The sequence below is a fragment of the Anopheles funestus genome, chromosome 2RL, assembly GCF_943734845.2.
Source record: "Anopheles funestus chromosome 2RL, idAnoFuneDA-416_04, whole genome shotgun sequence".
Taxonomy (NCBI): domain Eukaryota; kingdom Metazoa; phylum Arthropoda; class Insecta; order Diptera; family Culicidae; genus Anopheles; species Anopheles funestus.
In genome coordinates this window covers 54,187,886-55,311,945 of record NC_064598.1, presented here as the reverse complement: position 1 = coordinate 55,311,945, position 1,124,060 = coordinate 54,187,886, and the positions used below count along the sequence as shown (strand labels likewise).

At 41.8% G+C, this 1,124,060-nt stretch overlaps 128 protein-coding genes, 3 long non-coding RNA genes and 3 other non-coding genes across 266 annotated transcripts in view; 63 read left to right on the top strand and 71 right to left on the bottom strand.

The window, feature by feature from the left end:
* The window catches only part of LOC125774904 (uncharacterized), an 11,257-nt gene extending 9,358 nt beyond the window's left edge, over positions 1-1,899 (top strand). The window contains exon 4 of the mRNA XM_049445272.1: positions 1-1,899. This exon is cut by the window's left edge and continues 415 nt beyond it. Within this exon, the coding sequence (XP_049301229.1) occupies positions 1-1,542 (1,542 nt within the window). The 3' untranslated portion in view covers positions 1,543-1,899.
* Positions 1,900-3,022: 1,123 nt separating this feature from the next.
* LOC125760684 (heat shock protein 70 A1-like) lies at positions 3,023-5,260 on the top strand. Its single transcript, XM_049421053.1, has one exon. It carries the CDS (start codon positions 3,061-3,063, stop codon positions 4,978-4,980), a length of 1,920 nt encoding a protein of 639 aa, XP_049277010.1. The 5' UTR covers positions 3,023-3,060; the 3' UTR covers positions 4,981-5,260.
* Positions 5,261-6,462: 1,202 nt separating this feature from the next.
* Positions 6,463-8,614, top strand: LOC125760683 (heat shock protein 70 A1). Its single transcript, XM_049421051.1, has one exon. The coding sequence runs from the start codon at positions 6,499-6,501 to the stop codon at positions 8,416-8,418; it is 1,920 nt and encodes a 639-aa protein (XP_049277008.1). The 5' UTR covers positions 6,463-6,498; the 3' UTR covers positions 8,419-8,614.
* A 1,158-nt stretch (positions 8,615-9,772) lies between these two features.
* Positions 9,773-11,984, top strand: LOC125760673 (heat shock protein 70 A1-like). Its single transcript, XM_049421039.1, has one exon. The coding sequence runs from the start codon at positions 9,975-9,977 to the stop codon at positions 11,892-11,894; it is 1,920 nt and encodes a 639-aa protein (XP_049276996.1). The 5' UTR covers positions 9,773-9,974; the 3' UTR covers positions 11,895-11,984.
* Positions 11,985-13,264: 1,280 nt separating this feature from the next.
* LOC125760677 (heat shock protein 70 A1-like) lies at positions 13,265-15,559 on the top strand. The gene has a single exon (XM_049421043.1). It carries the CDS (start codon positions 13,451-13,453, stop codon positions 15,368-15,370), a length of 1,920 nt encoding a protein of 639 aa, XP_049277000.1. The 5' UTR covers positions 13,265-13,450; the 3' UTR covers positions 15,371-15,559.
* A 2,603-nt stretch (positions 15,560-18,162) lies between these two features.
* Positions 18,163-20,490, top strand: LOC125760675 (heat shock protein 70 A1-like). Its single transcript, XM_049421041.1, has one exon. The coding sequence runs from the start codon at positions 18,373-18,375 to the stop codon at positions 20,290-20,292; it is 1,920 nt and encodes a 639-aa protein (XP_049276998.1). The 5' UTR covers positions 18,163-18,372; the 3' UTR covers positions 20,293-20,490.
* Positions 20,491-21,598: 1,108 nt separating this feature from the next.
* On the top strand, positions 21,599-23,925 carry LOC125760674 (heat shock protein 70 A1). The gene has a single exon (XM_049421040.1). It carries the CDS (start codon positions 21,811-21,813, stop codon positions 23,728-23,730), a length of 1,920 nt encoding a protein of 639 aa, XP_049276997.1. The 5' UTR covers positions 21,599-21,810; the 3' UTR covers positions 23,731-23,925.
* Positions 23,926-25,079: 1,154 nt separating this feature from the next.
* On the top strand, positions 25,080-27,400 carry LOC125760676 (heat shock protein 70 A1-like). The gene has a single exon (XM_049421042.1). It carries the CDS (start codon positions 25,283-25,285, stop codon positions 27,200-27,202), a length of 1,920 nt encoding a protein of 639 aa, XP_049276999.1. The 5' UTR covers positions 25,080-25,282; the 3' UTR covers positions 27,203-27,400.
* A 1,118-nt stretch (positions 27,401-28,518) lies between these two features.
* LOC125760672 (heat shock protein 70 A1-like) lies at positions 28,519-30,700 on the top strand. The gene has a single exon (XM_049421037.1). The coding sequence runs from the start codon at positions 28,721-28,723 to the stop codon at positions 30,641-30,643; it is 1,923 nt and encodes a 640-aa protein (XP_049276994.1). The 5' UTR covers positions 28,519-28,720; the 3' UTR covers positions 30,644-30,700.
* Positions 30,701-31,071: 371 nt separating this feature from the next.
* On the bottom strand, positions 31,072-33,948 carry LOC125760678 (myoneurin-like). The gene is made up of 3 exons (XM_049421044.1): positions 33,334-33,948; positions 31,958-33,249; positions 31,072-31,677 (listed from the first exon to the last, which is right to left on the bottom strand). The coding sequence occupies exons 1-3, from the start codon at positions 33,442-33,444 to the stop codon at positions 31,263-31,265; spliced, it is 1,818 nt and encodes a 605-aa protein (XP_049277001.1). The 5' UTR covers positions 33,445-33,948; the 3' UTR covers positions 31,072-31,262.
* Positions 33,949-34,434: 486 nt separating this feature from the next.
* Positions 34,435-36,228, top strand: LOC125760691 (cyclin-dependent kinase 2). 2 transcript variants are annotated; one of them, XM_049421065.1, is made up of 3 exons: positions 34,435-34,569; positions 34,636-34,800; positions 34,874-36,228. In XM_049421065.1, exons 2-3 carry the CDS (start codon positions 34,640-34,642, stop codon positions 35,640-35,642), a joined length of 930 nt encoding a protein of 309 aa, XP_049277022.1. In that variant the 5' UTR covers positions 34,435-34,569; positions 34,636-34,639; the 3' UTR covers positions 35,643-36,228. The 2 variants fall into 2 exon arrangements, with proteins under 2 accessions (XP_049277022.1, XP_049277021.1); XM_049421064.1 differs by having other exon boundaries at positions 34,435-34,800.
* A 1,527-nt stretch (positions 36,229-37,755) lies between these two features.
* On the top strand, positions 37,756-40,810 carry LOC125760696 (uncharacterized). Its single transcript, XR_007418033.1, has 3 exons — positions 37,756-38,847; positions 39,975-40,027; positions 40,109-40,810. It is a non-coding gene; the product is annotated as an uncharacterized LOC125760696 (long non-coding RNA).
* A 4,077-nt stretch (positions 40,811-44,887) lies between these two features.
* On the top strand, positions 44,888-156,659 carry LOC125760686 (uncharacterized). 5 transcript variants are annotated; one of them, XM_049421059.1, is made up of 9 exons: positions 44,888-47,966; positions 48,597-49,298; positions 54,272-54,349; positions 64,918-65,135; positions 78,672-78,807; positions 91,725-91,858; positions 137,270-137,344; positions 137,435-137,561; positions 156,123-156,659. In XM_049421059.1, exons 3-9 carry the CDS (start codon positions 54,283-54,285, stop codon positions 156,257-156,259), a joined length of 894 nt encoding a protein of 297 aa, XP_049277016.1. In that variant the 5' UTR covers positions 44,888-47,966; positions 48,597-49,298; positions 54,272-54,282; the 3' UTR covers positions 156,260-156,659. The 5 variants fall into 5 exon arrangements, with proteins under 5 accessions (XP_049277016.1, XP_049277015.1, XP_049277014.1 ...); XM_049421058.1 differs by having other exon boundaries at positions 44,888-48,444; XM_049421057.1 differs by having other exon boundaries at positions 44,888-49,298.
* LOC125760679 (alkaline phosphatase-like) lies at positions 69,500-78,663 on the bottom strand. Its single transcript, XM_049421046.1, has 3 exons — positions 77,441-78,663; positions 77,183-77,363; positions 69,500-75,828 (listed from the first exon to the last, which is right to left on the bottom strand). The coding sequence occupies exons 1-3, from the start codon at positions 78,317-78,319 to the stop codon at positions 75,203-75,205; spliced, it is 1,686 nt and encodes a 561-aa protein (XP_049277003.1). The 5' UTR covers positions 78,320-78,663; the 3' UTR covers positions 69,500-75,202.
* Positions 83,355-84,926, top strand: LOC125760689 (V-type proton ATPase subunit d-like). Its single transcript, XM_049421061.1, has one exon. The coding sequence runs from the start codon at positions 83,820-83,822 to the stop codon at positions 84,861-84,863; it is 1,044 nt and encodes a 347-aa protein (XP_049277018.1). The 5' UTR covers positions 83,355-83,819; the 3' UTR covers positions 84,864-84,926.
* On the bottom strand, positions 84,791-91,699 carry LOC125760671 (uncharacterized). The gene is made up of 7 exons (XM_049421036.1): positions 91,350-91,699; positions 91,098-91,255; positions 88,750-88,818; positions 88,376-88,474; positions 88,037-88,197; positions 87,782-87,896; positions 84,791-87,711 (listed from the first exon to the last, which is right to left on the bottom strand). The coding sequence occupies exons 1-7, from the start codon at positions 91,432-91,434 to the stop codon at positions 86,362-86,364; spliced, it is 2,037 nt and encodes a 678-aa protein (XP_049276993.1). The 5' UTR covers positions 91,435-91,699; the 3' UTR covers positions 84,791-86,361.
* Positions 93,997-104,097, bottom strand: LOC125760694 (uncharacterized). The gene is made up of 2 exons (XM_049421068.1): positions 103,070-104,097; positions 93,997-94,932 (listed from the first exon to the last, which is right to left on the bottom strand). Exons 1-2 carry the CDS (start codon positions 103,082-103,084, stop codon positions 94,342-94,344), a joined length of 606 nt encoding a protein of 201 aa, XP_049277025.1. The 5' UTR covers positions 103,085-104,097; the 3' UTR covers positions 93,997-94,341.
* Positions 156,660-165,321: 8,662 nt separating the features above from the next.
* LOC125760669 (uncharacterized) lies at positions 165,322-173,212 on the top strand. Of its 2 annotated transcripts, XM_049421032.1 has the most exons (9): positions 165,322-165,364; positions 167,161-167,440; positions 167,522-168,000; positions 168,063-168,216; positions 168,297-171,257; positions 171,345-171,521; positions 171,636-171,653; positions 171,893-171,926; positions 172,008-173,212. In XM_049421032.1, the coding sequence occupies exons 2-9, from the start codon at positions 167,328-167,330 to the stop codon at positions 172,014-172,016; spliced, it is 3,945 nt and encodes a 1,314-aa protein (XP_049276989.1). In that variant the 5' UTR covers positions 165,322-165,364; positions 167,161-167,327; the 3' UTR covers positions 172,017-173,212. The 2 variants fall into 2 exon arrangements, with proteins under 2 accessions (XP_049276989.1, XP_049276990.1); XM_049421033.1 differs by lacking the exons at positions 165,322-165,364; positions 171,636-171,653.
* A 1,384-nt stretch (positions 173,213-174,596) lies between these two features.
* Positions 174,597-176,625, bottom strand: LOC125760681 (zinc finger protein 62 homolog). Its single transcript, XM_049421049.1, has 2 exons — positions 176,232-176,625; positions 174,597-176,147 (listed from the first exon to the last, which is right to left on the bottom strand). Exons 1-2 carry the CDS (start codon positions 176,328-176,330, stop codon positions 174,705-174,707), a joined length of 1,542 nt encoding a protein of 513 aa, XP_049277006.1. The 5' UTR covers positions 176,331-176,625; the 3' UTR covers positions 174,597-174,704.
* Positions 176,626-188,472: 11,847 nt separating this feature from the next.
* Positions 188,473-201,287, top strand: LOC125760670 (E3 ubiquitin-protein ligase RNF19A-like). 2 transcript variants are annotated; one of them, XM_049421035.1, is made up of 8 exons: positions 188,473-188,793; positions 189,218-189,860; positions 190,090-190,371; positions 190,443-190,540; positions 198,622-198,787; positions 198,893-199,052; positions 199,129-199,399; positions 199,486-201,287. In XM_049421035.1, the coding sequence occupies exons 1-8, from the start codon at positions 188,572-188,574 to the stop codon at positions 200,389-200,391; spliced, it is 2,748 nt and encodes a 915-aa protein (XP_049276992.1). In that variant the 5' UTR covers positions 188,473-188,571; the 3' UTR covers positions 200,392-201,287. The 2 variants fall into 2 exon arrangements, with proteins under 2 accessions (XP_049276992.1, XP_049276991.1); XM_049421034.1 differs by having other exon boundaries at positions 189,218-189,887.
* LOC125760685 (uncharacterized) lies at positions 192,016-195,879 on the bottom strand. 2 transcript variants are annotated; one of them, XM_049421054.1, is made up of 4 exons: positions 195,234-195,879; positions 193,595-194,076; positions 193,196-193,516; positions 192,016-193,113 (listed from the first exon to the last, which is right to left on the bottom strand). In XM_049421054.1, the coding sequence occupies exons 2-4, from the start codon at positions 193,919-193,921 to the stop codon at positions 192,493-192,495; spliced, it is 1,269 nt and encodes a 422-aa protein (XP_049277011.1). In that variant the 5' UTR covers positions 193,922-194,076; positions 195,234-195,879; the 3' UTR covers positions 192,016-192,492. The 2 variants fall into 2 exon arrangements, with proteins under 2 accessions (XP_049277011.1, XP_049277012.1); XM_049421055.1 differs by having other exon boundaries at positions 195,551-195,879.
* Positions 201,288-201,938: 651 nt separating the features above from the next.
* LOC125760682 (uncharacterized) lies at positions 201,939-204,152 on the bottom strand. Its single transcript, XM_049421050.1, has one exon. It carries the CDS (start codon positions 203,826-203,828, stop codon positions 202,359-202,361), a length of 1,470 nt encoding a protein of 489 aa, XP_049277007.1. The 5' UTR covers positions 203,829-204,152; the 3' UTR covers positions 201,939-202,358.
* A 15,146-nt stretch (positions 204,153-219,298) lies between these two features.
* On the bottom strand, positions 219,299-230,942 carry LOC125760680 (acyl-CoA Delta-9 desaturase-like). Of its 2 annotated transcripts, XM_049421048.1 has the most exons (8): positions 230,480-230,942; positions 229,538-229,967; positions 227,425-227,849; positions 227,078-227,343; positions 226,921-226,991; positions 220,990-221,175; positions 220,727-220,922; positions 219,299-220,657 (listed from the first exon to the last, which is right to left on the bottom strand). In XM_049421048.1, exons 3-8 carry the CDS (start codon positions 227,840-227,842, stop codon positions 220,151-220,153), a joined length of 1,644 nt encoding a protein of 547 aa, XP_049277005.1. In that variant the 5' UTR covers positions 227,843-227,849; positions 229,538-229,967; positions 230,480-230,942; the 3' UTR covers positions 219,299-220,150. The 2 variants fall into 2 exon arrangements, with proteins under 2 accessions (XP_049277005.1, XP_049277004.1); XM_049421047.1 differs by having other exon boundaries at positions 229,538-230,942.
* Positions 230,943-246,799: 15,857 nt separating this feature from the next.
* Positions 246,800-253,945, bottom strand: LOC125765372 (venom protease-like). Its single transcript, XM_049430404.1, has 4 exons — positions 252,903-253,945; positions 249,804-249,966; positions 249,485-249,690; positions 246,800-249,198 (listed from the first exon to the last, which is right to left on the bottom strand). The coding sequence occupies exons 1-4, from the start codon at positions 253,168-253,170 to the stop codon at positions 248,810-248,812; spliced, it is 1,026 nt and encodes a 341-aa protein (XP_049286361.1). The 5' UTR covers positions 253,171-253,945; the 3' UTR covers positions 246,800-248,809.
* A 537-nt stretch (positions 253,946-254,482) lies between these two features.
* On the bottom strand, positions 254,483-269,710 carry LOC125774903 (transmembrane protease serine 9-like). Its single transcript, XM_049445271.1, has 12 exons — positions 268,895-269,710; positions 268,410-268,804; positions 267,985-268,330; positions 266,666-266,724; positions 264,188-264,341; positions 263,109-263,293; positions 262,855-263,032; positions 262,372-262,776; positions 257,716-257,979; positions 256,523-256,685; positions 256,083-256,452; positions 254,483-255,998 (listed from the first exon to the last, which is right to left on the bottom strand). The coding sequence occupies exons 1-12, from the start codon at positions 269,193-269,195 to the stop codon at positions 255,786-255,788; spliced, it is 3,033 nt and encodes a 1,010-aa protein (XP_049301228.1). The 5' UTR covers positions 269,196-269,710; the 3' UTR covers positions 254,483-255,785.
* Positions 269,711-270,009: 299 nt separating this feature from the next.
* Positions 270,010-274,228, bottom strand: LOC125765375 (trypsin-1-like). The gene is made up of 4 exons (XM_049430406.1): positions 272,014-274,228; positions 271,722-271,929; positions 271,093-271,649; positions 270,010-271,017 (listed from the first exon to the last, which is right to left on the bottom strand). The coding sequence occupies exons 1-4, from the start codon at positions 272,071-272,073 to the stop codon at positions 270,832-270,834; spliced, it is 1,011 nt and encodes a 336-aa protein (XP_049286363.1). The 5' UTR covers positions 272,074-274,228; the 3' UTR covers positions 270,010-270,831.
* A 36-nt stretch (positions 274,229-274,264) lies between these two features.
* Positions 274,265-276,769, top strand: LOC125765374 (trypsin-1-like). The gene is made up of 4 exons (XM_049430405.1): positions 274,265-274,779; positions 275,627-275,777; positions 275,843-276,237; positions 276,308-276,769. Exons 1-4 carry the CDS (start codon positions 274,681-274,683, stop codon positions 276,677-276,679), a joined length of 1,017 nt encoding a protein of 338 aa, XP_049286362.1. The 5' UTR covers positions 274,265-274,680; the 3' UTR covers positions 276,680-276,769.
* Positions 276,770-276,814: 45 nt separating this feature from the next.
* Positions 276,815-278,847, top strand: LOC125765371 (transmembrane protease serine 3-like). Of its 2 annotated transcripts, XM_049430403.1 has the most exons (4): positions 276,815-277,136; positions 277,242-277,791; positions 277,855-278,453; positions 278,530-278,847. In XM_049430403.1, exons 1-4 carry the CDS (start codon positions 277,077-277,079, stop codon positions 278,716-278,718), a joined length of 1,398 nt encoding a protein of 465 aa, XP_049286360.1. In that variant the 5' UTR covers positions 276,815-277,076; the 3' UTR covers positions 278,719-278,847. The 2 variants fall into 2 exon arrangements, with proteins under 2 accessions (XP_049286360.1, XP_049286359.1); XM_049430402.1 differs by having other exon boundaries at positions 276,815-277,791.
* Positions 278,848-278,979: 132 nt separating this feature from the next.
* On the top strand, positions 278,980-282,741 carry LOC125765369 (serine proteinase stubble-like). The gene is made up of 5 exons (XM_049430394.1): positions 278,980-279,288; positions 279,405-279,465; positions 279,547-280,665; positions 280,753-281,333; positions 281,402-282,741. The coding sequence occupies exons 1-5, from the start codon at positions 279,220-279,222 to the stop codon at positions 281,582-281,584; spliced, it is 2,013 nt and encodes a 670-aa protein (XP_049286351.1). The 5' UTR covers positions 278,980-279,219; the 3' UTR covers positions 281,585-282,741.
* Positions 282,742-283,104: 363 nt separating this feature from the next.
* LOC125765370 (soluble guanylate cyclase 89Db-like) lies at positions 283,105-293,130 on the bottom strand. 6 transcript variants are annotated; one of them, XM_049430399.1, is made up of 9 exons: positions 292,751-293,130; positions 287,958-288,032; positions 287,707-287,874; positions 285,565-285,642; positions 285,013-285,495; positions 284,685-284,942; positions 284,350-284,609; positions 283,499-284,270; positions 283,105-283,421 (listed from the first exon to the last, which is right to left on the bottom strand). In XM_049430399.1, exons 3-9 carry the CDS (start codon positions 287,746-287,748, stop codon positions 283,365-283,367), a joined length of 1,950 nt encoding a protein of 649 aa, XP_049286356.1. In that variant the 5' UTR covers positions 287,749-287,874; positions 287,958-288,032; positions 292,751-293,130; the 3' UTR covers positions 283,105-283,364. The 6 variants fall into 6 exon arrangements, with proteins under 6 accessions (XP_049286356.1, XP_049286353.1, XP_049286354.1 ...); XM_049430396.1 differs by having other exon boundaries at positions 287,958-293,130; XM_049430397.1 differs by lacking the exon at positions 287,958-288,032 and having other exon boundaries at positions 289,284-293,130.
* Positions 293,131-295,076: 1,946 nt separating this feature from the next.
* LOC125764117 (angiotensin-converting enzyme-like) lies at positions 295,077-300,943 on the bottom strand. Its single transcript, XM_049428002.1, has 4 exons — positions 300,143-300,943; positions 299,140-299,355; positions 297,146-299,062; positions 295,077-297,074 (listed from the first exon to the last, which is right to left on the bottom strand). The coding sequence occupies exons 1-4, from the start codon at positions 300,146-300,148 to the stop codon at positions 295,530-295,532; spliced, it is 3,684 nt and encodes a 1,227-aa protein (XP_049283959.1). The 5' UTR covers positions 300,149-300,943; the 3' UTR covers positions 295,077-295,529.
* Positions 300,944-301,066: 123 nt separating this feature from the next.
* Positions 301,067-306,868, bottom strand: LOC125764122 (solute carrier family 46 member 3). Its single transcript, XM_049428013.1, has 7 exons — positions 306,754-306,868; positions 303,717-304,015; positions 303,242-303,643; positions 302,898-303,166; positions 302,449-302,688; positions 301,482-301,722; positions 301,067-301,399 (listed from the first exon to the last, which is right to left on the bottom strand). Exons 2-7 carry the CDS (start codon positions 303,998-304,000, stop codon positions 301,144-301,146), a joined length of 1,692 nt encoding a protein of 563 aa, XP_049283970.1. The 5' UTR covers positions 304,001-304,015; positions 306,754-306,868; the 3' UTR covers positions 301,067-301,143.
* On the bottom strand, positions 305,371-305,441 carry Trnag-gcc (transfer RNA glycine (anticodon GCC)). Its single transcript has one exon. It is a non-coding gene; the product is annotated as a tRNA-Gly (tRNA).
* Positions 306,869-309,462: 2,594 nt separating the features above from the next.
* On the bottom strand, positions 309,463-314,868 carry LOC125764119 (double-strand-break repair protein rad21 homolog). 2 transcript variants are annotated; one of them, XM_049428004.1, is made up of 6 exons: positions 313,692-314,868; positions 313,334-313,621; positions 311,424-311,577; positions 309,926-311,349; positions 309,671-309,835; positions 309,463-309,596 (listed from the first exon to the last, which is right to left on the bottom strand). In XM_049428004.1, the coding sequence occupies exons 1-6, from the start codon at positions 313,947-313,949 to the stop codon at positions 309,471-309,473; spliced, it is 2,415 nt and encodes an 804-aa protein (XP_049283961.1). In that variant the 5' UTR covers positions 313,950-314,868; the 3' UTR covers positions 309,463-309,470. The 2 variants fall into 2 exon arrangements, with proteins under 2 accessions (XP_049283961.1, XP_049283962.1); XM_049428005.1 differs by lacking the exons at positions 313,334-313,621; positions 313,692-314,868 and adding an exon at positions 312,323-313,303.
* A 1,044-nt stretch (positions 314,869-315,912) lies between these two features.
* Positions 315,913-321,202, bottom strand: LOC125764125 (ras-related protein Rab-11A). 3 transcript variants are annotated; one of them, XM_049428016.1, is made up of 5 exons: positions 321,077-321,202; positions 319,532-319,698; positions 318,159-318,280; positions 317,743-318,091; positions 315,913-317,642 (listed from the first exon to the last, which is right to left on the bottom strand). In XM_049428016.1, the coding sequence occupies exons 2-5, from the start codon at positions 319,569-319,571 to the stop codon at positions 317,506-317,508; spliced, it is 648 nt and encodes a 215-aa protein (XP_049283973.1). In that variant the 5' UTR covers positions 319,572-319,698; positions 321,077-321,202; the 3' UTR covers positions 315,913-317,505. The 3 variants fall into 3 exon arrangements, with proteins under 3 accessions (XP_049283973.1, XP_049283974.1, XP_049283975.1); XM_049428017.1 differs by lacking the exon at positions 321,077-321,202 and adding an exon at positions 320,795-320,908; XM_049428018.1 differs by lacking the exon at positions 321,077-321,202 and adding an exon at positions 319,979-320,273.
* A 380-nt stretch (positions 321,203-321,582) lies between these two features.
* LOC125764121 (nucleoporin Ndc1) lies at positions 321,583-324,127 on the bottom strand. The gene is made up of 2 exons (XM_049428012.1): positions 323,880-324,127; positions 321,583-323,782 (listed from the first exon to the last, which is right to left on the bottom strand). Exons 1-2 carry the CDS (start codon positions 323,988-323,990, stop codon positions 322,037-322,039), a joined length of 1,857 nt encoding a protein of 618 aa, XP_049283969.1. The 5' UTR covers positions 323,991-324,127; the 3' UTR covers positions 321,583-322,036.
* Positions 324,128-324,255: 128 nt separating this feature from the next.
* Positions 324,256-327,281, top strand: LOC125764118 (WD repeat-containing protein 36). Its single transcript, XM_049428003.1, has 2 exons — positions 324,256-325,464; positions 325,547-327,281. The coding sequence occupies exons 1-2, from the start codon at positions 324,360-324,362 to the stop codon at positions 327,214-327,216; spliced, it is 2,775 nt and encodes a 924-aa protein (XP_049283960.1). The 5' UTR covers positions 324,256-324,359; the 3' UTR covers positions 327,217-327,281.
* LOC125764124 (protein Peter pan) lies at positions 327,238-328,923 on the bottom strand. Its single transcript, XM_049428015.1, has 2 exons — positions 328,130-328,923; positions 327,238-328,059 (listed from the first exon to the last, which is right to left on the bottom strand). Exons 1-2 carry the CDS (start codon positions 328,834-328,836, stop codon positions 327,279-327,281), a joined length of 1,488 nt encoding a protein of 495 aa, XP_049283972.1. The 5' UTR covers positions 328,837-328,923; the 3' UTR covers positions 327,238-327,278.
* Positions 328,924-329,027: 104 nt separating this feature from the next.
* On the bottom strand, positions 329,028-332,908 carry LOC125764123 (uncharacterized). The gene is made up of 6 exons (XM_049428014.1): positions 332,397-332,908; positions 331,648-331,783; positions 331,359-331,567; positions 331,222-331,245; positions 329,991-331,156; positions 329,028-329,930 (listed from the first exon to the last, which is right to left on the bottom strand). Exons 1-6 carry the CDS (start codon positions 332,549-332,551, stop codon positions 329,710-329,712), a joined length of 1,911 nt encoding a protein of 636 aa, XP_049283971.1. The 5' UTR covers positions 332,552-332,908; the 3' UTR covers positions 329,028-329,709.
* Positions 332,909-334,673: 1,765 nt separating this feature from the next.
* LOC125764120 (uncharacterized) lies at positions 334,674-343,834 on the bottom strand. 5 transcript variants are annotated; one of them, XM_049428008.1, is made up of 8 exons: positions 343,231-343,834; positions 337,556-338,573; positions 336,931-337,273; positions 336,705-336,831; positions 336,431-336,509; positions 335,615-335,754; positions 335,439-335,530; positions 334,674-335,342 (listed from the first exon to the last, which is right to left on the bottom strand). In XM_049428008.1, the coding sequence occupies exons 2-8, from the start codon at positions 338,563-338,565 to the stop codon at positions 335,223-335,225; spliced, it is 1,911 nt and encodes a 636-aa protein (XP_049283965.1). In that variant the 5' UTR covers positions 338,566-338,573; positions 343,231-343,834; the 3' UTR covers positions 334,674-335,222. The 5 variants fall into 5 exon arrangements, with proteins under 5 accessions (XP_049283965.1, XP_049283966.1, XP_049283963.1 ...); XM_049428009.1 differs by having other exon boundaries at positions 336,708-336,831; XM_049428006.1 differs by having other exon boundaries at positions 336,431-336,831.
* A 4,455-nt stretch (positions 343,835-348,289) lies between these two features.
* On the bottom strand, positions 348,290-354,200 carry LOC125775047 (neuropeptide CCHamide-1). 4 transcript variants are annotated; one of them, XM_049445483.1, is made up of 4 exons: positions 353,877-354,200; positions 350,987-351,080; positions 348,997-349,286; positions 348,290-348,902 (listed from the first exon to the last, which is right to left on the bottom strand). In XM_049445483.1, the coding sequence occupies exons 2-4, from the start codon at positions 351,057-351,059 to the stop codon at positions 348,786-348,788; spliced, it is 480 nt and encodes a 159-aa protein (XP_049301440.1). In that variant the 5' UTR covers positions 351,060-351,080; positions 353,877-354,200; the 3' UTR covers positions 348,290-348,785. The 4 variants fall into 4 exon arrangements, with proteins under 4 accessions (XP_049301440.1, XP_049301439.1, XP_049301442.1 ...); XM_049445482.1 differs by having other exon boundaries at positions 353,897-354,200; XM_049445485.1 differs by having other exon boundaries at positions 354,048-354,200.
* Positions 354,201-360,271: 6,071 nt separating this feature from the next.
* On the top strand, positions 360,272-363,641 carry LOC125764783 (trypsin-7). The gene is made up of 3 exons (XM_049429359.1): positions 360,272-362,533; positions 362,815-363,386; positions 363,462-363,641. Exons 1-3 carry the CDS (start codon positions 362,233-362,235, stop codon positions 363,639-363,641), a joined length of 1,053 nt encoding a protein of 350 aa, XP_049285316.1. The 5' UTR covers positions 360,272-362,232.
* LOC125764784 (GILT-like protein 1) lies at positions 363,635-367,315 on the bottom strand. The gene is made up of 4 exons (XM_049429360.1): positions 367,219-367,315; positions 366,923-367,000; positions 364,149-364,637; positions 363,635-364,057 (listed from the first exon to the last, which is right to left on the bottom strand). The coding sequence occupies exons 2-4, from the start codon at positions 366,983-366,985 to the stop codon at positions 363,884-363,886; spliced, it is 726 nt and encodes a 241-aa protein (XP_049285317.1). The 5' UTR covers positions 366,986-367,000; positions 367,219-367,315; the 3' UTR covers positions 363,635-363,883.
* Positions 367,316-368,732: 1,417 nt separating this feature from the next.
* On the bottom strand, positions 368,733-369,547 carry LOC125764785 (dolichol-phosphate mannosyltransferase subunit 3). 3 transcript variants are annotated; one of them, XM_049429364.1, is made up of 3 exons: positions 369,415-369,547; positions 369,052-369,262; positions 368,733-368,982 (listed from the first exon to the last, which is right to left on the bottom strand). In XM_049429364.1, the coding sequence occupies exons 2-3, from the start codon at positions 369,199-369,201 to the stop codon at positions 368,848-368,850; spliced, it is 285 nt and encodes a 94-aa protein (XP_049285321.1). In that variant the 5' UTR covers positions 369,202-369,262; positions 369,415-369,547; the 3' UTR covers positions 368,733-368,847. The 3 variants fall into 3 exon arrangements, with proteins under 3 accessions (XP_049285321.1, XP_049285318.1, XP_049285319.1); XM_049429361.1 differs by having other exon boundaries at positions 369,337-369,532; XM_049429362.1 differs by having other exon boundaries at positions 369,375-369,532.
* Positions 369,548-370,502: 955 nt separating this feature from the next.
* LOC125764782 (protein yellow-like) lies at positions 370,503-385,395 on the bottom strand. Of its 5 annotated transcripts, none has more exons than XM_049429355.1 (6): positions 385,280-385,395; positions 384,180-384,268; positions 371,900-372,128; positions 371,631-371,818; positions 371,392-371,559; positions 370,503-371,323 (listed from the first exon to the last, which is right to left on the bottom strand). In XM_049429355.1, exons 1-6 carry the CDS (start codon positions 385,299-385,301, stop codon positions 370,574-370,576), a joined length of 1,446 nt encoding a protein of 481 aa, XP_049285312.1. In that variant the 5' UTR covers positions 385,302-385,395; the 3' UTR covers positions 370,503-370,573. The 5 variants fall into 5 exon arrangements, with proteins under 5 accessions (XP_049285312.1, XP_049285314.1, XP_049285311.1 ...); XM_049429357.1 differs by lacking the exons at positions 384,180-384,268; positions 385,280-385,395 and adding exons at positions 373,846-373,929; positions 375,053-375,385; XM_049429354.1 differs by lacking the exons at positions 384,180-384,268; positions 385,280-385,395 and adding an exon at positions 376,752-376,902.
* On the top strand, positions 379,243-383,543 carry LOC125764781 (LIM domain-containing protein jub). The gene is made up of 6 exons (XM_049429352.1): positions 379,243-381,234; positions 381,311-381,824; positions 381,888-382,204; positions 382,282-382,344; positions 382,430-382,595; positions 382,659-383,543. Exons 1-6 carry the CDS (start codon positions 379,831-379,833, stop codon positions 382,901-382,903), a joined length of 2,709 nt encoding a protein of 902 aa, XP_049285309.1. The 5' UTR covers positions 379,243-379,830; the 3' UTR covers positions 382,904-383,543.
* LOC125764780 (RNA-binding protein 25) lies at positions 384,374-389,273 on the bottom strand. The gene is made up of 6 exons (XM_049429351.1): positions 388,557-389,273; positions 388,223-388,491; positions 387,155-388,129; positions 386,108-387,081; positions 385,667-386,040; positions 384,374-385,514 (listed from the first exon to the last, which is right to left on the bottom strand). The coding sequence occupies exons 1-6, from the start codon at positions 388,632-388,634 to the stop codon at positions 385,422-385,424; spliced, it is 2,763 nt and encodes a 920-aa protein (XP_049285308.1). The 5' UTR covers positions 388,635-389,273; the 3' UTR covers positions 384,374-385,421.
* Positions 389,274-390,111: 838 nt separating this feature from the next.
* Positions 390,112-423,755, top strand: LOC125763878 (putative thiamine transporter SLC35F3). Of its 15 annotated transcripts, XR_007418415.1 has the most exons (12): positions 393,381-394,194; positions 394,932-395,100; positions 410,415-410,574; positions 410,667-411,610; positions 411,685-412,003; positions 412,520-412,609; positions 412,739-412,868; positions 414,375-414,444; positions 416,845-416,874; positions 418,982-418,997; positions 420,280-420,540; positions 421,098-422,288. XR_007418415.1 is itself a non-coding variant. In XM_049427530.1 (11 exons), the coding sequence occupies exons 3-11, from the start codon at positions 410,487-410,489 to the stop codon at positions 420,411-420,413; spliced, it is 1,821 nt and encodes a 606-aa protein (XP_049283487.1). In that variant the 5' UTR covers positions 393,381-394,194; positions 394,932-395,100; positions 410,415-410,486; the 3' UTR covers positions 420,414-422,288. The 15 variants fall into 15 exon arrangements, 9 of the variants coding, with proteins under 9 accessions (XP_049283487.1, XP_049283484.1, XP_049283493.1 ...); XR_007418416.1 differs by lacking the exon at positions 421,098-422,288 and having other exon boundaries at positions 418,982-419,240; positions 420,280-420,379; XM_049427530.1 differs by having other exon boundaries at positions 420,280-422,288.
* Positions 399,113-407,401, bottom strand: LOC125763881 (mucin-5AC-like). Its single transcript, XM_049427538.1, has 3 exons — positions 406,574-407,401; positions 400,209-400,312; positions 399,113-400,099 (listed from the first exon to the last, which is right to left on the bottom strand). Exons 1-3 carry the CDS (start codon positions 406,628-406,630, stop codon positions 399,214-399,216), a joined length of 1,047 nt encoding a protein of 348 aa, XP_049283495.1. The 5' UTR covers positions 406,631-407,401; the 3' UTR covers positions 399,113-399,213.
* Positions 423,756-425,047: 1,292 nt separating the features above from the next.
* On the top strand, positions 425,048-426,518 carry LOC125763885 (uncharacterized). The gene is made up of 3 exons (XM_049427542.1): positions 425,048-425,459; positions 425,653-425,712; positions 425,777-426,518. The coding sequence occupies exons 1-3, from the start codon at positions 425,373-425,375 to the stop codon at positions 426,365-426,367; spliced, it is 738 nt and encodes a 245-aa protein (XP_049283499.1). The 5' UTR covers positions 425,048-425,372; the 3' UTR covers positions 426,368-426,518.
* Positions 426,519-426,609: 91 nt separating this feature from the next.
* Positions 426,610-436,638, top strand: LOC125763876 (uncharacterized). The gene is made up of 5 exons (XM_049427525.1): positions 426,610-427,626; positions 427,796-428,140; positions 428,951-429,073; positions 429,155-436,126; positions 436,216-436,638. The coding sequence occupies exons 1-4, from the start codon at positions 427,399-427,401 to the stop codon at positions 436,118-436,120; spliced, it is 7,662 nt and encodes a 2,553-aa protein (XP_049283482.1). The 5' UTR covers positions 426,610-427,398; the 3' UTR covers positions 436,121-436,126; positions 436,216-436,638.
* A 447-nt stretch (positions 436,639-437,085) lies between these two features.
* Positions 437,086-437,157, bottom strand: Trnag-ucc (transfer RNA glycine (anticodon UCC)). Its single transcript has one exon. It is a non-coding gene; the product is annotated as a tRNA-Gly (tRNA).
* Positions 437,158-437,271: 114 nt separating this feature from the next.
* Positions 437,272-438,970, top strand: LOC125763880 (UPF0415 protein C7orf25 homolog). Its single transcript, XM_049427537.1, has one exon. It carries the CDS (start codon positions 437,704-437,706, stop codon positions 438,883-438,885), a length of 1,182 nt encoding a protein of 393 aa, XP_049283494.1. The 5' UTR covers positions 437,272-437,703; the 3' UTR covers positions 438,886-438,970.
* Positions 438,971-439,230: 260 nt separating this feature from the next.
* On the bottom strand, positions 439,231-446,350 carry LOC125763877 (exportin-7). Its single transcript, XM_049427526.1, has 13 exons — positions 445,964-446,350; positions 445,159-445,247; positions 443,296-445,091; positions 443,066-443,210; positions 442,706-442,989; positions 442,449-442,639; positions 442,132-442,343; positions 441,905-442,043; positions 441,746-441,823; positions 440,915-441,119; positions 440,710-440,829; positions 440,555-440,642; positions 439,231-440,472 (listed from the first exon to the last, which is right to left on the bottom strand). The coding sequence occupies exons 2-13, from the start codon at positions 445,159-445,161 to the stop codon at positions 440,464-440,466; spliced, it is 3,270 nt and encodes a 1,089-aa protein (XP_049283483.1). The 5' UTR covers positions 445,162-445,247; positions 445,964-446,350; the 3' UTR covers positions 439,231-440,463.
* Trnaq-cug (transfer RNA glutamine (anticodon CUG)) lies at positions 441,333-441,404 on the top strand. Its single transcript has one exon. It is a non-coding gene; the product is annotated as a tRNA-Gln (tRNA).
* Positions 446,351-447,360: 1,010 nt separating the features above from the next.
* LOC125763883 (cathepsin B-like) lies at positions 447,361-448,560 on the top strand. Its single transcript, XM_049427540.1, has one exon. It carries the CDS (start codon positions 447,458-447,460, stop codon positions 448,460-448,462), a length of 1,005 nt encoding a protein of 334 aa, XP_049283497.1. The 5' UTR covers positions 447,361-447,457; the 3' UTR covers positions 448,463-448,560.
* A 16-nt stretch (positions 448,561-448,576) lies between these two features.
* Positions 448,577-450,625, bottom strand: LOC125763882 (cathepsin B). Its single transcript, XM_049427539.1, has 2 exons — positions 450,505-450,625; positions 448,577-449,782 (listed from the first exon to the last, which is right to left on the bottom strand). Exon 2 carries the CDS (start codon positions 449,777-449,779, stop codon positions 448,769-448,771), a length of 1,011 nt encoding a protein of 336 aa, XP_049283496.1. The 5' UTR covers positions 449,780-449,782; positions 450,505-450,625; the 3' UTR covers positions 448,577-448,768.
* Positions 450,626-451,030: 405 nt separating this feature from the next.
* LOC125763884 (very-long-chain 3-oxoacyl-CoA reductase) lies at positions 451,031-457,389 on the bottom strand. The gene is made up of 4 exons (XM_049427541.1): positions 456,440-457,389; positions 453,546-453,592; positions 452,295-452,370; positions 451,031-452,209 (listed from the first exon to the last, which is right to left on the bottom strand). Exons 1-4 carry the CDS (start codon positions 456,591-456,593, stop codon positions 451,497-451,499), a joined length of 990 nt encoding a protein of 329 aa, XP_049283498.1. The 5' UTR covers positions 456,594-457,389; the 3' UTR covers positions 451,031-451,496.
* Positions 457,390-458,830: 1,441 nt separating this feature from the next.
* On the top strand, positions 458,831-461,692 carry LOC125764396 (cathepsin B-like). Its single transcript, XM_049428585.1, has 2 exons — positions 458,831-459,208; positions 459,273-461,692. Exon 2 carries the CDS (start codon positions 460,401-460,403, stop codon positions 461,577-461,579), a length of 1,179 nt encoding a protein of 392 aa, XP_049284542.1. The 5' UTR covers positions 458,831-459,208; positions 459,273-460,400; the 3' UTR covers positions 461,580-461,692.
* A 1-nt stretch (position 461,693) lies between these two features.
* LOC125764395 (uncharacterized) lies at positions 461,694-495,983 on the bottom strand. 5 transcript variants are annotated; one of them, XM_049428582.1, is made up of 9 exons: positions 495,487-495,983; positions 489,369-489,468; positions 466,922-467,001; positions 464,534-465,209; positions 463,996-464,453; positions 463,757-463,913; positions 463,147-463,548; positions 462,978-463,070; positions 461,694-462,909 (listed from the first exon to the last, which is right to left on the bottom strand). In XM_049428582.1, the coding sequence occupies exons 2-9, from the start codon at positions 489,369-489,371 to the stop codon at positions 461,947-461,949; spliced, it is 2,832 nt and encodes a 943-aa protein (XP_049284539.1). In that variant the 5' UTR covers positions 489,372-489,468; positions 495,487-495,983; the 3' UTR covers positions 461,694-461,946. The 5 variants fall into 5 exon arrangements, with proteins under 5 accessions (XP_049284539.1, XP_049284538.1, XP_049284537.1 ...); XM_049428581.1 differs by lacking the exon at positions 495,487-495,983 and adding an exon at positions 492,649-493,711; XM_049428580.1 differs by lacking the exon at positions 495,487-495,983 and adding an exon at positions 492,661-493,711.
* LOC125764398 (uncharacterized) lies at positions 493,829-495,375 on the bottom strand. Its single transcript, XM_049428588.1, has 3 exons — positions 494,419-495,375; positions 494,067-494,344; positions 493,829-494,005 (listed from the first exon to the last, which is right to left on the bottom strand). Exons 1-3 carry the CDS (start codon positions 494,776-494,778, stop codon positions 493,915-493,917), a joined length of 729 nt encoding a protein of 242 aa, XP_049284545.1. The 5' UTR covers positions 494,779-495,375; the 3' UTR covers positions 493,829-493,914.
* A 141-nt stretch (positions 495,984-496,124) lies between the features above and the next one.
* On the top strand, positions 496,125-497,142 carry LOC125764399 (uncharacterized). The gene is made up of 3 exons (XM_049428589.1): positions 496,125-496,425; positions 496,501-496,661; positions 496,735-497,142. The coding sequence occupies exons 1-3, from the start codon at positions 496,239-496,241 to the stop codon at positions 497,101-497,103; spliced, it is 717 nt and encodes a 238-aa protein (XP_049284546.1). The 5' UTR covers positions 496,125-496,238; the 3' UTR covers positions 497,104-497,142.
* Positions 497,143-497,423: 281 nt separating this feature from the next.
* LOC125764397 (N-acylneuraminate cytidylyltransferase) lies at positions 497,424-498,427 on the bottom strand. Its single transcript, XM_049428587.1, has 2 exons — positions 498,315-498,427; positions 497,424-498,220 (listed from the first exon to the last, which is right to left on the bottom strand). The coding sequence occupies exons 1-2, from the start codon at positions 498,386-498,388 to the stop codon at positions 497,530-497,532; spliced, it is 765 nt and encodes a 254-aa protein (XP_049284544.1). The 5' UTR covers positions 498,389-498,427; the 3' UTR covers positions 497,424-497,529.
* Positions 498,428-499,118: 691 nt separating this feature from the next.
* On the bottom strand, positions 499,119-521,774 carry LOC125764394 (uncharacterized). 11 transcript variants are annotated; one of them, XM_049428577.1, is made up of 12 exons: positions 521,656-521,774; positions 519,920-520,055; positions 519,208-519,298; positions 506,528-507,018; positions 505,023-505,472; positions 504,242-504,612; positions 503,121-504,160; positions 502,731-503,026; positions 501,528-502,662; positions 501,259-501,382; positions 501,027-501,178; positions 499,119-500,924 (listed from the first exon to the last, which is right to left on the bottom strand). In XM_049428577.1, the coding sequence occupies exons 2-12, from the start codon at positions 519,937-519,939 to the stop codon at positions 500,700-500,702; spliced, it is 4,395 nt and encodes a 1,464-aa protein (XP_049284534.1). In that variant the 5' UTR covers positions 519,940-520,055; positions 521,656-521,774; the 3' UTR covers positions 499,119-500,699. The 11 variants fall into 11 exon arrangements, with proteins under 11 accessions (XP_049284534.1, XP_049284531.1, XP_049284525.1 ...); XM_049428574.1 differs by having other exon boundaries at positions 521,641-521,767; XM_049428568.1 differs by having other exon boundaries at positions 519,920-520,260; positions 521,558-521,749.
* Positions 521,775-522,025: 251 nt separating this feature from the next.
* Positions 522,026-526,008, top strand: LOC125764420 (uncharacterized). Its single transcript, XM_049428650.1, has 5 exons — positions 522,026-522,547; positions 522,639-524,089; positions 524,213-524,417; positions 524,502-524,674; positions 524,749-526,008. The coding sequence occupies exons 1-5, from the start codon at positions 522,325-522,327 to the stop codon at positions 525,925-525,927; spliced, it is 3,231 nt and encodes a 1,076-aa protein (XP_049284607.1). The 5' UTR covers positions 522,026-522,324; the 3' UTR covers positions 525,928-526,008.
* A 187-nt stretch (positions 526,009-526,195) lies between these two features.
* On the bottom strand, positions 526,196-529,540 carry LOC125764423 (TBC1 domain family member 22B). The gene is made up of 5 exons (XM_049428654.1): positions 528,278-529,540; positions 527,678-528,207; positions 527,418-527,600; positions 527,111-527,334; positions 526,196-527,037 (listed from the first exon to the last, which is right to left on the bottom strand). The coding sequence occupies exons 1-5, from the start codon at positions 528,859-528,861 to the stop codon at positions 526,903-526,905; spliced, it is 1,656 nt and encodes a 551-aa protein (XP_049284611.1). The 5' UTR covers positions 528,862-529,540; the 3' UTR covers positions 526,196-526,902.
* Positions 529,541-529,743: 203 nt separating this feature from the next.
* LOC125764422 (puff-specific protein Bx42) lies at positions 529,744-531,768 on the bottom strand. The gene is made up of 2 exons (XM_049428653.1): positions 531,367-531,768; positions 529,744-531,284 (listed from the first exon to the last, which is right to left on the bottom strand). The coding sequence occupies exons 1-2, from the start codon at positions 531,764-531,766 to the stop codon at positions 529,849-529,851; spliced, it is 1,836 nt and encodes a 611-aa protein (XP_049284610.1). The 5' UTR covers positions 531,767-531,768; the 3' UTR covers positions 529,744-529,848.
* Positions 531,769-531,776: 8 nt separating this feature from the next.
* Positions 531,777-534,944, top strand: LOC125764424 (ran-binding protein 3). Of its 3 annotated transcripts, none has more exons than XM_049428656.1 (5): positions 531,777-531,882; positions 532,194-532,319; positions 532,531-533,606; positions 533,838-533,933; positions 534,019-534,944. In XM_049428656.1, the coding sequence occupies exons 2-5, from the start codon at positions 532,304-532,306 to the stop codon at positions 534,289-534,291; spliced, it is 1,461 nt and encodes a 486-aa protein (XP_049284613.1). In that variant the 5' UTR covers positions 531,777-531,882; positions 532,194-532,303; the 3' UTR covers positions 534,292-534,944. The 3 variants fall into 3 exon arrangements, with proteins under 3 accessions (XP_049284613.1, XP_049284614.1, XP_049284612.1); XM_049428655.1 differs by lacking the exon at positions 531,777-531,882 and adding an exon at positions 531,968-532,090; XM_049428657.1 differs by lacking the exon at positions 532,194-532,319 and having other exon boundaries at positions 531,782-531,882.
* A 957-nt stretch (positions 534,945-535,901) lies between these two features.
* Positions 535,902-538,592, bottom strand: LOC125764426 (sideroflexin-1-3). Its single transcript, XM_049428658.1, has 5 exons — positions 537,778-538,592; positions 537,303-537,651; positions 537,091-537,176; positions 536,548-536,675; positions 535,902-536,457 (listed from the first exon to the last, which is right to left on the bottom strand). Exons 1-5 carry the CDS (start codon positions 537,936-537,938, stop codon positions 536,213-536,215), a joined length of 969 nt encoding a protein of 322 aa, XP_049284615.1. The 5' UTR covers positions 537,939-538,592; the 3' UTR covers positions 535,902-536,212.
* A 1,361-nt stretch (positions 538,593-539,953) lies between these two features.
* LOC125764421 (probable sodium/potassium/calcium exchanger CG1090) lies at positions 539,954-553,614 on the bottom strand. Of its 2 annotated transcripts, none has more exons than XM_049428652.1 (4): positions 553,196-553,614; positions 546,443-547,029; positions 544,869-546,317; positions 539,954-544,790 (listed from the first exon to the last, which is right to left on the bottom strand). In XM_049428652.1, exons 2-4 carry the CDS (start codon positions 546,939-546,941, stop codon positions 544,780-544,782), a joined length of 1,959 nt encoding a protein of 652 aa, XP_049284609.1. In that variant the 5' UTR covers positions 546,942-547,029; positions 553,196-553,614; the 3' UTR covers positions 539,954-544,779. The 2 variants fall into 2 exon arrangements, with proteins under 2 accessions (XP_049284609.1, XP_049284608.1); XM_049428651.1 differs by having other exon boundaries at positions 553,202-553,614.
* A 9,585-nt stretch (positions 553,615-563,199) lies between these two features.
* Positions 563,200-565,683, bottom strand: LOC125760492 (uncharacterized). Its single transcript, XM_049420655.1, has 2 exons — positions 564,984-565,683; positions 563,200-564,080 (listed from the first exon to the last, which is right to left on the bottom strand). The coding sequence occupies exons 1-2, from the start codon at positions 565,653-565,655 to the stop codon at positions 563,436-563,438; spliced, it is 1,317 nt and encodes a 438-aa protein (XP_049276612.1). The 5' UTR covers positions 565,656-565,683; the 3' UTR covers positions 563,200-563,435.
* Positions 565,684-569,055: 3,372 nt separating this feature from the next.
* On the top strand, positions 569,056-573,809 carry LOC125760493 (early growth response protein 1). Its single transcript, XM_049420656.1, has 2 exons — positions 569,056-573,048; positions 573,139-573,809. Exons 1-2 carry the CDS (start codon positions 572,448-572,450, stop codon positions 573,414-573,416), a joined length of 879 nt encoding a protein of 292 aa, XP_049276613.1. The 5' UTR covers positions 569,056-572,447; the 3' UTR covers positions 573,417-573,809.
* A 12,282-nt stretch (positions 573,810-586,091) lies between these two features.
* Positions 586,092-587,996, bottom strand: LOC125766669 (aprataxin and PNK-like factor). 2 transcript variants are annotated; one of them, XM_049432896.1, is made up of 3 exons: positions 587,761-587,996; positions 586,758-587,688; positions 586,092-586,397 (listed from the first exon to the last, which is right to left on the bottom strand). In XM_049432896.1, exons 1-3 carry the CDS (start codon positions 587,851-587,853, stop codon positions 586,189-586,191), a joined length of 1,233 nt encoding a protein of 410 aa, XP_049288853.1. In that variant the 5' UTR covers positions 587,854-587,996; the 3' UTR covers positions 586,092-586,188. The 2 variants fall into 2 exon arrangements, with proteins under 2 accessions (XP_049288853.1, XP_049288854.1); XM_049432897.1 differs by having other exon boundaries at positions 586,283-586,411; positions 587,761-587,992.
* A 313-nt stretch (positions 587,997-588,309) lies between these two features.
* LOC125761093 (uncharacterized) lies at positions 588,310-590,528 on the top strand. Its single transcript, XM_049421925.1, has 4 exons — positions 588,310-588,505; positions 588,580-589,796; positions 589,851-590,079; positions 590,189-590,528. The coding sequence occupies exons 1-4, from the start codon at positions 588,473-588,475 to the stop codon at positions 590,351-590,353; spliced, it is 1,644 nt and encodes a 547-aa protein (XP_049277882.1). The 5' UTR covers positions 588,310-588,472; the 3' UTR covers positions 590,354-590,528.
* LOC125761090 (guanine nucleotide-binding protein-like 3 homolog) lies at positions 590,473-592,617 on the bottom strand. The gene is made up of 2 exons (XM_049421911.1): positions 592,471-592,617; positions 590,473-592,401 (listed from the first exon to the last, which is right to left on the bottom strand). The coding sequence occupies exons 1-2, from the start codon at positions 592,490-592,492 to the stop codon at positions 590,636-590,638; spliced, it is 1,788 nt and encodes a 595-aa protein (XP_049277868.1). The 5' UTR covers positions 592,493-592,617; the 3' UTR covers positions 590,473-590,635.
* A 238-nt stretch (positions 592,618-592,855) lies between these two features.
* LOC125761097 (4-hydroxybenzoate polyprenyltransferase, mitochondrial) lies at positions 592,856-594,758 on the top strand. Of its 2 annotated transcripts, none has more exons than XM_049421930.1 (3): positions 592,856-592,975; positions 593,043-594,259; positions 594,340-594,758. In XM_049421930.1, exons 2-3 carry the CDS (start codon positions 593,174-593,176, stop codon positions 594,565-594,567), a joined length of 1,314 nt encoding a protein of 437 aa, XP_049277887.1. In that variant the 5' UTR covers positions 592,856-592,975; positions 593,043-593,173; the 3' UTR covers positions 594,568-594,758. The 2 variants fall into 2 exon arrangements, with proteins under 2 accessions (XP_049277887.1, XP_049277888.1); XM_049421931.1 differs by having other exon boundaries at positions 592,962-593,057; positions 593,148-594,259.
* Positions 594,759-595,326: 568 nt separating this feature from the next.
* LOC125761079 (dedicator of cytokinesis protein 3) lies at positions 595,327-644,900 on the top strand. Of its 15 annotated transcripts, none has more exons than XM_049421881.1 (12): positions 595,327-595,459; positions 597,047-597,251; positions 601,516-601,757; positions 601,872-602,020; positions 627,394-627,514; positions 627,583-630,396; positions 639,708-639,817; positions 640,117-640,134; positions 640,320-640,692; positions 640,765-640,986; positions 641,059-641,453; positions 641,536-644,900. In XM_049421881.1, exons 2-12 carry the CDS (start codon positions 597,215-597,217, stop codon positions 643,325-643,327), a joined length of 6,273 nt encoding a protein of 2,090 aa, XP_049277838.1. In that variant the 5' UTR covers positions 595,327-595,459; positions 597,047-597,214; the 3' UTR covers positions 643,328-644,900. The 15 variants fall into 15 exon arrangements, with proteins under 15 accessions (XP_049277838.1, XP_049277842.1, XP_049277836.1 ...); XM_049421885.1 differs by having other exon boundaries at positions 595,327-595,515; XM_049421879.1 differs by having other exon boundaries at positions 595,327-595,515; positions 597,027-597,251.
* On the bottom strand, positions 604,103-617,556 carry LOC125761098 (innexin inx3). Of its 3 annotated transcripts, none has more exons than XM_049421933.1 (6): positions 607,988-617,556; positions 607,091-607,745; positions 606,890-607,006; positions 606,697-606,821; positions 606,286-606,617; positions 604,103-605,782 (listed from the first exon to the last, which is right to left on the bottom strand). In XM_049421933.1, the coding sequence occupies exons 2-6, from the start codon at positions 607,676-607,678 to the stop codon at positions 605,742-605,744; spliced, it is 1,203 nt and encodes a 400-aa protein (XP_049277890.1). In that variant the 5' UTR covers positions 607,679-607,745; positions 607,988-617,556; the 3' UTR covers positions 604,103-605,741. The 3 variants fall into 3 exon arrangements, with proteins under 3 accessions (XP_049277890.1, XP_049277889.1, XP_049277891.1); XM_049421932.1 differs by having other exon boundaries at positions 614,040-617,555; XM_049421934.1 differs by having other exon boundaries at positions 604,103-606,617; positions 614,040-617,554.
* On the bottom strand, positions 630,649-632,903 carry LOC125761096 (pre-mRNA-splicing factor RBM22). The gene is made up of 3 exons (XM_049421929.1): positions 632,164-632,903; positions 632,036-632,089; positions 630,649-631,958 (listed from the first exon to the last, which is right to left on the bottom strand). Exons 1-3 carry the CDS (start codon positions 632,215-632,217, stop codon positions 630,738-630,740), a joined length of 1,329 nt encoding a protein of 442 aa, XP_049277886.1. The 5' UTR covers positions 632,218-632,903; the 3' UTR covers positions 630,649-630,737.
* LOC125761089 (transmembrane and coiled-coil domain protein 3) lies at positions 633,282-639,112 on the bottom strand. The gene has a single exon (XM_049421910.1). It carries the CDS (start codon positions 637,153-637,155, stop codon positions 635,224-635,226), a length of 1,932 nt encoding a protein of 643 aa, XP_049277867.1. The 5' UTR covers positions 637,156-639,112; the 3' UTR covers positions 633,282-635,223.
* Positions 644,901-650,786: 5,886 nt separating the features above from the next.
* Positions 650,787-651,628, top strand: LOC125761104 (partner of bursicon). 2 transcript variants are annotated; one of them, XM_049421942.1, is made up of 3 exons: positions 650,787-650,850; positions 650,920-651,106; positions 651,166-651,628. In XM_049421942.1, exons 1-3 carry the CDS (start codon positions 650,797-650,799, stop codon positions 651,459-651,461), a joined length of 537 nt encoding a protein of 178 aa, XP_049277899.1. In that variant the 5' UTR covers positions 650,787-650,796; the 3' UTR covers positions 651,462-651,628. The 2 variants fall into 2 exon arrangements, with proteins under 2 accessions (XP_049277899.1, XP_049277900.1); XM_049421943.1 differs by having other exon boundaries at positions 650,834-650,850; positions 650,923-651,106.
* Positions 651,629-651,668: 40 nt separating this feature from the next.
* Positions 651,669-658,997, bottom strand: LOC125761083 (uncharacterized). The gene is made up of 4 exons (XM_049421903.1): positions 658,275-658,997; positions 656,066-656,622; positions 655,176-655,994; positions 651,669-654,752 (listed from the first exon to the last, which is right to left on the bottom strand). Exons 1-4 carry the CDS (start codon positions 658,322-658,324, stop codon positions 651,892-651,894), a joined length of 4,287 nt encoding a protein of 1,428 aa, XP_049277860.1. The 5' UTR covers positions 658,325-658,997; the 3' UTR covers positions 651,669-651,891.
* Positions 658,998-659,310: 313 nt separating this feature from the next.
* LOC125761085 (TATA box-binding protein-associated factor RNA polymerase I subunit B) lies at positions 659,311-661,964 on the bottom strand. Its single transcript, XM_049421905.1, has 2 exons — positions 661,458-661,964; positions 659,311-661,391 (listed from the first exon to the last, which is right to left on the bottom strand). The coding sequence occupies exons 1-2, from the start codon at positions 661,826-661,828 to the stop codon at positions 659,360-659,362; spliced, it is 2,403 nt and encodes an 800-aa protein (XP_049277862.1). The 5' UTR covers positions 661,829-661,964; the 3' UTR covers positions 659,311-659,359.
* Positions 661,965-663,071: 1,107 nt separating this feature from the next.
* LOC125761091 (protein phosphatase PP2A 55 kDa regulatory subunit) lies at positions 663,072-690,458 on the top strand. 11 transcript variants are annotated; one of them, XM_049421915.1, is made up of 7 exons: positions 663,072-663,133; positions 672,546-673,134; positions 677,815-678,039; positions 678,629-678,934; positions 685,426-685,577; positions 686,102-686,911; positions 686,999-690,458. In XM_049421915.1, exons 3-7 carry the CDS (start codon positions 678,033-678,035, stop codon positions 687,365-687,367), a joined length of 1,644 nt encoding a protein of 547 aa, XP_049277872.1. In that variant the 5' UTR covers positions 663,072-663,133; positions 672,546-673,134; positions 677,815-678,032; the 3' UTR covers positions 687,368-690,458. The 11 variants fall into 11 exon arrangements, with proteins under 11 accessions (XP_049277872.1, XP_049277870.1, XP_049277871.1 ...); XM_049421913.1 differs by lacking the exon at positions 663,072-663,133 and adding an exon at positions 671,193-671,389; XM_049421914.1 differs by lacking the exon at positions 663,072-663,133 and adding an exon at positions 671,193-671,398.
* A 222-nt stretch (positions 690,459-690,680) lies between these two features.
* Positions 690,681-692,701, top strand: LOC125761099 (allantoicase-like). The gene is made up of 2 exons (XM_049421935.1): positions 690,681-691,270; positions 691,345-692,701. Exons 1-2 carry the CDS (start codon positions 691,184-691,186, stop codon positions 692,440-692,442), a joined length of 1,185 nt encoding a protein of 394 aa, XP_049277892.1. The 5' UTR covers positions 690,681-691,183; the 3' UTR covers positions 692,443-692,701.
* LOC125761086 (protein Skeletor, isoforms B/C) lies at positions 692,697-696,720 on the bottom strand. The gene is made up of 4 exons (XM_049421906.1): positions 695,759-696,720; positions 695,533-695,664; positions 694,574-694,793; positions 692,697-694,500 (listed from the first exon to the last, which is right to left on the bottom strand). The coding sequence occupies exons 2-4, from the start codon at positions 695,654-695,656 to the stop codon at positions 692,709-692,711; spliced, it is 2,136 nt and encodes a 711-aa protein (XP_049277863.1). The 5' UTR covers positions 695,657-695,664; positions 695,759-696,720; the 3' UTR covers positions 692,697-692,708.
* A 1,495-nt stretch (positions 696,721-698,215) lies between these two features.
* On the bottom strand, positions 698,216-709,852 carry LOC125761087 (protein fem-1 homolog C). 3 transcript variants are annotated; one of them, XM_049421909.1, is made up of 4 exons: positions 709,768-709,852; positions 700,211-700,734; positions 698,863-700,145; positions 698,216-698,792 (listed from the first exon to the last, which is right to left on the bottom strand). In XM_049421909.1, the coding sequence occupies exons 2-4, from the start codon at positions 700,713-700,715 to the stop codon at positions 698,565-698,567; spliced, it is 2,016 nt and encodes a 671-aa protein (XP_049277866.1). In that variant the 5' UTR covers positions 700,716-700,734; positions 709,768-709,852; the 3' UTR covers positions 698,216-698,564. The 3 variants fall into 3 exon arrangements, with proteins under 3 accessions (XP_049277866.1, XP_049277865.1, XP_049277864.1); XM_049421908.1 differs by lacking the exon at positions 709,768-709,852 and adding an exon at positions 700,902-702,272; XM_049421907.1 differs by lacking the exon at positions 709,768-709,852 and having other exon boundaries at positions 700,211-702,272.
* Positions 702,341-703,485, bottom strand: LOC125761101 (luciferin sulfotransferase). Its single transcript, XM_049421938.1, has 2 exons — positions 703,103-703,485; positions 702,341-703,021 (listed from the first exon to the last, which is right to left on the bottom strand). Exons 1-2 carry the CDS (start codon positions 703,444-703,446, stop codon positions 702,382-702,384), a joined length of 984 nt encoding a protein of 327 aa, XP_049277895.1. The 5' UTR covers positions 703,447-703,485; the 3' UTR covers positions 702,341-702,381.
* On the bottom strand, positions 703,639-710,839 carry LOC125761103 (ADP-ribosylation factor-like protein 3). Of its 2 annotated transcripts, none has more exons than XM_049421940.1 (3): positions 710,724-710,839; positions 709,768-710,265; positions 703,639-703,929 (listed from the first exon to the last, which is right to left on the bottom strand). In XM_049421940.1, exons 1-3 carry the CDS (start codon positions 710,724-710,726, stop codon positions 703,639-703,641), a joined length of 792 nt encoding a protein of 263 aa, XP_049277897.1. In that variant the 5' UTR covers positions 710,727-710,839. The 2 variants fall into 2 exon arrangements, with proteins under 2 accessions (XP_049277897.1, XP_049277898.1); XM_049421941.1 differs by lacking the exon at positions 703,639-703,929 and adding an exon at positions 709,511-709,631.
* Positions 706,236-709,212, top strand: LOC125761094 (uncharacterized). Its single transcript, XM_049421926.1, has 3 exons — positions 706,236-707,503; positions 707,679-707,961; positions 708,034-709,212. The coding sequence occupies exons 1-3, from the start codon at positions 706,512-706,514 to the stop codon at positions 708,355-708,357; spliced, it is 1,599 nt and encodes a 532-aa protein (XP_049277883.1). The 5' UTR covers positions 706,236-706,511; the 3' UTR covers positions 708,358-709,212.
* An 80-nt stretch (positions 710,840-710,919) lies between the features above and the next one.
* LOC125761100 (E3 ubiquitin-protein ligase HERC2) lies at positions 710,920-715,663 on the top strand. Its single transcript, XM_049421937.1, has 3 exons — positions 710,920-711,021; positions 711,091-711,592; positions 711,652-715,663. The coding sequence occupies exons 1-3, from the start codon at positions 710,955-710,957 to the stop codon at positions 712,151-712,153; spliced, it is 1,071 nt and encodes a 356-aa protein (XP_049277894.1). The 5' UTR covers positions 710,920-710,954; the 3' UTR covers positions 712,154-715,663.
* Positions 715,664-719,604: 3,941 nt separating this feature from the next.
* Positions 719,605-725,507, top strand: LOC125761084 (uncharacterized protein K02A2.6-like). The gene is made up of 3 exons (XM_049421904.1): positions 719,605-719,857; positions 721,205-722,083; positions 722,214-725,507. Exons 2-3 carry the CDS (start codon positions 721,205-721,207, stop codon positions 725,256-725,258), a joined length of 3,924 nt encoding a protein of 1,307 aa, XP_049277861.1. The 5' UTR covers positions 719,605-719,857; the 3' UTR covers positions 725,259-725,507.
* Positions 725,508-729,021: 3,514 nt separating this feature from the next.
* On the bottom strand, positions 729,022-861,927 carry LOC125761081 (mushroom body large-type Kenyon cell-specific protein 1). 11 transcript variants are annotated; one of them, XM_049421895.1, is made up of 10 exons: positions 861,728-861,927; positions 859,843-860,458; positions 827,322-827,398; positions 825,299-825,997; positions 771,450-771,839; positions 770,902-771,378; positions 770,395-770,780; positions 770,074-770,317; positions 769,754-769,988; positions 729,022-752,673 (listed from the first exon to the last, which is right to left on the bottom strand). In XM_049421895.1, the coding sequence occupies exons 4-10, from the start codon at positions 825,390-825,392 to the stop codon at positions 749,328-749,330; spliced, it is 5,172 nt and encodes a 1,723-aa protein (XP_049277852.1). In that variant the 5' UTR covers positions 825,393-825,997; positions 827,322-827,398; positions 859,843-860,458; positions 861,728-861,927; the 3' UTR covers positions 729,022-749,327. The 11 variants fall into 11 exon arrangements, with proteins under 11 accessions (XP_049277852.1, XP_049277850.1, XP_049277851.1 ...); XM_049421893.1 differs by having other exon boundaries at positions 861,734-861,927; XM_049421894.1 differs by having other exon boundaries at positions 861,742-861,927.
* On the top strand, positions 792,773-794,687 carry LOC125761095 (uncharacterized). The gene is made up of 2 exons (XM_049421928.1): positions 792,773-793,881; positions 793,951-794,687. Exons 1-2 carry the CDS (start codon positions 792,801-792,803, stop codon positions 794,223-794,225), a joined length of 1,356 nt encoding a protein of 451 aa, XP_049277885.1. The 5' UTR covers positions 792,773-792,800; the 3' UTR covers positions 794,226-794,687.
* Positions 861,928-942,503: 80,576 nt separating the features above from the next.
* LOC125761102 (uncharacterized) lies at positions 942,504-944,311 on the bottom strand. The gene is made up of 2 exons (XM_049421939.1): positions 943,304-944,311; positions 942,504-943,229 (listed from the first exon to the last, which is right to left on the bottom strand). Exons 1-2 carry the CDS (start codon positions 944,270-944,272, stop codon positions 943,224-943,226), a joined length of 975 nt encoding a protein of 324 aa, XP_049277896.1. The 5' UTR covers positions 944,273-944,311; the 3' UTR covers positions 942,504-943,223.
* Positions 944,312-947,834: 3,523 nt separating this feature from the next.
* LOC125763707 (uncharacterized) lies at positions 947,835-950,270 on the top strand. Its single transcript, XM_049427101.1, has 3 exons — positions 947,835-948,063; positions 948,131-948,208; positions 948,304-950,270. Exons 2-3 carry the CDS (start codon positions 948,163-948,165, stop codon positions 949,095-949,097), a joined length of 840 nt encoding a protein of 279 aa, XP_049283058.1. The 5' UTR covers positions 947,835-948,063; positions 948,131-948,162; the 3' UTR covers positions 949,098-950,270.
* Positions 950,271-950,576: 306 nt separating this feature from the next.
* LOC125763697 (exonuclease 1) lies at positions 950,577-953,502 on the bottom strand. Its single transcript, XM_049427084.1, has 2 exons — positions 950,705-953,502; positions 950,577-950,614 (listed from the first exon to the last, which is right to left on the bottom strand). Exons 1-2 carry the CDS (start codon positions 953,249-953,251, stop codon positions 950,594-950,596), a joined length of 2,568 nt encoding a protein of 855 aa, XP_049283041.1. The 5' UTR covers positions 953,252-953,502; the 3' UTR covers positions 950,577-950,593.
* Positions 953,503-954,053: 551 nt separating this feature from the next.
* Positions 954,054-956,021, bottom strand: LOC125763702 (G patch domain-containing protein 4). The gene is made up of 3 exons (XM_049427092.1): positions 955,859-956,021; positions 955,341-955,785; positions 954,054-955,275 (listed from the first exon to the last, which is right to left on the bottom strand). Exons 1-3 carry the CDS (start codon positions 955,902-955,904, stop codon positions 954,300-954,302), a joined length of 1,467 nt encoding a protein of 488 aa, XP_049283049.1. The 5' UTR covers positions 955,905-956,021; the 3' UTR covers positions 954,054-954,299.
* Positions 956,022-956,842: 821 nt separating this feature from the next.
* On the bottom strand, positions 956,843-961,210 carry LOC125763705 (acyl-CoA-binding domain-containing protein 5). The gene is made up of 4 exons (XM_049427098.1): positions 959,844-961,210; positions 958,548-958,659; positions 958,393-958,474; positions 956,843-958,307 (listed from the first exon to the last, which is right to left on the bottom strand). Exons 1-4 carry the CDS (start codon positions 959,902-959,904, stop codon positions 957,453-957,455), a joined length of 1,110 nt encoding a protein of 369 aa, XP_049283055.1. The 5' UTR covers positions 959,905-961,210; the 3' UTR covers positions 956,843-957,452.
* A 97-nt stretch (positions 961,211-961,307) lies between these two features.
* Positions 961,308-963,475, bottom strand: LOC125763698 (actin-related protein 5). The gene has a single exon (XM_049427085.1). The coding sequence runs from the start codon at positions 963,334-963,336 to the stop codon at positions 961,369-961,371; it is 1,968 nt and encodes a 655-aa protein (XP_049283042.1). The 5' UTR covers positions 963,337-963,475; the 3' UTR covers positions 961,308-961,368.
* Positions 963,476-963,636: 161 nt separating this feature from the next.
* Positions 963,637-967,219, top strand: LOC125763703 (sorting nexin-6). 2 transcript variants are annotated; one of them, XM_049427093.1, is made up of 7 exons: positions 963,637-964,107; positions 964,259-964,405; positions 964,499-965,236; positions 965,328-965,510; positions 965,715-965,732; positions 965,838-965,947; positions 966,023-967,219. In XM_049427093.1, exons 1-7 carry the CDS (start codon positions 964,102-964,104, stop codon positions 966,114-966,116), a joined length of 1,296 nt encoding a protein of 431 aa, XP_049283050.1. In that variant the 5' UTR covers positions 963,637-964,101; the 3' UTR covers positions 966,117-967,219. The 2 variants fall into 2 exon arrangements, with proteins under 2 accessions (XP_049283050.1, XP_049283051.1); XM_049427094.1 differs by lacking the exon at positions 965,715-965,732 and having other exon boundaries at positions 963,639-964,107.
* LOC125763704 (adiponectin receptor protein) lies at positions 966,964-973,296 on the bottom strand. Of its 3 annotated transcripts, XM_049427097.1 has the most exons (6): positions 973,060-973,296; positions 969,459-970,228; positions 969,189-969,376; positions 968,924-969,117; positions 968,691-968,844; positions 966,964-967,121 (listed from the first exon to the last, which is right to left on the bottom strand). In XM_049427097.1, the coding sequence occupies exons 2-5, from the start codon at positions 970,211-970,213 to the stop codon at positions 968,704-968,706; spliced, it is 1,278 nt and encodes a 425-aa protein (XP_049283054.1). In that variant the 5' UTR covers positions 970,214-970,228; positions 973,060-973,296; the 3' UTR covers positions 966,964-967,121; positions 968,691-968,703. The 3 variants fall into 3 exon arrangements, with proteins under 3 accessions (XP_049283054.1, XP_049283052.1, XP_049283053.1); XM_049427095.1 differs by lacking the exons at positions 966,964-967,121; positions 973,060-973,296 and adding an exon at positions 972,488-972,681 and having other exon boundaries at positions 967,330-968,844; XM_049427096.1 differs by lacking the exons at positions 966,964-967,121; positions 973,060-973,296 and adding an exon at positions 970,730-970,754 and having other exon boundaries at positions 967,330-968,844.
* A 589-nt stretch (positions 973,297-973,885) lies between these two features.
* On the top strand, positions 973,886-983,594 carry LOC125763701 (leucine-rich repeat protein soc-2 homolog). 5 transcript variants are annotated; one of them, XM_049427086.1, is made up of 3 exons: positions 973,886-974,223; positions 975,976-978,876; positions 981,243-983,594. In XM_049427086.1, the coding sequence occupies exon 2, from the start codon at positions 976,198-976,200 to the stop codon at positions 977,983-977,985; it is 1,788 nt and encodes a 595-aa protein (XP_049283043.1). In that variant the 5' UTR covers positions 973,886-974,223; positions 975,976-976,197; the 3' UTR covers positions 977,986-978,876; positions 981,243-983,594. The 5 variants fall into 5 exon arrangements, with proteins under 5 accessions (XP_049283043.1, XP_049283046.1, XP_049283044.1 ...); XM_049427089.1 differs by having other exon boundaries at positions 973,886-974,246; XM_049427087.1 differs by lacking the exon at positions 973,886-974,223 and adding an exon at positions 974,271-975,061.
* On the bottom strand, positions 979,007-980,883 carry LOC125763709 (CDGSH iron-sulfur domain-containing protein 2 homolog). Of its 2 annotated transcripts, none has more exons than XM_049427104.1 (4): positions 980,574-980,883; positions 980,344-980,452; positions 979,643-979,854; positions 979,007-979,540 (listed from the first exon to the last, which is right to left on the bottom strand). In XM_049427104.1, the coding sequence occupies exons 2-4, from the start codon at positions 980,438-980,440 to the stop codon at positions 979,451-979,453; spliced, it is 399 nt and encodes a 132-aa protein (XP_049283061.1). In that variant the 5' UTR covers positions 980,441-980,452; positions 980,574-980,883; the 3' UTR covers positions 979,007-979,450. The 2 variants fall into 2 exon arrangements, with proteins under 2 accessions (XP_049283061.1, XP_049283060.1); XM_049427103.1 differs by having other exon boundaries at positions 980,747-980,882.
* Positions 983,595-987,144: 3,550 nt separating the features above from the next.
* Positions 987,145-1,001,701, bottom strand: LOC125763696 (lethal(2) giant larvae protein). 5 transcript variants are annotated; one of them, XM_049427081.1, is made up of 9 exons: positions 1,001,555-1,001,701; positions 1,000,264-1,000,407; positions 996,624-997,271; positions 990,718-992,569; positions 990,154-990,641; positions 989,621-990,060; positions 989,037-989,536; positions 988,852-988,960; positions 987,145-988,703 (listed from the first exon to the last, which is right to left on the bottom strand). In XM_049427081.1, the coding sequence occupies exons 3-9, from the start codon at positions 996,705-996,707 to the stop codon at positions 988,472-988,474; spliced, it is 3,705 nt and encodes a 1,234-aa protein (XP_049283038.1). In that variant the 5' UTR covers positions 996,708-997,271; positions 1,000,264-1,000,407; positions 1,001,555-1,001,701; the 3' UTR covers positions 987,145-988,471. The 5 variants fall into 5 exon arrangements, with proteins under 5 accessions (XP_049283038.1, XP_049283039.1, XP_049283037.1 ...); XM_049427082.1 differs by having other exon boundaries at positions 1,000,264-1,000,388; XM_049427080.1 differs by having other exon boundaries at positions 1,001,477-1,001,618.
* A 759-nt stretch (positions 1,001,702-1,002,460) lies between these two features.
* On the top strand, positions 1,002,461-1,003,272 carry LOC125763708 (probable 28S ribosomal protein S26, mitochondrial). Its single transcript, XM_049427102.1, has one exon. The coding sequence runs from the start codon at positions 1,002,558-1,002,560 to the stop codon at positions 1,003,200-1,003,202; it is 645 nt and encodes a 214-aa protein (XP_049283059.1). The 5' UTR covers positions 1,002,461-1,002,557; the 3' UTR covers positions 1,003,203-1,003,272.
* Positions 1,003,199-1,004,645, bottom strand: LOC125763706 (DNA-directed RNA polymerase III subunit RPC4). The gene is made up of 4 exons (XM_049427100.1): positions 1,004,304-1,004,645; positions 1,004,059-1,004,219; positions 1,003,782-1,003,970; positions 1,003,199-1,003,710 (listed from the first exon to the last, which is right to left on the bottom strand). The coding sequence occupies exons 1-4, from the start codon at positions 1,004,531-1,004,533 to the stop codon at positions 1,003,226-1,003,228; spliced, it is 1,065 nt and encodes a 354-aa protein (XP_049283057.1). The 5' UTR covers positions 1,004,534-1,004,645; the 3' UTR covers positions 1,003,199-1,003,225.
* Positions 1,004,646-1,005,064: 419 nt separating this feature from the next.
* On the top strand, positions 1,005,065-1,009,523 carry LOC125763710 (KAT8 regulatory NSL complex subunit 3). The gene is made up of 4 exons (XM_049427105.1): positions 1,005,065-1,005,625; positions 1,005,689-1,006,513; positions 1,006,614-1,008,416; positions 1,008,894-1,009,523. Exons 1-4 carry the CDS (start codon positions 1,005,354-1,005,356, stop codon positions 1,009,486-1,009,488), a joined length of 3,495 nt encoding a protein of 1,164 aa, XP_049283062.1. The 5' UTR covers positions 1,005,065-1,005,353; the 3' UTR covers positions 1,009,489-1,009,523.
* A 1,667-nt stretch (positions 1,009,524-1,011,190) lies between these two features.
* Positions 1,011,191-1,014,137, top strand: LOC125763194 (polyphosphoinositide phosphatase). The gene is made up of 4 exons (XM_049426047.1): positions 1,011,191-1,011,350; positions 1,011,423-1,013,016; positions 1,013,098-1,013,692; positions 1,013,770-1,014,137. The coding sequence occupies exons 1-4, from the start codon at positions 1,011,279-1,011,281 to the stop codon at positions 1,014,074-1,014,076; spliced, it is 2,568 nt and encodes an 855-aa protein (XP_049282004.1). The 5' UTR covers positions 1,011,191-1,011,278; the 3' UTR covers positions 1,014,077-1,014,137.
* LOC125763197 (synaptic vesicular amine transporter) lies at positions 1,014,117-1,046,237 on the bottom strand. 5 transcript variants are annotated; one of them, XM_049426054.1, is made up of 10 exons: positions 1,046,001-1,046,233; positions 1,044,942-1,045,285; positions 1,036,046-1,036,282; positions 1,021,213-1,021,356; positions 1,020,963-1,021,101; positions 1,020,808-1,020,866; positions 1,020,110-1,020,705; positions 1,019,842-1,020,038; positions 1,019,584-1,019,704; positions 1,014,117-1,018,484 (listed from the first exon to the last, which is right to left on the bottom strand). In XM_049426054.1, exons 3-10 carry the CDS (start codon positions 1,036,257-1,036,259, stop codon positions 1,018,416-1,018,418), a joined length of 1,539 nt encoding a protein of 512 aa, XP_049282011.1. In that variant the 5' UTR covers positions 1,036,260-1,036,282; positions 1,044,942-1,045,285; positions 1,046,001-1,046,233; the 3' UTR covers positions 1,014,117-1,018,415. The 5 variants fall into 5 exon arrangements, with proteins under 5 accessions (XP_049282011.1, XP_049282007.1, XP_049282009.1 ...); XM_049426050.1 differs by lacking the exon at positions 1,014,117-1,018,484 and having other exon boundaries at positions 1,019,041-1,019,704; positions 1,046,001-1,046,237; XM_049426052.1 differs by lacking the exons at positions 1,014,117-1,018,484; positions 1,046,001-1,046,233 and adding an exon at positions 1,045,812-1,045,979 and having other exon boundaries at positions 1,019,041-1,019,704.
* On the bottom strand, positions 1,027,837-1,030,193 carry LOC125763221 (uncharacterized). Of its 4 annotated transcripts, XR_007418325.1 has the most exons (4): positions 1,029,317-1,030,193; positions 1,028,870-1,029,240; positions 1,028,731-1,028,792; positions 1,027,837-1,028,654 (listed from the first exon to the last, which is right to left on the bottom strand). It is a non-coding gene; the product is annotated as an uncharacterized LOC125763221 (long non-coding RNA). The 4 variants fall into 4 exon arrangements; XR_007418323.1 differs by having other exon boundaries at positions 1,027,837-1,028,792; XR_007418322.1 differs by having other exon boundaries at positions 1,027,837-1,029,049; positions 1,029,126-1,029,240.
* A 2,509-nt stretch (positions 1,046,238-1,048,746) lies between the features above and the next one.
* Positions 1,048,747-1,053,247, bottom strand: LOC125763203 (uncharacterized). Its single transcript, XM_049426062.1, has 2 exons — positions 1,050,846-1,053,247; positions 1,048,747-1,050,784 (listed from the first exon to the last, which is right to left on the bottom strand). Exons 1-2 carry the CDS (start codon positions 1,051,569-1,051,571, stop codon positions 1,050,173-1,050,175), a joined length of 1,338 nt encoding a protein of 445 aa, XP_049282019.1. The 5' UTR covers positions 1,051,572-1,053,247; the 3' UTR covers positions 1,048,747-1,050,172.
* Positions 1,053,248-1,055,666: 2,419 nt separating this feature from the next.
* Positions 1,055,667-1,058,831, top strand: LOC125763200 (uncharacterized). Its single transcript, XM_049426056.1, has 4 exons — positions 1,055,667-1,058,295; positions 1,058,383-1,058,474; positions 1,058,551-1,058,656; positions 1,058,720-1,058,831. Exons 1-4 carry the CDS (start codon positions 1,057,080-1,057,082, stop codon positions 1,058,812-1,058,814), a joined length of 1,509 nt encoding a protein of 502 aa, XP_049282013.1. The 5' UTR covers positions 1,055,667-1,057,079; the 3' UTR covers positions 1,058,815-1,058,831.
* Positions 1,058,831-1,059,925, top strand: LOC125763211 (dynein regulatory complex protein 9-like). The gene is made up of 2 exons (XM_049426075.1): positions 1,058,831-1,059,304; positions 1,059,365-1,059,925. Exons 1-2 carry the CDS (start codon positions 1,058,855-1,058,857, stop codon positions 1,059,902-1,059,904), a joined length of 990 nt encoding a protein of 329 aa, XP_049282032.1. The 5' UTR covers positions 1,058,831-1,058,854; the 3' UTR covers positions 1,059,905-1,059,925.
* A 36-nt stretch (positions 1,059,926-1,059,961) lies between these two features.
* On the bottom strand, positions 1,059,962-1,066,258 carry LOC125763192 (uncharacterized). Its single transcript, XM_049426044.1, has 8 exons — positions 1,065,743-1,066,258; positions 1,065,554-1,065,674; positions 1,064,807-1,065,467; positions 1,064,664-1,064,726; positions 1,063,471-1,064,590; positions 1,063,191-1,063,383; positions 1,062,980-1,063,120; positions 1,059,962-1,062,528 (listed from the first exon to the last, which is right to left on the bottom strand). The coding sequence occupies exons 1-8, from the start codon at positions 1,065,907-1,065,909 to the stop codon at positions 1,060,075-1,060,077; spliced, it is 4,920 nt and encodes a 1,639-aa protein (XP_049282001.1). The 5' UTR covers positions 1,065,910-1,066,258; the 3' UTR covers positions 1,059,962-1,060,074.
* Positions 1,066,259-1,066,388: 130 nt separating this feature from the next.
* LOC125763214 (protein C1orf43 homolog) lies at positions 1,066,389-1,068,000 on the top strand. Of its 2 annotated transcripts, none has more exons than XM_049426079.1 (5): positions 1,066,389-1,066,729; positions 1,066,795-1,067,099; positions 1,067,155-1,067,241; positions 1,067,319-1,067,599; positions 1,067,897-1,068,000. In XM_049426079.1, the coding sequence occupies exons 1-5, from the start codon at positions 1,066,574-1,066,576 to the stop codon at positions 1,067,920-1,067,922; spliced, it is 855 nt and encodes a 284-aa protein (XP_049282036.1). In that variant the 5' UTR covers positions 1,066,389-1,066,573; the 3' UTR covers positions 1,067,923-1,068,000. The 2 variants fall into 2 exon arrangements, with proteins under 2 accessions (XP_049282036.1, XP_049282035.1); XM_049426078.1 differs by having other exon boundaries at positions 1,067,878-1,068,000.
* A 52-nt stretch (positions 1,068,001-1,068,052) lies between these two features.
* Positions 1,068,053-1,070,121, bottom strand: LOC125763201 (CAAX prenyl protease 1 homolog). Of its 3 annotated transcripts, none has more exons than XM_049426057.1 (3): positions 1,069,844-1,070,121; positions 1,069,667-1,069,780; positions 1,068,053-1,069,603 (listed from the first exon to the last, which is right to left on the bottom strand). In XM_049426057.1, the coding sequence occupies exons 2-3, from the start codon at positions 1,069,754-1,069,756 to the stop codon at positions 1,068,320-1,068,322; spliced, it is 1,374 nt and encodes a 457-aa protein (XP_049282014.1). In that variant the 5' UTR covers positions 1,069,757-1,069,780; positions 1,069,844-1,070,121; the 3' UTR covers positions 1,068,053-1,068,319. The 3 variants fall into 3 exon arrangements, with proteins under 3 accessions (XP_049282014.1, XP_049282017.1, XP_049282018.1); XM_049426060.1 differs by having other exon boundaries at positions 1,069,873-1,070,121; XM_049426061.1 differs by having other exon boundaries at positions 1,069,886-1,070,121.
* A 129-nt stretch (positions 1,070,122-1,070,250) lies between these two features.
* Positions 1,070,251-1,072,091, top strand: LOC125763217 (cytoplasmic phosphatidylinositol transfer protein 1). Its single transcript, XM_049426081.1, has 7 exons — positions 1,070,251-1,070,485; positions 1,070,559-1,070,707; positions 1,070,770-1,070,858; positions 1,070,929-1,070,936; positions 1,071,003-1,071,074; positions 1,071,142-1,071,396; positions 1,071,461-1,072,091. Exons 1-7 carry the CDS (start codon positions 1,070,435-1,070,437, stop codon positions 1,071,641-1,071,643), a joined length of 807 nt encoding a protein of 268 aa, XP_049282038.1. The 5' UTR covers positions 1,070,251-1,070,434; the 3' UTR covers positions 1,071,644-1,072,091.
* On the bottom strand, positions 1,071,915-1,073,008 carry LOC125763220 (uncharacterized). 2 transcript variants are annotated; one of them, XR_007418321.1, is made up of 4 exons: positions 1,072,689-1,072,963; positions 1,072,468-1,072,575; positions 1,072,142-1,072,273; positions 1,071,915-1,072,048 (listed from the first exon to the last, which is right to left on the bottom strand). It is a non-coding gene; the product is annotated as an uncharacterized LOC125763220 (long non-coding RNA). The 2 variants fall into 2 exon arrangements; XR_007418320.1 differs by having other exon boundaries at positions 1,072,142-1,072,575; positions 1,072,689-1,073,008.
* A 95-nt stretch (positions 1,073,009-1,073,103) lies between these two features.
* LOC125763213 (phosducin-like protein) lies at positions 1,073,104-1,074,379 on the top strand. The gene is made up of 2 exons (XM_049426077.1): positions 1,073,104-1,073,321; positions 1,073,408-1,074,379. The coding sequence occupies exon 2, from the start codon at positions 1,073,459-1,073,461 to the stop codon at positions 1,074,338-1,074,340; it is 882 nt and encodes a 293-aa protein (XP_049282034.1). The 5' UTR covers positions 1,073,104-1,073,321; positions 1,073,408-1,073,458; the 3' UTR covers positions 1,074,341-1,074,379.
* A 148-nt stretch (positions 1,074,380-1,074,527) lies between these two features.
* Positions 1,074,528-1,076,820, bottom strand: LOC125763196 (centromere/kinetochore protein zw10). The gene is made up of 3 exons (XM_049426049.1): positions 1,075,152-1,076,820; positions 1,074,818-1,075,083; positions 1,074,528-1,074,749 (listed from the first exon to the last, which is right to left on the bottom strand). The coding sequence occupies exons 1-3, from the start codon at positions 1,076,728-1,076,730 to the stop codon at positions 1,074,534-1,074,536; spliced, it is 2,061 nt and encodes a 686-aa protein (XP_049282006.1). The 5' UTR covers positions 1,076,731-1,076,820; the 3' UTR covers positions 1,074,528-1,074,533.
* A 222-nt stretch (positions 1,076,821-1,077,042) lies between these two features.
* On the top strand, positions 1,077,043-1,080,629 carry LOC125763193 (uncharacterized). Its single transcript, XM_049426046.1, has 8 exons — positions 1,077,043-1,077,184; positions 1,077,263-1,077,395; positions 1,077,484-1,077,582; positions 1,077,646-1,077,882; positions 1,077,956-1,078,050; positions 1,078,138-1,079,794; positions 1,079,877-1,080,106; positions 1,080,189-1,080,629. Exons 1-8 carry the CDS (start codon positions 1,077,177-1,077,179, stop codon positions 1,080,355-1,080,357), a joined length of 2,628 nt encoding a protein of 875 aa, XP_049282003.1. The 5' UTR covers positions 1,077,043-1,077,176; the 3' UTR covers positions 1,080,358-1,080,629.
* A 168-nt stretch (positions 1,080,630-1,080,797) lies between these two features.
* On the top strand, positions 1,080,798-1,081,991 carry LOC125763212 (probable dimethyladenosine transferase). The gene is made up of 2 exons (XM_049426076.1): positions 1,080,798-1,080,990; positions 1,081,050-1,081,991. The coding sequence occupies exons 1-2, from the start codon at positions 1,080,933-1,080,935 to the stop codon at positions 1,081,910-1,081,912; spliced, it is 921 nt and encodes a 306-aa protein (XP_049282033.1). The 5' UTR covers positions 1,080,798-1,080,932; the 3' UTR covers positions 1,081,913-1,081,991.
* On the bottom strand, positions 1,081,940-1,084,503 carry LOC125763195 (protein FAM114A2). Its single transcript, XM_049426048.1, has 2 exons — positions 1,082,259-1,084,503; positions 1,081,940-1,082,171 (listed from the first exon to the last, which is right to left on the bottom strand). Exons 1-2 carry the CDS (start codon positions 1,084,392-1,084,394, stop codon positions 1,082,097-1,082,099), a joined length of 2,211 nt encoding a protein of 736 aa, XP_049282005.1. The 5' UTR covers positions 1,084,395-1,084,503; the 3' UTR covers positions 1,081,940-1,082,096.
* Positions 1,084,504-1,084,792: 289 nt separating this feature from the next.
* LOC125763216 (nucleolar protein 12) lies at positions 1,084,793-1,085,854 on the top strand. The gene is made up of 2 exons (XM_049426080.1): positions 1,084,793-1,084,965; positions 1,085,043-1,085,854. Exons 1-2 carry the CDS (start codon positions 1,084,883-1,084,885, stop codon positions 1,085,794-1,085,796), a joined length of 837 nt encoding a protein of 278 aa, XP_049282037.1. The 5' UTR covers positions 1,084,793-1,084,882; the 3' UTR covers positions 1,085,797-1,085,854.
* LOC125763219 (40S ribosomal protein S25) lies at positions 1,085,844-1,086,806 on the bottom strand. Its single transcript, XM_049426084.1, has 2 exons — positions 1,086,684-1,086,806; positions 1,085,844-1,086,366 (listed from the first exon to the last, which is right to left on the bottom strand). The coding sequence occupies exons 1-2, from the start codon at positions 1,086,684-1,086,686 to the stop codon at positions 1,086,010-1,086,012; spliced, it is 360 nt and encodes a 119-aa protein (XP_049282041.1). The 5' UTR covers positions 1,086,687-1,086,806; the 3' UTR covers positions 1,085,844-1,086,009.
* Positions 1,086,807-1,086,977: 171 nt separating this feature from the next.
* Positions 1,086,978-1,090,056, top strand: LOC125763206 (zinc transporter 7). The gene is made up of 3 exons (XM_049426065.1): positions 1,086,978-1,087,406; positions 1,087,869-1,088,235; positions 1,088,314-1,090,056. Exons 2-3 carry the CDS (start codon positions 1,088,055-1,088,057, stop codon positions 1,089,264-1,089,266), a joined length of 1,134 nt encoding a protein of 377 aa, XP_049282022.1. The 5' UTR covers positions 1,086,978-1,087,406; positions 1,087,869-1,088,054; the 3' UTR covers positions 1,089,267-1,090,056.
* Positions 1,090,057-1,091,121: 1,065 nt separating this feature from the next.
* LOC125763218 (dynein light chain Tctex-type protein 2B-like) lies at positions 1,091,122-1,092,180 on the top strand. The gene is made up of 2 exons (XM_049426082.1): positions 1,091,122-1,091,653; positions 1,091,720-1,092,180. The coding sequence occupies exons 1-2, from the start codon at positions 1,091,515-1,091,517 to the stop codon at positions 1,091,974-1,091,976; spliced, it is 396 nt and encodes a 131-aa protein (XP_049282039.1). The 5' UTR covers positions 1,091,122-1,091,514; the 3' UTR covers positions 1,091,977-1,092,180.
* An 8-nt stretch (positions 1,092,181-1,092,188) lies between these two features.
* LOC125763207 (sialic acid synthase) lies at positions 1,092,189-1,093,412 on the top strand. Its single transcript, XM_049426066.1, has 2 exons — positions 1,092,189-1,092,304; positions 1,092,388-1,093,412. The coding sequence occupies exons 1-2, from the start codon at positions 1,092,197-1,092,199 to the stop codon at positions 1,093,402-1,093,404; spliced, it is 1,125 nt and encodes a 374-aa protein (XP_049282023.1). The 5' UTR covers positions 1,092,189-1,092,196; the 3' UTR covers positions 1,093,405-1,093,412.
* Positions 1,093,413-1,093,434: 22 nt separating this feature from the next.
* On the bottom strand, positions 1,093,435-1,094,915 carry LOC125763210 (SUMO-activating enzyme subunit 1). The gene is made up of 2 exons (XM_049426074.1): positions 1,094,672-1,094,915; positions 1,093,435-1,094,593 (listed from the first exon to the last, which is right to left on the bottom strand). Exons 1-2 carry the CDS (start codon positions 1,094,761-1,094,763, stop codon positions 1,093,687-1,093,689), a joined length of 999 nt encoding a protein of 332 aa, XP_049282031.1. The 5' UTR covers positions 1,094,764-1,094,915; the 3' UTR covers positions 1,093,435-1,093,686.
* Positions 1,094,916-1,095,197: 282 nt separating this feature from the next.
* LOC125763209 (leucine-rich repeat-containing protein 58) lies at positions 1,095,198-1,102,022 on the top strand. Of its 6 annotated transcripts, none has more exons than XM_049426070.1 (6): positions 1,095,198-1,095,378; positions 1,098,598-1,099,292; positions 1,099,970-1,100,186; positions 1,101,037-1,101,226; positions 1,101,292-1,101,385; positions 1,101,472-1,102,022. In XM_049426070.1, exons 2-6 carry the CDS (start codon positions 1,098,802-1,098,804, stop codon positions 1,101,548-1,101,550), a joined length of 1,071 nt encoding a protein of 356 aa, XP_049282027.1. In that variant the 5' UTR covers positions 1,095,198-1,095,378; positions 1,098,598-1,098,801; the 3' UTR covers positions 1,101,551-1,102,022. The 6 variants fall into 6 exon arrangements, with proteins under 6 accessions (XP_049282027.1, XP_049282024.1, XP_049282030.1 ...); XM_049426067.1 differs by having other exon boundaries at positions 1,098,595-1,099,292; XM_049426073.1 differs by lacking the exon at positions 1,095,198-1,095,378 and adding an exon at positions 1,096,914-1,097,889.
* Positions 1,102,023-1,103,193: 1,171 nt separating this feature from the next.
* LOC125763199 (facilitated trehalose transporter Tret1-like) lies at positions 1,103,194-1,107,921 on the top strand. The gene is made up of 6 exons (XM_049426055.1): positions 1,103,194-1,103,582; positions 1,104,967-1,105,399; positions 1,105,462-1,105,903; positions 1,105,982-1,106,151; positions 1,106,208-1,106,771; positions 1,106,860-1,107,921. Exons 2-6 carry the CDS (start codon positions 1,105,187-1,105,189, stop codon positions 1,107,118-1,107,120), a joined length of 1,650 nt encoding a protein of 549 aa, XP_049282012.1. The 5' UTR covers positions 1,103,194-1,103,582; positions 1,104,967-1,105,186; the 3' UTR covers positions 1,107,121-1,107,921.
* Positions 1,107,922-1,109,615: 1,694 nt separating this feature from the next.
* Positions 1,109,616-1,111,274, top strand: LOC125763205 (beta-1,3-glucan-binding protein-like). The gene is made up of 4 exons (XM_049426064.1): positions 1,109,616-1,109,886; positions 1,109,953-1,110,047; positions 1,110,121-1,110,275; positions 1,110,340-1,111,274. The coding sequence occupies exons 1-4, from the start codon at positions 1,109,745-1,109,747 to the stop codon at positions 1,111,133-1,111,135; spliced, it is 1,188 nt and encodes a 395-aa protein (XP_049282021.1). The 5' UTR covers positions 1,109,616-1,109,744; the 3' UTR covers positions 1,111,136-1,111,274.
* A 1,942-nt stretch (positions 1,111,275-1,113,216) lies between these two features.
* Positions 1,113,217-1,114,935, top strand: LOC125763204 (beta-1,3-glucan-binding protein-like). The gene is made up of 3 exons (XM_049426063.1): positions 1,113,217-1,113,684; positions 1,113,759-1,113,913; positions 1,114,056-1,114,935. Exons 1-3 carry the CDS (start codon positions 1,113,415-1,113,417, stop codon positions 1,114,828-1,114,830), a joined length of 1,200 nt encoding a protein of 399 aa, XP_049282020.1. The 5' UTR covers positions 1,113,217-1,113,414; the 3' UTR covers positions 1,114,831-1,114,935.
* Positions 1,114,936-1,124,060: the final 9,125 nt, after the last annotated feature.

Here is a 1,124,060-nt window from a genome sequence, read left to right as displayed (position 1 = left end):
GAAACGGCTGAGGCATACCTGGGCCACCCGGTGAAGAACGCAGTCATTACAGTTCCAGCCTACTTTAACGACAGCCAGCGACAGGCTACGAAGGACGCCGGTGCCATCGCGGGTCTGAATGTGATGCGCATCATCAACGAACCGACAGCGGCCGCATTGGCTTACGGATTGGATAAGAATCTGAAAGGCGAACGCAACGTGTTGATATTCGATCTGGGCGGAGGAACGTTCGACGTGTCCATACTGACCATCGATGAAGGCTCGCTGTTTGAGGTACGAGCCACTGCCGGGGACACCCACTTGGGAGGCGAAGATTTCGACAACCGAATGGTGGCACACTTCGTAGAGGAATTCAAGCGCAAGTACAAAAAGGACCTATCGAAGAACGCCCGGGCACTGCGACGCCTGAGGACGGCTTGCGAGAGAGCGAAGCGAACGCTTTCCTCCAGCACAGAGGCAACGATCGAGATCGACGCCCTGATGGATGGAATCGACTACTACACGAAAATAAGCCGTGCACGCTTCGAAGAGCTTTGCTCGGATCTATTCCGCTCTACGCTGCATCCGGTGGAGAAAGCCCTCTCGGACGCAAAGATGGACAAGAGCTCTATTCACGACATCGTCCTAGTGGGTGGCTCTACCCGAATTCCGAAAGTACAATCGCTGTTGCAGAACTTCTTCTGCGGCAAATCGTTGAACCTGTCGATCAATCCCGACGAGGCGGTGGCCTACGGTGCGGCGGTCCAAGCGGCTATTCTGAGTGGTGATAAGGATGAAAAGATCCAGGACGTGCTGTTGGTCGATGTGGCTCCACTATCTCTGGGAATCGAAACCGCCGGAGGAGTGATGACGAAGCTGGTCGAGCGCAACTCGCGTATCCCGTGTAAACAGACGCAATCCTTCTCGACCTACGCGGACAACCAGCCGGGTGTATCGATCCAGGTGTTTGAGGGCGAGAGAGCGATGACGAAGGATAACAATCTGCTGGGCCAGTTCGATCTCTCGGGCATTCCGCCGGCACCGCGCGGTGTGCCAAAGATCGAGGTCACGTTCGATTTGGACGCGAACGGCATTCTGAACGTGTCGGCGAAGGAAATGAGCACTGGCAAGGAGAAAAACATTACGATCAAGAACGACAAGGGCCGCTTGTCGCAGGCTGACATCGATCGCATGCTGTCCGATGCGGAGAAATTCCGCGAGGAGGATGAAAAGCAACGGGAGCGTGTTGCCGCGCGCAATCAGCTCGAGGCGTACTGCTTCAGCCTGAAACAATCGCTAGAGTCAGCCGGTTCGAAGCTAAACGAAAGCGACCGCAAAACGGTAGCGGACCGGTGCAACGAGACCTTGCGCTGGATCGATGGGAACAGCATGGCAGAGAAGGAAGAGTACGATCACAAAATGCAAGAGCTTACGCAATCCTGCAGTCCGATCATGACGAAGCTGCATCAGCAATCAGGAGCCGGTCCATCGCCGACCAGTTGTGGACAGCAAGCTGGCGGGTTTGGTGGACGTTCAGGACCAACAGTAGAGGAAGTGGATTAAGAGAAGAAAAATGCGTCCAGTTTCAGCGATAATGCCGCCAAGGCGAACAAGAAGACTGTGTTAATAACTGTACACAAATATGAATAAGTATTTGAATAGGAAAATAATGTATTACTTATATTATTCAGTTATTTGCTGTATCGCAAGAAATGTTCCTCGTTGAATAAAGGATGATAATTGAAAGTAGAATATGAAAAATGTGTTGAACTTTAATCGTTCTGGGGGTTTACATTATGTTTCACCGTGTATTGGTTGAGAATGGGTTTGTTTTGAAGTAATTTTGAATGCCACGATACACTTTGTTCAATTTAATCATTCCTCCATATTTACAGTTCTTGTAAAGTAAAATAGAAACTAGTAATTGTGCAATGTAAATGTTTTGTGTATCGCTCATAATGTTCCTATCTTCTCCATGTCCATGGTTTTGAACAACTTGTTCAAGCATTTTCACTTTCTCGAAAATAATGGGAAATTACAGTAATGGTGCACTTCCGTCAGGATATTATCTGGTATTGTTTTTACACAAGTTGTGCCGTGTGAAACCGCGTGCCGTGTATTATGTGAAAATAGCACATTATTCGAAGCAGTATTATTACTACTGTTAGGCTTATTGTTAGCTCAAATTAATATAATAATTAATATTATTATTCAGGCAATGAAAGGGAAGAAGAGTCACGTAGACGGGAGCGGAACTAGGATGCAGGAGTACCGCATCTGAGAATCAAGCTATGGATGTTACCCCATGATAATGTAATACATAAGAAAAAAATGCTGATACGCCAGGAATCTATTTGCTTCTATAAACAGTCAATGGTTTAAGTACAGATAGAGCGAATAGACAGAGTGATTTTATGAATCGATGACCATATAATGTTGCCGGTTGGTGTGCATTTCATGCCACACTCTTCTAGTACTTTTCGATCCTTCGAATCTATATTTATCGGTGCATACGCGTTCGTCTAATCGTCTCACTGACAGTACACGAATAATGAGTAAATCTGTGAAGACTAAAAGTACTGTAGGATGAATAAACACTTTTCATAAAACGCTGTCCATTACAACGCACGTCATGGACCAAATGAGAAGAGTAGTGTAGGGGAACATGGCAAACACGCAGGTGGTGGATGGTCAACGCACGGTAGAACATAACTCACCATAACTCACCAAAGAATTAACTCACCATATCCAAGACACACGACTGGCATCGAGCACTGTCGCGTAGCTTCGAGCGGCTTTCGAGTTGCTTCTGGTGGGTTCGAGTAGCTCGGCGATAATTCTAGAAATTGAAAGGTTTCATATATATAAGCGCGCTTCGAGCAGCATGCGTCATTCAGAGAACAACAAACGGAGAGTGAAAAGCAAACGCGCGCCAACTACAGCGTGAGAATCAAGTGTGCAACAATTGAAATTGTGAATTATACGACCGAAATACATAAACTGGTGGGCTTAGACTGGTCAAGAGTGAATCGAAATTGAAGTGAGCTTGGAAATACATTCGTCACACATATTATTGTGAAAATGCCGTCTGCAATTGGAATCGATTTGGGCACGACGTACTCGTGCGTAGGAGTGTTTCAGCATGGAAAGGTGGAAATCATTGCCAACGACCAGGGCAACCGAACGACACCGAGCTATGTTGCCTTCTCGGACACGGAGCGGCTTATCGGCGACGCGGCCAAGAATCAGGTGGCCATGAACCCCACAAACACCGTGTTCGATGCGAAGCGATTGATCGGACGCCGGTATGACGACCCGAAGATTCAGGCCGATCTGAAACACTGGCCGTTCACGGTAGTGAACGACTGCGGCAAACCAAAGATTCAGGTGGAATTCAAAGGAGAACGCAAGACGTTTGCGCCAGAGGAGATCAGCTCGATGGTGCTGACAAAAATGAAGGAAACGGCCGAAGCATACCTGGGCCACTCGGTGAAGAACGCAGTCATTACAGTTCCAGCCTACTTTAACGACAGCCAGCGACAGGCTACGAAGGACGCCGGTGCCATCGCGGGTCTGAATGTGATGCGCATCATCAACGAACCGACAGCGGCCGCATTGGCTTACGGATTGGACAAGAATCTGAAAGGCGAACGCAACGTGTTGATATTCGATCTGGGCGGAGGAACGTTCGACGTGTCCATACTGACCATCGATGAGGGCTCGCTGTTTGAGGTACGAGCCACTGCCGGGGACACCCACTTGGGAGGCGAAGATTTCGACAACCGAATGGTGGCACACTTCGTAGAGGAATTCAAGCGCAAGTACAAAAAGGACCTATCGAAGAACGCCCGGGCACTGCGACGCCTGAGGACGGCTTGCGAGAGAGCGAAGCGAACGCTTTCCTCCAGCACAGAGGCAACGATCGAGATCGACGCCCTGATGGATGGAATCGACTACTACACGAAAATAAGCCGTGCACGCTTCGAAGAGCTTTGCTCGGATCTATTCCGCTCTACGCTGCATCCGGTGGAGAAAGCCCTCTCGGACGCAAAGATGGACAAGAGCTCTATTCACGACATCGTCCTAGTGGGTGGCTCTACCCGAATTCCGAAAGTACAATCGCTGTTGCAGAACTTCTTCTGCGGCAAATCGTTGAACCTGTCGATCAATCCCGACGAGGCGGTGGCCTACGGTGCGGCGGTCCAAGCGGCTATTCTGAGTGGTTATAAGGATGAAAAGATCCAGGACGTGCTGTTGGTCGATGTGGCTCCACTATCTCTGGGAATCGAAACCGCCGGAGGAGTGATGACGAAGCTGGTCGAGCGCAACTCGCGTATCCCGTGTAAACAGACGCAATCCTTCTCGACCTACGCGGACAACCAGCCGGGTGTATCGATCCAGGTGTTTGAGGGCGAGAGAGCGATGACGAAGGATAACAATCTGCTGGGCCAGTTCGATCTCTCGGGCATTCCGCCGGCACCGCGCGGTGTGCCAAAGATCGAGGTCACGTTCGATTTGGACGCGAACGGCATTCTGAACGTGTCGGCGAAGGAAATGAGCACTGGCAAGGAGAAAAACATTACGATCAAGAACGACAAGGGCCGCTTGTCGCAGGCTGACATCGATCGCATGCTGTCCGATGCGGAGAAATTCCGCGAGGAGGATGAAAAGCAACGGGAGCGTGTTGTCGCGCGCAATCAGCTCGAGGCGTACTGCTTCAGCCTGAAACAATCGCTAGAGTCAGCCGGTTCGAAGCTAAACGAAAGCGACCGCAAAACGGTAGCGGACCGGTGCAACGAGACCCTGCGCTGGATCGATGGGAACAGCATGGCAGAGAAGGAAGAGTACGATCACAAAATGCAAGAGCTTACGCAATCCTGCAGTCCGATCATGACGAAGCTGCATCAGCAATCAGGAGCCGGTCCATCGCCGACCAGTTGTGGACAGCAAGCTGGCGGGTTTGGTGGACGTTCAGGACCAACAGTAGAGGAAGTGGATTAAGAGAAGAAAAATGCGTCCAGTTTCAGCGATAATGCCGCCAAGGCGAACAAGAAGACTGTGTTAATAACTGTACACAAATATGAATAAGTATTTGAATAGGAAAATAATGTATTACTTATATTATTAAGTTATTTGCTGTATCGCAAGAAATGTTCCTCGTTGAATAAAGGATGATAATTGAAAGTAGAATATGAAAAATGTGTTGAACTTTAATCGTTCTGGGGGTTTACATTATGTTTCACCGTGTATTGGTTGAGAATGGGTTTGTTTTGAAGTAATTTTGAATGCCACGATACACTTTGTTCAATTTAATCATTCCTCCATATTTACAGTTCTTGTAAAGTAAAATAGAAACTAGTAATTGTGCAATGTAAATGTTTTGTGTATCGCTCATAATGTTCCTATCTTCTCCATGTCCATGGTTTTGAACAACTTGTTCAAGCATTTTCACTTTCTCGAAAATAATGGGAAATTACAGTAATGGTGCACTTCCGTCAGGATATTATCTGGTATTGTTTTTACACAAGTTGTGCCGTGTGAAACCGCGTGCCGTGTATTATGTGAAAATAGCACATTATTCGAAGCAGTATTATTACTACTGTTAGGCTTATTGTTAGCTCAAATTAATATAATAATTAATATTATTATTCAGGCAATGAAAGGGAAGAAGAGTCACGTAGACGGGAGCGGAACTAGGATGCAGGAGTACCGCATCTGAGAATCAAGCTATGGATGTTACCCCATGATAATGTAATACATAAGAAAAAAATGCTGATACGCCAGGAATCTATTTGCTTCTATAAACAGTCAATGGTTTAAGTACAGATAGAGCGAATAGACAGAGTGATTTTATGAATCGATGACCATATAATGTTGCCGGTTGGTGTGCATTTCATGCCACACTCTTCTAGTACTTTTCGATCCTTCGAATCTATATTTATCGGTGCATACGCGTTCGTCTAATCGTCTCACTGACAGTACACGAATAATGAGTAAATCTGTGAAGACTAAAAGTACTGTAGGATGAATAAACACTTTTCATAAAACGCTGTCCATTACAACGCACGTCATGGACCAAATGAGAAGAGTAGTGTAGGGGAACATGGCAAACACGCAGGTGGTGGATGGTCAACGCACGGTAGAACATAACTCACCATAACTCACCAAAGAATTAACTCACCATATCCAAGACACACGACTGGCATCGAGCACTGTCGCGTAGCTTCGAGCGGCTTTCGAGTTGCTTCTGGTGGGTTCGAGTAGCTCGGCGATAATTCTAGAAATTGAAAGGTTTCATATATATAAGCGCGCTTCGAGCAGCATGCGTCATTCAGAGAACAACAAACGGAGAGTGAAAAGCAAACGCGCGCCAACTACAGCGTGAGAATCAAGTGTGCAACAATTGAAATTGTGAATTATACGACCGAAATACATAAACTGGTGGGCTTAGACTGGTCAAGAGTGAATCGAAATTGAAGTGAGCTTGGAAATACATTCGTCACACATATTATTGTGAAAATGCCGTCTGCAATTGGAATCGATTTGGGCACGACGTACTCGTGCGTAGGAGTGTTTCAGCATGGAAAGGTGGAAATCATTGCCAACGACCAGGGCAACCGAACGACACCGAGCTATGTTGCCTTCTCGGACACGGAGCGGCTTATCGGCGACGCGGCCAAGAATCAGGTGGCCATGAACCCCACAAACACCGTGTTCGATGCCAAACGATTGATCGGACGCCGGTATGACGACCCGAAGATTCAGGCCGATCTGAAACATTGGCCGTTCACGGTAGTGAACGACTGCGGCAAACCAAAGATTCAGGTGGAATTCAAAGGAGAACGCAAGACGTTTGCGCCAGAGGAGATCAGCTCGATGGTGCTGACAAAAATGAAGGAAACGGCCGAAGCATACCTGGGCCACTCGGTGAAGAACGCAGTCATTACAGTTCCAGCCTACTTTAACGACAGCCAGCGACAGGCTACGAAGGACGCCGGTGCCATCGCGGGTCTGAATGTGATGCGCATCATCAACGAACCGACAGCGGCCGCATTGGCTTACGGATTGGATAAGAATCTGAAAGGCGAACGCAACGTGTTGATATTCGATCTGGGCGGAGGAACGTTCGACGTGTCCATACTGACCATCGATGAAGGCTCGCTGTTTGAGGTACGAGCCACTGCCGGGGACACCCACTTGGGAGGCGAAGATTTCGACAACCGAATGGTGGCACACTTCGTCGAGGAATTCAAGCGCAAGTACAAAAAGGACCTATCGAAGAACGCCCGGGCACTGCGACGCCTGAGGACGGCTTGCGAGAGAGCGAAGCGAACGCTTTCCTCCAGCACAGAGGCAACGATCGAGATCGACGCCCTGATGGATGGAATCGACTACTACACGAAAATAAGCCGTGCACGCTTCGAAGAGCTTTGCTCGGATCTATTCCGCTCTACGCTGCATCCGGTGGAGAAAGCCCTCTCGGACGCAAAGATGGACAAGAGCTCTATTCACGACATCGTCCTAGTGGGTGGCTCTACCCGGATTCCGAAAGTACAATCGCTGTTGCAGAACTTCTTCTGCGGCAAATCGTTGAACCTGTCGATCAATCCCGACGAGGCGGTGGCCTACGGTGCGGCGGTCCAAGCGGCTATTCTGAGTGGTGATAAGGATGAAAAGATCCAGGACGTGCTGTTGGTCGATGTGGCTCCGCTATCTCTGGGAATCGAAACCGCCGGAGGAGTGATGACGAAGCTGGTCGAGCGCAACTCGCGTATCCCGTGTAAACAGACGCAATCCTTCTCGACCTACGCGGACAACCAGCCGGGTGTATCGATCCAGGTGTTTGAGGGCGAGAGAGCGATGACGAAGGATAACAATCTGCTGGGCCAGTTCGACCTCTCGGGCATTCCTCCGGCACCGCGCGGTGTGCCAAAGATCGAGGTCACGTTCGATTTGGACGCGAACGGCATTCTGAACGTGTCGGCGAAGGAAATGAGCACTGGCAAGGAGAAAAACATCACGATCAAGAACGACAAGGGCCGCTTGTCGCAGGCTGACATCGATCGCATGCTGTCCGATGCGGAGAAATTCCGCGAGGAGGATGAAAAGCAACGGGAGCGTGTTGCCGCGCGCAATCAGCTCGAGGCGTACTGCTTCAGCCTGAAACAATCGCTAGAGTCAGCCGGTTCGAAGCTAAACGAAAGCGACCGCAAAACGGTAGCGGACCGGTGCAACGAGACCCTGCGCTGGATCGATGGGAACAGCATGGCAGAGAAGGAAGAGTACGATCACAAAATGCAAGAGCTTACGCAATCCTGCAGTCCGATCATGACGAAGCTGCATCAGCAATCAGGAGCCGGTCCATCGCCGACCAGTTGTGGACAGCAAGCTGGCGGGTTCGGTGGACGTTCAGGACCAACAGTAGAGGAAGTGGATTAAGAGAAGAAAAATGCGTCCAGTTTCAGCGATAATGCCGACAAGGCGAACAAGAAGACTGTGTTAATATCTGTATACAAATGTGAATAAGTATTTGAATAGGAAAATAATGCATTACTTATATTATTAAGTTATTTGCTGTATCGCAAGAAATGTTCCTCGTTGAATAAAGGATGATAATTGAAAGTAGAATATGAAAACTGTGTTGAATTTTAATCGTTCTGGGGGTTTCCATTATGTTTTACTATGTATTAGCTGAGAATGGGTTAGTTTTGAAGTTATTAACACTATAACAACCTACCACGTACAAGGTTGGAAGTTTCGAATTCCACGATACACTTTGTTCAATATATTCATTCCTCCATATTTAAAGTTCTTTTAAAGTAAAATAGAAACTAGTAATTGTGCAATGTAAATGTTTTGTGTACCGCTCATAATGTTCCTATCTTCTCCATGTCCATGGTTTTGAACAACTTGTTCAAGCATTTCCACTTTCTCGAAAATAATGGGAAATTACGGGATTGATGCACTTCCGTCAGGATATTATCTGGTATCGTTTTTACACAAGCTGTGCCGTGTGAAACCGCGTGCCGTGTATTATGTGAAAATAGCACATTATTCGAAGCAGTATTATTACTACTGTTAGGCTTATTGTTAGCTCAAATTAATATAATAATTAATATTATTATTCAGGCAATGAAAGGGAAGTCAAGTCACGAAGACGGGAGCGGAACTAGGATGCAGGAGTACCTCATCTGAGAATCAAGCTATGGATGTTATCCCATGATAATGTAATACATAAGAAAAAATTGGTGATATGCCAGGAATCTATTTGCTTCTATAAACAGTCAATGGTTTAAGTACAGATAGAGCGAATGGACAGAGTGGTTTTATGAATCGATGACCATATAATGTTGCCGGTTGGTGTGCATTTCATGCCACACTCTTCTAGTACTTTTCGATCCTTCGAATCTATATTTATCGATGCATACGCGTTCGTCTAATCGTCTCACTGACAGTACACGAATAATGAGTAAATCTGTGAAGACTAAAAGTACTGTAGGATGAAGAAACACTTTTCATAAAACGCTGTCCATTACAACGCACGTAATGGACCAAATGAGAAGAGTAGTGTAGGGGAACATGGCAAACACGCAGGTGGTGGATGGTCAACGCACGGTACAGCATTAACTCACCATAACTCACCAAAGAATTAACTCACCATATCCAAGACACACGACTGGCATCGAGCACTGTCGCGTAGCTTCGAGCGGCTTTCGAGTTGCTTCTGGTGGGTTCGAGTAGCTCGGCGATAATTCTAGAAATTGAAAGGTTTCATATATATAAGCGCGCTTCGAGCAGTACGCGTCATTCAGAGAACAACAAACGGAGAGTGAAAAGCAAACGCGCGCCAACTACAGCGTGAGAATCAAGTGTGCAACAATTGAAACTGTGAATTATACGACCGAAATACATAAACTGGTGGGCTTATTTGGCCAAGAGTGAATCGAAATTGAAGTGAGCTTGGAAATACATTCGTCACACATATTATTGTGAAAATGCCGTCTGCAATTGGAATCGATTTGGGCACGACGTACTCGTGCGTAGGAGTGTTTCAGCATGGAAAGGTGGAAATCATTGCCAACGACCAGGGCAACCGAACGACACCGAGCTATGTTGCCTTCTCGGACACGGAGCGGCTTATCGGCGACGCGGCCAAGAATCAGGTGGCCATGAACCCCACAAACACCGTGTTCGATGCGAAACGATTGATCGGACGCCGGTATGACGACCCGAAGATTCAGGCCGATCTGAAACACTGGCCGTTCACGGTAGTGAACGACTGCGGCAAACCAAAGATTCAGGTGGAATTCAAAGGAGAACGCAAGACGTTTGCGCCAGAGGAGATCAGCTCGATGGCGCTGACAAAAATGAAGGAAACGGCTGAGGCATACCTGGGCCACTCGGTGAAGAACGCAGTCATTACAGTTCCAGCCTACTTTAACGACAGCCAGCGACAGGCTACGAAGGACGCCGGTGCCATCGCGGGTCTGAATGTGATGCGCATCATCAACGAACCGACAGCGGCCGCATTGGCTTACGGATTGGATAAGAATCTGAAAGGCGAACGCAACGTGTTGATATTCGATCTGGGCGGAGGAACGTTCGACGTGTCCATACTGACCATCGATGAAGGCTCGCTGTTTGAGGTACGAGCCACTGCCGGGGACACCCACTTGGGAGGCGAAGATTTCGACAACCGAATGGTGGCACACTTCGTAGAGGAATTCAAGCGCAAGTACAAAAAGGACCTATCGAAGAACGCCCGGGCACTGCGACGCCTGAGGACGGCTTGCGAGAGAGCGAAGCGAACGCTTTCCTCCAGCACAGAGGCAACGATCGAGATCGACGCCCTGATGGATGGAATCGACTACTACACGAAAATAAGCCGTGCACGCTTCGAAGAGCTTTGCTCGGATCTATTCCGCTCTACGCTGCATCCGGTGGAGAAAGCCCTCTCGGACGCAAAGATGGACAAGAGCTCTATTCACGACATCGTCCTAGTGGGTGGCTCTACCCGCATTCCGAAAGTACAATCGCTGTTGCAGAACTTCTTCTGCGGCAAATCGTTGAACCTGTCGATCAATCCCGACGAGGCGGTGGCCTACGGTGCGGCGATCCAAGCGGCTATTCTGAGTGGTGATAAGGATGAAAAGATCCAGGACGTGCTGTTGGTCGATGTGGCTCCGCTATCTCTGGGAATCGAAACCGCCGGAGGAGTGATGACGAAGCTGGTCGAGCGCAACTCGCGTATCCCGTGTAAACAGACGCAATCCTTCTCGACCTACGCGGACAACCAGCCGGGTGTATCGATCCAGGTGTTTGAGGGCGAGAGAGCGATGACGAAGGATAACAATCTGCTGGGCCAGTTCGATCTCTCGGGCATTCCGCCGGCACCGCGCGGTGTGCCAAAGATCGAGGTCACGTTCGATTTGGACGCAAACGGCATTCTGAACGTGTCGGCGAAGGAAATGAGCACTGGCAAGGAGAAAAACATCACGATCAAGAACGACAAGGGCCGCTTGTCGCAGGCTGACATCGATCGCATGCTGTCCGATGCGGAGAAATTCCGCGAGGAGGATGAAAAGCAACGGGAGCGTGTTGCCGCGCGCAATCAGCTCGAGGCGTACTGCTTCAGCCTGAAACAATCGCTAGAGTCAGCCGGTTCGAAGCTAAACGAAAGCGACCGCAAAACGGTAGCGGACCGGTGCAACGAGACCCTGCGCTGGATCGATGGGAACAGCATGGCAGAGAAGGAAGAGTACGATCACAAAATGCAAGAGCTTACGCAATCCTGCAGTCCGATCATGACGAAGCTGCATCAGCAATCAGGAGCCGGTCCATCGCCGACCAGTTGTGGACAGCAGGCTGGCGGGTTCGGTGGACGTTCAGGACCAACAGTAGAGGAAGTGGATTAAGAGAAGAAAAATGCGTCCAGTTTCAGCGATAATGCCGACAAGGCGAACAAGAAGACTGTGTTAATATCTGTATACAAATGTGAATAAGTATTTGAATAGGAAAATAATGCATTACTTATATTATTAAGTTATTTGCTGTATCGCAAGAAATGTTCCTCGTTGAATAAAGGATGATAATTGAAAGTAGAATATGAAAACTGTGTTGAATTTTAATCGTTCTGGGGGTTTCCATTATGTTTTACTATGTATTAGCTGAGAATGGGTTAGTTTTGAAGTTATTAACACTATAACAACCTACCACGTACAAGGTTGGAAGTTTCGAATTCCACGATACACTTTGTTCAATATATTCATTCCTCCATATTTAAAGTTCTTGTAAAGTAAAATAGAAACTAGTAATTGTGCAATGTAAATGTTTTGTGTATCGCTCATAATGTTCCTATCTTCTCCATGTCCATGGTTTTGAACAACTTGTTCAAGCATTTTCACTTTCTCGAAAATAATGGGAAATTACAGTAATGGTGCACTTCCGTCAGGATATTATCTGGTATTGTTTTTACACAAGTTGTGCCGTGTGAAACCGCGTGCCGTGTATTCTGTGAAAATAGCACATTATTCGAAGCAGTATTATTACTACTGTTAGGCTTATTGTTAGCTCAAATTAATATAATAATTAATATTATTATTCAGGCAATGAAAGGGAAGAAGAGTCACGTAGACGGGAGCGGAACTAGGATGCAGGAGTACCGCATCTGAGAATCAAGCTATGGATGTTACCCCATGATAATGTAATACATAAGAAAAAAATGCTGATACGCCAGGAATCTATTTGCTTCTATAAACAGTCAATGGTTTAAGTACAGATAGAGCGAATAGACAGAGTGATTTTATGAATCGATGACCATATAATGTTGCCGGTTGGTGTGCATTTCATGCCACACTCTTCTAGTACTTTTCGATCCTTCGAATCTATATTTATCGGTGCATACGCGTTCGTCTAATCGTCTCACTGACAGTACACGCATAATGAGTAAATCTGTGAAGACTAAAAGTACTGTAGGATGAATAAACACTTTTCATAAAACGCTGTCCATTACAACGCACGTCATGGACCAAATGAGAAGAGTAGTGTAGGGGAACATGGCAAACACGCAGGTGGTGGATGGTCAACGCACGGTAGAACATAACTCACCATAACTCACCAAAGAATTAACTCACCATATCCAAGACACACGACTGGCATCGAGCACTGTCGCGTAGCTTCGAGCGGCTTTCGAGTTGCTTCTGGTGGGTTCGAGTAGCTCGGCGATAATTCTAGAAATTGAAAGGTTTCATATATATAAGCGCGCTTCGAGCAGCATGCGTCATTCAGAGAACAACAAACGGCGAGTGAAAAGCAAACGCGCGCCAACTACAGCGTGAGAATCAAGTGTGCAACAATTGAAATTGTGAATTATACGACCGAAATACATAAACTGGTGGGCTTAGACTGGTCAAGAGTGAATCGAAATTGAAGTGAGCTTGGAAATACATTCGTCACACATATTATTGTGAAAATGCCGTCTGCAATTGGAATCGATTTGGGCACGACGTACTCGTGCGTAGGAGTGTTTCAGCATGGAAAGGTGGAAATCATTGCCAACGACCAGGGCAACCGAACGACACCGAGCTATGTTGCCTTCTCGGACACGGAGCGGCTTATCGGCGACGCGGCCAAGAATCAGGTGGCCATGAACCCCACAAACACCGTGTTCGATGCCAAACGATTGATCGGACGCCGGTATGACGACCCGAAGATTCAGGCCGATCTGAAACATTGGCCGTTCACGGTAGTGAACGACTGCGGCAAACCAAAGATTCAGGTGGAATTCAAAGGAGAACGCAAGACGTTTGCGCCAGAGGAGATCAGCTCGATGGCGCTGACAAAAATGAAGGAAACGGCTGAGGCATACCTGGGTCACTCGGTGAAGAACGCAGTCATTACAGTTCCAGCCTACTTTAACGACAGCCAGCGACAGGCTACGAAGGACGCCGGTGCCATCGCGGGTCTGAATGTGATGCGCATCATCAACGAACCGACAGCGGCCGCATTGGCTTACGGATTGGATAAGAATCTGAAAGGCGAACGCAACGTGTTGATATTCGATCTGGGCGGAGGAACGTTCGACGTGTCCATACTGACCATCGATGAAGGCTCGCTGTTTGAGGTACGAGCCACTGCCGGGGACACCCACTTGGGAGGCGAAGATTTCGACAACCGAATGGTGGCACACTTCGTAGAGGAATTCAAGCGCAAGTACAAAAAGGACCTATCGAAGAACGCCCGGGCACTGCGACGCCTGAGGACGGCTTGCGAGAGAGCGAAGCGAACGCTTTCCTCCAGCACAGAGGCAACGATCGAGATCGACGCCCTGATGGATGGAATCGACTACTACACGAAAATAAGCCGTGCACGCTTCGAAGAGCTTTGCTCGGATCTATTCCGCTCTACGCTGCATCCGGTGGAGAAAGCCCTCTCGGACGCAAAGATGGACAAGAGCTCTATTCACGACATCGTCCTAGTGGGTGGCTCTACCCGAATTCCGAAAGTACAATCGCTGTTGCAGAACTTCTTCTGCGGCAAATCGTTGAACCTGTCGATCAATCCCGACGAGGCGGTGGCCTACGGTGCGGCGATCCAAGCGGCTATTCTGAGTGGTGATAAGGATGAAAAGATCCAGGACGTGCTGTTGGTTGATGTGGCTCCACTATCTCTGGGAATCGAAACCGCCGGAGGAGTGATGACGAAGCTGGTCGAGCGCAACTCGCGTATCCCGTGTAAACAGACGCAATCCTTCTCGACCTACGCGGACAACCAGCCGGGTGTATCGATCCAGGTGTTTGAGGGCGAGAGAGCGATGACGAAGGATAACAATCTGCTGGGCCAGTTCGATCTCTCGGGCATTCCGCCGGCACCGCGCGGTGTGCCAAAGATCGAGGTCACGTTCGATTTGGACGCGAACGGCATTCTGAACGTGTCGGCGAAGGAAATGAGCACTGGCAAGGAGAAAAACATTACGATCAAGAACGACAAGGGCCGCTTGTCGCAGGCTGACATCGATCGCATGCTGTCCGATGCGGAGAAATTCCGCGAGGAGGATGAAAAGCAACGGGAGCGTGTTGCCGCGCGCAATCAGCTCGAGGCGTACTGCTTCAGCCTGAAACAATCGCTAGAGTCAGCCGGTTCGAAGCTAAACGAAAGCGACCGCAAAACGGTAGCGGACCGGTGCAACGAGACCCTGCGCTGGATCGATGGGAACAGCATGGCAGAGAAGGAAGAGTACGATCACAAAATGCAAGAGCTTACGCAATCCTGCAGTCCGATCATGACGAAGCTGCATCAGCAATCAGGAGCCGGTCCATCGCCGACCAGTTGTGGACAGCAAGCTGGCGGGTTTGGTGGACGTTCAGGACCAACAGTAGAGGAAGTGGATTAAGAGAAGAAAAATGCGTCCAGTTTCAGCGATAATGCCGCCAAGGCGAACAAGAAGACTGTGTTAATAACTGTACACAAATATGAATAAGTATTTGAATAGGAAAATAATGTATTACTTATATTATTAAGTTATTTGCTGTATCGCAAGAAATGTTCCTCGTTGAATAAAGGATGATAATTGAAAGTAGAATATGAAAAATGTGTTGAACTTTAATCGTTCTGGGGGTTTACATTATGTTTCACCGTGTATTGGTTGAGAATGGGTTTGTTTTGAAGTAATTTTGAATGCCACGATACACTTTGTTCAATTTAATCATTCCTCCATATTTACAGTTCTTGTAAAGTAAAATAGAAACTAGTAATTGTGCAATGTAAATGTTTTGTGTATCGCTCATAATGTTCCTATCTTCTCCATGTCCATGGTTTTGAACAACTTGTTCAAGCATTTTCACTTTCTCGAAAATAATGGGAAATTACAGTAATGGTGCACTTCCGTCAGGATATTGACTGGTATCGCATAAGCAGTCGGTAAAGCTAAACCACTGGTTTGGTTTTAACGACCATTAAAATTATCTACTCGAAATGGTATCGCCAACGCTTTCCATCCACCAGTCGTTAAAATGTAAACGACCATTAAGATTACAGATCGAGTAGTTAAACCATCTGTCACATTTGTTGTGTAATCTCGGCGTTGTTTACTAATTGCAACAGCTGTTTGCAACTGCAAGTCGCCAAAATTTGTAGTTAACATGTTAAATTCCTTATTTTTCCTGGATGAAAGTGATGAAGCGAACACAAATCTAGCTGCACACCGTAGGCAATTGCGGAAATAGCTAGATCCGCTTAAATCCGTCCGGAAGACGGAGCGGGCTATGGCTTACAGCAGGGATGAGCAACCTTTTAGAGCTTCGGGCAGTGGATTACAGGGGCGAGCAACTTGTTAGAGCTTCGGACCACATTCAAAATCAAAACTGGTTGGCTGGCCAAATTGCATGATGCATTGATAAAGAAATGATTGTAGTAAAGCTCCTTTTATGCGGTCTGTTTCGAACTACACGCATTGCTGGATTGTTGAAAAGTGAATTAGCATTTGAAATCCTTTTTTTCTTATTTTTAATGTTGTTTTAATCGGTTATTTTTCATTTTTAATTCTTAATAACATTTCATAAAATGAAGCTATTTGCTTGCAACTAGATTCGTGGGCCGCATGCGTTTAGTGCTACGCTGCATCGATAAATTCCGGGGAAACACAAATTTAAAAATATATATATCGGTTTATGTGTGGTCCGAAAATCCGAAAGAACCTGTATCCAATGATTACATATACTGATTACATATTTTTGAGAGCATAAAACTTCTTATGGCGGCCTTTAATTAACCATCAATTAAATTATTTTCAATCGATTCAACAAAAAAAACCTTCAAAGCATTAGCGATCCTCAGCTACAATTGCAATTAAAAATTAAAATTAAAAATTTTACTTTTCAAATATGGTCTACCATTTGCCACACGGTTGTAATGATTTTTTTCCCCAAGGTCGACAGCAGCATAACAGCTGTGCCAAATGTCTGCCCCGGTGGTGAAATAAAAACCTAAAAACAAATATAAATATATTAATTATTTAATTATTTTGATTCAAAAATACCTTTGCAATTCTCTTTTTAAACATTACATTGCCCTTACAAGACACCAAGCTCTCTAATCTTCTCAAAAAGTGCACTCTGTACCGTTTACCTACTGGGTGGAGGCAGTAGATAAATTTATCGACGATTATGGTCCAGTGGTTTCGTTCGCGATGCAAATTAAAGACTTTTTTAACGACTGCTCGACTTTTTCCTCACGATTTGTCCGGTTACCATGACAATTGTTTACACCGTTTTACGGGTTGTCAATTTTTCTGCGTTGCGATTGCAATCCGCCATGACAGTCTTTTAATTCGTCGATAAATTTAAAGACTAGTGGTTAATGTGTTTGGCGATACCTGTCATTATCTGGTATTGTTTTTACACAAGTTGTGCCGTGTGAAACCGCGTGCCGTGTATTCTGTGAAAATAGCACATTATTCGAAGCAGTATTATTACTACTGTTAGGCTTATTGTTAGCTCAAATTAATATAATAATTAATATTATTATTCAAGCAATGAAAGGGAAGAAGAGTCACGTAGACGGGAGCGGAACTAGGATGCAGGAGTACCGCATCTGAGAATCAAGCTATGGATGTTACCCCATGATAATGTAATACATAAGAAAAAAATGCTGATACGCCAGGAATCTATTTGCTTCTATAAACAGTCAATGGTTTAAGTACAGATAGAGCGAATAGACAGAGTGATTTTATGAATCGATGACCATATAATGTTGCCGGTTGGTGTGCATTTCATGCCACACTCTTCTAGTACTTTTCGATCCTTCGAATCTATATTTATCGGTGCATACGCGTTCGTCTAATCGTCTCACTGACAGTACACGAATAATGAGTAAATCTGTGAAGACTAAAAGTACTGTAGGATGAATAAACACTTTTCATAAAACGCTGTCCATTACAACGCACGTCATGGACCAAATGAGAAGAGTAGTGTAGGGGAACATGGCAAACACGCAGGTGGTGGATGGTCAACGCACGGTAGAACATAACTCACCATAACTCACCAAAGAATTAACTCACCATATCCAAGACACACGACTGGCATCGAGCACTGTCGCGTAGCTTCGAGCGGCTTTCGAGTTGCTTCTGGTGGGTTCGAGTAGCTCGGCGATAATTCTAGAAATTGAAAGGTTTCATATATATAAGCGCGCTTCGAGCAGCATGCGTCATTCAGAGAACAACAAACGGAGAGTGAAAAGCAAACGCGCGCCAACTACAGCGTGAGAATCAAGTGTGCAACAATTGAAATTGTGAATTATACGACCGAAATACATAAACTGGTGGGCTTAGACTGGTCAAGAGTGAATCGAAATTGAAGTGAGCTTGGAAATACATTCGTCACACATATTATTGTGAAAATGCCGTCTGCAATTGGAATCGATTTGGGCACGACGTACTCGTGCGTAGGAGTGTTTCAGCATGGAAAGGTGGAAATCATTGCCAACGACCAGGGCAACCGAACGACACCGAGCTATGTTGCCATCTCGGACACGGAGCGGCTTATCGGCGACGCGGCCAAGAATCAGGTGGCCATGAACCCCACAAACACCGTGTTCGATGCCAAACGATTGATCGGACGCCGGTATGACGACCCGAAGATTCAGGCCGATCTGAAACATTGGCCGTTCACGGTAGTGAACGACTGCGGCAAACCAAAGATTCAGGTGGAATTCAAAGGAGAACGCAAGACGTTTGCGCCAGAGGAGATCAGCTCGATGGTGCTGACAAAAATGAAGGAAACGGCCGAAGCATACCTGGGCCACTCGGTGAAGAACGCAGTCATTACAGTTCCAGCCTACTTTAACGACAGCCAGCGACAGGCTACGAAGGACGCCGGTGCCATCGCGGGTCTGAATGTGATGCGCATCATCAACGAACCGACAGCGGCCGCATTGGCTTACGGATTGGATAAGAATCTGAAAGGCGAACGCAACGTGTTGATATTCGATCTGGGCGGAGGAACGTTCGACGTGTCCATACTGACCATCGATGAGGGCTCGCTGTTTGAGGTACGAGCCACTGCCGGGGACACCCACTTGGGAGGCGAAGATTTCGACAACCGAATGGTGGCACACTTCGTAGAGGAATTCAAGCGCAAGTACAAAAAGGACCTATCGAAGAACGCCCGGGCACTGCGACGCCTGAGGACGGCTTGCGAGAGAGCGAAGCGAACGCTTTCCTCCAGCACAGAGGCAACGATCGAGATCGACGCCCTGATGGATGGAATCGACTACTACACGAAAATAAGCCGTGCACGCTTCGAAGAGCTTTGCTCGGATCTATTCCGCTCTACGCTGCATCCGGTGGAGAAAGCCCTCTCGGACGCAAAGATGGACAAGAGCTCTATTCACGACATCGTCCTAGTGGGTGGCTCTACCCGAATTCCGAAAGTACAATCGCTGTTGCAGAACTTCTTCTGCGGCAAATCGTTGAACCTGTCGATCAATCCCGACGAGGCGGTGGCCTACGGTGCGGCGGTCCAAGCGGCTATTCTGAGTGGTGATAAGGATGAAAAGATCCAGGACGTGCTGTTGGTCGATGTGGCTCCACTATCTCTGGGAATCGAAACCGCCGGAGGAGTGATGACGAAGCTGGTCGAGCGCAACTCGCGTATCCCGTGTAAACAGACGCAATCCTTCTCGACCTACGCGGACAACCAGCCGGGTGTATCGATCCAGGTGTTTGAGGGCGAGAGAGCGATGACGAAGGATAACAATCTGCTGGGCCAGTTCGATCTCTCGGGCATTCCGCCGGCACCGCGCGGTGTGCCAAAGATCGAGGTCACGTTCGATTTGGACGCGAACGGCATTCTGAACGTGTCGGCGAAGGAAATGAGCACTGGCAAGGAGAAAAACATTACGATCAAGAACGACAAGGGCCGCTTGTCGCAGGCTGACATCGATCGCATGCTGTCCGATGCGGAGAAATTCCGCGAGGAGGATGAAAAGCAACGGGAGCGTGTTGTCGCGCGCAATCAGCTCGAGGCGTACTGCTTCAGCCTGAAACAATCGCTAGAGTCAGCCGGTTCGAAGCTAAACGAAAGCGACCGCAAAACGGTAGCGGACCGGTGCAACGAGACCCTGCGCTGGATCGATGGGAACAGCATGGCAGAGAAGGAAGAGTACGATCACAAAATGCAAGAGCTTACGCAATCCTGCAGTCCGATCATGACGAAGCTGCATCAGCAATCAGGAGCCGGTCCATCGCCGACCAGTTGTGGACAGCAAGCTGGCGGGTTCGGTGGACGTTCAGGACCAACAGTAGAGGAAGTGGATTAAGAGAAGAAAAATGCGTCCAGTTTCAACGATAATGCCGACAAGGCGAACAAGAAGACTGTGTTAATAACTGTACACAAATATGAATAAGTATTTGAATAGGAAAATAATGTATTACTTATATTATTAAGTTATTTGCTGTATCGCAAGAAATGTTCCTCGTTGAATAAAGGATGATAATTGAAAGTAGAATATGAAAAATGTGTTGAACTTTAATCGTTCTGGGGGTTTACATTATGTTTCACCGTGTATTGGTTGAGAATGGGTTTGTTTTGAAGTAATTTTGAATGCCACGATACACTTTGTTCAATTTAATCATTCCTCCATATTTACAGTTCTTGTAAAGTAAAATAGAAACTAGTAATTGTGCAATGTAAATGTTTTGTGTATCGCTCATAATGTTCCTATCTTCTCCATGTCCATGGTTTTGAACAACTTGTTCAAGCATTTTCACTTTCTCGAAAATAATGGGAAATTACAGTAATGGTGCACTTCCGTCAGGATATTATCTGGTATTGTTTTTACACAAGTTGTGCCGTGTGAAACCGCGTGCCGTGTATTCTGTGAAAATAGCACATTATTCGAAGCAGTATTATTACTACTGTTAGGCTTATTGTTAGCTCAAATTAATATAATAATTAATATTATTATTCAGGCAATGAAAGGGAAGAAGAGTCACGTAGACGGGAGCGGAACTAGGATGCAGGAGTACCGCATCTGAGAATCAAGCTATGGATGTTACCCCATGATAATGTAATACATAAGAAAAAAATGCTGATACGCCAGGAATCTATTTGCTTCTATAAACAGTCAATGGTTTAAGTACAGATAGAGCGAATAGACAGAGTGATTTTATGAATCGATGACCATATAATGTTGCCGGTTGGTGTGCATTTCATGCCACACTCTTCTAGTACTTTTCGATCCTTCGAATCTATATTTATCGGTGCATACGCGTTCGTCTAATCGTCTCACTGACAGTACACGAATAATGAGTAAATCTGTGAAGACTAAAAGTACTGTAGGATGAATAAACACTTTTCATAAAACGCTGTCCATTACAACGCACGTCATGGACCAAATGAGAAGAGTAGTGTAGGGGAACATGGCAAACACGCAGGTGGTGGATGGTCAACGCACGGTAGAACATAACTCACCATAACTCACCAAAGAATTAACTCACCATATCCAAGACACACGACTGGCATCGAGCACTGTCGCGTAGCTTCGAGCGGCTTTCGAGTTGCTTCTGGTGGGTTCGAGTAGCTCGGCGATAATTCTAGAAATTGAAAGGTTTCATATATATAAGCGCGCTTCGAGCAGCATGCGTCATTCAGAGAACAACAAACGGAGAGTGAAAAGCAAACGCGCGCCAACTACAGCGTGAGAATCAAGTGTGCAACAATTGAAATTGTGAATTATACGACCGAAATACATAAACTGGTGGGCTTAGACTGGTCAAGAGTGAATCGAAATTGAAGTGAGCTTGGAAATACATTCGTCACACATATTATTGTGAAAATGCCGTCTGCAATTGGAATCGATTTGGGCACGACGTACTCGTGCGTAGGAGTGTTTCAGCATGGAAAGGTGGAAATCATTGCCAACGACCAGGGCAACCGAACGACACCGAGCTATGTTGCCTTCTCGGACACGGAGCGGCTTATCGGCGACGCGGCCAAGAATCAGGTGGCCATGAACCCCACAAACACCGTGTTCGATGCCAAACGATTGATCGGACGCCGGTATGACGACCCGAAGATTCAGGCCGATCTGAAACATTGGCCGTTCACGGTAGTGAACGACTGCGGCAAACCAAAGATTCAGGTGGAATTCAAAGGAGAACGCAAGACGTTTGCGCCAGAGGAGATCAGCTCGATGGTGCTGACAAAAATGAAGGAAACGGCCGAAGCATACCTGGGTCACTCGGTGAAGAACGCAGTCATTACAGTTCCAGCCTACTTTAACGACAGCCAGCGACAGGCTACGAAGGACGCCGGTGCCATCGCGGGTCTGAATGTGATGCGCATCATCAACGAACCGACAGCGGCCGCATTGGCTTACGGATTGGATAAGAATCTGAAAGGCGAACGCAACGTGTTGATATTCGATCTGGGCGGAGGAACGTTCGACGTGTCCATACTGACCATCGATGAGGGCTCGCTGTTTGAGGTACGAGCCACTGCCGGGGACACCCACTTGGGAGGCGAAGATTTCGACAACCGAATGGTGGCACACTTCGTCGAGGAATTCAAGCGCAAGTACAAAAAGGACCTATCGAAGAACGCCCGGGCACTGCGACGCCTGAGGACGGCTTGCGAGAGAGCGAAGCGAACGCTTTCCTCCAGCACAGAGGCAACGATCGAGATCGACGCCCTGATGGATGGAATCGACTACTACACGAAAATAAGCCGTGCACGCTTCGAAGAGCTTTGCTCGGATCTATTCCGCTCTACGCTGCATCCGGTGGAGAAAGCCCTCTCGGACGCAAAGATGGACAAGAGCTCTATTCACGACATCGTCCTAGTGGGTGGCTCTACCCGGATTCCGAAAGTACAATCGCTGTTGCAGAACTTCTTCTGCGGCAAATCGTTGAACCTGTCGATCAATCCCGACGAGGCGGTGGCCTACGGTGCGGCGGTCCAAGCGGCTATTCTGAGTGGTGATAAGGATGAAAAGATCCAGGACGTGCTGTTGGTCGATGTGGCTCCGCTATCTCTGGGAATCGAAACCGCCGGAGGAGTGATGACGAAGCTGGTCGAGCGCAACTCGCGTATCCCGTGTAAACAGACGCAATCCTTCTCGACCTACGCGGACAACCAGCCGGGTGTATCGATCCAGGTGTTTGAGGGCGAGAGAGCGATGACGAAGGATAACAATCTGCTGGGCCAGTTCGACCTCTCGGGCATTCCTCCGGCACCGCGCGGTGTGCCAAAGATCGAGGTCACGTTCGATTTGGACGCGAACGGCATTCTGAACGTGTCGGCGAAGGAAATGAGCACTGGCAAGGAGAAAAACATCACGATCAAGAACGACAAGGGCCGCTTGTCGCAGGCTGACATCGATCGCATGCTGTCCGATGCGGAGAAATTCCGCGAGGAGGATGAAAAGCAACGGGAGCGTGTTGCCGCGCGCAATCAGCTCGAGGCGTACTGCTTCAGCCTGAAACAATCGCTAGAGTCAGCCGGTTCGAAGCTAAACGAAAGCGACCGCAAAACGGTAGCGGACCGGTGCAACGAGACCCTGCGCTGGATCGATGGGAACAGCATGGCAGAGAAGGAAGAGTACGATCACAAAATGCAAGAGCTTACGCAATCCTGCAGTCCGATCATGACGAAGCTGCATCAGCAATCAGGAGCCGGTCCATCGCCGACCAGTTGTGGACAGCAGGCTGGCGGGTTCGGTGGACGTTCAGGACCAACAGTAGAGGAAGTGGATTAAGAGAAGAAAAATGCGTCCAGTTTCAGCGATAATGCCGACAAGCCGTACAATAAGACTGTGTTAATAACTGTACATACATATGAATAAGTATTTGAATAGGAAAATAATGCATTACTTATATTAGTTAGTTATTTGCTGTATCGCAAGAAATGTTCTTCGTTGAATAAAGGATGATAATTGAAAGTAGAATATGAAAACTGTGTTGAATTTTAATCGTTCTGGGGGTTTCCATTATGTTTTACTATGTATTAGATGAGAATGGGTTAGTTTTGAAGTTATTAACACTATAACAACCTACCACGTACAAGGTTGGAAGTTTCGAATTCCACGATACACTTTGTTCAATATATTCCTCCATATTTACAGTTCTTGTAAAGTAAAATAGAAACTAGTACTTGTGCAATGTAAATGTTTTGTGTACCGCTCATAATGTTCCTATCTTCTCCATATCCATGGTTTTGAACAACTTGTTCAAGCATTTCCACTTTCTCGAAAATAATGGGAAATTACGGGATTGATGCACTTCCGTCAGGATATTATCTGGTATCGTTTTTACACAAGCTGTGCCGTGTGAAACCGCGTGCCGTGTATTATGTGAAAATAGCACATTATTCGAAGCAGTATTATTACTACTGTTAGGCTTATTGTTAGCTCAAATTAATATAATAATTAATATTATTATTCAGGCAATGAAAGGGAAGTCAAGTCACGAAGACGGGAGCGGAACTAGGATGCAGGAGTACCGCATCTGAGAATCAAGCTATGGATGTTATCCCATGATAATGTAATACATAAGAAAAAAATGCTGATACGCCAGGAATCTATTTGCTTCTATAAACAGTCAATGGTTTAAGTACAGATAGAGCGAATAGACAGAGTGATTTTATGAATCGATGACCATATAATGTTGCCGGTTGGTGTGCATTTCATGCCACAATCTTCTAGTACTTTTCGATCCTTCGAATCTATATTTATCGATGCATACGCGTTCGTCTAATCGTCTCACTGACAGTACACGAATAATGAGTAAATCTGTGAAGACTAAAAGTACTGTAGGATGAATAAACACTTTTCATAAAACGCTGTCCATTACAACGCACGTAATGGACCAAATGAGAAGAGTAGTGTAGGGGAACATGGCAAACACGCAGGTGGTGGATGGTCAACGCACGGTACAGCATTAACTCACCATAACTCACCAAAGAATTAACTCACCATATCCAAGACACACGACTGGCATCGAGCACTGTCGCGTAGCTTCGAGCGGCTTTCGAGTTGCTTCTGGTGGGTTCGAGTAGCTCGGCGATAATTCTAGAAATTGAAAGGTTTCATATATATAAGCGCGCTTCGAGCAGCATGCGTCATTCAGAGAACAACAAACGGAGAGTGAAAAGCAAACGCGCGCCAACTACAGCGTGAGAATCAAGTGTGCAACAATTGAAACTGTGAATTATACGACCGAAATACATAAACTGGTGGGCTTATTTGGCCAAGAGTGAATCGAAATTGAAGTGAGCTTGGAAATACATTCGTCACACATATTATTGTGAAAATGCCGTCTGCAATTGGAATCGATTTGGGCACGACGTACTCGTGCGTAGGAGTGTTTCAGCATGGAAAGGTGGAAATCATTGCCAACGACCAGGGCAACCGAACGACACCGAGCTATGTTGCCTTCTCGGACACGGAGCGGCTTATCGGCGACGCGGCCAAGAATCAGGTGGCCATGAACCCCACAAACACCGTGTTCGATGCGAAACGATTGATCGGACGCCGGTATGACGACCCGAAGATTCAGGCCGATCTGAAACACTGGCCGTTCACGGTAGTGAACGACTGCGGCAAACCAAAGATTCAGGTGGAATTCAAAGGAGAACGCAAGACGTTTGCGCCAGAGGAGATCAGCTCGATGGTGCTGACAAAAATGAAGGAAACGGCTGAGGCATACCTGGGTCACTCGGTGAAGAACGCAGTCATTACAGTTCCAGCCTACTTTAACGACAGCCAGCGACAGGCTACGAAGGACGCCGGTGCCATCGCGGGTCTGAATGTGATGCGCATCATCAACGAACCGACAGCGGCCGCATTGGCTTACGGATTGGATAAGAATCTGAAAGGCGAACGCAACGTGTTGATATTCGATCTGGGCGGAGGAACGTTCGACGTGTCCATACTGACCATCGATGAGGGCTCGCTGTTTGAGGTACGAGCCACTGCCGGGGACACCCACTTGGGAGGCGAAGATTTCGACAACCGAATGGTGGCACACTTCGTAGAGGAATTCAAGCGCAAGTACAAAAAGGACCTATCGAAGAACGCCCGGGCACTGCGACGCCTGAGAACGGCTTGCGAGAGAGCGAAGCGAACGCTTTCCTCCAGCACAGAGGCAACGATCGAGATCGACGCCCTGATGGATGGAATCGACTACTACACGAAAATAAGCCGTGCACGCTTCGAAGAGCTTTGCTCGGATCTATTCCGCTCTACGCTGCATCCGGTGGAGAAAGCCCTCTCGGACGCAAAGATGGACAAGAGCTCTATTCACGACATCGTCCTAGTGGGTGGCTCTACCCGCATTCCGAAAGTACAATCGCTGTTGCAGAACTTCTTCTGCGGCAAATCGTTGAACCTGTCGATCAATCCCGACGAGGCGGTGGCCTACGGTGCGGCGATCCAAGCGGCTATTCTGAGTGGTGATAAGGATGAAAAGATCCAGGACGTGCTGTTGGTCGATGTGGCTCCGCTATCTCTGGGAATCGAAACCGCCGGAGGAGTGATGACGAAGCTGGTCGAGCGCAACTCGCGTATCCCGTGTAAACAGACGCAATCCTTCTCGACCTACGCGGACAACCAGCCGGGTGTATCGATCCAGGTGTTTGAGGGCGAGAGAGCGATGACGAAGGATAACAATCTGCTGGGCCAGTTCGATCTCTCGGGCATTCCGCCGGCACCGCGCGGTGTGCCAAAGATCGAGGTCACGTTCGATTTGGACGCGAACGGCATTCTGAACGTGTCGGCGAAGGAAATGAGCACTGGCAAGGAGAAAAACATCACGATCAAGAACGACAAGGGCCGCTTGTCGCAGGCTGACATCGATCGCATGCTGTCCGATGCGGAGAAATTCCGCGAGGAGGATGAAAAGCAACGGGAGCGTGTTGCCGCGCGCAATCAGCTCGAGGCGTACTGCTTCAGCCTGAAACAATCGCTAGAGTCAGCCGGTTCGAAGCTAAACGAAAGCGACCGCAAAACGGTAGCGGACCGGTGCAACGAGACCCTGCGCTGGATCGATGGGAACAGCATGGCAGAGAAGGAAGAGTACGATCACAAAATGCAAGAGCTTACGCAATCCTGCAGTCCGATCATGACGAAGCTGCATCAGCAATCAGGAGCCGGTCCATCGCCGACCAGTTGTGGACAGCAAGCTGGCGGGTTCGGTGGACGTTCAGGACCAACAGTAGAGGAAGTGGATTAAGAGAAGAAAAATGCGTCCAGTTTCAGCGATAATGCCGCCAAGGCGAACAAGAAGACTGTGTTAATAACTGTACACAAATATGAATAAGTATTTGAATAGGAAAATAATGTATTACTTATATTATTAAGTTATTTGCTGTATCGCAAGAAATGTTCCTCGTTGAATAAAGGATGATAATTGAAAGTAGAATATGAAAAATGTGTTGAACTTTAATCGTTCTGGGGGTTTACATTATGTTTCACCGTGTATTGGTTGAGAATGGGTTTGTTTTGAAGTAATTTTGAATGCCACGATACACTTTGTTCAATTTAATCATTCCTCCATATTTACAGTTCTTGTAAAGTAAAATAGAAACTAGTAATTGTGCAATGTAAATGTTTTGTGTACCGCTCATAATGTTCCTATCTTCTCCATATCCATGGTTTTGAACAACTTGTTCAAGCATTTCCACTTTCTCGAAAATAATGGGAAATTACGGGATTGATGCACTTCCGTCAGGATATTATCTGGTATCGTTTTTACACAAGCTGTGCCGTGTGAAACCGCGTGCCGTGTATTATGTGAAAATAGCACATTATTCGAAGCAGTATTATTACTACTGTTAGGCTTATTGTTAGCTCAAATTAATATAATAATTAATATTATTATTCAGGCAATGAAAGGGAAGTCAAGTCACGAAGACGGGAGCGGAACTAGGATGCAGGAGTACCGCATCTGAGAATCAAGCTATGGATGTTATCCCATGATAATGTAATACATAAGAAAAAAATGCTGATACGCCAGGAATCTATTTGCTTCTATAAACAGTCAATGGTTTAAGTACAGATAGAGCGAATAGACAGAGTGATTTTATGAATCGATGACCATATAATGTTGCCGGTTGGTGTGCATTTCATGCCACACTCTTCTAGTACTTTTCGATCCTTCGAATCTATATTTATCGGTGCATACGCGTTCGTCTAATCGTCTCACTGACAGTACACGAATAATGAGTAAATCTGTGAAGACTAAAAGTACTGTAGGATGAATAAACACTTTTCATAAAACGCTGTCCATTACAACGCACGTAATGGACCAAATGAGAAGAGTAGTGTAGGGGAACATGGCAAACACGCAGGTGGTGGATGGTCAACGCACGGTACAGCATTAACTCACCATAACTCACCAAAGAATTAACTCACCATATCCAAGACACACGACTGGCATCGAGCACTGTCGCGTAGCTTCGAGCGGCTTTCGAGTTGCTTCTGGTGGGTTCGAGTAGCTCGGCGATAATTCTAGAAATTGAAAGGTTTCATATATATAAGCGCGCTTCGAGCAGGACGCGTCATTCAGAGAACAACAAACGGAGAGTGAAAAGCAAACGCGCGCCAACTACAGCGTGAGAATCAAGTGTGCAACAATTGAAACTGTGAATTATACGACCGAAATACATAAACTGGTGGGCTTATTTGGCCAAGAGTGAATCGAAATTGAAGTGAGCTTGGAAATACATTCGTCACACATATTATTGTGAAAATGCCGTCTGCAATTGGAATCGATTTGGGCACGACGTACTCGTGCGTAGGAGTGTTTCAGCATGGAAAGGTGGAAATCATTGCCAACGACCAGGGCAACCGAACGACACCGAGCTATGTTGCCTTCTCGGACACGGAGCGGCTTATCGGCGACGCGGCCAAGAATCAGGTGGCCATGAACCCCACAAACACCGTGTTCGATGCGAAACGATTGATCGGACGCCGGTATGACGACCCGAAGATTCAGGCCGATCTGAAACACTGGCCGTTCACGGTAGTGAACGACTGCGGCAAACCAAAGATTCAGGTGGAATTCAAAGGAGAACGCAAGACGTTTGCGCCAGAGGAGATCAGCTCGATGGTGCTGACAAAAATGAAGGAAACGGCTGAGGCATACCTGGGCCACTCGGTGAAGAACGCAGTCATTACAGTTCCAGCCTACTTTAACGACAGCCAGCGACAGGCTACGAAGGACGCCGGTGCCATCGCGGGTCTGAATGTGATGCGCATCATCAACGAACCGACAGCGGCCGCATTGGCTTACGGATTGGACAAGAATCTGAAAGGCGAACGCAACGTGTTGATATTCGATCTGGGCGGAGGAACGTTCGACGTGTCCATACTGACCATCGATGAAGGCTCGCTGTTTGAGGTACGAGCCACTGCCGGGGACACCCACTTGGGAGGCGAAGATTTCGACAACCGAATGGTGGCACACTTCGTAGAGGAATTCAAGCGCAAGTACAAAAAGGACCTATCGAAGAACGCCCGGGCACTGCGACGCCTGAGGACGGCTTGCGAGAGAGCGAAGCGAACGCTTTCCTCCAGCACAGAGGCAACGATCGAGATCGACGCCCTGATGGATGGAATCGACTACTACACGAAAATAAGCCGTGCACGCTTCGAAGAGCTTTGCTCGGATCTATTCCGCTCTACGCTGCATCCGGTGGAGAAAGTCCTCTCGGACGCAAAGATGGACAAGAGCTCTATTCACGACATCGTCCTAGTGGGTGGCTCTACCCGCATTCCGAAAGTACAATCGCTGTTGCAGAACTTCTTCTGCGGCAAATCGTTGAACCTGTCGATCAATCCCGACGAGGCGGTGGCCTACGGTGCGGCGATCCAAGCGGCTATTCTGAGTGGTGATAAGGATGAAAAGATCCAGGACGTGCTGTTGGTCGATGTGGCTCCGCTATCTCTGGGAATCGAAACCGCCGGAGGAGTGATGACGAAGCTGGTCGAGCGCAACTCGCGTATCCCGTGTAAACAGACGCAATCCTTCTCGACCTACGCGGACAACCAGCCGGGTGTATCGATCCAGGTGTTTGAGGGCGAGAGAGCGATGACGAAGGATAACAATCTGCTGGGCCAGTTCGATCTCTCGGGCATTCCGCCGGCACCGCGCGGTGTGCCAAAGATCGAGGTCACGTTCGATTTGGACGCGAACGGCATTCTGAACGTGTCGGCGAAGGAAATGAGCACTGGCAAGGAGAAAAACATCACGATCAAGAACGACAAGGGCCGCTTGTCGCAGGCTGACATCGATCGCATGCTGTCCGATGCGGAGAAATTCCGCGAGGAGGATGAAAAGCAACGGGAGCGTGTTGCCGCGCGCAATCAGCTCGAGGCGTACTGCTTCAGCCTGAAACAATCGCTAGAGTCAGCCGGTTCGAAGCTAAACGAAAGCGACCGCAAAACGGTAGCGGACCGGTGCAACGAGACCCTGCGCTGGATCGATGGGAACAGCATGATGGCAGAGAAGGAAGAGTACGATCACAAAATGCAAGAGCTTACGCAATCCTGCAGTCCGATCATGACGAAGCTGCATCAGCAATCAGGAGCCGGTCCATCGCCGACCAGTTGTGGACAGCAGGCTGGCGGGTTCGGTGGACGTTCAGGATCAACAGTAGAGGAAGTGGATTAAGAGAAGAAAAATGCGTCCAGTTTCAGTGATAATGCCGACAAGGCGAACAAGAAGACTGTGTTAATAACTGTACATAAATATGAACAGGTATTTGAATAGGAAAATAATGCATTACTAACATTAGTAGACGAATTAAACTATTAAGAATGTATCCTTACAATCTGCCAAGTCTTTAATGCTAATAAATTGTTAATACGTCAAATATTAAGTAATTACGGCTATGGATAATAAGAAAATTACTAATAAATGTGTCAAAACTGATCTCTGTTTCATACTAATCTACCGATAAAAAACGATAGGAAGGAAGGAACGATAAAATGTAAAGAATTCTAATCTAATTTACAGAATCAACTGTTTGAAGATGACACCAAAAAAGGGGAAAAATTTGATGTTAGAAATTATCGCCTATAAAACAAGCAAAAATAAAATCTGTTGGGAAATAATGAAAACTCTCATATATTTTATAGACTATTTGATTGTGATTGATGTTAGTGGCCTGGCCATTTTCTTACGATGTATTATTACAATAAAAATAAGTATGATTTAAAAAAAAAGATTTCCAACACTGTCGTTTGGTGGTTGCAAAGGGTGGATGGCGAGATTAAGCATTGTTGTGCTGTTATTCTACATCGATTAGCTCCTGGTGTTGTTCTGGTTGATCGATTTTCATATCTTCATTGCTTTCTCCAAATTCATCATCTTCGTCTGATTCCTCGAGACGCTGAATATTATAGCGCACGATGTTTTTCTCCGTGTTCACCACCTCCACTTCCTCCGGGTCCGGTTCCGGATACTGTATGACCCAATCCTTCTGCAACGTAGTATCGATACCATGGTCCTTCACGATATGCTCCTTTGCCATATGACGATACCGAAAACTCTTGTTGCAAACGGAACACACGTACGGGAAGGATTTCGTGTGCGTTCGCATGTGAACCTTCAGCTGGAAGTTGCTGAAAAAGCGCATTGCACACACATGGCAAGGAAAGTTTCGTTCCCCAGTATGATAGAACCGATGCTGCTTCAACCGGGACCTGTTGTTTAGAGAAGAGGTACAAACAACAGTGAGTTATTATTACAGTACGTTAATGTTACACGTACGAAACTAGCTGTATAGGCGGATTGTATACTTTAATCGACGGTTTGATAGATATTGTCAAAAAAATGTTGTAAGAAATCGACAAAACCAATATGACAAATAAGAAAAGAAAAGGGCCCTTTGTGCCTAATGCAACTCAAAAGTGTGTCTCGAATAGTATCGATAATTAATTTCCATCAATAGCTTATTAACAGCTTCGAGCGTTCTTTGCTTACCTTGTAGTAAACATTTTTCCGCAAATGTCACAACTAAATTTGGGCTCTACGTGAGTTTCTCTTATGTGTCCCAAAAGGTCACGACGCGCTTTATACTCTTTGCCACACGTTCCGCAAGCAAACGTTTCCGATCCATGACGACAGCGAACGTGCAAACGACATGCATGTTTGCAGTGGAAGCGCGAGGTGCACCCTTCAACCGGGCATCCGTATGGGCGACGTCCTGAATGTCGATTCATGTGTCCTTCTAATCGGTTGCGTTCGATCTTTTTGCCACAGACGTTACACTCGGTCAGAAGCGATTTGTAGAGTTCTCTGCCAGAGATTTTGGTTCGTCGTCTGCGTCGTGTTTCCTGAACCTGTCGTATCGGTTTTGGATCACCAGCATTGTTCGTGCCTTCCATGCTCTCAGCTGTCTCGAAGTCTTCCAAGGTATTCGTAGCATGTACCGGGTAATTAACATCCTTATCATCCGAACCTAGATCTTCTGGAACTTCAAAAGTGTTTTGATGCGTAGTGTCAGCGGCTATCAATTCGATGGTTTCCTTTGTAGCGACATTCTGTTCTTCTTGTAGATTTGTTAACTCTTCTAAACTTTCCGTTTCGCCTTGTGATTGTATGTCGGTTTCCAGTACTTCCAATTCAAGATTTTCTGAAGCGGCAGACGCAGGCCTGTTATCTTCCGACAACGACACTTGCGTTTGGTCGATCACTTCAATCTCTTCTCTTTCTGGAGGTTCATACGACTGGTCACTTTTAACGTCCAAAGACGTTGCGTTATGCCGAGTTGCAGCTACCGTAAGAGCAACTTCAGTAGACGGACGACGATCTGTTACGGGAGAAGGCGAAGTGGCGAGTTGACGCGGAACACTTGGTTCCACAGATGGTCGATCACAAGAAAGTGAACGAGGAGAATGCGTTACGTGCCGAGTGGTACCGATTTGGGGATCAGTTTGCTTAACTGTGGAGCAGGCACGCTTCAACGAAACAGACTCTTTGTGCGATCTGACGTTTCCACCATCGGAACTCGATGTATCAGTCTTGCTTCTAGCTCGTTTCTCATTTTCACGACGGGGTCGTTTTGTGGGATGAATATATCTTGGAGTTTCATGCTGCGATAAAATAACTTGCACCAACGGTTGCCTGTCTATGCGAAGAAAGTTGTTCGAACGCCTGATGAACAGCTTAGCTTGCACAGCTAGATAGAAATCACGATATTTCTGCACATTCTTCACTTTATTTGTACAGCGTCGGCATATGGCTCTGGGCAAGGTGCTATCGCTGAGATTGATCTGAAAGGAACACAAAAACATAATCGACCGGTCTTTGTTTGATGTATGTAGCAACAATCTAATTCTCGCATCCATTACGCTTACGTGTATCCCAAAACAGGCACCAATTTTGCGCACCATTTCTGCATTCAGAGGTTTAACACTTCTATAGCTCATGCACAGTCGGCATTCTCTCGTATGGGGTATTCCTTCCATAGTTGCAAACTAATTATTGATTTGATTATTTTTCACTTTTAAACCACAACTTTCCGAGCCGGACGTACGATTGTTTTCGTAACATGGAAAGGAACGAGCGAGGCAAATGACCAAATGTCTCGTAAAATTAAAAACAACAACAAGGAAAGGAACGCGATTTTAGTGGAATTTTGACGGGGCGGCTTTTTGCGTACGTCTGATGTGCTCGAGAAATCTTTCGAGCAGTTTATCTTGATTAATATTAAGCGGTGTTTACATGTGTCAGGAATCTGGTGAGAATTATTCGGGAATTAAAAAAAAATAGAATAGATAACGGTACCCCGTAACGTTATACAAATTTTATAGAAATTCCATTACTTAAATAACAAACAGCAATAAAATAGAGATATATTTTAAAACTATCAATTCTGGAAATGGCCTGATTGGTAATGTATGCAACGGAACGCCAAGCATCCGGTTCCTGTTAATTTGAATGTCGGATTATCCATGTAGCTAAAAAATGACAGTTTCAAGAGCGATTTGACATATTAATAGTAAAAATGATGACTGCATAAAACAAAGGCTTCAATAGTGAATAATACAATACGCACAAGTTTATATAAAGAACACATATTTCTTTTACAACAATAAATGTCCAAACTGTACTTAAAACCGAGCACTTGAGAAAAAACACAGCCATGCAAACATGATTGACAACAGAAAATACACCTATTATCCGTGTTATCGGCTTATCAGCTCTCAGCAATCAGCAATCTATTTTGGATTGCTCTCCGTTCGACTGGGATTTTTACACTATAGTGTATTGGCTCGAATAGCTACTTTTCGATAGTGTTTTCGTTCGTAGCAGCAACAAAAAAATAAGAATCCGTGTGCATTAAAGCATTAAAATTGTTATCTAATTCGTATCTGCTTCTTTGCTCGTTTGCAGCTGCTTTTACGTAAATCTGAACGCTCCTTCATCGGTGGCAGCTGCTCGAATCGTGTTAAAATTTACTGTCATCTATCTGTTGCTTATTTTGATGATGCTTTCCCTTTGTGCATCACTGTCAGTTTTGGCGCCCAAACAGGGTACAAAACAGAAGAAACGTTTAAAAATCAAAAGTTAAATTTTGTTTCCAAGTTCAAGTAATTTAATTTTTGATAAGCGTATTATTTCTGCACATTTGATAATATTAGTTATCTTTTCGCTAGTGTAATGCTACTTAAATACACACCGGTGGAAGCACAAAACATGCAAAGAGTGGGAGTGTACGATCGAGTGGACAAAATCGGTGAAGGTACATACGGTGTTGTATACAAAGCGAAAGATATTCGTAACCAAAAGAATGTCGCTTTGAAACGCATACGATTAGAAAGGTATGTTGGCAAATCAGTTTGTTTTGTTTAAAGCGCCGCGTTACTCCTATCAACGAATATTTTGTCATTGCAGCGAAACGGAAGGCATACCGTCAACGGCCATGCGCGAAATTTCACTGTTGCGCGATCTAAAGCATCATTCAATAGTGGAATTGTTTGATGTAATCATCTCCGAAAACAGCATTTATATGGTGTTTGAGTATCTGGACATGGATCTGAAGAAAATGCTTGATCGCCATAAAAGCAGTTTTACGGCGATGCTTGTAAAAAGCTATATGCATCAAATGCTGGATGCTATCGCGTACTGCCATTTGAATCGTATCCTTCACCGCGATCTTAAGCCGCAAAATTTACTCATCGATCGTGAAGGTCACATAAAGCTAGCAGATTTTGGGTTAGCACGAGCAGTCAACTTTCCTATAAGAATATATACGCACGAGGTGGTCACCTTGTGGTATAGGGCACCGGAGATATTGCTTGGGACTAAGTTTTATTGCGTTGGCGTTGACACCTGGAGTTTGGGATGCATTTTTGCTGAAATGATTCTGAAACGACCGCTCTTTCCTGGAGACAGTGAGATTGATCAACTGTTTAAGATATTTCGCCAAATGGGAACACCGGATGAATCGAGCTGGCCCGGCGTTTCACATCTACCGGATTACAAAGAATCATTTCCCTACTGGGAAGCGCAACCCCTACCGAATGAAATGCAGCATGACCTCGACGCACATAAGCTTTTTTGGGAATTGATGCACTACGATCCAACGAAACGGCTTGCTCCAAAAAGTGCAATGATGCACCCGTATTTTGATAACGTTTGCCTGGTACCGCCAGAACTTTAATGCTTTCGTATTGACTATTTTAACATTGCTCACAATGCTACTAGCTAACATGATCTCACAGTTTCGACCCTGAAATGCATGGTGTAGTGTGCCGTATATGGGTTTTAAAACTTTACTTTCTCAGCGACACTGATCACAAATTAATCTTGACTATTGATCGATACTGAACCAGGGAAACTGGACTATAAACATCATCAACAGTAATCAATGTCAATATTGTTTGAAAGTGCGCTCGGAACATAATCGTTGTTATCATTACGAAATATGTACGTTTTAGGTCTGTTAGGTCTACTTTAATGTATTAACAGTGTTAGAAAATATGTAAATGGATAATTTGGCTGAAACGAAACTATATTTCTTATGACATGTCTGTACTATGGTTCCCGACATTCTAATATCATATACCATAGAAGCGACTTAACCGTGCAAATAGACGTAGAGCGACATTTCTCACCGCGATGAGATTTAAAAGCGGTAAAGAATTCAAACCTGATGATGCATGTTGGTTCGTTCACACGAATTCCGTCATGGCGCCTTTTGATGAACAATAAATAATTAAGTTTACCGTCAACTTATACTTTTTTTTTATTTTTCTTATAATCGATACCTGTCGTGTAGGACGGGTGCAGCAGCAACAAAGATGGTGAAAGCGAGGACGCCTGAGTAGTCTGCTTGACTCTTAAGAAAATATGATGTGTTCAAGTAGTACAAGTATCATATTCATGAAATGTAACTAGACATGTAGTAGGCACGATTTCCCTAAACCATGCGGCTTCGGATTTCGCTGCTTATGTTCTTGTCCGAAGTTACGATCGTACCAAAGTAACAGAACTGTTCTATCACCTCGAGATCGTCAACGTCAACACCCTGCTTCCGAGTCGATTTCTATCGCGGTATTTTGTCTTCGTCGCATAAATCTTCATTTCAATCCTATCTTATTCAAACGGCCTCCCGTTTCAGTCGGGTGCCGGGTGAAATTGGAAGGAACGGTCGAAAATCGTACCCGTATGTCGAAGTCTGCCAGAGGGATGTTAAACAGCAAACCGAAGAGTCCGTCCCCTTGTCTGAGATCCCGTTGAAATTCGAACGATTCCGACATCATATTCGACAATCTCATCTTGCATTGCACTATGTCCACAGCGACCCTCAACTGCCGTACTATGTTCTACGAGGTTACGAGCTACGAAACTCCACACCGAAATAATGTTCGTATAAATTGTATATCTTTGGTTTGATCTCCTATTAAAATAAAGAAGTTATGAAAATGTACTGTGATAATTTATGCTTGTTCGCTGTAACTAGTATTTTCGTGATCCTTCCTGCGAACCTGCTTCTACTCCAAGCCGTATACCTAATGGTAAAACTCCATCACTGCTGATGATGGGCAGGCATATGAAAACTGTTGAGCCACGTCAACCGAAAAGGCCATGTATAAACCATGCACAAAAATATTCGAATTCCATGCACAATAGTTCGATCGAATGCATGGTACAGTGCATCGGAAATTGCAGACAGGAGTATACCCAAAGGTTTATCTTTCAAAAACAAAATGGCAATGGTCTCCAGGAAAGATCATCGAAGTCATTGGAAATGTTAATTTCAATGTTCTTTTCGGCAATTCACATGACTGAGCTAATCCGTTCGCACGTCGTGAAACAGTTGTAAAGACGGTTTCACCATTATTGATTTTCGTGGTTGAATTCGGTTAGCAAAAAGAAATGGAACGAGAGATTGATCAAGAGTTATTCGAAGATTCGTTATAAAACATACATGTTCCAGGATCAATTGCAGTCAGTTCAGTTAATCAGCAGATGTTAAGGCCAGATCCAACGAAACCCAAATCATTCCGCTGTACTTACTCCTAACACGTTGGAGGTGCAGTTGTGAGACGCGAGGAGCGTCTAAGAGGGCAATCAGCCAAACAAAAATTTGTTCGTTGTTAACAATACAGTTGCGTAGAATAGGTTAAAATGTAATGATTAGATACGTTTTTGAATATGAAAAAGGAATACATCGCAAGTTTTTTGAACATATAAAACAAGTGTTGGTATGGAGGAATTTTGAGAAAGGAAAAGGAATTTCACTTGAGATACGAGCAATAATACGGAACTCGTATCTCGAGGTACCACTGTAATTCCACGCATGCATACAATTCGCATGCATAATTCTTCTAAATTTATGGTCCGCAAAAGAGATTGTCATAAACCCGAAATGTATCATTGTTGTTTGTCGTAAAGTAAAGCTAAATTAGAAAAAAAACTTATGCTAAGATTAAAGATAATATTTGGTGTGATGATTGGTGTGAAAGAAAGGAATGTTTAAAATTAATGAAATTGTTAAAATTAGTCCGGAAGAATACCCGAGTAATGCCCGGCATGAGACAAAGTGCAAGTAGGAAATTCCTTGAAAAAATTGTACATACTTTAGCAGTTTGAGGCTGACAATACGACTAAAAGCCGTAATCATGATTTAAACATAACTAAAAATTGGTCAAGAAGAATACAGCAAACTAAGAACTGAAAAATGCATGTAAAATAATGTTCGGTAAATGATATGGCATATATGCGTACACAATATTGTAATAAACTAGAAGTCTAGATAGAATTTAGCGTAATGGAAACTATTCCTATTTCAGAAGTAACCAGCATAAAATGACTGAAAATATCGAGCAATATCCTGTTTCCAATCGGGGCGATTAAAGTTAAGCATTGCAATTAATTTGCTCGTTTAGCGATTGTTTAAAATTATGGTCGCGCCATTCCGTTTGTTGTTTAGGGAAGAGGCAATACAGCCCAAAAACATCCCACCTTACCTAAAAAAAACCACAGTACAAAGCAGTGACCGCAAAAATCCGCAACAAAAACCCTAATTAACAACATGTACGAACACAAACCACCTGGTCTTCCGTTTACCAACAAACACCTCCTTCACGCCATGGAATCCGTGTGTACTACATACTGGCGCGTCGGGACGGTTTCTCCCGATAATGTGGAACGAAAACCAGCTAACAAGCTGTGTATTCTGAAAGAGGGGAAATCAGAGTTTGTCAGACAACTGCTGGGAAACTAGTTTTTACTCATCCTGTCGCTCACAATTAACCTTTGAATGGATGTGGTACTGATCAGCGGCCTGGTGTTGGTGTAGGGAAGCGACAGAATGAGGCGACGTGTGCCATAACGTGACCGATAGTTCACCTCAGGATCAGGTAAGTTAATTAAATAAACATTATTTCTAGCAATTAGTTTCCCTACTTCCCCCAGAAAAAAAATGTGGAAGCTCACCAGGAAACCGTCTGTATGTTGGGTTATATTGAAGTTGTTATCTTTTTAACAGAATTTGTGTTTTTAAGAGCTTATCAATGCAATCAAGAGCAGTAACAACTCTTCGTAAGTTAGGTACGTACAATTGATCTTTTATAGTATTATATGTTATAAATAGATGTGAAACTAAACTAAAAGTATTTTTTACAGAAAAAAATATAGAACACTGAAAATGAAAATAAATTCAGTTTACGTAAGGTAATCATCAATCGTTCCATTGTGTCTCGTAGACCTTGTGCTTTGGCGTACAACCAGTTTAAGTTTCATTCGCACAAATTAGGGTATTCCTTTCTAAGGGGAAGGAAAGTTTGGCTTTCTATCGGTTCGTATACTATCGGAAGGCTTGATTTGTGCGATCATCACGTAGGAAAGGCAAATTGAAATGGTTTGTTCCAAGAACTGATAAGACCCCATGCTACCTTTTAGTCGCTTATGGGAGTTAGTGTTTTGGGGTGTAATTGACATTCTTGTTAGAATAGATATTGTGCTAGGGATTAGAATATGAATTTTCAGCCTAAAAAGGATCAAACTATCGGAATCGTAGATTGCTCCCATGCAAGTACTTTAGTAAATATAAAATTTTTGAATAGAATATGTACGTTTTTAATGAACATTGTAAATCAGTCAAAGCAATATTCGTCAAACGAACTCACTCAACTTAGTATAACCAGTCTAAAAATGCTTTTGTTTACTCTATTCAATGTAATCTATATCTAGTTCGGGTACATTTGCTGTTATGTGTTAGTGTTAATATTGAAGGCATTTAATTTTATTCTGCAAAGAGAAAAGCTTATCAACGAACGTTTAATAGATAATATTCAGCTACCTTTCAAATCGTTTCCCTAAAAAAAATAAATTTAGTTCCCGTTTTAGATCATCAAAATGCTCATCCAAATCGGACAGCTGTTCATTTGGTTGTTTGTTGAAATTTACGCACCGTTTTGTGAGGAAAATTCGGCTATGGTGGTAAGCAGTGGAACTAATTTACGAAACCTTTGCATCCAATTCACAGCATTTACGTTACGTTTTTAGATCCTCCGTAAAGTGCAGTAGGGGCAGGAGTTGGTACGTCCTTTTTTTTGCTAACAACCTTTTCGTTTTGTCTATGATGTTTGACGCATTTGGTACTATTTTTCTTCCATCTAGCCTATAAAAACAGAAAACCAGTGATGCAAGAGTGGTAATTGCGGTACAAGAGCCTTAACCGTTGGACTAGAATTGGATTGGAGAGTTTATGCAGGAACAACAAAAACCGACGGCCACTACAGAATTATCGTACCGAACCATTTACATCTAAAGAAGTAGCAGAAATAGCAGAAACTGTATAATGCGAATGTAGGAAAATATATGTATGTAAACTAGGTGTCAACAGGATATCCTATCTGTAGCTACAAGCTTATGCAGCTGACAGATCACGTTGCGTCTTCAGTGAGATGTAACGGGACAGCTTTTGTTTTGCAAGAGAGAAAAACCAACGCAGCAAAAACTAGCATTATCTTTTTGGCATTCGAAATGAGGTACGGTAGCAATAAGGACTAGTATGAGGCAATGGAAAAAAATAAATACGAGTACTACAGCTTGAAAATCAGTCCGTAAGCAAAGGTGGTCAGTGTAGCTGCAAAAGTAAGGTCGCGTGTTCCAAACACAGCACTACAACAACTGGACAATTGTGCCTGGTAGCTCATGCTCAATTATGCACCGGAGAAGAGTTTCGGTTTTTTTATTTCTATCGCTTGTCATTTGTTTATGAATCCCACCTTATGAAGCTTACAAAATAAATGTTGCAACCTTGCCAAAGCGGAGTTATACGAAAAGAGTTTTGAAAAAATATTACCTTAGGAAATTTACACCTAAACATTAGTTCTATTACTAAGAACTCTTAATACTATAAACTTTATCTTAAATATGGTGTTAAACTGATTTTTTTACACATTCTCTACTTAATTACATTGTAAATGTCCGTTATGAACAGTAGATTCAATGAAATAGAGTAGTAAAAATATATATAGAACTCAATTTTATTTATTTGTTTAGTTTACAGGCATCTGTCGTATTGTTAGCACATTCGACGAAGCCAGGTTGCCCTAATTTTTTGCACTTTTCTCAATTTTTTTTGTAGATCCAATAATAAAATCCAATATGCTTCAAATAGTCTATAAATGCATGGAGGCGCCCAGTACTTCAATGAAGTCAATATGCAACGGCTAATTGATAAAAATTCTTAACAAGTAAAAAAATCGATAACATAGTAATAACATGCATTTAATCAATTGATTTGTTTATTCTAAGGAGAATGAAAATTATGCTTTATGAATTTATGGGCGACATACTTAAACTGAAGGCTATATCCCGAAATATGGAACACTTCGTAGTTAATGAGGCTAATAAGCTGCAAACAAATTGTAATAAAGAAAGTAAAAAAAGTTTTTTCAAAAAAATTCAAAAAAAATCCAAAAGAATCCATCATTAACATTCTTATAAGACACTTATATACTGACACTTTTTGACAGCTCTTTATTTCTGTGATTTTTGCATTACATAATGGTTAGTTTTATTTTATTATTCAACATTAAGGCAACAGTTTACGGAAATTTAGATGCTACCTATGTAGAATGTAAAATACTATACAAAATAATGAAGAATTTGTAAGTTTGAGGGGTTTTTTTGTGATTTGTGCATACAATAGCAAATACTAACTGATATGTAAGTAAACGTGTGGAGAAATTATTAGGAACTAGCTTACCCGGCAAACCCAGCTTTGCCCTTAAACATGCCTTTTGTAATTAATGCAAACATTTTGAGTGTTCAATCTTGATTCGTGTGGTATTATTAGAGCGGCGATTAGAGAATATCGTTGATTGTTTGAAAATTCTTAAATAATTGCCATTCTTAATCCAATTCATATTCCCAATCAAAGCAATTTTTCTTCTTTTTTTGGGGCTTTTCTTCTTCTTTTATGCTACTTCAGAAGGCATTTCTGCCTTTCCTTGCGGATTGAGATTTAATACCAGGTGCTTCCGTCTAAGACGCCGATTCCACATGTACCACCGAGCGCAAATCCCTAAACAGCATTTTTTAATTATTCACACACTTGCTTTTTACTTATTTATCACTCACTTTACGCTTTAATGAATAAAATTGCACAAATAAATCGTCATGTGTACCTACTTTGATTGATTTATTCGTTAGACCTTTTTTGTTTCAGTAGTGTTCAACATTATTCGTGTTGGAAAAATGGCTATGCCTACTTGATAACTCCCGTAGGAAAAACAGAACTCATAATATTGGCCAGAGGCCACCTAGCGAAACGAAAAATAACGGTAAACCTATTCTCATACCTAACGAACGTTTAGCGAAAATTTCAAACAAATCGGTTCAGCCGTTTAAGAGGAGTTTGCACACTAACACCGCGACACGAGAATTTTATATATATAGATAAAACCGCACCCGTTTAGCCCCCGATCCTAGCAGTGATTGTTGGATTTGGCGCGTTATTTTAGTAATATGAAGTGATTTAAGTTGGATTACTATGACGTATTGGGTTTTATACGACTAGCTTGTATTTGTCCGTTCTACGAAACGTTTTTTTCTGCATTGGATGTTTTTACATATATATTTTTTGTAATTGGGTCATACGCTGTTTGAAATTGCGTAAATTCTCGGACTAGTAAGCTATTAAAACTTTGAAATGAACTTCTACCACAACCGAACAATCTATGTGATTGTGGTTTGGGGTGTTTTTTTTACACCGCTTTCAATGTTTCGTAGCTTCTCGATGAAGTAGTCTCATTTATCTCATGTTTTGTGTTGTTTTTTTTCTTCACTTTTTTTTACTATGAACTCATTAGAGTTCATCCGTATCGGAGTGGAAACATGAAATGAGTGAAAAATTGCGTAATTAGTTTTATTACATCGTAGGCAATGTATTTTTTTTTTGCTTTCTGTAAGAGTGTTATTTAGTCTCCAGGAATTTTATCACGCGAATGTCCGCCTTAGCGGCGGCATGGACGGCATAGTTGTAGCTGTAGGGTTTTAGAGTGTTTTTGCCTTAGCGTTGATTTCGCCGGAATGTGACTGATGATAGTTTCATTCAATTAGCAGGAGTTCTAGTCCGTGCTAGTGCTTTTAATTTGCGTGGTTACAGTTTCGTATAGCTTTTCAAGGTGTGTCGGTAATGGTGGAAGGCGTGCTGAAATGAGTTAGAAGGATCAAGTTTTGCAAAGTTTCAAAAGGTCGGTCAAAGTGGATGATTTTATGATGGGCAGAGCGTATCGTATGATTTAATTAATTAAACTGTAAAATACCACGAAGCGCACGGAAAGGATGTGCAATAACAAAAAAAAGAGAACATGTGATATATTATGAAAAAAATAATCACGAAATGATACAAATTACGCATATATTTCACTAATGTGTCGCGTTGTTTAGTCGATGTATTATGATGTCTATATTGATAGGTAAAATACATTCTAAAACGTCAAACTCTAATTCTCTAATCCTTCTTCTAATTCTTCTAATTCTAAAACGTAATTCAAAGAAAATACATTCTAAAACGTGAAATGTAAAAATTCTTCTCTCTAATAAACTTAAACGATTTCATACAAATTTGCTTTGTTCAGTCTTTAAGAACCGGTAAAGCTCAAGTATGCAGCATGAACAATAGCAATAAAACAATACGTACAGTAGAGCAAATGAATAGTGGTCAGAAGAGTTGTGTTTGAGTGCGAACAATATTCAAAGCGAGTGAAATACAAAAAAGGAAGTAACAAAAAAAAGAAGAAACCGATTGCAAAAGTAAAATGAATAATGAAGCCATGCGCTCTTGAAGGTGTAAGAACAAACAAAACAAAACACAAGTGTAAACGATGTAAGGAGTAAAATGACAACATAAAGTAAATGAGGGTTAGCAGAAGGGGCAGCTGTGTTATGATCACAGCCAGTACACGATGCATACAATATGACTGGATCGGTGAACGTTAGATGAAACCAGACCGAAGACAACACCATTGCGTTTCACCGTCGAGCCGTCACAGAAGGCAGGGTTTGCTTTTATCCTAATTACTAAATAAAATGCAAATTAACTATAAGGGTAATTCATGAGCCGTGGTGCTTTACTCGTTTCGTTCCCATTAGTCTCTTTGCGTTTCAGTGTTGCGTCCTGCCTGACGCCTTTTTCAGCCATGCGTTTAGGCCCTGTAGTTGCAGCGCTGACTCGTTGTGCAGAGGAGAGCCAGAAAATGGCGGGAATAGTGGTTGAGCTGTGTGTTGAGATCGGTGGCGGACCTTGAGGTCGCTTTCCGGCAGGCAGCGGCTAACGCTGACTGGAAGATCACTTTGACTGGTTCGCTCTAGATCCTGTTCCGGCTTGCACACACCGTGCGCTTCCGTCGCGTTGAAACGACCACGCCTGCCAGCGATGGGCACACACAGCGTGTGGATGTGGATTATGTTGTGGTGTTGTCGTGTCGCCTAGGGAAGTGTCACGAGTGGGTGGCTTTTGCTCGGTTTGTCATTTTGCCGTACACAAACATATACTAAGGTGGGGAGCATGTCCATAAATTCGCTCACATCGTCGGGCATCACGCCATGGGAGCGTACATTTTCGCGTGGTTGCTAGAATCTATACACGCTTTGTAGGACAGATGGTGGCAAAGGGATGATGGGCAGGATGCGATGGTGTGACAACCGGAGGAAGTGGGAAGGATTTTAGCACCCAACGTGTGATGGCTGTTGATGATGAGTAAAGTATGAATAATTAAATTAATTAAGTTTTATGCGTGCGGTGTTAGCATGGCAAGCGCCAGGGCCAGGGAATGGAGCATCGCGATACGGAAAGATGACGATAGTTAAAGTGGGAAGCGTATGGATTTGTGTATGATTTATCGTGGTCATGCAAAATGAATAGAAGGAGGCGCTTAAAAGCTACTCTCATTACGTTACCAGTGCTGTGGTTAATCGTTTCTTGGCAAAGTGTTTTTGGAAATGATTTCGCAGTTATGACGATGTGCTAGAAGGCAAATGGCTCATAGCATTGTATGCTGCCTATAGAGGTATGTTTTCTTTTCTTTTTAAATAAGCCGCACGATAATAGTAACGCAGTCATAAAGTCATCTTTCAATGAGTATTGCAAATGACTAGTTCAATATGAAATTGGAAAATGATTCGTTAGATGTATAAAAAATCAGTTTGTTTGTTTGTTGATATTTGTGAAAGTCTGTTGTAATTATTAACATAATATTGCATTTGAAAATTAAGCGACATTTGAAAACACGTTTGGATAGGACAGGAAACACACTAATTCTTGCACAAGCACCGGAGTGGTATTACTCTCTTTGAATGTCAAATGCTTTAAAATGTATTTTAAGGTATTTTGTTAGTTACTTTAGACATTGGTTAGCAAGAAAATAACTAAAGCAACTTAAGCTAAGAATATAAAAAAACATTGATGCAATATTTCAAATGCAAATGCAAAAACACCCAGAAATTGAACAATCGTTCATTTTGTTACGATTTTGGTTGTTGGGAACTTCCATTCTTCCATTAATAACTTTATAAAGCCTACACAAGTTTCGATTTCGTTTACAATGGAATGGAAAACTGATCCTAATTTTCGAATATAATAAAGGAGGGATCCATACTAGTACAATTTTCTGGACTATTGAAATCATTTCTGATTAGCGGAATAAACCCTCACAATTTGCCTTTTTAGGGACTTATCTACTTCTAGATATTCATCTAAATATCTTAGATATTTAGGGAAATATCTAGTTCTATATCAATGTAAAAAGAATCTGTCAACTGTTGAAAGAAATCATTAGGTATCATAAGATGTAGAATCCTGCATGGGGTTTGACTACAATCGTTTAAAATTAAATTGCGCTACAAGATAGTACAAAACACATCCTTGTTGAGAATATTTTCTCCTCATCCTGTATGCCCAGTTTGAATAAACCCGAAGCACACGGTTTATCGGTTATTGTAACACTAGTTACAATAGTTAAAGTATTAACATGTTTTTATTGCTACATTTATTCAACGACTTTGTACGAAAATGTGCACATGATACACATTGTTGAATGGATGTACAACACCAGAAAAAAACGCAGTCTGCAAGAATGTACAGGAAATATCCGGCACTCAATCCATCAGACAATAGCGTTTCGAATTCCAAGGCACAAACTAATCCTCTTGAAAAGCTCAAGCTTTTTTCCGCTTTTTTTTTTGGTTTTTTTGTTTTTACTCCCCAGTTTTGCTACACCAGGCCAAACGGAACCGTTCAGGTACGCCAACCTTACGGGTAATGCAATGGGTTTGGGTGCTGTAACTAAGTCCAGCCTGGTGTTGGTTGAAGTGGTACGCCTCGGCGGTACGATTGATGCTCACGTTTTGGCTCCACAGTGCCACAAAGCCCGTTCGGTCGGTCTTGCTGATTGTCCCGGTTCGTGCAGGTTGCCCATTAGAGGCCTGGTTAACGGGGATGGGCTTACGCATCCGTAAGGAAACAACTTTACTCTAATCCCGAACAATGGACGTTGTGTTTGCGCTTTGCCGATGGGATCCAGCTAGAGTCAGCATTGCTCTGATCTCAGCGATCAGTGTTGAACGTGTCCTTTCTTTCATACGAACGCCTGTCGACGCCAGTTTACACACACACACACATGCCCTGTTCTCCCGCATGGCTCCTGGTACAGATGGTTTGAATTAATAGAATGATGAGCGTACCATGGGAAAGTAACTTTTAGCGTTTTGAGATCTGTGCTCCCGGTACTCGCACCACGCTGTCAACAAGCAGTGCTACCTTAAGGTGCCGTAAGGTATTTTTGCCCCAAATGTCAATTCGGCCAGTATTCGTGTGCGAGCCATCGGACGTTCCGGCTGTGCGTCGCCGGATTGGAAAGTGGACAGCGGTGCAGGGACACATTTCCCCACGGATTAGATTATCGTCGTTATTCTATGTTACCCGAAATGTACTAAGTTCAAAGAAAGATGAGCTGTTTGATAAATTCATCGCTTCGAGATACGTTTCGCAAAAAGGATAAAAGAAGCATTATACATTCAACGTTATTCATTCGCCCAAAGGAAACCTGTGTTTATCTGATGTGTTTCATGCTGCTTGAAAATCACCTAGATTAGCTGTTCTGGAGAGGCTTTGCCGTGGATTAGTAGAGGAAAAAAAGAACAACAACATCGATTAACCAAGTGATGATAAATCTGTGCTTGCATGCTGATAAAATACATGCTGGTAATCGGTTCACAGTAATGCTCCGAAGAGATGCAACCTGTAAGCGAACGATCTCTATGCGTTCGCCTATTTTGCTTATTTCTCTATTAATCTCTTTGCCTCTCTCTGCTTCTCGATGCCTGTTACGTTATTCTAAACAACTCGGTGTACTAGACAAGTATGTTTATGAATGCAAATGCACGCAGCGACGGACAACACGGTTGTCTTTGCACACCTTTTTCTGATCCCATGCACACAGTTTGCATAAACTATGTACCGAAAGTACAGGCGAAATAAATATCACATAAATCACACCCTTTGCAACAAATATTTTCGTTTGTACTCGCCGATTTTCGAGTCAAAAAATGTCGAAAAAAAGAAATACGAAGCATGTTTATCAGTAGCAGAGCTAAAATCACAACAATTCACAGAAGGACAATAGATAGGATGGAATTCATCCCAACGGAGACAACAGTTATCCCGGCAGTCCGGTCACGAAACACACGCACGAAGCGTATGAGCGGATCGGTGCTTGCCATGCTCAGCGGTCTCTTTTTTCGGCAAAATTTCTCTCCAACCTCGACTCGGATACGGAGTGGCGAAAATGGAAATCTACATCGGATCGGACTCGGTCACTTCGTGCTCTACGGTGATGCTACGAGCATCGGTTTGCTTGCCGCAAAGGTTCATTCCGACGGTTAGTGTGCCTGCTTAGTGTGCGAATATTCATCGTGCCATCAGGACGTACGCTTTTTGGCGGAAGTTCCCACGGTTTTGTGGTTGGTATTTGCGAATTTTGTGTCCGCATTCCACTGGTTCTCGAAGTTCCACGAACCACATCTTGGCGATTGCGTAGCGATCTCGGCTGCCAGGTTTATGGGTGCCACATTCAGTCAGACACGTTTAGCGATGTCTGTCATTTAAGATGCTCGTGTGTTTGTTTAGCGTCGAGTGCCGGTGTTTGAGTTTGTCTGGTACTGTATGCAGGACCATGCATTCCGCAGTCGACAGCTAGGAGCCGGATGATTGACAGAAGGAAATAAAGTTGAGCAGCCACAGAATTGAGCGCAAGGGAATAGACGCCGGTTACGGATAACTGGAAAGGAAACCGAAATACGGCTTCATCTTCACATTTCCTTTTCCAGTACAGAGGAGAATCAACCGTAACATTCAATTCGTGCTTTAGAAGCTCTGTTTAAACTGTGCTTACAACGTGTGCCGATTAGTAGATTACGAATGTTTTTGTTTATATAATTGTTCGGTAAGATTAACTCTATGCGATATTGGATACATTTAGCACAGTATTGCAGTGTTGTGTTAGACATGCGTGTGCAATGTTTTGCATTTTTTTAGTAAAATAATATATGTGAAATTGTGTTCGTGAACGTTTTAATACAGTTTAATTTTTAACAGTGTTTTAAATAGCAGCTGTCAGATTCTAAGTACGCGTACTAATTCATCCTTGACACCTGTCAAGCGTGTCGATTGCGTCGATATAAGTGCTACGAAGTATCTTAAAGTTAAAGTTTCCACGTTCCAAGCCGTTGTAAGTGTTAACAAATAACAAAACAAAGTCTATAAGGTGGAAAAGAAATATTTAAAAATTGTTGCTACAAATTTAGTGATTATAAAGAGTCAAACATAAAATTATGCTGCAATAAAATGTGCATGGTAGTAGATGTGAGTGATTAAAATGTTGTTAAACCATACCAGTGCGTTGTGAGTTTGTTCTTACACTTGGATAAAAAAGTGAAATTCTGCATAAAGATATGCAACTCGAGTGAAGAATACAATTCGTTCTAATGAGAGTAACTGAGGCGTAAACTGATACGCTGAGATAAGATGCATGTGTGTTTAACAAGTGTATAATTAAGCAGAATTCATTCGCGTACAGATTCCGCGTTGCGTAGGATCTCAAAGATACCAAGATTCCCTGATTCTAAGCTTGGTGTTTAGTGCTTATCATACGCTGTGCCATAGTTTGTAGACTGAACAAAATTTTTAAACATACACACATTTCCGTATACCAATTAAATTACCATCAAGAACCATCCCTTATCCTGGAATCCTCCGTTTTTTTTGGCGAAGACGATTGAAACGGGACGTTCCGTAGAAGTGAGTAACCGATGCGTGTGTTGCATGAGACTGCCAGTGTATTTTTATTCGTTGGAATGCAATCTATAGTGTTTTTATTTGATTAATTCTTCTTAACTCGTGCTGTAGCCCAGATTTGTGCTTTATGATTGCATGTTGTGTTATGTTTTGTTTTACATGTTTTATTTTTATTTTTTTAAAATGTATTCTCTGTATGTATATGTGCTACTTATTCTCAACCTTTGTTTTCTTTTGCAATATTTAATTTGTTTCTCTAGGCACGCAAAACCACCAGAACTGCCCAAATCTGTCTTCCTTTAGAAGTTTTTTGTTTCATAAAGTTTCATAAAATACTAAATAGTTTGAGAAAATATGCAATTTTTCCTTGTAAGTTTTACAGTCAGTTTAGAGAAATGAAGGATTAAATAATGTTCTTTATATGTCTAGAAATTAAATGACCCGAAAGTAACCGAAAGTATTGAGTATTTTTACACTATTCCTTAATATATTTTTAAGTTTTTCATAAAACGTGATTTTAAATTATTTATCGATTGATTGAAATTTAAATAGTTTATATTGAATAATTTTAAATATTTTAGCAACCATAAACAATTTTAATTCACCGTACTGATAATGAAATGTCAAATTAACTTTAATCATTTTCTCAAAGCTAGTTCAACTTTATATTTATAATTTATAAATAAATAATAGAATAGATTTATAGCAATAAGTCAAATTTTCACAAAGGGTTCAAGAACACAAAGGGTAAAACCTTTCTGAGGCAAGGTGAAACAATTCAAACCTGACTCGGAATAACTTATGAAAGCGTCCGATTTTTAGACGCCATAATGCAAACTAATTTATTCGCGGAAAGAACTTTAAATGCTTGGAATTTGTTAGATAGGGTTCAGCAGAATTAGTATTTTTTAAAGGTCTATGAGATACGGTCGAATGTTAAGTTTGTATCTTACGAAACAGGACAAACCTTTACCCCTACGGCCGAGCACGTACGTGGGTCGTTGACCATATCCTTTTTCGAGTGGTTCAAGAGTTGCTGCATCATGGTACCCAATTTCGAAATGTCACTTATGGTCTGTTTGATCATTTATCCGATCACCTGCCCCAGTGGGAAGCATTCTATATCGGTTCATCATTTTGTGGCAGCTTGTGAACATACTTCATCTGGTTTGGTAGCTTGCTGTACCTCCAGGATGCAATCGGGTAGTTTAACACCTTATCGTCCTTGGATTTCTTACGAACAATCATGTAACGCTTGTGTAGAAACATGTTCCGGTCACAGCATAGTGGTGAGAAAGTTCAACATTATATATCTGTTAGTCTGTGGAATCCATGAGTGTCGAAGCACACCATTTGTGGCTGTATTTGTTGTCTTTTCTTCTTCTCTGTACTGAAGCAAACATTGTCATTAGTTACTGGAGCAGCTGGTGTACAAAAGGCGATGGTACTGCAAAGAATAGCCGTTAGCAAAGCCATAATAGACCATTGCAGGTTCGTGAAGGTATGTAAGCTGTTCGCTTAGAGTTACTTTATGCAGTGAAACGTTTGTAATTGTAAGCTTTTAAAGACGGAAAAATCCGATAAAACTTTGCACCGGATTGCATGTAGAAGATTTGATTGGGATTAATCTGGAAGAATTAATATAAAAGGAGGTGTTGTGAAAAAAATTTGTACATATATTTAAGTAGGAAAATGTCCGAATTTAAAATTTTTGTTTATCATCTCTTTAAACACATATAGCTCCACAACAGTGTGTATACATGTACTTGGTTGTAGTATAAATATCATAACGTGTGAAGTTACAAATCGAATATATTGTTGAACTTGTAAACAAAGTGTCATGTTTACCTCTTAACTTGTTATGTAGATTTTTAACTGCAGATTCATCGTTTGAATAACTTAGGCACAATTTCACAAGCTGTAAGAGTTTTTTCATATGAAGTTTGTCATTGAGCGTGTAATTAGCATGTCGACCCAAAAGAGACCATTAATGATTGACGTGCAATGAATTAGAAAACTCTGCAGCATACACAGTCAGCTGTGTGTTGTGTCGGAATATAGTGTGTATTGTTGTTCAGCATCATACTGTCCATATAGCTTACATGAACGGACATGAAGTTTATTGATGTGTTGCAGCTCACGTAACCATTTTTTTCCGAGATATTCGCGTCCTTCGATATTTTTCGTACAGTTCCCTGGGTCGTTTATACATGTTCGCATTTGTCGGGGGAAAAAATGAACATCGTTGTAGTTTTGTTGCGATGGGTGTTCCATCAAATTTCAACGCCACCTCGTTGCCATCCTTTTTCTAAATTGATTTTCACTTCAAACCGTTTGATTTATTTGACAGCTGTTTTTTTGTTGTTCCTGATGGCCGTGGGGCGTGTGGTCACTGTCGCTGTCCTCAAACACGCTACCGATATATGCTCTTTTGCTGTTATTTTATGCTTGGCCGTGCGCTTCACTGGTTCGTGTCGCTTCCGTGTCGAATGAGCCTTCAGGGTAATCAATCAACCATCCGTAGGTTCTATCGGTGGAAAAGTTTTTTATTTTTTGTTTGGGTCATTTTCTTCTCGTTTGCTATTGCAATGAAGGTGTCTAGGCGACAAATGGACAGGGAGTTATGCGTTTATTTGGGTTTCGGCTATTTTTTGACGAATGGAGTGGCTGCGGTTGTGTTATGCCTTTCCAATCGCTTTCGGACAGACACGCTAGGAAAAACACCGGCGTGACATCTCTGTAGTTTTTGCCCCACTTGCAAATATAGCTGTATGGGATGCAAAATAAAAAGCGAAAAAATGAGAAAATTTATTTGTTATGCAATCCAATACGTTGTACAGCATTGTAGATCATTGGACCAACACAACCAATCAGTTGAACAGGTGCTTTTGTCTTACGTATGGAATATTTTTTGATGGACGAACAGGGCATATCAGTTGAAAAACGTGACAAAAAACAGTTGTGTTGTGCTAAATGATCGGTCTAACAACAAATAACAGATCCTAGGGTTTGGTTTAACTTTTTTTTTTATTTGTGTTGTGTCTCAAATGTTGAAATAAGTTATTCTACTAGGTATTACAGGAATTTATAGATGATCGGGAAAGGAGTCGAAAGTTTGTGATATTATATTATTTGATGTCCAACACGCTTGATTTTCAGATTGTTCGAAGTATTGTACGTTACTTGGAAAAAGGATCAAGTAAAAAAATTCAAATTATTGTTATAAATTCAACTCAAACATTGTAATGCTTTTACAATACGTAAAATCAAGTAACAAAAAGGTCATAAACGTAAAAAATGTTGATTTTTATTTTAGTGGCGTCCGGAAATGAATGCTCATCATGACATTTGGTCTTTTTGGGCAATTTATCATATAAAAAAACACAAAAACAAAAACACAAGATCAGGAAAGGAAAAAGCACAAATTAGCCAGATAAATAATTAAGAATGTACACCGAAGAAAACCACGCATAAGTTTCACTACATGTTTTTTGGCCCTCAAAATACATGATAGGGAAATAGCAGCTTCACTACATGTTTTTTGGCCCTCAAAATACATGATAGGGCAATAGCAGCGGAAAACAAAAAACATAAAACAAAAAGAACACAAACAAACAAACATACAGAAAGAAAAACCAAAGACTAGCAGAATACCGGACAAAGAAAAGAAAAAAAACAACCAAAATTAAACAAAACAAACCAAAGTTTTTAAACACTGGAAAAAGAAAACCTAGAACACAAAGAAATAGACTGACAGGTCTACTCTACAGAGACAATCAAGAGCCTGATTATAAACCGACACCAGCTTGATGACATGACAGGAACGGGTATCAAATCCCATCCGGACCGTCCCCACGTAGTGAATCCTTACTATCCGGCTACGTGTTAAAAAAAGCTTAAAATGGCCGGAATGACCTTAGAGATCTTAGAGACCTTAGAGAGGAGATAGAGAGAGAGACTTAGAAAGTAGGGAAGAGTTTCCCAGATAAATTTGTGTATGGATAACCGCTTCCGGGAATTGATCGAAAGTATGTAAAATGTTTCGAAAATCAAGTGTCTAAAATTTAACGGAAGCTGTAGAATTAACATTCTATTGAAAGGGGTAGTGACAATGACATTTTGATATGCTCATATATAGCTATAGCTATAGCTTCTTCGAATAAAAAATGCACAAAATAAAGGTAGGATAACAGCAAAAGCTTGTAAACAAGATACTATTGCTTAAGCTTAACGTTGGTTAAAGTTAACCTTGAAGCGATGGTACGAGGACAGCATTAAACTAACATCGGTGGTAAAGGAAAATTCGGAAAAGCAACGAAAGCCGAGCCGAATCCCTCCCCGAATGTGAGATTTATGGCTTGTGATACTAAATTATGCATAATTTTTATGTTCTGCTCGTTGTTTACCATTTCTTCGTTTTGAAGCAGCCATTCCCACCCACCGGTACAGACTTGACCGGTTTGCGGGTACTGCGGGCTAGAGTTGGGCTAGTACGTTCGGAGGCTGCAGCCCTAGCTTTATCCCGGATGTCTTTTGCGGCCGGCTGAAGCTTTCGCTAGCTAGTGGCTGGCTGACTGGCTGTTTCTCATAAAATATTTATGCCTAATTGAGTGAACGTATGTGCTGTATGGATGTGTGTATGCGTGTCCGAAAGCTTACTGTGTGTGTTTGATATTTGAATGTTGAGCTTTGGTTGTTTAGCGCTTACCCGTCCTTGTTGTCGTCGGAAGCGACCACGGTATAAGAACCACGCCAGGAGAAAACTTTTCTTTATGAATGTTATTAAATAATGCTTTATGTTTTTTTTTCTTCGTCACATTTATCTACTCCATTTTATTCATCATACGCGTACCTAAAATTATGCATTATTTGTACCGCTGGCACAATTTACTGTTACGTCCCCTGTTTTTTGCATGAAGTTTTGTGTATGACATTACGTGTTTATAACTTTATCTCATTCTTCCCTTTCGTTGCAGCACGCACAGTGATGGCCGATAAAGAGAAATGTGTCTACGTAAATGCCATAATCGTTCTTCTTACTGCACAAATTTGTGGTAGGTATCGGATAAATGCTTTGATACACTAGAATGTACAGAGCATGCATGCATGGTGCTGTTCTGGTTGGTTCAATACGTATGTTAAGAAAAAACATAAATTTCAATGCTCTTTAAAATTCCACAACAACCCAATGCTGACAGTTAATTTGATTCCCATAATGTATGGTTGTGTGATGTAATAAAAAAAACATGGAGCAAAACACATTGTATTTATTGTGTTTTAAAAATCGGGCGATTTTATTTGAGTTTTATGTAAGTTTTTATATTTTTGAACATGTTTACGCCTTTACCATGCTTCGACCGTAATAACAACAGCTCTTGGCCGTGACGATTGCTGTGAGAGAGATATATATTTTTTTTTTATGAGACGATTGTTGATTGACCTATTTCTACTCGCATATGACACTGTGGTTAGCAGTGCGTTTGGTTGGTCGTTTTTTTTTCGTATTGCGTTTTCCAACACACCTCGATCGTTTTAGACAGAAAATATGGCGATGTTTTATTTTAAAGGATGGATATAACAATTTGACAGTTTTGCATGTAAACCATCGATCATGCAAGGGTACCATACAGCAGATGATTTTTGGTTCTGTAAGTAATGACATAAGGCATTCATTTTTATATCTGATATAAAATGAAAGAAACATGAAATGTAACTTTATAACCACGCATTGATTGAACGGTTGTACGGTTGTGAGCAACAGTTTCAAGAACTTTAGAGGGAACTGTTGAATGGATATATTGCGTTTATACAGATTTCTACAAGGCCACATGAACCTTGGTGGTTGGTGGTTCAATTTTTTGTTAGTTCAATGAACCATGATAAAAAAATGTTTTTTACATTAATTTAAGTTGTTTTAGAACTAACAACAAGATAGAGATAATTTTTCTGTGATGCTTTTCTTACCATATATTTTTGGAACAGTAAAAGCTTTCTCTTAAATATAAGCAAATTGTTACTAGTTCATATTACTCTCAAAAGCTTCTTGAATTCGACATATGATGTGGTTTGAAGTAGTAATGGGCGGTTTGACCCGAACCTACCGGGTCGGAGCCATCCATAAGCGACCCGAACTCGTTCCGGTCGACCCGTAGATACAAGTAGGTTCAGTAGGTGCAACGATTCCGCTAGGTGCAAGCTACCATAAGCGACTCCGACCCGTGGGTGCAGCAAGTTCGAGTCGGACTCGGGTCGAAGTAGGTTCAGTAGGTCCAATAGGTGCAACGATTCCGGTAGGTGCAAGCTATCATAAGCGACTCCGACCCGTTCGGGTCGGATCTACTGAACCTACCTATATTTACGGGTCGGCCCGAACCCGCTGCACCCACGGGTCGGACTCGATTTCGATTTTGCTGCACCCGACTCCGGGTCGAGCCATGAAATGAATCGTATGACCCATCACTAGTTTGAAGAACTTTTATTTTTAAAAAATATCTTGGATTTTTTTAAATTTTCACTTTCATACGTTTTTCTAGTTTAGATTCAAACTGTGAGTTGAAGTTTGGATCCATTTCTGAGTATTTCAATTTTCTCACAATCAGTTCTAGAAATCACACTTAAGTTTCAACTGAAAAATAAGAATTTCACTGCCTTTACTGTTGTTGTTTATAAATTCAACCAATTTTTAACTGCAAATGGCCATTATGATTGTAGACCATTACTTAAAATAATATTTTTATATATTTCTTGAAGATTTTCGCCACTTTTATCAAAATTCGACTTATATATATTGAATGGCTACTTACGATTTTGGTAATATTTTTCAAACAGTTATCGGAATAAATATTTCCGATTTATTTAAAGTAATTTGGTTAAGGATTTGGTTAAGGAAAGCTAGAAATGGTAGGCTTTCATTTGAAGTTGTGGACCCATAATAGAAAGTGAAACTGTAAAAAAGTACATTTATAATACAGTATTATTACACATTAAGGCTTTGTTTAGCGTTTTGAAAAAAGTATTGTTTTGTTTGATTAATTAAACATTAAATAGATGTATAGATTCTACTAAAGAATGATTCAAAGAAACAAAATAATAGGTATAAATTACACTAAAAAAAGCCCATGCGGATGGGGAAACTTTCGGCGAAGTATTGCTGTCGCACAGCTAAGAAACTGCCGTACACAGAATTGTGCTTTTTTCAGCCATTGCTGCAAACAACAAATTAATTCTTTATTTATTTTAGCATTCAACCTCGTACGGTCGGGTGCAGTAGCGTTCTCCAGCGCATTCAATGGTTTGGCGTTTTAATGCCGTTTGCTCCTTGCGACTGTAGTGCAGATGGTGGAACGAACGTGATAGGGCCATAGGAGAAGCGTATACAAGCTAAGGCTACGGTCCCATTTGCATGCAGTGTACGCCGCTTTCGGTCGTCACAGAGAGCATCGCGTCCCGTAAGAATCGACACGATTATCAACTCGGTAAAACTTTTCAGAAAACTTCCCCCCCAAAAAACATCCAACACTACTCTGGCGTTTGCCAGTGCGGGCAACGATTGTAGGAGAAGAAGTAAGCACGCCTGATGAGCATGGTAGGGAAAGCGAGCGAAATTTTGCGAGAACGATTTGTGGGAGATGTAGTGGTAAGGTCGCATACGAGTGCCAAACAAATGCAAATCCTGCTTAATACGCATCATTAAGTAAATCGAATAAACGGACTATTTCGGGGACTATTCCCGAGAACCCGAGATTGTGTTCGTTACGGTGGACTTGTATTTTCTGAGGCAGAGAAAGAGTGTTTTCCGTACAGAAAGGATCAGCGTTTAGCATAGTGGGCCACGTATCGCAGGTACCCACAGGTATCGTTTGCGACATGGAAAGTTTGTTTGAAAAGGGACGTAGCGTTCCAATTCCAAGCTCGGTTTCAGCAGCGCTCGTCGCACAAACCGGTTCGTCCGGTGACTGGTAGAGTTTTACCCCGCAACATCGTTATACCATGCTTGTTTTGGTCGTGCTCTTAAAACCCCTATTTCACGTTTTGCAGGTTCGAAGATTCAGAACCTTTCGCCGAACTCGGTTCGATTGGAAAGGTGATGATTGTACTCAGTCAATCCAGGAAAAACGGGTTCCCGTCCATTCTTGTACACGCGTGCGTGCGAATGGATTCTTGCATCTCGTTGAAAAGAATCGATACATCGGTCGAATCTCACGGTCCACCAATTCCAGCTGGCTTGATTGGACAATCTTAGGCGGAAGGGTTAGTTTGCGCAACTATCTGCCCCGATATGTGGCTGCCTCGTTTTGTGGTTAGCGTTAAACGGCGTCTGGGCTTCACGGCCAATCAATGGTGAAGATTGTAGTGATTGAAAGGGGCAGGCAAATTTGCATAGTTTTGCACTTCTGCTCGATCCGAACCGTATTGAAGGATGCTGATTTATGCATCAGCTTCGGTGAGCGATACGAAAGACTTTGAAGGTTAATTTGAGTCCCAGCGCGACGAGTTAATGATGCACCTTCAGCCGGTATGCATTTCTTAAGATGCTGACTGGCAATGCTCTAGGGATGTGTGAAAGTAACCAGAGAATCAATGGGAAGTTTTACCCTTTTTGTCGGTTAGGAGCAATGGCTCGAGGTTTTGCAACTTGCTTTAGGGCAGATATGCTGATATAGGATATCTACTATACCCATGGGGATGACGGAAGCTATCGCTATTACCAAATTTATCACTACTCCAAATGTGCACTTTGACTCCCTGAGGAATAGACGTTCCACGTTCCAAACGCCGATAGACGCAACAGTACAAAAGCATCCATAGACGAGACGACGACGACGACGCATGTTGGTGGTCTTTGTGCCTTTACCTTGGTACGAAGCGGGTTTCATCCTTAGGCACAAATGGATAAATGGCTATCCAAGTGTAACCAATTGCAATGCGATGGGCAGCAGACAGGCAGGTGGAATAAACGAGTCTATTAATCTTCCGCTTTAATTAGTTTCCCTCCAGGTAATGGTTCGGTTTTACCACCGTAGAAATGGCTTTCCTTGCAGAGTGTTCCATTTATTTATGTATTATTTTTTTGCACAACTTTTCCAAGATGCCCAATGAACGAGCAAACGAACAAGTACATAAAGTTCAAAGCTTAAATGCGCAGTGTGCGATTCGGCAAACAAAAAATGGTAACACTCTCGCTTGCGGAGAGGAAAAGGAACACGAACAGCAAAACGAGTGGAAACTTTGGGGAAAAAAATATTCAGCCATGAAATGCCAAGCAGAGAAAAGTCAAATCAACGATAATCAAAGTGTGGCTGTGAAATGCTCTTTGATTTCGTTTATTCAATACATTTGTGAGTGGCTCTTTGTTTCGAGTAAGCTTTCCTTTGTGCAGGCGCTGTGAAGCTTCACTGCCGTGTGTCTTGCGTGTGTAGTTTGCGTACAACCGAACAACGAACACACTTGTCTGGTTCTGCTCTATTCATTTCCGCGATTTGGAATGCTTCGGGTTCGTGTGACATTATCATAAATCGTAACATGTGCCGCATTGTCTTATGGATAGCAATTCCCAAATATGAACCTTTTCTATGGAAATATGTCTTCAACTAACCCAAACTGGTCGATATATTGTTGCGTATTTGCGTGAGTTTCGATCTAACCCTAATTTCACGACGGTACTGTTTTAGATTTATTTCACTGATTTGACTGAATCAAGTTGTATATCCACATTCTTAAAGTGATTATTATTACATTACATAAACAGGTATGATTTACCATACATTTTATTTTAACTAAACAAAAATAATTTAACAAAATTACAAATAAAATGATTATTTTTACCATGCATTGTTTTTAAATTCTAATCCGAATCACTGAATGAGTTTTTAAAGGAGTTTTAGTCTATTACTTTGTGAGTTCTATATGTTGAAGAGTTAAAATAATATCTTTAAATAATTCAATAAAATAAAGTTGTCGCTTTATTATAAAAACAAAGACATAAGAGGGTGTGCTGATGGTATTTAGATGTTAAACAAAGATTCCCATTTATACATGACGCATCGAAAGCAAGTAACAAAACACACAAAAATAAGCAAGTTTGGGAGTAAGGAAAGAAAAAAAACAAACTCCGAAGCACACACCAAACCACGTATATTTTACCGTATGTTACAATGAAGTGTAAGATGTGGACCCGTTTTCCGTGACGGCGACCGAGAGACAGCTTGAGAGAATCGTATATATCATTTGCTTGCGTTCTGTGGCCCATTTGTCGGGTTCTGATAGACTGTTATGTTCTATCCGCTGGCACTGACTACGTCTTAAGACAGAGAATAGACATACCAGAAACACACATAGACAGCGTCGGAAAAAAAAGAAGTGGAACTTACTTCGTGTGACAGGTTTTGGATACGCATGGGGATGTTGTTCTATGCGGCTTGAAAAAGCAAATCGATATGTGAGGGGGCATTTTTTCATCTGCGAACCAGCTTCCAAACAACCAGTGTGTCGGTTTAACTCTTGAATACCCGGGGACAGGGCACTTGAGAAACGCTTGATAAGTGTCGTTTGAGTTTAGGTTTTTTGATTCGCTTCCCGTCCGGAACCGTGCTGGCTCACACCGGTCTAATGTATTAACATTGTAATCTGGACCCATTTATCTTGACGTTTTAGATGGCTTCAGTGACGCCTACCGTTCCAGCATCGACGGGAAGTAGGAAAATAAAGGAAAAAGCTAACACATGTGGAGCAAGTAGATTTACAGAACCCACGTGTGGTTTAATGTGGCCGTGTGTATGTGTGGTTCAGCGTACATTGCATCAGGACAGAAGTGATAAAGTAATGACAAGTTTTTTGCTTCTAACCTTTGAAGCAACTTTCACTTCTTTTGCTCACCCTTGTAGTATGCTTTTCACTCACTTTCGGTCGTCCCATTACATTCTTATCCTTTCACCCGCAACGCCCGTTACCGATGGCCAAAAGTTTCAATAAATCATCTCCGTTGAGAATACTTGTTCGTCTTTTTTTTCTCCAGCTCTCCCCACCCCAAAAAAAAGGTGGAACGGTTCGTGGAGCGTAAAGGAAGTTTCCGCTTCGGTTAGGTTTGGTGTTTGGATGGCTAGAAGCTGAAATTAAGTGAAAAATATGATACATTTATCATTTTTACCCAACATGGGAACGCGCTTGGAACGTAACGTGTAACGTCGAATGTGTGGGACGATGGCAAATGAAAGTTCGATAAAAGTGTGGCAAAGGAATGTGTTTGTTGAGATTGCTGATGTGCTCTCCAGTTCATTGACTTGCTTATTGTTGATGTGTGTAAGAAACGATGTGTAGATATGATAAATCTACTGGACCGTGTTTTTATGTTAAGGAAAGTGTTTTGGTTCGATGGCGGCCGGGAACTGAAATGATGCAAAGGGTTCACAAGGCACGTTTGGGTTGCATTTTATCGTGTCCCTCTTACCCCGAAGGGAGTTATTTCAAGTATCGTGATGGGGCAGAAATAAATCTGCTAGAAAAACGATTGCTAACCAACCATACGGTAGATAAGATTAGGTTTGATAAAATGATTACACACATTTATTATCTATAAATTGGACGAAACTTATGCGAAGCGTTGGATATTGTGATATGCGACGAATCAAATGGACATTTGTTGCTTGGAGCTCAGCTGTGGTTCGCAAGGAAGCAGTTTCCAAATTACTTAACTTGTTCGTTTTTATGCTGCGAACAAATTAAGAAAGCAACACACCAAAAATCAATGGTCCGCAACATTGTGCCGGTAAGGTCTTAATTCTATTTCTGTGTGTTTTTTCCCCCCGCTTCACTGTAAACGTGGTAGAACAACAGACTTCTTCAAGCGAAGAACCAGAATCTACTCACGAAAGGTCGTTTTTCATCAACATGAAGCACCAGGCGTCTCCATTGTTAAACGTACTGGGCGCCTCCATTAGCTGACGCGTTCGGCATTCTATCGTGCGGGGGTATGTAAATCCGGACATCCAACGTGCCGTGTCACACTGAAACGCTAGAAGCAGGAGTCAGGAGAGTAAACAAAAATTAACTTTCGAAATTATAAAATCATTTCGGTGTATAAAGACATCGCCAATTAATCAGCGAAACATCGAGAGGTAGAAAGGCGAATGCCTTTTCACTTTGCTCTACTACAAGATCCATTGTTCCGTTCGTACTCACGGGATGGGGGCAAATATCGGTGGAAAGAAGAAAGGGAGGGAAGTAGGGGGAGGGGGCAAGCAAGATTAGAACATCTTACCATCCAGCGCCGTCCTTCCGCGAGCTGATCATGTTCGTGGAATATTTCATGGAATTTCGCCCCTTCCCACAAGACATTATTTTGTTTTTTTTTATTCTTAAACAGTCGCAAATCTCTCACGCCATGTTTCGCCATTGTAAGGAACAGCGCTAATAATGCACGAAAGCGGAGAGCAAACTTTTTTTTTTGAAAACTTGTAGACGCACGGATCGGCCAGATTCAATGATGGGCCAGTGATGGACACGTCACGGTGACTTTTGTCACCGCGTCTCGCGTTGACGTTTCGCGGGAACAGTGCCGAGATCGTCGCATCATCTCCGCCGGTGTATATTTATCTTTTCGATTTTAACTTTTGCTGCAAGCGCACGGTTACGCTGAACGGGCGGTACGGTCGGAGGCGCTGAGGTCAAACAATGACGAAGCAGTCAAACCGAAAAAGCTCGTTAGGGCTCGAGGCTCGTGTGCCACGGTTGAGCAGCTTCGATTCGCGGGGTGACGAATTTCGACATGACTTTTGAATAAACACCGCTTTCGGTGCGAAATAGCAATAGAAAAGTAATCAGTACGGCCCGTAAAATGGTGATTTTAATGATAAAGCGATGACTGCTCACGGGAATCGTCTGGTGGCTGGTGAAAGGTGAAAGGTACGCGGCACAACCAACGCATCGCACGGATCCGGAAACTGTGGCTAGGGAAAGCAACTGTACCCTGGTAGATTTTCGTCCCTGGGAAAGTTTGTCTAAATTTCGTTTCGTTTCCATTAGCACGGTCGGAGCGTGTTCGATTTGTGCTGTCGTCGATTCGTTAAGCTGAAGCCACCGTTTGATTTCGCATGGGCAATGGAATTTGCTATTGGGACAGCTTTATTACTTTCCGGCGTTCATTCGAGGTTTGCCAGCGTCGAATGGTACAGGGATGAAGAAGTTTGATGACTTGCGCCCATGAAGATATCGTTAAACAGAGAGCCGATGAAAAATCGAGATTAAGTCAACCGAGAACTAGCAACCGTACTGGCCTGTGTCAACACAATTACTTGATAATGATGGGAAAACTCATCAACCCACTTTGCTTGCACGGATCGCGGGAAACCCAAACCACCCGGTACGAAGGGTTTATCTACTCGGCCGTAAGATAATTTTTCCGAAAACTAACTTTGAAGTGAAACTGAAACGGTGAGTGAGGTTTTGATCGTGCAGCAAAATTAGCTTCCTACACCAAATCGCTTCAAATTCACCATTTACCCTCGTTCAACACCATCATATTTAAATGTTCGTCTGAGTTTTAAGCGTTTCATACGAATCGGAAGATTTGTGCTGGCATGTATATGAGGGTGTGGGCGCACTTTTTTCCTCCTTTGCTGGATAAATCAATTGTCAATTCCGGACCGTGTTTTGCTTCTGGGGGTTTTGTTTTATCCCAGCACAGTCTCCAATTGTCTTGTCTATTCGCCCTTCGAAACGTGTGCCAGATGGTGAAGAATGGAACACTCCGATGGAGTACGGTAGGAAACGAATGGGTCGAATTCGTAAGATCCTTCGAGCTAACGCGTTAAATTACAGAAGCATTTTGTCCCACCTTTACCCCCTCCACACCCTTTACTCCCTTGATTGCACCCTGCAAAGCGCACCCTTGCACATTTACCACCCGCTGAAGGACGTTTGGCTATTTTGTTTGCATAGGGCCATTGCGTTGGCGGCGTTCGGGCTGTATTTATGAAGGTACATCGTGTCCGGATGCGAATGGTAAGTGTGCTAGTGGGGTGGGACGCGTATTTGATTTCGGTTCGCGCCTGCCGAAAGCAATGTGAAGCGAGTAGCGGGATAAGGCAGATCGGCCAAATAAACGACCATCCGGCCCACCGGGAATATGATCAATATTTGATATTCAGAAGCCGTTTTCAAATGAATTAGGAGTGGCGTTAAGGATTTATTTATTGTGCGAACGGCTTCGCGTTCGTGTTCGGAATGGAATGAAACCGTTTCGATCAAGATCGAAAGATTCCGTCGCTTCTTGGGCGACACGGGTAATTGAAAAGCTATCGCAACGGTTGTCGATGTTTCGCTAATGTTGTGATAATTTGAAGATCCGTGATTTATGCTATCGCACGTCAGGTGGAAATTGTTTGAATCGAACCGTACCATTCCTGGAACGTGTAATGTGATGTTTTAAGTTTGGTGTCTGCTATCGGGTGGGAGTGCATAAAATGTTGTAATGCTTTGTCAAAAAAAAAGTAATTGTATTGTATGCGGCAAAACCAGCTTGAAATTAGGTTTTATCGTGAGGACACACACAAAAAAATGGCAATGCAATTTTGAAAATTGAAGATTCCATCATTCTCCGTTATGCATTGTCATCGAACAAACGAGATGGATAATAGGAATCGCTTCACAAAACCTCAAAAAATCTCATTCCATGAAATGGTTACTATCAGCCACGCGTAGATCGGAGCGTTTGTTAGCGCTAGAGAAAACCGAGAATCAATTCACCCACAGCTAAGAACGCTGAACCATCCTACCACCGGTGGCACAAAAGCCATCCGTGGCGGGTGTTGGTGTTGGGAAGTAAGTCGAAGGAATGAACTGAAAAGAAAGTAAAAATAGGGAAAGGAAAAGTAACGAACCCAGCAGTCGGCACGGAAAGGATTTTTTTGTGGTGCACGACGCACGCAACGCGCGATGGTGTGATGATCGGAACCAATCTCCTTCCCAGGGGTAAAGCGAGAAATCAAAGTGAACTTTTACTCCAAATAAAGAAATCAAATTTCATCGAAGAAAAATGCGCCCCAGCCGAAAATCCGTGGAATCCGATAAACTTCTTGTCAATAGGCTTTTCTTCCATTTTTCGGTCACCGATCCTTTCGCCACGGTTCCTTCTTTCCTTCTTTTGAAGCTGGGTAGCACACTGGCAGCAGCATTTTTCTTTTTCTGGTGGAGGGCGGTACGGCATGCTGGGATATTTATATCCCTGGAGAGTTTTCCTGGTTGCTTTGCTGAAGCTCCCGTCCATCCATACGGTCCATGTCGATTGGATCGAGCAACGCGGGTCGCGCATGCAACCCGGTAGCTGATTTTTTGTTTCTTTGTATGCGGTCTACATTCTTGATGGTGTAGAATGTGAGAAGAGATTTGGAAAAGATTGCAGCCGGTATTAACACACACACACACACACACACACAAAACGAGTGACGTCCGTGGGTCGGTCGGGTGGGGCATTCGGGAATATAAATTTCAATTCCATTGATCCGATGATTTCAGTTCGATTTTCACATCATTTAGTCGTTGGTTTCTCTCGCCGATAATGGAAAAGCATGTTGAGCGAATCTTCTTATTAATGTGAGTGGTTTGTTGTTGTTTCCTCTGTTTACAGCTTCGGTAACCGGCACGGGATTGAGGAATCTCTCACTGTCCATCAAACCACCGTGGGTGAGACGCGGCCAGGAGGCACAGCTGCACTGTCAGTATGAAATGGAAGGTGCACCACTCTACTCGGTCAAATGGTACCGGGGCACACTGGAGTTCTATCGGTATTCACCGTTTGAAAACCCACCAGCCAAGATTTTTCCATTCACCGGCATTAAAGTTGATGTGAGTATTACGGGTTGAGGGAGTTCATAAATGCATACATCTACTGTCTGATGGGCTAACGAAAATTTCATAACATTTAGCAAAGGTAATTATTCTTTCACTATCAGTTGAACGCCAAATCACAACCACCAATCATATGGTGAAACAATGTCACAATGTGGTTCATCATCGAAAGTCCCCTTCATCTAAAGACACTTGTGTTGTAAAGAGCATCGTATCATCATCATCGTTATCACGTTTGTCATCCGTCACACTATCTAACGGATTAGATTCGGCCGGCAAATGATTCATGCACTGGTAGTGACGCGAAGTCTTACACATTACCTCGGTACTGTTTAGTGATAGGAAAGAAAAAAAAAGCACACACAAACACACATATGATAAAGTAGGCAGCAGCGCGTTCCTGCTTCCGGGCTTTTCCGTTTACCACCACCTTTCGGGTTCGACTTTTACGAGGTCTCGTACCGAACAGCAATTAAATGCTGGAAATGAACGATAAAGCCCATAACCCAAAAGCCCTCGTATTCTTATGGCCTCTTTCAGCTGTAATTCCCGACAGCATGTCGACTTGGGGATGGGACTTGGCAGGGTGTGAAATGACGGGGCACGGATGTATTTGAGTTTGCTCTCACTTCATTTTGTGTATGTTGTGAATCCTTCTGCTACTTTACCCTTGGCACATACCACACACACACACACACAGCTCAATGCTGAGAGTCGCTTTGATGGTGCTTCCCGTCCCGTTGACTTGAACACCCGCCGGTAAACCGAACCACCCTTCCCCCTCGGTTTCTGTCGACCATTTGCGCAAAACGTAACACTGAGCAGCGAATCAACGCGTCCGGAAGTTTTTCTCGGTCGGTGGCAAGCGATGGGAGTGCTTAATAAAAGTGATTTTCTTTTCAACCGAGATAACATGAAACGAAACGTACGGCTTGCTTTCGCCACACGCATCGTAACGGGGCTTGGTGCTTGAAACTTGCATTCACTCATACGCCCTCGTGGATTTTGGTCTGTCCCAAAAAGAAAGAAAAAAAAGCGCACATAAAATTGCTCGTAAGCCGAATTCCCTGCTTGCTGAAGACGACGTCTTCCCTCCAACATCGGCTATGTCGCACACAGTGTGGATTTGATGACAATGTTGCTAAGAAAGCGGAGGCACAACGCAACCACGACTGGCATCTGCCGCTCGAGTTGGCATAGCGGCGAATCTGGGCCATTCCGCACCATTCCCTTTAGTAGGCAAGGGGTAAGGGGTGGAGGGGGGGCAGTTGCAGGGTAGTAGCTGAGTGGCAGGGAGCGGGTTGATGTGTGGATTTTATTTGTTTTGTTTTCTAAAAGCAGCACCAACTGAGAAGGCATTTATCTTCAACAATGGCGTTTATTGCGCTCGCAGAATCTAGCCCCTGGTAGAGTACTTCCCAGCTAACCTGTATTATCTCTTGTCCAACGTATATGCTGCGAACTGCTGTTTCCTGTGGCCAATTCGCAATGTTAACAGTTCGGTTAGTGTATTGTTCTAATTGAAGGAGAGAGGATCCGTTACCATACTTACCGCCATTGTTGTAAGCGAACTTCAAATGTTTTGTTCCGAATGTTATCATATGCTTTCGTTTTAACTCTAGTTCTTTGTAGTCTTTCCAGTAAATCGCCTTACATACAACTGCATACAAACGTGATTAAATAAGACGTTTATGTTGCTTTTCTGTGCAGATTGGAGAGTGATAAATTAAAATAGTTTGTAGAATAGAAGCTTTAGTTAATTCTACAACCAGCTAGCCAATTAGGTGTATAACACACAATTTATATCTTGTGTGCCTTTCAAGTGGCAAGGAATATTAATTAGCATAAGTTGTTTTTATATTTTCTTCACATGTTTGTGATGTAGATTATGCACCATGGAAAGGATTGCATCTCAAACAAAGACATGGTACCTTACAGCTATCGAGTGCTTTCATTTTTTCCATTTTTTGTTAATCAAACCATCCTTTACGGTGTAGATTTTTTATGAAAGACCTGTCTATACAAACCGGATATTGCTTGTCTTGTGATGTAGCATACTGTGTTTCTAGTGTGGATTTTTTTACATCTACACACAGAGAGAGAGAGAGAGAGAGAGAAAGAGAGACAGAGAGAGACAGAGAGAGAAAGAGAGAGAGAGCGAAGGAAACATGTGGGTGACATGAAGATAAAATGTCAACCCATGTGCATGACGTTAATTAGTTTACATTTCAGGACACCGATGTATGTATGGTTTCTACACCTAACGACATTAGACGTGGAGCAATATCGGTTTTTGTTGCTATGTCAACGCATATCTTTAGTATCTGTAACTCTTGCGTGTACCTACCATACGCGCTCACACTTTATCAAACTCGATCAACACTTAAGTGTGTACGAGAACGGTAAGCAACAGCATAAGAAAGGTGAATCAAATTTATGCCCCATTGATTGTCAAAAAGGTTAACTATACAGCGAGATGGCAAAACCCCTTTCTAGTACAAGGTATTTTGCTTTGTACGCTGGACAAAGAGCGCCTTCGATAGTAGATGGGATGGATTGTGCTGATAACACAAACGATTACAAGGAAAACTCCTTGAGACGTAATGGGCTATTGGAAGGTGAAAGGTTCGTCCAACAATAAAAGTAAGCATCCTTTTTTTGGGGCCGTTGTACGATAAAGATGGATTAGGGACAATCTTGATTATGACTATAGTTTGACTTATCTTCAACCATATACCTGGCTCATTGTTCATTCTGCAAGATTTACCACCAGTTTAATGTGTCCATTTGTCAACAAACCATTTAATGTAATATTTAAATTATGGCGTCCATAAATGATGAAATGGTTGAAAGATGTTGTGATACGGATGAATTGATTTGTTTGGGTATAAATGTAGGTTTTGATAAATTGTTCAAACTTCCTGGCCCCGAAGCCATAAGAAGACGATTCTAATTATTCAATTAGTGTAACGAGTCTAGACTCACCTTCGTTTTTTTTGTTTGTGTTTTATTTTTATTTTTTTTTGAGAATAAGACATACCAATCCTGCCACAGACACAAGACAATTTCGCTTGGAACAGTTTGCTCTCTTTTGTGTTACGATTCGCAATAGATTATGATCATTTAAAGTTTAATGGTCGGTTCCTGCTGTGTGTTTGTAATTGCAGCAGCTTTACTTTTCTCTTTTCGTACGATGTCTTTCACTATCTTGTATAGGGGGAAAAAGACCAAACTATTTGGTTTTCTTAGCCAGAAAGCTCATTTGCTCGCTTTTGTGACCGTAACTGGACCGACTGCTGTCGTAAAGAATTAACCATAACAATTACATTTAATATCTTCTCACCTACTGCACCCAATGCGACGCGGTACTGCATTACTAGCAGCTCAGACGAAGTCAGTTCAGCTGCGGATAAGCGCACAATGGTCACAGTAGCATACTTTTACCTCCGACCACAAAAAAGCTTAGGGCTTACCGATACACCATTGCACATGGTTGAGTTAGCAGTGATTGTCTTTCCTTCGGGGTGTGATACTTGTCCCAATCTTCCGACACTTCCTAATGGTGACGGTGCCACTGCAAATTGGTTGGCTGACGACAGTGGGTGGCAGTGTCGTAAAACCCGGGAAGATAATCACGTGACCATTAGCCCAATACGCTGCAAACACTTACCACGAGGCTTCCTAGAATGTCCTACCAGCAAGCAATCTGCAACTACACACACCCACACACACACACTGCCGAGAACATTTGATCCTTTTTCCTTGCAGCAGCAATCTTGAAATCTTCACCAGCTTCGGGAAAATCTTCACCTATCGTGGACGCTTTTAACTGTTATGGTTCCTTGTCTGTTCTGGTGGACGATTCGGTGAAGTGAACGGCACCTCCACGGTGGCAGTGACAGGTGACAGGAAGCACAGATTTCAAGCGTCAAGAAATAATGAGCCTCCGTTTCTCGGTCAGCTCCGACACTAGGTTCATCGATTCTGAGCGGTTTAATCTTCTCCCGGTCGGGGTTATAGTTTGTCGTTGCAGCTAGCGTACCAGAGCATACAACAGTGCCACCTAATGAGCGCCTAATTAATCAACCAAACTTGTCTCTCGCAAGCTGGCGAGATGGGAAGCATCTGTGTCAGGCGCTTGATGTTGATCGTACTACCGCAACGGAACGTCTTATCGTGATCAAGGTTCAAGGTTGGCTATCGAAGACTGTTGTATCGGTGCGGTTCAACAGCACTTCAACAAAACAATTAGTTCCACTTGGTCAGGCACATTACACGGTATGGTTATGCCGTGCACACGCACACCATCCCCATGTCATTGGCAGATTTTGCGACGATCATGTTCGACCGTTCGTATTGGCACGCCATTATTACCTGATGGTTCACACAGTACTGTACCGTGGGCTGGCAAACCGTGTACATGGTAACGAAAGGACACGCTAAAGCTGCTCTGACAGGGATCCGATTTACCAGACACCGGTGCAGTATTATAGCAGCGGTATGAATCAATTTGCATATCTAATCAAGAAATGAGCTTTACCGGACATTCGGACAGCACTGGATTATCTATCGGTTCACGGTTCAGTTGCGCTGGTGTGTCGACAGGAAAAGGTATGGCACTAGCACGTCCGGCACTGAGCATATGGTGTGCAAGGTGGTGGAGAAACCGTGGAGTACGATGATCCCCTTGGTCCTAGATCGCGCGGTTCCGTAACCGCCCGCCAAATAATGACCGTTTGTCTTTGTCTTCCCAGCCGGCCATACTGGTGGTTTAAATTAATCTGCGAGACGTCATACGACGATGCGCTCGGGACAGTATTCGACAAAGCTCATCCTTGATTACTGGTCACGGTTACTCGGTCCCGGTTGGACCATGCGAAGGGTAAACCAACGCAAAGTAAACAAAATCTCCTTCCATTGCCCAATGAACGGATCGCTTTCCAACGGCTGATGGCTGTGTGTACTCCAAGGTACGCTGAATTTCTCGTTCGTGCCTGAGTCTTGTGTAAATAATGTCAACTGATTGTGGTGTTACGAGTGGAGCACCTTTGCAAACGCAACATCGGTCGACGGCGGTAGTGCATTTTGCTAAAGATTTGAAGATTAAATTTCCCAGCATCACCAGCGAATCGAACAAAGCAATTCACACTGACCAAAGCTTTAACTAGCATGGATGCCTGCTTTTATGCGCGGTTATTTCATTACACATTTGATCAAAGGCTTTCAATTCCCTCTCCCCGCCTATTTGCATAATCGCTCGCTCATCGGGCAAAACGGAAGTGTTTGAGAAGTTGGCCCAAACCGCTGCTACTGCTCAACGATCCGCGCCTGTAATCTTGACGGAGGATTCTTCCACAATAAAGGTACTCTGGGGGCGGGAGGGTTTTTGGTGTATTCGCTTCCTGGTGTGATGCTGGAATGTGTGAATTTGACCGGATGAATGAAAGGACTGGCGAATGGTTTTGATTCTGTTCGATTACTCATCGTCGGGAATTAGAAATCGAAGGAATGGTATTCAGCCGAGAATTTAGTTCAATTAAATGGAAATTCTTATCGTCTTCGCTTGTTGGATTGCCTGGTCTCTTTTCGTATCTGTGCTGGCTATTTTTAGATTTGATGGGAAGGAACTCTGGATTTGGTTGTACTTTGTAGTTTAATTAATGATTTCAATGAACGCGGTGAAGCTACGAATAAACGTTGCAAAATGATGGAACTTTGTTTCATAAGCATACTGTATCCAAAACGGTGGAGGGATATGTATTTTTTTATTCGTAAAGTCAGAACAAGTCGTTTGTTGCCGGTCTGGATGAAAAAGGATGATTTTTAAAATTATATTTCTATATTTTTTATTCCAAAAAAGGACCAGGCCGTCTTGCTTATAGCAAATGATGATTTAAACTAGGATATAATTCTTTTTGGTTGGAAGACTTTTCCTTCTCCGAACCGTCAGAAAGCAGCTACATTATGCCTAAAAAATATTTAGCGATAAATGGAAATCCCGCCAATGTATTCTAAGCATGTTTGTATGTTGGTTATGCTTTTTGATGCTTTGCCTAATTAGATACGACACCCTCTTGTCGGTAAAATAATATTTATTTATTTAAATAAATTCGATAATTACGGCTTTTGCTAGCGATTAATTACGTTACTACTTAAACGTTCCCTGTCATATTCAATTACTGATCTAATATTTACAGTGCTTTTCTATGAACAAGTGACACATTCTACTATTTTACTTATACAATACTTTGAAATGCTTTAAAACAGTTTCATTCCTAACTATTTATAAAACCCGTTCTAAATACGATTGCGGGTTCTTAATGCAAAATATTATTCTTCTTCTTGGCTTTACGGACTTTCATAGGTCATGCCTGCCATTTCTGGTATACTAGACTTATTTGTACTACGTAGCTGGATAGTCAGTCCTTGCCAGGGGGTACGGTCTGGATGGTATACGAAATACGGTGACTAATTAGGGTTCTCATATTATATAAAATATATTCACTATAAACTCTTCTCTTATCGTAAGTAGATATAATTTCTCTAGGGTTTCAATTGCTTAATTGCTTATTCAATTGACTTAGTTCATTAGTTCATCGTAAAAAAATATCCTTAACTGGTGTAAATCATTACTAATTCCTAATGCGTATGTGCTTTTTTTCATGCCATTTGACGCAATTATAATTATTTTAACTCATTAAATGCAAAACCGATGATGGCAAATAATATGCAAAGGCCTTAATAGTGAGTTTTGCAAATTACTCAAGTTTGTCCTAGAATTAAACATTTCTCTTGAACGATAAACGGCTTAGAAAAATATTGTCGTGCACTAAAAAATCCACCCATCACATATTCTTCTTGGCTTAACGACCTTACAGGTCACGCCAGCCATTTCTGGCTTACTAGACTTATTTTACCACGTAGCCGGATAGTCAGTCCTTGCTACGGGGGAACGGTCCGGATGGGATTTGAACCCGGTCCGGCCGTGTGGACTGGCGCCGTTTATCACATGCACCACCGGACCGCCCTCATGCCTACCGGACCCATCACATATTATAGACTAATATTTATCAATTAAAAGACATATGTTTATTATCCGTGTTATTCACCCATCCGACAGCGACTTAATCCCAATAAGCACGAACAATCGACTTCCCACCATAATTGAACATAATTTTACTATTAAAAACTATTAAAGAAATAAAGACAATCATATTAGGTATAACAATTTTTTCACTCATTTTGAATTTTATGAAATTATTAAAATACTGCCAGCCTAAATTCTGGTTTGTTATTCTGTTGATAGGAGTTATTAAGAAGAATGCTTAACCGTTTCAAGTCGGTATCGTTTATCCCTTGGCAGTATAAGGATAGAAATTGTTCACGCCTTACAAAGAAGTTCCTGTTTTAGTAGTCGAAAAAAGGGTCGGAGAGCAAATCTTTTCAAATGACATGCTCAGGTATTATTATCCTTTATAGATAAAAAGCTCGGATAATGAGTATCATGGAAACCGAAAGTAAAGCTTGTTTGGGCATGGCAATGCACAATTCGTTTTGAGTTGCTACTTTTTGAAGTGCTTTTTATTTGTTGTCTGCCTTGTGAGCCTTTGCAATGATGAACGTCGGTGACCGATAAGTATGGGTGAAAAACCTTCATGACTCTCCACACATACAGCTGTGATGTTCCGTTAAGTTCGTATTGGTAAGGGACTGACCACGAAAACAAGTGAAAACGAAAGCACAATTTTAATTACATAAAAAGAAATCATCAACTACGATGGAGCGTTTGAATACGGTCAGGACAGAACCCTTCCCAACGGTCCCTATTTAGTAGGGTGATGTAAAGATGGATGGATTATCAAAGCCGAAGAGCTACGTGGAAGAAGAATAGGAGCGAAAAAAAAAATCTAAATCAAACCGGATCAACTCATACCCGGGTAGATTGTGCATCTGTAGATGGCTTTTTTATGCATGTTGTTTATCTGGACCTCCGAACCGAATAGAAGTTGGCTACGGGCAGAAGGCTGCCATCATCTTCGTTTTGTTCGTTGATGACTTTATTTTAATTAAGATCATTAATTATGATTTTTAATATCAAACTTGTGCCCAACCAAGCGCCGAACCGTGGATCCGGCCATGGCACGGTACCGACGGTATAAGAACTTCAAATCAAGCGCCTTGTTTGAACGCTACGGTCGTCGTCACCCTGCCCGTTGCGTTCCGTTAGCGAAAAGGATAAAAGAAAGTACGCCGAGGGTGTTGAGAACGAAACTCTCTCTTCACCGTGTATTCGATGGTTTGTCGAAAGTCTTACCAAATTGTTCGAGTGAAAGTAATTGATCTTATGTTGTTTCCCCTTTGCTGGGAACACTGAAGAGCGCTATTGGATGATGGAACCTTGATAAGACGGGCACAATTTTACGGCACTGATCGGATTGAATTACGGATAGAGATGTAGAGGTACTAATTTGTTTTGCATCCGTAACACGAGTGGTGTACATGTTAAAATTGTTATAAAAATTTCATAATAGTAGATTTTGTTACACATATCAAAATTCACAACAGTACATCACTATACTTTGGAGTGATAATTTGCTTTTTAAAAATAGTGTTATACTAAACGTGTTCGTACACACAAGAAAGATCAGCCAATTGACTGAATGCTATTATAGGAAAATCATTTTTCCCTTCTATCGTGGAAGTTCGTCACACAGCGCTGCTACTGTAACGGGCGGACAGAAATCAATTTCTTAAATCAACCACAAACACTAACCAGGGATCAAGGGAGGTGGCCTGTAAGAAGTCGTTTTTTTATGAAACCAATCATTTGCTTCACGCTGTGCCAAAAGTATCGGAACAAGCGTGAGCGAAAGCTTCACAAATGCCAAAGCAATCTGCACGTATCGGGTACGGATTTGAAACGGCGAACAGCAAAACTTCTGACACGCGCAGAATGATGGATAGTGACCAACGCACCTGCAGGTGGTGGTGCGGAATTTGAGTCGGATTAGCGGTCAGTTGTTAGACGGACACGTTCAACTAATGGAACCGTATCCACATTTTTCTCCCACCTACTGGCTTCACTGGAATCGAAGGGAAATGTCCATTTGTGTTAGTAAGTTCTAAGTTCCCGTTCGCTCGTTTTCTCTAGATGGCCCAGACGGTCAGCTACAAACGTTTTTTTTGCCCAGAAAGTGCACACAGTTTCACTGGAAAGCATTTAGCAATGGCGCGGTACGAATCGATTGATTGCACCAAGCGGAGGTACTTCATTAGGCGATCCTAATTTCACTCTGTGGCAAAGAATGTAGCCAGAGCGTGGCAAAGGCAGCCTTTTGCGTGGTGTCGTTTTGTTCTCGAATCCCTTGCGTCCGTAAGTTTCGGTGGGTTGGCCGTGGGAAAAACTTTTTGATTAATTACGGTTTCGCAAGGCCTACAGGTGCCCCGAACCAGATCAGGGAATCGATTACCGTCCGCGTTGTTGCATGAAAATAGCAAAATGGCGCACTGAAATAGAAAGTTTGCGCTTTTCTCTCCCGACGTGGATCGGAACGGAGGGGGGGGATGCTTTGTGTGTGTGTGTGTGTGTGTGTGTGTGTGTGTGTGTGTGTGTGTGTGTGTGTGTGTGTGTGTATAAAGAACGAAGAAGAAAATAAACACGAAAAAATGACTACGAGCTGAGAAAAGTGATAGGATAGAAGCAATCAAATATTTAAACAGTTCACATTGTTCTCCGCAAGCTTTTTGCTGTTTGGGCGTGGAGCCCACGCTTGGTCAAGGATCGGCGCGAAGTTTGCCAACCGTAAAGTAAAAACTGTCGTTTGTTATCGGAAAAGTTGTGTTTTTTGTTTATCGGTACGGTACATTCACCGGTTTCCCTTTTGCATAGACTGAAGCGTTTCTTTGCGAAGGGAAACTCATTGGTATTTTGGTTGTAAATAATTTCCGATCGCACGTTTCGCAAGCCGTTACAATAAATTTATTACCTTTTGTTTTGTTCGTTTCTTCCTCAATGTTTAGCATTTCTTATAAGCATTATCCCTGCGCGGTTGATACTACACTATCTAAAATGCATGTGTTCGTAGATATCCGAACAGGAGGAGCATCACCAGTAAATGTTTTACCGCGCGAAGCGGTTCCGCCGTTCCACCTCGTAAACGTTCCCGGCACGCATCCGATTGCTGGAACGTGTCCGGTCCAAGACAGGCGGCATACAGCAGTCCGTGTCCGATGACGTGCTGCTCGTAGAGACCGCTAAAAATATGTGCCCAAGGGCCTTGGGCAAACACGGCCACGTCATCCCCACCGTGCGTTTCGTCCTCGTAGGGTACGGCGGCCGGATACGTGAAGTCCGGATCGTGATATCGGTCCCGCATGTCGTCCGGATTCCTGCGGCCACCGGTTTCATAGAAGTGGTCCGAATAGCTAGGACCGTTCGCGTAGGTCAGCGTGAAGAACGGCATCCGGTCGAAGCGCGAAAAATCTCCGGTCGAGAGGATATCGTTACCTCGCACCGGATATCCTCCGATCGTGAACGTATGCGAATGGTCCGCCGTCACTAGCAGCAAAGTTTCCTGTACGTTGTCACCCAGATGCTGAACTGTACGCTCGACGGCTCGGTGTAGTTCCACTGTCTCATCTAACGCAAGCTTCGCCAAATTATCATGATGTGCGTGATCAATGCGTCCACCTATTCAATCGTATAGGACAAAAAAAACAAGGCTGAGTTTAACCCCATGCTAACCCTCTACCAATAGTGAAGCATGAAGGCGAAAGATTAGAAAACGTTGGCACTTTGACACGCATGACGTGGTATCATTGCTAAAACAATGCCACAAAGCTGACTTCCTGCAGCTCTTCAGTTGATGGTTGAGTCGTACATAAGGTTTGAAAAATTGAATCACTGCACCATTGTGAAACGCGTTTACTACAACAGCACAGCATGGTGTCTAAGGAATCCGGTTTGGGAGGGTTGGAAAAGGCCACCGGTGGGGAAGCACTGCATCAATCACGTCAACTTGTCATCACATTCGGCTCGTATGTTGCCAGAGCATTTGCGTACCCAACAAGCAACTCTATGCCCAAGAGCACGTAAACAGACGAGATGGAAATAAATCGGCCAAAGTGTTCGAGTAGACGAAAATCGGTGGGGAATGTTTAAATGGTTTAAAGGCTCTTTATCGGAAAAGCTCTGGCCATCAGGGAAATTGTACTGCTCTCCTGCTGCAAGATGTAATGTTCCGTACGAGCAGGAGATGAACACACATTTCTGTCTGCGTGATTGCTAGCGGAAAAAAAGGATCTTTTGACACAGAAATGGGTAATCGGCTTCAATTGAAACCATCCAATTCGTAGCTACATTCACTGTGCGTAGTGAATCAATATGACAAATAAGCAAGTAAGTATGGCTTTCGAATGAAAAGCTATGAAACAAGGCATTTACATCAACTACTGGATGATGTTACGATTTAACATCTATATTAAGTGGATCACTTAAGAAGTACTACGTGAAATTGAATTATGTTACTGTTCCTTTATCTAATGTGCAGCTGTTATAGCACTTACAATATATAAGTGCAAAATATAATTGAAAACTAATAACACTGCTAGCAATACGGCTAGGCCGTTCTACATGAATTAAAAGAAAAACTAATAAAACTGGAAAACAGATTCAAGTCACACAATAACATTCATTAACGATAGTATATAAGCACAGTATAAAGCTACAATTATACTATAGTTTACAATCACATAATATAAACAAACATCTGTTGCTCATCTCAAATAAGTTACACTCAAATACGTTTCTTTGCATGAAAAATAACCTCTTATGGTGCTTTAGTTGTTTGAATTGCAAAATTTAAATTAAATAAAAACGATTAATTGCCTTGATTAAAAAATACTCAAAATATACTACAGTCTTGATTTTGCAATATATTTTGCAGCTTACGAAATTACTAACAAAATAGACACACACACCGAAAACTACTTTGCATATGTTTTAGTAATTAATATTTAATGCAACTATATACTACAGCACTTACCTTCTACCAGTAACACAAATCCACGATCGTTGCGTTGAAGTATCTCCAATGCTTTCACCGTCATTTCTTCGAGCGATGGTTCACGTAGCTGATCGGCCAGCATTCTATAAGACATGTGATTTCCGTTGAATAATCCAAACAACCGATCCACCCGGTCGGGTTGGACGGCCAACAGTCCTGCCTGGGGAACAGATTTCGATAAGGCGTTCACATTTGGGGGGGCGATTCTATGGGGAGCTGTTGGCTCATGCTACATACCCGGTCATGTATGAATTGGGCCCGCTGTTCACGTGCTGCTGTTAGCTCGATCCACTCGGTCACGAGATTGCGACCATCCGTACGTCTTCCCGGTTCGCCATTACTATCGAACGTGCCAGTTGGATAGAAATGTCTTGATCCACCACCGAGTGCCACGGTAAGGTTTGTCCCGATATCGCCATGAACTAACTGCGCGGCAATGTCTACACAGCCCGCAGGCAATTCCGTATCATCTTCCCAGTAGCGTGCCCCGGAGACGGCGTACGCAACGGCCGGTGTTGCGTGGGTTATTCGTGTATTAGTGACGATGCCCGTCGAGCGACCATCCTCCTGGGCGTACTTCAGTATTGATGTCAAACGGTTCGACTCCTGCAAACTGAGTGGGCAGTTCTTTAGCGGCACATGACCACTGACCCCGATGGTGCCATAATTGTTCTTCACTCCCGTCAGGATGGCGGCAGCCGTACAGGATGAATCCGACACTTGATAGTTAATGCAGTAAGTCTTCGCGAGTCCCGTATGGGGGAACGTTTCGAAGGAAAGCTCCAACTCTTCGCCGCCCATGTACATTCGAGTGGCAGCGAGCGTCGGTATTGACAAGCCGTCTCCCAGGAAGATGATTACGTTTTTGGCCACGGCAAGGTTTTGCTTGCTATGCTCTAGTTGACGACGTAGTCGGGCTTGCCCACTAGCCTGCCAGTACTCACGATCCTTTTCTCTGGTAGGTCCCGTAGGGGGCACCCAGTCCGGGTTATCCATCGGATGGGTTGGTCCCAAATCTGCAACGGTGACAAAGGCCGACAATGGACTGCCGGTCACACCATGTACCGTGATATGTGCACAAAAGCAAGTAAGAAGCAGAACGCAAATTAGTACCATTATTGCGGAGACCGATGCGTGACTGACCACAAACACTTCGTTTCTGTGTGGTTTAAGGTGTTTACGCCAATTTCCGTCTAAACCGCACTAATTGTGTTTTATCCGGTCCGTGGAGAAGATAAGATCGAACACTTTTATCGACAAGATAGCTAACGATAGCTGTAATGTGATAATAATCCGTGAAGAATAATTGCATCTAGATATGAAAGCTGCACCGTAACTCAGTTTCTGATCAATCGATATCAGCTGGTTAATTTGTAAAAAACAGGATGAATGTTTCGTGCTCTTTTACTTCTCCATCCTAATCGATCGTATGTTTATTTTCTTTTTTTATTTCACTATCTTCTTACAGATGACTGTATCGAATGCAACGCACGTAACGTTACGAAACGTGGGTTTCAATTTATCTGGGAACTTTACATGCGAAGTAACGGCGGACGCACCTTCGTTTTACACGGGAGTTGCAACAAACGTATTAACGGTAGTCGGTAAGTAGCTTGTTTTTAATCATACTATCTCACGCGACACTTAGCGTCAGATAATAAAAACAAAATGTAATTTAGACCTGTGTATTCTTGTTTATCAAGTTGTTATCATTTATAGGTGACAAACTACTAACACAACACGTGTAAATTTTTGGTCCATACTAAGAGTGTTTGTGCTGTACATAGAGTGATGACACAACACAGTCCAGCAATACGTGTTGTTGAGTTGTTGAAGGTTATTGGAATGAACTATTTTATTTATTCTTGTTTGAATGCTAGTTTTTGCATAAAAGCATCGTATAAAACCAACGCACGTTGACTGCCAAGCGCTTTTCCGATTTTCCGACAGCGATTTTCCGTTAGGCTTTAAAAACAGGTTCGTTACAGCTTCTTTTACGTCGAGCGATATGATGTATTCTATTATATTGGCGATTGGATGTGTATTCTATAATATTTCTGCTGAACGATAATCTTTTTTTACTCGTTTTTGCTACAGACGCATCGCTATACAAATTCTACTCGTGCAGTAACGCAGCGTTACTGCAGTGTTGCTATAGTTGTTTTTCTAAGCCAGTGTTGTAAAACTTTAATTTGCCCAATATGAAAGCTCAATCAACAAACCCTGCATGTTCACTAGATCGGTATCGTTTTTTGGTTGTTGCACAGGTTCTAAGTCTACTTCAACTTATCAAAATGTGAATCGATACAGTCAAATGCTTAAAACGATGGTTGACGGTAGGACGATGCTAAATATTCCTTAGTAGGTTGGCTCAACAAATGGTACAAGTGGTGCGGTTTCCAGAGTGTGTTGGCCAAGTGAAAGTATTCTAGAACGCAAAATGAACCGCATTTTATCACCAGAATATTGAAGCAATATTGCACGAAGATTTGACTTTTTTGAATTGCTGAGCGGGAATTGCTGGATGGTAGTGGCACACGTATCTACACAACAGAACGGGTGAACAAATCCCATCCAGGCCAAACCCCTGTACGCAGGGTTGACTGTCTCGCTACGGCCAGTAACGACTGGCCAAGACTTCTTCAAGTTGTAATGAATTTAAAAAAAAGAGAGTGAACTCAATACCAGGTGAAGATGCCTGTTAAGGATAAAAGCAATAGCTGGTGAAGATGGTGATAATATTACCAGGACCGGGGAACCGGGCCACTGGTACGCAATTGAACATTGCCAATTTTGTAAAACAGTGAAAACATTCATAAATATACTGCGTTAAGCCGATCTCATTCGTTGTCGGTGAGGGGTAAGGAATTTTGGATTTTCTTAGACATTTTATTCAAGAAGTTACTATTTTTTAGGTTACAGGAAACGGAATACATGTCATGCGCTCCGAAAATATTCCTTTTCCGTGGTCGATCCTATAATGACACATTATGAAATCAGGATTGAAGAGACGCCCAGTCTATCTCAAATGTAGTTTTTTCTAGCTTCTATCAAAATCTTCCATACCTGAATTTTCCATATTTTGGCGATTGTAGTGGAATTATTGTGCGCAATTCCGACTGAGCCAAGTTCATTGCGCAATGGTAAATTAATAGAGATAGTAAATTGGAAACTTTAGATGGTTGAAAAGAAGCAATTCAAAACCACGATGGCCGGGCTAACATTAGCCTTGACCAACTTTGAAATCTGCAAAAAGAACGAATAATTCTTAAATCGGATATCAGTAGCTCGCGATGAAGGGTAAGGAACATTTCGATTTGATAAAAAATATTTTCACAGGTTATATTTTCCTTTGGTTTTTACACCTGATGTTCGAAGCAAATTGCCATATTCAGTCTGTAAGGCTGGATTTCACTGTAAGTACCGTAGTATCGCCAATGTAAGCCGTAACTACATCAGAAGATTTTCAGCTTGATAAAAAAAAACTTTTACTAGATGTGACGAAAACTCCATAGAACATACCTCGGCATTACGTAGATCTGTTGTGTAGCCCTGTAACCGGGCCTATTAACTAGTATATTAATATTTCATCGAACGTGCACGTTACCGCACGCTTATTCTAATCTAAAATATCGTATTGATAACTTGTTGTGCAAAGGGCTGCTCGGAGGTGTCTAGTGACTATCCGGCTACGACATAAGTAATCTCCTTAATAAACTAGGCAGTAAAAGTGTTAAATGTACTGTGAATATTCTGTCACAACATGTTGTGTTATAACAGTAATTTAAGAGAATTAAATTAATTTATTAAATAACGACTTTACGCAAAATCATTTGCCAAAAGGCATGTTCCGCTCGCTGTCGTTCTCAATCCACCGATGCCACTAACGATGGCATCGCGAACATCATGTTACGTAGCCCATTTTTATCTACAAGCGTAAATTTAGAAAAGCAAAAAAGCACAAGGAAATATAAAAATCATTGGATAACTTTTAATTGCATTCTTGGCTCATTTCATTTTACTCATTTGATCGTCCCACTTGTCCTTTGGGATGCACCAGGAACGGCCGAAGAAGTGTATAAAATAGATCACACAACAAAGTGTAGTTTAATTTCCTTAAAATCGATTTTTCGAAATATACCTTCGCTGGACATGGGTCACAGGTTCCTTCCCTTTGTACCTAGGAGTTGGGGTTTAACGGTTGAACGCACAAAAAAGCTGCAGATTTTCAGTGCTATCACGTCTTTGACGAATGGAGTATAAAGAAATTGGGTTCGGTATGTGCATTGGGAACCAGCAACAGCAGCATATTTACTTTACGACTTGAAATGTTCCATTAATTAATTTCTCCCGCGATACCTGCCACCATCGTGTACGATGTTGAGTTCCATCCTGCAAAGAGCGTACCAGCAGTACTTCATTTTAAATGACTTGCACCTGTACGGTGTTTGGTATTCGTTGATGTTAGTACGAGATGAAATGAATTTGTATTTTATATGGTTTAGCCGTTCGCTACGGGCACGCTACCGGTTTGTGGTGTTTCCTGTGACAAGGAGGTATGTATTAACTGATGTGAAGAATCGTAATGTATGACCAAAAAAAAAAAGAAAAGTATGCCAATGAGTCTCGCGGGCTGCGTCCAACGAGACGCTTGACGATGTCACACCACAATGGAATAAAACGTAGCGGAAAGATATTGGATCCATTTGTTGCCATCTTCCAATTGAGGAACATTTCATTTCATGCGTTCTTTAACTGACGCCTCTTGCGAGTGTATGCAGTGCAGTGCGGTGGAAGTCACCGGGAAGGGCTTTTCGATAGTGGCTCCGAGAAAATGGAGTGAAGTTTTCCTTACTTAATAAATTGCCTTCGTTTGGTACGGGATTCGTACTACGTACTGCTGGAGCCATTCGCTGCAGCCTGCAGTGCGAACGTTTCAGATCCGAGCGATCAATTCGTTGACGTCAAGAACTAAAGCCGGAACAGGAAGACACATCATTCATGAGATTCGTACTAAAGCGGCACGTACTGCTCGACTGCTCGACCAACTTTGCCGGTTGCCATCATATTTCATCGCTAGCTGGGATTTCATCAGGATCGGGTGATGCTTCCAATTTTCAGTGCTTCGGAGACATCCATCCAGCGCTGACCGACAAACCGCTTCATCGTAAAATGATTTGATACGTTGACAGCGTCGACGATTTGGACGGATTCGGTCTTTCATTTTCAATTCATAGCCCACCGTTCGGTCGACGACAGACTATATAGCTAGTTCTTGGGGTCTTGTCGTCTGTTCGTCGTTTAAACGTGCTGGAAACGAACGCGACACAAATGTATTTTAAATCGTGTTCGTTAATTTATCAACAGTAGCATAATTTATCATCCAGCGTTGTGCGGTTCCTTTCGCTACTATCATAATTAGTTCGCATTAGTGTATGTACAGCTATGTATATGTACATTTGATGTGGAAAAAGGGTTCACTTGTCTCAGCAAGATGATGTACATCATTTGTAAAGCAAAACTTTTGGAACATGGCTCCACGTTTTAGCGACCTAGCATAACATTAGCAAGTTTACATTTTTTTGTTTTGCTTCTTAAGAATGCCGTATCAAGGCCGTATCGTATTCTTGAATTGTAAATTTTGAAGTGTAATAGGATATTAATAGAGGTGGTTCGGTGGTCTATACGGTAACGGCACCGATCTTACACGGCAAGATGGGATTAACAAATCCCATCCGAACCGTAACCTGGTACCAAGGATTGAAAATCCTGCTATGGGTAAATAATGTGAAGGAAAGCCAGAAATGGCAGGCCGCCAGACCTCTTGAAGTTGTAGTGCCACAAAAGACGAAGAAACGTTATCATAACTATTTTAAATAAAACGAGGCGGGACAATTAAAGAGAATGTTAGAGGAAGCGAGTGTTATAATATCACAATCCCTAATATATTAGCAAAGCTTTAATTTAAAGATGTCTTGAGTAATTTCGTTTACTGTTGCAAAAACAATGTGACACTTAATTCGCGCCATTTTTTCAATTGTCATTTATATTCCGTCCGCAACCGTTTTTGAGCCATCCGGCCGCAGCCATAGTGCTCAAATTCTTGTTGTGAAAATATCTTTAGCGAGGTTTATAGAGGACTTCGCCCAATTGCTGCGTCCCGTCTGTCAATTGAAATTATCTGTTTACTTTTTGTTTTGTTCTGCATGTTTAGTTCAGATGTTAATGAAACGTAAAGTTTACTGTGAAAAGAGTTTTTTATACACATCAAACTTAAGTTTTTCGGTCGGCCGTTTCGTATTTCGTGGAGTTTAAACTGAAATGTGCAGTGTTTTTATGCGATTTCTGGAAATATTACTCAGTGGGGTTTGATCTGGGGCGTACGTAAATTTTTATATTCGTCAACCAAAGTATTGGCCCAAAACCGCGAAAACTAGGTATATCATTCGTGAATTGAATTAAGGATTGGAACCACAGAGCGGAATGTAAACAAAGCAGGTCTTGAATTACTGCAATACAACGCATATAATCCAAATCATGTAGTTTTGGATAGGTCCTTCGTTAAAACAGAACACTGTATAATCCGGCGCCCGTAAGAATACGCCACCAGCTTAATATGGCCGGATTTCTGTTCAACATCGACAGCGGATACTTGGAAGGTCTATGCCGTGGTTTCAAATCAAGCATCTTGAAGCAGTCTGATTATTTGAATTTAGTGCAGTGTGAAACACTCGATGATTTGAAACTGCAACTGCAAAGTACAGATTATGGTCCATTCCTTGCTAACGAAACTTCCCCACTTACCGTGTCAACAATAGATGAAAGACTGCGTGAAACACTTTTGATTGAATTCAGCCACCTACGCAACCAAGCCGTTCAGCCTTTGGCAGGATTCCTGGACTTTATCACGTACAGCTATATGATCGATAACACAGTCTTGCTCATTACGGGAACGTTGCATGAGCGTCCAGTTCCGGATCTGCTGGCAAAGTGTAATCCGCTTGGTCGGTTTGAACAGATGGAGGCCATCAACATGGCTTTGGCTCCAGCCGATCTGTATAATGCGATCCTGATCGATACTCCGCTAGCCCCGTTCTTCGAGAACTGCATGTCCGGCCAGGATATGGATGAATTAAATATTGAAATTATGCGCAACGCGCTCCACAAAGAATACCTAGAGGCATTCTACGATTTCTGCAAGCAGGTAGGCGGAACAACGGCCGATGTGATGTGTGAACTATTAGCGTTTGAGGCGGATCGTCGTGCGATCAACATAACGATCAATGCTCTCGGTACTTCCCTATCCAAGGAGGATTATGTTCGTCTATATCCAAGCTGCGGTCATTTGTTCCCGGACGGTTTGTTAGCGCTGGGACGTGCGTCTGACTACGAGCAAGTACGATCGGTTGCTTTGCGTTACCCGGAATATGGCGCTCTGTTCGAAGAGTCCAATCATCCGGATGGACGGTCGCTAGAGGAAAAGTTTTTCGTACATGAAGCCAAATTGCACGTGCGCAGTTTTATGCAGCAATTTCATTTCGGTGTGTTTTATTCGTACCTAAGGCTAAAAGAGCAAGAGTTCCGTAATATTGTTTGGATTGCTGAATGTATTGCACAAAACCAGCGCAGCCGGATCGAGAACTATATTTCTTTGTTTTGAACCATCAGTTTGATGTGCTTTACAGAAAGTATAGTGCAAATAAAACCTAACAGTGAGAACATACATGTAAGTTTTGTACCTATCAATTCATTTTTCCCTGTTTGAATATCCCTGTATTAGTGGTCACATAGACAATATGGTTTGGTGCATTCACATTGGAACATTTTTCGATTTCCTATTTCCTGCAAACTCCAAACGTTTCAGTCAGTGGTATTTCATTTGCACTTATTACGTTTTTTTCATAAGTTCATCTCCTTTATCTGCTTTTTGCTCATACGGCAAGACCGTGATAATAATTTGTTTTTCATTGTGTCTCGAAGCTATCATATCTCAAATGTGCTTTTGTGCGTTTCGTTGGTTGGTGCTAGCGTATTATGTTGAATGCTCACAAAAACTTTCATTCAATTACGTTGCATTTTGCACTGGAAATGTGGTACAGGAAAACACAAACAATTGACCCAAGCCAGTCCAAAACTATAGTACATGGCTGCCCCACTGGTGGTTACGGAAATGACAGCATTACAGCAGCTGACTTCCGTCCGGTGGTAGAGAATTTTAAATCATGCTATGCATTTCCCGACAACATCATTAAACTTTTTTCTCTATGTTTCCCTAGAGTTCATACAATGCAATTGCTCGGTAGCTGCTATCCGTTTTTAACTGTGGGATTTTTGTTTTAAACCATCGCTGCACAACCTGCATTGTATTTTCGTCCTTCCCGAGTGACCCGCATCAGTCTTGTGTTTTGTTTTTTTGGTTGGCGCAAAATTCGATGGGACACACATCAACATGCGTGTGTTATTTGTCGTCTTCGGTTTCGTTTGCTTGTTCATTCGCAAAATTGTGAAAGCTGGTACGATCGGCGGGGTGAAATGAACGCAAATGTTGTTTCGAGGAACAACTGGTTGCAGCTATAGCAATGCAAACAAACTGACAAACAATTTGGTAAGCTGGCAAACAAACAGAAACTCAATTCTACCGAACCCGCTGGCGAAATGTGTTCCTTGATAGAGCATTACGACTGAAGCCGCTCAAAATTTGGTAGCAAATGAAATGGCGTGGTTGATGATTTTGACTATGAGAGGAAACGTATGCGTAAAGTAATTCTCATTCCAAATTGATAAGTGAGTGGACCATCACGGAACGGCGAGTAGGATGTGAAATGGTAAATGTCATCTACACGTGAAAAATGATGTGATAAATGAGTTATGTATTGTGCTGCGTAAATGATTTGTTGATAAAGGCAAAAGACATTTTCAGTGGATTCTGTGATGATTTCGTATATGAGATTTGGAGCATGTGGCATGGAGGGCTGTGAACGTTTTAATGCAGAACAAAATCACATCAATCGCTGCTGGAACAACGGCATCTTATGATATACGGTCGTCGATTAATGGTTGTGGTGCCATGATGAATATTCCTCGCGGTAGCAATGTGGAGTAAAAAACATTATCATTTCCATTCATTTCAATTTGTCGCTTGATCTGATCGGTAAAAATTAATCAATTCGCGGACAACGAGCCTCACGGAAATTGCGTGGATAGATTAATCCTTGTTGTTCTACGGATCGTTGTGCAAGATATGCAAGAAATGCATCACGTACACTCTCACCCAACGGGCTGCCGATGCCTGGTATGGCAGATATTTTGCATTTGTACGAAATGCGTTGATCTTCAGTTGGGACAAGCGGTATTTTACGCTGCACACATGCTATTTCGATCGGATCAGTTTGCGTAGTGCCTTCGCAGGCAGTAGGACCGAGAGTATCCATTGAGGGCGTCAGTAATATTGCGCTAGGCTCCGCAGTCTCAGGTTGATCGTTTGCATCTTCTGAAGGCTCTTGGACTGGTGGTGGTGCTACCAAGCCCAGTATCATGTTGTCCGAAATTTTAGCCTCTAACAGATTCGCATCTACTTCGATACCACTTTCTCCGAAGATGCTGAATATCTCTTTCTGGTGCGGTTCATTCTCATTGCTCTGCAAGGCGTGCTTGAAGCTTTCGCTTACGAAAAAGTTGTACAGCTCATTAATATCTTTCACCTCCAGTTCACGGCTTTCCGCTTCCTTTAGGAACGATTGAAGTTTCTCGTGATCGGTGGGCGAAAGAAATTCTTCGCTGGAATTAGATTTTTGTTCAAGAAAATTTGCTATCGAGCCAACCGAAAGCTCACACTCGCCATCAAGGATGGCCTGGTCGATGGTGCAGACAACCTTCGAGAGGATTTCATTCGTAATGAAGGCAGCCGAATGAGAACTAACGCTCATCCTTGCCCGAAGTGTTACCGGCAGTGAGAAGCTAGATTTACGACGCTGCATGAAAGTGGCACTAGGATCTAATTCCAGTGTGTCCTCGTAAATGTTCTCCATTGAGTATGCCGATACGGAATCGTCAGAGATAGAGGTTGAGCTTTGTTCGACGTAATTGAACGATTTCGTGCGGGAGCAGTCTTGTGAAAACAGGTACAACAATAACCACGGTGGTCCCATTTCCTTTAGCAGCTCCTGGCGTTCCTGTTCCTTTAGCTTGGCGTACTCCTCTTCGCTGATGGTAACTTTCAGTTCCTCGATTTGTTTGGAACGTTCTTGCGTTCGTTCCAAAGCTGCCTTCGACAGATTGCTCTCGCTGACCATCGATGTGACCCCATCTCCACGAAGCCGTCTCAGCAAGACTATCACACTGTCAAAGTCCGGTGCCCGACGGAGAACCGCACGTGCATCGGTGTCGTCGCCGAAAAACTTAAAATCAGATTCAAGCCTCGAGGGTATGGCCGACGGTTCCGAAAGTTGATCGTTGTCGCCAATGTTGATGTTGTGCGAAAGCGCAGAATACTGCTGCTCGGGTTCATGCTGCAATCGAAAAGTTAAACCAATAACAAAAAAAACAAGAATAGGTCAGGAATGACTACGAACCACTCACCTCTAGCGTGGAACGGTACTTGTCAATAATGGCATTTTTAAATGAAATTGTTGACAAAACTTTCGGTAGGGTGGGCGGCATCTGTTCCTCCTCCAAAGCACCGGTATCCTCATCGCTTTGCGTGTAAACGTTCATACATAGGACGATGAGTGAATGGGATTTTTTGTTGTTATATCAGTTCCACTGGAGTCAACCAATGTTATAAGCGATCCAGCAAACTACTGCTCTTGTCACTGCAGTGGCAACATAACTTACAGAACTTTCCTGCCGTTCACAAACTTTTGAGCGGAGCCGCAATCCAAATCGGCCACAGCAAGAAAACACTCTCGGAACATCCAGTATGGTATCGACGCAGCGCCTCCCTCCGGGTCCTCGGTTAACATTTCACAGATCATTTCTGCGGTTCTCGCAAAGTCCTGGGGATTAGTGTGTGAGAAGGATGCGAATCTTTAGCACTACACACGAAGGGAACTATCCGTGTGAAATGGTAACACACTCGCCCATGGTTGAGCGTAGATAATTGAGTGTCTTCGGTACCATTAAGGGATCGTCATGGCCGTATCACCACCATCATTACCACCGACCGCTACTTACTTTACACAGTTGACCAATGAAAACGGCGACAGTCTTCAGCCAGTGTAACTGGGACCAGTTCAACATCCGAAGCAGTGACAAAACATTCAATAAGTCTTCCTTCCTCGATGTGTTTTTGGGTAAGGTCGAATGATACCCATGAGTGGGAGAGTTGAGACCCAGGGGAGATATACGAATAGATTGTGTTAGTTGCAAAAAGAACAGTTAGAGAAAATGCCATACAACACAACCACAGCCAAATGGGTGTTCTACATGCTAATATAAGAACCATGTTTATAAACAATGAATACACAGCGCACGTGTATTTGTGAATGTGTGTGATTCATTGTTGTTTCTGGAGCTTACAAAATGACCAATAAAACAACGTTTCTTACTTCCGGAAGACATAAACCTTCCCACTTCTCCAAAAGGATCCTCTTGTGCACGTAATAACCTTTACCAAGCTGCCAGAATTTCTCCATAAAGTGGGATCGGGGCGATGGGCAAACATTAGTCCACAGTATTTCAGAACGAACGAAAGGGAACCACAGCAAATAGAAGCAGAAATGTAGAGCATGGAAGGGAATGAGAAAAAAAGAGAGAATAATGTGAGAATCTAGTCTAAGATGATAGAAACTACAAATAGCCGAGTTGGGAATGGTTATGGTTTGCGAATGGAAGATAAGCGGTAGAAACAAGGAAAGGCGGTCCAGTTTTGCATTTTGTTTGCACAATACTCTACGTCCTTGAGCACAGGACCAAGTGTGCAATGTAAATCGTTGTAGCAGAAATGTAATGAATTTGTAGTAGTACCAGTTTTTGCGGTTTAAAAACACAAGTGCCACAAAAGTGCTGTCTCAAATGGTTGGACACATGCAGCTAGAGAGAATGAACGGAGTGTAAAAAACCTTCTTGAAGATATACTCAGGGTGAGTGCATAAAAAGTTAATCATGCATTTAATTTATAGCTTAGTATGACACTGTGTATACGACACTAACGTAGTGTGCATTACGTTGCTAAGGTAAAGTACATTGGGAAGACGATACATTAATCGCTATATAAATTCTACTCGTGCAGTAACGCAGCGTTACTGCAGTGTTGGCATAGCTGCTTTTCCAAGTCATTGTAGTAAAACTTTAATTTGCCCTATATGAAAGCTCAATCAACAAACCCTGTATGTTCACTAGATCGGTATCGTTTTTTGATTGTTGTTGTTCAACATATCGAAATTTAAATGTATTATACAAAAGGATATTTTACGGTAGGACGATGTTAAATATTTCATAGTAGGCTGGCTCAATAAATGGTACAAGTGGTACGATTTTCAGAGAGTGTTGGCCAAGTGAAAATAAGCAAAAATTCAAGAAAGCAAAATTAACTACATTTTAACAGCAGAATATTAGTTTAAAGCAATTCAACGAAGATTTGTCATTTTTAATTGCTGAGCGGGAATTGCTGAATGGTAGCGGCGCGGGTTTGTACACCACAAAACGGGCGATCAAATCCCTTCCGGGCTAAACTTACGTACGCAGGACAGACTGTCTCGCTACGGGTTAATAAAGCCAAGGAAAGTTAGCAATGACTGGCCAAGACCTCTTCAAGTTGTAGCAAATTCAAAAAAGAAGGAGAGTAAATGGTGATACCCATCCAGGAGAAAAGGAATAGCTGGTGAAGATGGTGATAATATTGCCCGGGCCACCGTACCGTATATTGACCACTGTAAATTTTGAAAAACAGTGAAAACATCCATTAATATACTGCGCTAAACTAATCTTATTTGCTGTCGGTAAGATTTTTCAATTTACTTAATATAAAAATATTTCTATTCGAAAATATTTCTTTTCCGTGGTCGATCTTACAATGGCACATCATGAAACCAAGACGAAAAAAACCCGAAGTGCGTCTTAAACGGAATTTTCTAAGCCCTCCATCAACATCTTCAATGTTTGGATTTTCCCTATTTTGGCGATTGTAACAGAACTATTGTAAAGAAATTCTGACGGAGTCAAGACAGTAAATTGGAAATTTTAGATGGTTGAAAAGAAGCAATTAAAAGCCACGATGGCCGGGCTGACATTGGCCTTGACCAACTTTGAAATCCTCAAAACGAACGAATTATTCTCATATCGGATATTAGGAGTTCGCGTGAAGGGTAACGAATCATTCGATTTGATGAAAAATTGTTTTACAGGATATTTTTCCTTTTGGTTGTAACAGATGAAATTCACCTGATGTTCGAAGCAAATTGGCATATTCAGTCTGTTAGGCTGGATTTCACTGTAAGTACCGTAGTATCGCCAACGTAAGCCGTAATTATATCAGAACATTTTCAGCATGATAAAAAAAACTTCTACTAGATATGACGAAAACTCCATAGAACATACCTCGGCATTACGTAGATCTGTTTTGTAGGCATGTAACCGGGCCTATTAACTAGTCAAGTATAAAACCAGAAGAGTGCACAGTAAAGGAAACAGATTAATTCGTTGATAGGACGACGTGTATCTTCGATTAGAAGCCAGTTTGCGACAAGTTGTTAAGATTGATAAAGATGGGACGAGTAATAAATTACTCGATGAAATGCAAACAACGTTAATCATATACAAAAACTCGGCAACTTGTTCTGAGACACTCTCTACGGAATTGTAACCAGAATATCCCATGGGCAATAGCGCATAATTTATGCTCAAACATTATTCTTCATTTTCAATTCAAGCTAGGTTGTTTAAAATCGATATTTACCTGATCAATTAGTACTCGAACAATTTCGCTGCTAAGCATACCCCGGCGTTCGGGTGGTTCGTAACGCGATTTTACCGGAGGCTGTACACTGAGTGCCAAACATCGGAAATATGCGGCGGACCATCGTAATAAATCAAATGGCTGCGTTCGAATGACCGCTAGAGGAACACAAAAAGACAAAAATATGTAACTGTACGTTCGTTCGTTTCTTCGTGTGTGTGTGCGCGATAAAATCAACACTAGCTAGCAAACCTTTGGCATATTGCTTGAGAGTAATATGGAAATTTTCTGGTATTACAATCTGTTCCGGGCAGTAGATTTCTTGAAGAAGCACCATTTTGGATGTACGATAGCAAACAGCACTGAATCACCAACAACCTCAACCACCGACTCACGACAAACGGTGTAAGCAAACAATTCTTTTGTATTTTCTTCCACGCACTTGCGCCATTGCCTACTACAAGCGGCCCAGCAGTTTGTTATGCACCGAAAATAAACTCCCGTTGCTACGGGTTACGGCGTTCATACATTACTATTCCATAGTACCATAGTAAAGTGTTCTTTGGCTAGGTTTTGACGTTCCCTTTTATTTTTTTTTGTTTGGCACCATGATGCTTCCCTTTTCAGAATTACCTCACTCACCACCAACGTTGTGGACGGAACACACCAAATACGACCCTGGTGATATATTACGAGCCAACTGTTCTACCCCACCATCGAAGCCCGGAGCCACGATAACGTTTTTACTGAACAGCATGACGGTAAGTACTGCAAGATTCAACCACATTTACGGGTATTTAGGATCCTTCCACTTGGGCGAACTCGGTTATTCATTTAGCGCCAAAGAAAGGCGCGCTAGGTTTATTTATGCAAGGTCTATTAATAACATAGCTTAATATCATTTTAGTTGATTGATTTTGGTTCATTTTAGAGACGATCTTGACGCGATTTCAACGCGAAACAAACCGTGAAAGTTTTACTTCGGTTGGAATCGAAATGGCAAAAAGCATTGTGCGATAACTTGCCAATCAATGCGCCGTAAATAACTTTACCGACGCCAAAGTATACAATTAACTTCATGTTCCTTCAAAAGAAATTAAAACAGGTTTATGGCACATTATTTACCATCTTTAAAAAATTGGCCTTTAGCAATGCGGACAGGTCGTTCCTTATAAAAAAGATTGCCCTTTAAAAGGTGGTGTATGTGATAAACGGCACCGTATCCCACGGCAGAACCGGGGATCAAATCCTATTTGGACCATCCCCCCCGAGCAAGGACTGACTATCCGGCTACGTGGTAAAAATAAGTCTAGTAAGCCAGAAATGGTCGGCGTGAGCTTAGAGGTCGTTAAAAGCCAACAAGAGAGAGAAAAGATTGGTCCGTGCCCCAAAAGCACGAACCCATAATGAATACAAAAGTATTTGTCTATCTGCATATTCTACACATAAACGACGAGAAACGTGTTACAAATTACATAGTTAAACTATACATTAGTATATTTAATTTACAATAACAACATTAACTAAAGGTGGTATTTTATTTTGAAATGAAATGCAATTAATAAAAGCAAACAGATAATTTCTGCTTGAGCTTGAAAACGGTATGTTAGACTTGCCTCATAACGCATTCGATTGATTTGCTCTAATCCAATTTCCTTATTTCATGGAATACAACTCTGTGTGTATTTATTTACTTCAGTGATCGCTAACAATATCCACAACACAAAGCATAATTATGGTCACCTAATAGCTATTTTTGGCATTACTATTTGGGCTGTTTTGGCAAAAGCTGCAGCTCACAGGAAAATTAAAATATAACAAAACGTTTATGTGTCCCTTTTTGGGTTTATTCGATGTAGCTTGTAATGTTTTTTTTGCCTAAGAATGATATTTGTACAAGACACGGACTCTTTAAAAAATCCCATAATCTACCGAGTTCCTCCGGAACACGTACCATAAAATGATTGCAAGGATCGAAGAGGCAAAAAGTAAACATAACCTTCTTTCGACAATTTACATTGCACACTTTCCATTACTATTCAGCACGCATGTGTAATCTTTTTACATACAGCGGTGTTTGTAATAGGTTAGATGGGATTGCCAGCAGCAGAAGGTGGCAAAGATGAACAGATCGTCCCAAAATCATTTACTATCCTACAGGTGGAATCAGCATAAGCGTAAAAGAAATTGAAGCAGAAAAATCCTATTAAGCTCTATTTGCACTCAACAAATCGTTCCTCGTAATTCTATTTCCTCCAATATACTGAAGGTCTAATGCTTGCTTATTTGTGTCCTTACACCAACAAAACTCCCGCTGTCGTGTGTGTTCTGTCCCACTCGCATTCTCGTCTTATCTATTGAATCTGTTTGTGTATCTACTTTGCCTCTCATGCCCGACTGTTCAGCTTCTATTGTACGATTCATACACAACATATACTTCTGTTTTACAAATGGACAAGCGGTGTGAATGGGTACATAGGTACCATTTATTCAGGTGTGTTGAAATTTTAACATATGACAAACCATCCCCGAACGAGATTTCAAATAGATAGAAGTTCAATATTTACATAGAAGCTCCTTTTCAGTTTCTCCATTATGCTGCTTGTTTTTCTATTAACAGCATAAATCTAGATCCTGATAGTGTTTAGTAGCGCTGTGGTGAGTACTAAGACCATCAGATAATAGCCTGGTTGATGCTGAAGGAGAAGTTTGAGTTTGTGTCGGAAAAGGAGACACATATGTTCGAGCCTTCATACGAATTGCCACTTTCGACACAAATGCATCACAACGCACCGTACCGGATGAAGTCTCGGATGAACAGAGATAGCAGAAGAGCAAATGATAAAAAGAACTGCATGTACGAGAAGATAGAGATAGATAGAGATAGAGAAGATGTGTACGTGTGATTGAAATAACATTTATTTAAGACGAGATTGGAATTTATTTCAATCGATGGAATCTCACATTCTCACTGTTGCTTTCTTGTGAGATTTCTAGTGAAAAATGAAGGCATTAATCTTTTCGCATTTGGATAGCTTTGAATAGGATGATGGATTTCCTTCGATTCCTAACGATGATGACATGAGAAGACCGGATAGTCTTTTCAATCGGATGAAACAACAACACCGTTTGCAAACATTTAAAAACTTAACACATAAATGCTATAACAACGATAACAACTTCCACTTCGCATTGCGAAATTCTGAGGCACTGTGGGAACGGTCTCTAGAACGGTGGTTGGGTCCTAGAACTGTTGATACCGCGCCGGACCGGACGGTGGACCATAGGCAGGAGCTGGTGGACCGTACTGTTTGTGGGGTTCTTTTTCGCCCTCCTTGTACTTGATGAAGTACACCTCGGGTTTGTTAGGCTCGGTCGTTTCTGGCACCGGTATTTCCACTGGCACTTGATCCTCCGGCTTCTTGACCAGCACGTAGACGAGGGTCTTATGTTCGTCCTGTGGTTGCGGTGGAATCACCTGCTTGATCGGTGCCGGTGGTGCTGGTGCCTTGATGAAGATGATTTTGTAATGTTTCTTGGCAATGGGTGCCTCTAGGACGGGACTTTTTATGATCTCGGTCGGTTCCTCGGGTGGTACATGTACGTAGACGTTCTTGGTGATCAGTTTGGGTGGTGGGCCATATTCGCGGGCCGGTGGACCATACACGGTAGGCGGTGGTGGACCGTACTCCTCCGCTGGTGGACCATATTCAGGTTTCGGAGCTCCATATTCATATTGGGGTAATTGCTGTTGTTTCGCCGGCACAACAATGCGTGCACGGGGTGGTTCTGGTTCGGGACGAGCCAACGTGCATACTATGCAGGCAAACAAAATCTGAAACAAAATATTAGAATAGAAAAGGTAGAATCAAAAAAAAACAATTTAATCAAAATAAATTTATCAGTTTTTAATACACCCGCTTTTGTTATCCGAAGTGGTGCAACATTTTATTTGCAAAATGATTTTAAAATGCAATTTTACTACAAATTTTGCGATTGTTTATGGGGTGCTTTGAAACGTGTTGATTATATTATAATTCAATCTATTGGAAGAATTGCATGTCCCTGGTTGTCACACACCAAGTGATAAAATAAACTAATATTTAAACGTACATGCGTCAAGGGAAGCTTTTATCGGGAACGAAATCGTATAGATCCGGCCTAAGGTAGATAAATGTGTGCATCAACCTAAATTGGAGTTTCTATCGCACCCTTACTAAACCAGCATCCTTCACGTAGCTTTCGTTTATCCAACAGCGTTTGACCAAGGATGCATGTGATGCCAATGAATTTTATACAGTTTCCCGTACATTAAAACACCTGTCAGGGTTGGTTTTTGGGTGGTGAGGAAACAGTACCAACCCATGGCTAGGAGGATGTTGTCGCGGAAGCCTCGTACCTTTCGTCCCAAAATCTGGTCGGAAAATGGTATTACGTGGAAGTCGAAAAATTTCGTTCGTGAATAATCTCATCGAAATTTTTGCTCTGTTGTTTGTTGTCAACTATGGGCGACTGGGTTTTGATTTTAGCGAATTGAACACGGTACCGTCGTCCGTGGTGCACAAAACCACAGGAAAGCTTCCGCGTCTACGACTATCAGCGCATCGTGTGACGGCTTATTGTCAGCCACGGCAACAATCGCATGGAACGCACCGTAGATGTTATGGCACGGTAAAGTCACTGTCCCTATCATCGGACACCATCGCTTCGCAGAGCCGACACTGTGTGGCATCGATAAGCGCACCCAATTAATGCACAGCGTCCACGGGCAAAGGCGTAACACGTTGCGTCAAATGCATTTCGCCAGCGGACCACCGGATGGAACCCTTGTTTGGTTTGTTTTCACTTCCCGCTCTCTTGGGTTTGACCGCAGGGTTTGGGATTTTCCGTATGACAAAAACGCATTGTAAAATCGTTTCGCATTATTGCAACTCTGTCCAACCACTGTTTGTGCCTGTTTTGAAATGCACGGTACACGGCACACGATACTTTTTTCTGTTTATTTCTGGACGACAAGGGTGGCATTGAGGTGTCCTAGATATTACGCTACCTTCGTTATGGTTCCGCCAACGTGTCGGATTAATTTATTCGTGCGGCGTTAATACGCGAAGAATATTGGTGTGGCGCGTTTCACATCCATGTTGGTGGATTTAAAATTGCATCCACATTAGCTAACTAACCGAAATATGAATAAGAAACAGCTTTTGATAACCCAAATTGGTGATACATATAATATTTTAGGCAGTAAACCATAATTATTATCGCTTTTATTATAATTGTTCTTTGTGTTTTGTTGTTTACACAAAAATCCTACTGAAGGAATAGCCCCTAATATATTCATTATACTATTACACAAGTAGACATTCAACAGGTGGTTTAGTATGTACTGATAAACTCAAAACTCTCAGTGTCAGTGGACAGTTGTGAAAAACTAACCACACAGAAATACATTCTTATCGTTAAATAATCGCTGCGATTGTGAATATAAAAATGTAATAACGAACATTTTAGCATAATTAAAATTGAAACATCAATGAGGGGTAAAAAAAATCATTATGTAGATAAAGGTGACGTAAATAATGCTTACCATCAATTCTTGGAAAACGAACTGAATGGATTGTGAACCTTGATGCGGTCGAATGGAAACGATCGAAACGAAACAGTGAGGCATCAACACACATTTATCGATCCAATGTTTCAGGTAGGGCTAGGTTTTTCTAATCCCTCCAGGCACCTTAACCGTGTTTTGGATTTGAATGTTCAATCCGGTTTTGTTTGCTAACATCCTTTCGTGCCTCGACTAATCAGGGAATGTAACAAAATTGTCACTTTCAATTCGAGTGACTTTTGGGGATAAGGAGCTAAAACGCTTGGCATGGATTGAGGAACAGTGGGAGAAGAAAATAAAATTCATGGAACAATCTTGCAGAACAGTTCGGAGAAGATCAATCCCTTCAATTGAAATGATGCGTCCCATGGGAGGGAGATGGTGTGGTCCACAGGAAATTTCGCTCCGGTGCTCAAAAAGCTTTCTGGAAAACCGGCCGCTCTTCGCTTTGGGTTTGTTTGAAATAGAAAGGAAAAAATAATATAAAAAAGAATAGAAAGCTAGATAATGCACAGTGTCCTGGGAACGAGAAGAAGAGGCAACGGTTTCCTTCACTTCAGGTGGTGGACGGGAATAAGAAAAATCACCGGAAGTTTGCATCCGCCCTCGGTGCAAATTTTTTCGTGATCGTTTTTCCAACCATTGCGTCTTCTACCGAGTCCTACCGGTAAATCGTTCGCCCTGTTGTATGTCGATATTTATTTAAATGTCGGTGGATAAGAAAAATGGGTTTCTTTCCGGCACGATTGATAGGAGCACAACCGGAGGGTGCTAGTAGTGTGTGCCGTGGGTTTTTGGTGGGCTTGCGTCTTCGGCGTTTCCGGAACGGGCGCGTTAATCCGCCAAACTCTCCGGCAGGTCCAATTGATTGGCTTGCCCACCACTACACACCCCCCAACGTGGTTTCCCCGTTTCGTGTGTCGCATCTTCCGTGACAAGAATCAGAAGGACGTTACAGTGAGCGTGAATACAGGGAAAGATTGTGTGAGTGCGAGGAGGTAAACTTGAATGGTTGGAAAAATGGTTTTCCAAAATGAAATTTATTACCCGTGCCATATCACCGCGAAATGGGTGTCTTTCATTGTCTGCTAGTTGGGGAGAAAGGAAGGAAATGGCAAAAGAAGGAGTGGCACGTGCACTGGCACTGAGACGGACAGGTTCGAGCGCCAGCACAAGCACGGCCCGGCTGGCAAGACAAATGGCAAGAGATGAAAATGAAGATGAGGGAGAAAATTCGTGGAAAAAACTTTTTCTACACCAGGTTGCCGGTGATCGGAGGCAAAAGTGTAATGCAAGGATCAAGATCTTGGCTACTAGCGGCGTGTAAACACAAGAAGAGCAAAGGGAGCAAAATTAATACCCCAAGACCAAGTCTCCGAGTGCTTGGCAAAAGGTTGTAAGAAAAACCTGAGAAGCCACCGGGCACACCGTCAACAATAAAAGTGTGGAGTACTTTTCTTGTGCAAAGTTTCCCAGCGCAATAAGCAGCAGTGTGGTCGAGGTGAAATAAATATGTAGTAAACAGTTCCAACACTTTCGAACACCGGCAGGTTTCAGTCAGTACATTGCAGGTTGGTTCGTTTCATCTTCGCTTGCCGATGATAGCGGTGGTTTGTTTCGAACTTTCCACCTTACGATGGTGCGAACAATCCTCACAAGCGTACGGCTTCACTGTCCCGATCTGGATTGGTGTGCGCTATAAGCTAGATCAACCGCTTGGTTTAATTTGTGCTATTGATTCTTCTTGATTCGTGTACATACACCCTCCGATACGGTGTACAAATTTCGGTGTACCGGCTCAGCACCAACACGCAAACAGCTAAATAATCGCCAAGCGCTCAACCGTTTTATTTATACAATCTTCTCCAGGGCTTCCCCCGGTGCTTTCAAGTGGTGTGGAACGAGCTGACCACAATCATGTCACTTTCGTCCGGTCTATTGCATCTGAGCTGAGCTGGAGCTTTTCTCTCTTTTTTTACACATTCCCATTTGTAGTTTTTTTTTGGTTTGCTGTCCTCCCAGTTTTTTGGTAGAAAAATGCTTCGCAGCAGGGATGTCCACTGGTGGTCAAAATGTGTGAAGGCGTGAAATTTTAATGACATCTCAGGCTCGACCAAACATCGCCCGTCGTTTGTGTCACGCTTGGTTGAATTGGTTACCGAGCCGTGTGCTTATAATTGTCCTTCCGCCACTGTCGGTGACAAACATTGGACATTTGTATCCTACCACGGGCGCTTACAATGCTGGCAGCGGCCCCACAATCCACTCTGCGCAATGCAGGGCTGACCGTGCCAAGGGCGGTATGTTACGCGAAACTCGTATGACACTGTAACGCTGAATGTGTCGTTTTGTTTCGTTTTGCTTTGGCAGATTTTTATGGTTCACCTTAGTGCTTTGGGTGGGTTAGTTCCTGTACCGGAAATATCGATATTACCGGCGCCCGAGATCTCGCGAACAGTGAGAACGTGTTGTTGACTTAGGATCTCTCACTCACTGCGCTACTTTCTCTGCAAAATTCCGTTCCGTCGATGGGATCGTTGAAATCGTTACAGTAAAACAAGATGACACGAGACGACCCTTCGTATCGGGTCGATCGTTTTAATCAAGTTTTGCTGAGCTACATTTAATGATGATTGAAAAAAGCGCTTCAAGTCTGTGAACCCTTACTGGTCGGGAACGCATCGATATCAAAATGTGCTTAGATGACCATTTTTTTTGTGTGTATGTGTTTTATACATATCGACTAAAAAAAAGAAATGCAAAATGTCACCAAAGTCAAATGATGATAGAGATTTTTTTGTGTGCTTGAGAAATACCTAAACCCAGCGCAAAGAAAAAAAAACGTACCCAACGAAAACAGTTGCGCTACAAGGGCAGGATTTCGCACAAGAAAGTGAACTTTTGCTTCAATAGCTTTTTTTCTTTGCATTTATGTTACACAATGTTAGTTCCATCGTTTGCTTCGCGTCCTGATTGCGGTTGCAATCAAAAGTTGATGAGTCAAACGGAAGCGCGCTCGGCGGTTGATAAGAATGGTTTCGATCGCTTCGAGTTTGGCCCGTCGGTGTCGGTGTGAAAGTGCTTCACTTTGCATTTACTAACGATGTAAATGTGCAGTCAATTGCAGCGTGTTTGTAATTGAGCCGACAGACGATTATCACTACCACAATCAAGAGCATCCACTAATGAGTGCGCAAACTATTAGTGCATTCGATTACCGAAAACACTTTTCTAACGTAATTAATAACATGCTTCCAAGGGGCGTTGAACGAATTTCGCTAATTATTTTGCTTATCATTTGAATTACTATAAGTTACCTTCTTGCGTTACCAAAGAACACACCGCTGCAAGTGGATCAAAGTTTTATGTCTCTCTGAACCGATCTTTTGTTCTGTGAGTAAGTAAGCTTGTAATATTATTTTAAAATAAGAAAAAGCTTCTTTATCTTTAACTGCAACTCTCTTTTATCAATAGTTTTTATCGCATCGTTTCAACGCTTTAAACCAGAGACCACCACCACGGGATGCGATACACACGAGGAACCGAAACACGTCGTGAAGATTCATATAAAACATATGGTTTGGCGGAACCACAAATGGATTTCCGATTGCATGATTTATTCATCTTGAAGCGCCTTACGACGGGCTATGGGTTTCCGGCGCTTCTTTTTTTGCCATCTCACAGCCATTTGTAAATGCCGCCCCACCGAATGTGGCTTGACAGTTGAAGAAACGCAGCTTTCGTTGGTGGCACCGAAATGTCTTTTGAATCGATAAGTAATGGACACAGTGAGACAAGAAACCGGAAAACTGTCTCTTCTCGGTGCAATGCTCTCTTATAATGGCCCGTTTGCATGCAGCCTGTAGTATGGTTTGCCAGCTTATGGAAAACAGTGCCAGTTCTGTACCAGTTTGCGGAAGGGGAGGCCCGGCCGGTGACTAAATTTGGTCGCCAAAAATATGCAGCCAAACAACTACCACCGAACTCTCGAGCTAGTGTTGTTCGTGCCGCCGGGTATGTGCATTTTATTCACACATCATGGCAATAATATTTACATACAAAAAGCATTGACTATAGCGGTTGAACGCTACCACACGGCGTACGTTGCGCTTGGTCGTGCGTTCGGAAAAGTGGCATGCTTTTGGGGGCGAGCGCATCGAACCAAAGATCGAACCGGAGATGGGTTAGTACATCAATCACCGTGTCTGCAGGCAGCTCCGTCGAACTCATCCTCCTTTCCCCGGGAGCATGATCCGCATGCAACCGCAAATGACGATGACGTCAGCGGCGACAGCCCGTTACTCATCTATATGAAAATGATCCGATTTAAAAGATTACCCAAACCCTCTGCCCGTACTGGCCCGGGTGTGCTTTTCCGAAGCGATTTCCATTTCGGTACGATTGGATCGCAGCGTGTCGTCCAGCGTCTGACAAATGCGCCCTTCTGCTGTATCTACTGTTCCCTGTAGCGGTGTGTATGTGGCCACTATTTTCGTTCTCCATCGACGGGCGGACGAGTTTTCTCATCAAAACGCATCATGCTGATATCCTTTTTATCCGCACATATTCACATATCTGAACTGCGGCTCGAAGTATCATGTTCCGCTGTGCTGATGTTTTTCGATAAACACGAGAGATTCCCAACCGTTGCGTGGTTTTGGCTGCTTTTGTGGAACAGAAAGAAGCAAGGGTGTTGAAAGAAAGGGGAACGAAAAGCCTCACTCTAAATGACCAAACACCGTGAACATTTGGCTGACGATTCGATCGATGTGTCATCGGAGGGGTTGCGAAACCGGTGCAAACAGAATTAGAAATTGATTCTGTGTGCTATCCGTTTGTTGATTGTTTTTCTAGCTTTGGTTTCGATTTTATTATTTCGTTTTCCGTTTGTTTGTTTGTTTGTTTACTCGTTTTTAGTGGGTTTCCCCTACGCATGCGATCGGAGCATCTACGGAGCTGTGTTATTTCTTCGCGGTACAGAAAAGTACATTAATTGCGGTACTTTTAATGTATATAATCACGATTCTCTTTTTGGACACAGAACAGATGAAATAAACGCCGGGTTTAAAATATTTATTCCCTTTCGTATGAAGTGCATATGTGTCACTTTTTTCCCTCAGACCAAGTTTCCATTTTTTTTGTGTGTGTTGGTAAAGTTGATTTTATCATCGTATCATCGCTTTTCAAGCGAGATGGCGCCTAAAAGTTGCAATACCGTAATGATGCTGGCAATACATGTTGCTGAGCAGTAAAAATAGCGATTCATTTTTTTCAAAAAATATGCTCGATTCGATCGGTTTCATGCTAGTTTTACAACCATTAATTTAATTGATATTACCGTCATCAAATACGTTTCTGCTTGATTGAGGGCAGTTTTTTTAGTATTTTTGCATCCAAGACTCGGAATGTTGCCGGGCACTCGATATCGTGCAATATAAAATCTCTATTAATTTTGTTTTGAGCAAAAAATAATCCTTTTAGGTCGTAAAATTTCATGGTCTGTAAAAAAAGACGGGGAATTTATGCTCCGGCAGTGAATATGATTAGTCGTTGTAGCGATTTTCAACGCGCATTTGCATTCATGATATGGAAGGATTTCTGCTTGCCAGAGTTTATCGTATCGTAGTAGAGTTAGTACTTCATTTTCGTTTCCAACCGACTATATTTTCTGTATGTATTGTAGTAAAAAAAAAGTTTGCTAACATTATTTAAAGCTTGCAATGGAAACATATATCAGAAAATAAGAACAGAAGTTAAATAAGTGTTAAAAAAGATTAAACCACCGCTGCAAAAACCCATTGAAAACACCACACACGCGAGTATGGTGGCCATAACTGCACAAAACAAAATAATAAAATGATCAATACAAACGCCACGGAACTGCACTGGCAAGCATTCCGCGGGTGTTCCGGAACTTGTTTCGTCAATATTTCACTGTTTTTGTGTTTCTTTTGCCGGTAAAGGAATATTGTTAAGCCTCGTACCGCTGTCAATTTTTCACTTTTGGTTACTCTAATTTATTAATGGCACGGTTTGGTTTCACGCTTGTTGTGTTTGTTAATGTTCTATTCTTTTATTTCTGAGTGCGTTCTTCGTGCCATTCGCAAGGGCAGTTCTATTGGTGTGCTGTGGAAACTTGATCCTACACATAACGAGTTGATGATGCTTCGAGAAAGCGGACGAAAATTAAGCCATGAAAGGAACGAAACTGGAGTTCTGTACGCATTCAGAGTACGGTAAACCGGTTGAGTATTATATGGCACACGGAAATCAAATCCCTTTCATATGACGACCAACGGCAACACACCGTAACGGGAAAGCAGGAATAACGGACGTGCCGGAAGCAAACATCAACAAAACTCACCAGGAAGGATTTCATCGTTTTACAAATTTGTCTTTTTTTGTTTTTCGTTCCACCCGCGGAGAGAAACTTTTAGCTGAATCGTCACAATGTTTCGAATATTTTCGCACTGACCCGGTCGGTTTTTTGGGGGCTCTTAATCGCACACGCACCAGTACGAACGCGCGAAACACGGTTGAGCTTTATCCGTCACTCGGTGCGAAAAAATCCTGCACTGACAATGACTGAAATTCGTTCGAAGCAATTTGCTTTTATATCGAAAATAAACGGCTGGTGCGATTTTTGTGCTTTGCATATGCGTGTACACCTTTACGTGCACAAGGGAGTTAAAAAGGGTGGACTATTGGTTGTGCATCGCAATAGGATGCTTGTGTTTAGTGACAGTGGGGGCATTTGGAGATCATCCGTCTCTTATCACCCCACCAAGCGTACCGAGCCAGGAGTGCAGGATTTAAATGAAGCCGCATGAAACAGTACGACCCCGCTTGGTGGTGGAGTGAAATTGAAATAAATTACTCACTTATTCGGTCAGGTTCGATTGCGTCGTGTGCGTGCGATGATTACCCTCCGTAGCCGAAAGCCCTGAAAGTGAGCGCGCTGATTGTGTTCAGTTTCGGTGCGACAAATTCGTTCGACGTGACACTCGCCCTGCACGGTTCGTTGGTACCCGGGCAATTTCGAATGTGATCGGGATGTTAAGTATTGGCATGGTGCGGGAGTTAATGGATGACGGGCAGCACTCGATACGATACGCGTGCCGAACCGATAAGACCGATCGTGGCAGCGAAAGTGTTCCTACTTTTCTAGTGCATTCTGCCACATACTGTTAAACGTATTAAAGAGCAACTGAACTTGACCTTTATTACCGTATTTTGATACATTGGTCGACGGTTTCATAATGTTACGGTTTATGATGCCGATTGGTTTAGTTATAAGATTGCATAATTATATTAATGGATATTCACTTTAAGTGAAAGGTTACGTTTTACTTAATATCATATGAAACATGCATGATTTAACTTAACCCCACACCAAAAGCTAGGAATAATAATAGCTAGGAGTGAAATTTTCAGTAAAACAAAGTACGAGAAGTTGGTTCAGATCAATTTGATTCATTTCCCGCTAATCTATTATTTTCTGATGCTTTTAGTTTTTTTTTTTAATTAAACAATTTGTTCCGAATTTGTGCTCCACACAAAAAAAAATCTATCCACATTGAGGTTTGCAGTTGAAAACACGAACACGGACGAAGGTAGAAAAAAAACCTCGAAAACCACAAAAAAAACTCATATGCGCATCACATTGTACATTTTCCCTCCGAGTGCAATGAAACGTTAAGGATTGCTGCGCAAAAGGAGAAAAAAAACAGTCCAAAATTTACTCAAACTACCAACCGATCATCGCGTTGTTGGAGTATTGGATCAGAGAGAAAGAAAAAAAAGCAAATTCGAAAAAAAATCTCCCCAAAACGGACTGGCTTTCCTGTACCGCCAGTCAGTGCCGGTGGCCAACGGGGAAAGGGAAAACAAATTGACGATCCAATCTCATCCCAACTCCTGGCATCGGGCTTGTTTTTCTCGAAACCGTTTTGCTCATTAAAAACCATATTCCAGCGGGACACGGTGGATCGCTGCATCGTTTCGCTGCGAATTGGGTCGTTTGGTGGGTGGGTGAGCATGAGCTCAAATAATGATAGCAAGTGCATAAGGAGCAACCATACCGGACCCCGTTTCCGATGCATTTACGATGGGATGGGGTGAAGAAAATCCGAACCCTGCCTCAACTGTGGAAGCCCACTCAATATCCAATAAACCATGGTGTTGGCAGGCTCCGAGCCATAGGAGGTCAACATAACAACAACCTTCCGCTGGTGCGGAACCGTTCCAACACCACCACCATGCTGCCTGGCTGTCTTTAAGCACCCGTGCAATGATAGTACTTTTCCGCCCGTACTTCCAGGCCGGGTCCCGGGTTTTGCTGACTTTGGTTTCGGTTGATTGCACAAGTACGTGAGTGCTGTTGTTTATGGGAAGTGGAAGTGCATAATATAATAATGAATATATGCGACAACATGGGAGTTCCGTTGGCTCTCGCTCCCGTTCTCAAGGTCTGTTTCGAGTGCAGACATTTCACTGTATGGGTAACGGCGAGGGTAACTGACAAGCTACTATAGTGCGCGTGCATGTGCATATCTGCTTTGGTGCTGGCAAATTGTAGGCAATCGTGCACTTCGGGAGGGCTGGCAAACGACAACTGCTTCCGCTGGCATTTTTGATGGCAAGTCGTCGAAAGGGGTTTTACGGAGCAAAATGCTAAAAGTTTCGTCTTTCTTGTCTTGGTGGCCAACCGGAGCAGTCAAATGTCGTCTTTTATCTTTTCCAATCTCTTTCCGCCATTCATTCGCTGCTCAACGTTGGCGGCGTTGGCGTTGGATGGTACTGGTCTCGCCAGGAAGGCATACCGGATGTTGTCTGTCTTGTACGGTACGTGTCACTTTAAGACTGGCCACCAACCTGCCACTGCTGCTGTGGCACGCTCATAAAGGGTCTCTTTTTCGCATTCGGTTTATCTGACGCACGGTCTTCCGGCTTGGATATCCCATGATGAACGTGCATGCTGTATGTACTGCAACACACTCCAGACAAACTTCGACGACTGCTAGTGCGACATTTACGATATGCGAATGTATTATCAAGCTCTTTCCTGTCCCGGGTCTCGCCTGATACTCGCTGTCCGTGTGCAATTGCCATGTCTCGTAACACAGAGATGGAAAGGGAAAGCCTAACAACGGCAGCAGCAGAAAAATGCATCTTGATCAGTACCATAAAATGGCCGCACCGACGGCAAACGAATGGTACATGGATAAATGCAGTAGCAAACGACCCAAAGAGACTCTTATTCTCCCATTCTACGGCATCATGCAAGCAGAAACATTACGCGAGGAAGCGTAAACATAGGTAAAATTGCCATTATTTCAACACGGAATAGTTGTCTGCCATCCCGCTACCCTCTGGTAGCTGCCACTCTTTGTGGTCCTTGCAAACTCGTAACTTTTCTCGCTGTGCACACGGCCGGTCGGTGTAGTGCAATTTTGCATTCGGCAAAAGTTTTCTCATACGCGGTCGACTTAGTGTATCACTTATTCGTGCGTTTTCGTTTCATGTATCTTAAAGAAGCGTCTGGCTATCGAGTGCAATCGATGCATTTGTATGTATTCCAAATATTGATCAAAACTCTACTCTGCTTTCGTACAGTTCAGTTGCATTCAGAAGAATACGATGCATTCGAATCGATACATTCGTGCACTTCGTTGAATGTTCCTGTTTTGGCAATGTTCCGATCTCGTTTTGCGCTCAAAAGGAAGAAATAAAACTTGAAACTAAAATATGGATTGCAGCTAAGAGTTAGCGACATAGTTCTTCGCCTTTCGCCCACGACTTCCGTTTGTTACGAGTAACTGGTGGAAACTACAGAAATAAATAAAACCGAACCAAAGTATTAAAATGCACCCGGTACATATTTATGTATGTAATTTCCCTCGCCTTCTTGCTATTTTTGTGACCTACTTACCTTATTTGGCGTCTAGTGCTCATTGTCCGAATGAGCCAATCGATTGCATATCGCACTCGAACCCAATTAAGGTCATATGAGTTTGTTGGCGCCAATATGTATATTTGTCAGTTGCATTCTTATTGATTTGATAAATATAAACTTAATAAATATAAATATTAACGTAATGAATACTTGTGCCAACTCATTTCCTGAAGCTTTTATGGCATTGTGGTTCGGTTTTCAGTGAAATATACTGTAAATGTTGATTGAATTTCATATCAATCTTAACAGGTCTACAGGTAAACCGTTAGGTCATTGACAAACAAAAGAAAGCTAATTATGTCTTTTCCTAACGTAATTTGTAAGCTCCACTATTGTTTCGATAGTGCCCCTGACAGCTCATCGTTCATATTGAGACTTTTGAAGCGTATCTTCTCTCATGAAATGCACGTTGGAAATGAAAATAGTATCCATTGTATCCGCAGACAAGCAGTTATGTCACATCCATTCGATTTATTTCATTGACCTTGATGCTACCGATGGTTTAAATTTTTTCTGTAAACATTTTTTTCTCACGACGAAATAAAACCATGATCGTTCTTCCAAAGTAAAAAAAAACGTGGAAGAAAAAAGGAAAGGGTTAACATCTAGCATTGGCAATAAATTGAGCTGAACAAAACATGACACTTAATACGCTGTAGATGGTAAGGACACGGTTGATAAAATTGGCGATGTCACGTTTGCTATTTTCCTTTGAAAGGTTCGAATGGAAAAGAAAACTAGCATGACGAGATTAGTGCGGAAATGATTGACCATGGTGTAAAATTGTTTTTTTATCGATTCTCCTTTCAGGTCGGGTAGACCGTGGATGTTTTTATGGTGGTTGTTTTTTTTTAATTTATACTATTATTTTTGTTTTGATTTACAAAGTACTAAACTTTCAAATAATTTAAGATTTTTATTTTAACTGAAACACTGGTTAAACATTATCTTATGAAAGCAATTTTTCAGTTTCAAACCAATTGCATACCCCGAATGAATGGAAACCAGATAGTACAAAAGATATTGAAAATTATTTGTTGTAAGTAGAGTTCAACTTTTGATTTAATGAAAATACTAATTTTATTTTTAAAAAATAGTAATTTAATAAAAATATTACTGGTAAGTGTAAAACTTTAACAATACGGGAAAAGCCGTAATCATGTAATAAAATAAGTGTAAAACTTGAATAAAAATACAAAATTTTTATTTTATATTAGAGTTTTGTATTGTTCTTCTTAATTAATCTTATGAAAATAGCCATTCGTCTTCATAATCTTCAGTGAAGAGTCATATGACCAAAAGATAGTGCGATGCGATAGCCCAAGTGGGCGACTCGTTGTCTAGATTATAGCGGGGGCAGACTTACGCGATTGGGTCAGTACAATGATGACTTTTGTGGGACTACAATCTCAAAAGGCCTTGGTCTACCATTGCTTGCCTTCTTTGACGAGTACTTTGTACTCGGATACGATCCGGATGGGATTTGATTCCTGTTCCTGTTATTTTAGACCGGCACCGCCACTACATACAACACGGGACTGCCCCAAAATTTATGAGGAATCATGATTCTTTGACGATTAAGGAAGATTCGAAGATTCGTGACTCTATTCGGATTCATAAATGTTTGAGGATTCATGATTCTATTAGGATTCATGAATCTTCATAATAGATATTCAGAATCGTTCATTCAATTCTAAGATTCATGAATCTTAATCACTTTGAACACTAACTATTTAGGTTGTGGACTCTGTTCAGAATACAATTAAATAATCACTCGCCAACCAATACATAATGTACAATCGCGTTTAACACTACTAAGTACTATACTAATTGAAGTTAAATAATTGAAGAACATTGCTATATTTGACCATTTATCAAACGGCTATTAAAGAGCGTCAGAATATTGTGCTTTAAGGTGTTCTTTTATTGAACAAAAAACAATCACGTTCCCGTTTGCATTCTCCCAACATTTGAATAATGACACATGATGTAATGCAAACATAAATTAGTCATAGTGTTTTGTTTGTCTGAAAAAGCATGGTTGGCTAATCTAGACAACAATAAAAAAAAGTCACATACCGATGCAGAAGCACAAAAGCATGCAAAAAAAACCGATACATTTGCTGGCAACAAATTTAATAATAGAAAAACATTACCTTTTTCATAAATTATGTATCATTTGCACAAACAAGCCTAACCCGAAGCGAAAGCATTTGCACGGTGCATACAAATAAGGTGGCATGCGCTTGGGTTGCTTGTAGTACCAGAGCTGGCGCTTAATTACGAAGCTATCACCCTGATGGCAATGCCAGTGTCTCGCACATGGAGAATGAAGAATATGCGGGGCGCGGATGAAGCGAAATGCATTCCTTGCGTTGAGTATGTTCGGATCGAAAGCAGACCGAAATGTGGGACAAGTGATGGAACGTGTCCAATGGCACGAAGACTGTGCGACTAATTCAATCGACAGACTTTTTTTTAGCTTTTTTTCGATTGTACATTGTATGTCCTTCCATTTCGTTAATGGGTTACCAACAAACGACGGAAGCATGACAAGCTGCACAAGACGACCCAGTATTCGAGAAATGAGAAAGATGCAACAAATTGGTCATAGCCTTTGAATCTGCCACCAGATAGATCAAGGTTATTGAAAACATTGATTTTTGTTATCTTGATTGGTTGCAAATATGTATTCGATCTGTGGTTATGTTACCTATTTCTAGTAGCTAAATGCACATAGTGTCAAATTGTACCATCCATACGTAGATGTTGTTTTTTTTTTGGTAAAAAAATATTTTAAGTATGAGTCCGAGGCTTTAAGTAATGGCAAAGTTGTGCGAACCCATTGACATGTTTTGTTAGTGACCGGTCGTTTTATGACATCGATTGTGTAAAACGAGCATCATAAATATTGCACACGCACGCGTGTCCTAATGGTGGTCGAAGGCGTCAACGCTAACCGTAAGGCCGAATGCAACGCAACCACCAACGACCGCATCGGCAAGCCGCAGGTGTGACATAAAAAATCCTAATCAGGAAAATGCCATAAATCAAAGCGCCTGACCGTCGACACACAGGCTGGCTTCGAAATGCGCCCATTTCGTGTGGGCCCGTTGTCGTCTTCGTCTACATTCCGTCGGCGACCATAGCTATTAAAGGAAGAAAGGGTTGTATACAGCTAGGTCACCCTACTTGCCAATGCAGTGAGCAATAAAAATTTGTTACCACACACGGCCAAACGGAACGCTACGATGTATCTGGTAGGCGTTACGGAAGGGATCGTACAAACCGGAAGCTTCCCTTTCTGTCTCTCTCTCTTTCTTTCTCTCCATCTGGAATCCAGTTGACAGCTGTTGTGTTGCTTGCTTGAGCACTACAAATTTTTATCCAATCGCCCAGTATACACACGGAATTGTATTCATCGGTATCTTGCGACCTGTTGAACTCAACCGGGTTGTGACCAAAATTGCAGAACAGCCAAACCAAAGCACAAGTTTCACGTAGATCCTTCGATCGATCATCAGTTCAGCTGCCCGTACGTACAGAGGAAGCAAAGTTGGATGGTGAAAAATTTAATTTTCCTTCCGTCCCTGCTGGATGCGCGTGGCTTCGTTGTTCGGGAGGTGGGAGAGACGATCACGCAAAAACTTTATCCGGAAGTAAAACGCAAAGACCACTGTTATGTGCACCATTGTCGGTTGCCTTCGTTCCGAAACACACTTCCCCAATGCCCGGTTTTATGGCAAAAACTTTCTCCGGTCAAAACGAAATGGTAAGTGCCGACAGATGAGTAACATAAAAATTAAACACGTGAATGAAGGGGGAAACAGCAGATGATTAACAAGGGTGTGGATAAAGTCAAATAAAACTTTGCAAACTTTGAACGCGATTGCAGTGAACCAGTTCATTGATAGCAGACGACGGCACTGCCCGCGTATCCACGTGGAATCGGGAACTGTTGGTGCGAGCTGTGCATACGACATACCGCACAGCCCGTGTGCCCCGGAGTAATGCACACGCGCCACTTGCATAGTAAATGAGCTTTTTGTATTTTTGGAGGCCTATCCACAGGCGATCGGTGGAGAATCGCAGACCCGTGGAAAACCCATCCGTCGAATGTGCACTCGTCGGTTTGTGGTTGGGGGCTGCGTTCGGGATACAATTATACAATCAACCGCGAATGACCGCGACCATACGAATGGTGCGTGTACCACGTCCGCAATGTAAAAGCGAAAGCCACAAACTCTGCGGTTGGGATATCGCTGGGATGGTGGTTGTAGGGTGTGAGGCCACGTAGGATGTTACCCAACGATACTTTTGTGGTAGCGATAACGAAAACGACAACTTTGCTCTGGCCTTTCCTACTGTACTGTACGTGCGGTGCAGTAATTTTATTGATGATTTGAATAGTTGTAGCTTTGTATCGGATTAGCTTTGTTTGTTGTTTGGGCATCTAATGCATGCTATTCGAATGATTTCTTTTTTAACAAGTCTAATTAAGATGGCAAATAAATCCTGCGAATGGAAAACATATTACAAGTGGGAGAACCATACAATGTTCCTAATTAGATAACAAATTGAATAAATGATAAGAGGTAGCCCGAGAGTGTAGTAGTGGTGTCTATAGTAGTGGTCAACAATAACGATACCAAATTCTATTCGTATTGGTACCCCATGCTATGGTCTCAGGAATCGTAAGAAAAAATATATTTAAAAAAATCTCAACCAAAAGTATTTGTTCTGGCGAATTCTAATTTGATTTCTATAGTTGAATAGTTTAGTTAATATAGTTAGACACACCATTGAAATTACAATATCTGTTGTTTTGATTTTTTTTTTTATTTTAATAAAATCGTCTTGTCCCATTCGTAGAAGAAATAGTATGTAAATATCAACGGGGATTCTGAAACGGAAAATTAACTACTAATCGGATCTTCGCCATCCGGCAGATCTTGGAGAAGATCACGGAATATGAGCTCCTCTCCTTCCATCTCTTCATAGATTTCTAGGCCGCATATGAGAGAATAACCAGGGGTGGATATGTAGTGATAGGGGTATCAAATCCCATACGCACCCTCGCCCAGTAGCTAGAACTGACTATTGGGCTACATGGTAAAAATAAGTCTAGTGAGCCAGAAATGACTGGCATAATCTTAGAGGTCGTTAAGCCAAAAAGAAGTACTGTTGTCTTGCACCATGTGTATGATGGGATAACAAACAGAACTAATTTCTGCAAATTTGTCCTTATATAAATTGGAACAAGCAATCGAATGAAATGAAAATTTACAGTAAAACTTAAATCAAATGCAAAGGGCAGAAGTCCTCAATTAGCAGGAGTCTCCATAAACCCCCGGAAGAAAATTGTCCCAGATTGAAATTGTATGATTAATTCGCTGTAAAAAATTTTTTAAGGGAGAAGGAATGTGTTTTCAATGTTGATCTATGTCCTTTTTGGAAAAGTTATCAGTTTTTATCTGTGAATATAAATATCTCTTCGCCCTTCGCAGATTATCTAACCGTAAGGTCGTCGTATACCGAAATAACAAACCACAACGTAGACGAAAGAAAATCTGTAAGAGGAAAAACAGAAATAGACCAACAACCAGATTTATTTTAGTTAGATATCCTTTGTGCCGTTTGTTTTTTAAACCTTTACTAACGTTGTTGACCTATAGTACACAAAGGAATTGCAATCGTTTTATCTTGTTTGGGACAAAATTACATGGTTTCTACGCGTTGTTGTCAAGGGATCTGATCAATGTTACAATTGTTGATCTCGTTTATCTGCATTACCTTGCGTTGCAGCGGTCTCCAATACTTTAGAAAAAACGTGTGACCAATGGATCATTAAAATTGTAAATGCAGAAAAATGTATGATGAAGAATACAATTTTGTAGTTATTTCAATTTTAGAAATGAATTACATCAATTACACAAAACTATATGTACACATAATCTTTGCTACAAAAGTATCACCAGAGCATGCAAAATAAAATGTAGTTTTACCTTCCTAAAAATGTACTTATTTTCGTTTAAATATTACTAAAAATACGACGAAACAAACAGTCAAAAACAAATAAATAAATTGATGTTTGATTTTAATTAATGCTTGTCTGCATGTTATAATTACTAATTGTACAAGTACTCTGCTGCTTGTAATCGCTTTGAAGGGAATGGAAACAAAGGGAATAATTTTATAAACATTGAAACATTTCTACGCATAAGTGTCATTCGGCGTGCTCAATTTAATTATGTTCTCTGTAGAGGCAATACTTTCAAGAATGCACGAAGTAGTTTCTCTCCACCCCCAGGGGCTGTTGAAGTTTGTCCTACCGCTTTAAACGTTCCAAACTTAAGCAGCAAAAATCACTAACTGTGTTTTTAGACGTCGGAGAAGGATGCAACTTTAACCACTGCCTTCGCCGTGCGGCGGGAAGGTGCGCTGAGGTTATGCTGCAAAGTATCTGTGAGTAGATAATATGTTCCCACATCGACAGTTTCCGTCGGTTTTGGTTGAGGGCGTTTAGTTGGTTGGTTTGTGTCGAAAAATCAATTTACCCCATTTTATGACACTCGAAAGTGTAACCATTTTTCCCCGAAGAACGTTCTGTTCTTTCCCAAGGCTTATGTGCAGGGCAGACGACTTTTACATAAGAAGAACCTGCACTCGGTGGTTGCAAAGTGGCACTGTTTTATGGAAGATTTTTCATTACACACATACTTCGTTATTTGAGCGTGTTCGGTCGTGATGCATCCTTCGGATGCTACTGATGTGCTCTTTTCCGGCGAGACTTTCACCCAAGAGACTACTTTTCATATGATAGTTTTCTTTCTGAACTGGCACGGTGTCTTAGTGTGGAGTCTGGTCCTGTGTGGTTGGTTTACGCTCTGATGTGGATTTCTGAAGCAGGCCAAACAATTTTCAAGCGATGCTCGCGTTTTCTGTTTCAAGTTGATAGTTTCTTCTTTCTACTATAATTTGACACGACGATGCTTGTCATGTGTTAGTCTTGCGCTGCTAACCTAGCTAAACATTTTGTTAGACGTACAGTTTGGCTTAGTGGCGAACACATAACAGAAGGAAAGCATGATAGTGCAGATATGTAATAGAAAATACTTCACAAACACTTTGAAAGGGAATTTATAACAGCATAACATAACCAAAAGTATTTCTTTAAGCTTTAATACAAGAATCTGTTGTTTGTTATGTATATTTTTAAAACTTTTAAATGGTGTATTCATTTTTACCTCATTCTTTGTCGCCATCACTTTCAGTTTCATAAATCAACTCTTTAATCCTAATATCTCTTGAGGTCTATTAAGAACCTTTTTTCGCTGTTGTGTATGCTGCAGGAGAAAAAAAGTATCATTGTGGCGAAAAAACAAAAGGTTGTAATAAACTGCAATATTCCCAGATGGAAAATTGCTCATAAATTTATGTTCAATGGTTACGTACCGAACAGGATTGGGTGTTCATTTCAATTACAATTATGATTTTTCACATAAATCAACTTTATTACTTTCTCCATCGATTTATTCAACCGTTTCATGACAGACTCGTGTGCGACTGCTTGTGTTTGTTTCGCGTTTAAATGATATCTGAAACGAATTTCCACCATTCTCGGTAGCGATCGTTATTATCATGGTTTTCACATACATAATCAAGGTGAACATGGGTTGGCGGTAGTATGGTTGACACAGGAAGCAAACGTAAAACGAATAACACGAAACAAATGGAAAACACAATCCTTACACCCTTACGATAAAGCCATCGAAAAACGTTCAATTGCGCCGTGACATGACGGTGGTGTACCTTTTTTCGCCAAATTGACGACGATTTCGAAGCGTTCAAATGGAACCGAATTGAAATTTTGATTAAAAATGAAAATGATGATTAATTAAACATGAAACCCACTTCATTACTGTGTTGCTTCTTTGATCGTCTCTTGTTTGTCTATCAGGTTTCGTGCTTCAAGCTTCCAGATCTGTTCGGAGTCGGGTTTTTTTCGGAATGTGGGAAGACACATACACATGTAACAAATTTGATTCTAGTATTCTAATTTACAATTAGTTGTGGTTTTAGCTCTACTTGCGTAATATATAAATTCGATTACCAGACAACCTCATTTTGCTTTAAATACCTTTGGATAACAATATGTGTTTGTCGTCAGCATGTGATGAAGAAGAAGATAAAAAACGTCACCATTCGCTTGTTATAAAGCCATAAACATATTTATAGAGGACGGATAATCGTAAAAGATTATATCAAATATTATTCGCATTTAGTGCAGCCATTATGACGTTCGACAAGCTGCTTGCTTCCAGTTATGTTGTCTAATTTTTTTTTCTTGTATCGTGTCGTGTTTCCTTCGAACCCTTACATCCTCACAGCGCGGCGAAGGGTTTTTGATCTGCAAAAAACGACCTCTTTCCGCCATCACTTAAGACATCCTCTTATAAAACCCTAAACGTTCAGCCTGCGAATGTTGCTAGTATCCAGAATCCTGGCACTGTCACCGTTGTCCCATTTCGGGCAAGAACGGATCTTGGAATGGTTTCTTTATTTAAATTTCGCTTATGAATAATATATGAAGTCAAGGGAGCAGCAATCCGAAACGCGATTTCGACTATCCTCTCGCCAAAGGTCCTTCGGCTTTCGTGTGCGGCTTAAATTGTCGCATGGTGATGCGAACCAGCAGCAGTACTATCATCAACAATAACGCAGACACAAAAACATGAGCACAGAGTTAGGGATACAGAGCGACAGAGTGAGAGTAGCAAAGAGAGATAAAGAGATAGAAAAAACAACTACCCAGTTGCGTGGCCCACCTTCGAGAAACGGTTACATGGTGCTGGAGGTGGTTGATTTTTTGTTGTCATAATCTTTCCTCGCAACAGAGGATTGGGTGGAAATTTATATGAAAATTCATAAACCACGGTCATTTCGCATTCGCTGGCTTGAGGTCGATAAGCTTACGAAGATATTTGTGATGTCGTCAATGAATTGACGGAATTTCTTCGATTTGCTCATTTTTTAAGCGCTTGATTGGTGTCTAGCTGTACCGATTGTTGCGTTATGGATTGAAAGATTATCTGGAAGAATATGTATACGAGCTGTGTCGCCTATATTGCTTCTGTTGAAAGCTACCAAGCAGTTCATTCGATATTACGCTTTACTTAACCTTAGACAATCGTTTAGTTGGATTTATGCTGGCAAAACCATTTCTTAAACGTAACTAATAAACTTCAGCCTCACAGAGACTTACAATGATTGTTTGATTCTACTGCATCATCTAACCAGAACTTACAGAGGTACATTAATACACTTAATCATGTGTAAAGCCATGATTGACCGGAATAATAAAATCACTTCTAAATTTGACATTTGAATTGTCAACGGAAGCGCCATCTGCTGGGAATTTAAACCTTACAATTAGTACATCAAGAATAATATAAAAACGAAAGGTACCGTTGTAACTCAGAATAGGTAATTTACTATCTAGATTGAGTACAGGGCTTTCTTTCGAAACAGTTGTACGTGATGGTTGGAAATTGTAAATTAACAACTTATAAATGTTTTTTTTTATCTCTGTAACGAACCTGAATGATAATGAAGCGATGTGGATGTGCTGTTTTACAAGTTTATCTTTTTCCCCCGGCGATTTAAGTTTACGGTGCACAAAAGCGTAAATAAAGCATCGGTATTCCTGGGAGAATTTCAATAAAAATGGCACTATATGAGGCGTGAAAACGCTCTCCCTTTGGGACAGTGCCATTACAGGGAAAGCGATTAAGCTGAACGGTGTAAAACAATAACGAAAACCAAACGTAAACAAAAGGTTCATAGAGTGTATGTCGTTGTAGGTCATTTGCATTACAATTGATGGTAATTGGGTGCTTTCTATGCTGTCCCTTTGACAACTCTTTGCTATTTTTGTTTGCTCATTTTAACGAAAAACAAAGGCTGCATAAACGAAACGAAGCGAAGGTTCACCATTTAATCGCTTCGTAACTATTTCCTTGTTCTTTTTCGGTATGGTAAATTAACATGCCTCACCGAGCACTATGAATATTGCTTTTGAAAAAATGTTCTCGTTTGAATACCATAGTACAGAATGGCTGATAATCATCTATTAACATGCTTTAAAACAAAGACGATGCTTTAAATGGAGTGTATAATACAATAAAAAAGATGATGATGTATGTTTCAATTACAATTTTAAGACATTTGACAGTTCCAGCTTGCTTCCTTTGAATACTTTGGATGCAGTGAAAATAGTCCACAAGTTGAAAAGCTTGTTTGACACAAAACTGCCCGTTATAGTACTGACTATACTGTACTATTTCAGTGAGTTTTTTTGTAAATTATATTTACAGTGCTTGGTATGTTATTCTACTATTTATTTATTCTACTCTTTGTCTAATATTGGACAGAAAAACAGAAATAAGAATTAAATTGGAGAATAAAAATAAGAATCGCGGAGAACAATAATTGACGATATTAAGTATATTTGATGTCTCTTAAGAATAATAATTGACGATATTAAGTACATTTGATGTCTCTTCTCTGTTCTACAAATCTAAGTCTTTCAAATAATATTTGTCGCATTAAAAATTTATCTTCAAAGATTTCCCAATACCCATCACATCGTAAGATATTTTTTTGCTGCTCAGAATGATTGTTTCCTCGGTCTTACTTCGTGCTGTAACTACAATCGGATGGAGAGCTTTTGTGTGAAAATTTCTAGTGATTTCAACTGTATACTAGTGGTACAATTGTATGAAAAGGTAGTGAATGGAACGATGCAACCGATAGAACGGATGTAGACGAGAACGATAAAATAGAGTGGTAAGATATTGAGAGGATCAAGCATTAGAATAGACCAAATCTCTCTACGGAGCACTCGAAGATAGCAAGATAAACGAAGCCTTACCACTACGGGATCGCTTGGTTCACTTGGTTCGGCTTCGGCACATTTTAACTAGAGCACCTTTCCTGTGGTCCGTTTCTCGGTGTGGAGCACATGTAAAGTGGGATCATCATGACTCTTCACCCCCGGAATCGGTATACAGGCTCGGGAATTGGGTGCTTTTCAGCTTTAGTCTCAATTTTCGTAGACCACTTCGAGACCGCAGCCCCAAAACTCAGGCTCGTGGCTCGTGGCTCGTGTAGAGAAACTCAACGCCACACTACTACCGTACGCTCGAAAATCCGCACCAATAATTCCGGTAAATAAACTTCATCGACGATGAATGATTTGAATAATCCTGCCCTGATCCGATCTCGCACCACAAGAAATGTGCCTTGAAAACGGTTCTCCATTTGGAATCGCTACCGACGACGGTCTAAGAGCAACCATCCCACAGCAACTGTACGAGACCATGGATTGTTTGGTTTAGGTGAAGGTGAAGAAATACATTTCATTTCCACTGGAAGACTAAATCGGCTCACTTTTCGTGCCTGGGAAATGGGGGAAAAACCAAAAATAAAACAATACCGCCGGCGGTTGGTTCAGTCGGCTGAAAGTCCTAACGAGAATGAAATGCGCCCTCTCACGCAAAAGAATTCCACTTTTAAAGGATCCTATCTTGGGGTGGGCATTGCTTGGGGTGGCCAAAATAAAAAAGGCACAGAAATGGGAGCAATACGTGCGTACATACAGCCAAAACACACATAGTTGGTGGTCGGAATCCTGTGCAGGAGATTGTGCAACAGACGCTTGCGAAAGCTAACCTAAACCGAGCCACAAACTCATCTTGCCGATGGGAGCACAAGGATACAGATGCTACCGCTTGGGAAGCACACCGGTTCGTTATCGCATCGGTTTCAGCTGGAAAACACGAAAATAAACTGATGCCGTCTCCAGGAGTGTAAACCTCCAACCAAGATGGTTCTGCCCATTCTCTTCTTTGGCGGCATGGTGTTAGAAATAGAAAATTACGTTTAAATTCGTAATCCAAAGATTTATGATTGCGATAAACGTAATTTTTAGTAATTCTCCATTCGGCACGGGCTCTTCTTCTTTTAGGGGTCCGAGCAACGGTGAAGCGTTCGCTGCGGTTCGGTCGTGTTAGCTAACGGTGGCCATCACACAAACGATCCCCTCCGGTAACCGGAGCCTAGGAAGCCGTTTTTGCGCTCTTCCGTGAATGAGAAATGGGTTACAATAAGCATTGCAAACACCACCACAGCTTCCATACGCTATTTCCGCATCCGGTCGCTGGCTGGTTTTGGTGGTGGAGCGGTCACGAGCCCTATTACCCATTCTCCGATGCAGTGATCCTTATGCGGGCCCAGGTGGGTATAAGTATGTGTGTGTGTGTGTATATATGGTTTGACATGTTTGTGTGGCTATGTGCACCCTTGAAGTTCGGGAACTCGGTGAAATCTTCGAGCTCGTTGAGTGAACCGAAAGCAAAGGGAATGTAATCAATGTTGACTTTATGTGTTTTGAATAACAAATACACTTTCTTGCGGTAGCGGCTGTGTACCGCAGTGTTCTTCTCTGTGGCTGTGATTCAAGTCCCGAGGAAGGCGTTCGTTCCCATTCCCTCACAGGACTTGCTAGAATAAATGACGCAGCAACCGTCTCATATCCAAACCACGTGCTTCGTGGCATACCTCACCGGATAAACCTCACCACGCTTCTCATTCCCTCGAGGATGGACCTTTAGCCTTTGGTTTGGGGGTTGATATCAGGAAGCAGGCAACCACTGTAGAACAATGTTCGGCTCCTTTTGGGTAGATACGACTAGTATGACAGCGGTCACAAACATACAACGACTAGCAGTTTAATTCAATTGTCATGCTCAAAATTGGCTGCTTTGTGCGAAGGTGAGCAGAGTGCAGTTCGGTTGGGAAGACTTCACAGCACAGAAGGTGAAGCAGTAACTTTCGCATTATATTGATGGTTTTTTTTAAAATTGTTTAAAGAAAACCAGTGGATGCCTTTCTGTCTTTTTGATTTGATGTTTCTCAGTCCGATGTATGTAGAATCCATCGACATTTGCATTAGGGAGATACTCGAACTCTCTTTACTTTTTTATACCATAAAAGGAATGCAAACATGTTTGCGTAAACAATAAAATTAAATAGAGTTTATATTAAGAATGAGCTTCATAAATGAACGCAATAATAACAACCTGAATCAATTAAATCATTTCGAGAAATAAAGGGAAATGTCTGTTCCAAATATGTTTCGCTTTTCAAGCATTTTTCATTAAAAGTAGAAAAAAGGGGAACTTTAAATATATCTAATGAAAGATTTAAAAAACGACTTATCTTTAAATTGGCTGTAGTTTGCTAGGATTGAGCAGCTTATTCATCTCGTAATTACAGTAAAGCAGTCTCGCACTAATTGGATTGCACTGGAAAACACGCACTCGGCGGTAATTTGTTCCATTTTTCATGCTATTATCAGTTACTAACTAGACAAACTTGCAAACTCGGTTTCTTTTCCACCTTGAGCGTATTATGCGGGCTTACGTGGAACTGTGGAACCGAAAAGCAGTTGTGCATGACGCACCACCAACTCACAGCAGTACAATCTACTGCCAACGCAACCATTTGACAGGAAAACTGCAATGTCGTTGCACAGCTCGAGATAGCATCTCTGACGGTAGAATCCCGGGACCCGTACCCTGGGTACGTTGGAAATTTCCGGTAAATCCGTTCGTAGAACACACTGAACTACACGTGTGTCGCTCGGATGGTGAACCGGCTCGAGAACAATTTGCGGATTGAAATGTCTTGTTGCATAATCATGGATCGTTGTCTTTTCCCGACAAACATGCCGACCAGTAAGACTAACCTGTGGCTGCCTGCATTGTGCTTCGTTGTATGGCTCTACAGCGTTTCTGTGTACCGGCATCGATTCCGTTAAAAGATGAGAAATGTCAAGAGCTTGTCTTGTTGTTTGCACTTTCTCAGTACCGCCCAGCTTTTGCCAGGGAACTACATCAAACCTGAGCTAGTACCGAACCTGTTTTCACCATCGAATGCCGTGCCCGTCATATACTCAGCCCCAGCTCCAGCAGTGTTCCCAGTCGCTTTCGGTGTTTCCGCTCACTTTTCCGTTTGGTCCTGCACACGACGCTCAATACGAAACAGCCCACATCCCAGCGGTACCTGTGTCGCCTGCAACGGTATAATTTTCAAATTATCACATTGTTTGCTGGTAAATATACTGTAATTAAACTGGGAAAATGGTTTTCCATTCATTTTAATATTGGCATGGACACTATCAACGGTGGCAATCGAGATTGGACCGGATCGAGGTGCTGCTGCACTTCGGACAACATCTATCCGTTGGAATTTCCCCTTAAGCTTCGCCAGGACGCACCAGTGCAGTGCAGGACATCCGCAGAAGAACGTTCGCTGTAATATCTCGCTCGGTCATCGATGTTCAATACGACATCGTAGCACTCTACCATCGTTCGATACCGTCGGAAGAGTCATGCACTCACCCGGTTGGCTTAATTTATTTCCATCTACATTCGGTGTCGTTCACTAAATACCGGAACGTAACTGAACTAGCCGAGGTGCATTATCGTACGATTCGCGGGTTATAAATCTAATTCTAATTTAGTTGTGATCTAAATTATAAACCCACACACCTGCTGAGCGATCACCAAAACCCATTACCATGCGATTCGGATCTTTTCCATTGATTGGTAGCATTTTTTTGATTCATCGGAATTGCTGTGTTCTTTTAATAGGTCCCGTTTCAAGAATATACTTGAAATTGTGATAAAAGAGCGACAGATTACGAAGATTCCTCATCAATTGGGAAATTTAAACCGGTCAGACCCACTGGATCAGTTTGGCCTGTACATCGCAGCCGTGGTCGCTGTGATTTGGAGTGAATGAAAAAACATGATTGTTAAAATAGATTTTAAGTACATCACGGCTAAACAAAGATTTAGAAAGACATACGAAATCATGCACAAATGTTTTGTACTATTTAGTTTTGTATTTGTTTTTTGTTGGAAGATTTTATTCATTATTCGTAAAGTTCTCGGTGCCGCGATGGGATGGAGCTGGGATTGTTAACATTAATCTTTTCGTCATTCATTAGAACCATTAGCTACTTACGACTTTCAGTCGTAAACTTCGCATCGAAAGCTTGTCGTTTGATGACGAACATTCTTCAAAACAAGATTTCATTTGGCCATTCGCTTAGAATGCTGCAACCCTTCAGGCGTATCTGGCGCCAGATAACTCAGCATTTCACCTCTTTCATACTCACCTCCCAAAAAAACCCTCGTAAAGTAAAGCTCTACGGGACCAGTAATAGTAGCAGGGGGGAAATTAAATTAATTTGCCCTCGTGCGCCTGTCCCGATATCCCGGAGGCTTGTATTACGCACTGACGCTATGACCGTTTGCCAATGCGAAAGTAGCGCCCTGGATGGAAACCGTTTAAGTTAATTACCCCCGTTTTCCCCCGTGCGCGATCCTTGCCGAAAGTCCCAGTTTGGCAGAAAAGTTGGCTCAAGAGCCATGACCCTTTTTACACATGTTACTCATCCCCATGCACAGGGAAAGACACAAGACATTGAGTGCTGAGTAGCTGAAAAGAGCAATGAACAAAAAAAGTACACAAACGGTGCACAAAATGGAAGCGAGTTAAGTGTCTTTCCGCGTGCAAAACCATCGTTTCGCACCCGTCACCCGGTCGGCAGGCGAGAAAAATTGGATTCGCGCCACAAAACTTTACATTCAATTTGTCCTAAAATCCGGCTACCGGTTGTGTGCAGTACACGGACGCTATGGGATGGATGGTAACGCACCACCCATAGCTCCACGGGGAACGTTGAATTGGGGTTGAAAGATATCTCTGCGTTGGTTCACTTTGCCAGTTTGTTGTCATTTTCAGCGCTGCCAAAGGGCACTTGTTGTCGGGGCAGCAGTCCAGGGTGGGGTGCGAAGAGATAATAGGGTCCGATAGGGTGGAGATGTGCGCCACCCGGGAAGAACCGTTTTTATTCTCTGCACCGAGGCTACTCGCCTAATGGATGCTAATTGCTGGTAATCGAGCACCCAAGTCGAACAAATATCTCATTCCTAAAAATAAACTTCCCTCTGCCCGGTATCCTGCATTAACCTCTCCCGGTTGTTGCAATGTGGGAGCCATTCGGTTGCCAAGGACTATCGGCAAAACGGAAACAAAATGGCGACCAATGCTTTGGTGGTGGGGATTGACGAGAGCAAAGGATTAAAGGTTGTTGTCCGTATCGTAAAAGCAATCCGGTCCTTCACATGGGAGGGCCCCCGAAGGTTAATTAGGGTACGGATGAGTGGATTTTATCGCTCTGTCTAGCTTTCGTGAGGAAGCCGTTTTTCAAAACAAACCCTTTCATACATTTTTGCACAAGCTGCGCTGTGCTTCCTTCTTCGGGAAGCTTTTCTTGCTCGTATCAGTCAGGTCGAGGAACAGTTCCTAGAAGAAGCGATACAACAACAAAAAAAATTGCACCCCAAAACGACAACCCGTGGCTACCGGATGAAGTGATCCAGCTTTATAAAAATTGTTTAAGAAAAATTCTAAAGCCCCTTTTTCGCAGAAAGAATGAATTTCCGCTGCAAAACACTAATTACTTCCCGTGTCTGTGTGCGGGTGTTTGGATCACATCAGCGACAATCGGCGGGCTTGTGCACCATCCTGAGGTAACCGACATACGCCACAATCGAATGCAGAGCCAAAGCTTGCTGGCCAAGCCTTGCTTACGGAAATTATTGTGCTACCATCGCCAGACAAGCATCTCCCGGGCGCCTGCAAACAGTCATGGCATTGCCCGTGCCAGCATCAATAAGCATAGAGAAGCACAGAAAGCACACCCGGAAGCTAAACTATTTCATGCCAAACCCTCTCGCTGGCCCATACACTCTATCAGCGGCAGCTTGAGAAATGAGAAAAGAGAACACCACGGGCAACCACGGACTGGAGACAGATTCCGGAAGTCGATTTCAAGCCGGATTTAACGAGAAAAATGAGAAATATGAAACCGGGCAAAACGTTCCACCGTGGCAAGAAAGAAAAGCGAGAAAAAAAAGTTTTTTTGGTGGAATGCCTACGCAGGCAGGGTAAAATAAAACAAAAAAAATATATATATATATATCAGCGCGTCACCGGTTCCGTTCCGGTGGCGGATGGTTTCTCAGACTATTCGAAGTTCCTTTTTTTTTGCTGTTTGATGCGTACCTCTCGCGTGTTCCCCGCGTCAAAAACTCTAACGACGAACGAGGCGGATGAAAAGAAATAATGAACTATTTTTCCCACTGACAGTTTTCTAGTTTTCATCACCATCGTCAACCTGCTGCTATTCAACGGATCGGTAGGGATTTAGTCTTTTTTTGTTTTTTTTTTTGTTAAAGCTTCCATGACGCTTTTCGAGTTAGTTTGAGAACGAATAAAAACTAGAACGGTTCGCTTGGCTCGTTTTCCCTCGCTCGCTCGCTCTCTCCCCTTCACCTTTTACCTTTTATAGCTTCCGGTAGGTATATATGTGGCAAGGTTAAGAGACTTGCAAAGCATAACCCGGGGCATAGTTGGGCGCCATTTTCGGGCGCCCTGATACCTTCGCCGAAGGTGTAAAGCGTTTGACTTGATCGTGGAAAAGCCAACCGAGCGGAGAATCACACTGAACGAAGATTTTGCTTTTTGAGACGAAGAATTCAAAGACACCGTTTGAATAAAAAAAATGAAGAAACTCACCGCCTGGTTGGTTCGGAGGGGCCAAAGTTAGAGTGCATTACGGGACACAGTTACGGATGCGAGTGGGGCCTACTTCCTTAGTCTGGTTTACCGACGGCAGAGCAGATGACGGGTTTTGGTTGGTTCAACTGGAAAATTGAGTTTTCAGTGCAGCCAACTTTCAGCATCATACACACACTGACAACAAACCGTCTGTCTTCGCTATTTCGAAGAGAAAGCATACCACCCGTCCCAAGAGGGTCACCAGCACAACACGGCAACACCCAACCAGGGAACGAAAACTCCCCAAAGGGTGTGCAAAAAGGCGCATGATGACGATCCGCTAGAGGCTTGCCGACAAACGGTTGCTCTGGGATCGTTGGACGAACCGGAAATGCCGCTATATGCGCTCCGTGTCGTACCAAAAAATTGTCGTTTTAAGCAGGGTAATAGCTTTCTTTCAATCGTGACTGGACCCAGCGTCCTTTGACAGCCTCTTTTGTTCTTTTTTAGCGTGGGACTGATCTGCGCTATCTGCGTACAGGTTGAGCGTTTTCTTGGGTCAACAGTTTGATCTCGAGCATATTTAGTGTCGTTTCTTCCAACAAAAGCACTTATCTTGAAAGCCGTAGAAGCGCCAATATAGTTATTGCGCGGTAGTGCACTGTAAGGGATGGGAAGAATCAGTCCGAACTGTATTTTTGCATTTTACGTTTTATCGGTAAACTGTGGCAGGGACAACCAAGTGTTTGTACCTAGCACCGAAAACCAGAAGTGAGATTTATATTTTTATTTTGCTTTATTTTCATTATTTGTGTATCTCCGGTAAAGTACAGTGTGGCGCGAGGGGTGTGTTTACCTCGCGAATTTCACTGAAAGAGAAATGGAGGGCCCGTGACAACTTAAAGCCATCCCAGAAGCATAGCAATTCATTCCAAATACAAGGTAAATTCGCTCTCTTCTCGAAATAATACGCCACAACGCTTATCCAACCCATGGGAAAACGACCACAATCGCTCCCGGTGGGAAAGAAAATCTTCATTAGAGAATGTTTTTTTTTTGTGTGTGTGTGTGTGTGTGTGTGTGTGTGTGTGTGTGTGTGTGGAAACATTTTCTTGGCTCACAAAGCTTGCGTTAGAGGAACAACATAAATAATGTATGCGTTCGAAAGCATACCAAGACATAAAAACTGAACAGCTTGTTTGCTACTTTTTGTACCAGTTTTGTACAACATAGCACAAAAACCGTTCGTACAAATCGTACAAAAGGTAAAAAAATCACATTTACTGATATTAGCTGGATTTTTTTTTACATATTTACTTAAAGGAAAGTAAATTGTGTTGTGAGAAAATGGGTTTTCATTGTCATAATTTAAATTAATTGAATATCCCAACGTAAATGTATTTGCTTCTTAGTTCTGCTTAACATGTACCGAAAAGACAGACAACCATACTCATCTGCGTTGTAATGACAGTAAATAGAAATATACCAAATAAGAAGTTATTTACGTTCATAAATCATTTTCAAAGATTTCCATTTTAGCATACAATTCGAAACTCATTCGTCAAGACAAGTTTCTTCAGTTGCGGCTTGGTAGAGTTTAACCCATGGGTTGGTAGTAGACAACGTCTGCTCCACACCCGCAGCTAAACAAAATCACTCACTGTGTACACTTAGTTCATCATTTTTGACAGGTACTGGAAGATAAGTCTATTCATGTTTCATTCACCAGTTTTTGCACCGGAACACGGAATAGAAGTGGCATAGCAGCACAACCGCACGGATCGGAATGAACGCAAACAGCCATAATTCATCCGGCTCGGCAGCACGCCTTTTACCGCATGTGTGTGCGTCTGCGTTTTTTTTTCTTCTTTCCATTGTAAATGAAATTTATTTCGCACCCATCAACCCGTCCTAATTCATATGGCGCCAAACAACCGACCACGGGGCGCACATTCTTTCCCCGATTAGCTCCACATCCTGTCTGGGTTGTAGCCTCTTCGCCCTTTAAGCGATTGGCTGCGGAAAGGCTTCCGGTGATGCGATACACAGAGGTGAATGATGTGTTTTGGTTTCGATGTTCCACTACATAGTGCTATCACGCTATTTCCATCTCGTAGACGAGAACCGCCATATGTTATGGATAAATAGAGCGAGAATGTGAAGGGCCCACTGTTGTTGTGTAGGTACGGAATAGACACCTATAAGGGTGGAAAGGATTAGCAATAAAGCAACATTCGGTGCTGAAGACATACAATGCGGAATTCATAAACAAATGTAGCAAGTTTTGTTGATAATACGTCGAAGGTCGAATCAGTTTAAATGTAGGCTTATGCAGACTATGACACGTTCGCTATGCGTACATTTGCATGTTTTAAATCACAAGCTCACTTTGTACATTCGTATCTATTTTTATGGATAGTTTAATATATAAATAAATAAAAAATTGTTGCTTATATTTGCTTAACGGCAGAAGTATTAATCTGGCGGACATGTGGTGGAGATGGTTTCAAATTCCATTCGGACGGTAAACAGGCCAAGACCTCTTTAGGTTTATAGTTCCACACAATGAAGGAAGCAAGGAGGAAGTATTAAAACATAGCAAACATAATCTTCTTCTTTTCTGGCCCGCTCATGGTCGAGCACGTCGCGTGGACATGGCCTGGTCGCCAATCCGTTTCCAGGAAATTCGGTCCAGTACTGCAGTCCTCCATCCACGGCTGCATCCGATCTCCGACAGGTTTGACTCCACCTGATCCAGCCAACGAGCTCGCTGTGCTCCTCGCCGCCTCGTGCCGAACGGATCGTTGACGAGCACCTTCCTGGTGGGGCATGAGTCCGGCATCCTCATCACGTGCCCCAGCCATCGTATCCTTCCGGCTTTGACCACCGTCAGGATATCTGCACCGCCAAACAGCTCAGCTAGCTCGTGGTTCATTCTCCTTCTCCACACACCCTGCTCGCACACACCGCCAAAGATAGTCCTTAGCACCCGCCGTTCGAAAATAGCGAGTGCATTGGCATCCTCCGTTAGCAGAGTCCAGGACTCGTACCCGTAGAGGACTACCGGACGTATCAGTGTGCGATATATCGTGCATTTCGTGTGTTGCTGGAGCCTTCTGGATCGCAGGAGTTTGTGGAGCCCGTAGTAGGCACGATTTCCCTGAACAATGCGCCTTCGGATTTCGCTGCTCATGTTGTTGTCCGAAGTTACGATCGTACCAAGGTAGCAGAACTCCTCTACCACCTCGAGATCGTCGCCGTCAACTGATACTCTGCTCCCGAGTCGGGCTCTATCACGGTCAGAGCCCCCGGCAAGCAGGTACTTTGTCTTCGTCGCATTGATCCTCAATCCAATTCTGTCGGCCTCGCGTTTCAGTCGGGTGTACGCGTCGCACACCGCCGCAGATGTCCGTCCGATGATGTCGATGTCATCCGCGAAGCCGAGAAATTGGAGAGAACGGGTGAAAATCGTACCCCGGATGTCGAAGCCCGCGCTTCGCATGACACGTTCCAGAGCGATGTTAAACAGCAAACAGGAGAGTCCGTCCCCTTGCCTCAGACCCCGGTGAGATTCGAACGATTCCGACAGCATGTTCGATACTCTCACCTTGCACTGCACCCCATCCATCGTGGCCTTCAACAGCCGTACCAGCTTCCCAGGGAATCCGTACTGCTGCATGGTGTTCCATAGTTCGGTCCGATCTATGGTATCGTAGGCCGCCTTAAAGTCAATGAACAGGTGGTGCGCGGGGATCTGATGCTCTCGGCACTTCTGGAGGATCTGCCGTAGAGTAAAGATTTGGTCGGTGGTCGATTTGCCTCCAACAAATCCAGCTTGGTAGCTTCCGACGAAATCTGTGGCAAGGGGCGCAAGTCTGCAGAAGAGTATTCGGGACAGGATCTTGTAGGCAGCATTCAGGACTGTGATGGCTCGGAAGTTAGCACAGTCCAGTCTGTCGCCCTTTTTGTACACTGGGTGTATGACACCCAGCTTCCACTCGTCCGGTAGTTCTTCCTGGTCCCAAATCCTTACGATCAGCCGATGCATAAGCGCGGCAAGCCTCTCCGGGCCCATCTTGAACAACTCTGCCACCAGCCCATCGCTGCCAGCTGACTTGTTACGTTTCAGCTGTTTGATGGCACTGATGACTTCGTCCAAGGATGGCGGGGGCACTTCGTCATCCTGCTGGCTGTCGCAATGCTGCTCTCCTCTGCTTCCTGCAGAGGTCTCCCCTGCATCTGCTCCGTTCAGGTGCCTGTCGAAGTAGCACTTCCACCTTTCGATCACCTCTCGCTCGTCCGACAGGATATCTCCCTCCTCGTTGCGGCACATAGCTGTTATGGGAGTAAAACCGCCTCGTGCCGCATTCAGCATCCTGTAGAACTTACGAGTTTCCCCCGACTGGGATAGCTGCTGCATCAGTTGCTCATCCGACTCTTCGAAGCTGCGCTTCTTGTCCTGGAAGAGTCGGGTCTGCTGCCTTCTCAGTCGTCTGTAGTCTTCCACGTTCTGCCTGGTCTCGCGCTGGAGCATGCGAGTACGCGCTGCGTTCTTCTCGGATAGTGCTCGCCTGCACTCATCATCAAACCATTCCTTCCTCCGGTTACGTGTTACGCGGCCAATAGTTCGATCGGCCGTGCTGCTGATGGCTTGTTCCATCGTACGCCAATGGTCATTGAGGGACATCGCCTCGAAGGTGGTGTCCTCCGGCAACGCTTCCCCTAGCGTGGTCGCGAAGTCCCTCGCTACATCAGCTTGCCGCAACCGATCTATGTCGAGCCTTGGGGTGGGCTGATAGCGCATCTTATTGGCTGCGCACAGTTTCTGGCGTAACTTAACCATAACCAGGAAATGGTCTGAGTCGACGTTTGCTCCCCTGTACGTACGTACGTCGATAATATCCGAGAAGTGCCTTCCATCGATGAGAACGTGGTCAATCTGGGAATATGTCTGCTGTGGTGATCTCCAGGTGTAGCTGAAGCGTGGTGCGTGCTGGAAGAAGGTGCTGCGAATGGTCATGTGCTTGGAGGAGGCGAAGTTTATTAGGCGGAGCCCATTGTCGTTTGTCAGCTGGTGGGCGCTGAAACTACCTATCATGGGTTTGTATGCCTCCTCCCGTCCGACCTGAGCGTTAAAGTCTCCGATGACGATCTTGACGTCGTGTTGTGGGCAGCGGTCGTACTCCCTCTCCAGCTGCGTATAAAATATCTCCTTATCGTCATCGGTGCTTCCAAGGTGCGGACTATGCACGTTAATAATGCTCAGGTTGAAGAACCTTCCACGAACCCTCAACCTGCACATCCGTTCGTTGATCGGCCACCAACCGATTATCCTCTTTCGCATCGCACCTATGACCAGGAACGCTGTACCGAGTTCATGCTTTTCACCACCGCTCTGGTAGATCATGCAATCACTGCGGTAGGGGCGCTCCATAATTCCTTTCCAGCGCACCTCCTGAAGTGCTACTATGCCGAAGCCGCGGGCCCTCACCTCGTCCGAAAGGATGCGGGTACTTCCGGGTGCTGTGAGGGATCTGCAGTTCCATGTCCCGAGTTTCCAATCGTTGTCCTTGTTTCGGTGCGTGGGTCTGTATCTGTTAGTCCGATTCGAAATTTCTTGGTTGTCTTTCGTTGCGTTGGTATTGGGGGTGGCTTGCAAGGCCTCTCCCCCAACCCCCTGTCTCGTCGGAGGGCCTACGCATCCTAGCTGTTTAAAGTCCCGTAGGGTGCCGGGACATAAGGGACATCCAGCCGCCCCTAACATGGAGAACAGACGCTGGCTGTCCCCCTCCGCTCAATTTAGCCATATACCCCATCTTCCCAAGGGGTTGGGTTTCCCCGTATACCCAAGCTCAGATATTTGGAGAGATATGTTACCATTCTGTACGACGAGGACGTATTGAGTCGGAGTAGGGTATGGAGTGCCTATATTATCCTTCGAGAGGCTTCGGATCCATACCCATATCAGTGCGGTATGGCTACATACACTGACAACAGAACATAATACTGCATGACAGCAAACATAATACATATAATTAAAAACTAAGTTCGTTCGAATCAGCATAACCCCCTGTTAATACGGGGTCGAAAGTTGTTGTGAATAAAAAAGGATAGGAAATGAATTTAACCATTTTTCGAACAATCAATTATGCCTGTCACAAGTCCCCAAGAGCGCAACTCGTTGTCACTGGTAATAATAACAAAGCAAACAATTAATTTTCCCCATTATGGAGATGCCTTTCAGTCGAACAGGGCGGCTATGAGCCGAGTGAACTGTTCAATTGATTTTATTTCATTTACCATCATTTCACCACCGTAAAATGACCTGCGTCCTCCGTAAGCCGTTCGGTTTGCCTCATGTCGTTAGCCCCTAGGTAGTTGGGGGAGAGCGAGGTTTATCTGAGCCTGTGCACAACGGATAACAAGCGGGTAATGGTGATGGTAGAAAATGGAGCAAAACGATGAAAGGTATGGTTTCTATGAAACACGACAATTTTGTTGCTCATCGTCCAGGTCATGGCAAGATGGGAAGGATTTTGCTACAAGCGTTACTTCGCTTCGATGGATACCATCGGCCCGTAGAGACACTGAGGCCAAACATCAAAGATTGAGCAGCGACAGCATGAGCAGCAGTCAATCTCCTGAGGATGAATGAGTTTTAATAGCAACAGTTTTTCTGCACACTAATTAATTGCCCAACGAGTGGAGAACCTTTACTCGTTTTACAGACTGCTGACTTCTGTTAAACATCCTAAACTGGTGACAATCTTTAATGTCTTTGCATAGGCCCCGTTTGATTAGCTTAAGGTTCGTATTAAAGCTGTTCGATGCTACTTCTGTTCGTCACTGTCATTGGCCTTACTGATGGATCATTGTGAAGAGAACTCGTGTGACAGAAAATTAAACAGAAGATTATAAATATGGATCTATTTAAAATCATGTTAACAATAGTACAACATTGCCGATATGTTGAAAAATTCAATTCCATTCAATAATGTATTTATTCCACACGGCAGGACCGGGTTCAAATCCCATCGGGACCGTCTCCCCGCAGCATGGACTGACTATCCTGCTACGTGGTATAATAAGTTTTGATACGGCCAGGCCGTTCTAACCGAGCAAAAAAAATAATGTATTTATTCTTTAGATTAACACATTGCTTTTACGTTGCACACATTGCATTTGATCGTTTTTCCTTCCCAGAAATGTGGGAAGATTCTTGCATTGCTCAATACTTTTTGCAAAATCAAACAAAAAGAACATTAAAACCGTTAGCATTCAATTTTGGCCTTAGGGCGTCGTCGTTTGCAGGTGAGCCGAATGTGAAAGTTTTGGAATAAAGCTCTCTAGCCGGCACACCACTCGACATTCACCCTAGCAGCCCTAGCCCCAGTGTCGGCAACGAACATTAGCATCAGTGTAAGCAAACCTCCAAAGGCGAACTAATAAAATAAATTATACGTAGTGGAATTGAAAAACTTTCCCCATATACCGACACACTGCACCCGCAAACATTCTTCACCTTTGTACAGTAACGTAAAATAACCGCTGCTTACTCGTACCTTATGTTAAGTGTTCTTTTCATTTTGATCCCTCGCTGTGGTCACATTCAGTGACGGACTGCAGCATGCACCGTACGAACTTCCCATTCACTGAATCTGTGACCGACTAGTCGAATGGAAGAGCTTTGCTAAAAATATATCTCAAAGCATTCGCACAATAAATCATGCCCGGGTAAAAGCTACCGAAATTGCGGCGCCAGGCTGGCAAGATTTCTGTAACCTGTCCTCAAGCTCCCCTGGCCCAGGACACTGTTTTTTATCGGATTCGTCAGCCTTGAGTGTTCTGGTGAAGATGGAGAAGAAAAAAAAACCAATCCTCAACCACATGCCTTCGTTCGCATAGGACGTACTAGGGGGGACACGGGCGTCAGTGTAGTGGAGGTACAAAACCACATCGGTTATGGTTGGTGGCATTATTCTTTTTCCTTTTTTTGAACATATTTGTAACTAGCTACGTAATACCAACACAGGCATGATACAGGAGTACAGCACCTTGCGAGCTGGTTGCCAATAATTTCAATACGCAAAATTCCACTCGGTCAAACCACTCACATACTCACACACGCTCCAGTATCGGGATGAGGTTTTTTTGTAGGCTGTAGCACAAAAAATGTGTTACTCTGCGGCTGCAAATCTACGTTGCGAACATATGCTACCACAACGAAAAGCTCTGACAACTTTCAGCAAAGAAGGTTCGGTCGTTTGGTAAGGTTAAGAAATGCAAAGAGTGATGGAATGACAAAAAATTCAATATCTGTACACATCGATAAATAGCTGGATGGGTGGGACAAAGTGAAAAATGTGTTACCAAATTCGGTAGCATTACTTCCCAAATCGATCTCCCCTTCGTTGCGTTTCCGAAGGAACGATGAGATGTTGAAGGTATGGATAATAAAGTTTAGCAGACCAAAAAAAACGAGATGTTCCTGAAGGTAGCACACCTGAATATGAACGGAAAAGTTCTATTCAAACAGTACCATGGCGATGGCATCTACTAAAGCAGCCTTCAGTCGCCAGCAAAAAAGGCTGCAGGATGCTGCTCGTAAAAGTAAACAAATTGTTGGCAACCGTAGATACCGTCACTTGAGGCATTCTTCCGCTTGCGAATATAATCCTTTTCCCAGGGCTTGATGTGTGAATGTGTCGTTTGAGCAACCAATAAACTGCTGTCAATAGGAACAATCTTTACAACCATCGCTCGATAACCAGCTGCCACCGGCAGCAGGGCACCGTTTGCACCCAGGATGCAATACAATTGCCACAAATTAACTGAGCGTGGCACTGCACCATTCGATTCATCCAAACCTTAAGGGAGATGAGTCTGCCGGAATAAAAGCAAATAGTTTCAAACATGCAAAACTACCCAATGCATCGGGATGCTGGCGCCTGGCGAGGTTTTCAAGCTGTTCGCCATTTTTAGCGAAACTCGAACCACTCACCTGCACTCGTGATCGTTTGTCCCGTGCCACTAACGTACACCGGTTGCATCGCTTGCACCACTGGCCTAGGGGTGAATTTTCCATCGAATGGAAAAAGTTTTAATTAACGTAGGGACGTCTCAGCGTTGCTGGTTGGTCGTTTATGGCTCTGTTGTCGAAAACTGTAATTCGGTCCGTTTCTGGACCGGCCATAAGCGATAGCATGATGAAAGAAAAACCCGATGTTCGGATGCAATCCAATCGCCATCTTGTGTGTATACACGATCGGGAAATTGTATTTTCGCGAATTTAATCCTGTGGGTTTTGAGAAGAAAAAACGGTAAATGCATCAAACGATACGTACTTCTGTTTCAAACTATGGATCATTCATAAACTATAAATACTGAATAACATTTTTTGATTACAAACATTCAGTAAAACATTGAATAACAGTTTATTGTTTTAGTAATACACCAAAACACAAATTAATTACGAATAAGTTTCCAGATAGTGGAAAAATATCGAATATTTTTATCATATTTTTACTATTTACAGTTGCATGTTTTATAATGAAGTTAATATTTTGGATTAACTGAATAGTTAGTTACTTCCAGGTTAGTAACTTTACTCATTACGCAGAAAATTGAATTAATTACTGAGTAATTAAATTATAAAGCAATCCATTGTTACTACTCTATTCTTTGATAAGTTGCCACATACAGTTACGTGAAACGCAAAGTAAACTAAACCATAAATGACCAGTCAGATGGCTCGCAAGCGAAATCAAATCAACTTTACGCTGACCCAGTACAAAACAAAATGCCTACGTTAGCAACAGGAAGTCACCAAAGGAAATTTGACTCGTTTTATTTTGCCCACCCTCAAACGCGATCACCCGTGCTTGGCGCGCTCGTTGTCCATGCTTCGGTTATGTATTTTTCCTTGCTGCACCGAAACCAACGGTGATGCCCTTGCAGTCGCGTGAGTAATCCCCTTAAGCACATTATACAATAAATTTAAATCTTTCACTCCAGCTGACAAACTGAGAAGACGTGCGATTTTATTTCCCGGCACTCAATGAAAGCTTCGCCGGCGTTTATTGTTGCTGTTGTATCGAGAACAACGCGACAGGAACTGTGCCCGTAACGGGCGGAAGGCATGAGAGTAAACCTTCCAATCTGGGTCCAACGGAACGAGACGTTTAAAATGTGATTATCGTCTTCATTTTATTTCCGTCACTCGTGTACGGTCGCTTGGCCAACGATGACACGATGGCAAACGAAATGATAGCACCAACAGGACACACGAAGCTCATCCTGTCAGGGCTGTTTTGGCGCGGTTGAATCACATTTCTCTGCCCGTTTTGAATCATGCTTCCTTGTTACCAACGTGTATTTGGCAGGCGGGCATCGAGTCGGCAATGATGGTCTGCAGCAACAGGAAGCGTGACCCGTTTTAACGTTCGTTGGTTCGAAATTGTGCCATAGAATGGTTTGATTGACCATAGAGAGGGCATGTCGACATTAATGATGTTTTTCCACTTCCGGTAACATTCAATCAGCGTGAAACTATGTGATGTTGAGCGAATATTTAGCTTCGTAGAAGCGCTAGCAAACCATTAGTTGGCCAGTTATAGTGTGTGTGCAAAAAAAAAATATTAACCAACGGTAAACCTTTAACAGTCAACAAGCAATTGTAATATGGGAAAGGGTAATAGGCTTAAATGTGGTATAGAAAACGCGACAATGCCATAGAGGATTTATTTTTCACGACTAAAATTTCACATTGAGTTTATTTACGTATGTTACACTATTTAGGTGACTAATAGAAATGAATGCACTCTCTCTTCTTGGCTTTTAAAGACCTTACAGGTCACGACGGCCATTTCTGGCTTACTAGACTTATTTTTACCACGTAGCCGGATAGTCAGTCCTTGCTACGGGGGGACGGTCCGGATGGGATTTGAACCCGGTCTGGCCGTGTGGACTCTCGCCGTTTATCACATGTACCATCGGGCCGCCCCTAAATTAATGCACCTAATGCCTGAAAAGCTTTTCAAATACACAAACTACAATATTTAATGGAGACGCATGGTGCTTTGTGTGAAATTTATTTTGGAAATGTGTAGCAAATCCAAACCCCACATTTATTAAAGAAGTATTGGTTACATGAACAGATTTAAGCACAGCAAGAAGATGGGATTAGTATTGAAGTTTACTAAACTTTTGAAAAAAAAAATTTCAAACACATATTCCGCTAATTCAACGCACCCTTCTCCATACGATTGCTCGCAGTGTTTGCATATAAATTGCATATAAATCAATGATACTGCTACTATAATGCCTTTTGATAACCAATGTAAGTAAATAATGAACAATTAAATACACATATTTAAAAGAAAGTTTTGTATGTATTACTTTATAAGTGACTAACCAATAAGAAAAAAATAAATAAAAAAAGACTGTTCACACAAGAATCACAATAGTGGTATAAACCGACAGTTTGCTGGTTGCGTCAAGTTTCAGCAACTGTCGTATTGTGAGTGCCGGTGGCACTCGGCGGGCACTCAGAGAAATGGTTATAAAAGGAAAAACAAAAAAAAATCTCTCTTCTTCGCCAAAAAATCGCGCCAATCGTACGGTAACTATTAGAAAGAAAAGTAAGTCCGCAAGTTTGTTCAAAGACTTAATACGCAAATGCCGTAAAAATAAAACAAATAAAAATAATTAAACTAGACAGTAAAACAAATACCTCAATGCAAAGCACAATAAATAAGAAATAAAAAATTTTATAAAATTAAAAAAGGGGTTTAGAACTTCATAATGAATAATAAACAGCTATCCTATCCTGTAATGATGAACTATAAATATCTTTAGACATGTATTGAATTAAGCAATGATATCACAGCACGTTACATTAGGTTTGAACGACATGCTAAAATAATTACTTATCGTCTGTTACATTCTCCACAGTCAGTGGGTAATAAATTGCTTGACAGAATCGTTATGGTACACCATAACTGTGTGATGATTTTATTACATTTGTTTTCTATTGTGTGGGCGTAATATAATGGGCCATTGTATTTCTCGTCAATATAACACATTAGGATGTTTAATCAATTTGCTCTACATCACGTGTATGTTGCAAACCATTCGATTGGTTTTGTTTATGCTGCTGTGCGGTGTCTTTATTTCTTTGCACTATCCTTAAAGTCATCAAACAGTATGACGAATTCCACGGTACTCCGTTTTGGTTCATTGGTATCCTTCGAGGGCTAAAGCTTGAAGTGATCATAAATATTTTATGCGACGGAAATAAATTTTACCTTCCATGGCATTTTTGCGGGAAGCGAATGAAAGCACAAAAAAAGCTTTTCGACAGAAGTTCTTGGTGCAAGTTATGCCACTCCGTAGCGGTAGCTAGGCAACCGGCAAAACACTAGCAGTAACACTTTCTTACTAACTGAGATCTCGATCACAGGGCACACGAAACAAGAACACATACCTAGTTAACTGCCCGAACCATCGATCATCAGGCGCCGTGCGGCACAAACACCGGTACTAGAGGGTACCGAAAGACAAAGCCAACATTGTAATACTGTCAATAGTAAAGTTGGTTTTATGAACAGATAAAATCACATCCCAAACATGACCGATTCATGGTACAGAATGTTACCGTACCTATGGTGTTTCACAGAACTCACCAGCCACATTGGGTAAATGAAACGAAAACGAATAAAGTGGTAACACATCAATAAAATTGCATTTCAAGTTTGTTGTGACAGTTGTTTTACTATCCACACACGACTTTTAGATCAAACAGTACCCTAATCTATAGGCCATCACTGTTGTTGTAGTGTTACGGAAAGTAAATTAATTAGATTGGTTGCTGTTAAGCACATTGATTTATATTACGATTCTATTTACTTTCAGGTTGGGACGGAATCTACCGTGCTACATCCAACGCATGACAATCTTCACTGGGCATCGCGTGATCTTATCATTCAGGTATGGTTGATTTCGGCGAGCAAAACTTTGGTGTAGATACATATTATCCTGTTCACTTACATTTCGCTTCACTATCTCGTCTACGGACAGCTTTTGCCCTCTCATTACTCCACTGGACAGCTAATATTACGATGCTTGGCTGAAGTGGGCACCATTTACTCGGAAGTATCCCAAGCACCTCTGGAATCTAGCCGCAAGGAACCAATTCCGGAACGAGGTATTTATGGCTAATTTTCTGCAAAACCACGCTTCCTATTGATTAGCTCTTGTGCTTCCACGCTTGTGCAATCATAAATATGGCAATCATCGGCTCACCATCTACAGTGGGCGATCGTTTCATGATGATAATGAAATTATCTGATTAATCATCATCAGTCCTATCAATACCAGGCCCACGTGATGAAGCACAGACCGTCGGCAGCAAACCATGCATGAATGATCCCATTTGTGAACATTAGCCTACACAAACACACCATTAGAGGCGGTGTCAAAATGTCAACAATTGAAATGATAATCAACTGTGTTATAAATTATGCACCGCATTAGTCTCCCCATTTCCGACCGGACTGTAGTTGTGTTTCCACGGTGCAGCATAATTATGCACCGTTTAGAATGCAAAAATTAAACCATAATGAAATCGTTGAATGCTGGTAACATTCCAGCTCGTTTATATGCCAGGAGCATTTCAATTAGACTGCCTATTTCAAAAGATTTTATTTCTCGTTTAATTTGACATGGTGATCCAATTTGACCGAAATTGAAGGCGACATCAACAACCAAAGGTTTTTAAACGACATTTTTATGATGCTCGTTTCATAGTGGCTTACTACAACTGGATCAACTCCGGTTCAGTCTAAATTTGAATTATCTTCTGGTTTTGATTTGAAGCAGTATGTATCAGAAGATTCTATACAGTATAATAGTAATGTGTTTTGTGTGCAACAACAACCATGTTGCAAATTGATTTCGATTGTAATGGAAATTGTGTCAGCTTAAGTAATCAATTCTATAATTTACTAAAATGGTATTACAAATGCAGAATATGCTTTCATTGCCATTTTACAATAAATTTTTCACTTACTAGTGAGTTTCAGAAAAAATAAATGCAAATATCTGTTTTTCAGGCTTTTTGAGAAAAAAATGGTTAAAAATAATGTGCTTTTTTATGCAATAGTGCAAGACTATCAACCTGGATAACATAAGTGAATTTCATGAAATACAGCGAAATATTACCATGTGTGGTGCTACTATATGTCAGAGGCATTAAAATAGAGCATTTCAAAATATTTTTCTCCTTCTTCTGTTGCGTCCAAATTTGTTCTAAGTTGCGATCCAAACTTAGCTAAAAACTATCGATGAGTGTTGGATAGTAAAGCTTCGGGTATTTGGTTAATGTTTTCCGGTGAACTTCGTATTCCTGTGCGGCATCACCTAAGTTCCCTTTTCGGTCATAGACCGCATTGTCGTCTCTATACAGGTCTCTATACATTTTCAGGACGAAATCCGCTTATAACTACGAATAATATGAACACCAATTTTTACGTTTTGACAGCTACACTCTCAAGAAACATGGAAACAAACTCTTACCTCAAACAGTGGTGGCTCTTTTGTACCAAAAGTAATATTTTTTTATACTGTTTTTTCCGTGATTTTTTTGCAGACACCACTATTCAGTTAATACTTAGTACGTTAGTAGTTTACATCAGCTTAACAAACTTATTTTTCGATTTTTTTATTTCAGTGTGTTTTAAAGCTTATTTGATTTGGTTCAAATATAAAAAGATTACACTCAATTTGGCTGATCCTCATAACACTGATCATAAGAATGGAAAAAATGAACTATTATAAGTACAATTCGGTACACTATGTCCTGCAGCAGGATCCTAGCAGCAGGAAGGTTCTAGACTTTCTAGATCTAGATCTAGAATTTGTTTTATTTTTTTCAATAACAATATAACTAATAACAATGTCTAATAACTAATCGTGTTTATAGAAATACCTTTCTTTATCTTTTTTAAAAGCTAAATACATCCAGCATCCAGGGGCGGCCCGGTGGTGTATGTGATAAACAGCACCGGTCCACATGGCAGGACTGGGGATCAAATCCCATCCGGACCGTCTCCCCGTAGCAAGGACTGACTATCCGGTAAAACAAATCTCGTAAGCCAGAAATGGCCGGCATGACTTCAGAGGTTGTTACGCCAAGAAGAAGAAGAAGAAGACATTCGAAAGGTTTCGCTTGAAGACTTGTTGTGTTTTAATAAAATATACGATGCCCATGAAGACGGCTTGTACCTGTCGTAAATGTCTATAAATCACAAGATTTTCAAAACACTTCAGTTATGAACGAGATGCGATCTTTTCACTTAACCTCAAAAGAATCTACAAAAGAAAGAAAGTTGAAAATCCGGGGGTTAGAACAACTTTCAATCAATTCCTGCTTTAAATAATCTCAAAACTAATGCATCAGATCGCTCGTGGGTAATTCAAATTTTATTTTATTATTTCATTTTTAAGGAACTAATTTTCACTTTTCTAAAAAATGTAAAATGTGCTACGTAGTTAATTAAAAATCGTCCTTTTGTCGGACTGATGATTGCTGTCACACATGCTGTCACACATTTTAAGAAAAACTTTCCCTTTTTTGGTAATCCTTTCCTAGGAAGAGTATATATAGTGTGTATAGTATATATAAGATTGTATATAGTGCCACTGGCTTCTGGTCGGTACCCACACAACATATCTAACCACAACGATTATGCTGTTCAAGCGACCTCCGCAGTGTACAAGACAGAGAAAAAGTTTATTTATTACGAAACTTCCGCTGGACAGTATCGTATGCTGAAAAATATGTTTAGTGTGTATTCTTTGGCAACGTTTCGGTCCTTGTTATAGTACTTTGGAACGACCACAGTTCCAGTGCTTGAACAATTTTCCAACACAACACTTCATTGGGGCTTTGCTACCGGGGAGGCATATTCGATGGTCATCATCAGGTTGTCAAAAAAGTGTCCCTTTTTGGGGTCATTTTATTCTTCTTTCCACTATCCCTCTCCTTATGGTCAAATTTTCTGAGGCTATAAAAACTCTCATGCTTGTTTACATTTTCCAACCATATTAAGCATACGTAGTTTACGGCTATTCTGTGCAGAAACACTACCGTTGAATGGGTATGGTACGGGTTCTTCTTCCCCTCTGACTGCTGCAACGGACAAAAAAATCCTTTATCTGGTCTTTTGCATCATTGCACTGTAGGCAGTACACTGTTCAATTTAGTTTCCATTTTTTTTGTTATCTTGTTTGCATGAAAGCATGAAAGTTCGTCAGTTTTCCAGCTTCGGCTTGTGTGCGAAACAAAGATGGGAGCAGAAAATAGATACGGTACACCGATCCATCTATGCATGAAGCTCGCTTTTTTTCCTTCAGTCTGTCAACACTTTTCCGCTATCACTCACTCAACAACCGAAAAAAGGTTGCCCTCTGGGCAATGACATGAAATTTCCATCACCACAGTGTCAAAAACCATCCCATCACCCTCGAATGACCATGTCGAATCGGTCATAAGGACACAGATGAGAAGACGAAAGGATATAATGATGACATTTAACCACATCCTTGTTTACCCTGTCCATTGAAGGGAGTAAAAATTCTACCACTCAGAATCGTTTTTTGTCTGTGTGTGTGTGGTAGATTTGGAAAGTTGTACTTTTGGGATAGACCATTTCAAGGCACAACTCCGACATTAGTTTATGCTGAAAGGAAATAAATCGCGTACCCAATGGTATGCATTTTGCTGTACAGTGTATAAAAAATATATACAGTAAATCCACTTTAAACGAGATCTTTTAGGCTACACTAAGTGGCAGCAATAAAAACACAACAAGTTTCTCCTGTACAACTTATTGCTTTGGGCGATTTTCTTCTAATTCGTCTTTTTCGCAAACCGAAACGAGGATTTGTTGCTGAAGCTGATCCTCTCATTTAAATGCCCCACAGAAAAGGGTCGCTTTCATTATTGCCATCCGGTCCGGCGCCAGTTCTTTCGCATCTCCACTAGATACACGAAACACTTGCTCCTTCCTTGGATACGTTTCATTTCGGGTAAAGGTGTAGTAAACCCTCCAGAGGCATACTGTCAGGAAAGCTTTTGACATCTCAATGCGAAAAGGTTTCCTTTTGGTTTAACCTACAAACGAAAGGGAGCAAACATGGACAGCACAGCGACAAACCAACGGTAACCAACAACAAAAATTGCAAGATATCCTGGAAATGGTATGAGTCGACCACCAGAACGCCTCGACACGATAAATAGCTGTCAAAAGTTGGCAAGATCTGAATTAAGAATGAAGATTAGATGCAAATAAATGGTTTAGAGTGGCGCATTATTACTGTACTCATAGCGATGAATAAAAGCTTGTTCGCTAGCGCGGAACGGACATCTTTAGGCGACCAGAACCGAGGATCTGCTCATGTTTGAGGAACCTGTCCTTACGCAGTTTTGGACCGTCACGAGTTGAGCTTCGTCACTTTCCCCTTGTCAACGGACAAGTGGTTAAAAGGGGTCAATTTTGTAGAGATGAGAAGGAATTGCTTTTTGCAGCACAACCGTTTGCCATGCGGTTCTTTCATCTTGTTGCGCCCTTGTTGTGCGCTTGTTCTGTTTATCAAGATGAGATTCTTTCGTGTCACATTATACGATTGAGCTGTCTTATCAAGGCAATACCTACCGTGTCGGGTTGGCATTTCGTCCGGATGTGTGCAATTGAACGATTAAAGCCACAATAATGTCACCAACTGAAATGTTTGTCCCGGGCTCGTAAAGCATCGCATTCCGAGCCGGATGCCTTTAATTAAAACCGGAAATGAAGCACAACAAGGGAACGGTTGAAACAAATTAAACTGATCGCTAGTCATCGCTAGGCAGCCGGCAAAGCGGCAGTTGACCGCAAGAGGCCATCAACACTTGACAGCTAATTTTTGTTTCCATGCCCCGGGTCTGAGGATGGGGGAGTATAGGACGTACGGTTGATTCATCTTGTAGAAAGCTTTCGTGGATAGGGAGAAACAAAACCGAACCCATAAAAATACATACAAACATCCGATTCCAACACTAAACGGAAGTTCCCTATCATAAGAGAAGAAAGCGTATATGGTTTTTTTTCTTTCCCTTTTATTTCGAATGATTTCCATCCTTGTCGGTGTGCATTGCCTTTCTGGCTGGACACCGTAATGGGCACGATGCAAAGGAATAGCCGAACAGTTGGCGAACAAATGTGAACGTATGACAACGATGTCGACAAACCAACGCTTACCGACATGAGTGGTATCGAACCGGAAACCTCCAGACGCCGGAAGCTTCGGGTAGTGAAAGCCATCAGTGTGGTAGTTTTTTTTTCGGAACATACTGTACGAACAAATCGAGCATGACGCCCGACGCTATCGAGCGAAATCCGACTGTTGTGCGAAAGAACGACGGTCGATTCAAGAGTGTTGATTTGTGGCTCCCCGGAGAGATACGAACAGCATTGAAGGTAGACAGACGAAAAGATGGGACGACTGGCCGACAGGCAAATCATCGATAGAAGGAGACGGTGCCAAGGTAGCAAAAAAAATCAAAAGAAGGTCAATCGGAAAGATGTCGCTGGCAATGATTTGATGCAGGGAAAAATTGATTGTGTCGTAAATGGAAAATTTATAAATTGTGTCACCGGAAGTGACCTTTCCAGGATGCAAACATTTAATAAGCCGCGCCATGAACAAACTCACAGCAAGCGGTGTGTGTCCTTTGAAGTGAAGTCATTTGCGAAAGCAACAAAACACAAGGTTAAATGTTTCAAAAATGCGTACAAACTTTATTTATGTAATGACCATAAGTTTGCTAAATATAAATACTGTAATAAAAAATCATCACATGATATTCACTAGGGAAAATATATTAGGACATTTTTTTAAAAAGTTCTTTTGCATATTTCAAATTGCCTGACTTGGGTCAAATAGTCATAGTTTATCATTATTTTTTAATTTGTTTTTTTTTTCATTCAAAAAGTAGTATCATAAAGTTCTTGATTGTTGTTGTCGTAAAACCAAAATTATCTTCATTCTTGTGACATTCAAGATATTTTGGGGAATATATTGAAGGAACTTAGAACCAGTTTCGACAGAGTCGTGTGCGTTGACGTTGTGCTGATGTAAATTTCCTTCTTTTGGTTTGGTTTTTAGTCCTGTTGGAAATTGTTGATAGTAAAAGTCCAAATTGAGTTATTTTTTGTAACACGTTTGTAACGTGTGATAAATTACTTCTTTGAGTTCTAATCACTACAAGAGAGAGACTTTTCTGATCACTAATCTTGGTTTTGCTTCTTAACCTGGTTTGTACACAGTCACCATCCGTTTATAAATTGAATCGATGTATAAATATCGTTAAAAAAAGCTTTGCAGATGGAAATTGAATCAATTAGGAACTTTGGTGTTGATTGGCATGGTATCTAACGTTCTTATGAATCCAACGATGTGCCACTGGTTTAAAACCTTTTCATGATCAATCTTCTCCTAGCCCACTCTACGACTTCCAATATACTAATCAACTTCTTGGCTCTTTAATTTCCTGGCCATTTTCAACGTTTGAGATGCATCTTTGAAAGTGATATCAATACTTGTTGATCCCGGGGCGACCGTGCATGTGAAAAACGGCGCCCGTCCACACGGCAGGACCGGGTTCAAATCCCATCCGGACCGTCCCCCCGTAGCAAGGACTGACTATCCTGCAACGTGGTAAAATAAGTCTTAATACGGCCAGGCCGTTCTCACCGAGCAAAATAAAAGCTTGTTGATCCGAATCGATAAAACCCGAATTGCAAGTAATTAGCTATTATAGTATCACGACCACAAACACCATCCATAATTTCTCTCGTCTGACATGCATTTCCGCCTTTAAACAAGTAATATTTAATAATGTTTCGTTTTTTAATTTTCTTTTTCTCTAACAATTAATAACTCGCAACTTCGATCCATTCGAAAATCCTATTACTTGAAGTAAACGAGTTATTTTTTTTTAACAAATTTTTGTATTTCCATTTTTCCATGTTTTTCATTAATTATTTTTTACTTCCTTTTCAAATGCTAATGTACAATACTTATAGCAGCACGATCTCTATTAAAGTGTTATTTCTTTAGAAATAATAAGCTGGGAATTGTTAATATTTGTTGTCAAACCATCGAACCATTGCTTTACGCATAAATCTGTACCGTATCATGTACCAAGCATGCGTCACATCTATGCGATTATGTACAAATTCCCACCGCAATTGAAACTTCTCCCATCAATGACCTGTTTGGACACCACAACTTTTCCTAGGATTTATTTCATGCTTCAACAGACAGCGAAACAACTGCAAAACTCTTCATTCAAATCAACTACAAGCCACTTTGGGACACCATCGCCATCCCAACCCCACAAAACCACTTCAAATCGTCAAACCAGCTGGACTCGCCGAATGGGAAGGTAGTTTCCCGTTCGGACGAGATGAAGCTACAGAAGAATGCGTCAAAACAAAGCAAAAAAAAAAAACAAAAACTTTCTCCAAATGACTCTGGCATGATACTTTCAATGGACCACTTTCTATATTTGTATTGCGTTTACGTTTCGCCATTTTTTTTCTTCTTTACTGTCTCTTTTTTTTGTTATACCATTTTTTTACATTACCGTTTTGGGAAAGCAAGCAAAAAGACCTGATAAAAGTCACAAAACGGCAGTTAAAAAAAGCAGACACCTTTTTCTGTTTTCCACCGAACCCACATTAACTTTTCCACTGAGCGTGTGTTTGCTCCCTTTTTGTGATCTGTTTTCTTGAATATCAGGATAACAAAAACAAACCGTACGACGAACGGTACGAAACACACGCGACAATGACTTGGTGGAAGCCTAAGAAGCAAAGTTCAGAAAATTAATTTAAAGTTCAAATAGCTTACGTGCTCAAAGTTTGGGAGCACGATATAAATTTGATTAGGTTCCATTTCCAGCCATCCTGTCCGCTAGATGGGTGCTGAGTAGCTCTCGTGGTATAGTATTAGGATGCGCTAGGAACTGGGTATGTGTTTGTTTTCTACTGTTTTGTTTAGATTAGGGTTTTTTTCGCTTCGTTTGGGTGTTATTTTGTCAAATCGAAATACATGTTGTTTGTTTTTGCTGGTACGTTGGTGTGATGTTACACCACAAACAACAAAAAAAAACGATGAAGTCGATTGATTGAACAAAAGGATCCTTAATATCCGTCCGGTGGTCACATGAACAAGCGCCGGAAACGACAAATAAAAACATCACAAATCAATGCATTTTTAGGTCCAACAAACAGTTTAATGTTATCCATACTATGTTACAGATCGAGTGATTTCATTAGGTGCCGGCGTTTGTTTTTCTGTATTTTGCTTTACCAATAAGCTAGACGGCATCGGGAAGTGTGTGAACTAATTTGGAAAAGTTTTCACAAAAGGGACATACCACATGACACGAAGTTTTTGGTTGTTGTTGTTTGCCCCAAACGAAATCATTTCTTGGGGAGGAAAAGTTTCCTGTCCCAACCACAAAAGACAAACGGTTTGTTGACTTTTAATGTTGCGAGAACATAACGGAAAATGGTAGCCGCCGCATCGTTCACACTTTAAATCGCTTAAAGAGCATGAAATTTCACTCGACCATGCTGTTAATAGGTGGTAGTCTTAATTGAAATTCGAAAATAATTAGCTATGGATAGGCAAGTTATCCGAGATTTTTCAGTAAGTTCGTAAGCGAAGTCACTATCTTTAGCTAACTCTCTACAAGATGGTTACATTTATTAGCAGCAAATTGAAGTTACCATGTTTGAACAAAGGTGTTACCACGTGTCGTAAATTAATGCATCTCCAATTATTCTCCGGATAGTGAAGCGAAACATACCACGAAATACCCACCACAACGGCACTAAACTTGAGGCACGGTTTTGTCCATGAAAAAGCATGTATTCTCTAGGTATCACTGCTAATCAACCCTCCCACAATAATTAGCGTGTTTAGGCAACCATTTCCAAGCTGAAACACTGTCCATTAACTCCTCCACACTAACCCAACTCGTTCTTTGATGGTCGGCACTGTCGCACGATCCTTTTGTGGGTTTTGCTTCCCCGTGTACTGAAAGTGCATTGCGACACACAATCAGGTACCTTCGGCTAAACGCAATCGGGTGGGAAAGTTGTTGTCATGTGCGCTACCATGTTTCTTTACTCGCCCCCAGTATCTACCGGTGGTTCATTTCCCATTTAATACTCGATCGACTAACGAACCATCGCATTGAATCCGCGTGTGTAGTAGGGTTTTCTCACGACGCCGGTAAGTCGCTAAAAATCACAAGAAAAGGCAAGCACAAGCGAGCTGCAGTAGAAGCAAAAACATGCAAACGACAAAACAAATGTTGCGCGGCAAAAAAGAAAAGAAATATACATAGATTTTATACCGAGAAGCAAAAACCGCGAATAAGCCAATAACGGCAGCAACACAACAGAATAGAACAAAAATACCATATACGACCGCGTACATACAACTCAGTGTACGTTGGAGCAACGAGAGCAGTCTCGATCGCTACACTGACCTGCATTTTGCTCAAACAATCTCAACAAACACACACACACACACAGGCACCGAGGGGATGCGTTCCTGAGCGTGCTGTGGAAGACACTGGAAAGCCAAAGCCGGTGCCAGTTTCTTTACTGCGGTTTTGCTACAAAAGTTTTCTTATGCTTCAGAGAAGCACGAAGTATACTAACCCACACCATGAACGCCATGTTACCCTAAAGGGTTTTCTACATCGCGTCTACTAACCCGTCTCCAGCTTTATTGGGGCGTTTTCTTCTTTTTTTTATCTTCCATTTGCTTGTGTTTCAGCACGTATGTGGAATGTTCGTTGGTAGCGAAAGAACTTAGATTGAACTCGATTGCATTCGCACACTTTGCCGCCCGGGGTTCTCCACCCGTCTGTGGACGTTGGCAACCTTGGGGTGAAACTCGGAACTACCGGGGTGTAAAACAATAGGGGAGGATCCATTTCGTTCTCGATTGTCGTGATCTGAATCACATACGACTTGCCAGAAGGAATTATGTGTACACATGAACGAAAACCAGGATAAGGGATCTTTTGCACGTTTTTGCTACACACGAACACATACGCCAGCGAACACCTAGAGCTAATGCCAAGGGACAATCGGTGTACGTATGCCAAAGTACTGCAAGGAGAGTGGCACTGGTACAAACAAGGGAAAAGATATTCCAATGTTTTCTTATTCATTTCAGTTCCAAGACTATCCAATGATCGACCACATTCCCTTCTAAACAACATCATCGTCATCGTCATCGTCAGTTCAGTCTGTACGATCTGTTTTCATTACACATTTTTTGACATTCATTTAAATTTTTTACATATTCACTTGCTGGACGTGACCTAGAAGGTTTTTACATTTTGCACTTCAAATGAAGAGCGTATTTTTGGTAGAATGTATCGATTGATGTAATTTTTCAGAATGTGTATAATCATGAATAATTCACTTTAATGATTTTTTACTTATTCTTTTTATATATCCCGAGTGTATTAAAATAAGCAGAAATTGAAACAGCAGACCTTTTTTGTTTTGTTTTATTTTCTACTTTTGAATATGTTTTTATTATTATTCTTTTACTTCTACGATTCTTCAACGATTCAAGTTTTTATACGATTCATCTTCAAATGGTTGTTAGCAGGTCTTGTACCTGTATTATTTACGCTTTCTGTTATTTTACATTGGACTTTTGTTGTAATCATAATCTTTTCTACTTACTCCCTTGTGTTGCCTCGTTGTACGGTTAACAACTTATGATTGGAATCGTTATGTTGATTGAAGATCGACTGTTATCTTATAAAACACTGCTGGTACACAGCAGTTACCCATTAAATGTTTGTTCCCATTTTTCCTTATGTGTTACATTTGCAAAGGAACTGATTCATAAAGATGTTAAAGAAAAAAGTGATTAAAAGAAGTAAAACGTTTCGCTAGTGAGCTAAAAGTTAGTTTTCAGAATTTATATGAATACTATTTATAAAAGTCACAAGGGATAAAATTTGTAATGCGTCAATTGGTTTTCTGTTCCAATATTAAATGTAGGTAGTATTTTGAATTCATTGGTTAACACGTAGTGTTGTCGTATAGTTTGCAATTAAAAGTGGGCTTGATGTTTATTTTATTATGATTTAACATTAATCAATTAAAGCTTTTTAATGGAACTGATTAAAAAATTGCTATATCATACACTGCGCAGCAACCAGTGTGAAAAGAAACGTTGAACTGAAAAGTTGTCCTAGTTTTAAAAATAGCTTATATTTGTACTATGCACTATATAGTTAAGTAAAAGAACAACAGCTTTTATTAAAAATCCTTGTTGGTCGTTCGAATGCTGATACCGATCTGATCCCTGCTCGATCCCGATCAGATAGGCGGGCCGTCACATCTAGCGCTATCACACGCACACCAGTACAGGATCGCACGCATGATTGTTCTGTGTAGCGACGGCTGGACGTAACTATATATTTTTATATAATAATAATAACAACAATAATAACAACAATGTAAAGCTGTGTTAAATGAACAATTTGATTTTTTTCCCTAGACACTTAGCCATAGACATTGCGAGTTTCGACGAATCCATTTAAATCATATAGAAAATCACGAAATAAATTAGCGAAGCAAAGTTGATCATTAGAAAGGTTAGATACTATTTACATAACTCAACCTACCACTGATCCACTTTAATTCGCTCGTTTGCATGACAGGTACAAAGAAAAAAAGAATGAAGCCAAAAACTTTGATTGTAATGCTCCTAATCAACACTTGAAGCGAATATTCAAACGCCGTCATCATCACCGTTAAACCATAATAGTTGCAATTTCGGCACATTTAATTAATGTGCGAATGGGTGCCGCGCTTCTATCGCTCCATTACCCTGACGGTTAAAGCCACTAACATGTTACGTGCATCTGCTGTTCGCTACATACACGTCCTGTTCATTTGCACCTACTAGCAGCAGTCGCAGGAAAGTCTTCCTGTACAGAGGACAAAGTCCAGTGCCACGCTTATGAAAACAAAGTGAACAAAGCTGTACCATGGGTATTATCCCTTGCATAAGAGGGAGAGAGGGATGTGAAGTGGAATGAAGCCAAAACCAGACCTTTGCTTCAGTCGGAAATTGCCAACGCCTCCAATAAATAACCTGCTTACATGCCCCACATGCCATTGCGGTGGAATTGCACTAGATTCTGCCGAGTACGGCATCGAACACCGTGCCTATAATCATGTACCTGTCTGTAGTTTGGAATGTCCTTCCGCTCCTTCCTTCAGCAACATCCACCGACACTCCACCAACTTTAAACTCCCAGCAGGGATGGCTGGCTGGCGGGCATCGAAGAGAGGGATAATTTCCATTCTAAATGGCCCCCAATGACCGACTGTGTGGCTCTCCTCAGCATAGTTTTCCTTCCAGTTCAGTAGCATTATGCGTCGTTGCAATCCCTGGTTGCCGCACACACTCGTACGCCTTGCTGCACCAATACCAGTTGGTGATGTAGCGACGTCCTATGTTACCCCAACAGCGTTTGCAATTTTCCTACCATCATCACCTTCCCTGTACTGCTCGGGACACGTCGACCACCGGTGCAAGTATGATGATCCTGGACCATACCGGCGGAAATCTTTCCCTCCTGTCCACTTGTCCACTACTTTCATATAAAGCCCATTTAAACATAATTAGAACTATTTCGATGATGAGCAATAAATTGTTCTTGTTAACTTTAATTAAATGAAGCTATTATCCTCCGTCCATGTGCCTTTTTGCCTACATACAAGACTGTTGAAAACCGGCCCGCACATGCCATCCGTGCACATGCGACCGTTGACATAATGTAAGCACATGTGTCGTCACCAAGTCACGTGCCACAGAAACAATGTCCAATGTCAGTCAAAAGTTTATTATTCGTCCTTGCCATGAGTGACCGCCTAAGTTATGGCGGTATCGGGACGCATTCCATAACAAATGCATGTTGCAATATGGACTAAGAAATTCTACAGTGCAGTCCATTCAACGGACAATTTAAAAAGTTTCTATTGTAAAAAGTTGTATTGTATTGATAATTCATAAAGATTTGTTTTGGTTACTAAACTTTCAAACACACACAGGTGACTGGCACACACACACACAGCAGTCCCAATAGGTACAACAACGACAGCTGGAGTGAGTAATAGATTTAATTATCGTTAACACTCCTTCGCGCTCAAGTTAGCTTCCCGTGCATTGCTGGTGGCCAACATAACCCTCCCGTGAGAAATTGTGTCGATCCACCGGGTAAGCGCCCCGTTTCGACGAGTTGCCTGTAGTTGTTGTTTCACCGTCCCTATTTCCCCGCACTGCGCATGTTTGCCGTTCCTGTACAGACACACGGGTTTCCTGCAGCGATCCTGGTACACCGGTATCTCTACGGAACCATCAAACAAGTGCACTTGTTGCTGCACTTCATTGTGCAGGATGTTTGTCTTCAGGTTTCATCCCACCGTCATCTCACGGACCCAACGGAGCCCTTACGACGTGCTCTTGGTCTGGTTGTTAGTTATTGAAAATGAATTGGATTAACGCTTGGCTGAGCAGGATTATAAATCACTTCCGGTTTGTTGAGCAGCGAAAAACACTGCATTTCACGCTCGAGACCTGGTGTCTTACGGGGTGGCACACACCCGGAAGAAGCAGGGTGTCCGGTGCTTTGCCACTTCATTCCGGCCGACCGAGCTCCACTTGCATCCGGATGAGTGCGGATGAATCAAGAAGCAAACCGTTTACATGTTTTGTTCTCCGTTGGATTAAGCCCTGGTAGCCCTGGTGTACGGGATGCCGGTTAGGATGCAGCCAGCACACACCCAGGCACCGGCTGCAAAAGTGTAGGCTACAATGCCGACAGTAGTAGTTTTAATTAAATTTTAGTAATCGTTCTGTGGCGCTGGATAAACCGGCATGATCTGTTTCTACAATTTTTTTTTTCGTCTCTCACTCTGTTCATCTTCTCTTCGCTCTTCGATGCTGTAAACATGTTCCGATTAGCTATCCGTCCTTTGGTTTTCTAATTTCGTTCGGAGAATAATTTCGAGAATCGAGAGCTACAAAAAGGTGCAATTCATCTTGAAAATAAAAAAAGGGCTTGGGGAACAAGAACATCAAAATCGAAATAGGAAAACAATGCATGTAATGCTTGTTTTCGCAAACTAAAAGCTTTTCGTCCACGAACGGTTAAACCAAAGTTTGTTTTAAGTTATTTACTGTTTCTGATGCTTATGTAAAGCATCGATAAACATTCCTAATGAACAAGTTTCAGCTCTTGCTCGTTGCTTTTTCAAGCGGATTGTTCTTGGATGTGGTTTATCTCATTCGTTCTGAACACCAATTGCATATAGAAATGTAATTAAACTAATTTCTTCTTCCACAATCGTGCAATTAGTGCAGCAATGTTTACAATAGTAAAAAATGTAGAAAAATATAGTTAAAACATCTTCCTTTCACCGTCTTATTTCAACGATCGATTCGATACACCAAAAGTCGTGGATCGATCCCCAAGTATGCCCAACTTTTGCAGTAAGAACTGTAAGAAATAAATTGCAAATTTGAACAAAATTTGTAAACAAAGTAATGAAGTTGAAATAGAGTTGCAGCTCTTTAAGAAGTACATAGAAAATTCTACTTAAATTTTGAGAAAATGTTAAAAAAATGTTTAATTTTCTATATTACTTGCAATATATAATTATTTATATATTTATATACTATATAAATATAATATTATATAATATATATATTTAGTTTAACTGGTACTTATATATGACTCAAAAATAGCCAACCAACATGTTGGAACATGATAGGAACATGTTTATGTTTTTTTTTCTATATTAAGGATGGAGATTTTTAGGATTAGATTGTTTAAAAAATCAAATCATCCATAAGCTAATGGCAACGTTGAATAGCAAGATCAATTTTGAAATTGATTTTTGGCTCTCGGTAAAGCAATAGATTTGCGATAATTTCTAGTATTCATTCATGGTAGTAGTAGTAGTGTGGGTTTTCTAAGGATTCCAACAAGTTTGACACTCAGTTTTATGGTAGACGGTATGGTTCCATACTTCAAATAAGAAGCATGTTTCCTGTTGCCTCAATGACAATTCCTCATTTTATCTTGATATCCGGTATCTCTAGCACACATTGTTCGTGTCGTTTCCGTTTCCTTCTGTTCAAAAACCGAAGAATAAATAATGATCGATCCAGCAGTGGGACAGATTGGTTATCGTGTCATACCAGCAGTGTGGTACGGAGACCTTGCTATTGGTACAAGGATTTGTTTCGCAATGTATCGAACTTCCGGGTGAATTGCCGCGGAACACCACTTCAACACACATCATATGAATGTGTTGCGTTCGTTCACGTAGGAATGGAGGCGCCTAGTTCGCAAGTCAATCGAGGCACCGATTCCGGGTACAAGTTCGTCATGCACAACCGAAAAATCCAAACGTGACACACCAAGATTCCACACTTTGTTTTATCCTTTCTTTTCTTGATGCGCTTTCGCTTCTATAGAAACGACGCAAAACGTACTTTTGCTTTTTACCACTTTTTACCACAGCAACTACAACAACTAATACACCGATGTCAACGGGTGTGGCCCTGTTGATTGATAGTGATCATTATGCTTTTTAATAGCAAATAGACGAAAGTTTCGCAACCCTACCTATTTGCTGTTATTTTCATTTTCCTTTCTTCGTTTCCGTGCTGGGACACACGTTCTCTTGTGCTTAGCGTTTTTTTTGTGTTTTGCCTTCCGGTGTGAAATTTCGCTTCGCGTCTTTATCTAACGCTTCTTCTTCGACCGAGCGGCCATCGCTGAACCAACGCACTAACTTTCACCCGTGAAGGAAACTTTTAGCCATTTTCAATCCTCTCTTCAGTGATGGTGATTGCACAGTGATGACGACAGCGCTCCTAACGGAGCTTGGTAAAGTGGCCATGGTTATGGTTACTTCACGCTACCGAAACTCTGCCTCACAAAAAAACCAAAATCTGTAGCACGGACATAAAAAATAACGGTCAATTAAATTTAATTAAAGATGCTTTTGCCCCGGAAGATTAACTTGATTTTATGGGTTTAATATTAACTTAGGACGATGAGGGTGATTTTTGGCCAGGATTCACTTCCCGGCCGGGGAAAACAAGGGTAAGGGAATTGGGTGGGCGAAGTGGATCCATTTGGCAACCGCTTAGTCGGTGTATTCACACTGCTCTAAACATTACTACTAACGTTTGACACAATCATGTTTTGTTGGCTTATTGGTTACGGTTACATCGTGAATGTATAAAACCGCGTGACATTACACATCATACTTGTTCTCTTTACTTTCAATGAGTACAGGTGATTGATCTATTGCAAATGTGTGCTTTGTGTTGTTTGTCATGCTTTGACACAATATTAATTACAAGATTCGTGTTAGGGTTTAGTTATGCTGGACAAATTTAGGATTTGATAGAATGTTGAAAAAAATTCAATGTCCAGTGATGTACCGCTTCGTGAATTCAGCTTTCATCGGTTTTGGTTACCGGTTTTTATCGGAATTTTGCTAGGTTCTACTATATTATATTCTTAGTTGGTTAGTTCAATTTATATTCCATCTTTACTATTTGATCATACATTCGCTCTTTTCTCATTCTTGGCTTCTTGGGTGAAGTAAGTTTAACGATGACGAAGCCTGGTTCAGATTCAATTTAATTTTCCAGTAATACGGGAAAAAATATTGGAATTCAAATGCCTTAAGCTACTATTATTAACCTTTGATGCTACCTGCATAGTAATAGAATAAACAATTGAACATTAGATTAATTCTTCAAAAAAACAAACAGGACCGTGTATAAAATCCCTTAATGATCGTACGTCCTTACACAGGACCGACTATCATGCTACGGGTGAATCAAATCAAGGAAAGCCAAAAATGGCAGACCAAAACCTCCCTTGAAGTTGTAGTGCCACATAAAAAGAACAACAAACAACTGTTCTAACTTAAGTTAAAAAATTATTTATTTAACCAGGTATTGCCAATGTACAAAATGAGTGTGTTTGTGAATATATTGTATTACAAATATAGTGTCTGTAACGTCTCATTCATCTCAAATTTCACCTTTTTTAATTAAAAATTTAAACCCACCTGAAGTATCAAATGATGTCCAAATAGTACTACTACTTTCACTCCAGACATAAACGCCATAAACGCGCTTTTATGTTGTTCGTTTTGCACGCTAGCAAGAAAAATGAACCAAAAATCTATTAGCCACCAACTTTTCCCATGAAGCAATAGAAATCAAAATAAAATCATTTCCAACTTTAGCATTGCGCACCATCGATAAATGCGGTGAAAGTGCGAAATAGGACCACATAAATGTCCACGCTGTCCGAAGAAAGAGAGCTCAAAAGTTGGAATGATAATTGTGTTGTAAAGTTTTTATACAACAAAAAATATTGGCTTTAGGTTAAGAAAAGCTATGGACAGCTCGCAAGGAAATTCTCTTGAACATATCAGAAACTCAAATGCTCCAGCTGTGTACGCCCCGTATGTGGGCGCGCCTTCCTACCTAAAGCTCGATCATTCGATGTGTGGGCCATCAAGAAGCATCAAGAAGACGGAAGTTAGCAAGACGCAGCATAGAAGATTCCGTCCGTCATCTTTTCAATACAACACACGTGAAGCACATTGTTGTGGCATGTATCAAAACGATTTCCCCCAACAAATTGGACGATGGTCTACGGGTGTATGACACAATACCCCTACATCATGAGATAGAAGCATGCAAGATGTATTTACTTTCCACTTTCGGAAAGCAGTAGTTGCCCCACAGTTGGAATAATCTCACAGTGGTTCAGCTGGGTAGCGTCGCTTCCTGCCTTCCTGGCAACGTCGCTCAAGAACAACCGGCGGCACAGGAATGTTTTGCTGTAAACGAGCACCGGCAAGCCGTACGCCAAAGTTACCATCATTTAACAAGATTCAGCAAGTTTAGCATAAAATTATTGTACTAATCTCCGGGGATTTATGGCGATTTGTTGAAATAGTATAGCCATTCCTTACAGTTGCCACAAATGGAAGGTTGTGCTACCGATTCCCTAAGGACGGGAGTCGTTGTGGTTCAGTGACTAAACCTCGAGAATGGGAGAAAAACATCTAGCGGAAAATTGCATCCATTTTCGCAAAGTATTTCCCCTTCGACTGGTTGAGTTGTGCCGCTCGGTTGGGATAGAAACACATAACTATTTGCAGGCGGGAACGAACGCTAAATTTATTACCAAAGGAATGTGGTAAATGTGGTCGAACGAGGTGGCGAGTAAAGATGCTGGAGAATTAGACAGTCGGAATGGGGGTAAATCCTTCATTCATTCACCCTAAACGAAACCTTGATGGAGAGGTAATAGCGACACCGATGTATTCTCTTTCAAAAAAATAAAGGGGAAAGCTACTAGTTTTTTTTCTTCTTTTAACAACAATAAGTAATAAGAAACAGCTTAGAACACAGCTTTAAAAAACAAACATTCGAACTTTAGATGTAAATCGTAAATAATAGCCTACAAATACATTCCGCTTTGGCAATGATGCTACTGATACGCACCGATTGTATGGAGATTAATATCATTTCATTCTACACTTTCACTCGTTCGCAGTAACATCCCCTAATGGTGCCGCAACTCTAACCGGAAGCATAGAAACTCGCCGGCAGCAGCTTTTCCTGATCATTATGGGAATCCTTGTGATACTGACCGTAATACACTCGTACCAACCGAACTCGCTGATCCGATAGCTTTCACCGCTTACCCCAGCGTAATTCCACAGCGAGAGGACTGCATCATGTGCGCGAATGTGTTGGTGTGAAGGCAAAATTTAGTACGACCGAGAGTCCGAGAGTGAATGCAAGTGAAAATGTCCACCGACGATGTGTAGCGTATATTGCATTTCCTGGTCAGATTGCTTCATACTCCTCAAACCATCTCCAACCCGATAAGCTTAGCGGATCGGCCGTACCCGTAAGTTGATCACAAACGGCAACGGAATTCTGTGTTTGGCGCTGGGAATAAGGAGGAGCGTATAGAATCCGTAACGAAGAATGAATAGAACGTGGAAGGGATTCTACATTCCGATAACAAGAGTAAGGGAAAACACACGTTTTACACAAAACGGTCTGAACAACAAATACTCGAATGCTGACAGTTTCCGAAACAGGTAAAACGCAATGTAGTAAAGCAAATAATCAAGAATAATGTGAGTATAGTAAGTGTGTTACGAACATAAGGAATAGGTTTAAGCTAATGGTAAAAAAACAAAACGAATCCTTAACAGCGCAGTGAATAGGGGTGAAAAATCAAACATTAACAGCTGACCGGGAGTGTAATTAAGTTGACTGAATGGAACGAATGAATGCATGTCTCGTTTGGTGAACGGTTGAGTGTAGGAAATCAATTAACAGCAGAATCTAGCTGAAAACTAGCACAAAAACAGACACAGGCAGCATCGTTGACAGGAAAGTAATTGGTAAAAAAAGAAACAAACCATTATGACAACCTTTCATACGCGATTTACAAAGCAGCAGCAGCAGCATGACCAGTGTGGAAGGACACAATTATGCATGCCCGGAGCAAGTTCGCCCCAAAAACCAACCATCAGGCTCACGAGCAGCTCGTACCGGGTAGTGAAGAACTTTTGTTTATTGTTAAAATTATTATTATGTTAAACACAGATGAGTTGTGAATTTTACACACTCAACCGTGGTAAGGGTGAAAAGGGTAGTAACCGGTAGTTGTGAATTATTTAGGCAAACGCTAGAGCCATTGTGAATCATTTAGCAAAAACTAAAGCAAAAAGAACCGCGTGTAGCGATGCAACCAATGCAAGGAGAGTGAGAAAATTGTAAAAAAAAACAAGAAACCTATATAAGCGTACTAGGAGAGTTCGGGTGGTGTGAAATCAGACAGGTACAGAAAAACAACAGCCAGGAACCAGTCGGTTCCTTTTCCCATCACCCCCTTACAACGTGAGACGATTCACTCGGAAAAAAGCTCCTTTTCCAGTTCGCATAGCAAAAACAAAAACTTATATAATTAGATTACGTACGTGTGCGCCATACATACGATGCAAAAAGGGTACACAAACACAAACAAAGCAAAACAAAACATTGATGTACAGGTAATGTTACCCAAAAAAGGTGAACCGAAGAACGTGCAGCTCCCTGGTGCGGGAATAAACAAACTTAAAAGTCTACAAAATTAGGTAAAAATTTAATAGCAGTTGCTGTTGTACCCAAGAACAATGCATGCAGCACGGTAAATGGGGTTTGTTGTAAGCAAAACCTGGTGGCCTGAGAAAAATTTATTTCGATCCTTCTAGGGTGTATACATACATAATGTTAAACACCCGTGTAAACATACACACACACAGACACTAAATACACCCACACATATATACTTATACCGCGCCATGAATGAGCACTTGTACACTGATAAGCCACCTTATCCTCAACACTTCAATACACACATGCAAGCGAACATTGTGCACTATTGCTCATGGGCTACACACCACAAAGCAAAGGCAAGGATAATAGTCACCTTCACAAAGGTAATTAAGCTGAAAAGAAGAAAGCCGACAGCCATGCGGATACGGATAGGAAACCATATTGCAATATCTACTGGTAAATGTCGGAAGCCGTTCATCGTGCGTCACTTAATTATCAACGCACGAGCGGTGCACGGTCAGGGAGAAAGAGAGAGTTCAGTCACCAGCTTCCAACCGAAGAAAATTACACAAAGAACACCTAGCCAATAATTGGCACAAGAAGACCCAGAGGGATAGGTGCAAAATTTCTACCACTTGTGCGAAGGTAAGACAATGGGCGCTAATACTGAAGAAATGATGCTGAAGAAAGGTAAAAGGATGTAATTGAATGGCAAGCTTGAAGCTTGCAACTAGCTTGATTGCAATATTCCGCATATTGGTTTATTGAACGTTCATGTACTCCACTCCAGCGATTTGTTAATCCTTGTTATGTAGAAAAATTATACGCTTCAAACTATCGTTGTATTACTATTGTACATAACTTAATACAATTTCATCGGTTTATATTTATCCTACAGTAAGTTGTCACACCTACTATAAGATGCATAATGTAGTCTAACTCCAGAAAAAAAACACTAAATTACATTCGCTTTGGAATTTATCTCAAATTTAAAATTTGTTTAAAAGCAGAGAGTCTTTTTAATATTTTTTTGCCATCTCGAATTGCATTTGTGGCATAACGATTTTTCCTTATTATATTTAAAATATGTAACTGTTTTCCTTACCTGTTTTACTGATTTGCTTAGAAGCTATAAAATTTATTATTCTAATATACAGTGAACAAAAAAGGAAACGATCTGAAATGATGTACAACGCTAAACCGATTCCAAAATTACCAAAAGAGGCTAGGAAAATAAAAAAAAACATGAGAACAGGAACATACAAGAAACCAGCGTAGAGAAACGAAAAGCGATAAAAAGAATCCAAAAGTTGATAACAAACAACCACTTGAACAAACATGTAAACAAAACAAGACATTAAAAAAAACTGTCATAACTCATTCATACAAAAATTGCAAGTCCTTTCTTGGCCAAAGCTCTCATGAAATGGAAGAAAAAAAGATATATATATACACACACCTACACAAAACAACAAACCCGACAAGGAAGCTGAACAAAGATGATGGCTGCAAAATAAAAGTGTTTATGATTTTGAATTGGAGTGATTTTTCCGATGAATGAAAGCATGCCGGAGCAGGGAATGTTTTGGGGTAAGCTGGAGTTTGCTCAGAAAAATGTATACATACATATATATAAAAAAGGGTCACACAAAGAAATCCGAAAGAAGAATAATGGCTCGCAGCTGAGTGGCGAAAAATAATGCCACAGTTTTGAAAATGGGCTACGGCTGGCGTGACAACGCGCGGCGCTGTTACGGGAAGTATTTTTCGTTTCTTGCTTATGCTTGTGTTCGAGAACGATCGGAAAGTGTAAAACTTTTTCCTTTCTTTCTAAACTCTCACTCCAGCCGTATCGCGATGGCCGGGGGTGTCACGATGGACATATTGCTGTAAATCATTCCTAAAAATACACGAGAACCCTTCGTTCCAAAGACGCGGCAGCCGCGTGGGGGTGAGAAAGAGGCAACGTGTGTACAGCCGTGCACAGCCAAAAGTGGGAGAAATATTTCTAAAAGTATCACGAAACACCACCACCCACCACCGACACACCACCACACCGGGTGTTCGTAGGGGCATAACCTTGCCAGAACTCCTGTTGACCGGCACTGAACCGCGGAAGAATTCCGTAACGCGGAAGAAACAGGCATGTATTGTGGTGTAGAATGGACCACCCCGTCCAAAACGGAAATCGGCTTGTGGAAACTTTTTCTCTCCATCCAGCGCTTTTCGCACGCACACGCATATGATGACAAACGGGTACGGCCAGGTTGACTTAGCGCTTGGGTTCGAGCTGGGTGGATGCAAGAGAAATTTTCTCGCGAACCCATTAAGCGCTCATCTTGATGGTGATGTTTCCCATCCTTTCATGTTTCTTTTGCATTTCGATGTGGATAAGAAGCTTACGGAAAAAGAACCAGAGGTACATTTATGAAAATATAAGTAGACCCAAGGTTATGCATCGCAGCGACTTACTTGCTTGTTATATGTTATATGTTCAATTACACTTGGGCGTTCCTTATTTCAAAAGTTGATGGCTTTACATACAGCTTAAAAAACGAGACGAAAAATCCTTTACACAGTCGTGACATCGCTATGACAAAGTTAGTTTTTGTTTACTGAAAATATATTTTTCACATTTCGTCTTCAAATCTTCCATCACGCAAGATCGCTAATGATCGCAGGATCATTCTGATCTGCACCATAGAAGAACCAACAATAAATTATAACTTCACTGTATTTCAGGATCTGAATCTTACTTAAATCAAATATTCCACAAAGATTACACTCCTAAAACTGGTTTGGTACTCTGTACTGCGGACTAGAAAAGGACTCAGGAGAACCCATCCCATGAAGAGCCTCGGGAGTTTTTCATACAGCATAGTCTGGCATGTAATGTGAACCTTGGTAATTCTAACATTTTTGTTGAGGCTTACTGGAATTCCGCAAAGCTCATTCCAAAGCTACTAACAGGACAAGTTGATCTTGAAGTGTTGAAGGGAGAACATCTTGTAGCCAGTTTTAAGCATTGGTGCAACCTAGACGATATCTACTTTCCTGTTTTTTTCTTGCCAATATTTAAATTATAAGGCAAAGATTTACTATACCATTGCTTGCGAAATTTGTGAAATCTAATTTAATTTGCTACATCAACAACGAAAAATGTGCGATACATACTTAACTCTCGGTTATATCTTATATCACTGAAGGTCTTAAGTGCAGCCTATCCGGTTCTGGAGCTACAGGTCCTTAAGTGAAGAGTTGTTCAGAACTGATGAATTTTTATACTACTTTTCAAAGGTCAATGGTTCTCTCTCTTTTCTTGGCTTTAACGACCTTACAGGTCAACGCCGGCCATTTCTAGCTTACTAGATTTATTTTTACCACGTGATAAACGGCGCCAATCTACGCGGCAGGACCGGGTTAAAATCTCATCCGGACCGCCCCTCGCAGCAAGGACTGACTATTCGGCTGCGCGGTAGAAATAAGTCTATTAAGCCAGAAATTAGCGGTGTGACCTTAGAGGTCGTTGAAGTCAATAAGAGAGAGAGAGAGAGAGAGAGAGAGAAAGAGAGAGAGTTAATTAAAACCGAATACCTGTTAGACAGCACTATCCTGCTTGTGGGCCGGGTTTTCTTGGTTCTCAATGCCAATACCAGGTTGAGCCAATTGTAAATATATCGAACCGGGGATATATCATCTCTTCGATACTGATCAATGGTACGGAAAAACGAATGGTTCGTGAAGAAACTGTCGTAGCTACTACTGCAACACCGGAGGCACAAGATTCGTAGCCTTACGTGTATAGCAATGGCGTACAATGTTAATCATCGAGATGGCGATTAAGCCGATCAAGATGGCGATCATGGCAGCTGTGCGATCATGAATGCATAGCAGTTGCTACCACGCTAATTGTGTACACAGATGCATACATGGCGCAAGCAGAATGCGTACGTTCCATGGCTCTAACGAAATTCCCCCTTTGCTCCGTTCAATTATCTTTTCGATTTCGATACAGATGATTAGTAAAAATCATATGCAACCTTTGAAAGGGAATTGCTTGAGGAACAAAATGCACGTCATCAAGAAGAAATAACGCTGAGAAATAGTATGGAAATTGTGTTTCATTTCTAAACTAATTCTCCAAACTTAATAATATGACATAATAAACTAAAATCCTTTTTGTATTGCATTAATCGTTACCACAGAGGACCGTTTTTGGCATTACAAAACCGCACAGGTATAGCACAAAATAAGCTCAGCGATTGTTTGTTAGCCCGAGCATATCAGCCAGCTATCGCCTCCTTACCACCTACGCCCATTTTGCGTAGCTTCATCCATCGCTGATGATCACTTAAGCAGAAGCATCTACCGTCGTTGAAACTTTTCCAAAGAATTGCTTCTGGGTCAAAAGTCGTTACGCTTAAGTTGGTGGATTTGTTTAGGATTTCCATTTGCCCAAAGCCTTCGGTGCCTTCGTTTGGCTCGACTTACCCTACTCCACTTCGTAGAGAAACGTGTGACTCTGTGTCAGTTAAAATTTACAAAGAAGCAATAAATTTACTTCCAGTGTCCAACGGCACGGGACGTGGATAGGAGGATTGTGTTTCGTCGTACCGTATTTGGGTCCTTTCTTAAGAAGAAGCAAAAAAGAAAACCCCCCAAAAAAGGCTTTTTTGTTAGTCGTCTGACAAATTCCCTTAAAAATCCCACGATTTCGCAACCCTTTCTAAAGTCACAGTCGTGTCGTGTAATCATCGAACGGCGCAACACGTTACGAGAGTGTTTCGGAATGGGATGGGAGAAATAATTTTGGGAATGGTAAACATCGGAATTTAATTGTAGTAACAATAGCTAATCGACTCGAGTGCCAGCCAGCCGTTGTCCTCTTTCATTGGGATCATGTCCCCGTAACGCGTGCCCATGCCAGAGTAGAGTACCTCCATCACACATTGTAGCAAGGCCAATCCGAAACAAGAATGTACCCGTAGTAGAGAGCATCACATACACCAAACGATTATAAATGTGCATAAGCCGCTTAACGCACTTAACGTGCTACCTGTAACGACGTGTACGTAAGTATTATTGGGGTGAGTATTTCTACGCCATATGGCGCATCTGAAACCAAATAATAAAACGCGTCTGGCAGCGGTTTGTCGAACGGATTTGTGCAGACGGAATTGCGAATGGCAAGCGAACAGGTATAGACATGACAATTCCTATTTGACCGTCGGAATTTTCCCATTCCAAAACAAACCCAACTCTAAACGATTTGCATTCCTCGTTAATATGAACGAAATAAATGACGACACGAGGGTGAAGTGTTTTACAACAGTTTCTTTCGAATCACGATCCGGAACAGGTCAAGAATCCACTTGAAGGATTCATGCTACTTTCAGCCCACAAACCTTCCATACGAGCCGAAAGTATGTCATCGTCGTTAAACATCTTCTAATAAGCATAAGGCAAAGCAGGATGATGACATGAAAATAATATCTTACTTTTTGTTATAGCACATGTAGTTAATTTAACCATGAGTTACGTTGTAACTAAAATGTAATTCCTAAAAATTTGATTCCATAAAGTTTTTAAATTTTTCGTATGCACTAGCAGTATACGAATTCGCTTTTGTGCTGGAATTGTCACTGTCGTTCTCCATTAAGTTTTTGAGTAATTTAAATTACAGATCAAAACTTTTTTAAGCGAGTTAAGAAATATTATTTCGAGTAGCAAATGAAGAGAAACAGTCAGTTGTGGTGTCAAGAATAGAGTATTTATTTAATTAAGGATTGGATCGTTTTGTGAATTGGCAAGATGGTAATTGGTTGGGAATTTGTCGGATTGGATTTTTTTAGTAGGTGGACGCGTTCTGCTGTTATGTCGCTAAGGCGGTCTGTTGCTATAGGTGCTGGTTACAGGTGCTGTAGAAACGGCCATCAACGAAAGGTGCATTGGGGGCATGTTTGGCTTGGATTTGTTAACTCGCGTTGGTTTAATCAGTGCGAAGATGAACAACCCACCAAAAACGGACGAATAAAAAGCAGACTGAGAAGTGAGAAGAGAAACATTTTATAATGTGTGGCGGTTCGAACGACGAATCGTTAAACTTTAGGACAACTGAAACTTTGAATGTTTCGTAAAGAAAACGTATTCGTAAAGAAAAAGTTATTTCTTATCATGAAAAACTAATTATACTATATTATAATAGATTATACTAGATTATACATTTACGCACATTGAAAAATAAAACAACACAAATTACATCAACCAACATCGCTCGCCAGAAAAGTCAACTGTCCATCTTCACCACAACAAGATTTCTTTTTCTCAACGGCGGACAAATATGATAGTACAAATATACAATTTTGACCTCTCTTCGTTACCGTCAATTTCCAATTTTGATAAAAAAAAAACCATCTCAAATTGTATTTTTACGAGCACACATTAACGCACTAAAAGTACTAACTTTCAAATGTTTTCAACAGTCAAAAGCATCATTTTTAGTACAAACGAGCCCCCAATAACATTTTAGCGGATTGTTGCTTGGGAATTGAAATGTTATCATGAGCTGTCAGTGGTCACGTCAGGCGCATATTGCTCGTGTAACCGCGGCCTAAGCGAAAATAAAAATAAAGAGAAAACAAATGGCAGATAAAGCTTGGCTACGTTTTGCTGACGGCGATAAGGAAAAATAAAACTGTGCAGCTCAGTTCGTTAGTTTGATGTGCTGCTACGCTTCCCTTTCCACTTCTGTTTTCCGCATAGCAGTGGAATAATAACGTTGCAAGCCACAGTTTGTGTCTGTCTCGCTGAATGAAGGTGTAGTGTGCGGATAAAGAGTTTATTCACATGCAACGCATTCCATGGTGGGCCAGTTGCATTTGCGTTACATAAGTATAGTGCGAGATGTGTATCAAGTGAAAAACACTCCTATATTTGGGTGGATGACCATAAAGTATGTTGAAAGCAACAGAAGCAGCAATGATAAAAAGGCGACTAGCAGTAACGGGATGAAGTGTTTCGATACTGTGCAAGAGTCGCCATATTGATTTCCGAGTTCGGAAATGTAATCCAAGAAGGATCATTGACGGAAGCATACAAATTTCCAAGCAGTGTTTTTATTGATGATAAAATAATAGCAGTGCAGAGCTATTTGTGGGAAATTGAAAGTGCACGTATGAAGATGATACGCTGGTTAATTAATATCCAAAAGATGTGAATATCGCCTTGTCGTACGGGCCATTATTATTTTAATTTCTGTAAACCAGTGCGACCGTGCGAAGAAAGCAAACAAGATTGGCACCGTGAAAGAGTGAAAAGAAAAGACAGTGTGAAAAAATTGCTACAGTCAATATCGCAATCGTAGTGTGAGCGCGCACGCACACGGCGCATAGTGTGCGTGTGTAGGAGTATTGTGTGTATGTCAAAATATAGTGAAAGAGTGGAGTGAGTTTTTTTTTGCTGCTGGTAACGGGAGTGGTGTATACGGCGAGTGTATAATAAACATCAGTGTACATTACTAAGACCGTCGTTTTTGTGGCGATCTAGTAGCTAGTTGTTATTCGAAGAGGTTCCCTGTGAAGCTTGCAATAGCGGCAGTAGACGGGGTAAACTGCTGCGGTGGAACAAAAATAGAGGAGCGATGGTCACAAGGAAACCAGCAAGAACTGTCCCTAATTACAGGTAACGTAATGAATATATTGTGCTATTGAATTATCAACCTCCAGTGGATGATTTGTTCTGGTTCTTTCAATGGAAAAAGTAGGTTTTTGGGTTCCAGGGCTAGAATGAGGTTCGAAACGTCAAATAACCATCGGTAAGGCGGCTGATGATCGAAACTAGTACTATACCACCTAGCAGGTCAATTTATGAAGTGTTCGGAAATAAAGTGGACCAAAAAAGGGGTTTTTTTAGAATCCTTCATTCTGAGTCATCTGCCAGCTGGTAGTAGTGTTAGTGAGTTTGCGAATGTTTCACATATCTTTCGTACGCACACTCACTCACACACACACACACACACACACTAATTCGCATACACCCTTTGCGTGTGTAAACGCAGTAGTGAAAATTCGACATGAAATTTGTAGCAGGATAATTCTAATGGGACAATCTTGAACACACTTTCGTTACATGGTTTTTGGATAGTTACGTGTTTTCTGTGTTGATGTCGCAAAAATAGTAGCTACGTGCAGTAAATATGAGTCGTAAACCATGTTCACATACTGACAAGATTATTTGTGTTTTCTTTACCATTTCCAAAAAGGAGATAAACAAGGAACCGAAAATATCCTTGAAGAAGCAAAAATCGGTGTTACAATGTTGTAATGAATGCAGTATTATGTTCCCATCCCACAAACAGCACCGCTGGTATGGATTGTGCTGAAGTAACGAACGGAACAGTGAAGCGATGGTATGATGAAAACTGCAGCGTCGTGTTCCCCATTATGGCAATCTTTGCGCTGCCTTTACCACTGCGATTGTGAACGGTGTGTGGTGAGGCCTTCATTTCCGTAGTTTTGCAAACTGTCGTATTCGTTCGTCATTCGGCGACTTAACTCGAAATGGCAAACACAAGTGGGAGTAGAGAAAGACACGTACACCCAGCTGCTAGCTGCTGCGATTGAAGACATTGAATGTATAATCAACCTTCCATTCGGGGATAGCCGCTGTCAATTTTTGCGTTATGCGTGGTCCGAAACGTACGTACGTTCTACTTGCCAGTCAATGCAAAAGCAGCGAAGCGAATATACTGTTATAAAACCAGTACTTTCGTTCTGTAGGTTTCTTAGCTTAATCTTAGTCCATAAATGTAGGTAATAGAAGCCCTTTTAAGCATGAGTACAACACACATCCGTTAGGTGGGCATTGTGTCTACTGTATCTACTTGTGCAATTGGCTAAGAACTAAAAAATGCAGAATTGCTTACGTTCACTTCTCTGGACGTTTGTGCAGCGAAATTCTGCAGACACATTGCAGAATGAACATTTAATAGTCTTAAAATTTAAGAAAAACAAATCTATCCTCAATTATTTACTGTCTCTGAATTGATTCCACACCGTACAGTCGGTAGCATACATACGTCTTGCTCTCAAATCGTACATAAATCAATATTCAGTAAGAGCATCCTTTGTGCGTTGAACAAACAATAGATACGAACGTATCGAATAACTTACAATGAGCCAAAAAGTTAGTCACGAAATGCCAAATAAAAGTCATAAAGAACCAATTTGAAATCTATCCTCTCATGGATAATATTTTATTACAGCTTTATATTGACAATCGTGATGCAAGAAGTGTCCGTTGTTATCATGCCATGATAAGGTGAATCTAATCTGCGTCGATCCCACCATTCCAAGAGGGTTGAATAAATACTGAATTATTCGTTTGTGTTTGCATAACTATCGTTATAAAGACAATTGTTTGAAATTTTTCAATTCTGTCCAAAAATAATACAATGATTGTTTTCTTTTCTACTACAGCCATTGCCGGATAAACGATCTGCTAATTTGGCAGCTCCTCTTCCTACATTCGACGGTGCCATATGGAAAATAAACATTCTTCCTAGTGTGAACGTGTCTATTGCATCGAAGTAATTGTGCAAAATAACGTATTGCCCCAAAAAAAAACGATAGAAAACACCGACACAATGGCTACGAGTCCCGGTTCAGATAACAATTGTAACATCTACATGCCACCGTTAGGATGTTCCGTGGCGTCCTCGCATGACTTCAGTGATTATCAATGGTTTACAGATTTTGGGTAGGTTGCATAGAAAGCGTTTAAAATAGTATGTTTATAATAATATGTTCGTCGTATTACATTTGCTGTTCATTTATGCAGAAGTTATCGCGATGGAGTGACCACGCACCAGAGCATCCTTTCGGCACTATCCGCGTCGTACAATGGAATTGGCGAGCTGTCGTACTACGAGAAGATGGCGAAGGATATTGATGCCAATCTGGCGGAGATCGATATGGAAAGCTTCCGCAAGGAGGATATCAATTCGCTGTTGACCGCCATCCCATCGCAGTTACGACTAGACGATGCTGAGCGCAAAGCGCGCAACAATAATCGCATTTTCTCGACGATAACTAGTTGTACGGCGGCTGGACTAATACCGGCCGATATGATGGACAATTCATTCTGCAAATCGGAGTTGCTGTTTTCACCGGTGAAAGAATCGCACATCAGCGTGGATTCGCTGGACATGGACGGATATCCGGACGAGGAGGACATCATTCTAACCTGCCAGGCGAATAAAGATAACTACACGATAGCATTTGAGCAAAGTATACTGTACTCGGAGGAAAGTTATTACGGTAAGCATTGGAGGCTGGAAAGAGGTTTTGCTGGTTTAATGTATAACTCTACCTTTTTTCAGACGGCCCAGAACACTATGGTAAATACAAACGTATGAACCTGCTGAATAATTTACAAAACCGTGCCCAATACATACGGCACAAAGATTCCATGTCCCGTTCGGAAGTAAACTACACAACTTGGAGCAATTTGAAGCGAACTGGAACATTGCAAAGGTATGTATGGTCACAGAGAAACAGCTGGAAGTTTTGTACCGACCCACAGCATTATACTATCATTTTCTTTTTGATTACAGGCCACCGATTGCAGTGAATCCGCTGATCACTCATATTTCGCGTCACAATCGGACATGTTTCGTACGGAAAAGTTTCAGCATGCCCAATTTGCAATCGGATCAACCATGCTCGTCACCAGCACATCTTCCTTCAAAGGATCAGCATCAACTGAACGTTTCTCAGGCCGGAAATGGTCACAATTCGGAAGAATCTTTTGAGAGACCGATGCGTACCTTGCTTCCAATGTACACCCTACCAACGGATTCAGAGAATGAAAGCAGCACCAATGGAAATGGAGTCGACGAAAACGATCAATGCGATGAGAACAACCATCTGCCGAATGAACATCGTGAGTCACGGCAACAGCAACCGGAAGACCAGCAGCATCCACAATTACAACACCAGGCGCAACAGCAAACTCTGCAACAGCCATCGTTTAATTTGGTGAAGCTTTTCATCAAGCAGAAAAGCAGCTCAACGGACACCTGCATGGATGTGTCATCCGGTTGCTGGCCAAGCGATAGTACCAACAGTGGCGGTTCGGGGGATCATCAGATGCATCATTTAGGTGCCGGAGCAACAATTCCAGCCATGCGGTGTCGCAAGAAAAGTATGCACGATTCGGGCAAATGTTCCACAACCGGCGGTGGCAGTGTCGGTGGAGGAAGGCATGGTGAAGAGGAAGAGTTTCAATTGGACAGCTTAGATGCACAAATTAACAACAGTCACGTGAACACTAACAACAACAACGGCAGTCACAGCGATGTCGATGAGGAAGGTCTGAATGGAGAAAGAGGAGGGCCTCCGTCGTCGCCGCAGCGAGCTCAAGGAACGAATGGGGCGCAGGGTGTTGGTAATATGAAGCTGAATGATTTTAATCGGCAAATGCACGGCTCTCCCCGTAGACAGTACAAGGGATTCAATATGAACATTGGCGGCGGGCGAAGATTGCTGCATGAGCTTTTGCAGCAACACAACGGTTGCAGCATTGGATCGGCCAGCGCGTTGAACAGCAGTAGCAGTATTAACAATAACAATAATCACAATCTAAACAACAACAATAGCTATAAAGACACCAACAGCGATACCAGCCGCACGTCGGAGAACTTAACGCAAATATTCAATCACAGTGGCAATAACAATACCACCCTCTCCTCGGGCTGTAAAACAAAGATTCCGATCGATATGATAACTAAATCGATGCAAACTTCCCTCATCGGTACACCGACCACTAATGGAGGCAATGTGGCAAGGGAGAAGGTGCGCGTAATACCACCCTCGTTTCTGGATCGCCTGAACGAACTTGGCGATAAGCAGAAAGCTCCAGTGTTTGTGGTGTATCCCAACTATGCACTTCCGGATTTGGGCTTCCTGAAGACACAGAACGAGGTCGTCATATCGCCGCTTACGTTTAAAGAAACGATGACGGGTGCGGGTCGTCCGCTGAAGAAACCGCGCCCAGTTTCAATGAACGACATCGAAAATATACGGCAGCGTGAGTATAAGCACGTGACTGACTGGAAGTCGCTCGTTTTTCTGCTTCCAACAGAGTACCGTAAGCTGCTGCGTCACATTCCGGAAGTGAGCGAACTGAGTCTGTCGACTGAGAAGCAACCGATGTTTTGCATGACTCCACCATTGCGACGCGGAGTCGCCCGGGGTGTGAGTTGTGATTGTACCAACTTATTAAATCAGAATACGCAAACATACAACAGTTCGAGCTCGGGTGGAAGTTCCAGCGCAGCACCAAGCTCCGGATATCGAGGATCATCAACGATGCTAACGACGGACTCAGAGATGGATGGTATCTTGGGACCGTCGAATAGCAGCAACATTTTCAACAATAATCTGTACGTTTACCAGTACGACAGTCCAGCGGAGGTTTTAGTACCCTGCGAGAGGCCCCCTTCTGGCCGTACGGTAGGTGGAACCCCAAAGAGCATCCTTCGGCGGCCGCAGGGAACGCCTAGAGGGGTTAGTAATCCAGCATCCAGTGCGGCTAACAATCACAGCAACATGAAAGCCAAGCGTAGCAGCATGTTCGAGGAACAGCAAATGCCGCATTATCCGCAAGCATCGCGGGAAAAGAGACGTTCGCTGCAAGAGCACCATTCGTACAACTTTTACGAAGATGCCGAAGAGGAGGAAGAACATTGTGCTGCTGAACCTAAGCTTCACAATTCACCCAACATGACGCCACATCCGCGGTTAGCCAATACACCAAAGTTACCGTCGGCCGACCATTACCATAAGCTGAACAAGCTGGTAGAGTTTGGCGATAACGATACTGCAACCGTTGGTGACGCTAACCATCAACAATGTATCGACGATGATCTGGATGCTCGTGCCCGGGCGGAGCAATTTTTGTCACACGTACCGAAATCGGAGCTCAAACACTATGCCGAAATTGCGCATATTCTGGAGTCGACCGAGATGATCGAATCTTCCGAGCCGGCATACGATCGTACCCGGCTCCGTAACGAGGTCAGTCGATTGCTGTCACAGAAGCGAAACGTTACCTTCACCAAGCAACAAACAGTCCCAAGCGTCTCGAACGCTAACAGTACTACACCGGTACGACAGCAACCATCCCCGGCAACGGTTTTGTTACGACCGACGGAAATAAAGTTTTCTACACCACCAAACTCTCCGAACATGTCTGTCACGGTGGCAAAGACGGGTCACCACCATAACGCGACGGGAATGGCGACAGAAAAGAAACCACCCGTTGCCCAGCGTACACCATCGTCATTGGCAGGTTCGCCTGCTTCCGGAACGGAGAAGGAAAAACAAGATAAAATACAGACCAATCGGTTCAAACGTTTGCAAATTCAATGGGAGCTGCTGAGCAAAGAAGCAAGCGTGAAGGCGTCTACCGATGGTCAGCGAAAAGAGATTCGCAGCGGTGGCAATACACCAACCGGTGGTAATAGTGGTTCCAAATCGCGGATTCCACGCCCTGTGAGCTATCCTACAACTAGGTCAGTATGCTGCAACGAGACATTCGTTGCATTTAAATATTGTTCTGCCTTATTTTATACATTGTTCTACACCCGACAATCTTACAGAACCAATTCTGATCCTGTGGTGAGCAAAACGTTAAAATCACCTAGCCGCATTGTGGCACCGAAGAAGTATGGTGCTATACAGTCTCCAGTCACAACACCTCCTACACCGGCTCCACGTACGCCGAGCAAAACGTTTAGCAACACCACCCCGAAGAAAGTGTCGTCTGCTCCCTCTCGGTACGTATTGCCTTTGCGTGGCGTTCGTTGATGCGGCAAACAAAAGCACAAAATCATTGGTAGTCGGTTGATACGGCATTTGTTGATAAAAATTGTTTCCATTTTAATCCTCAGCCCCGCGACACGCACACGGTGAAGAGAATACGATATGATTTATATATGTGTGATAAGTCCTTCACTAACTGTCTGTATGATTCTTTTTCCTCTTTTTCCTTCTTTTTCTTATGTTCATCACCTTTACTGCCAATTTGCATTATGATTATGATTTGAATTCCTCCTCTACTGAACCACTCCGACCTGTAAAACAATCATATCAACTTTATCTTTATTTGTTGAAACATTGCAATCAACATTGCATCGACAATGTGTAGCATCCCGCTCGGGAATCGCAGCAAAAAGTTTCCTGTAAGTATGCGTCACTGTGCTGTGAATCATCGCTTACTCGGAAGCTTTAGTAAAGCACATCCATATTAATATTTCTTACAGGCTAAGTAGCGAAACCACGCGACTACAGACGTAAGGATTGTTTCATGAGCGGGCAAGGTTCTGATGGAGCTAGAACGGAGCGGAACCCACGATGATCGTATGCTTTTAAACCAAAGGAAGTGTATAAATATTAACCCAACTACCTGTTTATCGGCAGAGGGCGATAGATATGCGCCACATCGTCTAGCAAAACGATGAGTAATGGAAGATGCTGTAAATTGTATTTTGCCGGTGTTAGGAATATTTGCTCCCAACATTCTCTCCATGTGTTAGATAAGAAGAAATGGTAATGATTTTGTAGGTCTGTCACGAGAAGGCTACGTAAATATTAGACTGCATTACACAGCACAGTTGCGTATCGAACTGCATCGAAATTTCCGCACAGGTCCTTCTACCGTTGGATGTAAGCCTTTATTTTTAGCCACATATATACACACATACAATCGTTTGTTTATTGTACTGTCGCTTGTTAGGAACGATCAATCCACTGACCGACGTGTCTCCGTAACGGGGCGAATATAATATATACAGTAAGAAAATGCGACTGAATTGCACAGAATTGTATGTAGATAATTGAACGATGGTGTTCTGTGTGGTGTGGTACAAAGCTTTGCTCTGTCGTCCCCGTTACGGTGACATGATTGTGTCCTGAACTGCAAACGCGCGCTGCTTTATTCAGAACAAGCATTTCCTGAAACATGCTCATACATCAAACGCTGTATATCGACTAGCGCTATTTTAATTTTAAAAGTACTAAACGTTCTGATAAACCCTTTTGTAGGCATATGTTAGAGGGATTAATGTCTTGTTTCGTTTGCAAAAAAAGGTGTATCGACAATATAAGTCGGTGAGAGGAGCGGGAAAATGAGACGGAATGTTCTATCAGCAGCAATAATTATTCAGCGCTTCTTAGTCAGCTTGCTTCATAATAGCTATACAATATGCATAGAACGATTATAATACTCATGCGCTCTGTAATCAATGCCGTAATATTCATATACATATATAATCAAGCGTCAACAGTGCAGAAGGTAGGATAGCTAGAGGAGAGTGTTATGGAGCGAGTGTTAAAGATGGATTAGAATCGTTTAGTATTAGTGTGTACAGGCATATTACATGTAGGAAAGATGCATATTTTTCGGTATTATTACTACTATTTTTTTCTTGGCTTTTAACGACCTTACACAGGTCACGCTGGCCATTTCTGGCTTACTAGACTTATTTTTCCCACGTAGCCGGATAGTCAGTCCTTGCTACGGGGTGACCGATCCGGATCACCACATCCGGATTATCACATGCACCACCGGGGCGACCCATTACTACTATTATTATTATTACCATTTGTTTGCTTAACGGCCAGAATCAGTTTGCCTAGTTTGAATCGTGTAGCTTCATTAAAGCAGACCAAAACACTAAGTCATTAGAGTAAAACTTCTGAAGAATTATATTTTACTCTACTCCTAGTCTTTTCTATTGATAAACATTAAAAATTTTATCTCTTGTTTCACTGTACTCTTGTAAGCACGCATATAAGCCAAACTGGAATGGAGAAGGAATATACATCCTTCAACGCTCTCGAATGCATTAGGGACGCGGACCATTGCATGCGTTTCGTATTAGTCTAAGTTTGTGACTAAGATACCGATCAATGTAAAGGCATTGCTTTCCGTGAAGCTACTTCTTTCTTCATTTACCTTTGCAGAGTATTGTTACCATGACCATGATTGTAAATCTAGGTATAGGATACAACCCAGGCTCTACTACTACTAATATACAAAGATACAAGCTAAAACCAAAACCATCTGCAACCATTGCTATCGCCATTGCTATCGCTTGCTGGATACATGTTTCTGGAGTGTAATGCAATGTTTGATGCTAGTCAATGCGATTGAATTTGTTTGACTAAGTATACACAATCGATACACGCATTAAAAAAGGACGCATTGTTAGGATGAGAAAAAAATAATAGCATTCACCCTCTCACTAAACTATACCTCCTTCAGTTAATAGATATATTGCCAAATGAGAATGAAATTGTTAACCTTTCAGTTTTATTACCGTTGTTCATCGCCTAGTGCTTTGGCTGCAGCTATGCAATGAACAGATCAATACAGCGTGCCATAACATTAACGAACGGTCAACACGATCGTGTTCAGTTATTTTGTTTTATCTTCTTATTACAGTCAATCACGTATGTTGTATTGGACATTGAAAGTTAATATATGACATGTATTGTTAATATAATATTGCATCCATGAGTGTGGATAAAATGCATTCGCTATAGCGCGCGCTATTGGCATCACCGCTTCGCTATCACTGTTGTTTGATGTGAGCAATCGTTTCGCTTTGGCTTATTTATTTTGTTTTCTAATCGCGGCAGTGTGCAAATCATTCAAACATAATCTATAGTCATAAATAACAGATATGAATATATTTGATGAAATGAAGTAAAAACGATTATACAAACTGCTGGAATGCTAATCTAATAAATAAAGCATTTAATCAAACAATATGAATGAGATAAATGTGTCAACTCTCCTCTTTGATCACTCCGCTAGAGAATTATAAAATATACACAAATACATAAAATTACGTTATATATTTCCATATAGTTATATATTTCTATATTAATACAATACACTCAAATAGGCGAAACCTTATTTACAAAATAACGGATTTCTACCATGACGGACGCAACTATGACAACGATTTCTCCGCCGATGCAGCTGCAGCCAATAATTTCTGCTTTTGCGCTTCTTGCCATTCGATCGGATGTTTGCGCTTAATATGCGCATACATATTTGCATTTGAATTTGTTTTGTGATCACACACGCTGCAGGAATATAGTGACTGCTCGGTGTGCAGTGCTCGATGTTCCTTCAAGTAAATCTTGCGCTTGAACCTTTTCCCACAAAATTCACACTCAAACTTGTCCTGCGCATGTACCCCTTTACGATGTTGGTACAAAGTGGTAGCATTTTTGCAACGCTGCTGGCAAATATCACACTCAAATACTTCATCCTTGCCCGGATGCACATTGCGTGTGTGATTTTTAAGACCTCGAGCCCCATTTACCCACACGCCACACTGAGGGCACTGCCGCTTCTCGTTCACCGTTTGCCCAAGATGGCCACGCACGTGCCGTTCAAGGGCGGCCTTGGTACGAAACTCTTTACCGCAGGTGTCGCAGATTTGCTTCTCGTCAGTACCGTGCATGTGATTAATATGGACTCGCAGGGCCTGCACACTCGAAAGCATCTTGCCGCAAAGGTGGCACGGAGCCTGCACGTGACGCAAGATGTGTGATTTGAGTTGATAACTTTTTTCATACGATTGGTGACATTGATCGCATTTAAACGGGTAGTCCTTTGGTTCGGCACAATGATGCCTTTTATTATGCTGTCGAAGCGTGTACCGGCTGCGATAGTTTTTCTGGCACATTTCGCACCGAAAGGAATCGGGTTTCACGTGAAACGCTATATGGTCCAGTACCCTAAACGTACGGAAAAACTTTTGATTACAACATGCAATGAATCCGCGAACGTTATGCGCCTTCCGACAGTGGATCTGTAGCCGTTGAAAGGTGGAAAACTCTTTGGAACATACGTCGCACACCATTGAGAAAAATTCTCTGATACGATTATTGTCTTCTATTCGCTTTCGCATTACAGAGTTTCTATCGTTTTTGTCAAAGTTTTCGATATGTTTGCTAATTGTCTCCGTTGGATCATCACCCTCATTATTATGCTCACCAGCGTCTTGGCCAGTATCGTCGGCACAACCGAAAACTGATGTTGCCTTTTCTCTGCGCGTCTGGGGATTTTCTTGATTTAAAGTTGTCATAGCGATCTGCTCCATGGAAGGCGGAATATCGTTTTTACTATCACTAGCACATTCCTCGTGCTGTGTCAGGTTAGCATTGTTATCATCCGTATGATTTTTCTTTTCTTCCTCCCTTAAATCACGCTCATGTAGATTGATTTCATTTTTCACGACCGTCTGATTAACGCCAGCATTATCGTGTTCGGCTTTCAATTGCTGTTGGGTTCGAAGAACTAGCTCCAAAAACGTGTAAAATTCTTGAACTTTTACTACGCAAATATCACACACTTTGGCGGGGAAGCTTTCATTTTCTGCAAACTGTAGAGGAACGCAAATTATTTACCATTTGTGAGGAATATTTTGTTGCGTTTGGTTTGTGTACGACTACCCACTATGACCTACCTGCATGTGAAAGAGCCTTTCCAAATTTCCACAAAATCTTTTGTCGTGCATTCGCACCGAACCTCCTGGACGATCCAGACAAAGTCGACAGCGATCCATGTTGAAATTTGTTATATTTTTACTCTTTTATTTTCCGTTCGTCCGTGCCATACGAGGGATGTGAAGAGAAATGTAAACAAACACTACCAGTGTTGCCAGCAGTTGTAAATGCATTCTTTCGTTATCGATGACCGGGTCGTACACGTGCGTAAAATTTAAATATTTAATATAACGATTCTATTACATTGCGCACACAGGAAAGAAGCTTGGCAAGTAGAGAGTAAAATCATTTTATAACGTTAATCACATTTTCAAGAGCTTGTGAACGATAAATTAGTCTCGTTGTTCAATTCCATCCTTCTTGCCATTCCGTCCAATTGTGGAGTAATACAGTGCATAATATAAACAAGCTGACAATCGAAGAAACGAACGCGAGGATATAGCTTTCTTCATTTCGAAAAAGAAGAATGCACAGTAGGAAAGAGAAGAAGGAGGACAGCGACTGTACGAAGAAGAAACAGTTGTGCGTTTTTCAATCAGTATCAGCATAAGTAGCAAACGTAGCAAACAAACAAATTTCCTCGCTGAGTGCAGTGCCTGGAGCGTATGAATGTGTGCGTGATGCAAAGTGTTGAATGTAGGCGTAGTGTATAATTTACCGTAATCCCCGAACAAGCTGCACTGCGAATTGAGCAGCGGCCATCCTCGAGCAACTCGTTTCACCGTGTATCGCGAGTGGAAAAAATATAAGTTTTTACAGTGCCCCTCAACTGCTGCAGCATGTACCAAGTGAAACGTTACGTTTTTTAAGTGAAAAAGCATCAAATTCATCGTGTGATCTGTGTTACGCTACCATAGCAACAGGCGAGAACGCAAGTCCCTGGTATTATTATTACCCAGCAAAAAGATGGTTGTGCAAGTCTTCATACTCCAAGATTTGTGAATCATCATCGAATAACGGAAGTTAAGCGCATCCAACATATTCCTGGCAGCAGCAAGCTTGGTAAGCAAAAGGTGGCCATACGCCATGGCGTAAGAAAATATGGCGATGTATTTTTACGCTCTGTGTAGGATCATCAATGCGATATATCGGACACGAAGGCCTCAGGCCGTGAGCGAAATAAGAAAAACCCTGGGTGACAGAACGAGACGCAGAGATCGCAAAGATAGCACAGGAGGTCTATTAATAGTGCAATTCATACTTTGTTAACCGGTAATCCGTGTTGAGCGAACATCTTTTGCGAATAGTTCTCCGAACATCGCAAATGGCATGATAAGCGCACAGTCGGTTAAACAGGTTCGCCTCGGAATACTTTCAATATTCCTTCCTGCCTGCCTCAGCATATACCCAGCGCACGGAATTGGGGCCGAAAAACTGAGTTGGCGTTGCTCCAGCTGTCATCAGTCTGACATTCGCTCGGTCGGCTGAGGTTGGCTCCGTTCGTCCGCGCGCAGTCTGTGTCAAGGCGAACGTAATTAAAACGGGGACATGCGGCGAAACCCCTCCAGCGGAGCCGTTCAAGACACGTCGACGATGTTGAAGAGTTCGGTGTGTTTTAAATCTCCCCTATGTCCATCTGCTGACACAGGCAATGGATTGTCTTCTGCTCGTAATCGATCGTCTTGTTGTGTCATATGTAACGGTAATTGTACAATTATTCTATGCCCCTGGGGTGGCGATCTTTAACGCGAAAGGTCGCCGCGCTGCGGCAGGTGATTCAAAATACACACACAAACCCCCTCCTCCCCACCCTACACACACAGCCACACTCACGCAATCACATTGGTCTCCAGGTGTTAGAGCCCATAGTGTCGAGGCCGTTCTTTGCTCCTGTTTCAACTGTTGCATTCAAAAGTAACTTGTGCCATTAGCACTAAATCTGCCAAACCCGCCACTAGATCCAAGGTCTGACCATACTTTTAAATCGAAAATTTGAATATTTCTATAGTATATAGTACATAACGTTGAAATATCTAAAGGAATTACCTGCGTTGCCGTCTTGCCAAAAAAAACTGCCGAATGTTTTGCAAGAGATACGAAGCATTTGGGTTTTTCAGAATCGACCATGTTAAATAATCGATTACGAACTAATTTATCATCATTTTATCTGGTAGTAAGACGTACAGTCATTTCCCAAGAAATTCGACTTACGCGTATTAATGCGTATTTGCACGTTACGAAGTGTATTTCAAGTCATTATTTACAAGTTCATTGGCCCAAAAGAAGAAGACTTTCGAGAAACTGAAAGTGATCTTCGTTTTAATAAAATATAAAATGTTGTTGGTATTATTTGAACATTCTTCATATTTGTCTATATGTGAGGTATTTCGGTGATACGGTATGAAAATCCAGGTTCTTGCCTGGATCATCCCTTATATGTAAATTCACTGCATTTCGCTCAAAGACCTCAACGCTTATGAGACCGGCAACTTAGGTAATAGGGTTAATTAAAATCCACATAAATACTATTTTATATTTTAAAATTCGCTTATCTCTAATACGCGTAACTCTGAGAACAAAACTGTTCAATGGATGAGCATTAATGTGAGTTGTAAATTGTTTTATAAAAAGAAAAAGCTATTTGAGATTTAGAAATGTAATGACAGATTTAGCAAATGATGAATTAAAAAGGATATTATTTTACGTTTTTTATTATGAAGCCACATTACACAAAGTTCGTAGAGCGAAAACATTGCGCTTATGATTTTACGGGACAAAGCACAATTGCGATCTATCTGACCCATATCATGGTGGTAGAGAGATTCCAGCCTGTACCGATCGTTGCTGGTAGCGTGTAACATCAACGTGTTGGTACATCAGCCGTAGAATCTCTACTATTTGCAAACGTGTCTCGCGGTGATGATAGGCCAATCATTTGACGCACTTGGAGAAATAACAGGTTGCTCACAGCTGTATTATTGTTTACTTCACTTAGCAGTTTCCGTCGCAAACACCAGACTAGAGATTTCAATGTTATGTGCCGTATTCTTCTCATTTGCTGATTGATTTAACGATGATTTTGCCAGGATATTTGCTAAACTTTATTGACATAAACTTTTTTTTCTTGAAAAGTCCTTGAAATTGTTTCAAGCCTCATCTGAACTCATCTAGGGAAAAGAAACAAAGATTCTTTCTTGATGTTATAACGTTTTTGCGTAAGTTCCTGTTTTAATGATGTATGAGCAATTGGCAATGGAAGCAAAAATGTTTACAATCAAACGTAATTGAAAACGTTTTGATTTATCTTTTTTGTGGTGCACTTCAGTGACAAAACTTTAATCATTTTCTAAAAAAAATACTTCAAGATTTGTTATACATCCTAGGCACCTTACGGCAATACAAATGGATTCAAAACCTTATCAACTAAATCAAAACAAAACTCTGAATGTTTGCTGGAATGCGCCTGTTATCAGTTGACACCCACATCGATTGCATTCGACACGAGCTGCACGTTAAACCAAAACATACTCCCCAACGGAACACAGTTTCATTTTCGAAACAATTCGTCATCCATCCACCGGGACACCGATGCTGTTCTATCTCCGCATTCTTTGGAGCTTCACCGGTGGGTTTTTTTTCTATCTTCGCTTGTGTCTTCCTTGCGGGTTGTCGTTTACACGTTCGACAGGTTCATTTCGTTTGTAATAATTAATTTATAGCACAATTCGCTCGGACATGACACTGGTGGTGCTATGCATTGCTCTTTTGCCATACAGGCGCGAGTAAGCTGGCCGTACTTAACTGTGCGTGATTGCATATTCATTGCTGTTTGTAGCCGCCGGCCACCGACGTCAAAGTCGCGCAAGGTTGAACCGTTCGATTCCATTCCCGGGGAATGGCAGTTTAACTCGTCTGGTTGAAACGGGCGAGGCAGCACCAACTAATTGCATGACACACTACTCCCTGTATGCTTGCTGCTACATTCACACTTGCATGCCGCCATTCGCTCTCATACACACGCGCGTCGTTGGCCGTGAAGAAAGCATCTTCGGTGGAGCAGCTCTTCGTTCATTTACTAGAGCATCTCGCAGCATGCATTACGACAGCAAAATGAGCGTGACCAGGAAGCTTAAATTGTTTTACTTGGCATAGATATTACCAATAAGGCAAATTGTGCTCTTTTATTTGTTTGTGCATTATTTGCTACCCATGTTCTTTTTCCTTCCCCTCACCCTTGTGGACAACGGCTCCTGTGTGCGCTATCCGTAGCTTTTGTCCGTTGCGACAAGTTGGCGACAAAAATTTACGCGCTTCCACGTGCTTCAAAACCGTATGACCTTCGGCGAGGATGCTGTGACAAAATATGGATTCCATATTGGAAAAACGGAACCGACTTTTGTTTGACGATCCGCTACACAGTTCACCGTTTTGGTGGATTATTCATTTTCGCTCGCACACGACTGGAATTGAATCATGCTTATGGTGCAGAACGATGAGATACCGTGTAGCTTGATATGGCTTGATTGACTCAAGTGTTTTGGTTTGGATTTGTTTATAATATAGTCGTGATAGTAGGGGTTTGCGTGCCGCTTTCGACCTTCTAGTAAATTTCAAAGTTTTATTTGATTGTGAACCCTCAGCACTGGTTCTGAGTTCCCGGTACTAGTGAAATGCTAAACGATACGGAATCGTTTCTTGAATTATTCGATGATGCAATCATTCAATCTCACCTTGCGATAACCTTTATTAGCAGCAAAACACATGGAATAGTGCGTTTTCCTGTAATTGTCGAAATCGACAATAGCTGATCGGAACAACTCTCTGTCTATCGAGCGCTTAGTCGAATGCAAAGAATTTAGCAATTTCCTGATTCGCAACTCGATTGTAACTTTTCCCGGATTGTAATCAAATTGGTAATGGTGATAAATGACACTCCAATTTATTTTGTATAGTAATACGTTAGCAGTTAAGCAACAACTGTATAATTGAAGTTGAAATAAAATGTATAGACCGAAATTAAACGGCACCAGTTCCACACGACAGGACGGGGTATCAAATCCCAGCCGGACTGTCCCTCCGTAGCAAGGGTTGACTATCCGGCTATGTGGTAAAACATGTTTAGAGGTGTGAACATGTTAACGACGTTAGAGGTCGTTAAGCCAACAACGAGGATATGTATGGAATAGTATGATTATAAGAATATCTGTCATTTAGGGTTTTTTCTACATAAAACAGTGGGTACGTGCCGTTATAATCATTTGTTTACGAAGTTGTGTTCTCAGTCGTGATTTATCACAGCTTAGTGTCGGTTATGAAATATCTTTGTGCCAGTATTCAATACGAAAGGATGGTAATATTAATAAATGCGCCGACGTTACAAAGTTAATGATTGTTATTGCACTTAAGGGTTGCTTTTTGAAGCTTTATTATTTAAAGATTAACGCAATTCGATATATTTTTAAAAATACATCGCCTACCACAAACAAATATATGGAATCCTATTGTTTGGCAATTTACATAAATTCCTGAAGAGATAGACAAAAATGATGTTTGCGTGTTTTGTGTGAAATGCAATTCCACGTCTTGACACATATTTTTGACAATAATTGGTTGAGTTATTACAACACAAAAAACGAATTCAAAAACGAAAAACGAACGACAAAGTGTTTTTTTTCACATTAAATAATGAAGTTAAAAATCCCCAAAAACAAGCCACTTATTTAAGTAGATTTTAGCTAAAATATATTTTTTGGTAATTTTGAAAAAGTTCAGATAGCCTTATTTTAAGGTTTTGTGTAATTTATTATAATATTTATCACATTTTGAGTTTTAACATTTTTGTTTTCGCGTTTAAAAATTATCATTTATTATTATTTTTGACCCTTCTGAACATACCAATCACCAATTATGTGTTTATGTTACTGGTAAATATATTTAAATGGATGTAGGAACATCAACAGCATGCGGAATTACTGTGAAAAAGTGGAGGTAGATATCAAAGTGCACAAAAAGGTCTCTAAGACGATTTTTAAAAGAACCAGCATGTTAAATATTATTTTACGCGTAGTAAAAGAATGTTATTACCACTTTCTGATTAATTCCCTACCATCACACACCTAAAAATCGCTATCCAAACATCGTTTTTGGCTATCTCTTCAGGACTTCAAGTAAATCGCCAAAAAATAATTGTCCGTATAGTTGTGGTACGCTCTATATGAAGTTATAAAAAGTGAAAGCATATAAAAATGTGTCAAAACAGCAAGGCTAATATATTCATTCGCGCTGCTGCAGTTGCCGGTACAGAGGCAGAACATCGTCGTCGCTTTCATTGAAGTGAGTCAAAGCCTTCCACATCGGTGTGCTTCGTTTTGATCGGCCTTCAACTATCCGGCCAGTCGCGAACGATCGTAAACAATAAACTGTACAACGCCTGCCCTCATCTGCTATGTGTACAATGCATGTTAGAGAATGAACTATGCCGGGCAGCATGAGGGCGTCCCGCGCGCCGATTATCATCTGAGCAGATTATTGAGGCAATCTTAGCAGGAAGAAACATGCAAGCAGGAAAAGAAGCCCCGGAACGCGCGGCGTATCGGTCAAGGACGCATGCCTTTGCTGAGCGATGCAAATCATCCGGACTGTGGCGCAAAAAGAATGCGAGAATCAATGTTTCGGTGTTGGTAGTAAAAGCTCAATCAATCACGTGCCGATTTGGTAACGTTTTTTGTTTTGGTTAGTTATAAAATGCACTTCATGAAATGTAATTTAACTATTGTTTTTGCTTCCTCAAATACCTGGCTTTAATGAGATGAAGCTGCATAAGTTTCAGCATTCCGAATGCAAATTGTGCAACTTAACGGGTTTTGTTGTAATTTCTCACATTTAATTTACCTTCCATGACAAATCCTAGCAGTGAAGCGACACAATTGCTACACCAGCTTACTTACCGCTCCGGGTCGCGTTGGCGTGTTGTCGTAACCGTAAATGTTATGCTGAGTTTTCCTTGCCTTTTAATGCTAAGCGAAGAAAAATGCTTACCCTATGTTTCTGGGCGACTAGCATAAGTCTTTTTGTTCATCATTCCTACGAACTAGTAGAGCATTCCATCTTTTGTTTTTTTTTGTTGCAGCATTGTTGTTGTTGTGTTTCATTGCAGCTTTGTGGAAGGTATGTTGATTTCATCTGTGCAAAAGTTTAACGCAAACCTGATACTTAGCCATCGTATCGACGTAATCAGTTTGCGTTGTTGCTGTTGTGGATTGATTTAGTGCCTGGTCGACTACATACCGGAGTGGGAATGACGTCAAAATGTGGCTCAGTGGGTTAAAACATGGCACAGGTAACCTGTTCCTCCCATATTATCAAATCAGGGTGGAGTGGTAGGAAACACACTAACCAGTGTTTTAAAAGCGTTAAAAGCTGTAATAATTTTTGTAAATCATTTTTTCGAAACCATTGCTAAGGAATATTGGACATTAAGAATTATAAAAAAAATCCACAGCCTGTTTAAAAAATATGTCCAAACTGCTGTCCTTCATTAAAAATCAATTTATCGACCAAACGATATGATGAACCATACCCATAACAAAAAAATATAATGGAAAGTTTACGTATTGATCAACCATATTCCTTTCGTTCGTGGTCAGCACAATTTAAGAGTGGCACAGTGTGTCTCAACGATTTCCAAGACATAACATTGAGCGACGAACTCGAACGAGTTGTTAAAAAGATAAACTGTGCTCCAGAGTCACCACCAGCCAGTCTAAGAGAGAGAGAGAGAGGGCGAAATAAAGAGCAAAAGAGAGAGAGAGAGAGAGAGAGAGTGGTGAGTCTGTGATGCAATCTGCTGTTGTTGGGGTCGCTCGTTTGAACCATTGTTCTTCGGTTCACGATGATGATGTTGTCAGTGGATGAGCTGGTTTTCATTACGTCCTTCTTTAGTACTACAATCCCTTCAGCAAAACGCAGAAAAGAAGATGAGACGAAGAATGGTGTTCGTCCACTATGCTACTTACCAACCAACTGATCAACAAGAGGTTGAGGAGAAAGGTTAGTGTTTTATGTACACGATCAACACAGATGTAACGGTGGATGTCAATGGACGACAAACTTAAGCAAACGTAAGAGGTGTCATATTTAAATTGTTTGAAAATTCCATCAGGATTTCGAGCTCATTTGTAGTGTGGTAACTCAGTTTCACTTGTAGCTTATCAACCATAACTCACTATCATACGATTGAACATTGCTTGTTGCAGGAGATTTTTGCTTTTCTAATTAATTATCTATTTTGCTTTCTTATTTGTAAGCCAACGAAACATTGGAGTTAAAATATGCTAATTGAAGGTCATTTACATACTTAGTGTTCTGCCTATGCGTCTATGCGACAAAACACATCACCAAGATCGTTTGCATTGAAGTCTATTACATCCCTTGATAGTAGTTGCTAAGTGCCGAAACTGTCGTTACTGCAATATTGCTGGTTGTTGCCATTCGTCCTGCTACGATGCTTCAGCGTTATATGACGCATATGATGATGATGATGCGCATTAATGCTCTGCGTGCTGCCACGCGTAACGTTGATTACGTCGCAAGGCACAAAGCGTATCATGGTCAGGGAACGAGTTCGAGCTAGCGTCGTCCAAGCCCAAGTTGGCCCAATTTCCTCAATTATCTGCAATCAATTTGCTTTGATTATAACAGCAATCACCCACGGCTGGATGGATGTACGACAGTCATTCGTTCCTGGGAGCATTTTTTTTTGTCTGGACGCGTCCGCAACGAAACTAACTGTCAACAGGACAACAGGGTCCAACTTAGTCGTGTGTTTGTGTGTGTTCTAAGCGATATAGTAAAATATTTGGGTAAAATCCTGATTATATTATATCTCGCAAGCATCCACCAGAAGCACAGCGGATTGTATTTGCTCGCAAACAAAAATATATGAAATAGTGTATAAAATAGAGTATATAAGACACGCCACATGTTGCTTTAAAAAAAAAAGGCAATTGAACAACAGCCATAGCAGATTCGATCACTTTCTCTCCTGTCAACACGTCCTCTTACTAGCTGCAACTAGCAAAAGCTTCCATTTTGCCCAAGACGGGAGTACCAGACTTTAGTGTGTAGCAGTCGCCTTGGTCAATGCTGCACTTGAGTGTCGTTACGATCGAACAGGCAAAATGGCGTGAGCTTCGAATGGGTTTCCTTTACTTTCGATTTCTTCGTTGTGGCGATTCGGCGTAAAAGCCATCCGTTGCCGTTGTGACGGGTGATGTTTTTAAATCAGTGTGCAAAAACCGGTTCTGCACCAGACTTGTTCAGTTACAGAAGAGAAAAAAAAAGATTGCTGGTGTTTTCATCTATCATCCAATGGTGGTAGTACGCTGACATTGTACTATGCAAACAGGGCCCGGAAGCGTAAGAATAGTTGTGAACGGTAACGATCATATTCAATTCAGCCACGGTTCATTAAAGTGCATTGAAATGCACTGCGTGGTGAAATTCAAAGTGGGACCGGAATCAGGTGGTTAATGTTTTTGTTTTATTTCGCCAAATTTTTGAACAATTAATTAAGTTTTTTTTTTATTCATAAAGAACGGCCTGGCCGTATTGCTACAATTAATTAAGTTGAATGAAGGGATAATTTTTTCCCCGATAAAAAGAGATGGTAACGGCACCGATTTCTACACGACAGGACTGGGAATTAAATCGCATCCGAGCCAAATTCTCGTACGCATGACTCTCTATCCTGCTACGGGTAAATAAAGTCATGGGAAGCTAGTAATGGCGTAGGCCAATAACTGTTTAAGTTAGATTGTATCGTCACAAAAGGAGAAGGCACATTTTAAAATCATCATCCATATTACTGATCTTAGTTAATGCTAAACAACAATAATAATCTTTACTTGATCGTGCATATTATAATATTTTCTATTTCGTCGTTATTGTTTATAATCTAAGCGTTTCAACATAATTTAACTTGTGATCAAATTTGTTATTCGAATCAATTATGTTTCAATATAGGTATTGTGATTCTGTGTGGCATTGCAGCTAATACGTACACGAAGCTATAGTTTTTATTTTTCAAAGTAAATGTTCTCGAACGTTATGCTGTCGTTTGATGGAGGGAAGACAAGTTTGCTTTACCAGTATGGTTATTTTCATACTCGCCAAACCGCGCACGCACATTCCCAGCTCAGCACTACGCCTAAAACTCTCACCCATGGATCGGAGGAGAAACCTCCCAAAGTAAAACACGATGGGAATGCACTGTGACTGCACCTTACCGACATATTCAAACGACGAGAATATGTCGGTGATGGTGTGACACGATCCATGGCCACGTGCATCGACATGGATGTCGGTTTACAGGGGATCCCCATGCTGTCGTTGCAACTCAATAGACGAAGCAAATCGACGATCAAGTATGTGTGATCACTTGCTTGTACCGCGTTGGTTGAGCTACGAAACTACAAAATAAATCGCGTCGCTTATCATTCACCCGTATGTCATGGAGCCATGGAGGGACCGTCAGGTAGAGTAGTTCGTTGTAGATGGTCGCAAAATTGTATACAAGGGGGTGGATCGTGTGATGAAAATTTTCTGACACCCACATTGTAGATTGTAGTCACTCCACCCGTTCGAAAACATATACAAAGACACACCTGCGTTCGCCACAGCATTGATTAACCTTCATCTGTTACGGCACGGTTGAATGGCAACGGACAATTTTCTGTGTGATAAAGTTTGGTCGCTGTGTGAAGGTGATCGTTGTGCGCAAATAAATTAAGCTTGAAGAAGTAACAAAGCATACGCAGGCATTCGAACGTTTAAGAATGCGTCGTCATGTCTGGTTCGGTCGTTACAGTCAAACGAACGATGAGTGAAAAACATTGCAAAAGAGAGGTTGAAATTGACCTGTAGCGGCAATTTGCTTTCGATTGGTTTGCACACCAAATTCTTTCAAATGAAAGCTCGATGGCAATGACATGCTCCCTTCTATGTGTTTGTGTGTCTTGGGCATGTGTACTTGGTCGTTTGTGACCTTAGTGACATTTCAAAACAAATGCAAGTTCAAGTGCTCTAACCCTCTAATTTTTTTCTTTTAGTACACCCATCCTCTATTACCGTGACTCGTCACCTACGGAGCCCAACAGTAGCAAAGGCAAACGATGCACGATCGCGATCTGTTCGAAACGCTGGCGAACGTTACTTGCTTGATTAGTGAATTCGATCGTTCATTTGTACGGTGGGGCACGAAGTAACTAGCGCCATTTTGGACAATGATCGTCGGTTCGACACATAGGATTGATTGATTGGCCCATTAATTAAAGCATGAGACTCATACAGCCTGATTTGGTTGCCTTTTCGTTTCTCAAAGTTTTTACATTGACTAGATTTGAGTACCGTTTTTAATTTTAAATTTTTGATCATAAAAATCTAGATCCCATTAATCGAACTTACAATTTTTGCACCATTATTGGTTGTTCGCTCGTTTCTTTGTCCCATTTCGTTATTGACGTCAGTTTCTGATGGAGCTTTTTTCATTCGACAGAAGCTTTAAAAAAATCATTTTAACATGAAAAAGATTTGAAATTAAGCAAAAAAATCATGTCACATTGTGTATTTAATGAAATGCAATTACATAAATTAAGCTTTAGGGGAAGGTATGTGTAAGATACGTTTTTTAACCGGTTTGTTTGATTGTTGGGCAAAATCGTTGTTATTTTAGGTTTATTTCTTCGAAACGCAAAGTTAAAAGAGCTGAAGCAATCATGATTAACAACTTCATAAATTATTATTTTTATAAGCAGTACTTCATAAATAATCAAAAACACGTACTAAGGTTTGCTATTATAATAATTACTATATTTTGTATCTTTCCAGATTTTCCACTGTCTGAATTGGCAGCTTCGTTTTTGCACTTGAATCACACGGAAGCGTTATCTTGAAATCTTTTCAAAAACTATAATACGCAGTGCAAATGAACATTCTTTTATTAATAGTGTAGTAGAAACCAATTGATTGGATCTAATAAGTGACGATAGCGCATTATGCGTTTATTAGCATTGTGGAGTAGTTCTATTATTGGATTGTTCTAATCTAAACTGAACTTCTTGTTGGTTACCTCATTGCATGCGTGAGTTTTGGAATAGCATACCGTATAGAGCAACAGTACATTATTCGACCACGAATATAGCGGCAAATGCACTGCAGCATCATCGTTATTGAGCTTGATGCATGAAAGGTGTACTGACTAATATTAGATAGAAACAATAGATCTTCCATCTGAATCGTGGATATGTGTGTTTGAGTGACATTTACTTCGCCAGTGCAGTGGGAGTGTTTAGATGCGACAAAATGCGCGGCACAAGTCGAAATACCTTCAACTTGAACTTCCCTCTGCGGCGATTATTGCTTCAAAGTGCAAGAGCGGCTCGAGGTAGCCCACCGCTCGGTCAGAGGCTGTGCGACGCAGAAAAAGGGGGCAGTAATAGTGGAGGAAATGGTGGACATGGGAGCGGTTCCAACGGGGGCGGAAAGCATGATAAGACTGGATCTTCAGGCCATAGCAGTAATAAGGTGAGCAGAATGGATTGTATTTGTTTTGGTAAACTGAAATTCTAATCATGTGGAAGATAGTCGCAACAGTTGATAAGATAGCACGGTCAGATGTATTGGTTAACTCTTTGATTCCTATATTAAATCGTTGTTGGATCCCGAGCATTGTTTGTATGTTTAATATGCACTGTTTTAAAATTGTTTGAAAAGTTAGTGTATTATTTTATATGTATTTGTTTTTAAACATCAAGCATAATAAGCAGAAATATTAAATTTAGAAACGCATTTGTTTCAGGCATGTCAATGCCGTCAAGTTATATTAGACCAATATCTATTAATATTCCAATCAAATGCTCAACTGCATCAAATATAAGATAATGCTACTGTTCTCCCTTTTTTCTATTAATATTGCCACATTCGTAATTAAACATATATTTTATTTCAGCACAATTCCGACGCATCTTCGCAACATTCAGCAAACTCGCCGGGTAATCTAGATCGTGGAACAGCGAACTCGAAACTCACTCCTAGCAGCCACAAATCTTCGCATAGTCTGCACAGCAAAGGCGGAAGCTCTAGTGCGGCCGGGGGTACCGGAACAAATGCATCGTCCACAGCCGGAAAAGTACCCGACGAGTGTCCGCTGTGCTATGACGTGTTACCCTCAAGCGACGAGTACTATCCGCTACTGAATTGCAAACACTATGCATGTCGAGCTTGCCTGGAAAATTATCTGATGATCCAGATCTCAGAATCGCGCACGGATATCAGCTGTCCACAATGTTCGGATTCGATGCACCCGACTGACATTCAAGCGCTTCTTAAGGCGTTCCCAACGGCCATCACAAAGTATGAGGATTTTATGGTTCGACGGGTATTATTGTCCGATCCAGATTCGCGTTGGTGTCCAGGACCTGATTGCACATATGCAGTCATCGCTACCGGATGTGCCTCCTGTCCAAGAATATGTTGTCAGCGGCCAGGATGTGACGTACAGTTTTGCTATCATTGCAAGGCGGAGTGGCATCCCGATCAAACCTGCGATGCGGCCCGTGCTTCCCGGCAAAGTCCAACGCGCGCCCTGTCCGGTAGTATTAGAAAAAATTCACAACATAGTAAGATTTCTCAACTTGGCTCCTCTTTTCTATTTTCCTTCCACTGTATTATTCCGATATCGAAATATGATTTGTAGCTTCCCCTTTTCTCTGTTGTACTCCTATCAATATTTCTTTGTTTCTCCACGAATGACGCCATTAGTTGAACTGCTCTTACATCGTGTTTGTTTTATATTTTTACGTTTTCCTTTCAAATTTGCAGAAGACGAAATTAAACCCTGTCCGCGTTGTCAGGTGCTTATAGTGAAGATGGATGATGGTTCATGCAATCACATGGTGTGCGCTATCTGTGGTTCAGAGTTTTGCTGGCTGTGCATGAAGGAAATCAGCGATCTTCACTATCTTAGCCCTTCAGGATGTACGTTCTGGGGGAAAAAACCATGGTCACGAAAAAAGAAATTACTTTGGCAGCTCGGAACTCTGGTGGGCGCTCCACTAGGAATTGCTCTAGTGGCAGGTATTGCCGTACCAGCGATGATTATTGGTAAGCAGATTGCTGATGGTCGAGCATTTTGGCGACCTTTTAGATTAATAAAAAATGTTCTATATTTGTAGGGATTCCTGTATGGGTTGGACGAAAGATACATACTCGCTACAAATCAGCTGGCAAGCACAAGCGCAATTTTGCCGTTCTGGGAGGAGTAACGGCATCGGTAAGTGTTCATTATATTCCGATAAATGTACCACATTATGATAGTATTACAAAAAGGATACATTATACATGGGGAGACGAGCTTGATGGTAAAATGGTTACTGAGCCGGTGTACTAACGGGTAGTGATGTGCTAAAAAACAATTAATAGAAAATATCTAACAACATATCTGTTGAAAACGGGGTTGTCAAAAGTAATTAAGATGTTTTTGTTGTAGATTACCGAGACAGGGGCAAAATAAGATAGATATTATGCAAAAAATACAGATGTAGATACATTATTTCTATACATGATTGAACCGAGGATTTTGACTTGAAATCAAATTCAAAACATTTTATACGCAAACACTTGACGAAAGACAATTTCATTTACATATACATATTCTGAGCCACGTATACCAATACGATTTTTCTTCGTGGGACAACCTAGGTCCTGGCCGATTATGTCTGAGCATCCTTTTACTTTGAAATTTTCGTTAACTGGATTGCAAGTTCTGAAAACAGAAGGCCGTCACAGCTAGGATTCAGTGCTGGTTCTGTTTTGTGAAAAAGTTGATACATTGCCACTAAAACGCAAAGCATAGAGCCATGGCCTTTGGCAGTCGGTCCTTGAACCTTTAGGGGTAGTGGATCCTAGCCACAACCTCGAAGTAAAACGGGAATACCATGAACGTTGTATTCCTGTGTCGTATCATGACATTACCTCGAGAAGAAGAACACTATAACACTTGAATATAAGCTTTCATAAAGTTGTTGAATACTTAACAAAAACAATGAGGGGAAAAATTGGATATGAAAACATATGAAAACAATTCAACAATTTAAAAAAATAATATAATATTATTTTGTTTCTATTTTCTTTTTTAAAATTATATTCAGAAATCTGTTTTATGTACAGAAAATTGCATTTTTTCACCTTTTCGATTATTTTTTTGTATAAGTATCTAGATATACAAACGTTTCCTTTCATTTAATTGAATTTTGATCTGTTTTTGCGTATAACATTCACCAAACTGTTTTATTTTAATGAATGAAAGTTTTAGAATTGCTACTAATTATCAATACTAAAATAGATTCATTTTCCCGTTCATATAGATTAAATATATGATAATAACATAAAGATTAAGTAGCAAATTACATATCAATGAATATGAACATTTCATTTACTCTTTTATTTTCGCTGTCCCTCTATACAAACTATAAATAAAATAATAATAATAACCGGGGCATGTAATAATAATAATAACCACAAGCATGTGATAAACGGCGCCCTTCCACACGGCAGGACCGGGTTCAAATCCCATCCGGACCGTCCCCTCGTAGCAAGGACTGACTATCCGGCTACGTGGTATAAAATAAGTCTAGTAAGCCACAAATGGCCGGCGTGACCTTGTAAGGTCGTTAAAGCCAAGAAGAGAGAGAAATAAAATAATGCCGATGTGATATTCACACATGATTTATGGCTCAACATGCAATATTCAGTATGATGGTTTTGTAATTAACACTTTATTTAAACATTTGAATTGCCTTATCGGATGTTCTTTATTAAAAGCATTTTCCGGTGTCTTGAATATGCGCTTAAGCATACCAATCCACCAACCCTGCAGTAAAATTGAAATAGCTGTACGCTTGTGTGCATTTGCAAGTTCTGTTTCCGATTTGTTTGGTTTTTTCTGTCATGTAACGCAGAAGCTTAATTAAAATTATAGAGACAGGCTGTAGAGGCAATAATTTTCAAATGAAAAGTTCGGTAGTAAAAGTTTTGCAACGAAATTTCTAGAATTAATATTTCATTCTTCAAGCGGCTGACATCGTGACCTCTGAATTAGTGTGTAGCAACGTGTCTGTCTTTTCAAGATGGTTGTGTGTGCGATTTGGTAGAACATGAACGCTTATGTTTTGTTCGTAAACTTTCTTTGAATGTTTGGAAAAACATGTAACGGGAAGTTCTGTTTTAAACATATCCCTCGAGACTCAGGATACCTTCCTCGTAAAAGTCCCGCAAAACATCTAGAAGCCGCTGCTCCGCAGTCGGATTACCAATAGCGATATCTACCGAACCGATGCATAATAGTAACGCAAGCAATAGCGACTGCCGATACTCGCATTCCATTTTGTTACGACTGTATCCGAGATCCGCCTCAATATCAACGTCCATCTTAAGGCAGTAGGATTTGAGAGCCCCATAGTAGAGGTCAAGCAGTCGGGACGTGTGCTGGCGTCGCGTGTTGGACGGAATGGACGATATCAGCAACAAGGCAAGATCATTCGTTGGACGGCTGTACGTTACCATTTGCCAGTCAAGTATGGTGCAACTGTCGGTGCGCTCATCGTCCGGTTCGCTGCGGAACAACAAATTATTGCACCAGAAATCCGTGTGTGTGATCAGCCCCATGGGTTCGATAGGTTGGAGCAATGTTTCTATAAGCAGCTTCGTTTTCGGACGAATCTTGCTGAGCGCTTTTAGTTCATTTTCAAACCCAGGTTTCTGTTCAAGGAATTTCGTTAGTTGAGGCATTCCTTGTTCCACTAACTGTTGATAGCTCTCGGTTGCTCGTGTCGTTTGGAAAAGAAACTGAAAACCACATGTAAAGCATCCAAAATTGAAATCTTAACAAACATGAAGGTTATGTCCAACATTGAAAAGTATTACTTACCGGATACTTTTCGTTAAGATCAACTTTCTTTTTTATCTTAAGTCCCAGGGACAGGGCGTGTACTGTTACGATGGCGCGAATGGCCGCTTCAGTTTGGCCGAGGGAAAGTCCCGTTGTAAAGTTAGCCCCTTTGTAACCAAGAGATCGCATGTCCTCGAGCACTAGTATGCTCTCTGTTGAATCGGGACTGCTAAGAGACGTGGTAGTATTGTTTCCGATGGGTGCATATTGCGTATAGAAACAGGTTGGCACTGATATCACCATGTTGCCGAGCTCTTTCGGGATGTACTGCTCTTGAAATGCCATTAGATCTGGAAGGATCTGTGTAAAATTATTGAAAAGAAACAATCATTTGATTAATTATTGTTTTCCATGAACGTGTCTGCAAGGAATACGTACACTTGTATAAAACTTGATTTCCCTAAGGTCAAACTGAGCCTCTGTTACAAAGTAACGGCTGAATGGATCCTGCGGAAGCAATTTTACGACTATATCCAAGGATTGTTCAACTCCATCACCGACATCTCTTTCAAATTCATACACCACGGATACGGATAGAATATCGCTTAGATTATTCACTCCATCCTGACAGCCCTGTTTCACTTTAAAGTCGGTAATTTTTATGCCGGAACGCACCTCATGATGTTTCTTAAGAACTTCCATCAACCAGTCCTCCGTGATGGGCCAGCTATCCGAACAGGTAGAATCTTCCTCTGTATCTGACATGATTATCGTTGAATCGTGTTCTGGTTTTTATTCTTCCTTCCGTGTCTTATCGACGATATTTTTGTGGTGTTAATTTGTTATCTAACCTTTTTTAAAGATTGTGAAGTATAGCAGTATATCCAGTCAACTGTTCGTAAAGGGTGGGTCACGATTGACTGCAAACATGATGAAAAGAAGAAACCCCTATTAATAAATATGGACGTACAGTTTTGCACAAGCACAACACGATGCTGTTGCACGACAAAGTCTGTCCCCTAGACGGGTAACGTATAAATAGATTCTAGCGGAAACCAGTTCATTTCTGGAAAATAATCCGCTTGGAATCATTGACCTTAGTAGATCCTTGAGCTTCTTTATTTCCCTAGCGATATTTAATTAAAATAGGGTGCCCGATTGGTGATATGCTATTTCTTATCTTTATTTTTGCGTACTTTCGATAGTAATTTTCCTACTGGTGTATTGAGCAGTGCTTTAGATATCCGACAATAAAATGCTTTTTTTATGTTTCGTGGTTTACAAACTCCAAATATGTTATTTTTGGCAAGATATTCTCTGGTTTATCGTTTGCACTGATAGTACGAGATGTTTACCGAAAATTTGAATATCCTGTCGGAGGATGTACTCTTCTGACTGCAGGACTCGATTGCCCAGGAATTTCTAGGTCAAGGACAAATAAATTGGAATAAAAATCAGAACGAGAGAAACTGAACTTATGTGGCAGGAAAACAACATTCGCTCTCACTTTGTACTCCCTCATACAATGCTATCCTGCTTTTGCTAGGGACAAATAATTAAGCAACCTGGAGTATGAGTGTCAAAATTGGTCAAAGCAAAAAGTAAGTTGATGTGATATGTTGTGCTTAAATAGACAGTAGAGTAGAGCCTCGCTGTTATTCATCAATATTTTATAAAATGTATCTACATTTCTACCTTAACTGATGAGAAATGACAATTAGGCTATTGATAATAAACTGAAACTGAACTGACATCAGTTAAATGTCGGTTTGGCGTAAAACTTTACAAAAATGATAATTGTTCGTATTGCCACTATTGCTCATTTGCACACAGATTTAAAAGAATTTTTATAGTTTTATAATTTAAGATAAAATACCAGTGCATTGTAATATTATTACACACAATGGATGGAGTGGAAAAACTTCTAAAATATTTAGTCAAGCTTGGCCGGTAATGGTTCTAACGTGACAATAGGAATGTGCTACACAAAACGTGTAATACTTTTCCGTTAACTGAAGAGAGGGAGCGACAGAGAGGAGATCTTTCATAGGCGGCACACCTTCCTTTGTTACTGTACCTCAACATAATATGTTTTGCTGGCTGTTGATCAGACGGAGAGAATGTACCAACACAGAACATAATTGCACGTTTGCTCCCAGTTCAGACCCCTTTACACTTCATATGTGTTACAGCGGAAGTTAGTATCTTTTCACCGAAAGTCCGTCTGTTTCTAAATCATGTTTTGTGTACGTGTGTATTACACTATTTTCATTTCATTGTCACACACTATTGTCATTCCGGACATTGGTATTGTTAATGGTTTTTTTTTTTAACAGAGCACTTTTATACTAAAAGCAACGAACAGATTCAATCATCCAAATGGAAACTTCTTACCACCAAGCAGCACCGTAACACAATCACTAAAGCGAATTATGTTTCTGTAACAAACTCAGAACAATATTATCGAATAAATTCCACGGTCCTTCCAGTTCTTCCAACAGCCACCAATTGGTTGTTACACCTTACTGGAATTTTTACTTCCGCCGACGAAAGTGTCGTTACAACTGATTCGCCATCGGTCGTCATTCAGACTTTAGAGTGGTGTTCGACACGTGGACAACGATAAACACATCCGAACGTGACGAATCTTTCATTCCAACTGGCCGTACGTCTACGATTTGGCCTGCAAAGCACTTAATACATTGTACCGAGGGCTCGGCACATTACTGGGTTATGCTCCTGCTGGTAAAATGTATGTTGGGAGCAACTGTGTGAATGAAAATGGGAGTAAACTCTCTTTTGCTTTAGTAATGCTAGATGGTTTAGCCCCTCATGCATTCTGCAAAGAGTTCTCTCTCTCTCTTAGCGATGTGCTATATGAAAGCTAGGAGTTTCTGTTTGTCGAACATTTCGTGTATATCCCACATGATGGGAGAGTTTTCCAGTGTATCAGTTTAGAAAATTTAGTAATAAGAGATGATTGTGGCTCTCTCGTTTTTCCTCTAGACAGTGCGCTCTTGCTTTTTGGAGAGATTCCAATTGTCGTCATCTGGTCGTATGTACGAGCATAGTACAACAACGGTAGCATACGAAGAACCCAAATGTGTACAACATTAAAAATAAGCATTGGATCCAAGACTGACAGACAGATGCAGCGTGATGTGGCTTGTGTGGAAGGGTCCTTGCGGCACCAAAATTGCCTACAACGACCGATTCGACTACAAGTGTTGCCATATTTTAGTGCAAAGACACACCTTCCGATAAAGAAGTAACGCCATTTCCGGTACGAGGTTTCGTTGACCCCGAATTTTTGTGTAAACGTATTAATGAATCATCGTTAGTACAGCACTCTTATGTTACACTTATTTTCAATTTAAGTTACAGCTTATTGTATAAAATATTGTCTGTTATTTTTGTCTACAGTATAACTCATATTCTAATATTCGTAGCCAACTACGAAGTTATTTATTTACGATTCCATTCCTTCGCTGTTACAATGTAAAAATAATATATTCAAAACGCCCAACGCTGTAGAGCGTATAGAATCAATCATACGTAATTGAAATCAAATTTTTCCAACCAATTTCATCCCCATTACGGTGTTTGCCTTCACCAGTAAGGTTGTTTTAGGGCGGAGAGATTGTAGTGAAATCGATCGGCGAATATCTAGGTTGGTCACAGAATGTTCCATATTGCCAGTTCTGTTCCTTTAATTTACGGACGGATTTGCTAACTGTCGCGTTAACCATCACATGTGCACCTTCAATATGTTTCTGTTCTGATAACCTTTTAATCCATCTGCTGTATGAACACTGCTTGAGTACTATCAGCATGTTAATACCAATTTGTTTGGCTGAAAAGTTCTATGTGCAATCACCTGCACATGTGATTTGGCAAGCAATTCGATTTGTTGGGGTTAATTTTTTAACTTAATTATTGCATGATTGATGTCTTCCGTGAAACGAAAATGTAAAAGGCGGTAGATATTACATTTGAAGAATATGTTAACGACAATGTTGTTCAACTCAATAACACCGATAAGTGTAGTTAAAAAGCTACATGGATGGAGTGTTGGCATCGATGATACTCGCTTAAGGCAGCACGGAATCCATTTCCTGTTCGGTCTGGTTGGTCTGTACCGCTGGTGATTCAAACTGCCATACTTTTCGTATCATTTGAAGCTGAAAAGAAACTCATTTACTCGACGATGAATATTGAATGAATCAACGCAATATACTGTGAATGATTTGTTTCATACCTATATTTTTTGCCAGATCTATTTCAATATTACAAAACTAGATCATTTAACTAATAATAGTTAAATAATGAAAGTGGAGTTAATTGCAAAATGTTCATAAAATAAATAAATGTTTAGTTATTGATCATCCTAATATTTCGAAATAGCAAATAAGAAGATGATCGAACTCATGCTAGGTTTCTGCTTAGAGTAAGTGGCTTTTTATCTAGGATGATATGTGTTTTCCATGGTCTATCGCGTAAGTCCTTTGCTTATCACTGATGTGTGTTCACTTTCTAACCCAGTAAACGATTTTCAAGCAGCATCTGTTGAATATTTTAGCGATTCGCTCCCTATGACATTTTGCTGCGTGAAAAGATAGTTTCCTTCTCTATCAAATAGCAGTTGGCTAAAGGCAATAAAAAAGGGGCCTATGATCGTCGATATGTAGTACGCTAGTAACGATTAGCTGGTCAACAAGAACATACCTAACCATTATAGCTTGTTAGCTATGTATCTTAGCCTGCGGCTATTTGTTGCGGTTAACTACCTTTTTCCTGTCAACTGCTTGCACCTTACTCTTTCCGGTTGCATTTGAAACGAAAAGCCTTTCACCTTTTAGCTGCACAAATATGCACAGAGATGGTAACCATAACCTTTCCTAGAAGCTTGCAATGTCCCAGACTAGACTTGCTGAACTGTTCCTTCCTAAATATAAACCGATCCCTTTCCCCTATGTGGTAGTTTCTTTGAAAAACATAATCCTCTCACATAAGCGTAGTGACGTCAGAAGCGAATCGAGTATGACCTACATTACGGAAAATGGAAAAGCTTACTGAAAACGGGTGCTTGCTTAAGCTGTTCCCACTTTCTTCTCTGGTACACATAATTTGTATCCCATATGTGGGTGTGATGTGGAAAATGTTAATACAGGTGCATTCATAGGGTTTAGAAATTATAATATTTACTTCCATTAAGAAATTCAATTCTATGTTTTGGAAAAAATCTGTCTGTTGTTACAGCACAGTTTAAATAGATGTAATATTGTTATAGCTTTTCTTCGTTTATATCAGTCTTTGTTTTTCAATATACAGAGGTTCTGTGAGCCTAGCTCAAGAACTAGGTGAAACTCGTTTTTCTGGAAATAATTGATTTTGTACTGCTATTCTTATCACATTTTCATTATAAGCTATACCGTAATATTAATATTATGTTTTTTTTCTTTTAGGTAATTGTTTCGCCTGTCCTTGCCGGATTAGCAGTTGCCATTGGTGTGCCAATATTGTTGTTTTATGTGTATGGCGTCGTACCTGTCTCACTTTGTCGGGCAGGGTGTGGCGAGGGAACAAAATTCGAATTTGATGAAGAAGAGGACAACGGTTCCCGAAACCATGGTAAGAATGGGATATAATTATACTTTAACGAAGTCTCATGTTTGTAATTGATTGATTATTATGTATATATATATATTTTTTTTTCTTTCGATGCTAATAAACAAGACGCTGCCAGTGTTGATGCTGTTTCACGCATCGGAGCCACTAGCATTGGAGAGGTTAGCCTAAGTGTGGCCAGCGGAAGCCATCTTGGCGTTTCAAGCCAACATTCGGCGTATGGTGCAACGAACCCGTCCACCACGGCTCTTGCCGGCAGCATTACAGGGTAAGAACAGTTCATCTAGAGAAAAAGAAAGTTAATATTTAATTTAACCCTTACTGTGTTTCGTATTCTTCATTAGACACCGGTTGGAAGTTCAGGCTGATGTAAGCACTTCGGAGACGGCCTCTGCGGTAACATGTGTTAGTGAAAAATCAGGTAACACGCTGAATGATACAGCCTCCACCAAGGCATTGGCCGGATCAATCCTGAGTTATAAACAGCAGGCAGAGTCCAGTGCGTTCAGCGAAGATGGCGCATCCGAAAGGGTACGCTTCGACAACACCGTGTCATTCGTTATTGACAGTAAGAAAGATTCCTGTGATTTCTTGTATAGTATCCCGCCGGATCAGGTAAATAAAGTGGATATATAAAACATAATGTACACTAACTATCGGTTAGCGAAATTTAATTACGAAACATTTGTGATATATTGCAGGACACAGCTGCTGATAAAGCAAGTTTGGGCAGCGGACGGTCCTTCCGCAGCTCTGAGCGGTCATTCCGGGATGACTTTGATTCTACCAGTGTGTCTTCAGCGCACAAGCGCATCAATTTCGGCAAGCTGATTCCCAAGCTCAGCTCCAGTCAGCATCGCAATCTATCGGTAGATAGTACAACCGGTTCGTACAACATCCCGGAGAATGTGAGCTTGGAGCAGGAACTGGAGCAAGAGGAGACACCAACGGGTCAGCATGTCGTCACGTCAAGCTCCTCGTCAGCTGGTGCAGGACCTTTGCGCAAAACAGCACAATCCCAGACAACACTTTTAACCGGAGCAACATCTTTTGTACAGCAGAAAGCACAGCCTTGTTCTCTGGATCCATCTCCCGAGTTTACGGTACGACATGCCAGCCTTGCAGCAAAATCTTCCGCAGTACCCATTGCGTCAAGCAGCAGCAGTTGTTCATCAAACGAGGCAATTAATAGGGCAATTTTGGTAGAAAAACCAACTCTTGCGACATTCAATGCAGGGGTCTGCGCTACCGGTTATACAGAGGCTGTCCAGAATCAAAGGAACGAATTGAAACCAATGCAATCGTTAGAATCGTCCCCACTATCCACAAGCTCTATAAGTGACCATTCTTCCCAGGAGCAACCACCAATTGGGCCTCCAAAATCGCGCACCCACATTCTGCGCAATTTGTTCTTCTCGCTTCCAAACACATCGGAATCGACAGCACCGACTGAGGCTACGGTTGAATGTGGGCATGTTGATAATACGGGTGCACGTACAAAGACAGCATCCGCCCCATTGACTTCTCCGCTGTCACCATCGTCCTCTTCCACTTCTTCCGCTTCCTCGACGACGCCCACAGGACCTTCCTCGAACACACTACCATGAACCGAGTATCATCCCGTACAAGATGGCACAATTTGAATGATTGTTGGAAAGACAATCGTATTGTTAGAGACGGCAAGCGACAGGAATGGGGAATTCATTTTGCATTTTAATTGCCAGGGGCCATTTTGTAGTATGCATTTTGGCTTTAAGGTTAGCCTTCGCTTCGTTTTCTTTAAACAAGTAGCGACTTTGTTAGAACCTTGTTCTTATTACTATTACCTACTACTGCCCCGTCGTGCGTAAAATGACAGTGAAAACGCATAAAAAAAGATAACAGAAGACTGCAAAATGCCAGGACTAATACACCACATTCGTTTGTTGTGTTTGTTTAACATGGCCAAAAAGGCTACACTTTCTTGACACGGATTCCTACGGGATGAGCCCACGACGATTAATCACGATCCTTGGACGAGGCTTCATTAGTAAAAATAATAAATGGAACATTAAATAAGCATCAGACAACGAGAGCGCGGTTCTATTATTATGCCAAATTCGGAAAGGCGCATTTTGTGTTTGTTTTTATTTTTTCTCTACTACAACAACAGAGGAGAGAGAATGAGAGACAATAGGAAAGCGATGGGGGATCCGGGAGATTGAAAGTTTTGTTAGGTAAGACACTGTTAGGTAGCAAGAAGGTAAGCAGAAAAAACTAGTGTCATGCGAAGATAGTAAATGAGGGATACGAAGTTAATGCTATTTAAGCTAGGAGTTGATTTAGGGATAGAGAAGCAACACAAATCCCTATTCTTTTTATCTAATGGGGTCAATAGTACTAATTTTCTATTTAAATCATGTTCGAAGTTCATGAGATAATTTGTTTGAAACGTCTTTATGGAGAAATACGAAACCGAAAGTATGCGCATACGCATAAAATATAGAATTAAATAATCCCATAATTACTGTTTTCGATTCGCATACAACGATGATTGAAAGAACATGCTTTGTCATTATTATTAATCGTGCCAATCTTCCTACTCCGGCGACAAATCTTTAACATGATTACTATCACAAATCTTTATCCCAACCGATAATGGTCCCATGGTGTCGTATCTTGTTGTAATATACCAAAAGCCGTCGATCACATCCTAGAGATTCATTATACCAAACAGAAAGTGACCAATAAACATTTAACAGAATTTTTTTTTTCTATAAGCCATAGGTTTCAAAAATTTTATATAAATATAAAATAGAAAACTATCTAGTATGGTTTAGCAAGGCACAATTTTTGTTTTAGTTAATTTAGTATATGGACGATAATCGGTTGAAAATAATCGATCGTCAGTTTGGAATAGCTTAACAAGTATGTGTCATTGTTTATTGAATCGACTATCACTTTAACTTACCAAGATGGCAGTCGAAGCAGATAAAAATGCTTTCCAGAGCGTACCCTACGACAGAATGGCACCTTATCAGGTGTGTATCTGAATGTGTCGGATTTAGTGGTGTAAAGCTTCACCACAAACGAGTGCAATTTAGCAACGTGTCTACAATGACGCATGTGATTGCTAATTCTTTCGGAATGAAAAAAAAAAACAATTTGGTTTAGATAAATTTTAAATTACTATGTTTTTTCGTTTTTTATTTCGGATTTTACAGTGTTTTCTTTTCTTTATTTCTATCGAAGTAAAAAATCGTACGTAATTTGCTTTCAGTTAATTCTACACTTGGTAGAATTATCTAACATAGAGAACTAATCGAAATCAACTGTGATGACGAAAGGCGAAAATACAAGGCGATTTTCATCAGTTGAAAATCGCCTACGCTACAGGCGTAGCCAACGTGCAGGCGGGCGAACTATTAAGGCGTCAGAAATAAGTCAGTGTGGCGTCTACTCAAAAGTAAGGAACGACGAATGGAAGGATATTTACAAATGCCCTCTTTCTCTCAGAAGGGGGAGAGTGTGTGGCTTGTCGAAACACAAACGTATGAAGCTAACGACGATACGCAACTCACACGGTGTATAATGCTCAGTAGATAATCTGTGATGAAGAATGTCCACCCGTACCGCTGCCCGATGTGATGGCTTCCTCCAGGTTTGAGTCCAGCTTCCGATAGGCAGCCGTATGCTTGCGGCCTTTACTGAACCCACCTCGTCCACTGCTCGTCCGGCGTCCCTCCACGACCAATGCCAGCAACTTCGATTTGTTATGATATGCAACGTACAGCATCGCGCAACTGAACATGGCGAACAGGAAGTAGGAGAAAAAGTTCGAATCCTTCTGATCGTAAAACGGATCGACCACAGACACGATGTCGCTTGCCTTGGAACTTTCCGAAAATTCGTCCTGTTTTACCTTTTCGGGTGCCACTGGCTGTTTTCCAACCGATTGAAAACCGTTCGACTCAAGGTCGTCTCCATTTTCGTTGATGTCCTCTGCCGAAGCAATGCCCTCGGATTCGTCCGAATTTTCATAACCCGGTTGGGTGGCACTTTTAGCATCCTTGTTACCCGTTTGCTTCGGTTCGTCTTCGAAGGGGGCTATGTCACCACCGGCATCATCTATTTCACCCTGCTGTAGGTCCAAACTACCCTCGTTCTTATCCGGCACAACTGCTTCCTGCGGTGGCTGATCCGGAATGGGCACCTGTTCTTTTGGTGCTGTTTCAGCTATTTTTGGACCCGCATCAGCTTCTACAGCAACTGCTTTTCCTTCTGCTTTCGGTTTGTTTGGCTGGTTGCTATCACTTAAAAGTGGTGTAAGTATGACCGCCGAATTGGAATTTTTATCTTTGTTGTCCTTTTTTATAAACTTTTCAGTGTCGTTGCCAATTGGTGCCAGAGGAATCCCATCTTTATTTGCCACTGTGGCTGGCTTCTTCTCTTCCGCCACTGCTGGAACTATCTTGGCAAAACCGGATTGATTTTTTATACTTTCCGGTTTATTCCCTGGAACAGGAACTGGAACTTCCATAGATTGATGTTTGATTTCTTCTTTGCTCAACGTTCGTATAATCAGTTTATATCCAACATTTAGTGCTCTGCACACATCCGTTAATCCACTCTCTTTCACATAGCACAACCCAACGCAGGTGGGAATCCTTTTGAATGGTTCCAATGTGTGTGAGTACAGATTGGGAGGCAATCGTTTCAGGGTGTTTGATAGATCCCCACAAAAATAATCATCTTCAATTTCGGACAAGGTGTGGGATAGCTCCTCGTTGATTACATGCTCAACTTCGGCTACCTTATTTTTCACCGCAACTTCGATCATTTCTTTGTACGCAAAGCAACCGGCGCCATTCGAAGATACGCTACAATAGTGTTGCAAACGCTGGATTCGCGATTCCTGCACCGTTTGATTCGTGTTCAATGGGCCACTTTCCGCAGCAACTGCCGAAGGTTGCAGCATGTTTGAAGAATGCTTTCCAACCACTGGAGATGTTACGACGACTGATATTAACCCAGTTAGGGCTAGTAGTATTGCTTCGGTTTGCATTTTGTAGGATTTACGCTCTAAAAGCGAAGATACTGTATTCTCTTCCTGAAGAGAACGTCACGACAACTAAACACAAATGGACGGAGCTCCCCAATCTTACACACTTGCTTTCTTCGACTGCTAGTGGTAGCTAGCACTTTGCAATACGATAAACACTCATCGGTGGCCGTGTATTAGTTCCTATTGCTTAGGCGAAGGGATAATAACAGCCACACAAACCGGAGTTTTTCAATGTTTTTCTTTACAACGAAAAAAACTGCACGGGTAGCTAAGAACGTTTTGACAAGCAGTGGGACAGTGTCAGTCGACGTTGTTGACAGCTGCGTGTGTATGTTTGTTTACGTAAATTAGCTCGTGGTTACACTAGTAAAATGCAGGGGTTTCATAGATATCGTAGAACAAAATCGCCTGGGGTATTAATTTTCTATTTTTACTTATCCATAACTATTGCTTTTGTTTAATATAGTAAAACCACTTTGTTTTGCTTCGGGGCTGAGAAACTTACGTGTCTAAATTTTGAATTTTGGAATAACTTTTACCCTGTATAACAATGCAGGAACAGCTTTCTTCAAGGGATCATCCATTTATCACGTAACGCAATTCTATCAAATGTTGAGCTTATAACTTTATCGAATGTATATGCACAAGAGCATAGAGGTGAATCCTTAAAACAAGATCTATTTTAATGAATATTTTATTTATTGCGTGTTACATAAAATTCAGTTCAAAAACATTTTAATGTTTGCTTCGTTTATCTCCATCCCGGCCGAGTGGAAACTGGGCGTCATACATCCAGTGCACAAAAAGGGCGACAGACTGGGTTGTGCTAACTTGCTAACTTCCAAACCATCAAAGTCCTGAATGCTGCCTACAAGATCCTGTCCCAAATACTCTTCTGCAAACTTGCGCCCCTTGCCCCAGATTTCGTCGGAAGCTACCAAGCTGGATTTGTTGGAGGCAAATCGACCACCGACCAAATCTTTACTCTACGGCAGATCTTCCAGAAGTGCCGAGAGCATCAGATCCCTACGCACCACCTGTTCATTGACTTTACGGCGGCCTACGATACCATAGATCGGTACGAACTGCTGAACACCATGCAACAGTGCGGATTCCCAGGAAAGCAGGTACGGATGTTCAAAGCCTCTATGGATTAGTGATGGGTTCTTGGAATCGCACCCACGGCTCCGAACCGCTTCCGTGCATAGCAACTCCGGCTCCGATTCCGGCTAGGTTAAAACCACGTTTCCGCTTGGAGCCGACCGGAGCCGCCTAGTCGGCAGCCGGAGCCGTCGGAACCGTCCGGAGCCGTCCGGAGCCGTCAGAGTCTTTATTTTTTTATTTTTACCAGATTATATAAACTTTGCTGATAGTGCAATAATCTAGGTTATATCATTGTCAACTAGCGGCTCCGACAGCTCCGGACGGTTCCGTACGGTTCCGAATTCGGAGTATTGCACCTACCTTCCGGAGCCGCTTCCAAAATTTATGGAGTCATTCGGAATCGATTCCGTTTTTTGTCGAATTTACCCATCACTACTATGGATGGGGTGCAGTGCAAGGTGTCATGTCATGCGATGCCCCGATAGACACCCGGGGCTATTTTCACCCGTTCTCTCCAATTTCTCGGCTTCGCGGAAGACATTGTCATCTGCGGCGGTGTTCGACGCGTACACCCGACTGAAACGCGAGGCCGATAGAATTGGATTGAAGATCAATGCGACGAAGACAAAATACCTGCTTGCCGGAGGCTCTGACCGTGATAGAGCCCGACTCAGAAGCACTGTATCAGTTGACGATCTCGAGGTGGTAGAGGAGTTCTGCTACCTTGGTACGATCGTAACTTCGGACAACAACATGAGCAGCGAAATCCGAAGGCGCATTGTTGAGGGAAATCGTGCCTACTACGGGCTCTACAAACTCCTGCGATTCAGAAGACTCCAGCAACACACGAAATGCACCATATATCGCACACTAATACTTCCTATAGTCCTCGACGGGTACGAGTCCTGGACTTTGCTAACGGAGGACGCCAATGCACTCGCTATTTTCGAACGGCGGGTGCTAAGGACTATCTTTGGCGGTGTGTGCGAGCAGGGCGTGTGGAGAAGGAGAATGAACCACGAGCTAACTGAGCTGTTTGATGGTGCAGATATCCTGACGGTGGTCAAAGCCGGAAGGATACGATGATGATGGGGCACGTGATGAGGATGCCGGACTCATGCCCCACCAGGAAGGTGCTCGTCAGCCATCCGTTCGGCACGAGGCGGAGAAGAGCACAGCGAGCTCGTTGGCTGGATCAGGTGGAGTCAAACCAGTTCGAGATCGGATGCAGCCGTGAATGGAGGACTGCAGCCCTGGACCGAGTTTCCTGGAAACGGATTGGCGACCAGGCCATGTCTACACGACGTGCTCGACCTTGAGCAGGCCAGAAAAGAAGAAGAAGATCTCCAAACCGAGGTTTATCGCTGCATGCTTGAATATCTGGTAAACATCTGCTGCGCAAAAGATCAGTACACTATTGATGTCTATATCATCAGAGCAGCCAGGGTCTGGATTAACTAACAGTCGTATGTCGTATACCGTAGCGACTGCTCACAAGTTTATTATATACAACATGCCCTAGTCACTGATAGTTATATCTTGTGGGGCTTAGAGGTCCATGCTGCGTCTGGCAATTGTTTGAAGCCCGTAAAAATCGTAGTCCGGGATCGGGAGTCATTTATCCGAATTTTCTCTACAGCAATATGTTTCGCATTGTTCTGTACTTTTCCGTTTGTTAGTTTAGTGCTCTGCACAGTTCCTGGATGACTGATCCTTTGCTGAAATTTTGGAGGATCTACATTTGATGGGGAAGTTCACAATTTGGATTAGCATCTGGTAGCGTGTTGGGCAGTCCTTCGACTCCCAATTCTTCGAGTTCATGCTGGCAACAACCTGCTACGCTAGTAAGGTCAACCGCGTCGAGAGTGTGGTCAGGTCGCTGTCTGACGCATGTGACGAAGTCATGTCACGTGCCTTACCGTCGCAAGACCGTACCGGTCGGCCGGCCTACTGGTGGACTCTATCGCTCGAGGAGCTCATCGGCAATCTTAATGCACTGGAGCAACGTCGGCAGGCGGACCCGCAGCTATTGCTGCTGTAACAGGACTGGTGCACGGCCAAACACCAGCCGAAGGCGTCCATACGTGCCAGTAATGACGCAGCCTTCGACAGCTTGTTGCAGAGTCTGCGGGAGGACGAGACCGAACAGTGGTTCCGGAAGGTGCTCCATCGTCTTCAGGAGGCCCCTACAGCACCAGAACGGGATCCTGCCATTTTGGAGCGAGTGGTGGTTGTGTTGTTTCCGGATCATCCACCGGTGGAGTGGCCGGACACTGGAGTTGGCAACCAGGTGCCGCTTCGGTAGGGTTCGACCAATGTGCTGCGGCAGATAGCGAGCGAAATGCACCCGAGGAAGGCACCGGGCCTGGACGGCATACCTAACGCCGCCCTCACGGTAGTCCTGAGGGAGCAACCAGAGTGCTTTCGTCGGGCGTATTAGGAGTGCCTGGACATGTCCTGCTTCTCATTGCTGTGGAAGAAGCAAAAGCCAGGCAAGCCGCCGGGAGAACCGGCATCCTTCCGGCCCATATGCTTGCTCGACAACACCGGCAAGGCTTTGGAAAGGCTGCTGCTTAATCGACTGAACGAGTACATCGATGATCCGGAACAACCGCGGCTTTCGGACAAGCAGTTTGGCCTTATGCGAGGGCGATCCACGCGGTTGGCTGTTCAGCGGGTCGTGAATGGGGAACGCAGGCCAATGTCCTTCGGTAGGACAAAAGGCCGTGATCGTCGTTGCCTCATGGTCGTAGCCCTTGACGTCCGCAGTGTATAGCTGAGGCACTGGAGGCGAAGGGAGTCCCGTCGCAGTTGCGTCGATTACTCCGAGACTACTTCACTGATAGGGAGCTGACCTACGACACGTCAAAAGGTCCGGTCACACGTCGAGTCTCGGCAGGTGTTCCGCAGGGGTCTGTCGAGCTCCCTGAGGGTGCCTCTATCGTTGGATTCGCCGATGATCTGGCGATACTGGATGCTGGGACGACACCGGAGCATGCTGCGGCTCTGGCAGAGGAGGCGTTTGCCTCGGTGAGCTCGTGGATAGTGCGCCATCGGTTCCAGAAAAGACGGAGATCGGGATGATCTCGAGTCTTCGTCGAGGGCACCCGGCCATACCAGTCAACATCTGCGGAGTGGAAGTGGGATCCAAGCAGCCCATCCTGGGGTCATGCTCCACGACCATCGGCTGTGGCGACCACAAGTCGAGATGGCGGTGGCCCAGGCCCTCCGGGTGGTCAAGGACGTCCGAGCCTTTATGTGCAACCACAGCGGCCCCCAGGAGAAGAAGAGGAAGCTGCTTGCCGGAGTTGGAACGTCAGTGATTCGCTACGGCGCACCCGTCTGGGCAGAAGCCACAGACCGCTACTGGTGCAGGTGAATGCTGGCAAGCGTACAACGGCCCCTTAGCGCAGGGCATCGTGAGCCTCTTCCGCTCCGTAAAGTTCTACGTGGCAGTGTTTCTGGCCGGAGAACTACCCCTACGCTACGTCGTGCGAGAGGACGCAAGGTGCCACAGTCGGCGGACGACCGACACAAGCACCAGCAGAGTGGCAATCCTGAAGAAGGAACGAATCGAGACGTTGTGGCAACGGCAGCGGGAATGGGACGTTGTCGCACGCGATTCATCTGCTAGCCGCTACGTGCGTTGGACCCAATTTTATTTTATTTTATTTTTTTTTTTGTTAACGGGGAGGGAACCTTCAAAAGGTACCCACCTCGAAGGGCGGCTTGCGGCTACAAACCAATCCCTCCGAGATGGGTTATGTGGGATTCATCGTGACCATATATCGCACACTAATACTTCCTATAGTCCTCGACGGGTACGAGTCCTGGACTTTGCTAACGGAGGACGCCAATGCACTCGCTATTTTCGAACGACGGGTGCTAAGGACTATCTTTGGCGGTGTGTGCGAGCAGGGCGTGTGGAGAAGGAGAATGAACCACGAGCTAACTGAGCTGTTTGATGGTGCAGATATCCTGACGGTGGTCAAAGCCGGAAGGATACGATGATGATGGGGCACGTGATGAGGATGCCGGACTCATGCCCCACCAGGAAGGTGCTCGTCAGCCATCCGTTCGGCACGAGGCGGAGAAGAGCACAGCGAGCTCGTTGGCTGGATCAGGTGGAGTCAAACCAGTTCGAGATCGGATGCAGCCGTGAATGGAGGACTGCAGCCCTGGACCGAGTTTCCTGGAAACGGATTGGCGACCAGGCCATGTCTACACGACGTGCTCGACCTTGAGCAGGCCAGAAAAGAAGAAGAAGATCTCCAAACCGAGATTTATCGCTGCATGCTTGAATATCTGGTAAACATCTGCTGCGCAAAAGATCAGTACACTATTGATGTCTATATCATCAGAGTAGCCAGGGTCTGGATTAACTAACAGTCGTATGTCGTATACCGTAGCGACTGCTCACAAGTTTATTATATACAACATGCCCTAGTCACTGATAGTTATATCTTGTGGGGCTTAGAGGTCCATGCTGCGTCTGGCAATTGTTTGAAGCCCGTAAAAATCGTAGTCCGGGATCGGGAGTCATTTATCCGAATTTTCTCTACAGCAATATGTTTCGCATTGTTCTGTACTTTTCCGTTTGTTAGTTTAGTGCTCTGCACAGTTCCTGGATGACTGATCCTTTGCTGAAATTTTGGAGGATCTACATTTGATGGGGAAGTTCACAATTTGGATTAGCATCTGGTAGCGTGTTGGGCAGTCCTTCGACTCCCAATTCTTCGAGTTCATGCTGGCAACAACCTGCTACGCTAGTAAGGTCAACCGCGTCGAGAGTGTGGTCAGGTCGCTGTCTGACGCATGTGACGAAGTCATGTCACGTGCCTTACCGTCGCAAGACCGTACCGGTCGGCCGGCCTACTGGTGGACTCTATCGCTCGAGGAGCTCATCGGCAATCTTAATGCACTGGAGCAACGTCGGCAGGCGGACCCGCAGCTATTGCTGCTGTAACAGGACTGGTGCACGGCCAAACACCAGCCGAAGGCGTCCATACGTGCCAGTAATGACGCAGCCTTCGACAGCTTGTTGCAGAGTCTGCGGGAGGACGAGACCGAACAGTGGTTCCGGAAGGTGCTCCATCGTCTTCAGGAGGCCCCTACAGCACCAGAACGGGATCCTGCCATTTTGGAGCGAGTGGTGGTTGTGTTGTTTCCGGATCATCCACCGGTGGAGTGGCCGGACACTGGAGTTGGCAACCAGGTGCCGCTTCGGTAGGGTTCGACCAATGTGCTGCGGCAGATAGCGAGCGAAATGCACCCGAGGAAGGCACCGGGCCTGGACGGCATACCTAACGCCGCCCTCACGGTAGTCCTGAGGGAGCAACCAGAGTGCTTTCGTCGGGCGTATTAGGAGTGCCTGGACATGTCCTGCTTCTCATTGCTGTGGAAGAAGCAAAAGCCAGGCAAGCCGCCGGGAGAACCGGCATCCTTCCGGCCCATATGCTTGCTCGACAACACCGGCAAGGCTTTGGAAAGGCTGCTGCTTAATCGACTGAACGAGTACATCGATGATCCGGAACAACCGCGGCTTTCGGACAAGCAGTTTGGCCTTATGCGAGGGCGATCCACGCGGTTGGCTGTTCAGCGGGTCGTGAATGGGGAACGCAGGCCAATGTCCTTCGGTAGGACAAAAGGCCGTGATCGTCGTTGCCTCATGGTCGTAGCCCTTGACGTCCGCAGTGTATAGCTGAGGCACTGGAGGCGAAGGGAGTCCCGTCGCAGTTGCGTCGATTACTCCGAGACTACTTCACTGATAGGGAGCTGACCTACGACACGTCAAAAGGTCCGGTCACACGTCGAGTCTCGGCAGGTGTTCCGCAGGGGTCTGTCGAGCTCCCTGAGGGTGCCTCTATCGTTGGATTCGCCGATGATCTGGCGATACTGGATGCTGGGACGACACCGGAGCATGCTGCGGCTCTGGCAGAGGAGGCGTTTGCCTCGGTGAGCTCGTGGATAGTGCGCCATCGGTTCCAGAAAAGACGGAGATCGGGATGATCTCGAGTCTTCGTCGAGGGCACCCGGCCATACCAGTCAACATCTGCGGAGTGGAAGTGGGATCCAAGCAGCCCATCCTGGGGTCATGCTCCACGACCATCGGCTGTGGCGACCACAAGTCGAGATGGCGGTGGCCCAGGCCCTCCGGGTGGTCAAGGACGTCCGAGCCTTTATGTGCAACCACAGCGGCCCCCAGGAGAAGAAGAGGAAGCTGCTTGCCGGAGTTGGAACGTCAGTGATTCGCTACGGCGCACCCGTCTGGGCAGAAGCCACAGACCGCTACTGGTGCAGGTGAATGCTGGCAAGCGTACAACGGCCCCTTAGCGCAGGGCATCGTGAGCCTCTTCCGCTCCGTAAAGTTCTACGTGGCAGTGTTTCTGGCCGGAGAACTACCCCTACGCTACGTCGTGCGAGAGGACGCAAGGTGCCACAGTCGGCGGACGACCGACACAAGCACCAGCAGAGTGGCAATCCTGAAGAAGGAACGAATCGAGACGTTGTGGCAACGGCAGCGGGAATGGGACGTTGTCGCACGCGATTCATCTGCTAGCCGCTACGTGCGTTGGACCCAATTTTATTTTATTTTATTTTTTTTTTTGTTAACGGGGAGGGAACCTTCAAAAGGTACCCACCTCGAAGGGCGGCTTGCGGCTACAAACCAATCCCTCCGAGATGGGTTATGTGGGATTCATCGTGACCATATATCGCACACTAATACTTCCTATAGTCCTCGACGGGTACGAGTCCTGGACTTTGCTAACGGAGGACGCCAATGCACTCGCTATTTTCGAACGACGGGTGCTAAGGACTATCTTTGGCGGTGTGTGCGAGCAGGGCGTGTGGAGAAGGAGAATGAACCACGAGCTAACTGAGCTGTTTGATGGTGCAGATATCCTGACGGTGGTCAAAGCCGGAAGGATACGATGATGATGGGGCACGTGATGAGGATGCCGGACTCATGCCCCACCAGGAAGGTGCTCGTCAGCCATCCGTTCGGCACGAGGCGGAGAAGAGCACAGCGAGCTCGTTGGCTGGATCAGGTGGAGTCAAACCAGTTCGAGATCGGATGCAGCCGTGAATGGAGGACTGCAGCCCTGGACCGAGTTTCCTGGAAACGGATTGGCGACCAGGCCATGTCTACACGACGTGCTCGACCTTGAGCAGGCCAGAAAAGAAGAAGAAGATCTCCAAACCGAGATTTATCGCTGCATGCTTGAATATCTGGTAAACATCTGCTGCGCAAAAGATCAGTACACTATTGATGTCTATATCATCAGAGTAGCCAGGGTCTGGATTAACTAACAGTCGTATGTCGTATACCGTAGCGACTGCTCACAAGTTTATTATATACAACATGCCCTAGTCACTGATAGTTATATCTTGTGGGGCTTAGAGGTCCATGCTGCGTCTGGCAATTGTTTGAAGCCCGTAAAAATCGTAGTCCGGGATCGGGAGTCATTTATCCGAATTTTCTCTACAGCAATATGTTTCGCATTGTTCTGTACTTTTCCGTTTGTTAGTTTAGTGCTCTGCACAGTTCCTGGATGACTGATCCTTTGCTGAAATTTTGGAGGATCTACATTTGATGGGGAAGTTCACAATTTGGATTAGCATCTGGTAGCGTGTTGGGCAGTCCTTCGACTCCCAATTCTTCGAGTTCATGCTGGCAACAACCTGCTACGCTAGTAAGGTCAACCGCGTCGAGAGTGTGGTCAGGTCGCTGTCTGACGCATGTGACGAAGTCATGTCACGTGCCTTACCGTCGCAAGACCGTACCGGTCGGCCGGCCTACTGGTGGACTCTATCGCTCGAGGAGCTCATCGGCAATCTTAATGCACTGGAGCAACGTCGGCAGGCGGACCCGCAGCTATTGCTGCTGTAACAGGACTGGTGCACGGCCAAACACCAGCCGAAGGCGTCCATACGTGCCAGTAATGACGCAGCCTTCGACAGCTTGTTGCAGAGTCTGCGGGAGGACGAGACCGAACAGTGGTTCCGGAAGGTGCTCCATCGTCTTCAGGAGGCCCCTACAGCACCAGAACGGGATCCTGCCATTTTGGAGCGAGTGGTGGTTGTGTTGTTTCCGGATCATCCACCGGTGGAGTGGCCGGACACTGGAGTTGGCAACCAGGTGCCGCTTCGGTAGGGTTCGACCAATGTGCTGCGGCAGATAGCGAGCGAAATGCACCCGAGGAAGGCACCGGGCCTGGACGGCATACCTAACGCCGCCCTCACGGTAGTCCTGAGGGAGCAACCAGAGTGCTTTCGTCGGGCGTATTAGGAGTGCCTGGACATGTCCTGCTTCTCATTGCTGTGGAAGAAGCAAAAGCCAGGCAAGCCGCCGGGAGAACCGGCATCCTTCCGGCCCATATGCTTGCTCGACAACACCGGCAAGGCTTTGGAAAGGCTGCTGCTTAATCGACTGAACGAGTACATCGATGATCCGGAACAACCGCGGCTTTCGGACAAGCAGTTTGGCCTTATGCGAGGGCGATCCACGCGGTTGGCTGTTCAGCGGGTCGTGAATGGGGAACGCAGGCCAATGTCCTTCGGTAGGACAAAAGGCCGTGATCGTCGTTGCCTCATGGTCGTAGCCCTTGACGTCCGCAGTGTATAGCTGAGGCACTGGAGGCGAAGGGAGTCCCGTCGCAGTTGCGTCGATTACTCCGAGACTACTTCACTGATAGGGAGCTGACCTACGACACGTCAAAAGGTCCGGTCACACGTCGAGTCTCGGCAGGTGTTCCGCAGGGGTCTGTCGAGCTCCCTGAGGGTGCCTCTATCGTTGGATTCGCCGATGATCTGGCGATACTGGATGCTGGGACGACACCGGAGCATGCTGCGGCTCTGGCAGAGGAGGCGTTTGCCTCGGTGAGCTCGTGGATAGTGCGCCATCGGTTCCAGAAAAGACGGAGATCGGGATGATCTCGAGTCTTCGTCGAGGGCACCCGGCCATACCAGTCAACATCTGCGGAGTGGAAGTGGGATCCAAGCAGCCCATCCTGGGGTCATGCTCCACGACCATCGGCTGTGGTATGGCGGTGGCGACCACAAGTCGAGATGGCGGTGGCCCAGGCCCTCCGGGTGGTCAAGGACGTCCGAGCCTTTATGTGCAACCACAGCGGCCCCCAGGAGAAGAAGAGGAAGCTGCTTGCCGGAGTTGGAACGTCAGTGATTCGCTACGGCGCACCCGTCTGGGCAGAAGCCACAGACCGCTACTGGTGCAGGTGAATGCTGGCAAGCGTACAACGGCCCCTTAGCGCAGGGCATCGTGAGCTCCTTCCGCTCCGTAAAGTTCTACGTGGCAGTGTATCTGGCCGGAGAACTACCCCTACGCTACGTCGTGCGAGAGGACGCAAGGTGCCACAGTCGGCGGACGACCGACACAAGCACCAGCAGAGTGGCAATCCTGAAGAAGGAACGAATCGAGACGTTGTGGCAACGGCAGCGGGAATGGGACGTTGTCGCACGCGATTCATCTGCTAGCCGCTACGTGCGTTGGACCCAATTTTATTTTATTTATTTTTTTTTTTGTTAACGGGGAGGGAACCTTCAAAAGGTACCCACCTCGAAGGGCGGCTTGCGGCTACAAACCAATCCCTCCGAGATGGGTTATGTGGGATTCATCGTGACGCTGAGCCCGTGAAGCGGACCCGGCAGCCGATGGGACCCTAACTAAACCACTCCTCGACCTGATCCGAACCCTGCCGATGCGCTTGATGTGCGTAGTACTCCATGCAGGAACGTTTGTGCGATGCACCCATCCTGTTGACGCGCTGCTGCTTTCCAATGCTGCTACTGCGTCATCCGTCCTAGTTGTCTCAGCTGCTGCTGCTGCTTCGTGCCTTCCTTCCGCTGCTGCTGCTTAATTCCGCCCGTCCGTAGCCGCTACTTCCGGTGGGGTCTAGCTCCTGCTGCTGCTCTGGTTACTCGTTGCTGCTGCTGCTGCTTCCGTTGTCGTCATCCTTTGGTGCGGTTACGGCGGTAGCTGTTGCTGTCCCGTTTGTTCCGTGTTCCGCCGGCGTTGTTGTCGTCTCCGTCTGGCCGTAGGTGGACTTTCCTCATTCCATCTCACTTGGAGGTTTCTGAAGATGGTCCTTGCGGCGGTCCGGACTGCTTCCCATGTGTTGCTGTTGACACACATTTCCGCTGCAAGATTTTCTATCGTCAAGCGGGTGTGGCTCTGCTGCTGCATCTCGTGTTGGGTTCGAGCAAACCGTGGACAGTGGAACATTACGTGGTCGACATCTTCCACTTGGTGTTCACACACCGGGCAGTTTGGCGAGCCGTCGAGGATGCCTTTTTCGACGAAGTAGCTTCGGAGAAACCCATGCCCTGTAAAGAGTTGAGAGAGATAAAAATCAATTTCTCCGTGCTTGCGATTTACCCAGGACATAATGTCCGGGATAATTCTCCTCGTCTTCATCCCCGGCGATCTCGGCTGCCCCGCTCCGGCTGTCCATTGTTGTTGCCAGCGTCCCATGGTCTCTTCCCTTTGCCGCTTTCGTATGTCTGGTCCTGGACTTCCCCTCGCTACCTTTTCGTCGTGGCAGCGGATGTCCTCCTCTAGGAGAAGGACTAACGGGATAGTGCTTGCCACCACGCAAGCGGCATCGTAGGAGACCGTTTGGAAGGCACTGGCCACTCCTGAGAACTCCTGTGCGGTGCGTCCTCTGAACCGTGGTCCGGTGAACGTCCTTCTGAAGAAGCGTCCGTCCCCACGATGGTGCCGCGTAACGGACAATGCTATTCCCAACGTTAACCAAGGGACTCCTTCTGGTGCTTTTTGGGCCACACTTATTCGGCATCAGAGCGGTCAAGACATTCGTGATATGTGATGCCTTGCTGCAAACCTTCTCCAAATGCCGACCGTGGTGCTGTTTGCGGCAGAGCTCGACCCCCAGGTACTTGAGCGATTCCGTGGATACGATCGTGTGTCCCCCCGCACGTAGTTGACCTACCTGCGGGTTGTGATGAGTGCAGAAGATCATGTAGCCGGTCTTTTGATGGGCCAGCTTCAATCCCACTCCATCCATCCAACGCTCGATCATCTCCAGATTCCTCGTAGCAAGGTTGCTGATTTCCTGCGGGTCCCTCCCTATAAGGGTGAACGCCACATCATCAGCAAACCCTATAATGTCCGCACGCTTTCCGAACAGCTCCAAACGAAGAAGGTCATCGTACATAACATTCCACAGTGTTGGCCCTAGAACCGAACCCTGCGGGACACCTGCCGATACTGGTAACGAGACCATTCCTTCATCCGTTTCGTAGTGGAGCGTGCGATTCGTGAAGTAGTTCCGCAGCAACGCCTGGAGGTACGGTGGCGTGTTCCTTCGCTGCAGAGCTGCTCCGATCGCTGTCCAGTTGGCCGTGTTGAAGGCGTTCTTCACGTCGATTGTCACCATCGCACACAGTCGATCGCCCCTGCGCTTCTTGTCGAGCGCAACCCTTCCGTTGGCAATCACCCTGTTGATGGCATCCATGGTTGAGCGTCCTTTCCTGAATCCGTATTGGGCATCAGCGAGACCGCCCGTTGCATCCAGATGCTCCGTAAGTCTGCGCTGTATGAGTCGCTCCAATACTTTTCCCAGAACACTCAGCAGGCAGATTGGCCGGTACGACGATGATTCTCCGGGTGGTTTCACGGCCTTCGAGAACAGCACTAGCCGTTGCCTCTTCCATTCGACGAGGAAGTGGCCGGAATCGATGTAATGCTGGAACGTTCTCATGAAGACGCGTGGAAACGCCGTCATCGCCGTAATCAAGGCCACGTTCGGAATGTTGTCGTCTCCTGGGGCACGCTGGGGATTGAGCGATTTTGCAATGCTCACCAGCTCACCCTCGGTAACGGCATCCCGTGCCGTGTCCTCGTCCGTCAATCCTGTTGCCGTGGGCCATTCCATGGGCGGTTGCACCGGAAAAAGTTCGCCGACGATGTGCTGCAGCTTGGCTGGATCCCGTTCCATCGGTACTCGGGCTCCTTGCCACATCTGCCTCCGGATTTTGTAGCCTGGCCCGAATCCGTGGGGCCCCAGCTGTTCCGGAAGTTGATCGCCCTGCTCCTTCTTGCTCCGCTTGACCGCTTGCTCCAGTGCTGCTCTCGCTGCTGTGTACGCCGGACGGCGATCCTGTCGCTGCTCTTCCGTTCGGGCTCGCCTGAGTCTTCTCCGCATCCCGATGTAAGTGCGACGTAACTGGGAAATCTCGTTATTCCACCAGTACACCGATCGTCGTCCTCCCCGTGCTGCTGACAATCTCGGCATCGTCGCGTCGCAGGCAGTTGACATTACCTGCGTCAACTCGTCCGCCAAGAGGGTGCGATTGTAGATGTCCAGTGACCCCAAAATTTCAACGAAAGTCCTTGTTGAAATACCGGGTTGCCCATCTGCTCTCCGAAGCCTGCTGTGCACTGTGTCCCAGGTTACGCTACGTCGTCGTCCTCCCGACCGCAAACTTGATGGTATTGTGGTCACTTGGATTTTCGTCGCAGACTCGCCAGTTATTTTCCCCCAGAAGAGACGAGCTGCAGAAGGAAACGTCGATAATGGAACTACGGCCACTGTTGTTGCTCCAGGTTGGCCGGTTGCCCCGGTTCAACAAGACCAGCTCAAGTGATGCCATAGCATCCATCACCACTGCTCCCCTATGAACTCGTTCTCCATCGTTGTGTCTGCGTTCCATCCCCCACGCTCTTGACCAGGCGTTGACGTCCCCGCCGATCACGGTGTCCCGATTCCGCGGAATCACCGACGCAATTTCGTGCGTTGCACCCACTTGACGATACCAAAAGTGCGCCATTGGACGGGACGGAGGCATGGAGAGGTGGACTTCCACCTCTCGCAGGTGCTCATGGATTCTTCCACGAGTAACTGCATGTCTGTGGGTTTGCTTCGTCCCCTGACTGTCCCAGGTGCACAGGTTCGGTGGAGTCGGTGGCCCACGTGATGATCGATTGCCCATTCTTCGAGGAGGTGCGGCTAGAACTGTTGTAGAGGAGCCCGGAGGACATTTTCGACTCGAGCCGAATACAGAAGGCGTCAAGACGTATCACATCTTCATTAGGCCGGTCCTGGCTTAAGGAATAGGCTGAAGCCGCGAGAACCGCTTCAGCTGACTTTTCGCCGTGCGAAGAGCCGGTGGAGCCGGAACGGACGCTTCAGCGGATACGCGCGATCCGCAACGCTAACGCGAGAAGGGCCCGGGTACGACCAGCTGCAGAGCGTCTTGGTGTCCACGAGCAGGAACTAGCACTGCAGGTGCGAGTAATGGCTGGAGGCACGCTATTGGAAGGGGATCCTGCACCATCGATGGCTCCCCCTCAGCGCCGGCGAGGCCAGCAGACTGACGAGAGGCGTTCGGTCTTAACGATTGATGAAGAGTCTGTAGTTACGAAAGCGACTACCTCGGGGCGCTAGACATGTTCACACATGACATGAAAACATGATCATTACGGCGAAAGTGAGAGGGAGTGAGTCTGGTGTATGACTAATAGGAAGGAACTCAAAATAAAACTACAAATAATTCCGGGGCGGAATTCCGGGAGGGAAAGTCCCTGATGGTATCCCCTTCCGGACGGAGCGGAGGTAGGTTTTGCGAATCTATGCCATCATTATGTAAATTATTGTATCAATGAACTCAGCAAAATATACTCCTCTCCGAGGTATTTAAAAAAACATGTGACAAAATACGAATTCTGTAGGAGAAGACAAGACCTGTACAACCTTCAATAATCTTCAATAGCCTGCGCGGTTTTGCTAATCTACTCCTTTAGCAGAACAATTGTAGGTGTAATTGTATTTTTACCGAAATATTTGCTAGATTTATGTTGATGGCGCTGCTAGATGAGATATGAATTGGGACATATGGCCTAAATTGTTGGTCTCGGAAAATCTTGAGCATTTGCAGCGCAAGACCAACACGGTGGAGTGATAAAGGAAGGTTCAGGAAGCCGGATTCTTCTATCATACCACCTATGTTAGAGAAGGACCAGCAGAGCGAAGAAGAAGAAAATATATTAATTACAAAATTATGTCTTGTATAGAGCCGACTCACACACTGTACTAACTGTAAGATCACACGATTCGGAGCAAAAAAAACGCAAGATTCAAAATTAAATGCCAATTATCAACGCGTTTGTATAGAAAGCAGATGATGATCCTTTTAGTTCCGAGATAAAACCATTACTTTTTCCATTGAAATCTTTCGCTAGAGGGTTGAAATATCAATCAGTTGATTGTTGAATGTGCTTGAATGCTAATCAAAATCGCCATGCACCATGGCCTTTAGCCTTAACATCATAGTAAAAAAACTACCTTTTATTTAATTCTAAAATATTTCGATTCAAAGTTTAGTGGTTTCAGTTGGTTTCAATATGTTTTTATTTGTTTTTTTTTTTAATTATTATTCTTGTTTCTTGTTTTGTGATCCCTACCCCAAAAAGAAAGAATAGAATCCCCACAAACATCCGTACACGAGACACATCTTCTCTGTACAGGTGAAGAACTTTACGGCTTAACATCCGGCCGTGTATCCGTTCTTCTTAGCTGGCTTACTTAGCTTACGGTAAAGGTAGGGTAAAAGCATTAATATAAAAAAGGTCATTAACGTAATAATCTTGGGAAAGGATGCACAGCGTCACCTATCTTGCTGTTAATATTCTTCCTGGGTACGAAGGTTCCAACAGACTCTAACAGACATCAAAACAGAACCCAAACCTACTTCTGTTTATTTTCCTGGGTAAAATATTGGACGAACGCATTCGATGGTAGACCTACGGTGAGCAAGTAAAAAACATCAAACCATTCCAACGTTCTTTATGTGTATAGCAGGATCGGAACTGGCTTCACTGTCTTCCAGGCCCTTTGTTTCGTTGTTGCCCATTTTGATCGTGAGCGCAAAATTAAGTAGCAAATTGATCGAAAGCATCCACTGTACATTTGGTATTTTCATTGAGCATATCTCAAAGACAGCTTAGCTTGGACAGCCAATCCCGCGAATGCGTTTGTTGTGTTTAAAAATAGTTGTGGGCCCAGCGAGCAGGATCGGTTCGTACCGGTAGAGTGATCCCAGACGTCACGCGTCAGGATCGTTGCTGGATGTAGCGAGTGCTGCATTGCGTGTAGAGATCGAACCGATGCATGCTCGTTTTCGGGCGACTAATGCGAACGAAATCATGACTAACGGTAGTAGCCACCCTGCCGTCTAATCTAATGGTGACTTGAGGCGGAGGATGATGCACCGCCGACGATTACTTTCCGCTTTACGAGCGCATTGTCGTTACAGTCGAGGACGTTCAGTGCCGCCTTCCCTTGTACCGTGGCAGTTTTATCGACATTATTGTTCGACTGCTGTAGTAACAGTTCGTCCACCGATTCCGGCACCGATTGCTGTTGTTCCTTGATGTATTTCGACAGCTTGTTGTAGATTTGGTTCGCTTCCGTCGTGCGGTTCTCTTCTTCCTGCTGGCGTCTCATCAGCTCTTCGTTTTCCTTCGACAGAATTTCCTCATCCCTTTCGGATTGCTTCAACTCGTCCGGAATGAGCGCGTAACCGTCGGATTGCAATATCTTCGGCTTCGGTGTGTGGATCGAGTTGTAGCTTGGGTTGGACGGATGCTTCCAGATGTTCCACAACGTGGTAAACGCACTGCGGCCCTCATCTGTACCGTAGGTATGATGCGATTTGTCACCGGTACGCATGACACGGTTTTTAACCTGATCGATCGATGAAAATCAATCGTTATTACAACATTCTGCTCTTTGTGCCATCTGCGTCTTACTCACCATGTTCGGGGTAGCCGTTTTGCGATCGTACACTGCACCAAACTTTGCCAAAAGATCGATTAGCGTGCCGGTTAAATTGAGCGGCGTACCGTACTCCGATGCTCGGTAATCCCACGGGAAGGCATGATGATAGTTGTGCCAACCTTCACCGACGGCCACGAACGACACAAACATGTTCTCCACTGGCCACATGGTTCTACACAGAATGAAAACAAACAACAAAATTAGCTGTGCTATCTACACATCCAACCATTTGTACTCACTTGTCGTAAGGACGCGTCCCAAACATATGTGCCGCACTGTTCACCGACCAGGTCCCGTTGAGGCTGAGTACCGTACGGAAGAAGAACGCTACGAACAGAGCGTACCAGGGGTTTTCTCCCCAGAAGTAGACCGGAATAGCCGTAGGACCAAACAGAGCAAAAATTGTGTAGAGGAGTTTATAATGACTGAAAGTAAAGTAAAAGAAGGAAGAAGTTAGATCATTTGTCATTTAATACATTGCAGCAAAACAACGAGTTTTACTCCTAATTTCCTAAAAAGTTTTAAAACATGTGCCCATGTTCATATTGCACAACAGTTTTGACTAATCGATTGTGGGGGGGGATTTTTATTGAGTAAATTACGAGAATACCTTATTTTGCCGCATTTATAATGTGCAGCTCATGTTGATGCTCGTCTCATATGGGAACGGGGATTAAGCTTTTTTTTACAGCTATACACAATGCTACTTATCAGCAAAGTACTGTACAGTATTTTTTTTTCGATGCCTAATCATGCGTGCTAATCTCACAGCAACAGTGCTCTGTGTGGCGTGGATGAGGAAAAAATCTAAAACCATATCATTACTACCACCGAGGGTAGCTTAAGCCCATTTCTTGTTAGTTCCCCACAGAGAACCTGCACGCAAACCAGTCCTGGTCACGTTTAATGCATGCCATGATTTCTTAGAACGATTGTTTTGCAGCCTTGATTCAATGACTTCCTCCTCCCTGTAAGCGTGGTTTACTGATAGATGTAATTATTGACCACGGACTAGTGGGTCGTTCGATTACAATAAGAAAGTTGCCACTGCAAACTGGCTGCCAGTGTGCTGTGGACGCTGACCGCTGTACTGTTTTGCCTGCCAGCTAATGACAATCTCGCGCGACTCATTTACTTCGGAGATACTTCGGAGTATTCATGAAGGGGTCAGTGTAACAGGATACGGGAACCAATAGTGAGCACGTTGCCGGTGGCGTGCTCTACACCGATATGCTACACTGCAGAGGTCCACAGTGATTCCACACGTGTTGTGCACGATGCCGTACTGATCACCTCGATATTGCGCAACCGATCCCATCTACTGCTGGGAGCATCACACTAGATGGATCTCTTTGTATCCCTGTCGACGAATCGACCAGTCAAGGATAACACTAAAGCACACGTTGAAAGAACGACCCACAAATGAAGTGGTTCGCTGGTATGCTCACCACCACTCACCACTCTCCCTCCTCCCCCTTGTTGTCTATGCTACTGGGCGAACCGGAGTATGTAAAGGCTGCCGATGATGAACCGGCCAACGAACATACGGTCCATAATGCCACAGCCTAGTGTTTTGTGTACGAACGCCAATGGTGACCATGAATTGAAGTTCAATTACGCGCTGGTCTGCCCCCGAGGGGTAGTACTCAATTGTTTGCGCACGTACTACGTACGGCAGTTCGTTTGTGCGCTGCAACGATCACTTCATCTGCACACGATCGAAAAGAGTTTATCCTAAGCACGAGTGATCTGACCTTCCTTCGGTGCTGGAGAGTTGGCAACCTTCAGCCATCATTAAGTATCGGATGCAAGTGCAGCTTTTCTTTACCATTCGTTTGTGCATTAGAAGAGAGCGCATAAAAATGCCGCTGGGTGCCTCACGGTTACCGGCTAATAATTGCCGCAGTCACCTTTTCGATGTTGGGGGTTTTAGTTTGCAAATGGCCGCAATCGATGTATTTTTGTACGCTTCAAGAGAACAACTATTGTTCGATCGTCTGTGTGTGTTTTTGTACCTATCGAAAAAAAAAATCAATCACCGTGCCGTTTAAACCTGATCTTTCAGACGATCAGTGATCCACACTCTTCAGTCTCGATTTGAAAGGCTTATAAATTACTATCCGTACATTCGATTGTGCACGTTTCCTTGGATAATTCAAACGGATAATTCCTTGGATAATTCCCTAGAATTCAAACGGACAGTGTTTTGGTGGTTTGGAGAGAGAAAAAAACACATTTCGGTGCATAACGTTGTTACCGGAAATGTCATTTGTACACAATCATTCGCTTCACAATGTTCCAACAATAGGGTGGGAAAGAAGGTTAATAATTTCTAAACTGCGTGAAACCTTCTGCATTCTGTTTTGGTAACGGACCAAGGACTTTGCACTATCCCGCCATCCGGTCTTAAATTTTCTGCACTACCGTCACCACACTGACATGCGATCGTATGAGGTGAATGTTTTTTTTTGTTTGTTTCTTGACAGCCTATTTTACCCCCGCTATCCTTGACCTACTTCCTAATGGTAATACTTCCCGCAATACCTTCTCATCTCCGTACTGATAACCAACCGATCAGGTTCAAAATTTCTAGAACCAAGCTAAGCAAAACAAACAACAAAAAAACAATAATTTTTGAATAAATTTAAACCTACCACTGGACATCCTCGGTTCTCCAGCGATCAGGTAACAGGTACATCTGTCTTCAAGCCAAAATAATTTATGCAAGACGAACAAAGAAGATCCCATTTGGTGGTTGGTGTTGCTTTGGGTCGCTTTTCGAAACATCAGCATACTGATTGCATAATGTGTCGTCTTTCCCTCTAGGCTATCTAAGTCATCTTATCCATTCATTGAACTCGTTCCAAAAACACACACACACAACTCGTGTTCCAATAAGGACTATGGGAGTCACCTTTGATAAGCGAACCGTTATCTTTGGACCAATTTTATTTAATTAACAACGGTATACATAATTTGATTTAAACTTTAAAGAAAACATAAATTCCAAAAAAAATAGTTTAAAAATCAATCCACAATCCGCATGCGTAACAATCTACGGGAGATGATTAACCTTACGTGATTGAATAAAAAAAATTAAATACTTTGCAAAATCTGTATTAAAGCACCATCAATCATGGTGTATGACCTCGTTTTGTTTGCTGGCCAGATTCGAACGGGAGTCAATCTCTGTGTGTTTCTATGAATGAAAGTCATCGAAGGCTGTTTGGACAAAAGTTTTCGATACTAAGAATGTACACATTTTTTGATTGATCATAGACTACCTAAGGTGGTGTTGCTAAGCTGCCATCCCAAGGATGATTAACCCAGGGACCCTTCTTGATGCGGCTGTCGGAAAAGCTCAATGCTACCAAAAAGCGCCAACCTACCAGCGGCTGGTTAGTGCCAATCACTAAACTGCGTGTAAGACGGCCCAGATCTGGCCTCGGGGACGTCTCTTATAAAAATGAATCACAATCAAATGTAAAGGTCGCCAACAACAATCGGGCGGTGTTTTAGGCGCTCGACACGAAAACTAGCTCAAACGGCTAGACCGGATCGAATAAATCGCTTTAATCACGCCTCTCGTACAGCGCGTGACTGTGCCTCATTTTATGTCGATTAGTGTGGATGGATGGAAATTGGGAAACTGTTGTGTCGATGAATTGTCTTCCGCGAACAGGTAGCTGAATGGGCAAACACGTATAAATTGTTTTATAAAGATGAAACCTGTCGTTTTAGTACATCGAACACAATCGTTAATTTATTAACATTTAACAGCGCTAAATTCGCTATCCAATCGATCATCAATCAAGATGGAATATTACTGTACAATATCATTAATACAAACCAGCTGTCAGATTCCAAGGCACACCGGTGCTGGTGCGCTTTTGGGACAGTAAAACCTTCTCGCTGCTTGCTGTGAGGCACGCACAGGTGGTTGACTTTCGGCGGTTTTGTTGATCGACTCATGTTCGCCGAAAAGAATCATCTTTCGCTACAGTACGTCAATTACGGTTTTCCCCCATATTTTTCTCAAGCTGTGGATGATGGTGTGTTCGCTGACTTTGTCGAAACTCATCCAACCGTTCGTCCGATCCGACGTCGGAAATGATCTCGTCGTACTTTTGCGCTTCATTAAGCAATTTTCTACACTACGCCTTTTGCATTCTGTATTGCCATAGCTCACCGGAATTAGAATGATTTCTACAAAACACAACTCACAGACGTCATGAGGAAATCAGACAAATTAATCTAACCATTTGCGCGTTGGATTGTGAACGAAAATGAAACAACAGCCGATCTTTCCTCTATAAATTAAACTAATGAAATCTGCTTCCTATACCCTCGCAAAGCCTTCGTCACAGATGGGCTTTTGAAAATGGTTTCAAATGTCTGCGCTCAAAAGTCTTTGCTACTTTGGGTAAAACAATGCATTTCGTAAGGATCCGCGTATCCGAAGCAAATGGCTGACAAGGATTGGCGTCACGAATGCTTGGTTTCGTAGACATGAGAGAGAGAAAAAAGAAACAATCCCGCGCACTGAAGTCGACCGTCAAAATTATTCTATTACTTAAATTCATATATTCATCTTGCTGGAGGCCGCAGCACGCCTCGCACCAAATGTGGCAAGGTCAACAGTTTTCTGGTCTGATCTTTCTCTCGTGACGCGGTTTGTGACGTGGCTCAAGCGAAATCAATTTATTACAGCATCTTTTCTGCCAGGTGGAAAATGTTAAATCGAAATCGGTAAAGAGCAAACCGATATTACTATGCGAAACGTAAAGTGTTGCGCAAGCGTCTTGTAGTAATTATACGACACGGATTTAATTAATTTAAAAATCCTGGATGAAACAGAAACTGATCGGCTTGAAACATTGGTAAGATTTAGCCATTGCACATTTGAATATTTGCCAAGACAAAAGCTGGTCTCTACTAAAGCACAATAAAGCGCAAACATCTTTTTGGTGTTAAATTTCGATTATTCCCATAAGTGCTTCTTGGTTTGGTTTCATAGTTTTGTTTCCTAAATGCGTAGGCAAGAAACCGGACAAAGAAAGCCTTGAGCGATAGCCAAAAATTGGTTGGCAAATTCAAAATCAGCTTCAGATTTTGAGCTGCATTACGGATCAAACTTTCCTATCGTCTCTCTTTCTCTCTCTCTTTCTGTTGTCTATTTCATCACTGATAGATGTTTTTTTTCGTATCCATAAACTTTTTGGTGAGTTTTATTGTATTTCTTTTCCAAACCCCACCAACAAAAGCTGCGTGTCGGTGGCAAGAGGATAGAGGTCGCTGCATAACTTTAGTAAGGGTCCGGCAAAGACCGACCAAAAAAAAAAGATTAGGCAATCCACAACCACGACAACAGCACGGAACAGCCGACGGGGTGCGTTCGTAACGGTCGGTTGTCTCGTAAGATTTGGGTCTCCGAAATCGTGAGGAAAAAAATTAAGCAAGCCTAGTGAGAGAAGAGAGAAAGCTTTGCAATAAATGTGGTGCAACATTCGGCTAGCCCACATACTGGACACTGTGCACGCCTATCGAGCGATCGTTCAATTTATCACACTTGGGACGCTGGGTTAAGTCGCTCGATGACGTCGGATCGTGGCGGAACGCATCTCCAGCATTAATGTTTAATGTTTCCATATGTACCAAGGCAGTGTACTTCAATGAACTGGAGTACAAATACGGTTCCAAGGTCGGCAGAATCCAACCAAGCGGGGTGTGGGTAAACACTCTCGTCCACCGAATGTCAACGATCTCTTCGTACACATGGACAAAACCGTTCCGAAAATGGTTGCGCTTGGACACGGTCATTAACAACGGCCGTCGAATAATGGAACAGCCAACCCAGGTCGGTAACTCAAGGCGGTACACGCACGGTGTTTCTGTGAGTGCCCGCACCAGAGGTCAGCTCTTTCACCACGATGCTGCTGACGGTGATCACTTTCGTTATGATGGCTTCAGCAATTGCGCACCGAGCTTTACCGATTCATTAGTGAGGCGGCAACACTCAGCCACACAGCCTCGCATACACTGTAATTGATCGATGGACACCTGTGTGAAGGTTAGGTCCATCTCATTATGAGCGAACGGATTGACCGTGAACGCCTCAAGTGCTCGAGAATACTGTGTACCAACGGATGGTAAATAAGATCGGTACTTACTCCTTTTGGAACATAATCAGCGGATCTGCCTCTAGATCGGACATGTCGATCTTCTTGCCGTATTCAATCACCTGTGGAAGAGAATAACCCAACGGATAAAGTATCGTTTCGGTTGTGCAACTTTGCGCTCAGCCAGCGCTCGTAACGCGTCACTTACCTTCGGGTGCTTTCGGGAGAGCAGCCATCCAATGTGCGAGAAAAAGAAACCACGATTAGCGTTGTGCGGGTCGGCGTCCGTGTCCGAGAACTTGTGGTGCTGTCGGTGGTCACGAACCCACACGTACAGGCAGTTCTGTCCGGCCAGCGTATGCATCCACAGCAGGATGATCCTCAGCCAGAGCTTCGCCTTGAACGCCCGGTGAGACCAGAGTCGATGGGCACCCATCGTTACACCCTGTCCAGAGGCGTACATGAGCCATAGCGCTAGATGGAGCAGAAGAGTAAGCAAACATCAGCATATCTCGTTTCGAAAGCAAACACGCGCCGAACGATCCAAATACGTACTGTAAAGCGTCGTACGATAGTCGCAGTATCGCCAGAATGCCAGATGTAGCCCCACCCAACCACAGATGTGTAGCAGCAGAAATCCTACCACATTTTTCCAGACGATTTCCCGCTTAAAGTTGAAATCCGTCCCAATCTCCGATGGCAGGATGGGTGTAGCGGAACCAATCTCCTTCAGCTTCCGGTCCACTTCTGCCTCGTGCACCACATTGCTGCAGGTTTGCAGAGCCTTCTCAAACTGTGCTCCGGAGAGTGTTGAGTCTGATTGGGACAGCTCCGCCACTAGGATGTCAGCCGTCGTTCCCCGGCTGTGTGGGTCAGTCTGTGATTGTTCTGGCTTACGGTCGGCAATTGCCGTCTCGATGAGTTCGGGCGTTTTGGCGCACAGGATCGTTTTCGTCTGCGAGTCGGCACCCATCGTTTGGCTAGAGTGGAGAAAAAGATGCATAAAAGAAATTCTTAATACCTTCTGTACGAGAAGTGTTTCGATTGGAAATCATTGTTTAAAACATTCTTGCCACATATGCCACATTCGCGAACATAATACAATTATCCAATCTGCATCTTCGTTTGCATCTGCTCGATAACGCTGCAACACGTTCTACGAAGCAAATGCAGAAGCACCGTGACATCATCGCATTGCATGTGCAACGAACCACATAGTCCCGATGTGTTCATAATGGAATAATGGCGCGTAAAAACTACCAACCCGAATGGCATTCGATGTACAAGGATTGCCCACCTACCGCCAGCCACCAAGTGTCAACGCCTGGCCCGGTGTCTAGCCCCAAGTCTTGCGCAATGGTACACTTGCGCTGTCTGCCTTACACTCGGACCATCTCACGGCCATCTTTCCTTGAGCTCCGATGCCCTAAAGCCCTTGACGTGGGGTGTGTAAGTGTGCGATTTGCTTGTGTGCCGTTTTGACGCCACCAGTTGATGGCAACTTTTATGATTCCCTCGTGCCACATTTCCCCATCGAACGATCGATGCAGATAGTAGTTCATCGGTTGAAAACCGCACAAGGCGGCGTCACAGTGCGATACCGGTTCGCACATTCTTTTGTGGTGGAAAAAGATGACGACTAATAATAGCTTCGCAAGTACGGGCGTCCACCAATATAAAAGGTAGGGAAAGGCAAATTTACCTCCCAACCGAAGATCCCAACGAGATGGATGATCAGTACGGGTCGGTTTTCATTGTGACCATTTGTGTGGCATTTGCGGTGGTTTCATGATTTATGTCCACTTGGACATCGTCAGGGCTAATGCTGGACACCGCGCAGATACGATCCACACAGCACACCTGGCCCTTGGGTTTGTGACCCTCAAATGGCTGATGAGTGATGGGAGGTAATTTTGTCACGGTTTAAGAGGGAAATCAATCAAAGGATCCACCCCAAATGATTTCCGCGTCACTGTCACGTGGTGCTAGACAATAGCTATCGTCAAGCAGGAACTAGGTACTACTGGGAGCTGGATAGACCACTCTCGCTCTAACAGTGGGCCATAACTCATGCTCGGGTGCGGGTGCTGCTACATTGGGAAAGCAAACTGGTTTGACATTTCACCTACCCAATCGTACATCCTGCTTCGATACCATCCGAAGCACCGAGGGTCTCAAAGTCAAACTGTGTATTGACCGAGGCATTGGCCCAGTATGGATTACACTGCGTCCCGAGAACTGACACACCGAGTTGGAGGGTTAAAAATGTGGATAAATTATAGACTACGGACTAGTGCGTGGAGCTTGAGCGGCTTGAGCGGCTTGAGCGGGTGTGCAAGCATTCTAGGCGCGGATAGCCCTCTCTGTGTAACATGTGCTCCCTTGTGCTTCAGGGCCAGCGGTGTGGCCGTCAGGTGAATACCGTAATTACGCGATTAGCAGCAGATATACATACTATTTACAGCACCCGCTTTTATGCACGGCAAAGGTGTAGAATAAATCACCTAGATCGGGGGATCATATCACCGTGCGGCTTCAAAGACACAAATAGGTACTGGGATTACCTCAAACACGCAAACAACTGCTTATTTTTTTAAAGCTATCCAAAACATCTTCAAACTAACCAATCTAAACAAAAGGCAGCAACACCGAACATTCTATAACTCACCTGTTAGTGAAGATAGAATATCAGTGCACCGGATAATGTTTCACTTTCGTTGAGCAGCAACTATTGGCTGCCTTCCTTTCGTTATCACTTCCACAGATCTAGTGTAAACCAATTTTCGTACTCTCGCTACACGCGCACATACACACTTTTGATTTCGTCAATCAACCTCGGTTGTAAATAAGTTGTATCACTTTCGTTCACTGTGAATCACGGGTGTGAAATGTTTTCATCTTTGTTTTTTCGCAAATTTTCACACACAACGCTTCTTACCACCAAAGGGGTAATACTTCGGCGGCAACGTGGAGTCGTTAGCTTTTCCTTTTTATCACCTTTTTTCCCCCCGTCAGGATGAGTACAACTGTATCACACTGTTCACCTGTCGCTGTTGGTACCCCAGATGGTTCCACACTCACTGGCTGCTAACGGACGTCTGCAAAGGATTGAAAATCAGTTTTGATTTGAATCCTCTCACTCTATGGCACGCTTGCGGGAGGCCACCAACTTCTAACACGCTTTGTCACACGAGACCGGTTGCGATCGTTAGTGATTGGTGAACGTTACGCAATTATGGATTTCGATTGCCGAAAACTAGCGACTCTCGGCCGATCGATCCTATATAGGCCATGGACTGCCGACCACTGCTGCCGATGAAATTGGATAGGACAGATAGAGTCGACTCGTACCAAACCAACACCCCAACTTTCGACTCGTTTCCGCTCCCAAAAAAAAAAACTGCACTGAAGGGGATGCTGATGTGAAGGGGTGCGTGCAGTCGTTACGAATAGTCGCTACTAAACTATTCAGGTCTCCGAAAATATTAATGTATAAGAAACACACACACACACACAAAGACACACGCAGAGCTTTGACTATGAAATCGGCTAGGTGATTAGCATGCAGTAAAAGCTTAAAATGTTGCTAAGAAAGAACAAAAGACACTACCATCCAAACGTTAGGAGAGGAAAAGCTAAGTTCAGCGAATGAACCCAACATCAGGGTTGACGAGTAGTTTATATACTCACTCCTACCCCTTCGAGCAGATCAACCCAGCCGGACGCAAGATGAGTGCGATCGCAACAGACCAAACGCCTCTCTTTGCCTTTTCTCTGTCTCCCTCATGTTCGTCACTGCACACTGCAAAAGGGGTGAGGGTTGAGACAGTACGATGAAGAGCAACCAGACTGCCAGCACGAGAGCCACAACAATGGTGAAAGAATGGTTTTAAAGCGTTCGAGCCACACCAACTCGACGAGGGTGGCTACCGATCATGTCACCGATCACGTCGTCGCTCGCGATAGTACAAGAGGAGGAGGGTGGGGGGAGGATGGAAACGAACTTAGTGACAAGTTTCAAGCGTTGCTCTGACGCGTATCACTTTTACCCACCGGAAGGAAGCTTAGGGCGGAAGGATAACTAGGTGAACCGGCCGATCGAATCGGCCAAGGATGCGACAAAAATTATAAGCGCTTGTTGGGGCAGACAGACGCATTGGACGCGTCGTGACGGCCTATATGTTACAGATGACTGGTGTACCTTGAGTTCAACATATATGCTCAAGGTTTACGGATCGGTGGTTAGGAGAGAATGGCAGGATATTGAAAGGATGGGGGGGACCAAAAACCCGAACGATTTCGTAGACAGATGCGGTCGGACATAGACGTAACGTAGCGAAATGAAGCTAACGGAGTTTTTCAGAGCGAGCCATTTATTCGAATGATGCTTTGAATGTAACATGCATGCTGTTGCACGAACTGATTAAGTTTTGTCTTCGGGTGGAAATATGATTTGCCACATCGGTTGGGTGGGGATGGAATTATGAAGTTTTTAAAAAAAAAAACAAAATACCCTTTTTTCTCATTTACAATATGCAACTTTAAGCGCCTTAGACGCTTCGATAAAGCAATCAAGAGACAGGGAGCACACCTTCTAATTATGTATCGAGTTTAGTTATCTGACAATATCATGCTGAAAGGGGGCTTTATTCGCCAATAATGGTTTTTTGTTTTCGCTAAGGTGCGGATTTTTTTAATCAAAAATCATACATGACTATCAAATGCATTGTTAATTTTGCAAATTTATGACGATTTTATATGGAAGTAAGAGCTTTCAACATTTCGTTTTTGGGTGACTAAGAGCATTATTTATTGCGTGTGTTAGGAAATGTAAATAATGTCACAAATTTGCAAACAATTTCCAACACACAAGCAGAATGGTGAAGAGTAATCTATCGGCTAGTGTTGTTAAGATTCTCTAAGAAATCCATATTTAATCCTCTCGCTCATTATCATTTGTTCGCATCTATTTGCAGAGTACGATTACAATTGTGTATGAAAAGATGAAAATCATCTTACAATCTTCTACTCATACATTCGCGCAAAAAAACAAAACCAAATCAGGAGAGCTGGGTGAGATATATGGAAATAATGGAGGCAATAACGAACGATACGTTCGTCTGAGCTCTATTAGCCGCTACTCGGTTCCGTCCTCTAATGGGAGTGGAAAAAACGACTTACAAGCAAAGATACGCTTTAATATTAAATAAGCAACAACAAAAAACCCAAATCAAAACACAAATCCAGGTGCAGGTGTAAGCATGATTGGAAATTACTTCTTCTTACCAAATTTGGTTCATCAAACACCCATTCTTACCTGCGAGGAGAACAACGTACAACCAAGCAGGGATCAGGAAACAGTTGAATCATTATTTTGTGTTGTGTTCTTGATGGCTTGTACCGCACAGGGCAGAGCTCAATTAAATTAATCGAATTTAATTATTGTATCATTGCCCAATCACTTGCAAAAAGTAATCTCGCGACTGGGGCGAACATTAATTCTCCGAAACCACGCATGATAGTTCACGCCGGTGGCTCACCCGTAACGCAATATTCAGACCTTTGGTGGCTTTTTTCGAGCAAATGACAATAAAAAAAAACTCAAAACAATACGCGACAGTACACGCATATGAATGGTAATGGTTCTGCAATAGACATTTCGAGTGCATGAATTCTACCGGCTTTACCGAAACAATGCAGTAACGATCGCGTAACACTACGCGATTTCAACGTCGCCTTAGCTCGTCATTAGCTTCCATCTGTCACATTAATAGCGCGCTCGTACGGGGAACGATACGGGACGATTGCGGAAGAAATAATTACTCACACTTGGTAAGGTGAATAAATTGGTGGTGCCACCCAACCCGGACCCGGAGACTGGGCGACACATTTCGCCCGAACGCATTCACGTGCGAATGAACAATGCGACCTCCGCACAGCAAAAGAAACCATTTCTCGTTTGCCTCATATGCTTCGTACCGGTATCGTACCGGGTATGGTTTTAGTGCTAATCTTCACCGCTTACCGCTTTTATCAATTGTTAGCTCATTACGAACGGAACGAAACATGATTTGGTTACGCTTTGATTAAATCGATCCTACCAGCTACACCAACGTCATTCCGACGGGATCGTCAGTCAACCGGTACTAATGAGATTTCATCGTACGCATCTCTGAACGCGTCACAGCGTCTCGGGAGACCAATGACACTCACCTCACACTAATGTGATCACATCCGCTCAATATTCACCCGGTGATAGAAACGTCACTGGTGGGTTAATATTGTGACCGTCAAAAGTGGTACGCTAGCTGCAACGCATCAATGCACTCACTGCGTGAAAACAAAATCGCCTCCTTCGATTCACTAGCAAACAGACAGACGAGCAGTTTCGTTCGGTAGAAAAAGCTTAAACCACAAATGCATACAGACACACACACACGTTTTCTGCACCACCTCAAACAGATCCATTGGCTTTGACACAGCGTAAAGGGTAAATAGATCACCTCAAACCACTTATTGGCACCCTTTAGCACTAAGTCTATCTTAAGCACTAACGTCCTCCGTACGCGTTGGATGTTCAACGTATGCCCTACGATCTTCCACCGTACACTGCACGAAAATACGGCCGGGAAAATATTTAGACAAATTTTGCACTGCTTCGCGTTTAACTGCGAACTAACGTGTAGGACGAGCATAATGCATTGTCCATCAAAAAAAAAAAAAACAATGCCCCATTACCCGTCCCCGTTATGGGTTTGCGGTGGAATCAAAACATCGCAAAGGCAAAATTAAACGTTATCCAGCATTGGCAAATGGCTCAGGTCAGTGCAGAACGTAAATCCACCTTGCGCGTCAATATTTAACTTATCCGTTAGCTTATAGCACGCCGTCATGTAACAGAAACATAAAATATGCAAACAGTGTCTTATAACAACACCGCCAAGTATGTGATTCCCAAGGATGAAAATAGATTCAGTATTAAATTCTATCTCCCTCAAACCATACGTTTCCTACGCCCAAATCGTTCTAGGTGTGGCAAAAAAAATCAATACTTTTCCATTACTCCTGCAAACACACATTTACCGATCAATACTGTACGGCAACAGACAAATAGGGGTTAGCTGTCAGCACTTTTCGACACATTGGCAGCGTAGGGAATCCAAGTGCAGAAGAACACAAACGGGCACAACGTTTTGCTGACGCGAACGTCCACTTACCTATGCGCACGGAACGTTGATCGATCGATTTGACACTCATATTCGATCGTACCACAGCACGCAGGACGCAAACGATTAGCCGGTTTCGATTTCGATCTATTTCCTGCACTCTGTTTAACATTGACAACAATCACCACGACAGTGACAGCCGCTTCCCGAGCGAAATGCTCGCACCAACAGCATTAGACAAAAGACTTGCTCGATAGCGCAGCAGACGAACGGTGCCATTATCACATGTGTCAAACAAAAATGCCTCTCGGTGTTATCTGCAATTAACACGCACCGATTGGGTGGATTTTTCGGTATGATTTTTATCGCTTGCACGCCAAACATTTCCGGGTAGCTCGGTTGGATTGGAATGGCATCAAATAGGGGTTTTTCGGTGTGAGGATTTCATCGCAGTGACCTACACTCAAAAATTCGAATGCGACCGCTACCGTGCCCATGAAAAGCGTAACCTTGCACTCAAACCAACGCATTCTACGTGGGTACGCTTAGGTCTAGCGTTATTTGTAACAGTTTCCGATGGTCTCATTTTAGCATATCCGGAATCTGGAGACAACAGGCACATTGGGGCTTATCAATCTTTCCACCCTGAAACACGTTCTCACGATCTCACAGCCCGTACCAAATGTGCGGTACGTTATCATGTCCCATTCATTACACTCAAGCCTCTGCCTCAAGAGCGCATATTAATTAGTGCATTATCATAGGGCTTCTCGGATCTTCTGCACCCTGTGGTACGGTGGATGCGCGATCGCGTCATCGCCTTACGCATCCTTGACACTCACCAACCAAGCCCCAACTACAGTTAATCAACATTTGACACCTTCCGTAACGGCGCTGGTGCGGTGCTGGGTTTGATTGTTTATCATTCCAAGCATTCAGCTGAACGATCCACTAATGGAACTTTAAAATACCTCTTTACCGTGCAAATAAAGCTGTCTAGGAGTAAATGTCGAAGTATCGGAAAATATCAATCGATCACCGAAAAAGGTATCTGCGCTATCCAACAAGCATTAGGGTGACCTTCAAAACCTTCAAGCCACGCGTTGGCCAAACGGCGCAACCGTGCCGTGAAACATTTCGCCCATTACTACGCACTGTAATACAAATGCCCGGCCATTTGTTTGCGTGATCGTGTTCAACACATCAAGTGAGGAAGCGTGGCAAGAAGGGGATAAAGGCAGCATCTGGCAGGCTCATTACCAGCACTTGCACTTGGTAATGAACAATTTCGCTGGCCTTCGAATCAACACTGCGCCGGGTAGCCAACGTACCGCCGCTGCTAGCAAGCCGGTAACGAACCGGTTTGTATGATTTGGTTTTTGTTTTTGCCACAGCTTATGCATCTGCTCGATGCTGCAATACCCCCCAACCTTAGGCTCCGTTATGTGAGCACACGGATGGCTTGGGTTCGGTTCGGGATGGTGCTTATGTACGGCCCAAAGTCCCGTGCCAACGTGCCCTAGTCCGAGGCAACAATGCAATACACCATGCGTCACTAGAAGCAGCCGAACGTTGTGATGTTAGAAAGCATTCGAAACAGGGTCAGGTGAATAAACGAAACGACAGCGAAAAGATTGATTGATGAATACGCATTTTTTTTCTTCAATTTAAAATCAAAGAAAAAGGTAGCATACTGCTCCGAATATGGCCACTTTTTGACGCCACCAACCAGTGGGTGTGGTGTAATATTACATAATGAGACCATTTCGAATAGGATGAGATAAATACATTTCACTCTCTGTCGAGCATGCGAAACCGGAGGACGTTGTGATATATTCTACAGAAAAAATTCATTTATAAGCCTTTAAGCATAGTTTTTAACAAAAAGTCATGTAAATAATAAGATACCATTACAACAAGCCCCGAAGGTGTGATTACGGCAGCTACTTTTTTATTGCATTCCAGACCATTTATTGGGTTTCATAAAGGCCAAATTGAGCGTCATTTTGTTTTAAATTGAAATTGAATTGTCGTTTCAATTGAACTTTATTGTGTACTGGCATCCATCGGCCCATATCGCACCTAATAAATGTTTATTGTTTTACAGCCATTTTCAAAACATTTGGTAAAACATCCAGTCAGAAGGACATCTGTAAACTTTCTTCTCGAAGCAATTGGTAAACCACGAGGTTATAGGAGTGTTTTTGTTTGCTCGTTGCTTCAAGAGAAAGAAGAGTTCCTCTCAGTCACTCAAGAAGTGCCATGGAAGAAAAGAATATCACTACAGCTAGTACCGTGACCTAAAAATTTTATTAACCTTCAATCATCTGAAGCAAGACGAGCTAGTCCATTGCAGGCATGTTACAGACCTTCCCTTTGACCCATATGGTGGCAAAACTTGATCGACAGCTTGCACCATGTTCCTCTGGGACTGATAAAGGTTTTGATTTGGTTGCAAGATTCGTCGATCTGTACAATGTAGAGTCAGTAAATTAAATTAAATTATAATGCAATTGCTCAGTTATTATGAACTTAAAACGATCCATGGCCTATACATTATTGAATCCCAAGCATTGATTTAAACTTCTCCCGATGAGGCATCTCCTGCAAGATGGCAAAAAATCCTAAAAATAACTCGTTGACTTTGACCTCTTAAAGGAGGCATCCTGCATGGGCCCGTGGTAACCTACTGCTGCGTATGCTATAATATTAAGCGCGATCGAAACTGCACTTGCACAGCTTGTAGGCGCGAACGGGTTTAAGCTGCATGGTAATTAGCCAACTGTGCACTTGGAAGCCCAGCTCAGCATCAGTGCCGAAGCACAGTAAGGGCAAGCACAGTACCGCCAAACGTCGAAGGTCATTGCAAGTACCGCCTCTGGCACAACTGTAGTTTTTTTCTTTCTTTCGTTGCTCCAAGCATCATCGAACCAATGTCAGCGACGATGGCGTCTACGCTGACCCTTGATGGGTGCGTGTAAAAGGGCATGTTAACAAAACGCAACTGGTAGCGATGGTTGATTCGATGCGATTGCGATGCGATTTTGTGTGTGTGTGAAACGGTGTTGTTATACGCAACATTGAACGTAGATGTGTGCTTGCATGATATAGTTATCTGAATTATGGAGTTCATAATTTCTTTATATAAACCTTTTTTTATTACTATAACAAATACATTTCAACGAAACCAAAAGTACGCAATATTCACTTTCAACAAAACGAAGAATGTTACGAATTTCTGAAACACTTTAACTACATTTTTGAGAAGCTTTGTGGTGTAAACTTTCATCATGAGTGCTTTTTTAATGTTTAAACCCTTGTCTGTGTGTTACGGATTTTCTTTATATTTCCGATCACTGATACATACATAATGATATTTGAATGAAGACTTAAAATATTACTGAAATGAATAAATTGGAACGAATAAATTAATCAAGGCAAACAAGACGATTTATCGGTGCTATTTAATTCAATAAAATCTAAAAAAGAGTGCTAATTAAAATCAAAATAAGTGAGTATATAATAAAAACTTTTTGTATTGTACAGGTCACATCCGGACCGTACCCCTATCCTGGCTGACTATCCAGCTACGTGTAAATAAAGTCAAGGAAAGCCAGAAGTTCCACCCTATTTGAAGCTTTAGAGCCACTTAAAGAGAAAAAGAAATGCAACCTTGCATCCTGCGACTGTGAGCAACAATGAACCAACAGTTCGTGACAATTGGAACGAAGTCAAGACTGCCGGGTCATAGTTTGGCACCACGGACCAACAACAAGCGTTAATTTACATCTGTTTCGTTTCTTCACCACGCTGTTAAGTATGAGTCAGATTTGATTGATTCCCCAACAAAATTATTATTCCAATAGCCAGATATGGAATTTTCGGCTCATCTGAAAATGTTCATCTGTGCAATGGACATCGAATGTCCACTTTGTCAAACGTCAACTTTAAACTTGAATCAGGTAAGATATGTTAAACATCACGAAAAGTGTGTCTACCGCTGTAGACTTTAAGCGAGGTTCATATCGACAAAGATAATGTTTCAAATGTTTTTCTATAATCTATCCAAAAGTTCATGAAATGCTTCCAAAGAAATTTTTTTACCAGAAAGGTCAAGAGTTGTTAAGGAAATATTGGGTATGTGAAGATTAAGCATTTAAAAAAATCCGCTGGAAAACTTTAATAATAAATTTTATTTTTAAAGATTGTAACTAGTTTTGCTGGGCTCTGTTAACAATATTATAATATTTAGAATAATGTATCGTTAGTAAAATTTATTTCTATTTGTTTTAATGCATTACTAAATCTAATCCATTTTCGCATTTTAAGCTATCCTTGCTTCCTACCTGAACACCTCTAGGAACTAGGATGTTGATTGCTACAATTTATCTGTATGCAATCTGTTAATACATGTTCCGTAACAGATGTACTTTGGTGCATTTCGTCTAAGGATTTAAAGACAAGCAAAAGCACAATTACAGTTCTTCATTTCGCGGCCTTGTGAATATCCGGAAGTATGTTAAACATCCTCTGTAAACTATTACTTAAGGAATACAATAAAATAGGGGTATTTATTCAGTATCTTCTAAACAAGTTTTCTTCTTTCCGCTTATGCACCAATTTTGTAGAATAATTTCATCACAAATGCAGCGTAATCTTGCTAGTAAATCTGTGTGAGCTCTTTGCGAGAATTCTCTTATCATCTTCTACCAAACACAAATTGATGGACAAACAGAAAAAAAAACAAATTAATATTAAACACAACAGATCGTGAAACATCTTCATAGATCTGAAAATAAAATTTAAAGTCCTGTTTGCTTTGGTAACAGGTAATATCAACAAGCTGATCCAAACTAATTGTTGAGTAAAGATGAATTCCCAAACTCAGCACTTCTTCAGAGGGATGAAGAGTAACGTTCGAAAGCGTATCTTTAAACTGTAAGTAATTTCTGCCCCGCGAAACAGAAATGATCATTCACATTAACACGGAACGATGGGCTTAAATCTGTAAACAATTCATCACAAACTGATAAGTACATTGTCCAATAGGACGTAAGGAAATAATTGTATGACGTATGTGTAAGACGAGACACAGCTAAATATTTATGGTGTGTCGGATGTAAACCAACAAACCGTACCAGTAAAATATGTTTTGGTAGCAAGATTAACAACAAACTCGGAAGTAAACATTTATAGAAAAAAGGCCAAAATATGTCACAAAAAATTAATCAATCTTCGTATTACACGGCACCATTTAAGAAGTGTCAAATGGTTGATAATGTCAAAAAATGTAAATGTTAAAATGAGAAAGTGAACCGTTCATCAACTGTCACAAAATAATTTTAGCAAAAAGTAGCTGTACTAGTAGTAGTAGTATCAGCTGATGCAATTTCGATCTTGAACGATCTTTCAGGATCTCTGAGCATCTCAAGGTCGATCGACGGTTTTGTTTATAAATCAGTCTGGCAGACGCATCAATTTCATAACTCCAAATTTTATTTGGAGATCCAAACCTGTCTATGTGGACAGCCTGAAAAGTTTATACGAGCTGGATCATTCTCTACTCTATTTAATAGTGAATTTATCGAACATTTTTACCTATAAATTCACACAATTGGAACGAAAACACAAAAAGTTGCTGATCTGATGCATGTGCTGCGCTGATTACATTTTCTTTAACAACGAAGCAACTTCCATTGTGTTAAATCGCACGCAGCAAACCAAAGTTTTTTTTAACGATTTTCCTTATAGCTATGTCTCGTGGTTGACGAACCTCAAAAAGAAAGTGATTTCCAAACCGCACACATACAAACACATTGTTGGCCAACAGACCAATCCTGATTATCGAATAGATTATACGACTTGTTGGATGCCGCTGTGGCTTGCAGCAGCGAACTGAAGGGTGGAAAGTATTGGTCTGTTGCCACACGATCCAGAGTCGCTCCAGCGGGATGATGTACCACCACCTTATCAGAGCAGGTCCATAACGACGACGGGTCTCTTCGCTTGCGGTGAAGCTGCTGCAGTCATTCATAGATTTTACGATGCAAATTTACGCTCAATGGCATGCTTTTCTTCTTGCGGTTACGTGTCCGTCCGCTCGTGTCGACGTCTTGATCTTCATCATACGATGCCACGAAAACCACTCGATGCGAGCTGCTCAGCTAACCTTCGCTTGTCGGACTCAAGATGGCGATGCTGCAATCGCTCGGCGAGGCCCGGTTAAACCGAAACGCGCATGTCGTCGACATGCGCCGCCGTTTTGTGGTCGGGAGCACTTTTACCAATAATAGAACGGTTCACTGCCTGTTTTGCAAATACAGCAACGGTACAGGTGTCGTCGATGAGGGAACCAACAATGCGTTCCTTCGTACGGAGGGGAAATGGGGATGTGGGCGAGATGCGCTGGTATGGCGCAGATCTACAAATCGACCTGATGGTAATCGTTTTGACATTGTACGTCAATGTTCCAGCAGTTGTGCTGCAATATCGAGTGTGAATTTGAATCGCGTTCTTCGGCCCAAACATATGGGCTAGGGAAAGGAATCTGTAGTTTGGAACCATCACTGAGAAGTGGCACAGACTCGATCGCTACTCATGTGTGCATTCTCTAAACAATCGAGTCACTTTTAATGGCGAAAGAAAGCGAGAAGCCAATCGCCAAAGCTTGGTGACGCATTCGCTAATTTGCATTTCGCGATCAAAACGTTTCGTCATCTGTTTTTTTTCTGCGAAACTTAGTCCAAGCTATTTTTTGGATGTTACACAAGTTTGCTGCTGTTTCGTATGCCTCTTCAACGCAAAATATATGTAAAATTTTCTCTCAGATAGAAAATTGTGCAAATGTCTTTTGTCATTTTTTGTTTCCCTCCATGCTGCCACGTTACAATGAAAGATTTCTCCTGTTGTGCATATCTGACCAAAAACCAATCATTATTGTTTTTGATATAATGTTAAAATAACACGAAATGTGTTATTTACCTCAAACTGTGATATGAAAAACGAATCTGCTAGAAATTTCTAAGGAATACTTAATAGTTTCTTGATACATCAGATATCCTTGGTCCAAACTTTATTTCTTCTCACGTTGGTTAATGATGTTAAATGTTAATATTAAACACCTTCTTCATATAGTTTCAAAGTTGGTGGCATATTTGTAGCCCATATTACTATTGATCAATTACTACACTACAGTTCCTTACTATGCGAACGAAATGAACAGGTTTTCTACCGATGTAGTTTAAACCATGCATATTCAATACTTCACGGAACACGTGTTGTACCTTTCAGCTTCATTGTGTTGGAAAAGCGAATACGGTATGGTTTCAAACACGAAATAGCTCTACTACTCATCGTTGAAACACTTCTTCGACTGTAGAAAAACGTTGATCATGAACTTCAACGTACCACCGCTAACTCAATCATAATTTCGGAGCAATTGTAAAATGAGCCTTTGCCATGCCACACCGTCCGTTTGCACTGCAGCACCATCGAACCATTCTCTCCTTCAATCGAAGCATCACCATGTGTAATAGTTGAAAAATTGGTAGTTTTTACCGCGCTGGAGGCCATCGTATGGTCTTGATCAATTATTACATTACGAGCTGTACACACTCTGGCGCAGATCGAGTATCATTACATCTTCATTGCGCATTTTCCATGCAAAAGATTGCCTTGTATTGAACTGTTCGCTGCCATGGTTTGGGCTCAACCATAAGAGCATAAGAGAGAATCTAATCTTCAATGTTTGGGGTGTCCTTCATGAACGTACATGAAAACCCTTCGTTTCGATGTTTGACCAAGCGTGAATGGAAGATGCGTATTTCGTAGTTTGTTTTTCTTTTATATTTTTTTACTTTTCCTAACCATCATTTACATAAGAGAATAACATTCGATCAAGGTCATCGTAGAAAGTCTGCACTATTTACTACCCGTAACTTAGCAGTAGTTACGGCGGCCCGGTGGTGCATGTGATAAACGGCGCCAGTCCACACGGCCGGACCGGCTTCAAATCCCATCCGGACCGTCCCCCCGTAGCATGGACTGACTATCCGGCTACGTGGTAAAAATAAGTCTAGTAAGCCAGAAATGGCCGGCGTGACCTATGTAAGGTCGTTAAAGCCAAGAAGAGAACTTAGCAGTAGTATTTCTTTATTAAGAAGCATTTAGATTTTAAAATGAGCAATTAATAAGAGTTCTTATAAAATTGCTAAATATTTTGTGTACGAAAACAAATCCACGGAAAACTAAAGATTTTTGTCCAAATACTTTCAACAATCGGAAGCAACTCAAAATTTGTTTTTCAAATTTTACTCTTCACGGAAGTTTGTGCTTTAATTGGTTTATTTTAAATGGCTATTCTAGTTGATCCTTGTAAACAATTAAATTAACACGCAACGCTTAACGTACTTTCAAAATTCAAAAAACGTGAACGTTATCGACTTACTGTACTCTGTGGACATACTCCACAACCAATTGTTTAGCAAATTGCATACCATCAGGGGCCTACACATTCAACTGACCGTTACACGTAGAGTAATGCTGCTGCAACATTCAATCAATAAACCATATTTACATGTTATCTTGCTATGCTAATTAAAAATAAATCTCCATAAATGCCAAACCCTTTTGCATATATTGCTATATACATACAGTTTTTTTCCATTTTTCCATTTCAGCTACAATATCAATAAAATCCCATTTTCGACTCAATATTTGTATGGTTTTTTTAAAGTAAAATTATTGTTTTTCGAAGAAATAATTTCCATGAAATAGTATCTGCATATTAAACTATTAATAAGAGAAAATATTAGAATCATCAAGTAAAGCGTTTATCGCATAGCGGATGTGACGAAAAAAGACTTTAAGTCCACTTTCGAGTTAAATTAGATTTGTACCAGCGACTTGTTGTCTAACGTTAGGCACACTAATATGAATAACCTTCAAAGCTTACAACTAAAGGAATACCTTTTAGTCAACGCTCAAGAGCACCGTAACGCTTGATAAATTATTCAAACGTTTTACAAAACAATCAGCTTTTCGCAGTTGTACCCGCTGTGTATAAGCGTGGGTAGATCAAAGGACACACCCAGGGCCAACTGGAAAGAACTGCGTTTTGTTTTCTTAGCATTATGTCTTCTTCTTGACATCCTCTGCCGGTTGATTACCGTTTCGAAAGTGACTAATTGGGTGCGTCTTAGTTTGTATAATAATTAACGCTTTCTTTCTCTCGCGCATAATGCCATCCATTGGTACAGCGTTCCGCACATATTTTGCAGCGAACTTAAACGCATTTACAACGATCTCAACCGAGCTTCCTTCGGTTTGGTTACCACATTTCGTAGCGGTTTAAAGATGCACCATTGTGCGCTGTACTGCCGGATGTATTCCGCTGGTACCGCTTCATCATTGCGTCAAAACGAAGACAAGTCGTAACACTACATTCCAGTGACATAAGAAATGTTGTTGATCCCTTTTTTACAGTGCCAACACTTGCGGCTATGTATTGACCGGAGTGAGACATGGTGGCCAAAGGACTTTAGATAACTGATGGGATGAATCGCGGCACGAGTACGGGCCAACGTTTGCCGCGACAGAGATATAAATCGGTATTTATGTAAATGGGTGTGCCACTTGGAACCATTTCTTCAAGTTCATTACCACTCACTGTCCACCCCAGCCGCAAATGATGCTGCAGCTCTAGTCATACCGGTTTGCTCTCGCTTCCTCTTGACGCTTGCTGATGCAATAGCGGCAATCGTGGAGCTGGTGATTGTGCGTTTAATGATGCACGTCGGCGGCAGTACTGGTGTCTTCTTCGCTAAGAAAATCTACGACGAAAGGGCCGGCTTAGAAAAACATTTCTAACCATCACAACAGCTCTTCGCTCGTCTAACGAAGGTAAGTAACGAACCCACTAGAAATTTCCTCGACTTCGGTCAGTCGTCGGGATGGTGATAGGTTTATATTCTTCTGATCGTAGACATGTGTTACGATTGCGTTTTATGCTGCAAATGCTTAACAGGCCGTTCCACACCATAGACAGTGTAGTATGTGATTGTCTTGTCACAGAATTGTAATTACCTCACGCTTATTGCTCTCATTAGATGTCGATTTCATTTGAAAAAACGAATTGACAGCCGTAAAGTTTGATCAAGCGAATGCTTGAAATTGTTGCTTTAACATTATTCTGGATTATAGTATACATAAAAACTATTTAATGTTATGCATCTTCCCATTTCTATAGTTAATGACCATTTCTGGCTAAGAAAAACCCTTATTTACCACACACCCGGATAGCAAGAATTGGTCCGGATGGGATTTGGTACCAGTCTCGACGAGTCCAACATTTGCTCCATTTTATATGAGGAATTGTTGATGTACACAGTTTTAATTGAAACAAATTAAAAATCGCTCGTTTTAAAAAAAGGGTTAATACTGGTACTGGCCTGCTGCTTCATATTTCTTGGCAATCGTTACAAAATTCTATTTTAGATAGAATGATTAAATTATTTTCAGAAATTTTAAACATTTTTACAATGTTACCAGTAAATTGCCATTCGTTTTTTATTCAGATTATTATCCGTGTTAAGTTAATTGAACATCTACATACTGGTCGACTCCGGCAGATAACGTCAACCGTAACGTTGTTTCTTTCTTGGAATCCAGGTTATTCCGGCCAAAAAATGACAGAATCTTTTTCTCGCACAGACATTCAAACTACGCTGAAATGGCTCCCTGGGTCACAAGGAACACAGAGCTAATACACAGATGCAAGTAAATAGGTTTGATTATTACTTTTCTCAAAGCCTCACTTTCCACTCAGGGCAATACTCTCCGTGTGGATGTAGTGGAACTCAAGGCAACTCATGTCGTTACTTCCTAATCGCTCCAAACAGTAGCTGTGATCAGTTCGTCACGCCGTATTTCTAAATAAATTGCAATCTCGTTTTCATAGAATGAACTAACTAGAGTTTCATGTTAAGAGCAATTTATTTGGAACTAATCGAAACAACCATTTTGCCCAAATACACAACATATTAAACAGCAATGAATGATAATTTATCAATGGAATCAATTACGAAGTACGTACAAGCTAGTAATGACTAATACGGTTATAAATCGTTTGGAAGTATTTAATATAATTACTAAATATAATCGAATTTTGTTTCTTTTCTCGTTACCAGCGTGTGTCATTAGTTTATAGCATTTTCAATTTTCTATTTCTACTTATTCCGGATTATCGTCATTTTAACGATATACACCTCTTCAATCCCTTTGTACATGTATAGTCCTACAAGTTTTACATTTTGATAGATTGAGACAAATTCAAGACAATAAATTCGCAATGCAAAACCATTCGGTATTCGGAAACCTTGATAAAATGGTCACAAAATAGAGTTTTTTTCGCATATTATAGATTTTGTTGTTGTTTTGACTAGTCTCATCAAATATTAATCTTACTCTTTAGTACCTTCAGGTCAACTGAACTGCTCACACTCTCTTCATTCCTTGTCGATACTTGAAATATTATCTCATCATCGTCTTCTTCAAAATGATCCTTCAAATTTAATACATCATGTTCTTTGTGAATTAGCGATCAAAATATGTAAAGATAATCCATTTATGCCTAAGATTTCGTTTATTTCTAAGTTTACAGTTATGTACCTAATTATTCTTCCTAAATTCGCAATGCAAAACAATTCGGTGTTCTGAAACCTCGATAAAATGGTCACAAAATTGAGTTTTTTTGTATATCATAGATTTTGTTGTTGTTTAGACTAGTCTGCCCTAAGTTAAGAATCACCTACATTTCCTGCAGCGTTACACCATTGCATCGGAGACTTTTTGAACATTCGCCTGTTTGGGAATACATGCGGATGAATTCAACCAACCCTTCCCTTGCTAACGGAAGATGTAAGATGAAAAAGATAAATGTATAGAACAAAGCAAAAGAGTAACTAAAAACGTGGTTTAACGTGGCGTCGACGGCCACTCACGCGCAAAACGCGCGTTGTTAGCCACAGTACCCTCTGAAGTGTGTCGATGGCGTTGACCCAGTTGCCAGTTTTGTCATCATGCTCCTCTGTACAGCGTGGGGGTATTAGATTCTTCTACCTCATTCATCGCCCCCGTTTGTGGGACTGCCGCTTGAAGCATGCTCTAATGTTCCATTCATCGGCAACCAGGAATGACCGGTCGTCATCCGTACTCAGAGCGTAACATTCTGTCCCGGTTCCCTGCACCCTTGGGTTAGTGTAACCGGATTGTTCTACTTGTGACGAACGTGTTTTACATGCTACAAAAAATAAGGCATACTGGAAAACTCTACAGATCAGGGGTTGACAAAGCCTGGCTAACGATTGAGAGCCCATCAAGCCCAAGAAAATTTTTAGAATGCTTTACTAATGATACAAGATATAGTGTGTAGCAATAGAAATGCTCTTCTTCTGGATCAACTTCGATAAAAAATCGATCGGTCTGAAAGCTTAGTATGATACCCGATAAGGATACCTGATCGAGTAGTGATCGAGTATGACAGAATTTGACAAAAAAGATTATAGAATCTTGACTAACATTTTCCCTGCATCCCTCAGGTTATCTAACGGTTTTAGACGAGATATTGTATTGACGACCCGGTGGTGCAAATACTAGCGAAACCAGTCTCTACAACCCCCATACAGAGAACTGACTATCCTGCTACGGCAAACTAAAACCTCCCTTGAGGTTGTACATCCAGAAAAGAAGAAGATTGTCGTAACGAGAAGCTAGTAAACAGGAAGTGTTGGAGGACAGATACCTTATATGTCTGGAAAAAGTTTGAAAAAGCACTGTCGAAGAAGTTGGCAGTCGCAATTATGGAAAGACACATTAGTACAGTTACCAAGAACTCTTACGGTTTATGATAGCACCTAATACATGTGTCTAAAAATTCATTTTGTACATCTGGTCTTCGGACTTTCTTTTTTCTGGCCCTCTTCCCGAACAATACATCTACTGACCGAGATGAAGAAGATTTCCAAACTATCGTCGGTTTAAAGTTCAAGCTGCAATTCGCCAAGCTCTATTCCGACTGCTATAAGTTTCATCTTCTAGCACACTAAATTAATGCACCCAAGGGGTCTTTACAGCACTAGGATGCAAAAACTGCTCTGCTCTAGTTAAAGCCGGTCTCTCCAGTTGAAGCTTGTTTTGAGAAAATTATTTTTTCTACTTCCCATCGATACCGGCAGGGCAAAGCATTCAACATCGTGCCCGGGGAGTGAGAAGACTCGCACCATTTTATTATGAACTGTTTATGTAGCTCACCACCGAAACAAATTGCATGGAGCTTTACGGACTATTCTCCTATGGTTTCATAATGCTAGCCTTGAGATGGATGTGTAAATGGTTGTGAAAGTTTGTGAAAGAAGTATAAACATTAAGATTTTATCTCCGATTGTACTGCATCGAGTTAACCATAATTGTTTAGCATTATATAGCACAAGTGGCGTTTGTAATTTATTGCTGAAAAAATATACAAATAAAAAATTCACCAATCATTCACCATATACACATTTTCGATTTGTTTGATAAAGTTAAAATGTTTTATTTTCTTTAATTATTTTGGTTTTCCGAGTGACACACCTTTACGGATAGTTGCACCTTGGTTAAACCTGGTTGATCGTTTTATTACTTTACATATGTCTCTATGGTTGGCATCCTGCTACCTAACATAATGTTCTACTATAATTATCTTATACGTGTAAAGTTAATGCGATATGCTGTGCCACCGAAAACGTAGCGCCACAATGTAATTAAAAACAGCTTTTACTGATGTACTTCGTTCCTTAGAAGCAAAACATCGATCGGTGAAACTGATGGTAAAGCGGTTAAGACTGGTTATAAGAAGAAAAAAAATAAAAAGTCACCGAAACTATAGAATCTCCACCAACATCATTCAACCAAGCGTATTCACCCAACACAAACTGTTACTGATTAGGTACTCACGAACGGAACCTCATTTTGAGCTTAATTTGTCACACATTAGAGACTGCATCAAGGCGCATTAAGTGCGGTGCCTCCACTAGCCCATTGATAAAATAAATTTGTCACCCAGTTTCAAATGATCCATCATGAGAAAAAAAGGTATATCTGCACGAACTTTTTTACAAGAATGCAGAAAAAAACGTTTCACACTGGCATCTTCCACGTGCGAAAGCACCGACACTCACGCAAAGGGAAAGGAGAACAAACGATTTTGCGTTGTGCGGAGGCCGTCGATCGGGCCTTTTTGTAACGTTTTCAAGTCATCTTTTTTCGCCGCTTATCTTCCCTTTTGTTTATTAATGTCTACCGTTTTAAAATTCCGGCCACGGTCAGTTTAACGGTATCGGCGGTGACGCAGTGACGGAGAAACTAAATCGGCCATCGCGGAAGCCATGGCGGTGCGAGTTACGTTACGGTTTCTCTAACGTACTGAACGTTCTACTGCCAAGCGTGTAGGTGACGTTTGTTTTTTTTGTAGTGCAGAAGCGAGAAAGAGAGAACCGTCGGAATGGCCGACTATTTGAATGGTCGATTGCAGAGTGCATTGTCCAGCGTTCCAGGTTGTGGTTCGGTTTGTCCTACATGCTATAGACACGGTTAATTATCGCGTTATAATTCCTTAGGGATTGTTGCTCTTATTTGCTACTGTTTTGCACACCAACTCGATTCCATCATCACATAAGTACGAATGAGCATTACGAACGCTAGTCACTGCTGCATCCTTTCAAGCCGGGGCGATGCCATGCTTACTCACTGCAGAAACAACCGTCCTTGGAGTTTTCGCGGATCCAATCGAGGTAGCGTGTTACCCGTGTGTAAACGCCGGGATAGTAGGGGCGGGCGCAACCGTTACCCCACGATACGACTCCGATCAGCTCGTAACGTTTGTCTTCCCGTTCGGCGATCAGCGGACCGCCGGAATCACCCTGACAAGAGTCTTTCTCGCCTACACCTAGATAACCGGCGCACATCATATTGTCCGTGATCATGGATGCCGTGTAGTTCGTTTGCGTACTGCAGACCTCGTTCGATAGGACCGGTACCTCTACCTCCTGCAGGATGCAAGACGGTTTACCGTCCTCCTTCAGTGTGCCCCAACCCGTGGCCGTTCCGTTGGTGCCGACATACGCATTACCTGTCGGTGAGATAGCAAATAGCGGGAGAAGAAAGGGGAAGAAGAAGAAAAAAAACACACAAACAGACACATGAGGAAGACTACGACACTCACAGCTGTGCAAAAGCAAAAAAAAAGAAAGAACAGGAAGGCCCATAAGGAGGTCACATTTGGGGCAGCAGCGTATTTGCGCTTCCCATTAGCCAGTTTGCTTGGCCAATGTTTCAAGATCAGCGCGTATAATGCGCGTATCTTCGTAGCAGCACGATGGCGTTGTGCCACATTTACCGGCTTGGTTCGCACTTACTTGGATCGGATGGCAGGCAGATCGGGCGAATGAAATCCGTTATGGGTACACGATCGTTCAGCCGCAGCAATGCGATGTCGTTGTCGAAGTTTAAGAAGCTAAACTTCTGTGCGATCGCTCGCAACACGAAGCGTGTTTCCGGTCGAACGGAGTCGTCGCACCGGTTATGCTCACCGAACGTCACCTTGATCATGAACCACATGAAGCTGCAACGATGAAAGCAACACAGTCACGTTTAGTCGTTTTTCCTTACCTCATCGAACGGTGTTGGCGTGGTGGACACGGCCACCAGCTACCATGGGGACAACTTCTCGCTTACCCTTTAACGCAGTGAGCAGCCGTTAGAACGTATCGGTCGTTGATGAGCATGCCACCGCAGTAGAACCGATTGAAGTAACTTAATCGCGCCATCCAGGGAAACTCGTTCACGCCCGTCGCCTGGCCGCCAACGATCCTCGAAGCGTCGTTCCGCTCGCCACATCCTGTGGAAGAAGAATGATACAGCGTAGAGTGCATCGGCCACAACGCACGCAAAATGCTTGCCGCGGTAATTGCAGTCACTAGTGGGCGTGCGTGTCACACGACCATTCGGCTATTGGCACGCCACTAGCAATATGTTTCTGCTCAAGAACGCTCTGCTTGCTCGCGCTTTGAACCGTTGGATGAAGAATTACCGTAACCGTTACCGTAAATGTGGAGAAACACGATTTTATCGACCAACCTTCACAACACTTGTCGATCGAGGCCGCGATAGGCGGCGGCAAAGCCGGTTTGATGCCTGACAGAGGATGGCTCACTTGATCATTCGTACACCCGTCGTTCGTCTGCTTGTTACAATTTTCCTGCAGATCGTATCAACACGTTTCGACCCATCGCCGCATCGGCCCTGTTTGAGAGTAAAATCTCTGCAGCAAAACAAAAAACCTCAACCTTCAAACCCATCATCCATCCCCATGATGGGCGAATACCATCATCACCACCACCAGAAACACCCTATCCGGAGGGTGTGTTGCTAGGTCATGTGTTGGATATACTTCCTTTTTTTTATTCTTCAAATCGTTTTCTATCCGTTACACTTACAAAGCCCGGAGGATGCTGCACGATGCTCTGCAATCAAACGATTGATCATCAAACAGCTTTCTATCGAAATTTCGGAACGTAATAGTAAGTGCAGCGCTGAGTTGTCGTATCATGGGTGGCCTAAGAAAAGCCCGAATTGGGCACACGCGCCCAGCCAAAGCTACGATGATGGGTGGTTTTTATTTTCCTTCCAGTAACCACTTACCATCGATGGTTCATAAATTCGATGGGTACGAATTAACCTTCGAGTCCGGAGGCAAGATGCTGGCCGATCAAAGTGCTCCTGATGGAGTTTTTTTTTCTAATTGTAACTAACACAAAAATTAAAATCTTAACAAACTTTTCGTACATTTATTTCTAAAAGTACTCCTTTATTGCATTGTTTAGCGTTAAAATTTCAATAAAAAAAACTATTGCGCGTTCATCAATATCAATCGAGAGACCCAACGAACTGTTGGAGACAGTTTCCGGATAGAACTGGTCAAGCACAGCAAACAGAAAAAAGCTTCGTTTTGGGTGGCGATACCGGATCGTAAATGAATTGCTAACGTTCATCGAACTCAAGGTAACGCCACTTTCAGACCAATCCGGTCGTAAAGCTAATCTACTTTGGATCGCCATATAGCATCAGGATGTTTCATATTAAACAAATGACGGTACTCCGTAACAGAGAGAAGGTGGTTTCTGGGGAAACACTTTCACCCTCACACCTTCTACTTCCTTTAACCAACACCGGAAATTTGAATCTTTTGCGTAGGAATAATGTTTCTTTTTTTTTGCTTTTTGGGTACGGTTAAAAGCTTTGTTTGCCTTTCATCGAGCAGCCCCGAAAATACGCCACAAAAAATAAGAAATGCAAATACCACTGGTCACACTTGTATTTTTGCAATGTTTTTGTTTTCATTTGTTAATGTATACAGTGTACAGGTGTGAGTGAGTGGATTCGTTTCTTATCCAACCCCGGTTCTTCCTGTAGGTCCTGTTCGGCGGAATCGAAATATTGAGATCATCGGAACGAAGGGGAAACTTCATCAGCGAATAAATTTATGCAGCCGCCGGGTAAGGTCCAGACATTGTATGCACATTTCGTTAGCGAGCGCGAATTGTAAAACTTTTGAGAGAATGTCAAAGGAACAATCGTGTGCCCTTTTGGGATAAGACAAATTGGTATTTGAAAACGCTGGACGATGATCGCACCAAAAGTTCAAATATATATGTAATTCGACCCAAGCTTGGTATAATTAGCTCTTAAACTTTTGAATAGTTCCTTAGTTACCATTTCGTTTATAATACAGGGTTTATCAGGTCAATGTGGCATCTGAAAGGCATAGTTCGCCGGCCAGAACATGTATTTCGTTTCCTGACAAGTATTTCATTTGCCTCAACATGAAAATCCTGTTGCCCAATATGATTTTAGAGATTATTGCTTTAGCTTTTTCACCGGGATTGTTGCCTGCTCCTGCTCGTTATTTGTACCATATTTTATAATTTATTTTTCATGCTTTTTTATAGTTTTTTTTTAATAAAATCATATCATTTAATAAAGGGTGAGGGCACAGCGTTACGCTGTTGTGCCATTTGGAGCAAATTTTGTTAGATTCATTAAATTATGAGGAGGTTTATCACGAACATGTCGAAAGCATATGAGTGCCAGGTTTAAAAATCCCGTAATAGCGTAGAATGCAATAAAACGGTTTGATATTGTGTACGGAGTGTAAAAGAACTAATAAACTATTTTTTGCAATGCAATTATATTTCCTCCGTTCATCTATTCGAAATATATAATTTCTGGAATAAAAAGTACCATGCTAAATTTTTTTTGTTTACTTTTTGCTCGGATTCGGTTTGACAGATGCTACACATACACATGCATGTTTTCGAAATGTTCGTGATAAAACTTCTCATAATTTAATGAATCTAACAAATTCTGCTTCAAATGGCACAACAGCGTAAAGCTGTGCCCTCCCCCTTTATTAAATGATATGATTTTATTTTAAAAAAACTATAAAAAAGCATAAAAAATAAATTATAAAATATGGTACAAATAACGAGCAGGAGCAGGCAACAATCCCGGTGAAAAAGCTAAAGCAATAATCTCTAAAATCATATTGGGCAACAGGATTTTCATGTTGAGGCAAATGAAATACTTGCCAGGAAACGAAATACATGTTCTGGCCGGCGAACTATGCCTTTCAGATGCCATATTGACCTGATAAACCCTGTAAGCCGATTTTCTGTTTCTATAAAATAGGAATATTACTTTAACCAACTCGATTTTTTCCTCGCTATTTATATTATTTAATGTACTGTGTTTTGTTAAAGAAAGCAAGCTACTTACGGCAGCTACAAGCACTGGCAGGCGTGTCATGAGCAGGGGCCCGATTACTGCCTCCTCCGAACAACATCTTCATGTTATCGACTATGCTGCGTTCGTCGGTGTTCTTGTTGGGTGTCGCTAGCATTTCGTATTTTCCTTGAGCCTGTAGCTTTCCCGAAGCTTCACCGGCCATCAGGCTCAGTACCACCACCAACATGAACAGCACCGTGCTCAGCATCATGTTGAAGCGCAAATTGATTATGTTCCGCGCTAAATTGCTTACTTCCATAATGTGTAAAGGTAGTTAGCTCTGTCTGCAACACACAGTTCGCAATTCGTTCTAATTTTAGGCAAATTCCTTTACACCTTTGTTCTCACGTCAATTCTTTACACTCCCGTCAGAGATTCACTTAAGTTTTGGGGCTTCTTTTCTTTTGTGTTTTGGATCTACATATGCTTCGCCCAACACGCATAGCACACCGCAAGCAGATTAGATCTGCAAACGAAACGAATTTACCACCGAAACGCTAAAGTTGCACATTTTCGCCCACACTAATGCATTCCCCTCACTGGTCCGTTAATTGTTTTCGGTGAGTATTTTTATAATTGGACGTTCGCACAACGTTGAATCTTTTGTTCCAAAAAATCGCCTCTATTTCGACCCAAATGTATGGCTCTGGTTGCAATTATTCAAGCACCAACTTCGTTTCGGCCATTTCTCTGGAGCATTCACTGACGTGTGACGATCACTTATGGAAACAGTTGCGGTAAGTGGCTGTACGGGTACGACTCACTCCTAGAGCGCCACAAGAACGGACGTACGACTGTTAATGGTTGCGATCTACTCGCAACAAACGTCTGCTTCGCTCACGGTCACTGACTGAAATGATCAGCGGTCGGGTTGTGCTTTCGGGATATGCTTCCACCACGCATTGGGCATTCGGCTTTCTCTGGCACTTGCTCGCTTCTTTTTACCTCCCGTCTTTCTCAGCCCTCAGCAAAAGCGGGCGGAAATCGCGAAAGGTGCGGTAATAGCGGTGGTTCGGGATGATCCCCCAACATTCATCGTCCCATTCGTCTTTGCTGTCGGTGGATGAACGATGCAAGAAGCGTGGAGAAGAACACCTTACGAAGCGTGGAAAGACACGAGCAACCTGATCTTGCCGTACTTCCTACACACCGTCCCTGTAAAAGGTAAACAAATGCGAAACACTTTTCTTCACTCCAGACGGATTTTCGTTCTGCTTGAGAACGATACCTAAAGATCTCGCAAAGACGATTCGATCTTTAACCGGGCGTCAACGGGTTGTTGAGATAATTATCCATTTTCGTGACAAACTTCGTCCATATACCGAGTGAAAGCTCATCGCTTTTTTATTGCCACATTGGTTCTTAACCCTTGCTATTGGAGATTCTGTTTGATCTTGAAAAAATTGACAAAATGTATTTGTCAGTGTAAGAAACAATATAATTTTTTAAATGCATAATTTGAACAAAAAAGTCTGTTTTTTGTCCTGAACTCAAGGAGCTTGAAATTAATGAAAATTAAATTAATTAAGCAAATATTAACAATGATGTTACAATATATATTCAAACTTTTTCTGCAGTTGTCAGTTGTTTTCCAGTTTCTTGAGCTCAGTGGCCATGTTGTACTAAAGTTGGTTGTACTAAAGAAATCCAATACAGGATAACACTATTTTTTTAATTAATCAGTGTTGTTGTTAATATTTTAATTTGTAAAGGCTTTATTAATTAAAATATTAGTAACATTATTAATAAATAATTAAAATATATTGTAAAACAGCTGTCCCGAAAAACATTAAAACGTTATTCTCATACAAATTAAACTAAATAAATTAAATGTATATTAATAAAAATTAACAATTATTAAGAAACTTCTAAGTCCGGTATCACCGTCATCAAAGTACCAGTTGGTGGAATTATATGGAAATTGTTCACTATGAGCTATTTGAAAAGATCAGATGATAAAAGCAAATCATTTACAAATACAAATGTATAATTTCCATCGTATCTACCCAATCAAAAGTTTTTAAATTACTATTTACATAGATTGAAAGCTGCTGGTGTTAAGACTGTTGATGACTGAAAAGATGTTAACGTGTTATAATTCTGTTGCATGATGATCGAAAAAAGGCACGAAAGCTTTATTTACTTGCGATCCACATTTCGGTGAACATTTACTAAAAAAAATGCTCCATAAACTGCTACAATGATTTCTAAACTTACCTTTGATGAAAGTTATTTGTCTTTTTGTTCTTAAAAAAAATTCGCACTAATAAATAGTAACTGTCGCTCATCCACCCTACGCGATGATGATTCAATTATGATAGTTTATGTGCGATAATGAGCTTTTTGCTAACGTTTCAGACTCTTCCTTCGGTCGTGTGTTAACCAAACATTCCTTACATGTTTCTGCGTGCGGTACGTGAGAAAATTTCTTTCATTCCACATCGACCATGGTTGGTTCCCAGTCGGCCCACACTATTTATGCTCTCATTTCTTTTAATCGTTGCTTTTGTTCTTCCGTCATCCGATATGCCGACATCAGTGTCATGTGCCTTTTCTTCTGTTGTTTGCTTTGCTTCGTTCCTCACAAAAACACTGAAACACAACACGCAGCAAAAGCAATGGCACCGTACATTTGCCCCAATTAGTGCAAACATTCTGTGTCGCTTGGTAAATCGATCAAATTATCACCCTCTGTATGCAATATGGTGAGAGAAAAATGGGAACAGCCCCAAACCTCCGGATCGCATCCCTCAGCTGAGAAGAGACGACCCCATTCCACACACTTGAATACAATGTTCAGTTATCCGGTGGTATTGTCAGTCGGCTAGTAGTATTCGCACTTTATTTACAGTCGTTTTCCTTTCTCTTCTAATATCACTTCGAGCAGAGGCAGCTGTCGTCCAGGTTAGCGCGCAGCCAGGGAAGATATCGCGCCACCCGCGTATACACACCAGGATAGCCCGCCCGGCCACATCCGACGCCCCACGATACGATCCCTACAATTTCGTGTTTGTCACCGTTTCGAACCAGCAGTGGTCCACCGGAGTCACCCTGACAAGAGTCCTGTTTTCCTTTACCAGCGCACAACTGTAAATAGACCCGTCCAAAAGGATGTTCGCTTAGTTTCAGTTAAGATGCATTGCGACGTGGCAGCCCTTTCATCCAACTTACCATGTTTGAAGTTATACGAGACGCACGATACTTCATACTGCGACACTGATCGAGCGTCAAAATAGGTACATCCACGTGCTGCACTAACGCTGGAAGTGTACCGCCTTCCGAGGTCCTTCCCCATCCGACAACCGTTCCCAGCTGGCCGGCCGGTTCACTGCGTTCCTTGGGCAAACACACTGGCCGTATAGTTTTGGTGAACTCGACTGGTTTACGCAACTTCAGCAAAGCTATATCGTGGTTGTACGAGTTTTGATCGAAACTACGATGACGTATGATGGCAGTAACCGCACGCATTATTGCCGGTGTTTCTGATGCTACAAACTGGTCATAATCCCCCAGAATTACACGAATCTTGTTGCGTTTTAGTCTGTAAAAAATACGAAACAGTTAGTGTCTCAATCTACAAATAAACAATTAAGCAACAAATGCCTATCTACCTTCGAACACAATGCGCCGCAGTCAACACGTAATCCTTCGTGAGAAGTGATGCACCGCAATGGAACTGACCATCGTAAACTAGGCGTGCCAGCCAAGGATATTGGTTTACTCCGGTCGGACGCCCTCCAACTATTCGTATTTCCTGGTTTGCTGCTCCACATTCTGAAAAAAGAAACAATATCTGCTTAGCAGGCGTAACACATCCAACGGCCGTAATGGCGGAAAATTTAGCACGTGTTTCAGTATATTCGTTTCAGCCCGATAGATATGCAATCCGCATTGCACGCGTGAAGCGAATGTTTTGTAAGGTAAGCTAATTCGTGCATTTAAGTTTCAACATGCATTATTCACGTAAATTAATGGTTGTAATCTATCTCTAGGTTAGAATTATCATTTAAAAATTTATGTAAAAACAAACCAAGGAAAGAATTGCAAGATTTATATTGGAGTTCCAAAGATTCACAAAGAAAGTTTACAAACAAATCAAATCTATCAGAGTGCGATTAAAAAAAAGTTAAATAAATAGATTTAGAAAGTAAATCTTTTTCCACATAAGCATACAACAAATACTTCATAGAAAATATAAATATTCTTTTGTTATATCAATTGTTTTATTTATAATAAAATGTTTAGAACTAATTGTAATAGGTTCTATAAGTTTATCTTAAAATGTAATTTTCATAAAAACAAATATTTATTCTACAACATTTTTTTGTATATTTTGAATGTCCCTTGTATGAAAAAAGTTTCTATTTAAATCAGTATGCAATAAACGATTGAATGTTTTGAGCATGTCATCAAGAAGAACTTGCAGCTTGTTTTAGAGTATCAATCATAAGATTAATAATTATTTACGCAATTTTAGAACAAAAAGGTGCTTCAATTTGGCAGTCCATCGATGCAATGCACTTTTCTTTATCATTGATTATTTCAAAATTATTTTTCTCATTGATTTGTTTTTGAGAAAGAATGAATTATTTAGTGTTCTGTTCTGAATCAATATGGCCATTAGTAGAGGAATAACATAATTAAATAATAGTAATGAGTAATGAATGTCAACAGTAATCGTTCACAATAGTATCAACTTTTAGATATTACTTTTTAAAGCAAAGTGATACGATCGGAAAGATCAAAGTAAAGAGAGAACAAACCAGCCAATATTCAACGATCTTTACCTTTTTCCAGTACTTACCACAGTCACAGCTTTTCACCTGATTGTTGGTCAGGTCGTCATCATCATCGAGCGAAAAGGCTGCCGTGTTCAGTCCAAACAAGGTATCGAACAGAAACCGTCCATTTCGACTGATCAGTTCCGTATCATTCCAAAGCGTGCCTCCTTCTACTTTGCCCACATTTCCAGCAAACACTAGCGTTGCTAATATCGTGCCAATGATCAATCTGCTGACCAAAGGAATATTCATTTCCGGATGCATTCTTCTGCGCATAAGATTATCTGATTAATTCTGCGTTCCACTTGAATCCTCGTATAGCTTTCTTCCCTCACCCTGTTTGCCTCCTTAAACTTTTATCCTCATGTACATGCGCGATTGTGTGTGTGTGTGTGTTTGTTTGTTTGTTTGGTATTTTCGTTCATGTGCCCACAACATCTGCGGTCAGTTCACTAGCCGTTAGCTGCGTCTTTGCAAACTGTTTTATTCACTATGCTTTACTATTTTATCTTTCACTCAACGTTTCACTTACACGTTGTTGCTCTGGTCCGTGTTTACACGATTCATAATCTCATTTCACTTTCTTCTGCTCTCGGCAAGGCACGGCGACGTCGGCATGGTGAACATTATTTAACATCAGTTTAGCCCGCATCCGCCTTCACCCCTCACTGCACCAAGTCAGATGAACTTGGGTACGACACACAGACCGGACCAGTCAGCGACACCAGCCAGCATGTAAGCTCCTAGCCTCAGACTACAGAGGATGGACGGATAATGGCTTCGTTTTCTTCTTTTTCACTTTCATTCGACCAATCACTGTTTTGCCTGGTCGTCTTCGCTATCTTCACATTCGCACTTCTCACGCACTATCGCTTGTTTTAATGTTTTCACCCCAAGCCGTATGAAGATATCTACAGTAGCAGTTCAGCACTATCTCTCGAAAAAAGAGCATGGAAAAACACCAGAAAACCTGGTAGCAAAGGGACCTCAAAGGGAAATTAATCTCTCGTGTGTGATATAATGAAAGGAATGTCGTAGTCGGTGCCATCCCCAAAAAGCATGCCTTAGCATCGAACAACGCGGGTCCCAAGAAAGCTCAACAGCTCGCACCGGAACTACACTAGCCAGCACAAATTAAAAGACACGATTTCTTGCATTTCGTGACTCTCGTTTTGATCAACTTCATTAGATACGTAGTGTCGATGCAGCTGCTCCATTCAATCTTAGCGTGTGCGGAGTAAAGGTGACCACTGCAGGATATGCAAGACGCTTCAGTCTTCGTGATTATACGGAAAAACGAAAAAACACCACGCTGCTTTGAACCTTCGTAAAACCTAGACGGTACGACATGCGTTGCCCTAGGTAACCCGAGTGTATTAATGAGAGTCTTCTCTCGTGGTAAATGGTCATATCCGCTTGAAAACTGCACTGCAGTGAAAGGCTTTCAAGCTTATCTGGTGTCAGCCGTGATTGTGGGCATGTGTAAATGTGTAGGAAAGTTCATCGCTCTCATTAAGGAGGTGAGCGTTACAGCTTATTTAAATATGTTAAATTAGCTTGTATAGCTTTAAAACAAAAATTTATCCCAGCTCATGTGCTACAGAGAAAAACTAATATTACAAAAAAGCTAATATTATCGTAACAAAAACTATAAAATAAATTCCAAAGCTACTATTTCTCAGTCCACAAACATTATAAGCTGAATGAAAAGCCTAATGTACCCTTGCGCTGTCATGTGAAAACTTTCTTGGTGATACTAACTTTACTTCAATTTTAAGTTTTTACTAACTTCACTATAGCGAGTAACTAATTATTTTATAATTTAAAAAATGTTGGAGAATATTTTTACCACATGACTTAACTATGCACTAATATGCAACGAAGGATTTATATTAATAAGTCTTACGCATAATTCTCGTACAGCGTAAACACGTATATGTCCAACGTTGTAAATGTTTCTATCGAAGGTCCAATAACAAACAAACAACATAAAAGTCCAAAAGCAATCATCACAGTCAACAAATCTTCCATAGCAAAAAAAAAAACAAACAACCATGGACGCATACGCACCATTTGCCAATTAAGATAATTTTCAATCGTGACACACTTTTGCGCTGACATATGTTTTGTATTCGAACAGAAAGAAAACCTACATTCACAACACCTTCTTTCTGTGGCCTCAAATCTCACCTCACCCACATTATCGGCCAATGTTTATGAAAATTATAAAGAAAGTTTATGCGACCGCTTTCGGATCGGAACACCTTTCGGATGCGATCAAAAACCTGTCCAAACCATGCCGAAACCTTGGGCACGGGTGTTCAAACGAAATCTATATCACTGCAATAGGATTGAATTCACCAGTTCATCCAAACATTTCGTGTATCTTTTAAGACTGCACAGGATAAAAGATTGTCAGGGTTATCAATATGATCACGCGTTACCTTCTGCAGTGAAGTCCTTCAAACACTACGATTTTAAACTACGCTACCACAACTTCTGTGGGAAATGCGCACTATCACTTGGATGGTTGAAAGTAAAATGACTCAAACCCGGACACGCACAACTCGGAAAAAATGTTACAAACTGTGGCCAACCTTCCACTAACACCGTGGGCGCCTGTCGGATTGGTTGCACCACCAAGAACTGGTAAAAGATTTGTTTTTTTTTTTCGTTACATTTCCTCTTAAGTGCCTGGACGCCCGCAACGAATGGCCCGAGTTAGTGATCGATGAAATAAAAAATTTCGCAAATGGTTGTGGAGGTACGAATAGCCATTGCGGAACATAAAACGCTACCGACTGAGCTGCGAAATTCGTCACCAACCGTTCATACTGGTCACTCGAAATGGTTATGTAAATGTTTCCGCACTGCAAGCTGATTGGCCACCCTGATACTATTGTACACAATTCACCACACTCACCGCATCGAGGTTTCACGGAACGTGACGAATGTTAAGCTTTAGCTGCACGCAGTCCATACTGAAGGCTGAGTTCGGTAACGGGTTCACTATAGCAATGCAACGCAGCTGCTGCAACTGACTCACGGTCTGATCGATCGATCGGATACCATGCCGAGTGATCGATTTTCTATCGTTATTCAACTAGTGTGATCATTTGTGATTAAATGCTTTTCTCACCCACTTCACAGCCAACGATTCCCACTGTACGAAATGCACTTGTGTAAGTTACTTATCGTTTTAGGCCTAGTGCAAGCTCCTTTAACGTACTTTAGAGCTAGTGCGATATGTGCTGCCCACTGCACCATGAATGGCCTTGACTGTAAGACTTCCTTCGCTACAATGGCAAAGGATCGAAGACCGAAGAAACTACTTTCATTTTTCACCATCATCAACCGGACAACGCGAGAGGGCACCCAGCTAGAAGACGTTTCGTGAGAGTAGCAAAGCATCGTACAGGGCTTCTTGGCTCTATTTGCTCTTTAAAACACGGAAACAAGATGCAGCACTATTTTTTTAGCTGGAGTATTTAATAAAACATCGACATTTTACGATATGCTGTTACGAGAAAATTATACTTGTTTGGTGTTTATCTTAACGCAATGTACTATGTAATGCAAACCAAACCATTCTATGTAAGCAAACCAAGCACTACAAAAAATAACCAGATAGCGGGCCTAATATATTAACGGCTGCAACAACTACTACAACAGGCCAATTTATTTATTTCAAAAAAATCTTTGTTATCTCGCTCCTCTATTCTACCCTAAAAAATTGATAATAATCAAAACAACGAAATGTACACTTATGGGATTTGTATACCAGGTTAGATCCTAAACAACTGGCAACTTATTTTTCTAAAGCTATCACTTTTATTAGAACAATAAACTAACAAGAAGTAAATAGCATTAAAATTGAACCTCATAAAACAATACTGTAATTATTAATACTTTATAATGGTGATTGGTGTATAAAATGTAATTTAAAACAATTGTAAATCAAAGCTATACAAGATACTACCTTCGTAACAGTTCAGAAGCTGGAATGTATATAAATTAGGTCCAACATGACATGCAACGAATTATTTCGCTTCACATGAGGAACCCTGTAAAATTTAAAAAAGTGGAGAAGCAACTCAACAAGAGACGGAACAGCATGTGTGCGATGGTCAACACGTGATAGGGTAAGATAGAGAAAGAGAGAGAGTGTTGAATCATGCCAGTCGAAGAGAACTGGTCCGGCTGAGGGCTCTGGTGTAGATTCACTTTCATTTTCTCTCCTAATCAATAGCATTTCGATGCGTTGCTAGTGGATGTTCCATCACATAGTCGCTTTCTACTTCAGTGCGCGTACATTATTTGACCACCGTCGATCGTATATGGCAAATGATCGATGACTGCTGTCTGTCTCACATCAGGAAGCAGTCAATTTTCTTGTCATCCTACAACTGGGGTCAAAATGGCAAATTGATTTTCTTTACCCGTCACTAGAAATCAACAAGTAATTGCTGCCAGCTTTGCTTCTTTATAATTGTTTATTTTTTACAACTTGATCAACTTTCATTACAACAACCCAATGTTTTTTTTTTATAACTTACATACTAATAGTGACAGCCGTTGTTACAGCTCTTACATACTATAGTTTCTTGTGACTAGAAAACGAATAAATTATCAACAGTAAACATCTGTTCCGCGAGGTGGCGTTTCGTGACAGTCCTCTTAAATTCTTCGGGCAATATCCTTTGGCGGGCAGATACATTCATTGGCAAGCTTTTCGTGAATCCACGGCAAGTAGTTGACGATGCGCGTATAGATACCGGGCAAATTCGGACGAGCGCATCCTCGTCCCCACGAAACCACACCAATCACTTCCATGCTGCCAAACAGACCCATCTTATGCATCGGACCACCGCTATCACCCTGGCAGGCATCCTTCTGGCCATCGTGGTACCCAGCACACATCATGTTGGCAGAGATCTTCTTGCTTCCGTAACCGGCGTCCAGACACTGCTCATGCGACCAGATTGGAACCTCAACCGCTCGTAACGTCTTGGAGGGAGCGCGCTTCTCTTCGATTCTTCCCCATCCGGCGACCACCCCGATCGATCCGGTGAAATCCATTATACCTGCGGAAAAGCAACAAACCAAATGACAATCGTTATTGATCAATTTGCCCTCACTAACAGCTTTAGCTGCACAATTACTTCCGTCCGGCAGACAAGCTGGCTGAATAGTGGGCCCATAGCGTAGTGGTTTATCGAGTTCCAGCAGCGCAATGTCGTTGTTGAACGTGAAGATATCAAAGCCCTCGTGGTCGATGATCCGCTTCACCCGACGTAGCTCGGTATAATCCTTAGCGATGTTGTGGCCACCCAGATAAACCTGTGTCAAGAAATTGAACCAAATGAACCAAACGAGTGAAAAATCCTTCCTATGTTCCGTGAACCAAAACACTAACCCTAATCTCGCTTGGTTCGAACGAATTCACACAGTGTGCGGCCGTGACTAGAAAATTGCGGGAAACAACAGACGCTCCGCAGTACAGCTTGCCTTGCCGGAAGAGGCCGGCCAACCATGGGAACTGATGTGCGAAGGTTTCAGTGCCTCCAACGATGCGATTAGTGCGTCCACCAACACCACAAACTGGAAGAAAAATATAAAAGAAACGTTAAGTTTGGTGGCTGTAAACTCGTTTGTACGCAAATTTTACTATGAACTACAATGCTGTCAACCAAACTGATGCTAAGAGTACAGCGTACTACAACTCATAAATATTACTTTTTCGGTTCTGCTCACATCCGCTCAGGAATCGCATTGCTATTACAGTTACGCATAGTGAAACTGAGATGCTCACAAATCCACTCGAACCTCTGTACATACACACATGCATCCAATCAGATATCATTGCATTCGTTATGCGTGATCGACAGGTCGCATATGTGTGCGCTTAACCTAAATTCGCTAGCCTTATTCGTCTCTCCGTCTTTCACAGCTACACCGTTCAAAACACGCGTCGCCGGGACCGGAAAAAAATGCCACCAAAACATAGACAACATTTTTAACACAACACCACCTAATGTGCCGATTGCAAACGATATAAATACCAGCAATGGTCGGTATGTAAAAGGGAACATCTTCCTGTTCATTTCATCAAAACGAAAGTGAAACCTGTGACCAGCTTTCTTTGCGGATTGTCACGTTATTACCGTTTTTATTCCGGGTCAACCATTCGCACAATCACAATCAGCATTTTCCATTCCAAAAGCGCACTCCACACCGATTGTAATGATTTGTTACGCAACATGTCTGTGGCGCATCGGTCGCCACCGAAAAATGATGCACTTTTGCACGGCGTCCTGCGAAATATGTTACGATACACTTTGCCACCCGGGGCAGATGCACACCGCCCAGCTTGTTGTTGTTTACAATTATCGAGTTAACCTTTCACTTTTATCCAGAGACAGTGTACGGTTGGGCTATGCACTTTTTGAGTAGATTGCCACTCCCTTGCACTCTTTCGTAGCTCTTTCAACTCACCACAATCACAGGAATCGCTGGAGTTGTTGACAGGAGCGGCCAATAATGGTGCAGCCAGCATTGTCAGCATCAGCACCCAAATTGCCATTAAGTGAACGGACGAGGATCGATTCATTATCATGATAAGCTTAAAAAACCACCAAACACACATACACTACACTCTGTACCAAACAGGACACCCGAGTTGGAACGAAAAGACTTGTACGACCGAACAGACGACGAAAGGATCGCGATGCTGAATGAAGCTGTGAATCCACACAGGAATTCACGATCTGTTCTGGTGTTGATAGAGGCTTCTTGGGATGAAGCTTCTTGTGGCTCTTTACGCAATGTTCTGTGACTGACAGCAGTAATCGGCGTGGCTTTTATATGCACAACTTTTCGAATCGGATTCAGAAGGTTCAAGAGACAATGACAACGCGCGCGGGACGTCGTCGACTACCTTGGCGCGCTCCGACTCGAGTGATCGAACTCGTGTCAATGTAGTGTGGGCCCTCTTTGTTTTGCAATGCAGTGCGTTCCTGCAGTTGTTGTTCCCTTCCGTACGGTGGGTCTGATCTCGACCCGTCGTGGTCGTCGTCGTCGTCGTCTTCTTCTGTAACGAGAGTAGTAGAGGTCGTATGCGATAAGGGTGCGGATGCGCCCGTGTTGCGGCTGCGGGTACCTGAACTATGCTTTGTCGGCGCGCATTGGGCCGCATGCTTACGAACACATCCACAGCCACCATTTTCGTCGGTGCACCTGTCTCTGTGTCAGCGTGTCGTGGCGCTCGCAACCTAACCACCACATCTCACCGAGACTGTCCCCCGGGATGATTACGGTGGACAATTACCTCATAGTGCGCACGGAAAGTGAGAGTGCGTGCCCTTGGTTCTACTAACACACATTGTGCCGATGGCTTCCTTACTCTTGTGGTGGTCGTGCTTGCATCGCTTACATCGTCGATAAGCGCAACGCATCATGCGCGCGTTCAAACCCACGTGCGAGGGAGAAGGCCAGTGTCAGAGATCGATTCAGGGAGGGGATGCACAGAAGGGAAGGGAGAACAGTGAGAGCCGTCGCGGTATTGGCCATCTTTCTCACTGGTGTGGTAGTAGTAATAACAAATTGTTCGACAATGTTCGACAATTTGACTGTAAACTTCCATCGTCACCGTGATGTTCATCAGCATTGGGATCGTTGTTTCGCCTGTTTGTTTATTTTCCGTCATATCTTCTTCCGCAGAAGGTACTCTCTAACATCGCCCTCTCTCTCTCTCTCTCTTTTCTCTCTCTCTTTCTCTCTCGCTCTCTTTCTCCCTCTATCTAAGGGTGTACCGAAATCATATGCCGTATCGCTGTTGATGTTTTTTTAAATGGAGAAGAAAAACAAAATAGAGAAGCAATAACCATACGCGCATGCAAATCACGTTGCACTTGTGCACCGTTGCATCGCTATTCTTTTTTGGAAGGCTCTTACTTTTTCTCGTTTTTTCTCACTATTTGCAAGCTACCGCCATGATCAATAAGTCGACTTATCATAACTGGTAATCACTGTTTACCGAGGGCGCTTACGATCCTTGAGAGCAACCTTCAAGAAATGTGCTTAATAGGCGTTTGACAATTACAAACCTTCACTTTATCACACTACAATGAATAAGAATTACTCTAACATTTGTAAAGATATTTCTTTACGCTGCTTGATAAAATTTTTGAAGATAGGATAAATAATTCAATGTTGAGTTAGAGGTACTAGAACACTCATCCTACTAACATTCGCTTATCTAATACACCTGAGTTTGCATTTCGTAATCGTGCTTTGGTACTGCTTGATTGCGCAATGCATCCAATGTTAAGCTGCATAGATACGATCCGAAACCTTGTCTACACATAACCCTGACCTATCTAGCATCTGGTGGAATTGTTTTCCTCGATCGATTCCCCGAAAACTTGACTTTGAGCAAACTCGATCAATCGCTCTCTTTAATAGCCTGAAATTCATAGCCCACCGAAACCAAACTTACACAAGTGTGGAGCAAGATCAATTGCTCGTACGTTACCTGCGCTATGGTACGTAACACATTACTACGTAATATTCACTTCGATGTCACAATGTGTAGCCGTAGACTTGAACCCAAAATATGGTATTAAAATTGCTTGTGAAATTCTCGCCTCTTGAAAGAAAATCTTTTGTATTATTGCCATTTTGTTTTCTTTTTACTTTCCGCTCGAAAGTTTACCTATATTCAAGCCATAACATTTCGTTTTAGTTAAAAAAAAAATGTAAGCAAATTATTTATGAGTACCATTTATTTTATATGAATAAAGTTATTTCCACCAATTACTTCATAAAGCTGTACCTTTGTGCAATGCAAAAATGCCATCAATACAAAACACCATCAACCCCCATGGAACAGCGTTCGTCGTGACTACCCCACCACACACCTGCGTGACATCTTTTCGAACTGAACTTGAACAACGGTCCTCATACGTTACTCACCTTTCCGGTGGATACGCGCAATTGGCGCATTAGGAAATGCAGATGATGCTGACATTCAGCTGGTTTTGGGGGGATGCAAACCTTGAAATCGCATTCATATCGCAGCCTTCCACCGCAAACCCCCAGCAGCTTGCCTGAGGACAAGTGATCGTGGGTGCGATCGCACGCGAAGTTCAAGGATGATACCACGGTACATCATTAAGCGTGAATGCTAATGGACGAGTGAGAGCTGATTCATTCCTTCCGTCAATCTCCCGACAAGACACAAGCGTGAAGCTGTGGGTGAATGGTCCTTGACAAAAATTGTAGAAAAGTGCAGTAGTGCGGTATGGGAGGGGCTCTGGCGTCGAATCTTCCGAACGCTAATGATGCAGCCCACAGATTCGTGCCCAATTGCTGTTCCTCACGCGACACGCTCATTCTCTGCTGGGCAGTAGGCCAATAGAACTAGATCAGTAGAGCATGATGATCTCACCGAGTAATTAGCATGATTTTGTAAGGTTTAAAATCAATATTATTACATCTAACCTCTATGAAGCACAGCAAATAGGACAAAAAGAAGGTGGCGAAAATATTATTTCATCACACAAATACATTGTGCGTTACACTTGTTATCGCGTAAAAATTTCTTGAAAGCCAATTTCTACCAAATATCGGTCATTGATTCTGGAACAATACCGGATGCAAGATAAACGACACAGCGTTGATGTACCACAAGTTCAAGACCGTTTGATCGTTGAACTCACGATACCTCATCCAAAGAAAACATTGTTAAACCTCAAACCATGACGCTGTGACATTGGCTTCACAAACTGACTCATACGAGCGAGCGTATTTCTTTCTCCGAAAAATAAGCTACAGATAAAATAAACGTCACACATCCGATCGTAACTCATTCCACCACGCTGTAGAATGCGGGTGCGCTGAACCTCGTTGAAATGACAATTTTTAACACCTTTTGCAATGCTCAATGTTTCCCTTGTAGGCAATGTACCGCGACAAATAGCCGTCCTACGAAGTTGACAAATAGTCCTCCATCAGGAGCTTTCACCTTTCCGCGAGGATAAATCATTGCTGCATTCGCGATCAAGTGCAAGCTAAAGCTTTATTCAATTAAGTTCATACACGGGACAAATGCCCGTCACGTGTACACAGCTAATGCATGAACTGTCCCACATCAATTAGCAGTAATTGCTTCCACAAACACTTTCTTTCTCGGCTCCATCCCGCAGGACATTGCTCCAGCGATTGTCGTTCCGTCTCAGGTACGTTGTTTATTGGGCATCCTCAAAACAACCCATTACTTCACTTGCACGTACACGCATCTCTTGTATTGAAATTAATCCAGGAAATGAATCGGTTTACTCGGGCATATATACCCGGAAATCGGGGCTGGGCACATCCGAAGCCCCATGATACGACACCCGCAATCACGAACCGGTTAGCTTCTGCATCGAACACATGCATCGGACCTCCACTATCGCCTTGGCATGAGTCCTTGCCGCCCTCGGGAATCCCAGCACACATCATGCGATCGTTGATCTGGAACCGGAAGTATTGCGTTTGATTGTGGCACTCTGCATTGGCCAGGATCGGGACGTGCACTTCCTGCAGGCGCACCGGGAACGTCCCATCACCTAGTTTACCCCAACCAGTCACGATACCCTGCAAGAAAAGGATAATAGCGCTAGCATCAGCACCAACAGCTCGGATCCGTTGGGAGAGAAAGTTTTTATGGTCTGACCTCCTGTCCTGCGTACGTATTGCCTTCCGGTGGCAAGCACACTGGTACTATCGTTTCGCCAAGTGGAACCGGTTCACTCAGCTTTAGCAGCGCAACGTCGTTGGTAATGAACACAAGTACGTTCAAGAACCAGTTAGTCATTATGTAGGACACTTTACGCTCGAATGAATCTTCCTTGGGTACGGTGCGATCATGCATCAACAGCTTCACTCGGAAAAGCGACCGATCGCTACCAAACACACAGTGTGCCGCCGTCAGGACGTACCGATCGTTGATCAGGGATCCGCCGCAAATGAACCGGTTGCTGTAATACAGTGCTGCCATCCATGGATAACGCCCGATTTCGGCTTCATGACCTCCGACAATCTTTGAGTTGTTTGTGCTCGTACCACAAGCTAAGGAAGACGAACGGAATATACACTCTAGTAAGCACGTTCAGCACTGTAACAATTCGTGCTAGGTACTCTCACCTATGTACTACTCACAGCATGGTGGACAGTTCCGAGGCGCTGCCCGATACGCAAATACACTAAAGATCGGCATACCGAAGACGGTCGTGATCCAACTCCACACACCACTGTTCAGCAAAGGTGCCTTACCGATGAATCCGTTCGGATCGATCATGAGACTATCGTTCCAAGCAAATCTCCCCGGTGCGGTAAGATTCTCGTTGGTAAAGTCTGGTATTTGGACTGTGCTGTTGGTTTCGCTGCCCATCACGAAAGGAAATACACTTTCCCACACCAAACACTGCACGATCAGGAACAGCACCGAACGGAACGCCATCTGCGCGACGAATTTGAACTTGAACTAAAAGTCCTCGCGTGTCCAAGTAGTCGCCAGTGCTGGCAAGTACCGTTGGCCAGTGTGGTATCGTCTTCAGCACTTTCTCTCCCATTTTTCAATAGCAGACTGTCGCCTGCCTTGTCGCACCGGTGTCGTAGCTTTCTTCTCGTGCTGACGTGAGTTGTGTACTGTTTACTTGCCTGTGGTGCATTTGTACGCCGCTAATCGAACACAAATACTTCAAAACCTATGGGATGACTTAGAAACGCTAGTGATTAGAAACAAGCCATTAAAACAGCAAAAGTTGTACCCCAAAATGACCTAAAAATATCCTTCATCTAATCCATGAACTCGTGCGCATGGAAATGAACGGATCGTTAATCAGATTGGAACAATCGGTCATATGGTCGCCTATCACGCTATGAAATATATGCAAAAGTATAAACCTACTCTGGAGTAGAGAGGAAGAAAGAAGCGCACATATCAAGTGGTTTTCACTTTCACAAGAAAACACTTAAGAAAGCAAGAACACGATTAAGTGAAAGTTTCTGTTTGAGTATGTGTGATGCACAACTCATCAATATTCCTATTTTTATTTTGAAATCCATGAAACTGCTTGAAAATCTGAATAATCTGTATTTAGTACAGCTCGCATAATTTAAACTACTTTTTTTATTTTAGTATTATGCAATGATGTGATTGGATATTTTTATTCTAAACATTTAATGTTAAGCTGAAAAATACAATTCAATGAAGTCCTTCAAGAGAGTATGTACGAAATAAGGTAAAATGCAAAGAGAAAATACTTTGTGAAGAATGTATTCACTTCTGTCCTAAGAGAGTGACAATCCGGCGAGAAGCCGTCATTCTTAAATAATAAAATATAAGATAAATGAAGATCTTTCATAACCATCATATGTTACCCAAAAGAACAATATTGACCCGAAACATTATCTATTTTGTCAATCTATTACTCGAAAAATATATAGAACAGCTCACTACACTTATGAACAGCTCCAAACACTTGGCGTATAAATGTATTAATACGCTTTTAACCGATTAACTCTGTTTATTTACAGGATGGTGTTTTTACACTCGTATATAAGAGATAATGGTTTTTTATTCTCGAATCACATGTATATATTAAAACATAAAGGAAATTTGGTGCTCCATCTAGTATGTTTGTTGGTGTACCAATAAGTTACAGAGCATCTGCCCAGTACACTCTAAATAATCCAGTTCCATGCTATTATTTTACCACAATGAACGTTTGTGTTCAAGTCAAAGCAGCGGACCTCCAGTGAGTACCTAACAACAACCGCATTGATCGTGATAATGTTAATGAAAATTACTCAAACCGTCATTACATTGTAAAACTGTGTCTCATTTTCCATTTTCCCTACATTCATTGTGCAAGGAATTTGCTATATCTACCCTACCCGGCTCACTCCAATGATTTACTGGACGTTTTAAATAGACATCATTTAAGTTCCTTTCAGACAACTTCATTTGTTCGCTCCATTCGGTCTCGTTCTATCCAATCAACACAAACATCCGTGGTGCAAAGCTGCTGACTTTAGCTGCGTTTAGTAATTACGGTTCATGACAATGGTCTTCCGAAGGCAGTAAACTAGAATCACGCTACGGAACGTTCGCAAGAGCACGCATCTCTAGTATTAGACCTAATCCAGTTCAAGTAACGAGTCACTCGCGTGTAGACCCCGGGATAGTTGGGACGGGCGCATCCCTCACCCCAAGACACTATGCCGACAAGCTCGCGGAAATTGCTGTCCCCAACATTTAACGGTCCTCCGCTGTCTCCCTGAAATGATTAAGAAAAAGTCCATATACTTTCACGTTATCACACTGAAATTCGCCTATATGTTAATTCTCGCACCTGACATGCGTCACGTCCACCTTCAGCGTATCCTGCACAGAGCATGTTGTCTGTAATACGCGAAGCACGATAGCTGGACTTTCGGCACTGCATGTTGGTAATGATGGGCACAACCGCCTTCTGCAAACCTTTCGATAAGTTACCGTTAGCGAGCTTTCCCCAACCAATCACAGTGCCGTTTTGGCCGGCAAAGGTTCTTCCAGACGCAGGAAGACAGACTGGTACGAAATTCTCACCAGCATTAACCGGTTGCTGCAGTTTAACCAACGCGATATCATTGTTAAACGTGTCCAGACTAAACCGTTCGTGGCCGTAAAGCTTGACGATGCTGCGAGTGATCATCTCGCCGTGCTCGACATCGTACAGCTTCGCCAGCAGCTGGTTGGGCGTGAAGCTAAGCACACAGTGTGCCGCTGTCACAATGTAGCGATCGTTGATCAAGGATCCTCCGCAGTAGAATGCACCCCGGTACAGGAGCATTACGATCCAGGGATATTCTTTAACATCGGCTGCATCTCCTCCCACGATCCTCGAGCTCGTCTTACCTCGACCGCATGCTGTAAAGCAGAGAAAGTTTTTCGGAACGAGATAACCGCATGACAACAGCGCTCAATCATTCGCATACGTACAGCACTCCGGACAGTCACGTGGTGGAGGCTTCAGTGTGGATGTGACCGGCATTTCCGCACCGAAGATCGGCGGTCGATAGTTAAGCATGGTGGATAGCCAAGCTAGCAGCGGGTTTTTTGCACGAAACCGGTTATCACTAATCGGGCTTATCATAATCGGCGTCACATAGATGTCATAATTGATCCGGTTGTGTTCCTCATCTTCCCGCTTGTTGGAGACATATGGTACAACAACCAAAAAAAGATCACGTCAGAACATTTACCAACACGCCAGGAGACAAACCATACTTACGCCAAACACCAAACACAGCACACACAACTCCATCCACAGCACAACCTTCAGCAACTTCATCTTCTCGTTCCGAATAGTATTCCACCAACAACAGTTTACCAAACAAAAATAGCCAAAACTATCCCGCTAACAAAACTGGTGATCGACCAAAAATGAGCTCACCAGCTGGACACTTCCGCATCCTCGCACAGCGCAACACTATCGCTCACTGGCTGCGTTTTTGACTGTGACCGTGCACGTACATCGCGTGGAATCGGTGTCTGATCTCCCGTCCCGTGTCTCACACAAACTATGCCGATGCTGCGGGGGAGGGAACGACAGACCGCAACGCTATTGTAAGATTATCATGCGACGTGTTTGGGCAGACGCGAAACGACGTCGTTTCAATAGCCCCAAAGTTCCCGGGGCGAGCGTTGATGAAGTGTAAAAATCACCTACAATAAATATACGGCAACATACGTGGTACAAACAAACAATAAAAAATAAAGCTGACAAAAATAATTAAAGAAAGCACTTCACCTATCCGCGGCGCTCCACTTGCTGCTTCCATCATGGCTCTTACATCGGTCACTTCTTGGCTGGATTCGTGCAGCGATCACACTCACGTCCTTCTGCTGTCAACTCACATAAGTTGCGGTGACGCGCCTGTACACAAAACACTGAACAATAGTATGGAGCAATGGTACCAGCAAGTGAAAGCGTATCAGAATTAAAGAAACTGACCCAGTCATACACTGAGCGAAAGAGGTTTATTTGTCACCCACTGATACTCATGCATGTATTTGTGATCGGATGTATGTGCGAAAGAAAATGGACTATTGAATGAAACATTTTATGCGATACGGTTCCTTTCCATTTTATTTGGTTTGAGTTACATCCAATAGCAGAAGGACGTGCCAAAGTACGTTCGTTTCTTTTTTATCAACGTCTGTTCAAGACAGCAAATATATATCCTCTATATTTGCTATTCTCATCAGCCAAAACACGATAATGAATTAATTTAGAACACTTCTTTGAGAACACGCATAGTTGAAATAATACTTAGTACTATAACTAGCGTTTCATCTATCTTATTAGTTACCGATCCTAATTATGTTTTAACATAACACATTAATAGTACTATATTTAAAAAAAACATTACTAAATTTTGAACGTAGGGGAAAAAATTTGGAACCATTTCTGAATTCCTTCCAGAGCGAAGTAAAATATAATCTTTAATACTTTCTCGAACCTTTATTACTGACCTGGGTAAGCGATCCTTTATTACTGACCTGGGGTTCTTTAAAAAAACTGAATTATAAAAATCACATATGTACTACAGAAACATAAGGAAGCAACTATATGTTGGAAAGAATGTTGGATAAAGCCATATAGGTTTAGTCCATTTCGGATATTACTAATGAGTACAATAAACGTTGGGACAACCGCTAAACTGTACAAATGCTAATAACTGTACTAGTTAATGTTGTTACATCTCGTTACTTCTCATTTGAGCTCATGTTGATTTTATGATTATTACTCTTCGTGGACAATCATTTGTAGGATGGTGACCATTCTGGTAGGCTCTCAAACCTTAATCCGCGAAATGTTATGGATGGAAAACGATAATTTATGCACAAACTAGCGGTACATTTCACCACCAGACAGAACCGGTCGAGTGACCCATCCATTCCAATCCACCCGTGCTCTGGACGAGAGACATTTCCAACCCTGACCGTGAAGTACGCTACTCTTCATTCACCCAGTGCGTACGATCGTGCTACTGAACATTATATTGCGCACAGGCACAGGAACAGTGACACTGGTCATGGAAAGTAAAGACCTGATAAACATACACAAAAGGGGACGCGACGAAAATAAACAACAAAAAATAACACTCTAGGAAGGAAAGACCAATAAACGCTACTGTGTATGTGACAAGTTCAAGACCACGACTTTAGCCGTTGGTCGATGGGCCTGCTTTGCCAAACATTGCACCTAGCCCCAACATAGTGCCTCGCTGGTAATCTGGACGAAACTGCGGTAGTCGACGATGCCTGCGTCTGCCTAGAAGGGTACTTTCCAAATAGCCCGCCAGCTTAAACCGCTAAACGACCTGGAAGTCCCACAAAGCAGCTACCAACTGGAGCAAGTGGTCTGCAAACCGAATCATCAGCTGTGTTCCAGAAGGGCTCTCCTATCTCACAGTCTCACACTGTGCTCGTGTCAACAGGCACCGAGATGTGGTCAGGTGTGGCGAGATTCACTCACCAACGTTTAGTTGTGTACGATCTTGCGTCGCGACTAGAGCGATCGCCACCGGTAGCCGGTTGAACAGTTCCGCTCGTATCGAAGCGCTACAACAAGACTACCAGTGTGAAGAAACCAGGACACTGCTGAACAGAAACTTCACGACAAGTTCAAACCGCTTGGAATAGCAAGTTTTACCACAATCGGACCAAAACGCCTGGCCAAATACTCGGCGACGCTCAATTTATATGCAAAGTACATTCCCTGACAGTGCTTTCCTCAATTCATTCCAGTGACAGTCATACCCGTGCTTAAACAAACAGTGGTCAGAGTAAAGTTTACTGCCAACCAGTCAGCAGGACAGTCGTAGGACAAGCGAAAAGAAAGTTAAAACAGTCTCTTCAAACGCGATCTGCGCAAAACCAGTGCACAGCCTTAATGCAGTGCTTTCATGCACTTCTTTGTAGTGTCATGCAACTGTCAATCCTGTTTATGGTCGGCCTGTTCTTTCTCAGTGGCCCCGCTGCCGGTAGACGTGTAAGTTTCCGTAGCTTCAAGAATCAGTTCACCCCTGCCTGACCCACACCGCCGCTCCGGATGAAAGCGAGTGATCTCCGTGGCTAACTCGTTTTCATCCCATCGTTGTTTTGCATCCATTTGGCAGATAAAGAATACATGGCTGGTTTTTTTGGGCCATTGTGAGTGTGTGAGAGGATGAGTGCTTCACCAAAAGAATGTATCACGAGTTCAACAAACTTTTAAGCTACGCAACGAAAAGCTTCGGCAAACCGGAAGAACGGGACCGAAATCAATAGAACTGTGAATTTTGTTCCCAAATTCAACAACTGGTTTTCGAAGCGAATTGAAAAAAAGCGTTAAAAAATCGGACGCCATGTTCAAATTATGCATGTTGCTTTTTCCTGTTCGTTATGTGGGATCCAAAGACAAAATCTTAAATAACATGTTTTTTGTTTACTCTTGGATTAAAAAATATATTTTTTGTCTGTTTTATAAGAATTTTTTTTCCAGTGTTGTATCAATTATAAAATACTATCATCAGTTTGCTTAATGTTTTAGATATCATTTATAACATTTTTATTCATTTAACATTTGCCAGAATTTGCCAGAGAAGAATTTTAATTTTAAAGTGGAAGTTATTGTTTGACATAATTTATAATGTACTTTCGAGGGTTGTGGAGTGAAAGTATGAGATAATTTTAAAACAACAAGAGTACTGCACACAGCTTTCATGTATTAATGAAAAATATTCAAGCTAACAAATTTTTGTTGTTAAATTACCTTCACATAATACAGCCAAACTTATATTTATATGAAATGATCATGAAATGGTCATCTCACATATTTTTCTAAATTTATTTTAAAGATTGCTGAAGAGAAACAAGCCATTGACTTTCCAGCTCAGGGACAGACGGAAAAAAATAATCCATTCATCGCATGGCTGGCAGGACTAATAGGTACTACTACCACACCGCCTCCGGAGAACCTCACACCACCGGAAAGCTGTCCGACATGTAGTAAGTTTCGATGCAACAAAATATTATAAAAGGATCATGCTCTCACAATTGATTTTATCTTACAGAATGCGGTAGAACTAATCGACTTACCCGTATCGTCGGTGGACAAGAAACGCAAGTTAACCAATACCCTTGGATGGCAATGTTGCAGTACTCGGGTACATTCTACTGCGGGGGTTCACTGATCAGTGATCGTCACGTTCTGACGGCGGCTCATTGCGTACATGGGTTCAACCGGAACAAGATCAGTGTTGTCCTGATGGAACATGATCGTGTCTCAACGTCTGAATCGATGACGATGGTGTCCAATGTATTGCGTGTGATAGAACACAATGGTTACAACTCAAACAATTACAACAGTGACATTGCGATCCTTCGGCTGACCACCACTATGAAGATTGACGAAAAACTTCGACCCGTTTGCTTACCAACGCCGAAGAAACCCTTCAGTGGATACGATGTATGTACGCCAACATTGAAAATGTGTTCCATGATTGACCTCAGCAATTGTTTCGTTTCTCACCTTGCAGGGCATCGTCACAGGATGGGGTGCAACATCGGAAAATGGAGCAATTTCCACAAACCTGCAAGAAGTCACGGTTCCGATCATGTCCAATGCGGATTGCCGGAAGACGGGTTACGGAGCCACACGCATTACCGACAATATGATGTGTGCTGGGTACAACGAAGGGAAGAAAGACTCCTGCCAAGGAGATAGCGGAGGTCCGTTGCACGTTATCGATCAAAACAGCACGGACAATGTGCACCAGATCGCGGGCATCGTGTCATGGGGTGAGGGTTGCGCCAAGCCCAACTACCCCGGTGTGTACACGAGAGTGAACCGGTTCGGGACGTGGATTCGTTCCAATACGGTAGATGGCTGTTACTGCAGTGAAGAGTAAAACACAGCAGCAACAAATGCGGACAATGCTGACTATTTGTCTAATTTAATCCTTGAAATCCTTGAAATAAATATAAGTAATGGAAACACATGCTTTATGAAGATTTTTTTCTTGTTAAATCAATGCTATTTCATTCGTGGTAAGACGTCCATTGATGAAAATAACCAGTTTGTTTTCTTCTTACACTTTTCGAAAACGAACAATCGTTCTTTCTACATATAAATGACAGAATGGTGCCATGCTTGTTGTGCTGTTCATCTTTTCAGGCACGAGTTTCTCTCCTGGATCGCCATTGAATGCTTTCAATGCAATTCGACATAAAAGCGCTCATAAAAGCCAACGGATCAACATTCTTGAGACGTATTTTGTGACATAAGGTTGAGATTGAGCGCTACTAATGGCGTACTTCAACGCTATCCTGCTTATCTGTTCTACGATTTACGTTCGCGGACAAAAGGTACCTTTCGTAATAGATTTTTTAAATAACAAATCAAAAGGTAGTAATAAACCAGTCTTTTTTCTGTGTCCTATATACTTACACCCATTATTCTACATGCGACAGATAGACGGCTCGAATCAATTCCCCGCAACGCCATTGAAAAGCCTACTGGACAATTACGTCTCTATTCAGCAGAGTCTCTACGCAAAACACATTCGTGCACATAATGTGACAAGCAGCAAGCCCACTTTATCCATATTCAACGATTTTGTACAACAGATACAGAATTCGAATCACACTTCTAATCTTTACAAACCTGTTGCATCTGAAAAACCTCTACAAGATGAGCAGCACTCGTCGGAACCCGGACCCGTCCAGCATGGACTCGGCAACTTTCTGCTGGTTCTATCCACGCTCTCCAACCGTCCACTCAGCGACCAATCGACTAATAGCAGCTCTGGTGGTATCGTTAGTGGTGGCATTGCTGCTGTGCAGGAGACTTTTTCGCATGTCGGAAGTTCTATCCAGAGTGGTATCAATTCCGTGTTCGGATCTAACCAAGCGAATGAGGCTTCGGTATCTACCGGTTGGAATCCTGTTCGTCCAATTTCAAGTGCTTTTGTGTCAACAGCATCATCACAACCGTCGTTCTGTCCAACAAACTGCACCATGGGTAAGACACACGTTATGGCTAAACTTGCTCGATAAATACCATTTTAATCATTTTACTACGCAGTTTGTGGTTTGCCACAGCAGACTACATCCCAGCGCATTGTTGGTGGGGTAGATGTTACACCGCGCAATAAGTACCCTTGGCTAGCTTTGCTGCAATACTACGGTGAAAACGTTGGAACTGGCACGCTGATCAATGATCGTGTCGTACTTACCTCGGGTACGATCGTATCGAATATGATTATATTCAAGCACATTAAAGTTCTGTTTGGAGTTTTTGATCCGAAAAACACCACCGAAAATCCATCTGTAAAAATATTCTACGTCACCAGAACTAAGCTACATCCACAGTACTCTGCCAGCAATCAGTTTAACTACAATATTGGACTGCTACAGTTGTCGACTCCTGTAACAATCACCGATAGCTTCATGCCCATCTGTTTACCCACCACAGTGGACACATTTTCGGATGCTGAAGCAATATTGGCTGGCTGGGGAGCCCGAGAACTTGGCGGCGAATCGTGGAAAAGCTTACGATCCGTAGTGATTCCTTTATACTCATTTGAAGAATGCAGCCTTGCTTATTCTAATTCGACAGAAAACAATATTTGTGGCGGTATATTTGGCCCCGCAGCGAAGGAACAACATAAAACTTCTTGTGATGTAAGTAAGCTGACACGCAAATGATCAAACAGGGCAAAGTAAATTTAATGAATTTTCGTTTATTTGTTCCACGTAGGGAGATGAAGGATCGGGTCTCATGTATCCCTGGAAAAATGATCCATCGCTCATAACGCTGATCGGTATAACACTTCAAATTCCGGGCGTTGGCTGTGGAAGAACGAATCAACCAGCAATTTTCACCAAGGTACAAGCATTTATTCCTTGGGTTCGCAGTCAATCGTCAGGATGTTACTGCAAATCTTAGGAGAAAACCACGTCGGAATAAACACATTTTAATGCTCCATCAACTTTAAACGATGCCTTGATTGTAATGTTTCCGCTTTTTTCATTGCATAAAGAAACTTGTTTTTATGTTTCGAGTTTTTTTAACTGACATAAGGGTATCCTCATTTCGAAAATGTGCACCAAAAGCCAATGACCTCACCAATGCACCGAAAACGTAAACCTGTTCTGCGAGAATTTTGAGCAAACCGTATAACTGTACCGGCCGCTTTTCCTGTGCATTTTGCCTATAACGATCTTTGCGCGATGTTCTTTACTTCTACTCTCGAAAATCAAAAGTAAGCGATAAAATAAAAAATGAGTGGTGCATACAACAGCATAACCCAAAAGCAAAAAAAAAACAAACTTTATTCATCCTCGGGTGCATCTGCGCGAGAACAAAACGTTTGATTTGGCCACAGTTCAGCTCAGTCCTTCGGTATCACTCGCACTGGACAGAAGTGGCAATTGTTTGGTAAAAACGATGCAAGTGTTTTCTGTGCAAATTTGGCTATTAAGTTGTTTGGTGTTATCTTACGCACATCCTGCAGAAGTAAGCTGTGAAGGAAATTCTAGACATTTCTACTAATCGCCTACCATTTGTCCTTCTGGTCGATATAGTACACATTAACGTTTTCGTGATTTTATGTGCTCTCTTCACAATTGCAGAACCATGGTGAAAAAGCAGCTGCGAGCAAAGGATCGGTGGATGGTTACGTGGCTTCTTTCGGTAGTTGAGACCGCACATTCCTAGCTAATTCTCCCCAATTTGCATGCAATAATTAAATCTCCCCCAAAATCCCAATTTCAGTCGCCACTAGTCTGCAGGATGAAAACGTGAATAATTTTCCACCCGATTCTAAATGGCCCGTTCCGCAGAGTGCCGTCGAGTTAGGTTCATTCCTTACCCAGACTGTTAACAACGATACTGTGCTTCCCGGTAGCGCTCAGCTTCCCCCTGCTAACGATCCACAAATTTCGCATGTTCCGTTTGCGTACAAACCTGAGCGCCCGAACGTAGTCCAAACGTTGCTGGGTAACGTGCAAGGAATTAACCAAAGCTCCCAAACATTCTTCAACATACCATCCAGTACTACTACCGAGGCCTCGACGCACACGAACAACACGGCCATGAGCGATTCTATCCCGAACCCAGTGCCAGGACTTATCACCGCTTCCCAGTCCACCGTGCACAACGCCACAAATGCAGTGCAGGGATTTAGCAATTTGTGGAGTGCGAATGTGCAGAATGGATTTTTCGGTTCAACAAATGCGCCAAGCAATAAGCCCATGAACGATCCGGCTGCATCAAACAGCTCGGGATCGTCCAATCCCCTTCAAGGCATCATCGATAGTTCCCAGGCATCGTGGAACAATGCTACCGGGGTCGCACAGAATCTGGCCGGCCAATTTGGTTCCAATGTTCAAAATGGACTGTCGAATGTTTTCGGTATCAATTTAAACCGTCCCAATAACGATGAACCAGTACGCCCCTTTCGTCCCATGATGAATGATGAAACAGCAACACAATCGACAGAAGCTAATTCCACAGCGGAGGCAACAACTGCAACAACCACATCCACAACGACTAAGGAACCAACTACTACCGTTGCTGTTTCTTCCACTGCATCGACTACTACTACTACCGAAAGTACCACAACTACAGTAAACTCTGGCACATTCTTACCACTGGTGTCTTTTGTGAACAATACGCAATCATTGGTCAATAGTTCCGTTTTGTTACAAAGTGTCACCGGCCAGCTGACCGGTAACTTGCAAAACGGACTTGGAAATTTCTTCTTTCCCAGGCCTAGCAAACCAACCAAAGCAAACGCACCGGATATTCTCGAACTGGATGATGATAAACGAGCAACCGGTACATTAAAAACGGTTCGTCCCCCAACGCCCCCAACCTGTCCAACGTGCACCAGTAAGTAGATAGGAGTAACACAACAATTTCTCTCAACAAAATGTACCTTTCCTTCGGCTGCATTATTAAGCGTTTGATGTTGCTTAGGCACATGTTTCTATAGACCATTTCAAAATCTACGAATCGTTGGTGGAAGCAACGTACAATCCGCTAGGAAATATCCATGGATCGCACTGATAACATACAATGGCATAGCAAAAGGTCAGGGAGCGCTGATCAATGATCGTGCAATTGTCACAACCGCTAGTGTTGTCGATAAAATGTCCAATATCATGAATATACGCGCATTGCTAGGATATTATAATCGAGCCGGTCCGAACACCACTGTAACGTCAAATCAAATAAAAACCACCTACAAGCATCCCGGCTTCAGCAACAGCAACAAATTCGTCAATAACATTGGCCTGCTTATACTGAAAACTGCTCTATCGAACTTCAACCCAATCTGCCTACCACCTGCAATAGCCGCCATTCCTCCCGTTGCAAAAGCTACCATCATTGGATGGGGTGCCACTTATGCCGGAGGACCATCAGCCAATATTTTGCAGCAAGCCGAGATACAATTGTATCCTCCCTTAATCTGCAGCATGGCCTCCTCCGAAACGACTTCGGAAAATCTCTGTGGAGGTACAACACAGTTTTTATCGACCGCTGGAGCTACATGTACGGTAAGTGAGACAGCTGTGCTCGATAACGGTGTCTACGGTGCTTCTGAATTTGTTTTTATCTTTTCCAGGGAGATGTCGGTGATCCTTTAGTAGCGAGGAATGGCTCGTCTTGGGAACTGATCGGTGTCGCTATTGATACTCCTGAATTTGAATGCGGCAAAAATCGTGCTCCAGCAATTTTCACTGCCATTATACCGCACTTGGAATGGATTACCGCCTATGGAGTGGGCTGTGAGTGTTATATGGGATAACTCTGTTGAGTGTATTTTAATCACGTCTACAAAGGGTTACTATAGAGCTACTGGGCATCTAGTGCTTAATATTACGCTTCTTCGGATATACTAATAAACTTTCTCTTGGTCAAAATTTACATTAAAACAACCATGCTTAATGCAAAATGAATGTAATGCAACCTTAATGCAACCATACTTAATCGCTGAACGTTCGTTAGGTATGAGAATAGGTTTACCGCTACATTTCGTTTCGTTAGGTGGCCTCTGGCCAATATTATGAGTTCTTTTCTGTTTTTCTTACGTTCACTTATGTTCACTACTGAAACAAAAAAGTTGTAACGAATAAATCAATCAAAGTAGGTACACATGACGATTTGTTTGTGTAATTTTATGTAATAAAACGTAAAATCAGTGATTATTAAGTAAAAAGCGAGATAAGTGTGTGAATAATATAAAAATGCTGTTTAGTGATTTTCGGCTCTGTGGTACATGTGGAATCGACGCCTTACACGGAAAGATCAGATATTAAGTCCCGATCGTTAGGGAGAGCCATAAATACCTCCTGAAGTAGCAGAAAAGAAAAAGAAGAGCCACAAGAAAAATTGCTTTGATTGGGAATATAATTTGGATTAATAATAGTTATAATTTAAGAATTTTCAATTGATCAACGATTTTCTCTAATCGCCACTTCAATAATACCACACGAATCAAGATTGAACTCTCAAAATGTTTGCTTTAATTACAAAACGCATGTTTAAGGGCAAAGCTAGGTTTGCCGGGTAAGATCACAGAAAATAAGTCTTGATACGGTCAGGCCGTTCTATCCGAGAAAAAAATGTTTTACTTTGTTAGACAGTAGGCTTTTACGTATTTTAATCGCATTCTGCCTGCAAGAAAGTAATGTTGTTATCAAACTGTTAAAGTTACAACGGTTATATATTATATTTCTTTTACAAGTGTAACAATGAGAAACACGTGTGTAGCGTTGTGTTTATCCAACACAAACGTATAAAGAATATTGATTTTCTTTCCAAATAATGAAAATATGCGGCAATTGATGCTTTTATTGCTTTGAAACAAAAGACGTTGACTAGTATCGTTTTATTGTGGACGTAAGATTTTCCGAAGCACAATTACCATTGAAGAAGATGAATTGCACTCGTGGTTACCAAATACGCCAAAAAAAATTGAATTAAATTGCAAAATGAGTGATGCACGAATGGAGCGAAAGGTAAAGCATCGCAATCCAATGTGAAATTAAAGCATCTAAAATTTACTAAAAATTGGTAGGAATTTGTAGAATCAAATGGACTCTATTTCTGAACACAATATTTGAAAGAAATCTCAAAACCTTATGTACTTTTATTATTGAAAAAATCGGAAATTCAAACAATGTAAAAGCTCCTACAAAGAACGCATGATAACGCACGTCAATATTTGGCTGCATGCGCAGGCTGCGTACACTGGCCGCGTACATTGGCTGCGTACATTGGCTACATACGTGTATCCAATAATCATGAGTTAGCTATAACCGAGAATCAATTTCAAATTTATTCATTTATTATTCCAGTACACATTGTTGACCATTCCATTGTTGTTGTTGACCATTCCATTTTAAATTTACTGTGACAACTATATATTGCCTAATAAATGACAATGTGTTAGTGTGCAGTTACATACATACAACAATAAAATAGACGCTTCGGTGTCCAGTACGAAACGATCTCGGTTGATTCAACGTTATCGCCATTCTCACAAATAAAAGGCACTATCCGGTCGATTGTTGGTGCCTCCATTCTTATTTCTTTTTCGGCGCAGGTCCCTGCAGCCAGAAGGTTTCCATGTCGCCTTTTCCCTGTGCAAAATAATTATCATTCATAGTCACATTATTTTGCTAGCGGTATAACATAATCATGATTGCGTTGCGCTTACCTTAACTGCCACCTTGCCACGGTACGCCAGTACATATCCTAGCTTTTTAAGCTTTTGAGCAGTGTATCCTGACACTTGGATACAATCCGTTTCCCCACTGCTCTCCATGCGTGAAGCAGTGTTTACTGTATCGCCGAACAGACAATATCTCGGAACCTTCAATCCCACGATGCCCGCTACTATCGGTCCGGAGTGGAACCCTATTTTGACCCCTACACCAGGTAAGTTTAGCTGTCGTATGCTTTGCAACATATCCAACGCCAGATCAGCCATGTGCTGCGCATGAAATGGGTTTATATCTGGGGCACCACTAACGGCCATGTACACCTTCCCAACCGTTTCCACCTTATAGGCCATCGGCGAATGGATTAGTTCATCGAACGCACTGAATGCGGCATTCAGTGTATTTACGGTGGTCATGGCGTACTTGATCGAGTCATCACCGGTGATCGTTTCCTGCACCTCGGCAAACAGTACCGTTACCTCTTCGAAGCTCTGGCACGTTTCGTGGGGATTCTGTCCTTCGCGCAGCCGCTCCGCTATTGAGCGAGGAATCATGGAGTACAGCAGCTCATCCCCCTGTCGTTTCCAAGAGTCGGCAAGGGCGAGCGATGTTTCTAGTTCCTCCGCTCGCTGCTCCTCACGTTCACACATCAGATCAAGTCGAGAATAATGAGAAAACCCTGAAAACACCATCTCGCGGCTAAGTCCATGGGGATTGAGATCATTTAGGTACAGTCCCATTTCACGCAGCTCCTCCAAGTTGTTTATTCTGCCAAGGGTAGTAAGAAAAAATGTTCAATAGAATGCTTCCAGAGCACTAGTGTCTCTCCATCACACCATCCACTTACAAAGGACTGCACAGAAACACGAGAGAGTTGATGTCTTTTATGTAGCGCATTTCACCCTTCAACAAAATACTTCGCAGTCCTTGAGATCCGCGTCGCGGAATGGAGGTCATAATTTTTGCCGCATCCTCAGTGGAGGAACTCGTGTCCACTTGAGACACTGTCGCATGTGTATCCGATTGCTTAGAAGCGTCCTTCGATCCTTTCGCTGAAGATCCCTTGAGCAGCTGTATCTCAAACAAAACCGTCTGCAGCCGTTTTATCTACAGAACCAGATACAAATAAGCGTTTTGGAAATTAAAAACTATTGCGTCTTTTGACGACGATGCCATGCATACATTTTCCCAGGTGAAAGTAATACCGCTCGGTCGGCGAAGCTTGAAGTGCTCTGTTACTTTCGCCCCAATCAATTCCTTGGGCGATCGATTACCATTGTTCAACATCCACGACTCAATCAGTTTCTCACCCACGGCAGTTATCTTCATTTCCTCGTTTAGTATCAAAGCAAAAGGGAAAAGATTAAGCAACAACTTACTGTGTACCGGTGTCAATTGCAGCTGTGATGGATGTGCTTTGATGTGGACACGGCGTTGCATCTGTAGCAATGGGAAAGGAAATGTTATATGTCACACGTTGTTTTGTTGCAAAACCTTCTCTAACACGTACATATTCACGATTATCAAAGTCCAAGCGGTACTTCACTATAACCGTCTTCAGACCACCTTGTATCGAAATTGGTCCTGATGTTCCACCAGGTGTATCATTCTGACTTTCCAACACCTTGATGCTTACATCCATTCCATACAGCTGCTTTGCAATCTCCAACAATTGCCCACGAAGGTACTTCGAGAATCCCGTTCGTGTGCTTCTGTAAACGAGCACGGCTCCATTTTCATCTACCTCGGTGAGCTGCATCGAAGGACTTTTCATCTTCCGATATGTGAAGCGCATCTGCAGATGAATGTTGTCTACCGAATGTAGAAAATCGCAGAAATATCGGCCTGTTGCCTTGATCAGCTCATCGTAGCCGAAATTACTGAAGAATCTGACAAAACAGCGTCCAAAAAATATCATAAACTCGTCGAACGGTTTCCCAGTAATGGCCGAGAGGGCTGCAGCAAGGTCCGGTATCAGGTTATCGGGGTAGAGCTGGGTAGCGTCGAGGGTGAAAATAGTATGTTTAATTTTTTTATTACACATATTGAAACGTTTCCATACCTGATGTGTGTTAAAGACGGTGTTTTTACATCCCGTAGTGAGCAATGCTTGACGCCAAACGAACTCTCCATATTCCAACTGTTATAAGATTGTTTTAATGCATACAATTTACTTCATTAAGAATACATTATAATGGATTTTAATGGCTATGCAACAGCACGGCACGGCGTTTAAAATATAAAAAGAAAAAACAGCCTTTTCAAAAACATCGAGATTTTAATCAGCGGCTCGTATTTTGATGAATTTATAGTTATAATAAAGTACCCTAAAATATTAGCTACTATCGTGTTCGTTTTGCGGTGAAATTTTTGGTAAATCTAAAAATTACAAAAGGCTAAATCAGTCAATCCTCTTCAAATGAGTTCTTCCGTTTCACTGCTTAATGCGTTATACAAAACACTGGTAATGCTTCTTTGGTACAAATTATTTTTCGTTCTTTTCTAAGCAAAAAAATAGATTTAAAAAATTTGAAGTTCATTCAATTTGTACATTACCTATGAAAGAGTTATGAAAATAGAAATTTTTGACCAAAAACAAAAGCTAATAAGCCAATAAACGTTTTATTCCTTTTTATTGAACAGTTTCTGTACATTCCATATAAGGTAAAAGCTACTTCAATTTTTCAACTTCAGCACCGAACAACAAAAACAATGGAATTTCACTATCCAAAATGCTTTAACCTCGATTTTGCTCGAGGTATCTTCTTGGTATTTAGATTAACTTTATAAAAGATACAGGGTTGACTGTATTCTTCCGTCTTTTATTTTCTACGTCCACCAAACGGCAAAACAAACTATTAATCGTTACGTCCACAATCGATTGTCTAAGTAAATAATATGTAATATTCGTGATAAGCTGCCACTTTGCCATTGATAAACAGTCGCGTCTCTTACAAAAATCGATAACATAAAATTTCATATACTTCAAGCGGAAGCTAACTGAGCAAAATTATCTACCTAACCAGAATAGATAAAACTGTAGCGATGGGTCTTCCGGATGTAATCAACTTCGCACCATTATAGAACGATAGTATCAATAAACAATCATCAACTCCCGCTTTTGTAACCTCACCTTTACCTCAATCAAGAATCACCATCCCTATTTCATTCTTATTCTGTCAATATTCTTTTGACATGGAAAAGAAACTAATGATCCCGGTGCGTTTCAGTACCAGCAAAATGATGATGATGAACGACATCGATGTAGCTGATTTTATAATAAAAGCATGATAACATCAAACCACTCGACCTTTGTGGCGATTCGTTCATATGACATTAACAAGAGGTCAACTTTTGTGTAGAATGTGTACACAAAAAAAATTGTTTGCTTTTTATAACATGAACAATGACATTGAATTCATAGTAATTTCGTTGAAGAATGATCTTTAATAAAAAGAAAAAGAAGTTAAATAAAATATTTATTTGAAGAAGTATTTGTACAATATATAGGATAAGATTATCAAAAAAGTTCCAGAAACTGAATCTAAAAAAACCTTGATAACTTTATTTTATTTCGCAATTTCAGATTAGCTTTAATTAGCTAAGAAAGCTATTAGCTAATGTGTGTAGACATTATATAGCTGAATTACCTCCCTAAAATAATCCCTAAATACAAATGAAACAAATCTTAAATCATTCAGCTTTTGACCAATGCTGATGTATCAGAGTAAGCATATTCCAGCTGGTAAAATTCAAAAAGAGGCTCTTAGGTAAAATTCAAAAAGAATAAAGAAGAAAATGAATAGATAAGAAAACATGAACTTGTAAGACTTGTAGAAGCGATATTAAACGTCAAGACGTGTTTGAAACGTCCCGAGAGATTTCCAAGAACAAAAAGTTCTTTACACTCGTTTGTACTCAATGAGGCGCAAACAAGAAACATAAAATTTGCATCAGATGACAGCGAAGGTTCTCCTAAGACAGTAAGTATAAAGCAAATTACCTACATTTTTTTACGATCCAACAACTCAAAAGGACTTTCTACGGTGTACGGTTTTCTTTTCAGTCCGTCACCTACGCACCGTTCCACCTTTAATGGATCATGCATTTTTGCTTCCAATATTAAGTAGGAAACATACCGAGTTTCAAAGGAGAATTGTTTTTTTTTATTCATAAGGAACGGCAGCAAAACTGTTTTACATACCTGTACAAAATGTTGTACGCTTTCCAGTAGCATTCCGTACATGGCTTCCTCCTTTTTTTGGTCTTTCGACGCACTTTCCGAGGCAAATCAGTATATATGTAAGTTGGTTTCCGTATCCTTCCTTTACGTGGAAAATTTTGCTAAAGACCGTTTCTAACTGCTGCTTAACTAGAGGTGACCGCGCGTATGTTGATTTAAGAGAAAGATAAACATTATTTTTCTGGCCGCAGCATAATTTGTGTAACCATTACATATGTGCCTTGATGTTCATATGGCTTCACTTGGAACTCAACCTTTTCACCATGGAATTAATATCATACAATATACTACGAAATAAGTAATTTATGGTAAAATATGAAACGAAAATTTAACACATTAACTCGTCGAATTCGCTTCTTAAATTCTCTCAAAACATTTTCACTCAAAACAGCATTGCTGCGGCTACATCGTCATGTTCTTGTAGGTCAATGTCACGTAGACAATATTTTCACAACCAGATCACACCACTTCAGACAGTTATTTTTATCTTTCTGTTTACTCCCTATCATTCGCGACCACGGACGAGGAAACCGCCGAACCGTTTTGCTTATGTTTGTATTTTGCCTCCACTGGCAGGACACATTCTTTAGGGGCTTTTTCTGTCGAACGTTCGGTTCTAAACATTGTCCAAATAACTAGGTGGCTCTCAAATTAGCATAAATTTTACCCACAAATGGAACACATCTTTAGACCCCGCTTTTCTTACATGCGTACCTCGTACTGGGGCTACGAGGATACACTGCTCAATGCATCAATGAACCGAAACGGTGCATAAAGATGATATCTGATAATGGAAATGTTTCCGCGTACGGTGTGAACTTTCAACATGCCTACTTTTAACAGAAATACGAAGAGGAAGCAAAAAAACATTTTACCTTCCTGATGATGCTAATACGTTTGCAAGCGATAAAATTCGTCTTGTCTGTTTGTGGTGGAATCGTTGGAATTTTCAATCTTTTCTAGAGTAAAATGCAGGAATTTAGATGTGTTGGTATAAAAATGTACAGACATTTTTCTTTTCTCCTTATAGCTCTACGTAATTGTCGATGTCTGGCTAGCGGCTACAGCTAAAGCATCACGTTCTCCTTCAGATTGTTTCCTATCTTACCAAGCTATTACAACAATAGCTGATTTGCAAAGTTATTTTTGTTCTCTGTAACTCTAGCCTTTTTACTTTTATTTTTACGCTTCCCCGATAATTTGCTTTATCTATTCTCGTTCTTTGCTCTCTAGTGATATGAGCAAATAATGAAACCCCTTCAAATGAATGATGATTTATTACATAGCGACAGCAGTTCCGTTTCTCTCAAGTATTACCACCAGATGGAGAAAAAAAAAACTCTTATCCACCCCGTCACATCTGAACCTTTACAGTCAACATGGTTCCCGTGCAGGGATCACTGGAGTTTGTAACAAATTGAATTTTTGCCTAACTCCCGGTTAGATGCTAGATAGGTGTCGAAGATGATTAATGGATATAGCTTCAATTAATTTCATCAAAAAGTCAGACCGTTCACACCGACGTGTGGTAACCTTACCGTTGGATGTTTTCCTACACGTGATGGAGCAGCCTGGTAGTTGATCATACTTTGTTTGCAGTGTTTCTTGAAGAGTGATACGAACAAAAAAAAGCATGATTTTATTTTTAAACCCACATTTTTCTAATAAATCCACTTCATTTATTATTTGTTGTCATTGGTGTGTTTATCTCTCCATAACCTACATACCATTTGGTACGTCTAATCATACTAAATTAAATTATTCGAGAATTCTATATTTTTCAATTGCTCTCGAAAAAGTATAGAATATGGTTTAAAATTAATCGGTAATTCGAAATTGCTTCAATACATATGCACCGGTATCATCTAATTATGCGAAACACAATTTCCTTGCTATCATCTTGAAACATTTCTGCCAAAAAGATAACATTATTAGAATAGTATCATTTATTTTTACTCAACATTCAACAAACGCATTCCCAAGGGTCCACAATTCGATATTCACATCGGTACCAACAGCATTTATTCGTGTGCGGTCGTACAATGTTTACACCCGGTACCATGCACACCACCATCATTACCGTAAGGGTAATGATAAAAGCACTCAGTACGTAAAACCTAATAAAACAATTGCCACCGGTTGCTTCTTCACAAGGAATTCAAGGGCGTATACGAATGTTCTCAACACTTCGTGTACCATTCGCAGTACAGCTGAGTGGCGTCTACAGTATCAACTCAGCTTAATGTCTCATGCAAATCGTCAACATATCCTCACCCTGATTTGGAGTTCGAATCTTCCTTTCCCGGTGCAATTGCCCTGTGCACTGGATAAGTCACTCGAAACAAATCGCTCGTACGTGACCTGGTTTTATAGTCCCTTCAATAAGCAGTTAGAGATGAAGGATACAAAATCAGTTATGTGGAAAATCGGGGGTACAAACTTCTTGCAACAAACATCATCTCATGTTCTTTGGAATTCTGGATGCCTGATTCTGATTCTCGTTCTTTATTGTAAGATGTCTTTATTTTCATGACAAGAAACTCGTTCCTAAATTGTTCAGATAGAGATGACAACTAAATTACAAATAATTCCAAACTATCATTAGCAAGTTTTAACAAAAAACGGACCAAACTTTACAAATTGACCTTTAAATTTTATCCTTACGCATTATGTTTTTCTTCTTTGTCAAGCTTTCAAATTCAAACTTTCTATAGCTAATATATCATAATTCTTATAACACTCCCTACCATCTATTGTACCACAAATCCTGTTTTTAACTTCTCTCTCCCTAGAGTAACATTACTTTTAATACGATTGTACACAAATGCCGGCGGCCGCAATGTAGTAACTGTATACAGAACACATTTGATTTTTCTCTGCTATTGCCTTTTATGTGGATCTTTTATGTGGATGTTAAGAACGGCTTGGTCGTATCTACTCTTATGTTTACTACGTAGCTGGATAGTCCGTAAAGGACCTAGGATCCCAAAAATATAATATTAAATTGAAAGCTGTACATGCCTTATTTCACCTACTTTCTCATATTGAAAATTCTGGAAAACATTTTTAAAATTTTCTTCACGTACCATAAATTTCATTCTGTTCAACATTCAAAATTTGTAATTGATACGAAAATAATACGAACCCACCAATAACAAAAATAAGGTTTCTTCCACATTTCAAAATATCGTAGCTAAGCGAAAGTTAATAAAATGCGCTATATAAATAATGACGCTCCCGAAGATGTACAAACCGTTCAAGGGGTAAAAAGGTGAAATTCCTATCGCAAGATATCTACGATTTTTTAAAAGTTCGTATGTCAATCTTAATTTAAATGTGCATAAATTAATTTAACGTAATCGAACCACTTTGTGTTGCTCTCCTGAGAATTTTTTTTCAAAAATATCTTTTAATTTCGTTCGAAATTACAAATACCTATTTGACAAATATTAACCCAGTCGTTTTAAATTACATTTTAAACCAATTCTTCTCAATAATTCATAACAACAAGTAAGAACGACATACTTGTCTGCTATCTGCCGCAATAAGTCTCTAGTATTAGTGTCTAGCATTTCATTATCTAGTATATTTAATTGAATTTCATACTGTTGTATACTTCTTTTGAGCCCTCTTTTAAGTTGTTAAAAATCCCAAGAGAATTAAGTTTGATTTGTTTCAATTACGTATTAGTTCCATTCCAATGCTTTTATTCCTTGTTTCCAGTAGCACAATGAAAGCAAATGGCAAACGCTCTAGCAAAGGAAGCGATACTGTTTTCAATTTTAACAGCGTGTGGTATTTAATTAGGATTCTGAAAGTAAACGTTAGTCAATTACGACCTTTATCTTCTTCAACCTGAAGCTTCTTCTTAGAGTATCGATTACCTTGACACGGAACACAGCAAATCCTTTCACGTGATCTTAACTCGTTAATGATTCATCCAAAGAGGGATTCGAAGGAACAATTTAATTTTGCCAAACACAAAGAAGGGAAGCGCACATAAACACACTTTGCTGTGAAATGCATGTTAAGCCTCACAAATACGATAACCAACAAAACTTCAACACGAAAAATCAACAACTTGTTCAACAGAAATAAAATTCGTTTCCTTGCATCGTGTCTGAACATGTTTCAAACAAAACACAACATGGGGACTGTAATATTTTTTACATTGTTTGTTTTTTTTATTTTTTGCTTTATTCATGAAACATTATGTTATTATGTTATTATACTTAATGTGTTGTAATGTTACAATTTCATTACAGCCTGTTATGGTCTTTAACTGTGAACATATTCAACAACTACTGTTACAAATCAATTGAAAGCAGTGTAGAACTGCATGAATAAACGGTCAAAAGATTCATTATATTACAACCAATATTTAACAGCACTTTTATCGTAAAGCCAAAGATATAAATGTAGAAAGCATAACGATGCAGAAAGTTATTCATCATTCATCGCCCGTCCATCGGAGCTAATCAACCGCACGAAAATGCGAATCACATTTTTCTGCACCAGTCGTAAAAGCAAATCGATTCATATTTTTATGTCCGTCCCACAACCCAGAGGTTGGCCAACATACGCTCCCGGCATGATTGTCAGCAAACAGCAAACTCTAGCGGCTTTAGCAAACAACAGTCACCAACAGAGAGGATTTTCACTGGCCGTTCCATTATCAGTGTCAATCATATTGCTTAACCGTTTCGTACCATCTGTGGCCAACTAAATTTCCATCATATCCCGGCACTGCTAAGTTTTCCCTAACTTTGAACTTCACGTCGCACATTATCGGACGATCAAAGCTGCACCGCACAGTTTGCCTGACGAAAATTAACATACTATCATCTGTTGGCGCCACCGGCACTCAATGTTACGCCGCATCGGTTGTCAAATTGTCTTCCATCACCATCACCTTCAAACATTCGTCTCCCTTTTATCATCTACCGTTCAATCACAATCGCTAACTGAGCTAACGAATGGCACAAAACAGACAAGATGCTAGTACGTTTTCGAAACACTGCAAGACGGCATTTTACACTGTCATGGTTTCGCTACCATTCTGGCCAATGTTGCTGCTGCGAATAAACCGACCGAATAAACTTCTTTACACGCACGATACGAACACGACTACCGGGCACAGGCATTGAGTGCTGCAGTTTTATAGGAACTTTTTCGTTCGGGAGATTCTTCGGCACAACTCATGAGCATGTCGTGCTAGAGATCGTAAGATATCGTTTCCTCTCCGTGAATTTCCCAGCAGGTTTTAGTAAGCGCACGAACTAGGGACATTTCGGGGTGCGTGCCACAAGAAAAATTCGTTAATTGAACAAACGAACAGTTTTTTTTACATCAGTAATTAGTGCTTTGGATTTGATGACGGACAAGGGGGTTATATCTAATCCGACATTAAACCAAACAGAATATTAAACCATAATTTTCCTTTATAGTTTTAAAAAAACTTTTTTTTAAGTTTAAAAATTAGATCTAAATCTAATTCTAGTCAAAATACAAAATAATAAATTTATGTTTTTTTCATTTACGTTTCAAGTATTGATACAAGTAATAGAAATATTACTAATAGTTATAAATGGCGTTTTAAAGCTTCTTAAGTATAAAACCCATACCCCACCGGAAGTAGCGGCTACGGACGGGCGGAATTAAGCAGCAGCAGCGGAAGGAAGGCACGAAGCAGCAGCAGCAGCTGAGACAACTAGGACGGATGACGCAGTAGCAGCATTGGAAAGCAGCAGCGCGTCAACAGGATGGGTGCATCGCACAAACGTTCCTGCATGGAGTACTACGCACATCAAGCGCATCGGCAGGGTTCGGATCAGGTCGAGGAGTGGTTTAGTTAGGGTCCCATCGGCTGCCGGGTCCGCTTCTCGGGCCCAGCGTCACGATGAATCCCACATAACCCATCTCGGAGGGATTGGTTTGTAGCCGCAAGCCGCCCTTCGAGGTGGGTACCTTTTGAAGGTTCCCTCCCCGTTAACAAAAAAAAAAAAAAAAAAAAAAAAAAAAAAAGTATAAAACCCAACACAGATTTTTTTTACTTTATGCATATTATTTTGACTAATTACTCGATCAACTAACGGATGTTATTCCTTCTTAAATTCCCACTATTTAAGACCCACTAAATAGACGCATTTAGAAAAAATGAACAGAAGTAACCAGACCGTTTTTCAAGAAATAAGAAAAATGTTGTAATTCATCAATATTTTGATTACTACTAGTAATACGTTACTATGAAAATATGTTTTTATTAGAACTAATTTAGCCTCTTACTATCTCCACCACAAATAGATGTGTCCCTTAAGATCAACAACGTTAATGAATTCAATTGATTCGCACTCCCCGCCTACAAAAACAACAAAACAAATGTGTCGAACTTAAGCTAGTGTCGAATTTAATTGTTCAATTGATCGGAAACGGACGTTATTTGACAAACTAACCACATCCATCAATCATGGAGATGATTACAGCTCTCGTCGAACTATCGCATTTCTTTCCTATGAACATACACCCTCGCAGGGAACTGCGCTCATACAATACCGTTCGATTTTCCACCACCTACTGAGAATCGTTCAATGTGAAATCCACGGTTCCCACTCATTTCTCTGTTCATGGTACTCTCTCCTTGCCGGGTTAAACAAAGAGAGAAAGAGAGAGAGAGCATAGAAAAGAGATCAACATTGAACATGTGCTAATGATATTTTCCCGCCATATTTCGTTGATATTGTTTTGCGAACATTTTGAATTCCGAACCAAATGAGAACATGTAGTACTTTTTTTTAAATCTAAAAACATTCAAATACGAATATAAAAATTCAAATTTATAAACCATCATATAGTGTTATAAATATGTAGTTCATGATGCAAAGATAATTAACACAGAAGATAATAGGATTAACGACACTACGGATGTATCATTCTAGTTTCGGATAAACAAATACTTTTTTTATGCGTACAACATTACTTTAACCGAGTATGCCCGGGATAAGGTAAAATACAAGGAGAAAATGCCTTGTGAAAAATGTACTTCTTCAGCTTCAGAGGCTGACAATACGGCCGAAGCCGTAATAATTAATTAAAAATAAATATATAAATAACATTACTATAGTACAGGGGCCTCCAAACTTTTTAGATGGCGGGCCGATTTGAGTGGAATAGTCACAGCTGAGAGCTAATTTCGGTATCTCTCGGGAGATACATGCGGCTCGCGGTCCGTAGTTTGGAGAGTTCTGTTTATTTTATCTCTTACTGCCACCCTTTGATCGATCAGTTCTGCTACCCTTTGATCGACATGTTTGAGTAACAAAGTTAAGCATTAATTTCCATTCTTTAGACACTTTCAGTTTTACACGTTTTATTCATTCATTCATATCAGTCCATTTAAGCGATATTCTTTCGTTGGTACAAATTTTTCACCGTGCGTCTCTTCCAACTTTCTGCAAGCGTAACAACAACAATGTTCCGCACGAGTGCAAATAAACTCCTCCCCACCATACTGTTTCCAGTAATTTAACATCGTTAACTATCAATTGGCGTTCACTGACCAGCACAATACACGATCACTTCAACGTATTTTTGCGTCGCGCCTTTCGCGGACGTTGGCACCGAGACTTATCGCACCCGCGATAAGAAAGTATATTTTACCGGTGAACTTCCCTTTCATAATTAGTAACTAGTAAGATGAAAAATTAAAAAAAAAACAACACTGCCACAATAAACTTCAGCAACGTGAGGAGCAACATATATCATGTTTTAACAAAAAATTAACCATGCTAATTCCATTTCACTAGAAACAGCACGCATGCCGCCAGGATGAGGTTGATCGATACAGATGCCAAACGTGCGCTTCCTGCTTTGGCATTTTCTTCCTTCAAAAACTCATACAATGGTTTGTAGTATTCAAGCAGCGCATCCGTCCGCAGTTCCGTTTCACCCGTCATGGCTTTTAATGCATCCGACCAATGCACCGATCGGCCAAGCGAAAGTCCCGCGCGGAGTAAATCACCAGCAGCACGTGATCCATCAATGTCACATTTATGCAATGGTTTGGATGGATCATTCGGGTCATACTGGTCCGCCGCCGTACAGAGCGCCTTATGTAGCTGTAGATCTAGGATGTGCGCTATGAAATACGACACGTACTGACTGTCGTAAGGAATGTGATACTTCGCGCCCGGATCGAAATCATCGCTGTCGCGCACGATTGGAGGTGAAATCTTCTGATACTCTTCCCGAAGCTCCCACCATCGTTCGTTCCACCGTGAGTACTCCAGATCGCCTGCGAAAATCTCCCAACGCCACATATCGATCAGCAGCCCAAACGGAAGGAATGCTACACGATCCAGCGCCTTTTGATAGAGTGCGTTAATGTTCTCCTCGTACGTATCTTTGTAACCCTGCAGCAAGCCGATCTTTTCAAAGTGCTTCGGTGTAGCCACGGATAGAGAGATCGTGTCTCCGACAGCCTCATGGAAGCCCGGATTGGCACCACTGCGCAACGTCACGGGTTGGTCCTTGTACAGAATGTAATAGTTAATGTGACCCATCTCATGGTGAATCGTCACAAAGTCTTCCATATTCATGCGCGTGCACATTTTGATACGGAAATCCTGCCGATCGCAAAAGTCCCACGCGGACGCATGGCACGTCACTACACGCCCATCCGTGGGCTTCTCTATCATTGCTCCGCGATCAGTGTCATAGCTCATGCTGTTATCGGGCAGACCGAGTCCCACATAAAACTCGTTCGCAATTTCAAACAACCGCCGAGTGGTGTAGTTCTTCGCTTTCAGCGCTTCTGTTATGTCCAAATCAATCGTATCGGCGAACGGTTTGGTGCGATCGTACAGGTTAACCCACGACTGACCCCACATGTTACCGAGTAGATGGGCCGGAATGTTGTCATTGTCATTTTTCATTCGGTCGCCGTAAATCGCTTTCAATTTACGGCGCACGTACTTATGTAGCTCGGAGTAAAATGGCTTCAGTTCATCCCAAAGCCGCTTCATGCCTTCGACAAAGTTTTCCTGCTCGAATGAGGATCTCCATAGTGCACCCATATCTTCATATCCTCCAAGGTGAGCAGCCCGATTCATTAGCTCCACATAATCCATATAGTCGCGCTTCATTTTGCGACCTGTACTGCTTCGCCATTCCCGCCACACATATTCCAACTCATCGTAGTTCTCAGACTTGGCCATTACTTCGTACAATTCGGGATCCAGCGATACTTTTCCATCGGTACACTGCTGATCACTGTACGGGCAGATCGTAGCACTACTGTAAGTGTTTTGCATTCTGCCCAGAGCATTTTGCAGCTGCGGAAGGAGAATTTGAATGAAGTTTCAGTTTCGTTTGTTCCCACATAAGGCACAAATTAATTACTCACCTTAGCAAGATCCTGCACGGGTAGTTTGTTGATTGATATTTGAGACAAAAATTGTACCTGTCGGCTAACCAAAGGGTCTGGAAACTCCTGCGGATTAACATCAGCAAAGTAGCGATTGTAGTTGTCTAGAACAAATTTCGTGTTTTCGGCCAAAACTTCCGTCAGATGCTGCTGAAGCTGTGGATTGCCTACGTCAACCTGTGTAGCAAACTGTGCCTTTACTTGCCTATTGCAAGCCAACGAGTATTGCTCACTGTATCGCTCAACAATGTCCTTCATTTCGGCCACCTTAAATTTGCGATTTTCCTCCTTGAGAAACTGATACAGAGGCTCGAAGTATTCTAACAACGCTTTGCCACTAATCTCTTGCTCTCCAGTAAGCTTCTCAAGCGCATCCTGCCAATCTTCACTATACCCAAGAGAAAGCCCTTCTCGCAGCTTATCGCCGGCCGCTTTGCTGTTGTAAAAATCACATTTATGAAGCGGTTGGCCGGATTTTTGCACGGGGTCATACTGGCCCGCTTCGATACACAGGGCTCGGTAGAACTGAAACTCTAGAATGTGCGCCAAAAAGTAGGCAATGTATTGTGAGCTGGCCGGAATGTGATACTTTGCGCCAGGGTCGAAATCTTCTTCGGACCGCATAACCGGTGCATACACCTTTTGGTACTTCTCGCGCAATTTCCACCAGTGTGCGTTCCATTCGGTCTCATTCACAGCACCGCTGAATACATCCCAGCGCCACATATCGATCAAAAATCCGAACGGCAGAAAAGCCACCCGCTCCAGCGCCATCTCGAACAGTGCATTTACGTTGTCCGCTTCACTATCTTCGTACTCATCCAGCAAGCCTACCTTGCGCAGGTGATTCGGTGTGGCCACGGACAGGGCAATGGTATCGCCCACTGCTTCGTGAAAGGCAGGCGTGGCACCAGTACGAAACAGATACGGTTGATCCTTGTACAGTATATAGTACATGATGTGTCCCATCTCGTGGTGAACGGTCACAAAGTCCTCCATATTGACGTTCGTGCACATTTTTATACGGAAATCTTCCCCGTCGCAAAAATCCCACGCCGATGCATGACAAACGATCTTCTGCGGTGGTTTTTCTATTACCGCCTTTGGTCCGTAGCTCATCGCGCTGCTAGGCAAACCGAGACTCTGATAAAATTCGTCCGACATCTCAAACATCTTGGTCGCATTGTAACTCAGTTCCTTCATTTTTGCCGTCACATCAACCAAACTTGCATTCGGAAACGGTTTTAACCGATCGTACATATTGGCCCACGATTGAGCCCACATGTTGCCCAGAAGATGGGCTGGGATCATCGGGTTTCCCTTATCCATTCGATCGCCATACAACCCCAACAGCCGGTACCGTACGTAGCTATGCAATTCATCATAAAGTGGCTCCACCTCGCTCCAGAGCCGTTCGAGTGTTTCACGAAGATTCGCGTCGTCGTATTTCGAACGCCACAAGTCACCGTAATCCTCGTATCCGTTCAGTCGGGCTGCTTCATTCACCAGTTGCACATAGTCCTTGTAATCGGAACGCATCTTTTTGCCAGACTCTTCGCGCCAACGGCGCCACACGTACTCCAGCTCATCGTAATCGCTTGACTCGGCCAAAACCTTCTCTAGCTCGGGGTCCAGTGTCCATTTCGGATCGGTGGGACCACATTGCTGGTTCGTGTACGGACACACCTCAGCAAGCTGATAGGCCGTATCCATTTTGCGCAGCACACCATTTAACGAGGCCAATTTTTCGGCCGGAAGAGCGGCTGTACCAAGGTCCTTCAACAGTCTCAACTGTTTCCGAATCTTTTCGTTCTGATAGTTCTCCACATTGGCATTTTTAAAATACTGCTCGTAGTATTCATTTCGAAACTTTGCATACGCCAGTGACACGTTATTCTGTGTTGGGAAAAGATACGTATAAAATGTTCTGTTTGGTAATTTTTTTCTCATTTTCCCTACCATTCCCTACCTACCTGTATTTCCTGATAGTACACATTTTCCGTATCGGTGGCCACATTCCAATTTGCTATAGCATTGCTATTGCAATGATATCGAACGTCCTGATCGTACTGCTCCAAGGTGGTTGCCATCTGCTCTTCGGTTAAGTCATCGCGCTTCACTACCGTTTGTGGTAGAGACAGGGATGTCCCCACAGACCAGCCGCACAGAAAAAGAAGGTAGGCAAATACCTAAAAATAAACATCAAAAAGTCATAGAGGTGGGGAATATTAAACAGCCCGTTCAATATCGTCATCCACTGATAAATATCTTTATTGCAGCAATTACACTAAAACCAGTGTTTACCAACTTTAAGCGCAAAACAAAAAGCTTTGCTAGAAAGTCACGTGGTAGCCGCGCACAAACATTGAGGTTACAATTTCGCTAGAATGTTAATCTGATCGTAATACAAAGCGGAAAAAAGTACACACACTATTATACTGTTGAATTTGGTGCAGACTACTAATTAAACGGTACCACTACAAGCTACCAAAATGGCCGATTAGATAATGGCTTAGCAATTTTGCAATGATGATAAATAAATATTTGACATGTCTTTTATAGCCATCACAGGTGTACCACATTTATCTGTTGCTGTATCAGATTATCATTATGAACCGTCTTGGTATTTTTCAACGTTGTAAATAACCTTCGTCTCTTTGGGGCCAAACTTTTAAACCGCTGTATATCATTTATGGGTGAGAATTCGAAAATCCCTGCAATAAATTTACGTCATTCGAGATGCTGCGAGCAGTGAAGGTCATGGAATAGAGCATCATACATCTTCTCCTTTTGCAACAAAGTACCTCCTCCCTCTTAATGTCAATGAATTCGCAGAAATCGATCAAGTGGATACGAACCATCACACGTTGGTACTATTGGGGAATGTAAAAGAGCTACCTTCCGACCGGATATTCCAGTCACGAAAACTTCATCGATCGGTACCCATTTCCCTTTCGTTTCACGCCATACACTTACCTTCATTTTCCGGTAAGGTGGTTGCCTACCCCTATACGGTACAATTGAACAATGGATCGCAATGCGCCCTGCGCTGCCTAACCACCGATCGTCGGAATGCGAATGTTTTCGACACACTGGCAACTTGCTATTGTGTAATGGTTACACCAATGGCGGCACAGTAACTATCACTATTCGGTATTAAAATCACATATTATTTCGCCGGTTGTGCCGCACTTCACCTCCATGCACCTGTAGCAAAAGGCAACGCCCGTAAGTGATAGTTATTTCGACCGCCAGGAACTGACCGCGGAATTTATTCGCACCTAAACTTATGGAGTCTCTTGGCTTTGCGCTCCTCTCGGCTCAACTTTGCTCGATCAACTGTCGGAGAACTTTCCATGCGTTGTACCTAATATGTTGTTGTTGCCCGTTCGTACGAACGCCGTTTGATCAGTTTGTGTGTGTTTTTTTTGCTTGCCACTCGGACGAGCGAATCCAAACGGCTAAGTTGGTACTTGAAACGATCGGCGAGGATTATTCGCTCCCGCTCAGTGCTGTTACACGCACACTCTCAAGTTGGTTCAGCACTACCGTATGCACACGCACGCCTTTTTACCGGGCTTATCACTCCTTCCCTTTTTTAGTAATACGCTTCACTTATCGAGATATGTTATCTTGACCGCGCTAATACCACTACTCGAACTAGGCCGGCCACTTGAAACGTACTCTACGAGGTACCGTCACTAATCGCATGGAAATCGGTTGCATGCATTGCATTGCCCATCGAAAGCTTCACCGTGCCCGGATTCCGATGGGCAATTAATTTAGAATTACTACTTGTTGTTAACGCCACGGGGGAAAATATGTTCTACCATCCCGTCCATGCAAATCGTCGTCAGCACCAAATCACCCAATAAATAAATTTCACATTACACTGCAGAATAGTACATTCATCTTTGATTGTATTTACACACATACTACATACATCTAAATCTGTTTCATATTTAATCCAGCGAATATCACAGTTTCGATTGGTTCACAGTTGTCAGAGTGTGTTTATCCTGCCTTCCTGCGACCACATTCTCGTCCTCAAAGGCAGCATTGGCGATTCCCGTCCCATAGTCGGGTATGGTTTGCTTGCGTTCCGTTCGTACTGCCACGATCGTACGGCATCCGTTGCTCTCGCCGCTATCGTCCAGTTGTCGATACTTATCTTCGGCACGCTTTTCTTCCGCAAGCTCACGAGCTTCGCGCCTATGCACGCGATACATCCATCTGTAAAAGAATACGCACAATTTACGTGAGCAGTCGTCACTTTCCTCGGCAGAACTATCGCTCCCGCGCGCGTTATACTCACAGAAAAATTACTACCGCCGGTGAGGTGAGAGCGCCACCTAGCAGGAAAAAAGCTCCCGGCAAAACATTTATAGACAGCGAGTAGACCGTTGTGTAGAGGGGCGCGTAAACCAGTGGCATCAAAGCTTCAGCGACACCGAACAACGAATTTACCTTGCCTAGTTCATCACTTGCGACGAGCTTCGAAGCGATCGAACGCATCGATATGAAGGAGGTTCCATTGAGCATTTCCACAATTGGACCTGCGCGATAAGGTTACGAAATGTTTGTTAATATCGTTTAACGACTAACCGAACTATTTGTACTGTATCGTTATCAATATTGAATCGATAACGTATCCTAGCAGATTATAGAAAGTATTTCAAAATTAGTGAAATTTTCGTATCAATGTCAGGGAGTAGCAGTACGGTATGGGAATACAGCTCCTGGGCCTTCCCTTCGTTTTTCTAATGGAGCTTACACTCCAAGAGCTCATAGTTTCCCATATTGGTAGTTCGCATGTTTCAAATTTTAATATTTAAATAATTTATTTATACGCAATCTTGAGTATGACCGGGATAAGCACTTTCAGGCTGACTATACGACTAAAGCCCTAATCATGAGATGTAAGTAAGTAAATAAATCACAATCTTCTACATAAGCTTTCTTGAAAATGGTTAATTTAATATTATGAGGAGAAGAAGTAGCACATTCTGTAAAAACAATAAAGGAAGCACATGTTTTATCGAATGGATTTCCACACATTTCAATATTGTTGTCTTTAGCGACTTCAACGCATGTACCTGCGTAGCACAGCTAAGTGATCTGTACAGTAGTGTAAGTAATTAGCATGGTAGAGGCCAACGTTATTAAGCAAATTATATTCCAATTATTTCTAAAACATTTGTACCTTTTCCACATAAGCAGATGCTATGAATAGTTTTACTAAACGTTTACTTACAACTGTTGTGGTTCCCGTTTTCACTTACCCAGATACAGCTGCCAGGTGGTGACCGCAAATGCATACACAAAGCTCGACAGTATCTTCGACATGCATGACATAACGCCAATCAATGCGTCGTCTATTTTGAGCAAATGTGAAAAAACACCAACGGAGAAGATCGTCCCAATCAACCCGGTCAGCATGCCGTACGTGGAGAAGAAACTAAACTCTACCTCACTCCAGTTAAACCGGTAGCGTGTGAATAGATAAATTACCGCCATCTCTCCTGCAAAAGCGAAGTGGCGTTAGTTGACAGTCTACCGTTTAGTATGCATAGACCACGGCAAAGCATTATCCACTCGTCAGACCTTGAACTCTCTCAAAGTTCCAGCTTAGGAGGCCCGGTTTATTCTCTCCAAGCTGCCTGTTGCCTAATCAAGGCTAATTTCTTGCTTCCGTGATCACGGCCAGTATGGAATTTCGTTCGGTACTTACCGTGCAGGGGACCAATCACGACCATCACCACTATCATCAGCATGATCACACGCAGACGACGCTGCCGTTCACCAATTTTAAACGCCACCCGGAACGTCTCCATCACGTGCTCGCGATCAAAGAAGTCGGCCAGCAGTCCCTTTTCCTTCGCACGGAGTCGTTGCTTTTCGTTGATTATGTCCACCTCCTTCACCACGAACGCACCATAAAAGAATGCTACCAGGTAGAGTGAGGCCGATATAGAAAACACTCCGTAGAATCCGATTTGTCTGTGAAGGAGAATTGTGAACAGGTGTCCAGAATGTCTTCGTGCTACCATAGTGTGGGCCTTGCCGTTAACTCACTTTAAAAGGATTCCACTGAAGGCCATTCCAATGGGGACGCCCAAGGAAAAACACAGGTTCACTATCCCGATGCGCAACGTTCGTTCCTCGGTCGTGGTCACGTCAGCAATGTAGCTGAAGACGCCCATGAACATCGTGAACCAACCTCCCGTTAGTGCAGGAAACAGAGCTTCCGTTATGCCGGCCACTTCCATCGGAACCGATTCGAAGTACGTGCACAGAATCAGCCCGATCGCGGTCATAAATTCGCCAATGATCGGTATCAACATGCAGGGCTTCCGCCGACCATGACGATCGCTCCATGAACCCCAAAACAGTATCAACAGGCATGGCAACGCACTCTGCAGTACCGTCTTCCAGCCAGCCATTCTTGCCACCAGGTGCTGAACCATCTCCTCCTCGCTGTGGTCGATAAATAACGCGTGGTTATGATCGCAGGAATGTTGGACTTATGATCCTAGTCTGCAGTACTTACTGCGTGTAATTTGCTGTATCGCGTCGAGTGAGGGCATCGCAGATCTCATCTCCGTAGGCTAAATTCACTCGACAAGCTTTTTCCAGGTTGAGATTCTGGGTGGCTAGTCCGGCCAACACGCTGGGCATTATGTAGCAAGCCAGCATCGGTTCGACGGTTATGTTGCGTTTGAAGTAAAGATACTTTTCCCGCAATGAGGATGGACTTTTCTTTTCTTTCGCTTTCAGCTCATCGTGTTTCTCCGCACCTTTCTCGATGCCATTCTGGGGCTGCAGGTCCCTCATTTTGTCTCGAAATCCCTGCAAATAAAAGTGTGCCTACATTAACATGCTTTCGATTTCCTCCGTAACAAAAAAAGCATCAGCCAAACCCGCAGGTAAATATGAAGGTTGACCCGATCAAGAATAGAAAATCTCACTTGACATTCAGCCGAGCAGAACTTGACACAGAAAATTCGTCGCGCTTCATCAGTGATCGCACAATGTTGTGCACAATTATTACACCTTCAGCCACCCTCCTCCGGTGGCTCGTTTATGTACATACAGCGATCATCTCCTTCCTGCATTGTCCTTCACTGTGAAACATTGCCCAGATATAGATCGAACCACACACAGAAGAATGCAATTTTAGTCACGTTTTCTACCGTGGCCGGGGCAAGCTTCTCGACTGATAAATCGCAATCATCACCTGCTACCAACTTAGCTTGCCACCCAACGGTGGCTACTATTAGTGTTAGATGTTTTTTTATCTGCTCAGTTGTACTTTAACCGGTGACATTTTAGTTTCCCACGACATGTTTTGTTCCATTATCAAAGCATATTTTTGCACAACGTGCAAAACAAAATTTACCTCTGTTTTGCTAGTAAATATGCACAAAAAAAGATGGAACAATTATATAGTATAGATAATAATTCTTCCTATTTTACTAACTAACAACAACTTCATTCATTAACTTCACTTAAACTAAAGGTGTCGTACATTAGTAAACATTAATTACTTCACTAAAGGTGTCGTTGCATGTGGTTTGTTTTGAAGGACGAAAGGATTTAGGTTGGTTTATAAGAATTTTTTTTTATATGGTACAGACTAAGCACAGTAAACAAAAAATTTTGAAAATGCAATACATTTGTAACATATGAACAAGGAAACAAATTCGTTGTCACAGTAATTTTATTAAGATTTGGCTACGATGAATTTAATATGCATCACTCGAAAGATTGTTTAATACTAATGCATAATAAGATTATTTAAATGCACATAAAACACTTTGGAATGGTTTTCGGAATGAACTGTTTCGATTTTTTCATGATATTATTTTCCTTTGTTTCATTTAAAGTAATAATCATTTTATTGTAGTGAAATTAGCCAAGCCAGTCAATCCTCGCAGAATATGTGATTATTTCAATCTTGGCAGCTCATAAATATTTCTCACAAAAACTACATAGGTTATGGAAAATTCATGTAAATAAAAACTTAAGAAAATCGTAGACTAGTAAATAAAGCTAAGAACTCAAAAATAATGTTGAAATCACTACGATAATAATAATTAAGATAAAGCATAATTTATACACAAACACCCACCCATTTTAAACTATTATTTATAACACAACACTGCAATATAAAAAAAGCAATTTAAAAAAAAACAATTTCTCTGTGCATCGGCCGGGAATCGAACCCGGGCCGCCCGCGTGGCAGGCGAGCATTCTACCACTGAACCACCGATGCTTCCTACGTTTCCGCCTGCTGATAACGAATGGATTGGATTGTCATTTAGTAAAAAAACACAATCACCCCATAAAATGCTTCGGCCCGTTCGGTAGAAGTGATCTTCGCCAAAAATGAGTTACATTCTAACTCATTACAGCTTTTACATCGTTAAATAAAACAAATATTTTGTTTACTGCTACATGCATAGGTAATATTTTTTAAATAGATAATTATTATTTATTGCTTAGTGACATGTGGAAAAGGCGCCATTTCGATCATAAAAGAGCTGTTATTTAGCAATAGACGTAATTGATGGTTGGATGCATATTAGCAAAGAGTAACATGTGTGTCAATAGTTAACGTCAACATTAAGCGCTACACATGTCGAGTTTTCCTCCATTTATCATACAATACGTGTGGAAATGAAAGACAAAGTTGTACAAAGTATGACACGTTGGCATTAAAATTGGTATCGTGCTGTAAATGTTATTAAATAAATAAACCAACATTTAAGAAAACAATGGCAAAACGGACACATTGTGTACATTGTGTAATACACATTTAATAGCAGCTTTGTACATTGTTGGTGATTTTGCAAAAAGGCAAAAAGTATGCAAAAACCACACGAATGAGTACCTTCACATATCACGAACCTGAAGCAAATCAGAGCACAATAGAACTTATTTCACGTATCCAAAAATATATCTCCAGCAAAAACTTGGTCATGGCATGACATAAATTCAATTGCACATTATTACCAAAACAAACGATTTGTAATCATCTCAATTTGTCGTCGTTTTTCTTGCACTTCACAACAAACCGCGCAACGCCTAGCGAAACAAGATTTGGAGGCGGTACAAGTGGTTTGGTTTCCTTTGGCAAGCCAATTGTCGAAATATTCAAATAGAGCTAATTTGGGATTGTCTTTTTTTCGCATTCATTTCCAAGCTATTATATCAATCAAAGCATCACGTGCCATAGCAGTTCTTCGTTTTGCTCTGTTTCCTGCCAGCCATGTCGTTCAGAAATGGATGGTCACTTCCGGTGGATGGACACGAACTGGATGAATGTGGCAATCGTCAGTCATTTATTCACATTTCACATCACGGAAGGGAGTGATGATCGATCATCGATAGATCGATCAGGCGATGGTGCTATATTTTGACTTCCTCTGTTATGCATATTACTTCGACCGATCTAATAAAGCTAACAACACAACGGATCACACATATTTCGCGACCACAAGCGAACTACCCCACTTTAGAGCAAAATTGAATTACCCTAATCGAGTAGACCGATGCAGCACGCCACCAATTGGCACTTTACTTACTACGCTTCACTGTTGCTTCTTAAGCTTCCTTCAGCAGCAACGCTAAGAAAGAATGGAACCAATAAGTCTGGAAAAGAAGCCAACGATTCCTCCTGTGTGGTATTGTACGATCACGACACTTTGTAGCCTTTAATACACGACAATAGTACGCCTTGCGGAACTACTATCGAAGTGCAACGAAGAATAACTTTTCACGATTTACAATCAGGGTCGATCATGCTCGTCCTTTTTAAACTTTCCCTTGTAGATGCTAGTACACCCGAACACCTTTTACTACGATCGTTTTGTGCCTGTTTGCATACGAGCTTAACGCGATCACTTATCACTACCGCACGAAGCCACTGTCATAATACGACTAAATTCATGCCTTCACCATCGAAGCAGATTGTCGCATTAGAGAATTTATCAATTGGAAAAACTGACCCGCTACGGTGTATGATAAAAAAAAACAACAATACTCGCACACTTCCGCACACCAGTAACGAATGCAGCACGGGAAGGTTTGAGTTGCGACCCGAGTATCATCACCGTTGTCGTGACCATTATTGTCATCGTACGTCACCAGAACACTACCCCCCGCTGGAGCATAAACACTAGCTAACCCCTTCCCAGGTCGACGATCACTAACATACGCGCTCGCTAAACCCCACCAGTCTGATACACAAACGGTAGCGCTTAGTAGACGCCTCTCTTCATACCCTAGAATTGTTTGCTGGCAACATGTGGCTTCACTGTTTCTGGCCTAACAGTATAGGCAAACGTGTATGCGTGCCGTTGTGTACGGAAACACACGAGGAGTTTGCGCCCATCGTTTGTTTTAGCTTGCTCCTATCCCAGCTGGTTTTGTTATCACATAATTTAAGCCTACTACCTAGACCTTGCCACCTATGCCGCCCGATCTCGTCACGATCATGTGCGCGCCCCAGCAAGCGACCGAACGTACGGCCAATGTGCAGCGATCAAGCGTAGACAATAGGTATTGCAGTTATTACATTATCGCGCTAAACCCGTTGAAACAGCCTAACTGCACCATCAAATCCCACGGGCCAGGTGTGTCAGGCGTCGAATCATTTGATGATGCTTCTCCCATCCAAAACTTCGCAACGAACGTGTTTGAAACTGTGCACAATCGTTACCATCAAATTTTCTCCCACACAATTGACACAGCCACGTGTGCTTGCGATCCGGCTAGTGACTAGTAGTAATGACGTGGTTAGTGTCCGAGCACGTAAAACTGTTCGCCATACTCTTACTAATATGTAAGTAATGTTGAATTTGATACGGTTTCTCTGTATCTCTCAAACCTGCACAACAAATGATAAATATAATAGTTCTTTAGTATTACCACAAAGTTTTACTTTTCTCTTGTCTTGCGAACAAATTCACACATTTATGTTTCATATCAGGTGTCCTTTATTTGTCATTTTTTTCTTATTTTCTTTTGTCCGACGAATCAGTTTGTTCTGTTTGTTGTGTAGCTTCTAGAATGTTACACCGCATTCTTAGCAATCTACCCGCGCCTTGTTCACGGTTCTAACGTTTGGTTTTATTTGTTTCACATGCTCCCTGCTCGCTACTTCAATTATACGTGGTACGTCATATACTGGGCATTTATACAATCTTTTCTAATTATTATTGATCAGCAGGTGTGTTCAGCATAGTTGATGAACCAATTTATCAAAACCTCTATACAATGTTTTACACAGTACATAAGCTGGAATAGTTCTGTTCCCGCTGAAGGCATCCCATTATTACGGTATAAGTAAAGGATGCGACCGGCACAAACCGAACTATACCCCCGAAATTTATATGCATAAAAACAGATTAGTTACACAAAAACAGAAATCAATCGTTACGTTTACATGTGTGTGTGTTTACAGACGAACATTACGAATCAATTAGTTGAATACCAACATTTTTGTAGGCAAATGAACAATGCGCTAGGATGAAATGTGTGTTGTATGATTTTACCAAATCGATAGTGAAATTCTCCAATTCACCATTTATAACCATGAGATCAGAATGATGAACAAGAACGGATACTATACAAAATGAATAAGAATTTTGTAGCTCTCCCTGCAATTAAATACATTCATCCTCGTTGTTCGTCTCCATCTGTCACAATTCATTACACACACAATTTGTTTCATTAAAAGTTACTATAAAATAAAATTTACTACGACAATTTTGCGACAATACAACAAAGGAATCCTGCAGAAACTCCTCCCGTTGTTCACAATCTCAACTCAGGTCACATTCCTTCCCTTCTTGACGCCTTTCAATACGGGGTTAAAACTGACAAAAAAAAACTTTGCACTTAACCTAGAGCGTACAATCTACGAAATAAAATAAATTCAACAATAGTATTCTACTTCTTAAAGGATAATGAATGTGTCCGCCAGCAGGGCTAAGGAAGCACAAGGTCCTAAGAAACTAACTAAACATCCTGGATTGAGATAGGATACATTTAACGATACAGCCACTTGCTGCTGATCTACACCTTTCCCATTATACACTATTACCTTCAATGCTATGTGCCAATTGCAGGTTGACTTTTATCAACAAGGATGTAAATGCGATCCTAGGTACACTGTACTTTGTTGCCCTGGCGTTGGACTCATTCGTCCCTATCATTTGCACACTACACTGTATAAAATTTGCTTTACAATTATGTCACTCCCGGAGCAACAAAGCCGAGATTCTGCAACCCTTACAGCTTACAGCTTCGGATTATCGAACATCGGGCCCCTCGTGACGATGATGTCGTCGTACGGCTGTTTCTGTGAGATTTCCAATGCCTTGAACTTTTTCAGCACCAGAAGTGAGTAGAACTTTTGAGCAGCCTGCAACAAACAATTCATCAGTAGTGATTAGCTATACTGGTCAGATAACTGGGTAAATCCTCTTTTCAACTTACCTGTTTTTTATTGTTTCGATGCGTCATTTCGGACAGCATCATTTGATCGGCTTTCAATAATCGAGACTTCACCGAGAGGAACATTTGTGCCGCTCGTTTGTTCAGTACACGCTCCTCAAACTGCTCGATCGTTTCGTCTACTTGCTGCTCCTCGTTAGGATGCGTCTAGCAGAAAAGAAAGGAGGAAAAAAATCAATTAGGTTAGAAGGTTCGTTGCACGAATGCTGTTCCACGTTCTAAAATATCTCTACTTACTGCACCGACGGAGGGTGGGAACTCATAGTCCCCATTCCAATCGTTCGCTATTTCTTCCGACGTGTTCCCATCGAATCCCATGTTGGAGAATCCTTCCATTCCCGGTTCATTGAGGATCGAGGAAACTTGGTCGGCGGGCAGGTTTGGAATTTGGTCAATGTTTTCCAGCGATGCATGGTGAGGTGTCATACCGCCGTGATCTAACCCGTGTGGAGTCATGCCACCGCCAAGATCACCATGGTGTAATCCGGCCGGTGTAAGACCACCGTGATGCAAATCGCTCGGCGTAAGTCCCCCGTGAGAAAGCCCCACCGGCGTCAGCTCCCCACCATGACCCAGACCTGCTGGTGTCAAACCACCGTGATCAAGCTGTCCCGGAGTCATCGGAATGGTTGGTAAACCGGGGGTAGGCGGCATTAGATGACTCTGATGGTTTGGACTGCCCAACTGACTCAGCCCCGGGGTCGCAGGTGGTGGCATGAACGAGGATGACTGTGTTGCATCCGCCGCCAATCCATCCTCACGCATTTCTATTGAAGCCGGAGTCGGAGGAGCCATCTCACCAGCAACATTTCGCATTTGATCACTCGCCGATTGTTCCAAATAGCTTTGCGTTGATGCCGCTTCTGGCTGTTGTTTCCGCTTTCGGCCGCGCTTTGATGGTACAACCGGGACTGGTGATTCTGCACGTTCCACCAGTAATTCTACCCCAAGAACGTCCAACGGAGCCAGTACTGCAAAGTCTTCAATACCAATCGATCGCGAAGTTAGGTGGCGCTGATAATTTTTAAATAGACATCGCGCAGGAATGTCACGCGAGGGAAGAGTAAAGAGCTTTTCGACACCACCGGTTTCTTTCCAATACATAAGTCGCTTCGTAGGCGGTGCCAAATCCAGTGTCGTTACAATGTCGGACGTGTTGGCGAGCTGGCTCTTCATCTCTTCTCCCGATATGTTCTTCACTTCATCGACAATCAACTTTCGTTTCCGCTTCGATTTTGTTGTTCCTTTCAGGGCGGTCGCATCGACTGGCGCTAGAGCAAAGCTTTCTTCCTCGTTATTTAGTAGCGTTGCTTGATCCGGATGCCCATCATTACAGTCATTACCTTCATCGCCATCTTCAGGATTATGGACAATAGGAAGGCCGGTTTCTGGATGCAATTGTGGACCCTGTGCACCACCCGTATCCTTACTCGTACCGGGCTGTGGTTCACCATCTAACAATGCGTTGTTCGTTATGGGTGAAGGAGGCCGAGAATTGTCTGAACTTGGTGCTGGGGACGGTGCACCGCCCATGTCGAAGTGATCGTCATCGTCATCATCCGAATCATCTCGACGCTGAGTAACGGCGGTAGGAAGTTCCGGTTCTGGGGCCAGCGGTGCATCTGCAAATATATCGCCTTCAAACAAACCTGCTGCGGGTTCTGCAAATAAATAAGAATATATATATTTAGTAACATATTTTCTAACCCAAAGCTAGCTATTTAGCTAAACGTACGGCCACCAAAATCCTCATCGCCAAAGTTGTCATCGTCTCCGTGCGGATGATGGGGATCGATGGAATCTAAGAGAGATCGAGATGTTCCAGGCAACGGTTCCTTGTCCTGTTCTAAATCTGGTGGGCGCGTTACGGTATCGGTGAACAGATCGTCCTAGAAAAATATAAGTATATCATTTTCATTAGTTTGTTTCGCATTTTTTTACGGATATATACATACTCCGCCCTTCATAAAAACAATGTTAAACATGGAAACATAGCAGTGCACCATACATCGTTTTAATAATAAATCTACATTGTAAGGCTTAGCAATAAATCTTAACTGGTATAAAAGATGACATAGGTTTTACCAAACAAAATCGTTCCCTAATTCATAGCATAATTATCAGGACATAGTTCTACTCATATCAAATAAGCGTTAGCAATATCCGACCTTTTTCAGGATAGTTCGTAACGTGCAAACAAACCATCAATAGATTCGAAAACGCGTCATGTCTTATAAGCAATTAAGAACGTATAATTTGAATCTAATTTAAAAAAACATCATAATTAGGAAAATTAAAACATAAAATCCAACCACCAATTCATAAATAAAAGTCCATTACCTTAAATTAAATCTCCAAATAAAATCATTAGCTAATCCAAAGTAGCAAAACTATTTATTCACTTAAACAAGAGATCTGACCCACGACCAAAGCTGTGCAAACACAAGTAAAACCATGATAGCGACTATTCCTTAAACTATAACTTTCAAACGAACAGTAATCTTGATAAATCGGTTTAATGGTGGCCAAATACATTTTGCGACGATTAATTAATTTATGAATCGCGTATCTTTGGATCATCTTTTAGGATAATTCAACGTTACATCAGCTTCGAACAAGTTACGATTTACTTACTAGATAATCGTTCCAGCGACCCTCGGTACCATTTTGGCAGGCAGTGGGAGAACCGCCACAACCACCAGCACCAATCTGAGAAGCATGCGAAGGAGACTCGGGCGGGCATGTATGCATTTCATGTTGCCCGGCATCGACCGTCTCGGTTGATTCCGGGCCAATGCACTGCCTGTGCCTTTGTCGATCTTGTTGCTCATCCTGGTGTGCACCGGTCGGTTCGGGCGTCTGGTAAGCATGCCACCGGAATAGCAAAGAAAACACGAAAAAATGCGTTTGTGTGGGTCGCATTGTGCTTGCACAAGCCGTAGAAGGTGATGATCAGATATTATAGTACCACACATTTGATCGATATGATCGATATTCATGGATCAAGTGATCATTCGTTGGGGTAGATGACCCAAAATTCAAGAAAAGGAAAATAATACTATAAGCCAAAATGCACCCGAGAAATTAAGATTCAACGCAGCAAATTAAAATAAATGTGTAGAAATATACTAGCTTAGCTCTTGTTTATGTTAACAGTTATCACGCCGTTCATCAACCCACGAACAATTTACAAACTTTGCAACCACCACAAGACACATTTAGCATATTTTCGTTCATTTCTTTAGCGTCTAAATATGAAGCCAAACCCTCGAGAAAAGCGAGGCTATTGTTAAATAAGCTTACTCTTCATCATCCTCCATCATCATCGGGAAAATTGAGAATGTATTAAAAAATGTTAACCATTCCGTATGGCGTTTGGGAACAAAATTGAATAATTTTGATGGCGAATATATCATTGCAATCGACATTACATACATACGTATATCCCTGGAACATTTTCAAAGAAAGAAGGCAATCTACAAGCTAGCAGCGATTGAAATACTATAATAAACGTCATAGATTTAGGGAACAAAACTGAATACACAAGACAAGTTAGAAAAGATAAGACTCGTATTTATGCCGTTTTATGCTTTGCTATGACCGTAAACTATATAACACGTTCAAGTTAAGTTGATGATGACTTACCTCTATCTGATCGTCCATACGATCACGAACCATGTCCGGTGTATCATCAAAGCCCATATCGCCAAAACCATCATCATGTAAGTTTAGAGGGAGTGTGCCATAATCCTCGCGCATCGTAATTTCATCTGCGCGGGATTGATTTATAGAAAAATGTGCTTCAATGTCGACGTCATTCAACTCCGGCAAAGGTGTGTCGAAATCATGAAACACTTCCGGCAGCGTGATTGCGTTCACTGCTGCTTCCCGATGCTCTTCCGGCAGATCCACCATTCCAGGACGGAAAGCCATCTAGAAGAAATGTGTATCGTTAGTATTGTGCAGCATGTTTTTCCGGCTTCCATGACCTTAGTTTACCAACCTTAATCTTAACGAACGCCTCATTACAATCGGCCAGCAGATATTTGGCTTTCCGGGCGTAGATGCGCACAACTCCCAGCAGCAAATGGCCGGAAGTACGCAGAGCCAACTTCACTTTCGGCTGCATGATGCCGTCCACGCTCTGCTCAATGTTGGTTTCGAATACGTGCGCCTTAGTGATCTTCTTGTCCCAATGCGCCGCCAACCAAATCCGGGCCAAAGGGCCCTTCTTGGCCAGCACGATGTGTGCGTAAAACATGATGCTGATTTGATGACCGCAGTACCGCCACTAACGATGTACCTTTAGGTTAAATAATGTGCGATCACCACCGTTCGAAATCGTCCACAGCTTAACAACGGATTATGTGAAATAAAATGAGTTTTCAAATACGCCGACCACATCAGTCCTTTCGGGCGGGAAACACCTTCAAGAAGGTAAGTAAACAAACTGCTACGCCAGCAACCAAACACACCACTATCCACTATCGACTGCAGGAGGTTGTTTTCGTTTTTCCTTCAACAATAAAATGACATTTAGCAATGTCGTGCGCATACACAACGGGACCTCTCCAGACGGGGATTTTTCTTCACGCACACCACTACCGCTTTCATAAACGACACGAAGCCGTTACACATCAAACACTACACGCACACTACTGTCTGTTGCTGTATCGCACAAAAAACCGCAGCTTTCAGAAGCATCCAGCAACTTTCTTTAGCGGCGATGACGCCTCCTATTAATTACTTCTTTTGCCACAATACCGTCGGCATTACACCACATTCCAAACGTATTTCACACACTTTTAAGTATTTCCGCCAAAAACTGAACACTTTTATAGATTGTGGAACACTTTCCTGCGGGTACACCTTAATTAGGCCAATTGGCGCCTCCGTGCAGTGTACCAGACAATGTACGTATTATTTTGAACCATACGCGATATTCTACTAACAAAAAACACACCCCAATTGCACTACGCCACTTATAGAACCGTTTTTACTTTAACTTTCGCGTTCTCTTTGAATATTACAAGACAATTTTTAGTTTTTCTTAAGCACACAACACCCACGGCAAACATTTCTTCGTCAGCAAGCCATCAACATTTTTCTCCCCTGCGATACTAGCGCCGCCGTGGAGAAAATCATTTTGTTGTCACGCACACAGCTTCGTCTCATAACGGGCGTTATGCTTTATCGTGTCAGATGGCAACACTGTGCGTACGGACAAAACGATGCGAAGCGAACACTGTGTGAGTTTGAAAACATAGTTTAATATTTATTTTTTTAGCCAACTTATTGATATTAGATTCTACGAATGCTGTTATTATTGCATGTTACATGAGGGCTTTACACAATCATATTTATTTAGAATGCGAAAATTATAACAAAAGCGACAAACCAACATCTGGTGACGAGTATAGGCATAGCTTATTTAATCATCATTTCAAACACAATTGGAATTAGACATAAGAAAAGTATATCATATTACTGTTCTTTGCGTACGATTATTTTATGCACTATTTCTACAACGATTCCCTCCTTCGCCTTATATAATTGATTTCTTTAGCATATCGATTGCTCAAATCCTAACAAAAAAAAATCACTTATCGGTGCAATCTCGGCTTGTCCTTTTTCTTCATTATTCAGACCAACCACTTGTTATATCTACTTATACCTTTTATTTCCTATCATCCATTGCCCCTGTGCAAAGATTGTGTTCGTTGCTAGTCGTATCATATTGATCTCCTTTCGTAGTGCATAACAATAATTCCGCTTATTCCATATTGTTCAAACTTGTCGGATTATAGATGCAATGTTATATTCCTTCCTATGCAGACATGTACAAAAAGGTGCGTTGAAGCTTCAAAATCACACGTGCTTATTACCCTTGCACTATCTCTGCAACCTATTTCATTTCTATTTCTTTTCATGGTTTCGCAACTTGGTATAGAGTGCACTCGCCGGAGCAACATACATTTACTTTAATTAGCTTGTGAAGTTTTGCTTTTGTCGTACGTATTTATGGAATATCAACATATAAAAAAATCTGCCAGTATAACAACGCTTTTTGACAATATTAGTTCTAATGTTTTTGCATTACTTACCAATAGGTACTCAACACGCGTTACAAATTCATCAAACGCGCTGGACACCAATCAGCAAAGGTACTGTAGAGCGGAATTGGAAAAAAATTGCACCATTAAACAATATCAACATGATCATGCTTTCTGCACTTTCATCCGTTATTCCATCCTCTTTATTTTGAACTTTGAATGAAAACAAAACATTATCTAGTGATATTTCCCTTACATTAAAACACATCTTTTACTTATTTGTTTTGATTTTTTAAGCCATCACACAACAAAGCTTCCTCATTTTGCCATCAACTATTTTCCGCACATTTTTACCGCCAAATTATTCTGGACTGAATTTTCAGTATCGATTTTTTGACCGTTGGTGCACATGAAAAGCGTAGAAATGTACGTTGTACGACGATAAACCGTTTACGAAGCTGCGAGTTGCGTCCGATGTTTATAACATCAGTAACAAACCACCTATCAGTAAGGTCGTTGAGAGACAAAAAAAAAACGATGCTTCGAAACAATACTCTGAAACGTCGTTCGCTATTGCTGAATAAAGTACTATTCCTACCTCTCCAATTTCGGAGTAGAAATTTGCCAGATTCGGCTGCTGAATGGGGGCAGCTGTGAAATGATATCCTTTTCAAACGGTTCCAACCACAGTTGAATCACCTCTCGGGCACGAAGGGACTGACACTCATCACTAGAGTTATTATATAATGTTATATATTTCCCGGTATTCTATTGAAACATGTATTTGATTCCCTTATACATGATATACATGATTTCATACAATTGATCAATATTTTAGGAAAACATTTCTCTATTGTTATTTGTTGTTCATTTCCATATTCCCTCTCTCCTTTGTTGTTGCAAAAGAGAGATATTAAAAATCATCACTAGCATATTCTCTTTTTGTTCTTATTACAACACCGCCCTAATGTACGCAAGTGGAGTTTGTCACCATTCATGCTATCTGAAATGTGTAAAACACCCTCGGAGTGTAACAGTAAATAAATTGTCCACCGTGTTTTGGCATAGCTCTACAATTCATATCGTCGCATCTATGGAATAAAAAGCACTAGAGGTTGTTTCCTTTAAAACAGAAACTCCCTGTTGAAGAAAGTTAAACGTAATGTTGTTTTTAAAGAAAAATAAACAAATAGAATAAGTAGAATAAAGCAAACGCACAAAAACCATATTCTGTTTTTCCTTATTGCTGCAAAATTTCATCTCTATAAAAATGCTCTATTGTGTAACACACTTTCATTTTGCACTGGTTGATATAGCCAAAAAGAAAGGGGAATGCTTCAGGAAACTTGCCATTTTGACTTCCAAACAAATGCTTCACATTAGTAGCATTCCACCAGCGTTATTGTTACCATCAACTATGGATGGCTCCTTTTCCCGACTGCTGGTAATGTCAATCATGAAGCGATCATCTTTCGAAATTGCGTCATTGCGAATGGTGCCGACCATTGTTGCCCTCGTTGTAGTGGCGGTGGTTGTGGTGGTGGTAATAGTAGTAGTAGTTGTGGTAGTAGTAATAGTTTCATTTGGAGCAATATTGTATTTAATTTTAGCTTTTTCTGTAATATTAGATGCAGTAACCGTGTTGGCGGTAGCAGTAGTAGTGCTTGCAGTACTATCTGTAGTTGTAGTATTAATAGTAGTGCTGGATGATGTTATTACTGAATACACAGCATCATGAACGGACGTCTCTTCTGCTTGCGGCGGTCACTGGCAGCATTGTTTTCGCACGGAATCAGTCGTCGGATTGGTCGGCTTCACGTCGATGTTCTCCAAGTTCGGTCTAATCACACTGCCTTCTGGCGGATCCCGAATTTGCTTTTGCGATACAATTCGGTAAATCTCTGTTTCGAATAAGTCGAACAATTACGAAAAAAATTATCAATTACCCTGTATCAGCGAAAGAAAAATGCTGCGCTTATCCGCAATGGACGGGTACTTTACCTGTGAGTATATTTTGGAATGCTGTTTCAACATTGGTCGAGTCCAATGCCGACGTTTCAATGAAGCTGAGTCCGTTGCGCTCTGCGAAGCCCTTCGCCTCATCCGTGGGTACGGCACGAAGATGCCGTAAATCACTCTTATTCCCGACGAGCATGATGACGATATTCTGGTCAGCATGATCGCGTAGCTCCCGCAGCCACCGTTCAACGTTCTCGTAGGTCAAATGCTTCGCAATGTCGTACACGAGCAAAGCACCTACTGCACCGCGATAGTACGCTGAAGTTATCGCACGATAGCGCTCCTGTCCAGCAGTATCCCATATCTGGGCCTTAATAGTTTTACCATCAACCTATGAAAATTATAGTAATGTATTGTACTAGCACTTCTTAAAAGAATTACGTCCATATCAACGTTACCTCTATACTTCTGGTAGCGAATTCCACACCTATGGTAGATTTAGATTCAAGATTAAACTCATTCCTAGTAAATCTCGATAACAGGTTACTTTTTCCGACACCCGAGTCTCCGATCAGCACAACTACGAAGAGAAAATAACATATTTACCATTAAGTATCAAATGAAGATTTAACAATTTCATGAACAAAATAAATATACCTATTACCCTAACTGCCGTAAGTAATTTTATTAAATCAATGTAGGTACTTATTTCATTTTTTTAAAAAGGCATATTTAAAAGAGCAATTTAAGCAAAAAAGGACTTCAGTACCTAACAAAGTTTAATGAGCAGCAACTTCTGATAACAAGGCTAATACTGATTCGAATTACATTAAAAGCACACTCAACCATCTATGTTCACACTAATTACAAGTAGGTAGGTATAAACAATAAAAAAAACTTTTCGCAAATAAACAGCTGATTCGTATTGTAATGAATAAAATACCCTCAACAAGATTAATTTTAAACCGGGAACCAGGATCTTTTATCGTAAAAGGCATTTTAGAGAATAAATGATATATCAAATTGCAATAAACATAACCCCAATGCATTGTAGAATAGTTTCCACAATTACGCTCATTTATTGCTTCATCACTGTCACATTTCGCCACAATTTCGGGCGTGTGAACTTTTTTTTTGTTTTACATTTTGCGTCATTCCACGTAGACGCCCCTTTACAATTCCTCTGGTTACACTTGCTGTTATTACTGATGGTATGGTCTGTTATCGAACCACACGGGCAGCAGGAGGGTGAATCATCATGATTCATCCACGTTTATGACTCGCAGCGACAGCGAAACAGAAACCGTCACAATACAATATAGAACCATCTAGCATTTGTGAGCTTTCATTCATTCCGTTTTCATTTCACCCGAATTAACCAAATTAAACAGGCCAGAGCCCCTATTGACCTTGATCAAATTAGTCCATTCCTCCTGGTCTAATGTCTATTTTACACGTTTTCCCATCAATAAGATCCGTTGATAAGGAGCGTAAATACGAAAACACATCGACACACATTGGCCTCGGAATTCGTTCTGGCGTTTTACTTTAGATTATCACTTTAAATCGATGCAAACAGTGTACGCCTTTGTCTTCAACATGAAGACCAAGATGCCAAAGGCGCGAAGTTTTATTGAACATTGGATGGAATGCGTGTACCAACGAAAAATAAGGTCACAGAGCGCATATAAAGGCGCGGAATTCTCGCTCTCATCGTTAGTATTTATTTTCTAGACTAACAAACCTCAGGCATAAGGTTTGATGCAATGATATGACTTAGAATCTATGCATACGAATGTAGAATGTGTTTTAGTAGTATGTATTATCTTACCTTTGAATAAATAATCATATTCATCATCACGATTGCCCATCCTGCTGGTGTGGTATAGACGGTCTTCACTGTGTTTGGATAATCTCTATTATAAGCACTGCTTTCTTACAGAGCTCTAGTATGCCGTGTTTATCGGCCTGCCTCGTTATTGCTTTAATTGCTTCTTCCTGTCAACGAGTAAGTTGATCAACATTAGAATAAAAATTGTAGATCCGTAGAATAAAGGTGTAGGTCTAACAGCGTGCGAAAGGTAACAACAAACTCCCAAATCAACGGGCCAACCATCCAACAAAAAGTTGACCTCGAAAGGAAGGAAGAACGGGAAGAAGAGACACGAACAAAAAGATTAATAACAAAGCCCTGCGGACACGATCGAATAGGAAGAGCTGCATCTCCTTGCACATGCACACCACTACACAGAAACTGATCGATTCCTGTGCTACACACCCACAAACAAACACTTCCTCCAGGAACTTTGTTTTTGTTCATCGGCGATTCCTCAAAAGTGCCCAGGAAGTTTGGATATTTCTCTCGCTTTTCAACACGGTCTGCATGTCACACGTAAGCGCACATCTACACTGTCACATTCAGATAATTGCACCGATACAATTTCATCTCATGCTCGTACGGCGTACACGAATCTTAATACCCAATTTGCATGGTGTATTAAAACTTTGTTTAAAAAGAGGCCTTTTCAATGCTACTGCACCCTACTACTACGCATAAATATTTCAGTAATAGTTAAAACAGAAAGCAGGTTACACATTTAAGCTTGCTTTAACGAGTCCAACATTTTTATCTTCTTTCACATGTATCTCGATTCGTCACTGGTTCCACGCAGACGAAATTTCTTCCGCTCCTTTTTGCTCCCATCTATTACTCCGCGGAGTAATGGTACAATTTTTTTTCTCGTGTCGCAAAAATCTACCGTGGCAACTGCACTAGTAGCGGACGTGGTAGCAGTTGTCTGCCCGGTAGCAGCAAACTTTCGCCCTCACTCTGTGCAGCTAATCAAAGTCTCCGAGGAGGAAATTCATTCGAACAGTTTTATCTTGCGACGCACACCCAAGGAACTTGACGTGGTCCGGCCATTGATAATAGGCTCATTTACTGCCCATTTGACGCCATGAATCTCCTCCAGCGGGGACAAAGATCGAATCAAACCTATGATAATGAACTATGACTACTCCCGTCGGTTGCTACGCTAAATGCCCCAGTATTCCTTCAAGCCTTGTTCAGATTTAATAATATCCAGCCTAGTACAATTTATGGTAACTCGCTTTTGTTGGGAGAAATTTTTACGAAATTGTTCGGGAACATCATCACAGCACTGACGGAAAGAATACGGTCATCAAAAAACAAAATGTCTGCCCCTTTAAGCAGAGGCCACCCAAGACAACGAAATGTGAAGAATTGCAGGCGATGCGATCCACCGATCGAATTTCTACACACGCAGCACAACTGTGCGTCGTTTTACTTGAACTTCGACACGTTCGCGATACAGTTCAACGGAATAATTTAACGTTAATTTGCTCTGAATATTACCGATTTTTGCGTACGACGTATCGTTTTCTCCTCCCGCAAAATTTTGTAGTGTTGGGCACTCTCGTTTCGATCTTTGTGTTTAGAAATGACCAGGTCACCCAATGCACGGCAAACACTGACATTTCTTCCTTGACGTATGCATTGTCATGCACTGTAACACTGTTATCAAACATTTATTGTATTTTTATTCATTGCAAATCATTTATTGCATCATTTTACATTTTATTGCAAATCCATTGTATTGGAATTATGTATTCTTAATCAATAATAATCAGGTCAGGACTGGAATGGAAATATCGAAGGCATGAACGATTCGATATTCTAAAGGAAGATACAATATACGATTGACACGCACTGTAAACTTAGCAGGGGTAGGATAGTAAAGTGTTTTCCTTCGGTGAAGGATGTCTGCAGCGAATCAAATTTAAATTTTTAGACGACCCAACGGATTCCAATCTCATTGAATACGTTTGCAATGTTTATGAATCACAAATACACCGTTGGGGTAATTTTAGAATTAAGAAAAATATTTATTTTCCCAATCGATTTCCTAAATTTCCAGCTCTTATCGAATTTGTAGCGATACTGATTTCCTGTCGCATATTTTCCTTTATCATAACTTATTCACTGTCGTATTATGTTTTTAACCGTTAACAGACATTCATGTATGAAATTCTAGTTGAAGTATAGTTGTTTGTTTACATTTTTCCAGAACTGGACTTCGATGTTATTTCATGATTATTCGAATCATTCAATATTTCGACGGTGAACTTAAAAGTGACCATTGATCTAACATTGCTATATACCTTATCTCGTCCTGAGGTCTACCTGTTCATAAAGATTTTTTTTCCAAAGTCTTCATAACTAGCTGTTAGAATTCAATTTAGTTTTCCTTACAAATGATTCATTTCATGATGTCGAATGTATTTGACAAAACTATAGTTCACTACCAGAACTCAGTTAAACTTCACGGAAGTTTACGAAAGCCTGTAGCGCCTTTATATCGTCTGGTTCGATTACAAGATGCTTAATGTATGGCCCGAAAGCTGTGGTAAATCTGTACAGACTTTTCTTTACGGCGCCTTTCAGAGCGATATAGTTACGATCGACTCTCTTTACGTCCAAATTGATGGAACCGATTTTATCGACTACTTTTTTCAGTTCCAGCAACGTATGGACGATGCATGGTAAATCGTTTTGCAAGACGCCGTAAGTGTCTTCGGCAAGAGAGCGACTGGCGATGGCTACCAAACTTTGCGTCACTTTTACTATCAATTGTGATTGAATCGACAGCAAATAATAGCTTTTCGACGATTTAGATTCAACGAACAGGAAATCGTAGCCAGGTACACGCTTCAACATCATGGCTAATGAGATGACATGTTCCACTGCCTTGCCGTGAAATTTTGCATGATGTTCGGAATTCCCGTTTGTGCCGGCCAACGTTGGCGTCGATAAGCTACGAATGCCGAAGTTTTGGTTATACTGCTTCTTCATAAAGCGTTCTTTGTCCATTGATGCCGTTGGTCGCAGAACTCCTCCCATTAAAACCATTGGTGGTGCGGGTTTCGGTTCGATCCCTTCAATCGAGAGATCCAGCTCCTGTGTAAAATCTCCTATCAGCTTCATGCATACTTCGTACACCTTTCGCCAATTGTTGGGATGTCCTCCGGGCACTGTTAATGCGAACAATTGTTTCCGTCTCAGGTTGTCCTGTGCTTCGGCTATAGCGCACAGATCCTCTGCTGCCAGTTGCTGCACAATTGGAATTTGCTTATAGGCCAATGCGTCCGCGAGCAGAGGTTCATCATTCGCTTGGAAAATGCTTGTCTCTAGGCTGAAGTGTTGGGGTTCGGTTAGAAAAATGCGGAACAACACGTGCATCAGATGTATGTTGCTTAAAATCAGGGCAGAAAACAGCCAGGTGTAGAGTAACAGGCGAATATCCATCACGACATTACAGAAACTGTACAGGGTAGAGTCACCCTGAAGTCTAACCCCTCCGAGAAGAGAAGCTAACTTTTGTCTAAATAGATACGAAAATGTGTAGTAGAAGCTCATGTAGATGAACATGCCTATAACTGATTTCTTCATCGATTTCGTAAACACACTGCTTAAATTGTTCCCATACTGAGCCACTTTCGGTAGAAGGATAATCGGAAAATCTGCTGCTCCCGGATTTGGATGCTCCTTAACGAAGTAATAACTTCCACCGAATACTCCACTCATTAGCAGATACACGAAACGGTCGTTGAGAACCACAGTTTCATCTTGCTCGCTGGTCAGGAACAGTAACCGATACTCGTCTCGTAGGAATCGTGTATACAACCAAGCGGTCAAGCAACCAATGGTACCATTTGTAAGTAAAAGTACCGACCGCTGTATGAAGTTACGGTACAATTTAAGAAAATATGTTGAATGGTACCGTGATTCTAACAGGCACGATTTCGCCAGCACTATCCCGTGCACCGTCACGGCGGCAGCCAACGGAACCGAAGCAATCCACGGATAGAAAGACACAAGCAGGCGCACTGTTCCGATGATCCAGCTTATCGGATGCAGAATGCTGAAGTTGATAAACAATAGAAAGATCGTCACCAGCAAATACTGTTGCAGCAGGCTGTAGCATATCGACAAGATGAAGCGCTCTGTGCAGATTTTACGAAATGCCAAATCTTTCGAACCGACCGGATCCATTGCCGGTATCTGTTACAACCAAGGAAGAAATGGAAAACAATATTAGTACAGGTTCAAATTACTCTCACGGTAAATCAATTGCTGTATGGCACTTGGTGCAATTTACCTGAAGTTCAGAATTATAGAATAAATGTGAAAAAATATCGTCTGCGAGATCTGCTTGTTTGATGCCGGGAAATAACAACAAAGGGCGCGCGGATTGTGAGTTTGCTTGCATCGAGTTCGACCTATAGGTCAAATGTGTGACATTAACAGGGAAATTTAGGTTTCCTAATTTTTATTCAGCTGAACTTCAAAATCAAGATGAGTTTATGAAGAGTTCTTAAATATTGTGAAATGAAATCGAACAAAACTTTTAAAAATAACTGTTTTACATCCTAAATTCAGCATTTATACGTAGTATGGATTTTTTTAAGATAATACCATTTGGACGAGCCAGCTGACCATTGTGACTTTGTACTTGTTTGGAGCAAATTAAACTGACAGCTGACAGTTGCGGTGTGTTGGTTTCTCGTGCACGTGCTGGCGTTCCGCGGCATGTGTATTTTGTGAATGCTGCATTTAAACAAATTTCTACACCACAAACATGAACAGCAGCCATCTATTTCAACCAAACCGAGCCCTTGGCTATGTGAGCAACCATATACCACCCAACGTGCGTTACATTGATAAGAGACGTGAGAATATCGTTATTACTTGCGTAGGCCGTTCGTTTCATGTATATGGAAGCAGTAGTTTCCGACTGATTCGAACAGGCCGAATCCATCCTGCCGACATCACCGCTATAGCAGCGGACGGGTTCATAACTTATGTTGCCGCCGGCAATCTGATCTATGGATGGCGATCGAGTGTGGAACTGCGGAAAGTATATCGTGGGCATGAGAAGCCTATACGCCTGCTGTTGCCCTTCGCCAAACATCTCATTTCTGTCGATGAGAGCAGCCTCCTGAAGATATGGATCGTGTCAACCCAAGAACTGTACCTCGAGATCCCGTTTGCTAATGACAAATTCGAAATATCAGCAATCGTACATCCAGCATCGTACAAGAATAAAATTCTGCTCGGTAGCACCCAGGGTGGATTACAGCTGTGGAACTTGAAATCCTGCAAATTAGTACACACGTTTGCAGGCTTCGACAGCAAAGTGTTGCAGTTGCAGCAAGCTCCCGCTATTGACGTTATCGCCGTTGGACTACACAATGGAAAAATCGTGTTGCTGAATATCCAGTACGAAGAGGTTGTAATCGAAGTGCACCAGGATTGGGGACCGGTGACTGCGATAAGCTTTCGGACGGATGGTACCTCCATTATGGCCACTGCCAGCTCGAACGGGCAGGTGGTGTTTTGGAACTTGGAAGAAAAGACAATCTTGTCCACACTGATGGCGCACGATGATTCCGTCACCGGTCTTCATTTTCTACCAAACGAACCGTTGTTAGTTACGAGTTCCCCGGACAATTCACTGAAAATGTGGATTTTTGATTTGTCTGATGGCGGGGCCCGTTTGTTGCGTTTTCGTGAGGGACATGCTGCACCTCCAACGTGCATCCGTTATCATGGTGCGTCTGGCAGAAATATAGTATCATCGGGTGAGGATTCTTCTATGAGGATTTTCAGTACCGTATCTGAGACATCTAACTGCAGCTTGGGAAAAGCCAGCTATAATCGGAAGGCTTCTAAAAAGCAAAAGAGTAAGTAAATACTCCTGTTGTCATAATAACGAATGTGGAACGCAGTATATGTATGTAACTCTAATGCATTATTTCGTTGCAGAAAAATCCCAAGACCCTTTTCGCATGCCACCGATTAGCCACTTCACGACGGAAACAACGCGTGATAAAGAGTGGGATAGCATAGCTGCGCTTCATCAGGGACTGGTTCAGGTGACCACATGGTCATACGACAAACGGCGCATGGGTGATCTTCATCTGGTTCCGGAAGCTTTTCAGAACAAACAGCTCAAAAAGGATTTCACGATAATTGCCACCTGTCTGTGCCTAAGTCACTGTGGAAATTTTGTCACTATCGGTTATTCGAGCGGACATGTGGAACGCTTCAACATTCAAAGTGGCATTCATCGTGCTAGCTATGGTTCGCCGAGCGCCCACCAGGACTACATCCGCGGCTTGTCGAGTGACAATTTGAATCAACTAATCGTATCCGGCGCAGCAGACGGTCTACTCAAGTTTTGGAACTTTAAACAACCAAACGGGACTGTTGTAACAACACCCATCGATACAATTGATTTAGCGGAACCGATAACGTTGATTCGTACGCATCGTGAAAGCGCCATCATTTGTGTCGCTCTGGATGATTTCACTGTAGTACTGGTAGATTTGGATACGCGCGTACTTGTGCGGCGCTTCGAAGGCCACCGGGGTACCGTAATAGACGCGTGTTTCTCACCCGACAGTCGGTGGCTAATTACGACAGCCCAGGATTGTGTCGTAAAGGTTTGGGATATACCCTCGTCCTATCTAATTGACCACTTCCGCGTATCGCACATGTGCACTTCGATCACGATGTCACCGATAGGCGACTTTCTTGCAACAGCTCACGTTGACTACCGTGGTATAAATCTGTGGGCTAACAAGAGCCTCTTCATGAACGTTACGCTGCGTGGCTTGAAGCCAGAATCCGAGGCTCCTTTACTGGATCTACCTACCGCGCTATGCGATGAGCCACAGGATGGTACAGGGCTGCCGCTCGTCAGCGAGAAGCAAATGGAAATTGACGAGCTGGAAGATGCTCTCGAAGAAATTAATCTCGAGTACAACTCACCACCCCAGCTATCAACTGAATTGATTACCATGTCCAAGGTGGCCATATCTCGGTGGCAAAATTTGTTGAATTTGGACATTATTAAAAAACGTAACCGACCCCGGCAAGCTCTAAAAAAGCCGAAATCTGCACCATTCTTCCTTCCGACTGTGGCCGGTCTTGATTTTGAATTCGATTTGCAAGCTGAGCTGGGTAGTAAATCGTCTACGGTGGGTGGTAAGGCTGGTGAAGGAGAATCACGCATTATCGACATCAAACAGGTAGATCACCTAACTCCCTTCGGAAAGCTGCTGAACGCAGCAGTCATAACGGAAGAGTACGATAAGGCGATCGACTATCTAATGAAGCTCGGTCCGTCGATGATTGACCATGAAATACGAAATTTAACTCCGTTCAATAGTGGCAGCGGAAGCCTCCCAGTGATGGGCGCTTTCCTGCGCATGGTTATCTACATGTTCGGACAGCGGAAGGAGTTCGAGCTGGCGCAAAGCTATCTGAGTCTATTCCTCAAACTTCATGGTCGAGTGGTGGTGGAGAACGAGCAGCTCAGCCAATTACTACCTGCGATCGAGGAAGCACAAAAATCGGGATGGTCAGTACTAGAAAATAAACTGCTCTATGGCTTAGGTGTGGTAAGTAACTTACGAAATTACAGCGGCTAGACTGTAATAAAAACAATGCACTTTACCTGAAGAGAACGCAGGTAATAAAGATTTATTGATAATTACTTTCGTTTGGACGATTTTTTACCACTGGCCTTTTTCGGTCCGCCTTTCGTTTTCTTAGATCCGTTGTTATACTTTGATTTCCCCTTAAAATCATCCTTCATGCCCTTTTTGCCGAATTTGCCCTTACCCTTCATCTCTTTCCCTTCGTTGTTTCTGCGTTTGTTATCCTGTCTTGCCATCCGATCATCTTCCTCGTATTGTTTTCGTTTATCCAGACGAGGCTTCTTCGGCTTAAGCGAATAGTTCGATCCCTTTGGAATGAAAGGTCGCTTACGATTGCCACTCCCGGCCGATTCGAACAGCTCTTCATCCGGATTGTCACCGATCTCCTTGCGATAGTATTCGCGATCGTCTTCATCCGATACATCGCCCACCGCTTCCTCTGCGTCCTTCAGTAACAGTTTGTCCTGCTCCGTAATTTCACCAGCCTTGGCCTGTTTCGACGTCTTGGCACGGTGTTGCTCCTTGTCTTTTTCCTTCTTTTTCAAATTTTCTTCCTGCTTACGTTTACGCTGTTCCTTTAGCCTACGCTGCTGAGCTCGCTTCTTTCGAATGGCTTCCACTTCGATAGGATCTTTTTCGATGTAGTCGTGGTAGAGCACCTCACCCGTCATAAGATCATCCTCTATCTTCATCAGCCGCATCGTGATGCGTGGACCAATCTCGTGAAGGCGTAATGATGATTGATTTTCGGCCAAATTTCCACACTTCAGGTTCTGTGCTAGAACTACGTGCGCCTCTTCATCGTCCACTTCCGACTCGGAAAGCAGATGCCCTCTGTAAAATGGAAGGTCGTGAACTCATTAATAATTTTACCCACGGGGAAAATGGTACAGGCGACATTTACTTCTCCACGAAATCAGCTATATCCTCGAATCGTCCCAGGTTGGGTATGTTGCGCGTAACAAGTTTCTTGACGCCTCGGTTCAAATTTACCGGCACCGCTGAGATTGAATAATGCCGTAGATCAATCAATTTGCTCACCGGATTATATGACAGCAACACGCAACGTTTCATCGTTGAAAGCTTTATCTGGGACAGATTAATTGGCGGAAACATGTTCTGAAACGTGCTCGCCATTAGCTTCATGTGTTTTCCTTCTCCGGCGAAGCTGTTTAAAATGACTAACGGTGGCGTTTGGAAGCATTCTTCGTCCACAAATTGCTTACGCGCGTTGCTAATAACATCCTTTGCCAGCGTGTACTGGTGCACCTTGAACGTGAGCGTTGGGCCCTTCGGCATACGCATAATTTTTAGCGACAGCGTTTGCGCTGACAACGATAACACGCACATGTGTGAAACGTGGAAAAATCCGGATAAATGCACAAAATCTTTCACCTTGTTAAAGCGTCGCTCACGTAGGTTCGACGCAGTGAAGGGTTCCATCATACGACGGAAATCGCGAGACAATCGTGCAACCGACGCGCATCGTTCTCCGCGTCGTATAACGAACGTGTGAGGAGCATTCTTAATCGCAGCTGGCTCATCTTCAACCGGTGCAACCACCTTTGCGCGATTTTGTTTATATTGAGGCTTTCGGCTTTTCTTTTTCATTTCACTGCTGTTAACAATTACCTTCTAGTCACAAAACTACACTCAGCAAAACACGTGCGAAATGTTTTGGAATAGCCGGTTTGACAAATGCACTATGGCGTCAATTCGGGCATGCGAAGTGACGTTTGGGTTTGTTTGGGCGTTTTTCATGTCATAAAAATAAATTGCTACAATACCAAAACATCGAGTCATCGATTTTTTTTTATTAATTGAAAATATTAAGGGCTTGCGTAGTACGTTCTTTCTTATTTTGTTAATAACAAAACCGTTGACAAAGAGTTTTAGAAACTAAAATTAAAAAGTATCTGCAGCAGCCAAAATTTGTTTCAATTGCCATTGGTTGTTGTCTTCACTAAACTGGCGGTAAAAACTATGCCAAATCCCAGTTAAAACGTGCATTTTTATTTCATTTGCATTGTCCTGTTGTTTTTACAATGCGTATTAGTTTTTGCATTTGAAATTATTGCATTTTATTTGAACATTTTAAATCAATATTGCTGATCAATATTCCAATTTTCAATCCTAACGCATGCTCGATTTCTACTGGACCGATGGTGGATAAAATATTTGAAAGTTTAAATATTTCCATCAGTCATTGCTACACGTTTTTACATATTTATTCTCATGTTGTCTACAATAGAAGCTTCTTTTAAAGTTAAACTATTTTTAATCCTAATCGAATGTAAACCATTTACTAAATGCTATTCTGAGAGATGTAGTCCCATTAGTTCCGATTCCTGCAAACAAAGCTAACATGTAACAAATCTTTGGATGACTAGCTCTACACCAACAAAACTATGTTTTCCATAAACTTTCATTATTTTTGCGTGATTCTAGATTGCTTTTTAGTGCTTCTCAATTTACCTCGAATGTTTAGATTATTTGAAGAAAATCAGGTTCAGTGACTACGTTTTGCTTATACATTGGTATAAGCATATCTGGCGTGAGATGCTCATACAGTGAGTGTCCCGTCAACCAGAATGTCTGCATTGTTCCTTTACCCTTAACGTCCACCGTTCCACGAAGTTTGATTTTGAATCCTCCTAGCTTGTCCAAGACTTCTTTTGTGCTTTCCGAGATATGAATTTTCATTGCTATGGGTTAAAAAACGGAGTCAGTGAGTTGTAAGGCTTACATGCAGTTATATTACTTACGCTCTCCAGTCGACTCCATGCGGGAAGCCGTATTTATAGTGTCTCCAAAAAGACAGTACCTTGGCATGGTGGTACCGACCACACCTGCCACACATGGTCCCGTGTTGATGCCAACGCGTATTTCTAGTGTCCTGTTCTTCATATGTGGGATGGTAAATCCTGAAATGCCACAAACCAAATCTAGCGACATCATACCTATTTCTCCAGCATGCCGATTCCCATTGCGCTGCGGCAACCCCGATACGACCATGTACGCGTCTCCTATCGTCTCCACCTTGTACACGTCGTACTTGAGAATGATCGAATCGAACAAGCGGTACAGTGTGTTTAACATGATGACCACTTCCATCGCGCTGCTACTGGCCGAGATGTCGGTGAAACCAACGATGTCGCTGAAAAATATCGTTACCGATTCGAACGTTTCTGCCGGCACTTGGCGCTGTTGCTTTAGCTGCTTCACTACGGCCGGTGGAAGCATCTGGTAGAGCAGCCGGTCAGACTTGCCCTTTTCCATACGCAGCTCCATCGTACGGGCCATCAGCTTTGTCGAATAGTTCTGTATCGTGCTGGTGGCAACACGTATCATCAGCACTAATATGGGACTAATGATGAATATCACCACGACCAGCCCTATCGAGATCGATTGGTGCTTTCTGGCGCTGTGAATTTCCTCCAGTATTGTTTCCTTCACATCGGCCTGTATCTGGTCCTGCACCATTTGTAAGTTGCTTAAGATGGTCGTTACTGACAGGTAGTATTCCATCAGCGCATCCTTACGATAGGCGGCAGACATGTTGATCAGCACCTGGTTGCGCCAATACTGCATGACCTTAAACTCTTCCCCGGAGATGATGTTAAGCGAGGTCATAAAATTTTGAGCCGATGCTATGTAATCCAGGGCGGCAGCATCTCGTCGAACAAATTGTGCATAATCGGACAGATCCAGGTAACCGTTGCGCATGAACTGCAGCACGAGGATCGCCGCAATGTTGATGCTTTCGATCGCCTCTATAAGGTTTTTGTACACCACGAACTGGCGCCAAACCGTTGAGCTGATCGACGTACCGGTGCTACGCACGATCTCATTGATGACGTACCGATTAAGTGCATTGTACGGTTCGAAATATTCCAACCCTGTAAATGTCTCATTTTCGGGAGTATTGACTCTAGAAAGACAAACATACAGACAGTAACATCGGTTCTGCCAACCAAAATTATGCCAAAAAATTACCCAAGCATAACATTCCTTGCTTTGCTTGAAAATTTTTCGAAACACAATTTTAGTAAACTATGCTTATAATCATATCTACACAGCACACAACACACTCTCCAAACATGGAATTATACTCATGCCGGGTGCATATTCACCTCATGTCAGCTATCAGCGTTTGATTCGCGGTGCCCGCTGGCAGTAGATAATTAAGATCCTCCCGAAGATGGCTGAGGGCATCGTTGGTGATTTCGATGGAGCGCTCCACCTGGGATCGATTTTTGCCCGTCAGCATATAAAACACGAGGCTCATGCGTTCGTGCTGGATAACGTTCAATAGGCGCGTTATGTTAATCGTTAGTCCCATCTGAAATTGTTACGAAACCAAAGTTTCGAGCACATTTAAGTGGCCAAATGCGTAACAATGTTTGCAGATTAATCACATACCTCCTCGTTGGCCAATACGGTTTCGCTGTAGGATTTCACGTGTTGCTGAAGCAGTATCATGTTTTGCATTACGACCGATGCTATCGGTATGAGTAGCACAATCAACATGTGTGTCATGAACAACTTTCGTGCATTCCTGTTCGTAGTAGCATATTAGATGAGATTAGTGATAAAAAATGGGTGTGTACATTTACATTAACAAAAAAAAATGCTTCATGAGCATCAAAATTTGATGTTATTAAAATTAAACATAATTCGTAGTTAATATAATTTAACATTGAACTATAAATACAATTTATAAATCAGTTTAATTGTGCTACAATTTAAATAAATATAACAACTACTCAAAGCCTTTTTAAAAATTTCTTTTAATTTAATTTTTAATTTTTAATAATTTAATAATTTTAATTTTTTGAAAAATTGTATTAACAAAATTAATTTGTTTCATACGTTATGGTAGCAAATATAATTTGCTTTTCCCCGTATTGTATGTTGTGCGAAATTGAGTTGGTCATAATTTTCCCATGCTGTACCGTTTGGCACAAATACCGATTCGAACACATAATTAGATATGCAATACGGAATCATACGTTAAATATGCAAACCGTTAGAGAGAGAGAAAAAAAAACCGCGGGAAAAATTGCATCCACCGCGGCGGCACACGCGTGCAGTGCAAATCATTCTGGGTCACGATTTTCGCGAATTTTACGCGTGGTGACACGTTTGAAAATTTTAATATTCCGCCTCACCTTGAACTGGGATTGAATTTGAAGCATCCGTACATCGTCACCTCCCGCTCGAGGGCCACATCCGAGCATGACGTCGACTGTCGCGAGGTGGACGTTGCGACGGAGGGCGAAGATTTTAAGGATAAGTCTCTCGCTCGGGACAACTCGCCGGGCATACCCCCGGTACCCGCCACAAGACGATCCAGCTCGAAGGGACATCGTGGACCTTTTGATCTCCGTCCTATACCGCCTCCGGTTGGGTACAGGCCAACAATTGTCGGCTTGTCGGTCAGGACGCACGGTTCGTCCGGTGGTGGATGTACGGTCACCTGTGTTCGCTCCAGCTTCGTACAGCGATTGTATGCGATTTGTATCGCTATATGATTGTAATGCTTCAATTGACGCTCGACAATGATTCTGGACCAATCGATTTTCACTCCAACAGCAGCAGCAGCACCGCACAGTGTGCATTCAAAATGTGCTAGCCTTAACGGCGACTGTTTCCGCCACTGGAAAATAGCAAAACCAACGCCAAAGTCTCTTTGGTGTGCACGTTTGCTTTACCTTCGCTAGAATAATATTAGGTTTCCCGTATTCTTTTTGTGTTTTGTGCTGCGAAACAATACACAAGAAGTGTTTGCTTTCTGTTTGATTGTTAGCATCGATAATTTATTGCGAACCGTGATGCATGCACGTGGGCAAACGAAATCCACACACCGGAACCGGAGAAGAATAATAGAGACAAATAGAGAGCCACTGCACGCTCAGGCACAAACACAGATACACGGCTGTATGAATGATCAGTCACAAACAAACTTCCTGCCAGCACTAGTGCCCATACCCACACACACTCACACACACACACACAAACGGACATAAAGTTGCTGCTCCACACTGTGAGATTAACCGGCGGAAAATAATCAATTCCGAGTGCCGGTCGGCACAAGGATGCTGCTAACCGAATCCGAAGCAGCCTGCACTATACGGCGTACGAATGGAAACTACATCACTGCAGCACACGATGTCGTACTTTTATACACATTCGTGCCATGAAGCTTTGCTCTCATCGTCATCGTCGCCGTCGTCGTCATCGTCGATGGAACCGATACAGCCCGAGAGCTGTACGGTTACAGTGTGCCGGCATGCCGCGGCTTGATACCCGATGTCACTAATTAGGCTGCCAAAAGCGGGAACCCGTAAGACACGACAGGATGCACTACCGATGCCGATCGCAGTCGGTAGCACAGAGTAGATAATGTTATCATTTGAGCTCGTGCAGAGCTTCCAACCATGCGGTCCCCCTTCGGCCGATGATGGTAACACCCAGGATAGGAAGGTGCCGAGAAAAATGGGGAGACAACAGAATAAAAAAAAAAAAACATTCAAACCATGACGATTTTTCCCGCCCTTGTGAGGTAGCATGAGGCGACCGAATATCGGATTACGGATGGCGCTGATGGGATGTGGCGGGTTGTGCACGTGCATTACCCCACTGTCACGGCTCGGGTTGTCGTTCTATTGTTTTCGAGGAAGTCATCTCGTACCCGAAGTAAGAAGAAATTGGCTAAATTAGCAAACACGTAACCGAATACAGTCGTATAATTGGTCCTTTACGCGCGCAATTAACGGTCAGTCAAAGTGCAAAAAGCGAGAAACGGCAGACGACGACGACGACGACGACGAGTAACCGCAGAACGCATCCACACCGTTCTGCTGCGCCAAGCACCCATGTTTAGCAGGTTTGTGTTTCATTATTGCTACCGGTGAAATCAATTCGGTCCGAAACAGGGACCGAAAATAAACCGGAAACCGTAAACCATAATATTGTCATTTGGTTAATGAAGTGTTTTGTTGTGAGAAGATAATAATATTAACATACGCATGTATGTACCTGTTACCGGTAGCGCGTACGCTTGCCCCGTTCACCAGATTCGATTCCAGAATATAATTGTACACTCATCACTACTGTCATCCGGGGGAATGAAACAAGTTATAAACACCTGCAACGACCGCTTCCCAGGACCGCTACACGATCGGCAGCACCCGGGCACCCCGGGGGTTTGGCATTAATGGGTCGATTAGTTGCGTCCCAGCAATGTTTATCAGATCGTCACATTGTTTTGATACGCCAAAGCGGTATGTAGTGTGCGTTGTTCCGAAAGGTCAGTGCCTTTTTGCAATCTAACACAATGCGAGCAGATGATGGTGGTTGAGCGTGAGGATTATATTTTGATGCAGCATGTAATTATGATTGGAATGATTTGGTGAATGAACGATACGGGTACGATACTTTTGTGTTAAATATATATTTTTTTCTGTTTCTCGCTATAGTATTGTGCGTTTCTTGGAAACCTTACATTGAACATCTGGTACAATTTGTGACGGATTGGAATCGATTGACGATTTCTTATGCTACTCCTTCACTAAACAGATACAGTGGATTAGCAGATACACATCTATGTATAGGAAGCATATTGACATGGTTATAACAGGCGACACAGCGAACGGAATATGTATTTTGATATTACATTTCTAGATTAGACTTGCTTTATGATGCCTAGACAGATGCAATTTTTGAAGCCAATTGTAAATTTTGTCATGCACAAAGTAACATTCGTTTTAAGCTTCTCACCATAATTTGCCTAGTATTTTAGCAAACTTATTAAACAGCTCAGAAAAGCACGAAAAAACATAGCCATGAAAAACACCCTTTCGGGGGAGAGTTAATGGTTTCCCTCGATGGATGCTGCTGCTGCTGCTGCTGCCGTTCCGAGCTCATCCCCAAACGTCGCCACGACGGACCTGTTCTCGTGCTCTCTTGCATGTGCAATCGATTGTGTTTCATCATTACACTATTTTTAAATACACCGGCTTCATATCGGCAAACCAAGCCACCTCGCCATGACTATTGTTCGGCGTTGCACCTTCCTTGCAAGTTAACCAGTACGTGTCCATCAACCCTTTACCCTGCGAAAACCGGACGAAGAGACAAACAGAAAATATAGATTACGATTTAACATTATCGTGGGTTTGCTTTAGCTTGAATAGTTGCCGCTAGCTCACTTTCACATCGATCAATCCACGGTGCTCCGTCTTGAATCCTCCCACCTTGACTAGGGCTTCGTTCATTTCGGCAGAAATGTGAATCTTTAAAGCTGCAAAATCGTACCGAAAAAAAGCATACCAGTGAATATAGAAAAGGTTGTGGGTTTCTTTTTTCCCAAATAGTTTTTTTTTACCTTCGCCGGTAGATTCCATGCGGGAGGCAGTATTAACCGTATCACCAAACAGACAGTATCTCGGCATTTTTGTGCCCACGATACCGGCTACTACCGGTCCTGTATGAATACCGCAACGTATTTGTACCGGTTCGTTGGCTCTGAAAAAAAATCGAAAGCAAAGGTGCAGAATTGTTCATCTGAGAGTGTTGACGGTTAACGTATCACGCCGAGTGCTTCGTGAAAGACTGGGCGCCTCCATTATTAAATCGTTTTGCTAATCGCTGACCGTTGAGTTTTTATATTTAACAATTTTTTTTTATTAGGCGTATAACCCTTTGAAAGTGTGTTGATACCTATTTAGATTTATTTTAATTTTTATGGATAATTATTTAATTTTTATCCTAACATGTTACACTAAAACCATTGAATGTGTCAGTGGTGAAGAACATGGTTTGCTTACATTGCAATTTATCAAAAAAGGTCAAAAGGCTTTCCACAGAAGTCTTTATTTAAAAAATAACAAAAATAACCAAATAACTTATGTGAACATAATATAAATTATAAAAAAGCAAAAGTATTTAAAAAAAACAATAAGCGGTTTCATTAAAAATAGAAAATTTGCTAAATTTGCATTAAAAAAAACAACCTAAATGACCAATGTTGTATGATAATAGACGCTCATTTCAAATATTGGACTCTTTACGAAATTTCGATAAGTTAATACAAACATCTCTCAACCTATATTCTTCTTAATGATTGTTTACCATTAGATGCGTCGTTAATGGAAAGCTATCTGCAATTCTAAATTGTGTTGCGTAACTTTGAGTTCCTTACTTATGTGGGATGCTAAAGTACCCGGAAGCATCCAATAGATCCAATGCCATTGTTGCTATTTCCGCTACATGTTTGTTGCCTGCCATTTTCCATCCACCGTTGCCCGGAAAAAGCGACCGGATATAAGGCAGTGATGAAGATAACGAACAAGCAAATAAGCAGAGAAGAGAAGGGGAAAAAACAAACACCACAAGAAAAAAGAAAACGTTTTCGTTAACGAATTGAGATTTGCCCGTTTTTTTGGGGTTGGAAGATATCATGAAATAGAAGCTACCACCGTTTTTCACCGGCAATCCGGAAGCCACCATGTACGAGTCGCCAATGGTTTCGATTTTGTACACATCGTAACACTCAATACGCTCGTCGAACATCCGGTAGATGGCATTCAGGAACGAGACCACCTGTCGAAGTTACCGGCAAAAGAGGAATGCACAGATAGCCAGCTGGATTAATATCATGCAACGCAATGGTTCGCACTAGAATGGGGCCAGTTGCCGTACCTCCAGCGGTGTACATTCTGCAGCAATTTCGGTAAAGCCAACGATATCGCTGAAAAATATCGTCACTGCCGAGTAGTATTCCGCCGGGACCGTTTGGGCTTGCTTGAGCTGAGTGGCCACCGTCGGGGGCAGCATCTGGAACAGCAGCGAGTCGGATTTGCGTTTCTCTCGTTTCAGCTCCTTTGCCTTGTGAGCCAGATTAATGGCGTAGAGCTGTATGGTGGCGGCCGCATTCCGTACCAGTATGATGATGATTGGGGACACAATAAGGACGACCACCAGGATGGCTATGCCGAATGTTTCCATATTGTCTGCCGACTGAAGCACCTTCTGGACCTCGTTGCTGTGTAGGCCGATGGGCCGAGGATGAGACAGAGCAAAGCAAAGCATGTTAGTGCTACCGAGGGAAATCACAGCCATGCATGCTTGCATGACCATGCCTGAATGTGGTACAGGACTTTAACACACACACACACAACACACATATACGAAAAAATCTTTCGAATGGATATGTTACGCATTGCATAAGTAAAAGGCCCCTGCCTGTGCTAAGCTTTGTTTTCTCTAAGTTTTCTAAGGACGCACACATACGCAGAAAGGTGAGTGAGATGAGATCCGTACGTACCGTATGATCGATCGCAATGCTCTCTGCAGCTTCCGCAGTTCATCGATGTAGTACGCCATAGACTCGTAGTAAGAGCGTGCGTCGGCCACATTTCCTTCGCGCCGCAAGTTCTTCTGGATGGTTTTGCTCCACTGGGTGATGTTGCCGTAGCTTCGCATCGTGAGAGTTATGTTCCGGTAAATTACTTTCAACGACGGTACAAAATGCAACGATCCGTTCAACAGATCCCTCCCGAGGATATCGTGCTGTACGTACTTGATGTACGAATCGGGCTTGAGATATCCACGACCGTAGTAATTTATACCGTACACCGACGAGATGTCCAGGCTTTCGATACTGCGGAGCAGGTTCTTAAAGCTGAGCAGAAATCGCCACACGCCGCTCTTATTGGCATCCTTTATCTGGTTGGTAAGATGCTCGAGCAGGGCAGCATTGGCCGTTGTGTACCAACGCAAAATCTGTGGCACCGTGCTGTCCTCTGTGCTGATGTTTGCTCGGAATTCCTGTAGGGTCTCGCGAAACTCGCTCATGTTTAGCCACGTTACCTCTCCATTGTTCGGTTGTACGGTACGTATCGAAATGTCTGGCCAGGACGACATATTGTCCAGCGCTAGATCCGTTTCAAAGAATGTGTCGTTCAGATTTCGGCGCAAGGTAATACCATTCGTGTAGATGTAGAATGCTACATCCGATCGTTCCTGCTGCAGCCGTGTCACTACCTTCCCCAGGTCCGTCGCCATGGTTACCTGATTTTCGATCTCCGTCACCTCCATCCGGTAGCTCACGATCTCGATCATCTCGTACGAAGTTTGCACAATCAGTGCGAGTATCGGTATGAACGGAAGAATGATCATCTGCATCTGTTGCAGCTGGCGGCCACGTTTGAAGGCGGGATTTTTTGCTTCGGCACTGCAGCACATATTGCCATGATAGTGCTGCTGGGTGCTGACATCTTCGGAGCTGATCGATTTGATCGAGGAGCTGTCGGTGTGATTGACGCGGGATTTCATTGTTTACACTGCAACAGAGATATAGTTAGCAGATAGATCAATTTGTTATAGAGTTTTTGATAAAGGATACAGTATGTTTAAAAAAACAAATGTTTAAAGACACTTATTTGTTGAGGTGGTAACATAAAATTTTGTTCTGTAAACTTTTTACCACATTTTACACAAATACTTTAACGTATTCATAGCAGTTTGTTGGATTGGGACTGTACTAATAGGTCCTATCGTTTCGTATTTTAATGTTTACAACCTGAGGCACAACACAGAGTATAATTATTGTGAAACCATTGAAAGAAGGGGAAATAATGGTCATAAAATGATTAACTACTGGCTGTCCACTTATATCCCATCGATTACGGGTGATATTGCATAGTAAACGTTCTTCTTTAAAGTTTATGAATATTTTTATTGCCTGTTTGGTTGTTTACGATCATGTTTTAGTTTTTTTTCAACTATTATAATAAACGTTTTTTATAGAGGTGGTATACACAATTTAATTTTAAAGTCTATATACACTTTTACTAGTAAAAAAAAAACCAGAAAAAAAATTTAAAAAAAATTCTCTTTTGAGGAATTTGGGTATCAAAGATATTTAGCACAGCCACATACACCGCTGAACAAACGCTTGAATCGCTGAGTACACGAAACAGGTTTAAGTGTAAATACAATAAATAAAAAAAACCTAGTTCAGATGCAATGCAAAATATGTGCATTTATTTACTATTTACTGAACTCGTCCAATCAAATAAGAAGAACGTAATTTCCTCTTATTTATGCTCTCTCCCTTTCGATCAACAAACACATCACGTCCCTCAAATAAGGAAAACATTCAATGTATGTGTCAGGAGGCAGGATTAAACTAAGTTTCACCATTGTCGAATACACATAATGGAACGCACTGTGTTAGTTTAGCTACAAACACACACACAACGACAGAGAGACAAAAAAGGAAACAAAAAACCCTACGCGAGGAGATAATGGAGCGTTATAGGATGAGCATAGGTTTGGAGGTCGAAGCTAAAAAAAAACCTCTGTTGCCGATGTGGAAATTTTATCGACTGCCATCTAGCCTAGTAAGATTTTTTTTCGGTGGGTTAATGAAGCGATTTGGTTTCAATTTTCTCGCGACACAGCAATATTCCAACTGGGATCCATAGGCCAAACTGAGACGTAACGCGTCAAGTGCGGGTTTTGGAAGGAATCTTGATCGCCCAAAACAGAAAGTATCAGTTTCGGGATTGTTTTTCATATAAACCATGGGGCGTTATTTGGTAGGAAATGTGGGCTAAAAATGTTAGAAGGAATTTAATTTGACAAAATTTCAATTTGATGTAAATAAATAAAAGTTTTAAATTGTTGAAAAATTAAACTAATCTTAAAGAGTAAACAGCTTAAGAGTTTTTATCATTAATCTGTATGTAATTTTTATGCTTGTTTTGTATCAAGTCACCCTACTGATCACTTTGTTTTAGTTTTTCTAAACTTTTCTTTTATTCTCAGGCGCGCCATCATGTCTAGTCACTCCCAATAAACAACACAGTTTGTAGGATAACGTTAATCTAGCGAGATTTAGCACCTTTTTGCAGTGATACAGGAATCCGCAAAAACATACTGTAACCATAGGCGCAGGAAAAACATTGTACCACAATCTTTCATCGTTGTTCCCGGTCGTCAGTTGATAACGGTATCAAAGGTCGCCTTGGAAAACCGATAGGTCAGCAATAGGTTTATGATGAATGTTTATCGTTCGTGTCGAACGATAGGAATGCGTGGTGGCCGTGTCCTGTAAAGGATTCGCTTCTTTGGCGGAAAATGTAAACAACATAAAGTGTTGTTTCAGTTTCTGAAGACATAAAACTGAAGCTATTTGTACAATGTCATGCCCGGTGATGACAAAGTGTAATTATAGCCGATGTCCACGAATGGTTGGCAAATCACGAACTTTCGCGTAGAAAAAATGCGTCAACCATCTGAGACATGTCGTTTAGATTTGTTTTGTTTTACATTTAAGTAGATTTTTTAGATGCACAATAATATAGCGCTTGGCAACAGATATGTTCCGCAGCGTTTCTCAAAGTTTATTCAAATCTTGAAACAAACCGAAAGGTTAAAGTTCCTTAGGAGGGAAAGAAAACGAAACGGAATTCAAGGCGCACGCAGTCCTATCTATAGTTATGTCCAAGACCTCCATCAATCTCACTTGAAAATCGTAATCCCTCGCATTGCTGAGAACGGACTACCAGAACAAAAAATAAACATTTGTTAGAATTAAGTTATCCGAAAGGCAGCATCTCGATAGAGAAAGCCGAAAGGTAAAGATCACTAAGGTTCGTAAAGCTAATCGCAAAGTGTCACCGTTAAGAAAGCAAGAGGAAGAGATAAATTTAATTAATTCGTTGTCTTGCTGACTTTTCTTTATCTCTGTTTGCCACTTTGCGGGATTCGCTTAACATTACGATTTCCTCACAGCCACAGGATCAGAGCCTTATCCCTCTATAAGCTAACACGCTTTCCAATCTAAGCCTTGTGGTCTGTTCGTCGATATTCCAATAGGACGGTGAACGATACCGAGCTGGGCCAGCATCAAATTTAATGCTCCACAGGTAATAAACATTGATGGACCGCGGCAAAGAAAAGTCTAGTACTATCTCGACGTTCGCTTCAGTTTCAACTGACAATGATGACGATGGCCGATAACATTCTCTGCTGCGAACAACATTACGCTACAAATGAAGTGTGTTGCGTTGGTCAAGACGTGCCTGTTGGTTAAATGCACATTTGCAACAGCAAATAGTGCGCAGCCGTGCGGAGGCAACGGTAGTGGAGTGCAATAGTTGAGACAGCGTAAATAATAATCATCGACAGTGGGTCGTGAAAGGACTCGATGGACGGGTTATCGGTGGATAGTGTGGAACAGGAGTGTAAAACATGGCAAACACATGATGAATTATCCTATCATATTATCGTATACGGTGGCCCATCAAACGGCAGACACTTGGACTTATTTTTACTTCACAAAGGAAGAAGGCCCGGTTCTATTATTCAGACATTGGATTATAAAATGGTCTTTGTGTTTATTGCCAAACAATTTAGCCAGAAGTAAAAATTTCCTTGTTTAAAAGCAGCAAATGACGTTCGTTCAATAAAATTTTCCATTACTCCACAGTCGCAACATCATCAAAATTGAAATTACTTTACAGCTTTTTGCTTCACACTTGTAACTTGCGAAATGTGATGATTGTAAAGCAACAAGTTTTATTCTGTGCTTGCGTATATGTGTTTGTGTATAGATTGTAATTTTGATTGTTTACACCAGGCAAAGCTATTCTGAATGTCGTATCCATTAGATTGGAGAATATTTTATGTATTCCATTTAACTTTTCACGTTTGATTGCGTACATTCCGCATTATACTTTACAGGAAAAATTGAACAGAACTTCAACTAGGTTTGTTTTTTCTTTAAGTTTAATTTAAATTTCGAACATCAAGAAACGCTTTACTTGAAAAGCCAATAGCAGCACTTTTTAACGCTCTGTGCTTCCGGAGTAGAAATGGTAGGCAAGACGAAAGACACAGTAAAGACGCCGAATTGAACAAAGATTTTTTTTATCTCTATTATAAGATGATGGCCACCTACGATCATGAAAGGAGAATAATACCAAACAATGGCTTTATGGAAAGACGTCGTCAAAGATCTTCACACAAAAAGGATTTACATTTGGTAGGAACGATGTACTGAACTAGAGTAACAAGGAATTGGACACAGCCAAGCCTCATTGGCACGACAACACTCATCTCTCACGGTCTCATGTGTCACAAGTCGTCAAATGATTATTCCTAATAAAAAAAATCTTTACTGTTTACTGCGCTCTATGAACCGTTCCGACTTTACCGCGCAATAAAATCATCAAAGATTTTTGTTGAAAAACGCGAGAAGAAAATAGCCCAAACGAACTTAGTCCCCTGCCTAACACAAAGAAGGAACACGTGCTCGTTTTTCTTCAAACCTCCTGACAAACTAGGACTTGCAGCACAATTGATTCTTGTCAATCGTTGGGCCAATATTGATATTGCATTCCACAAATATTCGTTCAATGAACAGGAGCAACATACCATTGCAATGCTACTAACAGAATAAAAGTGATGTATTGAAAAATACATAAGTTAAATCAACTAACCAGTTAAACCCTCAAAAGCTTAAATTCTTGCAGGCAACCATCATAAGTCACAGACAGTAATCACAATTTTTTTAGTAGATATTGTCGTGAACAATTTTGCCATAAAAGCATTCCAGGACAAATTAATCGTTCTGAAATATGCATATAATCACAAAATTTTTAGTAGATATTTTTATGAGCAATTTTTTCATAAAAGCATTCCAGGACAAATTAATCGATTTGAGATATGCATTCATAACAACTTGACTTTTTATTCCGTTAACGAGTGTGAAATATTTTGAGTTACTCAAATGTTGCTCTTGTTGTATTGAAGAATACATATCATATATGTTATGTAGTCCTTTTATTAATGTCATATAACAACTTGTAGAACATTACTATGGAGATTCTTTTTTTTCCTACAGAGACCACCCGATGTTTCTGGAGAACAGAACCATTATAAAAAAAACACTAGAAATGTACTCTGCTTCGGTGTGTAAAGTAGATTTACCACAGAATCACCGGATATGGTAGCGATATCGTTCAACTGATAAAGGTTCCCAGTTTTGTGACCGTGCCTTGCGTGCCCAATGTGGCTGCTACATACGGATGATACGCGGTAATCCTTCGTCTGCTTCAACACTGTGCTTCTGCCGAGGATAGTTTTGTCGAAACGTATTACATATTTCACGCCACGGAACAGCAAAATCGACAATCTGCACCACCACCACAGGCAGCCACTTTGAGTTTACCTTTGCCACCTTCACACTCACTGATCACCGTACCGTTCCCGTTACAGTTGCGCACAATTTCGTTGGGTGTAGAATTTGAATGAGTATGAAATTAGATTAGATGAAACGACACTGCCGTCGGTTGCCTTGAGAGATCGGATAGCGACTGATAGGGAACCGTCGTCGTGTACACCATGGCTGCTGGAAGCGACCGATCCGAACCCACTGGACGCGTACGGACGACTGACTGGTGCTAACGGACTCGTGGTGTATAGTAAAGACATCTTCATCTCAAACCGAGGTGACGAGGATAGTAAATACGGCACCGACACACTACACGAGCACGCCACCAGTTGATCAGTGTTACGCGCCAGCAAGGACCGCGGGCAGGCGGGTTCAGGACAACGCACACGCACACTTCGACACAAAATCGTCCGTTAGACCGTGTGACAGCGTGCGGCGCGCGCGGTACTCCCGACCTAGGACGATAGGATAACGAACACGACGACGACAACACCGCAGACACCGTTGTTCCGGATGGGACCATCGATGCGCCTCCATCCAACGGTGCAGCAATAGTTGATGAGAGAAGCCGCTTGTGCTGGCCCGACACACTACTCACACATACACACACACATACACGATGGAAAGACGATAACTGCCGGCAGGGATGTGGGTACGAATATGGGAAAACAAATTCATCAACCCGCCAAAGGACAACGACTGCATTCGGCAGTAGCGTGCGGTTGCTCTGGTGTGAAGCAGTGGTTTGGCATATTGGAACGTTATTTATTTTGTTGTTTTTTTTGTATTTTGTTTTGTACGATAGTTTGAGCAGTTCCCATTCTGTTAGGCTTTTCTTTTTTTTCCTCCCCGCCATGATGTGGACATTCCACATACGCGGCTCAGTGGGTTGAGAGCGGTGGTTTGCGGAAAACCGTAACCATTCAGCTATTCTCTATCACTCTGTGCAGCTATTTTTATCTTACTTACTGGAAAGCTTTTGAAAGCAACTTGGCTGTCTTGGTCTATTTGCACGAAACGCCACTACATTTATTCCTGGGACAATTTAATCTTTGTACTACTGGCGTGCGTACTTTAGTGGGAAAATGTGGAAACACCTTCGCAGCGAATGATCATTAGCATGCGTTACAATATTTATGAGCAATAAAAAAAGGAAAACTTATAAAAATTTGCAAATTAAAATTGGTCCTTAATTTTCTTTTATTAACCTGTTGGCAAACTTATATCATTAACCGTTTGTCGATCGGTTTATCGCACATGTTTACGGTTCGCTTGCCTTTCCAATGTGTAGCCATCGATGTTAATAAATTAAACTCATACATGTGTATGTATGTGTATGTTGCCGTTAAACCATACATCCATAATTGACAAACTGCTGATGTGTCTGGTAATATTGTTAGCTTTTTACAAACAGGACTGCAAGAAAGGAAATAATTGACCCACACCCGACAGCATACCGCTCCTCATCCGGCTACCTAGCCATTGGGTGATGTGTGTTTTGCGGTCCCTTGTACATATTACGTCACCTATTTTGGCGCCTGCGGTAAGAGCATAAACATAAAACGCAACAAAACACCGCAGGCATGATAAATAGAAGAGGAAAAAAAAAGAATCGCGGAAACAGATCACTACTCATATCATTCGAGAAGAAAACCATAAATCATCATACCACGTGTAGCAGCAGCAGCAGCAGCAGCAGCATTGGCCCCCGTTCGGTAATCCTTTTTGGCTTCGGGTGTGATGATTTATCGACCATCGCTCCCGTCTCTATTTCCACCGCTAGGGTGTGAGAGATTCCACCAAATCGGTTGCGTTATGGGTGAAACTCCTTCGAGAATCCTTGCGAATGCAAATCAGTATCAGTATGGGGTTTCTTTCAAATACCAATGCGTGCCGTTGGTTTTGTTGGTTATCTGCAATGGGACGAAGAAGGGTTTTGTTTGTACATTCCACTCATATTCCCACACCACGATCGGTCGCGACATGCCGGTCTTTTACATACGTCCATAAGTCTTTGCGCCGATCCGGTGGCGCCATTTTCCAATAGAGCAACGAGTCCTTATGTGACGTTTTGTGTGAAAAAGTTTCAGACGAAACGCTAACCCCGGACAATGCAACAGGTGAAGTAAGAGACAAACATGATGCTTTTTCCTGGTCAGCAGGAAAATGTGTATTTATCAAGCAACAATGACAGTTAAAAATGTTTAAATAATTAATGTAGGTGAAATAAAACTAATCATCTGAACGAAATGGACCGTGGTCAAAAATATGTTGCTGGCTAACCGAGTTATATTAAGCTCATTTATCTTGCTCGTCATCAAACCGATTGAAGGGAACATCCAATTGTCAGTGACGATAGGAGTGAACGAACGATTTCAGCGAACCGTCCGCCAAAGTCCACCATCAGGACGAATATTTCACAGTTCGGAAAACTTGTTATCTCAATCGCTGTGTCCCGGCACGCCTGAGTGTCATTCATTAACGGTGATCAGTGGGCAAGTGGATGAGAAATGCGAGGCAGCGACACGCATAAACAGTTTTGATTGATGACACTTTTCGTAAGCCCACGTGTTTCTCCCGCTAACGTTCAGTAGTGTGCGTGCGTGCGTACGTGGTACGATAAGGTACGGAAGGGCACCGGCCGCGGAAGCTTTTCGCGCGGGCATCATTTACGCGATCAACAAGTGGAAGCATCAGCAAACAAAAAAACCGACAACGAGCGTTAGTTTGTTTGAGAATCAAATGCAAATTGCGATGGGAAACACTGCTTACGTGGCTTGGTAAATCATGTTGCTTGCGGTTTATTTACCTATTTTATCTCTGCAAAAACCTTAGAGTAAATCTATTTTAGAGAAACTCTTGAATGGGGATTTTTGGTACAAGTATTTACATCGGTTGTACTAAATAATATTCATGGCAAAAAAAAACTGGAATGGAATCAAACCAACGTGCTTTCGCGTGGTGAGCTTTTATCTAAAGCTCTCACTCACGGTCGGCTCTCGAAGCGCCATCTGTAAAAAAAATCCTCAATCTGCATCTTAAAAGGACATTTTTAAATTCGTGCGTAAACTAGAAAACATTATTTTGGAAGGAAATTCGAAGAATGTTAAATGTTAATGTTTCGCTTGCGTTAACGATGGTGTTATTGTAGGTTTTGCGCCCAAAAAAGACCCAAAAATTAATTTTGAGTAATAGTTGCTGCTACTTTCTGCCTGAAGATGGCCATCGACCATGAGTATCCTAGTGAAGTCCTACAACAGATGTCATTGTAAGGCATTGGTGAAATTTAGTCAAGTGAAAATAAAATGTGTAATATCCTATGTTATTTTCATCAATTTCGTTCAATACATATTTTTTAGGTATTTTAAGTTAAATTTTAATTTGCAACGGATTTTCGGTATTTGTTGCTCTTAAGTTATTAACCGTTGAATTAGATAAGAAATATTAAATATAATGTAGCCTATCAATTGACAATATACGGGGAAAACCCAACGCCTTAGGAAGATGGGTTGTATGGCTAAATTGAGAGAAGAAGGATACCTAGCATATGTTCTCCATGTTAGCGGCGGCTGGATGTCCCTTCTCTCCTGGCATCCTACGGGACTTTAAACAACTAGGATAGGTAGGCAATCTGACGAGACAGGGGGTGAGGGGAGGTACCTAGCAAGTCACCCTCAATACACCCGCAACGGAAAATCCACATGAAATTTCAAATCGGCTCAACAGTTATCAAACCAAGCTACTGAACTGGAAATTCGGGACATGGAACTGCAGATCCCTCCAACACCAAGAAATATCCGCATTCTTTCGGACGAGGTGAGGGCTTGGTATAGTATCACTTCAGGAGGTGCGCTGGAAAGGAGTTATGGAGCGCCCCTACCGTAGTGATTGCATGATCTACCAGAGCGGTGATGAAAAGCATGAACTCGGTAGACCGTTCCTGGTCATAGGTGAGATGCGAAAGAGGGTAATCGGTTGGTGGCCGATCAACGAACGGATGTGCAGGTTGAGGGTTCGTGGAAGGTTCTTCAACCTGAGCATTATTAACGTGCGTAGTCCGCACCTTGCAAGCACCTATGACGAAAAGGAGATCTACTATACGCAGTAGGAGAGGGAGCATGACCGCTGCCTACAACAAGTCGAGATCGTCATTGGAGACTTTAACGCTCAAGTCGGACGAGAAGAGGCATTTAAACCCACGATATTAAGTTTCAGCGCCCACTAGCCGACGAACGACACTGGGTTTCGCCTAGTACACTTCGCCTCCTCCTAGCACATGACCATTTGCAGCACCTTCTTCCTGCACGCATTTCGCTTCTGCTACACCTGGAGATCACCACAGCAGACATATTCCCAGATTGACCACGTGCACATCGATGGAAGGCACTCCTCCAATATTATCGAAGCACGAAGCACCTAAAAGTCACCATTTCCTGGTTATCGTTAAGTTTCCGAACCATTTCCTGGTTATGGTTAAGTTACGCCAGAAACTGTGCGCAGCCAATTAGCTGCGCTATCAGCCCACCCCAAGGCTCAATATAGATCGTTTGAGCAGATTTTTGACCCGGTTATGACTTCCTGACGTGCTCAACCCGAGAAGAATAAGAAGAAAATAAAGTACAAAAACGCTTTTACGAGTAAGGGCTTTTTCTGTTACGCCAGTCATCGAGGAATTACTCCTTCAGTAAGAATTTTATTTAATTATTAGTTTTTTTACTATTGCCCTAAAATTACTCTTGGTTTATTTCTTTCTCAGGCTTAAACAATTATACATATCAATTTCAAATAATCTCGAACGAGGTAAAATCATTTTTTTTGGGGAATAATTAAACGAAACTGTCCCAGCCATGACGAGTTTCGTCTAACTATTTGTTTTTATTTGTTACTCATTTGCACTTTTGCAATCATTGCTTATTGAACTATTTAACACATTGTTTCATTGTAGCGTGTAATTATTATTTTCTGTTATATTACTCATTCAATGTGACTGCTTACGCACATTTTCTTTCTAGAATTTTATATTTACAGTTTTCATCGCTTATGGTTCATTGCTTCCAGCAGCTTATTATCCCTTATTCGCTTGTTCGGTGCGGGTGATGTTCTAGAATATGTTCGTGCGGTTTGTTTTGTTTTGTTCTTTGTTACTATACCCATTGAGACAGTTTAAGGTGATAAACAGGAACAACTTGCATTCAACCCACGGTTTCTATTTCTGGGATAAGTGTATCTCAAACTTATAGATGGGATGTGCAGCTACTCAAGTCCGTTACAAACGAAAACAGTTTAACACACTTTTGGGAACATACATATTTTACTTTCGTTCAATATCGCCAACATTCGCAGCATCGTGCGGGAATGGTTGATTCAGCGATTGTACCTGTTGTTGTTGGTGCGATTGCTCCTGTCGATTAACGGCCGATTCTTCCATCTGAGACAAATGATAAAGAAAAAAAAACACATTGTCACATATGCGAATGAAATACATGTTCTGCAATAAAATCTAGCATATTGGTCAAGCTTACCAATTGTCTTAGCATCGCGTAAATTGCATATTTAAGCTCTCCTGTCCGCGTATCTGTGCGATGGTTCGAAGCGGTTGCATCTATAGCGTATGGACTATTTGGACGCATCACTTCCGATGCTAAATCCAACGATCTTGATTTGTCCAAGGCCAGTTTAGAGTAAGGGATGGGAAGCACTTCTAACGCAACCATGGAGGGATCGAGACCTTCGGGATACAAAGAAGCGGCGGATGATCCTGATCTCTTACCATGCCCTCCATAACAAGCATGACCAAAAGCAGCACAGCCTCCTGTGAAGAGAAAATGAAAGAAAAAAAAAACATAGAGACGATGAAAGTTTTCAGTATGTTTGAATTAGTTTCAGTGTAATTACATCGTTACACAAAAAATAGCAAACAAGTATTTTAAGGCAATTTATCTATACCTATACTTATAAAGAAAAAATAAAAAATACAATTAGTTTTCATTGGTGAGAAAATCTTGTTGTCATAAGATAAAGGATAAAGAAATATCATTATTTTTTTTTTAAAATGGGTCGATGGAGACGCATGGTTGTTCACTAACGTTTTAATTCAATTTAAGTCCGGTAAATTAAGAATTAGTTTAATAAAAAAGTTATACTCATTTTCGTATTTTTACTGTTATGTTTTGTACTGTAACAAATTTTATTATCGAAATTTTAAACGAAAATGAATTAAGTGGTAAATCCAGAAATGAATCGAAATAAAGAAATTTTCAAAGGAATTCGTTCTAAATTAATTATAGCGAAAGGCGATAAAAATTATATGAAAAGATTTATAACGCAATATGAAAAGATATAGAAAAGGTTAGAAGTAAAAGAGGGAAATAATAATTCAAATTTCTTACAAAAACCCCTACATGATAACACTAATGTCATTAACTCCCAACTCGGCTCATTTCGTCGCAGAATCCGAAGTGGTACATTTTGATTGAATACCTTTTAGCCTCAACAGTTAGCTTACTATTTCACATTCTAGGTGAAATTAAAGAGTTAAAATATGTCAACTAATTTAGCTACCCACAAAACTACGTTTCAAAGAACTAGTCAAAGAAGGCAAAAGAAATATGTGTCGCAGTGTTTCCTTCACTGTACCATGGTACCGTTTCTACTAAATTATGAGCCCACTCCAGGTGCAGCCCGCACAAGACAAAGTGTGGCAGCGTTTTATTTATTGTTGGGTTACCAAACGAACGAGGTTGATAGCATTATTAAGTGGGAAATTGTGCGCGATTCCTGACCCTGGCTGGAATGAACGGAGCCGGTACATAAACTGATACTGACGTCTTCAAGATGGAAACAATGCATGTGATGGTGCACATTCGCCATTGCAATAGAATTTACCGTCCTGCATCAAACGCTTTCGCGATACAAAAACCCACATCCGAAGGAGCACAGGACGAAAGACGAATGTTGCATAATGTGGCATGAGCGAACAACAATGGCACATCCAGAAGAATATGATAATAATATTACAGCTAGTAATGAGAGCCAATGAGTGTTAGCAGTCATTCGTTTCCGCATGTTGACTTCCTTACTAGCAGGTGAGAGAGCTTTACAGTGTGATGTGAAAACGGATCCTTCATAGCACTGCACTGTTGACTGTAGTCAGTTTTTTTTAACGAAATTGAAGTCGTTTGGAGAAGATCGAAGGATTGACGGTTCTAAATATTGCTGGAGATACAATTTACTCAATACACAACTCATCCAATGTTGTGGTACGGTTTGTTTTGAGGCTGCTTCTTCTATGGTGTAGACAGTTTAATTTCCTTTCTGTTATCCGAGTGGTTGAGCTGATCCGAAGCCCAAAAATCGTTAAGTTCCTCTGTTTGGCCTGTGTGATTGTTTTGTGTTTTATGAAACCAATCATACCGGGTATTATTATAACTAAAGTTTTTATAGTTTGATCTCGATATAGTATAGGTTTGCTGCTTTAAAGGCTTAAATTAAGAGCTGAAAAATAACACTTACGTTTTCCATTTGTACTATGTATCAGTACAGAAACTATTACCAGGGTGAAACAAATGGTCGATAACTGATGCATCTTTGAGTGTCTATTTTAATTCTGGAACGAGAAATGACGATTGAATAAGCTTTTACCCTTTTTTTATTTGTTACTATTTACACTGCTCCAACCGCATGCAATTACACAGTGAACTAGAAAGTGTTAAAATATTGCCACTTGACATCGAGCATGGCTTATCGCAAGAATAATTAATATCAGCCCACAGGCAAATAAACAACACTCTAGCAGTGCAAACCGATTTCCTGCCATTGGGAATTGGCCCTTGCCATTATCGGAGCAGCGATGGGTTAATCTGTACCGTTTCTACCCATAGACGACACTGTCCATCTTTGTTAGATATTTAAATTAAATTCAGTGGTTGTAACGTTTAAAAAACGAAACTATTTCGCTTTGCTGATGAATTTTGCTTAGCAAAAACCATAAGTCAAACGATGGAAATTGTGTGCGTGTGTTCCAAGACCCATTGCTCCCGAGAGAAGCATTAAACGGATTCGAAAGAACCGGTTCAGGTACCAATGAAGAATTTTAAATAGGCACTTTTTATGAACGTTTATGCTGTCTGCAGTAGAATAGTAAAATAGTCTAAGTAGAATTTGTCTTATAACCAGCATATTGCTAAGCAAAAGTAGTTCGTTCAACTTCAATGTAAAAAATAGAAAAGTTTATTTTTTGTTTTGTAAGCTTGAATGTTGTTTTGCGGGTTTATCTCTTTGTCTTGTTATATTTCCATAAAGGACGTTTAATAATTTTATTTCCATAAAGGACCTTCGTGTAAAAGTTGTGTTATTTCATCATTTTCTTATTTGTCTTCTTTTAGAATTTAATAAATTATTTATTTATTTATTTATTACATTACATTACATTACACATTTATTCTTACCATTTAATTATTTTGGTTACAAATTTACGTATTTAGATCATATTAGATCAAATTTAGATCATATTTTTAGTTTTTGAAAATATTTTATAAATAGCAAATATAACTTATATGTTTATCTTCATATGGTGAAACTTTTTATTATCAAAATAATATAAAGTATAGTTTTAATCAAATAAAATATTTTCACAATTAGATGCTAACAATTAGTTGAGCTAATTTTTTTAAATGAAAAAAATCTATTGAAAATAAATATATTTGAACGAAATTTCAATAATATGTTGTGAATAGTTTCTTTACGAAACTAAACAAAACAAAATAGTTTGTATATGTTGAATATGCGAACTGCCCATAATAATAGTTCAGTATGATTGCTACTTTAAATTATTTTCTTCTAGAACCTTTTAGTGAAATTAAAAATGGAAATTAAAACATTGCCAAATGTGCTCATCGAGGAGAAGAACTTTTTTTATTATTTTATCGCAATTAGCAAGCTTTGCACCCATTCTAACAGTATACAAATAGAACATCTTTGGCCAATCGCCCACGATCGTAGCTTCTGCTTTTCCTCCTTCCTAACCTAAGTAGCAGATTGTACGAGTTTGCTAAAGTACTTAATTAACCGTATAGAAACTGGCACTCACGCACGCACGGTTGGTTAATATCTAATGTACACAACGCAAGCACAATAACACAAACAAACCAAAACCAAAGTCAAATCCTTAGGTCAGGATGTAGTAATACGGCGCTGCCTGTTGCTATCAACACACATCACCACGCACCTTAAGATGAATGTGCTAAAAGCCTGTTTAATTATTAACGGCAACATTATTTGATACACACTTTCCTGCTTGGTCCAGAGTTCCGGTTTCGTGAAAAAAATGTTACCGAACGCGTGCTACGTTCCTACGCAAAAGAAAGCGGGGAGACTGGGATGATCTTGTGTGTGAAAATGGCACCAGTTCTAATGACCCATTTGCATTTAAAATCTTAAAAGGTTTTGACCATGTTCCGAAGCACGATCTTCTTGAAGTTAAAACCACCCAAAAAGGTATCAAGCAAATAATCACAACCCCAACTCACTGATCCGACGGTACATCTGTGTTGATGAAAATCCAGTGAATGCAGTTGGGGCACATCTTTGATTCAAAGTGCAAAAACTAAAATAAAATTGCATCTTTCTGCTTGGAATGTTTTCCAAAGGTTTGACCACCGCACTTTCATGTACATATATGCAATGGCAAACTGGCAAGGTGTAAGTAAGCGTTAGCTAATCTATGCACCGTGACGCTTGCTGTACAAATATTTGACTTCAAGCTCAGGCAAAAATAACGCAACTATCAAATGTGTAAACTGGAAGCCAATTTTACGAAACAAGCAGCAAAACACTCCCAGCATACGTACATATGGATCATCACCACAGTCTCTTTGCAGCACCTTCACTTGATCGGACCTGACCTGGGTGGCAAATTGTATCCAGAAGCGTGCTATTCCAATTATGAGCATGAGATGAGGATGGTTAACTTAATTTTGTCCACCACAAACCCAACGGTGCACGTTGAACAGGAACAGGTTCTCCGTGCTGCCGTCAAGAAGCTGGTTGGTTGGGGTTTTTTTTTTGGCACATGAAAGTTTTACTCCCGCAATTTCTAGCTGGTGTCCACGGGCTGCACTATCCTAACCCACGTCCGCATCGCCACCAATGGGTTGCTCAGTGGGGAACCATTTTCGAGAGTCAATTTAAATATTTGACGAATCGGGCATAAAAGATGCAGCGCGTTCCCATCAAAGGACCTAAAGGTTCGGGTTTTGGATGTTACATCGTTAATGGCACTGCATCGTCGTAGAACCAATCGAACAGTGGCAACTCCAGCTTAACACATCCGAACGCTCATCATCATCGTATCATAATCGAACTTACATACATAATTTAATTTGTAGCATACGAATCTGCTCACCAGTATCGTACTTAACCCACCGAATGTCTTAACCCCCGTGTAGCCGTGTGTCCTGTGCAGCGGTTCCTTTAACAAAATCACCGAATTTCGATGGTCACTGCACGCCACTAGCACAACACAACACAACTAAACGAGTGACTTATTTTAGTACCACACTTGCCCTTTTCGCACCTTTTTGCCCTACAGCACTTTGCACACGAGCACACGAGAAAGATGACCGCAACGGTATACCGTCACAGGATCGTAGATCGGTTCTTCTTTGTACACCGCACGGGAACACGCTGGAGCAACAAATGGTTGATGCCGAAGACAACGGTTTACCTTTTATACAACCGAAAATACAACCGGCAATCCCTTTCTTTCCCTTTACGCCTGCCCGGAACCGTCCATCCCATTCCGGCGGTCTGCTGGTTTCACATCCTCGCTATCATCTTCGGCTGGCTGGCTGCCTGTGCTAGAACGAGACAACATCAGCCCGGTCGGGATCGACTGGTTTGGTGTGCCAGTGCGCTTGCTGGTTGCCTTATCAGTGCGGGCTGCAGAGCAATCCAAATGGGAACCAACCGTCGGATCGGTAGCAACAAACTGCGACACTTGCACTGTAGCTTCGTAGCGTCGTAATGAGTTGGTGTGGCTGTTTCCTGGTCCCAGTGAAGGTGAATCTTTGCCGGGAGCAACTGCACGCTTGGGAGGCTTTTGTTGCCTGCACCTTTGGGGAGTAAGGTTAAGGTAATACATTGGAGTGTGTAGCTAGTCTCTGAGTTGTAATAAATCGCTTATAATGTTTAAAAATATCATTTCTAAAATAAGCAGACGGACATAATCGTGATAAGTAAATTCCCCGATCATTGTGCTAGAGTCGTTTATTCAAATATAGTTTGAAGTTAAGCTAATATAACGAATCTATTTTTAGGAAAAGGAATCATACTAATTTTTGCTAGAAAATTGTGACTACGAAAGCCATATGAATTTAATTACTTTTTTAATAATTTTACTATTTTCACTGTTAGCTTAAAGTACTGCATCTGAACTTTTACAGATTTTTGATCTGTTGTTCTGTTTCATTGTTGTTATGTATTATGTTTTAAGCAATAATCATTCTATGTTTTCTCTAATTTAATGCTACTAATGGGATATTTTAAGTTTTATTATCTAAGCTATTTTTAAACTGTTCTTTTCATTAAGTTATTGTTTTGATATTTTACCGCCTTTTTTGGAGCTTAAGACGTATAAAGTGTCACCGCTACCACGTTGCAATTTTATTTTAATGTTATTTTGTTTAATTTGTGTAAACCAAGATTAATTTTGGTTAATATGTTTACTGAGCTTTTACTGCACTGTGCTTTTGTGTGTATAATACAACCCCAAATCTTCAAGCAGCAAAACACATTTTTTTATCTATTTTTTTTAATAAAGAAATCGTTTTCGTTTGGATAGTAAGTTCAATTTAGTTCTGTCTGTTAGTTCTGTAGTTTATCCAAAAATTTAGAAGTACATTACTTAAAAAAATATTAATTAATGTTTCGATAACATAATTATCGATTATCCACGATTCATTTAATTCTTAATTATGATTTGTATATGAAACATCCTTTCTCCTCATAACTTTTTTGCTACAGTAATATTTTATCTAATATTTCAAAATCAACGTCATGCAATTAATGTGTTAGTACAGTGTTTACCTTACCGATTCTATCCTCTAAAGCTGCCATTTACTATGTTGTATCATCGATGCACTTTTCCAACATTTGTACGAAGAAAACGCCATTTTTCCAATGACTCAGCTTCACTGATTCATATCTCTACCGCGAAGTGTAATGTTGCTCTGTGAGAATAAATCTGCCCCACATGCTTATGTTTATGGCTGTTCGCCAGTTTACTGCAATCTGCACCTTTGCTGCAGCTTGCCTTGAAACGGTTAAAATCGGAAAGTGCAAACAGATCATGAACCGATAAAGCATCCCATCGATAAAACGTTCGGAGGGCAATTATGATAAATTTATAACCATTTTTATCACCCATTCTTTGTATTGATTTCAACCGAGTTCTACCTCTTTAAGGTTGGCCGTGATTAGTTCCCACCGTTAGATTGTATGAAATAAACGTTTGTTTCATGATGCGATAACTCTGCGTCGCATAGACCATCGATGCAGTGGACGTAATAAAAACTAATCAATAAATAGTATCAAATGTGTAATACTAATAGATTTTTAAAGTGTACGTTACTTTTAAACAAAAATTATTGCAACTTTATCTTATATTAGATGCGTAACTAAGTCAACCAAATAGGCGAAAAGACAGTCACCAATATTTTGTTAATCAAAATTAGACATTTTGCATTTATTAAAGGTTTAAGTTTCAGTCACACACTTTATAAAAATAAGAAGTGATTTTCTACCATATTATATTTATTTCTTTCATTAAATCGAAAATATGACGATAGCTGCAACCTAACCAAAGATAAAAATTCATTACGCAGATATTGCACTGCATTTATGCGCACTTTACCAACAAGTAAGGTCTGGAATTTGCCTGAAATATTGCAAAACGTCGATAGTTGCTAACGATTAAATTATTTTCATCATTAGTTTCCTTCTCAAATAAAAAATAAATACATAAATAAATAAATAATAAATACTAATAAAAAATGATACATTGTGATTGTTAAGCATCATTCAAGATGTGTTGCTTATACATAGGATGTAAAATATTTTATTTGTATTTGTAGTTCAAAAATTTAATTTAAAATAAGTTGCATGTTGATGTGGGAAAAATACCAGCAGCTTCACGGACCTTAAATTAGCCTTTAGTACGGTAAACCGCACGTGCAACTAGGTTATGTGATAAACCTTTTATCGTACACTTTGCCAGCACTAGCAGCGTCATGAAGCTTTCTAACACGGTGTAGCATATAGGGAGCTATGCTAATAAAGAAGATAAACAATAAACTGCAAGCATACGTCATGTAATTTTGAAGTTTCTTTGCGTGCAAACACAGCAAAACAAGCGCCTTCTGCATGATAACGATTAAGACTGGAGATAAATTTTACCCAACCTTCGGGATGATCCCCCGATGAAAGGAAGTAAAATGCACGTGTAATAATGCATTCAGTAATGATAGATAACAATCATTATTAGGTAAAAAGTGAATGGAAAAATTCATAACAACAAAAATAAATAAATATGAAATTCTCAAACGCAAATAATGTATATCTAATACGTTATTAAGAGAATACGTGTTATCAGGAGCGAAGTGTGTATTGTCACGTTATCGCACAATCCTTTCAGCATTCAGCTGTTTCACTTCCGGAATAGAAAAGTCACATTCGCACTCCACGTTTTTTTCCACCCATCCACCCAAAAACAACAGGCCACTCGAAAAAATACCCTTACCCATTGTGGGTTTTGCTTCTATTCCTAGACGCCCTCGCTTTCCTTTTTCTGTCCTATGTTTTTACAAGCAAAAAACACCCTGTTGCCGAGCGATGGCTCGACTGTGAACGACATTTGTGCGCGCATAGAATCACTTAATTTGGAACCATCTCGGAAGGTGTCCGTAGATAGGTGCCATCACATAGTTCGTACCACGATGCGTACAGGGTTAGTGATATTTTGGGAAATATCAGTCAGCTTTTTGATTAACTTTTTCCCTACCTCTGCGGTTTGTGTAGCAGCTTTTTTTTGCCAATAGTAACCCAGTGCTGCCCAATGCCACGTGGTCAAGCATTATTAAACTCTGGGACGTGATGCGCTCGCTGTGTGCAGGAGTGTTACGACGATAGTTGTTGGGAAATATGCACTACAGATAACGTTGGCATTTGATCGATGGTTTCCGAACTGTTCGCTAAATTAACTTAAGCATCGTTCAACAATTCAATTCAATGCATAATATTTACCTATGCTGAAACATTGCCAACACATTGGCCACGGAACCACCAGGCAAATAGGGAATGGTGCTTTATCATTTGTAAATTGACAATATTGTATGATTTGCTATTTTCCTACAAAAATACATGGTAGAATAGTGTAGGCGCAATCGGTCTACTGTTGCTGATTGTGTGCAACGAAACGCATCGAGAAAAACGAATTGTTTGAGATTGGACGCGGTTCAAATTGTTGCGTTGTGCTGCGCGTACGGTATAAAGTATTATACTCGGAATTTCAAGACTTTCCCACTTGCCACCCTCACCTTATGGGATTGTCTGTTCCGCGGTTATGACTCTCAATGGTTTGCGTACGTTTAGCGAAAGGCGTACAACATCGGAAAGATGCGGTAGTATCCTTAGAAATCGGTACACAATGAAAGTTAAGCTCATTCATTACAAAACGCTTTATGCACACGCCAGTACGGGAAGCTTGAAATAAAACATTTGAAACAATCAAACGAAAAGCCTATTTCAAGGAAAAAAAGTGACATCGCAAGGACCGTGTGGGATTTATCATCAACACTGACTATGACGTAGTTCACTAAGTTGAAGATTAATTTCTTATATGATAATGAAAATTATTATAATACAAAGCGTTACATGTTTTCACGATTTTTAACACGAATTGCATTTGTTTAGCAAATCTTTAATTATTACTACACATTCCTAATAGATTTATTTTTGTTAAAAGGAAGGTGGCACATTTGTTTCATTTAATTAAAGTTTAATGAATTGTAAAGGTTTTTTTGGATTCGAAACCAATATTCATTGAGTGAAGTGGATGAGTTTCAATGGCTGAAGAATAAAAATTCAAGATTTTTTTATGGATACTTACATTACATTGTTTTTTTTGCTCGGTTAGAACGGCCTGGCCGTATCAAAACTTATTTTACCACGTAGCGGGATAGTCAGTCCATGCTACGGGGGGACGGTCCGGATGGTATTTGAACCCGATCCTGCCGTGTGGACGGGCGCCGTTTATCACATGCACATGCACATGCAAAACATGTTTTATTCATAACTATTGCACATTCTTGTGCATACTATTTCATACATACTATTTATACTAGCAGTTTTGTCTGCCATTTCCAAAATCAAACATTCTTTTTCTCCCGATGGAATTCCCTCGTCTTTGTTAATAAAATGTCCTTCCTGGTTTGCCCGTATATGTCGTCTTTTCAATCACTCTATTATTGATCTTTCCTTTGCTGCGTTGTGGAAAAATCCCCATTCACAAAAAGGCGATCGTTCTTTATGTGTCAACTATCGTTGTATATCTATACTCTGGTCCTCTTCTAAAGTTCTTGATTCCATCGTCCACTCATCTGTCTTACCTTTTACTGGTTATTTTATCTCTGATCAACAACGCAGTTTAATGCCCACACGACCTACATCGACAAATCTAATATGTTTTGTATCAGCTGTATTCAGCAATATGGAATCCGGACGACAGGGGGACACTATCTACACTGTCTTCAAGGCAGCCTTCGAATGTATATCAATTGAACTAGTTCTACAAAAACTCGACAAGCTTGGCTTTGGTGAACCATTTCTGTCCTGGGTCAGATCTTACCTTAACGGAAGATCCTGCAGAGTTTTCCTTAGAGTTGTCTGCTATATGATGACGATTTGAAAATCTTTACTCCCGTCTATACGTCCGGTGATTGCTTACACTTTTAAAATGTCCTAAATGATTTGTGTGTCTGTTGTCGTTGCAATGGCTTAACGTTATGTTTAGCTAAATGTCATGTTATAAATTTTGATCACTCTTCACAATCCTTTGGAATTACTCCTGTGGAATTATACTTTTTGCAACACTCTAATAAGTAGAGTAAGTTCCACCAAAAACCTTGGGTTCTGGCATAATGACACACTGACCTTTCATGTGCATGTGGGCAATAGAGATGTGCACACTGAGTAAGAGTGAGTGAGTGAGTTTAATCGTGCAAAGGAGTTTATGGTTTCCACTCAGCATAAGGAGTTTTTATGATTCTTTTACTTACTCCTTTATATTTTTATTCACTCACTCTCTTTGTCGACTAATGACTCACTCTTTTGCGTTTCAACTCGTGCAACAAGATTGAGTAAGTATAACCCAAAAATACATGATATGTCATAAATTATAATATACGTTTTGTTTAAATTAAATACGGTTTACGCTAAACAATTTACAGCCAGCTTTGAAATACAAAATTTCGAATAATTACATTCAAATTAATTGTATTTACTGCGAATTAAATAACTAATCACTGCAGTAGAGTGATTGAAAACCAAAAAGAGTACCAAAATACTTACTCACTCTTATTGCGTGAGTTGAAACGCAAAAGAGTGAGTCATTAGTCGACACAGAGAGTGAGTGAGTAAAAACTCGAAGGAGAGTAACTAAAGGATTAGTTTTGAGTTATATGACTCTCAAAAGAGTGAGTAAAAGTTACAAATCCTTATAACCGATCCTCATCCGATTGGCTGAAATCCGTGATCGCCTCTGCCTAAAAGCTCTGTACTGCTGCTGGGTTCGATCAGTGTTGGAATATGCTTCGGTAATTTCGGTAAACGCTGGTGCAACAATGATGGACAGGATGGAAAGGGGCCAACAAAAGTTTAGTCGCGTTGCTGTTCATCATTCACTTTCTGGGTATCCCAATACAGTTCTATCCTATCTGCATTGTTGCCGTCTGCTAGGCCTGGAGCCATTAAGTACGCGAATTTGTCACTTCCAATCCTATTTTATCACTTGTTTTCCCTCCTACCGACCCTTTTCTTTCAGCTTTTAGCGATTCATATCATCTATTTGACCAACGAGGCAAACAAATAAATCTAATAATGATAATTATAATGATGATAATAATTAGAATTATTATTATACAATTATTTCAAAATTCATTCAACATCATTATTAGTATGAAAACATCACAAATAGTATTAATATATGTACTTTTAACCACATTTTAAAAGAACTCGTGATTCCGACAAGTGGCATTCGATTGAGGAAATTTTGAGCATTTGTATTTTATCTGTTTTTTAAATAACACAAATCTGTTTCTAAATTTGCAAACAAACATAGATTCCAGGTAATAAACTTTGATAATTAAATTTTTTTATAAAATAACTTTTTAGTGCAATTCAACTAATTTGTTATTCGTTTGAGTTTTCGGTGGTATGTTTGCTATATTAATTATGAAGATAGCACGGGACAATATTCTCACGACATTATTTCTTCATTCATTCCTATTCGGACTCGTTCAATAACCCCGAGCGATTCTAAACTGGTTGTTTCGTTCGAAACAGCTGCGTTTAGTGTCGCTTAAGGCAATATAGAAAAAAATATTCTGTGATTTCCCTTTTCCACATTTATACGTTTTTATAGGCGTTCTGGGATCACAAAGCAGAAAAAGTCGTTTGCATGATCTGCTGATAAACAGGCTTTTTGAGAAGAATAACATTGGTAACATGGTAAAATGGTAACATTGAATACTATTTCTTTATACTTTTAATTTTAAACGTGGAACATGTAGAGATTGATATGGCATTCTTGCTTTTTAGAGCTTTTTCAAGGTTAAATTGCGATTTTGCAAAAAGCTTTCTCAACGCACACATTTGCAAAGCTTTCTAACAAGACGAATGCGACAGCTGAGGGAGCTTTGTATTTAATCAATTTTAATTTTGCACAGCATCCAGAAAGTAGAAAATAATTTTGTTTTTAACTTCAATTCCAGAATATTGTATACTGTAAATGAATAATTAATCTACAGTTAAACATTGAAGCTTAAATTAAACATACATATTTAGTGCAAACAAAAAGTCACATAATAGAATAATGGTATAAATTTCAAGAAACTGTACATTTATAGTTCTGTAGAGACGGAAACTGTAGATTATTTATGCGACTAAGGCTGCGTTTAATTTATCTATTTTTGCTCTCACCTCTGTCGTCATCGTTGTGCAAAACCTGTATGTTGCCCAAACATACACACAGACAAAGATGCGTGCTACACAAAATACACGCACGGCATATCCGCATGAACAGAGTCAGCGTCTTCCACCGGCAGTGAAAGTCCCAAGCAACCACAAACAAGGCACGCAACCGAAACGGGATGGAAAGAGATGCCGGCTGTACAATAGAATAACAACCTACCAAAAGAGTGTCTACCAAACTGATCGACGTCAGATTTTTGAATATATTCGCCCATTTCGATCCCGTTAGCCTACGATGGAAATACGCCGTGAATGAGCATTGGTATATGGTGTCGCGTTTTTAGTGAACGCTTGATGCCGAGATCCGAAACACGGTCTAGTTAGTGTCGGTATAATCGGTGCGCAAAAGAGTTTTGAGGTGGCAGAGTTTTTTTTTATTTGTTTTGGTTTCTAATTGATCGCATCCAATTGTTTAGTGCATTGCTATAGTAATATACTTCGGTGTAACTTTAAGCATGAACGAACATTTAGTGTACATAATCGTTAGTTTGCTTACCATCAATGTGACATGTGGCTTGAAACATCGGAATGCCCAACGATACGAAGTTAGAACACTTCCAACGGTACCGAACAATGATTATTTAACGGAAGAGTTCGAACCCGAAGAGGAACGGATCATCAACTTCGTTACGGTGCGTCCGGAATACTTCGAGATAAATCGTGCCCGACCAATTATCGACTGGATTACGGGCGTCATCGGTGCCCCAGTTTTTGCCAGTGATTCTTCGGTGCCATCACAAAATTGCACACCCTGCAGTAAGTTGGAGTGAATGTTATCTTTCCTTTTTTGTTACTCACCCAAACTCTAACGAAGGAATGGCGTATGACCCTCTACTAGCCATTCATGAATTTTGATAGGAAAAAATCAATTTTGAGGTAATAAGAAAAGAAGACTTTCAGCTTTCTGGCATTACTTCGGAGTACCCACTCGTAACAGTTTGAATACTTTCAAAAGTATAGAATAAATCATTTCAAATTATTCGTAAACTTAAAGAACCCATCCGTTAAACAATACGCAAATGCTTCTTTCACTACAGAATGTGGATTAGTTGAGCCGATAAACGAACGAATAGTAGGTGGCACTCCTGTGGACGAAAATAGCTTTTCCTGGATGGCCGCTCTCTACTACGACAATAAGTTCAGCTGCGGTGGTTCCCTGATTTCGGATCGATATGTCATCACTGCGGCCCACTGTACGACCAAACCCGACCGGGCATTGTTACGCGTACAGTTTGGCGTTAATGACCGCAGCAAACCGACTGGAACATCAATAGAGCGAAGCGTCAAACGTATTCTGACCAACTGGTACAATGCCTTCAATAACAACAACGATATTGCGCTGCTGGAGCTCACATACCCCGTGTCGATCAGCGATCGTGTGATGCCTATTTGTTTGCCACAGGCTACGGAAATGTACGAGGGCACCCGCGGTATAGTCACGGGCTGGGGAAGAACGAAAACGGGAGGAGGTCTTTCCGGTACGTTACAACAAACCGAAGTACCGATCCTGACGAACCGTGAGTGTCGGCGGGCTGGCTATTGGGCGTTTCAGATAACGAACAGGATGATCTGTGCCGGATATCTTGAGGGTGGTAAAGATTCCTGCCAGGTGAGATGATGTTTGTCGACAATGTTTGAACAATATTATAAGCAACCCTTTTCCTTTTGTTTCTTCCACACACAGGGTGATAGTGGGGGACCGCTGCAAGTGCTGAATAGTAAACTCAACCATTATGAACTAGTCGGGGTTGTTTCGTGGGGTCGTGCCTGTGCTCAGAAGAATTTCCCGGGCGTGTACACGCGTGTTAGCCAGTATCTGTATTGGATCAACCGGAACATTAAGGATTCCTGTCTATGTAGTTAAGGTTCACGATCGATATGATCCTGACAGACTTTAGAAGACTTTATTTTTTAAAAAAGCATCATACTCGAAGAATACATCTACAAAATACAACAGCTTGGACGGAATCGATAAACAGTCGAACGTTTGTTCTTAATGGACGGTTATCAATAAATCAGGACTGCTAAAGTTTCCTCGCTTGTGTCATCTAACAAGAGCCGTTGTTTTGAAGCTTAATTGTAACCGCGAACCGGACGGACCATTGCTTAAAACAGCCTGGCAATAAGGACGACAGCAACAGCGACAAGCATACCGAACGAGCTAATCACTGAAGCGGCTGATGGAAGATCGAGACATTCGACGGGCTTCGGGCTCAGGTTTTTGCACAATGCGTGACGGAAGCTGCTCACAGACAGTTTCTGCAGTTCGTCATCGTATGTCTGAAAAAAAAGGTTTACATTCCATTAGACCGGTTACTTACGACGCACATCCATGTAGAGTGTTTATAACAGCAAAAAAAAAGTTACATACCTGTTTAAAAGCAATGGTGGGGACACTCTTGAGTGGTGATTGCATTTTGTTGGTCATATCACCATGTTGCTTCAGCAGCTGGCTGCCTTCGGTACTGTTCGCACAATCCATGATAGCTTGCCACTGGTCAATCTTTACCTCATCGGCACAGCGTTTGGTTGGGAACGCACCATCCTTCAGCTGGGCCCGATGCATCAGACAGTTGACGTACTCGAGCGTAAGATCCTCCTTCGAAATGTTCGGCTGATACGAGTTACCCTGGATATGCTGGATAGCACAGGCGTGCACCTTGTTGCCGTAGCACTCATTTTCACCATGATGACACGTGAACATCACCTCCGAACCTTGCGTCGTGTAGGTGGACTTGCCGAACGGTACCAGATGTAGCTCTAGATTCTTCTTGAACGTCTTGGCTACCGGGTACAGCTGCTCGTTTACGAACCGTGCACTATCCGGGCAGAGCGATTCATAGTACACGTATACGGGCACCTGCAAGTTGTGCAAACGTTAGATTAGGCAAGTACACACATTAGCATGCGAACTGTTTTCCGATGCGACTATCAATTACGAAACTTTCAAACGAATGTTAAATAATAGGGTAGAGACGATACGAGGTACTTTGAGCCTCAGCGCCGCAATAGACGTGCGAGTCACGTTCTGTGTCAGAACGATAGACACTACTCGCTCATCACTCAGGTCCGTTTTGGAGCGAAAGAGGCCGGAGTGCCTCAAAATCGCTATAAACATGCAACAACTAGGTCCGGTTTGCGGTTTGAAATGATCGATGCGCTTCATAGTATTTTTTGTATAAAAATGTCTTTTTAAAGCCATTATCTTCTACTTTTCTTCATGACAATAAATGATTCAGCTTCATGGATATGTTACGCTTATAATGATGCCGATGACCTTCTCAAGACCTTTACTCAGTACCTGATAGCTGGTCTGATCGTGTGATGTCATTGCGGTGTTAAGTGTTAACTTCATCAAATACCGAACACACAGGTGCTATCTATCCTACAGCATTCTGTGTGGTTAAGTCATCGACGATTCAAAATACCATTCATGTCACATACCGAATGCAAATAAACTGCATTTCTGTAGTTATTTTCATCATAATGAAATGATCACCTCATACGGTCAAACACTTTGCACGGCAAAACAAATCATCATTCGTGTAGTGGTGAGAACAATTATTACCCAATGCTTATTCTCCTATAAGGACATAAGTACAATTTGAAGGACATGATTAGGAAGAAACAAAAATCGTTACAAAGTATACTTTCTGCGAAGAAAAAGTATCACGCTTTGTCAAACGTTCCATTTAGGTCACGCGAACAATCGATCGGTGTTTTGCTAGGACGAAGCTCAATTCCAGTGTTTTTTTTTCTTACCACATTTACATAATATCATTTTCATCATACATATAATTAACAAACAAAATACCCCTTCGTAATCACATGGTTTGTGACGCTAACTACAAAGCAATTATTATCGTCGACATAACAAAACAAACGATCAGAATGCTGATGATCGTTATTGTGTGAAAGTATGCGATTTTATTTTACGTTTTGCACTAAGCCAATCAATGCATTGTATAATTGTTGTATATTGTTGTGAGATAAAAATAAAAAATAAAACGACAAGCTAAGGTAGTATTATGCACGTAAATAAAATACCTCTTTACCTCTCGCCGTCTAACAGTAATTATGTATCGCTCATAAATCATGCTTACGTGCTTTTTCCCCATAATTCTTAGCTAGAACGCGATACTAGTGAAACATTCTTGACCTTGGCATACTAAACAACAAGTATTTTCCTCTACCCAAAATGGATTTATAACGTTCCTTCGCGCTCGTAAACCGGATGCTTTGTGTGGAAGCTTTTGCATGTTTTGCATACGATCAATACGGGCAAATGGAGCTTTAAAAATAGCATAACGCTTGGCTGTACAAATGAAGATGAATTAGCTGCAGTTCTTCCACGCCTTTGTTTTGCACACATTTTTGCTATTGATTTAGGCATGCCGTTGAAAATGTACCCACAGAAAAGGCACGGCGGAAGCGAGGGAAATGGTTCAACGCAGTTACGCCATGACACGAAATATAAAAGCTAGTACGTCAGCAACAATAACTACTGGCACCGTTCCATTGCACTCATTGCCGCGGTTTAGCGTACCGATATGCCCTACATTTTTGTTAGCATTTCAAGCTACCATCGTATTTTGTAAATTATTCACTACGCGGAACACACAAACGGTGGGATGTCTTCTCTGGTGCGTTCATGTAAAGAGCAAACCGTTCGTGTGGATAAAATTTGTCCAGACTGTTCCAAACGGTTCGCCATCTCTACGCTAATCAACAAATGGTTGCGGGTTTTTGCCTTTGCACTCGTCGTCAATTCGACGCTAGATGCCGGGTTATCCGGTCGAGCGGGACAGAGTCCATGTCCGTGCAAAAAAAAAAAACAATAAAATGCACATACCACACCACACAACCACAAAGATCGTGCCGTGAACCGTGGAAGAAAGGAAAAAAGAACGCATTTCCATGCCGAATTCGATGGCGCTGGCCACACCTTAAACGGAAGGTACACAGCTGCATTCATACACTTGTGTCGCGCGTCGCTGAACTCTCGTTCTCTCCCCTTGTTTTATTTGCCACACCACTACAGCAGCGGTTACCGAACAGGGCAAAGCAGGGCGCACCCTTCATCAATGCTGATCATCGCACGATCATGTGAAACGGCGACAAACCAACCGGCTAAACAGTACTTACTTTCGATTGTCCATAGCAGGCGACAGCAAAGACGCTCAGCAGAAGAAAGCTTTTGAACAGCATCGTTTGAAGAAGAAGCTACAACGGAAGCAACAGGTAAAATAAGGCCCAAACGCTAACACACACGCACCACAGCCACCGACAAACACGAGGCCCCGAAAACAGGTTACGACGATCAAATGGGCGCTTGCTTTTTAACGGTTCGCTTCAAACCGTTGGGACGCTCAAATCTTTCGAGCAACTTATGTGTGGTGTAAGGAATGTGTATATATGTTTCACACGCCGCGTCTGTTCACCTCGCGGAGATCGCGTATCTGGGGGCTGCGTGATGAGGAACCTTCTTTTCGCTGGAAACGTCGCACACCAACTGAACGCTGGCGTTGTTCGCTGCGGGTTGGGAACTCGTTTCAGCGCGTACAAAGCGAGCATCATCCATCGTGTGTCCAGCATGCCAACTCAATCGATCTGTGCGGAAGAGTGAGCCAGCATATGTGCTCCGCCGTTACGCTTTTTTTCTCGTTTTCGTACATTCTTCTCCAGCGGCAAACCCGCGGGCCGGCCGTGTTCAACATTCTAATGGCACAACATTCTGACTGTACGCCTGCAGGTTTTTTTGCTACCAATCTTTAGATTAAACTGTGTTCTGGGTATTATAAAAAAAATGAAAAACGTTTAAGAAATGCGTCTTACAAACAGTGGATTTGGAACTCATGTACCCAAACTTAAATACCATTTACACCTGCCCTCGTAGTAGTAACAATGGTATATTACTCATCATCTGTTTACTCATCTAATAATTCATTAGCCTGCAGGTGCCATTCGCCTTTTAAAGGCAAACATTCCCTACCTGTCCGATGGGGTGGAAAAAGCTCGTTCCACTGGTACGGTTGAAAGCAACGTATCACGTGTGTACTAAAGGTTGAATATTGCTTTCTTTTGTACAATACAATTTTGGTATCGATGCAGTAAAATGTTGAAAGACAATAACATTTTACAAATACTGAATGTGTTCTATGCAGCAGGGAAATAGCTCAATATGCCTTCACATGAATAGAACTCCTATTTGCATAATCGTGTACCTATGTGAAGCTTTCCGCCTGACAAAGCTTACAGGAATGTACAATCCAGAACGATCATGGTTTCTATTCTGGGACTTTTTATATCTGGACCCGAACATATTTTGGCATTCACACACAAATCAAAGCGAATGTATAAATAAGATGTACACGAATGAGTAAGAAAACATACGGACAAGAAGCGAATGAAATAAAATCCAAGTTTCGATGCTTTCGGAGTGGTAGAAAAGTTCTACAGTGATCGTGTGGACAGTTTTCTTGCCAGTGTGTAGTGATTTTTCTTGTTCTATTGAAGATGTTTGAAGATGATGAAGATTGAAACAGGTTTCGATCGCATTTAGCCCCAAAAGAATCCATGATTTTGTTTTACAAAGGGTTGAATAATAAAAAAATCACGTTGACCGATCGTAAGCCATATTGCCATTAGTCATGCATAGCTATTTTAACAAAAGTTCGGTACCGACAGCGTTCAAAGTGATACTACTTCAATTAGCAATTTAATGTTAATAGACGCATTTGGAAGGGGTTTCAGATAGTTGAAAAATGAGTTTGTAAAGAATCTTTTGTAAGAATCTACATGAAACGTTACATTTGAAGCGATCTTTGTGTTTGCAGTTCAAATTGAATTACCATTTGAGATTTGTTGTTGAAATGACGCATTGTGAGCAGTGAATTTTGAACGTTTTCTTTACATATTGCACACATATTGGGTTGTATAAAACAATATTAAAGCATTTGTTCACGGGTGCATGATTGCCCTTACGTAGCAATTCTTGTAACTTTCTTTAAAACTTTTATTTACAAAACAAACTCCATCTCCATCAAAACAAACTGCAGCATCATCAAGTGTTAATCACTCAACACTAAACCTTTACTTCTCAGATCAGCTTTAGCTTCTTTAATCTGTTCCATCAGCTCTTTGGCAGCTTCCTCGCAGTTGTTAAAGGTGAAAGTTCGATACAATACCACGGTGGCAGAGAAGACCTACAAATGTAAGAAAATGCCAAACTTGAACGGCTGGTGCGTTTTGAATGTTATTTACTTTCTACTTACACCGAAAATTAGCACCAGAAATATAGGCGAAAGCTGAATTTCTAGCATGTACTGATCCAACACTTCATGTTTTACTTGGCGAAGAACGATAGCAAAATACACACTGAAAAAACAGGCCGCAGCCATTAACCATTCGAACAGTTTCGTCATGATGTGCGTTGATTGCCGGTAGAATAACACTTTTATAGTTGCGTTCCGGTATATTAAAAGGCTAGAATTATGCAAAAACATCAACATTTTTAGATGTTGTGGTTGATCCTCAGCTCACAATCGGTAACCATTTACTTCGTGCTTGCTTTGAAGTAAGAGCGCTTTATTCTTACCCTCTTACCCACACAAATTTTAATCAACTTTACGCCTTACCTGAACACTGATCTTTGTTTAATTGCACTTCAAAAGAAGTTCTGTTTACAATTTGTTTAAAACCCAAACGAAATGCAAGCATCAAATACGAATACAGAAATGACGAGCAACCGTGCGAAAGAAATAGAACGAGCTGGTGTAATATGTTTGTCTCTTTCGAAGCCTGTCAAACAACATAAAAACGCCTATTGAGCTGGTATAATGTCCCAATGACTGTATACCAGTTCAAAACAGGAAAAGAAAGCTGTTATCTAAAATTTCAATATCGAATCACATAAAAAACGCATATTGTATCATGTAATCGTTTGTAATACAAACAAAATGTGAAGTGTGATAAATTTCATTGCATAAATTAAATCGCAAATTTGAAAATAACGCAATATAAACAGTGTCTTGAATAAATTTGATTGCTCTTTGTTCATTAAATAATTTTAAGATCATTTTGTTTTGCATGTAAAGTTCAAAATAATATTAATAATAATCCTAAAAAACATAAACTAAAGTATACTGAAGGATCCAGAATATTCAACGACCAGGAAAACCCGCCACAGAGAAGATAGCAATAAAGAAAAGGATAATATGGAAGATATAAAGAAAATAGAATTTAGTAGAGAGATATTGTTGAAGAACAGAGGATGGCAGACGAGAACGGAAGGCAGATAGAGAAATACTAAAGTCAAAATGATCACAAAAACATTGAATTGCCTGAAACAAGAGACCAGTCGTTAACTCGAAGAAGCAAATCACCGATAAGTGTATCTTGAGCTAATCGTCTAGATTCCAGTGAAGAAAGCTCCAAAATTTGGCGACCAGATAAGTAATGTCGGACAGACTAAACCACAATACAGTGTTCTAAAACCAAGAGGATCAGACAACTCCGTGGAAAAGAATTGTGAATAGCGAATTGAAAGATTTCGAAAATAAAACATAAACTGGGAACTTTGTCAATTTGTCAAAGTTCGTAATGAAAAGCGATAAAATTTAAAAGATTGTTGTTATTCATTTATTCATACTGCCTTGTGAACTAGGGCACCTTGTGAAGTGTTGGAAACAAAATATCCGGGAGTAAAACCCACCAACACGTAAAGTTTACTGTATCTTAATGGTAACGATTTATTTTCAAACTTTCTCTTCCATCTTGCTAACCCATTCCAAGATTTCACACTCTACATGAGCTTTTATATCCTAGCAATTCCGGAATCTGTATGGCTTGTATTCTGAAATTGGTCTCGTTGGTGTTCAAAGATCCCGTCATAACCTTCTGAAAACGGCAGGTTAACACCCAAAGCTCTTCGGCTCCTTTGCGGTTGCGGATGATCTTCACACCGCTGGGAAACTGCAACGTTTCACTGTTTTGTGAAATGATGCGCATGTTCGACGGGTTGTACGGTGTCGTCGAATCCCAGCACGCAATTGCATTTTGTCCAAGCAATCCAAAGAACAGATTCCCATTGCTGTCCATGGCCTCCGCTACTGCCTGCGATGGACGTACTCCGATTGGCCGGAAGGATCGTGGCAGTGCTTCAACGTCTTCCTCCCAGGCTGTGTCGTTATGCAACACAGAAGTTCGAACCGCATTCTCCGTCACTGATGCCAGTGCATGGAAATACATCAATCGATCGTTGGATGGGCGCCAGTTAGTACCGTAGTTTGACGAAAATACCACATTATCCGATGGTATACGCGGAGACAATGCCATTGCCACGATCCCGTCCATAAGATCGAAGCTCTCGTTAGAGATAGTGAAGGTACCATGGTCGGGATTGGGATGCATTTGTTTGTTCGTAATGCGCCACGATTTGCTTCTTGCCATATCGTACACGATCATCGCCGGTGCAGTGACATCCGCCATGTATACTTTTGTACTTTTGCACGATCCAAGCGGTGCCGGATCCTGGACATCTACGAGCTGTATATGAAATGAGGAAATTCAATATTATCTCATCATCCCATTGTGCTATATGCTGAGATACGTACCAAGTTTACCAACAGGGACAACTCACACACGAGCTGATCGGCGGGAATTTGATAGCGATGAATGATTTTGTCGGTTTTCATGTCAAACACCAGCAACTGTGGCAGACAGATGCGTTTTTCTCCGATCTTACCAGTATCGAGCACCCACATTCGATTACATTCATCAATCTGTTGGATGGGATGTAAGAAACAATTAGTACTGTACCTATTGCAGATTCTTTGTAACATTTTATACACACCTTGATGCGAAAAACGGACACAATTCCTTGACAATTGTTGTTCTCAGGTCTTGCCTGTATAGCTGCGTTCGGGTACGGTTCTATCAATGGGCCGGAAGGTCCCTGAGCACGACTAACACGACCTAGTGTGTATGGGATACCCTCAACAAACCTTGGAATGGTAACAAACAAACGAGACCGGGCTGGATCTAGATGTGGAGTGTTACAATAAGTTAAAAACGTTACCCTCACACGTGTCACTGCCCTTTTTGAGCAGAAGCTAAACTTACTGGAATAATCCACATCCATGTCGAGCGGTATACAATTTTCCGGAACATATCGTCCCGATGCCAGTGCCTCATCACGTTCTTGCGGTGTCGGGAATGCAAAATCTGCTGCCTTCCATTGTATTACGCCTTTAAGCTGTTGGCTGAAATATTGTGCCCCGGCAAGGTGAAGGGGCACGATCAGTAGCAACTGCAGTACCAATAGTGATCGGGATGCCATCTCAGGAGTGTGCTATGGACGAAAAAACACTGTTGTTACTAATCACTTGCTATACAATTCAATGTTTCTTTACGAATAGACAAGAACGCACTGAATACATTTCCTGCCCAATTCAATCTATATATATATACACGTTTCATACTGTTTAGGGTGTCGGTTTGATACGCACACATAATGAAGAATCATACGAACGATGGGAACGGGAAGCACAACACAACAACCGAAAACTATACAACCCCTAGTGACACGCACGCACAATCGGAAGAAACAGATTAACCTACATTACGCAATATCCTATCGCGAGGATCAACTGGTTGGTTGATTGTCCTTGTAAATGTTAGCGAAACAAGTTTGTCTAATCCATGGCACGCGCACACCGCTCAATCCAATCGATAGTTGCACCTGATGACCCTGAGCGTGAAAGATACCACCACTCGGCAGGAGGAGTTCGTCGTCTTGTCAATCAAACCGATCGTTCAGCAAGATCATTCAACCGTGAACTTCAAATTCCTCGTGTTATTATCAAAAAAACACACACACGTTGTGGTGGACGGTATGAAGATGTGTATTTGGCATAGAATCGGTTCGACTTATGAACTCATATTCACGGTCCACCAGCTACGCTGGCGTGCGTACATGGGTGCGTGCTCGTGCACGTCATTAGCGCCCTACGGTAGGTGCTAAAATCGTTCGCATTGCTGTGTAAAAGTGTCTTGTGAGTGCATACCCCGGAAACATGATAACACACCCCAAAACTGCACACCCAACTGGTTACGGTTCGATGCGTTGTGTGGATTAGAATACGCAGCGCACTGTTAATAAGCCCTGACTAAAGGAAATCATTAGGCCTAGTACGCTGCAAAACTTGTTATCACAGCACAGCCTTGTGTGCGCTGATTTTAGTTGTAGTTATAACACCTTCCAAGAATGTTCTACGGAGCGAAGTAGTGTTTTGTTTCAGCTAAAAGTATAACGAATTAAAGCCAAAGTCACAAAATATTAAATATTAGTTAATTACATGTGCTTAACACTGTGTAGAGTTTTAAACTGTTTAATTTACCGTTTAGTAAAATATAGTTTGAAACACGTGAAGCAAAGTGGTGTATATTTAATATTTTGTGATTCCGGTTTCCTTACTTCCGTAATATTTACAGTTCACCACAGTGTACCACGGAAGAGAATTGCGCTGTGAGGTAATAATAATAACTTATTCGTTAATAATCACACCTCCGGGACATAACTTTCACTTGTGCTATCACAGCATGTCAGTAGGAGTATAAAATCTCAGAAATTATTGTGGTAATAAACTGCATCAAGTATCTGTTACCTATTTAAAGGAGCTAAACACAATACTGTAGATAATTACTTGCGTGAATTAGGATCGAGAATTCAAAAACAAAATATTAATTTGCCTACTGTACGTTCCATAACATTACTTTCAACCTAATCCTTTTTTTATGTTCGTATGGCGTGGAATAAGTGATCCAAGAAATGATGAGCCAAGGCCCTTCGTCAGAGCTACGATTAAAAACCAATTTGAGCTGTGTTGATCAATAGTTTAATGAAGGAAAATAAACTATGTTTAAGGATATCAATTATTCTAACTCAAATTCAAAACCATACCGATACAATGTTGCACTTGTACTTGAATCAAATGGTCTTCACAATGCAATAATACACGATACGCCGATCGTACCGCCACAATAACCTACGTCAAACAAAATCTCACCCAAAACGATGAATCGAAACAAACAGCAACAGAGAACCATGTTTGGAGCGCGCTTTCTACCACCTAGCAGCTTAGGTACGAGTTCTGAAATGTAGCCAACGTAAGCAATGTAATAATGCATGTTTTGATTTTCATTCATGCAAACAATCGCTGCTATTTGTGCTTCCCACTACCCGCCCCTTCGTTCCACCGAAAAGCAAAACAAAATGCCGCACACAGATACAAGCACTTTGGCTGCTAATAATCGAACAACTTCAACGCATTCACATTGGCACCCGGTTCAAATATCCACACGCGTTTAATTGCAATTCCGTCTCTGGCCGCTGTTTGAAGCTTCCGAAATTACTGCACGGAATGTGATGCACCTTTGGTAACCTTGCAAATCGTGAACTTCATACTGTGCGTGTAACGATCCTTTCTATACGCGTGTCAATCGAGAAATTCCAGTAATCGAAAACCCTACATATTAAGTAAGCTGAGTAAATAAGTGTGTCATTAACTTTATTTTATCACTAGTACAAGCTGTTCTTACAATTCGCGCCTGTTTTACACCTGTGTCCAAACAAACAGTTCTTGGTACTAAATCCGATCAGCAGAACACAATTATCATCTCTAAGTAACACGCAACCACACACACAGCAAGATCGCACACCTCCGCTAAGATTGATCATGAGTCGTTCGCAACGCAAATTTACTGTTTACCACTGCACTTGACACGATCACGGTTTTGTTGCACGGCTAGTGGGATCGCGATCTCTCTTTTGCTTCTTTTCTTAGTGTTACCACTGCCCAACAATCGAACCAGTTTCCTTCTTGCCACTCATTCGTCGTCCGGGGCCCTTGCAAAGACAATCTTTGCTGTGCTGTACGCGTTGGACTTTGTAAAATGCACACGCACCGTACAATTCTTGCGGAAACCGGTGCGCTTGTGAGGCAATATCGAAAATGTGAAGCCACCTCTACTAACCACACCAAATGCCCGCGCACAATCAGTCACCGCTGCCGCCCAGTGAATGGTATCGCCTTTCGAGTGATGCTACTTGCACGGGTCTCCGTGCGACGGTTTGCTCAAGCGTGCGAAGTGTCCTTCCCAACACTTTCCCCCATTCGACTTTTGGCCATCAAAATTGACTGGCTCGAAGTTAGTCTTCGGTTTGTGAAACATAGCAAAAATAAATAAAATTATCTCCTTCTGTAAACCACTTACATTAACATTCACACAGAAACACGTGCCCGTTTGCGATTTGTTATTTGGCGTATGCGGTGTGGGCAGTTCGGATTAATATTTGTTTTTTTTTGTTATCTCTCGATATTGCAACACTATCTGGAAACACTCGATAACCTTTAACTAAATCTACCACAATACCGATCACCGATCGGTCAGCGATCAATCAAACGACCAAAAATTAGAGGACACACTTTCCAACGATCAACAGCACAAAAGGCTGCAAGCAATATCGCGCTTGTTCCGCTTGCGATTGAGCTGTTGTTCTCTGCGCGATCTGTTCGCCACTGCGACGAGGCCCGAACCGAACGTTGCCCATACGCCTCAGAGCGAAACCTCGCACAAACAGCGAACTTACGTGCACAACTACACGCAATGTGAGAGATCAAACAAGCAGCGTGGATTGTACGGTCAAAAATCAGAAACATGTTGTTCGGTATATTCTGTGCCGTTGTCATTAAAGCCGGTTCTACCATTGTCGCAAGGAAGCGCACGTAGCAGGATACGGAAAAAATAACAGTACAAATCCATTAGCATTCTCGTTTGCCAACGTTCTCGTTTTCAAAATTTTTCGAAAATATGCAAATTATTTTACGTACTGATCACACACACACACACACAACCAAGCACGTGGCTATACAGTTTAAGGCAGATTATGTTCTGCTTCGGTTATTCTGCTTCTCCGCCACTGAGGATGATTCGATGATCCGTTGCTCCATCATTGTTTCAATATGATGACGTCATTCTGATTAAACAATCTAGCGCGTCTTACAAGCCCAGATCACATTGGGGATTTTTCATACAGCGGAAAAAGCAGGTTTTTCAGCATCGGCAATAATGGCTAATTCAATGCCTGTGCACTTTGACTGCGGCTGTATCTAATATAATACACAATCATTTGGTTTTTTAAACCGAAAAAGTAAAAACTGACGCAAACCATTCGTCATTATTCATCAATATTTAAACCAGATTCAATTCATTTAAAAACATACAATATGGGTTATTGGATTATAAGGGCCTTGGAACGCTATAAGGCCGTTTAGTACGTTTGTCAATGTTTGAAACATTAATGCGTTGGAATTTTATTAGCCTTTTCACGTCATGGAAGTTCGTCACTTGCGTTCGATTTAATCGAAATCACACAATGTTGTACTGATCTTACTTTTTTGAAACGTGAAATACATTCCTTAACCTCTTTGTGATAAATTTCTTATCTTAAAGCAAACAAACTTGTGAACGGATCCCATTGAAAGGACAGAGGGTTCAGTTTTTGTTTCAACCAAAGCCCAAATCTTTGTGCTCGGTTCCATTCGTTAGCTTCATCCTTCATTTTCTACCTCACAAAAAAAACTCACTCGCGTCACGCTAAATTCCTTCCATTTATTAATCCCATATTTAAACAAAAAACTCACAAAACACATCCGTTTCATCTTGTTTTAACTGCTAGTAAGGACAAGGTGGCGCACACATATCACTTCAAAGAGGTAATGAAATATATCATTTGTAAAAAAATATTTCTTTTGCGAACAACAGGAAGTCTTCCAAGAACACAATTTTATCATGATACTTGATAACATAGATTTGTGGTCGGTAAGACAGATACTAATAACACAGAACTGTGACTGTTAAGTAAAAGGCAAACAGTAAAAAATGCTTAACAAAACCTAATAAACCATCGTACATTCTCTGCTCTGCCAGATATTGCAAAGTTCAAAAGGATTTCGAAACGATTAACCCGGTCGCTAAAAAGCACTGAAATGATAACCATGCTGGAGCCTTTTGAAAAATATCCCATATTGCAGTGTGAAGGTCTCCCGGGCAAATCAGCTTTCTTAGCAAACAACCATACGAGATGACGGCACACGATCGATGTTTTGACAAGTCATGATCGAATGTGATAAGTAGCGCTACCCTTCTTACTAAACTAGTGCACTTGCTAGCAATGAAGAGATATTTCTGTTCACATTTCTTCATACTCCTAGTTATTAGAAAATTAATAACCAATATAAAACTTAAATGATCTACAGCTTGTAACGAATTTGAACTACTTTCGACATAATGTTTCGGTCGATATAGTTATGATAGTATTGAAGCAGTACAAAGCGACACAAGTCTTTGAGAGAAGCAATTAATACCCTTGTTCACGTTTATAACAGGAGCTTAAAACGTGTGCAGTGAATTGTAGCGTAACAATGGTCGTCAAACATCCTTTCCAAATTTGAAGATTTTTGTTACGATGATTAATCAATTACTCGTGGGCCGGATACAAATGACCAGGCACATCATGAACAGTTGAAATACGTTTTTTTTAACTTCTTTGCTTACAGCAAAACATGTTAAGATAATAAAACCATCGCAGATCGATGAGTCACGATGCGTGTGCTATTTATACTGTTTGCCTTTGCTTTGGTTCTTCGAGTTCGGTTCTTAGGTTCGATGCTGAAGAAAAATGTCGATACGGACTAACAAGTTAGTTTACAAAACAAAAAAAAAGATTGAGGTACATTGTTTAATTTGACATACAAATTATGTTCATAATGCCTTACAGTCGATGTGCCACATTGCATTAGTATGCTAACAATCTTAACATGGCTGTCGAACATACTGTTTCGGACGAAACATTTAAAACACAGTTGTTCAAACACAAACCGAACAAGTGTCGGTAATATTTGATCAACAGTCCAACAATTGCAGAATATGTAATGACCAAATAATTGTACTTCTAATTGCAAAATCGTTTTTCTTCTCTTTGCGCAGAATAAGTGTAGCAAACACGGACTCCAGAGTATGGATATTTTTGCCTTGAGGAAAAAAAACTGACGGCTTAATATGGTTAGAATGGAAAAAGCCACCAGCAATCGCAATTGTAATAAGTGAACATAATAGACCATCGCAATCATAGTGCCGATTCAATGCGGAAGTCTTTATGTACGATTGGAACATTTTGAAGTAGCAGCAAAGCCCGATAAAAGAACTATACAAACATTAGTTCTAAAGCACGATAGTTCTTAATATCCTGCTAGTTTCATATCTTCATTAAAAATATTACAAATAGTAATTTTTGGTTTAAATTATATCGTTCTAATTCATGAACATACTTTTCAAATTCAACGCCAAATTTTAAAAATTACTTATTTGTAAGAATTATTTTATTGACTTCACAATCGCGTATAAATATATCTGTCTGGACCGTGGTAAAATCACATTCTATTTCACATTTATTTTTCCTCACACATCTTAGTTTCCCAATTAAAAGATTTTATATTTTTTTAGTTTTACTTTCCATAAGTTAGTCATTTCAGTTGGGGGGCGGTCCGGTAGTGCATGTGATAAACGGCGCCAGTCCACACGGCCGGACCTGGTTCAAATCCCATCCGGATCGTTCCCCCGTAGCAAGGACTGACTATTCGGCTACGTGGTAAAATAAGTCTAGTAAGCCAGAAATGGCCGGCGTGACCTGTAAGGTCGTTAAGCCAAGAAGAAGAAGTTAGTCATTTATCCGAAATTAACCATCCAGTCAACCTTCTTATCACAGCTACCTTCTTGAAGCCAGAGTTTCATTCGTAATACAATTAACTTATTATGTTGGAAGTTCTATTTTATTCAACTTCAATTAAAAGTGAAAATTTAAATGAACACACAAAAGAAAATGTTAATTTACAGGATGCTTATCTGTTTACAAACCTTTCGAAATAATTCGAAAAAACGAAATAAAACGAAAAAACGTTAATAAATGATTGATTCTTTATTGGCATTGACTTTAACAATTACTGAACATTCCATACCTGAAAGTTTCTTTAATGTTGCGACTTCGGCGCCGAACACCAAAAACATGATATTCCAGGTTCATTATACAAGGTTTAGCTCATTTAAGAGAGAATTTTCGTATCATTTAGATTGTCCCGTCATGCGAAAAACTAGTTAGAAGAGGTATTCGTTTGGAGGGAATTGAGCACACAATTAAAAAATACTGCCATTAAAAAAGACTTGCCCAAATATTAAACAAACCCAAAACTAAGAGTATTTTTCACACAGTTCAACATATCCACGTTCAAATGATCACGATATTCTTCAAAGGAGATACATAAAATGAATACCATTTCACTTAGCGGCGCCCTCTAGGGAGGAATAGCGTTCGTATGATTTGATCTTTATATTCGCATTGTTTATCTGCGGCACAATATTTATATTACCAAAGTAAATAGTGCAGAAATGCAAACATAATGAAATAACATAATCAAACTGCTTAATATAGCAAGAATTCAAATGTTATCTCTACTTTGCTTCTGGTTTGAATGGAAAAACATCAATTGAATATCTCACTATAGTGAGAAGGTCCGAAGCATTTGGCTGCATCTGTCGGTATGTTTAAGTTTGAAGTTTGTTTGATGTCTATTCGATATCTGTGATTTTGTTACTTGGATGACAGCATCATGTAGATCGGGAATGTGTGTGAAATTCTTGTAGTCAGAATAGAAAAAAAACAGTGCGAACTGTGCAAGTAGCTTTTATTGTAATGGAATTAATAATGGATTAGCGATGCTACTCAGGGAACAAGAAATAATGTGTAGCTATGTGGTAAAGTAAACACAAACTCTACAGTGAAGGAATCAGTATTATAACAAAGGCAAATACATTACGCACAATTTTTGAGGCTCGTGTTTAGAAAGCAACTTCTGATAAGTACGAAAGTTCGTACAATAACTCAGTGTCTAGCAGTCTTGGATATTGGTTATAAGCGAATCGTATCGGCCTGCATAATGTCGAACCAAATGCATACCCAGAATACAGACGCAGCGCTACTCGCTAGAATGCACCAGATGCGGTTGGATGGAGAGAGTGGTGGTGGTGGTAGTGGAAGCGGAGGAAAAATGATCGGTTCCCTACCTCGAACAAATCATCCCAGTGGGAGCGGTGGACAAGATCCAAATACAGACAACAATACTTACGGCACGGTGACTTCAACTGCATCGGCCGTCCATGGCATGGGAACGATTCCCGGGAGCAATGGTGCAACGGTGGCCGCTTCTATGGCTACGATGGTGAACATGAATGACTACCGAATGTACGATCGGTACCAGAATCAGATGCTCGCAGCGGCTGCAGCTGGGAGCAAGTTTCCCGTGCAGCAGAGTAACAGTGCGCATGCTACTGTCTCGGCAGCATCTGCTACGGCTGGAATGGTTGGTGGAGGAGGCAATAGTGTCAGTTCCAGTGGTGGCAGTTATCAGTACAGGGTCAACAACAGCCCCACCCATTCGATGAGTAACTCATCCCATCACTCTGCCAGCGGTAGTGGCGGTGGCGGAGGTACCATTCCCAGGACAAGCAATTCCTTGGCAGGATCGGTGCAACCGCAACATTATTACGATTCGCGTTATCAAACGGTATACGAGAACATTGACTGCTATCCTACAGCATCGCAACAACAACAACAGCAACAATCTATGGATGCACACTTGTACGACCATCGAAAGTTTGAATCGCACAACATTAAGGCACAACCTCAGGTTCCGGTTGGTTCTGCTGGCCAGTCTTATATTTTATCGAACGGTGTTGTTATGCCAGGACGTGAGCATCCAGGAATGATGAACGTCGCTGGCCGATACGCGCACACTCCGCAACCTCCAGAGTTGACGGTTGCAGAACAACCTCCGATTTACGAGAATCTACAGTCACCACCATCGGCGGGACAACAGGCACAACCGCAGGCAACCAAAGGATCCATGCAGGTTTATTATCATCAGCGTTCGGACGGCACAACTCCAAGCCCCAATGCGATGCCACACCAGCAGCAGCCTCAGCAACAGTATCATAACCCTGCGGACCACCAATCCCAGCCTATCTATGAAACAACGAACGTAAGTTCGCAAAGTTACAGAACAAGTGGCAACACAGCCACGGCTGCAGGACCTATGCACTCTACTGCACCTACAATGTATCACCATCATCATCAGCAACAGCAGCAGCAGCAGCAACAACAACAACAACAGTACCATCACTCGCCGACCAATAGCAGCATTTCGGTGAAAATTGCTCAACAACCACAACCGGTACAGCTACCGAATGTGAAATATCACGCGACTGGTGTACCTGCATCCGCTGCATTGCCCTACGACCACCAGAAATCGCCCAAACTTGGTTCTGCAAATGCACCATCACTGGTAAGATCTAATTCACTGATTCCCCAGGCCGTACACTCGTATACTAATACTCCTCTCGTGATCTTGTTATTTACAGCCACCCAAATCATCGGATGCGCTAAAAACTCAGCAAAAAAACAACAAGTCTCCCTCTCGCAGCAGCTCCATCTCTGGTTCGAGCTCACTAAACAAAAGTTTCGTCGAGGATATCAATGGATCGGATTATGTGTGTATGACAAGCGGAACCAAATACAATAACTCTGGCAACAACACTTTGCAGTCGATGAAGGCAAGCCCACTAACATCACCGCCTGGCACAACGACACAGATTGGTGGTTCCAGTGGTTCCACAACGGCAGCCATGCCCGTTCAGGTGGGCCAGGAACGCCAGTACGCAACGCTGCAGGAGATGGAAATAGCAAAGAATCAACTATCGAACAGTCAACCGAAAGGAGGTACAACACTCGCCCATAACAACACCCTTGGCAACAAATTGGCGACGAATGGCAGCTCTACGATTGCGAGTGGAAACGTTACAATGGGCATGGGCTTACGAGGCGCCGTTTCTCCGACACCATCGCAACTGAGTACGGGATCCGGGTCGGGAAAACGTAAGATTTGTATTTTCTGTCGTCCAAAATTGTAGTCATTGCAGTAAGTTTGGCTTATTTCAGCAAAGGGATTGACCAAAAATCTGCTCCCGTACAACGTCACTCCGCCTAGGCCGACAGGGCCGACCGAGGCTGAACGTAAGATTGAAGAACTGACACGCCAGCTAGAAGAGGAGATGGAGAAGAATGAGGAACAAGGAGAATATTTCGGCATTTGTCACACCTGCAAGGAAAAAGTAACCGGCGCCGGTGCAGCTTGCCAAGCAATGGGAAACCTTTACCATACTAATTGTTTTATCTGCTGCTCGTGCGGGCGTGCCCTCCGTGGAAAAGCATTCTACAATGTGCACGGGCGCGTGTACTGCGAGGAAGATTACATGGTACACAATCAATATATCGTGCACTGCATCTGTGAAAATACTTATTGCAAATCCGTATGCTTTAATTTTCATTGCAGTACTCTGGATTTCAGCAAACGGCTGAGAAATGTGCAATATGTGGACATTTGATCATGGAGATGGTAAGCATTGGCATAAACTACGGTGTTCTATTAGATACTCGTCAATAATACTAATGCGGTGGTTGTATCGCAACGTGTGTTACAGATCCTTCAAGCGATGGGCAAATCTTACCACCCGGGATGCTTCAGATGTTGCGTTTGTAACGAGTGTCTCGACGGTGTGCCCTTCACAGTAGACGTGGACAATAAGATTTATTGTGTGAACGATTATCATAGCATGTTTGCACCGAAATGTGCGAGCTGTGGCAAAGGTGATACAAGCAATTTGTCTGTTACTATCAACCCAGTTTGCATATTTTTGTTTACAATTCCAGGCATCACACCGATGGAGGGAACAGAGGACACTGTACGTGTTGTGGCGATGGATAAGGATTTCCACGTGGATTGCTATATTTGCGAGGAGTGCGGTATGCAATTGACCGATGAGTCCGATAAACGATGCTACCCTTACGAAGGTAGACTTATGTGTCGTTCTTGCCATATACAGAAGATATCGATACAAGATAGGCGCGGGCGCATTCTTGAGCCCGTATCTGCAACTTATCAATACATGGGTTAATGGTGAAGGGAGCCATCAATTGCAAAGCAAAGATAGTTTTTCAGATCAATAGATTATTGATTTCAGCAATCGATATTTACATGATTTTGCTGGTACAGGAAAATGCTGGTATATTCCTGGCACTATGCACTAACATTCTTAGCTCGGTTAGCTGATTGGCTATGCGCGTTGCATTCGATTGCAATCCATGCGCGAAAATGGTGTCAAACATTAATCGTTACTCATTGCTTTTTTAGTGTACACACAGACATTTGCTACTCGTTCGTGTTCAATAGTAGTACGTTCCGCAGTATAAACATATTGGCAGATCAGAGCCTGTAAAATGGTGAAATCCACCACGCATTCACAAACTCTCGTTTGTGAGGATATTATGAGATACACGCAGTTGTAACGATCGTGCATCGGAGCTAGTATAAAACAGTAACATTCCGTTTAATGTTTATGGGCGTATTTAAAGAATGGCATAAGAAAATAATGGAAACAGTGATCACACCGACGATGTAAATGCGTGAAGAACGAAGCGTATAGAATGGGAATTACTGCAATAGTTGCATGAATTGCATTTACTTTGGCCTCATCAAATTTGCCAACGCGCGATCTAGAATAATAAAGATAAAGCATATTTGCTATCTTCATAAAACCTGTGTTTTTATTTTAAAATGCAATTGTGCCGACAATGAAACAATTCATTTAAACAGAATTTTGTAATTTGTAATTTTGTCTGAAGCAGGAGTGTGGCAGAAAAAGTGAGCATATGACCAGAAAATAAATTGTCAAGTATGTGATTTATTTACTTTCATTTAATCCTGTATTCGTCGTTATCACCAAAAGTGGTTTCTTTCTGTCACACTAAAGAGGAATTTTACGGTGCTCAATAGAACAGCCGTAGAGAAAGGTAAAATATTTCAATTTTCGCAGTGTTTTACATTAAACCTTGCGTTAAGCATTTACAGAATATCAAGTTTAATTTAAAAAAAAAGTATATTCACAGCTTTCATACAATCCCAAGGAAATCAATTATTCTCAATGGATCTGCTGTGGTGATTACCAATATTGGAAATTTTTATTTACAAAGTAAGCAACTCTGTGTTAAGAGCAAGTTGCAGTATAAGTAACGAGTTACATGCACAACACATACCTGTGTTGGTGCTATTTGGCACCAAACGCATAACTAAGGAGAATTTAGTCTACTCTAAGTCGCTTTGAGCAACTTTACATGAAACTTATTTAGATTTTTTTCTCAAATAAATGATAAAAACAATGTCACTCTACTTACATGTAGCAGTTTCCCGCATGTCATCCGCCAAAAGAGCCCATAATATAACTCTTCATAGCGTTGTCCTCCACAAATAATACATTCATTCACTGAAAAAAAGGATTGGAATTAGCTCGCAAATCGACTGATACATCAGTAAGTTATTTGGGCATATATGCGTAAAATGCTACACGCAAAGGAATTGAAGGACCATGTTTTGCAGACATATCAATAGATGCCTTCGGCTGAGTGTGTATTTATATGGCTTTCTTGCACTATGTTTGGTAATTGTTGATTTTTCTTACACATTCGCTGTACGTATCATAGTGAACCCTATTGTTTTCGCATCTATGTTGTAGACAAGTCGTAAAAGGTAAATGATTTTATAATCTCGTTCTGAAGCTGCTTGCAGCTTTCCGTGCTGTTACTTTCTCATGAGTTTTTAGGTTTTTACATACACGCGTTTTCGGGAAAACGAAAATGATTATATCGATGAAGAGCTTTCTGATACATCTATTGCTATTCTTCCCACTTTTACTGAACCGATGCATTGGGTTCGTACTAAATTATGTATGCAGAACCAAACCAAAATTTATCCCTCGCTTTTTCGTCCTTTTAATAATCTTGTGCCACGTTCTCGTGTCGATAATACAGCTAACAAAGCAAATCATGAAAAATATAATATTAAACAAAAGCTAATGGCAATACAATCTCACTAACGGTTGTTCTGTCAAACAGTTCAATGAACGTAGAACACCTTACATAGGCAACAAATAGTAGTAGAGCGCCACCAACTTGTTACATCCTGGTTTTGTTTTGCTTACTTGGTTTTAAATCATTGAATAATGTCATTCTTAGCGGAAACACTAACCCGTCGTGTTTCTTTACGGGATGTACTTAAAAATTGTCAACAGATTCTTGGATTGTACATCATGTCGTTATACCACAAAATGGATGCAGTGGGAAATATCGGGAAAAAGGTTTATTACATGCGATCATTAGTTCGCACTCAAGACATTCCTTCTTCCATTGTTGAACAATTTCCTAGCGTTAACGGTTATAGCTTAATCAAGGTCACCAGCTACAGCATTCATTTCAAAGACCGCTGTCGACTGACTCACCGGTCTTAGGTAGGGAGCACATGTATGAACTCCTTTCGTACGGCCACGTAGTTTTGTATCCGTCCGTATCATTCCATGTTGTGAAATTCCTTTCTCAGTTTTGCTTCTTATCGTCATGGCTGACATCTGTGTTTGTTCGTACCTACTTTGCCAGACCAACTTTTTTTGCTTCCACTTCATAGATCAGTAGTCGCCACATTTTCACAACGAAAACCTCAGCTTCCTCGTCGAGAACCTGTAACGAAGGCAACATTAACAAACATTCATTAATAAAAAGATGGGCACAAAGAAAGCAACGTGAAGCAAAAAAAGCACTACGAAAAAAAAAGAATTCATAAATGGACTGGATTTTTGTTGTTGAAATTGTTGAAAATATGCGCCACTTACCATCTGCACATCGTCCAGAATGCCCTGGGGAGTGCTACCAGCAAGCACCTTTGAACAGATGAAATCCACCAGCGTTGGCTCCGGTTCCCCTATGTACTCAATGATCTTTTTGTTTATCCATGGTCGAATTTTCTTTTCGATCGTACTATCGATCTCGTTCCAGTCGAGCGGATAGTTAAAGAGCGAACTCTTCTCCGTCGGTATCTTGTCGATAATACTCTTAATATTTTTACGTTTCTCTTCCTGTGACTTTTGTGTTTCCCGGTTGGAAGCATCATCCTTTTTACCTTTCGATGATTTAGGAGCGGTCCCTGCAGGTGTGCTGTTTGCTGTTCCAATGGGTGTGTCCATCTGACCTCGACCATCTTCGTACTCTGCAAGAAATATTAAGAAAATATCATGAGCAAATTTAAGGATTCTGGTTTCTGGACACACTTTTACCTAATGGAACAAGCTTTCGTTTTTTAGGACCGTTTGATTCTTCCGTATCGTCATCAAGGCTGTTAAACACGTCCTTCATTTCAAGCTTTTTCTTTTTCGCGTTCACGTTCAAATTCAAACTAATGGTCGGGCCCACTGCTGACTGTTGGGGCGGTAGCTGTTGATGGTGATGATGTGACGATTTGTCCGATATCGAGTTCATCTCGCTGTTACTATTTGCCTCTGGACTCTCGGGGATTCCGTGTTGCGAGTTGGACCGTATCGAGTGCCGAGAGCTATCGTCATCAAGCATTCCTCCGATTCCACCAGATGTGTTCAATCCACCGCTACCATGTCCCATCAAGCCAAAGGAATCACGCGTTTCGGATCCAGCATGTGGTGGATGCTGTCCAGCAGAGGCTACACGCTGCTCCGCCGCATTGTGGTGCGTGTGGTGATGCTGATGATGGTGATGCGGATGATGGTGGTGATGATGGTGATGATTGCTATTGCCCATTCCATCCATTATGCTAGCAGATCCCGAACCTGGCCCATTAGACGCACTGCTGTTCGCTGCCTGCAGTGCACTTCCAGCTGGTGAATTAAAATTGTCCTGCCCGCTAGAGTCGGACTCGATTGGTTCCGCATCGACGGAAGCGAGTTCCCTAGAAGCTTGCGCTAGTACGTAACGTTCCTTATTCATGCGCTCCCGTTCCTTAGCGCGCTGACGTTCTATTTCCCGAACCCGTTCTCGCTCGAGCTCACGTTCTCGCTGTTGCGACTGTTCCAGATTCACGTCGATAAGTATTTTCGGTTTATACAGATCTTCGCGTTCTTTTTTGGCTTTCTCAAACTCGAGCGTAGGGTTATCGTATTCTCCGCTGAATATTTTGTTCTTCAATTCATCCAACTCTTCCTGCTCTTTGTTACGATCCTTAGAATCAGCGTCAGCCTCGCGAACTCTTTCAGCAAGTCTTCGTTGAAGTTCTCGGCCCCTAGATAAATATAAAAAAATGTATTGTTCAGACATTAGTTCTAATATTAGCTCATGCAGCATGTAATACTCACTTGTAATATTTTGGATCATCGCGATCGTCGTCGTAGTCCTCGAGAAACTCTTTCAGTCGTTTTGCTTCTTTCTCGCGTTCTTCCTCCTTGCATCGGTCCTTCTCCCGGTCTTTTTCGTAATCTTTTGCTTTTCTCCTTTCACGAGCTTCCCAGTTCCGCAACCGTTCCTGGTATGCTGCCTCCTTATCACGGGCTTTCTTCTCGGCTTTCTTGCGTTCTCGGGCTTCCTCCTCCATTTCCTTCTCCTTCTGGATATCACGCGGATTACGGTTCACCTTCATATCCTCCCGCTCGCGATCCCGTTCACGTTCTCTTTCCCGTTCCCGTTCACGTTCGCGTTCTCGTTCACGTTGTCGTTCCAAATCACGCTCACGTTCGCGCTCCCGTTCACGTTGCTCACGTTCGCGCTCTCGTTCCCGTTCCTTGTCCCGTTCGCGCTGCTCTCGTTCCCGTTCACGCTCACGATCCCGTTCACGATCACGCGATCGAGACCGACTGCGTCGTCTAGAGGAGGTTGAAGCTTTCTTATCCTTCCGGGGCGATACTGAACGACGCTGTTTCTCTTCTGCTCGCTTTTCTTCGCGCTTTTTGCGCTCCTTTTCCTTTTCCTTTTTCAGCTCTTCTTCCTCCGTGTATTTGCGGAATTTTCCAATTTCCTTGTTTATTATGTCCCGTTTGCCATCTTCAATGTCTACCGTTTGCAGCATTTTCTTCTGTTTCGCTTGTGTTTCTTCTTGTTGCTGCTCAGCCGCAGCCAGTTCCTCCTTGAAGTCTTCCAATATGCGACCTATAGCTTCCATTGCATCATCATCACCCCGCTTTTCCGATACTTCGTTCGTTGTTTCCGCATTATTTTCATCCTCGCGGAATGAATCGAGCAATGCTTTATTCTTGGCATCCACCTTAGCTACCAGCTTTTTACCACCCACCTCTAGGTCATGCACCAAGCGTACGGCTCTCGCACCTCCGGCAGGACTGTAAACAAAACAATCATCGTATGATCAACTCTGTATAACCCATTTGTACATGTTTTTTGCCATGTGTACATGTTACTCCAAACATACTTACTCATATTCGCAAAACCCAAACGTTGATACACGTTTCCAGTTCACCACTGTTCCGCAAGAAGCCAGAATCTGTTTTATCATTGGGTCCGGCACCTTTTCACTAATGTTACCCACAAACACAGTCACTATCGGACCATCGTACACAGGTTCTGGTTGGGGAGGTGGTTTGTTGTTGTACATCTGTGGACGGGAACCAATCGTTGCTCCGGAACGAAAGCTTCCGCCACGATTAGATGGAGGTGGCTGATTCATTGCTGGCATCATAGGTTGCTGTAACGGAGGAATATCATTACTTCACTAACAGGTTCAACACAGAATTTCTTGACATGTATTACCTGTACTATTGGTGGAGCAATATACGGGATACCCGCGGAAACAATCGTTGTTCCCGGAGGTCTGGGGTGAAAAGACATGATGCTGATATGCTGATTCCCTTTCTTATACGAAATCCAGTGTTAATTGTATCCTCTGAATACAGTAAGTGGATGAAACAACTTGAAACTTGGGTTGGACGCAGCTTGCCGTACCAATGTTTTTGCCGTGCAATCCTAGTCAAATGTTTCAGCCGATGTTTACGGATAAATTCAGAAAAATGTCTGAACAGTTATCGGGCGATCAGTTTGTCAACAATCGATTTATTATTATTTGGATTTACACCGACTAGCAGCCCTCCACAGTTGCTATGGTGGAACACAATATTGTTCCGCTTGCCAACCAACCTTCCCGGTATCTTTCACGGGATGCACACACTTAGCACACTGCTACACACACGTAACCCCAGCCCTGAGGATTGACGGAGGCGCGCTAAGATGGAAACGAAGAACTTTTCTCCTCCCTTCCGTGTACTGCTACACCAACAACCAATCCCGCATCTAACTGTAATGCTTAACGTAATAACCGCTAGTAGGATATGAACAATTTTCACTACACAAATTACACTAGCCGAGAGCCGGTTTTGAGGAATTTGTAGAACAATTTCTTAACAATTTGCTAGCCCATCCGTGCAAAAAAGATTGGACGACTTCGCGTTAGGGAAGGTAGACAAGGTTAGTCCCTTATATAGATTTTGACATTCTTCATCACAAATTTGACAGTCGGTGTACCAACCACTCCGTGTCCCAAAGAACAATTTGGAAGCCTTGATGAGTTTGGAGAATATCAAAATGTTGTTATTTTTTATGGAAATCATAACACAACCAACAACAGATATAACATTGAATATTGTTGTGATCGTTCTTTTTTTCCTTAATTTATTGTAAATCATCGTATTTAACGATGAATTTGAAAATTTTCCACAAATAACTCGAGCTATCGCATCCTCCATCGCGTCTCATATGTCAAAATAAACTATTCGGTCCGAACTGCGAGAATCACCCAATTTCCTGTCACGAGCTGCTCTCAAAAAATAATAAACAAATTTTGTACTGAAAGCAAAGTCTGTAGAGTAATGAGGTCGCGGATTAGGCTTTGTTGACATTGCCATCTTGGATTTTCATTTTGACAGTTAGACGTCCTTGGCTATGTATTGGTGAATTGTTTACTGAGCAAATTTCAGCGCTCGTAGTTTTGGCGACAGTCGTTGCAACGTTAAAATGTGGGGAATATATGCACTATTCCATAAATTTCCATTGCGCATTGTATTACACGATAATCACACTATTAAAAGATTTCGTTTTAAAATAAAATCTAAAACAATTAACCGTAGGATGTCTTGAAACAAAATCATGTTTACACGAGCAGCTGAAGCAGCCTCCAAAACAACCGTACACATACAATTACACAACATCGTGTAGGAGCTTCGGACACCTATCTGTCATTTTTATTTTTCATTGTTATTCCAAGAGCTGCCAAAACCCCTCTATTACGAGACCTCATTACTCTACAGACTTTGACTGAAAGAAAATACACCCGGCGTGAACCATGCGTGTTCTTACTGATGCAGTTTGCATTCGAGTGTTGTGTAGCGAAACATTGTTAATAGGTACTACTGAGTTAAATTAACTACTTATATAAATTTCAGGAGCAGAACTTTGATACTATACTACCGTTTCAATCGTTAACTTACAGCAATCGGAAACCAGTTGGCCCTCGTGTACCTCGCACCGAACGGTAGAACACATCGTACGTTTGCCCATTTGCCACGGCTGGTGGATAAAATTCATGGAATAGAAACATGCCTTATTGAGGCGGAAAAATATCTCGTAATTATTCACGCTGGTCGCGAAGCGTACTGCACCGTTGTAGATTGCCAAGCGCATACATTTTCTAGCAGTGTATTGGTCGTTATTCCCGAAGAACCGTGCAAACAACCTATACCTTACGTTCGACGGCGCTTACATGATTGGATCAGCAGCATTTCACTGCTTTCTCCTACACAACTGTGCATTGTAACATCCCACGGTGTCGCAGCATTATTAAAACGTGCTGACAATAGTCACTCTCTGCGTTGGGATTTGGTTGATAAAAGTCCCTGTGAAGATGGATCCACGCTCTATTGCTCCACTATTACTGGTAGGCAATGGGATAATGTAATCATCCTCTCCGGAACTGCTCTGGGTCTTTTACTAGTCTGGTCTGTAGCAGGCCCAGAAGATTGTCGTGGCAGGGTGCTAAAAAGTGTATCTGCCCATAATGGAGTCATTTTTTCGATTGCATGCGATTTTGCTTCCGGTTTGCTGACCACTACTTCTGATGATCGCTCGATAAAATTTTGGAATGTACAATTGTCGCTAAACAGGGAAGATTGTTCCAGATCGGTAGAACTACGGGAGGAACGATATTGTTTCGCTCACACTGCTCGGGTATTCCAGTGTCGTATTATAAATGAAGGTAAATAGCAAAACCATGGTCCGTTACGTGCCTTATAACTGATCCTCTGGTTCTTTCTAGCTCGCCGTTCATTAGTGGCATCGATCGGGGAAGATTCTCACCTCTGCCTGTGGACCATTGATGGAAATTTGGTGTTGAAAAAGCGTATAGACGAAGGACCAACACTATGGAACATGGACTACGATCCCCACACTGCTACAATTTTTATAACAGCAAGTAATGGAAACTTGCACAAGTACTGCATACGATACTTTATTGATGGTAACGATAATTTTAATAGCGATCTAAGTAATATGAGGGATATAAGTCCAGTACTGTCGGAAGGTGAACACTTAGCCAAAATTAAATTTTTAACCAACGGATTTATGGTAGCTGCTACGAACCACAATCAGGTAATGCTACTAGAGAACAGTGGCACAATAGTGCACAGCCTCGAAAAGCAAGACAACTTCAAATGTAGCCTTATAGAAGCTGGAGAAACAACCTTCTACCTAGCTGGTGGTTGTAGTATATTAGTTTACAATGTCACCGCAAAAAATTGCGCTAATCTCGCAAGGAGCAAAACTGTATCCTTTTTACAGAAACCTTTCACGTGTGCAAATGACAGTACAGATATAAAAGAGGGTACCATAAGGTCCTTGAACTTTTGTACACGATCAAAGAATGTTGCCATATGCGATGCTAGTGGACGTTGTATTATTCTAGATGAGCCGCTTGAAGTAATTGTATCGTGCCATAGGATACCTCACTCAACTGAACGATGGTTGACATCCTTTCTGATGCTCGATAAGGAGTTATTCCTAATGGCTGATCGATCAGGACATTTGTATCTCTTCGACAAATCTCTTACCGATCCCGTTTTCAAACTATCGAATGTACACGGAAAACTAGGCATCACCTCGATCACGGTGGACGAAAATCATACCCAACTATTGGGTGGATATAATTTTAGAACAACGGGCCACGATGGACGAATTTGTGAACTGTTTGTAAATATCATCTCAAAAACGTTGGAGTTACTCACTTTCACCAAATCAACCATTGGATGGATCGATCGTAAAATGGTTCGGGGCCCCCAAACCTTTTACCTGGGTTTCAATGATTCGCACTTTCTAATGGTTGATCATACGAATGAGATATATATTCAATGTGACTGTGGTGGAGGACATCGGTGTTGGGATTTTTATTACGACGAAAGCTCAGAAAGCTTTGCGTACATTTTCATCCAACACAAGCGATTGAAAAGGGTCCAGTTTACGTTACGGAACAATGTTGGTAGTGAACTAACGCTGCCACGTTTCAATTGGCACACTCGTGCTTGCAATATATTGCAGGTTGCACGACGAGGCGATTCGTATTTGCTGTTCTCGGGTGGCGAAGACAACATCCTACGGATAAACGTTTTGAACAAAGGCCAGATAGTGGAAGAGCCCCGGAAACATTTGTTTAATCACATCTCCAGCATAAAGACGATTGTAATTAAACAATGGAAAGGAAAGGATAGTCTGCTCGTAATTTCTGCCGGCGGAAGAGCACAGATATGCGTGACGAGTGTAGATTTAAAAAGCTTTCGCATAAAGCAAGAGTATGATTACATGCTGCTAGCCACAGATTCGGAGCGTACCCGATGGAAAACGAATCGCCAGTCTACGTTCGATCCGGAAACCAAATTTATGTGTGCAGCCTTTCTGTCGAACGATCGAATTGTATTCGGTTGTTCCGATGGATTTATAAGAATTTATCAGCTTTCCTTCCCTAACGAACAGGTGTCGTTATCGGTGCAAACTGAAATATTTTACGGACGATGCATTTTAAAGATGATTAACGTTGATGTGCATGGAAGGTCAATATTTGTTTCAATGGCCACTGATGGACTGTTGTGTTTCTGGGACACTTCGTGTGCTAATGAGCCATTCTATCGACACCGCCATCATAGCAGCGGAGTGAATGCAGCCGATGTAAAGCAGTTAGATATGGAAAAGTTTGTGTTTGCCACTGGAGGCGATGATCAATCGGTTACGGTATCGCTTTTAGAAATTACAAACCCGGAAGGAAAACCGCATGTTCGAGTGTTAGAACAATTATGTGAAAAGTATCTGCACACTGCACAAGTTACTGGGTTGAAGCTGCTAGACAATGAGAGAATGATCACTGTTGGTGTTGATCAACGCGTTTATGTAACGAAATATTCCAGCTACGATAAACTCGTCGTTGAACGCACTACTAATACATGCATTGCGGATTTGAAAGGTGTCGGATTCTTGCAAGACGACAAGGAATTGATCTTATATGGTTGTGGTATAGAAATAATGGAATTACAAAGCATATGATGTTATGCTTATTACAATTGCATAATACAAACTCTGATCGTACATTTAATTCCCTAGTCCTACAGAAACTTCACTTGTTATAGTAGAAAGCAACAAATCAAAGATAGTTGTATCTGGTCCCATTAAAGGCATCATAAAATTGCAAGTAGATTTAATAATATGTTTGAATAAAACTGTTTAAATGAATATGCATACCCATGTGAGCCATTCCTAGAAAGCGCTGGGTTCTCTTTTCTTTTTCTTTCTAGATTGAATCATGTTATTGTAGAATCTTTAGTTTTTATGAAATTAGTTAGTTATACTCATTACACCTATTACGATAGCATTAATAATTTTAATATAACAAAATTGAGAATTAAAATCAGAAGCATCTTTCCCACGACATAAAACAGCAAGGAAGCGTTACGATCGTATATCGTAACGCACCGTTATTTTTGCATACACTACCATGGAACTTGTACACTCCAAAAACGATGCGTGTGCGCTGTGAGTTCTAAGTGAGTGTTGGATCTTTTATTTCCATTGGTATGAAAAGTATAAACGTTTCCGAGGCACATGTTTTCTCTGTTTTACTCAATGGGTAAGATTGTAAGCTGGCTTCGGGTTTTCACGAATTCCAGAAATAGAGAACCACGGGAATGTACGCAGCCATTATGCATAGAGCAAGCATCCTGGCAGTGTCGCACGTTCATTGTTCCGCTACTGTTGCCCAAGTATTGCCCCTTGTTGGATGATAACTTGTGTTTCAAAGCGGGAGTAATTGTGCGTTTAATTCAGTGATAGTGATCAAAACCGTTATCTACGTTAATTAGATGTAGGTCTTTCTTTTTGGTGGAAGAAAATTTTCATTGTGCATAATAGTGCTTGTTGTCCCTCCATATGTCACTGCGTACACCGTAGGATGGATGTAATCGATATTGTGTGTTTGCCACAAGTTCATTATAGCTCAAAAAGGGCGTATTAGCTGTTGCTACATTGACCGTCAAATTTTTGGTGTAAAAAAAGGAGTATGTATCCCCCAATGCCCCGCCAGTGGAAATATTCTTCATGAGGAGGATGAAAGGGCAGATTGGTGTTCTGATTAGATGATGTTTTTTTTTTTTCGTTATTTTTGGATACCCATGACCGTGGTCATTTACTGCGCACGACGAAACCGACAGCTACTGCTGTTGCTTATAGTTCGAGTGTTTTGAACGTGTTCGGATTCGTATGGCTTCGTGTATTTGGTTACTGTGAGTTTTCATCCTTGCGAGAGCCTTGCGAAAGGTCGTGAATCTTCCCGCGTTCCAACCGTTCGTTATTCTCTCACCGTGAAGTAGTGCGATATGAATTCAGTGGCCATCGACAGAATAGAATCCGCATTTCAGGAAGGCAAAAATGTTTCTTATATCAACATTACTAACGTCATTAATGATACTCGTGGTTTCATAACTAGGATTAGCAATGGCATTAGTGCTCCAGGATGTGCCAGCGTTTAATACTGGCAAGGCCTATAGAACCATAGCGGCCTTGGCTGTTCAGCGTTTCAACTAAGTCATTAAATTTTTCCAGCTGTGTGTTGTGTTCTGAAGGTTGTGCCACATATAAAACAGTGTTTATAGTAATGAAAGAAAGATAAAGATGACTGTTTGAAGCTAAATGAACAAATGATTGCAGCATCGAAATTTAAGGCACCATATCAGCGTGAAAGTGAAATGGAGCACCAATGAAAGCAACTTATGTAAGTAATACTCTTTTTTTTCTTTCTTAACATAGTTCTCATAAAGTCGTTTTAAAGTAAATCTAAAAAATAGTTCTCTAGTTTTAACATCGTAATGATAATTAACTTTACACAAGATTTAATGCATGAGCTTAGCAAGAACAAACGAAAATACAAAACAGATAAAGCAAAGTTTAGCACCACAAAAATGATAATACATGGTGGTCTCCCGAAGGGCTGCTTTGGGATTACTAGTAATGATTTATATTGCAGAACCTATTTATTGCTGTTGGAGCATAGCACATAATCTCGAGCCGATATTAACATAAAAAATACAATCCTACAATGGAAAACGAGAAGAAGGTTCAATACCGGTCGTTATCGCTAATACAATACAATTCGACAAGAATTAAGTGCTTCTGTATTTATTTATTTTTATATTTAGTCCTACACAGGACTATTCAGGATTCACGGGATGTCCAAGAGGAAACTTTTTCATGTGTTTTTAATTTTATGTTTAAATGTCGCAAGAGATTTTTATTTTGGGCAAGACAAAAAAAATGTTGTTCGGTTTCTTATCTATTATCGGTTTTTCTTTCTACACTACCTAGTCCGTTGTAAATAAGTGGTGTGTGTGTTGTACAGCAACATTTTTTAAATTGTTTATTTAAGCGTTTCCCCTTATACTACTCCAATTTAGTCTAAATTTAGCAGCAAGCGTCCTCCCTACTATTACAACCCTCTTCTTAAGGGAGTTAAATTTTTAACTATAAAAATCAATAACATACCTTTTTGTTTCAATGCCTTCTATACCTGTATCCAATGTAAGACTATTATGGTTGGCCGAAAGCTATGCGATGCAAACGTGTCCATACTAAACGGGTCGTGGACATTTTCGCTAACGTACTCAGTATTTTCCTTCGGGCAAAATGGTTTACTAGAAGTGAAAATGTTAATGACGTCTTGAAAGGATGATAAGCAGAAGGATGAAAACAAACGTATGCTTTATTATTCAGAACCTTCCCTCCGAGGCGGTGTGTGAGTTCAACTCACCTAACTGGCAGGCAACTTCCGGGCCAATGTTTGACTTGATGTTTAGTTTACTTTTCTTAGTGTTAAGTTGTAAAGCATGGAACTTCTTGTTACGCATTCCGAGGCTTCCCGATGCAAAGTAAACAGACGAAACCCTGTCACAAAACATTTCGTTTTGGCGACGAGACAATCCGTTAGGATAAGAAGCCCTAAGTCGCACTAACGCGCGGTACGGCGTGTACGGCTGGTTGGTGATCAAAGTGATGTAGCATTATCGATTTTAAATAATCTTATTGAAAGAACCGACATCGTAACAGGTTTTAGTATCCATAACGAGATCGACCCCATCATTCCACTGCATTGTGTAGGGTATTGTCCACCACAAGGACACAAACATTGTGAAACGTACTGATAAATATTATTCGTCCGAGGACACAACCCAACAACTCCGGACCACTAACGGAATGACACGGGTGTGCGTGTGGTTTGGAGACTTCGTACTTCCGTTTTGTCGTGCTAAAATACCTAATTCCTGGCACGTACGTTGCGAACCTGGAAGCACGAACACAGTGGCAAAAGTTCTGCCAAACCTGTAACCATCGTCACTTTGGGTGCTGCCGGCCGTGTGTTGCGTGTGTCATTAACGTATTTGATTTTGTAATCCTGCTACCGTCGCTGGTACTTTCGTCACGATTTGCAGACATTATGCTGGACGGCTAAGTTTAGCAGCACGTTTTGTTTGTATTAACAGTGTAGGTATTTGGGGACAATGGTAGACACAGTGAAAATTTTACGTTATGATCGATATATTTTCCGTCCGGGCACGTGATGTCCTCCAGCAGTCATCACGATACCTAGCGAAACATTTTTCCACCGCTGGACATAGTTGTTGTGGTTCATAAAAACATGAATGGTTAAACGGTGTTTGGGGAGAGAATGAATGTTGTTAATTTAATTTCCCCTGGTGGGGAATAATACTGCTGCTTCTACTATTCTACTGAGCACCACACTAAAATAGTATTCAGGGAGGTTTTCCTGCCTTTTCCATTTCCTTCCTTATAGCATTGCTTCATTGTTAAAGCAATAAAATTCTTTTTTAAGAAACACAACAACATCTATTGATTTCGGAACGTCTGGTCCGCAGAACTGAATTGTTGGACGAACCTTGGCTCTCAGAATGGACCATATTGTGAGCTTAACGTTCAATCGTTAAAACTTTTCTATTGAAACTATAACGACGGTACTAGTTAACGATAAATTATTATAGACAAACATTATAACATACTTACTACTTATGAATAAGATACTATCTTCTTGCTAGACTTATATGTAGACTTCTTACTAGACTTATTTTGGACACATAGCAGAATAGTCAGTCCTTGTCGGGGACAGTCTGGATGGGATTTGATACCCGGTCCTATCGTGTGGAATCGGCGCCGTTTATCACATACACTACCAAGAAGATCCCCGTAGAATAACATACTGTTCTCAATATTTTAAGCATAAAGGTTAATTTCGATGCAAATATTTTTTTTCATTCATTTTCTTAAAGTATCTGCCTTTTCCTTTGCGCTTTTTTTTTGCGTGACTCTACATGCCGGAACTGTGTTTCAAATTGTTTGCGATAAAATTTCAAAGAATGTGCATCCCTTTTCGTTGTCCTACACCGGAATTCGGCACGAGAAAACCATCTACCTACTTACTGCTTTTAGGTTTTGTAGCAGAGTAGTCTTTTCCGTGGCAATGCAAATGAAATGGTTTAATTTGAATACGAAATTTAAATGAACCTAAGAAAAAATGCCTTTATTGTTAGCAACAACAACAAAAAACACCTCTACATCCTTCGTTCAGCATGATTTTGCAATGGGCTCAAAGGAAGGATGGATGCTTTTGCCAAACGCACGGAACCATAAACTCGTCGATGGTTATTATTTCTTTTTTCCTTCATTTAGCAAATGTGCGAAAGCAAAAAGAGGAAAAAAGAATTGTTTTGTATTATTTGCTGTTTCGAATTTCAACAAGGAATGTAAAATATTAATTTCGAATGACATTTACAATAGATGATCAAGATTAATGGTTCTGGTGCTAGTATTTTTCTGTATTATAATTTATCTTCTCATTGCGACTCCGCGCGTAAATAGCGTTTGACTGTTTATATACACATATATGGCTGAAAATCGATTGAAATTCATAGCTCATCAACATCTGGTCGATTCCCACATGATGTATCTCAGTTCCCTCAAGCCGGTTATAAAAACTACCTTCAATTGCGTAAGAATAACCAATGTTACATTTATTATTTTTCGCTTCGCTATAAACGGTACAGAAATGGATTAGGTTTAATGGTGTCTGCGGGATAAGATAGATAACCATTGTGTATTAGATTACATGCTCCTTCTGTTGCTCAAGCAAGTTGTGTTGGAGTTCATTTCAATTTGGTTTCTTTCGGTACATTTCCCTCGAGCGTGTAACTTTCGGACGGAGAGCAAAGATTCAACTTTTGGCTTATAAAAAAGCCACCGGCACAATACTACTTTTGGTAGAATTTTTACTCTTCAAGCTTTGCCCTGAGGACTGAATAACTAAGAATAATGATATCACGTTGATACTCTGACGCTTTGTTACAGGGTTTATGACGCTATGTTACAGGGTTAGTTCCTTTGTACGTTACAAAATACAATATGAGCATAAACTGAGTTACCGGATTGTTAATGTTTACTTTAAACAGTTGTAAAACACATGCTGTAAGAATGATTCTTCTTTCAAATTTTAATATTGTTAGTATACATTACAACGAGTATAAACATTATTATGTGCACACAACCCCTTACAAATCCCGCTATGTTAGTAACAGTCACCGAAGTCCTTGGAGTAATGCGACATAGAAAATAACGCACAGAATAACACTCAATACGATACATGGAGAAATCGGCTTTTCTGAACTAGGGAAAACTCCCGAATCATTGACCTAATTCTGTTCACTGCAAAGAAAGGGCGATAGTTCGATTTCGGCATTGAGCATTTTATTTGTCACGTTGGCATATGAAATAATGGTGTATGGAAGTAGGCAGCTTAAATTATGCTAGAATAGATTTATGAACACTACGCGGAATCATCGCGCAAATCGATTCGTATGTCTATGTCAAACTCGGGCTCGTATGGTTTCAACGGATTGCCACTGCCATTGCTACCCGCGGTCACCGGCCGATTAGCTGCCGCTTGCTGACTGACGCTGGTATACTTAAGCTGGTTGGCGAGGGACACTGAGTTCAGTAGCGGATCGTTCGTGACCCCCGGTGCTATGTACGGTCGCCTGGTCGGTGGAGCAGGCGTGGTCGTTGTAGTCGTGGTAGTTGTGGTGGATGTTCTTTGCAGAAATGGAGCTACATACGGTGCCCTGGTAGTGGTCAATGCCGGTGCAATGTAAGGCCTTGGTGGTGGAAAGTTACTTATGGGTCGTACCAGCTCGTACTCAGCTGGTGCTGGATGTGCATTGAAATACTGGTAACTTCCGGGATGTTGGTGGTACTGTACACTTGGAGCTTGGAAGTGTACTGTGCTGCTGCCTGTCCCACTTCCGCTACTACTACTACTGCTGCTGGTTGCACCAACGACACTGACATTCTTTGCACTTGGCGGATGATGCAATTGAATCATCTGGATGACCCGCTCCGCTAAACTGCCCGTATAAGAAACGGGGCCACCCGACTGCGTCAACGTGTATGGCTGCGATTCCCTTTGGCTGGCAGTTGATTTTGTGGTACCATAGTCCACCGGTACGTACTGAACCGTTTTCTCGTGCGACTCGTACACCGGCATCAGGCTTTCCTGCGAGATGTAGGTTTGCTGCGGATGCGTCTGAAATTCATTTGTGGCAATCTGCTCGACTGGCGATGGAAAGTTCTTCAGCGTGTATGGCTGCTTGAAAGCTTGCGGGCGTTTGTAAAATTTACGCTTGTCATACCCGGATGCTACACCATCATTGTAGCTGTGTGAAAGGTAGAATGAAAGCACAACATAAGTTGAACGGTCATATCATAATGCGAGGAGCTTTTATGAGGTCCCCCTTGCATAAGATATCGTTTTTGTGTACTTACTGATAGTTATACTCACGACCTTCACCCAACTTAATATAGTCCAGTCTATGCTCTGCTACATTGTATGATGCCACCAATGGTTGATACCAGTAAATAATTGCAACCTGCAAGAAATTTTGTTTTAAACATTAACGCTACTATTGCATTATAACCGTTATTATTAAAGTAACAAAATGCAAATTGGGGCGGCCCGGTGGTGCATGTGAAAAACGACGCCCGTCCATACGACAGATACCGGGTTCAAATCCCATCCGGACCGTCCCCCCGTAGCATGGACTGACTATCCTGCTACGTGGTAAAATAAGTCTTGATACGGTTAGCCCGTTCTAACCGAGCAAAAAAAAAACAAACAAATTTTAAATAAAACACGCCTAATTAAATTTCTTTCTTCTATTTCTTCCTGGCGGTAACTTATTGATTACTAATCAAAGCTGTCTTTAATAATTATAAATGGATAAATTCAAGAGATGATTTTTATTTGATAGAAATTTCTTAAATTGCTTTCCTTGCATGCGGTAGTTCCGTACCCGTATTAAACAAGCTACGATCGTTACGCAGTTTTGTCAGAGACCTCATAAAATAAATAAACGAACCATTCAACGTAGGTTGTTGGGGTCTTATAGTGGTCATGTCAAAAATAAAATAAACTTACACATTTAACAAGCTGAGCCAGTTAGATACCGACCTAGCGCAATACTGAATCGAGCTCCAGCATCAAGCTGAGCTTATTTCGTTAATTCACCAAAAAAAAAACAAATCTTTCAAGGCCATCGTCATTGGCTGGAACGCACACTTGGTGGGTTCAGTTTAAATTCATCAATAATGTAAAAATGCACGGTCTTAATCGCCCCTTAAACGCCCATGCAGCAGGTGTTGAAAGTAGCAAGTTGGCCACTAACGACAAAACAAACAGTGCGTGGCCAATAGGAGACACCGCGACGAGGAAGTTGGACTACCGTTGGACAGCGAACGCTTTGCAGACAATGGCGACAAACCACGCAACCACGTGCGTGCCGCGAGGACCGATCTGCCGGTAGCCATTGTTGTGGAAGCACGTGGTACCCATGGTGTCTGATCCCGAATCGAAGGCACCGTCGATCGGTATGCCGCACGAGCCGTTTCGAGATCACGTTGAGAAATCCATTGGCAATCTATACAGCTGAATCGGATAAACGTTCGATTAAATCCGCACCGAAACAAATGCATTAGCGCGTAACTCATTCTATTAGGTACGATCATTCAACCTGCACACAATCGGTTCGCCGAGACTGAGAAGTGGGGAAGGTGGAATTGAAACGCGTTATGCGTTACGTTTTCTTTCGGTCACAAATTAAATGGAAATTTTACCCTTCAATAGCCACGTGACGTTTTCATTTTTACCGCAGATGAAACCATGCCACTGTACGAGCAAGTGTACGGTACACCTTGCGGAGGAAGGTACCTTAAGAAGTATTCTTTACTTTGAAAATGAAAAACAAAACTCGACTAAGGTTCGGAAGAAATTATGCGCCTTGCATGGGTGTGCTTCGTATGAATGAAATGGCAAACATGTTTTGGTGTAGCGATGCGTTGAACATGGAACCAAATGTACTTAACCAGCAGTGGCGGGAAATTTGATTACGCCCGGCACACCATGTGTTATGAAGTGTTCGGGTTGTTTGTGCTTTTGCGCTTCGATTACGTACGCACGCTGTGCGCTATGGTGTACCGTTTTTTGGCCGGGAGGGAGTTATCCGTTTTTAGCAAACACGAAAGCTCTCGTTACTGCACTGAATCTATCACATTTGTCAGGCGTGCTTCAATCTTAATGTATTCTCAGCACACAACAAGCTGTGCTGAAGTTTGACATTGAAAAGTAAATGAAAAGACTTAGACTGCCTAAAGCTGTATCGGTCACAATTTAAAGTGGCAAACTTTCTAATTTCGTCACAGGTGAAGTACACATTAATGGTCCACGGACGTCATGGATTAACTAGACGCCACAGCCAATACGTTCACTGTTCAAACTTACATACCTACGCCGATTATCCGGAGCTGTCCGGTGGGTATGATTTTCTTATGGTTTTATCTAAATTTAATTATAACTGCGGACAGATTGGTCTACCGCTTCGGAATGTGTGAGAATGTTCAAAGGAAAAGTTCAACACAAAAGCTCCTAATGCGAAAGTGTACAGTACATCAATGTACGAAGAAAAGTTTTGCTGGAAACTTCTCATTCCGGTATGGTGGAAGGCATTAGTGGATTCAAGTTGTTTGTTGGATTGTTTCATCGGTTGCGTATAGAATAGATATTATTCTGCTACAAATCCAATTACGGTATCCCTCGGTAGTGCTATAAAATAGTAACACACGGGGTGTAACTAAAAGACATGTAAGCACGCTCGAACAAAAAAAAAAAAAACAAAAATAAAAACATGAAGCACCGCTCGTAAGCAATCCGTCCAGCAACGAAGACAATAACCATCGTTATTTCACTGCCGGATAGTTTCTTCGTACGTAAGCATAACGATCAATAGGTACGACACATGCGGTCATTACTGTAACTACCCTCCCAACCCAACCACCCATGCTATGCTTTTGGGAATCGGTAAAAAATTGAATTTGACATTGGTCTTGGGGTCATTATTCTTTACTCAGAGATTTGTTCATTTTGTGTGTGATTTTCTTATTTTATTGCGTTTTGAACAAAATGAGTGGGCAGCAGTGAGGATCATAAAACCGTCAATTTAGTATCAGTTGGTTCTGACAAGTGAGCAAAATTTACGACCCACTGTTATCGCTGTATCTTGATAAGATTTCTGAAATCAACACACCATCGGTGATCCATGAAAATCATTCCTATTCCCCATGGACAACTGTAGCTTGTTTAACTAATGCCTTCAATATCTCCTATTTGTAAGCCGGCAACAATTCGATTCTACTGAAGCATTAACTTTGTAGTTGTTGTTGTTGTTACGCTTAAAATAGCCTTACAGAAGCTCATGAATCCTAGAACGAGTGCAACAGAGCATGGTGGCCGGTATGCAAGGTCTTTGGAGCTTCTGTTTACTACCGGGTTTATTCCATTGTTTATTCGGCGAGTAACAGTGCCTTGTGATCCATCACCTTCATCACAAGGAAGATCGAATCCATAGTAAAAACGCTTATCGTCATTAACGAACCGAATGCTTACAAATGGTTCTAAATTGTTCACACACACACAAGTTCGTGTGGTTGAAAGTTGCAATTCCCTATGACTGGCTTATTAAATGAAAGTGATCCACCTTGAGGAAACGAAATTGCAAAAATGCGTCTTTCTCTTAACGATCACTTTTCGCCCGAACAAATGTAATTCTCCGTGACACGGTTTGCAAACAGTTCGAAAAGACTTTCACTTTTTGCGACACTTTAACAGACAGAGCAAGCTGGCAACAATACACGCTACTGTATCACGAAATATTATCGGTTGGCCGCTTCATCAGCAGACCAATCATCAGGAACAGTTTCACAGAAGGAGGCGCACATTTAAAGCCTTTCTTTATATCTTTCCGCTCAGCCTTCATGTCAAGGTGTCCTTGAGAGGCCTGATATGCAGTCACCTACAGTTAAAGATACACATATGTAATTCCTTCGGAGGAGATTTGAAAACAAAAAACAGGCTTGACTACATAGTTTTGCTAACCAAACCACCCGCCAAATGTAATGTGTAGCTGCACATTCTTTTGATGGCAAAAAGTGTACCATTGGCTCACAAGGGGTGCCCACTAATCCAATACATACTTCGTACTGGATCGCCATGAATTCAATTTAGACCACGCATTTGGATTAACTGTCCAATCAACTCTGACAGCTACACTGAGAGTGGCAACTGACTGGACGCTTATTTAGAGGCTGATCTCAAATTAGTAGACTAGCAAGTTTTAGCATGTTTAGATGAAGCGCATAAAAACATTTTATACGTTTGTTATTGACATGTAAGTGTGGTAAAACGGCAATCAAACAAACATATCATATAAGCTAGCGTTTCATTTCCAACGTTCCAACCAACTAATATGCCGTTTGATTTACCTTGACTAATAGTCTGTTAAATTTGTCATTGTCTAGCACTGTGGATCGCCGACTGATCTGTTGCTGATTGTTTCCTGCTTCATCTGCTGACAGGTTACATTAATTTAACGACGCCATGGGCTCAAACCCCGTCAGTACAAAGATATTAGCGTATAAATAAATGTATCAATTGGAAATTGGATCGTATTGTACAGTAGATCATGATTAAATTCTGTTTGTGTTGTATATTGATTCTTATGTAAGCTTGGGAGCGGATAAGGCGTTCGGCAATAAATACTATGAGGCGGAAATTTGACAATAGAATGTAACAGAATGATGTCAGCCAAACATCCGCGTTGTGTAGCCGAAAAATTCGTTTCCCTTCATTTTTTCTGATTTCCTAACGATAGCAACGCTGCATACATGTTATACGCCTTTAAAAGCATAGTAATATTAAAATAATTATGCGCTTAAAACGTGGGATAGCCCAAATTATCTACACCCAATGTGGAACAATTAGTTGATAGTTTGCATAAGCGTCACGAAACATTTGTGTAAGATCAATCATGCGAAACGATTGTGTAGCTAACTTTACCATATATTCACGCTCATTTCAACCTGTCGATGATGGAGTAACCGGTGGATTTGTTGCCCTTCCATGTAAACCCATGGCGTGTCAGAATTTCCCTACATGAGTTTTATGTGAAAATATTGTTGTGAATAAAGTTTGGTGTCAAAAAGGTTCTCTCTAGTTGATCGGTTTGTGCATCAACTGTGCGAAGAAGTTCAATGTTTTCTCCTAATTACTGAATGAATGAACTCTTTTCTTGAGATACTAGACATCTCGTAAGAGGCAAGAATCTTGTCCGCAAGTCATTACCTTCTTTATGGTATGTTAAGCTTCAATAGTGCAGTAAATTAAATGCAATGATTTTTAAACGATGTAATTTATCTCACTGAATGAATGGAGGACATTGAATTTTCTTCCGGTGGTTGAATAGCGGAATGAATAACTAACCAGAGCTTACAACACACACAACCAAAAAGTGTCCATTCTTTGCAAACATTCCCCAACAAGTTCGAATGTATTGCTGCTGGTCGACCTGTTGGAGTTTGCAGGCGCTTCTTCCTACCCTGAGCTGTCTGCTGTTGATCATAAATATTCATGAAAGCAGATCATGCAATGTGAGTGCGAGAGTCAAATGTGTAGCCTGCCGGTGGCGTTAGTGTATTGTCAAGCAGAAATGGGCGAAATGGACGAACCACTTTGCGTCTTTACATTGCACATGATGTGGTGATGTGTCCGAGTGTGTACGGAACTATTTCATCAGCTGACAGACGGCCACTCGGTTCACAGTTTAGGTGGATACCATCCTCCACCCCGGAAGGCCACTAATTGCCCTTCTCCAGCTCCGATAGCTTAACGCCGTTGAATGGTGGTGAAGCGCTAAGATATGGCGCCTGAACCGGCCTGCAAATCTGTTCCACTTGTTTCTACGACATTGGGCCTGGTAGTATATTTAGTTCGTCAATTAACTGCAGGAAACGGATTTGTAGGAGGTGCATGACGTGTAATAGTGTAAATATAGCTGCTTGTGACCTCCAGCAACACTAACGACCCAATGTATGCCGGTTTTTGGTTGCATACCTGTTGCACCTACGGTTGCAATCGGTTGCAGTTGGTCTCGGGTCGATCGGAACAAATCCGTTTGAAGTTTTTATCATACCACACTCTTTATGACAGAGTCTCTCTATGGCCTCTATGGCCCTATGACGGTTTTTTCACAGTATCACAACATTCATACCATTGAATGAAAAGCACTTTGACACAATTTTTCTTTGCTATTGTATGAATTGTTTCCACGTCCAATACATTTATGTTTTGCCAATATCCAAAACTTCCTCTTCATAAGCTAAGAGCCGTTTGCTGAGAAATTCCATATCACAAACGCTCACGAATCTGGGGCAAATTATGCTCGCACACGCACTGCTGCTGCAATTACACCAAATTACTTCTCATCGCCACACGTTCCCCACCTTGGCAGGAAATGGTCGAGAAATGGTAGCAAATATAAAAAAAAACAAACCAATAACCCGAAAAACTTATCGTGATTAATCATTCGTCCGACCAACGGCCACACGTTCGGTACGTTTTGTTACATCACAGCTTCATCTTACAATCGAACCACATTGCGGCACCCGTTGTCTGATCGATCGATCAGATCAGCAACAAAATCCATGAAGATGCTCTCTGGCTGGCTGCCTGTTGCGTGGATGCACTGCTGCCGTCTGGCCAGCACCCCTGCTGATGAATGAGCTGAGATCCGCACAATACTTACCACCACTAATAGCCATCCCGGGAAGGAGATATTCGTGGGTGTTCCGTTAGCCATCATGCCGTCGGGAAGATTGTTGGACACTGGAGTGATCTAGTGTAGTGTATGATGCATTCGGTTTCGTGTTCACACAACTTTGCGTTTGTAACCAGCGCGTTTAAGGATGATGGCGTAACAGAATGGTTGTGGTGCAGTTTGCTTTAGTCAATTGTTGTTGGGCACGAAACTAATTTTCACCACAAGTTAGGTTGCCGACGATTCGTTAGAATCGTTCATATCACCCATTCAAACATATGCATTCGCGACACGCACTAAACCCTTCCACTCATACACGTATTACAGAATATATGGAATAGTACACAAAGATCCACTTTGCAACACACGGATATGTTTGTTTCACTTAGTGGAATGCTTAGCGACATGCACCAAGTGCCGACCGATTCGTGCAGACGCCTTCTGTTGGCACCTGTGTTTGCGTGCGGCGTTCGTTCGTAACTGAGCTTCTCGCGATGGTGGATGCGCGCAACATGCTATCCAACATGCGCCCAGCTGCCCAACGCGCAACGTGGTGAAGCGATTTGAAACGATTGCGATTTTTCGGTTCATTTCTCTTACTCTTTCTCTCTCTCTCTGTCTCCCTCTATCCTTCTCTCATTCTGCATTAAGCACAACCCTTCCCTTTATTTTCCTCAAGCTAAAGTCTGCTATGATAGTATTAATTGTGTGTGGGCATTTTTGTTTTTGTTGATCGTGGTCAGGAGTTGAGATTTTGCTCGATTAAGTACCGGACAAAATGTGGATTCGTTGGCGTTCTCGATACTACCCCCCCCCCCCCCCCCACCAAGTACGAAATTATGTCACCTGTCTAGCCAAATTCAGGTCCACCTAGCGGTAGTCGAACTTTTCGAAAGGAAGTTTTGCACCACCTCACGTAACACTGTTATTAAATTGTTTTCGGCAAGTTTTGTTTTTAATTCTTTTTTTAAGATCTTTATCTGTTCAACTTTACGGCCAATAGCAACTCTATGCGTTCGTTCCAGCAAGCATCCCTTCACTTTTGCCAAAATATTCCCTATTCTGCTAGTTAACGAACTAGGCCGCGTTCTTGTACTTTGGAAGGGCGCGCACCATGTACCCCTCCCGTGTGGAACCAGTGGGGACTCATTGACCAAGTCATGATTTATGGCTCAACTCCAAGAACACAGCTCCAAAAGTGCGTTAGAAAAGAAACTAATCGCTACAGTCCAGTCCAGCCGCCTTGTTGTCATGCTACGTAGGGCTGAAACATTCAGCCGTGACTGATTAGACCATGGCGAACAGCAGACGCAGAGCAAACTGAGAAGGACACTCGAATTAATGGACCTCATAAAACACGAAATTTCATCTGAACAGTGTCCCCATTGCAATGGTGGCCGTGGCACACCCCGCGCATGAGCGCCGTTTTTCAGTTGAGTTTTTTTTTGTCCACAATTTCCAATTTTGGGGAAAGTATCGCGGCCGCTTTACAGGTGTTCCGAGACAGTTTCAAGTCGTTGTCGATGGATGCTCCAGTCCACACCCACAGTAAAGAATTTATGGATTTATGATTTTATCATATTGGTTTCATACGCGGCTCAGATGGCTTCTATTAGATGCAACACATAACATCTTCGACCAGGGAGGGGTACGCATGACTCCCCATTTGGTGCAATGTAACTTTAACACCAGTAGCTTTCATATCGGAATGGAAACTTCCTACCAGTGAATGTATTGGTCAGTTCTTCTTACAATCGGCCATATAACCGGTCAAAGTAATCAGATCACAGATCGGAAAATCAAAAGATTAGATGTGGATCTAAGCCGATCGGCCAAAGCGTGCTGCCGCGGCCATAAATCAGTGGTAATGTTTTTTTTATGAAAATCTCTTAGCAGTCCCGGAACTCCCAAGCCCAATCTGCGTACCTTATGGGTGACAAAGCTGTGTGAAATTTTATGCAATCGGGTTAAAGATTTTTTTCCCAACATCACTAGATCTTTGCATGGTAAGCGAATGGGAAAGTTTTGTAAACCTGAAAGACAATTAGGATGCAGTTGGGAATTTTAAATTATCTTTTTTTTCATGATTTCTTATCATAGCTTGTAGCCGCACTTAAATTTCAAAAGAGAATTGTGCGCTGCGCCTTCACAGGGATTTAGATGATAAATACTTGTTGTGTTGTGTTTTCGTTTATTTGCTTAATATTCTACCTCTTTTGAGGCTCCACAACTTCAAGAGATCTTGGCGTTCCATTTTTAAATTTCCTTAAACTTTTTTACCCAAGCTCGATAGTGAGTTTTACATACTGGGGCTGGGGTACGATTCGGAATGAATTTGAGACTGGCGCTAACCCGTTCAATTAACAGGCTGTGCAATGTTTTTTCTTCTTCATGGCTTAACGACCTATATAAGGTTACGCCTGCCATTTCTGGCTTATCAGACTTTTTTTTACCACGTAGCCGGATAGTTACTCCTTCCTACGGGGGACGGTCCAGATGGGATTTGATACCCGGTCCTGTCGTTTGGAAATGGCGCCATTTAACACATACACCAATGTGCGATCTTAATGTGTCAAATTTAAAATAAAACAGTGCTTGAAACTTTTTTTATAACTTTGAGCTACTCAAAGTTAATTTCAGTGTGTACAATACATTTGTGTATAATCTAGTGATGGGCACTCGGAATCGGAACTACCTGGTTCCGATTCCGTGTTTGGAATCGGTTCCGATTCCGATTCCGCTTCTGGAATCGATTCCGACTCCGGAATCGATTCCGGAATCGGTTCCGATTCCGGAGTCGCTTCCGATTCCGGAATCGATTCCGGAGTCGGTTCCGATTCCGGAGTCGCTTCCGATTCCGGAATCGATTCCGGAGTCGGTTCCGATTTCGGAGTCAGTACCGATTCCGGAGTCGGTTCCGATTTCGGAATCGATACCGGAGTCGATTCCGGAATCGGTTGCGGAATTTATTGTTTTTGTTTTCAGTATTATACATCATTCCATGCGCGCTTTAGTAATGTCGCTTCCAATGTTAATGTGTGTGAGCATCAAAATCAAATTGTTGACAAGCGTTGTGGTAGTAGTCTAGAAATAATCTGTAAATAATTTTAACTCAGATTTATAATGGTAAAAACTTTTATGATCTATTGTTGCTCACATACATAAACATTGGAAGCGACATTACTAAAGCACGCATGGAATGATGTACAATAATGAAAACAAAAATAATCAATTCCGAAGCCGATTCCGGAATCGGAACCGATTCCGATTCCGGAATCGACTCCGGAATCGATTCCGGAACCGATTCCGGAATCGACTCCGGAATTGGAACCGATTCCGGAATCGACTCCGGAATTGGAACCGATTCCGGAATCGATTCCGGAATCGACTCCGGAATCGATTCCGGAAAGTGATTCCGGACCTACTTCCCGGAATCGATTCCAAAAATTTTCGGAGCTAGCCGGAATCGATTCCGGCGAAAAATTCATTTTTCCCATCACTAGTATAATCCAAAGATGATACATGTTGAAAGAAAAAATGTTTGAATTTATTTACATTCTTCTGCACATTACTAAAGCATGGATTCAACAGCTGTGCTGGAATTACTTCTTGTTTTCCTGGCTTATCGACCTTCTAAATCATGGTTGCCCATATCTAGTTTTTTCTTGATTTATTATGACTACGTAGTCCTTACTACGGAAGAACGCTCTCATCGCAAAAAAACATATCGTAAAAAGATGTTTAAAAATCCAATAGTTAATGAAAACAACATTGTACGTGTATCTCGTTTGAGTGGTGTAATTAAAATATTTGTTAATATTCATTCTAGTGCGCCTAAAATGTTAAACAGAAGTATCGAGACGTCACGTAAGGTTAAGTCGAGCTACAAGGGACAGCGGACATGGTAGAGAACGCCATGACACGGGATAGCGAAATACCGGCCATTTTCAACCCGAAACGCGTTCGTGCTCCGTCTGTTGTGGTGACAGGTCGGTTTCTACTCATCCGCCATCCGTGTTTCGCAACATGTTTTACGAATTTAACCCTTACAATGTGTTTCTCGTCGCCATAATTCCCCTAGGAGACTCCCCAAATGGACCCTTTGGAGGTTTCACGAACAACGTGCCACAGATTACACATTCGGATTCGGTGACCTCGAGCCAGCACGATGGTCAGGACAGTCTGATCGGCATCACGGTGACCGGTGGAATGCACGGCGGTTGTGATACACCGACCTCACAGCCACATGCGCTCCTCGGTGGTGGGGGCGGTCTGGGAACGGGCATCGGTGGTGGCCCTGGCTCAGTGAACCCAGCACCGTCGAGTCCACCCTCCACCTCGCGCTTAAAGGCCTGTCGGGCTTCGTGCTGCTCGGAGTTGGCGCAGAAGATGTACTTCGGTGTGTGCGTTACAGTACTAGTGACGGCCTCGTGGGTTGGTGCAACTCACTGCATCAAGTTCCTGTACCTGCGCCGAAATACCTACGCTTCCACATTACCTCCACACCTGACCGCGTTCATCACCGACGGAACGACCGACACGGTATCGGGTGTTGCGGCACCAGACCAAAACTCCACCTCGGCCATGATAGTGCACGGGTTTGGACCAACCTCGTCGTTTCTGCCCTCAACGGCCAAACCGATTGTTACATCCGATCGTATCGCACCCCCGGTTACGACGCACGTCTTCAATGCGCCCTTCTTTGCCTCGTGGTTCTGTACCAACTTCGCAATACTCTTCTTCCCGATCTACATTCTGGGGCGAGTTGCGATCAAAAAGTGCGATGGAACCGGCGAAGTGTTGGGCGAAATACTGCGAGGCTTCCGTGACCGGGGCTTCACTATAGGGCGCTTCCTGAATCGTTGTCTCACGTTCTGCATCCTGTGGCTACTCACCACGTATCTGTACGCGCTCTCGCTCAAGGCCCTGCTGGCAACCGACGTGATGGCACTGTTCGCGACGAACGTCGCCTGCGTGTACTTGCTGGCCTGGGTAATACTGCAGGAACAGTTTGTCGGTGTGCGGGTAAGTGTGAAAACGCATGGTTTTATCATTGCTTTTGAATTGGAATTGATCACGATCCTGATCCTTTCACGCAGATTGTTGCTGTGATACTTTGTGATACGGGTATTGCGCTGCTAGCCTACATGGACGGAATTACGGGTAGCCCGACGTTGGGCGGAGTGGTTTTGGCGGCCCTGGCCGCTGCCGGATATGCCGTCTTCAAAGTAATGTTTCGCAAGGTGATGGGCGATCCGCCGGTCGGTCAGATTGCGTTCACGTTCTCGATTATCGGCTTTCTGAACGCGGCCATCCTGTGGCCAGTCTGCATAGCGCTCTACTTTACCGGTGCCGAAATTATGCCCTGGGAAACCCTTCCCTGGGTGGTTCTGTTGATGGCCAGTGTCTTACTGCTAGGTAAGAATAGTTTGATTTGCAAGTTTGTTATCAACGAATAGCAAAACGTTCCACGGTTTCACGACGGTTCAATGTACATTTACATGAACAGGGTGCTTCAGACAGGTTTTAATATTTTTTTCAGAAGTAAAAGTAGAATGGAGGTAGAGGTATGAAAGGTAGATAGGTATGTCTATCATACTTTCTGGATTCTGTGCAAATTAAAGCTGATTCCATAACATGCGTTCTCAAATAACACATGTCAGTCATGTCGAAATATAAATCTTGGCCACAGCGTTAGTCAAGAAAGCTTTGTTGGGAATCAAAAATGGTCGAGAAAGAAGGAAAGATTTCCCTTCTACCTTTCAATAATCCACTTCTACTTGTAGATAATCCACAAATGTTCCAGTTTGGTAACTGATCTCGAACACCCTGTTCGCCCAAAGATCCTCTAAACCAATTTACTTTTTTATGCAAAAAAAAACCAAAAGCATGAGCTGAAACGTTCTTTTCCTTCATTTTTTTTTACGATCCCAGTATTTCACATCCTTACACAGTTCAGCAGTGCCGTTACGTACAACATGTTCGTCACCCTGGGACTCATAACGGCTGTACCCGTGTCGGCTGGTAAGTAGTTGTATTGGATCCTACCGAACCACTTCCCACACCCAGCATGCCGTAAAAGGGGCACAACAGCACGACGGCGCATTTTGGAAGGTGTCGAGTACCTGATCTGTTTGTACGATTCTTTCACAGCACTCGACATTGTGCTGTACGGGGCTCACTTTGCCGGTATGAAGCTGGCCGGTATCATATTGATAGCAGTCGGTTTCTTTCTCGTAATGTTTCCGGACAATTGGCCCGATTACATCACCCGTTTGCTGCGGTAAGTCACCCTATTTCGCACAACCCGCTTCACTCGGACACTTCTTTTCTCTTCTTGTGTTGTTGTATTTCTTGTGTTTATTGTTGGTTTTGTTACTTGTCCACTATTTGTACTTCCCGCCCAATGTGCCGGATGTATTTAAGTCAATGTTCCCAGCTCGTCTCTTTCATTATTCCTAGTTATCTGTCATTTTCTACACTCTCTGCCACCGTACCTGTTTTTCCTTCCTTCTGGCTCTAATTATTACTCTTCCTCTGTCTCTTCATCCGTTTCATACACTAAACGGGACGAAGGTCCCTGTGTCTCCTCTATCTATGCTGCTCTGCTACTCCTCCATCCTTCTATTAAGTATATTCTCACTCGAAAAAAAACTACAAGTGGAGCATAAGCGCCATCAATTGAAAGAGGTTAATTTTGAATGAAAATAGCAAACAGTGGCCGCTCGTCGTACATCGATGACCCTCGAGCAATAGATTAGTATTTTTTTTTTTAAATAGAAGCTCAAACTCACGCTTCCAAGCTTTGCGATTGGTAATTGTCTTCTATCAGTACAACTGTGCTCTTATGGCAACTAGAGTCTTCCATCATGCCATCGCTACGAACCTGTTTTGAATCTATTTTCCTTTCTTCGTCCATCTCATCTTTTCTTCCTACTCCTTTCTTTTACCGTCTGTTGAGTGCACATCAGTTGGTAGTAACGTAATTGCAATCTCTTCTTCTCGGTTCGGTTTCTGCCTTCTCCTATGGAACCTCTAACAAGTCGTTTGATTTTGGTCCCCGTTTACCAGTTTCGCCTCATTCTCAGTCTTTTGTCCACTTTATCTCACACTATCGCTCTGTGCATCTCCTTTCTCTTATCGTTCTACAATATTCGCTCGGTGTTTTTATTTTTTTTTTTTATTTGCATCTATGGTAGTCCATGAACCCCGGATCATATTGATTATCTTCCCTTATCTTATCTCAATCGTTGGCTTGATTAAACGGGTCTCTTTTTACTGCATGTCACACAAATCGCAAGGATAACAGTTTAAACATCAATCTGCTCTGAAATTTTCATATTCTTGCCTTTTGTACGCTGGTCCCAGATAATAGAATTTCCATTTTCATGATTTTTGTAGTACGATTTTTGACCTTTGTATTGCGTGTTTGTCTTTTGAACGATGATCATTGTGCGTTTCTTTCGCGTGCATACAACAATACTTAATCTTTCATGTACGCTTTCTTTCGCTCCTTTAAATAAAATGTGTAGTGTCCTACCACCCATAGTCACCGGCCCATTTTCACCACACCCACCCCACCCCCCTGCCACCTGTCCTGTCGTTTGCGTGTTGTGTGTGCGTGTGTGTGTGCATCATTATACTCCTTTATGTAACATCTGCTAATGAAAGGAAGTGTATGAATGCGTGTGCGTACGTGTGGGTGCGTTCATATATGTGCGTGTATGTATGTATAAGCCATTCAGCAAACATGATTACAACTAAAATTGTTTGTATTCGAAAATTACAGAAAAACTGGTCGCGCATTACTAAGAAACCAATGTTGTTGTGATACTGCTGATAATGATTACGAAAATTCGGTAGGAAATCAATCAAATATCATAAATCTTTATCCGCCAATATTACACCACTACCAAAAATTTACAAACCAACAGTATAAATCCAATTCCGTTTTCTAACCGAATCGTTTCTGTTCTAGTTTCTTGAGTTTAAATTTTCGATTTCTAATCTAACCATATCCACCTGTGTTTGTACATTACAAGACGAACATTACCATGTATAGTTCACTGGCCTCCGTTGATCGTTACTCTCACCAGCTTTTAAGTAATGATCATTTTACACTGAGTAATGAGACATAACGGCAACGAAGTCTACAAAACCATTTTGAAAACAAAAAAAAACAGTACAAAGTCGTGCATTTGTGTTTATGTTTTCTACTCTATTTGTGTTGTTTAACATTCATCCAAACTAATGTAGTAGTCCATTCTGAATCATTATTCCTAAATCAACAAACAATGTGGCACTTCCTGTATTCTCTTAAGCTAATCTCTAGTGAGCTTCTTTGTGTATAATATTTCTTATTTTTTTCTGCTATACATATCTAACACTTTTTCTGAGTTTGGTCGAGGATGGTTTTCCTTTATGATTTCTGTATTAATTTTCTGCAAATAATATGATAACAATTTGAAATGAAAAAAAAATATTACATTTAATACTAAATATTTTTACATCTTCTGCTATAAAATTTAATTTTACCTTAAACAAAAGCCTTTACCAAAATATGTTAGTTACATTGAAAATAAATTAATCTAGAATTAGTTGTAGCTATACTATCAAATTTAATATTAAACAGGCTCAATCCTACTCACTCTGTACCTACTTTTTATGTAATTTGTAAAAGTAGGTTTGTCTGTTTTTTATCTCAATTAACTACTACTACTAATGCTACTACTACTACTAAGATTATTATTACTAGAGCTTTTCATTGCATCTTCATTTGTATTATTTTGTATACTGTGATTTACTATGCAGGCTGTCTTTTTCTATAAATGATTTCATATATATTAATTTCATTTACACTCCACTAATTATTACCTAAATTAATACTAATTTAAACATGCATTTAAACAAAAACCAGGGTAGCTAATTTAACAGTTTCATTCACAGTAGTTGTTGTAGAGTGAACATTGATTTTTTTACTTGTACTTGTATCCCATTAAATTGGCTTACCTTTAGTAAACGAGTTCGAAAGTTCTGTTTCTGTTGTATACACACCTTATCTGAACCTATCTTAAGCTGAACAATGCGCTTTATTCGGTGCATTGTAATACGAATTGGCCAAAAAACACGCACATTGTTTACCTTAATAGATAATAATCGCGATTTGTCTTCTGCTGTCGATCTTTATCTTTTACTTATTCTCGTTCTCACGCACACACACACACCTTCAATGTGTCTATTACTGTCTCTTTTTCTCTTCTCTTTCTCTTCTCTTGCTGTCTCTCTCTCTGGCTCAGCCTGTCTGACACACTTTCTATCTTTCCCTAATCATCGCAACACACTCCTCATCGTTATTAATTTAAAGATAGCATTCGGCTATCACTTACCATCGCACAATCTATTGCTCTGTCTTCAAACTTTTTCCGTACTACTGTTTATCTGTGTATGTCTGTCTTTAACTCCCTTATCTCTTTTCGTTGCTTCTTCTATTCCACGTCTATTCTATTCGCTGTCCACTATTAATTAAAGTATTGAATAGTTTACTGTCGTTAGGCAAATCATGATCGCTCCCTTAAACGTAATCCTTCTCCTGGCTCGTTCTCAAATTCCTGTACAACTACTAAGTACTACTCGGCGCGGTATTATATAAATAAGGTTTGGCAACATTATATGTAGTCGGCATTGATACATCTTTCCCATACTTTTTTTTGATACCGGTTAAGTCTAGTAGTATATAATTCTTAGCCGTCGATTAGTAGACGTGAAATGGGACTGCAAGGCTACTGCAACACTAGAGTTAGAAGTAGTAGATTTTAACTGTACAATTGGCTAACCGTGGAGCTGAACACACAAGAAGTACACTATATTTGAATAATGTTTCCAGTGCCTTAATGTCCAAACGTTTCGTATGATATGCCTACTGCTTGGCAGAACTATCGTTCTTTACACATCCCTCCGTACATTTCCCGAGTAGTCATCGTCTGTCGGACTCACGATCGTTTTTTCCCCCAGAATAAAAATTCAGTTACCCAACTCAAAATGCCACAAAGTCAGATAAAAAACAACAACATAGCACTTCCCTTATGTATACGTCTTCACCATATTGTCCACATATTCCTAGCTCCTTCCGTTGTCACACTCGTCACTTCTTTTTAATCCACCATACAACTGGTTTGATGTTCAGTTATGCCAATGGTTTTTAGTCGTTCTTAATTCGCAAATAAAAAAAACCGAACCCATATATTTCAATTGTTTTCCAGAAATATCATCTTGTTGGGTCACAACGCGAGGTGAGTGTCCGTGAACGTACTAAACGAATAAGATTTTCCGTTTTTTTCTGTTCTGAACTTTTATTGCATCGTTACGTTTTCGGTTCTATTTGTGTTCCGGCAGTATGGCAAACGTACCGAACTATTGTTTTGTTTTCACTTTTAACTATTCATATCAAGTTGGTGTTCTTTCATCATTATTTGTTTGTTTGTTTTATCTCTCTCTATATCTCTCTAGAGGACAGATTTCGTTGTACGTTTTGATTTCGCTATATCATATATATATACATTTTTTTTTCGTGCGCCCTTTTCGGTGTCTATCTCTGCCTGTGTTTTGTGTCCATGTGTCCGTTATAATTGTCACTCTTGAATGCTCGATTTCACTCTATATTGAATGTATTCGTATACATGTTGGTGCAGTAACTTCATTCGCAATTGTCCTTTTTTTACTATTATATCTTATTTTTTATTTGAAGAAAAACTCTTGTTCAGATTATTTTGTTACGTCTTACAGGATGCAAGATGGGTTATGTAAAGTTTTTTGGTGATCGAAAAGAAATGGAACGAAGTATAAGCGTAACATTTCGACACATTCACTTTAGCATGTTGATATCTGGCCATGCTCAATAGCTCCCTCAAACCAAATGGTGCAATGCAATGCCAAAAAAATGTAAACCAAATCCCATTTAAAATGAGCGAAATTGATTCGTTCAAGATTTCGCACAATGTACGCGTGTAACATGCACTTGCCAAACGGAAACTCATTTGCTCTTAACTTTTCTCGTATACTAATGGTTCACAACCATGACCCAACTGCTTCATGCACACCGTCTAATGAGCCATGTGTCAAGCGTTATACTACATACATATATTCTACGATGAACATTTTGTAGCTTATGAATTAATGCTAACTAATCATGATTGATGATGAAGAGAGTTTGTTCCATTAATGATCAATGTGTTTAATGGACCCAAGTAATCGATTGCTCTCATGCCCCGTCGGCGACTAACAGCACTTTTCGCACTTTTGCATGGCATTTTTGTGTTGATAACATTGCAATATGTTGAGGTAATATTACCAAGGATCTGGTAATCGATTTTTTAAGTGGGTATTCTAAAGAGCTTCGATATGAACCAATATTTCCAGTATTTCTAGATCGATACATATGGCAAAGATAGGTCCGTTAAAAACCTTACCATCCATACTTTTATTACACACGTACTGAAGAAGCTTGATACCATTTAACAACGCGGACACAAGGACGGTGGGCTGAATATAGCGCACGTTATATTGAACTTGGAAGCGTAATGCACTGGTAACCTTTAAAACTATACCATTCGGCAAGGGTATTCACTGCTCAAAAAAAGTTTAGTTCGAATCCCAGATTTCACTTCTTAAAGGATCCTTAAACATAAAACGGGTTTTGTGGAAAGCTCATCAACACAAATTGCATATCGAAATAAAAATAAAAACAGGGCAAATGTGAAGGTTTCAGAAAGAAAAAAAACGAATTCCTCCATCTTGGCGGCAAAGCACGTTTAGTGGAATAGCCCCATCCTTACCCAGTTACGTTTAGGCGTGATGATGAATTTAATTAAATTTCATAATTTATTTGGCTTGGTGGTTGGCGGTTCCGGCGTACTCAGCACACGTTCCGTTTACGTGACGGTGCGCACACGAACTCCCGGAAAGTGAGAGGAAGTACAGAAGAACCACGGAGCGATTTGCTCATTAAGGAACATGTTTGCCAAAAGCGTTGAGTAAGAATTCAACTACATTACTACGATTTGTATCCTAAAACTAAATTGGGAAATTTTTGTAATCTTTTCACACGACACGAAAACATCTCCACAAAAGGGATCGCCACATTTACACTCGGCTGTTGCACATTGAACGTTAGCATTGAATCTTGGTCAAAAGATTTAGACGCGGCCGAAATGATGTCGAAACTGTTCCTCTAGAATAATGATTGAATCAGATTAACCACAAACAATGTTTAAAAGTAAAATGATCTCATGCATCACATCACTCATCGCATCTACACCGTTTAGTCATCTGTTGTTTCTTTTGTTTTTTTTTCGTAGAGTCTCATAAGCAATGAACTAATTCCTCAACTACTCGTTCCAGATATACTACAAAAGAGGTAAACGTTTAACAGAGTCTCTCAATTGCTGATCCCAAACTGCTCAAGACACTGCTCAGTCTATGCTTAAAAAGCATATATGAATGAAAACGGTTCTTGCAAGCAAATTTTGCATCACACAAGAGCAAAGAAATTCCATTATTCAAGATCAAACCAAAAAACAATCACTCACATCTAAACCCAACCGTAACAAGACAGATAGTACAAGATTGTACTCTAAACTCAAACCAAGGCCAAGGCCAGGTGAGACTCCTGAGTAGGTGAGATTTGTTCTGCGTAGAATCAGTCTCGTAGTGTGCAACCGTTTGCTGAGTTCATTCTATATATGTGTGTGCTAAAAGTACTTCTAGGTCTTTAGGCGCTGTTCTTGCGATTTGCTGCTTCTGTACTACTACTTTCATACCTGAAAAATGCAAACTTTTCAAACCGTTCCTAACAAGCTCTTGATTTTCCTCCACAACCCCATTAGCTTCTATAATAACGATTGTACTAAATTAACAATTTTCCATTCATCTTCTAGTTTTGTAAAACCATCCTCTGTACAGTAATTATCCTGTATTGTAAATTCAACCGATTCATAAAAATATACTCACACTACCATCCATACACCCACACCCACAGTGCTAAAGCTAACTATTGTTAAGTTTGATGTAAAACATGAGCGACATTTAGGTACGTATGGAACGTTGCATACACCATGAGCGTACTAATCGTGTGTAAAAGCAAACATTTACGACATTTCACATATGTCCTGCTCCACTATCCCCACTGTAAGCTTTCGCTTGATGTAGGCAATCGCACTATCACGATTGCATTCAGAAAAAGAAAACAATACAGAAACTGAAATCATGCTTTCCGATAAGACCAAGAGACCGTGTCACAACTGTTTCTACGATCTATCCGCAACTGGGTACAAAGTAGGAGAAAGGTACTTTTCACCTTTTTGCGAACTGCTTTCATTGGAGATTATCTCAATGAAGTATAAGATTTGGCAAACATGTACTAATAATGATCAAGAATATAAACTTTCTACAATGTTCTTTCTATGCTTTTGAGTATTATTTTTTTCCAACCATACTGTACAATATTCTTGCTCATCTGTATCATCCATTTTTATTTTTGTTTAGTAAACGAGCCCTTTTTGGGGTATAGATCGATCGAGCATTAATTTCTAATTCTTCTCTAATCCGTATCTTCACTTTCACACTCTTACACACCAAAAAAAAAAATAACATACCCACCAAACACTCGTTTTGTTGCTAATTGTTACACACACGCACAGTCGGCCAGCCTTTTGTAGAAGGGATATTGTCGTTGCCTCACCCACCTCTACTGTCCGATAGAACGTACATCTGCACAACTCACCGTGTGTTTTGTGTGTATCGCGTTGCCGAATGTAGTTCTAGCTCTTCCTAAAGATACATTCGTTCGAAACAAAAACGAAACATACAAAAACATATTGCCAAATGAAACTAAAACTGCTAAAACGACTGCTAGAAGAAGCCCCAGTGCGAAGGAAGACGCTGTTTGAAGGCGATCAAAGGTAAGTTAGTATACTGCGCTGTACGATAGTGCTCGTAACTCAGTAGTTCAACAACATTAATTGATGAAAGCGGTTTTTCAGTAAACCAACACACGATCGATTGATACACACTTAGTAGCTAAATGAAAACCACTTCTTTTTCCTCTCAATGTATTTTCTCTCTTTCTTTCTCTTTCTCTCTCTCTTTCTCTCTCTCTCTCTTTCTCTCCTTCGCAAACTACTTATTCTATGATGAACTATGCCATTACACCTACACTACGAACTCTTCTGCTCCACAATCACCAAAATGTTCCTTTTTCACTTCCCGCTACTAATGTTTTGCATATTTATTTGTATTCACGATAATAATCCTTCCATCCTCCCATGTGGGATTTTTTGAGCTGACTGTTAATGATAATGATTAATATTACTTTTAACTGTCTGGGGCGTCCAATGAAACCAAATGCTGTAACATGTGGGAATACATCAACGTCATGATCAACTTTCTGTGATGTTCGTGGGACGTGGGATGGCTGGGGTGGTTCTTGGATGTGATTGTTGCAATTATGTATTCTCAGATTAATGCAGAAATGGGCAAGCAAAACGTTATGTTCCTCTTCAAACATTCATGCAATGATCCTCTCTTAACCGAACAAGTTATGTTAGAAGTTTGATGGTAATCACATTTTTCCCAACACGGATTCAACACCTAAAACATTTTCAAACTTAAACACTTATGCATATATTCACCTGGACTGTATTGTAACCTGACAACAACGAAAGGTAAAAGATTAACCTTCCCGCTATACTAATATATATACGTTGTGCTGCTTTGCTTTCACCATGTTTAAATATATCCCTCACCTGTAGCTTATTATGTGTATTTTTTAATTCTCTATAAACGAACAAACAGAAAATACCCGATCGATGCACATGATTATGTTTATCTCTATTGGCTTTGCCGCCTACATATGTCTCATAATATTAGCTTTTTCTGCCTTTCCATCACCTGTTTCATTATTTGCTTTGTCAATTTTTAGTATTAGAAACATAGATCTTCCCATCGCAGTTATATTACATGCGTATAATTTCCATGTTTAATTTTATTCTTTTTTATCCTAATGTTCGCCGTGCTGTTTGCTTCATTCATCTCTCTTTCTCTCTAGCATGTAAAAAACAACACATCTATGTTCATATGAGATAGTCATCCTGTTGATTAACTTCGAGGGCGTCATCAGCTAGTACTTCTATGTTACTAATCCCTCATTTTCTAATCTTCATCTTCATGGTTAATGTATTTTATCCTTTGTTATTTTTTTTCGTTCGACGTGAAAATTTAAACTGAGAGAAAGAGAGCGAAATGTAATTCATTGTTTAGAGAAGGATAATGTTCCATCACAAAACTGTTGTGTACGGCAGTGATGAATCCTACCTTTAATAGATTGCTTTGCTTTCCTAAACAGAAAAACAAGAAAACAAGCGATCGCTGCAGCAGCAGATCGAACGTCCAGTTATTCCAACATTGGCTTCTTTATGGCTGTACTATCAATTTTTGGTTCATCTGTTACCCGTTTCCTCTCACCTGTAACCTATACTTACAATGTTTTAGTTTTGCAGATCTTATTTATCATCACCGCTTCTCTACACCGGCTTTAATGTTGGTAAAAAAAACAGCTTGCCTGTTCCGTGCACTAATCCTGCGCTGTTTTTTTTTTATTTTTTCTGATTTCTTTTCCATCGCTACCCACCTATTCCGCCCTCCTTCCTGCTTTACAGATGGGGTCGTCATCCTCGAAGCGGAACTCCATCGCAGCATCGCGACGTCATCGACTATCGGACGGGCTACATTCGATCGCATCTTCGCTCTCCCTCTGGCCGGGTGAGATGACCGATCTGCAGCAGCAGCAACAACAGCAGCAATTGCACCATCAGCAGAGCCTGCAACATTTTCAGCACATTCTGCGTAACGACAGTAGCAGCGATTTCGTTGGTCTAAACCCGCACGCGAAATTGCGACACTATTCGCTGACGGAAATGACCACTAACTTCATCCGCAAGCCAGGATCGATCAGACTTAGCCCAGGGTTGGGTACAGGCAGTGGTCCCAATTCTCTCTCGGCCACATCCAGTCATCGCTATCCATCAATGAACGGACGAAGCAGCTCGTACGGCTCGTTGGAGTAACGAGTATTCTAATAATGCGCTACTTTAGCAACAGTTTAAGGACAATCTTCAAACAAGCTGCGATACACAATATTACTAAGTTTCGTGCACTTAGAAGTAGACAGTTTCGTTAAACATAGGACCAGGTGTTTTTGAATTATGCTTCAATTCTTTAACATTTGGGGTCATGCTTATGAATCGTTCTTCACTAGTTCTATGATTCATTACGGCTTCATTATAAAATGGATTACAATTTGAAGGAAAAAACAACATTACAATCACAATAAATTTAGAATGTGTTTCATTCAGCGCCATGCATGCAACGATCCCGGCACAGCTATTCACATCAGCATGTTGGTGATTTTAAAATGTCGAATAACAGCTGACCCTAGATCGCAGTGTAGCGCAATCCATTAAGTACTACACAACATTCACCATCAAAACGTATCGCAACGGTTTTTCGATGCAACAAGAACACATACACTCAAGTGTGCACATATTCGTTAAAATAATGTACAGAGCTCATTACTATTTCCAGCAGGACAGACAGCAAACACATGTGAAGCTGTAAGTAGGAGATGAGCTGAGCGTTACCCATTGGTATTAGTCTGCATATATTAATGATAGTTCTCCTCCTTCAGGAACATTAATTAATAGCCCCGAAAGCTAGGATAGTTGGTACCCGTTTTTACAGTATCTGTTTGTAGGTTAACCGTTTCTAAAACTACCCCTGATCGGAATTGACGTTCCCGGTGATAGAAAAAAAAGTTTGTTAATAGTTAATCACCTAGACAAAGCGTCTGCTGACTTTCGTTTCGGTAATAAGTCGTTTTTATCTCACGAAAGGTTAGAATGAATGTTAACAAACAACAAATGTTTTGTGCTAGCTACATATGTCTGGTTCTGGAAATCTTTGAGTGTTACACTCAATTTTGCAGCATACCAACTGACTTTAGGAAGGAGAAAGCATGGCAATCGAATAATAGGTTAAGATACAGTTGATTCCATCGAAATTATCACATTATTGATCATTCCAAACGTATTTACAAAATAAAACGAGCGTAAACAACGAATCCATTTCTGTAAAAAGCAGTTAAAATCGTGCACATTAATGCAATGATAAGACAGCTGGAAAAGTTTCGAAACCAAAATCAAATATCAGTAAAAAAAAGATTGCAATTCTTCCACAAAAAAGAAAAAGGTGTTTTGTTATTAAGTTTATAATTATGTTAATTATAATGTTTTGTTTTATTCTACTTGCTGTTGTCGTCGTTGTGGCAACGCATGATCAGGACACGAATCATTTCATACCAGATTGTTCGGGGCACGTCTTCAATAGTGAGGTCGGTATTTTAACACTAGAACTACCAAGCGTTTTAAGCGTTTTTCGTTTGTGGTTAATTTTTAAACAATTTCGAAGAGTTAGAGTATATTTTATTGTTTATTGCAGATCGTACTATAGAATATATATGTGAAACTCATGTTTGAACTACCTTAGAATTGTTTAACCCTAAAAAATTATGTGATGAAAATGAAGCGTTCCAGTCAAAATGACTGGTCCGGTAGTTCTAGTGTTAATCACGTGTTCCAGTTATCCATTCCTGGCTAATGATCTGATCGACACGATCTCTTTTTACCGAAGCTTATTGTTGATACCAGTGTCGGAAGAAGCTCCCTAAACGAAATTGTTAGGGTACCAAAATTAAAGACGAACGCACTATCGATCAACTCCACACTTCAACCGACCAGGATGGGATGCTTGATTTAGATAAACGGCGTATTCCTTAATGAATGATGAAGAAAAAATTCTAAAATGACTGACTGAAAAATAAACGCTTTTCAACGCTTCAAACCGGGGGTTATTTTCGGTGACCCTCAGTGACAATCTCTGGGGAGTCCAAAGTTGGAGAATACTCCAACTTTATCTCATACTCTGTTCTATACCCTGATGCAAACATTTTATACCCTTCACCTTCATCTCACTTTTCTAGGACCCCTGTAATGGGTGGGGCACTAGCCGACCGCCTATTCTGCCTCCGTTTGATCCCCCACTGGTTTCATATGTATCCAACATATGTATCTGGTTTCATTCAATCCCACTGGATTCATATGTAATATGAATATACAAATTCGTTAAATGATATAGGCATAGAAATACAAACTTTTCCTATGCGAACGAAGTGTTGATCGAATACCGCTTAAATCAAAGAAATGGTATTGTGTGAGGCTCTTGTTCTTGATGTTTCTAAAGGAGCAGGCACACAGTAAATCTATTGGTTTACCTTTTTCAACTTTTTTCATTTATGATCTGCATTATTCAATGCATTATATTTTCCCTTCCAGATATCTCGGGATTTTTTATCTCGGCTTCATTCATCTCTTCACAATGCATAACGCGAGTATGAGTGAATGTTAAGGGTTAATCGCTTTTCCCCGCCGTGCAGCAATACACAGTGACAGCCGTCATGTCAGCTGACGTCATTAGTTTGTTATGAAATTGTCAGCTGCTTCAGTTGTTATTCGGTGCAGCGAAATTTCTTCCACCGCAGATCCGAAAACTACCTTAACTTAACATAGCTTACAAACCAAACATTTTGGCCGTATCCATTTGCACGTCATATGTTTTCCAACTGACCTTCAACTTTGGACCGATCTGAGATCATCATTCTGAAACGAATATCGTGAATATTATGGCTACGGAACAAAAATTCGATACCGGGACAAGTTTGTGGGAGCAGTTTTCTAACTTTATGCGTAAAGATACAAAAGGAGTAGAGGTAAGTGCAAAGTTAATGGTGTGTCTCCAAAATATGATCAATTTTGAGTGTAGGCTTCTTGGAATTTGGATTAATTGTGTGATAGACTGTAAAGTACCGTTAGCTATGCAATACAATCCTACATTGGAATGAGCCGAAATCTCAAATCAATGGTTTAGCACATATTTTAAATTTATATTTATTTCTTCTACAGCTCGTAAGCTATTCAGTATCCGGAGTTTTGCTTATCATGGCCTACCGGAAAATACGACCCGTAAGTTGAAGCATTATGGGAAATATTGTTTACGAGATCTGACCCATTTACTTTAACATTACAGTTCACTATTTTCGGAAAATCATCCGATATACCACACCACTTCATCCGCGAACAAATAAAACAGTTCGGACGGGTGACCAAAATTGAACCATCACAAATGTATGGACCACTGCTTGTTGTGCAACACCATCCACCAGTGAAGGTATTTTTCTGGTCAAGCAAAACTATCCCGATCAAGATAGATGGTATCGATATCAACGCGAATGGATATTCCTGGCTACAGTCAGTTGTAGATGGCAAGGAAGTCAGTTTCATCCCAATGAAGCAATCTTCCAGCCAAGTACACGCCGAATGCCGTGTCTACCTCAAAGAATCAACTAAACACATCGACATTGGAGAAGCACTGCTAAGTTTGGGATTTGCCAAACTATCTGTTACTGTGCCAAAACCCACACGAAATCGAAAAGATGTGCATGCGGTTGCCCTGTACCAGTACTATCGCACACTGGACAAGGCAGAACGCTATGCTAAGGACCGTCGTAATGGACTGTGGCAACATTCTCTGCCACCTCGCTTGTGGCCCTTATCGTTATGGACTGTGTTGTGGGATCGTGCCGCTAATGCCAATCGGTTACCGGCGCTGGTTCGATAGTAGACTACTGCTCATTACTAGCGTATCAGTAACTGAAAGTTACAATGCTAACATGAAACCATAGCGTTAAAGAAGTGCTGCTTATTAAACACCTTCTGTGCGTGCCTTCAAAAACAAAATACAATAAATAAAAAATTACGACCTGTTTGAATCATAATGTACCAAAACCCAAACGAGTCCGAACGAACTAATCTTGCGGTGTTTACAATCCGTGTTCAAGTGTACAAACATGCGTCATAAACTACCCCATCGACCATTTGACGCACGTTTATTTGTGTGCGGCACAAAATCAAGAAGCACATTGAAACATTCAGGGACGTGTTTCACTACATCTAATCTCGTGAAAATCGTTGTTCCTGACCATCGCGATTGTATTTCGTGTTATTATTTATAATTGTTCAATAATGAATTGAATTTCCATCCGTTCACATCAGCCACAAGCTAAAATGGCTCTGAATTAGGTTTGACAACCGCAGGTCATCGAAACAAAAAATGTTTACCTTTTTTCTTCGTGGACGTCTTCCCAACAGTGCGAACGGCAGTATGGAGATGTTGTTTCGGTCGTGAAGGTGTTCTAGAATTGCACAGGATTAATCCAAGCCAGGAAGAACCTGCTCGCAAACGATTGACCTTAATTATGGTTTCACATTCTGGAATACGTCCAGTGCGAAGCTGTGCGTGTGTTTGTGCTTCTAGTTCCCGCGTAAATGAGTCGGTGACGCCAGGAACTTCTGATGTGCGAAACCTATCATTGCCGAAAGGAGGACTCGTTCAACCGACTGCTATGTTTCACACCGCACACTTGATTCGTCTGCGAGTGTAGTGGTGAACGTCGTCGTACATTTTGACATTGTGTGATGGGCCATTGAGTGAAAATTGGACGTCCAACTTTGGTGAAGAATAACTTCATGGTCTTCCGGCAGATAGCATTCGAGGATTTGTGGTGAAGTGTTGCTCAAGTAAATAGATATTGTAAAAGCAACTGTCCAAGGTGAAAGAGCGAAAATTAGTGGATCTTCCGAGTGGCTATCATGGAGAATATTGGGCAGAGCAACTTTTTGCCGGTAGATAGCATGGGCGAAAGTACCCACAAGTCATTGGACCAATCCTGCAAGAACTACACAATGCCACGGCTGAGCAATACCAATGGCTGCTGCCGATTGTGCTTCAAAGGCAATTGCCATCTACAAGAACTTTTTCCAGGCGGCTATACGGAGGAGTTGCTCATAAGCAAAATCTTCGAGTGTACCACTGTTGAGGTATGTACATCTTACAATTACACCAGATTCTGGATCGTGCAAGTCCGGCTTCATCCAGTTCGCTGTGCTTACCGTAAAGTTCTGAATGTTATTGTTGCGTATCTTGTCGTGCACGTAGAAAAGTGCCTTTTATGTATTATATTGTTTATTGCGGGTATTTTTGATATAGATCACATTTGCCAACGACCCGGATGCCCTGATATGTTACAGCTGTGTGGCAAAAATCGAAGAGTTCCATCGGTATAGAGAACAGTGCCGCAGCAATGATATACAACACAAGAATTCTAAACGGCTCTTGGGAGGAAAAAATCTCACAGATCCTCCATCGACATTGATTCCCGCTAAGTACGTGAAAAAAGAGATAGATTCGGAAGGGTTTGAAATAAGCGCTGCTGATTTCTTCCCGCCGGATACTGCTGAGCAATCGTATGGTGTGTTAGATTCCATCTTAGATGGACCAACCAGCCGCGTTGTTGACTCATCCGGTGCGATAGACTCAACTATTCCTAACGAGGTAAGTTCCGTTTTGATATTCCATTTATCGCTTTTGTTTCTGTAGTGCTCTATCTGGTGCTGAAATACGTGCGCATGTTCCAGCACTCGTCAGCATTCCTTGGTATTTTCGATAGTGGACGAGGCGTATATGATAATGACGTCGTCGTCGATTGTGTTGGAGTCATTTTAACAGTGACTTCATGCACAAAATTTCTTCGATTCCCAGCAGCAGATGTCTAGATGTTCATGTTTTTACATACAGCGAACACATTCTCTATAATTCAAGGGCAAGGTTCTTGTGGAAGAAATTATCAGATATTCGCTGCATATCTGAAAATTGAGGTTACGAAAGCAGATTCGTCCACGGCGATGTGTGCGTTTCATTTTGTCTCGTTCGCCATGAGTTAGTTTCATAATATTGCGCTCACGGACACATGTCAAATATACTGCAAGCGTTTGTTGGCAAAAAGGAGACGGAACGAGTGAGAAATATAGATCGCAAAGACTTTTTAACAAAGATCGTCGAAATCTAACGATGTATATTTTAGGCCTGACGATTCTAAGTTTTGGTGCAAACAAAATTAATATATATCTGAGATCTTGAAACACCGAGATTCGAAGTCCTATATCATTATCGATCCGTGGCCAGTGTATGGTTGCTGACTTTATATATACATATGTATATGATAGTTGAATATATTTAACGCTATACATAAAAGATCACTACATGTACTAATATAATATTGGTTAAAAATGATTAACCTAATCATAATTTAATTGTATGTTTGCAATGTAATTTTAAGCTTGATTCTCTAAATTATGTTTCCAGGACGGCGTAAGCAATTCTGACGAAGATGCAGTTGGTGACGAAAATTTGCTGGAGTTGATGCCCGAACGGACACACGATGAGTTCAGTGTATCGTACGCCGATATGAACGAAGAATACGAAAATGTAAGTTTTTCCGTATGCAATTGAACCTAAGAAAACACTCCCATATGTACTTGTATCACATGTTTCATTTATCTTAAACAGAATAATGAAGTTTTCTGCGAGATGCCGATCAAAGAGGAACCGCAAGACATTGATGATGGCCCGGATGAATGGAATGATTTTGGAATGGATGAAGATGATACCACCATGGACCACAACAGCACCAATCTGATACCATTGATAGAGAATTGCTCTTATTCGACGAATTCTGAAAACGATTTAGAAGAGCAGCGGCCATACCGCGAGGTGTACAACGGCAGTGATTTAATTTGTCTAATGCAAGATGGGTTTCTGTACTTGCAAGTGAACAAGATGGAATGGCGGTGTCGAATAAAAGACTGTGGAGCTGCTGTCTTTCTGTACGAATATAGCTCAGAGCTGGAGCCGAATGGCGTAAGCCATATGCATAACAGAGAAGTGGAAAACAGCACTACCGATATGGAGATTTTACGTCTATTGGAAAACACATCAACTCCACCAGCCGAGTCTGAAGATGAGTCGTTCCATTATGTAAAGAACATAAGGAAAGGTAGCTCAATCGTCTACAAAGGTTACAAATATAGTATGAAACATAGAAATGTAGATGGAACTACGTACTGGAAGTGTCGTTCTTCCAAAGGCAATTGTTCGGCAGCCCTATATCAAACTCCAAACAACAAATTCAAAACTGTTGGTGCTCATACACACTCGAAACAGGGTTTGACAAAAGCGGCACAGAAACCATACGTCTCAAGCGTTAGTACCGAATGTGATGACGAGCTTGGAGATAAATCGTCCCCTGGTAAAATTAAACTTCGAATTGCTCGGCAAACTGATGTCACTAACACGCCAACGCTGAAACACCCAATACGGAATGGGGATGAAAAGAAAAAAATACCTATAAACCAAAAAGACGCTCAAGGAGTCGTCCGAAGAAGTTATGATTACAAAATAGTAAATAACGTTAACGGTCGCATGCGGCTTCATTTCGATGGACATCTTTATGTGCGGGAATCTTCTAGGAAGGAAGATACGGGTACGGTGGTTGTATGGCGATGCAGGCGAAACTACGATATGTGTGGTGTTGCTGCTTTACAATACGAAGATGGGCTCGTTGAGGTAATCGGTGATCATGATCATTCTCCGATTAAAAAAACGATGAATATCCCCGACAATAGTGTGGGAACAACTGCGTACAAATTATTGCCCACGTGCAAAGGAGGCGAAGCGCTTATTCTTGATGGATATCGTTATGTGAAAGCCTACAACAAACCGAATGGAATGAGCTTGTGGCGTTGTACAGCATTGGCAGGTATCACCTGTCGAGTGAAGATCATCCTTGCAACAGACGGTGTGGCATATGTTATACGTAACGTAAAACATAACCATTCCAGACCGAAACACAAGAGAACAGTTCACCCAGATACGTTGAAAGTCTCCAGTTCTAGCAAACAGAAAGAATCAAATAGAGCTGCTGGTGTTGACAAAAAGACATTCCGTATAGGAACTGAATCCGCCACTAGTACACCATCAACGATGCGTAGTAAAATGAACAAAGCAATGCCTAAACCAGTTGCTAATAGTGAAACCGTCGCTACTTCTTCTGCTAGTGGTCAAACAGCGAAAGTATCATCTAAGTTGCAATCTATGCGTAATTTTCGTGTTATAAAAAACAAAAAAGGTAACAAGGCGCTGGTCCACGGAGGGTATCGATATTGCAAGGTTCGAACGCGCCAGGACGGAATCATCAGTTGGTTCTGCCGCATGAACAAAAAAACATGTCGCGTTGGGTTGTACCAATATCCCGATGGCAGGCTGGAATGGATAAACCAAAGTCGCCACAATCATAGTCCGACTGATCCAGCAGCACCTGAACAGCCCAAGAAAATTGTTACCCAACCAAAAAAAAGTACATACCATATGGATGACGAAACGTTTGTGAGCAACGAATGGTACTTTGTGCGCAACCGAAAAAATGGTATTACGCTCATACATGCTGGATATCGGTACCACAGAAAGGGAATTCGCATTGACAGCACCTCGATGTGGCGTTGTTCGCGTGCAAACCAAGGATGCCGTGCTGGGATTGTGATGCACTCCGACGAAACGATCGCAAAGTTCGACGATATTGATCACGATCATTCACCGCCTAGCGGGATCATGGAAGGAGAGACCATAATAAGTGGTGATCCAGATGAAAGTATAAAACAAGCATCACCAAACACAAGCATCGGTAATAACGGCAATGCTGCTGAGCTTAGTTTGGTTCACTTTAATGGTTGCATTGAAGAGCAGGATGATCCTGAAGCGAATATGCGCACGCTCCTGAGCACAATGTTGGACGTTTCTGACGAGCCGGCCAATAAATCTTCTAACAAGATAGTGCTTTCTCCGTCGAAAGCTAACTACAGATATATTAAAAACCGTCGGCTTACAAAGAGTTTGGTCTTCCGCGGGTATCGTTATTCTCGTTCTAGCATGCAGATTCGCGCAGACGGATCCATGAAGTGGATTTGCCAGATGAATAAAAAAACCTGCCGTGTTTCGGTAAAGGTATTGAAGGACGGAAGCTTAGAAATGGACGATCAGAAACACAACCACCCGCAGCTACCGGAAGATATGGATGAGAATGACGAAGACAACGATGACGACAATGACACAGTTGACTCTACACGCGACACAACATTGAATACCACTAACCAGGAAGATGGAATGGATAATGAAGATGCGCATGATTACTTTTTTGCTTTAAATCGGAGTAACGGCACAAGTTTGATCTTCCAGCGCAATCGCTTCAGCAAAGAGAGTACCCGCCCGGACGGATCGACAATATGGCGTTGCATGGTACGCACTGATTGTGTAGCGAAAGCCATCCTACATGCTGATGGTACTTGCAATGCTTTCCGTGATTCGAATCATCATCATCCACCATTAGACGAGCTACCAAAACCAATGAAGGTTCCAATTAAATTTTCATCGCTATCTGCACGGAAGCAACTGGTCGAAAAGCGGCCTGCTGCTAAACTTACCGTGAAAGGTGATATGCTAATCTACAAACAAAATCGGTTGAAAAAGGTTAAATCTTTCTCTGACGGTACAGCCGTGTTTAAGTGTGCAGAAGTGGACCGTTGTACTTCGGTTGTGAAAATTCAGTACGACGAAACAGATGATGGCGTATCCTCGCCATGGGTGATTTCCGAAACGGCTCATAATCATCCAAATTACCTCACGGATACAGCCACTACCGGCAGTAACAGCGGCAGCAGCAGCAGCATCATCACAAAAACCGAAGGAAAGAGTAAGCGGAAAAGCCCTATCAAAATGCAAAAATATTGTGCCAGTGACAGTGTGGAGCAGGGCAAAGAGTATCAGCTGTTTAAAAACGACCGGGGCCATGTCTCGCTAGTGTACAAAGGCTATCGGTTTTCGTTACGCAATCAAAACGTCAATGGCAACTCCAGCTGGAAATGTCGCGCTAATAAGACATGCAATGCGTACGTTACCTTCACGGAGGATGGTCACGTTGTGCGAGCTGAGAACGAAGTAGAAGTAATGCCACACAATCATGCCATTAACGGGGAATTTATTGAACGAGGTGTAGCGCTAGATATAGGTGAGCTGAGTCCGCCCGCCGAAAATTTGAGCCAGTTTGTGTCTAATTGGGTGAACGGGATGTATAAAAGCGAGCTTGGTGGAAAAATGAAAACCTCACTAAAGTCGTCCACAAGTCATAACGACGGGAAAAAAACAATCTGCCATAAAAACTATTCCTACAAGCTGCAAACTATCAAGAATGGGCGAGAGTTTTGGCGCTGCACCATGTTCAAAGCAAGGGCCTGTCGTGCGGCTCTGTTTTGTAGTAGCAACGGTACGATCATAGAATATGAAAATGGACGTCAGCATAATCATGAAGCTATCAAACCGTCGGCCACTGCAATGCAAAAAGCATCTTCCGGCTATAGAGGGAAGACTCACGACGAGAAAACGACTGGCGTGTTTTACGAAGCGAATGCAGCTTACGGTAAAATGAACGAAGTACAGAAAACGGTCAAACGAAGCCACAGTTCAATGCATTACGACGACCAGTCGATCGACGAAAGTTCAGCACCACCTGCGTACCAGATAATGAAAAAGGATGGCGTGGATACACTGCACTACGAAAGGCATCGATACGTTGTCATCGTTTGTAAGCGAGAAACGAAGACCGATGAACCGAAGCGTTGGCGCTGTTGCCTATGGAATAGCCGGCACCAATGTCCAGTGGAACTAACCATCCTGGCTACGGGCGAGATAAACTTTGAAACAGACCCAACCCACAACCATCGACCACCGCCACCAGAATCACAAGAAGTGGAAAGGGTTTCAGTGTTAAATACGAAGGGTACAAGAAAGTACGAAGTAGTAGGACGAAAAATGATTGTTTATAAAGGATACAAGTTCCAGTGGAAGGAAGTAAAGGATAGCTGGGCGTACTACAATTGTTTGTACTCCATTTCACATGGGTGCACCGTGACAGTGAAGGTAGATTCGCATGGAATGTTATTCGAATGCTCGAACGAATCGCACAACCATCGTTTGGCACTGCTCAATGATCAATCAGATGACTCTGCTGGTGTAGTAAATCGAGTAAAACCTATGTCCGAGCGGGCCATAGCATCGAGACAGGAGCGGCTTGCTAATTGCCCCAAAACGGGCTCTAATGATTATACATTCGTGCGATCCTGTTTGGGAAATTCCATGCTCTTCGAGGGCCACCGATACTGGTTGCATAGCAAGCTGTCGTGCGGATTGTTCGTGTATAGATGTCGTTACCAAAAAGCTAAAAGTTGCACCGGTGCCGTCTATATGGATATGGATACGCAGCTAATGTACCATCGTTATGATGCGGAGCATAACCATGAACCTATGCCAGAAGATGCTGTTGTAAATAGTGAAAAACCAGCTGGTAGAACCAGTACCTCTGATAACAGTGTCCTACCGATTTCGCAACAACTCAGCACTAGTACGCAGGACGACCAGACCGTTGACGATATCGACGAGCGTGATCTTGCAAGTGACATCGACAGTGGCGAGCTTCTTCAACCCGAAGTACTGAAGATCGAGGAAGAAAACGATAACGTGATCATAACGCCAAATTATACGTTTGTGAAAAATTATTTGAACAAGAATCAGCTCTTATACGAAGATTACGTGTATGAATTCGTCCCATTGTCTTATCGAGAGGATAGCGATAAGTTTTACAGTTGTTTATTTTCGGATTGTTCCGCTTCGGTCAAGCTGCTGCCATCCGGTAATTTGAAGGTACTAAGATCCAACCAACATGCCCATGAACGACCTGATCTTACTGATTGCCGTGATGTCGGTCGTGGATCGATAGACTTTAGTACGATATCACCCAGTGGTTCCAGCGCCGGTGGGAAAAGCAAGATACTGTTTGAAGGCTATTTATATTACACCAATGTCACACAAACATTCCAGGATGATACGAAGGTGTTCCACTGCCATAGTAACGTATTAACGAAGGAGAAGAGTAAATCCAACGCTCGTTGCTCAGCGTTGCTGGAATTGTTGCCCAATAACCGTGTTATTGTCACGGGTATCCATCACCATTCGACGCCTAAACTTTCCGACAGCGACACTAAAAAGACATCTCACACAAAAATTATGGTGTTGGATGGGCGATCCTACCGACACCATAACACGCATCCCGATGGAACAATAATCTGGCAGTGTGCAGACGATCCCAAATGTAAAGCTAAAGTATACGGCAAACCGAATGGGAAACTGGTTTACGGTACCGCAAAACATGTCCTTCGGCACATAATGCCAAAGTTGCCGAATCATTCAGCTAACGATTTAAAAATTTCGTTACCATTAACATCAACGTCAGTGAAGACTGCCGCCGTGCCTACGGCTGGTTCGTTGATACCGTCGGCATCAAATTGCATCGTTCCTACCGGCAGCTTGCGGACAAAATGGTACCAAGGCAATAGGTACAATTTTTATCTCACGCGTAGAGATGGTGTGCAGTGCTGGCGATGCTGTATGCGCATCGAAGAAAAGTGTGAAGCCGGCATTTTGTGCTACCCATCCGGGGCAATAATGTCGTACAACAGCTTGGAACATACGCATCCCGTGCTAAATCCTTCTTGGGAAGAGCATGAAGCTAAACCACTGTCGTCGTACAGTTTGCCGATAGTTAAAAAGGTGGAACCGAATGAAGAAGTAGCTCGAAATGTATGTAAATATCCGATACTCAACAAGAATGCAGCTAACGATTTGTACTTGACATACAAGGGTGTACAATACTCGTTACGAAAACGGACCTCGGACGGAATATGCATTTATCGATGCCGCAACAAACCTTGTACGCACACGCTAATTGTAACTAAACGTGGAAAAATCATTCCCAAAAGGGCAACTTGGCATAGCTGCGAAATACAGCCAGAATCGGATGCAGGAGAGATAGTATCAGTAGAATCAACAACAGCAAACGCATTTTTGATTGGTGCTAGTGGTTTGGGTTTTGATAAACCTGAAATTGAAGATCCAGACGATTTGGTAGATCAAAACGATAGCAACACGATGGAACCCATATTGAAACGCATCCGATTAGATAGCAATATTGAGATGGTTGAAGACCACCAACAAAGAACGATCGTACAGACAATGGACAGTTTCTCCTCCGTCCTCAATACTGAAACCGATGCAGAGGAGGAAGAGGTACCTCAGGAGGAAAACCACAGTGAAATGCAGGGCAGCCTCGAGACTGGAAATGTTGAGACAGATGAGTGGGACCATGAATATTTGGAGCAAGAGTTCGAAGGCACAGATGCGATCGAGACCGCCGATTGTGAGCCCGTAGATCGACGACCAATCGATGATGAGGATGATGATGATGACGACGATAATGATGATGTTGTTGTTGGTACGCATGATAACCAAACGATCGAAGAACTGGCTACATCGGAGCATTCTCGTGAAAGTTTTACGCTAAAACCATCATTTAACGATGCCAACAATGAGTGAAAACAGGTAAACGATTATCATCGCTGCAGTTTAGCCGCCGATGAGTATATAAATGCAAGACTAATTTTTGGTTGTTTTCCCTAATCCTATTTTAGAATGCCCACATTTCGAATCATCACACCTGGCGATTTTGTTGCTTAAATAATGTAATTACCTATTCAAAATGTGTTTCTCAAAAACCCAGTAAAGTTAAGCTAAATTCTATTAACCGAACGAAGCGTACTGAAGACACGAGACTCAATTGTACCATACGTAGAAATGTACACTACAGTTTACTTTCGGCAGACGGATTAGCATAGGGATTGACATTAGGAATGAAGAATGTTACGACAATTTTGAACTTAAGTTGGTAGAGAGAGAGAAAAACGTTTTTGTTATAGAGATGATGTTGAAGTTACTACTGATAACTTTGTTTTGTTTTTTTTTTATGATTTAAGTTTTCTTTTGAATTATTTGAGCTTCGAATAAAACTACAGAAAGTATATATGGACCATGTAAATAATATGAGATGAATAAAACTTTTTTTCCAGAATTTTTTAAATGAGAAAAAAGAATGACCCTAGTGCAGGGATGAGCAACCTTTTAGAGCTTCGGGCCACATTCAAAACCAAAAACTGGTTGGCGGGCCACATTGCAGGATGCATTGATATAATAATTAATGTAGTAAAGCTGCTTTTACCCAGACTTTTTCGGACTAGATGCATTGCTGTATTTTTGAAAAGTGAATTAGGATTAAAAATCTTTTTTTTAGTTTTGAGCGTTGTATTAAGCGGGTAATTTGCACTATTAATTCTTAATAACATTTAATATAAAATTTGATATTGGCTATTCGCGGGCCGCTTAAAACCACTTCGAGGGCCGCAGGTTGCTCATGCCTGCCCTAGTGTGTTACTCACGTGGAGGCGTGCGAAACAGCTGAAAACGAAAACCGTGCACGAAAAAAAGAAAAACAAAAAAACTGTCAGTGCGTCGGCCGGGAATCGAACCCGGATCAACTGCTTGGAAGGCAACTATGCTGACCATTACACCACCGACGCACGTCGTGAGAGGGTAGCTTATATGCATATTTCAAATTGAACTTGTTTTTTGTTCAATTCAATTTCTTCTTTCAAACACAAATCATTAAAAAAAACAAATAAACCGTTTCCAGTACCACCATTCATAATAGCTAATTTTGTGAGTTAAAGGAACGTCCAAACCTTATTGTGCTTAGAATCGTTTTAGATAAATAACTGTTTAGAAAATATTTCTAGTTCAAAAATGTAGATTAAATACACTGAAGAATGCATATGCAACATTCTTTTCAGATAGGTAGCATTCTTCTCTTTTACCCGATCATCTGTTAGCTCTTTAAACGCGATTGCACAAAACGTCAAATTGACAGTGGCACAACAACAAAGCGTACAGAAATCAAAACAAATTCTCCAATATCTGGCTGTTTGCCACACAGTATTTGCTCGTAACTCTTATGAACGAAATAGTAAAAGTATATTTATGATCTTATTCATAAGTAGTGCCAGTGCGTTAGTGCCGTTCGTTAATCGAGCCTCCTGTTCATCCATTCATTCGCTCGGACAGTAACGATGCAAAACTATGAACACACTATCGAGGAGTTGACGCAACTGGCCCAGGAAAAGATTGACCTCGGCGAAAAGCTGCTCAAGAGCCTTTCCCAGCTAAACACCATCGAGGGTGTGAAGAAAATTCAGAAGAAAATCAGTCAAGAGCTAAAGTTTCTTAACCGCGTGAAAGCGAATCGGACGGTTACCATCAATCACATACTTTGCAGCAATCTCACTCACTTCGGTTGTCTGGTGGACTGCCTGCTTGTAAGTGCCGACGTGAAACATGTTGACTATCCACTTCCGGTCGAGGATCGTGCCTGTCCGCTGCGTGTCGATATCGTTTGCGATGGTGGTGCTACCTGGATCAAGGTGATTGCCCGCAACCCCAAATCGCTCAGCGATGCTGTGTACGGACGAACGAGCTATGGCTCGAAATCGATACTAGAACAGGCGGAAGAGTACATTCAGGCTGCCTGCGACTTTCCCTACATGTTCCGACCGCCCACGGTAATATTTCGCTTTCTGAGCAAGCTAGACAGCGAACTGATCGAGGAACTGCAGCGGATCGGCGTCCGTGTGGTGATACTGACGGAAGATTTAGACGAACAAACACGTAACGATGAAACGGCGGCGAGTGGCTCCTCCGCGTCGCAGTCTCCAACCAATCCAAAGGACGAGATACGGTTGCTCAACGTGGACGTTACCACGCTCATAGCGTACTGCAGCGCGATGACTAACGGATCGGCTCGATGGGAATTTAAACAGCCACTGCTCTCCGAACAGGCCCGTTGGGAGCAGGATAAACCGGTAAAACCGGTGCTCGAGCGACTGTTTGAAGGCAAACGGTTGATCTGCTGCCAGACGGCGTACGATTCCTTCCACGAAATCCTATCGATACTGGGCGGTGAGCAGGAGAAGGCCCGCGCCAACGAACTGTTCAATCGCATTCATGTCCTGCCCGATGTGCCCCTCGAGCAAGCCCCGAAGGAGCTGCAGAACTTAAAACTGGGTGGTAAGATACGGCCACGAAGCTTACAAGTGTTTGCGTTTGGACTGTACCATCGGGCTGTAACGGTTACCTCTAACGAAGGATTTACGCGCGCCGCTAAAATGCAGGGACTCGAAGTGCCCGTCTTCCTGCACGATGCAAGGGCCCTGACGGAGGACAAGGAACGAACGGCTAAAGCACTGCCAGAGTGAACCCGTGCCAATTGGAACTGATCGATCAAAATATGGAGTGAACACGGGAATTCGCACACACACAACAGTCAGTCAATAAAAACAATGCTGGGCAAATTTACAATTTGGTTTTTAAAATGTTTTGTATACAAAATCCACGAGTGTACGATTCTTCCATTTCGCATACATTACGTTCATGTGTTGTGTTCGTGTATGGGGGTGTGTGTGTGCCTAATTGTCTTCTGTTGTTTTCTTCTCTGCAACTTAATTGCTACGTTACATTAAATTCTCATATTTCGTATTTATTCATTCTTCATCTCACGTTCTACCATCTGTTATTGGTTTGTGGTTGCTTTATACACATCACCTTCCAACTGGAATCCAATTCCAGATTATTCGATCGTTTGCGCTAGTGTTTATCTTCTTGTTTTTTTTTCTTCGTCCTGTTGTTATCCTTTGTTAATAGTGCCTCAGTCAATGTTTGCTGTGTACACTACTGACACTGTCGATTATTTCCATTGACCGTCCGTACCCCCACTATACATGCGCACGCTGTACGATTCACAGCATGGAACTTGGCTGTTCCGCAGATAGCTGACCGGAAATATTTCATTACTAAACCATAAACTGTTTCACTCTGGTAGAAGAAAAAGTGAGATGATCTTACGAAGTGATGATCATGATTGGAACCAAATGGTAATGGTTAAATAAGAACTGAAACGATCAAACACGATCAGTAGTTTACGGTTATACACGATACAAAAAAAGTACACACTAATGAAAGCGACTTATTAGCATGCGCTTACACGAGCTCCTTATTTCACGGCTCCGATCGATTTTCGATTTTTCGCGATATAAGGATAGTAATGCATTGCTCCTAAATTATGTATACTATAGAAGTGAAGAAAGAAAAAAAAACAGGAATGTGCAGCCATTCCAGTAGTATGCAAATAATTAAAAAATGGAATTTAAAAAATGTGAAACACGCAACCGTACTCACAGATCACACAAAACCAACTCGCGGTGATTGGCGCTTCGTAGCGGTGGTAGAAGAAGTAGCCAAGTACACCACCGATATTGGAACAACAACTTTACTCATATGGTTTCACAAGTTTCCTTTTTTCTACCGCATAAAGACGATAAAAACTTTAAAGGAAGTGCCAGGCCATGACACGAAACAGAACAATAATTTACTTCCACTTCGTGTTCGCTGCTCATCTTCTCTTTTACGCGGCTGTTAAACCGTTATTCTGTTAATAGTTACGCACTCTCTCCCTGTCTCTCTAGGTGCGTTGTATGCCGCACTCTTTATGATTTTGGTACCAAAAAGGTCAACATTTCCCTGCCGGTTGGCGACGACGATTTCATTTCAGTGCTGCGTGTGTTACGCTGAACCTTTTATGCGCCATATGTTAATCGTAATCATTTTCCTTGTGCTACGGTGCCCGTACGTGTGTGTAGCTTTCCTATTCATTTCTTGTACAGCAACTAAACATCAAACATGATAACATTGTTCCGTTCTTGTATCTCTTCTTGTGGCTCTGTCAATGCGATGTATAACTGTTCTGCAACACTGACCAAGTGCTGTTCCTCCTCGTTTTAATCGTCCTGGAAATTTAAGTGCAAAGGTACACCGTTTAAAGGCACGTAACAACTCAAGCTGTTCATCGTGTTGAGCACAATACATTACCATTTCGTTTGCCGTTGAGTTTGGCTGCGGAGAAATCTTAAGAGATGCATTAACGTCTCGGCGGAACTGCAATAGGTTTTGTGTGAATCTGTAAATATTGCACAAATTGGTTAGTGATCGTAGGTATGCGATTGTCGATTCAGGAGTTAACGCACTTATCCCGGTTTTGAATGAGCAGGTTTCGTTCGATACCATCCATCAGTAAATCGAAAAGTCGCGCTATGTTTTGCTGCTTTGCCACGGTTTGGGATTGGATGAATGTTTCGCGAATTCGACTGTAATACAAATAAAAACAACCACATATCCATAAGACCAGTAGCACTGGTAGTCGGTACGGTTTATGGCCGGAATCATTCTTACCGAAAGCAATCCTCGTACAACAGTATTAACACGAGCAACGGACGGGACATGGACCAGTGATGTTTACAGTCTTCGAACATAACTATGTTCATCATGGTCGATAGCAGGCCCTGCAGGATTTCGGGATGCAATTCCATCACCTTCAAAAACATGTTGTTTTCCGGCGGAACTGCCTGGCGATGTTTTTTGTTCGGAAATGTAGAAACTGGAATGTAGAAGTATCCATATAATAGTACATTTTTACGTAGTCTGTGGTTGAACTTGGAAGTTTTTTGCAATATGCCGAATTGTGTGATTAGGATTACACATGTTCTGTTCATGCATTGTAGTCAACCGTTTTCAAATCTGCCTATTCTAGAAAACTGCACAAGTATTGTGATAGATTTATGAACGAAAATAATTCGCCCTTCCCTGACGTGGTTCCATGGTGTAATGGTTAGCACTTTGGACTCTGAATCCAACGATCCGAGTTCAAATCTCGGTGGAACCTGCCAACGAAACTTTTTCCCCCCCCTATCCATCTTTTTCATTCGTTAATATTTTCATTAATTTTGTTGTTATGCCAACCCCCTACATGTATTCTACTAACTATAAAAAGCGGTTGTTTAATAAGAAGCTTATTGTTTCGAGATAAGATAATGTTGAGGTGTAATATTTTAAATGAATGTTTTTATGATTAAGTATTAGTTTACGTCGTATTTGTAAACTATGATTTGCCGCCTATTTTAATTGATCACATAAGACTAAGCTCATTTTTAATGGTAAAACAATTCGATTCCATTTTAAATACAAATCACAACAGGTATAGAAGCAAAGCAAAATCATACTCACCATTCAGTTGCAGCTGTTTGAAAATGTACGTCACAATGTGATCCAGCGTTTGGCAACAAGATGAACAAATTACGGTTTCTGTTAAGGAAACAAGGATAAATTAATCACACAGTCTAGTTGCACTTGCTCCCCCATCCCTATCACACACATGCAGCTTACCTAATGCATTCAATCCTTGGGATATACTTTCTAGAATGTACAAAAATAGCGGTGGTTCCAGTGTGGACAGGTATGAGATGTGATCCTGGGCTAAGCACTGTATAAGCGTGTAGTAAGATAGCGATAGTTTCGGGTAAACCTGTAACAAAACGACCACCACAACAATCCACCAACACCGGATTAATATTTCGCGATTAAAGTCTCGCCTACGAATAATCATTGCTTACTAGTATATCCTCGTGCGGGATGGTCAATATCAGCTTGGCGGTCATGTTAAGCACGTTATCCAGCGCGTTGTCTCCGTACAACTTGAAAACGCCAAAATTAACGTAATTTCCGCTGAGGATTTGTTTCAGCATTTGAAAGCACACCGAAATGCCTTTCAGCTTCATCGGGTACATCTGCTCGCTGGGCACATTTAGCGATAGCATACTTTCACCTGTGTTGAAAGAGAGAGCAGCAGAGAGAAGAACAAAGGCCATCATTACCATTAATCAAACGGATAAAATGCATACATCCACTCCCAAACGTATTCCGCGCTTACCGTAACAACAGATCAACTTGGACGTTTCTCTGAACAGCAGGATGCCGTTTGGACTAGACACATCAAACAGCAAACGCTGCGATCGGTTGTAGACTAGTTCGGTGAACAATTTCAGCACTGGTGTCGTAACTGTAGGATCGTGGGCCCACATTTGCACGGCACGAATTAAAATAGGCGAATAGTCCGGATAGCTAAAGTACGTACACCATTAATACTCTAGCAAAGTACAAACAAAATGTAGACAAGATAAAACTTACATCCAATCAAAAAGCATCATGTAGGGCATTTTAGCATTGAACGCTAATGCCAATCCTCGCAAATCACGCGACAATCCGATCAGCTCCTTCTTTGCCTCTTCACTGGGAAAGTTCATCATTATTATGTTCTCGATCGTTTTCGTTAGCGGCATCATGAATGTGTTGAACCGTTCGACATCTTCCCCGAGATCCATCATCAGCAAACGGCCTAGACAAGTGTAAAACATGCTGCGGCAGCGTGTAGCTGCTACCGTACCAGAACCTAGGAACGAAAAGTGTTCACGCTGCGCGCAAATATGTATTCGATTAATTTGCTGAACGGTTTTCGACAGATCGATTACCGATGGCCGCATCTCTTACCGTACGATTGTTCAGCATAAACTGGATCTCGTCTAGTTTTATGAGCTTTCGCACGGAAGAGCAGATTAAGGTAAGATCGTTTAGCAATGCAAGCGTCTTTCGTAGCACCGGTTCCGAGTTGCCTAAATATTTAAGATTTGTTATGCTGCAAAGGAAGGGAAGGGAAAATGAATAAAATAAAACGCATGAAATGCACCTTTTTGCAACACAGGTGCTTTGGTCATACTCACATCTTACGGCTTGTGACCGTTAGCATGGTCATATCATCGTCGCTTACACCCAATATCTCGGACAAGCGGGGAAACATTTTCAGCTTCTGCATGTGCTCCGTGATGTAGATCTTGCGTACATGTGCTAGAAAGTACATGAAGGCTAGTTCCAGCTTCTCACAGCCACACTGGGGCAGCCGCGAATCCGTTAGCGTCATCAGCTGCAACACTCGTATAATAATGTCACACTCCAGCACGTCATGATCGTCGAACGAAGGTGTTGCGATGCGGCCACCGATCGATGCACCAATGATGTACACTAACCACGTGAGCTGTCCTTCGCAAATTTGCAAATCGATATGATTTGCCGCGGATGGGCTGGACAGTATCTCTTGGTAGCGATTGGCCGTTTGGTCGAACAGCTGCACCAGCAGCGCACAGGTTTTATCGTATTCACAGCGACCAATGGTAGCAAATTGTTCCAGCTGTTGCTGCACCATATCCGTATCGTCTACCGGATCTTCGAGCCCTTCGCGAACAATCACAGGGACGGCGTCCAGTTTGGAGGTAATGAACGCTTTCGTCACTTCCGGTGTGTAAGTTTCTAGGTAATGCGGTTCCGGCGACTTCACGTACGGAAGGGACGCAATCAATCGTTGCCATAGCGACAGCAGATAATGAATGCTATTCGGTGCCGATTGCCACATCTGCAGGGATTGTACCGTAAACTTGGCTATCAGCTGAATTGCTTCCGGATAGTTTTCCACTATTACTAGCTCACTGAGCTGATAGTTGGATTTTAAGCGAGCCAACAGCCGGCAGAACTCGTGGTAGTTTTCGGGATCGCTTAATCCGTGCGATGTTTTGAGAATGTCGGTGGCTCCCTTCACCAGCTTGGTGAGAAACTTAATTCGCTCCGAGTTGCTAAAGATGGAACGCCGAATCGATGTAATCTGGGCCAGACAGGACAGTGCCAGGCTAGATAAATGCGTTGGCAGCATGTGGTACAGATCGAAGAACAGCTTCAGCGAATCGGATTCCGAATCCAAAAAAGCCGGCCGCCAATTGGTCGGAATCTGCACAGTAGCAATATCATCCGACGACTCATCGGCGGTGGCACCGACGAAATCGTAGCTCAAACAGTTCCGCGCTAGCTCGAGCAGATGGGTGAACAGTCCTTGTTGGGCTTCATCGAGACAGTTTTGGTTCTTGCAAACGCTATCCTTTGCCTGACTGAGCAGCGTACATGCCAGTATAAAGATGTCGTACAGCATTTTATCTCGGTACAGGCTCGTAATGCGAAGGTGCTTGGGAAAGGTGAGATTGCATGCCGCTTCCGATTGTTGGTTCATCTCCACTGTCAGTTGCGACAGAATTTGTACTCCTATTACGCAGTGTTCTACCGAACCACCCAAAAACTCTTTCACATCCTGCAGGATGTTTTGGAATACATATTCGTGCTCGTACATGTCGATCCAGCAGAGCTTCGTTATTTTGACCAGCAGCGATATTAAGGCTTGAATAACGAACGGCTGCAGATTCGGACGGGTAGCTAAATAATTAAGCACGTAATTCCGTATGTCAACTCGCTGCTGCATTCTCAGGACTTGTATGTTCTTCGTAACCAACTTGGTCAGGATGGTCGTGGCAAACAGCTGCGAGAAGCTCGAGTTCGCCCTGTCCAACAACGTTTGGCACTTCGAGAGTGCTTCAGGGTCATCCTGGAAGTGGTACAACACCTTTTCTGCCTCCACCCGTCGTTGGGCATCCCGGGATTCATAGAACTGCTTGCACAATATTTCAAGCAGCTCTGGTTCCTGCGGGAAGCGATCCAAGATGATGAACAATATCGGCTTCGGTGGTTTTCCGTTTCACATTTCTTACCATTGCTATCAAATTAAAGTTCTCCGGGTATGACAACAAAATATCAGTCACAAGGTTTTGATTGGTCTGTCAGAATGGTACCTCGGTTCCTGTTGAAAATAGAGCAAAATATCCACGTTAAGATTTGGCAAGTTTGTGCACAAATGAGATCACAGGGAGCAGCTAAACCATCTTGCAATGGATTTTATGTATGTATGTAAGCACGACAAATTCGACTGCCTCCGTTTTTCCTCCATCCGCAAGCCGCTACGGTTTGAAATTAAATGAAAACACACGTCTTCCAATTTTGGACTTCACAAGCAGAAATACGATGAAGTTTCCTAATTGTTATGTTGACAATTTGGCTTTATCCTGCCGCAGGATTTTGGAATATCCTTAAAGTAGGCACGGAAAACTAGAAACATCGTAGGTATTGAAAGAAAAAACAAATCACCATGCATATTTCTCATTCACCGGCATAAATAAACGAATATGCTGGGCCCCACAATCAACACCACACCACCATCGACAATGACAGAGGCCAGCAGTGTGTGATGACAATTCGTGTTACCGGCAGACAAATTGCTACTTCCAGCGAAAGATACGATACAAAAGCAGCAACAGTACCGGGGCTGATTGCCGAAACAACCATTTACGACATCAATGCAAAATTGCTTTTAGCGATGCATGGCTTCCAAAATTACAAGCGCGTAGTAGCGCTGCGATTTGGGATTGGCATCCCAGATAAGCAGCGCGCTGTTATGGGCTTTTGCAACCCTGTTTTTTCGTGGAAAAGGCGTAAAGAGATGTTTTCCATTTCACGTACACTTTGTGGCGTCACTCCATCGAATGAAATACGGCTCGATTCGAACCGGCTCAATGTGTGCTTGATCCGTCGTAGTATGATGCTATCAACTTTAACTTCAACAATTGCTTGTTTTTCCGCAGTGTGTGGTAAATATTTTACTCCTCCTATCGCCGCAATAGCTTCTGCATATAGGCAAACTTTTGGAGCGAACCGAGGTGCCTACAGATCGGTAGACAGTGAAATTGCGATTTTCGAGGCCGCCATGATGATCTCGACCGTACGTCACCGGGTCTTCGCTGAAGCAAAACTATGCTCTACAGACGATGTTATCCATCGTAGTGATAGTTTTTCGTGTTAAATATATGTTCGTAACATTTGGTTGATCGTTTTAAATAAAAGCAAGTTTAAATCGTCATATGGAAAATATTGGCGGCATCTTCAGAGGAACCTTTATGTCACAAATGTCAGTGTACCTTATCGCCTATAAACACCTTGATTGTGTTATACAAAACGTCAACCAGCATGGTCCCAAGGAATCCCTGCGTGTATCCCGGAATTCGTGGTACGGAACAGTGTGACCAGATTGTTTTCCTCGTTATCGGTAGGAAAGCCAAAAATTTATCGGTTGTTGTCGGTATGATCCTAATTCTGTTCAACTTTCTTCAGGTAATACGTGCGAGGGGGGGGGGGGGGGGTTGTTCGCATGGAAAATGGAAATGTTGAACTGTTGTGAATTTTGTCGTTTTCTGCGGCACATAAAGAGCCAAAACTCTGGAGAAAAAATCAGTCTTTGATTGTCTGTTGACAATTCATTCTTGACATTTATGACTTCTTCAGCAATATTAAGAAAAATCTGTGATTTCCGGTAGGACTCTTGAAAAATCGGTAGTTTCAGAGTGCTCGTCTGTGAGTCGGAAGGCTAATCAAAAATTCGTAGGAATCCAGATAAATCGATAGTTCTGGTCACACTGGTACGGAAACGATTGCACGATTTGACGTTTTATTTAAATTAAAAGATTTGAACGATTTGAAATTCTCGTTTAGCTGAATGCCGGGTTTTCATTGGTACAATATGAAGAATAGCGATGTTCATTGGACAACATTCTATTGCACTGTCGATAACATTTAAATCAGTTTCATGCCTTTATCAACAACTAGTTTAATTGTTGAACCGCAAATCTAATTAACAATCTTATTCAATTCTAAATTCCTTGCAAGATGGTTCAACCGAACAATAAAACAAACAAACGATGAAACGACTTGTTTAGTGCTGCTGCCGCCACCACTACTATAAACTCGAATGAAAATAGCTGAGCTAAACAATCTTTCTCTATATTATGTTGTTGTTTTCGAATTTAGCGAACATTGACCCTTTTTTTATTTGATTATCGACACTGATAATCATGAGCATGGGCATCGATGATCGCAAGTTCCTTTTTGCGGCTTTCAATCTTGTTCCTTCGCTTAAAGTAGTAACACTCATATGTAAAGTCGCAAACCTTCGCAAATAAAATGCAACTGCAGTTAGTTGCACCAGTAACGGTGCTTTTATCCTTTTGCCTTGTGTCGGGAACCGAACGGCATGGTCAAGATCCGTTCAACGATGAATTCTTGCGCAAAGTGCTTGCACGTGCACGCAGCTGGAAACCAGATACAAACTTCCAATCAAACGTCCATTTTCATACTTTCCGATCGCTGAAAGGCATCGGAGAAAGCAGAACCGGATTCAAGGTACCGATCAGACGGTACGAATATGTGTACGACATCGATATTCCCGAATCGTTCGATGCGCGAAACCAATGGCCGAACTGTGATTCGCTGCATGAAATCCGCAACCAAGGTACGTGCGGATCTTGTTGGGCCGTCGCTGCTGCCAGTGTTATGTCCGACCGTGTCTGCATCCATTCGAATGGAACCAATAACGTAGCGCTGGCCGCCGAAGATCTTATGGGTTGCTGTGCTGACTGTGGCAATGGGTGCAATGGCGGCTTCCTGGATGGAACCAGCTTTCAGTACTGGGTAGACGCAGGACTGGTGAGCGGTGGGGCGTACAATTCTACCGACGGCTGCAAACCCTATCCGTTCAAACCGTGCGAATATCCTTTCAATGAGTGCCACGTGGAAGTTTCACCCAAATGTACGCACCACTGTCGAGACGGAGCTGATCGGCACTATTCGAAGGATAAGCTTTTTGGCAAGGTTGCCTACAGTGTGCCACGCGACGAGCGTGCCATTCGGTACGAAATTATGACCAACGGACCAGTGGAGGCCGGCTTCGACGTGTACGAAGACGTGCTGCTGTACAAGTCCGGTGTCTACCGTCACGTGTACGGCGAGAAGATCGGCAAGCATGCGGTCCGGATCATTGGATGGGGCAGGGAGGGAGGACTTCCGTACTGGCTGATAGCGAACTCGTACGGCGAAGATTGGGGAGACCATGGATATTTCAAGTTCGTGCGAGGGTCCAATCACTTGGGCATCGAGTCGAAGGTCATAACTGGTTTGCCGCAGGTATGATAAAACACCAAACATGAAATATGTAACTGTAATCCCGTAAATACTTCGACCCAGACAGACACTTTCTGTGCATGTAATAAAATTTCTTTCACTGAGAACTACTCTATTGTTGGGTATTTTTTTAACCGAAAGCAGAACCGGCGCGCTTTATTTATTGTTCAAAAAGAAGAAACTCTTTGTTATTGGTAAATCAGCCTCTCGTGTTTGGATACCTTCTTGTTTCCCGTTCGCCTTTTCCCGGAATGTATGTAATTGCTAGAGCATGATATGGGTTGAGAGCAATCGACGGATATTGCAGTGCCGGCTTTACACCTTAGGCAAACCAGCCGAAATGGAGCTTTCAATGCCGAGATGATCTTCCCCACGAAGGATCTTGAAGAAACCATTATCGCCCCAGTCGCTGTTCCACGAGTTAGCAATCAGCCAGTACTTGGTACCATTTTCAACGCCCCATCCTAGAATACGAATGGCATGACCGCCGAGCATTTTACCGGTCACGTGCTGATAGACACCCTCTTTGTAGTGCAGCAAATCTTCGTAAACGGTGAACGCGCCTTCTACCGGTCCGTTGGTCATGATTTCCTTCTGGATCTGTGCTTCGTGGCGCGCGATCGAGTACGAGGTAGCTCCGAAGCGCTTATCCTTCTGGTAGGCTACGCTGTAGCTCTCCTGGCACTTCTTGACACACTTTGGCGTCTTTCCACCTTCGCCCTCGCAGGATGGTCGCGTTCCATTGACGTGATGTTCGCACGGAGCAATCGCGTAAGGCTGGCAGCCCATATTTGATCCGAAAGGTCCACCACTGACCAATCCCTTCCGCACCCAGTAGCTCCAGGCAGCGCCGGGGAATCCTCCGTTACAACCGAAGCCGCATGTGTGGCAGCACGAGACAAGGTCTTCGGCCGAAAAACGGAAATGAATCTTGCCTTGCGAAGCGATGCAAACACGATCCGACATAGCCTCGACCGCCCCGAATGCCCAGCAGGAGCCGCACGAGCCTTGATCGCGGATTTCGCGGATCGTCGGACAGTTGGGCCACTGTTCGCGGGAATCAAAGTTTTCCGGCAGGTCTTCCGCGTCGTCCAGCTCATGGACGAACTCTGGCTCACGGAATTTGTCCGCATCCGGGTGGACTCCCATTAGGCCACGGATGTACGAGAGGGAGGTATCCGGGTGGAAGTTCCGACCAGCTCGCCATGTAGAAGCCCTTGCGTTGATTTCTTCGATGAACTTGGAAGAAAGTGGATACTTCTTACCGATGCCGGCAGCACTCGTGCCGACAGCGACAATCGCTACGAGCACCAAATGAAACAACATTATCTACAAGAAAACACAGGAACGATTGTAATTATGTTGTTCTAGGATGAGAAGAAAGTTTAGCAATGGCGTCCAGGGTGAACGGAACTTAACAGGAAGATTAAAAATGGATCCACAACCAGTAAATCTGAGTGAAGTTAAGCAACTGCTTGTACACTGCATAAAGCTATGTTTGTATACGATGAATCAGCAAACATCAACAAAGCCTTCGAGAACGAAATTAACGACCGAAGCAGACACAGAAAAGCGATAAGAACGTAATTGTTGGAACTGGTTAGTATCATCATCCGATCGGAAAACAGCTTCGCACAGGCAAATGCTATCAGCTGTTGAAGAAAAACAATTGAGCTGACTTCCGAACGTTTCTACATTCCTTTGTGTGGCAGGCATAACCTACTTACTGTTGCTACGCAATTCGTTACGTTGTCTTTGTACATTGCCTGTACATTCAGAAGCGCCCAAAGCGAATCGAATTGGGGAACAATTACTTAAATGCAATCCAAACAGTGCTGAACTTGCGTTAGAATATGCAGAACTAATAATTAGCCCTTAGCAACTCAATTTAAACCCACATTTGGAACCAAAAGAAAATACGAAACCGTACATTTACTTTGCTTTGGGCTCTTTTCGTAGCATTAATATCGTTTAATACATCTTAATGCTAAAGTTAGGATTGTTCATGAAATTGTGCGTTGAATATGTAAATTGTTGATTTCAACACTTACCTATTGCGTTTTTGCGTACTTCGACTTTGTTATTAGATTAGCGCTGAACTATTGACTGGAATTGAATTGTTCGTTGTGAAACGTTTTGACAAATCAGCAGAACAAAATGACGTTTGGGATGAGCAAATAGACATACCCAATGACCAATCGAGCGTCTGCTCGTCGTTGCGTCCTAAAAGCCGCTTTTTAGAAAATGTTATACGACGATTTCGATTGTACAGTTGATCGGTACATGACCGAACAGTATACATAAACCAAATCTTGTTGTATTTTGCTATCTTTGTTCGCATTACAACGAACCGTTCATCTGGAATCTTCCCGTTCTGTTGCAAATAATGTGTTCCATTCTTTGTTCGGCATTCCGGGATTGAGGAATTGATTCGTGTGCTTCGTATTTTTATGAAATCGTGCATATATTACGTTACCACAAACTCGATAGATACTCATTATAGACGTCACAATCATTTCAAAAACTGTTATTGGAAATAAAGCGAATCGGAATTAAACCATTAAAGGTTACACCGCATTGGAATGGGACAAGATGGTGTTTATTTTTGGGTACAACGTATTATGTTGATTTTTTAACAATTGTACTTTGAATTATATAGCCTTCAGTCGTTAGAAGAAGTAGTTTCGGAAATAACGTTAAGCATTACACTAAATTTGCACCTTCCATTCCATGCAACCTACTTGCCTATACTGGACTAGGATGCTTAGCTTAGGATAAGTTTTGAATTCTCCCCTGTTTGTTTTCTGCTCTTGTCATCTTATTCTCATTGATCTTTACCCCCCATCCGCCTTATCGATAAATGCCCAGCCGGTTTGACTATTTCGTTAACACTACAACTAAACCTAGAAGCCGGTCAGTTGTTGGGCGTTGCTTAGGTGAACCCGAGATGCGTATCAGTTTACTATCAGTAGTATCGCAACGTGCAACAGGACCGGGTTTCTGTCTATTTTCACACACCATTCTTCTCTCACAATCTCAGTATTTACGACGACGAAGCGGTTAGTTCCGTTGCGTCACCTGGTGCAGATGATTTGGTTGTGGATTTTTTCAATGCTCTAGCCCGGATATTTTGCATAGTATTTATGGTAAGTTTTTCCATCAAGCGTGGCGAAACGAAACTTATCATGTTGATAGCTAGCTCTAGCAAAGCATGTGGAAAGTAGCCTGTAGTTTGACGCGTATGACCCAGCGTATTAATCGCGCTAGCTACGAACACTTTCGGCGAGCAGGCCATCCATGTGCTCTTCCGAATCTTCGACATGTTGGTAGCTACTGGACCCGGCAGAACAGATTGCACCACAATATTGTGTTTCGCATACTCTGAGGCGAGATCTTCGGAAAACTTATCCATGTACGCTTTCGAGGCAGAATATACGGTCAGCAATGGTGCCGGAATGACGGCAGAGAGCGATGAAATGTTAATCACAACACCAGCATGCCGTTTCACCATGCCGGGCATAACCAGCTGACACATGCGCGTCACTGAAAGAATGTTGCAGCTGAGAAGATTTTTAATGAGTTTTTCATTGTCCGGCAATTCCAACAGGTATTCCGGGTTCGCGTAACTCATGCCGACGTTATTCACCAGTACACCGATTTCCATATTCTCAATTTGTCGTTCGATTTGCGCGTACATTTCCGCCCCACTTGTGAAGTCTGCAGCAATAACCATCGTGCGTACCTTGAATTCCGTTTCTATGGAGAAAAGTAACACGGGAATTTCGTGGTATAATTGAGGAAATTGTACAGTGGTGTAAATTTTTGACGATAGTATATTTACCAATTTCTTTAGCGACATCCTGAAGCTTGGAAAGCGTTCGACTAACCAAAATGATGTTAAGACCCTTTCGTGCAAGCTGCAAAAGAGAAATATGAAATGTTGTTTGAATAACAAAATTAAAAGATTGCTACTAACTCCGCGGTTAAAACAGTTGAAAATTTGCGATCCTTCAATCGATCATGATCATTTTGAATGCTATCCCTACTTAAGAATAGCTTTCTCCATGAAGATCTCAACAATAAAACTAACAAAAGAAATGAACAAAGTTTTCGAAACGTGCGGTTGAAAGGTGCACGTACAGGTGCAGGTATAGTAACGATCGCGTAAAGTGAAACTGTTTGCTCTTCCCATACCCGTGCATTCGACTACGATGTCCCAAGGGCCTAAAGTTTTGCTTAGTATATGCATCACCTGGAGATTGAAAGCAAAACAACCCACTCTAGTGCTGGTACTCAATCGATTTAACAGTGCCTTTGAAATTGCTTCCGACTGACCCTTAATGCGATGGAAGCCACAAAAGAAATGAAACTCTACCAGCACAAGAAAACTCATTAATGCAACTCATTGTTGACCGGGCAAAGTTGTGAAGTAAAAAAGGTGAATTTCTCTCCACCATCAAACCGTATAGCTTGAGTTGCAAAAGAAACAGAGTGCGAGTAGAGTGTGTACACGCTGGCGGAACTAACGTTAGAAACCCTTACGCTCGATCCATCCTACGACTATCTAGGGTTTGACAACGTAATGTTAACTGCATGTTTTTTTGTTGGATATAAAACCAGGAAATTATTAACATATCCGCAACGCTCCAAGGCAAAGGATTACTTTTAAGTTATTTTTATATTTCTAGTCTTCTAAATGAAGTTCTATCGTTTATAGAAACTTTAATCATTAATTACAAAACACTGCATCTTCTCTCTATTCTTGGTCTAACGACCTATTGGGTCAAACGTGCCATAACTAGGCGAATAGTCATTTCTGTGAACAGACACCATATAAACCTCTTCAAAGCACGAAACGATCATCAGAAATCGACACTTTCCAGCGTTAGAGTCCCTATCATTGCAAAATCGTTCGATACTAACAGCTGTTGCGTGTAAATGATTGTATGATCAATCTTCGCCAGCGATCATGTTTGTGCGCACTTGACTTTTACTAGTCAACCTTCGTAGGTACAACTGCATTTCATTCCGCGTTCCTCATCTTGTACCGGGGCGGGAGGGTAAATGTAGTGTATTCTGTCACGCTACTTACCGCTTGAGCGTACGCCTTTCCTATACCATCGGTTGCACCGGTGATGACTGCAGAGAGGGAATGATAAAATATTATTAGTACTACATAAAGCAATAATATGTTGCAAGGTATTGCTTCTAATATATAACAATCATGTCTTCGTTGTTTTATTGTTTTAAGTGAAATGTTTTTGATGAAAAAAAAACGCAATGAAAGGAAAGAAATCTTTTTAAAGGAATATAAACAACAAAATAGGTAATATAACGCTCAATGAACATATTAACCTGTGCCTTTAAATACACTACAAAAAGCCCACCATGTTTTCTCCATACCCTTCGCTGGCAATTAATCAACGGACCGATCATGAGATCGTGTACACATGATCAGTTTCGTTTTGAAGGGTACAATTTCGCACCCACAATTTGAGGTCATCGAGCGTACTTGCACACACCTAATGATTATTGAAATACACCGATCATAAGATCACCGGCACTAGCAAGTACGGGAATAGCCAGGTCAGTTCTACCAGCAGAATAGATTAGCAGTGTTTGACCTTCTCGCAAAGCACCATTAGTGTGACCTGTTGTTTATTGTTTTTTCACCCACAAAGGCGAATGATCTTATGTGGATCATCGATTCATATAGATCCCAGAGCGGTAAGCTCCTGAAGGTGGTCCGTCGATTCAATGTCAACGAGTTCTGCCCAGCTGCCCAGGGTCAGCAGTATCTTTATGCAAGGGTGAGAGAGTGTTATCGATGCCTACAGTTGCAAAAGATTGACTGTCGATATGATGAACTAGGTAGTGTGCATGGCGATAGGCATTGATCTGCCAAGCGCCAGTTTAACTCTGATGGAAGACGAAACGATCACTTGCACACGTTACAAGTTTCACACAAAACTAGCGTTGTACAACCACTTTAACATATGTTTTTTTTAACTTCCACGTCCTGTTCTGTAATGTTTGAAGTAGTTTTTATGAGCTTGTTTCATTTCACGCTTTGGTGGACAAATATTCTAAAAAGAGCTTTTTTTACACGGCATGAACGTCAGAGATTTCGTTTATCACTCTCCGTTCCCTACTAAGAAGAACATCAACTTGAAGTGTGTGGTTTTGTTGATTTTTCAAATCATCAAACGAAGGTGCTGTTCTTCCCTGATGGCAAAGAGGATGATGATGGTGTTAGCAAGGCGATGGTAATGGGGAGAAAAATAATAATAAATTGACGCAATTACTAGTGTACCATTATTGTCAGGTTTTCTATGTTTTTTGCTTTTTGAAACACATTTGTTTCTGTGTCTTGTTTTGCTACTCTTCGAACTACGAACTAACTTCGGCTATACCGTAGTTGGGATGCAAATGACATAGTACGCCATGATTAGCACTTTTCGAAAGAAGGTGGTAATGATAGCAAACGTGAGCAGCATCAGTCAAATTTCGAAAAGTGGTTTTTTGTGGTAGTCCTACTACCTAAAAATAGAAGATTTTTTAGAAGATTATTAGGAAGAATATTCGCCAAGAACTTTGCGAACGATCGAAACTAATGAACAAAACACTCAGACGTTGTACAATGTCGGGAACGTCAAATGCCTGGCCAGTTTTCATGCCAGCAAAAGAAGAAAAAAAAAACGTCATCGCCAAGTCACTTCCAAATATTGAAGAAAACCGGTTTTGTTGGTGGGAATTTTCGGCTAAAAGGTAACTTTCTTTTTTCAAAAAAAAAAAAAAAACAACAACAAAAATCCACTCAGACCTCTCTCATTTTCAGACTCGTGGAAGTTGGATGGCCGAATACCAAAAGCAACAGATATCGATCAACATCAACAAAAAAACACTGCTCGTTGGTAGAAATAGTAGTGCAGTGGATGGAAGCATGATTTTTTTTTAATAACCGGTTGTTTATTTTATTTCGAATTTAATCAGTTTCGCTTTCCTGACTCGCAGCGGAATATGCACCGGAAACTTTAACGGAGAAAATACCCAAAAACCGTCGTATCCCTTGATGAGCTACAACGGTGTTACGTGATCTTTTCGGCACAACTCTCACAACCGAAACTCTATAAATTGTACGAACAAAAACCTTCATCTTTGTTCGCAGATGGTAACATAAAAAGCATTTCACTTTTTATAACAAGCAAAGCTCTTCTTATCTGCTGTTTCGGCCTATGCTATTTCAATATTTTCTGAACGTAGTAACCTTTTATCAGTCCTTGCGGTTTAAACCATGTTTAGTGCGAGTTTCAAACTGGTTATTGCATAAATTTAGCTTAATTACTCCATTGTACCACATTAAAAGAATCGGTGAAAAAAGGATAATCCTGCGCAGTGATGCTGTCACGCGAAACCCTAATCATACACAGGATGGTAATTATAACGTGGTTCAAAACTATCGTAACTGCTGTAAAATTTCGTTTGCGGATAAAAGACATGTTATTATTTCACGATTTGGCTTTGCAGTATTGTGACTACAAAGACAACCAAACTGAATAACTTCAAAGCCATTTAGAAATAGTTTCGCAACTGAACATCAACCGATCTTATTCGCTTCTTTGAAATGCTATGGATGAACGTCCTCGTTCAGACTGGTTTAGCTCCATCCGCAGTTCTGGTATCGATTTGCGAATATATTCCATTTTGCACTATAGCTACGTTGTCGAGGTCGGAAAGAACTGAAATATGCTATCACAAAATTATTCACGAAGCAGGCAGTTGGATTTTAGCATTGTGTCACATCCGATTATCTCGGGGTGCACGGATCAGGAAGCGAACACAGATTGGAGCGATAGGGACAAACCAGTTTCACCACTAATTCCTTCCAATTATCGGACTAGTTCTAAGGACATACAACGTCTCACAGCACAAAACGCACAACACAATCTACGGTAGAAGAAAGGCATAATGCATGGGAATACTCACGGGCCCATTCGCCGGTCTTTTTCAGGTTGATACGGCAGCCGAATACCTTTGGCCCGATAAGGTTTTGATAAATCCAGGGAAAAACCTTACGCAATATAAACAGCGACACCAGCACGGCACTGGTGCTGCCAAGAACACTCGAAGTGGTGACCATTTTCGGTGGCGGATGTACGCTCGTCCGAAATGGGACAGAGGGTTAAATTGTAAGTTCAGCAAATAAAGTAAACTTCTTTGCTGCACCAATGACACCGGATGTCAAATGAACTGTATAGCAACGTGCCCGGCTAAATCGCGCAAGCGGTACTGGGAAGCACGGGAATATTCCACGTTCCGTCGAGAACACAACACACACTAAAGCACGGTGCCGGACGCGCACAGGATCGACCCTATACGAAACACCGTCTATCGTGAGGTGCGAACGACGAATAATCTTTCCTGGTCGTAGTAGGCACTGGAATCGACGAGTTGCGTACGCGGAGACGTCTGGAGGCAGACTGGGCGGTTTGCGGCGTTGTTCGAATCACACCGCTTGCCTGTCGCTTTGGTAGGCGAGGTGTGCAAATAACGTTCGTATTTTATTGATAAGCGCCTCGTCAGCAACGAACTGTAGCGTTGGTGGGCAGCGATTAGCAGTTTTTGTTGCCAATTTTGACGGAAATATGCTTCCAAGAGGTACGGCGGGCCAATCGATCCAGTTTCCAGCGTTGGACTAAACTTTCTTTGGGTTTTGGGTGGCTGTGTCACCTCCGTTTTGTTTCGGTGCCTTTGTTTTCGTTCGCTTTCACCCGTTTTGCTCGTGTTCCGCTGTTCAAGCACAGCATAAAAACAAAAGCGAGAAAGGCAAAATATGATTAATGCTGGTGTTCGTTCGCTCGACGTAATAATTGTAATTTCACGGTAAAAGTTTACTCTCGCTGAACAAAACAAGAACGGAAGGAAAGTGAAAGCTGAAACCCAAGTAGCATAATGGAATCAGAACGATATGTGTGTAATCTGTCAAATGCCATTTTGCTATCATTCTGAACGGTAAACATCGGGCAAAATGCATTCGTTCGTTAACTATTTTTCAAATTAATTACTTCGTGTTATTTTTGTCATGCTCCCTAATGGTCTGACTAATTCATTAAAATTATAAACACATTGAAATGGAGGGCTTTTTGATAATAGTTCTTACTGAAAACTTGAGATGCAACCACTATTTCCATAATCAATTAATAAATTCTTAGCCATTGCCTAGAAAACTCTGATAGTGTGGAATATTCCACCGTCGCAATCACCTTTTGTGAATAAGTTACAAACGTGCGTGGTTGTAGATGTAGTTTTTTCTGTTTTACAATGAACTTGATCTACTGACCTTGAATGGATGAAGCGTTTCAAGCTCAATCCGTGCAATCCAGCTAGAGGGGGGAACGTGAATATGCAACGAAAGAGAACCGCGCAAAGTTGAATGATCTCAAAGAAGATTGCTTTCGCTTTCAATGTGCTTGAGTATAGCGAATATACAATTTGATCATATTTAAGTTTTTTGTTGTACCTACCTTCAATTTAATATTTGATGTGTAAAAAGTGTTTCCATTTTTCATCACAGTAACCCACAATCACCTTTCGCTCCACTTGATGATCAAAGACCGTTGGGATTAGCGCTCTTCACCATTTTCGAACATTCTCTCTCTTCTTGGCTCAACGACCTCTACAGTCACGCCGGCCATTTCTGGTTCACTAGACTTATTTTTACCACGGAACAGAATAGCCAGTCCTTGCTGCTATTTTTGCTAATGTCATTGATTAATTGATCAATGAAATAGATTCCTAGTGGTTATAGCATCACCCCAAATGGAACTTCATTAGAAATGTCAACAAATGAAGAATTTGGCTTTCAAACTTAGTGAATTTAGCACGTTTTTTAACGAAAATTTGAAATAAGCTATCCAACGATACCGAAGGAAGGATCGATGTTGTGCCAGATTTACAATTTTACCTGAGCGGTCGCGTGGGGCCCTAAGCGGAAAAGTAAACGGGATCTCTGTGAAATGCTTGGATTGATGAAATAATTCTGTCGCTTAGTCCGCTTACCGTTAAAAGTGTCACTGTCTATGCGACATGTGCCTGGTACAAGTAAGTGATTAATTTAAATTGTGTTGTTTGCTCTATCAAGAAAAATATATAAATTATAGTTTAGAACGAAGAGATATTTAAAGAAATCAATCGCATGGAAAGAAAAATGTCTGAATAGTACAAGAAATATGTATAGTTAGGGTTAGATAATACAGAAGCGAAAACTAGCTATTCATGGTAGGTATTGCACAAATCTCGATAATTTATTTATTAGATGTTTAAGAGACGATTTCAATCTAAATTGTACGTAGTCCTTTTCAAGGTAGTAACATGATACGTTCCAATTTTTCATATAGCAACAATTGCGGCCTGCAGCAATTACGCACGGTTTGGTTTAATTGGTGTTATACTGAACTAAAGTTATACTGTAACCGATCATTTGTATATTGTGCCGCCTGACAGTATGCAATTTGCACAACATCGACTGGAGCAATACGATAGCACGAAGCACGTTAGCAACACAGATAGTAGCAATTAAACGTATAACTGCTAAAATGTATTCGTCAAAGATCAAGTATCCTTTGATTTAGACTCCGACTAGGCTGCAAATTTATATCGTTTCATTCTATTTTGTACCTTTGTCTGTTCAAAATGGCTGCAAATGTGGGAGCCAAAATTTTTCGTGACTTTTTTCGGGACAGCCCCTGCCGAATGGTAAGTAATAGATTAAGAAATATTCCTATTGTTTACAAAATACCAGTTTGCGTGAAATTTGTAGGCATATCTTTTGAAACCCGGGGAATTGTCTGCACCGAGGCCATTGTCTTCCAAAATTGTTGTGCGGCCAAAAACTGCTCCAAATCTACTGTTAAGTGGTAGCCCAGCGTCCCCTGTACCGCAGGATTTGGTGCGTCCCGTTACACGGTTTGATCGGTTCGTAGAGCCGGTTGTGCCTAACACGGTTCCCTCTCTAGCGAAGCAGTCTCCATTGTCACAAGGTTCGAAAAGTAATAAAAAGAAATCTATTACGGATTCGAAGCCGGGTCGCAAGGATACTTCAAAGAAGCATCGCACTAACAGTTCCAGCGTTGGTGAAGCTAAAAAATTGAACACAGTTACGAAACGTGACCCAGCACCACGAAAACCGGGTTGCAAGGTGTGCCTTCCGAACGATCCCACCGGGTTTCTACTCAACGAAATTGATCACATTCGTGATCGCATACTGGATCGTCCGGACAGCATCAGTTGTCGCCAGGCGATCGCACTGGTTCAGGACATACGCAACAGGGTCGACGCTATTGTTCTGCCCGGGGGAAGCATTGGCGAACGCGAGCCACGCGTAAAGTTCATCGGTGGTCGTGTGGAGAGTTTCGCAAAGATACCAGACTTGAAGCGAAAATCAATGACAAACACAGTTGATAATAGCATTAATAGGGCGAAAAATGTGCTGAACAAAAAGGTCATATCATCACCATTGGGTGGTTGGATGAGACTTGAAGAGCAGCGAAAAGATTTCGAGAATCAACGATAAAAGTTAGTTACTTACCATGGTGCACTAACACCTAACTGTGATCACATGCCCTGATACTGTATAATCTCACTTACATGCCGTGACGCTGTATAATCTCTTAAGTTATTCGTTTATTAGCAAAAATATCGTACTCTGTAGCAGAAGCAAACATTAAAACAGGTATGATTTCAATCAATTGTGTGCCTAAGATTTGGTTTAGTATCTCGTGCAGTTAAATTTTTCATCATACTAGACATCAACAAAAATCATTCATAGATTACATGGGGGCAAGTTACAAACAAATCTATCTGCCGAACGTTCACCTCACAACTATTACGGTTGCATCACTGATAAGGATCTGGAGAGAGTATTTAAAGAGACTCCATCGGGTACAGAATGTTACAGTTCATCGTTACGGCTGGCGGTTTGCGCTATACGGCAATCAAAATGGCATTCGTCGGATCGTTTGTCATTATTGGCCTGTTTTGCCTGCAAGGTAGTCTAGCAGTAGGCAGTGCCGAAAACAATCTCGGGTTGAAATTGTTCGTGAAAACTGGTGTAGAAAATGCGCATCCTCAAAACTACTACCAGAATTATGCGCAATATCGTCCACATTTTGCCGACTTTAATACCGCTCCGGAATATTTCCGCACCGGATACGGCAATGTGGTTACGTCTCAGGCTACGTTTGTGGATGCAATCAACAACCGATCCACTACCTGGAAGGCGGGAGTCAACCCGAAACGTAACGACGAGTACCGTGCCGGAGTATTGTCTGAAGAGTCGATGAAATTCCAGCTACCTCAAGGTATCGTGCTGAAGATGGACGAACAACCGATGCCGACGTCTTTTGACGCCCGCCAGAAGTGGTCCTATTGCCCGAGCATGACCGTGGTACGCAATCAGGGATGCTGCGACTCGAGTTACGCCGTAGCTGCAGTTTCTACGATGACCGATCGTTGGTGCGTCCACTCCGAAGGAAAGGCTCAGTTCAACTTTGGAGCGTACGATGTCGTCTCCTGTTGCCATCGGTGTGGATTCGGTTGTGACGGAGGTGTACCAAATGCTGTGTGGCATTACTGGGTGGAAAATGGCATAACCAGTGGTGGAGCATTTGGATCCCACGACGGATGTCAATCATATCCATTCGATGTCTGTAAGAAGGCAGGAGATGCTAGCGATGCTCCTCGTTGTCTACGCGTTTGTCAGCCTGGATACAACGTTACCTATGGGGAAGATAAGCATTACGGACGCGTGGCTTACACTATTCCCAAGGACGAAGAACGTATCATGTACGAAGTGTTCAACTTTGGACCGGCTCAGGCCACTTTCACCCTGCACACGGACTTTGTGCAATACAAGAGTGGCGTCTATCGCCATGCGTTCGGCGTGCGCGTTGGAATGCATTCAGTAAAGGTGATGGGCTGGGGAGAAGAAAACAACGTAAAGTTCTGGCTGTGCGCTAACTCGTGGGGTGCTCAGTGGGGTGACGGTGGTTTCTTCAAAATAGTTCGAGGAGAAGACCATTTGGGCTTTGAATCGAATGTCGTCGCAGGATTACCTCTGTTCCGCTAGTGTGCTACAATGGTTATAACATGGAAGAGGAAATACATTCTTAGCAAATGAAATGAATAACTGTTTGTGAGATTGTTTACTACAACGACACAAGCTAATAGCAGAAATCGAAAATCACCTTTTTAAATATTATTATTTCAACTTTTCAAAAAAACGCTTTTCAATCACTTAATTAGCTAACTCTAATTCTACTCGGCAATTCTGATCGGTGTGCTGCACTAACACACAAAACGGAGAATAGGCAAGAATTCGGGCTAGTGTATGATGTATAATACAAACGCTATATAAGTTTACATCCGTTTAGAACCCTATGCTCTACAGCCGTGCTCGTTTCGCCGATGGCGTATTCCAATTTTCTATATGCGCTCTAGTTTCGGCCTGCTTCATGTGTTTGTTCTAGTTGTATAGTCTTCAGCTGCTCTTCGAGCTGCTGTGTGCGTTTGCACATTTCGACATAATTTTTCTGCAACTGACGCTGGTAGATGAGGACTTTTTCTTTTTCGTCGGCCCATTTCGCTTTCTCTTGTTCAAAGCATTCCCGGCAGGACTGTAGCTCGCGGTTGAGTCGTTCCAGCTCACCAGAGCTTTCTGGCTGGCGCGTCCCTGCTTTAGGAGCCGGCGTTTCAATAGGTTGTGCGGATATTTTCGATTCTTGCTCATCCTCTTGGTGATCGTGATCTTCCTGCGTCGGTGTCATAGATTTGTAATCATCGTCTGATGAGCTGTGTTGGTGATAGCTATCAGTAGCGGTGACCGTTATCTCCTCGACTGGCGTTTGTGCCATCGTTGTCAATGAGCGCGGCAGCAAACTGCTCAGATCGAGCGTGATATCAGTCATGCCGACCTGTTTGCCACTGCCATACGCGTCGATAATGTTTGACTTATCCTCGTCGGAGTAGTTACAGATCTGCGAACTGAGAAACAGCTTCTTGTTCATCTCGAGTTTGCTGTTGAAATAATTCCTTATGATGTCACTACTGGAGATCACCGCGGACGGGGAAACCGCTTTGCTGTCGTTTTTCTCCTCCACAGGAGAATCTGTTGGTTTATTACTGCTGCTATTGCTATTGGTGAGCTGATTATTGTTGTTGTTGCTATCGTTATGGCGATCGGATTCCTCGAATTTCTGCGCAACAAGCTCCAGCTTCTTTTTGTATCGGGTATACCGACCCGTCGGTGCACCTTCATAGCCTCGCAATATCGAAATATCAGACAGTTCCTTGCGTAACTTTTGTATTTCGTTGTTCATCAGCACGATGATCTGATCTTTGAAGATAACAATGCGATTCAGTTGTGAAATTTCCAGATCAAAATCTAGCTCCTTCTTTATCTGTAAGAGAAAGGTAATGATAGTGTGTGAGTAAATTGGCACAATTTTGATAAGGACGGTATCGGTACCTCCGACTTCTTTATGCTGATGTCGTCGAAATTTTGCAGCTTCATTTCCGCTTTAAACTGCACAATTTCCTGGTCTTTCGTAGATATTTCGGCCTGCAATACAATTAAACGAACATTAAAATATCTGCACTTAATACAAGTATTAATTATCAACGCCATATCAACTGACCTGTGCATCCTTGAGATGAGATTTCATCAGTGCCACTTCGCCATTTTTCTGGCACAGGTTCCATTCGCTCTCTTCCAGCCGTTCCTTCAGATCGCTTATTACTCTTCGCAGCATTTGAATTTCATCTAGCAAATCTCCGTTTTGGTCCTTCAGCTCCTTTGCGCTATGCTGCATTTGTTCCAGCTCTGATCGATGCTGTTCAGTTTGATCCTTCGCTTGGGCCATGCCTGTTTGCAGTCGAGCGTTATCCTCTTGCAGTCGTTTCTTGTCCTGTCGCAGTTGGAACGTCTGCATCATGAGCAACTGTTCGAGCTTGTGGACCTTTTGCGCGCCAGCTCGCAGGCGACTTTCGTGGATCGCTTTCAACCGATTCAATTCTTGCTCCCAGTGTTTTTCTTTGTCCTGAGAAGGAATAATAAAGCACAACATGCACATAAAGTTTAGTCATGCTTCAAATGAGTACTGTTTCTCTTGAATTAGAGGAAAAGCAAACTTTTTGTTTGTATATTTGTGTTAGCCCGATCCAAGAAGCACACCGGTTTAATTTTTCGCTATAAATCCTTCGATCCCTGTGAACCAAATGCATCCAGTAACACAGCACACTACCAACCTGATGAACTTTGAATATTACTTGTTCATTGTGCTCCATTGTTTGTCGAAGGTAGGCTAGCTCGGAGTCACGATCGCGCAATGCTGCTTCCAGCTCGGATATGCCGGAATCCGATGGTGATGGTGCCATATCGAGAACATCCTGTTGGTGGTACAGGCTGAAATGTAAGATTAGAATCATTAAGTAAAGCATATTAGATTACATTTCCGAACCCAACAAACGATCGAAGAGGAACGTACCCATGGCTGGGATTCGGATAGGACGCCATCATGCTATCCGGCAGCTTCAGAATAGACTCTAAACTATCGTACGTCTTGAAAGGTATAGTTGAGGATCCTTTACGCATTAAGGTACTGCTACATGGATGGTGGTAATGTTGGTGGTAACTGTTGCTCATCATACTGCCACCAATCGAGCCGAACGTCGATCCCATCGATCCGTTGCTAGAGCACGGTCCCACGGACGCGATCGGTGTTGCGCCATTACTTCCACTACTGCTGCCCTGCTGTTGCAGATGGTGCAGATCCGTGGTGCTTCCGAATTTGTACTGCAGGCTCATCGTAGGACCGAGCGACGGTGTTGAACCGTACCGATCGCTAAGCTCCGTCAGGCGACCACCGATTGGGGCACCATAATTTGGTGTATTACATTTGTAAGGAACTGGTTTGAAGGCAATCGGACGGATCACTTGTTTGCCCTGGAGAAATATCAGATAAAAGCGATCAAAAGAGATTCGTGACAAAAGGATAATAAAAAAGGGTATGATCTTTTTTTTACCTTTCCTAGAATACCACTGCAAGACTGTATTTTCGGAGGTTTGTCATCGATCGGTATTCCTAGCGTGGATGCACTACCACCGTGACTGACAAGTTCGCTAGCCGTTGCAACGTTGGCCGCCATCATTGCCGCTGCTGTGGTGTTGATCTGGTTGCCCGCCAGTTTCGCCGACTTCAAATTAAGTTGCTGCTGTTGTGCTGCTGCATTTTTGCTATTGTTTTTCTCGAATATCTCACGGATGTTCTCGAAGTGAGCCTTCCGCAGACTGCTTTCGGACTGTGGCTCACGCGTTGTGGAGATGAGCGTTAGCGAGCTGGCACCACTAGATCCAGGTCCAAAGCCCGACGATTGCTTATTGAGGAAGTCGGATATCCGCTTTTGTTCACGGCGAGATTTCAACGTACCCGTGAAGCTGGCCTGAGCAATGTTAAGCCCAACCATCGGCTTGCTGCCATGCGGATGGAACGGGTTGTTCTCGAGCGAAGACGATCGGTAGTGTCCTTTCGGCCGGAGCGATACCGACGTCCCGGAGGAGATGTGATTTTGTGAGTTCCCATGTGTATGGATGGGTTTCTTACCGGGGGAACTGTAAGACGCTAGTAGAGGTGAAGTGGGTGGCAATAGAAGTGATGAAGGTGCACTTGTTTCTTTGCCTTCCATTGCATCGATACTTCTCCTAGGGATATTGGAAAACAAATACAAATGTTGAAAACAAATTCAAAATTTAACAAATCGGAAAGAAATCGAAGTCATTTACTAGCAATTACTTGGTGGTTATTTAAACAATAGCCATAAATAGATAAGAAACTAACATTGAAGAACTTATTCAAATCAATACATTTAAATTGGACGTAATCCATCGTTTGTTGCTTCTATGTAACAAATCCGTCGTTCTCTCCAAGTTACATACAGACGAGACAAATGTGGTAGCGCGGAATGTGGCATAAGGATTGATGCAGGATCTACTTGTTGGTTGGGGGGAACAGGTTTTCTGCACCGTAATCCAGCAAACCCGAACATTTCTTGTACCTTTCCCTTAGCAATCGGTACACCAAAACAGCTGTTCGACCTCATTCGACGTGTGCAGCTGGCACGGCCAAACCCAAACCTGAACCGATAACGGTTACTTGTCGCAAGACTTTTTGTGGTGGTGGGAGGAACGACAATGCAGTGTCCGGTTAGGGTATTGGCAATGGTTCAAGGTTGAAGGTTCTTGGTTGTTTTTCCCCCTGTTCCCTGTTGATCGGAGCGATCTGATCGAAGCGATCACATTAGTCATCGTCGCCTGGCCAAAGGAGATGATTTAGTATACTTGCGTTAAGTGTAGTCTTGAATTGAAGTGACGAAAAAGTTAGATACACATTGTTGTTTGTATATGCGTAGAATTCGGCATGCCTTCAACAAAAAAAAACATACATCGCTTTGAAAACTGTTACATTTTACGAGCGCGGCAGAAGCCTCGTGTAAGCTTACAACGTGTCGACAATAAACCCAGCATGAAATCTTTCCATTCCATACAATAACAACAACCACTTCTCGTATTGCTGTTGTGCTGTGCGAGACACCACTCACGGAAAACTCATTGACCAATACGGCTATAGCGCAAGGAACTGGCTGGCAGTAATATTGCTGAATGAAAGCACCATCAGCGATGCGCAATCTCGAGAATACCGCGCCGTGCGATCGTGTCGGAACGTTGGGAATGAATATCAGTCACCGGTACAAGCGAGAAATGCCACGCAACACGGGAGGAAACATTGGAGGGACTTTGAGTAGCGTAAAATAACAAAATAGCTGCCAGCAATAAAATAAATTACAATTCGCCACCATCGGTCGCCTTTCGCTTGCCGTCCTGGTGGTGGTTCGTTTTCTAACGTTTTCCTTCTTATCCGAGCGTGAGAACTTTACCTCACCGGCACTGCGAATGTTGCAGCACGCAGGGCAGTAGTATGGTGAAGCGCCCGCTCATGGAACGATCGTGTCCAACTGACTTACAAAGCAGCATTCACGGCCTGTCCAACCGATCATTGCATCGGTGTAAAGCTCCACCATTCGCTCTTCCGTTTGCTTCCGTTGCAACGGAGAACAGCAATTGCGTTTAGACGCGTCGCATAGGACCAACTCGCTGCTGCACTCGTGGTGCTGTGAAATACTGTCGTGTTGCATAAGCAAAAGAAAAACGGGCACCACTAGACAAACTATCCACGTTCCCTAGCGCGCGCATTGGCGTTGGGTATGAGGGGACGGTGCGGAACACACTCCCAGTTTTTTTTTGTCACTCCGTAAAGCCTGTTCTAGTAGACAAGTTCTACTGTTGTGGGTCTTGCGAATCACGATTTGAATGGAAAATAGAAATGTATAATGCTTGCGCATCGCGCTGGTACTAACCTCAAGCCGAGATTGTACTCGTCTGCACTCGTCGTACCATTTGAAGTCCGTTGGCCATCGGTGTGCGCGGTACTAGAAACCTGTAGATGAAAAGCAAAATTGACGGCAAAATTACTGCTTGCTCTATTTAGGGTAGCGATGGAAACAGCGGTGATCTTTACAATATTCATCATTAATGACTAAAAAGAAGTTCAGTCCACCTTAGGACTTGCAATTGGTACGCAAAAAAAATATTAGAAAAACATGGATTTACAACATACAGAATTATATGTTTATATCTTATGTGAAATGTTTCCCAATTTTTAAAAAGTAATATAACTGTTTTTGCCATATTAAAAATCACATTCCTAAAGATTATTTAAACGTTCATAATGTTCGGGTCGCTAGCACCACTTGGACTAACACATAAAAAACATGCTTGAAGTTTGCTTTTCGACATCAACGCTTAAACTCAAACTGTCTGAACGTTTGTTGAAGGCGACAAAAAAAACATTTACTACAGCGAAGATAGCCCGCGGCGACCGTCGTTTGTGAATGGATGGCTTGTTCAAGCCACATCACTGCCTACAAAACAGAAACCCGTGAGACAAGTATCGATCGTACCAGACTATCGTCATTTATCCAACGTTAAGTCGATCAACATTAATTCCACGGATAACGGAATATTATGACGATCCATTATTCGGAGCGAAAGGTGAAAGAGGATCTAATGGTACAAAGCGCGCGTTAAGCTAACCATCATTTCTTCTGCCCGACTTGAAGCGTGTTTTGGAAGATTGTGTTTTGTGCGCTTGTTGCGTTCCTTCCCTGCTCTCTTAAACCTCTGCACCGAACCATCCCCGGCAATGATCATCACCAGCGTTCGACAGCTGTTGTGCTGAATCGAAGGCGTACAAATCTCTATTCACCCATATGGTTACGCTTGGAGAAAACACAAAGCAAGACAGAGAGGAAAAAAAACAACCCCAATCAATTCGATCTTGATGGTTTACTTCGGGTCAGCGTCATCGAAATTATGCGAGAGTATTTCTCATTTCGGACCAGTTCACACTTCCAGCTTTGGAGCTGTTGAAGATTTAACGCTTGGGTAAGTGAAATTCAGTCATCTATAATAGCCGCTTTCTTAAAGGTAGAAAGACTGCGTTGAATGTTTTCGATATGCTTGAATGTTTTTAAACTGGAAATAAATATGCAGAGCATTTGATTTTATCGACTGTACAAGTAAAAGTAGGCATAAATATATAAGATAGATAAAAAGCTTAATACTATTTTGAGTTAAACGTCATATCAATATTTGTACTAAAGGTAAATTTTAATGGAATGTGTGGAAGAATAATGAAACAACTGATACCATTCTGAGACCTACATGTTTTGCAAAGACTTTAATATTCTATACATGTAGGGTGGTACATACACGTGAGGTTTTTAGTGATTTAGATTTTTCCATCAAAAACCCAATTTCGTTGTAGTTTATATTGTATTCAAGAATTACTTCTCGTTGATTTAAATAATTCCAGAATTCGTGGAGCAGAGAATCCCTTTGTGTCATTCATGGGTCCAATTGCATCTTGGATATTTCTTTCTTCTGTTAAATGATCTTCAGTATCTTCTTCCGTTAAATTATGCTAACATACATAATCTTAAATATGTAATGAGGGCAATCATTCAACCACATATATTGGAAATGGTTCCGCTGCACGGCATTTTTCGCCAAACCAGGATAGATCCCGCTAGACTAAAGTATCTAGCTGTGAAATAAGCTCAATCATTGTAGTATTGTAATGATAAGTTTTGTAGTGTTATTGCTACGTATAATACATTATATATAATGATAACCAATAGGAATATTTACGCCTAACACAGTGAAGCACAGAGCTAACTATCCAGACAATAGATACAACCGACCTGAAGGTGCTTGTTCATATTGATCAAACAGGCAACAACAAATGCGATCAGATTTGGCATTTACAAGATGAAGATGACAATGTGATGAGCATTTTTTAATTATTTGCTCTAATTAGTAAGTCAAGGAAAACCAGAAATGACAGACCACAGACCTCTTGAGTTTGTAGTATCACAAAAGATAAAGAAGTATTTGTGTTTCGGAGATCCTTAATGATCTTCAGATGGAAAAGTTCTTAGTTCATACGACAAATTGTGCGCACATACGATATAATGCATATCGCCTGATTCAAGTGTCTAGTTTATAAGAACTTTCACAGTTTTTTAAAGTGAATATTCCTGTGTCAGTTTTTGAGAACGTTTAGTATTTACTACTAAATATGATTTTTTTTAGGTGTTAGATCTCTCACTAAGATACAGATTTTGATTACAGGGCAAACTGACAGCGCTTAACTAGTAAAAGCAAACTGAACTTCGATAAATGTTACGGCTTAATGAAATGAAATGCAGAGCTGATCTATACAATCGGTTATCCTGTGGAAAATTATTTCTATCCTCATCTCATCGTCTTCATGTCCATACTATGCAGTACAATAAAAAATGTTCGTGAAGTACGAGACAACCACAGGAAAGAAAAGAGTATCACATCGCACTTCATTTCGCAGTGTTGAAGAACCTAGTAGCACCAACAAAAATGGAATCGTGCGCAAGTACCATCAAGCTGCAAGTATGCACCAAAATTGATTTCTTGGCACGTTGTAGTTATTGCGCATCTTTTGCGAAGGAATCTGCTGTTCGGCTTCGGTATAAGGGCCTCTATAGTTTACCGCCGACTGTTGATGGCTCTCGATGCGATGCACAATCGTGGTGGCATTCAATTCGTGCCTTTACCATGAATAAAGCCGTCCGATCGTTCCATTGCTCAACCACTCGATGACGAGATGAATCATCATCATCTGCTCGTTTAGGTTGATCGCGATTGCTCTAGAATCAACCAACGGAGGTTGGCCTGATCTTTGCGTTAGCCTCGAAAGTCCATCTGTTCGGCAGAATAAATACTCACAATAATTGCGACTGCAATTTCCAAATTTCGTTCAATAAAACCGTTCGTCCGAGGGGGAAAACAATGGAAAGGGGTTGGATTTGTTTTTTTTGTTTCATTCTGTTTCTTCCATACTTTACGTCAATCGTCCGCCGCCCGGGGGAAGTGAGTTATAATGAAGAAGTGTGTGTTTTTTTAATGACGTACGCCCGCGCACAATGTTACGATGCGCGCGGGGCAAATAATTATGTCGGAAATTGAACTGAAAATAACGGTCATTAGTTAATGGTGGCAAAGCAATCTTGCCTTCGACGAACTGCTGATCAACAGCTGCCAGATCGCTCGACGAGTACCGAAGGTGATGTAGAAATGGATGGTACACTCGTAACGATTTTGCGATACTTTCGAAAAATCGAATTTAGGCAGTCAAATTAATACATGCTTAGCTTCCATTGGCTTGCAATTGATTGAAAGCCGTAGTGTATGGTGTACGTTAATACCGTGAAGTGGAATCATTCATTCGTTTGCATAGCCTTGATCGTCATGCTAACCTGTGTGTGGAGACTGCGTTTCACAAAGAGAAGCTCGGGAATGTACATTATCGTCTACAGGCGCAATGTAGCGGTGCATAGGAGTAGACCAGTTTCGAATTTCGCTTCCTGCTAATCCAGACGAACGGTTCTATCTAACACCCCCAACTGTGCCGAGGTCATTAGTGTGCTCCCGGAAACATGCCAGTGCATTGGTCCACTGCTTTCGCTTCCCAATATACCCCGTTGGCAGCTTTCCTGGCGGTCCCGCGCAAATCAAAGTGCCAGATCACCCAGAAGAAGATGTTTCGGGAGGGCCACGCTCGTGATCGCGATCTCGTGCTCGATTTTATTGTTGTTTTCACCCACCCAGGAACACCGTGTAGCTCCGAGACCTGACACACTGCGATAGTGCATAAATTTGCCATAAATATTACCCAGCAGATACGAGCAGATACCCAAAGCGGGATGGCGTACACTGGCAAGGTGGCGAAGACGATCGTAGGGAGCAGCGTTCGGTTTCATCGATACCAGCTAATTCATTCCCAATTCCTGCTCCACGCCGATGTAATATGTTAATTAATAGTTTGTGAAGGCACGGGTTCCACAGAGACACCGACGGAGATGGAAGTCGTCCTCCTTCTTTTCCTCGTCCGTCCGTCATCGACGTCGCAGTCAATGTCGGTGGTTGTGTTTTTTCTCGCGTGAGTGTCGATAAATTTATGGTGCATGAACCGACCAGAACCGGCGGGATTGGGCACCGTTTGAGCAGGGGCTCGACTAGAGCTATAAAAGTGCCCTGTTGGAAAACAGGACAGAAAAAAAGTAGCGAATGCTCCATCACAGCGTGAGTGTTTGCAACAGTGCAATAGTGAAATGAGAGATAGAAAGAGAGAGAGAGAGAGAGAGAGAGAGAGAGAGAGAGAGGGGGGGGGGGGGAAGCGAAAAGTAAAAAGAAATCTCCAACGCAACCAAATGCAGTGTCCCTGCAGTGTCAGCAACGACTCCGTTGTCGCTGCACAAGTTCTACCGTGCGGCCTGCGGTTCTGGTTGCCGTTGGTCGTAGGTTTTAACGGCAGCTCTTCGCAGCATACCGAACATAAAGCGAAATAAACAAGATGATTATTTTTAATAACAGTACCCTCAGCTAACCGTGCGCTTCATTTAAATGTAATTTACTCCTTTTGCAGACACACACACACATGCAGATACCCACACCGATTCTCTTTCTCTTTGACCATTGGCCAATTGCGGTGTAGGCTGGTGGCTTGGCCAGCCACGACCCTTTACGCAGGGGGTGAATGGTTTTCGCCTCCGGAATCAAATGCGAAACGCTTTCCCTGGCGTGCACCATGCACGAAATGCACCGGGGGATAGCTTCACCCGAAAATGGATAATAACAGCGATTGGCAGTGGCCCAGTTAAAAAAAAGGCAGTTTTCGCAGCATGCAATACATGCGTGCGGGGCAAAAGATATAATAAGCGCGATAAATGCAAGAACAAACCATAGTACAGATTTGGAGGCAAGTGCAAGAAAATGAGACAACACGAAGCGTTTGCCTTTTGGTTGTAAAACGGTTCGGTTTAATTGAGCCTTTCGAGCGCTTGCAGATATTGATAACGATTATGACGGTTTGCTGCAATGGGATGAATATCGTTTGTTGTAGTGGCAGTGGTACACACTTCAAGCTATATTTTGTAAATTAAACTATAAAAAACGAACTTGGCGATATAAAATAAATTTCATAAATTTTTTTCAACCATTTGCAACCTAAAATCGTGTCACCCTGGATCGCTGGCGTTGAAATCTTTCCTAATAGCTGAGAATTACGGCAACTTACTACAAGCATACGCACATACACACATTATGTGCAGTGAAGGATTGTATGAGGAACGATTAAAACATCGCTACGAGACCACACTCGGTCCTCAACCTCAAGGGCAGTATGGGAAAAAGAAGGCAAAAGCGTTTGAGTAGCAACAACAACATTGTCGCGAGTGCAATAACAACCTATATGTTGTGTGCTCCCGCAGTGTAGGGTGGTTTTTGTTTAGTATTAATATTCATAAAACAAAACACCATCTATCTTCCACCTGGTGGCGCAGTCGAACAACCGATTCGATGCCAAAGCTGTATGGGAATTTGTTCGATATAGTGCTGCTACCATCTACCCCGGAGGGAGTCTGCTTGTCCGAGCGTTTATAAAGCATAAGGCAACACGGGCAGTGTTGAAGATTCGTTGGGTTAAAGTAATGCCTGCTAGCCTTCAGAGCAGTGCAACCGTTCTTGTCGTTAGTTTCGCGCATGTGAACGCTTACCTTAACAACAAACAAACAGTGTAAGCTCTTCAGAGGCGGTGTGATATTAAACAAACGTGTTCAGTCGAACGAGTAACGCGAACGAGATACTATACACAAGACACCTTTCTAAACGTGATGATCGTCTTTCTGACAGGGTCCAACCATGGCCATCCTTTCTCTTTCCGTACTTTTCGAGGATGGTTTTCGAGCATCCCTGTGAAAAGCTTGCTACAGCTTGAACTATGAACCATAATTGACCTACTTTTTATAGCATCACAAAGCTACAGGCTGGTCGGCACAGCACAGGAGGCATTCGGCGACACCGTTAGCTGCTGGTGAATGGGCACGATCATGACACAGTACCGCGTTACACGGCCAATGGCTAACGGGCATACGGACACCATTTGGTGAAGACACCCAACGTATCATGCACCGTTGTGGAAGTGCAGAAATCTATCGAATCGTAATCAATATAGCCTGCAGATATCGAAAGCAACCGTTTGAATGAGTTCTCCAAAGAGCTTCGGAAGTAGATGACCTGAAAACAACAGTAGCATAAACGTTTCGTGCACAAATGCTCAAGTTTTAGAAGCTTGAAGCATAAGCTGAGCAAGATTAGAGATAGACTCAATGAGGTTTAAGCAAGAGGATCAACCTGTGACTAAGGTACAATACTTCCTATCCAACAATCTGATGTCAGCCAAACCGTTCGATTGTCGTGATGAACTAACGCCAAGTTGAGTAGTTGAGCCGATTGTGCCCGCAACATGGAAACTATCACCGTGAGTCTATTAACGGTTTACGAGAAGTGAAATGCGACCAGCCACCAAAATCGCTTATGGCACGGTATCGGTGACGCCAGGAAAACGGTGCAACTCGCCTACACCCTCTTCATTATCTTGCACAAACACTCCGGATGCACTTTCGCGAAAGCATTCAACTGACATGAATATTGTGAACGGAAAGGGTGGTTTGCTTTGCTACTCTACTCGTGGTTACTTCTTGTCCTCACGTAGCCCGACAGACGGAAAAGCGTGACATCGCGATATATAGGAATGAGGAGTGGACAGCAAGTGAAGGTAATAGAGAAACCGATTGCAGGCAATTGCAGTTATTGTTGCGATCTTGCAACGGGTCCAGGCATGGGAAACGGAGTCGAAAGATCATAACCATCCGATAGTCCCGGAAAACCCGAAACCATCATCCGAAGGAGAGAAAAATGCCTTAGACGACCTGAATCTTCCACCGTCGCAACCCTATCTGTCTTCTAATGTTTGCCCGCGAAAAGGGCCTATTCCCGGCAGGTCACAGGGCCAAAACGGAGGAATAGAAACACCATTTGCTGATCGCGGGTGGTGTGGCACCAAAACGTCGTCGCAGCTATTCCCAGAGCCATACCACCACACGGTACCGCTATGGTCTGTGTTAGCGGGGACAGAAAAATGAGTGCCCGGCTCTGAAAACATTATTATTACCTGAGCACGATTTTCCGTTTCGTGGATATGAACGGTTCCAGATACGTGTCCGCCTCTTGAACGCTTTCCTCACCTCCAGCAGGCGACCGACCCCCGTTTATCCTCTGGTCGGCGAATTATTGTTTTCGCTCATCCGCTCGATCGCCATCCTGGCTCCAGTATGTCAGACCGTGCACTGATATCCATGGCGAGATATTGTATTGGATGGAATGGATCATCCCCCCTTTTCGAAACCATCCGCTAAACATCATCGCTTTCAGGCAAGAACTACGATGCCGTCAATACAGCGAAGTTCTTTCCCGCGTACGGCAAGGGGAACATTCCTAACCTTAGATCCTTTGCGTCTTCCTTCGCTTCACGTTATTTCGTCTATGATTTCCGCGACCAATCGGTGATGATGGATAAGGTCGCCTTTACCCGGCGAATTGGGGAGCCTTCTCAATGATATCGAAAAGAGGTTCAGGCCACGAGTGTGGAGGAAGAAAGCTGTGTGTGAAGCATTATTTTTCGACTCGGACTCAGACGTCAACGTACAGAATGTTCTAGCCTTTCATAAATGGTCCTAGAGGGTTTCGATCTGCGCCAAACAATCGTGAGACTCCAAGATAAAGATCTTCTGCTTGGGATACGCTGTCTATTATAGCGTCGGAATACAATCGCACCAATAGCTGGTATTTAACGAAGTTGTTGGAAATTTCTCCCGATCGTATCAAGGGCTATCAATCGATTATACAAGCCTTATGCTCGTAAATTTATCATCGAAATACTGCATACATTCCAATCTAACGGCAGTATCGCTCTTTTTCTTAGATTTCGAAACGCCTTTTAGCTCCTATTAAGAGGTAAATGGTATTTTGTTAAAACGACATTGGCATATATCATAAAACGCTATCAACATACTTTTAAAGTTTGATCGAAATATGACCAGTTAACCTCTTAGATTGTATAGGAATTGAAAATAGTAGACCCAATTTTGTGCCTTTCTACTTCGTCAGTACCACATGGGAAGGTCTTATACCACCACAAGAAGCGTTTTACGGACTTCGTAATGATGGAATCCGACCCATTTAACTTTTCTGACCGTAATTAATGCAGTGAGTACTCGTCGGAAAGTGAGAGTGCACATGCAGCAGCTCTGGTAATGAGCGATTGCATTACTGGAACGGTTGGTTTCTGCTTCAGCATCCAGCCTTTCGATCGATAGGCTTGAACAGCAGTGATGCAAGCAGAGCACAGACTTAAAGAAGCCGTTTTCTCCGAGACACAATTAATTACCGCTTACCCGGTTGCCGAGGTATGTCGAGCTAGAAATTGACATCGTTGACGTCGTTTTTTCACATGCACACCATTGCGATCCATCACGCGGCAAGGTGTGGCCACTATCCGTCGACAATTGAAAGACGGTGCTGTCCAAGGGAAAACGTTACGCCTGATCGCAATGTAACGCAATCGCGAATGAAAACGAATTGAAGTAGTAGCTGAGAATTTACTCGTTCATTCGCAGCTACCCGGATGTGCCTGCCCTGTGCGGTGTATGTGGTCCTGGAAAGTTTTCACCATCCTGTTCACACCGCAGTGAAGTACGGATATACGGCAGGCGTCGAATGTGGAGTAATCAAGTCGGTTAATGGTTTGATAATGATGAATTATCTTAATGAAATGGATTTCCGCACGATGCAGTCACATTCGCTCCTGTAAACTGGTCCAGCTACCACATCGTATCGAACAGCAAGATCTTGAAGGCGATCGGTAAATGAGAGCATGGCAAAAGACTGGTGCAAAAATGTTGTAAAAACATATGAAACCGGATATGGAGTGGAACTGCACGAAAGCAGTGCGACGCGGTGGGGAAACCTTTCTTCGATCGGCTGGTTGGTTTGATTGATCAAGCGAAGGTCAGAAGGCCAGCCAGCGCTTCATCGGTAGATAGCTGCCATCAGTGATAGTTGCGACCTACATTTTGCCAATCGGCATTGAAATTGGTTTTTGGAAAGGGCTCCCCCAAAGCTTAGGAAGTGCAGCATCATTCTTCGCTTGATTAACATCCCGCTTCAACACCGGACGAAATCGAGCACGCGTCTCGAGAGGAGTATTTGAAATGAGACACAAAATGAACCAGTTCATTGTTGTAGTACGTCGAAAGTTATGTTGGAAAAAAATTAATTGAAACGTATTCGAACGTGGCTGCATCCTTTCCAATCATTATTGTTAGTTCACGTATTCCAGGAGAAAGTAATAACTACTTCACGATTACGCCAGAGGTAGTATAAAAACGAACACGGTTCGATATTGATGATAACTGGATGAAAAAATTGTCAAAATTTTACACACATGTTTTTAACTGTTTTAGCGAAAGTCGTTCTCGTCGATTACCATCAATCTTATACCAAATGATGGATTGTTTTGTTGTTTGCATTTATCCCTTATTTTACAGTGACTTAGCAGTGTTAAAACAAATCTTTCCTCACTATCGGGATGATGAAGAGCTTCTTCAAACTTATGCTAGTCCTATACGATTTGATCTACTTACAGAACTACCAAATCGTGCACTTTGTTACCGTTTTGCTTTGAGCGATGTTTGAAAAACATAGAAGATCATAAATCAAACTGGAAAACTACTGTCAGTTGAACTTGGTCCCCCTAGAAGCTATCAAAAATGGAGCACCACCATAATGCCTAAACTGACGACCACTACGTAGATGACTATGTGAATGTTTACGATAAAATAATGATGCCGTTGATGATGACGTAAATACATTTGGAAACTCTTCCTGAAATGTGCTTGTTTCGTACGGACGAAATTGCCGTGCGAAACGCGTACCATGGTTGGAAGGAGAAAATAGTGGATAGTAAAATAGAAAACATTTCTAATTGGTAAATTTTCCAACCTTGTCCCAGTCTGGGCGATGAACCGTTCGAACGGATTTTGTGTGCGCAGGGCAAGCGATCCGTTATTCATTTTGCCTAATGATGGGAATGGATCGGTAAATGCCGTTCCGCTCGATTTATGGCAGATGCATGGATTTACTGGCTTTAAATATTCGCCCCTTCAATTCGGTACAGAATACACAATCCAAAGAAATTTTCGTTCTACATATTATCTCTAACGTAGTGCTTTTCGCTATCAATTTTAGTATGGTTCATTTGTAAAAGAAGAGAAGAACTAAAACCAAAACAAAGTCTAAAAGATGGAAAACATCACCAACAAACAGAAATACATGGGTTAGTACAAAAAGCCGTGAACTTGTCCCGCGGACCTGCCTGCCCGTCGTGATTGGTACAATGTTTTCCAACTTATTACAATACTGGTTTGAATGCATGTTGTGCCCGGGTGGAACAACAACCCGGTCAAACCCCGGTACCCGAAGACATTGACATGGTGCGTAAAATCTTTCTACCGCCAAGAAGAAGACATTCCTGCCTACCTACCAGTGAGTGAGTGAGAGTGTGTGGAGCTGAAAATATAAATGCAAAAAGCAAAAAGTGTAAAACATGGCCCCAAGGCAGCAGGACTCGGGAACACGGCCACACCAAACAGGTTCCGCGAGCTGTTTATTTTCGCTGTGCTTTCGGTATGTTCCAAAACGGACGACCTCTTGTTATCAAAATAACTGCTGCATTCGCGCGAGCAGCCCAACTGCACATGTTGATCTGAGGGCACCAACCTGCTAGTAGAAGGTAGCGAGTATCTGACTCGATGCTAGCAGTTGTGTGAGTCTTAGTGCAGTGTTTGTGTTGTACCTATGGCTTAGTTTCTATTTTCCTAACAGCTACGTACAGCAGCAAAGTTTGCAAGTTGTCTTTTTTCATCTTTCGGGCCGTCATTGATTTGTTCTTTAATTTGATGTGTGGCCAGAATGCAGCACATTCTGGAGTTGAATAGAACGTACGCAGTGAGGAGAACGCGAAATGGGGAACTTTTTCAACTGCGATCGCCCGAAAGTGATAACAGTGCTTTGTACGAAAGACGAAAACCTCGCCTAAGGTCTGCTAAGGTCGGTGCCACAGCGAATGAGGATCGGCGATCAATCGGAAAATAATTCATGGAAGAAATGTTAATTTGATCCGGTACCACTGCAGTGTGCGGTTACTATAAATGTGCCCTCCGGTCGGTATCGCCCATGTGTGGTGCAGCGGCTAGCAAGTTCAATGCCGAATGAATTCACCGGTAGAACATGGCAGGAACGGTTTAGTAACCTTTTAGCGGCGCGGTGTTTTGCTAACAAACCTAAGCATCCCATTTGAACCAGGCACTTGGCTTTCTATCGGGAAACGTCATCGGTTCGCAGCTAACAACAGTGCCCTGGCGACGCCAGCAAAAATGGTGGTCGAAGCCATAACCGTAGTATACTATAATGTGAAGATCGTTTGTTTTTTTATAACGACCCCAACTTTGCTAGAAACGGGCGACGCCAAACCCCCAAAGAGGAAAAAGCGTGGATATGAACTTGTTACTGCCGTTTAGTGATCTCGCCAAACGATAGAATAATGTGGGCAATGCCATGTAACTGGCTGCCGCGCACGACTGCAAGCTGTACGAAGACGAAGAAACGGTCACTAATCTCACGAAACGGATCCAAAAACGGTTTCGAAGACAATGAGGAAATATTTTTCCCCTCTTTCCGCGCCGGCCTACATTGACATGCTGCTGTGCGATTTCTTGCGCCAAGTTGGTGGATTTTGTTTATGTGCCGCAAAATCACGGTATGGCTTGAATTACACAGGATAAAAAAAAAACCCTTTAAACATACACATAACCACAACACGTATGAAACTAGAAGGTTCAAGTTTAAGTTCTACCAGGGGTATCAGTACATGCAGGTATTGTCTTGTATTACGCGATGCATTCCATGCGCGACTCGAAGTAAGAACTGTGGGATGTATAACTCAAGACCATACTTAACGTTACCCTACAAAAGTATACACAAATTAAATTGGATTTACGCAGGTGTACAACGTTCCTCGAAGTGTTGGTTGTTTGTAAAATTTTGTTTTAAAACATTTGTAATTTTCTCTCCTATAGCACCATAGTACACTAAAAATTTCGACCTAATAAAACTAGCTAATTTTATTGTGTTCTGCTATTAAATTAATTAATTAATTATTATCTGCTATTAAATATCAAGACAGGCCTTAAAACATTTGATACATAAAAACTAATAGGTTTTTTTGTTTACTACTACCATTTCTACTACTTTTGGGATTACAACTGAGAAGCATGTTTACTAATTGTTAAGAAGTCTTGCATTGTTGACTTTCTTTCACTTACCCGTAAGCTCTAAAGTCAGTTTTGCTCTCAGGAAAATAATCTGGATAGGATTTGGTTTCGGTCCGGTCGTGTAAATATGCCAGCATTGCTATCACTCATCTGCCAGGTCCCTCTGATCTCAATAATTCATTTTAATCTCAGAATATTAGAATATCTTAAAAATTAATTAATCATTATTAGTTCATTCGGCTTCAGATTCCCCGAGTAAAATACGTAAAGACTTTTGGAATAGAAGGTGATTTATTTTCTGTGATACGTTATCTTTCACTAGTCCACTACCAGAAGCTTTGAACGGATTTTTAACAACTTTGAGTGATTAGAATTCAATGATTTTACATTCGGAACCAGAGTACGGTCGTGACTGAGTGATCTTCTCAGCATCCGGGATCTGTCAGCGAAAAAGGTCACTAGCTAATTTTTTATCATCATTGTTCCATGTTAGAAAACACCCACCAGCAGCGAGAGGCGCGGGTTGAACCACGGTTTGATACTCGTGCGCTCTGGTCCAATTATGGAAGGATTGATGTGAAGTTTGCACACGACACGGTACAACTACATAGCAAAGTAAACGACTAAAGACGGGGAATGGCCAAGCAATTCGAAAGGTGCGATCGTGAAGTGCGTGGGGCCACCACACACCCAGACGTCGGCGGAAGATGTACGCCAATGGACGGGAAATGAAAGTGAAACGATCACCATGGGACGTATCAGAAGGGCCTTACCTGGTTATTAATCAATTATAATGCAATAAAAGATGTTATGATCAGCGCGTCAGTCGGGCGCCGAAAACCAAAACGGGGGAAAAAATGACAGCCGCTTGCAGCTGCCACCTTTCTGGTGATGTTTTCGGTGAGTCCGTGAGAGGAATTTGAAGAAATGGGCACAAGAAAAGTTACGAAATTAATTCCCTCCTCAACAGTGCTTTAGAAGCATCCGTTCGCAGATGCCTTGGTAGTTCCATTTTTGTACAAAACGGCTGCTAAAGAACGTCCCCGGAATAAACGCCAGTACGGAATATAATCGGTAATGACCGTAAATGGGTTGTCACTGGTGTCAGACCTGATGCGCGGAGCTGTGCTACACGAACCTACGTTTCGAATTCATCCAGGAGAAGATGGCCATGGTAATGTCTTGGGAGGCCAAGGCACGCAAGAGAAGAGATTGGCAGCATCTCAGCGATGCATGCAATTTGTTGCCAATCGTGTCACATGTCGGCAGCGTGATGTGCATTCACAAGTCAGTAACAAGCTTGACATTTTTGCTTTACTGCCGTGCAGACAATGCTGGTGTATGAAACCATCGTTCGTTTGCCAACCATGAAGTCGTGCACGGGAGCGCATGCAGAGAATGTGTTTGTTACCTTATACCTTAAAGTAATTACTTTCAAGTGACAAAAAATACCTATTGCATCATAATAGGGACCATAGTACAATGAAGGTGTATTATTCGAAAAGGTAAAATTCAAGCACTACATATTATAATGTTTGAGCTGAAACGAATTACAGGAAAATTGTAAACATCAAATCACGACGCTGTATTATTTATTCGCTGATAGCGTCGTGAATTATCGCTTTGACAGAAACTTTCAAACATAGCGAAAAAACATCTTTCACTGAGTAAAACCAAACTCCACAAAGCCTTCCTCCGGATAAGCCAATAAGGTAGAGATCAATCCAACAAATCCTATAGAATGACTTCACGAAGGCTAGCGCAACAGTTGATGCTTTCCAAAGTGTTGACCACTCGGGACGTTCTGTTTAACCAGTTTGATCGTAACTCCTGCACTTTCTCCATATCACGAATGCCAGAAGGCGACTAGTTCTTTCGCCTGAACATGACTTGATTTCGTTTAGTTTATGCATCACACTGGCTATTACTAGAAACCTCCGCAAGGCTGTGTAGACGCAAAGAAACATCTTCCTTAAAGCAAAAAAGCTCCTGAAGGACTTCTCTGTCGGCCAGTGGACAGCGAGTGGATACAGTGGTCTCGTACGTACTGTTGTAAACCTTGGAGTACAATAATTTATTTGTTAAACGTTTAAAGTGACATTTATTATTCCAATCTACCCATACTATCTGTGCCATCGTCTGTCGTCGATGTTGTGCTATCATCATCTTTGTCACCCCCGATCGTCCTACATTAGTGTAACACCCATTGTGGTTGAGAAGGGGACGTGGAATCGGCTGAAATAGTTGGTGGTTGCAGGAAAACAAAACGGTCTGCCATTCTTCTGCTGGTGCGTCGTAGATTTTTTGGAGACTTTTTGTTCATTTGTCGGCATCATCGAGCCGGGGCTTAAGTGACCACATACGGATGTCACTTCACGAAAGAGAAGACATTTTTCTGCACCCTGTCCTGTGGTGCCCTTCCTTCACCTGTAGTAACACGCATCTTAAAATGCCTAGAGCCCGGTTAGGTAGGTCGTAAAAAGAAAGCGCTCGCGCAAAGCCTAAGGAGAGTCACAAAAAGAAATAAACCTCGTTCTGTGAAATTTGGGTTATACACTGTGTCTCAGTAATAGCTGATTTTCTTCAGAGGCTCGCATGAGATGCGATGGTTGGGAGTTGATGCTTTCCAAAAATCCTCTCAATTAACATCGCTCCGAGTGCGAGCCTCAATCACGCTCCCTGAAGACTACTCCGGCGCGACCAGGAAGGGCCACGGGGTCAGCAGGCTATAAAACACGCGTGAAAAAAGGCACTTCAAATGTTTGTGTTGATTACTGGTCACCGCAAAGGTCAGCATTACGGATACCGCCTAGCGTGGTGCACCGTTAGCTTCGTTTGCAGGAATATTCAGTCAACCGTTTCCTACGATCGTTTCTCGAAAAGAGTCTTAATTTTGAGAAACAAACAAATGGAATCGACACCTTGTCATATGACGCGTTTCTTACACCTATAACTCCAACTCCACAGTTTGTATACTTCTTTCCGAGTAAAAAATATCTGCCACAAAACTTTTTTACGTTAATCTATCGCCCAATGGGCGGTATGTGAAAGCACTCAAGAGCAACAGTTCTTTGTCGTACCTGTTTCTATACAGGCTTTCATCAGTAACCGCAAGAAGACTTCCTAACCACAGTCCGGATGATCAGCTGACGGGGCTGCGTGCGTCGAGTATCATTAGGCAAACCCTAAACGGAACACGACGAGGATCTAAGAAAAAAATCTCCACAAATCGGATTTAACTGAAATCTACCTTACAGACATTGCTTAGATGCCGATATTGATGGAGCCAATTTCTGTGAAGGTTTGCGATACGATCAACCCCATGATCTTCGACTACCAAAGCACGAGCTCGTTTCGCTAACGGCTTTTCGAGCATTAACTCTATCTTATTACTAGCTAACACTAGAACGGAAGAATACGATTGCACCTGACGAGCTGGTTCGTTGACGCTTTCATCATCTTTAACGACTTTTTTCTTCCCTCTGTTAAATTCCCATCATTCATCAAAATTGGCAGGTGGAACACATCCCTTCCTTCCGGCAATCGCCATTTTCCGGCAGATGGAATAGTTAGGGCATGTGACAAGAAGAGAACAGTGTATGTGAGTGCTAAACAGAAATACAAAAAAAAACCTAACATACTCTCGTTTCTGGTGAAAATTGTGTTGCGGAAACGGAAACAGCCGGCGGTCAATGCCATCGCACAAACTCGCAAGATCGTTGTTAATGTGCCGTGTAATTAACTATTCTTATTTCTTTAAACTACTCAACGCTGCTGGTGTCAAACAACTTCGGGAACTAGTGTTCGTTTAGCTGGTTAGCACCATTTCGATACAAACCATGTACACACTTTGGTAATATCGGGGATTTTTGCCAGGTAGGACGCTAAAGATGAAAGACGTTACACTATCTTAAACTACCACTATCAGACAACCCGACGAGACAGTACTTCTCTGCGAAAGTTGACTGACCCCCGGGGGCTACGTGTCGGTAAAGGTGTTGTCCACCATTTACACTCATTTCCTCATCCTCTTAAATCGAATGATCCGTCACACATACGCACCCGCACCGATTTCACAAAGCTTTCCCGGCCGGTACCAGCGACTTAAACGTTGCGACTCCTGCGCCACGATTAGATTACCACCGGCGGTTGACACGCTGCGGCACACAAAGTTGCGGTTCCATGTCAGCTGTTTCCGGGCTGCTTTTCACTACGATTCCCCATTTGCTAGTTATCAGTTTTTTGGGGCCTTGCGAAAGCGACTCCGGACGGGTTAAAAATCTTCGAATGGCTAATGCGCAACCCAAGAACTTGTCTTGCTGGAGCGTTGAAAGAGAGAGCGTTTGTTAAGCTCTTTAAGTTTGTACTTTCTTCTTGTGTTCGTGATATTCTCACGTAAAGCTGATAGACAGGTTTGAATGTAATGTAGAGTCAACACTCGCGGTCAACACATCATGATAAGTACGCGTACTTATGCGTACTTTGGTTGAATATATTACTTTACACTCTATCTGACCATGTTTTAACGGATCAATGAAGAAAAGCAGATTTCGTATTCGTATTGCCAAAAAGAACTGAACATGTTCCAATGTGTGATGCTTTACAGCATCGCAGCTAACATAAGAAGTGAGGTTAACCGTCGGTTTTCATCTCTCCCAATTGTTGCATTTCCTCATCGTCTGGTTTATCTGTCACGACCAGAAAGTTCATGGTGTTCCATGTGCGGTTAATGCAATAGAAGCAACACGTTATCGGCATCATTTCCTTTGAAATTGTAATTGAATTCACCAACACTCTCCGGCTTTACAGTCATCGGTTGGCTCCGACTGGCTTCCGATTGCCCTTTACCGCCGGCCGGTTTTATGCCAATGTGCAACGGTGCATATGTGTGTGCAGGACCGATACGAACTGTTCGTTGTAAAAGCGCAACATTTATGTATGTAGTCCCGGCTTTCGGCTTCCTTTCATCCGCCGCACTGTCGGGCGAATCGTGTCAATCGGCGAAAGAAACGACCAAGATCCCATTTTCAGCATCATCGTACAGGTGTGGTAGACGCTGTAGCAGATTCTAACATGCACTGAAGTGAAACGAGATTGCGTTTGCACTGCACCGAAGTACCAACACCGGTACTTGTCTTGCCGCATAAGGCCGCACCATATCTGTTCACTCTGTCCGACATCGTCACGATTCGTTTGGGCAGGTTTAGAAGGTCACTGTCAACATTATTTCCACCTTTCCGGCAACTAGTACACGGTAGGATATATTCTTCATTTCAAAAGCACTAATTTATACAAGTACAATAGAAAAAAAAGCTACAGCACTCAACAGCTTAAACTTTTCGTGATGAAAATTCACTGTAAGTGCGAAAGAGATGCTGCGATTTGTAGCAGGTGAATGTGCATGGTTGAATATATTATGTTAGCCGTGATCGAACAAAACACCCCGCCGATGATAGTGGCACAACCAGCCAACCGGATCATATCCGCAAGAACTAGAGAAAGATCGTTTCTTGATCGCACACACATACACGGGATCGATGAAGAGTAAGAGCTGATCGCGCTGAGGGCGAAGATGGGGAACGTGACCGCGAGGATGCAGGTGACGTTTGAGCTGACGTTGGAGAGTTGTTGACCTACATTTTATTTTCTCCAAACGATCATTCCAGCTCGTTCCGATGCATACTCGATGTTTTCACTGCCCTGGGCTGCTCCGTCACACCCTCCACCCGGCGTTAACGCAGCCGCCCGCGAAGCTTAAGCCAGGTCTGAGCCAGCCAGGGAGAAGTATGCTGTTCGTGTTTCGGGGGTAAACCTTCCATATTGTCAAACCGCTCCATCGACGTATTCGTGAGGAAGTTGGTGTTTTAGGTTGAAAAAAAAAGGAAAAGAAAACAAAACCTTTCCGATGCGCTTGCAAACGAACGCACGAGAGCTTGCCAACTGTCGAGCATGGCGGCGGCGGCGGCGGCGGTGGTACATTGCACCCTGCATATTGGGACTGTCCGGTTCCGGAGTTTTACCATTGCCTTACCGGTAACCGTGATAACTAGTACCGTCCTGGCGATGATGGTAAATCGGTTGCCTGTAATTGCCGCCTTTGGAAAAGTCGTGAGTGCGGTTCGCGTTTCTTCCATTGCCGTTTTTTTTGCTGTTGTTTCCATTTTATTTCCGGCTTTTGGAGGTTTATGTCGTGCTTTGGGCAATCAATGCAATCGGCAGCGGAGTGGTTTTTTGACAGGTCATCCGCACGTTACAAGTGGGCAATGCTGCCGGGGGTACGTTAAAACGGAATACCCAAACACCAACCATAAAAGGATAGCTAATTAATTGCGTTCACACTACTTGCCACTACTTGCCCGAGTGATGCTAAACATGGGTGGCAACATTGTTTGTGCCTTTTTGCCTGACTTATGTGAAATGTGCTTTCTGGAACAGTTTAACATAAGAGAGCAAAATACAACGCAAAGGTGTGATAATTGAATTGTACATTCAATTATTGATAATTATGACATTCGCTTCACTTTGCTGCCTAATGTAGGTTTTGTTACAGCTATTATTGTCATTGATAAAAAAGAACAGTTTAAGTTAAATCACCCTCTTACACCAAAACCATTGTTGTTCGCACAACCTGATCAACCCCCACTAAATCAACGAGGATAATTTACCTGAAGCGTTGTTTCGAGTTGTTACCTTGTACGAGCATACGGCTACATTAGAGTTCCGAACCTTTACAACCCTACGATCGGGGAAGGACCCGCGTAACCTCGGCGCCACAATGCAACATTATAGAGCCTGCGAGCGGTTGGGAGTGCCCGCTAAAGGTGGCCGTGAAGTAAATGACTTTTTTCCGCCGTCATTTCGGTTTGGGGTCCGACCCTGCGAAGGATCAGCAAACGCACCGGACATCGTCACCCATTGCGGTGGTAACTCTTTTATACTATCTATCTTTATTGGTTTATTAATTTCATCCCAGCGGTGTGAGAACCATACACTACCCTCTGTCCATGTCTTCCCTTCACCGGCGATCACGATATTCAGCACGGCTGGTGGGGCCATGACCCAGCTTTATGCGGGGTCCTGAAATGAAATGAAGCCGACCATAAATCCACAACTTCTCCAGCTGCGCATTAACGTCGTTCGCTTACTACCCGTTCAATCTGTTGTCCGTAACGCTCTGCACCCCCCCATTTGCAATCGCGTTGTGTTCGGTTTCGGTTTTCCAATGTCAACGGCATTTTGTGGCAACACCAGGCAATTGGCCTGCTTACAGTCGGCCTAAATAAATATTTCCACTACACTCGAGGTGCACGGTACAGAGGCCCGTACCCGCTGCAGTTGTATCATTGCCAAACCGTGGGAAATAAAACTACACACACACAGACCGAGCGAACTGTTCACCGATTGGGAGCCGGGAAATCTCTCCTGGGAACGTGTTGGAGCATGACAAATCGGTACCATTCGGAGCCGGGCAGCAGGAACGAAGGCGGGACGGAACGACACCAGCGATGAGTTGGCATTAGAACGTTCATATTTTCTTTTTCTCCCAACAGAGCTTTTGCAGCTGCTTCCATCCGTTGAGGCTTGCACGGTTGAACAAACACCGCCGCATTGACGTTTTTTTTGTTGGCAAACCACGATCGAACAACTGATACAAAATCAGTACAAACTTGGTCAATATTGTTAGCGGCGATGCGATACGGACATCGTCGGTTCAGCTGTTTATGAGTGTTTATTCCTTCTGACAAGTTTCTCCATCGTTTTGTTTGTTCACCATGATCGTTAGCTTGCTGATAAGCTAGATGACTAAACGGATCCATCGTCACAATTGAGCCAAAGCTAGAGAAGATTTCGACTCGGAACGGAACAGCTGAATGAAAAAAGAAAAATTAACAAATAGGATATGACGCTGGTTCCATGGCAAAGCGCGCCACATATGTCCAAATTAGTATGCGCAATATCTTTCTCACATATTGACGCGTCTCAGAAGACCACCCACAGTCACCAACAACTTATGGCTGCTTGGGAAGATTCTGGTTAGTGTTTTACAATGCTAAACGCTAGCTGAGCAGCGAATAGCAATGGAAGGAAGAATGAACCAAAACTAACAAACAAAACAACGTTCAACGTGTGATTTGGTTTCGTTTTGCAAATGGTTTACCGTGTGCTATGTGCGATCCCGCAACGCTAGCCGTGCACCGAGTCGAAAGACTTCAATGCAGCGTAACGAAACGAACCCAGCGTAAGATTTATCCTTTTGCATCGTGACCGTGCCGCCTACCACCGAGAAGAGTGTTCTCGTTCAAACAGGAAGCACATAGTGCGACAGAAAAGCCAAAAAGGGTCCACCGTGCCAACAAGTGAAAGTGTTTACTCCCTGTGGCTGTAACAATGAGGTTCGAACACCGTGACTGTCAGTTTGTTTGTGGTTTTGAAAGTAGCCGCTCACGCGAAAGTTTCTCAAGCTAAAGTCTGCAACACGGCCACGAACCGGCCAACCACTACCGAACCGTCCAGGGAAGGTCAGTGTAATAAATGCGGAATCAAGAAAAAGAACTTTCACACGAGCAAGAAAGTAGTGGTACATCCTACAAGCTGCCCAACTCTCTTGTTCGATGATGGTAATTAATGGAAAACATTGCATTTGCACGTATATTTGCAATCATCAATTGGCAATCAATTCCGTTTAAAATTAATTGTTACTTTTCAACAGTATAGCAATATTATGTGATGATTTTTTTTAAATAAAATGTTACTGAAAAAAAACTTTAATGTAAAATGAAAGATGATCACAACTTTTGATGAACAATACGATTGTTATCGGAAACTCAAATTTCGCTATTCCGACGGATGTTGCTTAACAGCATTTGTGGTGTGCTGTGTGTGTTTTCCAAACCCTATTTCCCTTGTCCGTACTCGACACATATAGGCACACAGAAGGTGGATCATTCGGGGCAAGTAAGATGAGACGACCGGAACCGCTTTGTTCATCATCAGCCTTCACCATACACGACCCGGAGACGATTGCTTAATCCGTCAAGCGTCCGGGAAAAGGGAACGTACGTCCCTTCATGTAGCGCTGCAAACGATACATCAGTGGGCCCCCCTCCCCTCCACACAAGCTCACACAAAAGCACTAATGCTTTGACGTCGATGTGCCATCCATCCATAGGCAGACGCGCGTCTCCCGTTTCATGGGAAACACAGTACGTTGTTTCGACACCTTCGCTAGGGCAAACCTGCACTTGAACAACAAAGTTGTGTAGCGCGTCGCACCTTCTGTGCGACTCTCCTGCGGGAGAGTCTCAACCCATGTTCCCAGGTTTGTCCCACTGCACGATTGATGCTTCAATCAGCTGTAGTTTTCCCTTCGACAGTCATCGTAGCTTTATTGCCGGGAATGACTGATCAACAACGGAGCGATCGTTTGCCAACAAGGTGTACAAGGAAGGTTTCAGAAAAGCTTTTAAATCACACCAGCGTCGGTTTGGTTCACGAAAAAAAAACCAACACCTCACACGTTGCTTCTGGAGCTGGAGCCAGGACAGAATTTCGCACCATGTGCTGGTGGTGCCATGTGTTAAATGGTCACTAACTGGCACCCGCCTTTTGGGACCGTGAGACAAGCAGCGATCGCGCTTTACGATGCTTTCATGACGTACACAAACCGGCAATAGAAGGCAATAGAAGACAGATCGGATTATTCCTGGACAGTCATCAATCACATCACAAGAGGCCCACGCGTTGTAATAAGTATGGTGGTGCTGCCAGATGATGGAACGATAAAACTTCAAACATCGATCGTTCTTTTGCTAATATAGTGTACCTCGCGAATCGGTCACGGATGAACGTGTTATGCAATATATTGTTTTTTTTTTTTTTTTTTTTTTTTTTTTTAATTTAAGCAATTACGACTCAAGCTGTTGTGCCTGAGCAACAGGGTTAAACGAATATATTAAAAAATGGGACCAATAATACTCACCATTACATGACAATCGGCAGGTATACAATCCGCAGGGCTCGGAAATGTTTGCTGTGCGAAAACGTTACACTTGTGGCATTCAATCTATCACTATTGATCACTGTATAAAAAAAGGGATGGAACAGAATGGAGATCACTTACGTTTATTTACAATAGCAAAACACAAAACAAACAACACATCGCACCACTTTCTGATTGTGAACCTATTCCTACGCACACAGTACTTATACAGTCAGAACTTTGCAATTGTCGGAGTTTGAGCTTACAATAATGTTTGTGTGTTTGATGGCAAATGCGTCGATCCGCATGACTTCGTTTCATCATTGCTATCCACTCCCAGTCGAGAGACTGATCGATTTAAGATCCGAATCGATCGACCTACTAGCTAGAGTGTGTAGAAACTCGAACAAAAAAGTCACGGATCGAAACGGCGGGCATGACATAAACCATTGATTTATGCGGTGTGTACCAACGGGACTATTTAGTCACACTGAAAGTTTTGCAAACGAACCCATTGCAGGTCGCGGCGTGTGGCGGAAACTTGCGAAAACGACAAGGAACGACGACGGAATAATGTAATCAATTATTTTTGCCACAAACCGCGCGATTCGCGCACCGAAGACAGCGAGTAAGGGCACCCATTGGAAGGGTTTCTATTCTATACGTACGTACAGCTTTGTGGCAAACATCAAACAAGCGCTATATGCGAGGTGTTCTGTTAAGCAGCAACAATAAACAAACAAACGATACAACACCACCGAAACAGTTCAGATGAGAGAACCGTACGGCAGGAAAAAAATTACAAAGAATGAATGAAATATGGATCTAAAATTTAATAATTACAGCTCTATTTTGCCGATGATGTGCTTGTAATGTTTGATTCGAGGGAAGTGTTACATGTGTGAAATTGCTAAGAAATGGTTTAAGAGAAAAGTAACAGCATAATTATACGTAGCTTACGGAAGAATAATGAATTTGCTTAAGCTTACAAATGTATACAAAAAAAACGTTGTTTACTAGGTGGTGGAATGATCAAGTAGGCCGACCAACAAAGTTATCAGTGAAATGTTTTCTTTTTTTTTGCTTTTCTATTATGATTGATGAAAAATGACTTGACTACTTGATGAAATAGACTTGTTTACCCTATCGTCTCAACATTCGAATTGGACTAGGTACTTTATGACTTTGCAAATATTCAAATAATATTATTATTGCAAAGCTATTCATATTATTATTGCTATCATACCACCCTCAACTACATGCACATTAATGCGTTTTTTAACGTTAAAAACACCCTTTTAAAAAATATTCTACCATTAATAGCTTTTGCGAACAAAATTAACCACAAAATCCTAGAAGATTAAATCTACGCACAATTGTTATAAAACTACATCCACGGATGCGTAAAAGAGTAAAGAAAGTAGCGCATAATGGGTGGAAACCGAAACAAATACATTTTCACATTTTCTTGGAAACCAATTACCAATTCTGCCAATTCGTGGGCTGTGGCACTGACATTGGTCAGATGAGGTGAACCGCGACCAAAACCGTTGGGTATGAACCCCGGGTGCACGCACACCTTCCGCGGTTGGGACAAGTGTCGGCAAACAGAGGGCAGATTGAAGAAACTAAAAACAGCAGCAAAAAACATACGTCTCAACCGAACCTGAACAGATCCCGCTTCTTTGATGCCCAACCGAACGAAACGTATCCGTAACGGATCGGTGATTCGAACGGGCAAAACACAAAAAAAACTCAAATGAAGAGAAGCAAGAAAAAAAAACGTCTCATTCAAATTGAACCGACCCGACGTTGGACGCACAGCCCATCGCCGCCGTTTTTGGAGAGTGCTTGGCCTGCCGAGCGTCGCAGCATGCGCAAAACTGGCAAACGGTTCGTGTTACCGAGAAGTTCTTCTCTAACAAAGTTTGCTGCTTCTTTGCTCTCACGGGAAAGTCATTTCGGTGAAGTCGCGGATGCCCGCAAACCTGAAAACCGGCCAGTGGTGGAACCTGTGTTAAAATTTATTTTGAACCGAACCGAACGATCATTGCCGCAAACCAGCGATGGAGGGACTTCTTCACTCGCGCATCGGACGGGATTTGCAAGGGAATGATTGAATTTGTATGTGTGCAGCATCATGTGCATGTATTTGAAAGTTCGATAAGCAAAATAATTTCTTCAGCTTTTATTCATTTGGAAACAAAACCAAAAAAGAGGAACTATCTCCAATTTTTCTAGAATACGAAGAAGCATATGTACATTAATCAATCGCAACGTATGTCCACTGTGCCAATCTGTTCCACTTGTCGTGTTATATTGTCACATTGAAATTTACATATTTTGTACTTTTGCTTTAAGTTTTTTAAACACTCCCGGCCAATTTGTGAGCTAATTGCGTTTGCTTAAGAATGTAACCACTCGTACAGCATATCATTAGTATGTATGTCCAGCAGTATGTTTTCACTCATTAGCCAGGAATTCACGATCCATGTCCACCGAGCACAACACTACACGGCTACCAATGTAAGTAGCCAACGGTCCCAACCTAGCCACTTGCGCAATCGCGTACTTCAATGTGTAACAAACGCACGAGGGCAAAGTGATTATTTCCGCACGAAGTATGTTTCCTTGCAGCACGCCGTTCCGCACATGCACCTATGCGCCGAGACGGTTGGACAAGTCCGCAGACGATCACACTTCATTGCATCGCTGCAGATATACATACATGGCGCTGCCAACAGCTAAAATCAATAGTTCGTTTCATGTTAAATTAGAGAAAAATTACAAGAAAAATACAAGAGTTTTGTTTGTAGAAACAGTTTTTCAACTATTCCTTTATAAATAATACTGGATGTGTATAAATCATATCCGCATTGCACTGATTCCACCCAACACCGGATGGATTTTTACAGAAATCAAACACACAACACGTATGAAAACAAAATCTTGAACAAATTATATCACAGGTTATTGAACACACAATTTGCATAACGCGCAAACCATCGGTTGTTTGTGCGTAAACAACAATTCACGTTTCACACATTCGGTTTTTGGTATTGTATGGTACAAACCACACAATCTTAAGCGACAGCGACACATGTTCGTCATCAACCGACGATTATTGCCATCATACGTTTTGGCAATTTTCTTCACTTTGGAACATTCTTTATCCCTGAACTTTGTTCGGATGTGCCCGAAGTCACAAACTAGGACCGCTACTGCTCTGAATGTAACTTCACTCTTTTGTATAATATAAAAGAAAGTTCTATCGTATTACGTTTAATCACACCTTGATTCGCACTCCGGTTGTAACCATACATCGATACAGATACAGCCAGGTCCGCGTACAGCGGAAGGTTCGTAACTTTTATGTTCCCGGTTGAGCGGTTCGTTTTCAAATGATTGTTTTGTTCGCATCCACACTCAATTTGGTACGAACTTATTATCTTGAAATACAAAGCCATGTTGGTAGTTTCTTGCATCAAACGCTGCTACCCAACTGACAAATTCCCTACAAGCAAACAGATGGAGCAATTCGAGTTAAAAATTGCTAGCATTTGCTCGAATAATGCTAGAATATTACTCGAATGGTTTGAATTTAATTACAGTAGAACGTCGATTATCCGGGGGCGGATTAACCGAGCGTCGAAAATTGAAAGCTTTTCAACCGTGGTGAACATTTGTACTGAAGTCAGGTTGGTTAAAATTATTAAAATCGTCACCAAAGGATATATTTGAAATGATTTTATTTTACGTTCAAAACTTTATTTGTTGTTTGATAATATTTTGCTTGATCCAGAATCATTTTTAACATCAAAAGGACCACCACAGTATAGTATATAGATACTATATACGCTTTATCTAGATATGTAAATGGCCTTGATATTTACGGAACTATTATCCGTGGAAATCGATTAACCGGCATCAGTCCGGTCCCGAGCAGCTCGGATAATCCACGTTCTACTGTAGTTTCAATGAAAGATTTATGAACTGTAGAAAGTCGTAAGAACGTCATTGTAGGCTGATTGTTACGAATTAGACTAACTTACATCAATCCTCACCAATAGTAAAAGAATTCATCAATTACTTTCCGTTAATTAATACGTGTACTTTCTTGTTACGTCTTTCTACTAAAACCTGATTTATCAATTTTGGCTTTATTTGATTCTGTTTACCCATAGCAAGATAGTGAGGGTATGGTTTCGGTTCAATCATGTAGTCACTGTATATGATGAAATATTATGAAATGGGCTCACCATAAGTGGATTAGATCAACATATACAACATTAGGTCATGTTCAAAAATATCCACCGTGTCGTTTAAGGTTGTTGCCACCCATGTTAAGTAGCTACTAACCGTTTCTATTTCCCTGTTGTCAGCATATCAGACTTGCTGTATCATCAAGATAACGTATCGCGTTTGCTGGCAAAGGAAGCTTAATAGAACGCACACAGCACTACATATTGCTAATATTCTTTATTTAATAATTCACTACACTAAACCCAGTTACACACAGCTTTTTCACATTCGAAGACCAGGATACTTATTCCATCGGCAAGCTCATCAACTTTAGACTTTTGCTTTTAATTCCTTCAAATGTGTACGTCGGATTAACTTTCACGAACTCATCGTACCTGGAATGGTTTAAAATTTTAGTAAGCAATTGTTATTAGGGAATTATTTCATAAATCTCACTTCATTTCCAGATCCGTTTGAAAGCCAATCTTCGCAGCAGGTATTTGAGAACCAATCGCAGTGAAATTGGTGCTCGTTAGGCGCAAACCAAATGCCCGGCAAATCGGCCGGCGAGCTTTAAGTATTTCAGTGGCAATCCCTCGGCCACGGTAACGATTGTTCACACTAAGACCGTATGCTGTTAGGTACCTATCGACACCGTAACGCTCGAATAGGTTCACCGTGTCGGTCATATAGTCGTTAACCGCAACTAACTTTTGCATGCTTTCGGATTTAATCTGGAAAAAAGAAATATAGTCACTTCAGGTATGATAATGATGAATGATAATGCTGATCAAATATTAACACTAACCAAACTAGATATATCTTCTTTGTCGGTGGCACACTTTACTGACAGCAGATTAGCACCTACTAACTCCTTCGATCCTTCTTTGTAACATACTATGGTCATCTTTTGGTTTAAAACGTACATCCAGAATTGAACTATTTCTTCATACGACAGTGGATTGTGGCGAACACGGCCATACGCACAAAGTGGCTCGTCGTCCAGAAAATGTTCAGTGTACAGCTTGATGGCATCTTCGATTCGATCCTCGGTCAAATCCTCTACGCGGTACGTCACCAATGCACCGTCTGGACGATCCGGATCGGGAGCATCAAAAGTCCACCAAACATTCGGATAAGGCACGTTGCTCGGTCGTTCCCAAGGCATGATGCGTTAGGTAAGGGTAATCACTGTTTTACGCTGGAAACTTCTTTCAGTACTGCTGCATCTGCCCCGTGGCTAGCACTCTTTTCTAGTGCAGCTCTTGCAAGCGGCCGTATGAATTAAGATGATAACAACACATTCAACCCCGTACGCGACCATATGATAGGGAAAACATGTGTTTGCGTATTGACAAGAAAGACCGCGCAAGCGCGTAAAGTTCAACCGTTAGCACCAGCTCCGTCTCGCCATGACGCTTCCCATTGAACATTTTCAAATATTTAAACGCTTAGTCTAATCTTCCGAACGATATTAGTTAAACTAACTGGGGCAGGATTCATTTTTCAACTTCGATAAATAGAAGCGAACAAATATTTTTTTCGAAAAAAAGTAGAATCATATACTTATACCGTTATTGGCATTACCGTTCATTGGCATTACCACTATATTAAATGACAGTTTTTAATCGACTTTGATGAATTCATGTTGCAAAACAATTATACACTGTCCTTTCGCAAATACACATTAAAAAATACTTATACAAATAGCTTCACTATTGGCTAGATGGAAAAAAAGTAAATATTTAAAATAGTCTAGTGTGTGCATGTCGCCAAGAACGTTGACACAGTGACTTAACAATTCGCGCCAACTATCTGATTAATGGCGTGTAGCTCAGTTGTCTCGTGAGCTATTTCACATAACTTATTTACTTACCCACACAAACGCACTTACTCACTCACATTCCCGTTCTAAAAGAGGCTGATCGGCAACAGAACGACCCACTTCATCTTTCTCCCTTATCATGGTCAAGCTATGCCGAAAATGTACTAGGACGTATACATTTGTGTGAACACAACGCACACGCAGACACATTATCATCGTTATCTTCCATTTATATGAATGATGCTATCAATAACACTGATTTCCTGTTCCCCTCCAAAACATGGGGTGCTGCTAATTTAGCATGCCGATTTAGCACTTGTTTACCATGTGGGACAAACTCTCCGTTGGGGGTCATGCATCTTCCTCTTCCCATGTCGTACCTTTCCTTCACTGAACAGATTTTGATTTTCCGAGTGGTTCTAATCACGCAGCATTTTCGGATGATTTGCACGACAAGTTGGGCGAAAACATCTAATGCTATTCACACTTTATTCAAGCAAAACGAAGGTCACCTTATCACACACCCCACTCCAGTATCACTTTGCCATACATTATCGTGACTGCCGCAGTACTAAGCACAGTTCAGGCCTGCACACAAGCAAGACACTTTAGGGCACATACACTTACGCGTAGCTCGTGCTTCTTCCGAGCTAATTTGCTGTTAGACACGACGAGGGAACGCTAGGGTGTTTCCCATAGTCAAACAATCAAGCGGTTCCCCAGTGTAATCCGTTCGCACAAGACAACAGTCGCAATTTTGCAACGAGCGCGTAAAAATCTTCATAAAACTTGCCACTTACATTATGACTTGGAAACGACCAGAAAACGTACCGTACCCATCCGTTTGGCACACATTTCAAGCCAAGGATACGGAAAGCGATCAACTGGTTACATATCGCGTGCAGGATCTTCCGGAAGAACGTTTCGACGAGGCGATCACGCACATGATAGAACATTTTGTCTATGACGAACCAACGTGCCGTGCAAAAAGTGAGTAGCGGATTATCGACACAGTCGTTGATGATTATGCGTACTGCATGTGATAATACCAATTCTCCTATCTAGATATCGTAAGTGAGCAGCAGAGCGTAGATGAGATGGCCGATCTGTGGCGCGAATTCGTTAAACTTCGACTGGTGATCGTGTGCTTTAAGGAAGGTAGCGACGAAATTGCGGGCCTGAACATGCTGTACGTTTCACAGCAAAGTGATAAGGCAGAGTATCAGGTGAGCACTGCTATCTAACAAATTCGACCAATATATGGTTATTACATAATGGATTCATTTCATGTTTGTGCAGTGCAAAGGAAAAATATGGAGATCCATTTATGATTTAGTCGATTACGCGATTAAAAAATCAAACGTGTACGAGCGGTACGGTGTTGATAAATATCTGGGCGCAATGGGACTGTCGGTAGCTCCGAAGTACCGTGGACGAGGCATTGCTACCGAAATTCTGCGTGCACGAATTCCCCTTTGCAAGGCCATTGGCTTGCCATTAACATCCACCTGCTTTACAGCGATCGGATCGCAAGCCGCTGCAGCCAAGGCAGGTTACGAGGAAACTTACGTGGTATCGTATGATGATATGACTAAGATCGACGATCGATTCGTGTTTCCGAATATTACTACGAAGTATGTTAAATGTATGTCCAAACGTGTAGAATAAAATCTAGGAGTATGAATCCTTATCGACCAACAGGAACAATAGTCACGGTTCATATATTCTGTATCTTTATTCACCTTTTATTCGGTCGTATTTGTACATGTAAATGTAAATGCATTCTTGCTGACACATTCACAGGTATACACCTGCGTATATATAGCTAAGATGTTGCTATACCTCGCGGAACAAACAATGTTGCACACAATCAACAATTATCTAATGCAATCAATTCAACACACCTAGCTCCCATATTGCTAATACTTTTTTTCAAACATCCCCCATGTCATCAGCTATGATGAGCTAACTATGAAAAACATGTTCCATTCTATCGGCATACAGTTACTGATTGCTTCCAGTCACGTTTATCGTCTTAAAAACACATCACGGTAGAAAATTACACTGGCAATACCGAGAAGCGGCGAACCGACACTATTCCATTCCGATCAAAATACGAGCCAACGTCAAATCCCTCTGAGTATCAATCTCCAAAGCGTCAAGCTCATCCACTTCTACTACAGTGCACATTTCATTTTGGAAACTACCGAATTCCATGATTAACTGTCTATCGGAAAAGTAAAACATACCCGTTTCCACTAACTCCCCCGACCAATCCTGGCGTCTCGGGCGGGCTAACGGATTAAAGTTAATTGCATGTAATCGACCGCTTTCGATATCTTGCTGCCAGCGCAACTTATAACTTCGTACTACACTGAATGTACACGATGAAATTTCCTGTGAATTGTCCACACCCGAACGAATTTGTTGAGCAGCCTGTACCAAATAGTCTACCCGCAGAAATGGTGAAGTGCACTGAATTAAAGCGAAATGTTTTATCTCCGGATGGGCATCCAGAAACTCGCGCGTCGCTTCCAATGACGTTGAATGGTCCTGTGCGTGCATTGCCGAACGGGTAAACACCGTAGCACCGTAACGGTTAGCTTCGGCAGCAATTTGTTCGTGATCTGTCGAGACCCAGATTGAGCTAAATACACCGGACTGTTCTATTGTGTCTAGAGCTCGAGCCAACAAAGTTTGATTTGGTTGAATTTCGACGATGTTCTTCAGCGGTATGCCTTTGGATCCTCCACGAGCAAGCACTAGAGCAGCAATGGGAAATTTACTATAAATAAACGAATGGTCAATAGAATCGTTAAGCGTGATAGTAAACTTCTGTATAACTTTACATTAAACTTCCACAAACCATTCCCACTTACAAATCATTATCGTCTGTGGTACACGAACCAAACCTAACTAATAGTGCTAGTGCTACTTTCAGAATGCAGTTCATCTCAGATGTGATACAAAATCAAGCAGATTAACACTGATTGGTCGGTAACGGTTGCGTACAACCAACTAGTTCGTGGATCACACCAATGAAACACACACGTACACCACCGTAGTAACTGAACGATTCCCAATACTAAGAAATTTACTATGGAACGCATTTTTACTTAGTTTTTCTTTATTAGCATTATAATGCGTCAGGTTAATGTCATTTCTTCTGTTTCGTTTTTCCGTCTCTCGTTAGCATCTATGTTTTAGTTTCCTCATAATAAATTATTAATTGGTTTGTGTATGCTTCTTTTACTTAAACTTCTCTCAATATAGAATATATATATTTTTATATCTCAGTATTTGTTCAGCGCTCTTTATTTCTTTGCTCGCATCTGCTCCTGTGTTTGTTTGTTTGTTTGTTTATTTGCTTGGTTGCTGTTTTGTTTGTCTAATTTTAATTTGCTTGTTGAATGGTGTTGCATAAAATAGTTTATGGATTCGTTCATGTCTCGTTGCCACATGGACGTACACTGTTTTCTTGTTCTATGACCTAATGCAATTTGTTCTGTTTTGCAGGTGAACAAGATCATATTAGTTTTGCACTCTGCGGTACGTTACACGAAAGGCCATAGAGATGTTAAAACTCATCATAACACCTGATGAGAGCAAAGAGTCTGTTGTCATTACCATATACTCTTTTGTACTCGACCTTATGGGTTAACAAAACTTTTTTTTTTCACCGATTCATTCTCATACACACAATGACATGGTGCTTAAATTATATACCTTAAATCATTCTTAAAAATCGATGGTTTCGAACAAACACAGTATAAAAATATATCTACAGAACTCCTTTAATACAAACAAGAGAGCAAGAGAACGTAAACAACTAGCAGCTGCCTGTTCCGAAGTATAATTAATTTTGGTATAAAACAATCGCTAGCTCCTAAGATTATCAAGTGAATAGGACGACTATCGATCAGACATTAGCGGTAAATAAGATGCACATAAACATGATTACCGACACGCGCGGACATTCTAGAACCTAATGAAACACATTAACAACTATGACAAGATGGAAATTGTTGCTGAAACCCTAGCTACGTCGTTTGAAATCTTCATATTATTTTCGGCAAAGGATAAGGTTATAACTTGGAAATCTCTTTTCTAGAGCATGGACTTGACATACTCTTTTGTTTCGCAAACTAGTATCTTGTTCGATTGTTACAATCATGCGAGATCCTCATTAAGCCAATGATTTTGTTTGGCAGAATCCATTACTTTAGTACTGTTTTCTGATCAGTTCTTCTTGTGATCTGTTTTGTAATTTGTGCTTTCTGCAATGCTTTGTTTTTGGAAGTAATTTATTCTTCTAAGCTATTCTTCCAGCTATATTGTAAACGTCTGCTCACTGCTAACTCCGTCCAACAGTTTTTATTTGTATCTTTTAGTATGAAAGTACGAGTTTTCACAGTATTCTTCGATATTATGCTTGTTTGTTAAGCTATTACTATTAGTTGCTCATGTTGCCATAAGTTGTATATTCTGAATAGTGGTTCAGTTCGTGTATGCATCAGCTATAATTTCTGCAAACTTATGGATGTTTAAAGTTGTTTCTTTGTAATATGAATGTATGTGTGTGCTATCTGTGATGTTTAAGATGCTTACTTAATGTGAAACTGTATTATTTTATTCGTTTTACAATTTAACGCCATCCTGTAAGTGATGCAATGATTTGCCATACCCAAAAGCGACTTTAATCGACTCTTCTTTTTTAATTGTACGAAGAATAGCAGCAGTGCAAAACATGTGTTTTTAGTTGTATGGTAATTTTTGTGTCTTACTTTCCTTTCATTCGTGCTCCGATCACAACAGTGCGTGTGTTGATCATTGGCTAATCTGTGTTAATAGTAGTTTTCATTGTAGGGTTCATAAACAGTACACAAATAGTTGTGTGCACCGCTTTTTTGCGGTGTGCTACCGAAAAAAGTTGCAGCAAAATATGGTTTTATACTCTCAAATTGATAATATGTTTTATCAAGAGTGATCTTCTCTTTTGCGTAACTTTCTACTAGTAAAACATTGCCAGTGTTGCGATGTGGAACTGTTCCATGCGCATTGACAGAGCCGCTTACGAACCCGTGATATAGCCTGTCTGCAAATCTATTCTACCAGCAAATCTACTATAAATCCCAGCAATAGCAACAGCGAATGAAATAGGTACCTGCCTGTCCTGTTCGTATTTATTTTGATTTGGGATACTTTCAACTCGATTGTACAAACTATTTTCTCCATGATATTACATGCCCGTGCTAGTTTTCACTTTACACCAAATATGTCACACTGGATGTGTCCATATGCTGTATCAGAGTGCGCATAAACGTCATCTCTTTACGGGCATTTTCTAGAATTACTTTCGGATCTTGCGATTGGCAACGTAGCAAATTCGGTGCAAATACCATCGCCAGGTTGGATGAATCCATCTTTGTGTTAGCAACAACGTCAGGTAAGGAAAATTGTTGCAAGAAATGGATCAAATAAGTGAGAACCTGAAAGACACGGAGAAATGTTCAAACAGATGAGGTTTGTCAATTTACTTGTAGCTTTGGTAAATTATTTCTTACACAATGTCAGACATTTCTTACACTTACCAATCTATTGATTTTTGGTAACTTTTCTACTATAGCGGCCGCTTCAACAGGATCTTCCGTTTGAACACATTCATCGTAAAGCTCATCTGGAATCAGTGGATCGTACAATTCACGATACCACAACTTCAACAAGCTGGCAGGAGCATGGGCATCTGAAACACGAAAATAAATTCGTTACATAACCCGTTTCCTATTTTGTTTCATTTTTAACTTTTTCCCCATTATTGCTTACCCATCGTTCCCTTATTTTCGGGAAATTCCCAGCGATCGATGAGATTTTTCAATATGTTAACTTCGTCAACATCAGCCGGTACTCGAAAAATGCCTTCGGTTTGCTTCCCGTTCAATAGTAAAACCTGTGCCAAAGAGAAAATCAATATCAATTTGTTTTTATCGCATGTTTATGGCATAATACTGATACTTATTCAATGCAGGTATTGTTTTTTAAAAAAGGAAAGCAAAAACCTAAGACGACCTACAATTACAATAAAATTCACTTACTTGTTCGGAAAGCGTTGTCTGTATCCAGGGAAGCTGACGATCTGGGAATCGCTCCTTCTGCAATTCCATTACCTCACTAAGCGTATTACCAAACATGCTATCGCGGAAAATTTGCTCGCGCGCTTGATTGATCTCATCTTCCGATGGCCGTTTGGCCTGCTTCCTACCCGAGCTGCCAATACGATCCAACCGACGACACGCTATCGTAGCGTAGTGAGAAATTTGAACGTGTATTGGCCATTTGCCAACCTCTGGGAAAGTGGTCGCAAAAGAAGGATCCCGGTGTCGGTTGATATAACCCAGCAAAGCTGGCTGGAACGTAGGGGATGGTGGTACAAACGACAGGCAAATCGCCATTAGCTCCCATCCTCGGATCAATGAATCACGACTCGGATTTTCTGTTGTTTGGCGACACATCTGGATGTACAGTTCGTCGCGCAACTGTGCCTGACCCATCGCCATTGTTACGATGTCTATTGCTACCGAATTCAAGCTCATCCCAATGCGTGCTTTTCTATCGCCCATGTATATCTGCACCAATTTGAACAGATCCGTGGCCATCTTTTTGCCCGCCTTGTCTCTGGCTAGCGAAAGCATCGGACGGCTTATCGCGTTCGATGTCCAACTGAGCATGTCTCTTACAGAGGATTTTTTGCGGAAAATGCCCTTCGAATGTAGATTGAGATTATCCTGCGCGAATTTCTCGATATCACACTCCTTCAGCAACGCCATTTCTGCTATCTTCCCATTACTGCCTGCTCCCGGTCCGGAAGTAGCTAGTGTTAGATTTTCCTGGAATCGCTGCAACAGTGTGGCTTTATTGAGTTTGTGTTGTGGCTGTTGTTGAGATGGTTGCATTCCCCCACTCAATTGCTGCTGTTGATGCTGTCCAGCTGCGGCAGCCATCTGCTGTAGGTAAGAAGTTTTAGACCCAAATGTTCCATTTCCACTGCCCATCGGGACCGTGGGTGGACCACGATCAACAGCATCTGGCAGCATGCTGCCAGTCATTTCAAGTCCCTGTCTGCCACCCTGAAATGCAGGTGACGGGAATTTGTGCAATGGAGGATGGTTCTTGACTGGACTGTATATTTGATCAGGCATGCTCTCTAACTTTGCCGTAACTTCTTCGGATCTGAAAATTTTCAAAAACAAATTAATCATTATCATTATTTCAAGAAAAATTTCAATTGCTATTCTTACATGTCTTCCTTTTCGTCCCGGTCGCCAAAATTGAATTCAAAGTTGTAGTATGACACGCCACCATCCTGGGCATGACGGGCACCGTATTCTTCGTAAGGATAATGTGCCAAATAGTCGCCATGGCCATCAGAATGATCGGAATCTTCATTATCCGGCTCGTGCCCCGAGAAAGAATGCTCTGATTGACTGTCGGAGTGAAATGAATCAGAGTCCAAATCCCCTAATCCATAAGAACCCGACAGTTTCGCCTGTTCTAAAATGTAGTGTTGCAAAGGGAGCAAATGTTCCTGCATTTCCTGTAAAGAAAAAAAGTTGTCGAACAGTGTTAATTACTTTCATAAATCTGAACGACTGTGATGAAAAATAATGCGAACATTCTACCCATCTTACCTTGTCCCAGTTGCAGTACAGAGGCGAGGTATTGCCGTTGTCGTAATCGAAATCGAATCCGGTTCCTCCAGCGGTATTGTGATTGCTGTAATTTTTAGCCTTCTTTCCATGCTTCGCATTGTGCGTAGATGAATTGTTCGAGGCAACGGTATGCGTTGATCCCGACGACTTTTTCTCCAGCGTTTGTTGTTGATCGTGCGCTCGATTGTGTCGGTCAAGGTTGGATTGATTCAGGTTCAATGAAAACTGATCCTTACCACCGCTGCCCTTGGCGGTACTGCCGCCGCTCGTTTGCTCCATAGGATGACTAGAGGAAGAGGATGCTGGAATGTTGGGCGGATAAGGAGATTGTTTCCCGCCCATTGACAATGCACCGGGTGATATTTTACCGGCACGATCGTGCTTCATTTTATCGAGATATTTATCCGCTTTTCCTGTCACACCATCGACGTTGTATAGCAATTCGCTGGGATGATCACCTGTGGTGTTGCTGCTGTTGATATTGCTATTTTTATGACTAGATTTGTTGCTGCCGTTGTTTTGGTAACTGCTACCGGAAGATAACTCCACCGACAAAGCTGACGGCCGTTGCACTTTTCCTTGTTGTTGCTGCTGCTGTTGTTGCTGTGGACTAATTGGACTTTGGGGACTAGAATCGCTTGATTGCTTTTGTTGCTGCAAGGGCGATTTAGAGGACGTTGTGTGACGCCTTCGCGTAATCGGTGTATTTTCAACAGATTTAAAGTATTTTTCATGCATCGAATCATCGCTTCCTCCTCCGCCTCCAGTGGCTCCACCACCACCAGCATTGCCACCAGTGCCTCCTCCTCCTGCTCCCGCACTGCCACTTCCACCATTTCCATCAAAGCTACCCTTTCGGTGAGAACCACTGGAAGAATGATGGCTTCCTCCGCTTCCCGACGGGCCATACGGCCGAGAGGAAAGGGGAGTACCAATAGCCCCACCCACACCGCTAGTTATTCCTGCAGAGGACAGAAAACTTCCAGATCTTGTAAGTGAGATTGAAGATGCATTAGGATCTGAAACGACATTGTACATATTAAATTAGGTTAAAATTAAAAGCGACAAACGAACGGAACCCAAGAGGAACCACCACTTACTGCCACCGTAATCGAAGCTTTCGTGCTTGGATACCATCCCCCCGACAAGGTTACCATCCTTCGAGGACGATTTAGACGAGGAGCCTCCTACACCACCGTCATGGATGAATTTCTTCTTGAACTGCGGCGTGCTCAGCGAGTGTGACGGTGACGATAGACTCCCAGCAGCAGCAAGATCCGATGAATTCGAGATCGAGTACGATAGCATTTGGTGAGGTGGGGGCAGTGCTGATGAGTGATGCAATGGTCCAAGAGCTAGCTTTTCGCTGCTACTTACTGCAGACACAGCTGCCGTTGATGCGGAAGGCGAAGGGACTACCACCGAGTGTGGAATGTTGTGTGAACTGGAACTTTCCTGTAGCATACGGTAACTAGAAAAGACAAGAGCGCATAAACATGTGCGATCACTATTAGTCACTTGGTATAGATGTGCCGCACGGGCCATTTATGTGATCGTCAAACAACAAAATATCACCACCGCCTCTGTTAGCTCTCCTTCTATGTGATGATTACTGGATGATGAATGTTGTGGAATTAATTTTGGACCCCTTTTTACTGTTAGAATTGGATCATATTTTTAGTTTATAGTATGTTAGCTGCCAATACGTGCAGACGACACTACACTACACACACACTGCTACGGGTGACAATGATAGCGGATGCAACTTTCATTATACAACTACACACGCACACAAAAAAAGTACTACGTTTCACAGTGCACACCACCACCGCCCTCCGTCGCCCGACTAATTATCTATCGCAACGCGTTCCATGCACTTACCCGCTACTACTGTCAGGATTGTGTTTTCTACTACCCGTGCCACTGCCTCCACCGCTGCTATGGCCATTCGTCGCATAACCACTGGAACCGCTGCCGTAGCGAAGCAGACTGTTCACGGCATCAGGAACGCTGCCTGCAACACCACCGTGCAGTCGTCGGTAACTACCGGACAGGCTACCCTCGGAGGATTTGAGTGAGCTGTCCGGATGATGATGGTGATGGAAACGCTGATGGTGTTGCTGCGCCGCATGAAGATGGCCATGTTGATAGCTGGCCGGATAGCGCTGACTTCCACGAACCGATCCAGAGGATGGTACGGAGATGCCACCGGTTCCTGCGCCACCACTCGACTGGTGCCCGTGTCTGCAAAATTTGTGCGAATCCAGTCGACTAATCGATGCGTGGCTGTTACCGTCAGCCAACGGAGAGGTTAAGATTTTCGGCGGTAATCTGATTATCACCGCAAACAGATTCCAACCAACCAGAGCAAGGGAGCGATGGCATCCCGTTGTGAAATGTGTGTTGGTTTACGGTAATGTTATCGAGGGAATATTGGTGATGGCAGTGTGATAGTATTGCGTAACAACAACAAGGATAGGTCGTTCAGGGTAAAAAACAACATATGTGCCAGAGCAAGCAAGCCAAAATGCCATTCAAAAAGGATTTGCACAACATACAAACGGGCGCACGCAAACAAAGGTAAGTATAGTGGAAAGCATTTGGAAGCCAAACGGTGGTATATCGAGCAGTGAGATCGCGGTTTATTTTGTGGTACGAATAAATCGGTCAGAATCAAATTGCAAATTAATTTAGAAATCCAAACATGAAACGGAAAGTTAATACACAGCAAACGTACCAATGACCAGGAAAAAAATGGATATTTATAAGATTAAGGTACCGCAAATCAATACAAAAATCACCCCATTACAGTACGTGAAATAATATGAAAAAAAAACAAAATCGAAAATCGATCAAAAAATCCGTTCGTCACCATGCCGGAAGACAGGAGCAAAAACCATGAAAAGGAAGGTGGACGGAGAAGTGGTTTCGGCGTACGAAGCAAAAAGGAAGCATCCGAGAAAAAGAAAGAGGAAAAAAAAGAAATAACTATTTGAAAACACAGAATAGAACATAAACAACGGTCAAGTAATTCAAAACAGAGCAAAAACTAACGCAATTGTAAAAGAAAACAAACAAATAAACAAAGTATAATTGTAATCAATCGATACCTAAGCCTAAAAAATTGCGCGCAAACACACGTCTCAAAATACAAAGACGATATAGGGGGGCAACATTTGCTATTACAGATGAGGAGAAAATTACAAGAAACTAGCAATATTTAGCAAAAGGACGAAAGAGGAACCAAAATTACGTAGTACTGATTACACCCCAACAGAGGTGCAAGTAGAACTGTGAGCGAATCGTTCATTGCCACATTACAATACCGTGCTCTAGAGGTACAAGGTACAGAGAAAGCAGTATTACTCTTTGCCGACGAAACTTACCTATGCTGCAGACTGTGTCTTCCTTGCGGACTGGCCAGAAGCTCGCTGTTGCTACGTTGATCTAATCCGCCACCGCCACCACGGCGGTGACCAGAGCTGGAGCTACGATGGTGATGGTCTCGATCGCGATAATCCGTAACACCCGTTGCCGTTCGATGGCCGCAAGATTTTCCTACCGTACCACTGCCGCCCAACTTGGATGCACCTCCCAGTGCACCGAGACCACCAATGCTTCCACCTGTGCTGCCACCACTCCCTGTACCATGGTGGTGGTGATGATGGTGATGATGCGGTAGCGTCGCATCTTTCCGATCGGTCGGATCGGTGTTTTGCTTCAGGGTTTGCAACTTGGCCAGAGGAATAATATCACAGTTCTGTGGCCGATGCCATACGGTTTTCTGTGAGGCAACATTGTAGTAGTAAAATCGACAGGTGTTTGTGTCGAACAGCTCCCACCATTGAGAAGCATCTGTTCGTTTAATGGTGACACCCTGAAATATAAAATGTAAAATGTTGTTTTACTCATCAATTTTACGAATCTATGTAGTTTAGTGTAATTATATATTCTTTCCATTTAAATTAGCCATTAAACGAATAGGTCCGGAACGAAAATTAAACGCATCTGTGTGTCTATGACTTCCTTTTGAGGTCTGTTATCTCATGTTGTCTAAAAATTTTACATAAAACAAAGAGATTCTACTTGTAAAAGTGTTTATATAACATTTTAAACATATTTAAGGATATACCAAAAAGAGCTTCTACTTATAAAAGTGTTTATATAATTATTAAAATATTTTGTCATTTGAATATATTATCGAGCTTTCAAATAGGATAATACAGGAATCGGAGAAAATTGATATAGAATCGAGTGCAATTGATATGGAACATCAAATGGGCGTGCTGTTTACATGTGGGAGGGTGGAAGAGTTGAGATATAATTTTTTTTACGAAATTTTAAACAAACATTATACAAAACAGAAACTATAGCTTCTCTCTGACATTCCATATCAATTGCAAGCGATTCTATATCTATTTTTGTCGAATCGTCAACGTATTGGATGTTAACTGTTAACGTAACGATGTTAACGTAACGATATAAACTGCCGAATAATTCATATTCGTTTGCGCGATTCGGCAAAGTGAGTTCACCGCAGCCTATCATTTGCGTTTCCATGTAACATAATAATGTATCAATAGGACTCCACTATTTTTTCTTTGTTTTTTTATACAGCGAGAATTGTATGACAACGAAATATGTAATGCAACTTGAAATGACATGTTGATATGCAAAGAAGCTAAAATAAAACATGTTCCTTGTTTTTTGATAAATTTTTATACATCATTTTTTTAACGCAATCGCTACCAAAAATTATTTAATTACCCTATCTATTAAGTGAAAACCGGGATAAATGATTTTGGGCTTGACTTGATGTTGGGCAAATTTAAATATACTTTCATGCTCTTGAACGAATTTTTATACCTCTTCTAAGGAAAATGAATAAAAAAGGATCTCAAACAAATTATGTTTATTATATTCATAATATTCTCGTAGTAGAGGTGTTAGCATCAATATATGTACTTGCTGGTCCATTTATCAACGTGTTAGAAAAATTAGGTAGAAAATAGATAATACAATTGCATATCAGATTTAAAAGACACAAAAGTGAACGCAGTTATCAGATAGGATCTTATAGTAGTGTCTAGTACTGATGGATAAATTATAAATTTTGCTGGAGTCGTATCGGTCCGACTCCGCTGTCAACTGGAATCGGAATGACTCTGGCAGAAGTGAGCGTACTATGGATCGACTGCTGTTGAATCTGGTCCGAAGTAGACTCGAACAGATCGGACTCGATCCGACCCATCTGGCTCCATCCGGACTCATCCGGACTCGATCGGACCCATTCAAACGCTATCGAACTCGGAGACATTTTTGATTTTTAGTCGGAGTCAGCATAAATTTTTCATACGCGGATTCGGAGTGGATCCACGATTCCACTCCGTATTACACCTCAATAGTGTCTAGTATGGAAAAAAGGTGACAAGACGAGATGAGCAATGAAAGACAACCTATAAAAACCACTAAAATATTGATTTTTTACATTTTCTACATCGTAGATTTTTTTTTACTTTTTCAAAACAGCGGACAAAAGTACTATTTTCCGTATTTAGTCGACATCGTTTTTGCATAGTGCCTTAAGTAAAAATTAGTAAAGGAAAGCTAATTTTTGGCAGGTTCCGAGCCTTCTCTTATGTGTAATAATCTTTTGCTCTTATGCATAAAAATAATCGCTCCAACCGTGGTACCACAATTTGATATTAATTGAAACAATTTATTCCCACCTTACAGAAGAAAATTGGACTTGCAAGTCATGCGTGGTACGAATTTGATCATCCGTCTATCATGGTCACTTAGGTAATGTAATTTCCACGCTGCAATAATAGTTGCGATCAAATGGGCGGCATATATAGAGCAGCAATTGTTACCGAAAAACCATTGATGAAATTACGGCATTGGAATGAAGCAATGAAAAAAAAAGACAATTACATCCACCTTTGTAACAGACTCTGAAACCAACATAAGTTTTATCTATTTCACAATATATCACATCTTAGGCACGGTGTATTTCGTAGAAAGCGAATAAGAAAAACGAGCACTTTTATTTCCTCACTTCCAAAACTGTCACGGATCACATCACGATATTACTTAAAAGGAAAAGATATAAAAAATCTAGATAGCTATAAAATATATAAAATAGAAGGAAAAATTTGTGTAACTGTTAAAAATTATAAAATGCATTGTATCCGGCCACTAGACCATAAACGACAACTGATACTTGAGAGTCTTTAGTGGAAATATCATATATTGTCAGGATAAAAAAATGTTGAATCATATGGACAAATTTCATTACGTTACAAGTGATTCCAAAATGAACGCATGTAAAAAGTGTTCCATTCGAGGAATTCTGAAACGTACTCGAATTTCCAGGAAATCATCGAGCATTATTCCTCCGGGGAGTGGCGCACAAGAAAAGTGGGGAAAAAATCTTTGCTATTTTATATCTCATATACTATGAACATCCGATCGTACATATTCCTGAAACTGCCCGCACATATGCCAAGCAAACGGAGAAAGCGTACAAGTTGCAGCACCAACACAATATTGCACCACTCGATGTCAGCAATGGCGCTGTTGGTGTGTTCGTACTCATCACATCAAACCCCGTCATCCAACCACCGGAAGTGTAACAAACAGCTGCCTTTTCCTATGCTACCAACCTTACCACCATGTCCACAAAAGCGCATACAAACGGATGCAACCGGGATAAGCCCCGTGCCCTTTGTGGCTGCACAGTAATCTTAAGGTCTCCGAACGAACGAACTACGACCACAATAAATAAAGCGTACCAAAAAATAGTCAATGCCGGGTAGTGCAGTCGGTGTATGCGGCCCGCTCAGCAGAAAGTGTGTGGTTAACACCAAACCATACGCGTACGCGTGTCTTCTTCATGTCTCGCATGCCGAGAATCACGGTGAACCGCACAGAAGACGGGCACATATGTTTGTATTGGTAGTTATGTGCCCGCACGTTGGTTGGCGCACATGTTTTAATATTTTTTATTTCCTTTTATATTTTTTCGGGCCCTCTAGTCCGCAAACGATTCTTGTGTCATCTCTTTTCCATACGGTGGGTTATTTATGCTCCCTCGAGGGTTTGTCTCATTTGAGTTTGGCCCTGTTTGTTCCACATTACCGTACCGGGGGCTATCCTAATGGTGTCATCACAGCATAGGTTGCACATGTGTGTGATCAAGAGCCGCAGTTTGGATGACTAATACCGTCGAATGTTCAGTTTGCACGTTTTACAAACCCAAAAAAAAAAAACCCAAAAGGTTAAGAACGCATCACACGCGAAACAAAATCGCATTACTAAAGCTTATGTTTAAATCTATTTATTTATGGAACCATTCATTACCGTACGATTGCTAGCATTTGTTTATTTACTTATTTGGATACGTAGCAGGTTCTTTATTAGGCAAAATTAATTTCACTAAACAACCAATTTGATTTATGTTAACTACCGTGAAGCTGTACACTACAGACAACTTCAGACAACCACAAACAGCACAGAAATCGGTAGTGAAAACTGTTTGAAAACTCAACTAATGCGCATCTTCTATAACGTGCACCGACAAGGGGGCGCTATGACTCGTGCAAGGAAGCAAACACGGCATTATCTCGCCGACATTAAGCCATGCGTAACCGACATCCCGCCTCTGAGGTTGTCAATGCCCTGCGCTCCGCCACATTAATATTTATAAAGGACGATTGCAGCGAAATGCCTAGTGCCAAGTCCAATTCGTATGGACACGGTTGAGAGTCCATGGAGTAGCCTTCTTAAACTGTACCCAGCGGCGGCAACGGAAAATAATTCATTACTTCCGCCGTTCGGTTGATGCTTGTTGTTGTCGGTGCACCGAATACCAATAGAAGAAGCTCGTCAAATAATTTAAAAATGCATAGATTCCTTTTCGTGTGTGTGAGCGGTTTATGATTATAATATTTGACTAACAAACAAAATTGCAAATTATTAAAATGTTCACAACTAATCATCAACTTGTGGAAAACTTTCAACAAGCACATTAATTGTAATTATTGCCCTCGATACAACTACTAAAACATGTAATATTAACTAAATGAATTTTTTGAATGGTTGAAGTGATAAATTTAACTTAAATGTGAAACATTATCTTAATAGCATTTTTATATGGTTAGAGTAAAAAAGACGTTGAATCACCTTAAATAGACAATAAACAAGCTATATTGCAGCCTATTATTCGAAAACTAACAGTTGATAATAATGCCGAACGTCTTGTTGAAATCGAGCGTTTTTTAACTTTAACATTTTTTCCTTTTATTTTTTAAAATTATGTATACTCTACCAATACCGAATTGCATTGCCAATCAAACAGTTCTCATCTTCTACTATTTGCAGCCGCACTGTTTGTTCACTGTCATTGCAATAATCGCACGAAAAAAAATAATGATTTGTTCTTATCAGTAGCATTCTAGTGCAATCAAATGAAAATTGAACTAAATAAGTAAATTTCAGTTTGCGATTAGAGCACATTATATTATTCAAAACAATATGGCGCAGCAAAGGCTTATTGTACAAATAGTATGCAATAAAAATAACTGTCATTATTTATTAGATACTCGCAGCAACTAGAGCATACGCCTGAAAGGGTACGCGCCTGAAGGTGTTACCGTTCATAGAGCGAACGAAATACTAGTTTCCACGATTGCAAGGGCCTTTCAAAGGTTCATAAGTATGGAGATCATGACTAGCTGACCAACTTTTCCCGATACGAAGTAAAACAAAGAGCTCGAAATGAGTATAAGAAAAAACAAATCATCCAACCATAGCAACACTTGAGGACCGTAACAACGAACGACTTGGCCCTGCGGAGGACAACCTTCCGAGTTGGTCGGTTGGCTGGTCACTAACGGGTTGCTCTTCTTTTCTTTTAGCGGTCACAACCATACACTGAACGCTGCTGCCCATTAAACCGCTAGCTTTGCACAGCGTGCCAATAAAGTTAATGTCGAACGCAACAGAACTCAATTGATCGTTCGTACAAGTTCGTATCGGTTGGACCACTTGGTTCGTCTTCATTCGACACATATACACACGAACGTCTAAATTATTTCGGAATAGAAAGGGGAAATAAAATGGCAAATATGGTAAAACATGAACAATCGAAAACATGGCACAGAACATAAACAAGTGCCAAGCGATCAATACTTAATATGAATCGATAGCCAAGAGCAAAATATTTAACGTAATATTTTCTTAAGTTAATAACTTTTTTAAAGTAAAAAATAAAATGTCTTTTACTTATTAAAACTTCATTCAAATAAATAAAATTTAATATAAAATAAATAAATAAATAAATGAAAGCCTTTTCTTTTAAAACCACCACGGTAAACAGTAGAACAAAAGTTAAACAAACAAATATGATATTTTTTTTACTTCTAAACATGTTATTCCATACTAACAGGCGGAAATAAGTAAATCGCAACATCTAACTATCAACCGTGTTTTGCGTATCGGAGATATTGTAGCCGAGATAAACCCTTTTACTAATTTACTTTCACTTTCTTATCATTTCTTATGTTGACCTGCTGCTGTCATAAAAAAAACCGGTCATACGTTTTGCAATATTTCGTTTTAAGTATCCGCACAAAGTTGATCTGAACCGTATAGGTCTTAGTGAAATCATTGCATCAGCTGCGTTGTGATGAACACTGCTCCTTTCACTCTCCTTCTCTCTCTCTCTCTCTCTCTTTCTCTCTCTCTCTCTTCTCTTTTCTTTGACTCAAGAGACCAAGAGTTGCTGTATTAATATCCGGCCTTACCGGAACTGTACCTTCCGTTCGTTACACTAAATGCCTGACAGCTCGCCCTTACCCGTAAACTCTAGACACATAGAGCCGCAACGATTTCTTTAGCGTGATGATTAGACTAAGGAAACTTATAATGGGACGCCTGTAAGTTATTGTACCAATAAGCGTCAAGCAAGCTCTTCCATTTCTGTGTCCTTGTGAGTAAAATCCTACGACGGCAGATTAGAAACTATTGCTGCATTTTGTTGATCTTCGTTGATCGAAGTACATAACAAAGATGGATGAGAAGTATTGTAAATGAAAGCGATAGGAACACATAAAACTTATCTGAACATTGCAACATTAAAGTAGAAACCTGCTGTTAGAGCAAAGTGGCAATGGTCGTTTGAATAAATGCAACTTAATTCATTATGACTCCGCGTAAGCTGGACGCCACAAAACTGTGAAACGAAGTAGTTTATGCTCGAAAAAAGTGACTGTTGTAGGCGATGAATATGCTTCAATTATAAGTGGCAATGATAGAGCAATCATTCTATGGTTCATTCGTTCGGGTAAAGCATTACCATTTGCATCAACTATGGTTGCGAAACTCACTATATGTAATGGGACTAATGGAAGACACTTTCCTTTTTGTAGCGCAATGGCAATGGTATTTGCATGCACATGGTTAAGGGAACTGGCCAAAGCAAAACAATCGACAGACCGTATTTAAATGCAACAAGCTAGAAGAGCATATGAAGGCAGCCCATTGCAGGGTATAATTCAATGGAATAGAATGGAAGCTAGTAAAAAAATAAAATTGTTAAAACTTCTGTAGTTTACAGCATTTAAGTTACAATTTTAGAATTTTCAGCTTTCAATTAATTAATGTAAAAAACGCATAAAAAACCATTGCATTACGAATAAACTTCAAGATCATCGGATGAGTCTGCATTTTTACTACCGTTTTCTTGCACAATTCAAACAATACTTACAAATATGTGTATATTTATGTATGATAATTTGTGTTCTTTTAATCTAATATTTATATTGCTGCTCAGAAACACTCCACGCTGAGATTTTTTAGGAAGAAATTAGAAATAATTGGGAAGCCGTTTAAAAATTGTGGGACGAATTCAAAAATATATGGGAAGGTATCAAAAAATTGCGGTATACCCTGTAGTACGGCCTGGCAGTTCTAACCAAGCAAAAACAAAAAAAGAAAATATAATACAATTAACAATGTTCTACAGCACAAGCCAGGAAACGTAAGTAAAACTCCATTTTCAAGTTGAAATATAAGCTTTTCTTCTTAATTTTCATCTTTCATTTAACACCAATAGGAATCGCGCACAGATCGTTGTTCATTTTATTAAATATTTAGTTGGTTGTCCTTTTTGGTGAATTGTGCTTCTGCGGGTTGTTCAAAAATTACCTGCGTATAAATTCCCAGAGTCCAAAGATTTTAATTCAAAAGGGATTTTTTGTTAATCAGTAATCCAGAGACTGTGTATTATGGGAGTAACCATAACTATGTCAACGCTATAAATAATAAAAATATGTGCTACACTGTATAATCTTATCGTTTGATGATGCCACAATTTTCACCCAACACCTTGGGATCGAGAGCATTTTTCTTAAACAGAATTTGAGGTCAAAACAATTTCGCGTATGAGTTGCAAGCACAATTACAAGCTTCTCTAATAACAACATTCAATTATGGCTTTGGTTTCGTTTGCCTGCTTCCAACGGGAATTGAAATCGGACGGAAAGGAAGCCAGCCGAGTCATAATGGCAGGTCGGTCAAACGGTGATGCGCACATGGCCCGAAGTTTTTTTTTTATCAGTGAAATTTTGCAACCAACTGCTAGTGCCGCTTGTTCCGTTTTTGTTTTTGGTAACTCCTTTCATCAAGCATGTAGCAAAAAAAGAAAGAATGCACATACATTTCTTCTCCTTGCGGACGGTGGAACGGTCCACACACCGAACATCTTCCGTTGCAACGCCATCACGTCAAATGGCGCACACTGGCGAAAGCGCTCTCTCGCACCATAGTGTGGTTTATTTTTGCTGAATGTTTACATAAACATCTGGAAAAAAAGCAATGTGGATTGATCATTGCTGGTGCACAGACAGCCTCAGCTAATGGAGAAGTGGTTGGTTGTTGATTGTTGACCGAGAAAATGAGTAGGGAAAAAACGATTATCGCCACAGCGAATGAAGCACCTCTCTATTGATTCGTACAATTTTCCATCCAATTTTCTGAAGATGCACCAAATCTTATCGAGAGTATCGAGAGTATCCAATCGATACGATTCATCCAATCGGGCCAGCGCGAATGAGCCAGCAATACAACTTCATTAGGGAACAGATGTTTGATAACTGGCTGGGCAATATTGTTCAGATACTTAAGGAAAAATTTGCATTAAGTAATAGGAATGTTCTGTATAAGACTGTGGAAGGTATTGGACACGTAACACATGGGTAATGGTATTGGGCAACGCGAACGGAGTGATTTTTATGTAAATAAAAAAAAACAAGTTCTTTTTAATATTGATATTTAATATTTAATATTTGTATGCCGTTTTTTTTAATTCATACTAGTGAACATGATCAATAATAATTAAGTGATTAAATAGTCAGGAGCTCATTACTGAAAGTGATAAATTTGCCATTTAATTTCATAATGTTAGTAATCAAAATAAGCATAACATACAGATAAAGGATTGGTCAAACGGTCGTATAAATGTTGACACATGATGTCATCTCATCAGGTTCAACATAAATGTATTAAATTCATATGCTTCAAACAGTCCAACCAGCTTTAGAACAACGTTTTGGTTGGTTTCAGCCTTTTAAACCATTTAATAAGCTATTTCCTGTTCAGCTTCGCAATTCTTCATATCGTGTTGATTAGTTCCTAGTTTTGAATGTGTTACGGACTATGCTAAAACATACCATTCTGCAAAGTGTTCGAATCAAATGTTGCGAAGTGTTTTATGATTTTATTTTTCAAAAGCTCCAATTGTCATCAAGTAAAATAAGTAGTTTTTTCAGTGTAAGTACTTTACATACATTAAATAAAGTACTATTCAAAATGCAAAGAAATTATGTACGTCCGCAAATTGCACAATCGTTTAAACTTTAGCAGACCACCGGGGAAATTGTACAAATAGTGCGTATGCTTTACCGACGCCAGACTAAACTGCGGTCGACAAACAAAACCATTGTTTCTTACGACAAAACAACAATTTTCCTTACCCCGCAACGCTTGACCGCAGACTAAACTGACCAGACAAGACGATGACCAAGAAATAACAAATATTCTGCAAACCTACAGCAAGCAATTCGCGTACGAGACGAAGGTAAACAAACACCACCCAAGGTTGTTGTCGGGAACCCTTTCAATTTAACTGGCGCTGTTTTCCGTTTGCAATAGAAAAAAAATCTCCACGGAAAACATTCGAAACGGGATTACTCACAATTCGTCACGGTTGTTCGCTTCCATCGTGGTTGGTTCCGTTGGTTGAGAAAAACATAAAAATATTTCAATTTTTAAAAATACACTTTTTTATAATGGTATGATGTCATGGCAAGATGACGATCATTTTTTGATTTTACAAAATTTAGGTAAATTTAATATTAAAAGTTTCTCTTTAATATAAAATGTACTTTTCTTGTTTTATTCATAAAGAACGGTACAGCTTGGTATTGGTAGCATAAAAATTCTTATAAAATTTGGATCAACCTCCCCCAAAATTGCATTACATGTACCTTAAAATGTAATTAACAAACGATCAAGTCAAATACTTTTTTTCCAAACTATTGTCTGAACAAAACATGGAGGTTGAGGTTATATTTGAAGTACGCAATTGTTTTACGTTAATAGTTCAAATCCATGTAACAAATATGAATTTTCACTCATTACCATAATACAGTGCACATTAAAAGGGTTTAAACCCTTGTTACTATACTCAATACATGCAAGTGAAACGTTGCTCCAAAAGAACCTCAAAGGAAATGTGAAACATGATCGTTTCTAAACTCTGTGCTTCTTTAGAGATCATTTCAAGAGATCCGTGTTTGTAACGCCAGCATAACAAAAAGCATGGATAACAATAAAAGAAAAAAACCAGACATTAACAACAAAAGTGAAACGTTATAATGACGCTCCATTGCACTATGTACTGCACTCTCACTACACTTTCCTCACTTGAACATACCCTAAACATGTTTGTGATTGGAAGCTTGAAAAAAAAACACTACAACAGTTGAAGATTTATGGTGAAACTTTGTATTAAACCAACATCGATGCTGAACAATTCGTTTTACAATAAAAAATGATCGACTAAAAGTAAATTTTCACTTCTTTAATTATTATGGGTTTTTGTCAAAATATATGTTCAATTCGAATTAGTAAATATGATATATTCATTTCACATTTTCAACATAATAAATACATTATTTATAAGTAAAAAAATAACAGCACGAAACTAAATAATGGCCACTGGCAAAATGATTGCAGAAAGAAAAACAACATTCCAGCACTATTTTCTCTCTATGGATCACATTCTTGTTATGTTTTTTTGTCTTTAATTTTTCAGTTCATTCAATATTAATTTCAGCAACAACAAAAAAGTTCTTGAAAAAATAAGTAAGCCATCTTTTTTGGTTACCATATCTTCACATCGTACGGTGATCGGTCTTGTATGATCGAACGGTATTGATCGAATCTTATCTGAACATAAATGTAACTATCTGATTAAAGTAAGCGGCTAGTTATAAAGCCTTTTATTTTCCCTAATATATCATATATCATAAACATCATACAGATCAATATAATAAAGAATAGAACAACAGGGATTATTCGACAAAAGATTGCATCCCTTTTTTAAACTTTCATTTACGTCTGGCAAATTTACAATTCTTATTTGACTCACGAGCGTAAACACACAGGAATTGTATTATTTTTAACGTAATTTATTTTCAAACTTTATCAAGATCAAACTTCATCTTCGTTTTAAACGATAAGGCAAATCGAACAATATTGACACAGTTTCTTTTTGACCATTTCACTTTTCAATCATTCTCCGTGTTTTTTTTTGTTCTTAAATATCATTTATCAACATCATCAAGTCTCGTTCTTGCTACGCAAAGGAAGTGCTGAAGTGAAATACCAGTTCACCAGAAGCAATGCAATTTGTTTCGCTTGTGCCGGTTTACTTGTATAGTGGTTGATTCACGCTTATTTTTGTACTAAAGTAATCATTCTTTATCGTAGTGATTGTTCCTATTTCGCTGCCTCTAAGCTTCCAGACTGCTTTTAAAAAAGCCCTAGTTTTTTTTTAATATTTACGATCAGACGTTGAAAAACACGTTGAAAGCGGAACATATTTATCAGTTGTAACTTTGAACCAATTGTACTGTTTCAGTATACATACTTCTTTTCTTGTGGCATTACGAACCGGAAAAGGTTTTTTGAAGTTCCAGTAGTAGCTTTACTTAAGTTTATTTGCATGTTTAAGGATATACTGTCCTGTCGGAATGCGATGCGGATGGGATTTGGTACCAGTCCTGTCGTGTTAAACCGACGCCGCTACCATCTCTACCACTACCAAGCGCTAACAGGCAAAACAAGCGCTAACTAATGTTGTAAAAGAAGTGAAGCATGTAAATAATTTATGTTGCTCTTTCATTCCATATCGAATGACGATATTACATCATTCTCATCAGATAATTTAGAAGATTTTCAGAAGATCAGAAGTTCACAGGTCTCGAAGAAATTACATTACAAAATATTTAAAAAGAAAGGGAAAGAAAACACAGTTGTATCGCGAAGTTAAATGGCTGTCATTTACCAACTCAAGCCAAATGGAATTTCACATACAGGTATTCCCCGATATACGCTATTAGTGCGGACCGGAGGCAATCGCGTATCTCGAATATTAGCGTATATCGAATTCTTGGTTTGATGATAGATTTCTTTGTATATCCCCATCTCTTTGCGGATATTCTGACTTACATTACTGAACATTTTTTCATCTTCGTCCATTGGTTCTATTTCCGATAATGTTCTTTCCATATAACTGTTAAGTAGTTGTTACTGCTAGATAGAAAATCGTTACGCCAGGCTTTGAGGAATTTTTTTTTAATTTTGCTTCTTTGTTAACGAAGTTAAATGTCAGTTTCGAAAAAATCGCGTATAACGAAATCGCGTATATCGAGTATGGCGTATATCGGGGAATACCAGTAATTGTTTTCGTACCAAAGAACGTATTTGCTGCATCACTTACCTCGGGAGGATCCCATACACATTCGCCTGTGGTCAAATTCGCATACATATGTTCCTTTGTTCGGGGCTCGATGATTTCCACCCACTCCACTCTGTTGAAAGGATTAATCAGACAAAAGAAATTGTCAATTAATGAATGATATAATTGATTAAATTGATACATGAAATGAAAGAAAAATGCACAACATATGATACCAGATAGCTATTGAAACCACAAAGATATGCAAAAGAAAAGGACAACACTCTACACACATCAACATCGTGGGCTACTTTGTTCTCGTTCGTATAACCTTCTGATCGATTTGGTCGATGAATGACACTTCATGCAAACTGATCGTGATAAAAAAATGATAGGAACAATCTGACAAGATTTTGGACGCTTTAACGTAAACACACAGTGTTGTGTATTGATTTCGACAGTAGCATTCAGAAGACAAACTAAACCTAGAACGGTATACATTACCACGCACTGCAGCAGCTGTGGTTCTTGCGCTCCCTTGCGTTTGCGTTCCCTTTAAGCAAAAGTGACGAACGAAAATTATCAACAACTCAGAAACCGCTCGTGAGCATAACAGCCGTCACATACAACTATGGATCGGCGCACGCAGAACGCATGTCGGTAACGGGGTTTGGTATTGGTGTGAACGATGAGCCGGAAAATATGCGATTGTGTGAAATCTCTATATTTGCCGATGGGGACGATTTATACGCACCTTTCTGACGATGTTGACATTTTGTGCTGCCGAATGTTTTACCCAGTCTGTAAACCAATTGTAACTCGTAGGCCCGTTTCTACACGCTTCAGGCCTTTGCTTGTATGTTTTTGCACATTGAGTTAACACGTATCAGCTGGCACAATGGAAGAATCTAATTAATGCACGATTACGCCTACTAACTGTAACTTGCAGCAATATGAATTCAGCAACACCTATAAATTCGCCGTATTTTGATTTCGATTTGCCTTTTTGTAACAGCACTACAGATACAGATTGGAATTTTTCGTGGAAACACGGAAAATTGATCGTTATCAAACAACACTGATCACATTATCGCACTACAAACGCACATTGCGAAGAAAACAAGATTGCTTTGATGATGATGACGAATGGCCCGAAACAACATACCGGCGTATTCTAGAAGGGCGTGAAAACACGCAAAGCACGGAAGACGCACGCACGCACGCTCGCACTTACATCAGACACACTGCACAAATACTTGCACGCGCATCAAACTAGAATGGCCGAAAATAGCCAACACCAACGACAGTGTGCACTATCGCACCTTCGTTTTTTTGGTTACACATACAAACACACACACACAAACACTCCGACACCAAACAGAGCAAAGCAGACCCCAAATAAGGCAAACGCTTTTTTTTACAAAAGATTCACCAGCCAGGGCGTTTAGCATGTGACAGCAAGCAGCTTTCCGTGAAAATTGGAATCCGCATTCATTTTGCGCAGAGATGAACTGTCGGCGAAGGAAATTGCACCTCACTGGTGCAGACCATAGATTTTCTTTTCACATTTGCTGCCTTCCCACAAATTGTCAATTTCCATTGAACACACGAACCAAGCACACGTACAAACTCATCCCGGCAACACACACACACTTTTTCTCTACGTCTCTCGCTTGCTCCGGTCAACGGAAAAGGCCCCTGCGCTAGCGTTTTGTCGCACTTCGCACCCTTTTCGGTTCGAAGTCGCTGGCACTATCGCACTGCTGTTGCTGCTGTTTTTAGTATTATTGCTAGTGCGCTGCTCACATCGCAGCGCTTTCTCGCTCACACACACTGTCGCCTAGAAGATTGCTGTCGCGCGTGCTCGTGGCAACGGTATGGAATGGTATGAACGAGGCCGACGAACTACGACACCGCACAGCACAAGCAGTAGCGAAAGGAAAGGAGAACACGGAAAGGGAGTAGCAGCAGACAGCACAAGAATCGCCGCACTGCGATTCGTCCCGACACCAACCGGACCTTTAAAAAAAAGCGATAAGGCCTAGGGGACGGTGGTACCGGGAGCGAAGACCACGACGAAGACTGCAGAGTAAACAGACACTACATTTTTCACCATTCGCACCATACCACGGAAGTAGTAAAGGGGAGAGGCCAGCACAGATCCGCACAGAAACCCAAAGGCGACGACATGTTCCGCAAGCCACTCTATTTTTCCACCATGTAAAAAGTGCACTGCTTCAAATGCCGTTTTCTACACACCCTCGCGACAAACAGTGCTGCGACCTTCTTCCAGAGGTCCAAAATCACACAAAGGCCAATACGACGGCTATATTGTACAATCGCGAAAAAACTCCGCGACCTGAGCTTGATGTAGCTTATCGATTACCATTACCGCTTTCGGTCGAGTGTTATTTTTAATGATCAAACAAACGGATAGTACCGAACTTGCAACAACTGCATGGCAAGAGAAATTACTTTTGCTAGACGCACTTTTTCCTCGGACAGCAGCTGCACACAGTATTGTTTTTTTATGCTTCCAAAGAAGTTCGAATCAAAATGAGCAAAGGACAGGCCGGGTTGGTAGCAGTTGATGGTAGCCATATTGGAAAACGTTTGACAATCATAGAATTGCTTGCTGATTGCCGTTGGATTTGTGCACTTTCAATGTTTCACGAAACACGTCGTAGAAAGATAAGTTTCAGCATCTTTTTCAGTTTTCGTAACAGACAATGTTCATATGTTTGAATGTTGTGAATACCAACAAGAAATGTTAAAATTATTAACTGAATATTTTCGTAAAAATCGTTAATTCAGAAGACATTTGCAGATGTATAAATTTGACTGACCTCCGCGTTTCTCATTTTGATGCATATTGTTGGCAGCTGTCACATGCCGTTTATCTGTCGGTTGTCACAACATTTAACAATCTCTTCGAAAACACGATTATTTGCATCCAAAGTTTTCGCGGTCTTTGCTTAGGCTGTATAATTTTGTGGAGACTATCGTTGTAATTATCATTTCTCGAATGATTTCACACACGTGTAGTGCCTTGCATATCGAGAACGTGGTGCTCTTGTAGGAGAAGTTTTGCTGATAAAAATGCTCTTCAAGTAATGAGTGCTGCGTTCAACTGAAATAAACATTAGTGATAAGAAAACGATGGCTTCTGAAATCAATACACCAGTACCAATGGATGCGCACGGTACGGCAAAGGGAACAAACAGTTCCACGGATCAAGATCGCGATCACCCTCGAACGGATGATACGTGCCAGGAAAAGTTTCACAAGGTGTTAAACGCGTTTCTCAACCGAGGCTTTAAGATCAACAATGATGTCTATCTGGAAATGATTATCAGTCACCTGTCCGGCAAGTATTGTGAGGGTAAGTGAACATATTTGTATCATGTCATAAACCTATCGGTTGTGGTATCGATTAAGTTAATCATCTGAGCAACATCTTACATTATTTACAGAACATCGCAAGCTGGTGAAATCTCCGGAAGTTTTCCAATGGCTAGAAACAATGCTGCAGCAGTGGGAAAGTGATCGTCCACCAGCTACAGATATTGGCGCCTTCACACTTCAGCTGCTGGGAATGATCGTGGAGAATGAGTGGGATTTTTCACGCATTCAAAACGGCAGCCGTATGTTGGATCGTTTCCAGGAGTGTATTCAGCGTAACGGAAAGATGCAAAATCCTTCCATCAAACTTGGCCATGTGCTGGTGCTGAAAGCCATCTCTCGTCATGCCATGGGGATGGCTTGGATAAAGCAGTCCGGTTCTTGGCGGATCTGTCTAGATTACTACAATGGGTATCAGACGATCTACATAACACGCGAAACATCACTGTTTATTTACGAAGTCTTGGAACGCTTTTGTGCAATGGGGGATTATGAGCAGGTAAAGGAAATCGTTCGTACCATCTTATCGCCACTGATAGATTGTGTGTGGAAAAGCCCCGAACAAGACGATGCAGTACTAGTGAACGATTATAATTCGCAAAAAATTATTTCCCCACTGCTGAACTTAATGCAAACGCTGTTTCGGAAAATTATCGAGTCGAAACAACGTACACGGGTGGCGTACTTCATTCTTTACACGTACAAATTCGAGCGAAATCTCTGGAAATTTACTGACACCATGCATGACCACACGTACTTGGCCAAAATTTGGCAAACGCACATTTTTGCCAACTGTGCCCGGTTGTGCACGATGGAAATTCCGCCAGAGGATACGTTCGCCGTAGATCTGACCTTCGATCGATACACCATAAACTTTCTGAACTACGTCAACTTTTCCATCAGACGCGGTAACGTCCAGAACGTGATGCTGATGGCCGAAACACATCACGCTTTATGGCGCATTCTTGGTGATCGTGCTCCGGAGGAGGTGGTGTTGAAGAATCAAAGCATTCGTTTCGGTGATCAAATATTGCTGCTGCAGCTCTTTCCCGTCGTGTATGAAATGCAATGCTTTGCCACGAAAGATTTGCCGGATTACATTGAAAAGTTTTGCACACAGCTTTACGACATCGCTTGCGAGTTTACTATCCGGCTAATTTACGCTTGCCGGGACATTTTCCAGGCATACAACTTGAATGTGACCGAGCTGGCGTGCAAATCCATTCAAGGTATTGTGACTACTCACAAGCTACCGCGCCCAAGGGCGGTTATTGCGTTTCAAGCATTCGTATACTTGCTGAAAGAGTTCCTTCCCGATATGTGTTGCTCGGTCGAGGGAGAACGAAGGGTCTTCGGTAAGGCAGATCTAATGCTGAGCAAGCCCAATCTCCTATCGGCGATAATTAATGGACTAATGTCGTTGATCGAAAATTTTAAAATCACTTGGAAAGAGTGCATCGAATCAACGGCGATCGTCAATTTTATGCTGAACTTGCTTGCCAATCCCAATCTTCCTCCCAGGGTAAGTAAATGTAATCAAGGTTTCCCTTTTAATAATTCTCAGGCATCATAACGCACCATTTGAACAATCATTATAACAAAATCAAAAATATTAATTTCACTCCTTTACTTTCTATTTTCACAGTTGGTTGTACTTGCGCTGAAGCTCACGCAAACCTCTATCGAACACTTTTTGGCACCGAATCTTGCTCTGCTGATGGATAACATTTCCGGCTCGGGACTAGAACACGTCGGTCACATAATATACAAACGGCTGCACGATCTTAGCTGGGAGGCGAGAGATTCGGCCCTTGAGCTGCTTGCATCGATCGTCACTATTTCGGAAATCAGTAACAGATTCGTTCGAAAACAAAATTGCGCTGATTTGGAATTCATTTTAAAATCGTATTGAACCCCTTTCAATGTTGTTACAGAATTTCCCGCTTTTCAAAAGCACATTCTCGATTGTGATATCATCCCGGTGGTGGAAGCTGCGGCCAAGAACGACACCGAAGCGTATGTCCGTGCTTCGGCCCTTCGCTGTCTGACACTTATGGTAAAGATTCGTTTGCTGTGGGACCATTCCCTATCGAAACTGTCTTTAATGGTATGAGGAAACAAACACATTTCATCGATATGATCTACCACCTATACTATTGACATTTACTTTTTACCCAACAGAATCACCTGATCGATGTGATCGACAATGAAAGTGAAGGTGTGGTTCGCCGTGAAGCAGTGAATACGGTGAGGGAAATTTATGCTAACCACAAAATCCAACCACAATGCTTGGATAGTGTATTTTCGGTGCTGGCACATGCGGCCGCGAACGATCTGTACTGGGAAGTAAAGATCAATGCGCTTCAGTTTTGGCGCCTTGTTATGTGTCGACAATTTCAGCATCAAGGCATGATCGACGGTACCTTTCCGGCCGTAACCTTCTCGAAGGAGCATAAGAAAATCGTTACACTTACCGATCGCGAAATTCAAACACGCCTCATGAAGGTACTTAATGAGCTTTCATTGCGAGGGTGCCTTGGTGTAGTGCTCGCCTGCCTTGGAGACGATTGCGATCTTGGAGTGGTCAAGGAAACGATAGCAATCATAAACAAATTGATGTCACACTTGAACAAGTATAACTTCCTGGACTACTACCACGTTCTATCGGGAACCGGATCTTCTACGAATTCGTCGGGTACGAAAGGTGAATCTTCGGCAACTGTTTCTTCGCCAAATTCCACGATGCAAGGTTTGGCTGTCAGTCCCACTTCACAACACGCCCCCTTTACGTCCGGGAGACTATCTGTTATCGATACAAACTACTCGGAAGTAAAACCTCCTGAACGATCGTCAATGGAAATGAATGCGTCACAAAATCCGATCCAACCTCCGTTTGAACAGGGTACGGGGGTAACATCCATGGGGAAACAAAGCTCTAGCGGGACAGGTGTAATACCTCCTAGACAACAGCGTAGAAATGATGCGGATTACAATAGTGGTAACGTTGCTTGTAGCGGCGCCAATGCGGATGAAATAATTGATTCTATCGTAAACCTTAACGATATGAATTTATTGTCGGTGACTTACAACCCACACATGACGACCGTAGCGACAGCATACGGTCGCCAAACGGGGGACGATTGTGGTTGCGATGAAACACTTCGGCATGCCGACCTTTTCCGACAGTATGCTTCGGTTAGTGCGGTCGAGTTTTTGACTCGCGTACAAACCCTTGATCTGTCTTCGATCGTGGCAAGTCGACAGCAATGGCTGGAGAATACGGAAAGTTTCGGATCCCTTTTGGACGATGTTTTGTTTTCGTATTACGCGGCCGAAGTTAATGATGCGGACTGTTACTAAAGGTGCTAACCATCCATCCAATCTATTGTTGTATATTATTATTCATGCTTAACACCGATAATGAAATGGTCCAGAAAAATATAGATTTGTTACGAGTGACAATACGAAACCAAACCAGAGAACCATTCTTTAAAGCAGCCAGGAATGAGAAAACTTTACCAAATTAATTTGAATCAAAAAGAAACAACGCGGTTCCACCGTTCGGATTCCTTCCACTAAGTAGTTGAAGGGCGGAAATATCACAAACTGTTGGCAAACAATTCCTATCAAGTTAGCTATATTGGTTGATTTATTCGTTTATTTGCTTACAATTATCTAATTGGTTGCAGTTATACCCCACTTATATATTCTTCCGCGGTCCGATGCATTACTACAATCAAATTTCATTTCAGTTCTTCCTTTACGAGTTCTCACTCAGTTGTCACTTGCCTTCGATGTTTCCATGTTGTGTGCTACTACCTTGGCGGATTTATTTGTATAATCAGATTTTTATTTTATTAAAAAAAAGTACGAATAACAAACATTCTGATTTCGATGAGTTTATACAGAGATCGATAACGAACAGTAATTTTCTTTTGATAAAACAATCAATCTGAAACGCGACCAATCAATCACGCTGTTTTTGTATCAACGGCACACGTTTTAATATGCCATTCGGCGCTTGTTCCCTCTGTCTAGAAGTAGATAAGCAGCTCTTGTTCTACAAGAAATTCTGCCTGTATTATCGTTCATGATTCCTTTGCCATCGGTAGTCTCTCCGCCTCTGCTTCCCTGCCAGTCATACGTATCATAATACCATTATGGGTGGATAGGATTTTCTTTCTCCCAGCTCCTTCTCACATCAATGGTTATGTAGATTTTCGCTATGTTGATGTCCACAATGGTATAGCAACATGCGCGGTTGTTTCAAATAAACTTATACAAATAGTTTCTACAGTAGTTGTGATAATACCCACCGTCCAGTGTCATTCCGGGTCAACTTTTGGCTTCGAGGTGCTTTGGGGCATCGGCATAGGTGAACTTAAGGCGAAACGCTTCCGCCACTAACACTCCGATATGCGAATCCATCCAGTTGTGTGTTGGCAGGTTTTGCAGCAACAGCATGAGTCCCTGTTTTCAAGCGAACGATACACATTAGCTTTACAACACCAAACCAAGCCAAAAATGAAAGAAGCAAACTCACCTGGAAATCTTTCTCCTGAAGCAACTGTTCTCTCCAATGTAGCAAAAAGGCAGCACAAACGTAAAGTTGAAATACGGCAAAACCGTCCGACTCGGCCAAATAGGTGTCCCACAACCGAATGGTGCAGTAGAGTGGCAGTTCGCGTGTGAGGAGATTGTTCATCCATCGGAAGGAAAATTGCAAATAGTCAACACCGTGCATTTGGAGATGTCGGTGTAGCGTCCCTATGATGAAGTGAAGAAAACAACATCTCGATAATTAATAAAGTACAACAGTGCCGCCAGATCAGTGTGGCATGGTTTCGTACCATCGATTCGCTGTATCAGTTCCTTCAGCTGATTAACCTTTGCCTGTATACCGAGCTGTGCAAAAATATAATTATCCTGAATGCAATCGAGAAATTTGGACAGACACCAAAACGAATCCGATTCGATGATGTCCCGCTGGTCGATGCTGAGGTCACTCAGTTGGCACTGTTCCAGGTCTTTATCTATTGAGAAATGCAAAACAAAACGAATATCAAACTAATTATCCCAGACGATGTATCGTTTAGCATTATTTTCATACCCGCTCCAACAGCTTCCTGAAGAAAGACGATAAAAAACGGTGTTACGAGATCGTTGATACCCTGCACATACCCCGACGCCGGATGTCGAATGGCCCAGATAAACAGTATTCGCTCAAACATTTCCTGCACCAGCTTCTGCTGAAACAGCGCCACATGTGGGTTCATTCGTGGTACGTCAATGTGAATTTGGCGGTACGTATCCTGTTGGCTTTCATCTCGACAGTCCGCATCGAAATACTGCTGTACCAGCTTCCGATAGTCGACACGCTTCCGTTCCAGTACCGTTTGACGGCGCTCTAAGCTGGTCGGAAGATAACCGGAGAGAAGCCGCCATGTAACGGCACGCATTCGACGTGGCACGCCCGACCAGCTAAGCTCTTTCAGGGCGATCAGGTTCAGTAGTGGTGCCTCAAGAATGTTACTAAACTTTTCGTACTTTGATTCACACTCCACGTCCTTGGAGGCCACATTTGAGGAGAGTTTTAACAACTGAGGTCGTCCCGGGTATGCATGAAACCGTTGGCGGAGGCTAAAATAACAAAGCACACACAGTTATTATGATTGATCAATAGGTACCTGCCCTAAGGATGATCGCGTACCGATGATCGTTCACGTAGCTCATTCCATCATTGGACTGTTGTTGTTGTTGTTGTTGTTGCTGCTGCTGCTGCTGCTGCTGCTGTTGTTGAGTTTGAATATCTAAATTCTCTATTCGCAGTACTGCCGTTACGTGCGAACCTTTGTCACTTTGCTGTTGCTCTATTCGACCAGTTCCTACGCCTGTTGCTGCACTGCTTGATTCTGGTGTATCCGGGCGGATGGAATTCGGCTGTTTGAGACCACTGCCAGCAGTACCACTTTTGTGGGTTTTAATCACATTTAGCGCGGCTGTCTGTGAAGCTCGTTTTGATATGCGCGTGTCCACTACGCCGGAAATGATGCAAAATTCATCGTCGCCCAAATCCCACGCATCGCTGACAGAGTCCTGATAATCCTGAAAGGATGAGCTTCCAGCGGACGAACTAGATCCGATCGGTCGTCCACTGCCTACGCGATTAGTGACCGTTGTCGGACGACCGGGAATCGTACGGCTGTTGTTGCGCCAAAAAGAGGAGGCAGTCGAACCATCAGCCGAAGTAGTAGTACCACCGGCAGTACTAGCACTGGCGCGACTGCTACTCATGTCCCCCACCCAGCTAAGGGCTAAAAATGCAAAGGGTAACAGTGAGTGGTGTCCAAAACGTAAGGGGTAGATATTTTAAGAACTTTTTTCCCCTTGGCCGGCCGAAATTTTGATCCAATATTGGTGACAATGTCAAAGATGGCCGTGACTAGAACACAGCTAGAAGCGCGTACAAATATTCAGTTTCACTTCACGTTGATGACCTTATTGGATATGAGCAATGCCAGTGAAAACAGCGGCTTGCGATAAAGTTCAATTAAACAAAGATACGCGGCGATTCCAATTCGCTAAACAACACCGTTAACAAGTTTATCTTGTTGTCTACTCCTTCTATTGTCACCCGATAGGGGCTGGGTCATTGTCGTACAATGTAGGGGGAGGATGCCAACGAGTTGGAATTATCTTGTCCGAGAGTAGAGAATTGTTCAACACGACCGCCACCAGGGAACTCTACACGATTCTTCGCTACAAACAGTTACGCGACCCAACTCGATCATTTATGAGACAACTATGTTTTGCGTTTGACGAGAAGCAATTAAATTAAAAGAACAAAAACGTAGCACAAATTCACGGCCCCGCTACGACAATTGTTTCGGCAAATTGTATCAAACGAAACAATGTTTTTTGCTTTCTTTTTTTCTATTTTGGCATTCCATCGTCATTTGACAGTTCAGATCGTACAGGTGCGTTTATACCATACGGTTGAACATACGTTACCATTCGGTACACGCGTGATATCCTTGCTTAGAAGAAATCACGGCGATGGCAGCACGAGCCTTATTTTTTTATAGCCTTATTTACATTATTTTCGGACGATTTCGTATTCTTTTCCTGGCTAGGTAAAGTAAATATTTTGTATACGTAAACGCAAGGCAGAGACGGTTATTTTCTATCTTTTGAATTTTATTTAGGTAATACCAGTTTAATCGTTTAATTTAAATCAATACCAACCAAGTGCCAGGACGACATAACTGGATTTTTGTCAATCTAATCTCTACGTTTCTTACGGTCCTTGTCTCTGCTACTGCTGCCACTGCCACTAGCTCCTGCAGATGAATCTTCTTTCCGTTTCGGTGCTTTCTTGGCCATCGACAAGAATTGATCCAAACCAAATGGATCTTCCTCCTTTTCGAACTGTACCGGACCCTGGCGGACAGTTTGGCCACTGCGATCTGTGCCACTGAACTCCTTATCTGGAACGAACCTGTTGGTGTTTACGATCTTGTCCAGATCTGCACCGTATGCATCGTTATCGATTGCTTTGCTTGGCCGATACAAATGCTGACCAAGAGTGCCTGATTCGCGCCAAGGTTTATCGTAAACGTTATAAGCTTCGTCATCTCCATATCCAGAATCCATACCTTTGGAGGTATTAAACAGACGCTGATCGAATTGCGATTCGCCTGCCAGATTAGTTTTGGCGGGCATTCCCAACGCAATCTGTTCCGATATATCTCGTTCCCGTTCTCGCTGCAATTTGGAACGTTTCTCGGGTGCAGCTCGTGCTAGGTTGCGATCACGAGCCCGTTCCCGATGTCTTTCAGCACGAATCTCATCTCGCTCACGCAGATCAGTTGTTGTCGATCCTCCTGCGGTACTCTCGTTAGCAGCGTCTGGATGACGAATGCCTGCTCGCTCGTCACGCGCCCTCTGTGCCATCTGACGAAGCATGTCTTCCTTCTTCTCTTTTTCCTTTTGTGCCAATTTCTTCTCGAGTTGTGCTCGAGCCTCCACCGCCTCACGTGCTTTACGATCGGCTATGTAGAGCGCTTCAGCCATTTTGGCAAACTTTTCATTAATGTGCACCTGTTGCAGTCCACGTCCATCAGCAGCCAAACGTTTGTCCAGCGGAATGGTATAACCCTTCGCGTTCTTCCAGTTTGATATGCAAGGTGGCACTTTCCATTCCTTTTGCTCCTTGACGGTGACTTTCCTTGTGGGAGAGTGAAGTACCGGTGCCGGCGGTGATGGTGGCCCCCGGGGAATCTTTTTGTTGATTCGAAAACGAGGAGGTTCCATCGGATCAACTTGAGCTTCCACCATGCGAATGATGCGCTGCTTTGCTCCAGAATTGAAAGCATCGCCCTGCTGAGAGGGCGTGTAGCGAATGTACTGTGCTGGGGCTTGCTTTTCGGCGGCTCTCACCGGCATAGCCGATACGATCTTTTGGTTGGTCAACTTTTCCAACGCTTTGCGGGTGTTTTCGGTTATCTCGTTAATGGTCTCCTGGTCGGGCAATTGCAGTTCTTCCGAGTCTTCCGCCAATACTTCAGCCGGAAGTAATTGATTTATATTAGAGTACACAATCTTATCCTTCGAATGACCCTGCCGAGCGATCGCATCATACTTCACCTTTCCTGTTTGGTCTAACTGCACCGCGAGGGCATTCGATTTTTTGGATGCATTTCCGGGAGCACCCATACCTATCAGCAGATGAACAAGTGGGATGCAATTAGCGGTAATAGAAACAATTCTAAAATATTAAGACTTCTTATAATTTCTTACCTAACGGGTACTGAGCTACGTGAATCTCCGGAAAGGCACCTCCATCGCCGAAATCAGCATCAGTGCGGGGTATCCAGCCCTTACGCTGCCCGTATGGTGGAGCTGCAACCTTGGCACTTACCAGTGCGCCCATTGACGGTGTCTTCATTTTGCGCTCATCGTCCCGATCCCAGACGGGATTCGATGGGGCGGGTAACACAGTAGACAGCGACATGCCTGTAGCGATACCTTTTTCGCATACAAGCTGTAATCCACGACAAGCCAACAAACACCGATAAAAACAATAGAAAAATGCACAGCTACTGCTGCTTTTACGACGCTGGGCCTTTTTGTGTTGATGTGAAAAAGAAAATGTCGTCTTGACAGATAGAAATCCAACTGGAATTGACGTTGATGACATCCACGACAGGAGGCGTTTATAGTAATGGATGTTGTACTTTATAGTTCAGCGAGGCCCAATGCAGCAAACGAAAGAATTGTCGAAGAGTTTTTCCCATTAAAATCGCAGATATAAAGGTAACGTTTTTACAAGAACACAATTTTGGCGCATACCAAGGGATTTAAGGTTCTGAAAGATTTAGTTTTAGAAATATTCAGTGCACGAAATGTCAACTTGATTTCTTCCATGATTCCGGGTTTTCGACAGTCGTGCAGCGTCGTCCACTTTGCCTCTGTTTCCTACTTCAGATCGTTTTGTATCCGATTGACGATTGGTGTGGATTAGGTCGGTTTTGATGCTGACAAAACGTTTTCCCAGCACTTTGTATCGCTATACTCATTGTCCTTGGTTTCGCAATATCTAACACTGTTTACTCTACGACTCGCAGCACCGCAAGCACATATTGTTGTACGTAAGCTAGACCGACACGTTAATCGTGAGAGCAGCATCCTGGAAGTTTCCACCATCAAGACCTAAGGGCACCACATATATTATCGAATGGCGAATGTGGAAAGTAAGTTGGATACATTTCGTGACCGATAAGTGTATGATTTATGCAACTACATTCAAAGTGAAGCGTGGAGAAAATTTCGATAACATCGGTAATTTGATGTAGTACTTACGAATGAGTTCAGAAAATGTTCGGAAACGGTGTTGCTTGTGATTGTTTGCATTCAATGTTTTCATGCGACCGTTTCTACGTTTCCTATTTCTTTTCCGTACAGGAGAAGACAACATGTTGAACGAGGAACAAGAATCATCTCAATCCAACAGTAGCAATGGCTCGAGTAGTGTGGTGCAGCCGTCCAGTTTCCAGCTGAAATCAAGCGTCCTTAGACAGTCTACCTTCGGTGGAGCTTCGTTTCTTGGTGGAGGTGGATCTTCATCGAGCAATAGCATATCATCGTCACCGTCACTTGCCGGTTCTGTCGGTGGCGGTGCAAGCTTGGGAAATAGCTTTAACTTGAAACCAAGCGTGCTAAAACCATCACAGCTTACATTTGGAGGAATCGGAGGAATCAAAGAAGGCAATGGTGCGGCAGACAAAAATGGTAACGACTCGGGTGGTATCGCTTCCACAAACCCTTTCCTGAAGACGCAGTTCAGCGAAGATGAACCATCGGAGGCAGATGCCAAAGCCAATTCGGCCGAAAGTAGCAAATCGGCTATTGAAAAGGACGGCGACAGTAGTACGAACAGCAACAATATCGATCCGTTGGCAAAGTTAAAGAGTGCCTCCCTGCCAAAATCGAATCTGTTCGCAAACGTTAAAAAATCGGCGCTCAGTGAAGCTTCCTGCGGTTTCGTTTTCGGTCAGAATGTACATGAACGCGTGACGGGTGAGAATCTGAATAACGCCAGCGGCAATAATCTACCGACCACTGGCTTTTCATTCGCTACCAGCGTGGCAGTAACTGGAGGCGAAACTGGTTCCGGCGGTACGGTTAATGCAACCAGTGCAGTATCGAACGCAACTGGAACCACGCCCGGCAAGGAAGGATCAGATTCGTCCGATGGCAGCAGCAGGGAGCCAAAGGATTGCGAAAGCCTGGAAGAAGCGGCCCGTCGGTATGAAGAGAGCCGGGGAGCTTTAAAGCGCAAATATGAAGAGGTGGAAACAATCACTGGCGAGGAAGATGAACGGAATGTGGTGGAAATTAACTGCAAGCTGTTCGCATTTGCAAAGTCAAACTGGGAAGAGCGTGGGCACGGCACGCTGAGACTTAACGACAAAGACAACAATGAATCTCGTGTTGTGTTTCGGCAGTCCGGAAATCTACGTGTTTTGATCAACACAAAGGTAGGCAAAAGAAAAAAAAAAGCTAACTAAGGGCATTCAGTTTACGTTAAGTGAACAGGACGTTATCTACGTCGATATGATTCCCCATATGGGATCACTTAACCACTAGGATTTCTTATCATTTGTCTAAAAGCATTTATTTCGTTATTGACAACATTTATCTATACTGGCCAACGAATAATCCGTTGAATTAGATTGGAGAGAAGTTAATGTTCTGTCCGATTTTTTCAGGTATGGGCCGGAATGGTGGCACAACAACCGAGTCAAAAAAGTCTGCGTCTAACAGCTATTGACAGCAGTGGACAGATAAAAGTATTTCTTGTGATGGTAAATATTCGATGCAAAATGCGTTGATCAGCTTCTTTGAATATACACAAAATTATAACAACATTTTCTCGCCATTTCAATACAGTCCCGCCCAGATGTGATTACGAAACTCCACAAAGAACTTTCGAAGCGCATCGAAACGGCAAAACAAACGGCCGAGATGGAAGCAGCGAAGGAAAACAAGGACGATAATAAAACTGTCATTCCTGTCGATCCCTCCTGCATAGATGACGCGGAAGCGGACGATGGTTCCACAATACCTGTGCCGGTGGATATGGAAAATTTAGTTCCCAATGCAGAAACGGATGAACCGAGTTTGAAGAAACGGTCTAGCATAACGGCACCGCCCTCCTCTTAAAATAGGACCACACTATTCTTGTACTGCTTGGTAGCGCATTCTGATCACTTCTTTTCTTACTTCCATGTACTATCAATGTCGTTTTTTCTAATGCATCTTTGAACGATTTCCTTATAATAAGATGATACGATAACTTCATACGGTTCCTTGCAAGTGTTATTTTTGTTTTCGTATATTCTGAACATTCGCCACTGTTAAATTCCTATCGTTAGTTTTAATTGTGGACATGAATATCAGTCATATAAGACAACGTGAGATGAGGCAGAGCATGCATGGAAACGATTGGAAACACTAAAATGGTCGAATATCTAATAGAAATTAAATTAAACAGACCTTCCCTAAATGGAAGAATTGAAAGTGTGGAAAGCAATACATTGCTAGTTGCGATCTACTGTTCCGTGTTAAAAACTATCAACAAGCGGAATTCGTAATTACATTTGGTGTAGAGAAGAACATTTACCTGTTGTGAAAATGTAGATCATATTGGTAGAGCAAATATCGTGAGAAACAAAAATGCACTTTTAGATACGATACGCACGAAAACAAAATACAATTACTGTGGCAATGTTTTGTAAAATGCAACAAGTGGACTTAGTTTCGCGTGTTTCTTTTTTCTTCTTCGAGTAAACCCTTCAAGATGTTCTATTGTAAAACATTTTAACCTGGCGTGCTAGAGAACCCGAAACTGTAGCGAGAAACGAAAACGTATTTAGTACAGCTTAACTATAGAACTTGGATAGAACGGAACATGTGTGGTGCAGTACGCGAAGCTAACTGAAGAAGTAAATGGATTCATCTCCCGACTGATGAAAGGAGTAGCTTGTGATCGTAGAATTGGGGGAAAAGGCCTTTCCTGATTTTGTGCCGGATTGTGACGGAACGTATCTTTCTTTTTGTAAGGTTTACCGGCGTTTATGAACGCTCATGTGTTCACAGTGGTGCAGTAGAAGGATAGAAGCAGTGTTATTCTGCAGTATTCAACTGGTCAATAAGGGGAGGCATGGTTTGCGATCTTAATCATACGGAATATAGCAAGATTTTTTAACTTTATTCATGTATCAGGATTTTATGAAACTGTGTCTGGAATAGTTTTTTTTTTTAGTTTTACATATTTGTTTGGTTCATCCTTTTCGGCGGCGAAGATCGTTTTGCAATCGAAGAGAAACGAAAGATGGATATTAGTAACACAACGGCGATCATGCACTATTGTAAAATTGCGGTTTGTAAACCACCGTTGTTGATTGCTGCATATGTTAAACATAATTTCTTTGAAGGCAAAACAAACCAAGCACTAATGCTCAGTGCTACTGATTTATATAACAAACCCTGAACCAATTCTAAAATCATACGGCAACAAACACAATGGATAAAGAGAAATAAAGAAGCGTATTAAATCAATTGTTGTCCAACAAGTTGGCACAAAAGGCAAGAAGCATACTACTAGTGTATGGAATCCTGTTCCAAGGTAATTTCTTTCTGAAAGATAGATTAAAGCGTAGGGCATTTGCCTTTACAGCAGGCGTTTATTTAATATTTGTGCCATACGATGAAGACTTACACCATCAGTTCACATCATCGCTAAAGAGGCGCTTGGAGAGTATACGAAGAGATACGAGGAGCTACATTTATTGTCATACACGCACGCACATATATATTCTTTTGCTTTGTATCATTAAGCTAAACGCTACGTGGACATGAGCAAAACAGAAAAATAACGAATTTGCTTAATGGATTACGAGAAGTCTCGTTAACAAATATGGCAAGTGGAGTGTGTGTGTGAGTCGTATCATGTGAGATAAAAATGCAATATTGGAAATCCGACGGACAAAGCTCATTGTACTAAATGCAAACGTATTGCAAGAAAAAAAAGAACCCGATTCTCCGCTACAGATCCAACGGAAACGCAAACGGTTGGGGCTGCTTACAGCCCCTTGTTGTAGTATACGACATCAAGCTCGGGACGCTCTTTGCGTAGCTTCTCGCGCATATCTTCCTCGAGGCTGGCCACATTGATCGAAGCCTTCTGGCTGAACAGCGCACAGCAAAGTGGCGTCGCGAAAGTGAGACATAAACCGCAGAACAGCGTCTGTATCGGTGCATTCGCCCATGGGAATCGTCGCAGGAAGCCTCGTTTTTCCAACGTATTCATCAGCACCGGTGTGAAGACTGTCGAGGGAGTGTGGACAAACAAAGTAGTGTTAATCACGAGAGCCCATAATGCAACCATAATACAACTAAAATACACAAACATATTACCCATTCCAGGCATTGCCATCAGGATACGGCTGAAAGTGACGGCAGATATTCCTTCCTTTGCTGCCCGTACCGATTGGCCCAGTTCATTGCCATCCTTATCCAGCAGAGTTACGCCGTTTTTGATTTCTCTAAACGCACGAAGAAAATTCAAGGGTAAACGTATATTCAACTTTTTTTTTGTTTTTGCTTCTTGGATTCCCCGTGTTCTCCACTTCAGGATGACGCTCATATGGCAAACGCATGTAGAAACAATGATTTGGTTCTTTTTTGATTCATAAATAACGAGGAATCTCCCAATGTCAAGACCCGTTGTCACCCTCCCCTTCTCATTTCCTTTTCAGTTTCATGGTAACAACCACACCAACCCGATTCGCGTCATTGGTCGTTCTATTTTTGAATTCCCTTTGCTTCATCCGTGCTTTTCCCAACGCGTACCACAAGGAGTCAAAGTGAAGCACTGAGCAGAAGCCAAACGAAGCACCACATGTTGTGTGCTCAGCGTTATTTGATGCAACACGTTCACAACCCTTTGGCAATACTTACTGTATGCGCATTAGCGGAATGTTAATGCAATTGGCTGCGGCGACAGCGGCAAGCGGCACAAGGCGTCCGACAAGCGGGGGAGCGTTCTAGAGTGAACCAAACAAAAGAAAAAAATCAGAATTCTCTCATGCTTAACAGATGCGCGGGCACATGCCAAGACCTTTGCAGGGAATCCCCCGGATGACGGTTACGAATGAAGGAACGCTACCTACCCGTACGAGCCGATTAAGCGAAAGTGCAGTCACCAGGGCGCCACCTGTTGCCATGCAGTATGAAGTCAGCAGCTGCTCCTGGCTGATGGGTGACGCACCGGAACGGTTCGTGTAGTTGACCACGGCATTGAAAGACTGGTTGAACCACTGCCAGAAAATGACGGCGGGCGTCGACTTGTAGAACGTCATCATGCATCCAGTGATGGTCATGTTCATGGGGACCTGTGCCGACATGCGGCCGACGAGCAACATCTTCTCCCCCGTATCCGGGTGGAACGCACTGTCGTACAGGTATTTGGCGCTCCATAGCTCATCGACACTGCTGACATCTGGGACGGGTTTACCGGCGCTAGGTAGTACGAAAAATGGAAGCAAGGAAGCAAAGCAAAATGCATGCGTTAAGGGCATGGGACAGAGTACGCACTGGTCGATGTTGACTTCTCCAGCAGGAGGTCAGACACTGTAGGTTCATTACCGATAGTCGCGCACAATTCGGGCGGCCCGGTCTAGCTGCTCCTCGGTGGCGAACACATTCAATGGATTGGTCACGATAAGGAAATGCTTGGCACGATTAAGGTAGGTACTTTGGTCGTAGCGCGGCTCGTCTAGATTAACGCGAGGTAGTTCGATTGCCATGGTAACTGGCGACAAGTATCGGTATGACTGATGATTATGTAAGCTCGAACGGTGACGGGATGGTGGGTGGATGTAGGTCCCAGTAGGCCTCGCTAGGTTACCTTCTGTAAAATGGACCCGAACTGTGGCGACGGCTTTCGGTTCTCACACCTTTCGAGGCGGATCTCGCTCAAACACTAACGACGGTTTCACTGCGGACAACGTTGCGGTTCAATTTCGGGCTGGACGAATCGTACTCTTCACTACCATTCACTGATAAGCACGAGTGTTACGGAAGCCTAGGTACGTATTCCAATGGCACGCACACGACCATGCCTCATAAAGAAACATTAAATTAGCATTCCGAACGCAAATACGTCCCCGGCGACTACGGGTGTAAAGTTGTTCTACACAAGAGGGGAGTGTGTACAAGATGGACAGCTTCTGATTTTGTGCCCGGATAGTCTAGCAACGATTGTTTTTGCTATCAGTAGCGGACGGGTTCGACCTGTTGTTTTTTTGCTCTTCGATTTGACAGATTATGGTGGGAGAATATGATAGGAATGTTTAGGGGATAATACCCGTTTTAAAAATAAGACAAAAATGTTATCCTAAAATAGTTCGAATGTCGATCGATTACTGATCAAACATGCATAAAGAAACAAAATAAGTAAACACAGTTCTTTTTTAAAAATAGTTTAGCACCTCTGAAACGTAGCGCAAATCCAGCAATGAACCGTTTGACAGAAGGAAAATGCGCGCCGCGAAATGCTGTCGCACGCTAAATTTTTAATTGAGGCATTTTTCTCAGGCACGTTTTCCTCACCATTTACATGTTGTTAAGTAAGTTAAAACTTCACTATGATTATGTATAAGCCATTATTTAGTAATGTGAATGCCTGACAAATTTAACTGCTGTTCGCTGAGATTTGTGCAATTCATTCTCAAAGCCTAGTGAAAATATATTATGAAGCATAAACGGTGTCAGTTGTACGGATTTCTGCTTTTTATTTCAAAACTTATGAAAATCATTAAAAGAGAAACGCATAGAGTACCCAAATTAGTCTTTCTAGATTATGGATTTGAAATGTGTGTGATAAAACGTGATTTTGCTATTCTGTTCGCTATGGTTCATGTAAAAAAATGTATTGATAAATACAGTCAGGGGCCCGGTGGTGTATGTGATAAACGGCGCCAGTCCACACGGCAGGACTGGGTTGAAATCCCATGCGGACCGTCCCCCCGTAGCAAGGACTGACTATCCGGCTACGTGGTAAAAATAAGTCTAGTAAGCCATAAATGGCCGGCGTGATCTGTAAGGTGGCTTAGCCAAGAAGAAGAAGAAGAAGAAGAAGAAGTAGATATACAGTCAGCTCCCGATTTACGCGAACAATGCGTTTTGTGTTTAGCAATTTAAAATTACTAGCACTTGCATCTGCAGAGGAATACCGTTAATTCAGGTGCAATTTAATCGTGTATCAGGTTATCTGTGCAGCTCGGGAGTTAATAGTTCCAAAGGCGATTCAAATAAACGAGCAACGATAAACTAACGGCAAAAATAACACCGTACACTTTTAAAAACCCACCAACACATTACACAATAATAGTTATCAATAAAATGAAATGTGCCTATTATCCGTGTAATCACTTCACTTCTCCGGTCAGCTGTAGAGTATTTACAGCTGCTTGGGTATTCTATCTGGCAAGAGATGCCATTCATTGTTAATTTTCTCTTTTTATGTGTCTGGCGCCATCTGTTAGCAAGTAGCCACACTACACTGAAAACGGCTTTTCGTTTGCTGGAAAGCGTTTGAAAAAAAAAAAACGCGCATCTGCATTCAAACTGCTCTTGTAATTCATGAAGCTTCACAGTGAACAATTTGAAGTAAGGAAAGTGGAACTTAGCGCATGGAAATAGCCAAAGGAAGGATGTTTCGATTCAATATCAGAAACAATTTGTTGTGAATAAATTTTACAGTATTTTCTCATTGTCGTTTCAAGTGTAGTATCCAATCAATAGATGGGTAACGCAATGATCGATTTTATCAGTACATTTTTATTTAACTTTTTCAACAATTAACATCTCATAGCATGAGCAGTTTGTTTTGGTTTTAGACTTGTTTTGGTTTTATAGTTTTATATTTTTGTCCATTCCCATACTTCTTTATCGTCGAATCCATTGAACAAACACTTTTATTCGTTTTGCTCGTACTTGTGAATGCTGGTTCGTACATGTTCTAGCTGTTGTTGTTGTTGTTGTCGACATCAATAATTCAACGATGGTGTTAGCATTGGAATGAAAAAGGAATTTTGTGATAACATAGATGATTTTACAGAAATCCTCTTATTTGCGAGCTTAGTTGTTGCTGGTAATGCATTTCTGCAACGAACCCGATTGGCTATTTGCTTTGCGTACTTCGCTCGTTACACGAGGTTGTAATTGTATTGTTCACTTTCTGTCCTTTTATGTATCTTTGCCTTTGTCCTTTCTTATACCACAATGCTAAAAGTATTGCCAGCAAGTTCTGTATGAAATGATAACTATATCTCCGCAGCATTGGATATTCGGAGAAGTGGTACGTGTGAGCGTGACTAATATATAGACGGTAGACATCGGGGTAAGGATTTTGTTATTGTTTTACTAAGAGAGAAAGTCAACGCAGGGATATTAGTTGCTTATTGTGCATTCGATCATTTGTTCTAGAGTAGAGTCTTGCGTTCCTTCTCGCGTGGATTCTGCGATGCGCAGGAAAGTTTTTGTTTATCTATCTCCTCAAACGTTTACATCTAGACTGTAAGTGGATTTGATTGATTGACATTTTTAGCTAGCTGCCTCTAGATAATAAATTGTCTGCTCTTATTTGTCTAACGTACACTGAACCTCGTATGAATCGAAATGGTCCACCCCTGTCCCCACGGAAACTTAATTTTTGGAAGATTGTTGTAGTCCAAAGGGAAGTATTAATTTAATGGAACTAAACCAAATCTATAGAACATAGCTGTAAACCGTAACGAAACATGTAGACCGTACGATACCTAACAGATGTGTTTTTTCGAACTTTGGGGAGACTTATGAAATGCTGGATCCACGGATAACTCGTGTTCTACACAACTAGTAGACTCCATTCCAAGAATTTGTCTGTTTAGTTTTTTTTTCTACTAACATTTGTATGCTTTGCTCTATCCTCCCTTCAGACCATTGGGAGGCATTCAATTGACTTAAGAGATTCGTTGTTTCGAACGGTGCCACCCAACTCTATGTCCACGCTGATGGAAATAGCCCAAAGTGTGTACCCATGTGCGGTGTTCAACAAAAGATCGTTGAGTTTCCATGCTGTCTCTCCAAAGGCCGCATCCTTATGACGATCAGACTGTGATGCATCGCACGAACGTTGTGATAAAGGGTTCGCACGAGGTTTTGATCAACCCCGATCGGCCACCCCCCCCTTCCCCATTTGCCATCCAGAAGCGGTTGGTTTGGTTGGTGACCTTCACGATCTGAAACATATACGCTTGATACTCGAATGTAGAATGTGGTTTTGCGTTCTGGATTCGGTCTCCTACGTGCTAACTATGCAATTTGCGCGTTCAGTTTGGTACGCGTATAATTCCGTCCTTACGGGCTCTTACCACATTAGTTTGATAATTGTGAACATTTCATTCAAAACTTTACTACGGTGCTCCAAATGGTGCTGGTGCTAACACTACGAACGGGCTGGGTGATAACGATGTGAGCGGGCTAAACCCTTGGTGGTTGCGACTATTCGTGTCCGTGACCCGTTTAACGGGCGGCTAGCCCAACTTCAGGATTGGATTGAGCTCGTTGGCTACCCTCTGCGATTTGATCATTGCTGTGTGCACTGTCCAGCGTGGATCATCAGCACGCGCCAGATGCAGAATTCATTCAACACTTGTTTTTTTTTTTGTTCCAAAAGCCAGCCAAGGAGCACACTTCGACGGTATGGTTTTGATGATCATGGCGCACTTCCCGTGAAGATGAGCCTTCCGTCCCGAACGTAGACTAACTCTATCTACTACGGCTGGTACACGGTTCGATTCCACATGGGATCATGTACCAACACGACGGTACAAGCCGCGTGTGTGCTCAACTATGTATTGCTTGCATATGAGAGTGCATCGGTGCGATTGCATCTACGTTGGATTTGATTTGCAATTTGTGTACGAAAAAGAACAAAAAAAAACAACAGAACCACTACACAAGCGAAAAGGATATGGAACAAAAACGGAAACGGAAAAGTTAAAACTAGAGGCGGAGCTAAAACGGGTTTTCTTCTGTATGTGTAATTTGTTTCTGTATGCTGTTGCTTTTTCCACAACTGTCTGTGGTGTTTTTCGTGGTGAATTTGTAACATACGCGTTACTGTTGTTGTGTTGTACTCCTTTCCGGTGGTGAATTTATGATCGGTTGTGAATGAAATCGAACGTACTCTTGTATTATGTGTCCTTATTATCGAATCGTTTCCACTAGATATAAGCAATTCAACAGAACAGAAAAAAACAATATATTCTTTCACGCCTGTCCACGAGGTGTGCCAATTAAAAGATTAACCTCTACCTAATATTAAAAACGTGTTTTCATAAGTTTCACACACTGTCAAACAAATTAACACGAATTGGTGTATTTTATCCCTTTTGTAGAACAACATTATGCGTGTGATTAAATACTGTACGTAATTTGTTTTACGCTTTGAGGATTTCGCCTTACTTTTTGCAGACTGTAGTAGCTACGAAGCGCAACACATTTGGAATGTAAAAAAGGTTGTTAAATTAAATTGCATTGATTGCCAACAATTAATCAACAATTAAATTATTGCTAGGGAAAGAAATTGTTTCAATAACATGCTAGCAATAATACTTGTAGGTGGATGAAGTCAAGGAAAGCCAAAAATGGCAAACCAAGCCCTTTTAACGTTGTAGTAGTACCGCAAAAGAAGTTAATTGGCTCACGTTGTAATAAATATACCTGGAAGTACGCGAAGGACAGATCAGGAGTAAGGTATGTGTGTACTATAACCGGTTCGTTTCTGCGACAGCGATTGTTTATCCTAATATATGTATATATGAATTAATATGTAAATAACGTTATCGTCGCATAAACGTCGCCAGTCGTCTGCCATGCCATCAGTGTCCATTGAGACCGGAATTTCCCAGCCGTTCGAATACAGGCGTGTTAGTACGTTTAGCTGAAATCTACTAGCCCACGAGCGGTGTGTCGGAGGAAATTGCATTGCACTAAAACTGGCCAACAGATGGCTACGCGCCTAACGAAGAACAGTAACAGTGGGATGCACATGTGTGTGTGTGTGTGTTTACTTTGTTTTTGCTTCTCCATTGTTTCTCTCTAGCTTTGCATTGCGCTTCGTTTGCCCTTATCGTTTTGTTATGATAAATATATGTAGTATGTATATATTGTCTCTAATACTTATTCGTTCATAGGGAGTAGGACCGTTAAATAGTGATGTACCTCACATAATGTATAGGATGAGGAAGGCGCAGCTTAGTTAAAGCATCTGTACGCATTAGCAGATGATGATGGTACACGACTGCAGTTCTAGCAACAAAATCAACGGAACAAGGACACACAATTTGAGAATAGACATAGCTAGGTGTAGGTTTCGAGTTTGTTGATTTTTTCTTGTTTCTTTAATTTAGCACGCACCTAGATTGCTATGATGCCGTGTTTATACAGAGCTTGATGCTTGCTAATTTTACAATACCTTTGTTTGCTTATTAGTTCTTTTGTTTTTTTGTTGTTGTTGTGTTCTTTACATTTGATCGCATTTGTTAATGGCGAGGGAATTTAGTGTATTTACACCTAACACGACACATCTTCCTTTTCTCTCTTTTTCTTCTCGTGCGCGCGCACACACACACACGAGCGCGCGGGTGCCAGTAATACTAGTGTTTTTTTGTTGTTAAATTTATTTAGTGTTATGCAAATGTGTATGCGACTGATGGAATGCACAATTTCGTCTTAGGGAAACGATCGATGGGATACGGTATTGCGCAAACGTAAACAACAATGGCAACCAATGCTGCTGATCACAATTTTGATAAACGCATGTGATGTGAAATACGTGAAGTATGATAATTAGCTTGGAACGTATGTTGTTCAATATTTGTCATTTTATGTTTGGTCCTAGTGCTTAACCTTGTGTTGAAATGATGCGTTTTTTGTTGTTTTGCAGAAGACTTTCGTTTGCGCAATTGTTGTAGCGTTAATGTGAAATGAAAACAAAAATCTTAACACTTGTTTCACTATGCGCGTTGGTGCAAAACTTTCGGCTACATTAGTGGTGATGATGGTTAGTAAACGAGATCAAGCAAACGAACGGTTTAACGGTTTGTGTGTGTGTGTGTGGGTAAAATCTAAAGCAAGGCTAATTTTTACATTGTATGCTAAACCTTTCTCTGTGGTTGTTCAGCTAGTTTGCTATCATAACGGTTAACAAAAACAGAAAAGAAGGCAAGCAACTTCCCCCCGGGGGTGTACTAAAAGTTTCGGTACACAGTCACTAAGGATGTGTGTGTGTGTCTTTTCTAAAGCTAAACCGAAGACATTCGATATTTTGAACATTTCCGTGAAGTGTTAAGAAATGAAGAAAAACAAAATGGGTGTAACGATCGCTAACGATCGAATAACGCTAACGTATTAAGCGGGGTAAATGGAAGAATGGTGCATCGAATAACGGTTAAGGATGTGTTTGGAAATGGTAACAGTTATTGCTGCCGTGGTTCGTGTGTTGCGATGCGTCGCTGCTCTTTACGGAAGAAATACACAAGCGGAAGATAAAGAGGGACATATGCGATGGAGGTTTTTTGGATGTAACTGGTACCCGCTTTAGTAGACACCTGCAAAAAAAAATAATAACGGCAATACAGAGCCATTTTCAATGGTGCAAAACCGGAAGATCCCTGGCAGATACTTACTCGGACACTCGGGAGGATTGAGCTGACCGAAGAAGTTCAGCTCGTACAGGGAAGCGACGGTGATGAAGAGCAGGTACCAGAACATCAGCACGATGCCGAGACGCTTGTCCAGCTTCCAGCCGTTGAGATGCGTCGCGAACAGCAAAAACAGTACCGTCGAGAGCAACGAAAGCGTCGAGTAGGTGAGCCCCTTGGAAATGACGTTAACGTGCGAGCCCGGCTTGATGATCGCAGTCTGGATGAACCACGGCAGTCCGAGGCAGATGAGTATATCGAACACGTTCGACCCAACGGCGTTGGAGACAGCCATGTCGCCGTACCCCTCCTTGATCACCGCAATGGAACTAAGCGCATCCGGGACGGATACACCCGCTGCCACGAACGTTAGTCCCATGACGGTATCAGGGATGCCGAGGGTCGAACCGATGATCGTTATCATCCACACCATGAAGTACGAGTAGAACGAGATCCAGATCATCGAGATGAGGAAGGTGAAGGGATACCAATTTTTATACTTCTCCGTTTTACAGTCCGGCATGGTTAGCCGTGCGGTATAGTGGATCGGGTACACGATCGCCCACGACACCTGCGCCAGTATGCCTCCGTCGACGGGTTTCTCGAGCGGGTTGTGCGAATCTTGTGGCCGTGGTTCCTTTGGTTTGTAGTAATCTTCACCTGGTGCAGGTGCCGGTACGGCAGTTTGCTGAACGACCTGCTGTTGCTGCTGCTGCTGCGGCGGCTTCTGACTCTCCTGCCCGTATTGATCTTCGTAGGCGTAATTCTGCTGACCGCTGCCACTATTCCACGCGTCGTTAACGTTTGCTACAGCCGAGTTTGTCACTGCAGGCGTTGGTTCACCCCAAGCCGCATTAGGATCCCAGCTAGCATTAGGATCCATGTACGCTGCGTAGCCCTGATCGACGGCCGGCGGTTGATCGGGTGGTGGTTGCTGTTGCGCTGGTTGCTCTTGCCCTGGCTGCTGACCCTGTGTGTAGGTCGTTTCGGGTAGATTCTTGTAGGTGACCAGGGCCGACTGTTCCTCCTTCGTTGGTAGCTTGATGGGCAAGTTCCAGGAGTGGGCCCATTTCTCAAGCGGGGTGTTAAAGTGCAGTGCGACACAGTATACGACATAGAAGAGCAGCATGATCAATGACTCGATCCACGAGATAACATCGTTGAAGATAACGATTAACATCACGAGTATGGAAATGGTGTAGAACGCACAATCTCGTACCAGCGGCCACCAGTTTAGTTGGAGAACGGTGCCGGAACAGAGTGCACAGACTGATATCACGAACATGATGTTGAAAACGGCAGATCCAATCACACCACTGATGCCGATGTCATCTTTGGCGAAGAATACCCCAATAATGACGGTTGCCAACTCGGGTGCAGAGCTTCCAGCAGCCATAAACGTAGCTCCCGCAACATCAGGGGAGAGTTTTAATTCTAAAAATACGTAAAGGGAAATCAAAAATTGTAAAGCAAATAATGCAGACATTCTTTAGAAGCTCCTAATGATCTTCTGATCATTGATGAAAGATGGCTTTGAATTTCAAGCTACCGAACCCTACCTTCGCATATTCTGTCCAGACTCGACACAAAGTAATCGTCACACACGATTGCCAGCCCGAGGAAGGTAAAAATGGCCACCAGCACGTGTATGATCAGACCGCCATGTTTCCTCACGTTCGGTCCCATCAGTGGTTGCGGGAACTGCTCGATCGCCGGTGGTGTACAGTTTTCGCGCTTCGGTCTCCACGTTGGATGGCCGTGGTGTGCCCGACCGGGTGCCGGTTTCGTTTCCTCCGTCGGACCTGCTTCATCTGGTGCGGTCGTATCACTTTCTCCGGATGTTTCCCCCGAGGATGATGCGGAGGTAGCGAAGAAGGCCGGATTCGGCGTTATGTTGGACAAATCGAGATTGCCCAGATCGTAACCTCCCTTCTCTTCACTACCACCGCCGATCGAGGCCGAGTACGCGTGGAAGCTGGAATACACCAGGAATACGATGCCCATGTGCCAATAGCGACCACGCCGGGTGTGCCGCCGTCCTGCCATACCGATGGCCATCGCAACTCTTGGATGGTTAGCTGACGGTGGGCGGAAACGTAATGGTGCTACTGCGGATGGTGGTGATGATGGTTGCTCTTTATCCTCGCTGCTTGACGTTGGCGTGATGCGTGGGTCAAAAGATAGATAGGGAAGAGGTGGAATAATGTTAAGCGAAATAATAATCATCAAACACGCATTAGCATGACATCTAGTGGCGTTCGCTCTATACAATAATGTGCTTTATTCTCCCCGAGCGCGCGGAAAACTGCACAGCAGCTATCACTGTCAAACGAAGTGGCATCTTCACAATACCATTGATTTTCCCCGGGATAAAAATGGCATGAAAAGGAAAGCGTGTGCACCAACGAAGAAAAAGTGTTTAGCGAAGAAAAAAGCTTCTACCATCCAGCTCCGTCCATCCGGTTGTCCAATTCAATCTTCCATTCGTTCGTTCTGTTCGCTCATTCGTTCGTTCATTCGTTCGTTCGATGATGGTAGGTACTCGAGTTGATTTCATTAAACCTTTGAATAAACGTTCCAAACCTCTCCCCGAAGGATAGTTTAGCGAGCAAAGCTCTATACCCGCAGAGTTCCAGTTAATGTTTGTCCCTCGCTGTCTACTAATTCGCATCTATCACTTGGTAGCTGTGAGCGCGGAAAGATGCCACCGCTGCCGGTGAATGTACAAGGTTGATGCGGAAATGAACAGTGTGCCTGGTAAATGATGTTTGTAAAAGTAGGATAAAAGAATTGAGGAAGCAACGATCGAGTATAGCGTTACACGTAGCGATGGGAGTTATACGATTCAAGAGCATATCTATTGGGGTTGATATCATTGTTACGCGAGCATCAATTTCCCTTCAACGGTTTAAGAGATTTTTCGATCATTGATAAGTGTATGTATGTGTAGAAAGTTTTCGAACATCATTATTATTTTAGCAAATGCACCAGTTGGTACAAACTCGTGGAAAATGTAAATTTCAAACTGCATTCGAATATAAATTGTCCCATTTGCAATTCTTACAATTGTGTAGAGTTTGAATCATCCAGCCGAATCATCATTTTACTAGCTGGTTCTATTCCGATAAGGAAAGGAATTTGTGCAAATTGGGGCTTTGGTTGGGGCCTGGTATTATTATCATTCTTGTCCCGGGCAATCATTTGGCAGGAGAGCTACCGTCACACAAGGAGAGCTGTAGCACAACGATAAGAGTTTCAGCTCAACTCGAACCAATCATCAATTCAACGACGGATTCAGGATGGGCTTTCACATCGATTTCCATGACTTCAGTTTTACAATCAGGACGATTTATTTTTCAATTATGCTTTCCATCGTTCTAGGTCAACGGGTCGCGATGGCTTCGTATCCTTTTAGAGATTTTTTTTTCGTTTTTTATTACTTTATGCTAAAGAAAGTGGATGGACATAATTTAGTTTAAAACACAAAAACCGCGTTATTAATAGCTTCTACAGTTCTACAGTTGAAAAGCCGCATTTTTTGCATGACAGCCATTTTATGTAAATCTCCAGCTGGGATCCCACCGTGTAACCCCAGCAATACATTACAACCACTCAATGCAGCCAGCTTTTCAATTACGCTGTGATGAATAATAAATTTCAAAACTCAAAAGCCTTGCACTGGACAGGAAGCTGAAGCTTTCACACCAGCAGGTGATAACTTGAACTTTGCGTACAGTTCGCGAAATGACCTTCGTTGTTTGAAGTGAGTGTTGCTCTTCAAGTTGCTAGAAACCGTAGGACGATGGTTTAATAATTGCTTTATTTGTTCTTCACACCACCTTCAGGCAAGGACACCTAACCGACCCGAGCCCGAGCGTGCTGCATGCATCACCAACTGAATACGGAATGTGTCGTGGACCGGTTGGAAACGTGCTGCTTGGAATCTGCACCGAACCAGCAGCAGGGAAATGATTTGATTTTCCATCTGTGTTTTTTTGTTCTATTCACAATGAATTTTCCTGTGCTTCCTTTGTGTTCAACGATTGCAAAAGTTAACACACAACACGCACTTTTTGTTTGTCGTCCTTTCCTATACGCATCGCTGCTAGTTCCGGTGTCGAAAGGCAAATCGACGCGTTTCACGCGGGCGATACTGCTCACGTGAGCAGCAAGAAAAAAGAGAAGCTTTGTTTTTTTTTTTTTTTTGCCAAACTTCATTCACTGCCCATTCTCGCCATCGTCGGCGTCAGGAGATAAAAGCTCCAACTCCCTTTCTCGATAGGCGTGAATTGGTATCAGATCGGAGGGAGACACCGTGTGAAATGGTGGGGGAAGCAAACACTTAGCATGAAAGGGCGGATGTGTACATCATGTTGTTCTGTTGCCGATTTACATTTTCATCGTTTTTTTTGCGGTGTAACAGCCGCTTTGCATGACGTTACACTTCCCCGTTGGCGTTGATGCGTATCCAGTGCTGGTCACAAGTTTGCCACAAGTACGGAGCTGATACTACTAAGGCAAAACGGTTCCAGTAATGACATTTGTGCTTACGTGCCTTTGTAGCTTGGCCAGCTGATACAACATACACGAAGGACATTGCACGAAGGAAAGCTCCATTTACACTGTGCCTTGTAGACACTTTGGACAATAATTTCATTTACGTGGATTTACGTGTTGCAGCTAGTGCTGATCTTTCCAGGCTCGATAAGTAAGATACTAATGTGATTAGAGCAAAGTGTGTTTTATGAATAAACATTGCTTAATAAACGTGATTGTTGTGCAGCTAGAAGGGTGAATGTCAAAGGTACTATCGTGTGTCTTTGAGCGATGGGATTTGCAGTAGATTTATAGAACTCAATTTGCACAGACACTAAAAGCCAACCTGAGAGCCAACCATGAGCAAGCACCGTGCCAGAGTCTCCAACGTTTAGTTTAGTTTTTCCACCCAAACCCCATTTTTGCTACGCAGTAATTCAATAGAGCGTAGGGCAGGCAGTCCATCCTACAGCCTGAATCCCGAAGCTGAAGATTGTTTCACAACTAACATTGTTGTTGTGTTGTTTCATTATTTGTTCAAATATTTACGAGATGTAATCCACGATTCCCTGGGGCATTTTGTTCTCCCCCTTTTTTTGAGTTGGATGGGCTGGGGGGATGTTTTCACAGCAGCTAATGCAATGAATGTAGTGGCTTCATTAGGAAAATTACTTATTAATGCGCGGTGAAATCGCATCACGTGTGGCACTCTGTCAGCGTGGGCATATGAAAATGGCTCTCAAGAATGAAGTCCTTCAGAGGTAAGAGCGATGCATGGAAACACCTAGCCACGATTAGCATCTGCCGGTGGGGGTTTGCCATACACAACACACACACACATGATTCTAAAGGTCGATAGAAATCCAATGCCCTGACAACTAATACCATACAATCACACACTCACAAGTATGGTTCTATTTCTACCAGTTCCCCTAGTTCCAGTGTGTTTGTGACCTGCTATTTTTACCGTACCGGCGTATCCACCAAACGTTTATGTCACCAGTGCTCTTGTTACTTGTAATCCGTCCACCTAAATAGTAGTTCGTTCCGGGACACTACAATTATGTAACTTCGTTTATGTTAACTGGTGCCATTTATAGGGACGTTGTACTAAATTTTGCTGCTTGCCACACTTTAACACACCATTATCACTTATAACGTAGTAAAATAATATATTTATACATTACACGATTTAACACACAGTAACAAAAAAAAATAGTTTGCATTATCGATTATCCTTTCCTGATGACTAACAACAGTATTTTTAGTACAAACAGAACTTTGCCTACAAAAATATGAAAATCAATGATTTCCGAGCTGGGTGGCTTAGTAGTGGGAGACAAAAATAAATGTCGGTTTTCTGCAGAGATCACGAAGAATATGGGAAATATAAGTACAAACGCCACAAAAATAACAATTGCCAAAAGCTGTCTGCTGTCTTCTCTATGCTGCCGGAATGTCGGCAAAAGCACACACACATACACACACGGACAGAATTATCGTAGCGCGCTTTAGGCGAAATTTCCGCTCTGGTGCTCTACACTAAGCATCGATCGATAGTTGGGATGATGAGCATTGCTAAGGAGAGAAGACAAGAAAAAAAAGCACAACAAAAAATCCCGCAACCATTGCATTTGACGTTCCCGTATCTAAAACGCACCACGACCACCGGTGGTGGCCTACCGCCTTGTGACCGGGATCCTGCTCGTTAAGGTGTTTTATTACTCGGGTGGCGGGCGCTAGTCGATCCACCGTTGCGATCCCTGTTCGTGTGCCGTGATGGCTCAAGGGCTGCCGACAAAAAGAGCGGCTGTACACACTACGAGGTGCAACACTGGTCAATGATGTCAATGGTGGGGCCTTTTCTTTACTGTCCTGTTTTTCATTGACACCGCGCCATTTGGACGGTTATCGATTTGTGTTCCTTTCCTCGTTTTGCCTTGCCTGGCGTGTGTGTTTTGTATAAGTTTTTTTTTGCCGGAAGTGTTGGGTACTGCCATTACTTTTATCGTATTGCTTTCCATCGGATAACGTGATTCATCGTAATGATTCAACCGAGAGAGAAACAGCGAGACAAACAAAAAAAAGGATACTAAAAGCCACTTGGAAGGGGGGCACAAAGTAAGTCCATAATATAATCAGGTATTCTATCGCTGATTGAACATTTCCGGCTGTTTGAAAAGGGCATCAAATACACACAGAACAAATAATGAACAATATTTTAAAAAGTTGTAGTTACGGTCCGTTTCCATCGGCAAGCTAGCTGGAATCGAGAGTACGTGCCGTAGTATCGTAGAATTGACAGTCGATTAAACATCCATGACTTTTGATAATTTTCCCATCATCCCCTTTACTTGCTGGAATGGTGGGTAGCATGCCTATGTGTGAATGTGCGAAAAATCGTTACAAACCGCGTGACGTAGGGGGCACACAAATCGTACCCGAAACGTAGGGAAAATCGTTCCAATCCGCAACGAAGCAACGATTTCGGCTACGTACACTCACTTAGCATCCACATTAGTCCGCTGATTTCGTTTCGCTGAGTTTTTTCTTCTTCTTCTTCTGCTTCTTCTGGCCGCCTCGTCGCGCCACTCGTGAACATTTCGGGTTCCATTCAAAAGTAGCCAGTCTGTTTAAGGTATTGGTCGCTTCTTTCCAACGCCAACGCCAGCACAAAACAAACGACCAGCAGTCTGTCCTCCAGGGCTCCTCCTCTACCCAACCCGGGGATACTATTTCTAAATCAGGAATGCGAGCTCTCGCGGCACTCGCCAACCGAAAGCCGTCACGTAATACAGATGGAACTCACGCTGAGCTACGCGAGTACAGCAGCAAAAAGGAATGAAAGCCGCTTTCACCCTTCGTCCTTTTTTTTGCGGGGTACGTACAAACGTACGCACAAAAAATCTGTGCTCCACCGTAAGAGGCAAGCATTCTTCTTGCTTCAAGAACAAATGTCTCAGTGTACAAGGGAGGAGAGCGCTCATCATGACTCGCTCGGGCAAAACCACGAGTCAGTCAGCACGAAAATTCATTGATTTTCTATTTTGGATACCCCGTTCAGTAGCGGATGTACATGTAAAGGAGGACAACCACAAGACCACCAAGCGACGGAAGAACGTTACCCACCAGGTTCCAGCTGACCCCACCAAGAGGAAGAATGTTTCTACCCCAAATGGCGCCTTGTGTACACCCCTTGTGTACGGCTGCCCGTATGATGTAAGCGGATGACAAAAGATAAACTAGTTCAATAGGCAAAAGGGACAAGCACGTACGGAACCGATGTAAAGATACGGATTAGTGGTTTTATACTTCATTCACCGAACGGCGGTGGACGGGTGGACACACGGAGCGTTCCGAAACATTTTCCACTTGCATCACAATGGAGCTAGAATCATTCTACTTTTATAAATTGAACGTATTTCGATAATATTTTCAATCGGAACTTCACCGTAAGGCACACACACAATCCATACCACAATGGACAACTGTTCGGGAGACAGTTATGCACAGGAGACATATTGTAGACGGAATTTTCAAAAGCTCGTCAAATCCAATCTTTGAACTATTGTGCTTTTGCGTTAAAGAGGGTTTTCGTTCAAATTTTGCTGCTTCAATTTATCCAAGGGCTTCTTCACTTGTTTTCTCAAATACCCCACCACACACACACACACATTCACACACTCATAAGGAACATCAGCACACACATACGCATGGTGGCAAATTTGCCAAGTATGTAGCTTGCAGTGAGCACCAATTCGCACCTACACACCAACCTTTACCTTTAACCCTATGGGGCTCCAGTTGGTAGTGCGGATTTTCCTCGATTTTCCTCGATTTTCCTTTTTTCCACTTTCGCCTTTTGTTATTATCTTTCTCTCTCCTTCGCAAAGAGATGCACATACAAACGCGCGCTCACACACATACACGCGCACAAACACACACACAGGCGCGCGTGGTCACGAATGCATACACACGCACATACACACCCCGCAACAGCCCACAACCCTCAACTACCCCGGAAGGCAAAAAAAGATTATCCACCGCTCGCTGACCAGGCCGGACAACGCGACGAGCGTGTTAGCGCGAGTCACAAACGCTGCTGGACTACTGAAAACCGACGACCCGATGGTGTCGGCCCCAACCTAAAAAGGGATTCACGATGTCACGGTGCAAAAGCGTTTCGTGAAAGGCAAAGCTCGTCACCGTCGTCGTCATCGTCGGATGCCACCCCGGCGAAAGCTACGGCAAACAACCTGGAGCCTGCAGTACGAGCGGGAACGTTCGGGCTTTCCGATGGGGTTTCCACGCGTTTGCGCACTAGCGGGCTTGGGGCAGTAGTAGTAGTAGTAGTAGCGGTAGCCGCTCACGGGACCCGAACTGCTCACAGTTCGGTTCACTTTCGCTTTTCCACTCAAACAAACGGACGTTGGCGAGGATGCCGTCCACCAGGCGCTTCCTGGCGTACGAGCATGTCGGATGTCGGATTTGAGGTTTAGCTGTGCGTCGCTCAGTAAAAAAAATCCGTTACAGGAAGATGTACGAGGTAGGCCGTACCGGTTTGCCGATGGTACTTCGCTATCCCTAATCCCTGTCAACCGTGCTTGAGCACAGTGAGATCACGGATCGGGATGTTGCTAATCGTCGGGAGTAGCTGCTTTGTTATTTATTTAACTTACCCTTTGCGAAACAAACTCACTTCCTAAGTGTAGGAGAGCAAGAAAAAGATTAGGAAAAAACATACCGAAAACAAAAGAGCACACAGTATCATCGCTAACCTTTTGGAAAGCTTTTAAGTACCTGTTGCAACTGCTAAATGGAGTGTCCTTTAGGGAGCAAAATGTCTGGCGGCTAGCAAAGTTAAAATAAATAATAGCAAGTCTCCCCCATCCCTCCCTCAAGGCCACAGGGGGAGTAGACATATTTATTTTACATTGTTAACTTCCATCATAAAGCTCAAACGGCACGAACCAACCTTTCCGAAGCCATGCACCCTACAATTTACAGGGATTCACTTACCATCATTGTACCTACAGCTATTGCGAACTGTTTCCACAAAAACCACAAAACTTACCGCCCACCGTGGAAATTGATTTCCTTCTTGCGGATGTCCGTTGGTTTTGTTGAACCGTTTCACTCATCTTCGCCATGTACTTATGCCACTGGAAGTTACAAAAAAAATCCCAACCGATTGACCTGAAACTGGTTGGCAGGGTGTGAGAAAATGGGTGCCACGAAAAGGGCAACAGCCAGCCAGTGTGCATGAAGAATGTTTGTATGAATGGAAGAAAATTATGGGTACAAATTACGTCCTTTCGCGTCCTTCCTGGTGACCGGAAGTGAGCATCACATAGACACAAACACACATTCGGTAAAGTTACACAACATACGTCTATTCTTGCTGTTTCCTTACGATAGTTTTGGTATAGCATTTTGACCCCGGGACAGCTTAATGAAAAGGGAAACACAGCACGACGAAAACAGCAGGAACATCAGCAGGAGTTAAACGCCAAATGGGTTTGCGGTACGGTGACGGGAGCACAGCCATGACACCACCCGTTGGTGAGAGAGTTTGAATTTGATTGTAGCAAAGAGCTGAATGGCTGAGTTTAGCAAATTATTCAATAGAAATGGTGTGATGAAAATGTGCAAAAGTGTGTGCTGTAGTGTTGTGAGGGAAATTTGCGATTGAATGGTGTTTGCAGTGATTCCGTCACAGAAATTGTACGAGAATTATTCATTTTCGTTATGCTTTTATGGGCTAATTGTGTAGTTGACCACCCCGGACTTAACCACAAGCTCGTGCGAATTATAGAAATACGTAGCGGAGAGTTAAAGGGACAGGAACAACATTATGACAGGGTTGTGTGATCATTTTAAAGGACGTGCCTTAAACGTTTTGTGAAGCTGCACGAGATGATGTAAATGATGATGATTTCTTACTTATTACCTATTCACAACATTAAGATATACGAATTATGTAAAGTTAGTGTTGTTAACCTGCCATGCCTCCTCTGTCCATGTGGAAGAGCTAAGAGGATTTTACGGGATAGATTGTCCAGCGCCATTCGAATGACATGACCATCCCACCGGTGCTTGGCGAGTCTAATTTGTTGTACGATAGTGAATTTACCGTGTTGTACAATAGTGAATTAACTCATAGACCTCGTCATTGTAGCCCTTCCATTGTCCATTGCCCTACCACACATACGGGGCTAAAAATGTTTCTGGGTATCTTCCTTTCGAACGCGGCTAAGACAGTTTTTCATGTCTCAGAGGCGTAGACCATGTCTCAGAGACGTCCATTCCATGTCTCAGAGTCGTACGTTAGTACTTGAACTATAGTTACCACGTTAATCTCCAATCCGAGGTTTTTTGCACCTGCTCAATCCTTTGGTAGGCGTCTGTTTCGTAGGAGAACCGTAATCCAATGCCGTATAAGTCATCAGCTTATGCCAAGATCTAGATTGACTTATACATACAAGATGGTTCTTGAATTTTTCCAGCTCTGAGTCGCGGATGTCCTGGGGCAGATCCTTGGTGTTAGCAGAAGGTCCTGAGAGTTTTCCAGCCACTATCATCAGGCATGCTGCGTTGGTCATTGTCATTCGTACAAGTCTGGATAACTTGGTTGGTACATATTCCAAAAGAGCATATTGCGTCGTACAGTTTTATCTTGGTTATGTAGTATGTCATATGTGGCCTTGAAATCTACGAAGAGATACTTAGAAGGAGTGGAGCTGTTACTCCGTCATCTTCTCCAATATTTGCCGCATGGTGAATATTGGAGCAGTGGTTGATTTTCCTTTTCGGAATCCCCATTGATAGTTTCCAACTACCTCTTCTACGAATGGGCCAAGTCGATCTTTGTCGAGTCGAGTCGAGTATCAGAGACAACATTTTGTAGGCAGTATTCAACACTGTAATACCCATGTAATTGCTCCATTCTAGCTTGGCTTTCTTCTTATACATCCGGTGAATGATGCAAAAATTTCAACCACAAGGCATTGATACACTATCCCATACCTTAGTAATAATTTGATGCAGTTCTTGTTCTAGTGCTGCACTTCCATTCTCGCTCAATTCGGCTATAATTCCGTCGGTGGCTGGATATCATCTGTAAGTGCAGCCTTTCATTGAACTGATCGTTTAATAACTCAAAATCCATCCTTATTTCGACAGCAGGTCACCTTAAGGATGGAGATCTGGTCTGATTTGAGGTATAAAATAGATAATGCTGGAGTAGAATGATAATAAACGGAGGAATCTTTACAATTTGATAAGGAGCACGCGTATTCTTATTGGAAGGAGTCCTCCAAGCATTTATCACTAGTTTTAATCCATTTTCATTACTGACTAAGTTTTAGTGTTTGAAATTCTCCCACGACTAACTTTCCTTCTCAATTCAATTTTCTTATGTTGTTTCAATTTTCTTCGAAACAATTTAATTATGTTCTCAGTTATGAAAAATTAGAAAAAAATTATAGTAAAAATTTAATTATAGAAACCACCCAGCTAAACCCAGGTTAATAAAATCAAGGAGAGTTACAAATACAGGCATACATATACGGGGAAGATTTTAATGAATTATTTTGTTATCCAATATAATATGATTTATGAAATCGAAATACGGACAGCGATGGTAATTCTTTTCTTGTATTCTAAGAAACTTTTTGTTAAACTAATTCAATGAGTTACCAATAATTTTCCATGCTTTCTAATTTCCATGGGCTATTTTACTTGCACTTAATGATTCCAATTAGTGTTGATAACCTCAGAAACACAGCAAAAAATGGATAACTTTAAAATGATCGATCATGCAAGACTATCGTTGATATGACACATCCAATATGACAAACATGACACGATTACAAATTCAATTTTAAAGCACGTGCATCATTTCGTCCAAAGGGCATGTTAACATTTTACACTCGCAGACAAGCTATGATCGATCGGCTTGCACCGATTAGCAAAAGTAAAGAGTTGAAAAGGGTCAACTATTGGTGATGTTGATAATGCTACGGCGCATGAAAGTACTTAAATCGATTTACAGGACCCTTGGCAAACAAAACATTTGCCATGCGTCTAAGGGCACAAAAGGGTTCTAAATGAAAGAGATCAATGCATAATCCTTCTTTGGGTTTCTGTTATTGTACGAGGGCTCGATCTACCAAAGGTCATCATCTTATTAAATGGATCTTGCAATGGTATCTGCTCGATTGAGGGACAAATCAAACAAGATCAATAGTATCAAGTCTTGGGGGCGGTGACTACCGAATTTTGTCGATCCACCATTGTGTTACACGTATAATAATTTTTGGACACATTTTAAGATGGTGCGTCGTGTGGCTTAGTAGGTTCAAATGCTTGAAGTGCTGGAAAAATTAACAGTAGCTTTTTCACGACAAAGACACAAACGCACACACACTCACTCTAATGTTCAGTGCCAATAATACTTATGATGATCAGGCACCTTTATCACGCGTTATACCAGAAGGAGTAGTACCTTTTTGCACCTACATATTTCGCTCACATTTCACGTGACTTTTAGCCGACATCCCTTTGAATTGTTCGCCGCTGTTGTTGTGGGTACCGCTTTGTGCCACCGCCGTTTACCGCTTTTTCCCTTTTTTCGGCAAACTGTCACCGAGATCGAATAGAAGCGAAATCAGAAACTGAAGCTAGGTATTTTGCTAAAACTAACTTTACGCTTTTGCTCTGCATTCTTGACGGCTTTATCGTGTTGCCGACATGTCGGCAATTTTCGTTTGTTGTAGCGCTTCGAGCTTTTGTCTTCGTCACAAGCTGCAACAAAAGGACGCCCTTTTCCAAAAGGCAACGTCATTTGGGTGCACTGAATGCTGTATTCGACAAAGAACTGTATAAGGTAGCCCATTGAAACCGCCTATTTTTGGGAGACGGCACGCCGTATAGCAACCTTTCGGGTGGACTCTTCTGAAGTGATGTTTATGGACAACATCTTCATAACTCTGCAAGCCGCTGATGAGTTTCGGTAGGTAACATAGCCCTCAGTCGAGGGTGTAACCTATTGTACGAAAGGTGTTTGTTTGCTGCATGCCGATTAGCCGAAGGTGACAAGTATTGCATGTCACTGCCGTACATGCGGCTTTGATGTGGTTCCCCGTTTACATGGTACTTAAAATCATGCTGAGCAGCTTTCTAACATTAAGTGACTATAAAAAATGGTCCATTGGACGATCAGGCTGCTTTCTTGCTTTTCGTGCCACAAAACGCTGTAGCGCAGATCAATTACCAGATGACTTTATAAAGTTATTATTTTTTAGTAAATGGCTGAGAAACATAGAATAAAAAACAAACATTCTTTTAATTTGTACTTACAAAAAATCTTACAAAATTTTAGCTTGAAGTGCTTCGGACCTTCGAATAAATTAACATTAAACAAACAAGACTGACTCAAATTAAAGGAGATAACTTACTGTGATATTGGTAACATATTTTTATCTGATTTTTTAACCAAAGCAATAAGAGTTGTTTGTTTGGTTAATTTTTATTTAAACAGCAGTACTGTTGAATGAAATATTTCTTACGTATTTTTAATTAATTCAATTCTTCTTCTTTTTGGTTTAACGACCCCGATATGATCCGCATTTAATTTGATACACGGTCCTTTCGTGTCAAAATCGTCGTAAAACACATGAATATGAAATATTTACATGGTTTTAAAACATTAGAAACAATCCAAAACTACTTCTGTTTTCAAGCTATGCAACAATTCGTTTTACTTGGTTCCATATCTTACCGACTGGATCATAAAAGATCTTTAAAGTAAATCAGTTACTTAATGTTTCAATAACTTGCGTTAGTAATAAGTTTTATTTTTATTTATTTATTTTCGTCGTAATTTCAGCTCTAAATTGGGTTGAAGTGCGTATAATAATTACAAGGCATTTCCTCCACTTATTTTAGCCTTATTCCGGGTATCCTAGGTTCAGTAATAACTTTTAGTTGAATTTATAAACAATAAACAGTGTAAAACAAAAAACAATGTATATTCCTTAATGTGAAAACATGGTTACTTTATTAAAAATGCAATGCGATCAGCAATGTTCAAATATTCACCAACCGACAGAAAATGCCAGCAAAAAGCCACAAGCATAGTTTATGTTTCTCTTCCATTCGCAACAGTAACAGAAATTTCCAACAGTAAAGTTAATTCCGCGTGAAAACACAGTTAATTTAACCAATTTGCTCATTGTCCACCGAGTGCCACTTGAGAAAATCCTTTTACTGCAAGAAAAATCTCTTTCTCTTTTCCATCAAATTCTCTACTTGCATTGCGCTTGAAACTTGCGGCTGCTGCTGCTGCCTGTTACATCCCATTCAAACGATAGCATTATTGCCCGGTGACATTTAAGCGTTCGTGACTGCAGTCTGGAATTCCTGGAAAAATATTAACGATTCACCCACCGTTTTTCCATCGAGGCGCAAAAAGGTAAACGTCAGGATTTATTTCAAATGCCAGACTGTCTGACGCTGACTTTCGTTTCGCACACAATATTGCCTTTTACTTCCATCGTGTCCTTTCTGTGTAGGGTTGGCTTTTTATCATTCCAACAACCGAAGCTACCTTCCACCAAGGACAATGATCGACCGTAAGCATCATCACCGATGATGCGTCCTTCACAGTGGGTATACCTATTTATTACACTTCGTGCCATTCCATCTCAGCACCTCTCGTGCTGGATGGGCTTGTCTGCTGCAGCTACGTTTGGCATTCTTTCGCTCCTTACAGATGCTGCATCCTTACGATCATCGGAAACCGCATCTTGAACGCAACGGTCCGACGGTCCGAATTGATCGGTACGGTTTGGTTGAGTTTTCATCGTTCATTACATTTATTATCCTTAAATGATACCCTAAGGAACAGTTCGGCCAACAAACACCCCGAACCATTTCTATTGCGTAGGACAAGCCGCAGCGGTACGGTTTGGAGTACGGTTTGCACCTTTCGAGTTGGTATCCGTGCCATGGATTATGTGATAGCCATAGTTTGTTGAAAGTTTGTCTCGCTTGGACACACATTCCGTCGATTGTTTTCCAACCAACCATAAATGAATGTCTCGTATAGACGCGTTGCGCCAGGCTTCATAGCGATGGAATTGAGTTGTGCCCGTCATTCGTCACGGATTATCTACGGTTGGTGCTTGAGGGAGTCAAAATCCGTAACTAATGCAGCGTAACGGTAAGGTGAGTTAATTAACATTACATTGCCACCCGATAATCCTACTAACTTCTGTGATCCTTCTTCTGTTGGCTTTTGAGATTCTTTCATCTTCACCTAATACCGGAACGGTGCGGTAAAATGGTCCTCGGAGAGGACATTCATTCATTTCTGATGGTAGATTCGGAAAGACTTAAAAGCCTGTAGAATCCGTCCATCGGCTGGCACTGGAAACGTTACCGAAAGTGCATCGATTGACGGAATTTCAACATCAAAACCATTTCACACCTCTCCACCAAACCTTCGGTGGTCTCACTTTCGTTAGCCGGTGAAATGATCCGGAATGGGATTAACCATTTTTCCAAACCAAACAAAAATCCTAATCCCATGTCGTAAACGGTAGAAGCCGGTGTGGAAAGCAATGCCGTTACTGGTGCAAAAATAATCGAAAACTCACTGCACGTCGGCACGCACCGACAGTGTGTTGTTCCGTTTCGGCACCGTTCGGTTTTGGGCTTGTGAAAGGAATTATGCTAATATTTGCTTCAATTTGTCCCGTACCCGTGCCTCAGCCAGACAGCGGACCAGATGAAGCGTAAAGATTTTTGCCTGCACCGGTATTTGGAACCACAAAGCACATGCTGATGAGATCAATTACCGTGTCATACTGGTTTGTTGATTTAGGTTGAAAATCCATTCAATTTTCAGAGAAATGGCAAAACAGATCGACTCAAAGGCTAGTAAGAGGAGAAAATATAGCGATTGATTGGAATGAGTGTTGAGAATTGTGTGTTGAAATTATTCGTTATTCGATTCCTCTGCATTTCCAAAACATTACCCTTGAAAACCAATATTCTTTAACCATACGTCGCGGAATGTACTCTTTAATTTATACTTAAACTTTTATTTAATAGTATTTGTAAATTTTTTTTTCGTGTGATTATCGGTTTCAGATGCTCCGAAGCATCTATAGCTTCTCCCATTTTAATGTCGCGTTAGTAGTAATTGTTACAACCCGTTATTGATTGTATTGGACTGATACCAGTCTAGATGTTCCTGTTGTACATGTTAGACAAAACATAGAGACACAAGACCGTAAGCGCCATTTTATTTACTTTCTACTTAATTGTAATTCTAATGGTGTGTCCTGCCGACGGATCATTCAACTACATGAAAATACAAATCCAGGAACCCTGAAATGGTAGTTCAAAAACTCAGAGATTGCAGTGCAACAAAAATGAAGACGAGGATATAATTCTAATATCACACAAAATGCTTAAGCACAAAATGCTTATTCTTCTTCTGGTTTTCTTAACTACCTCTAACCATGGCGTCCATAAATTGCCTAGACTAGACATATTTTTACCACGTAGCCGGATAGTCAATTTTTGCTACGGGAGGACGGTCTGGATGTGATTGGATATCAGGTCCTGTCGTGTGGAATCTGTGTGGAACATTTAACACATACATCACCACTATTACTAACGAATTATTTATTATTAAAAATAAAAAAAATACTGACAATGAAATATATCAATATAAACAAACTCAACAAAGCAACAGAAATAAAACTACATATAGCGGTCATTATAACACAGGACGGCTTACAATTGTAGAGTCAACTAAGTGCGGTTCGCAACAGCTTAGTTTTGCGGTCGGATTCTCTTTCATTTGACTTTTGAACGTTTTATTTCAAATTTCTTTCCTTTTGATTGCAACATTAATTAATACAAACCTAATTTTCTTTCAAGCTTTTAATATTTTGAGTATCCAAGAAAAAACATTTACTTAGGCTTCTTTACGATGAAATTGTAAATTGTACAACTGTGCAATAATAATATTTGAGTTTTTGAATTTTCTTACATTCTTTTTTTTTATTCGTAGAAAAATCAAGAAAAGCTTCTTTTGTTAATAATTTATTGCACGTTATCTGGTTAACAATTAGAAGCTATACTTTTTCGGTATCTGCATTCTGATACCAAATATAAATACCGGTGAAAGTCACCAACGTAATTCGGTGCGTAATGTGTATAACAGCGTTTCGAAGTGCACCGACGGCTCCGAAGTCGACTTCGACTGTAGTCTCTGCTACTGTTATAGCTACTAACTGTCTTATGGTACTACTACTGTCTTATAGCTACTAACTTTAATATCTTATGGTATTAAATTTTATCTTTCTTATGAAATTTCATGTGATATGCTATTTCTAGTACAACTGATGGCCGATCCCAGCAAAAGCTCTAACTTTTATGAGTTATTTATATTCAACAATACTATATACAGACACAAAAGTTTGAAGAATTCGTAGTTTTGTATTCGTATAGAATGATATATTTTATTTAGTATATTTTGTATTGTATAGAATTCGTAGTAGTATGTGGTTTTAAATTGGAGTCGAAGACGTTACCCGAGCCGTTTGTTCGGAGTCTCGTCCGGAGTCGTCTCTGCAGTTATTGGTTCAGAATTTTCCCCGAGTTTGCAGCTCTGTAGCTGTTCTTCTCATCACTAGTATATAACCATTTGAACAGCTTCGCGAAATTTCGGATCGATTTTTTGTTGCGATATTTACCAAACAGGTTGTAGTTTTTCGAGGTTCCAAAATGTAAGAGGATTTATTCCATTTTTCTAGCCCTATTTATAAGTTTTTTCATGAGTGTTCCTATCGTGAGAGACCATCTCACTACTCACTATTTTCTCACTACTCACTTGACGAAACTAGCTTTCGTCAAATGGCCCTCTTGACGTCTACGCGTCAACATACTCCCCCCCATGACAGAACGTCATAAAGAAAACAAAACAAGTTACACGTGCTACTAAGCAGACGGCTTCGCAACAGGTAACAGACAAATTTTAGTTACTGGACGCGTAATTATACCTTTCGCCGTTTTCAGCTTCACTACACGCGTAAGCTGATCCTCTCCGGGATGTATTTCGACAATGCGTGCGAGGGGCCATCGGGTGATGGGAAGCGAATCGTCCACTAGGATGACCAGTCTGCCAGGTACTATCTCACTACGATTCACCACCTTGTTATCCTTCTGCATCTCCTGCAGATATTCTGTTGCCCAATGCTTCCAGAAGCGTTGAACAAGCAATTGCCAGCTCTGCAATTCGTCTAACGTGTAGGCCTTCAAGCGGGTGTAGTCGGGAACAGGCACCGCATGCATCGACGTGCCAATAAGGAAGTGCGCAGGAGTAAGCGCCGCCAGATCATTCGGGTCATCCGTCAGCGGCAACAAAGGACGCGAGTTCATTGCCGCTTCTATCTGCTGCAGAATGGTGCAGTACCCTTCATACGACAGCCTCGAACTGCCTAGGTGCCGATAGAGATGTCGTTTGGCCGTCTTTACCGCGGCTTCCCACAATCCACCGAAATGTGGGGCCTTAGGTGGGGTAAAGTGCCAAGTGATACCCAAGTCGGAACATTTGGATGCGATGACGTTTTGTAGCTGATCGTTCTGAAACAATTCAAACAGTTCATTAAGTTCGTGTGCTGCACCCTCAAAGTTTTTCCCATTATCCGAGTGTATATCAGATGGTAATCCGCGCCGGGATGTAAACCGATGCAAAGCGGCCAAGAATCCTGCAGTGGTGAGATCGCCAACCAGCTCCAGGTGAACCGCCTTGGTTGAAAAGCACACGAACACACACAAGTAACATTTAGTGGCAGCAGCTCTCTTGTGTGTTGGTTTGAGGTAAAACGGCCCGGCGTAGTCCACTCCGGTTACGGAGAACGGCCGGCTTGGGGTGATGCGTTGGTACGGGAGTTGTCCCGTTTGTTGTTGCGTAAGCGACGGATCTTGTCGTATGCAACGAAAACAATTCCTTACTATTCCTTTCACTAGACGTCGTCCGTCGAGTGGCCAATACTCCTCTCGTATCTGGGAAAGCAATAGTCTTCCCCCGCCATGCATAAGCTTTTCGTGGTAGTGGACTGCGATGAGATGAGCTAGCTTATGGTTCTTGGGGAGCACGATGGGATGCTTAGACTGGTAAGGAAGCTGTGCAAGCTTCAAACGCCCTCCCACTCGTACTATTCCTTCTTCGTCGAGAAATGGATTCAACCGTCTTAGAGGTGAGTGTTTTCCCACGGTTTCTCCTATTTTCAGTAGTCGGATTTCCGATGAAAACTCGTCTTGCTGCGCCAGTTTGCATAGTACGATTTTCGCTGCTTCGATGAACTTGGGTGTAATCGACAATGCAGCGGAGGTAAACGGTGCTGACGGTTGCGTACGTATCTTGTGTTTTGTGTTGTGTATAAAACGTGTGCAGTATGCGATTATGCGTAACAATTTGGTATATGACGACGACAAATTGAACCAAGGGTGAATGGTATGTATATTGGCGACTGCAGCACTCACCTGACGAGTTTCCATATCCGTTTCAGTAGCCAGTGATGGATTCGAAATAGGCCAGTTAGAGGCAGGTAAAGCCAACCAATCGGGACCACAACGCCACATCGAACTTTTCAGCATCTCAGCTGCGGACATCCCTCGGGACACCAGGTCTGCAGGATTCGATGTACCGGGAATGTGCTTCCATTGTCGGGGATGCGAATAATTCTGGATCTCAGCAACACGATTCGCCACGAATGTTTTCCAGGTGTTGGGTGGAGACGCAATCCAGTTTAGCGTCACAGTTGAATCCGACCAGAAAACCGATTCGGTCGCATCGATTTTCATCGCCCGTCGAACACGATGATGCAGATGTACTGCTAGCACGGCTGCGCAAAGCTCCAATCTCGGTAACGTAACACGTTTCAGTGGAGCCACCCGAGATTTCGACGCGAGCAGAGTCACTCGTACCTGTGCCTGCTGGTCCTCACAACGAGCGTAAATACAGGCACCATATGCAACCTCTGACGCGTCTGCAAATATATGGAACTGTATTTCAGAGTTAGGTAAAAGCACATAACGTTCACTTTTGAAGTCAGCCAAATCCTTCCAGTCGTCAGTAACCGATTTCCATTTGTTGCAGATATGTGCAGGAACCGGATCATCCCACCCGATTTTCTGCAGCCACAACTCCTGCATCAGCAGTTTCGCGCGTATGATGACTGGAGCGATCAACCCAAGAGGATCAAACATTCGAGCAATGTTTGACAATATGGACCGCATGGTGATGCTGGTGGTTTCCATTGTTACCGTCGACTCGAAACACAAAACGTCGAGTTCGGGCTTCCAAGCGATGCCAAGTGCCTTTACCGTCTCGTTCGGCGCAAACTGCAGCGATGACTGTGTGCCGATGTGTTCCACTGGTAAACCGGTAAGCACGTCCAAACAGTTGGATGTCCACTTTCTGAGCTCAAACCCTCCCTTGGATAGCAACTCAGATAGCTGCTGACGAAGCTTGCGAGCTTCATCCACGCTGTTGGCTCCACCAATGAAGTCGTCAACGTAGAAATTGTGTTTCAGCGCAGGTGTAGCAAGTGGATAATCAGCACCTTCATCTTCCGCCAGCTGCAACAATGTACGAGTGGCCAAGAACGATGATGGAGACAAACCATATGTCACAGTATTCAACTCGTACAATTCAATCGGCGAATGCGGTGAGAAGCGGAAGAAGAGGCGAACCAATTTTCGATCATCGGGATGCAAAATGACTTGCCGATACATTTTTGCAATATCAGCTACAACAGCGATCTTGTAGGTACGAAAACGAAGAATGATGTCGATGAGTTCATCCTGAATTATGGGTCCAACCCGTAAAGCTTCATTCAGTGAATGTCCAGTCGACGTTTTAGCTGAGCCATCAAACACAACTCTAACCTTTGTAGTGGTACTTGATGCATTAAAAACTGGATGGTGTGGTAAATAATAAGCAGCTGTATCGTCACATTCAGTGCTTATACGAGACATGTGCCCCAGTTCCAAATACTCCTTCATGAACGTTTGATATGATTCTCGAAGTGCAGGATCGCGTTCCAATCTCCGCTCAAGAAGCTCGAAACGACGGATGGCCTGTAATCTAGAAAGGCCGAGCTTTTGATCGAAGTCAGGCTGCTTTGGTAGGCGTACAATATATCTGCCGGTGTCGTCACGTTTGGTAGTGGTCTTGTAAAGGGTTTCACAATACCGTTCATCCGGTGAGTATGCGTCATTCACCGTTAAATCTTCTAATTGCCAAAATCGTTGTAGCGACTCCTCCAAAGATGCCATACAGACGACCCTATACGAAGCGTTGGAAACGGTTTTAGGTGCAGAACTTCCAACGGACGTTGCGCCGCTCACTACCCAACCAAAGACACTATTTATCATGACGGGTAGATGAGGTGCTGGATGGAACTGAGATGCATTCTCGAAAACTGTATGGTAATGACGAGCGCCAAGAATGATGTCAACGGGGGCAGCTTTATCGAACAACGGATCTGCTAAAGCGAAACCAGGTGGTATGGTCCAATCGTTGCGGTCAATATCGCGCGTCGGAATATTCGCAATCAAATTGTCTACGATCAACAACTCGGTGTTCACCGTAAACGAACTGGATCTAGAGACAATCTGGGCGTGTACGGATTCACGTACTGTTTTTGTAGATTGCCCAGCTCCAACAATAGTAATGTTCACATTACTTTTCTTTAAACGTAGCCGATGAGCGAGTCGATCGCTTATTAGATTCGGCTGCGATGCGCTGTCCAACAGCGCTCGCGCAGGATGAGCTATTCCGAAATCATCAATAATGTTGATCAACGCAGTTTGGAGTAAGACCTGCTCGGGTGCTTGCTGCAAAGCTGCTGCAAAAGTGCGTTGTGCGTTGTTGGTGGCTGTGTGATCTCTAGTGGTGTCGGGTGTGTGGTGCGGAAGTGCAGTAGTACTAGTGGTGTTGTGTACGTAGTGCAATTTCGTGTGGTGTGCCGCATTACAGTAACGGCATTTGTGCGGCGATGGGCAATCACGAGCCCTGTGATTCTCTCGCAGACAATTCAAACATAAACGCGCGGACATGGTAAAACGGTGACGCTCCTTCGGGTCCATCCCTTCGAATTGCGGGCATTTAAAAAGATAGTGCGCGGATTTGCATAACGTACAATTTGGCGTTTCATTTGATGTCGAAGCAAAACTGGCTTGGCGTGAAAAGGACATTCTCGGTGAGTGACTCAGGTCATGAACCTGTGACGTATGACGGTTGTTTACTAACAACGTCTCCAATACACGCATACGACGGTGAAGGAACGAAATTAAACTATCGTAACTCGGATCGGCGTTATTTGATGCGTGCTCTTCCCAATCGCGTAAGGTGATTATTGGGAGTTTAGTGCATAACAGATGCTCAAGAATGCTACCCCAAGTGTCCGTGTCTTCTCCCAAGTGCTGTAGAATCTTTTTATGCCGCTCAAATTCATCCACAAGATGGTGCAGTGTTGAAACGCTTTCCTTCTGGGCAGCAGGAATGGCAAACATTGCTTGCAAATGGCGTTTTCGCAGCAAATACTCGTTTGAGTATCGCTCGGTTAGCGTGTTCCATGCTAACTCATAATTAGCTGCACTTATGGTGATAGATTCTATCACTTGAGCCGCTTCACCTTTAACCGCGGCGCGCAAATAATGGAACTTTTGTATTGCCGGCAAATCTATGTTTGCGTGTATCAGGCACTCAAAGGTATCGCGGAATGTCAACCATTGCATATAATCTCCCGTGAATTCGGGCAGTGCAATAGTGGGTAGTTTGATGCCCTTTAACGGATTCAATCCGGTGCTCGTTTGTGGGATCGGAACTTGTTCTGATGGTAACTTAATCTGTAACTGCGATTGTACGTAGATCAGCCTATTCTCGAAATTCTCCCTTAGAGCAGCATTTTGCGCTATTTCTTCTGCAGTGGCAGCAGAATCTTCCAAACCTTGCTGAACACTTTCTAGATCAAGGCATAGCTTCTCGAACCTTTTTACACGTATTTCCACCTCTGCTTGGTCCCGTTCAGGAACGAAATCCTCCAAAAACTTCTCGTACCGCGAAAGAGACACCAACAAAATTGTCCGTCGGGACGCCAAGACAACGGGTTGCACGGGCATTGCGTAAGTGACTATGAGTGCGTGGGATTGACAGTGTTTTGCGTGCGGCGGCAAAATCAGCTGTGCGTTTCACAAAATCACGACGAATGTGATACGAAAGCAGGAAACGATGTTACGGTAACGGTGTGATGATCGAAATTCGCGATTAAAAACCAGGAGCAAGTACCATCCTGGTCACGGCACCATGAACAGCTTCGCGAAATTTCGGATCGATTTTTTGTTGCGATATTTACCAAACAGGTTGTAGTTTTTCGAGGTTCCAAAATGTAAGAGGATTTATTCCATTTTTCTAGCCCTATTTATAAGTTTTTTCATGAGTGTTCCTATCGTGAGAGACCATCTCACTACTCACTATTTTCTCACTACTCACTTGACGAAACTAGCTTTCGTCAAATGGCCCTCTTGACGTCTACGCGTCAACACCATTTATTAGCTCAATTTCAACATTTTCTTATTTGTTAAAATACGAACATAAACAGTCTGAAGAGTATACAGATACTATGAATATGAAGAACGTCTTTAGTTGTACCTAATACTGATCGGCAATAACTATTTTTGCTACAACCCGTAGCAAATCTTTTGGAACTGGCACTTCCAAGTGTCCATCATAGGCTTCATGCTACAGAAGTTTGCATGTTCGAAATTTTTACAAACTTTGGTTAGAATATTTTTTTTTTAATTGCTTCAATTTTACAAATTTAGCATCGTTGCAATAGAAATTCTTAAATATCCTTTTTGCTAAACCAGTAACAACGCAAGGCAGAGAATTCTTCCGTTTTAACTACTTTACGCGGATGTATATCCTTCCTGCTATATTTAGTATATTTTTGAAATACAAAATCTCGCCTAAACTTTCTTTCCAACTAGCAGAACAACCATTTCACACTTTTTCCTTTCTTTTTCTTAACTTAATGTGTCCTCGCTTATTACAACTTCAATATTCACAACTACTGTGAAAGCAGTTAAGGACACCCGGCGATTTCAAATGCACCCGCCACGATTCAAACCTTTGTTCGAATGTCCACGAAAATATTGAATCGATTCGAGAGAAAAACGATTAATCCTACAACGTATACGGTTACAGCAGCGACAATGGTAGCCGCCGCTGGCTGCAACCGCGGCAAAACCACAACGTTAAAAGGACCGATCATCTTCCCTCTGGCCGACCCGACTAGACTAGACCCAGTAAGCGGCGCGCACGTTGACAAAGTGTGACACATTATTTATGGCGTTTTTGGGAGGTTCATTTTGGGCACGGTTGTATTTCTCCCTTGCGGAGGATTCAGCCTTTTCAATCGCCCGCGATCCGCGCGCGGTTTGATCGAAAAAGGTAAGAAAAGCAACACACGTGTGACTCGTGCTCTTGTTTGATTGTGTGAAGAAAAGGTGCCGAAGGTGGGCTTTACAGCAGCCGGCTGGTGACGGTTCGAGTGGTTTCCATCGAAAAGCACACTTATAAGACGTTCTGGTACAAATCGCCAATGGAGTGAGTAGGAAGGTAGCATTACTAAGCCCAAAGAATAAGGCTTGTTGGTTTTTTATATTTTTATATAAAAAAATCAGCTCATGATTGGAGTAGTAGCAAATAAATTAAAGAAGCATTGATCTCAAAAATGAATGTATAAGTACACAAATACATGGTATTTGCAATTCATATGTTTTTATGTGTATTTTCTTGCATTATGTGATGCCTGAGAAACTGGAATAATTTTTATTACTTAGCCGAATACTTAGTCCATGGCCACCGGGGTGTGGTTTGAATGGGATTTCGTACCGGTCCCGTCGTTTAATATAAAAAAATGGTAATATAAAAAAATGTACATAAATTTTGAAACAATCTGGCGAAGATTGTTTGTACAGCAATATCTAAAACTAATATTAAATCTAGTCTTAACGGTGATAGAAATCGCACTAACAGTAATTTTTTATTTATATGTAAAATAATTTAGTGACATTAATTATTTTTTATTGCATGGTGGTCAGCATTGGAAGTGTTTGTAATTGTAAATAAAATTAGGAAAGCAGCATTGCGACATTTTTTTATCAGAGTTTCAAATAGCTGAAATGGCTTGGCTTCTAAAGCATACCACAGCCGGGCATGTTTCTGTCATATTGTACAATTCTATCCTACCAAACAGTCCCATATCTATCGATCATTCGAATTCCATTTTATTCAAGTGTCGGCTTTTATGCACAGTGTCAACGAGAACAATAAAACGATCGAGATTTACGCAGAAATTCGTCCATCGTGTTCGGACTAACGGTTGATCTGTTTCATCCTATTCTAGGTCCGGTTGCGTAAAAAAATATAGTGAATCCATTCCACTACTGCTGCACACAATACGACATCGATTGGGGTGATGCGGTTTTTTTCTTCTTCGCCAGAAATTTGTTCAAATGTGATCCTTTTTCAAACGAAAGCAAAAGATGCATTTTTGCACCTTAGGCTAGAGCGTGCCTGTTGCTGCTTCTTTGTTACATTAAACGTTTCGCTGCATTGTTACATAAAAATGTGGACAAAGAAAAAAAAGTTGAATCCCCGTTAAAGGAAGGTGCAATAAAAACCACTAATAAATTTCGAATACGATTCGTACTCGTGCTCAAGTTTTTGAGCTGTGTTAGCTTTTTTTACAAAGCGAAAAGAATAGAAAAATATGACATTCATAAAGCAAAAGCCATAAGAGCATTCGCCTGTAAAGCAAAGACAATTTTTGTAAGAAACTCTCTTACGATCGGTCACAATTAGCGCAAATGCCAATCTGACTGACAGTTGGAAGATGCTGCGGCGGGAACCAGAACCATTCGCCAAAAACCATTTTTGACAGCCTAAAGGCTGATCGATCATCCATTTTTGGAGTAGTGTGTCCCACGTTAGGGGTTCGTATTGCGTCGCACGTTGATGCATTCGCATGTACACGGCACTGCGCTTCTACGCGGTAGAAGCCCTAGCTCAATCCCCTTTTGAGTTCAGTTTGCCTTTTCACGGTGGGCAATTGAACCACCTAACGGGGGACCAACAGACAAAAATTATGCACGATTTGCTTTAGCGGAAAGATTTCAATAAGCTCCATCCATATCTCCCTATACACCACGTAGGCAGTAAACTGTAGGGAATGATTACATCAACAGCCCTGAAGACATGAGGACAGGGAGAATGTAATCTCGTGAAGCTGAGAGTTGTAGATCTGTAGTTATTAGATGCTGCACGCAGGACACGCTTTGCAAGCTACACAATGAAAGAAGAAAAGGATAGCACAATTTGAACAACACGAGCACGAATATGATCGAAACAGAACCGTTCCGGACAACACAAAAAACTGGGAGGAGGCTATGGCACTGTGACGCGTTGAAATATGGTGCTGGCCCTTTTAGGGTTTGTCTTTGGTGCTAGAAAACGAAAAGGCCTCTTTACGCACCCCTCTGTTTGGTGAGAACACATCCTGAAGCATCTAGGTCCTTTGCTACAATCGATGTCCTATTCTATTGATCTTTCGTAGACAGTTTGTCTGTGGGTTTTGTAGACTGGGTTTTTTTTGTACCGAAACACCAGACGAAAGTAGAAGAAGGGAAAATCCCTCGCTGCCAATGTGTCTTATTCCAATAGGGACATAGATCCCTTCGCTTAAACTCGTCCCTCTCTCACGCGTGTCCTTTTTGCCAGGATTCTGGAGGGCATTTTCGTTTAAATTTGTTAGATCCCCTGCTTAGTCATCTCATTTCGTGCGTGGCTTGCCAAGGGTGAACATCTCGTGCGTCGTCGTACATAATATTTTTCTGAACATTTTTTACCTCACCGATCATATCGCAAAAGTGAACAAAATGTCGGCTAAAACACTAACGCCACCACAAACGTACTCGCGACTGTTTCGTCCTTGGGACGGTAAGGAGACCAAGTTCGAAGTACCCACGGCAACGTGCAGCGAACCAAGCCCGGGTCGTGTGCTGAACGGTGAAGAATCGGACTCGTACAGTGACAGTGACAGTGAGCAAACGGTGAAATCAGAACCAATCGAGTACAATCACAGTCCAGTGAAATCAAGTGAGAGCTTCAGCTCGAAGACAAACGCCATGCCGGATCCATCGATATTGCATTATCCTTCAACGGATATGGCCGCGTATTATCATTATTGCTATCAGCAACAGCAGCACCAATTGTCCGAACATCCTTTACCGAGCCAAATACACCCGGAAGCGCAAAGAGTTCCAGGTCCGATTGGAGCATTCGGCCCATCAGTGATCGATCCACTTGGATTCACGTACGATCAAATGGAGCAAGAGTATATGCGCGTGTTGAGCGAAGATGCCAAAGCGAAGCTACTGGCCAGCCGTAAACAGCGGCCAAAAAAGTTCAAATGTCCACACTGCGATGTAGCGTTCTCCAACAACGGACAGCTTAAGGGACACATCCGTATTCATACTGGTAGGTATTTTGTTACTAAAATGCTGCTACAACCAAAGCGCTTTTTGTTTCACACTAACGTACAATGTTTCTTCTCGTCTCTTCTCCCAGGAGAGCGACCATTCAAGTGTGATGAGCCTAGCTGCGGTAAAACGTTCACCCGTAATGAGGAACTAACGCGCCATAAACGAATTCACACCGGCATCCGGCCGTACGGCTGTCAAACGTGTGGTAAAAAGTTCGGTCGGCGGGATCACCTGAAGAAGCATACCAAAACACACTTGCCCCAGGAACGTTACACCTACGGGCTGATGCCAGCCTCGGCAGCAGCAGCCGCAGCAGCAGCTATGTTGATGCCGATGTACGCATCACATGTCTTTGGATACTAAGAACGATCCGTTCCGATCGTGCAAACCGCTACAAACCCAGTGATCGTGTTGGTAGAGTATACTACCGATCGTGATAACACAGTTGGCACAAACAAAATGAACAAAATGAAAGCAGTTATTTCTGTTCCCGGCTGATATGATTGTACAAAGTGTCTAAAGGCTTTTAGTATTAAGCACAGATGATTGAGATATTTTCCGACGGCAGTTTACAAACGATTGTTCAGAGAGTGTTAAGGATTCTTTATATGTAGATTTAAGGAGCATTATAATAAAACTAAAGCAAATTATAGTCAAACAAATTTTTGTATGCCATTTTTTTCCTTTTTTATAATGTTATCTGCGAAAACTACATGGAAGCTCGTGGAAGTCGGTTAAAAGAAAACGAAAGAAAAGTGGGTAATTTTTAGCTAAGTATATCAATTATAACAAATAATTGTTAGAGTCAGAAATAATTGGTTCTTTTCAAATATCTGAACTTTAAACATGTATTATTTTTCAGAATTAGTTTAGGCTAACAGCCTCTCTTCTCTCTTCTTGACTTAACGACCTCATACTTGAGATGAGAAGTTTTTACGTTTCTTCCTATTGCTAGTACAAAAGGAGTTCTTCTGCGCTATCTTCACGTATTAAAGTGACGAAGAATTTCTACTCTTCAATATGTTTCATATATTTCGCCAATACTAATTTCGCCTAATCCTACCAAGTAGAAGGGCGCTTTTGGGCAGAACTATTTAGCCCCAAAATTTTATTGGACGTTATTCGCGATCACAATTAAAAAAAAACAAATAGACGCTACCACTAAACTATTTCTTCTTTGTAGTAATAATGCCTTGGAATAAACATAATTTTTTGAATTCTATTTCTGACGAACCATCGGTACATGACGCCTCTCTCTTCTTGGCTCAACGACCTCTAAGGTTACGGCTGCCATTTCTGACTTATTAGACTTATTTTTACCACGTAGCTCGATAGTCATTTCTTGCTACGGGTGGACGGTCTAGATAGGATTTGAAACCCAGTCTTGACGTGTGGAACCGGCGCCGTTTATCACAGATAGCACTGGGTCGACCCCAATAGTCCAAAGATATTATTTATGGTTTAAATAATTTTTATAACGGTGTCTTTATTGTGTGTAGTATCAAAACTGTTAATTTCTGCATCATAAAAATGATTAAAAACGTTATAAAGTTCTTTCTTACAATCACAAGTTTGGCAAATGCTACGAAAGAACTGCAACATCGATAAAGTTTGAAATGCGGCCATAGAATTAATAACTGTTGCATTCAAAATCGAATAAAGTGTAAATAAACATTATTCTTATTCTAAAATTTCATTACAGCACGATCAAAATAATAATAAAAATCAAAATCAAAATACAATAATAAAATCCTTCGAGTTAGCATTATCGTAAGATTTTTCCTTTCTCGAAACGATCGCAATATTGTTTCCCTTTTTTTGTTCGCAACAATTTATCTTTCCCAAGACCGCTCTTTATGTTATGCTACAATGAAATGAAATTTTGATTACTTATTAAGACTGCGGTATAAAGGTAAGTAGATTAAGTGAAGCTACAGGCCACTAATTGATTAGAATTACCAAAGTCAAAAGAGCATCTAAAGCAGAAGCGATACAACAACCTACCAACTGTCTTCTAGTTGGTTTAAATTTAAAAATATAAACATCCCACATTACTCGCAATCTGCATAGAAAGCATGCTCAGTATTGTGGAGAAAGAATAACATTTTATCATGCAGAGCGTAAAATTGGCGCATCAAATGTTGATGACTTGTTTAAGCTGGAGGACGGAAGCCGTTTTCGGTAGGCTTTTGCATCCCACATGACTCAACGGGAGGCCAGTTGAATCATCAGCAATCAGCGATTGTTCTTTCCTCTCTATGCTGTGCGTCTTTATTTTTTGCCAAATTTAAAATCTCTAGGATCGCAAATGGAAACATCATTTGGTATGCTGCAAACGTAACCATTGTTAAAAATTTATGATTCTATTTTTGCGATTCCCATGGTTGAGTATTGGGCCCCTGTACAGGTACCTGTGTAACCGTGACGATGTCGTAAAATAATCATCACTTCACAATCGTCTCTTCACCTCTGCCCGAACCTGTCGATGGTTTCGTCTATTGTTTCGCTCGACTAGAATAGGCTTCGAGAGTTCTTGCGAACTGCAAAAGGACACACCAAAGAAGCCTAATCAATCGTCCGTCAGCGCAGACTCGAGCAGGCTAAAGCCCACATCCACATCAGATCCGACGGTGACGGTGGTCAAGGTGAATATCGAGAACTGTAACCGTAAACGACATAAAAGAAACGGATCTTGCACGCCTTTTTATTATCATTCTGAATCCTATTATCCCATTTACCGGGTCGGGTCGGGGTTTTTTACGGCATCTTCCATGAGGTGAGAAAATAGCAGTTGCGAGGGCGAGATTCCTGAACAAGTGAAGCAAAGCTGGTTAATGTCCCTGGCAGGGAAAAAAAGGATGAAATGGAACATATTAGCTTTTGGGAAGCTGAAACCAGCATTCCCACCGAGACAGTTGGTCACCCTCTGGACGAGTGCTTTTCCATAGTCCCTCCTTCTCTTTCTCTCTCTCTCTCTCTCTTCCCTCTTTTCTTTGTCTTTACTTTCTCTAGCATTCGTTTCGACAGATCCTTCTGTCATCGGACTAATATAGTAGACTTCTGTAAAAGTTGGTTTTAATTTATGGCCCTTAATGCATGGGCGAAACCCCTTAGCTTCGATGTCAGGTATCGGACTCTAATCATCCATGCTCTACAACTATTTGTACCACATATGTAAGTGTATTTGGAAAAGTCAAAAGAAAATCCTTACTTATCTTACCAGGAGGACTCGATCATGAGGAAGTGTCTCGAACAAAAAAGGTCGACAAATTTGGGAAACAGCACTGAAAAGATCTTGAATTAGACTGAAGGTGGATAAGAAATACAGTACGAAGGAAGCAACAGAAATGGGAATAAAAAAGGGCCCCTGAAGGGGAATTGGGCTGATATTGTACGGGCCAGTTGTGGCCAGTTGTCCGAAGTTATGAATGAAAGGTAACAATAAAAAAGGACAAGACACTCACAAAGCCTTACAGCGTACAACCATGAATGGGGAAAGACCTGCAACGGGCCAGACAGCCTGTCGTCGTCCGGGTGGGCAGAAGAAATCGAATCGAAATCGTTTGATTGGAATCGGTCAGTGGGTTATACCTCCCGAGCCGATTACCATTCAAAGGGGTCCCGTTTTCTCGGGAGAAAGAAGCAGAGCAGCACCTGAGTTGGATGAATGAAAGGACATGTATAAATCAGACACCGAAGGCAGTCGGAGCAGGTAATCCAACACCCTTTGCGCGTGAAATTCTTCGGGAATGTATGATTTTCTTGTTGTTGAGGAGAATTGATATCACTTGAAAGAATTGGGCAATCGACATTTTGCGGTTTCATTCAAGCTCGATGATGTCGTCGAAGTGCTGGTGTGACAAAATGCTGCCTTTGTTCACATACGGGTTTTGGGAAGTCTGGGAAAGTTTTTGGATCGTTCTAATTTCACGACAAATCGAGGCTAGTGGGGTTTTGTTTCTATGGATTTATACCAGACAACGATTATGTTTTTTTTTCTTATCTCGTGCTCACATTCATTCACTGTACGAGGGTAAAGTGGCCAGTGCGTGGGCGATTAGGTGTCCTAAAGATTTATGGGTCAAATTTGTGTCGCATTTCAAACATTTTTTTAAATCTTCCATGTTCGCATTATAGTGTCTACCTTAAAATGGTGGTTCACATGCGATTTGTGAATTGAAATGTATTTGTAGAAAAATAATTTAATTTTGCAGTACTTTTCTTGTGATTATTGTTATTTTTATAAATCGTCATTGATGGCATATGATCAAAAAACCCAGCGAGTTATCCTCAATTCGTATGATTATGATTGAAATAATCGCTTTTATCGTTATGAAAAAAAACTCGCTGTGCGGGATTTTATATGAAAAGTCAAATAATCCGTTCCACATCAAAGAAATATTCATCCATTTTTACAATTAACCAGTTTTGTTTTTTTTTTGTTTTGCTTGTTGCGAACGACCTGGACGTATCAAAACTTGTTTTACCACGTAGCATTATAGTCAGTCCATACTACGGGGAGACGGTCCGGATGGGATTTGAACCCCAGTCCTGTTGTGCTGCCGGCGCCTTTTATCACATACACCACTGGGCCGCCTCAACAATCAACCAGTTGGAAGTTATGGAAAATATGCTCATTGCATTTTGTTCTTTTTCGTTATGATGAATTTAAATTCAAGACAGACAAATGATCAGTTGTTTTTTGGAGTATTTTTAACATACATATCATTTGTTAATGTGAGATAGTAATCAGGATTATGTTAATTACCATGTGAAGAAACAACATCCCATGCTTTAAACATCTTCAGAATGTCTTTGGACGATAGGACTTCCATGCGCCCTGGAACAAAGCTTTTCGATGTTATTGTTCCGATCTCATTCCTGAACTATTGACCAACATTACAGGTTCAATGGCAGTTGATTATGTGTTGGGATCGATCTACGCAGCCTCCGAACATTCTACATCAGAAGTCTTCAATATTTCGATTACATCATCGAGCAGCAAGAAGAGAAAGAGTTCTCGGAACTCAAATCCTCCGTTTGCGAGATTTTGTTCATTATGAGGAGTTATGCGCAGATTTGCTCTTTATGTGACAAACTCGTTCAAAGCGGTACTGGGTATTAGGGGGTCAACTGTATTTTTTAAGTTCTTTAAATCTATAAAAAAATTGAGAAATCCGAAGGCCAAGGAGTAAAAGTAAAAGTAAGACGATGTCGACGATGTCGAAGAACGTACATAGGCATTTTTTAAAAAAGGGAACTATTTGAAAAAATGGATCTGATCCCTAGTACTGTTGTATAAAGACCTGCGCCGCTACCATCTCCACTGGCTCTGATAAACATTCACGCGTCAGGATTCGCCAGCTACACAAGTTGAGCTTTGAGAAGTGTCGAATTTATTTATTCTAAACAATGAAACCCCAAGGACAGAAAGATCTATTAAGATGTGATTTGTTTCTTCTATCAAGGAAGAGCCGATTGTCATCAGAAATTCTAAGTATTTGAATGTATACATTGTTCATAAAATTATAATTTTTGAAGATTTACAAAATAGCAACACTAAATTGAACATCCTGACAAAAAAGATTGATTTATTCGCGTTTAATCTACATAACATACAAATTCGTAGTCAAAGAAATCAATAAGAACTGCTGTCTACTATACAAATCCATAATCCTAAACGGTACCGGGTCTTTAATAAGGCTCAAATTCAATTTCCCATTTTCCCGTTGCTAGGGGTTAGAAATTCAATTAGTTTGCAGATTTTAAATCTTTTACATTTAGCGAAACATTGAGTGCTTCTTAAATGTATGCTTGCTGTCGTCCGTTCCATTCCTTTGTAATGTGCCATGCCGTGACACTGTCAAATGCAACACACCCCAAACGCCCAACAAGTATGCTGGGCCATCGGAAGGCTATCTAGGCCAGAAAATACGAGTTCTAACGGAAACAGAGTCTCGAAAAAACCACGTTCACTAACCGACTAACGACAGTCGGTAAAGGGAGAAAGTTCAATTGGACCAAGTGTCGAGATATTCTTTCCCCTGTGAAATCTCCTGACTTTAGGAGGAAATCTTTCGATTCTGCTATATTGGTACATGCAAGACGACGGTGCAAAGAATCTGTACAAAAAAAATCCCATCCAGAATGTATCGTGGTGATGTCATTGTTCTCTTCGCAGCCCATCGAAAGTGTCTATTGTTGATCTTTCCATCTTGTCCTCCGCTAGACAAGCGGGAAACGGGCACACGCACGCACGCCATTTTTGCCACTTCCCCCATCGATCTCACAGCCACATCGATGGTACCACAAAACATCCTTGTTTTGGTTTCCCTTGCCAAATGTAAAAAGGGGAGAGAAAAAAAAAGAAGCAAACCTAAAATTCCTCCCATCGGTCAACCATTATTCTTTTATTCCTTTCTCCTTTAGCCTCCTTTAGGAGGGTTACGGGTCGGGCCGATTTTGATTCGATCGAATAAATAATAGGCAAATACGATCGGAACGACGGTACCGTGGCGGGGATTGAGGTTATGTATGGATGCGGTTTGTCATCGCGGCCATCCCCTCTCAAGCGGATAGCAAAACCGCAGTGCTACGTAGCTCGACACAGTGCCGGGCGTATAGAAAATGGCAGTTGCACTTACTTTCCTGGCCGGAAAAGCGCTTGCCAGCGGGAAAAGCTAATAGGCTAGGACCACCAAATGCGAACACGGCACTCGGCACGGAAGGGAACATCGTCACATTCGAAGGGAAGACACCCCTACCAGGACGATTAAATAACCAGGATGAAACGACGTCCTTACGGGGCCGCTGTTGCCGGAGGGCAAACACGATTCCCTCCCGGCTAACGCACTCCGTTGTCATGCGTGGAAAAAAGCGTGGAAAGGCAAACAAATGGTTATGGAGGTTTATCCGGAGGGTTCGTTTGTAATGTGCATATTCAATTGTGGATAGCGGTGCTGCAAATGGGTCGAACAGTTATGGTATGATATATTACGATTGTTGAGTTTTCTAATCGTGTTATCCGTTCGTACGTTTTTTTCACTATATTCATTCCAAGTTTATGTTTTGGGGTGCGTTTCAAGTACCTCGTTTTACCTCGATGTTGCATCGGGAGTCATGAAACGATACTAAACCATAGAAGATAGAATTGGATTATTCAATTTGCCTTTTAGCACTTCATTCGCATGCATTGATGACTGGCATATAATGCAGTTAAAGTGAGCAAATTAAAAGTCTTACAATGCTTGCAAAAAAGCTTCAGATGAAATTCTGTTCTGATAACATATTATGCTTAAAATAATATAATCAAGAAGAATGTCCAGTTATTAAATTATAAAATTTTGTCCATTAAAGAAAATTTATAATGAATACGTTTATGTATAGTGGATCACTTCCTAACGAATACCCTTTTAAGAATGACATACAGTCGGCCTGTTAGAAGAAACGATTATTATTATTGTTAAGCATTTTCTCGAAGTTCAAGTTTTCAAAAACATCTGATGAATATTTCAATCCAATCTATCAGCAACTCAATATATGTATAAACGGATCACTATGCAAAAACGTTTAAATTTTCGATGATTAAACGTGCCCTACTCAAAGTCACCATTTGTAAATCGATAAGAAGAATTTCTTGAAGACCAGCGGACTGATTAACTTAAAATTTTCACCAGAAATTCTAAACACAAATTACCAGTACTTTTTATAGGATTTTATTCTCTCTATTTTATCCGACTGTTTATTATTTTTATTCATTTTCTCTCTGTTTTAAAATCCGCTACGACAAGCACTAGATTTATGTATCTTTATTCAAAATATTTTTCAATGTTTCAATGTCAGATGCGCCGGTGGATCGCAAACGTAGTTTTTTTCGCAGTGCTCAGAAGAAAAATCCTGTAAAAACCTCAATTTTAACGGATTTTAGTCCCTGAGTTCATATCTCTCCCACAACGCATTTATCGCACAACGAGAAATTCTGAAAATAATTTCTATTAAAATAAAGAAAATTTGCATAACGAGCATTTAAAAACCTGCATTTTTTTTTTGCTAAAGTCGAAACATTTAATAATTTTTTTTGTGAATGTTGTAATGTTCAATATCTGTACAAATCAATGACACCAAAGAACCAATTATTCATGGACTTGCGACGTTTACCAAAAGAGGAAACAAATCCTCAATGAATCAAAGATATTTTGAAGATGTTTAATCGTTTAAATCACGGAATGTTGCTTCTTGAAATCTTAGCATTTCTCCTAAAAATGCACTGTATCTAAGCTTAAATTGTATTAAGAGAAGAAAGGTATTTCTCTATCAAAATAATCCTACGGGATATTTTAGCAATAATGTCCTAAATATTTTTGCTTAACCACTAAATACTTGTTAAATTTTAAAAGAACGTCAACGTCGACACCATAAACGCTACGTTCTAAGCTTAACGTAAAAACGTCGATGTTAGACAGAGACCGATCAATACATTAAATTTATGAAGGAAAATATAATGTAGCAAGTCATTGCAGCTTTCAATTCGGTATAAAACATCCAAAAGTTCGTGATCTTGTTCGATTATTCGAATGTGCGTTGCAAGAATGATGAAATCACCATCTGCTGTAGAAATTTTTAACACAAATAGAGAAAAAGAACACGCACCTCATCGACTAGCATAGGGACAACCAAAGCATGGGTAACCAAAACAAAGAAAAAGGTCGATCAGGTTTATTGTACTCAGGTGTTGGTGTCACATTTCCATGTCACAGAAATGTGATCCGCTAAACGACGCAATTAACGGGACACCATTTTTTTTGTGAAAGAAAGTGAATCAAACAGAACATTTTACCCGAGCGAATCCAATCAATAAAAGCGTTCTTAATGGATGACAAGCTTCATATAAAATAATACACTAAACACCATAACACCATCCACATCCAACCACCCATGTCGTTGATTACATGAAAGATAGCGATCAACTAGCAATTGTGCTCTCCATGAATGTGAACGATCTTTGTTTTTTTTTCAAAGCCATCGTCCATTCAATTTTTGATGGGTCGAGTGAATTTTTGGTAGCCTCCGAAATAACGTAGCCAGGTTGCTGTTGAACACAAAACGGAGCAGAATAAACAGAATTACATTATAACACCATTTTAATGGAGGAATGAAATCATAACTGGAAAAGGACGAATTGGTTGCTAAAATCGTGGAAAACTCCATAACCCAACAGCAAGGATCGGGATAAAAAAGCCATAATTCTTCACGATATTAATCAGTACAAGATTTTCTCTACTTTCACCTTCACCATAACGGTCATGAAGGATCACATATTGTGTAGGAAGAATAGACTGGTGTTGCAGAATATCACAAACACAATACACAATACGACGAGGGTTCACAAAGTGACAAGATACCACTGAATTGTTTTCACGAGAGCATGCTGCTAAACAGAACAACGATCGAAAGATGCATTTGGCTACAAGCTACTTTTGCAATCCTCAGGGAGTGGATGATGTCCTTACTCAGGTCAGAAAATACTTCGAATAAGAAAGAATAAGCAGTGAAATTTGATGATTTAATTCAGCAAACCAAGAAAACGATGATAGTAAGCAAGTTTAGCATGATACCAATTCTTCGAAGAGTCATTTGGACAAGTCAAAAGCTGTGCCCAGCACAATCCTAACAGCAACAAACACTTCCGGACAGCAGAATGGCTTCAGATACCTCCACGATCGTCGGTAAACAAACAACGAAGGTGCCACCATCCTTTTTACCATTCATACAATGCTTTCCCGGGGGGTCCGAAGCCATCAAGTCTGCCATTACTCGTGCTTATAAGAAATTTTGAGTTTCTTCACCTACGCATCGTAAAGCCGTAGGTCATTCGGATGTTGGCTCGTTTCCTTCCTCACCCGGTCATTTTTACGGTCAGGTCCGGTTTTGTACGATGAACTTTTTGGGACAATTGATCTCACTTCCGTAGTTGCACGTAACCTCAATGTTTACACTGTTCTTGTGCCCATCAATGCCCTCTTTCTATTGCAATCCTACGTAAGTACTAGCCTTCTGTTGCGATGAGGCCAGCACCTACAACAATCCCAAAAGGCAAACATATTATGCTTCATAATACTGATTCAATTGCTTCAATGGCTTAGCTTAATTGAGTTTTTTTAGCGTTATTGTGTTTTGTGATGCTTTGTATCGTTTATGTCTCTCTGCGACAGCTTCTTCCGGGTATTGATTACGATACTTTGCTTCCTGTTCAATCCTAACCGTTTATTTGTGATTCGTATGTTTCCGTTTTGGAGCCTGCTTGTTAGTTTGTTTGGCATCAATTCATCAGCAGAAAAATGTACTCTTTCTTTGAGGTGGATTTCTAAATACTGAAGATATCCCAATACAACTAATTGAGCTACCTTTCGCAGGTGTGGTCTTTTTTGTTACAAAAAATCACTTTTTAATTTCTTTCTGAAGCTTGTACTTCTTGCTGTTGGATGAAGTGTATAGAAAACGTCGTACTATTGTCATTGCAGATGGCAAAATATGCTTTCTTCACGTAAATTAATTTTTATAATTTGTACAATGGAAAAATCTGGCAAACTAAAACATTAGTGTAATACAGCAATCTTCCACTTCCGGCCTGATCTTCTACAGGCACAGTTCTGCTTCATCACGTGCTCAAATTATCGTGATCCTTCTGGCATTAGGGTAACACTATATCAAATTATTCCATTATTACTTTATTACGAGATTGATGAAAAGGGGCAAGATAGAAATTGCATGCATAATTATGCATAAGTGTCTGGCAATCGCAATTGAGTGCCTAGTGATCATTAAAAAAAACAGAAAAATATGATGCTGGTAAAAAATTCTGTTCTCTCTGCGTTAATGATTGGGAATATTGATACAAAGTGTCTTCTTGCAGATCCTTGACCAAGTATCTAGCCTGATTTCCCAACCTGAATAGCCAACTATAGTGAGGAACCATGGGATCGATGTAGATGAAAGTTTTGCCTAAGGTTGCGAACCGTATCAACATTTTTCAGACCAAGAATTTTGGAAGGACCTAATTGCGAAGCTGATTCGATAGCCTAGGGTGAAGACATAGGTTTTTTATCAGGTTTTATCAAAATAATTGTTTTTTATCCTCATTTCATTACAATTAGTCTAATCTGGATTGATTTAAAACATCAGTTTTAGGAGGTAGATCATTATGAAAAGGGGAATGAGTGTTACGTTTTGTTACTATGATGGGACGGGGGAGGGAACAATTATCAATTTTTACGTTACATATTAATTCCATACTTTGTTGTTCAAGGTAACACCTAGGCGATATAACGATATAGCAATAATATAACTATATAACTATATAACTATATAACTATATAATATAACTATATAACTATATAATATAATATATATAACGATATAACAATAATTGAAAGGAATTCCAAATTATACAAAACGATTCTGCAAGAGTTTCAGATCGCCCAGAGCGACGGTAGGGAAAAAAATCGAGTTAGGCAAAAAAACATTAAAGTTTTAATACAGACAAGCGGAACCTAGAGAGCAAATCATGAAAGGAAAGATCGTGGAAAGGAAGTATAATTTAAACTCGAGGTACTGAACGATCCATTTCGTCGTTTTTTTTTGGTTTGGAATCTTAGCGGGATTCGAGAACGGATGCTTGCCCAACGTACCTTGCACTTGGTCTTCTCCGAGGAGATTCCATGACTTCTGTCCACGTCTGAAGAATTTAGCCTTTCCTCTAAGAAGTTGGTCTGGGATTGACAAACGATTCAAAACCGGTTGTTTGCCCAATGCGCTCGAGCGCTTAGTCTTCTCAGTACTAACCTTTTGAAAATCACAATGCTCAATCAATTACTTGATTGGTAATGAGCTAAGGATCGCGTTTCGTCATAACGTCCGCTGCTTAAGTACCTTCGCACAAAGGTCACGCCGTTACAGTAGCAGAACTCCTTAACTACCTCGATGATCGTCGTCGTAAACTGATAGTGTGCTCCCCAGGGCTTCAAGAAAACAGGGATGTTGTCTTAATCGAATTGATCCTTAATCCAATCTTCAAGGGATCGTGATTTAATCGGGTGTATGCTTCGCACACCGTTGCAGATGTACGTTCGATGATCTCGATGTCATCCTTCGCGGAATTGGTCAAGGCATTGAAGAATCGTGACCTGGATGTCATAGCCTGCATTTCGCATGGCACCTTCCAGATCTATGTTGAATAACAAGTAGGAAAGTTCATTCCCTTGCATCAGTCTCGGGTGAGATAGGAACCGTTCTACAAGCATGTTCGAGATTCTCACCCTACACTGCATTCCAACTATCGTGGCCATCAACAACCGCCAGCTTGCCAGGGCATCCGTACTGCTGCATGACGTCCGATCTATGGTGTCGTATGTTGCCTTGATGTCGATAAATAAATGGTGCGTGTAGTTCTCGTTCTCGCGGCATTTTTGGAGGATGTGCTGCAACGTAAAGGTTTGTCGGTGGTGGATTTTCATCCGACAAACTGGGCTTCCTAGCTTCCAACGAAATTTAAGGTAAAGTCTGCAGCACAGTATTCGGCACAACATCTTTTAGCTGTTATTTAGGACTATTCGCTCGGAGGTTGACACAGTCCATTCTGTCGCCCTTTTTGTATACTGGATGTATAACACTCAGCTTCCACTCATCCGGTAGCTCCTCCTATTGCCAAATCCAAACGGTCAGTCGAAGCATGAGAATGACAAGCAAAGCCGGGATCATTTTTTTAACTTCTTTAACTAAACCAGTAACAGTTTATACAATAGTTAGTTATAGATATAGTTTATCCCGGGAGTTTCGATGGTGTATGTGATAAACGGCGCCGGTTTCATACGACAGGATCGGGTATCAACCGATTGATACCTGATCCCATCTGGAGCGTGCCACTGTAGCAAAGATTTACTACACGGAGACATAGTAAAAATAAGTCTAGAAATGGCCAGCATGACCTTACAAGCGATTAAGCCAAGAAGAAGAAATGATAACAGAAAAACACAAACGCGCTAAAACAAGAACATTTCGGTGTTTTATTCACATTCATTATAACCTAATTCCTGATCAGTAATCACCTTAAGATAATACATACAGTATCTGCACAACTTTAACAATCCAGACCACTATCATCGTAATTGTCACCCTCGCTTTCATATTCATCGCTGTAATAGTCCACGTCAGGGAAGTAATCGTCCAAAGATGAAGCATCGAAATCATCGTCAGAATCGTATTCATCAGATGGATTGTATAAATCTTCTACCCTTTGGAACCTTTGGAACGCCCCAAAGCGCCTTGGTGGACGTACTAACTCAGCATCTAAAAATATAAATCTGAACAACATCAGTACTATTCGAACACATTATAGTGATATGGATTTTTTAAATATATTTTCTCATGAACAAAAAACACTATTAATCCATGCACCCATTGCTGTATTGATTATAAATAACAACAATAAATTATCAAACCACAAAATTTGCATTGCACTACTACTTTTTAACTACTTTATAAATATTCCATGCGCAACATTATTAGGAACCCATGCATATGTATCCAACAACGAAAGTTACATTAAATAATCGTTAAACTTTTTGGGTAAATTAATCACACGATTTGAACGTCTACTCGATGTGGGCGATGGAGGTTGCCCATTAGGTAAATCGTTATCATACTTACTCGGATCTGGATGATCATATTCACGAAAATGCTGCGGATTTCGCCTGTAACATCGTGCCCCGAATGGACACATCGGTGATCCCGGTGGAGGTGGCGGTAGGTTCGGTCTTCGGTAGTCAAGATCACCCGGGTGGGCGTACGCACTACGATGTTCTTGACCGGCTCGATAGCATCGTATTCCGAAGTCGCACGAGGGGCGTAGCACGGCAGCATTAGCATCGCCTGGAGGCAAGGCGCCCAGTCCCGCTTTGTCTCCTGTTCCATCCGGATCAGGTTTAATAGCTACAGGAGGCCCATTGTCGGCTGTAGAGCCCCCGGATGTTCCCGGACCGTTAATATTCGAGTCTGTGTTGCAACCTGGTGCGTCTGGATCAGGTTTGATCTGCACTTGCGGGATGGTACTACTGGTAGGCAAATTATCGGGGTCCGGTTTAACATCAACTGACGAAGTGGCTTCTGTATCGGGTGAGTTAGTTTCGGGACAAACCATTTTTTCAGCATTGGTAGAGTCATTGGCTGGTAGAGATTGTGAAGAAGTTGACGGTTCCTCACAATTATCCTCACTTGCTATTCGTTGCTTTTTCGATGTGTCTTCAGCGCTTTCTGCTTCATGTTTTCGCTTGGACTGTATGCTATCCTGTAATGTCGAATTTTCACTCTCCATTTCCACGGACATGTCTGTATTTTGTGAATCTATTTCGGTGGTGTCTTCTCCCACCTCAAACCAATCGCCATCTTGAAGAAGCCGAAACTTGTCTCCGACTTCTAGCATTATAGTTTCATTCTTTTTCAGTATGTAATCCGTGGTGCAATCTTTTTTTTGACAAAAGATTGAATTTATGTGCAAAGACTCCAGTCGCAGCAGCAATTTGGAGCCCTTCAATTCCTTCGAAATCCGGCCATGAGTTCGAGAAATACGTTTATCATCGCACTGAAAGTATTGAGAAACTCTGAGCCATTGAGACACAAACACTGCGCATTTATTTTTCTCGGTTATACTTACCTCCAGAAACTTCCCGCGACCAATGTCTTGGCTATGTTCCGGGACAATATTCCGAGTTTGCTTGATAGTATTAATAATCACCAGCCTTTTCATCGTACGTCCGATGGTACCTGATGTTACATGAAGTTACAAGTAGGATTTGTACGCTTGAAAGCGCGCGTGTTGGAGATAAATACTGCGCCGCTTTGTTTACCCTTCAGTTGTGTGTTTACACCTTTTGACGTGAGCTCTAGACTATTTGACAATTTTGAAACCACGCCACAGTGAGCTAGGTTTCAGATGGTCAAAGTCCAATAACGAACTGAATTGACGAGCCATGTACAATATAGAAATCTTTAAAAAGGGTTAGAAATATCAACGACTGTTTAGGTGAAAAAATACAAACAAAAATATCCTTTTTTTTGCATTCGATTTCACTCATAAGTTGCTATTATTAAAAATTTTGACTTTATCTCACTTTAATGACTCGTTCAAACTGTCATGGTGAGAGAAATCAAACGAATGACTCCCAGTGAAAAACATCTGTACATGAAATTTATGCTGACAGCAGACAACAGAATTATGTTTTGCTTTTGTGGAAATGGTGTGTTTGTTATCTATTTGAAATGTTCCAAACTTAAGCTATTTGTTTTTTATTATTTACAAATGAAACCTGTTGTGTGCATAAAATAATCGGAACACAGCAGTTCGTTTTGTATTGTCCCTACAGAAAATGGCATTATCGCAATTAGTTGAAAAATTGAAGGTATAGAAATATTCCCAACTTCTGATCTCCCGACAACTAATACAATCACTTCTTCTGCGTTTCTTAAAACCCAGTTTGGTGAAAAGTATATTTTAGCTAATATTGTAGTTATGCCGTTAGCAAAACCACCGGATTGTGACGAGTGTAGGCTTCCAGCGCGAAACAAATTCCTGACGCTTGATATCTGGGAATCGTTTGTATACCGAAAGCTGTACGATCTGTTCCGCAAACATATTGTCGAACATGATAAGGATCCGCTGTACCAGTTAAACACGGAATACCACTTGATTTGCAACGATCGGCCTTACCTGCAAATGAAATATGTGTTCCGAGACAAACATTATCGCAACAATTTAAACATTCTATTCAAGGAAAAGCTCACAAATTTGCATGAAACTTGTGTTTACGTAGAGATCAGCGATCTGGGGCAGGCCATTTTCGATAAAGTGGAAAATCTTGGCAAAACTATACAGCGCTTGTCTAGAGAAATCGAACAATCTAGGCGAGAAAATACTAATGTTGCCGCAGAAGCAAATAAGTTGAAAATTTCCAACAGTTGCTTATCGTCAGAGGTTGAAGAGTACCACCCGGAACCGGTTAAAAAGGGTGCCAGAAACGCCTATGAAGAATACGTTCCCGTTACTCGAAACGGTGCATCTCCAGGCATTAAACGAACTTATAAACCTTCTAAAATAACCGATGGGGGCAAACCGGTTGGCTCTGTGGAGCCTGATCCCTACACGCCGGGAACAATCGACACACCTAGTAAAATATCCTACACGCCAACATCTAGCCCACAGAATAAAGTGGATTCGCGAAGAAACGTTGTTGTCACACCAGTCAAGCCTGAAAAAAATCTCTTCGGGTCAGACGATGATGATGAGTACGATCCGACGAGTACAAAAAGTCCTGCCGAACAACAGACAAAAAACGATAGCGGAAAAGACATGTTTTCCGATAGTGAACAACACTCGATAAACGACGATTCTGATCTGAAACCGACGGCCTCCGATCCTTCGTATCTTGCGAAGCGAGAAGTTTTACCGCGGAGCAGTAAACAAAATATACGCAGTTTGCTAACTGAAAGTCCGGAAGAGAAGGCACAGCGTAAAGCGTCTAAGAAATTGGCAAAATCGGTGGAAGAAAACCTAAATAAAATAATGCAGCTTAAGAAAGTGATTCGTAAAAAAACTGTTCCAAAAAAGGAAGGTTCACTAAAAAAACAAAGTAAAATAGATAAAATTTGCGAGGTAGCTACAAACATTAGAAGACTGTCTAAGGTGGAAGTGCTGTAAGTAACTATCCAATATTTGATTATAAATAAGTAATATTTTTTTCCACACAGCGATTGCATCAACTTGTCGAAGGAAGAAATTTTAGAGACATTCAGTCAATACAAGCAAGAACTGCGGGGGCTATATTTAAGAAATAAGGATCACACGGAACGTCAGTGGAAATCGTCCAGGGAACTGTGCTACTTTACTGATCTTGGAAACATTCTGGACGACGAGCAGAAGTTTGCCATGATGCAGCACCTGGAGGATGAATTTGTGCCAGAACATCAACGAGGAAAGGTACACTGGATTTCTTATGCGACTATGTTCTGTTCTTTTACACAGATGTGTATATTTGGACAGGAAATTCTGTAACATCAACCGACGTTTTAATGCTTTCCATTTTTAGTATACCGAATTTTTTACTTCGGCACTGGTGATGGAGTGGGGGTTACGAATTTTTATGGAACGACACCATTTCACCAGTCGCGAGATGGCCTTAGAACGCATTAAGCAACAGGAACAGTCTTACATTGCCTCCCTATCGGACGATTTCATGTTGAAGTACCATTAAGATAAGGGATACATTCAAGCCTTCAACAAAGGAAGTGTGTTGGCAGTTCAGCAGTTCACGCGCTGTAACACGACTCATTTCGAATGAATGTTATAATATTATGTCATAATCACGGTTCATCCCTTGAAAATGATTGATTTTATTGAATACATTTTCTATTTGCAAATAACACAAATTGATTATTAGGCAAATTGGTTGCAGCGAACGTACTAAGCGCGCCTTGGTTCTTTTCAGCGGGCAATGAAAGAAAAGCAACTTACCATTGTTGAGCGACAGTTCGCGTTAGTCTTCCATACTGTAATCATCATCGAAATCGTATGCTTCCTTCTCTTCATCCTGCTCCTTGCTTGAGTTGCTCAGCTTGTTCTCTTGTTTTTTGCGTTTCTTCATCTCTTGCTTCATGCTTCGATTAGACATTTGATTACCTTCCAGCTGGAACATGGGATCCTTGCGGAATCGTTTTTCTTCCTCTGCGTAGTCGTTAACCTTTCGTTTGCGTCTTTTACCATCATCGGTTTTGCCACTCATGGCATCGTCCTGCTCAATAATTTTACCATCATTTGCAAGTTGCGTCAGCTGATCGCTTCTTGCAAGGCGCATATGTACTGGACCGCCGGTATCTACTTCCATCGTGAGAATATCCTCTTGTTTGATTGCCATCTTCATGCCGTCCGCATCCTTCTTGTTAAAACTTGCCTCATACTGACTACCCAACTGCGCCACTAGTTCATCGAGCTGTTGATCGAGGTTAAGCTCGGGCACATTTTCCGAGGACGTTACAAGCTGGGCATCTAGGTGTATTTCGTTCGAATTATCCTCCGGTGGCTGTGTACAATATTTGATTTTTCCAATGTTCCAATCCTCAATCAGACATCTGGCCGCCTTTTTTACGTCCGGTACACCCTTCTTCGCTAGTGCACCCATGCGAATAGCTTTCTTGGCCAGAAACTCATCCGTGGAATGGAACTCACTGATGTCGTACAATTTGCAAAAATACATCATAGTGCCACGCTTCAGAATGTCGTTCGCCAGCGGGAAAGGGTCCTGGATTTCCGTAATGCGCTGCGCATTCTTTAGTGCATAAAATTTGTTCTGGTCCTGTTCCTTGGGACGCTGGAAAACAATACCCGGACTGTCGAGAAGTTTCACGTGCGAATCGATTTGCACTTCTTGCATCTGCTTTGTGACACCTGGTTTTGCTCCCACCATACAAGCACGTCTACGCTTCAACGAGTTAACTAATGAACTTTTGCCTACATTCGGCAGCCCTACCACTCCGACGCGAATGGAGGTACGGATGCTGTCGCTACGACAGTAGTTAGCCAACAGCTCTTTCAGTAAATCCGCTCCAATACAGGGAGAACATTCAAGAGACTTGGTGGATTTAAATTTCTTGTGGCCAATATTGGATTTTTGCGCTTGCGTCGTTGCCTTGAACGGTATAACGGGCCCGGAACGACGCAGGTATTTCATCCAGCGCTCCAAATTATCGCGCGGTACAAGATCAGCCTTGTTCAGGATCAAAACCAATCGTTTCTGACCGGGTGCCTCACGGACAATCTTTGCCACCTCTGCGCATCGGGTACCTAGTGGATCACGGGCATCGACCACTTCTAGCACAACATCCGCGGCATCGACAACTTTCTTAAACTCCTTGAAGTATGCTTTCAACGAATTTTCCTTTCCTCCTTTAGAAACATTTGCATACTCATCATCCTCTTCTGTTTGCGGGCTGAACTGGTCCTGTCGTTTTTCAGCATCGGCTACCATTGACTGAAGGGTCTTGGAACGCAACTCTTCCTGTCGCTGCTCTTTTTGTCGCTCTTTTTGCTGCTGACGTAGTTCTTCCTGTATCTTCTTGTACGCCTCGACCTCTTCAATCACTTCCTTTTTGAAGGGACATATGTTCGGCACTTGGATCAACTTCTGTTTTTTACTTTTAAGCTTCGGCAGCTTCTTTGCTTCCTTCGCCTTCTTACGTTTGCTTTCGGCGATCTTCTTGATTACCTTGTACCGCAGGGATGCTTTCTGGCGTTTCGAAGAACGACCTATTAAAAAGTAAATGAAACAACAGTTTCAGACACAAACGTATTACAGAAAACAATAAAGATACTCACATTTTAGCGCTTTCAGCGCCATTTCAGTTCGATTATTCTAATTTACACGATTTCTGTTCAAGCTTACGCAGTACGATGCAGTGCGATACCACGTTTTTCACTAGCTGCAAAAGAAAACACCGGGTTGCAACAGATTGTGAACGTCAAAAAGACAGATTCGAAAGCACATGGATTTTTGTAGGTGCTGAGAGAGATTGACAGTTTAACTTTCTCACAAAATGACCCAATAGTGAGATGTTTATTATGTGGTTAAATTAAAATCTGTGTTAGGAAACACATTCAGAGACAAACTTCGACAAAATCCTAGCGAAAAAAGACTGTTGTTGGTTTTCTGTAAGTCAAGTTCGAATTTGTAAATTAATCACGTTCAGAAATCTGTTTGTAATTCCGAACCGTGTGAGCTGTGAGCAAATCGTTTTCAGCCGACATCTTAGCGAGAGTAATCTTGGCCCAGTATACCTTATTGTTGTGTTTGTGCGTACCGTGGGCATCATCAATCAGTCACGTAATTTTCTCGTGGTGTTGCAAAATATTATTCTTTTCTATTCTAGTTCATTATCTTGCCGTTTTAGATGCTCGTGATGAATGTAGGTGTGCAACAATGCCTATAATAATGTGAGAGCTATAAGTGTGGAATGTTGTTTATCACCCTATTTCCAAACTATTAATTTTGAAAGCGACCGGCGCCAATTCTTCGAAGGCAATGATACGAAGTACCAGCGTATGGAGAGGGGGTGTTGGAAGCAGCACCACCTTGTTTCATGGTTGGCCGTGGAGCAGAAACGTCTGTGCATCGCGACCCATGCATGCAAAACGAACCATATGTTTCCCGCTAAACCGGCAGTTAATCCCGAAAGTAATGGAAAGGAGGCTACTTTGTCCGGCATATATCGATCGAAAATCAAATGTGCATTCATATAGAGTGCAAACGATACCAAATAACTTCAGCATGCTCAATGCCCGGAGTATCGCAAGTGATAATAGCCATAAGACGGATAGTAGGTCTAGACGGTCGGAACAAAAAGAGGTACAGTCATGGCAACAAAAAATATCCCCATACGCAAAATTGATGCGTATCGACAGACCCATCGGTTCATGGTTACTTTTTTGGCCCTGTGGATGGAGTATAGCGCTTAGTGCCCCAGCGGGTTGCTGGCCGGATCCGATGATGCTAGGTTTGTTTGGAGTCGGAGCGTTCATTATGCGAGGCGCCGGATGCACCATCAACGATCTATGGGATCGTGATATTGATGCAAAGGTTGAAAGGACTCGAAATCGACCAATTGTAGCAGGAGAAATTGCCCCATTCGATGCGCTTGTGTTCCTGTCGGGTCAGCTAGGTGTGGGATTGTTTGTGTTGCTCCAGTTAAACTGGTACTCGATCCTGTTGGGTGCTAGCTCATTGGGACTAGTCATTGTTTATCCTTTGATGAAACGTATCACCTATTGGCCGCAATTGATGCTCGGAGCAACCTTCAATTGGGGAGCATTACTTGGCTGGAGCGCTACACAAGGATCGGTCGAATGGTCCGCCTGCTTGCCACTATACGTCGCTGGAGTTTGCTGGACAATTGTGTACGACACTATATACGCGCATCAGGACAAGGTGGATGATTTGTTAATAGGAATCAAGTCAACAGCTCTGCGCTTTGGAGACAATACGAAACTGTGGCTTAGCGGATTTACGGCAGCTATGCTAGCTAACCTGGTTACTGCTGGACTGGTGTGTGATCAAACGTGGCCATATTATACCTCGATCGGGCTCATTGGAGCCCACTTAGTTCATCAGGTATTTCACATGGCACAGTAGCAAGCGTGGTTGCATTCTCACCGATTTTTGGTTATTAATTTTTGCTCCATCATTTCCAGATTCACTCTCTAAACATTCACAACCCAAAGGATTGTGCTACCAAATTCATTTCGAATCATCAGGTAGGATTTTTACTGTTCCTTGGAATCGTCCTTGGAACGCTGTACAAAAAGAATAGCGATGATCGAACAAAAGGCTCAACAACTGCCACTGGTACTAGCAGCAGCAGCAGTACGGGGGGCCAGCTAAGTGCAACGGTTACCAGCGCGAGAAATATTGCGGTATAAAATGCTCTCGACTTTCTGGGTTTCGTATGTACCTCTGAAGTAAAGGTCTCCATAATTCGGCAGACGAGATACATACTTTAGTCCACGAAGTTGTGCCACCCGAAGTTGATGTGTATTACGATGCTCTGTCTGAAATATTAGGAGACTTTTGCTATTGCCTAAAATGAGTATAATATAAACCATAAAAATCAGTTGTTGTAGATAATTAATAGATTATTGTATAAAATCCACCCTATGAAGAATGGATATGATGTAAGTAACATGTCTGGATTAGTCTACGTTTTATAGGAGAAACTAAATTAGAACCCGTACTGATACTGATTTAAAATATCCCTCAAGTTAAATGATGACAAATACAAATAATATATATGTCACCAATCATCTTTGAATCAAGCCATATTGGAAATAATGATGCCGACTTTGAAAATCTTACAGTTATTTTAAAATATTGTGCGGCACGTTGCAGAAAAAACAGAAAAAAAATATTGCTGTCAACTTCGGATTCTGTTTTCATTTCCAATCCGTCAATCCTTTTTGTGAACTAGTCTGGTCTTCCAGTTCTTCTATTGTTTTTGATAAAAGTAATAAATTGTATAAAAAAATTCAGTTTCTATTGTTTTTTTCTTATTAATAACTAATATTAATCGCTAACAGCTTTACTTACAGAAAGAAAAGCAAACATCATATCAAGAAATTAGGCAACAGAGAGAAATCGGAATTACGTACGTAGCATACAACACATCAGTTGCGCTCCTAGGGGTGTACGATTGCTGTAAAGTAGTGTGGGTTGCAACTTGCAAGCAGTCGGTATTTAGTGTTTTGACAAGATACAAGCGTATCTCGTTATCGTAGTTTCTGCGTGGTTCATGCTCGATTATCATTTGTTCCTAACGTAAACAGAGCAATAGATTATTATTTATTGATATGGCGTCCTACTTCGGAACATACGTATGATGATGCGTGATAAGTGAAAAAGAACAAAAAAGCACTCGGCTGCGGCATTTTCTTATCTTTTTGTAATGAACAGTGAAGCGTTCTGCATGTTCTGAAAAGAAGTTATGCTAGAACTCGTCTTCGTGCACGGTTTGTACCTTCATACGGGGAATATGTGCATGGAAGTTGTGACAAAAAAGGAAAATACAAACCTCTAGCATTTGCACGGCATCCTTTTTGTGCTACCGTGTAGAGTTGTTATTCTTTGTAATAACAAAGATTTCGCTTGTCAATCGAAATGTCCGCCCACTGCTTCATCGTAGCTCTCGTGTCATACGCATACTTTCAAGAACAGTCAGTGCGCGCGCGTTCACTGTACGAGGGTCTGCTCATATTCCTTTTGTTTGTGGAATGTAGCTCCTCGGGTCTGATAGCTGCGACAAAACAGCGATTACTTCCTAGTTGCCAGTTTTCCGGTACGTGTTATTTGTGTATTGCTTCCGCTCACGCACACCTTTCTTTCTTCACGAACGAAGTTGGCAATGATGGTGTAGTGGTACACGGACGAAAAGTGATAATATTGTTCTAATTTTTTGTGCTTAGTGCATGACTACTGGGATCGGTTAGGTGAGAGAATAATGCAAAACGGGCAGGGGGTAGTGACGCTGTGAGAATGAAAAGCCGCACCTGCAAAAAATAAACTCCCAGTAGCATGATTTTCGGTAGTGAAAATTTGGCGAATTAGTGTGTTTGCATCTGTGTGTGCGTGTGATATTGGATTCACGTGCGTGCATTACTGTGCCTTGTAGGCATTTTTCTTCTTCTGTCCATCGTCTATTGCCGTTGATTGTGCCGTATATTGTTTGTGTGCTTCTTTTTATAGCGGGTTGTAATAATGCCGCTCCCACCAATTGTAGCAGCAGCAGCATCTAAGTAATTTGTGAAGCTGCGGGACTCGTTGCAAGCAGGAAAACCACCACGGAATGTGCCGTATCAGGTGCAGAAAGTAAAGTCTGTTTATTTTAGGCGGCGACGTTGATATTCCATGGGGCTGGGTGTCAATTGAGACGTGTTGGAGAGTGTGTGGGAGTGTACGGTGTAATGTTTTCGCAAAATTCGTCCGAATGAGGCGTAGGACGTAGTGAAAATGTGCCAGAAAAAATGAGTATTCGCAATCCCGGTACCGTGATTCCGAAGTAATCCTCGATGAGTATTAAAAATGGAAAGTAGAAAGTGTGGATAGAGCACCATAAAAAGTGCATAGTTTTTTTTTGCAAAGTTTCAAATGTGTGGTAAAGAAAAATAGTTAAAAAATATGCCTAAAACATGCAAAAACTTCATGTGAAAATTCCTTCCGAAACGTGTACAAAATATGTGCCATTTTTTAAATAATTGTATTGGAAGTTTGCTTCCAACATTACGCAAAAATACAACAGCGAACGCGTCAGCGAGAGTGCATTTGTCATCCAAATCCCATATATCAAGACGCGTTTTTTTCTTCTATCTTTTATTTCATGTTACTTCAGCCGCTCTACATATTACTCAGTGGTCCAATAAAGTGAAAAAAATGAATATGCACTAAATCTCAACGGAATCTCATGCAAATCGGTAGCAGACGTTGTGTGCCAAAGTGTAGTGATCAGTTAATTTACCTAAGAATCTAACAAAAAGAGAATAATATTCAGTCAAGACGGAGTAAAAACAAATAGTCAACATGATCTGGTCCCCGACAAGCAACAAATACGGAGTTGGTAAGTGAAATAATAACGCATACATGAATTGATTTTCAGTGGAACGTTAGTTTGGAACGCTCCACTGTAGCAGGTGACATGGAAGATCAGTATGATGAGTAAAACGTTGTCATTCGTTTTTGCCGTTGAGAATAACGTCGCCACCGTTGGTGGTGTATGATGCCCCATTCTTAATGGAAGTGAGGAAAGAGAAAAATTGAATAATATGTGTAGCGATGACGTCGTAATTCTTATCAGACGAAAGTGCAACCGTAGCGAATGTCGAGCCATGAGTTGAAGGGCAAAGAAATAGCATTATCTTGACCATCGACTAAGTAGCCTACGATTGTTTTGAAACGGACTAAAACACAGCATCATCTTTTATGTCTGTTGAATTATTGGTGATGGTAACGGATTTCCTACACAACAGAACTGTGATCAAATCCCATCGTTCGGTTTAGGAATGCCAGAAAGCAAATCATGTTGAGAATATAATGACAAAAAAAAATAAAAAGACGGTCTCGAAAACAGCAAAATGCTCATGTTTATCATCAACATAGTATTACGAATGATTGTTATAATAATATGCATATAGTTCTGTTTAAAAGGTGCCACTTTATAATGCACTGTTTGAATACATTAGTTTTACAATTTTACGATGTCGTGTTAACATGGATAAAGATGATTGAGTCAAAACGGACAATCACAGTTTGTTACTGACACAGAAACTCCACGATGTTTAAATATTCAACCATTCGATCGGACTGTTAGCACCTCTTATCCGATTAATTTGTATAAGGTTTGCTACATTCTGTAAGGTTTGTCCGAGCATGAAGGAAATGGGTAATGCGGATGTGTGATTTCCGGTAAGTGCCTTTTAGAGTACAACATTAGTTTTTAATCGCTGCGAACCGCTGTTCTAACCACTCATAGAAAATATATGCATCGTTTTTGGAAGACAACATAAAAGAGCCCACCATAGTGGAGGGGAAAAAGTGAGGAAATAGACCTTGTTTACCGTATTTTTCTATTGCTTTGTAAAGGTATAGACCAAACAATTTAGAGAGACTTTTTTGACAGAAAGATTGATAATTAAAGTGAATTTTTAAATTACTACGTAAATAGAAGATTTGTTGCTGTGTGATGATGCTTTGTCAATATATTAAATGTTTCGTTTCCTTATATCGTTATCAGCTTTATGCTTTCCGCATATACCCGCTGAATATGCGATAATTCATGCAATCCTCGGATATCAAGGTCAACATAACTTGTTTATAAATATGATAGCACAACAATAGCCTTTTGGTGTCATTCACCCTTATCACGAGACTGTTATGCGTTGCATGTATGTGGCAGCTGATAATTATAGCGCAAATGAATGCAAATGTTTTGATGTTTAAGGTGGAAGTTTTTATGTTAAAATGAAATTGGTAGTAATAACTAAGATTTTTAAAATTACCACAAAGTTTTGCTTAATTTACAATTAAATGGCACTAAAGACCAGCTACATGAATATAGTTTAATAAATAATATTCAATGGCGTATCATGTCGAAAAGGAACTTCAACTGTATTATTTTACAATAATTATCTTTTTAAGTATCTAACGCTATACTTGAGCGTCCCCAATTAAACCCTTTATAATAGAAAAATGTGATTAAAGTAAAAAAAATTACAATTACAAATCCCTTTGCTTATTTATAACATCCTTAATATTCATTAGCACGATTCAATCTTACGTATGCACGTACGATAATTCATGTGTGGTCTTTTAACCGATTCATGCAATCATCTCATGAATCGATCCAAAGTATTGATCAGGCAGCACAAGTGGCGCATTCGGCGTCATGAAGCCGCCCGTTTGTATCGCTCGCCATGAATGAAATGAAGAAGCCAGGGAAGAGAAAAAAAGCGATCATTCAAGGTTAACCGGCATGCATACTTCCGTTCTGCAACCCGTTCATATCCATCGTAACTCGCACCATTTACGTTCACTGCCATCGAACTCATTTATTAATGTTCGCTGTTGCGTCGATAATTTTTTCAGGAACTCATGCAATCTCAAAATAAAATAGACTCCATTCTGACTGGGTGCAGGTCAACCGACAATGGAATAGAAGTAGTAAAATGTCATAACATAAAACTGCTCCTAACATTGTCTATTGGTTCCGTTAATCTCAACAAAATGTTTAAAAAAATATGTATTGAAAATGTGACGTTTAATGATAGTTTAGTGATGTAAAGTAGTGTATAAACTCGCAACAATGGCAGTAAAAAATATTATTTTTTGATTAATTGTTCGTGTGTCTCGATCTACTGCGATCGCGATTATCTGGTAGGGTGATCTGTGTATTTTTAAGCGATATTTAGTATGTGTAGTAGTAAACTGCAGTCGATTCAAAGAGATCATATCACGAACCATGTGTTTCCCTTTGTGGAACAGTTAGAGCCTGTGGTGACGAATAGAAATGTGCAGTTTGTGCGATGTATCAGCGTATTCACATCAGCAGTTCTCTTGATAAAATAAGACAAAGGTCGATAACAGCTATCCGTCGAAGAACGGAAGAACGTTCACAACATGGCCGTAATTTATCATTCGCCGGGTTCGTTATTATTCTACTGTTTTATCATTTCTTTACATTGACTTCAGCTTGTTGCCTTGCTCCTTGTTCTTATGCATTCCATCCTTTTTCGATGTTTTGGCACTGTGCATGTGTTCGTTTTGTTCCGACTTATGGTGCATTCAGACGCCCAGTAGACGTTGTCTGGTGAGAAAACACACACGAAAAAAACAATATTTTTATCCGTTTCTGGAATCCGCTTATGCTGGTGCATGGTTTGTTGTGTCTGCTCACATCAGTCATGCTCGTTGTTAAGTGATGCATCGTGCAGCATGTGAATTATGGATCTTTTATTTCCGGTTTGAAGTTTGTTTCGTTTGGAAGCAAACTCGCGCAGATGTTTCGTGGATGAATATAAAATGTTAGAACAGTTTTTTAAACATGCATTTCATGCACAACTTTACTTCGTACAAACTATGCATTAGATGAGGTTGTGATCAATTTATTTCATTGTAGCTTTTATACTTCTGAAGCTTATTCATATTTATTTAATATTATTTTTCATTCAATGGTAGTAATTTCCTATTTCCTTGTTTAATCACGTCGGTTCATAAATGTGTGACGGACCAAATTTCTTGTTGAGGAACAAATGATTGAATTGGGGGATTTTTTTCTTATGTACAATGCCGTAATTCGTATCTCACAATTTTTTATGCAAAATTCGAAACATATTTTTATTACCTCTGGTGATCACATTTGCTTTACCGCGTAGGCTTTCAGATGGAGAATGTTTGAATGCGCTCTTTCAGATCGCGCCTGAATTTAAGCAATTAAACCAATTTACTGACTTGTATAGTAGGGAGAGAGGTACTGCCTTTCTCATACCGTTGTACAGTGGCTCTAACAGAGGCATTTGAAAGATGTCATGGATGAGGGCTTAAATTGTTGAATAATGCCGACATTTTTTTCCCGGCTTTTAGATGATTTTTGCGTACATTGTTAAATGCCGGTTTCATTACACTTCATAAAATAATTTCCCCATCCGTAATCATAATCTCGAGCTTTTCAGCTTCATTTTTGCGTTTAGTATTGTAAATGTTGTAAAATATTTGTTCATAGTAAAACAAATCTTTGAATGAAATTTGATAAAAAGGGTGTTTTATGGTGTTTATCAAAACACACATTTTATTGAAACAGTACATTATCGGAATACTTATACCTTTTGCAAAATGCGTGCTCTTTTTGCAAACCATTTTGCCGTGTATATTTATTTAAACTTAAGCCCTTTTTTATTGGTGCAATATGGCCGACAGTAGCGAAGATTGTACTGCAATCTATTTGCATACGGGCAAATCTTTTTTTTTAATAAATCCGTACGTAAACATTCTGCCGTCAGCATGGGTTGGATGATTGGTTGTTTATCTTATTTTTGTTCCTCGAAGTTAAATAATGTTTAGTGAGATAATTTTTTATGCAGCGAAGCAAATATGCTTTTCTTCTATGTTGGAAATCATGCTACTTTTATTCATAGAAGTTTATAATTTTTTTTTTTTAAATAAATAATAACAACAACAAATATCAGAAAAGAAATTTATAAATTTTATATTATCTTGGTCACAAACTATCAACACAATAAGTAATGTCTAATATCATATAATTTTAATTGTGTGTCTGTTTCTGGTTAACTTTTTTTCATTTTAATACTATTACTTTGATCTATTATTAGCAATACACAATTGGCACGGGGATGTGACGCACGGACTAGCTTTGGATGTAGGAGACTGCGTGGAAATACTGGAGGAAACAGCCTACTGGTTCCGAGGTACCTGTCCCCGAAAGCCTCGCAAAGTGGGTCTCTTTCCCAAATCGTACATTCATCTGAAAGACCTCTCGAAGGTGGATCCGGTGGTCGCAGAATGCACGCTTGTGTTACGTGAGTGGTCCGAAATATGGAAACGATTGTTTGTGGTGAGTAAAGCTAATATTATCAATTGTATGCAAATTGCGAAATTTGATGACACTGCATGCGACACAGACAGTTTGAAAATGTATAAATAATTTCGCTTCATATCCGAAACATAGGAACGCGAGGAATACAAATTTACGTCACTGCGCAAGGTAATGCTGGCATTGCTCGAAAGCCGTCGAGAACTGTTAAGCTCTACGCTTACCCAGGACCAGACTTACGAGCTACAAATGAAAGTAATATCAAAGATTGATTGGGGAAATCGGTGAGTACATGTTTGTTTTCAGTTTATAAACATATCTTTAGACATTTACGAATTGAATTAATATCCTGTTTTTTATGTAGACAAAAGACAATTATCGTATCACCAAGTATATTAATGAACTTCGAAAAAAAGATGTTTGATAATTGATGTCGTTATTACTTGAAGAAGGGCGGCCCGGTGGTGCATGTGATAAACGGCGCCAGTCCACACGGCCGGACCGGGTTCAAATCCCATCCGGACCGTCCCCCCGTAACAAGGACTGACTATCCGGCTACGTGGTAAAATAAGTCTAGTAAGCCAGAAATGGCCGGCGTGACCTATAAGGTCGTTAAGCCAAGAAAGAAGATTACTTGAAGAAACTGCTAAAAATTTAATTTCAAATATTAAAAAAAAACTCCAAGAATTGAGGATGCTATATTACAGTAGTCGATAAACAGAGCAAAATATCATAAAAACAGCATAAGTACATTATATAAATAATTCGAACGAGTCAATCTGTTATTTATGGTACTTTAATCATGTTTAATCACGTTTTGAATATTTTAAGCATAATTTATATTAAATTCGAAAATATCCACCATATTATCAATTGATCTGCGTATTACAGTAAAAATAAATTTAACTCGCAGAGTAAATGAGAGATATTAAATTCCCGTTTAATAGCGATGAGTTTTGTTTACTAACGTCAGCTTCGTTATACGTGCCTGATGGCGAAAAATTGATAAATAGCTGCAAAGCAAAAATAACTCCTGGATTGTTTGCACCTTAATGCTTCACTACAACCTCAAGAGTTCTCGGTCTGCCACTACTGGCTTTCCTTGTCTTTATTTACCCGTAGCAGCATAGTCAGTTCTGCGTTCGGGGGTTTGGCGCGAATGGCATTTGATCCCTGGTGCTGTCCTGTAGAGATCGGCTCCGTTATCATCTCCATCGCCAGGCATCCTTAATGGACCTTAATGTTACTAACTAATAACGTTAACTAAACATATATGTACTATGTAACAAGGCCAACCACTAAACGATCGCAAAGGATCTAGATGTGCCCGAATTCTATACATACAAGCGGAAATTAGAACGCTTGGCGTTCCGCTATAAAATGGGTCACGGGGGCTACCTGTACTTGATTTTGAGATATGTGCAAAAGGAGGGAAACAAATATTCACACATCCACTAATCCAGAGGTCTACAGTCATGGAACATGAGAAAGATTTTTTTCTTAAAACATTTTTTGCTTAATGAGCAATGTGATTGGAGACCCCTGGGTGAGATGATTGATTTTTAATTCGAATGATCTTTATGGCATACTTAATACGCCTGTGGGTATGCAATATTTGTATAACAGGTTTCAAGAACGCATCTACACGTGGGGCCAATAGAGCAGGTTACAAATGTGATTCTTGCTTTTGTAAATTATACACTGAGTTATTTCATGTATATAGATACTTGCTAAACTGTATATTTACTTTGCAGTAAAGAGGCATTTGGATATGTAGAACGCAAGAACTTGAAACTATGCATACAAAAGTGCAAGATTATGAATGTTGATATTTACGAGCGTTTCTCATGTTCAGTTTTTTGTATGAATAGTTCAAGGAAAGATTGTGTAATTTATAAATGGAATCGCTATGAGCGACTTGTTTAGTGATTAGGAAGGAAAGAGAATCAGGACCCGGTTTTCAAAAAAGCTTTTGAATGGCCAATCGTTAAGTATCAAAGCAGTATGAACAATATTTTTGTTTGCTATTTGGGGAAAATTCGTACATAACTTCAGATGAACTTAGTTCTTTGATAAAAGATTTAGTAAACCATTGAAGATAAAAGTCGACTAAAGCCGACAACAGTTCTATGATAGAGCTAAATTATTATATTATATATTATTATATATCAACATTAAAATCTGAAAGCATGTTGCATGTTCAGATGATATGATTCATTTATTTCAAATGCTAGAATAGTAGATTTCATTTGATTTCTCATATTTGTTTCCTTAGAATTCAATGGCGAGTGTATAGTTATAACAGTGAAAACAGTGAATTAGTATTATACTCATGCAAACAAAGAAATCCAAACGTAACAAACATGTATTCAAAACCTAGATAAGCTTTATTAGTTTTTTCTCTTAATTTTATCAAAGTAATCACAATTAGAGTATGCAAAATTGTTTGCGCTCATTCTTGATCTTTCCTACTTCACGTTCCTTTTTGACCCTGTGTATGAACAAATCATTACATCTTCGGTCAATTTGATGATTTGTTCAGCAGATGACCATGTGGGCAAGCATATAATATATAAATTACTTGCCAAAGTTTCTGTTCGTAGGTTATTGCTTACGTTTTTCATTGCATTAGTGACCATACGCTAAACACAAATGTTTCATTTTTTCTACAGAAGCGACTGTACTTTTGACTGATGTGACTATCTAAAAATCCTAAAAGTATTTTTAATTAATGCTGCCATAACAGTGTTGTCGAGATTTGTCAGGCGAGGAGTTTATTTTCAATTCTACTTTCCTTGACTGAGGGTACTCTAGAAGTACGGAATGTAACACATCGTTCCTAACCAAATATACTGAATGAATCGTATTAGTTCGTACCGCATCGAAACTACGAAATGGGCAATAATACTCTAACAATGACGAAAAATGTTTCAGCTCTTGTATTGATTGTAGTGAAATGGCGTTATTTTATCCGAGTACGAAGTCTGTGAAAATTATTGAAGTGAACATGTTATCTTACTGTGTGCCTATTCAGTATGATACATATGTACTGAAGATCTACAATTGTAACAAATTTTAAACAGTGCTTATGTTTATCGTAAGGCAGTTTGTTTACGGTTTTCAATGAGATAAAATGTGTCTAAAATCTACATTTTGAGTGTTCATCGCAAAGATCAAAATTTCTTATGCTTAAAATGATTGGTTTTTGAATTTCGATTATTCCTACATGGGTACATATTATCTCTACTGTGAATGCTGTTATAAAATCGTTTATGTGTATGGTCTTTTATGCTTACAGTATGCGTTACAGGACTTGTTTTACTATGGCATTGGATGTAAGATTAATTTATTTCATGTTGAGTGAATTTTATATTGCCGTCGATATGCATAACCGAATCCTACCGAAAACGAGAGATTAATTTTCTATTGATATTAATATTCTGCTTTATTTCTTACGATTGCAAAAATGCTATAATTTGGACGTTGCTCAAAAAAATTATTTAAAAATTGATAAAATAAATGTTAGCCTTGCGTATAGCTGGATACTAAAAAAAATTAAACACATAGTACACCACATGACAGTCTTCTGTTGCTTGTTCTACCTTATTAACTTATTTATCGGAAGGAGAAATATTCCACTGTGGGTAATGTTTCACCATTCTGATATAAATCATTAAAATGCGCATTATTGTTTGCCTTATATTCCTTACTTTTTTAATACAATCGCTACGCTAACCTCAATAATGAATCTGGCAAACCTTGCCAAAACACCATCGGCAATGATTATTCCCACAACTTAGTTTAATCTTACGTTGTGTTTAGGATGATTACTTTAAATTTAAAATTGAGAAGTAGCTTGATTGATCTTGTTTCCTTAAACTACAACATCTTCGTTTACACCGTTGTAGACGCGGAGTTCAGCAGAATCTTACTTGTCGAATATACGTAGCTCTAGCGTAACTTTCTGATCACGTTTTCTCACGCACTACTGAAGACAGGCATTATTTAAGCTTCGTAGTCCTGATGCAATACCTCCTTTTCCTTGTCTGTTATATATTGTTGTTGAGTATCGAAATTATTAAAGACAGCATCGATTTTCCGATTTCCCGACGATGATACCGTTGATCGCGTGTTGTAAAGGTGGTCCAAAAATTGGAAATAAATGTGTGATAAGTTAGCAGAGTTATAACAATTTTGGGCTGGAACGTTCTCTGACGCACAGCAAGTGACACCAGATTTGGTTCATCTACTTTCTACTCATGCATTGTCATTCCATCGAATTGAGCTAGATGTATGTTGTTTTAAAGGAGTCTATATGTGAGTGTATATCTGTGATAATTTAATATTCATCCATAGAGTAGTTCTACTTAAAAGCTAGACTAAGGTTGCATGATGGAAATTGGAGAAAGGAGTAGAGGTCCAAAACAACGTTCTAGATAGGTGTGATCGTAATACGGTGCTAGAAATCTGCAGCGGAAGTTCACCATTGAAGCCTGAACACAAACCGTGCGGCATTGTGGTGAATGAGGTTATGTTTCAGTTTCTTTACCGTATTTCTCGATCGCCGGATACATGGGAGCCATTTCGAGCGTCGATGGGGCCGAAGGAGTATCACCCGAGATTGGTCGACCCTCGTCCAGCATGTTGATAAAAGAGTGCAGCATCTCACCGTACGAGGTAACATTGAGATTTTGGCCAAGTAGGTGAATCATGAGGAAATCACCGATCTGCACACGACGAATAAGATTGCAAACATCACCAGGATCTGCTTTGCGGAAGCGGCGTCGCAGTACAGCTTCTCGCGTCGTCGGCATCATGACGATAGCAGCAGAATAAACGATGGCTAAACCGGAGGCAACCGCAAGAATAATGAACCAGAACCTACGTACGGAAACCAAATAATCAAGATGTTAGTTCAGTATCCTCAATATCCGCAGCATCATTGCAATGATATACTCACCATAGAAAAATGTAAATCTTTTCATTCAAAATGTTGAGAGCCAGTACGCAGAGTGCGTCATGCTTCTGAATGCTACCTGAAGAACCATATTTGTGGAACGTACACTTAGTCACTCTTGGGAATATCTGTGGAATGGAACATATTACGATAGACAATAATGGAACGTTTCGCATTCTCAAAATTATGAACTCACCTCGATCATAGGATCGGAACGATTTTCTTGGTTCATATTAGAGAACCTTAGTACATCTGAACCGTAGGTTAAGAAAGCACCACCCAAAAACTTGTCCACAAAGAAAATGTTGCCCACCTGTAATAAATAGGTTGTGGAATCATTTAGTGAGGATGTGTCTTGTGCGTTACATAAACATCTTAGCTTCTTAGCAGTACTTACCACATTAATGAAATTGAGTGCTTCGCAAACGAAATAACCGAATGAATATGTGTTATGCGTGTTGGCACTGTCATACAGATATTGTGCTAAACGATCATGACGCGCTTTGCGCTCTGCAGGACTTGCTGTTGAAACACCTCGCATTCCTTCGGTGATCATACGCATGCGACCCTCTTCCCAGTTTTTCCAGATCCAGTGTGGCACGTAGAACAAAAGTCCCTGGAAGAACAGCATGAACGGCACCCACTGGTAGTAACTGTGGTACGTTCGTTCCTGATTGTCATTGCCGAGACCAGAATGGGCCACTTCCGTGCCCATCCTGCGTCCATGCTGACCGGGCAATGTGAACGTGTATGTGATCCAACAGTAGGTGTTAATCACGTGCCCGGGAATGGCTCCATCGTTTATGCAGGATATCGGATCGCCAATCAAATTGTTAGCAGTTACGATAATACAGCACGCAAATAGGATCGCACTGGTTATGCGATAGTGACACCGGAACACCATATTATCAATAATGGCCTTATCCTGCAGGTATCGCACCTTCACGAACCCAGCCACGGCTGAGACGAGTCCAAACACAGCCATGGTTGATCTTTAATGTTGTTTTGAGCCTGGATTCGAAAGAATCGATCAATGTTGCCTGTTAAAATAGCTGTAATTAAACGTAATTAATTAGACATAATTAGAACGTGCTGTGTGCAGTGAAACGCAAATCTATAAAATGATAATGGAAAATCTGCATCTGGTTGGGTGGTGCGATTGCAACCACATCTGTCTGTCTGTCGGTTGCTGTTAGAATGCATCGTTACATATTAGTTCCTGTTGGATGGTTTTCATATGGGCGGGCAAACGATCAGTTGATTGTACTAGGTTTCGCTGTGTGTTTCAACCAACCTGTGCTGGATCTAACTGACAGCGCAAAATGCAGCGGCACCTTCAATGTCAAATTCATTGTTTCATCAGATCAATCCATCACCCAAGGTTGAATGCAGTTCTGCTCTAATCCAATTCAAACCCCAGCCCCATACAAAATCACGTGGAATCACGGGTAATTGCGTTTGGCAGCTGTGCATACGATCGTGGACGCTTACTTCTGTCAAGTGTCATCGTGACACTTCACTTTGTTGTATAGGGCTGCGGAATAGCACACCTGACTGTTGCGCGAACGAACTTAGGGGAGTAACGTGGTTTCGTATTGCATATTAATTCTGATGCAACGGGTTTGTTATGGGTTCAGCACATTTGCGGTTGTCGCTGTGGTTGGGTTTTAAATTTGAAGTTACGTTATCAGAAGCACAAAAACAACGAAACAACCTGCTCTTGCAAGTGACGCTATTCAGGGGTTCTTTTGAATACTAGTATGGGAGAAACAAATAAGTAGGATAACACAAAAATATATACAACCAAATGAAATATATCACTAAGCAGGATTAATCTGGTGTTGCTGATTGTTTGATTAATAAAAATGTAAATTTGTTTTCCAACAGCAATTCATTTCAATAATATTAATAATTAAAGCGACAGAAGCAGTTGACATTGTTGTTGATGCAAGTGAAATAGACTGTTTTTAAATTTGACTGGTCGTGAAACGAATGAATTAAAATTCTAAATTTCCTTTCAATCTTCGCTTGAAATAAACATTTCGCATTCTTCTTGGACTGTACCACAATAAATATGGCAACATTTTTGTGTTAAATTTTAAAAGCAATACTCTCCAAAAAAAAGTGCTAAGAGTAGTTGACCAAATATTTGTTTCCCATTTAGATTGCCATACGTTTACGTTTCGTTCAAATTTGAATAGCACATAAACATTGCGCAACGTAATACACACATGCGCGATGGCACTCAAAAGTATTTCAACAAAAAAAGGATCGTAGTGTTTGAATCGTATGGTGGTACGTTTACAAAAGCTATCACCGTCCAGTCACGATCACTTTTCGAATTTTTTTTGAAGTGCTGAAGTGTTGATGAACTACCACTCCACACATGCTGAGGTGCTCTCGTTTTGCGAATCCAACATAGCACTTTTTTTTCGCTGTTGTTGAAACCATTTGTGTTGATAATGAGGCTCTCACGATTATTTGGCACGTTTTTAATTGTACCACCGTGTCCTGAACGGATGTGCGTGAAAGAGAAGCACAAAAACGACGACTCTAGCAATGCGTTCTCCATGTGATGTTGTAGATCACTCAGCACAGCTTTATATGTCCGGCGACACATGACACTATTTGTGGGGTATCGCGAAAAAGACGCACCCAAAGCTGTGCTGTGCAATGCTGTAGAACCATTCAGCACGTGGTTTTCTGTTCAGCAAACAAGGTGGATGTAATAAATTTTCGCTATTTCGCTATTGTGTTGAAGCGCGCAATGAGAAACATGATCGCTGGTCGCGATGAATGAAACGCTTATCAGTTTTTTCCCATTGGTGTCATCGTTAATTAGTCGGTAACGATACATACGAAGCGAATTTGCTGAGTTAAATAAGACAGACAACGGGAAACGAATGAAGTGTTTTGTTCGTTTCATGCAAGGGCAAGGGCAAACTAAATGCAGTATACTCAATGCAAATGGGTAATGCGAGAAAATGAAGAAATTTTGATTCTGTAACGTAGCATGCGCCCAAATTTGCACTGTGGATACAGGAAATGGAAATTTCCGTTTCGAGCTGGGTCGGGAAATGGTTGTAAAGTTTTAGTGATAATTTCACTGATAAGCACAATTCCTTTGGGTTTGCTACAGAATGAAGCATTGTTTCATGTGCATAATGATGTAAGGCTTTTGGGTTTGGCTGAAAATATACAATTTAAAAGATGGTACTAACGCTGATAAGAATGGATGTATGGTTTTCGGGGTTAGGAATTTATTAAAGTCATTAGTTTCAAACGTTCAGACGTTTTAAAATAAGATGAGATGATCTTTACATTCGATTCTTGTTGTGTTTGATAAGAAAACCTACAAGCGAAGGACTATAAAAGGTTATCGTTCAAGACGAAAGGCTTTGCCGCAATGTCATAACAGTGCCTTGAAGGTTTGACGGTAGTATGTTACGATTAACAATAAATGGCATGGAATGTTTTGCAGTTTATAAACAAACTTACAACGCGATGGATAAGTTCAGTATAAATAAGACCATTTCGAGGTCTGCTCTTTTTCCAATGTTTAACGTTAGATGGCTCAAATTTATTCTCAACCGACACGAGCTCTCGATCGTAAAACATGACAATATGGCGTCCGTCGACCCCACACTGCAGTGCTTCTTCGTTGCCTTTGCCGTCGAAGGAAGAACTTTACCTTCGCTTGGTATGTCTTATGTTTTCTTTTCCTCGTACATCTCTGTACCTTACTTTCCTCTCCATGCTTTCGTTCTTTCTCTTTGTTCGTTCATTTATCGATCGTTCCTTCCTACGTTTCCAATGCTGCGGCATTTTTCGTTCGTTCGACATCATATCTGAACGGAATTGAGAAGCCGCAGTTTTTTTCCTACTTGGAACACACGGCGCTGCTGTAACGATAAATCATTTCTGCTGTTTGTGTTTGCGACTCCTTCCATCGCATTCCGTGCCTGGGTGCTGAGCTTGAAAGACAGCAGAGCGCATGGAACGCAACACGGGAAGAGCGCACTGCTCTTTGTTGCCATGCCGATACATCTATGGTCTTTTGAGCGAATGCATCCCGCGATCCTCTGCGCATAAAACCGGAATAGTAGCAGCACAATCAGCAGCAAAAGATCAAAGTTCCAACTCTTTCTTTGTGATGAATCAGTTTAGTTCTAGTGAGGATACTGAAATTGACGCAACTGTTGTCGTTTTCCAATTGTTCCCTCATTTTATATACAGCTCAGAATTTTTAACCGTTTTGTCTGCTTTATGTATGCATAAAGGAAATGATCGTGCAAACCTAGCAGATCAATTTGCTCAACGCATTTTTATGCGTTTACTCACGGGCCAGAGCCCTGTTCGTTCGGGCGTAATGCATAAAGAGATGTTGAACGACAAACTCGTTTAGCGGTTGGTTACCAAAGTCTTGCAGCATCATGTACAGGGTCGACCACTGCAGAGAGTTGCAGAGAGTTGACGACAACTACAACGATCACGCTCTGTTCCGATGCACCAAAAGCGACAAACGACGCTAACAAAATCTTGCCCATGTGTGTGCAAGTCATATGATCTCGGAGAGGTAGGGATAAAGATTATGTTTGTTGATGAATATAATTTAAAGTTACATTTATTTAACAAGTGGAAACCCCCGTTCGATTCAGGGCTTTTATTCGTGTAAGTTAAGTAAACTATAATCTTAAAAGGAACGACGCAAGATACCCTCGTGTTCAAAGTTATATTTTAAAACTAAAGAAACACAACTTTTATAATTCATTGCTTTCGAAATTTATGAGTAAAATCAAATTCCTACTTCCCTATAAATCCCATTTGAGCCGACACAAAAAAAACATACCATCGGTTGTGGCATGTGTGAAAATGAGAATCAGCAATTTTTTTTTGTACTTCAGTGACACCTTTTCGCGAGTCAACGACATAATAGTCTGTTTTAAGCGGCGCTGGCATTTGCTTTGGATTTATGCTTGTTGAAAGCTGAAACCAAGCGGGTTGCTGGAGGAATCTTGTCCGTGATAATTACTCCACTTCTTGAACGTTAATCAACCGTAAATAACTAGGTGAGTTAGGGTATGATAATGCTAGAAATGGTGTGTAATTAAAAAGAAACCCCTATATGTGATGAAAAGTGCAAACCAGCAGTGCTTTCAGTGTTGTTGCACTAGTTAGCTAGAAAGTGTCATTTGCGTATTGACAAGAGACAACAAGATAAATCGACCAGTGTTGTTACCGTTGCAGTGTGGCTATTGCCATAGACGAAAAAAAACATCGTGTTGGATGTAGGTTGCTAGATAGGGGTGTGCAGAGCCTTATATCAAATAAATAGCAACAAAACGAATGCCTGGTTGTACGTGACAAACTTCACATAACTTTAAAGAATGAAGTAAACTAACTGTAATATACCGTACGGAGTGTGCGTAAATGATGTAGGATTATTGTTGGCATCCAATTTATTACCAGCAGAATGATGCATTTTTCATCTTGCTGTTGCAATCATGTGCCCACACATGATTGGGATGAGTTAGGATTTATTTGTAGGGCGGAACTATCAGGGTAGGAACCGATGATTGACCCACAGAAATTAACCTTAGCATTCCACTTAGACGAAAAAAATTGAACACACAACAACACTGAAGTGCGTTTCACTGTATTTTTATGCATAATTACCATTTATGATTTGCATGATCCAAGATACTTTGAGAAGTTTCCAGTGTTTCAACATATTTGAGAAGGTGTACAGAACACTGTACAGATTTATTAACTAATACGTCAGCAACATTGCAACATTGGTTGCTTATAGTTGCAGCGCTAAATAGTCAATGAAACAAGTCAACATCAACGCAGGCGTATCGCTTCCTGGTCATTACATTCCTGGCAAAAAAACCATTCTACCCTTCGAATTTTGTCGAAACATCAACGAAACCTACAAACGGCATATTGTGCTGAGAGTGTAACTAGCGACGCATCAGTATCATACTGATGTAGGTACTCGCTTTACTCTTCGTTTGAGTCCTTTGAATTTCGGACCAGTTCAGAATCGTCCTTGTACGTTGAATGTTAGATGTGTATGTGTGTGTGTCTATTTTCGGTTTGTAATGAAGGGTACATTTTCTGAAGGGTCGTGTCATGACGCGTCTGGTTGTTTAGGTATAGTTTCCCCTAACAGTTCATATTTACAACGCGCTTGTGTATTGGTAAAATGTATGGTTTAATGGAAAGAAGAAATAGGAAATGCGTTGTTTGAAGGGCAGGTAAAATGTTAAAACATTATCGCAATATTCCGAATGTCTCACAGAGAAATCTTATCCCATTATGTTAACCCAATAATGGTGGTGCTGTTGAATCGTCTTCCTCTGGAAGCGGATTGTAAAGTTTGTCCACGGTAACAGCAAATTGTTGGTAATTGACCTGAAATAGTCTTGACGGCATATTTATTCCATCCATGTATTGCTGTTCGTCAGTTCTACATTTTTGTTTGTTCACTTGCGAAGAACCGGATGTTCATCGTTGGCACCGGTATCTTATTTACTTTTGGTTACCAGCTGCATGCACGCTGCGACTGTAGGTTGTCGATGCAGTTATAGCTTTCGTATACAAACGCACTGTCAAACACTATCACGTCCACTGTTATATCTTTGAAATTTTATGCATCAAAAACGATATTAAAAAGGCATATTTTTTAGAGAGCACCTTAACATAATCCCAGTTTCCGGGCGTTTACTTTAAACGGGTAGTAAATTATCACTTGTTTGATATTTGTAAATGACAAAACGTCTCATAAATAAATCTGCTATGCCATAAACCTGAATGTACAGACAGTGCAGTAGAACGTATGAATGAAGCTCATCGTTTTTGGCCTTCAAAAAATACAGAATGTTGCTGTTAGGCTAGCTTTCCAGTTCACTTGCTGTTCCGGTACCGTTAAAAATGATAAATGTTTCTCCATATGAAATAGCACATACACAGGCGTTTTATAGCTACAGCAGCTACAGCATTTCTGTCACACTTCAAATCATATCTTTGGGTTTTCTGCGATGAAAACACAGTGTTGATGATGCACTAGCTGCTGGATGTTATGTGTTTTTTTTTGTTTGCCCGACTTTATTTAAAACAACTGGAAGCACATGTGCGCGAATGTATGTTGTTTTTTCCATGCGTGCTGTGTTTGCTTGTTCTATACAGACTCGTCCAATGCTCTTGGCAGGGGGACGAGATCCCAGCACACAGAGCAACATTAAAATACGAGAGAAAAATTCGTAGCAAAGACGACGCACTAGCAGACAGACAGAAAGACAGATGTGGCACGGATACGCTTGACGGCTCGAACGTTTACCTACTTCTAATGCACAAGCGACGACAAAGACGGCGGCAACAAACAAAAAAGAAATTGTGTACACGACGAGATTTAATATGCTGAACAGTTTCACTTCAGTAAAAGATTCCGCGGCCTTTCGTGGCTTTCGAGGGTGCCGAAGATCGTGGACACAGACACAGCGCGGTTCTCCGGAGATCACATAAACGCACGCTCATACATACACACAGACACACCACACATTACACACGAACAGGTACACATATACAGACACATAAACGCAAACGCAAACGCAAGCACACCGATCGCGAGCGCGAAAGCAGCAGTCGGCGCTAATAGCTGCGGCAGTAGACAACAACAACAACAAAAATGAGATGTGATCTCTTGCTACTCGATCATGTTCGAACCGGGGCAGCGAAATCCATTCCACACTGGATGGCGGACTCTTTGGAATTGAATGCAGCGTGCTGAAAAGTTCGTCGTGGAAGCGACCGCATCTCTACTAGGGGGACGCGCGTCATCGCTGGTTGTAGTGGTAACTCTGGCACACACGCACACACACACACATCATCCCTTAAACGAGCGAACACAGCCCGCCGAAGAGCACGTGTGTGTTCGAGCGAGACAGCTACACTCCGGTTCTGTTTTGTGTTGTGCGTATACATCCATGAGTGACTGAGTGCCTTCCAGTGGGCTTTCCTCTGCACGCGTATGCGTGGAATTCCTTAGCTTTCCCATGTGTCGTAGATTGGTGCTGGAACGTAGCGAGGCGAAGTCTGTTGGGCGAATGGTAGGAGCTTCTTGCGTTCACGTTCGTTTCCCACGCTTAAGTTTACCTGTGAGATCGCGATCATGGTGTGCTTTGGATTGGCTACTCTTTGCGCGGAGGACCGGTTTCGTTGCGATCGAACGCGAACGGGCAACACCGATGGAGAGGTTGATATTGGCAGCACTGCCGTGAAACCGACGCTCGGTCTTTATCGGCCCCCCAAGCTTCTGTTCTAAAATGCGTGCCAGTGGGATAGACAACAAAAAAGAAGCAAAACAAAAAAACGGTGAAAAAATCATGACACATAATCATGCGTAGATCCGTGTCCTATTCGTCTGCACAGCATAGCAAAGTAGGCCGTGTGGTTGGAAACGGCCGACTGACGAACGATCATGCTGGTACTGCAGGAGACCTGCCTTGTAAGTTTTGTTGCTCGCGACTTCCCTTTTTGTGGCGGGTGTCTCCTAGGGTAGCCTTCGTTACACTCACAGGGCGGAGAGGTTATATATGAATAAAAACGATCGTGGCGCTATCATGCGTTCCGTTCCTCACCCAAGATGGTTGAGGGTTATCCGCAATACCGGTAGCATGAATCGAATTTCGGTGAACACGTTTCGTAGTTAGTTATTTGTGGCTTGTTTTTTTTTTTGTTTCTTTTTCTTTTCTGAGAACATGTAAAGAAAGAAGATTTGGAGGTTCACTGCGTTGCACAGAGTGTTATTGGTAACATATTGGTTATATTTAAATTATAATACGCTTTTTATATGATGTAAATGATGGATATAAATGCGTTGGGTTTAAATAAACAGAGAATAAATGCGAAACATTAGCTGATGAAATGCGAGAGAAAGTGGCGTGATATGTAGCACATTTAGGCAATATTTCATCATTCAATCGCTCCGTCCGTTGCTGTTAGTGCTACGAAAAATCCCCCTCAACATCGTTTATGCAAATGCGTTTCGGAAGGCAGTGTTGACAAATTTGGGAAAGTCTTGCATTTTTCGCCTTCTTAAATAACATCAAAAACAATTATTAATCTCAGAAATCCAAATTTCAGTGAGTATGGCAATTTCGTTCATATTACGATACATTTGGAGTACTTGAAACAAACAAACTTAGGTAAAAATGAATTATGGTTGTGTTAACACATGGTTGTGAAATTCCTAACGTTAATCGTTTTATACCTTCTCGAAATATTCGTTGAGTCACACTCTATGAATCAAAATCAGAATGGCATGTTTTTCCTGCACGATCGGCAAGCGGCAAGCACAACACTTCTTCAAAAAAGACACGTCATCCATCAACATTTTGCGGAGAGCAGAGTTGCGGGAGTCTCCCGTTAGTCTAGTCACAATGGCGTTCGTCCATTTGGCGATCTTTACCCTGTTATTATGCGTAGCTTTATTATAAACCACGATCGCCGTTTTGCAAAAACGCATAATTAAGGGTGGGGGAACACTTCTCTAGGTTTGGATGAAAGATTTAAATGCCACCAAAGGTAGCATCATGCATGCCCGGTGTACAAGGATCCAGGATTTTTTTTCGGCTGTAAGGTAACCAAACAATAGTTTTTTCTTGGAAATTTACTCTTATCGTACATTTTTCATTTCCCTTCCCTAGTTAATGTTCATAGAGCGTTGTTGAGTAAAGAAAAACGCAGTAGATTCGGATTTGTTTGTGCTCTTCTCTTTTTTTGTTTTCATGCAATTTTGCAAAATTGACCGAAGCAAACGGTTTAGTTTTGATGACGTTGCCATTTGTGTGGCCATTCCCTTGGTTATTTTGTTGCCCAGTCGTATCGTAGTGTATGTGCCTTTGAAAATTTTGCCAGACTTTTTTTCCAATTGCTCCACCTTACCCTTGGATCTTGTGTATAGTTTAGTGTATAGTGTATAGTGTATAGCGTATAGTCTGTTTAATGAGTTTCGAAAATTAAAAGTTCGTTTATCGCAAAACATCAATAAATAAGTGTTAAATAGTGACGTTCAGTGCGGGATGAGCAATGCCATAATATATTTCCTTTCAAAGAAATGGTAGTTAAATGTGAACTATTAACAACTTATTTTATTTTTTGTTAATGTTGCTTTCAAGTGATAAAAGATCCATTTACATTTTAAGGGTGCAAATCGTCATCTGAGTGTTGAATTTAATTGCCATTTTGAACCTCCAAAATCGTATCTTCCATTCGGTTATTGTCGTCGACACTTTTTTCCGTTGTTGTTAACGAGTCTAAACTGACAGTGTGCAGTTGGCGAAGCGAAGTAAGAAGAGTATAGCCTGTAACAAATGGTCATTTGATAATTGCATGGTTAGGAGGAAGATCGTGTTTCAGTACGTTGCCTGACATGTACATGTTTGAATGACCATCTGCACAGACGGAGAGCGCATAGAGGGTTGGCAAAAATTATCCAATCAAGCATAACTTCCACTTCAACCTGCTAGACCTGAGTAGCCAGAATTGAGGGTATACATAAGTGGGGTATTTGCCACATATTTATTATAGGGTTAAAGAGGGAAAACAAGCCAAACAGTTTCTATTAAAGTAGAGAGAAAAAATGAAGCTTTGAAGTAATGTGTACAAAGCGCAAAATTCGCAAAAACGAGGTTAAGAGATACTCCTTTCTGTACGGTTAGAAACGTTTACTTAGAAATGGTGTTGTTGGTATTTTGCATAAGAGTAAAGACACACGAAAAAGCCTCGAAATCATACCACAGCCGTGCATCAGTTCAAAGCGATAACGTGCTCTGCACAACCAGCAACAGGCTACAGCAACCGAGAGGTCAAGCGAACGTTGCTGGTTAGCGATCTGGAGAAGCACGATTGCTTTCGTATGCGTGCGGCGAACATGTGAATGGTAAGACGCATACAACGCTCCAGAAACGTGGTATGTGCGGTTAGAGTAGCTGAAGCCAGTTTGCGAACAAGTTTAACTCTTTTCCCAACCACCATCGCACCATCGGTCGTATCCTTTACCATCCTCCATTTCGCAGGGCTGTTCTCGCACTTGCATTTTTAGCGAACCTTTTTTTTTGGTCTCTCCTTTTTTTGTCTTCCCAACTCCAGAGGAGAAGATCTACGTACGTTGATCGTGCAACGTGTCTTTTCCCTGGGAACTTGGAATTTTGGTCATGGGATGCGTTTTGCACTTGACGAAGAATTTGGTGAGCGAGAAAAGAAGGGCTGCTGGCCTGGGGACTTGTTGTTTTAGTGCCGGAATGCTTTTTTTTGGCGTGTATATTTCGTACCATTTTCGGTTCGAATGCGAGAAGCATGCTTCAGGCGACTACACTTTTTAAATAAAAGGATCACGCGGTAGGTAAACGTATAGAAAAGATGGCGATCGGCGACATTTGCTCGATGGACGGTGCAAAGTTCAGAGAGAAAGATGGAGAGATAGGGAGAGAGTAGGTAGATAAACAGAGGAAACGGAAAGTCTGCCAATATGCTTCAAGGCTTGCCACATAACCATGCTGTTATAGGCGTTGCATGGTAAAACATGGCTTGGACTACTAAATGCAGCAGAAGCAAATGCAGAAGCCAAAGTATGCCGTTCCCTTTGACGGTGGCAAAGTCGGTAAACCATATAAAGTAAGCGTGGCTCGCCTGCTTTTCCCTTTGCGGATCAATCGGGCTAAATACGGTAGTTGTGTCTGTTCGTTGGATGCTGTATATAAGATGTATAGTGTAGCATAAAGGGTGAAATATAAAACATAAGGAAGGGTGGCTTAAATCAACGAATGATAATTAAGAATCATACGTCATCAACAGTAGTATGGCTTGATTGATTATTAAGGCAATACATCATAACGTATTGCAAATTGCAACGAGAGCAGAATTTGTGTATTCGTTTATTACTGTATAAATAGTATGTTCAGAAATTTATCGTTTGGTATAATTTCAAGCTGTAAAAATCATATGAAAAACTTTTCGATTTCGAATTTTCTTTACAATACATACCCGATCGACGTTGGGCTTTCCAATTTAGCGCGCCTTACAAATATTTTTATATCATAATTGTGGAAAACCCAAAAAAATGAATGAATGAAGCCTACACTTTTCGATTGCACTAGCCATTGTCAAAATATTCTTGAAAAACTTTAACAATAATTACATTATAATAATAAATTAAAATGACAAATCATATTGTTATATATTTTATGCTACATGGGGCTCTAACTAATGAACCATGAACGCCACATAAATGAATTTTCTAGACCAATTGTTGCAGCACAAATGTGGTTGTCCATGACTTTATTTTGTCACGTATAACTCCTTGAAATGTATCGTTGGAAGGCTGTGGCGAACCGTGATCACGGTACATACGGATGTTAATGGATGCTGGGCGAGCAGTGCTTATGCAAAAAACATGACCGTCAATTCGAATCGATCATAGTCTTTAACCGTGTGCGTGCTTTCGGAGTGCAAACGGAGGTGGCGATCGCTGGACATTCATTTTGTATCCATTCAGTTTTGTTACACATTTTTGATACGATATGGACAGTTATGCGATGCTTATGAAGATAAAACAAGTAAGTAGCGATTGGACGTTATTTACGTATTAGCTTACGTGTTTATGGACATGCGTAATTGAAGTTATTGAGAAATGTAAAGCAATGCACATGCAAATGCGATACCCGTACAAGATAAATTTTATTTATTATTCCCTTGCATAATCCATTGATTGGATTACCATTTTGCAAATATATGCCCCCACTGCTCGATGGTGATAAACTGTGAATATTGAATATTTAAAAATGTATTGTTCTTTTATGAATACTACCATCATCAAAGTTGGTCAGTATAAATGTAATGATTCAGAATGGTTTATATTTAGTTTTTCAATTCTCGAGTTGTTTTATTACACCATGCTAAAGAAACCATCAGTGAGAAATCAGCACACCCTCTGCTGTATGGAAACTAGCCATAGTCTTATGTCTATTTACTTAACATTTCTGTTGTGTTTGCTTGTTGTTGGTGTGTTTTCATGTCTCAGTGTAGTACGTTCCTACGAATCAGGCAGCGAACATCGTAACGCAAAGTTGTAAAACGTGCCGGAGTCTGCGAACGAAGCAAATAGTCAAAGAAGAAACGTTTGAAAGGTGCTTGAAAGAATGAAACAGTTCACAATGTCTAGCACAGATGGAGCCAAATACAGCGTTAGAAGCGGTTGGGTTTATTGACTTTGATTAAGTTGTTTGGGGTTTGACGATGTGTGCGGCATCTCGAAGTAAAGTGGTATCCGTCGCTTTATGTCTGCGGAGATGAGCGTCAAGGTTTGGTCTTGTCGAGTTACTGGCATCTCACATATGTCTTTGTAATATGTGCATAGTGCAATGTAGAGATGTTTAGATGGAACAAAACAGAAAACTTCATCGTTCGCTTTACCGGTCGCGCATTATGTGTGTAGGCACGGGCACAACATTTCCATGCTGATTACGACGACTCGCCGCTGTTCTCGATCAGTTCGGTTCGTAGTTGATCTTTCGTTTAGACTATTTGCCTTGGCTGTGGTGCGATGAAGATGTGAACGGTCGATGACGAAGAAGAACTTGAACTTGATTCTGCCTAATTTCCATCTGCTTCAATAATCCAAGATTACTTGCTTCGATCTTCTCCTGTGCCCTGGTATATCGGTATATGCTATACGATGAAGTGTTTCTCGCCCGGCTGCTGCTGTTATAAAAGCTGCTTGAAATTCATCTCCCCTACCATGGATGGAAAACCAGTTCTCATCTTCTGGTTGTTTCTGATATATCTTATCCCATTACCTTTTGCCTCGTTTTCTGTAGGCTTCAGAGCCGATCACTTGAACTGCACCGGACGACTCTCAGAAGCTTTCGTTACTGTTGTGCCTATATGGTTGGTATTGATGGTTGTACATCTACATACACACAGTAAAGGAATTGCAGCATATGGTACGATCCTGTACATCGGTTCTTTTTCCGTTCCATTTTATTCGGTTTGGAATGAAATAATGGTCGGCTTATATGCTACCGCGCTACGACATCCATCCGTTTTATGCTGGGATTTGGTTTGCTATTTCTTTTCTTTCGATGAGATGTAACTCACTTCATCAAGCGCTACTGTTTGCGCTGAAAACGCGTCCACTCGATCGGTCTGAACCGAAGGAATGGCTTTTCGGTCCTGGCAAAATATTAATTTAACTGCCATAAATCAACACGTCATGTAGCGCACACTGTGGTGCAGTAATTACTTTTGGGTATTTTAGAGAGTTGCCTCAACACCGACCGAGCGTGCATAAAGGCTCAGACCTGTTGGCTGTCGTGAATGACTTGAATGGTTGAAATGACTTTTCGTTTGCTTCCAGGCATGGTCATAACGTTTTGCGTTTTGATTGCATTTTTTTGTTACATGACCACACTGACACATTTAACTTGGCAGCAGACGGTCACCTTCAAGAAAGGCTTATGCTCTGTGGATGAGCGAGACGTGATCAAGCAGGGAACACCACACTGCACGGCATTCTACCAGGCGCGGGTAGATCATCAGGGGCAGCATACTAAGTCATCGCTGAAATGAACTTGGCTACCGATTGTATTCGCTTCCTTTCACTTAAGCCCTGTGGAATAATACTGATAGATCGCTTTTAAGCATTTTAGTGTAGAGCATGTTTCACAGACGACTTTGCAATGGGTTTATTTTCCGCCGTTGTTTCTTTTTAGTCGCTTGAGTCAGGCGTCGAGTCCTGATGTTGATGGGGCTAATTTGTCCGCCCACTTCACTAGCTGCTGCTATATGGTGCGAGGTGTTAATTTAATGAGTTTAACCCCACCCAACAAGAACTGCTTCGTGCTAATTTTTCAATTGCTGCTACTACCGGAATCACTTCGTTAGTATGTTGTCATCACGCTTGAATGGTAAATTTATGTGAAGGATTGATCACAGGTGAAACCGTAAATCAAGATTTATGTTTATTATTTCAACAACCATCACTTTTATTTGCTTTGATACTGAGCTACAGTACTGTAGAGTTTAGATGTCTTAAATATTAGGAAAAACAAGAAAGCTAGCAGAATTCGATAGAATACAAATGACTTTGACGATAGCATAGGTAACGAACCTGTTATCTTAAAAAACTATTTTCATGGTTCGATTAATTTTGAAAACATTTTTTTTAAATGATTGGTTAATACTTCATATTCTAAATTGGTTAATTCATATTCTAAAAATCAGAAACAAATAAACAAAATCCAGGTACAATATTTTCAAACATTAGTTAGCACGAATATTATAATATAAAATGGAAATGTTCGATGTTAAATTGATGATTGTACGTTTTCTAAATTTGTTTAATCGAAATAAAAGAGATATGGGTGTTGTTAAAATTATTTATTCAAACAACATCGGAACAAATAGAAGAATTTTATTAATTATTTTATTATTATTGTATTAATTAATGTTTTTGTTAGTAGTTTTGTCATCCAAATTTAAAGTTTAAAACAATTTCGTTAGTAGTAAATTTTATTGGTTCGAAATACAGAATAGGTGTTGCTTCTGCAGTGTATTATACAGGACAGTAACGATTTGATTTAATCGTTGATGTAGTTCAACACAATTGAAGTTCATGGTCGACAGAAATACAACAGACTAGAGGGAAATCGTTTACACAATGCAACAACCTACATACGAGGAAGGGGTTTTTCTTTAAATGTGAAAGCCTTCCGTACACAATGGAGATACCCTATTACATGCGTGTCCCATCGTTGGAGCTTATGGGAAGGAAAAAGGAAGGCAGCAAATCAACCAACCGACGGGCTGACCTCTCTTGTTTGGTATGTCTTGCTTGTGCCGGCACCACATGGGTGTATTTGCGCTCCCCGTTTGTGGATTTTCCAATCCAATTTTCATCGGTTCCATCTGTTCCACCTGTTCCACGTGTGCGAGTTTTCTTTCACGAGAGACAGCGGTCTCACAAATCGGTCGCGTGCACAGAGGGTTCACAGACATCGGTGTGCTGCTACACGGCGGGGGGATATTGTCATCGACGATGTTGCATGGATGGATATGTGTCAGTAATGAGCTGATAGTGCCTGTATGGTGTGCGGTCGCGTGCCATAGTTGCCGTGTGCACGGTCTGACGCTAGCCGACAAAGTTAGCCAAAGTGTAACATCAGTTATCACTTTCCACTCGAGAGGTCCACAAGAAGGCTTGTGTGTGCCATCGCGAAAGGCGCCCGCGCTACGAAAGAGTAACACTTACTACCACAAATCAGCTGCGCACAGTGACTTAATGTCGCACCTCTGATATGAACGATAAAGTCGACGCGAGTGAGACGTTGCTGTTGTCTTAGTTCCGGCCGGAAGTGATTTTTGTTTGGTTTCAATGGATGGTTATTTGAAACACATGTTGAAAGTACTTAAGTGATCGATTGATGGTGCTTCGGTGCATACGAAACATGATAGACATATTGTTGGCAGCACCTATCAAATGTATCGTGTGTTCCATTTCCGTTTTCCAATAAGCTGTGAATATGGTGCGCTACATAATGTTATAAACTTGACATACGAAGCAGACCATGCTCCCGAACGGAGAACAAGAAATATCATCGAAAACCTGGTAGTTCTAACAAATTAGTAGCAACCGAAAAATATGACATTTTATGTACCCTTGCACCAGCAGCACAAGGCTGATTCACAGTGGGGCAGCTTCGATAACAGCAGCACGAAAAACAGGTACACATTTTGAATGTCGTCGTGTAATGGTTTGTCTGTGGAATGGTTCAATACGCATGCAACACCGATTACAGCACCTATACTGATAATGAAATAAAAATTGCGTCTAATCGTGTATCAAACAACCGCCAACATGCTGAGCGATTGTTTGCGTTGAGTAATGAACAAAAATTAGGTTTATTACTTTTTTTCGGTGTTCTTTGCTTTCATTTGTTTGGCAAACAAGATGTTTCTTTTTGTTTTGTCACCTATAGTTGAGTTGTTATTCTTTCTTCGCGATGGAACTATTTTTACCAATATAGCCTTCAATTTGCTTAGGATCAGCTCGTACAAATTTCAATTGGTTGTAACGGATATGAGATGTAATTGAATTAGAGGATTAACATCAGCGTTTCCATTTGTGTTTATTGCTGGACACCAAAACTAACAAATCTTCATTTAATACAGTTTACTTTCTAAACAAATTTATTATGTTTAGATTGCTGTGTATGAAAAACCATAGGAAGAAAAAATAAGAATAATTAAACATTTTTTTAAATTTTCTGTATCAATACTTATTAAAAAACTACATGACATCTTCTTATAATGTTGTAGATTATTTAGGTATGATGAGACGCTTAAGATGGAAAACAAAATATATAGAGAAAAAATTGTGTGTATTATCTGCACTGCAAACATAATGCAATCACTTCGCTATGTGAAAACATATTCATTATTCAGTGTATTGTATGCAAATGAATTTTGGATTGCAAACTGTTTTCAACCGCATGCTTGTTTACCTCTTAAGCATGTTTCTTATTTCTTGCTTTTTGTAATCTAAATTGTTAATTTTTTTTAAGGTTTTCTTAAGTAAAATAACAAGCAAAAGAAGTTTCTCATGGATATTTGTAAAAAATTCTTCATTCAGTTTCAAATGAAAGATGAGGAGCAGGCTTTAAAGAGTTAGCTGCTGGAATAACCAAGAATGTATTCTCAACATTCTCAACAAAAGAAACAGTAAATAATCGAGTTTTTTACACCCTTGATCGATTATTATCTTCATGCTAGCATAACTCCATAGTAAGATCGCTTATTTTGTTTTTTGTTGTTAAATTTTCCTCTAGATTCATTAGTGACAACTAAATCAGCCATCTATCGTTTGATGCAATTGATTCATGTCAAACTGCAATCAGTTAACTGTTTATGGTTTTTTCCTGTTTCTAGAATTAACTGGTTATTTTTTAACGTTTAACTATTTCTTTTTCATTTTCGATCACTTTTGCTTTGTTTTGTTTTAAAACAATGAAAACTTATGATAAAATTCGTTTCTTTTTATCAAAAATGTTTCGTGTTTTCTTTCATCGCGCTACTCAATAGTGACTGTAAAACATGAAAATCAATTAGAATCTCATAAAAGATTCTATACCGGATGAAGCAGTATGCATCATTAAACCGACTCGAATGTAAGCCATACATGCGCTAAACCACAGGTTAAGAAGCGTGAGGAAAAACACGAAAGTGTGTATGCAGGAGGCAGCAACATACTGCTGCGCGCCGTGTTAAAGATTAAGGTTTTAATTTCGCTCCCCATCATTTATGTTCTTCGCCAACGGAATGGCTGGATGGATAGAATGAAATGAACGGCCCCAGAATGAGATGGATTCCCTGCCTGAAGATCGCTCAGTTTCGCCTTCTGGTTTTGAGTTCGCCGCCCTCTTGCACTTTCGCTTCCACCCTCGTTTTCGTAGCTATAGTGCGCCACGGTCAGCAGCATCGTCAGAAGCTACTCAGAACAACCACCAAATTAGTTTCTAACGAGCCCTGAGCCAAATGGTTTGCATGGTTTCGAATTCTCTATTCATCCTTCCTTCCCCTTTGTTGATTGTACCTATCTCTTTCGCTCTTTCTGTTTTTGTTCGTTTATTTCTTCTTTTCGAAGAGTTCCCATGATTTTGATTGTTCTTCCCTGATATAGTTGTAGTTCTTCTGTTTTTACACGCTCTGTACATTGCAAAGTAGTTTAAAATGTTTGCTCTACGGTAGATTTCTTGATTTGAAATGTTATGATTTTCGTGTTGTAATTTTGTGTATGATAACTTTAGAAATAATTTTACACTTTTCTTCTTACATGAATGTGCATGTGTATGGCGTACATTATGTCGCACTGTTTCTTTTTTATTTCCTTGAATGACAATGAAATAAAAAAGATAGGATAAGACAATGAAAATGAAATTGCAATGAAAAGCTAATAAATTTACAAGTAATACTAACAACAAAATAAACTAGCATAGGAAAAAACCGGAAAACACATGAAACAAGCTAGGGTAGTATTGGACGAACTGGTGAAATTAAGCTCCAGCATCTGTGGAAAATTCATCTCTCACTGGAAGCATCAGACCATTGGAATAATTCATATATTCCAGCACTCACCGATTTGACGAAACTTTTGAGTGACCAAACAAGTGCTGCCATTGGTCAGAAAGATGTGTGCGTGTTGCGATGAGTGTCGGCTTCTGTGTTACCCTGGAAAGCTTCCAGCATTGAAATGCTCACACCGTTTGGCAGTGGAGGAGGCTCGTCGCTGTATTGGAACAGGTTAATTCTTCGCAGGAGTTTTAAAAAGCCTCCTTCGGAGACTGCGTGAAGTTACACTTGCATCTCGCTGCTTCAGCGACGAACCATCGCCATCTTTTCACCGCTTGCGCACACATACACACAGCTCGATTGCGATCACGGGGTGCGTTCGTTGAATGGATGCTTTAGCTATCTTTCCGCACCCTCATCCTTTCGCCCTTCAATTGATCATCTGAGTCTGGCTGGTCGTCTGCATTTGACGTGAGGTATTTCTCTTTATGGGGTTCTTTCTTGAGCGTTGAATATCCGGAGCCTCCTACGGAGTGTGCAACGTTGCCAAGTTGTGCCGTGTGGCACCACATGTCAACAGACGTTGGTAACAGGAGCATAGGTATGCATATGCTTTTGCGTACTTGGTTTATGTTTTTGCATCGATGGACTGGACAAAAGTCCGAGTTTGTCAACGCGTTTTGTTCCATGTAGTGAAAGCGAAAAATTTGCAAAATAGTCCAAGCAACATGTAAATTTGTTGCAATCGTTGCACTCAAGTGCACTGGTCCGCTGTGGAACAAACGATTTATATGGTCTGTAGAAGGGTTACGGTAAAAGAATCATGTTATGATAATGTTCTTTTAAATTGCTTAATTTTTTCTGATCATAAGTTCTCACAGTGTCTGCATTGTTGTTTTGCTGCTTTTCGTCGTCCGTGCGAATTTAAATGCAGCAATCCCTTGACTCCACCACGGGAAGAAGAAGTTCCGCTGATTTGGGCTTCGTTTTGATCGTTAATTCAGCATGGAGCTGTGATAATGGTACGGTGGAATGCGTATGGTTAATAGATTTTTCATTAATGCATTTGTTAAACTTTAACCAGTTGCATCGTTAATTTTATTTATTATTAAATATGTGCGTGTACAAGCAGCATCGCGACACAAAATAAATATAACAAACGACTGAAAATGAAGTATAAAAAACCGATAGTTACTAACCGTTTATTATGTAATTAAGCTTATTTGTAAGGAGTTGGTACGGGTTTGAAGTTTTGGTTATGTTGATTTCACTATTTAAAGTGTAGAGTGAATGCTCTCCTGCTCTGGGGGTTTACTATACGTGGCATCTCGATGAAGGTTCGATTACGAAAAACTGATTTTAATCTAATTACAAGGTTTACAGATACCCTATGATAAATTAGAATTTATCCTTTGATACATTTCATCCTGCACCCTATGCTGTGTTATGCGGATTGTCTAACCACAAGGCGCAGGAAATTCAGTTTCGTTTCATATTAATTTCATACCACCCATATGTAGCCCGTTTTCAAATAATTAACGTCCCATTTGTTTTGTATTGTTTCTTTTGCAGAAAACTTGGCTTAGATCTTGTACCTCGATCAGGCACACTAGCAGTAGATCCGCAGAAAATTGGAATAGTATCACTGCACCAGGTACACGTAAACAGTGCTGAAAATGCGAAGGCTGCATCGGTACGTAAAATCATATGAACGCTTTATAATATAAACATTCACTAAACGATACCGGATTTTCTTTACAGAACCGAGGAACTCTTCGGCGAAAAGCGGGTAAAAAAATCCATACGCATCATTTATACTTTTGCATGCGTGATTTTGGACACCGGATAGGAGATGATGCCGAAATCTATTTCTACCTGTACGATGGCAACACGAATCGTATGCGTGCCCTGTCGGAACGATTTCTGGTACGGATAGCGCGTGACGGTTTTTCGACGTACGTGGAAACAAGCCATAATTGTACCATCTTCACCGATCTTGGATCGTCCGATTTAAACCAGGACCTATACCTGATTGCAAACGTAATGCGTGTAGGCAAAATGTTGCACTCGGAATCGGTAAAGAAAGGTGACAAACTCACAACTACGACACACGCCTATCGACGACCTTACGGCGTTGGCGTGCTACCACTGAGTGAAATAGCCCAGTTTGATTACAGCGTCGAGTCGGAGGAAAAGGAGTTCAGCTTTAAGATTTTCCAGTGCGAGGAGAAAGACTACCACCAATTGCACGAGCTAATTATTAAGAAGGCAAGCGGGAAATTTCAACCAATCAACGCTAGCACCCAGGGTCACTATGGATTGGTGGTGTCCATGAAGCTACTGCATGGAGAAATTAGTCAAGCAAAGCTGGAGCAGCCGATCCTGTTTCAGGGAACTGCCATAACCAAGAAAATAGGCTTCCCCGATGTGATCATGCCGGGCGATGTACGTAACGATCTGTTTCTCACACTGGAAAGAGGTGAGTTCGAGCGTGTCGGCATCAGCACGGCAAAGAACATAGAGATCACGGCATTGGTGCTGGATGAAAATGGACGTGTGGTGCAGGAATGTATAGCGATCGCTTCCGGTAGTCCCCTGCAAGCGTATTACAAATCGATGGTACTGTATCACAACAACTCACCGGCATGGAATGAAACGATCCGGATGTTCGTGCCGATTGATAAGTTTAGCAAGGCGCACGTTCGCTTCGAGTTCCGCAGCTGCTCGACGAGGGATAAATCCGATCCGAAGCTGTTTGGGTTTAGCTTCGCACGGCTTATGGAAACAGGCGGGGCGACCATCGCCGATGGAGCCCACGAGTTATACGTATACAAATGCGAGGACCCGCTGAAGGTACAACCGAACGTGTATTTACGACTACCTTGTTCTGCTGGTGACCGGCAAGCGCTGGGTGATTCACCTTCCTCATACCACCGTAGTTCGAAGGAAGCCTTTTACGTGCGCACGATCCTTTGCTCAACGAAACTGACCCAAAATGGAGATTTACTATCACTGCTGCAGTGGCGTAATCGACCGGAGGGCATTCAAGATTCGTTGCAACGCGTGTTGCGGCTGCACAATGAAGAACTGATCAAGTTCCTGCAGGACGTCCTGGATGCCCTGTTTGCGCTGTTTTCTACCGACGATGGTAACAGCACCCCTCACTCGGGCCTTGTGTTTCACGTACTAGTCAACATATTTAGTCTGATGCAAAGTAGCAAATTTCAACATTTTAAGCCGGTGATGGACGCTTACATACGCAACCATTTCGCAGCTCCACTCGTATACCAAGGATTACTCTCGTCGGTACAGCATCTGGCAGACTGGTTGACAACTACAGACAATCTGGAGCCAATCGTACAGTGCTTTAGTTCGCTGGAATTTATCTTCAAACTCATCATTCAATCGCGCAAACTGTTTGCGCACGCATCGGGAGGCCAATATGAGGACAAGTTTAAAAATGATCTGTTTTCGGTTTTCCTGTCGCTGAATGGCATGCTCGCAGTGCCAAGCACAACACAAATCCTAGCGACACAGGAAGCGCTACTCAGTAATGCAGGAGTGGTGTTTGAGCAGCTGCGTACCATCATAACCCGGCCGGAGCTGGAAACGCTTGTCAAATCCATGCTCGACGCTGTTCCGAAGGACGCTCAGCCACCTTTAATACAAGCAAAACTGAAGTCAATCAAGGATATGGTTTCCGGGCAGCTTTTCCAAGACGACGAACTACGTTCCGTCATATTGAACATCGCCTGCAAACATCTTCGTATCCATTTAGCTCGTCGTGATGAGCTACGACTCTGTTCGGAAATTCTCGCTGAAGTGCTGATCAAGCTGTATGAAGCAAAAGCGAAAACCGGTGAAAAACCATCTAACGCCATTCACCACGATCTGGACACGTTGTTTGCGAACATCTTTCCCATCCTGCTACAAACAATCAATGTACTGAGTAATGGTGGGAACGAGAATCTCGTGTGCTCTTTGTTTGCGGTAAAGTTAGGTCTGCTGCAGCTGCTAGATGAATCGCACTATCAACGCATGTGGGACCGACAACAGTGTGGCAGCAGCCCGACGGGTGGTGGATCGATCGTCGGCGGAAAAGAACTGCGCGATTTCATTCAGCAATGTTTGGCCATCTTTAAGGACATACTCGAACAGGACTGGATGATTTTTTCCAAAGACTGGTTGGTGATGAAAATGGCCGCCAACGACGTGTTGCGGCGAACGTTGGAGGAATTAGCAAAGCCACTAGTTTACCGATTCCTCGGTCCTCAATCGTTCGATTCACAACTATGGTGGTCGTACTTCAGCGTCGCTGTTATTTTTCTCACCCAACCATCGCTGCAGATCGAACAGTACCACGAGACGAAGCGCCGCAAAATATTGAGTACGCACGGTGATATGCGCGTTATGATGGGCTTTCAAATATTGAGCATGTGGGCGCAACTCGGCGAACACAAATTGCACTTTATTCCGTCGATGGTAGGACCATTTTTGGAGGTCACACTTGTTCCAGAACCAGCGTTACGGAAGGCTACTTTTACGGTATTCTACGACATGATGCAGTGCGAACAGGTAGGTGCATATGGTTTCATTAAACTACCACATTTGATCTTTTGTGTTGAATTTTGAAGAAACTTCGTATATTTGTACTTAGGACATCCGAGAGCTAATGCTTAGAAATATGCAAGCATTTCTCAACAAATTATATTTGATCTAGTTTCCTTACACAATGCCTCAACATCCCTGATTGTTTGTAGCACTTAAATGAGTTTCAAACGTAATTGGTAAAGTGCAAGGTTGTAATAGGCACAGTACATCGAATGATTCTTTAAGTTGGTCTGATATTAATGGATTTATTGAATGTTTGTGATACTTGTACACGATATAAAATCACAATGTTACAGTGATATTTGTTATTTTTTCAATGCCCCTAACCGAGCCGGATCCTGGCTCGGATAGTGCAATTGCTGCTGATGCATTGCCGGTGGCATCATAGAATGACCAGCACCAGTGCTGCTGCTGGTGCCAACATCGCTTGCACTTGCACCGCCGGTCGGAGGTGGCATACCAGAGGAACCACCGGCGGCTTGCTGGTACATGGACGCATAGCTTGGTGCTCCTGGAATCAGACCCGGAGGTAGCTGATGTATTTTCATTCCCGGTGGCAAAACGGCCATTTCTGATGCTTGCAGATTAAAGTAATCCGTAGGATTGGGAGGCATGGGAAGCTGTCCAGGGAGCCCCGGCACGGGATCAAAGATTCGATTACTACCTCCGGCACCGCGGGGAACCGAATTCTGTGCGTAAGCGGTCGATTTGGCCTGGGAATGGGCCCATTTGATCGTTAGTTTCTTCCCACCAAGGACAAGCTTGTTGAACGTTTTTTCCGCGGCTAACTCTGCGGCCGCACGTTTGGTGTACTGCACGAATGCACATTGCTGTCTTGGCACTAGTGACACAGAGCGAATTTCACCGTAATGATAGAAATTGTCTCGTATGTCCACTTCTGTTATATGTTCGCCCAGATTGCCTACGTAAAGCGTAGTAATAGTTTTGTCTTCCGGTGGCTCCAATGTAGGTATCGAGGCGGCTCGTTTCATCAGCTTGTCTGCTACCGGATCGTTGCGACCATAGTACCGATCGCGAATATTTTGCTCAGATAGCGGATCATCTGGTTCCACGGGTTTGTCATGTCGGTAGGGACATTCTTCACCACGTTTGCACTCTCCCTTCACCCAGAATGAGCAGATGTGAGGTAGATTACGCTTGTAATAGGGTGCTGTACGGGCAAGCTTTGCCAACATGTCACTTGCCGCCAACGATTTGCCCACCGTACCCGCCGCAACCGTATTATCGTCACCAGCTTTCAGTTGTGATTCAATGTTCTGGATATAGAATTCTTTGTTTACGTCACTTTCTGGAATCTTGTCCTGAATTTTGAGCGCAGCGTCTCGCACTTGCGTTGGCAAACCGTACTCAAGATCCAGGAGACATGTCTGACAAACGTTCTTAAGCTTGCTGCATGTCTGGCAGATTTCCGTCTTCTTGAAACGCATCCTAGCACCGGGGCACCACCGGAAGATTGTGAAAGGGCGTGTGCAGATTTTGCATTCCTTGCCGTAGCGCTCTTTTATCTGCAATGATCAGGTATAACAAACGGAATGAGAACAGGTGAATCCAAGGATAGGGGTAGGGGCAATAGAATACTTACCATGCGAACATAAGGATTATCACCTAGGCATGTTTGGCAAAGTATTGGAAACTCCTGAAAGAAGGTTAAATCGGAAACACGAGTGATGAATAATGAATTGTAACTATTTTTACAGGTAGCAAACGAACCGAGTCTTCCCAGTTTTGTCGATTGTACGTGTTTGTGGTTTTTGACATCGCCATTTTGATCGTTTTCACAAATGTTGTTGCTTCGCGGATGAAAAAGATGGGAACAACAAGCCGAGACCAAAGAACAAGTTATAATCGGCTGAAAAACTTATTTACGAAATGGTACAACACACGCTTGGAAAAATACAGCACTCCAATTTTTTTTCTTACGTCTGTTGTGACGTTTTGCTGTGAAGTTAGCGTTTGACAGCAGGCAGGGCGAAAATGGCAGTGTTGCCAAGTTCTCAGCCGTTGAAATACTTGATTGAAAAATTCGTGAAAAAATGATATGAGATGCTGAATATTGTTTAAAAAAAAACCAACTCGTTGAAATGTAGGTACACGTTTCTTTTACTTATTTGCGGTATTTATTTTGATCGATGGCTTTTATATATGCATTGATGGGAGTTTTGAGGAAGCACCACTTTATCATGCTCACATACCCAAGACAAAACAAACCTTTGACCTTCTTAGGACGCTTTCCAGTCTTGAACGTTTCACAACTGAAAGGCCGGCCGGACGTCGACCTCATGAACATCTTGAATTAAAAAAAGAGTAACAATCTTACACCCAGAATGAAGGGTTCGAACTTTAGTTTAGCATTTAATGGTAAACTACGATGTTTGAATGGGTGCATGCCTAACACGGCTGAACAAATAACCGATAAATCAAACCAGTAAGGTTAAACGTACCCAACAATTGCACATGGAATTAAGTTTTTTTCATGGATCCAAAGATCTGGACGCGATAAGCGCTACGGCAGTGTAACAACTACAGACCACCCCTTTCAGGATGACTATATGTTTGAAGCATTTATTATCAAAATGATCAGAGCCGACATCATTATTAATGACAAAGCATCGAAATCCGTTTCGAATGTATTTGTGTTTCTCCTATTGTTTAAGGACGAATGCACCCACCGAAGAACGGTAATTGAGTTTTTGATGTATAATCCAATCACTTCAAAGCCGACCCATCCATTCATGGGGAATGTTTTGTTCGCATCGATTGATAATGCGCCCCCATTAACCGCAATGGATGATACCTACTATTCCCATGAAGTGTAGTAATGCAACAGATTTTTGTTTGTTTTATAATCTTTCCTTTATTTTTCGAATCTCTAGTTTGAGAAACATAAATAGAGAGAGAGAGAGAAGTGAAGTAGAGCAAGAGGAAGAAAGAGGCTATTTGGGGGGAAATGCTGATGTTGTGCTTCTTGGCTGGCTGTAGTCAATCGTACCGTACCGTACTCTCGAATGGGGCTAATGTGCCTACCTCTTTCTTCCTCAGAAATCGTTTATTTCGGAAATATCACCCGATGGTTGATTACTAGCGTTATTGTTTAGTTTGAACATTGAAATGTGAAATATCGGTAAATATTTCCTTAATTGTTTTCGTTCATAATTTAGCCTTTTCAAGCGATTGATCGTTCGTGTTTGGTTTCCTTTGTGATCGGCAAATACGTCGCATGTACGTAGTTCGTATTTTTTTCGCAATGCACGCTGCTGTTTCGATTGTTTTGTTTCTATAGGTTCAGTGGCAGGTTGTTTTTGTTTCCTTCCTGTATGGTGTCTACTGTTGCTACTAAACACGACGATTACACACTACATATCCCTACAGTTGCCCGGGTTCTACATATCCCTACAGTTCCCGTTCTTGCCTATATGGATCTATACCCTTCTTTGCTTAACTTAAATTAAACCGACCTAATCACGATGTTATGTATTCGCTATCATTATGTAATTTCCCGTTCCATGCCCAATAACTTTTACCACATTACTTTTCACATTGTTTGCTCGTTATTTGCTTAATAAATTTTGTTGTATTCGTTCCTACCATACAATGAATAACTTAGTATTGCTTCCATTGATAGAAGAAATCATAAAAAAGAAGCTCAATAGCATAAGAACATACAATATCGTATAACAACGACCGATAGGCGGCGTTTTCTTAACTTTCAACGATAAACGCGGTGCAATATTTTGTTTTCTTCTTTTACCGGTTTGCCACACTTACATAAGGAAAGCCTGTTTTCGATTCGTATTTTTTACGTCTTCGAGACATTTCGTGACCGTGCAGACTTTTTGGGAGTATCTCTTACTTTTGCCTTGACGAACCATTCTCTTAATACAACGCATGTTCGTTCCCAACGCATTCCTCTAATTTTGGAGTCGTTATTCTTTTTCAAAACACACTACTACTAGTCTAAACATCATCTACTGTTTTGCTACAAAAGATTGCTTTCGTTTTGTTCCTGCCCAAAAAATGTCCTGCACTATCGCCGATAATTTGTGATGCATGATGAAGTTGTTCAGAAATATTCTAAAACAATTGCAAAATGTTTGTTTCCACATTGTTTCTTGCTGATAACTGACCTAATAACGTTTTTTTACATCACTACTATTTTGAATCAGAAAAACCCTAAAGACTGAACATTCGGAGAGGGTTTGAGTTTAAGAATCTCGTGAAAATAGTAGATTGCGTTTCCTACTTGCGTACTTTTGCTAACAGAGCTTTTAACGCTTCAGAACGGACAAATGTTTACTACACAGGAATCAAGATTGCAAGGTGTTATAATATATGGCCATTTTTAACGCACGTACACACACGGCATTGCACTTCTTAAAGCCCCACTAGAATTCTTCCCTTACTCTATCTGCAATAATACTAACAATTTATCATTCTCTGGTGTGTATGAATTTGCGTAACATTGTGTATGGAGCATGTCTTGGATGGATTCTTGTTCAACTAACGTCTGGCTAATATTGAATAGTTCAACAATACGAACTAAGACTTTTCTTTTATGGGTTTGAGCAAATTGCATCGTCACTTCAGCCTAGCTTTCCTTTACCGATTCATATCGGATTGATCCACATACCCTTGTGGGGGTGTACGAACATGTGAGCATACGAATAATGATGGTGGTCGCCTATTTATTTGCACTACACGCTTTCATTAAAAATACAAAGCCACAATGTAACACTAGCACAGGTTGTCAGCGTCTAGTTTGCAAAATACACTCTAGGTCACCGTTTCGCTAACGACTTGACTGCGAAGGATCCGGATCAAATGTACACCGGTGTCCCGTACATCCGGCCATTGTCGCACGATGGCTATAAGCACTAGCGTGCAAAAGAGCGTAGTGAGCACACGTAGTCGCGTTTTCAAAAATGGCACTATGATGCCGGCCACCGTTGCAACCAAAAGCAGGATAACCTGCAGCACGGTCAGCACGACGTTGATCAGCTTCACTACAACGGCTCGTGCATTCGAGTTGTAGATGCCTTCCACCGTTACGTACTGTTGCTGCGAGAGTTGCTCCATCTTCGAAATGCGCGTCTGGCAGTTTTCGAGAATCTCGTTGACATCCCGCAACCGTTCGTCGCTCTGGTATTGCACCTTTTCCTCCAGGTCGGCAATCGCTTGCTTCAGATTTTCGCGCTCGTTCTGATGCAACTCCGAAAGATCATTTATCTGCTCTTCGAGCCGATCGGCTCGATATCGTTCGTTCTCCAGTGCCATCGAAAGCTCCGTCACTTCTTTCTGCACCAGTTCAACCCGATCTAATCGCTCTTTTAACTTTTGATACTCCTCGCGCAGTTCATTGAGGGCTTTATAATTGACGCACCGCTGGCTGCAGCTTAGCCGATGTTTGTCCGATCCCAGCGGTATGCTATCACTAGTGACGCTACTACATTCACTATCATGTTCACTGTACTTTACTCCGGGGCCAGGACCGTGATGGCGATGGCCTGAGGACACTCCATGCAATTGCTGGTGATGGTGCTGTTGTCCCTGTTGCCCTTGTGTTGTCCCATGTGTGCGTCGACCCTCGCTATCGCTAATGCTGGTATTGTGTTGATTGTTCTGTCCACCACCACCGCCGCCGCCAGGGCCACTCGCATTCGGCGTGGTTTGTTGTCCCTCGGTACCGCTCGCTACGTCTATGCCGGAAAGTTCGCTATCGGCCGCACTCCCGGTGTACCAGGTGGATGTAAGCTGGTTAATGTTGTCCGCACTGCCAAACTTGTTCCGTATAAGATGAGCAAATTTGCGTGGTTTCGATATCACAGTTGCCGACAGCCCGGTCACGCCGTGCCGAATGTTACCCCCGACATTCCTTAGACCCTGTCCAACGTCGCGCAGCATCTCGCGAGGCTGTAGAAAGCTTTGCTGCTGCTGTTGATTTGTCGTCACTGCCAGCTGCTGCAAGTTTGGTGGTAGCGTCTGACTGCCTCCCGTAAGCAGAACCGCTTGCTGCTGCTGCTGTTGCTGTAGCAACAAGCTGGCTGCGGCAGCAGCATGCTGCTGCTGTTGCTGTTGCTGCTGGGATTGCTGTTGCTGTTGGTGTGCCTGCTTTTGTTGCGTTTGCTGCATGTCCTTATAGCGTTTGTTGTAGGATTCCAACTTCTTTTGCAGCTGAGAAATGCTGTTGGCGCTCTTTTGATTCTTTTTCTCGAACACGGCCTTAATGCGTTGCAGCTGCTGCTTGTCCGCATTTGCGGCTAGCTTCAGATACTCGTTTACGTTCGAGTCACGCGCTTCCTGTTCCTTCCGAATCAGTTCCTTCGTACAGGCAATCTTAGTCGTGATTCGATCGTACGCCTGCGGTGCACTGCTCCCCCGTGAATGTCCCTTGTGATGGACGTGGCCATGTGGCTGACTAGACGATCCTGGCAGCACCGTACGCTCGATCGAATCATTGCTATGCTGCGATACGGTGGTCACATTGCCGTCAACTTCCTCCAGCAACGGCACGACTCCGGATAGATTGCTATAATCTACGGGCATCGTGCTTCGCATCATCTCCTCCAGGCTAGCTCCTGAACTAAATGCAACACCACTTCCACTACCTCCGCTGGCTGCGGTCGTACTGGCAATCGAGGAGGAATTGCCTGTCGCAGGCGTGGTTGTTGTCGCTGTCGTTAGCATTTCCATTGTCGCCGTAGTCATTTCCAGAGCTCTGCTCTCTGTTGCCGTCCCTTGCTCACAGGCCCTCGCCCTGATGCGCTTATCTCTCCGTCCGCTACCACCTCCGCCACCGGCACTGTCGCAACTTCCCAGCCGTTGCTGCCTGGGACGGTGTCGTTTTGGTACCGGGCTGTAAATCGGTCGATAGTGCGATTCGTTCGATTCGTGCGCCTGTTCTTTCAGCCTAGTGCGATTAGCTCTACTGAAACCACAATCTGTGACGGTCCCAGTGACTAGATTACTACTACTGCTACAGCTGTTCGCTTCTTGAGCCACCTTTGACGTCCCTATTTTAAAACTTGGTCACCGTTGTTTGTGGTATATCAGATATAAATCCATTCACCACTAGCAGCCCTTGCCACTTTGTCGATAATTATTGTTGAGCCGACCGGACGACACACACGCTCAACAATAAAATACACCCGCCGTACTGTTGTGGATGGATGCGTAACGCACAAACACCGATGCACGTCGATGGCGCCGCGTGTTGCCACTCACTACCGCCGACGATGGACAGCGCCCAATCAGAATGTCGTCGCGACGTCTGTGCACCAATTTACGAATGTGTTTTTTTTCGTTTGTTGTGTTATACGTTCCTGAGGGCTTTTCGCAGTTATGATTGCTCTTGAGGGGTCGTGCTATACCTTATACGCTCCGCGTACCTGTTCCACCGTACACACACAGGATACGTTCCTGTTTCTAGTTTTCTTTACCGCCGTTAACACTACGGTTGCGACTGCCCCACTTCCTTTGCACTGTTGCTTTGAACGATTGCGGTGATTAGCGAGTGTGGTGCTGCTTCTGGTGGTGATTCATATTTTCCACCACTCTTTTACCCTAGAAGCATAATGATTGATTTTGTCTCTGTAGTCTTTTTGTTCCATTAGCTCACACACACGGGGATGCCCTGTTGTGTGGTGTGACAATATTTCAATGTAGAGAGCTACTATTGCTGCTAACCTCCTGCATCACGACTACTACGGGTACTTGTTCGCAATGTGTTCGTCGCTACTTCCTCAAAGCGGTTCTGTTCTGATCACGAAAGGATTGCACACATCGAAAGGGCGGGGATGGAACAGTGCGGATTCACGGAACGGAACTAGAATGATTTCCAAGTTAGGGCACCCGATCAGATCCAGCCTGGTCGGGACTGAAAGCGAAAAAAATGTCACCTTCCTCCGCACCGTTTCGTTCGTCGACGACAATTTATCACTTCCTTCCGGGTACTTCCTTCTTGCCTACAGTCGCTAAATGTCAATTAGACACAAATCGCATAATTGAGATAACGAAAGAGCCACGCACTTTTTTCAATCGTTCGTTTGATGGGTAGATTCGCTTTCCTGGTATGTGTGTTCTTACTCTACACCAGCAACCGTTTCAAATGCATCATGTACACCGATGCATTAAAGGGACACTGTTTCTTCGTTGGTTTTCCGTTGTTTGCTGACCGTCCCTTGCTGCAAATCTGATGCATCTCCCTGTGCGCTACCGTCCGTCTTGTCTATGTGCTGCCGCCGTACCCTGGTGCCATGGTCGGAACGCATAGTTTCTTTTGTTTTTCTCGGTGGTGTAACATCAAGGCAAGCAGAAGAAGGTCGGACGGCGGCTACAATCAGAGCATTCTACGCGCTGCGTTTTCTGTGTGTTTCGATTTGTAGGAGGAGGAGCACTCGCGTTCTCTTTGACCGCACATAAACCATATCAAGCACTTATGATCATATTTCACAACATTTACGAGCTCCTACGCACACAGAGGGTGAAGCAGTGTTAGTTTGTCTGCCTATCGGTCGTTTTTTGTTGCGGCAGGTATGGTGTTTTCATCGAATTTGCCCCATCAAATCACATCACTGCACTTTAGGATTTTTGTTCCGGGGTGAGATGTGTGTTGTTCGTTCGCTTGACAATTTTCGTCGTATGGACGAAATTACAGTAAAAGCTTGTTTCGTTAAAAGTACTCGAATCCCGGACCTGCTCGAATCGCGCTGATAGGCGGGGCGAATAAGCTTTTCGCTCTTGCTGTCAAAACGTGCACATTCGCCGCGCGCAAAATATGTTTGAAATCCGCAAAAAAATGTGTTTTCAAACTATCGAAGCATTGCGGCGTTGTCGAATTGTAAATATAGGAAGTGATTAAAAAAAACACATTAGAAAAATAGATAAGATGACAAAATATCATTTCACGCATTCCTCATTGCTAAACGATGGGATGATAAGACGAGTCACAGCAAACAAAAGATAATAAAGCACGGCATGTAGAGGCAGCGGTAAGCTTATCTACTGTAAAAACTATTGATTTATCAGATGTCGAACAAAATCCATGGCCTTTATTTGAAAATTCGTTATGAGCAGGTGTTTGCCTTGCGAGTCATGCTTCAAATTTATTTCGTCATTGCTCAATGTGATTTTTAAAATCTGACGCCATACGCTATGGCGAGTAAGGGGATAATGAAATACAAACATTTTTCTTTGCCACTGTTTCCGTAATTTGTACAAAAGAAAACATTTCATATTAATTACTTATTCGTTATCCGTAGGTTTCGCGTGGATCGTTTCGACTGGTAGAAAGCGAACTGATCGACAAGTTGGATTTGCTTATAAGTGAAAACAAGGGGGACGATGAATACCGGGAACTGTTCAGCACTATGTAAGTAATCTGGTTTATGCTCTCTCTATCGATTGCCATTTAGACACCAATTGTGTCGATCCATCAAGCACATTTCCACTAATATCATACTGACGTACCGGCTCAATACTAATCACAATTATTAACTCTTCGGTATTAACATTGCGAACATTAAACTGCACCATCACCTTCATCATGATTCATCATCATAATTGGGCATTGTCGTCGTGTTCTGGTTTACATTGTGCTACTACAAATGTGTCCGTATCCGTGTTTCTTCTCTTGTTCGTGCCTATCGCACATATGCGCCCAATCTGTAGGGAGCAACTGTGTCTAGCGTAAGTTTTCACATAACCCTTGGCTTGGTTCCTTACTAAAATCTATATCGCTCACTATCATTGCCTCAAACAGTAGTACATACTGAAAGCTATTTATGATTCACGAGTTAACGTTTTATCCCTTTCGCTTTATATTCCATCGTCTTTTTTATTTCCTTCCAAAAACAACCATTTCGATGCTGTAGACTGTTAGAACGGGTGCAAACGGAAAATCCGTCTTGGCGCGAGTCGGGCATTGCGTTCATCTCCTCCGTCACTCGTCTGCTGGAGCGATTGCTTGATTATCGTAGCGTTATGCAGGGCGATGAGAATCGGGACAAACGTATGACCTGCACGGTCAATTTGCTCAACTTCTACAACGACGAGATCAATCGAAAGGAAATGTACGTACGCTACATCTACAAGCTGTTGGATCTGCATCTGGGTGCGGAAAATTATGTCGAAGCGGGTTTGACGCTGAAGCTGTACGCTGATATGCTATCCTGGGACAGTGAAAATATTTCGGATGAATCGAACGGCCCACGGGAATGGGAACAGAAGGAAAAGATTTATAAAAATGTAACTATTCCGTTTGCTGCTGCCGATGAGACGAGCTTAGAACTGTAGCTCATGCGATTTCTTATTTTGCAGATCATCAGCTATTTCGACAAGGGCAAATGTTGGGAAAAGGGTATCCCACTGTGCAAGGAACTGGCGATGTTTTACGAGCGTAAACGTTTCGATTACAACCGGCTGAGTGATGTGCTGGTGCAGGAAGCTAAATTCTTTCAAAACATACTCACGCAACTGCGCCCAGAGCCGGAATACTTTCGCGTTGGCTACTACGGAACAGGATTTCCATCGTTTGTTAGAGTATGTATTGCTAAGAATTTGATGATTATCTGTCTGTTCCCTTTTTAATTGTTTATCCTTCTTCCTCCATAGAACAAACAATTCATTTATCGTGGACTGGAGTACGAACGGATTGGTGCATTTATACAGCGACTCCAGACCGAATTCCCTACTGCTCTCATTCTGGACAAGAAGCAATATCCACCAGACAGCTCAATATTGAATTCGCCTGAACAACGCTTCCATGTCGTAAATGTACGACCGATCGCCGATCCGTACCATTTGAAAAGTGCCAAAGTGACCGTCCCGGAAAAGATTTCCAAGTACTATGAAGTGAACGACGTTACGCGGTTCCAGTACGATCGCCCTGTACACAAGGGCACGGTTGACAAAGACAATGAATTCAAGTCTCTGTGGATTGTAAGAACAATCTACGAAACGGCTCAACCTTTGCCGGGCATCTTGCGATGGTTTGAAGTCAGCAAGACGTGAGTATTTCGATTGCTTCATTCGAATTTATTTGTCACCGATTGTGTATTAATTCCGTTACCAACCTACCGTCTATTGCAGATCGGAGCATGAGTTAACGCCGGTTGAGTTTGCCTGCGAAACAATTGCTAATGTGAACAAGGAGCTATCCGATCTGATCGTTCAGTATCGTCTTGATCCGAAGCGCAACCTGAACCCGTTCACAATGCGTTTGCAAGGATCGGTGGATGCGAATGTAAACGGTGGCTTCAGCAAATATCAGGATGCTTTCTTTTCGGAGCGCTTCGCCAAATCGACCGAGGGCCGTGACCAAAGTGTGCACGTGCAGCGACTGAAGCGGTTGATATTCGAACAGATGCAAATACTGCGTCAGGCATTGGAACTTCATCGCAGCCTTGCTCCGGAACAGGTGCTCCCGTTGCACAACCGGTTGTCGGAGGCGTTTCTCGAATTGGAGAAGAGCACGTCCGAATGGAAGACCAATATTAACATTCCAACAAAACCACTGCCGCCGCTACCGATTGGTCAACAGCAGCAGCAAGGTGGTGCTAGCGACTCATGTATGGGGCCAAACGGTGGTAAGCTGTCCATGATGAATGGTGGAGCACAAGAGTTGGCTTACTTCCCGGAGGACTATGATGGCACGTACATGTCTGTCAACAAGAAAGCGCTCTCGCTATCAGGAATCGTCCCTATGACAGCGTTGACTTCCTCTCCGGTTCCGCATATTCCTCCACGCGATAGCACCGGTGGCTTGATACTGCCTGCCGTGTGTTCCCCTACGGCTCCACCATTACCGCCGCGTGGCCACACGCCGGACAAGCGTAGTTCCAATCCGATGCCATTTACAGAATACGTAGAGCAGCAACAGCTGCAACAGCACAGTTTGCCGGGGAAGAACCGGCAGAAAAAGTACTCCCTGTACGAAATATCTCTCAACGACAGTGGCAATTACGGTAGTCCGCGAAATCTGAGCGAGTTCAGGCAAGGGTTCTATCGCGATTCGGGCATTTCCACCAGCACCCAGGAATTGAACAATCTCAATGTAGCATCGTCCTCTGGGGCAACAGGTGGACAACACGCAATATCACAGGGAGCAGAAAGTTGTGCCCAAACACCACCACATCAGCACTATCATCAGCCAATGGCAATTCCATCCACCGTAACGCCACACGACGATTACAACATCATCGCAAACGGAAACACTCTGCCGGCAATGGCACAGCCATCGATCCGTGGCCATCAAAAGACGAACTCCAATCCCGAAGCGTACCAAAGCATTCCAATGATGAATTCCGGGTCATCCCCTTCGACCGGTACGGCGCAACCTCCACCACCGCCAATTCCGCCCAAGTCGGCAACGCTGCACCATCAGCACTCCCTACCAGTCGTGAGCATCGGAGCAGGGCCCGCCAATAATAATAATAATAACAATAATAACAGCATTTCCCTCCCCTTCCATTCGCAAGGGGCTCATGCGCAGCAGCATTTACCACAGCCCCACTACCATCACCAGCGCAATCAGTCACTTAACCTGAGCACCAACAGTTCGTCAGATGGGGAGCAGTTAAGCTTGAACGACATCAGCCCAGCACCGCCACCGATGTTTAATGACAATTTTAGCGACTCCTTTAGCGACGATTGTGACAATCCGGTACCGTCCAGCCAACACTCCAAACTGACACCTAGTCCGGGACGCTCGGGAGGATCCGGTGGGGCGGCATGTGTTGGCGCACCGTCCGGTTACAACGCTACGCTTAACGGAACGTCGTCAGGCGATGGAACGTTGGAGCTTAGTTCCATCACAACGACCACCACAACAACCACCATCATTTCCTTACGTCGGGACGATGAAGACGAAATATTTTACTAAAGTTGTGCGCGTAACGGTTAACCTAGAAAATATGGAAAACCGGTACATCCGACCCATTCTCCGTGGGGCTGTTTGGGGAAGAGGAGAAACTTGAGGAATGAAGACTTTTCTACTGATCATTTTTGATCATACGTTGTGAAAGATGATGATATTATAAAAACGAACACGTGTTCAAATGATGAATACGTAGGTTATAAATGTGCAATCTCTATTCTTATGCCGCGCGAGTGCGATATCGTGCCGCGATAAGAAAGCAACTACATACCAACGAGAATTATATTCAGGAACGTCATAAGCAGAACCCACACACATAGGAAGTCGTTTATATTACTGTAAAGTGTAAAGCATGCAAGCTGCTTGCGCTATTTATATATATACAAAGATTACGTGCGGGTGCATATGCATATACGCCCATAATTTAACTGAAAACGAATTCCATACAATGAATCATATACCTCTATACAATTATTCGTACTCCTCCCTTCCGTCACTAATGAAAGGAGGGAGAAATAGTTGGCAGTGACCACTCCCGGACTGCTGTATTTAATCTTTAGACTCTGTAGTTGTATGTGTGTGCGTGTGTGTACAACGTGTGTATGTGTGTGTGTGTATCATTTATTAGAGAGAGTGCAAAAACCATTTGCCAAAAAGGAAAAAAAAACTTTAAACATTAAGTAATACCGTAGCAATATACTGATGTTGAAACACACAACAAATTCTCTCGATAACTTATCTGCTGCCTATACACTGTGGCCAAATGCGATATGAAGAGAAAACCAAATAGAAAGATATTATGGGTGGATTAAGTTAGGTACAATCATGTCTCGTGCTGCGCGGTAGCATTCTTTAAGCAATGGCGGACGGACATTGTGCGGAATAATAAGAACCGAGTGTGATTTCAATCTAGTATTTTTTTTTTATTTAGAAAACAGCAGGATCTGAGCATGGAAATGGAGACGATCGATCGAGGATGTCGCTAGCAAAAGTAGCCCGATGGACAATGTTTATACTATAATTGCTTAATGGTTATTCCCTAGCAGCAGCAGCAGCATATGCATAAATACATAAATAATTACCTCTCGTCTACTCAGCTAGTTACCCCGTTTCCGCATTCTCGTTTTTCCCTACTAGTAATCTACCTAGTCAGTAGTAATGATATAGGAAAACAATCTCTGAATGCTTATTCAGCTCGCATAAGAGCGTAAACATTGAATTTTTATTCGTAATTCGTAAAACAATGTACACAGCATATACGGCAAATTAGTAGAGTGAACGATGTTGAAAAAAGAAAGACAGAAAGAGAGAGAGGGAGAGAGAGAGAGAGAGAGAGAGAGAGAGAGAGAGAGAGAAAGAAACAACATTGCTTGATCCATGTTTTAGTAGACCCAGGTTAGTTTGTACGTGTGACAAGGTGTTTAGCTTCGAGTAGATAATTGACCTTCCTACTACAACAACAACAACAACTACTACTGCTACTATTCGATCTTTATACTGGCGCCATGCACACATAAAATTCAATCTTGATCCTTTTAAGGTAAATACCTAATAAAAAGCAGTGCTACAATAGACGAAATGTATAGCATTTTATTGTTCAGCGCACAGTAAACTGCAAAGTAGAGAAAGAAATTTTGAATAGTAGAACGGTTACCTACTTACAATTCAAGCATATCAGAAGATTTAATTCCGATATGGTTATCGTGGTATGGTTATGGTGGTAGTGCAATATAAATGTTAATATTTTTTTTACTTTATGACTCCTTCAGAAATTTTAAACGGCATTCAACCACTGATCTGATCTTCTTTGGAGTCTTTGGAAAACAAATATCGGAGCAGCACGTGCATTACCATTCTCGTATTAAAACTTCCGAAAAATATACGTTAATAGCTGAGCCAGCACATCTAGCTTTGTCTCAAAAAATATGTTTTGCAATGAAAGTTTCCCTGTGGACATTTTGTATATTTAGTCTTCTCTTATCCAATAGTTCCCTAACAACTCATGACATTTATTGTAGAAGAATTCATTTGGAACATTCAATAAATTTTTAAAAAGACCAAAATCACATCCCACCTGATTCCAGTTTTAATTTCGGCATATGACAAAGTCATCACTTTGTTGTCCATTGCATCGAGGACCACTTTAGGATGAGCCGAATATTCAATGTCTAGGTCATTCTAGGTCAGCGGATGTTAATTCTCGTTGTTGTTTGTCCGTGTGCCAAACTTTGATCCAGCGATCTTAAGTTTCTTCCAATTGTCGCTATTGGTTTCTGATAGTTCACAATCACAGGATGCAAGAATTAAGTTTTTTCTCCTTTTGCGGCCCGTAAAGCTTCAAGAGACCTGGCATTTCTGAGTTTCCTCGACTTTAATTACCCACAGCAGTATGGTCAGTCCTGTGTACTGGGTACGATCGGGATATGAAGTCGTATCTCGTTCTGTGGTGTAAGGCCAACACCGCTTCCACACGTACCATCGGGTCGCGAATCACAACACACCAATTTTTCATAACGCCGAACATGCTTTATTTACCACTCTCTTTAGGTTTTATTGAAAAAAATAGCACAAATAAAACGTTGCTCAGTTTGAAGAAGATTCCACGGAACATCGCCTGGCTGGACATCTGTTGATTCGAAGATAGTTATTCGCTTCTGCAAATGGCGCAAATCGGCAAAGCGATCCATAACTCCCATGCAGCAAACGCTCTTTTCGATGTCTCAGGCGTTCACAGGCAACAGAATGTAAGAACAGAGGAGAAGATCTTCGACCTGTAATATGGAATAGATACGCTGACTATACACCAATACCCAGCCTTTAAAATGCGTAGTACGAGTTCCCCTTGCAATAGCCACAAGGCCTTCCAGAGTACTACTTAGCAGCACATCAAACGATCCTATCAGTTTCGGGTAACAATACTTTGCTTCTTTCAACACGTTCAATGTTAGTTGTTTGCACTGTTTACTGTTTTATTTCAACAAAAATACATCTTCTGTTAAATTATGTTTTCGTTTACCTTGTCTCACTTTTACAATTTCGTTTCCTGTTTTGTTATTGTTATTGTATGTTCTGTATATGCGTGCTTTACGCCGTCTTATACATCGTTCAGATTCGGCGGAGCCTAACGCTAGTTTTGATTAGGGTTTTCGTTTTGCTCGGTTTTGTATCCTTCGATCACTACGATTATCGATGTGAATTTTTTATTTTCTGTACACGTTTTTTTTTTTGTAGTAAAGGTTAGGAGTCGCTCCTGAATGCCCAGGCAAACAGCACGTGTGTATGTGTGTGTGTGTTTCACTCTATCGTATTGCGGAACCGTAAACATTCAAATATACATCAGAAGTTGAACGTATGATTAAAAAAAAAACAAATGTTGGCTACTTTCAATAAAGTTACTTTCAATTTCTTACACCGACATTACACATGCATCAAATATGTACCTAAATTCAACTACAATCAACAACTTTAAACAGATTTTCGACTTAAAAAGGTGGAAACCGGCTGTGGACGTATCTTTCCTAACACGTTTAATAGTATTGCAACGTTGATTGACCCCCAATATCAATAAGTATTTGCTGCTGCCAACATTGCCATTTACACCGGCTGTTGCTGCTGCTGCTACTAACTATTGTTTTAACTAACTTCTTGTTTAATATATATATATTTGTAAAGAATGTATATTTTTACAGCTTTCCCACTGCTCACCAGAATAGTAAATGTTTCACACGTTCCACATATACCATGGGTAGGTATTGTATTGATTCGTAAAAAAAATCATCTCAATTTTCTTATATATTCCTCTTAGTGCATTCACTCTTTTCGTTTTTCCTTCTCTCTCTCTATCTCATCCTTCTTCTTTTTTCGCTCTATTGTTTCATCAATTATGTTTTGGCCTTTGTTTATCATACCTTTCAAACAATTACTCTTGCTCCTATCCACTCTACACGATATGTTAGTTTCGATAATAAAAAAAAATCAGTTTATAGTTTCATCGTTTATAGGTTTTCCGCTTTTCTGTTTTTTTTTCTCTTCTCTTTAATCTAGTGTTTGCCATTTTCAGTTATTCTTCGTGACATGAAAATCACATTATTGTCGTTACGCATTTTGGTGTTGCCCCAACCAACCAAAAACAATGCCTTCACGACTGCACACTTGCACTGCACTAATTGCACTAATTTCACGGACTCATTCAACTAACGAAATCAGAAAGAGAATCACACAACTTCGTGCGAGAGACAGAGAGAGATAGTTCGGATTTTAAAGCAATAAATTAGTAACAGTGTTGATAATAACGTATGTAATCGCTTCGATCGGTGTGTGGTCTAAACAGCTGGAAGTGAATCTTGTTGTTGTATTTTATACGAATTAGAATTGCTTCGCTGCATACTGCGCCGATACAGTAAGCTTAACTATCCATTTGCTGTGTAATGAATGAATTAACTAAACAAAAGCCATCAAAAGAAAACTACAATGTCGAAGAACAATAAAACAATGCAACAAAGTGTTGATAATAAAAAGCGGAAGACTATTAATACTCAAATCGGAACGGAATTATAGTACAGAGTCAAATGCATTCTACAGCAGTTGCGTTATCATCGTCTCATGGACACATCATACCCTTTCGGAGTTACTAGTTTTAACTTAATGCCTGCCAGACCACAAGGAATGCACTATCGCTGAGGGTAGGGAAATAGATACCGCTGCCGTGCGCGCATTAATCACTTCACTTAACTAACGTGGTGCAAAACGTGTAACATAATTGCTGGAAGCAGAAAAGCGCCAAGATGTGTGTGTGTGTGTGTGCGTTAAATGTAGTAAACAGTGCTGGAATGGGTAAACAGTTCAACAGATAACTTTTAAAAATTATTAGCTACTCTGGTTCCCGAGCATGCCCGCCACCAGTAATGTTCCCGATGAGTGTGTATTGCGAAAAGGATAAGGAGAAATAAACTTTGTTATAAATACATGTACATGTTTCGTGTGTATGCTTTTCTACCTTGGCTAACAACATAACATAACGCGCGCTCCATTCATCCGGTTTCCCTTTTTTTTCGTTAATGACTCCTGTTTACGCCCAAAAAGTGCATAAAACGGTGCTTCTTCAATTCGTTACGCTCATTACTCTAATACATGTTCACACAATTCGCTTTTTAACTCGATGTTCTTCTGGTCTTACTATTGGCCATTGTTACGCTTTTTTTGTGCAGAACTTTCATAAGACACATTTATACACCGAGAGACACACATACAAAATGCATACGCGCACAAATATAGTTGAATTGTTTTGTTTTCCTTCTTGCTTTTCTTCTCTTGTAAGCCCTTTTTTTAGCGAAAAATGTTCTCTGTCTCTCTTTCTTTTTGTTTGTTTTTTTTGTTTGTTTTTGCAGTCGGTACTACACAACACAGAATTTCTTTTAGTCGTTTTATATACCCTGTTGATGTTTCTTTTCAACTGTAAATTTTAATTTCTAACCGGTAACGGATTATTCTTATTTTACAATTGATCGTGACATGTTCATACATTGCACAAAGTCGTCCTTTTTTGCTTCGCGGGGCGGGACAAACAATAGACATAAGTAAATAGCTTCAGTACATCGAAGGAATGATCGAAGAGAAAGGGTCAAGAATGCTGTACACAACTCCCATCATTGAAAAGTAAGGTGGAACTGGAAGAGTCAGGATTTAGTATATATGTATGTGTGTTTGTTTGTTTGTTTACATCATTACGGTCGTGTGCTAACTGTTGCTAGCAGGCAGAGAACATTCAATACTGATTATGTTTCGGTAAATGTTCTACTACTTCCGACTTCCGTTGACTGTACCTAATTTAATTTAATGCTCTTTTTGCACTCTATCTAAATATGACTAAATTGCATGGAAAACCTAGACAGAAGTATAACACAAATAATAATATCTTTCGTGTATGTTGTGTAGGCCGCATTGGTTGGAATATGTTTAGTTTGTGGGTGAAAGAGGATCCTACAAAGGGATGACGAAGGATGGAACGAACATATCGATCGAATTCGTATTCGGGTAGGATGGCAAGGAAGTAGATTGAATACCTTTCGCTATTGGTGGGACAGTTGATTGATTGGCGTTGTAGGAGGATTGGACATCTTTCATCGTGCGTATGTATGTGTGTGTATGGTTTGTGTTTGTTTGAATTGCACTATGCACAAATGCATATTGCAATTGTGACCGATCATCGCAATTTTCGTGGCGCTATACTATCACTCATTAGCACAACATGTACGATGACAGTAAGGCAGTCACACTCTTCTTCCGGTGGACGTATATTTCTGCTTTCTGCTTCTGTAGGCCGCACATCATCAACCATATTCCATGGAGGGGTTAGTAGCAAGAGGCCGCCAAACTTTTGGCCAGGCCGGCGTGGGATCATTGAAACGCGTTAAATGCTCCGAAACTTGCACCACCGGTTGGTGTGGACGTGTTATTGCTATTCCCATTCAGAAAGGCACCACCGCCAATACCACCCCCCATCATCAGTCCTACCGCGGCTGGTTGCTGTTGCTGCTGTTGCTGTACGGGCGACATCAAATTAATCGCCATCGGAGCCATTCCTCCGGCACCGTAGGGTGGCTGTGGGCTCAACGTTCCCATTGGCTGGTGTACCGGGCTAGAATGAATGCTTTTCAGCTGATTCATCGAGGGCGCATTCGAGCCACCGACACCGCCTCCAGGCCCACCCCGTCCACCCTTCGCTCCGTTACCGAGCAGATTGTCCAGATCGATATTAATGTTGCCGGCATTCTTCCACGTGGTGCCGACATTTGCAGCAGTGGCAGTTTGCTGCTTACCCTGGCCTAATAGCAGAGAATTATTGTTGTTGTTGCTTGCATTGGCCGCTAGGAGGGGTGTAGGTTGCAACAAGCCCCCGGAACCATTGTTCATAGATGTATAAAGGGCCGCTAGAATGAGAGTGAAATAATCATCGAAAACGATATAATTAGTAGGACAATTGACGGTAGTAATGAGAAAAAATAATCTACTTTCAAAACTGCATATATATATACAACGGCGCCATTGAATTCTTTCTCATTCTCACCTTCATATAAGTAATGTAAAGTTAATGTGGCGTAGAAAACGAAGAAGAAAAAAACACAGATGCGTATATAACATAACCGTTACATTGCTTCCACAATGTCCTCGGACAAAGGTCATATATGCGAAGAGTATTTTGGCCATGCTGGAACCACCTAGGGAGAATCAATCGTTCGTGCGAAGTCGGGGGAGAAGGTACCCTGACCTGCGTTCACTTTGCCTCGCTCATCCAAGGACCACTGTTGGGAACTTTACAAAAAGGACACAATCGCCTTTTCTTCGCCCAGCAGGAAATGCATGTTGAAACACGGTTTCTAACAGTTTGCCTTTCATCCTGTTGCCTGCAGAATGGCAAGATTACAGCAACTGGACACAAGCGTGACATGAGATTGTGGTTGGGGTGGAGTATAAAAATGAATATATCGACACATTACGTCGCAAATCGGGACGGATTGCTGGACGTGAAAGTACGATTCAGCAGCAGTATTCAAATTGTGAAGTGCTACTTTTCAAGCTCATCGATTTCATATTTTCAGAAGATCTCCTTAAGCTTAGTCGAAATGTGCCACAGTTTTCGATCAGCGCTAGCAACGAGCAGCTGTGGTATTCCGCTGTGCTGTGTACTTCTACTGACCATATCCTTCACCGTACCAGCAATCGCCCAGCACAACCAGGCCGATGAGACGTGTGAAACGCTTCCATCGGAGATTCATCTCATAAAAGGTAAACGAAAAGTTGTGAACAAATAGCCACGATTGAATTTATACGCTGTTTTCTGTTAGAGGAATATGACGAGCTGGGGCGACTCTATCGTACTTGTAACGGAGACGTTACGGTTAACAAATGTGAAGGAAAGTGCAACAGCCAGGTCCAGCCGTCGGTGATCACGGCGACGGGCTTTTTGAAAGAGTGCTACTGCTGCCGGGAATCGTTTTTGCGCGAGCGACAACTTCAGCTAACGCACTGTTACGATCCGGATGGCGTGCGGATGACGGATCACGAGTCTGCCACGATGGAAATTCGCCTAAAGGAACCGGTCGATTGCAAATGTTTCAAGTGTGGTGAAATGGTTCGCTAATTGTAATGCGCAAAGTGCCCGCAAGCCAACATTCTTAAAGCATTCCCAGGAATCTGCCCTTCAGATCAGCGTTCTAAAGTAAAGCATACCACCACGAACTGTAACTGGAAGCCAGTAGTATACAGAGTAAAATAAAAATAAAGCAATGAAAATGTTACCACTTCGCACCACTACTCGGCCATTTCAGCATTAGACGAGCGAGAATTTGCATGCACAACTCGTGATTTACCCGTGATAAGATTTTTTCGGTATCTGCTGATTCGAGAACACGAGATAAGTTTGCTTTTAATGCTTATCTGACGACGTTCGCTTGTCGTCTTAAGACTGGGTCTTATTATTTCACCATATGTTACATATTCGTATTAATAACTCATTTCGTTTCTTTCGCACCTTTACCGCTAATGTTTCGCATTCGCACCTGCTAGTAAACTTATTCCTTTTCATTTATCAGTGCACTGTAGCACATGGCAAGCAGATGTTGCGCTAACTGACGGCATTCTTCATTCGTTTCACCCTTGCGAATAACATCAGCTTGTGTGCACTCTTCGAGCCAGCTTTTAAGCTCTAACAATTCGTCATAGAATTGCAGTTGTAGCAGTTCTGGTCGTATCGCTAAAAAGATGGCCGCTAGCAATTGCATCACGGATAGTCGTACTTTTGGTTCCTCGCTGTAGCGCAGAAGTTTCGCAAGCGTAAACAATTCCATTGCCATCCGCCCGGCAATGGGACAGTTTTCGGCGCACACCATTAGTACCGAAAGCGCTTGCAAGAAACTGACCAGCAGTAAATTTTCGACATCGTACGGGAACTTTAGACCAGCCGTGAAGATAAACTTGTTGCCTCCGAATCCACGGAGCAGTGGAAAGAAAAACCATCCAGCCACTTCGCTGTACCGATTAATGGTGCCCTTTTCCTCTGTTTCGCGGATCTTAGTAAAAGCCGACCGAAAGCGTCTTGTTTTACGCTCGATTCGCACACGTACTATACGTTCCGCTTCCTCACGACGCGTTCTATGTTCCGCTTCATCGCGAAACATCAGAAGAAGTTGATTTTTACTGTTCCCCGTCTTGCCGGCTGGTGTTTGTGCGATCGCATTGCTTTCCATTCGCCGTTTTGTAGACTCGTTTGTTTTACAGCTGTTGGAGAGTACTTTAGCCACTTCGGTCATCACGTCCAGCATTAAGATGCGACGATTCACCGTGTAAAGGCTCACCTCGGCATGAAACTGTTGGCAGAGGAAGGTGGCACATTCTTTCGGAAATGCGATACATATTTCGACCAAGGCGTTAAACATTCGATCACCGAACGTTGGCATGTGAGTTTTCTCTTGGAGCGTAAGGAAAATTTGTAACAAATCAAGTGCAAGTTTTGCATCATTGTTGGGCAGCTGCTGGGCAATAAGTTCAGGGGCAATATCAACCGCCAGCTCGAACTGTTCTGGGGTTTTAGTGGCGTCCGTTTCCACGAGTGCATCGCGCAAATCTAACAAATATTTTGGACGAAACCGTTCATGCTCGACCTTGGTGTCGTTTGACATATCATAGACTGGGAGTTCATCGTCATCGGAATCCAGTTGTTCGTCATCGTCTTCATCGTCACTATCGGCGGATGCCAGTACTTTTACACTGTTGGCTTCTAATGGCATTGGAATGGTGGGTTTTTGTTTCCCTTCTTCACTTGGTATGTCTATATTTTCCTTTGTATTATAATGATCCAGCTCTTTAACAGCTAATACTATGATTTCTTCGTCCATTTCTCGTTCCTTTCGTTCTCTATCTAACGAAATTTTCCGCTGTACGATGGTCTTTAAGTTTTCAATTAAGGCAAGCGTATCTCCATCAAATCCTTCATAATCAAAGCGTAACCGATTTTCAGCACCTTTCTCACTGGTAGAGTTGCGTTGTTCGCGCTTTTCATCAATCATACCCATAATAATCTCAGTCGTTATCATACCGACGCAACGCACCTGCTTAATCGGTGATTCCAAATGGGCCTTTAAGCCGTCGAATAACATTCTTCGATATGTGTCACTGCAGTTGGTCGACCATATCGCATCAATCTCAATTGACGTGGTCATCGCTAGCAATAACAGCTTCGTTACGTAGAGGTGCTGATCAAAACTTGTCCGTTGAATTGATGCGCGACTTGACCACACCACTAGCAGTTGTTGAGTTAATCGTTGGAGAGCAAATTCATTGCAATATTCTGTTTCGTTATTCGAGATCTCTACCTTCGGAACACGCGTTAACAGGTGGATCAGTTCATAAATAATCGTTTCATTGTTGGGATAATAGTTGTACAGTGGAAGCTTTTGCAGCAATACGTAAGACCAGCCGGTAGGTATAGATTGTTTGAAAATTGTAGAGAGATCAATGCGTTCGGTGAGCGCAATATAAGATATGATTTCGATCGCCGTCGGCGTTAAGCCAGCAAATATGTTTTTAATAAAATTAGCCATTTTCGGTAATCTTGAGATTCCGTCTACGAGAAGGTACAGTGTAGCTCGTAATGCTGGAGAGCGGCGATCCTGATGAAAGTCGATAATGAGTTTGTTGAAGAGCGTAGCTAAATAAGCGTCTTGCAACAACGGTTTCGTGCGTGTTTGTTCATGCTCAAAATAAATAACTGCATCATTTAAGGTGACGATAGTACGAATGAACTGGCGGAACATTGTTTTGCTGTACGTTACGGGCAACAAGTTTTCTGGCGCTTTGGCTTTAAGTACGTTGGCCACCTTATTAGGAATGGCGGACAAGAGCTGCAAAAGCTGGTTGTGGTCACCAAAGCTTCCATCGGTACGCAATACTGATAGCTGGATGAAGGCTGCAGGTAAAACAGAATCGTCCTCAATTAGGCGAGATAATAGCTCCAATGCTATGTCACACGATGAACCCTGTAAGACCGATCGCTGAGTAAGGGCATTGATCGCTTCATACGGGAAAAGAGCGCTTGCGTCAAGTGTAACGAGCCGATACAGCAAGGACAGTTGCAGATGTCCCATTAATGGGATTAATTCCTCCAGCAAACTCGGATATGCGATTGCCGCAAATCGATCCCATTCTTTCGATCCATACAGAGCATCTGACGGTTGTACCGGTCCCGGGAGACATTCGAGTAGCAGACCAAGATTTTCGTTCACCATTTCACGCTCGTTGTTTCGGTTAATTGTACGGTCATCTTGTCCATCCTGTTGCTGCAGGGGCAGTTTACGAATAGTCTCTAGAAGATCGTTATATCGACGCACAACACACGATTGAGCACCCGTTGACATGATGCTGTTGTTGCCGGATGCTGAAAGGGGAGAAGGTAAAACAGTGGTTGCACCAAGATATTACCCAAATATCTATCACCATCCTCCTTCGCTACCGTCCATGAATGGTTGCACCACGCGGTAAAGGTAGCACATAGAAGGAGGTGAGGTCAAAGACACATAGGCGTAAAAGGCAACGAAAAGATTCTTCATGGCAAGCAGATAAGAAGTTGCACTAATAAACCATACGAGTATATCGGTAATGGACAGGGTGGAAGCAATAGTATGATACGGTCGTTGTTTTACGTTTTATCTTCAATTCTCAACCAAGGGGATACTTCGAAAAACAGTCTACGAATCTCCCACTTGTTTCGATTCTAAAGCCGTTTGTATCAACAACTTGGACGGGCAATTGTAAACGATCCAAAGCGAGAAATCAATTGTAAAAAAATTGCCATACATACCATTCGTGTTACTGCCAAGCGAGAGGCCACTTAGATCCGAAAGAATATCCATTTGAGCACCACCATTGCTTGATGCAGTATTAGCTCCAACACTTAGACCAAACAAGAGATCTGCGTTCGGTTCCACTTTTGGTGCTACCGCCGCCGGCTGTACAGGATCCGTTCCGAAGGCTGCGAAATCTGCAAAATCATCTCCCTTCGCTACCGTCGCCGCCGATTTGACCGTATTGGCACCGAAAGCCGATTCAAAATCTCCAAAATCTTCGGCAGCTCTTGGATTGAAATCATCCTCATCCACAAGGGCACCACCGGCGGAAGTAGATTTCGTAGGACAAGTCTTGAAAAGATCATCTAGAGCATCTTGTTGCTTGCTGCTCGCAACAGGTCCAGTGCCAACTATATCTTCGGCATGCGTATTGCGATGAGTTGGAGAATTTATCCCGAACTGGTCAACACTCGCTGAAGATGTGGCTGTCGCCGTTGCAGCCGTCTTAGCAAATCCACTAGCAGCTCCGAGATCGATTTTCTTTGTCGTTTTCTGTGCGCCTCTTAGCGTACTTGCTGTCGACGAGCTACCGGTAGGTTTGATGTTCAAGTTTATTTTTCGTTCGCTGCCACCGGTCGCTCCACCACCTCCGAAAGCCGTCGTGGAGCCGGTAGACAAACTGGACGACTGACGTGTGGCAGGACTTTTCGACGGTTCCCGATCTTGGTACCGGTTTGATGAACGATCCTGTGGTCCGTTCGATTCATCGTCGGAATCTTCTCTTTCACCTTCATACTGATAATCGTATTCGTGGTGGTCCCTTGATTCATTATCTGAAGAAAAAAAAATTATGAACAAATGTTTATACACAAAATACGCTAAATACACAAAGACTATATCGTACATCGATCCTCGCTTCGTCGATCGTAGCTATCCCGATATCCGCCATAGTCCATTGCGCCTCCACCGCCACCACCACTGCTACCTCCGTACCGCATCCCCATCGCTTCTGAGCTCATGCCGATGTACTTGTCCTTATTCTTTTTCGCCTTTTTGCGTTCCTCTCGTAATCGATCATCGTCCTGAATAAAGTCAATCAACTCTCGCACTTTGTGCCGAACGTTAATACCCTGATCCTTGCCATTTTCATCCACAAAGGTATAGTTTTCTAGCGATCGTAGATCGTAGATGTGCTCCCGCGACGAGGTAACGACACGTTCCGATCCATTGCGTACCAGGTAGTTCAGCAACAGCAGACTTTTGTACGTTCGCCGCCAATTTGTTTTGTTGTCTTGCAGCATTCGCTTCCATAGCATCGACATTACTTCGGGAAAATGCTCGTATGTAAAGGTAGCATGGGCGAGTTCTTGCATCAGTGGTCCCGTGGGACCCCACGGTTCATCATTTGTTGCTTCGCGTACCTTGCCCTCAATTTCTGTATAGTTCATCACAACATTTGTGCTGCAAGCGAGAAGAGAGAATAAAAAAAGAAAACAGTGTTAGTGAATTACACTTTTACAACTTCAGGTTTTGTTATGTTCAACTTTGTTGCATTACTCATCATTTTCTAAAATAATATATTCATATGTTGCAGACAGCAGATTATGTGACGTTTTTGTACCTGTGATATTCGGGCGAAAGTGTGCCAATTGATTTTTAAGAATGACTGAATTCGTTCCATAATCAGAAATTTGGCCCATTTGCAAGGGGTACCACCTAAAATTTGCAATACTTTTACTCATTCTATGACCCTGGCTGTGCGCGACAAAGGCGTGTAAATTTTAATTTGTTTTCTGCTTCTCGTGATCTGCTGACCTTCACCGGTACACTAAAGCGTAAGCCCCCTTTTTTGGGAGCGCGACTATGACGATCACCTTGAACGAAAAAGCGCTACTATACATCGTTGATGCTAAAACAACGGATGATCCAAATTATAGCATGTACTCGACTTATTTAATAATTTGAATTTAAAAAATTTCTACATTTCATTTCGAACAAACATTTTGAATGAAATTTGTAATCCCAGTATTACATGCCATATCTGCTACATAAACTCACGAATGGCGCACGCCTGCACACCGAAGCATGATGATGGTTCGATGTATTTAATAATTTAATACCACCTTGTGTGCTACCTCACAACGGTTAGCTTCGTATGAGCGGGTAGTTTGGTTTGGTTTCCCTTTAAAAATACAAACGTGCGGCATACTTTTACGTTGCTTCCGCTCAACGGTACATTTGGGAGCTTAAAATATTGATATTTTTCGTAATGCTTACAGCAACACGAAAGACGGTTCGATCTCCCAAAAAAAAGTGTCAGAAGCATGAACAATTGCTTACCTTCGTATTACTATCATACTATATTACTATCATATAAACATAATTAATATTAATACACAATTTTTAATTAAAGGTATTGGAGATTTACTAAAATTAGTTCTTCTTTAAGTGTACTTCGCTATCAAATTGTAGATATTATTGTGTTGTATCGTTCATCATTCTTATCGCTTTGTTTAGATGTGGCGGATCCACTGAATCAATTCGCAAAAAATTCATGCTGGGCGGCTTCTTTTGCGCAAATTAATTCCCATATCCCATGGGATATCCCATGGGTTGGCCAAATCAATTAATGGAAACATATCAATCCTTTTTTTCTCCGTTTCTTCATTACATAGCCTTAACAAAAATATATACATGACACATACAGCAGACCTTTGCGGCATGCGTTAAACGCAACGTATCCAAGGTAAGGAGGAATTAAAAATCCTTCAGTCGAATTATCAACCACCTGATGGTGTCGCGCTGTCTTCAAATGATAGTGAAACGCGTATTAAAAAGGTTGCCTCGGATACGTGTTAGATGTCGTGCGGGCCACAGTTACCATGTTGCGCACATTAATTATTTTCTTGTTGCGGCGTAATGCAAACACCATAAACATTTCTGCCCTATCACAGTCAACTCCTAGCCCAGGTGAATTACAGTCGATTGTTAGGATCGAAGGTAGTCTTATCGCGTTTGGAGGGTGTATTGTGTCTTTGGGCTGTAGTTGTGCACACGGTAAAGTCCGTTCAGTTCAAGTTGGGCAAAAGGAAATCGCATTCAACTATACTTACACTTTATCGGCGAGTTCTCGCACTTTCCACATACTGATAAATTTATCCATGGCAATGCTGCTTTCCTATGTTCCTATGTGGTGTAATTTGGCTTTCACTGCTCAGCAGATGGATCTGTATGTTGTGTGGTGAGCGTTTCCAACTGGAGTTTCTTTTCCGGAGTTTATTTAAAAAATCACAATATTGAAACGATCGCTCTTCGGTTGGGTTAAAGAGCAAATCACAATACCTGTCACGAAACAATGCACACATACAAACACATACACACACACTTTGGCAGACAGACACTTTCAACAAATTGCCTGGAACAAATTCTGCCGCACCGTATTGCAGGAATGTGAGAAATACGGCTACTAGCTATTCTATCCGTAAGATACCACTAACGATGATTAACGAAATAAGTCTCGCCACACGCAATTGCTACAGCTGGCCTTCGAAATCCCGTCACACGTAACCAACGGCACAGAACGGACAATTCCACGTCGTCCAGATGCGTTTCATTCACGGGTGCGGTGGACTGTCGATCGGCGCAAGGAAATGGAACAGTAACACACGAGCTTCACATTCACTCCCAATTATTAATCGGCAATTGTAATTGCTGTATGAGCGGCACAGTGCCACTGGCAAATTGTTAGCAAACACAAAAAAGCAATAGAAATCGGAGTTTCTCTCGCCTTTGACGAAATAACACTTCTTTACTTTTTTTTTGTTAATTCTGACAACATGACAAAATCAAGATTTGACATTCAAGAAAATTTTTCTATGATTATTTCTGTCATGCAAATCAATCAATTAAAACAGCCGTTACATAAAATTAAATGAAGGATACATTTAAAAAATTAATCTGCGATAGTTTCAATATACTCAAGTCACGCAATTTAGTTTATACAAGCATTGTGAATTTATACAGACATTCGATTAGGATTGTATCGTCTTTTTCTTAACCATTATTGCTGATTACGACGGTATCTCTATGGGTAAATTCGTTTCAAATACAGGAACTAAATAATGCAAAGAACTAAAACTAAATAATAAAGAACTACTATTTACCATCTTGCCAGAAAAAAATCATGTCATGACAATCATCATTTTATTCGACTGTAGTTATCAAAAACATATTTTTCTAGGTTATTCAGTTCTAAATATAACTCCATCGTGGAACACCGCGTAACGTAAGCTGCTTCCCGTAGAAGGAATTGAAAACTGGCTGGAAAAGTGCTGAAATAACGCTGCTCGAAGTCATCGTGCGAAATGTTCGTCGTGTTTGTGTTGTTCACCCAGTAGTAATAATTCGGTAGTGCGATTGGAAGCGTTTTACAGCAACGCTGCTCATCTGGTAAAATTTCTTCTACGGCAGGATTGTTTTTAAAAGGATACACTTCATCTTTTAGTTCTTTTATCCACGACAGGTCCGTGTCTTTGGCTACAATTGCAAAATCTGCCGCTCGGAGGTTCGATTCTAATTCATCCAATATATTTCGGCAAATTGTATTTCGTAGCATATCCCCATGGCTAAGATGATTTTTATCGGTTTTTGAGTTGATGTAATCCAAAATGTTACTTTCGGCGTTGTCATCTTCGCAACTGCTCGATTCACTGTCATCCATATGGAGAACATGGGCGAACTTATTTGCATTTAAATATCGCACTACGTTCGCAAAATGTGTTTTGTGCGAAACCATCTGGATTTGCTTGACTGTTGGTTTAACTGTTTTCGTCACCAACCTAACTTTTTGGTTCTCCAAAATATGTTTTTTCAGAGGCATCGGATTGACGAATGGTGCTACCGTTCGTTTGCTGTGATCTGTTAGCATGTACTCCGGAATGTACACGTGTTGCCGCTCATTATCGTTCATGTTCAGTATTTCTGCAAAATACGAGCGTTGTGGTTCCAAACTATGATCGAATTGAATATGCTTTCTCGATTGTCCACTGTACTTGTTTGAATGTTTGTCTGTTGCTGATGCTATAATAGTGTGTAAACTATGAAATATTCTTTCTTTTGCCAGAGTATGCCCTGTTCCAATCAGACCAGCTTTATAACCGGTCATATTATCATCATCTGGAATGGCACAAGACTGAAAATAGCTTAGAAAAAGATCGCTATCAATCGGCCGGTTAACTATCCACTGGGTGCGGTAGTGACTTGTTGGGTAATGCAATTGTTCCAGTATGATGCGCCGCATAGTCACGTATCGTTGCCACTCATGCCATACGAACAGTTTAGACAATTTGCTTGAAGCTAAAATACTTTCGTTGAGCTTCTCTGTGCTGCAATCTAGTTTGGTTTCGATCACTCCATCCAAACCAAACAGCAGCTTCATGATGAACAATATGTACTTCATGGCGTGTAGTTCGTACTTTGGAAAGTAGGTATATCCAACCGTTTGCTTAATGGCTGGCGAAATTGAGATCACTTTGGCAATGTAGGGCGCTAGATCGAGTGGCAGCGCCATTTCACTTAAAAATCTACAGCAAATCGGTAATAGATCTGGATGGATTGGTACTATTCCGAGGTCTGTAGCCATCAGTGACACTAACATTCTGCATTCGTAAAATGTTTGGCCCATCGCCAGATGTGCTATTGTATCAGAATAGCAAGCTGGATCTATTTCTTCCGGTAAAAACTGTTGTAAATTCTGAAACGGTAGGTGTCCTTCTTCCCACCATCGTAAGAGATCCGATATTTGTATTGTGCTGCTTACTTGATTCAGTGCAAGGTATAGAATGGCGAATAAAACGGATTTTCGATGAACGTATGACCAGTCGTCTACGTTAGTGTTACATTTTTTACCGTAATAGGGAAAGGAATGGCATGTCGCTTCCGGGGGTGCTTGTTGCTCATGCCATTCTATGTGCTCCTCATCAAGTTTTAATTCCTCTTGCAATCGCTTACGCGCTCGACTGTTGAATTGAAAACGCAACGGAATGCGAGCCGGACTAGGATCGTTCATGGATTCCAAGTCCGATTTTTGACTTTGTGAAAATGCATTTTGTTCTGCGGTTAACATATCTTGCGTTTGCTTTCGCCTTCGCCTCGACGTCATTTCAGCTGGTTCCTTGGCTTTGCTTTTGGGTCGCTTCCGAAAATCTCGGTTAAATAATAGTTTCAAATCCCTGAAATAAAGGACACATTTTTTAGAGTGCTTTTTATTCTTTTTTTACCCATTGGTCGTAACGAACCATTTATGAGTTTGCATTGACAAACGCGGCCGCTTGTGTTGTGTATTGCGGAAGAACGCTATTTCGGCAAAATTCAGATAGGCACACCAAATTTGTAAAACTGTCGTTTTTAGCTCTTCTGGAGCGCCCAATTCAATCAATCGTTCCGTGAGGCCGTGAAGAAAGTAATTCATTTGTTCCCAGCTAGTTATCTGGATTCCCGCCACAACTTCTGTCCGTATGAACGTGTGACCGCCAACATCTATCTCGTCATCCACAATTTCACGTTTATTAAGGAGCTTTGTTCCGCATTCAGTACAGTAATAAAAACCATCTTCTAGAATAAAATCTTCCAGACCACACACTTCACATCTATCGGTTGCGGTAGCCATTTCAAAACACACTATTGAAAAGCATTATATTTACACTATAGTTCGTAAAAAGGCAGGATACAAATCTTTGAATCAGAATGGTGTGCCATAGCAAATGCGTACAAACAATAACAAACACACTTTCGATTTGGCTCACGTTCTTCAAACGTCTGACGTCAGATTTGAGAGGGAAAAATGACAGAAGTAGTTGAACAGTGGTTGCTCCCACGAATCTAACAACCAGCTTTTTATTTTATTTTTTCTGATTTCTCCTAAATATCGTATATACAACGAATTTGTAAACCAATATACCATCTGTATATATGACCAAGTGCTTATGTGGTACAAAGGCTTCAAAGGCTTCGAATGGATTGTACAAGATCAAGCTAAAGTTAAAGATTTCTTTTGTTAACACTTAAATAGAATATAAAGTAATACCAAAAATAAAATCCACTATTTCGCTTAAAAATTATCCACTAATCATACATTACACACTAGTGTTAATAATTAAAAGTAAATCATTATTGTATTATCAGTGTAATATGCTTATCCGGCAGGCGACGTATCCGTATGAGCACGCATAGTCAACGTTCCAATGTGTGTAATACCTAGAAGTTTTATTTGTATAATTTATATTTGCTTTTCTTTTCACATAACACCGTCCCAATGGAATTGCAATAAGCTTTAGAAAGTGCGGATATTTTGTAAAAATAATAGTTCGAAAGAGGCAAACGTTTATAAACTCAACTGAAACCAACAAATAGAACCAACTGTAATCTAATCGGAGTTAAGCTGAGTGTTCAATTTTGAACAAAACCATTTCGCCGGTTGAACAAAAATGATTATTTTTATTTTTTTATATTTAATGAAAAATGATTATATGAGAAAAGTTATTTTTCATTACAATTTGTTTAGTTTGAAGTTAACTAAATTTGAATGGCTTGTTGGAAAGCGTTTTCTAGCTAAGTTTAATGATATATATGAATGAGAAAAAAAGCCTATCTTCGTTTTACATTTAATATGGTTGAGATATTCTTTTTACATGTTTTAACACTTACATATCTCACGTGTCCCCTTTCGCTTGCAAATGGAGCGAAGAGCATGGGAAAATTTATTGGGGAAAAAACTATTGCGCGCGAAAATCTTCGTTCCTTGCATCAGTTCAGCATCAGATTGTTCGTATTTTCCCTTCGTGCGTTCGTGCATTCGGGTGCTCCTGATTGTGTCAGTCCTTCATTCCTTCAGATCTTAGGTTAGTATAATTTTCAATTTCGATAGGAACGCTTTAATACCGGCGACTCTCGCGTGTGTTGAACATTTGTCCGTGTAAGTCCCGAATATCTCGCATACGTTTACTACAATAGTGTAATGAGGTTTGGAATTTGCTGCTACTCATCAGTGCAGATTTAAAACAAAACGAACAAAATCAAAAAAGATTTTTATTATTTCCCCTATGAATTATTAGTTTGAAAAAGTTTTGCAAGAACTAAACCGTATGTGCTTATATCGTAAAACAGCATTACAATTGTTTAGATTCTCCGTTTACGAAGTCGGATGATGATGATGAAGAAAGCCCACAAACGTAAAAGCAATCAGAAAAAAACAGAACAACATATTTGGTACAGAAAAGAGTGAGATGCCAAAGAAGTGAGTGAAAGTGTGCAAGAATTAAACAAAACTTTCTCTTTCTTGGGAATTTTGTGTGTGGGTTTCGGTGAGGTAATCGTGATAGGCGAAAAACGACTCGAACAAATGTTTGCCTACTGAAAGCTCCGATTCCATTTCCGCCACACACTGTGGCCAGTACGTGTAAGTTGCTCACGAATGTGTTATAATGTCCACAAACTTCCTTCCCTTCGGCAATTATTTCACCTACCCCAGCAAGGACGTATTTAGTCGTGCGGTAGGCGCCCATGATGGTTGGATGGTTTAGCCCACGTCAAACATGAGCTGGAGTGCATGGTCATAGAAGAAAAGCGCTCCCTCTCTCATCTTAACAGATCAGCAGTGGGCATGTACCGCCCAACATCCTGTTTGCCGCTAGTGTAACAAATTAAAACTATATTCAGGTCTGTTACGTGACTTGTGTGCGCTGATTTACGGGTTTTCCACAAAAAAAACAATTCTCATTGATTGGAAATGATGCGGAACAGCTATTAGTTCTGATGGTATAGGCTAGAAGTGTTGCGAAATTGTTGAGAACTTCCTGCAAAGGATGTTGGGCTTGGGTTTTGTTTTTCTCAACCGTGATTTCTCATAAACACTCTCGCGTGAACACCGCTCAAGCGTACGCCGCAACAGCTGGCTGCATCGATGGGGTAGTGTATTGGTCAGATTTCGACTGCCACGAAGAGATGGAGCCGCCTAGTGTCGGCCACGTGTTACAGAGGTCATGGACAGATAGAAGAAGAGAGCTAGAGATGGATAAAAATTGACAGAGAAAGAGCGTGAGAGAGAGAGAGATAGATAGAGCGGTAAATGAGAAGGAGATAACTAGAGGGAAAGAGGAGAAAAGTTCGCACCAGAGACAAGCAATGGGCAAAGGTTTCGCAAAATGCTGTCCGTAAATATTTAATGCCCTTCACCGATTCGATCGATGAAAATCTGGCAGAACCTGACCTTATCATCTACCAAGTGCGCCTGTTAGCACTCACTGTTTATCATTCGCACTCATGCTGTTAGGTTTCTTTTTTTTATTTATTTATTTTTTGGTTTTCTCTTGTTTTCTCCCAAAAACCAAACCAAATCAAACAATACAAAAAAAAAAACAGCAAAATTCTTCGCTTCTCATGATAAAAATTAGACTTGTCAGGAACGTTCCCGATGGCTGTGCTTGAGCTAGATTGTGTTTCCCATTTTCGCTTTACCCAATTTGCCACCGTTACCACATTGATCGAGATTTATGAAGGTTTAATAGCCCCGAACTGTGCTTATAACATCACAGGAGTTATTCCAACTGACATGGGTTGTGCGTTTTCCGGCTGCGAATGGCATGTCATGCTATTATTTTTAGCTACAATTATTTACTATCTTTAGCGACAACAGAAGCACATAAACCGAATATGTACATGACTCATCATGCTATAAAAAAAATCCATGATGAATTTAAAACATTAAACGATGGAAAAAATTGGTCAATAATTGGAAGAATATTTAGAGCATTATGTTTGAATAATCATTCACACTTCCTTTAATTGATAATTCTTTTTGTATTCCTTTTTACGCGAACAATTTGTATCGGTTAAAGGTTTTATTCTTTATGTTCCTAAGGCATTAGAAATGCAACTAAATGATTGTAAACTGAGTTATGAAAAGACAAGTGCCATTACACACCACGGACCACATGCGAAAATGCGAAGCAAATTTGCTCCAATTTGGACCAGTATTGCAGATACAGGTGAATAATATACAACACAATACAGGCACGGCAGGCAAACTCACGCTACCCGTACAGACGAAAACATCCGATCGATCCGATGCAAATGATTGTGAAGCCATCCGCAGCCTCCGGTGGTTGAGCGCTGGTAACCATCTCATCTTCGTCAGTATCAAACCAACAACGAAGCAAATGAAGGGGGAAAAAAAAGATCGAATGAGAAAAGCGAAAATCATGGTTTCGTTCACAAACTAGAAATATGCCATACGGTGAGCTGCGTATGGGGCGAGTACTGTGGTGGGAAGATGAAAGGAGGCCCGAGTGTCGTGCTAAAATGCTAAGTAAATTGAAGAAGCTTGCCTACATTCGCCTCCCCGAATGGTAATGAGACTGGATGTGCGATGGGTTCGAAGTGTTCCGTTAAAGGATACAAACGAAACTCTTCCCAACGCAGCTCGGTGTCTGTGTGTGTCTGTGTGTGTGTGAAGGGAAGGGAAGGGGAAAGAGATTGGGGAGCATGGCGTAGCGGCTATCACGGTGGTAAGTGGCACCTTTCATATCCTTACATTGTCCGTACCGTGTGTTGGTCGGTTTGATGATGTGCGGTTGGGACATCGCACTTTCTAAGGATGGCGAGGCTGAACAGAAAGCGAACCAACACGGACAAATGAACGGAATACTGTTTTTTTTTATTTTACCAAAGAAAAGAACCATACCGTGATGGCACTGATGGTTTAGGTCGGTGAATGCACTTGCCAAGAAGATGTGGTTGTACATTTTGTTGATAAGGCACAGGAAATCTTTGGAGCACCACGAAAAGGTATCAAAAGTACGGTAAAGGCGGACGTTCGTGGCAAGCGTTGGAGATGGTCTCACGAACGGTGAATCTGACTGGCGACCAGCAGTCCACGCAAGCAAGTCCATCAAGGACGAACACGACCACAGCCACCAGCAGAGAGACAAAGGCATCGCCATCAAGAGAAAAGACTCACTTCACGATCCATCGTCCATGAGGACACGGTGAATACCTCGCCGTTCCTATCCATCTGGCGCAGGGAAACAGAACATGAGGTGCATTCCGTAATGGTGAAATCTCATTTTTATGTATCCATCTTTGATTGACACACGTTGCGAATGCACGCGAAGCATCTACTTTTGTGTGTGCATGATGCATCATACAAGAACATAATTTCCCTACGAATTCAAATGCCTTCAAACTGCGGGTGGCACAGAAGCGTTTCACCGAACCGAGTTTGGAAAAGGTCGGTTCAAGTGGTCTTTCAAGCACCGTGGGGTCGTGCGCGATTGTTCCAAGCAAGACCTGCTGGTCCCTTTTTGTGCACAGTTACACACAGTGATACAGGATACGGGGACCAGCCGGGAAGCAATTTTTACCTTACATGTTTAGGGCATGCATTACCAGCCTAAAAGCGCTGCTAAATACTCGAGGGAGACTGGTCGTAGGTACATTTGTGTGGGTGTATAATGTTTGCTGGCTGAATGATTACCAGTGAACGGTTGAACCATAATTAACCCGTGTGACTCCGTGTGAAGCGAACACACGGACAGATACCTAAACCGTGTGGTATTTCTGTTACACTTCGGATGAAGAACAGGAATGAAAATTGCCAACTTCTCAACGCGTGCTTCTACTGGCCACTCGACACTAGACGGATGTGTTGGAAGGAAAATAAAAGGGCACACATTCCTTCGCCACCCCTTGTTTGACAACGGCCCGCTTCTATCAGATACGCGGTGGCTAGGCGATAGGCGCATCCCTTCCCATGTAGGGCATCTGCAGAACAGCAATCCTGCCCTTTCGTTGTATATTTTAATAAAAGTTAAAAATAAACATACATAGGCCCATGTGAGGCGCAGATTATTTACATATCTGCCCATCTATCGAATTAGTTTTTTTTCTATCTGTGCTTCGTTTTTCTCCCATGTCGTTTAGCCCACAGAAAGATACTCCAGTCCTGCTAAAAGACGGATGGATGTTGCTGGTGGCCCGATAAATAGGACTATCGGGTCCTTTTTGTTTTACTGTGCCCCATGAGCATGCTAAAGCTGTTTCAATTTGCTAAACCCACTTCATACTAATGGAGAATGTGAGAAGTTCACAAATTGGAGCAGGATAGAGAAAAGGTTGAGCCAACTCGAAAGATATGGTTCCTTGCAACAAATTGTTGGGTCGGGAAAAAGCTTACCAAACAGCCGGGAATGTTTTAATTGTAAGATGTTTTATTACTGATCGATCGGTGGTGGAATTGTTTTCCACCAGTATAATATTTGGTAAACAAAGATTAACAATATATATATATATATATATCTTCAGGACTGTCCATTTACCGGTCCTTAAATTAAAAGAAATTTAGAAAGTAAGGCCACAATCTCCTAAAGTTTAAATACCTCAAAAGAATATATAAAAGAGTTTTTTTTTCATGGACATGAAAGTTGCCGTAAGAGGCCGTTACATTAAGCAGACATTACACTTGAAATCGATGTTCGAGCATTACGAGTATTTCGACAATAAGCAAATTCAAAAATATACTACAACCGGCATGATATGGAACAGGAATATTTCTGATAACATTTTGGGGAGCATAATGAGTATAATCTTTCCGAAAGATAATGAATAGACTGGGGCCAAAGCTGTAGACACTGTGATAAATATAGGCATGCGGTAATGTTCAATTAAATGTAGTGTTCACCGTAAAGATATCACTGTAACTGAGTCTTAGGAGCAGATAATCAAGAACTGAATCTTAAAAGTAGGAGATTTCCTATCAAAACTTCGATATGCTTTAATTTAGTCGGATCTCACAGCCCGAAGCATTGAAGTTTTACTCCATAATCCCAAGTTACCAAAGAATATAATAAACAATTTTTATTAATTATGTCTAGATTTATACTAATAAATTTTCCAAACTTCTAATCCCTGGAGTTTGCTTGCATTCCCGATCATTAACTGGTAATATGAATATAACATAGGCTTAGTAGAGGTTTGCTGGACATCTACAATGCAGCACTACATATGTACATATTTTCTGGGTAACCCGATGCTTTAGAGATAGAAATGTCAGTCTTCACACTACAGGACCAGTACCAAACCCCATCTGATATTTTTGTAATATGTCCCATACTCAGTTGTTATATTTAATATTATTGTCTACATTTTGATTTACATAATGTTCAAAATCGACATCAGACATAGACCTAAAGTCCTGAAACTGCTGAACATTTAAAACCCATTAAACTCGTCGATAATACCCAAGCATGCTTTAAACAAACGAATGCACATCGGTATCGTACTTTACTCCACTTATGCAACTGTACGAGACAAGAAGCTGTTGGAAAACGTTACTTAAATAGGTGTATCAATGTTTGAGCAGCTTTTGCAGCTGTATGACAATTGACCGTGCAAACAGCAATAGATCAGACCTGACTCCCTGTTGCAAACTAATAGAGTTTTTTTTCTTACATGATGACCGATACCAATTGATCGGAACCCAGACGACAATTTTGATCGCCACAGTTATTTCTTTCCGAAACATGGTATGGTAAATATAGAAAAAATGGTGATAATTTGATTCGTGCTCACACAAAGATTTATTTTGGATGAAATCTGATTTCGGATGGAAATGTCGAGAAATATCCTACTACTACTGATGGTTTTTTTTAGTGACGTGACGTGATCCAGCGTAAAGAGCATCAAAGAAAGCTTCAGTATGAACAAGAACAATGTGACTTTGTGTACTGATTTGCAAATATCATTCACTACTAGAAGGCAGTTGTAATATCTCTGTAACGCTACGATCAATAGCGTTATGCGTTATGTGCAGTACAGTTTTGTCATTTCGCGCCATACTCAAGGTTTGCATCGTTATGCATCACGTGATCGTAACCGTGACTAATGTTCATAAATCTCACACGTAAACTTCCGTTTGTGTCAAAGTGCGGCCACAAACTTACAGTTCGATCGAGTGCCGATCGCCCGCACCTTTATAGTTGCAGCGTCGCCTATCAGCCGGTAGATCTACAGCGATCGTTTACATACATCGACTTACGAATGCGATCAGGTTGGATTGTGTGTAAACGAACACACCAGCCACATTAGGGCAACCGGAACTGCAAGGTTACTATTCCGGTATCGTTATTCTCATGCCCGGCCATTCTCGTCTACAATTCATCCAAGCTCTAGACCGCCTTGGTACTTACTGGGTACGCGTTGCGTTGAATTTATAATTAAAACAAGAAGGGTTATAGGTAAGAAAATGTTTACGAACACTGTTGATATTGAGGTGAGTGGTAGTAGTGGTAGTCAGTATTATCTCAAATTGTGCATAAGAACGCATATCTAAACCCAAAACGACTATGTGTCTTCATTACCATGAAAACACATACTATTCGAGATATTTCGTTTATTGATTCTAGCTCATTCTAGGAAAGAAAAACTTTACTGAAATGCACTTTCTTTGAGTACAAGCATTAAATCAATAAGTTACACCTTGTCAAAACATGTGCAGTAAAACCGGCTTAAATAAAGAACAGTATCTTGTTGAAAGACTAACATCATATTGATAATTGGGAGTAAAACCACATTTAACACGAGAAAATGAAACAAATGCATGTATACATAGTGTAAGAAAACAGTTTTACTTGAAAGTAAAAAGACACCGCAAAACCATGTCACTAAAAATAACGATTGAAACGTTACGATTTGATGTTAAATTATGCGTCCGTCTATCAATATGATGTCGAATTTATGTTGCCATGTGAACACTCATTCTATGCTGTGAAGTATGTTAATAATTTATGATTATATTCTTTGATATTTTCCTCAGTTCAGGACACGCGTCAGTTTAGATTTGAAGCGGTCGAACTTCACCTTGATCGTAAGTTATCATTCCATCATATCAGCGAGTGTGAACAATATGCGAAGTGATTTGGTTTACTATCACACTCAAGATTGTATAATTACTGTGTCAATTGTCCTTCAAGGTGAAGCCTGGTAGTATTTTTTTCCTAGTTCAAAAGACACCAAACAAATCTCATCCTGGTCGGCTGATTTAGGTTCTAACGTACACTGCCCAGAACTTGAAGAGCATGATATTAGGTAGTGTTCGAAGGGAAACGCCAAACAGAGAGGCAAAATAATTCCGAATGCATGAGCAAATTGTACAGGTCGGATTGTGTTTACTCGGTGCTGTAGGCTTTGTGGTTTTTGCGGTTACCGGAAAGAAACTGAGCCAGAGCACACGTACGTACACACAGGCAAAATTGGAACCGAAGTGGTTCGATTACACCCTTCGAATTTCACCGACAATCAATCTTATGAAATGCCGGTACCGCCAATGGGTAAATAAAAAGAACACAGACACACACACACACTCACGTAATAATTAGAGGTATGATTTTTGACTAAAATAACAAAACATACGCAAAAACGCTACACACAAAAAAAAGAGCATGAAATTGTGCAAAAAATGCAAACACGCACGCGTGCGCTTCCCACGATGTGAGTCAACAACAATCGTGCGTCTCCATCGGATCGGATCTGCCGTGGAAGCCGTGTTCGGAGGAACTTCGGATGCATGCTACCGCTCAAAGGCACACCGTGTGGCATTCCTAGTGTTTCCGTGCACAGCGCGTTTCCTGTCCTGTACTGTATGCGTGTGTGTGTTGTGTCTGTTGTGGGTGTAGTTCGTAGGGGTTTCGTGTAAAGTACTTGATACGACGCAACGAGATAGACGATACTCGCGGATCCTCTTCACGCGGATCCGCTATCGCACATGGCCAAACTGTGCGCGCGTGTTCTTTTTTTAGTGTGTTATCTTTTCCACATTCACACATACACTCTATCTCTTTCTCTTTATTCTTCTCTCTCTCTCTGTCCCTCTTGCTCTCTCGGGCCGTTTCTTCCTACGGTGAAAAAGAGCATTCAAACACACTGTTCAGTGATGCGTTCACCTCGACGATTGGGTTAGTCGGTCGGATTTGTCGGTTGGATGCTTGCGTTCGGCCGCATGGTACTTCATTCAGTCGAGGAGCGCCGAGTTGTTCGAATCTTTGAACGTTCGCATGTTTGCCAACAGTGTGTTGTTGTTCGGCAGCGAACAGCATCGAGCGATTCGTCTACGTGGGTGGTGAATAAACGTTGATCGCGATCATCCGATCGTCATACAGCAGATGCTGTACCGTGATAGGTAAAGAATGTGCGTTTTTTGTGTCTGTGTGTGTGTGTATGTTATTGTTAGCACAGTCACATGGCCGTCCTACTTCTGGAAGTGACACGGAGTGACATGGTGGTATGGATAAAAATAAACAGTATCTGCATTGGGATCCTTGGTCAGATGTCGGTTGTGATCTTATAGCTGGACCCTATTCAATACAGGGTAGATCACAACACACACACACAAACACGCTCTGAACAGCAAGTGTATGAAAAATGTTCACAGCAACAAAAAAAAAACAACAACATAGCGGCAATGTCGTTTCTTTCCATTGTGATTCGTTTGTGTTGAAAGTGTTTTGTGACGCTTTAGGATACCTTCTCGAACCGTTCGTACTGTCCGACGCACGCTTCATGTCCTGTGGCTTCATTCAGGCGTGTACAACGAATCATCTCAATTCCGTAACACAGATCCATAATTCATCTTTCCAATGCAACAACGGACGTTTACGTTTCAGACCGATGAAAGATTTGAATCGTGCCTTCTAGGTGTGTGTTTTTGTTGTTGTTGTTGTAAACTTCCATTATGAAGAAGGTTCTTATCTTAAAGTTGTTTTGTTTTTACTCCCATCGTCTATCTTCGGGCAGGCTATCAGCCAGCGACTAATCAGCTTGACCAAGTTCAGGTTGAGAATACAAAACATAGCCTTAGAAGTTTCAAGTATCTTTCACCGTGAAGCGGTTTGTTTTTTACCTTCCTGTGGTGGATTTTCTCATTTAGTACGATAGTGATAATTATATTGGATTCATAAATTACGTCCCGTTCTCAACAGTCGTTGAGACACCTTGCGTGAGTTTCATGAATTGTGAAATATTTTCCTGTCTAAAATGATCTACCTAAGTAATTGTTAGTATAGTGAAGTTTTGCTGTGAATGTTTTGTAACTATAATTTACATTGTTTGTGTGTGTTCTTCAACCATAAGCAGAGGTATGAAATGGTGTGATTGGATTAAAAGTTTTCTGGATTTATACAACAACAACCTAAATAAGAGTCAGACCGATACACCCGTTGAAGTGATTTGTGTTCATTAGTTGTTCAAACGGTAACACACAGAAAATTATGAAAGAACCAATTGTGGAAAGTGCACGCAAAAAGTAAACTGAAACCAAAATTCAATCTCTTTCACAGGTTATTGTAAAACATTTTGGAATCTGCTATTTTGGAACAGTGTCAACAATTTTTAAACATTGATTGCATTGCAGCGACATTGAAGTTATCGATATCTGTTACAAACTATTATCAGTACAGTGCAATTTTTGTGATATCACCTTTTGTTGCTGTGTGTTTGGTGTAAAGTCTGATAAGGTTTCGTGTCCGTTTAACGGAACTGGAGAACGCTTCAGGAAGTGCACGATCGCGAGTATTGCCGAGCATCATAGCACCATATTGTCGACCATTTGTGACGATCTTGCTGTGGATGCCTCACCGTACGACCCCACGGTCGATCGTTGGGGAACCCCTGCCGAATTCGATTTACACGATCAAAAGCCGGTGGAAAGGAGCCACGACGGTTGGCAAGCATTGCCTGAAAGCTAAACGTTTCACATTCACACCCATCTTCAGCGTATCGTGTCCTTACCGCGGCGACGGGTTCGAAGGTTAATACAACCGTACCGGAAGTGCAGTGTAGAATTGTTGTCCGAATCGCAACCAATTTGTTGCTCCAAATTGAAGGTGTACAGTGAATGCACAGAAACACAAAAAAAAACAACAAAAGGTAAGCAGTCTCCATTTTGTTTGCAACCTTGAAAGTTTGCCACGAAAGCATTTCTATTTTCGGTGTGTGCCGTGTGAAAAAAATATGGAAACGATAATTAATTACGAAGCGCATAAACGAAATATCTGGTTATCAATGTCATTATCGCTTGTCCAGTAAAACCGATGCTTCCTGTGAAGGGATGGAAGCTGTACAACGTTATGGTGTAAATTTCTCAATATCATTGGAAACGCTAATTAGCAGCTTTCCGCTGTCTGATGGGGTAGCATTCTCGGGGGACTTTGTAAATATCCGGCAGTAAAGCCGACGACAACCATTTTTTTTTCGTAGCAAGTGATTGTGATATTTTTTGTGTTTGGACGGGAAAACCAAACGTCGTCACAAAACAAAACGGCATATTGATACGCTCGTCCTCTGCAAGCCCAACACCATTTCGGTAAAACGACATACTCGACCTACATTAACATTGCGGTAGAGAAACAGTCCGAACTTGTAAGAAGATCTTTTATCGCGATCTTAGATTCCAATCTTATTTAGGGAGCTAATAATCAGGCTGTTTAAATTAAATTTTCTTCATACAACCCGCGCTAAATTAATGCCATAAATGATCTCATTTAAACCTCACCACATCGCATTACCGCAACCGCTCTGGCATCAAACGCAAACTGATCGCAATAGTTATCTCGCTTTGCTTCGCTTTTTAGCCAGCATGTACAGAAATGCTGTGCACGGTATGTGCGCGACCATAAATCAAATCGGTCTGACCCACGGTAGAAAGATAAAACAGCAACTATTCGTGTACAGTTGCAAACACTCGTGCCATCCGTTTGGTGCTGGTTGGGCGAACGATCTCGTGCGTGCAGGTTGCACGTAGAGGACACAGAACGCACACAGATTTGAGGAGCGTTTGAGGAGGGGATCCTTTGAATCGGTAAGCTCACGATCATGTGCACGTAGCTGCACCACTAGAGCCTTCGAACCGTATCGATCGTGTCTTTGCGTCCGATCTATCCGTCGAGGTTATGGCCACCGGGTAGGGCATACTGGTTCGCTCGGCGACCTGACCGCCCGACGACCGGTCTCTGCCATGTTTGGTCATATTGTCCACCTCTATCCCTCAGCACCTTCGCCAACAGACGGAGTCGGTCACTCGCGCTACTTACTTGCCTTCCTTTCCATTGACATCGAGTACGATTGGGGCGAAGGTTGCCGTCACTGCGTATGTTTACTCCACCGACCTACCTTTCAAACGCCGTCTTCTTTTCTTGATACATTCTTTCTTTATCTCTCTCTCTCCCTCACTATCTCATCCTCCCTTTCTCCTTCTCTTACTTGTTTGCACAAATCGCTTTTCTTCTCTATTTACAATTTCGTCCCAACTTCTTTGTTCCTAAAACAAAAATATGCTCATTTTAAATCTCTTGCAACTTTTTTGCACACTATTTCTGTCCGATGTGATTATTTTGATGCACAAGATGCACATTTTTCAGGGCACTTTGCATCACAAACTCTACTCAGACGTATGAGGTTCGCGTGGTTAAAATTGTTGAGGGAATAGATGTGCTACTGCCGCACAGCACGAAATGTATACAGCCAAAAACCGTGTCACGATTAACGCTTATGCGACATTAATTAGCCCTAGGAGAAGAAGAGTTACAAAGAATACGAACAGAGAGGTGTGAGAAATGGATTGGTCTTGAAATCTGATTAGCAGCGTGTCTACTGTTACCCGCCAAGTGTCTGCAACCGAAGTGCCGTGAATAATCGATCGATCGATCAAAGTTTATCCATCAATTCGAAGCTTCGCACAAAATCCCTTCAACCTATTGCAACCGTCTTCCAACTCGTGATGGTTTTGCGTTTGCTGGACACGCATTCAGCCTGTTCGGTGGCCTTGGACCGCGGAGGGGAAAACAATAACACAACAGCAACAGCAACAACGTCGTACCGCGATAACGACGCGTTACAGCAAAACTGACGATGATGATGATGATGGCAATGATCTGGCGTGCGTTTTTGGAACGCTGAGACAGTTTTCGGGAAATGGGGCGGATCGCTTAACGTCTACCAGGCGTTGGCGTTGACGGACGGCGTTTCACGGAAAAACAAATCTTCGCTACGGGTTTTTGTTTGCACGTGCGTAAATTACACTTAACGAAGATATTTATGGTACGCAACGTGCCATGTGTGTGTTTTAGACCATCATCCCGCCATTAGTTCCTATTCGGGCAAGGCTTTTTTTTTGTTGTGTATGTGGCGGTTCATCATGATGGGGTCGAAAGTTTGTTTAAGCAGTTAATTTAGACTCTGTCTTTACGCAGTACGGCCAACATGGTCACACTTTTGTAACTGAGGCCAAGGCAAGTGCGTTAATGATACTCGCCTCATTTATTATAATGGGCAATAGTGATTTTGAAGATGTACCAAACAAATCATTTCCCCAAACTGCAAATCAGAAAAGTAACATTTGGTCGCAAATGTGAATATGCGTCACTTTGTGCTGACCGTGAAGAATTAAAATCTATTTTTGTTTATTGTTTCATGAGTAGCAGTGTTTCAAATCCAATGGCATATACGTAAAGACATCATCTAAAGTTTATTTTCTATTTTACTCACTTTTTTTATTGAGACAGTTGTTCTTAGATTTTCAAAATATGGACTATTTATTTGCTGCTTATCCATCCAAAACGCATCTATTTGTTGTTGTTTTGTTTGAAATACCTTGATTTTCTTGCTTGCCGCAGTGTAAATTGTTACATTCATCGTCCAATCAAAAGAAACGCTTGCAACACGTGCTTTGACGATAGATATAGAGAAATGAAACACTTCAATGTACACGGTATGGCGCAAGACTTGTCGTACAGGCGCTAAACAAACTGACTAACTGCGCGGCAGATGGTCGTCGATTACCTTCCCTTGCCCATCTATACACCCGCCCTGATACCGGACATGAATGGCGCAATAGTGAAGTGTGTGCGTATATGCGTACAAGCTCTCTGCATTGTAAAGATCATGTCGGAGGCATAATCATCTCAAGATCATCCGGCAAGATTAGATCCGATCGTCTGAGGATGATGGAGTAAAGCGCGGGCGCGTGAGAAAGAAAGAGAGAGAGTGAGAGAGAGAGAGAGAGACAAACAAAAAGAGAGAGAAGTAACTGGGCAGATTACGCTAATCGCACGATAACAATCAGTAACTACCTGCAACACCACCCCTGTCTGTAAGTGCCAGTTTGCCGGAACTGGTATACGCGCGTACCAGTGAAGGTGCATTTAATCGGTGCACTTTTGTTGCAGTTTGCCAATGATACTTGAACTGCAAGCGGAGCTCACGTGAGCAATGGTCTGACGGCAATTTGAAGCATTACCGGTCAACCATTTCCATAGACTTAAAAAAACCCGGCAGCGGCGCAAACAAATGTGGCAATTGTTGGCGATGACTTCATTGCGTAAGCTTCACCCAAGATGGACTTTACTTTTTTGAGCATGTCGTGAGAAACATGATACAGTAGCAAACATCAATGTTTTCAGAAGTTTTGATAGCATTGGGTTTTTTTTTGTACTGATTGCAATCATTATTTCTTGGCCTGTCTCTCGTCTAATGTCTCACTAGACATAATTTTACCACGTGGCCGTTGTTTTGTTGTTGTGGGAAAGTGCTGGGATTTGGGATTTAGGTACCGGACTTGTCGTGTGAAGACTGCTACCTACACTACTAAGCAACCGGAGTAGTCTCCGGCACTTGGCAATACATTTCCACACGTGAGCCGTGGACATACAAATGAGCAAAGGAAGTTGGCACAATTCCAGTAATTGGAATAGGCAAACCCGAACTGGGTATGAAACCATAGTCTATTGTTGTTGGGCATTTACTAATCGCTGGATTGTTTAAGTCCTCCAGGATATGCTGAGTTATGAAACATATGGCCTATTGCTGCAAGCCTGCTGAATCTATTTTCTTTCTTCTGTTCTGAATGTGTCTGAAACTTCATAGGAAGCTGCATTCCTCCGAAAGGAGTTAAGGGACGAAAAGTACTTTGTATCTAGTATTATGATAATTCGAATGAAAACTGGCATATTTTTGAAGGATTAAAAAAATAAATGTTCTGGATGAGCTTTGGCTAGTAAACTGAACATCACACTTGCAATGGAGAAAAAATATAGAACTAAAGCCTGTAGTATACATAAACAAAAATCTAATCTATCATATTATTTATTGAAGTGCTATTTTTTCGCTATTTCGCTATTGTCGATGACTCTCTCTTTCTCTTTCTCTCCTTTTTTCTCTATTTCTTTCTCTCTCTCTCTCTTGTTGGCTTTAACGACCTCTAAGGACACGCCGGCCATTTCTGACTTACTAGACTTATTTTTTACCGCGTAACCGGATTGTCACTCCTTGCTACGGGTGGACGGTCCGGGTGGGATTTGATCCCCAGTCCTGCCGTGTGGACGTTTATCAAATACACCACCGAGCCGCCCTAATATCGATGACTAATGCAAACTAAATTTCAGAGAATAAGCTGAAACACACGGTATCAGGCAAATAAATAGATATATTGCATATTAATAGTTCAAGCGAATTGTTGTTGTTAGATATTTGGCTCTGATGGCACGATATGAATTTGCATTCCAGCTCAGAAAACATTGACTAACTTTTCTATCATTTTGCTTCTCGTTATAGCGTCCTTGACATCTTCTCTGGATAGCGGCACAGCAGAAACTGATGCCTAGTGCTATCAACTTTCAAAGAACGCGGTGGTCACTCCAGTGAAATAGCGTACCACCATTATTTGTTCTTTCCTTTTGCTCCCGCTTCATGGTTCTGATAAAACAGCAACGTCAGCATCCCCGACATCTTCGTTCTGACCGTTTGAAGCATCAACTGCTTTCGATCGATCGATGAAGTGTAAGTATTGCACGTACGAATTAATTTGAATAATGTACATTTTCCTGTAGTAGATTTTCCATAGTGATGAAGCATCACTTTTCTAAGTAGTAAATGACCCTGACCGGGCCGAAAACGGTTCTTCTTACTTTATTTGCAATGTACAATTCATGACCGCATTAACAGTAAGATAGATCACCTAGTAGCTAGGAGGTGTTTATAGAAATCGTAAACAACTTCCAAGTGTGTGGAATAACAAGTGTATCGCGCCGTCTGGCAGGCAAAGTGACACGGTAAAATTTTATTACACGCGGCAATTGTTATTCGCACAGATAACGGGACAAGAATGGGTTATGGGTGGGGCTGCACGAACTCAATGATGGGATGTTCTTATCGCTCTGAAATCGTTTGTTATCTTTTTCAATTATTTCACCTTATAGTGCTATACTGTGGCACGCAGTGGAATGGAAAAGTCGAACTGAAAACAGGTCTAATGGCGATAGGATTGATGTTCAGATATGTATGCGAGCTGTGGCTGCATATTTGCTTTGACTGTTGTATGATTAGCTTACGATATTGATTTTTTGTTAAACTTCTCTTCTTCGTACAGCTAAAGTACAGACGAGCTTTAGACAGAATGCGTCATCAATTGGGCGATGGGGACGATCGACAACGAACCCGGTAACCATTCCAGGCAGTACGGCCAGCGGAACGGCTGAGGGATACAGCTACACGTTGACCAGCAGCCCTAGTCCTCCAAACAGTCCTCCCATCAATATGCCACCGCCAATACCACCTCGACCTGTGATACGACAGTCCAGCTTCACGAAGATAGGATACATGATCAATACGGCCGTCAATGGAACTAAAAAGCAATTCAGCAGCAGTAGCAGCAACAGCAGCAGTAGTAACAGTGGTAAGTAATGGCCTTCAAATAATGGGTGTTATATTTGTTCCTGTGTGCAATACCTACAGTTTTTTTAAGCTTTCTGGCACATATATTTTGGTGCTGATTAAGAACCAACTTATGGAGTATGTTTTGCTAAAAACAGCACTACTTCCAATCCATTTTCAACAATAAAGCAACAAAAATTCAGTTGCTTCTAAACTATTCGTTAGCGAAGAAAATGTATGTCCACCAATGTAAGTTACATCCGAGATTAAGTTATCAATAGTTTAAAGAAATAAGACCTATTCGTTATATAAGAACAAGAAAACGATTGTTTTATGAAATGTGCAGCATTGAACACTCAATGGACCCTATTATTTATTTCCAAAAACGGAAGATATAAGCCAAATTTGTTCAAATTAACCTATGTCGTTGCATTTGAATTATAGCTAGTGAATAATTCAAATGGGCCATAGTGAGAAAAATCTCCTCGATTGTCGGAACAGTGAGCCGAAACTGCTCGACTATGGACTAAACAGCACAGTGGTCGATGCTACGCGAATGGTCGGAGCTTGTGAAGATTTAATTTTTACCAACTTTCGGTCATCGGTTTTGCAGTTAATATTATAAAATACGCTCGAATAAAATGGCGTTAAAGAATATTAAAACGAAAAAACTAATTATTTATGTTTTGGAATTAAAGATAGTCTTCAATAATCTTTCAAGGCATTCAAGAACATGAAAGTTTTAATGACAGTTGTTCGATACAAGAGCATCGATATAAGTATTTTTTACCATAAGAAAGTTAGTTAAAATTTTTTCATTCGTTCGCCATTCTTCACGCCATTGACGGAAAACTTAAATTAAAATGGCGTTACAAAGCGTTACATTTAAATGACTTTATTCTTTCAAGATGATGTCTGCATTGCAGATCAGATGCACAAATCATTGAACAAAAACGATTTATTCAAGATAATCTATTCTGAAAATGATTACGCTGTTCGATGGAATCAATTTTGAGGGCTTCATTCTTTATTGACATAAAGATAGTGCGAGCGGTTGATTGCTCATCCCTGACTTTATTGTCAATTGGGAACGCGCGATTTTTGACAGCTGTACTTGTTCACTTCTTCCTCTTTTCATCGTGTTTGTTGGAGCTTGGTTGGCTGTCGCTGTATTCGCATTTTCTCTCGATATTTTATGTAGAATTAATTCTACGCAATACAACGAAACGTATCGAAAGTGGCCGTGTCACGAGTTTTAGTTTGTCACGAGAAAAACGGTGGTGTGTCGGATGTTTCGTAGGTTTTCTTGTGCTTTTCTTCCATACACGATTTAGCAGCTGAGCCTGTGTGTGCGCCCGTGTATGCGTGCGTGTTTGTGTGTGCGTTTGCGACAGTGTGCAATGGTGGCCGTGCAAACTTCTCGTAGGAAAAAGAACGCTGTTGAGAGTGTCGGTTTTTGTACGAATACCACGCATCCGAATAACGATGTGCGCTATTCCGGTCTCGTGTATTGTGTGAGAAGCTAGTTTTCACAGAAGCACATCATTAATTTGTAACTCGATTTTTATGGCACGACAAGAAGTGATCGATTTTGGCAAATACCGCATTGGTAAAGGAAATCAGCAGTGCCTGCTACCCTGCGACGTCGTCAATGTATGATTCGCACACTAGTAGAGGCAGTTTCCAAGTGGTGATTTGACAAGTGGCGACATTCATATCCTGCACGCTCTCAATCCTAGCTTATCGGAAGCGGTACGCATTGGAACGGTCGAAGTGTGGATTGGTCCATTGGACAGGAAGATAACCATCGTTTGCTTTGATGATTAGAACGGACAGAGAGTTGATAAAAGTGTATAGTTATTAGTGTTGTAATATTATTATTTTTCTTCTTCTCTTTTGCCCGTTTCAATCTAATCAAACGATGGATCCAGAAGTTCTGTTCCTGCGAGATGTGCTCTTTTAGTAGTGGTGATTTTTTGGTCGAAAAGGAAGCAAATGTGTGGTCGCGAAGCGGGTGACTGTGTTTGAGAAGTGTGCATTGGCGTGTTAAAGAAACATTGAGCTTTTTCACGAGAAGATTGTTGGCAACATTTGTACCTGCGTTTTAGCCATGGTCGGTGGGTGGTTCTGTACCTGATGGTCAGCAAATTTTAACCATACTCGGAAGCAAGTCGACCTTGTTGTGTAGAAGAAAAGTGAGCTGTCACACACTCACCCTAGGTTATCGCGGAGAGCTTCTTGGTAGACATTTAGACAGTGCAGTGGTATGGTGTATTTTTCTGATTTTCTTATAAGTACCATGTGGTCGTGCATGAGCACAGTCTATAGAAATAGGTGAAATTATGTGCCTACCTGTCTTAAGCAGGAAAGGCAACAGCGTACCAGCATTCGACTATTTAGCGATGTTGTAACAGACGCAATGCGTGGTGTCAAGACGTATACAAGTGTAAAGTGATTCACGCGTTTCTGACTACGTTTATTTCATTTTGATTGTTTATTTTTTCCTATTATCAGATTACTGGTTATTGTGTGACCTAGTTGTATTTGCCGTTTGTATTTGCCAAAGTGAATAAAACATAAGTGCGCAATATTATTGGAAAGCAACAGCATTTAATTGCTAAGTTTCTGCATTCTTCAGCTGTTCCGTGAATCCGAGTTGCCGAAGTTTCTATCACAAACCAGATTGTTTCGGTTATTGGAAACACTTGTCAACGAATCATTCTTAAGCAGAGCTAGTGCCGAAGAAATTTACGATAACGTAACCTACTGGTGATTCTGTTGAAACAACCAAACGCAGTGAAAACAGTTCGTTCTTGTATGAAGTCTCTCTCCGGTAGAGGTTGCGACTGGATTTGACATGGCCGGTGAGTGTATATTTTAGGTGTGATTTATGATACATGACCAGGGATATGGATGTGGTGTAAAGATGTTAGCATCTGCGGAATTCGATCGAATGTAGAAACTCAAAATCTATTCGAAATGAAGCCTCTTTGACCTTTGGCCCTTGTGACAACAAATGATCCTAACCTCACTTTCAGGATTTTGTTAGCTACGTTCTTGCTGTGTGTATCGGTGTGTTGGTCATATCTGCGTTCCGTTTTTCAGCACACAATTCTTTGACGTTTGTAGTACTTTTCCCAAGGAGAGGAGCAGAGATTCGCAGAAGATCTGTACATACTCACACGGCGTAGATTATCGGAATCGTACCCTACCAAGTGGTTTCACCGTGAGGCAGAACGGTGTAGCAGTAACGTTAATGTTGCTATCACGAACAGACAGAAATAGGTGTGTAAGTGAGTAAGGGCATTAGAAGAAGATGCTTGCAGTCTCCGTGTGTTAGTTTCTGCAAAATAAAAGGAATAAGAAAACGGATTCGCGCGCTGTGCTGTCAGTGTGTGCGTGATGGACGATTTGTTCCCATGTATAATACACTTTTACTAGCTGAGTCAGTGACGTAGGACAGGGTTCGTCAACACGTGGTCGGTTGTCATGTTGATTAGAGAAGAAAAAAATAGCACCGGCAAAAGCGATTCATATGAAATATGAACGTATGAAGTAAATATTTTATTGCTTTCAGATGTTTTTTTAATTACACTTTATGAACTATATTACATTAAAATGCATTGGATTGTATTTGCTTTAGTATGTATGCAAAAAATAGCATAATTTTGCTATTTTTCATTACCAAATAAATAAAATCCGCACATGTACAGCATAGCATAGGAAAAAGATTTCTTAATTGTTTCGATTAGAAGTACAGGGGACAAAGTGATCGTTACTTAAAGAAAGATCATTCTGCCATTCTTAAGTTCATTTTGTAGTAAAAACGAATATTCAGTTGTAAATATTCATGGTACAAAATAGCTTTACTAACAGTAGTAAAAAAATAAACCAACAAAAATGTTTTTTTTTTTGCTTGGTTAGAACGGCCTGGCCGTATCAAGACTTATTTTACCACGTAGCAGGATAGTCAGTCCATGCTACGGGGAGACGGTCCGGATGGGATTTGAACCCGGTCCCTGCCGTGTGGACGGGCGCCGTTTTCCACATGCACCACCGGGCCGCCCCGCCAACAAAACCAACAAAAATGTTTTTATCAAAATATTTTGATAACATAGTTTTTTAATAAAATTTTGGTTAGATCAACAAAGGTCGAAATACTGTTGCATCAAAGAACGTCTGTTTATGCACATTGTCTGACCGCTTTTTTAAAGTACACAAGAAAATACTGTCAAGCTCTAAAAACCTGGCACACATGTGTTTGATAGTAAATTTACGAATATGTTACTGCTTTCGAGATGTTATGCAGCATTTATGATTGTTTATTGTATGATGTCATTTGTTGTTCTATTAAGAAAAATGTTCTTAAATATTTGCAGTTAAATACTTTGTTCCTAGAAAATACAACTTAATAAAGCTTTTTTTGTCGAGAACATTTATTTCAAAAAGGAGAAAACGCAATTCTAGGTTAGACAATTTTGGGATAAACCATGATTATAAACACTCATTTAAATAGGATTAGCGATGCACATCTTGGCCAATAGCTAAGTTGTGACATTAACTCACTTAAGCTAAAATTAAGGATCACTAAATGGGATTTGGTTGATGAAAATCAATACCACAACCATATTAGCCCAGCATAGTTAAATATGATGGGCATCCTTGGCCTTGTGCCGTTTTGTATTCTAGGATAACGCCTTTTCTTTACCGTTGAAAAAATAGGTTGATTCTCTTTAGCTTTGGCACCGATTCAATTGTGTTGTGGTTGTTCAATTAAAATAAAAAGAACAACAAAACCATTTGTACATAATCTCGTGAGCAGTGTGATAAAGCTAGATATGACCCTTTACTAGCAAATATACATAGTTAAAAGACGGGTCATTATTAGTTAGTTTTTAATATATTTCAGCAATTGTTTCTCGAACTAAAGAAGTTTGTAGAACATCTATAAATAAATTATTAAAACATACGTTTTGTTAAATTTGTAACAAAAACGTAAGCTCGAAACCGGTGGTTCTTACTCTTTTAGTTGTGCGAATGACGAACCATGAATGAGTATCCATGGACAAGCAGAAAAATCGATATAAAATGCACAAAACCACAACGTTTATGTGACACTCGGATAAATACATCCGTTGTGGTTTTTCATTCGTTTGTTTTTTTTGCTTCTTAAGGATTGTTTGGCCTTTTTCCCGTGCTTTACTTACGATGTGCCTTATGGGCAAACGGGAAGGTCCATTAAAACATTTTACATTAATTTAACATGATGTTAAAAAAAGGATTCTAAAGGGAACTGAGTTTTATGTCAAAGCACATTTATCTACTCAGGCAAGGGTGGTGGATAATCCGAGTAGTTGAGAATCCCGCCAAGAACCGTCGTGTTGTTGGCTAAGCAGTCATCTTCGACCGGCTGGCAAGGTGACATTAATTTCCAATCGATGTCATCCCATTTTGCCTATAATGTACCTAGTAAATTGTCGCCTTCCGCCTTAGGGAAGGAAGTGCCCGCGGTTCAAAGAGATAATTCAGTGCGCTGTGGAAGGCTTAACAGCCTGATTGGTGTGGCAAGGTTATGGCAATAGAAACAGGAAATTCGTAAAATGTTTTTCGATTTGTTTAGTTCCAAGTCAGCCACCTTATGCCGTGATGCTGCCTTATACGAAAAATCAGTGCTGGCTGGGAGTGTTGTGCACTTACCTAGCTATTTCTAGACCGAATCCTAACCGAATGATAAGGAAATGTTGGTTGCGCAGTGTTATTCTTAGTGCAAGTAATCTAATCTAGCGCTCACAATCACGGCACATTATTCTTTTTGGGTGTAACATTGTCACTGTTCGATTATTACCTTTCTATGAAAATGTATATCTAACTAGCGCAAGGTTTAGTTTGAACCGAGCGAGAAGGTTATTATGCTAAGGAGTGATTAACACTTCGAAGTGAACATGAAGTTATCAAAATCGAAAAATGATTGAAAAATCCTTTTCCAAATCAGACAATTGAAATTTGCGGGTTTTCTGTTGCATTAAACTTTTTGCCATTGAATATTGAACACTTTTAACATTGAAAATTTTGGATTTACAAGGTAGATATTACTGATTTCTCTACCATATCTGTCATGATAGATTGATAAGGACAACAAAAAAAAACGCAAGATGCTTCCGTACGTAACATTCGACTGATTATCTTTCGTGATGGTCTTAGGTCACAAAATGTTGCAATCAATCGATTTATTGCTCAAAACATATGAGTACACTGCAGATAAGAACAAAAAAAATCAAAACATACTCTTGGCATTCTAAAGAAAAACAAAATCACGGCGCACAGGGAAATCGGTCTTTAATTTAGCAAAAATTTACCTGTTAAAGAATGATACAGAAAAGTATATTAAGGTGGAAAGAAGGAATATTAATGTTATTTTTTTTCAATTGAGTTCCTGTTTTTGTATTCAACTCAAATACATAAATTATTAATTATATTTTGTGTTATCTTTCATCCCACACAAACACACTCTAGGTAATGGCGAAACATCGTGGTGCTTTTCACAGATAAAGGGTGCCCTGGATGATGATGTTACCGAAGCCGACATCATTTCCTGCGTCGAGTTTAATCATGATGGTGAACTTTTGGCTACCGGTGACAAAGGAGGAAGGGTTGTTATATTTCAGGTAAGAATATTTCCTCGTAAAAGCAATGAACTCGAAAATGTTTAGTTAGGCAGATGGACAATTTTTGTAATGTTCTCACGATGTGAAAACGTGTGGATCATTGACACACACCTGATTAAGGATTCGAAAGTACAGCAACTTGGCGACCGGTTGCAAACAGTTTTTTTTCCTCACCGGTTGATTTATGCTCGTGGTCTGTTTAAGTTGGTACAATTTTACGTAACCAAACAAGCTGACATGATGCCGAACCGGTCATGTTTCCTTTTCGCTTCCATAATTGTAGTGAGCTCAGTGTTTTGATAGAAGCTTTCGTGATTTTGCCCACAGGGTACTCAGAGGTTGGATATTTAACCTAGATCGTGTGATACATATGAAACAGCCTTTTTGCACTCTTTTGTGTTGTACAATTAAAAAAAATAGTCTTCTGCACCTAGTCTTAAATTGGAAATTACATCAAAATTAATAATTTCATTACGAAAAGTCATGTTTGTAATGTACTGATTTTTTTTCCTTCTCTTCCTCAGAGAGATCCGTCTTCGAAGGCATCCACACCGCGACGTGGTGAATATAACGTGTATTCCACGTTTCAATCGCACGAGCCAGAGTTTGATTACTTAAAGTCGCTCGAGATCGAGGAGAAGATCAATAAAATCAGATGGCTGAAGCGAAAGAATCAGTCACATTTTCTGCTTTCGACCAACGACAAAACGATCAAGTTGTGGAAGGTGTCCGAGCGCGACAAGCGTGTGGAGGGTTACAACACGCGGGAAGACAATGGTAGCATTCGCGATCCGGCCTCGATCAATGCGCTGCGAGTTCCAACGATCAAACCGATGGATCTGATGGTGGAAGCGTCGCCACGTCGCATTTTTGCGAACGCACATACCTATCACATTAACTCGATCTCGGTGAACTCAGATCAGGAAACATACCTATCGGCGGATGATCTCCGGATTAACCTGTGGCATCTAGAAATTACAGACCAGAGTTTCAATATTGTCGACATTAAGCCGGCAAATATGGAGGAACTGACAGAAGTGATCACCGCGGCCGAGTTCCATCCGACAGATTGCAACGTGTTCGTTTACTCGAGCAGCAAGGGTACAATTAGGTTATGTGATATGCGCTCTTCGGCGTTATGCGACCAGCATGCAAAACTGTTCGAGGAGCCAGAAGATGTGGATGTAACAAATAAAAGTTTTTTCCGCGAAATAATCAGTTCTATTAGCGATGTAAAGCTGAGCAACTCCGGGCGCTACATGATCTCGCGGGACTATCTGAGTATTAAGGTGTGGGATTTGCTCATGGAAACGAGACCCATTGAAACGTATCCGGTAAGTGAATTCCAGCGATCGTTGGGGAAATGTTTTGACGACGACATATTTTACTATTAACTTTATGTGTTATCCATTCTCTGCCAGGTTCATGAATACCTCCGTACAAAGCTGTGCTCGCTGTACGAGAATGATTGTATCTTCGACAAGTTCGAATGTTGCTGGAATGGCAGCGATTCGGCAATTATGACCGGCAGTTACAACAACTTCTTCCGCATCTTTGATCGTAACACGAGTAAGGACGTAACGCTGGAAGCGTCCCGGGACATTATCAAACCGAAGACAGTGTTGAAGCCGCGCAAAGTCTGCACCGGTGGCAAGCGGAAAAAGGACGAGATCAGCGTTGATTGTTTGGCCTTCAACAAACGAATTCTTCACACTGCTTGGCATCCGCTCGAAAACATCATCGCCGTGGCCGCAACCAATAATTTATTCATATTTCAGGATAAGTTTTAGCCAATAGTAATAGTAGTAGTGAGGATAATTAAACATTATTCTAATTGTAATGATTATTATTATTATTATTGATAGAGTTTCCTGGGCAAGGCGAAGAACAAAAGAACTGTAAGGGATATGGAGTTGTGTGAAAGTGATGAGAGAAGCGCAATATTTTGGCATACTCTGTAAAGCGATTGGGAAATGCGAACGAATTGATAGAAATAGCGTTTGAGCGAAACATAAGCTTTGTGCGCTTGTTTCGGTTCATACAGTAGAAAGGAGCAGGAGTAAGACGAAACAATCAAATGGCTAAAAATGAAAAGAACCCGCCTTTTGTAGCTTGGCGAATAATGGGCCGTCGTAATGGATGGTACATCTTTCACTGAAAGAGTGTGTCAAGATTAAGTGGCCACACAAGGTAGCTAGGATAGACGAGATGATGTACGGTGATCCAATCGCATTGCACTGCATGTTATTTAAGCACATGAAGTTGAAACAGCTTTACACAGTTCATATTCTGCGCGAAAAGACAAACAAGTTGATGTTGCTGATGTGCGATCACGTTGCGATTGAGTTTTCCTTCGCACTTTGTCCCTTCGATTGAATGGGAATAATGGTTTGGCGAATAATCGGATCTTTCATTTTGGTTTTTGCATTTTTCATTTGTCGTTAAGTAGCAACTGTTTTGATTTGCCAAATGTCCCCAGGCCTAGCAGTCCCAGGAAACGCATGATCAAGAGCAATCCGATCGTTATCCGCCCCAACAATAGTATCAGGAGTGTTGGCTTCAACGACGGCACTATACACAAGAACAATAACTACTAAAACGCCATGCATGTGTTTGAGTGCGGGTATGTCGTGTGAATGAGCCCAAGTATGAGTGCGTTAGAATGAGTGTGCGCGATGTATTTTGAATGCGATAGTGTGCGGAGAACAGAAAGAGTGGGACGCACTGCGTGCGCTTGGAATGATGAGGAGTGTGAAAAAGGAAGTACATCGTTAATTCTAGATTCTAGTGAAATAAACCAGTTAGGCCGGTGTTTTGGGTAAACGATTCTAGCAACGGAATGAAGCAGTGTAAAATAAAACGAATCCCTGCGTACATGGCGATAGCCTGTTACACAGTGCAAAGGAGAGAGCACAGTCAGGATGATAAGCAACTGGGAATAATTTTGCACATAGTGAAAAGGGTATCAGGAAGAAAACGTCAATCTTGAGGATGTAACGACAAAATAGTCAAAATCAATCCTAATTTGTTTCATTTAGAAATTACTGGTTGATGATTTTTTTTTCTCATTTTTGAATCGTTGTCTATCATCATTTCGAGTCATTCTATCATTAGAGAGAATTACAAAACAATAAGAATTACGGACATATAGTATACATTGAAAGTTCACAAAAATCGTTCTCACAAGGTAGACCGGACACATCGGACAAAAAGTAATCAACGCATCAAAGGTTTAATTAAGAAAGGCTAAGTAAAATATCAGCATACTTCGCAGCTCAATAATGGTTAAACAAAAAAAAAACAGCAGTACCTTTTCTGTGTTGAATTAGCATAATGCGACTGTATGTATGTATGTATGTATTGAGGGGTAGGCGCGCGTATTGAATCGGCATTTCGATAACCTGCTTTCAATTTCCACTCACAGTTTCATTTGCGAAATGAAATATGTTTGTAAAACTATTCAAAAAGAAGGTGTTGTGTTAACGAAACCATTCTCATAAACACTTTGCTCTCCCACTCAGTCTCGGCTATTCCAATTGCACTTTATGCAGCCCATTACAGAGAGATTATGAACGGCATTATTGGTCATTGAAAGTTCGGTTGATGGTGCCAGTCGACGAAGCTTTATGCATGAGGGATTTATAACACTTAACACATTTTATCGTTTATTCTGTTGTGCATTTAAGTGGGCAAGGCTGAAGCTTAGGAAAGGAGAGAGTAATAGAAGCAGAATATGGTCAGAAATAAACGACAGCAGCAAATCGAAAGCAAACACTCACCGCACTTAATTACGATGCATTAAAAAAAAACTAAAGCTAGAGAGAAAGAAGGACACAATTAAAATATTAAGCTAAGAGGATGTGTGAGCAGCAGAAAGGATATGCTGCGGCGCATGGCAGGGAATGTGGCGTTTGTTGTCGTTGTAAAGAGTTGTGCGCTAGATCACAGACAATTGGAATGCCTGTGAGGGGCAGCAGGTGCTGTTGGATGGGTTGTGTAGCACGAACGTTTGTCGATCGTGTCATATGAATTCGGTTTTAGATGTTCGCCATTGTTTTCTTAACGAAGATCGAACTGCCACTGTTTTGGGGTAGTAAGGAGAAACGCCGAAGCGACGTGTTAAAAAAGCAGTTTACACATAATAAGGCAATCAGATGTGCAAACGCATTATGATACATCTTGCAAAAGAGAGTACGTACGGTACGGTTATGTGTAGCAGCGTCTTAAAAACAATTCCTTTTGCGATAGTGTTTTTTTATTACTATTCTTTATATTAAGTTAAACTTTTATCCCACTTATGTTGTTGCTGCCCTTGTTCCGACTTGTTTTGTTATTAGAGCTTTCGTTTGTTTACTCCAGAAGCAGTTGTAACATTTGGTCGGTATCGCAGAATCCGTGTGGCAGAGCACACTTCTTCGTCGCCTTGCATCTGGATGAAAAGACAAACACAACAGAGGCGGCAACCACGATTGGTTTATAGATTGAGCGGAAATGCGGGACAGAATTACTTGTGTATGATGGCATGTGATACTCGTCTTTACTTCGTCTTGTACGGATCGCAAAAGACTATAGACAACAAGTATAGGAAGGTTCTGTAGATGATAGTGATGGCAAGAATATGCGCAGGAACAAAGATGAAGACACAAATCGCGTTAGCGAGCGACGAACGAGGGTGACAAATGCAAAGGCTTGAGAAGATATGGCAGCATAGCAGGGTGGTAAACATACACACACACGCAGCATTTTGGCGCAGAGATAAAGAGAAGAAAATTGGAATGGTTTAAGAAATCCAAGAAACGAAGCAACATAAGCGAAGCGAACAAGAGAAACAACAAAAATCAAATGAAATAAAACAATGAAATAAACCACAACAAGCAAGAACGTGTGTCGATACAATTACAATGGACAACACGACCAACTATTGAGAACATTAAAAGAAGCTTATTAATAATATGTCTGTGAAGTAAGTAAACGGTTGTGTGTTTTTGTTGGTATTAAAAATATATTTCTTCTTAAGAGAATAATCAAAAACAAAACGCACCCGTTAAATCGGACACCGTAAAATTGGGCAAATATTTTCGATTAATCTGTTGTTTTCTTATTATTTTCAGGCTTATCATGGGATGTGTTTGCAGTTGTACAATCAGCATTCAACGGAACTTATTGAAGAACCAAGCTAGAAGATTATAATAATATGCAACCGCTTCATTGTGTGTTCATTGCATGTTTGATTATTTGATGTAGTACTGTGGTGTCTAGAGCCACCGTAAGACCCTTCCTTATCTCAGACGCGGGACGTGTTTGTCTGTATGAGCAATTTCTAAATTCAACAAGAACGTAGATAGACAATAATATGCGCTTCCAACTGCCAGAAAGGAGCGATAGAGTGTAGTGCGTTCGCGCTTTGGTTATTGCAATTGTTCTATGTAAAAGTCCAAATTGTACGTTACTCGTGCAAGGTGCTAGGTATTAGCGGTTATATTACATTTTTTTTTGTTGATACAGAGAAAAGAATTTGATTTAAAGCTGATGTAATTGAAAGCACTGTGAATGAACGACCGTTGCCATAACGTGAACTGTATGCACAGTTAATCCGACGTCGGAACATGCAAGGTGCGGAAATTATGCATGCATCACCTGCACAGGAGCAGCAACCGGCATTTACCGAACTGAGTGAAGTGGCCTCGATCGGAGTAAGAAGTGTTCTATTCGCTGTTGTTAGTTTTGTAAGACACGTTTTTCTATTGCGTTTTGAACTATTTTTCAGAGTAACGGATCGATTCTATTCGCTACGGACGATTGGTTTGCGCCTGCCGAATGGATGCTTAAGGATTCGGAACCCGTCTTTCGCCCTGACGAGTATACTCCCTTTGGAAAGTGGATGGATGGTTGGGAAACGCGACGCAAACGTATTCCCGGTCATGATTGGTGCGTAGTTGAACTTGGAGCCCCAACCCAGATTGTCGGTTTTATGATCGACACCGCATTTTTTACCGGCAATTATGTGCCACGCGTTTCCATCCAGGGTGGCACATTGGACGAAACGATAAAGTGTATGCTGCAGACATCTATTCCTCGCCAGGTGGAGTGTAATGGCGATGCAAATATCGGTACTGGCCGTACTATGGAGGAGCTGGGAATGGTGGAGTTGATAGGAACAGATCATTGGGATGTATTGTTGCCACGTACAGAGCTAAAGCCGGGGTATGAGCAAACTCGCAGACAGTACTTCCTCGTACCGAAAGGCAAGCAATCATTGGTTGTAAATCATTTACGCGTCAATATGTTTCCCGATGGCGGGATCGCACGTTTGCGTGTCTTCGGTACAGTGCGATTAAACTTGAGTGACAGCATGTCTGCAAGGAAACCTATTGACATGATCGCCATGCTGAATGGGGGCCGTTGTATTGGGTTCTCCAACGCGCATTATGGTCATCCGCGTAATTTGATAAAACCCAGTACCGGCATCAATATGGGCGATGGTTGGGAGACGGCACGTCGGCTTGATCGACCACCTGTTTTGCAGATCGATGATACTGGAATTCTACAGGTACCCGGAAGCGAATGGGCTACCTTTCAACTGGGTGCTTCCGATGGATGCTGGATAGAGCGTGTATGTATTGACACGAAACATTTCAAGGGCAACTTTCCGGACAACGTCATGGTGGAATATGCCAGCAAGGATAAACCAGATTTGTGGATGATGTTGATGGAAAGGAAAAAATTAGGTCCGAATCGAATGCACGAATTCGTTGCTGCAGATTTGTTGCCTCAAGAGAAAGCAGCCTCGTTCGTACGCATCACCATTGCACCGGATGGGGGACTTTCGAGAGTTCGCATTTTTGGAACGATAACAAGGGACTAGGGAAACACCCTTTGGAAAAAAGTTAATCGTTGCTCTTGGAAGGATGGTTTATAGATACTGGTCAAGCTAATATTAGTTACGATTTTTTTCACACACTTGCAATGGGACTTTTGAAAATATGGTAACCACTAGCAGCTATTTCTTTGGTGCAAAATAACTCTAAACTGAGCGTGACGCTCTGAACACATGTTCAAATCGTTTAAATATTTGATACATATAAGGAACTGAAAATAAAACCACGAGAGTTTGTGTGTTTTTTTCTTTATTTATTTCTGTAACCATGTCCAAACGACGAGACTACCCGTGATAAGAAGTAACCGAATCGAATGATTAAAGCTGTACCTCGTGCCATGATTACGTGCTGATTGGCTGTAACTATCGACAATATGTATCTTCCAGCCCATGTTCGCGTGGGTGAAGCTGTTATAGTAGACCACGTCCGGCCAACTGGTGTTTGGCGTTATTTCTAACACAGCCGGTTCGCCGGAATCGCAGTTCCACTTAAGTGTGCGGTTAAACTTTTTGAACGTCGCAAAATTATCATCCAACCGTCGATCCTGTCCTTCTGGATGGCGCGCAAGGCAAAGTGGGCCGGCGGCAATCGGTTTCGGACGTCCACGGCGCGTAAACTCAACACCTGCCAGAACTCTAATTTCGCTCTGCCGTGCATCGGACAGCCGATCGAAACCACCGTGCGGTTCGTCCGTGATCACTAGCGGATGGTAGAACTCCGGTGAGTGCGGATTGTTGCCGCCGCGTACAAGGAATGAGTAGGTAAGGCCACGTCGTAACCACAGTTCCGGTACAAGGAATCCATTGATGTACCAAGCAAGACCGTTAGAGACATGCCCGGTAATGCCCTGGTAGCCGCGCTTCCCACCCGCAGGGCCAAGAGTGGCCGTGAATGATCGGACCGAGCGATCGAAAATCTGCTGTCGCTCCCACACATCCTTCAGGTTTGCCTCGCGGCTGGTAAAGCTGAAACAATCGTTGACCGGTTCGGAGGTGTTGAAGTGGACCTGCACATTTCGTTTCGGGTAGACATCGTGGTAGGTGGGTTCATTGTTAGAATCGAGACGACCCATCGCCCACACTACGTACATTGGGCGATCCAACAGGAACTCCTTGTCGCCCGAGTCGGAAGAAATTAGTGTGCGTCGGAAGGTGATCGTGTTGATGTCGTTCTCCCGAGTGAACGTGTGCAGCTGATAGCTGTCCAGCCCACCAACAACATCGTCCCGGCATACACCCTTGTTTTGGCCGAGCACCTGCACACATGGCGCTAGTGAGGTGATGTTATAGTCCACCGCATATCCACGGTGCCCATCGATGAAGGCGACAACCACGTCCGCTCCAAGCATTTGGCTGCGCTGTTCCGAGCCGGACAGCCCGAACGATAGATATTCATCCTGCTGTACGTTTCCCGCCAGTTGGATTGTAATTTGCGGCCCGAACACCTCCCATGAAACGCGATAATCTTTGTGCAGCTGGCGGCAGTTCGGCAGCGATTCGGTATGGGGCGTAACGCGCACCAGCGACGGCGGAACGTTAAGATCGTCCGAAATCAGAATTGAGCCGTAATCTCGGCGCGCCACCACATCGTACACGCTGAACCAATCGATGTCGAAGATTGTCATATCACCCGGCAGCTCCAGTGTGATCGTTTCGCGATCGTACGCACGTATGGGATCAAGGTAACCCATCTCGTCCGGTACCTTGCTACCTTTGGACGATGGTGACGGACCAACGCCAACCCAGAAATGGACCTCCGCTTGGGTATCAGCTTTTCCGTCGTAGCTGAAGTCGGTGATGCGGATCGTTTTAGAGTCGAGAATGTCGATCGTATCGCTCGATACCATTGGTCCACCAGCAATGGCCGTCAAACTGCCCGCCTTTTGTGGTACGGGCGGTTCAAAATCTTCCGGAATGTACACATCGGCGAAATTGTTCTGCGAGTTCAGATCGTACACGGCCAACCATTTCACTTCCGTAATCTTTTTGTTATCCGGAAGGCGTATCGTGAAATCTTTGTTGAAGTAACGTTCTAGGATATTTGTCCTGAAATTGGAAAAAAATACACAAGTTGTTCAATCCAACTAAAAAAAAATGTTGCTAGTGACGGTTCACTTACTTTCCGTACTCGTCCGGTACGATAAAACCTTGCGGCCCGGGACGATTGCTTGCACCGGACCAGAAGAACGTGTCGACACCATTACCGTCGTAGTTGAAGCCGGTCAGTAGGAACGTGTATTCGTCAACGGCATAAACGTCTCCCGAGGCTTGATGGTGGTAGGAGTTAAACTTACCTATGTATTTCCCCCGATAAGGCCCGTCTTCTGGTTTTTGACTTGCTGGTGTATGAAATTCGTAAGAATAGATCATCGTTATTAGTTGTGATGTTGTCTCAAACTATAACTTGCATTTTTTGCTCTTGCAGGCTGATTTTACTGTTTCTATTCCACGTCTTCGTTCCGATTTCCTTTCCTTGGGCTAAACCAACTATTTGTAAAAACCCAGCCGGAAACGAAAATAATATCGAGATTCCTACGGTGCCCTACACTTTAAATCGTGTCTCAAAAGTAAATTGACCAAAAATTCTTTATTTTTTTTGTAAATAAATCAATTATGTTGTTAAAATGACTTCTTTTCAAAGGAATGTGATGATGAGGCGCTTACGCACAGCGTTATTTTTCAACATGACTAATACCGTGCAGATGAAACATCATTGCAAGGTCCTTTGTTATTGTGCGGCAAAATTTGGTCTTAATTTAATCACCACTAACAGTAGCTCTAGAGTGCAAGTACGGAACCGCTTGAATAAAGTTGACTGCACTAACTGGGCGGTTCAACTCACTTCCAACAGCACCAACAAGCGAATAGCTCAAGGTTGCGCACTGTGCGTAAGACATTTCCGCAATGTGTTGTTCGCCGCAAGAAGAACGCTTCGCTTCCGAACACTACTCTCCCTTTAGTTCGTTTGTTTTATTGCTTGTTTCGCCCTCTTTTACGGTTCGTCGCTTGCCGTTCCCAAGTAGAAGTCTTTCGTTACGCTCGCATCCGCCTATTGGATTGGTTTCAAGTTTTACTTACCAGCATTGTCTAAAACAATCGCGAACAGCAACACCATGGCCAGAATCCTCATGCTAGACGCTGATCCACGCCACCGGACGGCGGATCCGTACAAAAACCGCATTCCTTTCGTACTTCCTTCCATTCACAGCCCTAGCAAAAAGCACAAACCGCTTTAAGCAACACAGTAACAACCCCTTAAAGGAAGCAAACTTTGGCTTCGATGCGGTGTGATAAGTTAACGAACCCGCGCACACTTCAGTTGGGGCGCAGGAATTCACGGTGAAATGGTGTACTGCAAACGCTTCTACAGTTGTTTGCTTTCACTGGCGGCCCTCTCCCGCCGTGGCACGTTGCTCGTGGAAAGCGCGGTGAGATTTAGATAAAGATTCGCACCATACACTCGTGGGCGAGTTTCTAATCATGCTTCTTTAGATCACTTCACCTGATCGTACACTGTATATTAGTAGCACACGTGTATTAGCGGACCCAAATCACATAGGGGGAGCGTGCGTGCGTGCTTTTTTTCTTCTTTTGGCGAGCTAAAGGGACAGGAACTTGCCTGAGCTGGGCTCAGGTGTTCACAAACGCACGCGAATGACGGCAACGTACACGTAGCAGTAGCAGCAGTCGTCGAGTTTCTGGTTGCCGCCTTTCACACACTACCAGCAGCGGCGATCGTAACAATCGTCGACCATCTTAAGACGGACTGACACGACTACCATGCAGTATGACGGCAGAAAGCGGACGGCGATACGCACTGGAGGAAGCAAAACGAGACCCGCCCGAGTAATGGTGGTTAGCGGCGGTTGGTCGTGTGTTGTGTGGCCCACGATCGCCGATCGTTCGTTAACAGCTGCAGTCCGTGGTGCCTGGGTCGATCGGTCCGGTTACTTTCGCAAATAAATAGACACACTAACACAGCCAATGCACACACGTCGTGCAGACTCGGCACGCATACAAACAGCATCGGTTCCCCGGGATGTGAATCAGAAAGCTGTCATATCTTCGCACACTGTCCGTTTACGCATCGAGACCTGTTGCATATGCTGTGCATATTTATATTGCTTTGCATTTTACAATGTTTTTTTGCAACCCCATGTCCATGATATTACGAAGCCGTGAAGGACAGTCTTTTCAAGGTCAAAAGTCGGCAAAGAACGTAGTGCACCTGGAAAATGGTGCAAGAACTGTTGTCAACTGTTTTATACATTTCATTACAGCTCCTAAAATAATCTGTAGTTCTTTGTGTTTCTCTTGCGATAAATCTCCCGTGAAATAGGGTAAAACAAAACGCGTAGCACTCGAAACAGTCAGGATTACCTTAACTTTTATTGCAGTTTTCGTGTTTGTATATCATCCCTTCCTATGTGAGATGTTTCTCAGTATTCAAACTCACACAATTTGCGGTTACATATAGGTTTATATGTCTGTTACTTGCATACATAGTAATACTTGCATCTGTTGTTTCGGATAATAATCACAATTATTCGTTAATATAATCATCCTTCCTACACACCATTCTATGAGCGGGTTGGTTGGTTTTTCTAACACTAGTACATATATGTATGTAGGCTTTTTGTCGTCATGAAAGCAGTATTTTATTGGTAGTGTTTTGTGTAACTTTCTTCCACATGCTTCAACTACAACGCATTGGGCGAGAACCAAAACCGAAAGGGGCAGTTGTATATTATGTTTATCATTATAGGTTTTACACCATACAACTGCTTTGCTGCAGGACTGTCTTAAACGATCAATCGTAGGTTCGAACTATTGACTAATGAACGAGTCCGTGCCCAAGAGCCAATTCAGGCTGGCCGTATCAACAACATTTTTATGTACGGTTGGGAAAATAATGTTTGAACATCATTGAAAAGACGTAATTATTTCATCGAATCATGATCCTTCCAATGGGAAATGTAGATCGTTTAAACCACACATTGGCAAAATTTGTTCCTATTCATACAGAACATTTTAAACCATCTACCGAAGTTACATGAAGATGGTAAGAATCATTTTTCCGATGCATCAGATGCATTTGTGGTGCAATTTGTTTTATCTCCGGTACAATCTTATTTGCATAGTTTAGTACGATTGCGTTTACTTTGAACAGATTTCCTAAAACAAGTGTGTAAGTTAGTTGGAGACAAAGGCGTTACTCCTTTTATAACCATATGCCGAAACTTGCTGATAAACTGTTTTTTGCCTTTCATTTTGCTTGCTTCATGGTTGAGCAACATGGACTTAAATTACCCATAGAGAGATGCAGACATGAAGGACTTGTTGCAGTCGACATTTAAACCCGATGCGGGACGTGTATTAGCGACTAAACGATTCAATCGGCCCACGTGAAAATAAATGTAATCCTTAACTTTCCCACAGTACATGTGTAACAATCGTTCCAAAAGCTTATCTATAGTTGGTGCTATATGCTGTATTACGTTTGGTTATGGTATTGCAGTTGTTGTTAGTAACCATCCTATTCTCTTAAGCCTTTAGAACGTATATGTATAAGAGCGTCTAACATTTTACCACTAACTGTTTTGTGTGTTTATCTAATATTTGCGCATTCCTAAATATACCGTGATGCAGCACTAGTTTGGAACTATTAATTACGGTTCCGAATTGTTTGCTTTGCTTCTAGTGTATGCAACGTACTAAATGTGTATTAGTTTTGTGAGATTCTTTTGTAGTTTAATCAGCATTTGTAATTTGGTTTTTATTTGAAGTGGTTTGTTTCTTTTTTATAGCCACAATTATATTATATTTTTTCCCCCAAAAGCTTTGTTGAATGTTTTCAAACAAGCTAATTATTGCTAAGAAATTGACAGATAGCTCCTAGACACTGTGCTGCAATAGTAAAATATTTGTTCAATTATAGCAAACGACTTTCAATTGAATCCTACTGATAGTGCTTTACAAAAATCACAGATTTAGAACATAGCTGAACCCAAAAACGAACGACCAATTGGTTCCATTTTAACCAGATATTGAGGCCAACCAATCCGAAAGTATACTTACGAACAGCTACATCACTACCGGAACCATTTGACTTAGTACGGTTCATGTCGTTTGACAAATTCTTCAAGCGTTCTCGGTATCTGGTTGCGGTACGGTATGCCAAACCGCACGATCACCGTCGAACAGAGACACTTTAGTGGAAGATAATTTAACGTCGGAATGTCGTTGATGGGATTGTTGCGTATTAAGTTTAATGGGCGATCATCCTGCCGATTCGGTTCATCCAAATGAGCGCCGTACTCAAGCAGCGTGTGAATCACCTGTGAACATAAAGCATGCAGCACGTTAGAACAAACGCATTAGCAGGGCTTTGGGTAGGTTGAGGCTTACATCACGATCATAGTTGTAAGGCATAGCAGCAACCAGCAGGGGTGTGGAATTGGATTCATTTTTCGCATTCACATCGGCTCCACAGTCTAGCAGTAGCTTCGCCACGTTCAAGCTTGGAAATACGATTCTAAGTAAGGCGGAATCGTCACTGAAATAGCCACTCTTTATCACGTTCAAACGGGACACGGACAGATGGAGCAACGTGTCATTGGTGATGGCGCTGCGCACCTTGCTGTGGACAAGCGTGTGTACCGATTTGTAGATTGCGTTACGATCCGCGTCCGTTTTGGCTGTGGCTAGCATTAGATACATCAAGTGCGTAAGGCATTTCATGACGCGATCAAAGTTTTCTTGCTGCTTCCGATGAACTGGCCGGATTGTGATGAGTTGCCGGGCCACCGCTATGTTGGCGGTCAGGATGCTAAAAACGGCATACACGTCCTCGAATCGCGGTACGCTACCTTCGTATAATTCCACGGGCATCATTTCGTCGTACCCATCAATAAGATCCAACATCAATCGTACGAGAGCTTGTGCCGTTAAGCAGGTATCCGAGTACAGGATGGAATATTTTTGCACCCGTACCTGCAGTGCGAGCAGCCAAAGGTCAATGCAACGCTGAAAGCGATGCGCATCGGCGTATGATGCACCACGGAACATTAAGCGAAACAGTGTATCCCTGTGGTCAATGCCGAGAATACGCTCGTAGATGAGCAAACTCTGCACGCGCATTGCGTCCATGTCTGCTGCAATATTGTCAAGTTCCGGGATAGTGGTGAACTCGGACGCATAGCCGTAAGCCGCTCGCGACTCCATGGCTGGTTTCTTAGGTATATACTCGGCTTCCCGCAAGCGAATCTGGTGCGCCAACCGCCAGTGGAGAACTGCGCCGCGCGTCACGTTGAGATCATCAATAAGCGTTGACCCAAACAACTCGTGCGCATCTGCCAAACGTTCGGCAGAGTAGTTGATGCGCTTTTTCAAATAATCGAATATGTGATAGGCTCCCTTGAGACAGGCAGTTTGGAGCGCATCATCACCATAGTGGGATTTAGCGAATGGATCGGCACCGTGCTCAAGCAGCAATTGGGCCGTCTCTAGACGGTGCTCCTGAATCGCGTAATGTAGTGCCGTTTTGTTCTGAATGTCACGGGCATTCACGTCCGCTCCTTTGCTGATGAGATACGTGCACAGTGTGACCGACTGTACGGAGTTAATCAAACACGTGCCTCCGTTGTAGTTGGGCTTCTTTATGTCCGCTCCGTGTTCCACCAAAAATTGAACTGTAACGATATAATGTTTTACCGTGGTCTTTTTCCTTGCGCTGCTGCCCGATCGATTCACTTACCAATATCGATGTGTGTCATGAAACAAGCACTACGCAACGGCGTTGATCCGGTGTCCGAAAGTGCATTTATGTTAGAACCAAGACGGACGAGACATTTTACCACCGGAAGCTTGCCGGAAACGCAGGCACACCAGAGTGGAGTAACGCAGTGGATTGAGCGATCTTCGGGTACTTCGTACATTCCTTTCTGTTCGCTGTCCGCCTCGCATACCGTAATCAAATACTCCGTGATGTGCACATTTCCTCGGCGACAGGCAATGAATAGTGGCGAGCAGCCGTCGCTCGGTCGTTTCACAACTTCCTTTCGCATCTTTCTCGGGAGTCGCTCCAGGCGTTCGCGTAGCCCTTTCGAGAGGCGCGAATTGTCGGTACAGGCTTTGCATTCTTGCACTAATTCATTCCCGATTTGCTCCAAAGTTCTGTGTTGGTACACCTGTTTTGATGATGATGATGCTGACGACGACGATGTTGTTGAATGCGACGGATTCGTCGTAAGTTTTCCCATTAGACCTTATTACTAAGAACTGCGACAGAAGTTGATTTGTGTAAAAAAAAGTCCCCGACAATGGAATATCAAAAATAAAAGTTGCGGCGATACAGACAGACTGACAAAAAATTTGGAAAAGTTGCGAGAACTTGGACAGCTTCAAGTTTTCAGTCAAGAGTAAAAATAGATAAATGAAAATTAAACCTTCAATGAAGCTGGCAGGAACCTTTTCACAATTTTATATTTTTTATTTACGGATGTTTGTTGTGACATTGTGCTGGCCAACCTGTCATTTGGACATGCGTGTTTGACGATCAAAACGATAACCACTATGCACCATGGTCGATGTCGGAGACCATCATCGACATAATTTAATTCGAAATCTACTGTTGAATTGACCGTTGCAACGTTCAAAGTTTGGACAAAAATGTGCTAAAATGAATGTTTTTTAAACTCTTGACCACTTGAAGTTGAACAGTAAGAAAGCAGAATTACGATGTACGGTAAGGCAGTGTACGGTATATGTTGGGTATGGTTTTTGTTAATTCGATATTACTAATGGCTATGCTAGTACTCGGTATGTCTCATTATCCATTTTACCAATTGAAAAGCATTTTTTAGACGAACATACTTGAAAAATGGAATAGAAATACTTGCAATACTTTTCAGACAAATCTCTTAAAAATGCCTGCGATAACATTCAGACCAATTCCTTTAAAAAGATTGCAATTTAGAGTCACGTTAAATTATCAATTTCCCTAAATTAACCATCCATTCTGTGTTTCAAATATTTGTTACAGGATTGTTTTTCTATATCCGTTTATGATGTGTTCCAATCCATTCGAAGCGAAACAAATGTACTGAAACATCATCACTTTCCTTATGACTGGAACTACAATGGTGAAGTCCTATCCGCTGGCAGCGACTATGCAACACATAAGAATAATCAGGATGTCAAAAATCCCTGTTCCAAAGCCTCCAAGCGTATCTTAAGATCACTCCAATGTTGTCTTCGAAGAGTGGAATCTAGTTCATACAATTATACCGAGCCAAAGAAGATGAATTGTTACCGTTACACTTATTAGTAGTGTACACACGATTCCAGAAGCTTAGCAGGGCATAACTAAACTTGGCTGTAACGGTGTTTACGTGTGATTTGTCCGCATCGAGCATACGCAAGAACCAGTTGTCCATACCCTAAACCCTTTCTCCCAAGAGTCCGGTATCCGCTAGCTACGGAAGTAGAGGTTTGGCTTGGCCTGCATCGTTTCTCCGATAATCAGCTGACCAGTTTTCTTGCAGCGTTTATTGAGACAGGTGGTAAGTATATCAGACTAATATTGCATGAATTTGCATCGCGGACAGGAAGAGGATGGCACATTTATTCATAAAGAAGAGTGTAAGGTGAAAAAAGGAAACCATGTGTGCGGATCATACGGATTGCGTAAGCTGCTTTAGATGGGGAAAGAAAATGTTAGATGAATGCAACTGTGTGGTGGCACACATCGTGGAACTAGCAAATAATTGACGAATGTTGATTACATTAGATAGAATGCACTCTTCGAAGCGATCAACTGGTTCTGAAGTATAACGGATTTTTTATATCAACCACTCCTTTATAAACGATCACTGTCAGCAGTAAATTAAATGTTTCGTTGATAAAGATGATGCTTTATTTCATAACTCATTCATAATCAAACTCCAACCCAGTGCCTTCGAAGTGCTCCTCTATCCAGGCGTCGAATCTCGCGGACAATGCCGGGTTCATATGGTTTTTCCAGTCACCAATTTCGCCTTTGCGAATGAACTTCACATTAGCGTCATCCTGGATGATCGCCGAATCCTTCATAAGTGGCTCCAGATTTACAGCTGGATTACGTTGCATCCGTTCGAATTGAAGGTGATCACACATTTTTTGCACCTCGTCATCCGTTAAGTCGCGACCAAAATCGATAAATTGAGCGCACCGGCGTATCACTTCTGGCAAGTTGCGCTTCATGTCCTCGTACTTCAAGAACAGCATATTGTCCTGATTGCGTCGTTTCCAGAAAGCCAATGCGTGGGCCCACATGGGCCCGATCGGAGCCTGATCTGCTAGGAAGATGTCACAAAATTCTTCGAAGGTACCTTCGGACCGATGGATTAGCTGACAATAGTAGTAGTAAGAGACGCAAAGGTCCTTGGGATTTCGTACGACGTAGATGATCTTTGGACGCACGTTATCCATCTCGCGGGGATGTAGCTGCCATGGTAGGTGTGATTTAATGAAGCGCCTTCCTGCCATCTGATGGACACATTGCACGGAATCGATTTTTTCATGTCGGCTAACCAGCGAACCGGAAATGGATAGCATTAAGTCAGTAATCGGAGAATTGTGAGTACAATTCCATTCAGCCCTAACTTACGTCACAGTGTTTTCAACGCTACGATCATCGGAAAAGATTGCCGAAAGCTCGAGCAGAGGTGTACGCACTTGCTGCATTTGATTGCGGGCCGCATCGTAGTTGAGATTGTTACCAAGAAGCCATACCATCTCTTGTGCCCAGGTTGATCCGGCCCTCGGGAAAGACATTAGCCACACATCGTTCGAACGGATCGGCAGAGTACGGATCGAATCGCCAAGATCAGCAAATGCCTTGGGCATTACGACTCGACCCGGGTTCACCTCAATAAAATGATCCCGTCGACCAAAGAACGCATCCAAACGTTCCCTGAGACCGTCGCCGAGGGGATTATATTCGAGCTCCATTCTGGCACCAAACTTTGTCCAACAGAGTCGAATACCCTTATATGTACAGACTGAATTCTATGATCGAGCACTACACTTCTCCTAGTAATCACTTTCACTGTTCATCGACAGGCTGTAACTGAGGCCGGAAATCGGTTGTGCAGGAGCATTTATAAAATGCACTCCAACTGTTAGATGTTAGAAATCCCCCACTTACTGTTGTACGAGCTCTGAACGCAGGATTGTAGTGGCCTTTTTGCATCGAACAGTTTGGCTACAGTTCCGTGGGCTATAGTTCCTAGGAAGAAAGTAGCTAGTCTTGCAGCCATAGTGGTCGAGCTTGCTAATGTTGTACCGGTGGATGGGGCAGCCATGTGCCGTGCAGACTGGTGCATTTCCGTGTTTGTGACGCAGGGTTGGTGTTTGTGAAAGCAGTTTTTTTGCTTCGTTACTAGTTGCTTCGGAACCGAAGAAGCGATTACGTTTGGCATCATGTACCGCCATCTGTATGGAGAGGGACTTTCAATGTAATACCTTGCGTATTGGTGTGAAATTCACTGACCATGCTTCTGTCACAAACAAGCTGCACAAATTATAGATTTAGGGATCAGATTGTAGCTTCGTCCGCGTAAAAGATATTTGCAGCATGCATTTGAGGGATGCTATTTTAATGCCGTGAGCGGGACATTTAAAGGAAAGAGAGCCACTGGTATAGTTATGTAACGGAATCATAAAATGCAGCTGCACTCGTTGGAGCAAACTATGCAACTATGCAACTATTGATGCTACGGGGTTTCATTCTTTCGTTAATGGGCGAATGATTACAAAACGAATACAACTACTAGAATAAAATTAATTAATACTAATAATACTTCTCAAGTTAAGATATGTATATTTCAAAATATCCCTTTAAATCGAATAATTTTAAACATAGGCTGAACAGCCTTAAAAAGGGTTTATAATGAACCAAACAATTGTAAAAAAATGATCCAAAATGTTTAAAAATGAAGATATCCTTATTTATTATGATTTCTTCAACAAACTAAACATACCTGCTACCCCATTTCCGTTTTATTTGACCTTTCTTTTGCTTCAACCAACCTACCTACTTCAACCAACCCAAAACCGATTGCAGTTCGACCTTTCCCTCATTCCGGGTGTCCTGTATCTGCAATTTTTTTTGCAATGTACTTGCACTGCAACCGGTGAATGCTTCCGGGCGCCATAGGATTATTTTTTAAATTCTTCCTTCTAACTTGATCGCACATGGCATTTGGTCCACGTTGGTACGTAATGGTGGACTGTTTTGTTTTCTCAGCTTATATAGGAGCGGGTTTTGGCCTACATTTTCGGGTAAGGAATATGAGTTTCTACTTAGAGCTTCGGAAGAAATGAAAAGAGCGGTTCGTTTCCTAAACCTTTCCGCGATCATTCGTGATCGTGGCGAGGGCAAGCGGAAAAAAACAAACATTCAATGATGCTTCATCGAACGAAAGAACATTCTTCTCAAGTACCTCATGTTTGAGGTTAACGACATTGGTGGAATCCTCTCACTCTTTCGTCTTCGTTCCTTCTTATTTTTTAATAAATTAACACTCAACAGGTAAAATTGTTTTTGTAACAAACATCATTTCCCCGTGTCGTTCGTTAGCATTCCACCAAAGGAAGTGTTCCATCGGCAAGGGGGATAGCTAGAGGCCGTCTATAGTGACCTATTTGCGGATTCTGGCACTACATCGAAAACCTGTTCCACCCATTTCTGTCTCGCACTTACCCTAATGCACGACACACCAACAAACTCGCCCCCAGATGATCGGTTCTCCTTTCACGCGGTGATCATGAATAATGCAGCGCTCTTGGGTCGTTATTCACGTCTGCAAGACCTTAGGCCTACCCCTTTGTCTTTCAGGTCGTATCAATATTTTGGTCGGTGAAAGTTTGGAAGCTTTTGTTTTCGTGGACATTTGCAAAGAACGCAATGCGACCCCCGTTGCTCAGTCGTTTCATTATTCGTTTACAGAGATGGTATAAAATACAAATCTCGTACGTAAAGCATGCATCTTCTCAAGCTTAGCCAGCAATTTTTAAACGCTTCAAAGGAGTGTAATACATGTACGATCGAGTACCATGCTGCCGAACAGTGCCCTAAATAGGAAGCTAGCGGATCTTGGATCTTGTTCGCGCGGTCTACTGGTCAATTACATTGCACAGTGGCATGGCAAGGCACGCAAAATCGCATGATTCTAGACTCCAATAGCCTAGCCTTCAGCAACGGATTGGAATTCTATACCCCGACATAGGGGAATAGGCATAGTTCGTCTAATAGCTACTGCAGGTCCAAGGAGCAGTCCGGCAGAAACAGGCCCGCCTAAGAATTACTGTTATAAAAATATAATTTTCCACCCATCTACCCGTCCTTTCCGTCGCCCGTATCCGCAGCGTAACGAATGGCCTAGCTCACGCGCCACATACGATATCACGCTCTAGGTACGCTTGGCCGCTGACTTCTTGTGCCTGTCGCACACACATACAACCTGTTCTAGTGCTTTGCTCCGTTTCGTTTCGATGCCCATCGTGCCTTGGCTTTATGGGTATGTTTTTTTATGTTATTTCTTTCCTTCCATCTTTAAGCTTTTCTTTGCGTCCCATCTTCTCAACACCTTTACCTTTTCTACTTCACGTTCGCTACTCGACAATTACTATTGCTTTACCGCTTCTGTCCCACATATCCGTCTCGTTCGTTCGTACGTTCCGTGGATGGGCGTCTGGAGAAAGAAGTTGCTTCGCTGTTTCATGACCGCGGACGATCTTCACAAGGAACGTGGCTATTCTGTGGTCCATTCAGTTAGGTACCAGATTTTGAGTTGAGCGCTTGTCTGCCATACTAAAGACCTCGCGAGTGAAGAACATTTATTGGGTGATTTTAAAGCATTCATCTGTACAAACAAACAGTGAAATACTGCTGCAACGAAACACAATTCACCGTGGTGGCTGATAAAAATGTGTTAAAACTTATGCGACAAGCCAGAAGTGAAGAGTAGTGGAACAAACTTATCCTACGTTACGTTACAAAGTAATTGAAAGCAATGTACTTCGAGGGCAAATATCTTTGCTTTCTTTCGTTGGTGATCTTCTCAATCAGCGGTGTTGCGTATACCGCCCAACGCACGAATGATGCTGTGGCCGACGAAGGCAGCCCATTCCTTGACATGGCGACCGAATTTCTGTCCACGTTGGGAAATCAACAGGGCGGTGGAGGTGGTGGCGGTGGTGGCGGTGGTGTTGCCGGACTTTCCGGGATCGCTTCTATGTTGCTGCCACTGATGGCCAATGCTAATAGTGGTGGTGGTGGTGGGAAAGCTAGTGGAAATGATGGTATGGGTGCGATTCTGTCGGGCCTCGGAAGCATGTTGGCAGCCGGTGCGAACGGAGGAGGAGCCGCCGGTGGGGGTGGAAATGGAGGATTTGATCCTGCATTAATCGGAAATGTGATTCAAATGTTTGCTGGAGCGGCTGGTGGTAGTGATGGAGCAGATGATGCGGCCGATGAGCCTGTTCGACGTCAGCAGCAATCTGGCAGCAAGCGTCAGAAGCGGAAAGCCCAAGCCGAGCAGGGACAGAACCCGCTCGTAGATACGATGCTCACGATGGCTTCCAGCTGGTTAGCAAACTACAACAATGCCGAACAAGATCGAGAGCCCTCAAACGCTGGTGGAGCGGACGCATTGCTCAATCTGTTGCCGTTGGCTGTTCAAGCATTCCAATCGTTTACCGGACCAGAAATGGAACGTACCCATGCAAAGCATAAAGATCATTCCTGGGTGTTGCCACCGTTCCTGGAAAACATCCATGTAATGTGGGACCAGTTCACACAATCCGAGCTAGCGGAAGCACTTTGGATGAAGCTGGGTTTGAATACCGTCTTCAAAGGTTTCGTCGGACGTGATGGTAAGCTGGACTACGACAAACTGTTCCAATCACTGCAAAACCAATCGTTCCGCCGGCGCTGGATTAAGGCAGCGACGATTTATCTAGCGGAGTGGGTGAACTACATCGCCAACCCGGAGGTTTACCAACGGTGAGTAATCACGTGCAGTGACACATGGTTGTTTCCCTCACCAAAATACCGTTATAAGATGACGTGGTGTATTCGATACGCTTCAAATGTAAAGCTGCAGAAAAGTGGGTCAACAGTGCGAACGTTTCATTACATTGTGCGATTCTTTCTCTTTTTTGGGGGATTTCATTTACAGATACGTTGCCACTGGACAAATGATGGCCAATGGATTCCTGCAATCACAGGGATATCCGAAACAAACGTTCCTAGATATTAATCGACCGAGCGAGACGATCTCGCACTTGATCGATCATGTTGCAAAACGCCATCTGGCGGTCAAAATTTCCTCCATTCAATATGTGAAACCGGCTGTAAACTACGTTAAGGATCTGTTAAAGCTAGGCAAGGCTAAACAGTTCCTACAGCAGTACAATGTGACGGAGATGACGGATAAGCTGACCGACACGCTGAATCTTGAGGTAAGCATGTCACAAGCAGCTCATACTGAAGTGCACTATATTTAATTGTTTTTTTTTTCCTGTCCCGGATAGGTTATTGAACCGGTGCTGAAGGTCCATCGAGCTTACCGTCAGGCGATCGTAACACCTCACTGCGATAAATACATCCTGTGCGAGATCAACTCACACGATCCGAACGAAAAGTTAGGTCTCGGTGGCTTTAAGCGTGGTGTGACTAGATTCGGTAGCATGGCAGCCGCTTGGTTTATCGCGCAGGAAACACACACTCCCTTCTGGACGCTCTTTGCCATCATTAACGATCCACACCATTGCGATGTTAAGCATCCGGTCGATTGTTTAGAGTACCATGAAAGTGAAAACCGTGTCACCACGGAATATCCGCACAGTGAGCTTTAGAACTGGTACGGGGGAAGTGGTACGTGGGACGGTATCGGGAAACGAGCGTTAGCGGGCAAGTGTCAGACTACTCACGCTCGTTTCCGTTGTTAGTTTCAATTTGTCGATTTCATTAACGATCAGTTTCAAAAGCATAATTGCTTCGGAACCGTATTTTTGAGATTGACAAAATGAATATCCAGAAAAAAACACGAACAAACACGTGATTGTTGACCTAAAACCACACAAAAAACTAGTGATCTTTTGTCGATTATAGTACTGCGCCTAAATGATAGTCACAGTCGTTGCTGTTAGGGTTACAAATTAACATTCGAACTTGCTGCCCGTGCACATGGATGAAAGGGTGCGAATGATCGATCGTATGGTTAGAATTAGGATTATAAGGCGTGAGTCTGATTGCTTTTAGTAAGACACACAAATAAGCAGAAGTAAAATATTATATTTTTAAAGTTTAGCATGCAGTTGTAGACTTCCCACATCGATTTTCCGTACCGGGACAAATGGAAGCGATGGTTGGATAACTACTCCGGAAATGATCGTAACATGATCGATAATGTAGTTGCTATCAGGATTAAATTATTATGGTGGATTGAATTTTGCATAACCCTCAGCTGTGCAATTTCAAAACCGTTTTCAAGAGATATTTTAATTTAGGGTGCTTAACATTCCCCGTTGACATTGGCCTTGAAATTCGGCACTTACGATATTCTGGTGTGCTTTGATAGTGGGATAATAGATAGATGTTAAGCTAGCAGTATTTATCGACCTTATGTTTATGCGCTTTTGTGCATATTATTTGAGTGTTTAGGAATGTATGTTTGCGTAAAATGATTTTTCGCAATACGATCGAATGCTTCTCACACGAGCAGTAAGTTCGAATGTCGATTACAAACGCTGACATAATTACACTACAGAGCGACTGAAGCAATCTTCGAAGCACCGTATGATTAGTATTACGCGACGTGGTCACGACCAAAAAAGAAAAAGATGTGAAACAAAAAAAAATTTCAAATAAAGAAAAATAAAACCCAACCCCTATCACGATTAGTTTTTCCGTTCGTTCTGTACATTTCGCATTAGTTTCGGGTTGTTGGATTATGTTATTAAATTGCATCATTTTACGGTTATGCTTTTTTATTGCACTTCGGTGTTAAGGCTTGTGTGTTATGTGCGGACGGAACATGGTATCAGTGTTGCTTATTGAATGAAATGAGCGCGTATTTGGTCGGAGAGGTTCATTTTTTTATGCTTTTGCAAACCCAATCCATTCCCTCCTACATATCAATGATAGCAGCATGTATGGAAAGAAATGTATTTCATTGGTTAGAAGAAACATGTTAACAGTGATAGTAAATACGTGACAGGATAATTAACGGTTGTAGTATGTTTCTATGTACAAAAACAACTTACCTTCACTCCTGTTCCTTGCAGTGCCGAGCATCCTTGTATTTGCCACGTACGGTCCATAAGCTTAACCAGCTTTAAACATTCTGCAATCTCGGAAGCCTTCAGGGCACCAACCACGTCCTGTTTATTAGCAAACACCAGCAAGGGGACGGACTTTAACTTATCATCCAACAGCAATTCGGTAAGCTCATCGCCAGTTTCTTCCAGCCTTTTTTTGTCACTCGAATCGATAACATATATCAGCACGTCCGTGTTTTCAAAATAATTCTTCCAATATGGCCGTATCTTGCTCTGTCCGCCAATATCCCAGACATTTAGCTTGAATCCCTCGGACACAACGGATTTGATGTTGAATCCTGCAGTAGGAGTCACCTGTGTTACTTCCTCCGAGGCGAGCTGTTTTAGTAGCGTCGTTTTCCCAGCATTGTCCAAACCGAGCAACAGAATGCGAAGCTCCTTTTCCGGTGCAGATCGTAACTTCCGCAAAAGAGATAGAAGACCCTGTATATAAAGAGAAAAATATAGAAACTATGTTAATGGCCCAAACAAGATGGTAAAATTTCAAATATGAACAAACCGAGGAACAATTTTTAAATTGTTAATTAAATTGCAAAGTCTGCTAAACGTTTATTGTAGGTGCAAGTTTTTCCGATTGATAATTCGGGAATGAGAAATAGAAGGCAAGATTATCAAGAGTTTAATTACATTTGGTAAAATTATCTGTTGTTTGATTTTTTTTTTCGTTTTACTGCAAAGTATAAATAAACCTATGTACAATTCCCAGTGAATCAATAAACTAACGTGAACACCTAAACCCGCGAGGACTGTCAAAACAAACTCGGTTTCCCGGGAAACGTACACCAAACAAAGTTCTTCTGAATATCAAACGCGAAAAGTTGGTAATTATCTAACGAAAAGAAGGTTTCGAAGCTTGAATTTATTAGTGATTGATCTCTTACCATTGAAAGTTATACAGTATCTACGTATCGATAAGAAAGGTGAAGTTTTTCAAAAATTTGAGTGCTGATAACAGCAGCACACGGAACGAACAGCAGAACAGCAACAACACAACGCACGATCAACTGTCACAAAACGTCAACGACATCAGCTTCGAATCTTGACGGCCAGGTGGCGTTGTAAATACAGGGTTGGTAAACTTGGTTTTGGTTAGTCAAAATTATTTGAAAAACATGAACGTTAAGTTATGGGTAAAAGGAATGAATCCTGTGGAACCTGCATCGGTATGTGGATGGAAAGGTAAGATGTCTACATAAAACAGACTTACGCGATTAAATGCTACCAAAACATCGCCTGTTTTTTTTACAGAATTTAATTTGTGCCAATTATTGACGATAGATGAAGTGGCGATATCGAAAATACACATACAGTTCGGACAAATTTACTGTTTTATTGCGTACGAGAGTAAACTGTACATATTTTGCGCTTTAACGTCGGAGCGAAGAACCATCAGTTTTGATACGAGCGTTGTATGTTTAGCAGGAAATAGTAAGCACTGTTTAGTGCTGTTGGCCAACGGCGAACTGAAGAAGTACGAATGTTTAGCAGATCAATTAGTTTCGCTAAACTTTCTCGGGATTGAGGCCGATAAAACGAAATCTAAGGAAGATAAAACGACACGTTCAATCACTCATTTGGCCTGTGGCGAATGCGTTACCATAGCATGTACATCGGATAATGGCATATATAATATTCCCAACCACACGATCACCCTACCGAGACACGTGCGAGTTAGAAAAGTGGCAACTGGATTCGAACATTGTTTATTACTCACCACGAACGGGGATGTGTACAGTTGGGGTGGAGGCTTGTAAGCATGATCGAACTTTGTAAAAATCCAAATATAATTTATCGATTTACCCTTTACAGACGGGGACAGCTCGGAAACGGGGAAATTGTTGCCTTCAATGATCAGCCTCGTATAGTAGAAGGACTCGCGGGAGTAAAAGTAATTGACATCGATGCCGAAGGATGGCACTCAGCTGCGGTAACTTCCTTTGGTGATCTGTACACATGGGGTTGGAACAATCAGGGTCAGCTAGGATTACAGGATTCACAGCACAACGAGCATGTTGTTTCGCTGCCACAAATCGTATCCTTTTCTAACGATGTAGAAGTAACAGTGAAAAGAGTGCACTGCGGCATTGGGCACACGGTCGTGGATGTTACTAATGCCGATGGAAGTCAAAACGTGCTAGTTGCGGGATGGGACTTAGAAAAGCGGTTCCACTATCGGCAACCATCGGCATGTTCAGCTAATTTCGAGGGCTTTCGCAAGCTCGACGAACCTATGCACGATACAGGTGCGCTATTTGAGCTAGGTACAGGAGCATACCAGGTTTACTTCCTGCAACGTGTTGAAAACGAATAAAGCCTGCCTCAAAATGTCTGCGAAATGTTACAAAATCCTTGACCTGATTCCATTGTTGCTATTAATACGAACTTCGTAAAGAACCGAAAAAGAGCAAAATACGACGTACAAGTGCGAGGTGATGCTTCATAAAGCAGCAATATTTTGAGGAAACAAGTTTTGCTGGTTTCAAGTACGCAAGATCACGCAGAAGGAAGACCACAAAGCGGATGGCAAAAAACACAGGCAAAACGCGGACACTCACATAATCGAGCCGGCATTGAAAGAAAATGCAGACTGTAAACGTTGTTCGTCCGAAGTACTACTGGGTGATCGACACGGTGCAGATCGCGCAGATCGTAGGAACTGTGCGCCGCATGCGTATGGTAGGGATTATGGAAGGAAACAACATCGGGCAGGATATGGTGTTGCTTGAGGCCGGCCGACTATGTTCAAGGTTTCAGCTGGCCCCAAAATTGAAAAGAAATGAGGTCACACCTCACGTCCCACACGGTCGGGACGTCCGCATCCTTGCCGTGCAGCATCCTTCCCATACAAAAAAGCCCTACCACGTGAAACCGCAGGCTATTCGCAAAAGTCATGTCTACATGCAGCATTTTTATGATCAGTGAAACGGAATTTTTTATTATTGCTCTCGTTTGTTTTTTGCTTGCATTGCATGCAGTTGCAACGCTTTCGCCGAAATGTGCTGCTCGGTAAACAAAAGGGCACTGTGAACAGGCCAGCAATTGCAAGCGACAAGCAGAAGAAAGGAAAAAAAACACAACACGTCGATCATCACCGAAGAGAATGCAGGAGTAGGAAGGCCGAACAAAGTAAAAGAAAACCGAAAGACGCGCTTCTTAAAGCCAGACAGACCGACCGGGTCGAACCCTCGAAAAATTGAGAGTGAAAATAAGATCAAGGCCAGCCAGTTTCTTCCTGCCACAGTTCGCACACAACTGGGTTTTATGTGCATGCGCAAATGCAACGCTTGCACTCGATGCAACGGAGCAAATGCATTTTTCGTTGCATCGAAACGACCGTGTGGTAATTGTGTGTGCAATGCAATCGACGAGGACGAGGACGAAGACGAATGACGTCGATGATGACGACTGCAGCGATGGATGGAAGCACAATGAGGAGGGCATGGTGAGGATGAGTGCTTTTGTCCAAAAATGAGTAAAATTATGAGGCCGGACACAGTCGGGGAGGTCTTGGAAGCACGTCCACGTCAGTTGGAACCGGTTCTGTGCGCACACCGGATCAGCGTCGACGCGAGTTTGTCTGATTGGTCTGGCTTTTTTGGGGTTGAATGTGGCCTCGATCTTTTGTAATACTGGGCGCACTAAGTGTTCTCTTCCTCCCGCCCATGCAATGGGGAACCGGGGACATGATCATTAAATTGTTACGCCTTGTGAGCAGTTTCACTTTTTTCGCTTCCCATTTTTGGGGGGAAGATCGGAACAGTAGGGATGTGCATGCGAGTTTTTGATAGTTCTGTTGTTGCGTTTTTTTGGGTAGTAATTTTTGGCAAACTCATTGTGCCGGAGAAATGCATTTTTATTATGGATCATTTGGAAAGGGACTTTGCGGTACGATGACGCCCAGCGATCGGTTAGCAGAACGTGCGTAATTAGTGCAGAACAAATTGAAGGATTTTGGCAGGAACGGTGAAGAACCGTTCCTTTGTTCCGACTGGTGCTTGGTTGCGTTTGATGGCTGCAGGAGTTTTTTTTTGAAATTGTAAAAAAAAATAGTTGGGAGTTTCCAATGATCCTTTGATGAGTGGGATGAATGTGTGGTTAAATAATTAAATTGTACATCGTTTGCATATCTTAATATCTTATCATGTGAATGAAAAGTTCAATGATATGTAAAATGTTATGCATTAAGGTAACTGTTATACCATCCTGATATGTAGGTTAGAAAGAAAGCAGTAAGCTAACAACAGGTGCAATAAGAGGAAAGCGTATTGAAGAAACAGTATAAAAAATTGAATATTGATGGTGCTGATGGCCTTTAGCGAAGTAATAACGGAACTTGCCCAAATGAATTATCACTTTTCTTTATTCCACTAAAAATCCATTTTTTTACCTTTTAGATTGATGTACCACATGTTGTATAAGTATTAATTACAATGGATTGGATAACATACAGATTTTTTTTTATTCTGTATTATTCAATATAACAGGGAAAAGGACCATTTTTCGTGTTTGACCAATAATTTTACTAAATGTTGTTCTGACATTTTGCAAAAAATGTTGTCTTTATCTCCCAAAAATAATTTTTGAAGTGGTACAATTATAAAAACGAGACTAATATGAGTTTTAAGATAACAGTTGTTTTTGGTATGTTTTTTCCAAACAATTTATACAGGACAGTATTTGAGCATATACATACGATTGCGTGACTGCTGTTGTGCCAAATTTATTAATAAAGGCACACCTTGCACGTTGACTTTTTGCGGCTGAAGACAAAGGTATTACCGTTTTTGTTTTGGACAATTCCTATCGTAAAAAATGAACCAAATATCAAAAACCGTTACGGTCAATTATTTCGGACACCAGAAACAAAGGAGCCCCGTCCTGCCACTTATGGCAGTATTTAGGGATGGTTTTTTTTGTTTTACTTTAAAATTTGTTCAAATACATGTTAATGTTTGATTGCCTCAGAGGATTACTATTCCACATAATATGGGAATTACACATGTATGATAGCTTTCTTCACCGTGATGTCGTTGAACTCCAGGAAGTGTTCATTTTGTAGAAATTAAATCAGCCTGTGGAGATGAAAAAAGGTTTTTTGTTGTAACCGAAAACGTCATTGCAGTACATTAGCCCCGACCGGCTTATCGCTTGCGGTGTTGATGTACGTCCTTGAACAGTGAAGATCTCCGACGTAACGATGTCTACTGTACCAGACCTGATCAAAATGCGAACCAATAAACCAGACGTCTGAGGGCAGCACTCACATTTCCGTCCATTTTCAGTTTTCATACAGTACCGACCGGTGACGTACTATCGCGACCCTCGCATATATCAGTCGTACTAAGTTTCTTGACATGCGACAAAAAAAGAAAGAAACGAAAAGCAAATAATACAGCAGATAACGAAAGCGCACGAGCTACGTTGTGTGCGCAAAAACATACACGCGTGAAAAAAACGGCCATCACTAATGTTAATCATGCCGCCGTTGATTCACTGTCCCGGACCTAACCTAAGCTGTTTTGAAGTGATGCGCTACCGAACAGAACAGAGGACGTCTTTCGGGTTCAACGAATTAGAAACATTGAACTGTGCGACCAACAGACGCAACCGCATGTTAGCGGTAGCCGTTGAACAACGGCTCAAGTGATGGTCATGCTGTTGTACGATTTTGTTTGTTTATTTGCTACTAACTACTAACTGTGCCGTTATTTGATGAAACGTTCTTTTTTCTTCTGTAGTATTTATTTTTACTGCCGAAAGGGGAAAATGAAAAAAAAAAACATCTACCGGAAATGATACGCCTCTTTTCCGGTGGTACGGTATCCATCGCATCACAGTTAAATTTTTCCGCCAGCTCGTCTCCAGACAAAAATGCTCACGAGCTGTGACCCGACTGTGCGGATTCAAGGCCATCCTGCTACAGTATTGCTGCAATATTCCGTCTGGTCGTGTTGTGCATTATCGTGTGCGTTTGTTTACACGACGATCGTTCCGTCTGAGAGCGCCGAGAGTTACGCGTTCAAATGAGGTTAGGATTGGGCGGACGACCTCCGGATGGAGTGGCGCAAAAAAAAAACAAAAAATGGGAAAGAAAATAACGCTTGTAATCTACAAGCCCCACGATGTGTTACAGTGGACTGTTTGGATGATTTTTGCTTTCGAGGTATATACGTGTGTGTGTGTGTGTGTGTGTGTGTGTGTGGCTTTTTTTCGGAAGTGCAACCGACTGTGGCCTCATTAGCAGGCGTCTGCTCCCGAGAGCGGTCGGAGCGACTGTGGAAGCTTGTGCAATGTTTGACCACTTGACGCTCCCGATGTTGGTTCTCAAACCAGACGCTCCCCGTGGGGCGGTTTGCCATATCAAAGGAAAATGTGATTGAGGTTGTTTCGCAAAATGTTTCGCAAAAAAAAAAATGAACGAAGCCAAATAGCATCATCCCACCAATTAATGGGTCTTGATAAGAATAGCGCATTGATTTAGGTCAGTTTTGTGTATTTTTGTTACGCGAGCGGCATTTGTTGTGGGGTTTCGCATATGTAGGTCATTTGAAAATTTTGGTTGCAATGGTTGGCGGTTGTATTTTAAGCGTGTTTTTGCGTATTTTTTTTGCGCAAACCATCTTTGCAAATGATCTTTGTCTTTTTTTCATAGTCTTTTTTGGATTTTTTTTAGGTATAATCCAAATGAAGAGTAATTTTTACATAAAATCATAAAATCGCGTGCATTGCTGTTGCAAATATTGTTTGTTTTCAAAATAATTAAGATAATACGATTGTTCAGATAAAAGGTAAGAATATCCCTTTGCACGGTTTCACATCTTTGCGATTGTTTTCGTTGTTCGTTATGTTCCTATCCAATCAAACATCAAAGTAGCCAATGCTCGCATTGACGTCTCTTAATGATGACATTCATTCGTACCAGGTGTAGGAACGTTCAGTGTTTCTAATAGTTTCGTTGTTAAAAACTCTTTACGGTAGCCATTATTTTAAGCAAAAAAGTGTTTTGTGAATTTTTGAATCATTTACAATATTTTAAGATGTTAAGGTATGTTACGAATCTAGTAGGTTGGCATTACAAGTATTGCAATCGGAAAATGTATAAGTAACCGTTGTGAATGGTTAGGAAGTTAGTTGAGCTCCAACCGTGATCCTTACCACAAGTTAAAATATATTGAACTTGAATACTACCGAACTTCTACAGGTTATGGGCCCAGGACACAAAGAAGTAGCCGCTCACGGTATTCCCCAGTTCGCCGGAACTGGCTACGATACTTGGAATTTCCGCGTTCAGTGTGTTCTTGAAGCTTCGAAGGTATGGGATGCTGTGGTAAAGGATGTTCCGGCAGAGGCCGGTGAAAATGCCAAGTTTAAGGAAATGGATGCCAAGGCCAAATCCTTACTGGTAAGTCTGATTTCGGATGAATACCTCGGATGTATTAGAGAGTGCGGCACGGCAAAAGACATATGGAAAACTCTAGAAAATACCTTTGCGAAAAAGTCAGCTGGAAAGCAAATGGTTATTAGAAAACAGATCGCTCGTCTTCATCTGAAGGAAGGGACATCGTTGCGCTCCCACCTTCTACAATTTGAAGACCTGATTCGGCAGCTCCGAGTGGCCGGTTCAAAATTGGAAGAAAGCGATGTTTGTGCGGCCTTAAGTTTGACTCTTCCGGAGTCGTACGATCCACTCATGACTGCCTTGGAAAATCTTCCGGAAAGCGAATTGACATATGAGCTGATGAAAACCCGTTTACTGAGTGATGAAGCTAAGCGTTTGGATCGACAAAATAGTAGTGACGAAAAGCCTACTGCGTTCGCTAGCAATCACCGAAAAATAAATGTGAACTACAAGTTTTCCGGGAAATGCCATGGCTGTGGTAAGAACGGTCATATGAAGAAGGATTGCTGGAAGAAGACAAACGCCAACGTTGCTAACGTGTCGAAATCGGTTGCATTCATGGTGAATGATGCTAGAAGAAAGAAACCATCTGGTGGAAAGGTCGAATTCTTACTGGATTCAGGCGCCAGTGCTCACATGGTTAATTCGAAGCATCATTTCATATCTGTGAAAGCCCTGAAACAACCGGTATATATAAACGTAGCAAAAAATGGAGAAACTCTCGTGGCTAAAGAAGCTGGTGACATCAGTGGATTGAGTAATAGAGGCATACCGATGATTGCGAAAGATGTTCTATACATTCCATCGCTAAGAGAAAATGTCATGTCGGTAAAGAAGCTTACTAAGGCTGGTGTGGAAGTTTGCTTCAAAAGTAAGGAAGCAATTTTGAAGTTGAATGGCGCAACGATTGCAACAGCGAATCAGCTAGGAAATCTCTATGCTTTAGAGATGAAGATCCATCGTGAAAATGCTTGTATGATTGAATCGGAATGTGTTGACCTCCGGCATCGTCGTCTTGGACACATTAGTGAAGGTATCATGAATACTCTGGTGCGTGAAAACTCAGCCCTCGGTGTGAAATTCAAGCCAGAGAAGCTCAAGTTTTGTGACGTGTGTGTTATGGGTAAGCACTGTCGTGAACCATTCAAAAGTGCGAGAAACAGAGCAATCCGAAAGAAGTTGGAAGTTTTTGAAAAATTTCAAGAATATTGCGCAATGGCGACTGCTGCATGTGGTACGAAAATTTCAAAACTCACTGTGGATCAGGAACGCGAGTATTGTTCGAACAACCAGAAGAAATTCTATAAAGCAGAGGGAATTCAGGTGGAGCCAACAATAGCTTACTCGCCTCAACAAAATGAAGAAAATTTGGTGTTACCATGGCTCAACGAGCAAGAGGGGGAAGAATATCTAGAAGATGTCGTTGAAGAAGAAGAAGAGTACGAACAACCTGTTGTAGAGAATGCCCCGGATGAATTGTTACGTGAAGAGGAAGAAGTCGAACTGTTAGATGAATTCGAAGATGCAGTGGATACGAATGATTCCGCGCTCCCTTCGCGTTCAGGTCAGGACTTGCCTTCTAGTTCGTATGATAAGCAGTTCTTGAGGCGCTGCGAACGGGAGCGCCGTTTTCCAAGTAAGTTTCGAGATTACTTTACTGGATTCAGTGCTTGTGCTGTCGGCTTTCCCTTCTCATCAGACGTTCCTGAAACATTTAATGATATCGACGGTCGAGATGATCGTGATCTATGGTATCAGGCTGTGAAGGATGAACTCAACTCAATGAAAGTTAACAATGTGTGGAAAATGACCCCATGTCCCGCCGGCGTCCGACCCCTTAAGTCGAAGTGGGTATTCCGAATTAAAGAGGATGAAAAAGGACGACATGTCAGGTATAAGGCGCGTTTGGTAGTAAAAGGATTCCTGCAGCGTCCGGGTATCGACTTTGAGGACACGTATGCACCTGTTGCGAAGCTGTCTACGGTTCGAGTGTTGCTGGCCGTTGCTGTTCATCATGGATTTCACATACACCACATGGATGTCAAAACGGCCTTTCTATATGGAATTTTGAAAGAAGATCTTTACATGGAAGTTCCTAAAGGAGTGGAAGCGAGACCAGGTATTGTTTGCAAACTTCAGAAGTCGCTGTATGGTCTGAAACAAGCTCCACGATGCTGGAACGAACGGTTCAATTTGACGTTGTTGAAGCTAGCTTTTCGACGATCGAACAGAGACTACTGTCTGTATGTGTCTACTGTTGAAGATGATGAGATGTACTTAGTACTATATGTTGACGACCTGTTGGTAGTTGGAAGAAATATCCGAACAATCGAGAAACTGAAGAGTAAACTTGCTGATTGTAGAGATGTAAGTAAGCAGCACCCATGAGAGCGGGATGATTGTGAGCAGTGGGGAACTCATGAGTTACTGCGAAGTGCTAAGATCAAGGATCGGAGCAAGGATGAGACCAGCAGGAGATGGAAGGCGCACCAAAAGGGGCAGACGCGATTGAACAGTCGAAGGGAACGGTCGAAAGTGAACATACGAATAAATACGAGAACTCTACAATTGGCGCAGCCGGTATTTGAAATTAAAAGAACCTTAAAAGCTGGAAGAGTGAGTACAAGAAGATTAGAAGTTTATAAGAAGTATTAAAAAAAAACGGAATCGATAAAAGAAGAGCATATTTATGTGTAAAGTTGGAAGTTTAGATAATTAGGATATAATTACTGGAGATAAGGGAGTTGTACGATCAAGAATTTTTATTCTTATGTGATAGGATTTTTATAAGTTCTCTTGTGTGTGTGTGTGTGGTGCATTCGTGGTTAATCTAGAGTCCAGAAGAATTTAGAGTAAAATTTAAAAAAAAAACAATTAAAAAAATAAAAAAAAATAGAAAAGAAGTTAGTGAGCCCGGTACGAAACCGAAGCACAAAAGACAAGTCCGGAGGAATCCGTAGTGTCGAAAAAAAAAAGAAAAAGAAGATTGTGAGCCCGGTACTAAACCGTAGCACAAGAGAAGACAAGTCCGGAGCAATCCGTAGTGTCGCAAATAAGAAAGGTAAAGTGTAAGGCAGGAGCAAAATTACAGAAAAGACTAGTCCGGAGAAATCCGTAGTGTCACATGTTAAAAAAAGAGGGGGAGTGTGAGTCTGGTACGAAATCGTAGCACAAAAGGAAAGTCCGGAGGAATCTGTAGTGTCGAGGAAAAGAAAAGAAAAGAAGATTGTGAGCCCGGTACGAAACTGAAACACAAAAGACAAGTCCGGAGGAATCCGTAGTGTCAAGAAAAAGAAAAGAAGATTGTGAGTCCGGTACTAAACCGTAGCACAAGAGAAGACAAGCCCGGAGCAATCCGTAGTGTCGCAAATAAGAAAGATAAAGTGTGAGGCAGGAACGAAATTACAGAAAAGACTAGTCCGGAGAAATCCGTAGTGTCGAGTATGAGAAAGAAAAGTGTAAGTGTGAGTCCGGTACGAAAACCGTAGCACAAAAGACAAGTCCGGAGGAATCCGTAGTGTCGCAAAAAAAAAAAAAAAAAAAAAAAAAAAAAAAAAGGAAAAAAAAGGAAAAGAAACGATTGTGTGTTCGGGACGAAACACAAAACAAGATTGGAACAATGACATGTAAGAGCAAAATTGTGTGCCTAAGACAAGCCCGGAAAAGTCCGTAGTGTCTGAAAACACAGATGTGCAGAGGGATCATGAGTGCGCGCCGCATACAAGAGAACAGCCCGGATACATCCATAGTGTCGTACAGAAACGTAGAAACAATGGCGTGAACAGTAAAGTGTTAGTGTTAAAGTGTTCTATAGTTTGTTCTTCCTTAACGGCATTAGAGAAGAAGACAATAGGGATCATATATATTGCGAAACAAGTTTATAGTCTATTTTGCTTTGAGTAATTTTGGGTTTAAAAAAGATATTGCGGTAATTAAAAAAATTATAAATATTTTTTTCTGTAGATGGATACGGAGCGTTGGCCGTTGGAGCCTTTCAACGACGCTGCAAATTCGGCTGATTTACGACGAGAATGGGAAGAGTGGCATCGTGCGTTAGAATTGATTATAGGACTAAAGTCAATTAAAACCCAAGAGAAAAAACTAACGTACATGTTAGCACGAGGGGGAAGGGGCTTGCAGAGAATATTTTATAATTTGGCTCCAGTTCAAGAAGAAGAGAAAATTCAAAGCGTTAAAATACCTTTTCGGCCTAAAGAAACCCCTGTTTATGACAACGCAGTAAAACGATTGAATAACTTTTTTGTTGGAAAGAGAAATGAAAGAATCGAATTAGAAATATTTCGATCGCTTAAGCAAAAAGGGGACGAAACATTTAACCAATTTGTACTCAGGATTAGAACTCAGGCAGCAAAATGTGATTTCCAAACACGCACAGCGAAAGAGATTTTTCACCAAATTACCATCGGAGCGAAAGATGAAAGGGTGCGAGACAAGGGCATGGAAAACTCCATGGGGATTGATGAATTAATCAACTACGCCATAAATCGGGAGGTGCTAATGGAACAAAAGCGGAAGAATGCTGAGAGTAGCGGAGCAGAAACACAAATTGCTCATGTGCGTAGAGAAGGGGCAACATATTCTCGCGCTAACGCGTGTTTGCGTTGCGGATCATGGCGACACCAAGCAAATGCGAAAGAATGCACCGCGCGACAATCACGCTGCAACAAGTGTGGGACCATTGGCCATTTTGCCAGGGTATGCAAGAAACGTGACTACGAAGGACGCGAAAACACAAGATACCAGTGGAAGAAACCAAAAGAGGCAAATGTCGTCTATGGAAATAAGGAAAATAATTGGTCCAACAAAAATGAACGGGAAGAGGTATAGTATGGAAAAAGTGATTTGGATACCAGAACATTTAGAAATTATGTTGAAGGTTGATTAAATAAATAGTGATATCGCTTTATTATTCTCCTTAATTTTACAACGATTCATTTTCCGTTATTTCTAGGAAAAACAAAGTGACAATGGCATCATTACATGTTTTGTTGATTGTCTTCCAGTAAACTTTTTGATTGACTCGGGAGCAGCGATAAACACAGTAACACCAGAAGTATGGAGACAACTAAAACAAATTAAAGCTACTATCGTTCAGCATGAAGTAGACAGCGACCTCCGTATAACGGCGTATGCGACTAAACAACCGTTGAAACTACAAGGAAAATTTGAGGCATGGGTAAAAGTGAACGAAGCTAAACCTAAAGTGTACGCGCAATTTTTCGTAGTAGAACAAAGTGGGAAATGCTTATTAGGGAAAAGAACAGCAGAGGCACTGCGTGTGTTAAAAGTTGGTTTGGAGGTATTGCAAATCGATAAAACAAAGAAGGCTTTTCCTAAGTTTCCAGACATTCAGGTGAAATTGTCAATTGATAAAGCGGTAGTGCCAAAGAAGATATCTTATTTAAGAGTGCCAATAGCATTAGAAGAGAAAGTTGAGCGAAAAATCCAAGACATGCTAGACACAGACATAATTGAACCGGTTAAGGGACCAGTAGATTGGATATCGCCTATGGTGGTGGTGCCAAAAGGGAAAGACGATATACGAATATGCATCAATATGCGTGGCCCGAATCAGGCTATCCATCGAGAACACTACCCACTACCAGTAATTGATACTTTACTCAACAAGTTGAGAGGTTCACGTCTATTTTCAAAGTTAGACATTACTTCGGCTTACCATCATGTAGAACTGCACCCTGCTTCTAGGGATATCACGGCGTTCATGACAAACAAAGGGTTAATGAGATTTAAGAGATTAATGTTTGGCATAAATTGTGCACCGGAAATTTTCCAAAGAATTATGTGCCAAATGTTGGTAGGGATCGAAGGTGTCGTGGTTTATATCGATGACATAGTAGTAGCAGGAGAATCAAAAGAGCAGCATGATCATCGTCTGAAGGAGGTCTTAGAAATTTTAAAGAGGAACAATGCTACACTTAATGAAGAAAAGTGCACTTATGGAGTGACTTGTTTAGAAATCCTGGGATACAACGTTAGTGCTGAAGGAATAGCTCCGTCAGAAGAAAAGATCGTAGCGATCAAAAATTTCAGGAAACCGGAAACTAAGGAAGAAGTTAGGAGTTTTCTAGGTTTAATCAATTTTGTCGGACAATTTATTCCAGACCTTTCAACAAAATCGGAACCTTTACGGAAGTTGATCCGTGGCGACACTAAAACATTTGGGAAGGACGAAGAGATAGCGTTTGATGAGTTGAGAAGAGAGCTGTGTAATACAGTAAGAAGGCTAGGTTTTTTTGATCCTGGAGACAAGACGGAACTTTACACGGATGCTTCTCCGGTAGGTTTAGGAGCAGTACTAGTTCAACGGACACATGCAGGGGAAGCTCGCATAATTAGTTTTGCTTCTAAAGGTTTGACAAAAACCGAAAGAATATACCCACAAACCCAGCGCGAGGCTCTTGCAATAGTATGGGCGGTGGAAAAGTTCTACTATTACCTGTTTGGAACACAGTTTACCATTTTTACTGACCATAAAACCCTACAGTACATCTTTGAGGGGAAGCATCAGAATGGTAGAAGAGCTTGCTCTAGGGCAGAAGGTTGGGCGCTTCGCTTACTTCCTTATAGGTATGAAGTTAAGCACATTCCAGGGCCTACTAATATATCGGATATATTGTCACGACTGTGCCCTGTGGCTGAAGACAATCCGTTTGATGAAAACACAGAGCATTTTCTATACGCTGTGGGCGACGAATACGTTGCGATAACACTACCTCAGATTAAGGAAAGCACGGCTCAAGACGAAACGTTGAAGAAAGTTATGGCAGCTATTAAGAACCAGGCATGGGATCCAAGTTTGGCACATTTTCAAGCCTTTGAAAATGAGTTAGGAATACTGGATGGAATCGTTGTTAGAAACGATCGAATTGTTCTCCCTGCTAACTTACGACGACATGCAATGCAAATTGCTCACAGAGGACATCCTGGTGTAGTAAGCATGAAAAGAAATCTAAGAGAACGATTATGGTGGCCGTATATGGACCGAGAAGTGGATAGTTATGTACGAGAATGTGAAGGATGCACATTAGTCGCACCTTCGGGACAGGCAGAACCCATGATTAGGAAAACAATGCCCGAGCGAGCTTGGCAGGATATTGCTATAGATTTCTTTTGCGCTAAAGAGCACGCAACGTTCTTAGTAATAGTAGATTACTACAGCAGGTATATGAAGATTATAGAAATGAGCAACACATCGGCAACAAAAACAATTGAAGCATTGGAAGTAGTTTTCAAAGAACAATCATATCCAGAAACTATCAGAAGTGACAACGGGCCACCATTTTCAAGCGAAGAATTTAAGGGATATTGTTGCAAAAAGAATATGCGGTTAATTCATACTATTCCTTATTGGCCCCAAATGAATGGGTTAGTAGAACGAAATAATCAAGGAATATTGAGAGCATGGCGCATAGCTAAGGCCACTGGAGCATGTTGGAGAACAGCGATCAAAGAGCACGAACATATGTATAATTTAACACCCCATTCAACAACCGGCAAGGCCCCATTAGAGCTGCTAACAGGGAGACCTGTTAAAGATTTGTTGCCATCGTTAAAAGCGGATCCCAGTTGGAATAGGGATGAGAACGAGAAAGATACCGATGCAATACGTAAAATGAAAGGGAAAATTTATGCCGATAATAGACGGGGCTCAAAAGTTTCAGAGATATCAGAAGGAGACATAGTAAGAATTCGAAATTATGTTCCAGGGAAACTAGAAACAAGATGGTCAAAGGAAAGGTACGAAGTCATAAAGAAAGCTGGAAACGACACAATTATAGTTAGCGAGCAGGGAGTACGATACCGGCGACCGGTTGCACATCTTAAAAAGATTGAAGCGCCATCTACTATGCACGAACCCACAAATAATTGTACCGCACAAAATAATAATAAGGAAAAGGTAGACGTAGAAACTGCCAAGGCAGAGGGTACCAATAGAGTAAAACGAATTTGTAAGGTCCCTCTGAAGTATCGGTAAAGCAACATTTTTTTTTCTTATAAATTGGACGAGAAAAGGGATGTAGAGATGTAAGTAAGCAGCACCCATGAGAGCGGGATGATTGTGAGCAGTGGGGAACTCATGAGTTACTGCGAAGTGCTAAGATCAAGGATCGGAGCAAGGATGAGACCAGCAGGAGATGGAAGGCGCACCAAAAGGGGCAGACGCGATTGAACAGTCGAAGGGAACGGTCGAAAGTGAACATACGAATAAATACGAGAACTCTACACTGATGAGTTTGAAATGACCGATTGTGGACCAACAAAATTTTTCCTAGGGATGCGAGTAGAGTATAACCGGGACCGTGGTTTACTCAAGTTGTCACAAGAGGCAGCTGCTTTAAAAATTTTAGAGAAATTTGGCATGACTCAATGCAATCCCACGAAAAATCCAATGGAAAAAGGACTGAAATTGAAACATGAAGGAAGGTATACAACGAAACCTTACCGGGAGTCATTAGGCAGTTTAATGTATCAAATGTTATGCGTGCGACCTGACCTGTACTACCCTATTGCCTATATGGGAAGATTCCAGCATTCACCAACGGAGGATCACTGGCAAGCACTGAAACGCATTATGAGATACCTGAAAGGAACATCTGCAATGGGACTACATTATGAAAAACAAAAGCGTTGGATGTTACTAGTTTCCAACGTATTCGAGCAGAAATCGGAGTTACCGATTGAGAGGGGGTGTTACGAATCTAGTAGGTTGGCATTACAAGTATTGCAATCGGAAAATGTATAAGTAACCGTTGTGAATGGTTAGGAAGTTAGTTGAGCTCCAACCGTGATCCTTACCACAAGTTAAAATATATTGAACTTGAATACTACCGAACTTCTACAAGGTAAGCACAAATATGTAAGTTATCAATATGCGCTCTTTACGGCTGTACACTTTCAGAGGTTTTGGTTTACTATGTCCATGGGGCTTGTATTCCCTGTAACGAAATAGTTAGTACTTCAAACGGACCTACGATCCGAATTTGATTTGATTCCATTCGTGTGAGAAAACGGTGTAGAAAGCGACAAAATTGTCTGATTTTTCATGTAATTACCCTGCCATCTGATGGGCGGTTAATTCGTCAGTAGTCAATGTATACTAGAGTAAGTGCACCAGTTTTCGACAGGTTAGTGCAGCTGTTTTGCAAAAAACAAAAAAACACCTATTATTTGCAATATTTGTGATTGAAAGTGATGATATTTCGGTTGATAAACTTTCGTAGTATCTTTCTGCATTTTCATTTTCGTGATTCTAATGCGTTTTATGTGCAATATTTATGAAAATGTAAACATTGGTTTTGTTCCTGTTTTCTGCAGCAATGTTCCTATTTTCGGCAGGCTGTGTTCCTATTTTCGGCAGCGTAAATAAGGACCATTAAACGTTTTAAACGATTGAAACGATTAGAAAATTAAATTTTAAACACTTTTCCACTCTTAGTTAGCTAATTTTGTGGCCGCAAAGTGGTTAAAAATGTAATTTTATGCTGTCCGTTTCGACAATTTTGCTGTCAGATTTTGCAGTTTTCATCCTTAATCTAGTAGACCACGCTGTCATTGCATACAAAATCACACAGTTTTGTGCTGTCAAACATCATCTTTCGGCATGTACCCATTTTCGGCAGCCTTTAAAGTGAAAAATAAACTATTTATCGAATTTTTATTTTTTTTAAATAGCATAAATTTTAGAACCATTTTGTCTGTCAGAAAAGTGCTTCATCCATTTTTTTTTATGCAGTGGTTTCTTATTTCCAGTACCTGCCGAGTTATCGACTGACAGCAAATTGGACGAAATTTTGTTAACACTTTATGAAAATTGCGATATTTAGGTTAATATTGGGCTAAAAGCATCGGAACTTCGTATTTGGAGAAAATCTATTGGTATTTACGTTTTAAAATTATGTTTGACCGCATTCTATAACGCATTTGTGTATAATTTAGCTTTTATTACACACCTGCCGAAAACTGGCGCACTTACCCTATGTTAGTTGCCTTTATAATGTGAAAATTTAACTTAGCTGTTTGTTTACGGCCTCTATGGTCAAATTCGATTTCCATCTGGACCAAACAAAACAGTCGACCATCGCGGTTCACTTCATGTCGAGAAGATTGAGAACATTTTTACAAGATTCTGACATTTCTGGAAAAGGAAGAATCCGTCCCTTGTAAACCTGGTGTCGGCCATTCAACCGCTCAAAGCGATTGAAGGCATCAACAGAAGTTCAAACGGAAGATTGATGGCAATTGTGGGTGTCAATCCAAGCCAGTCGTATTGGAAAATCGCTCAACTCCACCTGTAAAATTTCAAAATCTGCATGTATCAGGAATCGAGTACATCTGCGATATATGATATATTAGATCAGTGCTCCCCAACCTTTTTAGTACCGTGGACCACTTTTTGTTCGACATAAGTATATCGCGGCCCACATGTGTCGCCTATGAACGGATTCGTAATGTATGTATATCGTTGTTAAGACGATTTTTGAAATAAAACATTAGTAAAAATTATAATTGTCCACAATCTAACACATCGAGGAGCGTAGAATGATTTCGTCACGTAAAAACGCTTGAAATGGTAAATGAAAAGTGTTAAAATAATCGGTCCAACGACCGGAAATTTCTACCGCGAATCACTTCTACTTAAGCGACGGACCACATGTGGTCCGCGGACCATAGGTTGGGGACCACTGCAATAGATAACCATAACTATTTAATCTCCAGTAGAACTTACTATGCCTCTCTGAGCGTTTTAAAATAATGACCAACCAGCAAAAGCATGGCAATGATTATTTGTTGCTGGCTTCATAGAACAAACTAGTTGTGACACCCTCCTCCTCATGTGATCATCTTCTGAGCCTTAGGTTGCATTTGGATACCGTTTATGTCCTGGGAGCGTACGTTACGAGGGGAATTTTAAAGATCCTGTAGAGTCCCAGGTTTGTTCCACGTGACAGATATTAGAGGAGCATTTTTTTGCGGAATTTGTAGCCGATATAAGTGATCTTCTAGACAGGTGTTTTAAAACATTTAGATCTATTTACACTTTTAAAAGGCTTGGTGAGCATTAGCCTTTAAGCATCCCTTTGAGACAAATTTAATGAGACACGGCTTAAGAGTGTTTAATTTATTTTACCTAAAATACTAAGGGATAGATAGATAGACGCATCAGGCAAAGAACGAAGAGCAATTTTCGTCTTCTTTAAGTCTATAAAAATAAAAAAAATCTCCGCTAAAAAAAATCAAATGCAAGGAAAACTAAACGCAATGAAGGATTTCACATAATGAATCGGCGGAAATTAGAATTGTACCAAAGACAATGAACTCATTGAAAGATGATAATCAAAGATAACAAAGTGATACTTTTTAGAGGTGTCCACAACTATCATGCAGCAAACTGATGTTGGTGGGTTCAGCCGGAGATAGCTCATTATGAGCTACCGAAGTTGTTTAGATCCAGGACAGTAAAATCTATTCGTTTTAATACTTAGTGCTAACGATAGAAAATGGACGTTGAATGCTGAAACTAATTCCATTGGAGAACGGTACATATTGAACAAAAAAAAAACTCGTTTAAAACGTTCTAAACTATTCATATCATGCTAAGGATATAACAAAACAACTGCGATCTTTGTAACTTGAATGAATGAATACTTACCGTTTCTTATATGATGACAATCAAAAACGTTTATAAGAAAAGTGCATTTCGGTGCACTTTCCGGTTGGAAATTCTTTCGAGATGATGGTACGTTTTAAATATATTTTTATTACAGTATAATAAATACTGGTTATATTCCAAATTCACATTATAAATATATTACAATAATTATTTTCTTGTTTATTATATAATTTCTCCCTCCGGGTTTTTCGGTTTCTTGTAATACACTCTTCATCTGTGTATGCATGTAGGTGAGAGTGTGTGTGTGTTGTTCTGTGTAAAAGTGTGTCGGGTTTTCCCGTTTTTCCTTCTTTTCATTCGTCATTTCCGTTCTAATCTCTTTGCTTCTATTTATCCTATAGAACGTGGTTTTCACTTTATTCAGTATTACTGGCGCTGGTACGCCTGATCGTTTTGCGTGATTTTACTTTTTTTCGTGATGAAATGGCAGATCAATGTGCAGTTGCAGCTGCAGATCGACTCCGTTGTCTAACACAAAACAAAAAAACAGATACGCTTACGGTGTTACGCATCGTACCTGCCGTAACGGATATTGTTTCGGTTCTACTAGCACTATCGTTACGTACCTCTTCGGTGTGTTAGTAATTCGCCATTACTCTTGTTTTCCCTTGTTTGCTCTTGTTTTCCTCTTCTTTAGCTTATCTATTTTCTTTTCACCTACTCTCACTGTTCTGCATATGATGCATCTGTACTATGTTTAGTTTTTTCTTCCTCTTTTTTAATAACAATCCCACAACGTTTAATATGTATTCAACATGTTATGTTTGATTTACTCGTGTTCCGTTAAGCAAAAAAGCTTACACAGTCTCTGGCGCTTCCTTTAAAGCGGGTTTTTTGTTTTCCTCTTTGTTTTTACATGTTGCGATCTAATCTGATATTCGTTCCTGTTTTTTTAATGTTTTTCAAATATCGGTTTACTTTTTCTAATCAGAGTTTTGGCTAAATAGTGTGTCTTTTTTGTAGCATTGCCGGACGAAATGTTTTTTTCTGTGTGTTTTTCTCGCATATTTTAGTTTTTGTTTTCATTTTCCATTTGTTTATTTATGTATTTTTCATTCGAAACATTTATTTTTCACGTGTAAATTATACACTTTTTTCCTGACTATCGTTTACTCACTTAATGTTGCCCCAAAGAACTCGTGTTTTGTGTATTTGCATTCATTTTTTTTGTTTTATACAGATTTAAGCGTACCTTCTACCGTAAATGAAAAAGGCATCGATATCTCGGATATCTTCGACGATTCGTCCCGTTTGGTTTCTTTAAATCGCTTCGTACAATATTTTTCCCTCTTCTGTACTCTGCAGCTTTCCTTCCCCATTCTATATTTTTTCGTTTGACGAAAGTTTGCCCTACATAGAGCTTTTGATGAGCTCTAGTATCTTCTAGGTGGTGTAATCACGCGTGTAAATGCCACACGAACGCGGAATTTGTTAGATTGTAATTTTCAGTTTCGACTGGATATGGACTTTTGGAATGCTGATTCTGAAGGTGCTTTTGGTCCCAAAACAGGTTTTGTTTACGTTTGTTTTTAATGGTTACATGCACGATATATTTTTGAAAGCCCTCGTGTTCCGATGCACTACCACAGCGTGTTTCGGTTAAGTGAGAAAACACGTAACCAATCATTATGCTGAATCTTTTTGCTTCGATTCAATGCATAATGGACACCGCTGTTGTGCTTCCAGCTGATCAGAACAATAATTTTGTTTTTCTCCATTTGGATGTAAAATAAAACACAAAAATGAAATGTTGGCCGCTGCATCGCCAAACTTTGCTCTGGATTTTTACGAAAAGTGTGTATGAGTGTGAGAGTAATACTATAAACCATTTACCATTTGTGTGGAAAATGTTTCTCTAAGTACATACATGTACAAGGTTCCCGTTTTATTTCGTCCATAAAGGGTGATTTGATGGTTTTGTTTAGTTTTGTCAGTCTTTGTTTAATTTTTGTTTCCTTTTAATTTTAGCTGTAAAGATATTATGGCATGCTTACCACTTGGGTTCCACATGCGCTTGATCTCGCATTTGCCTAAACGTTCGAGCCAACGGTATTCTTTAATGTGATCGTGATCTCTGCAATCGATGATGCACGACGCAGGATTTTGCCATGACTGTATTTTGTTGTTGTGTTGGTGTAAAGATGTTTGTCAAAATGAGCGAACCAAAATGTTAAATATCTGTTTTGGGCTATTGCTTTTGGATGCTTAAAATTGGTTTGAATGGGTTCGTTGTTGGTGGAAATGGTATAGTTGTTAGTGCTGCTTTTGTTTGTATTTAGTTTTTATTCTTTTGGGCCAGCATATTTTCTGTAATATTTGCTATTGCAATTGTAGTTTGGTTAGGTGTTTGCCTGTTATTACTGCCTGTTATTATTATGTACTGTTACTGTTGATCTTGCTTGAACGTACAGTGGTGCCGAGTGGTGGATAAAGTAAATGCAATCGTGCTAAAGGGTAACGCCCAGTGGGTGCTTTAAGACAGTGATTTGATCCTTAGAGTTGGCGGTAGATGAAATGTAAAAAAGAACGAACGTGAACTGCCACTTCAGGTAGTGATGATTTCAGTGCAGATAATTTTAAAAACACCTAATTTAAAATCTGCCATCTATCCTTTAAACGCTCCTTCTTTTCGCTCATTATTTGACGTAACGAAACTTTTATGTTACGCCAATGTTACGGCTTATTCTGACTTATCCAACACCTGGTCTTAGCATAAAAAATGTTTCTGCAAACTAATCGAATCTAATTTAAAATACACATCGAACCTAAATAGTAAAAATCACTTAACTTAAACGAATCAAACTTAGCACTATCCGACGCCTCTATGTAAACCTCTTTACCTTTTACATCAATTGCACTGTTGATGTGAAATGAACTTGACTGTTTCGTAGGATGATCCTACAAAACGATCCAACAAAACGTTGACCACAACAACAACAAAAAATAAACCTTACAATGTAACCATTGGCTTCAGAAGATGGAATAATTAAAGCTAGCCCTTAAGTAATGAAAAGGAGTTCGTGACCGGAAGCAACTGTACAGCTACTTCGCCGGTGAATCCTTCGTTAGAATCTAAACGCTTTGCTGGTGTTGCTGCTACAGTTGCTATCTTTCAAGCATGTTGGTGTTGTACAACTTAACGTAAGGCGTAAAAGAAAACAAATAAACCCGAATGTTTTAAACAAGTAAATTCCCACGTGCCTAACTGAAGTAGAGTACAGTTAATGCTTACAATGTACTTCGTATAAAAACTTGTATCCTTACGTTTATGTTCCTGATAAACCTTGCTTTCTACCTCGCTAACTATTTTGCAGCAGTGTGTGATTGTTAGTGTCACAATGTGCTCTTTTGTTCCGCCCAATCTAATGTAATTGAAAATATACACTCTTCACTTGTCGCTTGCGTCGAAATTACCGCCAAGAAAGATTTCAGTGGCAAAACAAAAACTGGCACTACTGACCGGAGCATGCACTACTGAGTGATTGATACTCCGTCCGTCAACTCCGAGGTCCCTGCGCTTCACATCAACACACATATGCGTCGATGGCTGTTCGCACTACTATTATCGCACGATTGCACTACGCTTTTGTCCGGCCGGCTCGCGCACACTGTCGTCTGTTGAGCTGTGCTCGTGGAACTGATATTAAACCTGTTGGACTGTTAGTAAGAAAGAAAGAATAAAAACCAACTTCCACATGTAGTATCATTTACAAGTCGGAATCGGAAAACTTAATTCTGATCCTGTTTGTTTGCAGATTGTTTCCTTCGTCGGTTTGGCCCGTTGATCTTGCGCCATCGTGTTTGACCGTCATTTGCTCGATTGTAAAACCATTAGCTCTGCGTGCAAGTGTGTTTGTATAGATCGTGCACAGAGATGGTTGACATTCGCTATCATTGAATGCAAGATTAATTCTACACATCGTTCAGTGTTATACAGTTTCAGTGATTTCAGGCGCGTTTGCTACCATTTTGCTTAGAGAAGGGTTCGCTGAACTATCGGCACTATGTACAAGATTTTTGCATGCTCCGGTTCTCTAAGACTTTAGGGAAACGCGTTCTATTTTGGGTTAGAAGTTGTAACGCACGTTTCGTTACAGAAAAGCTCACTGAATGCATTCTATTTGCACCGCACTCAACAAAGACATTGTTTGCCGCAAATGGTAAACCATATTTGATCGTGCCTTTCTACAACTGCTTGCTTATATGTGTTGTACCTATAACGCAATCTTAGTCCTAGTTTTCTGACCCCATGATTAGTTCAAGCGGGGTTTTCTCTCTTTCTCTGTGTTCCGTTAATTCTTTGCTAATTCTGCGCTGCTTTTCTACGGCATCTTTGCTGTATGCAGTTGGTTTGCTTACTCTGTATGTTACTGTTGGTAGAAGTCATATAATTTTCCATTTTTTTCAATTGTATTTATTATGGCTATTGCTGTGTATGTGTGTGTTTGTCCGTGTTTAGTTTAGCTTAATTGTAATGTACATTTAGTTTTGTTTTCCATTTTCCATCTTTATCTTGGCTCTGATGCGTTTCCTATACACCGATACATTGTGTTCGTGTGCATTTGCAACTGTTGATAGTTTGGGATGTGGTGCTGATGTTGTAATTGTGTGTCAAAAACCATTCTTTTCATACGAGTGCAGACCGTCGTTGGCTATAGTCACCTCGATTTGATTTCGTTGCATTGTAAGCAGCATTCATGTTATTATTAAACCAAGCATTGCATTTTGAAAGCATTGATTGACAGTTGATCAGCACAGATGATGGTATGCACTTTCGTGTAATGTGTTTACTGTTTTTGCAAAACTTGTCTTTTCCGCTTGCTGGTTTAAGACAAAGCAAGAAACGAAAATGTACAAATAAATGCGTATTGTTTGTAAATTATTTAATTGAGATGGCAAAAAACGAGTAATGAAGAGTGAAAGTAACAGAGGGTGAATAACGATGGGTAGGGTAGTAGTATAAGATGAGTAACGCAATAGTAACGCTAACAGTAATAATAGTTACTTAAAGGGTAAAAAGTAGTACGAATCTATAAACAACAACTTAAACACCGTATTAGACATAAAACATAAAGGAATATTTTCTAAAGCAAAACAAATGAATAAACAAAACAGTTACGTACGACTTATGATTGCGATTGCATTGCGAATCTCGAACGGATGTAAAATGTTCACGGGCGTAACAAAAATAAAAAAAAGAGATTAAGCCTTACAAAAATAAACAATTCTCCAGACGGATATGCTTCGTGACAGTGTTGCCGGTTAAAATGGGCGTTTCTAAGTCAAACGAGCCAATGCACTGTTCTGCTGGAATGTTGTTTTGTTATACGTTTCCCATCGTTACGTTACGTTCGTCGCGCAACAGTAGTTAAGTGTCGCGATCGACTAGTAGACGTATGTGTTTGTGATGCGTCTGTCTTAACTTTCAATCAGGAATGACATATCCAAAAACCATAATTAGCACACCGGTGCACAATCGGCGCCTATCATCCATCTTGTGACAGTGAGTATGTGTGCGAGCAAAACAAAGTTTGTCATATATTAAAATCAAACTGTGAGTAGTAAATATGAATACAGTTTGCGTATTTCTTACAATCGTGGAGTATACGTTAACCGGTACAGTGAACAGGCTTTAAAATTTGAAATAAAACATCACTAAACAAAAAAAAAACACGTTAGATCGAAGACGAATAGTCAGATTAGTGGAATGCATTTTTTCCGAACAAATTTAGTTAAAATTTACATTATGCCCGTGTCACTGTGCTACTCCACGATTGAACATTCGTACTGTTCGTACAGTGCGAAGTAAGTTACAAACGCATGTAACCTCCTATGCTATTTGGTTGTGGTTCATGATGTTGTTCTCCTATTGTTGTATCTGTTGTTTTCTGTTGTTCTTGGTTGATATTTGCTGGTTTTTGTAATTGTAATGTGAGAATGTTTATAAGCTCATCGGTCGTAGCGCAATGAGTGTGTTGGTGTGCAGTGACTTAAAAATTCTATTTGATGCTGCTGCTGCTGTCTTCTATTGTAGTTATCATACTGTGCTATGGTGTTAGTATTATAAGTAAAATTAGTCCATTGATTATTTATTTATGTGGCTGTTTTGTTTGTTGTTGTTACTGCATATAATGGTATCGGCTGCTATTTCCTATTGCATTGTGGATTTTACTGTTTTATTGCTCTACTCAGCATTAGTTTGGTGGATGATCTGTGATCTATGTGCTTCTATTGTTTCATTAAAAAATGTCTTTTTGAGTTATACAGAAATTATAAAAAGAAATTCGTTATTGCAAAATCACATGTTGAATGTCATCCATGCAAGCTAGTAGCTTTACTGATATTGAATGTTTTGTTGCACTTTTTTGCCTTTCTTGCTGCTTGTTGGACGTGTTTAGCTATTGGATATTTGTTTGATTTTCTTGTTCTCAATTTTAATTTAGCGCTTTTCTTCATTCACGCATTGTTATCAGAGCCAACTGGTATGGAATGAAGTTTTTTTTTCTTTTCCAGACTCACGTGTACCAAAAATTGTCTTAAATCGTCAGTGTTTGTTTCTTCTTGTTGCGTTGTTACGTTTTCCATAACGTTGTTTTGTTCTTTTACACTTATCATTCGAATTTAATCGCGTTTTGACAATTTCCTTTGTTTTTTTACAATGTTTTATCTTTTCCGCATCATTAGCGGGGTTTTGTAATGTTTACTTGTTTATTAACTGTCGTTATCCTGTATCCAACATAAGTTTACATATCACATTTAGACATCAGATGAAATAAAAGCTCCCCATCTTGTAGACACGTCTGGTGCCGTATGGATACATCGATCGTCAATTTACAATTATTTCGTTTTATTTTCTGTTTTCAGCAATTCAAGCGACGAACCTAAACACTGACATTTGATTTAGTCACGTTGTATTAAAATTTTAGATGTATAAATGCCTTTTACTTTTGGCCAGAGAGAGAGAGAGTAAATCTTCATCGTCAGGCTCCTAATCGTGACATCCGCTGGCAAAGATATTACGCTTCGCACAGTTTCTCTTTTCGTTTTCTGCCATTTTGCCCCACTAAAAGATGTATAAAAGCTTCATTTGCTACGGCAATTTCTTTATACTGGTTTTCAATATGAAATAAGGAAGAATCTATAAACATTTTCCCTAAACGGTGTAAACAATCGGTGTCCCTTCTACAACCAATATATCATCCACTTAGAAGCACACCTAGCGCACACAGACATTTGCTGGCGTTAAGAGATGATAACAACAAAATAACAATTTCTCACCCGAGTAAAGTGATTTTTTTACGTGGTTCGTTTTACTTTGTCTACTATGTACACAAATTAATGTTCATGCTCGAAATCGAAACAACTTGTTAAGCGAAATTAAACTAAATTGCGCAATATGATCCTTCATCGTTTCGTCGGTAAATCTTCAAAGCACCATTATTTAACACATTCAAATGTCGCACTTGCATTAGTCTCATAGTTTTTTGTTGTTGTTGTTTTGTTTAGTCGATCCGTTAAGAGGAATACATAAATGCTCGTGCATCCCTGCTGCTGCATTCGTTAGTAACATGAATTTCGAAAATTAAAACCCTAAAAGCTATCCAATCACAAAATATGGTGCGTTCGAGTTTTTTGTTTTTAAAATTCCTAATTAATTTAGCACCTCTTCCTTCCGTATGTATTGAACACTGCATCAGTGGGTTCGAATTTAGAACTCGACAATCGATTCCGAATGCTTGGGCCAGCAATATAAACGCATGTAATCACAATTTTGGTGGGCACTTGTGCCATTTTTGATCGTTTAAAAAACGTTTCAAATTTAGTCCGTACGGTAAATGTTTTAGTCTTGCCAATAATTAGTTCTCTTTAGCGTACATGGTGTTTCTACATGTAACAGTGTGTGTTTTACCAATACGTGTTAAAATTATTGACAAAAATGGTTCCAATCACACTGTGTTTTGATACTCGGTTTCAATATCGTTCATATCGTTAAACATATCGACTGGCTGTTTGCCAATTATAATGTGTGCTTTTTTCTAATAATTTATCGCTTAAGACAGGTTAACAAAGGTTGTGGTTTGGATTGATCGGTTTGTAGAATTGTGTGTGTGCTGAACGAATTTTTGTTCTTTCTAAACGGTACGAAAATTTTACAGCGATCCTCAAAATAGTTTTCATGTTTTTTTACAATTCCTTTAGTAACGAGTTTAAGGAGCGACCATTGAGAAAAAAGTTCAGCTAGCAACAAAGTATTATAAGCCTTGAAACCATGTTTTATTTTGCCGTTTTTCATGATTTTGATTTGCGTTTTGGCTACTAAAGGATCAATACTCTACAGTGGCATAAAATGAAATGTTTTTCTGCAAAACTTTTACAGCCTGCAGTAGGAAAAAAATACTTCCGACAAGCACGAACATGTATTACACAGATGCACATTCATAAGAAAAAAAACTGTGCCTCCCCCGAATAAGTTTTCTTTGCATTGGCTGGTAGAATGTGATAATAAATTAATTTAAAAAGCACAGTTTGGATACGATTTCTAATGCATGATTCAAAGTGTTCACATTGTTTTTCCTCAGTTGCAAAAGCTAGCCTTTTGGCCTTTCGGTTTAGATGCGTCTTGCGAAAATATAACCTTGACTTACTATTATGTAGCGCGTTTGGGACAAGATCTAACCACGATCCACGATCATGTGTCACGTTTTGGGCAATATGGTATCCTCATTTTGCTTTTCCGTGCGAATAATTAATTAATATCTTCCTTTTTACCCATTCTGTTTGCTTCCGCTGTAAGGCATTGATTTTATTTATACAAAGATAAATTTAGTACACTACTATACTAATTCTGTGCATTCTATACTTTGAAACTTGTTTTCCGTTTTGCCGGATTTAATGTTGAGGAAAAAAATTGAACAAATTAAAAAGAAAGTTAAATGAGGATGAATTAATAAAATCCATTTCGGTATCGGTTATTGTGTAGATTTGTGTTGAATTTAGGTAGAAATTCCTTTTTTGTGGCTATTGCTATTTTGCTCTTACTGATGTTTCCTTGCGTGTATGTGTTCCTTAAACGAAGGGACAAATTGAACATGTAAACTCTAGTTTAAAACCTGGAATTGTTCACAATTGTATAGGTGCTAGGCGTACTTATGTTACAATAGCGCCGTGCACTTGTATTTTTCCATCTCCATTTTGTTTCTGGCACATTTTTGGTGGTAAATACTTAGTAGTCGATTTCTTAACATGTTTTTGTTTTGTGTTTAATTTTGCATTGTGTGTCTATCAGTGTATGTATGTATGGGTGTCCACGTGTATGTTTGTATTGTATTTTATCTACATTAACATAACAAGGAAATGTATCGAAACATATAGTTAGAAACCAATAGACCCTTGTACTAATAGTACGAAGAACGAACTGAAATCGATACCATCACGTTGCACTTATTTAGGTTAAATAAATTCACCCGATCATCTGCATCATTCGACCATTCCCTAACGATTGCATAAGAATGTGATCTGCATTTACTAGGGAGACTTTAAGGAAAACAAAATCCTGATCAAGAATTGTTGTGATTCTTTCCAGACAATTCAGGAAATGTGTGTCTGTGAGTGTGTGTCGTATTCCGGTGTGTTTATTCAGGGTAAATAAAAAGACAGCTTCGACATTTGCGGCAATACATTCTGACACTGACACGCACAGTATTTCGATTGTACATGTATATATATGTATATATAAAAAAAACATAACGTAAAGTATTATTGTGCCAACTGTCGCCAACTTAAAACCAAACGCACATGTCTTTGTTCACTGTTTACTTAAGCGCTAGTACTAATCAAATGAATTTGTGTTGATGCGTTTTTGTTTGCTTTTGCAAGTATACTATTTTTATGTATATTTCTATTTTCTAGGCAGCCATTTTATAAGTGTTCTTATCTGTTCTTCCCGTTCATTTAAACTGTTGTTAGTTTTACATAAAACTATAGTTGTGTTTGTGGGTTGTTGTTTTCTTCCTTATGTGTGTGTTGTTTGTGTATGATTTCTCACATTATTGTTATGCTTATTGTTCTCCCCGATGGGTACACGCTTACGGTTGATCATTATGCGGCCATCCCAACATTGTTTGGCGGTTTTGACTTTTTGAGTCGCCGCGAACATTACAGATACAACTCAACCATTATGCCTTACGATGGAAATGTTTTGCCATTAGCAAAAAAAAGCATCCATAGGTGGTATACACTTGTGAAACAAACTTACTTAAATAAAGAGTAAAACGCACTATACAACAACTGCATCGTGTGCACCTAGCACACCGGGGCTCGGTGTGGCGCACGTCATGCAAATAACATTCATAATTCATTGCTGGTGGTATTCGCCCGGCGTAATTCTTACGTTTGAAAATATCCATTCCCTTTTTTCCAGTTATACACTATTTAACTAGTCTTACGCTAAACAGGAAAACAGGAGAACTAGTTTTCTCCATGCTCCATTGAAACGTCTGGCCTGTTCGATTTGTTCCACTGCTGTTTAACCTTTTTAACTGCAGTTTGTTTGTTTGCATTTGTCTTAACTCGTTGCGAGCAATTTTGTAGACGCACGTAAAACCTATGGGTTGTGTAAAATAAGTGTAGCATTCTCGTTATCGCCATCCTACTTACAAAAGCATGCTACGCACTTTATAGCTAAGCGATTATCACTAAGAAGTAAACAAAAAACCTCTTTTTCAAAATTGGCGGAATTAAAAATGCGTTCACTTGTTCGGTCACTTACCGGCCGGTCATGATCAGGTCGATCATGTTTTTGTGTCTTGTTGTTTGCTAATTAAATCTTTTTTCCCCACAAATGAAAATAAAGCCAAAAACATCACACTGATTTCAATCGTCAGCACGCAAAAAAGGGGGAAAAAGAAAGTTTGTTCTTTGGATTTGCTCGTGAAAGTTCATTCTTGTTTTTTGCTCTCTTCGATTGTTCGATTGATCGCTTCCTATTGCATTTCATTCGGTTAAAGAAACAACTTAGATATGGGGCTAATGCTCTGCCATTCACATTTGATTTTGTTCGTTCGCATTTACTGTTGCTGCTTTACTGTGGCAAATGTGCTCGCAAATCTGCATTTTGTTAGTTGCTATTGTTTTGCATTTATGAATCCGATTGATTGGTTCACTGTTGTGTTTTCTATTGTTTTTTTTGTTTATGGTTTATTACCTGCGTAAGCCATACTTCAGTGACTTTTTTTCTCCCATTTTCTGTACTTTGCGCATCATTTCGCATCGATTAGCTCGGTTGTGGCTAATGCAGTGTAAACTGTTTGAGAAATTGTATTGTGTTTGCAATATGATAAAGAAAGGATGGTTTTGTGTTTTGTTGCTGTTTGCATTTTTCTTTTCCTTTGTTCATGTGTGTGGGAGCGTGTATTTGCATCCGGCTTTATTACTATGGTTTGAGTTCTATTTTAATGCGCATTTTCACATTCAGCACAACTATTACATGTTTTTCTTTTCTTTTCCACGTGTGTAAAGTGTTGATGTATCTGAGTGTGTGTGTGAGTATATGTGTTTGGGGTGTGAAATTGAGTGTGATTTAATTCTATCCTGCTGCTTGAATGATAAGGTCTATTGATTCTATTGGCATCGAATGGTCCTCCGCAGACAGTAGTAGCGCGGTTTTTCTTATTCCTGTTTCTTCCATCTGTACCCTCCCTTTCGCTTCGTTTTCCCCACCCTTTTTTCTGTTGATAGCTGGTGAATCTCACCTGGTGGAAAACCGGGGGTACAGCGGTACAGGGTTTGTCAATATTTATGCCCACGGGGGAACATCCGATTTGATATATTTGTGTGATCGTACTGCAGTAATAGCAGCACTGCAATTGGTTTGTTTTTTCTTCTTTACATTGGTTTTGCAGATCGGTTTGCTCTTATTGTTTACTATTGTAACTATTGTAAGTACTGCGGTGTATTGAAATTGAATGTGATCGCTGTAGTTTTTGTTGAGGGTTTGCTGTGTTTTACTGGTCATCTATGTATAGAAGGATCATCATCAGCTGTTTGGTTTGTTTGTTATTTGTTGTTGTTGTCATTTGTATGTCCTGTATGACGCAGTGGAGGAAAATGTGTGGACAAGGAGGAAAAGGGGGAAATATTACTTTTTTTGTGTATTTTGTTTTCTTCTGCTTCGGTATTCCATCTACTATTATTTGCTGTTTCTGTTCATTACGGTTATTATTAATGCTTAGCAAGAGAACTGTAACAAAATTTAAACATTAATTGCGCACAATTATCGACATGTTGCGATACTGCGCCGTGGCTGTATTATTGTATTATGGTGTGTATGTGTGTGTGTCTGTGTTGATGTGAATATGTGAACAAGAGATAAGTCGGTGCTTATCCATTAATCCTGGCTATTGTACAATAAAGATTACTGCTGTAAGTTTGTGGCGCGAATAACAACACTGTCGGTTGGAGGCCTCAGTATCTCCGGGCTATTGTTTACTAAACCGAGTGTTTTAGTAGTATTGAAATTGTAAGTATGTGTGTGTGTGTGGTGTGTATTTGTAATAGAGAAAGAGAGAGAGAGAGTGAGTGAGTGAGATTGATATGGAGTCTATTGATTTATTGTTACTGAACTTGACTGGTTCCCCACGGACTGTAGCAATAATAATTATAACCGTAACTGGGAGTTTGAAGTGTTGGTTGTTTGCTTGTTGGTATTTTATCCATTTTTCTTTTGCTATTGTCTGCCCATATTTGGGACTTTTGGCGGATTGTATGTATGGTGTGTGTGTGTTTTTTCTGTCAATGAGTTTGAGTTCTATTGTAATGGCTATTGTTACTTTACTTTTCTGTTTGATGGTTGTTGTTGTTACTATTCGGTTGTTGTATTTGTCTCTGTTAGATTACTCTTCTGTGTGTTTGTACACTGTGATACATCGCGGCGGGACGCGATCGCGGAATCAACGTGACACCAAAATACGTTTGCTTCGACCGCGATGTATCCCAGTGCCAATCGACTGTTGGCATAGGCTAGTTTTCAGGGAAGTTTGTAGTAGTGTTTGAAGGGCGAGGAAGTATTGAGTGGAATTGTGCGTATGTTGTGGGTGGTTTGCTGGGATGTTCAATGGTGGGTGGGTGGTGGCGTTTTCCTGCTGCTGATATGGGGGTGGTAGTGATGATGATGGTGGTGCTATTAGTTTTTTCTTTTCCTCTTGCATTTATCCGGTATGAAATCTACGACTGTGATGTGATCTTTATCTGTTGCTGTTGATATTGGTTTTTTTGCTGGTGAGACAGTTTTTTTTTCTTTTGCTGCTATTATGTTTTCTTGCAAATGATGGACCTTCGAATTGATTCACTGTTGCCTGTCACTAGTTTCACTGCATAACCGTGCTACATATTCCAATCATATTTTTGTTTGTTGTTTTTGCAGATAGTTCTGTTGATGCCTGTTTTACGAACGGTGTAGAAAACATTTGCCAAACGGGTTCGATTGTTCAAATGTGACATTTCCCAAAGTGAACAAATATGTGTTTAAACGTACGACAAACAGTTGACCATTTTTCTGTAGTTGCTTGTTGGGTGTGTGTGTTTTGTGTTTATGTGTATACTGTACGGTGTCTGCTAGTTATTGTTTTATTGCGTAAGTTTGTAATTGATTCCGTGGTGGTTTGATGGCCTAAATCCGGTGTTTTCTTTGTTACTGTGAAATTTGCGCCGAAACAAAGCTTCGTACTTTGCTACCTATTGATTAAAGTCGCTCTCGCTATATGAGCTATTGTTTTTCTCTCTGTTACTGTTTGTCCATCCGGTGAAATAAAGTAGTTGGTATTGCTTTACGAACTTAGGACACAATAATAAAAAAAATACACACAAGTGAATCGTTTGTAATGCATTACAATCATAAGGTAGGAAACTGGAGCATTAAAATATAGATTGCGATTCAAAGAGGGTTGATTTTGTTGATACAGTTGATACGCATTTTTTCTTCAAGTGTTTTCACTGTTTACATATTTACTTTGGTAGCCGCCGAACTATTATTTTTTGCTTATCTTCTTTTACATTTAGTTTTTACAATGAAAATTAAACATTTCCGCTGACAAAAGATTTCGTTTTTTTCGGTCACTTCTTGCTTCTGCCGCGCGCATTTCCCTATTTTCCATTCTACCATCGTTTGCTAATTACTCTTGCGCACGCATAGTTTACATCTTAAAAGTTATTTTTGATTTCGTTCACTTAAAGCACAGATAAAAGGAAAACATGGAAGGTTCGTTCATATTATTTCGCATATTAGTAAAACAATAATATATATTAAAAAAAACATTGCACTAGCTATTTGTTTTGAGTTTTCTTCCACCGTGTTGTGGGTAGCTTTAAATCGCCTGGTAGAAACCGATCGACAATCGCATCGGTAACGATCATGTTTTGTTGCCATAGTCTGATCCTTGCCCCTTGCTAAAGGACAATTTAGTGGCAACATGTTTCAAACAGGGAAAATAAGGGCATGTGATATGAATGGAACTTGAAAGGAAGCAAAAGGGATATGATGGTGAAAAAAATGGGGGTGAAAGTGGGAAAAAAACTTAAATGAAAACTGAGAAGACAATCGCAAAAAAACCATGGGGAGAAAGGAAGGTTAAAATCTTACGGGACGCTTGAATGGTGGTTTCGTTTGCTACAGAGAGATTTCGTCCAGTTTTTTTAAGTAGCGTTAATCGATAAATGCTTCATTCTTTAGCCTCTCCAAAAAACGTTTTTCAAACAACAGATTTTACACGACTTCTTCTGTGGATTGTGTGTGGCGTAAGCGATGGCGCTGATGCTAAGGTGGTTTTAGCTTTACGCGAAGCTGACACATGACATCGTCTTTTCTTTTGTTTTGTGTTTTTCTGTGTCCTGGTATGTATCTTGCACGCTGTATAATTTAGATTAAGAAACATGTCTTTCCCAAAAAGTAACATGTTTGCTTAAGCCTAACATAGAAAACGAACGAAACATTTGCCTGTGTTGCACCGTTTGGTTTAGCATTTACAGTGCTTGTTCTGGGTTAAATGCATTTTTTATTCTTCTTGCGTTGGATTCATTCTGTGATGAACATAATTTTGAATACGGTGCATGTGTGCTCCACCGCTGCACTTGTCGCCATTATTCGGCCCTAATTCGGCCTCCATTCCGTACGCCATGCTTACGCCAATACATGTACACGCCGTATTGGTCAGCGCGCGTCAGTGAATTTTCTGCGACGCTTTGGCTGCCAGTTTCATTTGTTGTGGTTTTTCTTCATTTTGTAAATATATAATTAAATAATTTTTCCCTATATATTTAAATTTATTACACCTACCACTTGTATTCGCATGTCCGCATGTATATGCCTGTGTGTGAGTGTGTATGTATGTGTATGTGTGTAGTGTGAATTTGTTCTGTTAGACTCGTTTTTGGGTTTTGTGTTCTTTTCTTGGCGCTTTCGCATATTTTCGCATTAATATTTTTTGTATGCTTTTGTATGGTTTTGTTTAGCTTTTCAGTTTTTTTGTTTGTTTGTTTGTTTCTTTGTTTGTCAATATAAATAACGAATATGTTACGGTTTACATCGTTCTAATTGCACTTTTTGTTTTTCCTTCTGCTTCGTCATCTTCTACGTCTCGTTCCCGCATCCGATCGCACTCCATTCAATATTATTACTTTTCAATTGTATTACCTTTACACCACCATGCATCTATTCCTTGCGCATTCTCAGTCTATGTTTGCGCACGCTTTGTCCCCATTCCTTTCCCGTTTTCATCGTCATCGTGTCTTGGGGTAGCTTTACATGTGTACACGTGTCACCTTACCGTTTTCATTAAACACTAAAATCGAAGGACAAAAACGTTGCCGCATCGTTCCTTCCCGCCAACCCAAGTACGGCGTTACGGTACACCGTTTCTGACACTGAGAGCACACTGGCGTGCGCTAAAATAGCACGCACTAGTTGAAACAGGGTTTGCTTGTTGGAAAATTTCGCTTAAAATAAATCCATCTCGTGCCGTGTCGCTCACTAGCATCGCGCATTGATTTTTTAATATATGTATTTTGTTGTTATTTTTTAAGTTTTTTGTTTTGTTTTGGTTATTCTACCTTCACACCGTTCTCTTTCCTTCCCTTCATCATTTTGCTAACGAAATCTTAGTTTGGTCGAAAGAACAATAAAACGAAGAAGATGGAACAAAGACCGCAAAGATCCACAGCGGCAACCAAAAGGCTGTGTTTGTTTCGCCCTCGTTACGCGCGTGGCATCATTCGTGGCTGGTTGGTCAAACATTCGCTACAACCACATAAAAACCTACACTGTTTTCTTTGTCTAACGTCACGTTTTACAATTGTTTTACCATTATGTTTTGTTTCGCCTCTTTTTTTAAGTGTTTTTTTTATTTTAGCTCTCCTGGTACCGTTTTTTTGCTGCTTCCATCCATCAAACAACGGTTTTGCTCCTAGCAATTAGCTCCTAAAGTTTTAAATTTTCTTCTTTTGTTTTGTTTATTAGAGAAAAATATACATCAAAATTTTGGATTATCAATCACAGATAGTGTATAAATATATATTTTTTCCGTCCTTCTTCTCTCTCCGTCTCATTGCCTGTGCATTCCATTCCATCATCCAAACATTTACGCTAGTCATTCGCTAGTGTTTTTTTTTTGTTGTTGTAGAAACATTGTTATCGTTTCGAAATTGGGACTCTTTGCGTTTAGCTTGGTTTTTGGGTACCTTTAGCCATTTTTCAAAACCGTAAGCGGAAATACGTACAGTCGCAAACGATCCGATTGGCGACAGTATACCAGAAAGGATGAACTTGTAACGGCACAACAAAAAACTGGTTCTATTTCATGTAATTTGATATCATTTCACACGCTAGCTATTTAGTTTCGGGTGGTAGGTAAATAGTCTTTTTTTTTAAACTAAGCATTGGAACGGAACAGGGAAAGGGGAGATGGCATCCGTGGGTTTCACCTGTTCCGAGGCATGGTGGGTGAAACAGTTGGAAAGTAATTTCGATTCAATTAATGGTACTATCGCTGTACTAAAGCATCCCAAAAGGTGTGTCGATTCATCCACTCAGGTTGGCATAATGGTGGTATAGCTACGTTATTCAATGATTCGCTGCGCAATTTCGATTACATTCCGTGCCCGAACAGTACTTGCCATTCTCTGTTGATCAGTTAAATATTTTTTTTTTGTTTTATCGTTTGAGGTATACGCGACGTGAAGACACACACATATAATATATTTCTTACTTATTTTCCACCCTTCTATTTTTTGTTTGAGTTTTGTTTTTCGCTACTGGTTTGGATTTTGACTCTGCGGTAGATGATCTAGGGATTAACATGAGAATGGGGGGGGAGGAGCAGGGGGTGGGGGAAGGAGAATGATCTCTTACGGGTGGGCTTGGTTTACGGGGATTTGTGGGAATGCCTGTTTCTGTCTGGACGGGACGATACGATACACGCATACATCGCTCCCGACAAGCCTTGGTGCGTTGGCATAGGAATTACGCATCGATGTTTAAAACGCTTGATAACGCCGCGTAATGGTGTTGGTCACCGTTAAAAGATGTTGGTGATCTCCTCAAACCCCTACGTATCATCTCGTTTTTTTTCTTCTTCTTATGTTTGTTTGTTTCAGTCCTCATGTTTTTCTTAGAATGCGCATTTACTGCAGCCTAATACTACTAGCTCACTCACCAACTCGCTATCGTACCTTAGTGTATGTGTGTGCGTGTGTTTTGTGTTTTCTTACTCTTTTCACAAATGTTTAGACTTGTTTTAGAAAAAAAAGAAAATACATCCAGTTATAGTTTAGTGTTAATTTGTTGTATGATTTTTGTTTGTATAGATAAATTTTGATAAGATTTCACTTCACACAACATCATTAAACTGGCACACCATCATTGTTTTCCCTCTCTTCCTCTTCATCACTTCTAGTGATAGTATGCTGCTTAAATTTGAATGTAAAAAACGTCGAAACATAGAGTGATTTGTTATTTTTTATATACTTTTGGATTTTCTTTACGTTTTTTTACGATACGATACTGGGCGACGGTTGCCAGAGTTTGGGGATAAATGGGAACAAACCCTGTGCAAGTGGCACTAGACGGTTACTTTGCTGGGTCCATCTGTTGCTCTTGTTTTATGCTTTGAGTTTTTTTTTATTTTGGTACGTTCGTGAAGCAACCGTACGGGTAGTAGTTTTGTTTGTTTTGTTTTATAAGATGATACAATTTTGAACACCAAATAGATTTCAGGATCGCGTGTTTTTTTTCGCCTGACGTGCACATTACGATAATACTTCTATAATTTTTCTGTTTTGCTTTCTAAACGTTTTCCTTTGACGACGATTCCGCTCTGAACCGAGTAATACTTTTGCAAATTTCGATATAGCCACAACATTTAGGTATTTTTTAGATTTTCTTAGATTTTAAAGTATTTTTTCCTGCTGCTCCCGTTTGCACGCTCACATGAAGTACAATGTAACGCAAGTGCCAAAAACATTACACGTACACGTCTAGATATATCAGTTTGCTTAAATGTTTTCGTTTTGTTTCGTCTGAAAAATATGTTTGCTCACCTTTTCTTTTTTTACTGCTGCTTATCTCGCTTGATATCGTTCACGGTGATGTTTGCCTGTTTATATATATTAGCGTGTGTATGTGTGTGTTTGTGTTTGTTGAATTCTTAGTTTTGTCTGAATAATGGGGAAAAACCAAGCGCAATTGTTTTTCCTTCTAATGTGCCTAAAAAGATTTCCAAAACTTTGTTATTACAATTACCCATGTTTCCCATGTTTCCGATGTTAATCCTTACGGCCGTTTTCGTGTCTTTCACTGGCACTATCTGGTTAAAAGTGGGACATTATTCTATTGATTTCGTTTCCGTTTCGTGTTTGGTACTGTTTTCTTTTCCTTTCTCGAGAGTGTCAACGTAAGCATTGAGTATATTAGTGCGATCGTATCATGATGCCTGTGGGACGAGTTGAGTGATCGGTTCATACTGTTAGTCTATTGCTGTCAATAGGTAACGGTGGATGCGATGGTGCTGGTGTTATGCTATACGGGTGCTAGATCGAATGGGGTTTAGTTTTGCGCGCGATTTTCCCCATTTCTTGCACTTTGATTTTTCCCCCCTTCTAATTCCTATACTCAGCCCGCTTCTTGGCCGGGTCACGGTGATGGGTAGTTGTGGACCGCTCGCAGCATGCATTTTTAGCATAAACTGCTTCTATGTTGCTATTGATAGTGGTGGTGGTGGTGGTGGTGGCGATTGTAGGGATGTACATTTGTGTCGTAATGTAAAGTTTCACACAAGGAGCCTATTTTGTCGATTGTCAAAAAACATTTCGTGTGCTTCAACAAATGTTTGCATTTGTTTTTTCTTGTTTGTTTTCAGCGGTAATTACTTTACCGCCCTTCTATATGTTCACGTTTCCTGCCTTCCTGCTGCTTCTGCTGTTGGTGGTTAGATACGCGATTTTCGTAGCCATTCAAATTTTGAGTGTTTTTCACTTCCAATGCCTTTTCACTTTCTCCCGCTTGAAGTGGTACGGTGTTTTGTGTTAGTGTTACTTCCATCTATTTTCACCTTACTAGAGCCACCAAGCTACAAAGCTCTAGCGGATGATCGAAAAAGTGTGATCATTCGTGTATATGTTCCGTGGATGACGTGATCATGATGTTGGTTAGAAATGTTGGTGATGATGGTGATGATGATGATGATGATGATGGTGATTGATAGACGGTGTAAAGTGTAAGGAAAATAGTAAAGTATTCTTTTGCCATCTCAGACGCATGTTTTGTGGGTGCCGTCCATACTCTCCTGTCTGTCGGTATAGCTCTTTGTAACATTATTATCGCAAGTCTCTCCTGTTGATTCTTCCTGTCATTTAACCTTCCCCATTTTCTGTGTTGCGATCTACGGATAAAGTTAAATCTGCTTCTGCGCGATCTTTAGCCCTTTTTTGCTTAAATGGATAAAATTGTTAACACTTCGTGCTCTCTGTTAGCGGTATCTGCTTTTTTCAGTTTGTTGCCCTCCCTCAACTGTGCTACTGCATCGTCCCGGCTTTGCCTTCGGTTCCCTGCTCCTTTCCCTTCCCTTCCATTGTAAAGGGACACTCTTCTTACTCTGCTTTTGACTACGATGATATACAATTAATATAAGAATAATATTTGAACTATGGATTCTCCATTTCTCAACGATTTCTGCCATTTTGTGTTGTGTGTTTTCGCCATTCCGTTCGCCACCGCTTCACTTCACTCGGAATGTCTCCAGCCGCACAGCCACAGCATCATCACTTACATTTCACATTTCAGCAGATGGGTCGTCGCAGTTGCATTGCCGATGCACCGCGCAGCCGGCCCTATGAGCTGTCATCCGTCAGGCCCCGCTGGTGATGGTGATGGTGCTGCTGCAGCAGACTGTGGCGCAGGCTATGCCCGCCGTGATGGTTGGTGTGCGATCGCATCGAATCCGTATCCGTATCACCGTCCGAGCCGTGCTGATCCACCGTATCGGGCTGGTGGCCCAGCAGTGAACTCCGGGATGCAACGCCGGTCGTGCCTTGTGTACCGTTGAGATCTTCCATCGCGGTCCGCTGTAGGTGCGCCACGGACATCGACGAAAGATTCTCGTGCAGTTTCATGAGGTTTTCGACGTTTTTCGCCAGCAGCTGCTCGGGCGTGGCCGATTGTGATGGGTTCTGCTGCTGCTGCTGCTGCTGCTGCTGTTGAAGACTGTGTCCGTGATGTTGCTGATCGTTGCTCAGCCGATGGTTGCTGCTGCCGGTGGAGGACGTGGACGAGGCGCCGGGACTGGCCCGTTCGCGTTTGACGCTCTCTGGGTGGAATCCAAGGGGGGGACTGGTGGCCGAACGTTTTGTTGCCGCTTTCGCAAGCAGTGCGGCCGTGTTAACATCCTCCGATGTGCCAACGGATCCAGCGGCGGCTGCTGCTGCTGCTGCTGCTGCCGCTGCTGACGAGCGTAGTTTGCCTTTCAGCAAATGATCGAACAGCGCATTGTGGGTAGCAAGTTCGCCCGACTTTTTGTCGAGACTCTGTCGGATGATGTCGTCCAGGAAGGAGCCACCATTGGCACCGCTACCATCGTACAGTTGTTCGGCCATTTCACGCACACTGCTACCCTTGGGTAGAGCAGCTAAGCTCGCAGCCGTCGCACTGACACCGGCCGGACCCGACTTTCCTCCTGCGTAATGTCGCGCGTCGCCTGGTGACAGTGGACTGGCCGTGGCTTCCGGTTGAAACCGTTGCATTAGCGACTGGGAGTTGAATACGCCATCAGGGGTGGGTTGACCGCGTGCAAAGTCAACGCCTGCCATACCACCGAAGCCGGAAGCGTGGGGCCAGAAGAAGTGCGAACCGTAAGCCATGGCCGAAGCATCAAACATTGGCATTTTCCCACCGAGCGCTCCGTTGGGTGAGCCGGTAGAGAACTGCGCCTGCTGTGCCTGTTGCACCTGCTGCTGCAGATGGTGATGGTTTTTCGCCGCGTGACCACTCATACCGGAGCCTCCTTTCGATCCAGCGCCGAGGCCACTCATTCCACCCTTACCCTTGTCGAGACCCCGTAAAGACGAAGAACCGTCGGACCCTCCCTTAGCAGACGACGAACCCCCGAGTCGATGATCATCCAGACCGGGTTGGGGTTTGGGTTCGCGCTTTCTTGGCCGCATCAGATGTCGCTCCTTTACCTTATATTCCAAGGTTGAGTGAGGTACGCCGTAGTAGCTTCCCGCTCTATGCACCGACATTTCACCCCGCTGCACTGCCTTCACCGCCTCCACTAAGCTGTCCCGATCGTAGTTACGGTACTTGCCTCGCTTGGGCCGTGTGCCCTTACCACCGGTGCCAGTATTGTTAGCCGCAGCAGCCGCTGCCGCTGCTGCCAACTGCGCCGCACTACCCACTGGACCAAGTCCAGCGGCCGCTGCTGCAGCACTGCCAAAGTGTGAGATGTCGCCGAGCGTTTTGATAACGGAAATGCTCGGTCGCTTCATCTGCTCCATCTGCTGCTTGTGCATGATGTCGGACTGCTGATGCTGTTGAAAGTTTTTACTGATGCTTCTCGCTATCACCTCATGCACGGAAAGCATTGATTTGCTGGCGGATGCGGACATTCCCGGTGCAGCCGTACCATGTCCACCGGCTGGTGGTGAGATGGCAGACTCCGCTTTGACGACACCGCGCAGATTCATCAGTGGTGGAGATATGACCGACAGGTGGTTTGTCTGGGCATTCCCTCGTTCCTGTTGCGCTACCACCGATGATGCCACCGATAGCGAAGATAGTGGCGAAGAGGACGAGAGGGATGACGCCAGAGACACCTGCGAGGAGGTAGGTGCGGATGGAACACCTCCAATACCGGCACCACCGTTCCCGACACTGCTCAGCAGGTTCGCTTGAGGACTGGCGGACGCGTGTGTAGAACGGACAGGTGCCGCTACGAGACTGCTCAGTACGGCGGCGGCCGCAGCTGTCGGTGGCGACGGCGTAGTCATATTGTGATGGTGTATGTGTCGTTCTAGGTCGCCGTTTTTATTGCTGACGGGGACGCCCACTCCTGGTGAAGTGCCCGGCGCTCGTCCGTAGGACGGAATCTTCAGTATGACGTGCGGATCATCACTCGCGCCATCATTCAGCTCGATGGAGGACATCGACGCGGGTGTATCCGGTGTTCCGGCGGACATCGTACGCAGCTTCCCGTGCTGCTGTTGCTGATGCAGCTGTTGGAAGTACGGAAGATAGCAGGAATCAATTGATACGGCCGACGAAGCGTTTCCGTTCGCGTTGAGTGCCGCACTGAGTGACGGAGATCTCGCTAGTGCCGCATCAAGCGCGGATGAATTACCCAGAGCGGATGCGCCGGTAGCGGCGAGATGTCCGGAAATGGTGGGACTGGAACCCGCACTGCCAGCCACGGACGGTTGTACGGACGCAGCCGCCGGTACGTTGCCGCTGCTAGCCTTTTTGATCTGATCGGCCAGCAGCTGCTGCTGATCGATGATTTTGCGGAGGAGTTCGGGCAATTCGGCCAGTGCCTGCTGTGTTTCGCCTGATGCTTGTGCCGTCGCCGTTACCTGCAGTATGCGTTCGACCTGCATCACTAGGTTCGGGTTGAGTAGAGTAGATGCTGCCGCGGCCACCAGTGGTGAAGATTGCGGTGGCTGTGTAGTTGCGGGAGGAGTACCGATCGTTGTCGCAGCGGGCTGACGTGTTGCTGGCGTTTGCACCGGTACCGGGAGGGAGTTCGGATGGGGCTTTAGACTCATACCGGCTATATCCAACGATACCGGCTCGGGTGTGGCACGATGGGCAGGCGGAGTAGCGGTGGCGGAGGGAGTGCGGATGAGATTGGTTTCGTGCGGTCGGGATGAGCCGGTGGCACCGTACATCTTTAGCAGCATATCCGCCAGCAGATGCTGGGGTAGTTTGTCCAGCAGATCACTGTCCTTGGTGTCACCGTCCTGCGAGTCCTTATCGTCGTCATCCTCCAGCAGCGACACCATACCACGCTTGCTTCCGAGCGCCATCTTGTAAACCTTGTTGCGTAACGTCGATCGCGGAATGCCGTATTGCATTGCTGCCTTGCGTGTACCGAGCCGCCCGCTTAGTATGTCCTGCAGGGCATTCTGCAAACCATCTTCAGTGTAAGTTTTGCGTCCTCCGATAGGCGACAGCCGCGATTTTGTCCTAGAAAGTGTGTGAAAGGTGGGTGAGAGAAATATTAGTGGACTGTAGTGCAATTCATAGTGGTTTGAAAATTGATTTTGAAGTGAAGTCATTCCCGGACGAGGTCGAGAAATGGGAATGTTTTTTTTGTATTTGCGTTGAAAAGGCCCAACCGAAAATATGTCCATCCTTTACCAGGTTGGAAAATGTTAAACAATGGAAACGGCCAGCGAAAGCAAAACGTCAGCAAACGTGATTTTTCATTAGTTTGCTGTCGTGGACAGAAGATTCTACTCCAGTTCCTTCATGATTTAGACTAACCAATCTACCCGTGTGTGGGTGCACGACTCACGGATTTTTTTTGGTGTCCTTTCGGTACACAGATTTGCCTACATTATGTTGCTCTCCTTTCACCATCCATCCCGAGTGGCACCTTCGTGTGAGAGTAGTTGACTGTATACATATCGCTAACGCTAGCATCTTACTATTCCCAGACACTTGTTCCTTCCTAACCCACCAGTTCTGGTTGATGGTGATTCCGTTTTTTTTTGTTGCACGAATCCTCTTCACATTACTCCCGTATTCTTTTCACCCGAACTGAGCGTACGAATAAGTGGTTCCCTCTTGGTGAGGTGAGGCTTGGTGAAAAATTTTCGCCAGTCAGAAAACAAGTGCCACTCGTGGCCGTGCGCTAGGACGATGGATATGATGTGTGAGCGTACCGAATGCACACCCAAGCGGATCACATATGCAAACCCGGGAATGGGAAAAGAAAGGGCACGGCCCCAAGGAATGGGGAGGACAAGGGAGGCACAAGGGAGCACCGTTTGTCGACACAAAAGCGCGAATATGACGAAAAAGTAAAAATAACGCGCAACGAATGGTAAAACCGGTGCTGAAAATGAAGCAGGATGCTCGAACGAATCGGGCAAAGGAGGGACTGTGAGGAGATAGTGGCCACCTGTATATGCCAGTGGTTTCTCCAGAAGGATGTGGAGAGTAACGGTAAGGAAGCCACTTTCCACAACCACTTGCCCTAATTCGGTCAGCAACGAAACACTGCTGCGGGCGGGCCAAAGGAGGCGGATCTCATTTTCCGTCTTCATGCCGCCTAATCCTGCTTTCCTTTCAGGGCATACTAAGCAAGTGGCCTCCAGTAAAACAATGTCAGCAATAACAGCTTTAACAATGAAGGAATAGCAGAAGAAATAGTTTCCTTAAAATGATACATTGCGATGAAAGTGAGGAGTTTTAAAATTTTTGATTTGTTTGAGAAGCTACCGAAATAAGATACTCGTACCATTTCCGGATCCATATCTTGAATTCACAAGATCGAATTTTACTCGAATCGAATAGATGTCGATTGGGGATGAGGCTGTGTGTGCGTGTAGGAACAAAACCTATGTGTTACGCGGCACGGAACGAAATATGATCCATTTTTATGACAGTGACGGACTGCACGGCGGCTGCAGTCAACAATTCAGCCGCGAGATGCGTTTTTTTATTTTGAGTTTGTTGACAACCTTTCGGAAAGATGTTGCCGGAATGCTATATGTGTGTGTGTGTGTTTAGATTGTTTGTCGAATGCATCGTAGTGAGTTGCTTTGCTAGTGAAGGACTCCATTGGTGCCTTGCATCTCGTCTGAGTAGCAAAGTGATAGAGCGACCCAAAGGGGCGACTTCAATCAACCGAATCGCACCGAAACCAATTCCAACTGATAGATGCAACGTTAAATCAATCCACTCGACGATCGTTTCGTCCGTACGTTCGTTCGGTCGAAGAAGGCAACAACAAAAAAACGTAAAAAAAGAAAGAAATAACACTTGGATGCCATTATTGCGATGACACAGTGTGGTCGTAATGGTTTGTGACGAGCGAAGAAGGGATCGGCATCGAGGCGATAATTGCATCATAAAACGTTTCTACACTGCGCGTTGGGTGAGTCGCGGCGCTCTGTGTATCGATGGCCCCGCGTCAGGTTACTGACCAGCACAACTTGACGACGTTTATGTACCTTCGCTGCCTGAGGGGCCGGATCGAAGGATCTTCTTATCTTGGCACTGTTTGTGTTTTGGTTCATTTCGCTCTTGGTTCGTACGGCGGACCCGGCAGCGGGGTTGCCCTGACGTTGTGCCAAATGCAGACGGCTATTGAAAACCCGATGGCCCTGGTGTTGATTATGTCGTTGCGTTTGGGGTTACACTCACGGCCATTTGCACGATGGTCCCTAGCCGCGTTACACATGGCCTCCGTCCCGCCGCAATCGATGGCAGGAATGGATCGGTGTTCCCAGCGCTATTTGATGCTTCCCTCGAACGTTTTTATGCTTCTTTCAAATCCCGACGTTTGATTGTCGGAATAAACTGTTCGAGGATGGGTGGCTGACGAAGACGACTCGTGAGCAGACAAAACAACCAACGAAAAGGGGAAGAAAATATATAAGAAGAAAATATGCTGCGACGAATCGTACGAACATTCTCCATCGTACGCAGTGTCAAAGCAGCGGCACACAGAAGTTGTTGAATAAGCTCGCCAGATAAGCGCCCAGGAGAATGGGGGCGAACATTTGAGAGGCTACCGAAGAAGCATCCGCAAGTGGGGTGTCAAAGTTGTTGTGGGCGAACGACCGGAAGGAAGGTTTGCGCGAGCACAAGGAATGTGCAAGGGACCAGCAGCGAGACAGAGAGCATGTCTAGACGTGTCGATTTTTGTGAGGCCTCTTGTTCGGCTGTTGGCCCAAATTCCAGCGTCATACAACAACAACAAAAAAGCCCCTTCCAGCCTCACACGTACACCTTCCCCTCTCAAGCGAAAATATAGTTTGGAATGGGGTTGCGGGAGGGATGCGCGACCGTATGAAGGGGGTGGTGCAATCGGGTTCAAGTGGTCGCGTCATTCCGGGAAAACTTTGGCAGGCAGTTTTCGGTGGAACCGTTTGGTGGGAACCGAAAACAAAAAAAAGGGTTGACGTGGCTTACCCGGTCGCGTGTAATATGGTGGAGACATTTCAGCTGCGTTCAACATTTGCATCCCACCGTTAATGACAATGGCGCAAAACATTTCCTCGAAATCTTGTTTGCCAATCGACGAACGGTTTTTTACACTTTCGGCACCTTTCTTCCGGGAAGCGCTACCTCGTGTATTGCAACCAAAAAAAAAAACGGATTCACAACGAAGGAGAAAAGAAAATACACACATGCACAAAGTTGCATTAGCACCTGCATTCGATAACATGAGAAGAAAGTGCAAGTTAAGCTATTTTTTTTGCTTCTTTGCAGCCTTTGCGATTTCTTCCATTTTACGTTTGATTGGGCTACATCATTCGAGCGAAATTCGATTAGTAATGTTGACTAACACATTCAGAATATGTGGCCAGTAAGACTTAAAAAAAAGCTTGTATAATGAAACGAATTTAGCAATCTAATGCTGTATCTATCTATCCTAACAATTGTAACTTGTAGCTTCACACACTGACAGTGAGAGGGAGAGAGCGAGAGAGAGAAAGAGAGAGAGAGAGAGAGAGAGAGAGAGAGATGCACACGCATGAAATAGATGCATAATAGTTTCAACAAACGCCTTCATGATCGACGGATCATGATGGTCGCTGTAGCCTCAAAAATGGACCGGTTTTGTTCCGATTCTCTTTTGTGTAGTGTATGCGTTGATGCTTCGTTTCATGGCGGCCGCGGTTTAGACGAAATTACGAAACGCACACAAAGCAAAACAGCGCATTAGGAACGCCTTCAAATAATTCATGCCTTTTTAGGGGGCCATGTTGAGTTTAGGGCTTAGAAATGGTTCCCGATTAGATTTTGGGGTATCTCATCCATTGTTGTGAATAAAAACCGGTTAAAGATCTTGTATGTATTTCTATCAGAAAAAACAATAAAAAAAAACAAAAATTGACCTTTATTTAGCGTACCGTTTAATGAAATGTCAAAAAGCGCCATTCGCCCTAATTTATACATTTTTCCTAATATTCTGTCAATATACCAACGTTCCTTTTCGGTATCATAAACATCACGTTATCTTAACGTGCTATAAAGATATCGATCTTATACCGTTTATTTTTCATGTGTCATTAAACACGCACACAACGATGCGTTGATATTTGCATTTGCTTCAATGCTCCACCAAAAACGTAATCATTCGGTTAATGATTTTCCTTCATGGATGCATGGTGTCTTTTGTAGCAGCAAACGTACAATGTGATGTAAATATAACGTGCACAATCTGTCAAAAAAACAGTGACCATAAAATGGTTGCTGCTGGTTGAAATAATTTGGACGTAAATGCTAATTTATATTAGCAGCTTCACAACGTTTGGGGTGTGGCAAATACAACACAAAAACACAAAAAAAAAAAACATTGTAACCGTGAGCTGTTTAGCTCGCTTATCGTTTAAGGACAAATATGGCATAGATTTTGCAACAGTGTCTCACTTTCTGGGCATGCAATGTGTGTGTTGTGCAACTTTGCCAGTGATCTGTGAAATCTAGCAGCTTATCAGGAGGGTTTTTAGAGGTCATTTTCTAGAACTAAGGCTGTTGTCATGTTACACAGTTTATCAAAATTAAAATGTGTATACCAAACAAGTTGTTGAAATGTTTTACTTTTTGTTTTCGCATTATTTAACTTGCAACAAAGACGTCATGTGGGTCCATTAGTAGTTTGCATGTCCTTCACGTACCGCACCCACACCGTACCGGAACATTGTATCGCTTGTACCAATGCTAGTCCTCTTCCACTACTTATCCTCTTCCGATCAGCCTAGCTCCCTTTATTTTGACAATCTTTTCCACTGGTTAGTTAGGAGAAGCTGGTGGAATGAGCTTACTTGCTGTGTTCGTACAAGTCGTATCCGCGTATCAACTTAAATATAAAAACAAAAACAAGTGCAAACGTTGACGTAAACGAACGGGTACCGTACGGTACGTGGCCCGAGGGAGTAAACCAAAGTGCATCTTTCTATGGGATTTCCTTCCATGCGATGAACGGAAGGGGTTTGTGTTTTTTTTGCTTCTTTCCGACGTTCTGGCCAACTTTTTTGGAACGCGATGCATTCGGCATCGAATATGACTGTCCATGCATGTGTGTGTGTGTGTGTGTGTGTGTGTGCGCGTGTTTTTTCGTTTGTGCGTTTGTGTATGTGTGTGAATAGCAAAGTGCAACAGAACTCATATATATTTTCTGAATGCAGTTTTTGTGCATCGTTTCACCATCTCGTTGCATTTTCTGGTCCCTCCTACTCGCCTAGAGAAGGGGGTGGCATGGAGGAAGGGTGTTTTGGGTGGTTTGCATTGAGAAGCCGCATTTCGGTAGCAGGAAAGCGCAAAAAGAATCCGTCCCACGTTCTCAGCAAGTAGGCAACACGACGCAACACCCGCCTGGCTCCTTGTCCTTTTGTACCGGCCGCCGAATGCACCTTTACCGTGCCATATAACAAGTTACGTTGGAAGTGTATAGTTTCTTTCCTTTGCACAAGAGCAGTGCAAACATTACACATCCCGCGTGCATCCCCTTGTTGCACCGTCGGTACAGCGAACTGGCAGGTATTACTGACTGACCAGGGCTTGTCCTGCTTCCTATTTGGTACCTTCTGCATTCGGTACATTATCCGCTCAAGACGACGACAACGACACCGTGGCCGAATGGCCGTTGATGGTACGATGATGGTGGATGCGAAGACGGAGGCGGTTGCGGGTGGCATCTTTTGACCAGGTTGAAGCCAGCGCCATCCAACGGACCGACCGTAACGTATTTTAAATGCATTCGAACATGCATCCCTTCTTTGCACAATTTACGAGAAGCACACACACTCCAACACACACACATGAGTAACAAGGTGCATTACGCGAAAAATGTGTATGGATTTCTTGTTTGTATTTCTTACAGTACATATGTGTAATTTGTAGTGCACTTTTGCACCTTCTGTCAAGCGAAGAACGGCTGGTTCCGTTTAATACCATTTTGTTTGAATCTTTTGGAATTTTACATGTTCGTTCTTATTATTGTATTGATAACAAAAATGCATTAAAAAAAGTGGAAGCATTATTTTGGATCGTCCTAAATAATCCATATGTGTAAAAGATAAAGTACATCTATTTACTCTCTTGTTCTTCTGGAAGTCGTTCGAATCGTACCTAAATCCATGTTGCACCTTCCATGTAGTAAATGCGTTAAAATTGAGCATAAACCAAGGTGCTACTTCAAAACAATGTGGTGTGAAATGTGACGGTGTCATAGCATAGTAATTATGCTTTTCATCACTTCCAAAAAAACTCCAAAAGATAGCTGAAAAATTCAAGAGTGCAAAATTAAAACCCAAAAAACAAAAAAAGGCTTTCAAAAAAAAAAGAAAGAAAACACACACGCCACCGGGAGGGAAACAGACGAAACGCTCCAAACACGCATGCACAAAGATTCGAACCTTCAGTTTTGTGGTTTTTGTTCGTTCGAAGGGTGAAAAGACGGTAATGAGCATGTTGGTGCATTTTCGGATCCAGTGCAGCCGGTGCATATATGCAATCGCGTTGCGAATGGACGCAAGGGCATTCATGAAGTGGGGGAAACGTTGAAAAAATGGGTGAGAAAAACAGGAGGAAAAGGGATCTTTATTCGTGCCACCGAAAAATGCATTCTAACATGCATGTGCACAAACATATCAGTCCTGTGCATGTATGCTGCTCCCGTTTGGCTCGTGTGCTGTTTTTCGGGATGGTATTTTTGCGATTGAGGTGAGTTTTTTTTCTCTCGGTCCCGAGCGTGTATGTGTGAGTGTGTGTGTATGTGGGCTGTTTTTAGGATGTAGAGGAAATGGAATGATATAATGCCTGCCTCGTTGGCTAAGAGCGACAAAGATAGTGAGAATGGATAGGGAAACGCGAACAGTGCAAACGACGGCCGTCATGATGCGGATAAGGCGGATGGTAGGGAGACCAGTGTGTAGGAGTGTAATTTATGCTACCGTCAAAAAAGTCGTTCTTTACAAAAAAAAACTGCACCAACACTTACGCACACTTGAAAGGATAGAAGCAGAATAAGTAAAAGAAAACATAATCCCAACGCGAGGTACATGCAACTGGCATACAAAAATTGCACAGTAGGAAATAAAGGTAGGTTTTTTGTGGGTTACATATGGCAGCAAGACGCAAACATTCTACGACAATTCGTCCTTTCTTGGGGGATTTTCGTTGTTCCATCTAACGGAGTTCCTATAGCTTACGTGGCCCAAAAGGGAAGGGCCCGTCCCGCATGAGTCCGCTACTTTCGCTACCACAAGAGAAACCAACCACAGCAGCAGCGACGATGGAAATGCACTTTTCTGCAACGGGCATTTGGGGTCCGAGGCGCAAATCGGAAACGAGCCCGTCAGCCGGTGGAACGGTGGCTAATGAACGGTGGTATAAAGCCAGCCATCGGGTGGCACAACGACGATGATGACGATGGCGACGACTGCCAGCAGCACACCTTCTTCTTTGCTCTCTCCTCTTCCCCACTCACTCCCACTATACCCTCATCATCCCCGTATCCTCTACCTCCGGTTGGTTTTGATATGATGCACTCCGCGAATAGATTGTCGACGATATGCGATGTGTCGCCGTCGTCCCGTTTTGGGATGAAGGTTGCAAGGGTGCAAGTTTAAAATTTTGATGAGAACTTGCCTTACTTTTTTCTTTCCTTCCACCCCTTTTTTGTAAATGTTGCGCGGCAAAAGCGAAAAAACATTGAATAAAAAATTGCATCCAAACATTGCGGTTGACACTGGCAGCACTGGCGATACCAAGTGCATATGTGTGGAAGCGCGTATGTGTGTGTGCATGTTTGTAGTTTTTTTTTGCAGAATTTTCACACATACACACGGACACATGGGCAAGCGTGTTTGCATGTGTTGATGTGTGTTGGTGACAGAAATGTAAATTCAGTGTGAAATGCACTCCACTGGGTGGATGCGTAGCGGGGTGGTGACGCAAATGAAATGCAGGGGGGTAGGGGCTGGTGGTGAAAAGTATTTTGCCGGTGGTGACGGTGAATTTCAAATCCTCGATCGCAACGAACCGCAAGGACTAAGGACCACATGGAGGGAGGGAGAGTAATGTAAGTGTGTGTGCGTGTGCATCGTGTATGCATTTTTTCTGCTCTTCTTTTTAGCTAATAAAAGGAAGGACCGTTCCCAAAAGGAAGTTCCTTCCGCAGTTTTCAATCACAGCGAGCGGCACAAGAGTTCACTCTACCGTACGTGAAAGGGTTTTTGGGGAAGTTCGAAGCGGGAAAGAAGGTTGGGATGCCCGGGGAGGAATTCGTTGCATCGAGTGCAAATGCATTTGCAGGATGGTGAGCGGCACTTTCTGCATACGTGTCTCACGTATATGTGTGGTGTACCTTTGAAGATTCGGCTTCCTTTTCTTCGTGGCAGGAGTATAGCACAGCACAGCAAGCTGAACGGAAGTTCGGCAAGTTCATTAACCTTTCCGTCTGCGGAGCGGGGTTGTAGGGCGTGTATTAGTGGAGGTGTTTTTTTAAATGAAAATTTGATGACATTTATCCACGTGGTCTGGTTGGTTGTTTGGTGTGTTGAAGGGTGGTCTGTGGGCATTTTGGATAATGTATCGATTTTTGGTGACAGTGCGAAATGGTCATGCGAATGTTTTGCAGTATCATGTTTGGTAGTGCATGGATTGACTTGAGAAGTTTCTTGCGAACAACGGATCTGAATGTCCTCGGAAAAAGATATTTCCTCAAAAGGCTATCTTAAGCTAGCCGCTAGCCTATCCCAAAGGATTTTACATTCCGAGTCCCAAACTGTGTCTGGCATCAATCCCTTGAGATGGATAACCTGTATTGTTGAGGATGACGTCCATAATTCAACATTAAGACTCTAGTTTTGGGTTATTCCACAGGGTTAGCGAAAATCTGTCTGTCCATTAAATCAAAATCATATGCATCACAATGTCCTTATGTCTTATCCGCATCGAGATGAACCCTTCTTATAAATTCTTTTTTTTTGTTCATTGGCCACGAACTTGTTCCTCGGATAAGAACGGGGAAAATCGTACATGGCGTACAGTTGCAGGATTGTATCAGTCGTAGCCATGTTGTCCCCAGTTCATCAGATTCGGTTAGAGCGTGTGGAGGTAGCCGTTGTAGAGAGCCATTTGCCTTGGGCTTGAGAAATAGAGACTTGAGCTACATGGTGTGCCTGTTACCCTTCTCCGCGCTGGAATCACAGTTTGCGCCGAATGCGAATCGATGTGATTAAATATTTTAAGGTCAGATTTATGATTTATGAAACTCGCGTACTCCCCTAAACCCTTGCGGAGTTTCTGCGTGTTTGAGCAGCGGGATGGTGCCCGAGCCGGTGCACGGGCCGGGCTGGTAGTAGTCGAGGTAATTTTCGATTAAAATTGCAGTAATGCAACGCACCATCATAGTTCAATGCATTGCGGTAAGCACAACAAGCACCAGCAACAAGCGTCGTGTGCGTGCTCTCTTGCGCTCTCGCTTTCGCCCCGTCAGAGGATCTTGTTTCCCTTTCGATCTCTTCTGGAGATTTTTCTTTCTCTTCGTCTACTACCACTCGGCCTTTGTCAGTTTCGTTGTCCAAAGTTCGTGGACATAACGCTGCGTCTCAGGCAAACATGCGTGTCATCGGATTCGAGCACGGATTCAAGGAGGGGCTCAAGTATTATAGTGTTGTGGGCAAAAACTCCAATAACTTGGTTCTGAAAAAAACAAATCACCACACAAGAATCAACGCTAAAAAGGTCAAGACTTGGCGAACGAGTTCCGAGGTCGAGACACGTAAGCCCTCCATCATCATCATCATCATCGTAGTCATCGTCCGAAAGGCGCGAAACGTTGCGATACGCAAGTGGCATTTCGTAATGCCCGCTGACATTTGATGGCCGATCGGCACTGGTTGATCCGCATCCGGCTGGGGGATGGTGCAGTGTCGTTGTTTTGGTGTGCCAATGGCGTTTTGCTGCGTTAACAATTTATAAGAGTTTTTTTTCGAGTGAAATCCATGGTGGGTCGTACCAACACCTTCTCATCAGCTTCCTTTTTGAAAGGAGATCAAAGGTGAATACGACTACGGTCACATAACTGACTGGAATCTATACCATCCTCTCGGTGCTCGGTTTGACGGAGAAAATTTTGTTTAGAAACTGTTGTCCAAACACAAAGACCCCTACGACCACCCTGCCTTTAGTATGAACCAAAACAGTAGATAATTCGTTCTCGAAATGACACCTAAGCACCTACAATCATCAGATTACCTTCTGCTTATTTGAAAACGATAATAATTTGTCAGGACTCATCGTTCCAATGTAAGGCGTGCAGTTATTAGCACTTCTCAAACTAGAAACCATTTTCGTCTAATGGATACGTGATACGTTTTCAGATATTATTTTGACTACGTTTCTTAGAATTCTGCATGTTGCATGTGGCACAGTGTTGTCTAAGCGGTTCTTATGATAAACACAGAGGTTTTTTATTTCGATTATTTTCATAACGCAATTTGTATGCAATTTAAAGTTATTCATCACCACTTTTATCGGTATTTCATACTTTTAGTACTTAAATTTGGGCATGTTTCGCACGTGCTTTAATAAATGCAAAGTTGTTTTTGTATTCACTGTGCAGTGTTAAAATTATTACAAATGAAAACAGCTACAGCTTGTTAGTAGGACGCTAAAAATACAACCATATTTCCATTTCGGTGTTTGGTTTGCAATGATAACAACATGCGCCTAGAAAAGAAAAGTTTCACTCAGCGCTCATTTGTGTGACCGGTTTTGGATTGATCCCATGGACAACGGATAGCAAATTGAAAAAAAAAATAAAAATATATAAAAAAACAGTCCCATCCAATCCAGCTTCTAATTGGAATACACTCGTTCATAAATATGTGTTTAGTTTTTTTTTATAACTTGTCACATAGCGACTGTTTGTATTATTTCAACGGGTTTTTTTCAAATCCAAACGCATTGAAGTCCATCCGGTGCGAATTGCTTCCGCCATAGTGGTGCCAATGAAAAATGGGTTCGGAATGGTGTTCGGAAAAATCATAAAAAGCGATTTACGAGAAAAGAGATCAGTAGAAAATTTATAAAAAAAACAAAAAAAAAATATATAAAATAAACGCACGGAAACGATTATTTTGTGAACGTTTTGAAACTCACATATACGTACAGGATATATGTGCGGAAAAAAGCAAACGCAAACAGCAAAAATATGGGTTTGCAGCAAATCCATAGAAATTCTTTTTCAACAACATTTTTGTTTTTGTTCCGTCACCAGCACCGTCCAGTGGATATTGTGGAATTGTGTTGGAGGGGGGAAAACACCATTGTCGCCAAGCTTTGTAGACGAGGAAGGGGAAAAAAGGAAAAGGAAATAAAATGTTGAAAAAGAGAAATTCCGACAGGTGCATCATTCAATTAACAGCTAGAAACAATGGATAGAGGTTTTCAGAGTTTATTTTTTTGTTTTATTTTAAATGGAAATAGAAAAATCCTTTTGATGGTACAACATTATTGACCCGTTGGTGTTTTAAGCATTTTGCTTTTGAACGGGTAAAAACTGCATATGAGCGATAGGATAGGCGGGATATATGTTGAATGATGTCGCAGCAAAGAATGGCCCCAATTGATAGTTGCATACATTTTATGCGAACATCGTACGGCAGAGAAGTATGGTAATATTTGCTTATCCATTTCATAGTTGTACATGTTGTACATATTTGCAGAAATCCTTTGCTGAAGATTAATAATAGTTGATAATTAATACTTAGAAAAAATTATCGATTTCCAGCAACAAAAGGATACGACTAACCAAACATAACTTATTTTGCTTATACATTAGTAGTAATCGGTGGGTGTGTTTTTTTAACTTCAACTCGAGCGATGCAGTTTTATGTAATACAATTCTGATAGATATATCTATATTAAGCGAGGCCTGTTTATTCTGAATGGTTTGAGGTTGAGTGTATAGAACTAAAGCAACAAAATTTTTAGGGAATTATAAAGTAATATATAAAGTTTCACACAGTTTAGTTGCAAACATCTCTGCATTTTGAAGCTCTCGATCATTAATCAATTGTTTAACAAGGTACTGCTTCAGAATATGCTTATTCAGTTTGAAATCATTCTTCTTGATTTGCCTTTGATTGACTTTGATTTGAACATTTTGTATTGGGAATAATCAAGAACATATTACCCATATCAATAGAAACGGGTTTGTAGCCTAACGCTTAGTGTACCGTCATTTCCCATGTTAGGCTGTCTACACATGAATCCGCGGACGCCGCGGTCCGCGGAAAACACGTATAACTTGTATACCAGTTGGGTCCGCTCGGCTGTCAAATTCCGCGGTGGGCTGTCAAACCTACCGCGGCGCCTGCTGTTCCGCAGATTTGTTGATGTTCAACAAAACTGTGTTTCCGCGGTACCGCGGCTGATGACATTTTATTATTGTTTACATCTTGCACGCTGGTGGTTCGTTGTGAAATATTGTACGTTTGTTGTGAAATAATATAGTAGGCATCGGTTTATTATTCAATGTTGACTGTTGGTATAACATAATTAATAACACAAGTTATACGTGTTTTCCGCGGACCGCGGCGTCCGCGGATCCATGTGTAGACAGCCTTACGCGAATACGTGTTATGCGATTTTAAAAATTTGACAGTTTATGGAGTTTTCGTATGAGAAATTAAATTTTTAATGTCGGATAATATTTTAAAAAATACGTGACATTTTATCAGTATATATATTTGATTGGGTAGTATTATTAGCTTTTGTATTATTCGCTAGTATCATTAGTTTTAGATTAAATATTCTGTGAAGGTTTCATGTATAGAAAATCAGAACCAATTTAATTTATAAATAGGAAATAAGCTCAAATAATACAATATACTACTACTACTACTACTACTACTACTACTACTACTACTTAGTTTACAAAAAATAGTTTTGGATGTGCTTAAATACGAAGTATAAACGACGTGTTCTCCGGAACGCATTATACACGTTACTCGAGAAATGAATGTGGATGTATTTCAAGCAGCATGTAAAACAGTAATTATTTTATCTGTTTCATTCTTGGCAAAGAGTAACAACCCATTCTCGTCTCTAGAAATCACATTCAAACATTCTTAAACTGTTCAAATAATTGTATAAAATTAATTTGCTTTCATTCATTACTTTCTTTTTCTTGTTAATAATAATATTTTTCAATTAACAACACATTTAATACAATCCATCATGCCTAAGTGATCATCTTCGTTACTGTGAATTGTGTTATATTGAAAGTGTAACGTTGACAAGCAATATCTGTCACATTCAATCGGATAATTTGTCACACTCTTAACACTTCCACGCAGCTCATCACGCAAAGAATCAACCGTAAAACACGCGGATTGTAATTTGTCTCGGGGCAAATGTTTATATCCCATTGCAACAGAAGCCATATGGCTTCTTAGCATATCCATTCCATTGGCATGCACAGCCAAGTTGCACAGTGTTTTGGGAATGAATGCATTAAAGGGGGGAGGAAACAAAAATGATCCCCCGAAGTAATGTGACAAAATATTCTCCCGACAGATTTTGGAAGCAGAGGTTTGCTTTCTTCTTCTCGATTCAATCACGAGAATGGAAATAAATGAGGAACAAATTGTATTACAACATGCATGTCGTCGTTTGATCTTAGTTTCAAGAGCAATTTCATAAAGTTTATAGATTTTGTTTTTGTTGTTCTTGTGACAGCGATGAAACGTGTGAGCTTCATTGCTGTTGGTTAAATTTTTATCACTTTTGCATTGATTGCAATACAATATACAAAATGTGAATTGTGGTGCAATGAAATCGTGAAATCTACACAAATTCACACCATATGTTGTCGAAAGTAAAATGCAAAAAAACATAAAGTGAAAGCAGAGAGAGAGAGAGAGAGAGGAGAGAGAGAGAGAGAGAGAGAGAGAGAGAGAGAGAGAGAGGATAAAGTACGAAAGGAAACGAGAATAAAAGAGGAAAAAATTGAGAGATCCATTTCAAAGCACACCATAAATATTGTAATTCTTTTCTGCTTTTGCTGTTCTGCCCCAAACTTATACATAAACCCTCTGTTTGCAGTGCGAAGCAAACGAAAAGGAAAGTTGAAGGGAAAGAAAATGCCCGAGAGCAATGACCCCAGGACAGGGACCGCACACTGGTGTGTCGCCTTGCCGTTCTCGGCATCCCGGTTCGGTGTCTCATTCTTCGGTTGCATTCGTTTTCCTTGTGCGATTTGGAGAAACAAAACCCAAAAGAGAGAAAAAAAACCCCAGCTAAATATTACAAAACCAAACCGGGATGTAGCGGAAAAGGCAAAAATGAAAAGCGAAAGGGTTGCCTCCGGCAAAAAAAACGGGGGATTCGGATGCATCGGCCCAAAACATGCATTCGTTTTACCACCAGCCGAATTGTTGTCGTTCACCTCCTTTATTTTTTGTTTTTTTTTTGGTAGTATCATCTTTTCGTTTTGGGGCTATGGGTCCATATTCTGCTGTTGATGCAGGAAAAAAATACGGAGAAAAGAACACAATACGGTGAAAGTGGAAGGGCATAAGTGGCATTAAGGCCGAAGGCAACATGCAGAATGCCGCTTTTTGACACATTTGGCCGCGTTCTCGCGTCATCATGCCAATGCCAACGATCGTTTCTCGGGTGGTGTGTGGAAAGCAGAGTTTGAGTGTGTGTGCCGCCTGCATTTGAATGCATCCCTTAGCCGATCCCGATGAAGAAGCTGCCCTGTGTTGTTGTTGTTTTGGGGCGCTTCGCAAAACCCCGTTTCGCAACATGATTATTATTACCATTGCCATTGCCCATGTTTTTATGATGATTATTTTGGCGGCAAATTAACCTCACACACGGCGCATCTGCCCGGTTCTGGAAGTTGTACAACTGGGGGTGGGTGACTTATCAAGGGGAGGAAGAAGGAAGGACAGGAAGTGAAGCCTCAAAATCTGCTCAAAACGATGCGCATCCCGTTAGTTCGGTGCGATGTGAACGAACTTTGCGGTATTTTGGATCGGTAGAGGTCCCATATGGGATGAAATGATAGTGTGACGCAGCTCGTCAGATGTACGATTGTGCGTATGTTTGTTGTTTTTACTGGTGTATGATATTTTTTTTTGTTGTTATTAATTTACATACTCCAGTTGCTTGCACTCCATGTGCAGGGAGAACCATTTGCATGTGTGGCCTTTTTGGGCGCACGGAACATCAGCGTAAGGTGGGAGAATGCGAAGGGCGGATACGGTCGGTCAATTGAAGAGCAAAGTGAAGACAAATGCAACGCATCACGTGTGGCAGTTTTCAAATGCAATAAAAGCATCACGTAAGACATACGTTCTGACAAATGATGTGCCTGTACAAAATCTGGCCAACGGAGTTTTGCAACACGGAGTCGGCGATATGTTACGATGTGTTAACAAATCACGGGCCAGCTGTCATTTTTATGGTAGAAAACCGTTTCCTTCGCCTTAAAAGGCAATAGCATCGGTAAGGATAATGAATTGATCGTGTCGCTCTAGAGCAGAACTGTACTTGAATAAATGATTAATGGTACTGAATAGTCAGGAGGCAAATCATAACTGCAAAGAAGTATGCCAGATAAAAAAAAAACAATAATTAACCTTTTCTGGATTTACGTCTTGTTAGTCGGTGCGTCAATCTACGGAGTTGTTAAAAATACTTTGAAAGCTGAGGTAATTTTCACCTTTTTAAAAGGTTTTATTGTTTGCAGATAAAACATTTCCCGTGTGACCATGTGATAACGAACACAAAGAACTCATTCATCGGTTGTATTCTTATTTGTTTGCTGGCAAACAGGAAAGGAACCATGTTAAAAGCAGTAATCGCAGCAGAAGTGTTCAAATTACTAATTAAAAATTTATCCATCGATAACAATGATCACGCTCACGACAGTCTTAGCCATGGCGAGATCGTGTAAGCAGAAGCGATGTATATCGGCTATTTCCTTTTTAATAGCATTTTGTAGCATCTCCTTCCCCTTGTGTTCCCTGGTTGCCGAGGGGTAATCGCAATCGACAACGGAAACAATGCTGGGTGTGGTGGTGATACATGATACAGAAGCATTTTCTTTTCCAATCACCTGCACCTGCATGAAGAACGCTGCAAAACTGAGCACCGGAACAACCGGTGAGGCGTCCCAGCAGAGGGTGGAAGGTGTTAATGAGAAAGCGATGTTAATTGTGACGGTTTGGAAGCTTCGTCCGAAGGGTTTTTTCCCGATGTTTACCTGAAAAACGAGGGCTAAAGTCCAACTCCCACGAAGAAGGAAAAACAAAACACGTGGACCAAAATAGCACTGCCCTAGAGAACACGAACGGAGAGCGAATGGACTCGCGGTGAATCAAAACCAATCAATCGAATCGCTATCGCTCGATTGCCTCAAGAGATCGGGAAGGACATGAAAGCTCTTTTGTTTTTCCTGACACGATATGCTTGCGAAGTGGAACTCGTAACAGCCTGGCAGCAAGCTGACAGGGGGCAAACGGACAAAAGGAAGTGTTTCCACATGCAAGGTTACTTCACAAACAGGGCTGTTTGGTGACGCTGTGAGGTTTGTGTTGGGGAAAAAATGGGAAAACAATCGACAACTAGTATATTTTCATTATCTCGGCACATATCCACCACGCCGCGGTCCCATTTAATGGGTAGTCAGCGGGAATGATGCCCGCGGAACTGTGGCACATAAGTATCGAATTTCAATTCTTTTTCACTGCAATACAGCGCACTACAGTGTAAGAAGCAAGCGAGCAAACGAAGAAAAAATTCAATTAAAAAATGGCGACATGGACGACACCATTTGGGCCGATCGTTGCCCGCGTTGAGCAATTTGTTCCTTATCGAGGGGTTGGATTCGATTACGATCGGCCATACCTGACTCGAACCATTCCCTTGGTTGAAGGTTTTTGTAAAGAGCTTCACAGAGACATAATTGAAATAGTTTCCATGGTGTACATGTGCCTGCCGTGAGCACGTCATATTATTCGTAGTGCAAAAAAGTGAAGAGCGTTAGAAATGCGCCACTTACTTGTAGATGTGCTTCGGATCTATCATACCACTCAGCAGTGATGTCATACCGGAAGTGCCCGGTTTCGCGCTGAGATCAAGCGGTTGTTCCCCGGTTCCACCGACCACCGTTCCTAGCTCGGCAGCCATCTTGGCCGCAGTTGTGGGACTGATGGCGGCAGATGGGGACCCTCCACCAGTGCCCGATTCGACGGCTGTCGGTGACATTTGCTGCTGTATCTGCGAATACCAGATAGCTGTTGGGAAGCAAGCAGATGGCCGGTATGGTACCAAATCGTTACTGAGCATTTGATCGGCTGACTGCATAACGGTGCTACTTACGGTTGTAGAGCTGGGCAAGATTCGGCTGAAGACCCTGCAGCGATGTAGCCGCGGTGTACTGTGCCACAAGCGCCTGCAAAGAGGACAGATTCTGGGAGGCACCGGTTTCACGTAGTAACGCTATCAGCGACTTAGTAGACAGTCCACCAGCCGCACCGACACTCCGCAGACTTGCCATAAGTTCTGGCTCACTACTTTCGCTCGTGTCGCTATCGGATTCGGCCATTACGGTTGCAGTAGCTCCCTAAAGCATCACCATATGAGTAGGGGTTAGTACGGTAGAGGAGAAGTTTGTTCGAATGTTTTGTGTTTTGTGCTTACCCGTGGATTAAGAAAACGATCTCCTTCAATCGGTGCCGGACCGGTCTCGGGTACCAGTTCGCCTGCCTCATTCACGGTCAGCAATTTACCGTCGACACAGAAATAGCACTTGTCCTGCGGCTTCCAATCGATCGGTGTAGCAGCCTCAGCCTCCGCAGGTGTTTCCGTCGTTAACGACGTGGTACCGGTGGAACCATCGTCCGTCGCCATCCCGTTGCTGCGATGCTGGATTGTGTTGTTATTACTGTTGATCGTATTGTTGTTGTTCGTCCCGACAATGGGCAATTTGGACACGAGGCTCAATTTTACGGCTGTAGCTTCCGCCGACTCTGGGTTTGGTTGTTCTGATTTTATTAGCGACGTATCTGCATTTTCGATTGAATTTTCTGTGAAACAATGTCCAAACGTTCGTATAGTTAGGAATGGTAAAGATAAAGTGTATATTTCGATATGTATATGTTCATTCGATATGTTCATCAATAAAGTAAAAGTTTTATTGTCACCCACCTGCAGGTTCCTGTTTCACAATGGACACATTTTCCGGTTCGGTGGCAGTTTGGTCTCCGCGGAGATCAGGACTTGTCACGGAAGACGCGCGACGATCGGGAGTGTTCGATTTTCTTGGCTCGGCAGTTACTTGCTGGGTACCGGAGGCTGACTTGGGCCTCGCAGGATCTCCATCAATCGTGCCCGAAGGTGACGAAGGAAATGGAGACAGCCCGTCCATTGTGGTACCGGTCGATGGTGTGGAAGTGCCGTTATCATTGGTGTGACAATCGCGCGATACCGGTGAGACCGAACGATCGTCCTTGCCGTGTCGTGGCGATCTGGCACTAGTTTGTGGGTTAAGCTTTTCCGATGCCAGACAATTGGTGGCACGCGGACTGTCGGGACTGGCGGAGGCGGCAATTTTTGGATCGACATCTACGTCGCCTTGCTGACAGTGACCGTTTCTTACTGTGTGTGGGACGTTAGGTGACAACGCTGAGTTAGGGACATGGTTTTGGGACATTAAAGTGAAAGAGAGAGAGAGAGATAGAGAGAGAGACTCTTACCTATAGCCGTCGCGGCAGTTGTGTTGGCAGCTTGGGCAGCGGCAGGTGTTGTGAGGGATGCCACGGCAGCAGCATTCGCTGCGGCCACAATGGCGGCGGGACTGGTCTTTTGATCGATCATGCCGCCGCCAGCAAGCGAAAGGGCTGCGGCAGCGGTTGTAGCGCTGGCGGTATTCATCAGCGGCCCTTGCTGCAGTTGGGTGGCCGCGGCTGCAGCAGCTGCGGCGGCGGCAGCGGCAGCAGCGACACCGGTCGTGCCGTTCAGCAGATCGTCCTCGGTGGCGTTTGTAGTACTGGGATCCAGCAGATTCAACTGTTGTCGCGTTAGGACGTCCTGATAGTGTTTCCATTTCCTGCGTCCCATCAATTCTTCAGCGACACGTTCTAGTCCTTTGTTGCGAACGGGGGAAAACAAGGTTCAATTATTTGTGCTCGTATTTTGTACTCATATTTTGTGACATATTTGTTAGTAAGAAAGAAGACGATCTGTAAGACGATTTGTTATTTTACAAGTCTATAGTATTCGAAATTAAACAGTGAATCAATTTCAAATCAGCCATATGAAAGTGAACCACAGTGCAGAATGTTTCGTTTGATCGTAATTTCATGTAACAAGTATCAATCGTTGCAAAAAATGATTGTAACTTGTAAGAACTTATCCTTCTGTTGGTTTTTTCCTTTACAAAGCGTGTGTTGTTACAAAATCAATGTATCAACTAATTACAAATCTGTTTCAGCTCTGTTTTCTCCCGTCTCCCTTAATCCCTAGAGTGCGTTTAATTTCTTCGACAGCCATGCTAAAAAGCGGCTGAAATGAGAAATGCATTGGGGTCCGTTCCGGCTTTGGAAACCCGTCGTAAGAGGGAGTCCGTAAGAACTTTGCTAATCAATAATCATTTACTATGGCTCCCATCAGTGCCTTGCTTAATGTGGCGTGTGTGTTTATAGTACATGTTGTGTTTTGTGTTTTTTTTTCAGTCGTTGTTGTTCAAATGGTTACAATATCCTAACCTGCTCTTGGGAAAAACAAAAAGAGGCCAGAGGAGGAAAAAAAGGCACCGAAATGAACATGGCATATTTTTTTCCCCAACTTTTGCATTACGTTAATGTTGTTATTGTTGTACGGTTCCATTCCACACACAACGTCACAAACAGTTGAATCTTTAAGGTTGGCGTTGTTTGTGTTCGACTTCCCCCAAAGGAAGAACGTTGTTGTTCTGTCTGCCAGTTTCTCTATGCCAGATTGCTGTCCCGATTTTTTTTTTGTTGCTAGATCGCCCAGATCCCCCGATACAGAGCCAGAAGTTTATCTATTCTCGCATGGTGGTAGTAAAAGAAATAAATAAATAAAAGAAAATAGCAACCCTTTCTAGTGTTGAACCCCGCTTCGATAGCTCGATTCGATCCTATTTTCAAATTTTAATTACTTTCCGTTTCCGTAGCTCCCGCGCGCTGGTGTGCTACGGTACCGTCCACCATGCAACCGAAAGCCAACCTGCCGTCAAAGACGTGCGGACGGGAGCTATGATGCCTTTGTTTACAGGCAGACAGGTAGGCAGGCGAGGGACGAATTCGAACCACACGCAATTTTGACCCATTTAACCTATTCGGTTAAAACTGCAAAGTCCTTCTACAGTGGGGTGGGTACGTGTGCTAGGCTCCGGCCTGGCAAAGCACTGCAAGCGACGGTAAGGATAATAATTAAGGAAACTCCGTACCCTGATGCAATTCACTGCATGCCCCTTCACTCCCTGGGAGAGTTTCACTCGTCATCGATCGACTTAGTGAATGCATATTAAAAATGCGTACTTTTTCTGTTCTCCTTCTTGTGGCATGCTTTCGAGAGCGGCCCTGCTCTACCGATTTTAAGGTTGTTTAGGTTATTATTCAAAAGCAAACGGTACGGTCAGTTACAGCGAGCCTTCCCCTGTGCACCCGAGACAGGAGCAGATAAAGGGCAGGGTGTACAAAATGTAGCATTTTCATCGCGTACTTGTACATCGAGTAGTAGTACCAAAAACGTACCGGCGGTGAGAAGAAGAAAAAAAAAGCAGCAGCGTGTGGATAATGCCTCCTGCACAATAATGGCTCGGAACCGGTAGATGCGGTACCACGATTGTACACGCATCGAAGTAGGAGGCAAAAAACAAAAATAAAGCCACCACTACTCCACCACCGTACGGGTACCGTTCCAAACCGGACGCGTAAAGAGGGCCATTTTCATCATCCCTGTGCGTGTGTGCATGTCATTTACGCGTGCTTTGCATCGTTTGTATCGCTACCCCTTTCGCTTAATGTAGTTTGCACTGGCGGATTCGCCTTCCCTATGGTCAGGAACGTTCACCAAACTGCAAGAAATCATTTAACCGGCAAGTGGGAAAAAACGAAAGAGGGGAACAGGATATGAAGGATACTAGAAATTCGAGTGCGGAGGCTCCACTCCGCACGCCGGATTCGGTTCTTAAGTAGCGCAAAATCCTAGGCAACGATTTTCCGTTGCCAATACTCGAGCCTCTTTTCGCCCTGGAATTTGGCGGTACAGTGAAGTGTGAACGGGAAGTGCGTAGAGTTGCGAATGGGAGAGGGCTTCATTTATGCGTAACAAGCGCAAAGTGCGTTCTGGAACACGCTTCTGCGGGTACCGTTTTACCGCGGCCCAGTCGCCCAGGTCCACGAATTTGCCAAACTTTCTTGCTCCCCATCGGGTGGTTCATCGGTCACGAATTGCAGTTTGCAGCAAACGCGGTGCATCATCTCAGCGCCGCACAGTGCCACTTTCCCGCGCCCTACCTCGGTGGAAGGATGGCGTACAAGAGAGCCTTACATCCTGCCTGCGGCGCTACGTATCACGCATGTTTCGGCGAGAGCCACGTGGGCCACAAAAAGCAGTCGATGGAGGTGGGAAGAACTTAGCGAAGGAAATGGAAGGGGAACAGCGGGGTTCGAACATGCCTCAGCACCGAAACTGGACCCTACGCACATACATAAGTAATAAATAGAAAATCGATAATGCATTTCATTATTTCAATATTAGTTTGCATTAAGTATTATTATTTCTGTCCTGCACCAAGACGTCGCACACGAAACTGGACGAATCTTATGGCCATCGCACAAGTGGATCCTTCCCAAATCACCCTCGCTCTCTCTCTGTCTCTTTCTCATTCCTTCTCTTTGTTTCGCTTTCGTCTTTTTTCCTCTTGCATCTGCTCTCCATCTCTATTTGTGTGCGTATTTCGGCTCTCAATCTTGATATATCCTTATCACCCTAACCCCTCAATGTCTTCTTCCAAACTCCACGATCAAGCCTTCCGGAGTATGACGATGTATGTATGTCCTTTCCTGGTGCACTGGTGCTTTGTAAAGACGTTACCGTTGCTGCCACAGTACGTGCTTCGGAGTCGCGTATGCGCACGTGTTGTGCATCATCTGCTGCCGGGTGGTAGTGTGCGGGTTTTTCGGCTCGTGATACGACCGGTGGTATGCATAGGAATATCAAAAATATCAACACAAATAGCAATTCCATCATCACCAAAAACAGAACCACCACCACGTCTTGGTCGGTGGCAAAAGTTTCTTTGCAAAGTGTACGACTGTTGTCTTCGTGTCCACGTTAGTCCACGAAAGACTACCAATACAAGCTTGGCAACTACACCGGACGAAGGAACACCTTTTCAGGATCTCGTTCGGTTTCCAGTTTCCTACCGAAAATTTCAGAAAATGACCACGTACTTCTTCATCTTGCATTCGTTTCATGCCCATTTACCACCCACTGCTGACCGATACGCCTACACTATACACGCACACACACACACACAAGCCGAACTGATCTGAAGGTGGACGGCCCAAAAGTCTCGCAAACCATGCCACAAATGCCGGAAGGAATGAGAATGAATGCATGAGGTACCGCTGCCTTACCACAGCTTCGGAGCAATTGAAGGGTGTCCGGAAGGGTGCATGGGTATGGGATGGGTTCGATTCTCGAAAATTGCATTTTCTGGCCACATCCTAAGGTGCTGTCGTCTCGCCCACTTCACCCGCACTCCGTTCCCCGTTCCATTGTGTTTGATCGAAATCTTAGTCCAAGTCCATGCATATAAACACGCACGCATAAATACGCACATAACAGCATCGGTGTACCCCGGTTTGCTTGCCCCGAGCATCATCGTTAGGCTCCGGTAAGAAGCACAGCAGCTACCATAAGGAAATTTCAAATCTTCGATCGGATCCGAAATTTACCACCCCACACTCGGCGCGAGGAAGGGGGGCAGGATGTCATACTGCCTTGGACAACATGCCGAGGGCAAGAAAGGGAGCGGAAGGCGTCGGGCATGCAAGAATAAGAAGACTGCTTCTTCTAATCTAGAGCACCCGGAAGTCTTCGAACGCTTCGTCGTGTCCTTTTGCATGCACTGCCTGGAAAAACCACAAACCCTTCTGCATTGCTTCTTGAACAGCAGAAAGAACATGGCCTGCCGGCCATGGTCGTGAAGAAGAAAGAGACAAAGATTGGGCAGGTTGGTTGGACCGGTGGTGATGAAGAAAGTGGTTGTGAGCTTTTTGGGGCGATGCATCGATGCTGTGCGGGTGAGGGAGGGGGAGAAGGGGACAATGTGGCCGGTTGAGGTGTTTGGAAATATTCCGACCGATACAACCCATTCCATGCACTGTGCATTGTGTGCAGCATCCACATCTCCGTTTGGGGTTTCTTTCCAGATGAAAGAAAACAGCCAAGGAGTGTGACACACCGGCGGCATTGAGGGAGCGGGATGAAGATGGTTAGAAGTGGAACCTGTTCCCAATCTTCCCTTTCTTAGTGTTCATTTTACCCCTCGTGCTAGAAGCAGCACACTCAGTTCTCTGCACGCTTCGTACCAAGACTGAAAGGGGGTGAACTGCTTTGGACGCCCACTGTGCGCTTTACAATCTAATTTCGACTGCCTCCTACATTATTGATGCATCCGAAATGCATCCGAAAATTCGTTCCCCTTTCGCACCCGATATGTGGTGGGAGGTTGGGATGGGAGGCACTCATTTGCACGCACAAAGGCAAGGATCAGACCAAAGTCTTGTGATGATGTCTTGTGTCGCAAGGTCTTGTGTCCGTGGTACTTAGCCAGAGGTACTCCAGCAACGGTAAGATGAAAATTGTGCACCAGAAATTGGGTGAAGGCAGAGAAGGAGTGCAATCGGAGTGCTACGGAAGAAGAAACGGCCAAAACTGGACTGCAGCTAGGCTTGTGAGGTTGGCCTGTGCGTACACTAATGTACCTTGAAGAAAATTTCAAAACCCCTTCTTCACAATAATTCTCATACCATCGTCTTGCTTATATGGCTTGCTTATATCGGACCTGGAAGGTTGGTGCTAGGTAGACTTGCCTTCTGGTCATTCGTCTCACTGCCGACCAGCACTTATTCGACCTCGCTCGACTATCGCTCTTCCGTGATGGGGTAGGTTTGAAAATCGAAGAAACTATGCCCAGCGTCACCGGCATAGAGGGATGGATGCACAAAACGGATGGATTTCATCGTCTTAGGCCAGGCAATAACCACCCCCAGCTGCCTCACGTCTTCCTCCGTGCGGTGGTTGTAAATAGAATCCAGTTTCCAAAATCCTTTCACACCAATACTCTCTCACACACACAGACTCAAAGACCGAAGCGAGCTGGTACAATGCATCGAACGGCAGTCAGCAGGCCCTTTACCTTTTCCTTATCTCGACTGACCATTTTGCTGGGAAATTTTCGGATGACCGCCCCAAATCACCGCCCCCTCAAAATGCAACATCTTCCCATTCCACCGTCGTGACTTTCCAGCCACCGAAAATCCTTATCATAAACATAATAACATGTTTACGTAGGTTTTACACACACGAATTGTGCTATAAATTATTCGGTAGAATCGAATGTTTCTGCACCGTGCCACCATTGTTTCCCCGATGGTTCCGTGCGCGCCCGTTTGGAAGATTTCTATTTCGAGACGGTTAGAGTGTCACCCTACGGGAAGGGTATTTTACGAAAAAGGTGTGTGTTTGTGGGTGGTATGCAATGGAACCTGACCGGTAAGTCAGCACGTGCGGAAGTGTGGTGGAGCTTCGGTACAGTCGGTCAGTTGTGGTTTTGTGCTCGTTTGAATCAAGCTGTGGGGGTTTTGTTTGGGATTTGTTGGGCAAAATCCTCATCCCAGTGGCATACATGTGGCACATCGAACGCTATTTCGTGTGGCCATGTCTTCGATCGACGTGTTGGTAGCTCCGAAAATGTGATTAGCAAAATGGGGAGAGGGAAAAACCCCGATGGTCACAAGGATGGATGGGGTTTTGCGTGGCTCCGTACGGTGTGTGTAATACTGCTTGTAAGGACGGATTGGTATTGGAGGTAGTCTTATCCCGTCTGCCGGGTGGATCAAAATCGTTCGCTTTGGTAGGATGAGCCAATGCTCTGCCTCTACTTCATCCATCCTGCTGCAGGAAGACTCTCAATCGTTTTCTCTCTCATTTCGGCTCGGTGTAAATGTCTTGTCAGACTGTTTCGCCTTAAAAGCGTAACCCTTCGGGCGAACCAGTTTCTTGTGCTTGATAAAATGTTTCAATTTTTGGCATCATTTCGTAGCTCCATTGAGCGGGAAGCAACGCAAGGGGAAAGGGTCAATCGTTAAGAAAGTGAAGAGTAAGTACTGATGAGACAGGGTGTTGTAATTGGAATTGGATTGCACTTGGGTGAGGACACTCGATTTGGCAGCCGACGAAATGCTGGACTGTTGTTGTTGGTTCAATGATTGCCAAAGAACCAGAATTTGTAGTGAAGTTCTCAACAGCACCTGCTAGAAATCATGGTTTTCGAAGCCTCGAAGAATGTTGAGTGGTTTATTGCATACTAATAGATTATTGGAACACGAGAGATGTTTATTTGATATTCACTTTCAATTTTGTCAGTTTTATTTTTGTAATACATATAAAAAAAATTATTACTGATTAAAAATCATGCCAATTAACAAATATGGCTTTAGACGTGCATTTTCATGCAGATACCAAAAGGCATGAGAAATTGTAGCTCACATCATAATAATATTCAGCTTTGCAACATCAGTTGTACATGTTGTTTCATATTTGAATATACATGTCGATCAAATATCAAATAAACTGACCATCGATTGCCAGAAAACGTGTGTCATCTTGAAACTCATTTCGACATCTTCAAACGGTGCCTTTCTCCACCTGAGCTGAAACCATCGACTGCTACGCACTGATTGTGTGGCCACTAGCATGCATGTGTGCCAGCAACATATTGTGCTAGCATTCCGAACCTCATCCTGTGTTGGCACGTACGATCTGTTCATCTTATTTCGTACTTGAACGACATTTCCTACGTCTCCGAGAAAGTCTTCTTGATATCATATTGCCGTCGGGCCAACAACCGTCCAGTATTCTACATTTTACCGAACCGAAAGATGGGGCACAGTAGGACAGATAGGGCAACGGGCAGCGACACAAATTTAGGTTTTAAACCACATTTGCATCTTGGTTTGGCATTTCGAACGCATTTTAATAGAGTTTCTTCGTATTCGGTACCCAATGTCTTAGTGGAGAATGGTGTTGTGTTGTGTTCCGACGAATGAACTAACACACACATGTGTGGGTCACACACATGTGTGGGTATGTTGGGGCTGTGTACCAAAAATTCCGGATGCAACGGTTACGCACTGTGCCCGTTCGGTCCGGACTGATGAAGATTATTGGAATCCGGGCAGCTAGAAAACAGGTTATCAGGAGCTATTTCAAGGATCAGAGAGCTAACAAAAGTAAAGGTGGGTGCTTTTTCTCGAATACGAAAATTGAATGCAAGCAACGATGGTTTCCCGGACGGTTCGATATCTCTGCATGCCTTGCGTTTTTGTTCTTCCTCTGTCATTTGCATTCGACTTCGGGGTAGGGGGCAGCAAACTTTCTTTCGCTCGAGCTCAAGGAGCTAGTCTATAAGAAAAGGAAGTGCCCAAAGGAAGACCATTGGATGGTAGCACTTTGAACATGAGCCGGTAGCAAATCTTATAGTGCTGTTTCGCATCTATTAGAAACCACCGGGGCACTGACGGCTGCAATAAGATACAGTGCCAGATTTGCCAGATGAGGTAGATGAGTTGTGGAGGTGGTTTGCTTGTGTGTATATGTGTGTGTGTGTGGATGTTCTTGTCCGAAAGCTTGACTACCAGGGCCAAGATATAATTTCAGGCAAACCGAGAGGTTGTAGTCGTCCCAAACTCATCGAAAGGATATCGGGAAGCATGCATAGTTTACAAGCAGCAATTAGATTTGCCTTTATGCACGCGCACACACACTATGCCGTCTCGCTTGCTCGCCTCCAAAATGTCAAGACGATACCATTATTGCACCAAACTGTATCTTACTCAGAAGCTCCAAAAGAAGACACTGTCTGAAGAAATAACTAGCCCCCCCCCATACCTGGGTTCGGTTGGATGTCTTTTTAAAATCAAAATTAATGAAATTTCCAGTCCATGCTACCGGGCCACTGGACAGCGTCTTGCTAATCGAAGACGAAGAATAAGGAATGCTTAGGGCGTCTTGTGCAGAAAGATGCCAGTTCCGAGCGTTAACCATTAGGTGAGTTGCACATTCAGCTACTGGGCTGCTGAAACTATCCACATCCAAAGCAAGGTGAATGAGGTAATACATTTTGGAGTTGGCTTCTGGGTTGGATTAGTCGGAAGCCTTGCCAATTCCCACTTTTCCAAGATGTCGGAAGATGGAAGTGTGGAAATAGATAGGACAATAGGAGCAATGCTGCACCTTTTCCTTCAAAGAAGAACAGGATGTATTGCACTAGGCCTGTGTAATAAATACCGATCATAACTCGATCATCAATCAATTCTTCCGTGCATTCGGGTTTCTTATTGATTGTGAGTTTTCTCGAAGCTGCCCGTCACCGTCTCCGGTTCCGGATGTCCACACCTCAGCCTCCCTGCGCTGGATGGATGGGATCGTATTCTTCAGATTTCGTCCATCTCATGCTCATGCATCTCAATAAATTCACATCGTTTCGCCGGCATGCTCAAGGTGGTTGCCCAAACAAGTGCACTTCTCGTCCGGCAAGCAGCCTTTAATTTATATTTACCATAAGAACCACCGGAGCACACCATACCCATTATGCTGTGCCTGGGATTTGGTACGAGAAGGGGCAATCTCGAGCAGATCTCGAGGAAAATTGCAAGTCTGGGCTCCCGTCCAGGGTTCGACACCCACTCTATACCTATATGCAACCTGGCGGTAACCATGTCCACAACCATGGAACATCTTCCTGTGAAGAAAGTTTGAATAAAGGAAGATTCTTCAAAATATTATGCCTATGGAGTGTCTTGCCCTCCTGTGGCACCTCATTCCAATTAGGCATGTATCTGCTAGGCAGTGCGTGCATATCGACGAAAGGATGGGACTTACCTTTTGTATGTCTTGTGTTGTTGTGAAAATCATCGCCGATAAGAAAATCTCCCCACTCACCTCCCCCTTCCCATCTACCTGATTACTTCCCGCTACTTGGTTGGACATTGGTTTCGGTAAGTTTTCACACCGGCCAAGTGCAGTTGGCACACTGGATGACCTTTCCAAGGTGTATCGGGTTCATCTTCATGCACGAAAGGGAAAACGTGGACAAGTCTGCTCTTTCTTCAACATCATCAAAAAACCACTCACACATACGTGTGTGTGTGTTCGTGTGAGAGATGGAAAAGCCATCGAGCACATGTACACGCAAACGGGCATCGTTAGGCTTAAGATTAATTCGAGGAGATTCTAAAATTTCGTCTCAGAAATCTTACAAAAGCAAATGATTTTCCGTACGGTACGCAACGGTACGGAGGGAAAAAAGGAGGTTGGCGATGGTACCAATTTTATGTACACCCCACACCAGCACTTGCTACCCAATCGGCAGGTGTACCATATGGCAGGATCCTGGCACAACAGTACGTCCGATACGCATCGAAGCTCATCAAGGATCGCTTCCATCAGGGGCCAATTCCTTGGCATTCCCAACCACCTCGGTGCTTTCTGTGCGAGCCTAAGCAGATGGATCGATGCCTGCCATTGCCTTGGAGAAATCGAATCCTTAATAATTTTCTTAAACTATCCTCTACCCCTGCTTTCTCGGAACCAGCTTTTTCTTGGCTTCCGGGAAAAGGAACGCACAGTGTACGATTTTCTTCTGGAGCGAATGTTGTTTCTTGCTCTGATAAGATTATGATCCCGGTGCCGGCCCGGGAGCTCACCTGACCAAGCTTTCACCCAAAGCAGGGAAACGGGGCTGATAGTGAGATGAAAAAGATGCCTTCGGTGCAATAATCTTTTATCTTTGCCCCAAAAGGTGCACGCATACATGATGCATCCGATGAACCATGCTCCTACCTGTGTACTAGTGCAAGCAGCGTAAGGAGCCAAACGTGTACATGCCCACCCTGCTACTTGGCACTGACACCATACCAGGCTCCTTTCCGCACGTAATCAATGAACGAATCAAGCAAACGAACAAACTTCTTACCATCAATTTTCGTACAAGCGTCTTTCCGGTCCGGGCCAGGTACCGGAGAAAGGTAGAAAGATTCCTGAGAAGGATAACCACTGACCAAACCACCGACTTGATGTGTACGTGCGTGTGTGTGTGTGAGGTTATGTTTTTGGAACAGAATCATAGATAATTTTCTCCAATATTGCTCGGTTTGTTTGTAGTGTGCTTCGTTACGATGCATCGATTTAAGACGCACGCAGCATCGTCGGAAGAGACTAATTTTCTATTAAACCGAATGCTTCATGTTTTGCGTTGCAGAAACCGGTGGGTCTTATGCACTTGATACAAAAAATATACGAGTTTTAATGAAAAAAAACAAAAAAATACATAAAATATAAATTTAAAAAACAAAACTCAAGCCTTAGCAATACGGCCAGGCCGTTCTTTATGAAAAAAAAAAAAAAAAAAACTCAAGCCTCCTGTGCGCGGGTGGCAACTTCAATTTAAGGTGCCGCACAAGAAATTTAACCCAACGGGTGCCCGAAACGGTAGCACATTCGTTGGAAAAAGAAGCTTGACATCGTTATCGATTATTTTCCGCACCCACTTTTCTGCGTGAAAAGGGCACTAAAGTGCAAGCTGAAGTAGCGCAAGGAAGCGACCGAGTAGGAAGGGAATGGTGATGTAGGATTTAAAAGCAAAAAAGAAGCAACTACACTACTACTTCGTTTTCGGTTCGTCCGCGGTCGTAAAATTTCTTCCATTATACCCCCGTTCCGTGAGAACTTGTCGCTGTGTTAGCTAATCCGGACAGCTAGTGTTTGGCGTGTGTATGTGTGTGTATGTAACGGTTTTTTGGTTCTTTCTATTTCACGTTTTTTCTCCCCCTCTTGACCGCGTATCCTAGGTCGCTTTCCCAAGTATCCTGCCGGGATAAGGAATTGGTGACGATGACGCGACCGAAATGGCGACCGAAACAGCAGTGAAGCGGATCGATAGCGAAAGAAGTGCGAATGAACGTGACAGGCACGTACCGTTGTATTTGTGTACGTTCGAGGCCATATGTTGGTTTTGGACGAGACATTTTTCTTCATTCGAGCAGTTGTCCGGAAATAGTAACACAAATTCACTGCACCAACAATGGTTGGTGAAGGTGTTCGTGTCGGTGACATGATGACGTTGGGGATTCACCTCCATTGTCAAGATCTGTCACTATTTATTAGTCAAGCAAAATTTTCCCTGAAAATTGTGAATATAATTTTTCAACTTATTGAAGGGTTTTTACATATTACTATTACAATTGCTTTATTTTACCATCGATTTTAACTATTTTTTTGTTGTTTTACTTTTCTAGCCAACAAAACTCTTGTACCGGATGATTTAAGCTCAAGACATCCAGAAGAACATTAGTGCATGAAATGAAATAACAATTGCTAATGAAAAATAAATCATACCGAACTGATTGCGAGCCAGGGCTGTGTAGCGAATATTAGAGTTTATCGAATTGAATAGACAAAGATGGTTTCAGACTGAAGGGTGCCTGAAAAAAAAAATTCTCACACACACATGTACACCGGGTGGATTTAAAAAATCCCGGGGATTCTGCATCGATGATGCATAAATATTTCACTTTGTCATTTATATCAATTTTGCATGAATGTTTTTACAAATAATGATAGGATAATAATAGCCCGGTTGTGCCGGTAAAGGGTCGGCACGACGGTGTACGGTGCAACGGTTGGCTGCGGGTGGAGATGAAAAAAAGTATATATATATATATAATCGGGTTGTTCGGGCGTAAATACACGTAAATCGTCGTCCTGGCCCTGTATCCTACGGGCATGGGATGGGTTAGAAGACAGAGCAGCGTTACCTCCTCCCACCAGTGTGGAGAATCGTATGCTTGTTTGCATGTGACGCGTGTAGGCGAGCCTTCTTCGGTATACACAGTGTCACCGCGATATCTTGTCGCTCCTGCCGGTGCCGATCGCCAGAAGGCTTTAAAAACACATACATAGATGGTCTTGCATGCCTACGCCACATGCTACTAGGCGTCTCCATCGGGCCTCGGAAGAAGTAAGCGAACCGTCAACAGTGCAGGCGGCGTCCCGTCTACATTGCTCCAGGGTTAACCATATTCCTCCGCAATACTTTTTTGTTTTGTGTTTTTTACACGCCCCCGTATCGCATCGTGTTCATTTTTAATTTACGAAAAGCTGAAATTCATTTTCGGGTCCTGCAATTCAATTTGCTGCAAACGGATGATGATTATCCGAACAACGGGCACACCAGCACCGGCAAGCACATTTAAGGTCGGCGGAATGGACGGTGGCCATAATTATGCTGTCCATCCTTAACCACTGCCACTCTAGCCCTAGGTGCCCTAGGTTTGGAAAGGACGGTGTGGGGCACCGTGGGCAAATATGTGCGTATTGGTAATTTTGTTGGCGAAAGGAAAAAAAAGAATGAACAAAAAAAACCGAAACAGGGGTGAAAAAAAGTCGTTGGGGTGCAATTGCAGTTGAACGAAGTGTACGAAAAAAAAGTGCATCGATCGCAACAGAATGCAGCATACTCGGACAGGCACCATGCATGCATCAGCTTTAACTCTCCTCCTCCTCAAACGTTCACCAAATGGTTCGGTGTTGTTGGGTGGGTCACCCACCGCACCCTACCTCCTTGCTGTACCTATCCCTTTCGCTAGCAAACGGAAATGGCGGCAGTAATGGCAGTCGAATTATGTGAGTTGTGATAAAAAAAAGGTTGTCGAACGTGCGACAGGCTAATGGAATGGAAAGGTGCGGGCAAACAGAGGAGAGGACGAAAAAAAGTACTTTTTGAGCATACATAGAAAAAAAACTCGTATATTAAAACGTAAACCACCGTCCTGCCACATGCCAGTTCCTTGCCGATGTCCTGATCTCCCGTTTATCCTTCCGTTTTCCTCCATTCGCTTGTTATTTCTGCCCTCTTTCGTGGGTTTTTGCCCACCTTCCACACCTTTCACCTTTGTTTCATGTTTCATCATATATCTCCAGCTTTGTTTTGATTTCCTACCTCATCGGGAGCATGGTTTGGGCAGTCGTTTAGGCGTCTCGAATGAAACATACGCTTCATAAACATGAGCACCGGGCGTAATCATCAATCGGTATGTTGCCTTTTTACTCCTGCATGAGCATTGGTGGAACGTGAGGCATAGCAGAAAAAAAAAACGGAAACACTATTTGGGAAGAATTTTTGTTTATCGATTCGTACACCCTGTGCACAGACACAAACCAAACGCTTCTACGGATTTATTGATTTGATGCAATATGAGCTTTATATATAAATGTGATAAGGGATAACAAAATACTCTCGGAATTTTATCATAATAATAGTTTTCAAGTAAAAGACCTCTCTAAAACAAGCAATAATCTAGCGTTTGGAGCGTATAAAAAACAAACGTTTAAAATACCTATTACATTTACAAAATAAAACCGCTATAACTGCAACTCTTGGTCGATGAGCTCACTCATCGTGTAATACTGGCGCACGTCATAGTTTGCTGTGTGAGTGTGAGTAGTTTATTTGATTAGCAACACAAAACCACAACCTTCCTCAACACAACCTGGTTGATAGGAGCGTGGCCAAAGCGAAGGTTGAAGGTGTCCAATACGCCTAAAGCGTATTCGCACCACTATTTTGGCGTTCTAAAGCATCGCAACACATAGCGTGTTTTTCCTCCCGAAAAACGGAAACGAAGTAAATAACAATGGAGGCGCATGGTTGTCTATCGTTGGCTCGGAGTTATTGTGAATGTTACAGTGTAGAGCGACCAGAGGGGGATTTACCACCCAGGTAAGGTGACTTGCAAAACTAGAACACATTGCCATATCGCTTCTCCGGCACTCGAATATGCCAAAAAGCCATTGAAAGTATATATTCCGGTCGGGTTATCGCTGAAGCTATTGCTAATAACTTATTCGTGTATTTCTATGACGCCTTTTTTAGCGATACACCGTGTACCGTTGAGAAGTAGAAAAAAGGTTTCTTTTACCGGAAGCATTATTGCAAAAGTGATACCAACCATTTACTACCGCACGCACACTCTTCCCGCCAAACCGGGTTGGGGTATCGTTACAAGGAAAGGGCGTCTACTATCCTTACAGCGAAACCCAAATGTAGCTCCGTTTGTACGCATGCAAATATAAAAACATAAATATCCCAAGTACTTGGTGAAGTACATCGGTCGGATTTGAGAACACACCTGAAGCATACAGTCAAACACATTCGGTTTGGTGAGCTGCATCATTTTTCATACGTGTATACCGCACCTAAAGCAAAAAAAAAAAACGACAGGCAGACGGGCAAGGTACAACTTTGGCCGATAGGCAGTGGCACTAGTCTCAAATCTTATCCACCTTTGGTGTTTCTGGTTTTCATTCTTTTCTCCAGCTATTATGTGGCACCAGGAAACAAAAGCAAGAGAAGCCATTCTAAATGCAGCTTATTTTTATTCGTTTTAAAATGTCATTTTCTGCATTATTGACACAGTTTTGTTTTTTTTTTGTTCGCTGCTTGCTGTAACAACTAGGCTGCAATGGCTGCAAAGAGCGCGCAACTACCATTTCTAGCCACTAGAGCGAGATGTAATAATACCATTAGTCGTTAAATGGCTACCACTTGCTGTTGTTGTGGCGTAGTTCACGTGTGTGTGTTTTTAAAAATGGCTCGTTGTACGGTTGGGCCACATAATATGGTTTATTTTCGGGTAACGCTGTAAGCCACATTCATCGGGGAAGCGATAGAGAAAGAGATCTGCGAATAAGTTTTAAACTTTCCCAACAAATAATAAATGAAAAAATAAAGATTGTTACAATCAAACAAACAACATTATAATCGAATACATTTGCTACCGTTCCGTAATTGCAGGGCTACCTTGAACGGAACAAACGGAAAGACAATATTTTCAATAATTTATCAATGCCCGCAATAGATGCTAGATTGTTTTTAATTTATTCTGCAATAAAGTCACGCTCGCTCTAACAAAACGATAAAAATGCAAGGTTAGCAAGCGAAACAACGATCATTGTATACGATACGCGAGTTTCTGCTCGGCGCTCCATCAAACTCGACTCATTTCGGTCGCAACAAAGACTCGTTCGACAAGGCAAGGCAAGGCACAAACACACAAAAAAAGCAAGCCAGACACTAAGCTATGCGATAGGGAAAGAAGATGATTCACACGTATGTGTCACAATGAGATGATCAGCGGCGGTAACGGTTAGCGGCGTCGCCAATCGCTAAATGGCCATCAAGAGTTGTGTATAGACGGCGAAGGGCGACTTTGTGATCGTTCCCAAACACAAACGCCTTTGTGTTGTGCTGTTTCAGCGCTTTCACAGTGCGCTTTGACGCATCCGAAACGGGTTTAGGATAATTTTGACACCTTCACGCGGGCAGCGATGGCGTACGATGAAGGCGGAAATTGATAGACGGGCGGGAAATTATGTACAATTATTATCTGTATGTTGGTTTTTTTTTCTCTCTCTCTCTCTCTCCCTTTTTTAATTGCTATTTTCCACACGCTGCACACTTGCAAAGGATTGTTTTGAAATGAGTGTGCGTGTGTGGCCGCGCGCGAGTTAACGCTCGTCGCCACAACCCTTCCACCGGATGTACCCTTTCCTATGATATCTACCTGAAGAATAGGCTACAGATACATAAACATCCGTTCAGGTGCAAGACATGAACATCATCCAGACATCAACAGCCTAAAATGTCCTTCACATCCAGCCAGCATACTGTTGTAAAACAATTCACCAACTATCGCCATGCACCTTTACCTGGTCATCTGTATCCTGGCTATTCAGATACATGCATCCCTAGACCCGTATTGGAATTCCCTGATAAACCGTCTAACATCAGGTACTCCAAGCCACCATCAAGCAAGCAGCGAAACAACGAATCATTAACCCTTCCATCCTGCTTCCTCATATTGTGAAATAGAAATAGTTTATTATATTTAAGGACGAAATTTAGAAATACATTCACTCTCAGTTCAGCTCTTAAACAACAACGTTACTCTGTCCGAGGAATCCGAATCCAACCTCAACCCCCGTGTTTGTTAACTGGCGCCCGAATAGGGACCCGGATACTGCATTTCGTGGACATCTCTCCCGAAGGAAGCCTAGGACCCGTAGTAGGACAACACCAAAAAGGATCATCCGAAGCATCAAGCAGCCTCGCAGGACGGAGCATGAGCATCATCGTATTATTTTCGATGTTACTGTGAGTCATTATAATTTTAAGAAGTGATAATAGGGAATTACTGTCCATCTAGATCAAGGAAAGTGACGAAAGTGAAAATTCAATCAAGAAAACGTGTTAATTGAACGTTTTGAGTGTTTATGGTGGATTATAATTTTGATAGAAAACAGAAAAGACAAGAAGTATACACAAGAAACAGAATGGTTACCGAAAGTACAAGTGCCACGATGACGTACGAAGAGTATATCCAAGTGGGTAAAGTCCCAGATTACGTTAGGGAGTTACCTACATTTGAAGGGAAAGCTGGTGACTTAATGAAATGGATAATGGAAGTAGAGCATGTACTACAAATGTACGCTAGACTCCCAAGGGATTCTACAGCTTACCATGTAATAGAGGGAACCATACGAAGAAAGATCAAAGGTGAAGCATCAGATGTTTTAAATACTAATTGTGTTACCGGAGGTTGGTCACAAATAAAATCAATCCTACTTCTTTATTATAAGGATAAACGGGAATTGAAAACGCTTGATCATGAACTAAGTGGGATCAGCAAAAAACCAAGTGAAAGTTTGAGCAGTTACTTTAGTAGAGTGAACGATCTACAGAACTCGATCATCACTCAAGTGCAAACTGACCCGAAATATGCCGTAAATGCGGAAGCTCATACATCCTACTTCAGAGAAAAGGCTTTGGATTGTTTCATAAGAGGTCTGGATAATCCTCTTTGTTTTTTGCTTAAGAATAACAATCCCCCTAATTTGAATGCAGCATATAATTATTGCCTAGAATATTGTAACATGAATATGAGATCAACGCCATTTAAATCTGAACCTCGAACTAATTATGTTCCTAAACCACGAGATCTTTACGTAACACCTCCTAGAGGGACTAGTTATCATACCACACACCATCAAGGACCACAACTTCCGCCCAGAAACTTTTCGTACCAATGGCAAAATCCCCCACAAAGAAATAATTACCGATCAGGTCAATATAGTCAGCCTAGAAACTTCTCTTCTCAAGGATACCAACATCCCGCAGGTCAACATAGCCAAACAAGAAATTATTTTTCTGGAAGAAATCCAGCTGAGCAAGCTAATATTAATCATCCAGTGCCTATGGAAGTTGATCCATCTGTACGATCAAACGCCCTCAACTACGCTAATCGAAATTATGATCATAAGAGAGCTAGACCTTCCTCGGCACAGTATAGGCAAACATATTCGGTAGATGCTCCACTGGATTATGTGGCAGGAGCACCGCCGTTAAACGAAACAGAAACTGGAAGGAACTTTAACTCATATAACGAACCATCCAATCCAATATACGAAGGAGAAACTCATTTTTTAGATTGGGCCGCAAAATGGTGAAACCATTTCTCCCATATATCTTTTTGCGGACAACACAGGGAGAATATCCATTTTTGATAGATAGTGGGTCAAACATTAACCTAATATCGCCGAAACTTGCTTATGCTTACAAGAATTCTAAGCCATATGAATATTCCACTCTTAGCATAAAAAGTGCTACAGGCAAATTCAACGCTACTTCGGCCATAGACATTGCATTTTTTTACCCTAAATCTAACATAAAGTTTCAATTCATTGTGCATGAATTTCATTCATTCTTCTTTGGTATCGTAGGTACATCTATTTTAAAAACACTTGAAGCTCAATTATGCTTCAAGAATAATGTTCTTACAATAATCTCAGACAATGGAATGCCGTTTACAATACCTTTACATGTATATCAGGCTGTTAAAGAAAATCATCTTATTGATTTTCGGGTAGATCATCTAGACCCGTCACAAAAGGGTATGTTAACGGAAGTATTGAACAAAAATAATAATGTTTTTCATAAACCAAACCTTGCCCTGACATGCACCACCAACGTAGAGTGTATAATAAATACCTCAGATGATATACCTGTGCATCAGAAAGTGTACCCTTACCCTGCAGCATATACAGCCGAGGTAAATGAACAAATCAAAACCCTCCTAGAGACAGGTATAATTAGACCATCCAGATCAGCTTGGACTTCTCCAGTCTGGATAGTACCAAAAAAAAACGATGCATCAGGTCAAAAAAAGTTTAGGATGGTAATCGATTATAGGAAATTGAACGAGAAAACAATTAGCGACAGGTACCCAATGCCCGAAATAACGTACGTATTAGATCAATTGAAGGGACAACAATATTTTTCATCTCTAGATCTTGCTTCTGGTTTTCATCAAATCAAAATGAAACCCGAAGATATTGAAAAAACTGCATTCTCTATAAATCACGGAAAATATGAATTCCTGAGAATGCCATTTGGATTAAAAAACGCTCCAGCTATTTTCCAACGAGCTATAGATGATGTCCTAAGAGATCATATAGGGAAAATATGTTACATATATATGGACGATGTAATTGTTTTTGGAAAAACAATGGAAGAACATCTTAAAAATCTTAACACAGTGCTCAGAACGTTAGACACGGCTAATCTGAAAGTGCAAATAGACAAATCTGAATTTCTGCATAGAGAAATAGAATTCCTGGGTCATGTAGTTTCATGCGATGGAATAAAACCTAACATGAAAAAAATAGAAGCCATAAAAATGTTTCCTGCCCCAAGAACCATAAAGGAATTGCGATCATTTTTAGGATTAATGGGTTACTACAGGAGATTTATTAAAGATTTTGCAAAAATAGCAAAGCCATTAACGACTGCATTACGAGGTGAAACAAATCCGGCCTCCAATAGAAAAATAATATTATCATCAGAACAAGTCAAATGCTTTGACAAAATGAAGAATCTTCTATCGTCTTCAGATATTTTAATATATCCCGATTACAGTCAACCGTTTATATTGACAACGGACGCGTCCGACTTTGCCATTGGAGCGGTACTCTCACAAGGAGAGCTGGGTAAAGATAAACCGATCCACTTTGGTTCCCGGTCATTATCAAAAACCGAGGAGTCATATTCTGTACCGGAAAAAGAAATGTTAGCGATAATTTGGGCATTAAAAACCTTCCGAAATTATCTGTATGGTGCCAAGTTTAAAATCTTAACTGATCACCAACCACTCACATTTACGCTTTCTCAAAAAAACACTAACGCTAAACTAAAGAGATGGAAATCATATTTAGAAGAACACGATTATGAAATTATTTATAAACCCGGAAAAACTAACGTAGTAGCAGATGCTCTGAGTCGAGTGGTATATTCCATGACTGCGACACGACATTCTGCAAACGAAAGCGATAATTTCTTTATTCCATCAACCGAAGCTCCTTTGAATGCTTTCAGGCATCAAATCATTTTAAAAGAAGGAGACGACACTGTTTGTTCTTCGCAACCTTTCGAAAACTTCGAACGAAAACAAGTAACGATCTCGGATACTAGTGATAGAAACTTGCTACATGTTTTAAAGACACATTTTAATTCTGCAAAACTAAATGGCTTATTCACAAGTGAATCACTAATGGGAAAAATACAGGAAGTATACAGGCAAAACTATGGAAGACAAAACATGCTGAAAATTCGTTTTACCCAAACGTTACTACAAGATGTAGAAAATGAAAACGACCAGCAGGATATAATAATTAGAGAACATGATAGAGCACATAGAGGATGCGAAGAAAACAAAGCACAAATTATTAAACAGTATTATTTCCCAAAAATGTCTGCCAAAATTAAATATTTCATACGGTCTTGTCGTACTTGTAATGAATGCAAGTATGATAGAAGCCCAATAGTACCGCCAATGCAAAAAACTCCTTTGCCAAACACACCATTTCAAATATTACACATCGACATACTTTTCTTGGAAAAACATTACTTTTTAACTTGTGTAGATAAATTTTCGAAATATGCACAAGTAGTAAAAATTGACTCCAGAGCCGTTGTTGATGTATTACCAGCGTTGAGAGAAGTAATACTAAAACATAAACCTCCCGAAAGCATTGTCTTAGATGGAGAAAAATCTTTTAATTCACGGGAAATTACAGAATTCTTTAAAATCTGTAAAATCAACCCTTACCTAACAGCTACTGGAAGAAGCGAAATGAATGGTGTAGTAGAAAGATTCCATTCAACTTTGCTTGAAATATATCGTATCACAAAATCTGAACATCCTTACAAATCCGTTTTAGATTTAGTTACGATGGCAGTTCACAAATACAATAATTCTATACATTCTTGTACTACATTCACTCCTATCGAAATTATAACACCCACCGACAACACACCTTCAATCTTAAAAAAAGTTCAAACCAATTTGAAGATAAAGCAAGATAAAGATACTAAGTACCATAACAAGAATCGAAAAACAGAAAACATAGCTAACACATCTCAAGCGTACATGAAAACAAAAAGAAGGCTCAAACAAGCAAAACCGTTTAAAAAGATAGAAATAGAGAAGGTTAATAGAACCACCGTTTTAACAAAAGAAGGAAAGAGGATCCATATGAGCGATATAAAACTTAAACCTTTATAAATATATTCTCACAGGTGCCTACGTTGCAGCTATGGCCAAAACATTACATTATCTAACTTGGATAACATACCTATATTGGCATTTAACAGGGGCGACGCAAGAGTAGCAATGGGTAATAACTATTATATCCATCATTTCAATGTTTCAAACATACAGAGCGAAATTAAGATCCTATCGGTTGAATTCAGAACCCTAGAAGAAACCCAATTCTCAACAATGATTGAACAAGAATTTCGAAATGCATACGAAATGTTAAAAAATACTTTCCCAATTCATAGAACTAAAAGATGGGACTCAATAGGAGCCGCTTGGAAATTCATAGCAGGAAGTCCAGATGCCAATGATTTGCGTCTGATTAATTCCACACTAAACGAATTGATAATTAATAATAATGCTCAAGTTAAAATAAATAATGATCTTACGTTTCAACTAACAGATACACTGAAACAAATCAAAGAAGCACTTAGACTTTCGCGAGATTCCTCAATAGATTTCTATTCTCTCAACATTCTCCTAAACCTCAAATACTTATCAGAAAAATTAAGTCTAGTTACAGACAGCATTGCTCTAGCAAAATTAGGTATAACGAATCCTCGCATATTGAATAGAAATGAAATAGACTTATTAATTAATGACATAAAAGAACAAAATATTCCGATTCAAACAATCTCTGAAGCCTTATCATATACGAGTACAAAAATAGCTACTAACAAGGATGAAATGTTATTCATAATAAGTTGTCCAAAACTAACAAACGATGTATACAAAAAAATTGAATTGTATGGTGTAACGAATAAGAATAAGAAAATCGATGTTCCCAAAAAGTTTTACCTTTCCCTACAATCCCAATTCTTCATTGTACCAAACGTCGACAAGAATATCTACGATTCAAAAGAGTTGCAAGAAGACAACGGTAAATGCGTCCCAGCTCTTTTACGAGGACAACCAGCAGTATGTGACTTCATAGCGAACCCAGCAATGATCGAAATCATTCATCTAGACATGGCTCACATTTTGATCAACTCAGCAGTGGAGTTCACAATTAAAACCACATGCGGTCTAAAAAGGAGAAACCTGACAGGCTCGTTTCTCCTATCATACGAATCATGCAACATATTCCTGAATGAGGAAGAGATTTCGAGCAACAAAACTGAACTACATGGATCACCGTTGAATCTTCCTATCTACGGTATAAACGTCACGTCGCAAAACAACGTTCTTAACCTCAGTCTTGAACATCTACACTCAATACATACAGAACTCAGAAACGAGATGCACCAAATTCGATTAGAATCCAAGAGCTTCACTTGGACCGGATGGTCTATTACCAGCTTAGTAAGTACACCAATAATGCTGATGATCGTTATCTGTATATACTTCACTACAAAGATGCGGAAAAGAACAATCATAAACATCCATGAAAAACCAACACCTAGAACTGCATCATCGAAATCCCAAGATAGTGAACCCAACGTTGAAAACTTTCACCCGCCAACTATTATGGAAGTTTTTCGGACGGAGCCTCAAATTTAAGGAGGGGCAAGTTAACGCTCGTCGCCACAACCCTTCCACCGGATGTACCCTTTCCTATGATATCTACCTGAAGAATAGGCTACAGATACATAAACATCCGTTCAGGTGCAAGACATGAACATCATCCAGACATCAACAGCCTAAAATGTCCTTCACATCCAGCCAGCATACTGTTGTAAAACAATTCACCAACTATCGCCATGCACCTTTACCTGGTCATCTGTATCCTGGCTATTCAGATACATGCATCCCTAGACCCGTATTGGAATTCCCTGATAAACCGTCTAACATCAGGTACTCCAAGCCACCATCAAGCAAGCAGCGAAACAACGAATCATTAACCCTTCCATCCTGCTTCCTCATATTGTGAAATAGAAATAGTTTATTATATTTAAGGACGAAATTTAGAAATACATTCACTCTCAGTTCAGCTCTTAAACAACAACGTTACTCTGTCCGAGGAATCCGAATCCAACCTCAACCCCCGTGTTTGTTAACTCGCGCAGATGTGTCTGTGTGTGTATTGAATTTTTGCATTTCTCTCGTTGATTTTTTTTCATTCCGACACAAAAAATCAATATTTTTGGTCTCCGAGTTTTTTTTTCTTCGCGTTTGGGTGGTCATTTACCAGTGTCCATTTTTGCCGTGGTGTTTTGTTTATTTTTTCTTCTTCCATTTTATATATTCGATCAACATAATCATGCGTGCCTGTCCATACACACTGATGGCGAGCGATGTATGTTTCTTGTTCAAAAATCAACATAATTTATTCATTTCCCATCACATATCGTGCCGCTTTCTGTTACTTCCTGCTCACCTAGCACAGCACACCTTACCCTGGAGATGAGCGAACTATGTTTGGCATGGTTGTGGTGTTAAAAGTCTAACCATTTTGGTTGGAAAAATCCGATTTTTTCCAAAGCTGTTAAAAGTCGCATGCATTCTAACTGTTCTGTTGTTTTTTTATTTTTATTTCATTTATTTTTATTTCAAGCTCTATGCAAAAAGATGCACCAGCTGATTAGAACCCTATAAAAATCATATGTTAATCTATATTTTGTAATGATGTCTATTATAGAAATACTCATATTCATCTCGAGCATGTGCAGATACGAACCCAAATAAAAGGGATACTTTTATTTACAAAATAAAAACCGAAAGAGCACCAGCCAAGCAGCATAACAAACGAAACAAAAATAATAATAAAAAAAAAACAAAAAATAAAAAGCAAATGAAAGTCAGCACTTTCATTCCAAGGCCATTCTCATCGTCCCGAGTGGAACAAGACAAATTTTATCTAGTTTATTTTTCGGCACACGGGTTCAACGATTTGTGTTCGGCCCAGTGCGGTTTTGTTTGCCTTTTTGCATCACTCGACAAGGTCGAGGACGCCATTTGGTGCTTTTTTGTTTTTTAGCTCCGTGTGCTTGAATTTTCCAGGCTACTACGGACAGACAAATGGGTTCTGGCAAATAAAAGCAAAAACCTCCATCAGGCAAATAAAAATCCTGAATCCCAAACTCAGCAAACCAATATTTTCATTGCAAGTGTTGGTGTGCGCCAAGCCACACATCGACGCATTAATGTGTTGGTTATTTTTTCCCAACTGAGTGGGATAACAAAAAAAGTGAGTGAGAAAAAAGAAACCCAACTGAACGTATGTCTGTGTGCGTGTGTGTTTTTTTGTTTGTTTATTTATTTATATAAAAATGCAATCCCATACATGGTTGAATCCCACATCCAATGACGGATCGGAAGGCTGCGTTCAAAAATCGACATAATGTTTAATACTCCGAACATCCGAAGTGCCCAAACAGGCACTGCATTTGCATATACAAGTGCGTTTAGTTGTGAGGGTGCTGATGTTTTCAAATATTTTTACTACGACGAAAAAAAAATATAAACTGGCATCATCGAATGTTTCGCGAAAAAGAAACACCGAATGGCCCCGGCTCAGCATGCCCGGTGGTACCAATAAAACCATTACAATGAACCTCTCACGCATACATTCATGTTCTCATTAACCTATCATCGTCGTCATCATCATCATCATCATCGTCGGCGTCGCTGTAGTTACCAAATGGAAGTTAGTCCTAGCCGAGCACGCTCATTTCAAAGGTTGGACAGTGTTGGGGATGATCGGGACGAAATGCATTCTCTGTGGAGAGGTGCAGCCGTGTGCAGCGTACGAAAAAAAGGGGGAAACAGAACGGATCGAAAAAATAAACCTTCATGCCGTAGCGTTAAAAATGAATTTTTAATCGGTGGTGATGGCTATGCTCGAAGGTACATTGTGCTGAAAAATGGGCACGGAACAAACAGAGGAAAATGGGTGACACACAAGGTAATGTTGAAAAATATATATATATATATAAAAGTGTGAAAGAGGGAGAGAACCCCAAAAGAGAAACAGAGAGATCACAGAAAAAGCAGGATAAAATTGCGTTTTTAGGGATTCGGAAAAACTGGACAGAGGTGTGTGCAAAAATTCCATGCTGGACGCCCAAGAGGGTGAAAAAATATTTTATTTTCGTAGAACCGTACGGGGCGAGCAAAAGGCAACGTATAATGTATTGGATATACTATTTTTTTTTTTAATGCTCACCGGTCCTGCAAACTGCAAACATACATGCGCGGATTGCAACATGTTCAATTTACGTACATAAATCCATCCATACAAGCGCACATACATCCACATATTGGCGTAAAGTTTGGGCAAATGCACTTGCAGTTGCAACTGCTCATACCAAAACCCAAAAGTAACGGAACGAGGGGTAGGTTTCGTTTTTTTTTTTTGCAAATCATTCACATTAACAGGAATTTTTGAAATTTTGGTTCCATCATCATTGTACATCCCTTTTGCTCTTTTACTGCTGAAGCCTTATATCGAAAAAAAAAACCGTTTGAGGTGTAAAGATTTAAAATTTAGTCTAACAGAGCGAAACTGCAAAGAAATATTTATCTCACATTTCGTTACGTCAGCTTTACCTTTGCTTCCTAAGGCCAAAAAAAGATAAAGCTACTAAAAGAAAAAAATAATTCCAAAAATTCTAAAAGATCTAAAAGAAAAGGAGCAATGTTAGCATAATGTAACAAAAACCTTTGAAATTGGAACTCCAAAGTTATTTTGGGACTGAATGCCATCGTGACATCGTTTGGAACCGGATAACTTCCGTTTCACCCTAAAAATAAATGTCATATTACAACTGCTCGAAAATGGAAACTTTTCGCAAAGCAAATAACTTTAAAATATGTGAACTGTTTTTTTAATTTATTTTATTACTGGGAGTACAGGTAAGTTTCGAATGTTCTTTGAAAAAGTTAACGCTATCGGTATATTGCAGATAGAAATGATTTATGTTATTGTTGACCAAAATTCCGAGCGATACAAATTTGTCCTTCGAAAGAACATCATTTGCGGGAAGCATTACTTCTGTTTTGCAATACGAAGAAAAGTGCATCTGAAACCAGCTTAATAATAATAATAAGCTCAATCGACAACGCATGGTGGGACCTGAACGGTGCCATATATTACGAGCTGTTTTTGTTAGTGATCAAACAATCACCAACGGTATCAAACACAATGATTTTCCTCTCTTTGTTAGTAGAGGAAATCAGAAATAGGTTCAAATCGTTCTTGGACATAAAGTGGTAAGAATTTGTTTAATGTTGTTGACCGAAAGACATAATTTGCCAGAACAATTCTTTAAAGAATAACTATGTATCAATAATTTACTATAAATGCTTGGGGTAAAAACACTGGAAACATACATGTGCAGCAAAAAAGATGCATAGGAAAACTTTTAACTTTGCTTGTCTTGAACCCAGCATAACCCATATTGTTTTGGTATCAGTTACAGGTAAGATCATGATTAGTGTTAAAATCAATGAAAGCGATAAGTGTATATCTTTCCCCAATCGACACAAAGACACTAGGAAACGGCGTTAACGGTGCGTCACCCGTACCGACAACGACCATGACCTACCCTAAATACGTGTAAGTGTAAACAGTCTGCGGTGGTCGTGGTTGTCGTTTGCCATCGTCCACTCGGCTCGATTACAGCCGAATCCAGTCGAGTCAATACATTTGTGCCAGAAATACCAACTGCTCAGACGCACAAACACATACAGGTAGGAAAAGAAATCGAAACAGCAAAAAAATAACGCACAGGCTCCGTGTACGTTGCTTGAAGTAACGTCCACAACGGAGTACGCAAAACGGGGATGGTGCGTTGAGTCGGAGCAACCAAAAACCCGTAACCAGATAGCGTTCACAATAAAAAGAACACACCAAAAAACCTTACGTTATCGTTTGCGTCGCAAGCGTGCTCCGGCGATTGGGGGCATCATCATTGCGGTCCGCGATCCGATCCGCATCCGTCTGGCTGGAAAGTGGGGCAAGGGGAAAGAGACAAACAAAACAAGAACAACAACAACAGCAACAACAAAAAGCAGCAATCACGAGCACCAAAAACAAAGCCGTCCTCTTTCACGGTCGCACAACGAGCATGCCGCAAAATTCGGAGAGAGCGTTACGTACACTAAGCAGGAAGTAACGACGCCTTGTGCTGTCTCGCAAGTGCATACGCGACGGTACCGCTCACGGCCTACGCACCAGGCGGCAGGCTGCCGAAATTGGTGTTTCGGGCACACCACGCGGTTCTCATCCTCATCGCGAGCAACCGGCAACTCTCATCGCATATAACCACATGCAAAAGCGCATAGGCCGGCACCGGTCTGCACTTCGGCAAGATTCGGCCGGCGTGCTTATTTTCGGCTGCAGTTTCGCTTACCGCATGCGTGTGCCTGGCAATGGTCGGGACGCGCCAAAATGTGCCGAAATCGAATCGAATTTCGCCGCGATCTTGTGGTGGTGTGTGGTGTGTCCAACCGTGTCGAACGAACGAATAAACGGAAAGACCTTGAGCTGAGTGTCGCTTTGTTTATCTCGTATGTCGACGACGGATCGCATTTCCCCACCCATCGTGGGGCAGATGGTCCCCTTTTGACGGCAGCAAACGGAAGCTTGCTCGCTTCGGAAACTGTTTCTGTGGCCCGGTACATGCTTTCTCTCCTTTTTTTTTGGCGTGCAATTTGATTCGCCTCTCTTTTCGCTGACATGCATTTTCGGTTAAGATGCAACCGAAATGAGGCCAGCGTGCGTGGTTCGCGTCATCGAGCGCAGTTTTGTTTCTTTTATAATCGCAATGGTAATGGTGAAGATTGTAGTGATTCACACGAAAGCGAAAGTGAGGATCTTTCTTCTGTACCGTTTGTGGCTGTTTTTGAAGGGGGACCAAAACATGGACCCCGACGACGTGGTGTGTTTCTTTGTTATTGACTTTTTGGAATGCATTTGATGATAAATCCGCATGGGGCGCACAGTGGACGTGCGGTCGAATGTGAGTATCGATGACGTTCTGTAGAAAACCATGACAAAGCAATAAAGTATCGTTTTGGTGTGAAAACAAAAAACAAAAATGGTTGTTCTTGAAGTAGAATTCAATGTAAGTGAGACATTTTCTAGTTATATTGCATATAATAAATGTTGTCGATTGTTTTGTAGACATTTTGTAAAGCTACATACTAATTACATTACATTGTCTAAAATATTCTGCTGACGAAAGGTTGCTTATTAAATAAATATAGCTCCAAATAGTGCAAACCTCTTCATGAAGATTCCCTCTGCAAAACTTAAAACGTAAAGTTTAAAAAAAACCTGAATGACAAATGGCGCCAAAAATGCATCGTTTATTTCACATGCCGAGAGTAGCAGCAAACAACAAGCCCAAGCTAGAGCGCGTGTGACAGATTCGCGCGACAATGAAGGGGCGAACGATGAGTCGCACTTAGAAAAATGCGTCCTAACTCACGTCCATCCCTGACTCGTGCCGCGTTCCTTCCCTTGTCCCCCTCCCAACACATGTCACCTTGCGTTGATATGTAACCGACGCGGCAACTGAAAAGAAGGGCGCACACATTCTAGGTTTGAAAGAAAACAGATAAATTTGATTGAGGGAGAACAAATAGGTCATAATTATGCTAATTTAAAATTGATTTAAACTAAAATTTCTAGCTTTAGGTAAAGTTAAGCTAGTAAATGTACTAGCGAAAATGGTGCAAAATGTTTGATTCAAAGCAACAAAGTAATTGGTGCACTATTGGGGCATATTATCGTTTTAACGTTGTTGCAAAGCACCAAGAATTTGTGGCACCACGAACAAAGAATTCAGCTACAGACGGTACAGCAACAATCACTAATCGGACAGGTTCTTACGGGAAGGAACCCAAAACTCAGACAAAAGCACAAACAATCAGAAAGAATATTTCGTCGGCTTGTGCAGGGCAAATCAGCAGTTGCACGTGCGAAGGACGTGAGCTATTCCGATCAACCGTGCACCAAACAAAAGCCAAACGGTGCGGGTGGCTTCTGTATGTGCAAATAAGTGACAGATAAGCGAAAACTGTGTGGCTGGTTCCGGATGGTGCTTAACTCACGTTCCCCTTCCGTTGCAGAGCAAACCGTCGAATGGTACCCGATAGAAGTATCGGTTCTTCTCTCTGTCGTCACGGGCCAACGTCAAACGGCATGTTTTTTCCCACCCCCGAGACACTCTCTACAGCACAATGAAGCGCCATAGCGCTGTTTGATCGTTTTTATCGTTTTTATACGAAAATGATTGCGAACCTGACGGTTGGCTGTTTGGCCTCCCTCGCTCAAGGAAGTGCAACCGGTTCACCAGCTGCAAAATGCAACCTGCAAAGTGCACGGTAGCGGCAAATGGCGGTATCGGATCGTTAATGATCTCGAATTCTTGAACGGTGTACGAACGGCCGTCTCATTCTTGCTCCGAGTTTAATCGAGCCATCTAGTCGAGCTAGTCGACTACACAAAAACGGCACTCTTTATGACATGGTAGTGTGTGCTGTTTGGGGAGTATCTAGTGACCACTCGTTAGGCGCTAATTACGCACGTTCGAGCGCCCGCTGCTACGATGCCGTTTGTGCTAGGGGGTCGCCATATTGCACTTCCAAACGATCGATGATCGAGGAACTGAAACGATGAAGGACACCGGTTGGTAGGCGAGAAATTGCGAGGGGAGAGAGGGGGAGGGGGTGCATTAGGCCGTGCGGAGATGTAACGTTGGTGAAGGCAGTGAAGTGCGGCCAGCAGCAGCGGGTTAATGGTGAAAAAACTTGAACTTAATGCAGTTGGACCGTTGCAGGTAAAACCACTTCGAGGCCTCGCTACCAGTGATGGTGGAATTTCAAGTTTAGATTTATTTAAATTTATCGAATTAAGGTTGTGGGGAGGGTTTCGTGGATGTGGATTTGTGTGCCTATAGTTGAATCCATCGGGTACCATCGGTTCGGCGTGGTAGGGATGAAGGGCAGCCTGAGAACCTACGAAGTTTGCTCGTGACAGGGACAGAGGGCTGATGGAAGCGCAAAGCGGCAAAGCGTTAAAAATGGTTGTTTCGAGGGTTTGGCCTTTGAGGGTGCACGATTTGAATCTTGAATTGGCGTATGTGGATACACGAAACCCGTTTTCAGAGTGGTTCTAAACGCGGAAAGTGGAAGGAGTGCTCAGTGTTTGCTTCGTTGCGGACAGGGTTTTGTCCGGTTTTTTTTGTTTTTTTGCGTTCTGCATCGTACATGGTGCGATCGTTTGGCATTGAGCGCACTCACATGTCATAACCTATTTTCCAGCGTTTTGTTCTAAAACTGTGGCAAAGAACCGATCGGCTGAAGGTGCACAATTAATCCATGGTACTGCACGTGAAAGGAAATACAAATATACACTTAGTCCGTTTAGCTTAAATGGATATAGTGAAAAAAAAGCTTCCCTACATAGTCGCTTAGGCGGTAAGGAACGATGGTACACCCCCAAGAATAGAACTTGAGCCAAAAAATTTGCTAATTAGCAATGTAAACGTTCACAGATAAAGAACACCAAACTTCAAGCAGCTACAATGTCGAAACATTTAGCACTATCAAATAAAGACAAAGTGTTGTGATTGGACAAAAACAATTTTTTACATTGTACTACATATAAATTTCTCTGATCCGTTTTGAGAAATCGTTCCATGTAGGTATCGTTCAATCAAAATCTCATTAAAATGGTCCACTTGGTGACTCATTAAGGTCAAGATTGTGATGTGGAACTGTCTGTTTGAGACATTTCGGTCAAGTTTGTTTGCCGTATGAGTCGGTGCAATGTTCTAATGCGAACAGTTTCGATGCTGCTGCAGTCGTAAAATTTTTAAACCACTATACAGAAAAAATACCCAGAAAGATTAAAGGTTTAAACAAATTAATCAAATTTAAAGTTAATTATAAATAAGATGATGGTTTTTCATAAAAAATAAGCAGCCAGTGGTGCGTATCACAGAATGGGTACTTAAATGACACGAGCATCCGTTAAAAAAAACATTTATTTGGTCATTTTTCCTCTCAGAAAAATTTCCTCTCACTATGCTAACACGAGCGAGATGAAGTAAGTGGTGCAATGGTATAGAAAGCGGCTGCTTATCGCATGGAAACCACTAAAAATAAACGAAAGCTTCTGCTTCCTTAGCGGTAATGACAATCTGCCTGCTAAACACAAATTTTATTCTCATTCACTTTTTTCACTCACTCATATTTTATTCTCTGCATATTTTCTTAAAAATTGTTTTAAAAGCTCAAACCCAACGAAATAACGTAATATCGCTGTTTCGTTCGACCAACTAACATGTTTCATTCGAATCGACGATTTGATAGAACTTAGTGTTCTATCGCCGTATGATCATTGTTTCGTTGTTATTAACATTTTCTTATAAAGTTATTTTTTTCTATCGCACAAAGCAAGAACAAAGAACAGAGAAAATCACAGTGTCTTAAACAAACACTATTTCGATCAATCAATTTGTTCTAAAATATTTTCATCAAAATAGCAAACGAATCAAAGTGTCTATCGGTAGTGTGTACGTTCGTTGCTTATTCTTCCAAATCTTCCATTCAATCACCCAAACCGGCCTAACCAATGACGAGGGCCCGAAATCAGGTTTTTCTATGCACCTCTCTGTAGGTTCTTTCTTTTTTTAGCCGAAAAACCGACACACGAGCACTCATCCCATCACCAGAAGTGGCCAACGATTGCATTAGAAAAACGTAGCTGCAGCAGGGCAAAATGCATCATCGTTTTGTCCTCGTCTAGTCCTCGCTTAGGCTGTTCGGGTGCGTGTAGAGCTGCTGCTTTTTCTAAATCTATTTCTATCACCCCATCAACGGGGGACGGAGCAAACCAGTTGTTCTCTGTCCCGGTACGGTACACGTACCGACAAATGTGTGTGTTGTTCGTGTGCTCAGCTGTGCGTGCATATGTGGCCATATGCTATAGTGATGCAAAGTTTTCTAAGCATTACTCCATCTGTTGCATCCGTTCCCCCCTAACTCACACACACACACACACATAGAGGTACACGTTTTATTGGGTTTTTATTTTGGCAAACGGGCTAACGTTACCCAACTCAATGCGCTGATGCACTCACTACTGAAACTGCAGCTGAATGGGAGACAGCAGCCAAGCAGACACTCGTCGTACATATTCGCCCGTCAGGATATCGAGTGGGAGCGTGCGATCGAGTGGGAGCGTGCGTTTGTAGCGCTACAAACAAGAAGATGATTAGAATACGGATGCAACTAAAACGTGCTGAACCACTCACACACACACAGACACATACATACGAGGTTCCCAGTTTAAAATTTTACCCAATTTTCCAACGCACCGTCACCCTCAACTTGCCCAATACCGACAGCATCACTATAGATTGTTGCATGTGTTTTGGTGAGAGGAAGCATTCTAAACGCACTCCCCTTATGTGCCACCCCGAGCGAGATTGTTTGGAGTGGCGTAAAATGTGCTCGACATGTTTCAGCCTTTTCGCAACGCCGGCGACTGCAAGCACGTGCCATCCCGGGTTGCAATCGGCCGGACAGTGCCGATCGTCACCTCTGGTCGTCACACGGTGCAATCACTGTGGTCGCTCCAGATCCGGTCGGTTTTCCACCGGTTTGCACACTGAAAAAGGTAAAACCTACAACGTCACCCACAATCACAAGGTGAAGATCCGTACTGCAACTTACTGATCTACAACCACCTCGCCAAGGTGCAGAAAGAAGAGGTTATGGTGGGGTGGGGAGGCGCACTAGTTGCATTTACTTGCAAACCCCGGGCGAGCAATCGATACAATCGGGACGAAGAACGGTGTGTTCAAGAAAATCCGCCACCACGAATGCTGTTTGTCTGGACCGACGGTGTCTGGAAAACTCGTCGTGAGATTGTTGCTCCAATTCCCTCCGCTGAACACATCCACACACACACACACACCCATATACATACAGAGTCCGCCGAGACCGTGACGTATTTATAAAGGTGCATCCAGAGCATCGTGTCCTCGACGCCACGAACCCTTGACCCTTCCGTTCGTTCGCGCGCGCGTTTCGTCGCCGGGTTGGGATGGATGCCGACCTTCACGGAAAACCATTACCATTCGTCGCGTGAAAGCCGGTTTGTGTGTCTGTTGGCTGTGGCTGTGATTATGCAACTGCAAACTGGCAGTCAACTACAGGGCCGGCAGTGCTACGGTGAGTTTGCAGTAGCAGCATCAGAGACAGCAGATTTTCCACCCCGTTTGCCGCCCGTGTCGCGTTTTGCGTCTCTCGGGAAACCACGTAACGCTCCGGTCGCGTGGTTGTTCGATGCCGATTTGCTGCACTTTCCCTCCGTTTTCCTCCAATGTTGCGCTGCGCAGGACAAGGGTGACTGCATATCTTACGAATGCATCTTAAGGCCCATGGGTGAGAGTCGCGTGGTACGTTTCATTCACAAATCGCCCAGCAGTAAACCGTCTTCCTGCAGCATGAACATTCTGCACCGTTTCTGCTACCTTATGGCACGAATTGTTCAATGGTTCGCACAGCGAACGAACTCTTCAATGAGATTGTTCTATACACGGTCCATGCCGTGGACGATTAGTTCGGTGGTGTAAAATCATCATCTGGTGGTTTAATGAAATTGAACCTTTCAGAAGCAAATGCAAACCGTTCCTGGCACGTGTGCTTTAATTGCTGTAGGTGAAAAATTCCTTTGCATTTTTCTTAAACGGTTTCAAGTAAAGTAATACTCGTGTTATAGAAAGTCATGTTGAGCAATTACAAAAAATATTTCTACTCTTTCCGTAAGTGTCACTGAACTGAAAATGTTGTAACAATTACTTCGGTGCGAACATTTGAAATTGTGTCAATCGGTTGCAAAACCGGATGAAGGCAAGAAAGCATATTTTTGAGGTGAAAGCAAAAAAACTCTTGATGTGATGCAAGACTTTCCGATTGCGATGTCCGATTTTAGCCCTTTGGAAACGTCACACACTATCAGCTAATATTGCGCTATTCACTCCAATTCACTTCATTCAACCATTTTTTCCCGATTTTATGAGGTTTTCTTCTAGTTTGATGCTATTTAGTAATGTTTTTACTTTCTAGCTGCTTTGTCGCACCTCCTGGCATATGGTTTTGCTTTGTTTGCCTCGCCCCGGATCGTATAGTTTTGTTTTTTCGGCCGACTTTTGATTCGAGTATCAACGAGTAAAGTTTTTGCACGTCGTAAACTTACATTTCGTCACCTACCGGGGGCCGTTCTAGGTGGTGTGACGCTTCTTGTTCTTGTTCGCGCTACGGCAGACTATTCGCTACTACAATCGATGCATTTTTGATGCCGTCTGCCCAATGTTTGTCTTTCGACTGCATTTGTTGCAATCTAGCGGAAATTTAGTAAGAAAGAAGGAGGAGCTTCCAAAAGGCACACAATTTTGTTTTGTTATAGTTAAAGCTTAAAAGCCTTTTCGACAGTCTGGTTCAGACGGTTTCACACAAACGACCAACTTATTGAAACGTTGTGAAATTTGCCACCGGAGAAAATAAATATATTCATATGTTTCAAAACATAATTGCACGATTACAATTTCACTTAACTCCCTTGTTGTATTCAGTTTTACATCACCAAATGGGCGAAGAAATATATTGTGGAATTGGGACGAATTATTTCAATTTCATTATATCATAATCTTACAAGTTTTCAAAGGTTGAACAACAAATTTAAAATTTTCTATAATGAATTTAATATCTTCGGCTATTAATAGCAAAATTCTACCATATAATTTGTGTTCATTTAATGCTGCATGATAAACCACAATAATATTATAAATTACATATGTATAATACACCACAAACTTTTTTACGTTCCAACTATTCTGAAGCTTTAAATTAATGTCTTTTTAACATTTTAATAAACACTTATAAAAATAAATCAGCTCTTGTGCAACGCAACCTCGCATCAAACGAGGACGTTGTGTGTATGTTGTAACACATTGAAAGGGTTGAAATTGGGATTCGCTTCCGTTTTCGTAAGAATAAGAATGAATCGCCAGACATCTGGTTTGTTGTATCTCTTCTCACAAACATGGGGAAAAAGTATGTGCAATGAAACTTAAAAAAAACCAAAGCTAAAATGTAGTCAAACCGATCTGATTCCCAATGCAAACATATGTCTGTCTCATTATTCAACGCATAACGTTGGATTATGCAGCTTCTTTCCCATGTTCACATGTTGGGTCAGTAAGTTTATCTTTGCAGGGCTTAAAACTTTTGTATGCAGCCGGCGGAACGGATTTGTAGCTTCCGAAAATTTGCACCAGTATTTGTTTTTTTTTTTGGACTGCACAATTTTGCCACTGCTTGTGATAAGAAACAATATTGCATCAAATTCAGTTGATTAGATTTCAGCACAACATTTGCAGTTAAATATTAACAACCTTCGGAGACGATTTCAGTCAAGTATTTAAAATGTACATTTTTGTTAGTAAACCATGCTACTGTTGCATTTTACACAATGGAAACTTTCGTTGTTAAGTTACAAAAATGATTACATTTAGAAAATAGTTGTCATTCGAAATAACCTCTATCTAATGCATATGTACAAGAAACTGACGATTAGTGTGAGAAAATCGGACAGAAAGTTAGCCAACATAGATATGGGCCTGGGTTAATCACAACGACACAAGGGCTTGTTTTGTTGCTAACCAACGAACAACTCCTAAAATACAGAAGATGAAGCAAACATGAGAGACAGAGAGAAAGAGTAATGGAGAGAGACAGACACGCAGTAGTGAAGGAAAAAAGAATTCGGTACTGAAAAACTCACGCACTCATATCTTTTGCCGGCAGGAAGGAAGATGCCTCGGAGAACATCACGACATCGAGGTGCAAATGAACGATCGGTACGAAACAACGGCAAAGTTTTGCTCGATGCAAACAAAATGTCGGCTCTAAAGGCGCTGAGGTAGGGATTACCAAGCTGGTTTCTTGACTTCTAAATCTATCTTTTGCGCCTTTCGGTAACGAAGGTACGAGCTGCAGCCAAAATGCAACACCTCGTCACCCCGTCACTGTACTGTATCACACGATCTTCCGCTAGTGGTTGCTAAATTTTCCGTTTTACTGGTTCAATAATTATTTCCTCTACTTTGACGTTTTGACTTGCGCTAGTTTTTTTGTGTTTGGATTTGTTTTGTTTTCTTTTCACCAATATAAATATATAAATCTTTTCCGGTACTTCACACTAGCTGTGGTGCGTGAGTCACATTGCAACTGTTGTGACTCTATACGACGCAGCCGAGTGGTGTGGCATTAAGATTGACGGCACGCTGACGACACTTACCACTTTTCATTTAAACAAAAAAAACACTTGTTTGCCTCCTTCGTACTCGTTTTGCACTGCGCCTGTAACGCGATTTACGTGGGACAAAAACGCGCACCGCTCGTTTCACATATATGTACATAAAATAACAACTACGCGCACGCACTAACGCACACTGCTGGAACACAAATATATGACAAGGCAAGAGGGCGTCAGATTCGATCGATCCCTGGATCACTACCGGCAGTGCACACAGTTCGATGGTGTGTGTGTGTGTGTACGTATAAAAACACACATACAGCATCGGATTGACCCAATATTGCTGTTTAGTTTTGGCTGGCGAGTTAGGCAGCAGTCACGTGAGCAAAGGATCGATCACAGCACGGTACGAATGATCACTGTGTGCAAACAACAGTAAAACCATGCAACATCACAATCAAAAGAGCACTAAGGGAATGCACGATCACCTGTTTTATCTTTCCTTTATCTAACTCTACTTTGCACTTTTCTTGCCTTGATCTTCTTTATATGTCGGTTAGTTTTGTATTAACACCAAACGGTAATGTTGTCACATCGTACTTGCAGCTACTACTAGCGCACACACACCCAACATCGGTTAAGTAACATGGTATTACTGTGCAGCTTTGTTGTTCTTATTGCTGATGCTGCACCGGTAACGAGAGTATCTATGCTTGCTCCGATAGCTTCTTTGTAATGGTGAGTTATTTCTACGTCACACTTGCACTCATGGACGCGATCGTAACTTGTTCCGATTCGATGTGATCCGTTGATAGCTCGTATGAAGCACACGTTGTGGAGGAGTTTGAGTAAAAACAATAACGAAACTACACACACAAAAAAATATAAAATAAAAACATTCAATAATATTGCACTAGCAACGTGTTCCGGCAGCGAAACACAAACAATCAACAGCGCGAACAAATCAGGAAAACTTTAAAAAAGAATAATTCACAAAATATGGCATCCAAAATGAAGTGAAGAAAAACGCATTTTTTTCTTGACACAAAATACAAACTACACCCAGCCCAACGATCACACTACACGCACGCGCGATTGTAACGGGTCTTTGCTTAACCCTGCGAGTAGCTTAAAAAATTTGCAAAAACCCAGCAAAAAATTTGTAGCAAAAATTCACAAAAAATGGGAAAAAAATAATAAAACAAACAAAACGTAAACAACCGAAAACATGAAACGAACAAACTTTACACGACACCAACAACGCACCACATGCATTGTGCTGTGCTTATAGCAACACAACAATTTCTGTCGACATACAGCGTTTGGAGTCGAAAATAATTTGAACACACTTTAACACGGGTTTTAACAAAAAATAAACTAAATAAAATTAACTCCTTTTTTGCAATATTTTTGGCGACGATATTGTTACAGTTCACTGGTGCACATTTTTTTATGCTCTGCTTTAAATTTGGCTCATTGCAGGTAGCTGGCGGTTTGGCAGCTCGTGCCCATTTACTGGGTCCAGTTTTTTGTGTGTGTTTCTGCTTCGGTTGTCAAATTACTGTCTGCTTAGCATAGCAGCTGCTAATGCATCTAAAGAAGTGCATCATTTTTTTTGCATCACAGTAGCACTGTTAAGAATGGTTAGTTTAAGCTAACTTTAAGCTGATCGGAAATTGCACATTGTACCGGGAAATCGGATTGGCAGCTCACAAATCATTGCAGATATTCCGACGCACACTTGCGTGCGAATAAGTGCATCCGATCGACACACAAGTTTCTCTCGGCACTCGCCACACACAAACGATTAAATCGCCTGACAATCAAGTTACTTGATCTGCTGTGGGCCCAGGGCGAAAGGCACAAGCACCACACTATCAACAAGACCTATATGAATCACATTCGGGTGGAACGCGTCACTGTTTTGGGAGAACATTTTGGGATTTTGGGGAACACCACGCCACGAAAAACCACCGCTTAATCACTTCCAGTTGCGACTTAGTTCTAGAGCAACGTGTCGGTCGCTTAAGCCGCCGCTACCTGCCGCGAAGGGTACGTCACTTCCGACAAACGCACTGTATTTTCACACGCACGGAATTAACTCGCCCTTTATTCTTCGAGCCAAAGACAAACGAACACCTTCATTGCCCCAATTACACCGAGCTTAACAGCGAGAATGCTAAAAAAAAAAAAATCACGGACACTAGCGTATGCGAATTGGGGTGGAAGGGTGGGTGTACTATGTTTTGCGTTTGCTCTTCCTACACCCGCCACGGATTAGCGATCCTTCGAGGATTCCGGTCCGCGAACTGCGACAATGCGGCCCACTTGCCGCCAACCGCCGCGTGGGTTAAGCGCTGCGGCTCAGCGTGCTGGGAAAATGACTGAGCCTGACGGACTGTGTATGGTTGTGGAACCAGGCTTACTCGGGTCGACTCGGGCCGCGTCCGAAATTGCGTTCCGGTGCATATCGGAGCAGTGCGTTGATGCGACTGAAAAAATAACGGGGAAAACGCCGCGCAAAGGACTGAATGCCATCGTGTCGAGCAGGCGCGCGCTCGGCAACGACCTGTTGTCTCGTTCGCTCCACTACACCATATGCGATTCCCCCCTCGGCCACCCTTCGCTACAATCACCCTTTCTCGCATACGCTCAGGGGTGGGGAAAAGCACGGTCACTCACGAGTGAGTGCCTCCACCGGAACACTCACCAACACTAGCAGCACACGTGCAGCGCAAGAATGGGAATCATGACCACTCCAACAATTGCAATGCACAAGCCGATCGGCGCATGCGAAACGCCGAGTGTGCATCGTGGAAGTGCAACTTCTCAGCGAAACTGCATCCGTTGCACTCGTTCTACTGGTTTTGCGCTGGTGTTGGTCGCACCATTCTCGCTTGCTCTCGTTCTCGCTGTGCTGCGAATAAAGAACAACCGAAATGCGTTTTCCCCTTGGCGTTCAGTGCAGCGAGGTGTGGTGCAGCCTGCCCCTTGCACATGCACTTTAGAACGAGATAACGATAGATGCGCATTTCCGAGAACGAACGAAGTCACCAGCGTGAGATAGAAGACGGTCGGAACAAACACCAGCACAGGCGTAATGATCACTGTAGTGTGCGTTCTGTGTCGGTAGTGGTAAGGCGAAGATTGGCGCACTTCCGCCTCACTACTTCCTTCCACCCATCGGCCCATCGATGGTGTCTTCTCTCGCCCGCACAATTGCGGGAGACTAAATTTAGTGGTCTAAAAAATGTCTCTCTTTACCGAACTCGTACAACACAACAAAAAAAAAAACACCTACACCCTGCACTGTGGAAGGGTTGTGTGTTAGAGGTTGAATCACAAATTGGAATTATCCTTCTCCCTTCTGGACCCTTATTCGGAACGGTTTTTTGGTCTTATTTTTTTTTTGCTCGCTCTTAGACGATTGCTCAGCCTGTTGCTTTCTCGTTCTTTCGCTCCCAAATCTGTACTGGAGCTTGCATCGTGTGCGGAAGAAGCTCACGCGAAATGTGCCCAAGCACTACGGTGCCCCATGCAACTGGAACGTGCTTAGAAAATTGGCACTTCTTGCGTACTTGGAATTATAATGCAGTCTTCCAACCGACGACGATAATGTGACGATGAAAGATGATGATGCGTCGCGAAACGTTGTTCCATAAGCCTGCGTGCATGTGCGTGTGTATGTGAGAGAAAAAGATGCCGGGAGAAGGGCGGAGGAAGCGAGGATGGTTAGAGAGACGATCAAAGAGAAGTACGATGCACGCTGTAATGGAGTGATGTGGAGTAGAGGAGTTCGAAGGACATGAAATGAAACCGATGGAACGGAACGAGAGAGTTGCCAAATGTTGCTTGCACAGTGTAGAACCGAGCGAGATAAAGAAACTTGTTGCATCTTGCAATAGTGCACCAAACGGCAACAGCAGCAGCAGCAGCAGCAGCAGCATGGTGAGATCGCTTCTCACTTCTCGATACTCATAGCCCTTCCTTCCATGGTTCCTCTGTTTGCTAAATTGCTTCTTGCTTTTGGGTGTCTCTGGGAAGATGATACACAGTAGGAAAAAGTATAAGCCATACTACACTTGCCTACTTAGAGCGCGTTCCTTTTTCCTGGTCATCAACAAACAAATGGTTTGTGGTCGAAGAATAATGCGTCACAACATCGGCATGAGACAAGCGACACGACAGAAATAATGACAAAGGGACATGCATCCTTAGCATACAAACCATTTTGGATAGATTCAACCGTATGGTTTCGATCGGTCGCTTTATTTGTATGGAAGAAGCGATAATGTTTTAAAATAATGACATGGAATAACCAAGCGAAGGATTAGTATTGATGGTTTCGCAGAAAACCTTGAATTTACGCGCTGATAGGTGCAACACAATCTTCCGTTGCCGTACGGCACAAGCACAGACGCACCGTTTTTCCAGTTGTTGATGAAGTTGGTTAGCGAATCTGTGATTAGTGTCTCTGAGCGGAGACTTATTTTGATAAGAATAGTTTATTGCGTGTGCGTATGTGGTGTGCGTTTGGGGTTGCGAAAATGCAACACTCTGATAAGCGCACTGAAGTGTATGCGACTGTTTACATAAACTATGGGGTACAATGTACATTGCAAAAGTCACAATAAAGTCGGCTTCATCCAAACATGTTAGGGATGATTGTAAAAACGATCCGTTTCATTCGCGCATAGTTTGATCGTATGTCATTGACGACGGAACTATTGTATAATTCAATAATAATCGGTATTGCTTTACTTCAAATTAATAGAAGGATGAATAGAAACATACACCATTACAGTATTTACACATTTCACAATCAGATTGATCAGTTCATTTTTTTTAAATCACAACATATTGCACAATTTTAATAAATTGAAAGAAACATTTTAAAACTAATTTAGCTTTTTTTTACCAAAAAACGTTAATAGTTGAGTTAATTGACCCTTTTTATTTTTTAGTTTTATTTACTGTTTTTTTAATCCGCAGAATCGAATACTGAAACTAATGCGTACTGGGCGACATGTGGGGCGTGGTTGAAAATAAAAAAAGTGTCCTATTTTATTACCAATCTAAAAAAAGTTTTCTTGCGAAATACGTCACGCAAACATTATTTAGAAGTTGAAGCGATATACCAAACTCAACGTCAAACTTCAACAATTCACAAGAATTGAAATGATCACATCACAGAGATAATTTTAATTCTAAGAAAATAGCTAAGAGACGTAGAGTATTGGCACACGATTCAACAGGTTGTCGTTTAGCATTCCATTCCTAGTAATAGTATCGATTTATAAGTTCTTTTAAATCTTTGACAATATTTAAAAATATCGGTAACGAAACACATTAATCAATACAGTTATTATACATTTCCGTAAAGCAATCACTCACCAACGTTGTTCGTTTTGTCTGAAGAATTTTCAATTGGGCGTAGATCATGCAAGGATGCAGACTGTAACTGATCCATGGACGAATGATGAACGCGCTGATGAAAATGATGGCATTTAGAATTAGACTGTTGTTCGATAAATCCACCTCTAGTGCAAGATGTAAATTCGGAACCAAAGCAAAACATTTCGCACTAACCACTTTTCATGGGAACTTTAATATTTTATATCAAGTGTTTTAAAACAACTTCACAAAACGCTCACTGCTCTACTATTAAGCCATACATTTGATACACGATGGACACTTTATGCATTTACAATGCTGCACTAAAGCAACAGACGGTTAATTTATGGGATTTTTACAGTTTTGATTCACAATTTCATCAATGCACACGGTTAACGCTGCTCCACAAAAGTCCTAATCCTCACCCTGCCACAAACCACCATGCGCCTCCACCAGTCTCTCCAGTCAGCTGATAAATCACTAGTATAGAGAACTTCCTTTGAAGGCCGACCAAACAACAGGTGGCATACGCGAGATGTTTCATTAGATTCCAAAGTCCTTTTAAAAGTAAACTGTATTTAAAAGACTGCGACTGAAACACGTACTGATACTGGGTAAAATTTCCTAAATACCCATCTCCTTCAAGACCCTTTTGGACTAGTGGACTTTCCTTTAAAACTGTCTCTGTAACGGTCGAAATTTTGGATTGGACACTCGTAGGATCGCTAGCAGCGCACGGTATTGTTGTTCGAGAACTACTACAACATCCGAATCGACCCGGTCCGGGCGAGAGTCACTTGTTGCACTCGCCATCGACGAAAAACTTGTCCAAATAAAAGCGACGACATTGCCGAGAATGCGGAAGTGCAAGGAAACGGACAGTGTGACAGGAAGTGGCGGATGGTTCGGTGGTTCCGAAAAATTGCTCCAAGTTGCCACTCTCCCGCACTTCTACTGTACGCTCCAGAAGAAACGTACAGAGCCCGTTGATCAGGTGGAGGTGCAGTGCTAGGGTTTAGCGTGCTGGTGTCTAGTGCCACACTATTCGACATCTTCCTCTAGTCCGCTAGCCGACCTATGCAACAGTCCTCCGGCAGCATTTCAGCACAAAAAATGGGGCTGAGGCACGAACGTATTTAGTTTCGTTAGTTTGGTGGCAGGCTGCCGGGCTAGCTGGCCGCGGAGATGGGGTGAGACGACCCGAAAACTGCCGAACTCCGAACGAACCCCAAACGAATTCACATTTCGACTAGCAAGCGACGGGTGCAAGGCTCCAAACAGGAGGTGCTCCTAGCGGCTAGTTTTTCCAACGACATCATAACAAGGATGCCGTAGTGTTTGTGCCAATGCATCCGAAAAAGAGTCCACATGTGTGAGAGCGAGAGAACAGCAGCGAGAGTGAAAACGAGAGAGCAGCACGCGAAGTCGATGAAGCGACTAGGAAGCCGAAATGCATCGCGATTACACGATCGTGGGTGCTCACACACGGGTGGTAAAGGAAGGTCTTGAAAAATGTACAAAACAAAGAGTTAAAAAAACGTATTTCCACCCATCCACCGACTTGCACCGACGCATACAATGGCAAGGTGCAGCTGTGTGCAGGCGAGAAAGAGACCACGATCGTGAAACAGAAATGGGAAGAAATGGCGACGCGGAGCATGCAATAGACGACTAGAAAATGGCAAATACGAACAGGATCCTTCGGGATTCGGTGCTTCCAAAAAAAGAAAAACAGGGAAGACTACAACAAAATCCTCAGCCACGAACGGTTGAACGAACGAGCACAGGGTTGCACACGAGCGTCGAATCGAACGAACGAAAAGTGACGAACGAAAAATAGCCAAATCGCCACGGCACTCTTACCACGGAAGCTTGATAACTAAAAACATTTTCAGCACGGAGCCACGATCAACGAACGGTGGAAAGCGTGCGTACGAAAGCGGGCAGATGAAAAGTAATAACAGCAGCAGGCACCACGGACACCAACAACAAAAAAGGCACACGGAATTCTTTCCCAGCCTGTAGGAGGTGTGCGAACGGAAAAGAAGATCAACACCAACACTAACAGCTTAAGTAGTGATTCAAGAAATGGGCCAGGAGACGCAAGTGCCCAGTAGAGATAGATAAAGAGAGAGAAAAAAAGAGAAAGAGAGAGAGAGAGACTAAAAATATAATAAAATGAGGAAATGAAAACTAGCACTTGAAGGCAGGGTGGTAAGATGGCAACCAGGGCAAAAGAGTAAGCCATACCGACTAGATACCAAAAAAAAATCCTATAAAAATTTTACGGGAACAGGGAATGGGTAACGCTGGATAACGTGCGGTAAATCGGAAAACAGAAAAGCTGCGCTCTGCTGAACTGTTTGACGCTGTGTGCGAAAACTATAGCAAGAAAACTACATAATGCATCCAAATGTTATTATATACACACCAGTTTTTTTATTATTTTCAATTCTCATAGCAACATACGACTCAGGAAACGGGGACGTCCGGTGCAATTCTTATATTTTGGTGCTTCGCTGTCGCTAGCATTTTTTCTGTTATCAAAATAAGGAACTGCATCCATGTTTAATTATTTCTTTGATTATATTTCCTTCTTTGTGAGCTTTATGCTTTTTCTTTATTAACTTTCTACTGCTTTCAAGCAATTTCAAGTGTACCCAGTAAGAGTCCATCTCTTTCTAAATCTTACGTCTTAGAACAAAATTGAATTAGCAAATGAAAACGTAAATCAAATGCTTTTTGTACCTTCGATATCTGGATGAAGTTCTACAATTTTTTAAATTAGTCTTATATTTTGCTTTCATAAACAACACACTATCTCAAGTAAAAACGGCACACGTCTTAAAATCGCTACCATGCGACTCCATTGACTGCTTCCTTTGTGGAAGTACGGATTTGCTTCACTAGCATGAGATGCAGCACGTTTAAAGGCACACGCTAGGGTAAAACCACCTGTTGGTGGTTTGTTGATGCATATTGACTGGAGCAGTGCCAACCGTAATGCAATGCACGTTCTCTGTGTGTTGGGTACGAGTCGGTGTATGGAGCAGGTTGTTGATTGGAAATTTTAAAGAATAATTTAAAAATTAAGTATTTTTGATAAAAACTGAAATTCATGATGTCTAGCAATTGCCTATTATATCTTTATTTTATAATAAAGAAAATAATCAAATTATCCGTTGGAAAAATATATTTTAGTTATACACAATAATAGTTACTGTAAGCTGCGGATCACTCTAAAAATATTAAATTAATTTTTCACATCTGTTAAGTCACATTAATATATGGAATATTAAAAATTAAGAAACTCAACATTTGCCGGCCATTAAGGTTATCGATAAAAGTGTTTGCAAAAATTGTATAACACTTCAGTGAAGCAGATACTTAAGGATTCTGGAAGTTGTTCAAATGAGATGAATGCCTGGACGCCAATTCCTGGACAAACACGAACCGTAAGGATACTTTCGCCGGTGCATAGGTATTTGTGCGGTGTTTCGTGTGGAGCAGCATTTGCGCTATGCGCATCATTCTCATTGAGCGTAGAAAAGAAGTAACAACAACAAAAAAGCTTCAACTCAAAGCAAACAGCCAACCAAAAAAAAAAAAACAAACAAAAAATAAAATGTATGAAACAAAAAAACTTCTACTTCATCTAAAATCGCATCGGGGCTTTTTTTCTTACGCTATGTTGGGGGAAAATGCAATGAAGAAAAATCTCCATGGCGGTACAGAAGCAACAAAAAACACACCTCAGCTAACGTAGCTGAGGAAAAGAAACACTCAGCTGGAGGCCGTGATAAACCGAAAGGAACAGGAACACGGGGCATCAACGTACGAATAAACGAATGGAACAGAGACATACATATACTAAAGAGCGTATCGGGAAAAAAATCGACTTCCCTTGCATGAACCCCCTATTCTCCGTGCATCTACCACGGAGCAGGGACAGAGGACAAGCAGCAAAGAAGCTTGATGCAATTTTTATACACTATTCCTTTTCTACACAGTGCGACAGTGTTTGTAAGGATAAATACATTTGTGTTCGTGTGTGTTTGTGTGCTTCAATTTCGCCGTAGCCAGCCGAACCGAGGTTGATAGTTTGCGTCTTGGCATTGCATTGGTGGAAGCGGATATCATCAATATTTTTTTGTTTGTTCCCCACTAAAAATCCGAACCTAACTGGACATCTCGCTCAAGATGCAAGCTCCGGCCAGCTTGTCCAGTCGAACGCTACGCACCACAGGGCAACGGAACGATCCGGGATGTGGAGAAGTAGACGAATGACCATCCTATTTTTTAAGCACAGCTTTTCTCACTTCCTCCCCCCAAAAAGGGGGTGGCATTTTTTCTTTTTACTTCTCTGTTCTTGCCTTCTTGGTGGTACATGGTGAAGGAATCGGACTTGGAGGTAGAGTGGTACAGCTCGTACTTTGATATTCGGTTTTTGCATTGACCCTACGAGTGCACTCAACTACACTGGTAGAACAGACTGGACCGCTCTCGCACACATACAGCCAGACACACACAACCACACATGAAAATTAGAGCTAGGTGGCAACTCCGGCCATAAGGGAACAAGGGTGCAGCGCGCAAGGACTCAATATCGCGTTTCGTTACCGAGTTCCATCCCCAGCGTCGACCGTGGCGGTGGCGTGTAGAATGAAAATGAATAATAAATAAGCACATAAGGAAGCGCATCGTTGCCAGTTGCTGTGCAATGTCCGGGACTCTCGCCCCTGGACGGTCAGGAAGTGGTCCCGGTTCTGGGCAAAACTTTCAAACAGAAGAAGCGAAACCATGCGTACCATGGTGGGGGTTGGATGGTGGCAAAAAATTAGATCCTGCCCGAAACCGAATGCCGCGAAAAGGATAAAACAAGGACAGGAAGCTGTCGGAAGCGAAAGGATGTGCTGTGAAAAAAATCATTAATTTTTGCTTCCCTTGTCCCAAGTGGGGATGCGATTGGAGCGTTACAGGGAGGGTGTATATCTCCACTACGTTGTTCGAGTGTGAGTATATTTTAAGCTGGACGTATTGCTTTTCCACTTCTTGTTTGAGCTGCTCTCTTTTTCTCTCGCTAGCTGCCCACGAACAGCGCTGCAACTGGGGACTTTCTAATGAAGAAACGGTTCAAAAGTAGAATGGGATGAGGAAATTTTTTGCGATGTTTTTCAGCAAACCAAACTCGTATTCGTGGGCATGTGTCCGGGACCATACCTACAAGCTGAGGGGACGCGTAAGGGACGCAAGCGACGTTTTTTTCGATTTTCACTGCCCTGGAAAGCAAAACTGTACGGATTGGCTTCGAAATTGGACAAAGAACGGAAATGAACGAGCAAAGTGATGGAAAGTAAAAAATCGTCGTCCCAGATCAAAACTAGGGGAGCCAAAAGGAACCTTTCAGCAAGAGTTAGTATGAGGTTTAGAGAATGGGCCAAAGCAAGTCGGTGTCGGCTGAAAGTTTCACAGCATTACCTTGGGAGAGTGTCCACCCTGATGGATCTGGACGAACGAAACTGGTGGAAATATCCAGACATGAAGGACACTATTGGTGAAAAAAAATGACTTGAGCTGCGTTTTTGACAGTCGTTTGACTGAACGATTAAAGGGAGAAAAGGGGGGGGGGGGGGAAGCTCTTTCCTACTCAAGATAAATTAATGAATTTCTGGGAACAATTGTTTTAAATTTTTGAAAATTTGTCTAAACTTCACCACAGAAAAAAAATAAAAAAAGGATTGCTTATTACTTCGGTTACTAATTTGCATTCATCAGCATAAAAAAGAAGACAGAGTTTGAGGAAAACATAACTATAATCAAACTATAATCCAATATAATCAAATAAGGCGCAAAGTTCGAACCTAAAACTGATATTTTTTTTGTTTTGCCTAATATAAATCCTAGACATTGAATCGCACTTAATTAACATTACAGTGGGTTGTAAATTTCAAACTACAATTTATAAATTTATAATTCGAATACATTGAGACTTATATTCACCAGTAGCTCAGATCTACAAGGATGATGACTTTGACATCCTGTTGATTGTTCGGGGAAAACATTACAATTTTGAAACCCTTGTGTTTGATAATAACTTGTCTTTTGTATATTATTGGCACACATTTTAATTAAACAATTTAGCAAAGTGAAATATTTCAGTATCCAATAAAATGTATCCGATTTGTTATCAGATATTATTTTGACAAATATTCTGATTGTGTAATTTGGAAACATTTTAGTAATGATGGCGATCGAGTCGATCGAGCTGTTTGGTAACGAACCATAACTTTCCCACAGTTTGAAACAGTTCCCGTTCTCTCTGGAGCTTCTATTTCATGCAGTCAACTAAATGCTGTCCAACCAATGAGACCGGAAGCAGAAGCATAAACAACAACAGCAACAGAAATACATAAACTTTTGCCAACATTCCATTCATCCGGCCGAGTACGACGCTATCTCCTGCTCTGGCGTATGTTCCATTGCGGGACCATTCGCTGTCCGCTGTTCGCACCGGCGGGTAAGGGTCGCATTGAGTAGGCCTTCCGCTCGCTTCCCTACATTCGACAAAGATATGTTACCGGCGGCAGGGCGGCACGGTATACTACCACTGCTAGACTGCACGGCACAGACTGTGTCGGATCGGCCCATCAACAAGTGTTTCCGCTAGCGAAACCAGACGAAGCTCACCATCGCCATTAGGCAAAAGGTTTTGTGGCATGCTGCCAACGTGCGCTCCATGCTGATGGTCACACAGCTGCGGCATCACGCCATTATTTGCCATCGTCCCAAAACGCGCCAAACCACCACTGGAGGGTACTTGACGCGCTTAGCGCACGGAATCGTATGACGAGACGAGCTTCTAAGTGCTCCCATGCCAAGAGCAACGGGATGAAATTATCTTCGTATCGTGTTCCCTGCTACCATGTCGCGAGCTTTTTGGTGCGAACGGTGCGCTTGGTCGAAGCGTAAACAAACAATATCCGTTGCGTGGCACGAAAACTCCGCATGCCGTTCAATGGTTTGTATGAAATCGGGTATCAAAAAGTGATGACAGAAGAGCGAAGACACTTCAGATAAAATGCCTCCTTCCGGGAAGTTGACTGTCTGGCTGGTGTAGGTTGATATTTGGTTAACATTTACGCGCAACATCAACTTTCGAACTATTTTGCAAATAATCCAGTTCATGCGATGGACCTTACTTGGCGTGTGTTAAAGCAATCCTCGAGGAATAAAAATTAATTTTCAATTCTAAGCTTCAATTCTAAGGACAATGGAGGCGCCTGGTAGAACACTGCCATACAAAGTAAAGCAGTTCAGTGAAATTGCACAAGCCTTAAATGTTGTAGCAATTTTTTTCCTTTAGCACAAGTACAATATGGAAACGAAAAAAGTTTACAAAAAAAGGATGTACAAACATAACCGCTTTAGGTAATTGTATTAAATGAACACTAACAATACGGTACGAAAATAAAGTAGGCCAAAACAAGTTTTCCCAACAGGTACTTCAGCACCTTCTGATACGGATAAAGTTGTTCAATCTAATACACACACACACACGGTGGGCACTCCGTTTCCAGGAGCAACCTTCCAAAGCTCTCCTACTCTCCGATGCACAGACGTTGCACACACGAAAATCATTGCAATATCATAGGAAACGTAACCGACAGCCCACAACTGGTCACATGCAACAAGTCTGCCAGCATGTTTCCGTCTGGATTTTGTGGGATTTTTCCTCACAGAGCGTACGGTTTTGTCCTATGTTCCGGTGGCCAAAAATAAAGCAACAGGAAACAGCAGCTAGTCAAAAGCTGAATCTCTATGCCGAGCGGGTGGGTGATGGGAAAATTGGCTTCCGTTTTGTCGGTACAGGCCGGGCTTGAAACCAATTCTCTGCCCAGTTGCATTGAAACAGAAAACCCATTTTTGTTATTTGTTTTTTTTTGTTGCTTCTTCTTCTGGCGCTTACACTCTTACTCGTTGCAGCGAGATGTGCAACAGGCTAAGGCTGTTGGAGGTTCGTATCTAGGGGTTTGCTTACGGTTTGGCCTGCTTTCGAAACCAATTCGCCCTGGTTTGGTACAGAGAGGTTTTTAACGTTCGTACGGGTGAACAGATTTACCCCGAAAATGGTCAATTCTGTTGGTTTATGGTTACGGTTTTGAGTGCCGTTTCAGTGGAAAAAAGTTAAACCCCGAGGATCGGACACCGGACCAACTATCCAAGAGGACGGCTTTTGTTGATGCATCGTATCCAATTCTACCATGCTCACCCTTGCACCGGTGTCCACTGGATGGGATTCCACTCGTTTCCATCGTTATGCTTATGCGAGTACTGCTCTATGATACAACTCACTTCAGGTTGAGTAGGATTGCTCAATGGATACAAAAAGTGCCGACTTGTCCGAAAATGTTATACACACACACATGAGACTCGAACAGTGTTGAAACAGTTAGTTGCCATCCTGACGAAAGACAACCCCGGACGCTTTCACTCCGTTTCAATCGTTTATCTATTCCGAAAAGGAATGAATAGCATCCTTATCGTTTGGTTCAAAATGGTCCTTTGCTAAACGGTGACGGCGAGCCCATTCGCAACACCCAAACGGGTAATTTTCGGAATGGTTAGAATTTCCACCAAATACCTTCACATGCACACGACCGTTCGGCTGAAGCGGACGAATGCATGCGACCGGGTCCGGTTATCTCTATCAATTTCAAAAAGTTCACCCCTTGCAAAAAGTTGATCGTTTCAGATTTTGGTGCCATTTAACTTTCGGCCTACACGTCCATAGGTTTGGAAACAGGGCGGTGCAAGGGACGTGTTGCCACGTTCCGTTGCATTGCCCGGCCGTTTGCCGAAGCTCGCTTGCCCGTACACATGTATGCACGAGATTGCGATGATTGCCATGAGAAGAGTGTCTACGAGCCTGTACGGTCGACATCTGTCTGCTGGGCACATGTTTTCGGTTGTTTGGGCAAATGTTTTTGGCCGCTCGTCAGTTTCGTCGGTTAAAGGGATTAAGTTATTAAGTGATTTTCGTGCGTTCCATTGCAAACACACTTCCAGCCCAGGCATGGTTGTGCTGGTGCAATAATAGTGAAGGTTAAGGAACACTTGTTTAGAGTGTAACCACTAGTTGCTTTTTGAGGTTTATGGTGTTTGTTTGTACGTGCGTGTACGTGTGTGTGTGTGTTTATGGAAAAGATTAGTATGTTTCCTGCCAATTAATAGTACGATAACGAATTAAAAGTTTGAACGAGAACGAAATGAGTTTGATGAGATTTAGTTAAAATTGTTTCATAAAATGAGAGCATTTACAACACAATTGTACGGAAGTTGTTCTCATCAAGCTTTATCACTAAACAAAGCAGAAAGCATAAAAGCTCGCTTTTGATATGTTTTGCGCCAAAGCTTCTCCTAATTCGTGATAAAGTGGTATCGATTGCAACGAAATGAATAACGCATTATCCAACTGCTGTTGTGCGCTGCCACCAATTTCGGCCGGAGACGGTTTGCCATCCATCAACCCGGTACAATATTGAAAATCCTTCATTGATTTATTTGTGTGTGAAAAGACGATGGTGCTACCATCTGTTTCCGCCATCAGCCGTTTATTGTACGAAAACCGACCGACATTCCACGAACGCGCATACGGGGATATACCAACAACGCACACTTTCGAGAGCGATTTTGTGCTGCAAAGAAAACTTTTCCGCTCACCCTCTCTCTTAGCCCCAGTTGCCCTCCGTTCCGTTGTCGATGTTTGTCGTTGTTTTCGGTCGTGTTTGAAACGGAAACCTGTTGCCCGTTGCATACAACTGTTCGAAAGCTGTGTGTATGTGGTGTTGTACGGCCACCACTACCACCACCAACATCGGAAACGGCTGCCACACGACTGTCGCTCCTAGCACAACCATTTCTTCCCTTTCAAACCCGGTTAAGGAAGCTTTTTCACCACACAGTCACGTGTTTTATTCCATTTCTGGCACCCGTGTGTCACCCTCTCCTATCACCCCTGGAAGACGGAGCCAACTTCATCGACGAATCGGCCGATAAGGACGCACAGGCAAAATGGGAAGAAAACGAATCCAGCGGCTGTGTGCAAGACGCAGGATGCAGGAAGGTTATGGAACGGGGCGAACAAAAATTGGACTACCATCCCCTATACCGTCACCGTCGGGATAAGATCACCCCAAAGGAGGGGTTGGTGGGATGAGGGGCAGAGGGGTTGTGAGACTGGAAGGCGACTGGGAGCGAGTGCAGGTTCACTGGGAAGTGACATTTCCGTTCCTTTCTCAGTGCATTTTTCGGTAAGGTAGCGTTGCTCCTTGGGGAGAAGTTTTCCGTTCGATCCACATTCGGAAGACAGCCGGCTGCTGTCTGTGAAGTGGTGTTGGTTGCTAGGTGCCAAGGTGAGACGGCAAGCAAGAGGCGAGGCGACAGAAAGGCGATAAAGAAAAGTGCAACCTTCTCAGTCGAAAATATACCAATCGCAAGGAGGAGTTTTTTCCTTTCTTTCTTTTTTTTGTTATTGCCTTCCTCTCAAGCAGAGCGAGATAGTTCAAGTAGGACGCTTTCCACTTCGTTTGGTCGGTTGAATGTGAGAGGAGGTGGGTGGTGAGTCTTTCCTTGACGCACCAAACCAACCCAGCACTTTCATGCCAACCGTTTTCGGTTAAAGACAAGACAAATCGGGTGCTGGTTGATGCGGGCCGCGTTATACAACAAAAATTGATCGTTTTTCTCTATGCACCCGTAAGTTGCCGGGTGAAACAAGGAGCTCGAATTAGTGGAACCAATGCCCCATTTCGCAAGCTGGTTCGGAGCGGGTAGGGGCGCAAAACGTTCCCCGGCGAGTTGGCGGTATTTTCGTGTTTGTACAGGAAGCCCAAGGAAGGCCACACCGAAAGCAGCGACTCACAGTAAAAAGTCCTGCACCCCCTCCCTCCATCACCTTTTCGGAAGGGTGCGCAGGATGAGGAACGGAACTAACGAAAAGCGGAAACGGCTGACACACAAGCGCAGAAACCTGATTATATTTCCTGCACCGTAAGGAGTGTGGCTCCACCGTCGGTTGGCCCCCGGGTCGGCAGCTCTAGCCGCCAGGCCCTAGCAACCACCCAGACCCAGAGACGGTGAGTTTCGTTTTATATACAACGACTTTCTTTCTGTGTGTACGCCATCGCCCAGCGATTGCACTTCGGGTCCGTCATCCACCAAACGGGAAGTGTTTGGGAAGGTGCTGTTTCTTCTCTCTTTCTCGCACAACCGCCACGAACAAAGCCTTGCCTTCAGGGTGCGCCTGCAAGACATGTACAGACTATCGCGTTCCACCAAAGGACATGCACAGCTGGGATGGGATGGAGGACGCGTTAACGAATGGAGGAAAAAATAAAATAAAAAAGTGAAACACAGTACGAACTGGTACGTGCCGCTAACAACAAGTTTCCCATCCCAGCGCCTGGCTGCGTGCGCCACAACTGTGCAGGGATGCACTCACACCCACCACCAAAAAGGTAGAGGTAGAAAAAAAGAACGTCAGAAAGCAGCTCGAAAATATAGGAAAATTTCACTTGTTGCGCGCGTCCAACGTGAGGATGCACTACTACTACTACTGCTGAGCGACACGGGAGGAGCCGATTGCCTTTTGCGAGGTGTGTCTGGCAGCGAGGTTCGTATGCCGGATCGCTTCAAGACATGACTAACAACAACAACAACAAAAACACTTTGTTTCGGCTTGGCAACAAAAGACGAAAAGGCTGGGAAATGTTATAACTTTCCGCCATAAAGTTCCATCAGCAGGTGCGAATGACAAAATTTGTGCATTTGTAAAATCGATTCTTGTTTCTACCAAAACCGCAATGGATGAGAAAGGTTGGGATACGCTTATTGGAGAACACTCACTACTTGCAGCGCTCCCAAAGGACGTTCGAACGATTAAAAAGAAATTAAATACACTTACCGACTATATGCACCATATTTTTCGTCCACTTGGCCAGCTCACGTCTTATGTAGCGCCGCTCCTGAACACAGCGAGCGTACGAACAGTCTGCCATCGTACTGGCCGCAAGGATACTGCGTTTGTGGAAGGTTGTTCTTGCAGACGGCAGCACCGGAGGGCACGTTTCCAAGAAGCCACAGGTGGTTCCGGCTTGGCAATTTGTTGTGTGCTGGAAAATCTTCGCTGCACATTCGCGCTCTCACACTACACTCTACAACAGCTCGGAGCGGATTCACTGCTATTCGCCAACAGTATCATCAATTCACTAAAATAGGTTTTTGAAAAAAAAAACAACAACGACAATTGCACCAACGCAATCACACCTGTTGCAATGTTCTGGAACCGACTTCACTGCAACTGCTATGTTTTAGTTTCTTTCTTTTTTTTTGTTGCTGTATATGTTTTGTTATCGACTATTTTCTTCGTGTGCTTTAGAGCACACACACACACACACACAAGGGCTGATATCTTCTTCACACCCTCGCAAACACGTTACAGTGATTCCGTGCCGGAAATGGAATGCAAAAACCACGAGCTCACAAGAGTAGCACCCACTAAAATCGTACACAAACACACGCGAGCACTCGGTATACGGTTGTGGCTACAACTACTGATGCAGAAGATGTTTGCTATCTGTGCTGGATGGAGAAGGATTGGGGGCTGAAAATAAAAAAACGAGAAACGAACAACACCCAAAACGGGAAAATAAGATAATGGGAAAATATTTTAGAAGAATACCATCAACAACAAGTGGTCGGGATTTTTGAAAAGCGTACAAATACCCGTTTGCCGCTACACCATTATGGGTGTGCGCAAACGAGTAGGAAGAACTGGTGGATAAAAAATTCAACAACAAAAAAACACCCACCCGTACGAACGAGATGCCGCGCAAAGAAAGAGTCCGGAACTTGCCAAACACTGTCCTTCCTGCTGTACACCAAGTGCTGCTGCACTTCTCGAATACAAACGGAAATGCTAGTGCGGGAAAAAATTATATACATTAAAAAATGCTCCAGAAAGTATTGCACACAGTGAAGAAAAACATAAGCGCTGCCTGCAACCAACGGGAGAGGAAAATGAACCGGAGGGTGGAAAACTAAACGAAATATACAACATTAACTTGTATGGCGTTGGGAGAAAAAAGAAACCGAAACTCCTCGAACGAAAAGAAGACAAACAAACAAAACAAAAAAAACACGAAACGCCACATAAACTCCTAAGCAACTTGGCCAGGGAATTGGAAGTCCGGAAATGAAAAGAAATCGTTCAAAAAAGTGGTGCAGAAATAAAAAAAAATAAACGAAACGGTATAAGAACGAGGGCCACTTCCGCTCATATACACGCGGCACACATACTCTGCTGGCCGGACGAAAAATGCATCTCCATGGGATGGGTGGAAATAACGAAGAAGAAAAAAACATCACTCACACACACACTTCGTTGGTATACACACCCGCGCAGCAAATCCTTGGCCACCGTTCGCAACGTCGGCCACTAAACGGCTGCAATAGCTGCAGTTACTTAGCCTGGGACGGACGCTTTCTACGATCTGTGCCTGTGTACGAATATATACACACACCCACACACGCATACATAAACAGCATAAAAAAAATAAAAACGCAGCGCCTGTTATAAAAGGAGACACCCACTACTACCAGTGCACACAGTTGCATGGAGTGCACATGGGGGGCGGTTGGAGAAATAGCATTTTTCCGGGCGACAGCAAGACGCCTTCGCGTTCTGGCATTAGTTACTATCGCACTTGCATTGGCTCGATTTTTTTTTTGCCACTAAATTTCTTCTTTTTTTGTGTTGCCTATTATAACCCTTTACAGAGAGGAATTGGTTCGATTTTTGTAGAGCGAAAAAAGAAAGAAAATAGAAGGGTGAGACAGCTTTGGAGAGAAATTATTATACTAAAAATAAACTCATACGAATGCACGTTGTTGTTTCGGGAATTTGCGCGAGTTCCAATAGTACTTACTTTATCAGGGAATGGATTTTCGTTTTGAACCAATACGATGATCCTGTTAGCTTAGTGTCATGGCAGCACAATGATATCTGGAATGATACGAGAAAGAAGAAAATGGTTTAGTATCACGATGTTCGTAACACGCTTCCATTAATTCTTCGTTTTCAGCCTGAAATATTATTGTATTTAACGTAAGTCCAATTAATAATTTCAAGTTTATTTTTTTAAAGAATAGGCCTTGCTATCATTTGTATGTATATTAAATCTATATATATAAAATTCTCGTGTCGCGGTGTTAGTGTGCAAACTCGTCTTAAACGGCTGAACCGATTTGTATGAAATTTTCGCTGAATGTTCGTTAGGTATGAGAATAGGTTTACCGCTACTTTCCGTTTCGTTAGGTGGCCTCTGGCCGACATTATGAGTTCTTTTCTGTTTTTCCTACGGGAGTTATCAAGTAGGCATAACCATTTTTTCAACACGAATAATGTTGAACACTCGGGTCCCATCCCATCCCATCCCATCCGGACCGTCCCCCCGTAGCAAGGACTGACTATCCGGCTACGTGGTAAAATAAGTCTAACAAGCCAGAAATGGCCGGCGTGACCTGTAAGGTCGTTAAGCCAAGAAGAAGAAGAAGAGGAATGTTGAACACTACTGAAACAAAAAAGTTCTAAATAAAAAAATGCTATTTAGTGATTTGGACCTGGTATTAAATCCCAATCGTCAAGGAAAGCCAGAAATGCCTCCTGTAGTAGCAGGAAAGAAGAAGATGAGCCACAAAAAAAAGAAAAATGGCTTTGACTGCGAATATAACTTGGATTAATAACGGCAATAATTTAAGAATTTTCAAATAATGGACGATATTCTCTAATCGCCGTTCTAATAATACCACACGAATCAAGATTGAACACTCAAAATGTTTGCTTTAATTACAAAACACTTGGTTAAGGACAAAGCTAGGTTTGCCGGGTAAGCTAGTATATACTATATAAGTGTATATTAATACACATATTTATGTTTTTGCTTTTGTTTCTTGGTGTTCGTTGAAACGTTGAAAACGAAACATAACGTTGAAGCACAACAAACGAATATGAAATACATGGCAGTTACTAACGCAACACCAAATATGTTAACGATTCGGCAAAAGTTAATTTAGAATCACTTGTCTTTGATATGGAATGTCAGATTCATACGATTGTTCTCGTTGTGTTTTTGTTCGTGAAACAGTTAATTTATAAATTTTTCAGCTTAAAGTTGATACGAACTAAGCGGTTGGTGAATAAAAACTGTGAATAATAATTTTAATTTCTTATATTGTAAAACATTTGTTTAAAATTTCTTTAGAAGAGATGAGATGAGATGAGATTGAGATGTTTAACTCAACTCTTTAAACCTCCCATATGTAAACAGTCTATCCAATTGACATTCCATATTAATGGCACGAGATTCTATATCAATATATTCCGAATCTGTTAGCCATTGATACTTGATGTAAGAGTCACCGGGCTGATACTTTATTTTTTATATACGATGCTTGTACAATTGTTGAATTCTCTAAGCTTCGTTTGCACAGTGGGCAAATGCCTGTATGAAAATCGAAAAACTTACATCGTCATTCATGCAAACTTAATACATGTTTGGAAAGTAGATACTTTAACTAAGATAAAACCAAAATATCTCATTTGCAAATTTGAAACTTTTTGAGAAACAGTACCTCAAAATAGTAGGTGGTATGTTTTATTTCAAAAATATGTTATATTGCAAGCAACATTAAAACCGTTGTATTGAGAAAACAAATTGACCGATTTTAATAGCGTTGCATTTTTTGAATAGGTTTTTTAATATACTTTTCATTTGTATTCATTGTTTTGATAATATAATAGTTTTCGTTTCAAAAATTATCAAAAACCAAAAGAAGGTCTTGCTGTTCTCAGATATGATGTATTAGACAATGAAAAAAAATATGTTTGCACTCGAGTTAACTCTTGTGTCATATATCATATGAAAGGCCAACAGTTTTACTATATATTTTTGATTTAATTGGTTGCGACCATGCGTGACCGTGAAAAATATTTAAGTTTTTCTGAAAAGACCCTAATACGTGATATGATAGCGGCGTCGCTCTTTAAACGAAAAGATTTTGATTGATTATTCATTATTATATGTAAAATTGCCTAAATATTACTTATTTAGTTACTTTTTAATAATTAATTGTTTTTTTTTTCAAGTTTAAAACCTAGTACATTTTCGTCATAATTTGTTCTTTGTTTGTTCAATTAGATGCTTGAAGTCAAACTCCACTAGCTTCTGTCAAACATACTAGTTCCTATTTGTACTAATTATTGAAAACACTATTATTTGAGAAAAAAAATGAACAATTATGCAATCACACATTATTTAGTTATATCAAACATGTTTGAAGAAAATAACCACCATGGCTCATACAATTGATTTTCATCCCGGCATTTGTATGGCCGTTGCCCACTGTGGTTTGGGATTAGTAATGCCATTAGAATGATACTGGACAAACCAGCTCAAACAAGAAAAAAAATCCCACCTACAAGGATAGATAAGAAGCGATAGGGCTTCATCGCGGTTAAATGATAGCGTTAACTCGTTTGTAATAGAGACGGGAATGTGCTAGCCAACAAATTAAGGATTTACGAACGACGAAGGTCGATTGTTAAAGTTTTGTTTTCCCGAGAACTTTTATGATAAGTAAGTACGTAGAAATAGTAAAGAAAAAATACAACGCACAAGATACGAGCTTAACATTCAACCACTACGACCAAAACGGTATATCAATACAACGTACGTGCAAGTGTGTCAGTCAAAACATTCAACAGGTTTTACAATAATCTCTGTCATCCCTTACGGCGCGAAACAAAAAAAACTATTCAACGCTTTTGCAAACGGGCGGAAATAAACTTCCGTTGCCTAACACTCAAGTGCAGCCACTTGGAACGCCATCATCATATCGAAGCAACAGTTTTCGAAACCAGTTTCCGAAACACATTCAAAACATAAAACACAACGTTTGATACGCTCATGTCTTTTTTTTACGGAAAGCTTCTCATATTAACAACATCAACTTAAGACGTTTAGTGTACGTCAAATAAACGCTACAAGGTGTGCATCGGATATTTGGGAACTCTTTCCTTCACATCTAGATAAATATTTCAAAAAAAGCATGAAACATTTTAGCAACAGGTTAGAATAATATGATCTACCGAAAGCACTCTTGAATACTATCAAATGTTCCACTTCGTTATCTACTCTCCGGAGGAGCGCAATCTGGAACGAAGTGGCTTTCGGGCAAATTTTGTTAACAGACACCCGAACCCGACCCATTCGTTAGTGCAACATCAATTCACGTGTTTCCTTCACCACAAGCGGGAAATCCACAAAGCACAAAGGAAAGATATTTACGTTAAAATGCCGAAAATTTACACGTCACCAAACCACTTACACCGTGCCCGTCCCCTTCACGGTTTTCCGCTTGTTCCAACCAACCTCCCAGGTTGCCGTAATTTGGTTTTGTTTGGCAGACGAGAAGTTAAACGATTTGGGACCGGTTTTATGGAGTGTTGGTTTGCACGATAAACCTCTTCGCCAGGACACACTTCCCACCCCTAATTCCCCACGGTCCAATACGAGTTCCGGAATAGGAATGTGTATAGTTAAAGTTTAGCAATGTGGCATACCCAAAAGCACCGAGAACGCAAAGTACGGCAGTAGTACACACCGCATTTTCCCCGGGCAGGAGAAAGATTTCAGATTCGTAGACTCGTATCGGTGCTCCGAGCCAGAGTTGCGATGCAGGGAGCAGGGCTTTTAAATTCGTATTAATTTTCGGTTTACATTGACCAAATGGTGCCGGTGAAGTTGACTCGCATCACATAACGAGTGCTTTAGTTGGGTGCTCGCCGACTGCAGAGAACTCTAGCCGCCGTACTGTTGCACGGATTCGGATATCAATGCACTCATTGCACCTGTGAGGTGACGGCATTGGGAAGCAATTTCTTTTTTCTTTTTACCTTTTTGTTGCAACTACCTGCAGCAACGGGGATCATTCGTTCGCTTAGTCGTTTGGGTCTGCATCGTACGGTTGGAGCACTCACTATGCTGTACAGCAGCAAACAGGCAGCATGGATAAATGGCACTACATGCATCTCGACCGTTTAGGACGCGACTGGATACCCGTCCGGATCGTAATGACAACGGAAGGAAACACGAAAATCGAAAAGGGATTTCCTCAAGCCCGACACCGAAATGGGGATCCTTCCGAAAATGAATGAATTGATGAGAGGTCAGGTTAGAGGTGTGTGTGTGTGGACGTTTACACTCCCACATGCTATACCCGATCGCCCAATTCTACCGATGTGCAACGGTTGCAGCAACAGATTGCATAATTAGCAATTGAGCGAGCAGACTACCGCCATTGCGTCGTGGCAGGATCGCATAACTCTAGATCCTAGCAGTGCAAATGTTAGTTCGTGATGGTGAAACACAGCGAAACGCTGCCAGGGAACAGTTTGGTCCGCTACACGTGGATGTCTTTAATTGGTCACCCTTCCCACAGGATCCCAAATCTAGGTTCGAAACTGGTGCCGGAACGGGAACGACCCGTTTTGCAAAACGGTTGAATCGAAACGTTTGCTCGATTACTTTCGGGGGCTGGCAATTTTAATCCAATAATCGACCTGGCAATAGCAATAGAGTCGAAGGTTGTCAAATAGGTCGTTCGTTCTTCTATCAGCTGACGATTGGACGGGGTTTTTTTGGAACAGGTAATTTCCAGTGGTGCAGGTGAGAGTTAATAGTTAAGTGATCAATCAAAAATTATTCATAAATCGGCCTTCACCTACGAAAATGGGCCCATGCGATGGTTGAGGAAATATCGTACGGTATGCCAAATGAGTGATTTGCATTAGCACAACTGTTGTGAAATGTGAAAGCATAATTAGAACAACCGCTCCTGGGATCAATCATGCCTTTTTGCAACAGCCGATGGTTGGAACAGAATACCACCAGTGAATTCCATTTGTAACGAATCAATTTATGAGAACGGTGTTAAGTTCAAAATGAATTTGATTAGCTTATATTGATGGTGGACGGTGACAATTGGAATTCATTTTGTAATCATGTAGAAATTGCGTTTTCGATTATAGAAGTTGAAGAAACGTATGTACGTGAAGTTTTTTTTTAGTGTTTATGCCCAACGACTACCCAATTGATGGCTACTTACCCTACCGTTTACAGTTTTAAGTCACAAAAATGTATATATGAAAAAATAAAGAAAAGGTTTTTTTAAATTTACAATTTGCTGATTAATTTTTGGATAACTAAGCATAATTTTATAGTTCCTCAAAAGCAATAGTAGAAGCTGCAGCAATTGAACCACTTGGCAGTTTTGTAAGTAAAAATTTTATTCTTTGGTTAAAAGAGATAGATAGCTTTGTTTCTGTTCTGATTGTTTCTGACAGTGTACAAAATTTTATATTTAAAATGGTCATTTTCTTCATTTTTATCCTCTGTTTTATGCGGATCAGCAAAATTGTGCGTAATCCTGTAAAACTTGAACCGAATCAAACAAATTTTAAAAACAAATTTAAACAAAAAAAAAGAAAAAGTATACCACAAAGCGGTGCGTTACTATAAACGAAGATAAGCGTTAGCGTTACTATAAGCGAAAATAAATGAAATCATGAGTTCTTCCAAAAAACTTAAATAACATTCTCTTGAATGGAATAATTGTAAAAATACAACTGTAAAATGGCAATGAAAGTATATCCAGCTTTTGCAAAACAGTTTTTAGTTAGTTATAGAATGAAAAGCTTAAGGTGGCACAAATGGCCCAATTTCCGCTACTTGACATCAGTAGACCTTTCCTGTAATTTTTGCGCATGGTTTTGACAGCTCATAATATACTACACTCCGTTTGGTCCCATCCATAGATAGCATAAACGTTTTTAGATAAAAAAATCAACCTCGACTTTCGATGTGAGTGCTTTTTTCACTTTGTAAGATATATTCATTAATCATTACCTCTATCCTCAACCATTATCATAATCCATTATCTGCATCCTCAAACTAAAGTAATTTTCGAAAAAAACGCCACTTTTAGATCATTCTGATGCGATCTATTATCTCTTAATCTTTCGATAATATTTTTCTTCATATTGAAGTCATCAAACACTTTGTCATTCTGAAACGTTTCACATGTGATTAAAATAAATGTATTAAAAACTTTGTTAAATATTTATTGATTTAGCCCACACGTGTTGGTTAAACAATTTATTTAACGCACACTTTTGTAGGTAGAATTGTTTACTACTAAAGACCACACAAAGCTTGGTTGCGGAAAACCACACGTGTTCTTCGTTGGCCAGCAAACCGAAAGAAAAAAAATAGAAGACAGTCTGTTGCTTTGTTTCATTCCTAAAAACCATCTATCAGACTATCCGGCAACAATGGTTAAAGCGATTGTTGCACATGACAGATCGGTTGTCTCGCTAAAGAACGATTTCCCGACCACTCGCTATCCCCGAACCAGGTAACGAGGCAACAGGTGTTTGCGACGGTGCGGCACTGAGCGTTGCTCCGGCAAAGTCGGCACGGAGCTTATCTCGGTCACATACCAATCCGTGTGGATGTTCATGTGCTTACAAAACCAACGTCGGCTGATGGTGTGGCATGTGGCGGTCGATGCTTGCAATTTGCGTCGGTGGACTGCCGATGTTTACGTTTTCAGTCACGGAACACGTCTCGGGCTATCGGGTTATCGAGCGACCGGGCCAACTTGTGCGGTTTGTGAGAAAACAGGTGTTTTTGCCACCTTACCAGCCGTCGGCATGTTGGCCCGAACAGCGCTACAATCAAAGCCTAAGCGGGTGGACATGGTATGGACATATCAGTAGGAAATAGCTCTCTGTGATTCCGGCACGTGTTAGTTCTGCGGAAAGAATAAATGATGGAAAGGGGGGAAGGGGATTTTTTTATGTTTATTTATGTTTTCTTACTCAGCGTTTTGTTTATGCCCAACACGTTCCAATTAGAAATTTTAGTCTCTACCCGAAAATCTAAACCATTTTTTTTAACAGGAAGCGTCGTGTATACGCGTAATTTCTACGGAAGTTTACTAAAAAATGCATTCAAAAATATTCACTTAAACAACAGCTGCTTACTTCTGATTGCGTTTTAAGTTATTTAGAACTCGAAATAAGGGGTGGCCCAGTAGGGTGTTTGATAAAGGAACGGATTCCACACTCCCATTCAGACCGTCTCGCAGTAGCAAAAGAGCCGGACTATACGGTTACATATTAAAAATAAGTCTAAAATACGGCCTGGAATTACTTGCGACAAAAAATGGGAACTTGAATACAATTGATTTGAATCGCATTTGATATACGATTTATTATTAACTTTTTTATTACTTTCTGTAGAAAAGAATAACTGCAAGAAAAAGCGATGAGCAGACATATTTCTTAAGAATGTATTAGGTATTTTTAATGTTACAGCTTAGTTTCTAACCAATAAATACAATATAGGTTATATAAACCGATTATGCCCGGGTTAAGGCAAAATAAAAGGAGGAAATGCCTTGTGAAAATTGTACACACTTCACCCCTTTGAGGCTTTGACAATACGGCTAAACGCCATCATCATTAACCGTATGTATATAAAAAAAACAAATAAGTTTAATAAATCCAACTGAAGGAATTGAACATTCCTACTTCCAGACGATTTTCTGCTAATATTATAGCAATGACGTTTATGTTGCACAGAAAAAACGACCCAACTACCCTATTCAATTGACCACCGGAGGTCGATAATAAGACCGATGAGGAAAAAGGAGCACAACCGGTGTTCTTCAGACAAAAACTCTAATCATAGATACTGACCACGGTCAACTTCCCCATCATCATCATCGATAGCAGTACCCACAACTGCTGCAGCAGTCGTCCAAGTCTTCCAACCCCCCATCATGCGGCGGATGGAATGAATCAATGAAATGAAGCTCTCCACTACGTTCATGAAAGGGAAACACGCATAACAAAAAAAAACACACACACACGCCACCCGTACATGTCGAAGAGCAGTGCGTATGGAGATGATTGAAATTGGTTCGAAATTAAGTGGCAACTAGAATCGCCCCATTCCAGTTCCTTCGCAAGTGTTGTACGTTTTGCAAAGCAAGAATTTTCCAAATCCAAGTGTTGCAATGCAATGGCGGGAGTTTTCCCTTCCCTTTAGAAACAACGAGAATGCTAGGTAGCCATTTTGCAGTGTGTCGATGTTGGTAGCTTGATCGACCGACCGGCTAGTTGTTGAATGATTACAGAGCAAGATCAAGAGCACCCGGAGAAGACCCTTGAAGAAGGGTAGAAAAAAAGAAGCGAAAGGAAGCTGAACAGCCTGCATGAATGGCGTAACGAGGATCCAGCCCCATCAATCCACCTTCTGTGCTCTCGTGCGCTCGTACGCATTTTCATGTTTCATCCACTTTTAAGAAATCTAACCGTAATTCTTAACGATGTTCAATAACGGGAGAAGTTCCTGTTTGGCTAGACCCTGTGTGTAGCACTGGAGGATCGCAAGAATGGACAAAGTGATAGAGGACGGTTTGCTTCGCTTTTGTCTCTACACTATGATTCGCCACTCGCCTTTTTGTTTTTTGCTCTCCCCCTTTCGTCGGAATTGATGATTTGCCCCAACTTCACCCGAGTCTTTCTTCGCTTTCCTTCCTTCGTGATTATCGATACCTGTAGCGGTATTATTGATTTCATTTACATGAGCTAACAACATCCTGCCATTAATGCAGGTGGAGTTGATTGTGCCTAATAACAATATCATGTCTTACCATTCAGTCGAAGCACGTGTGGTCAGAGTAAGAAAACCACTTTTGGTGAAACAACTGAGAGCATAAGCTTCAGCAGAAATAGTATTGGAATAAATTAGTTGTCTTTATTCCAGGAAGAACGAGTTGTTTGCGGTGAAGCTGAAATGACGTAAATAAGATCATTTTTCGATTTTTTTTTGTCGTCTAATTCGTTTTTACAGCGTGTTGACTACAGTCTGTTGACTAATTTATTTTCTTTATATACATTTATTTGCTTTCATATGATTGTCCGCATTTTAGACATTGATTTTGAAGTCGAATCTATGTGCAGATTTACTTTGTTATGCAATCTCACACTATTACCAGCACACAAACTAACATAAATTTAAATCAACCTGTTTCTTGCGACTTTTAGTTCTCATACTAAATTATTCGAGAACAATTTGAAACACTTCCATTCCATCCCTTATTAACAAATACACCTTTACATTTTTTTTGTTTGTTTGCTTCAAACACTCATGATCACTAAAACATGCTTTTTCGCTTACTGAGAGGAAATTCATGTTTGTATTATTGCTAGCTTAAAACATAACCTATTAGCTCAATGCTTAATTCAAGCGGTCGGGATTTCTCACGATCGAATTTTATGAAGGTCACCCTCGCACCCTTTCCCCCTTCGTGACCACCATGCCATATCTCGACTGCAAATAATTCGTGCACAATCGCAAAACGCGATCTGCCTCTCCGCACACGATCTCATAGTACAGTCGGACCTACCAGTAAGACAAGTGTATGCTAATTTATTGGTCACCTTATGGATCGCGATGTCGTTCCAATGCTCCAACAGCTCTATGTCCGTACTTTATTCCGTTGCTCGCAAACTGCGCGAGCGTTTTGTCTATTTTGCCTGGGCGATAGTAAACTTAGCGAGAACAGGTTGTTCGCACACCCTCATCCATTCGTGGAAAGCATAGCACTGCCGATGCTATGGTGTGAGCGCGAATGATGTTAGAGAGTGGAATGTATCCCATCTAAATCGCTATGTTCGCTAGCCCTTTCCTCGAAGCATGTGCCAAGAACTACAGAGAGCTCTGTCCAAAGATCGGCTGCAACATTTCAACAAAACGGAGCCCTCGAAACGAAGTGCGTTTGGTGACACAGGAATCACGCATAGGGGTGGGGGTAGGACATGATAAAATGGTGGAAAGGGCAAACAGCACATTTGTGAAGGTTTCTGCAAACCGCACCAACGCCATGGGAGAGAGGCGAAGGGCAGCTTAGGCTCAGATGGTAGATAAAAGAGCGCAATTTAATAATAGATATATTGTATATCGATCAAATTATGTGCAATCGCTTGTGCTTGGCGGCAGCTGCTTGTTGAGATGTTGTCTATTTGTATCCGTTCGTTTGCGTCCTCCTTCTTACACACATACTACTACTACTACTACTACTAAGGCCGCGCTATCACTATCGTAAATGACAAACACAACATTAAGCTTCTGGTTAAGTGCTGTAGCGCGAAACTTTGTGAAGTAAGTTTGAATTTTGTATTTATAGTATTTTTAAAGTTTCAAATTATTGCTTTTTGTTAATCGTATTGACGAAAACAATGAATCGTCAATTGTAAAATGTTACTATTTTAACAAAATAAAACATTTTTACAGTTTAAAATAGACCAAATCCACAAACTGCTTCAATGGCTTTAATTTTACCAACACAATAAGCAGAAGATCTTTCCGTAAATGACGTTGACGCTACAAAATAAGATCCCCAGACCAACGTTCACTCATGATGGCCGGAGAACTGTAGTAACAGCGAAGCTAACAACTGATAGATTCAATCTGATTCGGTTAGGACCAGTTTTTCTCCATTCTTCCATCCACACGTCGATGGTGGCGCGATCGTAAGACAACCAACGATTAAACTATTCAACTACTTCCTCCCTCTCATCGGACCCACCATCTTCATGCACGAGCCTGTTAAAAAACATACAACAAAGGGATTGTCAAGAAAAGGGAGACCAGTGGCAAGAGGAAATCGATTACCGACGCTGGACAAGGTTAGGAAGACGGAAAAGATGACTTTTCGCGCACAAACACACAGCCGCACGGCCCTGTATGGGCCACCAACCCAACAATCAGCAGTTCGGTAGCAGTTCGATCCCAGAACTGGCTTGAAGTTTCGGATCAAGCCATTCCATGGACGGAGATCAAGTGCATGGATGACTTGGTCTCGGGTACGCCTGGCTGGGCTTGAACTGCACGAAGAAGCTGCAAGCAAGCAGGATTCCATTAACGATGAAAGATGGTATCAACGTTCGGCACCGCCTGCACCATCATCGGCCATGTTCGGTGTCGTGTCTACGATGCTCAAAGAGACGCGCCCGTTATCTCGCGTCGTCGACATGGCGGCCAAAGTCGGGCCTGGAAGCTACCTCGAATCGATTGAAACGACAGAAGCAGGCGACGGAAATTAGTCCCGATAGGTGTCGTACGCGATCGATGACTTTTACCAGTTCTTCCGTGCTGTCCCACTAAGTTTCTGTCCTTCACGAGCCTGTGCTTTTCATTTTTCCGTCTTCTTTTCATTTGAAATTCGCTAGCCCTCACGCGGGAAGATATCTTAATCGTGGGCAGGATAAAACGGCAGGCATAACCTTGACATGTTACACAATGGGGAGCAGAGAAGGATGGTGGTTAACGACGAACAAATCATTTTAAAAGTTCAATAATTTCATAAATACAGCTAGTTTGTGCACGTTTTTCTCCAATCTTCTTTAAATATAATTAATACGTGCAGCTAGCCTCGGTGTGATTCTTTTCCAAATTCACATCTCATCATCTCCATTAAGATAAAAGTTCAACAATATTTAAATATTCAAAGCAAATCGAAAAACTCCTGAACACAGCATAAAAGATATTCACCGGAAAACTAAATATCATGATGGTTATGGAAGGATGCACATTTTTTCTTCACTCTCGAGCATTTATGTCATTTCCAATTGCTAGCTTCCCATGGTTGGTGGTCGACGGCGAAGTAGAAAAGACCTCAACGAGTGTAAATACACAAACACATAAGCATCGTCATGCTGAAGCACATAGTATCATCTGAACGTGATCAGCGTTGTCTTCGTAAGGACGAACCAAAACACAATAGAAACACTCGACACGACGGTAGCTAAAGCACGAGGGCACAGAACAAAACACTCACTATGACCAGTCCACTTTGGTCATTCTATCTCGGGGGCTTTGGGTTTTTTGTTTTTCTTTTTTTATCTCTTCTCCACACACAATACTCCGATGTCCGAAACTGTCCAGTGAAAAAAAGTGAAAAAAAGAAGGACGAGAATGTAAAAAAACACAGTTTATATGTCTTTGTGATGTCGGTGTGGGCAGAGAAGATTCAGAAAAGACAAAAGGAGTAGCAAAAATTGCCAGACGAACTTATACATACTATCCTGGACGATAGTAAGCTCGCCGGTAGCCAACGTGATACCTAGAACCATGTACCATGCGGGCAGATGGATAGGGTTGTTGCTGGTGCTGGGGTGTTACTAAAATAAATAATTCGCTCCGTTTTTAATTGGAAAAAAGTCACTTCTGCCTTTTGTGCATCGCTTAAGGTTTTTTTTGCATATGGCTCTTCTACATCTTTCTCTGAGTAAAGGGGTTTTAGTTGAATCTGGTAAACGAGCTGTCATGAGCCATTTGCATTAGTGCTGGTTCTCTTTTGGAGTATAGAGGATAGAAAATGTGAAAGACTCAACTTAAGTTCACATTTTAATTTTTTCCATATCATGGAATCGTATTTTTCTAATTTTTGCACAAATTTTTCACAAAATGTACAAAATTTACGGAATAATTGATTCGAGTATCGTTAAAAGTTCTTCGAAACAATTATTTCCGCAAGCATTAAGAGCCACAAACGATACCACAAATGAACCCATATTTGAGAAACGCCATTTTCAATTGCGAGCTCTAACACTGACCTAGATGCACCCCACCCCGAACAGCAGCACCGTCAAAGGCGTCACAATTTGCGTTGAAATTTCGTACCATAAATCATGCTGTAAGCCCTTGTTGACTGATAGTTGATACGAGCGAAAATTGTGCACTATTTAAGAAGGTTACTTTCTGGTTCTTTGCATGCGTGTGTGTGTACGCTCGAGGAACCAAAACTAAGCGCTAACAATAACACTGATAATTGCAAACATTGACGCAATCTGCCTGCAAAACGGTGGCCACACTTTCTTCCGTCGCCTGATACTTGGAGTTGGATTGGTGAAAAAGGGAAAGAAGAGGGAAAGGGACGGTAGTGGAAAGGTGAAGAGGGAAATGCACAGATAAGATTATAGCTGCAACCCGCAATCCGCTAGCGGCTTGGGTGAAAATATATAATCAAATTAAATGTGCCCACTAACTGACGGGCCCTTTTTCCACCCTAACCCTCTTTCCGTTGAGCGAAGGAAGGTTCAACAAAATAAACCAGAATACATACAGTAATAAATGTTACTGAATATTGCACTTTACACAATAAATTTTTGATTATTTTTGATTAAATGACCCTAATTTCGGTAAGAACAAACCACTAGGCTTTTGGATACATTTAAAACAAACCGGTATTCTTCAAGAGGTTTTCATGAAGTCACATTTTAAACTCTATTTTTATTTATCAAAATCAATCCATATAACACTGCAAACCAAAAAAAAGTGGCAACTTAGCCACACACAAAAAAATGGATGCCTAACCACGTCACAATCAAATGACACAACAACCATTGAGTGGAAAAACCCCAAAATGACTAGGTGCACTAATAAAAGCCTCTCCAAAACAACTACGGCCACATTCACAAATCTAAGTCACGTTGCACCACCCAACGTGTGCTGTACCAAAAACGAACCAAAAAGGCGGCACTAAGCAATGACACACATAAACACACACAACCACACACACTTCGCATACAGTGCGCCGTTACAACAAATAGTGCATCCACTGCACCTGCATCCACTGCCATACTCGTCCACTCGAATGCTCGTCCGATTCGTGCCATATGTGTGTTTAGTTGTGCAGCGTTGTATGCGTGCCCCTAATAAGAGTGATTCCTCTCATTCATGTAGGTTGATAAGTGCACCGAAAACAACCGAAACGAAGGCGTAAACTATTCGTGTTTTGTTGCACAAACTTCAGCCGGGGGCTGCAGTTGTGAAATAACTATTTGTATTGTTTTGTTTTGTTGCATGTCACAGTGATGCATTCGATAAGCCACAATAGAACGATGGATTTTTTTAAATTATTTAAATTGATTAAAATAGTAATTAATAACCACAAGCAACTTTTACAATTAAATAAACATCGTTTATACAATAATGAATAAACGTAGATAAATGCCATGTACATCATTAATAGCATTATACTGTACAAACATTTCTTTCTAACTCCACCTAAATCAGTATTAAATGCATTAAACCTCTAATATTACGGAAACCTAGTGCATTCGGCCATTCGTACACGCTCGCACACTCTGACAGCAATTCGTTTGACATGCAGTTTTGCACATTCGCTCGTGTGTCGCTCGGCTCGCTGTCGTCTTTATAGTTAAAACTGATTAGAAAACCAAATAAATTCGCACCCTGCCCCTACGTTTACCATGCATCCCACAAATTTGCCCGAATACGAATGGATTTGGTCTTGGTCACACTGAGATGGAATTTTTGAGAGAGAGAAACAACTAAACAAACAGTCAGTGCAGTAGTTTAAGCCTGGATTGGTACACAATTTACAAAACAATTTATCTGCTAATATTCGTTTATAAGAACATACAAAATTCATTAAACAATTAAATTCTTATATTTTTTTTAAATATTCCATGGATATGTGGAAACCAGGTCCTCCCATTTTAAATTGGGAATTTAATTTTTTATGTTAACAATTCAATATTATTCTTGTCGTCATATTTTTCTTAACATTGCTGCATATCAAAAACGCAAAGTTACTTGCTCTTGTCTTTTTGTTATTTTTGCTCCTACCGCATCAAACAGGGTGACCTTCACTCGAAACAAGCTTCCTCGCTGCTTTCCTCACAAACTCGCCTTTGCGATGGAATTGCTCGCACGTCTCACAAATGCTGTATTCTAAATTCTAAAATCTTGATTGGTTACCCTACCGTCCCATAACATCCTCCATCTTAACCTTTGCTTCCTCAGATCCCATAGTCGTAAATAAAGTGGTTGCTAATCGATTGAAAATAAAGGAAATATTTGAGGACATAACATATTGCAGGCAGTTTGAAATTAATATGAAAAATACATAATTGAAATTATAAAAACAAATACATATGGACAATCATCACCATTTTTTTTTTCATTTAGCAACTGTTACCATCTATTAGAGAGACGTATTTACCATAACAGCTAGGAGTGGGTTTTGTTAAAGTGCATTGACGATTCATTTTGTGTAATTCAATGGCTTTGTTATTCAAGCAAACTATTTTTTTCAAGTCAGCTAGTTTTTCATAAAGCCAATAATTGAAATGTTAATTATGCGTCTTATTTACATTATTACAAATATAATAATTATGGAAATGATATAAACTTTTGATTATTGTGTAAGAAATAAAACCTTCCAATTTCAGTAACTTTATTGCCACCGAAGTGTAAGTATAAATGATTGATAAATTCAAAAAAATAACCATCTACATTGCTTTACCATTTGTTGCAGCTTCAGTCGTCACAAAAGCATACAGCTACCACGTGATCACGGCATCCACCACTGATATCAGCTCCAAAACAAAATGTCAGAAGTGATCATTAACATTCAAGGTCCAAAGCTCACGTGCCCACTCGGCAAGTTTTCATTTGATTGGCAGCCGAAAAAACTAACAAACAAAACACTAACTAAAACTCCTACCACTACCGCCACACACGAGCACACATACACACACACAAACATTGCACAATAAAAACAAACCCGAACGGCAAAATTATCTGCAAATGCACCAACTGGAAGCCTTCCACACCCGTCCGAATCAACGAAGCAAATTAAATTTTACCACCACTCGGCTATGCATCTCCCGGCGCGAGAAAAACACACGCCTCTAGGCTTGATGATGTTGCATTTGTTCAAGCCTAATTCGTGCTTCTGACGATGGTTGGTGGTAGTACTAGCGGTGTGGGTGAGGTGTTATTGTGCTGCGATGCACTTTTTGACGATGCGTATGCGGTCTGATTATTTTCTATTCTATCGGACTGCGTTTCTGTGGCCAATCGCTTGAGCAGGCTAGTCGAGATTAGTCGAGTTCTAGTTTTTATTCTCGTTTCGATTACACGGCCCAATCTAGGCCCGGTTGCGGAACGTGGATGTGCCGGGCTCGGTATGCATTTGCACCAGTTTCTTTTGTCTGTTTCATGCACCCTAATTTTTGCACTTTCTTTTACATTCTATTCTACTGTGTACTCGCTTTTTGTACGGTATACTATTTGCTACGCTTTCACCATTTCTGATGATGCATTCTAAATGCTGCACGGACAAAACTGACCGGAGCGCATTTGTTTGACCCGTTTGTTGTCCTACCAACCTAATGCTAGTGCTTTTATGCAGTGCAAAAACAAAACAAATAAAAACAAACCGAAATCACCCCTGACTGCCCGTGGACAATGCTAATCAACACGTGGGTCGGTTTTGGGTAGCTGGCTTTGTCATGGGGAAGAATCGCTGCTCGTTTAGCAGAACCACAACACTAGCATATTCTCTCAAAATGTTGCATGTTTCAATTTGCACATTTTTGCACGCCATGTGCGTGCGTGCCACTTTGTCAATGTGTGAACTCATTCTTCATCTCTAGTCGGTAGGTGTAAAATACACCCAAGATACAATTGTACAATGTTATCTTTACCCTAATGAATCTAGGTTTTATGTTTTTTAAGAGAATGAAAATATTAGTATTAGTTCACTAATAGGGAAAGTAGGTAAAGACGTCCGTAGCTGTACACACATTATTTTACATCCATTATTTATTAGAAAATTATTTGACGCTTGATACTAAAATTTGATGATTATGTCATCAATCAAAATGATGGTTTCGTCACGTGTACTTTTGACATGTTCGAAAAAGACACGAACACCTGATATGGGAAAGATGGACACTTTGAAGTGTAAGATAGACAAATATGGAAACAAATGTAAACTACATGAATTTTTATGTTGTTTTAATATTATGCGATTCCTAGTACATCTATAAAGCGGTTTATCATCAAAAACCTTGGAATGCCATGAAAGTTTTTGCCCTAGGAAATTGCTAATTCTTGCCACCAAATTAGGTGAACTTGTTGAATGAGTAAGGCCAGCCATTTTCCGGTTCCTTAAAAAATATGGTAGAACCTCACACTTTTTAAGTTCAAGAGGTGTTGAACCAGCTCTTTTTCTTGATGAACTCTCTTGTAATGAATAAAACTCGCTCACTAAGTAAACATGGCGGAAATAAGAATTAAATATGCAATTGAATTTAGTTTCCACAGTAACCAAATTACATCCACTATCGTGCACACAAAAAAAAATTATGTAATGTGTAAATATGATAGATCAGCGAGTTTTACAGAACTTTGGTTCTCAAAACATTTGTTACATGGCCAGAGTTTAAGTTGCATTGCTGAAAAATATCGTAATTTTATTAATATTATTATTTTTTATTAGGCTGGCCAGATCGTATGACTTAAAAATATCGAAATAATTAATATCCTTTAATTATAAGAAGTTCCCATCTTTTCCCTAGTGTCCATCTCCTAATGAAATTCGAAGATGCTGACACTTTACGGGTAGGAATGTTAAATCTCTTGAGTCATTTTTATTAATGGACATCTGCATTGAACATGGCATTGCATCGTTTTATTTGACCACTTTTGAAACATCAATAGAAACCTGTTGAGCAAAATTATCCCAAACGGAAAAAATGCCCCAACACCGCCCCAACACCAGCTTAATCGACACTAAAGCGACATATTCTCTCTCAGAAAATCTCGCTCTGCGTATGGTGGGATCAGAACGATGTCATATATTACGAGTCTTCATAGGAGAATGGTATCGAATTGAAGCGAGCATCAAAAAACAAACCACCTAAATGGAACACTACACAGCAGTCAGTATTTTTTCAAATCACTATCAAGTAACGTTCTTTGTTTAGATAATTTGTTTTGACATATTTTATAACAAATCTTCAAACTTTGAGGAAAAAATCAAGTTACAGATTATACAACTAATATTCTGCTACTGTGCGATCTATGACCAGAAGCATGCGACCAGTACGATCGTTAAACGGTGCGAATCTCGTATCCAGCAGCCACGCATCGCTTAAAAATGGCGCGGATAATTAAATCTATTTGCTAGCGGAAAATAACTGAACGTTTCGATAACTCATACCTTGTTTCGATACACACAAACACGAAACGACGTTTGCCGAGAGAGGGCAAGTGGTGTGATTTGATGGGAAATCCCACAAAATCCGTGGACACATTTTACACGGAAGCGAAAACAAGTTATTGTTGTATAACGTGAGGGATTTCGACAGTGTTTATCATATGCAAATATCACTTTTAACTGCTTCGAAGGTTTATAGAATGTAATAAATTCAACTAACTCAGCACATACTCTAAACTATGATGATAGTTTTATGCTAATTGTTCGATGATAGTTTTTTCATTGCTACTATCAACAAAGAAAACACAACATGCTACCATCTTTTTCTCATCGAACATTTGCGAATGTTCCGAGACAGCCATACCGCGTGTAACGGTGCTGCCGATCGCCTTCCTTGTTTAGAGATAGTCGATGCGTGTGTGTGCATTTGAACTATTAGCAAAACAAAAAACAGCAACAGCAACAAAAAAAAATAACATAACTTGCCATCTCAAACATGCCGAACCGTTTCGAAGAGGCACCACAAACAATCATTCGGTTCCTCTCAAGTTAACGGGATTCGCGAAAGTACGCGTCCGCAAAACAGTTTGCAATTGAGATGATCATGGCGCCAATCACGATGATGATGATCATGATGGTGATGGTGATGTTGATGCCTATGTGAAGAAAACAACAACGAGCTGGTTCGCCTACAGCCGAATAGCATTTTTCATACGCATCAATAGCAATGATGATTTCAAATCAAAAGGCTTTTGTTGGTTCATACTTTCACCCCGTTAAGCCAGTGTTTGTCATTGATATGGTGCATTGATATAATCTCCTCACTTACAATTGAAGAAACAACAAGTATTAATGTTTTCAAAATATTCTTAAATAATCAACAAGAATAACCTTTAGGGAATCTCTCAAGCCTCATGTACAGATTAGAATTCTATGTAAATAACATTTATTTCAATACGAAAACAACGCTTAAAATCTAGTTTGGGATTACGTTTTAATGTTACACTACTTAAACAATTTTCATTTTTTCTTTTAATATGTTACTGTTATCAAACTTAGAAACAAATGAACGAAACGTCATATCTTCAAGCGTCTCTTAATTATTGACGTCACGATTGTATAAAAGACCTCGCATCGTTTTTAATATTATCAAAAAAAAGAAAACAAACTTTCAAAATCATTCATTCGGGTGAAAAATTTTTAATACCAGCAAAAAAGACCCCTACATGCCAAAAACATTCAAAAAATATGTCAGCCATTTTTAAATTTCACGACCTTTTGTGGAAAGAATACAAAAAAAATAATTCACCGTAAAGTAGTATGCAAGAACCGCTTGATGAGCTTGGATCGAGTGGAATGGTAAATTCTGAATTAAAAAAAAATCTTCGCAACTCCTTAGGGATGCAAATGCTCGGCATGTGACGGAGACAAAAATCGTCACGAAGTACCGATTCTTCACCGAGAGGTGAGATTTTTTTGTTACCATCACTTCCTGATTCTCCTGCATTCCGGCACCTTCCCATGCCGTCCCACTTCAGCAAAAGAAGGTGCAAATGGGAATTTATCCAATCGATGGACAAAAAGTGGAGACGAAACCATCAACAGTGAACGACGGCGATGACGACGACGGCGATGACGACGACGGCGACGACGGGAGCACGAAAACAAATTGAAAATTAAAATGCGCCACCAGAGGAAAGAAACCAGTGTACGCCAATACGAAGACACCAGTGTGCACCAAGGGAAATGAGAGAAATGGAAAAATTTTGCTAACGAAAGAACACCGACCTCGCCTTCATCCAACAGTATCCATGAACTACGGTTAAAAAATGCACCTCAAAAAAATATGGCTAGACCCTGGACCAAAAAACACAAAAAAAACATACACACACACAGAGAGAACTATCCTTCTGATAGCGTGGTGAAAATATCATGCAACGCCGGAAATATTCTGGCGAAAAAACAAGATTACTTTCAACACACCGCTCGCTTTCGCCCAATCCAACACAATTGGGAACGTTTTTCATCTTCCACCCATCATCATCATCATCACAAAACGCATCGTGGTACTACTACACGAGAATGGTACACAACGAATGGAAAAATCTATTCGAGGTGCAACAAAAAAAAACGCATTCCCTGCTGCTAACACAATACCAGACAGGAGATGCAAAGGCCACCCCGCGAAAGGGGTTGTAGGGTAGCGGACCGGCGGATGGAAATTTTGGGTATGCGAAAAGCAAAATTGTCCAAGACAGCGCGATGAGGAAGTCTTTGTTCTAACGGGTTTCGTTTCGGCCATGGCGATGGTTTGATTTTGTATCTTTTTTTTCTCGTGAGTTTGTCTTCATTCGCCATTGCCTTTCATTTTGGCCAAAAGTGCTTGCCACCAAACCCATTGCCCATTGCATGAGCACAAAAGAATGGAGAAAATTAACCGAACTTTGTAAAAATCGATCGATAACACTGTCTGGAAACGTAATGAAAAATATCGATCATAGATACTAGCTTTGTTAGCTATGAGTGGTTGAGACGAACGGTTTTGATTGATGAATGTGAATAACTATCGGTGATCGAACGTTAGAACGCTCGCTTGGATGAAGAGTATAATTATAATCATTAATTATTAATTTGTCGTTTACTTTACACTTGGATTCTGCAAAATATGAAGAAGTTTTTTTTTATACATGAAAAAGCTTGACTTTTTTCTAAAACTTTTTTATCACAATTTTTTGCTGACAGTTTCGCAACACACTGGAAACTAACAAAATATTAGCTGAACGTTATTCAGAAATATTTGCAAACTGCCAAATGCATCACAATGCTCAGGTCGGAATTGTAAAAGGTCGCCACTACTTGCGAAAGCGAAGTAAAATTTTTCGGACTTTGCTTTGTCGTTAGTAGAGCACCCTGTTGCGTTATCGGTTCATCGGCAGCCTGTTCCCACATGTAACTGGGACAAGCAGATGCAGCTGCATGTGTACCGAACAAGCAGTCAAAATGCAAAACGAACCGCAAACTCCGATCGCTTTCCGTATGTAATTTTTGTCAAATGCCTTCAAACGATTCGGTTCGGTGGCGAACCTTTCGCCAAGAAACTAAACCAGTGCCCGAAGGATCTAACGAATTTACCTTGCACAGATATTAAGATACGAGACAAACTTCCTCGCCGGAATGCAACCCCTCTCCCGGTTTCATCCTCCATTGGTCCTGTGGCTGAAGTTCACAAACAAAGTACGGCGTACTCCTGTACATGACTCCCGCGCGTAGCAACAAACAAAAAAAAAGACTCCTCTACATACACTTCAGACATCGGAACGTCCCAAAAGGTGTACCAAACTCGTGTGAATTATTCAACACTTTTTGGCGCTACCCCGACTATACGTCCCATGTTGGCGCATTAGTTTCGTGTGCTTCATTTTAAGCTGGGATCGGCCGACCAGTGTTTGCCGCGCTTCGCCAGTGTCCTCGCATGTACGCCAGTTGCATATGTGCATTCATTGAGGTAGCAAATACATGCAGCACTATCGATTTTTTTTTTGTCCATGCATTTCGTGAAACACGCACACACGAAGTTGAGTTATTCTAGTGAAAAACGAACAAAACTAGGTTTTTGTTTTTGGATACTTTGTGTGATTTAGGAATATGAACACGAGTTTTGGCCTTTTTTTACGTTTGTAAATATGGTATGATTCCTAATGCCTTCCCACAACTTTGCATTTTCTTTGCAATTGCCATAGATGTCAAGCTGCATGATTCATGCTTATAGTGTGTGAATTTTTTTGTATCTTTTCTTTTAATAAATTTATTACTTACTGAGGAGTGAGCGAAACAAAATGGATGACTGCAATAACTGACTTGGTTTTTACAAATGTAGTTAATAAGGTTTTATCATCAAGATAAGAACCACACCCACGATTAAATAACACGAACAGAAAATGCAAAACATAGTAGAATTATGAATTAAGTTTTTTTGGCCCTCCACATAACTAACGCTTGTGGCATGACAGTAGAAAAATGATAAAATATCATTTACTTCTCCACATAACTCTTTACTTTTCCTAGGATACTTCATTTTTGCGCAGATATACTTTCGGTTAATCTTATGCGTTGACTCAAGTAAAAATCATTCGTTCACGAAAGTAAATGGGTCGCTAGCTAGACCTGGACCAACGAAAAAAAGAACTATCATGCCATCCTACTAGCAACAGTGAAAAATAAACAACTCACTACGCATCCATCTTCACCGAAGACGGCCAAAGTCCATCCAGGGGTTACTTTTTTGTTCTGTTTTGTGTTCCATCTTTTTCGTTCTCTTTTCCACACTTTTTCTCTCTTGTACGCTTGTGCTATTGTCTGTTTTTTTACATTTTCCTTCCTTCTCTTTCTTTCTCTCTCTCCATCTTTCTCTCTTGCTCACTTATTTTTTCGATCCTTATTTTCTATTACAGTACTTTTCTATTTTTGCTCCAAGCATCGTACCATTTGGCTCTTCTTCTCTTGCCAAAGAGATTTTAGTTGTCGTATGCTGCAGACCCATTTGCAGGAAGTCATTTGAATCCCGTGCAGCCGCCCCCAAAAGAGGATAGTTGGGGAAAAAGACGTGGTATTATTCGTTTTTTTTGCACATTGCTCCCAAATCTCTTGCCACTGCTTCCGTTCGATATCCACACTTCACTCTCCTATGAACACGTAGCCAAAGGCAACAACAAGAAAAAAGAAACCTGCAGCAAAACATCATCAACAGCACCCAACCACCTTCTCTTCCTCTTCTCCTCCTATTTTCCGCACCAACCGGTTGCAATGTTTTCAGCTGCAACTCGGTCCGATTTCCTTCAGTGCCCCCTGTTACACAGTGTAACGTTTTGGAGGAATTGAAAGGTGGCTAGGCGGGGTGATTGCATCAACAAAAAATGCCCCAACCCCAGCTCTCACTCACACACACACACCCTCAAATATGAAAGTGTACCGCGGAAAGACACCCACGGGATGCACCACGAGAGGAAATTAATTCTTTCTTTCCGAGGTGTTGTTTTTGCCTTACTTTGGACTTCCTTTATCGTTTTTTTTTTAGTTTTTCCTGTCCACCGCGAACAACACCCATTTTGACAGCCTCAGCTTCCTTCACTTGCTCAAGGATTTGGATCGGTTGTGTTTTTTTTTTGTTATTATTCCATTCTGCTTTTAGGTAGCTTGTTTTTTCACATTGAAGAGAAGGAGCGAAAAAGAAAGATTGATAAAAAACAATTCCTCAGTTCGTGAGCTACCCGGAATACCCCCCACGGGTTTTCCGGCTGAAGATCCTTAATAGTGAAAATGGAAAACAGCATTAAGGCAGAGTGGAGAAAAATATATAAAAAATGGCTGCGCTCAAGAAACGACCACTACGTTGCATCTTTCTGCATTACCAATTTTTTCTCCCTCGTTCCTTCTCTCTCCCCCTGTCCATCTCTCTTGCTTCACTCTTCTTGTGCATAGCTTTCTGCGTGACATCCGTGCCGTCAGTTTGGCGGACACTCTTCTAGGCGAAGCGGGTATTACTGGCGAGCGGTGAACAGATAGGCCAGCGGTTACGGGGGGTTAGACGTTGGAAAATGAAAAGTGTGCTCAAAGGCAACAACAGCGAAAAAAAAAGACCACTCGCAAGATGAGACGAGAATTTTTAATATAATTTAAGTTCATTTTTTCTCACCCTTTGCGTCCACCTCCCTTTACTCCTCGCAGTGCGTTCCTTCACTTGTCATCTTATCCTCTCGGTACTGGTGCATTGCTGCATCCTTATTTTGCTGCTGCTAAGATCGAACCATCTCCATCGCCTGCTGGGGTTTTTTTGTACTCTACTTTGCTTGCATTTTTGGGTTGTATTTTTTTAATTCTAACTTTTTTAACTTCTTTTTTCTATTTCTCTTAGTTTGCTGGTCCTATGGGGATGTTTCCCATTTTCATCTACACTTTCCTCCCGCTATCAAACACTACAACGGTTCTATTGTTCTTACAGTGTATCCTGCTTCTGAGCTCTCTGTGCATGTTTTCTTCTACTTACTATTTCCCAGTTTTTTACTTCTTTGAACATGATTTTTATATTTGGACGTTGTTTGCATCGTTTTTCATAATTTTAATTCCTACCCCTCTGCATTTAACCGAAGCTGACTCAACTTTTTTTTTCTTTTTTTCGTTGTCCTCCCTGTAGTCTGTGTAGTTTCTTTTTATACTTTCCATGTTCTTATGTGCTCACTCTCGCATTCCAATCTGCCAACTCGATCCGCTTAGCGACATGTCCACGAAAGCGTTAATTGCAAAAATGAAAGCCATTAGGTTTATATGGTTTAAGCATTTCAATTTCATGGAAAGTCACCTCAACTGCTTGCGGAATTCGATCAAAGGATACTGTTCACCCAAAAACGGAAATTTAAAAAAAACACTGAATCCAACCACAATAAAGAACATTAAAAATGTCCTTAAAACTTGTGTTTCTATTTTATAACGATATCAAGAATACTGAATATCGTTCTTTCTAAATTTCTAACCAGAAGTCGATTCACACATTTGAAACCAACCGACCACCTTGAGTGTGTTAGACTGAACGAATGAACCCAAGGACGAAACCATGGAACCGATCAAAACACTTGTTGCTCAAAAATCATCCTTCTCCGACTGTACTAACAAACCAGGGCATGAAAAGCACTGGGTATATTACTAACGGGAGTGCTTTTTTTTCAATTTCGTTTTTCGTTTCCAAACCGTTTAAGGAAAGGATGCTTATTGATCTGATAGCCTATAAAATAACAACATTTGCCTCAACTCAATTGAACCGTTGTTTCACGTACATTTCATCGTTACCTTATTTTCGGATAACGACCCTACGACCACATTCAGCTATCCCGAGAGAATGTAACATCGTGTCCAAATAAAGCAAACCCGACAGCCGCCCCGCTTTGGTCTTTCGTTTAGCTTGACACACAATCCGGGAGCGATTTCGCATCGATTAACTCCGGTTGGGCTTACATCGATAATAAAATTAAGCTTTTCTCCGATCATCATCTTGCACCGGGGTCATCAGCGGTACCCGCAGATTCAACGCCCGATGCAACTTTTGTAACGATAAAATTCGATAGCACGTGGTGGTAAATAGGGGGCCCGAGTTCAAAACACATTAGGGAACGAATAAAACTGAGTGTTGGCAAAATGGGCAGGGGAATTCAATTACATCAGCCCTGAACCCAAACAGCTCGTGGCTTCGATTAAGCTGTTTTGCATGGACCATTAGGTTTTGAAAGCAATAACGTGAGAGGAAGCCGAACTGTGGAACGTGATGTGCCATTGTTAAAATATTTGTTAATTGAGTAAATTGTTTAAAATTGTTATTACCCGTTTTTCTGTGTTGAATTCGGTTTATTCTATTATCATTGAGTACATTGATTTAATTTTAAATACATGAATAATGTAAAAATCGAAAATCACGTAAAGCAAAGAGAAAGCAATTTAAATTCACTAGCATATGGCAATTACCTTTAAAATTGTGCAATTTTTTTGATTTTCTAATAAAAATGTTAAATCGATCGGCTCACAGGTATGCGGAAATAGAGAAATACAAAACATTGTTTTGAGAAATATGTCAATCAATAATCAATGTTTACGAGCATGCTGACTGTAAAACCCCTTATGATTGTTCGTAAAGTTTGAACGTTTATGCGCTTACGAAGCTTTTATATAAATAAAAAGATATTTTATCCCATCAAACCGTCATATCCGTTTGTTATAAATTAATGTATTTTGTAAATGATTCCTTCGAGAATGCATTCATCTTTAATCAACCAACAACAACCAAACAATACCTAGACAGACAATTATTCATGCACGCGGCTTTCACTGCATCACCGATCATTTGCTAAACAACTTACTTTGGAATAAAGTAGCAGGAAGGAAAACTTAAACGGAGGAGAAAAAAAACACAACTAACCCCATCGGCGACCCTCAGCCACCCTTTCCCATTCCACAAACCCACCGAACGGATCCGGTCCCGGACGGTGGGGTACAAACGCCAAACGGCGCACCAAAAAACCGGTTCGGTGCATTTTTTCGAGATCAAGTGCACAACCGTCACACAGCCGTCATTTTGTTGCCTGGAACCTTCAATTGCAACTAAACCACCAACTATCCATGGCTGCCTGCGGCGTCAATCGTTAACCCTCTCGAAAATTCCCATCGTGCGTCACTTTCCCGCCGCGTCTCCGGCACATTTTGTAGCCCTCCTCCATCACTCACCATCACCAGCACAGGCCACGACCAAATAACGAGCGATCGACTAATTGCCATCAACTCGAAAAACTAGTCGCTCGCACTGTCCACGGCACACATACATACCCTCCTCCCCAAACTAATTTACTATCTTGCCTCATTGCCTCGTTCCCTATCATCACTGGACCTGGGCTGACACAGTGCAACCCCCCCGTCATTTGTGGGGCTCTGGAAAGTTCCTAAAAATTCCCCATATTTCTCGTGGCATCCCGACTGCAGGCCTTTCATTTCGGAGCTTTCCTGAGTCTATGGGTGAATGATAATCCAAACGTTCCAAGCACATGAGCGTGTGTCCTTCCTTATGCCACTCACCCACTCGCCCAACTGCACAGATTCAACTAACCACCCCAGCCCACAAACCGTTCACCGAACCTTATGACCCTTCTGACATGCCCTGGAGCACCCACCCTCTTACCGTGTCACTGCCTTCGCTGACTGCCATTGCAGCTGTAAGGGAGGTGCTGGCTTTGTATTTCCGTAAGTGTGTCTGTGTGCACGGATGTGTTTTATATGATAGGAATATGGAAAGAAAAATAACAACTGTAATGTTTGATTTTTGATAACAAACGAACCGAATGATCCAGGCGTACGAAGAAACGAAGCCGATTGCCTGCGCCGTCCAGCACGACCCTCAAACTCTCGGCTTCCGAGGAGGGCCCCGTGCAGGGTTTTAGAAAAGAGCACCGGTGGCTTTGTCCACGATGTAAAAGGTTTTGGAAAATTATTTTTTTTCGCCCCAACCCCCATGTACCAGGGGGACACGGGATGTCTGTATGTGCGCGCTGGTCCGTTGTTGGTTTGTCCCAAATAGGATAACGGTCATGAATTGATTGTGTGTGGAGACAGACGCAACCCTGCGGTGGGAAGGGCGGTAGTAGGACCCGTTGAGTGGATCTGCAAAATCAACAAAGAAAACGGAACAACAACATGTCGCCGTATCAAAATGATACGGCACAAAACAACTAACACAAAAATAGGTGCATGCAATGTGTGAGTTTGACTGTGTGTGCACGAATGGGAGGGCGGACATTTTCAAAAAACTATTTTTACAGCAACGTTGTATGAACGAGTTGGTTCGAATTTTCATCAAATACCGTCCTCAAAATGTCGCCATATTTATACGTGTGTGTGTGTCTTCATGTGTGACAATCGTTGTTCATTTCAGTTCGATTTTTTTTTGTGTGTGCACCATTTGCGTGACACTTTGGACAAGAGGAAAGGGAACATTTGGAATATAACATGCATGAAATAGGACAGTGCAGTTACAGCCCGACAGACAAAGAGACCTCAAATTTGAGAGAATTACGGTAAAAGATCAAGAAGAACATGGAAAACGACGGCGAAACCCGAAAAAAAGCATGAAACCCTTGATTGTGTGTGTGAGCCGACAGAGTTTGTTGAAGCTAGAATTGTTTCCATCTCGTTCTGACCTACATTGTTATCCTGCGTCCTTACTCTAGCGTTCATCCCACACTGTGACGAGCTCAGTTTGCTGTGCGCTAAGTCCAGGGTGGACGTGTTGTGGGACTTAGCAAATTTTATATTTGTTTGTGCGTGGATGATGCGCGGAAGTTTGCAAGTATGCGCGATTGCTTTGTGCAGTGCAATATGCTGACCAGTGTTGTGATTTATGTAGAGTTGATGTGCCTTTTTATGCCATTAACGTGTGGTGTTAGTTTTTTCCCTACACTCCGTGCTTGCTTCGGCAAGCGCATTGAAATGTAGTGAGGGAAAAAACTTTCGGTGCATGTTGTGGAAACTTCTTCCCCTTTTTTCACGACTATGAATTCTGTTGGTGCTGTGTTTGGTGTGTGAATGTTTATGCGTGTATTTTGGTGACAAATAGTGTCAAACATATTGTACGCGTTGGTACAGGATAGTGTTTTCGTCTTCCTTTTGTGCTTCTTTTGTGCTGCGTCATTCGCCGTGCGCACACTGTAATCCTGTGTGCAGTGAAGGATCGTTTTTTCTTCTTGCGCTGTTTGCCGCATCGTACGCGCACCCTAATCCAGTGTGCAGTGAAGGATCGTGTTTTTGTCGTCCTCTTCGGTGTTGTTCGTGTGTCGTCGTGTTTGCCATGCAGCGAAGCATGCGACATGACACACACTGTTACACGTCTTACACTATAATTGTAGAGCGGTGCTACAGCCCCGCCTACTTAAAAATCATGTAAAAGCTCAAAAAATCAAAAACAGAACGAGAGGTCGCGATACGTTTTTGAATACGGGCGCGCGAGAGGCACATAGGGTTTTCCGATTCGAGCAGTGGCTTCGCGTCAAGTAGTTTAAATGCCCATATTTTGCTATACGGGAGTCCTCTCGTGCGGGTAGGAAACACGGAGCAGCTTGATTGTATAAGAGGATAAGGAAGGCGCGCAAACTACTATACTACAGCGGCTCCAGTGTGTGGCACTCGTACATCGTGCAACCGGTTCGAGTGAGTGTTTTTTTTCTGCTCCTACCCTTACCTTTATGTTTTCGTTTTTGTTTCATTTTGGCTCCATATCGTCACCATCGAAGGGCTGGATCGTACCCAAGGTCTATCTTCTTCTCAAGGTCTGCTCGAAGGGAGCGCAAATGACACTGAAGTAAAATTCAACGTGGACAATACGTGTACAGCTCGTGACTAAAATCGGTGAAGCGATTCATTGCTTCGTACAGCCATTTTTGTTTTCGGGGATGATGAATTCAATTACCCTTTTAGGATGGTCGAGGCACGATTTACAAACCATTCACACTAACAACGTACACAAACTAACGTCACATTTCAAATAGACTTGAACTTGCTGTCAGCTAATGAGCCGGCGAATCTAGTAATCTGTTGAAACTGCGCCAGAGCTAAGATGTGGATCAGGCAAAATCAAAGTTTGTCTGTCGACTGAATCGGTTTGCCTCTCACGATATGATAGTTGTAAAAAAGTTGGACAGAAGCTAAAGTGAAAGCAGGATCAATTGTTAACCTAATAACACGAACATTAAAATAATTTTGGAAATTCTTTGGTGAGTTAAGAGAACAGCTTTTGTCACCCAGTCGTCACTGTTTCAGACCAGTCAACAAATTTAGAATTATCTAGTGTGCATTTCTTTTCAGTCGGTGTTGGTATCGTAAACCCTCAATCCGTCATTGGCAATATTATTCTAGCAATATTATTTTTCTGTCCTAGGAAAGTTCATATCCGATCATACATGTATCATTGCATTAGTTTATACAGGTTTCAAAATTTTATTTCCATTATAAATTAATGTAATATAAGTAGTAGCGGGGTAAGCGGACTTAGCGGCCCGCTTAGGGCCCCACATGTTCGCTTAGGACCCCCAGAAATGTAAACTCACCACTTAATATAAGTTACTTTTGGAGCAAACATCCTCCCATGCTCCCCTGCCCAAGCTGACAATTTTTCTTGTTTGCGTAAATGTTTTCTAGTTCGTTTCGTTAACGAAAACTCCTCTCGGAGTTTAACGGGTTTCTGTTAGTTTTCGAAAATGCTAAATTTTATTTCTCTATGTTTATTCGAAGAAAATCAACGAAATGTTCACTACTTACTATTTATTGTACACCATTTATTATTTCTCGAAATGACTATGTAAAAATTTACAAAAACAAGAACGTTTGTCGGCTGGGGAATATAAAACCTTGACTTACATAAAGTTTGTTTACATTTCTTACGTATGGGAAACACGATCTTCTACCAGTTAAAAAAAATCTTTGTTTGTAGAGCCTGCAGCTCACATAAAATTTCGTACGCAGGATAACGTAGCTTGCCAAATTGTTTGTTAAGCTAACAGCCGATAAGCCTCCAAACGTCAAAATACGTACAGAAAAAACTAGTAGACTTAAACATAGCTTCATCAGGCTTCTGCCGCATGCGTTTGTATGGAATCGAGAGTCGCAGCAGCTTTCATTATATGACCAACCCCTTATATATGACCAAAGATATGACCAACCCCTTATTGGCAATGAAGTATTGAGGGTTTAATACCCCAAATAGAGGTTTTATTATAGATTTATTATAGTGTTTACAAAATCCAATTTGCAGGCTAAAAGCTATACGTGTAACTTAATTCCTATATTGTATTTCATTTTGGCTCAGTTTCCCATGAATTTGCATCTTATATTAACTTTGTAAAGAAGGCATAATTACAATTTATGTCTGCCATTCTCTCGTTGTCCATCGTCCATTAGATCCATAGCACCGCCATTAGATCTCTTCCCAAAAAGCTACAACAGCAAACGGCCGCCATCGTCTAATCACCATCATCATCATCATCATCATCACGATCGTACACTTTCGGTTCCATTTTCGACATCATCCCCGTGGCCAAAAGGCAAAGCGGGACGGCATGATTATTAGATTGTTTTTTTCCTTCTGTGCCCTCCATCCAAATTCGGCTAGCAACAACCCGTATAGCAAAATATGGGCATTTAAACTACTTGACGCGAAGCCACTGCTCGAATCGGAAAACCCTATGTGCCTCTCGCGCGCCCGTATTCAAAAACGTATCGCGACCTCTCGTTCTGTTTTTGATTTTTTGAGCTTTTACATGATTTTTAAGTAGGCGGGGCTGTAGCACCGCTCTACAATTATAGTGTAAGACGTGTAACAGTGTGTGTCATGTCGCATGCTTCGCTGCATGGCAAACACGACGACACACGAACAACACCGAAGAGGACGACAAAAACACGATCCTTCACTGCACACTGGATTAGGGTGCGCGTACGATGCGGCAAACAGCGCAAGAAGAAAAAACGATCCTTCACTGCACACAGGATTACAGTGTGCGCACGGCGAATGACGCAGCACAAAAGAAGCACAAAAGGAAGACGAAAACACTATCCTGTACCAACGCGTACAATATGTTTGACACTATTTGTCACCAAAATACACGCATAAACATTCACACACCAAACACAGCACCAACAGAATTCATAGTCGTGAAAAAAGGGGAAGAAGTTTCCACAACATGCACCGAAAGTTTTTTCCCTCACTACATTTCAATGCGCTTGCCGAAGCAAGCACGGAGTGTAGGGAAAAAACTAACACCACACGTTAATGGCATAAAAAGGCACATCAACTCTACATAAATCACAACACTGGTCAGCATATTGCACTGCACAAAGCAATCGCGCATACTTGCAAACTTCCGCGCATCATCCACGCACAAACAAATATAAAATTTGCTAAGTCCCACAACACGTCCACCCTGGACTTAGCGCACAGCAAACTGAGCTCGTCACAGTGTGGGATGAACGCTAGAGTAAGGACGCAGGATAACAATGTAGGTCAGAACGAGATGGAAACAATTCTAGCTTCAACAAACTCTGTCGGCTCACACACACAATCAAGGGTTTCATGCTTTTTTTCGGGTTTCGCCGTCGTTTTCCATGTTCTTCTTGATCTTTTACCGTAATTCTCTCAAATTTGAGGTCTCTTTGTCTGTCGGGAAACGGTCGCCCAGCTGCCCCAACAGAGTGGTGCGTTGCGATTTGACGTGCGTACATACGGCATCGCAAGCATTGCCTGTGTGTGTCGTGTCGCGTGTGCGTTCAAGTAGAACAGAGCCATCCGTAGCCTTATGCCGACAAACAGTGTCGGTGGCGAAGGTGATTCCGCCGTGCGTTGGTTGGTTGGGCGCATTTAAAACTTTTTTTATTTGGCAGCTAGCCTGTTAGCCACGCCCCACGAAACTAAACCTAACGATGGACCTCTTTTTGTTGTTGTTCAGCGATAAAGTGCCCTCTTGCAGGCGTTTTCCTATCGCTCCACGGTCCACGTACACGATCATTCGATGTGACCGATGTGCATTTTTCGGAGGCAACTACAAGATGATGCACGGTGATGCGAACTCCTCGAATCCCAGCCCAAATGGTTTGCATTTCCGATCCCTAGCAACAGTCGCACTGAATCACTCAATCAATGAGAATACGAATTACATTACGAACTACACGTTCGCATAGAAATAGACATTCCCCCACGAGACTTACCTCTGCAGTGAAATACCGAAGGTCATGGATGGGTCCGTCACCGGCCACATTTCCTACCCACCGGGCCACCTGCTTCGATGCCAAAGATCGCCGGCAAATGCCACCGGATCGAGCGTGTTGGCCGCGTGCTGTTTGTCTATTTTCTTCCGCTTGTAGCTCCGGCGTGGTCCATCGGGTGGGAGCTTTTTCCCTTTTCTTTTCACTTTGCGTCTTATGCAATAGCAGCTTCACTAACACCGCAGCACCGTGCCACAACCGTTCGCACTAACACACAGCTCCAGGGTGGCTCAAGTGCCAGTGCATCATGATGCCGTTTGCAAACGTGCACGCCTTGGGCTCCTTCGAAAATGGGTAACGTTCGGTGTGGACCGCGCATTGTACGCGCCCGCCATTGGCGCCATTGCGGCCGAGGTCAAGGGAGCGCAATATTTGCCACTACACAGACACACACACACTCACGCACGTACACACGCACAACTACGCACGCACACTAAAAATTGAACTAGTTACTGGGCAACACAGTGGAACAAAGGCACCGAAATGGTTTTTTTTTATGTTGCTCCTGGCAGAACGATCGCTAGTTGTGTTTTATTCTTCGCAGGCCGTAAAATATTTTCTGTAAGAAAAGGTCGAACTTTAGGCACATTTATTTAAATTCTAATGTTTTGATAATGCTAAGCTGTCAATTAATAATCCCGCAAAGTAATTACGTTGTACGACTTCAGAACATCCATGCCCGTCAGGTTTGATCATGATTTTTTTACGCGAATAGATGATGATCGAAAAAAATCGAACCACAGTGCACAGTGCTTCTCCGTCAAGGCTTACTGAGAATGAGTTGGTTGGAGGTGGTAGGTAGGTGCAAGAGGCACAAGTAGCATACTTTTTTGTTTGTTAAATGCACTCACTTCTTTCAAGGAGAATCCTCCAAGTCCGACAACCCCGTGTCACTCTGCTTCCTAGGCTCGTATCCGTGTAGTGGTGTGCAACCCGTTGGACCTCCCCTTACGGTAACGAATACGGAGCGTGTATACGTGAGAGTACAGCTGTAAGAAATGTTGCATGGAAAAAGGACAAACTAGTATCCGAAAACGGATATCAGCTAGAAGTTACACTCGCAATGCCGGAAACGGATGTACAATAGCACGATCTACACATCGCACCAACACTCGCTTACACTACTCACACGCAAACACATAATCACCACCAACACACACACTCACACTGTGGCACTGTGGCTAGCCATGGAGCAGATGAGATGAGGTAACAATATCATCAACAAACCACTCCAACACAAACACGTTCGTACATACACACATACACAGACGCCCGTACACACGCACTTAAATCATCGGATGCACCAACAACAGGTTGGCTGAATCGGTTCGAGGGCGAACACACGCTGACAATCGACTGTCAACCGGTACGGTCAAGCGAATGCGGTACACTAATCGAGCCCCATTGGCATGCTGCACCGTAAGTACAGATTGGCGGTAGTGGCGATGTTTCTTTCGTGTTTCATTTTCCTTTTGTCTCGCGACAGATTTCGTGACCTTATTTGCTCCAAACAGCCATCGATAAATGTGGCCGTGAAGGAGATGCTAGGTTTGAATGTTGCTGCATTTTGTTAAATGGGTTCGTTTTTGTTTACCAACTTCGATCATTTGTGTGAAATTGAAGGAGAAAGAAAAGAAAATGTCAACGAAAGAGAAAGACGAAGAAAGAGAATCGAACGTGAGAGGGAGAGTGAGTGAAAGAGAAAGATAGAGAAAGAACGTTTGAAACTAGGATAGTAGGCTTTGTGGCTGTGTTGTTCCGACCCTTTGCCCGGATCGAGAATGCAACAAATGTAAAAACTTAAAACAAAACAACAAAAAATACACACACGCACACACATACACACACGAAACGGTTGAACGAAGTAGAGCAAAAATTGGCGGCAGCGGGCGCACGAGAAAAATTCACTCACTACACTTCTCGGCGTTTCGGAAACTTCGCCACAACTGTTTTAGTGCAGGCTGCTGCAGCGTCGTACAACCGAAACAACAACCGACAACCCTTACCTATACTGCCCCCGGTCGTGGTCGACCGTCGTCGCGAACCGCCCTTAACCCTCCCCCTCCTTCTTCTCCCTCTGCATCCTCCACCTCATCCCTTTCTCCTGTTGCCCGAAAGCTTCAAAGCTACGCTGACTCGTTTCGTGAACAGCGGACCAGTACCAACGCTGAGACGCGGGCGAGACGAACGAGGTGCGCGTAGGTACTCCAGACGCAGCTACAGACGCCATCCCATTCCGTGTATGCTTCGCCCTCACCTTTTACCCCATGCGATGCACACGATTTCGTACTTACAGCAACCTACTACTAGCGCACTAGCGTAAGGTCAAACACAAACGTGCACAACACAACCAAAAAACAAAAAAAAAACAAATCCGCTTCACACACGCACACCAATAAGCAGAATGCATCGAGCAGCAGCAGTAAATTGTTCGAACTCACCCTTAAATTCGTCCCGTCAATTCAACACATCTTGGTGAGTTCCATCCCACCACAAGTTTCAAGCCAGAACGAGACGGTACGATCGTACGGAGACCACGGCACGGAGAGAACACCGATGGAGTCGCCTGGTACGTGAAAGAGAACGTCGGTAAACAGTTTGGCAGTTCGCGCGCCTGAGTGGCTTGCCAGTGACTCACTTGTTTGCTTGATGCGATTGCAAACTGCACACTACTGCACGGCACTCACAAGTGCATTCCGCCCTTTTGTCCACTACACTGCACTTCCCTCCAAAAGCCGTGCCCGAAAGCCAAGGCTTGCTTTATATCGCACGGCTGTTTGGTACTCTCGAACGCGCCAAAGAAACGCGCCAACATGCACTAAACACCAATACGTACGAAGCGACCGCATTATGGTAGGGACCGTGAACGATGACTTTGTCTGCTACAATCTCCAAAATGGTTTGATGATCGGCCCTGAATCAAGCCCTTTTCGGTGCTACCAGCCACGGAACGACTGAACGCTAGAGCGCTAGAACTAAGCGCCGCAACTTTAAACCCGATGGCACTTGTATGGTTTCGTTTTTGCTAATGGCCACTTGTGTGATCGATCGGTGCGAATGCCGGTATCACGTGGATGTATGTTTACGTGACAGCTACCAACATTATTAGCACAAATAATTCGTACGCTCTTTTAATCGGCCGACAAACACGCATATTCAAACATTTCCTTCTGTTTAATGCGTTCCGTTGCGTAGCAATGATGATCTGAAGGATGCAAGATTAACGCATCCTTGAGCGTTGAACTGACCCAGTCAACATTGAACCGTCTCGTACGGCAGATGGAAACCAACACAACGATAAACTGCATTCTCTCATGATCGCACATGATCGCGCACGCTGAGTACGTCAATGTTCGCACAAGCGGTAACTCAAGCGTTCCCCAAAAAGCTTCACACCGATTCCCCACGAATTGACATACACACACACACACACAGAAAGGGGCACGCATAAATGTAGCCGCTCACAATGGGTGTGAACGCCAGCAGGGGAAAATGGTTGATCGGTGAGTGTCGTAAGCAAAAACGCACACTACCGTACGTTTTACTTCACCCATATATTCGAACATAGCACATTTTGTGGCGCTCACAACCGGCATCTTCATCGGTACAACACCAAAATGCACGTGCATCGTGAGATGCATCTCAACGCATGTTGTGATGCGATGCAACTCAACACAGTGCTGATCTCGTTCACCCGTTGCAGTTCGGTCTATCCATCCCGCTCGGGCAATGTTTTGTCTTGTTTTTTTTTTGTTTGCCTCTCTTTGTACTGGTGCCGGATAGACAAGTGAGTAGTAGATGGATGCTTCAATATTCCTAACACAGTGCCGAGAGCTGATGATAGCTGCTGATGATTTGAATGCGTCGTGGTGGCACCACACGAAGACAAAAACCGGCTTTCCATGATGAATAGCACGGAACAAAAACTTTATCCGGCAAATACCATTTACACTCCCTTCCAATGCCATTCTCTCGATCGATTCTGACAATATAACGATTTGGTTTTCGATCATTATAGCTATACCAAAGTTATACATAGAAACATTCCTCAGCAAAACAGCAAAACAAAAATCCATTTCAGTCCCTTTTAGTCTTCCAATTTTGCTAGAGCATTCTGCATCAATCTGTAATAAGAAACTAATCAAAAACTTTTTTTTGCACTCCCTATTTTGTGTGGAATGTGTGGAAACATGAGCTGACTAGTTATCACGCCCAACGCAAAAACCTTCACGAATTGTTTGTTCGCATAACTCAAAACTAAAAGCAAATAGTTCCAGGCTTGGAAGTGATGATTTAGACAATTGATAAGATTACAAACACACCGTTCACATTGATCGGTATTTGGAACATTGATCGATGCAGCCGGCTATGCGTCTCAATGCGGAAGCAACGTTTTTTTTCTTGTATTCGTTTCTACCACGCACAACGTTGCTTATCAATTGTTACATTTGCAAGTTTCATCGTAAACGTGCAGCGCAGCAAGGCGAAGGAAGAAGTTTACATTCGTCTCGCTACGCATGCAGATGATGGCTGTTTTCAAGATTCGTAAAAACGTGAATCACGAGGAACTGGAATCCTTATGTTTGCCTTTTATTTTCCGAGAACGCTATTCTGAACAACTGCTGGCGGGTTTACCAGCATTTTCTTCCCCTTATCATGGCTTGAGCAAATTTTTTTAACGTCACAAATTTTTATCACCATTTCATTCATTTCATTGTTTAAACCCGTTCGACAGCATAAAATGGTTCATTATGTTTTTTTTCTTATCTGCCACATAATCTTGCAGCATTTTTTGTGGTTGTTGCTTCTCTGTGCGCAATTTAAACCATTCGCATCATCGCAATCGCCAGTCGCTTGATCGAATAAAACGCACGCACCGTTTTACCCTCGTCAAAATATTGTAAAGGCCATGGAAACGCACGCAAATCTCCGATGCGCGTAACGCACAAACATGCAAAAACAACTTTTTTTTGTTGTTACGACTGGTGGCCAAACGTGGAGAATAAAAATGTGCGTACTCGCAAACAGGAGAGTTGGCCTGCCATAGGTTTTGGAAGAAAGAAAAAAATATATACACACACACACGCGCGTCATTTCAGTACTTTATTCTCGCTTGTGCCGATGGTTTTCTGAAAATATGAACCACGCCACAAAGCTTCCTTCTTCTTGCGAGTTCGTCACTTGACTCACCGCCACCCTTCCGTCACCGTCTATCCGCATCCGCGACGGTTCGACCGGCCTCGAAATGATCGCCGAAACGCACACACATATGTGTATGTGGTCCCGCAGTTTGGTGCGGGAAGTCGAACGACTCGAAAAATAAATTAACAATAACATCAACAGCAGCAGCAGAGCTTGCTGTTACGAACCGAACCGAAACGGCCAAACCGAAGGAACGTTTCGAGCGAATCCGAACCGAACAGATAGTAAAAGCGCGAGGCAGCAAAAAAAGGGGACAAGTTAGTGAGCGCACTGCGAAAAACGGGTGGATAGGAAGAGGGTAAGGTGAGAGGGGACAAGAAGGGAGAACCCGCCGAAGAAGGGAGGAACTCATTCAACTGCATCTCAAGGTCTCTGGTCGCCGCAGCTCGATGCAGTTGCAATTGCAGCTTGTTCTCTCGTCGCCCCGCTGCACTTGGTCGGTTTGGTTACGGGGAAACGGGCGTTGCACCAGGGGCGGAAGGTATTGGAGTGGTATGAGACGGAGGGAAGCGAGTTGCATTTCGGTGCAACTGCAGGCACACACGCCGGAACAGTCGCGCGTACAAAACAATATCAAAAACAACAACGAAAAAAATCGAAATTCTCCAGCACTGCACTTAGATTGGGTAGTGAGAGTGAGAGAAAGAGAAAGAGACCGAAAATTCGGGGCCTATTCAAGTTCTGCCTTCTGCAATTTATAAAACTGTTGTGATGTGTTTGTGGGAATTTACTAGAACAGTGTACGTGAGCTGCGGGACTTTTTTTCTTCTATTTGTATGTTATTTCCTCTGCACTTTGTTTTTTTTTCATTGTTGTTGTTGTTGGTCTGTAGTGCACGTTGCACAATGCACCGAGTGCGGTGCGACAACTTTTCGTCCCATTTCGGACAATGCGTCTGCTTTCGGAATGTGTTTGTGAATTTATGCGAGTTGCAACGCGATCGGCCGCAGACGGTTGGGAGGGCTAACCATATATATATAATGATTTTTTTCTTTATTATTTTCTTTACAGGAAGACAGAAGAAATAAAGGCAAGATACGGGAAAAAACGAACTAGCCACACCACACTTCACACAGCGCATTGCGGTCCGCTTCGGTAACCCTGAGAAAGCGGATTGACCGCGAAAAATATTTCGATCCGAAATGAACATGTGTGTTGGTGTGTGGATTGGTGGATTTTTTTTAAAAACTGTTTCCTAGCCCTGTAACCATTAACACCCAATTGCAAGTACGATTTTTTGCTTGGTTTGATAGGAACTGGTTTGGTTTTTACTTCTGTGAAAGATAGTAACAAAATGTATCATCAAATGGTCATAAAACGCATGTAATGATAGCGTCCATATAGTCGAGTTTGTAAAGGGTTACAAAATTGTACGCAAGAATGGAACACTCGTCTTTTGGCTCATCTAGGTACTCCTTATAGTATTTACTTGGATAAGTGTAATATATAAAAAAAATCATTTCCACCCATTGAACACCTTTCGTTTGAGCCATTCCTCCATGAATCATCGATGTACAGCAACGTCATGTTATCAAAGCACTGTTCTCGCAAAAACATTCCTAATCGTTGTGCAAACACCGTTTATTCACACCTCCAATCACACACATACACACCTACACACAGAATCCGGTGTGCACGTACACGTCCTTGCTAAACCTATTAACCCCCCCGGGGGGCTTATCGGGAAAACCCAAATCGCTCGCTTCATTTGCACCGTTTAATGCAATTAGGTGCATACCGCCGGAGACCCGATACCGACGATATAGCCGATCGCTTCCCAAAACCCAAACGACACCTAAAAATATCCCACCCACCCATCCAGCTTGGTACGGAACACCTTCAAAAGGTTGTACCAACCGATGGGTCCACGTTCCACAGGCGTACACAGCGCGTGCCTTCTTTGCGCTCGTTTAGTCTCCGTACGTCGGGGATGTTTTCATACGATATGTGCGTGTGTGGGGAGGGTTATGGGAGGGATCGGGAGAGGGAGAGGACTGTGTCGACAGTGCACGGATATTGCACGCCGAGTTTATCCTTCTCGTTGGCTGCACTTTCCTATATGTATCGATACAAAGCGGTAACGGTACGTACCCAACATTTGATTACACTTCAAACCCGAATCCTTCACCCGTGGCCAACCGGATACGACGGTTTCCTGCCGGCCATTCTTCCTAGCTTTGCTGGATCTTTTCACCATCGCCCGGAAGAAAACCCTCTAGGCCTTTCCGGACGATCCGGAGTACAAGCTGGTTGCTGGTTCTGCAACCGTTCGCTGCATTGGACCGAAAACAAGTATATCCACACACACACACACGTAATTTTCTGACACTTTTTCCGATTATTTCCCTTTTATCTTTCGCCAACCATCGACATCATCGTAGTGTCGCAAACTTCAGCAGCGCTTGCTGTCGTAATCCTAGTCGTCGGCATTCGAGGCATCGTTATGCTAACGGCTAGAGACAAAACAGTAAGACATACAGGCACGATAACACAGTGTGGTGCAATTGATTGGCGTGATTTGGAAGCGAAAGCTGAGCGCTTACATGATCACTGAGAAAATCGGTGTACGCTAACACTATGACGTATGGCAAAGATAAACTTGTTGACTGATGGCAAAATATTACGCATCGGCGAATATTCCGTACCACACAACACATTCGACAAACATGTGGATTAATAGTGCCACGAAAAGAAACGATCCAAAAGATGAGCTGCACGCTTTTCGAGCAACATGAACTATCGTCTCGCACAGACAGACGGCAGAGCTCGGTGGTATGCTTGTTGTTCTCCACGGTTCTTCAATGATTCGATAATAAACACATATGCCGGTCGCATATCGATGATGACGATGGCAGTACACGGACATTGCTATCATCAAAGTAATATCAAGTGGCTTTCGGAGGAGCTATCGAATGTGTAAGAATAAAGTGCGACAACCGATATGCAGAAGACCTCGTTCCGTTTGAAGGGCACTGATGCTTAAACGTTGCTAATGATATTCTCTATTCTCTAACTAAATAAACTTGTTAATTGAAATTACACCTTATTATTTTGGCTTATGTCTAAACAATGAACATTTTATTTTTTTTCTCTGTACAACTATATTTTACATAACCGTTCTCGAATTGCTTGAGGATGGATGGACTGCAATTATACAAACAGAAAGGTAGTGTTCGATAACATAATCCACGATACAACAATTCCAAAGCTACAGAGCTTAGGTTTTTTTCTATTAGGTTACTTTTGGGCAATACACCAAATTTTGACCATTCGTCAGGAGTTCCTTAAGGCAGCTATCTAGGACCGTTTCTATTGCACCTGTTCTTAACGACGTCATACTATTTTTGACAGTAAAAGCTACGGATGACTCAGAGATAATACAATGGTTTTAATGTTGTTGTACGTTCAAAATTTGCTAACGGAGAATTAAAAAAAAACACACATATCAGATAAGTGGAATCAACTTCTCAAAAACTACTCGTAGTCCCCAATATACAGCTCTATACTGTACAGTGGATCCATGAAAATCCTAAAATTTTCGCGTCTATAAATTTTTTTAATCATATTCTTGAAAGAAAACATAAACAAAAAAAATTGATTGTACCAAAAATGAGTCTTTAATATTATCGATTTTTTTCTTAAATATTCTGCTATGAACATTACAGGATTGGGACAATAAAAAGGTAAATCTTACCTCAGAATCTTTGTGGTTTACTTTTGGACCTACAATCGTTCCAGTTTAGTAGCTGCATCTTCCTGTTTTACTTCATGCAATATTGAGAGTGATCGATGATCCGTCTCTAATGGATAAGCTTGGTTTCGTTGTCCACGAACAACATACACAGTCAAATTCGTTATGATTCAACTCTGATTCAACGATTCCAGAAATTCCCCAAAATTTCAATTCGCAATGTCCACGTCCTAAATATACGATTAATTACGCGTAATGGAATTGCAAATTGGCCCTTGTAACTTTCTACTGTTATAAATTATTTTTGTAATTAAAACATTTACATACTTCTCAAATTTTTTGTACAGCGTTTTCAATTTAGAAAAGAGTGCAAGTATACTAAGGCATACATAACTCACTCAAGTAGATGCATGCAAGAATAAGGATAAACGGGTGCCCTCGTCGATACGCTGTGCGGATGGAAAAGACGATAATTACACCGCAACTGCACCAGCACCAACCATTATCATCATCATGCAGAGACGGATTACTATCTTTGGCAATTAAACCGTGATAAAAGCGGTTCGAGAGGATGCGCAACAAAACAGTGCAGGGCCGGTTCGCGGTAAGAAAAGACACACACAAAAAAAGTTGAATTCCCGTTTTCGCAAAACGAGCCCGAACCAAAGAACGTGTTCCCCGTTCCCGTCTTGCCCAAATGCAGCCACGGCAGCCAAACGACTGCTGGTCCTCGTCTACCATCAGTTTGTTGGGTACCGTGCGTGCGCGGCATAGGGACTAGCTGGTGAGGGCTATAGAGACGCAAAGCCTCACGGTCGCGAACCAAAATCCGGTTGATGACAAAGTCACCAAATGGCACATCAGAAATGCACCCCTCGGCATCCCATTTCATCCACCGTCCGATAATATATGTGTGTGTGTGTATATAATAGATGTGTGTGTGTATGTCTGTGTGCATGATCGCACGAGGGTACCGAGCTTCAAGAAACCATCCATCAGAACGAACGGATGGAAGAAATTAATATGGAGAATGTGAAGGCAAAAAAATGTGCTTGTGCTCTTACATGGCATAGAGGAATGGGGACAGCCGGGGGAGAAGATGAGAGGTGTGAGAGGTAGTGTCGCGGGGAAAACCCTCCAGCTTGAGCTGGCCCCAAAGGAGATGAAGGACGGAAAATGAACGAACAAAAAAAAACACACACACATTGCAGCAGCCGATGACCAACGGAAGGGAAAATGGGAGAACGAACCGACAAGCGTCAAATGGACGAAAGCAGCCACCAAAGTGCATCGGACGCCTGCTGAAGACGTTCGGGAACGGTGTGGGGCACTGGAGCACTTTTGGAAGGTGGTAAAAAAAGAGAGAACGAGAGAGAGGGGAGGGGGATGGGAAAGAAGGGTTGAAAATCGTAAGACGAAAAGCAACGACGCAAGAAACCCGGGCGCGTCGCAGTGCGGCTCTCATCATGGCACAAATATGGTTGCCTCAAGAACCAACGAATTCCGTCTTGCGCGAGGTTAGTTTTGTTTGGCATTTCAGTTCTTCCTTTTCGTAGTCACTTTTTTTTGTACAGTTGCCCTTTTCTGCTTCGATTGCTTCTCTTCGTTTTTATCGTTTTATCAAAAGGTTTTTTTGTGTATGATCATAGGATGGGAGCAGTTCTGGTTCCTGTTCGCCAATGTTTCAACCATTTTGTAATTATTCGGGAGTTTTTTCAGTGTCAAGTCTAGATTGTTCTGAAGTGAATTTATTACATGAAATGTATTATTCAAATGTACTTCATGCAGCTGCGAACGAAAGGCAGGAAATGGAATCGATTACAAAATTCAGCACCGTTTCCTTTTCGGCACGCATTTACAAATGGCACGATCACCAAGATCACTCTACGCTGCTCTACGTATGCTGATGCGTGATCATACAAATGTTGCTTCTGCTTTTCTTTTTTTTTTTTGAGAATCCCCACCAAACGGATAGAACGTTTCCTCCTTCTCTACCCAACTCTGCACATTTCGTATTTATTCTTTTATCGTCATCTTTTTCGCTTCGGCCATTTGCTGCCATCATCATCATCATCATCATCGTTTGTGCAGTGATCGCGATCGTTCCGCGGCCCGTTCGGCATCGAAAATGATGATGATGGTGATGATAATTTGCGAAACGAAAAAAATGCACACACTCAATGCGATCGTGTATGTGTGTGTTTGTTTGTGTGACTGCTGAAACGCTGCAGCAGTTTTAAATTGAGTGCGTTTTTTGTAACATTTTTGTGAAACGGTGTGTGGATACGACTGTGTGTGCATTCTAATAATTCGTTTCCTTTTCTCACCCCTTTTGGCGATGGTGATCACCCTGCCGCAATTACCACACCACACGCTCAAACGGTGTTTTCCCGTACAAAACAGCGATGCTTCTGGGCTGTTGTTTATTTTTTGCCCTTTTTTCCAATGTACGATGATCGTTTTCGCTTCGTTTCGGTTACATATTCTGCTCATATATTCCTTTTTGGCGTACGGTTCTGGTGCTTTATGTTCTACAAACACTGCCACACGGTTAATTTTGTGTGGGTAGCCGTGGGGAGTGAGTATTCGAGGGTGGTAAAGAATGGGGTTTTTGTTGTTATTTTTTTTTAAGTCTCTGCATCCGCGAACACACAATGCTTTCGCCCGCATCAGACCGTTCCCGAAATGAATGCGCAATTTTTTTTTTCAGTACCAAATGCATCAACAACTGAAGACATTGACCCCCAACGATCGTGTGTGAACGTGCCGTGCGTTGAGTGTTTGGTGTAGGTCGCGTACACTATCGCATCAGTTTTGGTGAATTGCGGAAGAATGAGCACGAAGTGTTTGTGATTTTGCTTTATAAATATTCTACAGCAAATTTATAATTTAAAATAAAAGTTATCAAACATTGAATAAAGCATTTTAAAATAATATATAGATTAACTGTTTCGAACAATGAAAAGATGTCCCACAATACGACATCCATTGTACGTGCAAGCCAACTGATCGAACATTATGCTTCTATAGCTTATCATCCGATGACGTCCGACCACACCCGTTCGAACCTGACCAAACCACACGAAGGATTCTAACGAGTTGATTTTGATTGACGGCCCCAAGCAGGTTCGCCTTGCCTTGCCCCAGCAAGGTTCAACAAATATCGCAAGGGATGATGGACCGGCAGCAACACGATACCACCACCGTACCAAGTGCCACCAGCAAGGAAGTCACGTAAATTGAATTTCAGCACCTTCCGCTCACCCAGGTTTAGGTGTCCTTTCCTTCCGCTTCACCATTCCGTTGCTGATAGGCTCGATGGAGGGACCAAGAATTGGAGAGAGAGAGAGAGAGAGGGGAGGGTTCACGTGTGCATGTCGGTTTAGTTCTGATTTAGTTTATGCCAACTCGATGGAACTTCGCCATACGGTAACCCTGTCGAAACAGACAGGTTCGATTATGTTAACAAATTTCCCGTTTGCCCTACCAATGAAAAATGGTTCGAAAAACATTCAACAAGTGCATAGTTGTGTGTACATACGCCATAGCTACTCAGTGCAGCAAATATCGTACTTAATTATTTCAAATATGGCATTTATGCAAAACATTTGTAGCCATTGTTTAATGCTTAAAATTTCTTCAAACAACTGTTTGGCAAATTTGACAAATTAAATTATTTTAATCTTTTTAGCCCGAAACCGAAATGCACTGCAACTCGGGGCTGCAGTCATGCACTAGGGTACAAAGAACGAAAGTAAAATAAAACCATTTGGCCAGAAAAAAATTATACACGGTACAGAGCGGTGATGGTGCGACGTGTGGTGCTGCCAGTCGTTTTCGGAAACACCATCTGCCCCAACCTCAACGCGGCCACAGTTGGTGTAGGTCAAAAAAGTCTCAACTGCATGTGCCGGCAACCCGTGGCGCAAGACGAAGCGAAACGAAAATCCCCAAAAGGGACGACGAAACATTCGTGGCGAGCACTAGCAGCGGCGAGTGAGTGTAAGTATGGGGTCGGACCGTACAGGAGACGGCCACAAACAACAAAACAAGCGACGAAACGATGCCTCTCTTCTGCGCAAAAATGATCACACATACGCACGCAAAAGCTTACGAAATGGGGAAAAGATGTGCCCACAGCAACATGAGAGTGCGTGAGTGAGGAAGTGTACAAGCCAACCAAAAAAAAAAAGAAAACAAGAAAACATATACACTCTGAGTTGTTTACTCCGCCGTACGTACTCCTTGCGACCATTCCCCAATTTCCCCTTTTGCCTAACAGCAAACCCAAAAACGCTCCTCTTTCGCATTTATTCATTGAGGTGCTGGTTTGGATGGAACACAAAAAGAAGCGACAGACTGCACTTATATTTTGAAAAATACTCTTCCAATTCCGCACACACACACGCACACAGGCGTGTAAGGTTTGGCGGTATGTTAGATAGGGCAAACAAACGAGTTTTGACGTCATTATATGGTATATTACTAACGAAACTCTAACGAAGGAGTGTGGGTGTATGGATTTGAATTAAAAACGCATCCCAAAATAAGCGGTTTACTCATTTTTATAATTACATTCAACCCAATGATACTCTTTTTTGTATTTATTTAATGTGTTAATACAATACTCACGGTCACAGATTTTTATGATTTCGATGTTTACGGAACTGTGCATCTGCTTCGAACACATTTTTTAGAAAGTTTGTAACCTTTGTTAGTCTTCGCAATGATGCAAATTGTAGTGACGTGTTTTTTTTCTATCACATTTACTTTAACCACATCAGCTTCCGTCTGGTTTCGAGGCCGGAATTAAGTGAGCTGTAAGCGTGTAAGCGAACGCACTGACCGTTGCTGGGACAATGTGACGAAATCATTCTGGGACAAAAGAGGAGCAGAGATCAGTTTGGCAAAGAGTGCACGTGTGTTGACGGGTTGCAGCGAAAGCGAAAGTTATTTCTGTCCGTATTCTCTCCGTAAAGAGGTTTTGTGCAGCAGCAGTAACGAAAAAAATAGCACACTACTGTTGACCTTGTGTGGGGTTGTCGAACGTGGCCAACAACCTCGGTCACGCTACTCGATTTTCAATCGGACGCACTGGTACATTATTTTGGCATCTCTTTCATATGTAGCAAAAATAAAACTCGGATACAAAAGCAGATAATTAACATGCATGCTGGCAGGATAAAAATGTAATCTAATTGTCAAAGCACTCACTTTTCTCTTATCGTCTTATCGTCCTTTATTTGCGCATAATGCTTACGCACATTTCCTTTATCGTTGAAATTTAACGTTTTTCCATCTTTGTCCCTTCCTACCCGGGGGTTTAATGTTACATTACTTACTCTGCATTTCGTGCAATCTCACCACCACGACAGCGAAATGGGGAAGAAAAAAATCTCGCACCTTCCGCAGTCCACTCATGGCTCCGTTCAACGATGCTCCAACATTACATCGGTTCCATGCTTTCTTGGCCTCATCATTGTCAACCATGCTGTTGCTGGTGTTGACGTTGGTATTATTGTTTGCAGACGGCATGGGTGTAGTTTGCCGTAAATGGCAACGACAGCCCTCAAGGTCTGTTCGATTTTCTTTTGTTTTTTTTTTTTTTGTAAATTTTATGACCCATGGTGGGGTCTCCCTTTTTTCGTTGTGCCCATTTTTATCTCAATTTCGCTTAAAGGTTTAAAGACCGCTTCCTGCAAATTTTAGCACGCGTATCAATATTCGACCAGTGCGCAAAGAAATGGTACGCATCTGAGCCGTGTTGTGCAATGCAGGACAGCAAGTATGGACACAAAGGGGACACGGCAAAATATGGATCCCGAATATGAATGACCTCATTTTGCCAGGGTCCTTACAGCTTCCCCCGTGGTGGAGGATTTTCGGGGCATTGGGTGACATTTACGAATGACCGACATTTTTTAACCTTTTTTGCATAACCTTTACCACGTATGTTGTAACCATTATGAAACTGTATATAGTCAATGTGCTGAGATTAAATTTATGTTAAATAATGTTTGATGAAGTTTATAAAACATTACAGCGGAAATTAATAAATTACAGTAACTTAATAAATTAAACGACACCTCGATATCGTATGACATTGTTCAGTAAGTAATGAAATTTCACATATTAGATGATTACATTGCTCTCAAGAAAAAACTTCATCATTCTTCACATAACGATAACAACACTACAATCAAACGAAATGATCTAAAAACAACATCAACTAACGAATTTTCCTCACCAACATACATAAAAAACAAGCAGTTGCAGGCGAGGAAATGCAGAAGTTTGCGTTGCTCGTCGCCGGGAAACCCTTGCAGTGTGCCATCCAAATGTCAATCGCCCCGTAATTTAAGCTCATTACTTCCCTCCTCCCATACCCCCTCCCATCGAAAACACCCACCCGAGAACCATCACAACCCGTTCTAATCCAACCGTATCGTTGACGACGCCGGGGAGGTTGACGACTAGTTGCAATATTTCCATACTTCCTCCCATCTTCCTGCCATGGCCGAAGCCGGGTTTCCGTTATTTTCCTATCCACCGAACCCGCCCCCAAACTAATGGCCAAAGAAGAGCGACAATGATGACAATGATGGCAACTGCTCTACCCCAAAAACCATCATCAAAAAAACTACATTCAGCTGCCCCACAATGTCGCTTTCATGCCACTGGTCCATCATCCTGCCCACCCACCCTGGTAGAGCATTAGACCAAGGCAGTTAAATGACAATCACAAAGAGCTCCTACGTCTGGCTTCGTAGCGAGCAGTTGGCCAAAGCTAACATAACCTAACTCAACGTACCATCCGTTAAGACACCGACAGAGAGTAGGAAGAGAGAGAGAGAGAGAGAGAGAGAGAGAGACAGAGTGGAAGTGGTGAACTGAACAAAATTGACGAACAAACACCAGCACAAATGTTGCTTTTGTCTAATGGCGCTTTGGGGACACTGACGATAGCCATCAAACTGGGAAAGAGTTTTGCATTAATGGACGACAAAAAAACATGTGCTTAGTTATTGATTTTCTGTCGGTTGATATTATTTCGCCAATGACGTTAAACAAATGTCCCAGGATGTTAATTCGTATTTGCATTATTAAAATTGTTTCATATTTCATGTTAAAATCACTATAGTGTTTATGGTTTTAAGCTATTCCAATGCATCTGTTTTGCAATCTTTGCGTTTTTGTTGCACCATTTCCTCCATACTCTCAAAGAGAGATTTAGTGCGGCAATGCTAGAATCATGATGTGATTCCATTTCCATAACATCGATATATGCATCACCTAAACATTACACTGTAATTGTGATAATTTTACATTAACAATTATTTTGTTAAAACAACCTGAACCATTGTGAAATGCTCTCAAACATTTGCATAGGCCCAATGAAGGGCCCCCCCCCTTTCATACATACAAATCACCTGATTTTTGTTTACTGAGCAATGAATGATTTCATTCACTATATTTCATTAAACTACGCTCCGTAGGTTTTGCATTTATGACATATTTACTTGCTTTACTTCAAAACAATATTCAATAAGCAGACAAATGCAATTTCTTAGAGCCTTAGAGCCTTAGAGGTCATGCCGGCGATTTCTGGATTACTAGAGTCCTTAGTCAGTTTTTACTACTTGGGGACGGTCCGGATGAGATTTGATACAAGGTTCTGTCGTATGGAACTTGCGCCGTTTATCACATAAACCACCGGGCCCCCACATTGTATGGTAATATGTATATGTTTAAAATTTAGTACCAATTTAGTACCATCAATACAACCAATTTTTATTTTGTTCAATTTATTTTCATTATTCGTTCAAATAAAATACAAATATGTAAACGTTAATTATATTTTAAACCATTTCATTAGTAATAAAAATGATAGTTAATATTGCAATATGCAGCTGTTATTTCAAAATATTTTTCCATGCTTTTCTCTATCAAACTTGATCTCGTTTGATATCTCATTTTAAATATTTTAAAATTACCGAATTTTTAACATTTTCACCAGTTTAATTATAGAATACTAATCGTATAATAGATCCCCCCAAAATATTGGTCGCTTGTTTTTAATCCTGCTTCTCACCTTATGGACTGTTTCATAAGCCTTTCGAAGGATAGATGAACGTTAGTGGTAATTTAGTTCAAAATCAACTTTTGCCACCTTCAAAGTAAGACCTCCTACTGCATCGATATATCTGGCAGTGCATGCAAGTAACAACGAAAACAAGACTTACAGCAAAACCGTGCAAGAGTGGCTGAAACTAGAAACCAAAACCGAATCGAATCGCGAAATGGCAAAGAAACGTCCGTATACCGTCTATTTTAGGTCAAGTTCGCCGCTCCACGTTGAATTGTATCGCATTGGTTGTGGATGCAGTAAGCCAAAGCTTCGTGTCGATGTAAAGTCAATGAGAGGAAAAAAAAAGATATGCAAACATTGCACAGTAACGATCAGGTTGATGTTTTGGTAGTGTGGTCGTCGATGCAATGGAACACGAAGAGATACATGAAAAACAATTATATTTTCCCTCCCCGTGCCGGTGTGAGATGTTTATGATATTATTTGTACAATTCTTTTCTTATACCTTTAAAAGGCATCACTTGTAAAACATGACCTTTTAATTGTGCAATCCGTGTTACATGATCATTTTGCAAATATTTAATAAAATAAATAAACTTTCTTGCTTACGAGTTAAAGCCCTTAATCAATTTGAATATTACTGAAATTATCTTCACATAGCAATATTTTTTTAAATTTTTGTCACACATACACAAACATCAATTATTTTTTAACTCTGCCCATCAATCAATTCCACCCAAAATGCCATCTAACTAACACAAACTCAACGATCATCTCAAATGCACTGCGACACGCATAAACGTTACACCCCGGAGAGATTCTGCTGGTCATTACCCGATCGTCGTCGTCATCATGACGTTGTCGGGGTGTCGTCTTCGCTGTCGGCTTAAAACATAAAGAAACGAACCACACATTCTTCCTCGTTCTGCACATCGATCTACACAGCTAGATCTACACTCCATCGAGCTACTCGTTTGCCAGAAGTACACCCCCCCTGTGTACCGATGCGAAGTAAAACTCGTAAAACGAATGTAACAAAAATGAGAAATACATAAATCGACAAAAAATGATACAAAACAACGCTGCAAACCCAAACGACGAACTGCGGCTGCAGCGTCGTACAGGACGGCAAAAGACTCGACGAAGAAACTCATAAATAAAAATTAACTTTTGTGCGAAACGGACAAAAAAACCTCCTTCAGACGAAACATAAAGATGGAGTCGCATGGCAGAAAACTCTTACCAACACACACACACATACGCGCGCGCGTACGCAGTCATGCCTTGTGCTTCACGGCACGCCAAGATGCCTCGCACTCTCGTTGTCATGTTCGGGCCAATCCCCAAATGTTCAGCAAATAATGCAAGATGCAACAGAGTACAACGGCATCGAGCATGACCAAGGCCAAGCTATTTTTTCGGATGTCTGGTCAGGCCTGCTTTTGGTGAAGCGAAACTGCGCCCAAAGCAAAACTGCCAAAGCTGGAACTGGGAGTGCGCGACGTTTCGCTATCGTTGCCATTCCGCCGGCACTTCCGCCTTCTCATGCCTCCACCCTGGCTCGACACGAAATGCGTTTCATTTTAGCACAAGAATATTTGCGCCCAACAACAGGAAGTGGGACTGCACACATTTGTTTGCTTGCGCGAAGAAGAATGTGATGGCTTACGCTAAGAAAACGGGGGGAAGCTCGTTTGGCTTTCGTCAGAGATAAACTACACGCTGGGAAGTGGTTCGAGCTGTGGAAAGGAGCAAAAGACAAGAGGAAACACTTACACGAATGGGTCGCCGGACAGCAACTGTGATACCTTTCTTCACAGTCGAGTCTGCGGTAATCTGCTCATGTTATGAAAGAGTGAAACAAACGCTTTTTGACGCGATGATAACTTTTGATAACAAATTGCCACTGTAAATTTGTTTGTAAATTTGCGACACCAGTACAACGCACGGTTTTGAAAAGCTGTATAAATGATGAGATTCTAAGTTGATCAATAGTTCCTTTGTTGTTTCTAACTTTGGATAAATTCTATTCTTTTTTAAGTTTTATTGGATTTACTCAAAACTTGATACATACAATACATAGTTGTAACGTCAACACTAAGGACCACTCTGGGATTTATTTCAATTATTATCTTGTGTCTGCAATCATAAAGAATATCCTTAAACTTTAATCAATATTCTTGATTTGTTTTTTTTTTAATTTTTTGAAATAATTTATTTTAAAATTTCTTTTCTGGCTGTTATTTAATTTTATTTCGTATAACGAAAGCTATTGCTTCCTTAAATGACAAAAGCATAGCAATCATATAAAAATCGTGTCCTGCTAGTCTATACCGTTTTGTGTTTCGTAAAGCATAAAGGTGAAGCCAATTTATTTCACTATCATATTTCATACACTGTATAAAATATATTTGCACCGATCATTTTCAAACTCTGGACTGCGCGATACAACAGCTTCATAAAAACACATTTTCCGTGTGGACATTTTTATTGGGCGTGTAACACTGTAAATAACAGCCATCCCTCCAAATGGCACATCCTCTTTCGAAGGACATCGACTGCACTGACCATAGCGTTCCAAGCACGGCCGTCCCTGGAGGGCGCCATTTAGCCTACGCTCGAATTTGTAATTAAATTAAAGCTTGACAGACGTTGCTCGGAGCATCCAAAACCACCCGTAATCCGAAGCGCCTTGACCGGGCCAAAGTACAACAAGCTGGGCTACCAAGGCGAGCGGGACAACCTCGCAGATCCTCTGCTGGCTTGCGAGACACAAACTCGCCGCAATTTCGTCGAATCTATACACGATCACCCGTCGTCTGTCATCGACAATCGAGATGCACGTAGGAAGAAATTGGACGTACACTAATTTTGGCGTGGGAGCATTTCACTCTGCATCTCGTTAACACCTAGAAGTGGTACGACTGGTGAGCATCTTGTCATCGGAAATCTTGCTACCCAATGTTTCTGGTTGTTTAAAGCTCATCGTTTAATTAGCTACTTCAGCAATCAAGGATGGTAAATTGTTCCACAGCATAACTGTTGAGCTTCAAAATAGGCTAAGGAATCAAATAAAAGATTCAAGGTATAACATTAATCTTGTTTTAAAAGTTGTGCATTTGTGGAACTTGTATTTTTCAAGACACGATATGCGAGTTTTGTACAAACTTCATTATTTCTTCCCTTTTATCTTCCAAGAAAATTTTGGATTCTTTAAGCACAAACCATTAAGAGCTTATGTTGAATTTTCCACCATGATTTTCTTTTCAATGCTACCCGTAGAATAAATCTAATTGCAGTGCATATTCCTCATCAATTATCTCAGGAACTTCGTGAGACTATATTCGATTGTTATGAAGATCTTTGGAGTACCGTGTATGACCTCAATATAATATGTTGAACCAGTGAACCAGTGTCAGTGATTTTTAATGGCTCTTAAATTTCTTATTACTTCATCAACCCATCAATTCCATTGAACCACTAAATCACTGATGAGATATTCACCATGCGGGAAATCTTGGGAAAGATAGCAGCTCTACTACTAGCTCGCTTCTCTTCTGCACCTCTGAGACGTGTTTCACAACTGATCTCTTAGACTTGTTCTCTTAAAAGTGAACTGATCTCTTAAGTGAAAGGACAATAGAAAAGCCGCAAGTTTTGCAAATAATTATACTCGAGAGGATCAAATGTTTATTACTATAACACCAGCTGACTCAGCTTTCAAGTTCTTTTAGGTCATCCATATCCACCAAACAGTTCAGTATAATGGATTAACTAACTATAACACTCGACTGTGAGTTGGTTTGAAGAACTCTTGCAGCAGGTCAAGATGGCGAAGTGATTGTAAGGACAGATAAGTAAATAGGAAGTATTGTATGAAATTAAGAAGTCAATTAGATAGAGAAGTAATTTATTAGAAAATAATGATTTTTTGCCGTATATTTAAAAAATCAAACTTAATATGTTAGGCGTTTTCTTTTTTTAAGGAAATAGAAAAATATAATAATGCTAAGTTCTTCTTTGGTACTTAAATACAATTAGTTACCTACAATTAGTAACCTAACACGTTTTTTCTAGTTTAACTGTCCTTCAAACAACCTACATTAAGCAGTTGCTTCTTCACATAATTATTATTTTTAATCGGTTGAATCAACCCACATTTATCAGTCGTGTTTGTAAATACAACATTTCTGTTATCAGACGACTTGATGGTTTTTTTAAAGGTTGTAGTTCAAATAAATAATAAAATACATTATTTTTACTAAATTAGTAACATTTGTGTTCAAATAGATCAAACGTTTCATCTTAATTTGATAATGTATTGCTCAAATCAAAATTCGTATTAATTCATCAAATTGCTTAAAAACTATTACTGTACAATTCATTACAACTCACAGTAAAAAGAGTCTCATTTACATGCAACTGATGAACCATTACAAAAGAACGTTCTGAGACAAAAGCAGCAACGCAAAACTCTTTTCCGACTTGTAGCTGATTGTTGCTGATGTTCCTGTTTTCTTCGCTCGCTCATCCCTCATTCTCTTTCGGCAACCTTGAACAAGTACTTATTTTTTACGCCAAAACGATTGGACAATTTGTTCCCTCTTCCCTTTGTTTCCGGCCATCAGCGTCCCATTTCGTTCCTAGCTCCCATTACGGTTCCCCAGTCCGGCAGCATATGTCTGCTTTATGGTACTTCACCCCAAATCACCAGCATAAGCAAGCCACAAACTCGGCACCAGGTCTTTATTGTAGTTGCCTTTTCCGGATGATTATCTGTCTGTATGCAATTTTCGACGGCTTTTTCTTTCTTTTGGCATCGTCGCCTCTCCCTGCACCCTGCCCGGTGCATACTCATTCCGCATTGGCTTTTTGTTTGCATCATGTTGTTGCATGGCTCCACCAAAACGCTGGATGGTTATTCTTGTTTCAAGGTCCTTCCCAGGAGGCTTTCCCGGTGGTTTTACGGATGGTTCTGTTTTTTGTCTGTTTCGTTTGTTTCGTTCGCTAGCGGGCAAGGTTTCGCTTGTGTCGCTGTATACGTACATGCACAAGTGATGCGTTTTGTTTTAAAATGCAACCAAAATGTGCTCATAAATGCGCCGGCGACAGGATGTACATCTGAACGGGTTTCGTTAAAAGTGAAAGTTTTTGGCTGACATTATTATTCAGAAGAAAACAAAAACTTACGCACTTATCGGGCGTTGCCATATGTAAACCGTATTTTTTTACATTCAGGAATTTTGAAAACCTTAGTTTACTTTATTTTGATTGTATTCCAGTTTCTATCTACAGTTAGATTATAAATTTTTATATTATTTTTTAGTTGTTTTTATGAAATTAGACTTTGAACGGTTGTCATTTTTGTCAATTAAATTAATATTTATGAATAACAATAAAATATAAACCAACAGCAATAATTTTTGTTGTTGTAATTTAAAGTTAAAGAAGAAGTAATTGATCAACTCTTGATCAAATTATTTGTTGTAAATGACAACATTTTTGTCAATTAAATTAATATTTATGAATAACAATAAAATATAAACCAACAGCAATAATTTTTGTTGTTGTAATTTAAAGTTAAAGAAGAAGTAATTGATCAACTCTTTAAGTTTTGAACAACATTATAAACGTAATTAAACGTTTTAATAAGAATTTTCTCATTAAACCGCGAATTGCTGCATGTTAAATAACTTTGAGACCATTAAAGAAAATCAATTATAAATATCAAACATCAAAATTATTTTAAATTTTGTTCAAACATCTATCTAACATAATTATTGAAAAATATATTGGTTTCCTCTTTTGATATAGTATTTCATAAACAACCTTTTGAATTCTCTACGTCCCCAAATAGAACAGTAAAAGAATGTAAAGGGTTAAACGAGATTACTTTGAATTATTCATGATTCTCGAAAGCATTTAGCATAAGTAAAATATAAAATTAGGGGAAGTATGAAATTCACCTACTTCTTTTGCCGAAAGACTCCTCGCAAACGTAAAATGAAGTGTTTTTTATATAAGGAAGAAACTTTAAATAATTATTTACATACTCATATGTTCGGTATCTTTTATAATAATCAGCAATAAAATTGTAATCTTAAATCAATTGCAGTGAAAAAGAATGAAATACACATTAATAACTGTATGGATATTTTTCTCACATAAAAAAACAAAAAAAAAACATTTTATCAACAGTTGCATAACAATCCTGAAAATGGCACAACATGCAGATCGTTGCAATTATCTGCATTTTATTCAAATATCCTTTATCTTATTTCACACACCGATACGTAATCCCATGCATTTATTGTACGAGCACGAAACAAAACGACAAACTCATCAAAACGAAGAATCAACCGATTATGAAACAAAACGCAATACCACACCCGATCTATTCGACTTATCTCTTATAATAGAAAAAAAGCCCCAAACATAATAACGCACAAAAATATACATCTCAGAGCTGCACATTTCACCAGGCTAAGCACATTTCGTGCCTCTGAAAAGCAAATCAGACCTTCAGCGCCTATACCGCAACAACAATCACAGCGAGAACACACAGATGGATAGGACGTTAAACGCGCGTAGACAGCTTCTCCCTGAATGGTACACGTAATGATACACTGAGCTCCCTGTGGATGGATGAGAATAATCATTACTGCTGACAAGACTCACCGATAGTAAGGCAGTCAACACGCGAGATGAATGATGATGGCACGATGGTTCTATAGTGTTGAGAAAATCGTTGACGATTCCTTCCGGTAAAATCGGGCGATCCCCAGTATCGTCTAGCTACACCATTCTCAAGCAAACAGAAAAAAATCAGTTTCCAGGAGGTCCTAAACTATAGCAAAGCCTACATTCAATGGTGACAACTGTGGTAAGGATGAGTTCGCTTCCAATATTTTTGCACTCGACAATCCGTCACCGTGGAAATAATCGTTGCATACTGCTGCTCTTCAAATCGGTATTGATATTAACAAAACCGTCACCATCTCACGCTCAAGACACTAAACCGCTGGCCGTTGCATCGTACGGCGCGCTCTGCACTCTGAGGCACGCATGTCGCACCGAATACAGCTCTGATGGGTTGAAATTAAAATCTCTACCATGCTTTTAGCTGCAAGCCTCGATGTCAAGTTGCGTATCGAAATGATGCATGAACGTCTAATTTCAAATATAAGTGAAATAAAATCCACTATGTTTTAACTCTGCATGACACACGAATATTAAGCGTGGCTCTATAGTGCTTCTTATTCTTTTGTTAAATAAGCAAATCCATATTATATGCTAGAAATAGAAGAAAAAAAAACATCACTTTCAGTTTCGAAGAAACATTGATTGGTACTTCACAAAGCCACTGTTGGCAAATTGACTATACTCGTTGGCTTTGAAAGTATTACTTCGCTTCGTTTTGTTCCGCACAATGTTCAGATCTGCTGTGGTGAGCACATCTTGTCACACTGTAACACACTTCTTCCTAACATGTGGACTCGTGCCTCACGCACTCTCCTAAAACAACAAATTGCATCTATGTTTCATATTAACCATAAATGGACCCAACTGCCTACATCGTCTTCACACCATCAACCCATTGCTCTTTGTCGCTCGTTCAGCTCTAACAAACCCTGCCACCACCATCTATCGCTGGCGACACGCCATGGACAAATACCGATTCATTCGTCGAAGATAATCCACCAATCCAGCCAGATGCGTCCAACAATGCGTACAACCTGTCGGTGTGACCATTTTCAGATCTTGCCCGGTCATTGTTGCAGTCAATAATTTTTGCTTTCCAGGTTTCTCGCTTAGACGCGAAGAGCGAAACATAATGAGGCTGCCGCTGTTCAAACAAGAGTCCCGTTAAAATGCTGTCCCCGCCAGGTTCGTGTACGCTTTTGATGTTTGAATTGTTGACTGATTGGGTATTTATTACTTTGCGTAAGCTGCAATCTTTTGATTTGCTTTCCATTTTACGTGAAGTACAGGTGTTTTAAATTTATTATTTTATCCACGAAAATATACCGTTTTGCGGTTCGATAAAGATCTTAATTTTATTAATTATTTTTATTCACAATTTAATTAATTTTAAATTTAAAATAAAAAAAATAAATTTCTTACTTATGGTACTGTCGGAATTGTTTCACGAACATCTCAAGAATATTTCATAATACATTTACATACGTAAAATACGTAAATACATTTACATACTTAAATACATACGAATTATTTATTAAACTTTTGTTTTAGTTCCAAGGTAAGGATTCTTAATTCGAGAGAATAGAGATAAGCTAACGTTATAAAATAATGCAATAGAAACATTATTTCTCTTTTTTATTTTGTCTACGTCATTTTATGCGTTTTTAATTAATAAAATAGGTTGTTTACTCACATATTTTTGCATTTTTTCCTGTTAAATTTCTCAACATTCGATTTATATTTATATTTTATACATATTTTAATTCCTTTTAAAATTGAATACATTGTATCTACGGAACATTGTAATAATTCTAATTCATATTATTAATTTTTACTATCTTTGTCATAACTAAAGCTTACAAAAAAGTCCTTCTGGTGTGAACACTTCTGGCGATAAAAATCCATCATTCGTACCCAGTTCTTCATCAACATCAGGTCATTGACATTGCTTGGGAATTGTCAGCAAAAAAAAACTGTACTGTTCACCAGGCGACTATCGCTTCACCGAAAGGATGGTGTATTTTAATAATCATTTGAGGTTAACCGTAACCGTAGTAGAAGCAGTCGGCTCGGTATTGTAACAATGCTGGCTGTGCTGGCACGGCTATGCGTGGGCAAGATCGATAGTACGTTGCGAATACGCAAAATCCTTTCTCTGCCGCCTTGGCCGCTAATGAGTGCTGGCGGGTGAAGTTCATTGCGTTTGCGAAATCCGCGCACCGCACACACCACATCATCATAATCAGTAGCTAAAGGGTTGTTTGCGAACTTACGTGCATGAGGTTAAATACATAAGGATAGACATTCGGGAAACGCATTTGAAACATTACAGCAACAAAAACCCGTAAGCATTTTTTTCTCCTCTTACTCGTCCACGATCGGGGTTAGGGCGTACTTTAATCAAGTGGTTTATCGGCATATCGTTGCTACTGAAATCAAAGTCAAATCAAAATTCAATTAATCAACTACTGCTAAACGTAATTTTTGTTGTGACAAGTGGAACTTATTATGTTTACTTTTTATACTTTTAATAAAATAGAAAATACAATAAAAAAAAGAATAAAAATTGAATGGTATATTATAATACTGATAATAACATAACAAATATAGTTTTTGTTAATCATATCATCATACAGACGAAGTTCGTTTTTGACACGTATAATGAAAAACTTTATTTAAATAGAATAGATATAAAAAATTAAAAAAAAACAATAATGAACTATTTTATGTCATTTCAAGAAGTCTTCGTAACATAATAAAGGTTTAAGGTCGTTAAAATTTAAATGATCGTTTGATACGGCAAATTTTTAAACTCTAAGCATAGAAACTTAAAATGTCTGGAATAGTTAATGAGATCGGAGGTATACAAGTATTTTTCCATTGTTCGACATCCCTTTTTTGAAGAAACACATTTTTATTGAATTGATTGAAGTCTTTAATTTTACATATTTGAATAATCCTGTTATCAAACTCAAATTCCAATTTTTTTTAGAATAATCTACGATGTATCAATGTTTTTTTTTTGCTCGGTTAGAACGGCCTGGCCGTATCAAGACTTGTTTTACCACGTAGCAGGTTAGTCAGTTCATGCAACGGAGAGACGGTCCGGATGGGATTTGAACCCCAGTCCTGCCGCGTGGGCCGGTACCGTTTATCACATACCTACACCAATCAATATATTAAGGCTTTAAGCAAAACAAACCCCAAAGTTCCTATACATTATTACTTAAATTAATTTAGATCCAGTCCAAATGTTTGGAAATGGAAACAACTAACTCTCTTAATTCCTGAGTACATACCACAGAATTCCCGCCAGTCTATTAGGCCAAAAAAATCAACTCCGGGCCAATTAAGAGGATAGACAATTGAATTCTCCAAGAATTAAACAAACAAATTATACGTTGCATGTTATAGTTACGGGGCGGCCCGGTGGTGCATGTGATAAACGGCGCCAGTCCACACGGCCGGACCGGGTTCAAATCCCATCCGGACCGTTCCCCCGTAGCAAGGACTGACTATCCGGCTACGTGGTAAAAATAAGTCTAGTAAGCCAGAAATGGCCGGCGTGACCTGTAAGGTCGTTAAAGCCAAGAAGAGAGTTATAGTTACATTAGAAATACAATTTATCCAAGGAACCATCATTCAAAAATTTAACGAAAAGCGTCCAAACCACTTAACCAAGTTCAAATTAATTTTGTGATTCTTAGATCAGAGAACCGGCATAATATTGCCACTTTGTCACAAAATCTATCATGACCAATCACTTCTGCTATTAAACTGGACCTTCCGTGGGAAACTTTTCCGTACAAACTATTTAGTTCTATTAAGCGGCATCTTCGATACTATCTACGCTATTCGATACCATAAAAGGGAAAAGTTCCTGAAATTCTTCCCCAGCCTCACTCAAAAACCTGTGGATTGTTAGCTACCGTAATTACAAACCCCACGCTAGTTCGAAATGTCCGTCCCCAATCCGCTAACCTCTCGAAAGTGGTCCCAATACGTGAAGAATAGTATGCGTCATAATTCCCGGTGCGGTTAGCGAGTTTAAGACTAACGGTCGCATCTCTTATGCGTTGACACTCCGGGCCTCCGTATACTGGTAGCATAACCGAATTAATGGCCAACGCATGGCTAAAATTAATTTACCGTACACCGCGAGATGAAAGGGATATGCAGTCAATAATCGAGTTATTGCAATTAGGCTGTGCAGTCTTAAGCCGAGAGCGGTGCACATTTGCATTTTGTTGCTTTAGAAAGTTTCATCTTTGATGATTTAAAATGCAGGCAAACGCACATGTGAACAAAGCAATAAAAGGGTATTGTTAAGAAAATTAATTTTACATTAAGTTTTTTTTCCTTTCTTTATTCGTTTTTTATTATACAGAAACTATAAATACTTGCATGTCAATCGTACATTGTCTACTATACTTTCTACTACTGAATTTATTAAGGTTTATCATTTCAATCAACATAAGAGCAGCTAGTCTTTCGAAATATAGGTCATTAGGAAATAATTTCAGTTTTTAATAAAAAAAACCTCACATTAACGATAGGCCCACTAAAAGTGTATTAAAACCGGCCCGACTAAAATCACTACGCACGAACCAACATTACACACGCTATGGTAAGCTTACTAACTAAATATTTGCCTTTTCCCATATGCATCGTTAAAAAAAATACAGCAACGTTTGCATATTGGGGTTAAAAAAAGCGGATAATGAGAGAAATCGTAAAAAACACACAAGGAAAACTCACTCACCCACACACCCACAAGACGCGTAGACATTGCTTGAAGCAGTAGAAAAAAAATCTCTTTTCAAATATACTAATCCTATCCCCAGGATCATGACAACGACCAACACGAAACGCACCTAGGATGCAGATGAGATACAGTAGAAAATCGAACCGGGAACGTAGTCTGCCGAAGGAAGGACTATTTTGAGCATAAAACGAAAGGATAAGGGCTGACAGAAGAGGTGAAGAAAAACGGAAGCGAACAGATTCATGTGCGGAAAAAACACAATATTATCATCATCAGCAGACGATGCGTTTGATGGATTGAAAGCTGAAGGGAAATAAAAATCCGCTTGGTTGGTTTAAAGCAAAACGGGGTTTAAAGAGTGAAAACGAGCCTTTAGCTTGCACCGGGAAAAGTTCTGCACATGCATTGCGATCGAAATCGACTGGAAAAACTAGCTCCATGAGTATGGGACTGCTTCAAACCATAACGAAATCATGCGTCCTTTCCTCTGCGAACAGTTTTGTAAATAAGATATTTGGTAGAACAAACTTTAACTTTTGCTAATCAAACAATTTCCAACACGTTGCGTACAATTTATGGTAAATATTGCTAAATTTTCTGCTCTTTCTGTTTTTTTACAACCCAAAATGGCAGCATTTATTAATAATCTCATTAAATTTCTCAATTTGTACCATGTATGTATTACCATCCACGGCACCAGTCTTATCGTGAGCGACGAATCAAATGCTTCACCTTACCGGAAGTGCATCATCGATGTCCGGATAGTCCGTTAGGAGTAATTTAACCAGGATTGACTTCACGTTCAATCGGTACGGTCGTCGGTTAGTGCATTCGGTAGCATAAAGTCACCTTGTTACATGGCCCCAACATTATCGTCGCTTGCCCACTCACGCGCCATCCTGTCCTGCCTTTGCCTCGATGCTTCGATGTTGTTGTATGTGTTTGTGATGGATTATTGCGGGGGGATAAATTATGGATCAATTATTTTAATTGAAGATGAGAGAAAAAATAAATCTCCACCATCGAACGGTGTGGAAAGTTCTGAGATATCGAATGCGTGCATATGACGACCCAAAGCCGGTCACTCCGGCGGTTGCAAGAGGCAACGTATGTTTGTTTCATACGCATATTCACGCTCGTCCACTTCTTTTCTCCCCCCTTTCCTCTTTTTCCCCTGAATAGAGGGTCTCATGAAAGGGAAAAAATTTGAAGTCCTTCCTTTTCCGCTTCATCCCTGCAACCCTTACCAGTAATTCCCGAAGATCCTTTGGACGTCGCCATCAACGATCGTAGCAGCAGCACCACCACTCATTTTTTATGCACTTTTCATGTACTGTCCCGTCCACCTGTCATCCACCATCACGGGTAAAATAATTTGCACATTCTGCAAGCGTAATGTATATGCATAAAGCGCAGAAAATTTTATTTTAGATTTGTTAGCCCCGATAAGCGTAGCGTTGCGTTTGAGGCTTTTCAAATCTATCCTACGGCTACCGTGGAACTTGTCCACTAGGCTAGGCAAGCGTACCAACTTTCATCCTCACGCACGAGCCACATAAACACATCCACAGCGTCTGGTCGGGTGCGTTTTCCGGGTCGGGCGCAACGATGGATACAAAACTTCGTTTTTACGCACATGGTATCGTATCCTCCGGGCTCCTTGTCTAACCGAGCCTTGCACATACGTTCGATCTTTATTTATTTTTTTATTTACAAAATACAATTTAGCTACCTGGGAAAGTGCTTCGATGCACTTTACCAATGGCGGCTGTGTATGTGTGTGTGGATATACATAGTCCACTCTCGGTTTGAAATACACTAAAATTGATGGATTACTGCTTAACGCACTGCCCGCTGCACATTTCTCAATCGCATAGAAAAATGAGCATTTTCACCAGCAGCGGCTGCATATACGACGGTCTTTTGAATTGTTATTCAACGGCACGATGAATCATGGGTGCTGCGTTTGTGAGCATCAACGTGTGTCCGTCCGGGGTGTGTGTTAATCTTTCAATAGCAAATTTGTGCGATTGAAAAAGGACGAACGAGCGAGTGGACGATGGATGTGTTTTTTTTTTCGCGTTCGATGATCATTCGATGAAAAAGAATTTCCAAAGATCCATTTCCTAAATGAAAAGGCTCGCAACCGTTGGCACCGTAGCGGAAATCCGCCAACAGAAACAAACGCACGTGGGCGCTCATAGGATAATTTGCATGAGCAAGGGAAGCAAAAACGAAAGGTTTGTTAGAAATAAAAAACGCAGAATTTTTCTCAGGCACTACGATTACAAAGAACATATGGGTCAACGCAACGCAGCGCAAAGTGCGGCAGAGCAATCGGAGGAACTGCGGACAGTTCGATTTCCATTCCATCCATACTGTAAAAACCATTACAGTTATTATATGTGAAAACAGCCTGCGGAAAATCGATGCAATAGTAGTAAAAACATGTCACTCTAAGCTACAATCAGATTGATTGTTTTAATCGAATTTATCACTGGACAAACATTTCATTTTTCCAGCAAAACATGTTACCGATCGAATATCCATCAACCACAACAATGTTTGAAATCATGTTTGAACGTTCACTTTCAATCGTGTTATTATTTATTTTGAAACGGTATTTGATGTAATAGTCAGTGAATGCAAATGTCTAAATTCAATAAATAACTACATTTGTTATTCATTCTTCAATTAAAATATAGCTTAGACTAGTATTTACCTTCAATTACTAGAGTTTTAAGCAATAAAAAGAAAATAAATCATAAAGAAATTGATCGCTATAAAAATGATTTATGTTTAGAAGTATAATCCCGCTACAAGTGCTATAATCTAAGAGAGCTTATCAAAACTGTATGAAAAGAAACTTATGCGTTTTCCGTTTATTATTTCTCATTTCATAGACTAGCTCCAAACTTATTTACACATGTTCCGTTTGAACACCTCGACTACATACATACTACTGGTCTAAAGCATGCAACTTAAATACATAGCACATTAAAGAAATCAATCTTCAATTAGTGAGGGAATAAAAAAAGGGAAGAACTACCTTTAAGGAAAAGAAAATTGCAGTACATCAAATTGTCCGCTAGCATGCACGCTGTGCGTCACTATTATAAGTAAATTAGGCTCTCCTTTCCTTACCTTAAGCATTTGAATAAATGTTGCATATCTTCAATTAAACCCCGCGGCTGACGGCTGCGCCACAATAAGCGCCATGGCAAGGATGATAATTTGTAACACTTTGTACACGGGTTGGGTATCACCTAACCTCGAGTTCGGTACCCCATCTCCGCGCGAGCACGTCATCCGTTTATCTTCTTTGGCTAGGACGCGTAAAAAACACCTGAACAGCCAAACGGCCACGGTCCACGGTAGACGAATCTGTTTGGTGAAGCTGCTCAAACGCTGCCAATCTGTCAACACAGTGCCGGTTGAACCGTTTGCAATGTGGCCTGTCGTTGCTTTTGCGATCGTTCCAACACTCGCCTCGCCTTACTAATCTTGCATCAATAATGGTACCGGTGCAAACTGTCACCCCGTGCTTGCGAAACGCCCCGAGAATACATGGCCGCACTAGATGGGATTTCAATTGTTGAAATGAAATCGATATTACTTCACCTCGATGAAAGGACAAACTCGGTACGGGTAAATATTTATGCATCTATACCATATTTCATCATAAGCCCCCTTGAAACTGCACTCGTTGCCATGGGAGCGCAGCTACATAACTCTTGTTCTTATGTAGTTTTTTGGTGATAACACATATGAGGAAAAAGAAACATTTGTTGACAACCCGATCCAATGAAATTTTCTTCAAAATTTCTGTCTAAGTGAAAAACTAAGGTAAAGTTAAGCTTAAGGCTTAGTTCGAGAAAAAAAACTTAGTTGATATATAACGGTTTGCCTCCATATTATGATAGTTTTGAACAAAATTCCTCTTTCTTTAATTATTTTTCATAAACTTTATGTATAAATTGAAATTCAATTTATTAAATTAGAATTTTGATTTTAAATTTTTTTAATTATTGCACAATGATACAAATTATGAAATATGTTTTATTATTGAAATAATAAAATATAAGGCATTTAATATTTTTGTAACGAATTACGATATTTAGTTTAAATTTTATTTTATTTTATTTAAAGATTTAACCTGTTTACTGTATTAATGTTTACTGTACTTAACGCTACGTTTTATGCAAGTATAGCTTACAAAACAAAATGAAACACCATCAAATACGCACCTGCCTATGTACAATATATATGTAAAAAAAGAACGCTAGCATAAAGCTCGAGTATTATAAATTGGTATAACTTACCCAGTTGCACCATTAGTATACACTAAGATGGAAAGCAAAGAGGAAAGCATACAACACACAACATCATGCACACTTTTGCCCCATTCGTTCTTAAAGCCTGCCAATGTTTTCCATCCGTCAATAGAATCGTTTGTTTGCATGGTTGATGAAGGGAATTTAAAAAATATATTTATATATACACACACCACCACCAGCGATTAGAGTGCGACGCACATGCACATTAAAGCGCTCTGTTCGGTAAAAGTAGCATGGGCAAACGATAGTATGGGAAAATGGCAAATCCTTCTATTCATTAAACTGCTGTACTCCATCTCCCTGATCTATGGATTGCAGCCTTAGGATTTGAGCTATTAACCAAACAATCCAGCATAAAGAGAATGTTACATTTTTTACCGAATTAACGCACGCACGATGCTAATAAACTATTTGTTATGTGCAAAAAAAATATTTTCAATAAGGCAATATTTTCATTTCTTTGGTTCAAACAATAATTATACTTACAAAAAAGGAATTCCCTTAAGCACTTCACAATGAGAACTTAAAATAACTAATATATGATTCGTTTTAAAAATATAATTTTATATTATTCAACAATGAAATTTACCATTTTTTACAGAGAAACTTCCCATTTTGTTAATCGTTTGCTGTGTTAGTGCCATCCATTCGTTTAGTAAAGTATCTTGATAAAAGCTTTGTAAAAAAATGATTTTCAAACGAACAAAAAAAACGATAAATGTTCTTATTTGTGTTAAACAAATGGGTTTACTTACGAATCGAATCACTTTCTACTACAATAAATAATAATCTCTTTATACGTATCCACCCTTTTGCTAGCATAGAGGGTCAACAAACTTGAGATGATGCGTAATAGTGCAGTAAAGATTCTGAAGAATAAAACTAGTAGCATGCAAAGCTCCCTCGTTTTGTTCTATGCACGCATGTCGATGTACGGGCACTATTTCCATCCCCTGTACGCTTTTATTTTCACATCGAGCGTTAGCAACAATCACAGTCGATTGGTTCAGCTCAGTCCACTTTCCACCTGTACCACCGTTTTGCCGAAGAACACAACTATCTACCGATATAGCCAGTCTCCCGTCCCAACGGAATCTACGGATGGCGAACGCATCTCCGTCGCTGGGCTGGGGCGTGCTGACTCGATCATAACAATACCAACGACAAGATGCCCACGGATGCCCTAGCCTACGATCGCGTTACAATCCCGTGGACGGACGGACGCTGTGTCAGAGGGCGGACTGGGCCCCCGGTAAGCGACTCCTAGCATCAGCGATAGGCACTTTAAAAACCAATTTAAGCAGCGATAATGATTTCATTCCGCTTCAGGGCGCCCTCTCTTTTGATGCAAGTATCCAATTTAAAAACATAATCATTGTTTGATTTTTTCCTACTATTCTATGACCGTGCATACCATACTGCACAACAGCCCGGAATGAAGTGTGTTGCAGCGCAATATATAATAAGGATCTCGGTGCACACACACACTCGGGCTGCGAAACTATGTTCGGCAATGTATTATCAACTTTTTGGTGATTCCGTTGATATTGTTTACAGTACAAAACAATCCACTCATTAGTGCAATGTCACAAACTAACAAAAAATAGTGCAATCAGCAAAATAGTTAACGAAATTGTAAATTTAAAAATATTCAAATAAATCCCTTTTTTACGCTGTGTCGAAAATCTTTCTCAGCACTGTATTTTTATGCACTTCTTCCTCCCACGCGGTATCTGCCTAGAGTTTCTGAGGAATCTGCCTAACGGCGTACCCTCTCACAATCGCTTCCTGTACTTTTAGTTCCGGCGAAAATTCTCCTGCACCTCTGTCCTTCTTCTGCCAATTATTGCTTTACGTTCGGTAGTATCACTATGGGGCCTCGTACTTCCTACTTTGGGCGGCCCTTGCACAGACGAGGCGTATGTAAGAGAAGCTTGATAAAGGATGGCTGGTAAACGATGCAAAGTAAGGATCACGAAAAAAGGACTCTATAGAAGGGAAAAAAACACACACACACACACAAACAGACACAAAGGGCGTTAGATACTAGCTCCAAGAGAAACGGGGGCTCGAATGTCCCGTCGGCATGGTCCTGCTTTCACACATGAAGTCATGTGTCATTAATGATCCTCCAGCGCTCCAGTAGATGAGGCTCGTCGTTTGTTTTCTATCCCACTGCAGTTACTCCGTCCACATCCAGTAAAGTTCTGTATTGATATGTAATGCAGTTCGCATGCACACATGCATTTATCCGAGAATTCACCTGCTGCTGGCAGTTGACGGTGCATCTTTCACTTCGGGCACAGTGGATCAAATGAATGTGACAACTGGTGCATCTGGTACAAATCCCTGATCTTCCTTTCCAGCAAGTCCTTTCCAAAAGAACTCACATGCACACGTACGTATCGCATCGGTGTACATGTTTCGGATGGGGCGCGGCTATGTATGGGCATACACTTTGTTTGCACAGGAACAAACAGGCAAGCTCCGCTTGACATACCATACATTTTTAGCATTGTAGAGCGAGTCCAAAAAATCACAACATCAATCATGGACAAACAAAGTTAAGTAAAGCTTTAAAACTAAAAGTCACAGTTTTCCAATTTACAGCGATGGTTTGTGTCACGCTTATGTACAGTAATTTCAAACCACTAATAAACGAAGAAGAAGCTTATATTGGAATAAAGCATGCTTGCCCCCCCTAACGAAGATATGTATGTTTAGTTTAAGATCTTCCTTGGGTTGATTTTTTAAGCATCTATTTTACAAGCGAATCCCGTACATCCCATTGAGTCCGCTTCAACGTTTTTCGTGGCAGCCATCATACCTCCACAAGACATTTACGCAATTGCATGCGAATGTCACGCAGCTATTGTTCCTTTGTGTATTGTTGTTTCAGTCGAAAACTGCCTACAATTGTGCATATTCCTGCTTTTTCCATGGGTCCAAATAATTCTGCATTCTTTTCACTGTTTGCAATCCTGTACGCCTGCCTCTTTCAACCTACTATTAACGCTTGTACAAATGGCGCTTGGGCGCTTAAGTAGACGTTGGACGTCACTTTATCGTTTTGTGAGAGTTTGTTTGTGTGTATAGACGCTAGTTTTGTTTTGTAAATTATCTATCTTTTACGGATCTTTTGTTTACGAGCAGAGTTATTTTTTTCATTTCTTGCATCATTTGTAGTTTAGACCAGCTATGACTGATTATTTGATGCTACGATGTTGAAATGAATTAACGTATGTACGAGAGGCATTATTCAGATGGCCACAAGATTAAAAAGAGATATCGAAGAGATAAAAGAGCAATAATAGTTATTATAGCTATACAATATTAAAAATCATTTGCTTCCTATAAAGGTTTGCCAATGGGATGAGATTGACTGACTTCTCCTCAATCTAATTGAAAGAAGGCCATTAAAAACCATAAAAAAGAAACATATAGATCCAGCCCGAAATGTTGTTACATGCTGATGGCCCATCATCAAGTCTTATATCTTTGTAGTTGACCCCAAATCTATCACCTGTGTTGGGTCTGAAGTAGTTTAAATAAAGACTAAAGTTAGGCTTAAGCTTAGACTAAAGTCTAAGCCGTCGACCGCTGAGACGCGATTAACCTGAACCAGATGAAAAATCAAGAGATGAAGACACAGGACATATGCGTCAAATGTGTCCCCCGGTTAGCTCACAGGTCAACAGCGTACTTGAAAAATCACTTTCCCATTGTTGTTTCTCATTCATGCACTCAACATGAAATCAACAAAAATGTTTAAAGTCAGATAATTTGCTGTTTTCAGACATCGTCGTTATTGTTTTTTTTTTTCATTTTTATTTTGTATGTTTTAATTGTAATCTAAAAAAAATCTGAATGTTTTGTAGTCGATCTATGACTGCATTTTTTTATTTTTTTTTTTTTGTTAAAATTTCGCTGGTACTCCAGACATAAACAGATCTTGTGCGATTCTACATCTCATAGAAAAAGTTTCCAAGCTTGGAAGCAGGCAATGCGGTTGATAGTAACAAATGACGTATGGCAAAAAGAGGCCATATCCATACATGACAGGGTAAAAGAAATTGAAGTATGTCGACGAAACATTTATAAGAACACATGAAAGTCAAACAGGCCAGATTTAGGTTCTGTTGTTTCCAAATTACACGAATAATCATGAGACAACATTACCGTATAGATCTAAATAAGACTCATATAACGATTCAATCCTGTAATAATCTCCGAATCTTGGCCATTTTTAATATTTCACGAAATTAAGATTGATAACGTATACACGTGCCAATAATGCCGTTGAGCAGAATTACATCCAATGATATCCAACAAGAGTGAGTTCTGTAAATTCGAGTCTTAGAAGTCATTCTCAACATGAAACTATCTTCAGCTTGACGACCTAATAGTCCTAATCAATTTCAATGTTCGGTTTAAAGTTTCATAGCATAAAACGTGGCTCTTTATGTAGTAGACGATTAAGACTAATTAATACTAATACAATTACAAATACCAGACTCAGTTCCCCATGTGCTAGTATTCGGATCAACTCATTATAACATTGTGGAAAAATAATTTGTCGTCAACTAGAATACCTCAGATATCACGCTCACGTTGTAGTATTTGTCGGGCAATAGTATGATTTGTTATAACAGATGCAAGAAAGCGAGTAAACGATACAAGAACACATTTTTTAAGGCAAAGAAATAGCATATTACGAGTACACCAAATGATGAACAACTCCAATGCCGAGATTTAAAATGTTTGAAGCATAATTAAGTTATTCATAACTGCATATTGTTGTCGTCAGCACATTATTAGTAATTCTCGGGAAACATTTGTGCTATTGTTTGATCTCATAAAATTCACCCCAAAAACCTTCATTACCACATCATTTTGTTTTTTACTAAAACGGCATTTCAACAGAAGTGTGTACAATGTCCACAAAGCTTAGCCTTCTTGTATTTTGCATTATTCCAAGCATGTTCGTTTGATCAAACAATTTATACAACCTTCCAACAAAGCAAAAGCAATAGTTACCTATCCTTATTTATACTACGTTACTTCAACATTACAGAATATAACCCTCTTTATCGATGCATAAAAAATACATAAACTCAGCATAAAGGAATCAATCAAATGTATAAAACGATTGATTTTTTTTTGCACTAAATCAATACCTGGAAAATTGTTTCTATTAGCGAACTTCAAACTAACTACCTACCAGGGAGCCTTCCACTTCATGCACAGTAATAATGCGTAATAAAACAAACGCAAAGTTACTCAACAAATAGGGATCGATTGCAAAATAAAACATACGGTCTATTCGAAACAGAAGCAACTGTTGCTAACGATTGGCATTTTACGTGTCGCTAGAATGGAATACACTTTTCAAAGCGTACGTTAAAATATGTGAAGCTAATTATAAGTTTCCACAAAAGCGTTAGTGCACAACATCGTTATTTTACATACTCCTTCGCAATGCAACCAAAGCCAAAATTTTAGATAATACAAATTGTTTGTAGAAATAATTATTCTCCTTAACTTTATCCTTTTTTCTCGAACCACTTGCATTTCTCGGCTACATACGTGCTTGCTACCTTCGCGTAGAACGTGCACACTACTCCAGCCAGTAGAAACCATCTCGCGCTAAAACGTAAACTTTTCGCTGCGCTTTCTGTCGAATGTCAATTATGTGGCCTCGAGCGACGAATAATTTTATGGCGCAATAGTAACGATTTGCCAAACAATCGACAGTCAACGCGTGTACCGAACGAGGGGGTCCGGAGGAAGGGATGGCCTGTAAACCGCACGGTACCAAATGCAGTTCAGATCGGATTGTGCATCAACAAGTGCAACCGTACGGCAGGCAAGCGCCTAGACAAGCTTTACGATAGCGAACAATTTTTGTTCGCTCATCTATCCCTCTCGGCCTAATTAACAGTCAATGCTATTCCATCCTGCTCTCTAGCCGTGATGATCGCTCGCTCTATCATCCGTTGATTACATTTACACTGCTGCTTTCGGACGGCCACAACACACCATACGCTTTTTTGTGTGTGCCTCAGCGCGTACGCTGGATGCATTTGATTCGACAAACGTTCGTCGTACGTCGGATCAAGGTCTAAGATCAATGCTTATTTGTCTTGTTTCGGATTTCCCTCTCCCCGAAACCTGTCGCCTTTCTTCTCGCTCTCGACCGCGGGGCACATTGCTGCCACATTGAACTTCGTCGTTTGTTTAGGCCTTTGCGCAACATTTTGCAGCCTGCTCGATTGGTGCGACTTTTTTTGTGAGCCCCGTACCTTTACCGCCAACCTTTTGCCAACTCGAACTGTACCACTTTTTTTCTATAGCCACCATAACCATCCCACAGCATCAAGCATCCCCTCCAGGCCCGATCTTGCAAACGTCCAATCAATGGAGTTCCTTCCCAACTGCCATTTTATAGCAAACCCCCAAGTCAAAATGGCTGAAGCATGGCCTTGAAAGTTTGACTAGCGGGAGCTTAATTTCGTTTCGTTCGTTCTATCTCTGTTAGACAAGCGCCATCCAAATGCTAACCGAACTAGCGCCCTCGTGGAGTTACTCTATCAATATTTGACATATGGGCTAATGGCAGTGTCAGCCGGCAGCGTCTTGGCCGCTCGAGTCGCCACAAAAGGTTCGTGTCTTTGAGACGGCAGTTGTAAGAAAAGATATCCGTGAACTGCGGCCATCATGACCCTCAATACGGGAAGCACACGGCGATGCCCCAGCGAATCTAAAAGATAAATTATCATTGCTATTGGCATCGGCAAGTTGGCCCCTGCTGTATCATTATTAGAAAACACTCAAAATGGTCGGCTTAACAGATTGAAGTGACATCAGTGTGGAGATTTCAATACCAGCGCGCTTCTCGTTGTCAACCGTGTGAGAGAAGACACTTTTCCTGTTTGAATGTTAATGAGAAATTGTGTTTGCTTTAGAAGATTCTTAGAAAAAATTAGCTTATTTATAGTTTATTTAAATTATGACTATATTTTTCGATGTCGGAATCACGGCATCACTTAGATTTTGAAGTCCAATGAATACTTTAGATTATGTTAAGTGTATCTCCTTTATGCCTGTCACATTATTCATAATTAAGCGCTATGCTTGAATTCAAATTTTAATCACCTGTCCAAGTAAGAAAACACACAACGTATAAATTATTTAGTGCTTTAATACACTAGGATTTTTTTATGGCAGCATCTTTCATTTGCTATCTACTACTTAGCTTATATATAACGAAACAAGCATTTACTATAATTTTATAATTTGTTAAAGGTTACAATTGATATAATAACTTGTTGGATAATTAAACCATCTATTTTCTATGATTAAAAGTGTTAAGCAGACGAAACGAAAAGCTTTAAGTATTCTCTTATACCAATTTTAATTTATAGTAAAAACGAAAGAAAATAACTTAGATTTACATTTATTTACAGCATCAATGCGATACATCCAACCAAAAATGATAAAGTACAGATATTTTGAAGAGACAAAGAGACTTTCATCCATGTTATCAAGAAAATCAAGACAACACGTACCTCAACATTTAAAATCACAAATTTATATGGAATACAATTTTGTACTTAAAACAGCTTATTTAAATTTTAATAATGTGATTTAATATTAATACAAATAGCAAAACTGTTATCTATTTCAACTAAAACTCGTCTTTTAGTTGAAATATTTTCGTTCTAACGAAAATAAAATTCGTATTGATGATCATGCCAAAAAAAGGCTAAAAAATGTCTCAACGCATATATCACGATTTAAACGAAGATTTTTATTCTTTTAATAGGAGTCAACAGGAGTTCAACAAATATTTCGGTACCTGGATGGATCTAAGTGATGGAGATTTTGTTTGCTTAGAGTTCGAAATGTTCGTGGAGCTGTTATTAATATTGTTTTGACTAATTTTTGTTAAATAAATTTGTCCAATAACTGACAATATTTTTCTCTTTAGATGGCGTCAGTTTTTTAATGTAATGTCTGTTGTTATTAATAAATTAATTTATACAACTACCGATTAAACCATCATGAGTGCATTCCTACAAAGCTTTAAAGAAAAACTTATAAACATTAATCCTTCATTTTCACAAAAAAGGATATCAGGAAAAGGAGCGCCCGTCACAAACAATCAATACGCACCTTACTCGAACGGTCGTTCATGAACAACCGGACATCGAATGTGATTGGTGTTGAAATGGGGATTTTTAGCTGTAACTGCCATTAAAACAAGCAACCATAAATTCAGAATTTCAAATCCCACCATGAATAATACAAAACATTCAAGCGACATTATTTCAACCCCGGGGTCAAGCGTGTCGCAAGTGCTCTGTGTGCCGATTAGCTGTCAATCAAATTCCTTCGCCGCGTCTTTGATGAAAGCTTAGGCCGCGACGTCAATCGCTAGAACAATATTACCCCAGTGTTATAACTGCGCGTCACCGTGGTTTTCCATGTGATGATAATGGTACCTTTTTGTATCACTGACCATACGCTTCGATCGGTGACATATCACCGTGAAAAAACTGAGGAAAAAAAACGAGAACACATTTCATGCTGACATTGCTAAGGACATGGTTAATATCTTTATTGTTCGTATTCCAATTGGAAGTACGATCGCGTTAGGTTAAATCATGAAAACAGTTTTAATGTTTGTTTCGTATGCATCAAAGTTCAAACGTAGTTATTTAGAGAAAAAAAACGTACAAAATTAGAATTGTCATCAACTTGCAGCACAGACACACCGAACGGGTGCTGTTGTGAATCCGTCCTGCGAACTGCCAGGAGTTGCAAAGGTGCAAAAGACCGTCAAACATTCATGGTCATCAACAAGAGCGAACAAATCGAACCAATTGGCCGCGAACTAGCCGGCCGCACGCTTTCAGTTTCAAACCGAATCCAACGTGAAATCACGATACAAACTCAAGATCCCTCCACCTCACACACCATCTACCGTCCGTTGATGGAGCCTCTGGCATGGAAGCAATGATCGTTTAGTAACCTTAACTTTTCCACACTTCTCCGTGCCGTCCGATTTGCTTCCACGTTCAGAGCATGATTTATACCGACGAAGCGATTAGAATTTTAGATTTCTCACCTCACCTCAACCTGCGAGCTGCTCTTTACCTGTTGCCTTCCTTATTGTGGCGAATAATGGTAAGTATTAGCTTAACTCCCGTGAGTTTTGCCGCTGATTTATGGTAACCTTGTAGCCGAAGCGTTTTTTTGTTTTTGTTTTGCTGTCCCGTAGCTTTTTGAGCTGGTGTTGTTTTTGCTATTGCTATTTTGAAGGTTCGTACCTAGCGGCCAGTTAGCTCGTGCGGTCAGTGAGAAGAAAAAATTAATGACTCGTTCTATTCGGAACACAATTTCAGGGCGAGATTCCTTTTTGTCACGAGCAATAGAAATAGCATCGCGAGTGATAGGCAATTGTAAGTGTCGCTCTTTGTGAATCGACTCGCATGATAAACACTGCAAGACGCAATGCTTTTTCGATTCCATACACGATTAGGAACAATTATACTCCAAACAGTAAGTAGTTGAGTGGATGCTGCATTCTCAACAGTATGTGAACTAGTACACGTTAAGTTGCAGAGATTTTTGTTCGCAAAAACTCTTTTCGATTGAAGTTTCCTATTTACATAACTTCTGACCATTTACTGGCTGTGTCAACCCTGCCAAAGAATGATCAATTTTAACAAATGGAATTCCATGGTAATAAACTATCATTTGCGCCGTTCTTGTTGTTAGCCATAATAACGAACCAACTCCCAGATAATCGAGTAATGCAAATAAATTACTGACCTTCTCGATTTCATTGCTCTATTCGCGACATTACGCGACTTGGGAAGGAAAACCAAGGAATGTGAAAAAACATCAATTTTAAAACCATTATGAATCACCCTCCGATGGATTAGTTTCGGAGGGTGTCGATCAGGTAATAATGGCTGGCGGGTGCAGTTGCGACGCAGTTGACGGTATCGAGGATGACGCCACCGTTCTAAGAATGGTCCGGAACAAAGACAACACCGCCTGTAACGGCTGCAGGCTGTTCCGCGTGGAAAATTAGATGATCGTCCAATTCGCTGTTATATCATTATCACTCGGCACCGTCCGAAGTTCCATCTCCTCCATTCGTACCAAGGGCATAGACATTAACTATGCACCGGTGAGATGATTTTCTACTTCGTGAAATATCAACTTATTGATATGAACAGATCGAAACGACCCGACAAAGAATCGCACATTTGCCGTGACATTTTACTGCCTCAATATTAGCTGAATTAAATTATTTAAATTTGCACCATATTACTTATATCTCTACAAAGAGTTGACGTTGGGGCAAATAAAACAGACAAAAAACCCTTGCGCAATCCCACGACCGATCCACTAGCAGTGCTGAATTGAGACATCAGTTTCGAAAACACCTTCAGAACTAGTTACAAGATTTTAGTCTCGAGTTCCAGTCGCTTACACGGATAATTATGCTAATTTGATGGATGTTTTGCTAGATTTCCAGTCGCTCCCGGTACGATGCACCCATCCCGTAAGGGGTCGAATGCCATGCCGCGGCGTTAAAAGCGCAACGACCACAATCGAGGCGACCCAGTCTGCGCGGATTCCGCGTCGATCGGAAGGGAGAGTTTATCAACCTGGCGCCCCCTACGGTTCGGTCCTGTTCAGTTTCGCGCACATCAACCATGATGACAGGTTTCGCAGCCAGGCCGCCGTTTTTAATGCCGTTCAAGATTCGACTACCGTCTCTAGCGTGCCCATTCCTACGACTATTATCACTGGCCATGTCGCTACCACCACCGCGCCCATCAGGCACCCTCGCTGCAAAGGAAGAAGCTGCAACAGTGCTGGAGGCGATGATACACATAATTACCTTCTGTTTTTTTTTAATTCTTCCCTACTCGTATCAAAAACAATATCCAAACGGGACGATCCATTGCGCGGGGTTTGGCCAGCTAAGTCGACGCGCTTTTGTGACGTGCGATTCTCACCTCGCTCTCTCTTGTTGTTCTACCAGCCCGGTTCGTCTACTGTTCCGATTTCCGGACCTACTCATTTCCTCGCCCTTCAGCGCCATTTTAACGGGACCGTCGCGATTTTTCTCTTCAATTAAAAGCCTTTCCGTGGACCTGGCCCACCCTTCTTTCCTGCCTTCCGATCAGAATCGCGAATTGTTTCGCGAAACGCAACTACAACGAAAACATCACCTTATCCATGTCCAAGACCTTACCCTGTCCGGTGTACTTCCATTTGCTTGCCAGCCCACCAAAGATCCACAACGTATCCCTCCCTTTTACGTATGTTGAGGTGCCGGTGCCGAGCTGCGTACACCGTGTGCTGTGCGTTGCGTTAAACTTAGAATTGATTAAATTGCACACAAGCATAATGAGACTACGCATGATGGTAAGCCGACATTGGTGGCGATGCTCTGCCACTACGGCACGCCACTGCCAATCGGAACCATGTAAGCGTCGGCGTTTCTGTTCCCCCCTTCTATCCCCCAATAACCCCTATCCAACCTTCTTTTTGTGTAGTTTTAAGCTTTTGGGAAAAACTTTGCACTTGTTATGATGCGCCACAAGAATGCTTTTTAAACCATTTCACTGCGTGAACTGGTTTGTGAATGGTTTTGTATTTTCTTTCCTCCACACTGCTGAATGTTTTCAATGCTTCGATCATTCCCATTTCCGTTCGGGAGTGTTTGCATTCCGTGGGGTTCTAGCAGATTCGCGAGATTAGTCCGCGGTTCGGCAGCAAAACCCTCTAGCATCAAAACATTGCCAACAAACAAAAATGATGCACCGTAAGGTGCTGGAGAAAGAAAAACGAACGAACAAACGAACAAACAAACAAACAAACGAAAAAAAAACATCCACATCCATCACTCATTCTCCCACAATTATGATTGTGGGCAACGGGTGGGCATGTTCCGGTTGCTCGCATCCGTTGTTTAACATTTCTATTCTTTAATGGATGTTTGTTTCTTTCAGCTATTTATATTTATATGCCCCGCAGGCACATTTTTTTTTGTGTTTCCAGCAAGCTTTTACGCACGCCCTCATGCACGCGCGTACAGTGCGCTTTGGATGATTTCGCGAGTATTTCGCCAGAAAATACGTCCGTTCTGCCCCCCTCGCCGGTTCGTAACGCATATGTTTAGTGCCGCGTTCTTGATGTGCCTAGTGTTTTTAGCCAGGTGCTTTAATCGTACAATCGTTTATTCATATCTTGTTTTTTTTCTTTAAGGTTTTTGTACCACGCAGGAAAAATAGCTTTTTCTACCTAGCAGATATCAGGTACAAAAATGGGAAGCCGGTTTGTGATTAATGTTCCGCGTGAAATGGATATTAAAATTAAGGTCTCATTACGGATTCACCCCTGTTGTATTTTTGCTTCTTTTTTTTATGAATCGATTATTACGCCCAGAAAGCTCGCGCAAAACAATGTATACTTTTGGTGTATGTGCGCAAGAAAAATGAATCCAAACTAACGCATGGAGAATTTTATTATGCTCTACATACTTTAATTTCACTTCAGTAAATATTTTATAGGAAGTGGAATACTGCAAAAAGTGGTCTTAATTTACTAACGTCAAAGTGACAAAGTGCACTTTGTTTATGACGTAAAATTCTAACCAGTTTTTATTTATTTCCAGGATTGATTTCAATAACATTTGTGAGTAATATAATTACATTGTACTTAATTGAATTCAAATCTTTCCTTCTTGTATTAGATATTCCATAGACGCGTTTCGAAGTAATTGCAAGCCGAACGCATTAAATCATTTGGTTTTTTGTTCCAAATCTTCATCAAAAGTTTCTTGAATGAAACTTTCCTAGCATTTATTCCCAAATACTTAAGTCCAATGGGTTCGAATCTGGGGAAGCTGTAGGCCATTTAGATAAATTGATGAAACAACGCAGATTCTCCTTAAACTATTCCTGAACGAGTAAAGCCTTATGGTGAACAGGTGCATCCTGTTGAAAACTAAAACTATATTTTTCAAAAAGCATTTTAGAGCAAGACTTAAAATGGCCTTTGATAACGTGTTGTAAGTAGGATTCTTTTTTTAGTTTTACGCCTCTGCCAATGAATAACAATGACAATTTCCTTCTTGTCGGTATAGGTCCTCAAACCAAAAGTTTAAAGTTGTCTCCAGAGTAAAAAATTTTTCGTCCAAAAAAATATTGTTGTGTCTACCGTCTGCGTGCGTCTTCAGTGAAAACCAAGAACCGACCTTAACAACATTTATTTTTGTATATTTTAAGTTAATCCGTTTTCTGCTTCTGCTGAAGCTAAGTAAAAAGCTCATGTCACGCTCTAGTTTGCTTGTGCCGAATGGGCTTAAATTCTGGAATACCTGTATCACTTCTATGTTGCCTTGCTATGTTCTATGTGAATTACTGTTCATCATAATTAATGGTGTAAAAAAACACCAACCTTGATCAGTACAACGTTTGATACGATCCATTAATAATCGATTTTATAAAATCCTTCCGTCGGCATTGTAGAGAAATCAAAGAATTTCATCAAGAATACAATCACCAACAACACCGTTAAACATCAATTCACTCGAATGAAAGCATGTTTGCTATAAGGCAGACAAAACATCTCATTAACCGCCTAAGAACCGGGTTGATGTATGGATTCGTTAGCAGCCAGCGAGCCAACCGGCCCGAACAGAATGGGAATGCTTTTCAGCAATCTTGTCTGCAAGAGTAGGCCACATTCGTCATGTGCCAAATAAATAGTGAAAATGAGTCAATGGAACCATGGAACTCGTATGATAAATATATCATCACATGCCGAAAGACACAAAAGACCATTGCATTTCTGCCACTTCTACACCGGGCTCCACACAACTATCGTGTGCTATTGCATAAAAAAGCATGCATATAAAATGTCTTTTCAATCCATCACACCAGTGCCAGTGAAAGCCTATGCACCTATGCACCGCGTTCATTACGCCCGATTATTCAATGGTGACTGCCGTGAAAAATCATCATAATTAGAAAATTATAATTTTCTTACTCACTTGCACGCGCTGGACGGATGGATCGTTCATCCTTTTGCTTTGGGACGTAGATTGTGCATCTTTCCCAAAATGCATGCATCTCAAATCTCGCTTTTTGGCCTCATTACATATGAAGGTATCGCTATCGTTACTGCCAAAGAGTTGTACCAGTAGTAGCCCCAGCGCCGCACATGTGGTAGAATGGAATGCGAAATATAAGCAAAACATAAAAAGGAAGGCTCATATGTGAAGTGAGCAAACGGTATGATTTGAATGTCGCTAGGACCGCTCGATTCTGGGTGCTGAGCGAAAATGTGAACTACAACAAAGGGGCACCGGTAATGATTTTAATGAGGAATTTGCGCCATTAATTTTCATGTGAAACGTTTTCATTCGTTCTATCGTAATGCAAAAATTATGGACAAAGCGTAAAACAATTTCGCTCTATTGGAATTAATTATTAATTATTTCTATCTACTCTAAACATTTCATTGTAGTTACCACAAACATATTTGATTGAAGTGATTTTTTGTTAAATAAATTGTACTATTTGATTTTAAATTCAGCTTAATCATATATTCTAAAATGTCATTAACAAAAGATTTGATTAATGCTTGTTATGTGGTTGAGCTTGACCAAACATATCGAGCCACCAACTAAGCATAAATATTGATCACGGGAAAATATATTGAGTGTACAAGTAAGTTTCAACACTGATTACGCAAAAAGTGAGGCCCTATTTAGTATAAAATTTCTTGTATAACTTTTATGCAAAGGATTGTCCACTAGAAGCTAAGACTTTTTCAAAACACATTTCTGACATTATATTTATTCCATACCAAAACAAAATAACGACTCTTTAAGATAAGAACGTATCGTGCCAATCTGCGATTCCTTCAAACTAAACTAAAAAGAAGCATTTGTAAACAAGAGCGTTCTGTATCGATAAAAATAAGTGGTAGTGGCTCAGCAACATGTGTGTTAGTATAGCTGTGTGTGTGATATCTAAACGAAAAAAATTTGAGAAGAGTATAATGGATTTTTCTGTAATGGATTTAAACAAAAATTTCAGTTTTTGATTAAAAACCGAAATCCCTTTTTCGTATTCGAATCCGTGCGTCATAGAGCTATTTGTACCGAAACTATTATAAAACTTAATTGGCCTATTTCTTTAATTACATGTTCTTCACTTAGCTATTCTACTGCTACCGTTTGTAACAAACACTTCTTTTCAAATCTATATGTCTCTATATACCTTTTCTTACCTGTAATATTTATGTATCCGTCAATCAATATTTAACCACTCTTTCCCTATTCTTACCTAATAGATTTCTTTCTCTCCATTCTTGACTTAACGACCTCTTAGGTCATGCCGGCCCTATTTCTGGCTTACTAGACTTATTTTTACCACGTATCCGGATAGTCAGTATAACGTATGCTGTATATGCACTATAACGTATGCATTAAAAAAGCAACAAGTTTGTCTGATTTTCAAGCTACTACTCTGCCCACTGATAGAGGGGAAAAGGGCAGCTACATGATATGGTCGACACTTCTTTGCAAGGTGGCAGAGGGACGAAAAAGACGATGAAAACGGCCAAAAGGTCAAAACGTACTTGGCCAAAATAGATATCTTTAGTACATACGATAATGTCAATCCAAGCGCCCCAAAAAAAGCCGGTCAAAGCCGGTTGGAAAATCAAGTGAGCAGTAGGTTGTTCCCAGCATGTTAAACCGAGGGAGAATGAAGGAATGAATTAAATCTTTCGAATGAATTCGAATTTCTACAAAAAAAATTCTAATTCCTTTAAATTGTAGCTCATTCTAAGAGATCTAAATAACGAATAAGTAAAAACCTAATGAAGGAGTCGTTTCATTGTTGAAAGCTTCATTTCACTCTTGGAATAAACATGACTCTTTGCGATGACCTTTGACTCATTCATGAACGAGTGATATCACTCGTGAAGGAGTCATTTCATACATTACTAAATATTAATATCCAACACTAACATCTCGTTCAGATGATGTGCAATTAAATTCTAAATTGCTAAAAAAAATTAAAAAACATGTTAAAGAACACACAAAACCTTTTTATTATAAACATAATCAATGTTTAAGAAGTATATCCAAAATAACAGTTGTTAACTAAAAACATCTGTGTAGTTAAACATTAATGTTATCAATATTGTTTTACATTTTCTACACAAATATGATTCAAAATTTTCTTTTTAATAATTCATCCGCTGTAATATAGCAAAACCCACACGTCAACCACAAACCATAATGGTTACATATAACAAAACAAAACTACTAGCAATCCCCGGTGCGAATGAGCCGCAGAATGGTCGATAAGCAAACGAAAAAAATCCCAACTACATACGTTAACAAATACAGCCATACAAACGTACGAAAAAGCCGCCATCCGACTAAGAAACCGAAATCTCCACGACTTCCACATGTACGCCAGGTTCCCTGTTTCGTACGGTTGAAGCAAGAGGACTTGCTAATAATTTCGCGGGTTAATTTTTTGTTGTGTTGTTTCGGAAACAACTTCTCGTCTCCCGACCAACTCCCGGGGACATTGAGCAGAAGACTGCAGTGAAGGTACGTGGTGTCAATGTGTTCGTGCTGACGGCGGACGGTACGAAACGAATCCAGCGTGCGTCTCCATCACTCAAAACCCTTTGCACTAACGGATGGGGCAACCGGGCCGGCCGGTTGACGCTGGTGGAGAACGCACAGACGGCGGAAGAGTTCCTTCAGATCGAACGACAACGAATGCCAGAGAAAGGAAGCAAGCGTAAACAGTGCAAGCAGTGTGAGAGGGTACGTTGATACCGTCGCTCGGTAGCGGTTTGCGTAGAGGGTTGGGGACGTGATAATGGCCGCGCAAGGAGCCGACAGCCGTTTTGAAACCGGAAAGAAGGTCAACGAACCTGTCTCAATTTTTATTTTGTTAGGATAGGTTCGGGTTTCCGACACCAGACGGTCACTATCGGTATACCGTGTGATACTTTATGGTGGTATGTATGTAATGTCAGACAAATGTGCGATGAAGATCATAAAGGTTTTTTTTTCTTTTCGCTTGTATTCTTTCGTATTTGGTTGTGGTCTATTTGAAATTATACAACATTTTCGATGCTCCATAGTGCAAAGTGCAACTGTAAATATTTAAAGTGTAACAGTTGTTGTAACAGACAAACAGTTTAGCATTAAAATTACAATTAACTCCTCACTATCTGCATAACCAAACTCCGCTATCCACTTTTGACAGCATACAAACATTTTATCACACGCTTCCATAACATACTCGTGCTATTTATTATTTTTACACCCATATTTTTTCCACTTTTTGGTGAGTCATTTTGTTTCCACTTCACACACACGACGCCCTGTACACGAAACAAACATCTGCTTCGAGAACAACCATTGAAAGGCAATGGCAACCAAACTACCCTGTGCGATAAAATATGCACAAACGAAGGCAGGGGATGGAGCAAAGGAGCTGGATCGTTGGGGTGAAGAAATGTTTTTAAAGAAAGCAAGCTCTTGTGCGAGTACCAACACATGGCCATGACCTGCGGTAAAATTGAACCGTTTGGGCATTTCTTCCGTCAATGACTTCCCACCGCTTGGTTTACACAGTTTTCGTTCAATCAAACTGATACATAGTAGTAAAACAAGCGAAACAATGGAGGCCTCCTTTAGTTGGGTACCGTTGCAATATTTACGCAATTGTATTCAATGACTACGATATGGCTGCTTGAAGTTATCTTAAGCCTTTGAAAAACCTTAACCCTTTCAGAAAGAAATAAGAAACCTCAAACGAAACTTTGAACAATACCTATGTTCATCTGGTTTAATGCGATCAATTCGCTTTTTTCGTGTTACATGAAGTAATTCGTTCCTATCTCCGAAAGGACAAACGGAAAACTACCATCATCACACGGTGCAGTGACCGAAGTACCAAAAGGAACTTGGGGAAAGAGAACAAAAAAACTATCTCCAAGCCAAACGCAAAAATAGACAACATGGCGTGAGGGAAACCTGCTTCTGAAGCCAACCGGACCCAATTGGTGGCACTCCCAATCTTGTGCTTATGATGATGCCCTCGCGAAGTTTCCACAGTACCGGACACCTGTTGTTTGGTACCCCTTACTTTTGCCACCGGCGAAAAGGCTGCCAATCACGCCAATTGCTCCAAATAACACACTCCACCCGTTCATGGTCACGGCCACCGGATAGGATGGCTTGGATGGAATGAACGGATGGGATTGCGCTGGGCGAACCGATCGGATCTGATCGTGGTCTTCTTTTTTCTCGATCTGCTTATATATTTTTTTTTTGTTTCGCTCTCATTTGCTTTTTTGCCCCATAGTCCCTCATCGCAAAGAGTCCCCACGCGTGTACGGTTCTAGGAATATTAATGAATAAAAATACCGTACGCGTACGTTGGCTACCGGCTCTGTATGTAGCTCAAATTAAAACCCGCAGCTTTGCCGTCCCAAACCGAAACTGGCCATCACTCTCGCAACCCTTCCATCACTGCAATCATCAGCAACCATCATCGATTCTCGATAGCGCGATACCGACGTCGAACAACAAAAAAAGACAAGCGAGGAGCGGCGCACAACGATTCCAAACAGCTCCGTCGATCTACGGGCGCGAACCAACTTCCACCGACCGTGTTCTTAATTAAACTGCCACCTGCGGAAGGAGTGGCAACGACGATAAAGAGGACGACGACGACGATGATGACGACGATGGACGACGAAACAGGCGAAAAAAGTAGTAATTTTATCCCCCGGTTGGCCAATTATTTTTAAGTATTCTGCCATTAATAGTTGCCCTCTCGCGATCGAAACCCCGACTGCAGCCGGACCCAACGACAACGGTTGCAGCAACGTCGAAAAACCGAAGCACCAAACCTGAATGGAACACGGTGCAGTGGCAAAGTGGCTACATTCTGGTGCGTTCCCTCATTCTGGCTCGTTTCCTCGAGGTGACCGACCCGAAAGGGCCCCGATACACTAGTAGTTGCCTTCCGTTCGAAGCGATTCCTTTCCCCGCATTTCGTCTCCTACCGACTATACCGCACCGCTTCGTATCGAGTTCGAGTTCTTTCCATCCTTTTTTTGTGGTTTTTTTTCTTTCTTATATCAGCAAAAACGCGTTACGAACCCCTTTCGGGCAAGTAGTTCATCACCGCGCACCCGGGAATCGCTTTGGTGTGCTCTCAATTTGGTGCTTCACGTTAAGCTGCAGGAAGGCAGTGTAAGTCCACAAAACATGTCGCTCTCGTCACCGCACCGCACCGCCACTGCACAACGATAGGTGAAACGAGGGACAAATTACAATGCAAAAATGACCACTAAACTATTTATTAACGGCATACAACGCAACGTACGATCAACGCATCACATCGATCGCGTCGTCGGAAAGATCGACGTACGCAGGCCCACTGGTGGCACGTTCCCGCAATCCAATTTCACCCAGCGGAGTGGAAAGCGAGAAAAGGGCGAGGAAAACGGAGTACAACCATCAGTTGGGTCTGATATCGTCGTTTCTCCCAAGGAGACGCCCCTCCAAGGAGACGCCGCGTGTGTGTGGAGAAGGTGGAAAGAAGGAAGTGACCGTGAGCCTTCTGGTTCTGATTTCATTCATGTCGATCGACTCGTTGATCGACCCAAGTCCGCTTACATTATCATCCAATCCAATGGCTGGAAGGGGTATGCGGCCCAGCTCAGCGATGAACATTGTCGCTATTTGTTAAGGAAATGGACGATTATTGAATTATAACGAAAAATTAAATATTTATCATCCTGTATCGAACGCGAAGATACGCTGACTGACCGGAATGGCTTGTCGTTATGATAGGGTCGTGGCTTATACATCAGATTCTTGCTTAAAGTACGTTCTTTTTATATTCCTAATAGTTTAGGAATATCTCAGTAATATAATTATTTATTATTTTATTATATTATTTATTTTTGTTTTTTACACATTTTTTTGTTAATTTTACCTTCACGCTGAGATCTTTTGTTTCATTTTGTACTTGTTTTTGACAATTGATAGAAAATCAATGAATAATCTATTGACTTTGAGTGGTTTGGATACCTTGTCTGGTCTTTCTGATAATAGTACTACGACCGACATAGAAGTGAGAATGCAATACACCACCTACAGAACTCCATTGCGTCTGTTTTGTACGTTCGCATCACTTTCCCATTTGCTGCAACCACTGACCATTCGGTCAGCCGTAAATCACTCTCGCTTTCGACTTGCCAGTGTCAACACGGCACCCGGGAGACCATCACAGTTTCTGCACCACGACCGCTACACATCGCCATTCAATGAATGCGTCGGCAATGAAGTTGTATTTATTATAACCCATTAATGTGTTACGTGACACAGGCAAGACGTCACCACGTAGGCTTCTTCCCTGTTGCACCGGATGCATCCCAATATGGGCGCGGCGGCGCGATACCTTCACCGAGGATGATTGCTCTTCTAACGACGGTTATCCGTAGCGTAGCGTATCTCCTTGTGTGTTGTGGCAGCACCAGCTATAACTACATAGGCAGCACGTAAGCTGCAAAACTATAACTGCTGCTGGCAGTTGACAGTTGAATCACTAGACCTACTGACCAACTACTTTGCAACCATTTTGCTTCCATCCTTGTGGTTCGCTAGCTCTCCCTCTCTTCCTCCCCTTCTCTCTCTCTCTCTTTCTATCGCCCTCTAGTCGCCGTTCTAGCCGTTACTCATCCGACATCGACACATTTTACGACTTTCGACTGCATCATCAACGCTTCACCCGGGTATATTCTGCGAGAGCATTTTCCTACGCTGGTCTACTAAACTCTAAAGCTTCCCTTCAGGGTTAGTGTGATGGTATTGCATCACCGCAGAGCCGTAAACATCTCGTGTAGTGAAAGTGACGAACAGCTGATGTATGCTTAGTACGTAACGTAGACTTTGTCAAGAATCGTCTTATTGATAACGTTGTAAAAGAGATAACAACGTTATTGTTATGAATCATTTTAGTGTAACTCTGAACCAGTTAAACTACTAACCGCCGGGAATAGGATAATTCCTTCAGATATATATTTTTTTATTATGGAGTCAGATATAAACCATCATTTACCGACTAAATCTTACAATCTCTAGGACACCTTACAACCTAGGACATAATACAGGCATGATATGATAGGTCGTTAACAATAACTGATAAAACGAAGTGTTATAATTATTACATAATTATTTTAACATCCAAAAGATCAGCGATCTATATCCTCAGGTTCGTAATTCTGAAAATGTTCTTCAACACCTTACCAAACACCATGTTCCGAATTCTCTCCTTGGTTCTAAGAACATAAATAGTTTCAGCTAAAATAAAAATAACGTAACAAAATATATTAAAGAATGAGCATCTATTTTAAAATAAAAGATGCCCACAAACATATAAAATACACAAATATGAAATTAGTTTCCGCCAACAACACTATCAAACAAAGGAAGTTACAGGGGAAATCTTTAAAATTTCTAGTTTATGGTATCATACTATGCTTTTGAAGGAAATAGTTCCTTATTTCTCAATTGTCACATTATGCGTTACAATTACATTCTGCATTTTCACATCCATTGTGTGATCAACGATGAATTTTGACTGTTTATGTTTTTTACGCTGACATTTTCATAATAACTCCTATTAATACTCCATGATTCATGAAATTCGGAGTGAGCTTTGAATAGAATTTACACCCATGACATCTTTTACACATATCCTCATAATATTTTAAATATTTCCCTTTACATACAAATGTTTTCTACGAACGATCCTTCCTTTTTAGCTATAATTAAGAATGCATACATTAAGCTGCACATTGAACCTTTCATTCTTGCCATCTTTGGTGCAAAGTTCAGCCATCGGTTTGATCGTTGATTGATTTATTGTTTCTCGTGCCAAACGATACCATCTATTTCGATGGACCCTTTCGCTAGATAAATTGCTTCAAAATTGGTCGCATTTCCAACGACCGCACACATCGAACCGAGCGTCGATTCATTCGGTGGTCATTGTTTTTGGCGTGAGAATGTGCCCATTTGTGTCTACTTATGCCTTTATATATGATGACAAATTATTAGAATTATAACCACATTTGAGATGAAAATCATCTATTGCTTTTTGAATAGTTTACCTCGTATGGAGTTGTTAGTAATATGAACAGAAAAGGAAGGAAATTTATTGATTGTCCACCAAACATTGGCTTCACCCGTTTAGTTTAGTACAAACTTAGTTTAGAACAGTTTAAGTTATTTAACCATACAATATTTTACCTAATATACCAACTTATACTACAAAACTTAATCTTTCCCTAAATGTTCTAATGTCTTTATAAAATTCAAAATAGTCATACAGCTTATTTCATACCCTTTGGAAAGTTGTATATTTCTAAATTGTGGTCTCAAAAAAGTACCTTCTTGACGTAACGATATTAGAGGTCATGCCGCCCATTACTCTGGCTTACTTTTATCACGCAGCCGGATAGCAGGTCCGGACGGGATTTGATATCCGGTCTTGTCGTGTAGAACCGGCGTCCTTTAACACATACACCACCGAGCTGCCTAAAAAAAATTGACTCGTGGTCGGTCTATGTACAGCGATGTGTGTTTCCTGAAGTATTTCTGGTACATCGATGTTACGGTAAAGCACCCCAGCGATTAACAGATCTTGCGTATTTCTTCGTCTGATAGCATGGGTCTCTAAGCCCAGAATCAGAACACGTGATCGATATGGTGGTGAGTCGCTAAGGAAGTGAGTTACGATCGTTCCACGGTAATCGAAAAAGTATATATTCTATCCTGATTTTTCAAGTATCTTCGTATGGGCATGCGACAACACTACTATATTCCAATATCGTTGTGACTAAGACGCATTACCAGCATTATACACACGTTAGATATTAGAATCTCCTGAAAATCTTGAATATTAAACCTAGAGTCCCATCGATATCTTGAATAATATCGTCATAATATTGTGTAAAACATAGTTTATCTCCAAGTGTAACACTTAGGACACAAATGCCACGACTACATTATAGTACCTTATCGTCAATAGCATAATTTGGCAAAATCGTTGTAGGTACACTTGTGAACAAGAGAATATAACATTTTACAATGCCATATACATTACGACTACGCCACATATTTGTACGATTCCAATGCCGCTTGTACGTTCCTTGTGCTGCCTAGATATGCATACATTCTGATGTTGTCGGTATACATTAACATTTTTACGTCACGCAACGCATAAGACACATCGTTGATAAATTACACGAAAAGTGTTGGTCCGAGTTAAATGGTTTCGAAATGACGTATACTCGGTCTAATAAATACCATCGCAGCCATACTAGGGTACTTGTCGGAAATCTCAATTTGTTTAGCTTTGCTAATAGAATATCGTAAGATATACTGTCGTAGTTGGATAATTGGTGTTCATGCAGCGGATACACTCCGATATAAATTGTACTAAGTTTGTGGAAGTCAACTGCTTAGGTATGAACACAAGTTTTGTAGATCTAAATTATTATTACACATAATTTAGTATTGCATTATGAAGCTTTATTTCTGGTAGCCTTTCTTTAAACACGATGCCTTCCACGAGGTCTTCCAAATTATGGAAATTTCTCCAGAAGTAAAGGTACACAATCTAGAATAGCCATACCAGATAGGGTGCAAATGATTAAGCGCATTTCTTTAAAACTGCTAATGGGATTCCTTCCGTTCCCGGATTGTAGATCATGTTAAGCTCTAACAGTGCGGCTTCCACAGTTTTGTAGTCAATTGATGTAGCTTTTATACGACGGTCCCAGTACCAAATCCGATCTGGATAAATTCAAGTCAAGCAAAGGCAAAAAAAGCACGCAGGATCTTTCGGCGATGTACAAGAGAATGTAAGAAAATAACGTTAATGATGCAAATGTTTTGTTTCTTCTTGATGATCTAATCACAGTTGATTGTATCAATTGTATCAGCATTGTATCGATTGTTTTCGCTGATTTAATTGCTTATATTTGTACGTAAACGATAACATTAATAAATTCTAAAGAACTCAATGTATTGCAATATTATTTAAAACAATCATTTCGTAATGTTTGCACCACGAAACTCATCTGACCTGAAGCGCCTGAATTTGTGCATCTAAGAACTGGACCAATAACTTTCGCAATGATTCAATTCTTTAAGTTGTCAGCTTGTCGGCATGTTAAATAAGATGTTGTACGCTGCGCTATGGATGCGAGGTTATGGCAAAAATAAAATGTATGCAAAAAAAATAAAAAAAACCCACGATGAAGCTATAAGGTAGATTCACTTTGAAATTGAATAGTGGTTTTTTTTCGCTAGAGAAAGCCACCAAAGAACCACCAATGGTGCGATCTATCCAGCTTTTGTAGCTAACATCACATCCTCACTTACATCCACTGTGGAAGATGCTTGCCGGCTCTTAAACCGTGTCAACCATGATGAAATGAGGACCGGAATGCAAAATTGTGGTAGAGGAAAACTTTATTAAAATTACGATGATACATCACTTGTAATTATTCAAGGCATCCATCCATCTAGTTGCGCCCGCTCGACAAAAAAGGAAGCGATTTTCCACGGGTAGGCGCTCGGTTGAGGCGAAAATGAGGACATTAGTAAATTTTTCAATGCATCCCACATCGTCTTCTTTCTACTGCCGGCCAGCTACCACCGCCTCAGACACGAACCGCCTGTTCACCATTCGGACTCCTATTCAATTGCTACCCATAGTTTTGCCAATGGAAACGGCAACTCGTTGCCATCGGATCCGTCGCTGCTGTTCTTCAATTGAGTTAATGAACGTCACTCCGGGAGGACATCCAGTCCGCGGGACCGTATCCTGTCTTTCATTTATTTTTATTCCTCCTCGTCCTTCTCGGTTCTTTCCCATCCTGGTACAAACCGTGCCGGTGAAAACCGAGTACACCTAATCGCGAGTGCTGTCATTTTCATTTCGCTACAGTCCCAGTTTTTGTGTACGGTTGTCAGGGTATGCAGCAACCAAAGCGATAGGAAACCATTCAACTGTACACCGGGAACAGGCAACAGGTGAGATAACCAAAAACATACAAAAAAACACATACACACAGAAGTTTGTTAGGGTAGTTTTGTAAAAACAAAAATAAAGTTGCATGAAAAACTCTCCACAACATACGGAACACATACCAACCAGACGAATGGTTTCCATAAGTGGCATTCGTTAGCTTCGGTCGTTCGCGATTGTTTTCCGTTAGTTTGTGAAAAATTCACGCCTTTCGATTCGGGATGTGCAACTATTCCGTGCTGTTTTTCTCCGACTAAACTGATATTTGATACAATTGATGTGGAACCGCGCATTGTGCAACATACGCAGTATTGAATAGATTGACAAAAAACATGCCTTTGCGATACATTTAAAACCAATCGAAAAACGATATGTGTATTAAAGTTATGCAATTAAAATTTTGAAGCTTTTAAATATAGTGTAAAGAGTTTTTCAATAAAATAATACATTTTACCCTAAAGAAAGACAACAAAAAACTGCAACATGTCTTCTATTAGTTAAAACTTTTAGAAACGAAGTTTCTTCTATCAACTTTTGCACATTTCCTGTCAAATAAAGCTACCGAAGCGAGTGCATGAGAACAAAGATGTATATTCCACCGAGACAAAACCTACACAAACAATCATGTAACGTTACTGTCAACTTCTAGAGAAAATCGACCAGACAAAACGGGACAAGAAGGGACGGGGGTACGGGTGGGTTTGTTGGGAAAATGGCACATGCAACACGTTTGTTTGCTAGCTGGCAAATATTTGCCAATACCTTTTACAATATACTTTTTCCTCGCGCATTCGACGTGCCCCGAAGCAACAGCCCCGGTTTTAGACAGCGAGGTCAGTCTAGGGAATGTTGGGTGCCGGGTAAGATGTGTTGATCGGTGGCAGAACGGAAGCATGGCTTAGCCACACCAGGACGGCCATATTTCCTTCCAAACCATTGCCCGCTACCGCTGTTTACCCCGCTACCCCCTTTCCAAATCCACTGTGCAACTATGGTAACATTTTCACAAATAGCAAAATATGTCCATTGTCGCCCGCACACATGGTCAGTGCTCTAGTTCGAACTTCGTTCCGGAGACGTACGGTGAAGTTCTTTGTTTCGGGCACACCTCCAGCATTCCCGTGCCGCCAAACATTTGTTCATCTTTCAAATTGACAGCAAAATGATGACAGTTTTCAAAGACCTGACCCAGTTACGGGGGAGCTGATACAAGCGCTACACCAAGTTTGGCAGATTGAAAAGTCGAAGGTACCCTCTGTGAGCAGCTTCCGTTACATATTTCACCAGGATTTGCTCACATTCACAAAACCGTTGGCTCACGCGCTGTCTTCACACGTTAAGGACCGTTTTACTGTAAATCAATCGTCCTTGTTTAGCGTTTTCCCCCGATGGGTTTTGATACGGTTTTCATTTTTCCACTAAAGCACTGCTGCAATGTGCAACGGTGACAACGCCCGTACAACGCCCCCACCCCAAGGGAAACAGGCTGAAATCTGGCCACCTTCTCGTCATCCGCCACGAAACACTACCCTGTACAAGTGCGATGGGGGAAAAAGCGTACAAAAAACCATGCACGAGGCAACCTTCTCATCCGCTTCAATCGATCTCCTTCAAATGCTATCCAATTGCAACTCCATCCGAATCCATTCCAAATCCATATCCGCGTGATTTCGCGCAAGACACAGACAATATTGAATTTCGCAAATTGCAAACAATCGCGCCTTTGATTGATTGCATGAGAGCATTACTTGGCCATGGGGTTCGCTGTTCGAGGGATCTTTTCCTCCCATTTTTTTTTCTTGATCGAACGAGACGCGATCGAACGCGGTTTCGATTGCATTGGATTGAGATAAAAATTTATAAATTGTATAAATCATAACATTCCTCCCGGCTGCTCCAGCCACTCCAGCCTGGCCGTGTGTCGTGGGAAACCTTTTGCCAGTGTGCCGTCGTGTCACCGACAGTGCCGCTAGTACACGGTATTCGCGTGAATCTGCGAAAAGGAAATCCCTCTCAAACTCGCAATGAAGCTCATGAAGATGGATGGTTGAAATGTGTTTCTTTTTTGTTTCTGTGGGTCGCGTTTCGATGTGTGTTTTTTTTCCTTCTTTTCTTTCTTTTATTTGCCACAATTCAATCGCACAACGACCGCTCCCATACGACAAAATCGTCATCCGATTCGAGAGCCGAGCACGTTTTATGACCGATTTCGCCAACCTCATCCTCCTTCGTTAATCTGCTGTCGCTACGATTCCCCCCGACGATCGGCATTTGCTTGACCGTTTTGCTTTCATCCGACCAAACGACAAACACATGTGTTGTAGACTTTAAACTCAAATCTGCACAGGCAAGCACGAATGTTGCAAAAAAAAAACGAAAGCAGCCCGGTTTCGTTCTGAAGCATCACCGGAAGTGGAATGCGATAAAAAATAAACTGATCCTGTTTCATGCAATTTCGCCATGTGTCTGGGTGGTTGGAAATAGATACAAGTTCAAAACAACAATTAAGTGCAGCGCTATGTCTTTTACCAAAAAAATTGTTAAAACACTTGGTGTTTTGATAACCTACATCTATTATCGCTTATCATTTTCCTCTGTATAATCTGGACTTTTCCCCAATGATGCATGTACATAATTGGATTTTTTTAAACAATTTATCTTAAACCCCTAAGAGCTGCAATTCGAATAATCTCATGATGAAATCACAATTGTTTACATGACACGAACACTGTTCATGAGGGACTTTGGGGTGGCCCGTTGATGTATGTGATAAACGGCGCCGGTCCACACGAGAGGACCGCGGATCAAATCCCATCCGGACCGTTCCCCCGTAGCAAGGATTGATTATCCGGCTACGTGGTAAAAATAAATCTAGTAAGCGAGTAATGGCCGGCGTGACCTGACCTGTAAGGTCGTTAAAGCCTACAAGAGAGAGAGAACACTGTTTTAAAAAAATCTCCAAAAAATTTTAATACAGGTGCTTTGAAACTTTTTTCTATTTTTAAACGAATATTTAAATTGTTGTATTTTATGAAGCATCTGATATTTGGTATAGTTCAGTTTCACAGTTTAAATGCCTAGATAAAATAGTTGGTTATATTTAAAAATATGACAAATGTTTCATTACTTTACTTGCCAAAATAGTAGCTTCATCAATCGCTTTCGTTTTAAAAGCATAATTGTTCTGCAGTGCAAAAAAATTACATTTAAGAAAATAAATAAAATAAATAGCAAAAGTGCAAAATTTGCATGTATTACACAAATTATCTTCAAAACATACTAAAACATCGTTTTTATTTAATCATTTGTTTTACGGTAAATATAAAATTCATGTTTCTTACGCACTGTACTAAGCTTATACTTACTATGCAAAGAGTAATTTTTCTGTGTCATTTGTTTTTCCACGACAAAATGCGATACAATAAAACATAAATTTATGCACCTACAATTACCTCAAGCGCCAATAGGGCGATCGGTTGGAAGAGATGATAACGGCGCTGTTCTCTACACTACAGGACCAGGTATCAAATCCCATCCGAACCGTCCTTCCCTAGCAAGGATTGCGTACGAGGGTAAAATAAGTCAAGGAAAGCAATGGCAGGTCAAGAACACTTGAGGTTGTATTGCCGCAATAGAAGAATTACCCCAAACTCAAAAACAAAAGGCGGAAAATTAATGTTTTCCTTAAGGCTGTAAAGCTACATATCCTACACGGAAAGCACTCGGAATGTACGTATTTCCGGTTTTGTCCTTTAAACGCTTTTAAGGAAGTTACTCTTTTGTAAAAAAGACAGGAAAATTAGTATTTCAAACATTAAGAATATATTTTACAGACCTGCTCCCTCAAACCCTGCAGACCTCAAATGTACACGAAAAAATCATACGCACACACAAATGTAATAAACATTAAGAAAAAATCTTCCAGGCCGTTCTTTATGAATAAAAAAAAAAAAAAAAAAAAAAGAAAAAATCTGCCAACATCAAATCATCTTCGTCGTACATACATACAACACAATCAAATCAATCGACCATTTGCACTAGCGAACGGTTCCCTTCGCACACGCACCCGATCGCAACCCGGTCGGAATCCAAAAGTGGCGGGCACGCCGCAAATTAACAATTCATGAAGAAAAAGCACAGTCATCTGTCGAACATAACCTCGTTAATCAATTCACGTCGTTCACGTCGACGCGCCGGGAGTGCAATTTTGTGCTGGCTGCGAATGTTACTGACCTACGCCAATGCGAAACGTATTTTGATAGCCAGCGCAGATGTTTTGCTGCGATGCCTCTGCCTGCGAAGCTGCGAACGCCAAGGGTTTTTGCTCCGGTCCACGGCCTCATTGCCAAACAGTACCAACCAACATCAGCATCATCATCATCACCGTCATCAACAACGTTTTCTTCATGTGCATCTTCATCTTGCACTTGAGCTGCAGCAGCAGCAGCAGCGCGATCATCACCATTAGCACAATCTTGTCCATTCTTTTGCCCAGTTTTCAGCTGATGCCAACCGGGTGGACACAAACAGATTCGGTTTACTTTAAGCATTCGTTTCGCAAGCTGGTCGTTTGCCTCTTGTTTCGCATTCGTGCCCAGCCACTTCGGGGCGAACAAAAATTAATACTAGACTCCGTGGCAAAGTACCCTCGCTGGTGGACGGAAGAAGCCAACTGGCCACGGAACGGCCAGCCGAGACAATGGTTGTCTTTCTCCGCTTCGACAGCGACTTGTTTATGGTTCTTAGACGATTTAGGAAGACGACAAGTGGCGGTTGCGACATAAAGTACGCATCAGCGCAGCTGTACGGTTCCGTACCATTGTGAGACATCCATCAGCAGAAATAAATGAGTTCAGTGTGAGATTCCACGACCGAAACCAAATCGAACGAACCAAAACGGAACAAATTGCCAGCACCGGTGCCGAACGAAGTACTACTTCATGAAAGTACTACACACCAAAGCAACAGCAAACAGAAAGGGAAACAAACAGAGCACAGAAGTGGCGAAAGGAAAAGAAATGTCTAAGCGGTAGCATTAGCTGTATGCACGGTGAGCAAAATTTTGGACCGTTATGCATCCATTTTACTGGAAGTTTTTGTAAACATTAAAGAAGCGTTTCGCAAATTCTAACCATTTTAACCCAACTCCACCGACAGTAAATTTCAAAAACTCATCCACCACATTCTGACTGACACTGACCTGACTCAATAAAATTTAGATTAAGTTGTAATTTATTTTTATTACGTCCGCGGCCATCCCGCCGTACTGTGCGGTTCCTCGATCCCAGCGCCTGTGCTGGGTTGTGTTTTATGAAAATTGATTGATCGTTTATTGCTTTCGGGTTTCGTACGTGGCCATGTTCCCCGTGGCACCCGCCCGGGAACCGTGCAGACTTTGGTATCTTCCGACGCGCCCTGCAGGACACTTCCGACATCGATAAAGCGCCAAAGAGGCGAAGCGCCTGCAACATGATTGATCTTTACTTTATTACATTTTTTTTTCGTACGTTCGTTCGTTCCATTTTTCGCCATTTTAACCGGTTGGTTTAGTTGCTCGCTAGTCGGTAGCGTCACTGTCAGGCTATCGCCGGTGTTTCTACGATATACATATTTTTTTAGTCGCTACTTCTCTCCTTTTTTCTTCCTTCACTTCCTGCGCTCATTTGGAGCAAACCTTCATCGAGCTGCGGTACAGCCAACTTCACACGGAAAAAAAATGGGGTAGATTCAAGAAGAACTCATCAAGCCAGCAGGCGAAGAACACGATGACATGAGATTGAAAAATATCGCCGCACCAACGAACCGGAGCACCGGAAGTCAATGGCAAAACCGGCTCCTAGCCGATGACTACCAACTTGTCGATGGTTTCTTCTCTGTCTCAGTTTCTTTGGCGAACAAATTACTCCTGATAAGCAAACTCCCGTCACTGCGTTTGGTTGACAACGTTTAATCATAATCTAAAAGGGGGTTGCATCAGCCGGGCAAAATGTCAAGCAAATGGGAACATCCGAACATTATTGCAACCTACAACGCACTAAATTGAAGCAGTGGTTTGATGCAGCATCGTTAAAGAAAGGTTGAGACAAGTTCCATAGTACGCTTGAACCAAATTGTATGTAAATGGTCCTACTACCAAGCGTTGTTTGTAACTTCCAAAACATTTCTATACCTCCACTCGATGCATCATTTATTTCCAGAAGAACATTTCTCAAACGAGTTAGCAACTGTACATGGTTTGTAACATAAGTTTGATACTGAGTGTAAGTGTTTCGCAACTTGCTTCCCATGCCCAAGTACTGTGCACCGGAATTCAGTAAACATTTGACCCATCGACCAACTTCCTACTGAGCTGAGCTGCAAAAGAAGCACAAGTTTTTCATTTAATTAACACATTCAACTATGTATTGATGTACCCACTCTCTCGGGAGTGGGATGTTTAATTAGGCAATTTTGTTAGTCTTTCCATCCGGTGGTACGAGTGTCGAAACAAACTACATTTCAAAAATTAACGCAAAGTTTATGTAAAACCTCTGAAGAACTAACCCCGACACCTTCGATCGTGCTTAATAAATCTTATGAAAAGAGTCACTTTTATAAATCTTCAGTGAATTCAAATCATGATTGGAGTCACAAAAGATTAATGAATCCTCGAAGATTCGGATTTCTCTAAGAGTTTTTGAATTAACGTTTTTTTACGTGTTTGGCTTCAGGAATTTTGTTATTCATATGCAGATGAGATAAGCTAGAAAGGGGACCAAGTGTGTACCACCCGGGATTCGAACTCTCGGCTATCCAGCAATAGTCAAAAATGCTCAAACAAAGCCTAAAATGGCAAACCAAAACCTCTTGTTGTTCCACAACAGCAGAAAACATAATCTTCATCATCTTCGTGGCACTACAACCTGAAGAGGTCTTGGCCAGTCATTTCTGGCTTTCCTTGACTTTAATTACTCCTAGCGTATGGGGCAAAGGTCCAGATGGGAGTTTGATACTCACTCCTGTTGTTTGACTATGTTACCCTATATAGCACAGGGCCGTTCCGAATTTAGGAGGATTCAGGAATCTCCAGAATAGAAATTAAGAAACATTCATTCAGATCAAAGATTCATTCAGATTCATTAACTCACATGAAACAATACATAGTAGATCGTTTTATTTGCTTTGCCGTAATTAAATGCTCTGCTCTGCTCTGCTCTGTGGAATGCTACCAAATACGTAAATAAAAATTAAAGCCATACAAAAGCAGACCTCCATCGGGGCGAGACTCTGGTGCTCACTGACCTACCTCAAGGTCTCGTCGGCTTTTGGCCATCGATCATGATAAATCATCTTTCTCGCGCGCGTGCGCGCTCCTGCGTTCGCTTACCACAGAAAGAAGTTGTTATCTGACGCATGTTTTGCGCACACGTACCGAAGATCTGCGTGCGTGTGTATGCGTGTGCTAAAAACCACTTCTTAAATGTGCGAAACAGTGCACGATCCACTGCAGTAAACTTGAAAAGTGCAATAAATGCGAAAAATTGCACCAAACCTTCTCGATGCACTCGGTGTGTGAATTTTTTTTTATTATCAACCCTTAAGATGCAAAGCGGAAGGTTGGGTGAAGTGACAACGATTGACCAAACCATCATCATCATCGCTGAATATCGAGTTTTTTTCCTCATAAACACGCACACACACACATTCTCAAAAACACACGAGAGCACTGTGTAAACAACAGTGATGCACCCTCTCCCCAGGGCGGCAGCATGGCATACGGTGGATTTGGTCAACGACCTGTTCGGTTTGGCTGAGATGGTGGGGGGTTGGTTTTGTGGTTTGTCCATTAGGGGTGACTACGAATCGTTCTGGACAACGTGGTGCTTCCAACGACAAAAGGGGGCTTGATGATGATGGTGATGCGACAAGACAACGATGACAAAGACGATGATGATGGCGATGACGAGGACGAAAATCGTTGTCCAAAGAACGAAAACCATCCGGCACCCCTTCCCATCCGGCTCCAATTTCCCCTTCCTTTCACACACACACACACACCCATACATACACCAGTTTCGTATGGTCTTCTTCTCTTCTCTTTATGGCCAATGGTTTTCATGTGCGAAATAGGAACGAAATGGACACGAAAGTCAACCTTAAGGAAGAATATTCCAAAAGAAACGGTGCGAAATCGGTGTGTGGAGACCGGCAGAAGATGGTGGCGAAACGACGGCTTTGGTAAATGTCCATCCGTCAAGACTAAATACGGTTTCCATACCATGCCGCCAGACGCTCCCCCCGCCCGGTTCCACAACCCTATCGACGTCGCATCGAATTGGTTCGGATCGGTTTGGCTGCGTTTTGAACTGTAACTGACCACGGTCAAGCCTTTGAACTGCACTCTTCGTCACATCACGCTCCTTCCCACTTTGCCACTTTATAGCGTACTTCAGCCAGTCGATGGACAGCGGCCATCGACGATACGGTGGCGCGTCCAACGTATCGTACGGTTTCGAATGGCCACTCTAACGAAAAACAGATGGAACAGAAACGACAACAACAAAAATACCACCGCCAACCGCCAAATGGTCACAGAAAATGGAATCGATTGCATGTCATGCTAGCCGCGCCCTGACATTACTGCTTTTTCTGTTATGGGTTTCGCTGGTTTTTGGACTTTTGTTTCTGTTTGCTCTTTTTGGGGTAGGTCAGAAAATATGCAAAGTGTGAAGCCGTGAAGTATAAATTTGCTTCTTTTTATCCGGTGGCTTACAGTGTGCTCAAGGAGTGGTCAGGTAACTTGTTTTTGTTTTGTTTTGTATTGCGTATGAATTTGTAAGTAACTGTCTATAGATGCGTAGTGTGAAGTAGGATGTAGGATTGACATAAAATTTGTAAAGCACAAGTTCTTTAAAAATGGTTTATTTTGAAATATAAAACTTTAATTTGAAGTATAATATTTTTTAATTAAAAAGTTTTATTTAAAAATTAAAATTTTATGTAAAATATATAAAAAGCCTCCTGACTTGTCTTCCGTATGCGTAGCATCGTGCGACATGGCTGCTGATTCTGTAAAAGTAGTATCGTTATCAAACAATTACAGAAAACGGGTTTCAATATAATATTTTAACGTAAAAAACATATAACAATTTTTGCCTTTGAAGATTATAGGTCACATTAAAGGAATTTCGTTCTTTGCACACTGTAGCCGGTGGATGACTTTCAGCTCAAGATCGATCCGAAAGCCGTGGATGAAAAAGTATCTATACAGAGATAGCAGCATTATTTCTAGGGTAACCTCTAGGGCCATTCCTCGAAGAAGAACATTTTATCGAATACCTTTCGTTGGGGCTAGTACTCTGCGTACTATCCTTTCCAATATTGTTCCTTTGCAAACCCCTATTTCACCTGTAATAAAAATGACAAAACTGTACGAAATATGTTCGAATGGTTTCCAACGATTGCCTGCCTGAAATTGTTCGGTTTTGTAACGGGAACAAAAGTTATTTGAATGCGAACTGGAACTGTTTGAAATTTCTCTTTACCGTTGCTTGGTAATCGATTAAAACGGCACAAGCGATCGTGTGTAATGTTCGTTTGAAAGTTTGTTGTAAATATTTAACACTGTTGTTGTACTCGTTGTACTTAGAAACTTTTTTTTTATTTAAAAAATTAACATTGAAATAAAATTAGTTTTCATGTTATGTTAAGCAATCTTTAAATTAAGAACAATTAAACTGTGATTATTTGCATCAATTCTTGATTTTTTTATCTCGCTTTCTCTTTTTCTATAACTCCCGTCTCTTATTTTCTTTTAATTCATAAGTGCGCAAACTACTTCATACGACGAGGAATGGAACAAAGTTTTGCTATGTTTTTTAATATTCTTTATTAATTAAATTATTTCTCCTTCACCTCCTTTGTTGACTGACAGCATTTGTCAACGGTACCGTATGTGTTTATTTTCTATACCATCTTCATCACAACCTTCCCTTACTGCCTGATCTCGTTTTGCACCGACTAGCTAAACCGTACCAACATTAGTCTCATTTTGTCTTTTCCGCCCATCTCTACGCTTAGATTTCATTTTCCTCAAACTGGTCATCGTTCATCATTGCTGCGACTAAGCATCATCCCGAACCATTCCAGTTTGTCCGATCTCGACCGGCGACCCCCATCGCTTTGGTGTCAGCTTCAAAATAATCACGACGCACACGGACGGCAGGGCAGTTTCGTGGTAGTCGGGGTAGGATGGGACGATGGTACGTAATCAGAAACTTTGGCTATGGCACGGAAACGAGATCACGTGAGCGAGAAAGCTAGAGACAAATAGCGATGGTAGAACATAAAACCTTTGCCAGTGCCTTCTTCCATGGAACAGGGTTGGGTTGGTGGGGGGGGGGGGGGGTGCAGTTTCGGTTTAGGTACTCCATCGTTGGCGCAGAAGTCAGAAATGTCAGATTCTTCAAATGTGCAGTACGCGAAAAAAAAAAACAACAAACTGTCCAGCTGTGAGTCGGAATAAGAAAAAGCGTGCAGAACTACTGGAGATTGTTTCGGATTGGTGGAAGACGAGCAAGATGAGATGAGGACCGAGTGAGTGAGGATTTGTCGAATCAAGACGTGCGAAGAGTGCGAGTGAAACGTGCAGCGCAGATTGATGTCAATGTACAGCAATTATTCCCTTTGTACACACTTCATCCGACTGGGATCCCATGGGAGACTGGAGCTGGTCATATCCGTGCCGGGTGTAAAGGGCGGACAACGGAAAGAGGTGTAGCAATTGGGCGGGAGAGCATACTTCGCAAAGCTAAGCCCTGGTGGAAGAAATTGAGGGATGCGGTTGAGGCAAGAGCCTCATTGACGTAAAGTAGTGCGTGTAGTGGAGCCAAAATGGTTTACACGAACTACCAAACGAAGAGAAGACATTCGAACGCAGCGCGGTGAGTTTTTCTGTTTTATTTTAAATCAAAACCAAAGAGTTTACCTTATTTCTAGTTAACCAACATATGATAATCAAATCAAGAATACGATAAAGTAAGATCAAGTAAGATCTTTCGATTCGAATTCGAATCACACTTCAATTACATATTCATCACGTTTCACATAATGTTGTATTAAATTAATTATTTTTTTTCTCTCATTTCAATTAGGACGGCCAGGCCGTATGACTTATATTTTATTTTATACATTTAATTTTTTTAAGTAAAACTGAACAACTATGTCCTTCTAAATGCATGTGAGTTCAATGTTGCAGAATGCTAAAGCCACGCTACAAAAGATCAAGCCGGAATATTACTATAGCGCTTAGTCAAAGTACACTCACGGCCAGCATCCCGCATGTGGTAAAAGGAATTGACCAAAAGGAATGAACAGTTCCCCAACCGTACAGCGGCCGGGCAAGATTCGAGAAGCTATCTATCAAGTTCACATGTTATAAATTATTTTATTACTTTTGAGTGAAAACTGATTCCAAGCCTTCGTTCGCGCCTAACTCCCAGCTCGTCCCGGCCGGCTTCAACCGCCGCGGTCAGATCTCGTCAATCACGCGAAAGCATCTGCGGCCTTCTTCGTTGGCGATTGTGCTTTTGTGTGCCGTTTCTTGCACCGCGACCCAACCACTGTAGCCTTCGCCTGTCACTTTTGCAGTTATGTTTGCCAAGATTTCCTGTTTTCGTTGATACTGACGCGTTTCGTACTATTTCTCTCTTTCGCTTCTTCACTTGCTTCTTTGCAACCACCCGCTTTTATGCACACAAACTTCAACAAAGGGGTAGCCGGGTTGGGGGGCTGGGGGAGGCAAAGTTTTTCGATGGATACAATAGTGCGGCTGATTTGAAGTCGCGCCGCACATAACACCGGGCGCGGGGGTTAGGTGGCAAGTTGCTGTAAGCTGTGCGAGATGCGACGGTAGGATGCCTTCTTTGGGTGGCATTTGGCGAGGAATTTGCACATTTGAGCCACAAAGCGTTTGGTCATCGTATATGGGAGGGGGGGATTTTTTTCCTCTCTCTTCGAATGGGGAAAACGCACTAAAATGCAGTACCACCTCCAACACCCGTACACCCGGCCTGGTGTTCAATTCGACCATGTGGACCTTGCATTCACACAAAATCCTGCTCAAACTGACTAGAGTTCCCTGATGATGCTGATCATGACGCCGATTATTATTACTGCTGCATCCTTCAACGGTTCGGAACATTCCGATGAGAAGATTCTTTTACCCTTGCAGCAGTGGGAGGATGGGGTAGTGTGTTTTGGTGTTTGCGCGTGTGTGTGTGTGTGAGTCGGTTAGTCTTTTGAGTGGTTTCTTTTGCGCCATTTGCAATCTTTTATTTTCGGAATGGACAAATGCTGCTGCAGCAGCTCGAGACATGCTCGAGATGATGACGCATCTAACGCGGTAAGTCTGAAGAGCTGAAGAAATGTTAATGGAAAAATAACGGAATAGCCGGTCCGATTGTATCCCGGTGTTGGTAAAATTGATTAATTAGTACCGTTGTGAAATGGAATTGCTAACCAAAACGTATTTGTTTTTTTAAATAAAATTATACTTCAGAACTTTATGTTGTCCATAAGGGAGAAGTAATATCCTTATGGACAGAACTCTCCATAAATAATTTGTCCTTTGTTATGGAACTATGAATTTTATGGAGTTCAAAAGCGATTCAAAAGCTTGTAAGATTATGTTCATCCAAAATCACTACTTATAAAAATTCACTTAATTTTGAAAAATAATTAAAATAAAGAAATGAAAAAGCGCACGCATTAATCAAACTGATTATAAAAGATTTTTTTTTCTTTTCAACTCACACTATTTTCATGCCAACATTTTACCAGTTGAATCAGGCTGTGCAAGAAAAAAAATGCTCACCAGTACTATATAGATTTCATTCGTAACCTTAACCTTCCCCAACATGCAGCCAAGAATACGAATCAACGTATCTCTGCCAGCCGTCGTAAAATATCGCTCCTTCTGGGATAACCTCTACCACATCAGGTTTTCGTTTCGAGCAAGGGCAATTCTCGCCAATTTTGCGGTTCAATCTTTAAAAAATAAACAACCAAATCGGAGGAAAAACAAGTTTGCTTCTCACACTACACCCAGCACCAGCTGCCCGTAACCCGGTCGGTGGGCCCTTCTCTCCAGCGAAGCTGCATTTCGCCAAATCCGACAGGACAGGAACCAGTCGGGCAGAAAGAGGCGCAACAATAAAAGGGTGAAGAAAAAAAAAATTACACCGCGAACGAAAATAAAACCGACAGCACAGGTCGAACACTCGAAACCGCGCAGTTCGAAAACATGCGGCCCCCCTGCACTGCACTTCCCCATTTGCAACGCAATGCAACAACGCATGTACTACGAAAACGGCCCAACCAAACGAATGCACAAGCGAATGGGACCCAAAAGCAAACGGCACAAAAAAGCAGCACTAATAATAATAACAACAGTAACAACAAAAAAATGCGGCATGCACTTACAGACGCCCGCAAAAATGATGCACACCATCGGTCCGCCCCGATCCGACCGATCGCCACAATCTGTTCACAAATCTGGGAACTGTGGAGTTGCTGCAAACACTTCGATAGATTGTACTCTAAACCGAACCCATTGGGAATGGGGTGTCTAAAGAGAGGAAGAAGCTAGATCTTGTACTATAGTTTCGCGTTTTGAAATTGGTTTTAAATTACCCAACGTTCGTCTTATCGTGCGATGATGATAGTACCAGAAACAGGATCGGGACAAGTGAGGAGAACGCAAAACCAACGTAAAACAAACCAAACAAATGAAACGATGAGAACGCAACTGGTGGAACTGGTGACCAAAAGTTAATTTAATACACTAGTCTGTTGAGGTAGTAGTAACCATAAGGTATCGAAAGAATTAATGGACAAGTTATAATCGAATCGTTACAATTTTGGTCTCCTCATAATCTCTCTTACAATAGTACCTTTCATCAGGATGGGTTTTTATGCTTTGTACGATGCGTTTTATAATATACTAAGTGGACTTTAGGAACACATGTTACAAATATGATGCATAATAATTTTCATTCAATTAATGCATTGAAAAACGTAGCAAAATAAGGCAAACACAGCCGTTTTAGTCTTTAATTGAATTAGTACCTTCAAAGCACTTTCAAACCATCCTAAGCTCGATCATGATCAACAATTATAAAGTATGCAGTAAAAACATTCTGATACATTAATTTGGCTCTTTTTTCATGACTAGTTTTTTTTTGTATTTTGTTTCTTCAAAACCTAGATAAATAATGATAAATTTTTGAAATATGTTTTCTTTCTATATTTATGATTTTAAAGCTCATTTTTGACATACTAGGCCAGCTTCTTTTCTTTTTTATTTAAAGAAAATTTAATGTGATGTCTGCCGTGCAAAGAAGGAGTAAGTTTTTGGTTCTTGTATCACATAGCCCAGTGGTCAGCAAAATGTTTGCCGTTTTCATTTTTTCATTGTAGCTCTATGCCGAAAGTTATTAACCCCATTATAACTCTACCGAGAGATTGCAATAAATTGTAGTTTGATTTGAACTATTTCGTTTGTTCATTCGAATAAATTATACACAGTGTAGAATTTTTCCTTCTCGCTGTCTCGGTTATCTTAGTATTTTGACACTATAAAAACTAAAACTAAACTAAAAAGCAATTATTAGATGGATGATACAAACATTCTAAGAGTTGATAACTCATGTACCGTGCAGCCTCAATTTGCAGGCTGATTTTGGATAAATAGGTATGTGAGATGTCTTTCAAAATCTTTCAATGTTAATGTGATAAAAATAACGCATTGTTCATATAGGTATGCAAGTTTATTTTATTGTTTTTATATATAATCTTTAAAAGACACACCTAGCCATTATGTCAATTATTAGGTTAAAATAGTTTAGTTAAGTTAAATAAAATAGGGGTATTTTCTTAAAAACGACCTGCACGTGATAATGTGATGATTTCCTAGACATTTTGAAATATAAAATATTCGAAATAGAACATGCTTATCAACTTTAAACACATAATTTAAATTTAAGCATACCATTTCTCACTTTGGCTCTTTAATCATTGCAATAGCGAATCATTACAGAAGAATGGCGGCAAAGCGTATATTCCTTCATAAGACTACATCTGAGGCTATTGACGTCCCTCTATTCTCAAATCTTTATAATTCTCTGCTAGGCAATGACGGCAACTGTTATGATCAGAATTTAGAACTACTAAATATTGTACTCGTAAATATTGTACTAAATAGCGCACAAAGGTGGCAGTCGTACTTGGACAGACATCTGAATGGAGCAAATGCACGAGATAGCGAACCAGGCACATGAAGCAGAGGAGATCAATACTACGACCGCCAGCTTGATGTTGACAAAGTGCCCCCGACATCCTTGGACGAAGTCATCATTGCCATCACACAGCTGAAATGCAACAAGTCAGCTGGAAGCGATGGTCCGGTGACCGAGCTGTTCAAGATGGGGCCGGAGAAGCTTGCTGCCACTATGCATCGGCTGATCGTAAGGATTTGGGACCAGGAAGAACTACCGGACGAGTGGAAAGTAGGCGTCATACACCCAGTGTACAAAAAGGGCGACAGATTGGACTGTGCTAACTTCCGAGCCATCACAGTCCTGAATGCTGCCTACAACATCCTCTCCCGAACATTCTTCTGCAGACTTGCGCCCTTATGCCACAGATTTCGTCGGAAGCTACCAACCTGGAATTGTTGGAGGCAAATCGACCGCCGACCACATTTTTACTCTACCGCAGATCCTCCAGAAGTACTGAGAGGACCATATCCTTACGCACCAGCTGTTCATTGACTTTAAGGCGGCCTACGATACCATAGATCGGACCGAACTCTGGAACACCATGCAGCAGTACGGATTCCCAGGGAAGCTGGTACGGCTGCTGAAGGCCACGATGGATGGGGTGCAGTGCAAGGTGAGAGTATCGAACATGCTGTCGGAATCGTTCGAATCTCACCGGGCTCTGAGGCAAGAGGACGGACTCTCCTGTTTGCTGTTTAACATCGCTTTGGAAGGTGTCATGTCATGCGGTGCCCCGATAGACACCCGGGGCACTATTTTCACCCGTTCTCTCCAATTTCTCGGCTTCGCGGAAGACATTGTCATCTGCGGCGGTGTGCGACACGTACACCCGACTGAAACGCGAGTCCGATATAATTGGATTGACGATCAATGCGACGAAGACAAAGTATCTGCTTGCTGTAGGCTCTGACCGTGATAGAGCCCGACTCGGGAGCAGAATATCAGTTGACGCAACGATCTCGAGGTGGTAGAGGAGTTCTGCTACCTTGGTACGATTGTAACTTCAGGTAAACTTGCTACGTAACTTCGTGCCTTCTACAGGCCCCACAAACTCCTGCGATCCAGAAGACTCCAGCAACACACGAAATGCACCATATATCGCAAACTGATACATCCGGTAGTTCTCTACGGGTACACATCCTGGACTATGCTAACGGAGGATGCCAATGTACTCGCCATATTCGAACGGCGGGTATTAAGGACTATCTTAGACGTTGTGTTCGAGTAGGGTTCCAAGCTGTTTTTCAGTGTAGATATCCTGGCGGTTGTCGAACCGGGTGCTCCTCAACGATCCGTTCGGCCCGAGACGCACAGCGAGCTTGTTGGCTGGATCAGGTGAAGTCGAACCTGTCGGAGATCTGATGCAGTCGTGGATGGAACTAAAGGAGCCGTCCTAAACTGAGTTTACTGGAAACGGATTGGTGTCCTGACCGTGTCTTGGTGACGTGCTCGACCATGAGCAGTCCAAGAAGAAGAAGAAGTGCACTAGAGCGGTTTGTACTAGGTGTTGTGTGTGATAAACGGCGCCAGTTCGACACCACAGGACTGGGTATCAAATCCCTTGCGGACCGTCCTCCCGTATCAAGGACCGACAATCCGGCTAAGTAGTAAAATATTTCTAGTAAGCCAGAAATGGACGTAGTCCCTGAAGGACGTTAAGCCAACGAGAGAGAGAGAGAGATAGAGAGAGAGAGAGAGCGAAACAAGCATACTGTAATCAAGGAAAGTCAGAAATTACAGGCCAAAACTTCTTGAGGTAGTAGTGCCACAAACGAAGAAGAAATATTGTACTAGAGACTGAGTTACGCAAACGATAAACTCCTATAATGCACTAAGATTTGTAGTTGGTTTCTATATCACGATCACTAAACTTAAAAATAGCCTTAGATGGCTCTTTTGATGATGCCATCCATGTCCATGTTCCTTTTTTTAACGTTCAATCTATATTTTCTGTTTTAATAAATTTAATTTTTATGTGTTGTGTAGACAAAACTTCCCGGATAACTTCAATTAAATTAAATACCTTGTGTATTTTATGATATTTGGCGTTTTGCTACGAAAATTTTGCCAACCACTGACATAGCTAAACATAGCCAATCCTTGCCGATAAAGAGATACTGCTCCAGATGAGTTTCGATTCACGATCATGGGAGTATCAGTACTAACAACATGACACAAAAACAATGATACTAAAAATACTTTATAACAACAAAAATCTTAGTATAAAATTAGTAGTGAGAAATGGAATATAATTTTTCTTTCACATTTTCGTTTATCTGTATAAATTCTCAGATTTTCTTTCTTGTTGCCTATCTATGACAATTAGCTATGATAGTTTTTTACGAGCAGTAGTTACATATTCATATTTTATAAATTTCTTTCGCTTTTCTCTGTTTTTTGTATCATTTTAACAAACATCTACAATACATAATACATTCGTTTTATATATCTTAACTTTAATATATTTTTTTTCTTTTTTCACCGGTTCGTCTATGTTTCATTGTTGTTAGTTTAACTTAGTTTAGTTATAAGTTAATATATATTGTAAACCCCTTGTGGCTTATAATAAATATGAATTGAAATGATATTGAAATGAAATGAAACAAATAGTGATGTAGATTACAACTGATGATATCAACTTTGAACCAAACAGATATCTGCCAGAAAATCACATAACTTAGAATATAGATACAGCAACACAAGGATGGGAACGGTCAAAGGAAGCAACTGACCGAACGAACCAAACCGAACCGAACGGAACTGAACGGACAGAACTTGATTCCATCAAATTACGTGATAGTATTTCGTAACAATTAAAATAGCACGAACGCAAACCAGAACTACTCGCATGCACCACGACGCCGCTACACGGCGACTGCCAGCTTTTCCCCACCGCTCGGGGAAAACGCTGCGATACGGCAGCCGCATCAAGGGGTGGCTCAGTTAGCAAGTGGTTATGGGAAGATTGGGAATTAAAATACAAGAAGCGTAGCCTCCGGTTCCAGGACGGCATCGGGTGTAAGTGTATTGTACTGCCGCAAACGAAACCGCGCCACGCTGTGCACTTATTTTAGCGGTCAAAGATGGGGTGCAACAACAACCAGCAACAAAAAAACTCTGCTCACCATTTACGTTCAATCGGAAAACGCGATGGGGAGTAAAAGCGTACGAAAAAAAGGAAAAAAACATGGATACATCTACACAAACCAAACAACGAAAAAAAAGATCCACATCCACTAGTGCGCGAACCAAAAAGATGACAGCAGAGAAAATGACTTAAAAAAGCAACACAAGACAGTGGGGTAGAAGACAGCAACAAAAATGCGCCAGCCATAGCAAAAACGGGGGGACAGCAAAGTGGGGCGAGAAACAAAGGAGAAGTGAAGGGCAGGGAAAATACTAAACCGAACTGTTGCCAACGGCTAGGGCTAGGAATCCATTATATAAAATTACACCAGTTTTAAACAGCAACTTCAGGACATACGGCAGCTACACGTCTGCATGGCGTTTTGCAGACAAAAAGTGTATCACGCGTACCTTTTGCACAAATAACAACGAAACGATGAAGCTAACATACAGCAACAAAAACCGACTTAAATGAAATAGCGGAAAAAGAGTTAACCTTAAAGTCAGGGAAAGAGATAGAGAAAAAAATAATGCACCTCAGGCGTTCGATAGAAGAAGCTTGATAAAAATGTTAAAAACTAGAAAAATTGCTGAATCAACTTAAAGTGCGAATAAATTAAGATGTCTGATAAACGGGACGTGGAGCGATTTGGCATCAGACGCACGTGATTTTTTTAATAGAAACCAAAAAAAACAAAATAGGATGTGAAAGTAATTTTTTTAGCTATTTGAAAACGTTTTTTTTTTTTCAAATAATTATAATAATCATTATTATTGTGTTGTTGTTTCGGTTGCTTTTCATTTCATCGAGCTTTCTCATCCACACCGTTCCGTTCGTATTGACGATGGCTTGGCAAAGCTTTATCAAATCCTAGCTGGTAATGATGGTGATTCGACACAGTGCTACTAGAATTGCTTCCCCACAGGCAACTCTCGCGATCGTTCAACACTAGAACGCGGTGCGCAGAACAACAACAGCAAAATTGTCCACAGATGATCTCACAGCCATCGCAAGCTACCTTTTTCGCGCGATCATATTGCGTACAGGAATGATGGAAAACGCTACAGTAAAACCGGGAAAGAAATTATCGAAGAAAAAAGTAAAGAGAAACACGGAAAGCGAGAGAAGGAGGGAGAGAGTAAACGCAACAAACAACAAAGGGCGTATCAAATGATGATTGACGGTTGCTCGCGCTGCTCGTAATTCACTTCCAAAATGCTACCATGCGGCCATCGTTTCGAGATCAAACTAATGCAGGTCGTTAAGTGTACTCCTTTTTTTGTTTTGTTTTGTTTTGTGCTATTCACTCCGTCGTTTTTGAAATTCTTGCCGTTATTGCCGTTGTTTTGTTCCCGTTCCAACCTAACACCTGCACAATGATGGTGGCTGATAGTTTAACATTACCGCCATCTTAGAACGAAATCAACCGAAAAGAGCGCACTGCCCTGACAACTAAAGGCAATCGGTAGCAATCAACGAAACAGCACCAAAACAAAATAAAACAAAAACGGGCCTAAGCTTAGAAAGAACCCAAACGCCCCGCGGAGGTTTGTTTTTTTCTGGTTTTTGTTTCTTTGCTAGCTCTATTCTCGAGTGTTTTATTTTGTTTCCATTTTCTCTCCACTTCGTTGTGCTTGTCTGAATACTTCCCACAGCTTCTTATACAATATGATACTATTTGATCTACGGTTTCTTCTTTCTTGTTTTTTTGTTAATCTTTTTTAATCGATCACTTTTATTTTGCAATGGCTTCTATGGCGCGCCTTTCATCTTTTGAGTTAGTTTGCTCAAACTAAAATGAATAGTACAATGAAAACGACTAAATTAAGGAAGGACTAAAATGACACATTCTAACAATTATGAAATTCTAAGTGAAGCTTCTGCTGCATAAACTGCGTAACAACGTATTACCCATTCTCTGATAGACAAGCTATTACAATCATTATTTATTTAAAGATGAAAGAAAATCCAGTATTTCAAGGTCTCTTTAAATATACAACCATAAGTCTGTAAACGTATGATTCGAAAAAGGCTGATGTATTACTTTTTTGTTTATCTATTATACATAAAGTGTTGTTTTAACAAGCTTCTATAATGCATACTTGTGATTATGGAGTCGAAAATATTTCTGTCCACGTGGCATTCGTTCATAATTATAGTTTTCCCTACTCGAAGGTACTTAATCTCATGCACTAACGCTAAGATCCGCTCGTAGTTTGAGCTGAATTTAAAAAAAACACACGCACACACTATGTGACCGGTGCACAAAAAAAGGCTTGCCCTTCCTATGGCATCAGCCATTCAGCCTAAGCATATTTCCTGTGCGTTTTGCCAAAGCCTTAATTTAAGCAATCAATTGCCAACGGTTGCAGGAAATTTATTCGTCATGATTCGCCTCTGCCAGGCGAATGTGCAGTGCAAGCAATCTAAGGTAAAAAAAAGCATCCATTACTCAAGATACAGCGAACTCACCAAACGAACCCCGAACGGTGCGACCAGGGGAGTAAATATTGATAGTAAAAAAAAAGTGACTTTAGAAGAAAAACAACAAATTCAGCACCGCCGTGTATAATACACCTTGTTCCAATGGCAACCAAACCTTTCGCAGCATCCGATCGCAGCAAATGAAGAGCACGGCGCTAAATGCAAGCGAAGATAGCTGCAAAAAGCTTCCAACGGCGTCCACAGAGTAATGGAGTCTTGCATCGATGACAACGGAGCAAGCCTCAATTGCTCCCGCGGCAACTGCCACGGCTAAACTGACCTACACCGGTGAGCCCAATCGCTATCGAATTGTGGTAGGCCGCTCGGCAGGAAACGATCCAACTGTACGAAGCATTGAACGGAAGCTGAAAAAGTGGCAATTTTCGTGCCCTTTCTTTCATCCACTCGCGTTTGCGTTCGTTGCCATCTTCCGGCCTGTTGCTTTTGCAAGAATTTCCGCTTCTGGACAACATATGCCAACGAAAGCAAGAAGAAAAAAACGCGCTCTTCCCACTAGGTTTTATGATGGGCAAGAAACCAGTGATTATCTCTGTGGTGTTTTATCAACAAAACTTGTAAGTATGCATACTTCTTGGTGTAGGTGTTTACACCAAGTTTTATTATCAAAACGATCTTCCTGTTGAAGAACTTCAAGCGCTACAATAATATAAAACGTTTATGGACTATGGATCGATTGCACAAAACCTTTAATATTTACGTATCCTTAATGGATTTGCGCGTAGTTTACTGTTATCATGTTTTATTTTGTTCACATAAAAACAAGAATGAATTTGACACATTTTTTTGGATAGTGCAATGATCATAATTTCTATCCAACGACATATTTGAAAGCAAATTCTTGTATGATGTTGTTTGTCGCTCTGCCTTTACTACGATGCTGATTATCAGCATAGTTAGATTCACTTGTAACACACTAAAAACGACTAAAATGCATGACTCTATACTTTTCTTTTTTGTTAATTTAATAAAGGATATAGGTTTCCAGACATTTTCTTTCTTCCGTGGTGTAAAAACTGAAAACTATAACGGAAGGTGTGCTTTGCACGAGCTTACAATCACGAATGACCGCGTTGACCGTTTATTGTTCTGACATTTCTTTTTGACAGTTAAGATAATTAGAGTATGGTATGACATCTTATTATATTTAAATTCATAACTATCTACAGCTCGGCCGTCCTGACCCTAAATTGTCCTCAATTTTGTGTTTTAATTTCCCAAGTGTTGCGTATTATAACTCGATCAATCGCCAGCAAGGGGCACAATCCACCTTCTTAATTTGTCTGATTCCAAAACTCCGTCATAAGGTATCTGCGTAATTTGAATCCCGTCAATATCCCTAATTACATATCTATCGTTAGGTAAGCGTTTGTGAATTACGTATGGACCCTTGTATCTGGCGATAAGCTTTTTGTTAGAGTTGACTGTGTTATCTATATTTTTTATCACTACAAACTCTCCTTCTTTGAATTCTGTAGCTGGACGGTAGTTTTTGGCATGCTGTTTTTCATTGGTTTTTTGCGATTTTAAAATATTAGAAGAAGCTTCAGCGCGTATCACTTCTAGCTCTGAGGGTACTTTGTTTTTATCATCCAGATATTCGGTTAAGTGGTCTACTGCAGGACCTCGCTGATCTACGCCAAAAAGCAACATAGCCGGGGAAAACCGAGTTGAAGAGTGAATTGTATTGTTAAGTGCGTACTCCGTGTATAGCAATTGAAGCACCCAATCAGAATGATCGGTTTGATTTGATAATTTGCTTAATATAGGGCGAATTACTCGGTTCACTCTTTCTACTTGGCCATTAGCTTGTGGCGATCCCGTGGCATTTAACACGTGAGTAATTCCTCGACACGATAGAAAATTGGAAAATGCAGCCGAAGTAAAACACGTACCACGATCGCTCACTATTCTTTTGGGGCGACTGTAGTAGGAAAAATATTGTTTCAAGGCATTGCATACTTCGCGGGTGCTAGTGGAAGAAGTTGGATATAGTTTGACGAATTTGGTAAATGCATCTATTACTACAAGTAAATACTTTTTCTTCAAGGTTGATGTGGGCAGTGGTCCAAAATGATCAATATGTAATGTGTGAAAAGGGTAGGGTTCTTTTTGGATACTGTGCAGGTTTCTATTGTTAGTTCTAGCAGGAGCGGTATAAAGAACGCACTTTAAACAATTATTTATGACGTTTGCTATCCGTGTTTTTCTATTGGGGAACCAGTAATGTTTATCAATTTGAGTACAACATTTGTCGACTCCAAGGTGTCCTATTTGTTCGTGAATTGAACGAATAAGATTATTTATCATTTCCGTAGGTACGTATAGTTTTAATCTGTTTGAAGTGGATAGTTTATATACAATATCGTCTTGCAACTCGTAACCTTCAACGTTGTTCGTTTCTAATTCCCTTTTCAACGCTTGTATAGTAGGATCTCTAGCTTGGGCAACGCGTATTTGGAAGTCGATATCAACATCATCAATTGCAGCTGCAAGTTCTAATCTACTCAAGGCATCTACATGGCTCATTGCTGTCCCCGGACGGTGTTGGATTGTGTAATCATAATTCTCTAAGAAAAGTGACCAACGCGCTATTTTAGCGGATGCATTCCTATTTTTCAATGTCTCCACTAAAGAGTTGCAGTCTGTTAAAATCTTTATAGGGATGCCATGAACATATGCGTGAAACCGTTTGAGGGCATAAATCACCGCAAGTGTTTCGAGCTCATAGCTGTGTAGTTTGGCTTCTTCAGTAGAAGTGGTCTTTGAAAAATACGAAATTGGGTGAAATTTGCCATCATTCTGTTTTTGTAAAAGTACTGAACCAAAAGCTGAAGCACTGGCGTCACAATGAAGCTCTGTTTCGCGTTCCGGGTCATATACAGCAAGTACTGGAGCCACTATTAGTTTATCTTTAAGAGTTACGAATGCCCTTTTGCAATTATCGTCAAAATTAAATGAAACATTATTTTTCAAAAGATTTGTTAAAGGTTTTGCTATGGCGGAAAAATTAGGTACAAATCTACGGAAAAAAGAAAATAATCCCAAGCATTGCTGAACTTCTTTCACGTTACGCGGAAAAGGGTAATTTTTAATAATTTTAACATGTTGGTCACTAGGACATATACCTGAAGAGTTAATTTTATACCCTAAATAGTCTAACTCATCATAAGCAAACTTACATTTATCAAGCCGGAGTTTTAACTTATTTTCACTTAGGGTACGTAGCACTTCTCCGACCAGTTGTAGGTGCTCACCAAAATCCTTAGATGCGATTAGTATATCGTCGATATATACAACTAATTTTTCTTCTTCAATAAATTTCCTTAATATTGTATTTATAAAACGCTGAAACTCGGCAGGTGCATTTTTTAACCCAAAGGGCATACGAGTATACTCATATTGCCCATCTGGAGTAACAAACGCCGTATACTTAATCGAATCCTCGTGCATCTGCACTTGGTGAAAACCGCTCTTTAAATCCAGAAGGGTAAAACACTTTTTATTTCCCAAATGTTCCAAACACGACTCTATGAGCGGCAGTGGGTAGTTATCTCGGAGAGTAACTTTGTTCAATGGTCGATAGTCGACACATTTTCTAATTTCACCATTTTTCTTCCTAACTAGAACAAGTGCAGAGGCGTAAGGTGAGTTACTTGGTCTTACTATACCAGCTTCCAATAACTTCTTCACAATTTCTTTAACTTTGTTCCTTTCGCCAAATGAAAGACGTCTAGGTTTTGTGAATATAGGGGTATTATGAGTAAGGCTTATTCGCATTTTGTGAGTTGTTGGCACAACTTGTTTTTCTGGGTAATTTTCGTAATTATTAAATATTATTGACTTCATATCGCTTTGTTGTCCTTTAGATAAATGTTCTCCTATATTTATAACGCTTGTTTCATTTACAACGTCTATAGCGCACATTTCAGTGAAAGTTTCAATAAATTGTTTTCCGTGTTCGCATTGTTTTGGAATTAGATCGGAGTTTGTAGCATTCTTAGAATCAGACATAACAAATCCCTTATGTACCCCAACTGGTTTCTTGATCGAATCATGCAATAGACCCAAAGTTTGAAGCTTTTGGAAAACAACCGGCTTTATTGTATTCAAAGTTTTATTCACATTTAATTTCATCAGTTCAGGAATGGTATAAGTTTTACGAAATTGAGCAAGAAAAATGAAAAGTTCAGATAATAAATCTCTCCCTATTAGCAAGGGTAATGACATGGAATTTTTAGGTAAGATAATAAAAATATGATTGAAGATTTCGTTTCGAAAGCGTATACGTAGTTCAATTTTTCCAAGAATTTCTAGTTGTATGTTTCCTATTCCACGGAATCTACTCGGTTGAGGAATACCAAATTGTTGTCCCGGAATGATGCTCTCATTGATAAAACTCCTAGAACTGCCAGAATCAAAAAGACAGGTTGTCTTAAACCATGTGCCACAAACTTTGGTCTTTGGAAAAGCAACACTCACCTCTTGGAAGGGATCTAGCTTAACAATATTTCCATCCTTTTCAAAATCTCCAACTTCCTCATTATCCTGAACTGCAGCTACTGTTGGTGAATGTTTGGTGATCTCGGGACAATTGCGGATGATATGAGTTGTGCTTCCGCATTTAAAACAGGAACCTGGAGTACGACGTGGTTTTGTACATTGCGATGCATGATGCCCAAAATCCGAACAGTTGTAACATCTCTGTCCGTTTCGCTCTGTCGCCATCTCTTTGCCTGTGTTCGTCTTCGAAGCATTCGCACTGTAGGAGGATGGGTTTCGAGTATCTTGGGTTTTGCGTATCAGAAAATGCGTTTCGCGACGTTTGATGAAATCTATTAGCTCATAGATATCACTGTAATCTCTTGTGATTAAGCAGTTGTAGATTGGGTCACGAGACAGCCCTTTGATGGCGTATGTGATTATGGCCTCCTCGCTCACTCTGCCTTTTTTCCCAAGTGCATTCACACGATACACATAGCTATTGTACGATTCACTTGGCTTCCTAGACACCGACGCTAGCTGACTATGTATCAGAGCTTCATTAGCTTGGTCAGGAAATGCCTTTTTTATTTCTTCGGCGAACTCATCGAACGTTTTTATTGTGTTGCGGAAACCATCAAACCATTCCCGAGCCGCTCCGGTTAGTCGACCGCTTGCGTACAGCAATTTCGTTCTGTCTTGCCAGCTGTAAATTTCACTATTATGCCGAATAGTTTTCAACCACTGGTTGATACCAAGGCCGTCGGAAAATTCCGGTATTAGGTATTTTACTTCTTCGGGATGCGCCAATTTTCCGTCCGTATTGGGATGTCGTAGCTCCATTGCCTTAATTTTTTCCTGTAGGGCTATTATTTCGGCACGAAGGCTGGCTTCACTGATTTTCTCGTGAACTATGGTTTTTTCAATGGCGTCGTCTTTACAAACACTGTTTCGCGTGTATTCCGCCATCTTTGTGTCGACCGTCGGCGAAGCTTCGGCTAAGATTATGGCGTCACCGATGCATGTGTTTTCTTGCGAAGAGATCCCATTGTTCTCTGTACACTCATCTGCTTTCACTACATTCTCCTCGTACATGCGACGGAGCTGTGAAATGGTTGCCGTCGGGGACACTTCAATGTTGGCGGCAGCCAAAGCACACAAAATTTCGTCCTTCGTCGGCATATTTCCAAATAGGGTGTTCCAAATATGGGTTCTTATCCCACTTCTGAATTGTAAAAACTGAAAACTATAACGGAAGGTGTGCTTTGCACGAGCTTACAATCACGAATGACCGCGTTGACCGTTTATTGTTCTGACATTTCTTTTTGACAGTTAAGATAATTAGAGTATGGTATGACATCTTATTATATTTAAATTCCTAACTATCTACAGTGGTGATTTTTCATATCAAAATGATTTTCCGTAATGTGTTTATTCAAATTACATTTAAGTTAACTGTAGGATAAAGAGTAATATCCAACCAAGTGTCTTTAACGTACGTTACACAAGGTTATCGAATCTTAAACGTTTCGTAAAACGTTCCACATTTAACGATCGATCGCGGAGGACCGATCCAAAAGGAGTAATTAATCAAATCGTACCACTTTTTATTTCTTCCATTATCTAAGCTTAACATCGGGATACAAAACAGCCGAGACATTTCTGATCGGACCTGGACATAAAAAAAACCTTATTCAAATGTCACCTCAAGCGTAGGCCACAAACAGCCCGTTTCCGTTCCGGTGGATCGAAGTGTTTGAAGCCAAAAAATACCCGTGCTACCAATTAAACGAGTCTTCTACAGTGCATATATGCACATGCACACCTGTTGCAATGTATGCCGTTAGTGTGCATGGAACGTATTTTTCATTATGTGCCTATTAAAAGGTTTCAAGCACATGCTTATGCGCGCATGTAGCCTCTACCGCTGCTACCGGCAATCTCGGTAACTGCCGGATTATCGTGTCACGGTGACGGTAAAGAATGCCACCTTCAAGGACTTGTCCGATGCCCAAGGAACTGCGCTGGCCTAATTCTAGTGTGCACTAATGATCGTTTGCACCAGTACAGTTGGGACGGCAAGCTACGGTTCAAATTCAATCGAAGTGATGCCGTTTTTTTGCATAAACTAAACTATGTCATAAAACTTCTCAACCAATTCCACATTGTTGGACGCTGCAAGCACTCGCCGCACAGTTGAGCAGCAATTTTGTTTTGCTCAGGTTTTGCCCGATTTGCTTCATTACAAACGCAACAACCAGAACGGATCCGATAAAGAAATGCGCTGAACGATGGATGTTAGACACACGAAGTGTTATATTTCTTTAATAAAATAATTCTTCAATTTTACTACCTTATTTCTCCGTGTGTATGACGCATCTTTTTGTAGAAATTTGACTTTTAAAATCAGAGATGCACTTTATACTTACTTAATTATCATGCGCTACAACCGCTTCGTAGTCTTCGGCGACAGGCGTTGTCTGCCGATCAATTCATCTCAGTGGACGACCTAAAAGGACTTCACAGGCTGGGTCATCCGGTGCCATTCGTATGACATGACCAGACCACTGGAGCCTGGCGAGTCTAATTCGCTGTACGATAGTAAGTTCATAGTACTAGTCATAGATCAGCAGCTCCTGCATTTAGCAGCTCCTGTAATGAAACTTTCCTAATATACACCGCTTAGTGGCATCAATTATGTTAACATTGCGAAGAGTGAATCCTCTGAGAGCGAATCATATGTCAATTTTTACTACTGATATTTATGAAGAGCTCCGAAATTTCTGAAGAAATGTATGATGGCAATGTTAGAGAGTAGAATTATTCTTCTTCTTGAGTTAATCACCTCTAAGTTCATGCCATCCATTTCTGGGTTGCCGGATTTATTTTTATCACATAGCCGGATTTGAAGTCCTTGCCACGGTGGGACGGTCCGGATGGGATTTGATACGCCATCATGTTCTGTCGTGTGGAACCAGCGCCATTTTTCACATATAGCATTGGGTCACCCCAAAATTTAATTTACAATTTCACCAAAATGGTTTACTAATGAAAACATCTTTAAATTATATCCCTCTAATCAAGGATGGCTCTTACAAACGGGATCCTCTTATACACGTGGAAAGACAGTCTAATTCTTGTTCTAGGAAAAAAACATTATTTTGAAAACATTTTTTTCGTAAAGAACGACCAGGCCGTATTCTATACTTAACACCGAACACCGAAAAGAAAAGACAAACGAAATAATTTATTGATTGACTTTCCATTTTTGTTGTACCATCAAATTAAAGCGATTCTGAATAAAATTACTTGACCAACAAAATATTTTCGTTGTGCTGGATCGCTGGTTTCTTTCAAACAAGTGCTTTGTGCAGAAACGAATAGAAAGAGCCAAAGATAACTCAAGACACATGTAAAGAAGACGATTGCAAACTCAGAACAAAGACAAGAAACCAATTGAAATCAAATCTTAAACCAATTAAAACCAACCAAAATACGCTCTAATTTAAAAAATCGCAGTTTGAATTACTGCTGATTGATTGCTACATCTACTAGCGCTGATGGATGTATTAAACATTTCTATTATTAGTTTTATCTTGGGGTTTTGAAGGTGGTAATAGCAATGCTACCTACTGAGATATAAAATTTTAAAAAAAACCGTTGGTTTTTACATTTTTTTTTAACTGATCCTAAACTTTCCCTAGTGAGCGATCCAGTGTTTTAGATGGTAGTACAACCATACGGAGGATCTTGCGACGAGTAAATAAATATCATCCTTTAGCCTAAGACCCCAAGACAACTCAGAGAAATCCTTTAGCCTACGCTCACTTCTTCTTTTTTTCCCTGGCCTGCTCATGGTCGAGCACGTCGCAAGCCAATCCGTTTCCAGGAAACTCGGACCAGGGTTCCAGTCCTCCATCCACAGCTGCATCCGATCTCCGACAGGTTTGACTCTACGTGATCCTGCCAATGAGCTTGCTCTGCTCCTCTCCGTCTAGTGCCAAACGGATCGCTGACGAGTACCTTCCTGGTGGGGGATGAGTCCGGCATCCTCTTCATGTGCCCCAGGCATCGTAGCCTTCTGGTTTTGATAACCGTTAATATATCTGCACCGCCAAACAGCTCAACTAGCTAGTGGTTCATTTTCCTTCTCCACTCGCACACTTGGCAGTCAAACATAGTTCTTAGCACACGCCGTTCGAAAGCTCACTTCATAATTTATATTTAGCACTTCAAACCGCATGATCACATCCGCCAAAAATCCAAGATCATTTGGAATAATTCGTTTTAATGGCAAAACTAAAGAAATTTAATAATAGAAATGAATCTTTCAACAGCAATGGAAAGCACCATCCACTTTCAAATATTCGACATATCATTATGCGAATTTCAAGCATGCTGGAATGCTACTTTCAAAACGTCCAACGACATATTTGAATTTCCTTTCAGACGAACGTAAATTGACAGCAATTGCTGCCTCTGTCAAAAGGACCGACGTCAACAGGGTTCAACAAATAACCGCACGAAGCGCTGTAGCAAGCGTCTTCGGCACCCCGGTATACATCTCCATCAAGAAAACATCGGTCTCCTCGTTTCACCGAGCTGTATCTATTTGCATCCTTGCTAAAACACAACTATAAACTTAAAGAAATAAATATCCTTTAATTCAGAAGTGTGTAGCTGTTGTGGCGTACCAGAAACTGTAAGGCAGTGAAATAAGTTCGTAAATTTGAAACACAATAAAGCCTACACATTACCATGTGAGTTATCAATTTCGATGCGTGCCTGGTATAAAGCGTGTACTTACGGTTTTTTCTTTTATTACAGCTCCTTAAGTCAATAACGACAAACACGGGAAAATGACTAAAAATCCCACGAAAGCGGAGCTGCAGGCAGAAATCAGCAGTAAGTTCGTTTACAACCTATGGAAACTATTTGCACCTGTTCACCCGTATCGGTACATCTTTCCGGCGACTTCTCATACAATTACTATTCCACAGAAATTCTGAAGGATGCCAACCTGGAGGAAACAGCGGCCAAGAAAGTGCGTCTGCAGTTGGAGCAAAACTTGAAGTGTGATCTATCGAATCGTAAGAAGGAAGTGGACGATCTGGTAATGGACTATGTAAATTCGCAAGCTTCCGATTCCGAGGAAGAGGAAGACGATGACGAGGAGGACGAAGACTATGCAGGTAACGGCAAGGGCAAAAATAATCGCAAAGCAAAGGGAAACAGCGACTATGAGGAAGAGGAAGATGAAGAGGATTTATCCGAGGAGGAGAAACCGAAGGCACGTAAAAGCGGTGGAAAGCGCGGCACACCGGCCAAACGGGGCCCGGCAAAGAAGAAGAAACGCACATCCGACAGCGACGATGAGTCCGGTGATGACGACGAGGAGCAGGGTAGCGACGATGACTACAAGCCTCAAGGTGCCGCCAAAGGTGGTAAGGGTGGTAAAAAGAAAAAGAACGATTCTGATTCCGATTCTGACGAAGACTGGAAACGAGCAAAACCAGCTCCCAAAGCCAAGAAGGCGGGCGGGGCCAAGAAATCGAGTGGATACACACGACCGTACACACTGTCCGCGGATCTGGCGGCAATATGTGGTGCAGAATCATTACCTCGGCATGAGGTAGTGAAGAAAATTTGGGCCATCATCAAGGAGCGTAATCTGTACGATCCGAAAAACAGACAGTATGCCATCTGCGATGCGGATCTGCAGAAGGTGATCGGCGTGAAGCGGTTCCGTACCTTTGGAATGCTGAAATATCTTAAGCCCCATTTTAAGGATTAGGTCACGCTGACGACTTAAGACGAAATGCCTAGTTTAAGTATGGTTTCTGCACCGTAATATAGGTACTGAGGAGGTAACATTATCCGTAACCAACATTTTAAGCTAAACGGTTCCTAGCAAATCGCAGATTTTTCCTACACCGACATAATTGTCGATTGCAATACAGAAGAGTAAGATAAAGAATTTTCGAAACTGCGTGAGTTGTCGAATGAAGCACCGATTCCATGGTGTAATGCGCACGGCTTGATAGCACGTCCTTCACTAGTATAAATTTCGACTAGTCCATGTCGTTCCGTATACAGAGTTCAAACGCTGATGGAGAGATAAATCTGTAGCACGGTAATGCACGACTCAACAAAAAAAATGTGTGTCATTCAAGTCACTCGTAGCCGATCATTAGATATGGCTGCTGGCCAGGGTAAAGCAAAAACGATTACAAACAGATCCCGCGCAGCTAGCAGGCGGTAGAATAAAATTAAAAACCTCAAGACGCAGAACAAAATTGGTGGAGAAATGTCAAATGTAAACGAACCAATTGGTCCATCAACGGAAACGACTGTACAGCCATTCAAGAACCAGTTTAATCGAATCTGAATTCCTGCAGAAGCAGCAACAAGTACTGTTCTAAATTCCAACTCATTACTAAAATCTGACATCGCTAGTTAACTTGCGAATAATAAGTAGTATTATAATACATTCTTTTCCTGTAAAAAAAAGATACGTGTTCTATATGATTATCCACAAAAATACTCCGTGTGCTATACTTTTACCGACGTAAAACTATCAAGACTGGATAGTTTAACGATTAGGTAGGGCACGAATGTTTGCATTTCCCACTAATAGCCAATAGCGTAAAACGAATGAGATTGAAAATTGATTGAAACAGATTGGAACATTAGCGGAACAGACACGTAGCAGTTCACATCTGCTTTCAATTAAGAGCTGGGACCTATGCAAAACTGCATCAGTTTTTTCCCATTCGTTTTTTTTTACTATATTAAACTATTTTTCATTCGAAAATGTGTCAGCAAGGCGGCGGAATCAATTTGGTAGCATGTGTGCGAACATGATACCAATGTGGATTACCAGGCGCGAGATAACAGAATATGTACGATAAGTCAATGTCTTAATAAAAATACTTTGGAAAATTGTTTCAACATGGAATGACCAAAACATGATTTGCTAACATTTGTTTAATTAACAATTAGAATACACCCCGAAACATGCGTAGAGAGGGAATTTATATGCAAATTAGTACGTACCTCGTTGCGTGATAAATTCACAAAGAATCTGGTTTTTATTAACATTAGACAAAAAAGGGGTTTATTTTTGGGCAAAATTTCAATAAGAAAAACATAACTTATACTTTTTTACAAACAAAAATTGAGTTTAAATTTCATGCAAAATTAAATGACAATTGCTGCTGTATGACATCACATAAAAATGCTCAACTTTATTCAAAACTTTTAAGTAAACAGAATTGCACGTTTGTAGAGCTATCGATTGTTCATTGAAGGCTGAAATTTAAAAAAAACAGTTGAAGAAATATATTCTAACTTCAGACACTTTTTATAATTAAACTATTAATTAGTTTTTTTATAGCTTACCTTTTTCTGAAACCCGAACATGGACAACCGAGTTTGCGTCAATCCGGCACTGTTATCCGCTTTGGAGGTAGGTTTCCTATTGGCAGACAATCCAGGCCGTTTACATGATGAACGTGCCTTAGTTTTAGTGGATGTTTCTACGTTAGCTATAGCTGCGGGCAGTGCAGATATTTGTTCTTCAGTCTTATGTTTTATGTCTCTTGTTACATCGCACAAATCCACCAACACAGTCTCCTGGACTGTTGTGTGTCGCTTTCCTGTACTGTTCCCATCGTTACTGTCGTCATCAAGAAGGATTGCAAGCTCTTCTTCTACGGCCTCGAAATGATATGGCGTTTGATTCAATCTTTTCGTTAACTTTCGCTCAAACAGTGCCAAACGGGTAGCACGTGGTCTTGGATTTGTACAGTTCTTTTCAGGTGCAGTAACTAATAAATCATCATTTTCTTTTTGAGATGAGCTTAATCCTGTACTACTTTCTCCTTCCAGTGAAGCTGCTTCAACGTCCTGTGCATTAGTGTCACCATCCGATGCTATACCACTATCCAGCTGACCCAGTATCTTACCCTTTATCGTATCAGTGTCGGGTGAGGACACACTTTGCCGATGTTTTTCTGGCGTACGATCACCGCGACTTTGAATTCGTGCTTCCGGTGAGCTGAGATATAACGCTGTCGCTTTAAGAGCACTTGCTTTTGCTGCTTGCTTACTTCTTATTTCCTTTACAATGGCAGTGGGAGACACCAGTATATTATCACCAGTCGTTCCACCATTTTTGGGGCTACTGATGGTATCGCTTCTAACCGTGCTGCTAGTCGTTTGATTAATTTGTATCTTTGTTTGTGTGCAGAAAAATCGACTAATCACTTTCGGCTCATTACCACCACCCGATACTCCTTTACTATGGGCCGATTTCAAACGACCAAGTCGGCTTGTACCAACACCACCTGCACCATCGGACGACTCTTTCGCTGTAAGTTGACTGCGTAGCTGTGCATAATCTATTCTCTTTACCGGACTTATATTATGCAACAGCGATCGGTTGGCTGCCGTTATCTTCGTGGGTGAGAGTAATACATCAGCAGAATCATCTCTTCCGACTGCATGTCTGCTTGGAGAAACTGCAAAAGGATTACGTTTGCGTTTCGGTGTTGCAGGTTGATCCAGCTGTCCCAGCACATCTAACGCCTCGAGGTCTTTGTACTCGATTGATACAACTTTCGATCCAGTAGAAGACCCCGCCGACTGTGTCATACAGAATCGCTTCGAGACGGGTTCATCACTCTGAATACCGTAGGTCTGCAAGACATCGGTGATCGTGTCCTTACACTCTCGATCAACTTGATCTTCGTTATGCGGTTTCCGTTTGACGAATGCTGACAAAGATAGAGGTTTCTGCGTTTGTGTCTGAACTTTAGCTTCCTTCTGCGCTACAAAATCTTTCCTCCAGATGCTGAGATGAAGCATTTTTCTAGCAATTGCGGAAAGTTCCCCGTCTTCCGCTGCATCCGGATGCCAATCGTCCATTTTGCGCAGTGAGAAGGGGTCTAAATTCCCAACCGCTAGCTCGAATGCGGTTTTCTCGTCCATAAATTTGCCTGCATTGCAGCAGTACTGGTCAGGTGTATTTTCTTGATCCGGATCGGCCAGTCTCGTTTGTCGGCGTTGTATGGGATCGTACACCACCATGTGTCTAAAGGTAGCATCTGCCTTCAAGAATTCGTCCTTGTATTCCTCCGTCACGGACAGTTGTCTCATGTTGAGATAGGCCGGTATTTTTGCCAACGCTCGTCGTATGTCCGGATCCTCCGTTTTCAACACGAACTTGCACGCCTTTGCCAGTCCAATCCCGGGTAAAGAGTCCAAATAATCACACCCGGAAAGGATGCACATGTATCGAAATTTTTCAAACTTATAACGATCCTCCCTACAACCCATCGCCAGATGCAGTTTACTGGCCTCTACCAACCGTCCATTCCCTGTCAAGTCCAACTTAAATAGGATTCGGTTGCAGCCAAACAACACCAGATCCGAATCTTCCGTAATGACGTACTGCGCGATGTCGGTTCGGTTGAGATACGCAAGCTGTGCATCAGCTTCATACGGTGCTACGATACAATCCACGCCTCGTTTGTGACATTCGCGTATCAGCTGCAGTGCCATTTCGTGCGTAATATCGACACACCGTCTTAGGAAACTTCGCGCTTCCTCGATACGACCCTGGCGCAATAATTCAGCGCCACGTTTACGGGCATTGTCTCTGCTCTCGCGCCGCTTCGCCTCGGTTGCCGCTTTGGCTGGCAGGTGTTGACCGTCGAAAACGAGTATCGGTTTGATGTTGTGCGACAGCAACAGTTGGACATACTTGAGGCAATATAGTATGTGCATATCAGTGGATTCGCCTCGGGCTAATCGTTCTGCACATGCAAACGCTCCCCGGTGCAGCCAGCAGTAGGTGTCTATTGCCACACATTTGCCTCGCAAATCGCGTAAATGGCAAGCACTGCTCGCCTTTTCCAGGAATGGTAATAGACCCGTAATACCCATTTTTGCCGTTTATCTCACAGCCTGCTCACTGCTGCCTAATCTAATGGGCTATTTCCTAACCAATCCAGCAGCTCACTTTCTTCAATAACTTCATCACCATTGTTTTGTTTACGAGCTTTAACCTTATTCCCGCCAATGCACTTTGTTTGACATTTTGGTCATTTTGTGTGACAGCTTTGCCAATTTTTGCAGCGGTTGTCAATTACCAAATTATTCCATACGCGAAAATTCCATACAATTTGAATGAAAATTTTCTTGTTTCTCATCAAAATATTAATAGCTCTCGGTCTGGAAAGTTTGTTAAGACGAAATTTCGAACACAACCTTAGGAACAACTTGTGTTTTCTTTCCCATAATGAAGATATAAGTTTTTGAAGTTCATTTAGTAATTCATATTTAAACTTTTACGTATGGTTATCAGTTTTGCTCACTGATAGCATTTACTGGTGGCTTTAGTTTTGTAAACCGATACTGATATCGTTTTCCTATATTTTGCAAGGTGTAGTGAAGATGAATTGGGGTAAATTATTCTATGCATTGAACAACTTAGCACTTCTTCTCGAGATTGTTTCCAAAACCACGTTTCATCAAAGTTGCTTCATGTAAGATAGGCTTTCAACTTCGCAATCGAACGGATTTTTATGGGACTGAAACTGTTTCAAACATATACATATATGCATTTACATGTTTATTGTCCATACATATAGTTAATATTAAGTCAAATGAGACTTCTTATTGCTCATCATTCACGCTCAGAATCTTTCGAATACCGATACAATACAAAAGTAACGTAGTCAGCAAATTTTAGTAATTCACGATAGCCCCAATGTGTGAAGATGCACTTTATTATGTTTACTTAATAACAAGTTTTACACCTGGATAAGTATACGATATCCATGAGATGCATCTAAATTATTACTCCGACACAAGAGGGGCAATAAAATAAAAACGATAATAGCTTCATTCACAATGACCAGACATATGTGCTTTCTCTTCAAAATAGAGACCTACCACAGTTTGGTGTTGGTAAGAAATTATTGCTTTCCGTTCATAAATTTTTGGACAGTTTGTCCGCTAGCTGCGCCAATTGGCGTTGGCTTTTCTTGGTTTTCCTGCGCTTCCCACTGGCAGTTCGATTACCAACGCGCTTCACGTCGTTCTTATGGCGCTCCTTTAAGCTTTGCCCCATTGCGAAGCAATCATCTTCCGTCGGTTCAATGATGTTTATCTTTGGCACGGTGGCTCGCATTTTCGACCAGTACCGATTCTGTTCTTCGTTCACGCGCTGCACCACGTCCTCTTCCTCTTGGTCACTGGAATCGGATCGAAGCAAGGTTGCCGGTTTTTTAACGCGCTTTTCTTCCGAAACCTCGTCAGGCACAAGCAATTTGAGCAAACGATTGTTTTGTTTCAAGTCGGGGCGATAATCCTTGCGATACTTGGCGGCCGGATCAAGCATCGCAGTATCGTCATCGCCAACAACGCCATTGCTCTGTGCCTGTTTTAGCTTTTTCCCTTTCATCTTGTCCTTTTTCTTAATTGTCACTGAACTGTGATCTAACTTACGGATTTTTTCACTCAGCAGGTCTAGCTCATCATTCACGCAACGAGCTTTTTTTGATTTGCGTTTCGATTTTGTGTTCGGCACCTCCGGCTCATTCTCCTCCAAGCCGTTTTCTTCCGGTAATTCTGCAAACATGCTCCCCATTCCACTTGCCAGATCTTGATCGGTTTTCTGTTGAGCTTTCTTTTTCTTCTTATTTTTGGCCACCACGTAATCTGCATGATGCACCATATCCTTTACTCCATCATCTACATCCGCCGATCCGTGCTCGATCCATCTTTGTTCGTTTCGTTTCTGTTTTTTCGACCTTTTCCGCCCGTTTTTAGATAGCTGTACCTGCCAATCGTTCGATTTTATCACAGCTTCGAATGATTTGCTTTCCAACTGTTGCAAGAGCTTATTGTTTTGTTCTTCAATCCGCGCCAGCTTACCAGTCAAGCCCAATCCATGGCGAGCACCTCTGTAAGTATTAAAAATATAAATTAATATGTATCACCTTCAACAACATTCAGAACTCTAGCTTACTTGTGAGCCGTTCGGCCACCGCACGCTGCAAACAACTGCTCGTCCGTAAGATGCTTCACAGGATTAAACGCAATATCCTCAGTACGGATGTGATCAGGTACCTCTTCCTCACGGCCTGCACCACCCAACAACGTGGAAGCTTTAATGAATACATTCCCATACCTAGAGCCATTCTGATTCTGATCCATTCGCTTCAATTTGTTTACAGAATAACTTTTGGTGGTAATCTCAACCGCATCCGGATTCAGCTGCTGAAGGGTAACTTCGCCGTTATTCTGGCTTCCGGATTGTATCTCTACATTGCCAGTCGCTTCATTGTAAACACGTTCCCACCAGTTGCTAGTTGCTTCTTGCAATTCATTTGCTCCCAATCCGCTATTGTCTTTCTTCAGTCTTGCTTTGATCGGGACCGTAATTCCATTCATGTTTTTGCCGAGCCCACACCCTGAAATTAAACGTTGATTGAGAAACGTAGGAGGTTGTAAATCGTTTAAACTATTCGTTTGTATGATCTATACCTTCTTTCCAGCCATATTTTTGTAAAACACTCTTCGCAAAGTCCATATTGCAAGAAAACACACGTTGCTCGGTTTATTGTTTATATAAAATTTGTGTCACAGAATGACAGCAAACAATCTACAGTGCACTGCAAAATGGTGCAACTATTCGAAAACAGTGTGATATCATTTTTATACGTTAATTTTGACATAACGGGGAACCACTGGACAATGTGTTCAGTAGATACAGCAGAACGTCGATTATCCGGGGGCGGATTAACCGTGCGCTGAAAATTTACAGCTGTTCAACCGTGGTGAACATTTGTACTGATGTCAGGTTGGTTAAAATTATTAAAATCGTCACCAAACGATATATTTGAAATGATTTTATTTTACGTTCTAAATTTTAATTGTTATTTGATAATAATTTGCTTGGTAAAGAATCATTTTTAGCATCAAAACAACCACCATATTATAGTACATAGATACTACACACGGTTTATCTAGATATATAAATGGCCTTGATATTTAAGGAACTATTATCCGTGGAAATCGATTAGCGGGCGTCAGTGTGGTCCCGAGCGCCCCGGATAATCAATCTCATACCGGTTCATATGCAGAATACCTTATAGAAACAAAACGCTTTTTTTCTTTTAATAGCGCTTTTTTTATTTGTATCGAACCGTAAGAACAATTGTAGATTTGTTACAATTTCTCTATCAATACGCCTACCCATAGCAAAAGCCTAACTATCGCTGTAAATGTTATCATTTTCTATCGCACAAAATCAATATGTTTGCCCACCCTTTGTGATCTAATTCATAACCACCCAGTACTGTGTCTTGATGTTCCTTCCCTTAACTGCAAAATTCTATAATGTGTCCAAAACGAAACCCAAACCTTACGTAACGAATAATATCTTCTTTAAAAAATCCAAAAGGATAATGATAACAAAAAATAAAGATCAATAACATAAATGTCCGCACCATAAAACAATTGTCTTAATATCGATTTATAAACAGCACAATATAACTGTATATGCTATATTATAGTCAGCACAGTAATAACAAATTACATAAAAATTGCACTTATTCTTCGGCGATTACATAGTGGTGTTGAGACACAGATAAATTATCAGGCTTTACAGTAACATTGTTACTTTACTGCTAGCTTCTCGTCGATAGAAACTATTAACGTTTCCGTACATCATCATTGGATGTAGTGGAATGTTATTTTCATCTATTTCGTCAGATTTACAAACGAAAAACTGTATTTGCTTAAAGAGGACGATCCGTGCACGCTTCTGTTTGCTTTAAATTGTTATCCATCGTCGGAAGCGTGCAAGTCATTGCGTGGCAGAATATTGGAATTTGGTCTTGCGAAAAACGAAACATCAAATGGTATTGGCTAATCTTGCTACGGCGCCATAGTGTGTTTGCACTGGTTAAGATGACTACTTACTAAGCGAATAAAAACGCTGCAATGTGTGGATAAACGTTATTACTATTCACAACTCCTTTTTTGTTCTATTGTTCCAGCAATACGATTGGCGTCCGACTGTAAAGCATTAGCAACATGTGTCGGATTCGACGATATTTTTAAATTTCACACATTTTCAGTTATTCTTTCTCTGAATCCAGCTGCCAGTTATTCGATTAATCACCAACGGCCAAAGTATGACGAATGCTAACAGCCCCGGCGAAATCTCAGCAAAAGGCCACCAGTTGGGCCGTGACGACCGCACAGAGGAAGCGCGCATTTTTGCGACTTGTTGCTGTTGCTGTTCTCGCAATTCAGCCATGGATTGTTCAATTACGCTCACACGATTATTAACTTGCTGTACGCTGATATTCAGTCGTTCGATCGTTCGTGAAATCTGAGCGGCCACATCATTTCGCAGGTGTCCCGCTCCTTCTGACCCGTGTAGGAACGTTCCCCCACCATTAACCAAGGGCATCCCGTTGCCTACCGAATTGGATAAACCATTCTGATAGTAATGGACATGGTTGACAGCCTCAATCGGACGGAACACGGCGGTTGTTTCGCTTTCGAAGTCATCATCATACGTGTCGATGTACTCGTCGTCGCTTAACTCGGACGGTCCAGAGCTGGCACCATTGCTCATCGTCGACGAAACAACACCATTCGTCAGGTGATGTTGATGCTGACCGGTATGATAACCGTTACTGTTATGAGCGTATCCATTGATCGCCATCGGCTTATGCACATGCCCATTCACCATCGGTGCATTCTGAGAGGACATCATCGGTGGAGGCGAAGGTGTGACTGGCGACAGCCGATTCGGGCTGGCTTCTCGGGATGCAAATGGTGAGTTTGGGCGCGAGCGAGCCTTTTTAATTGCTTCCGGCGCAACCATTTCCAAATCCTGAATGCTCACATTGTCCAAATCGCTCATGTTGTACTCCATAAAGTTGGCCACATTGTCAGTGTACGACATCGTTTCAACAATCTAAAATTTTCGATAACAAATAACTCAGGTCAGATCAGATTAGCCCACTAAAAATTACTAATTAATGTAACAGAACAGTTAGTACCTTTTTCAATTCATCAACATATTTCTGCATAGCCACTTCCTTCTCCATGTCACCTAACCGATTCCAAGCGTCCCATTTGGCACTGTTGTTAAATCAATCAAAATAGCATCATTGCGACAGAAAAAGAGGGATTTACACCAATATCGTTCACTCACCGGTTAATAACATCCCAGAAGGCCGGTTTGCGTTCACAACACTTTCCTTTCGTGGCCTGCTTGAAGTAGGAATAAAATCGTAGTAGCATATCATTGCTCGGCTGATACGGTCCTGGTTGAAACGAAAAATAAAATTGAAAGAATTAATTTCCCGTAGCGATTACTACGACAACGAGCCGTAATATTGCAATGAAATAAATATAGATAATTTCCAATAAAGAACCAAAACGCAGATATATAAGGTTAGTTAGTATTCATAACAATTGTTCTACCCCGCCAATGTTCAGCGTCATACTTGAAGTAAAGTTTTCCAGCACCAGCTGTAAAGTTAGCAAAAAACACAAAAACCATCCAAAATGACCATGGTCACCAAATCTCATTTGTAGCACGCATTTATGATGCGATTTCTCAACAACAAAAAACCCTCCAAAGCTTGTTCGTTTGGCCTTGCTACTCTCTGAGGGTGTACGTGTGATGCTAGAGCAACTAAGACATTTAGTTGTATATGGTTACCGTGCACTTGCGATGGTTGTATCTCACTTTTGCTCCAGCCATGGGTGTCAAAAACATTTTTATATCGCTGATTCCGTCGGTTGCAACCTGCAAGTCACTTCTTTTGCGCCACTTAATTCCTTGAACCATCCATGAAGGTTAAACCTCTAGCACTGTGCGTCGGACTTTTGTTCCATTTCGCTTCAGTATTGTTCGCACTCAAAGGAACAGCGGTTTTGACGCTTGGAAGAAAGTCCAACGTTTATTCAAACCCTAGCGCACCTTGTTGTATTTGCAAATTTGCACGCTAATTTATGGATTCCCATACATATGTACGTTCGTTACAAATAGTGTAACGATATATAGGTATTATTTAAAAAAAACGGATTAAAAGAATTACATTAAATGAATAGACGATACCAAGTACCTAATTGTTAAAATATAACTTTTTAGTTATTGAATTTTGTATTATTCAGTCAATGTTTGAGTTTCCATAACGTATGCAACGTTTACAAAATGGAAAGCAGTCAAGTATGTTGATTTAGCCCGAGTTTTCCTCAAATATTTATCAATAATCAATACCATGTTTATTACGAAAATAAACATTCATAAACATTCATAAACATTCATTTAATACAGCTCGTATGTTATCTACTGCCAGTTTAATCTTATCAATGTGACCATTAAAGCTAAAAACAAACAATTTGTTTGATAAGATACCGTACCTTTGACCGATTTATCATTTTTCTTTCCATGAAGAACCGATCGATTTTTTTGTTTCGTAAAATGGATTAATATGCTTACCATTCTTTGGCAGTCCCCTGATCACGTTTACAGCTGCATTAAATCGTTGCTCAATCGACATCTTGCGATCGAATCGGTCTACTGTGCATTTGCGAATCTTCCACCGATATTACCAGCACGATTTGATTGTGCTGAGTTCGTATTTTGAACTTTAGCTAATCACAGTAGTCCGTCTAGTAGGAGGATGTAGCTTGCAGGGCAACTTCAAGGTATCATAAAAGGTTCCGTAGGCCACTTATTATCGTTGGATTACGCAATCGGGGTCAAATTAATAGCTTCACCGCGTTCGGATTTACGTGATTCCGTGTGGAAGTCCGATGCGATCACTTTCCTTCGTTACGAAGTCAGACTATCAATCGTTTTCATTATCTGACTAGTCGTAACATCGCTGAACTAGTTGGCGTTGGAATGATGGGTATATTTTACACCGCTTACACCCCGCGTTGCAGAAGAAATCGGGTTTATTCCATCAGCTGGGAGTTTCGTAATTTCTTGAATATTATGCTGTACAACGTCTACCACAATTTGTCAATCAATTACACCAAAATTCGATCCAATTTGACATTCCCGTGTTGTGCTACTTTGTTTGCACTGGCCTTTCTTTTTACGCTGCACGACGGAAACTCAACATACGCAACGGGTATAGAGTATGGTATACTCCGACTCTAGTCGTATTTCCAGCTTTGTGCGTGCAGTTTCACCAACTCATCATCCCTTCCGCTATACCCATAATCCACTTTGTCACTCTTTGGTTTGGTTCGCTTTCGCAGTTCCTGCAAGCGTCCAGCTTCCCTTCTCTCCTAAACAAACAATCTAGGAGGGAGTGCAAAAGGCGACAACACGAAGCGTGTAATTTTCCACCCTAGCAACTTCCAACTTCAATGGCGTATCGGGTTAAAATGCATTCGTAAGTTGTAGTTTTTATTTTCCAATTTTTCTAGCCCCACCGAAATTGCACTTTGTCCCCTCGTCGAACATTCGCTGACAATTTTCCCAGACGTGTACAGCTACGATGTTCAATACACTTTACAAAAACGAAAGATCACTTTAACCCCTGAGCGGATACTTTAGCAGTAAATGGTGAAGTTTACAGGAACGGAAAAAGACACCCAAACGAACTATCACTGTATTATTTCAACCAAATTTCACCGGTTTCATCTCGATAAACGATAATCACAACAGAAAAATAACACTTGTTTTGCTTCAGCTGGCCTTCTGCCTTTGCACAGCGACACCAAAGTAATGAGGCAGTGCTCTGACAAATGTGTTTTACGAACTTTGGAACATTTGGGCTGAACTGTCAAACATAATGTCCCAAAGCCTTGGAAAATAAACGTTCCGTTAAGTGCATCCTGGCGATGCAGAAGTGTATTTTTTTTATTTTTTAGTGCTATTTGCCATAAGCTATTTTTCCTAAAATTAAAAATGGAACAATTTGTACATGTTGAAGAAACCATAAAGTGGTAAAATTCAAATCTTTTTTATTCGATATTTATTTCGATTTTCATGCTCTTACGGCTTGTCCTTAACTAATCATCTGATCATCAGAAACTTTTGGAGTCGGAAAATAAACATTCCCATTGACATGTTCCTTTATATACTCTCCACCACACTCTTCGTACATTGGTCGAGTGATTAGTGATTGGCGAAAAGTTTCCGTTAAGCAAAACTTGCTTGCTCCATTCCAAGCGTCCAACACCGGATCGCGAGCAATTTCGATCTCAAATCTAGCCTTAAAGGGTAACATTTCTCTCATTTCCCTCCCTAGCCGTTCCTTCAAACCACGGATCTTCGCGCACCCTCCAGTAAGGAAAATGTTTTCCACCAAGCAACTCCGTTGGTGGACTGGGAAAAGTTTCAGCACAAAGTCGATCGTTTCTGCAAGACCAGCCTCGTAGCTGCCGATTATACTTGGTTGGAAAAGAATTTCCGGCGCACGTATACGTTCCACGCCGACGTGCAACTGGTACAGCTCGGCCGCATTGCCAGCCATCGTCAGTAGCGGATCCTCATACGTTGCATCGTATTGTTTGAGAATAATTTCGCACTCCAGCAAACGTTCGTTGTCGTTCTCATTGTCACTATCTTCATCGCGGCTGATCTGTTTGTACACGTCCCAGTCTTCGTCTCGCATGCCAAAATCGTCGCTTCCCTTCTCCTTACGAGCCAAATGTGAAATGATGCGCATACGCTCCTGTGCAGCTGCCGTCCTTCGCTTAGCGAGGTCCTGCTTTCGTTGCCGTCGTGCTTGTCGCTTGTCTATGATGGCGTCCCGTTTCCGGCGCGTCTCTTCGACCCATTCGGCCACACTCATGTTCGGTGGAGGCTGTAACAATTTCTCCGGCTCGGCTTGTAGCGGTTGAGAGCCAGTTGCTGTAGGGGCATTTATTTTTTGGCGAGTTTTGTCAACTCTTGAGTGGACTGTGCTTATCATTCGCTTCAACTCCCCTACATCTTTGAGACTGTGTTCTGCCAGACCTTCGCGAATGTCATCTCCATCCTCTGCAGACTCCTCCAACTGCTGTAGCTGCATGAGCAATTCTTCGTCCTGCGCCAAACGTTCCTCGCGGCGCCTTGCGTTGATTTCAACCAAACGCCTTGAGAGCTCTTTCTTCTTCTCAAACTTTTGCTCAGTAGTTAGTGTTGCGGTCGCCGTTGTCTGATTAAACGGTAGCTGAATTTTCTTCACATTTTGATCATAGTACTCAAGGGAAGCCCAATTCTGTAGCGCTTCCATGTAGTCGTATGCAAATTCACCGTACTTGTTTAGCAAAACTTCCGAGCGACTCAACGTGATGGCGTTTATGTGGAAGGTGTACTTAAGCTGCAGGCAACGGTGCAGAAACGCAATCATGTTCGATCCTCCAATGTTGATGCGCCGTATGCTTTCTACGACGATGCGACCATTCATAACAGGTACAACATGCGTCGTATGGTAACCGGTGGCAATGATGAGGCCATTTTTCGGTCGTTGATTTGAATAGTAACTGAACAAACTGTCCACCCCGTACGACAAGCCCGGTATGTCGTAGCATTCGAAGAGGAGCTCCGACATTAAACTGCGACAGTAGTTGGGATTAAATAAGCACTCCGTTATCATCACCTTGTGAGGAACTCCGTTTTCAGAGTTGATGCCGAGCTTTGTGAAAATGTAGTCGAAAATTTGTTCTTGCACATTGTAGTGTGTGACGACGTTACGATCAAACTGGGTTCGTAGCTGCAAGCGCATCGCTTCGATGTTCACTATATCGTTACCAATCTGGGTTACTGGAACCGTCGCTACCTCGATGTCTTTTTTGGTGCGATCCTTCCGAGGTTTGGCCAGCAGGTTGCGAAATATCAACGCTGGTTTCTCCTTCAACATCCATCCGACACGACAGTTGAACGACCCATTATCTATAACGATGACACCTTCCCGACCTACGGACGGATCTGGATACGGTTGCACTACATCCGGGATAATTTTAAGATCTTCTATTGCTGAAATTTCCATGTTCGATCGATTGAAAAGAATATTTCCACGCTCCTGTGCTGGTTTGTCTACAAACAAAACGAAGCGGTATTGTTGTTTGTTTGGTCAAATGACATTTCCTTTCATGGCTGTCAATTGGTTTGCTGATTCATTGGAATTTTTCTTTTTTGCTTCATTTATGGTCATAATATAGTTCTCTGCAAAGCTTCGTAATTACTGAATTTAAATATTTGTACGCATATAATATAAATGATATGAAAACCAATTATTTAGTGTCAACATTTGTGGACACTGCAACTCTACATTATTCGACTTGACAAATACAAACCAACCCATGCGCAATCACGTACTCATACACATTCAACGACCCGCTCGCATACACACCATTTCGTTCGTATCAATTTATCTGTCGAAAGTTGAAGTTTACAACACATATTGTGCTGACGAGGTCTATTGCAGAGAACAACAGTAGGAAGATAGTGGAGAAAATAATTATTCACAAATCGCATAAACCAACCCGTATCTCGTGAACCTCTTGATGGCTCGAAGGACTGTGAAGATAAATTAGTCATTACTTTCAGTTGTTGATTGTTTGCATCTAAGCATATATCCCGGCCGTGTATCGGTGCACCGTACTGATTCATCAAATTAGTTTCGTTTGGTTTATCAGCATTAGGCGTACTTTTTGTTTCTCAGCCCCCCTAAATCAACTTCTCAAAGAAGGGAAGACCATACGGGTCGTAGTGTAACCTGAAGTAGAACCGAATCATCCAAAATCATATCAAGATGATGGTAAGTGGAAACGACGATAATAATGAAATTGTGCCGTGCTGGCAAAGCATTATGGAGGCATTGCTTTATGCATCATGTAGCGCAGTGATAAGAACACCGTACTGTACATATGTGGGCGGCTTTGTAACCATTTCGGTGTGACTGCTTGCAGGATGGAATCGAAGAAAACGGAGCGTCACAGCAAGTGACTAACCCGAACGTCACAGACCCGGAAACCGTCGGTTCACGCCAGGGATCCGTAGAGAGTGTATTAACTACCGTTTCAACCACCGCCCCTCTACCGGAGAATTCGCTCCTAGTGAGTCATCCGACTTTCTTTCTTTGTTCCAGCCTAATCGGATTGTTGCACCGCATTAAACATTTGTCTTTCTTTTATTTTGTGTTCGCATAGGTCGACATTTCCGATGCATTGAGCGAAAAGGAACGGGTGAAATTTACCGTCCACACGCGCACGAACCTGTCCGGGTTTGACAAGCCCGATTTTCTTGTAGTCCGACAGCATGAAGAATTCGTCTGGTTGCATGATCGTTTCGAGGAGAATGAGGAGTATGCCGGTTACATTATTCCACCCTGTCCTCCCCGGCCCGATTTTGACGCATCGCGCGAAAAGCTGCAACGGCTGGGTGAAGGCGAAGGGAACATGACCAAGGAAGAGTTCAAAAAGATGAAACAGGAACTGGAAGCCGAATATTTGGCCACCTTCAAAAAGACTGTCGCCATGCATGAAGTCTTCCTGACGCGCCTTGCCTCGCATCCGGTGTTCCGGGAAGATTCGCACCTGAAGGTGTTTCTAGTGTACGATCAGGATCTGTGCGCGAAAATGAAGAAAAAAATCGACATCTTTGGCGGGTTGGTGAAGAGCATCGGAAAAACTACCGATGAAATCTACCTCGGCGCAACGGTGAAGGATGTCAACGATTTCTTCGAGCACGAGCTGCAGTTCTTGGGCGAATACCATGGACACCTGAAGGAGGCTGCCATACGGACGGAGAAAATGACCAACAAGCACAAGGATGTGGCCGATTCGCATGTGCGTATTTCTTCGCAACTGCTAGCGTTATCGACTGCGGAACATGGTTCAATGGAGAAGTTTCTAGCAAAGACATCTGATATTTTCGAGAAAATTAGGGTAAATATTTATAACATTTTCGGTAAACCCGGTGTAACGAAAGGAGAAAGCGTTCATCATTTTTTGCGATCTGCGTTCTCTTTTTTGATAGAATATGGAAGGTCGTGTCGCGAGCGATCAAGACCTTAAACTTGGCGATACACTGCGCTACTACCAGCGGGATAGCAATGCCGCAAAAGCATTATTAATTCGCCGTTTACGTTGCTTGGCCGCGTACGAAACTGCCAACCGATACTTGGAAAAAGCGCGTGCCAAAAACAAGGATGTACACGCGGTAAGGATTTCCTGGACACTTGCGTATTCCAATGGAACACAACTACGGAAAACAATGGGGTGTTGGCTTTCATCAACACACGCATCTCGATACTACTAATCATCTTTATTATAATACTGTTTCTCACGTCTTCGTTTCTATCTTTACCCGTTTGTCTACGCTTTTTCTCTCTTTTTATACTTTCTTCCACGATGGCCGCTTTAGCCGCTGGAAGTGCAGGAGGTGGGAATGGTTTTACTCTACAAAAGTTGCATGCATTTTTGAATGTTGTTAAATACTTTGCAAAGCCCTTAGCATCTCAACAAGGTACATTTCTTCTCATTGCAGGCGGAAAGTGCACAAACGCAAGCGTGCGAGAAGTTTGAATCCATGTCGGCACGCGGCAAAGAAGAGCTGGTCAGCTTTAGATTGCGCCGCGTGGCTGCCTTCAAGAAGAGGTAAATTTAAAAGTTCATACAAACAGGACATGACCAGCTGGGCGCAGGCTAACGAAATCCAATTTCCATTTCCAGTTTGACCGATCTGGCAGAGCTGGAAATAAAGCACGCTAAGGGACAGTATGAACTATTGCGCCAGTCTTTACTCGCCTTACAAGAGCTGGTGTAAAGTTAATGGAATGCAGCCAACTACCAAAACCTCCCCCCTTCGGGAAAGTGGTACAGCAAAAGCGAAATAAACGCAACCGTCTGTGTGGAACAATATTACTTCTGATCGTGTCCTAGTGAAAAGAAGGACTACAAAATGGTGAAGGTGAAAAGCACTAATGGTAGATAAGCAATCTACTACACTAGTTGGTGCAGTCGGAGCATGAGATCTACATGGAAATGATGTAAAAATCATCGCAAAACATGAACGCATCGAACCATTGCGGAAGGCGTTTTAGGAAGAATTAAAATTCCAAAATCACCTTTTAGTAGTCTAACATTATGATTATTCCCATAACATCAAGCATAAAGTTTTAGTGAAGAAGTTAAAACAAGAAGAAGAAAAAAACACTGTTGAAAGCAACATTGTCATAGTTCGCATTATTACATTCTATTGTTGGCTGTTTAGATTAGGAGAAGGGAAGCAGTAATCTGTTGCAAGCAGTTTCGTGGCCGGTAGTTTCGCATTTCGTTTCTTTGTTTTTATTTGATCCCATCAAATATTAAATATTTGAGCTTATATATTACTTTGTTATGAGTTATGAGAAGAATAGCGCTCGAATTCAATGAAATCATCGTGAATTATATATTACATTACATTTAACTTCCATCATTTATATTCAAAAGTCGGTGCATTCACAACAAAAAGGAAGCATGTATATTGTATAAGAATCGGAGCATATTATATGAAGACACGGCAGGTGTTTTTAGTCCAGTTTTTTGTGACGCAAAGAATATTTAAGGCAAAACCAGTCGCGTTCAAAAATAAAAGAAAAGAAACACCCAACCCAACTGGCGTTGAGCGCGAATAGCATACTAGTAGAGGAATCTATTGGCATTTTATTTTTTCTACTATACTCTTTATACACATACGATTATTGTTCTTTCTTTCCGTCTCCGGAAAAGACGACGATGAGCGACAAAACAGCATCATATGGACTCCGATTGTTGGATGCTGTACCGAAGCCTGCATGGTTTGAGCGAAGCGTACAAGTCGAGGATAAACACAGCAATTTGTATGAAATATTGATGAAATGAATAAAACAACAAAAAACTAAATAAAAACGACTGGTTAGTGTAGAATTTTTCGGTTTTTCTTATCCCCTTATTAGTACGGTAGTTGAGCAATTAGAGCAAGTTGTCATCTTCTACCAAATAATATATAATCCGATGCGTTTTTACTTTTTCTCGGTACACATGAATTGTATTTAACTTTCCCATAGTTCGTACACTTTTGTCGTGTTACCATGTAGTGTGTTTGTGTGCCTTGTGTTTGTAATAATTGGTTTAGCCCTTACTTAATGGTTAAACATTTATTATTCCCCCTTCCCTCTCTACCCCGATTCGAAATCCTCTTTTTCCCAAGATTTGTTTTTTTTATCTCACTACCCTGTTGTTTGTAGCTCCCCCATGTGTATTCAAACAATGAACAACAACACAGCAGATCGCAAACAGAATGTTTTTTTTCCGGCGCGAGGCCGCTTGCGCAGCACAGAAGCATCGTGAAAGAGAATTGATATCCTTTCACCTTTATAAGCTTCTGCATTGCTTTTCGACTTGCGGTGCGCAGTTTTGTTTTTCTTAATGATTTTGTTTTTAGAATTTTTTGATAATGTTTTACCGTAGATCTACATCTGTTTCACGTTTGCTGGATCGTGTGTGAATTGCTTGCTAAAGTAAGTCCCGCGTGTTAATGTATGAAAATGAAGGAAAGCGTTGCTCGTCTCGCGACTGTCTATAGCCAATTATGCGCCCCACCCTAGAATGTTATCCTGTTGTGTTTGTGTATGTATGCGTGTGTGAAACTTAATACTCATAATGTCGGAATCGATTAGCACTCAACTTAGCATGCGACATTTGCTACCCAGCTGCTCGCAATCAGAGTCCCATTTGCAATGCATCCGCGGGCGTACAATGCGAACGAAGAAATGTTTCGCTTGCCGTCAATGACAACGTTTATCATGTATGCGTCTGAAGCTAATTGTATCGCCGGACGGGCACGATGTACCTAAACAGTGGTTGGATGAAATAGTCTATGTTTTGGTTGTGAATCACATACTTAATGTTGCGCATCCATTCGGGGGCATACAATCGTTAAACTAGTTTTTTTTGCTGATTAGTATTAATGGTAGCAGTTAATAACATGTTTCTGGGGTTAGGGTTTGAAACGACTGCGCACTAAAAATTATAATTCGAAACAAACATACATATAGCTCTCGTATAAGGACAGCAAAAAAGGATTTGCAAAAACGAAAACAAAAATTACTCATATTTCAAGGCAAAATTTGCATTTTAAAAACGTCTACAACCCCCATACAACACTACAATAAATTATCCCGCTGTAATCTGTTGCTGCTGTGGTTCCTTTCTTCCCCGGAATAGTCTTGCTAATCCGATTCCGCACGCGGTGATCTGCCCACTGCTTTGCTGAGATGTTAATATGCTGTGTATCTTTGTATGAGTGTGATGTAAAACATGCTCATCCGCAGCAAAGGAATCGGATCTTGGGCGCGATGGTACACATTCACTTGCTTACCGTCTTTGCATGTTTAGAAGCTAATAGCGGGATGCTGATGAGGGATATCGCATTCACCCACCGTTACTCGATACATTGCCATTTCGCTGATGCCATGGTAGTGCACGAAAGCAGCCACCAGCACAAGCACATGGAAGATTTGGTGCGATTGGAACTGTGAATTAAATGGAAACATTAACGATCTCAGCATAATTATGGCCTTTACGAAAGGTTGGGCATAGAAACACGCTTACCCAAATGTCACACTTGCCCGGGAACCACCGTTCGGGTACGCGCAAGGCATAGAACAGGGCGCCCAGAATGTACAGCAATCCCATCAGTATAAGCCATCCCAGACTTGCTTGAGAAATTTTGCTAAACCATCCTTCCATAAGCACGTAATGTATAGCTGGGATAATGCCGGACAGACCAAAACTCATAAAAACACCTGAAAAGCATAAGTCAGAACCGTGTAACTATTTTGTGCAGTTCCAATGTTACACATATGATCATACTCACCTGCACGGAGCGGTCTCAGATTTGGTTGAGAAAATTTATCCCACAGGGAAGTGATGATCGAAGTAATTCCGAGCACAATCACTACAGTCAGGTAAATCAGCTTGTGTTTATAGTGGCAATAAAATCCATAGTACAGCCAAGGAACGAACGAACCCATGATGAGGAGGGCGATACCACAGTAATCGAGCCTAGACACAAATGGGGAAAAAATAGAAGAAACAGAATTATTCTCGTGTACTAATGGGTCTGGTTTTTAACGTCGGGACTTACTTTGAAAACAGTTTTCCAACCATTTCCGAATGACAGCACAGTGTGTGAAACGCGAACGAGAATCCTAGACAAATGATCGCGCCAATGAAGAAGGTGAGGAAGATGAGTTTCTCTTGCAGCTGAATTTCGAATGACGGGCGCGTGAGGAAGTAGGCGGCCACGCCGATAAACATCACACAGCCTAGCAAGTGCGTCCATATGTTGCCGGTTTCGGTGTGTATGCGAAAGATGGATTTGAAGCAAGCGCTGAACGAAGGCAACGGTGGCCGGTGGCCCTTGTGCAGGAAATCGTTATCCTGTAGCCAGGCCGGGAGGTTTTTGAAGTGGCAAACCTTCCACGAAGCTTCCCACACCTTGCGCACGAACTCTTCGGCCTGTTCCGCCGCATTGTGAGCTAACGCGCCAAGATCAATTTCGTCAGAGAGAACGCCTGCCTTCAGCACTTCGGTCATTTCTGCCTCGAGCAGCTGATTATCCTCCGGTGTCGACGGTAACGGGCACCCGACTCCATCATCTTCCTCCTCTTCCAAATCGTCATCATCGTCCAGCAGGTCGATATCTTCGGAAGCGAGCGACACTTCTTCTGGGGCCCAAACGCGACGCTTTCTTATGCTAAAGTCGGCACCCATCATGTTGTTAAACAGCTCATCACCTGGCGCTGCATTCAGCGCACTTTTGCGACCGCTACCCGATGCTGTCTGCTGCTGCAGACCGCTCTCCATGCTGTCGTCCATTTCGTAGCGTAATGAAGACATCACGTCAGTTTAATTCTGAAAGAAAGTTTTGTTTTGATAAACGATTAGAAACCGGTTCAAACTGATACAATTTGTTTGTTTGTTAGCTTGATTTTTACTTTTGCCCGACCTACTACTACTTCTGATACACTCTAGATCACGTGTAATAAATACTTAGCGACGATACAATCTAGTTAGCATAGCTTTCATTGAATGACGTTGTAAAGGAGGGGTTTTTTGTGCGAAAAGAAATTATTGTTGTTAACAAATACATCAATTACTGTGCGATAGTCATAAATTACGCAGTGCTTCTCCGCCGCTTCTAAAACTGCTTAGCACGGCGCAAAATTATCAAGACAGCTTGAACACAGAACATATTAAAATGAAATAAACGATCACGACGCGTATCACGTAGTTTTATTTCATAAGTCTCGTAAATAGAACGTTTCACACAGCAGCAACATAAACGAAAACTATTTTTCCAAAGTTTCACAAAAAAAAGAATCGGAGCCAATGTGACACAGATTTTCCCATTACCAGTACGCTAACTACAGCAGGCACACGGCTGGATCACCTTGGACTTCAAACTCTATCTCACATTGAACAGTCCTGACTTCCTTATCAAGTTATTAAGCTGCACTTTTTACACAAAACACATGGCCGGTGGTAAACAGGGGTTTTGTAATTCGTACCACTAAATACACAGCGTGAAACGAATGGAACTGTTCGTTCAATATCATTCGTCACGTAGCTTACCCCGGCTCTAAACGCTTAGCAATTGTCGCGTTTGCGAACGCGAATCAGAAAATTTTTGCGAAACTCCATATAAAAAAAATTGTGAAAAGTCGCTATACGTGTATTTTCAGCGAAAAATCGCGATTCGAAGCGCGACTTGACGCCATGACAGTTTTCTGTAATAACAAGGTAAACATGGCAATACCAAGGTAAACTAATACAAATTAAAAAATTAAATATTTTGAGTGTTATTAAATATTGTAAATTAAATTAACAAATCGAGTGCTATTTATTTTTTAAAAGTACGCAGGATTTGTATATAATTATTGTGAACGTCAATATTATTTTTAAAACAGAAGAATCGCTGTTAATTCAAAACAAAAATCCCATATCGTGGACAAATGCATGGCTGCATTGTTTATGAATTTATTAGTTGTATGTTGAACTTGCTTGAACAAGATAAATTAATTAATAATTAATTAAATTAATTAATTAGAAAAAATATTAGAGTTAAAAAAATAGACTTAAAAAATATTAGATAGTCCACAGCACAGTGTTCGATCCCTTTTGGAAGCTGTGTTGGAATCGTGGTTATGAATACCTGTATATTGATGGTAGTTTGGAAGCTGTGTTGGAATCGTGGTTATGAATACCTGTATATTGAGGGTACGGTGACGGCCATGAAATGAGAAAAAAGCCATACACGTTTGATTACCCGTATTCGAAGATTTTTACCTTTATGCTACTCGAAGCTGCCGATCCCAATTCTATTTTGCCCGGTGTATGACGCGGTGGGCAAACACATCTTCGTTCACCTATTTATCTTGTTACAATTCTTTCTGGCTACCGGAAAAAATTATAACAAGATTTTTCAGCACAAGAAAACAAAACGGACCAATCTGCGGTACTGTTAGCAACAGCCGTTATTTGTATCACAGGAGTTAGCAGCATCCTGCCACGAGCTTTCTTGATGGTCCATTGTTTTAAAACATCGTCACTGGGGTTGAAAAACTTGCCTTTCTCATCAACTTCATCAAAACAATAAATTTACTATTTATTATAATTTTCTTTGTTTAAATTAATTTAATTTAATTCGAAATTAATTTCCCGCTACCGACCAGAATGAAAACATAAACAAACCTTGCACGAGAAAACTTAAACAACCTTGAAGTCGCGCCGAAAGTCGCAAAATTTTTAGGAAAACTGTGCTACGATTGTCGCGTTCGCAAACGCGACAATTGCTAAGCATGTAGGCACGGGGTTAGATATATCGCTAAGCACAAAGCCTCTCATAAAACTGTACACAACAAACCTTCCCTCGCACTACGCACATATACGAACTCACACACACACACAAGCCAACCTGGTAATGCGACTGCGAAGGAAAAATCAATAATCTACGTCACCCCTAATTCCTTTCTTCCATTTTCTTCCACTATCTACCATTACACATGTTTAACACGGTACAAATCCCTTACAGGAGGATGATCTATGGGTGTTATACTTAATGCACTTCCATTGATAAAACTGTATTTATCGAAAGCATTTTACTTCTAATACCTTTCCGATGTTAGGTGAGATCATGTGATTGCACAACGAATCGCTTTTCTACAGGAAAGGGCCCCAGAGACTAGAGCGTATTGCTAGCTTCAGTAGTTTGTAATACTGATAAAAAAAATCGCTTCGGCAACACGTTTCGATAAGGTTGAATTGTGAATGAGGATGTTTTTCTTCGCTTTATCGCACGTTCTTAGCACATGTACATTATCAATTTCATTCGGCGTGAAAGACCCACATCTACTGAAAAGCATCTTGAATCATCGGAAAACCTCCATTCGTCGCATCCGTATGAAGTTTGGACAGAAGAGAAAACGACACTAATGGATGCCCCCGAAACTTCTTCCGCTAGATGGTGAACAATTAAATTTTCATATTGCTGGATAACGGTGGTGGGGTTTTTTTTGCTATTTTTTAATTGCGTGCCATAACACACAACCACAACACTGCACTTCCAAAACGCGCACACTACCAAGGACAAACAACAGTACAGATGAAAGTAATGTTGTAATTAAGTGCTGAAGGAGGAGAGCACAAACCACCCAGTTTTTTGTACTAGGGATTGGCGGACATACCCGGAAATGGTGGCTACAAAACAGGCAAGTGCGTTTATGTCGTTCCGATGCGGCAGCCACCACAAAGAAAGCAACCCTTTCTCCCTTTTCAACTAAACCCTTGGTTGGGACAGAAGGGAATTGCTACGTTGACGGCAACTGCACTCCCGATCTTCACTGATACGCACGCAACGAGTACGAAAAAATCACTCGTGAAAGAGCTTCAACATGCAATGCAACTGACGTATGGAAATGAATGTCTGTTTTGTTTTGACGTATCGCAGGCCGTCCACACTATGCAGCAAGTTTGCCCGACACTGTGCCATATCTACCGCAAGTTTTAGATTACGTTTGCCATTATTCTATTCGCCAAACATTTATCAACAGTCGTCAATTTTGCATACGAAAACTTTATTCAACTTTTTGAAGCATAGTTGAGCGCGCAGCCAACTTTCTTCTGTGGTTTTACTTGTCTGGCAATTCGGTTCTTATTAAAGGATGTCTGTTCTTAGTTAACACCCCAATGAACTTTTACAACCAAAAATTATTAATTCGTTTGAATGAGCATTTTTCCGCACGTGACGCAAATAAAAATATTACTGCACATGATGTATTTTTTAGCGAATGAAAATGCATTACAATTTATTTCGTACAGAATCACCGAGCCAGGAACGTTGTGTACTAAAAATTGCAATACATGCATCCCTTCGCATCTCAATGTTTGTGTTCGCATACTCTGTGTTTTCTCGCTATAAACATTCAATTTGGGAACACACGCATGTATGTACGTACACGATTCTCCGTCGCAGTTTTTCTCTTGCAAACGGCACATTCACAGCAACGTTTCATTGTGCGTCTATGCTTTTTTTTTTGCTCCGCTCCTGAGATGATTCGTACGAGTACATGTTTTCTGGAGAAGAAATGCACGGTCACATTCTTTCACGCTCACGATGTTTCAGATGTGTGCGTGAATGTGTGAGAATGCGAGCGAAGATTCTCCTTTGACAGCAGGTCAAATTTTCAAAACGTAGGGAAGCATCATCATCAGCGAAAAAGTGACGAGAATTCGCGTTCCGACCTTATCCGCACCTGCCGTGCAGTCCGTACGTGCGCCATTCAGTGATAATTGTGTGTGCTGTTAAACAGTGCTGTGTGATTTTAACACATCCTAAAACAACTGTCGTGGTGAGTAGTGTTTCTAAAGCGAGGTAATGGATAATGTGTTTACGAGCCCGGCTATGTCGGGGAAACATCGGGTGTAACATCAGATGAGCATTGAAGCTGCCCGCAGCAGCCTACACCCACAACAACAGCAAATCCGATTTCGAGATGAACCCTTCCCAACCTGGCGGACGTTCCGTTTTTTTTCCTATCAAATTGAATGTCATAGGATGGTCATAGCAAGCGGGGTAAATTTACTGATTGCTTCGCTGCACTAAACAGCCGCTGCGTATCAGACAGTGCGCGCAATCATTCGCGCCCCTTTCGCAATACTCGGTTTAATACCATCCTGGGTGCAGTTCAATTCGTGCCAATTTGCCATAGGTGGAAGTTCGTTTGTATGCTGCCCTGCTTTCCTGAGGCACCGAGGTTGTGGCAAATTTTAACGCAATAAGGTTCAATGTCACGTACAGGTGGAACAGGACGGAGGGATACATAGGTTTGAATGCTGTTGGTAAAATGTCGGCGAGAGAAATTCAAGAGCATGACTGTCCGTCCGCTGCTGGTGGGAGCCTGTGTGTGAGAAATATGCTCTGAATATTAGCTGCGATACTGTCTGAGATTTAATCGAACAGGCAGGATTTTGTGTCGAACCGCCGCTCCACAGGTACGGAGGACCCTCTGCCTGCCTACCGAACGTAATCCTATTCTTTCTGCTTGAGTACACCGCACGGATGTGAACAGAAGTTGGGAACAGGATGCCTGTGTGTGAAACATAAAGGATCCTATTACATTCAATATTCTTCGTGTGCCAATTTAACTGAACCGAGTGAAACAGCGTGGAAACCATAAACCAAAAAAAGTGAGTTGAGTTGTTCTATGGTGGTCTGTGCCCGCACTAAACATACACCAAATCATGGAACCGAAAACCATCCTGTTCGATTGGTCATTGAGGGCACCAAAGTGTTTGCGTGAGTCGCTAATAGGCGGAAGCCTTAAAACCTTGAAGCAAACAAAACAATCCACAAGAAATCCATGAAGCAAAATCAAAAGTTTGGGTGAGTCAGTTTAGTGATGTTTTCTTTTACCCCCGGATGATGTGTAAACCAATCCCATTCTCTACGTCAGGTGCTCTTCTGAGTCACGGGTGTTTTTTTTTGGTTTGTTCGTCTTCAGTGTGTACTATGCCCGACATTTAGCTGATTATGGTGCGTCCTTGTGTGTTAGTCGCCCGCTTACTTACACAATCCCTGGGGTCGTCCTTTTGTTGTGTTGTTTCATTGTGGGCCGCCGACCGAACGGTCTTCATCTCAGCCTTTCTCTTTCTCGCCATTTCTCGCCATTTCTCGCCAGCTCGCTCTCATTACACTCACCTTGGTTTGAATATGGTGCATTTAAAATTACGACTCCTATTTGCTCAGCAATTTTCACTGCCGACTCTTAACTGCGTGTTTTCCTCACTCTCACAATCTCTCGCATTCTCTGGCGTGACTCCTTGGCTTCACGGGCCAGTTACAAGAAATCGTCAAGGATTTTCACGAGTGTGGGATGGGACACGAGATATACGCGTTTACGTCCGGCAAAAATATTAAGCAAACCGACCTTAATAAAAGCCTTCCCGGATGGGTGTGGGATAATGTGTCCCCAATGGTTGGTATACTAGGGCTAGGGCCAATGGCCGATTGGTAATTGGTTGGAATACAAAACATGTAGCTTACTTCGATGAGAAGTAATGATATAAAGTAACGCGATTTGTTTCCCCCCTTTCACCCACAGGAACTCTTCACGTTAATGGATCATTGTATGTTGTGAACGGAAACTGCACCGTGTGAAGTCCAATCATCCCGGCAACTTGAGCAACTGTTCAACAGGAACGAATCAGCTGTTTATCTGTGCTTGAAGCGTTTGTGCAGAAGAACAGACGTTTGCGGTTCCTTAACATCACAAAACAACCAGATCATATTGCAGCATTGTGCAGCATCCAGTGGAGCTCGCGGCATGAATTTGGGTAGTTCCGGTGGAGGCGGTACCGGCACCTCAGCGAACACTTCTGGCAGCAGCGGCGCTAGCGGAGGATCGTATTCGGCCGTCTGTGGTGGTGGTGGTGGCGTTGGTACCGGAAGTGCAAACAGTGCTAACGTGAGTGCGGCAGCAGGCAGCGGCGGTTACGGTAGCGGTAGCGGAGGGTCCGGCAGTGAGATGCCTGCAGAAATCATTCGCCCAAAGGTTGTAACGGTGAAGCACCCGGAATCGAACAAGCCGAAACCGACCACTAAGAAGGGGAAAGCGATCCAGGCCGATGTGGACGTTATCAAAGAGTTTCAGCGCTGCAAGGAGGAGAACATTCAGCGGCTCGATTTGAGTAAATCCTCCATCACCGTCATACCCGCTTCGGTGAAAGATTGCACCAGCTTGGTGGAGTTTTATCTGTACGGCAATAAGATCTCTTCCCTTCCACCGGAGATTGGCTGCTTGGCGAATCTAAAAACGTTGGCATTGAATGAAAATTCGCTCACGTCGCTACCTGATTCACTGCAAAACCTGAAACAGCTGAAGGTGCTCGATCTGCGGCATAACAAGCTGTCGGACATACCCGATGTGATCTACAAGCTGCACACCTTGACTACCCTGTATTTGCGCTTCAATCGGATCCGTGTGGTAGGTGACAATCTGAAAAATCTTAGCAATCTGACGATGCTCAGCTTGCGCGAGAACAAAATCCACGAGCTACCGGCAGCGATCGGTCATTTGGTTAATCTAACGACGCTTGATCTGTCGCACAACCATCTGAAACACCTGCCAGAGGAGATTGGTAACTGTGTCAACTTGACTGCACTGGATCTGCAGCACAACGATCTGCTGGACATACCGGAATCGATAGGAAATTTGTCGAACTTAATGCGGCTCGGGCTACGCTACAACCAGCTCACGTCAATTCCCGTTTCGCTGAAGAACTGTACGCATATGGACGAGTTTAACGTGGAAGGGAATGGTATCAGTCAGCTACCGGATGGGCTGTTGGCCAGCTTGAGCAACTTGACTACGATCACCCTCTCACGGAACGCGTTCCACAGCTATCCTTCCGGTGGACCTGCGCAGTTCACGAATGTGACGAGCATCAATCTGGAGCACAATCAAATCGACAAGATACAGTATGGAATTTTTTCCCGTGCCAAAGGTTTAACGAAGCTGAACATGAAAGAAAATGCACTGACCTCGTTGCCGCTCGATATCGGTACGTGGACGCAGATGGTGGAGCTAAACTTTGGCACAAACTCGCTGACGAAGCTTCCGGACGACATACACTGCCTGCAAAACCTGGAAATACTGATCCTGTCTAATAATTTGCTGAAACGAATACCGAACACGATAGGCAACCTGAAGAAGCTGCGCGTGCTTGATTTGGAAGAGAACCGACTGGAGTCGCTTCCATCGGAAATCGGCCTGTTGCACGATTTGCAGAAACTGATCCTACAGTCCAATCAGCTCAGCGCATTACCGCGCACCATCGGTCACCTGACGAATCTGACGTACCTGTCGGTTGGGGAGAACAATCTACAGTTTTTGCCGGAGGAGATCGGCACGTTGGAAAACCTGGAATCGCTTTACATCAACGATAATCCGTCGTTAATCAAGCTTCCTTACGAGCTGGCCCTGTGCCAGAATCTTGCGATTATGAGTATCGAAAACTGTCCCCTGTCGGCACTTCCACCGGAAGTGGTCAGCGGTGGTCCGAGCCTTGTAATACAGTACCTTAAACTTCATTCTCCATACCGACAGATGTGATTTGCTGGCTGAGGGACCGCTGTATGCCACGAGCGATTTGTTTATGCTTTGTATACGTACAAACATGCTGTTCATCACCGTGCCCCATGGATCATTGTGCTCTTCGGCCTAGCCTTGGAGAGGTTTGGTTAATGCATATATGTGTTGTTCGTGCTCAAACGAAAGTCCACCTTTTTCCTGCACTGTTTTCCGTTCGAAGTGAAGACAATTCAAAACCATAAACCCACTTCGTTCCTTCGAGACAAAAAACACCCAAAAAAATTCGAACGAAAAGAAATCACAGAACGAAATGCGTTTAAGTGCATATCATGTGCACGCATGGAAAACACATACACACAAAACAAATTGAATCAATGTGATTAAAATAAAGCTTTAATGTTATTGCTTATTAAACGAAACAAAACAAAAGAAACACATAAAACGTACAACTGCGTGGAACCGTCAAATTAGCGCAGAGTGCAGATTATAAATGAAGTGCAGTACCCATGTGGTATATCATGGACATATTACCAAAAACAAAAAAACGAAGCGGTAAACTACAATGAACATCGATATTGTTTCTTAAACTCTGTGCGTGTGTGTGTGTGCACGAAAGATACTTTCGAGACGATCTCCTGTTCCTGTTGTGTTTTGCTAAATTAATACATGTGGACAAAGGAAACTTTTTTTAATTTGTGTTCTGAAGCAGTGTGAATAATAAGAACAAATGTGACAATAGTGATAGAAGCTTGCACGTGACGTGTGAGTGTATTTATTGTGTTTCACTTGAAAGCAGTTTTGGTGAAAAAAAAGTGATGATTATTTGGCGAGAAAAAGAGGAAATTTGTGTTTATGCTTGCGTAGCAACTGCCAATGGAGGGATGTGGAACGTCACAAGGAGTTACAAAATTGGTAAGTCTTTATCCAGTCGGTAAATGATTCTAAACACATACATTGCTAATTAAATGCTTTATCCATCGAGTTAGGATCCTAATCGGAAGCGATTCGGATGCATAAATTTGCTAGTGTGGTGGCAAGTGTCTAAGAAAAAGATTTTTTTTATTGAAAAGAAAACATACAAAGAAAGTTACGTGGAATAATTTTGCTTGTTGTTTCGAGAAATATGCTGCGAGCTGTAAAAACAACATACTCTTTCGAATTTACTGGTATTTACTTTAGATTATCTTATGAAACGCAATGCACTTGTAACTAACAATTTAATGTAACTTGTTTAAAGTAAGCTCTAGATGCAGCAAGTGGTCTGTGTTAGTAGTGGCTAAAATTGATTTTATCAATCTTCTACTCAAATGCACTTCCTCTACATATGATCATTTAGCTGGGAAACCTCAACAAGGAACAGAAATAGCACGTTTCGAATGAATTGTAGAGTGTTCGTTGAATTTAGTGTGCAAGTAACTGGTAAACGCCAAATCACTGGCCCTTTGCGCTATGTGCAATGGATAATTAATTAAAGTATTGCTGCATTTTAGTTCTTCTTTCGTTGAACCACAACCGGTCCGAGGTTATCGCCGCACTCCTTGTTGTGAGCGCCATGTGATCCATCGCAGTAGGGCCACTGAAAAACAGAAATAAAATGGGATTAGTTATGTAGAAAGATATCTGTTATCTTCGGTACCGAAGCGGAAAGCGCGTTTCGACGAAGGGAAAAATGACTTACGTTGTTGGATTTCCAGCATCGGCAAAAAGCGGCTTTTTCGGCAATGTCTTCAATATCGATCATGTCCACTACTTTGGGCTCTTCCAACCGAATCTTATTATTTGCCTTCTTTGACGGCTTCGGGCGAGCATCCGGACAAAAGGCCAAGTAGGACATATAAACGACACCGGCCAGAGCAGCGGTTGGTGGCACCAGTGAAAACCAGTCCTTAACTGCAATAAATGGACAAAATACGTAAAATACTATGGGTATCGTAAGAAGAACGCGATATGGGGATAGATAATCGTTGCTACCATACAATCATAAATTTACATGACGAATGTGACGAAATGTTGCAACGCGTCTCACTACGGTTACTATCTGTGTCTGACTACAAACAAAGCTTACATAACGAGCAAAATAATCTCATGCTTGTTGTTTAGAAGCCTACATTTGCTCGGAGCGGAGATTAGGGCATGATAGAAATGGGACTGCAAGTTTTAAATAAAAATGGAGCCTCATCATCACGGGTGAAGGACCCCACTTTTTTTCGTTTTCTACACCATGCCCTGTTACTCTTCCTCTTCGCATTGCATTCGATGGAGCAATGAGTTACGCATGAACGGTCACAAAACTGTATTCGTGTATTAGCACACAGATCTTGGCATGCCGCGTGGGGTATAAAATATACGGATGTTAAAGAGTTTTCCACGGATACTTACAGCCTAGTCGGAACCATCCGCCGAAAGTGTCCGGAATTGGCAAACCAGACAGATAGTTCGGCACGGTTGTTTTCACTAATCCGGAAAGTAGCTGCATGATGGTTGGTAACTAAATTTGCACAAAATGATAGCGTCTAAGCAGACCGGTTCTACTGTGTACACGGGGCGTGTATATTATATTGTGTAAACTATCACTGGATCCAAGAAAACTAGATCAAATAGGTAATTACGTGCGTGGTGCCGTGTTGTTTCGCTACACAACGATCAGCAACGATGACAAGTGTAATTGGGGCGACGAATTTGTTTATAGCCTGATAATGGATCGCAGAAAGTTTACACAATTCACCAAAAGTAGTACAGCGTTCAATTTTCAGCTGTAACTACAGATGTTTGTTAACTTTACGTCCTATTGAAGATGTTTAATCTGGATCCTTTGCACGTAAAAGATTTGCAACACTCTAGCTTGACCGACACCGCTGTTTGAGCAAAATGAAAGGCAAAAATGGTCTGGGCCTTATTCTTTTTCAGTTTTTCACGTGTCTCGCTCACACCATAGTCATTCAGGGGTTTATTTTTCCATCTCACCACATACCGACACAATTAACGTTCACGTTGTACTGTCCCATTCGCAGGCATATTAGTTTAAACGCGCCAAAGCAGCACAGCTATATGATGCAGAAGTTATCGTTTTACTGTCAACTGGTTAGGCTGTGATCTATAAATTTAATAAAATTTCAAATTGAACGTTGAAGGCGGATGTTACAAAATTTGTTCTACACTCGCCACTTGTGATAAACTAGAAGTTCAGTTGATAGTTTTGATAGACTTAGTTTTAGTTGGTAGTTGAATAAGAAAAAATACGAAATCCTAATAACTTATGCTTGTTTTTTTCGTTTCAGACTTCTTGATTGCATGTCTCGGTTTGCTGCACTGGCACATGTGTTTGTACTGAATTAAATCGATACTCAACGGAATGCACATCGTACGCTGGGAAAAGATAATTTTCACGAGCTATTCTACTTTTGCGTGTCTTTTTTTAGACATTTGTTCACATGCAGCGCACATTTTAATGTTTTATTTGATGCTTTATGATCATTGATTGATCATTGATTGATTTATTGCATTGACTCTTTCGGAAGGGAGGATTCGCGCGTATACTGAGCCATCAGTTATACCAGAATGGTAACGATTTTATTCGCTTTTAAAACATTGTTGTCACAAGTTCTAGTGACGTTCTTAAGTTAAATTCCGTTATAGTTTGATAAGGGCAGTAAAAATACGTAAACGGTTCCATATGTTATTAACTGATAAAGATGTAATATTTGCAGAAATGTCGCAAAGAATTATTTCATGTTTGGTGGCATATTTTGTACGAATAAAGCCATTTATTTGGAGCGATTGCGATTACCCAATGCAGCGAAAAAGAGTTTTGGTTTGAAAGTTAGTTTTGAAGAAAATGCAATATGAGGAATTCGAGTTTACATAATGAAACGAACTGCAACGAATTTAAAGCTTTTGAACGAGTGAACGGAAACAGAAAAAAGGAATAGTTGGAATTAAACGTACGCTAGAAGTAATGTTTATAGAACTTGATATAGTTGTTAGTATGTGATGCACTCATAAGATGCTTATTTGACTATGCGTTTTAAGGGAAAGGTCGAATTATGAACATTTCAAACATTGGTTTTGCGGATACGTATCAAAGCGTCATTTTAATCTAGTCATAATTCAATAATTTTTTGGTTAATTCTGTTGCACATCGTGTGATCTGAGGCTAAATTAATGATAAATGTAAAAAAGAGACGAAAACAAACACACACACACGCATAAAACAGAAAAAAGTCGTTTAGGTTGGTAAAAAAATGAAAGAAAATTAACAATCCTGTACACAGTGAACATTAAAAGAAATGGAGCGGAATGCATACATGGCCTAAATAATAAATGTAGCGATGAAAAGAGAATACATAAATGTACACTACTTGAGAAGTAAGTCAACAAAAACAAAAAAAAACAAAACTAAACAAGTAAAAAACGCAGTAAATAAGCACTAAAATTATTTTTAAAAAATGTAATGTGTACATTGAGAATGGTTGATCGATAATTGTTGCGTAAAGATGACGGTGTAACACATGACGTAAGAGGAAGACGAAGTATTAGTTTAAATGTTGTAATGAAATGATGTGCACATAATAGCAACAACGTTGCCCCAACTATCCTTGATATGGTCAGTTATTTCATGCAGTCACGATGTAAAGGATTGCTATAATAACAATATATAACAGACTACTGATTCGGCTATATAAGCTATAATCCGGTGTGTATTCGTCGAAGATCGAATTTAACAGCAAAAATGGAATTGACATAATTCTAGTAAGATACATAATTAATATGAATGTCATTCCGCTTTGCCAAGAAAACCAAAAACGAATGAAAATGGCGGAACGAGAGCTTTTTTAAATTATGCAATTGCACACATTATTGCAAAATAACGACAACAAAACCACATACACACTATCTTCATTTGTTTGTGTTGCTCATTTTGCTGTATCCTTATTTGTTTAGGCGCAATAATAGTTCGAGTGCCATATGCATAATTTATGTGTGAACAAAATAGAAAAACAAAAAGTAAAAAAACAACCCAAACCTCAAAGATTTCATTTTGCTATGGTTTTATAAAACTGGTTTATTGCCTTTATGTTATATTAACGCTACGTATTTCCAAAGCATGTGGAACGTGATGGTAGTTAGACAGCCGATGGCCATCATGGTACTACTAAACATACTGCAAATATCCAAAAATCTGACAAAACAAAGAACTGTCGTTTGTTGATGGCTTAACAGTTACGAACCACAAAAGAAGAATCAAATAGCGGAAACTATATTTTAATATTGGCGATGACAGTCTTGTAGCACATACAAGCGGAAAGGGATCTAAAAAATCAGACGTTATCCGGAAGCATAGCATAGCACGTAAGATAAAGCCAGTAACTAAATGTATGATTATGCTAAGAGCAACAAAATATATTAAAATTTGTATGTAAAATAAGATAGACTACCATGATCTTACATAAGATATGGAAATATACATCGTGTATTTTACTAGCAAAGCTCGGAAAGGCATTGGAAAAGAATTGGTTAGAGCTCGTAGGGAGTGAAAGAAGCTGGAAGAAGGAAACGATAATGTAATGCGCACACAAATAAAGTATTCTGATTCGTATAGCTTAAGCAGAACTATTCGGAGAATGGAAGTACAGGGTTTATCAGGTCAATATGGCATCTAAAAGGCATAGTTCGCCGGCCAGAACATGTATTTCGTTTCCTGTCAAGTATTTCATTTGCCTCAACATGAAAATCCTGTTGCCCAATATGATTTTAGAGATTATTGCTTTAGCTTTTTCACCGGGATTGTTGCCTGCTCCTGCTCGTTATTTGTACCATATTTTCTAATTTATTTTTCATGCTTTTTTATAGTTTTTTTTTAATAAAATCATATCATTTAATAAAGGGGGAGGGCACAGCGTTACGCTGTTGTGCCATTTGGAGCACAATTTGTTAGATTCATTAAATTATGAGGAGGTTTATCACGAACATTTCGAAAGCATGCATGTGTATGTGTAGCATGTGTCAAACCGAATCCGAGCAAAATGTAAACAAAAAAAAATTAGCATGGTACTTTTTATTCCAGCAATTATATATTTCGAATAGATGAACGGAGGAAATATAATTGCATTGCAAAAAATAGTTTATTAGTTCTTTTACACTCCGTACACAATATCAAACCGTTTTATTGCATTCTACGCTATTACGGGATTTTTAAACTTGGCACTCATATGCTTTCGAAATGTTCGTGATAAACCTCCTCATAATTTAATGAATCTAACAAATTGTGCTCCAAATGGCACAACAGCGTAACGCTGTGCTCTCACCCTTTATTAAATGATATGATTTTATTAAAAAAAACTATAAAAAAGCATGAAAAATAAATTAGAAAATATGGTACAATTAACGAGCAGGAGCAGGCAACAATCCCGGTGAAAAAGCTAAAGCAATAATCTCTAAAATCATATTGGGCAACAGGATTTTCATGTTGAGGCAAATGAAATACTTGACAGGAAACGAAATACATGTTCTGGCCGGCGAACTATGCCTTTCAGATGCCATATTGACCTGATAAACCCTGTAATAATATAAAGTTCGTGAATTATTAATACACGAGAAGCGTTAAATAGTTGCAACAAACGATCGCCGCCGTTAGGGACAAGAAAGGTATACATGCAAACTACATAGATGAACGTGACCATGGGCAGAGGTGTATGCAAGGGTGGGCACGAAAATTCACGGACAAACCAGTTGAGATATGCACTTGCAAAACGTACATCGTGTTTATGCGCTAGTGAAAGTATAATAAAATGTAAAATCATTACCAACAAGGGCTTCTCTAGTGACTGTGGTTGGTTGTGAATCAGCCCGTTACGAGTAGGAAAAGAATCGTAAGGCAAAGAAGAAACAAAACAAACAAACAAACAAAAAAACAGTTATAAACATACCTTTAGTACATATGATATAGCTATGCAATATCCGGCAAAACGAATAAAATAGTATGATACAAATGTAGAAAATTGAAAACAAAACAAAAAAAAAACACTCACACACGTAAACAAGCAAAGAAAACAAAAGTACAGCGAAAACATGGTTGCAAATTTGAGATGTAAGAAAAAGAAAACGCTCGTATGTACTATAAATCAGTAGAGATCAAGCATTAATTATGTTTAAATGACTCAAAGGTTCTTGTTCAAATAATGACAACCACAGGAAAGGGTGAAATACAGAAAGACAAAAAAAGCTCTCTGATACATTTTTGGTTTATCGATTTTCTAGTTGAAATGTTTAAAAAATTGCTCGTTTTTTGTTTTGCTTGTTTGTTAAACAAATTCCCATTTGCATACCTAGCTAAATTTTTGTTGGTAATGGGAAAAAATAAAAAAAAACACTTTTTTATGAAATAGTACACATTGAATTGAAACGTGGATAATTTAAGTTAACTGCCATTTTGGGTCTTTTTCTTTTGCATTAAGCAAATTGGAAATTGTTTTACGTTTAAGTGTCGTGGGAGCACCGAATTGTTGTGGTTCCCGTGTGCCAAAACCACCCTTACATTGATTATATTAAGGTAGAGAACGCAGGGTAAAGGATAATATAAAATAAAACACGAAGAAGAAAGATTCACTTATTTGTAGAAAAAGGGACAATCGGAAATAACGAAACACACCGACGTATTGTTGCAACAAAGTGTTAAATTACGTTGCTAAAATCTGTTATACTTTTTTCTGCCTTTGTGCCACGGCAACCCATGATTCGAACCATGGGCCATGAACCGCATGATTCGAAAGGATAAGATAAGTGATTAAAAGCATCAACAAGATAACAGTTCAACACAAGATGTTGTAGGAATGGAGAAAAATGGGAAAAGGCTCTATATTTTGGCGTTATTTACAGCGGAAAAATTATTTCACGAACCAATTCCTACAAAACTTATTGGATAAACAGCACGACAAAATTTCAGATGTACTAGGAAACAATACGGACAACAAATGAGAAACTGACGATGACAAAATTTCATAAATAAATGTTTATACATGTACAAATGTTGTTTTAATCAGACGCTATTCGATTTGAATTCAGGATTTAAACAACCTGGATGACACAACAGACACACAGACATTGGTGATGGGTGAGTAATTTATGGGTTACGGACCCTTTACCTTGTAACTGTCCTGGTATGACAGAGGTGAAGTTTTTGGATGATTTCAAAAATGTTGTCACCTCTTACCATGGTACCTCCTTCTGTTTGATTTTTGCCTCGTTGATCTCCAACCCGCGGATTCCTGCCGCTTGCTCGATCGTGTGATAAGTTTTCGCTACGTAGGAAAGCCATCAGATGTCATCCGCGTATTCTAGTATCTGGATTGACTTATAGACGATGGTTTCCAGCTCTGAACCGCGTATGACTCCCTCTAACGCCAGCTTGAGGAGTAGATAAGCTAGCCTCCTTGGAGCAGACCATTCTTGGTGGTTTTCCATTCACCACCCCCTGATATGTGACGTTGGTCATTGTCATTCGTACAAATCTGGTAAGTTGGGTACTCCAAGCTCATTAGATCGTATAGTTTCTGACCGTTTTATCATATGTGGCCTTAACATCTATGAAGAGAAAGAAATCTGTTGCTCCAAGATGATGGAATCCAAGATCTGCCGCATGGTGAAGATCCCTTCTACAAATGAGACAACCGGATCTTGCAGAAACAGGGAGAATATTTAATAGACAGTATTCAATACCGTAATACCGTAATGCCCTTGCTGCGCTCTAGCTTATCTTCGTTCTTGTGTATGGAGTAGATGATGCCAGTATGGCAAGAATGTGATGAACGGCACCGGTTTCACAGGACAGGAAATGTTATCAAATACCCTCCGGACCGCCCCCCGTAGCAAGGACTGACTGACTAATCTTGGGATTCAGTTGCAGTCCAAAAATCTCCAGAATTTATTCGCTTCTTAAACACACAGCTATCAAGATAGGACATTAGCGTAACACTTGGAACATGTGCTTTTTAGTAGACATATCAGTGTAATGCTTATTAATTTTGTATAATTGTATCCATACGAAAAAGAATTGTTCTGTTAAGGAGTTTCCTCAGACACGAAAGCAGCACAATCTTACAAAAATGAAAAATTCTTGGATAACTACCGTTGGTAAGTAAGTTTTTCGGACTTCTGGTAAAAAAAAGAAAAAAAAGAAACCCATTTCGTCAAATATTTCCATGTTTCCATGTGATTAAATAGACACATGTAATTCTGATTGTGAAAACGTATTGTTGTTTAGCTTAAAAATAGAAAAAGAAGAAATATATAAATCAATCATTCATATAATTTTCGTTTTAAAATATAAAATTTCACCAACTGTATAAGGTTTAAAATGCTTCGTGTTTTCGTTTTTGTTTTCCTTCACAGATGTTGTAAACAGTACTATTCTCCTCTCGAACTATTCTATACTAAACACCAAAGACTGTTTTACTTCGTTTGCAACATTAACATCAATTGTATTGAACCGAAGACGGAACGGTTATGAATGCAGTAATTTCTACCGTTGGGAAGAATCATTGTTGGTACAACGGTTGTAAAAATCCGTTTACTCCGTATCAACAGATTGGCATGATGGGACGTTACCCATCCATAATAAGATTTAAGAAATACTCGTTATCGTTAATGTTAAGAAATCTATCATGTACTTCCATTTCGCTAAGGCCGTCACTTGATTTAGGTAAAGTTCGATCGATCTGTAACAACACAAAAATCATCCCAAACCGTGGACAAATCATTATGTAGGGTTTATGTTGACTTCCACATGGAACAAAACTTTTGGACTTTTTGTGCAGATTAATTTCGAAACCGCTTTGATTCACTACCTCACTTCTTCCGTTTCGGCAATGGAACTGCAATGATCGTTCGACATTCTATCTGTTTTACAAATGGTGTGAAAGAGCATGCGTTCGCACCTCGTAACTGTTCGTACAACTGAAAATACTTTTTATCCATTAAAAACCTAGCTTCAAAGTAAGAATAGATCTAATAAAATACGCCATTGTCTTATCGTTTTCTGGTCTTAGATGCCTGGCAAAGGATTTTATCTCTCTTTCTCTCTAACCTATGATAACCTGCATTAAAGGGATAGTGGAAACATTTTCCTTGCTGATAATGTTTTCTGTTCTTGCTCATTGTGTGATCCACAGTGTGTGGAAAGGCAACATTGCTGACGGTTTCTGTGTTTTCTGATTTATTCTCACACGTCTTGTGTAATGCCTCATGTTTAAAGCAAACTTGTCATCGGTATAGTTACACAGGATAAGAAAGTTATCTAATACTTGTATGTATGTGTGTGTGTCGAGCCAAGTTACTATTAGCGCCCCGACATCTGTAACAGCCCGTTCGGAATACTAATGCATCAGTACACAAAATACTGTCCCGTTCGATTTTGTTTTTTTTTTTCAAACTTAAACCATTCGTCATAGAATATTCACTTACGACTGTGTTAGGATGTAAGTAAAGAAAAGGATGCCAGCATTGAAAGCTGTTAGAACTGGCTTTCTTTCCTGAGGACAGTGATAAGAGGCGGTGCCGTCGTTGGAAGCGGTGGTGGCACCGAATCGTTTCCATTGACGGACGTGCTTGTTGCCGTGGTAGTTGTGATTGTGGACGTTCTGTTTGATTCTTTCGCTTCACCATTTGTTACGTTCGAACCATGCTTTACGGTGGTGATGATTGATTTTATAATTGCCGAGTTGGATGTTTTCTCTGTCGTATCGCTAAAAATATAAAATAAAAACAAATCTCCATTATCTCGATGCAACGATAAAGATAATACAAAGTGAATGAAAGTTTTTAATATTTTTACATTTGTGCGAAATGAGCAAAAATCCAAATGAAACAAACTCTAAAATAAACCCTCCTTACCCGATTCCCTTCAGGCTGCTGATGTTCGATGAATTTAAGCTCAATATTTCACTGTTCTTGGCCGTGGACGAAGATTGGCTTGTGTGAGTGCTCAATACTGACAGCCGACCTAGAAAGAGAGAAGACAATGTAGAATGTTGCAGGTGTTGTTGCTGTAAAGGGTACGAATAGAATCTGGATCTTACCGACTATTTCTTCGGTCGTGGTAGAGCAAAGCGTTGTCGTTGTAGCATTCAAATGGTCGCGCACGGAATCGATCGTTATGTCACCAATCGAACTGGTGATCGTTTCGTTGGCCTTGTTCGGTGATGCTTCATCTCCGCTAGCAACGCCATTGCTAAGCCTCGGGTTGGATGTACCATTTGTTAGTGCGGTCGCACTTCCAGTGACTTTTTCGCGTGAAACCGATTGTTCACTCTTCGCAGCAGCAACGGAACCAGATGCATTCTCAACCTCCTGCTCAGATGAAGCTTCGCCTTGTGGATTTTCCTGTGCCTGTTGTTCCTGCTCATTACCTTCTTCGGTCGATGCGACATTTTCGATCGGCGTTGACCAATCTTCTACATCAATTATACCATTTGGAGCAACAACTTTCGTAGCGGATAGGCTGATTCGTTGCACCTCTGAAGATGACATCATGTACAATGCCTCACCGTGGCTTGTGAAACAGAGAGACGAAATACCACTGTAAGGGATACATTTGAGGTATCAAACAGAAAAAAATTGTTAAAATTGCATCAAATAAACCAACTCAAATGGTCGCTCATACTTGATATCTTCCCGGCGCACTGCAGCTGAATTAAGCTGACGGCGAAGCTCCGGAACAGTTAATACTAGACAATCGCCCAGATTGGTCAGACAAAGCAGACTTATTTCGTAATGATTTGTCACATCGGAACCAACGTTGGATTCATTAACCACTGATGTGTTGTTGTCGGCGGAAGGTTGTTCTGCAGCTTGCGGTGAAGTGGCCGGTTTTGGCATGGACTTCGGAGGACTCGACTGAACTAAAGATGAAGTCGGCACCGTACACATAAAGGTAGCGAATGCAATGCGCCGTACACGTGCTCCTTCGTGGGCAGTTAGCTTGTACTTGTTGACCGGTTTCAATTGCGGCAACGAAAAAATTTTAAATTGTTCTTCCGACGCAATCAACACACGATGTGGTGCCGGTCCAGGCACGTTCTGGAATTCCAATGGAACGCCATTCTAAGGGAGGAAAACATAAAGTGACATTATTACTTAGGAATAAAAAGGCAAAACACATGTTGTGGATCTTTTTTTGCACCCAATATAACTTACACTGTCAACAACCGCAATTCCAATGATCGGAGCACGATGCTTCATTTGTATTTCCTTGGCCAGTTTGCCCGTAACCGGAGGGCCTTGCGATACTGCCGCCGATTGTACCGGCTCGTCAGCTCCATTTTCTTCTGTAGCTGCGGCGGGGGCAGGTTGCTTCGGTGGAAGATTTAGCACGAATACCGATACGCAGCTGGAATTTGTTCCAGCCCAAAGTGTCGGAATGTACACATTCTGATTGGTAATGAAAGTTTGCGCAAAGGTTAAACAGCGCACCATCGATCCCATTCCGTCATCGACTGGACGAGCTTCGATTTGACGCTCTACCGGACGTGTCTCTGCAGCCGACTGTGCATGTTGGCCAGCTCCGCCGGCCGCATTCGGATTATTTCTTGTCGAACGTCCCTTGCGCAGACGGCGGAAGGATTCGCGCAAAGTCTTTTTAAACGACTTCCGACGCGAAAGTGTTTCCCCGGCACCGGTGAGATCTGTTAGTTGGGAGAAAAACATGAATGTGTACCAGTTAGAAATAGTGCAAACTTGGAGCTCAATGAGTGTCCTTACCATTGGGGTTGAGAGTACACTTATGGAGCACGGGTGACTGATTGTTGTAATCAAACAGCACAAGGCCGTGGGCTGTTCCGGCTGCAACCAGTGACCATTTGCTCTGCATGGCAATGCAGGTGATGGCAGCTGGTGGTAGCACCTGCAGAACGCCCATAAAATTCACTCCTTCGATGATGGGCGTATTTTCTTCCAGCAGTGTGCGCTTTACCTTCAGCTGATCGTGACCCTTCCAGACGAATCCATCGCGATCGCTTACCAAATTCATCGTGGACACTTTGAGCGGGCCATGTGGTTGCGTCTCGTCAACTGCGTCATGAGGCGATGCTTCAAAGTTGGCCATCACCACATTACCAGCTGTGCCTGCTATAACAAGCGTACCCGTCTGCGGACACAGTTGTACCTTCTTCACTGCCAACCGAGGATCATCCGAATAAGGATCAAACTGGCCAGCCTTACGGAATGGAGGTTCACCATCGTCCAACTGTTCGGTCGATGCATTCAGGTTACTCTCAAAATCGTCGCTGTTATTAAATAGCGGAGCTGTTTTGACGTGCAATAGCGGCGTTAAGCAGACATCCGAGCAGTCCCAAAATTTCACCGATCCATCCTCGTGCCCAGTAATCAAGACGTCTCGTTCCATCGGCTGCTCGTCATCGTCCACTGGTTCATTGGGCAGGATGCCTCCGGTAATGGGCCAAATTTTGCAACTATATTCGGCCATCTGCAGCTCTCCTGCTAGTCTGATCTTAGAATACACATCCGGCGATACTTGCGACACCAGATGATTGCAGGTGACGGCAGAGGCATGCAAAGAATGTAAATAGGGTGCATTGATTTGTGGCAACGTTTCATCTGTCAAATCATACGCAACCAGTTCCTCTTCCAGCAACACCACCAACACTTCCGCCTGCTCCGGTCGAACGTCGTTGAACGTTACAAAGAAATCGATTACTTTGGACGTAAAATCAAAGGCCACCTTTGTACCGTCCTTGCAGTGCACCGACACACACTGATGTTCACCGTAAGCCGATCGAGGCATTCCGCCCGAAAAGACGACCAGCTCGCAACGTCCACGGTGTGCCCGAATCAAACGATCGATCGCTTTGCAAGGATCCGGACCGTATGGAACGTACTTCTGGTTTTCCGGTGGTATCGGACTATCCAAGTCCCAGGTAGCGTACGATCCATCCGCATGGTACCAAGTAAACTGCGTAGCATCCTGTGCGATGAACAATCCCACACTTTGTCCGTGGCCGGGCGAAATGAACGATTGCTTTACGCTCGCGCTCTCCAGATCCCACAAGACGGCGAGGCCACGGTTGTAAGCAATCAGCAGCAAATTGTGATTGTTGGGCAGCTGCTTTACCGATTCAATCGCTCCCGGATTCAATCGGTAAGAAGTGGGCAGTTGTTCCAGCACCACATCGTGATAGATGACAGACTCCTTCACGCTGAAATTGCGCACATCGAACTGATACACGTTACCACCTTCGGTGCCAATCCAAACAGTGTCCTTCATGTACGAACAGCACAGTGAAGAAATCTTCTTGAGCTTGCCATCAAATGCCAGGTTCTTGATAGCAACCAGCAGCGTTCCCGCCGGTTCCCACAGAACCAACTGGTTGGAAGCAGTTAACGACAGCAGCCGACCTGTTCCCGGGATCCATTCGAGCATTTGCACGATTAGGTCGGACGGATTGTTGCTGGGCGATGTATGCTGGCCGTAGAATTCCACACCCGGACGGCCAAACACTTTGATGACGCCACTATTAGTACCGATGGCCATCAGCTTGCTTTTCGGATCGTACGCCAGTGCGGACGGTTTGTGTGGGAAGCCATGCTGAGCCGTCTACAAATGAGAATACAAAGCGAACATGAAAATTTATTAGTTTTATTGAAAAAGTTGAATATTTGTTAGAAGCACAGGGATTATTATTTTATTAGTGTCATTTAGTCGGTTCAGGACGTAAAGTTAAGCTAAATATTTTAAATACCTGATTACAGACGACTAATTAAGAAGTTTTGTGACATATTTTAGTTACAATAAAACTATCTTTGGCTAAACCCTGACCCTTAATAAAATGATGAAGTTCACTTAACATAAAAGTAACTAAAAACGATATGCGTACATTATGAAAAAGTTATTTTTTTCATGTTTGTTTTTGACATGATTTCATTTAAATTTACTTAAGTTATGATCGATTTTTTCCCCAATGCAATAATAAAATCGTTACCCTTTTATCGGGTTTTTTCGTTTGATTCCTTCACGGTCACCGCTACACCACATCACCGTAGGAACTTATCTGTAAACCTGGGGTCGTTTTTTTTTATTTTGTTTCATTTATCGCCATTGGGAATCTCAGGGTCCATATCTTCCCTTCCGGCTGGACCGTATATGGCTAGTGCACCTCAACCGAGTATTGATAACCGAAACCAACCCCACAGTGTAGTGTGTGGTGTGTTAACGGATCCATCGATAAAAAATAGGGTGCGGGGGTTTATCGCTATTCAAACACAAGAGCAAGAAACAGGTGAATCAAAAGATAACGAATCTGATATGACAGACTGGTGGAACAGGCGCGTTGAGAGTTGGCCCTTGAAATTATGAGCCTGGGTACACCCCGAAACAGAAACCGATGATTAAGCGCTCCTTGCATACACCACAAAAGAAACAATCAAGAAGCAAACCTTTTTTGGGGATAGCATCCGCGTTTCACGACACCGAATGCGACAACGATAAGCAATCTGAGTATATTGCAATCGCTTAACGTGTCCATACTGTTGAATTAAAGCATAGGGAAAAAAGGCGCACACTGGTACAAACAATTACATTTCAGTATCATTCTAACATAGCGGTTTCCAAATAAGCTTTGCTTCATTTGGACTAATATTTGATTTCAATGTGTAAGGCACGCTTTAGTGACAGTACTTTAAATACACATTCGCGACATGGGACACAATCATAAGCATTGGCAAACATGTAGACCAATTTGAAATTGTTGATAACATACGGTTGAGGAAGCATGGAAGCGTGCACCTTGCAAAGTGTTCGTTGACTCGTTCGAGGTCTGTTATCTTAAGTAAATACGTTCAAGTGGAAGAACGAGGTTAAGCATGATATCACCAAACAACCACTTCGTCGTCCGTTACCCGTTACCAAATATGTAGCCTCTTTTTTCTACCAATGTTCCCTAATGTTATCTATCCCCCCTGTATGAAGTCACACAGTTTAAAACAGACCTTCTACTTTAACTGCAGCGGAACAATTTCTAGTCACACATAAACCGACTGAGCGATGTTTTGAATTCGCATTACCTCTGCGACGGTGAGTAACCCTTCCTTTTATCGATTTGTCTATCAGCATGGGTAGAACACACCCTAACACAACAAACCCCATCCACCACTTGATGGCAATAATGTAAAGATGGACCAGTTTTCCATGGCGGTAAAAAGGTGGATATTTTCTTTTCCTTTTCATCACCACTGTGTGTGTGTGCCCTGTTGTGTTCGGGGTCTACTAGGTGTGGCATGTTTTGTAGAACCAGGCGATACACGCCATCATGGTGGTGCCTACGAGGAGGAGGTTAAACGGCTTTGTCGAGATTGAAGCTGAGCAGTGGTTCCCGACTAACGGGATATTCCTTCCCTGCTCACCGATCACGTCTTTAGGGTGTCTGACGTCTCTAGACCATAACTTTGCGCTATTCTTCATGGAGAGAAGGTGCTTCACCAAACGGTCGTCGAGGTGAAACAGTCGTGACATTCAATGGCTTAATGTCGCAATTATGATAGTCGCCCAGTCTGCCTATCCTACAGCGGACTTGGTGAATACCAAACCAAACATCCAACAGATCGCTTTCTTGATCCACGTGTTCTTTGTTACCTCGCTCTAGCGTGTAACGAGTCGTTCGCTTTCCCGAATTCGAACTCCCAAACACACAGCAAGTCTTAGATTCTGTTCGCTTTGTGCTTGTTCTTCATGGCGGTGTGATGTTCATACCTGGTGACCTTTCTACTCGGTCTGCCAAGTAAAGCGTTAGACTAAGATGATCTTAAGGAAAAACATAGCAACTTTCTTCCCGCACCGGCCTCACGATCTTCATCCTCTTCCACCGTAATTTAACTAACTTTAAAGCTCTGGTGAAGCTCTTTCGCAGATGGAAAAGTTTGAGGAAGGCACCGCTAAGAAACCGTTAGTTTACTTTTCCCTCTGCCATCGTTCGAAAGGCATACGACGACGCCAACACAATTTCGGAGTGTGGAAGATTTTGCGGTCCGTTCCAGATTTCAGGTTGAGTCCACCTTAAAAACGCTCACGATGCTGCAGAACTCGTCGAACGAAACAAGCGGAAGTGTATCTCGGAAAGAAAGAAGGACAGGAAAGTGAACGGTAGTGATTCGTTCTTGTTGTTTTATGTTTGTTTTTGGTTTCTTCCCCACGTTTTCACGAAATTGTAAAGCTGTACAGTTTCATGATTCAATCTCTAGAAGACAGCGCTGCGTGGCGTAGGTGTATGGACGGCCAGGAATAATTTAATACGACCCAATGAAGCCATGCTCTGCAAACACAGAACCGATACACAAAACATTTTTTTAAGACTGTAAGCCTGGTTTGGCCAAAAAAGGTCAAATGCAGCATAGCAAATGATGGTGCTATTTCGTAACACTATAGGAAATTATTATTGAATTAAAAAAATGTATATAATACACCAAAAACAAAGAGTTTAAATATGTAAAACAATAACAAACAACAACCACTTCCCAAAACAGTTGATAAAATAAAGACAATTCCACTTTTCTACAAACGCATAACGTACCTTCTATAAGACAAAATTAACATAATCAACAATTCAGATACATTTCAAGGGTGGTTTAGCATACAGTTCCAAAGGTATCAATTGTTTATTATTTTCAAAAACGCAGTGTATGGAAAGCACGCGCAACAGTTGTGCAATGTGAGTAACATGAAAAAAACACACACACGCACACATTTATAACTCAATTAAGCATATGCATGTGAGTAACATTCGGTAAACGATTCTCATGATTCACGTATTGTGCGTAAGCAGCTTTTCATTCATTCATCTGATACGCACAGATGTAGTAACACATGCCCGTAGTTCTCAGCGTTTTAATTGACTTTCCGTACCAGATTCAGCAGTGTTTTGCATGAGATTATAATTAAATGGGGAACGGTAGAACCACTCTGTATTGCTTTTCTATTTGATAGTATTGTTCCATTCGGTTTGTTTATGAAATAAGAAAATCGATTTTTTGTTGAAACTACTAACACTTTAACAGCATGTAATGTTGTCTATTGTTAATTTATGTTTAACTAACGTAATCTTTACAAGTTTGACCGATCAAAGATAAGATTGTGCTTGCGAATACAACGAGCTCTATATGACTCATCTGAAAGCATTTCAACGGCACTAAATCCATATATACAAGTGATTCAGACGAATTAATAAATGATCTCACTCGTGCAGTATTTAACAATGAACACTATATTATTAGGTGGACCCTGGTCAAGCAGTATAATCGATAGCATACGATCTGAAACAAGCACTTGCTTTCGATTCAAATGTGTTTCAAAACGAAAAACTTGCTATCCTTGTATGGTTAACGCAAGCCACAAATGGACAGATGAAGCTTAATAATAATAATACATTATTAGACAGAACAGTAACTAAAGCCTTAAGAACTTTCGACTTGAATAAAATTTAGCAACACTAATCTACGTGACTCTACTTAGAATCACACACGAGGTCACCAAATAATTACCTGACGCGTTGATTTTGCGTACAACAAAATGTTATGATTATGTGCGCATACAATGCGCATGTCTGGCTTAAGCCGTCTATGAAGCGCATTAGAGTAAAGCTAAGCAAAACTCAACTTACCCGACGAAATGCAAACAGTTCCTTCTGCAGCTTCTGCCGTTCCGTTGAAGGTTGTTGGCCTTTACCACGTATAAACTTCAGCATTGTTCTTTCGCTGCTATTTGCCGTGCGTTTGCGATGAGCGAAATGGTTATGATGCGATACTGGATCTGCTTAGGAAACAAAATTTTATGTTGCTGCTCTGGGGCGGCTTCTAGAATTCACACTTTTCTATGTGTGATGCTGCTTCGTTAGATTAAAGTTTGGAAATTTCTTCTACTCCTTCTACTCGATTGCTCTGTGCTACACTAGCGCTTTTATGCTGTCTTCCGCCTCTGCCTCTATTCACATTAAATGTAAAAGCAAGGCTAATTGAAGAAGAAGGGGAGAATTGTTTACATCAGTTGAGATGTTCATCTACCCAATCGATGCTTTTGTTTGCGCAAAACGAAACACGATGTTTGTTGGTTGTATGTAATATTTTGTTCCTCAACGAGATTTGTCACTATTTTCGATAGGGGTTTGCTGGTTTTGTGTTTTCCAGTTGTACTTTTAGAAGAATTAATTGAAAGGCACACTGTAGATTATTTCGTTCGTTGTATTTTACTTCACCTACGCAACGTCTCTTCAAGATCAATTAAGGCCATGAAGCGATTCAGGAGGGGTGGTCTGAAATAGAAAAAAAGTAAATAATATTTTAGTAGAATGATTAAACAAAAACGATTATTTTTATCGCGCCGTGTGATTCTTGGTGATTAATCTTTGTTACGTCATTGAATCGTTCTAGCTGTCGTCAGTATTAAAAATGATCGATCGATCGATCGATCGATTAATTCTGATCGAAGTAGGTACCATATAAATGATAGAAAGTAAAGGTTTTTTTTCTAACGATAACAATGTTTTTATAAATCAATAATTATGTCGGAAAAAGCTAAAAAAAAATACTTTGTAATACAAAAAAAAAATCATTAAATAATGAAAAACGTGTGGAGATAATTGAACACCACCCCACAACCGTACAAGCATATCTAAGGTGTCTAACATTGGGAAAAGATATCAAATTCAAGCTCATTTTACTAAGAAATAACATCGATCTTTGAAAAAAACCGGTTATTCAACCCATCCAACCATCCTATCCCATCATCCATCAACGATCATTTTCTTCGGCGATACCGAAAACCCCCCTCTTTCCAATTCGTCGTCGTCCTCCACTCCAGCATTCCACTTCCACCATTTGCGTGGCTCTGAAATCATGATCTGATATACAATTGCGGTACATAATTTGTTTAGAAAATAAACACTTCCTCCGTTGGGAGTGTCGGTACATGGCGGGCGGGCACGGTGGCACAGGGGAAAAGGCAAAAATGCCGACTGCTCTCAACAAACACATCCAGCAAACCAACCATTTGATACGCCGTTCGACTTCGGGCGGTAAGAATCAACGGTTCATCTCGTTTCTGTGGCTTCCTTGAAGATTTCGGTGCCACTCTCGATTTGATTTCTATTTTTAAAATGTTGCTTTTTTTCCTGATGATTCTGCAAACAAAAACTAAGCAATAAATAGCCCCAAATGAGCATGTTTAGCTGCGCTGTCGAAGAACCACATCGCAAAAATAGAACAAAGTAAAACAAAAATGCGAATCTAATATTGTAAGAGATGATTGCAACAGTTTTGATTAATCCGCAACGAACAAGCGTTTAAGCTTCGTATCGTGAAAGTTCGGTATTAGATATACTAATGACGTCTGAGCATGAAAAGAACCAACGTAACATATACTGAGTGGATGAAAATTAGCATCGCCTAGCGTCAAGATCGTTTGCTGACGGTGCCAGAGGAAGAAATGCTACGGGAAGTGCTGAAAATGACCCAGCACCATGCAGGTCGCTTGGGGGTGTCGGTGGTGAGCAAGTAATTTGGTACGAAGAAAGGTATGACATCATTCCCAATGAATGACACGCCACCACCATCACGGTCATCGCCAACAACAAGCGATGAAACGAACCGGGCGGGAATGAAACAAACGGCTGCACACGGAAAGGGATGATACTAGGGGGGGTGGGGGGTGGGGATGGTGCACTAACTTTGTGCAACATAAAAAAAACGAATGAAGAGCATGCTGAAGTCATTCGAGGAACGTGGATAGGTTGTTTTCCTGCGCTGGATTCAAGTGGATGGAAAACGGAAGGTAGGTACTTGATCACACAACATAAAACCACATCCGTCGTGTTTCGATCATTGGCGTTGATCGTAAAAGGTGCGTTACATACGTATCGGCAGAAAAATAATCAAACAAAGCCAACCTTTGCACCTATCGCTTATTAGTAGATCAACACAACTGCCGGCTTGGTTTGTCCATTTTATTAGGAGGATGATTATTTGATGCACGACTTGGTACGATGTCGTTCATGTTCTCCATTTCGCGCAAAACGATCCATTACTTATGATGATGGTGTCTCACTAATTTAATAAGCATCGTCCCGGCAAAGCCTGTGTTCCCGAATGTGGAAACAAATCCGTGCAACAAACACTATAGAATTTATGTAAATCCTGGTATATATTCCGGATCTCGATAATCACATGTCGTCAATACTAATGGAAAGTGCTACAGTTAATGATAACTAACAAACCAAAAAAACCCTAAAAGAAAGAGATTTATAATGCGAACAGCAAGGTGGTACCGAACGATCAAACCATAAAAATGCACAAAAACGTATCCATTTCCATGTGTATGGTGAAACAAAAAAAAGAAGGATAAATCGCGTTACAATTACATACAAAAGTCCTCACTTCACCAAGGAACTATATATCTGCGTTGCTGTTTAGTTAGTTTTTAACACTTTCTTATACTATTTTTCGTAATAATTATATATTTTTTTAAACAAACGGATACAGACGCACATCGTCGTACGTCGGATGTATCGAGTCCCTTTAAAAATGAAAAAAAATGAATAATATGCTTTTCTACCTCTCACCTTTTGTGTGTATCTCTTTCTCTTTCTGTTTCTTATTTGTTTAGAGAAAGATCCGATAGACAGCGAGAGAGAGAGAGAGAAAGACTCTATCGGATGCACTTGTAATTCAACTCAACATTTAGGTGTTTTTCATCATGGGACATTCAATACCTACCTGCCAGAAGGAAACATTATTGTCTTTCGTATTCTTGTACCATCACTTTCCACATTTAAATGTGAATTTTAAGGCACAGAAACGATTGTATACCTAATTTTACTGTTTTCCATAGATATGTTAAAATCCATGCTGCTATCTAAGCAACCTTTGCTAGTTGAAGACGCTTAATAGGTGTGACGGCACGTTACTCTAACATCGTAATGTTTTCGTAGAAAAGCACTGGTCAAGCTTTGTTTTTATCTTATCGCAACCATTTTTTCATCATCATATATGAAAACTAAATGTACCTACGCATGTTGCGTGCTATTCTACTAAACATGGAAAATGCATTTGCAATATGTGCCACATTTTTCCCGCATGTATGGTAATGGTATGATGATACCTATTTATAAACCAAAAAAACTCATAACCCTTTTTTTAAGAACAGGAATAATACATTTGTTAAACTTCTGTTCTAAGCAACAGGTGTTTCGCTGCATCTTTCCAATTCATAACAAAACACACATACATACACATACACACACGACTTACCTTTACGCTTGCAAATATACGGCAGCAAGTTTGCTTATTTGGCGACGCTTGAACAAGGCCAATTCATTGGTCTTTTTGCATCTTAAATTTCACAAGGCACAAATTTTCGAGAATCGACACAAAACCTGCAAAAATGAACAATAACTAATAAACACATCATAAAACATGATAATAAAGACCACGTTGCACTTTTTCCGTTCTTTCCCCACGCATGTAAGGAAAAACTTGAAGCTTTTCTTGCAGTCACCCACCCATCCCCCGGTTACATGTGTACGATCTTTTCTTTCCAGTCACGGTTTATAATTTCCGGCACGGAACGTTCTGAGGGCTAGCAATGCAAAAGCACACGAAAGACTATAAACATTCAACACAACATCCGCCGGTAGGGCCACCGGAAAAACGTACGCGCCCGACCTGGACGAACGCTTCTTTGCTTGTTCCATACGTTTGTATGCAAAACACACGCACACACACACGCACACACATCAATACGCATACATAACAGAAGCCACACACGCTTGTTGCTGAGAGGGTTTACCGAACCCGAACGCGCACGTAAGTGCAGAATACTTCCCACCACATCCAAGCAAGCAAAGCGGCGAGAAACCATTGGCCGTACCCGGTTTTTTTTTCACTGGTATCTTTGCTTTGATCGCGTTCGTTCTTCTGGCTGTGCTTCTGTCCCGACGGCACGTTTCTCTGTAGCGGAGAAGATCGCTCAAGACCCCACCCAAGTGATGCAGAAGGGGGGAAATGTGAAAGAGAAATAGAACCCGAAAGGGGTGATATAATCGGTACTTGGCGTTAGTCAGCGACACACAACACACACATACACAAAAAGGCACGGTATGAAATGTAGAAACTGAAAATTCTATCACTACCAGTAACTTTCATTAGCATAGTTTGCATATCTAGTTCAAATTGCAAGCACAACGTTTCTTTTTGTAACTACACTTCGTACTGGTGCGGAATCGAAATGATAGCAGTACAATATATAAACATTTCTTCAATACAGTCAATTGTGACCACTCCAAGCTATTTTACACCGGTCGGCTCAAAGTTGTCACTCTGCTCGTTCCACCGCACACCTATTTGTACCGTGCAATACGATCTTATGAATTGCATACACACAGTGTGGAATAGCAATAACGCGTCATTAATATCCTGTCCAATGCTCTGCTTGCTGTTAAATCTATTGTAAAGCACAACAAACCGTTGTCGTTTCAATCGGCGCACCGAGCAAACCGAGTAGTTGTACGGCACAAAATACACGGAATGCAAAACTATTTACGTTGACGAGGCGGACTCCGCACGGGCAAAGTTACTCTTCGGAAGCAATACATGAAATAAAATCTCATTTATCCGTGGGCTTCACCCAACACTTCAACGCCACGGATAATCGGAATGGTTGTCTTGACGCGTAGAATCTTCCCAACGCGCATTTATGACAATTGTTTTGACAATTGTTTCCAAACCGACTTCGAGCAAAAAAATATTGCATGCGCCGAATAAGGCTGGTGGCACAGCTCCATCGCTCCGATTTTTTCGCATGGTCCTGTCAAAATTTTGTATGGAATATGACAGATCTCAAAAGCTTCCGATTTTATCGGAAGGTTGAAACAAAAATTTTTGTTTCCATCGGAAGGTACCTTCCGATTTTATTTGTCAAACTGAACTCGCTCGTATAAAACTCTCAAATGATTCTTTTTCTCGAAATGACAATGGCAAATGTTTACATTTATTGTAAATAAACCATTAACCATGGCAAACGCGCGTTTGGACGAAAAAAATCCATCAAATCCATAGTGAAATCGTGCGGAAAAATCGGAAGAGCTGTGCCATACCTTGCGATTCGCATATGCGAAAAAATCGGAGCGATGGAGCTGTGCCACCAGCCTAATTCTTTGAACGAAAGAGATTCACAACACAATTATGTAATTCGGCAAGATTGAATTGAATTTTAGCCTAAACTGAGCTGGTTGCAAAAAATGTTGCGCTTGTTTGTTGTAATTTTTTAATATAAAAAAGAATCAGGTTATTCTCTTGAAACTTTGCAAACTTGCAATGTGGATAATATTGAGAATTAAAAAAAAACTCGCTTCTCTTTTGCTAGTCAAGGTTTTTGTTATAAAAATACTTTTTGCAGTTGTAAAAATTTGTGCGTTGGGATTTGTATTCCTCAAATGTCATTTGAATCCAATCCGCAGCTGTACTTCAAAGTACCTAATGTTATTCAATATCACCAGAGAGTCAACAAACGTGTCTGGTGTACCATAAAGAAAAGCGCCTTAACGATGGCTAACTTGGCGGCAGCTTTTTCTGGTGTTTTTACAAAATCGAGAGCAGTGGCACTACTTCAATACACAACAGTTCGCTTTCGACGAAAACCGCGCTGGCTCGGTACAGCCAAAAGCAAACTGTTCCGCGTGCCAGAGCGCAAGAAACAGATCGAGGAAGAAATCGAAGAGTTAAAGCGATTGCACAATAACTATCGTACACAGATGAAAGCGGTGCGTAACTTCCTGCGGGATGAAGTGGAAGCATATAAGCTAGTTTCTCGCGCCGGTCTGGTACTGCAAACTCCCGAACAAGAAGAAGCGGAATGGCAGGAAGCGTTGCGCAGGAACGACGAGTGGAACCAGCAAACTGCTGCTAAACGCGAAGAACGGCTGGTTACAGAGCGGGCGGCTCGCAAGGAGTATATACTGGAAAGGCTAGTTCTAAAGGAGCAAAGGGAAATAGATAAAAAGGAGCAGGTCGAAGCGAAGGTGCGCATAGAGAAGGAACTGTCGAAAACATTCATTACGCGTGAAAACATCGACAAAGCAATCGAGCTAGCACTGGTGCAGCCAACCACTTTCAACTTTGCACTAGACCGTGATGGAAACTTGCATCGAGCTGCAGATGGTTTGCCTAAAGATACCAATCAACAAAGTTAGATATCCGCCTAGAACCGTATATTTCATGTAGAATTCTTGAATAAATATTCCCAGTCCGGGGATGCGTTTAGCTTTGCGTTGATAGTGCTTATGTTAATTATATTGCCATTGCGTTCCGCTTGATTAGTATTGATAGAAACTAACTCTTGCAAGAATCCCGTGTCCATACCGAGGTCGATGTCAAACATAATGTCTCCCAACTTTAATTTTACTTTCCCTGAACGATACCTAATTATTTTACCAATATAACCTTCGGCCAAATCCCGCACTGTACAATACTGTGGCACATCTTCACCATTAGCTGTGGCTTCCAATTTACTATCACTGCCGTTTGGTGTACCTTTGTCAACGCCGTCGCACTTCCCAGGTAATGCATCGGGAAGTTGTAAAAGGAAAATATTGTGTGTCTGTTCGCCCGATAGCACGTTTTCAACCGAGTTCGACGGATCCAACTTGGACTCAGCAATGCTTTCCGCCTTAACCTCTGGAGGTTTGATTTTGTAGTCAGCTAAATGGAGTGTAAAGAAAATGAATCGTTTAAAGATGCTGGATGATGCGTTAGGATTAGCTTAAACTTACAGTTTTCTAGCTTTACTGGTAATTTCAATCCATTTTCCAATTTTGTATCCAGTTCCGCAACATCATCGTTGTCGTTGTACAAATTTTGTATCAATTTATGCTCAACTTCCACATTAATTTTGTTGTCCGCTTTGGCAAAAACGGGTTTTCGAATTGAATCTCCTGGCTCCTTCGAAGAACTAGATTTGTCTGCAGTGATTAATAAATAAAATGCTAGGATCATTAAGGGAGATGTTCGTAAAAGGGCGGTAGGGGTTTCTACCGAGTGGCAACGTACCAGACTTGGATGCTCGGGTCAGACAACGTTGAGCCAAACCATCCGAAAAGATACCGGATGTTTGAATCATTGCTGCCTTTTTGTTCCTAGTGTCTTTATCGTTTTTATTGCGATCAGTCTTAACTCTGCTTTTTGGACCCGTGGATGCAGTTTTCACGTCTCTACAATGGACAACATATTTTTTGTAAATACATGGTTCTCCCACATTCGCTTCTCCGAATACTGTAGTTCGACTTTAGACGTACGTATTTTTGTTTCTCACTGCGTTCAAATTTGGGGTGTAGACTTTTTTGTTTACCGGAGGTTTTGTTGTGCGCCCATTGGCAAGAGTAAGATCCCGTGGTTCACGGAATGATTGTAGACGCTCGGTTTTCACTGTTGCGTCCATAGTTACACTGTTAATTAGTTTGCTACTTTTCTCTATGAATGGTGAATCCATACTTGGTTCTTGCTTGATGCGCGGAGCCGAATCCATCCTTACTTGTTCGTAAGTGTAGCAATTAGGTGAAATAGGTAACTATTTTTGCCAGCAGTTCTACACGCGCTTTCCTTCAAATAATGATTAAAATCAAAACAATCCTCCACAAGGTATGTGCAGCATTCGAGATATGCTTAGCTACCTTGGCACGCATTTCCATAAATAAATGCAATAAATTGTGTAACGTTTTGAATATTGAATAAACGGAACGGTGCATTAAGTAAAATGTGCGTGAGCAAAGAACTTAAAAGATATGAACAAACAAAAACGAATATCAGTGCGAAATCCGTGTGGTGCGAAAAAAAAATTAAAAAACTGGCATATGGCAACACTGTTTTGCTTTTGGACGAAAGGACGCCAAGCTTGATGTGCAATGAAAGTTTAATTCAAGTTTTTTTAAATGTTTCCATAAAACCCTTTACTGCATATTGTGTATTGTGTAAGTTGTTGATACGATTATTTTTGTTTTATCTTCTAACAACGCTTTCAATAGTTCTAAACGGTGTTCTGTATGTTCTAAAATGGGTTCTTTCAAATGTCATTAGTTGCGACCGATAGTGCGGTCAGAGTGCGCTGTCAGTCGTGAAAACGCTATTTTGTTTGTGCTAGCTGCAAGATTCTCGCGTTGTGCATATTAAAACGCAATTAATATAATTTCTACCGAGTATAGCTTCGAAAATCATCAACAACCTGTTTCATAATAGTAGTGCACAGCTTTTAATCAACAATCAACAGCGCATACAAAAAAGAGCTTCCTGTTACGTGAAGGGTGCATTTGGGAAGGAAGCTAGAAGCAAGCATCACGACGACGCCTACAATGGAACATAGTTATACACGAGATTTTCGCCTGCTGGAAAGCAGTCAAACCGCAACGACTCGAACACTGATGATACATCGGCCGCCACAGTGTCCCTCATGTCATACGCATTCGCACGATGAGCGTATTGATTTGGAGGAGTCATATAATCCACCGATTCCGTCATACAATGAGGAAAGCGCACGGCGGGCTATGCAGGAAAGTGAAAACATTGTTGTTACCGCTAGAAACTCCGTGTCGGATGAGGAAGATTGGGAGGAGCGAGTAAACACGTAAGAACTACACAAGATTTATGAACATGCTTCGTTATGCTAACTGCGAGATTTCGATTTTAGGTTTGGATGGACAGTACAACAGTTTAAGTTGTTCGATCGTGTAGCGCGACTACTGGATATGGACCGGTTGGCAAGGCTTACAAACACGGAAAAACAACATGAGCCAGTGCATCGCCGAACGGTCATTGATAAATCGGTTAGCCGGCTCAGGCAGGCACTGGCGAGTGTTTCGTGGGAAACCAGACTCACCCAGTGGCTTCATATGTTGCTGATGGAAAATCTGCCACCCTCATATTTGGCCATTTACATTGATATATTGCAAACTCTGCACGCCAAACTGCCATTGTTGGTGAACAAAATGATCTTTGGCAGCACCCTTAATGTAGGCCAGGAGCTGCTGGGCCCGGTGCTCAAGAAGCCATGGGAACCGATAGTATCACACAAAAATCGAAAGCTGCCCGGTCAGCCGTACATCGTTATAGTGCCATCGGTTCCCAATTTCTCGCAACCGACTGCTCGCCAACAGAAGTGGTTTAGCCTGTTTGCCACGATGTCTTCGGTGATACCGATACAAGGTTCACAAAACAAGACTAATATCGACAAACAATCGCTACAACATTTAGCAGAAAATATGGTAACATCTACTCGCGCTAAAATACAGCATGTGCGCAGCAACACACCCAATCGATCCATAATTTTGGTTGGCTTTGATGCTGGTTCCGCTATTGCCCTTCAGATCGGTTTGGTGGAGTCCGTAAGTTGTGTTATTTGCTTGGGATTTTCATACAACACGTACAACGGAGTTCGTGGCACACCTGATGATCACATTGTGGACATTACTTGTCCTGTATTATTTGTCATTGGTCAAAATTCTGCTCGCGCCAGGTAAGAATGCTACTTAATCGATCACAACGTAATTGTACTGTGTCGATCGTAACATATTACAACGAATTTACTTCTCTGTTACTATTCTATTCTATTCTAGCCATGAAGAAATAGAAATGCTGCGAGATCGTATGTCTACCCAAACGTCTCTGGTCGTGGTAGGAGCTGCAGACGAATGTCTTCGTGTATCTAAAACGAAGCGTAAAATCGAAGGAGTTACCCAATCGATGGTAGATAATATGGTTGCCGACGAGATAGCAGAATTTGCTACAAATTGCTTAGTGAGTCCACCACGAACGAAACAATCCGGTGTGGTTGGACAATTCATAAATGGTGGATTCCAACCGGAAACTCTCACTCAAGCGCAACGTAACGAAACCGATCCTTCGGCACAACGAAAGCGAAAGCACGCCCAAGATCCTAAGGCTGACTTTAAGCAGCAGAAAAAGTCACAAAATCGACGACCAACCAAATCCAGTCAACCGCCAGAGTTGAACCAATCTATTTCTCAGTCTTCGCAAGATGCATTGGACACAGCGATTCAGAGCATTTTGCCAACAACACCTGAGAAGCAAATAAAGAGCGAGAAGATAATTCTACCGCTCGCAAATAGCGACGAGGTGCTGAAATATGAGTCTGGCCCTACACAAATTATTTCCGCAAGGGCTAGCACACCCATTGTACTTCCTGCGCTGAAACGAGATTCGGCTCACACTACACTATCCAGCGGAGTGCTGCAACAGCAGAGTAATGTAAATGTGAAGTTGATCGAATCTAATCAGCTGATTCACCTGAAACCAGCTACTGGAACAACGCAGAAATTTTATTCCATCAAATCAACCTCCAAACCAGTCGTATCCGTGATAGGAAATGCAGGCCCGGGAGGGAACGATAGTGGCATATCGTCATCTGATATAAGTAGTCCGCCAAAGTTTACTATCGTACGCAGCACGGGATCTGCACCGACAGTTTTCAGCTCTACCGGAGATAGTAAAGCTGCCAAGGATCTGTCCGAGACAAACATTTTTGACCTTCCCATTGTATTTGCCGATAACGATGGGGTTATTCAAGAAGGTTCGCCAGAAAAGCCGAAGCAAGACATTCGGCCAGCCAGTGTTGCGGCAACAACAACCGTTACAACATTGGGAGGTTCTCCATCGTCTGGAAATGCAGAAACCAGTGCGATTGCAGCGCAGCCGACTGGCAATCGATTTATTACGCTGCAACAACCATCCACGAGTATGCCCCTAGCGATTGGAAAGTCGAAACAGTTGGTTGTCATTAATAAGGGCACGCTAAAACCCGTCGATCCCAGTATGATAATGCCTGTGGGAACAAAAATTACTCTGCCCGTAGCGGTTGCATCGAGTGCTTCGCCAGCGAATACTGCAGGCACGGTAGTAACAACTGGAGCAGGTGGTAGAGCCAAATTTACGAAGGTGCTTTTGACCAAATCCCTAACAAACCCAGGCTCCAGCAGTGGAGTAGTAAAGAATTTGGGCGAGTTGCTTTCTGGCAGCAAAATCGGGTTCGTAAACTGTCCTAGTGGTAGTGTGAAGCAAAACACTGTGACTGGGACTCCTGTGACCATCAACGTCATCAATCCGTACAGTGGAAATAAGCTACAGAAAACCTTGACAGGGAAAGAATCAATCAGCAGTGGCATCGTGCAGGGTACACCGGTATCCAGTGTCAGTACTACCGGTAGCAGCATTCCGATCACCGGAAGCAATAAGATTTTGATCAAAACTACCACATCGGCACTTTCCGCTGCGAGCGCTTCATCTTCGATGGTGGGACGGAATTTAATGCTGCAAAAGTTCAACATTGTGTCCACGTCAACGGGCACAAAACAGAGTAACAGCAGTACAACACGGAATACCGATGGGACGCCAAAGGAAAAATAGGTCTTTACATTTTTTTACGTACAATAAAATCGGGTAGAATGTTATATACATTAAGAAATTATGCGGAGAATTAAATTACAACTAAATAAAGAATCAACCCTGATAAAGATTCAGAACACATAAAATTTCTTAAAGTTTTTAAAGATGTTGGGCAAAGTAGTGTAATATTCAATTACGGATGAGCTAATTTTTTGTGTTCCGGGGAAATCCGCGTTACTTGAGAAAAGGTTAGACTACTGATGTTTAGATTCACGATTCTGCGCACTGTTGCGTTTGTTAATTTTCCCCTTGCCGATTGCGCAATACAATTTGTTTACACATCACTGTCAAATTGTTCAGTACAACGCTCTGTGCCGGCATAACATAACCGGGTGATCAAACATCTTCTCCAGGAATAGCGCGATTTTTCGGTGAGTTAAATTTACATGAAAACTGCACCTAATGTAAACTCATGTTTGTTTCAAATTTTAGACAATGTTAACCGTAAGACCCATGTTGGGTGCGCTTTCGCAAGTGAAGCCGATGGCTCTGCAAACAAAACCACTGAACCGACCTTTTTGGGGCTGGGTGAACATGATGTTTAACCGTGTGGACCGTGCCAGACTGAAGAAGGTTGGTCCCGATCGACTTTGCGCCGAATGGCTGCTAAAGAATGGAGCTAAAGCAAAATTTGTCAAAGACAACCGAACACATGTACACTTCAATGCGCTGCCGGAAGAATCGCTACCGGTACTAATGGAAGAGCTCGATGGAACAGATTCGGGAATAATGCACATCGGGTTCGATCATCTCGAAGGACTGACCCGGTTGAGGAAAGTGGTACTGCATAACGGTGTGTACATTGACGATCAAGCGCTGTGGAAGCTGCGGTACGTAGCCAACACACTGGAAGAATTACAAATTTCCAAGTGTGGCAATGTTACCGATCACGGATTATTGCAACTGAAGCAGCTTACGAAGCTACAGCATGTTAAAACCTTCGATTTGCCGTATGTGAAAAATATGCAGGAGGTGGAAAAAACGCTAAAGCAAGCACTTCCAAATTGCAAATTTGAGATGAATCCGTAAAAAGCTTAAATAAAAGAACTAGTGATCATTTGATACACTTCTATACTTCTATACATAAGTATGTATAAACAAAGCTAATTAAGGGTAAACATTTTTTTTATTCGCGGAAGAACGGCCGGTCCACTTTGTTAATCTAATTGCAATACTGTTTTCTCGGCCATGCAAGAAAGATACAAAATGTCCAAACATAAACAAATGCTTCGTCGAGTGTTGTGAATTTCACCGCACAGTAGTCGATGAAACAATGACAGTTTCCATAGAGGGGACTGACCCATCTGGCAGAAACCCATCTGACAATTTCCGAAGATTTTATATTGACCTCTCGCTTTTTCATCATTCCATCTCGCTATTTTTGAGTGTTTTTTGCCGTTCGTGCCCTGTGGTGAGCGGTTTTGTCAATGTGTTGGTGTTGATCGTGCTGACCGAGCGACCCGTGTGTGATTTTCAAACAATTTACAAAGAAAAAAGGAAGAAGCAAACGCGGAACACGCACATGCACACAGTCCGCGTTGCCGGACTTCGTGATCCGAAAGAGTGCGAAATGGACGCGTTGATTTGAGGAGGTTTAAAATAGTGAATTATCAACGAACTGTGTCCTCAAAGGTATGTAAAAGTGTTGAAAAATATACAGCACATTTATTCGATGCTAATTATGTTCTTGTGTTTCGATTTCAAGTGCTTCAGAAGACCATTCAAGGGTGGAATCAAACAGCATCGACAGCCGCAACATCATGCAACAGTGAACAGTGCAGGAAGGATGTTCATCTACAGCCAAGATTTCATCGTATACGTGTTTTGAAGTTTTTTGTTCTTTTAAAGTGATAAATGTGATTAATTTACTAATTTATAATAGTTAAAAATAATAAAAAAAGTGAATTAACAATAGTTGTTAATATTGTGAAAAAATATTGTGAAATAAAAAAAAATATTTGAAGTGTAAATTTTTGTGTACGTGACTGTCGAAAGAAACGACGAGAGAAAGAAATGGCGCACGATCGGGTCGCTCAGGATAAACGGCGCACGCGATTGGCTCGCTTTGGATTCATCGGCGCATGCGATCGGGTTGCTTCGGATTCAACGACGCGCGGTCGGGTCGCTTCGGAAATATCGATCGAATGCGAGCGCACACACGGCGGCTCATGAGACGCCCAAAAAAGCCGAAGTCATACAAAATTTCAAAAAAATTGGGTCCTGTCCTGGACGCGTCCACAAATCGCGAAGCGAAAGAGGGTCCGGGAATTATACCTGGGATCTTCGCGAAGTGAAAGAGGATTCGGAAATTATACCTGCGATCCGCATTAGAATACCACGTACGCTGCATTCGGGGTAGCACTCGGTAAAGCGTTGTTTTGCTTAAGCGTGCAGTAAGCATAGAGGGTTTGGTTCGGCTTTCTACGAAGTTACTTGTGGACGTGGGCAGGGCGTGGGCGTTGTGTGTGTGCGCTCGCAATAACTTCGCTAGTCGTTTAGCTGGTCGAACGATTAGTCGATCATTTTATGAGCTCCGTGAGTGTCTTTCTGCCAGATGGGTTGTTTGAAAATCACACTCGGGTCGCTCGGTCAGCACGATCAACACCAACACATTGACAAAACCGCTCACCACAGGGCACGAACGGCAAAAAACACTCAAAAATAGCGAGATGGAATGATGAAAAAGCGAGAGGTCAATATAAAATCTTCGGAAATTGTCAGATGGGGAACTGTTCATAACAAGTGGAGGCAGGAAACGGTGCGATTTTGTCTTTTATGTTTGGTTAAATACTAATTGAAAAGTTTGCAATATACTAACAATGGATCAAAGTGTACGATTTCATCCACTAATAAGCTCGATACAGAAGGTGGCTTTATTCGAGACGAAAGCGGTAGGTGCATTTTAGTTACCCAGCGGGAGCTTGTTTTTTTGGTGACTAATGTGTGTAATTTCTTCAACGCAGAAACTCTACCTTATCGGAAGCAACAGTAAGGAGACACGATTTCGCGTACTAGAAATTGATAGGCGTGCTCCAGAGCTGACGATCTATGAAAATCCAAACGAGCTTGAAAAGGGTGACATCCGTAAGTTTGTTCAGTCGCGTTCCTTCATCCGATCGATCAGTGCGTACGGCGTACTGGGTTTTGTAAAATTCCTCGAAGGATACTATTTGATACTGGTAACTAAGCGCACACGATGCGCCTTTATTGGCAAGCATATAATCTATACCATCAAGGATACTGCAATGATTCGCGTGAACGAATCATCCAGCAAACAGATGCACCCGTTGGAGCAGCGCTACGTGAAGATGTTTAACAATGTGGATCTAAATAGCAATTTTTACTTCAGCTACAGCTATGACCTTACCCACAGCTTGCAATATAATCTGGCCGCTCCCAAGTTCGTTGGTACACGGTGCGATATTGTCAAAGATGAACCACTCGTTTGGCACAACCGAACCGGTGAAAAAGTTACATACGCATTCCGGGGAGTGTCGCGGGAACGATTCGTTTGGAATGCGTTTCATCTGAAGCCAATGCGGGACGTTATACACAAGGATTGGATGCTAGAAATCATACACGGATTCATCAGCCAGTCGAGCATCAGTATATTTGGTCGACAGGTGTACGTTTGCTTGATAGCGCGCCGGAGCACACGGTACGCCGGTACTCGATTCCTCAAACGTGGTGCTAATTTTCACGGTGATGTAGCGAACGAGGTGGAAACGGAACAGATCGTACTGGATGGCAATCGCATGTGTAGCTTCACACAGCTGCGAGGCTCAGTGCCTTCGCACTGGTCGCAAGACGTTAGCAAAATGGTCCCGAAACCCCAGATTGCTATCGATCTTTCCGATCCATATGGGGAAACGGCGGGAAAACACTACCAGCGGCTAATGTTTCACTACGGTGCACCCGTTATTATACTGAATTTAGTGAAAACAAGAGAAAAACGTCGACATGAAAGCTTGCTTAGCGAAGAAATGCATTCGACGGTGAGTTATCTAAATCAGTTTCTCCCTCCGCACCTTCGCATAAGGTACATCGATTTCGATATGGCACGCAAAAGCAGAGGTACGGGAAACGTGATGGAAAAGCTGGCAAAGATAGCTGAAACTGTCATTCAGCAAACGGGCATGTTCTATTTGGACGATGAGCGCAGCCAACGACAGACTGGGATTGTGCGGGTGAACTGTGTCGACTGTCTGGATCGTACCAACACGGCCCAGTTTGCGATTGGGAAATGTGTTTTGGCACACCAGCTGTATGATTTAGGGTTCTTGAAGGAACGTAAACTAGAGTTCGAGTCAGATTGTATAACGATGCTTGAGAATCTTTACGAAGATCATGGCGATACGTTGGCGCTACAGTACGGTGGTTCGCAACTAGTGCACCGGATTAAAACTTACCGGAAGACAGCCGTATGGGCATCACAAGGTAATGACATCATGCAAACCCTTAGCCGATACTATAGCAATACCTTCAGCGATACGGAAAAACAGCACAGCATCAATTTATTCCTCGGTTACTACATTCCTTCGAAAGCGGAGGTGAACAGTGAGTATCGGGTGTTATAATTGTTTTGCTTTAAAAGCCTGTCGTACGAAACCATCGGTTCAAACAATTGTTCTTTTACAGAGCCTCTACACATTTGGGATCTGGAGACGGATTTCTACATACACAATTCGCGGTTTGATGAAATCAGGCAAATATCATCTACCCCACTCACACAATGGGTTAGTCCATTCGTAATGAACTGTTTGCCGGAAGCAGTGAGTGATGAGAATCGTGTCGTGAAGGAGCTGATCAAGATACATTCGAATGATGCAGAAATAATTGATTACTATTCAAACTTCCACTACGATTACAAGCTCACCTCGTTCGAGGAGCACATCGACTATCAGCTGAGCCATTTGTCACGAAACCTGGCACCCGCCTTCCGGTCCCATTTTAGTCCGTTTGAGCCAATTCGCAGACAGCAAAGCACGGCACTGAAAAATCCTTCACTGACCGGGCAATCGTCGACCAGTTCGGCCAACAGCTCATCGTCCGATCGTTCGGAAGATGAATCGGAATCGGACGAAGAGGATAAAAGCAATCGCAACACTGCACCAAGCAGCAGTAACAATAGCAGCCGTGCGGAAGATCCAGTAACGCTGAGCTCCATGTTTCCAATGACGAATGACATATACGGATTTGAAATACGAATGCCCAAAAAAGCGGACATGCTAAAGTATGTATTGTGGTAATGTTTTTTTTTTGTTTTAAATGCTGCATGTTACTAATGTATTAATTTGGTGTTACAATCAGGTATGAAAAGTATGCTGAAATCAATCGAATCTGTAGCTCATCCGGAGGGCCAATTAGACCGTCCTCTCCACATCAGTACAACCGCCACGCGCAAATGAACGAGAGTGGTGGACTTTCGATATGCAACAATGAAATTATCATTGGGAATGGGACGATGGAGAAGGATATTCAGAACGATATTGCCATTCCGACCGTGAGCGAGGAGAGTATAGCGATCTACGAAAAGTACTGTATGCTGAAACACACCATCATGCACGATTTTCGCTGCGATCCAAAGATTCTGGAGTATGTAAATATGTTTGCATAAGCGTACTCAAAGAGTAATAAATAAACAAATACCAGCGCAATAGATGTCACCAACAACTTTATTCTGTGTTCCCCATTTTTGTTCGTCTTGATTGTACATATTAGTATCAGCATGGTTATAATAGCGGCTTTGCTTGGCAGGCGTTTGCCTCTGTTCACGTACAGCAGCTACCACTGTTTTACTAGTTAAATGTTACATTTTCCTGTCTTTGCTTTAGTCACAGCAATGGATACACTTATAAACGCGTGTTAAAAAAGGACCATTACGGTCCACTGCAAAACATTGTGCCAATCGCGCTATAACATCGTTCCTATAGATTCCTATCACCATATATAATATATCCATATCTTACTTTCCATACCTAGTGTATATAGTTGTATATTTATATATATGTATATATTGGAGAGTATCTACTACATGATTTGTTTGGTATTATAAATTGTATATATATAATATTACCAATTATTACTTTAGCATATGACATTCTTTCGTTTTTCCCTTCATATTTATCCACTTTGACAGCATAATCTACGGATCAGTTGTATATTTAATGATATTCCTAGGTCGAATTTGAATATCAAACAGTACAACAAATGGAATATCTTGCATTTCAATAACTTGTAAATATTGGTATTACTTTGGCTAACCTCTTTCCACCATCTGCTTTATTCAAAATCTGTCGCTAAAGCACTAAAAACATGTAGATTAGTACTACCATGCTTTACAACAACGAAGTTAGGCGGTGCTACGTTTGTTTGGAGCGTACGCGATTATCGCGTTTTGTTTTTCATTTCTGTTTTCTATTCTAGTTTTTGTTCTGTATTTGTTAGTGATAGTGGATTGTTTCACGTACTACTCATAAAGCTATTCTGTATTATATTTCGCACAAATGCATAATATAGATGAACTGTCTTAAAGAGATTCGTGTTGATCGTAGGTTTGTTAGTTTTAGGTTCTAAATGAGAGCAAAACATATGAAAAGGTGAACTTAACACGTGGGCTATGCGGAACTATAAAGCTCCCGATCATTTGTATTACATTTTAAAAAACATGTCTAACAACATTCATCATATGGCATCGACATTCATTCTACTTGCGTTGGTTAATTAGTGTTTTTGTTTTACTGTGGAACCTTACACACAAACTATAGTATACATTAGGGAGAGAATGTGTGGGCTATAATAGAATTGATAACACAATTTGTTTTATGATAGGGATTATTACTCATTACATAAATTATGGTTTGACTTCTTTTTGGTAACGCACGAAATCAATGGGCAATTCATTAGTATCTATCGACTAATGGACTAATGTTTAGTAGTTTAGTGTGATTTTAATTCAATTCGATCGTCTACCTATAGATACGAACTTCTGTGAATCTGTGACCCCATACCAGCCTTGTATTGATAGTTAATTAGATACATACATATGTTTCGCGTGCACGAGTCTTCAGTTAGCACAGTATATAACAGCGATAACTTAATACAAACTAATCGAATAGTGACATAGGAGAGTATTTTGTTCATGCTCCAAAATTATTTCAAATGTAAGATCAATCATCAACGAATGAACAGTGTTACATTCAGATGTGCGGTACTAAAGCACAATAATAGTAAGTAACGCTATTACTATGCACTTTTAGCACATCGCAAGTACTAAATGCGTTTGGATGTTTGGAAGGTTCGATAACATTCGTTTATGCTTGGATGTGTGGATAAGATTCGTTCAAACGTTTTCCTCGTTCAAAGATACATCAGCAAAAAGTTATTGTCTAACTCACAATAACACGGCTCACGGTGGACCGAATTTTCTTTTCTACAGCTGTGTTTCGCCCGTCCTATTGTAACAGTGATGTGCACAACGATTGACAACAGATAATCAGAAATACATACGCACACAGCGGAACACAAAGTTTAGCACACAACAATTGGTAATACATGGAGAAAGCTGGATTTGATGGTTTGCAGGTCTATTGCTCTTTTAACAACAATATGCATGTTTTCAGAGCTGTTTTCTTTTGTTTGTGTGTTTGTCTTTCTGTAGTGATCGTCGCGCTAATTTTGTCCTTTTGTGGGAAATTTTCGACAAGCAGGAGGTATGGTATATCTAAACGAGAAATTCTTCTCGCTTGCAAATGTCTGACATCATATTACAAAACCTGTACAACGCATTATCGATGTTCGATTGATGTTAGTTTTTGATTGAGTCAGCAATTCATCATCATCAATGAGTTTTTCTTTGTTGTTGTTTCCGTGGGTTTTCTCTTCTTTATATAGTATAAGAATGAGAGGATAGATAAATGTTCTTTAGAATAACGTAGCGTAAGTTATTTGTCTCAGCTCGTCAATTTAAATGTTAAGTTAAACGTGTTCTAATCGTTTGATTTTCTTTTCTATTTTGCCTCAGTTTATAGGTTGATACCATATTAGTGATCTTTTTTAATGGAAAGGTGAAGTTATGTATTTGATAGTTTCCTTTTGTATTGCCTTTTGATACCTGTCCTAGGATTAACTGCAATGTATTTTAGTTGATTTAGTTTGCTTTTTTTTCTTTTCGATAACTAATATTTTACACTATAAAGATAGTTACGTAGTAGTTAAGTGTTATAAAATGTGCCAAATGTTCATATCAGCTGCGATGGGATAGTGTCTAGCAAAGCTTGCAGCCATTCAAGTTTCGCAAAGAGATTATCACCACCACCACTGCCGCGTGTCCCGATGTTGGACGACACAGGGCTTCAATTGTTACCAGCTGGTGTATCTGCAAGAAGTAGTCTTTCGTTCATATGTTTACTCGTATTTGGTTGCGAATATTGCATACTATATGCTTTGCGTTACATGTATATTAGACTTACAAGCCATAGACACCAATCGTATGGTAACGAACAATGCATTATACTGTATTTTCTTTAGGAAAGGTTAGTAGCGCGTTGTGTTTAGTACCGAACGCATTTTAGTAGTGGAGAGCTCGAGCAATGTCCCCATTGCATTGCAAATCTGCATCGCTGGGGCATGCAAATGGTATCGTATTTGTTTTCCCATATTTTGGTCAGATTTCTTTTATTTTTTTTTATTTTTGCAACATCCCACAGCTAAACATGATAAGGATATTGTGCAAAGAGTATAACAGTTAGATAGTATGACTTGAAGTTGTCAAGTAAATAACATGTGATAGTGTATGTGTGTGTTTTTTTAAAGTAATGTTTTCCAGCATTGATACAGCCATGCTGCTTACCAGACGATATCATGTATCTTCTTTCGTGGTGCGATGTTTTTAGCATTACGAGAAGCACATTGGAGCAGCATTTGCTAATAGTTGCGGAATTCGGTCTTAAATAGGAATCCGTCCTATTCGTACATATTGGTTGCTAACGATTCGATCAATCGAACAAACGTTAAACACTTACGCAGAATGATTCGCATCATCGTGTTTGCGTATTGTCGATCGGCAAAATCTCACCGTGAAATACGCACAAACAAAACAGACAAACCGTTCGAGCGAGTATCCTCCTTACTACTGAACTCCCTGTTTAGTGTAGGTTCGTCTGGTCGCAGCAGGCTAGGTCGATTTCGATCGATGCTTTTGAATGCCACTTTTCGATTGCTTTTGACAACCTGTGAGACGGTTGATGATCTGCTGAACGCATAACGATCCATATTCGCTAGCGATCGCTATTTAAATGCATCGAATGTAGTGCCAATCAAAATCAAGGACGAAACCGATTGACTTAGTATTTTGCAGGGAGTAATTATAGTTTTTGTTAAGCTTAAAGTTTATTCTTCCATCTTTCGATCGTCAGTGTCTCATAGTAATGGAGTTACACTACGAGAGCAAGATACATCATTATATGCTGTAAACGGTGGAATCTTTGCGGGACATGCGTATTTGTGCTTCTGTTTGGTAAAATAAAAAGCCACATACTAAAGTGCATGGGCTCATTCTTTCGCAGCTTATCATTCACATCTCTGACCCACGCACCAATGATCGTCATTATCATCAAAAGGAGTACATTGTCGTGTCTGTGCTTCGCATAACAAGTGTGATTATTGTTTTTTTTTCATCTTCTCCCATTTGGCCCAGATTATTGTTCCTGACAGTTGCTCGTTCCGTTCTATCATTGTTTGCTGTTAGGCTTAGACAAATTCGCGTATTATACACATTTGATTGTTGTGTGGTTATTTTCACGTTGTTTGTGTAACAGTCTTTAAAATGTGCCTGGTCTCTTGGTATTGGTTATTGTTTAATAGCGATTCAATTTTGAAGTTCCGTCGAGTGTACACACTCTGCGGATGAATATTGGTTAATGAGATAAAGTTTTAAAATACAGTTTAGTACGGCTTTATTCATCCTCTTCCTCGTTTTGGTATGTGACGTAACGCACTGATGACCGTTCTCCGACGATGAGTGACTGGAAGAGAAACAACATACAGAAACGTTATTTTTTAGATCATTTTAGTGTTGCCATATACTATTATTCCAGATTTCCTCTTATTCAGTAGTTAACATTGTACTGTAAGACCCGTTTGCATAGTTTTTTTTTTTATCACGTAGCTGGTGCATCGCGGCCAACGCGTGTCCAGATGGCCATATATTACAACGCACGATAAGGAACAATACCATGAAATAGCTCTCGTACTGAGATGTAACATCTTTTTAAAAAGCTGAAATTAATTAAATGAAACAAAATAAAACAGAAAGATAATTTGAATAAAATAAAATATACAAACCATGATTACATCGTACGGCTTCTTCAAAAAACAACTTAAATCAAGCAACAAGGTAAAAAAAGAAGTAGCAAAAAAACAAAAATTATTACTAAAAATGTTTATAAAACAGAAATTGGAAACGGAAATTGGAATAAAATAAAATATACAAACCATTATATGAACCATGAAATTTCTTAAAAAAAAACAACTTAAATCATGCAACAATGCAAAAAGCTAAATTAGAAAAAAATTCTAAAATTATTATTAAAAATCTTTATTTGATTACAAACAGAGGATATCGATGCATCTTACAACTAAAATACTTTGTAGCAACTCAACTCAATCGACACTCAAATGCATTTTAATGTACCGATAATCAGGGAACAAAAGTACTAATAGCTACATCACTACTAAAAACTTAAATCACGCTATTTTTTTTCGACACTTTGCATGTATTCTTAAGATGGCGAGATTTTTAGATTACGATTGATGTGCTTAAATAGGGCAACCGAGAGAGAGAGAACCGAGAAAGAGAGCAGAATTTGAGTAGATGGTTTTTACGTATTGGAAGACTTAAAGCTTCGTCACGTAATTTTCACCCCCATGCGGACTGTCACGGCAATCAACCGTTGCATCGGAGGCTCCATTATTGGTGCCACCATTTCCGTTCTTAACTTTCCCGTTCGATTGTGATTTTTCGCTGCTATTGCATGTCGTAGCGTTTGCAGTCGGTTCGCTGGCCGATGTACACGGCCCACTTTCAAGCGAGAGGCCAGCATTGTCGATACCGTTGATGCTTACCTTCTTTTCCTCCTTGGTTGGTGGAGCTCTCAGGAAAGTCATCAGCGGTGCGTAAGCGAAGCAAAGGATCGAAATCCCAACCAGCATCCACTCGAAGCCGATGGTGTTTACCAAGGTGCCACTTTAGAACGAAAATACAACGAAAGCGAGAAAAGGGTCAGTTTTACTTTTTTTTTTGGTAAATAAAGAATCTCGTCCAAGGATCATTGGTTTTGCTGCTTGAGTTTTAATTTCCACACAAATATACACTTGCCGTACCTGAGAGCCGGACCAATGGCGAATCCCAAACAGAATGCCACATCACCGATGGCGTAAACGCTACCGTACACGGCCGAATGTCGAATGTCTACCAGGTAGCCAAGTTCGGGCATCATGCAGGAATCGACCATACCGATGGCGAAACCGAGGCCAGCATTCGGCAAGATCAGATGGTTGATGGAGGTAGCCATCGGAATCTACAGGAGTAAAAAAGCGTTTGATTAAAAACAGCAGAACATCCAACCGTCCGCAACTTGGCGCAACTTACACACAGCAGGCACAACCCGATAATAACCAGACCCAGCAGAGCTGCCAGCCACCGTCCAATACGATGCCCTAGCGGACCAAACAGATTGGTACCGATCAGGTAGCTGATGGAGGCGGGAAGAAACGTGACGCCCTGCTCCCAACGACTCGCACCCATGTTGTCCATCATCCAGATTGGTAGCGATGGTTCGAGCATGGCAATGCCCATGTTCGCAAACGTAATGGCACCGGCCGCAATGATAATGTACGGATCGGTGACCAACGCCTTGAGCGATGGTGGATCCGACTCCTCGATTACGACCGACGGTTGAAGCATGATCAGCTGCAACAGCCCATCACCGAGGGCAAGTGCGGAGAGCACGAGAAATGGTGCCGATTTACCGACAAACTCGTACATGATACCACCGAACGGAGGCCCGATCAGTACGCCCAGGGCAAGCCCACCGAGCGCAATACCCATCGCGTTGCCTCGCTCCTTGTCGTCCGTGTAGCGATCGGCCAGCATACCCATGCCCGATACCGACGAACAGGACGAACCGATACCCTGCAATGCTCGGGCCAGGAAAAGTACGGAGTACGTTCTTCCAAAGGCGAAAACTGACCAAACAAGTAATAGGAAAATAGTGAAAATGTACAAAAGTGATTTAATGTTGTTCTATTTCCAAATGAATATTCTTCGCATTGAATGCGGATACTTACTTAAAGTAGAGATAAACATAATGACGAATCCGGCAAACATTGGGATGCTGTAACCTATTCTGTGAGGAGAACAAATAAAAGGCAAATATAGAATCAAGACATATCAAGGTACATCGCTAAGTTCTACAGTTCCCCAAGAACCTCCAGGTACGTACTTGTGCGTCAGTGGTCCAACGATCGGATTAGCCAGCAGCTGGACGAATGCTTTCGACGCAAACATAAGCCCAACCTCGACCGTTTCCTCAACCAGCTCCTTGTGCCGTTCCTCCCGTTCCGCGTACCAACTGGCATTATCTGGAAGCGCAACATAATGGACCAAAAATATTAAAACGAACGAAAAAAAGTAAACAACTCTTGCCATAGAGTTGGTGAGTAGCAGCAATAGGCTGGCCATCCGTAACCTACCGTAACCTTGCGTGGTGATATCGATTCCATTGTACGGTGTCGTCACTTCCTTCTCGCACGGTGTCGTTGGTGGTGTCTTAGGAAAGCTGGCCAGCGGTGCATCCGGGTGTCTAATGTCGTAAAGAAACTCCGGGATGATTGGCACTGAAGTAGTGAGGAGAAGAAAAATGGATGAACATCCCATGGAGCAACGAATGGAGAGCAGGTCGGCTCGAAATGCGGAATCATAAAACCTGTACCAGCCAATACCTGTAATCGATGGATGGACGAATACCCGTACACTGATGGTACTATGTTCGTTTCAACGAAATGATATTAAGGTGCCATAGTACGATGTGCTTCAGAAGGAGTAAAATTTTTTTTTGTTTCGTTCGTTCGTCCAGAAAGTCATCATAAACACACCATTTCGGTAAGGAATTCAACAAGTATAGTCTAGTTACGACCCTAGGGCAGTTATCAACGAGCTGCTCCATGTCAAAAAAGTGCAAAGTTTCCGGTCACAGTTGAACCACAGCATCATATCCTCAAGACAAAGTACTACCTCGATGGCATCATCTGTTACCGGTGCACAGGCTCTCTCTCTTTGCGTAATAACAAAATCAACGGTGCTTACCCACGAAGCGAAGACCATGGGGGCCATGGCGGTGTCGGTATCGTTTTCCATGCTCGGTGAAGAAAATGATGATGATCATGATGAGAGTGGTAACTCACCGTCGACTAGACTAGACTAGCGTATATACATAGTGCACGTGCTCTTTTCCCTGTAGCAGTACAGTGAGGTAATTGAATTATCTTAGTTTTAAATGAAAGTTGAAATTAAACTGTCAATTCTGTCCTTCCCCTTCTAAGGCTGGATACGGGTCGCATCACTGCAGAGCATTTGCATCACGGATACCCAAACGTACCGGAAGTGGGTTGGTTAGCCCAACCATTTACCAATGTTTTTACCGGTTCTACTTTAAGTATAGACCGGGGTACAGGGTCGAAGGAAATAAAGACAAAACATTGCGTTCGCCACGGTGGTGTTCGTAGCAGGAAGCGGAAGATAGACGACAGCTAACTGAGTTTGGTTTGTTAGTTTTTGATTGTGTGTTTAATTGAGATTTTACTTTAACTCGAACCACCTTCGTTGGAGAGCGAGTTTTAATTATCTTCTAATTGTTTCGAGAATAGTGCCGGTGTTGTTGGATATGAATTTTAGTTCCCTTTCCCTACAGCATATCATGGTGTGGGATGTTTCGTTGTTGTATATGTTCGAAATATGTGAAAAATTTTAACAATGGAATTTAATATTTTACACTACAAGGTAAAATGTCTGCACAAGCACTTCCGTTCTTGCAAGACTTTATTGTGAGGTACAAAAGATGAAGGATAAGATAATAATTCCGTGTGAAAGATATTTCGATCGATTGAAAGGTTCATCATCTCCGACCGAACATTGTTCGCTTGATGTATGGAGGGCATTGCAGAGCGCAATTACATCTAATATCATCGTCGTATCCTTGCTGTACCACCATCTTCACCGATCGATTTGTGTGGTGTATTGATCTATTCATTCGGGATCTAGCAAAAAAAAGAAGAAAAAGCGGAACCACAATCTTTCCCTTTTTCATGCTGCTCCAAAAGCCATTCGGCCAATTGGGCACCGCAGGGCCCACCTGCGTCGTGCTGGTGTATCAAAGACAATCAGACTAAAATGAAGTGCTCAAAGGCGTGCTGTAGTATGATGGCGCAGTACATGAAAGCGAACCATTTTGTAATCGAATAAATTTTGATGATTCAATTATGATAGCAGTGCTTTCAGGGCACTCTTCAACACTTCTCGGCACATCGGTTGGAAGCGATCGTTGGTGTATTGCCTTTGCGACGTTGTTTCTCCGTACATTGCACATTTTCCTAGAAGTAAGACCATCGACACCGATGCCAAACGTTGTATTGCAAATTGCTTCTAGCAGCGTTTCAGAAATTCATCTTTTACAGTTAGGATGCAGGAAAATAGTTCGTTCATCCACAGTAAGGATAAAATGTCGATAATTTATCGTACCCAAATCAGATTCAACGCCGGATGTTGTTGCACTGCACGCTGTAAGTTATTGCACTAGATTTTATCATCGGGAAGAGAAACAGTTTTTTTACCTCCGGGTTTGAAGCTAACTTCTGCTGAGTATTTCCTACGCCAATCGATGTCTGTACGGTAATTAGTCAGTGTAAAAAGTAACTCCATCCATTGGGAAACCGTAAAAGCAACCTGAGATCCGTGGGCGTTTCCGCCGTGTACCGCGTCTCTAGTTCGCCCGAAGGAGAAAAGGATTAGTAACAGTTCGTTTCGTAGAATAATTTCCTTCCTCGGCGTTTTCCATCAACCACGATAGCTTGCCTTTATTATCGCTATCATCATTTGCCGCCGGGTGGGTACTGTTTTGCTGGGAAAAGTCCACCCATAGTCCGCCAATTAAATTAACCCTTTAACTCGTTTAGCTGTTAATAAACAAGAAATTAACAGCTTGTTTCGCGCCAGCATCCACGCTCCCTTCGGCATTGCGTCGATCTATTTTAGGTTAAATCCTTGGCAGTACCATCCGATTTGGCACTGTATCAACGATTCCACAATTTCGCACAAACGGTAGATAGAGTGCAAAAACTTTTGCTTATTGCTTATTTATCGTTTAACTGTGTATTCCAGAATTGTGAATGATTGTTTCACGCGTGTTTGAGTTTTATGGAATTCTGGAATATTTTTTCAAATCTACTGCTAATTGTTTTTATTCCGACCATAGTATTATTAGGTGTTCTGGATTTCTTGTGCAAAACGAACGATCATTACGTTGTTTACAAGGGAAAAATTTACATTAAGGTGAAACCTTGAAGTTCACCAAGCACTTGAAGTCCGCTGTAGTTGCGCTCGGAATGATAGGATTTAATGGTGATGATGCAAGCTTCTTGATCCAATTCTTGTTAAAAATGATAGTGATATCACACACGTTGCATCAAACTAAAGAGTGATTATGGAGTCCTTGATCGTTACACTAACATATTTTCGTGTCGATTTACTGCTAATTTCTTCTTCTCTCTGTAATTAGTGGTATGATAGAAATATCCAGCTTCCTGGACCTTCCCTTATTACATCACTGTATTGGGCGTGCACTCCAAGGACTAGGGACTGGCAACTGCTAAGTTTATTAATGGAAAATACACCGTTCATTTTGCGTTTTTTTTTCTTTGAACATGTATTACAACCACGGTAGCCTTCTTTATGTCCGATTTTCTTAAAGCCCAAGCACTTGTATTTCTTAAATGAACATTCATCTACAAAATGTACACCACCGCACTGCCAACAGGGTGTCTCCGGTGTTTTCTTAAAATATATTTGCCACTTGGTTTCGATTTTGAATCCACTTACATATTTCGACTTCTTCCGTTTGAGTGTACAGACAGATGCTATCGACATCTACTTCTGTTACACCATTGCCGTATCTTGTTTTAAGTTTTAAAGACGTTTACATTCTTTCACAAGCGTTCTAATTTGCTCCATTCATCAGCGTTTTTATCTTGCTTGGAAGCGACCTATATCTTCGTTTTTCCAAGAGTGAAGTCCAGAGAGGAAAATCAAACTCTTAAATTGATCCGCAGTAAACTTTTGCGGCATCGTTCAACTTCACACCATCCTTCGAGAAAAAATTATCATATTTTCAAAACCATCCATCGAAAAACTACCCATTATCAGGATCGTAGTTGAATTCCTTGATATTAGTCTTTTTGAATGCGGAATCTTTCCAACAAGTTCATCAATCTTGCGTTTTGTTCCATCATTTGTTGATTTTGTCGTACTGCATTTCTTGCGTACTACCGTTTCGTTGCCAATGGTGTTCTTTAATTCTCTAATTGAAGTTCTTTAATTGAATTATACGTATTGGGTTTAATGTACAAATGCTGAATAAATTTGTATTTGCTGTAAAAAATTGTTTCGATGATTTATCACAATTTTTTTTACAAATATTATTTTTCGGCTTTATTGCAAAAACATTGTTGCATAATAAAATTTGTATGGAAAAGAATTTTCCATACAATTTACAATTTATTATTTCTTTATATTGGATTGGGATGATCACGTTCCATCGTATGGGAACAAATGATACTTTATGTTTGAGAGTTTTAAAGAAAATGGTTAATGATTGAAACAAATATCTATGAAGAAAGAGTTGATCGTGCCTTTCCTTGTAATAAGGCTTTGATTTCTTCGTTGTTTTACTAAAACATTTTGATCGTGGTCAGTATTGCATCTCATAATATATGATTTAAAGCGGATCCCACCAAATCCAGAGAATGAGCTTTTGGTGTCTAAACGAATAGTCCACTAGTCTAGAGGCGTTGAAATCACTCATGATACGCTTTACACTAATATCAGCCGCTCCATATGCATTCGATTTCTTTGGTTAAAAACTCTCTTTTTGAAACAAGAATAAGTTTGTTAATAAGATGCTAAGAGATTAAATATTTTTAATCTCATAAATAGACATAATTCAAAATTTATTGTGTATTATGGTGGGAGCATGACTGCACATCTGAAACATCGCCGAAAAATCGCTTTACCATTTACCATTAGATAATATTGTAAGTTGTAATACTGGTTGTATGAAATACCATTTTTAACTTAGTCTATGTAAAAAAACAATATTTTAACCACGCAGCCCACAGTAAAGTCTCGATTATTTGTGCTACATTGGTGATCGGTGAATGGTCGTCTTCATTTTCACATTCTCCGAACGGATGTGCAACCAACTTCACCGTAGACATTCTATTCAACGACAAAACGGTCCCCTAGCGCATTCCAATCGTATGAAAAGTGAGCGTTGGAATTTCTGTGGAAAATAGTTTATCAATCGCTCCATTATCACACCCAGCGGGCAGTGGATTACGGGGAACGGGCAATGGAATCGACAGTGGAGTGTCCGGAATGTGGATAATGTTGAAGGCAAATGCTCCTTCCTTACGAACATCTACATCGCTAAACGATCAGTGCCCTGCATACCGACGACTGGAAGGCGAATGGTGACTCCAAACCAGCGGCATCAGCAGTGGCAGCAGCAGCAGCAGCAGCAGGAAGTGTTCTCCCAAACAATGCCAAATTAAACCAATGATGTTGGCTAACGACTGTGTGGTAAATTATAAATGATTTTCTTCCCTCACCGTACCGAAACCTTGTTGGAACGGAACTTCGTTTACCACATCTGACAGCTACTCATTTCTCCTTCATAAAGTATGCTGGTGGCCTTCTGGCTTTTCTCTAGCAAGTGACCGTTTTGGGGGGGTTGCTGATGGTTTTTACCCTTCCACTTTATAGCTCGCTGAGTGTGTCTGATGACGGACTTTGTCATCATCACTACGATTTTTTTTGGCGCTGGAACAGCACACAAAAAAACGGTGGGTCTTTGCAATGGCAAGTCATCCCACAAACAGTCCGCCAAATCGAGAGAAAGAGCTTACACCCGAACTAAGAAATATAGTACATTGTGGAGTACACGACGAAAGGTGTACCGTACGCTTTATTTACTTTGTTCCAAAAGTAAAGCACAAAAGCAAACGAATCGTGGTGCAAATCATGATTGTAAGTAAGAACCACCGTAACCGCAAAGAATGAAGCGGTGAAGCATTTTGCTTGATTTTTTTACACATAATGCCACGGTGGGTAAGGTTATATTATTGAGGTTTAAATTATTTATTAAAAATCATTATAACTGTTATATCTAAATGTTTGGAATAATGTAGGAAACTTTGATAAACACAGCAAGTTTTATTTATAAATCGAGCTGATTATTATCGTTGATCATGCATGGAGGACAAATTTATGAAATTATTAATTAAATGATATCCAAAACCTGCCCCGGAACATGTCATTAATAGTTTGTAAAATGAATATTCTTCCCCAGCGTCCAAGCCGATTGTAAAGTTCTGGTAAGGACATTGCCTGTTTGTAGTCACCAAACAGGAGTTTCGTCTTATCCGCCTCAAAGGCACAGATGGGAAAGAAGATGATAATGCCCGCATTACAAACCAATGTTCGTTTCATACCCGACTCAAAGGTACTATTGCATTGGTTGACGTTGACAGATACACCACGATTAGTCACAGGACGGTCGTCTTTGTCTCGCCTATCCAAAGCGTGCAGGCATGAAACATACGTATGCTTTCAGCACGATAAAAAGTACAATGGGAAATATTATCACATTCCTAGGAGTTATATGGTGATTAAGACATTATAAAGCACCCAAAAGACATAGCTTTTCCATTGGCGAAGCGCTGGGAAACAATGTGCGCTCGTGCCTGGCAGCACTAGCTGGCATCATTTCGTACGGCTTACGGCTAATGGCGTTGTCTGTTGCTTCTAGTTCTCGCCAAGGGTACGAAAGACCCACACAATCTTGTACATATGATTCTGACGAAGCACGTAGCAAATCTGGCCGAAAAGACAACCCTCGGAGGGGTTGGCAAGGTGTGTGTTTGTGTGGGCACTCCTTTTATCTCGTCCCTTTTCTCCTATTGCATTCCGTGATACGCGTGAGTTTCGGTACACTACGCAAAACCACATAATGTTAAAGTAGGGTTGTTTATGCTAGAAAGAGCAACGGTCCCTATCGACAAACTGCTCGCCTGAGAGTGAATTTCGAGTAAAATTCACGGCTTCACAAGCGGCTTCACAAAAGCTTCACAGCAGATCTTGTGAAGCCGTTTTTTGAGAGTGTGTGCGTGAGATTCATGATTTCATGAGCGCCTTTTCGTAAGGTTCATTTTAACGCTGTAATGTTCATTTTCAATCGTTCTTTCCGCACCGTTGATTTCCAACGGTGCAATGAAAACATTTTTTGTTTTTAACAAATATAATATTATTTTTTTATTTTTCCTGATTTTATGACAAGCGTAAAAAGGTAACAATTAATCCTTTAATGTGCTGATTTAAACCCATAAAAATATCCTTCATCTTACGCTTCGCACCAATTTTTTTCTATTCCCATCATCCACATAGTTTGAACAGTTTAGAAAGACCATACCCAAAGAAATCCAGCTTCCACTTAGGCAGCATACAACTTTCAACGCTCGTACTCTGCGCCAGCTTAGCCAGGGGTTTCTAATCCTGGTCCATATTATTCCGCCCACGATTTGTTACCGTTTTTCATAATCACGCGGCCAATTTCGATCGGTGCAGCGTAAACAAATCATAAACGTGGACATTTTCCCCCTTCCAAGATCAAGTTTCGAAGATATTCATATCCTGTATCAATCAAATCGGTCCAGGGGAAAATTTTCAATGGACCTTTCAGCGCGTTTCGAAACAAACTCCATCGTGCCTTTGAGTTTGGTATCGTGTGCGATCTCGATTTCATTTTGACCGCATTAACACGCGATTTTTTGCATCTTTCACTCCATTTTGTATCTGCAAATGGAATCTAAGACCGATATGGAAGAGATAAAAATACGTATGTTAGTTAAGTATTAACAAACGTTTTATTTAGACATACTTACGTATAACAAACGGCGAAAAATAAGGTTCCAACCAATAATAATCTCGTATCGAATGGAGACTCCTGTACATGATACGAGAAAAAACAAGATTATTAATTAATTACTCTACAATTTACTAACAGTATAACATATTACTTACTTGAATTAATTTATGATTCGACCTGATCGCATTATGTTATCTTGGACGGATGTTCAACGGCAAGGCGTATCAGTCGCGATTTGTAGAGGCGCTAGGTGGCGATAGAACATTGTCTCCTTCGAATTCGAGGCGTAATTCTTATGGAAATCAGATGTATATGGTGGATCGAACTTGTTTTGCCTGAAAAAGTATGCTTCATTAGATATACATACGTAAAGCAATACAACAATCGTCCATAAGAATGGACAATACTTACCTGAAGGGACTGTTAATTGACTGATAGATTGCCACAACAAACCAAGGTCACGCACTGTGAGCAAAGCGAAGAAAAAATCCAATGCAGAGCACTAACAGCAGCGGTTTCCAGTATCCTGTTGGTTGGGAAATGAAAACAAGAAAGATTAGGACACTGACACTTCTTCGAGAATCGTTAGCTGCGATACAAACCGATTTAGAACCGATCAGCAGCAAAAACAACCAATACTAAGGTTGGCTTGTCTTTCACTTCCATTGGCAGGTGCATCATAGAACTGGATAATCACGAGCATGTCCAATAATTTGTTCCTTTCAAATGATGCGAAAAAGATGTGGCCGTCAATTCATACGCCGTATTCGAGGGCGACCAACAAGAAGTATGAGTCAGCTGTAAGAGGAAGAGGATGCAGAATGTTCAACCGACCGCGTTAGACGCCATGGCATTGATTGTAGAGGGTAGCCTACCTTTGAAGCAGTAGGCCAAAGGGACGCGTGGGCACAGTTGTTAGAAAACACGCGTTTTTCTCTGTTGACGGAGTATTTCACACTACGGCACTTGAATCCTTCCTGCTTCCTGAATTTGTGTACACAAAAACCTCTAGATATGAGGTTAACTGTTAACTGTGGCCATATGTCCCCACGCGTCGCTTTTCAAATGTCTTGAAACAGTTTGTCCTGCCTCTGCATCGTCGTATTCAGCCGAAGTCTGCTCCAACAGGTTATCACGCTGGCGGAACAACTTACCAGTGCCGTCACAGGAACATCCTTTTAGAACTAGAACTGGAATAACTTGGCAAACACTATTCCACAAACGAATACACAGTCCACGAACTGACGCAATCCACAATTCACGAACTATTCCCGTATGAAAATGTACAGCGACCGAGCGAAAACAGAAAAACAGATTTTTAGCCTACTACGACCTTTTTGAACATTCATTCGACACACGCCGAACTCTATCGCGATACAGCGAGCCACGCACACACTCTCATTTTAGGGTGATTCGAGCAAAATTTTCACCCCCTTTTCAAAAAATTCATCCATCGATGAACACTTTGTCGATAGGGGTATTGCGCGTCTTTCGTAACAGTTTCCTCCATCGAAGTGATATGTTGAACAATAACACAGGACGACCTGTGTTCATGATGCTGGGATCAGCTCACATCACCAATTCTAATGTGAGAAATAGGCACCCTCATTATCAGATCTAATCCACTCAAGCAACGATTTTTCACGCCTTGCCTTATTTTTCCTTTCTCACTTGAAGTGCAGCTTTCAATCCGCAACACAACCAGGCGCCTCCATTCCATTCCGGCGATATACACGAAGATACACTCCACTTGATCCACACATTTTTAATGGATCCACAGAACAGAACCGGTAAGGACGTACACACAGGAAGCGTTTGTGACTGGCCACCTAAAGTAAACCGAATTTCCAGCTCGTTGACTTTTCGTTCGCATCTAACCATTTCCGTGCAACGGCGGGAAAACGCCGTTTGAGCCCAACTTTACTTTACCCGTCAACTGTTGAATATGGATGATCGGAACGAGACAAGGTGCAACAAAGGATGGAAGGAAATGGGCGGTGAGCGTGATTCATTGTCATTTTTTGCCGACCGATTCGTAATGGCTGCTAATCGGAAAATTATGTTCCTTTCGTCTGGTCTTGGCTACAGCACGTCAGTGAGCGGGACGTGTATGTATGGCATGCGTGTGTCTGTTCGTGTTGGGTGGTTAACCACCATACATACCCCGTTACATTACTGGCAACATCGAATGCTCCGACGGCTGTGCACTTGTAGCCATTGTTTTGTAACGGTGAGTGTGTTGTAATGTTTTTACAAAAAGTATAGATAATTCTAAATGTTGCTACTTTGAAGAATAGAAACAGTTTTAAATTTTAAATATAATACTTTACACTATACTAATCGAAGCACATTATTCATATGTCACTGTTTCATCAACAAGAATGCGTATCAAATGTGAAATAGTATCAGTCGGTTGTGTAGTTTGTATTTTTTTTTTTCGTGTCCCGCTGGGACTATCGGTCACAAGTGATAGAACGTGATACTCTATCAAAGATTGAACCACTTGGCCTACTCTGGTGGTGACAGACAAAAGTGCACACAACACTAGAGAAACCCATCCAAATGATTTATAGTATTTCGAATCGATCACATCCGCAACCGGTTTACGGGACCAGGTGGTGCCGTGTGTCAAGACCAGAGATTGCTTTTATTTTCGTTGATCCTTCATTTTATGAAGGATGACGAATTTCAGCGGAAGTTTTGAATTCGTAAAACTCATACACCAGCACAATCATGTTCCACTGACCGCAAATGTTACGACAACGACAAACAGGTATTACACACACCCTTATCCGTACTTTTTACAGAGTGTTCAATCGATAACATTGCACCACTTGAACATTTACGCATAATATCCACACAAAATAATGCCGTTTAATATAATCCTCGTACAATCCGATGGTGGATGTTCGGTACACTACATTCCCATTCGCCCTTTTCCAGGAACTTCATGTGAAGTGTGGTTTGGGACGGGTAAATAAATAACCTTCACATAAAAGAAACCCGGCCTAGCCGTTTTCCAAAAAGCTGACGATTTCAAGTAGACTCGGGCCACATGGATGGGTGGTAGTAAAACACTTTTCCCAATCGGAGATGAATCTACTAGCCACCTGAAATACGACTCTCCCGATACGACTCCCGATGCACGGCAGATCGATGGCCGCAATGCGAATAGCAAATGTGTTACGCAGCCAAAAGGATTGTAATAATGATGCTGTGAGGCATCTCGTGTCTCTAAAACCATAACATTTGCTGGGTGTATCTGGATGTGGTACGATACTACCCTTTTCTATCGTTACATCCGTTACAGCAGAGGATTAATCGCTTATGGGCCTATTCCTCATTATCCTCAACTGGGATAGTAATATCGTGCTGGAGAAAATGTTATTGAATCAACGAGCTTCTTAAACCTTTTTGGAGATTATAAATATGCTCTTCAGTGTTCCAGCAAACTGTTATTGCTTTAAAATTGCCCTTTAAAACACGCGTTTTATTATTACCATTACTGTGGCGATAGGTGTGTTACGAACATTAACATAATTATTACAAATATAACGTCGTATTGATGGACTTTTTATAGGTAATTTGTTCACATATAAATACAATTTACTTAACAGTCCTTATCTTATTAATCTTCCAGAGACATCCAACCGAAAAAGTTATAGCTGTTGTTCTGTTTGATCCCCGAAGCATTGAGATTTTTCCAATTTATTGTTTAAACTAAAAGACTAAAAGTCATTATTACGATGTTTTTAAGTTCCAAGACATTGACTGATTGAAATTTATGAGGCAAATATTTTTATTCGCCACTGATAAAATTAAATGCACTCAACTCCAAAGTAATTTACATACATATAAAGACACACATAAAATAGAAAAATACTTGTACATAGATCGATTTGATATGTTTCAACAGCATCTCGATATACGCACGCACTCCACCCAATAGCGTATATTACTATAATTATGCAGCTGGAGACGCCCGGTATTTGACTAAAGTAAAAAATAAATGCTGGTTTGAATTTGCTAAATTGTAAAAGATTCAATAGCATTTCTCTCAACTCCCATTTTTTAAATTTTATAACTATTTTTTCTATTTTTACTGGTATAAGATAAAGATAAATTGTTGTTGAGGAGTTGGGAATTAGACGCGGAAAAAATCATAATAACAGAAAACATTCAAAAATGCTTACTGCCGGCAATACCGCAATTGAAAATAGGTCAAATCAACCTTATTCAAACAAACATTCTATCGTTTATATACTGAGGAGAAGTTTTTTTTCACACAACACTGGTATTAAAAGCCTGAATTAAGTATTAAATTAACTTAAGAGCAGTGCCGACCACCGGGCTGCAATTAGAAAATATTACAAAAACTTAATTATGTGTGTGAATGCTCATATAGAACGGCAAAGTTCTCTTTATTAATTGCACAAATGAATGAATGGAACCAGTTGCAGCTGGATTCCTATGCACCACTTACCATGGCGAAACCATGTGCCACTTGTACACTAAGCAAAGAGAACAAATAGGAAATTATGTTTTCTTTTTCTACTCCACTGTGGTGCGAGAGTCGTGTGCCATAAAATGCAACAAGTTGCAGTCAGAACAATGGTACGGGAATCTCTCAAGGAAAGAATCCGTTCATTCTTTGCCTTTCTTGTTGCTGTGGTACTTACAAAGTATGAAACGATCCTTCAACCATTTACCCTTACCGCTTTAAATAAAAAAAAACACTTGCTCTTTGAATGAACAAAATAGTTTCTCCATTTGTTATACATTTTGATAGCTTTTCGTTCACTGCTCACTGCATTGTTCAGACAGGGTGAATGTATGGAATGTATTCGAGCACTTGAGCACTCGTAAGGTGGTGCTTTTTATTTATCAACATCTACTTGTTCACTGTAGTTTTTGCTTTCTTGAACATTAGTATTGCGGAACATATTTTCTTTGGAGTCTTGTTTGGTACAAGGTAAGTTATTTGACAAAATTGTAAAGTTTATGACCACTTTGTCATAACTCATGGAGCGTTTATCAATAAAGTTATAATATACATTACACATAGTGGGAAACGCGAATGAAATACGCAGCAGCTGATATCGAAACACCAAATACGTTAGCAAATCAGCAAAAATTAATTTAGGATCGCATTCCATAGATATAGAACGTCAGATTCATACGACAATTGTTGTGTTTTTGTTCGTTGAGCTGTTAATTTTTAAAATTTCCAACACAAAGTTATAATTGTAAGTTGCTATTTTGTATAGCATTTGTTTAAAATTTCATTAAATAATCATTTTATATATCAACTCTTATCCGGGCGGCTGTGTTCTCAGTACTCCCGTAGCAAGGACTGAGGATCCAAATACGGGGTAAAAATAAGTTTAGTACGCCAGAAATGACACGCATGACCTTTAAAATTCGTTAAGCCAAGACGAGAGATCTAAACTCTTCAAACCTCCCATATGTAAACAGTCCGCCTATTTGACATTCCATATCAATGGCACGCGTTTCTATATAAATTTTTGACGATTCGCTAATCTATTTAGTGTTTCGGTATCATCTGTCGCGTATTTCATATTCGTTTAAGCGATTCTCTAAAGTGGGATCGCCGCCGATCATTTACTTTTTCTTGTAAATGATACATTTCATATTCAAGCTATATTATAATAATCCTTTACATTCAATAAGCATGTTGTACCAATTCGCTGTCGATAAAACGGCAATCTTATCAGCATAAATTAAAGGTTCATCTCTTTGATAGTTATTGCGAAACATTTTCCCAGCGTTCATAATCCAGCTGGATCTAAGCGAAACGAACGCAATCGAATGCAACAGATGAGCATGAAAGTACCATAAAGACACAACCAAAGAAAGATCGTACGGTAAGAAAAAGGGGAAAGGTCTAAAGACGTAACGATTCTTACAGTCGTCGCCGGATTGTGATTCGCTTCCGGCACTGCCAGCAATTCCGGTGGGACCATTTTCCGTTCCATTTCCGTACGGTTGGAAGCGAAGCAAGAAAAGCGGCACTCGCTTAAGTAATAGACACGTCCCTGCCAGAATGATTAGGATCTGCTGCCGAGTAAGTGGCAATGAAGCTGCTTTAAAGAAACAATTTTCATTCTATTATGCTGCCTTTTTGACGCGTTTTCGGGTAGCAATCCACGAATGGTGGAAATGAAAATGGAAGGAATGGGCAAATAGCAAAGTCGTAGTGTGAGGATAGGAAGATTGTTGTATTCGCTGCCCGAACTCAACCCTGCTCAACAGAGCAATTGGTAATCCTGTGCGAAGGAAATGATTTCACTTTGCAGCCATCGGGAGGAAAACGATTTCTTAAGCTTTGCTTGTTTCAAATTCACTGAACCAATGCCTTCTGCCGGCGTGTAGAAGGTGGCCTCACAGCCGCAGTGGTTGTGATGAAAATAGCATTCATCAGCAGTGGCGTGCATCGGGAAGATTGTAATTTTCCTTCTCCTTCGATCGGCAAGAAGAGGGTACGGAGAAGGGTAATGGTACGGCCTGAAGGACCTGAGAAGGGTAAATGATTCATCGTTCCTTATTGGCGTTGTCGTGGCTACCTTATTAGTCTATTAGCTAAAAATGGCGTTTTTTGCCTGGTGTGCCTTTGCTGTGTAAGAAAAATGGTGTGAAGCTTCTGTGCCGATGATGGAGTGAAAATCATTTTACAACGTCGGAACCGTGCGTACTACTTACTGTACATTCATTCCTGCACACCTTTTTCTTTTCCCGCAGCTGATGTGTAATTAACCAAAAGCTTTTCTTCACAACAAATAGAAAGGTATGTGTATACGAACAAGTACCGCGTGCTGGATGTTACAGTGACGTGCTTTCGATGTTTTTTAAGGCTTAGAATAGCATTATTGATTTAGCGATTCAGCTGAAATGGATGGGACATTATTGCATTGACATGCTTTTAGCTACGGTGTCCGAACGTCACTCATTGTATGTGAAATTAATGGGAAAAAGGACTGTGATGCCATCACTTACTTACAGCGAGTGATCATAAATTAATGCAGTTAATTTCACTACTGGAGCAGTTAATATTCAAACTCACAAACATCAAAAATCACATTGTGCAAGAACTGTCTCAGAAATAGAATATTTAAAAAAATGTGCCAAACATTTTAACAAGTAACTGTTAGGTTTTACTGAGGTTAGCATAAGGCACATAATTATTTGTAGTCTTTCTTTATTCAATTCCCACAAACTGGTAGAAGTTCCTGATTTTAAATTGTTTCCATATGTAATTAGTCCCCGGTTTCTGTGGCCATTGTTTTCCCGCAATGTTTAGCACCTACACTTACCAACGACGGTCAGCAGCATATTGTCGAGCAGGAGTGCGATGGCGACGATGACGAGCACCAGTTTCCGCGAGCCGCGCCATCTTATCACGTTTGCCTTCAACGATGCCCAGGAACCGGGCGGCGGTGGTTTCGGAGAGGAGCAGTGATTGTGGCCGGTGCTGCTGCTGCTACTGTTGGGTCCCTGACCGTTTCCCTCCGAGACCGTTGCTTGCATTTCAGCTTACTCAACACCAGTGGCTGAAGAGAGCGGGCAGCAGGCAGAAGTGAGCATGTTCCCAAAACAAGGCATGCCAGACATGCCCATGCGGCGCGTAGAAGCGGGATGAAGGGGCCGTAAGTGACGGACGTTGTCAGTTGTCGTACCCGCATTTACATCGATGGTCCAGGTTGGGTCGTTCGTCGGTGGTTGGGCGCCCATCGCCAAAAAGCGGAACAGGAAAGTAGAGATTGAAATGAAAAGCGGATTACTTTCTTTTGCCACTGCGGAACGTGCCGATGCAAGCGGCAGTGGGACAGACGGTGTGTACGGTGCGGGCAAGGAAAAGGATGCGAGAAAGCGAAACGGGCGAGGTGGGATCAAAGACCGACTGCTACTGGCATGGGTCGGTTCCTGCGGAAACTGGGTTGCTGTTGGCAAGATTAAAGTAAAATGCCGCCCAAGACGCTTGGCGAACGTTTCGGAAGGCAGGAACGACTGGTCTGACGATGCTGGAAGCATCCACCGCTCCCAGGATGGTTGGGAAAAGAACTGTGGAAAACGAATGATGACGTTGAAGGGAAGTTTCAGAAGGACCCCTCACGCTGTACGCAACGATTGTGGAAGGATCTAATGGTGATTAGGATGGTTACGGCACGGTTGCGAACGACAGCCGACCGTACTGTCTTACGACAATTGAAAAGTATCCCGTCTCATATTTCATGATTTCCCAAGGTGACGTTTTTATTTCCGCTGCCACGAAACGGTTATGCCACGCTGAATTATAATATCGTTTCTGGGGATGCTGGTCGAACTATTGCGACAAGAAATGCTCCAATAAATTATAAGCTAATGTACAGATAAGCTTTTTTTTCGACAATCATTTCAATTACTTGCAGATGATTTAGACAAGAACAAGGGAAGTTCTTACAGCTGACAAGAGCAATGGAAATGTTTTTAGTTCCATTTTACGTTTTTTAATAGTTTTTAGATGTCGATTCGATTTATGTAAATAAATTATATTGTAAGAACTTTACAACTTTTTTGGTGTAATAGATAATAAATATTATTTTTAATTATTGTGGAATATATTTCATTTCAAGAATACTACAATTGTGTGAAGAATTGTGATTTGTTGCATTGTAGAATAATTTTAAATTCATTGTTGCAAAATTTTCAATTCTTCACACATCAGTTCATCAATTATAGCATTAAATTGTTTTTAGTTATTTTCAACAGTCACTAGTAGTTTGAAAAAATGGGCCATCTTGTGTCGGAACAGAAATCTCCTTTTGATCACACAATTTATACTTTTTTAACCAAAGTAATTAAATATAACAATAAACTGCATTTTCCACTATGTTTAACAGAATATTAACTCAATTCTGCAATATTGTGCTTAATGCGAAAGGATATAATGATTTGTTTACAACAAATCAATATATGAAGTGTTGTTACTTCATTAATAAGTATGTATTGTTAACCTGTAAGGATATAAGTAATATTTTATTACGTTAATTAAATCATTTTATACTAAACTACACTACTATTCTATAATACTATAAGAAAATATAGTTTTCTTTTGAAAACGAGGTAAATTTTTCTTTATGATTATACGAAAATGAACTACTTTATATAGCTTGTTGTTATACCAGCTCTTCAGTATTCCATTCGCACATAAGGGATCAAGTTTGGTTCTGATCATTTTTCGCACAACAAGAAGATTTTCGTGCGCTAAGAATATAGTTCATGTTGACTGTCAATGTTTTAATGATCTTCAGTGCACCAAAAACAATGGAGGGGCACAATCTTATGGGACACCTATTAGTAATAAAATTTGTTAGATGAGTTGTTTGGTAATGATTTTTAATGTGTCGTAGGACATAATTTTAATTAATCGCAAGTGAAAGATAGTATGTATATGTGATCCACATGCACAATAATTCGATATCCAGTCTAGCAATGTGATGATGGGTACATTTGATAAAATGATCGTTACATTGATCATTATGAGCCACTGGATAAAGAACCGCTACCGTAATTGCGCAAGTCTTAATTAACAACAAAAATTTACATTGAACGGTACAATTAAAAGGAACTACAACACGCGACAAAACACGAGAGAACGCGTGGCCACATTTACAGTGCCACAAGTACAGCAAAAGCTGACCTGTTGGCCAAATTAACTCGATGGTCACAAAGCGCAACAGAAAGATACTTTGAAAATAAACTTTGTAGTATGCACAACATAGAAAAATTCTATACAGAAACAATTTTTGGCCCAAGATCCAACCAAGGGAAGTTTTAGGAAAAAATATGATGAGATGGTTGTTTATGGTGGTACACCAAGTAATTATACGTAGTTTACCGTCTGACGGGAGCTTTGAGTAAATGTAGCTTCAGGAACACAACTAAAATCTTCCTAAACATGTCCCGAAACAATATCAATCATTGTCTAGAAACTAGAGAACTAGAAACTAGACTTTCGTGCATCATTGTAGCAATGTGGTTTTCATAATCACAATAACGGTAGTTCAACATTCTATACTACCTCGACCGAATTTACTAAAACCTGGTATGTATTTTCCTAGTTCGTGCAATGCCAAAGAAATTCCTACTCATTCTGCAGCTTCCAAACAGCGTCCTCATTAATATACTGTGTATCTATTTACACGTGCTCACACCCTCACTACAAAAAAAACCCAAGTGCTGGAGCAGCTGAAGTACACACGTTCCAAATTAGAACTTCCAATGCCATCAGCAACAATGCACGGTTCCACGTTCAAGTTCACTATCACGCTCTCTTCAATTCATGCTAAACCATTGCGTAGGTCGTGATGCACACAATTCAGCACAATTTTTTGCACTACGATTCCGGATGGTACGCGATGCACCGATTACTGGCCTAAACTGTGGAGTGTAAATGACTCTGGTCTCTCGGCCTCACCAACCGTTCCAGTGGACCGTTCGTTGCGTTGCATACAACGCATTCTAGTGTGGCCACCTATGCGAGATGATTCGATTCGATGATGATTGTGACAGGTGCCGGTGCTTAAGCCGAGCTCGTAAAACGTACAGACCCCTGTTTGCGGTCGGACCAGTGTGGGGCGGAATGGCAAGATTCCTATCTACTATGCGATAGATCTGAACTATGCGTGGTAAAAGATGATTGAGCGCCTGCTCAACCCGTTTGTACCGCCGGTAGTTCACGACAGGGAACAGACGAAAGGTAACTGCGCCGTACTGCGCCATCACTGGGCCGGCCACTGCCCGGTGTGCTGTGACCAAAATGGAACTCGACGGGTCGTCACGTGCTAATCACTCGACCGTGGTCAATGAATGTCACCGGCTTGTTTGGCCGATCTTAGTGCAGGCTAAGTGAGGTGAAATGTAGTTATTAGATTGTTGGACGTTTGTGAGTCGCTAAATGTGGTCGCGAATTGCTTCACGGCGATCGGTGTCCGTCTGTGTGTTAGCTTGATTATATTTTGCCAACTTCCTCATTTCTGACAATTAAGCCGTACGGTTCACGGAAACTGACTGGTTTTTTTACGTTTCCAAGGGCCTATATTGTCTTGTTGATCGTTTTCTTTTTAAACCAAATCTTCAACTGAGAAGAAAAAGGAAAGAATACAGAACAAATAAAACAAATGTGAGGTAGCTTCAGATGTGTCAATTTCGATTCGTCACGTTCGACTTCAAATGACGATCGTGTCTTAGCATCCAGTAACGACGAGCATGGTAGTTAATAATTGGTCAAAGTACACAGTAAATCAAATGCTTCAAGTTAGAAAAAAATAACAATCCCCAAATCACCATAAATCAAACAATCGTTAAATGTATTCAATTTGGTGCTATAATGGGTGTTTGCAAAAGAAAACAACACTGTTGTAGCAGATGAAGTCAATGAAGCGATCAAACGGAGCGACTATTTGTACGTGTAATATTTATTTAAACTATTTAAAAAACTATTGAATGTAACATATTTCAAACAAACATATTCAAGGAGATTTCAAACAGTGCTTCTACTGTAGATCCACAGAAAATGCCGACACAAGGGTTGAGTTCTACATTACAAGTTTTAGCACATCAGTGTGAACGAATGTGTTGTCCAATGCGCTGTTCATGGTTTAGTGAACTTCAAGATCGTTATGAATGAAATGTCATCAAGCAGTGACCTTCAGCACGTAAACAGATTACATTTCTTTCGCACATTATATTACCTGCTTGGAATAGAGGAAACGAGTGTGAAATTCCAGCTTCTTCACCTTACACGTACAACGTATACACAACCGATCAACAGAGATGCGCGTGTTGGCGTCAAAGCATATCAATCATTCACAGCACTGAAACACACCCGTTCTTTGGCCCAAAAGATGATCGCAAATTTTCTTAAAATGGCACTGTGTTAGCTACATCTGCAGCACAAAGAACTTCACTGTATACTTATGCACACAATCGGTAGGTTGTTGTAGAAAGCACGCTAACGCATCGTTGGTAGCGTCGTTATGATTTAAAAATTTACTGACACAATCAAACGTACCAGGCTCGTCGATCGCATCGATCAAACGACCGGCCACTAACCGATAGGAACTGGCGTACCGATGCTTGCCGTGCGGAACGCAAAGGAAAACTAACAACACATTTCTCCCTCGGGTACGCCGCTGTTATCTTTGTCACTATTCCCCACCAGTTCTATTGCAGGCACCTTCAAAGATGACTCTCGTTATGTTTCCGTTTCGCGTTCTAGCTCTCTGTCACTCTTCAAAGCTTCTAACAGAACACGCGAGCGCACACGCATACGATAAAGCTTTGTTACATGGACGCACCAACCTCCCAACGACACGAGATACGAGTTCTTGCCCAAGCCACCAAAATGCTACACTTATCTCAACTCATCCTCAACTGGCATTAGTGCTTGAAGCAGCATGCATTCTCATCCTCTGACCGTGCTTTTTCGGGTGTTCTTCGGTTGTTCAGCAATCGTATATGAAGACCGGTCAGCCCTCCTAAACTTCACACACGTTTGACGGTTATAATCCTTGTTGGTACAACACGGGGCAACGCTGCTCAACAGGTATATGCATACATGCTGGCTGATGCCAATGTTGCTGGTGGCTTCTTTAAACGCCTCGCACGAGATTCATTCCACAGCATCTTTCTTCGCTTCTCCATTCTTCCATAGAATGACTTTCATCAGTTGGTTCTATTGCATGGACAACCGAAACTTTGTGGAGCTACAGTGTGCTACGGATGTTTTGTTGTAATGTCGAGCTATATACATTAAGTAACTACAGGATCGCATTAAATTTTCTTGATCAACCTTCCTGCTATAAAGTGTATGTTTCCGACAAGTAATTTAAAAAAAACCTGCAATATTAGTTAAATTTACTTTGTGAGCTAAAGAAGATGATGTTTTACAAAAAACAAAATCCCATCTACAAATGTGATGACCATTACTGCCACACGAGAATGAACAGAGTGCAAAAGCTCCTGATCGAAAGAGCCCCAACGAGAACACAAAACATAACGAGCTCCCCAAAACGCCGACAGGATGAAGAACCTGTTTTGGGACGATTTTGAAAATCTTCCTTTCCCTCGTTTTTTTAGTTTTCAGCCTCAACTGCGGGAGGTGTTTGGTGATTTGTGTTGTCTTTCCAGCCAGAGCTGTTGCTGGAGCATGCACATCACTTTCGATGCTGCTTCAACAACCAGGGTACGGCCAATGTTCTACCATCCATACGATTTTCTATCACACCGCACAAGAAAGTAGAAGCAAATTCGTTTGTATTGTTTTTTTGTAGGTTCCTAATTCGCTTAGAATGAAATGGTAGCATCTGTAGACGGAACATGGTCAACGGTTTTTGACCGGTGGATTGTTTCGCTTAGTCAAATGGAAAAAAACATGATGGGAGGCACGTTGTGTGTGTTTTTTATTGTTAGGAATCTTGGTGAAGCATCTTGGTCAGTTTTACCTTTTTTAAAATTTTCTTATGCTTTTAAAACGAGTTTATTTTTAACGAAGGTACTGTGCTTTACACGCAAAATGAAAGAAAATGACGTCAAGCACAATGTCAAGGAAAGTGCATACCATTGCGCCACCGTTAGATGAATCTCATCATGCAGTGGAAAAGTAATTTGTTTTTCAGTGGTTTTGCGCAACATTGAACCTTGAAGCATTGTGAAATATGCAACAATCGTGCATCGGACACAAATCGTGTGTGGGATCAATTCAAAAGTTTTGAAGACATGCGTGTTTTATTTAAAATTTGCATAACCATTGCTCTTGAAGTCGAACGATCCATTTGCTTCAATATTTTACCACAGCTCTGAGGTATGTAATATTTTACATTACACACGATTTCCGTGGACAGACTAAGAGTAAATTTGAAATAAAATTTAAAATTTATATTGAAAAAAAAGTAAATTTAAAAATTTAGTTGAGCTTGGTTTATTTATTCTTCATTTTAATTTGCCATTTTTTCGTCCGTAATTCCTTTTTTTCTCGGTTTTAGATACTTATTCATAAATCTGATTTGTTTTTTTCTTGTTATTACCATTAGTCAATGTTAAGTTTCACACATGGATTCATTTGTTTAAGAAAAAGTACATTGTAAATATGTTTTAAACATTTTTTTTCTCGTAATTTTTAAGATATTTTTTTCTGTTTTAAGAGTTAGACGTTTAAATTAACATTTTTTTCTTTTTAACAGAAATTCAAATTTTTTATGAACATTGTCAGCAAAAGTATTACTTTTTGTACTTACATTTCCATATTTTTTACATTACCATTCCCACAATTTTCGCTCTAAGCATACAGCATCTTCTAATGTATAGATTATTAAACAATGTTAAATTTAATGAATAAAACAAGAAATTGTCCCAAATGATAGAAGCCATTGTCGAAGAGTATAATTTCAACAGCAAATTAATTATAAGTCTTCATTTAGATTACGTATAAAATGGTTGATCAAAGCTTAAAGCAAATGCTGAAGCTCTTCCTATTTCTATACTCTTTTTTACCCATATTTACTTTATACGTTTCAGTTTTGTTTTTCACAAAAAAAGAATAAATGTTGTAGATTAAAACATCCTTTTGAAAGGTTCATAGGTTACATGGGTTTAGTTTTATGGTAAATATTAACATTTTTAACCTTACTGTTTCTGTATAACCGTGTGTTACAGGTATGCTTTACGGGTGTGGAAAAACACATTGGTGAAAGGTTTGAAAAAGGCTCTAAAAGACAAACAGCTTTCTAGGCTGTCGGTTCCCAATTGGTTCCCGGAATCAATCCGACTAGTTTCCGTCGGTGATGTTTTCCGTAGCAAAACCACGGCTGTGTGCTATGGTTTGGCGGGGGTTTCTGTTTTGTTGTTTCCACCATGGATTAATTGAGATACAAAGAAAGTTTTCCCCGCAACGCAGACTAGAGGCCGGCAAAATATGATGAAATTTTAATGTGAAAAGTTGCTCTACCGTCACCAGATTGTGATCGCACGGCTACATTTGGATACTTCTGCTTGACCCTTGTACCACAGCTGTCAAGCTCCTGCATCCCTCCGTACATCGTAATTGTGCTTGTTTCTTGCCCTTTGATTGAACGGAAAGGAAATCGAGCATTCGGTGGAACGATCAGGTTCAATAAAGAATAACCGTTAAGCTACACCAAGCTCAATAACCGGCGGTAAATGGAAAGTGCCGCATTCGAGCCGCTTTACGAATCAACATACATTTTACTTGTGTGTGTGTGTGTAGCACTCACGCTTTCTCGATTGTCGACGTGATTTGCTGTTTCTGCTACCCTCAAGTCTTTGCTTCCTTCCGGTTGCACCGGGTTCTCCCTTCTGCTGGTGCGTTTCATCTGCAACGACCGCTTTTATAGCAACAATCAGCGATGATAACGACCTGTAAACGGGTCCCTGCTAACCGACTGTGAAAGAGCTCGATTTTTAGCAAGTTTTCATGGTGTTTTTTTCGTACCGTTTCTCAAAAGCACAAAGTCAGGTGCGTAGGAGAAAAAAAGAGAGACCAACAAGAAAAAAAAATCGCGGCAAAGGAAAGCAAAACGACAAACATGAAACACTACCGGAAGCCATTTGCAATGCAGCGTTTGTGCGGGAAGGGATGGATTGAACGATCCTGCGATGAAGGTGAAAAATATTGTCCCACCGTATAAAGCTGCCTCGCACGTGGCTCTGCTTGGAGCCAAGCGAAGGAGACGCTTGGTCATCCTTCTGCTGGTGCTAGCACGAGTAAGGATTTTATTTTTTTGTGCTGTCGCATTATTTTCCCGGTATTTCAAGTTCAGCAGAAATATAAATAGACACACCACCGATATCTTTCGCTTGTACACGCTACACACGGGATGGTACACACAATATTTGTTTGGCTTCTCTGCTCTGTAAGCTTGTGAAAGGAAAAGCGTCGCCTTCGTTGCTAGGCAACTGGACAGACGCGAGCTTTCGGGTGAGTTTTAATTGGATACAAACGGTTGGATTGACTTAAGGTAGTGGAAATAACGACAACGAGCAAAAACAACTATTGAGCAAAAAACCAAAAAAAACAATACCTCGAACGACCGTTGTGAGGTTTGCGCTTAAGGAACAGTTTACTTCACAGCAGGATTAGGAACTTGGCAGCCCGCAGCTTACGCAGCTTTTATCACTCGTTACACTCAGCACAGCGTTAGCGTTACTTACATGATTCGGTTTCGTTGTGGGTCTACGGGAGGGATCGCAAATGAACCGGAAGTCTGCGGAAAAAGTGTCACTTCATCTTGGAAGTCAAGCTTAGCGACAGTACCGTACCGCTCGAGTACCCGACGGCTGCGGTTCTGTGAGTTTTCACGTCAAATGTTTCCCTTCCCTGCGTGCGCGGTTTGTAGTTATACTTCCTTGTACGGAAGTCCGCGACGGTAGCACTATCGAAACGGTACCCACCTGAAGCCTGCTTCACTGGACACCAGCAACACCACGTGTTCTCACTAAAGTTTTTTGTGCGTGTATTGTTGTTTGGTTACGATTCTACACGAAACGACAGCAATCTGCGGAATCGTTAACGGTTAAAAGAAGAAAAAAAAACTCTTGCAAAATCGACTGGAATCGAAACAGAACCAACTATATGTTTTCGGGTTCTGTTTGGATTCCCACCATTTTCCGACGGCCCAACCGGGATACGGACGAAACGAACCCTGCAGATTCGCTTCGTTTGCGTTAACGTTCGATTAGGTAGCCAGGACCAGGACTGTTGAAGGGAAAATGTTGGGACAAGTAGCAAGATGACGAAAACTGATATTGAAATGAAACGTAAAAACTGCTGAACCGAACGTTGGCAATGTAATAACTCTTCTCCACGCGCAATGTTTGGTGGGTAGTCGCGACGGATTTGCAGGGAATGCTGTTCTGCGGAAAAGCTTTTTTGAGAAACATTACACTGCGCGGCAAACGAATGGTTAGCTCAAAAACACTTTAGCTAGGCTTCAAAACTTGTTTGATTTCAAGTGAAGAAAACATCGTTCCTCTTCTCTTCTATGTTGATTAAATGCACCGCGAAACAAAACGAAACCGTACCGGATCGTAGACTTATCACTTTTCCACACATTAGCACAATTTTCCGCACGCAGGCACAGTTTAATTTCGCGTGATACAAAAACCCGAAAGTGTACGGGTGCAAAGTGATAAACCGAACCGATTGCCTGTGGGCCAAATGCCGACTAATGCCGTACACGACACAAGGGCCCTGTTTGGCTGTAAACTCACCACTGGAAAAGAGAAACGCGGCCTGCTGCTGGGACGAGATCCAGTCTCGTACTGTGAGACACGCTAGCAGACGTCCGACGAATGGTCGATTGCCAGCCAGGACGGATGCTGGCAAAGAATCCGTTTCATTCCGAACCGAACCATTTACCGAACCGTACCGAAAGTGTCGTGTCGCACGCATTCGGGACGAACGACTCTGGTTGTCCCGCTTTCACACACAAGCGAACAATGGTCGGAAAAGCTTACCAGCAACAGTTTTCCCCCCGAATCTTGTTTTGGGGACGGGCGAATGGGGGCAACAATCTACCCAGGGGCGGGGGCGGCATACAATTCTTTCGCACGTTTTATTGCATTTCCCAAGCCAAATCCACCTTCTCGTCCTACCGAATAATTCGCCTTTCTTCGCTTCCATGGGAAAGGTTCACTTCGTCCCCTTGTGCGTCCTTGTTTGATTCGCACGAGCTCAATTAAATGGGTATAAAACAAAGTGTGAAAGAAAAAGGCTAGGAACTAGAAACGATATACCGAGCGACCATCATCATCGTCATCATCACACTATATCGCTACTGCTAGTGGAAGGAAGTTCGTTAGAATGTCTTCGGATGTGTGGCGTTCGTATTTCTCGAGCTAGATAGCTACACACAGAACCCTCTTGCTTCCGACGACATCGTCCTTCTTTTTTTTTGCTTGGTTACTGCTTCTCCAGCTTATCCTGCTGCAAGATTCCGCAGTACTTTTCCCTCCTGACACCGGATGCCTGCCAACACCGCCACCGTGCCAAAACAGTTCGTGTGAAGCAGTTTAAGATGAGCGCAACAGGGTGAAATAGTACATCAGTCGGAACTGTGAGCCAACCCACAGACACAGTTGAAGAAAGGAAGAGAGACAAAAAAAATCATTGCAGAACAATTTCAACAAGTGGCAGCCGCGTGTACTCCGTTTCTTCATTCATCACCACTACAAACACCCTCCTGCTTGCTACTTACACTTATTTCCATCCATTTGGATGGTCTGACTCGATGTGCTATAAAACAGCAAGGACATCATCGACCAAGAGCAGGGTTCGACTATTCGGGCTTCGGGATTGTCTAAAGGCAGATTCCATCGATTCTGGCCATTCCTGACCGGTTTCTGCCTGTTTCGTTATCGTCTTCCAGACCGTTTATCCGAAATTGAAGAAATGTGATGAAAATTTATGTGCGTTCATTTCAACCCGGAATCTATCGTCGGACCGAGATCGAGCATACATACCAGCAGAAAAAGGGCGAAACACAAAAGTACATCCCGTACATGAGCATGATGGTGCTGCTGTTGCTGCTGCTGCTGGTGCTGGTTGCTTATCCGGCATCCAGTTCCATCTGCTGTACATCACGAATCGCAGAAAAACGCTCCCACCACGGTAGGGGGGGGGGGGGATACACCCTTGGAATGGGTAGTCCTTTTAGGAAGATTCGATAGATTCGTGCCGTCCTTTCACCCCTCACGGCCCCATTTGCCCCTTCTCTCCTTCCCAACCGACACATTTGGTGTGCGAAACTGTTGCTGATGGCTAGTGCCCATGAAATTCAAATTACAACAATATGATATCAGTTACTCACTTACCGCAATTTGCATAACAGATTTATCGTTCCGCTCGTTGACACTTACTTGCAAACCAGCTTTGGGTTAAGCTGAACGGAGGCTGCTGATACCACCGTATCTGCCCTGCACTGTTTTAATCAACAAGTGAACGGACTTTTCTTCATGGGGATTTGGGTTTCAAAATTCGCTCAGGATTTCTTCACCCATTTCATGTACGGCTCTTCCTATTGAGAATGTAGTAGTAAAAGTGGAATTTATCTTTTATTGACAAATTTGCTGTGCGATGGCTCGTAATGTTAGGTAAAGCGATTTGAATGGTTTTTTTATACATACGCAAAATCATAAAAGTTTTAAAATGTTTTTAAAGAATACTAACATTATTTACTAGTGCAAATAAATAAAACAAGTGGCATAACATTTGCCCAACCTGTTCCCAACACACTCGATGAGTTGGTGACTTCCAACCCGATGACATCATCTTTAGTGAATACGACAAACGGGCACAATTAGATGCACGGAACATGTGCATATTCTGTCAATATTTCATGCGACCATTTTAGCTCCAAATACTATCTAGGCCCTGAAATGGAAAGCGTAAGAAACAAAAAAAAAGAAGCAATTCTACACACATTCCGTACAGCTGGGCTAACATTTGAGCAGGAAAACATTTCACTCAACCATGTACGGATGTTCGATGATAACTCGACGCATACGGGGAGAGCAAGGTTAGCCAATACCCGTGCCGCCCCATGCCAGAGCACGGACGGGAATATTTGAATTCAGATCCTGGCGCCACGCACAAGTACCACTTGGAGCTGTCAGAAGCATTCTTATAGGAACCACTCGGGGATGGTCCTGGATGAAAGCCTTACTACGTCACACCACGGCGGTTTGACGGATGACGTGCAGGAGTGAATCGGAATGGCCGGGAATGGTTTGGTGCAAATTCAATCAATACCATTTTAATTGACTCTCGGCAATGGCACCGTACAATTCCGCCCAGAAATAGCCTTGTTCTACAACTTCGATATATTATCGCGCACGTTACGAGCGACCACCGGTACCGGAACACACGGAAGATTCGTCAGTTCCGGGTAATTTACGATGGTTTCCAGTTTGCTAGAACGGACGCGGAAATTATCGAATGTGTGCTGTGGTTTTCCTCGATTGATTAGCAGACTAACAGATTTATCCATTAGATGTAAGAAGGTTCCTTAACAACTTCCCTTGTAATGAAATGTAATTAGCTACACGTCGTTACTATTGTCTATCAAGAAGGATATTATAAAAACATCATTTATCCAAGTGGTCAAAATTTTACGAACCTTCCACTTGGTAGGATAATCAATAAAGGGTTTATGTTCCTTGACCTCAAACAAAAATGCAAAAAACTGTGTAATGCAGAATATTTTCAACAATTCCGCTTACTTCTGCTAACTTTTCTGCACAAAGTAATTCGACACAAGGCATATTTTTTTCTCCCGATGTTTCCCTACCGTTGGGTTTTTACTTTAAAGGATGATTAAAAGGTAAAGAAAAGTTTAGGTACCTGAAGAGGGGAACTTGCCGAATGTCGAAAGAAAGGTTATTCACAACTTCCCGTTCGTGTGGTACTTATCGCACCGTTTTCCACGCCACGCGTCACGTCCACGTTTCGCACGTTTACACCACGTGATGTACCATCAATCAGGGTAATCAGAAACCGGGAGTCTCATCATTTTGTCAGCAGTGTTTTGGCACCATGGACAACATCGTGACATGGTGGCTGGATACCTTTTTTTTCTCTTCCTTTCCTTTTACCACACCGAAGGACATAAGGAAACAGACAGACGCGTTCGGCAACGGTACCGTGGCCGAACGATTTGACTGTAAAGTTTCGGAAGGTTGTAAAGAAAAGATGATCGTAAGCACTTATTTCCCTTCTTACTGGGGAAGGTGCTGTGTTAGTTGATAAATGGTTAAAATATCAACCGAAGATGCTTACCTCAGGATAAGGCTTGAAAAGACATCCCTTTAACCGGATGTCGATACGATTGACGCACTTCTCCTTAATTGATGTGTTGGTATGCAGTGTTCCTTGCTACATTCTATCTAAGAATTCGTCGAATGAAAGTGAGTATATAATTTAATTTACATGATCCATTCACTTCATTGATCGCTTCCTGTTTTTTTCTTCTCGTTTTTGCAATCATTTCTGCTTCACTTTCGACGCAACCGAGGAAACCTTTTTTGCACGACGATCAATCGATAGACGCCCGGATAAATGCATGTGGTATAAATATGTCAAGGAACCCCTTCCAACTTGCCGGATACAGTGCTAGAAAATTAGTCCCGCATTCAAACGTCATCAGCAAAGAATTCAAAATTTCATTCAATTATCACTAACACTAGCGTCAACACACGGCACATAAGGAAATTCATTCACATGGACTGGATTATTTTCAGTTCGGATTTATTCCGTTTTACAAAAAAACCCGGATGTAAGCCAAAAGTATCAAGGGCCAACCAAAGTGAAAATCTTTTTCCACAGTGCTGCTAACATAGTGTGTGCAACTAACTAAAATAGTATACGCATTTATCTCCTCCGACATTTATTCTCCACGTCCGACAAACGTTTCAACCAGGAAAACTATCAAACTGATAGATACTCCCATTGCCATAATGTAGAATGATGTTTGCATATCAACGACGGTAAGCTTTCGAAGTGCTGGCTCCTCGCGATGTTCGATCATCTGTTGAATACGTTTCTGCATGATCAGTGCATCTTCAGTATCGTAGTACCATTTCATGCACAGACCCGCCTCGACGAAGCGGTAGATGGCGGCATTAAAGAGTGGTGCAAATGGCCAACCTTTGCGGACGATGTAGGCCAACGAATAAACGCGAGGACACTCGTCAACGACATGCAGCATCGGTTGTCCGTTTGGTCGTTTGTATTCCGTGTTGATGATCAGATGCACGTCCGAGTGACGTTCGATCGAGCACACATCCCGTTGATACGCTGCCCGGTGACGAGCGGATTCGTTCAGTATTTCAAGCTTACCTTTGAGTGACTCATACAACGGGCTAAGTGAAGCATTCCCGAATATGTCCAGCAGTGAACGGGAGGACGTAGCGATCGGCAGACCCGACTGATCAAGTGCAGCCAAGGTGTTGAGATCCTTGTAGTAAGATTTGGTGCTGAATGCTGTGGTTAGAGTCCCCTAGGAAGGATCGATACACATATCAGCAATTTGCAATATCATAGCTATAGCAGTTAAGTACCTGAAAAGTTCCAGAGATAATAACGTTGGCAATGAGAAACACTGTTAGAAGTAACCGTTCGATCATTCGAACTGGCAAATGGGTAGAACTAGCACCCAACAGTACCAGCCACATCTCGATCGACAGTACAGAGCATTGTGCACGATCACCTTTCCGCAAACGTTGCCTATAGCGTCGCACCTTGCGCAGTCCCCAGCGGCGCAATACATACCAACAGTAGCCTCCGCCGAATCCAATCATTACAAATGACGCCCATACATAGGGATGAAAACAGAGAAATATGGCCAACCACTGAGGTATCTCCAACGATTTTGGGGACAGGATGCACAGCTGATCCGAATATATCGGATGCAGGAACTCGATTGCATGCGTATCGTAGTACTTCATGAAGCGAATGTTAAATGAAACGTCCGTCCGGTACTCTAGCAGATCACCGAGGGATCCTACATAGCTCTCGTTCTTCAGCCGATATCCGTATTCCAATCCATCGGATGCATCCATTGTTTCGGCAGTGAAATTCATTGCCACTGCCAAGTTACCCAGCAGCATACCGTCGAGCCCACCAGATCCGTTCGAAGCTTGAACAGACTGCTGCACATAGTGGACACTGCGAAAAGATTCCGGAAGGCTATCCCATGGCAGGAGGGTTGGATTTCGTGGAAACACAGTACTGCGTATTGGAATGCCTTTGAAAAGGTTTAGTTTGAAGCTAGCAGTGGGACGCATCACAAAATCCTCCCGAATGTAAAATGGTAAAAGCTGCTCATTCTGCTCTGCATGGAAGGGGTTAAAGAAATACAACTTCTAAAAGGGCAGAAATAAAGCATATTTCTTAGTTTTGAACGAGTTTTCAACAATATGTGTTGCAGAAAGCTTACGATGCCATTTGTAGGTTCCTCCAATAATGGTCCAATAGATATCACTAGATTCAGTATAGAATTATAGCGCCACAGTCAGTAAACAGTTGTGCGGAGGTTCTCGAGGGAATAAATTGGCTGCTGTATAAAGATCAGATAATTCCCATGGACATAGCGCTCGCGTTCGTGCAGTGGATGGAGATCTTGGCAGTAACGTGTAAAGTGACACACTGTACTAAACAGCAGTACAACTCCAACTTCGGCATGTTCCGGAAGGATGAACACATTATCGTTTGTGCTAAGTGTAGCAGTTCCGATCCGATTGTTGCTGCATTCGGTTTCATTTTCCACTATCGTTTGCATACATTCCAAAGATTGTACATCCTGCAGTTCGTGAGTAAACATTAGCAACGGTAATCGGAGTGATGAGAACACTGGAAGTAATAACTAAAACAGATGCAGCAAAACAATTCCAACTCCAAGAATAATAATTTCAGCTCATTCTTTCATCCTTACATTCGATCGATGGTTCACCAAGCTTACGATAGCTGCCAAGAAGTAGCACACGAACACTTCGAAAGTAGCGCAACATCAGCGAACGCATCGTTTGTTCCACCAATGGACTCATGGGCATTTCTTCAACTATGCAGTCCAAACTTCCTAAGGATCCTAACCACATGTGTACCAACAGTAGCGCAATAGTAAAGCCTTTAGTAAACATTCTTTTACGTCAAGGGAAACAGCAAACGCGTTTGCTTACTGTATTGCAGGACAAACCGTGCGGTAGCTCAACATCAAACGAACTGATTTCGTTTGATTGACATATTTCAGCTCCCCAAATGTTGATGAATGGTTATAATGCTTGGCGAACCGCTATTGTCGTAAAGTGGACGTGGACTGATTGCTTCTCATTAGGTGTAGAATAAATAATCGATGTATTATGCCCGTAGGAACATTCCTGAAATGCTTGTTGTGCATTGCAGTAATATTGTAATATCCAGACGTTTAAATTGCACATAAATGTGTTATCATTAATTGTTTTATAGAATATTTGCCATAGTTGATTTTTTATCTTTAATTCGCGTACTGTTTCCATAAAACAAAACAGTGGATTTTTACAAGACAAAATATGAGAATAAGGTGACTGTTTTATTGACCATAAGATCGAGAGTGGTCTAAGCTTACGTATTTCGTACTCGGACAGTATTATGAGGACCAAATTCTATCGAATTCATTCGAACGTCCTTGTGGTTTAGTGATAGTGGTGAAAGTTTCTAATCGACACGACCGCTATCATAATCGAGTATTAATCATTTCTCCTGTACACAAGACTGACTGGAGGTTAGGAAACAAATTCAATGAATGCCATAAATTGATCTAAGATTTCTAGAGATTATAGTGCCAAAATATGAATGTTAAATTCATATTTTAGTCAACTGTTTTACATTATGTAAAATTTGAATAATAATATATGTGTAATAAGCAAATATGATCCGACAATGATTGTAATATTGTTTACTTGTCCGATACCCACGTTTAGCGTTCTTAGCCAGTTTGAGATTTTGCATGAAATTCTTCCCTCCATGTCAAATAAGTTCCAAGTTACTTCCTTCGTCCATCTGTATCTACTGATCAATGTTTTGGTTACTCGTACCTATTGAGGCTAGTTGTTGACTTATAGCGCTCAACATTGTATTGGCTATTTCTCTATCTTTCTATTTAACTGTTTTTTTTATCTTCTTCTCGATTGCGTCATATAGGGTTTTACTAACTTTTGAGTGGAGGAATGGGGCGGCTCGGTGGTGCATGTGATAAACGGCGCCAGTCCACACGGCCGGACCGGGTTCAAATCCCATCCGGACCGTCCCCCCGTAGCAAGGACTGACTATCCGGCTACGTGGTAAAAATAAGTCTAGTAAGCCAGAAATGGCCGGCGTGACCTGTAAGGTCGTTAAAGCCTAGAAGAGAGAAGAGTGGAGGAATCCTTGCCCAGACAGAGTGTGCAATATAATTTCTTTGGAAGGGCATTGCACAAGCACGTGTTACATAGCAAATCAAATGTATAATATTGTAGATACTACGAGCACAAACGACTAAGTCATGTTTCCATAGGCATTGTAACTTTGTCGATATCATCTGGATGGCCATCCCCTCAGAATCCCACGCTTCGGGAATTTTGGAACATCAGCACTACTAGAAACTTTTTTCTGATATGCGATCTATGTACATTTGTTGTCGGCCGCTTACAGCACGACAACAAGTTTTGGGTAGAGTAGACATAAAATAATCATATACATACACCGCTTTTTACTTCTCGATCGTATAACATTTCTGTCCGTCGAAGTTACACAATCTGAAGTTAGGACAGAGTCCTGTGGTTCAGTGATTCCAATTATACTACTATTTCCTGTAGTAAATCACCTTGACCGAGGACTTGGATAATAAATCACTGAATACGCCTGTATGAGCTAGTGCCGTTGGCACAGAACATTCGTTAAAAGTCGATGTACTCCGCTGACGATTCGGTGCTTCGCCGTAAGCATTTAAATCGCGACATTGTAGTGAAAACTTTAAATGGCCACAACGACAAGGATATATTGGGTGATGCTGCTGCTGCTCTTCGAGTCACCAATATTGGGCATAACAGTTATCGACAAATTAGGTGCCTTGGTGACATTGTAATAGGCGTATTGCAGATGTTTCAAGTTAAAGCGATCATCGTTGATCACGTTTAGGAATTCTTACTGTCAGTTGGATTCGATATACAACAATCAAGCTGAGACCACGTTTGTTATCAAGGCCTGAACTTTTACATGCGATGGCAGATATTCGTGTCGATGAGAACAATGAAATGGAAAAATGCACAGGCGAACGCGAATTTCTAGATTTCACTGATAAACCAAAAAACTCCGGTTCGATGAGCATCTTGATGAAAATTTTAGATGATTGAGTTAGAGTTGTAGAGTTTTTTATTTACTGCTTATCACAAGCGAGCCTTATCAAGACTTATTTTCACCAAGTAGGCGGATAGCCTGTCCATGCTACCGGGAACTGTCCAAATGGGATTTGATCACCGTTTATCACATACACTATCTGGTAGTATATGTTTCTTTGTGGTGCAAATGGTTTTGCCAGTAATTGTGAATAAATCGAAATACATGTTGGGTAAGATATCAAGAAATATATCTGTACGTAAATGTGGTAAATCAGTAACAAAAAATATTAAAAAAAAATTACATTAATGTACTCCAGTTAATCGAAAAACACACAACACAAGAAAGAGAACAAACTCAACGAATACCTATACCACACACAAGTTGATTGACAATTGCACATCCTTACCGATCCGTTTTCGGATTCGTATATTGAGAAGGAACTCACTGAAAAGAAATACCAATGCCATTTTATTCATTCCAAGTGGCAAGCTATTTTTAACCGGTGATTTCGATTTCGCGATATCGGACCGGCGTTAAGTTCGAAATACCAAACGTCCTCTTACGACGAGTATAATCAACCTCTCTTTTGCGAAATGCGTGTGGCTCCGAAACAAGCATATCGAGTGAACTGAATAGGCAAATAGGCCATCCACTAAGTGTGCCCCATCGTGCAGTTCACAGCCCTGCACTGTTGAATGGTTGGGGAAAGGGAATTCTGTTTGTCATACGATCAACTAACAAAAGGCAGCCAGGATATGGATCTAGTACTATGGTTGAGACGAAGGTAGGCAGACATGCAAGGCATGAAGAACAGGCCGGATCTTATCTCATCTCTATTCAGCCTACATTTTTCCCTTTTATGCTTGCGAAGTGTCCTACGCGTTTCCACCAAACCAGCCGACTGAATCTCATTGACCCAAGCAATCGTTCTTCCACGTTGACGTTCAACCGAAGCTCACAGCTTCGTCTGTGCTTGCGTACAACTCGTGCAAAACCGCCCTCGGAAAAGGGCGTAGAATTGGAGTTGCGTACTGATGCTGATGAAGTTAAGATATTTAATTTTCTCACGAACTTCTTCCTTTCTGTGAGGAATTCCTCTAATAATCGTCAAAGGAATTCAATAATAAAATAATGACACCCTTTTTGCGGGGGCTGAGAATATCGTTCGTTTTCCGTTTGTTCTACATACTTAGAGCCGTTAACACTGGTATGACGGCCTGTGAAGGAGTTTCATCTGAAAGATTTATAGCAATTTTTATAACGTTTTGTATGATGTGTGTGATGTGTGACAAAAGTACATAAATATCGAACGTATGTAAAACATGAACCACATTTTCAAGGACGATTTTGTTACGGTGGAAGACGAGCTATTTGCAGGGAGATTAAGAATAGAAAACATTATTTTTAAATAGAAAAATTGAACTTAAATCTGGTTAGTAGCTTCCTGTAAATAACACATTCTAGCTTTCCGTTTTCTTCCACTAATCAACAAACGATGAGTCTTTGTGATAGCAATGCAATTTAAACGGTTTCTTCTCACGGCTACACATAATGTCTAATACTAGCGCTTATCGATAACATCATAGAGTAAGGAATATGTGAAATGACAAGCAGAATATGTGGCGCATTACATACGCCAAAATGGGACGTCCCGTTTTACAAAGCACGATAGCCATCAGCCGTTTGCTACGGAACATTAACATTTATCTCACCGTAGAGCCCCCAGCGACTGACGTGACTAAATTTTAACAGCACAATAATTTCTGACCACGGTGTCCTCCTCCACTCTCCTGCCACGTGCGTACCAATAACAAGTGAAATAATAGAGTTTTCTTGAACGATGCACTAGTAGCACTTATGAGGCGACCACATTTTAAAGCTACCCTTACTGATTCTATGTGTTAACGGTTGGTCATTTACTGTCTAACCGGTGCCAGTGAAAAAGGGCTGTCGACATATTTGCTTCTCGGCCTGTTACGCCTCGAAGGCGCCTGGCACGACGGTGACACTTTGCGGACAGAAGGTTTCTTGCCGATTACTTGCTCGAGGCATGTTTTCTACCGTACACCAGACATTCTGTACATCACATGACTTTATCATATTCTTCCCTTTTGCTAAAAGAATTCGTACAAAGTTGTAGCAATAGTCTTCAAATAACTGGATAATACACACTTAACTAACAAGGAAGCACAGAAATTAATAGCATACGGCGTGGTGCATTGATTCTAATGACATGAATTATTTAACGGTTTACGAAGCATAATCTAGATGCGATGTAACCGATACTAGCTATTTGGAAGGCCATCGTCACCCGGGAAGGATCATTAATTCTTACCATTACCGCAAGTGGGTGATTAATCAGAAAGAAACGCCAAAGCTCCATTCCCCACTAACGGCGCCATACTGGTGATCGACATTTCGTCATGCCGTAATTGAATTAAATGGGCGTGATAAGCCACAACCACAAGCATCACGTCCACACGCTACTATGGCGAATAAGAAAAAATCATACCAGAATACAACAATTAAGGAGCATGAAAACTCAGTCCACACAAGGCACTACATCACTGGCACCACTCATCATTCAAGCACGAACGATGGCTTCGACCGGATTGTGGAGACGGTTTTTGGAACGTTTCAAACGTTTTGTCGTAAATCTGTTGACCACCACCTCGGCGCACGGTATCGGTCATGTGGTACAGCAAGGACTGCACATAATCGAGCGCATCATTTGGATTTCTTGTATATCGATCGGTGTCTACGGTATGGTCGCACTGTCCCAACGCATCTGGAACAGATTCCAAACCTCGCCGACCGTCATCTCGATGGATCGTAACATGTACTTTTGGAACACGAGCTTTCCGAGCCTAACCATCTGCTCCCATCGACGGATCGACGAGGATAAGCTGGCGCACTACATTCGATTGCGGGGCTTTGACGAGGATGATGCTGAGCAGTTCCGTGAGTTTGTTGTCCTGCTGGCAAACGTGTCGTACAGCTCATTTCTCGATCTACCAATGTACAAAACGTTCGGTATCGCTGGCTACGAGTATATGGAGCTGCTGTACAACTTATCCTGGAGCTTCGAACCGCAGGTCAACAGTGGCACCGCTACTGCTCTGTCCGCACAGCCCACGATTACGGAGCTTGGGCTGTGTTTGGCAGTAAACTCGCGGATCGCCGTATACAATTCGTACGACTATTGGCAGGCTCGTCGATGGGAACGTGTGTACGAACCAGCACCACTAGTCGTGCATCCTCTGGACGGGGAAGTTTACGGGCAACTGATTAAGCTCGAAAGCTCGTATGAGGTGTTTTTCCATGGATCGATGGAGGTGGCCGAAATCTCTAAACGCCAGTATTCGTTCCAAGAGTCCTACTACACTACGGTCGAACTGTTAGCGTTGGAAATACTTACCTCACGCAATGCTCGCGAACTGTCTATCTCCCAGCGCCAGTGCCGCTTTACTCACGAAGGTGAAACGCTCATGTTCAGTCCAGTTTACAGCTATAACCTGTGCCGTATCGAGTGTCGCATGAAGTTTGCTTTCAAGGTGTGTGGCTGTGTGCCACATTTCTATCGGCCAATCGGGAAAGGTAATTTCCGATACCGTATTTGCGATTTTGAAGGTTTGCGATGTCTTGGACAGCACGCAGGTAAATGCTATAATTGCAGTATTGCATAATATAATATATTATAGCATAATATATTACTATAATACTATAATTGCATTATCATTACAGATGAGATGATAACATTACGTTCGAAACGGTACATGATCGAATGCAACTGCTTGCCAAATTGTGACGATTCAAATTTCTTCATACAAGCACATGTTTGTAGGCTCCATTGCTAAGCGATCGTGTGCGGGAAGTCTTGATCATCCACATCTTTTTTTTATTTCTTTACAGCGATCCCGCGAGTGGTTTCTGGGAGCAAATCTACAATGGGGATTGACGGACTATCCCAAAATGCAGCTGAACAGGGATATTATATTTGGACTATCTGATGTATTCGGTAGGACATGGTTTGGTCATCTGGGCTTCAAGCAATAATTTGTTTTTGAATCTTTACTTTTAGTGTACATTGGTGGACTGGGAGGTTTCTTTCTTGGTTGCAGTTTGATCACATTTGCTGAATTCGTTTTCTTTCTCACGTGGCGACTGTTTAAATAATTGAATACCTAGTTACCGAGTAAAAATAGTAGCTTCTTTTATGCGCTCTTGGAATAATCATCCTAGTAGCCAAGTTGCACAGGCAAACACGCTAACCATGGGCGAATCTAGACACGAAGAAAGCGCACTCATCTGTAGAAAAATTGTAGAAGAATGCTTACGAAAATTTGAAATTCTAGAATGTTGTTCTAAGAATGCAAAATTGTACGATTCTACCGGCACGTATTCTATGGCTAACCTATTGCACCAGAAAAGCATGGGATTACGTTCGGTGTTGGTAGAGCTTGCCGCAAATCCGAAACACCTAGCATCAGTCACCTCGTTAAGCACACTTGGTAGTTGCATGTCGTGCGTTGAGAGCGCTTCAGGAGAAGAAAGAATTTACTACGATCGCTTTGAATATCTTGACCGATGCAAAATAATTCAGCGTTTAGCAAAAAGACTTGAACTGTTACAATATCAATGCCATGAATACAATCACAAGCTCCACGTAAGTTTAGCTTTTTATCGTTACATTTTAAACATAGATTAATTTCAGCTTTTTTTATAGGAAGAATCACAAATCGAAATGGCCAAGCAGCGCTTTGTTATGCTATGGGAATCGGCACGTAAAGAACAGTTACGTGAATCTATTTCGCTACGTGTACAAGATCTTCAGAAAGAACAAACGATCGTGGACCGTAGTAGGGCAAACGCATTTCAGGCAGCGCTTACAATAGACCAGTATTACGATTGGAAGCTGGCGAACACCGAACAAACCATTGAGGATTGGATGACCCGTTTCGATCGTGAAAAGGAGGAACAAGATGCTCGTTTTCAAAAAGCTCGCGCAACGGAAAAGTATTGGAACGAGCTACTGCAACTTTACGACCAACAGGCGCAGGAAATACTTGACTTAGAGAAGGTTTTACAGCGTTGGGAAGCGGAAGCCGAATTTAAAGAATACTGCCACCGTATGGCCACTAGATTGCAGGCCTGGTGGCGCGGTGTGATGGTACGCAAAGGATATGGCAGGTTTGGCACATCTGGAAGGAACAAAGGAAAGAAAAGCAAAAACAAGGAAAAAAAAGTAAAAAAGCTTAAGAAATAAATCAATACAATTCCTGGTAAATCCATGATGCGCGCAATCAATTAAGACACAAGTAAGTTAAAAGTTATAATTTAATACATGTACTATATTTACAGATTTTTACAACATAATACTATACGCCACTGAACAAAATTAATTATAACCCTCGTCAACATTGTTCCCAACCCAGTTCATTTTTGATTGACCTGGCGTAACATTCGGTGCAAAAATTCGAACCTGTCTCTTATCTGCCCGCTAGTTCTGTCCGGTATTTTTTGTCCAATCTGCTTTACGAACGTGTCTACCGATGAGAATCCCTTCACTATATCTTGCAGAATGATTTTATCCTCTTCTCTCGTCCAGCTAGGAGCTTCCTCTGCGCGTTTGGATTCTGTCGATGCTTTGGGATCCTCTTGGGTTTCACCGTTTGTATTACATGTAGTTGCTTCCGCCGTAGGTAATGGTTGTTCTGGAGCTTCCAACCTTGCCTTTAAATTGCAATCCTCTTCAATTGAGCAAGGCTCGGCGAGCTGATGCTCTTCCTGAGAGCTGGTTTGCGGTGCATCTAAAAGCGTTCTCAATTTTCTCGACGCTATTAACGCTTTGGAATCTGGAGGTATTGTTACCGGGCTAGGGGTTGCCAGCTTTTTCGGTGTGGTTGCCTCCTTGTTGCTTCCTCCTGGTGATAATTTTTCATCGCCCGGTGAAATTCCCGCCTTGCGTGATATTGGTGAATTGAAACGTTTTTTTAATGGTAGCTTTGGTGTTAGCTTTTTGGAAGTGGTGCCTGTTTTGCCGTCGACATCCTCCACATTCGTGCCGGCAATTGAAGTTTCGGGCGACGATCCAACTTCCGAATCTTCATTATGCTCGACCAGCAAGTGTGCAACATCGGCATACGTAATACCTTTCCGGCAGTGCACCAACGGGTTCAGACGAATGGCGTGTGCCATTAGGGTTGAATCATCGCACAAATTGTCACCATTAGTCGTAGCATCTTCAGTAGTCTGATCAACCGCCCTTGTCACACAACTGTTTGCAAGGAAGGTCAATCGTGCCGGAAGAGCTCCTTGGAAAATTCTTCCTTGTATGTATCGTATCCCGTTGGATGCGCAAGGATTTTCCGGTCCGTCCGGAAGCGTTTCGGTGTAAGAAATATGCTCATAAACTGTCCCTGCATCACAGCTATCATTCATCAGATACTTTTTCATCGCTATGTGCTCATAGTCGCTGATGGGTGATTCTGGTGGCCGTTCGCCTGGGAACAGCTGTAAAAACCATTCGGTTAATAGCGTACTGCCCTTGAGCAGTGGTAATACTTTCAATTTCACTTGGTCCATGGTAACTTCCGACTCGTTCGATAATTCATTTAGGCACGCATGTATTTTTTTAATCTGCGCTGGCTGTTTGGCGAAAAACACGTTCAGCTTCTCCAGAAAGTCTCCCATGTTCGTCAGGATGAAATGCTCGAAAAACTTACCAACCTGGGCGGCCTGGCCAGGCAACAGAAAGGTCAGAAACGCGTCAACCAATTGCGGAAAACTTTCACCCAACAAATCTTCAATCTGATAGTACAGCGAAGACACGCGATCTTCGATCTCGTCAAAGTCCCGCAGAATTTGTTCGAAGCGCTCCAGTAGATCGGCCCGATCGGATGCGAGTAGCGTTTCCTCTACTTTCTCGTAATAATTAAAGGCATAACAGGCATCCTTGTCGTCCATGCTCTGATAATCGTCGAATTGATCCGTAATATATTCTGCACCTATGATGAAACTGCCATCAGCGCGATGTTTGCATGACAGCCGTAGTAAACCGTGCTGCGGCTGCTGAAAGTAACATTGTGGCAGGGGTTTGTATCGATATGTCGCACAATCTTCACTCATTTTTCGCAGTTCATCTAGAAATCGACTATAGATCTCCAATTGCTTAACGTGGGCATACACTCGAGAAATCGGATCCTTTGCCTGAGAACGAAACGTAGCCGCAAACTCTTGTTTCACTTCGTTCTTTAACACTTGTAAGTACCGCTTCATGGCAGAGTACAGTGTAGCGACTGCGGCTGACCGAGAGTAACTTCCATGCTGTTTATTAACTTTTCCAACAACTTGACCCGCCAAAGATGTACACTCCTTAGCAGCAGCATCCGTGGCATGGCTACGGTGGCGATTGGCTTTGAATGATTTGCTTTCAGTTCTTTTGCCATCACTTTCACACTCCGTTATCACAGACAAAGATTTTTCTTGATTTTCCACCCTTCGAAACGTATAGGTTGTTTCGTATGTCTCTGCATTTATCACATCAGTGGCCACTGTGTCACTGTCGGCATAAATGTTATTACTAGTGTTTTGAACCGAACCTTTATCTACGACGTTCACCACTAATTTACCATACGGTATCGCAACCACTTCCGTAGGCTGTGTATCACTGTTCACTTGATTTATCGTTGGTTTTTCACTGTTTTGCAACGAAATACCATCCTCTCTGCCATTTGTAGTCTGCCCAGATTCCACCGGAAGTAACACAGTTACATTGAGAAGCAAATCTGATTCTTTCGGCCCGTTTTCGGACGCTGGTGCTTGTGAAGATTCATTTGGAGCGATAAGCTGCTTTGTGGATGATTTTCTCCGTTGCCTCGTATGGCGTCCCTGTAGTGGATAGAGTAAAGTGACCATTAATGGTAAAAATTTGTAAATACTTGTAAAAAAATATGAAAAAGCGTACATTTAGAGCCAATGAACAAAACAGAAGCCAACAAGTTTACGACATTTTTGCTTTGTTATGACGTTTTGACTGATCGATACTGTTCGGTCTTTTTGGAATATACTTGATGCAGAAACACTCTGCCAGACCGGTTGTAATTAACGGTACAACAGTAAAGTGGTAAAGGGATGATTTTTAAGATACTGCAATATTGTTGTAATTTACAGAAAACCGCAGTATAATAATATATAAAAACCCGAATCTTGAAATTGTCAACAGTTCCACAAGATGCCACCTTGCGGGCAAATTTCAAAGCTTGTGTATAAAAATTGTTAACATATATGTAAGATTTAACTAAAAGAACTATTAAAGAGATAGTACTTTAACATATCCTACCTTTCTTTTGGTAAATATATCATTTTCCCAATTATAATGAAGGGTGCCTTTGTGATACTGTGACAGTAGAATTATCTTAGCAGGATCAAACACTTCTAGCACATGATCAAATGGTGGTGCATGACCGTTTTGAATAAAATACTGTTGATTAGAGTAAAATAAAAAGATAAAATAAAAATTGTGCTGGAAGTATGAACAAAATCAAACTTACCCCTATAGCGTCTAACGGTTTTCCAGGCACTGGTTTGTATCTATATAATAAACTTTTCAAACCATTCATATTCCGCGTTGGACACAAATATTTGCCCGCATATGCACACACACGAGCCATCGAGGGTTTGCCTTTTGTAGATTTTAGCTTCTTCAAATGGTTGAAACCTCGCTCGAGCCAAATAGCAAACAGGCTGCAAATAGAAATAAAAGCAAAAAGTGTATATATTAAAACCTTCGCCAACTACTGGAGCACGCTTTTGCGCACAAACTTAACGTACTGTCTTTCGGAGTTGAAATGACTCTGGGACTGTAACGACCTAAAAGAGCGAAAAGCTTTCCAAGGTATCAAGGATGGGTATATGAATGCTTTGCTGTATAAGATTGCTTCTTTAACAAGCCAGTGCAATTCGCTGCGATAAATGTATCTGCGTTCATTACCCTTCTCCTCACGAGCTATTTCTTCATTCCAGTATTTCTTCAACGACTTCATATCGCTACCATTCTCTGCCATTTGTTTTTCCCAATTTTCACAACACTCTGCTGCCAATGGTAAATTCCAGGGAACTACATTTGGCTTCGTCTTTCCAATGTCCTCGAGCTCGATAAGCATATTTCTAAACGTTGAGGCCATGCTGTTGAATACAGGGTGTTCGTATGTTTGTAGAAAGTTTTGTGTGGCCAACTGCACATGCATACGGAGCTGTTGATGCAGTAGTTGCAACTGAATATCATTCATTCCCATTTCCTTATCTGATATGTTCACTTCTATTGGAACGGTTGAAGAGTGAATTCGGTATCGCTTTTCATTTTTATAAACCATTGTGCACGGTAGTGTATCATCCTGTAATGATACTTCCTCCAAGTAAGAGCTTTTCACAAAAAAATTAGGCTTTGCTGAACCATCCGGCAGAAACGTGTGTTTGACAGATTCATTTTGACCGTTCACTTCTTCCGAGCTCGTTAGCATGCTCGCACCCGAAGAATTTAGAGGTGCATCCATACCGGTAGTTACACTGTACTGTACCATTGGCATGTTCTGATCTCCTTGAGATGGCATGTATGCGGAAGTGCCCATAGTTGTCGAACCATAGTCGGTCTGTCTATTGTCCAACAGCTGGGTTGCGTGAATTGCTTCGTTGGTTGATGATTGCGACGGTAATATTGATACGGAAGGAAATTGTTCGGATCGCATCAAAGAATCAGTTCCCATCTCCGGTACCGGTGTGCTCAACATTTCGGAACGGTCATCCAATTGGCAGTTTAGAGATTCGTTGATAGTTTCAGTCAAAGTTTGCTCTAGCAGTTGATCATCGGTTCCACCCATTTCCATCAACTCCATGACCAACTCATTAAGCTCTTTTTTGGACACTTTCACTGGCCGCATTTCCTCGGGATCATCTAGAAACGCAAGTTACATGTATAATAAGCATTTTATACATTCCGTTTGTTAATACATTCATGTTAAACGTACGTGGTATTCCTTCAGTCGCAACATATTCTGGATCGTTATCATCGTCATCTTCTAGATTGTTAGCTGTAGTTGATAGGGATGTAAAAGTTTATTAGATGAGGATTGGATACGGCGATTAATGAACATCTACTTTAGTTACTCACGTAGCGGTTTCGTAAATTCTTCTAAAAAATCTTTCCATGCTTGATCCATTTCTCCATCATATTCATACATATCGTTCGTAATATCAGGCGGTATGAATGTAGATTCTAGTGTCTCGATTGCAGTCGTAGAGAGGCACAATTTTGATCTTGTCCGTAGTGCAATGTTTTCCTGTTCATGCTCTTGTTCGGATTGCGAACAATGACTATCATTTCGTGGTTTCGGTATCTTGAACAGTCCATCTTTCGTGTACTGTACTTCGGACTGGTGGTCTTGTTCAATGGATGCGGCTGTCGATATCGGTGTTCTGGGCTGTGAATCGACGTCCGATACAGTCGTATTTTGATCTTCATCGGACGCAGTTTCATCTTCTGCCGGCTTGTATTCTTCATCGTCATCGTCTGAGCTTAATTCTTGGTGAATCAATGCTGCTACCTCCTCATCTGGAGTTGGTTCATTCAATGATGCTATTCGAAATGATGGTGCTTTCTTTAGTTGTTTTGCCTTCAAACGTGTTAACTTTGGTTCAGGTTGTTCCTTCTCTTCATCATCTTCGTCGCCATCATTCTGCGGTTGTTTACTCCCATCCATCCTTAATTTCTTGGCTTCTTCTTCCTCTTTTAATCGAACTATTGCAAACACATGGTCATTGACGACGATTTTCTATTTGTATAAAAACGAGAAAGATAAACAATGGAGTACAACTTGGCCTACAATTAATAGTGGATGTCGTTGAAAATCATAATTACCTTTAACAATTTTTTAACACACATCGGAGTTAAGTTATTCTTTTCTGCGGCAGTTTTGATGGTTTCTTCAAAATGTTGATCAAACCCTTCTTCGTTATCGGTGGGAAACGACATTCGTCTCCTGAAACAATCGTAAATTTTAGGCTTCGCCTTTAAGCAATATCATATATAGATACAGCATACACATACCGCTTTCTTCTGATTTGGCGTTTCGGTCCGAAACTTGTACTTGGCTTCGATGCTGCTGGTGTAGATTGCCCAGTAGATCTAATGTCGCTATCGAAATCAGTCAGCAAACCGCTCGACGAGTTTTCAGACGATGAGCTTACTCTCCGTCCACTCTTCTCGTTTTCCATTGCTGTAACAAGCTCAGCTATTCCACTCGGTCTATTTGACCTAGTCCATTTTTCGCTCTGTCTTTCCACACGATACTCAATGCTACAAAATCACTGTAGACGAAATGACGAGTAACGTATTTCTGATTACCTTCTTGCATAGTTGACATGCAACCGTACCGCTGCTGTTGAGATCTTTGTTTACATCTGCCGCTTATTCGTATATTGAGCAACAGCGTGACAGCCACAAAGAGCAAACTTCGATCACGGACCGAATGAGCCACGATGATGACATTTATTCATCGATTTGCTCTGCTATGCTTACCTTGGTCGTTATATTTGGTGTGAATTATCAGGTATTTTCTTTATTCTTTGTTATTACAGGGTACGAAATATCGTTAATAAATTGCAATTATCGTTATTGGTTGGATGTAAAATAATAGCCATCGGTTTGGAAACATTTTTGTTTGTTTCAAGTCCCATTCGCACTATGTTCATTGCACATCTGTCATACCGTCCACAGTAGGTAAACAACGCAAGCTGCAATGTTTATCGCACTCGCGCTTTGTGAATTCATTCAATAGATTGGATTATTGATTTTTCTTACTAGAAGTAACATAATTTCTACTTTTTGTCATGCTGTAAAGATCGAGTGCACAAAACCGGAAAAGCATACCAAGCCACTATGGAGGAGTTGTCAGGGGTCATGATAGTGTTGATAATAGGTGGTGGTGTCTTGGGTGTTACGATATGTTTCATTTTCGCAAAACGGCAGATCGTTCGATTTACGCTTAGACAACGTCGTGGACCCCATGTCGCTGTTGGACACGATGCTAAAAAGGTATGTTGCATAGAAATTGAAAGAATACAGTTGTATGAAAATAATGCTGCTGATTATTATTGTAGTCCATCAAAAGGGAGATAGAGCGGAGGCTAGACTGCATACAAAAAATCTATTACGAACCAAAGCTCATCTGGGATGATAAACAGAAGGACGATGAAAAGTACATTTTGAAACCGGATACCACTTTACCACCATACTATTGGCGCATGAAGGCAGTGGATGATGTGAAAGAGCTCGAGCGGGAAATAGCGAAACAAGACGGTGCCACTAGACACCCTAGGGATAGTATGCGGGCGTTTCTTCTGACCACATTGGCGGCTCCTCTAAATGGTTCAGGCCAGCGACTAATTCATCAGTTCTGTGATATGTAAGTTTGTGATGATTCGCGAAAAATTGTTTATTAACCGACAATTTCGCTGTAGGTACGAACATGCTCGACATGATCCTAACGAGTTTGGAGAGGAAGAATATCAATCCTACCAACGCTTGCTTAAAAAATTGTCCGAGGCGTAAGTTGTAGCAGCGTCAACGTATACGTTCAAAATATTTTTATCTAGTTTTTTTTGTTTATCAACATTTTTTTCAGTACAAAAATGCTGAAATCATACTCCAGCAGTAGGAAATCTTCTCCCAATCGAACACCGGTGAAAAAACACTCCAAAATGCAATCACTGCTCGATCCTGCCAGATTACGCCCTCCGCCAGTGGCGCTTACAGCCGGAAATGCGGGTGATACGATAATTTCCAACACCCGCATGAATCTTTCTCTTGCGGTACAGCTGCAACAACAGCATGAACAACAATTTCAACAGCCTGAGCTTGAGGAAAACGAAATTCTCAGCATCTCACAATACCATGGGGAAACAGGTTAGCAACAACTTAGTTAATTTTAGTGTCTATAATTATTCGTTAATAAGTTGAATAGTGTAGATCTATTTTTCCTCACTACATCATTTCTGTATCTTTATCGACGTGCTTGAGTTTTTTCATCATTATTTGAAAACAGTCTTTGTTTCGTATCCTAGCACTAGCCAAACACATTTACACAATTATCTCTAACTTTCTGCTTTCTTCTTCTTCTACTGCCACTGCGTATTTCTTCTCTCTCTTTCAATTACCAATCCCGTGTTTAAATTACTCAAAAGAAACATTTACTATACGCAGGTCTTTCAAAAATTGAAATGGTCTAAACATCGTATTAACTTGATTCAAATCGGTAAGAAGATGAATGATAAAAATAAATTTCCAAAGCACTAGTTCGAATAAAAGCGTGTGAGCAATACCTGGCCTTAATTGAGAACATGACAATACGCAGGCAAGTTGGTTTCAATATTTTATTTCACATTATGTACTACATTTATGCGATTTACCAAATTTTTGTGTACGAAAACACTATTTCAAGTGCACATCTGGCTCCAGAATGTGCATATACAAAGGATTGATTTGTTTGGTAATTTGGTGAAGTAAAAATATTTTGTACGATAAATCGATTATATTTAGGGTTTTTTTGTTGATAAATTCCGAAGCGTTGGAAGTACAATATCCGACGAATTTGCAATGTGACTTTGGCCCGAATAATCTCCTAGCTTATTGGGACTTAGATTTTTGGGGTTGTCCTTTTCCTTGGGTGTAAGTTTTTAGCCGGTCAAGCCGTTGAAGCACGGTTGGATGGGAATGATTCCATGCGGAGTACATCCAATCGTACACAGGAAATCCAAGATTGTCCAGCTGCAATTTGATAAGTGCATTTCCCAAATCTTTAGCATATCCGAGTTCTTGAGCGAAAGCATCAGCCTGGTATTCAAATCGTCTCGATATAACTGTCATAGCGAACGAGATCACCGTATTGTACGGTGCCAAAACATACATCAAAATAACAATGAATCCAATCAGAATGGGTTTCTCGCCCGCTGGTAGACCGATCGCTTCATACAGCGGACCATAAGTGAAGAGTTGTGAGAAGGCGAGGAAAATTAGAAACATTTGAACCTGAATAATTACTATATTCTTGGAAACATGTCCCAACTTCCAGTGACCAAGTTCATGAGCCAAAACGGCCAACACTTCCTCGTTCTTACATCCTTTACCTTTGTCACTTTCCGTCAGTGAAGGATCGTCTTCCGGCAGACCTTTGTTGACCAGCAGCGTATCGAACAACACGATTCGCTTCACTCCAAAAAGCCCGGTGAAGTAAGCATTGCTGTGCGCAGAACGTTTCGAACCTTCAACAACAAATAGCTGTCCCAGTGGAAACTTTACACTGTTTGCCAGAGTCTGTATACTTTGTTTCAGTTCTCCTTCTTCCAATGGACGGAATTTGTCAAATATTGGAGCGATATACACTGGATAAATGGTAATGAGCACCAGCGTAACAACAGCTACAAAAGCCCAAAGCCAAACGAAGAATAATTGTCCACCAATTTGAACGATATATATAAAAACTGCTGCGATGGGAATGCTCAAAATTTGCGAAACTAAGAAAGCTTTGATTTGATCCTTTACAAAGAATCCTGCAGTCTGCTTGTTGAAACCGTGCTTTTCCTCAAGCACAAACGTGCCATAAATTTTAAAGGGCATATCCTTCAGCACTGCTATCACGTTCAGTAGTAGAGCAAAGAGGCACCCTACATGAATTTCACTTTTTGGATTTAGCCCAATGTTGGCGGAGATCTGCACTGAACGTGCCCATACTATGGCCATGAACCCATAGTACAGTTCTAGCTGCATTATCACGATATCGCACAAAATCATCTTAAAGATACCATAATAAGCCTTATCCAATCCGTAAACGCGAGCCTTCTCGAATGTATCATCGTTCATTACATGTTTCAGTTCCTTCGGTACGGTTTTACACTGTTTGTAAATGCGTACCTGTAACGAAAGGAAACGTTTATTGTTTTGCACATACAGTAATGTTATCACGTTAACGATTACCTGACGCATTGTTAGATACAGTTCTAGAAGCGTTTCTACAAAGATAAATGCTATGATGGAATACAACGTTCTCTCTGATGCGTCCCACATTTTGTCGAATCGATTGGGTAGCAGCTGGAAGGAGTAAGGTAATCATTTAGAACTACTAATCCTTGCACTAATCACGTCTCACACTACCGTTTAATGCAGAATTGTGGCTTCCAGACCTTGTAATTGTACCTTGTAAAAACGCCGGATTGAGGCGATGAAAAAACAACGTTTCGTCACCTAAACACCGCTTGACAGTGGTTGTCATTTAGTGTCAAGCTTCAGATATCTGGATTGATGGTGAACAATCTTGAAATAACGAAGAATTGAAATTGCACACATTGTCAACAATATTCACCAGATCGATGTTAATGGTAATTCAATCGGTAATCGTACAATAAATATTCGCTTGAATTGATCTACGCATTGAATAACGAAAATATACAAATTACCGAAAAATGGCACAGGACTACTGTATAGATCTTGTGCCAAAGAAGAAATCGATAGCAAACACCTGAATGTTGTCAAAATTCACAAAATCCCGTCAAAAGTGAAGAATTAATTTCGTACCAAATATAAGCCGCATCGAGGCCTTGTGCGAAAGAATCGTTTTGAAAACATTCTCGCTAGCCCACCGATGCTTGCAATTGTAGTACAAATAGTGTAATAGTGTAATATTGTAGTTCTGATTAAGATTAACAAGACTAGGTTTGTTTGTTGAGTAATCAAGCTCTCAACAGCATGGTGCTTGTTAAAGAATATCGAATATGCATGCCGCTGACTGTGGAGGAAGTGAGTACATTTGATGTATCGCCTGTACAATTAATAATGTCTGTGATATTTCACAACTGCTCGGTGCTTTCAGTATAAAATCGGACAGTTGTACATGATTGCCCGCCACAGTCTTGAACAATCGGACGATGGAGAAGGAGTAGAGGTGATTGAGAATAAGGAATGTTTCGATCCAGATCACGGCAAAGGTCAATATACTGAAAAGAGGATACACTTGTCCAGGTATGGTCCAGCATAATTGGTCATATGGTTAACACCTTATTTCATCAAGCATTTGCATTTAGCCGTCTTCCCTACTGGCTGCAAGCTGTCTGTCCAAAGGTGTTCTATGTTATAGAGAAAGGCTGGAACTATTATCCTTACACTGTAACTGGTACGTACAGCTGTAACATATCTAAACGTTTTATTATGTTTTAACACTTTCATTATGATTCCTCCCGTAGAGTATACGGTAAGTAGCATTAATCTGGAAGGGTTTAATTTAAATAAATATGTCTAATTTTTATATTTTCATCAGTGCTCCTTTATTCCAAAACTACAAATTCGTATATTGACGCGGTTTGAAGATAACGCTGGCACATCGGAAAATGTATGCTAAACCTGCCAGTGGAATACACATTTGCTAAATAATTTACAATTTCTCTTTTACTTTGCAGTGTCTGAATCTTTCGGAAGAAACGCTTAAAACTCGAATCGTTGATCATGTTGATATAGCTTTTGAGGAACCGGCGGAAAAACATTACAAAAAAGAGGAAGATCCCAAATTTTTCAAGTCACATATCACTGGACGCGGCCCGCTTGTCGAGGGATGGCGTCAAACAGACAGTCCAATGATGTGCTCATACAAATTGGTAGAAGCTTCGTTCGAAGTCTGGGGTCTGCAGACAAGAGTGGAGGACTTCATACAAAAGGTAAATAAAAAACCAAGCTGAGCTCGGCAAAATCATTTTCGATTGATACTAATTTTATTTAAAGTGTATTCGAGATGTCCTCCTACTGGGACACAGACAGGCGTTCGCATGGATAGATGAATGGCACGGAATGAGCATTGACGATGTACGCATGTATGAGAAAGATAAACAGATGGAAGCGAATGATAAGCTGCGACAATCGTTGCCTTCTGCACTGGAAACTGATAAGACTCAGGAAAGCAACTAGCTCATCACTGAATATGGTAGTGTAAATGTTACGTGATGCTACTCTGAATCATATGTACCAATTTGAACAGGACAGATGGAAGAAAAAAACTTAGCAAGATTTTAGGGTTAATAGATAGCTTTGGATCGATACCTTCATCGATCAATGGCTCAAAAATCCTCGCTCAGCTCACTAGCCAATTCGACCAAATAACTACAACAGTTACAATCGTATCTTTCCCTACGATAGAATCTCCGGGAGTATGAGGTACAAAACAGAAACTAGACTCGAATAATGTCACTATTTTTATTATACCCTAACACCATCGATGTTCTATGCATGCACGCACGTACTATGATAACAACTCAAATAGCTTTCTCAGTAGTCAAATACTTTAAATACCGATTGGGATTCGTCAATCATCATCTAGAATAGAGTGAAAATAGTTGATAGTAAATGGTTAGTAGAACGCCAGTGTCAAAATGCTCTGTTATTTGCTGTGAGAAATCCGATAAACACCTGCTCTGGGCTCTTGCAGTCTTCCTCAGTAAAAGGGAGTTTCGTGTCAAGACTTTCCTGTTGGGTAGGATCCAGCGTAAGCAACCCGGACGGATGTGCGGATCGCAGAAAATCAACCTGGTTTTGTAACTCCTGATCAGCAGCGATAAACAGTGAAAAGTATGAATAGTGATGCATTACGTCGATTGCTTCAAATATTGCTTGCCAACTTCTACGACGTTACACGGAACCTCACCAATGTACGCTTTCAAGTTGTATTTAGATAATGATAAAGGACAGGATACTTTGTGTAAAGGACATGCATTTCATTCGAATACCATGCTTACCTTATGAATGTAACATTAACGGCCAGAAACCGGTTTTGCTACAGTTTGTTGTTTCTCATCCTATCCTCATCACTGATGCCAGTTTTACGTCAGCGCAGATGGAATCACCTGAAAAGAACGAAAACAACAGTGAGCGGTGATCTAATCATATCTAATGAAAAATAAACTTGACCATAAAAAGGCTCAAGTACAAACAACATTGTGCAATAAAATTGCTATACCTGTCTGTATCGTGCTCTCGGTGTTTGGTAGATCTACGCATTGCACTCCAATTTCCCTCGCTGAATTCCATTCTGTGGAGATAGAATAAAGTGCGGCTACGACGTACGCGATCCATGAAAGTAAAAATAGATTTGAAGTACGCCGCGGATCGATTTGAAAGCACGAGTTGATGATATCGGGTTGAAAGCGCATTGTTAACTATTTTCTTGCAACAATGGTAATTTGCAATTGGTTGACCCTATATAAAGTTTCCGACCAGTAATTAGTGCTAGAATCATACAATGCACTTGTACATTTCGAATACATGGTTTTTTTATTCGCATAAATACAATTGAAAACAAATACAATTGGGCTTTGAGCGCTAGGAGTACATCTTCCCTAAGAACCTTGCGTGTGCACGCATGCAACAACCTTGCGCATCAGTTCAATGTATGTATTTTGTTTGTTTGTTTAATTGCTACCACCCAAGCTTTGTTGGGCTTCGGAATCAGTGTGCATTGCTTTTTTGTTGTTTATATTGAATGAATCAATCTTCGTTGTAAACCATTAACCCGTTTTACGTGTACATCTTCCATGGCCAAACGTTGCACGTGAACAAACTTTAGTGAAATTAGTGAATCAAAAGCGCATCCGTAAGATTGATCCAAAGCAATCGTTCGGAATGATTGGTAGCGTGTGTTAATTAATAATTGCCTCTTGTAATTGGATTCCACTCCAGACTAGGATTCATCAAACAGACACACCCACGCTTAGAATTTCGGCTTAAAGCATGGCTACGTTAGACGATAAGCTGTTGGGGGAAAAATTAGAAAACTATTGTAGCAGCAGCGAAGATGAAGGTGCAGAAGATGAAGGCGATTCGAGTGAGGCATCTGGTACGGGAAAGTCTGCTGGTAAGCAGGGCTCATCATCGAAATCTGGGTTTCGCCGTGTGACCGATACTGAGCCAGCTACACTGACGCATAACAAAACCCACTGGACAGGAACGACGGGTAATACGGGTCCGAAAGGAGTTATACAGGATTGGCAAAGATTCAAACAGCTGGAAGCCGAGCGACGCGAACAAGACGAAGCGGAAAAGTTGCGCTTGCTTAAGAAGCTTAGCATTACCGCACGCACCAAGGAAGAAGACAATGCGGCGGCAGCAATGAGCGAGCTGGATGCAGAGTTTCAGGAGCTAATGGATGAGGACTTTTTGCTCGAATATCAGCGGAAACGCATGTCCGAGATGCTTGCCTTAATGGATAAAAAGGGTTGCTATGGTAAACTTATCCATCTGAAGGATGGCGGTGAATTTCTGCAAGCCGTCGATAAGGAAGATAAAAACACGACCGTTGTCATACATATCTACCGTGAAAAGTATGGCCCCTGTGTTAAGATGAATGAAGCACTCACTACACTAGCGAAGGATTACACGAACGTTAAGTTTTGCAAATTTGTTAGCAGCGATGCAGGGCTTAGCAATATGTTTAAAACATCCGGTGTACCAGCTCTGCTTATCTACAAGGGTGGCCAAATGATAGGGAACTTCGTGAAGCTGGTCGATGATCTGAGCGATGAGTTTGATTTCAGCGATGTTGAGAGCTTTCTGGTAGAGAATGGTATCATCAACGATAAGTCCTGCAAACCGACCATCGTTGAGCAGAAGTAGAGCCGCGAAAAGGATCTCATTTTACTTATTTGCAATGACTTACACTAATTTGCAATGACAAATTATGTTTTATTAAAAAAAGGTATTTTACACCGCGCATACAAACTTTACTTTCTTACGCGCATTATCTTAATCATAATAATCGATACAATAGCGTTTAGTGTGTTTTTGTTATTGTATTAAGACGATCATGCTAAACAATGGAAGCAATGCAAGCCTGTCGCTGTTTAGTGTTTTGAAATAAGGCACGCACTAAATGCTTGATTTCTTCCGCGCTGAAGCACATCGTAAGCGGGCCCTTCCCTTCGGCCCACAGCTCCGTGATTTGTACCAGTGAGCCACATAATATTTGCCGTAACTGTAGCAATTTCGTCCACTGTTTGACGACCTGGTGAATCTCGCTAGGCTCCTGCAAGATGAAGAACAATAAAATAAAAACACGAAAAATGACCAACGCCTGATAAAACGCTTCCATACCTTAAACAGATTAGGCAATGTTTCTGTCATGATGTCGATAAGCAACACCAGCCCGTTTCCGATGGCGGTCGTAATATCCTCAAGAATTTGAATTCTTTTCATTATTTCCCTTAGAAACTGGTCAACCAATCCGGACAAACTCTGTTTATACACGGAATCAGGCAAAACGGTCTGCCATACATTCTTTAGCAGTTCAAATTGACGAACACACTGCCTGATGGCTCGTTGCTGTTCGGTTCCCAACTCTAGCAGGTTTATCGAAAGTTCTGCAAAACAAAAAATAGTATAACGTTTGTTTTCGAGGATAATCTTTTCCGGGCCATCATGCACTTACTAAATCCGCTCAATGCTTGCATCATTTGGGCACGTTGGCTGTTCAGCTGCTGCTGGAATATATCCTCTCCGCAAGCTTTTAGCGCGTCCGATATGTTCGCGAATGAGCCATGATCGTTGAGCTTGCCATCATTTTTCTGCAGCCAATAATTCAAGTAGGTGCAGTCGTTCCGGAACAAAGCAGATTGTTGGGGAATCTTAAAGAGCAGCTTCTCGTTTGCCATTGGTACGTCGACCATGTACCGTTCCAGGATGGTTGCAATTGTTTTAATGAACCGAGTTGCTGCATCTCCGTGTGAGAACGCTTCCGCTAACACTTTGTCTAGAAACTTTTTCAGTTCTACCACAGTGCGGGTCACCATGCAGCTGGATAACTGAGCCGTAGAGCTTCCGACGAACTGATACTCATGATCTTCAATTAGCACCATTTCGTGGCTCTCGCGTTTCATAATCTCGAGGGCTGTGTCGAGCACATTGTCGCAAAGCTTCTTTTGGTGAATAGTTTCAATCGAATTAGCATACTCTTCCAGTAAATGATCATTTTCACCATCTATAAAGTTGGTAGTGTGCAGAAACGTATTGAACTCGCACAGGTCCTTCATCATCGAACTCTCCTTCATCCCTTCGATAGTACCAGGAATGTCACGTTCTAGGCATCTTTCGATCAGCATGGTGCATAGTTCCTTTTTCATCTGCTTGGCAAGCACCTTGAACAAGCATTCGTCCTCCGACACCACGATGTTCATGTTGCTCAAGTTGTAAAAGATCTGCATTACGTTCGACAACACTGTCTTGTATCCGGGGCGCAATTCTTCACCCACCGCAATCTGATAGGATAGCTGAATCAATACGCTCTGTTCGTCCGATTTTTCGTCACAAATCAAAGAAACGGGCTTTACAATCACGGGTGCAAATACGTTTTCCAGCAGGAACTGACACACTGTTTGGAAATTGTGCTGCGTTTTCAATAGCGTTACCACCACCTGATACAGCATGTTTTCATCTCTGTGAATGCGTATCGTAACGGATTTGGTGTTTTGAAACGAACGATGTTGCAACTGTACCAACTCGTTGAACTTGCCATTGAGGTCGTTAATGAGTGCTTCGTATGCTGTTTCATAGCGTAGAATAAGGCTGTGAAAGCAGTGCAGATCTGTTAGGACAGGATCTTCCACCTCGTCCAGTAGGGCCTTTATTTTACCGAGAATGTGCGCCGTCTTCTCGTACCCATTGCCGGACAGATTCATGCTTTCGAACAAATCGTGGATAGAGAGCAGCTTCCGCGCAATCTTGTAACCCCGCACACCTTCCTCCAGATCGCGTTGATAGTTCCGCAGGTCGTTCCAGGCTACGTTGGACTTGTCCACTGTTAGCTGGCCGGTAGACGCTACGAGATCTTTTATTTCCGTTTCCAGCGCCCTCAGACCATCGAGCATATCGTTCGTGTTGATAGACACGAAGTCCACATAGTTGGCATTTACTATGTCTCGAACTACTTTCTGATGACTGCGGATGCGGGACAACACCTCCGGCACGTTAAAGGATACGTTTTCAAACTGTGTATGTTCAATTTGTTCCATTTTCTCGCTTTTCTACACGACAATGACCACGAACGCAGCTCGTTGTTTGGATGTAACGTAAATCTTGTCAAGCGCCCAGGAAAGCGGTTACAATTGTCAAAAATAGCGGGACAGCTTATCAAGGTGGCTGCATGCGAAAGTGCGTGATGCATTTTTTCATGAATAATGTGCGAATTATGCACATAGCTAAATGTTTGTAATCAAGTCAAAAAAATCGTGTTTTAAAAGGCGGAAGAAAAACATATTTTTGTTTTCGATTATTTTTTTTTGTTTGTTCAAGGTACACACATGGGTGCAACGCCGGACAGCTTTGTCTAATTACCTGTCAATGACGTCACACTAGATGTAATTTGATATTGGAAGAACAACCAGACACTTCGTGTTGCTACGATCTTTTTTCCGTTCTACGTTCTAGCAAATGAAGTGCACTAAAGCAACTGTGCAGGATGTCGAAGTAAGTAGAATATCCAACCAAACCGCAGAAACTCTCCTTAAAGTTCAATTTCGTAACTTGCTGTATTCCTACGTGCAGGGAAACGATGATAATCTTTGTTTACGACCTAACTAAAAAAGTGGAAAACGATGACCCAACGGGCTCTATTATTTACTTCCATCCTATGTGGGTGTCGGAACTGCAGAAAAAATCGCTCTGTGGTCAATTGATGGTATGGATCATGTGTACCTTGCATCTCTATCGAGCACAATTTTTGAAAATCACTTTGGTTCGATTGTTTGTTGTTTTTTTTTCCACAGGGATCCACGTACTTTCTTGGCGAGACACTATCGAAGGTTCGGTTCATTTCCCTACAGAACGGCAAATTTGCTCTACGGTCGCATGGGCGATTCATGCTGGTAAGCATTGTATATAGTATTTGCACGAGAGACGCTATTTTCAATCTGTTGTTTTATTCGTAGGCTGTGGGATCTGACCGTAACATAGCAGAATCCATTCTTGAGTACCGGGCAAGTCTATTGTCCTCGTTGATTGAATTATATCATGGCGATTTCAATACCCTGTACAATGTTTACGTCGAAAAGGAGCAGAAAACGGGATTTAATGAAAAGGTGTTCTGTTTGATGGAGTCTACCTTGCCATTGCTGCAATTCAATGGGAATATTTTGCAGAATATGCCCCTTCTCCGGCTACCAAAAGTAAGTGGCTAAATGAACTACTGTATGAAAGTAATGATCGAAAGCATGTTTCACTCCACATCATTTTGCACAGTGCGCAAGCAATGTCTACTTGGAATCCAATCAAATACTTCAGAGCTTCCTGCAAAACAAAGGAGTCTTGGGCGGGTCCATATTTTACCACAACAAGTGAGTATTTTTTGTTTTCTGTGTTGAAAGCACTGAAAAGATAACGTTTTGGTACCAAACACAAACAAAAAAAAACATCGTTCGCAGGGTATTGGCTTCACAGTTGCCGACGAATTTGACGAAAATGTTCGTGTATTCCGATCCTTATCGCATGAAACTAGCGGAAATGATAGCAGTCACATTCCATGTGCCAAATGGCGTTAGCCTCATCAGTGCGTACATAACCAAGCGTGACTACGCTCAGCTGGTGGATGCAACGAAAAACATTCCAATCTATTTTAACAATTGTGCCACAGCCGCACCAACCGCCGGAACAGTACCGTTTGCCATTAAGAAGAAGCTAATGCCCTCGAAAGAGCTCGGCGGAACCGTTGCCGGGTTTCCGATGCTGAAGTCTGACAAATCGATTATCTTTTCAAACATTCCCGAAGAAGACACGGTTGGTGCTGAGGGTGGGATCTGTGAGCAGACGCAAAAGAAAACGTTCAACGCCGTGTCCAGGCCAACATTTCTGCCATTGAAATTTAAAAATCTAACATCACGAGACATAATCGATTCTGGTGTAAATTCCATCAACTTTGATGAGTCCGATAGTTTTCCTAACTTTATCGGTAAAACCAGCGTCTGTTCAACGCCACTGACTGAGAATAAGATCGTGCCAAATAGGAACATAATGTCGATATGCGTCACACAGGATCAACAACAACCACCCTCTGCACCACCGGCAGAAGAAAGCGACCGTAATATGGACGCTCTGGAAGATAACGATAATTTACCAACATCGATGGAAGCAAATGCCAGTATTTTAAAATGTTTCAACGCTAGAAAGTACAGTATCCTCAATAATCCTTTCATGATGCCAAACAATATTCGCTGTGCATCGATGTCCAGTTTAACCGCAAAAGCAAATGATGAAACGGAAGAAAATTCACCAGCCGAAGGAAGAAACGGTGTGGAAAAAGAAACAAAAAATAAGTATCAACATTTATTTCCTAAAGACTACGACCCGTTCAAAACTATCAGTGATCCACTCTATCCGATTGAAGATCAGCGTAAACGGGCGATGTCGTACAGTTTGTTCCAAGATTTCGAACGAACTCGCAACGAACGGATTGCCGAACTGGTCGAACAGGAAGTAAAACAAGAAATCAAAGGTAAAGATAAGTCCAGTAAGGATAAACTACCTAACAACACATCCGCAATGGATGTTCGAACATCGGCTACTAACTCTGTAGCATATGCAGGGCATAAAGCTGATCGATCATCAGAACATCCGGATACTGGAAAACCTGCTACGACACCTAAAGATCGTCGTGGTCTCAGCTTGCCTATCAAATCATTTAATCTGAATGATGATCCACTTCCCGCACGAGTGGCTACCAATGGTGGAGCAAACGTTGGCCAGGAACTGTTCACGCGCCGTAAAAGCACACTGGAACTAACGCCACTGATGACCAAACTAACGGTACTGGCAATGAATGACACCGAATCGAGTGGCGTATCCAGTTGGGATACCACTCCGGGATGCAGCTATAACATGGCAATATCACCACAAGAATACATTCCGCAGCGACGGAAATCGCAAGACATATCACAGTCGGTGGCATCGTCGAACGGTTTGCCTGCCGGTGATGAGAAGGCTCTAGTCAAGGTGGATCTGTTCGTTTGCGTACAGCAAAACATGACGTTGATACTAGTCATGCAGGAGAAAAACTGCAAAAATCAACGTCTTGTGCAAACACTGGTACGTTTTGGAAGCAAACGTATTTGTTTATTTTGTGTACCGACTTCAAGTCTATATATTTTTTATCTACTATTCTTTCCAGTTTGAATCGTGCGTTTCGAAATTTCTAAGGATTGAAAACGATATTCAGCTGGCAATGAATATTAACGTCGATGGGTTTGATAAAGCGGACGGTTACAGTCTGATTGCGCTCGATTCGGATTGGGATGTGGCTAAAAAAAATGGACCATGGAACGCATTGGAGTTGCAAACTGCGGAATCTTTACATACCTACTTCAGAAAGAGCAGCCTAGTGACGGAAGTGACGCTAAAGTAAAATATCTAGTGGCATACGGCCGCAGTAGGAAGATGTTCGCAGGATGTAATGCTTTTGTTTAACTGTTTTTCATTACAGATCGCAGGAAACTGTGCTATATGGGTATCAGTGTGGAATGCGGGAGCTGTTTTACACGCAGATCGCGAATGCGCAAGGCGGATTACCTCCGCCGCAAGATGTGATGGGTGCAGTTCCGCTGTGCGCCAAACGCCGCATCGAGCGCGATCATTTTGCGTTATTACTTTAAACGAAACTGTGCAATCATATGTTTAGCTAATCTTCGCCACAGCGTACTGAGAATTAGATATCCCCTGCGCATCACATCACATGTTTCGCCTACCGTATTCCGTGTTCTTCTCCGTACGGGGCCAAATTTTAATAATCGTCTAATCTACTACTCTCATCATTAGCCGTCGAATTCCTAGACAACCTATTTCAAAGGATAGCATTCCATTTCTGTGTTGTTCGTTTGAGGTATGTTCGTAAATAAATGTCCTGACATAGGAATGAAAAGAAGAACGTCCTTGAATTATTTCTGCAATTCATTGCTAACAGTTCAGATAATTGATGTTTTCTAAAGTTTATAATTTCCATAATTATCCTACATTTTTCGCTCAATGTACGGGATAATTCGTTATGTTATAAGTTTGTGCATTTTGCAACCGTCCGTACCAAATTTGTTTTGATATTTTTGAAATTTGACAGTTGCATTATGCGGATGACAATTTATGATTTTTTTTCTCAATTCGCACATGGCATTTGTTTACAGCACTTCCTCAACAACAACAGATTGTGCAGAGCGGTCTAATTCACGGTAACAAAATGCCGAAAGTACGTGCAGAAAAGAAAACCCGTACGCATCCGGGTGTTGCAAAGCAGGGTAAGTGATTTTATGGCTGATAGTAGCAGCGATCGTTTACATTTGGTGTGTTCCATTAGGTATCGTGTTCAACAAAGATTTCGGTCAACACATTCTCAAGAACCCGCTCGTCATCACCTCTATGTTGGAAAAGGCGGCCCTACGCTCTACGGATGTGGTACTTGAAATTGGTCCCGGTACCGGTAACATGACGGTAAAGATATTGGAAAAGGTGAAGAAAGTAGTGGCATGCGAAATTGACACGCGTCTCGTAGCAGAACTTCAGAAGCGTGTGCAAGGTACCCATCTGCAGCCTAAGTTGCAAATCCTGATTGGCGATGTGCTGAAAACGGACCTACCGTTTTTCGACATATGTGTCGCTAATATGCCATACCAGATTAGTTCGCCGTTCGTGTTCAAACTGCTGCTTCATAGGCCATTTTTCCGCTGCGCCGTATTAATGTTCCAGCGCGAGTTTGCTCAACGACTTGTGGCTAAACCGGGAGATAAGCTGTACTGTCGACTAAGCATTAACACGCAATTGCTCGCCCGTGTCGACATGCTGATGAAGGTGGGAAAGAACAATTTCAAACCCCCGCCAAAGGTTGAATCGAGTGTGGTACGCATAGAGCCACGGAATCCGCCACCACCGATCAACTATACGGAATGGGACGGATTGACACGAATTGCTTTTCTACGCAAAAACAAAACTCTTGCTGCAGCGTTTAAACAAACCACGGTACTGACCACACTTGAAGATAACTACAAACTGCACTGCTCGCTAAAGAACGTTGACGTTCCGATGGATCTCAACGTGAAGGATATGGTGGAAAGCATACTAGAAAAGGTGGACGCTGGTAACAAACGTGCACGGACGATGGATATTGATGACTTCATGGCAGTCTTACAAGCATTTAATGCTGAAGGTTTTCATTTCAGCTAAGCTCGGAAGATACAGCGGAGACGATCATTTATATTTTGTATGTATATTTATCCAATAAAAATCGTTTAGTATAATATAACGACGAGGTGGCTTCGAAGCGATCAATGTAAGGAAATTTAACATCCAGCTTGGTGATGCTTGCAATGCTCGCGGAAGTGTGACTTTAAGGATGGCAACATTGGCTTCAAGCCGCACCCAATTGCAAGATCGGAATGAAAAGGTGAAACGCATTCTGAACGTATGATGTGCTGTTTGAACCCTGAAAAAAGAGGAAAAAAAAACAAAATACACCAACTGTTCATTGCTGGTTTCATGCCACAGGTCTGTTGGCGGATGAAGTAATTACCTCTAAGAATATATTGGTTATAAGCGCACTGTCGTTATCATCCCCGGACTCATCTTTCATTTTCGTTAGCTCCGAGCAGAATCTGGTTGCAACGCCGCTTAGATGCCAGCAGAAAACGGTCGTTAACTGTACCAGCACATCGGCTTCAGTGGCCGTACTGTGATGTTCACTGATAAGTAGAATTTCCGCCAGTTTGTGCATCCGCAACACGCACAGGGCCGTCGTTTGGGCCAACGCACGCATCGCCTTTTCAAACACATCCTGTCCTGTTCGCCCACCGTCTCCGTTATCAATCCAATCTGTGTACTCTGTCCAACTCTTAACGATCTCGACAAAGTCTACTTTAACGTTCGGATCAAGATCAACGATGGTTTCCTTCAGTTTTGCATCCAGCTCATCCGCCGTGTGCAACCCATCCGCATCGTCGTTGTCCGTTTCGGGTAGTTCGCACAGTTCCTTCACCTCGCTCATGGTTTCTTGAAGCTCCTCGAGTGCTTTTCCCGTCAGTGGTGCCATCAGAGATTCCAGCTTCAAAGATGCTTGTTTGGAAAGCATTTCAAGTGCCTCCAGATGCACCAACCCATGATAATCGTCGAACAGTGTTTCAAAGTGAAGCTTTTTCTTATATTGATGCTTCTGGATTTGCTTAAGGTTACGTTCACGTTCTTCCGTTTTTGCCTTTGCCTCCCGAAGAACCTGGCTCAACACCACACCGTCGTTCGGCTGCAAACCGAGTAGCTTTCGCTTGTTCAACAATCCTGGATCGTTCTCTTGTAAAATGGTCATCGTTTTCTTTCCGATTCCCTCGAGTGTATCCAAACCGCCCGTGATAACCTTGCTGCTAATCTGTGTCACGCCCGAAACGAGCTGGTCGAAGCCGAATCGATCTTCCGTTTGCCTTTCAGCCGAAGGTGCATTCTCGTTCGCTTCCGCTTCCTCGCGAACGTATCCCTCCGATTTTAGCTTAGCTTCTGCCTCGGCTTGACGACGGGCCATTTCTTCCGGGTTTGGTACGCCAATACCCGATTCGATCACCTGCGTAATGTTGGTTGTAATCGAGGCAACTGATTTCGATGCGTTCGATAAGAAGGAAACTGCGGTACCGCCCCATGATGGCTTCCAGCTGCCCCACGACTGTCCGGCATCGCCAGCTGTCCTGTTGTCTCCTCCCATCGAGAGTCGATCAAGAACGGACGTTAAAGGGGGATCGTCCTTATGCTTCATAAAATCCTTCAGCTTGTGTTCAACCTCATCGATGTCCACATCTTTGAAGCTAGCTTTCGTTGAATTATCCACCGTCGAAGACTTTTCTATTTTGCTAAGCGGTTGGGTATCGTAATTCGTCTTCTGGTTGTCACCAGTTTTACCCGGTACATTACCACCACCTTCAACGGCAAAATCTCCCCAATCGTCATCAAAGTCATCCCATCCTTCATCTGTTCCAGATTTGCCCTCTTCTTTGCTGCTTTTTTCTTGAACTTTCGCCACGTGTTCTTCTACTTTTGCGTCTGTCTGTTCCAACAGCTGTGGTTTGGCTGGTTTAAGCACAAGCTTTTTGGACTTGTACGAACTATTTCCTTCGGGTGTAGTAATTGGTGGTATTGGCTTATTTTGAACGTCTTTTTCATCGGGCTTCTCATTTTCAGTGCTAGATTGCGCCAACGGTGGCTCTTGTTTGGCGTTTTCTGTCAATGTTTCTTTTGAAGCAACATGTTTTGGAAGCTTAGGATCTGTATCCAAGTTCTCTTTGTCTTTCTTGACCGCCAAGGAACCTGCAGATTGAACCTGCGATGTATCGGTTGCTTCCTCCAAAATCTTCGGCTTAACTAGGCCTTTTTCTTCACTGTTCGCGTTTGAGTCGGTCGAAGTAGGCTTCTGTGGAGTGCAAGTGTTACTTTCTTCATGGGAACATGCTTCATCCACCAGTTGATTATCATTGGCCTCGTTGATAGTTTTGCTTGCAGGCTCCACGTCGATGTTGGCAGATTTTGTCGATGATGCATGCTGTGGCCTTGTTTTTTTTGACGATACATCCGACGGTTTTGTGCTTTGCAGCACCTCTTCCAGCTCGTCCGGTTCAATCTCTTCAAAATCTTCATCTGCACTTGCAAATTCTTCACTGTCGGAATCACCCATCGCTAATTAGTAAAATGCTACGAGTACAAACGATTATTATTACGACGAATTTGCTGGTGAATAAAAACAGAAAGAATGACACGCAGTGACGTTTTTCAACACAACAAAAAAAACGTTGGTCGAAAATTGGTAAACAGCTGGCATGATTTGTCGATGAAACTGAGCCAATCGAAATTGAAAGAAACAAACAAAGAAGAAACAAGTTTTATCACTGAAATGATACGAAGGAATCCATTGATATATAAAGATATTTAAATTTTAATCGTTTTGTATTATTATGATATTTTCTGAGTAAAAATAACTTCATCTTTACTTTCAGTACTTTGCTGATTTCGAACATCGATCCAACCCTGAATGTCACGATGTTCATCGATTTGTTGTCATCGACAAACGAAGCATGCATGAGCCATTTGTTTATATATTTCCAACCTGCAACGGCGACAGATTGAAACTCGTGCTAAAAGTGTTCTTAAAAACTACTCCTCAAAATGAAGCGTAAATCCGATAGTGGTAATAAAAAACCGTTTCAGCGGAAAACGACAGAACTGGTATTTGATCCACAAAAGCGGATGTAAGTAGCAAACGTTCACAATCGAATCGTGGCTTATACCCAAGCAAGAATGTTACTGATTGCATGCTCTATTTTAGCGAGTTTCTGACTGGTTTTCACAAACGTAAGCAGCATCGCCGGAAGGTTGCTCAAGGAGAAATGCAACGAAAAGTTAAAGAGGAAACGAAAAGGATACGTGCAGAGGCGAAAGACAAAATGCGTAACCTTTATCACTCGTACAAGCCAATACCGGAACTGACGGAAGAGGATAAAGCGGATCATCAGGAAGATGAGTACGATACGGAAAATGTTACAGTAAAGGTAGTGGAGTTGTCCACCCGTGATCTGGCAAAGAAAAACAATTGGATCGGTGAAAATCATGGTGCAGTGAAGGAAGACGAAGAATCCGAACCTGACGAGGCAACTGATGATGATGAAATGGAAGAACAAGAGCTTGGTGTTATTCCTGGCATGGAGCTGGAAGGAGAGAAAAAGGTTAAACGAAAGCATAGTAAGTTAGCCGAAGAGGATTTGTCGAACGATGAACGCACGGAAAAAGACAGCCAAACTGAACCAGAAAAAACGAAACCGAAGAAGGGACCCGTTCTCAACCTGGATGGCATCCGTTCAAAGAAAGAGTTGAACCATAAGCTTAAACGCTACGCAATGAAATCTATGAAGAAAAGCCAGGCTTTCCGACAGAAGGCGCGTGAGCATAAGCAAAAACAGCTTAAAAATTCCCGACGTATTCGGCATTTCAAGGAAAAACATTTGAAGCAGAAAAGGGGCTTCAAGAAACAGAACGCGGGCACCGCTGGCAGAGAAACAAGGCGAAAACGAAACGTCGATTGAATGAGGCAGAGAACGCATAAAAACATACAGATAATAAATGTACACTGTTGTTCACTTAGTTTACAAGAAGTATATTTCTTCCATTCCGAGGCGTTTAATGATGGATACACGTAAAGGGCTCGATTCTGTATGTTTCCACAGAATCCGTTCCCCTCGTTGGCTCTAGATGGATGAGCACATTGCACTCACAAAACAAACAACGGAAGCATCATATTACGCCACTGGATCGTCTCCCTTTGTGGTGCGGGTATAGATGACCTGAGCATGATGAGACACGACCTGCTTGATCAATCCCTTCTGGCAGAGCTCACGTAGACCGCGCTTCGCGAGCGATCCACGAATCTTCAGCCTTTCCGATACGACCGACGGGGTAATCAGCTTGTAGGCAGGCACCTCCTTGTACAGCTTCTCATATGTGGCCTTGTCGAAAAGGACCTGGTTGTTTAGCTTGTCACGGACCTTTCCCTTCGACCACTTCTTCTTCTTGGCCTTTCCGCCGGATCCTCCCTCCTTCTTCTTTTGGGTTTTTTGCGGCTGTTTCGCCGATCCCTTGGTATCCTTCTTCGGAGGCTAAAATCGAAACCAAAACAAGGCATTAGTGTGCAGCAGTACCATCAGCATCCAAGTGATATGGCGCATTGCGTTGTGGACGGTCTAACGATAGGCGATACACATAGTAATGTTTATACACAGCGACCCACTAGGCACTAAACACCTGCACTACACTGCTTTCCCTCTGATTTGCCGGTTTATCGGAGAAGTTTGGCACCCAACATTCAATGGTATCGCTCCACTTTCACCTTGATACACGGTTGAGTCCACAACGCAAAGCATTTCACGCAATAAGAGCAATATTTTTCGCAAAAACTTTGCCCAATTCAACCTACCATTCTGAAGTATGGACTCGAAAAGAAAGAGAACGTCGGCGGTAGTTGATAGAAAGAAGGAAGTACAAGAACGCGTAAATTGTAAAAACGCGAACTTTGGCTGTCAAATGGAAAATGTCAGAATATCTGCGTTTATTTTTCAAATTTATTCAATATAAGTTAATTAAAACGAAGGAAAAAGGTTTTCTAATAATGATATTAACTGAAAACAACAAAATTATCTACAGTTTTAGAAAGTAGAGTTACAAAATATTGATAAAAGAGGGAAATAACCAAATGTGCGTTTTTGCAAAACGCTCAAATCCGAGCTCCAATCTCAGCGTTCGTTATCGAAGCGTTCGCAATCTAAAATAATAGTAAATTAAATGGAAGATAATCACAAGTCGTGTGATGCGTTCGATATTTTTGTGCGGATCATCATTATGGAAACAAATGGTTAGAAACGATACATGCTGAAACAGTTGAAGAAGGATTTTGTCGCTATCGCCGCAAAGTGTGTACATCCCCAAACACAGCTGTCATATCAGCTCGGGTGTCGTGTCAACACCGTGTACAAAAAAAAATTCTACACCGCTCGGAGTGCAATTACGGGTGCTCGACCTACCGACAAACTGAGTCCAAAAAGTGAAACAAATTTAAAAAATGTCTTTCGAACGATGCTGATCTTTGCAGCACACTTCAACCGTGTCCAATACGGATCGAAAAGCTTATCTGCAACATAGGGTATGTAGTTGTTCGTGCTCGACACTATTTTCTGTGTCACGATCGGTGTTTGCTTCCGCAATGTTCCTGCTGTCGTGTTATATGCCCATCGAGTTTTTTAAAATGAGAACAAAAACAAGGGCAGAGTGGTAACCTATTCTGTCCCATTTCTAACGGCACCTTGTTTTGCTTCATATCGAAACAAGGAAGCTTCCGAAATGGGCCCTTTTTTAGTCAATTGTGTATACGTAAGCAAAACAAGGTGTAAGCTATCCGGTCGGTGAAATGGCATTGTTTACAATCTTGGCCAGGGTCGGGATAATACGTGATGTGTCACACCTACTGAATGGCCCAATGGAAAGAAGCACAGTGAATAATTATGTTTGGTTTTTTTATACTCAAATATATGATGGGGCTATCAAATATATGATTCCGTCCATCAGTTCGTTATCGTTAACGATCGTTATTGTTTTATCATTACAGCATAGAATTCCCCCTGCCGATAGATCGCTGCAGTAGGTACCGTGCACCACTCCTCGTGCGAACTACATCGAGTTGATTTCGACCAATTCATTCCTTTCCCCGATTGCCTACGCGCTGCGTCAGTACCTAAAGGTTTTCCTAAGGTTTTCCTTATCAGCGTTGTGTACGAAAAAAAACGTCTTCACGATGCTGCCATTAACGCATAAGGATTCACGTGGATTTGGCTATCGGATACGTGAAAAGTTCAACAGTCTGAGCCGGCTCATTCTGTCGGATCGCAATTCGCGAAATTTGTTTTTCTTCCTACTGCTTAATCTAAGTTTTGCCTTTGTTGAGCTAATGTACGGCATATGGACGAACAGTTTAGGTAAGTATCTGTTTCTCCGTAACGTGTCACTGATTTGTCGCACAGAATTATGCTAACAGTTTTAATGTCTGCTTTAAGGTTTGATCTCGGATTCGTTCCACATGTTCTTCGACTGTACCGGATTGTTGGCCGGATTGGCTGCGTCCGTTATAACAAAGTGGCGGGCGAATGAAAAATATTCGTACGGATACGTTCGTGCGGAAGTGCTTGCTGGCTTTGTAAACAGTCTCTTTCTACTGTTTATCGCATTCTTCATCATGTCGGAGGCAGTGGAACGTGCCATCGAACCGCCGGAAGTGAAACACGAACGATTGTTCGTCGTTTCGGTGCTCGGGTTGCTGGTGAATCTGGTCGGTATCTATGCATTCCAACACGGTGGCCATGGACATTCGCATGGAGGTGGCGGTGGTCATGGCCATTCACACGGAGGTGGTGGCGGAAGTCACGGACATTCCCACGGCGGAGGAATAAATCATCACAGCCACGATACTCATCATCTACTGTCGAACCATAACGATCACCATGGGCATTCGCATGGTGCAGGCGATCATCATCATAGCCATGGTAGTGGTGAGATTATTTCGACCAACTCTCAGATTATGCGAGGAGTCTTCCTGCACATCCTGGCCGATACGCTCGGTTCGGTAGGTGTTATTATATCGGCTGTGTTGATGCAGGTGTTTGGCTGGATGCGAGCCGATCCCATTTGCAGCATGTTCATTGCGCTAACGATCGGGCTCAGTACGCTGTCGTTGATCAAGGAATCGGTCATGGTGCTGATGCAGCGTCAACCGGTAGCACTGGATCGATTACTGCCGTCCTGCTATCAGAAGGTGACCGGTCTGGCTGGTGTGTACAGCGTACAGGAGCCACATTTTTGGACCCTCTGCACCGACGTGTACGTAGGTGTCATCAAGCTGGAGGTATCGAAAAACGTTGATCCCAAGTACGTGGTACAGCACACGCGCATGATCTTCGAAGCGATAGGCGTGCGGCAGATGAACATTCAGCTAGACTATACTGCAATGTGATAAACCCGCGTAGTTGGAGCTGTGAAATGGGGCTGAGATACACGTTCCGATCAATTGTCGTGCATGTTGTTGTTTCAGGTTGTTTTCTTGACCCAAAACCAACACCACTAATCTGCTGTGGTAACACTGTTTTCTACCTCTATGCTACTCCCTACCGGCTAGAGATTTTCACGTTTTCGTATCAGTTTTATTTCATAGGCACCACCTAGTGGGAGAAGTATTGCTTACAAACATTTCAGACGTACGAATTAGAATAGAACCTAAGTTTTGTTTTATGAAGCACACCTTACCTACTTACTGTTTTTTTTCCGTTAGGCATTGTTTAGTCCTCTTTTGGGCGATACAGTCTGTGCTCATGGTTCATAGGATTACATTTAAATAAGCCAAATCAAATAAGAGTGGCTCGGTTCTTTCCTAACAGTCAACGATTCGTGTGCGTGAATCTTTGAACGTAGACGAATTAAGTATAAAATGTTAAACATATGGTATCATACCCGTTCTGCGCTATAGAAGCGCAAGCTCCCCATGCAGGAAGAACTGAAGTGCTGTAAGGGCATACAATGTAGTAAGATTTATTTCCAAGGGATCGTGAATGCATCGTTCATGTTGTAATAGGATATTCGTAATTAAGGGGACATATTTGCAAGAAAAGAACAACCACAAGAACAGTTGCTGAATCAACAAACAAATGGAAAGGGTAAAGCACGATGCAATGCATTTGATTTTACAATGCCTACGTATTTGTAGGTTGGATGAATGCTGGAAGAAAAATACAATTCTGTTAACGATACGATGCGTACCTAATTTTTATTTTTTTGCAAAAATGTTTTTATTTTAATTTGAAATCCAGTTGGAACCCAGCGGTCAAATTCTTCGTTAAGCGGGCTTCTTAGTGGCTTCTTAAGGACATTAAGAAGCCACTAAGAAGCCGCTTAACGTAGTACTTTTTTGCGCATGTGTTAGTGTGTAGTGCCGCGTAGGTATGGGTGAGTTATTGGCTATGCATAGTGGAAAGTTGTCATCAATTAAAAAGGACATAAAATGAAATGTTTTTTTTTATTATTATAATTTTATTCACAAATTTCTCGCTTACACTTCACTTGCTGGAAAAAGCGGGCAAATGCGTTGGTCTGTAAACAGAAAATAGTTGAAATTAGCAGTTATTTCAATAAGTTTTCTGTAATATTTCGAAGTACTTACTTATGTGGTGTAAAATTTTGTCCTCTCTGCATGGTACTTTGTACACTTTGTTTGCGTGGTTTTCTGCGGTCCGTGGCAATAAATTGTTTCGGATGTACCTGCAATTGTAAAAGCGTAATGTAAATTGCATGTAATTGATATAATTCGTTGTATTAAACGCCTTACCAGACTCTCAGCATCCATGAAACAGTTTCAGCACCACTTTGTTCCGGAGGCACGCTGGTCAAGGATCCTCCCAATTTCCAAGTGATTTTTCACTCCATATCCCTAACTTAACTATCCAGTCACTTGAAAAACGCGTGCTCATTTGATTCGAAGCCATTTTTACCCTTTTATAGCCATTTTATCTCCCTGTTCTATGCAATAAACTAACCAAACCTTGCACTTTGAAAGCAACACAAAATATGACGGCCGAAGAATGACGGTGCTGTCGAAATGGTTTTCTACACACACAAAGATATTCCATGAGCTCGGTGTGTAAATACACAACGCGGAGCACGTCGAACTTCGGCAAAGTGTGAGAAGAGCGAGACAAGAACATGCTTGACGAACGAAAAAACAGAGATAGCTTGTGTTGACACGCAAAAGTATAGGCCAACGAGGGTTGGAAGGGGATGAAACGAGGTGAAACGCATGAAAGCTTGACCGCTGGGAATAATTCAAATTTTGTTCGATTTGTCATCCAGGTGACTGTGTAAGGGTTAAACTGATAATTGTCGTTTTACATACAGAAATGTTAATGGTGGGGATTTTTTTTCCTACCAAGTCAATTAATAATTATTATAATGTTATCACAACAAGACGTGTGAAAAATTGTTATCAGAAACCATAGGGATATAATAGCACAAAATACTTTCTAGCGTTAACACATTCTGAACGTATGTAAAGCGTAAATTGAGAGCTACCTGTATGCATAACAGCCGGCAATAAACAACAATTTCGTCGCTTAGGAAACCAAAACAAATCCGCAGGCTACCATTTTTCCACTAGGTCGTGCTAGTTTTCATTTGTGCAATTCATTGGTGCGTCTTCAGAAGAGGCTGTGAAGATGCCGTTCAACGAAACACAAGCGGGAAATGTTCCCCCGTCACCCGCGGGCTATCAGATGCGTCCAGAGCTGAGTGAAACATTTAAATCGGAGAAGATACGCGAAATTATCAACAACGTCCTGACGGACACATTAACTGGTAGGATCGATAAGCTCAGCCACACCAAGGAAGACTTAACATCTGCTTTTCTATGTACTGTTGTAGGTCAAACATATTCGGCAGCAGATGCATCGCGCTGGACGAAATCGATGGCAGACGAGATAAGCCTACAAGTTAAGGATCTGGAAATGCACCATTACAAGCATGTAGTGCAGGTGTGGATTGGGCAGCAGTTGGGTGCTGGTTGCAAATGTGTAGCCCGATGTCGTTGGGATACGGAGTGCGATAACTATGCGACAGCCGAATTTAAGAACTCAACCATGTTTTGTGTAGTGACAGTTTACGGGCTCTATCTGTACTGATGGAAGGAACCAACTGTGATGCTGGAGCATAAGCAGAAGAAAGAAAGGATGGAGGAACATGTACATATGTGTCATACACCCCTCTCATTCCAACTACATCGGATGAAGTCTGCGGAGATTGAAGCGATATTGCAACTAAAGTAGGCGACGTGTTTTGTATATAAATTGTTGTTGTGTTCGATTAGTTTAAGGTACCTACGCAGGTCAATTTTCGAAGGCCATGGCATTGTGGAATAATGAACTAAGCAAAACGTTCATAGTTGCCGAAATTGGCCAGAACCATCAAGGGTCTCTGTGTACAGCAAAGCAAATGATTAAAGCTGCAAAGGTAGAACATTTTTTAGTTTAGTAACTGTTTAATTCCGAATAAATGAATTAATAATTTACAAAGTCGTATTCACATTATTTTAGGAATGCGGAGCAGATTGTGTAAAATTTCAGCGATCGAATTTGACGGAAAAGTTTACTGCCAGTGCCCTGGCACGCCCATACGCCGGACCCAATTCTTGGGGCAATACTTATGGAGAGCACAAAGCATGGCTTGAATTTTCAATTGCACAGTATCGCGAACTGCAACGTTTTGCCCGCGAAAACGATATTACATTTACTGCATCAGCAATGGATGCAGCCTCCTTTCGGGAGCTCGAAGAGCAATTAAATGTTCCCTTCATTAAAATCGGTTCTGGTGATGCAGATAACGTACCACTGCTTCGTTACGCTGCCAATCGAACCGTTCCTCTGATAATTTCCACTGGGATGCAAGATTGGAGCCACATTTGCACTATTTACGGCATGTTCCGTCACCGCAAAGACGTAGGATTGCTTCATTGTGTATCTTCCTATCCGACACCGGCTGAAGATACGATGTTGCAAATGATTCCTTTGTTTCGGAGTCACTTTCCCGCGCTAACCGTTGGATATTCTGGGCACGAGTTGGGCATACAGCTTTCCGTAGCAAGCGTAGGTTTGGGTGCACGTATAGTCGAGCGACATTTTACGCTTGATAAATCGTGGAAAGGAACCGACCATCAAGCATCGTTAAATCCGGTCGAATTTGCACGCATGGTACGTTGCATTAGAGCGTTGGAAACAAAGATATCGACGGGGACAGAGTCTTTGATCGAACAATTACGAAGCATTCTAGATGTAAAGGAATTTAATGAACGTGAGTTACATGTAGCTCTTAAGCAAGTTGACGTACAGGACAGAAAGCTGTTAGACAGTGAACGACCATGTAGCGATAAGTTGGGTAAATCGCTAATATACGCTAACAATGTGTCTGCCGGAACTATTCTTACTGAGTCAGATATTGGGATAAAAGTAAGCGAACCAAAAGGTTTATCTCCACGGTTGTACGATGCTGTTGTTGGAAGGATGGTAAAATATGACGCTTGCAAGGACAATCCCATTTTGGAGCAACATTTTTGAAGATTCCATGAAGGACGTTAAACAAATGTATTGGAAAGAACGTCATGTTTATGACGGTACGATGGAGATTTATTGAGAAGTAACACATGTATGAATATGTTATATTGAAAAAAAATACATTCAAGTCGATTGGACTGATATTGTCTCGTGCAAAATGATTTCCCGTTCTTGTTTGTATATTAGTGCAACGCAATCACATCACATGAGGATGCATTGTAACGTACGATTAGGTGTGAACCCAGTGATAGAAGGCTAGATTATAAAGTAAATTCCCTGTAAGTCTTACATCTCCGCACCGATAAGATCTACAAATCCACAGCAACTGTCCGGATTGAACAGAAACACATTGCGGTGCGGTCTTTCCTTCTGCGAGACAACCTTGATGATTTCATGAGCGACAACACCTCCCACAATAGCGGCCACGGGTGAAATCTGTGCAAACACGTGATCGAAGGATTGATCAGAAATTATTTCCGGGGCAAGCGTATCGCGCAGTTGAAGCAGCTTCGTTAGGTCCTCCACACGCTTAGCATAGGCCGGATCACGCTGTTCCTGGTCACGGAATTTTTGCAACACTCGTTGTATGGGAAGCGCCGGTCCGTTTCTTTGCAGTCGCCGTGCATACGATGCATCCCGAAAATCGAAATCCACTAGACACTGATAGGGTGGAAATTCCAACGTACACTTCACCGTACTGCTAACGGATTCAGATTTGGGTTTCTCGTGTGGTTTCGATACCACCACATACTTTGTGACATCTTCCGCGAACTCGTGCTTTTGCAAATCAGCGAAACAGAATCCATACATGCCCCAAACGTCCGTGGCGAAAAATTTCACATTTGCCTCACGGCACACGGTGTTTACGCGTAAATGCTGTGCGGTAGACGCACCGATAAGACAAACCACATCGAACTCCTTGAAATATGCGTCTTCCTTCGTGTCGAGCGCTGCGGTGTCTACCTTTAATTCGACCATCGGGTTTAAGTTCTGAGCACGGGCAAGTGATGCTTCGGCACGATTGGTTCCGAGAGACGATTGCGGAGCGAGAAATTGAGAGCAATAGTCTTCTTCCGTAACTTTCCGGTCGTCCAGCAGTGTGACGGATTTAACTCCGGCCAAAATGATGTTCTTGGCTATTTCTGCACCTAAGCCATTTATGCAGGAAATAAGAATGCGAGCGGAACGGAGGCTGTCAGGAGAGAGAAAGAAAGAATACAATAATTGAATGTAGGACTAGAGAATTGAAAAATGCACGAGAAATACATACCGCTTCTGAGAATCCAATCCCCACAGACGGATCTGGCGATCGTACAGTTCTGCCTCATGTTCGGTCAATTCGGCACCGTTTGATTGAACCATTTTGATCGAATGTTTAGTTTAGTACAAACAGCACAAAATAATCAGTTTTTACGAGAAAATGACGCGAATCCCGAAGAAAATGGTTTGGCGGCGTCTGAATTCCGGTTTCGGCAATGTCAAATTGTACATCTTTTCCGTGCCATAATAAATTTGACAATTGTGCAGATTCTGTTGTTCCAAACAAAGTTTAGACGTTTAGGATCGAACCATCGTAGTAGTATTTTATTGTCAAAAATTTCCCCACAGTTTGTGGGAAAAAGATGTAAAATGAATGGAAAACTCAACGTGATCCAATCATCAAGCAGTACCACATTTCTTGAAATTCTCTGCTATTTGTACAAGAGTGTTTGCGTGATACTGAAAAAAGCGCCAAGAATTTGCCATAATTGCTGGTTGGGTCCACACGGATTGACAGGTGATGTTGTTGTTTTGGTCATGTGTCAGATGACGAGGGATGCAGAAGGGGTCGAAAGATTATTCTCGCATCTCGTTGCAAAGCGGCACAATAATCCGAGCTAATAAGATGCTGGTGCGCATCTACGTTGCTCTATTGTTCTAATCGTTTACGTTTCGCTCCTCTTCGATCGCGTGTGGCGTTGAAAAAGCACAAGAAAGGTAATACTAACCGGTGTTGTTGGTCTGAGTGGTATACGTCGAACTCGATCTCTTGACTTTGTGCTGATGCGTAGTAGGCCCTTGGCTCGGTCGTGAAGGTTGTGTTTTGTTTTTGGTTACAAAATTTGAACATTGCAGATACGGTTTGTTGGTTTTGGTGTTTGTTTTTCGTGATTGAAAATGTATACTCGCTACGAGTTGTGGGTAACGTTATACAGAAAGTTTCTGAACCACCTGAAAGAATATTGCAGTTGCAGTACACATAGTTTGGCTCCATCGTTAGATAACCGTTGTGTGATTCGGGGAATGCATAGTGGCACCGATGGCTGGCACATGTATCGGAACGCGCTGTTGCTAGAGTACCGAAAACATCGCCAGCGTCTAGCGAAACGGGAACAGCTTGAACTGGCCCGCGAAATGATCGCCGCACGCGAAATTGCTCAACACTGCCGCAGCAATAATCGTACGTACAGTGAACTGCGAGAGTTAGAAGCACTGGACAACGGAAAACCATTGTCGTTCGTACAGAGAATATTTCTCGAAAATCGTTTTATTTTTGAGGCCATTGCGAAGCATATACGTACCGCCGAACTGCTCACCGATGTACGCGTTAATCCATCACTCGAACAGTTAAACGTCGGAAAATGCAATTTGCAACCGGAAACCCTGCGCCGTCTGACCGAGTACGTGCTGGAGAGTGAGTACTGTGGATTGGTGCACATTTACACGGATGCTTCCAAATCTCCGGATGGTCAGTGTGGCATCGGTGTGTACGATGAAACGAACGAGGTGCGGATAGCCGTTCAGCTGAAGCTTGATACTAGCATCATGACGGCGGAAACTCTTGCGATCAAGGTAGCCATGCAACATATTGCCGAACGTAGAATACATCGAGCGGTATTGCTAACCGACAGCCAAGCAGCGTGCACGTTTTTGAAGAAGAATCGAAACTCCCGGTATCGTAACGCGGTGGCAAACGAGATCCTAGAGTTGGCGCGCACCTTTCAAGTTGCGATCCAGTGGATACCGGGGCACGTAGAAGTAAGCGGAAACCAGATAGCGGATGACCTATCACGGGCAGCACTTGCCAATGGTACGGAACGCTTAGAAAACGACATTTTCATTCACGACGCCATCAGCTACTTCGAGGAACGGCAAGCATCGAAAATTAACAAATGGTACCAGGAGTACATTCGCCTGAAGGGAAAATCGCTGAAGCAACTGTGTGGAGAAGATGACGATTCAGCACATTCGTATTATGCGCTGTAAACATGATCTCGTTCAGTGTAGGCGTAGAAGGAACTGCGTATTTATTTATTTATAAAACATTAAGAAACATAGTTTAACTGTGTGTTTGGAAGTTGTACTGACCGCTAGTGAACTGCAGCAACGCTTAGTATTGAACATTCCGCGATAAAGTTTTACGACATTTACGCAAATGTCCAGCATATTGAACCAATCTGAGGTGAGAGATCGCGTAGTAGTTTTGATATCAATTTGCTAGTTTCATCACCTGTTATTGGTTTGATTGTTTACAAAATTTCTTACTACACATTAGCATTCACATTCTGTTTGCCTTATTTGCACACTCTGTCAGTATTTTTTTTATTCCATTTTCTTTACTATTACACCTATTCGTTTATGCCATTCTTCAATGCTATGAAAAGCATACAAACAATTTAATAACGCACGTTCAATATAAAATGGGATGGAAACCATTTGGCCATTGTCCAGTCCTTGGTCGCGTTTCTGAATGATCATTAATTTATTCCGATTAAGACAATTGATGTCAGACAATTCTATGTGCCGGCTGAAAGGCGAAGATTTTCGATTTCATTTCAGTCACTTCAAACGTTGCTTTCGATGGACGAATGATATACTTTTTGCTCACCAAATTCTCAGTTCCTGCGATCTGGGTGCTGGTGTGTTGGTGTACGTCGCTGTTAATTTTGCTACCAGCGATTATCAATCTTTTTTCTTCTTTTCCATCGAAGGGTAGGTAAAGGGAATGGCGTGATAAGCGGAAGAAGTAACCAATCTCCCGCAATGGAGCTAACATGCCTCAACGTCTGTAAAATGCGTATGTGCGCGTAGTTTAGTGTGGCAAGCTAATATAATACATTTGCACAATGGTGCTATCAGTTGGAAGTCGTCCGAACTGTTAGACGGTCGTGGATTCGGTATGCCGTTTTGCAACGTCCTCCTCCTGTGATAATAAACCTGCTGGAGGTTGCTTCTTTTTTTTGTCGTAACGTTGCTGGAGAGTTTCATCTCGTCTGGCACACGACAGTCCATTCTGTCGCGGGCTACCGAATGTCCATAGAGCAGTGTGCCATTCAGCCAACCAGCATCAAGAAAGGGCAACGGGCAACTTGCGCTGGCTGATAACAGACACGACGGCCACCACGCACACCAGCGAAAGAGATTGTTCCTACACACACTGTACCGGGTTGATTTCTATGCGCAAAAGATTCGAACAAGTGTCCTCTTGAAGCAACGAAAAAAAAGAAGGTAATAGCAAATGCATGATGCGGTATTGGTGGTGGACTGATTTTCTCATGTTTATCATCGCAAAATCTATCTACCCGCCGTGCACCGTCATGTGCCACCTGCGTCCAGCCTTCCCGGCCTTGAAAAGAGATGGAACCAAACCAGTACCGTATATAAAACGAGCTATTCTTCGATCCAAACGAAGCCATTGATTTAGTCCCTCGGCGGTAACATTACCGGACGACGCGGCGATCTGTTGTTGTTGCCGTTGGGTTGTTATCGCGCAAACACTTTACGTTGTTGCGCGAAGTGAATCGCATGCGTGCGAGCACATTCGTTCGTTTTGTGTTGTAGTCGCAACGAGACGCATTCCCTGAGGGGCAAAAGATTGGCAGTAAGTTAGTGAAAAAAAGCAAGTGAAACCTACCTAAAATTTTCTTCATCGAATTAAGCGTACGTTTGCTAGTATTGGTTTGTTTGTTTTTTTTGTCTCTTAGTGCTATTATTTCTTAGTTGATCTTTCACCCCGCCATATGTTGTGTAGCCGCGAGAATGTGTGACTGTGTAATTTTTATTTATCGGTTGTTCTATTTTCATCTTGGGTTTTAGCATTTTGGTCTGATCTGTTTGTGTCTACTAGTGAGTGGTGTTTGTGCTAGTACGGTGTGCTTCCGCTTATATGACCGGCGTATTTATATGTTCTACGTCTTTGAAACTCTCTTGCAGCAGTACACAACCAGGACCAGGCAGTTCATCGGTTTCCTGGGTTATCTTTCGATGTCTCGATCGATCGGCAGAACGCAGGGTACGTGTTCCAGAGCGTAGCGACAGGTGGTTCAGTGCGGGACGTTGGTGCACGGTTGCTGATAGATAATACCGAAGACATTTGCTTCGTGGTACGTTTTCGTCTCTAAAACAACGCTACACCACAAAATGGATGTCGTCTACACTTCGGACAGCTGCGATAGCGACTCGCGCGAGCAGAAAACGGTCGATCTGGGCCATTCGAACAAGCGGCATCTCGATGACGATCTGTTGCGCGTTTCCAAGTCGAAGAAGCTGGCCGAAGATATCGAAACAGTGCTGCTCAATCACAACAAGCTGATAAGAGTGCCGCTGTCGCTCGCCGACTTTACTAATTTGAAGGTGCTGGATCTAAGCAACAATCGCCTGGAGGAACTCCCCGAGGTGATCACGCAATGCCAGCTAACGACGCTGATCGTGAAGAACAATCTGCTGACGGATAAGTCGCTGCCAAAATCATTGCTAGCGGCTGCCGGAAGCGGTCTCAAGGAGCTGAATTTAAGCGGCAACCGATTCGGGCACTTTCCCGAACAAGTGATTGAGCTGCGTTCTCTTAAATATCTTTACCTAGGCGGCAATCAGATCACCAACGTTTCAAAGGACATATGGAAGCTGCAAAAGTAAGTTGCATTACAGATATATTAGAATACGTTTCGATGGGCATTCGACGTAGGTAGTTTGTCAGCAGATTCTTCGTTCTAGACCTACTCAATAATCTTCTCATTTCGAAAAAAAACAGCTGAGATGGCTGTTTGAGTTGCGTCCCATCAAGATAACGCATTTCCAAAGGCCAGTTGCGTTTCGCACAACATTAGAAACAGTTGCGAAGCAGTCACAATTCGTTTATCTTGCACTAAATGCTTGGAAGATAGCAATTATTCCAATGCTACATGATAGTGCCATTATCTTGAGCGCAATTGAATGGTTTTTATAGAACTTTTTATTGTTGATTATTCGGTGTTCGTGTGCGTGCGACAATCGTCCGAATCAATGTTATTTGCATAATGATTTATGAATCTGTCTAAACAATTAATACTTACAAATGCAAAAAATAATTGTTCAATTAATTTAAATACCATTTAATGATTAATGGAAAACTGTAGCTGAAATTGTAACTTAAAAAGCTCGCTTGTTTTTTAATATCGTTTGTGAATGAAAATTCGACACGATTCATTGTTTAGCGTTGATAAATGAGGTATTATTTAATCATTTGCTTTATTGGAATATTAAACATAACAAATTTATAATAATATTATCTGTTGCTTTGCTTATAAGTCTTGTTTTCTCTTTTTTACAGCTTGCAGCTGCTTTCGCTCGGTGGGAACCTTATTTCCGAGATCCCGGAGACCGTCGGTCTGCTCAACCATCTGCACGCCCTCGTCCTCTGTGATAATCTGTTGGAGATGCTACCCGCATCCATTGCGCGACTGGTCAATCTGAAGTCGTTACTATTGCACAAAAATCGTTTAAGACATTTGCCGCGGGAGATTATAACGTTGCGAAACCTAACTGAGGTACGTTATTGTTGCAGTACGTATGGCGTCTTGACCTCATTACCGTTTCTTGAGTGATAGTTAGCAAATCGGTTGGTAAATCCGATAAAGCACATTCTAGCTGTATCCTCTTTTCCTTAATGATGCGGTTTTATTTTAAAAAAAGAAAAAGATTATACATGATGTAAGTCTATTGTCACACAACGCCCACTTCAGATTGTTGTACTTGCAAGTCTAAGAAGGGCTTAAGTATGACATTACTATTGCTGTTTCTTTACGATTATGAGATTACAATTTTTATTGTTGCAAGAAATGCAGTTTTGGAAGGATTCGTAATGATCATTTTATTTATGGTGACGCTGATTAGAGAGTAGAATTATATTGAAGTTACTTTCAGATTTCAGTGAGTTCGCACTGGCATTCTGTAAATTATTTAAAGACTACCGTAATGTCATTTACTTCGCCCAAAGCGATGATTGGAATAGTGAGGAAAACACAATGTAAAGTAATTAAATTGCTCTTGTGAATTCTACGTCATCGCTTGTACAATTTAGCCTGTTTGATCTTGATTAATAGTGTGAGGGGTGATATTAAGGGAAGCGCTCTCGTTGACAAAGAGCAACACGACTGATAACACTGATCGTCGATGATGCAGTTACGATTAGCTAGCGTAGTTCGCACTTTACCATGACATGCACTTTCAATAGGAGCAAAACATATGAAACCATTCCTTTGCAGGAAAGGTGACACTGAAAGGCTATCACGACACGTTCACGTGGAGAAATCAGTGAATCGAAGTGGGCAACAACAAAAAAAAAACTCTCGCTTCTTGTTCGACTTTAACAATGTTTACCTTCTGTTGCATCCATAGCTGAGTCTGCGCGATAATCCGTTGGTCGTGCGCTTCGTTAAGGATATGACATTGAATCCACCAAGCTTGTTGGAACTCGCCGGACGTGCTGTGAAAACCTGTGCCATTCGTTATGGAGCGGAAGATTTACCGCGTACTTTGATCGAATACCTCCAAACGGCGAACTGCTGCGTCAACCCAAACTGCAAAGGTGAGGATGCAGAGGAAGAATGCGTGTAAAGTATATGTTGTATTGTAAGTTTTGTATATTTGTAGGCGTGTTTTTCGACAATCGGGTAGAACATATCAAGTTCGTCGACTTCTGTGGCAAATACCGTATTCCTTTGTTGCAGTATTTATGCTCCTCAAAGTAAGTAATTTATTGCATTCGCTAACAAACTGATATTGAAATGATTGGAAACATAAAATAACGTTTTTCATTGTGTTTCTCTACAGATGCGTTGCGGACACAAGCTCGTCGGATCCGGGCAGCGAGCCGAGCAGTAGCATGATGCGTAAAGTTTTACTCGGTTAGCTGGAGGTTATGTTTCAATGTCGAAGGTACAAATTGTTAGAGCTTATAGCCAAATAGCGCCATACACGGGTGGACAATCATAGTACGACTAACTATATTCTGCAGCTATGTTTCACATCCCTGCATTGCAAAAAAAAAACAAAAAAAAAACAGAACAAGTTGATTGTTGTCCAATACTATAGTGCTACTGCAGTTACAACTAGCTGCAACTGCTTGTTGAAAATCCACTTTGTGGTAAAATTGAGATCGAATTTAGAGGAGGCACGGTGTAGAATGTGGTGGCAAACAGCAGTAGATGCGGCAGAAAATCAGCATTCTTAGCATCATTTTCATATCGTAAAGCAGACGACCGCGACACCTCTTGGAAAGATAATGTGATTTGCTCCAAGAGCAGCTAGACGGAATGCACTAATATTTACAATATACGCATGAAAAAAAAAATGGTTGATTCGAAAAGAAACACGAAGAAGAATTGCTTATGAATAGAATTGTTAACATCGATATCACAACAGTTAATTAAGCCAGTGGTTTCATCTAGCCAGATTGTGTTTAATGTGAGTAATAATAGAAATAATTCAATTGAAAGGGGATAAAATAAGTGTTTTTTTTGCAAAAAGGTGCGTGAAATGATTTCTGGTTACGTGATGTTCTCTCTGTGATCATCTGTTCAATGGCTGATCATTCGATGACAGATAGGTGCCTGTGAGATAAGATAAAATTGTCGTTGAATCTCACGTTTATCTCGTTATTGATTGGCAAAAGGTTGTACTACATGTCACAAAGTGCATAATGCTATTCAATTCATAATGACGCGGGAAAATGCTACCGCTTTTGTATTTGAAGCTAAACCTTTTGCCGGAATAACAAATTTCAGTTATCATTCATCAATCGCATTTTCCCCCCAAAAAAAAACTAAGCGTGAGGAAATAATGATCACATTGAATTTTTTTTTCGATTTTTTATATTTGAATATTTGATTGTTAATGGTCTGATAATGATAATTCCAATTCCATGTTAAAGGGCCTTTTTTTATTTTCGAGTAGTTTTAATTAATTTTTCAAACCACTCTCTCCTGACCCCCACCCCTTCTGTCCCGAGGGTAATCCTGTAAGGAGGGGGAGGGGGTCATCTTGAAGGGGCTGATATTTAGTGAATGTATGAATCCTTATTGGACTAGTCTGAGCTAAGCATCCATACGCGGTGGAATGATGAAATATTTCAGTGCACAGCACAGGGTGTGTCAAAATCGGCGAGAGAAAAAGAGTGAATTTGAAGTACAAAAAGATATAATTTTATGTGGTGAATATTATTATGATATGCGTTCATTTATTTTGAACACAACAAGCGAATAGCAAAATAAATATTCGCATTTTGTTTTCGGTTGTAAATGCAATCGTTTTTAAATGTATGGAAATGCGTATAAATGGGATTATTCACGCACAGTGGTATGCGACAAAGTTAGGAAATTTATTCAATCATTTTTTTTTCAATTTTAGTGTAGTGCTTAGTTGAAACAAATTGTGCAGATAGCAGTGAAAATATATACATAGTTGCTTATAGTTTGTGGCACGTAAACAATACAAACAAAATCTTTATAAGCTAGTTCGGCACACATACTGCATGCTCTCGCGATAGCAGCCTCGAGTAATGCACTGCGTACGCTCAATATAACGCAATGCCCCGTCGCGTGCTGTCAATCTTCGCGGTTCGTCGTCGCTCCGTGTTTACGTTCTAGTTTTCTGCTCCTACGTAGGGGGTGTCGTTTTTCGCTGATGCACCACCAAAACGGGAACCGGGCGCAACTCGTGCAGTGTGTTGTGGACAAGTTCAACTTGGTTGATTCAATATAGTTTGCTGCCGGTGTTCGAAGTGTTTGCTATATCTTGAGCACCAACAGCGGTATAAGAGGGTAACGGATGCCGATGGAGACGCATGATGGATGGATGATGAACCATGCGTTGTGATAGTGTACAGCTGCTTAGATAGGCATCTTTTACGTTGCGTTTTAGGACGGCTCTTCGTTCCGAGTCAGGTGAGGCAGATCAAATCTTCTTTTGCTGGCGATAGTCTATCATTAATTTCTATCTTATATCAGTTGTCTCTGTTTGATGTATGTGAAGTAATGCAACGTGTCGTTGAGCTGGTAGTAATTATTCGTACGAGTGTAGTGTGTGCTGCAATTGCACTATTGCGTAGTCCTATGAACCATCCAACTAAACGAATTCGAAAGTTTGTTGACCTCGCGCAAGACTATTCCGAACGTCTTTTTGTGGCATCGATAGTAGTAGTGAGGTGAATAACAAGAGTAGTGTGGTTTCTTATGGTGGTTTACCGCGTGGGCGTAAAAGTCGTACAACAATAAATGTTCTACTTTTTACGCATCCTCCGAATGGTCTTTGTCCTTGGTTGCTATGTAACTCCATGCTTCTTTGCTTACTCTACAGTTGCTTTGTCAAACTTCACCAAAAGCGCTCACTTGCTCTCTCACTCTCCAACGCTCTGAACGTGCTCTCTCATTGTTCGTACATTTGGAATCAGCTGTTCACGAACTAAAACAGTACAAACCCGCAGCTGGTTTTCTTGGATGTGCGTAGCCTTCGAACAAAACAGAAATGAAAACACTGTCGTTTGTTTACGTTTCACTTTCATCGCTGTTCCGTCAGCAGCGCGCGCTTCCGTATATTTGAGTGTAATGTGTGCGTGTGTCTAGTTTATGTTGAAGGAATTTATAAACAAACTCTGTACAATGTAGCTTTACGGAGTGGACATTCATTCTAAATAAAGTTTAGAAAACATTGTGCGAGGTGAATAGTACGACAATAGTTATTATTATCAAAATCATTCGCAAAGCACGTGCTCAATCCGGTACTACTTTGCTGGTCCGATTAGCTTTGCGGCTTGTGCGGAAAAGATAGGTCAGAAGATTACTGGTTAAATAATTAAACATAGGAAGAAATGCAAAAGTTGCAGCTTAGTTGAGCGTTATTAATTTCATTGTGACTGGTAATAGCACCCCCTCCCCCAGTTAATAGAGAATTAATGTTTGAGGTCAAATCAATGAAGCAAAACCCATTGAGAATAGCTTTGAAATCAGCTGTTTGTGTATAGCTCTTTGTTCCATGTTCTTATACATCTAATCTATAAATGAAAATGGTTTACGTTTAGTGAATTTAATCGAAAATATTTTCTTGAAAGGTATCTATCACCTTGGAGTGTCAGCTTTATTAATGATTCGCGTGAATCATGATAGTTACATTACAATAAGACTGAATGTGTTTTTCTGTGCCATTTCTGTCCTCTTATCTTTCTCTCAACTGACAGCTTTCGTTGATCCTTTAATAGAAGCAACAGCAGTCATAAAAACTTATTAGCCAGACAAAACAATTCCAGTTCTAACACGGTACTTCTCTTTCCAGTGGTTGGCGCTGAGCAAACAACAAAACGCCCACACAGCTGGCCTTATCTCCATGAAACAAGAGCAAGTTATTTATCTTCTGATTACCGCCGTGCCGCTGAAGCATTGCATATCGCTCGAAATACTCAACAGCGTAACATCATCCCGGCTGACAGTTTGCGAGCAACTGTCTCAATGAGACGCTGAAAGCACATCCATTCAGAGCTTGACGGGTCTGTAAAATGGCTCCGACCGAGAACGGAACTGGTGGTGTCGAGAAATCGATCGGCATACCCGAAATTGTCCACGGTATCGAGGATGAGGAACGCAAGAATCATCACGATCTAGAAGCACAACCGCTTTCGAGTGATCTGGTAAGCGGGAAGTTAACAGCGGGATCTACCCTACCGAACAAACCCTTGACCACTGTTGGCTGGAAGGATGCATATCAGCAGGTACTTGAGTTGGTTTAACCTCATGGAAATCCGTGGTAACTAGTTTGTTCTCTCCTTTGCAGGTGCTCGCCACGTGTTTGGTGAATTTGATCGTCGTCCAGGCGGGTATTAATATGACTTACTCAGCCATTCTTCTGCCACAGCTTTCCGAACCAGACAGTCCTATACTGATCGGGCGTAATGAAGCATCCTGGATAGCATCGGTGGTAACAATTGCCCTGCCGCTAGGTTCGCTTGTCGTTGGTCAGCTGATGGATCAGTTTGGGCGCAAGAAGGTATCGCTCGCAACATGCGTTCCGTTTGCGCTCGGTTGGATCTTGATTGCCGGAGCATCGAACGTCGGTATGATATACGTTGCTCGCATCATCTTGGGAACGTCTGGAGGACTCACAACCGTAGCACTGGTGTACGTCAGTGAAATTTCACACGTATCCTTGCGTCCGATGCTGCTGTGTGCAAATAGTGTGTTTGTTTCATTCGGTATTCTGCTGACCTGTGTTTTAGGTAAGGCATGTTTATTATTTTTGTTTTTTTTTAATAGTTTAGGACAAGAACTTATTTGCTTTTATTGTTAATATCCAGCCGTATTCTTCGATTGGCGAGCGATCGCTTATATATTTGCTGGCTTCTCAGTTGTAACGTTTTTGCTGATTTTGTTAATTCCCGAGTCTCCACACTGGCTAGTGACATTCACAAAAAAGGATCCCGCAAAGGCTCGGATCGTTCTTTACTGGTTATACCGTAATAAGAAGGTGAGATAACTTAAGCTAACATTATTGGCAACGCCTAATATTTGTTTGCCTTTCAGCTTGCCGAGGAACAATTCCAACAAATCGCTGCAAATACTACTCCAACCCGGCAGCCTCACGCAGCGATCGGAAAAGCGAATAGTGCCATCAACAGACTGTCATTAAAAGTGTTTCTTCAGCCTCGAGTTTACCGGCCAATGACCATCTTGCTGCTAGTGTTCCTATTCCAACAAGTTTCCGGAGCGTACGTACTCATCTTCTACGCACTGAATGTATTCCAGCAGATCAACGAAGCAACGCTGGAAGGTGAACAACAGGGAGCCACGTTCAATCAGTATACGGCTCTGGTAGTGTTAGGCTTGATACGCTTCGTCATGTCCATCATAACGTCTGGCTGCTCGAGGAAGTACGGTCGTCGTCCATTGCTCTGCATCTCGGGACTGGCCATGGGTGTGTGCATGACAATAGGAGGATTATATCTCGATCTGTTGCACAACCGTCTGGGAAATGCAGCGGTAGGCAGCTACGTCTTGCTGGCATGCGTTCTTGGATATGTATGCTTCAGTGCTCTCGGTTATCTAGTGCTGCCCTGGACGATGATTGGAGAACTGCTGCCTACAGATGTATGTAGTGATTAAGTAATTAAGACACCTTCCGTATGATTTATTGATCGTTTGCTATTTGGTTTGCGTGGGTTTTTTTCCATTCCAGGTTAAAGGAAAGCTTGGAGGATTGACCGTTTCCGTGGCGTACGTGCTGATGTTCGGCGTGGTCAAGATCTTTCCTTATCTGCTAGAGCAGGTTGCCATTCGCGGGATTTTCTACCTTTACGCCGTCACGTGTTTTGCTGGAGTTGCCTACATTTATTGTTACGTACCGGAAACGTTTGGCAAGAGCTTTGCGGAGATCGAACAATACTTTAATGACAAACACCACCGACGAAGAGAAGCTGCACAAACATGTGCCACTTAGATAATAGAATTCGGTACGGTTTAGTGATAAGCCTGTGTGGAGTGTGTACGTAATCTGTGCGCGTTGAATGATTTTGTATTAAGCTAGGGTTGTATGAGCTTGCACGTATTGAAGTAGCGGTGCAATATGTACAACAAAACACATATTGGTGATTGTGAGATAGGGTAATGTAGCGTCGCAGACTGTGTAGGTGACGATGGCACAAATAATATTAGTCTTCCAAGTAACTTACCCAATACTATACAGAACATAAGTACCTTGAGCCAAAGCTAAAAATACGCAACAGTAAAATAGCAAGATTTGAAAAAGAAAGACATACAATGAACATGAAACGTAGTGGCAAATGGTTTATTTTAAGCTGGAAAAAGAAGACATTAAGGCAAAAAAATGAACCAGTAGATGCGGTTTTTTATATGTACCACAATGTATAAAAGAGCGACGCTTTTTTATCTACACATATACACAGTGATGTTAGTAGAAATATAAAAAGAAAATGTTATACCGTCACAGTACTGTTTTATGCCGCGTCTTTTGATGTGGGTTAAACGAGAGACGGTTGTATTTAACTAGCAAGACAAATTCATTTCATGCTATCTTATCAGTGTGCCGGTCCGCTAGATTAAGCGGAACAACTAGATCAAACAATCAATGTTGCAAAAATGTTGCCTATTGAGATAAACGTTTATTGTGCAATGGGTATATTATAGGAGATTATTTGCTCTGGACTCCATCCATTGACAAAAGGATGACAAGCGCTGTATATTTTTTTTGCGAAAGGAAAATAAAACAGCTAGAAAAATATCCATGGTACAACTTGTAGCTCATTGTGATAATTTGTTTTAGCATTTTACCATAGAAGCGTAAGCAGCAATAATAATGAGAACAAAGTTAGGTTCTGCTAACGCAGCTTCACTGCACGATTCATTATCGTTCCTAACTGGTTTGCCCCCCGTGAGACAAGAGGCATAACGTTGTTAGATGAAGTATAGAGTACACAATGACGGTGTGTACCGTGCGGTAGATAAAACTAATAGCATAACCCCTCGCTTCGTCGGTAGAAAGTTAATCAATCGCTCTGCATTATCAAGTGACATCGCTGTGGAACGTTTGCATATTTTATGCAATCCATTCTTGCAGCAAGCAACACGATTGTAGATTCCAGTGCAGCAATGGGTGGAACATTGTGAACGTTTCCACACTCTTTTGCTGCTATATCCGTAGCAAACACGGTACCTCTCGACTGGAACGGAATAATTCACGTTGATTTCATTTTACCGGATAATCCTCCCGGGGGGAGTTTTAGATTTGGTGCGAGCGAAAAGCTTTTTCTTTTTTTTTTTACTTTGCCGTACCAATGTTTGTGGAAGTGGTTAAACGTTTCTATATGTGTGCGTGAGTGTGTGCAAGTTTTTTTAAATATTAAATCGTCACCTATTGGTACAAACATCCGGATGGTGAACAATTTCTGTACGATGATAGAATAATTGAATTGATTGATAGTTTGCAGGTACTTTTTACCGTTGCCTATTCCTCCACCAACTAAGTAAAGTATCAAAATGATTTTAAAGTCCTTTTATTTTTTCTATTTCTGTGAAATTATTCAAATTTTTATATTTTATTCACAGAAATGAATAACTTTTAGAAATAAACAAGGTTAGAACGTATGGATACATTCTTGAACTATTTGACGAGGTAAAGAAAACAACTGATTTTCACAATAAAAGAAGTGCTTTACAAGAAATACTTATTTTCATACTTATGTTTATCATTTTAGTTAACTACCTTAAGACTATTGAGTGTTGCGTTGTACATATGAATATGGCTTTCATCGAAGTTACACCGTCCGAAATAGAGGAACTTAGAATTTATTTCCATGGAAATATCTACATCGACTAGAAGTATAAAATAGAAACCTTAAAATAATAACATGTTCCCCAACAAAACCCTACAATACTGGTGCGTAAAGTCGTTTATCAGATCGTTTGTCTGTTGCCTCAAACTGCATTTACCGCGTGCCGCCCCTAGTGTTGCACAATGTCATTAAACTGATGCCACATCTGACGAAAGCTTTTGGTTTCACTTCATTTTCTGATTCTTATCGCGAATCATCCCTCCGTCCACCCGGCCGATCCGTTCCAGTTCGATGGTAAAACGGTGTGCATCGGACAATCGTACGAATGATGCACTCATGACACCGGCTGCTCATCATCAATGCGCCGTGTCCAACATGACACTTTCGATAGTAATCTCGTTACAGACATATAGACGGCGTGCTGGGCATTGTCGCTACTTGATGCTGGATGCTCCAACTTTCACACGTCGAGGTACGTTACTTCCGAAGTCTTTCATCGTCTCGTCACCAGCAGGTGCGAGCGTGTGACCTTCCCCGGAATGATCGATGTTGTGCGCGGTCCGGTGGTAAATCAATGCCCGACGAGCATAATTATGCTGTAAATCTAACTGATGCCGTCAGTTCCCACGCAGTGATGTGGCGCAGATTCACAGTTCCAGTTCCGATAAGTTTAGTATAAAAGTCTAGCGTGGGTCGGGCTCATGAGGACAGTTCACTCGGAGGTTGTAGGTGAATTTCTCGTGAAACTTGAATATTACTTACTGCATTTGTGATGAGCTCGGCCACACGGAAGATGCACCTGTTTCTGATTGGGTTTGTAATGGTCGGGACCGTTCTCGGCGGTAAAGCAAGCTCCAGTTCCAAATGTCAGGAAAAGTCGCTCACATCGGCCAGTGGATTGAAGGCCCCGTCTGGTAGGTTACCTAGTTGCAGTCGCCCACATGAAGGCGGATATTACAATACCCTTTTCCCGTACGCAGGTCCGTTCTGTCCCGGTGATCTCATATTCGAGGATACGTTCGATGGGTTCGATTTGGATACTTGGCAACACGAAAACACACTCGCCGGCAACACCGTAAGGGACAGCGCTATTTCGTGGTAGTAACGCCGCGATTAGACAACACTGTAATGTGTCCTCCTTCTTCTAGGATTGGGAGTTCCAATGGTTTACCAACAATCGCACGAATTCGTTCGTCCGAGAGGGTAACCTCTTCATCCGACCAACACTGACGGTGGACGAGTTTGGGGAGCCTTTTCTACGCTCGGGTGTCCTGAACATCCACGGTGCATCACCGGCAGAACAGTAAGGACGGAGGCGGATGACATTGTACAAGAACCGTTTATTAATTTGTCGTTTCGTAACGCAGATGCACCAAACATTCGCCGGATGGGTGCGAACGGAGTGGGTCACACGGACATGTACTGAATCCGGTAAAGAGCGCCAGCATTCGGACGGTCGACTCGTTTGCATTTAAGTACGGCAAGGTGGAGGTAAGCGCCAAACTACCGGCAGGGGATTGGCTCTGGCCAGCGATTTGGTTTCTACCGAAGGTGAACGCTTACGGTCGATGGCCTGCATCCGGAGAGATCGATCTGCTGGAATCGAAAGGTAATCGGGATCTGATTAAGAATGGCATTAATGTCGGCATCGAGCAGGTCACGTCCACGCTGAAGTTTGGTCCGAACGTTGCGTACGGTTCCGGGTACGGTGCTCCGGGCACATCCTTTACACGCAACTCGGAATCTGGCAAGGGTTACCATACCGGGTTCAATCGGTACCAGATGGAATGGACACCGGACCACATAACATTCAGCATTAACGACATCGAGACGGGTACGGTGAAGGTCGGCACAGGGTTTTGGCAGAAGGGTAACTTCAATATAAGCGCACCCGGCATTGATAATCCATGGCGGTACGGTAGCATCATGGCACCGTTCGACCAGGAGTTTTACTTCAAGATATCGCTAGCGGTTGGCGGATCGGAGTACTTTTCCGATGACGATATTAATCCGACACGCAAACCGTGGCAAAACGGATCACCGAACGCGATGACTGACTTCTGGAACGGTAAGAATGATTGGCTGCCATCGTGGAAGCTGGACGATAGCGATTCGAAGGATGCATCGATGCAGGTGGATTACGTGCGTGTTTGGGCTCTATAACACGGAATAGAGCAGTAGGAGATGAAAGAAGAAAATGCATCGAAACAGTGGAATGAAAGTGATGCAAATGAGAAGATGTGTGGCTGATAGGTACATGCAAAAATAAAACTGTAGTTTGGTAGAGCGTTGTTAATAAAAGGCTGTACTGTTGCTGTACTAGCGGTTCTAGTTGATCTTGAGCTGTTTTAATATGCTGCTAATTAACAGTTTGGTTAAACAATGTGCTAATTTGTTCGTGAGTACTGTTCATCTAATTAAGCTGAACCAATAATGAATGAGTATTGTATCGCGCCCATCAGTCGCTGCATTGTCACGACAAGCGTGCAAAAAAAACTGATAAAACGTGAACAGAAACTGGATTCGGACAGGTTTGAGTGTACAATTTTTGTAACAACTGCTTTCGAGTAAAATAGAAGAAACCATGAAACCAGTTTTGAGATCTGCGACGAAGAGTTTTTCGCTGATGGAGCACGCTGAAAACATACAATGTGCAATGCACGTTTGAATGTTATTTCCCGCGGGGAATTCCGTATTTAGGTAATTTGGTTCTGTGTTTTCCATTGATCATAATCACACAGCAATGAGTCGAATGCAGCGTGTCGTATTTGGTTGCTTAATAAAATTTGAAACTTGTCCATACCGGCTAATGCTATTGATATGGTTAAATCGTTTGTAAAGCCGGTCATCGACTTTAGAATGGATGCAAGGGGAGTATAATCGGGGGAAAAAAGAGAGAGAGAGAGAGAGAGAGAGAGAGAAAGAGACAAACCAACAACTGATGTCATGCTAATCGTATGGGTGATGTGAGACGGTTGGGAGACGGCACAGAACATGAAATAATTCAAATGGAGTCGTGCAGCGGCAAGTCAATGATACTGATCGGTGAATCCCACTGCTGCCTCCATGGGGTTGACCGGAAAGTGTTGTTATATTTTGATATCAAAGTTTTTATTATTGGAAGTGAAAGTACACTACTTTTTGTCTTTAAAATGGGCTTTAATCCATTATGAGCCATATATTAATTTCAATTTCCCTATACCATTCTAATTTAATTCTTGTAGAGAGTATAATTTTTCACTTAAAAATAGGCCTCAATTTTAGCAATAACATCTTTCGCACTTTTTTACCGGCGAAGACATAGTTTTGAAGATTCCGAGTTTAGCCAGTATAATGCATTCAGTGAGAGAACGGTTCAAAGTTCGATTAATTCAAGGGTTTTATTCTTTTGTGATATGATATATTACAGGTAAATTCTAAGCCTTCCACTCAGATGAAGATCGTTTTCATTCAGGAGTGAAGTTTTTGGTCTATTTTTGATTCATTGTCATGAAACGAAACAATAAAAAAATCCAATTTGATACATGTAATTCCTCCTGAAAACAGTGTTCAGGAACATTAATTGGTTTTTGTATTAAGTTTTAATGATCTTCAAAACCATTAACATGTGCTTTTCATATCGCTATGTTGCCTTAGCTTAATCATGCTCAACACGATTGTCAAATATGTTTTTTTTCGCTTCATTGGTCTACTTCAATACAGGTTTGTATATTATAGGAAATATACTTACAACATGGAATTTAGTATGATCTATTGTTATTATACTAGTATGCCACGAATTAATATTTTCTTGTTAAGTAATTTTTCCTGGGTTTTTTTTGTAATTTTATGGTTTAATGTGTTATTTGTTCTTGCATCTGCTCTATATTAATGGTTTATTAGTCCAACTTAAGATCTAGCCGATCTAGAGAGAAATTAATTAGGAAACAAGACAATCGCATACCTCAATATCTGTCTATAAACCTAGGAAGCATAAATATACACAATCCAATGTTTTATTTAATTACTTGAAAATGTAAAATAGATTTGTTGAATTAGGTTTTAATACTCCTGAAATTTTAGTAGGCACATGTTTGACTATGAGTAGCAGTTCAGCTGAAACGATAGAAAGGAAAGAATTTTGTTTTGCTATTTAACAGCGTCACATTTTGGACAACCTAATACTAATCAGCATGAATTTTACTACTGCTTCAAATCGCTCAACTGTTGAAGCACCTCACGTGCTTTACGCATATGGCGAGCACAGACCAAACAACCAGTTTGACGACGGCTGGGTAGAGGATCTGCGGCCAGATTCGGTTGCTTGTTGTTATAAAACTTAATTCTACCACCGTCCAAGAACTCAGTCTCGCTGCAGTTCTCGCCGGGTTTGGTGTAAGGGGTGGATCGCGCTTAAATTGCAACAACAGCCAAGCGGTGAATCGTGTACAACACGACGGTGTATGTGTGTGATCAAGCGAATAAAGCTTTGCATAATGCAGATCGTTTCGCTACGTGTGTTGATCGGCTCGTTGCTATTGGCAACCGGTGTTTGGACCGACGAAGTAACTGATGCTGCGTCAGGCGATTGTGTGCGTTCGGTAACGACGGCCAGTGGAAGTTTGATCGATCGTGGCCGCACTTTCTGCAGCGGGGAGCTGATATTTGAGGATAATTTTGATTTTTTCGACTTTGAAAAATGGGAACATGAGAATACGTTGGCTGGTGGAGGTGTAAGTGTTACATTGAAGCAGATTTAAAGAATGAGTCGCTGTGATAGTAATTAACATGTTGCAAACATACACAGAACTGGGAGTTCCAGTGGTACACCAACAATCGGTCGAACTCATTCGTTGAGGATGGAGCGCTTAACATTCGACCAACTTTGACCGCTGACCAGTTTGGGCTAGATTTCATGACATCCGGCACCCTGAGCCTTGAGGGCAGTTATCCCACGGACCAGTAAGTATTTTTTCGGCAGCGATAACCTTCTACTGATAACGGTACTAATAACCGCTGTGGCATGAGTGATTATCAGGTCGTACATTTTGTAATGTAAAATCTACTGATGAATGATTTCTCTTCCGCTTCATACTGTTTGCAGTTGCACAAACAATGCATTTTATGGTTGTGTCCGGGTTGGTAATCGGCAGCATATAGTGAATCCGGTCAAGAGTGCCCGCATTCGTACGATCAGTTCGTTTAACTTCAAGTATGGTCGGGCGGAGGTGCGCGCAAAGCTACCGACGGGCGATTGGCTGTGGCCGGCCATTTGGTTGCTGCCGAAGCGCAATGTCTACGGCACCTGGCCAGCTTCGGGCGAGATGGATCTGATGGAATCGCGCGGCAACGAAAACCTGTACCTAGATGGTGTACAGATCGGTACGCGCCAGGTCGGCCAGACGTTACACTTTGGACCGAATCCTTCGTACAATGGGTATCCGACGGCTACGCTGACCAAGAATGCGATGCCGGAGCAAGAGTTTAACAAAAACTTCAGCACGTTCGGTTTCGTGTGGACGCCTGATAACATCACGGTAAGCGTCAATGGTGAAGAACTGGTTACGATCGAGGGTGATTTCTGGACGCGCGGTGACTTTGGCAAGCATAATCTGGAGAATCCGTGGCGTCACGGCACGCGTATGGCACCGTTCGATCAGGAGTTTCATTTCATCATCAATCTGGCGGTCGGTGGGGTAGCATTTTTCCCCGATGCTGCCACCAACCCCGGTGGCAAACCGTGGAAGAACAACTCACCCCAGGCGGCAACGGACTTTTGGAATGGACGCGATCAATGGCTACCGACGTGGAACCTCGATAAGGATGGTGGCAAATCGGCTTCGTTGCTGGTAGATTATGTGAAAGTTTGGGCACTGTAGTTTCGAAATTTTAGACCAATGTTGTACGCACGCAATGAATCCATTCCACGAATGATTATGTTTTAATTATTTCCAATAAAACTTTTAAGCTATCTCACCAACGCATTCCTCCCCTCTCTATCCAGTATATGCTATACTGGGACGAGTTGTTGTCCATGGACGCCACGTTTTGATGATGTTAGAGAATCCCAAAGACATAACGTGACATAAAGAATCCCGATGATGACGGTAGAATCTCAAACGGTGCAGATAAAATACAATCAATAAGAAACACGATTAAATTTCCAATCACTGTCAACAACTATCAAGGGAGAATTCCTTTGAAGTATAGTTCTTTTGTTCAAAAGCCTCAATCAATCCTCAAAGCAGCAAACGAACAATTATTCGTAAATACTAATTAAATGACAGTTTCTGTGCTGCCGTGTTGAATTGCTGCCAAACTGCATAATTAAAAATGTCATTCAAATTCATCGATACTTGTTGATCGGTTGAGAGGGCGAATGTTTAATAATTAATCTCCCCACCTATTTACAACTAACGCCATCCAGGAAAGCCGTCAGTTGGTGTATGCTTTTCTTTGTGAGAAAATAACTTTCAACAGATGCATTTTGCTGACGTTTGTGGTTCATTAGATCGTTTGCTGCTAATTTATTCATTCTGTAAGATAACGTTTTAATTAGAGGGTACAATTTATTCACATGTCGGGATGTTTAACTTAACGGGGAACGACTTAATTGAATAAAGGGACGAATGAATATGTTTCTTAAAAAGCTATTCATCGTTGCACAAGTGCAGCGTGTGCATTGAGATCTTGCGTTACGGAACTATCGCATCTAACACAATGATATCGCCGTAAGTGCGATAATGGAGGTGGATTACCGGCTAATGATTGTTTGATCTATTGCAAAAATGCACACCATCAATAACCGATAACACTAGTAAAGTTGCATGTGGTGGATGGTAAACGACCCATAAGCTCCCTTCAATGTGGATGGATATATCTAGCAATAAGCCATGTTTAACGTGCCGAACACAGGATTCGATTGCACAGTGGAATGGACATGCGGAAAGGATGGTAAATGTTTATGGGTGACACCATCCGCCATCCATCAGATCGTACATCAGAGTTGATGGAAATCGTCTCGAAATGTCGAAATCTTCCGCCATCCCCGCCGTAAGGTTATATTGAAAAAGTTTTGTAATAAACTTTTCAGCTTTCTCGCGTTTTCTTTCAGTACAGATTTTCTTAGTCTGCAATGGTTTACCTTTTTCTGTATTTCTTCTCACTGTTTGTGCGTTGTCGCGTTGTCTGATCTTTTTGGGGCAAAAAGTTTTCGTCCCTCTCGCGTGCGCTTGCGACACATCGTCGAATAAACTAAACGCTACTTCCGCTACTTTGCCGGGCAGCATCGGCATCAGCAAATTCCTAACTCAAACGCAATAAAGTGTATTGGCATATAACTCTTTGCTTGCTCTGCTCGTGCAAATGCTGTGGTTTTGAACCGTGGTTTGATTTATGAATTGGGTTTGAATTGTGTGGGTATATGGGGTGTTTTTTCTTTCTCTCCCTCCTGTCCTATTGATGTCAGTGGCTGGAAGAATTGACACTTTGGAAGAACTTTTGGCAAAACGAGATCGAAACGAAACTACGGCAGAAGAAAAAAAAAGAGTTCCACAATAAAAATCGAACAGTTCGTTGCGTGCCGTGCGGCGAAAACTCTGCACAAAAAACCGAACGTTTCAACCTGTGAGAAATGAAACTTTCACGGCTAAAGCACGCACAGTGCTGAAAAGTTCGGTGAATGTTCGTCTGTTGCGGAATTGTTGGCGATGCTCGATCATTGCATCCAGGATCAGCGGTAGCGCGCAACTTTTGTAACAATTTGCTGGCCATGTTTGGTGGGCAATTTAGATAAATAAATTCTTTCGGAAAAAAGAACATTTCCGCCGGAGATGGTTGCGGAGATGGTAAGTGAAAAAAAAACAACCACAAATAAACCTGGACTATCAATCGCAACCCTTGAGCAGCAAATCCTGGATATTCGGCCAAGGTATGTGAGGAAGCTGGTAGAAATGTGTTATTTATTACAAATTTATTTAATTTCCTACCTTCCACTTTCACGGCATAGGAAAAGGGCTCGCGGCAGCAGGTTCCTTTTGCCGGAGGGGTAAAGTTGCGCGAATTTATTTCCCATCGGCGGCCGCCACTCGCCGCAGCATTGTTGCGATTTTTTACGGGGAGCGAGTTAAATTCTGCGTGTCCTCCCACTGGGCTTGAAAGCTATCGGTCGCCACACGCAGCAGGGGAAAGTTGTGCCGCAAGAGAAGGAGAAGTGCTTAAGTTTCAATTAGGCAGAAGGAAATTGTTTGTGAAAGTTAACGGGCTTCGTCTTTCGTCTTTCGGCCCGGTCTCCCTTTTTGCGTACCGCAGCGCTGTGAAGGCGTGGGTTCGGTGAATTACTTTCTGATCAAATCTTGGTTTGATTTTTGTGGCCAAACGCAAAAGGAGGACATAAAATTTTAGAACATCCTTAAAAAGTATCTGCGCAATTTGGTCGGAAGTTGGGAGCGGGGGGGAGTTGTGGATTGTTGTGAAGCTTCCACTTTTGATGTAAGAAAATTAAGTACGATGAAATAAAATTTTCATCTTTAGACGGTGATATTGGAAGTTGGTGAAATTCACTGGAAGGGGAATAGCTTAGAATAGCTTCATCGATGGAGTCGTTTGGATGGTTACGAATGGATAATAAATGATCGAGGATTTTCATGGAGCAATCAAATTCAAATGGGTAATGTTGCATTGGAGAGAACCGAATCGTTCTAATTAGTTTGATAAGAAAAGAATGCTTAGAAGTACAGTTAAATACGCCAGCACTATAAACAGAACACTCTGTTGCCGACGATGCGATGAAGATGATTCAATGAGCAAACTCACCGAACTTTTCTTTCTACTGATGTGTGAATGTGATCACAGCTCGTTGTTCGAGATCTTTATCTGATCACGAAAGAGCCACACGGTAAAATCCCTGCTGCCATTACCGGAAGCAAAGCAGAGCAATAAATCTTCCGCGTAATTAACGGATGGCTCGAGGGCTGTACGTGGTTTTTGCGCCATTCGGAACAGGTTCGGCGAGTATCTGCTAGCCTTTCCTTTGTGCGTGTGTGTGTGTGTGTGTTGGAAAGATAAATTTGAATACTGTCAAATCATGTTTACCATTGGCACGGAGCTTACTTTTAGAAATTCGAGTCGAAAAGCATTATCGCTGGTGATGGGAATTACTTGCGGGGTTTAAAGTGTTGTGAATGGAAAGTAGTAGCAACGCATAAAGTGATTACATCTTGAAGGTTGAAATAATTTATTTGCTGTGAATAAATTAATACTGAAGGATTGTTTAAGAACTAGCCATGGAGATGGACAATGAGAGTCTTGTGAATTTGGTGTTGCTAGCCGTAGAATCCACTGCTGAATCCCGATCCGTAGCCATAGTGATAGCCATTGGCGTATCCTCCTCCGAAGGGTGGACCATAGGGACCACCAAAGCCATAAGGGCTTCCAAATCCGTGGGGACCACCATATCCATAGGGACCATCGAAACCACCACCAAAGTGACCACCTCCATAGCCTCCATAGCCTCCGTAATATCCGTCATGTCCTCCATAATGACCACCATATCCATATTGGTCATACGGGCTGAAGCCTCCGCCGAACAGACCGACTCCTATACCGATGCCTCCGAAGCCGAGGTGTCGCTTGTTTCGGTCCGCTTCCGGAACATTGGCCAATCGTGTCGTAGGTTGTGAGATAGTTTTACTTTCCGCCGAATCCAATTGCGATGATGCGGAGACTCCAGACGATCCAGAATTTTGGATAGGCACTGCAAGGGCCATCCCGAAGATAAGCACTGTTACTAAAGCCCTCAACAACATGTTGGTTGCTTTGGAGCTACTTTGTAGAGCTATTACATCCACAACTTGACACTGTAACGTTTCTACGCAAATTGCAAACGAGCAGTTCTTATTTATACTTTTCCGTGAGATTTGGCTCTTACTATGTGTTAAAAGCCTTGACAGGTATATCTTGTTGACATTGGTTTCGTTTTCGGTTCTTAGCCAACAAACTGTTCCGCGTAGCCAGCTCGCCAAACAATTCTTTCAATTCGATCATCACCCGTTGGGTTTCCCGTTGTCTATCGGAGCAATCTCAAACGGTGTGCTCTTTGAGTGCGAACCAGTTTACCTTGGCGCAATGGTGCGATCTTTCGCGATCGCGACTTGTCCAGACCATCGCCACTTGTGCCAGACGTGGTCAAAGTTCATTGACTGTACGGATCAGAACGGGTGTGAATGGTGTAGGCGTTTTGCGGAAGGATTCTGTTCCGGTTATTATCCATATATCGCACACCTACGATGATTCACCACTACCTTGAGTTGAGTTTTGTGTACGACGAAGCGAAACATAGCGAGTGTTAACCGGTTTTTATTAACACTGAAGATCGGTGTGCTGTACAAAATCAACTGTACAGCTGATAGAACCGTTTGGTGTGGATTTAATTTACATAGTTGATTTTAGGTGCCGTTGGAATTCCCCTCCACGACTTGGACAAACAGTTCAGTTCGGTGAGGAATATTCATAATTGCTGTTAATGTATTTCGATACGTCATTTGACGCGTTATATGTAGCAAATATTTAGTTTGAATTAAAAGGATTCCAGGATGATATACTGTAATAAGATATAATTTATACAGAGAAATACGTTTCTGACAGAAGTTATATACATAAAAGGATAGACGAATAATCATTAGACCATGAAGATCAAGATCTTTCTATTCGTTTTCCTATTAAAGTAGAGCATTATACTTCAATCGGTAAGATATTGATGTGTTACCCTAACGTTTAAAAATTTTTTTTTTATTTTACTGAAACAATTTACTTGACTAAAGCAGCTAATAGCATGACTGACGATGAAGAAGCTAGCAGAAACGGCAGATTTTCGGAATATTTTCAACGAAGATTCTAAAGCATAATTCATTTTCGTTGTTTTATAGATCAATTGCAAGTTCTTGTGACACAAAAGAGTCAGAATGAGATTTGGCACCTCTTCAAAGACCTTCAAGCCATATTCAAATCAGCTTCAAATCATATTTCTAACTTTATGATTCACCATGCGCATTAAAAAAATATTTGAAGTAGTTACTTTTATCAACATAATTATAAAAAAAAAATTAATTGATTATTATACAAACAATAAATCTTCTTAGACAAATATAGCAAAACGAATTTAAAATGTGTTCTATACGGTGCCAATAAAATAGCTAGCAAAAAGCACCATGAACTTAATAAAAGTCAATACCAAATAAAGAAAATCATGCTTTGTCACCTGGGACCATAACCCGTTCCAGAGTGTGTCCTTATTTTCGGTCTAAACACTTGAACAAAATTAATCACAGTTTTCGATTAGTTTGAGCCCATGATCACTCATCCGTTCCTGTTACGAACGGGATCATCCAACGCATGTGGTTCGGTGTGTTTGTTTGTTTCTTTTCTTTTACATCCACTCAACGCAATCTCCATCCGTAGTGTATTCAAGTTCGGTTTCATCGATAAATCCCATCCCGATAAAAGGTTCGATTCAATCGATCGACTCTAATACAGAGTGTGGGTTGTTGTTGACTGAAGCGTTATATGTAGACACATGCACGCTGTTACGTACACGCAACGTCACCCAAAAAACATGCAGAAACAATTCCTCAAACACTCGTTTCTGGGTGGTGAGGATTCTTTCCGTTTTTTTTGTTGTTGAGAAGATCACTCATCGGCATTTCCGTTTCAATGAACCGTGAAATCAAAATCCTTCCTATCTCTTCAGTTACTGTCAGTGACGCTACACAAAAGTAAAGGGGTTATTTCAGACGAAAAGACATCAACGAAGGGTGAATAAAACTAGAATCAACTATTAGTTTTGTCCGATACTTAATATCGGATAATGGAGAACTTTTGTATGATTTGAAGACTCTCACCTTTAAATGAAGAAAAGATAACAACATTACAAGATAAATTGAAGAAAAAAAGCATTTGCTACATTTTTTAAATAAACCGTGTAAGTTTGTTTCCATTTTAGCTTTAACGTTTTGTCAACACACATAACACATCTCCGACTCGTTCAAGAAGGAGCTCGCATTTACTTAGTTGAGGATTAAGGTTAGTTGCATACGAACTATGGAACTAAAATGTTTGTGGGTAAGGCAATTGCATCGGATGTACTCGAAACGAACCATACGATAGAGAGATTCTGCAACATATTGGTACTGGACAATGCCGTAAGCGTAAGATCAACGAATCGAGTTGTCCAAGATGATTTCTAGATGTTTTCCATGTCTATTCGTAAAGCCACCAAACCAAATCCACCGCCGAGCGCTAGAACTTTGTTGCAGCAAAAACGCATCACTCATGCACACCGGTTGCAGGAACAGGAACCGGTACCGGATCGACTGCCAAGACGCTGGACCGGTGGCTTTTCGCACTTGGGACGGCTTGTCGACTGGCACAATGTCAAAGATAGAAAAAGCTGTCAGGAAGTCTGTAGGAATTGTTCTTGGCAAAGAAAGCCCAGCTAAAAGCGAACGGATGGATGGAAATGAACTGAAAGCACTCATCGTAAATTTAAATTTAAAGCTCAACAACATTAATGCTCACTGCAAACGACTCGGTTGCTGTGGTGCCGGCATGAGAATGGAGCACTAGATCGAAACCAGCACAACGATCTACGTTGGCTTCCGTAATTTCTTTGGTTTTCCATTCTCCGTCTTTCCTCCTGGGCGAAACATCCTTCGATAATTTCCGGAATAAGTGTTCTTCTCTGTCGCTTCTCGTCGTCTTTCAGTTTCCTAACCCAACAACATCAATAATAGTGGTACGTGGGCCCTTTGATGATGCTACCGTAATACTCCAACAACACTTCGACAGTGTTTTGACTTTTCGGTGGGTGTAGGTATCACAAGACGTAACGGGGACATCGTTTAGGTTAGTCATGTCGGATGTACAGGTACACTGCACGGACAGCTAAGAGGAGGTCGTAAATCAAAGAATAGTTTTAAACCCGGGCTTTCATCGGGTGGCATTGTGTAGGATGCAGGAAGCTACCGGAGCTGCTATTTACCTTCAAAATGGCGCACTGTGTTCATAAATCTTGGCCAATGTCGTATAAATAACCAAACTCCACACATGGTACCACCGTCTAAAGGGTGCGTTGTGTGTCGGTGGTGAATTTCCATATTCTCTTGCTCGTTTTTAGTTCTCCTTCTCTCTATCCCTTTTTCTCTCTTTATCTCTTTCTACACACATTGTGCGTTGTCCTGTTAGATGGAGCGGTTTGGTTAATTTAAAGACTGCTGGGACTGTTTAGGTAGGAATTAGGAGAAGGCTCCATTTGGGGTCTGCAAGATGAGTCCAGAGGTGTTGGCGGTATGGAACATTTGAATGTTAAGAGTGCAATAGGGCAGCCGAAGTGTTCGGTGTTCGGTATCGGAAGGGTGTCCGGGCTCGTTTTGCATAAATCATTTGGTTTTGAAGTTAATTGAAACAGAGTCTGGCACCGGCTTGGAGGGTTCGTAAGAAGGTCACCCGGTTAGCAATTGCTGGTTAATGGGGAGGTAAAGTGCTTGAATTTCAAGGACACATAGATTTATGTAGCAGAAGAATATCCATCGTCCGTTAGGGCGCTAAACACATTTTAACTTTTTGTCCTAAGGTACAATATTATAACAAAGGGTATTTTTAAATTATAAAAGTTCATCAATAGACCGAATTATATATCCTGGTTTTCCATCGAGAATTAATCTTGATTAGGTAATTGAATTGGTTTTGGAAAAAATGTTCATTATGTAAGTGGAGATTCTTGTTTGGCAAGATTAGTGTTTTCCTAACAAACTAGAATTTTCTTTACGACACCATTGCTGTTTTTATAAGGAATGAAAATGTGACGCTTGGAAGCAAAACGATCATTTTGCTACAAAATATTGAAGCCTAACCGAAGCTATAGGGTTGAACTAACTTGCTTACTTGTTCACCATTCGCTTGCTTGCTTTGAAAGGATTTTATCCCATGTTCAGTTTTTTTCCGCAGTTTTTTTTCCTTTTCCTAGCTAGAAAAGGATAGATGGCGGTCAGGGAATTGCTTGCTAAAAAGCCTTCATCAGGGAGAAATGATTTTTTTTGCTCGTGTACGGTTGGCGAACGATCGAAAGCTGTGGAAGGCGGTGGAGGTCAACCCGCTCATAAATTGGTTTCTGATAAGGGTTCAATTACACATGGGGATTGCAGGTTTGCGCATTGAGTTCGAAGCCTTTTTAGAGTCGTCCTACTCATGCGTGCTCTCTGATGATGACAACGAACGAATTTTAGCGCGGTCACTGGGAGAAGCTCATGGAGAACTCCCTTTGAACTATTACTAACTGAGCAGAATAATTTGTGTGTGTGTGTGTTAGTTTTTTTTGTAGGTATTTGAATAATTCCGAGAAAGAAGGGGTTTAATAGAATGCACATTGTGTGGCACAACCAGAAAGGACCGATACTTAATTTAAAACTACCATAAAACATGAATTATTTTAAAAAAGGAACAAAGGTTGTTTTGTGTATCGAAACATAAATTACACGGAAAAATAAATTAGAATCATAAAGCAAAAGCATACATACGTTGTAATTGCCGCATGGAAAAAGACCATATCCAAAAATTCTAACAAAGTTTGTGGATTAGGAAAACTACAAGACACTACAGGTAATTTGTTTAACGTTTTGCTTGGAGAATTGTTTTGATTAAGCAAAATGTTTGCAAAACCTCCATACCGATGACCGATGGCTAATAATTCCCATCCACACCAGCACATTTTATTCTGATGCAAAGTTTTCCAAACTTTAGAGTTGGAGCCAAATAAGCATTTCTCAAGGGAAATCGGTGGATGAAAAAGATGTGTTTGTGTTTTGTTTCTAATTTGCATCCCAGTTGTATCATTTGTTTGTGATATTTTGCGGCAGAGGAACTTGTTTATAATGTGCAAGCTCAAGTTACATAAAACTTTCGTCTTACATTGCGTGAAAAATCTATCAACTGTTGTTGAAGTTTTATATAAAAAGTGACGTTGTTTTGGTATAATGTACTCTTAAAGCAAGGGGAAAACACAAGCTTCATAAAAAAGCACGATAAGAAGGCTCAATTTCTACGACCGTGTGCCAGA

Excerpts from the sequence above, each read along its gene's own strand:
- LOC125763885 (XM_049427542.1), top strand. The coding sequence starts at position 425,373 with ATGGCTACGGAACAAAAATTCGATACCGGGACAAGTTTGTGGGAGCAG. Across the intron at positions 425,460-425,652 it reads AAGATACAAAAGGAGTAGAG|CTCGTAAGCTATTCAGTATC; the intron begins GTAAGTGCAAAG and ends TTTCTTCTACAG. Across the intron at positions 425,713-425,776 it reads CCTACCGGAAAATACGACCC|TTCACTATTTTCGGAAAATC; the intron begins GTAAGTTGAAGC and ends TTAACATTACAG.
- LOC125761084 (XM_049421904.1), top strand. The coding sequence starts at position 721,205 with ATGGATACGGAGCGTTGGCCGTTGGAGCCTTTCAACGACGCTGCAAAT. Across the intron at positions 722,084-722,213 it reads ACAAAAATGAACGGGAAGAG|GAAAAACAAAGTGACAATGG; the intron begins GTATAGTATGGA and ends CGTTATTTCTAG.
- LOC125763192 (XM_049426044.1), bottom strand. The coding sequence starts at position 1,065,909 with ATGGAAAACGAGAAGAGTGGACGGAGAGTAAGCTCATCGTCTGAAAAC. Across the intron at positions 1,064,727-1,064,806 it reads AGAATTTACGAAACCGCTAC|CTAACAATCTAGAAGATGAC; the intron begins GTGAGTAACTAA and ends TATCAACTACAG. Across the intron at positions 1,062,529-1,062,979 it reads ATATATTTACCAAAAGAAAG|GGACGCCATACGAGGCAACG; the intron begins GTAGGATATGTT and ends TATCCACTACAG.
- LOC125764125 (XM_049428016.1), bottom strand. The coding sequence starts at position 319,571 with ATGGGCAATCGTGATGATGAATATGATTATTTATTCAAAG. Across the intron at positions 318,281-319,531 it reads ATATGATTATTTATTCAAAG|TTGTGCTGATCGGAGACTCG; the intron begins GTAAGATAATAC and ends TTCTCTTCGTAG. Across the intron at positions 317,643-317,742 it reads ATTCCAAAATATACTCACAG|AGATTTACCGAATTGTATCG; the intron begins GTAAAGTACCCG and ends TATTCGAAACAG.
- LOC125760678 (XM_049421044.1), bottom strand. The coding sequence starts at position 33,444 with ATGGAAGGAATACCCCATACGAGAGAATGCCGACTGTGCATGAGCTAT. Across the intron at positions 33,250-33,333 it reads GTGCCTGTTTTGGGATACAC|ATCAATCTCAGCGATAGCAC; the intron begins GTAAGCGTAATG and ends TGTTCCTTTCAG. Across the intron at positions 31,678-31,957 it reads GGAAAAATGTTTACTACAAG|GTCCCGGTTGAAGCAGCATC; the intron begins GTAAGCAAAGAA and ends TCTAAACAACAG.
- LOC125763196 (XM_049426049.1), bottom strand. The coding sequence starts at position 1,076,730 with ATGGAACAAATTGAACATACACAGTTTGAAAACGTATCCTTTAACGTG. Across the intron at positions 1,075,084-1,075,151 it reads GCAAGCATTGAGCGGATTTA|AACTTTCGATAAACCTGCTA; the intron begins GTAAGTGCATGA and ends TTTGTTTTGCAG. Across the intron at positions 1,074,750-1,074,817 it reads CATTGCCTAATCTGTTTAAG|GAGCCTAGCGAGATTCACCA; the intron begins GTATGGAAGCGT and ends TTCATCTTGCAG.
- LOC125761100 (XM_049421937.1), top strand. The coding sequence starts at position 710,955 with ATGAACGTTAAGTTATGGGTAAAAGGAATGAATCCTGTGGAACCTGCA. Across the intron at positions 711,022-711,090 it reads ATCGGTATGTGGATGGAAAG|AATTTAATTTGTGCCAATTA; the intron begins GTAAGATGTCTA and ends TTTTTTTTACAG. Across the intron at positions 711,593-711,651 it reads TACAGTTGGGGTGGAGGCTT|ACGGGGACAGCTCGGAAACG; the intron begins GTAAGCATGATC and ends TACCCTTTACAG.
- LOC125761085 (XM_049421905.1), bottom strand. The coding sequence starts at position 661,828 with ATGGCTACCGCAACCGATAGATGTGAAGTGTGTGGTCTGGAAGATTTT. Across the intron at positions 661,392-661,457 it reads TCAATGCAAACTCATAAATG|GGATTTGAAACTATTATTTA; the intron begins GTTCGTTACGAC and ends CCTTTATTTCAG.
- LOC125764117 (XM_049428002.1), bottom strand. Across the intron at positions 299,063-299,139 it reads TGTACTATCAGGAAATACAG|AATAACGTGTCACTGGCGTA; the intron begins GTAGGTAGGGAA and ends TTCCCAACACAG. Across the intron at positions 297,075-297,145 it reads CCGTGCAGGATCTTGCTAAG|CTGCAAAATGCTCTGGGCAG; the intron begins GTGAGTAATTAA and ends CTCCTTCCGCAG.
- LOC125763696 (XM_049427081.1), bottom strand. The coding sequence starts at position 996,707 with ATGCTGAAGTTTATACGTGGTAAAGGCCAACAACCTTCAACGGAACGG. Across the intron at positions 990,642-990,717 it reads GTGTACTCTCAACCCCAATG|ATCTCACCGGTGCCGGGGAA; the intron begins GTAAGGACACTC and ends CCCAACTAACAG. Across the intron at positions 988,961-989,036 it reads CACGACCGAAGAAATAGTCG|GTCGGCTGTCAGTATTGAGC; the intron begins GTAAGATCCAGA and ends CTCTCTTTCTAG.
- LOC125763218 (XM_049426082.1), top strand. The coding sequence starts at position 1,091,515 with ATGCCGTTCAACGAAACACAAGCGGGAAATGTTCCCCCGTCACCCGCG. Across the intron at positions 1,091,654-1,091,719 it reads CCTGACGGACACATTAACTG|GTCAAACATATTCGGCAGCA; the intron begins GTAGGATCGATA and ends GTACTGTTGTAG.
- LOC125760676 (XM_049421042.1), top strand. The coding sequence starts at position 25,283 with ATGCCGTCTGCAATTGGAATCGATTTGGGCACGACGTACTCGTGCGTA.
- LOC125761083 (XM_049421903.1), bottom strand. The coding sequence starts at position 658,324 with ATGGATAAATTTATCAGTATGTGGAAAGTGCGAGAACTCGCCGATAAA. Across the intron at positions 656,623-658,274 it reads CGAGAACTCGCCGATAAAGT|CACAAATGTTGTGATGAACT; the intron begins GTAAGTATAGTT and ends TCTCGCTTGCAG. Across the intron at positions 655,995-656,065 it reads TCGACGAAGCGAGGATCGAT|ATAATGAATCAAGGGACCAC; the intron begins GTACGATATAGT and ends TTTTTTCTTCAG.
- LOC125763707 (XM_049427101.1), top strand. The coding sequence starts at position 948,163 with ATGACTAAAAATCCCACGAAAGCGGAGCTGCAGGCAGAAATCAGCA. Across the intron at positions 948,209-948,303 it reads GCTGCAGGCAGAAATCAGCA|AAATTCTGAAGGATGCCAAC; the intron begins GTAAGTTCGTTT and ends ACTATTCCACAG.
- LOC125763211 (XM_049426075.1), top strand. The coding sequence starts at position 1,058,855 with ATGCGCTCTTGGAATAATCATCCTAGTAGCCAAGTTGCACAGGCAAAC. Across the intron at positions 1,059,305-1,059,364 it reads AATACAATCACAAGCTCCAC|GAAGAATCACAAATCGAAAT; the intron begins GTAAGTTTAGCT and ends CTTTTTTTATAG.
- LOC125763706 (XM_049427100.1), bottom strand. The coding sequence starts at position 1,004,533 with ATGGATTCGGCTCCGCGCATCAAGCAAGAACCAAGTATGGATTCACCA. Across the intron at positions 1,004,220-1,004,303 it reads GCAGTGAGAAACAAAAATAC|AGACGTGAAAACTGCATCCA; the intron begins GTACGTCTAAAG and ends TGTCCATTGTAG. Across the intron at positions 1,003,711-1,003,781 it reads ACCAGTAAAGCTAGAAAACT|CTGACTACAAAATCAAACCT; the intron begins GTAAGTTTAAGC and ends CACTCCATTTAG.
- LOC125763704 (XM_049427097.1), bottom strand. The coding sequence starts at position 970,213 with ATGTCTTCATTACGCTACGAAATGGACGACAGCATGGAGAGCGGTCTG. Across the intron at positions 969,377-969,458 it reads GTTGGAAAACTGTTTTCAAA|GCTCGATTACTGTGGTATCG; the intron begins GTAAGTCCCGAC and ends ATTTGTGTCTAG. Across the intron at positions 969,118-969,188 it reads TCTGAGACCGCTCCGTGCAG|GTGTTTTTATGAGTTTTGGT; the intron begins GTGAGTATGATC and ends TATGCTTTTCAG.
- LOC125760492 (XM_049420655.1), bottom strand. The coding sequence starts at position 565,655 with ATGCAGGAGTTGTGGCTGCAGAAAATCGGGTGGGATGATCCGGTTCCT. Across the intron at positions 564,081-564,983 it reads CGGATATGGAAACTCGTCAG|AACGATCAGCTACAAAACGT; the intron begins GTGAGTGCTGCA and ends GAATTGTTTCAG.
- LOC125760493 (XM_049420656.1), top strand. The coding sequence starts at position 572,448 with ATGTCGGCTAAAACACTAACGCCACCACAAACGTACTCGCGACTGTTT. Across the intron at positions 573,049-573,138 it reads ACACATCCGTATTCATACTG|GAGAGCGACCATTCAAGTGT; the intron begins GTAGGTATTTTG and ends CTCTTCTCCCAG.
- LOC125761098 (XM_049421933.1), bottom strand. The coding sequence starts at position 607,678 with ATGGCTGTGTTTGGACTCGTCTCAGCCGTGGCTGGGTTCGTGAAGGTG. Across the intron at positions 607,007-607,090 it reads CACTCAATTTCATTAATGTG|GTGGGCAACATTTTCTTTGT; the intron begins GTAAGTACTGCT and ends TATTTATTACAG. Across the intron at positions 606,822-606,889 it reads GTTCCGATCCTATGATCGAG|ATATTCCCAAGAGTGACTAA; the intron begins GTGAGTTCATAA and ends TCCATTCCACAG.
- LOC125764394 (XM_049428577.1), bottom strand. The coding sequence starts at position 519,939 with ATGTCAACATCGTCAGAAAG. Across the intron at positions 504,161-504,241 it reads AAGCTTCGATTACGGTGGCA|ATCCTAATGCATCTTCAATC; the intron begins GTAAGTGGTGGT and ends ATGTCGTTTCAG. Across the intron at positions 501,383-501,527 it reads AGACAACGCTTTCCGAACAA|GTTTTACTATTGAACGGGAA; the intron begins GTAAGTGAATTT and ends TCTTTGGCACAG.
- LOC125763195 (XM_049426048.1), bottom strand. The coding sequence starts at position 1,084,394 with ATGGGTGATTCCGACAGTGAAGAATTTGCAAGTGCAGATGAAGATTTT. Across the intron at positions 1,082,172-1,082,258 it reads TAACCAATATATTCTTAGAG|GGTTCAAACAGCACATCATA; the intron begins GTAATTACTTCA and ends CTCTTTTTTCAG.
- LOC125760671 (XM_049421036.1), bottom strand. The coding sequence starts at position 91,434 with ATGGTGCTTCTTCAAGAAATCTACTGCCCGGAACAGATTGTAATACCA. Across the intron at positions 88,819-91,097 it reads TTCGAGTACTAATTGATCAG|CTTGGTAAAGGTTATTACGT; the intron begins GTAAATATCGAT and ends AAATTCTGGCAG. Across the intron at positions 87,897-88,036 it reads GTGAACGGCAGGAAAGTTCT|CGATGAGGATACCGGTGCTT; the intron begins GTAAGTTATGTT and ends TTACACGCAAAG.
- LOC125764785 (XM_049429364.1), bottom strand. The coding sequence starts at position 369,201 with ATGACGAAACTGTTCGAATGGTTAATGGCTGCGGCCTGTTTTTTCAGT. Across the intron at positions 368,983-369,051 it reads TTCTGGTGCTAATTTTCGGT|GTCTTCTCTGCCACCGTGGT; the intron begins GTAAGTAGAAAG and ends TTACATTTGTAG.
- LOC125764782 (XM_049429354.1), bottom strand. The coding sequence starts at position 376,865 with ATGGGATATTTTTCAAAAGGCTCCAGCATGGTTATCATTTCAGTGCTT. Across the intron at positions 371,560-371,630 it reads TGTCCGTTTTTCGCATCAAG|ATTGATGAATGTAATCGAAT; the intron begins GTGTGTATAAAA and ends CCCATCCAACAG. Across the intron at positions 371,324-371,391 it reads TGTCCCTGTTGGTAAACTTG|CTCGTAGATGTCCAGGATCC; the intron begins GTACGTATCTCA and ends TTTCATATACAG.
- LOC125763708 (XM_049427102.1), top strand. The coding sequence starts at position 1,002,558 with ATGGCTAACTTGGCGGCAGCTTTTTCTGGTGTTTTTACAAAATCGAGA.
- LOC125761090 (XM_049421911.1), bottom strand. The coding sequence starts at position 592,492 with ATGGCGCTGAAAGCGCTAAAAT. Across the intron at positions 592,402-592,470 it reads GGCGCTGAAAGCGCTAAAAT|GTCGTTCTTCGAAACGCCAG; the intron begins GTGAGTATCTTT and ends ACTTTTTAATAG.
- LOC125763193 (XM_049426046.1), top strand. Across the intron at positions 1,077,396-1,077,483 it reads CGCTCTGTGGTCAATTGATG|GGATCCACGTACTTTCTTGG; the intron begins GTATGGATCATG and ends TTTTTTCCACAG. Across the intron at positions 1,077,883-1,077,955 it reads CCCTTCTCCGGCTACCAAAA|TGCGCAAGCAATGTCTACTT; the intron begins GTAAGTGGCTAA and ends CATTTTGCACAG.
- LOC125763205 (XM_049426064.1), top strand. The coding sequence starts at position 1,109,745 with ATGAGCTCGGCCACACGGAAGATGCACCTGTTTCTGATTGGGTTTGTA. Across the intron at positions 1,109,887-1,109,952 it reads TGGATTGAAGGCCCCGTCTG|GTCCGTTCTGTCCCGGTGAT; the intron begins GTAGGTTACCTA and ends TCCCGTACGCAG. Across the intron at positions 1,110,048-1,110,120 it reads ACACACTCGCCGGCAACACC|GATTGGGAGTTCCAATGGTT; the intron begins GTAAGGGACAGC and ends TCCTTCTTCTAG.
- LOC125760679 (XM_049421046.1), bottom strand. The coding sequence starts at position 78,319 with ATGGTACTAATTTGCGTTCTGCTTCTTACTTGCTTTTGTGCACATATC. Across the intron at positions 77,364-77,440 it reads CCCAATTCATACATGACCGG|GCAGGACTGTTGGCCGTCCA; the intron begins GTATGTAGCATG and ends TCTGTTCCCCAG. Across the intron at positions 75,829-77,182 it reads ATTTGTGTTACTGGTAGAAG|GTGGACGCATTGATCACGCA; the intron begins GTAAGTGCTGTA and ends ACGATTGAATAG.
- LOC125763197 (XM_049426050.1), bottom strand. The coding sequence starts at position 1,036,259 with ATGCAAGCAACGGTCTCGGAGGGAAACGGTCAGGGACCCAACAGTAGC. Across the intron at positions 1,020,706-1,020,807 it reads TATGTTTATCTCTACTTTAA|TTTTCGCCTTTGGAAGAACG; the intron begins GTAAGTATCCGC and ends TTGTTTGGTCAG. Across the intron at positions 1,020,039-1,020,109 it reads TCGGGTTGTGCCTGCTGTGT|ATTCCGATGGCTACCTCCAT; the intron begins GTAAGTTGCGCC and ends TTACTCCTGTAG.
- LOC125760670 (XM_049421034.1), top strand. The coding sequence starts at position 188,572 with ATGCGCGGCACAAGTCGAAATACCTTCAACTTGAACTTCCCTCTGCGG. Across the intron at positions 198,788-198,892 it reads CAACGGTTCCCGAAACCATG|ACGCTGCCAGTGTTGATGCT; the intron begins GTAAGAATGGGA and ends CTAATAAACAAG. Across the intron at positions 199,400-199,485 it reads ATAGTATCCCGCCGGATCAG|GACACAGCTGCTGATAAAGC; the intron begins GTAAATAAAGTG and ends GATATATTGCAG.
- LOC125763710 (XM_049427105.1), top strand. The coding sequence starts at position 1,005,354 with ATGGAACATAGTTATACACGAGATTTTCGCCTGCTGGAAAGCAGTCAA. Across the intron at positions 1,005,626-1,005,688 it reads TGGGAGGAGCGAGTAAACAC|GTTTGGATGGACAGTACAAC; the intron begins GTAAGAACTACA and ends TTTCGATTTTAG. Across the intron at positions 1,008,417-1,008,893 it reads GATGGGACGCCAAAGGAAAA|AATGTTAACCGTAAGACCCA; the intron begins ATAGGTCTTTAC and ends CAAATTTTAGAC.
- LOC125761079 (XM_049421881.1), top strand. The coding sequence starts at position 597,215 with ATGATCTGGTCCCCGACAAGCAACAAATACGGAGTTG. Across the intron at positions 640,987-641,058 it reads GATTTCCATCGTTTGTTAGA|AACAAACAATTCATTTATCG; the intron begins GTATGTATTGCT and ends CTTCCTCCATAG. Across the intron at positions 641,454-641,535 it reads TGGTTTGAAGTCAGCAAGAC|ATCGGAGCATGAGTTAACGC; the intron begins GTGAGTATTTCG and ends CGTCTATTGCAG.
- LOC125766669 (XM_049432896.1), bottom strand. The coding sequence starts at position 587,853 with ATGAAAAGGCTGGTGATTATTAATACTATCAAGCAAACTCGGAATATT. Across the intron at positions 587,689-587,760 it reads GTCGCGGGAAGTTTCTGGAG|TGCGATGATAAACGTATTTC; the intron begins GTAAGTATAACC and ends CAATACTTTCAG. Across the intron at positions 586,398-586,757 it reads ATATGATCATCCAGATCCGA|ATGCTGAGTTAGTACGTCCA; the intron begins GTAAGTATGATA and ends TTATATTTTTAG.
- LOC125763698 (XM_049427085.1), bottom strand. The coding sequence starts at position 963,336 with ATGGAAATTTCAGCAATAGAAGATCTTAAAATTATCCCGGATGTAGTG.
- LOC125760680 (XM_049421047.1), bottom strand. The coding sequence starts at position 227,842 with ATGGGTGCCGACTCGCAGACGAAAACGATCCTGTGCGCCAAAACGCCC. Across the intron at positions 227,344-227,424 it reads CTATCGTACGACGCTTTACA|CGCTATGGCTCATGTACGCC; the intron begins GTACGTATTTGG and ends TGCTCCATCTAG. Across the intron at positions 221,176-226,920 it reads CTGATTATGTTCCAAAAGGA|TCATTATAAACTCCTCTACA; the intron begins GTAAGTACCGAT and ends CTTTACTTTCAG.
- LOC125764784 (XM_049429360.1), bottom strand. The coding sequence starts at position 366,985 with ATGCTGTTCAAAAGCTTTCTTCTGCTGAGCGTCTTTGCTGTCGCCTGC. Across the intron at positions 364,638-366,922 it reads CCTGCTATGGACAATCGAAA|GTGCCCGTATACGTGTACTA; the intron begins GTAAGTACTGTT and ends CACAACTTGCAG. Across the intron at positions 364,058-364,148 it reads CCACCATTGCTTTTAAACAG|ACATACGATGACGAACTGCA; the intron begins GTATGTAACTTT and ends CTTTTTTTTCAG.
- LOC125763212 (XM_049426076.1), top strand. The coding sequence starts at position 1,080,933 with ATGCCGAAAGTACGTGCAGAAAAGAAAACCCGTACGCATCCGGGTGTT. Across the intron at positions 1,080,991-1,081,049 it reads TCCGGGTGTTGCAAAGCAGG|GTATCGTGTTCAACAAAGAT; the intron begins GTAAGTGATTTT and ends GTGTTCCATTAG.
- LOC125763701 (XM_049427086.1), top strand. The coding sequence starts at position 976,198 with ATGAATTTGGGTAGTTCCGGTGGAGGCGGTACCGGCACCTCAGCGAAC.
- LOC125775047 (XM_049445483.1), bottom strand. The coding sequence starts at position 351,059 with ATGCATCAGTTATCGACCATTTGTTTCACCCTGGTAATAGTTTCTGTA. Across the intron at positions 349,287-350,986 it reads ACATAGTACAAATGGAAAAC|GAGGCTGTGCTGCTTTTGGT; the intron begins GTAAGTGTTATT and ends TTCTCTTCACAG. Across the intron at positions 348,903-348,996 it reads ACGCGATGCTAAGACAATTG|ATGGAAGAATCGGCCGTTAA; the intron begins GTAAGCTTGACC and ends CATTTGTCTCAG.
- LOC125761103 (XM_049421940.1), bottom strand. Across the intron at positions 703,930-709,767 it reads TGCAAGGAACAGGAGTGAAG|ATGGCGGTACATGATGCCAA; the intron begins GTAAGTTGTTTT and ends CTCTCCATACAG.
- LOC125761096 (XM_049421929.1), bottom strand. The coding sequence starts at position 632,217 with ATGGCGATGTCAAAAACCACAAACACGTACAATCGACAAAACTGGGAA. Across the intron at positions 632,090-632,163 it reads GACAAAACTGGGAAGACTCG|GAGTTTCCAATACTTTGCCA; the intron begins GTTCGTTTGCTA and ends ACCTTCTTTCAG. Across the intron at positions 631,959-632,035 it reads ATAATCCTTATGTTCGCATG|ATAAAAGAGCGCTACGGCAA; the intron begins GTAAGTATTCTA and ends TGATCATTGCAG.
- LOC125764399 (XM_049428589.1), top strand. The coding sequence starts at position 496,239 with ATGACTTGGAAACGACCAGAAAACGTACCGTACCCATCCGTTTGGCAC. Across the intron at positions 496,426-496,500 it reads ACCAACGTGCCGTGCAAAAA|ATATCGTAAGTGAGCAGCAG; the intron begins GTGAGTAGCGGA and ends TCTCCTATCTAG. Across the intron at positions 496,662-496,734 it reads GTGATAAGGCAGAGTATCAG|TGCAAAGGAAAAATATGGAG; the intron begins GTGAGCACTGCT and ends ATGTTTGTGCAG.
- LOC125764398 (XM_049428588.1), bottom strand. The coding sequence starts at position 494,778 with ATGCCTTGGGAACGACCGAGCAACGTGCCTTATCCGAATGTTTGGTGG. Across the intron at positions 494,345-494,418 it reads AAGAAGATATATCTAGTTTG|ATTAAATCCGAAAGCATGCA; the intron begins GTTAGTGTTAAT and ends TCTTTTTTCCAG. Across the intron at positions 494,006-494,066 it reads CAAACGGATCTGGAAATGAA|GTACGATGAGTTCGTGAAAG; the intron begins GTGAGATTTATG and ends AAACCATTCCAG.
- LOC125760674 (XM_049421040.1), top strand. The coding sequence starts at position 21,811 with ATGCCGTCTGCAATTGGAATCGATTTGGGCACGACGTACTCGTGCGTA.
- LOC125760677 (XM_049421043.1), top strand. The coding sequence starts at position 13,451 with ATGCCGTCTGCAATTGGAATCGATTTGGGCACGACGTACTCGTGCGTA.
- LOC125760673 (XM_049421039.1), top strand. The coding sequence starts at position 9,975 with ATGCCGTCTGCAATTGGAATCGATTTGGGCACGACGTACTCGTGCGTA.
- LOC125763882 (XM_049427539.1), bottom strand. The coding sequence starts at position 449,779 with ATGTTGTTTCATTTGGTGCTCGTAGCGATTGTCGCTGTCGGCACGAGT.
- LOC125764123 (XM_049428014.1), bottom strand. The coding sequence starts at position 332,551 with ATGCCCGGCGAGTTGTCCCGAGCGAGAGACTTATCCTTAAAATCTTCG. Across the intron at positions 331,784-332,396 it reads AAATTCAATCCCAGTTCAAG|GAATGCACGAAAGTTGTTCA; the intron begins GTGAGGCGGAAT and ends TACTACGAACAG. Across the intron at positions 329,931-329,990 it reads CATGGAGTCGACTGGAGAGC|CAATGAAAATTCATATCTCG; the intron begins GTAAGTAATATA and ends TTTAACCCATAG.
- LOC125774903 (XM_049445271.1), bottom strand. The coding sequence starts at position 269,195 with ATGGCGTTCCGTTCGGTGCTGTTCCTGATCGTGCAGTGTTTGGTGTGG. Across the intron at positions 257,980-262,371 it reads GGATATTGCCCGAAGAATTT|CAGATAATCTTATGCGCAGA; the intron begins AAGAGGACTGTC and ends CGCAGAATTAAT. Across the intron at positions 256,686-257,715 it reads GGTGAAAAGCTGTGACTGTG|AATGTGGAGCAGCAAACCAG; the intron begins GTAAGTACTGGA and ends TTCTTTTTTCAG.
- LOC125761101 (XM_049421938.1), bottom strand. The coding sequence starts at position 703,446 with ATGGAGCTCGAATATAATCCCCTCGGCGACGGTCTCAGGGAACGTTTG. Across the intron at positions 703,022-703,102 it reads AGCGTTGAAAACACTGTGAC|CCGACATGAAAAAATCGATT; the intron begins GTAAGTTAGGGC and ends TTCGCTGGTTAG.
- LOC125763880 (XM_049427537.1), top strand. The coding sequence starts at position 437,704 with ATGCAAAACTATGAACACACTATCGAGGAGTTGACGCAACTGGCCCAG.
- LOC125764124 (XM_049428015.1), bottom strand. The coding sequence starts at position 328,836 with ATGAAAAAGAAAAGCCGAAAGCCTCAATATAAACAAAATCGCGCAAAG. Across the intron at positions 328,060-328,129 it reads ATAGCTGATTTCGTGGAGAA|AGGGCATCTGCTTTCCGAGT; the intron begins GTAAATGTCGCC and ends TCCATTTTACAG.
- LOC125761104 (XM_049421942.1), top strand. The coding sequence starts at position 650,797 with ATGAATATATCGACACATTACGTCGCAAATCGGGACGGATTGCTGGAC. Across the intron at positions 650,851-650,919 it reads ACGGATTGCTGGACGTGAAA|AAGATCTCCTTAAGCTTAGT; the intron begins GTACGATTCAGC and ends TCATATTTTCAG. Across the intron at positions 651,107-651,165 it reads GGAGATTCATCTCATAAAAG|AGGAATATGACGAGCTGGGG; the intron begins GTAAACGAAAAG and ends GTTTTCTGTTAG.
- LOC125763877 (XM_049427526.1), bottom strand. Across the intron at positions 442,640-442,705 it reads ATGATGCTTTTTGATTGGAT|CTATCCGGACTATTCGCCTA; the intron begins GTAAGTTTTATC and ends TACGTACTTTAG. Across the intron at positions 442,044-442,131 it reads TCCCGCACGAGGATATACTA|GTTTACCCGAAACTATCGCT; the intron begins GTAAGCAATGAT and ends GTTTTGTTACAG.
- LOC125763207 (XM_049426066.1), top strand. The coding sequence starts at position 1,092,197 with ATGGCATTGTGGAATAATGAACTAAGCAAAACGTTCATAGTTGCCGAA. Across the intron at positions 1,092,305-1,092,387 it reads AAATGATTAAAGCTGCAAAG|GAATGCGGAGCAGATTGTGT; the intron begins GTAGAACATTTT and ends ACATTATTTTAG.
- LOC125761087 (XM_049421909.1), bottom strand. The coding sequence starts at position 700,715 with ATGGGAAAACTTACGACGAATCCGTCGCATTCAACAACATCGTCGTCG. Across the intron at positions 700,146-700,210 it reads CATGACACACATCGATATTG|TTCAATTTTTGGTGGAACAC; the intron begins GTAAGTGAATCG and ends ATATCGTTACAG. Across the intron at positions 698,793-698,862 it reads CTTACAACTATGATCGTGAT|GTGATTCACACGCTGCTTGA; the intron begins GTAAGCCTCAAC and ends TTATGTTCACAG.
- LOC125765371 (XM_049430402.1), top strand. The coding sequence starts at position 277,077 with ATGGCGTACTTCAACGCTATCCTGCTTATCTGTTCTACGATTTACGTT. Across the intron at positions 277,792-277,854 it reads TCCAACAAACTGCACCATGG|TTTGTGGTTTGCCACAGCAG; the intron begins GTAAGACACACG and ends TTTACTACGCAG. Across the intron at positions 278,454-278,529 it reads AACATAAAACTTCTTGTGAT|GGAGATGAAGGATCGGGTCT; the intron begins GTAAGTAAGCTG and ends TGTTCCACGTAG.
- LOC125760672 (XM_049421037.1), top strand. The coding sequence starts at position 28,721 with ATGCCGTCTGCAATTGGAATCGATTTGGGCACGACGTACTCGTGCGTA.
- LOC125763209 (XM_049426070.1), top strand. The coding sequence starts at position 1,098,802 with ATGGATGTCGTCTACACTTCGGACAGCTGCGATAGCGACTCGCGCGAG. Across the intron at positions 1,101,227-1,101,291 it reads CGTCAACCCAAACTGCAAAG|GCGTGTTTTTCGACAATCGG; the intron begins GTGAGGATGCAG and ends GTATATTTGTAG. Across the intron at positions 1,101,386-1,101,471 it reads CAGTATTTATGCTCCTCAAA|ATGCGTTGCGGACACAAGCT; the intron begins GTAAGTAATTTA and ends GTTTCTCTACAG.
- LOC125761091 (XM_049421915.1), top strand. Across the intron at positions 678,935-685,425 it reads CAGCAGCAGTAGTAACAGTG|GTAATGGCGAAACATCGTGG; the intron begins GTAAGTAATGGC and ends AACACACTCTAG. Across the intron at positions 685,578-686,101 it reads GAAGGGTTGTTATATTTCAG|AGAGATCCGTCTTCGAAGGC; the intron begins GTAAGAATATTT and ends TCTCTTCCTCAG.
- LOC125764395 (XM_049428582.1), bottom strand. Across the intron at positions 464,454-464,533 it reads GCAGTGGTATTCTAGGAAAG|GGCAAACAAGTGATCCGTCC; the intron begins GTAAAAAAAAGA and ends ATATTTCTCCAG. Across the intron at positions 462,910-462,977 it reads TCAGCATAAAGAAGTCGGAG|ATAAAGAAGGAGCTAGATTT; the intron begins GTACCGATACCG and ends TTTCTCTTACAG.
- LOC125760682 (XM_049421050.1), bottom strand. The coding sequence starts at position 203,828 with ATGCAAACCGAAGCAATACTACTAGCCCTAACTGGGTTAATATCAGTC.
- LOC125763213 (XM_049426077.1), top strand. The coding sequence starts at position 1,073,459 with ATGGCTACGTTAGACGATAAGCTGTTGGGGGAAAAATTAGAAAACTAT.
- LOC125764422 (XM_049428653.1), bottom strand. The coding sequence starts at position 531,766 with ATGTCATCAACGTCAATTCCAGTTGGATTTCTATCTGTCAAGACGACA. Across the intron at positions 531,285-531,366 it reads CGTAGCTCAGTACCCGTTAG|GTATGGGTGCTCCCGGAAAT; the intron begins GTAAGAAATTAT and ends ATCTGCTGATAG.
- LOC125764780 (XM_049429351.1), bottom strand. The coding sequence starts at position 388,634 with ATGTCTTTTCACCCCAGACCTCCGGGAACAACGATTGTTTCCGCGGGT. Across the intron at positions 388,492-388,556 it reads TTGCTCCACCAATAGTACAG|CAACCTATGATGCCAGCAAT; the intron begins GTAATACATGTC and ends CCTCCGTTACAG. Across the intron at positions 387,082-387,154 it reads GATGATCCAAAATATTACAA|GGGCCGAGAACTTCAACGAA; the intron begins GTGAGTATTACA and ends ATATTTATCTAG.
- LOC125763216 (XM_049426080.1), top strand. The coding sequence starts at position 1,084,883 with ATGAAGCGTAAATCCGATAGTGGTAATAAAAAACCGTTTCAGCGGAAA. Across the intron at positions 1,084,966-1,085,042 it reads TTTGATCCACAAAAGCGGAT|CGAGTTTCTGACTGGTTTTC; the intron begins GTAAGTAGCAAA and ends GCTCTATTTTAG.
- LOC125764120 (XM_049428006.1), bottom strand. The coding sequence starts at position 338,565 with ATGAAATCCCGCGTCAATCACACCGACAGCTCCTCGATCAAATCGATC. Across the intron at positions 335,531-335,614 it reads CATGGAATCTACCGGCGAAG|CTTTAAAGATTCACATTTCT; the intron begins GTAAAAAAAAAC and ends ACGATTTTGCAG. Across the intron at positions 335,343-335,438 it reads GTGGATTGATCGATGTGAAA|GGTAAAGGGTTGATGGACAC; the intron begins GTGAGCTAGCGG and ends CGGTTTTCGCAG.
- LOC125760684 (XM_049421053.1), top strand. The coding sequence starts at position 3,061 with ATGCCGTCTGCAATTGGAATCGATTTGGGCACGACGTACTCGTGCGTA.
- LOC125763881 (XM_049427538.1), bottom strand. The coding sequence starts at position 406,630 with ATGATGGCTAACGGAACACCCACGAATATCTCCTTCCCGGGATGGCTA. Across the intron at positions 400,313-406,573 it reads CGGGATGGCTATTAGTGGTG|GTTGCAATTATTTACTGGTA; the intron begins GTAAGTATTGTG and ends AATTTCTTGCAG. Across the intron at positions 400,100-400,208 it reads GGTCGTGAGTATAACTATCA|CTACAATGATGGTGTAGCAT; the intron begins GTAAGTACACAA and ends CCTTTCACACAG.
- LOC125760683 (XM_049421051.1), top strand. The coding sequence starts at position 6,499 with ATGCCGTCTGCAATTGGAATCGATTTGGGCACGACGTACTCGTGCGTA.
- LOC125763204 (XM_049426063.1), top strand. The coding sequence starts at position 1,113,415 with ATGTGTGTGATCAAGCGAATAAAGCTTTGCATAATGCAGATCGTTTCG. Across the intron at positions 1,113,685-1,113,758 it reads ATACGTTGGCTGGTGGAGGT|AACTGGGAGTTCCAGTGGTA; the intron begins GTAAGTGTTACA and ends AAACATACACAG. Across the intron at positions 1,113,914-1,114,055 it reads GGCAGTTATCCCACGGACCA|TTGCACAAACAATGCATTTT; the intron begins GTAAGTATTTTT and ends TACTGTTTGCAG.
- LOC125764118 (XM_049428003.1), top strand. The coding sequence starts at position 324,360 with ATGAACAGCAGCCATCTATTTCAACCAAACCGAGCCCTTGGCTATGTG. Across the intron at positions 325,465-325,546 it reads GGCTTCTAAAAAGCAAAAGA|AAAAATCCCAAGACCCTTTT; the intron begins GTAAGTAAATAC and ends ATTTCGTTGCAG.
- LOC125763876 (XM_049427525.1), top strand. The coding sequence starts at position 427,399 with ATGGAGAATATTGGGCAGAGCAACTTTTTGCCGGTAGATAGCATGGGC. Across the intron at positions 427,627-427,795 it reads TCGAGTGTACCACTGTTGAG|ATCACATTTGCCAACGACCC; the intron begins GTATGTACATCT and ends TTTTTGATATAG. Across the intron at positions 428,141-428,950 it reads ACTCAACTATTCCTAACGAG|GACGGCGTAAGCAATTCTGA; the intron begins GTAAGTTCCGTT and ends TTATGTTTCCAG.
- LOC125764783 (XM_049429359.1), top strand. The coding sequence starts at position 362,233 with ATGAACGAACATTTAGTGTACATAATCGTTAGTTTGCTTACCATCAAT. Across the intron at positions 362,534-362,814 it reads ACAAAATTGCACACCCTGCA|AATGTGGATTAGTTGAGCCG; the intron begins GTAAGTTGGAGT and ends CTTTCACTACAG. Across the intron at positions 363,387-363,461 it reads GTGGTAAAGATTCCTGCCAG|GGTGATAGTGGGGGACCGCT; the intron begins GTGAGATGATGT and ends TTCCACACACAG.
- LOC125763200 (XM_049426056.1), top strand. The coding sequence starts at position 1,057,080 with ATGGGCGTGATAAGCCACAACCACAAGCATCACGTCCACACGCTACTA. Across the intron at positions 1,058,296-1,058,382 it reads ATGTCTTGGACAGCACGCAG|ATGAGATGATAACATTACGT; the intron begins GTAAATGCTATA and ends TTATCATTACAG. Across the intron at positions 1,058,475-1,058,550 it reads ATTTCTTCATACAAGCACAT|CGATCCCGCGAGTGGTTTCT; the intron begins GTTTGTAGGCTC and ends ATTTCTTTACAG.
- LOC125761089 (XM_049421910.1), bottom strand. The coding sequence starts at position 637,155 with ATGACTACGGCGACAATGGAAATGCTAACGACAGCGACAACAACCACG.
- LOC125764420 (XM_049428650.1), top strand. The coding sequence starts at position 522,325 with ATGGCTTCTGAAATCAATACACCAGTACCAATGGATGCGCACGGTACG. Across the intron at positions 524,090-524,212 it reads ATCCCAATCTTCCTCCCAGG|TTGGTTGTACTTGCGCTGAA; the intron begins GTAAGTAAATGT and ends CTATTTTCACAG. Across the intron at positions 524,675-524,748 it reads TATCGAAACTGTCTTTAATG|AATCACCTGATCGATGTGAT; the intron begins GTATGAGGAAAC and ends TTTACCCAACAG.
- LOC125761102 (XM_049421939.1), bottom strand. The coding sequence starts at position 944,272 with ATGGCGGAATACACGCGAAACAGTGTTTGTAAAGACGACGCCATTGAA.
- LOC125764421 (XM_049428652.1), bottom strand. The coding sequence starts at position 546,941 with ATGGCCATCGGTATGGCAGGACGGCGGCACACCCGGCGTGGTCGCTAT. Across the intron at positions 546,318-546,442 it reads TCTGGACAGAATATGCGAAG|AATTAAAACTCTCCCCTGAT; the intron begins GTAGGGTTCGGT and ends ACGTATTTTTAG.
- LOC125763884 (XM_049427541.1), bottom strand. The coding sequence starts at position 456,593 with ATGGTCACCACTTCGAGTGTTCTTGGCAGCACCAGTGCCGTGCTGGTG. Across the intron at positions 453,593-456,439 it reads AAAGACCGGCGAATGGGCCC|TCATCACCGGTGCAACCGAT; the intron begins GTGAGTATTCCC and ends CCCTCTCTGCAG. Across the intron at positions 452,371-453,545 it reads GAAAGGCGTACGCTCAAGCG|CTTGCACGAAAGGGTCTTAA; the intron begins GTAAGTAGCGTG and ends TCTCTTTTGCAG.
- LOC125763702 (XM_049427092.1), bottom strand. The coding sequence starts at position 955,904 with ATGGACTTTGCGAAGAGTGTTTTACAAAAATATGGCTGGAAAGAAG. Across the intron at positions 955,786-955,858 it reads AAAATATGGCTGGAAAGAAG|GGTGTGGGCTCGGCAAAAAC; the intron begins GTATAGATCATA and ends GTTTAATTTCAG. Across the intron at positions 955,276-955,340 it reads GGTGGCCGAACGGCTCACAA|AGGTGCTCGCCATGGATTGG; the intron begins GTAAGCTAGAGT and ends TAATACTTACAG.
- LOC125764122 (XM_049428013.1), bottom strand. The coding sequence starts at position 304,000 with ATGAGGGACCTGCAGCCCCAGAATGGCATCGAGAAAGGTGCGGAGAAA. Across the intron at positions 303,167-303,241 it reads TTCAGTGGAATCCTTTTAAA|ACAAATCGGATTCTACGGAG; the intron begins GTGAGTTAACGG and ends TCTCCTTCACAG. Across the intron at positions 301,400-301,481 it reads CCGGCGGTAGTAATTTTTCT|ATGGATGTATCGCGTGCATA; the intron begins GTGAGTATAACG and ends ATTCTTTTACAG.
- LOC125763697 (XM_049427084.1), bottom strand. The coding sequence starts at position 953,251 with ATGGGTATTACGGGTCTATTACCATTCCTGGAAAAGGCGAGCAGTGCT. Across the intron at positions 950,615-950,704 it reads TGTTCGGGTTTCAGAAAAAG|CCTTCAATGAACAATCGATA; the intron begins GTAAGCTATAAA and ends TTTAAATTTCAG.
- LOC125760675 (XM_049421041.1), top strand. The coding sequence starts at position 18,373 with ATGCCGTCTGCAATTGGAATCGATTTGGGCACGACGTACTCGTGCGTA.
- LOC125764121 (XM_049428012.1), bottom strand. The coding sequence starts at position 323,990 with ATGCAAGCAAACTCACAATCCGCGCGCCCTTTGTTGTTATTTCCCGGC. Across the intron at positions 323,783-323,879 it reads TCTATAATTCTGAACTTCAG|ATACCGGCAATGGATCCGGT; the intron begins GTAAATTGCACC and ends TGGTTGTAACAG.
- LOC125760681 (XM_049421049.1), bottom strand. The coding sequence starts at position 176,330 with ATGGATCGCTGTCGACTTTGTCTGGATCGTCCAGGAGGTTCGGTGCGA. Across the intron at positions 176,148-176,231 it reads AAAGGCTCTTTCACATGCAG|TTTGCAGAAAATGAAAGCTT; the intron begins GTAGGTCATAGT and ends GTTCCTCTACAG.
- LOC125760686 (XM_049421056.1), top strand. The coding sequence starts at position 54,085 with ATGCTTTATGTTTTTTTTTCTTCGTCACATTTATCTACTCCATTTTAT. Across the intron at positions 54,350-64,917 it reads TCTTACTGCACAAATTTGTG|CTTCGGTAACCGGCACGGGA; the intron begins GTAGGTATCGGA and ends CTCTGTTTACAG. Across the intron at positions 78,808-91,724 it reads AAACGTATTAACGGTAGTCG|AATTACCTCACTCACCACCA; the intron begins GTAAGTAGCTTG and ends TTCCCTTTTCAG.
- LOC125763194 (XM_049426047.1), top strand. The coding sequence starts at position 1,011,279 with ATGGATCAAAGTGTACGATTTCATCCACTAATAAGCTCGATACAGAAG. Across the intron at positions 1,011,351-1,011,422 it reads CTTTATTCGAGACGAAAGCG|AAACTCTACCTTATCGGAAG; the intron begins GTAGGTGCATTT and ends TCTTCAACGCAG. Across the intron at positions 1,013,693-1,013,769 it reads AAAAAAGCGGACATGCTAAA|GTATGAAAAGTATGCTGAAA; the intron begins GTATGTATTGTG and ends TGTTACAATCAG.
- LOC125763878 (XM_049427527.1), top strand. The coding sequence starts at position 410,487 with ATGGTAGAGAACGCCATGACACGGGATAGCGAAATACCGGCCATTTTC. Across the intron at positions 411,611-411,684 it reads AACAGTTTGTCGGTGTGCGG|ATTGTTGCTGTGATACTTTG; the intron begins GTAAGTGTGAAA and ends CCTTTCACGCAG. Across the intron at positions 412,004-412,519 it reads GGCCAGTGTCTTACTGCTAG|TATTTCACATCCTTACACAG; the intron begins GTAAGAATAGTT and ends TTACGATCCCAG.
- LOC125763210 (XM_049426074.1), bottom strand. The coding sequence starts at position 1,094,763 with ATGGTTCAATCAAACGGTGCCGAATTGACCGAACATGAGGCAGAACTG. Across the intron at positions 1,094,594-1,094,671 it reads GGATTGGATTCTCAGAAGCG|CCTCCGTTCCGCTCGCATTC; the intron begins GTATGTATTTCT and ends CTCTCCTGACAG.
- LOC125761097 (XM_049421930.1), top strand. The coding sequence starts at position 593,174 with ATGATACGAAGTACCAGCGTATGGAGAGGGGGTGTTGGAAGCAGCACC. Across the intron at positions 594,260-594,339 it reads GAGCCCACTTAGTTCATCAG|ATTCACTCTCTAAACATTCA; the intron begins GTATTTCACATG and ends CATCATTTCCAG.
- LOC125760669 (XM_049421032.1), top strand. The coding sequence starts at position 167,328 with ATGGCTACGAGTCCCGGTTCAGATAACAATTGTAACATCTACATGCCA. Across the intron at positions 167,441-167,521 it reads CAATGGTTTACAGATTTTGG|AAGTTATCGCGATGGAGTGA; the intron begins GTAGGTTGCATA and ends TCATTTATGCAG. Across the intron at positions 171,258-171,344 it reads GTGAGCTATCCTACAACTAG|AACCAATTCTGATCCTGTGG; the intron begins GTCAGTATGCTG and ends ACAATCTTACAG.
- LOC125763206 (XM_049426065.1), top strand. The coding sequence starts at position 1,088,055 with ATGCTGCCATTAACGCATAAGGATTCACGTGGATTTGGCTATCGGATA. Across the intron at positions 1,088,236-1,088,313 it reads CATATGGACGAACAGTTTAG|GTTTGATCTCGGATTCGTTC; the intron begins GTAAGTATCTGT and ends GTCTGCTTTAAG.
- LOC125760685 (XM_049421054.1), bottom strand. The coding sequence starts at position 193,921 with ATGTCAGATACAGAGGAAGATTCTACCTGTTCGGATAGCTGGCCCATC. Across the intron at positions 193,517-193,594 it reads AAATCAAGTTTTATACAAGT|ATCCTTCCAGATCTAATGGC; the intron begins GTACGTATTCCT and ends AATTTTACACAG. Across the intron at positions 193,114-193,195 it reads ATCTTAACGAAAAGTATCCG|TTTCTTTTCCAAACGACACG; the intron begins GTAAGTAATACT and ends TGTGGTTTTCAG.
- LOC125765370 (XM_049430396.1), bottom strand. The coding sequence starts at position 287,748 with ATGTACGGAATGCTACTGGAAAGCGTACAACATTTTGTACAG. Across the intron at positions 284,943-285,012 it reads ACTTTGATAATCGTGAATAT|ATGCAACGCCGTGTCCACAT; the intron begins GTACGTGTTAGA and ends CCATTGCTACAG. Across the intron at positions 284,271-284,349 it reads GTGTTTCTGTGCAGTCCTTT|AATAAACAACTTGGAGGAGC; the intron begins GTAAGTGGATGG and ends TACCCTTGGCAG.
- LOC125761086 (XM_049421906.1), bottom strand. The coding sequence starts at position 695,656 with ATGGAAGGAAGTACGAAAGGAATGCGGTTTTTGTACGGATCCGCCGTC. Across the intron at positions 694,794-695,532 it reads GATTGTTTTAGACAATGCTG|CAAGTCAAAAACCAGAAGAC; the intron begins GTAAGTAAAACT and ends TTCATACACCAG. Across the intron at positions 694,501-694,573 it reads GTACCGGACGAGTACGGAAA|GACAAATATCCTAGAACGTT; the intron begins GTAAGTGAACCG and ends TTCCAATTTCAG.
- LOC125763217 (XM_049426081.1), top strand. The coding sequence starts at position 1,070,435 with ATGGTGCTTGTTAAAGAATATCGAATATGCATGCCGCTGACTGTGGAG. Across the intron at positions 1,070,486-1,070,558 it reads TGCCGCTGACTGTGGAGGAA|TATAAAATCGGACAGTTGTA; the intron begins GTGAGTACATTT and ends CGGTGCTTTCAG. Across the intron at positions 1,071,075-1,071,141 it reads ACGCTGGCACATCGGAAAAT|TGTCTGAATCTTTCGGAAGA; the intron begins GTATGCTAAACC and ends TTTACTTTGCAG.
- LOC125761081 (XM_049421895.1), bottom strand. The coding sequence starts at position 825,392 with ATGGCAGACTGTTCGTACGCTCGCTGTGTTCAGGAGCGGCGCTACATA. Across the intron at positions 771,840-825,298 it reads AAATATGGTGCATATAGTCG|GACTAGAACGTGTCGCTGAA; the intron begins GTAAGTGTATTT and ends TTCGCAACAAAG. Across the intron at positions 752,674-769,753 it reads GATCCGAAGCACATCTACAA|GACAAAATCGCGGCTGTCGC; the intron begins GTAAGTGGCGCA and ends CACACTTTCTAG.
- LOC125764119 (XM_049428004.1), bottom strand. The coding sequence starts at position 313,949 with ATGTTTTACGCACACATCGTGCTGGCCAAGAAGGGCCCTTTGGCCCGG. Across the intron at positions 311,578-313,333 it reads GTATGGACGATCAGATAGAG|GACGATCTGTTCACCGATAC; the intron begins GTAAGTCATCAT and ends ATATTTTTCTAG. Across the intron at positions 309,597-309,670 it reads ATCGAAACAATAAAAAACAG|GCTGCTCAAAAGTTCTACTC; the intron begins GTAAGTTGAAAA and ends TGTTTGTTGCAG.
- LOC125761095 (XM_049421928.1), top strand. The coding sequence starts at position 792,801 with ATGGGTAATAACTATTATATCCATCATTTCAATGTTTCAAACATACAG. Across the intron at positions 793,882-793,950 it reads GTTGAATCTTCCTATCTACG|AACTCAGAAACGAGATGCAC; the intron begins GTATAAACGTCA and ends CAATACATACAG.
- LOC125761094 (XM_049421926.1), top strand. The coding sequence starts at position 706,512 with ATGTACTTCGAGGGCAAATATCTTTGCTTTCTTTCGTTGGTGATCTTC. Across the intron at positions 707,504-707,678 it reads AACCCGGAGGTTTACCAACG|ATACGTTGCCACTGGACAAA; the intron begins GTGAGTAATCAC and ends TTTCATTTACAG. Across the intron at positions 707,962-708,033 it reads CCGACACGCTGAATCTTGAG|GTTATTGAACCGGTGCTGAA; the intron begins GTAAGCATGTCA and ends TGTCCCGGATAG.
- LOC125764781 (XM_049429352.1), top strand. The coding sequence starts at position 379,831 with ATGTCGAACCAAATGCATACCCAGAATACAGACGCAGCGCTACTCGCT. Across the intron at positions 381,825-381,887 it reads GGGATCCGGGTCGGGAAAAC|CAAAGGGATTGACCAAAAAT; the intron begins GTAAGATTTGTA and ends GGCTTATTTCAG. Across the intron at positions 382,205-382,281 it reads ACTGCGAGGAAGATTACATG|TACTCTGGATTTCAGCAAAC; the intron begins GTACACAATCAA and ends TTTTCATTGCAG.
- LOC125760689 (XM_049421061.1), top strand. The coding sequence starts at position 83,820 with ATGGCCGGATTTCTGTTCAACATCGACAGCGGATACTTGGAAGGTCTA.
- LOC125765374 (XM_049430405.1), top strand. The coding sequence starts at position 274,681 with ATGCAGTGCTTTCATGCACTTCTTTGTAGTGTCATGCAACTGTCAATC. Across the intron at positions 275,778-275,842 it reads GGAAAGCTGTCCGACATGTA|AATGCGGTAGAACTAATCGA; the intron begins GTAAGTTTCGAT and ends TTTATCTTACAG. Across the intron at positions 276,238-276,307 it reads AACCCTTCAGTGGATACGAT|GGCATCGTCACAGGATGGGG; the intron begins GTATGTACGCCA and ends CTCACCTTGCAG.
- LOC125763703 (XM_049427093.1), top strand. Across the intron at positions 965,237-965,327 it reads ATATTTTCGAGAAAATTAGG|AATATGGAAGGTCGTGTCGC; the intron begins GTAAATATTTAT and ends CTTTTTTGATAG. Across the intron at positions 965,948-966,022 it reads GTGGCTGCCTTCAAGAAGAG|TTTGACCGATCTGGCAGAGC; the intron begins GTAAATTTAAAA and ends TTCCATTTCCAG.
- LOC125763214 (XM_049426078.1), top strand. The coding sequence starts at position 1,066,574 with ATGGAGGAGTTGTCAGGGGTCATGATAGTGTTGATAATAGGTGGTGGT. Across the intron at positions 1,066,730-1,066,794 it reads TTGGACACGATGCTAAAAAG|TCCATCAAAAGGGAGATAGA; the intron begins GTATGTTGCATA and ends TTATTATTGTAG. Across the intron at positions 1,067,242-1,067,318 it reads CTTAAAAAATTGTCCGAGGC|TACAAAAATGCTGAAATCAT; the intron begins GTAAGTTGTAGC and ends CATTTTTTTCAG.
- LOC125760691 (XM_049421065.1), top strand. The coding sequence starts at position 34,640 with ATGCTACTTAAATACACACCGGTGGAAGCACAAAACATGCAAAGAGTG. Across the intron at positions 34,801-34,873 it reads AAACGCATACGATTAGAAAG|CGAAACGGAAGGCATACCGT; the intron begins GTATGTTGGCAA and ends TTGTCATTGCAG.
- LOC125764426 (XM_049428658.1), bottom strand. The coding sequence starts at position 537,938 with ATGGCAATCGAACTACCTCGCGTTAATCTAGACGAGCCGCGCTACGAC. Across the intron at positions 537,177-537,302 it reads CGCTTAATCGGCTCGTACGG|AACGCTCCCCCGCTTGTCGG; the intron begins GTAGGTAGCGTT and ends GGTTCACTCTAG. Across the intron at positions 536,676-537,090 it reads ATTCCGCTAATGCGCATACA|AGAAATCAAAAACGGCGTAA; the intron begins GTAAGTATTGCC and ends TCGTGCGTTTAG.
- LOC125764424 (XM_049428656.1), top strand. Across the intron at positions 533,607-533,837 it reads GTGTTTTGATCAACACAAAG|GTATGGGCCGGAATGGTGGC; the intron begins GTAGGCAAAAGA and ends CGATTTTTTCAG. Across the intron at positions 533,934-534,018 it reads TAAAAGTATTTCTTGTGATG|TCCCGCCCAGATGTGATTAC; the intron begins GTAAATATTCGA and ends ATTTCAATACAG.
- LOC125761099 (XM_049421935.1), top strand. The coding sequence starts at position 691,184 with ATGCAAGGTGCGGAAATTATGCATGCATCACCTGCACAGGAGCAGCAA. Across the intron at positions 691,271-691,344 it reads GTGAAGTGGCCTCGATCGGA|AGTAACGGATCGATTCTATT; the intron begins GTAAGAAGTGTT and ends ACTATTTTTCAG.
- LOC125763203 (XM_049426062.1), bottom strand. The coding sequence starts at position 1,051,571 with ATGCGTCCCACTGCTAGCTTCAAACTAAACCTTTTCAAAGGCATTCCA. Across the intron at positions 1,050,785-1,050,845 it reads TTATCTCTGGAACTTTTCAG|GGGACTCTAACCACAGCATT; the intron begins GTACTTAACTGC and ends GATCCTTCCTAG.
- LOC125764397 (XM_049428587.1), bottom strand. The coding sequence starts at position 498,388 with ATGAACTGCATTCTGAAAGTAGCACTAGCACTATTAGTTAGGTTTGGT. Across the intron at positions 498,221-498,314 it reads ACCACAGACGATAATGATTT|TAAATTTCCCATTGCTGCTC; the intron begins GTAAGTGGGAAT and ends GTTTATTTATAG.
- LOC125764423 (XM_049428654.1), bottom strand. The coding sequence starts at position 528,861 with ATGAGTAGCAGTCGCGCCAGTGCTAGTACTGCCGGTGGTACTACTACT. Across the intron at positions 527,335-527,417 it reads ACTGATACAGCGAATCGATG|GGACGCTACACCGACATCTC; the intron begins GTACGAAACCAT and ends ACTTCATCATAG. Across the intron at positions 527,038-527,110 it reads TTCAGGAGAAAGATTTCCAG|GGACTCATGCTGTTGCTGCA; the intron begins GTGAGTTTGCTT and ends GCTTGAAAACAG.
- LOC125765369 (XM_049430394.1), top strand. The coding sequence starts at position 279,220 with ATGCAAGTGTTTTCTGTGCAAATTTGGCTATTAAGTTGTTTGGTGTTA. Across the intron at positions 280,666-280,752 it reads AACCTGTCCAACGTGCACCA|GCACATGTTTCTATAGACCA; the intron begins GTAAGTAGATAG and ends GATGTTGCTTAG. Across the intron at positions 281,334-281,401 it reads CCGCTGGAGCTACATGTACG|GGAGATGTCGGTGATCCTTT; the intron begins GTAAGTGAGACA and ends TATCTTTTCCAG.
- LOC125763199 (XM_049426055.1), top strand. The coding sequence starts at position 1,105,187 with ATGGCTCCGACCGAGAACGGAACTGGTGGTGTCGAGAAATCGATCGGC. Across the intron at positions 1,105,904-1,105,981 it reads TCTGCTGACCTGTGTTTTAG|CCGTATTCTTCGATTGGCGA; the intron begins GTAAGGCATGTT and ends GTTAATATCCAG. Across the intron at positions 1,106,152-1,106,207 it reads GGTTATACCGTAATAAGAAG|CTTGCCGAGGAACAATTCCA; the intron begins GTGAGATAACTT and ends TTTGCCTTTCAG.
- LOC125763705 (XM_049427098.1), bottom strand. The coding sequence starts at position 959,904 with ATGTCGATTGAGCAACGATTTAATGCAGCTGTAAACGTGATCAGGGGA. Across the intron at positions 958,660-959,843 it reads CAGGGGACTGCCAAAGAATG|GACCGTATCAGCCGAGCAAT; the intron begins GTAAGCATATTA and ends CGTTTCAACCAG. Across the intron at positions 958,308-958,392 it reads ATGTTGATGAATTGAAAAAG|ATTGTTGAAACGATGTCGTA; the intron begins GTACTAACTGTT and ends CGAAAATTTTAG.
- LOC125761093 (XM_049421925.1), top strand. The coding sequence starts at position 588,473 with ATGGCATTATCGCAATTAGTTGAAAAATTGAAG. Across the intron at positions 589,797-589,850 it reads CTGTCTAAGGTGGAAGTGCT|CGATTGCATCAACTTGTCGA; the intron begins GTAAGTAACTAT and ends TTTTCCACACAG. Across the intron at positions 590,080-590,188 it reads CAGAACATCAACGAGGAAAG|TATACCGAATTTTTTACTTC; the intron begins GTACACTGGATT and ends TTCCATTTTTAG.
- LOC125765375 (XM_049430406.1), bottom strand. The coding sequence starts at position 272,073 with ATGAAGTTGCTGAAGGTTGTGCTGTGGATGGAGTTGTGTGTGCTGTGT. Across the intron at positions 271,650-271,721 it reads ACGTGACTGTCCGGAGTGCT|CATGCGGTCGAGGTAAGACG; the intron begins GTACGTATGCGA and ends TCTGCTTTACAG. Across the intron at positions 271,018-271,092 it reads GTGGACGTGACGCATGTCAG|GGAGACAGCGGAGGACCGTT; the intron begins GTGCGAGAATTA and ends TAATCATTTCAG.
- LOC125764396 (XM_049428585.1), top strand. The coding sequence starts at position 460,401 with ATGTTACAGTTCATCGTTACGGCTGGCGGTTTGCGCTATACGGCAATC.
- LOC125763709 (XM_049427104.1), bottom strand. The coding sequence starts at position 980,440 with ATGCAGCTACTTTCCGGATTAGTGAAAACAACCGTGCCGAACTATCTG. Across the intron at positions 979,855-980,343 it reads CGGATGGTTCCGACTAGGCT|TTAAGGACTGGTTTTCACTG; the intron begins GTAAGTATCCGT and ends CATTTATTGCAG. Across the intron at positions 979,541-979,642 it reads GATGCTGGAAATCCAACAAC|TGGCCCTACTGCGATGGATC; the intron begins GTAAGTCATTTT and ends TCTGTTTTTCAG.
- LOC125763883 (XM_049427540.1), top strand. The coding sequence starts at position 447,458 with ATGCAACTGCAGTTAGTTGCACCAGTAACGGTGCTTTTATCCTTTTGC.
- LOC125763201 (XM_049426057.1), bottom strand. The coding sequence starts at position 1,069,756 with ATGTGGGACGCATCAGAGAGAACGTTGTATTCCATCATAGCATTTATC. Across the intron at positions 1,069,604-1,069,666 it reads TGTATCTAACAATGCGTCAG|GTACGCATTTACAAACAGTG; the intron begins GTAATCGTTAAC and ends CTTTCGTTACAG.
- LOC125765372 (XM_049430404.1), bottom strand. The coding sequence starts at position 253,170 with ATGGAAGTAAGCAATTTAGCGCGGAACATAATCAATTTGCGCTTCAAC. Across the intron at positions 249,691-249,803 it reads GCTGCTCACTGCGTTAAAGG|CTTCATGTGGTTCATGATCA; the intron begins GTAAGCGAGAAG and ends TCATCGTTGCAG. Across the intron at positions 249,199-249,484 it reads CTGCCTGCCATCCGATCCAA|GTAATGCGTATGTCGGCACC; the intron begins GTAAGTGCGAAC and ends TCTCACCGACAG.